The 992,540-nt window shown below is 41.0% G+C and overlaps 4 protein-coding genes, 8 non-coding genes and 4 pseudogenes across 17 annotated transcripts; 7 read left to right on the forward strand and 9 right to left on the reverse strand.

Moving 5' to 3' along the window:
• Nucleotides 1–11,846: 11,846 nt before the first annotated feature.
• DYM (dymeclin) lies at nucleotides 11,847–554,191 on the reverse strand. Of its 5 annotated transcripts, XM_071208555.1 has the most exons (18): nucleotides 533,681–534,120; nucleotides 495,609–495,648; nucleotides 495,009–495,201; nucleotides 434,345–434,397; nucleotides 404,133–404,226; nucleotides 403,055–403,188; nucleotides 382,490–382,562; nucleotides 349,104–349,229; nucleotides 347,294–347,436; nucleotides 319,211–319,393; nucleotides 315,695–315,873; nucleotides 307,733–307,858; nucleotides 293,544–293,657; nucleotides 292,488–292,582; nucleotides 187,093–187,195; nucleotides 136,621–136,803; nucleotides 115,351–115,464; nucleotides 59,089–61,456 (listed from the first exon to the last, which is right to left on the reverse strand). In XM_071208555.1, the coding sequence occupies exons 3-18, from the start codon at nucleotides 495,146–495,148 to the stop codon at nucleotides 61,307–61,309; spliced, it is 2,010 nt and encodes a 669-aa protein (XP_071064656.1). In that variant the 5' UTR covers nucleotides 495,149–495,201; nucleotides 495,609–495,648; nucleotides 533,681–534,120; the 3' UTR covers nucleotides 59,089–61,306. The 5 variants fall into 5 exon arrangements, with proteins under 5 accessions (XP_071064657.1, XP_071064656.1, XP_058133665.1 ...); XM_071208556.1 differs by lacking the exons at nucleotides 59,089–61,456; nucleotides 495,609–495,648 and adding an exon at nucleotides 11,847–12,024 and having other exon boundaries at nucleotides 533,753–534,147; XM_058277682.2 differs by lacking the exons at nucleotides 495,609–495,648; nucleotides 533,681–534,120 and adding an exon at nucleotides 554,121–554,191.
• LOC101444930 (transcription factor SPT20 homolog pseudogene) lies at nucleotides 32,894–37,357 on the reverse strand (annotated as a pseudogene).
• LOC111766004 (U6 spliceosomal RNA) lies at nucleotides 222,788–222,879 on the forward strand (annotated as a pseudogene).
• Nucleotides 430,197–431,451, forward strand: LOC139436685 (acetyl-CoA acetyltransferase, cytosolic pseudogene; annotated as a pseudogene).
• LOC139436686 (geminin pseudogene) lies at nucleotides 439,224–448,745 on the forward strand (annotated as a pseudogene).
• On the forward strand, nucleotides 550,815–550,918 carry LOC111764846 (U6 spliceosomal RNA). Its single transcript, XR_002797352.1, has one exon. It is a non-coding gene; the product is annotated as a U6 spliceosomal RNA (small nuclear RNA).
• A 20,866-nt stretch (nucleotides 554,192–575,057) lies between the features above and the next one.
• Nucleotides 575,058–579,291, reverse strand: RPL17 (ribosomal protein L17). Its single transcript, XM_023589635.3, has 7 exons — nucleotides 579,245–579,291; nucleotides 578,358–578,446; nucleotides 578,229–578,269; nucleotides 577,201–577,335; nucleotides 576,882–576,980; nucleotides 575,746–575,937; nucleotides 575,058–575,163 (listed from the first exon to the last, which is right to left on the reverse strand). Exons 2-7 carry the CDS (start codon nucleotides 578,395–578,397, stop codon nucleotides 575,116–575,118), a joined length of 555 nt encoding a protein of 184 aa, XP_023445403.1. The 5' UTR covers nucleotides 578,398–578,446; nucleotides 579,245–579,291; the 3' UTR covers nucleotides 575,058–575,115.
• Nucleotides 575,626–575,690, reverse strand: LOC111764838 (small nucleolar RNA SNORD58). The gene has a single exon (XR_002797344.1). It is a non-coding gene; the product is annotated as a small nucleolar RNA SNORD58 (small nucleolar RNA).
• On the reverse strand, nucleotides 577,070–577,133 carry LOC111764839 (small nucleolar RNA SNORD58). The gene has a single exon (XR_002797346.1). It is a non-coding gene; the product is annotated as a small nucleolar RNA SNORD58 (small nucleolar RNA).
• LOC111764848 (small nucleolar RNA SNORD58) lies at nucleotides 578,083–578,147 on the reverse strand. Its single transcript, XR_002797354.1, has one exon. It is a non-coding gene; the product is annotated as a small nucleolar RNA SNORD58 (small nucleolar RNA).
• LOC111764840 (small nucleolar RNA SNORD58) lies at nucleotides 578,493–578,557 on the reverse strand. The gene has a single exon (XR_002797347.1). It is a non-coding gene; the product is annotated as a small nucleolar RNA SNORD58 (small nucleolar RNA).
• Nucleotides 579,292–618,677: 39,386 nt separating the features above from the next.
• On the reverse strand, nucleotides 618,678–618,780 carry LOC111764837 (U6 spliceosomal RNA). The gene has a single exon (XR_002797343.2). It is a non-coding gene; the product is annotated as a U6 spliceosomal RNA (small nuclear RNA).
• Nucleotides 618,781–642,577: 23,797 nt separating this feature from the next.
• On the forward strand, nucleotides 642,578–666,187 carry LIPG (lipase G, endothelial type). Its single transcript, XM_004461367.5, has 10 exons — nucleotides 642,578–642,973; nucleotides 645,866–646,047; nucleotides 647,631–647,810; nucleotides 648,963–649,074; nucleotides 653,728–653,949; nucleotides 655,857–656,099; nucleotides 657,107–657,227; nucleotides 658,182–658,400; nucleotides 661,438–661,542; nucleotides 664,104–666,187. Exons 1-10 carry the CDS (start codon nucleotides 642,877–642,879, stop codon nucleotides 664,123–664,125), a joined length of 1,503 nt encoding a protein of 500 aa, XP_004461424.3. The 5' UTR covers nucleotides 642,578–642,876; the 3' UTR covers nucleotides 664,126–666,187.
• Nucleotides 666,188–864,147: 197,960 nt separating this feature from the next.
• ACAA2 (acetyl-CoA acyltransferase 2) lies at nucleotides 864,148–908,228 on the reverse strand. Of its 2 annotated transcripts, none has more exons than XM_004461368.5 (10): nucleotides 907,731–908,228; nucleotides 904,105–904,271; nucleotides 890,675–890,803; nucleotides 889,352–889,468; nucleotides 886,742–886,889; nucleotides 878,309–878,484; nucleotides 877,380–877,509; nucleotides 868,358–868,428; nucleotides 865,840–865,994; nucleotides 864,148–864,569 (listed from the first exon to the last, which is right to left on the reverse strand). In XM_004461368.5, the coding sequence occupies exons 1-10, from the start codon at nucleotides 907,744–907,746 to the stop codon at nucleotides 864,485–864,487; spliced, it is 1,194 nt and encodes a 397-aa protein (XP_004461425.2). In that variant the 5' UTR covers nucleotides 907,747–908,228; the 3' UTR covers nucleotides 864,148–864,484. The 2 variants fall into 2 exon arrangements, with proteins under 2 accessions (XP_004461425.2, XP_071064658.1); XM_071208557.1 differs by having other exon boundaries at nucleotides 908,116–908,199.
• A 238-nt stretch (nucleotides 908,229–908,466) lies between these two features.
• On the forward strand, nucleotides 908,467–908,607 carry LOC111764843 (small Cajal body-specific RNA 17). The gene has a single exon (XR_002797350.2). It is a non-coding gene; the product is annotated as a small Cajal body-specific RNA 17 (non-coding RNA).
• A 79-nt stretch (nucleotides 908,608–908,686) lies between these two features.
• Nucleotides 908,687–908,768, forward strand: LOC111764842 (small Cajal body-specific RNA 18). The gene has a single exon (XR_002797349.2). It is a non-coding gene; the product is annotated as a small Cajal body-specific RNA 18 (non-coding RNA).
• The last annotated feature ends 83,772 nt before the right edge of the window (nucleotides 908,769–992,540 follow it).

Consider the following 992,540-nt stretch of genomic DNA (forward strand, 5'->3'; position numbering starts at 1 on the left):
TCACAATCCTAAGGACAGTTCTGACCGGGAACGCCTGCGTGCCCACATGTCCAGCCACAGGCAGGCAGGAGAGGGGGCCAGGGAAGCCAGGCCTGGACCCAGCCGGAGGGGCCCACCCTGGCCTGTGAGCTTCCTGGGCCTGTGGCCCTGCTCCCCCCCACCCCACACACCAGGAGCCCTGGGGCCAGTGATGGCCACGTGCTATGTGACCTTGGGAAAGTCACTCACCCTCTCTGTGCCTAGTACCCTCATTTCCAACCATATGAGATTAGATTAGCCTGTCTCCACAGAACATGTTTTGATAAGGCCAGGGAGAGGTCAGCAGCTCCCTTCAGGGTCCAGGCCTTTAGGGTGTGAGGGAGGGGTGCTGGGGACTCCCTGCCCCCAGACCGCTTGGGATCCTGGTCCTCCCTGCAGTGTCCAGACAGGACCCTTGGATTCCTGATTCCTAGAAGCTCTGCTGTAAGAACGAGGCGACCACAGTGCCTCTGGCCCTGCCCGCCCCCCCGAGCCTGCTGACCCCCACCCAGCTCTGAGGTGGCCATCCCCTGTGGGCTGCCCTTGCCCTGTGGTCTGTGTTAATCCAAAGGCAGAGTCAGGCCAAGGGGCCTGCGGACCATCCTCCGCCATCCACACGCGGGCGGCTTTGGGGTGGCGAGTGGGGTCGGCTGCAGAGGGTGGCCTGGGATGGCCACGCGGGAGCTCCTCCAGGCTGGTTTTCTTACCTGCCATCTGGTCCAGTGAGGAGATGCTGGGAGGGGCCTGACGACTCTGCTGGGGTCGGGTCACCGAGTGGGGGTGGAGGTGGGGCCTGGAAGGTTCTCGAAGGCCGAATGCCGGGAGGGAGAGGCCCACCCTGCGGCCAGCTCCGCCCCGCCCAGTTCAGCCTCCTCTTGCTACCTGTGAACCCCGCCCTGGCTTCTCCTCCCCTCGGCCTGTGGATTTCAACCCTGGATGCAGACTGGAATCTCCCGGAGAGCTTCAGCAGCCACTCACGCCCGGGACCTGGTTCAGAACCTCTGCCTTAGGGCCTAAGCTGCCTCCAGCCGAGGGGTGCCTTCTCCCGCCTCCCCGCAGCTCCTGCCCAGGGACACACTGGGGTGTCAGTTGACACGCCTGGTCTCTCTGCAGGTGAGGGGCCGCCTGCTGGATGCTGGCCACTCTCTGCAGGCCCCTTCTGCCCAGGTGGCAGTAAAGGGCTCCCCTCCACCTGCCACTGAGCCACAAGTCCAAGTCAGACGTGTGGGGGTGGGGAGTCTTGGGGTCGGATGTCCCTCCCCCACTCCTCTTGCTCCTGCCCCCACACTACCCGGCCAACCAGAGCCTGGGCAGGGGTCGTGAGGGTGGTGACGGGCAGCAGCCGCTGGAAAGGGCCAGTTCTGCAGGGCGGGCCGGCCTGGGGAATCCACTTCGCCACGGAACGCGTCTCGCTGTGGTCTCCAGCCTTCTCCGCAGGACTAAGTCCAGGGGACACCTCTCGAGGGGACCTGTTGAACAATCCCTCCATTGAGTCCCCTCACGTTGGACTCCTCAGTCTTCCCCACCTCTTGTCCCCAAACGCATGCCCCTGGGGCATGTCCTTGGTCCTGTTTTCGCCCCACACTCTCCTAGGAGTGACTTGATCCAAACCTCAGTTTCACATGCCATCTCTGCCCCAAGGACCCACCTCAAAACTCCAACCTAGACCTTTCTTCTGGGTTCTAGACCTCTCTATCCAGCTGCTTACCGAATCTCTCCCCCCGATGACTCCATCTACAGCTCAGCCCATCCACACCCCCGGGTGCTCCTCTCTAGTCCTCCCTATCTCAGGAAGGACTGCTCCATTCCATGAAATGCCTCCACCTCCTCCTTGCCTCCGGCCTGCTCCTGCGCCCAGCTCAGCTCACCTGGATACTTTCACCACCTGCTTCTGTTTTTCTCCACCTCCCTCCACCAGCCTGGTCCAGAGCCCACTGCGTTGCTCACCCTGGCCAGAGCAATAATATCGTAACTGAGCATCCCAGTCCTCTCATCCTCCCTTCGGAGCTTTCTCCATGTGCTCACCACAGGGGAGTTTGAAACATGTCAGTCTGTGTATGTCACTTCTCTGCCTAGCACCTCTCCATGGCTCCCCACTGCTCTTAGGACAAGTCCTCTTAAAGGAAGTTGACCCTTCCTTCATCCCGGCCCTGTCTGCCCTCATCTCCAACCGCCTGTTCCTCCCTCCCCCTGCCACCCCGACCCCACATTCCAGCCATTCTGTCTTCTTAGAGTTCCTCCATGTGCTATGGTTTGTACCTCTGACATGCCCTTCCCTTCTTCATGGGTAGTGAGCTCCTCTCCATCCCTCAAAGCATCACCCCAGTGCTACTTCCTCTGGGAAGCCTTCCAGGACCTCTCTGTCTGTGTGCAGGAGTGACCTGGCATGTGTCTTACTGCTTCACAGTCGGGAGCGCATCTCCTCTGGCTTTCAAGGTGGCGACTCTTCAAGTTGCCACATCCCGTGGGGAATATGCCGGCCCTGCTGAGGGACCACGGAGCCCTGGGGCAGAAGCCATGCCAGGTTTTCCATTGCATCACAGCACGTGGCACGGTGTCTGGCACGAGGTGGGGGCTCAGAACAGTTTGCTGGTTTGGGAACGCTCTCCACCAGGTGCTCCTGCCGTCCGTGGAGCCAAATGTGACTCCAGCTCTCGCCAGCTGCTACTAGAGCTACCCGAGCACCGCTTCCTGGGTGGGGGGCGATGGTTAGTGCTCAGAGTCCCTCTGTCCCAGGGTGGGACAGGGGTCCCCTGTCTGGTATTCTCAGAGTTCCAGAGCCCCTCGCACCTGTCCAGCATTCTTCCCGCCGTTCCCAAAGGGAGCCGTCCGCGCAGCCACGCAGCTCTGGCCACTGCCCTCGGCCCACGCCTGCCATTTCCCAGGCTCCATCCTTTGTGCACCACTGCCCAGCCTGGAATGCCTTCCCCACTTTCCCCGCATCTGAGCTGGCACCAGCCTTCAAGGCCGTCACCTCCAGGAAGCCTTCCAAGGCCAGCGCAGCGATCGTTGCCTCTCATTCCAGCACTCGTCAGGCTTCTGCTCGCCTAGCACTGATCAAATGGTATTATTCGTTCATTAATAAGCACTTCCAATGGCTTCCTTCTCCTGTGCCCGGCTGATCTCCCAGGGTCCCCCACTCGGGGTTTAGTACAGGGTCCAGCGAGGCAGGCACCCAGGCGAGCTGGTTGACAGATCAGTGAAACTTTATGGCCCGGAACAGAAGCCATTTTTATGAATGAAGTATCTGAAATGGGAACCTGCCAACATGAAGACAGACGCCAGGCCTCGCATTGCTCCCTGGCCCTCCAGCAACCGGCGGGGACTGTAGCAGTTGAATGTCTCAGTTGTAGCTTCTCCAGACCCTCGTCCTCACCTTCTCCCTGACCTGCAGGGGGTCTCACATTTGCCCCGCGCCCCTATCCCTTCCCGAGTTGCCGTCTGTAAAGTGATCTTTCTATATTTACTTAAACTTCTATTTAAAGAGGAATTCCTCACAATTACTCAGCCACAGAGAGCTGACACTGTTTGGCTCTGTTTATTTAGTTTCTCCTAGTGATTGGCAAAATGTCCTCAGTGGCTTTAAAAAGCAGATATAGACGAATGACCTGTTGATCATAAAATAAAGTATGATGTTCTCTTCTGTCCTCATGGGACATAGCATGTGGAGGGGACGTGCCTCACCATCCCATGTCATAAAAATGCTCAGTCCACTGAGGTTGTGTTGACGAGGCAGTTTTGTAATTTTTGAATGGCACCCGTGTCATCTGAAGGTGAATATGTGTGTGTATTTAGTGTGAGTGTTCGGCGCACACAGCTTTAAAACACCTCCCATGTACACACCCATGCGCACCCCCTCACAGAGAGCAAAGGGCAGACAGAAGCCCACAAAGGCCAGAAGCAGGCATTAATACACCTATTTTTTCTTCCAAACTGTTTAATTGATACTTGGCTTTTTGTCCACTAGTGAACTAAAATAGTAAGTTATTTATATGGGAATAATTTCAAGGCGCTCCCCTCCCTTCTTTCTAACTCCTGTACTCCCCTCCCACCCCACCCCACACAAAGTGACCTTACAGAACATGCTGGAAAAACCCTGCTGTGACAAACCCAGAGAGAGGAGCTGTGCTGAAGATCACTTGTAAACATTTAGCCAGTAGCTGGACCCAGAGATTGCTGAATTTGGGGGTTTTCAGGGGAATGGGTATTGTGCTGTGTGCTCGCCAGTCCATCCCAATAGTTTGAAAGCATGGGAGGCAGGGACAGTCATCACACCTCTCAAAAAGTGACCACCCCCCAAAAAAAAGTGACCCCAGGAAAAAATAAAGTGACCCCAACCAACTGAACCCTCCTCAGCCTCTTGCTTTCCATGGAGTCCTCCCAAGCGCCGCCCCACCCCGTGCCGTCTAGGTCCTGGGGAAATCCTAGCTCCTTACCCCATTTCCCACCCCTTCCAGGATGCTTTCCCCAGGCAGCCAGCCCTTCGGCTGACTTCTGTGCGGGGAAGCCTTCCGCCGACCTCCCACCACGTGCTCTTCCAATAGCTGGCATGAGTGCGTTTGAGCTCAGCAGCCAGATCCTGCCCCTTTGAGGGGCCTGTACCCGTGCCTGGGGCTCCCGCAGTGTCCCCACACCTCCTAGACGCAGAGTGGGGATGCGCGCACAGCAGGTGGTGACAGCACGGGCTTGTTGCTTGATCCTCAGGGATCAGATCCCGAACCCCAGAGATATGGGTTGTTGTTGACCGAGGCCCCTTCCTGGAAACCTCGTTTCTTCTAGGCTCACATGGAGGGGGCGGGAGAAGCCATCCAGCCCCACGGCACAACCTCCCTCTCAGAAGCCACCCCTGTCACCTCGGATCAGGCAAGCAGGCTGGAAAGACGGAGCGGGGGGCAGACGGCCACACCTGCCCAGAGCTGGGCCGCGATCCACCGTCATTTCCGCGGCCGGCTCTTCTGCTCTGAGAATCACGGGCAGGGCATCCTCTGCATCCCTGGGTGTTCTGGAGTTAGTGGTTTATCCATCCTTCACTTCTTCCTCACTCCGTGGCTTGCGTCTCAGAAAACCCAGGGGACCACTGCTCTAAAAGAGGCTGGATGAATGGAGTCACTAGAATAGAGGACCTCCCCCGACTCCTAAAGCAGCCGGAGCAGCCCATGGGGATCCCCTCTAAGCCAACACCCCAACCAGAGAAACCGCGGCCCTCGCCTCCCCATGGTGCGGGCAGCCCTTCGTCGCCCACTTCTGCCGAAGTCCTGCTCGGATGTTAAGTATTGACAGACACACAAAACCATTTGCCTGATTTAGTATAGTTATTCAACAAACATTTACTGAGCACCTACTATCTTCCAGGAGCTCTGCTTAAGGGGCAGTGAGTAAGGCAGGGAGATCTCAGCTTTCACAGAGCTGATAGTCTAAGTCCACGGTTCCCAGACATCAGAATCCCCTCAAGGGCTGGTTAAAACGGAAGAGTGGGCCCTGTCCCCAGAGTTCTGATTCAGTCGGTCTGGGGTGGGACCTACTCCCCAGTTTGCCTGTCTTATGTGACTCCAGTGAGGTTGATGCTGCTGGTCTGGACTAGCACATTCCACTAGGGCTGGAGATTGTGAAGGAGATAAGGCTAGCGGTCCAGAAAAAAACAGAAACAAAGGACCGCAGAGAAGTCAACAGCACGTGGCCAAGGAAGGCTCAGCTTATCACAGCCTGAGGATACCTGAAAAGTCACCAGACTAGATGTGCTGAAAGATCCGTGGTAGGCCTCATTTTCTGGAGGATGGGTGAATTAGCACGTGGGGGGTGGCCTTGCAGGAAGCGGTGTGTGAGCAGAGGCCTGGAGGCGGGCGGGAGGACCCAGCCCTGGAGAGGAAGGCTCGCTGAGGCTACTTCCGCTTTCCCAGCTTGTCTTGACTTCGACCTTTTCCCAGGCAGCACCCCCAGCCCTGCCCCCCCCAGATACACCATGGCGCGGGGCGGGTGAGAAGGGCGCGCTGGGGCCAGTGAGACCTGGGAGCCTCCCCTGCTCACGACACCTACGGTTTTAGAATCTGGAGAGCAGATGCCTTTCCTCGCTAAGCAACTCATGAAACAAACAGTTTGCTTCAGGGCTTTCTTTTTTGAAATCGACTTTGTTGTTGGGGTGGGGAGATATGTGTACAGATAAGCTTCTCACAGTGAGGACATCATGAGAATAATAAAAATGACACTTTGCAAGCTGCCTTTCACCCCTGAGGCATGTTCTTCAAAATAATCCCAGGTCAGTTCCCCTGTGACCATGTCCAGGAGCCAGGCTGAGGGGGAGGGAACAGGGTGCCACTGACAACCAGGAGGCCCTCCCGGCCACTTCTAGGGGCTTGGGGCAAGTTGTCTTTCCTCTCAGAGCCTCAGTTTCCTCATCTTATAAATGGGCCAAGTCAGCTGGTTTTTAAGGTCCCTTCCAGTCCCCAATTATGTACGTGAAACTGTTTGACCAAAGCTTTGTTCAATGTTATGGTCATTGCAGCAGTGTTTATTTTTTTTTTAATTGCTCTCCTCCTCCCCCTCCCCCAGTTGCCTGCTCTCTGTGTCCATTCACTGTGTGTTCTTCCGTGTCCACTTGTATTATTGTCAGCAGCACCGGAAATCTGTCTCTGTTTTGTTGCGTCATCTTGCTGTGGCAGCTCTCCGTGTGTGCGGCGCCTCTCCTGGATGGGCTGCGCTTTTTTTTCACACTGGGCGGCTCTCCTTACGGGCGCACTCCTTGCACATGGGGCTCCCCTACACGGGGGACACCCCTGCGTGGCAGGGCACTCCTCGCGCGCATCAGCACTGCACATGAGCCAGCTCCACACGGGTCAAGGAGGCCGGGGGTTTGAACCGCGGACCTTCCATGTGGTAGGTGGTTGCTTTATCGGGTCAGCCAAATCGGCTTCCCTGCAGCAGTGCTTATGATAGCTGCATCTGACCTGGATATTCACAGGAGAACTTTTTCTTTTGGTATGGTGAGGCATCAGGGGCCGCTTCAGAGGTCTCCTTAAGAAAAACGAGGCAGAATTATTCATGAAAATGAGGCCCAGGGAGCGGGTCCTTCCTGAGGCGGCTTTCCGTCCTAGAAACCTTGCGAAGGCTCCGGCGCTGGTCAACGCTGCTGTGACTTGTTCGCGTGGCCGTGTTTTGACATGCGACCAAGGTTGAGCCGGCTCCTCCGAACCCTCCTGAGAGCCCACAGCTATTCAGAGTTCCCCCAAAGAGTAGTGCTCAGCCTGGCGGCTTCCCACTGCTCCCAGTTAAGGAGTTTGTGGCCACGGGGCGTGGACGTGGTTTTATAGGGTGAACTCCCAGGCGAGCGTGGCCTCATTGGCTGTGATGTTTGAAGACCAGTCTTTAATATCTGATATTTTGACCATGTGTGACCAAACTGCTATCTGAATCGATAAGATAATGTGTGAAAACAAAACAAAAAAAATTTAGGTGCAGGGCCTTGGCAGGGACCCAAGCTATGCGGCACCCTGAAGCAAAGGCTTCTTCAGCTCCCCAGTAAATCCTCCCCTGTCTGTGGTAAAAGGCCCACAGGCATCCTGGGCAACTATCAGTGTCTGGAGTTCGGGAGACCCTTGAGGCCCTCAGGGGCTTGCATTGGCATGTCACAAACCCCAGCGTCTCGGAGCCCGTCCTGCCCTGGCCCGTGTTTTGGCCTTTACACCGCGGTTGCCGGGCAACTGTCTATCCTATAGGAATTCACACTCGTTCTTCCAGGCAGACGCACATTTAACTTCAGACCAGGAGGGCTCGGGGAGGCGGGGTGTCACCAGCCTGTGCCCTCACAGAAATAGCCCAAAGCACCGAGTCAAAAGTAGCTGAAGGAACTGATACTTGCATTTGATCTTATTCCCCTAAAATAGCCTGGTCCTGTTGACGGGGCTGCTCGGAGAGCCTGCGTGGGCGCCTGGCCCGCGCTCTGCTTCCGCCCTCCTGCCCGGGGCCTGTCTTTCTGTGGCCATCGCCGGAGCCATTCTCAGTGACTCAGGGACATGGGCATGATGTAACAGCCCTGGCTCTTGGGGGCGGAGGTGGTAGAGAATGTGGGACCCTTGGTGCCTGCCTGCCCATGCTTGACCACAGGGAGGGCGCCTGGGCCCCTGGCCGGGTGAACCGGGTCCTGACACTCCCCTCCGGCAGCCGGGCACCTGGGGCCCTCCTCCTGCCGAGGGCCCGGGCTCCAGGGCCGCGTGCTCAGCCTGGAATCCGCGCTGGCATCACCAGGGGAGTTTTCAGAACCACTGATTCTGACGTAACCGTGAGATTCTGATGTGCGGCCAAGGTCGAGCACCATGGGGCCCCTGCCCAGCATCCCCTCCCTGTCCAGCTGCTGAGCTTTCCCCTTGGCAGGCATCTCGGAGGCCCCGTACACCCCTGGCCTCTCCCCTGCCTGCCAGGAACCAGCAGTCCCCTGGCCCGAGACCCTCAGCCGGGCAGTCGGGTCTCAGCTGTGCGCATGCGGTGTGCCCCACCCGGGACCAGGCCCCCTGTGGGGGCGCGGGGCACAGACAGGTCCCCCTAGTGTGCTGGGGAAGCAGCCAGATCCTGGAGAGGGGCAGGATGCTGGACAGGGCTGGGAGGGAGAAGGTAGGAATTCATGGGACGAGGGGAATGGGGTAAGATTTGGTTGCTGGGCTTTGGAAATATAATAAACACTTTGCGCGTATTGTGAAAAATAGGGCAATAAGTTCACAAACAAGAAAACCACGAAATAATGCTAACCACGAAAATAAGGTTTTACCACTTGTTCATTGGCCAGTTTTTCAAGTGTCAAATAATTAAACAGCACAAAATGATCAATTAATCACATTGCCTTTAATAAAATTCAGTCCTCCATATTGAGATGAAAATCAAATCAACATCATACCTTCTCATATTAATTCTAAAAAGAAGTCTCTAATAAGAGTAAAATTCTAAGAGGGAGTTGGCTGGGCCTACCCAAGCTCCCCCCCAGCACCCTCACCACCCGCCATGCCTCAGATGGGGTCATGAGACTCCTCTCCATCCCGAGGGGCACCCCAGGTTGAGGGACCGTCCTCCAGGCAAGAATGATCTAGATCTTGGGTCCTGGGAAGGCAAACGTGCTGGAGGCTTCTCTGAGGCCTCTTGTCTCCCACGTCCCCAGTGGCCACGGCGGGGGTCCCCTCACTGCCGCGGCTGGCTGGGCCCAGTGCCGCTGCCCGTGAGCCCCCCGGCGCTGGCAGCGAGCACGCTGAGGAGCCCTGCCCTCCTCTGCCCCGGTGCCCACCCCCCCAGTCCTCAGGCTGCCCAGTCACCCCCGGACTCTGCTGCTCTCCCTTCTTCTCTGAGGCCAGTTGTGATGTGGGGAGACCACCTTATTCCCAAGTGCAAATGCAGAGGTCAGAGCGCCTGCCCAAAACGTCAACGTCGCTTCGCCTCTCTGGCCTCAGCGTCCCCTTCTTCAGAGTGGGGGTGATTCCCTCTGACCCACCTGGGGCCAAAGGCTGAGACGCCAAGGTGGGTGGGCGGCAGCCCTGGGCTGGTGCTGCACTAGCCGGGGAGGCTCCTGCAACCCTTGAATTCAAGGCCCAGACGGACCAAAGCCCCAGGCGAGTTCCCAGGCACCCGAGAGGCCTGGGCCCAGCCCAGCCTTGTTCAGCAACCTGCCTTATGGTCCTAGGTCAGGCACTCAGCTGCCCTGGGCCTCGGTTTTCCTCATCCACAAAGCGGGAATGATGACACTCCTTTCAGCCAACTCACAACTTCAATATAAAAACCTCTTCGGTGGATTAAAATTACTCATGTAATAAATGATAAATGTTGGTTGTAAAAGGTTCAACCATTTGCACCACACAGTGAGCACCCTCTTCTCTCTTTCCTATTGCTACCCCCAAGCACTCCCTCCTTACGGTGCGGACACGTCTGTGTCCATGGCTTATTCACGTGCATCTATTTTGAGGCGTTTCTCTAATTTGTTCTGATTTTCTTTCCTCGCTGAGCTCTGTCGCTAGGAGAGCTTCCCATGCCTGTACATATAGGTCTCCTTGTTTTTTTCAAAGGCAAATGTTATTCCAGACTTTGAAAGTACTACAAGTTATTCCGCCAGCCTCTTTTCGATGGAAAAGCACCTATGAAAGAACGAAGCTCTCAGGAACACACGGGATCCTGGGATGGGGGAGAAGAAGGCGGAGGCGAGAAGAGCTTTCCATTGGAATTTGGTTACCACTCTTGTCATAAATAATTAGACTTGCATTCCCCTGAACCGGCCGGGTGGGTTGGGGCAGCTGGGTGTCTGGTGCAGCAAGGGGTGACTTGTGGCTGGGTCCCTCGTTGCCTCCAGAGCCCTTGCATCTGGGGTCCAGCCTTAGTTTCCCCCTGGGACCCACAGGCTCTGGCCCTGTGGGCATCATACCTTTTGCCACACCTGAGGCTCTGCTAGACCTGGAGACTGTGCCCTGCCTGGGCAGAGCCCGGCGCCTTTGTGGGGGCAAATGAGAAGAAAGGGCTCAGGGCCGAGCTTTCCCAGGGCCCAGGCTCCCGGGTGGAGACAAGTGCTGGGGTCTGACTCCTCAAGGGCCTGGAAGGTGGGCATTTTAGTTGAATCTGAACCTGGCCCAACTGGACCTGTGGTCTGCTCCCCCATCCCATCCTCACCCCAGTCTCTGGGGCAGCTGCTCCTGGGCGAGCGGTGGGCAGAGGCCGGCTTGAGAGGGAGGCTAAGTTTATACAGGCAAACACACAGGAGCATCTGGAAGGCGCACGCACGTGCCTTCGAGGTAGTGGCGCCAGCAGGGATCTGGGGAGAGGGAAGCATGTCCCCCCTGACTTCCAGTGTCTCTGTATCATCTAGATCACGTGCAGTGAGAATATCCTCATGACTTTTAAAAAAAATATTTATTGGTTTATTTGGCTTATTAAAGTAATTAAAGAATTACTTGAAAAGTTTGCAGAAAGGCCAGTCAGCTCTTGAATGACCAAATGCCATTACACAAAAGTCCAGTAAAGCCAAGCACATGACAGGTAAGATTTAAGGAATCTGTTAATTACCTTAACACATCAGACCCATGATCATTCTAGCCTAGTACTCTAGCCAGTTATGGTTCCACTGGTCATTTAGTATGAGTACATAGTCATTTAGTGTCTCTCCTCATTTGTCTCCTCTACCCAAGTTACAGGTTTAATAATTCCTAATGGAATGAAAACTTTGAGAACATCTGTCTGTAGCAAGGATTCTTAACCTGGAGGGGAGCCGTGGATGAGCCTTCAGAGGGACCATGATGACCCTGCTAAAGTTATGTGCACAATATTGTGTGTGTATGAAGAATGGACCCATAACTTCCGTCAGAGAGATCCAGGATCCGGCAAATTCCTAACTGATTAGAGACTTGGCCAGAAGCCTCACATACACTTCCATCCACAATAAATTTAATAACAAATTCCTTATGACCCTTTATAAAATTTTTAAAATTATTTATTTATTTTTGTCTTTATTTGTTTATTTTAAGATTACATTAAAAAAAAAATGAGGTCCTCATATACCCCCCCACCCCTCCCCCCACTCCTCCCCCCATAGCAACAATCTTCTCCATCATCATGAGACATTCATTGCATTTGGTGAATACATCTCTGAGCACCGCTGCACCTCATCTTCATGACTTTTTAATTGAAGAATATAAAACCAAACACAATCAAGGGGTAGACCGCTGAGCACCCTCCAACTCCCCAGAGACTTTCTTCCCAGAAGCTTTGACCCCTGGGAGGGTCTGAAAAGTTGGATTTGGTCGAAGCCCTGAGCTCCACGGGAAAAGTGCATTCCTCCAGCATGCACTTGTGAAGAACGAGAAGAGGTCTGTGGAAACACCATGCAGGGGCCGAAGTGCTTCCTCTCTGTCCTGTCGGGGTGTCCCTGAAGCAGCCTCAAGGTCAGGGGGAGAGCTGGCAAATCTCCACGGCCCTGCCCGCGTCAGGTCGGGAGCCCAGCCCAGGGCTGGTGCTCCAGAGATGCTTGAATGAACACAGGACAGGGTTCATCTGAAAGAACGACATGAACCACATGATCTACGTGTTTCTAAATCCAAGGGTCACCCTCAGTCCTGGCCTTATGGGTCCATCCACGGCGCCAGCACGGGGCAGCCCCTCCTCCTCAATTCAGTCTTCACTTCCCTTGCAGACGCCCCGACTTCCCCCTGCCTTTCCCGCCGCCTCCTCGGCCACGCCTTCCTCTTGGCCTGGCCTGTTGAGTTGGGTCCAAGCTCAGCCCTCGGGGCTCTGAGGCCCGCCTCTGGCTCTGCCCTCCCGTGGTGGTCTGGCCCCATCTCACTGCTTGCTGACAATACCCACGCTCTTTCTTCAACCCAGAACTCACTCCTGAACTCCCGGCTCTTACGCCCAATGGCCTTGGCCAGCTCAACACCACAAACCTGAAGCTTCCCGTCTTGGTTAACGGCAGCTCTCTGCTTCCATTACTCAGCTGAAAACCTCACGGTCATCTTTGGCCTCTCTCTTTTTCTCATATCCCACATCCGACCCATGAGGAAGTCCCATGGACTCTGCCTTCAGCATACACCCAGAATCCGGCCACTCCTCGCCCCCTCCGTTACCACGCTCATCTCTGCCCTGTTCCCTACTGTGTGTTCTCAGCACAGCAGCCAGAGTAGGCAAGCCATAGCACCCCTCTCTGCAAAACCCTGACCCCTCCAGTGGCTCCCCGTTTTACCCAGAGTAAAACCCAGAGGCCTTATAGGGGTCGGCCCTCAACAGTCCAAAACGGTGGCTCTCAAAGTAAGGTCCCCAGACCTGCCACCTCGATATCACCTGAAACTCGTTAGAAATGCAGATTTTCAGCCCCCACCCCAGACCTACTGAACCAGAAACTCTGGGATGGGGGAGCAGCAGTGTGTTTCATAAGCCTTCCAGGGGACTTCTGTGAGGCTCGTTCAAGTTTGAGAACCACTGGGTTACTGGTGACTTGGTGACCTGGCCCCTAGCTTACTGCCCCGGGCCCTTTGCCCTAGCTGTCCCTTCTTTCCCAAGTCTGCACGGCTTGCTGTCTTACCTCTTTCGAGTCTTGGCTCAGATGCCACCTTCTCCGTGAGGCCTTCCCTGCCCACCCGAGTCACAATTTCATCTCTATGTTTTCTATAGCATTATCTTCTATTAGCTCAGACAACCTCCTGATGGTGCTGCTTGCTTACAGGCTAGCTTCTCCCCCTAGAACGTCTGCGCCTCTGGGTGGGCTCTTGCTTCCTGTACTCATGGACACATCCTGAGCACCACCAGTGGGGCTGTGCTCAGAGCAGGTGCTTAGTGCTTGCTGGACAAATGAATGAAGATCCCCACAGCCCAGAGAGCACCAGCCACCATTTATTCAGTACATATTTTGTTCAGACTTCTTTTCAGAGCTCTTAAAATCTTTCTGGGAGATACGTAGCATGCACTCCATTTTATGAACAGAGAACTGGACTCAAAGAGAGGTTAAGCATTTGGCCAGAAGTTGCCCAGCGAGAGGGGTTAGGCTTTGGTGTCTTTCTGATTTGGAAGCCTTTGCTCTGTTGCTGATATCAGGCAGCTGTCCCCACCCCCGCCCCAGGGGGAGGTGAACCTGATGCCACCCTGATGGACCCATCCTAGGAGAAACACGGTCAAAGACAGCACAGCACTCAGCCCACTGCGACCAAGCCATCCCAGGGAAGGCGCACAAAGCAAGCTCCGGAGTTCCTCGTGGCAGCGCCTGGCTCCTGTCTGCTGCTGAGGGGGCTGGGAGCGGGTGGGCGGGCCACCATCCAGTGTTCTCTCAATTCTCCTGCAGCCCTTTGGAGAATGCGCCCCTTCACCCAGTCTCTAAGCAACCGTCTTCTGTAGCGGGCAGGAAACTCGGGGAAACGATCCATTAATGATACGTTAGGAAACCCTTACTGAAAATAATTACACCCTCCTCGGAGGGCGACGTGTCAAAACTCGCTGGGAGGATTCCTCAGTTCAGGCAGAGCCCCAAGGCCAGCCCCTCCCTCCAACCCCCTCCCTCCCACTCCAGCCCCCACCCGCCAGCGCCTCCCTCCAGCCCCCTCCCTCCCACTCCAGCCCCCACCCGCCAGCCCCTCCCTCCAGCCCCTACCCCCCCCATTTACTTTCCCCCTCAATCCGGCCTTTCTACCACTCACACACCCTCTCTTCTAAATGGGATGAGCAAAGTGGGAGGGGGCACCCCCAAAATCCACACCCCATCTCTTTTTTATAAACCGCATGACTTAGCCATCATAAGTAAACACCATGTTTTCAGAACAAAAGTCCAGAAGTGCATAGAAGGTTTGAAATCAGGGCTGCCCTGGGAAATCCAGGTGGATGTCTTTGTGGCTATGGGGGCTTGAAACCTGATTCCTGAAGTTGGGATTGTAGAACCATCCTGGGTGTAAGGGTTGGGGACACCCAGGCTCCAATCCCTGAGTGACCTTGGGCCAGTCACTCGACTTCTCTGAGCTTCAATTTCCTTCCATGTAAGTGACCATGACAACTTTGTAAGATTGTGATAATTAAATGACATTTCGCCTATGGCTATGGAATCTGGCACATAGTGGGTGGCTAATATAGGTGGTTAATGTTGCTATAGGGCAAACGTAACTTAATAGTAAAAGATGAAAAGTAATGAGCAAGTCTGGAGGAGAAGAGATTCTGGAGGGCTGGAACGATTAGCATGAGCCAGGCCTTAAAGCATCTGGAGGATTTGGGAAGTCAGGGGGCCAGGGAGAGTCTTCCAGGCTGGGCATGGGTAGGGGTCTAATGCAGGGAGAGAGAAACACGCAGAACTGTCCCAGAGTGGCTCTTTCGTTTAGTGTCTCCCTCATCAGAATTCAGCGGGACTCTGGCTCTTTGTTCTCCCAACTTTGGGTCAGCGAGTTGGACAGTCCAGGGTCCAGTGGGACCAGTGTGTGGTTCCCAGTGAAGCCTGACCACCTGCCATGAGGGGAGCAAAGGCTGCTGGGGCTCCCCTTCCCCACCCCACCGGTGCCACCCACAGCAGGACTTTCTGCTCGTGGAGGGGAACCATCCACTCCATCACCTGTCAACTTTGGCACCCCAATAAAGACTACAGCAGATCTGATAACCTCCAAAAAGCAGCTTACAGGCCCCCATCTGCACCCAGATCCCCTTTCCTTGTAAATAAGGCCAGTTCCAGCCTTCCGAGGCCACGGTAGCAGAAGGCTTCACCCTGATTGGGAGAGGGGGCACCAGCAGTCTCTGCATTTCGGAAAGATGCAGCCTCAGCCTGGAAGAGGCCCGCGGGGAGGGCAGGCAGCTGTGAGGCCGCCGGGCTGAAGGGGCAGAATGGGGCGACAAGGGGCCAGAGAGCAGAGGTGCTGCCCCTGAGCTGCCAGGCAGCCACCTCCCCACCGGCTTCCCTCTCTTTCTGCGGGATTCCAACAGAATTACCCGCAGTTGAGAAATTTTGCCTGGTCTCTTGAGATCAATCTTTTACTTTTAATTTTTCTTTATTACTTTTGGAATATCAATATAACACATTTGTTGAAAAAATATTAAAACAAAATGAAAGGCACAGGACATTCACATGGCATTTTCAGGGCAGTGAATGGCGGTTACGTGACATTACGAATTTGTCAAAACCCATGGAACTGCACAACAGAGTGAACCCTGGGAAGCGGATGCAGCTCAAGTGATAGAGCTTCTGCCTGTCATATGCGTTTGATCCCTGGGGCCTCCTGGTGAAAAAGAAGAAGAGAAAGCATGCCTGTATGGCAAGCCAGTGCCTGCGGGGGTGCCTGCGTGGTGAGCCAGTGTCCCGCGCAAGTGAGTCACGCAGCAAGAAGATGACACATCAAAAGAGAGACAAGGGGAGAGTCAAGGTGAAGTGCAGCAGAAACCAGGAACTGAGGGGGCACAATTGACAGGGAACCTCTCTCCACATCAGAGGTCTCTGGGATCGAATCCTGGTGAATCCTAGAGGAGAGAAAATGAAAAGAGAAGACAACACACACAGCAAAAACAGCAGGGCAGGAGGAGGGGAAGGGGGGGGAATAAATAAACAAATCTTAAAAAAAAGAGTGAACCCTAATGTAAACTACGGACCTTACGTTACTAATGACATGGCTAAATTGGTTCATGGTCGTGCCCCACTAATACCAGATGTCAATACCAGGGGAAACCAGGTGCTTCCCGTGCAATTTTTTTCTGTGAACTAAAAACCATTCTTAAAATACAGTTTGTTGTTAAAAAACACACACAGAAGTGTCTAAGGTAAAAACTGAATGTGCCCTTCCCCAGCCACCTCCTTCTTTTCAATCCCACTCCCAGAGTTTGGCCTATGCTGCTTCTCTCACGGTGTTTTTAGTCTTTATTGTTGTTTAGCTTTGATTTGCTTTGTTTCCACAAATATGGGCTGATCTTGTCCATGTTCTCCCATGACCAGTTGTTTTCACTCGACAGCATAATATCACGGAAATTCTTCATAACAACTGCCTGAGAGTTACAGTACGATGGGCCGTAAGGGATCTGAGCAACTAGCTAATGTTGATGGGCATTCTGAGTCTCTAATATGTCTCTGGTTCAGACAAAGCTGCACAAATGTCCTTTCAAAATTCATCTTCATGAGCTTATCCAAGTGTTTTGTGCAATATTTTCCTGGTTATGACATTGCTGGGTCCAAAGTTATGTGGATTTGAACATTTGAGAGCAGTTGCTAAATGAATCCCCCAAAAGGCGGTGCCAATTTACATTCAAACCGAGTGAGTGCACGAAGGTTATTTTCCCACATCCTTTCCTGCACTGCGTATTATCAATCTGTAAAAATTTTCAACCCAATAGATGAAAAATATTACCTCATGATGGCCAATTTGTATTTCTCTTCATTACTGGAGAGAATAAACGTCATTTCATAAGTTTTATCGACCATTTTATTTTCTTCTGACAATTTCTTCTATCTTTTGCCTATTTTTCCATTGGGTTTTAAATTTTTTCTCCCTTACATGTAGATTCAGAATACTAATTCTTCATATTTTACATGCAATGCCAATATTTTCTCCTGCTGTTTGTCATTTATCTCTGCACTTTGTTTATGACTTCTTTTTTTCACTTTTTCAGTTTCTGAGGAGCCAAAGGGGTCCATGTTTTCCTTTCTGCTTTCTGGGTGTCTGTCACCTTCCAAATCCTACTCTTCAGGATAAAATGATGGGGACCCAGACCCTCAGAACTCACTGGCATAAAAGTCCAGGCGGGGCGGCGGACTTGGCCCAGTGGTTAGGGCGTCCGTCTACCACATGGGAGGTCCGCGGTTCAAACCCCGGGCCTCCTTGACCCGTGTGGAGCTGGCCCATGCGCAGTGCTGATGCACGCAAGGAGTGCCCTGCCACACAGGGGCGTCCCCCACATAGGGGAGCCCCACGCGCAAGAAGTGCGCCCCGTAAGGAGAGCTGCCCAGCTCGAAAGAAAGTGCAGCCTGCCCAGGAACGGCGCCGCCCACACTTCCCGTGCCGCTGACGACAACAGAAGCGGACAAAGAAACAAGACGCAGCAAATAGACACAGAGAACAGACAACCAGGGGAGGGGAGGGGAATTAAATAAATAAATAAATCTTAAAAAAAAAAAAATGTCCAGGCGGGAGCGGCTGACCTGTGAAAGCAGGTGAGCAGGAACTTCGGGTAGGGATGGCTCTGCAGCCTTCTTCCACCTGCCCCATCTCTCTCCTGCAGTGGCTGGGAGAGGATGGGGTGGGGGTGGGGGAACCGCGGGGGCCTCCCTAGGTAGCCTTGGCTCCAAGGAGCCCAGAAAGTGGAGATATGTCGATGGACTTTTCCAGGAGTTGGGCTTGGTGCCAGTGGACAGACTGACCTTAGCCCAGGTCCTGCGGAGACGCCACCCTCGTCTTCCAGACCTCTGGAAGGGCCTCCGGAAAATGGGTTGGTGGGGCAGCAGCCCAGCCTCGCTGGGCGGTCGTGGCCGCAGCTGCCGGATTTCGTTGATCATTTGTCATTTCTCCTATTTTAACAGCATTATGTACTACATAGTCACAAGCACCATAAATATTGCAGAAAATGAAGCACACAGAAAGTGCTGCTTGGAGGCCACCCCGCAGGCAGGGGAAGGGCCTGGGGTCCATGGAGCTGATCTGTGTTTTAACCTTTCTTGAGTCTCCGTCCCCAGAATTTCCTAGAAAAGGATCCACATTATTTAGATTTTCACGTATTTTGACATGACATTATAGCTAATCTTTTCTAACAATTTGAAGGTCTCACCCTTATCTGGGGCTGTGCTCTCGTCCCAGGTCCTTCATTGTAGGCTTGTTTTCCCCCTCTTTTTAAAAATCTTTCACCTGGAATAGACACAGACACAAGTGCATTAAACACAAATGCACAGCTAAATAAATGACCGTGAAGGAAACACCTTGCAGTCAGCAGGCAGTCATGGGAATATTTCCAGCACCCCAGAAGCCACTTTTCACCCCGGGGACCCCTGCCACTCATAATCTCCTTCTTGCTCCCACCAAAGTAACCACCCTCCTGACTTCCACGGCAATCACTTCCTTGCATTTGTTTTCCTCTCCTTTCGCCCCCTTGATCCGTCTTGCTGGGCAGTGTCAATTGCCTCCTCTGCTCAAGGATGGTCTATCAGACCCCTGCCCCAGGCCCCCTGTCCCAGCACCCTCACCCCCTCCTCCCCAGCTTGGGGCCCCACTCCTTACCCTATAGGAGGGAGGAGAGCCCCTGAGAGCCACCCTGCCCTCTGGCTAATAATCCCCAGGTGGGAATTCCTTCTCCACTTCTCACCACTGCAGGATCTTGGGCAGGTTAGTAGATGCTTTAAGCTTCAGTGTCTTCTCTATAAAGTGAGTTATGGGGAGGACCAAAGACAAGAATGCATGGAAAGCATTTGGCCCGGTTTCTGGCATTTAGTAAGTGGGACACAAATGATTGCTGTTATTCTTGCACCTTCTTGCCTCCCTGCCTTGGCTACTTCTGTTTCCAGCTCCTGGTGTGTTTCTTCCTTCTCTTTGCATGGGAATTGCTAACTTCTCCAACAAGGCCCAGCCCGAACAACTCAGCTTTTATGATGTCCTTTGCCCAGTGACTTGCTCCCTCGGTATTTTCCCTCACACTACCTTCCTGCATTCTCGAAGGCTAGTAAAACATCTCTGCCATTTATTGGGCAACTGCTTCATGCAGGCTCTTTTTATATGTTACCTGAAATCCTTGCATCAACCAGCATAGATTATAGCTCTGTTTTATAGAGGAGCAAATTTAGACTCACAGAGGTTAAATGATTTTGCCCAAGGTCACGGAGTTGATAAGTGCCAAAGCTGGGAATAAAACCCGGGAGGATGGATCCAACTCTGCATTTCCAGCCAGGGCCTTATTCCACACTCCTTTGAGTGTGTTAAGAAAAGGTCCCTCTGGGGAGCAGATGTAGCGCAAGTGGTTGAGCATCTGTTTTCCAAGAATGAGGTCCTAGGTTCGATCCCCGGTACCTCCTAAAAACAAAACAAACAAAAAACCTACTCTCATTGGGGAGTGGATGTGGCTCAGTGGTTGAGTGCCTGCTTTCCATGTACGAGGAGGTCCTGGGTTCAATTCCGGGTACCTCCCCTGGGTAGGGCCCATGCCGGGGTGCCTGTCATGGAGGTGGGCTGGGCCCCACCTGCTCCCAGAACACTTTTATAAGGTACAGACAGTAAAGCTTGGCCTCTAGCGTTCAGCCTGGAGGGACCTGCAGGAGTCACAGATCCCCATTGCTCCACAGCTGGTCTGGCCACACTTGGGGAGAAGGGCTGGCACCCTGCAAAATGTATGCTCAGAGGCCCCGGGAGCCAACCTATCTGGAAGAGCCCAGAGCAAAGCCTTCCTTGCCTTGCCTTTTGAGCCCCTGGGGATGCGGGTCCCAGAGTGGGCCAAGAAGCTGTGGGGCAGGAAGCAGGCCTCATGACCCGTTTGGCAGTTGTGGTCACCTTAAAGCCAGCTGCCTGTGCCCTTCTGATCTGGGCGTAAAGGTGCGTGAATCTCCAGAGGCAGACAGCCTGGGTTCAAGCCCCAGCCCGGTGGCTTTCTGTCTGGACTACCTGGGGCAAGTTCTCCTCTGTGCTTCAGCTTCCTCCTCTGTAAAAGTGATTAAAGATAGTACTTACCACCTCTGTAAATGTGTGAGGAAAGCTCTCCTTACCTCACAGGGTGGTTCTAAGATGACAGGAGCTTCTACACGCTCAGTATGGAGCCTAGTGTAGACTAAGCCTCCATGAATGTGGCCTCTGATGACTGGTCCTCACTGCGGGCTCCCAGGGTCCCTCCCTCTCGGAGGGTGAACACCCACGGCCCCGGCCCCAGGCGCAGCCGCACAGTCGAGCCCCTCCCGGGAGCTGCCCCCGTGTGGTCCCCACTGGCCCACAAGCCGTCTCTTCTCAGAGCGCCAGAGCTCCCGTCTCCCGTGTGCTCTGGCCGCCCCAGCGGCTCCCAGCCCTGTTCCAGGAGGCCAGACCCCAACGAGCACGCCTCACTCTGGGTCTGAGCCCTCCCCAGGCCTGGGTCCAACCCAAGGAAGTGCCCCAGTAGGAGTGAAGGTGCAGCAAGGCCTCAGGCCTCCTGGAGCACCCTGTGTGGCTCGGACCACGTGCCAGGGGTTTTGCAGGCATTATTGCATTTATTTTTCACTACCTCATGAGGCAGGGGGTATCAGCGTCAAGCTTATACTTCTGACAAACAGGCTCAGAGAGGTTAGGTAATATGCCCAAGGTCACACAGCAGCAGGATTCATACCAGGCCCACCTGGCCCTGGAGTTTGGGCTTTCTTTTCACAACATACTGCCATAGGGGGGCAGCCCTCTGGGGTTGGATGTAGATCGTCCCCAGGGAATGAGCAAGGTAACCCCAACTCTCAGATACAGAGGGCCCTGCCTCTGCTGCATAAAAATTGACGTCAGACAGAGCCTCAAGAGATGCAGAATTGTGTTGCATCTGTACATCAATCTGGCAAGGGTTACCGTCTTAACATATCGTCTTCTAATCCATGAGCATGATATGTCTTTCCATTTACTTAAATCTTTTTTAAAAATTTCTGTCAACAATGTTTTGTAGTTTTCAGAATATGAGAGTTGCATTTCTTTTGTTAAATTGATTCCTAGGTATTTTATCTATCTATCATCTGTCTATCTATCTATCCATCTATATATATGTTATTGTAAATGGAACTATTTTCTTAATTTCATTTTAGATTATCCACTACTAGTGTACAGAAATAAAACTGATTTTTGGATATTGGTTTTGTCTCCTGCAGCCTTGCCAAACTTGTTTATTAGCTCCAATAGCTTTTTTGCTTGTGTGTTTTGTTTTTTAAGGAGGCACCAGGGAATGAACCTGGGACCTCGTACGCAGCCCAATGGCTTGAGGCATCTCCACTCCCTCCAATAGTTTTTTCATGGATTCTTTGGGATTTTCTATAGACAAGAGCATGTCAGCTGCAAATAGAGATAGTTTTACTTCTTCCTTTCCAAGTCGGTTGTCTTTTTCTTGCCAAATTGCCCCGCCTAGCACCTGCAGTCCAACGCTGAATAAAAGTGGTGAGAGCAGAAGTGGGTGCCTTGTCCTGATCTTAGGGGGGAAAGCATCCGATCTTTCCCCATAAACAGGTGAAAGATGTCCTTTACAAGCTGAGGAAGTCGCCTTTTACTCCTAATTTGTTGAGAACTTCTATCATGAAAGGGAGCACCTTAAGAGATGGCAAGAGGGCATGTGGGCTGCCCCACTCAGGCTTGTCTGCTCCCTACGGGGCCTCAGGGCTACTGGCCCCACCCTCACCTCCTCCCCAAACGTGGGCTCTTTGGGTTCTCAGACAGCTCACGCCTCGGTAAGGGGCACCCCGCTCCCGTGACATCACCACCCCAAGGCCCTCACAGCTGGGACAAGGGCCCCGCCGCTCTGGCTGGTGAGTGGACACAGTCCCTCGTGGGCACACCGAGGACGCCTTGGCCAGGGAGCAGGGGACACGGAGGGAGGGTCCCAGGGCGGTGGCTGTGAGACCCCGCCTGCCTCTGGGTCTCCTGTCACTGGCTCAGAATGTGCTGATGGGCCCTGCCCCTGCGCAGGCAGAGAGCAGTGGGGGACAAGAGAAGGAGCCGCCCCACTTGCTGACCTTGGACTCGGGGCTCAGACAGGCCAGCTCTGCCTCTGAAGGAGGAGGCTCCAGCCGTGCTCTCCCTTGGGTCCGTGCTCTCCCTTGGGTCTGGTGAGGCCCCTTAGCAATTCCCTCACCCAGCCCAGCTCGTGCTTCCCTGGCCGGGAATGGCGCTGTGTCTGTCTCAGCTTCGTCCCCTCGCCTCCCTCCCCTCTCCCAGCTCTTCCTCAGGAAGCACCTCGAGCAGGGAGGGCCCACCCCTCCAGGGCTAGGGCTGCGGTGCGCAGCCGTGTCACAGTGGGCTTTGACACACAGCAGGCGCTCCATAAATGTTCCTTCCCCCTGGTTTACGGGCGGAGGCCAGGGGGTCCGGGGCAACGCAGGATGAGTGGGAGGGCCGGGCGGGCAGGAGAGAGGAAGGGGCTCAGATAGCCTGGGGCGGGAGTAAGGGGTGCTCTCAGCGCGGGCACCCGGTTCTCTGGTCCCCTGAGAGGCCCCATTCTTCTGAGGCGACTCCTGCGCCGCCCCTCCGCTCTGTCAGCCTGGGCTCCCCGTCCCATCCCTGCTGACCAGGCCCACCAGGTATTTAGGGCTCGTCTTCCTGGAGGGGCCTCCTGGCTTCTCAGACATGGCCTCAGTGCTCCAGGGCCCCAGGCCTCCGGCCCACCAGGGACACTGAGGCCCGAGAGGGAGGGCTCGCCCCCAGCCCCATTCACCAAATCCATGAAAACCAGGACAGCGAGAACAAAAAGGCCAGCGAGGCCCGTCCACTCCTGGGTGAATCTGGGTGGGGGGCCTACCCTGGTCTCACCTCCCACTCCGCTTTGTCTGACAATCACCCCCTCCCCATCTCCAGACACCCTCCCCGGAGAGGCACAAATGTGCCCTCGGCCGGCGAAGCCACTGCTGCAGGCCTGCACCCACCTGGCCAGGCATTTCGGGGGAAACCGAGGCAGAGGCTCTGCCCTGGCCTGGAGAGATCTGAGGAGTGGCGTGAACTCGGCCAAGCCGAGGGAGGTGGGGGGGCTGCGCACAGGGCGCATGAGGGTGGTGGGGGCGCACCTCGGCCTGGCGCTCAAGCGCGGGGGAGGGCAGGCCCTTCTTCCCCGCCCAGCTCCTGCTGCCAGCTCAGCAGGCTTGACGGGCGAAGGGGCCCCTGCAGGCCTGCTGTACCCCGTCTCCCCCAGTGCCCCTGCTCGGGGTCAGGGAGAACACATCCCCGCCTAATTTCCAGGGGCCCTGCTCCAGCTCTGGAGTGACTTTGCAGTTGGAGGCTGGGAAGCCCCTGGAATTCTCCATTTCCCCCAAACAGTGGTCAGAGCGCCTCTCCTGGGGCCACCGAGCATAGCGGCAGACCGGTCCCTTGCACCCTGCCCAGATCAACAGCTGGGGGTCCTGGAGGTCCTCACTGGCCAGAGCAGCCCACTGGCAACGAGACCTCTCCCTCCTGGGGTGCCCCGACCTGGCTCGCCCTCCCTGAGCTCAGCCTGCACGAGTGACAGAGGTCAGCGCGCCTCTGGGCCGTTCTGTGACCTGGCCTTCGGGCCTGGGCTTTGGACTAGCCGCTCCGTCTACCGAGCCTCCACTCCCCTGCACCCTGCCAAGCGCCCGTGCGTGCCGCCACACTTCCCCCTCGCGGGAGCCCTCTGAGGTGGGCACGTCGGGTAAACCATGTCACAGATGAGAGAGCGGGGTATAGAGATGGGGCAACCTCACCCAAGGTCGCAGACATGGGAGGTGACAGAGCTGGAACCTGAGCCCAGCTCCATCCTCAGCCACCGTGCTTGCTGAGCACCAGGGATCTGCAGCCCCTTGCCCCAATCCCAGACGTCCCTGGGTCCCAGCTGGGATGGGGAGGGGCCGCTGGCACGGCTGGGGGCTGGGGCGCGTTCTGGGCCTGGGGCCTTCTGCAGCCGCCCCTTTTGTGGCCTCCCTGCGTGACTCATCTCAGCCTCACTTCCCAGGCTGGAGGGGGACATGGCTCAGGGCGTGGGGGGTAGGTGCGCTGCTGAGGGTCAGGCGCAAACTGAAGAAGCCATTCTGGGGGTGGGGTCTCTGGAAAGGGGAGCGCGCTGGGAGCACACAGTGACACCCCTGGCACTGGACACACCTGCTACTGGACACACCTGCTGGTGGCCCGCCCCAGCCCGGGCTCTGTGGGGAGAGGCTCGGGCCTGGAGGTGGCCTCCTGAGGGGAGGTGGCCTCCAGCGGGGAAAGTGAGTGGAGAGCTCTGGGCGGGGTGGCGAGGGGGTGTGTTGTCTGCTTTCTAGCTCTGGCTGTCCTGACAGACTAGGTGACCTTGGACTAAGCCGTCCTCCTCTTGGGCCTCAGGTCACATCCGTGAAGTGCGACCTTCACTTGAGATGCCCAGCCAGGGTCCCTCCACTCCTGCGTACCCTCCTGGGAGGTCCCCTGCACCCATGATGTGAGCCCTAATCCTTTTTTTTATTTTTAGGAGGTACCAGGGATTGAACCTGGGACCTCATGTGTGGGAGGCAGGTGCTCAACTACTAAGCTACATCTGCTCTCCTGAGTCCTAATCTTTTTTTTTTTAAGATTTATTTTATTTATTTCTCTCCCCCACCCCACCCCAGTTGTCTGTTCTCTGTGTCCATTTGCTGCATGTTCTTTTGTCCACTTCTGTTGTCAGCGGCACAGGAATCTGTGTTTCTTTTTGTCGCGTCATCTTGTGTCAGCTCTCCGTGTGTGCGGCGCCATTCCTGGGCAGGCTGCACTTTCTTTTGCACTGGGCGGCTCTCCTTACGGGGCGCACTCCTTGCACGTGGGGCTCCCCTACGCAGGGGGCACCCCTGCGTGGCAGGGCACTCCTTGCGCGCATCAGCACTGCGCATGGGCCAGCTCCACATGGGTCAAGGAGGCCCGGGGCTTGAACCGCGGACCTCCCATGTGGTAGGCGGACACCCTATCCATTGGGCCAAGTCTGCCACCCTGAGCCCTAATCTTGATGGTGATGGTGATGATGATGATGATGATGATGTGTCTGTGTGTGTCAGTGTGTGTGTGAGTTGTAGGTTTGTGCGTTTGGGGGTCAAGACAACTGACCCAAATGCCCCAAACCAACCACTCCACTGTGTGCCAACCAGCCTCTCCCTTCCCAGAATTGCTGAGTAGGAAAGAGCTGGTGCCCAGGTAGCTTGAGGGGGTGACAGAGATGCCCGTCACCCAGATGAGGAGGGGTGTCAGACCGGAGGGAGTGGCAGCGTCCAGCAGACTTCACGGCCAGGGCGGGGGAGGGGGTTGTGTGGCTGCCCCTCCCCAGCCCCCCAGCAGCTTCCGGGAGAAAGGAGTCATGACCGCCTAGGAGGCAGGGGCCGTGGGTGGATGGGGGCGAGTGAAGCCATTCCTCCTCTCCCCCGGCCCCAGCGCCAGGCTGCGCTTCGTCACCCCATATCCTGGGCCTCCTGCATCCTCAGCCACTGCCTTAGGCGGTGCCAGTGCCAAAGCCAGGGCCTCTGAGAGGCGGCTTGCTGTGGCTTGGGGCAGGGGTCTATGACTCCCGGGTTCCCCAGGAGACACCTCACCCACCCCCTGGGCTCTGGGAGGCTCTGTTCTCCAAATCCCCTGGATTTCCGCGGGCCCAGGGGGCCTGGAATCGTCCTTCCCCCCTCTGGGGAGACTTGGATACTCAGTCCTGCCTCTCTTGAGGTCGGACCTGTTCCAGAGGTTTCTGCACAAGTCCACAGGGCTGTATCATCCCCGTCAAAGCTCAGCAGGTCTGAAAAGGCTCCTCGTCTTCTGGCCTCACCTGAAACGGGGCCATGAATGCCGTCCTCCCATTTCCTGGCCTGGCCGTCTTTGCCTTCGCCCCTTTCTTGTCTTGTCAGCGGGAGCCGAGCCTCCTCACTTCTGAGCGCGCGCAGCCTGGCCGGCCAGCAGGAAGGACACTGGTTCTGCTGACGGGCAGGCTGGGTTTGAGCCCCTGCAGTTTCTGTGGGATCCGGGGCCCAGAGCCCTCTTGAAACCTCAGTTTCCCCTCTGGGAACTACGGTCAGCTCACCGGTTTCAGGGTTGGTGGGAAGACTGGACATCATGTTTTAAGGAAAGAGCCCAGTGAGGCGTCTGGGCCAGAGTGCCTGCCCACGGGGCTTCCGGGCCCCTTGCCCTCTCCACTCTCATTTGGGCCTTCGTCTGTCTCGTCTGGGCGCCCTCCCATATAGCCATCTGTTCTTCTGTGACCTTTGCCAAGCCATGCCCCAGCCTGGAAACCCCAGAAGGCTGGTGACTGTCACTCCACTATCGGAGCTGCCCACCCCACCTTCAGGGATGGATCCTGACTTTCCTCCCACACGCCCCTCCCAGGGTTCCCTCGTGGAACCCCCACTTCTCCGAAGTGGACAGACCCTGTCTTTTCCTGCCTCTGCCCGGTGGAGCACCCAGCTCCCCTCGCCAGAGCAGCCTCCCTCATTTCCTCCCCAGCCTCCCAGCAAGGAGCAGCCCGCACCCCTCTTAGTCTCCCAAGGGGAGCTGGAGAAGAGCTGGGGGGGATCGGAAGCTGCAGCATCAACAAGGAAGCTCTGACGCTCTAGAGAGCCTCCAGGTCAAAGCGAACTAGCTCGAGGGATGACCAGCACGCCCACCACGCCCCAGGGCGGGACACGTCTTCCCTGCCCAGTGGAGGGCAGAACAACGGTGGTGGACACAACCGATGACATCTCTGCAGCTCCAGCGGGGGCCCTGCTTACCTCTGGAGAATTCTGTGACTCCACCTGCAAGTCAGAGGGGCAGGGCCCTGTGGAGGGCATCTTGCTGTGCCCGTAGGAGGTGCCCGCCAGGCCTGGAGGGCACTGCCTCCCTCAGTGGCCGAGGGAACAGCCTTGCCAGGCGGACAAAGAGGGAAGCCACGGAGGGCCCAGAGGAGACTGTTAGTTTGGGGAGCCTGGGAGTCAGAAGCTGCCAACAGCTACCCTGGTTGTGCCCCAGCCAGGAGGGCTGAGCCTCGGGAGCGGCTCCAGGCAGCGCACGGGGGCTGTGGGGATGTGAGGGCCTGAGTCCCAGCCTCAGGTGTGCCAAGGACAGCAGTGTGGGTTGTGCACTGCTTAACTCCAGGGGGCGCCACACACACAGACTTTACAGACTGACGTGCGGGCTGAAGTGCCATGTGATAGCTCCGATGATCACACACACGTGTGCACACACACAGCGTGAGTCCACATTTCCTCTGCTCTGCTTGAAGACGGCAGTGGCAAAATAAAGGGTGCCTGGGGCCTGGGTGCCTTTGTCCTACACCAGCTTGGCCCTGGACCGCCCCTTGCCTTTGTGCTGGCCAGGCCCTCCCTCCCGGTGTCCTCTATGTGGACCTGCCCCGCCTGGACCCTGAGGCACAGCTGGAAGGTGCCCTTACAAGGGAGGCTTCGCTGGGCCCCGGGCAGCTTCCCGCCAGCATCCCCTGCCCCTCCTGTGGCGGCAGTCTCTTCCCTCCCACTGGCTCCTTCCTCTTGGTCTGAGAACATGCCCAGGTCTCTCTCATCTTAAAAACCTGCCCTTCCAGGTTCCTGATAAATACGCAACATGAGCTATGTATTTATCAGGCTCTAAGTGCTGCATGGGTTTAATCTTCATGACCGCTCCGGGAAAAGATCAATTATTACAACTGTTTTACAGGTAAGAGACTGAGGCCCTGAGGGGCCACCGTCGGTAAGTGCTGGAGCTGGGATTCAAACCCAGGCGTCTGTCTCCAAGGCCTGTGCTCTTAGAACCACTGTATTTTCGGAAGTGGATGTGGCTCAACTGATAGAGCGTCTGCCTACCATATAAGAGGTCCAGGGTTCGGTACCCAGGGCCTCCTGACCCATGTGGTGAGCTGGTCTACGTGCAATGCTGCCGTGCGCAAGGAGTGCCAGGCCATGCCGGGGCATGCCCCGCGTAGGGGAGCCCCATACGCAAGGAGTGCACCCTGCAAGGAGAGCCCTGCGTGAAAACAGCCTGCCCAGGAGTGGCGCCGCACATGAGGAGAGCTGACGCAGCAAGATGACACAACAAAAAGAGACACAGATTCCCGGTGCCACCTGACAGGAATGCACGTGGACACAGAAGAACACAAATCGAACGGACACAGAGAGCAGGCAATGGGGGGTGGGGGGTGCGAAGGGGAGAGAAATAAAATAAATAAATAAATAAATAAAAAGACCACTGCATTTTACTGCCTTTCTTCTTTTAACTTTCTGGAAAGAGTAGTCTCCAGTCATTGCCCCTGCTTCCTCCCGCTCCACTCACCACGGGGGGGAGATATTTTTCAAAGACAATGGCGACAGTATTTCCCGTCCCCTCTTCTGCAGTGTAACCTTGACCCTCGTCCATGGAGAGGTGGACTCCATATTCTCTCTTCTGGAATCCAGGCGGGCTTGTGACCAATAGCACGAGGCAGAAGTGACGCTGTGTGATTCCTGAGGCGAGGCGGGAGAAGGCGGCGCAGCTCCCGCCTCGTCTGCTGGGACCCTTGCTGTTGGAGCCGTGAGGCCCCTCGTAAAGGAGTTCACCTACCCCGAGGCCGCCGTCTTGTGAGCGAGGCCCCGCCTGGTGCAGGTGCTCTGGTGACAGGCTCAGCGGAGGGCCCAGCCGACAGCCAGCCTCGACCGCTGGGCCTGTGGGCGAAGACACTTCCAGAGCGTGCTGGGCCCTAGCTGTTGAGTCAACTCAGGCTTTGAGTTTTTCTAGCAGAGGCCTCAGACATCATGAAGCAAAGATAAGCCACCCCCTCTGCGCCCTGCCCAAACTTCTGACCCACAGAATCCACGAGCACAATACAACGGTTATTTTGAGCCGCTAAATGTTGGGATTATTCATTATATGGTAATAGAGAAATGGAACTGCTGCCATTTCCTCCCACCCCACCCCTTCACAGAAACTGCCCTCACTGAGGCTCCTCATATTTCTGGGTGGCCAAATCCACTGGGCTCATTTCTGCCTGAACCTCCTTCCCCTCTCTGCACCACTTGGGCCTTTTTGAAAAGGCTCTGTCCCTTGGTGTGGCTGACACTACCTTCCCTTCCAGTTCTGCCTCCTCCCTTGCTGCCTGTGCCTCAGTTCCCCTCGTGGGGTTCCTCTGCCAATTGCCTCTTTTTTTTTTTAAAGATTTGTTTATTTATTTCCCCCTTCTCCTCCCCCTCCCCCCACCCTACTGTTTTTGCTGTCTGTGTCCATTCCCTGTGTGATCTTCTGTATCTATTTCTTTTTGTTTTCTCTTTTTCACTTTTTCTCCTCTAGGATTCACGGGGATTCGATCCTGGGGAACTCTGATGTGGAGAGAGGTTCCCTGTCACTTGCACCACCACAGTTCCTGGTTTCTACTGTGCTTCACCTTGATTCTTCTTTGTCTCTCTTTTGTTGCATCATCATCTTGCTGCATGACTCACTTGCGCAGGCACTGGCTCACTGAGTGCGCACTTGGCTCACCACGTGGGCACTCGCTCACCATGCGGGCACTGGCTCTCAGTGCAGGCACGCTTTCTCTTCTTCTTTTTCACCAGGAGGACCCAGGGATCAAAGCCAGGTCCTCCCACATGGTAGGTAGAAGCCCTGTCACTTGAGCTACATCCACTTCCCTCAATTGCCTCTTTCTCTCTTTTTTTAAAGATTAATTTATTTCTCCCCTCTCCCTTCATTGTCTGCTCTCTGTGTCCATTTGCTATTTGTTCTTCTGTGTCTGCTTGTATTCTCATTAGGCGGCTCCAGGAACTGATCCTGGGACCTTCTGGAGTAGGAGAGAGGTGATCATTCTCTTGCACCACCTTAGCTCCCTGACCTGCTGTGTCATCTTGCTGTGCCAGCTCTCTGCCTGGGCCAGCACTCCTGTGCGGGGCAGCACTCCTGCGTGGGGCAGTATTCTGCACAGGTCAGCACTCCACATGGGCCAGCTTGCCACATGGGCCAGTTTGTTTTCATCAGGAGGCCCTAGGCATTGAAACCTGGACCTCCTATATGGTAGATGGGAGCTCAATTGCTTGAGTCACTTCCGCTTCCCTCAATTGCCTTTTTAAAAAAGTTTTATTTATTTATTTATTTCTCTCCCCTTCCCCGTCCACCCCACCCTAGTTGTCTGCTCTCTGTGTCCATTCGCTGTGTGTTCTTCTGTGTCCACTTGTATTCTTGTCAGTGGTACCCGGAATCTGTGTCACGTTTTGTTGTGTCAGCTCTCCATGTGTACCGCACCACTCCTGGGCAGGCTGCACTTTTTTTGCACTGGGTGGCTCTCCTTACGGGGCTCACTCCTTGCATGTGGGGTTCCCCTACATGGGGGACACCCCTACGTGACACGGCACTCCTTGCACACATCAGCACTGCGTGTGGGCTAGCTCACCACATGGGTCAGGAGGCCCTGGGTTTGAACCTTGGACCTCCCATGTGGTAGGCAGATGCCCTATCCATTGGGCCAACTCTGCTTCCCTCAATTGCCTCTTGAATGTGGGTATTTCCGGAATCTTGGCCTTAGTTTTATGCTTATAGCCCAACATATAGAACCCCCAAACTCATGTGTCCGGTGCACATTATATTCCCAAATGTGTCCATGGACATATCTTCTCGGCCACTCCAGACTCTTGGCTCTGGCCTCCCTCTCCTCTAGGGCTTTCTGTGGCCAGGAAGCGGACCCCCCCACCCAGCCCCATTCATCTGTTCTCTCTGCAGGCATCATCCGAGCACCGCGTTCTCCAGGCACTAAGCTGCCTCTGGGAAGCAGTGGTGAGAAGTTCTGGTAAGGAAAATGGTACAAAGGGGGGACACTGAGGACTAACCCAAGTGGCAGCCATTGCCATGTCCCACTGTAACCCCTCAGGGCTTCCTGAAGTTTTTCCTTTGATGCTCCATCAACCTGCTCAAGGGCGTCTTGCCCAGACTAATCTTTTTCTCACCCTGGTCAACAAGTCATTCACACCTAAAAATGTAAGAACAGCACCCACCGCTTCCAGGCTGTCCCTCTCTCTTCCCTGGCTCTCATTGCTCTCGCCGTGCCTCTGTGTGTGGACATGGTCTTGTGGCTCCTTCTTCCACGTCGGGGCTAACCATTCTGTGGCCTATGATGGCATGTTCCTGAGCATGCATGTCCCTGAGGTCCGCTGCTGCCTCAGGGAACCGCCCCAGTGGGACAGATGGACATTCCACAGGCAACAAGGCAATGCACAAGATACACTCAGGATGAAGTAAGGGGCGGAAGAAGCAATGGGGGACCGCTTTAGGGACAGGCAGGGAAAGTCCTTTGAGGGTGTGGATGGGGGAGTTGGCCACCAGAGGACCTGGGGAGGAAGAGACCAGGGAGGGGGACTTGGTGTACAGAGCAGGCTCAGCAGCTGGGAGAAGCAGAGGTTGGCTGGAGATGAGTCTGACGGGGGCTTCAGGGAAGGGGGAAGAATGGACCAGGCTCCCAAGCCAGAACTGGCCGTCCTGGGGCCCTGGTTTGGGTGTGAGAAGGTTTGTACGTGTGCGTATGTGGTGGGGAGGGGAGCATTGCCTGGCGCACGTAACAGGAGAGGAAGCAAGGAAGGGTAGTGAAAAATGATGTTGAAGGTGAGACCAAACTGGGGGCAAACTCAGCGATGGCGCCTGGGTTCCAAGTGGAGACAGGAGAAGGGGTCAATATGGGTTTGGGGGCTGGCAGGGGCTTCAGATCAGGCTGCGCTTCCCATCCCGGGCTGGGAGGTCTTCAGAGCTGCTCCTATTACTTCCCTAGCTGGCTCTGAAGCACTGCACTGCACCCTCACCCCAATTCCTGAAGGCTGTTATTTTTTCTAGCACAGCGAACCTGGATATCTTCAAAATACACCCCCATTTTAGTCTGCCAAAGGGGAGCCAACGCAAAGTACCAGAAATGTCTTGATTTTTATAAAGGGTATTTGTGAGGAAAAGCTCAGAGTTCCCAGGCCATGAGAAGTCCAACTCAAGGCACCCTAAGAGGTGCTTTCTCACCAAAGCCAGCTCCTGTCGATCCTGGCGTTGCCACGTGGTGAAGCAAGATGGCCGCCATCTCTGTGGAGGTCTCTGCTTTCCCTCTAGAATCTACCATCTCTTGGAGCTCAGCTGTCAGCAGCCAGGGCTGTCTTTTACTGGGCCTTCTATAACGGTCTCGGCTGCTCCGCTCTCTTCCCAAGTTCAGCTGTGAGCTATCAGGCAAATAACAGGGCTGGTCTCCCTTTGACCTGCTCTGTGGGCCCAGCTTCCTAGGGGCTTTGACTGAGGCAATCCTCCCTCTCACACTGCAGAATCAAATACGTACGCTCTCTTTTCCCTCTGTCTGAGTCTCCCTTGATATCAGATCTAGCAAGAAGGCTTTATTCAACATGAATCACTGATATACTCCAGCCAAATGGGATTCACACCCACAGGAATGGAGTAGTTTAAAACATAATTCTCTTGGGAAGCGGATTTGGCTCAACTGATAGAGCATCCGCCTACCACATAGGAGATCCTGGGTTCAAACCCAGGGCCTCCCGACCTGTGGTGAGCTGGCCCACCTGCATTGCTGATGCACGCAGTGCTGAGGCCACACAGGGGTGCCCCCTGAGTAGGGAAGCCCCATGTGCAAGGAGTACCCCCTTCAAGGAGAGCCGCTCTGCATGAAAAAAGTGCAGCCTGCCCAGGAGTTGCACTGCACACATGGAGAGCTGACACAGCAAGACGACGTAACAAAACACAACACAGATTCCTGGTGCTACTGACAACAATGCAAGCAGACAAAGAAGAACACACAGTGAATGGACACAAAGATCAGACAACTGGGGTGAGGGTGAGAGGGGAGAGAAATAAAAAAATAAATCTTAAAAAAAACCAAAAATATAATACTCTTTTTGGGATTCATAAAATAATTTTATTAAGTGCCACACACCCCCCTAAAAAAAACCTCACAACAAAGAAAGTCCAGGACCGGATGGCTTCACAGGTAAAGTCTACCAAACACTGTAGGAAGAATTAACATGAATCCTGCTCAAACTCTTCCAAAAATATAAAGAGGAGGGCACACTCACTAACTCATTCTACAAGGCCAACATTACCCTCATACCAAGCCCAGATAAAGATACCACAAGAAAAGAAAATTATAGACCAATATTTCTCATGAACATAAATGCAGAATACTAGCAGAATACTCAACAGAATACTAGCAATCAGAATCCAATAGCACATTAAAAGAATTACACACCATGATCAAGTGGGATTTATCCTGGGTATGCACGGGTGGTTCAACATAAGACAATCAATTACTGTAACACACCACATTACCAGAACACAGGAAAAAACCCACACGATCATCTCACTGACGCAGAAAATGCATTTGACAAAAATGCGCACCGTTCTGCTTTGCCTTGGAAGTGTCATAAATTTGTAGTTTTAGTGTTAACTCTGCAAAAGTATCTGTAAATACATTTTATAGTAAGGACAGACTAACATCAAAACAATTTCAAAAACTTGGGAAATTTTTACTGTTGGGCTTATAGTAAATGAATTGATTTTTATGAACTGCTTTTGCCCATATAATAAATGCTAATTTTCACAGGAAACCTGGCCACCTTCATGATTATGATAAAAGTATCAGGTGAAATACCAAAAGAAGATAATGTACAGGCAGCAGTGGATTTCTCTGACAGTGTTTCTCAAAAGCGATAACATTTATTATCACATTAAAGAAGTGTGATGTATTTGTGGAATCAGGGCTATTGGGTTTAAAATTTTGGCCAGTCGGAATTCTAGATAACCAACCGCTCCTGAATGAGACCAATGCTTTCTTTTATATTGACTATCTTAATGAGTTTAAGTAATCTATCTCTGAATTTTAAAATAAAACATGAGTATGAGAAAATTGGATCTTTGATATATTGAGTTAAAAAATATCGTAGAACAGAAATATGTAAATACATATATTGAATGCTCAAGTACTTTCACAGGTTTGGCTTGTTTCCTGATAAAGTTCTAAGACATTAGGGAAGGGTTACTTCATACAAATGAATGGAATAAGCAACTAAATGAGGCCTCAAAATTGGCCTTTGATTTTAAATATTTAATTTGTTGCTATAAACCTTGTCAATAAAAACAATAAATCAGTAATGTTTAAAAAAAACACTTAGAAAACTAGGAATAGAAGGAAATTTCTTTAAGATGACAAAGGGCATATATGAAAATTCCACTGCTGACGTCATACTCAGTGGTGAAAGAGTGAAAGCTGGCCCTCTCGGGTCAGGCACAAGGCGAGGAGGGCCACTCTCACCACTGTTATTCAGCATTGCACTGCAAGTTCTAACCAGAGCAAACAGGCAAGAAAAAGCAACGAAAGGCGTCTAAATGGAAAGGAAGAAGTGAAACTTGCCCTATTTCAGATGACATGATCCTAAATACAGATAACCCTGAAAAATTCACAATGCTAGTAGAGCTAATAGGTGAATTCAGCAAAGTGCCGGGGTACAAGATCGGTACCCTGAAATCGCTGGTGTTTCTATACACTACATAGTTTTCTTTTCTATACAATCTGAAGAAGAAATCAAAGAAAAAAATTTCATTTACGATAGCAACTAAAAGAAACAAATATCTAGGAATAAATTTAGCTAAGGATGTAAAGGACTTACACATAGGAAACTACAAGACCTTGCTAAAAGAAATCAAAGATGATCAAATAAATGGGAGGACATTCGTGCTCAAGGATTGGAAAACTAAATACTAAGATGTCAATTCTACTCAAAGCATTTACAGATTCAGTGAAATCCCAATAAAAATTCCAGCAGCCTTCTTTGTAGAAATGGAAAAGTCAATCATCAAATATACCTGGAAGGGTGAGGAGCCCCTAACAGCCCAAGCTGTCTGGAAAAAGGAGAACAAAGTCAGAGGACTCACACTTGCCAACCTGAAAACTTATTCCAGAGCCAGAGTAATCAAACTGGCACAAGGACAGACATACAGACCAACAGAACTGAACTGAGAGTTCAGATATCAGCCCTCACATCTATGGTCAATGTTTTCTCATTAAGTCATTTCCCTGTTTTTAGTTAAAATCACAGGACTGTGCTTCTGTATAAAGTTTGTACATCTAGCAGCGTAAAATGCTGAAACATTAAACAAAACCAAAAGAATGAAAAAACTCAAAATCCCTTTGAGTCAATTCTCTTCTGTTTTCAGAAAAGAGGAAAAATATATAAATAATGCAAAAATCAGAATTTGTAGTGGCTGGCGTGCCTCTCTCCATTTTACTTTTGGACTGGCTGGCTGTATGCCAGTGATGACGTAGCTGAGCTGTTTTGTTCTGCTGCTGACGTGGCCATTTGATGCTACAAGAACCAGCACCTGTTGCATCCGTTGTTGCTGCTTGGGTGCAGAGGAGAGCTGGAGTCTGCTGAGGAAAGCTTTGCTCAGCTCTGTTCTGGGGCAGCCCAGTGGCCTGTGAAAACTTCCCACTCCGGTAAGGTTAACAGCAGGCGCCTGCCGAGCGGAGGAGGCCTATTCTGGACTGACTGAACCTTGTTCAGAAGCCTGTTCCCTGGCTGTTGAAGACTAGAAGCGGTGGGTGCTGAGGTGGTGGCTGTGGAGTAAACAGAGAGACTTGCTGCTGCTGGGGCTGCAGTGTTAAAAATGAGTGAACCACCCAGAAGCTGAGTCGATGAAACGGCCTGAGACTTGGAAATGTTTTCTAAGCCAAATGGAGCCCCCGCTTGAGAAGGTATCTCCAGCTCACCCGGCCCTGCACTTGGCAGCAAGAAGGTCACGCGGATTTATTCCTGCAGGAGTTATGGCCCCAGGCGTCCAGCCCAGCGTGGTGTCTGAACCGCTCCTCAAAGGCTGGGCCCCCCCAAAGGGAGCCTGCTACACTGATGAAGTTAAGTCCAGCAGAGCTGGCCAAGGCCTGGGTGGCCTCAGTTCTTTGTGATGAGCTGGCAGGTGACAGGGCGGCTGGAAAAAGCACGCTGACTTGACGGAGAGCCATGGATGACTTCTGAGCAAGACTTGGTGGCTCAGAAGTAGGCGGAGGAGTTGGAACTTTAAGAAAGCTGCTTGCCTGCTGTGGAGTAAAACAGTCACCTGAGGAACTATTTCCTGAGCTTGAGAGGAGTTTCATGGGTGGCCCTTGATGTTCCACTCCCTTCCCCAAAACCGAAGACTGAACCGACACATTCTCAGACTGTTCTGCTTCTTTCCTTGGAGAAAATTGACTCAGACTGGCTGAGCCACTGGAGCTGTGTGAAGTCTTGACTGCACATTTGGTTCCGTTCTGAACTAATTCGTGGTACTGCCTGCCTCCCTCTCAACATCAGTCTTTGGTCCATTGTCTGTGGAGAAGTGTGGGACAGACGCCTGGCCGTCACCCCCTTCATCTTTGTATGGCAGCGTTGTACCAAGTGCCTGCATAGTGGTCAGCTTTGTTTTCTGATACTGATTACCAGCTCCACAGTCCAATCACAATCAGCTTTTGCATCATGGGCTGGCCGGACTGTCGCTGATGAGGCATCAGGTTTGATAGACTTTTCCACTTTAGCGTATTTCTCTACATCCATTTCAGAAGTTATGGCCAAATGACAGGGACTCCATTGCCACATATCCATGCAAGTTCCTGCTTTAGAAATTTGGAGGTCGTAATGCTGATCTGTTTTTCTTTCTTTTCTTTTTTGGAAGAAATCAAGTAGTTTTAGCTGAGGAGGAGGTGGACAATGAGCTAGAACCCTGCTGTAGATTCTGAGAGGACCTGGAATAGCGCCCGGAACATGGTTTCATCAGGACATTGTTCATCTTTTTCTTGTTACAGAGCAGACTGTGTGCAGTGGAGTTTACTGCACTAGAAGGAGCAGGACAGCCGCTTAGCTGCAGCTAAGATCAGGTGGCTTGCAAGCAAAAGTATGCTCTCCTGGGTCCATTTATGGTTCTCATTTGTTACTGAATGTGCATCACAGATTAGAGTCCGCATTGTTGGACCTAAGGGAATATGTTTCCTTTGGTAATCAGGAGAGTTCATCGAAGCAGGCTGCCTCTAGTCATGTATTTCTGATATGACACATTCACAATGAATATTAGCCTGAGATTCTTCCAGGACATCAACCAAAATAGGAGATAATTCTTCTGCATCCAAGTATTCAAGTAATGCCCCCTTTTCATAAGGCAGTCAACTTGTCAAAGAATCGGATCCACTTTTCCCCCAGAGCATTAGAGAATATCCCTCATTTCCTGGGTACAGGTGGGCCACTAAATGTCTCCTGCATAACAAGCTTTTTGAACAATTTCACACTTCTTAATTTCTTAACTTTAGACTTTTTTCTACCTTCTTCAATATATGCCATCACATTTGAAAAATACAGAGTTTCTTCCAGTGGATAAGCATTTCCTTTAGGTCTCTGTCAGGCATTCTCAATGACTTACATCAAAAATCCAAAGCTAGTTCTGAAGTTTGTTGTACTGTGCTTTGAAATAGAGGTCCACAAAGAAGAGAAAATGTATGCGTGTGATTAAGTCTTTAACATCAATCTTATAGTACCACGCAGGCCACCACTGCACTGGGCCTTGTGACAGAGCTGCTGGCTCGGCTGGAATGTGATGTGCCAGGCTTGGCCCTCCACAGCTGGCTGCATGCCCATCTCTCAGCTGAGAGGTCCTGTGGTGTTGTGGCCTATTAATTTTTGACAAAGGTGCCACATCCACTCAATTGGGAAACAATAGTCTTTTCAACAAAATGGTGCTGGGAAAACTGGATCTCTATATGCAAAAGAATGAAGGTAAACCCCTACTTCACTCCATATACAAAAACTAATTCAAAATGGATCAAAGCCCTAAATATAAGAACCCAAACTATAAAACTCTGAAAGGAAAACATAGGGAAGCATCTTCAGGACCTTGTATCAGGCAATGGTTTCTTGGAATTTACACCAAAAGCATGAGCCACAAAAGAAAAAAATAGATAAATGAGACTTCATCAACATTTTAAAAATTGTGCATCAGAAGACTTCATCATGAAGTAAAAAGACAGCCTGCGGAATGGGAAAAAATATTTGGAAACCACATATCTGATAAGGGTTTACTATCCAGAATATGTAAAGAATTCTTACAACTCAACAACAAAAAGACAAACACCCTGATTAAAAAATGGGCAAAAGGCTTGAATACACATTTCTCCAAAGAAGATATACAAATGGCCAAAAGCACATGAAAGAATGCCCAAGGGAAGCGGATGTGGCTTAGGCAACTGGGCTCCTGCCTATCACATGGGAGGTTGCTGGTTCAGATCCGATGCCCCCTAAAGAAGACAGCGAGTTGGCCTGATGGGCAGGCGTGGCAAGCTGGCACAACAAGAGATAGAAAAAGAAAAAACATAATGATAGACATAACAAAGCAGGGAGCAGAGGTTCCTGGTGCCTCCTAAAGAAGACAGTGAGCTGGCGTGGCAAGCTGATGCAACAAGACAACACAAGAGACACAGAGAGGAAAAACATAATGAGAAGCACAATGAAGGAGGGAGCAGAGGTGGCTCAAGTGATTAGGCACCTCCCTTCCACTTCAGAGGTCCTGGGTTCAGCTCCCAATGTCTCCTAAAGAAACAAGGAAGACGAACAGACACAGCAAGTGAAAAACAACAAAGGAGTGGGGAGACATAAATAAATACAATAAATATTTTTAAAAAAAGATACTCACCATCACCAGCCTTTAGGGAAATGCAAATCAAAACCATAATGAGATACCATTTCACACTCAATAGATAGAATGGCTACTATTTAAAAACAAACAAATTTGGGAGCAGATGTAGCTCAAGTGATTGAGTGCATGCTTCCCATGTACAAGGTCCCAGGTTCAATCCCTGGTACCTTCTAACAACAAACCAAACAAACAAAAATAAACTCCAGGGAGTAGGTGTAGCTCAGTGGTTGAGTGCCCACTTCCCACATAAGAGGTCCTGGGTTTAAACCTTGGCCCCAGTACCTAAAAAACACAAAACAAAACAAAACAGAAAATTACAACTGTTGGAGAGAATGTGGAGAAATAGTAACACTCATTCATTGTTAACAGGAATGTAAAACGGTGCAGCTACCATGGAGCACAGTTTGGCTGTTCCTTAGAAAGTTAAATAGAGAATTGCCATATGACCCTGCAATGCCACTTCTAGGGATAGACCCAAAAGAAAGCAGGGACTTGAACAGATATTTGCACACTGACATTCATAGTGGCATTAATCACAATTGCCAAAATATGCAAACAACCTAAATGTCCGTCAACCGATGAATAGATTTTTTAAAATGTGGTATGTACATACAACTGAATATTATTCAGCCATAAAAGGCATAAAGTTCTGATACTTGCAAAATCATGAATCTTGAAGACCTCATGTTGAGTCAAATAAGCCAGACACAATAGGACAAATAGTGTATGATCTCACTGATATGAAATAATTAAAATAAGCAAATTCTTAGAGTCAGAAACTCAGAGAGTTAGAAACTAGAATATAGATTACCAGGTGCTGGGGTGGGGGTAGGAAGTGGAGAGTTAATGCTTAATTAGTACAGAGTCTGTCTGGGGTGATGGAAAAGTTTGGTAATGGATGGTGGTAAAGGTAGTACAACATCGTGACTGTAATTAACACCACTGAATTACATATTTGAATGTGGTTAAAAGAGGAAATTTTAGGTTGTATATATGTACAAGAATAAAAAATTTTAAAAACCCATAGGACTGTACAACACAAACAGTGAACCCTAAAGTAAACTATGGACTATAGTTAATAGTACAGTTATAATAATATCGTTTCATCAGTTGTAATAACAAAGGTACCACACTAACGCAAAGTGTTACTAACAGGGAAAACTGTGTGTAAGGGTGTATATGGGAACTCTGCATTTTCTGCATGATTTTTCTGTAAACCTACAACTTCTGTCATTTAAAAAAACAACCCCTCACCCACCTCCCAAGATGCTGTAGCAGCAACAGCTATGCCACGAAAGGTGCCTCCCCCACTCTCAAGTATGTCATCCATTAAAATTCCAGTTTTACAAACTTGCTCTAAAATTGCCCAAAGGACATGGAAACTAGCCCTGCTTTGAAGATGTGTGCATTTTGGAATGGCTGCCTCAGTCAACATCTGGTTTCCTGCTCTCTGGGCTGCAGGGGAGGCTGGGTCTGGGCTCCCGCGCTCTGGTGGGGGTGGGGCCGGCAGAGGTGGACACCCCTGCTTCGCCAGTGCCTGTCTTAGGTAGCGGCTTGCACTGGGGTGGGGATGGGTGGGGTTGTGGGTCTTGTGGTGGGATGGGTCTTCCTTCTTAGAACCCTCCTTTTAAGGTGTCCCCTGCTTAGCCCAGCCCCATTACTGGACTCCTCATCGTTGTCTGGCCTTGGTAGAGAAACATTTTTCCCAAAAGAAAGCAGGATGGCTGCCTGGAGGAGGCTGCATTTACATTTGGTCAATGGGCCAAGTTCTCCTCAGGGGCAGCCCAGACAGGAGCTCTGCCCTGGCCATGTGCAGAGCTCCTTCTGTGCCTCCTGGTGCCATCAACAAGACAGCCTCTGGCCACAGAGCCCCACCATGCCAGGCTGTGGGCAGAGCTTTGGGGGCTTAGGTGCCCCCCTTCCTTATCCCTTCACCAAACCAACACGTATCAGGGAACTCCCGCTAGGAGGTGGCCATCCAGGTACACCCAGGTAGGAGCCAGCCTTCCTGGCAGCCTGCCGGCGGCAGCCGCTCCCCCTGGCCCCCAGCCGCTGCTAGGCCCCGGGGCTCGGCACCTCCGTCCTGCCCAGGGCATCCCTGTTCACAGATGGAGGACCCGAGGCTCACACAGCACGTGCGGATGCCACTGGGCAGCTGGCCCAACGGCTCTGGGACCGCGAGGACCCCCGTCCGTCCCTTCCCCAGCAATAGTGGCAGCCAGGGGTGTGGGTCTGGGGTGTCGGCTTTCACCCTTTGGCCCTGTGCGCCCCAGCCCCCATGTCATGCGCACTTGGTCCCCAGGCATTTGGTGACTTTCCCCGCGCCAGATGTTCACTGGGGACCTCACGGATGGCGCTCGGCAGTGCCTGTGGCCCCGGGAGGAAGAACACAGCCCGGGGCTGCTCTCCACCGGGCCACAGGCCAGCCGAGCCAGGGCCCCGACGGGGACGGCCCCGCTGGGGCTGCGCCGCCTGGCAAGGACAGCGTCCTCACGGCGGAACGGGAATTGGCCAGGGACAGCAGGAGGGGGGGCCCAGGCAGCCAGCGCCGGCGGGCGCGCGGGGAGGCGGGCCTGGGGGACGGAAGCCACAGCCCCGGCCTGCCCCGGGGACCAGCAGCCCCGAGGGACCGCGGCCTGGGGCGGGGGCAGTGCTGAGGCCAGCAGCATGGAGGCGGGAGCCTGTGAGGCCGTGGGGTCCAGAGCAGGGCGCCCAGAATCCCCTCCCCGGCTGAAGGCACCCCTGCGTCACCCCCAAAGGGTTCTCAGTTCCCCAGGCCGGGCCGGGGGTGCCCTGAGTGGGCCCAGCCGTTGTGCCATGGCGAGGACAGATGGTTCCAGTTTGAGGGTTCCTGTGTCATAAATTGTTTGTTCCCCACCAGACCCTGTTTCCTATTAAGCAGGCTCGGGGAGATGGAGATTCCATCTTTGGTCTGCTTGTGTGGGGACCCCTAGTGAGGGCAGGGCTGGGAAGGGCGGGCAACGGCCGTGGGCGCCGCGGCTGCGTCCATCCTCCACGGCTTCCCGCCTTCCCGCCTTCCCGGCAGCCCGACGGGCCCTGGTCCCGGCAACTCTCCCTTGGCGCCTGAACAGCCGCATCCGACTGCAGGGGCCTGGGAGCCGAGACGCAGGAGCGCGCAGGATGGTGGTTCTCAGTGAAAACCTGGCTCTGGCCTTCCCCTCCAGCTCTGACTGTAGCTGACACTGCCTGCCTACCCCCCCTCCTGCTTCCTTCTTCCTGAAAGAGCCCCGGTTTATATTCTGTACTCTCCTCCACACAGCTGGGACACCCCTGCTCCAGCTTCTGACTGGTTTGCCATGGTGGATCCCTCTCCTTGCCAACGACCATTTAGGAATGGGTGTGGGAAGCAAGCTTGGGCAGGAGAGCACCTCCATCTTCAGGAGTGCTCGGGATGAGCTCATGCTTTGATGCGAAGCCTGGAGCTGTGGCAGTTCCCTTGGGACCATGAGGCAAGCCGCTCAGAGGGTATCAAAGCTACAGAGGGGCAGAACCTGGAAGATGGTGCATTAACCCTTTCTGGGACTTCCTGTCATGTGAAATAATGCTATTTATTATTTTTGATGCTTACCATATTCCAGAAACTGTGCTAAATGCCAGCATTTTTCAACAAGTATTTTCTTGAGGTCAGGCACTGTTATAAGTATGGGGATTGAGAAGTACAGAAATCAGACACAAGTCCCTGCCCTCGGAGAATTTGCATTTTTCATGCTTTGTTATATCATTCAAGACTCAACAGTATAAGGAGAAGTGACAGATGTCATAGTCTGGCTCATGCAGCATACTCTTGCCCCATGTGGTATGCTTTCCTGACACTAGAGGCTGGGAAGTTAAAGGGACTCTACATGAAACCTGTTTTCCTCAAGCAGAGTCACCCGAGTGAGACTTGGAAGGTGAGCACGAGCTTGGGTGGTAGTTGCATAGATATTAGGGAGAGGTGGTGGGACTTGGCTCCTCTTGGACAGTTGTGGGGAGCATCTTTTGGGCACTATTATATTGGTGAGATTCATCTATGTTGCTGCATGAAGCGGGTTATTCAATTTTCACTGATGTATAGTATTCCATTGTACAGATATATATTCTTTATTTATACATTCCACTGCTGATGGTCTTTTGGGTGTTTCCAATGTTGAGCTCTTATGATTAATTCTACTATGAACAGTCTTGAACCCATCTCTTAGTGCAGAAGTGTGTGCATTTCTGTTGGATATATTCCTAGCACTGGGATTCTTAGGGTATGAGTATCTTCAACTTTGGTAAACATTGAGAAGAGTTTTCCAAAGTGGTATCAACTTACATTCCTACCTGCAGTATACGAGAATTCCTGTTGCTCCACGTCCCTACCGACACTTGCTATTGTTAGCCTTTTACATTTAACCACTCTTGTGGTGTGCGGTAGTAGTTCATTGTGGTTTAAACGTGCATTTTTCTTGATTTGAACACTTTTTCATATGTTACTGGCCAACTGAGTATTTTTTAAGAAGTACCTGTATCTCTTGCCAATTTTTATTGTCTTTTTCTTTTGAGTAATTCTTATATATTCTACATTTCAACACTGTATGTTTCAATGTGTTACAAATATTCTCTCCCACTCTGTGCTTACTTTCTCACTCTTGTTTATGTCTTTTGTTGAACAGCAGTTCCTAATTTGATTGTAATCTAATTTATCAGACTTTTAAAAAAGGGTTAACGCTTTTTGTTGTCTTAAGAAATATCTTCTTACCTCAAGCATATGATAGTCTTCTTTATTTTCTTCTAAAAAATTATGGTTTTACTTTTTACATTTAGCTCTACAGTCCTCTGGATTTAATATTTGTATTCAGAGTGAAGTAGGGGTCAAAATTCACTTTCTCCCCCCATTGTGCCAGTACCACTTAAAAAATTATCCTTTCCCCATTGCTCTGCAGTGTCCCCTTTGCCGCCATCAATTGTCTCTATATATGTGGATCTTTTAATTCTATTCTACTGATATATTTGTCTATCCTTGTATCAATATTAAACTGTCTTAATTAGAGTAGCTTTATAAGTCTTGAACATCTGGTGGTATGTCTGAACTTTGTTCTTGTTCAAGATTGTCTAGGGAAACGGGTGTAGCTCAACCAATTGGGCTCCCGTCTACCGTATAGGAGGTCCAGGGTTTACAGTCCAGGGCTTCCTGCTGAGGGCAAGCTGACCCATATGGAGTGCTAGCCCATGTGGGAATGCCACCCTACGTGGGAGTGCTGCCCAGTGTGGGAAAGCCACCCGCTTAGGACTGTCGGCCAACGTGGAGAGCTAGTGCAGCAAGATGATGCAACAAGAGACACAGAGGACAGAAAATGAGAAGATGTACAGAACAGGGAGTTCCCAGAGCTGCCTAATGAGAATACAAGCAGACACAGAAGAACACATGGAAATGGATTTGGCCCAGTGTTTAGGGCGTCCATCTACACATGGGAGGTCCGTGGTTCAAACCCCGGGCCTCCTTGACATGTGTGGAGCTGGCCCACGTGCAGTGCTGATGCGCGCAAGGAGTGCCGTGCCATGCAGGGGTGTCCCAGTGTAGGGGAGTCCACATGCAAGGAGTGCGCCCCATAAGGAGAGTCGCTCAGCGCGAAAGAAAGTGCAGCCTGCCCAGGAATGACGCTGCACACACGGAGAGCTGACACAGCAAGATGATACAACAAAATGAAACACAGATTCCCGTGCCGCTGACAACAACAGAAGCGGACAAAGAAGAACAAGCAGCAGATAGACACAGAGAACAGACAACTGGTGCAGGGGGAAGGGGAAGGGGAGAGAAATAAAATAAATAAATAAATCTTGAAAAAAAAAAAGAACACATAAGCACATAAGGAATGGTTACAGAAAGCAGACAATGGGGGGCATGGGCGGGGGCGGGGGTGGGAGAAATTAAAAAAAAAAAAAGATTGACTGTGGGCCAAATATGGGAAGATGGCAGAGTAGGAAGCTCCAGGAATTAGTATCTCTACTAGAAGAAATAACAATAGGCAGGACCTGTCTGAATCAATCATTTCGAAAATCTGGAATCTGGAAGAACACTGTGCAGTTCCCAGGAAAGAGTGGGAGGAAAAGGCTGGTAAATTGCTGTAAGTCCCAGAGAATTGTACTTTCTGCCTGGTGGCTACCATCATCCATCCCACAACCTTGTTGCAGGCAGCAGTGGGGTTCTCAACCTTGGCTCCTGGTGCAGCTTACTGGTGCCAGGGTGGGATAGAAAGACCCAATTACCTAGAATATGGAGTTGTGCAGTCCTATCACTGATCACTGCTTTTGATTAGTACTTCAGATCCATGGGGGCCCATCTCTGAGGGTGGCCATTATTCTAACCAGCCCCAGGCAAAAGCAGCAAAAGAGACTTAAAGAAAGTATTGCTTCCTCAAAATAACAGAAAATAGTTGAAGTGTCACATTTAAGAGGCAAGTGCGGAATCAAGAAAACACAACTTGCACCCTTCCTGGTCCCTCGCTCCTCTCCTCCCCTCCTCAAGGCAGTTTAGAGCCAACTGGCTCTCAGTTGTGGGTACCGGGCCTTGTTCCAGCTAGGAAAGACAGACTTGGGAAATTCTTTTCTGGCATGTCCCCCACTCCACACCACCCCTCCAGAATGTGCTCTCCAGGGAAAAGTAGGTTGAGACAGCAAAAGCAGTGTAAGAAACAAATGAGTTGGGTGGCCTGGGGCAAAAACGTAGCCACTTTAAGTCCTGTGGTAGAACACCCATGAGAGGTTCCTGGAAGTAGAGTAGGCATTCAGATTCCTATAAATGGGGAAATGATGAAGGTCACTAGCAAGCACAAGTCCAGGAAAGACAGGGCCCAGAAAAGACAGAGAGGACACTGCACTTTGTATTCACCTTGGGCTGACCTTCTTGATCAGAGGGCTGAACTCTGAAGGAGAACACCAGCCAAGGCAAAGCCAATTTGCCAAGATGGTGCTTTTTTTAAAATTGATTTTTAAATTTGTGTTGATTAGTTTGGTTTTGTCAGCTCCTGCCCTTAAGAAAATCTGTCATATCACTAGCTGTATCTCAAGAAACAAATAGCTCTAGGACTAACCCTAGAGTTAATATTTTAAAAAATTATAATGTACAGTATGCAACCAAAGATTAAATGATAAGACAGAAAAGCAGGAAATGATGGTCCATCCAAAGGAACATGATAAAAATCCAGAAAATATCAGTGAAGAAGACCGGCCACTGGACATATTGGACAAAGACTTCAATATGCTCAAGGAGATGAAGGAGAATACAGAGAAATAACTAAATAATATCAGGAAAACAATGAATGAACAATCTGAGACTCTCAAGAAAGAGAGAGGGGAAGCAGATGTGGCTCAACTTACAAGAGTGTCTGCCTACCACGTAGGAGGTCCAGGGTTCAGTACCCAGGTCCTCCTGACCCACATGGTGAGCTGGCCCATGCACAGTGCTGACACATGCAGGAGTGCTGTGCCACACAAGGGTGCCCCTGCATAGGGGTGCCCCATGTGCGAGGAGTGCACCCCACAAGGAGAGCTGCCCCATGTGAAAAAAGTACAGCCCGCCCAGGAGTGGTGCCGCCCACATGGAGAGCTGATGCAGTAAGATGGCGCAACAAAAAAGAGATGTGGTTTTCTGGTGCCGCCTGATAATGCAAGCGGACACAGAAGAACACATAGGGAATAGACACAGAGAGCAGACAACAGGGGTGAAAGGGAGAGAAATAAAATAAATCTCTAAAAAGAAAAAAAGAGAGAGAAATTTAAAAAATGAACCAAACAGAACTACTGAAACTGAAGACCACAATAACTGAAATGAAACATGCCCAGGAGGGCTTCAACAGCAGAGTGGTGATGGCAGAATCCGTGAACTTGAAGGCAAGACTACTGATATCAGTCAGGCTGAGGGCCAGAAAGAAAAAAACAAAATCAGAAAAAGCAGAAATAGCCTAAGAGACCTGCAGGGAAACATCAAATGTACCAATATATGTATTATGGGAGTCTCAGATGGAGAATGAGAGAAAGGAGAAAAGAAAAAATGTTCAAAGAAATAGTGCAGAAAACTTCCAAAACTTGGCAAAAAATGTGAATATGCATATCTGAGAAGCCTATCAAACACTAGAAAGGATAAATTTGAGGAGAAATATGCCCAGAACTTCTCAGAAAGTTCTGAAAGCTGCAAGAGAAAAGCAACATGTTATGTACCAGGGAGTTCCAATTAGATTAAGTGCTGATTTCCCATCAGAAACCACAAAGGCAAGGAGGCAGTGGGTTAAAATACTTAAAAATGCTGAGAGAAAACAATTGCCAACCAAGAATTTTATATCTGATAAAATTTTCTTTCAAAAATGAGGGAGAGGGAAACAGACTTTGGCCCAGTGGTTAGGGCGTCCATCTACCACATGGGAGGTCCGCGGTTCGGGCCCCGGGCCTCCTTGACCCGCGTGGGGTTGGCCCATGCGCAGTGCTGATGCGCGCAGGGAGTGCCGTGCCACACAGGGGTGTCCCCCGCGTAGGGGAGCCCCACGCGCAAGGAGTGCACCCATAGGGAGAGCCGCCCAGCACGAAGGAGGGGGCAGCCTGCCGAGGAATGGCGCCGCCCACACAGAAGCCGACAACAGAAGTGGACAAAGAAACAAGACGCAGCAAAAAGACACAAAAAACAGACAACCGGGGGAGGGGAGGGGAATTAAATAAATAAAAATAAATCTTAAAAAAAAAAAAATTAGAATAATTCTGTAAAAAAAAAAATGAGGGAGAGATTAAGACATTCCTAGATAAACAAGAGCTGAGAGAGTTCATTACCACTAGACCTGCCCTACAAGCAATGCTAAAGGGAGTTCTTTGGACAGAAAGGAAAGGACACTAGGCAGTGGATCAAAGCAGCATAAAGAAAGAAAGATCTTTATCATATGGGTAATTGTACATGTCAGTTACTATTGTATTTTATATATATATATCTATATATACTCCCCTTCCTCCCCACCCCCAGTTGTCTGCTTTCTGTGTCCATTTGCTGTGTGTTTTTCTCTGTCTGCTTCCGTTGTTTTAAGCCGCACGGGAATCTGTGTTTCTTTTTGTTGCATCATCTTGCTGCGTCAACTCTCCATGTGTGCGGTGCCATTCCTGGGCAGGCTGAACTTTCTTTTGCGCTGGGTGGCTCTCCTTAGGGGGCGCACTCCTTGCGCGTGGGGCTCCCCTATGCAGGGGGCACCCCTGCGTAGCACGGCACTCCTTGCGCGCATCAGCACTGAGTGTGGGCCAGCTCCACACGGGTCAAGGAGGCCCAGGGTTTGAACCACAGACCTCCCATGTGGTAGGCAGACGCCCTATCCACTGGGCCAAGTCCACTTCCCTGTATTATATTTTTTAGTATGTAACTCTGCTTTTTCCTTCTTACAGGTGCTAAAATGCAAATTCATAAAAAGTAATGTTAATCTCTAGTAGTTTTGGATAAACAACATACAAAGATATAATTTGTATCAAATACCGAAAAAAGGTGGAGGGATAGAGGATAGAAATAGTGTATATGTATGCTATTGAAATTATATTGTTATCAAATAAGAAATGTTGTTATATATTTAGGATGTTAAATTTTATCTCCATGGCAACCAAAAGAAAATACATGAAAAAAATATCCAGAAAGAAATGAGAAGGGACTCAATATGATACAAACAAAAAAATCAAATAATTATGAAAGACTAAATAGCAAAACTGCAGAAGAAAGTCTTGCATTATTAGTAGTTATTTTAAATGTAAATGGACTAAATTCTTCAGAGCAAAAGGCAGAAATGGGCAGGATAAAAAAGCACAACCCAACAATATGCTGTGTAACAGTTTGGCATTATTTATGAAATCCAAAAATACAGATACTGGATTATGCTTGAAAATTGTCTGTTCCTCTGGGCATATTACATTGTATTGGATTCAGACGTTTCACCTTTACTTGATTAAATAATGATTAAAGCTTTGACTGGGCCATGTAAGTAGGACATCAAGTCCTACTTATGCCCTGGGTGGGCAGGGACTCACAGAGTAAACAAGATGGCAAAGGAGTTAGTAAGAGTTTTGATGCTGGAGGCCTGGGAAGTTAGCACACACAGAAGGAGATATGTGAGGAAAGAAAGAAGGCTCCATTAGACATGGCAGAGGACCTGGGAAAAGAGATGACCCATTCACCTAAGAGTTCACCATGGGCCTTTTGGAGAGAGCAGAGCAGCTAAGCCTGGAGAGAAACAAGCCCCGGGAGAGAGATGAGACTTGTTTCAGCCAACTGAGATTTGAAGAACCTAGGACCATGGAGAAGGAAGGCTGAACCCTTGTAGGTATTGCCTGCCATCTCGTTCCATCACATCGCAAAAGACTTTGGTGAGGGAAGTTACTTATACTTATACTTTATTTATTTATTTATTTATTTTTAAAGATTTATTTTATTTCTCTCCCCTTCCCCCCCACCCCCACCCCGGTTGTCTGTTCTCTGTGTCTATTTGCTGCTTCTTCTTTGTCCGCTTCTGTTGTTGTCAGCGGCACAGGAATCTGTGTTTCTTTTGGTTGTGTCAGCTCTCCGTGTGTGTGGCGCCATTCCTGGGCAGGCTGCTCTTTCTTTCACGCTGGGCGGCTCTCCTTACAGGGCGCATTCCTTGTGCATGGGGCTCCCCTATGTGGGGGACACCCCTGTTTGGCAGGGCACTCCTTGCGCACATCAGCGGCGCATGGGCCAGCTCCACACAGGTCAAGGAGGCCCGGGGTTTGAACCGCGGACCTCCCATGTGGTAGACGGATGCCCTAACCACTGGGCCAAGTACGCCACTCCTTACTTATACTTTATGGCTTTGTGACTGCAAGCTTCTACCCAAATAAATACCCTTTATAAAAGCCAAGAGATTTCTAGTATTTTGCATCAGCATCCCTTTAACTGACTAATACATGCTGTTTACAAGCAACTCACTTTATATTCAAAGGCATAAGCAGGTTGAAAGTGAAAGGATGTAAAAAATACATATGCCATGAAAGTAGTAACCCGAAGAGATCAGGAGTAGTTAAACTAGTATCAGATAAAGTAAACTTTGAAGACTTCAACCAACAGCAGCAGAATATACACGCTTCTCTAGTGAATATGGATCATTCTCTAGAACAGACCATATATGTTTTAGTTTACTTTAGTTGCTCAAGCCAATACATGTAATGAGTTGGTTTAAACAATGGGAATTTATTAAGTCACAATTTTCAGGCTAAGAGAAAGTCCAAATCAAGGCGTCATCAAGGTGATGCTTTCTTCCCAGAGGCTGGCTGCCGGTGACCCTTGGTCCTTGATTCCTCTGTCACATGGCAATGTACATGGCAGCCTCTTCTGACCTCTCCCTTCTCTTCCAGCTTCTGTTGAATTTCAGGTTCTCATTTCCCGTAGCTTTCTAACCCATTTGCCTGAATTTTATTCTGCTTTTATTCTACTAAAGGACTTCAGTAGGAGGATTAAGACATCCTACTGGGTTGGACCATACCTTAATAAGAATAACTTCATCAAAGTTCCTACTTACACCTGGGTCACACCCAGGAATGGATTAAGTTTATATTTTTCTGGGGTACGCACAGCTCCAAACCACCACAATATGTTAGGTCACAAAACAAGTCTCAGTAAGTAAAAAATATTGAAATCATCCAATGGATCTTCTCTGACCATAATGGAATGAAGCTAGAAATCAACAACAGAGGAGAAAGGAAACTTCACAAACATGTGGAACTTACACATATACTCTTAAACTACCAACGGGCCAAAGAAGAAATCACAAGGGAAATTAGGGAATATATTGAGGCTAATGAAAATGAAAATATAATATAAGGAAAAAAGCTTTCGGGATGCAGAAAAGGCAGCACTGAGAGGTAAATTTAGAGCTCTACATGTGTTCCTAAAAAAGAAAACAAGATCTCAAATAATAGTAGACCTAAATTCAAAACTGAAGGATCTAGAAAAAGAAGAGCAAAACAAACTTAAAGTAAGCAGAAGGAAGGAAACAATAAAGATTAGTGCAGAGATAAATGAAATAGAGAATAAAAAAACAAAGAGAGAATCGACCAAACCAAAAGTTGGATCTTTGGAAAGATCAATAAGATTAACAAACCTTTGGCTAGAGTGAAAAACAAAAAAAGAGAGACACATAACAAAAAAATCAGAAATGAAAAGGGGGACATTACTATAGACCCTACAAAAAATTAAAAGGACTATAAGAGGAGACTGAACAACTGTAAGTGAACAAATTATATAACCTAGATGAAAAGGACAAATTTCTAGAAATACAAACTACCTGCACTGACTCAAGAAGAAATATAAGGCCTCAACAGACCAATGGCAAATAAAGAGACTGAATCTGTAATCAAAGACTTCCCAACAAAAAAAAATTCAGGACCAGATGGCTTCACAGGTGAAGTCTACTAAACACTGTAGGAGGAATTAACACAAATCCTGCTCAAACTCTTCCCAAAATATAAAGAGGAGGGCACACTCCCTAACTTATTCTATGAGGCTAACAAACATCACCCTCATACCAAAGCCCAGATAAAGATACCACAAGAAAAGAAAATTACAGACCACTATTTCTCATGAACATAGATGCAAAAATCCTCAACACAATACTAGCACATGGAATCCAACAACACATTAAAGGACTTACACACCATGATCAAGTTGGAGTTATCCTGGGTATGCAAGTGTGGTCCAACATAAAATAATCAATTAATGTAATACACCACATTACCAGAACACAGGAAAAAACCCACATGATCATCTCACTGATGTAGAAAATGCATTTGACAAAATCCAGCCCCTATTCTTGATAAAAAAGCCCTTAGAAAACTAGGAATAGAAGGAGGTTTCTGCAACATGATAAAGGGCATATATGAAAAACCCACTGCTAACATCATACTCAGTGGTGAAGGACTGAAAGCTTGCCCTCTCAGGTCAGGAACAAGGCAAGGGTGCCCACAGTCACCACCGTTATTCAGCATTGTACTGAAGTTCTAACGAGAGCAATTAGGCAAGAAAAAGCAATAAAAGCCATCCAAATGGAAAGGAAGAAGTAAAACATGCCATATTTCAGATGATGTGACCCTATATATAGATAATCCTGAAAAATCCACAACGAAACTAGTAGAGCTAATAAATGAATCAGCAAAGTGGCAGGGTACACCCCAAAATCAGTAATGTGTCTGTACACTAATAATGAGCAATCTGAAGGAGAAATCAAGAAAAAAATTCCATTAAAAAAAGCAACAACAATAACAAAAAAACCAAATCCCTAGGAATAAATTTAACCAAGGATGTACAGGCCTTATAAACAAAACTACAGGACATTGCTAAAAGAAATCAATGAAGACCTAGATAAGTGGAAGTACAGTCCATGTTCGTTATCGGAAGCTTAAATATTGTTAGGATGTCAATACTACCCAGAGCATTTGCAGATTCAGTGGAATCCCAACCAAAATTCCAGCAGCCTTCTTTGCAGAAATGGAAAAGCCAATCATCACGTTTATATGGGGAATGCAGATGTGGCTCAACTGATAGAGCATCTGCCTACCATATAAGAGGTCCAGAATTCGAACCCAGGGCCTCCTGGCCCATATGATGAGCTGGCCCGTGCGCAGTGCCGCACGCAAGGAGTGCCATGCCATACAGGGGTGTCCCTGTGTAGAGGAGCCCCATGCGCAAGGAGTGTGCCCTGCAAGGGGAGCTGCCCATGCGAAAAATGTGCAGCCTGCCCAGGAGTGGCGCTGCACACATGGAGAGCTAACGAAGCAAGATGACACAACAAAAAGAGACACAGATTCCCTGTGCTGCTGCTAAGAATGTAAGCGGACACAGAAGAACATACAGCAAATAGACACAAGAGAGCAGACAATGAGGGGAGGGGGAGGGAAGGGCAAGGGGAGAGAAATAAATCTTTAAAAAAAATTATACGGAGGGGTAAGGGGCTCCGAATAACCAAGGCCATTTTGAAAAAGAAGAATGAAGTTAGAGACCTCACATTTTACCATCTTAAAATTTATTACAAAGTCACAGTAATCAAAACAGTATGGTACTGGGACAAGGACAGGCATATAGACCAAACGGAATTGAAATGATAGTTTAGAGTTCACATATATGGCAAACTGATTTTTGACAAGGGTGCCGACTCCACTCAATTGGGAAAGAATAGTCTCTTTTACTAATGTGCTGGGAAAACTGGATGTCCACAAGCAAAAGAATGAAGGTAGACCCCTTTATCACACCATATACAAAATTAACTCAAACTGGATCAAAGTCTTAAATATAAGAGCCAGAACTATAAATATCCTAGAAGAAAGCATAGGGATGCATCTCTAGGACATTTTGATAGGCAATGGTTTCTTAGACTTTACACCCAAAGCTCAAGCAACAAAATAAAAAATACATGGGAATTAATCAAAATTGAAAACTTTTGTGCTTCAAAACACCTTGTCATCAAAGTAAAATGACAGCCTATAAAGGGAGAAAATATTTGGAAACTACATGTTTGATACGGGTTTACAATTCAGAATATATAAAGAATTCCTACAACTCAACAACAAAAAGACAAAACAACCCAATTTAAAAATGGGCAAAAGACTTGCATAGGAAAAGCGGATGTGGCTCAAGTGATTAGACTCCTGTCTACCCCATGGGAGGTCCAGGGTTTGATTTCTGATGCCTCCTGGTGAAGGTGAGCTGGCCAGCATGGCAAGCTGACCGGAGTGGAGTGCTGGGCCACACAGGAGTGCTGGCCTATGTGGCAGGCTGGTCCGAATAGAGAGCTGGTGCAGCAAGATGATGCAACAGAAAGAGACACAGAGAAGAGACAATAAGAGACGCAGCAGACCAGGGAGCTGAGGTGGTGCAAGAGATTGAGCACCTCTCTCCCACTCCAGAAGGTCCTGGGATGAGTTCCCGGTGCTGCCTAAAAAGAAAACAAGACACAGAAGAAAGCACAGGGGGGTGGACTTGGCCCAGTGGTTAGGGCGTCCGTCTACCACATGGGAGGTCCACAGTTCAAACCCCGGGCCTCCTTGACCCGTGTGGAGCTGGCCCATGCGCAGTGCTGATGTGCACAAGGAGTGCCATGACAAACAGAGGTGTCCCCCGCATAAGGGAGCCCCACACGCAAGTAGTGCGCCCCGTAAGGAGAGCCACCCAGCGTGAAAAGAAAGTGCAGCCTGCCCAGGAATGGTGCCACACACACGGAGAGATGACACAAGAAGATGACGCAACAAAAAAGAACACAGATTCCCATGCCACTGATAACAGAAGTGGACAAAGAAGACGCAGCAAATAGACAGAGGGGGGAAGGGGAGATAAATAAATAAATAAATAAATCTTTTTTTAAAAAAAGAAGAAAGCACAGCAAATGGTCACAGTGAGCAGATGATGGGGGGTGGGGGGTAATAAATAAATCTTAAAAAAAAAAGATTAGAATAGACATTTCTTCAAAGAAGATATACAAATGGTCAAAAAGTACACGAAAAGATGCTCAACATCATTAGCCATTATGGAAATGCAAACAAAACCATGAAATACCATTTCACCCCCACTATAATGGCTACTATTAAAAATATATATATTAAAAAAACAAAGAAAATTACAAGTGTTGGAGAGGATGTGGGGAAATCGAACACTCATTTATTGCTGGCAGGAAAGTAAAATCGTGCAGCTGCTGTGGAAGACAGTTTGGTGGTTCCTCAGAAAACTAAGTATAGAACTGATATATGACCCTGCAATACCACTTCTAGGGATATACCAAAAAAAATGAAAGCAGGGACTTGAACAGGTACTTGCATAACAATGTTCATAGTGGCATTATTCATAGCTGACAAAAGATCAAAGCAACTCAAGTGTCCAATAACCAATGAATGGATAAATTTCGCTATATGTACACAAAGGAATATTATTCAGCAGTGAATAGGAATGAAGTTCTGATACATGAAGACTCTGAAGACATCATGTTGAGTGAAATAAGCCAGACACATAAGGACAAATATTGTATGATCTCACTGATATGAAATAATTAGAATAAGCAAATTCATAGAGTCACAAACTAGACTCTATGTTGCCAGCGGCTGGGGTTGGGTAGGGAAATTCTGCACATGTGTTTTATAAGTTTACAACTTCTGTCATAAAAAATATATTTAAAAAATAATAATAGGGTGGGTTGGGGGAAAAACACACCAAATGTAAGATAAGGACTATGATTAGTAGTAAGATTCAGACAGTGTTCTTTCATAGTTTGTAACAAACATCTCATGACAATGCAAGGTGTTGGTGGAGGGTTGATGTATGGGACCCCTGTATGATGTTATGCATATTTGCTTTGTAAGTTCACAACTTTTACTATACACTTAATTGTTTATGTATGTTCATATATAAATGATATAAGATAATAACAATCCGATTAGTTAGGGGAAAACTACTTATGTTTAGTAGTAATATTTTGACAATGCTCTTTAAACATTAGTTTAAATAGCTTAAAAACAATGCAAGTTATTGGTGGTAGGGTGAGATGTTATATATGTTTGCTTTGTAAGTTCACAACTATTATACACTTATTGTTTATGAAAAAAATGCTTAATTAGTACAGAGCTTCCGTCTGGGGTGATGGAAAGGTTTGGTAATGGAGGGTGGCGATGGTAGCACAACATTGGGAATGTAATAAACATCACTGAATTACATATTTGAATGTGGTTAAAAAGAAATTTTAGGTTGTATATATGTCACTAAAATAAAAATTAAAAAAAAAGAAAACAGAGCTGTATAAAACAAACAGTGAACCTTAGGTGAACCATGGACTGTAGTTAATAGTACAATTATAATAATGTTCTTTCATCAACTACAACAAACGTACCCCCTGCAAGATGTTAATAATAGGGTAATATTTTTTCTGCATGAGTTTTCTGCAAACCTACAGCTTCTCTAATAATAAAACTGTGCCATTCTTGAATTTTGTATTTCCATATAACTTTTAGAATCAATTTGCCAAGTCTCCTTACAGGGCCACCCACCCCTCCCAGTATCCCCCCCACCCCATTCCCCCAAAACAACAACATCCATCCACTGGGATTTGGATTGTGATTGCTTTGAATCTACAGATCAATTCTTCAGGAACCAACTGTTTACAGTATTGTTTTCTTCCAATCCATGAACCTAACAACCCTCTGCTTATTTCGGTATTCTATGATTTCACTCTCATTTTTTGTTAGCTTCCTCCCTAGGTATTGTGATTTGTTCCCCCTCCCCTCCCCCAAGCTATTGTAAATTGTATACTTTCAAAATTTTGTTTTCTAATTTTGTTGTTGCTGGGATATAGAAATAGAAATGATTTTTATATATGACCATGTTTTAAGAAACCTTATTAATTCCACTAGCTTACTGGTAGATTCTTTTAGATTTTTTCCATAATCATGCTACCTGCAAAATAACAAGATTGTTTTCTTCCTACCCAATCCAATCCTTTAAAAAAGAAAACAAAAAATACCTATTGCACTAGGTTAAGACCTAACCTAAAGTATGATTTTCCCCCAACATACATATAGCAAGATTAAAATAATTTTACAGTGAACACTTGTATACCCACTGTCTAGATTCTACCAGGTTTGCTATACTTGCCTTATCACAGTCTATCCAACCTCAACTGGATCCTTCTTTTTTTGTGTGATGCATTTTAAAAGTAATCGCAAACATCAGTATACTTCTTCCTACATACTTTGGCATGCATGGCATGACTAGTACCATTTTGAAGAGAAGTAATGATAATGGACATCCTTTTCTTGCTCCCAATCTCAGAAGGAAAACTTTCGAAATTTTAAGTGTGATGTTTGCTGTACGTTTTTTGTAAATAATCTTTATCAGATTAAGATAGTTCTTTCTAGTTTGCTAAGCATTTAGATCGCTGAATGTTGAATTTTATGCATTTTTTCTGCATGTCATTTACTTTTCCTTCTCTATTATGTTAATGTTAACTACTCTGATCGATTTTTGAATGATAACTCCAATTGGATGAAGATTAATACTTTTACACTTTTTTTATTTGTTCTGGGCTTCCATTTGCTAATGCTTTATTTAGAACTTTGCCTCTATATTCATGAGAAGAGTTGGCCTGTAATTTAAATTTCTTATACTGTTAAAGAATCAACTTTGACTTTCTTGATTCCCTTTAATATATATTTCTATTCTATATCATTAATTTCTGCTTTTGTTTTTAATTTTTTGGGTTTCACTTGCTGTTTTGTTTTTTAGCATTTTGAGGTGGTTGCTTAATTTTCAGCTTTTTTCTATTCTACCATATACCTTAAAAGGTATAAATTTCTGGGAAGCGGACTTGGCCCAGTGGTTAGGGCATCCGTCTACCACATGGGAGGTCCGCGGTTCATACCCCAGGCCTCCTTAACCCCTGTGGAGCTGGCCCATGCGCAGTGCTGATGCGCACAAGAAGTGCCGTGCTACGCAGGGGTGTCCCCCGCGTAGGGGAGCCCCCTGCACAAGGAGTGCGCCCTGTAAGGAGAGCAGCCCAGCGCGAAAGAAAGTTCAGCCTACCCAGGAATGGCGCTGCACACACGGAGAGCTAACACAACAAGATGACGCAACAAAAAAGAAACACAGATTCCTGTGCCGCTGACAACAACAGAAGTGGACAAAGAAGACGACACAGCAAATAGACACAGAGAACAGACAACTGGGGTGGGGGGGAGGGAAGAGAAATAAATAAATAAATAAATCTTTAAAAAAAAGGTATAAATTTCTAAGCATAGTTTTAGCCGCATCCCATGTTTTCTCCATAAGTGTTGATACATAGTATTTTAATTATCACTTCGTTCAAAATATTTCAAATTTCCTTTGTGACTTCTTTGACAGGTAGACTATTTGGATATCTATTTCTTAATTTCCAAACATATGTGGATTATCAAATTATCTTTTTGTAACTGATTTCCAGCTTAAGTGACTGTGGTCAGAGAACATAATTAGTCTATGGATAGTAATGGAAGACTAGGTAATCCAAACCAACCATCTAGCTAAAGATAACTTGTAAATCTGGCCAAAATATCATAAAATTTGCTTGAAGGCAACACAGAGCCAACAAGATAGTGAAGTATCAGCAGGCCAGTTGGAGAGGCTGCTTTTCCTCTGGGTGGCCTCTGCTAAGTCCAGAGGCTGTGTCTGAGCAGTTGGCACTGTTGATAGCTATGAGAAGTCAGGGGATTAGGGGCTGGAAAATACAGTCTGACCAAGAAGGATGGGCTTGCTGGTGAATCTCCCTTGCTTTGGGTTGGGATAGGTTCCATGGATAAGATGGAACTTTATTTCAATCAGAGTTCTTAAAAAAATAAAAATGCATTATTTGCTGTCATCATGTGCTGTCATCCATCCTCTGTTTTTCATATTCATAGGAAGCTTGGCTATCTACCAGAGACTAGCCTTCCTGACCTTCTTGACTCCTGGAGGCCACGCCGAACACAGAATAGGCCAAGTCCCTAAATCAAGTGGCAGCTACTGAAATTGCAGACGTAGTGCCTACGAGAGAATTAAGAGACTCAAAGGTTTGACCTTGCAAATTCAACCTATAAAACAGCAAGTACCAGCACCACAACTCTGCTTTATGGCTCTGGAAAGAGGCACAGAGAATGACTCAGTTATGCAAGGAGCTGTAATACCTAATGCAAAACTCTGGCTCCCCATCATCTAAAGGGCAGTGCATTTTAAAAAAAGAATGGTGTATTAAGATCATAAAGAAAACGAGGGCCTACAATGATCCCCTCACTAAACATTTCTCGGGGGCATAACTTAAACTCCCCAGGAAGCTGAGGAGTGTTCTGATGCTGGTCCTTAGCTCTCCTCTCTCCTTCGTCCCCTTCAACGCTTCCATGATCTGGACAGCGCTATTTGTGCAGCGTCCTTTCTATGCTTTGCCTTTGGGGACCTTCTCTTGTCTCCTTTCTCTGTCTTTGTCCTTGGGATGCTCATCCCCATTTTGTCTGCTCTGTTGACTGGGGGCAGTGCTGCGATGCCAAGGCTGCCAGGCCGTTGTTCTTCAGCCTAGTGCACCAGCCTCCACCGGCAACGGTGGGAACCGAGTTGTAATTTTGAAGCTTTTTTTCAAAGTGCCTTGAACTCTTAATATAGAAGGCGTTATTGAAAGGGGCACATTCTTATAAAAAGAAATACTGTGGCAGAACCCTTTGTTGGTAACATGACACACTGCAAGACAGCTTCATGGATTGAATGAAAATCAAATGTTAATTTCCAACCAAACGCGTGATGCTCCTGATCTGCATCATTTTATGCATTTTTACTTTGTGTAAAACAAAATATTTCTAAGCAAATTCATATTCAAAATCAATGCAAGCACCATCCTAGTTTATCATTTAACTTTTTTTTTTTATTGCCATGTAGTAAATCTTTCACAAAAGCGAGGAAGAAACAGCTGGTGGCTTTGCAGAGCCAAGAGGCAGTGACGTGTTGGTGACGCCTGCATCCTGAGGAGGGATTGGGGGGTGGGGCGGGAGCTGCTTGCAGGCCTCACCTGCACGCGCTGCCCCAGTGGAGTGTTCGGGCCAGTGAGCATGTCTACCGTGTGGTTAATTAAAAGAGGAGAGCGGATGTAGCTCACGGGGTTGAGTGCCTGCTTCCCACGTACGAGGCCCAGGGTTCAATCCCTGGTACCTCCTTAAAAAAAAAGAGGGCAGGGGATGGAGGAGACTGCTTGAGATGCAGGCTCTGGTGGTGTCTCAGTGAGGCAGGTGCCTGGGGAAGACACTGCGCCGTACTCTCAGTGAGGGCATCCCTGGGAGTATGCCCTCTATCAAGCTGACTCAGCTCACGGACCTTGGGAGAGCATCTTACCTCCTTCCCAAGAATGATGGGACCTGCAGCTCAGGGGCTGGGTTCAGAGCACAAGTCAGTCCTGCCAGGGAGGCTCAGTTCTTTCAGATGACTTTTTTCTTTTCTTTTTTTTTGGTTTAAAGGAAAAGGAAGCAATCAAAATGCACTGGAAATGAATTAGTAAAACATTTCCCCACATAGGAAATAAATATAATTGTACCTGAAATGACAATAAAACAATTTCCCTTTTCTGACTGATGGGGTTGCTCCTTCTGTCTTCAAATGGCCTCTTCCCAAATGCTAGACTCACTAAAAGTCACTCCATGCCTAACCTGCTTGTCGGAGGAGCCTGGTTTCTTAAGTGAAACACAAACAACTAAGAGCCAGTCAACCAGAGGAGCTGCGGGCTTGTCACCTGTCCCGATGAGGATGATGAAATGGCTCTGCCCGCCTCAAAAGCATGTGGAAACGGCATGCTCACCCCAGGCTTTTACAGTGTGGAGGCCACAGAGGTGGGCTGAGCTGTTGGCATCATGCTCTTCCTCTGCGGTGCGTGCGGTGGCTGAAGATGGCTCCTCCCAGGGGCCGCAGGAGACGGGGCGGGACCCAAGGATGCGGGTGTTCAAGCCGAGGGTCACGGGGATGGGGAGCAGCTGGCTCCTGATATAGATGAAGTGAGAGCAGTTTGAAACTGGGTGCTCGGTCTTATCTGGGACGACGGGCTTTCTTTGCAGAAAATTAAACGCTTCCTGAGTCTCTGAGAATGGAACCAGGCTCCTCCTCTAGACTGCGCAGGGGCCAGCCTGGCTGCAGTGGCTGGAAAGGCGGCTCTGCCCGGCGCTCGGCTCGGGGCAGTTCCAGCAGCTGTTCCCTTCAGAGAAGCTCTCTCCTTCAGCACAGGGACCAAACACAGACCACAGAGGCCAAAAGCATTTAAAAAATCAGAACTGAAGAGAAAAACATGTTTTTCGTCTTGTGTGGAATACTGTATTCATCAAATTGGTCTTTTTCTCCTATTAGTCTGGTTGAAGAAAAAAAGATTGCTCTCAAAACTAAGCTTTCCTTTCCCCAGTGATTAACTTAATTTGTGCTAGACTCCAATTTAACTCCAGTGACAGCTCAGAGGCCAAATCCACAGAAAAGCCAATGTGGCTTCATAGGAAGGAGTCATTTTCTTTTTTTGAGGGGAAGATGCCGAAGATCTAAAGGCTAATACCAAACTGTCTGAGCATGATGTTATTACCTGCTCTGAAAGGCAGCTCCACTGACCCACTCCCCACGTTTGTGCACATGCATGCATACACACACACATACACACACTTATGGTTTCATTTCCTAATAAATTCTTTCTCATCATCTCTGCAGACTGATAGTCCTTAATTTAAAAGGAATACACACACATACATACACACAAAAGTGGGTACTGGTGAAGTGTTATATGCCTAAGGCATCAGGTTCCTGGGAACGTTCTGGGTTTTTGGTTTAGAAATAAAATTGCATGTTGTGTAGCAAGTTTTTATGTTTATTATTGTTGTGCAACTCCCTCCTCCCATTCTATAATCTAAGCTGAGTGATCTATTGCCAACTGGCACCAATTCTCCAAATCAAAGTGTGCAAGGGAAACATGTGTAATCCTCTTTAATAGAAGATACACCAGGCAATCTGTCTGTCTACTTCTGTTCTCCCAGAAATAAAGTAACTCTAAGGGCTGCTCGGCTGGAGGGGGTGAGGCAGGGGAGAAGGTGTTCTTCCCTTAGTCGGAATCCATCGTGAACAGCTGGATGTCCTGTGGGTTCCAGTACAGGCCTATTGCTGAGTTGTAGACAAGAGACCAGACATAGGGGATAAAAAACTCCTCGGGCTGCTCCTCTTCCACGTATTTGAATTTCAGTTCTGGAAATTTCTGCAAAGCAAACAAGATGATTTTGTAATTTCACAGTGGCATGCAAAAGCACAAGCAGTAACAATTTTTCAGCCGTGTCTGTGCAGGGAGCACCTGCCCTAGTTGATCCCAGGGCCTGGGTGCTCTGGGGCCTTGGCAGATTTTAGTGTTCAAATGGTTCCTAAGGAAATGTAAATTACCTGTGGGAAAAGAAAATAACAACCTGGGTCCTGGTCAGCTGATGTCAGCTTGGTTGAGAGTTTGCTGAGAGGAATAGGATCCTACACGGGTTTAAGCACATGGAAAAACAACGCAACTGAGAAACAGACTCTGCATGGAGGCAGGCAAGGGCTGAAGCAAACATTACCCACTGTATGATGTTCAGGGCTGGGTTTTCTTGAGAAACATGGTTTTCAGGGTTCAGCCATTTAGGATCAGAGGACTTGCCCACATACAGTTCCTGGGCCTTGAACTGCAAAGGTAGGAATGGGCTTACAGGGAGATGCTCTCAGGGTCCTAGGGACAGGTATCTGGCTCTGCCCGAGCTTAGCCTCAGCCTCTTCCCTCTTGGAGGCAGGTGGTGAAGGCATCAGCTTTGCAGAGGGGAAGGCCGCGGGCGGGAAAAGGCTTCGGTAGGGCTGTACAGATGCCTCCAAGGGAGCTGGGTCTGCGGCCTTCAGTCCTAAGGTAGCACTGACATTTTAATGCTTCACCAGGATTTCCCAATTTCAGTCCTGCCCCATGTGCTGCAGCCAGGGCAGAGGAAGTGATTCTCCCTTCAGCAGCCGCAGGGGCAGGCTGGCTGTCCACTAAAGGCCCTTGGGCCTCCTCTGTTGTCAAGGAGACTCTGGCAGGAGTGGCTGTGGTTTGTGACCCTCCTCCCAGGTGGGGTGGGGTAGGGGGTGGAGCAAGATGAGTGACCTAAGAGGAGTGGAAGGTTGAGGGAGAAGACTGAAAGGGAGAAAGAAAAGGAACACATCCACCCCCACATTTATCACAGCACACTACCATGTATGGCCCATAAGGGCAGACCCTTTTTCATCTGTTTTGTTTGCTATTGTACGCTCATAGGCAACATGCAGGTGCTTAATGAATAATCTGATGAATTTATGAATGAGATAATCAAGCATATGTTGAGGACCTACCATGTCCCAGGCACATTAGTAGATGCTTTCTGTAGGATATCTTATTTAATCCTTCTTATGGGAGGCATCCCATTCATTGATTATATTTTATTGAGTATCTACTATTTGGTGCTAGGCAGGCACTGTGTGTCCCTGGGGCTTGGAAGAAAGGATAGAGGAGTCATCTGTGGTCCCTGCACCCCATGCTAAGGTCAGGGAAGCCTGTAGCCATAGACCCAATTGTGGCATGGAGAACTGGAGAGGAAGTGGCAGGATGCAGAAACAAGTGCCTGGTCCAGGGAGGAGGAAATGGGTCTGAGCTGAGCTAATGCTAGTAGGATGGAGAGAACTGGGTGGATTTAAAAGATATTTACTAACAGAACTTGTGGTTCCTCCCTACATGCTGCATAAGAATAGGACATATGGCCCAAACCCCACTGTCTATCCCCATGCTTGCCCCTACACCCTTGCTCACCCCATACTTCAGTCTCTTTTCCAAAACTACTCCGGTTTAATGAAAGCCTAAACCTTTTCAGACTCTTGTTGCTACTAACCATCAGTGTAAGCCAAATGTGTTTGCTGATAATGTTGATGACTGCAATCAATAGTATAACTTCTCTAACTGGGCTCTTTGGGTCTACTTGGCTGGAAAAGTTTGATTAACTTGGGGATGGAGGGCTATTTCTTGCACTTGCTGACCTGAATTGGGATCCAATCACAACCCCCCCCCCCCCCAATTTTCATTCCCCAATCATGAAGACTCCTTGAGTCCCTCCTGCCCTGGGCTCAGCCTTCTCTGAGGGCACCAGAATGGCTCAAGCAGGCAGGTGGTTTCCTGGTGGCCTGGTGCCTTGGGCATCCTTGGGATTTCTTACACATTGTGTTGCTTCTGGTCTGGCATGGGATTCTCAGGTATGGAAGTACAGGATGCTTGGAGACGCCAATAAGTCTTGGCAAGGAAGTCAGGAGTCTTAAAGGTAGCAACATAAGGAGATTATTTTCTGGGAAAAACTGCATTTCAGAAACAGGGTGCATCAAGTAGCTACCACTAACCAAACCCTCCTGACAAAACAAGCGCGCCTGGCAGTTCCACACGTGGTATCATGGCCCATCACCACCATGCCTTGTCTGTGGCTGAGATCACCAACCCCACCAAGAGAAGACAGAGTAGAGCTTAGAGAGGCAAAAAAGCACCTTGTTCAGTAGGCATAGTCATGTTTAAAAGCCTAGGCCTGACAGAGGGTGCAAAGTCAGTTTGAAGAGTGACCTCAGAGAGCTAGCCACCTCCTGCTTTGTTCTTAAATTCCATTCCCCTGGGCAGCCTGACACCCTTCAGGGTTGGTTCTGTGCCTTGCCAAAAAATAACCACAAAATCACAATTTTGCCAATAATTGAGAAAGGATGGGGGATTCCTTTGATGAGAAAATAAATTTACCCTATAGTAATGGGAATGAAAATCCTAGTTTTTAGAATGGCCTGACACTTGAGAAAACTTCTCACTCTGACACAGAGAAGTGAGGGCTGGGGACGCTTGTAGATGGGTGGTTGGAAAAGTCCGGCATGTCCTCCTTCAGTTGGAATAGCAACATAACTACATTTCTGTGGTAATGTAGCCATTAAAACAAACTTCTTGTTGTTAGAAATAAACATGACTCAAAGGTTGAACACGTTCCTTCATCCAGGAACATACTTGGGGGTTTTCCTATGAAAGTCTTAGGAAAGGATGTGAGGCAACTTATCTGAGACTGCTGTCAGCATCTCTGAAGGAGGGTGCGATGGGAAACTAAACAAGCAAACCTGAAACTGCTTTCAAAAGAATTCCTTCCAATTGAATTAAAGAACCTTAGGCAAGAGGTTCTGAGTTTACCTGCCCTCATGACTTCGGGGAAATCCTGATGACTATTCAGTTAGAAAAGGCAATGAGTCAAAGATTGCCTGTACATCATCCAAAGGTGGACCTAGGAAAGGGCCATTGGAAAAGCACTCCCCATGACTATCTTTCCCACCGCCTGGTGAAAGAAGAGGTGAAAATGCTTCATGTTCATTGCAGCAAAAATTTATGTCAAAACACTAATTTGTCTCACCATCTTCAAAGGCACAGGGCAGACAACATGGAGGCTTTCTCTTATGTGAAAGCAAACTACTTGGCAGGTAATAACCATGTCTTTCAAATGTAGTAAACAAAGTCTCAATGTCGGGTGATACCCAAAGTGGCAAGCACTCCAACAACAACAAAAATAAAGCCTGGAATTTATAAAATAGTAAACAGTTTATAATGTACATAAAATTGCATAAAATAGTGTAAACTTCATCTGTCACTAGCCAGGCACCTGTAGTTTCTGATAAAGCCATTCTTCAAGTTGATCAATGATTATTTCTATGCAGTTCTCTCAAAGAATGTATCAATGAATTCTGAGATTATATTTAACATTTATTGATTACCTGTTATATGGCAGGCATATTCACATACTTTATATATAGTTAATTATTAATCTTTGAAACAACTAGGAAAAGCACTCCAAAGGCTGGCAGATGATTTGCGTTTCAGCTCTACCTTTTTCTGGTCATTCATTTGGCAAATCTTGACTGAGTGCCTGCTCTGCTGTAAGCGCAGTGCGCAGGATACAGCTGTGAAGAAGACACACCCAGCCCCAGCACTTAAGAGGGACAAATCAGTCCTTATCAGCTGGGCACCCTCACTCCGACTCAGGCTCTTAAAACAGAACGTTAATGGAGATTCTGAATTGAATTATTCTGCCTCCTTCACAGGGCTGCAGTGATAATCAGATGAGATGAGCCAAGGAAAAGTGCTGGCTGTTGTGCCAAATGCAGAGTAAGCACTCAGTCAACGCTGGTTGTTGTTACTGACATTAAAATGATATGCAAATGTAAGCATACTGTAAAGCATAACAAAGTTATGAAATACCTGAAAATACTGTGACTGGCCTGGGCCTAAGCCCATTTCTCTTATGTCACCCAAATGGACACTTCTCACTTGGCAATCCTGCTCTCTTGACTATTAATAGCAACAGAAACTACCTGAGTCTCCCTGCATGAACGCCCAGGGAAAAGTGCTGTCCAATTGTTTAAAAGTGATGGGCTCATCTTCATAAACCTCTTCAAAGAACAAAGTTATTTCAGTAAGAGAAGGTAGGTTCTGAAGAATTGCCTTCTTTTTCTGTCTCAGAACCAGACTCAACTCGAAGGGAAGAAACTGGACTGAGTGGTTGATGGCTATGGTAATGAAGACAGAAGGGTCACGTCTAAAATGTATCTGACATTGAGATCATGACCTAAATGTTAACGACCTTCCTGCAGGATTATGTGGCATGTTCAACAACCTCTAAGAGGGAGCAGGAGCGTGGAACAGCACCTGAGCTGCACAGGGCTGGGGAGGCTGAGGATAAGTAGGAGCCAGAAAGGACAACCCAGGACGGGGCTTAAGGGGAAGTGACATTTACTGAGAATCACCCCTGTGCAGGGCACTTCCCACTTCACCAATGACCACCCTGTAAAAAAAAGGGGGCATTTCTCAGCTCTTCGGTTTATTGCCTTCATGAGGCTTAAGGCAGTCAGTGCCTATCTTGCTTATTAATTTGTTTACTTGTCTACTTTTTGCCCCACTAGGATATAGGCACCAAAAAGGCAGGAAACTTATGAGTATCTGGCATATATTGACACTTAAGAAATGTTTGGTGAATGATGAATTAAATGTAATGAACAAATGACTTCAAATCCACACAATAGTCCTGTGCTATAGGTATTAACTCTGTCTTCAGACAAGAAAGCCAAGGTTCTGAAAGAGTAAGTAACATGCCCAAAAGACACAGCTACTTAGTAGTGGAGCCAGAGTTGAATGAAACTCACACTCTGTCCACTGTGGCCTCCTGAAGGTCAAGTACCTCTTTCTCTAGAATGTCTATATCCAATATGGACACTAGGTTTAAATGTCTTAAGTAATGATGAGCTTAAAACATTTCTTCAAAGTCCTCCCACTAGTAAGTCACTTAACCTTTTTTTTTTTTTAGAAATTATATATTTTTTAGATTTATTTATTTCTCTCCCCTCCTTGCCCCCACCCTGGTTGTCTGTTCTCTGTGTCTATTTGCTGCATCTTCTTTGTCTGCTTCTGTTGTTGTCAGCAGCATGGGAATCTGTGTTTCTTCTTGTTGTGCCATCTTGCTGTGTCAGCTCTCCGTGTGAGCGGCGCCATTCCTGGACAGGCTGCACTTTCTTTCACGCTGGGCAGCTCTCCTTATGGGGCGCACTCCTTGCACGTGGGGCTCCCCTACGCGGGGGACATCCCTGTGTGGCACGGCACTCCTTGCACGCATCAGCACTGCTCATGGGCCAGCTCCACACGGGTCAAGGAGGCCCGGGGTTTGAACCGCGGACCTCCCATGTGGTAGGCGGACGCCCTAACCCCTGGGCCAAGTCCACCGCCGAGGTTAAGTATTTAAATCTTCCTGAACTGTCCTGTGCATTGATAATAGATGATTTTAAAGGCTAAAAATCCCAATTGCTTAAAATGAAGACAAACATGAGGCCACTGTTGTTGAGCTCCTCTGTGACCTGAGAGCTCATGGCTAAGTGGGTGGGGTTTCCGGCCTTGGCCCCTGCTTGTTAAGGGCTGATGCCTTCCCCAGGCTGGCTTCCTGAGTTGGTGGTCTCCTGAGTGTGTGCCACTGGTCATGGGCAGGAGGTGGGCACTGCAAGGTAAGTGCAGACAGAGCTGCACGAATGTAATTCCATTACCAGAAAAACACTTGAACATGTAGACAGCACACATACATGTTCCTGAATCACCAATACCAGCTCTTCTCTCCTAGAGTGAATAAGTGAGTTGGGAGATATTATTTCTTGGGCTTTTTGCTTGGAACTTTTCACCAGCGCTTAAAGGTTCAGAAAGGGAAATAATACATAAATAGCAAGAAAATAAGAGCATGTTCTCTAGGACTGGTTATACAAAGCTAACACTTGAAAGCACAAGGTAAAGAGCTTTCTTTTTCCTGCAATGCATTGTATTTAAGACCAGTGTACTGGGAACATTTTAAAAGGGTGAAATGAATAGTAGGCATAAGTACTGAGAGCACTGGAAATGTTCTTCAGTCCGCCTGATTAAGATGCGAAAGCAGCCTTTGCATAACTTGCTGTGCCCAAGTTGCATTTAATTTGTAACCCCCCCTCCCAAATTTACTTATCTAGCCATAAAGAGCCAACATGTTTTGAGATTTAAACAGATATTCTTAAAAAAATCCATGGTCTTCAAATATGTCTAAGAAGTTTCAAGAGCTAAGGAAAAGAAAGACAAAAGGTTTTATTTAGTACTGAGGACACTGGGGACATATTTTGTCAGGATTCAGTCCAAGAAATGTCATAATCAGAACGTCAGATCAACAAGCTAGACAAAGTTGCTCTTTCCTTTATGCTCCTTTTCAAACCAGGGGAGAACAATAATACAACCCTATGATGGCTGAGGGAAGTCCAATTTCCTCACCTCCGGGTGCCACCATAAGACCCTAATCACAGAGCCTCTGACATGGCCAAAAAATGGCACTTGGCTGCCCAGGCCCGGCGCTGCTAGGGCATTCGGAGGCCTTCCCAACTCTGACATGCACCCAACTCTTCTCTTCCAGGCTCCTCTCACTTGGCCTTCTCAGGACCCCTCTGGGCTCCCACCAGTGGCTCTGATGGACTTGCTGGGAGGATGACTAAAGGTCTGGGAGAGTAGAGGAAGATGCTCTGGGGGGAAGGGGCTTTGACAGCTACGGCCAGAATTCACTTGGAATTGGCTAGCAGAGGGCAGGGTGGAGGCTACTTTGGGCCCAGGCTATCCCACTGGGGAGCCCCTGCTCTTCTCTTTCTGAGATGGTTGTCCTGTGACTCAGCTCAACAAGAGAAAATCCATCTCCTATGCTTGGAGCTTGGGCTCAATCCAAAGTGACTTACAACAACCCTGTTGTTTTGATTTTTAGAGCCAGAGGTAATGTTACACTCTCAGGTTTGGCCAGAATGTTTTTATCCGCTCCAGTGAATCAACCTACTAGAGTGGGACATCGGGACGCCCATCTAAGAAACAAAGCAAAGGTCTGATTTGGTGGTTGAGACTTGGGTATAACAAGTAGACCAAAAGCTTTAAAGACGCCTCTTCTGTCAGACATGTGACCTGATGGAAACCCACAGGAAGTTCAGTGAACAGATGTAGGGTTCAACTGCAATAATAGTATTACTGCAAAAGTTCAATGGAATTTCCCCCCTTTTACCTAAAGATTATATAGATAGTATCAGAAACACTAGCAAACACCTGGCATAGCTACAGAAAGTTTAATGCAATTTAAAATCAAATAGCTACGTGGCACACTGAAAAAAAATTCAAGACCAAAGAAGGGCCCGTGAATTGACACGTAGGTGGGTGATCCTCAGCAGGGAGGTAGCTCGAGTAGGTGCCAGCAGATGGTGGGGTCAGGCTTGAGAAGGACAGCAGCACATGCGGGTTTATGGAGGGTGGGTCCTGCTCAGATGAAAAGTACACTGGTTTCAAGAGCCTATCATAAGATAGCAAGGTAAGCTTACATACAGCTCATCTTTTTCTTTTTAAATCCAAGGATGGCTACGAAATTTGAGGATTACCCAGCCTCCCTGCCATCCCTTCTCCACATATTATTGCAATTTAACTTTAACCAAAGTTAAACCAAATGTTAGTGAGCACGAACTACTTATGCAGCACAGTGCTTGGGGCCGTGGAGGAAGAAGGAGGAATAACTGCTGCTCCCTAACAGGGTGTCTAATTTAGTAGGAGGAAAAAGAGGGAAGGATAACAGTGCCACAGGCTCCACAAGAAGGGCTCAGAGGGAAGTGGCTATGGCTCAAGTGATTGAGCTCCTGCCTACCATGTGGGAGGTTCCAGGTTTGGTTCCTGGTGCCTCCTGGAAAAGACAAACAAGACAGTGAGCTGGTGCAATGGGCAGATGTGGTGCGCTGATGCAACAAGATGACACAACAAGGAGCCACAAAGAGTAAAGTCAATGACAGACATAACAAAGCAGGGATCTGCGTGGCTCAAGTAATTGAGCCCCTCTCTTCCACATAGGAGGTCCCAGGTTGGGTTTCCGGTGCCTCCTAAAGAGAAAATAAGCAGACACAGAAAGCACACCGAAAATGGACACAGAGTGCAGACAGTAAGCGCAAACAACAAGGTGGGTGGGTGGGGGGAATAAATTAAAAAAAAAAAAAAGAAGGGCTTAGATAAGGCTGATCCTGGGGTCAGGATTTTAGATGGGATTACATAGCACACTGCGGAAGAAAGAAAGAACTGACAAATCAGGAAACATCTATATTATCAATTTGACTAAATTATTTCCTGAACAAGATTGAACTTCAGGCTCTTCCATGCATATTGGAATAAGTTACAAGTGTATCAAATATTATTACCTATCTGACAAAAAGAAGATAAACACTGGTCTACGGAAAACAACCAAACTGATTGTGAAGTACTTCCATTTTATGAAAACTAATTTTAAAATTAATGAAAAATAAATTTAAAATATAGAAAATTATAAAGGGCCACTTACCGGAAGCAAGTTACAAATTAAGAAACATAGAGCTAAAATTAAGGCGCACGTGATGAGGGTGGCTCAGAATATAGTTATAATCCACTGCATGTCCAGGAGCACCAAGGCTGGCATCAGGGCACTCTTGGGGCAGTAAGTTGGCAGCAAGAGCAGTCACAAGGGGAGTGGTCACCTATCCTGAAGGCCCAGCCCGGGCAACCAACCACCTCTTGCTTAGGAAACTGTCTTACCACCTCTGAGGGTCTACCAGCGACACTAAACAACTGTAACTTGTGGCAAAAGGACTCAGAAAAAGGATGGAAGGGTCCAGTATAAAGCTGAAACCTTTGCTTGTGGTGAGCTCTTCACACACCTATGTTTGTGAGTTTGAGGCCTGACCAAATGTCTCTGTTAGAGGCTTTTCTCACAGATCCAGGCTAACAGGGTTCACAAAAAGGAGGGACTTTTGTCTTCAGTTTTAAATCTCTCACTCTGTTCTGGGAGGCAGGGTAAGTTTGAGAAGAGCCCTGACAGATGGATGGGTTCTGACCCTGGGGATAGGGCTGGGGCAGGGAGAGAGCTGGCATTCCAAGTGAGTAAACAGGCAGATGCAGAAAAATATACTTTCTGGGAAAGGCAAGGAGTGTGGTGCAGCCAGAACACAAGGCTTGCAGAAGGCTGGCAGCATAGCTGACACTGGAAAGGTGGGGGGCCTCAAGGTCCAGGATAAAAAGTCTCCTGGGGAGTGGGTGTAGCTCAGTTGTTGAGCACCTGTTTCCCATGTACAAGGTCCTAGGTTCAATCCCCTGTACCTCCCCTCCCCACCCCTCCAAAAGTCTATCCACTTGGTGAACCTATAGCTGATAGAACAGGTCAAAGATAGATACACAGAATTAGAAGTCATTAGCTGTGAGGTGTCAGCTGAAGTTGCTGGATGTGCAAACTCCCCAAGAAGAATGAACCATGTATCCTTGAATTGAACCACCTGTTCCAAAGGCAGGTCAATTCCAATTCAGGAGGCTGGAAGGAGGAGAATATTTTCATTCCAAGGTAGGATATGAGGTGCAGAAGTTGAGAATCTACTGGCAGAATTTCTTTTTTGCTGAAAGCTGGCTCAGAGGGAAAGTCAGAAATGATTGGAATTGTTTGCCCTTCTGGAGATAAAGTGGTTAGGGCTCAACGTTCTGGATAGGACCCAGATATCTGGCAGGGAAAGTGAGATCTAGAAAATAAAAGCATTAGTACAAGATAAAATTTCAACTAGAGTACAAGCTCCATGAGGGCAGGGATTTTTGTTTTTCTTTCACTAATATATTCCCTAGTGCTTATTTGTTGAGTGAATGAAAAAATGAACAGACAAATAAAGGGATACAAATTGTTGTTTGTGGAAAAACCCAGAGTAATGAAAAATAGAGTTTGGAAAATTGAATCTTGCACATAGGTGAGTTAGTGGAATAACTTACCAAAGTTATTTGGGATCAAATGAGCCATATCAAGCCCGTGGCACTTTGAGGAGTAAATGGACTCTCTTATTTGGAAGTTTTTGGGCAATGCTTTGATCTAACAGATGAATTTACTCCTTAAATTGTCTGCTCCCCTTGCTACCATTATCCTACTACTATCCTATACTTACCTCCCTGGGAAGATCTGGCTCATGGACAATGGATAGCGTTGATATAGATTGCCACTGTGGTTTTTATATATCAGTATCTGTCATGTTACGGAAAATGAACTCATGACATGCATTTGAGTTATAGTCATGTACTATGGCAAAAAAAAAAAAAGGCTTATGGCCTCAATAACAGTTAAGCCTTAATTACTATGTTTGTGATAAGCTTTCTTCATATTAGTTGTTTTTTTTTTTCCCAGACTAATTTATGAATTAGGGGAGTGGGAGCTATAGGGTTAGAGAAAGATTCTGAATCATGTTTAGCCAAATTTTGGCAAAACAAGGGTCTTTGCCATGTCTGGAATGTTAATGCTGGGAGTTAATGTGGAATGACATTCTAGAGGTATGGGTAGACAGGGGTAGACAGAAAAGTTTCACTGGCATTCCCTAGTCAACTGGTGTACCACTGAATGAAGGAGAGTTTGGTAATTTTAACAGGTCAGAACACATGTTTTTGCCACAGTGTGTCAAAGAGATATCTGGAAAGAGAATTTCAACTAAGACAGGAGATAAGATGTCTTTAATTTCTTAAGAGCTATCTTCTTTGAACATTCTTAGGATTTTGGACGTAAGCAAACTTGATAGTTTTTGAAGGCTTGAAGGGATAGCTAATCTTCGAAAAGTCATGTCTTAATTATTCCTTAGCAAGAAGTAAAATTAGGCTCTGATATTCAACATTCCAGTGTACCCATTACCTAGGAAGATTTTTTTTCTCTCTCTACTTATGGAAAGAACAATCCAAGTGGTATGTGAAACACTTTGTGGCTGCTATGCCAAGTGTATTTTCTTCAATCTACATAGAGAAAATCCTATTTAAACCCCATAATTCTAATGGCAAGCACTTTACAACCTAAAGGAGTGAGTTCAGTCTTAGCCATCCCCTGGCTGTGCTTCCTAGAGACGTATGCATTTCCCACTAGCTGGTAAGCCAGGCTGTGGCTCCCACACTGGACCCACACCTGTGTGTTATTTCAATATGTCTTGTCAATGGATTAAAAGCACATAATGAGCCTTGTTTACTTATTTACGTCATTAGGAGAGAATTAGTGAATCTACAGGAAGGTGAGCAGAAGCAGAATGCTCTAAAAAGTTACTACTAATAATTGCTGAAGAGGAGAATTCGGTGTGAAGTGAGTCTACATTAGATTCTATTCCTGGGATGTTATATTAGTAAAGTTCCAAAATCACACAGCTGTGAGGAAGAGTTATCTAGAAGATGGGATAGCTTGAAAATAACAGTCAACTAGAAAAACCCCTATTACTTTTCTGTGCCTCAACTCTAATAAATCATGGAATGACACAACATTAGCACTAGAAGGGCCTGTATACCCTCCACCCCAATACATTCACTCCTACCCTTTAAAAAAGGTACAAAGACAATCACAGAAAATCATCAACAGTAGGTATACCAAGTTAACTGGAATTTATATTGAATTACAAGTATACAAGTTATTCTTTCAAGAAACTGTCCTAATATAGAGACTATGTAAACACACACACTTGAAACACCTTCAAACTCAGGCTTGTTCTCTTTCGGAAAGCAGGTGACCCGTTCTTTTTGTGTTTTTAGCCTCTTAAAGTCAGTAAACATATATTAAATTGATTCAGAAGATTGATTTTGTTATGTACCACACTGTATGATATTATCTTGGTGTATTCTTCCAATTTAGAAAATAGCTGTCAGTTGTGAAAGGCTCAATTCGTTGAAAGGCTCAAGAAGGAGCTATGCAATGGATGCACCTGAAAAAACTAATCAAAGCACAACTTGTGCAATATTTTTCAGGGAAAACAAGAACAGGAAGAAGACAGGGTTGGGAGATCACAGGAGTGGGGCTGAGAAAAACCTTAGCATAGTGGAGTTAAATGATTTGAGAAATAATTCCCCCCCCCCCCAAAAGTAGTGAAGGGGAATCTGTCCTACTATATATTAAAATAAACTATAAGGCTAAAATAACTGGATGGTATAATACCCATCCTTCTAATCTGGACCACCACTGATGTAGATGATTCAGAATTTATACTTGCTATCGTAGGAGAATCAGCCAAAAGATCTGTTTAAAATATCTCATCTAGGGAAGATAGGATAAATATTGTTTTATAGTTTAAAGCAAGTAGTTGAGTTTAAAACTTTCAAAAGTTTTAATTTTGAAAATTTAAGATTTAAGGATTTCAAAAACACACCAGTACATGAAAGAGCCAAAGCCCGTATTTCCTTCCTGTACTATTTTATATGAAGAATACTGTGGCCCCAGACTTCCTCCTCCTCTCTTCTCTCTTCATCTTCATCAATCAACCACCCAAACTACAACATGAAAGACACTGATGGGCATGGCAAGTACACACCAAAGCTCCTATTCTTAAGGAACTGGAAATCTAGTCAAGAGACAAAATACAATGCACAAACTAAACATGTAAATAACACTCTCATTGTTAGATATAAAGAAGAGTGATAAAAAGGGTGAACCACTGCAAGAATTCCCGGCAGGAGAGGTTATCAATTGACCACTTCTGGGTACCCTTCATGGAGACAGTGGGGGCTAGACTGTGAAGGAGGGTGGCGAGCGGCCGAGGAGGTCATTCCGGCAGGGACAAGCAAGGCAGGAATGAACAGTGTGTTCCGGGGTTGAGGGGCCCAGAGTAGGCAAGGGGACATGGTGGAAGGTACTGGGGTCTGGGGTGTCAAGGTGGGCAGGGGTTAGAGTCTGAGTAGTATGTTATTATTTCCCAAATTCTCCAGGTGTAGGAGGCGGGCAGTGAAGGAGGTAAGCGGGAGATGAAGTTTATTAAAATGCCTAGATGGTAGAGGTGTGTTAGCCTTAGTACTGTCAACCAGGCACTTGTTAGAAATGCATATTCTTGACCCCTAAATATTCAGAAAGGGAGAAGGGAAAGAATGAGCTGAGATGGAAGGAATTTGGACTTTGGAGAAGGAGTCATACCTATGAGAGTAAAGGTTCTTAGGAATGGGGAAGGACCGAGACTAAGAATTGCAAAAACATTTCCTCCGGCAGGGGCGAGAAGGATTTAGACCCCTAGGCACCATCTAGCCCAACTCCCTCATTAGGCATATGAAGAAACTGAGGCCCATAAGAACTATGATTTACTTCAGGCCTCAAGGCCAAAATACAGGGCACTTATCAAACAAGGACCCAGTATTTGGGGCCCTTTGTTAGGCCGGCAGTAAGACATGGACAGAGGCTGGGAACCATCTGCGTGGAGTCTGAGAGCAAAGTGAAGGTTATCAACAAGAAAGAGTAGAGGAAAGGGTGGTAAAAAATGGTGTTTCAGGACAATCCAGTTGGTCCAAAGTCTGCTAAGAGCTTCCTAGTCTCACTAGTATGCAAATTATTTCATAAATGATTATTTACTTTTATGTTATTGCTGTCTGTCTTCAAAGATGATGGTGCTAATGGGAGAGAGATTTTGAATATAAATAAGGTATCAAGAATTCCTTCAATGGAAAGTGGATGTGGCTCAACTGATAGAGCATCCATCTACCACATGGAGGGTGCAGGGTTTGATACCAAGGGCCTCCTGACCTGTGTGGTGAGCTGGTCTATGCGCTGCGCTGCCATAAGCAAGGAGTGCTGTGCCATGCAGGGGTGCCCCCATGTAGGGGTGCCCCATGCGCAAGGTGTGCACCCCGCAAGGAGAGCCGCGCTGTGTGAAAAAAGCACAGCCCGTCCAGGAGAGGCGCCGCCGCACACACAGAGAGCTGACAAAGCAAGATGACTTAAAAAAAAGACACTGTTTGTCAGTGCGGCTTGATAACGCAAGCAGACGCAGAAGAACACACAGAGAATGGAAAGAGAGAGCAGGCAATGGGGGGGGGGAAGGGGAGAGAAATAAATAAAACAAATCTTTAAAAAAAAAAAGGATTCCTTCTACTCTGCAGCAATAACATTCTTGGGTTTGAAGTTCTAAACAGGCTGAGGAGGATCCTGACCATGGCCCATCTTCTTACTAGCTCAACGCCAAATTGCACTGCTTCCTGAAAGTTCACAGTGGCTCAACAGGCAAGTTGTTAAACACAAGTGCAACAGAGTGCTCTGGGTAAATAACTTCAATTTCCTTTCTTGGACAAAGGTCACCCTGCAGTGAGAATGGGAAGGCAAAGACTATGACAAGCTGAAGGCTGGAGAGGGTGGATGAAGAAATGCTTCCCTCTAGGGTTCCAAGAAAAACCCTGGGTGTGCTCATGTAAAATGAATATATACGCAACGAGTGGCTTATTATAACTCTAACAGTGGCTCCCTGGTGCTAACAGTGCTGGTGCTGCCACCGGCACAGCGATAGACTCTGAGCCTGGCCAGCGACATGTGCTGGGCTTGGGGAGGGGATAATAGAGGGAAGGCGCAGGGCAGAAGGCACTGCGGTGTTTCTCAAGTAATTCTGGCCACATTTTCATCTCTTCAGCTGTCACCCTCTGCCCCCATGCCCCTGAAAGAGAGGCAACTCAGAGAGACTCGAGAGGCACAAGATGGACTCAGGGTCCTTCTCTATTCTAACACCACTACAGAGCAACTAAATAGCTCAGTAAAAAGGGGATATTTTTATTGTCAATATTATGGGGGAAAAGAAAAATAAGACTCCAAATTCTCTGCTTCCAAAACCAACACAGAGAAAGGGTACTAAACAAGGGACAGGTGATGTGATCACAAATGAAATATGATCTGGATCTCGTATTTCACATCACTGAGGGAAATACTCAGAGAAAGCTAATGAATGTGAAAGTACTAATATTTGTGAGCTGACAGAAAGATCAAATCTTCTATTTACAAAAGCCTATTCTTTCTCATTCATGATTTCTGCTTTTACCCTTTCCTGTGCAAAAAGGCATAGGTTTTATGTTTCATTCCTCAATGTGTTAACAGTTTAAAAATTGGCCCACTGTATCCAAAACATGGAGACTTGAACTGGCCTCAGGGCAGGTTAGAAATTTAACTGCACTGGTGTAAGTTCATGTGATTTCTTTTTTTTTTCTTTTCCCTGTAATGCTGTTATGAAGAAAATATTTTAACATTTTACAACTTTATGAATAAGCAACGCCACAGGTGGGTTCAAAGCAAAATATGCACAGAGGTGGCAAAGCAATGCCACTAACCAAAAATATGAGGATGCCACAGATTAGAAGGAAGCCACCTGCTGTGAATAAGGCTGCTCCTTGAGCCCAGCAGGCTCACTGACCCCGACACTGGTCACAGCCACGCTCCCTCACACGCAGTCCTGCGGGACGATGGTCAGAGGGAGCCAGGCAAGGAAGCTGTGTGGTGACGTCTGCACACTGGAGCAGAGGGCAGCATGAGGGATCTGGTTAGAGTGGTGGAGCCGCTGGGCCGTTTCTCACTTCACAGACTGAAAGCCAAAGCTTTGACACACTGGAGGTGGTAAAAGGCAGGCAGTGGGCATTTTTGCTCCCTTTGGCCACCGTCATGCCTACCACTTGAAATTTAAATAAATACTATGAGAAGGAAACATAAACCTTTAAGACTAATACTGATCCCTCCCAACTAGGCTATGGATAGTATGATAGAAGGAAGATGGAGGGAAAATTCAAGGCATCTGAATTTTAGACCTGGCTCTGCCACTAATAAACTCGGACAAATAACGTCACCTCTTTGACACTTGGTTACCTCATCTGTAAACCATTACTGCTGACGAGGCCTGCTCTGACGGGCGGCTGAAAACAGAGATGCTGAAATCTGGTTGCGATGTTTAAGTGACTCACATGGGGCTGGGGGTCCAGCAAGGCCCAGGCAGGGCTGCTGGCAGCACCCGCTCAGCAACTCGCCTCGCTCTGAACAAGCAATGCTCCAGAAGGGCCCTTCCCCTTCAAAGGTCACAAAGAAACACTGGAAATAGAGGGTGTCCCTCCCTGCTCCTTTATTCTGTTCTCCTCTGTTATTTTTTCAAATCGATGCCCCAGAAGGCAAATACAGTATCTGTAAGTAAAGCATTTGAAGATCTATAGTCATTTTCAAAACATGACAGTGGTTTAAGAGGAAGGAGTATTATATTTTATACACAGCCTCTAATAGACATCAAATTTATGTATTTCAGTAAAGGATGATAGATTGATTACCTCTTTCAATTAAATTTCAGGGACTCACCATGGATAACTCAATTTGTTATACACTGTGAACGTGAAAATTAAACAAAATTGGACTTTGAAAGTATTCACAAAATATTTTAATGGTTCTTTCAAAGGGAAAATCTAAATTTAAATTATCAACACACTTTATTTTAGGATTTGGCTATTGGAAATGTAAGTAATAAAACGCTTTTTTATACTTACGCATACCTTTTACTTTTTAAAAAAAAATCACAACTTGGTAAAAATAAGAAACAAGATGAAAACTATAAACTTCCCATAAAGAGAACTATTGTATGTTCAGTATAAAAGGAACACCATCTAAGCTTCTTAATGCTGCTTTACTTTCAAAAGAAGTGGATTAGGGAAAAGAGAATGGTGTGCTTATTGCAAGAAAAATTTATACTGTAGAAACATTTTCTATGGTTCCTCCATCCTAGTGAACATACAACACCCTCTAATAAAGATGTTTTAAGAAAACTTCTGATTAAAGCCCTTCTGCAAGATCATTTGCTCTCCCATGCACGCTTCCTTTCTTTCTATTAATGTTTACATTTTAAGTATAACCACCGATGCTTCAACAAATACGGTATTTTAGCACAAAGGTGGATACAAAATAATGGTCCCTGCCCCCTGGCTGTCGAGTGTGCATCACTAACTACCAGGGCCCCAGCCAAATGGCTGGCCCTCCGCTGTTTCCAGCTGTTCTGCTGCTCAGGGCTGTGGCAGTGGGTGCAGCTGGCAGTGAGGGGCTGAGGTGGCTGTCCTCCCATGCCACGGTGGGAGGCAAGCCCTGCTAGCTGAAGGCTTACTCAGTACCACTGAAGGCCCAGTTTTTTATTATGGAAAATTTCACACATACACAAAAATGGAAAGGAGTTCCGGCACGCTGTGTGTCTATCAACCAGCTACAAGCCATCAATTCATAGTCACCTTTGTTTCATCTAATTCATCCTACCTTTTCTGCATTATTATTTTATTTTTCTCTATTTTTAAAAAATGTTACATTCGAAAAATATAAGAGGTCTGCATATACCCCCAACCCCCCTCACCCCACTCTTCCCACATCAACAACCTCTTTCATCATCGTGGGACATTCATTGAATTTGGTGAATACATTTTGGAGCACTGCTGCTCTGCATGGATAATGGTTTACATTGTAGTTTACACTCTCCCCCAGTCCACCCAGTGGGCCATGGTGGGATGTATAATGCCCAGCAACTGTCCCTGCAGTACCACCCAGGACAACTCCAAGTACTGAAAATGCCCCCACATCATATCTCTTTTTCCTCTTCCTACCCTCTGCAACTACCATGGCCACTTTGTTCAAATCAATTCTGCATTTTTTTTTTTTGTCAATCCCAGATATTATATAATTTTAGCCTTTTAAATATTAATGTACATAATCTCAAAGAGATAAGGACTTTTGGCTCCACTTTTAAGACAACACAGTATGAGAACAGATTAAATTACAGGGCGACCCTTTGTACCATAAAAATATTTAATAAAAAATATAAAATATGGTCTCTGCTCTTAAGGATTTTAACATTTACTTGGACAGCAAAGAGATGCCAATGGGGAAAAAAAAAATCACCCAAAAGCAATTCTATATAATCTAATGTTTGAAGGTACAATATAATTGTGGATTCTGATTGAGGATTCAAGGATTTGCACAGACTGGCTCTGCTTGACCTCTAGCTTCTTCTTCTACCTCTCTTTTAGACAAACCATAAGCTTCTGCCAAAATGAACTCCCCAAGGCTCTCTGTACTCTCCATGCCTGTTCTGAGACCGTTCTTTTTAGCTAAGCTGCCTTTCCCACCCACATTATCACTGCCTGTAGAGCTGGCTTCCACCTCCTCCAGAAAGTCTCTCAAGGTCCTTTCCAGTGCTCAGGACCCTGTCTGCCCACAGACATTTATTTGCACATTTCCCTGGATATGGATTTGTAGAAGGTTTATCTTGCTACTGGATACAAATGTCCTGAAGGCAGGCTCTGTGAATTCACTACTACAGCAACAGGACAGGTTTTGCTAGCTGAGGAACGGTTCCCCCTCCCAAGGGTGACTTTAGAGAGAGACACTATGGCCCAGAGCAGTTGGGAGAGGCTGACAAGATAGTGGAATCTGCAGTGGTCCTGAAGGAGAGAGAGGTGGGAAGGAATTCCAAGAAGAGGAAGCCTGTCCCAGCCAAAAAAAAAGTTCCTACGTTCCCGGATAGTGAACCCTGGGAGGAGTCCCTGGGTAGTAAGGGCAGCAATGACAAAAGGGTCCACAGTGAAATCTGATCACGCTACTCTGTAGCTTAAGAAACGAAAATTCCTTGTTGGCTTCCCCAAGAAAATCACTGTCATAAAAGACACCAAAAAGATGACAAGAAGACCCTGTGCCAAGGTGTTTCAAGCTAAGTCATGGAGACAAGACATCTACATGAGACAGTGTCGAAGGTGATAAATATCATGTGAGGCATACAAATAAGTAGAAGTCATGGGAGTTCAAGTAAGGAGAAATTACTTGAAACTGGGGGTATCAAGGAAGTCTTCAAAGAGGAAACCTATAAGCAATGGGCATGATCTGGACATGGAAGGAAGGGCATTCCAGGCAGAGGGAACAGCAAAAGCAAAGAAAAGAAGGCAGAAAATCACGAGAGTGCCCGAGGACCAGAGTTCAGTTTTCCTGGAGAACAGGGAGTAAGGAGGAGGATAATGTGAAACAAAGTTTATAGAGACTGACTGAGCCTGTATCTGGATTTCATTCTATGGGCAAAGAGGAGCCACTAAATGTATGTGAGCAAAGCAGAGACCAGGACCAGAATCACGATTCCGGAGAATTATGTGGAAGCAATGTGTTTGGACTGGAGGGAGAGCAGGCCCTAGGGTAAGTGGAGTGGCTGGGAGATTAGGGCAGGTGTCCAGGTGACAGGGGACACCTTCAGAAATGTACATCCAAAATTCCTTCCAGGGTTTCTTCCCCACCCAATTTCCTTTTTACTTCTGGAAGTGAGCTATGGGTGGTAGGAAGGAGATCATAATAAATTTGGAAAGCCATTTAGAAGGCATTCCTTAATTAGAGATCACAAGGCAACAAAATCCCCAAGAAAAAGTACTGGAATATTCTGCCATCATCACTTTTTTTTTCTCTTCTACTGTCCCCTTCTCTGAGGGTGGCAAAATCTAGATTGGCTAGAATTCTACTAATTACCTTCATGAAAACACATCTATTTTTAGGAGCTAGGAACAAATAGAAAGAGAACAAGCACATATTCAGAAAGTTAAAAAAAACCAAACTTCCCAGAACTCTCTCACTGAGATTATCAAGCATTTTTCCCAATTCCCATGGTCTAGGAGAGCTCACATTAGAGGATGGTTACAACACAGTATGGCCCCGTGTCAATTAAACAACACGTTCTTTATCTATGTCCAAAGAATTTCCCACTTAAAAAAGCTCAGGAAAGAAGTTGTATTGAAGAAGACTACACTTGGTAAGTAAATTATATCAAACTAAAGCAACATATAAATGAAAGATACTTGGTCACAGAACCAAACTGAATGTGGTTAAAGACAGTCCTGCCTGTCAAGGTGTGAAACAATGAAAGTTCAAGGTGGGAAGGGCCCTAACAGATGTTGGGGAAAGGCTTCACTAAGGAGATGGTATTTTCTAAACCCTAAAAGAAAGGGGTGAGTTCGGGTGGGAAAGAAGCATTTTAGAAACTGTAGCTATAGGAATAGTCACGCATGCAAAAACAAGGGGAATGACTTATCTTTAAAAGGGAGAGTGTAAAACTGGTTAACCCTAAAAGGATTAGTCTTTTAATATATACTGTTACCAATATATAAACTGTTATCAATATTATAAACTGTAATCAATATTAATATTATAATTTATATGTCTATATAGAACCTTGTAAAATTTATCATCCAACCATATACCTTATAAAATTTAATCAGAATTGCATTCTTAGGCAGATTCCAACTTGGAAATATAAATTCCCTGATTTCAAAATGGGATGTTTCATAAACCTATTCAAATTGGCCAATAAAAATTAATTTCTGAAATTTCGACTATTTTAAACTGCCCCTTTTATACTGTACTCCCCCAAAGCCATTTGTGACTTAAAAAGAAAATACCTTGAAAATAAACATGCAAATATTTCTATCATAGGTATGATTCTGAAAACAGATTAATTTTTGTGAAGCTCTCCATAGCAAGCTTTATGATTTTATACTTCCTTAAAAATATCCTAAAGAATTTCCCTGAAGAAATTGCTAACAGTAGGAGAGTTCACATATACTTTCTGAGTGCCAGCCTGAACTTTTAGCTATACTCTATTTGATTAAATCTTATTTGAAAGTTAAAAATAATGCAAAACTCTAAAAGACTGATGCAAAGGAAATTTTAGTCTTTGCACTTAAAGGTGGAGAGACTAACAGATATTTGCAATCTCCAGCAAGAGTGTATTAGATTCTGCAAATATCATTTGGGGTACCAAGTTTCAAATATAAGTATATTTTTCCTTTTCAATCTTCTAATGTCTGCAATTGAAATAAATCTAACTTTAATTTCTCCCATGTTCAAAACTGTAGTTTCCCTACTTACTTCCAAACATTGTTCTACAATTCAACTCCTTCAAATGTTGTTTATTATATATATCTAGTAGTAATCTGCAGTTAGTTATCTCACAACTAAATATTGAAGTTTAACAGCACAGCTGCCCTCGTACTGAGGCCTGCTAAGCTATAAACAAATTATTTTCTCAAACTTTTTACTTACTCGTATGATTTAAGTTAGCCATATATATATATTTTTAAAGTAATAACTGTTTAAGGTATACTTAAAAGTTACCTTTTTAGCTAATTCATAGTTGAATTTTTAGCTAATTCATAGTATGAATTTTAGCTAATTCATAGTTAGGGAAAAAAAAAACTTTTAAGGTATACTTAAAAGTTACCTTTTTAGCTAATTCATAGTTATCAGAAAGGATAACTCAAAAATATGAATTGTCTAAAAGTACTCCCAGACAAATCACAAACTTTGAGTCTTGGTTCCCTGCACAGCATGACACTAAAATACCAGCAGAAGGCTTGTGCCTTTACTTTAACTGACTATACCACAACTGTTAAATCAATTTTACTGCTCTCTGGGTGGTGTCCAGGGTTGACTATGCAGAACAAGGCTCTATGAATATTGTTTCCCACATCTTCTGGAGGGTGTACACATGCTAGGGTGTGTGCCTAGGAGTAGGAGAGAGTATGTACCTAGTCAGCTTTTGTAGATACGTCTGTTTTCCAAAGTATATGTACAGTTTAGATTCCCTGCCCCCCCCCTCTTTTTTTAAAGGCCTTCCATAACGACATCATACCCTTCTCTCCTGCTTTTCCTATGCCTGATTCATCCCCTTTATCACACCCTCACTTGTCACTGTTCTGGCTGACCCAGTGGCTATCATACTTGCATCTTGGCCAGCGTGGTCTCATGTGCTTTGCTCAGACTCCTACCTCACCATCACAGCCCAAGAAGGAGATGTGCTGTGTAAGCCCTGTCTATGCAGGGGCTTGGGCAGGTGTGGAGGAGATCAAAAGGTAGGAGATAGGTAGATCATTACACTCTACTTGGCAAAAAAGACTTATAGATCATAAAAATAAGTCTTAGAGATGTATATACTAAGCTGCAAATAATGGGTATCGATAACGAGTGCTTTGGAAGTGTCTCCAGGAAGGGGTGGGTGATTTGTGAAAATCTTGGGGAGGAGACCTGATCCGAGGTGGGCCATGAGGGAGACACGGGGCTGAGGTAAGCAAAGGCCATGGCTGGAATGCTCAGGCCATAGTGGAGAATAGGGAAGGATGAGCATTATCGCGCACCAATCACCATGCTGCATTCAGGTGCCGAGGGGCAGAAACTCATCCTCCAGTGGCCAGCTAAAGAGTAAACCTGCAGTCAAATAAGATACATAACAAAAAGATAAAACTCTGCCAGTTAAGAATCTTAAATTTAATAAAAAATGTACATGCAAATACAACTCCAAAATACAGTACTCGAAGTACTTATGGCACAAGAACACTGAGCCTGTGAGGTCCAGTCAGAGAATGTGATCCCTCCCCGGCCTGGACAGCCATGTGATGTTACTGTCCAGGCCACACAGTGCTCCTAGACTGGCCCTCTGCAAAGACATCCTACTGGTCATAGAGAGAGCAGGTCAGGGAAAAAGTATAATACTGAGTGAACACAAATACATCATCAACCTCAAATAAAAACTCATGGCATCATCTTTCTATACAAAGAACAGAAAAGGGCCAACTATTAGTAATAGCTGGGCTTCCAAATGTTTTCAAGGCTGCTTTGAAAGGGGACTCCTTTAGACTGACAGTAAGTCTAGTACCCTGTGACTGCAGAGGAGAGTCAGGCAGGATAAAGGGAGGTTAGCGGGTGAGTTGGGGAACTGGCATCCAAGCCAAGGAGTTGAAAGACAGGGTTTCTAAAATCTCTTTTCTCTCTCCAGTCTAAGAATTCATGCTGAGAGAAGGGATATTTTTTGGGTCTACTTCCTTAAGAATGAGAAAAGCTCATGCCCAGCTCCTCTGTAATTTTCCTTAAACAACAACAAATTTTCCCACAAACCCTAAGGGTTACAATGATGAAAGGATACAGTTTAATGCTGCTCCTTAGAGATGAAGGAAACTCCAGAGAATATTGGTTTTTTAAAAATTATTTTAAGTTAGTTCTTCTGAAAGGCTGGGCTGCTGGAGATGAGAAGTATAAGACAAATCAAAACAACCAAAAAAAGTGAACTGGGCACCCTGATGCTTGGTTGTTTTTGTTAGAGCTCAAAAATGTGCAGCTTTCATACTTTGAGAATAAGAGTAGAAACTTAAAACAAGGACATGGCTTCTCCTGTTTCCTCCCCAGGAGTGATCACAGTCCAAACCATCTTTTTCATTTGATAGGAAAGCAGTACACTTGTGAGATACAAGGCGGCATGGTCAAGTCCAGTGGCTCAAGCAAACACATCTGCATGGAACTGATACATCTTTACATACACACTTATACCAAAACCTCTTTCAAAAATACTGGAATCAGGGACAAATCTTTAATAACAAATTTTTGTATTGTGAAAGCAGTGTGTACATTAAGGAAATGTGGGTAAAATGAAAGAAGTAATACAATAAATTGGATACGGAAAGAGCAGATAACCTGGCTCAGTCTCACTTTACCACATACTAGTAATATCCTTAACTTTCTAAATGGGGTGATGCGTGAGTGAAATTAGGTAACTTCATCTCGATAGAGCTATTAATGTGCTCATGAAAAATGGTGAATGAACTGTGAGTTATAAAGCAGATCATATTTTAAAGTTACTATTCAAAGGAATTTTGCTATACTCATTCCAAACTAAAATAACAAATTAACCATCTAACTAATATCAGTCAGCAATTTATCTGTTTTGAAAGTTCAGATAGTGAACTTAGGTAATTCACTTGCTGTTCTGAAAAACTAGGTTTTAAGTTTCTTAATGGCAGAGACTATATCAGCGCCATGTCCTATAATCACCCCAAATTTTCCTTAGGGTCATGACCTCCACGGACTTGCCATTTTTCTGATGTCTTTCCACGAATAGTATATAAAAGTTCAAAAAAGACATCAAAAAGTAAGATTCACGTGCTGTTTTACTGTTCCTTACTGTATATCAGTACAAATGGCCCTCAATTTTCACCACTGTTAATGTACTATTTGTAGCAGAACTTTTCTTTTAAGTTGTGGCATCTAAATCTATTATGGGCATGGGAACCAGAGAGCCAAGCTTGTTAAAACCGTGTATCAAGGGAAGCAAATTTGGCTCAACTGATAGAGCGCCTGCCTACAACATGGGAGGTCCAGGTTTCAAACCCAAGGCCTCCTGATCCATGTGGTGTGCTGGCCTACACACAGTGCTGATGCGTGCAAGGAGTGCCATGCCACGCAGGGGTGTTCCCTGTGTAGGGGAGCCCCATGTGTAAGGAGTGCACCCCGTAAGGAGGACTGCCCTGTGTGAAAAAAGTGCAGCCCTCCCAGGAGTGGCACCACATACAAGGAGAGCTGACGCAGCAAGATGACACACAAAAAGAGATACAGATTCCTGGTGCTGCTGACAAGAATGCAAGTGGACACAGAAGAACACACAGTGAATGGACAAGAGCAGACAACTGGGAGGAGGGGGAGGGGGGGAAATAAATAAAAAATAAATCTTTAAAAAAACAAAAACAAAAAAAACATGTATCAAGCAAGAACGAGTACTAGATCGTGAGCAAGAGGCTCATAGCTCTCTCTGATTAATAAAGTGCATGAAAAGGACTATGAGCTATGTATTCTGATTGTTCAGAACCTCTAGCTCTAATTCGTTGCTTTGTTCTAGAAAAGTGTGGTTGATAGATAAATGAGAAAATAACACTGGCCAACACTTACAGGGAGCTTATTTTGTGCTAGGAACCGTACTAAACCCTTGACCTACATTATCTCTTTAAATCCCAGCAAACGTCATAGGAGTTAGGCACAGTTATGAGATAACCCTATCCTTGAGGTCAGAAACTGATGTATTGTGAGGGTTAAGTAACTTCCCTGGTGGAACTTGCTTCCACTCAAGCAAATCGAGGTCATGGTTTGAGCAGTTTCCTTTTGAATTCAAATTCACTCTCTCCCATTTTCATCCCCTAATTTCTTTAAGATTCCTCACATTTGAAAAGGAAGATAGTAGAGAAGCTGTTTTTTTAGAAAGTGTGCCTTCCCAAATAGTAAGGCTCTTTAGGGGACAACTTTACACGGTGCTGTAAAAGGGGAGCTGTTCAATCCATACTAGTTGAACAAATAAACAAAAGGCAAGAAAATCCCTACTGCAAGTTCTAGCTTTGTAAAAAGAGGAATGTGAGCGGTGGATATTAGAAATATTTATGCAAGGACTCGGGGAACACTATAAATAAATAAAATGAGCCCTCATAGCTCCTTATATCCCATTGTATCCTGGTCTGAAAAAACTCAATATTGGATTTGGTGTTTTTCCTTCAACAGGGACTGTGAACAAAGAGTTTATATGATGGAATGTGGAGACCATGCACAAAGGACTAAACTACTCACTGATTTTTCATTTTCAGATCTTGTAGGTTAGGGCTGGGATACAGACCACCAGAGATGAAGGCAAATCTTAAATAGTGCCTACCTGTTATTATTTCTCTTATCTGTATGAACAGGAAGAATGCTGAATGCATGAATTTGATAAGATTGGTATTTATTTAATAGCAGGCGATGTTAGAATCAAGGAAAAAAAACAACTAGACACACTAACACTTTCATTGGTGAAAGTTCTCTAATGCATATTTTTATGGAATGTGTACTTTCATTTCTAAAAATACTGTCTTTTGCTACAAACATAAAAACTGAATGGAGATCACCACTGACAAAAAGCAGCCACCCATTTCTGTCTGTGTATCATTCTGGGATATAATCAAAACCATGGACGCAATGCTCTAAATGCAATTCAAATTCACAAAAGCTTGTCTCCCACTGATGAATAGGGAGAATGATTCCCTCATTTACCCTTGATGGATCCAGTGTGTCTCTCTGGGGTTCAGATGATATGCAAAGCCACCAGGTAGCATGGGCTAAGGGTTGGATTTGTGACTACATGTGCATTTTTAGCAAATAGGAGTCATGATAGTCAAGGGTAATAGAGCTCGCTGATAGTAATTCATTAATAACTTGGGGGCCTACATGATCAGGGCTAAAAAGTGAGATGAAAAAATCTCCAAAAGAAAACAAACGAGTCCAAGGAATTCACTCCTAAATATTATCAAGTATATACATTAGAATCAGATATTTAATGATAGGGAGAGAAAAGACAATAATGGTATGACTACAAAGGGTCCCATTTATAGCATCTTGTTCATAGGGACTATTGAAAATTAAATAAGGCTGTTTCTAGCTGCTACTGCTATCAATTAGCCAGCAACCACTTCCACAGCCATAATAACTGCCACATGCATACTGTATATTACCTCTGGGCCTGCTAATTCCAAACACAGGAGGTCGTAGCTGTAGACTGCACTGAATAGCCTGGCCTACAACAAAACGCCCTGCTAGTCAGATTTTGGATTACAAAATGGAATGATTCAGTACGTCAGAATATTTTAGATAACTTAGCCTAGTTCCGTTCCTTAAACATATGAACTAGATTATATACTTAGTAATAATTTAACCTTCCCTTACCCAAACATTTTCTGTGCCATACAACTACGTGCTTTTCTTTGTTTTTCTTCTTTCTAGTTTCACCAAATTTAAACAATGATCACTGGTCTATGTTAAAAGGTTATGCTGTCAATAATGTGATTCATGCCATGTTTAAAGGCTTTCTTTTAAAAACAGAATAACTAGTTCTGTGAAATGGAACTTTTATTTTGAAAGATGAAGATGTCAACATGAAAAAAAAACCCAACCCATCCCAAAGGAGTTGTCTTTTTATGTCTATAAGAGCAGCCCCCAGACGCCTCCACTACCTGCTCCCCACTCCAACCCCTTCCCTGCTGGGTTCCTCAAACTCTAGTACTGATGAAGGTTCCCCCCTACAAAGACCCGAAGTGCTGGATGACAATACCGAGTTAATGCTCCTCCTGAACTCTGGAAGGAACCAGATTTCGTCAGCGAGGTTTGGCAATGTGAGAAACCCTGTAACCAATTTCATTTCCTGATAAATGAATGGTCCACAGGGGCAAGTCAGCCAGCAAGTTTCAGAGCTGTTGAGAGCTCAGACTTTACTGAAAGACTACTTGAAGGAGCCAGCCTGTCTATTGCTTATCACTGCTAGCCAGACAGCCCCATGCAAACAGACAAACTGCCAGGCTCCACTTAGGCTCTCAATGAAGCACAAATGATAGGGCTTCACAGGCACGTGGCAACCCTTTAAAAACTGAGACTGCTCTCGTAGGGCCGTTCCATTATACTATGCTTTTTAATCAGGAGGGCTGGAAACGAGTGTATACCAAAATTATTAGCTAATAGCAGGTTTAATGAACTTCATTATTTAAACTTAATCCCCTCCCTAACATAAAACAAAATCTCTAAGCATTCAGTTTAGATTTAGAATTGGGAAAATGTATAAAAACAAACAAAATGCTCAGATAAATAAGGGTCAACAGTAGAGTCAACCTGAGCGTTATGAAGAATAGAAAAGTGCCTCAAAGTACTGAAACAAGTTTCTCTGAAATGTGAATAGCCAAATTAATCACAAGATCATTTTACCATTTTAAGATAAACCTAATTTTATATGCTGCTTTAGTGCTTAAAACTTGTTAGAACTATCTTAAGGAACATTTCACATTAATTTAGAATTGGTCAAAGCATAGACTTAAAAATATGTCAATTGAATTCAAGAAAATTTTTGTCAAAGGTTAACTTGACAGATTTAACATATCAAATTTGGGCTTGCTTAGAAAACACAATTAGCCTATCTAAAATAGTCAAATGAATTCTTGAAGGCAGGAAAAGGGAAAAGTCCTAAATAATGGCTTCAGGCCCTCAATTACAAAAAAACTAGTGAGTTTTTCAAGAGGTTTGCAGGCATGGATTGGCATAGGGAAACCTGGAGTGGATTAGCCTACGCTCACAAACACACGTCACAGCGGCAGTGAGGAAATGCTGAGGTTTACAGAGAGCAGGGAGTGCCAATTTCAGTCACCAAGAATAGTGGATAAAATAAGAAAAGAGGGAAAGCCAATGGGCCCCCCCCAGCTTCCTTTCACCAATTTCCTGACCAAATCCATTTTTTCTTCTTCCATGGCTTTGGGACCACAAGATGCATTCTTTCTTGGACTTTAATTCTAGATTCTTAGAGACACTGAGTTGGGAAGTCTCTAGGCCCAGGCTAGGGAGAGAAGCCTGTGCATTCTCGTATTAGGAGTCAGTGCTAAGTATGCTTTATGAAGCTCAAATAATGTGATAACATAAAGGAAAGACAAAGGGAAACGGTGTTCCCTGGATTATTTAAAAACCATGTGAATTATGAGCCTGATTGATCATGTTAATTGAAAAAGATGACCAGTTTAATTAACACCAGGCCTCTTTTGGTATCCACAGCTCATAAATAAAGAGCAAAAATAAATTTCCAGATACTGTACTTACTCAAATTAAAGTTTTCAACATATATAATATTCATGCACTGTACTTTTAAATTCAGAATATAAGTAAAACTGGAAAAATGTGAAGGCTTAATTTAAAAATAGGGCTCATTATGGTAGAGGAATCAGTCTGGTTCATAATATAAAAACTGAATTATTTAAAGGATAACATCATTGTTTTGTAGAACAGGGCCACAAATGACTATTGAGTTTAATGGCCAGAAGCAAATGTGAGGCCTTTAATTAATCTCTAGAAGTGTTTCTTGTAAATATTTTGCAAAGCGCATGAACTTATTATACAATAAGATCCAAGAGAACTAAACATTTCCTGCTTTCTTCTAAATGTGGCTGCTTCAGACCACCTCAAATTCAGAAGCTAGATAAGGGTGGGAGTTAGGGAGAAAAGAGCAGGCGGCTTCAAGAGCCATTGTTGAGGCTGCTGTAGAAAAGGCCTGCCAAGACTGGACTCACACAGTTCTGATGAGAGGTTGTCAAGGAGGTATGGGGAGACAGACAATAGGATTTCCCTCTGATGCTCATCAAGTCAAACTTCAGGAGGTCAGGACCAAGCACCAACTTTTGCCTACTTGCTGGAGAAGGATGGACAGCCTGATTTTTATAGCTAGACAATGAATGAGGACTCATGATCCTAGGGTCTAAACAAATGAGAACAAGGAATTTTATTATAAAGGGAGTCAGGGAAATTCCCTCTTTCAGTCTGTCTCTCCTTCCTTCCAGCTCAACGTAAGTTTCAGTGTTTTCCTGTTTGAGGGTCCGGGATGGCGTAACTATGGAGGGAGGTTCTGCTGGCTTGGCCAGCGGCAGACCAGGCCTGTTCCCTCTTTCCAAAAGTGGGATATGCCCCCCATGCCACTCCGTTATTCCTTACACTCCTCTTCAGACTCTCATCCAGGGATCATACTTGCCCAGGAACGTTCATTTAATTAAAGTGAGCAAGTATCTCCATTACACAGCTGAAGAAATGCAGGCAGAGGGATTCAGTAATGCATAAATAGGGAGTCGAAGACAGGGTCAAGGAGAAAACACTTCTGGATTCTTACCTAGGGAACCTGGCAATGAATGTCATGAGCTAAACCATAGATAGGAAGTTGTATCCACATTCTGATGGCAGGGGTAGGTGAGTAAAGTTACAAAATGTCAGATTTTTGCAAGAATTCAAAACATTTACTACTGCGTCTTGGAAACAAGGAATGGCAGTTTAAGTTCTAAGGTGGGAAAGCAGAAGAGATCAAAAGACTGTTTACTCTGTTTGGTAGAGAAAAATGTTTTATGACGTGCTCTTTCCACTTGAAGACACATTATTATTATTTTCTGCTGGGAAACATCCTGGCTAGTTTACAGTAAGGATCTGATATAAAATGAGAGGAGCTGAAACCCCTTATACTCAAAAAGCTTGCTAACCCATATTTTCCTATGTGGTGGCTGTGGCAGTATTTATCCTCCGTTTTGACAGGGAAATGTCAGAAATGTGTTAGCATGGGTACCCTGTTACTATAGAAGCAATATAAACACTAAAGTTAACTTTTTAAAAGTGAAGCAAAACAAAACAAAGCAAAAACAAAACAAAGTTAAAAAAAGAACTAAAAAACCCATCCTTAAGTTTACCACTCTAAGTAAATATTTTCATTTTGGGGAATGATCTTTCTGTCTTTGTGTATGCGTGTCTGCATTTGGATGGATGGATACACACAAATGTGGATATTTGTGTATAAATACAAATATGGTGAAGTGGATATGGCTCAACTGATAGAACGTCTGCCTACCATATAGGAGGTCCAGGGTTTGATATCCAGGGTCTCCTGGCCTGTGTGGTGAGCTGGCCAATGCGCAGTGCAAGGAGTGCCATGCCATGCAGGGGTGCCCCCACATAGGGGTGCCCCATAAGCAAGGAGTGCACCCCACAAGGAGAGCCACCCCGTGTGAAAATAAAGAGCAGTGTGCCCAGGAGTGGCGCCACACACACACACACACGGAGCTGACGCAGTAAGATGACACAACAAAAAGAGACATAGGTTCCTGGTGCCATCTGACAAGAATGCAAGCAGATATCCATAGAAAAACACACAGCAAATGGACACAGTGCAGACAATGGGGGGAGAGAGGGAAGGGGAGAGAAAAAAAATACAAATATGAACATGGCTGCAATCATATGAAGAATATTATGATGTTTTTAACTTTGAGTCTGGAAAACAGATTAAGAAAAATACCACACTTTTCTACTCCTAGATGACACCATAAATTATTTCCTACTTTTGGTTTACTCCCTATGCTATGGAGATTATGCCAAAAATAAAGTGCTGAAATATGTTTTGGTGAAACCTGCTATTGTAATTGTTCAAATAACACACAACTCCAATGTAATAGCAAGCTCTGTAATGTCTACCTTTTGAGACTACAGGCCACACAAAATAATTTTTCTGGAGCCATTTTAGTTTTAATACGAAGAATTAACTTATAAAAAGGTAATAAAATATATAGTGCAGAATGTTCGCATCCTGAAGACACCTGGAAAGAGGTGAATTTTACATTCTCCTTTAAAACAACCCTTGAAGGTACTGCTGAAATATGGTATCCATTATTGCCAGAATTCTCCGTGGGAGCGCCATAGAGAGGCTATGGATACCACAGAACACATCACTGCTGTCAGTGCTGATAAATTTTTGACAGATATTGTGTTCAGATGGAAAACACCTCAAGAAGCTCAGTTTTTGAGGGTATTATATTGCTTTTATTCTTGGTTACAAGAACTAGTACTGAGCTGTGTAAGAAGGCTATGGAGAAAGGAAGATGTTCACTCCTCTTCAGAAGATTAGCTTGCACAATTCATTTTTTCAAAACCTGAACTCTTTAAAAATCATCTAACCATAAATTAGTTTTTCTCTCAAGTGGCAAAACATACAGTACCCTACACAACAGGGGGTCTTAGCAAAAGTGCTTTTTCTTTTCCTTTTGGCAATATATTCTGGTCTCCAATTACATTTTTGAATTGAATACTGGCATTTGTTGAATGAAAATGACCAAAGTAAACCACCTCCCCTTCTGTTTATTGAGATTATCACCATATAATAAAACAAATTTTAAGTGTTCAATTTGACAAAGTTTATTGGAATACAATCATATAACCATTCTCAAAATCGAGATATAGAATAGTTATCTTGCTCTAAAGTTCTCTCTTGTCTTTTTTTAATCTTTTTAAAAAAAAGATACATAAATAACAGAAATGTTACGTTAAAGAATGTAAGAGGAAAGTGGATTTGGTTCAATGGATAGAGTGTCCGCCTACCACATGGGAGGCCCAGCATTCAAACCCAGGGCCTCCTGACCTGTGTGGTGAGCTGGCCCACGCACAATGCTGATAAGGGCAAGGAGTGCCATGCCATGCAGGGGTGTCCCCCATGTTGGGGAGCCCCACGTGCAAGGAATGTGCCTCATAAGGAGAGCCGCCCCATGTGAAAAAAGTGCAGCCTGCCCAGGAGTGGAGGTTGCACACACAGAGAGCTGACGCAGCAAGATGACACAACAAAAAGAGACACAGATTTCCGGCGCCACTGACAAGAATGCAAGCAGACACAGAAGAACACACAGCGAATGGACACAGAGAACAGACAACGGGGGGGGGGGGGGGGAAGGGAGAGAAAAAAAAATATATGAGGTTCCATATACCCCACTCCCCACATCCCCCACATCAACAATTTCTTTCATTAGTGTGGTACATTCATTACATTTGATGAGTATATTTTGATTCATTGCTATACACCATGGATTACAGTTTATGTTGTAGTTTATATTCTCTCCCATCCTTTCAGTGGGTTATGGCAGGATGTATAATGTCCTGCATCTGTCCCTGAAATATCATTCAGGACAACGCCAAGTCCCGAAAATGCCCCAATATCACACCTCTTTTCCCCCTTACCCTGCCTTTAGCAACTCCCGTGGCCACGGTCTCCACATCAATGATGTGATTTCTTCCATTGTCAGAGTCACAATAATTCTATAGTAGAATACCAGCAAGTCCACTCTAATCCATATTTTATTTCTCCATCTTGAGTACCCTAGGATGGTGATGTCCGTTCTACCTCTAAATTGAGAGGGAGCTTAGGTCCCACATGGGTGATGGGTGGGATTCTCCTGTTTGCAGCTGTAGACTCTCTCAGTTCCCTGGTGTGGTGGTCAAACATTATCACTTCCCTGTTAGCTGAGCTGGGTAAGTCCAACAAACCGGAGAGTACGTATTGTAACTCTGCTGAGGCTCAGGGCCCAACTGGCACATGGACAGTCCAGAGATTGAAGTATCCTGGGTATACAACATCCCCAGCACCAACCACAGGTTCAGTAAAAGTGACAGAAGAGGCATGTGTAGAGAAGTCACTTCTGAGTTCAACTCTATCACACTCAGGAGCACAAATTCCAAAGTAGGGCCCACCAGCAAGGCACCAAACTCCAGAGCCATCTGCCATGACTGTAGGACCTGGGTGTCTCTGTAGCCCTCAGGAGCACCACTACCTAGGGTTGTATCTACTTTGGCTATCTCTGAGATCCGGCTGAGATATCCATAAGCGCAACCCCTCTGATGACCTCCCAACTCATTTTGAAGTCTCTTAGCTATACAAACTCATTTGTTTTTACCATTTCCCCCTTTTATTCAAGGTCTTTTCCCTCCACTTCTACTTGGTCCCTGGCAATCAATAGTCTTTCTAATGTTTTATTAATTTCTAATCATCTAATAACTTTGATGATTACAATGTATTAAAACTTATTGAGACTTGTTCTATGGCTCAGAATATGGTATCTTGTTAAATATGTCATATGCATTTGAAAAGAATGAATTCTGCCATTATTTCGTGAAATGTTCTAGAGTACCAAGTCAAGATGGTTGATAGTATTTTTCAGATCTCCTATGCCTTCACTGATTTTGTCTAGTTTTTCTACCAATTGCTGAGAGAGGGATGTTAAAATCTCCAACAATGATGGTGGAATTGAATTTCTCCTTTTAATTCTGTTCACTTTTGATTCATGATTTTGAAATGCTGTTATTGGTGCATACACATTTACGATTATTGTATTCTCCTGTCAAATTGTCTCTTTGAATTGTCCTTATAAAGTATCTTTCTTTAATTTCAGTTTTTTTTGCTTTGTTTTTTTTTTTATTTTTAGGAGGTACCAGAGATTGAACCTGGGACTTAGTACATGGAAAGCAGGTGCCCAACCACTTGCGTCACCTCTGCTCTCCTCAGTTTTATTTATTTATTTTAAAAGATTTATTATTTATTTTTCTCCCCTTCTCCCCTTTCCCCCATTGTCTGCTCTCCGTGTCCATTCGCTGTGTGTTCTTCTGTGTCTACTTGCCTTCTTGTCAGCAGCACTGGGAATCTGTGTCTCTTTTTGTTGCATCATCTTGCTGCGTCAGCTCTCCATATGTGTGGCGCCACTCCTGGGCAGGCTGCGCTTTTTTTGCGTGGGGCAGCTCTCCTCATGGGGCGCACTCCTTGTGTGTGGGGTTCCCCTATGTGGGGGACACCCCTGCATGGCACTGCACTCCTTGCACGCATCAGCACTGTGCGTGGGCCAGCTCACCACATGGGTCAGGAGGCCCTAGGTTTGAACCCTGGACCTCCCATGTGGTAGGCAGATGCTCTATCAGTTGAGCCAAATCCACTTCCCTCAGTTTTGAAATCTGTTTTATCTCTATTAACACAGACACTTTAACCTTCTTATGCTTACTCTTTGCATGGTACAACTTTTACCATCCATTTGCTTTCAAACTGTTTTCATATTTAAAGCACGTCCTTTGCAGACAGCATATAGTTTGGTTTTGATTTATCCTTTCTGAAATTCTCTGACTTTTAATGAGAGTTTAATGCATTACAATTTAATGTACTTATTGATATGATTAGGGTTTGTGTCTACCATCTTATTATTTTATCTACTTGTTCATTTCTTTCTTCTTCCCTGCTTTTGTTGGGAGGTGGGATAGGGTGGTATTTAAATATCTTTTAGAATTCTACTTTATTTTATTTTTGTCATTTCCCCCCCCATCAACCCAAACAAAATTCTGTACCAATTAAGCATAACTCCCCATTCTCTACCTCCACCCTGTCCCTTGGTAACCTGTATGTTAGCTTTTAGGCAATTCATTTTTACATTGTTTGTAGTAGTAGTTGTAGAAATTACAATATACATCCTTAACTTTTCACAGTTGACTTACTACTTCATATGAAACATAGAACTCTCGCAAAATTAGAAATATTCATGTCCCTCTCCTACTGTCTTTATAGTTGTTACATATAATGCATCTACACACATTATAAACCCCAGAGTGCAATGTAATCATTTTAGCTTTCAGCAGTTATATAATTTATAGAAAAAAACTAGGAGGAAAAAGACCAAGGAAAGGGGAGAGGGACAGATGGAAGAAGGGAGGAAAAAGGAAGGGAGGGGAGAGGGAGAGAGAACAGGAATGAGTGTGAATATTTTGCATTTACCATTTCTGTTATTCTTAATTTTTCTCCAGGATTCTGAGTTTCTATCTGGTATCATTTTCCTTCAGCCCTTTGGTGCAAAAAACTTCCTTTAGCATTTTTTGCAGTACAAGCACATTGGCAAAAAGTCTGCTTAGTGTTCCTTGACCTGATAATGCCCGTATTTCACGTTCCCTCTTTTCAATTTTAATTTTTAATAACATATATACAGCTTAAAACTTCCTCTTTCAACTACACTCAAATACATAATTCCGTGGTGTCAATTACATTCATAATAACATGCTACCAATACTACCATCCATTACCAAAACTTTTCCATCACTCCAAACAGAAACTCTATACCAATTAAGTTGTATCTGTCCATTCCCTACCCCCATCCTGGGACCTGGTAATCTGTATTCTAGTTTCTGACTCTATGAATTTTCTTATTCTAATTATCTCATATCAGTGAGATAATATTGTATTAGTACTTCTGTGTCCAGGTTATTTCACTTAACATGATGGCTCCAAGGTTCGTCTATGTTGTTGCATGTATCAGAACTTCATTCCTTTTTATGGCTGAATAATATTTTTTTGCACGTATATATCTTGTTTGGTTTATCCATTCATTTGCTGATGGACATGTGGGTTGATGCATCTTTTGGCAATCGTGATTAATGCTACTATGAATGTTGGAGTGCAAATATCTGCTTGAGTCCCTGCTTTCAATTCTTCTGGTATATATCTAAGGAGTGAGACTGCTGGGTCATATGGCAATTTTATACTTAAACTTAACTTTCTGATGAACCACCAAACTGTTTTCCATAGTGGATGCACCATTTTATATTCCTATCATCAATTAACAAGTGTTCATATTCCTCTACATCCTCTCCAATACTTGTTCTTTTCTGCTTTTTTAATAGTAGCCATTCTAATGGGTATGAAATGGTATCTCATCGTAGTTTTGACTGGCATTTCCACAATGGCTAATGATGTTGAGCATCTTTATGTGCTTTGACCATTTGTATATCTCCCTTGGAGAAAGGTCTACTCAAGTCCTTTTGCCCATTTTAAAATTGGGTTGCTTGTCTTTCTTGTTGTTGAATTGTAGGGTTTCTTTATAAATTTTGGATATTAAACCCTTACCAGTTATGTGGTTTCCAAATATTTTCTCCCATTCTGTAGGTTGTTTTTTTTTAACTTTCATTATGAAGCCCTTTGATGCACAATATTTTCTAATAGTCAAATAGATTATGTGGTTGGGGGAGGCAAAAATTTAAAATCTGAAAGAAGGAAAAGCTGAAAATTATGGCTCAAAGATGGGATGGATAAAATAATCTTGGAAAAGCAACTTAACTTCTCTTTAGTCTCACTTTCCTCAACTGCAAAATGGAAATTATGCTTATACTTCATAGGGTTGTCAGGAAAACTAAACGAGAACACCTATAAAAAATACTGAGCAGTTATAGAACAAGTGCTCAATAAATGTTAGCTGGATGGAATACAACAAAGGAAAAAGGAGTTGCATCAAAAAGAGTAATATTTATGTCAGACTGAAGAGCAAATGCAACATTTTAAAAGACCACAGACTTTTAAAATGGAATTTTGCTACTATTTGTTTAATTTATAAAATAATTATTGACTCTTATACTTGGGTTACATGTAAAAGAAACCTATTTTAAGAAAGTTCATGAGGTGAAAGTGTTCTGTCTTCTGTAGGGAAGGAAGATAAAATAGCTCGAATCTTATCCAGCCTAATTCCTAACCATTGGTTTTTATAAGGGCCGAGAATTGCAGAAAACTGGGCCATATAGTACGGGTTCCCAAATGAGGCAGATGATCAGAAATATCTAGAAAACTGTTTAAAAAGATAGATTCCTTAGTTTGTCACCAGATCACTGAATCAGAATCTCTGAAGTGGAATCCAGAACCTGAGCTTAATATGTGTTCATCAGTTAAGATAATTATCTCGAAATCCTCACCTTGATAAAAGGAGAATCAGTTTGACCAGATAAGATCTTACATAAGGCCAAGACAGAAGGGATTCCAGTATCAACAGTATAGATATTCAATTGTGTTTTCATTAAGAGTCCTATAGTCCTTATCCTGAAAAATTACTCAGAAGGATTAAAGTGAGAGACTTGGAAAGTTAGAAAAATATCCGGCAAGTGGATTATGTGTGTGTGCACGCATGTGCATAAGTGCATGAGGGATCAGGTATTTCACAACCTAAAACTTCTCATGTGGGATTTGAATGGTTCTAAAAATAAGGTGCCAGAATTATTCTAGCAGTTTCTTGAATCATTTATGAGCTTCTACTTATTGTTCCATGGGAGGCAGAAGTAACTTAAGAATAAAACTTGATCTTTCTCTTAACTGGACAAGAAATGCAAGGAGAATTAGAATGGGAACAGAGCCATTCTGATTCTCAAACTTCTGCAAAGATTATTTTGGTGTGCGAAATGGCTGGAACGTAGCTAGCCTCTTTTTTTTTTTAAGATTTATTTCATTTATTTATCCCCCACTCCCCCCTTGCTTGGGGTCACTGTCTGCTCTCTGTTTCCATATGCTATATGCTCACCTTCTCTTTAGGAGGCACCGGGTACCGAACCTGGGACCTCCCATGTGGAAGACAGGCACTCAATCACCTGAGATACCTCAGATCCCTGATTTAGTGTGTCTCTCATTGTCTTTCCTCTTTGTGTCTCTTTTGTTGCATCAGCTTTCCCCGCCCATGTAGCAGCTTCCTGGGAACTGAACCCATGACCTCCCGTGTGGTAGGTGGAAGCCCAATCACTTGAGTCACATCCGCTTCCCTAGCCTCCCCTTTTTTTTTTTTTTTTTTAGGATAGAAGCCAGCCTCAGAGCTGTTTCTTTTATGATTGGTGTTTCCTGGTTCCAACTAAAAGTAAAAAGTATTTAAAATATCAATAAAAACTCTAAAATGATAAATGCAAAATAAAGGAGAAGAAAAGTCAAGCAAGTGGGAGTGCATGTAGCTCAGTGGTTGAATGCCTGCCTCCCATGTACATGGTCTTGGGTTCAATTCCCAGTTCCTCCAGGTGGGGAAAAATGTCAAAGAAGGCCATTTGTACAACTAAAGTAGTTACAAGCTCAGAGCAGATTTAATTTGAAGAAGAAGCTAAACTGTTGGGCTAGCGGGCTGATGCCAGGTATTAGAGCTCCTCGGCTTTCTCAATTAGAATATGACTGGCTTTAGGCTCCTATCAGTCTGGGTCAGCATCTGAAAACATGTATGCTCTACATAGACGGCAGGAGAGTGGAGATAAATCAGTCAGAGAAAACCACATTGTGTCTCTTTATTGAATCTTCATATAAACCCATTAGTTCCACCATGCTCTTCACCCTCTGAGGAAAACTTGGAAATATAATAAAATGTGATCCCAAGAAACTTTATTCTGGTAACAAAAGTTAAAGAGTATTTTACTCTGCTTGAATTATAATGAAACCACTGCAGGTAATGGTCAAGAATCTCTAAGAAACTATAAAAAATTTAATGAGGCCAACTTACATAGAAATTCACTTATTTGATGAGATATAGTAGAAGACATGTCTTCAGATCAGGGTCCTATAGCTATAAGAATGTATGAGGGTAGAATAATATTATAGACTTTAAAAAATATAACTATTTCAACAAAGCGTCCAGGTCCTCCTGCCTTAACATGACTTCTCTAGAATATTTTGATAAGTTGATCTTTTGAGAGTCTATGGGTATGGGGAGTTAATGTTAAATTGCACTGAGTATCTATCTGGGCCGATGGAAAAGCTCTGGTGATGGATGATGGATGGTGGTGTTGGTGGCACCACATCGTGAGCTCAGTTAATAGCACTGAGATGTATAGCTGAGTATGGTTAAAAATAAATGCTTTAGCTTGTGTTACACTACTAGAATAAAATACAACAACAACAACATAGGACTGTATACCAACAATGAACGCTAGGAAAACCATGGTCTCTAGTTAAGAGCACATTTATAATAAGGTTCATCAATTGTAAAAAATATACCACACTAATGCAAGGTGCTTTTATATATTGGAACTCTGCATTTTCTGTGTGATTTTTTCTATAAACCTACACCTTCACTAATTGGAAAAAAAAAGTCTAAGGAGAGCTTATGTTACCCAGTAGAAGAATAATAAATCATTATACAGTATGCTGGGTGATACATGCTGTGGAAAAAGAAAAAATGTAGCAGGATTAGTGGGATTAGGAACACTGAAATTAGGGAGGTCAAGGCAAGCCTCACTGAGAAGGCCTCATTTGCTCCTATGAATAAAGACTTGAAGGAGGAGCCAGAGTGAAGTATGCAGATAATCAGGGTGGGAGAGGAATAATCTAGGCAAGAAGAAAAAGCCAGGACAAAGGGCCTAAGGCAGGAGAGCTGTTTGGGGGCATTACCTCTGGCCGGGCTTCTCAAATTTAAGGGGCTCTCAGAACCACCTGGAGGGTTTGCTGAAGCACGTATTGCTGGATCCCAATCCCAGGGCTTCTAATTCAGTAGGCCTGGGATGGAGCGTGAAAGTACATTTCTAACAAGTTCCCAAGTAACACTGATGCTGCTGGTACAGGGATCATATTTTGAAAATCACTGATCTAATGCATTACTTTAAAAACGGAGTCACTAAATAATAGCTGGCCATTTCATCAATTTAATAGTCTGATAGTAATAATAATAAAAGAAATAAAAGACAAGAAGAGAAAATATCAGAGCCCACCACATTTAGTAAGGATGAGCAGGTACTGTTTTATGAAATTTTTGTTTCAGTTGTATGTATTGTGATGCAAAAAGTACTTTTTTTTTTTTTTTTGCCATGGGTGGCAGTCAGGAAGTAATTTTTTACTATATCATTATATAACAATATATTGATCTGGAGGAGGGAATTAAGGAGGCTCTATTGTTTCAGCTCAATAATAAATGGAACTTGCATTGAGCCTTCTCTTCCATTCAACCTGTTTCCTCTTCTTGGATTTCTCATTCTTCATCACAGTCTATGCAAACTTATCCTTCAGGACAGAAAAAGTCAAGTCCAGGTTTCTCCTTAATATAGTCCAGGAATATCTTAGAACCTAGCTTCACTAGCATTCATTTGCCATGTAATGTATATTGCCCTGTTTTGTTAGTTATCTTTGCAAGTGTATACTTCTCTCTTGAAATGTGAGGAATTTTTTTGAGGGCAGGGTTGGTGTCTCATACGCCTTTGTTTCATTCATGATGCCCTAACAATGATATTCAAAGCTGGAATAAAATAAGTAGCTGTGGATGGGATAAAGTCAAGCCACATTTGTAAATTGCAATTTATTGTTTGTGGGTTATATGTAACATAGGTGACAATGAAGGAAATTAATGTAAAGGGACAGGAGAAAACAAATTCTGGGAGGCAAATTTGGGGATGGAGGGACAAAGTGTAGAAATGGCAAAATAAAGAGAACCAGTTAGCTGGGAGAGGTTAGAGTAAGAGAGGGTACAACCCCAATTCTCCCACTGCCCACACCAGAGCCAGGGCTGAGGGGACCTTGGTACAGTATGCTGTGGAGAAAAGCCTCACTTTTCACTAGGTAGGAGCAAGTCATTTGGTATTTTTCTCTAATGATGTACAATGGATAAGCAGAGGTGAAGGACCAAAGGAAAAGTAATTTGGCTGAAGGAAAGAGAGAGATAAGGAATTAAGAGATGGAATGGAAAAGTTAATTTATTCAATGAATATCTATTGAATGAGTTTGGTTCCAGGCCCTCAGCTAGGTGCTGGGATGCTCTTTCTATAATGGAGGGACATACAAGGAATCATAGGAACGTGGAGAAAGAACCACCCAAGTCTGCTTCACAGAAAAGGCAAATCCTGCATTGACTTGAATTATGAGCAGTTCACCTGACAGAAAAGACAAAAAGCTGTGAGGAGTTGGGCGGAAAGGAGGAAGGCGGAAAGGAGCAAGGCAGAAGAACATGAGCAAAGGCACAGACGTGCAAGAATACCATCCAGTTGGGGCTCTGCCAGCAATTGGATATGGTTGGAGCAGAGGGCCCGTAGGGAAAAAAGGTACAAAAGATAAGCCAGAAGTCAGGTCATGAAGCACCTTGCATACTGGTGTTGAAGATGCCTCTGGGACAAAGGCTAAGGATGCCTTGGGAGGAAGAACATGGAAGTGGGGACACCAGTAAGGAGGCTATTTTAACAGACTGCATGAGAGAAGTGGAAGAGCAAAATGCAACAGTGATAAAGTGGAGGGAAAGGAGATTTGAGAAATAATTGGAATTAACACAACTTAGTATCTAGCATTATTTAATTAGAGGGAGGATGCTGGTAAGTAGTATTTCCATGAATAGAAATCCATGAGGAATGCAATGTGTAGGGAAGCAGATGAGTGTGACTATGGACAGGCTGAATGCTGATTCCTGTGGGATTCTGAAGGGGGACCATCCATTGGCAGGTGGGCATAGCAAGGCACTCAGGAATCTGCTCTGGAGATACAGGACAGCAAAATGAAAGACACTGGGAGTGGGGAAGAGAGAAAGAGACCCGCTAGGAAAAAGGAGGAAGTTTTTTTTTGTTTTTTATTTTGTTTTTTAGGAGGTACTGGGGATTGAACCCAGGACCTCATATACGGGAAGCAGGCACTTAACCACTGAGACACATCTGTACCCCAAGCAAATTAATTTTAAATCAGTTTTAAAGCAAATTAATATTAAAAAGCTATAGATAAGCAAAAAGTAGTATATACATACGGTGTAACATTAGTCAGTTCTAAGAAGGAATGAAGTATGGACACATGTGACAACATGGATGAACCTTAAGGACCTTATGTTGAATGAAATAAGCCAGACAGATATTGCATGATCTCACTGATATGAACTAAGCATTGTGAGCAGACCCATAGAGGTAGAGTCTATAAGACAGTTTGCCAGGAGACAGAATGGGTGTAGAGGTAAGCTGATGCTTAATCTGTAGAGAATTTATAATTAGGTTGATTGTAATGGTTTGGAAATGGACGGAGGTGATGGTGTTACAGAGATATGAGTGTAATTAACAACACTGAGGTGTGAGTGTGAATGTGGTTAAAAGGGGAAGTTTTAGGCCATCTGAGATGCTAGAAGGAAAGCTAGAAGATAAAATGGGTGACTATATAACTTCACGAACTCTGGCATGGCCGAAGATTGTGGTTAAAAATATAAGAATGTTTTTTCAGGAACTATAACAAAGTTATGTCACTAGTACAGGGGGTTGATATTGTGGTGATATATGGGCAAAAATGCACCCAAAGCATACTTCTATGGGATATGAATATATTTGTGTTGTCATGCGTATGTTTTCTTGATAAATAGAGGTCTACACAGTAGCTAACAAAATATTAAACTCATTCCTGGGGAAGTCCTGCTACTTTCTCAAATAAACTGGCAAAAATCTCTGGGATATACAAGATGTGTCCAACAAAAGAAAACAGACCAATACCCCAAGCCCTTGATCTTAATGCTTGTCCTATGAACCTTATTCCTGTAAAAATGAAACTTAGCCTAATTATGATTAATGCCTAAGAGTTACCTTTGAAAACCTCCTTGTTACTCAAATGTGGCCTCTCTCTAAGCCAAATTCAGCAAATGAACTCACTACCTTCCCCCCAATGTGGGACATGACTCCCAGGGATAAGCCTCCCTGGCAACAAGGAATTATTACCCAATGCTAACCAGCAATGCATTTGGAAAAAGACCTTGACCAAAAGGGGGAAACATTAAATTAAAAAGAGTTTTTATGGACAAGAGATTTCAAACTGAGTTGGGAGGTCATTCTGGAGGTGATGCTTATGTATGTCTCAGGCAGATCTCACAAACTGCTACCGTAAACAAACCCTCAAATAAGAGTGGTCCTGAGGGCTTTAGGCACAACTGGACACCAGAGGCAAGGCACATAGCCTCGGGCCCTATTTGGGAAAATATAATAATCTATTTCCCCAATATAACATAATTATACTCATTTATAATTCTCCCACTGGTAATTCTTTTTCTCCTTTATTTCTCCTATAATTTTCAAAATACCCATTAATATACCTCTCAGACACTTAAATCTTTGAATTGCTTATGTGTTGGTTGAGCCCTGAGTCCAAGCAGAGTTGTAGCCAACTCCTATTCTCCAGTTCTTTGGGCTTTCCCTGGACAACAAAATGATGATGATGGACAAGTTCCATCCCAAAAAACAAGGAGTATCTACAACTGCAAGCAAAACCATTCCTTCCATCTGTCCCATGAGATCTAAGCCCCTTTCAGCCTAAAGCAATCAGAGTGGACATCATCCCAAGTTTCTCAAGATTGAGGAATGGGGCCTTTCCAAAGAATCAGACGGCAGAAGTGGAGTAAAACAAGAAGCGCACCTTCTGCAAGTTCATCTACCTAGGCCGTGGACCCAGACCAGTTGCTGGATATGTCCTATGAGCAGCTGATGCAGCTGTATAGCACATGGCAGCAGAGATGGCTGAACCACAGCCTGTGATGAAAGCAGCACTCCCTGCCAAGAAGGAGGCACCACCGTGTAAAGATGCATCTGCCAACATGATCATCCTGCCTGAGATGGTGGGCAGCATGGAAGAGGTCTACAATGGCAACATGTTCAACCGAGATGATCAGCCACTACCTGGGTGAGTTCTCCATCACCTACAAGCCTGTGAAGTACAGCTGGCCCGGCATTGGGGCCACCCACTCCTCCCACTTCATCTCTCTCAGGCTCTCAAGGAGTCTGGTCCTGCCAATAGAGGCTCAAACTCCTAAAAAAAAAAAAGGATGAGGAATGAACAAATACAAGAGGGGAATGTAACTATGGACCAAATAGTTTTGTTATTATTGTAGTTATTATCTTGTGTTACCAGAAGAACTTGTAACACTGATACAAAGATTGTGGTTGCCAGGGGTTCAGAAGGGAGGGGGAGGAGGGATAAGTGCTTGAACACAGGGCATTTTAAGGGCGTGAAATTGTTCTGTATGATACTGCAATGATGGACACATGATATTATACATTTGTCAAAGCCTATAAGTATAGCACAAAGTATAAACCATAATTATTAACTGTACACTTTGGTTAGATGCAATACCTCAATATTGGCTCATCAATTTTAACAAATGTACCACACTAATGTAAGATGTTAATAATAGGGGAAAGTGTGTGTGTGTGTGTGTGTTTGTGTGTGTGTGTGTGGGTGGGTTATGTAGGAATTCCCTATACTTCTGGTGTAATTTTTCTGTAAATCTAAAAATCTCTAAAAATAAAGTTTATTAAAACCAAAAAAGCTATGAAAAACTTCTTTAAAGTCTAGTTAGTTTTCTTTATGCAACTAAAGATAATAGTGTAAGTATTATAAAAAGAGAACATAAAATGAAGGCTTTTAAAATATTTTATTTTATTTATTTATTTTTTTAAGATTTATTTATTTCTCTTTATTTCTCTTCCCACCCGCCCCGCCCCCCCCCCCAAATATTTTAGAGTGAAACTGATTTTCCACTTTTAAAAATAAGTATGGTAACATATAGACAACATTTCCCATTTGAACTACCTTCAAGCATATAAAGAAAGATAATTCACTAAAGCAAAGAAAAGAGGGAAGCTGGGAACTTTACATAAACAAATATAGGGGACTGGCAGCAGTGAGAGAACTTGCAAAGACCTGAATGAATTTCGACCTATCATCATGACATTCAAATTGCTTGCTACTTAGCAAAATGAGAGCTAGGAGCATGCCCTGTTGTGGACAGAGACAGTGAGTGAGCACTTTGAGCTGTGGCTTCTAACTTAGCTCCCTTGGGCATATAATTTTATTTATTTCCTTCCAAAGCCAAAAGGAGAAATAAGCAATTTAGAATTTCAGAGTCAGTTCTTTATGTCTATGTTTATGCAGGAGGGTCAGAAAAAACTAATTACCTGGTATTGCCTTTCCCAGACTTCACGGAATACCAGTAAGAAGAGAATGTTTACAATGATATTAACACTATTTACTCTGACCAGCCAAGTTGTTTAACTGTATAGATAGATTTATCCAAAGAGTATATATTCTCACACAGGATATTACACAAATATTTTAGAAGGCTATGTCAAATAATATTGGATTGAAAAATATCTTATTTGGTTCAAAGTCAATTACTATGCCACGGGCTTCCAGATCTTAGTGTTTACTTGCCCAAAATTGGAAAAAATGATTCTTTAACAAATTTGGCTTCAGTTCCAATCCAAGAGGAACTTCAAAAGCTTTTGGCTCATCTGCTTCAGTTGACATTAGTTGGCCAATTTTTCACAAGTAAGGAGCACTGTTATACTCTTGACAACCCAAAAGGTAGTTGGAAAGAACTTAGAATTTTTAAAATGTTTAATTTACATTTTAAGAAAGAATAAATCAATAAGTACACACTATTTCACACTACAAAGAGAACTTATTAAAACAGCTTTTCCAATTTGACACCACCTCTTTTACATCAATCTTGTGTACAAAGCTATTATTATATACCCAACAATTATTTTATCAGTATATATTAGTAAACCACCCGAATGACTATAATGTGCTGTCACGTAGTATAATAAAAATATTATTCAACACACAGCTTGAGTTTTCAATCAACTTTTGATACCGTAGCATTCTGTGAATTAAACTCTAGAGGTTTTAAGTGATTGGTTTTATTATAAACACTCAATCCAAAAAGATGATTAAAATAATTGAGATAAGCCTTGATTATAAGGATAAACAGCTTTTTTTTCTGGTAACATCTGTGGTAATAATGTGCTGTCATTTAAACCAACTGAGGATGACTCACCATCTGTGAATAAGTGTAATTTTAGTTTCTTTTCCAGGACTAGTGATGGATTTTTTTTTTTAAACAATGAATCATCCATGCTTCATTATCTGTTCCTCTCGCAACCATAGATTGAAATGGTAAACTGGGCAGGAGTATAATTTTATGCTGTGTTATAGAGCAAAATTAACTGGCCCAAGGAAGGGATTTACCCATGATCTTGACCTCAATAAGATCTTGCTCTAAATAAACGCTAACTGGTATGGCACCTTTGACAGGTCAATTAATTTCTCTCTCTATTGAACCATAATCCTAGAAAACAAAGTAATCTTTTTATTCATATGACACTATCCCAAATATAAAGGGCACTTTTTTTTAGACTATAATAATTGAATAACATATTATCATTCAAGTAGATCACCTGTATACTGTAATTTATTTTGCTTTAAGGAAGTATAACAGTGAACTGTAAGATTTACTTTCAGTACCTGCTATGACCCATGGAGGGGCTCTTGAACCAAGAAAGTTCACTAAAGGAATTAGAAAATAAAATTTGGGAATAGAGTAAGTAGAAAAAAAGCCAAAATCAAGGAGCACAGGATTTTCATAGCTGGAGAGACACAAAAGACGAAATATACCTGGGTATGGCTACAGAGTGAAGAAGCACCGCAGAAAGCAGATTGGAGAAAGGAATGGGAAGGGGAAAGATACATAAAGTATAAAGAAGAAGGTGGCCTAATGCCCAGATCTTGGTTTCTAAATAGCATGATCCTAAATAAATAAATGCATAAATACATAAATAAATGGAAAAGGAATCAGGGCTTATTGGAAAATCAGGTGATTCTAGGGCTGGGCCAGGGAAAATACAAGATGAGCCTGGAACATCTTGTGGAACCAGAAATTAAGGAAGTACTCAAAAAAAAGAGATGGAAGAATGGCAAAGGACATGCCTGGAGGGGCTCCCAATGGCTGCAATTAGGATGATTTGAGCAACAACAAAATGATAGTACTGAATTCTAACCCTATAGAATAAAATACAAAATCAACATAAGGTAAACACAGTAATAATTGTGTAGGCAAGATCCATGAGAGAGGCTAAAATCAGTGGTCAAAAGTTTGAGGAGAAACATGATCTTAGCAAAGTCTCAAAGTATCTCTCCTAAGACACTCAAAAGGAAAATGTCATTTTTCAATGGAGAAATCTGGCAGACACCATGTTAACCAAATGATCAAGGCTAACATCACCAGCGGTAAGACATACTGACATCATGTTCCACTGAGAAGGACCCAGAATTACTTATGTGCCATTTTTGCCAAATATGTGTAACTTCAATCTAATCATGAGAAAACATCAGAAAAACCCAAACTGAGAGACATTCTACAAAATAACTGACCAGCACTCATCAAGGGTCAAGGTCATGAAAGGTAAGAAAAGGCAGTGTATGGAACTGCCAGAGATTGGAGAAGACTAAGGAGACACAGTAAAGGTGGGACCATGGAAGAGTCTGGAAGAGGAAAAAGGAAGGACACTGAGAGAAAAAACTGGTAAGAGTCAAATAAGGTTTCTAGTTTAATTAATAGTACTTGGCCAGTGTTAAATTTCTGATTTTATATTATAGTTATGTAGTTGTTAACATCAGGGGAAGAAGCTGAAGGATTTTTGCACACTCTATTTTTGCAACTTTTCTGTAAGCCTAAAATTTTTTAAAAGTAAAATGTAAAAAAAAAACAACAACCGTTTGATCGCCTTTGACAACACTGTCTTTTTCCCCTCAATTTTTTTTCTTATATATACTGCTATATTTTACTTATGTCTCTTATTGTCTAATTTCCCTCAATAGCATAAGCTCTAGGAAGGTAAGGATTTCTGTCTGTTTTATCTACTGCTGGATCTCCACGGTCTAAAACAGTGCCTGGTACATATAGGGAGAGTCAGTTAATGAATTAGGACTCCAAGAGGAGGGTAGAATAAAAATTAGAAAGATAGCTAGAAAAATAGAAAATTTTACTCCCAAACTCTTTGTTTCTAACAAGTTCTCATTTCCTCTTTAGTACATATAAAGTGAGCTTTTCACTCATCTACTCATCACATTTTTTTGGGTAACTGCCATGTATAGGACACTGAAATAGGCATCAAGGGAATGCAAATGATTAAGGCATGACCCACATCCTCAAGAAAGTTGAAACTGAGTGGGAGAGAAAACGTATCCAATCCACCCAATACAGGGAGAAAAGGATGGGAGGTCCATGAAATGCATGTATGAACTACTACAGGTATTTAGAGGAGGGAGTCATATGTATGTTTGAAGAGTGTATTAGTCAGCCAAAGGGGTCCTGATGTAAAATACCAAAAATTGGGGTAGAAGCTTAGTTACCAGGCCGTAAAGCATAAGTTACTTCCCTGCCAAGTCTATTGCAATGTGTTGGGGCAAGATGGTTGCTGATATCTGCCAGGGTTAGGGTTGCCTGGGTTCCTCTCTTCCTGGGGTTCATTCCTCTCTAGGATCAGCTCCTCTGTTTTCTCCACAAGGCCAGCTAGATACTATGAGGCTCTCAAGGTTTTGCCTCTCTCCCCAAGGTCAGCTGGAAACTATCAGGTGAACAGCTCTGTCTCTCTCCCCAGGGCTTCTGCTGTGTCTAAGAAGCCATCTCTATTCCTCTGTGTTCTTCTGTGTGTTCACTTTCTGGGCTCCAGCTGAAAAACTCCAACAATCTCTTCTGCCATGTTGTTTTCTCTGTGAGTCCCCAACCACGAAGGCGGAGGGAATGCAATGCCCTACTGACATGGCCCAATCAAAGCCTTGATCATTATTTAATTAAGTAAACCTCTGAATACAATATAATTTAATATTCCCAGAGGAAAAGACCAGTTTACAAACATAATCCAATATTTTTTTTTGGAATTCATTAATAATATCAAACTGCTACAAGGAGCAAAAGGAAAGGGTTTACAAAAGTTATTAAATTTGATCAAGGGGAAGCGGATTTGGCTCAACTGATAGAGCATTCGCCTACCACATAGGAGGTCCAGGGTTCAAATTCAGGGCCTCCTGACCCATATGGTGAGCTGGCCCATGTGCAGTGCTAATGTGTACAAGGAGTGCTTTGCCATGCAGTGACGCTCCCTGTGTAGGGGAGTCCCATGCGCAAGGAGTGCGCCCCTCAAGGAGAGCTGTTTTGTGCAAAAAAACTGCAGCCTGCCCAGGAGTGGTGCCACACACATAGAGAGCTAATGCAGCAAGATAATACAACAAAAAAAACACAGATTCCCATTGCCACTGACAAGAATGCAAATGGATAAAGAAGAACACACAGTGAATGGATACAGAGAGCAGACAACAGGGGCAGGGGAAAGGGAGAGAAATAAATAAAATATCTTTAGAAAAAAATTTTTTGATCAAGGCCTTGAATGAATGCTGCAAGTGTGGATATGCAAAAAGCAAAGCAGGGGTGCAGGACACATTGGGAAGAGGGAATGATATAAGCAAATCCAAAGATTTAGGAAAGTAAGATGTGAAAGGCACAGAAATAGTTCTAGTTGACTGGGACACTGAGTGGGTAAAGAAAGCAGGAAGAGAAAAGGTTGTACTGGCAGGTTGAGGTCAGACTGTGAATAGTCTAGAATTTCAGGCTAAGGACTCCAGATCTTACCTGCTTGTAACAGGGCACTGAATTCTGTGTATATTTGAATAGGAAAGGAATGTTATGGAGAATAGCTCTAAGAAAATTAATCTCGGAATTATAAAAGATAGAATCCTAGACTCTTAATTGCAAGAAATCTTTGGGGTCACCCTATATAACTTCTTCCTGACAGGAGTTCTTCCCTCTCCCCCACTCTCTGCCCCCGTATAGTGGATTTGAGTCCCCTTGCTATTCAGATACTCTGAGAATGACCATTTAGACTTTTATTTGAGTACTGCACTATTTCAAGAAGCCACATATTGACTGCTAAATAACTTCAGTTGTCAGAAAGCATTTCCTAAAGGTTGAACTAATTCTTGTCTTGGTCCAATATCTACTTATTGCCCTCTGGCATAAAATGAAATGTTTAATTCCTCTTTTACAGTAGAATCCTTCAAGCAGTTTGAACACAGTTTTTCTATTTTCCTGAAGCTGGGTTGTATATCCTCTCTTCCACACCTTATGTAATTTACACTCTTTACTATAACTTCACCTATATTTGTGCACATTTTAGTTTATGAATGTGATGCTAACTTTGATGTTCAGACTAAATCTAACCTTTCTAGTGTGGTCTTCCTAGCACAGAACAGAACAGGGTACAGTACAGTGGATAAAACCACAGATTCTGGAAAAAGACTGCCTTGTTGTGAGGCCCAGCTTTGTACCTCGGCAGTTACCTAACTTATCTACATCTTAAGTTTCTTTACCTATAAAATCAGCGTAATAACAGCACCAATTCATAGAGTTGTTAAAAAGTGCTCAGAAAAGTGCCTTGCAGGGTTATTATTATGTGGAGTTTGAGTTCTCAAATTTTACTGACAGGTTATATCTGCCAGGTTCTTGAGAAATGGTTCATCTGAGCTTTAAGATTTAAACTCATTTAAAAGGACTGGCATCACTTCCACTATTCACTTGTATTCATCTTGAGCTTCATTTTTTTTGAAGGATATACTTTTACCAGTTTGAGATAATTCTGACTGAAGGTGAAAAAAGAAACAAATTAAGGTTTGAAAATGGGAGAACACGTAAATAAATAAATCATATAACCTTATCAATTGTCCCATGCTGAAAGCCTGCAACTTATTTTCCTTGCTTTCCCCGTAGGATCAAAGCCCTTTCTAATTTGAGTCTGCTGACCTTTGTATAAGTTCATGTTGCTCATTACATTTGGCCTTCTACACATACTGCTCCTTCTGTCTCATTAGAGAACTCATATTGCTTTATCAGTTTTCTTTAGATCCTATGCCACATTGTCTGCTGGCAACTCAAGCAGCAACCTTCCCCTATACTATAGGGGCTGAAAGCCTGGTAACTACATTTGCTAGAACATCTCCAAGCAGAGTGCTAGGTTACATTCTGGCAATGAGAGGAACTTGGGAGTACTTTGGAAGATAAACAAGAAACAGAGGTCTTTTTGCTCTGGTAACAGAAGTGGGCAGGCCTATGGGTTTCAGAAGATAGTAGCAGACTACAACTATCTCCTAGGAGGCCTCCGTGTGCCTCCCTCCCTACTAGACAACTGCTTGGACTAATTCTTTTGGCACTTCCACTTCTACTACTACCGAGGCTCAAGTCAAGCAATGGTCTTCTAACTGGTCTCTCTGCTTCCATTCCCGTCTCCCTGTATATTCTGAACAGAGAAGCCAGAGCGATCCTTTAAAAATGTAAACCACTCTCTTCCCCACTCTCATGCCACTCTCTTCCCCACTTCAATCAGGAAAAAAAGCGAAAATTATTAAAATGGGCTATAAGGCCCAACCCCAGTCATCTGTGTCCATCTCCTAACACTCTTCCCCTTGTTCCTACAGCTCCAGCCTCTCTGATCTCCTTGTTTTTCCTTCAACATTCCTGGCATGCTCCTAGGATAGGTCCTTTTCAGGGGCTGTTCTTACTGCCTGGAACTCTCTTCCAATATCAGCATGCTCCATACCTGCACCTTCACCTTATCTTTGCTAACTACTGCCCAGGCTACTCTCTAATTCTACAGCTTCCTAAACCACACTCTCACCAACAATCCCCATCTCCCTTAATGGGGCTCTCTCTTTTCTTTATTTTCCATAGCACTTGTCATGCTTTAATACACTATGTAATTGTTATTTACTATGCTTATTGTTTATTGTCTGTCTCCTCCTGCTAAATTGTGAGGCCTGTGATGGCACGGATCTTTATTCACTGATGTATCCAAAGCCCTTACAACAATGCCTGCTGCAGAGCAGTAACGTGATAAAGGTTTATTCAGTGTTGACTGAACCTTGTGGCAAGCTTAGACCAGTCACACCATATATCCTTATTGTCGTTGGTCATTGCCTCAAGCAGAAACCCTCCCAGTTGGTCATCCTCTGCTGTACTTCTTTTTTTAATTTAAAAAATTTTTTATTTCTCTCCCCTTCTCTCCCCTTCCCCCACCCCCCAGTTGTCTGCTCTCTGTGTCTATTCGCTGTGCGTTCTGTGTCTGCTTGTATTCTTGTCAGTGGCACCGGGAATCTGTGTCTCTTTTTGTTGTGTCATCTTGCTGCGTCAGCTCTCCATGTGTGCAGTGGCACTCCAGGGCGGGTTGTGCTTTTCTCAAGCGGGGTGGCTCTCCTTACGGGGTACACTCCTTGGGCAAGGGGCTCCCCTACGCGGGGGACACCACTCACTGCATGGCTGGGCACTCCTTGTGTGCGTCAGCACTAGGTGTGGGCCAGCTTCATCACACAGGTCAGGAGGCCCTGGGTTTGAACCTTGGACCTCCCATGTGGTAGGCGGATGCTCTATCCGTTGAGCCAAATCTGCTTCCCTGCTGTACTTTTGTCCACAGAAAGCTCTATGCTTTCTCTCCCCTGATCCAACCTCCTACCCACTGACCTTTCCAGTACCTTTCTGAAGCCCTATTTCATGGTTATTAGGTATTCCTATTTTCTCATCCTTTGTTCTAATCTCCTTCTCCTAACTCATGTTTTATCCTCCTCTGACAGTCGTGTAATATTTTCACTTCTTTTTTGATTCAGCTTAGACACCAAGATCCAGCATTTCCTGTGAGCAACACTCTAATTTTCATGGATTTTTATGCTGGTTCACAGTGCTTTAATTTTTATGTAAATTTGAAATAGTACAAAATAATGTCTTTCTTTAAGTAAAAATGGAAGTAATATGCATTTCCTACATTTAAAAAATTGTCAGGGATAGCATAATGTCAAAGCTAGAGGGTCCAGTGAATGGTAATCTGTTTTTATGCTATTGCCACATGGTGGTGCCACTTTAGCTGATAAATAGAAATACCTGCTATCTTTGGCCAGTATTGTGTGAATCTTGCTGCTGTTTATCTACATGGAACTCCTGTAAATGATTATAATGACTAATGTGCTGTTATTTTACAAACTGTTATTATAACTGAAAATATTTTTATATTCTATAACAATATATCTCAAGCCTTCATTAAGCAGTGGTTCTAGTGATAGTGCTGAAAAACATACCCTCAAAACAGTAACTTTGGAACAGAAGTTCATTGTGATAAAACAGTATAAAGAAGGTCAAACAACCACTATGAAACAGTGTTAATTTAAGAGAGAACACTCCATAAAAATTGGAGCTAACAAAGGAAAGAATTTTTTAAAAAGTACTAAAGTAAAAATATGCAACAATGTTGTACATTCATGCATCCCCCAAAATATCCCCTTTATATTTTTCCCCAGGGGAAAATTTGTCTTGAACCAAGAGTTTTTTATCATCACAAAACTTTAGAAACACTCTATCAAGTAAACGTAAATGCCTTCTTAAAAATATGCTATTTCTCTTACCTCTTCCATGAAATGCTTCTCTTTCCATTGCTATATTCTAGGAATATAGCAATTAGTGAAGTGGTTATGTAAATAGGCATTGAAGCCAGAATGCCAGGGTCTGAATCCCCCAGCTCCATTATGCTCTAGTTGTATGGTTTTGGGTAAGTTACTTAACCTCTAGGGGCAACAGTTTCCTCATCTGAAAAATTAGGTTATTAACACTACCTACCTTAAAGCGTTGTTGTGTGGACTGAATGAGTTAATATATATAAGACATTTACAATCCTACATGGCACTAAGTAAACATCATTATCATCATCTTTCTATCAACCTTCGATAATACACAGAAGATGAAATTTGTTTCACTGGGTTAAAAAAAATCATGGTATATGAATCACTCTAAGTATTTGTAGTGGTTATTAATAGCATATATAGGGATATTAAGATACGACTCCCTTTGATATTTTCTTTGGAAAAACTGTCAGAAACTTTCTTTACCACAGTTCTGTGTGTATAACATCGTAGTAGAGTAGGCAGTATGTTAAAGGGTGGTATGATTCTAGAGAGAGCCTGCTCAGACACAAATATTTATATCAAGTGATATAACAGTATGTGTCAACTGAACATTTCATTAGCCAGTCTTACCTTTAGTCTATCTTTGGGCAATGCAACAACCCCTTGCTTGATGATTTCCAGGACCCGTTCCACTGACAGCTCAGCTCCAGCTTGTAGCAACCTTGAGCTAAAGAAGGTGATCACCTGGAATGCAGAGTGTTATTTTTTAAACAAGTAGATGTGTAAAATGTATTTTCAGTAGATGCCTTTCTTGCACCATCCATTTCTAGAGTGGCCTGGCTTTTAATTTGCTAGCCCTTCTAAATGAAGTCATCTGTATGCAGAGTTTGATGGCTGAATCAGGGTCAACCACTGATTATTCTGGGCTGATCAACCATTCTGGGAATTATGTAGCCTCCTCCTTCTGCTGCCTCACCTTGCATTTATATCTGGAGAGCAGGATCCATCAGAAGATAGGAAGAAAAAGATAAAGCTTAAGATCCGTCAATTTTGAGACTTAACAGTGACTCTCAGAAAAGGCTTAACACAGGAGTTTGAAACTAATGGCTAGAATGATGTTTTGGGAATTATTTATAAATTTAATTTATCCACATTACCCTTACACCTAATCACTAGGGATAACCAACAGCAGGCCATATTTACTTTTGTTTCATGCCACAGCACAGCCTGAACTATGTAGTAAGATGCTAACACATTGTATTTTGGAAATAACACTGTTCCTGTGATTTGTCTCTAAAAACTAAAAGGATGTACTTTTTTAAAAAAAGCAAATCATATTTTGAAACCTTAATACTACTAAATCAGTAAGACTGTAGACTCCATTTTATTCAAGAGAGTAATACTTGAGTGCTCAAACAAGCAAATACATGAGAGGCTTTTTTAAAGCTTAACATTTCCTTTTACACGTTTTCTCTTTTATAGGTAAAATATATTATATTACAATTCTTTGTAGACATTTTAATAAATTATCTTTCAAGATTATTTTCTTAAATATTAATTGTTCACAATAACTACTTTTCTCTTAACTATTCTAATGGAAAAGAACACTATATTATATAAATATCACTGAAACGCATTTGTTCTGGAAAGTAAAGAAACGTAGCAGGAGCCAGGGACCATTAGTAAACTGGTACCTCAAAACTCTTTGGCAATGCATAAAAACAAGGCAGCCAATGGCTGGTTACACTGCTTTTGACTCAAGAGAAATTATTTCTTTATCTCAAGCAGGTAACTATTAATAATACCAGGCCCTCTGCAAGTTGCTTATTTTGTCCACAAAAGGTTGGTTTTTCTATATATGCCTATGGATTTTATTTTGCCCAAGTGAGATTTCCAGCTCCTTTTGGAGTTCTAGATAAAATTTTGTTCATAGATCTTATACATAGCAGGAAGTCAAAATGATTTTTTATAATATAGTGAATAAATCTTTGAAAAAAGACAAATACAAAAACAAAACATATTACAATAGTTATATTAAAATCTTATTTTAAAACATATAACAACATATATAAATGATTTCCACCGGCTGTACGGGATCGAAGCCTCCCCACCTCAATTAGAGGTGGAGTGGGCATCACTGTTCATCCCAGAATCCTCAGGATTGGGGAATGAACTGTGAACTGAAGGTAGACTTACTAGTATTCTACTTAATACTTACCGTGATTCTAGCAAGGGAAGAAATATCGTTGATGTGGAGGCAGTATCCGCTGGAGGTTCTGACGGTAGGGAGAGGGGGATGTGTAATGCTGGGGCATTTTTGGGACTTGGGAATCATCCTGAATTACATTACAATGATAAATACAAGCCATTATGTACCTTGCCATAACCTACAGAACTGAATGGGAGAGAGTGTGAACTACAATGTAACTATAATCTATGCTTAGTGGCAATGCTCCAAAATATGTTTATCATTTGCAATGAATGTACCACACTAATGAAAGAAGTTGCTAATATGGGAAAATGTGGGAGGTGTGGGGAGTGGGGCATATGGGAATCCCCTATATATTTTCTGGAATATCTATGTAATCTCAGCATCTTTTAAAAAATAAAAAAAAGGAAAAGAAAAAAAAAAAAAAGGAAAGCAAAAAATTGCTGGAAATACAAGGAGAAAGAGATAAATTCACAATCATAGGGATTTTATACATTTTTAATATGTAATTGAAAGAACAAGCAGAAGCACAAATAAATGATTTAGAAAAATTGGAAAAAAAAGAATGAAGGAAAAAAACCATACGATGCAGAAAAGCTATCTTTAAAAAAATGCAGCACCCTTTCTTAATAAAACAATACACAGAAAACTAGGAATAGAAGGGAAACCTCCTCAACATGATAACGAGCATATATGAAAAACCTACAGCTAACAACATACTCAGTAGTGAAAGACTGAAAGCTTTCTCTCAAAGATCAGGATCAAGACATGAATAATCCAAAAAGGAAGTCAAGAAAAAAAGTAGTATAAAAAAAACTTGGTTTGAGGTAGAGTTGATACTAAGAGATAGAACAGCAAAGAAAATAAGGGACTCTCCAATAGAGGAAAAATTTAGGGTTAGGACTGTCCGATTGCAGTTTAAGTTGTTTCCCTGTTTTTGTTTTAATTCTTCTTTTCATCTGAAACTAGTCTATCCCACTACTTCTCAAAAGAAAAAAAGGGGGTGTATTCTATCTCTCACCTGATTATTTCCTGCACTGATTATACATTACTTCTCTATTCCCATAGTATCTGAAAAAATTATCACTAAATTAACTCTAGGACAACAGCCTCCTAGAAAGATTAATGATATACAATTTACCTCTATAAAAGAAGCAAAAAAAAAAAAAAATATATATATATATGAAATAAATGTTGGTAAGGATGTGGAAAACCTGGAACTCTCTTATATTGTTGATGGGAATGCAAAATGGTGCCCTTGCTGCGGAAAATAGTTTGGTAGTTCCTCAGTAAGTTGAACCTAGATATAGAAGCTTTGAACACCAGCAAGAACTGGCAGAAATGTCTTTCTCAAAGCTTCAGAAAACAGTTAAAGGACTGTAGTAACAGAGCACACACTAAATAAGGAAAAGACGACTTAAAAGCAGGAGGATCACGTGGCGCTCTGACTTGTCCCTCTTCCAGCTCGCACTGGCCTGGGGCTGAGCCAGCTTGTGCTCCCAGGGCAAATCCTTGGTCCGCTGTCCAATGATGCAGAGTAAACCTTGTGTGCATACTCGCAGCATGTATGTATGGTCCAATCTATCTAGCCTGAGACACCTGCTGTCCCAGAACTTGCCCTCTGTGTAGAAGATAGCTCACTGAACTCTCCTACAGAACTAAGGGGAGGCAGTCAAGTGGCTGCCTGGGGCAAGGGATTGCCTGCAGTAGGACATACAGGGCAGTGCCTGGGACTCAGAATAACTGTTTCCTAAGGAAGAGGCAGCATTTGTATCAATGTAAACGGGAATGCCTAGGGCCACCCACATATACCCAAAACAAGATGCATACACTGAAAGCATGAGGGAGTCCCCTACAGTTTGGCCTGAAGCTATTCTCTAAACACATTTTATGAATAAGCTCTGAGTGAGAACACTCACACAGGTCAATCTGCAAAGACTACAAGAGGTGCTTTCCTTTTTCCCTTCTCTCTACCCTTCTTTTCTTGGCTCCTAGCATTCAAGAAATGCTTTGTTATAACACTCCATATAAGCTTAAAAAACAGATGCCTCAGAGTCTAAATTCTAGCAACAATATAATAATATATCAAAATGTCCAGGTTTCAACAAACGATTACAAAACATACAAAGAAATAGGAAATGAAGGGCCAGGCAAAGGAGAATGTTCAAGTATTAGAAATCATCAATGAGGAGGACAAGACCTGGGACATACCAAAGACTTTAAAAAAAAGTCCTAAATATGCTCAAAGAACTAAAGGAAAACAAGGACAAAGAGCTAAAAAGAAATAAAGAAAATGATAGATGTACACAAAGAGTATCAGCAGATAGATGGAAATTATGAGAAGGAACCAAACAGAGCTAAATATCATAGTAAGAAATTTAAAAATTCCCTGCAGGGGTTGAACAGCAGATTGTAACTGGCAGAAGAAAAAAATCAATGAACTTGAAGATAAGGCCACTGAAATCACCCAGGTTGAAGAGGAGCAGAAGGAAACAATGAAGAAAAGTGAACAGCCTGAGGAACCTGTGGGACACCATCAAGCATATTGTAGGAATCCCTGGAGAAGAACTTTATAGTGGCTATAAATCTATAATGCAAAGTCTTCCTGAAAATTGTTCATTTTTATGGATTTATTTCTTGTGAGATTATATTGACTCATCATTGTTTTTACCTTGTAATGTGGCTCTTGTTCTAGTAGGAGGGGGTGGATTTAGCTCTTCCATTTTCTTTTTGTCATGTTTACTTATATCACTATATTATCTTCAATTTGCAGTTCCTTTGCAGGAATCATACCAAGCCTCCATTTTGTGAGAGTTCATTTTGTTAATTCTAGATACCAGGAACACACAGACTACAATAAACTTCAAGTGCAGTTTTTTTTTTTAAGATTTATTTTTTATTTATTTCTCTCCCCCCCTGCCCCGCCCCGATTGTCTGCTCTTCTGTGTCCATTCGCTGTGTGTTCTTCTGTGACCGCTTCTATCCTTATCAGTGGCACTGGGAATCTGTGTTTCTCTTTGTTGCCTCATCTTGTTGTGTCAGCTCTCCGTGTGTGCGGCGCCATTCCTGGGGAGGCTGCACTTTCTTTCGCACTTGGCGGCTCTCCTTACGTGGCGCACTCCTTGTGCGTGGTGCTCCCGTTCGCAGGGGACACCCTGACGCGGGGATACCCCTGCGTGGCACGGCACTCCTGGTGCGCATCTGCACTGTGCATGGGCCAGCTCCACACGGGTCAAGGAGGCCCAGGGTTTGAACTGCAGACCTCCCTTGGGGTAGGCGGATGCCCTATCCATTGGGCCAAGTCTGCTTCCCTAAGTGCAGTTTTAAACTTTAAGTGAGGCCATTTTGCCAAGACCTCTAAGTTAAAGAATTCCTCCTACTTTTTCTCAAGATACTGAGAGTGCTGTATCTGACATACAGACCTTGGTAGGTTGTCGGTGCCAATATTCATATTAGTAAAACTAAATACATTCATTTTTAGATGAATAAGCAAAATATCTAATAGTTTCTTCCCATGCTTCTATGGATGGTCAGTGAAATTACTAGGGAATGTGTACCCTGGATATTGCCGATTGAGATAATAAAATGCAAATAAAGCTAAATTGAACATATTATAGAATTCATACACTCATAGAACTTAAAACTGACAAAAGAGAGTGTTTATATATGCCATATCATTAAGAACAAAGAAATGTAATGACAGTCCAGTTTTGTTCATTCTGTGGTCTGAACTGACTTGTCTCTAAACCACAAAGAATTCCCATTCTTAACAAGAAAGTTGCTGAATAGGCATGGGACTCAGTTTCTAAGGATGCCACTTTTTTTTCAAACTGACTCTAATTTGTATTTTTTAAAGCTGCCATCTTAATGTTTGTACATTTGAACTCACAGTGTTTTGGAAAATGAGGTATCATTTTATATATCAAAAAGGAAGGAAATAAATAATCAGGTGCTGCTTCTTACTTTTTCATGTTATCTCCAGCAATCCTCATGTTGCAAAATGGAGTCCAGGCTTAGATCTCCTAACAAAAAATGTTTGAGGGGTAGGGTGTAAGTTGTTTAGCCAAAAATTTCAGTTGGAAAAACCTGTATTTCCTACCACGGGGTTAGAATTTCTCATACAATGGTAATTTTAATGATGATGACTTCAACAGACATGTGGCTTCTATCAATTTCCATAGCAACCATTAAAACTGTTAAAATAGATCAACATTTTTACCTCTCTCTGAGAATGTTTGCAAAAGATAGAGCCAATAACAGAAAAATTTAAAGGGAATTCTCTGGCTAAGATGGTAATGAATGCTTTGTTAGTGTAGCTCAAAGCCAACCTTTCAAAGGAAGCTACTTTCCCACAGTGGATGTTTTACATGAAATCTAAATATGACACATTATCCTCAATTATGCTATTGGTTTGAATAGTAATTGTCCAATGTCATGTTCTGACTAATTAGTTGTACCCTTTGAATACTGTCAAAATCACATTTAACCAACTGTCATGAAAGCAGTCAGTCATCACCAGATGACAGATTTATAGAAATGACAAACTTTTCTGGGGTAGATGAAGGTCAAAAGGAGGAAGTATATGTCAACTTTTCTTGCTTTCCAAATGGCCATTCTCCTAAGAGAGTAGAGAGCTAAGTTGTGTGTGTGTGTTTTTTTTTATTGACTGGTAAACGTTTTAAAAAGTGAAATACATAGGTATTTCTCACTGACTTGGGTTTGGATTTGTATTTTGATAATACATGTATTGACAACCTATTCAGTGGAGGAGACATACAGAGGATTTACAAAGGACATAGAAGATAACATTTTCTGTCTTTGAGAAAGATGCGATCTAATTGGGGAGACAAGATGCAGAGCATAGGCATGTGTAATTTAATAGATTAGACATCAGGGTGGAGTAGATCATGAACTACTCCAAGTCAGAAGGCCTAGATTTCAGTCGTGTAGTCTTCCTCTTTTTTTTTTTTTTTTTTTAAAACAGTCCTTTTAAAATGCAAAACACATTCTTAGTTCACAGTCTCTACAAAAACAGCCCATGGGCTGGGTTTGGCCTACAGGCCGTGCTTTGTTGAACTCTGCACTAGATCTTTTAAATATACTAGTCATAATTATTTCAGTCATCACTGAGTCTGGGTTCATTGATTGTCTTGCCTCTTGTCAATATGACTTTGTGACTTTTTTACTCTCCTGTGTTTTTTAAATGTCTCATAAGGTTGGAGAGAATGTTGGACATCGTATGTAGAACAGGAGAGTCTGAAGTAATTACTATTTATGACAGAAATGGGCACGCCTCTTCTTCAGTCAGGCCATTAGTGTTGGGGGTTAGGTTAATTTAGTCAGGAGGTGAGCTGGATTTGTTTTTTTGTTGCTATGGCTACCTTCAGTGCACCACAGGTTTCAGATTTCTGTCATGATGTCTTCTGCTTAGAGTGGGAACAGGAGTGCTGCAGCGTTTTTCAGGGCTCGTGTTCCACTTTTAGTTATTTCAATACGCCTGGGCCACAGAGTGGGGTTTCTATCACGCTCTGATCCTTCCCCAGGGGCAGAGAGCTGTCACCTGTTATGCAGTTCTTGCTAGGCTGGTGGAGGGTGCTGGGAGGGAGGGAAGCCTTTGTTATTCTGGACCTGTGGTCTTAAGGCCTCAGTATAGGTCCTGTGTGCCTGGGCCTAGGGGTGTGGCTTTCTTAGCTTTTCTCCCCCTCTTCCCCAGAGCAGCCAGACACGGCCATGTACCTGTGAGCAGTCCTGTGTAGGAGACCGCTACTGGTTTTGTTACAGGATCCTGGAGCCAGGATAGTTTCCTGTCCCTCCTCAACAAGCAGAGGGTATATTCTTCTGTCCTTACTCGAGCACCAGTGGGTCTCCATCTCTACGCCTTGGCAGCACCAGCGTTTGAAGCTCTTACCCTAGTATCCTAAGGATCTCATTGCTCCATATGAGAGGAGGGTCCCGGCAGAGGCTTTGAGCTTCATACTTTCCTGTGTTTGCATCGCCTTGGGAGGCTCTCTCTGGTTTCCTACCCTGATTCCAATCTGTCAAATGAGTACTTGGTAGAGATCAGCAAAAAAGAGCCTGTATGTGAGTGCAAACTCCCCTGGTGTCTGCATCTCTTGGGGATTCTATAATACCACACTAGCCTATACACAACCTTTAGCAAGTTGTTAAAAATGTATCTGATTTCTTTTTACACACTTGCATGGTGGCTGCATAGTCCTCTTGTACTCTACGGCAGGCAATCCAATCCTGGTATCTTCTCTCTCATTGGAGGGGGTGGGGGGAGGTAGTCCCTAGCCATCCTTGGCATCCAGGCTCCTTAGCTGCCTAGTGACCCGAGACTTCTGAAGGTTTCAAGAAAAGTTAAGATTTTATGGTTTATCTCTTTTTCTCTTTGTAGTGTAGTTCTTACCAGCATTCTATGTCCTAGGTGTAAGTGGAACCTTAGGAAATATATTTTTAAGTAACTTCATTGAGGTATAACTGACATTCAATAAAATGAATACACATATTTAACCATTTTAATTGTGTAGTTTTGACAAATACGCACACCCTCATGTCCTTTGAGGCACTCCCTCTCCCCCATTCCTACCTCCCCTCTGCTCTTTTTGCCTAGAATACCCATTTGCAGCTCACTCTCTACCTCCAAGTTTTGGCTCATATGGCCTTTCTCAGAGGGTCCTTCCCTGACCTCTCTCTTTAAATCTGCCATCTCCCACCCCAAATACCCCAAGTACCACTAACTATCCCACTCTGCTTTTTTTTTTTTGATTGGAGTAACTGGGTGGATATTCATGCCATTTATTGAGACAGCAAAGATTGCAGAAGAAAAAGTTTATTTATTTTGCATTAATTATTTGAAGAAACTCAAGAATTCTGATTTAATCTTGTTAAACATTTGTGGGAATGTCTAATATGCAATTTGATGCAGTAGTTGGAACCCAATAAGGATGGGTCAGATCTGGAAATACACAAGATCCAATGTGAATATCATACTGTCTAGAGATAAAAACTGGTCTTGCTTTTACCATGCTGGACAACTAGTATAGCTCATTGTATCTGTTCTGCATTTATATTCAGCTCTTTCTTGCCTTAGGGAAATAGGGAATTTCTTAATAGAATTATGACACCAAACAAGCGGGTACATGAAAGAAATCTCGTTTGGTGTGATAATTCTATTTTTTACAAGTTGCATAATTGAATCACAGCATATCATATTATGAGTTAGATGGGAGGGATATATATCAGTGGCTGACAAAAATCACTTAAGAAACACGTATCTAAATTCTTTCGCAGACGTTAAAAGTGCTCCAAGCTTAGTCACTCCTGCTTCAGATATTCAGGATTGTTGACTGTCTTAATGAAAAGACATTCTTAACTCTCTGTCAGCTAAAAATAAGAGCGGATCACAGTATCTTCTACTAACAATTTTCAAGGTTAACTCCATAAAAGAAGAAAACAGCAAAGGCTTGCTTAAGGCCAAATGTCAGGTACATTTAGGGGAGGGAAGAGGACGTAAAGGGTTATAAGAGGCAAAAAGTACAGAAGGTTATTTATATTTTATCATGGCATTCTTTTCAAATATGTAAAGGGAGTTTAAATACTTTTACCCCTCTTCCCCACCCCCTGCCATGGCTCCCTCCTCCCTCATTTGTCTGCTCTTCTTCTTCAGGCGGCACCAGAAACCGAACCTGGGACCTCCCCTGTGGGATATTGCTTGAGCCATATTTGCTCCCCCTGGAGTTTAAAATACTTTTAATGAATTTCCAGTGTGCCCAGTACTATTTTGGATGGCAGTATTAAAAAACAAAGTTGTTGGAATGCCTGCTCATTTTGGATCTTACTTATATTTACCTAAGTGAATGCTGAAAACAGGATTTATAATGAGAAGACCTGAATTCAAAACCTTACTGAAACAGGCTAGTAAGATAGGAAATCAATAGATGAATCTGGAACCTGGAAAGAAGTCCACATGGACATCAGTAATCCCAAGATGGCTGCTGGAAGACCCTCCCCAAGATTCTGCCATTTAGTACGGGACTTCCTCCAGAAGACAGGGGCAGGCCCGGATAGTCCCCAAGGACTTTATCATTGGGCCCTCATGGGGGATTGATGGGTGGGGTAATCAATCAAAACAGCAAACAGCTGGAACCCCTCCCTGCCATTAGCAAAGGGGTGGAATAATTTGGAATAATTAACGGTTCAAAAAGCAGATCTCTCTCTCTCTCTCTCTCTCTCTCTCTCACCTTTGGACCCCTGTTCCTGCCCACTGCACCCTGCTCTTGCCATTTTTCCTCTGCCATGATGGCCATGCAAAGAAAACCTGGGCATTTATAATCTACAATGGGGAACTGTAGTCTGTAAATCAGCCCACTTTATCACGTTTCAGCCTCTCTACCTCGGACTCATGATTTGTCATTTTCTCCCATTTCTCTTTGCTCCCTACCTGAATAAATTACTGGCCTAAATCACCTGATATGCTCCAGAAATTATTCTCTGCAGCATAGTCAAGAACCTAGTCAAAATCAGGTAACATTACTGAGGGAACCAGATGTGGCTCAAGCAGTTAGGTGCCTGCCTAGCACATAGGAGGTCCCGGGTTTGGTTCCCAGTGCCTCCTAAAAAGAAGACCAACAGAGAACAGATGGTAAGCGCAGATGGGGTAGGGAAGAAGAAATAAATGAATCTTTAAAAAACAAAAAACAACAAAAAAGTGTGACTGACTTACTAGCTAACTGACTAATTTACTAGCTAAGTGACCTTAAGCCTAAGCTACATCTGCTCCCCAACCATTATCCTCTTAAACCCTGCTCTGCCTCCCTCATAGGAGGGTTTGAGATGAGACAGTGCATATGCAGATAGTCTGCAAGGATAAAGCCCTATGCAAATATATGTGATCAACAGCCAAGATGAGGAGGCAGGAATATGTGTTAAAATCACCCAGGAGACCTTATAAGCCTACAGATGTCGAGGCCCCAATCCCACACTTACTGAAGCAGAATATTTTGTAAAAAATTCCCCAGGTGATTCTCATATGGACTGGATATTACTGTTCTGATTTATTGATACTTTAAAAATGATAATTTTCAGAGAGTAACCAGTCAGAATTTACTGAGAAAAGACTGAGGCATTTGGATTTGCATTTCTTGAATGCTTCAGGGAATTAAAAAGACAAAGGCTGGCTTTCAGTGCTTCCAGTGAAGCACTGATTGCTCCCCATAGGAATTTTGCACATTTGGGTTGAAGTGAGATAAGGTTAAGAGCAAAATAAATGTTGAAAAGACCACAATTTAAAGCTTAAGGAAGTCAGAATCTTAAAACAAAAAAAAAACCCCACATCTATACACTTTGATTCTTAAATATTAAGAACTCAGAAAAATACTTCCAGAAGATACTCTGCCTACAGGCACACTAAGATGCTTGTCACTGACTACTCAAAACTTCTGAAAATGTCTAAAACTGAGAAGCGGTCTCCTGAAGAAATTTAAAGAATTACAGGATTTCATTTTCTGTACCTTTACTTGGTATTCTGATTTAATCAATATCATTAATATCTCAGAGGACTAAGAAAATGAGAAAAATACCTATTATGTTTAGAGATCAGACACTGAAAATAATAATAAGAGAAAAATAGAACACTATTAATATAAGGGTTCGTATAATAAGCCAGTATGTACTCTTAGGCTTGGTCACCTTGGTCTTCATTACTTTTAAGACCAAAAACATTTTTGTAGTTATTGTTAATATTGTTTTCCTGTTTTCATTTACTAAATTTCCATGCTGCACCTAGCATTCCAAAAAGTCAAATGGAAAAGAATCAGCATCATTATTAGGCTTTTTTTTTGTCCCTTTCCCAATTTGTTAATTTAGCAAAGCAGGCATAGACTGACTTTCCCAGAGTTGAGACTTTCCAATATAATGGCGTGTAATGTTATTGTCTTCTTATACACTCAATAAATAATAGGCTATGACATGCTGGTCCATGTTCTTATCTAACTAAAAGTCAATAAACTTTTCAGAAATTCTTATTATATAAATTCTTGACATGTTAGGTATTGATTTGGAAGTTTTACAACTGCCAACAAAAATGTATTAATATACTTTATAAGCTTTCTTGTTATAACAGTCCCATGGAAATTTTTTTGGTATATTTTTTATACTCAAAGTAGTAAATAGAACAACTACTGAAATGTGATCATTTCTTTACAAATTAAAGGTTTTTTGTAAAACTGACTTTAAATGAAAAGGGTGTTTCCTAGTAAAGTTGAAAATTCAAAAAACTCAAAGAGAAAAAACAAAATATAGAATATGCAAACTAACCAAACTACAGAAATTCATTATAAATAAGACAAACTTCTTCCAGCTCAAATCAACAGGTCACAGGCCAGTAATGTTAAGGTGATAGATGCTTAGACCACTCAGCATAGGTGTTCAGCATTTGTTCTATCCTCTCCCTTTGGTCTTAGGAACCTGGAGGAGACTTTGACAATGTTGCAAAATAAGGGTTTTAATTGATAATGCAAGAGATCAACTTTGGGAAAATGCTATCACGACCACTGTTTTTTCATTGTGGCAAAGGATCACTAATTTTGCTTTAAGTGAGAATTATGCTTTAGATTTAAGTCATAATCTTACTGTTATGATAAGGAATTTTCTGATTATTTCAAATGGTAAAAAGGAAATCAACTAAGTTTAGGTTGGTTAATTATTGAATTTGGGAATATGTGCTTGAAAGATCAGGCATGCTGATCTTTTCCACATCTCAAGCAAAATGGTTTGACAAGTATACTAACTTTCAGTTATCACTAATTACCAGAACAAAACAGAAACTTTTCAATAACTATTTATTGACTGAACCAAAGAAACTTTCTACCAATTAAGGGCTTGCTTGGCAAGAAAGGGTAAAAGTCACTGTTTCAATGCAAATGTTCCTTTGCTTTTTGCTCCTTCTCTGCTAAACCTCTAAAGGTTGGAGCGGCTCAGAGCTCTTTCCTGATCTGCCTTTTTCATCTAAACACACTCCCTATGGGAGTCCCTTGGAATTCAATGCCATCTATGAATGGAGGACTCCCCAATCTACATTTCCAACTCTGACCTCTCTCCAGAAGGCAAGACTTTTATATCCACTTATATATCCACAGAGACATCCAATCGGCATCTCAAACATCATTTGGCTAAAAGGGAATTTGGGATTTTTTTCCTTTCCTCATACCCGTCCCTTCCTTCTCATTGCAGCATCATTTGATTGCTTAGGCCAAATATCCAGGAATCAAAAAAAAAATAATTTTGCTTCATTTCTTTATTTAGGACATGTAACACATATATATTGTAACAAATTCAAAAGGTAAAAAACAAAGGGTACATAGGAAAAAAAGAAAAGAAAGAAAGAATGAGAAAGAAAGAAAAAAGAGCCTCTTTCCCAGGCCTATTCTCTTACCACCTAGTGTTTCCCCCCACAGGCAACCACTATTAACAGTTTTTTTTGAGATATTCTATGCATATACATGTGTTATATATTTTCTTTTTTATTTTGTGTTTTGCAAATGGCTTTTATAACTGAACAGAGCATGTAGTAGGCATCTTCATTAATGAAGTGCTATCTAGTTTGCTAATTTCTCCATATCTGATAGGGGAAAACAAACATTTTCATATGTTAATGATATATTTGTTTTTTGTTTTTTTTTGCAAACTCTTCATTTCCTTTGCCCATTTTTATTTTACTTTTAAAAAATATTTTATTGATTTACAGAAGCTTTTTCTACTATTAAAAATTCAGAAGTTAGTGTTAATGAATTGCAAATATTTTCCCCACTTCTATGGTTTATCTTTTGACCTTATATGTATATTTTTGCCTGTACAAAGATTTTTTTCTTATATAGTCAGATTTATCAATAGTTAAAGGTGGAAAGTGGACTTGGCCCAGTGGATAGGACGTCCATCTACCACATGGGAGGTCCGCGGTTCAAACCCTGGGCCTCCTTGACCTGTGTGGAGCTGGCCCATGCGCAGTGCTGATGCACGCAAGGAGTGCCCTGCCACACAGGGGAGCCCCATGCGCATGGAGTGCGCCCTGTAAGAAGAGCCGCCCATCGCGAAGGAAAGTGCAGCCTGCCCAGGAATGGTGCCGCACACATGGAGAGCTGACACAACAAGATGACGCGACAAAAAGAAACACAGATTCCTGTGCCGCTGACAACAACAGAAGTGGACAAAAAGAACATGCAGCAAATGGACACAGAGAACAGACAGCTGGGGCAGGGTGGCGTGGGGTGGGGTGGGGTGGGGCAGGGCGGGGGCGGCAGAGAAGGGGAGAGAAATAAATAAAATAAGTCTTAAAAAAAATAGTTAAAGGTTTCAGGGTGCATTATATACTAAGAAAGGCCTTTTCCACTCAAGCAGAAATATAAACAAATATATATCCCATGTCACATATATAATATATATTACATATATACACACATACATACATGCATTCCCATGCATTCTTCTAGTACTTTTTGGTTTAATTTTAGCCTTTTAAACCTTCTGGAACTTTTTTTCCTAGAGGTATAAGTTAGAACACAATTTGATTTAATTTTCAGAGGACTACCCAGTTTTCCAATACTATTTACCAAATAACCTATATATTTTTCCCCACTGTTTTAAACTCCACAAAGCAAAAAAATTCTCAATTATGCTTTCATATTAGTATATCTACATTTATTTTGTCGAGTTAGTATATACTACATTTTCTAAATTCCCAGCCATTTTCTTTTCAAATATTTCATCTCTGTCTTCTGCTCCTGGGAAGCTAATTAAATCTTTATTATACCAAATCACTGTGACATTTGTATCTTACCCTCTCATCTGATTTTTCTCCTTTTTCCTTTTTTAAAAAATATTTATTTTTTATTTATTTCCCACCCCCCCCTCCACCCCCCAGCTGTCTGCTCTCTGTGTCCATTCGCTGTGTGTTCTTCTGTGTCTGCTTGTATTCTTGTCAGCGGCACTGGGAATCTGTGTCTCTTTTTGTTGCGTCATCTTGCTGCGTCAGCTTTCCATGTGTGCTGCCCCACTCCTGGGAGAGCTGCGTTTTTTTTCACATGGGTGGCTCTCCTTGAGGGGTGCACTTCTTACACATGGGGGCACCTATGGCATGGCACTCCTTGCGCGTGGCAGCACTGCATGTGGGCCAGCTTACACACGTGTCAGGAGGTCCTGGGTATCAAACCCTGGGCCCTCCATATGGTAGGTGGATGCTCTACCAGCTGAGCTATGTTCTCTTCCCAGGGTTTACTCTCAGGAGTTGTAAAGTTCTATGTTTTGCTTTTTTTCCTGGTAACTTATATTCAACTTAACATTTCCACTTTTAACCACTTTCAAGTATACAGTTCAGTGTTGTTAATTACATCTTCAAAGTTGTGCCTCCCTCACCTTCACCCATTACCCAAATTTTTCCATTATCCCAAACAGAAACTGTGTACTAATTAAACATTAATTCCTCATTCTCCATCTCCACCCAGACCTGGTAACCTCTATTCTAGTTTGTAGACTTTGTGAATTTGCATATTCTGCTTATTTCATATAAACGAGATTATACAATATTTGTCCTTTTGTGCCTGGCTTATTTCACTCAATATGATGCTTTGAAGTTTCCTATGTGATGTTACATGTATCAGACCTTCCTTCCTTTCTACAGCTGTGTAATACTCCATTGTATGCACATATCTACTATCTTTTGTTTATCCACATCTGTTAGTGGACCCTTGGGATGCTTCCATGTTTTACCAATTATGAATAATACCACTATGAACAGTGATGTGCAAAAATATGTTCATGTCCCTGATTTTAATTCTTTTGGATATATACTAAAAAGTGGGATTGTTGGGTCATATGGTAATTCTATACTTAACTTTCTGAGGAATCTAGCTGACATGGCTTAAGGAGATTGAAAGACAGAAGTATTTAAAGATACTTAGCTTCTTTCCCAGCATTTAATAGGTGCTTATAAATGTTTAGGCATTTGTTTCACTAGTTTTAAGAACTGCGTTAACAGCTTATACCTAAATATTTACCATGAGAATCATTTTTCACTGAATACAGTTGAAGTATCTCAGGGCTAGTATTTGTTCCCTCAAATGATAGCTGAGATGTGTGAGAGTAAGTGTCCCATGGGTGGATGCAATAGCTATCTTGGTTTAGAAACCATGTGCCAAACAGAAACCAATACTTCTTGTGATATTCTCAGACAGTCTTAGCTTCAAGGTCAATAAAAGGGATATGCCTACTTTTAAGAGTTGTCTCATTCAGGGAAGCCCAAAGCTATGTTTTCCCATCAGGAATTTATAGTTCATTCATAGTCTTCTCTGTCCAGACCAAGCTTACCGATGAAATGTCATTTTTTAAATTATAGCAGTGTTGCTTGGTAACACAGCTGACATTCCACCTTCATCATATTTCCAGGGAAACAGAGCTAGAAGCAGCTTAACCCAAGGCCAATTTCTCATGTAAAAGGAAAAAGGGTTTTGTTAAGCCTTTAATCACAAATATGATTCTTAAAATTTGAATTTTACACCCCAAAATGAAATAGAAATGAATTTGAACAAATCCATAATTAGCACGCCTGTAAGTGGATTCATAGTGTAAAGCTGCCTTCAGAGAGAAAACAATTTTCTCTCAACATTATAATCCTTAGGAGTGCTATGCTATTAGGAATAAACTATAAGGAGGAATGGATCAAGCTCTGCCTGAATATAGATGTTCTATCTGGATAGTTTGAGAACTGGGGTCAGAGCAAAGACTACATTCCCCTGTAAGAAGATCTCCATGGAGGTAAAGATTCCTCAATACCTGGACTTTTTGCATTTTCATCTCTCACCAAAGTATACAACTAATATTAATTCTTGGTAATTAACTGGGTAAACCACAGTCTACCCAGTTGTCAAAAACCATCTTTTCCACAAAAGAAGACAGGGATAAGTTGTGTCCCTTAAGCAATAATTTGTTTTATGGTCTTGTTAATAATAATCTCAATTTTAAAAGGAGGAGCTTATACCACTTAAACCCAGAGTTAACAAGAAGAGCAAGGACCCAGAGAAGAAATATTTAAGAAGCAGTTTGAGGATGTGCCCATACAGCCTAAATAAATAAATAAATAAATACATCTATGTAAAAGTACTAGTTCATAACGGTGAGGTTTTAATTTTAGATCTGCCTTAAAATGTCAAGTCTAACTCTAAGAAACAAAACATGCTTGTTTGAAATGGTGTTTCTGCTTTATGTTTATTGCACTGATGACATGAATCCAAATGCCCCAAATCTGTTATCAATATCCAAATGACATTGATATTAACCCAGGAAAATGATGAAAGTATACATGGAAAAATATTTTGCTATAGTTGAAACTCTTGGGTTTATAGTTGAAGCATCTTAAAGCCAACAAAACAACTAATTAACTCAGTAAGGAATTTTAATTTTTACTTCTGTTTACTTTGCCATAAAAGATAGTTGTTAATCATGAAACAGCAATGATATGGAACAAATGAATTAAACAGCATACATGGCTGCAGTTAAACTCACACATAATTGTGTGGATTCCAGAGTTTTCAGTAGTTTGTACATCTATGTGTTAAGAGTCTGTAATGGGAGAATGGTTATAGCCCAAAGCTGATTTCAATTAAGTTCCTAACAAGTACACAGGCCTCTATTGGGATGAGCAATATCCTATTTTGCAAATTGGTTTATGAGAAAAGACAGAGACAATCTTAAATATCTTAAATTTGATCAGTGTCTATGCATATACCTATGCTTGGCTGACACCCTGAATGAAATAAAAGGTTTCTGCAGTAGAAGCTACTTTCCACCCCCTACCTCCTCATTCCAAACTTTACCTAGCCTCTTTTTACCTTAGCTTTAAAAACCCTGGCAGACAGCGGTTAGGGCGTCTGCCTACCACATGGAAGGTCCATGGTTCAAACCCCGGGCCTCCTTGACCCGCGTGGAGCTGGCCCATGTGCAGTGCTGATGCGCGCAAGGAGTGCCGTGCCACGCAGGGGTGTCCCTGTGTAGGGGAGCCCCACGCGCAAGGAGTGTGCCCTGTAAGAAGAGCCGCCCAGCGCAAAAGAAAGTGCAGCCTGCCCAGGAATGTCGCCGTCCACACAGAGAGATGACACAACAAAATGACGCAGTAAAAAGAAACACAGATTCCCATGCTGCTGACAACAACAGAAGCGGACAAAGAAGACACAGCAAATAGACACAGAGAACAGACAACAGGGGTGGGGGGGAAAGGGAGAGAAATAAATAAATAAATAAATAAATCTTTAAAACAACAACAGTAACAAAAAACCCTGGCAGATAGACTTTTATTCCCTAGGCAGGACCTTGAAAGTTTCTTAACTGAGGACAATGATCATCCCAAGAGATAAGACTTAAATTAGGGGGCTCGCAAACAAATGGTCATCAGACTAATAGGAGTTTTATAGAGAGGAAATAATTGGGAATAAATAAAATTTGACAGTTCTGAGAACATGAGCCTCTAGACTGAAAGGAAGATTCTAAGTGCCCAGCACAATTAATCAAGGCACAGCATCATGAAATTTCAGAACACAAGGATAAGCAGATCACAAAAACTTCCAGGGAGAAGAAGTTATATGTAAACAGAGAAGAAAAATATTTTCAGCCATGAGAAATTAAAACAAATCAGAACAAAACTACTACTACCTCTCAATCACCCTTTTCTAAGAAAACTAGTGAAATATATGCTCCATCAAAATGAAGCAGTAAATCACCAAAACACAGGAGTTAGTAACAGCTTAACCAACAAAGGAGAGAGGTAAAGGAAAACTCCAGGGAGATGTTGCAGCTATGCAGAACTCAAGCACTATCAGTTTAGACCAGAACACGAAGAGGTCTTTCTGAACTGAGAATTTTGACTGATTTATTTGACCATTTTCAGATGAATTTTAGAGTTCTGTCAGAAAGTCTGGAGCTCTATTAGTGATTGGATATGTGAGACACATAAAACAAGAAAGGTCTAGAATCCAAAATACATAAAGAATTTCCACAAATCAGTAAGAAAAAGATAATAAAAAACTGGCAAAAGATTTGAACAGACACTTTAAAAAAGGCCTTTGGAAATCCAAAATGGTCAAAAACTTATGAAACATGCTACTCTTCATTAGTAATCAAGGAATTACAAGTTAAAACTATAACAAGATACCACTATATAAGTGTTTACAAGGATGTGAAGCATTAGGAATTCTCACTCACCACTGGCTGGAGTGAAAATGGTGCCACCCCATGGAAATGATACATATCACTTTGCAATTCCATTCTTAGGAATATATCTGTCCTGGTTTGCATTTTTGTGGACTCCAGAAAATTATGTTCTTAAGCTAACCCGTTCTTGAGCATGTGAACCTACTGTATGTGGGCCCTTTGGTTAGATTCAGTCAAGGAAGCTTTTGATTAGATCACTTCAGTTAAGGCCCAGGGTGGGTCCTAATCCTTTTACTGGAGTCTTATATAAATGAAACCCAGAGAAAGAGAGCTACCATTTTTACCCTGCCATGTGAGAGAGGACTCCAGGATTGCCTACAGATGCAGAACAAAGAGAAACCCCAAGAAGCTGAGAGAGAGGCTGGAGCCTGGAATCAGGAGAGCAGCTTGAAGCTGAAGAGATGAGTCATATACCTGATCACCTACAGTTCAGCTCAGAGAGTAAGTGAACTTGGAGAAGACACAGCCTTGGCTGCCACTTTGACTTGCCACATGGTAGGAGTTCAGGACTGCTAGCAGCTGACCTTTGGGGAAAGAGCTTCACCTGCTGCCCTGATTTGGACATTTTCACAGCATTAAAACAGTAATCTTTTACCCTAATAAAATCTCACTATAAAAACCAACTCATTTCTGGAATATTGCCTTGGCAGTCTTTAACAAACTAAAACAATATCGTAGAGACTCATATGCACATGTGCATGAGATTACACATAAAGGAATGTTTGTAGCCTAACTGCATATGATAGTTTAAAATGGCAAACAGCTTCAAATATTTATCTACAGTACAAAAGATAACTAAGGCATGACATATTAATATAATGGTATATGAACCAAACAACAGTCATACTGTACCATGTGGATGAGTCTCACCAACAAAGTACTAAGTGAAAGAGACACTACCCAATAATCCTGCTCTGTTTCTCTGATAAAATGACTACTTCTAATCTTATTCATACCCCAAAATTGTCCCACTCATTCCAGCTCACTCTTAGCAGAGAAAACTGCCTTCCCAGAGAAGGAGACGGAGCTTACTCTGTGACTCAAATTATATATTTTTATTGCTGTGATAATTTATTTATTGAATGACTTCCTACATATAAGTAACACATGACCAGGGATGTTGGCTTTTCAGTTTACTCTTGTGCCTAGCACTGTGAATTATACTAGCCACTCAACAAATAAATGTGGAATCAAGTTGCATTGAAAAATACTAAACAGCAAGAGAAAATTTAGCAAAAAAATGTTTAAAAAGGACATAAAGTTCTTTGGCCTGTGAAAAATGTTCAGTCACACTAGTAATTATCGAAAGTCAAATAAAAATAATAAAGAAATACCATATTTTCTATAAACAAATATTAAAATTATTATAATACTAAAAGTTGCAGGAATGTAGTGAGACAGACCCTCTCATATAGATCACTTGTAGAAGTATAAGATGATACACAAATGCATAAATCATATAATGTTTCTGGAAAGCAAGCTGGCATCTATGCTGAGCTTTGAAAATGTAGATACTCTTTGACTCAGTAAAATTCCATTTCTCAGCCTCTCTACCAAAAAAATTAATTTAAAAGCCTGAGAGAAGCGGACTTGGTCCAATGAATGGGAGGTCTGCGGTTCACACCCCAGGCCTCCTTGACTCGTGTGGAGCTGGCCCATGCGCAGTGCTCATGTGCACAAGGAGTGCCCTGCCACGCAGGGGTGCCCCCTGCGTAGGGGAGCCACACGCGCAAGGAGGGCGCCCTGTAAGGAGAGCCACCCAGTGTGAAAGAAAGTGCAGCCTGCCCAGGAATGGCGCCCCACACATGGAGAGCTGACACAACAAGATGATGCCACAAAAAGAAACACAGATTCCCAGTGCCACTGATAAGGATAGAAGCAGTCACAGAAGAACACACAGTGAATGGACACAGAGAGCAGACAACTGAGGGGGGACGGGGTAAAGGAAGAGAAATAAATAAATTAAAAAAAAAAGTCTTCACAAGTACTTAAAAATAAATAAATAAATAAAAATAAAAGCCTGAGATAATTTATTTACAAACTGCTCATTAATTATGAATTATAAAATTTTGGAAAAATAATGAGCAATAAGAGGATAATGCTGAAATATATTTTAGGACATTCACAACACAGGTTACACAGCTATTAAATGTGAGATTTTCAAAGAACTGATGATATCACAGAAAAATCTAAATACTGTTAAATAAAAATGACAGAATATATAATAGAACTATATAAAATAAAGGATGATCTAAATTATATTAAACACACAGTATGCAGCAATTGTTATATCAAAACAGTCTGCAAATAAAATATATTTGAAAGAAGCTCTCTTACTGCTGTAGTTCTTACAGGGTTTGTTGAATGAAGCAATTAAGCTTTCTTTGATTTAATATGCAAAAAAGAATAAAAATTATTATTTCCATTATACTTACCAGATCAATATTTTGCATTATATCCTGAAATGAAGGATGAGTTCGAAATTGTTCAAAGAGATCACGTTTGTAAAGCAGTGCATACACCAAGTTTGGATTGTGGTGAAGAGAATTTGTCAGGCAGGAATTGATGATCTCTAACATCATTCGAATCACTTCTTCGATGACATTTAGGTCTTGTGCCTTATAAAGAAAGAAAATCCCCACACAGTCAGTGTTTTTTCCTTGAAAGAGAATTAATCAGGATGAGAGAAATTTTTAAAAAATTATAACAACACTGGAAAGATCATGCAGGAGAGTTAACTCTCTTGAAAAAAACATTTCCCCCCCAAGAATCTTTAGAATTAGGTATATCAGTTACTAAAGAATGTGAGTTAAATCCTTTTGAACTTAGTATTGTGATTATCAGAAATTTCACATAAAACTTATAGACTTGCCAACCTAGGGAAGGTTTGGAGTTTACTCAGCTCCTCCTTTGATAGCTCTTTATTTGTATTCTCATCATTGTATTGCCCTTAAGTGTTAGATTTCCAGTGTGAAGTCATGATAGGGACTTACATATCCCAAGAAAAGTGCCTAATTCAGAATAAGACCTCACTTCTCCACACTGTCATTTCAATTTCTATATTTATAGATAAGTAGCCTATTTCCTCAAATTAAGTCTTTGGGAAACTGAATTAGTCATAAGACAGCAAAACTCAAGTAAGCAATCAATAACTCTCTTGGAAAAAAGAAAAATGAAAAGAGTGAAAATGTGGATAAATATAGACTTTCCTTCTCCTGTTGAGTTTTTAAAATGTGTTTGACAGTTGAAGCAAAAATTGTAACACTGTCTGATGTAGTTTTCAATGTATGTAAAAGAAATATTTAAGACAAGTATATTATAAATGGGAGAATTAAAGAGATTTAAAGAAGGTAAGATTTCTATATCTCACTTGAACAGGTAAAACGTCGAGACTAGTGATAGACTATGATAAGTTATACGTATAATGTAAAACCCAGAGCAACACTAAGAATCTACACAAAGAGATTCACTCAAAAATACTATAGATAGGGAAATGGACTTGGTCCAATGGATAGGGCATCCGCCTACCACATGGAAGGTCTGCAGTTCAAATCCCAGGCCTCCTTAACCCGTGTGGAGCTGGTCCATGTGCAGTGCTGATGTGTGCAAGGAGTGCCCTGCTACGCAGGGGTGCCCCCCGCATAAGGAGTGTGCCCCATAAGGAGAGCCGCCCAGCGTGAAAGAAAGTGCAGCCTGCCCAAGAATGACACCATACACACGGAGAGCTGACACAGCAAGATGACGCAACAAAAAGAAACACAGATTCCCGGTGCCGCTGATAAGGATAGAAGTGGTCACAGAAGAACACACAGTGAATGGACACAGAGAACAGACAACTGGGGGGGAAGGGAGAGAAATAAATAAAAAATAAATCTTAAAAAAAATACTACACATAATAAAATGGAATTCTTAAAAATGTTCAAATAACTCATAGAAGGGAACCCTAGACAAGTGAAAAACAGGAATGAATAGAAAATAAAATGGTGGGCATAAGCCCTAACATATAAATAATTAACATTAATTGAAAATGGTCTAAATTTATTCATTAAAATACAGAGATTTGCAGAGTGGATAAAAAAACACGTAACCCAAATATATACTATCTACAAGAAACTTCAACTATAACATACATAAAATATAGTTAGGTTGAAAGTAAAAGGATACAAAAAGATACACCATGTAAACAGTAATTTAAAAAAAAGGATTGGCTATATTAATACCAGATAAAGTACACTTCAGAGCAAAGAAAATGAGCAGGGACATTACATAGCAAAAAAGGTAAATCCACCAAGAAGAAATAGCAATCTGAAAAGTTGTAGCAAATGCAAAGTTACAAAAAGGATGAAACTAAACCTGATAAAAGTGAAAGGAGAAATAGACAAATTCTCAATTATAGTTGGAGACGTAAACATCCCTCCCCTCACTCAACAACTGATAGAAAACTAGACAGAAAATCAGCAAGGATATAGAAGAACTCAACAACACCATCAACAAGATCTATTTCACATTATAAAACTTTCTGTTTAACAATAGGAGAATACCTATTTTTTAAAAGTATCTACAGGACATTTACCAATATAAACATATTCTGAGCCATAAAACAAACTTAAAATTACTGAAATCATGCAGAATTTGTTCTCTGACCACAATGGAATCAAAGTAGAAATAAGTGAACAATAATAGGAAAATCTCCAAACACTTAGAAACAGTAACACAATTCTAAATAATCCATAGGTCAAAGACGAAGTTCCAATTAAAATAAAAAATAAATTGAACTGAATGCAAATGCACATATTAATCTGTGGAATGCAGAGAAGGACATTTATAACACTAATTGCTTATATTAGAAAAAAGAAAATGTCTCAAATAAAACAATTCTCCATAATTTTTTAATAATGTAATGAATATACAACTATATCATTACACCAAATACCACTGATTGCATACTTTGAATGAATTGTATGCTTTATTAATAGGTATCAATAAAAGTTATTTAAAAAAAAAAACTAAGCTGCCACCTTATGACACTAGATAAACAAAATAAGTACAAAGGAAACAGAAGAGAATGTAAATTTACAAAAACATGTGTAGGACTTGTATGCTGAAAACTATAAAATGCTGATGAAATAGATAAAATCATATCCAAATAAATGGAGAGACATACAATGTTCATGGATTGGAAGACTCAACACAGAATAGATGCCAATTCTCTCTAAATTGCTATATCAGTTCAAAGCAATTTTGACCAAAATCCCAGCAAGAATTTTTGTAGAGACATGATTATTCTAAAACTTATATGGAAGAGCAAAGAAACTAGAATAGCTAAAATAACTTTGAAAAGAAGGATAAAGTGGGACAAATTAATCTACCCAATTTTAAGACTTACTATATAGCTATAGTAATCAAACCATATATGCTAATCAAGACATATAGGTTAGAGGAAGAGAATAGAGAACCCAGAAATAGATTTACACAAGTACAGTCAATAGATTTTTGACACTGGTGGAAAAGAAATTCAATTGACTAAGGAGAGTCTTTTTAACAAATGAAGCTGGAACATATGCTGAAAAATGAACCTTGATCTAAACTTCATACAAAAATTAACTCAAAATGAATTTTAGATTTAAATGTTAAACCACAAACTATAAAATATTAGGAAGAAAACCTTCAGGACCTAAGGTTTAGTGAAGAATTCTTAGACATGACACCAAAAGAACAATCCATAAAACAAACACGAAGTTGATAAATTGGACTTTATCACAATTCAAAACTTTTGCTCTGTGAAAGACTTTTATTATGCAGATAAAAAAGACTGGGAAAAATATTTGCAAACCACATATCTGACAAAGGACTCACATCTAGAAAATAAAAAGAACTCTCATAACTCAACAGTAGGAAACATCAACAACATGGTGTCATAAGACATCCCCTGGAATCAACTAATGAAATGACAAATCCCACTTGCTTGGATCTCTGGAGTATGAAAGAGATGGGAGAAGAATTCCACAAATGCTGAATTGAAGAAAAAAGGAAAAAAAAAAAAAAACCCATCAAAATCAAGTTGAGGATTTGTGTCCTAGACTCATCAGTCCAGACCCCTCCCCAGCACTTGGTCCTGCACGGTTTGGGAGTCACACAGAGGTAGTATGGCCTGGGTCCCTCCTGCCATGGATGCAGACCATAGAGCTACTTACAGCAGCAAGTTAGAGCCCCACTCATATCCAGGCACAGGGACCAAAGTCCTTAGAGATTCAGGGTTGAACTCAAGTGGCTGAGGAGTGCTACATATAAAAGAGACCATGGCAGAACTGCTGGCAAGAGGTACACATACTCAATCCAGTCTCTGCTGGACCACCTAAATGCAAAATGGACCTATCTGGATTGACCCCATCTAGCTTCCTGGGGCTGGATACCCTAACGGGGAAAACTGGAAGCAGAAGATTCTCACAGAAAAGAAAATAGGGGTGGTGGTGATGGAGGGGGTATGCACTGTAAAATAGGATGGGTCCCAGAACTGAAAAGTATAATGAAAGGAGGACATTGAGTAAGGGAGAGAATTTAAACAAATCATAGGTGCTGGGGAAAAAAATTCTGCACAAAAACAGAACAGATCAAGATTCCCAGAGAAGGAACAGAGAAAAGTAAACAGTTGCACACAAAAGGGCAAACTCAAAAATTGTACTGCATATCCTGGGCAAGAGTCACAGACAGAGGAGCAGAGAAAATCTGATCAGTTAAACACAGGTTACTCTAAAGGTCCAGGATAAGTTGGACCAAGTGTCAAAGAAGAGCCTTAAAACAAAGCCAGTCAACAATAAAACCTGATGCAAGAGGGAGAAACTGACCTTCAGATTTAACATATCAAAATAATCAGATGCCCAGACATCAGCAAAAAATTACAAGCCATACTAATACTAAAAAACAAAGATATAGCTCAGTCAATGAAACAAATTAAAACATCAGAAAGGAAAAAGAATTTGTAACAACTAATCAAAGAAGTTCAAACAAATCTCCTAAATCAATTCAAAGAGATGAAGGAAAATATAGATAGAAATAAAATAATCAGTGGATACAGAGATAAAGGATTTTAGGAAGTCAATGTGTGAGCATACAAGAAGGACAATATATATTAATAAAAGGATGACTACGCCAAGAAGATATAACAATCTTAAATCTTTATGCATCTAAAGATAAATATAGATTGAAAGTGAAAGGATGGAAAAAGATAACCCATGCAACTAGTAGCCAAAAAGGTGCTGGGGTAGCTATATTAATAATGGACCATATAGATTTTAAGTTAAAAGCTCTTACAAGAGACAGAGGAGGACACTATATATTAATAAAAGGGTCAGTCTACCAAGAAGAAAAAAACAATCAAATATTTATGCACCTAACTATGGCGCCCCAAAATATATGTGGCAAACATTGGCAAAACTGAATGGAGAAATGGACACCTCTACAATAATAGTTGGAGATTTCAATATATCACTCTCATCAATAGATAGAACATCTTGCTAGAAGATCAATAATGAAACAGAGAACTTGAATAATATAATGAACTAGACCAAACACAACATATACAGAACATTGTATCCAGAACAACAGGATATACATTCATCTCAAGTGCTCATGGATTATTCTCCAGGACAGATCACATGTTTGGGTCACACAAAAACTCAATAAATTTTAAAAGACTGAAATTATACAAAGTGCTTTCTCCAACTATAACGGAATGAAGCAGGAAATCAAAAACAGAAGGCAAATCTACATGGGTTATGGAAATTAAGTAACACATTCATAAACTATTAGGGCATCAAAGAAGAGATTACAAAGGAAATCAGAAAATATCTTGAGGTAAATGAAAACGAGAATACAACATATCAAAACTGATGGGAAGCAGTGAAGGCAGTGCTGAGAGGGAAATTTATAGCCCCAAATGCTTAAATTAAAAAAGAAGAAAGAAGACCTAACTGCATACCTGGAGGAGCTAGAAAAAGAAGAGCAAACCAAACCCAAAGCAAACAGAAGGAAAGAAATAATAAAGATAGAGCAGAAATAAATGAAATAGAGAATAAAAAAACAAGAGAACATTAACAAAACCAATTAATTAGAGCTTTTAAAGCAAATCTGAAGATGTCAGCAGTCAGAAAGAATTTCCACCTCTTTTTTAGCCAGCCAGCTTCTTCTGAAGAATACAACTTCATCTTCATCCGTTTCCAGCTAGTAGCCTGCCCTATGGAATTTGGATTTTCCATTCCCCACAGCTATGTGAGGCAATTCCTTTTAAAAATCTCTTTATAAATATTTTTATAAGTATGTACAGATGTATGTATGTATGTATGTGAATGTATATATGATCTGTGTATGTATGTATGTATGTATGTATGTATGTCCTGTTGTTACTCTCTTTCTCCAGAGAACCCTAACTTACAGAACTGTCATTCTTACTAGTTCACCAGGTATCTTGGAAGTTTGGTTGTGCAGGCTCATCTAATATGGCTTACTCCCTGAAAATTTCTATGTTTTGGGTGGCTTCCTAGGGCCCTCAGTCTGAAACCTGGTCTCTTACTTGCTGTCTCAAGGCTCCTGCCCAATAGTCACACTAAGGGTCTGTCACTAGTCCGTATGCGCTCGGCTCAAGCTCCCATTGTTGAGGCTGTTTCTGTGTCTTCCTGCCTCCCTTCACGTAACACTTAAAATAAGCTGTAGCTCCTTAGCAGTCATTAACACTTTTCCTTAGGCTCTTTTCAATAAAACATCTATTCCAGCTCCCAGTTTCTAGCAGGGAACCTGGCACTCATGGGTGCCTCTCACATGGGGCACCTTTACTACTTTCTCCTTCAGTAGCTGAGCTCCCCGCCACTCCTGGCCTCCTTCCAGACCAAACCTCAGCAGGCTCACTGCTCCAGACCAGACCCTGCTCTCTGCTTTGCCTGCTTTTCTATTTCTGGTCCATTGAGAAATGGTTCTCATTTTTGGGTGTGGCTATGTTCTACATGTTCTATTTTTTATGGTTCATCTTCTTCAAATGGACAAATGACAACATAATCTTGACCAGAAGTTCTTTCAATTCACTTTGGTTCTTGAATTAGTAGAAAAGGAGGAGACTTCAATTTTCAGAATTCTATTTTAAAGTCATTTATGAGAAACCCAATAAATAGTATGACTACTCAGAAATACAATTCAAAATATTAGCTTTACGCACAATTTCATATTCATAAATATTTCAAATACACACATATAACAGCTTACAATTTCTGCTTTCAAAACACAGTGATAGTTTATTCTCAATGTTTAAGTAAGTAATATACTGAAACAAAGGGGGATGATAAAGTCAGTCCTCAATTGGGCACAAGTTCACCTAAGTCCACACCAGAATACTGACCATTTCTTTTATTCCCGAGTCAGGAAAAGTATCAGCTAGAAATCTGACAACAATAAGCATGCTCTATATTAGTTGTTATTTTGTATCAATCAATTTGACCGAAGACTCATTAAGAATTATACTAATTCTCTTACATTTAAAGGAGTTATTGGGTATTTTGCCTAACTTCTCTTACATTCTTTCTGTAACAAGTTAAATTCTAGTTCTAAAGTTATCTTTTATAGATTATTTTCATTGCAGATTAGTAGTTAGATGACAAGAATATAAAATTTCTAGCATTATGCAGAGGCAGAAAATAATGTGGGAAGTTACAGCAAAGACATTTTATGTGATATATTTTGCTGGGTTGTCATGCTAGGATGAGCATCTCCTATATCTTAATGTAAAATTATTGGGAAAACAAAAATGAGAAATTAAACACAGGTTAGAAATTCAAAATAAGTTTAAATGAAAGAGTAGCTAATTACAACTTCCTATCAATATCTACTTTAACGTGTAACATTGTAAATAATTTAGGTTATTAAAATTTCAAGGGAAGCCGATTTGGCCCAGTGGTTAGGGCGTCCGTCTACCACATGGGAGGTCCGCGGTTCAAACCCCGGGCCTCCTTGACCCGTGTGGAGCTGGCCCATGCGCAGTGCTGATGCACGCAAGGAGTGCCATGCCACACAGGGGTGTCCCCGGCATAGGGGAGCCCCACTTGCAAGGAGTGCGCCCCGTAAGGAGAGCCTCCCAGCGCGAAAGAAAGTGCAGCCTGCCCAGGAATGGCGCCGCACACACAGAGAGCTGACACAATAAGATGACGCAACAAAAAGAAACACAGATTCCCATGCTGCTGGCAACAACAGAAGCGGACAAAGATGATGTAGCAAAATAGACACAGAGAACAGACAACTGGGGTAGCGGGGAAGGGGAGAGAAATAAATAAATATATCTTAAAAAAAAAAAGAGAGACACAGATTCTGGGTGCCACTGATAAGAATACAAGCAGACACGGAAGAACACACAGCGAATGGACACAGAGAGCAGACAACTGGGGGGGGGGGGCGGTGGGAGGAGGCAGGGAAGGGAAGAGAAATATATAAAAAATAAAAAAATAAAACTATATACAAAAAAATTTTTTTCCCAATATAAACACCTCCTCCCAAACTCAGCACAACCATTTTTTAACAAATCAATTTTATTTATAGATATGAATAAACATACAATTCATCCAAAGTGTACAATCAATGGTATGTGCTATAATCACATAGTTGTGCATTCAGCATTACAATCATTATTAAAGCATTTTCATTATTTCAATACTACTACTAGTAAACAAAAAATAGTCATACAGACAAAAAAAATTCCTCACCTCTCAATCTCTCTATGCTTCCCCCACTGTACATAGCTGCTGTTTCTGGTTATTCTATCCAAAGCGTGTAATCAATACAACCATCTTTTTTATGAGGTAAGATCAGTTTGCTTCCTGGCTACACCCGGGAGAAGAATTCAAAATGTTTAAAAATCAGTAGATACTGCCAGTCCTATTGGATGCTGCTTTATACAATTGGAGCAACCCTACCAGCTTGCTCAGTTATTGCTATTCCAAGCACTTTCAAAGAGATTCCTTGAAGGAAAAAAAAAAAAAAAGAGAGATTTTCTTGAAGCCAAGTATCTAACATTAATTGGTTTTATTATGTCCAAAAAACTGTACTAAGAGTTTTTTCACACATTGTTTTATGCAATTCAGCAATTCTTCAGCTTAATACTGAGGAATTCAGTTACTAGCTATCCATTTAGAATGCTTAGAATTTGATCAAAGAATCATAAAATCATAAAGCACACTCAAATGAGTTTCTAGACCAAACATCTATATTATGCTGGAAAGTGCCATGGAGTAGTGTGAATAAATTGCTGGAATTTGTTTTTAAACATTCATTCCAGGTTGTCAACCAGCCTGCACTTTTGAGACAGCTAGCTCTTTCTTCCCTTGCAGTTACTGAAAGCTGTTGCAGCTTAGCAGAAGCCCATCACCTTAGTACTGCTGCTCAGTGGTGTTCCTTCTGTACTACTGTCACAGCTATCGCCATGTCCTCCAAACCACCAGCTTCAACTTTCCTCAACATAACCTGGTTTCAAGTCTTCTCATCATCCTATTTGCATTATGCTAGATGCCCACCAGTTGTCCTGTTTTCATCACAGATGTAATACATATATTTAGTTACCTCCACTAAGATGCAGAAGTAATTTATACACTATAATCCCTGCAATAATTCATTTCCATCTTTAAGTGGCAGCAGACCCACACTAACTACTCACTTTAAGGAACAGCCAGAATGCCTGCTGTGTAAGTTGTTTCCTAGAAACTATGCTCCAATGAATCCTGCCATATGTGTTGGAAGATCAACTGCAGCTTCAAGGCACCAAGCAGGTTATGAAATAATAATGGGCCAGAGGATGAATTATGTACCAGGAGATCCTGATTTACTAGAAACAAAATACACTTTTGACTAATTTCCAAGTAAAAATTTTCCAATAATTATAATTTTGAAGTTAGTTGAATTTTCAAGTTGCTATTCTAACTAGATTCCAGTGTAGGTACTTAGCGATAGCAAAAAAAATAAAGAGAAAATCTCTGTCTGTTGCATCATAACCTGAAATCTGCCCACTTCCCTAGCAACAGCTAACAGCACAAAACCACAAGTCCGCCCACAAGTTTCTGCCAATCCCCAGCCGCCCCGCAGCCCTCACTCCTCCTGCTCTACCCCGCCCTCCTCATTCTCTATATAACCCACTGCACTTCCTTAATAAACCGGACTTGCGTACCAGACCTGGTCTCCGCGGCATTCTTTCTCCCCTCGCCGCGCGTCCTCCACGCCTGAGAGCCCCTCTGAGGCTGTCTGCCGCAGCCTCAGACGCCTTTGCAGCCAGCTGACCCCTCCAAACCCCCCCCGTCAGCGTCGGGGTGCAAGCCGCCCCAGCCGCATCTGTCTAATTTTTAAAAAGCATTATCATGTAATAATCACCACTTGTAAAAAGATGAAAAATTATCAAGAATTTGATTAAAGAGTTTCTTTAAAATTACAAAACCATCTAAATCTATGTATTTAAATAGACCAAAAAGGCCACCCAATCTAATCACAATTTGGATATTAGAATTTCAAGTGGTATTTAAAGGAAGTTGCTATTTGATATTTTTTCCATGAAGTTTAAATGAGGTAATTAACATCTGTAAAATCCTTAAAACAGCATCTAATACAGGCTAAATAACAGGTGAATGTTATTTTTAAGAAATACATTATAAGGCATTTTGAAGGAGAAAAGATTGTTTTAATTTTAGACATTATTGCAAAAAGAACAAAAAGACAAATGTCTTCCCATGTTTGCTAAATTAATATAATTACTATAAATACAAAGAACTTAGAAACCCCATTCCTTAGTTTTAAATATTTAAGTCTATAATTCCATTTCTATTAATTTATAAAACTGGTCCTTTAAGGGACACTGTATAGAAAAACTGACATTTATGGAATAAAGAAGGTTTTATAAGAAGACATACTTAAAAAATTAAACATGTTTTCTTATACTGTGTCAAAAATTAGCTGTGTCAGATAGAACCTAACGGTTCATTGACTGACAGAGCAACAAAACAGGTGTAGAATATTGTGCCTTTTTCAATTACTGTATTTTCTTTTTAGTGCATATGACTTCCATACCAGGAAGGGGGCCCAGATCAAAAGGCTTTCTCCTCAGAATAATGGATATACTTATTTTACTGAAGAAAATTTCAAATGCAAAAATGAGGACCCTGGGGAATGACCCATTTTTGGATGTTTCTGATAGTTAGTCCATCCATATTGGTAATGGAAACCCAACAAATTCTATGCTAAGCAGTAATTTAATATCAAATAGCCAAGTTGGCAGTTGTGGGAATATTTTACCTTGTTAACATCACTCATTGTTGCCTCTCATTATATAAACTTCCTTTTCCTTTTAAGAGGGACTTTATACAGTTAAACAGTTTCAATCATTTATTTTTAGTTTCCTTAAGAGAAGCATATGTATCGTGTTTGTATTAGTTTTGGGAGGATTCCAAGAAAGTTGTCTAAATTTCCTGCATTTTCAGCAGAAAATAAAACCTTCAACAAAATTAATGGGACTTTGCCAAAGAAGGGGGAAATGGGGGAGGAAATGCAGAGGCAAGTCTCTTTTTAAAATTAATGCACAAATGGCTTTCAAAGCTAATCATCTGGTGAGAGACTCTTGTTATCTCTATGTTGTGAATTCACTGGCACACATAACGAAAAGCTTTGTGACCATTTAATTTCTGGCCAGAACTGGATTTGGCCCCAAATATCAAGCTTCTGATAGAAAGAACTGGCTTTAAATTACATGCAAATTTACAGTTTAAGAATAAATCCTGTGACCAGAGGGGAAAACAAGTAACCTTAATAAATGGTGAGGGTGGGGGAGGGTACAGAGGTGAGAACGGAGTCATGTCACCCTCAGTTGACACCACTGTCCTTCTTGGGAACGTCCAAAAATGTGGTCCTTTTCTTCATTCCTTGGGCACAGTTTGAACATGATCTACTGCCAACTGCTAAGGTACTGGTGGCAGGAAGGCCAGATAATGGTGTCTGCTAAGGGACGTTGATTAACTGTACATGATTTTCCAGACCTGGAAAATGGCCAGAGAACTCATAAAAAGGAATGTTCTGGTTGAAACTAAACTAAGTTGTGGCCCCCATTATCCCAGCAATCACATTATCTTGGCAGGCCACTTAACACTGGGCAGCAAATGTGGTATAGAACAGTGCCTCTCAAATTTCTCCAGGCCCTCTGACTAGCAGAAGAGAGGAAGCACACACCTGAACTTGGTGGTGTTTGCTTTTTGTTTTTTTAGTTTAATGTTTTCTCTTAAAGATTAGTGTTCATTTTCATTTTCCTTCAAAATATATTGTTATTTTATTATAAAAAGAAATACTCCTCTGTATCCCACAAAAAATAAAATCAGAGTTTTAGGATGATGTTTGTTTTCAACAGTTTACTGAGTGTCTCCCGGCCCCATCCCAATTTGAGACGCAAGAGTCCCAGATTGGTCCCAGCTCTACCAATAACTAGTGTGTTACCTCTGGTAAGTCACACAACCTCTCTGAGTTATATAGTATGTTATCTGTAAAAACAAGTGTGTAAGTGATTTTTAAAAAATCCCTTCCTACTCCAAGTCTTTGCTTCCACAAAGAAAGAAAATATTGAATTTAGAAAAGAAAATTTATCAGAGTAAACAAAAATGTAATTAATGTAGAAAAATCTTTAGGGTGACCACAAACTTCAGTAAAATTCAGAATTTACTTAAGATTGCCCACCCCTTGAATAAAGTCATTGCCAGTGTTTAGAACAAAAAAACATGAACTCTTAAAGATAAAAATGTATAAGGCAAAATTTCAACAGAATCATTCTCTAAATCAAGACACCTACAGATTACTCCATAGAGCATTATTGTCGATGTATGTTAGTTACCTTTGACATACAGTTAATATACACATGGGGGAGCTATAGCCCTAAAAGGAAAAAGTTTGCTACAAGTCAGTAGAGAGCTTTAGGTTGGGTTTAATCCCAGATTGCTACAGATTGAGCAAGTCACTTTCTGGACATCAATTCCTTCAACTGTAAAATAAAATAGGTTCTCTGGGGTGATGCCGGGAAGCATTATAAGGGACCTGGACTTCGGGTTCCATTTAGGAGGTAGAAAACCTGTAAAGAATGCCTCTCTTAACAATGAGAAAGGGCCAGATAATTTACAAATCACAGGACTTCTTAAGCCCACAGAAAGCTCATTTACAAGGCAACCAAGTGAAGTGAATTCTAAAGAGGGACAAACCCCTCTAAGAAGAGAAGGAATACAAGCACTGGCTCACCTTAGCATGGGAGGAAGAGGAGTTCTCCACAGAAGGCTTTTAGAAGAAAGCTAGAATTTCAATGAATTCTTAAAAGGCCAATGTGGACTACTGTCCAGGAAGAGCTGGAGCCCCAAGCACAAAAAGAGTTAACTTTACTAGAAAATTATTTTCCCATTCAAGACGAACACTGGGTGTGGAGGGCAGAAGCCAGGAGAGGGTCACCCTAGCTGGCTCAAGCTTGAGGATTGTGACCAGCTGCTGTGAGGAACAGGCACCAAGGCTTACCTGCTTCCACAACCTTTCTCTCACGGGGCACAAAAGCTTTACCCTGCTAGGGGAGGGGCAGCAACCGCTCTTGACCCCAGAGAAAAGGCAAATATCCACTGCTTCTGGGGGAGAAAGCGAACCATCTCATCTGCCTCAGTAAAAAGAGTAGGAAATCCTGAACTCTAGGACACAGGTGAAGAGTTGTTCCTGCTGCTGGTGTGGTAGAGGCAAAACCATGTAACTACAGGGCAGACTTTGGGTCTAGGATCCTCCACCTAGACCAATAAGTCTACTGCCACTGGGCTAGGGCAGGGATGCTGAGAAAGCTCCACCTCTTAGACCAGGCCCTTAGCAGGTCTCCCCAAGAGTGAGGATGCACCAGGACACCAGAGCCTCCTGCCCCATCTTCTCTGCAGAGTTGAAAGCAGAGGGTGGAAAAGAACACTGAGAAAAACCATCTGCTACCCAAGCCCCATTCTAACTATGCACAAGGTCAAAAGAGCAGGAAATATGGGAAACTGGAAACTGGTGGCACACTGAAGGTAGAAAATGCCACCTTAGCTCAAGTCCTGATTAGAATGCCCAACTCCACATTACTAGCCTAACTGAAGAGGCCTGCCCATTTATAGGGAGGACTGCACCCCATTAAAAGAGACTTAGGAGACATAAGCAAATACAGGGATTTTATTTGGATCCTGACTTTAACAAATTGCCAATATCCAATTTTGAGACTACTGGAGAACGTTGATTATGCTGGGTATTCGATTATTATGAAGACATACCACTTTTGTTAGGTGTGATAATGATATGGTAATTATGTAAGAAAACATTATTTTAGAGCTGTATACCAAAATATGGAGTAAATTTCCAAGATTTACTTTGAAACACTTAAGCAAAGGCAAAAAAAAAAAAGATAACGTATATATGACAAAGATTTTAAAAAAAATTAATTTCTCTCCCCTTCTCCTTTCCCACCCCCAGTTGTTTGCTCTCTGTGTCCATTCGCTGTGTGTTCTTCTGTGTCTGCTTGTATTCCTCTCAGCGGCACCTGGAATCTGTGTCTCTTTTTGTTGTGTCATCTTGCTGTGTCAGCTCTCCATGTGGCGCCATTTCTGGGCAGGCTGCACTTTCCTAGTGCTGGGTGGCTCTCCTTACAGGGCACACTCCTTGCGCATGGGGCTCCCCTACGTGGGGGACACCCCTGCATGGCATAGCACTCCTTGCGCTCATCAGCACTGTGCATGGGCCAGCTCAACACACGGATCAGGGGCCCTGGGTTTGAACCCTGGACCTCCCATGTGGTAGGCAGATGCTGTATCCATTGGGCCAAATCTGCTTCCTGACAAACTCTAATTGTAGAATCTAGGTAATGGAGGGATTTATTAAACTAATGTGCATTTGAATTTTTAATAACAAACTTTTAAAAATTGACAATTTGAATGAAATTGGCTAGGAAAAGAAAAATTGCTCAATTTGACCTACAATCAAATAGAAAATCTGAAGAAAATAACCATGAAAAAAAGGAAAATTCTGTCTGAGATATTTAAGAAGGGAGAATGTGCTTATATGGTTTTATGAGTAAGCTTTATATCTTCAGGGAATAGATAGGTACTATGCCATTTAAGCTTTTGTTTCAGAAAAAAAGTGTCTCTTTTTTTTTAATGAGGGTAGCATAACTGATTTCAAAATCTGGCAAAGTTAGCTCAAGACTGAAAAAAAGAACCAATGTCACGAAAATACTCAATAAAACACAGACACACCAAATTTTGTATTTAAAATATTGTATTTCAAAATTCTACAACCCACACAGTTTGTTTCAAGAGTTCTAGAATATGGGAAGTGGATTTGGCTCAACAGATAGAGCATCAACCTACCACATGGGAGGTCCAAGGTTCAAATCCACGGCCTCCTGACCTCTGTGGTGAGCTGGCCCACGTGCAGTGCTGATGTGCGCAAGGAGTACCCTGCCATGCGGAGGTGTTCCTGATTTGGGGGGCCCTCCAGTCAAGGAGCGTGCCCTGTAAGGAGAGCCACACTGCACGAAGAAAGAGCAGTCTGCCCAGGTGTGGTGCCACACACACGGAGAGCTGACTCAGCAAGATGACACAACAAAAAGAGACACAGATTCCCAGTGCTGCTGACAAGCATCCAAGCGGACACAGAAGAACATACAGCGAACGGACACAGAGAGCACACAATGGGGTGCGGGGAGAGAAACACATTTTTTTAAAAAACCTGAAAAAAAAAAAGTTCCAGAATAATACAATACTAGGAAATCTTTTGAGGTAAATTTAATAGTCAAAAGAGAAAGAGTTAAGATCATCCTAATAGATTTTTATGAGGAATTTAAGAAAAGTCAATAATCATTCCTCATTTAAGAAATGTTTTTTAAAACATTTTATATTTAAACATTGGTAAAGTAGGAGAAATGGGGCTTCCTGACAAAATAATTTAAAAGATAACCAGACAATGGACACATACACATAATTCATAAAAGATAAATATTAAAACATGTTGAACCTTACTAATAGTTTAAAACGCCCATTAAAACAATAATGCTATACCGTATTTTGCCTATCAAATTGATAAAAATAACAATAGAAATTCCCAGCATTGTCAAGAAGGGAGGAAATGGACATTCTCAACAGAGTACTGATTTAAGTCTGAAACAATTTTTCCAGGGATCAACTCATACACTAAAAAATGTGAAGACATTTTATCTTTGCAATTCTAATGTTAGGAATTTATCCTAAGTAAATAATTAAGACTGTGCCCATGGATTTAGCCATTTGGATATTTACCGCATGACAATAAAAATTCTCATCGTCCCTGAATTAGTTTTCTATTGCTGTTATAACAAATTACCACAAATTTAGCAGCTTAAAACAACACAAATTTATTATCTCTCAGTTCTGCAGGTCGGAAGTTCAGGTAAATTTGGCTAATTCCCTGATCTGGATTTCACAAGGCCAGAATTAAAGTGTTGGCTGAGTGAGACTTTCATCTGGAGATTAGGGAAGAACCTGCTTCCAAGTTCATTCAGGTTAGGGTCAGAATTCAGTTTCTGGCGGCCGCCGGGCTGAGTTTCCCACCTTCTTGCTGGCTATGAGCTAGGCATGTGTTAGCCCTTAAGCTGCCTGCCTTCCTCCATCTTCTCACCAGCAACAGCATGCCAAGTCCCTCTCTGCCTGAATCTCTCTGATTTCTTCTTCTGGTTTCTCTCTTCTGTGCTAGCTGGAGAAAGTTTTCTGATTTTCAAGGCTCAAGTGTTTATACTGGGCCTACCCGGGTAGGCTAAGCTTATCTTCTTATCTTAAGGTTCATTACCTTAATTACATTTTCAATGTCCCTTTTGCCTTCTAACATGACAACATTAACAAGTTTTGGGGATTAGGGTGGTCACACTTTTCAGAGGCCATAATTTTGCCTACCACAATCCCAAATATCCAACAGGAGGTGATTGGTTAAATAAATTATAGTACATCTGAACAATGGAATGCCATGAAGCTATTAAAATGATGTATCAGGGAAGCAGATTTGACCCAACGGTTAGGGCGTCTGCCTACCACATGGGAGGTCCAAGGTTCAAACCAAGGGCTTCCTGATGCGTGTGATGAGCTGGTCCATGTGCAGTGCTGATGTGCACAAGGAGTGCCAGCCGTGCCACGCAGGGTGTCCCCCGCGTAGAGGAGCCCCACGTGCAAGGAGCGTGCCCTGTAAGGAGAGCTGCCCAGCGCGAAAGAAAGTGCAGCCTGCCCAAAAATGGCGCCGCACACAAGGAGAGCTGACAGCAGCAATATGACACAACAAAAAGAGGCATGGATTCCAGGTACTACCGACAAGAATACAAAGCAGACACAGAAGAACACACAGTGAATGGACACAGAGAGCAGATAACTGGGATGGGGCAGGAGAGGGAAGAGAAATAAATAAAAAATAAATCTTAAAAAAAAATAAAATAAAATGACGCATCAGGCAATCATTTTGAAATGCATAAAAATGTGGACTGATGAAAGGATAGAGAATGAATATTTAAGAGATAAAGCAAGTTAAATAAAACATTAATTTTAGTATCGGGGTGGTGGATATATGGGTGTTCACTGAAATTACATCAACTTTTTTTCATAAGAAATGTTGGGAAGCAAAGAATTAGCCCAATGATCTTCCAAGAAAAAAAAAAAAACAGTGGTCTTCAAAATGTATTGGTGTTTGAAAGGATATTTCTAACAAAGCAGCCAGAGGTAAGCTTTTGCAAAAGATTTATAAGGAGACTAAGCCTCATATAGTTTAAATATCATCCCATTTTATTTTTCAAACAATTAGCATATTAATAGAAACTTTGCTGAATTCAAAATATGAATGAAAATCAAATAATATCTTATGTGTGAGGCATTATTTTATTTTCAAAAGGGAAGTTGCCTCCAGAATAACTGACACAAAAACCTAATGCTATCTCATGTACTTGTTTTTTTTAATGAAAATAAACAAATCTACCTAATTTTTTAACAAACGTTGGCAAAACAGAATTCTCAGTTGATTGAAACAGAAATAAATATAAAATACGGAAACGGACTTTGGCCCAGTGGTTAGGGCGTCCGTCTACCATATGGGAGGTCCGCGGTTCAAACCCCAGGCCTCCTTGACCCGTGTGGAGCTGGCCATGCGCAGCGCTGATGCGCGCAAGGAGTGCCCTGCCACGCAAGGGTGTCCCCTGCGTGGGGGAGCCCCACGCACAAGGAGTGCGCCCGTGAGGAAAAGCCGCCCAGCGTGAAAAGAAAAGTGCAGCCTGCCCAGGAATGGCGCCACCCACACTTCCTGTGCCGCTGACGACAACAGAAGTGGACAAAGAAACAAGACGCAGCAAATAGACACCAAGAACAGACAACCAGGGGAGGGGGGGAAATTAAATAAATAAATAAATCCTTTAAAAAAAAAAAGAAAGAAAAAAAAGAAATCAATATAAAATAGCCACAGAAGACAATGATTTAACTAACACTACTTAAGAGGCAATATCAAGACTGCAATATTTTCCTAGGCACTGAGAACAGGCACTAAGGATATAACATAAAGACAAACTCCTTGTCCATTATTTCACTGTGGTATTACAGTGAAATACCACAGAAATATCTCCAAAAAGCCTCTTTTAAGATATGTAAGGAATTTAACATTTTAAAAAAAGGAACAAAAATCTAACATATTATTTCTACTTAGAAATAATATTCTAAATATAACTGAGGGATCGTCAACCTCAATGTAGACACCAGAAACTATTTTCAGGGATTCAAATCAGGAGCAGTTAATTACTCTGCATGTTAAAGACTCCCCCGTTTTATGGAAAATTGGCTAGATTTTAACAGAAGAAATACTGTGACACAGGAGTTAATAGCCTGGGCTCGGCTCTGTGGTCAACCTGACTTGCCTTTGATCCCTGCTCTATTTTCTGGTTATGCAACTTTGGGCAAGGTTCCTAATCTTGATTTCTTTCATCAGCAAAACTGTAAAACCTAACCCAAAGCTTAATAGACACCAGAAGCTCAGGAAATGTAAAAGTAATAGTAATAATGAATGGAAGTGTACATTAACTCTGTCAGGTTCTCAGACAAACAACCCTAGCTTTTTCTGATTTGCACTTTTGTGTTTACTTAGATAGAAGGGCTTCCATGACACTGAAATTTGTATTTTAGAACATTCATGTGCACTGCAATGAAATGCTCTGTGCTGTGAATTTGAACTCTTTGTGAACCTAAATGCTATTGTTAAACTGTTAATTTCTTTAGGAAATGTAATGTTAAAAAATTTCCAACCCTTACTTGGAAATATAGGTGAGCCTTAACTGTAGACAGCTTAATTTGAGACCCATTAGTTAACAATAGTCCACAATAATGACCAAAAACTGTATTTGGTTGTATAACAACTTGGGACCATTTCCTATCTTTTGTTCAAACAAAGGATTCAGTCAAGGTCTGTGGCAATGAGGGTGACTGCTGCTACGTTTAGAGCAAGGGATCTCTGAAGGAGTTGCCATGGAAACTGCATGTCCCTCAGTCCCCATTACCATTCAAAAACTTTGGGAGGCAATCCTGTATTAAATTTGCAATTTATTTCTTATGGCAGGAACAAATTTTAATATTAGCTCGATGGTCCTTAGAGTAATGAAGAATGTTTTAAAGGAAGAGTGACTAAAAGATGTCTTTAGTCTAAATGTCTTGGACTTATATTTTTAAATTACCTAACTACATATATGACTCCCCCCAACCACTGAGTTTATCTAATTGTTTGTGATTATATTTTTTTATTGTAACCTATTTTTGTGTTTTTAAAAAATTTTATTATCTTTTTATTTTTTAAAGATACATGGATCGTACAAAATATTTCTGTGTTTTTATAATATGAGCTTACTTTGGGGGAATGGAATTTCACACATGTCACATTTATAAGGGTCTGGCTTTAAATGGCTCAGCTTAGGACCACATTCTAACAATCAATTAAGGCATGAGTTGGGGGCTGCCTGTCATTTTGTTCCATAGTGTCGATTTCTTCAGAAGAAAAAGAAGCCTAATTTCATTTTCTTGACATTTTTCCTGGAAAGAAGTCCTTAGAAGCAACTATCAATACGTAAAAGATAAAACCACAAGAAGTAAGCAGAAACCTAACAACATAATACCAAAAACCTCATATAGCATGAAGGAAATCCTTCTTTTACAGGCAAAGAAAAAGTTGATAGTAATATAGAAATATAGAAAAAGGCTATTAAAGAAGCCTCGCCTCTTCAGTCAAAATTTGCTTGGCAAGAGGAATATGATCTCTTTTTTTTTTCCCCCTCCTTTTCCTTTCTTCTATAGCACTTCTTTAGTCTACCTACATCAATTTGGGGATAAGGAAGAGATTTTGTTATGAGAAAGATGTGAAATGCAAAGGTAAAAGACAATTTAAGGTAAATAGCTCACAAAACTTCCAAGTACCTGTACTAGTATCAGTGGCAACAAAGCTAAAATTCACTTAGTAGAATTTCTCATAAAAGTATAGTAACTGTACAAGGAAGTAAGCTAATGAAGATGCAGCTTCTTCTACAACGCGTGACCCCTTGAAGTAACAGTGTAGTCACTTGAGGTTCAGTAATGGCCACACCATGGCCTCTGCTATGAATGCAGTGATCATTAAACATCCCTTCCTGTACCTGCCCTCTTGGTGGTGGTTATGAGGAGTGAATGAGTTCAATAAAGCACTCAGAACACTGCCTGGTGCTTGGTAAGTATTAACAGAATGCTTTCATAGTCTTGTTCTGGTGAAATGGGAAGAATACTGGGTCTAGAGTCAACTGCAGTTCTAAAACTGAATGTGCTCTCTAAGCTTTAGCAAATCATTTAACCTCTCTGCACCTAATTTCTTTCTTTAAGTAGAAATATTAATGCTTGCCTAGCTTGCAAAGCTGTAAAGACTGACTGATGTGAATGATTTGTTAACTGCAAAGTGTTAGAGAAATGTGTGATCACCTGCATAAGTTGAAACTGAATTCTTTTTTAAGGATTTATTTTTTATTTATTTCTCCACACCCCCCCATCTGCTCTCTGTGTCCACTTGCTATGTGTTCTTCTGTGTCCACCTGCATTCTGTCAGCGGCACCAGGAATCTGTGTCTCTTTTTTGTTGCGTTGTCATGTGGCGTCAGCTCTTCGTGTGTGTGGCGCCACTCATGGACAGGCTGAGCTTTTTTTTTTCCCACTCAGGGCAGCTCTCCTTGTGAGGTGCACTCTTTGCGTGTGGGGCTCCCCTATGCGGGGATACCCCTGTGTGGCATGGCACTCCTTGCACGCATCAGCACTGCCTATGGGCCAGCTCCACACGGGTCAGGAGGCCCTGGATTTGGACCCTGGACCTCCCATGTGGTAGGCGGATGCTCTATCAGTTGAGCCAAATCTGCTTCCCTGAATTTTTGTTTTTGTCTCTAGAAACTCTACCATTCTCTAATTTGGTTTGATTATTAAGAAAGAGCAATAAGGTTAGATAATTAAGCATTAGATAAAGGAAGTGGCAATTTTATTATAATTCTCTTTGGTCAGCAGTTTGTTAAATTTGTAAATAAGAGGCAGGTAGTTTCAGTTTTCCTTTAAAGAAAAACCAGGCTTTCCGTAAGGTCCAAAGAGATGTTATCAGACAGGCACAGGCTCAAGTGGGACAGAATGCACACAAATGTGCATCTATCAAAGACATAGGGTACAAGAGAAAGTCTTCTGTGATGGCTGTCAAACACTTAACTTTGGCAAGAACAAAACTATGCACAGCAACAATTATGGAAAAATCTCTACTGCATTTCATCAGTAAAGGTAATGATCAGTTAAAACTTACTGGAAAATCACTTGGTTTTACCAAGAGGCCACACTGGGAATGTGGTGAACGAGAACGCTCAAATATCCAGGGAACAGGAAAATAGTAGTATAAAGTCAATTTTAGTAATTTAATTGTCTTCTTAATAATAAAGCCTCTCCAAGCAAAAATTTTAGGAAGTTTTCACCTTGTATATGTTTGATTTATATGTAGGAAACATGTTGTGATATTATTTGAACTAATTTACTGGTTATTATCCAATAGCCATTGCTGACTCCAGGCCCTTGGGTTTGTCAATAAGCCAAATAAAGAATGATTATAACCTTCTAAATGACTTCAACTTTGTGTCAACTAAAATTTGAGTACATTGGATGAAGAACCAGATATGTTGGGCAAAAAGAATACAAAATCTGAAAGACAAATACACTGAGGGAGAAACTGAAAATTTACTAACTGTACACAGAAAAGACCTCAGTTACAAACTGCCTTTTACAAAAAAATCTTAAAGCAGTTACCATTGGACCGTTCCTTGCTCCTCCAGGCTCTGAAAACCACAAGGATACTGAACACCTGCCCTGTGTTCTGTGCTGCACTGTAATTTACAGGTTTGGGGAGGTCTGGTTCAATGGAAAATCTAGGCAGCTGGGGAAGTTTTACTAACTCCAGGTTACCAGGCTAATCCTTCCAATAGTTACCAAGCAGCCAACAAAATATTCTAAGAGAAGAACTGTCATTAATTTAACAAATTCTAGATGACTGATTTTATGCAAAGGAATTATACCAGGGGGTAGGGGTGGGGAATAAAGCAGCAGTGACCAACAGGTATCATCCCTGCATTGACGGAGCTTAGAATCCAGTATGGGAGACTTGTGAATTGTGGCAAATACTATAAAAACAAAGAAAAGGGAGAAGAGGGAGGATGAACAAATACAATTTAGACTGAGAGCTGAAAAATGGAGCACTGGGAGTGTCCGTTTTAAGACTTTACATTATAATGCTTTCAAGAATTTCAGTCCTGTCATTAGAGATTTCCAATCAAATAAGGAAGAATACCAGAAGCAGGAAAAAACGTCTAATTTGGGAACAAATAAGAATACCCAAAGTAGGAGAAAATGCATAATTGTGGAATGCATAATTCATTAAGGTTTAGCCAATCATTCCTGAATTACCAAAAATCTGACTACAGCTTTATAGAGTGAGGGTGCAGATGAGCCTCCTGCTTTATATACGCTAAGATTTAGAGAGGGATATTTTAAACTCAGTTTTGTTTTTTAAAAAGATTTCTTTCTCTCTTCCTCCCTTGTTTTTTTTGCCCTCACTGTCTGCTTTCTGTGTCCATTCACTGTGTGTTTTTCTGTGTCTGCTTTGCTTGTCTTCTCTTTAGGTGGCACCAGGAACCGATCCTGAGACCTTCTGGAGTGGGAGAGAGTGCTCAGTCTCTTGCACCACCTTAGCTCCCTGGTCTGCTGTGTCTCTTATTGTCTCTCTTCAGTGTCTCCTTTTGTTGAGTCATCCTGCTGCACCAGCTCTCCGCTGGGTCTGCACTCGTGCATGGCCCAGCATGTCGCTCAGGTCAGCACTCCACGTGGACCAGCACTCCCCTCAGGTCAGCTTGCTGTGTGGGCCAGCTTGTCTTTACCAGGAGGCCCCAGAAATCAAACCCTGGACCTCTTATATGGCACACAGGAGTCCAATCGCTTCCCTAAACTCAGTTTTGAAAATATTTCCAAATGTTTATTATATATGAATGCTTGGCTTCCTTGTTTTTTATTTCCCTAAACTTTTATTTTAATTTCATTTTTTTCTTTCCTTCCCTCTCCCCCTTCCCCGCCCTGCTGTTTTTGCTGTCTGCGTCCTTTTGCTGTGTGATCTTCTGTATCTATTTCTCTTTCTGTCTTTTTTCTCATCTTTCTCCTCTAGGATTCACCAGGATTCGATCCTAGGGACCACTGATGTGGAGAGAACTTCCCTGTCAATTGTGCCACCTCAGTTCCTGGTCTCTGTTGTGCTTCAACTTGACTCTCCCTTTGTCTCTCTTTTGTTGTGTCATCATCTTGCTGCATGACTCACTTGCGCAGGCACTGGCTAGCCATGCGGTCACTCAGTTTGTTGTGTGGGAACCAGACTCGCTATATAGGCACTGGCTCACCACACGGGCACTCACACAGGTACTCAGCTCACCACAAGGGCACTCATGCGAGCTCTTGGCTCACTGCATGGGCACTGGCTCGCCATGTGGGTACTCACGTGGGTGCTTGGCTCGCCATGCGGGTAATCCGCTTGCCATGTGGGCACTCATGCGGGCACTCGGCTCATGGCACAAGCACTCAGCTTGCCACGCAGGTACTTGGCTCACTGCGCGGGCACTTGGCTCGCCACGCAGGCACACTTTCTCTTCTTTTTCATCAGGAGGCCCCAGGGTTGGAACCTGGGTCCTCCCATATGGTAGGTAGAAGCCTTATCACTTGATTCATGTCCCTTCCCTGATTTCATTTTTTATCAAAGTAGTAAGTGACCGTAATTTAAAAGTCAAGAATACTACTAGACTCAAAACAAAGAAAAAGCATCCTTCTCATCCATCCTTCCCCTTCTCTAATTCCCATCCCTAGAGGCAAATATTTTGAACCACTTTAGCTATTTACACTAGCAATTGACTTCGTATTCTGAAATAATATCTCTGTACTGCTATGTATTTTTAATCTTATAATTTTGACTTCTTAACTCTTGAAAAATGAGGCTTTTTCTTCATCTAAATTAATTTTCAAGTTTTACTGATTTACTAACCTGTGAAAATATGGATTTTTAAAAACTGCTATATGAAGGAGACAACTGAAGAGAAATGGATATACTCCTAAGCTAAATTGCTGAAAGAAATGAAACTAAAATTTAACTGAGAATCTGAGAATAAGATCTTATTCTTATAAATCTGAGAATAAGATGCTTCAAACTTTATAAGAGTGCTTTGAGACAATGACAGTTAACCATATCCCCTTGTATGTGAATTTCTCTGCAAAATGAGGGAGAGAGAACAGTAACTTCTCATGCTTAGCTATCAGGGTAAAATCTGAGTCTATGAGAATTTGAGCCTTCGCCAGAGCACCCTCTAAATTCAATTAGGCCTCTCCTAACTGCACCCCCCATGGTCATTCCCTTTGACTGACAAATTTATTTTCTAATTCTCAGAATATGATGGATCCTAGGTTGTTGCTGTTGTTTTTTCATTTTGTTTTTCTCTTTTCTCCAGTTTTCTCTTAATTTATTTCTTTACAAAAGTCTGGCATTCCCAACAAGCCTAGCAGCGATCCTACTGGCTTTTTCTCTTGCCCCTGTGCTATTACATTTAATTCGTGTGCTTTTATAACTTTGTACTTATGCCCAGAGGCTTTTGAACAATGGGCACCCATTCAATAAATCCCAGAAATAAATGACTTGATGAATATAAGTGCTTTGAACTCAATGGACACGAGGCTCTCCATTAGCAATATAATAGTAAGGACACTAAGACAAAAGATTAAACAGAAAAAATATAAAGCTTTTTCAAAAGCCTAACATACACACACATACTTGTCATCCTTTGTTACACAGAACTTATTTTCCTTATTTGTACTTAGTTCCCAACCTCTTCCTCTCTATTTTTTGAAAGGAAAATGACAAACATTTGTAAAGCAAAAACACATTTATACATACTTTCAAGGATTATTTCTTTTGAACTATGTATGGGATGATGACTACAAAGCCTATTATATATGAGATACTTAAGTACATCCTGCAATCTCATGGAAATAATTTTAGTGCTATGATGAGGCCATTTGGAGCTTCCAATAACCTGAGTTGTGGGGATATACTTTAACTTTAGTGCTGTTTATACTTGGTTTATTAAGCATAACAATGTTAAAATTTGATAGACATATAGGTTTAAAGAAAATTAATCAGGGTAGTTAGCTCTGAGGTTAATTTTAATGAAGTATTAATAATTACTAATATGAAACTTGCATTATTAACAAGTTCAACCTATACCTAATTGGCACAAGAACTTCATAAAGTTAGATGCTAAAACTAGGATATAGAGGTAGGGACATATTCTAAGCTAATGTAAGACTAAATTAAATAGGAGACTGAGTTGAACTTCACATTACTTCCCTCCTATATTTCAAGTCAAAAATCTACTCTCTAAAAGATTTTTCTCATGGGTAATCAGTTTATACTATGCAAAATAACTGCCATATTTACATGCCCTAATATCATCTCTGTTTTGCCAAATCCAGAGGACATGTTTTAATTGTTATCTCACCCTCAATCCATAGTTGTTTCACCATTTCTTCCTTTTTAAGCCACACCTTCCTCACATCATGAACTTTGGTTTCATCCAACCATCCCTTCTTAGCATCTCCTCTTTAGAGATTAGAGGTGCCTCCTTGTTCTGGACTGATCCCTTTTGACTTTTCATGCCACTCTCTCCCATGGTGCCCTCAACCATTGCCATGGCTTTAAACATTTCTAAAGATTAGAGGTGCCTCTGTGTTCTGGGCTGATCCCTCTTGATTTTTCATGCCACTCTCTCTCCCATGGTGCCCTTGTCCATTGCCAGGACTTTAAACATTTATGTATGCTGATGACACCTGTATTTCCATCTCCAGCCTGGACTTCTCTATGATCTAAGCCACTGTCATCTCTCACCAGGTTGACTGATCTACTAGCTTCAACTCTTTTTCCTTTAAATAATTCTCCACAATGTTTTTGTTTTTTTTTTTACCCTCAAAAGGTAAATCAAGCCAGGTTAGTCTATTGGTCAAAACCCTTCAATGACTCTATGCCCAGCTATGGATAACACCCAGGCATAATCTGGCACTGGCCTATAGCTCCAATCTCATTTAATGCTACTGTCGCTCCACTGTCTATACCCCAAGCCACACTGGCCTACTTAAAGTTTCTTGAATAAACAGAGCTCTGTCTTGCCTCGGGTCCTTTGTACATGCTGCTCCCTCTGCCTAAAACACCCATCCTCACTCTTCCTCAGGCCTACTCACATTCATCTATCAGGTTGCAATTAAATATCAATTTCTCAAGAAACTAAGTCTCTGATCTCTCCCTGCCCCCAAATTGAAATTAGGATCCTCACGATTCTCTCTCATTATCTCCCTGTTATTTTCCTACCGGTATTTATAATTTTGTATATATTTGTTTCTAAAATATTAGTTTTTTTCCCCTTCTACTAGCTCCCTGAGGCAGGGTCTACCGTCTGTTCACTCATTACTTTATATTCAAGGCCTGGAGCAAAAAATGATACAGAGTCTTTGTTCATGGACAGGGAAACTGAAACTCAAACACAGAAATGATTTATCAATGGCTTATGCCATTAGAATTGGATGGTTTCCTTCTTTCTGAGAAAGAGGATGCATATTATTATTCATATATTGGGAATATAAATTTTCTATAATCAATGCATTTTTAAAAATTTCTGAGGTTCCCTTTTGTGAGGTTAGTGACTTAAGTAAAACAATCTGGAAATGGAAAAATAGAAAAAGAACCATAAACGTGAGAGTTAGGAGAGATCTGAGTGGTCACCTCTCTTACATTTCTATAATCAGACCACCTCACCTCTGTTGTACCTGAATTTCTACCGGGAGAGGCCATGTAACTTGGTTTATCTGCATCTGGTACATAACAATGTGTTTTTTGGCGGAAGATTACGTATGTTACTAGAAAAAGAGTGGGATAACATTGGCATCACTAATCCAGTTGTTTTTTTTTTTTAAGATTTATTTATTTCTCTCCCCCCCCCCCCGCACCCCGTTGTCTGTTCTCTGTGTCTCTTTGCTGTGTCTTGTTTCTTTGTCCGCTTCTGTTGTTGTCAGAAGCAAGGGAATCTGTGTCTCTTTTTGTTACGTTATCTTGTTGTTGTTGTGTCAGCTCTCCGTGTGGGTGGCGCCATTCTTAGGCAGGCTGCACTTTCTTTCACGCTGGGGGCTCTCCTTATGGGGTACACTCCTTGCGCGTGGGGCTCCCCTACGCGGGGTCACCCCTGCGTGGCAGGGCACTCCTTGCGCGCATCAGCACTGTGCATGGGCCAGCTGCACATGGGTCAAGGAGGCCCGGGGTTTGAACCGCGGACCTCCCATGCGGTAGAGGGACGCCCTAACCACTGGGCCAAGTCTGTTGCCCAATCCAGTTATTTTTAATCTACCACAATCATCAACCCACAGCACTTCTTCATTCCTCTAACAGATAGGTCATATAGCTCTACTTATTTAAAAAACAACAAAAGCAAAATAAATATATATGTTATATATATGTTGAAATTTTAAGAAACATCGATACTATTTAACAGTATGTTCTAAAGCCCATAATTAAATCAGAAATAGACTGTGCTTATGTTCAGATCAATGTTGTCCAGAAAGGATATATGGAAAAGGCCTTATCTTACCTTCCATTCCTGAACAACAGTGAGCACACAATTTTGGTTGATAATATCCACCACTCACTGAAAACCTACTATGATCTAGCAACTGTGCCAAGTATGTAAAAATCCCTAATAGTCAATCCAACTCTGCAAAGTAGATTTTAGCATCCTAGTTTTATAGATGAAAAAAATTGAAGCTCAGAGAGCTACGATAACTTCTCTAAGGGTACACTAAGTAAATATTTCTATTTACTAACCAAGGTAGCTTAGCCTGTAGTGTTGAAACTGATTTGCAGCATAGCTTATTCTATTAACAGCACATTGAAAAGAGAATTTTAATAGAATCCTCAGCAACACACTGTATTTTCAGTGATAGGAGAATAATAGGCATATCTTCCTATTTTTCAGGTGGAAGAAGCTGTAGCAATAGTTACAATGGCCACTGATATTTACACAGTACTGGTTTTATATGCCAAATATAAAGGTTCCCTTCAGTGGAAATCTGGTTGTTAGGGATGCTCTACGCTGTGCTACTGGGTTGGTCACTATTTCCATGAATTCAAAGGACAGAAGTAGATATTATTATACATGAATCCATACAGATACATCCTATTCAAATTCAAGACAAGAGGGTTTTTACTCAATCTCTTTTATTTTACATCTGTGTATAATGCTTCCATGCCAAGAATCTTGATTCCCAAAGATAATGGGAAGACAAAATTAGAATATCACACAATTACTTGTTTGCTTTTATCTCATATTATACATACGTGTCTTGATAAAACAATATCAAAGTTTCTACATAAATATCATTAATAAAAAGTTTATCTTTTTTTTCCTCCCAGTTCTTTGTGCCTTTACAGTATAGCCTTCTAGGGATAAAGTCACTTGAATATTTGATTATGCTACCAAATGGATATATATTTCAGCATTATTTATTTTATTTAAATTTTAGCGATTGCCTTTTAAAATTTAAATGTTTTTATAACCATGTAAATTATTTATGTATGTTATGTAGTTCTTTTAAGTTAAATCTATAGAATAGGAAATGTTCAAAGAAGTCTAGTTTTAACCCCTCCCAGTCATTTCTACCCTATTCCTTCTCTTCCCTTTAGATATTGGTTAAAAAGTTGCTTTTTTTAATAGTTTGTCCTTCCACTGTTTGCTTTTCAAATATAAATAGGTACAAATACTATCACTAAGCAATTCTGAAGATGACTCTATGGAGGCATACAGATCATAAAGAAATATTTTTCAAACATTTTTACAGCTGCATAGTACTCTATTGTATGAATGTGTCAGTTTATTCAAGAGCTTTTACTTATGGAGCTTTGGGTTGCAGATAAATTTGTTTGGTTTCAATACTTTCAAATAGTTTTATATTATATTTTTATTTACTCAAGTTTTTTATATAAAGTTTTTCAATATGGGGTCTATTTTACTGCTTTTTTAACACTTTTTTTTACATTTTTTAGTATACTTTTGGTATTTAGGAAGATTTGTATTTTTGTTCTAATTGATACCTTTATATGAATAACTTTATATAATTCTTTTAGTCCCCTTATTTTTGTTTGTCATTTTCTATTGGTTTCCTACTATAAGCAATATTGGAATTAGCTAATTACCTCTTCTTCTTTCTCCTACTTCTCCACCAGCATCAACTGAAGTAATATCCTTTCACTCCCAGTTAATTATAAGGCGAGCAATGAGCTTACTCTACCTTTCACATGTTCTCTGCATTTCCCCCTTCATATTTTCATAGCTGTGTTATAGAGTGTCAGAGATAACGACGTATTGTACTATATTTTCTCTTTTATGAATATCATTTAGTATTAACAATATTAATATTAATAGTATTTTACAAATAAAATATATATTTAATGTTCACCACCAGTTTCTATCTATAGTCTGTCCAGTCACTGTGTGTATCTACAGCTCTTTCTCTACTAGGGACTGGCAATGGGGCCTATGGGCGAAATTTTTTCTGTGGCCTGTTTGCATATGGACCTTGAGTTAAGAATGATTTTTACAATTTAATGGGTTGTAGAAACAAACAAACAAACCCTAAACAAGGAAGATAGGTGACAGAAATAGTATCTGGTCTACAAAGCCTAAAATGTCTACTATTTGGGTCTTTATAGAAAACCTTTACTGATCATTGCTTTACTAGAGTTCTCAGTTTCTGCATATATGAAAAGTTGCCTGTACCATTATAACTGAAAGTCAGTTTGTCTGGATATAAAATCCTGGGCTCATATTTTCTTTCCTTAAGTAACTTAAATGCATAATTTCATTTTTTTTCTGGGATAAAGCACTGCTGTCAAAAAGTCTGTTGACATTTTTTCCCATTAAAAGTGACCTAGTGTTTTTTGCCTGGATACACTTCAATTATTTTTCTTTTTATCTTTTCGGCCCTACTATTTCACTAAAATATGTCTTGGGAGTTGTTCTTGTTGATTTTCTAATGTATGCCCTTTCAACATATGGCTTCAAATATTTTTTTCCTTCTTCTTAATTTCAGGAAATTTTCTTTAAAATTGCCCATCTTAAGTTACCAGAATTGTGCCAGGGACTCACTAATTGGGCACAGACTTTTTCCCAGGGTGGGGTCAAGAGAGCTTTAAAAGCAGTTTCTGTCCATGTAATTTCCAGGTGGGCCAGCAGATGGCACTCAGTGCACCTTTCCACAGAGGTGAATCTCTCAGGTTTCCTTTGTTTTCATCTGGCCAGGTGAGAATCAAAGTGGGCTCCACTGGCTAAATTCACTGAAGAAAAGCCTCCTGACTCACCCCTCCCTTTTCCTTTGTAACAGCTGGCAGGGAGGAAGATGTTTCTTTCCTTTCAGTCAGCTGAAATGATACAGGGTTTTACCCATCTTGGGGGTGGGGGAGGGGAGCCAGCCCTTCCTGAGCAGCTGGGAGGTTTAGTAACTCAGTTTGTTGTTTTGGTTTCTTCCACTCTGTCCCTCACCCTCCTGGGAGTTGCGAAGCACTGTCCTGGTATGTTGACCCCCAAGTAGGTCACTTGGGCAGCCCTTGGCTCTTTCTCCATTGTTTTTGTGAGAGCTGAACCTTGTCTGCCTAATCTGATACCATGTTCCCACAATTCCTTTCAGGAAATTTTCTTGAAGTACAATATTTTAGCATTTTTTTCCTTCTGGGACTCCTATTTTACAGATGTTAGATTTCTGCCTATCTTCTTTTCTTTAGTCACCTTTATCTCAAATCCTTTTTATTTATTTCTTCATTCTTATGGCTTTCCGTTTCCCCCCACATTTTACCTTCTATTTCTCCAAACCATTGTTTTTGTGCTTATTTATTAAATACTTAAACTTTTTAGTCTATATTTCTGAAATATTTTTCTTTTATTTCAATTTTATTTAGAAATAAAATATATTCATTTCTGAGTTTTTGTTATTCTGATTTATGTTGTTTTTCAATATCATAACATTTTCTTAATTTATTTTGGCTTGTTTTGAACTATTATGGTTTCATCTGTTTTGTGGGTACCTCTTCCTGGCATGCTTTTATTGTCTCTAAGGACAGTATTCTTCTTATTCTCTTTCCTTTTACATGCTTGCAGTGGACTTAGCAGTTATTCTCCTCTTTTGCTCATTTTTCATGGACTTAGTTTTCCCGAATTTTTGTAGGAGGGGAGGGATGGATCAAAATAGCACTTTCTGGTTTCAGGACTGTAGAGCTGCCTTTTCTTTGTTTTGTGAGGTGTTCATGAATATGGTCGTGTACTTTCTGAGCTCTCCTGGCTTTCTTCTCCAACATCACATTTATTTGGACTGTTTTTTTCTTTGCTTATTGTCCTTGACCTACTCAGTGTGGATTCTATTCCTAGCAGTTTTACCTCAGTGTGAGGCTTGATCGTGGAAGACAGTTTCAGCTGTTTAGCTTTAAGAGTTCATACAGTCAGAAGGCTAGGACCCCTTCAGATCTTACAGCAGACTCCTTACATTCAACTGTGAATTAGAGTACGCAAAATCCTTTCCAATTTCAGCTGCTTTTCTCTAATTGCCTGTGTACTTACCAGCAAGTTCCTTTTGGCTGCTATGGGTTCTCTTCATCTCAGATGCCTCAGATGTCCCATTGCTTCCTCATGTTTCTCTCACACAGAGGTTACAGGGGCCTCATAGCTCTTTGGTAGTTTGTACCCGCTTTCTTGTATTATGGGTTTCACATGGCTATCCTGACATCTAGTTTTGTTATAGATATTACAAGTGCTTATTGATATATTCTCTTTTGGTTTTCATGGGGAAATTTCAGAAAATTTAAAGGGACATTTCAGGAAATTATAAAACTATAAAGCTGGGTCCATCTTTCAAGAATTCGCTTCCTAAAACTGAAACTCCCAACCACTCTACATACTGACTTTCAGTTAAAGGTCCTCCCATCCTGTGAAACTCAGATTCAAACCACTCAAAACTTTTATGATGCATTCTCAGAGGAGTATTTTATTTATAGCACTCTATAAACTATAAGCTGACATTTATTCTATAAATATATTCTCTCTGTGATATTACAAATGTCCATCTCAAATCCTTAAAGATGGGGTCTGCCTATCATTTCTGCATTTCCTATTAAGCCTGTTTATGCACACAAGCCCACTATTATCGTACAACTCCAGGGCACAGCAACCACACTGTATTCTAGGATATGTTTCAGGGAAAATCACTCACACAGAATTCAGTGTGAATGGGACCCTGTAAGTTGTGCACTGCAGCAATCCCTCTCTATACATCCAGTGTATCCTTACACAAAGGACGGAATCAAAGAAGGTTAAAGTTAAGGAAACCAGGTATAGTTTGCTAGGGGTGCTGCAAACTAGGTGGCTTAAAACAACAGAAATTTATTGCCTCAAGTTCTGGAGGCTATAAGTTTCAATTAAGGTATCAACAGGGCTATACTTCCTCTGAGGTCTATAGGATTCTGGTGGTGGCTTGCCAGCAATTCATGTATAATTTATTTCTGCGTCCATCACATGGCTATCTTTTCATTCAGATTCCCTCTCTTTATAAGGACACCAACAATCATATTGGATTGAAGTTCACCCTAACCCAGTTTGGCCTCATCTTAACTAATATTATCTTCATAACTCCAATTTCCAAACAGAAGCATATTCACAAGACTGAGGATGAGGATTTGGATTTTGGGGAACACAATTCAATCTATAACATCTACTTTAAAATACATTTTAAAAATAAGGGAATCAAGGGCCAGAATGGTGAAATAAGACTAGGCTCACAGAAAATTAAAGGTAGTTCAAAAAAACAGAACTCAGGTCCTCTGGTTATCAGGCTATTGCTCTATCCAAATCTTTTCTGGGTCACTCCTCATACAGCATTTGTTCAAGAAAATTATAAATATGACTTGTATAATCTTCTTTCTAGCCACAATATCTTATCAGGGCTCCTTGAGGCTTCTGTCTCAAGATCTGTGTACTTCCTGTTCCATCTTATTAGAACATGCTTCCCTACATAGCTCAAGCCTTTTCCTTCAAGTCTTTGCTCAAATGTCACCTTCTCAATGAGGCAAACAGTCTACTGACCACCCATTTACATTGCTACCTTTCTAATTGCCAGCACTCCTGACCCCTTTGTCCTATTTTATTTTCCCATGGAACTTATCTTCTAACTTTTCATTCATTTGTTCATTCACCTAAGCATCCATCCATTCAATCATACATCCCCTTTTATTAGTATGTAAGCTTCATGAGGACAAAGGTTCTTATCTTCACTGATGTCTTCCCAGGGCAGAGAATAGCACCTGGAACACAGTAGTTGCTCACTAAATATTTGTTGACTGAAAGAATAAGGAATTTTAAGTACCATTATGGAGAATTTTTATGTATGCAGTACTCTTCTTCATAACTGCTATTAATACTAATGGTTAACATGAACATTTGCAATGGGTATGGAATTAGTTGAATTATTTCACGTATGGGTTTAAAACACCATAATGAAACAAAAATTACTTTTACTCTAATTTGAATTCATTGAAGCACTATTGAACAACTTCATAAGAGAGAATTTCTGATTATTAAAAGCTGGGGATTATGTAGGCTAAGAACATGATTCTAAAGAGGATGAGTCATTAGTTCAATCGCTATATTGTTAGGTTAGCATTGTAAACTAAAGGGAATAAAAGAAGTTTCAGAGCAACACAATACCCTCCTTAAGACCTCAGTCAAAATATAAACTGAGATTAATGAAGAGAACAGGTGAGAGATCATAGATGATTCAAATGTGTGAAAATAACCATGCCTGCCCCACAGATGATTAAACAAATGTGCTAAATAATTCCCTTTCTGTGGTATCAAGTACATTTAAGGCAGGGTTCTTACCTTTTTTGTTCCATGGACCCCTTTGCCAGTCAGGTAAAAAACACGGACCCCTTACTAAGTCCACACTACACTGTGTATTATTTAATAAATACATCACACCCGTACCAACATGTCCCCACAAGAATGTTTTCTGAATTTCAACTTAAGATAATGGACACCTTGTTAAGAAGCCCTGGTTTAAGGACTGAACATTAAGTTCTTAAATGTCAGTTATCCAAAAATAACTGTTTTGTTGTATTAAATGTATCAAGAAAATCAATATACTCCAACCATGGAATGGCCTCTAACAACTGTCAAAGCACAAATTAACTTGCCTTTCTACTTCCCAAAGTATACCATTTCCCATGACTGAGGGGTCCAAATACATATCTCAGAAGGTAAAATAATTTATGAATAAATTAACAAACAATTTAGGGCTTAACTGTATCTAATGTGAATTGAATCTTCCAATAATACCTTAAAACTCTAGATAAATTCTGATGCTTTTCATGTTCATTCTCTGCATTTATAAGGTGACCCATAATTATTCCTGTAAGGTTCTACTTTTAAGAATTTTTTCAGAGGTCCATGAAATTTCTAGAAAAACATGAAGAGCTAAATGCTTAAACATAAATTATTTTCAGAAATTAAATCAATTAAAGAGAGAGTTGAATTTCCACTCATATAATGATTAAGATTACTGTTTTGTGGGGGTCTTATTTGGTGAAACTAAAATAAAGTGCCATTTATAAAACATTTGCAGCTTTGACTATAATCAAATGTAATAATAAGATACCAGCTCAAAAAAATTCTTTTCATTTAAACCTCTTTTGTAATACTGCTTTTTAATAACCCTCATAATGGCCGAATTAAAGGACCCCAACTGAAATCACTCATCCCACATAAAACAAACATTGCCTTTTCTTCTTAGCTTTGTTTCACAAGCTACATTATTTCCAGATGACGCTTGAGGGGACTATGGTTTCAAGAATTAGATGCTTAAATAGACAGCTGCTTTCTATTTGCCATGTAAATCAAGGATAAATCAAAGAAAATTCCAAATAGTAAACTTCTTTTCTTCCTATTAGGAACTTCAAACTCAGGCAGAGAGGGAGAAAGAGAAGGAAAAACTATCAAAATGTTAGCAAACAGAAAATGAAATAAAAATTTCTTACATAAATAAAAGGAAATTTGGAGACATTCCAGGGGAAGGTTTTTTTGTTTTGTTTTGTTTTTGAGAAGTTGTAGGTTTACAGAAAAATCATGCATAAAATACAAGGTTTATATATATATATATATACATCATGCTATTATTAACACCTTGCATTGGTGCAGCACATTTGTTCCAACTGATGTAGGCACATTTTTATAACTGTACTATTAACTATAATCCACGGTTTAACTTAGGGGATCATTGTGTTGTGCAGTTCCTTGGATTTTTCATTTTAATTTTTATTCTAGTAAAATATAATACAACCTAACATTTCCCCTTTTAACCACAATCAGATACCTAATTTGGTGCTATTAATTATGTTCACAATGTTATGCTACCATCACCACCATCCATTACCAAAATGCTTCCATTGTCTCAAATAGAAACTCTGTATTTTCAGGCTTAACTCCCTATTCCCTATTCTTCTGGTAACCTATATACTAGATTCTGACTCTATGAGTTTGCTTATTCTAATTATGCAATGTCAGTGAGATCATACAATATCGTCCTTTTGTGTCTGGCTTATTTCACTCAACATGATGTCTTCAAGGTGGGAAAGGAGCATTTATATTAGCTTTGCACAGCAGCAGGTTAATATTCCTATTCACTAGAATAGGAAAGGACAAAAAAATAAAAAAGAAGCCGTGATCACGGTTCTTCTTTTTTCAAATCTTGAAATGTAAATTAATCACTGCCAAATATATCCTATTTCCTTTTATAAACCAGAAGACAGAAGATAAAAGTTTTTAAGGATTTATAATAATAATTTTAAAACATCCTTAAAAAGAATATTCTACTATACAATATAAGAAGAGATAGGACAAACTTCCTTGACAGAAATAAAAGGTGATATTCTTTACCTCAAATGAGATGTGCTTTCTAAGAATGAAAGGAATTTTTTAAAACAAAAATGAAGGTGTAGTCCTCCAAATATTATCTTTAGAAGCATTCACCTTGAAAAACACTGCCATTTCTCAGAACATTTTTGGAACTCAAGTTCAGAAATGTATATAAAGTCAAGCTATAACACAACCAAGAAAATCCGGATTATGCTAAAGTTAGGCCTGGTTTCATTTCTAATTAGGAAATTTAAAAAGGTGTGTGGAGAGGAGGGGGATGGAGCTTGCTCACTTACTATAGGCTTTATTTAATTTGAATTTTAAAGAAACTTCCTGGGACCAATCAATGTGGGGCTTGGGATCTATTCAAGTTCTAAGCAATTGTTCTAGGGATGCTCACCTACCTAATTCAAGATTTAGCTTTAACTGATTTTTTTCTTTTGGGGGGGTTGTCAATATTTCTTTTGTTTTTTATTTTGAAATTTTAAAGAATAATCACGCATACCACACAGGATTCCAATACATTGCCCCACCACCAGTACTTACACTGTTGTGACACATTTGTTACAAATGATGAGAGAACACTGTCACAATATTACTTGTATCTATAGTCCATAGCTTATATTTGGTTTCTACACAAACCTACCTTATTATTAACACCATGTATTAGTATTGTCTATTTGTTACAGTTCATGAAAGAACATTTTCATATTTGTACTGTTAATCACAGTTCATCATTCACTATGGGGTTCACTGTGTTGTATGGTCTCCAGGCTTGTACAATCCATCAGAGTGTATGCAAAATGGCTCTCAGTTTCATCACAGAGTTGTGCTGTGATAAGCTCAGTCCATTTCAGAATGTTTTCATTACTCCAAAAGGAAAAATCTCATACTCACTTATATCCCCCATTATTGACTCTTAGCATTGATATAATACCGTCTTTGCTGTAAAAATATTACGATACTTTTGTTAGCTATAGTCTATATATTAGTTCTATTTTTCCTGTGTCTCCATATTCTTAACACCTTGTAATAGAGGAGCATTCTTGTATTTGTACTTTTCACCATAATCATCATCCACCACCGAAATCACTGTTACACAGTCCCTAGATTATCCTCTAGGTTTTTTTCAGCGGACATTAACCACCCCAGATTACCCCTTGCAGTCACATTCATGTTTACAAATTGGCAGTGTTAATTATACTCTCTATAATGTGTTGCCATCAACTCTATTTCCACACATTTACATCACCTTATTAAATATTCTACATAGCTATCAGCTTCCCCTTCTCAACCCACATTCTGTCTCCCAGTAACCTATATTCTCTAGTTTAACCCCATGAGTTTACATATCATATTTAGCTCAAATTAGTGAGACTGAAAATATTTGCCCTTTAATTGATTTTTTACACTAGTTTCTTCATTATGAAAGTAACTATAAAGACCTTAATCCAAATTTCATGATTCTACTTGGAAAACTGGTTGATTCCAGGGCTGGGGCAAGAAAAATACAAGATAAGCTAGAACATGTTGATGCTCTTTCTCTTCTGACCCCAAGGGGAAAAAAAAAAAAAGAGTATGAACATATTTAAAGGGAGAGGAACTAAACTGAAAGAATTCCCAAAGGACAACTTGACCTAGAAAATAAATAACAATGGTATTAGAATGTAACACAGGGAAGCAGGTATGGCTCAACTGATAGAGCATCCTCCTACCATATGGGAGGTCCAGGGTTCAAACCCATGGGCCTCCTGACCCATGTGGTGAGCTGGCCTGAGTGCCGTGCCATGCAGGGGTATCCCCTGCATAGAGGAGCCCCACACACAAGAAGTGCACCCTGCAAGGAGAGCCGCCCTGTGTGACAAATAAAGTGCAGCCTGCCCAGGAGTGGCACAGCACATGCGGAGAGCTGACACAGCAAAATGACACAACAAAAAGAGACACAGATTCCTGGTGCCGCTGACAAGAATGCAAGTGGACACAGAAGAACATACAGCAAATGAACACAAAAAGCAGACAATTGGGGGGGGGGGAGGGAAGATAAATAAATAACAAATCTTTAAAAAAAAGTATAACACAGAGTAAAATAAACATTCACAAGTCCATACTGATATAAATAAATGCATATATAAATGCATTGGTGGAGAAGTGGCAACACTTCTTTGTGGAATTCTAATTAATAAATGTGGAAGGAATGAGAAAAATAGAAAATCATCATTAGGACACCACAGTAATTGCTGATTCACCAACAGATGCTAAAATTTGCGGGCGAATGTGTAAGTAAAAACAGGAAATTTGTGAAGTTTCAAAGTATCTCCCTCAACTATTTAGTAAATACAAATGGAAAATTAGCAGGTTTACAGTGGAGAATTCTGGCAGCAGACATCATCTTAGGCAAGTGTTCAAGGCAAACATCATCGGTTACACATATCGATGGCACATATTCCCTAATATCATGCACTGAGTAGGGCACAGCATGTCTGGATTTTCCCTCCCAATAAAGGATAACCTGAATTTAATCAGGAGAAAACACCACACAAACCCAAGTTAACCACCCAGTGGTCCTTCAAAAGAGTCAAGGTTGTGAAAGACATAGAAAGACTAAGGACATATGATATGAAATGTGGCATCTTGGATTGGACACTAGAAAGGAATAAGGGCCTTAGTGGAAAAATTAAAATCCAAATGTGATTTGTATTAAACTAACAATATAGTACCAAGGTTAATTTCTTAGCTTTGGTAAATGTTCTAGGATTATGTAAGATATTAATGAAGGAAACGGACTTTGGCCCAGTGGTTAGGGCGTCCGTCTACCATATGGGAGGTCCGCGGTTCAAACCCCGGGCCTCCTTGACCCGTGTGGAGCTGGCCCACGTGCAGTGCTGATGCGCGCAAGGAGTGCCGTGCCACGCAAGGGTGTCCCCCGCGTGGGGGAGCCCCACGTGCAAGGAGTGCACCCATAAGGAGAGCCGCCCAGCGTGAAAGAGGGAATGGCGCCGCCCACACTTCCCGTGCCACTGACGACAACAGAAGCGGACAAAGAAACAAGACGCAGCAAATAGACACCAAGAACAGACAACCAGGGGAGGGGGGGAATTAAATAAATAAATAAATCTTTAAAAAAAAAAAAAAAAAAAGATATTAATGAAATGGAAAGATGGGTGAAAAATATATAGAAATTCTTTAGAAGGACTCTTTTGTATGTCTAAAATAATCTCAAAATAAAGGAAGGAAGAAAGAAACAAAGAAAGTTAGTTGTGCTCACTTGAAAAAATGTCAAGATCTATACTTATAAAGAATATAAAGTAAAACATAAAGGCTCTCCTTTCTCTTTTCTTGAGGTCTTTCTGTCTGATTCCCCACAAGTAGCCACTGTTTAATAGTTCCTTGTGCGTTATTCCAGAAAAATTTAATGCATATTTTCAAGCATACATGTACATATAACTTACATATTATATACATATTGAATTATAATTTTTTAAAGCTGATTTTAGGTATTATGGATATATTTTAATATTAGCCCAGGTGGACTGAATTTACTTTTCAGTAAAATGGTTGCAAACTACTCTATTGGATGAATTTATACTTTCTCTAATCACTTCCTATTGATAGTTATCTTGCTTATTTCCTTTTTTTTTTTTTCGCTCTTAAGGCTAAATAATATACACATCAGTTTGTAATTACATATCTAATTGACTTTAGCAGTTTCTAAAGTCAAATCACTGCTCAAAACACATTTTCCCTTCCTGAAAATATTAAGTTTTCAAAGTATGAAAGATTTTTCCACATTTATCTTTGTGCCATAATATCGGGCAAGCCGATAACTACTACTTTGATCAAATAGCTCTTTTTATTCCAGTGCTTCAAGCACTATTTTATTTTTAAACAGCTTCATTGAGATTTAATTTATATACCATATTACTCACCCATTTAGGGAGTACAATTCAATGGTTTTTAGTATATTCACTACCATCACTACAATCTAATTTTAGAACCTTTTCATCAACCCAAAAAGAAACCTTATGCCCATTAGTAATATTCCCCATCCGACTTCACATCCCCAGCCTTAGGCAACTTTCTCTCTATATAAGATTTGGCTATTCTGGACATTTCATGTAAGTGGAATCATTGTATGTGGCCTTTTGTGTCTGGCTTCTGTTACTTACCATAATGTTTTCAAGGTCCATCCATGTTGAAGTAAGTGTCAGTACTTCATTCCTTTTGTTTTTTAAGATTAATTTTTTTATTTATTTCTCTCCAGCCCCCCCCAATTGTCTGCTCTCTGTGTCCATTTGCTGTGTGTTCTTCTGTGACCGCTTCTATCCTTATCAGTGGCACCAGGAATCTATATTTCTTTTTGTTGCATCATCTTGTTGTGTCAGTTCTCCATGTGTGCAGCACCATTCTTGGGCAGGCTGTACTTTCTTTTGCGCTGGGCGGCTCTCCTTATGGGGCGCACTCCTTGTGCGTGGGGCTCCCCTACGCAGGGGACACCCCTGCATGGCACAGCACTCCTTGCGCCCATCAGCACTGCACATGGGCCAGCTCCACACAGGTCAAGGAGGCCCGGGGTTTGAACTGTGAACCTTCCATGTGGTAGGAAGACACTCTATCCATTGGGCCAAGTCTGCTTCCCAGTACTTCACTGCTTTTTATTGTTGAATAATATTTCATTGTATGGTGTGATGGTTAGGCTTATGAGTCAACCTGGCCAGGTAATGGTGCCTGGTTGTTTGGTCAAGTAAACACTGGCCTAATTATGACTGTGAGCACACTTTGTGGACTTAAAATCATTAGTAAATTAATTGCCTCAATGACTGATTACATCTACAATAAACTGAGGAAATTGCCTTCAGTAATGATGGCCTGTCTCATTTAATTAATCAAAGTTCTTAAAAGGTTAAACGATGATTTCAGCAGTCAGAAGAGAGAATTTCCATCTCTATTTCAGCCAGCCAGCTTTTCCTGGAGAATTCATTGAAAGCCTTCTTCAGAGTTCTCAGCTTACAGCCAGCCCTAAGGAAGCTGGACTTGTGTATTCGCATAGTCACGTGAGACAATTTTATAAAATCTCATTATATTTAGAGATATCTCCTGTCGGTTCTGTTTCCCCAGAGAACCCTGACTAAGACATATGGATATGCCATATTTTATTTATCTGTTCATCAGTTGGTGGGCATTTGGGTTGTTTCCATTTCTTGGCTGTTGTTAATAATGCCACTCTGTAAAGAAGAAATGAATTTGTAAAGCATATGACAACATGAGGACATTATGTTGAGGGAAGCAAGCTAGACATAAAAGGACAAATACTGTATCATTGTGTTACTATGAACCAAATATACTATGTAGCATATTGTATGATTAAAAAAAATTTATATGTATCCAGTACATTTAATTGTATTAAGAAGTGTGGGTTTTTATTCAACTGTTTTCTTTTTAGTTTTTAGTTGTTTATATTTTCAATGATTAAATATACAAAATAAAGTTAAAAAAATAATGCTGCTGTGAACATTCAAATTTTTACATGGACATATTTTAAATTCTTTTGGGTATACATCTATATGTGGAGTTGCTGGGTCATGTGGTAGTTCTAATGTTTAGCTTTTTGAGGAGGTGCCAAACTGTTTTCCAAAGCAGCTGCACTTTTTTACATTTTGACCAGCAGTGTAGGATGGTTTTAATTTCTCCATATCTTCTCCAATACTTGTTATAAATTGCTTTTTTGATTATAGCCAACCTACTGAATGGTATCTCATTGTAGTTTTGATTTATATTTTCCTAATGGCTAAAAATGTTGAGCATCCTTTCATGTACTTATCACCTACCTATATATTTTCTTTGAAGAAATGTCCATTCAGACCCTTTGCCCATTTATTTATTTTTAAGATTTATTTTCATTTATTTTTCCCCCTGACCTCGTTGTTTGTTCTCTGTGTCCATTTGCTCTGTATTCTTCTGTGTCTGCTTGTATTCTCACTAGGTGGCTCTGGGAACTGATCCTGGGACCTTCTGGAGTGGGAAAGAGGCAATTACTCTCTTGTGCCACCTCAGCCCCCTCTTCTGCTATGTCTTCTTATTTTCTCTCCTCTGTGTCTCTTGTTGCGTCATCTTGCTGCGCCAGCACTCTGCCTCCACTGGCACTCCTGCACGGGGCAGCATTCTTGCACAGGATGGCATTCCCACGCAGGGTGGCACTCCTGCGTGGGGTGATATTCCCTGCATGGGCCAGCACTCCATGCAGGCCAGCTTGCCATGTGGACCAGCTTGCCCTCACCAGGAAACCCTGGACCTCCTATATGGTAGATGGGAGCCCAATTGGTTGAGCCACATCCATTTCCCTGCCCATTTATTTTTAGTGCACTTAAAGCTGGATTGCTCACTTTTATCACGATCCAATAGGATGTGCAGTAGGTCTTCCATGAGACCATTCAACAGCCCAGGCTCAGTCATTCTCTGGGACTCTGGAGACCCCTACTGTATCCTCTGCATCCAACTAAGAGAAGACAAGGGAAAAGAAGTGTGGAAGACAGCTCAGTGGTGACATTGCTTCCACCTATATTCTACTAGCTTGAGCTAGTAATGTGGACCCATCCAGTTTCAAGGGGATTAGAAAAACATTTTGTTATGTGTTTATGGAGAGAAATGGATTTGGTGAGCATCCAGGTAGTCTGTGCCTCACCCAAAGTCTAGCAGGGTGCCTTACACACGCTAGAGAAAAGATGATTGGTTGACTTGCCAACATGACCCATTGCTTTGATCTTAGTGTTCACTCTGGTTTGGCTCTTCTCTGAGACTCTAGGACATGCCCAGCCCTGATAACTGCAAGGTCAGGGAGCAGGGAGCACCTTAGGAAATGGGAACTCATATTTCCAGCACCAAATCGCTACCCAAATGTTCCCTGGCACATTAGAAATCCCTCCTGAGGTTGCTGCACAGCTGTAATCAGTTAACAGTGGCTGTTGTTATTCCTTCATTTGATGATGTCATATATTTTCTTCTGCAGGAAGCCCTCCCTGTCACCAGAAGGCACAGAGACATCTCATTTGCTGAGCAAACACCTATGGTCCAGATTGCCTCTCCTTCACATGGGCAGCATAGCATAATTGCAATAGCTGGCATTTTAATTTTAACATTTACTCTAAGTGTTCCCCCTGGCCTCATTCATTTAATCCTCATAGCAAACTCGGGATGTGGGTTCTACTGTTACTTTCATTTTTCTCACAAGGAAACTGAGGCACAGAGAAGCAAAATGACCTGCCTAAGATCACCTAGCTCACAACTACAGAACCAGATTACAAAATACAATATTTGCCCATTTTTAAAAACTGGGTTGTCTTTAGATTGTTAGTGGTAAGAGTTCTTTATATATCATGGATATTAAATCCTTATCAGATAGATAATTTGCAAATGTTTTCTTCATTCTGAGCATTTTCCTTTTCACTTTCTTGATGGTATTCCTTTGAAGCACAAAAGTTTTAAATTTTGATGAAGTTCAAGTTATCTATTTTTTCCTTTGTCACTTTTGTTTTTGGTATCAGCCAAGAAGTGTTGCCTAACCTAAAGTCATGATTTTCTCCTACATTTGCTTCTAAGAGTTACAGTTTTTAGTTTTACCTTTTACATTTATAGTTTTAGCTTATAATTTAGTTTTATAGTTTTAGCTCTTACATTGAGGTCTGTGGTCCGTTTCAAGTTAAATTTTGTGTATGGTGTGAGGAAGATGTGACAAATAATTCTTGAGTACCCACTATATGCCAGACACTGTGCAGGACACGAGGAACTCAGTGGTGACGCTGCTCCATCTTTTTTCACTTACATTCCATTGTGCAAGAAGCAAACACCTGGAATGATTCACTCCTGCATCTCTCCCCTTCAAAACACTTTCCAGTGTTTCAACTCCTTTCAGTGAAGATTCCCACAATCCATACCTAGTTCCCCAAAGTTGTTTTCTCCCTCTTCTGACATCTCACACATTTGGTTACAGCTCTGTTACAGAATTTGTTATATGTTGAACTGTATTTCAGTCATGCAAGTTTAAACTAGTCTCTCAGATTCCTTGCAGGGAGAGAACTATGCCTTATTCATCTTTACCTCTTAGAGCATGATAAAGTCCAAAACAGGAATTATAATAATATTCTGATTATCACCATCACTTGAATAAATGCATATAGTCAAGATCCAAAAGTAAATGTTTTGAAGGGGATAACATCTAAAAGTAACAGTTGTAACAGTGACAACTTTCACAGTTTCAAGTTTCTTAGTTATGGCTGCATATGCAAAATAATTGTTCGCATGTGACTTAAAGTTCTCTACTCTAGCCTCTAAATCCGATCCCTGGAAGATCTTTAAATGACAGAGCCATTAAGAACTAATTCTCGGCGGTGGACTTGGCCCAGTGGTTAGGGCATCCGTCTACCACATGGAGGTCCGCGGTTCAAACCCCGGGGCCTCCTTGACCCATGTGGAGCTGGCCCATGCGCAGTGCTGATGTGCGCAAGGAGTGCCCTGCCACGCAGGGGTGCCCCCGCATAAGGGAGCCCCACCCGCAAGGAGTGCCTCCTGTAAGGAGAGCTGCCCAGCACGGAAAAGAAAGTGCAGCCTGCCCAGGAATGGTGCCGCACACATGGAGAGCTGACAAGATGACTCAACAAAAAGAAACACATATTCCCGTGCCGCTGACAACAACAGAAGTGGACAAAGAAGATGCAGCAAATAGATACAGAGAACAGACAACTGGGGTGGGGGGCGGGGGAAGGGGAGAAAAAAAAAATCTTTTTTTAAAAAAAAGAACTAATTCTATTAATATAAAGAATATTATGTATGTGTGCATTTTTTCTCTTCTCCATCCCTTCCCCCTCCCCCCCTGCTGTTTTTTGCTGTCTGTGTCCATTCATTGTGTGATTATCTGTGTCTATTTCTCTTTTTGTCTTCTCTTCTCATTTTTCTCTTCTAGGATTCACCAGGATTCGATCCTGGGGACCTCTGATGTAGAGACAGGTTCCCTATTACTTGTGCCACCTCAGTTCCTGGTTTCTGTTGCATCTTGCCTTGACTCTCCCGTTTGTCTCTCTTTTTGTTGTGTCATCATCCTGCTGCATGGCTCGCCGCTCACGCTATGATTTGCTGCTTGGGCTCTGGCTTGCTGCATGGGCACTGGCTTGGCATGTGGGCCTGGCTCGCCGCATGGGTACACCTTTACCAGGAGGCCCCAGAGATCGAACCTGAGCCCTCCCATATGGTAGACGGAAGCCCAATCACTTGAGCCACATCCACTTCCCTATAGGTGTGTTTTTGTATGTGTTTGTGTCTATGCACATGTGAGAGAAGGGGCATTTTTACAATAGACCAATAAAGGCAAAAACATTACACTAAAACAAATAGCTGAAGAGTTTTCAATATTACCTACCTATTTACTATGGCTTCAAAGAAATTTGCAATTCAAGTTAAAGATTAAACAAGAAATCTTAAAAGTAGAAAGACCTAAAATGAATGGGGTAAAGAAACAGAAAGATATCCGAATTAAAATTTTCTCTCATGGAATCAGGTCAGAATATCTCATAATACATTTCTGAAGAAACTAATCAAATGACATATTCCAGGGTGAGCGATTATCTTAGGGTTCCTTAGAGATTGATAATGATAAGCAATCATGATGTAATCAAAACAAATTAAAAATAAATGGCTTTTGCTCTTTAGAAAGTTATAATTTAAGATAGCAAACTATTAGATCAAGTAGAGGTTGGACAACCTAAGTGAAAAAAAAAGGCTACCATTACCTCTTGAATATGAAAATTTTCATTTTGATGTAAAGATCATGATAAATTAATACAGAAGTAAATTTAATCATCTAGCTTAAAAATTACCTATGTACACGACATATGAGAAACAAATCATTTTTGCCTATGAAAAAGGTAAAAAATTTGAATTGTATGTCACACAAACATGATTTAGGCATAAGACTCTTTTTCAGCTTATGACACCTGTCAGAGATTGCACGTGTGCTGAGTGGGGCTTGATCCTCATCAATTGATTAATATTTAGTCTTTTTTTTTTAAAACCTAGGCTCTGAAAGTCTCTACGCTTTCTTTTATAGTCTCTCTAGCTGGGAAAGAGAAGAATAACACAAATCAAATAATTATGGAATAAATATAAAAGGACATATAAATTTAATTGTTCTTTCTTGGGTGTGTAGGTATGTGTGCAATAAATCATATATATCAATAGTTCTCAAATATTTTAGTCTCAAGACCCCTTTATACTGTTAAAAATCACTGACATCCATAAAAAACTATACTTATGTGTATTATATATATTGATATTTATATTAGAAAGTGAAATAGAAAAAAATGTTAAAATCAAGAAAAAAATAAGTACTCATTCTATTAGCTGCCAGTATAAATAGCATCATCACTCATCATGTAGCCTCTAAACAAATCTACTTCTCACTTGTGAGAAGACGAAAGTAAAAAATGAGACTTTAAGAACCACTGGAATATGTATATAAGCAGGTTGACAGCATTAATACTTGCTTAGCATGTCAAATGATAAACTCTTTGCTGATTCTTCTACTTCTGACTCCTTTTTCTTTTTGTCCAGGCTTTTTGGCTTGTGCCTTTGCATTTATATCTAGAGAGAGATAGTAGGGTCAGACCTACAGAAAGGTTAAAATATACTTCGATGACCAAAAGGCAATATAATTTGGTTTCTATGGTTCCACCTAGAATAAAAGATTTTTCTTATCTCAAATAGTTGCTAAGATGATGGTTAGAAATTAGGGAAATAAAGCTTATATGACATTGTGACAATAGTCATAATTTTAAAAAACCCACAGTTTCGGTTTAAAAAGCAACAAGATTTCATTTATTATCTATGTTTCATTTTCTATATTCAGGTTCTGCTGTTTGAGAAATTATTATTTTAAAAATCTGATGAAAGATTCTCCTTTAATAATGCTCTCCCATGGCTTTAGTCATTGAATTCAATTTTATGAAATCCTGATACAGAGACAACAGAGCATAGCCATGCCTACTAAACTTTATTTGCATTTTAAAACCTTTAATATCCCTGTACAGGCTGGAGAAGCAGCTATCATTCTCTGTAGTGAGCACTCTTGCACTCTACAGAGGACATGAGTGTAATTTTTGTTTTATTTCCCTTTAAGCAGCCAATGCAGTTTCCTCATTATCTAGAACTTGGTGGAAGGTTTCAGATTTCCACTGAGATATTCAGACAAACATGATTGTACTGAAGTACAAACACTAATGTTTTTGTAATTTGCTATTTGCTTTTTATATTGTTACTCTACTGACATGTGATTATAGAGTATAATGAGGATAAACATTTTCTTAGTAAACTCAGAAACCTCTAGGTAAATGGAAAGTACTCTATGTACTACAGTGAGAAGAAAAATATTCTCATTTTCAAGCACTTATTCCACCTCAGTGAATAAAATCCATTCAGTCCTGGAGTAGGAAGTGTGCATCTGGGAATCCACTGCAGCATTAGAACCTTTTCCTTTCCCCTTTTCATCTTTTACAAACAAGGGTTCTAAAGCATTAGTGTTAAAGGACACAAAATTTTATGTGGCTGTTGGCACAGACACTGAACTATAATTTCTGGGGAAGAATAGGGAGAAACACATTTTATCTTCTAGTTAATGACCAGTTTAAGAGAATGACAAAAGGAACATGGTTTCAAATTAGCAAATCACTTACATATAGTCTTTTTTTTTTTAAAGATTTATTTTTTAAATTTATTCCCCCCATTGTATGCTCTCTATGTCCATTCGCTGTATGTTCTTTTGTGTCTGCTTGCATTCTTGTCAGCGGCAACAGGAATCTGTGTCTCTTTTTGTTGCATCATCTTGCTGCGTCAGCTCTCTGTGTGTGCAGCACCACTCCTGAGCAGGCTGTGCTTTTTTCACACAGGATGGCTCTCCTTATGGGGCGTACCCCTACATGGGTGACACCCTGGTGTGGCACAGCACTCCTTGCGTGCAACAGCACTGCGCATGGGCCAGCTCATCACACAGGCCAAGAGACCCTGGGTTTGAAACCTGGACCTCCCATGTGGTATGCAGATGCTCTATCAGTTGAGCCAAATCTGCTTCCCTATATAGTCTTGTGAGCAAAAGGAATGACCAATAAAACACCAAGTTACGGTGAAAGAAGAACATGCTGTAGTGCTGACTTTTACTTTCTTTAATAACCTTTCAGATCAGTGGCAGGAGGAATGATTCACAGTTACCAATGCTACTGATTCAGAGCTAACCTCCCTCCCCAATTAACTCTGAGGAAAGGCAGCAAAATTCAAGTTCATAAACTCATTTGGAAAACACTGTGATTTGCAGTCTCAAACACACAAATGTAAAAATAAGGAGTATGAATGACATTCCAAGTGGAGTTTTTCCAGTATCTCTAGAAGCAGATGCTCTAAGAAATTCATTTGTGCTTGTGAAAATTTTATGCAAGAAGAAAATAGTCAATCAGTAACTCTAAAAATATAAAGTTCAATAACGTAATTCACATATCTGTTACAGATTCAAACTTAGGCAACTTTCCTTTCATTGAATGATCACTCCAGGATGGTAAAAAAAAAGTATTGAACATAATGGTAGAAAGTATTAAACATACCAATTTTATGAATTTGTGAGCAAGGAAAAATGGTTCTAGCTCAATCCCAGAAATATATGAATTTAATACATTTTTGTGGAATCAATGACATAGGAATACTACATAAATCAAAGCATAATTGTATAAAAATAACAAAACATTTGCAGATAAATCAAATTCAAGTTCTTAAGAAATTCTCCACTGCTACCCTGGTCCCAAGTGAGGTTTCCAAGGAACGATTAGCAAGAAATTTTTTTCTTAAAACAAGTTATGACAAGTATAGAATTAAGTGAGCTATTAAGTAATTTTTTTTAAAAGTTAAGAATATTCAACTAGCAGGAAAGTCTTGAAAGATACTTTTTGAGAGAGAAAGAAGTTGTCTGGAATCATAAACGTAATATTTCAGTGGGATAACAACACATAACACACACACTACATAAAAAAGAAAAAGAATAGCACCAGTCATGTTGTGGCTACACACAGTTATCTTTGTTTATCAGCAACTGATATCCGGACTGGGTGCTGTTCCCACAGTCTCCTATCAGCAGAAAGATTTAGAAATTAAACAAACCACAGGAAACAAGCAAAACAATTCTCCAGCTGTCTGGTATGCATCACCACTTCAAACACAGAATTAAAAATTCTTTAATCAAGTTGCTAAGGATAAGCTCACTAAGTTGTTGTCTGGTGGTTTAGAGAAGTCCTTATTAAAAGTTGATGAATTTCTTCTGTGATTTGTGACAGATAATTTTTAGCATCCTCAACTAGGCCATGTTCCAAAACATAAGAAATGTCACAGACCGTGGCACTATACAAAAAGGACTCATACTACTCTCGTCTTCCTCTTATTACATAATGCTTACCCTGTGCTGCTTCTATTCTACTCAGTCATCACCCTCTGTAGTCAGGTGGAATGAGCTCTTCATCTTTAATGTGGATGAAACAAGAGCAACATAGTACTGTTGTTCTCTTCTGGCTATTGCTGACAAGACTAGGGTGGCATACCAACCGGAGCAGAGCCAATTAGATTCTCTTACCCAGGAACTGAGAATTAGAACTTCAAGACTCTGCTCAGTTAAAGACACTAAACTCTTAAGTACATGCGATGGGGAGAAGGGAAAGAGTTGGTGTTGCTATTTTAGGTCCAACTGAGCTGATGAGAAAAAGAGAGAAACTTGGCCCATAGAAAGCAGTATAAGAATATAGTTGAAGCAAAAAAGAAGCTGAAAAAAGAAACTAAATGGTCCCAGAAAGGCAGAATAGCCTTGAATCCAATAGATTTTCAATTTTAGATTTGAGTTCTCTGTGAAATCCAGGTATACTTTCTACCTTTGGGGTCTGTGAGGAACCTTGGCATACTTCCTATAAAACCTCTTCTTTTGTTTTGTGTAATTAGCTTGAGTAGGTTTTTTGGTTACAAGAATAAGATTCCTAATTATTAACAATCATTGATTTAGGGTTGATGTTTTTAACCACTTGTTAATAATCATTTCAAAAATTCCCCCTCAATTTGAGATGTCAATCCTTTATCTGAGTATTACAAGATTTCTCAGGCATCAAGATTACAGTCATATTTTGAGAGAGAGGAATATTGTTATTTATAAACTTAACAATGAAAAGAAACCTTTATACTGACAAAGTATGGTAACTACTTACATAATCTGGTAGAGGAACATCATTGGAACTCAGGGAACCTCTCAAGGACTGTGTGGCTTGTTCCAGAACTTTGTTGTGTTTTTTAGACAGCAAAGAAAACAAACTGAAAAACAAACAAAAAACTCAATTATGTCAAAAGAACTAAATGTCTTCTTTTCCTGTCTTAAATTGAATTAAATAGTTCCATGGCCTGTCAATTATACTAAAATATATCGCAAATGGCCATGATTCTTCTTTCATGCTTGTGTTAACAGCAGGATTAACGATACTATCTAAGTATCAAAAAACTGAGTGAGGAGGATGTTTACATTAGAAGTATTCTAATTTTGACAGTTTAAAATTATGTTTAAAACATGGGAGGAATGTATAATGATTACTATAGTGGAAAGAACTGTGGACAGATTTAGAAAATCTGGGATGTGGACTGACTTTATGATTAACTCTCAGAATTATCTACAAATCACTTGAGCTTATTGTATCACAATTTCCTCCTCTTTTAAATAAGTGTGCTGCATTTAGATTATTTTTCAAGTATAATATAGAGTCTATGATTCTGTATTATAGAAATTTTTTAGATATGTGCTTAGCACTTAATTAGTATTTTATGATTACACACATATTCATTAATTATTTCATTTATTTTTTCTTCCCAGCTTTATTTGAACATTTATTTAGAGAACATGCATTGCCTATATTACATTTGCTTTGTAGAGCACCTAGCATTACCTATCAATGTTTAAGGAATTTTCCCCTTGATAATGTTAATTAAGACTCAGTGTGGAAAGACTACTTAAATACATTATGGTCCTCCCTGTCTTCAGTGAATATCCTATTTAAACCATTTGAAATAATTAGGAATATTTCCTACACTGATATTCAAATCAATATTCTATTTAGAAGGACATCATTAAGAAATACTAGAGTAATGTTTGGGTTTAAAAAAATACTAAGTTGTACAGTTCTATGTTTTATCTTTTAATTTTTATCCTAGTAACATATATACAACCTAAAATTTCCCCTTTTAACCACATTCACATAAATAATTCAGTGCTGTTAATTACAATTGCAATGTTGCACTACCATCATTAACATCCATTTTCAAAACTGTACAATCAACTGAAATAGAAATTCTCTACCAATTAAGCATTAACTCCCCATTCCCCATTTTAGTTGTAGCAAAGATACCACATGAATGCAAAATGTTAATAAATGAGCCGGGGGGGTGGGGGGGGTGCGGGTGGTATAGGAATGCTGTCTTTTTTACCTGATTTTTCTGTAAACCTACAATATAATTAAAAATTAGAAAAAAATTACTAAGTATACTATAGGTCATGCCTTGGATTTTTGTGAAAAAGTACTTGGAATCAGAATCACTTTCATTTTCAAGTTTCTTCTGTCCCAAAGGGGAATTCTTTATTCATTAGATTTATAGTAGGACTATATAATTATGTATATTTGAAACTGTACTACAAGGGGCATACACCTTTAGGAATATTACGTCTTCTTGGCTAATTGATCCTTTCATTATCATGAAAACTCTCTCTTACTTTTTTTTTTTTAAACATCCTTTTACTGTTAATCTAGGTGTGTCTTTAAATTTAAAGCATGTCTCTTTGTAAGCAGGACATGGTTGGATTTGGCTTTTTTAACCAGACAATCTTGGCCATTTAACTGGAGTGTTTGGTCCATTTACATGTAATACAATTGACAAAGATTTTTTAAAAAATCTATCATCCTTTTTTTTTTTAGGGGGTACTGGGGATTGAACCCAGGACCTTGTATATAGGAAGCAGGCACTCAACCACTGAGGTACATCTGCTCCCCAGTAAGAGTTGGCTTTTTTGTTTGTTTTGTTTTTAGGAGGTACTGGGAATTGAATGAGGGACCTCATACATGGGAAGCAGGTGCTCAGCCACTTGAACTACATCTACTCCTGACATCTACCATCTTGTTGTTTTGTTTTCTATGTATCCCATATGTTTTCTGTTCCTTTTTTTTTTTTTTTACTTTCCTGCTTTCTTTTGGATCAACAAGAGTATTTTTACTTATTATTATTTTTTAATATTCTTTTTTTTCCCTCTCCCCTCCCCCCTCCCCCGCCCCAGTTGTCTGTTCTCTGTGTCCATTTGCTGCATGTTCTTTTTGTCCACTTCTGTTGTTATCAGCGGCACGGGACTCTGTGTCTCTTTGTTGTTGCGTCATCTTGCTGCATCAGGTCTCTGTATGTGTGGCGCCATTCCTGGGCAGGATGAACTTTTTTCACGCCAGGAGGCTCTCCTTACAGGGCGCACTCTTTGCACGTGGGGCTCCCCTTACGCGGGGGACACCCCTTATGCCGTGGACACTCCTCCATGGCATGGCACTCCTTGCGCGCACCAGCACTGTGCATGGGCCAGCTCCACATGGGTCAAGGAGGCCCGGGATTTAAATTGCAGACCTCATGTGGTAGACGAATGCCCTATCCACTGGGCCAAGTCCGTTTCCCAGGAGTATTTTTAAATACTCTATTTTTTTTTTATTCTTCTATTGGCATTTTAGTTATGCCCCTTTGTTTTATTTTTAGTGGTTGCTCTGGGTTTACAATAAATATCTGACTTATTGCAATTTACTGTAAAATAATATTAATTTGGGAAACGGACTTGGCCCAATGGATAGGGCATCTGTCTACCACATGCGAGGTCCGCGGTTCAAACCCTAGGCCTCCTTGACCCGTGTGGAGCTGGCCCACGTGCAGTGCTGATGCGTGAAAGGAGTGCTGTGCCACGCAGGGGTGTCCCTCACGTAGGGGAGCCCCACGTGCAAGGAGTATGCCCCATAAGGAGAGCCGCCCAGCGTGAAAGAAAGTGCAGCCTGCCCAAGAATGGCGCTGCACACATGGAGAGGTGATACAACAAGATGACACAACAGAAAGAAACACAGATTCCAGTGCCGCTGACAACAACAGAAGCGGACAAAGAAGAATACACAGCAAATGGCCACAGAACAGATAACTGGGGGGGGCGGGGCGAGAGGGAGAGAAATAAATTTTTAAAAATTAAATTAATTCATGTATAATGTAAAATATTACAACAGTATACTTTCGTTTACCCTCCCTCCCCATTCTGTGTTGTACAATCAGTAACTGTAAAAATATAAAGTTCAATACATAATTCAAATGTTCAGTTACAAATTCAAACTTTGGCACTGTCCTTTCACTGAATGATCACCTCCACTACTCAGTTGGCACTTAAATACAGTTTTATACTGCTGAATACCTTATTTATAACCAGCTTTACTGAGGTATAATTTATATACAATAAAATTGAACATTTTCAAGTAAACAATTTGATGAGTTTTGAAAAACATAGAGCTATGTAACTCACCAATATATTTAAGATATAGAACATTTTCATCCCAAAAAGTTCCCTTGTGCCCTTCTGCAGTCAATCCCCTTCTCAAGCACCCACCCCCAACCCCACTCTAGGCAACCACTGATCTGTTTTCTGTTACTACAGTTTTGCCTTTTCTAGGACTTAATGTAAATGCAATCATACCACATTTACTCTTTTGTGTCTGGCTATTTTCACTCAGCATAATGCTTTCCAAATTTATGCACATTGTTTAGTGTATCAGTAATTAATTCCTTTTTATTGCTGAGTAGTTTTCCATTGCATGGATGATCTCAAATTCATTTATCTATTTACTAGTTGATGAACACTTGGGTTGTTTCCAGTTTGGAGTTATTCTGAATAAAGCTTCTATAAATATTCTTGACCAGGATTTTGTGTGAACATATATATTCATTTCTCTTGAGTGGGATTGGTGGGCTACACGCTATTTGTTTAGAACTTTATAAGAAACTGCCCAACTGTTTGCTCCACATTTTTGCCAGCACTTGGTATTCCAGTCTTTTTAACTTTAGCCATTCTAGTGGGTGTGAAGTAGATTTTCATTGTGGTTTTAATTTGAATTTCCTAATGAATTTTCCTGGGCTCATAATGTCTTTTTTTTTGGTGAAATCTCTTTCAAATCTTTTGCCCATGGGGGAAAAAAGTGTTGTTTTTCCTTCTTCTTAAGATGCAAAAATTCTTTATATATTCTGGATACAAGTCCTTTATCAAATATTTTCTCCGAGACTGAAAGGCTGAAAGCAAGAAAATTTGTCTTTTAAAGAATAAAATTTAAAAATTTCATTAAGTCCAGTGTTTGTGTTTTTGTGTCCTAAGAAATCTTTGATACCAAAGACTTTCTCCTATGATTTCTTGTAGAAGTTTTATAGTTTTAAAACATTTTAGGACTATGATCTATTTTGAATTAACATATGTCATTCATATGTGTTTATGGCATGAAATAAGGGTCAGGTTCATTTTCATTTGTTTGTTTTTTTTTGCATATGGATATTTAATTGTTCTAGTACCATTTGCGGAAGACTATCCTTTCCTCTTTGCATTACCTTGGAGCCTAGTGGAAAATTCATTAAGCGTATATGGAGGGGTCTATTTCTGGACTCTGTTCCATTTCATTGGTTGTTGGACTATCTTCACCAATACCACACTGTCTTAGTTACACTAGAGTTATAGTACATCTTGAAATCAGGTAGTGTGAGTCTACAATTAATTTTTCTTTGTTAAAATTGCTTTTGACTATTCCAGGTCCTTTACATTTCCATATAAATTTTAGAAGCAACTTATCAATTTCTACTAATACATGTGCTGGGATTCTGCTTCTGATTGTGCAAAACCCATAGATCAGTTTCAGGATCTTAACACACCGAGTCTTTGACACATGAATATAGCATCACTCTATTTAAGTTGTCTTTAAGTTCTTCCAACAATGTTTTACAGTTCAGTGTGCAAGTATTGCATTGTTGCATGTAGTTTGTTAAAGTTATCCCTAACTATTTAACTTTTTTGATGTTACTGTAAAAGTATTGCTTTTTAATTTAAATTTAGGATTACCAGTAGAATATAAAAATATAATTGACCTTTATATACTTACCTTATATTGTATGACCTCACTAAACTCATTTATTAATTCTAGTATCTCTTTGTAGATTAGGATGTTTTAAAGATATACAAACATAGACGGTTTTAAATGTTCCTTTTCCATCTGGATTTTTTTTTTTTACCTTTTTCTTGACGTACTGCACTGAATAAGACCCCCAGTACAATGCTGAATAAATGTGAGACTGGTTATCCTTGCCATGTTCCTGATCTTAGGGAGAAAGTATTCAGTCCTTTACCACTAGGCATGAATTTTTTCACAGATGCTTTCATCAGGTTGAGTAAGATCTCCTCTATTCCTGGCTAATGAATTTTATATTCATGAATACATGTTGAAATAAGACAAATACTTTTTCTGTACCTACTAAGATGATATGGTTTTCTTTTTAAGTCTTTTAATATTGTGAATTGTACTGACTGACTATGGAATATAAACCAACCTTCCACTCTTAGGATAGATCTGATTGGTTATCTTTTATATGGTATAAAAGGATAAATAATAAGAATAGTGATGATGATCTCTTGAAAATGTACTCTGAGTCACACCATATATAACCATTTGTATTTATTAACTAATTTAATAAACAACCTGCTTAATGAATAACAGTACTACTATTATTGTCACATTATACATGAAGAAACTAAGGCATAGAGAACTAAATTAACTTGCCAAGGATTAAACTAAGTGGAAGAGCTAGAATTTGCACTGTGGAAATCTGACTCCAGACCTCACTGCTAACAACTTTATTATCTCTGACCTGAGGATTTGTTTTATTAATTATGGTGGCTATTGTTTATTTCTTTCCAACAAGCCTCACTCTTAGCCCCTTCTTTTAGGACTAGAACCTACTCTACTGAAAAAAAAGTGAGCTCATGACAGACTTTGTCAATATAGTATGTCATTCCACAAGTCATGGATTGGTCTGTGAAAATATGCTATAATTTGAGCCAGTTGAAAACGTTCCCTGGGATTTAATAGGAACAGTGGGGAAATACTGCTTTCATGTCTGGTCAAAATATTGTAAAGATGTAATTCTGGCGGTACCTATGATCATGGTTCAGCTTCATGGAGAAAACACACATGTAATAGGAGAGCATGAACCCAAGCTCACACAGTGACAGAGAAGGATGGGAGCGGGCAGGGTGGAGGGACAAGGGATGAGGGAAAAGGAAGGAAGAAGGGAAGGGAGAGAAAAAAGGGAGAAGAAGAGGGGGAGGGAGATGGAGATGGAAAGGGAGAGAGAGAGAGTGTGTGTGTGTGTGTGTGTGTGTGTCCTGGAAGGTTCCGACTCCCCAGTTCAAGTCCTTGAGTGAGGCTCCCAATATTCCCTGCACTTTTTTTGCAAACTATTCACTATTCTCCACTTAGCATCCTTAAGACAAATCTTTCCTTTTTTACATGTTAGATTCAGGCATGGCTTACTCCACCCTCACCTTGAAGTCTTGGTGCAAATGTCACTACTCTGAGGCGTACCATAATCACTCTAGTTAAAATCCACAACCTAACCTTGCCATGCCCCCTTTCCCTTCCTCTGCTTTATTTTCTCCCATAACACTTATCACTTCCTAAAATACTGCATAGTTTTCTTATATATTTTTATTGTCTGTTTCCACCCACTAGAAAAAAAGTTGGCAATCTACACTCTGTAGACCAAATCCAGCTCCCTACCTGTTTGTATAATAAAAGTTTTATTGGAACATAGGTATGATCTTTCATTCAGGTATTGCCTATGGCTGTTTTTATGCCAGAACATCAGTGATGAGTAGTTATGACAGAGATCATCTGACATGCAAGGCCTAAAATATTTACTTTCTAGCCCTTTACAGAAAGTGTTTGCTGACCTCCAAACTAGCATGAAAGCTCCATAATGGCAGGGATTTTCACCTGTTTGTTTCACTACTCTCTTCTCAATGCCTAGAACAATGCCTGGTGCATAACACATACTCATTATTATTCACTGAATAAAATGCAAAGAAGAAACTCCCTGGTTTAAAAAAAAAAGTACCTTACATTTAAAATTTAAAAGTTTATCTGGTTTTAGGTATTTTGCATAATGTGGTATGTTGCTTATAACTGGTGAAACAATATTATTAGATTATACTATTAACTATGGTATAATTATATTATTTAATTAACTACAGTCTATAGGGTTCACTCTCTGTTGTATAGTTCTATGGGTTAAAAATGTTTCAATTTTTAATTATGAATGAATGGAATCTAGTTCAAAATGCTTCTGTTAGTAGTATCATTCTCTCTACTCCAATCTGGAAATGTATTCTTCTCAGATTATTAGTGTCCTTGGAAAAAACGTTGAACTAACAATTGGCAGACCTGAATTGGACAGCTGTATCTGACACCAACTTAAAATACAGCCCAGGACAAGCAACTTTATCTCTATAAGGTCTGTGATTCCCTAGGTATAAGATGAGGACATGTACAGAATAAATGCTCTAAAGTATCTTTATGTCCACAGATAGTACGATTCTAAGGAAAAGAAGGGGGAAGGTATGAAATTAATGTTCACTCATATTGCTTGCTCCTCTTAGGCTCATGGTACCACCCCTAGTGTAGATAGCTTTAACGCAATGTACAATTATTGCCTCCTTATTGGTCTATGTTTCCAGACCAGTCTATAGAACTCTGTGAAAGTAGGGCTATGACTCCTTATTTACTCATGTATCCCTTTGATTAAATAAAGAAAGCATGCCATGTTTAAGATAAGGCTAAATCCCACAATAAATTTTCTATCACACATACACACAGTTTTTTTGTATTTGTGTGTCTTTCTCCATACTCACATACATACCCTCATACACAGATTGAGAAACAAAGGAGATTTTAGAAGCTACACAAATGAATGATAACTTGAACATATTAAGCATAGTCTAGTAATATATATGAAAATGGACTCTGTGTCCCAGTTTTGGCAAAATCCCTAAAGGTCACGAACAATATAACAGGGAGCCAGATTCTTTCACAGCCTAAAGGGAACTGCTAGATTACACACACCGAAGATGGTAAAAACTAAGTTTGGCCACACCTGCCCACTACCTGACTCATGTGTATAACGAAGTTAAGGTTAAAGCATCCAGCAGAGTGAGAAATTATTTTTACAGAGATAATGGAGGGCTGCGGTATTTCTCTTCCCTTCATTCATAGGTGGAAGATATTCTCCTTTACCTTAAGCTAAGGCAGGGGCTTCAAAAGAACCATTAGGATTACTGGACAAAGTCCCTGAAGTCAAGAAGACAGAGCTGCTAATGGCTGATGCTTATCACCTGAAATCTAAAGGTGAGAAACTGGCTAGAGTTGCACCTGTCCAGAGGCAGCATGAGGTAAAGGCAACTTTGAGAGCCACCTAGCTTTCAACTGATGCTGGGGTGAAATGATTGCGTCTCATGGACCAGATATGGATCATGTCTTAGGGGTCCTGGAGTCCCAAGAGGACTATCAGCACGGTGTTTCACTTTGTTTTAATTATAAAAGTTATATTTATTCACAATGCTACATTTATTACATTTCCTTAGAAAAACGGAGAACTGTTTTATGTACCCGATTTGCACATACACAAAGTCCTCTGGTACAGCTAAAATCCTGACACTATAATTTGGGTACTACTGCTTCAGGGTTTCCAGTCTATCCATAAAAAACAAATGTTAATAGAGAGGACAGACTATTGGAAGTCTAGCGGCTAAGAGGAAAATTTTAAGTGAACAGACCAGCCAGAAAAGAGGTGCTATCTCTGTCAAAATGTCCACTAGAGGGTCTCCTGGACACCTGCAAATGTGCTGACAAAAAGTCTGCTTCGGACAGCTACTACAGCCAGAGAGTACCAATGTTAGATGCCAAGTGCACTCATCCTATAAGATTGTGCCCTTTCTCAAAATTGAATCCCTTTTCCTCATGAGCCTACAGCTGGAGAGATCAGAGACAGCAGACGTGGAAGTGGGAGGAAGGGACATGGAAGGGAGAAGAAGCTGAACAGATCCTATTCCTCTACTGTGGGCTTCCAAGCCTGAAGCAGCCTGACCTGGGAAAGGAGAGCAGGCAAGCGTTTAAAATTTTCATTATTATTTTGAACTGGAGAAATGTAACTATCATTCTAGACAAAAATTTTTAACGGCTGATATGAGACTTTTCCTCTGATTGAAAGGGACTTAAAGAGGCTATGGAACCTCCCAAGATTTTATCCAGGGGCAAGAGCAGTGAATCCACTGAGTGAATTGAAGGGGGAACTGGCAAAAGTTGCTTCCTGGTTTTATGTAACGGGTCTAGCTCATTCGATAATAGTTCCAATATTTCATAAAGGCAAAATATTCTGAAGGACAGAAAAAAAATGATGAAAAGTAAAGAATCGCTAATGACGCCAATGAGGTAAAAGATTTTGTGATACTTTACTTTCATTCCTTTTCCCGTTTCTTCAAAATAGACCTAGCCAGATTAAATGATCAATTTTAATACTTTCTGTCCAGAAAAGTGTATATGCACAAAAATAATTACGACATAGTTCTGATCCTCATTGTCAATAGGGCTTTACGAAAATTAGTTCTGTTCTCAACTAATTTCAATTTATTACTAATGACTGGAATCATCCCAACCAGTCTCCAATTACTAATAAGGTTTGTTCCAAAGGTTCATAAATGAATTGGGTGTTTTAGAACTGGGAAGGTGGTTCCCTTTTCAGAAACGCTATTTTTTTTTTTTTAATAAAAATTGTAAAGTACCTGAAAAATAAGATTGATTATGGCATTTCAGTGATAACTAAGAGAGTTTCTACAGGACAAACGGAATTCAAAACTTATTTAATCTTATTAAAACATATATTCTCAAGGTGAAGAGGCACTAGTATTTACATAAATTTTCTGAGTATGAGTAAGTTCCTAACTAATAGCACCAGAGGGGCATACATTTGCATAACACAGAACCAAAGAGGGCCTACATTTGCATAACACATTTAAAATTCTCTAGGTCACTTATTCTCCAGGTATTTTTTGGTATGGGAGAAAAGGGCAAAAGAACTGAAATTTAGAGTTCCCTATTCCCTTGATTTATATGGGTTATTCATAAGACTGTCTAGAGATCAAGAATTGTATGTGTATTCTTTTTTCTTGGTTAGCTTTTAAAAAAAAAAAGACTTTTAAAGAAAAGTCTTATAAATATTGTGCTGAACACATATCCAAAACAAGACTCAAACAAGAAAAAAAAAAAGTAGTACTGAAAGTAATGTGCCCTGTGATTTTGTAGCGAAGAAACAGAATGATACATAACCATAGAGAACATGGGTGTAAAACAAACATTTTTTTTTTTCCTATTTGAGAGCGCAATACATAATGTTCATGGGTTGTGAGGCAACAAGGATATCATCTCTGAATTATAAATGCTTCTTAAATTTAAACCCTTACAGTAAAGGGTCTGTCAAACAAAGAAGAACTGATCATTCTGGTAAAATCAGTAATAACATTTCCAACACTTTAAGGACAATTCAATCATTGCTGGTAGGGCTGAAGATACATTTATACATACAATTTAAAGAATGACAATATGAAGTGGGAGAGTGGGTTTGGGCCTGCTTTATCAGGTAATAAAACATACTAAAATAAGCTAAACATTGTGTTATTGGCACAAGAACAGATGAATAAGTCAATAGAAAGGATTATAATTTAGAAATATATTCTTATCAGTGGTGAAAGCTTGAATAATTTAATAAGTGGTTTCAGATGATAATTGGAGAACTTGTCCCGGAGGTTAAATATCTAACTAATAGAATTTCTACTTGGAAAAAAATAAGGTAGATTCCTATCTTCTTTCATACACAAAGTCAAACGCATACGTATACACAATGAAAATAAAGGATAATTTTTAAATAATTTGCAGGGTGGGAAAGACCTTCCTAAACATGATTCAAAACCCAGATTTACAGACCATTAAAAGGACTTTGGCTTTTCCACTGTGTGAGATGGAGATCTACAGGAGGTTTTTGAACAGAGAAGTAACCTGTTCTGACTTACACTTTTAAAAGGTCATTCTGTTGTGTTGAGATTATAAGAGGGGTAAAGATGGGAACTGGGAATCCAGTTAAATCCTATTGTCATAGGTAGTAACAGTGACGGCAGTGAGGAGTGACATTCCAGATACAATCTGAAGGCAGAGCCAACAGGAGTTGCTATCAAATTGGATTTGGGGTATAAGAGAAAAAGAGGAATCAAGGATATTATCAAAGTTTAAGCAAATGGAAGGATGGGTATACCACTTAATGTAATGAGAAAGACTGTGAGGGCAACAGTTCCAGGGAGAACATGGGGAATTCCCTTTTGGATATAAGTTTGAGATGCCTGTTAGTTATTTAAGTGCTGGTTTCAAGTATAGAGTTGGATATTTGAGTCTGGCTTCAAGAAAAGATACAGGGAAAGAGATACGGCTCAACCAACTGGGCTCCCATCTACCACATAAGGAGGTCCAGGGTTTGATGCCCAGAGTCTCCCGCTGAGGGGAAGCTGGCTGACGCAGCGAGTTGGCCCATATGGGAATGCCAACCCGTTCAGGAGTGCTGCCCTGTGTGGGAGTGCCACCCAGCGCGGGATAGCTGCCCTGCACAGGAGTGCTGGCCGACATGGAGAGCTGGCACAGCAAGATGACGCAACAAGAGACACAGAGGACAGAAAATAAGAAGACGTAGCTGAACAGGGGAGCTGAGGTGGCACAAGAGAGTAAGTGCCTCTAGGAAGGTCCCAGAATCAGTTCCCAGAGTTGCCTAATGAGAATATAAGCAGACACAGAAGAACACACAGTGAATTGAACAGAGAGCAGACAACGGGGAGTGTGTGTGTGTGTGTGTGGGAATAAATAAAATAAATCTTTAAAAAAAAAAGAAAAGATACAGATTTAAGTTAAAGATAAACATTTGAAAACCGTAAACATATAACTAAAATTTGAAGTCGTGGCAATGGATGAGAAAACTCAGTGATTAGAGAGAAAATGAGAGACTAGAGAAAACTGAAACCTAAGTTAGAAGAGGGAAAAGACAGAAACAAACCAGTTTGTATCCTAGAATTCCAGAAAGGCATGTGTATTAGAAGTACCAGGTATTAGAAAAGTAGGGTCCAGATAAGCTGAAAACAGGAAGAATGATTGGAAAACTATATATAGAAAATCAGACCTTCAGTTTCCCTCCCTTCCCCAACTTAGCCCAGTGCACGTCTTCCACCATCCTGATAGGAGAATAGGGGTGCTTCCTCTCAAATATGAACCCAAGAAACTCTGGACTTAGGGACCATAAGAGACAACTGAAGATGAGAGTATATACAGAAACAGAATGGTTAATGAAAGTCTAGATACTGACCACTGAAATCTCTGGCTTCATTTCCGCAATCAACGCAGAAAATCAGCCAGGTTTGTACACCCAGGGAAAATACTGGAAGATTACTTTTAGGAGCAACCGAAAAGTACAAGACAAAAGTATCCAGAGATATTGCTACTTTGGGATACCCCAAAGAAACAGCCCAGTTGGAAGCTCCCTAAAATACATCTACCAGTCAACAAACCCCAACCCAAGTACAAAGAACTTCCAATTGGTTTCCTAGTGCCTCACTTTTAAATATGAACCCTTTGCCAAAAATCCCAATGACAAACAAAACAAGAAGATGAAGAGAGATGACGATGATGAAGAAAGAAGAAGGAAGAAGAAGGAGAAGAAGGAGAACAATAACAACAACACATCAACAACTTGGATAAATAAGAGAAAAAATGGAGAAGAAAACTTCCAAAATATTACAATTAATAAACTCAGGGAAGAAGTATATATATTACAGCTATGAAACAAGGAGAAGACCATATAAAAAGGAATATCATTAGAGAACAAAAAAGAAACCTTGGAAAATGATTATATGATAGCAGAGATAAAAAATTCAACAGAAGGGCTGGAAAATACATTTGAAGAACTCTCTCAGAAAGCTTAACAAAAAAGATGTACAGATGGAAAATGGTGGATAAATGGCAATTAGACAACTGGCCTAGGAGGTCTATCTAACCAAAAGGATTTTTTTTTAAAGGAGAGAGGAAACAGAAGGGTAGAAGGAAGACATTAAAGAATTATTGCAAGAAAAGTTTTCCACACTGAAAAATATGAATTGCCAGGATGGAAAGCCCCCAAAGAATTTAGAAAATAAGTAAAAAACAAAAAAATCCCTAATCATAGTACCTGACTGGAGTTTCAAAACATTGGAGACAAAAGAAGGTCCTAAAAATTATGAGAGAAAAATAAGAGGGAAGGAGAGAAGAAAGGTCATAAAGAAACTATCAAGGATTAGTATGGCATTAGACATCTCAACAGCTAAAAATCTGTAAGCAATGCCTTCCAAATGGAGAATGAAAATGACTTTCCATCTAGAATTCTATATCCTGCTGAATTTTAATACTAGAGTGAGGGTTAAAATAAAGACATTTTAGGCAAATTGCTAAAGAAAGTTAATACAATCAAATTACACTATATTGTTCATCTTGAATAATATCTGGTCTTAACAACGTAAATACTGACTATTGGTCTAACCTATAATTCCTATATAACTGTATTGGGAGAATGGGGGAAGGGACTCCATTTGAGTACGAGCACATGGATGTATGTTGCTGCAGGGGAGTTTAAGATAATGACTACGAATGAAATACTGCTTTTTGAAATATTGGTCTGTTCACATAGAACGTGTTTCTCTTTCTCACCTGACTTCTCTGCTTCTAGTGAGAAATCTTTCTACTATCCATAGAAAATCAAGAAGACCAATGACTGGTAAGGACAAAATTCAAGTAGCCTTTGTGAAAATGCGTAGGAAACTTTAGGAACAATACTGGATGACTCAAACAAGTGTGGAAAAGATCTGAGGTATAAAACATCTTATTAAAATTAAAAAATCGGGAAGCGGACTTGGCCCAATGGATAGGGCGTCTGCCTACCACATGGGGGGTCCATGGTTCAAACCCTGGGCCTCCATGACCCATGTGGAGCTGGCCCATGTGCAGTGCTGATGTGCACAAGGAGTGCCATGCCACACAGTGGTGTCCCCCCGTGTAGGGGAGCCCCACGCGCAAGGAGTGTGCCCCATAAGGAGAGCCACCCAGCATGAAAGAAAGAGCAGTCTGCCCAAGAACGGTGCCACACACACGGAGAGGTGACACAACAAAAAGAAACACAGATTCCCAGTACCGCTGATAAGGATAATAGTGGTCACAAAAGAACACACAGTGAGTGGACACAGAGAGCAGACAACTGGGCGGGGAGAGGGGAGGAGAGAGAAATAAATAAAAAATAAGTCTTTAAAAAAAATAAAATAAAAAAATCATTGAAGTCTATTAAGGTTAGAATGAATTCATTTTTGAAATTTGTTTCTTTGTGTTTATAGAATATAACAGCAATAGTAACTTCCCAGGCTTTTCTTCTTATCAAATTATCTAATCTTAATTATTATTTTTAATATTCTGCTTTATAGCTGTTCTTAAATTGCTGGACACCTATAAATATATCATACATATATGGATTGTAAATGTTTTTTTTCTCTCTGAATGCTAAGTTAATTTAAGGCCTTTACTTATAGATCTTTCTACAATGTTCCACATATAACAGGGTCTAAGATATGCTAGCTATTAATGATTTGTCTTCTTTTTTTCCCTCCTATAGCTTTCTTCTTCCCATAAAAGAAACTATAAAGATGTCAGTATCTTGCCTTACAAAATTGGAAAGAGAAGAGATCTCAATTTATTTTTAGTAAAAAAAATTATATTTTTAAGGTCCTAAACTTAAACTATAGAATAAAATGTTCATTCATTCACACTTAATTGACTTAATAACCATCAACATTATTTTAGATATATAATAATTAGCTTAATATTAAATACCGTCTGTGATAAGTACTCTACAACAGTGTTGATTTTATGGCTTAGGAAGTAGAAAAAATAAGAAACCTAGACATCGTTAGCTAGTTGGCTGTTAGGTAAGGCTTGTTATAATGCAAGTGTTTACTGGAATAGCAATTCAGAGTATAATGCATGGACAAAAGATGTGTCTACCAATATGCTGAAATCCACGTGATCCTTTAGGCTCCATATTTCAAGATGCTAAAGAAAACTCAATCACTCATTCTTTAAAAAAAAAACCAAAAAACTCCAAAGTAAAAGCAAAAGTGTAAAAGATATGTATTTATAAAATCTAGTAAACAAGGCCCCCAACAAGAGTACACACCTTGAATTCCAACACGAAAACCCAATTTTATTACCATAAAAATGCAGGCAGTATTTTAGCAAGCACATGAAATTATGATCACAATGTCTACCATGATCTTAATTATATGACTGCATAAGCAAAAATTCCATGTAGAATCAAAAATAATCAGTCATGCATATCACAAAATATTCAAATAAAGCAATGTTTCTTTTAAAAAAATGCTGAAATTCAGAAATTGAACTTCTCCTTGTTCAGGTAACTAAAGTCCAAATAAGGAAGGCATAGAAGGAAAACTGAAAGATGACTAACAGCTTTAAAAATAATGTGACATGAATTATTACTAGTAAAAACATTTTGAGAATGTATAAAATACATGATCTATCAACTACCATATATATATATATTTAGAACTATATATATTACCAGAAATATGAATGAAATAGAATCTATTATTAGCTTAAGATAATTACTTTTATAGTTCACAAAGACATTAATACCACTTTCTTTTGTGTGTTTTTAACTTTAAAGTAATTCTGTGGAAAAATATATAATAAGTGGATGTAACGCAAGAGGGTTGCTTTCTTAAGCAGATTTTTCTGCTTTTGACTAAATTTAGTGAGAAATGCTATTTAGTAAAATGGCCCCAGATATGTGGAGGGAAATTAAAAACTGGTAATTTGATTTATCTCAAAATAAAAGCTTTGCCCGTGATCTTAACTTACATTTATACCTATTTTATGAGTAACATACTTTAAAAAATGTATATCCTTATATATTTTCAAGTGCAATGAAAGACAAATTATTTTGCAATTAGTATGCAATTCTAAAGATATCAAACATGTTAGAAGTTTTATGGTTATTTTCTCTTCTCTATTAGAAAATATAGTCTGTAAAGAAATACTGACTTGAAAGATTTTAGGTTGTCTTTCTCTGTCACCCTTTCTTAGTCCCTTGAGAAAACTTCATGCCAAGCAGACAGCAAACTATTCATTAAAAGACAAACAAACATTGCATCAGAATCACTAGTTTATGGCAATATTTGGGACCGAAATAATACTTAATGAGAAAATTCATTTAGAAAGTGAAATTATCTCATAGTGAGCACAAGAGACCCAGGACGGATAGTTTAGAGGCTAGCATCATGGGTTGTAAGACACTTCCTAAGTGCAAAGAACCGTGCTCTCAGGGAAACCTACCAGATAAAGCATGTCTACAATGTATCAGATGTTATAAAGACAGTCACAGGAAACATGACACTAATTACTGTATTTGGAAAATGCTGCAGAATACCTATACTAATAATATAACACAATTCATAAGGAAGGTATTTCTAGCTATTGGGCTCACCTTGGGGATCCCAACCAGAACTCTGGGGTTTCTTTTTCATTAGCCTGTAATCTTAAATTTAGTAAATATAACTAGTCCTTCAGAGTGCTGTAGGAACTGCCAGTCTTAATTGGAATTTTAAGTCTTTATTAGTAAATGCCTTTTTCCAATTTGTTAGCCTCATTGATATTAAAAATCTTTGATCTGTAAAATCTCTGTATTCACTTATTTCAACTTCCTCTCAACCTTGGTGTACTTAATTACTAATTTATACTTGTTCTATACATTTTAACAAATCTTCCTTTATCTTTTCCTTGCATACTTATTCTTTCTTTTAAGAACACAATTTCAAGGGCACAGATGTGCATTCTTTTTTTTTTTTTTCCAACTTTGCTGTGAGGTCTCCTTTAAATAGCCATAGAACCAGTGGGTTAGTCATCTTCCCCTACCCACTTTCCGTTTTATTTAAGATTTATTCATTTTCTCCCCCCTCCCTCCACTGTCTGCTCTGTGTCCATTTGCTGTGTGTTCTTCCGTGTCTGCTTGTATTCTCATTAGGTGGCTCTGGGAACCGATCCTGGGACCTTCTGGAGTGGGAGAGAGGCGATCATTCTCTTGCGCCACTTTAGCTCCCTTGGTCTGCTGCGTCTCTTATTATCTCTCCTCTGTGTCTCTTTTTGTTGTGTCATCTTGCTGTGCCAACTATCTGCTGGGCCAACACTCTGTGTGGGCCATCTCACCACACGGGCCAGCTTGCCTTCACCAGGAAGCCCTGAGTATCAAACCCTGGACCTCCTACATGGTAGATGGGAGCCCAATTGCTTGAGCCACATCCACTTCCCTCACTTTCCTTAAAAAAAAAAAAAAAAAGTCTACTGAATACTGGTGAATAAAATATCCTTTAAGTTAAAGTTTGGAAATACTTCTTTACATAAACCCAGAAACAAAATACATATTTTTAGTAATTTCATAGGAAACCACCTTAACTGTGACTCATCCTGTAATGTGGAAGCACTCCCTTTTCTCACCTCTTAATACAAAGACTCAAAGCACAAAGAGAGAAAGATTACCATCTAGGATGGTGGTTATCAATGCCCAAAGGAAAGCTATGATTTTAACTCCTTGGGCCTTTATCAAATCTTATTAATGTGATTTAATATAATTCTCAGCAAGCTTGACTATTAGCCTCCTCAGCTAAAACTTCAGAATAAAAAAACAAAACAAAACTAACAAACAAAACACAAGAAAGGCGGCAGGAAGGAATCAAGATGGGATTATATGGAGATGGGGAAAATTTAAGAGAGTTTAACAACCAAAAAAAAAGAAGTCTCAACATCAAAGTAGAAGTAAACTCAGAATTCTATTACAGTTTAGTAGAATGCTGCATGTTTATATTGGCAAATCTGAAACATCAAGAGAAAGACTCCTATGTGTGCAAGGTCTCTTACTTAAAAACTTGAGAAAGTATGCAAGAGCAAGATCTCTATCCAAAATACTTTAAAAACGATTTAAAGGGAGTGTTTTAATGGAACATACTTCTGTTATCTGTAAAATATATGGAATTCCACAATTCCTGAGAATGCTAGATAAATGAGGTATCACTTAAATGAGATTTTAAAGTCTACAATATTTGAAGCCATAGTTCCCTTTCAGTTCTGGGTTAATTTCAAAGAGCAAAATCATTAATGTCAACTGGGTGTACTTCTGATATCATAAAACTACAGTGTTTTTAAATTAAAATATATTTACTACAGAACATACACCATACTGATCTGATGAATAATCATTGATTAAATGTCCTTTTACAACACAGCTTTTTACTATAACCACCAGTAATTAGAGGTATAATTCTGTCAGTAACTTAAAATTGTCACACATTTTAAGACAAAATCATAGCTCAAATCAAGTTGAACATAACCTGATAGAAAATAATCCCCGGTTTTAAGAACTGTGGTTAATGTTTAAACACATAAAACTACAATTTCCTATGACCCAGATATAAAGTCATGCTTTGTGCTCCCTCTACTGGCTCTACAGTTGCAGTTAATCCCAGTTCTGGGAGATTGGCTGTACAAAGCAATCCCATTATAACACAATGAAAGGAACCAGTATAAAATATTTGGGGTCTTAAAGATACACTCCAGCTCCCTCATTTGAGTGTTGAGGAAAACCCAGAAAGGTGACATAACTTGACCAAATATAATATAATATAATATAGGGTGCTGACAGATAGCAATGCTGGTTTGTTCATTCCTGATCCAATGCGCCTTCTATTCCACGATTCAAATAGCTTCATGTACAAGATTATTTTCGAACTGTATTTTGCTACAAGTTATCTAAAATCTAAAGCTTGATATCAATGGGCCACACAGATTTTTCACTGTATTCTAATTACAACTGATAAGTGAATTTGATAAATATTCAGGGCAGACATAATAGTTTCAGAATGTATGTGGCTCTAATTTTCTTGGACTGCCCAATTCTAGTAACCTATTATAAAGTGTCCTAACATATCGAGTACTTAAATATCTCCTATTGTGATTCTACCATTAGCTTACAAATCACGATTTTTGGCTTGGCATTTATGGTCACCACACATTAAGTCAAGTAATGTATATCTCTGGATTAATAAAAATGGTAAAATCATTTTGTTGTTGTTGATGAGGAGAAAGGGGACGACAATGACAAAGATGCTCTATAGACTGCCTATCACCTACCAAGGACAGGGTTGGGCCTCCATAGAAACTACTTGCAAGAACAACATATAAGATAGGTATTATTTTCCCTATTTTACAGAGAAGGAAGCTGAGGGAAGTACTTTGCCCAAGGTCTGTTTGACATCAAAGCCTCTACTACTTCTTTCTATCTAATCGCTTTGGTATTTTGGTCAGTCTTTAATCAACAGAGATAAGAATAGTAAAACATGCTCTCTTACTACCAGTACCACTGCCCTCACTTCTTGCACAGAAAGATATTTTGGGTAGGGATAATTCTTTACTTTTAGTTGAGTAGGTCACATGACCTATCCATAACTGTACATTAACCCAGAGTATAAGTTAGCATAGAATTCCAATTTTCTTTTGTATAGGAGAGATATTTAATTATTTGGCAAGAAGTTTGTTTTGGAGAATCTGAAAACACCAGCTCTAGTCTGATAACAATGCAATTTTAAATAGACAGTCTGGGATTAAAAAATCTAATCTGTTCAGACAAAAAGTAAATATTTATTAAGCTAAAATATACAAGTCTATCTTTGTGGGCAAGGGACATTTGTTTCTCAAAGAAAGACATAAATTGTTATCTAATTATGAACAATTTTTATTTAAAAAGAAACTTAAGTCCTCTGTTCCTCTTGAAAATAGAAAACCACAGACATAATTGCCTACTCTTGTTTTTTTAGGTAGTGATGAGCTATTTTCATTGAAGAGAATCATATTAAATAAAGTCTTTATAAAGGAAAACAGTGCTAATTGAACATATTTCACAATTACTGACTAATAACCTACTTGGACAGTACAGACAACAAATAGGAGTATTTCACGAAAGAGTAAGTAGCCTAGGTGAATTCCAACCTTAAGGAATTTAGGGAAAATTGATAAATGAATATAAATTTTATTTGCACAATTTAAGTAATGTAATAAACTTGATACCTGGGGCTCTATAGTTAGCTATAATAATATCATTATGTTTTAGTAACAATTAAACAATATAGCAAAAATAATAGCTAATATATATGCTATGCATATCTAATATATAATATTTATGGATATTAATGATTTTTAACTGAAATGGAAGATAAAAATAACTTTCAGATGTTATGAAGAAAAGAATATATGATGATTCACACACACTTGTGTTTAAAACCAGCTCTTCCTTCACTTCCTAGCTATGTGAACTTGGGTACTTTTCTGAGATTCAGTTTTCTTATGCATGGTGATGAAGATGGTGACAGCTACTTCTTATTAATGAGAATTAATACAAAAACCCTTAATAGAGAATCTAAGGAAAAAGCCATCAGTTAGTTCCAACTGATTATAGCAAGGGGTTACCAGCTTTTCCAACTTTGTTGAACGTTAGTAACAAATTCAAACACTGTGCAAACCAAACACAGCACCTCTCTGGGCTGAGTTTAGACTATAAATTCACAGTATGTAATTTCCATTTTAGAGAATCATTTGGAAATACCACATGTCATGGAATACAGCAAAGCATCTAGAGTCAGGTTCATCTTGGGGTTAGATGGATGCTTTGAAAGAAAGAGATACGCTCAGGAAAGAAAAGTCAAGTTAAGATGATTTTATGAGAGAAACTCAAAGCAAAAATGTGTTTCTCTGGTACAATGTGGTTTTGAGACAGCTCAGGAATATATTTCTATGCCAATATAATATCTGTGGTTTTTATATAACTGTATGTTTTAGTTTCCTGGCTGCAAAAACAAATACTATATAATGGGTTGGCTTAACAACAGGATTTTATTGGTGCTCAATTTCAGAGGCTAGAAGGCTTGCCCCCTCCTAGGGTTGGTATCTTAAGGATGGCCAGTGATCTCTGGAGTTCCTTGGCTTCTTCATCAGAAGGCAATATACATGGCAGCATCTTCTCTTTTCTCCTCTGGGGTCTGCTGACTTCCAGCTTCTGGCTCTTTCCCATGGCTTCTCATCATGTTCAATTTCCGTTGTTTATAAGGATTTCAGCCATTATGAATTAAGGCCTACCCTCATTCAGTCTGGGCACACGTAAATTAAAAATATCTTCAAAGGTCTTATATACAAATGGGATCACACCCACAGGGCCAGCGGCTGAGGCCTGAACATGCCTTTTGTGGGGGACAGTATTCAATCCCAACACTGATTTCAATTTAATCATTGATTTCCCAGTAAAGAGAGAATATGTTATTCCCTGATTTATCAGAGAGAGAATAGTTGGTTTAAAACAGAATCCAGAACCACTATAACATTCCTATGTCTAGGGACAGTCCAAAATTACTCAATATACAGTCTTGTCTAGAAGTTTAGAATTTCATCCGTCTTCTCAATGAGTGAGCTTTTGGTTTTACTGATTTTCTCTATTGCTTTTCTGTTTTCTATATCACTGAAATCTGTTATTTATTATTTTGGGTTTCTTCTCCTTATTTTGAGGTTAACTTGTTCTTTTTCTAATTTCTTAAGGTGGAAGCTAAGGTCATTGACTTGAGACCCTTCTTTTCCAACGTAGGCAATTCATGATGTAAGCCCTCTACTAAATACTACTTTAGTGGTATCTCACAAATTTGATATATTTTCATTTTCATTCTGTTCAAAACACTTTCTAATTTCCTTTTTGACTTCTTCTTTGATCCATGTGTTATTTAGAAATATGTTCTTTAATTTCCAAATATTTGGGGTTTTTCCAGAGAACTCTTACTGATTTCTGTTACAATTCCATTGTGGTCAAAGAACATGCTTTGTATGACCTGAGTCCTTTAAAATATATCAATACTTGGTTTATGTCATAGAATATGGTCTTTATTGGCTAATGTTCTATATGCATTTGAAAAAATATATTTGCAATGTTCTTTAACTTGTTCTTCAAGTTGGTTAACAGAGTTGTTCAAGTCTTCTATAACCTTGCTAATTTTCTGTCTACTTGTTCTATCAATTACTTAAAGGTACTGAAATCTCTAACTGTTATTGTAAATGTGTTTCTCCCTATAGCTTTCTCAAGTTTTTTGCTTCATGGATTTGGAAGCTCTGTTATTTTGGAGCATCCAAATTTGGATTGTAATATCCTCTTGATTGATTGATTCCTTTATCACTACAAAATGGTTTCTTTATTCCTGGTAATAGTCTACTCTTTGAAATCACCTCAATATTAATATAGCCACTTCCACTTCCATTTGACCACTGTTACTGATATGGGTAAGTTTAAGTCTAACATTTTGCTCTAAGTTTTTTATGTGTCTAATCTGTTCTTTTTTTCCTGCCTTCTTTGGATTAACCGAGTATTTTTTATTATTCCATTTTATCTTATGAGCTAAAATTCTTTGTTTTGTTATTTCAGCAGATGGTTTGGGTTTCTGGCATGCATCTTTAACTTATTAGAGTCTACTTTCATGTGCTACTATGCTACTTTATCTATAGTGTAAGAACCTTCCATTTCTCCCCGCCCTAACCATAATACATTGTTAATTATTTTTGCTTAACAAAACTGAATTATCTTCTAAAGAGATTTGAATAATAAGAAAAACAAACATGTATTTACCCATTAATTACCATTTCCAGTGTTCTTCAGTCCTTCTATAGATCTAGATTTCCATATATTATCACTTTTCTTGTGCCAGAAGGACATCTTTTAATATTTCTTGTGATAAAGGTCAGCAGTAAATTCTTTTAGCTTTTGTATGTTTAAAACAGTCTTTGGTTTATGTTGATTTTTATAAGATATTTTTACTGGGTATAGGATTCTAGGTTGGCAGGTGTTTTTTCTTTCTTTCAGTACTTTAGATATTCCACCATCTTTTCAATTGTATGGTCTCTGATAAGAAATCTGCTGTCATCCTTACCTTTGTTGCTCTGTACCTACAGTGTCGTCCTTCTCTGGCTGCTTTTTAAGATTTTCTATTATCCTCGTTATGAGTTGCCTTGGTGTACTGTTCTTCTTGTTTCTTATACTTGGGGTTCACCGAGCTTCTTGGATCTGTGGATTTATAGTTTCTAACACATTTGAAAATTTTGTGGTCATTATTTCTTCTTCTCTCATATACTTTTCTTCTTTTCTTCAGGAATGCCAATTACATGTATTTTAGGCCATTTGAATTTGTGCTGTAGCTTAGTGATATACTTTTTTTTTTTCTCTATGTTAGTTTTTTTTCTCTATGTTAGTTTTTTCTCTAGTTAGTTTATATTGCTATGGCTTCAAGTTCACTAATATTTTCTTACATAATATCTATCCTGTCATTATTTCCATTCAGTGTATCTTTCATCTCAGATACACAGTTTTTATTTCTGAAAGTTTGGGTCTTTTTAAAAATCTTCTATGTCTCTACTTAACTCTTTGAACATATGGAATGCTATAACTGGTTTAACATCCTTGATGTCTAGGTCTAATAACTGTGTTATTTCTGCTTCAATTTTGATTGAATGATAATTTTTCCTTTTCATGAGTTATGCATACTGTTTCTTTGATTGGATGCCAGACATTGTCAATTTTACCTTGTTGGGTGCTGGAAATTTTTTATAATCCTATAAATCTTCATGAGCTTTGTTCTAGGATGCAGTTAAGTTACTGAGAAATAGCTTGATCCTTTTTTTGGGGGGTCTAATTTTTAATATATTTTTAGGCAGGATCAGAAAAAGTGTTTACTCTAAGGTTAGTTACTCCCTAACTACTGATGCAAGAACTTTTTCAGTACTCTATCTAAAACCTTGCAAACTATGGGGTTTTCCAGTGTGGTGGATAGGAACAAGCATTATTATGACCCTGTTTGTGTACTTAAATACTGTTCCTTCTAATCGTCCCAGATGGTTCTTTCCACAGCCTCAAGTAGTTTCCTTGAGTAATACTTGAGATGAATCCACTGCAGATTCTGGAGCTCTCTCTGAAACTCTCTCTTCTCCAGTACCATTGGTCTCTTGGATTCTCAGCTCTATTTCTTCAACTCAGGGAATTCGTCTTGTTCTGCCTGAGTTCTGCCTCCCTGGTCAGTGGTCTGGAAACGCTCTCAAAACAGTAGGCTGGGATACTCAGAGGGCTTATTTCATTGTTTCCTATCTCTCAGGAATTAGTTTCTTTTGTTACCTGATGTCTAGTGTTCTGAAAACCACTGTTTCAAATGTTTTGTCTGTTTGTTGTTGTTTTAGGTGGGAAGTTCAAATCCCTGTTACTCCATTTGGGCTCAAAGCAAATAGTGATTTTTGAACACTTACGTGAAAAAAAACACATAGTTTTAGAAATTTTATATAGAAACCTAAAGAGTGTTGAAGAAAAGACAAACATTTTTTGTCTCGTATTTTACCTTACTTGAAGTTATGATTGTAGAATGTTTTTTCCATCTCCAAAAACCAAAAGATTTTAAATTTCACCCTGATCTCTCAAAAAACCACTAAATACACATTTACTTCCATTTGTGTGGAAACTTTATTCCCTTAAAATAATCCCACTAGTTTTGTGCTTTGCAATACTGTATTCTATTTGTATGGTTCATCTCTTGTTGTATGTTATAAATGCCACTTATTTTTAGCCTTTTAAAACTTAGTAATCTTCACTGTGGAAATCAAAATATTATGTACTATCTTTTTTTTTTTCCAGAAAATAATGTGGCACCATTAAAAAGGACAGACACCACAAAGTAGTTTTGGTTTTCTAGATGCACGTCCTACTACTCACCACTTTATTCCACATGTTAACCATATTGATCTACTCATCATTTCCTGAATACACCATGCCTTTGGTCTTGACAACCTCTTAGCCTAAGCCTTTCCCACATTCTCGGCCTTGTGAATGTCTACTTATCCTTTAAAATTTAGCCTAGAAAAACATTTACCACATTTCCTAGTTTTTTGTATCTGTATTTATCTCCCTTGCTAAACTATAAAGTTCTTGAGATAAGATTATTCATTTCTTCCTCCCTGGTGCCTAGCATAGTGCCTGTACATTTAACAGGTTCTCAAAAAATGTCTCTTAATTGAACTAAACTCAGAAATAGAAACAATTTGGAGACGTGATTAAGACTAGACAGTTCCTCTCTCTACAATAGGAAGGTAGACTAGGACTCTTGGATGTCCATGATCAGCAGTGGAAAGTCTCTTTTACGTTGAAAAGTATTTCTCTTTGGCAGGGGAAGAGATTCTACATTTTCTCCAGGGGGCTATACTTTAAAAAGTGCTACCACTTCTTCCTTAGCCACTGCCACCAATTTACTCCAAACTAAAAATATTAGATATTTCCATTATCCTCTCTACAAGAAGACTAATTCTAAAAGAAAACTCTATTCCCTAGGGATTGGGTTACTAAGGTATTAGAGAAGTATAAATCTTTATTCTATCATATGGTCAGAGTTTATAGTTACTCCAGCAATATATATCTTAGCGGTACATAGAGAAATACCATAATACTTCTAAAATAAGAATTATTTATGAAGTTAAAAAAATAAAGCTAACGAAGGAATGGGGAGTACTGCAGAGAGGCCCTGGTTTTGGATGCGTGGCTGGAGAAGGTGAGGAAGTAACATTTAAGCAAAGACTTAATAAGCAAGGGTGCATGCCATACAGCATCTGGTCAAGGAACATTCTAAGAAAAAGGAACAATAAATACAAGTGATAGGATGGTTCATTTCTGATCATGTTCAGACTGAATTACTGGTAACAATTCCATGAATATTAACTTAAATTAATAATAATTAATTAAATTTAATTAATAAATTAAAATTATTGTTTAAAGCTTAAAAGAGCCATAGGACATCATTATTTTATTTACCAAGTTCCCGCCCCCATCCTGAGCAAAATTAAGTTTCATCTAGAAACTTACTGTTAGTCAAACAGAAAATTAAATGATTGCCCTTCAGCCATCATTTACAGCAACAATAGAATCTATCTGCTGCAAAACAGGAACTGGATTTGAAAAATATAATGCTACTAAAAATATCTTCAATACTTGAATGCAAAATGAGAATTAACTTATTCAATAATTCAGTAATATGACTCTGGAAAACCTGTCTACTTCTGAAAAGTGAGAAGTGGTCTAAATAGGTAGAAGTTGAAATGTGAGTTATATTAAATTAAGCTGGGATTAATTATTGAATTATATTAAACTGGGATTAAATATTTAATTATCCCTAAAAATGAATGGCAGAAGGTTACTAGCAATATCAGAACACTTATTTATCTTTAAGTGGAAAACATGTGAACCACCAATATATAAATAGTAGTTGTTACAGCAATAGAAAGAAAAATAACAATAGGACATTTGGGTCCTTAATAGGTAACAGATGTTGTGCTAAATGTTTGTATACATTGTCTCATTTAAACCTGATCACAATCTGGATAGGCAGGTTTCACTATTATATCTAAAGATCACTAGCTTCTTGGTAGCAAAAGTAGAACTCAGGACTAGGCAGCCTGACTCAATGCCTAAGAACCATACCAAAACACAAACACCTGTATATCAACCTCAATGATTGTTCTCACTAGTCTTAAACAGAATCTGACACTTACCTATTTACAGGTGTTTTGCTTTGTTTTTTAACTTCTTATTTTGAAGTAACTTCAAACTTAGAGGATAGTTTTAAAAATAACACACAATCCATACTGATATAAACTCATTACCTTCCCCTGCCCCTGGTATGGGACATGATTCCTGGGAATGAGCCTCCCTGGTACCAAGGGATTATTACGAAGTGCCAAATAGAGATGCATTTGGAAAAGACCTTGACCAAAAGGGGACATATTAAATACAAATGAGTTTTTATGACTAAGAGATTTCAAAGTGAGTTGAGAGGTCATTCAAGTGGTTACACTTTTGCACATTTCAAGAGAATCTAACTGAATGCCACAGTAACAGTACTTCAAACAGGAGGGCTCTTAGGGCTCTAGACACTAGGCAGAGAAAACAATCCCAGGAATGTGGAGCCCTGCCAGTGGGCCCGACCTTGGGATATATGATAACCTACCCCCCCAATGTATTGGAGTTAGACTCATTTATAATTTTCCTACATATGGCTCTTATGCCCATTTTATTTGAACCTATAATTTATGCTATACTGATTAAATATGTGTCCCAGAAACTTAAATCTTCTGGCTGTTCATATGCTGGTTGAGCCCTGAATCTCAGCAGAGTTGTAGCCAACACCCACTCTCCAGTTCATCAGACTCCCCCAGGAAAACAACCAAAAGGATGATGGACAATGCCCATCCCCCAAAAAACAGACAGTATCTACAAGTGCAAGCAAGACAGTTCCATTCATCTGCCCCATGGGATCTAAGCCCCTCTCAATTGGAAGCAGAGTGGGCATCACTCATCCCCAAATCTACAAGAGCAATGAACAAATATAAGGGGAAAAGCAACTATGAACTAAAGTAGAATTACTATTATTCTAGTAATGAAAGAACTTGTAACATTGATACAAAGGCAGTGGTCACAGAGGTTCTGAGGGGAGGGAGAGGGAAGAATAGGTCTAACATGGGGCATTTTGGGGACATGGGAATTGCTCTGCATGACAATGCAATGATGGATACAGTCAGTATACATTTTGTCAAAACCTATAAAATTGTACAGTGCAAAGTATAAACTATAATATAAACTATAGACCATGGTTAGTAAAAATGCTGCAATATGGGAAGTGGATTTGGCTCAACGGATAGAGTGCCTGCCTACCACACGGGAGGTCCAGGGTTCAAACCCAGGGCCTCCTGACCCATGTGATGAGCTGGCCCATGGGCAGTGCTGATGCATGCAAGGAGTGCTGTGCCACACAGGGGTGTCCCCTGCGTAGGGGAGCCCCCACGTGCAAGGAGTGTGCCCTGTAAGAAGAGCTGCCCAGCACGAAAAAAGTGCAGCCTGCCCAGGAGTGGCGCCGCACACACGGAGAGCTGATGCAGCAAGATGATGCAACAAAAAGAGACACAGATTCCTGTGCCACTGACAAGAATACAAGTGGACACAGAAGAACACACAGTGAATGGATAGAGAGAGCAGACAACTGGGGGGGGGGGAGGAAGGAGAGAGGAAAAAAAAACAACTTAAAAAATTGCTGCAATATGTGTTCATCATTTGTAACAAATGTACCACTCTAACGAAAAATAGTATTAATAGGGGAAAGCATGGGATGGGGAGGGCATGAGGTATATGGGAATCCCCTATACTTTCGATGTAACTTTTCTATAATCCAAAGCTTTTTTAAGAATAAAGTTGTTTTTTGTTTTTGTTTTTTAATTAATATGATTAAAAAATTATTTAGGGAGCGGATATGGCTCAAGCAGTTGAGTGCCTGCCACTCACATGGGAGGTACCGAGTTTGGTTTCTGGTGCATGCTAAAGAAAACAAACAAAAAAAGCATACAGCGAGCAAACAATGAGCAACCATATAAGGGAGTCAACTCAGGGGAGCCAATGTAGCTCGGTGGTTAAACACCAGCTTTCCACATCAAAGGTCCTAAGTTCAATCCCCAACCCCAATACCTCAAAAAAATTATTTAGACACAAATAAAGTTAAATATGTAGAACTGCCATATAATATCAGGTTTTTAATGAGCTCTAAGATGGGTCAAAATCATCTCAAGGGCAAGGTTACTTAATAAGATCATACTAGTATTAAAAAACAAAAACAAAAAAAATTCTTGGGAGGCAGTATAAAGTTTAAAGTGTGGCTTCTGGAGCTAGAATGTTTATGTTTCAATACTGGCTTTACCCGCTTTTGGCAAGTTTTTTAATCTCTCTGTGCATCAGTTTCCTCATCCATAAAATGAGGTAATAGTATTGTCTGTTTCATAAAGTTTCTTTGAGGATTAAAATAAAAAGTGAATAATTAAAAGATTGCGGTAAGAAGATCTCAATAAATATTAGCTATTATAACCACTACTGAGCAAAGAAAGTATTTTGTATGTGCATACTCTCTAATTACAGCCGTAAAAAAAAAATCTATATAGTATATCTAGGTTCATTTAAAAATTAATTTTTAATGAACTGCCTGCCTCTTAAAGACAGCCAGTTTGTAGAATTGTACAAAACAAGAGGCCTCTTTCAACACATCTGATTCCAGTTTAAGATCACTATAAGAATATGCACAGAAAAATGCTAAAGCATATTAGGAACTCTTAAATTCCCATTCCAGCTTAAATCTGTAAGATAGATTTAAGAACGTAAAAGAATTTAATTTTTAAAAATCTCAAAACATGAAATAAAAATATAGATGCTATCTACAGAGAATAATTCATCAAGCACATGTATGGCAAAATTCATTAATCTCAATTTACAATGCTGTGAATATTCAATAAGACAAAATCTTGATCAGAGCAGGGACTCCAGAGAGACCTGATTCTACTTCCAGATTGTTGTGTGCCCTTTGCCAAACCATTTAACTTCTCTGGATGCTCCGTTCTTTCCTCATTGTTTGTAACACAGAAACAAATCATTCTGTTGTCAATCTAACTTAGAGGCATAGGATTAGAATAAATGCCACACCTATTCTGTAGCAAACTAAAAAGGATTTACCCTTCTCATCATGAACATGATGATTTAGTTACTTAGTGCCAATAGGTGAAAAATGAACTTTTGATTTACATCGCTGTGTTATACTTAAATTCTGAAAGTCAAATAAATGTAAGGACTGGCTTCATGATGTGCCAAGGCATGGAGAGTGGGTGGAATCACTTTTCTTCCATATATGGGAAATCCTGTATGTTTAAGTCTGTTAGAAATTTAGTAACCAAGAATATTTCTATAATAAGCAGTTATGCAAGACTGCATGTCTGAATATGTACATGAAATTCCCTGCAAATGGAAGTCCCAGGAGACTAGCGTCTAACTTGGGGAATTTTGTACCCACTCCAAATCCTCCCTATGCATAGCCTAAACTTCATGGGAAATTTTAATTTGTTTTTTAGAGTGTTTATCTTCAGAAACTCTGGTTGCACCTATACACCCATAGGTACATCAACTAAGACGTGCGAACCCCCTGTACCAATGCAATTTGTATTTAGGGCCATTGGGGTTGAACTATTGTCATCCTGTGTATCATATATGAATTTCATATTGTTTTTTCCTTAAGATTCCTTCAGTTCTTTCTTGTTTCCATGTGCCGAAACTGTCATGATATCCTTCTCACAATAATTCACTTAATAAGTATCTTTTGTTATATTTTCGTTATGGATTTAATCTAAAAGTTTTCCCTTTAGATGATAAATTGTATACTCTAACCCAATGACATTTTAGTGCACATCACCATGGCAGGACAGACAAACACGTATTCTGGGTAGAGTTTTAATATTATTTTTGGTCTTCAACAAATCCAACCAATATTTTTATAAGTGACACACTGAAATATTTTATGAACATTTCCAAGTAGGTCTAATATAATAAATTTGATTCTCTACTAGAAAATTTTGAATTAAAGTGACCCAAGAGAATTTTAATATGTATAGTATATATTTTCTTCCATCTTAGCTATATTTTTGCAACTTCTTTTGTTACAGCCATTCATATCCATAATTTATTTATGACAAAGGAAAACTTTCCTTTTTTGGGGGGTGGGGGGAGAGGCTCTTGTTAGAACAACTCTGGTTTCAAATTATTTTCCAGTGCTGGGCCTGAATATCAAGAGGTAAAACTTAATGCAAAATATATTTTTCCCTCTGAATTTCTTCTGCTTAGCCAGAACTTCCAGGAAAAAAGTTCTTTTTTTTTTTTTTTTAACTTTTTTGAGACATTGTTCAAAGTATGTAGATATTAATTTGATAATCGTGGGTTACCAGATAGCTTCAAAAAGTGGAAAATTTATAAAACATATTTAACTGGGAGAAAAAGCAATGACGCTCCACATAGTCAAGAAGAATTGAGGAACCTTCCTCTTTTTTTTAAAGGAGGGGACTGAACCTGGGACCTAGTACATGGCAAGAAGGTGCTCAACCACTTGAGCTACATCTGTTCCAAGGAGTCTTCTTTTGCCAAATGGTTTTACTTCATATCTGGGAAACTACATAACCACATAAGTATGACCAGTATACTCAATTAACTAATGTTGCTATGAACTTGAGTGCTATTTTAAAGATGTAGTAGCACTGTAATAGGATTGACATCTTACTGTTTCTGGCCAAGGTACTCCCTTAAAAAGTAATCATTATTACACTGGGCAAGTCTGCAAAAAGTACATTTCAATAAACTAAAATCATGCCTTAATGCAGCAAATGTGAAGCACCTTTTGTGTAACCAACTATCATATCAGATACTGATGGTCAGTGGTTTAAAGCACACACATATTCTGCCCTCAGGAAGCTTAAGTCAACTATCAGAGAGAAAGAAGGAGGAGGTAAAAAGCCCTGAGATAGAAAAGGGCTCAGCATGGTCTGGGAAAGAAAAGTAGATTGGTGTAGCTAGAGAATGCACCATCATAAAGGTAACAGGAAGTCAGGGAGAAGACCTGGTTTAGATGAGGAATTAGGGGGTGAAGGGTGGAGGGCAGGCCAGAGAGATGAGGCTGTAAGAGTAGAAACCAATAGGAGGTTCCACAGTCTAGATGTGAGATAAGGATAGTTTCAGCAAAGGTGGCTGGCAGTGGTGACAGAAAAAAGAGAACACATTCACTTTATATTTTAGCTATAGACCTGAATGGATCTAGTGAGGTAGGATGTAGGGGGTGAGGAAAAGAAAATGATGATGACTCCCACGTGATGGGCAAAAGTCACTTACTTGATGGATGCAGGCACTATTTACTGACATGGAGGAGCTAAAAAAAGAAAAGGTTCATGGAAGAAGGTGAGGAGTTCACGTGGAAGTTGAGGCAGGTAAGAGGTGGGAGTGATGATGCTAACACCAAAGCAGGTGACAACATGGGACTGGAGCTCAGAATCCCAGCCAGAGTTATAAACTTGGGATGTACTGGCACAAGGACGACATGTAAAATGATACAAATGAATGAAAATGCCACAGGTAGAGTTTAAGTGAAAAGAGATGAGGGGCCTCAGGAATGAGCCTGTAGAGATTCTAATATTTAAGGCAAAAGAACCTAAGAAGAAATGGTGAGAAGAGTGGGAAGAAAACTAGGAGTATGCTGTCACACAAGGCAAGAGAAGGGGGTAGAACAAAGCTGTCTACCTCAGCTGTGAGATCAAATAAACATCACCACTAGCTTGTTAAGTTTTGCCTTCCTCTCTTCTGTAGGAAACCCAGCAACAATTCATTCCTATAACTCTTTTTTTTTTTTAAAGCAGAAACCAAAAAAAAAAAAAAAAAAGAGCAGAGGGTTGTTGGTTTTTTAAGAAAATTAGAGGCCTACTAGTTCTTCTTCTATTTCTTCTTCTACTATTTCTTCTCTTCTGATCTGAATTACCTGTCCTAATTTGATTTATGCTGCACTGAGTTTTAAGTAGTGAATCTCTAAGACTGAGCACCACATTACAGAAAATAAAATAAGGCTGATGACAGGATCAAGTAATGAATATGTAATTCAAAAGGAAACCATAATGGTTTAAGTGGGAAAATACATTTCATTTCAGGCCACAGAAGAGGCACAGAAATCAATAAAGCACATAGCCACAACAGAATTATTAAGACAGTATCATCTGGTTGAAAAATTATTACTAAGGCTTCAAATATTTATTCATTACAGATTTAGTGAGTGGTATACCATGACAACACTGTTTCAGCAAGTTTTACAAAACTTTTTTAGGAAATTCATTAAAACATTTTCTTAGACTGAAGATGCAATCTTTTGAAAGCAATAAAAATGGCATCAGATGTAATTTTTAAAAACACAGCGTAAAAGGCATACCAAGTAGGTAAAAACACTCCCAAATTTGAAAGTGCTACAGTTTAGATATAGAAATTATTTAATGTTTTTCTTACTTGGAATGATAAATTCATGCTTTAAAAGAAAAGTCCAAGGGAAAAAAAAAAAGAGATGAATCTATAAGAATTCTAAAATAAACCACGAGAGAAATTTTCTGTCCTCAGAGTTGGAAAATTCCTTTCTGTTCCCATAAACCATTGCAGTTCATTGCCAATTAATAAAATGATATAACACTTTATTGGTGGTGGAAAAAAAGAAAAACCAAAGACATATATTTAACTTAGAGTAAGGGGTGAGAGGGAGATGTAGGTGGGGATAAATTTTATAATTTAAATTTGTGTAATTTTTTAGAATCCCTAAAAATAAAATTTTACATTATTGAAAAATATATATTTTTTGTTAATGTTCCACAAAGATTTTAGTTTTTAAAAGAGTAGTAATACAATTTATATTTTTACTTATTATATAAAATGTTTTCCATATTTCTACATATTTCTTTTTTAATATTTTTAATGCTATATAAATTCCATTAAGTTGACATAATTTACTTGACTATCCTTATTTTGTTCCTAAATACAATTATTTTCTTAGGTTAAATTTTTTCTTAGGATAAATTCCAAGATATTAACATTTAACGTCTTTTGGAAGATTTCTTTATAGAAATCCACTATTTTCACCATTCTTTACCTTATATATGCAACTTACTATTAGAAGATAATCAAGGATTGGGTATTAAGTCAAATGTTTACTATATTAATACAAATTCTAAAATGGTTGGACAGTTTAAGAAGTCTTTAGTCTTAAAAAATGAACCTTTTACCTACTATATTACACAAAGCTTTTATTACTTGGTGACAAGAATATCTCTAAGCACACTCTTACAGCATAAAACATAAGCCACACAGAAGAGACATACTAATAAAGATGTGCAATGTTGCTAGGAACTAATTCTATGCACAAGAGTAATGTTAGAGTTCCTATTGATAGTTCAAAGGATATCATTTCAGTGTTTAAATATGTTCTCTTTATATAGCTATTTCTTTTTTTGTTTTCAAAAATTTCTATGAGCTCCGTTTTCATTTCCACTGCCACAATCAACTTGTCCTGTGTTGTTCTATTACCTACATGCAAAATTCTCTAATTCATTTAAATGCATTACAATCATCAGAAAAAGCATGTTTTCATTGTGTCATATTCATGCTCAAAAACACTAAGTAAAATCCCACCGCCTACAGAAAACTATGCAGAAACAACAACAAACCAAAACCCGAAATAAAACAAAACAACAACAAACATTCAAAAGTGTCCTGGCCAACATTTAAGGGCCTCAGGAGTCTGACTTATTAATCCTATACATACATCTGCTCTTAAAAAAACCACTCTATTTACTGTCCTCGGAATATATCATGTGCTCTCCCACCTGTGAACTTCTGCACTTCGGTTTGCACTCTATTATAATTAATTATAATCTATCCTTTAAATTCTTGCTCAAATCCTACTTGTTTGAGGCCACTTCAGATCCCTCTGTCAGAGAGCTTCTTTTTCATGCATTACTCATTTTATAGTTAACTAGTAGTACTAGGCAATGATTCTTCTCAATGGTTTTGTCTTAGTTCCCTGTCTTCACCATGGACCTCTCGCTCTCTGGCACAGGACTCATCAAATAATAGTCAATGAGTAAAATTTATTAACTTTATTACTCAAGTCAGGAACTCTTGATGGTGTGGCAGAGACTGTTAGTGTTCTCCCTTTTCCACACAGTAAGAAAATTTTTTGCAGAACACAGGGCCACTCAGGTAAAAATTATATTCCCTAGTCAACCCTGCAGGTGAAATAGTTCTGTGACTATGTTTTGGCCAAAGGGACATCTGATGCCCTTAAATTATCATTGCACCTTCCCCCTTTCCGCTCTCCTTCCTTCCACCTTCCAGCCAGAATTTGTGGTGTCATCCCACATTTTTCAGGTATGGCCAAGATTTTTCAGGTTTGGTCAAGATACTGGGGATGGGGGTGCGTGAGAGAGAAAGACTTTGGGTCCTGAGCGTTTTATAGAACAAGGCTGCCATAACACCTCAGACTTTCACTTGAGAAATTAAATTCTATCTTGTTTAAGCCAATATCATTTTGGGTCTCTCTTTTCTGGCTGCTATATGGAATATTCTGATTCTAACTAAACTGGTCCATGAAAAAATTTCTATTTCTGTCTTTTGGATGTAAAGCCCAACATTTTCAATAAATTCTAGAAGAGTTCTAAGACCCCCAGAAGGTAAAGAACCACTGACCTTGGCAAAAATTAATTGGCCAAGAACTTCAGTGCTAACATGATTAATTTTTATAAGAAAGCAACAATGTTTTAAGCCCATATGGGTTAGGAAATAATTGTAAATATTGTTGACAGTCCTTCTCAGCATTTTAGCATCAGGCAGCAACAACTGAAGCCCTGAGTTAATAGGAGCTCAAAATGAATTGTGCACTGCAACGGAATCATCTCAGCACTTAACATTCCCTTGATTTCTTCTTGTCTCATGCCCAACTAAAAACAACATTAGCAGCTATATTTTCAAAATCAGCAAAATATGTAAGTTAAATATAAAGTCACTTAAGATATTATTAAAGTAGGTATTTTCTTCACAGATTTCTCATAACATTTATTCACTACTCTACCTTAAAACCTAATAAAGCAGAACTTAAAATTATGCATAGTGCTCACTTGGGCAGCATATATACTAAAATTGGAATGACACAAAGAAGATTAGCATGGCCCCTGCACAAGGATGACACGTTCCATATTTTTGCATTTTCAGGACTTGGAATTGTCCTGAATGATATTGCAGGGACAGTTGCAGGACATCATATATCCTGCCATAACCCAGTGAATGGACTGGGAGAGAGGGTAAACTACAATGTAAACTATAACCCACAATGGGGAGCAGTGCTTCAAAATGTATTCATCAAATGCAATGAATGTGCCACATTGATGAAAGAATTTGGTGATGTGGGAGGAGTGGGGGGTGGGGCGGGGAGTGGGGGTATATGGGATCCTCTTATATTTTTTAATATAATATTTTATATGATCTATGTATCTTTAACAAATTTTAAAATCTATAAAAACTTAAAAAAAAACAAAAGGAAAAAATTTATGCATAAAGGTCTAAGCAGTCAAAACATTTGACTTCACTAAGTTACTAATGATCAATTAAAATTTCCAAGTGCCCACTCAAAATTCTAAACTTGAACACTATGGAAGTCAAATCTAAGGTTTGTGACTTGAGAGTTACTCTCAATGCATCTAAAGATTAAGAGGAGGAGTTAACAGGTCTGAATTATATTTTGTATAATATGAACTCAAACTGAGAAAGATGGGACAAAATTAATTCATTACATTTAAGAAAGAAAAAATGTAAAGCCTTGCAATTGAATTCAAATAATAAAATGTACAAGTCCAGGAGGGATTGTATTAGTCTGCCAAAGGAGTGCTGATACAATGTACCAGAAATCCATTTCCGTTTTATAAAGGGTATTTATTTGGGGTAGAAGTTTACAGTAACAGGCTCTAAAGAGTCCAACTCAGGTTGCTTTCTTACCAAAGTCAGTTGCCACACATTGGAGCAAGATGGTTGGCAATCTCTGCCTGGTCTCTCCTTCCTTCTTCCACTTAAGGCTCCATGGTCCCAGCTTCTTTCTGTCTCAGCTGTAGGCTGGCAGAGGGCTTGTCTCTCAAGGCTTCCTATATCGGTCTGGCATCAGGCTTACTTCTTTCCAGGCTTGCCCAGCTGGAAACTATCAGGCGGATGGCTCAGCTCTCTCCTCTTCCATTGTCCATTGAGCGTTCTCTCGTCCCATGTCTTCTGTGTGTCTTCTTGAGTGATGTCCCTTTTATATCAGTCCACCAAGGGGGTGGGGACATGAGTCATGCCCTACTGATGTGGTTGAATCAATGCCCTAATCTTTTATCAAGTAAACTTAAAACCTTTGAATACAATCGAAGAATATCACACCCAGAGGAAAAGACTAGTTTACAAACATAATTTTTCTCTTCTTTGGGGATTCACAAAAATATTCTCGAACTGCCACAGGGATGTACATTCATGTGGGAAAGATCTGAGAATGTTACATGAACCAAGTGTGACTGTGTATAAAAATGACCACAATCCTAGGATAAATTAATGAAGTATAATTTTACACTCAAAATGATAAAATACAGCTAAAACACTGCACCCAATTCTAGCTATCAAATTTTAAGATAGGTGCTGACAAATAGAGATTATCCATTAAGATAAGAAGACTGAATAATCTAAAACTCATCTATTGTTAGGAAGCACCAGGGTATTTAAGCTGTAGGGAAAAAAATATTGAGGAGTCATAATGTCATAAGGAGACATGATGTTTTATGGAAACTGAAGGGCTCTCACAAACAGGAAAGTTTATACATTTGTTTATTTCTCTGAAGCACAGAACTAGACCCTACATATAAAAGCTATTGGCAGGTAGACTAAACATATGGCAAAGCTTTCTAACCCTGAAACAGCAAGAACTCTACTGCCTCCTGAGTTGCTGAGTACCTGAAAGCTTTCTCTCAGGGATGCTGTAAAAAGAATTCCTATATTGGGAAGAAGATTACATTAGAATGACCGATAGTTCTATGTAAAGCAGTAATTCATGTTAGCCCAAGGTAAGTTCTCTCTAGGAACTGAATTACATTTTAAACATTCCATATAACCAAAGCTACGTAAGTTTGTGAAGTGAGTTTGTGATTGCTCCATCCATTTGGCTTCTTCTTCTACATAATATAATTCTGTTGAAAGAAAATTTCTAAACTACAGGGACTAGATTACACTTAACTATGTGTCACTGTGTATGCAGGATGTTATTAGTCATTTGCAAAAGAACATGGCATGAGAAGGTGACCAGATAATTCTTTTTTTACACAAATCACACCCACATTCTGAGAACTGTCCTGAATGGACTGTGTACGTTGTCCCAGATTATAAGTGGCAGATCTAGGATTTAATGTCTGTCACAGAGGGGTCTTGACTCCAGAGCCCATGCCCCTAACCACTCTTTTAATTCAAATATATTGTATTTTTCTCTGCTGTTCAGAATGAATGGTCAGGGCCCTGCAGAATTTGGGGGCCAAGAGATAGCACATGTGGTGCAATTGTTCTGGAGTAAGGTAAGATGGGAGAGCATTAGCAAGAATAGCCTGGTACAGGGGCAGCATTGAGAAAGTGCCATGAATTTTTATTGGCCTCAACAACCTACTTGGGCCTACCATGGCCTTGGAATTTCATTATAGATGAATCTTAAAGGCAGTTTGGTACTTAGGAGGATTTTGTATTGAAACAAAACAAAACAAAAAAATACCCTTCAGAAGGTTAATACCTTAAACCTTAGCTGGGAGTACTGATAAGAAAAAAACCAAAGTAGAAAGGAATGAAAAGGTTTCAGGAAAGGTGCCAAAAGAGGGAATGGAAAATTCAAAAGAAATTCTATACAGACTTGAGTAAATTTAACTCTGCAAGGAATCACGGGAGTTTAGGAAAGGTTATTCTGGAATCACAGCATACTTTTGGCCATGGTACCTCCATCTTCTTTCCCCAGTTAATTTTGTTGCTCTCTACTTTGTCTTCTTCATCCATTTCATTTCCTTTTCTCCTCCAAGCTGATCATATATTTATCTTTCCTTTCTGCTCCTCCATTTGAGAGGCCCAAACAAGAAGGAGGCAGACAGCGGCCTCTGTCACAGAGGTAAAACCTGTCGCAGTCAGTATTAGTGAGAGTTGACAGTGTGCCCGGAAGAGGGTAGGTGCTATAGGATGTATAACAATGAATAAGATTTGGTGCCTAATCTCAAGAGGCTTATAGTCAGGTAGGAGAAAGATGATACACACATACACACACACCCCAGAAAATATGGGAGAAGCACAGTAAATAAGGGCGAGGTCAGTGATGCTCCCCATTTAAGGGGTTTAATGATCAGCAGCAGTATCCCCCACTCCTTACAGCCAGACAAGGTCTGTATCCAATTCTAAGTTATCATTTACTTACCTGATATTCTCTCACTTTACATAAGTCAATAGAAATTCATTGGCTTTAGTCTAATACATTTTCTTCTTTATTACATATTTAAAAGTTTATTCTATTATTTCCACTTGCTTTTCTTTTTTTTTTTTTTAAAGATTTATTTATTTATTTAATCCCCCCCTCACCCGGTTGTCTGTTCTCGGTGTCTATTTGCTGAGTCTTGTTTCTTTGTCCGCTTCTTTGTCCGCTTCTGTTGTCGGGCTCAGCGGCATGGGAAGTGTGGGTGGCGCCATTCCTGGGCAGGCTGCACTTTCTTTTCGCTCTGGGCGGCTCTCCTTATAGATGCACTCCTTGCGCGTGGGGCTCCCCTACGCGGGGACACCCCTGCGTGGCAGGGCACTCCTTGCGCACATCAGCACTGCGCGTGGGCCAGCTCCACATGGGTCAAGGAGGCCCGGGGTTTGAACCACGAACCTTCCATGTGGTAGACGGACGCCCTAACCACTGGGCCAAGTCCGTTTCCCTCCACTTGCTTTTCTATCCTTGACTCAATAACAGCCTAATCAATATCACATAAAATTATTCTCTGCCAAGAAAAGGCATTATTAACTTAGATGCCAGAGTCTTTATTTCTTAATAATCCAAGTGTTTTCACTTGGATATACTGTGTAGCCTGATGCTTTTGTATGCTTCTTCACCTGAAAAGCTCTATTTTAATTTTAAATGTTTTGCATTTTCTGGTTAAAGTTTGTCAAGGAATTTTTCCTTATTCCTTTTAATCATTTGGCAGTGAACACAATGCCTTAATCATTATATCTAGCAAACAGCTTAGTGCTGGTATAAGTCATCTCTGACTTACAGAAACTGTGTGTTAAAAATGTCAGTTGCAAAGTACAAAGAAGTAATGTCATACTGCCGCTCTATTTTGGTATATGATAGACACCAAACAGCAGGTGTTGATTTTCTCTATTTGAGAATGACAACTTTTTTCTTTCTTGTTACTCCATCCATCATTACTTTTAATCTACATTCATCCCTGACACATTGTCACTTGATTTTAGAACTACTCTATGTAAATAAAATGAGTAAGAAATATAAGACCCTAACAGGATCATTTCACTTTCTTAGAAAATCAAACTTGTTCAACTAAATGTGCCTCTATTAGGACATGCGTGGAGTCTTGCAGCAAGTTCTCAAGTATGCTTGCAAAGCAAGAAAGAGAATTTAAAATCCATTTGTAATTAATAGTAACTGTAAAGTATTTCATATATAAATCATACACCAACAACTACAAGTTAAACAAAAAGAATTCCAAGTAGAACAAAGTACCAAAAAGTTTTGGCAAGTTTATATGATAACCATGAAGTTGAAAGCTTTCCTCTCTCCCATGAAACATAACATAAAGTACTTAAGATGGCATTTGTATGGAAATAAATCCCAGCCACTATTTTAAAGTATTATTTAGCATCATTTCAAATGTAAGTTTCCTCTTTAATTATTTAATTGACAAGTGTCCCATTAAAACATGCAATCATAGGTCATACACAGCATGCAGCATGCAGTAAATGGACAGCAGAGGTTAATAACCTGGAAGCATAGGATCTGAGAATGTGAGAGCAAGTTAAAGACAAGAGTTCCTCTCCATTGTCACTGAGGGTCGAGAAGCAACGCTGAAGCGTAGAACAGTGAGAGTGGGGGAAATACAGTTTGTCCAACACATAAACATATCTCCGCAAGTGGCGGCAGGTATAACTGAAAGACAAAGGTAAAAGGAGAAAAACAGAAAGAGAGGAGTTTTCCTTCGAAAAAATAAATCATCCTTTATGTTCCCAAAGCTTTCTGAGTGTCTTTAGTAGATGGTGCCAGAGGAAAAAAACAGTTAAAAGAGAATATGAAAAAGATATATTGATAGAGAAGATACACAAAATATGATGCTATTAGTGATATAAAATTCGGCTTGGTAGAGCAAAGTGGTGTAAGATATTTATTTTTGCAGTATTACAAATATATTCCTGGCAGACAAGCAATAATTCTATAGCAATACAGCAGATGCTATGGTAGAGAGAACACTGAATTAGGAGTCAGAAAACTTCAATTATAGATCCAACTCAGCCATTGGCAGCATTATAACAATGGGTATTTGATCTCTCTAAGTCTCAATTCCACAAATTGCCACAAAGAAAAAAAACTTTAAATTCCTCCAAAATTTTGAAGCAATTATTACAAAAAAGTAAAACAGTAATAATAAGAGAACAATAAGACTATATTCATCATCATCAGAGCAATCTCACTGGTGCCACATTTCAATCCATATAAAAACAAATTTGAAAGAGGAAAATACAAAATCAAGCTGACAAGATGAGTTAACAAAATAGTGAACACAATTAGGTGATCTGCCTAGACTGCTAGTCTCTGAGACCCATGTTTAGAGAGCCATATCAAAAATATACCAAGTTCCTAACTGGGAGTTAAAAGTAAGTTGAGGGAAGTGGATGTGGCTCAAGCAGTTGGGCTCCTGCCTACCACCCGGGAGGTCCTGGATTGTTCCTGGTGCTCCTAAAGAAGATAAGCAAGACATCAAGCTGACTTAATGGACCAGCACGGGGAGCTGATGCAACAAGATGACGCAGAAAGATAATGCAATAAAGGAGACACAATGAGGAAACACAATGAGAGACACAACAAGCAGGGAGAGGATGTGCCTCAAGCGATTGGGTGCCTCCCTTCCCACATGGACGATCCCAGGTTCGGTTACCGATGCTTCCTAAAAAGAAGACAGATAGACACAGAGAGCACATAATGAACAGATACAGAGAGCAGTCAGTGAGCACAAACAATGGGTGGGGGATAACATTTTTAAAAATTGTAAAAAAAAAAAAAAAAGTATGTTGAACTCAAAACAATTAGATTGAGAGACTTGAAGTGGGCTAACTTCCACAAATGCCCATCCATTCAAACAACTACCCTACCAACCAACAAATCAGCCAAGCATTATATACTATCTACTATATGTAGAAACAGTGCTAGGCATTGAAGATAAGTTGATGAACTAAGTATGAACAATCCATGTCCTTTATGGAGCTTAAATCCTAGCAGGAAAGACAGATGTTAGGCAACAACAAAATCCCACAATGAATAAGGACAAACTGTGATAAGCAATACAAAGGAGAAGTACAGGGTGCTCTAAGGGGAGAGAAACAGAGACCTGGTTGAGATTTGGAGATTGAGAAAGGACTCTCAGGACAGTGAACTTTAAGTTGAGACTTTAAGGAATGGAGTGAGCTAATAAAGAGGGTGGCATGAAAAACTAAAAATTTATCACAGGCAATACGTGTGCTAAGGAGAGTGGGTTCAAAATTAATAGCCTCCCTTTATTAAAAAGAAACAGTTTAAAAAAATGATTCCATTTTAACAGCAACAAAAAGGATGAAATAGCTAAGAATAAACCTCAAAGATATGTGCAAATATGTATGAAGAAATTTAAAAAATGGTAGAAAGGAAAATTTACAAAGACTTAGTAAAATGGGGGAAAATACTATATTCTTACATAAGAAACTCCAGGGTTATAAAGTCAGCAACTCTTCATATCTAATCTAAAAGTTAATATCCCTCCAAATACTAACAAGACTTTTTAAAAACTAGACAAGCTGATTCAAATTTTTATACAGAAAATTAAACATTTAAAATGAGTCAGGAAATTCTGAAAAGCTAGACTTAGAAAATGGGACTAGCTCTACAATGTATTTAAAAACCACTATATGGGAAGTGAACTTGGCCCAGTGGTAGGGTGTTGGTCTACCACATGGGAGGTCCGCGGTTCAAACCTCAGGCCTCCTTGCCCCGTGGAATTGGCCCATGCGCAGTGCTGATGCGCGCAAGGAGTGCCGTGCCACGCAGGGGTGTCCCCCGCGTAGGGGAGCCCCACGCGCAAGGAGTGCGCCCAATAAGGAGAGCCGCCCAGCGCGAAAGAAAGTGCAGCCTGCCTAAGAATGGTGCCACTCACACGGAGAGCTGACACAACAAGATGACACAACAAAAAGAAACACAGATTCCCATGCTGCTAACAACAACAGAAGCAGACAAAGAAGAAGACACAGCAAAGAGACACAGAACAGACAACTGGGGGAGGGCGGGGGGGGGGGGGAAGGGGAGAGAAATAAATAAATTTTAAAAAACTAATAAAAATAAAAAAAAATAAAAAAACACTATAGAATTGTTGTGATTAGTGATGGAAGTAAATGTGGCATTGAGGTGGAGAAAGTGGCCATGATGGCTGCTGGGGGTGGGGAGTGGAAAGAAGAGATGTGATATGGGGGCATTTTCAGGACTTGGAGTTGTCCTGGGTAGTACTGCGGGGACAGTTACTGGACATTGTGTGTCCTCCCATGGCCCCCTGGGTGGACTGGGGGAGAGTGTAAACTTAAATGTGGACCATTGACCACGTGGTGCAGCAGTGCTCAGAGATGTGTTCACCGAGTGCAGTGAGTGTCCCATGATGTTGGAGGAGGTTGTTGTTGTGGGAGGAGTGGGGTGAGGGGGTGGGGGGTATATGGGGACCTCATATTTTTTGAATGTAACATTAAAAAATAAATAAAGACCAAAAAAACCCACTATAGGGCTACATTAATAGAAACAATTTGGTATGGTGCAGGAGTAGAAAGAAATACTAGAAGAGACTGAAACAGGAGAGAAATGTAGTATAAGTGAAAAATGTTACTTTAAAAGAGAAAATCAGATAAAGAGTACTGGGATAACAGGGTAGATAAACCACCTCTTAAAAATAAATTCCAAGCTGATCAAAGACTTGAAGGTAAAAAAAAACAACACAGGTTCAAAAATTAACCATTCACCTAAAAGCTAATAAAAATAAAAACTCATGAATTTAACCACACAAAAATGAAAAAATATGAAAGGAAGAAACAATTACTTTTCATTGTGTATTCTTTTGTATTACTTGAACCTCTGCCATGTTCGTGTACCACAGAAATAAATTAATAACTAATTCCAAAACTTTAAAGGGGTATAGTGGGGTTTATTTCAATCATACAGACAACATATAGGAAGTCCTTAAAGCAGGGAGATCTGGGCAAATTCAAAGACATGAGAGAAGCTCAGTATGGCTGAGTATGTTGGACACAGTAAAAGGCAACTCATGCAGGGTCTTATGTGCTTTGTTAAAAGATTTGTCCTATCATATGAAACCAGTGAAGAGTTTAAACAGGGGAGCAACTTGACTGGATTTAGATTTTTAAGAAGACCACTGGGTGAAATGCAAAAGTAAAATTGGAGAGGGGCTAAAGTGCAAAAGGAAAGACCAGGGGGGCCATCACTTGGGCAAGTATTGCTGATGGCGTAAACCAGGGGCATGGCAATCAGGCTATATTTTGGAGGTAAAACAAATGGGACTTGCTTACTTACTGGATTGGGAGGGTGGTGGTGGTACAGGTAGATGTCAAGAATAACTCTCAGATTTCTGGTATTAAGAACTGAATGAAAGCATATTTTCTGAGGTAGGAGAAACTGGAGGAGGTAAAGTTTTCACGGAAAAGATCATGAGTTTAGTTTTGAATATCTTCAGTTCCAAATACTGTAGTTGTAAGATGTTAGTAGATGTTGGTATACATTTAAGGCTGAAGCTAAGAAAGATATGGGCTAACCTAGATACACAAATACATACACACGGAAGTCAAAACTCTGAGAAGATCTATGAAATTACCTAAGATGAGAGTGAAGAGTGAAAAGAGAAGATTGGGTTCAAGAAATTCCAATATTTACAAATTAGGTAGAGAGAGAAGGGATTGACAAAGAATACCAGCGGTAGCCAGAGATGTAGAAAAAAAATCAGTGGAGTGTTGTCAGATGCCAATAAAGAATGTTTCAAGAGGACTGTGGTAATACTATTTATTTAAAGTAATTTCAAGATATGCAAAACAAATAATAAATTTAAAACTCTAGATAACTTTTCAAACTGTATGACTGAAATAATTAAATGACTCATATCTAAATAGAACTACTGTTCAATTTAGAGAGGTTCTGTCCTCTTATTTTAATAATTTTGGAATATTCTTTGTTAGTATTATTTTATAAAGACTGAATGGAAACAGATCAGGTGGTAAACAGATATGAGAAAAGGGTTCCTTGTTATGTGAAAAATCCTTTGATTCATTATTAACTTAAAAAAACAACAAATGGAGAAATGAAAAAAACAATACAACTAACTTTTATCAATAACCTTTCAATTAAATACAATTCTATCATGAAATCCATCTTAATATTTTAGAGCAATTATAATAATGGTAAAAACTACATTCAGAAATTTGATCAACTGTGGATTTTGAAATTGCTATTCTGAATTCAGCCCATCAATCTGTGTGTTTTAAATAGAAATCAAGACACAGAAAACTGGCTTTTAATTATAATGTTATAATTATTAACTAATCTTTATGAACATCCACTGGATAAATAATGTTGACTGGTTGCTGAACAATAATTTAATTATGCAATTATTTTAAAGTATGTGGTTTACTTAAAATTAATAAAAATGTTTCAAAAGAAAGGCATAGATAAGAAAATGGATTTAAAAACTATAATGTTGTATTTACTTTGGCATTTCACAGTCATGCCCAACAAAAAAATCCTTTCTAACCACTCTTTCTTTTTTAAAGATTTATTTTATTTATTTATTTATTTTCTCCTCACCCCCTTAAAGTTTTTCACTTGCTGTGTCTGTCTTCCTTGTTACTTTAGGAGGCATTGGGAGCAGAACCCGGAACCTCTGATGTAGGAGGAAGGTGCCTAATTGCTTGAGCCACCTCTGTTCCCTGCTTTGTTATGCCTCTTATTATGTTTTTCTTCTTGTATCTCTTGTTGTGTTAGCTTGCCATATCTGCTTGTCGTGCCAGCTTGCTGATTTATTTAGGATGCACCAGGATCCGAACCAGTGACCCCCCATGTGGTAGGAGGGAGCCCAGTTATGTGAGCTACATCTGCTTCTCTTTCTAATCATTCTTGAAAAATAATTATATAGCATCTGAGTAAAATCTTGCCATGACAAAAAGATCAACATCTCAGTTACCTTCTTTTAGATACTCTAAGTTTTAAATATTCTCAAACAAGTGATATTACTATTACTTTCCATTAATGAACCTCATATTTTTTAATGTAACATTTTGTGTGATCTATGTATCTCTAAAAAATAAAAAAAATTTTTTAAAAATCACATTAGTTTTTCAGTAGTTGATAATATTAAGCTGATGAACAAACGCAATGCAATACACAATAACATTTCCAATCCTGTACATTTGCAACTAATCTTTGGATCTTAAATAAGGAAATTTCATCTTGGAGGGCTTGGCTTCATTTTAATAGGTCAACAAAATTCTGAGTATGGACTCTGGTCCTCTGACTTTTGTCATCTATAAAACTGAGAAGAATATCTCTCATGAATTTTTTCTAAGAAACATATTAACAGAAAAAGTGCTGACACAGAAACAGATCAAGGACAGACTGCCTAAAAAAAATCCACCAAAGATCTCCAGACGAGCTACCAACCCATACAGAAACACCAAGCAACAGTTTTTGCTTATGTATTTCAGCCTGGCAGATCAAATATTCATAAATACATAAGAAGAAGGACTTTGAAAAACTTCCATTATTTATAAGCTACTTAATTCCCTTCTTTCCCCACATTCCAGTGAGGTAATGAAAACCAGGTATCACAATACTCATTTAACAAATGATAAAATTGTGGAATAAAAAAAAATAAGGAACACGTTGAGTTTCCTGCCAGTAATAGAAGAATTCCACCTAGTAGAATCCACCAACATTTCTGTCATGGTCAGGCCCAGAGGCTCCTATAAAAGGAATATCCAAGCTCAGAATCAGGACTCATCTGCTCTGGAAGTTCTGAAAACTCTCTTTCTTCCCACTTCTCCTGCATAAAAGTGAGAAGAAGCTAACAACAATGTCCAAGATAAGGTATTGTAAAAAAAAATATTTTTAAGCAGCTTTTAATTAATTAGATATTTTTATCGAGTTCTGGACATTAATCCACCAGAGGAAACCAAAAACGCAAGAAAACTTAAAAATAGTGTACTTTAAAAATGTGAATCACCACCTCCTTAAACAAGGGATCATAGTTACCATCATCAGTCATATGACAAATAGACATCGTATGTCAGCCAGTATGACCAGGGATCTAACTCTACCTAATTCTGAGGACTCATCAGACAAAATTGAATTGAGGGGCATACTACAAACAAAAACAAAGGAAATAAACAAAAAACACAACCAAAGCAAAACAAAACAAAAAACTGTCCTGCATTCTGTTTCAGATTAAAGGAGACAAAGAAACAGAATCACTAAAGGCATTTTGTGATTCTGGGGTTGGATCCCAGACCAGCAAAAAGCTTTCTCTTTTTTCTAAAAAGGAAATTAGTGGGGTAATTAGTGACAAAACCTGAATGCCCAGAGATTAAATAATAATGTTTTACCTTTGTTCATTTCCTGATTTTGGTAAATATCCTTGCTTTTTAAAGAAAAACAAATTGAAATACTTAGTGGTAAAGGTATATCATGTCCACAAACTTATTCTCAAATAGTAAAAAAAAAAAAAAATTGAGACATAATGATATGGCAAATATGGTAAAATTTAGGGAATCTTAGTGAATGGTAAAAAAAAAATTCCTTTTATTAGTTTTGCAACTTTTTTGTAAGTCTGCAATTTCAAGATTAAAAAGTTAAAAAATACAGCAGTAAAACATCAAAAACTAATATATTTTATATTTCATCTAAAAAAAAACAAAACCCTAGTCTTACTGATAAACTGAATAAGACCATTTTAATGAGATTCAAATCTAGAGTCCTAAAATGTCATTCTGACCTCTACAGCTAAAGCTTAAAACATGTGAAAAACTAAAGCGTGGGAAATAAGCAAATGTGGTCTGGAGCTATCCCATTAAAAACAATCACTGTTACTTTAGAGTCACACTTTCATAAAAAATAAAATCTCCTTAACTGCCTTCTTATAAGAAAATGTCCAAGATTATGCAATGTATAGTTCTAAAATGTTATTTGATACAGCCAAGCTTCACCAAAATAAATTATGAAAATATTCTGTTTTGGAACAACATTTAAGTGTGTAAAAGATCCCAAAAACCACAAGCAGAAGAATAATGTTTAAGAATAAGACCCCACAGTTAGGGTTTTTAAATAATGTATTTTATATTTAATAGTACTTCAACAACAAAATTAAAAACAGGTATTTTCATTGTGACTTTTTACTTAATTTTCTTAATAATTTATATACTTAAAAACCATTCAAAGAAAAATGAGACTACCAGGAGCAATTTAAACTTTATGAACTATGCAGAATATTCTCTATACCCATTTCCAACCTCCTTTTCTTTCCTTCCTTCCTTTCTTTTTCTTTATTTCTTAAGAAAGCTTGTTAGCAGATAGTTCAGCAGATACAAAAGAGCAATAAATAATGTCAATAAGAAATGTTTAGGGTTCACACGAATTAAAATTACAAAAAAATTACTGTTGGGCATAAAATATGTCTTGAATATATGAAAAGACACCAGCAAGAGAAATTATTTTAAAGAATGTCATTACCTTTAACAAACTAAATATCTTCATAGGAGCATTCTTTGATCTTAACAAAGTAACTTTCTTATACTGGTTCCTAATTTTTTAAGTGTTCCTTTGAAAATCTGATAAAAGATATGGATCTTTTCTACAGAAAAATGTACCAGGTTTTATATGTACAAAATTTTACATTAAATATCAAGATTTCTACAGAGCCCCTGAAAACTATTCATATTATCCCCATGCTCCAGATTCATGAAATGCAATTAGTGAACTCCTGTGTAGAAGAAATAAATAAAAAGAGACAAGAAAACTTTGAAAATTAAGAGTAATAAGGAGGGACTGAACCTTATGCTATTCAAACACATAGGCTATAACAATAAAAAAAGAATGGTATTAGAGAAGGAATAGACACACGAATAAATAAAATAGAATAGAAAACCCAGAAATAGACTCAAGTATGTGATAAAAGTGACATTTAAATTTTGGAAAAAGGAAGGGTTTTTTTCATATTTGTCTCTGGAAAAACTGGTTGCATATTTGAGAGGGAAATCAGAAATTTATCTTATGCTATAAATCAAACTGAGTTCCAAAGGAATTAGAGTTGAATGTAAAAAATAAACTCACAAAAGATCCAGAAGAATAAGATGGAGGAGTAGGAGATGGAGGAGTAGGAGAGGAGTAGGAGAGTAGGAGAAAAAAGATTGGTTAATATGAGTATATAAAAATTTTAAATGTCAAAAATCATCACCAATAAAATTAAAAGGTAATACATATTTGAAACATAAGATCAACAATTTCTCATGTGTCTATAAGAACTCTTAGAAATCAATAAGTGAAGCCAAAAATCACAGCTGATAAACAAAGTACACACACTTAAAATTCACAAATATACATGCAATGAACATTTGAAACACAATTTACTCCCACCAGTGATTAAAACAAATTACAACAAGAAAATATCAATTTTCAGCTATCAAACTGGAAGATTTTTTTGTAAGAAGATGTTAGAAATGGCAAGAACACAGGAAAATGGACATTGTCATACATACTTAATTGAATATAAATTAGTGCATTATTTCTGGAAGGCAATATTAGTAACTGATAAGTAATATAGTAACTGATAAGCAATATAAGTAACTGATAAGTTAATGTGCATTGCCTTTTATCCAGTCATGTCATTTCTATGAAACTATTCTATTCTAGCAGCCTCCACAGATACATATATATGTACTCTCCGAAACCACAAAACCACAAAAAACAACTAGCTTCCTGTGGTCTAGAATTAAGATTTGGGCCTCTCTATATTTACTTCATTTACATTTTTTGTAGAGTATCAAGTTACCTTAAATCCAAATGCAAAAGTGAATTATGGGGCAAAGACAAAGAGATAGGATAAACTGAGCCCCTATTCTGTGAATTTTGTCAGGACGTAAGAAAGGACTTCAACTAGTATTCCTCTACTCATTCATTCAACATAGGTTTTCTGAGCATATACCAAAAAAGACAGACATTCTAAGCAAGTGGGATTCAGTGGTGAAAAAGATAGCAGTGCTCTCATGAAACATACATTTGAATATTGAGTAAGAGTAAGAATGAGTAAAAAAATAAGATAATTAAAGTTAATGAAACAAAGAAAATGAAAAAGAACATAAGATAAAGTACAGTGGGAGAGGGGCTGAAGGGTAGTTGAATTTGGTAGTCAGGAAAGGCTTCACCAGTGGAAGGACATTTGACCTGAAAAATGAATGCCTAGAACTGCAACCACAACTTCGCCACGTATCTGACAACATTATGAACTAATTTACATTTTCTACTACATAATGTATTAAAAACATTTGGCATTTCACCTGCAAGGCAATTATCAGTATATCTGCAACAGGGCTTTTACATGAATAAGATAGTGAGCTTTTTTCTGTGGCATGGGGCTAGACAATGAGGATGCCTGATAACAGGCACTGTGACCTCAGAGTCACAGGGCTGGCACGCCCAGATGAGCTTGTGTAGTCCTCTACCAGCAGGAGAGTGTCTTGCAAAATGCCCTTGCTAGATGTCCATACTGCTCTTTTTTTTTCCAAAAAAGATTTATTTATTTATTTATTTCTCTCCCCCCGCCCCACCCCGGTTGTCTGTTCTCTGTGTCTATTTGCTGTGTCTTCTTCTTTGTCCGCTTCTGTTATTGTCAGCAGCACGGGAATCTGTGTTTCTTTTTGTTGCGTCATCTTGTTGTGTCAGCTCTCCATGTGTGCAGCACCATTCCTGGCCAGGCTGCACTTTCTTTCACGCTGGGCAGCTCTCCTTAGGGGGCGCACTCCTTGTGCGCTTTAGCACTGCGCGTGGGTCAGGTCCACACGGTCAAGGAGGCCCTAACCACTGGGCGAAGCCCGCCGCCCATACTGTTCTTAACATCCATCTTTAAGCAAAAGGGCACTCTCTAATTTGGGAAATTGACCCAATCCACAGATAAATAAGTGTAACAATTAGAAAATGCTTCCTTATAATAAGCTAAATCCTGTTTCCCTACAACTTCTAATGAATATGGCATATGAAATTACAGACACTAAGTCTAACTTTGTTCTCTACATGGTAGCCTTTAAATATCTGAAGAAATGTGAACCTCTTAATATTTCCTTTTCTGGTTGATATTATTTATTACCTATTCTTCCATGTCTCATGGGCCATAGTTTCTAGGATTCTTCATTAGCCTTGTTATTCTCCTTTGGATACTCACAATTGATTAATGTGCTTCTAAGCAGTGCACCAAGGGCAAAGGGGGATATTTTATCACTGACAGTATTTAGAATTGCTGGTGCATGGTGATAAAAAAAAGTGGACCAACTTTTAGTTGGTTTTATTATAGTTTTAAAAGTCTTTACAGGGAAGTGGACTTGGCCCAGTGGATAGGGCGTCCGTCTACCACATGGGAGGTCCATAGTTCAAACCCCGGGCCTCCTTGACCCGTGTGGCGCTGGCCCACGCGCAGTGCTGATGTGCGCAAGGAGTGCCCTGCCATGCAGGGATGTCCCCTGCGTAGGGGAGCCCCACGTGCAAGGAGTGCGCACTGTAAGGAGAGCTGCCCAGTGCAAAAGAAAGTGCAGCCTGCCCAGGAATGGTGCTGCACATATGGAGAGCAGACACAACAAGATGATGCAACAAAAAGAAACACAGATTCCCATGCCGCTGACAACAACAGAAGTGGACAAAGACCCAGCAAATAGACACAGAGAGCAGACAACCGGGGAGCGGGGGAAGGGGAGAGGAAAAAAAAAAAAAGTCTTTACAGACAACACACCCACTTATTTTCTGAATCTACATCCAGAGTGAACCACATCATATCATTCTGCCCTTAGGACAATACTGGACATTTAACACATTATTCTGTATGTACTGTATTTTGTGTAGGGCTGAGATTATATTCTATTAATGCACCTTGAAATTACACATATTCAAAAAATTAAAAACCTCCCTAATTGAAAACAAATGGAATAACTGCATATCAACCAAACTACATAGGAAAAAACTGTATATCCACTTAACTACATACTTTGAATATCTTTAAAACACAAAATTGACTATACATATCCAGTAGAATATATTCTAAGGAAAGTAGAGGTAAAAAAAATATCCTAAACTTCATTCACTAAGTAGTAGTAGTAATAGTAGTATAATATTAGTAGTATTAGTAATATTAACATTTTTTTGAAACAACTATACACACACATACCTAGAGTGGAATAAAGAGAAAAGAATTATAATTATGTTATTTGAGTCAGAGTATAGAATTTGTTAAATATTAAATATGGCTCAGAAGTAACAGTATGAATTCTTTTCTTTTCAAGAATATATATTTTCCTAGACTTGTCCACTGAAGAGACCTAAAAGAAAGGTCAAACTCCCTAGTAATGAGCACTCCTATCATACATCACCCAGATCATGGTTGCTAAATATCATTCCCACTAAAAGAAACCAGGGCTTCTTGGAAGAATGGCTCTTTCTAGGTCACAGACAAGAAATAAACAAGATGACCCAGAAACATCCTGTTGGCCCAAAGCAAGGAAGCAAGGAAACCTTCGAAGGCGAATAGAGCCCTGTCAAAAGGACATAAGATAGAGTCAGGAGGTCATTAGAGGGGTCGCACTTACGCACACCTCAGCAGGGTCCCAGAGACAGCCAAAGTAGATACAATCCCAGGTACTGGTTCTCCTGAGGGCTACAAAGACCCACAGGTTCTACGGTCATGGCAGATGGCTCTGGAGTTCAGTGCCATGTCAGTTGGCGCTCCTTGGAGTTTGTGTTCCTGAGTGAGATGGAGTTGGACTCAGATGTGTCCTTTCTATACATGCCTCTTCTGTCACTTTTACTGGACCTGTGGTTGGTGATGGGGTTGGTGTATACTCAGGAGACCTGAATCTCTGGACTGTCCATATGACAGTCAGTCCCTGAGCCTCAGCAGACTTGCAACTCCTACCCTCTGGTTTATTGGACTTACCCCAGCCAGCAAACAGGTAGGTGAATAAGGTCAATCACCACAGCAGGGAGCCAAGAGTACTTACAATTTCAAGTAAGAGAATTGCATCCATCATCCATGTGGATTCTAAGCCCCCTCTTGATATAGAGGTGGAGTGGACATAAGCATCCCAGGGTCCACAGGATGGAGGAATACAGTATGGATTAGAGTGGACTTACTGATATTCTACTATGGAGCTATTGTGATTAGTAATGGAAGAAATTGTAGCATTGATGTGGAGAGAGTGGCCAAGGAAGAAGAGATATGATGTAGGGGCATTTTCAGGACTTGGAGTTGTCCTGGGTGGTACTGCAGGGACAGATGCTGGACAATGTATGTCCTGCCATGGCCCACTGGGCAAACTTGGGGAGAATGTAAACTACAATGTAAACCATTATCCATGTGGTGCAGCAGTGCTCCAAAATGTATTCACCAAATCCAACGAATGTCTCCTGATGATGAAAGAGGTTGTTGATGTGGGAGGAGTGGGGTAAGGGGGTGGGGGGTATGTGGGGACCTCTTATATTTTTTGAATGTAACATTTAAAAAAATAGAGAGAAAAAATAAAAAGGACATGAGAGACAATTTAAGGAGGTTCCCATGGGCTAAAGATGGAAAATAAAAAATCAAAAAGAATAATTACTCTTGTAAGTGAATGAAACACATAGAATATATATGTAAAAATCCAAGAGTTCATAATGAAACAAAACAACTGAAAAACCAAAAAAGAAAAAAGAAAAAAATGCAGGAGATAATAAAGGCACTAATCCCTTTTTTCTGCAAATTTATTAAAGGAAAAGAATTAAAAATTAAGCCTGTTTTTCCAACTAACTCTAGGTGATGACAGAAAAGTCATCTTTACAAAAGAATTCCACCTAACAAATACACATGCAATGTTATAATTAGAAAATTGGGGAAGCGGACTTGGCCCAATGGACAGGGCATCCGCCTACCACATGGGAGGTCCGCGGTTCAAACCCCGGGCCTCCTTGACCCGTGTGGAGCTGGCCCATGTGCAGTGCTGATGCATGCAAGGAGTGCTGTGCCACACAGGGGTGCCCCCCATGTAGGGGAGCCCTACGCGCAAGGAGAGCCGCCCAGCGTGAAAGAAAGTGCAACCTACCCAAGAATGGCGCCGAACACACGGAGAGCTGATGCAAAGAGATGACGCAACAAAAAGAAACACAGACTCCCGGTGCCACTGATAAGGATAGAAGGGGTCACAGAAGAACACACGGTGAGTGGACACAGAGAGCAGACAACTGGGGGGGAAAGGGGAGAGAAATAAATAAAAAGTAAATCTTAAAAAAAAAATTAGAAAATTGTTATTTTGTAGCCTATAATGAAATAATTAATTCAAGCAAAGATCAATGGATGAAACCAGTAGAAGAAAGAACGATGGTTAAATTTCCAATGATAGGATTAGGCTATCACCACCTGAACTCACTGATCAATCTTAGTATGGCTGGGACAAACTAGACATTATTTGTCTCCTGGTGTGATGCAACAAATGAAATATACTGAAGCATTTACAAAGTACTTTTGCCAAAAAAAAAAAAATTGAATCTGAATCCAATCTAGCCTCTAGAGTTAATTTTTATTTTACAGGGGAAATCAATGATATATATTTTTTTACAATACAATATTTTTTTTTTACAATACAATACAATGATATTTTTATTTTACAGGGGAAATCAATGATAGGGGATAAAGGACACAGGAAAAAGTAAACCGACAAGTTGAGAATGTGAGATGTTCTGACAACTGACAAAAAAGAGGAAGGAGGGAGGAAGGGAGGAAGGGCTCTAGCTCTAGGGCCAGACAGTAAATATTTTAGGTGTGCAGGCCATCTTGTCTCTATTTCAACAGTGAACTCTGCAATTCCTGTGAGAAAGCAGTCTAGATAATATGTAAATGAATAGTCATGGCTGTTTTCCAATAAAACATTATTTACAAAAATCTGCCCCTGCTCCAGATCAAAATAAACTTAAGAGACATGACTCACTAAATGTGGTGTGAGGACCTTGTTTGGGTCCTGCTTTGAAGTAATCAAAACATATTTTTTAGATAATCAGACACAATATGAATATGGGTCTGGTATCAGATGGTATCAAGGAACTGCTGTTAATTTGTTTTATGGACAAACTAACCAAATGTGTAAATAGGTAATAGGTGCTAGAAATGAGAACGAACTTAAAATGGGGCAGGGGCCCCTTCACCTCCTCAGGTAGGAGGGAAGGTTTCCCTATAACAGTGATGATTTGGCCAAGACTTAAAGGATAAGGAAAGAGGCAAAAAAAGAGTGACCAGCAGAAGGCACACAACACAGAAAAAGGACCTGTGCAGCTAGGAAGCATGTCTTCTATGCGGAAGTGAAAGGACAGCGTGCCAGGAGCTGAGGAGTGCTGGGAGAGATGAGCTAGAAGAGCACAGAGGACCCTGTCTTATCCTAAGAACAAAGGGAAGCATCTGAAGTGAATGAAGCAGAAGACTCCAGGATGAGAAATATATTGTGAAATGATCAGCCTGGCTGCAGAATGATGAGGCAAGAGTTGATATCAGCCCTGTTAGGATGTTACTGCAGTAGACTAGGGGAGAGAGGATCAGAGTTTGGACTAAGGCAGTAAAAAAAGGAGAAAAGTGGATGGATTAGAGAGAGATGTAAGGATAAAACTGAGAGATATTTAGGATAAAATTGATATTTAAGATGATGAATTGGATATGGAAAGTAAGAAAGGGAGTATCAAAAGTTATTCTCAGGGAGCAGGTATGGCTCAAGAGTTTGAGCACCTGCCTCCCACATGGGAGGTCCTGGGTTGGGTCCCCTGTGCCTCCTAAAAACAAAACAAACAACAAATGAAAAAGCCAATTCAGGGGAGCCAATGCAGTCAGTGGTTGAGCACTGGCTTCCCACATTTGAGATCCTGGACTCAATTTGTATGCATTTGCTTTAAACTAACCAATCCTTGACTCCCACAGGAAACCTATTAACCTCCACCCACGAACCACAACAAAGGCACTGGTGCCAGGGCCCCTTTGGCTCTGCTTGTGTGCTCCCCACCTGCTGGTTGAGTCCCCCTGAGCCTACTGCGCTTCCCACTGACACCTCACGGCACCCCTCTCTCTCTAGGACCTGTGAGTCCAGGGGACCTGCCTTGGTTTCCCACTGTGTTATACCTGACCTCCACCTGGACCTGAATTTAAAATCCAACTAAAAGATGCTATCAAGCATGTGATTGGGCATACAGGTCTGGAGGTCAGAAGATAGGTCCAGCTGGGAGATGTATGTTTGTGAAACATCTACAAATAGATGAGTGACTGGGATCACCAGAAAGAATGAGAGAGAAGAAAAGAGGGTCAGGGAGGGCCCTGGAAAATCACCAACATTTAAGAATGTCATAAAATCACCTTAAAGCTAGATAGAAGATGAACATTTAGAGAATTCTGAGTAGCTGGAAAAACAGAATGATAAGGAAAACAAGAAAAGATTGTTTTGAGGAGAGAACAGTATCAAACACAACTAAGACCAGAAAATTTCCCCTGGATTTAGCAATAATGGAAGTCACTGGTGACCAAGAGTCACTTTTGTTAGTAACATTATAAATGCCATTCATTAAAACACAACCCCAAATGTAAGAATTCCTGCAATAATTTTCATTCCGCTGATTAACTCATTTATATGCTAAATATGCATTAAGTTTCCAGGGGAGAATTTTGCGAACCAAAAATTTATAAGAGATCATACACAGTTGCAACTTTCCACAGTATAAAGCTTTCAATACAATGTGGATATCTAAGAAAATAAGCAAATAAAATCTGGGAGGGCTGTAGGGAAACTGTCCAACAGTGGTGGAAGCACTACCCTTGAGTCATTTAACTCCTTGGCAGCAGAAGCCATGTGTCCTGGAGCTGAACCTATGACGACAATGAACGTCCTGGTACTCTTAGTAGGAAGAATTAACAGCCCGGCCCAAGCACTGGAAAACACATTGACAAAAATAATCCAGTACTAGCTCAGAAGGAATGAAATAACCTACTATCCCACTGCCAGAGTGAAAAAGTAAGAGATCATAATAATAACATAAAAGACCTCTTTAACAATATAACATAACATAAAAAAATAGACTTTTTTGTAACATGTTTTATTGCCTCAGTTGCAAGAGAAAGTCAGAAAAAGAAATTCTCTGGATATATAGCATAAAATAATTTTTAAAACCAATTGACAAATTTATTCCATCATTGAAACTTGAAATTCAAACAAATCCCCCATGCTGATTTACAAATCTGTCATAGCTCCTTTAATCCTAAATTAGGCAATTACGTTGGGATATAAATGCATCAACAAAAACCTTAAACATGTGCATTTTTAGAAACTTAAAAAATAGGCAAATATTTCAAGATATTTTTGTCAAATTACTTGCTTCTTGATTTTAAAGTAGAAATCTGGTAGTAACCATATTACTAACCATATTATATTTTAGGGACAAACTTTATTTCCAAGAGCGTTTCTGAGAATTGCAACTTGTCTTTGAAGACTTAATCACAGTTTAGTTTATAGACTCTCATTCTCCTCTTTATAGAAAACAAAGTAATTAAAGACATTGATTCTCATATAATACCAAAGCAGAGGGGGGCAAGCACTCAAAAATAACTTAAAAGAAGTTTTGTAAACAGGGTCATATGCACTAGACATCTAAAAATACTTGACTATGTAGATGAAAACTTATATGGTACTCATTAGTATACCACTGTACACTAACTGTATACTAACTGTAATACCACAGATGATGTAACAATCTACATTTACAGGTGTGGATAAACAGATCAACTTACTACCAGAATTCCTTGCTACATAGCAAATGTTTGTTTGTTTTTAAATGTTTTTTAACTTTGAACAAAGCAACTATTGAAAAAGAATGTTATCATAGCTCTCCATTACAGACATTTGCTCTCCAAATGCCCAATATGGCCAGCAATGTGGAGCTGGCTTGGTTCCCAGCAATGTACAGTTACTCTATTTGGCTTGAAGTTGTATTTCAATGTGTTATTAGCATGTTGTTGTCTGCTTTACTTGTGGTCTAAACAGCAAAACTGAATAATCCACAAATACAGACATTCATTCCAACTTGTCTTCTTAAAAAATTTATACATCATTTGGAGAAATTAAGAGATCTTATTAAAAATCTAATCTTTGGAGGATGTTAATAATGACTATAAACTAGATTTTGATGTCATCAAAAGTGTTCATCAGTCCATAAAAATAATTTGTATTAAAGAAAGATAATGGAAAGACTGGATTCACCAATAATAGGTATAAAAACAGCATATTCAGCACATTTTATTACCATCAAAAAGTATGCTCACTTTCAAAGTTATTATATTTCACAAATTCCCTCTTGGCAAAAAACAAAGAAAAAATTTTAACCATTATAAAAGCCTTCTGAAAAACCTGAGCTCTGAGTTTTTGATTCTTCAGCATACATACCACAAGTGTTTTATCAGTAAAGTTGAATAATCTGGAGTCATGAAAAAAGGCCAATTCTGTGAAACTGGTTAAATATTTATGTCACAGCCTTCAGTTAACAGGGCTACATATAATCATAAAAATTAAAAATGTGGAAATGATAAGAGTGGATGGTAATACATTTAAGTGAGTATAATACAGCTGGTTTATAAATGAGACTGTGGGGAAACAGACTTTGGCCCAGCGGTTAGGGCGTCCGTCTACCATATGGGAGGTCCACGGTTCAAACCCCGGGCCTCCTTGACCCGTGTGGAGCTGGCCATGCGCAGTGCTGATGCGCGCAAGGAGTGCCGAGCCACGCAAGGGTGCCCCCTGTGTGGGGGAGCCCCACGCGCAAGGAGTGCGCCCGTAAGGAAAGCCTCCCAGCGTGAAAAGAAAGTGCAGCCTGCCCAGGAATGGCGCCGCCCACACTTCCCGTGCCGTGTGGCTGATGACAACAGAAGCAGACAAAGAAACAAGACGCAGCAAATAGACACCAAGAACAGACAACCAGGGGAGGGGGGGAAATTAAATAAATAAATAAATCTTTTAAAAAAAATAAATAAATAAATGAGACTGTGGCTGAAAGGAGTAGTCTGGGGGTATAAATGTCAACCAAAAGAAAGCCAGAGAATAACCTGGGGACTGAATAACATAGTAAATCCAAAGATGGATGAGAATTGTGGTTAATGGTACAAATACAAGAAAGTTCTTCTATGAACCAGAACAAATGTACATCACTATCACATGGTGGTAAGACTGGAAATGCATGGGAAAATACAATCAATGTAACTTATGACCATAGTTAATAGTAGTATTGTAATATTCTTGTATCAATGTCAACTAAGGTACCCTGTTAACAATGGGGGGATGGAAAAAATATACCAAATATAGCCAATAGTAGTAATAGCTAATGACGTTCTCTCATAAGTTGTAACAAATATTTCACAACAGTGTAAGGTGTTGGTGGAGGGGTGTTATATGGGAATTTTGCACATTATGTATGATTGTTTGGTAAGTTCATAACTTCTCTAAAAAATACATGTATTTTAAAAATCTATTGGAGTCATCAAAAATAAGAACAAGCCTTCCTAGTTGTAATAGAAATTATACTAACAACTCATCTTCAGAAGACCATTGGCCTTTCTGGTCACAGATATACAATAAAACACCCACACTCCCTCACTCTTTCACATATTTGGGTATGGTGACACACACTAAACCCATATCTGTGAGCTGGTGGGCTGCTGTCTGTTACAGCAATGTGGTCATCATTAAATTGAAGCTCACTGGTATAGGTAGGTGGAGATGAAAAGCACTCTGTTCTAACCAGGCTATCTGAAGTGGGAACCTGACTTTCATAACTGATGAACACACTAAGATGCCTTGTCCTGGAGGAAAAGACAGGGTATTCATTCTCTCTTGCCTCTGAGCCTTTGCACCTGCTGCCAACTATCTAAAATGCCCAATCCAATCTCCCTAACTTTCTGGAAATCTACTTCTCTGTTAAAAGTTGCTCCTATGAGGTGTTCCCCTATTGCTTCAGGCATGTTTTGGTACTCCCCCTTCTAGGTTTCCTTTGTGTCAGACCTCTATTGCTAATATACAACTTAATGAAATGTGTTTGTAACTATCTCCTCTCTCAACCAAAATCTCTTTGAGGGCAGGTCCTCAATTTTTTATTATTGTTTCCTAAGAACCTATCATAATGCCTGGCATAAGAAAGCATTTAATAGCTACTGATTTTCTGGAAAAGTGACAAAAATTAATGTTCTATATTTAATAATCCACAAGTAATCTTGTTTATGGGCATTTCTATTCATCACAATTAGCTTTATTATACTGACTGATAATCATACCTTAGGCTGGGCTGGGATTCTATCAAAACTATAAAATAAAATTCCTTCCTTCCTTAGGAGTGAGCAAAGATCTATAAATCACTGGCAACAGGAACTTACACAATAATTTCTTGCTAAGGCTGTAACTGCTAATTTTTTTAAATCTTAAGAGAATCCCATCCCCCGACTCCAAACCAAACATAAACCTTTCTATTTTCTTCCAGTAGATAGAGACCTGGAATGGCATAGTTAACCTCAGAGGTGGCCATTCTGAAATAATTCTGAAGACCTTACTAGTTATCACTTTATTCATTCTATCAATTGTTTTAAATTATTTTGGACCAAAATTAGCAATGTCTCTACCAACCTCAAGAACTAAATGACTTATGAAAGGTTACATATCCTTTTTAGAACAAAAGTTTTAACTACTGGATGTAGGAAATGAGCAAAATGGGATGAAAAAGATCATGAGAGAGGAGAAAAAAAGAATTTAATGTGGGTAGGAAGGCGGACCAAAGTGCTTCTTTCTGACCATTGATGGAAGATAGAAAACAGGGTCCAAGAAATACCTATGCCATGATCGAAAAGTACATAAATGTTCATTTATCTATCATCTGAAAAACCATTAACAGTCCTTTATCACATCCTCTTTATCTCTATTATATGTGCGATCTATTAGAGTATTAATCAATAGTTCCTATTAGGCATTTTAAAATCTAGTTGAAGATTTGAGATACAAACATATTAAACATACAACATAAGCTAGTTGACTGGAGATATAAACTAAAAATGAAATAAAACAGCATAAGATATATCACAAGTTCACACATTTACTGACAAACGAAATAATGCATCTATGACAATGGGAGCTATAAGAATAGAGATAAGGGGGCAGTGCCGGGAAGTGGACTTGGCCCAATGGTTGCGGCGTCTGCCTACCGCAAGGGAGGTCTGTGGTTCAAGTCCCGGGCCTCCTTGACTTGTGTGGAGCTGGCCCATGTGCAGTGCTGATGCACGTGGGGAGTGCCATGCCATGCAGGGGTATCTCCGTGTAGGGGAGCCCCACACGCAAGGAGTGTACCCCGTAAGGAGAGCTGCCCAGTGCGAAAGAAAGTGCAGCCTGCCCAAGAGTGGTGCCACCGCACACACGGATGATGCACAGCGGGATGATGCAGCAAAGAGAGACACAGATTCCCAGCGCCGCTGATAAGGATAGAAGCAGTCACAGAGGAATACACAGCAAATGGACACAGAGAGCAGACAACTGGAGGGGGGCAGGGGGAAGGGGAGAGAAATAAAAAATAAAATAAAATAAATAAAATAAAGTTAAAAAAAAAAGAGGGTAGTGCCAACTATGAAGAAATTAAGTATCATGAGAAAACCTTTATGTGGGCAAGATGCGTGCCTGAGCGACTGCATAAGAAAATGGTATGGTACGGTCATCATGAGCCCTTCTCTGTGGGCTCAGTAGACTCTCTCTTCCTCAGGGCTGAGGCAAGTGGACTAGGTAATTGGGAAGAAATGAACTAGCATTTGAGGTGAGAACAGTTTCAGTAGCAAAAATGCCTTTTAATTCATTTCAATGCTATCATCACTTGAAGTGGAGGCCTCAAGATCACCTAGTCCAACTGTTCTCAGCCCTTTTCTGCTACAAGAAACATGGTAGATGCATTATACTCATAAGACAATTCTGTGTACAATTTCCAAAGAATCTGCTTTACAATTCTGTGTACAATTTCCAGAATCTGCTTTACCTGTACTTTATTCCTCCCTATACAAACAAGCATACTAGCATGCAAGTGAAATAATGTTTACAGGGCTAACTTTGAATCCATTCTAATTTATATTACAAAAATTACCAATTATGCCATCATCAAGAAACAAACTCTTGCAAACACTTCATATCTCCTTTAAAAGGACTTCTCTTACCAGCCAATCTAAAGTAGCTTTCCTGTCGCTATCACATCATCCTGTCCTCATTTGCACTTATCAGAAATTCCCTAGGTTTACTGGTTTACTTGTATTATCCATCTCCTTCCCCAGCAAGCCCCCAAATATTTAGTCTACTGGAGAAAACAAACATGAATTACAGCAAAGAACATTAAAAAAATGGCAGTGGGTGTCAGTTGAGAGGAGATCCAATCCTAAGTGGGGAGACAGGAAAAAAGGGTCAGCAAAAGTTTCCCAGAAAAAGTAACACTTAGGCTGAAACCTGAAATATGAGAAGGAAGAATAAAAATACAATCTTTGACTTTGTGGTATTTATTAAGAATAGTGTTAGAACAAAGCAGAATAAGAGGCGGGTTCTCAAAAATGTTCCTCAAAACTCTACCTTCACATTCAAACCACAGATTTTAAGTATCTTTGATGTCTTCTTAGAGTATTTTAGTAGTTTCCAAGAATATGCAATATAACGATATTTTAAAAAAGGAACAAAGGGCCACTACTCTTTTCTAAAATGGCAAAACTTATACATGTTGCACAAATTTTTATTCTCCAGAAAGCAGAACAATTTTTTCTTCATGCTTCAACTATGTATATGTGTTGTCTTATTTTAAATCCCCTTCTAGGCACTTGCTAGTGATCTTGGCTGTTTCCAGCAAAATTCTTCAGTTAAGTAAAAGCTTTGATGCTTATAATCTATGAGTGTAACATCAAATCAATTTATAAAGGTAAAAACATGGCTTTAATAATTTGCAGTTGTGGCTTCTGTGTTTCAGATGGTAATCATCTTAAGAAAGACCACTACCAGCACAGAAATCAAGAGGAGAAAGGAATGGGGAAGGGACAAGGCCACCTGTGTCCTCCTCAAGTTATGAGGTTGAGGCTCAGAGAGATTACGGTATGTGTGTGTGTGTGTGTGTGTGTGTGTATGCGTGCACATATGTATTTCACAATGACTCTGTACATATAATGGTTAGGCCAATCTCTTAAAAGGAGAGTAAGGAGGTCAAAAGTTTGCCAATTTTATCATTGATTTATTCAATTTCTCTTTTATCCATTATTAAATTCTTATAGGTAGTCAATAGAGGAGCATTGCTGATGAACAGTTCATCTCCACAAAAACTTTAAAAATCAATGGCTGATGTACCACAATTGCCAAGTTCAGTGAAGAAATTAAAAATGGTGCTGGAATAAACACTGATTTATACCTTGTACCATATACAAAAGTTGACTTAAAGTGAATCATGGGCCTAAATGTAAAACCTAAAAGTATAAAACTTCCAGAAGAAAACAAAAGACAAAATATTTGTGACCTTGGGTTAGGAAAAGAGTTCTTAAATAAATATCAAGAATATGATCCAGGGAAGTGGATTTGGCTCAATGGATAGAGTGTCTGACTACCATATGGGAGGTCCAGGGTTCAAACCCAGGGCCTCCTGACCCATGTGATGAGCTGGCCCACGCACAGTGCTGATGCGCACAAGGAGTGCTGTGCCACGCAGGGGAGTCCCCCGTGTAGGGGAACCCCACGTGCAAGGAGTACACCCCGTAAGGAGAGCCGTCATGTGGAAAAAAAGTGCAGCCTGCCTGGGAATGATACCACACACATGGAGAGCTGACGCAGCAAGATGACACAACAAAAAGAGACACAGATTCCCGGTGCCGCTGACAAGAATACAAGCAGACACAGAAGAACACATATTGAATGGACACAGAAAGGAGACAACTGAGGGGGGGAGGGTGGAGAAGAGGAGAGAAATGAAAAAAAAAAAAAAAGAATATGATCCATAAAATAATAATAATAAAGGTAAATTAGACTTCATCAAAATAAAGAATTTCTTCTCTTTGAAAGAGATTGTTAAAAGAAATGACAAGCCACAGGCCAGTAGAATATATATGCAAGACACATAATTGTGAAAGGATTTGGATCCCAGATATATAAAGAATTCTCAAAACTCAAAAATAAGAAACCCAATATAAAAAGGACAAAAAATCTCAATAGTCATTTCACTAAAGAAGATATATGCATGGCAAATAAGCACATGCAAAGAAGCTCAACATTATTAGTTATTAGGGAAATGAAAACTAAAACCACAAGACACCACTATATATCTATAAGAAGGGCTTAAAAAAAAAAAAGACAAAAAAAAAAGACCAGCAAAAAAATTGCTGGTGAAGATGTGGAATAACTGAAACTCTAATATATTGCCATAGGAATACAAAATGGTGCAGCCTCTTTGGAAAAGAGGTTGGTAGTTTCTTATAAAATTAAATATACACTTAAGTTATGGATTCCAACCTCCATTCTACACATCCTATTCAAGAAGAAACTATTTGCTTTTGTAAAAACCTTTAATATCAAGCACTTTATAATCTCCGCACACTTAAATTTCTTATTCCATGTCAGTAATAAAAAAAATTTACTGGGAAACGGACTTTGGCCCAGTGGTTAGGGCGTCCGTCTACCACATGGGAGGTCCAAGGTTCAAACCCCGGGCCTCCTTGACCCGTGTGGAGCTGGCCCATGCGCAGTGCTGATGCGCGCAAGGAGTGCCCTGCCACGCAGGGGTGTCCCCCGCGTAGGGGAGCCCCACGCGCAAGGAGTGCACCTGTAAGGAGAGCCCCCCAGCGCAAAGGAGGGAGCAGGTTGCCGAGGAATGGCGCCGCCCACACTTTCCGTGCCGCTGACGACAACTGAAGCGCACAAAGAAACAAGACGCAGCAAAAAGACACAGAAAACAGACAACCGGGGGAGGGGAGGGGAATTAAATAAATAAAAATAAATCTTTAAAAAAAACAAAAAAAAAAACTTTACTATTCACAAAACTATCAGACGTCTGGTAACCAAAGGAAGTGTTTTCTACAATGATAGACACTTGTTAACATCTCACTAAAGTTAGATAAGTTATTGAGAAAAACTTTGCACACCCTGAATACTACAGCAATGCCTCATTCTACATCAATCTGTGTGCTCCCCAACACCCCCCCCTTTGGCTTGGTAGACTGAGACAAATGTCTTATAATTAATAAAACAGAATTTTGCCATTAGAATCTGCATTCTATGTGCAAACAGATAAAATCCCATAGAAGGCAGAAAACAAAAGAGAATAAATATCAGGACCAAGTAGAAGAATTTGATAACATATATGTAGAAATAAGTAAAAGATAAAACAGAATGTTTATATACTGTGATTATGAGATGTCTGAAGAACATAAAATCTATGTCATTACTTCATTTAAAGCAGAGTTTTATAATTTTTATATAATGTATGTATGTATTCGAGTATGCATGCATGCATATTTAGAGCAATGGAATACTTTATTCAAATGAAATGTAATGTGAAAGTGCATCATGTAAAACAGATGTATGGTAGAGCTGCTCTGGGAGGAGAAAGGGGGTGTCCAGAGCCCTGGTTCCTCATGCTGCCATCACCAAGGAAAATCAGCGAGCTACAAGAGCACAATATAGTACACAGCAAAACCCAAAAACTGCTGCTTTTAAGTAAAGAACATCAGGTTTCAGAATCACAGAATCTTGGATGTGGGATGGATCTGGCAACTTTCCACTGCTCTCTTCTACAGGACTTCCAAATTCATGCAGCCACGTTGAACAGCTTGAGTTATCTTAGTTTATTCTCAGGTCAAGCTAAGACATCAGTCATAGTTATACAGTTCTATGTGAAAAACACTGAAATATAAAAAGATTGCTACCACATCCCTTTTGGTTATCAGCATCAGCATGTCCACTTTGCAAAATGGAGCGGGGTGGGTGCAATTCTTTTTATATGGTTCCTCTGCATTAGCAGCAGTCTAAATCCAACCCTAACGAATAAACAGAAGTTAAAAGCGTCATACTCTAATTAGCACATCCAGAACTGAAAAACTACCAGAACAATCAAAGTCTAAATACACAGTGTAAGTACTAACTAGTTTTGAAGAAAGCCATATAAACGCAAACCCTAAAAATGATGATGACTCTATCTGATTTTATTTCTGCTGGCAGGAAAAGGTTGGAAATAAGAAAACTTCAGAAGTAAATATTCAGTGATACGAAAACAAGTAATTCTTCTGTAATAATGGGGAGTTCTATACACTTTCTATAATTCCTCTTCCTTGCTTCCTTCGGAGCTCTTCAAACAAGTAATTTTCCTGTTCCCCTGCTTCTACCTGATGAAATGTTATTCATCCTTTAAGATCTCAGTTAAGTGCCATGAACTTGATGAAGTCTTCCATCTTAGGCCCGGTTAGAATTACTCACTGCCCCTTCCACCATTTATCACATTCTGTCTTCTATTACACTTTGCCATATACACATATCATCTTCCTTAATACCAATTCCTTGGAGATTTTCTGCAATATCTAGAGCATAGTAGAAATTCTCCTGGATTGAAACTGTATTTCTCAATCCTAAACTGTGCTTTCACATTTTCTTTCAATGGATAAGGTACACGGATGTTATTAGAATCAAGGATCCATATAATGGAAATATAATGGATGGACTGGTTAAATACTGTGGGGGTGGTGAGTTAAGACTCAATGCAATATCCACAATGTAACTTTCAAAGAACAGCTGGATGAAAAAAAATCCACTGTAGCTTAATGAAATAGTTTATCTCACACAAAATGCCAGATGAAGAGTAACATTTTCCTTCCATCAAAAAATATTTCTATACCCAGAATATGAAAATTTTCTGCAACTCAACAAAAAGACAAACAACCCAATTAAAAAATGGGCAAAAGACTTGAATAGACATTTCTCCAAAGAAGGTATGCAAATGGCAAGTAAGCACATGAAAGATGCTCAAGATCACCCATTAGGAAACTACAAATCAAATATCACTACACACCTACTAGGATGGTTATTATTAGAGAAAGAGAGAGAGAAAGAGAATAAGTTAGCAAAGATGCGGAAGAACTGAACCCTCATGCATTGCTAGTAGAAATGTAAAACAAAGCAACCACTGTAGGAAAGTGTCACGTTTCTTCAAAATTTAAACATACAATTATCGGGAAGCAGACTTGGCCCAGTGGTTAGGGTGTCCGTCTACCACATGGGAGGTCTGTGGTTCAAACCCTGGGCCTCCCTGACCCTTGTGGAGCTGGCCCATGTGCAGTGCTGATGTGCACAAGGAGTGCCATGCCACACGGGGTGCCCCCGCGTAGGGTAGCCCCACGTGCAAGGAGTGTGCCCCGTAAGGAGAGTTGCCCAGGGCGAAAGAAAGTGCAGCCTGCCCAGGAAAGGCGCCGCACACACAGAGAGTTGAATCAGCAAGATGACGCAACAAAAAGAAACACAGATTCCCATGCTGCTTGACAACAACAGAAGTGGACAAAAAGAAGAAGAAGAACACACAGCAAATGGACACAGAGAACAGACAACTGGGGTGGTTGGGGGGGTGGGGGAGAGAAATTTTTTAAAAACTTGGAAAAAAACCCCATACAATTACCATATGTCCTGGCAATTCTATTCTTATATATATGCCCCAAAGTAGTGAAGGCAGGGACTGAAATAGATACTCGAACACCAATGTTCATAGCAGCATTATTCACAATAGCTAAAAGGTGGACACAACACAACTGTCCACTGACAGATGAATGGATAAACAAAATGTGGTAAAATTCATACAATGGAATACTATTCAGCCATAAAATGAATGTAGTTCTGACACATGCTATGACATAGACGAACCTGGACAACATTGTGCTAAGCAAAATATTCCAGATACAAAAGAACAAATAAGTGGGTAGAATCCTACTTACATGAAATATCTAAAATAAGCAAATTCAAAGAGACAAAGTACATTATAGGTTGCCAAGGGATGAGAGGAAGGAGAATGGGGAGTTACTGCTTAATGGGTACAGAATGTCTGTTTCAGGTAATGAAGAAGTTTTGGTAATGGACAGTGGTAATGATAACACATCACTGTAAATGTCACTGATGCCACTGAATCATACACTTAAAATGTTTAAAATGGTAAAAATTCTGTGTTAAATACATTACCACAATAAAAAAAATTAGCTAAAAAATTAGTTATCAAGACCTATCCTGGGAAACAGATGTGGCTCAACCAACTGGGTTCCTGTCTTCCATATAGGAGGTCCAGGGTTCGATGGCCTCCTGGTGAGGACAAGCTGGGCCACACGGTGAGCTGGCCCATGTGGAGTGCCAGCCCATGTGGGCATGCAGCCCCGCACAGGAGGGCCGCCCTGCGTGAGAATGCTGCCTCACACGGGAAAAAGTGCAGGAGTGCTGGCCAACATGGAGAAATGGCACAGCAAGATGATGCAACAAGAGACATAGAGAAGAGAAAATAAGAAGGTGTAGCAGAACAGGGGAGCTGATGTGACTCAAGAGAGTAATCGCCTCTCCCCCCACTCCGGAAGGTCCCAGGATCGGTACCCGGCGTTGCCTAATGAGAATACAAGCAGACACAGAAGAACACACAGCGAATAGACAGAGAGAGCAGACAACTGGCGGCGGGAGGGGGGGGGGGGGCAGAATAAAATAAATCTTAAAAAAAAAAAAAAGACCTTTCCTGTGAAAACACTGTATCAGGTACATTAGAATAGAGAAATAAATCATGACTAGATGCTCTTCTCAGGTGCCAAGTTACACAGCTTATTGAAGGATTTCTCTCAGCTCAGCCTGTCCCTGAGGGCCTTTAATGTGCCCATGAAGGCACTGGTCCCTCATTCCACAATACGGTCATTGTGCCAGTGCAATTCTCCTCCAGTTCCTTGTTCCAATGATGAGAATCATGCACTTGGTAGGACAGAGGCAGTTTGCTTTCACACAATGACCGCTCCTCCCCTTCTATATTAACAAGTTTTTTCTGATGGGTACTTGGCTACCGTGAATAAAGACTACATTTCTCACCTTCCCCTGCTGTATGGTTATGCAACTATATTCTGGTTTACTAGAATCTTACAAGTATCTTGTGATGGCTTCTTAGAACCTTTAATAGTTTCCCAGATCCTCACCCCACCCCCACCCCTTTATTCTCTGTCTCTTCCTCTTCCCTAAACACAGGCAGTGGCTGCCTGGAAACACAAGAAGGAAGCCCATACCCTCGGAAGAGCAGAAGTTCAATGAAAGGATTTTAGGTGCTTGAGGGCTTCGCGGTGGGCATAATGCTCCCACACCCAAAGATGTCCATGCCCTGACCCCTGGAACCTGTGAATAGGCTACATAAGTCAAGGGAATTTGAATGGGGAGGGGATGTGGCTCAAGCAGTTAAGTGCCTGCTTGCCACATGGGGGATCCTGGGTTTGGTTCCTGGTACCTTCTAAAAAAAACAAAACAAATGTAAAAACCAACTCAGGGGAGCCAATGTGGCTCAGTGGTTGAGGACTGCCTTCCTGTACAAGGTCCCAGGTTCAATCCCCAGTACTTCCAAAAAAGCCCAGGAATGTGAAGATGCAATTAAGATTATAGACCTTAAAATAGGGAGACTATCCTGGATTATCAGGTGGGTACAATCTAATCACATGAACCCTTAAAACAGAAAGTTTTCTGACAGGAGCCAGAGAGATGCAGGAGAAGGTTAAGTCAGAGATTCCAAGCATGAGAAAGATTGGATGTGCCACTGCTGGCTCTGAGACGTGGGAGTCCATGTGTAAGTATCAAAGAAGGGCTTCCAGGAGCCAAGAGCAGCCCCACTGGAAAACAGAAACCGTCCTACAACCACCATGAACAAGATTCTGCCAACAGCTTGAATGAGGGAAGGGGGGGGGGAGGGGAGGGGAGAGGGAAGGGAGGGGAGAGAGGTAAAAGACAGCACAGGACATGATGGGACGAGAGAAGATGAGAAAAATATCATAAACATTTTTTTAATGTTTTGCCTTTCATCACTGTAATAGGTGTTGCCCTGTATGTACAGTGCCAAGGCAATCTCTTCCATTTCTTCCTCAGGGTCTACAACCTTTTTTTTTTTTTATTATTATGTCTTCAAAAAAGTTTCTGGTGACAGTAAAGCCACATATAGAATATAGGGAACTCCCAAATACCCAACATCAAACCCTTTTCCCCTTCCCCAGCAATGATCTTTTTACATGTAGATGTCACACTTGCTGCAACTGGTGTACAGATATTGACACATAGCTACTATCCATGGTTCCATTACGGTTTACATTATGGTTTACATTTTAGACTGAACACTTTTATAAATTTTTGGTTACATTATGGTTTACATTTTAGACTGTACAGCTTTATAAATTCTGGTGATATTTAACTTGGCCTGTATCCATCATTGCGTGACACTTCTCTTGGCCCCAGTTACCCTCTCTTGCAACTATTGTATTCCTCTCTTCCCCTCCCTCAGGGCCCACAGCGACAATCAAGCTAGTCTGTCCTCCCCCACTGGGAGCCACCCATGCTCTTGAGAGACACCCACCCCTCTGTTTGAGAACATCAGGCCTCCCTGGAGGGGGCATAACACCTTCCTGCTCATTGTATGGGTCTCCACCCACAGATATAACACACTATGACATGATGAGCACTCACACACTCCCTAGGAGCCCTTCCCCAGGAGCACCCTGTGCCAGATGCCCCGTGTCAAACACTTTAAACAAGTGACCCTTCCTTACTATGTTTTCTAAAGAGTTTCCTCAACATTATAGTTTCAACCACATAACTGACAATCTCTAGTTTACTTTTTACTTTCAGTTTTTCTAAATTATTATGTACTCTATTTCTAATCTTTAAACCTATTGTTACTATTTTATTTTCCTATTAATTGCGTGTGACAATACATTAGACTTCATTTTGAAGAAGTTTTGGATCACAGAGGGGTTCAATTATGGCAGGGGAGGAGCACAGATATGGAGTGTCATTAATGGGAGATGCATAGATGGGAGGGAGTTCTCCAGGGCATGCATATAGGGTATATAGATATGTTTGCATGTTCGTTGGGTATTGACATATAGGGTAGAGTATCACACAACAGCTGAGGGAGTGCTGAGTTACCATTTTGGAACACTTTGTTGTACTCCCCAATAGAGCAGCAACAATCCTCCAAGTTCAAGGGTAAAGACCATAGAAGAATGATGATCCAATGATGGGCCCTTGATACGGATGACTATGCTTATGAGCCTGTGTGCTTAAAATTTAAACTAGGCCTAGAGATGTAGGGTGCCTAAAGTTACCTCCTGAGAACCTCCATGTTTCTCAAATGTGGCCATTCTCTAAGCCAAACTCAGCATGTAAATGCATTACCTTCCCCTGAACATGGGACATAACTCCCAGGGATGAGCCTCCCTGGTGTCAAGGGATTACTACCAAACACCAGCTGGTGATGCAAAAAGAAAAAGACCTTGAATAAAAGGGGGAAATGGTAAAGATACATGAGTTTATATGGCTACGAGACTTCAAAATGAGTCGGGAGGCCATCAGATGGGCTGTGCTTATGCACATCTCAGCAGGATCTCAGAGACAGCCAAAGGAGATACAACCCCAGGTAGTGGTGCTTCTAAGGGCTACAGAGACAGCCAGGTTCTATGGTCATGGCAGATGGCTCTGGAGTTTGGTGCCTTGCCGGTGGGCCCTACTTTGGAATTTGTGCTCCTGAGTGGAATGGAGTTGGACTCAGATGTAACTTTTTTACACATGCCTCTACTATCACTTTTACTGAACCTGTGCTTGGTGCTGGGGTTGGTGTATGCTCCAAGAGACTTGAATCTCTGGATTGGCCATGTGTCAGCTGGGCCCTGAGCCTCAGCAGAGTTGCAACACCTACTCTCTAGTTTGTTGGACTTACCAAGGGGAGCAAACAGAGAGGTGAGGATGGTCAACCACCACACCAGGGAAGTGAGAGAGTCTACAGCTGCGAGCAGGAGAATGCCACCCATCAGCCATGTGGGATCTAAGCCCCCTCTCGATTTAGAGATGGAGTGGACATCGCCATCCCAGGTCCTCAGGATGGAGGAATAAAATATGGATTAGAGTGGACTTACTGGTATTCTACTATAGAATTATTGTGACTCTAGCAATGGAAGAAATTATATCATTAATGTGGAGACAGTGGCTGCAGGAGTTGCTGAAGGCAGGGAAAGGGAAATAGAGGTGTGATATTGGGGCATTTTTGGGACTTGGTGTTGTCATGAATGATATTGCAGGGACAGGTGCAAGACATTATATATCCTGCCATAACCCACTTAATGAACTGGGAGAGAGTGTAAAATGCAACATAAACTATAATCCATGCTGTGTAGCAATGTTCCAAAATGTATTCACCAAGTGCAATGAAAGTACCACACTAATGAAAGAAGTCATCAGTGTGGGAGGTGTGGGGGATGTAGGGAGTGGGGTATATGGGAACCTCTTATATTTTTTATTGTAACATTTTATGTGATTTATGTATCTTTAGAAAAAAATATAACAAATTAAATTTTTAAAAAAAGAGAAGACGAGAGGACAAGAGGAACATAAAGGAAAAATCTTGTGCTTGTCCCACTCCACAAGCATTTTATCAGTTTTTTTGTGTATTTTTCTAGAGTTTCTGTATGTAAAGACAAATGCAAAAATGTATTATTTCCCCCCATAGTATGTTAATAAAGAACATACCACACATATTATTACATTCCTAGTTTCCCCCTCCCCCTCAGATACTATGTCTTTAAGAACGTTCCATCAGTACCCAGAGAATTTACTCTTTTTTTAGACATTACAATGTCCATTGTATCAGTGTACTACATTTATTTAAACAGGGCTCTACTGATGGATACTTGGCTTATTTCTAATCAGTAGCTATTATAAAAAATACTCCTAAAATAAACTTATATGTTTTCATTTTACAAAAATGCAGATAAGATTGTTGGTCCAAGGATTATGTACTTGGAATTCTGATAGGTATTTCCAAATTCTTCTTTTAGGGGTTGTACCAATTTATACTTCCACCAACAAAATTTGAGAGTGTCTGTTTCCACAAAACCTCATAAATAGATTTTTCTAATCTGATAAGTGAAAGAAACATCTTAGTGAAGTTTTAAATTACATTTTTCTTATTAGAGTGAAACTGAGCATTTAAAAATATATTTAAGAACTTTTGGATACTGTTTTATGATTTTTAAATTATGAACTTTATGAATATATCATCTCTAGGTAAATTGTTCACTATCTCCAGGGTAGCTACTGGCAGCTACAGGCCTAAACTGAATTTCAATTAAGTACCCTTTTTTAACTTTTAAGAAAGCAAATATCCAGAATTTGAGTATAAGGAAAGCAACTGTGTCTTATTAGTTTCCCTAAGCCTGGCGCAGGCCCTGGTGCACTTTAGGTGTCCAGTAAAATGACTGCTGAATAAACAGGTACCAAACATTTTCTTTGTAAGTGATAGCGCAACAGCACCACCAAGGGCACTTCGGCTAAAGCAAACCTCTCCCAAACCCCCTTCAGTCAAATCCCCAAGTCACTGCAAACACATACATAATTAAAGTGGAAACTGAGAGGCTGCTGCCTAAAAGCCACTTCCAAACAATCTCCTAGCTCCACCCTCCAGAGTTACTGCTGCCTCGTGCTTCTCTGCTATAGAACTTCCAGAGTGGCCACTGCCAGAGTGAACATCCAGCTATTCATACTGCCTTGGGGGTAAGTACAATCCTACATGTGCTCAGCCCAGAGACAAGATCAACCACTTAGTGGCCAGCAAATGCGCCCACGAGAGCCATACAGGGACTCTGTGCCCCTGCTCCTTTTCAGTTGGGGCTATAAGGTGGGAGGCCATTATTAGAAAGTGGGTATTTCCTTCTCAACAAAAGAAACTGAATACAGGCCAAAGTCAGGGAGAAGAGAGAACTTTTATTTCAAAAGTAAATTTTTTTTTTAAGATTGATTGATTTATTTAAATCCCGCCCCCCACCCCCCGCGGTTGTCTGTTCTCTGTGTCTGTTTGCTGCGTTTTGTTTCTTTGTCCGCTTCTGTTGTCGTCAGCGGCATGGGAAGTGTGGGCGACGCCATTCCTGGGCAGGCTGCACTTTCTTTCGCACTGGGTGGCTCTCCTTACGGGGCCCACTCCTTGCGCGTGGGGCTCCCCTATGCAGGGGCACCCCTGCGTGGCAGGTCACTCCTTGAGCGCATCAGCACTGCGCATGGGCCAGCTCCACACGGGTCAAGGAGACCGGGGGTTTGAACCGCGGACCTCCCATGTGGTAGACGGCTGCCCTAACCACTGGGCCAAGTCCGTTTCCCTCAAAAGTAAATTAAATGAAGAAAAGGAAAATGCAGAGAAGGGCATTTGAACGGATTCAGCTTAATTTCCTATTTTGAATAAAAGTCTGGACATTTATCTTAGGCCCAGAGTTTAAGAATGAAAGTAAGTAACTCCTTGTCCAGTTACATTGGGTCATAAGTTATTACACTGAATTCAAAAGTCTTGTGACAAACAGTCTTGTGGCAGTTGGTATTCAAAGAAAGTGACAAATGAACCACGCCTCCCACCATTTATGCCCCTCTGTGGCCCATCTCCTTGAACCTGGACTGGCCTTGTGACCTGTTTTAGACTGATAAATGTAATAGAAGTGATGTTCTGGGATAGCTGAGCTAGGTCCTAAGAAGCCTTACAGCTCTGCCACTCTTGGAACCTGTCGGTTCTGCTGTGAGAAGTCCAAAGGTTCATAGAGAGCTCACATGTAGGAGACACAAGCTGTTCCAGTCAACACCTCAACAGACCTCCCAGCTGCCGGCCATGAGACAGAGTCAAGGTGGACATCCAACCTTAGCCACTGTCTGACTGCAAACATTTAAGAGACCCAAGTGAGTATCATTTGGTTAAGCAATCCACCACAGAACTGTGAGAGATCATTATAAATTGTTGTGTTAAGTCACTATGTTTTGGAGTGGTTTGTTACATAGCAATAGACAACCAGAATAAATCTCATTACTTTAATAGCCACACCCAGGGAAGCTGAATACTAAACTTGCAAAAGAACTTAGTAAAGTAACATCTCCATCTTATGGCCTTTTAAGATATAAAGCATGAGCTCTTACAAAGAATAAACATAATTTATATATTCTGTACATATCCCTCCTCTTCCAATCCCCAATGACTATGTTCTCAATAAATATTTTTAAACGGAAGCATGAATAATACAGACATAGCTAATTATTGATTATACTGATGGGAGGAAGGAAGGGTATAATTAATTCAGAAATAGTAGATATTTAAAAGTATATGTAGTGACCCTTAGAATATAGATATGTTCACATTCACTGTCTCTACCTTATCCTCTTAAAGGGCATTAGAGCAGTGATTCTAAAACTTGTTTATCTCAGGGCTCTTTTAGACTCTTAAAAATTATTGAGGGCCCCAAAGAGCCTTTTTATATGTGGGTTGTCTCTGTAGGTATTAACTATACTAGAAATTAGAACTGAAAAAAATCTATAATTTATTTGAATATAATTATGAACATATTATGCATTAATATAAAAAACTTATTTAATGAAAAACAAAAAAATAGTGCAAAGAGTGGTATTCTTTTCTATTTTTGCAAATCTCTTTACTGTCTAATAAAAGCTAGATTTTCATAACTACTTCTTAAGTTAATCAGGCTATATATTGTTTTGGTTGAAGTATATGAAGAAAATCCAGCCTCATATAAGATATGAAATTGAAAAGGGGAGAATATTTTAATACTCTTCAAAAAATTGTAGATATTCTTCTTTGATACTACAACAAAACTCAACAAATGGTGGTTTCCTAAAGATGAGTTACTATATAGAATCAGAAACTATAATGAAGAACTTTTTGTAGTGTGTGATATTAAGATCCATTGGTTTATCATGTACTTTTTTTTATTCCCCCCCTTGCAGCTTGCTTGCTGTCTGCTCTTCTGTGTCCATTTGCTGTGCATTCTTCTTCTGTGTATCTGTATTTTTATTTATTCTGCCCCTCCCCTTTGCGGCTTGCTTGTTGTCTACTCTCTGTGTCCATTTGCTGCACGCTCTTCTGTATTTTTACTTGTCTCCCTTTTTGTTGCGTCACCTTGCTGAGTCAGCTCTCTATGGTGCTTGCAGGCCGGTGGCACTTGGCAGCACTTGTGGGCTGGCAGCATTCTGCAGTGTGCAGGTAAGCCTGCCTTCAAAGGAAGCCCCAGGACGTGAACTCAGGGCCTCCCACATGGCAGACAGGAGTCCAACTGATTGAGCCATGTACTTTTTGTTTGTTATTTTTATTTATTTATTATGTGAATGAATATTTTTATTCATATATGATTTTATAACTTCATGCATTGGTCATTTGAAAAATACTGATTTACTGAGTATGTAGATCTTCCAAATGTTGCAAAATTTCATTATTATCAAAAAAGTCACACTTTCACTAATATCCTCATTGATCTTATCTGAAAAGTCATCAAGTATTGGGAAGCTGTCAACCTCATGGTGTCAGGTACAAGATTTCCAAAATTCAAATTTTTTGCTGAGAAAGTTGGAAAGCCCTAATTTATCACTAGCAGCCAACACTGGCAATTGTTATGTTTTCGTTTTTTTAAGAAATAGGCTACTTTATTAATTTTCAAGAAGATTTCTCCCAAGTCTGAATAACCATAGATTGTTTACTTGTTCTTTCATGTAAAAATGGTATTCCATCAAGAAAGTTGTAGACTCAGATCAATCGCAAAGCAGATTCCCTCAGGACAACTATTGTAGTTCAGTAAGGAAAAGTGCTTCACATGAACTTCCTGTTTTATTACATAAGAATATTAAAAAGACATGTATTCAAAGGTCAAGAATTAATACAATCATTTTTACTACTTCTTCAAGGACATTCTTAAGTATCAGCTGTTTTACCCAACTTTGCTTTGCACCATTGCAGCAAATGTCGGCACAGTGAAAAAGGCAAACGAAGTCCTATTGTTATAAAAATACTTTATCCCGTGCACCCCCCGTGGCCCATGAACCACAATTTGTGAACTACAGCACTGGAGTGATCCAATAAAGAAGACTGTGTAGAAAGTCTACACAGTGGGCAAATTCTACAGAGTGAACATTCCAATCATTCACAGCTGAGAATTTGAGTATAAGGTGATTCATGTCTATTTATCTTTTTCAGTATTAACCAATGTCAGCTCTGCCACAAATTAAAGGAAAAATACTTCTAGGTTTAGGGTCAGATCTGGATTCCAATTTCAGCTCCACCACAGTAGGAAGTATTTAACTCTGAATAAGTTTCTTAGATTTGCTGAAGTCTTAGTTTTCCTACTTATACAATAGAGACAATAATAGTATCTCAAACAGGGCTACAGTTATCATTACATAAAATAGCATATATATAAAACACCTAGCACCGTGTTTGACATGTATTAAGCCCTGAATGAAGTTATCTGAATGCAATTTTGGATGACTAAGAACAAAACTTATGGTTAATGTCCATGTTTGGGATGATGGTGGTGATAACACTCATTTTATTTTCCTCTCTACAATTTATAGAGCATCCAAATTATAGATGGATGCTTATAAAAACTTAGCCCTTTACATAATGAAAATTTTGGATGAAATGATATGAAGAATTGATTCAAAATAATCCAGAGTAGAGAGGAAAAGGTGGGGATATACATGAAATAAAGTTGGTCATAAAGTGTTATTTGTTGAAGCTAGGTGATGGGAACCTAAAGGTTTATTATACTATTCTCTTTCTGTATGTTTTGAGTTTTCCAAAGTAGAAAGGAAAAAATGATCACATATGTGAAAGGCTTCTAAATAATAAATACTTGAAAGTTTATCTACTAATTGTAGTTAAATGTACAATGTACAAATGCACAGATTCTAGAAGTCACTTTCTACACTAGTAATTATCAACTGCTTTACTACCATCGCAAGGTGAACCACATTTTCTTTAGGAACCTTTGTTGCAGAGCTCAGCCAGACAGGATGCCTCAAGTGGCTTTCCATTTACTATAACCCACCCCTTTCTATCCCGCTTCAACTGAAAACTGCTAATCTAATCTGCATCTTCAAACAAATTTTAAAGTAATTTGAGTATTTCAAACATCTGACAACTATAATACCAATTTAAACCTAAACTTTTCTGAGTAAGAAAACAAATTAAAATTGAACTAAGTAAGGTCTTGGCAGAGAGTCATTGCAGTAGTTATTATTTCAGTACATTTATTTTTATCACCTTCTTGTGGGAGATGAGTTAGATGAAGCAAGTTTTACAGGTTTTCCTGTAGGTACCTGAAAGGGAACTATATTTATATGGGTCAGATACTACACAGGATTTCAGGATTTCAAAAGGAAGTTTAGGGAAATATTATAAGCCAGAGAGATGGAGAAAAGAGGGGAGGGGAGGGCAAAGGAGGTGAGGAGTGCCTAGTTCAGTGGGAAGACCAGTAGGCTAGAAGCTGGGAGACTTGATTTCTTTGCCTCTTTCTGCAATGGTGTACTCTTGGACGTAACTTTTTAATATTTCCATATTTAAAACGTGAAAATATGTCTTAGATGATCTTTAAGGTTCCTTCCAAATATATAATTTTATGATCTGTGCTTAAAACTAAAATAGTCTAGTTATGGCAAAGCCACGTGGGAACAAGGCTTTAAGGGTTGCATTAATGACACTGAGACCTGAGCTGAAGATTTATTACGACTCATGCAAAAAGCAGAGACTAATGAGGCCATTCAAACTTTACTTCTTCTCCCATGATATATAATCCTGTGCATTAGCATATAAGACAAAAAACCTAAAGAAATATCAGCTAACTCCCTTAATGACATAGTGACAGGCTTTCTCAATTGGGAATAAAAATGTGTAACTAGTTAAAGACTGTCGGGAGACAATTCCCCATGGGTCTCATGCTTCTGCACATCTAGAAAGTAGAGGTATTAAGGGCTCCTTTTCATGAATGTTTGGAGACTGAACAGCCTGGGAATATAGAGATGGTGTCTCCCTCTGAAGCAGAGCACAGGTTTGTCTGCTGTCAAGTATATTAAAGATAAAGTCAAATATCTATATATCTATATCAATAAAACTGCTTAATAAATAAATAAATAATTGTGCAAGAATAGCCAGAAATAGCAGCTTAGCACAGCAGGGGATGTATAGAGAGATTGAGAAGTGAAGAATTTTCTTGTTTGCTTATTAGTCTGTGTAGCAGTTTGATATGGTTACGAATTCCAAAAATAGATATTGGATTATTCTTGTAGTCTGATCTGTACCTGGGCATGACTGAGTTATGATTAGGGTGTTGAGATGATAAAAGGCAAGGCAAAAACAGAGTTGAGGGTTTCTGATGTTGGGGTTTTGATGTTGGAGTTTGATGCTGAAGAGTTAAACTGGAGCCCCGGGAAGTCAGCACACAGAGGAAAGAGAAGAGAGTCCCAGGAAGAAAGGAACCTCGAACCCAGAGTAAAGTAAGCCCCAGGAATGTAGGAACCCAGGAAGCCTGAACCCTCATAGACATCGGCAGCCATCTTGCTCCATATAGACTTAGGTGAGGGAAGTAGCTTATGCTTTATGGCCTGGTATCTGTAAGCTCCTACGCCAAATAAATACCCTTTATAAAAACCAATCAATTTCTGGTATTTTGTATTAGCACCCCTTTGGCTGACTAATACAGTCTGTTTTTTGTTTATTATTATTATTATTATTGAAATAATGAAATGCTCTAATAATGATTGCAGTGATGAATACACAACTATGTGATTATACCAAATACCATTGATTGTACACTTTGGATGAACTGTATGTTTTATTAATATGTATCAATAAAAGTGATTTGCTTTAACAAATTTTTTAAAAAGTTAATGTCTCCCTCCAGAGCAAAATTTGGGTAGCTTTGCTTGAAGCCTATAAAAAAGATTACATTCTTCACCTGTAATGCAGCTCACTATAAGAGAACATGTTGCCACCCAGCCCTTGTCACAGTGCCTGATGGGCTCAGGGAACCACACAAGAAAATGAGGCTACTCTGGCTCTTACTATTGCTGTAAGTAATAAACCGTCCCTTGTCTTTGACTCTGGATTCTTGAGTCTCCTACCAGGATCCATAAAGCTGTGACAGGCTAACTTGTTAGCTTCAAAGTAGAGTAAAATCTCAGACCCCTCACAATAGTTGACAGACATGGGAGAGGACTTAATAATTCATGGCTAACATGGCAAAATATGAAGCCCACCACCACCACTACCACCCAATTACTTCTACTATGTGGCTGTGACATTTTAGAAAGCTCTAGTTATTTAAAACTGCTTAGTTTCTGATATAGCTTGTTACTCAAAAGGCAATTTTTGCCACAAAGGCCTTTACTTATAAGCATTAAAAATTCAGATACAGGGAAGTGGACTTGGCCCAGTGGTTAGGGCGTCCGTCTACCACATGGGAGGTCCGTGGTTCAAACCCCGGCCTCCTTGACCCGTGTGCAGCTGGCCCGTGTGCAGTGCTGACGCGCACAAGGAGTGCCCTGCCATGACGCAGGGGTGTCCCCCGCGTAGGGGAGCCCCATGCTCAAGGAATGCGCCCTGTAAGGAGAGCCACCCAGCATGAAGGAAAGTGCAGCCTGCCCAGGAATGGTGCCGCACACACGGAGAGCTGACACAGCAAGATGACGCAACAAAAAGAAACGCAGATTCCTGTGCTGCTGACAACAGAAGTGGACAAAGAAAGACGCAGCAAAAAGACACAGAGAACAGACAACTGGGGTGGGGGGGAAGGGGAGAGAAATAAATAAATAAATACATCTTTAAAAAAAAAAAAGAAACACAGATTCCCGTGCTGCTGACAACAGAAGGAGACAAAGAACACGCAGCAAATAGACACAGAGAACAGACAACTGGGGCGGAGGGGAGAAGGGGAGAGAAATAAATAAATCTTTAAAAAAAAAATTCAGATACACATATGGTATGTTTCTTTAAAAGCTGACATTTAAAAATAACCTTTAGGGAGTGGATATTGCTCAAGCAGTTGAGCACCTGCTTCCCACATGGGAGGTCACTGGTTTGGTTCCTGGTTATCTCCTTAAAACAAAAACAGACAACAAACAGATAAACAGTAAAAACCAACTCAGGGAGCTGATGTGGCTCAGTGGTTGAGTGTTGGCTTCCTACATATGAGGCCCCAGGTTCAATCCCTGGCCCATGTACTTCAAACAAACAAACAACAACAATAAAAATACAGGTCAGCAGTTAAAACTGAAATTAAACCAGTAATAAAGTTTTCAATGGCCCATCAAGTTTACTAACACTTCAGTTGGCCAATACTTGCTATCTTTGGGTAGTCAGAAATTTTCAATTGGATACATGTATGTTTTCAGTTGGGAGCTGTCTAAATGTAACTTCTTGAGAAAAGACTAAACTAAAAAGCAAACCATGTCCTATTGCCCTGGAAAAAAAAATAAGCTGCCTTCAAAGTACCACTGACTGTAGAGAGTACAGGAAGCCAAAATTTTAAAGCCAAACATTCTTCCTGCCTTGCTCGGCTACTGCTCTGTTAAGATCAAACAAGGATTAGCAAAGACCAAAGCTCTTTATTGCTTAGGCACTGGGCAAGAATAAGTTAACCCTGTCTTTCAAAAAACGCATCATCTCTTAATAGAAGTGCTTAGGCTGCCTATCAATCTAAAATAAAACATATTATATTAAAAAACACTCGGCCTACATTCAATAAGGTCTTCATTTTCTTCCTTTGGGGAAGTATGTTGAAAATACAGGCAATATGAATAAGTCCGTGGGCAGGGAATCAAAATCTAGGAATATTAACAAACAGTAAGAAATTATTTTATAGGGATATCATCCCAACTTATTTTTAGATTTAAAATATTTCAAATAAACCTATAACTTCTCTAATAAAAAATTTCAAGACTGTTACAACAGTATAAAAGAGAAAACAGACATGGAAAATACTTTACAACCATTACTAACTCTCACAACACTCCCATGAAGTAAGTCTAATGTCTCATTTTAGAGGTAAAAAATAGAAATTAAACTTACCAAGATTTTGGAAATAGAATTGTATTATTTGTTAAAACTATTTCTTATAACTCTTAATATCAATATTCGTGACTCAGTGATACCAGACAATGATAGGAAGTTGGACTAGAATTAAAATGTAAAAAAGGACTATCATAACACTTCATCTCTAGATACAATGATTAGTGTTAGTCTGAAATTAAAATGTAAAAATTCTCAAATTAAAGATAGACTGCAGCAGTGGTAGGCATACAGCAGAAACTCAATAATAAGTATCTACTGAATTAAAAATAAAATTAAAGGGAAGCAGATGTGGCTCAAGCAATTGAGCTCCTGCCTGCCACTTAGGGGGTCCCAGGTACATTTTCCAGTGCCTTGTAAAGAAGACGAGCAAGACAGTGAGCTGGCATGACAGGCAGGAGCGGCGAGCTGACACAACAAGATGATGCAACAAGAGACACAAGGAAAAACATAATGAGAGGCACAACAAAGCAGGGAACGGAGGTGGCTTAAGTGATCAGGTGCCTTTTACCCACATCAGAGGTCCTGGGTTTGGTTGCCAGTGCTTCCTAAAAAGACCAGCACACAACAGACACAGCAAAAGCAAACAGCAAGGGGGTGGGGAGTAATAAATAAATAAAATTTAATAAATAAAATTAGATATCAAAGTTTGGATGTGAGAAAACTATTAGAGGGGAGTAGATGTGGCTCAAGCAATTGGGACCTATCTCCTACAAGGGAGGTTCCAGGTTTGTTTCCTGGTGCCCTCTTAAGGAAGACAAGCAGATGCCACAACAAGCAGTTACTGCAACGAGCAGTTGCTACCAGCATGGAGCAGAAGCGGCTCAAGTCGTTGGGCACTCACCTCCCATGTTAGAGGTCCCAGGTTTGGTTTCCAGTGCCTATTAAAGAAGACGAGCTGACAATGAGCAGACAGATGAGGGAGCCACTGAGTGGGGGGGGAGGATAAAAAAAATTAGAGTGTCAAGCTATAATATATACAGGTCTTGTCCTCTTCTCCATGTTTATTTTCTAAGTAATATCAATATAGCATGTATTTTTATACCTGAACACTTCCATATCTATCTCAACAGCCTGTTAAAAAGAGACCTTACTGTCTTTGCTATTCTAGCACCTGGAATAAGGGGTGGGCAGCTGCAAATGGAACAATCAACAAGGGTTTAGCTATCTTAGATTATTTTAGATTACAGAGAACCATTACTTTCAAGTAACCCACAGGAATTTGGATACATGATCCCTGACAAGTAAATATTACTCTCAAAAGTAATATTCTGTCAGTCTTGCTAAGACACTGCAGTAGAATGAGAATGGGCCTTTGACCTGGACAAACCTGGGATAGCCACTTACCAGCTGTGTCATGCCGAGCAAGTATAACTTTTATTTTCCTCTTCTGTAAAATGGAGGGTGTGTGTGTGTTTATATACATATATATCCTGTTTGGGTAACTGACAATAGTTGGCTTTGAATAAAGGTGAGTTTTCTTCCTTTTTTCCCTGTCTGGTGGCAATAAAATGGTAACTCATGATGCCAGTTACAGTGAAGGACCACTAGGCTCCCTTCAGGACTGGGATGTTCTACAAACTGCTTAGAAGGCTCTACTGAGTATAGTATAAACATTTAACAGAACTTTGTAACATTGTTACAAAGATCCAGAGTAAAAGCCAATATCCTATCAGGCTCCCGGGAAGTCAGGGCCAAGGTAAGGAGAGCAGGAAGGTACAAGAGGAGGCTCGGCACCCATTGCAGAGGTGAGGCTTGACAGGGATCCTGGCCAGGGCTGACTCCACTGCAGGGACTGGGCTTGGATGGGTGGCATCCAGCTCTCTGCCTTGGTAGCTGCCCACATGGCCCCCCCTCCTCCTGCAGGCACCAACGGTGGCAGCCAAACTTACAGACCTGGTGCCACAGTGCCTTCATGAAGCCAACATAGGTCTTCGGTGTGGAGCAGAAACTGAGCAGAGTGTTTCTGCAGAAGGGGTATCACAGGTCAGGACTCCTAAGGCAAGTCCGTCCACCCAGAAGGCCCACCTCTGTGAGAACATGGCCCGGTCCTGAAACATATTTCATACTCTGGCCGTGCACATGGAAAGATCCCAGGCAGAAAGTGTTCATGTGTGGAGCATGTGGAGGACAATTCTGGTTCAGTACAACCCTTCACCAGCACAAGAACAAATGGCACAGTAGAGGAAAATCCTTAGGAAGGGATGAGGACAGTGCCTCATTTTTGAAGACCTGCAGGGTGCAAGTGTCAAAGAAGCTCTTTGAATGCAAGGAGGGTAGGAAGCACTTCCTGGCCAGCTCAAGCCTTTTCCAGCACCAGGGTAATGCTAGCCAGAGGAAGCACCTAGAGAACTGAGAGTAGTCTTTCACACCGGACGAAGGCATTACGAATATGGCAAAAATGGAAAAGTAACACATACTTGTTCAGCACCAGAGAATCCACCCTAGAAAATGGCCTTATCAGTGGCAATGAATATAGGAAATTCTTTAGCCAAAGCTGCTACTTTATGCAGCATAAAAAGGTCACATCAAAGAAGGGTCTTATGAGTGCAACCAATGTGGGAAAGCTTTAGCCAAAGGCCTAATGTCATTTGGTACCAGAACGTTCCCCTGAGGAAAGGCCTTAGGAGTGCAGGGAATATGCTCTTTCCTTGTTCAACAGAACAGGACACATGCCAGAAAGCACGCCTGAGAGATGCCTTTGTGAGGGAGTCATCAGCCTGAAGCTGGACCTCAGACATCCCAATATCCAGGGGTGATTCTCATGGGAAGATTTCAGGGGCAATGTTGCATTTCTTGACCTGCTCAGTCAGGGCTTCTGCCAGTTAGGATGCTGCCTGTGCCTATCGCAGAAGCCAGCTCCTCCCTCCCAGCTAACAGGCTCCCACACTGTGCCTCCGTCATCCCAGTGTGCTCTCACCAACCCTGAAGGGCATCATGAGCAGTCTGAGGCCACTGAAGGGGCTCTACGCAACCTGCCTAGGCCCCTGGCTGGTTTAGGAGTGGCATGCCCCCGCTCTGGCCAGGAAGCCCTGAGCTGTTTCATGGTTGGCTTGCAGAGCATGTTTAACGTCTTCACAGACACTGTTGGTCTCCTGTGATGCTCATGAGGTTTCCAAGTCACCCAGCCTGGAAACTGCCTCCTCCACAGTGCTCCGGTTCCCTAGGTGACTTTGGGATAATTAAGGCCACCTTTCATACTGGTAGTTTAAGCCTCCTTGAATCTGCATTATTAACGTATTCTCCTATCACTTTCCTAAGTCTAGATAGTCAATAAAACAATAAGTCAAGCTTTGATTTGTAGTGTTTGCCAATTTCCCAGGGCTAAATACTCCCACCTTGGACAATTTCAGGCTACCAACATCATTGCAGATTAAGAAGAGAAGCACAGTAGCACAGCACTAAGTAATATTTCCACTATATGGGATACAATAGATGTAAATAATCTTAAGAGTACAGATAATAGCAAAGTGTAGTAAAATAATTAGGAAGTGGTGTTTTTAGTTTTATTACCTTTGTTCCCTGCCCCTCAGATGGCTCTTTCATCTGTTTGCTCGTTGTTGGTGTTCGTTGTCTGTTTGTTTTGTTTTTTTTGTTTGTTTGCTTTTGTTTTTTTGCTCATTTGTCTGTCGTTTCTCTGGAGGCACCAGGAACTGAACCAAATTTCCTCCCTGTTCATGTGTTTTTGCTCATTGTCTGCCCATTGTTTGCTTGTTGTCTGCTTGTTTTTGTTCGATGTCTGCTGGTTGTCTACTCATTGTTTGTCTTCTTTAAGAGGCACCGGGAACCAAACTCAGGCTCTCCTGTGTGGGAGGTGGGAGCTCAACTGCCTAAGACACATCCACTCCCCTTACCTTTGTTTTTCAAACAGCTTTACTGGAGCATATTTGAGATATATTAACTGCACATATTACACAAAGTATACAATTTGATAAGCTATGATACATATTTACAACCCTGAAACCAAGTTTCCTTGTGCTATTGTAATCCAGCTCTCTCAATATATAAAACGAATGACATAAGGACATATTCTACCCATCATAATGGATATTTTCGTATATATACAAAAATGGGGGAAGCGGACTTGGCCCTGTGGTTAGGGCGTCCGCCTACCACATGGGAGGTCCACGGTTCAAACCCCGGGCCTCCTTGACCCGTGTGGAGCTGGCCCATGTGCAGTGCTGATGCGCGCAAGGAGTGCCATGTCACACAGGAATGTCCCCGCACAGGGCAGCCCCACGTGCAAAGAGTGTGCCCCATAAGGAGAGCCGCCCAGTGTGGAAGAAAGTGCAGCCTGCCCAGGAATGGTGCCGCACACACGGAGAGCTGACACAACAAGATGATGCAAAAAAAAAAAAGAAACACAGATTCCCATGCCACTGACAACAACAGAAACGGACAAAGAAGACGCAGCAAATAGACGCAGAGAACAGACAATTGGGGTGGGGGGGAAGGGGAGAGAAATAAATAAATAAATAAATCTTTAAAAAAATATATATATACACACACGAAAATGGAAAGAACTGTGTCACAAAGTTCTGTGAATTCATCAACCACCTTCCATAATTATTTACAATTTCATGGTTATTCTTGTTTTATCTATCTCTCCCCACATTAGTGGGTTGTTTTAAATATAAACTCACACATCACGCCATTTAATTCTTTACTTCAAAATGCATTCCTGAAATGCAAGGGATCTTTTATAACATCATAAACTTTATCACAGAAAATAAAATTATCATAATATGTCATTTAAAAAAACAAACATGCAAATAAAAAGCCAATACCCTAAACTGAATAAGCCTCCAGGCTTTTACTATTCTTAAAGGTACAAAAGAATGACAAGCAGTGAGACTGAGAGTGGCAGGTATGAATTTATCATTAAAAGAACCTAAAAAAAAAATAAGACAGTATACTTGAAACATCATAACCAAGAGAAAAAACCAGATGCCATGTTACTATATTATATACTTGCATATTTTATTTTGTGTAATATAAATCCATCCCAATGCCAACAAGCCAATTTGCTTATTAACATTCTCTTGTAAGATTTCAGTTCAATGTGTCAATTGGTTTAGGAAAAAAAACCAAAAAAACGTCATGAAAACTTATTCAGTGGGGATAGAAAAGTGAAGCCTGATGGGGTAAGTTAATGTCAGAAAGTATTATTACAAATTAATTGTCTCTCGTTCTTTGATTCCATAGGCCACTCAGAAAGGTCTACCTTTATTTATCCAAAATAAAGGAGTTAACTAGTTAAATAATCAACTTGTATCTGTAGACTTCAGAAAAGTGCTGAATGACTAAAATGTGTATCATTGCATGTACAGAGCAGAAAAAGTCAATCTTACATAAAATGCCAGCTTTGGTCTAGATGGAGAGAAACTGCACAGCAGTGAACTTGATTAGAATCTGAAGAGTATGTATTCACTATTGATAAGTGATAAGTGTGAGAAAAGGTAAAAGCATAAATCATGGTTTTAAGAATGTTTAAATTCCTAAATTGCATGAATAGATATTACAAATAAAACCAAAACCCTGTTCTACTCTTAAAAAATAATTAAAAATAAAATCTATGATTTATACTAATCTATTCTCAAAAGGCTTGAAAAACCAAAAACTTTTCAATAATGCCTTGCATTGTCCAAAGCATCTTATAGACATATCAACTTCACTGGCTTCAAAGAAGAAGCAGTTAGCTGCAAAATGATAGCCAGCAACAAATTAACTAACTGAAACTTTCAGAACAGTGGATGCCACAACTAAGCTTAAAATCTGAGATGCCAGGCCATCTTTTAACGATTAGTCACAAAATTTACTAGTCTATTTTGAGCCTACTAAGAGCTAATTCTGTAAACTAATGCAAAGAAATATAAGAAAACCCCTTTCTCTCCTGTATTATTACTCTGTTTAGATAACAACAAGCTACGCAACTTCAGCCAGGCCAATGTGTACTAACGATATATACTGGATAGATCAAGACTCTGGAGTTCTAGCTCTTCCCCAAGCCGTTATTAAGGAGGCTAGGTCCCCCACAGCCCTATGTTCCAAAATGTATCCTTTCCCTTCTCCTTCCTCCCTGTTACTAATCCCAGTAACTAACCACGGGGCCAGAGGTTGACAGTAGCCCATGGGCTGGGATGAATTGATGAATGCAGCCAATTGGGTGCATTCTCTTTGTAACCTAAATAGGGAAATATGGAACAACCATGCTAGCAGCGGCTGTCCTAAGTTAAAAGGCCTAGCACCTGAAAATGGACCTTGGCAGGTCAGATTCAAGATAAAAGAAACAGAGCAGAGATGTGGGGAGCTGACTGAAAAAGAAAGACCTACAGAAAAAAGGGGTGATACCAATAACTGCCTCAACTTATTTCTAATTCCAGATCACATTACCCAGACAGAGGAGCACAGTTATGAAATAACAGGGAACCGTAATGATTCAGCATGCAGCAGGCACATGTCAAGGTGTACTCAAAGATAAGAGCAAATGACAGGGTTTAGGTCATTTCTCCAAGGCAGAGTTTCTCAGCCTTTTAAAGGAGCATTCTGGGCCAGATAATGCTGTGTTGTGAGGCTGCCCTGGGCATAGTATGATGCTTAGAAACATCCCTGGCTTCTACCTACAAGATGCCAGCAGTGCCATCTCCCCAGCTGTGACAACCAGAAACATCTCTAGACATTGCCATTTGTCCACTGGGTACAAAACCGCCCCAGTTGAGAACCACTGGTATAAGGAGTTTGGAAATAGGAAGCCATTTAATGATTTTAAGGATGAATAGCAGTACGATCAGATTTCTTTCTCAAATACAAGCAGCAGTGTGGAGGTAGATTGTGGAGAGGGAAGGCAAGCAGGGAGGCAAAAAGAACAGGTAGACTAATAAACTAGTTTGGGTGGAGAGGATGAGCACCTGCACCAAGGCATGAGTCGTAGAGACAGAAAGGGGGGGATGAGTGCTGGTTACAATGGGAGAGCTATTCAAAAGTTCAGGGTCCACTCAGACACAGAATATGCAGGGAAGGAAGAAAAACTGCAGAATTACTTGTAGGTATTTGGCTTGCAATTTAGGTGGCTGTGGTAAGGGCTAGTACCTAGGATAAGGAATTTAAGAGGAAGAGCAGGTTTAAAAAGGAGTTCTGTTTTAAACCTAATAAAAGTTTGAAGTAAGTGTGGGATAGCCAGGTAGTGAGGACTAGTAAAGTTGGTGCTCAGCTAGTTAGCACTTACATACGTATATATTATGTGCAAGACCCTTTACAAATATTCATTCAGTTAATCCTTACCATAATACTTTCAGATAGCAAAGACTGCCATTCCAATCTTACAGAAACTATTATACAGAAAAGCTAAATAAATTATCCAAGTTAGTAAGTTTTGGAGCTGGGATCCCAAACCCTGACAATCTAGTTCTAGATTCTGTGCTCGTAACCACTACTGCACCGCCTTAGGGAAAAAGAAAAAAGACTTGGATTGTATATAAAGATATAGGTGGGTTTTGGTATACACATGGATAGGAATTGAAGTCCTAGGCAAATATGTGATTTCCCAGGGAAAATGTGTAAAGAGAGTAGAAAAAGCAATCCATGATGAAATAGTAGAGAAAAATATCTGTTAAGCCAAGGTTAAAGGACAAGCCAGAGGAAGTAGTCAGTGGAGGAAAACAAAAGGCAACAGGGAAAGTCTTAAGGGCAGGAAGCCAGTCATGGTATCTTTGTAACCCACAACAACCCCTGACATATAATCTACTGTTTATAAATGTTTTTAATTGAATTGGTAAACCCATAATCCCAAACAATGATATCAAATATCCATAGTTATAGCACATTCACGAGATTTTACAGCTGAGCAAAAATCTAAATCATATCTATTTGTTTATGATTTTTCTAGGATACCAAGAGTTTGTGGAAGATATATTGTACTTAAATATGCAATAATAGCTTAGACACCATAAGCAATCTTTCTGACATTGATATACAGCTGAGAGGGTGTTCTAAAAGCTTTGTTCAAGTCATACTTTCATAGCAATGAAAACATGTTATTCTGTTTTGCATTTTGCTGATGATCACATGAAATACTGGCTCTAAGTTTTGCAACTGAAAGATATAAAATTGTGTAGTATCTTCCTAAAAGAGGATTTAGAAAATGTATTTAGGAAAACTGATTACTTTTCACTCTAAGGAGTTACTAGAGCATCTGGTGAATCTTAAGTTGTACTGCTAGAATAAACTTTCTGTGAGTCTAATCAGTTTTTGTTGTGCATCTCTTATCAGAATTTACAATTCTACACCCTCAATACAAGTATCTAGTAGAAAACAAGTTCCCCCAAGTTACAGAAAAGGCTGGCTCATGTGTCGAATACAAGCTAAGTATTTCCTCTGGGATAAATCTTGGTTTCCAGAAACAAAAGCAAAGTGCTTTCCAAACTTTAATGTGCATACAAACCATTTGAGAATCATTTTAAAATGAAAATTTGGATTCAGGATATCTGACACTAGGCTGACTCTCGGCATTTCAAATAAGCTCTCTTCTGGATGACACAGATGCTGCTGTTTACTCAAATGTGGCCCTTGGACCAGGAGTGTTGACAGTACATGTGAACTACTTAAAAATGTATTTCCCTCAGTGTGCCAAATGAAACATACAAATATCATCTGCTGAACCTAAGGACTCCAGAAATTTATCTTGAATTATTGTCTTTAAAATCCACTGACAGAAGATGGCGGCTGAGTGAACTTCCCGGTTACTAGCTCCTGGGGGGAATTGGTTGGGAGGCATCGGAGACTCTTTGGGACTGGCTGTTTTGGGATTTTTCCTGGTCCGGAGGTGTCTGGACATCGATTTGGAGGGAAGGTAACAGAGAGGATCCATCTGTGAAACATACACGGAGATCCCAGCTACGTGTGGAGGACTCCCTCCTTGGGTAGGCGGAGCCGAGGCAGCTAGCACCGCGCGCGGAGCCCCGGCGGGCGGCGGCCACGGTAGCCGATTCCGGCCGAGCCCGGCTGAGCCGCGGCGGGTGGGGGGGGCGGAGCCCGCCACGCCGGTGGCGAGCGGGAGAGCCGAGCCACGCTGCGCCGCGCCGGGCGGCGGGCGGGAAAGCCGAGCCCGGCCAAGCCCAGCCGAGCCCAGCCGAGCTGCGGAGGGCGGCGGGGTTTCTGTTCTTCGGTTTTTTTTTATTTTTTATTTTTTGTTGTTGTTGTTGTTCTTGTTGTTCTTTTTTTTTCAATCCTCTCTTTCTTGTCCCCAATATTCTTCTTATACTATTTTACCTTAACAATACAATAGGTCCTACAGGAAATACCTCACATTTGCTGGGTTTCCTCACCCTCCACTGCCTCATTTCTCTGTGAATAGATTTAGCCTATCTACACTATCCCCTTTCCCCTACAACTTGATATCCTCCACCATCTGCTATCTCTCCTATATTCCATCTCCCTTTCTTTGATCCACAAAGTGTCTAACTCTTAATTTCTAATACCTTTGTTTAGTTTTCCATCTGGTATTCGTCCCTGAAACTATTACCTTTCTTTTCTCTTTCCCTCTCTCACGAAAACAATAGCCTCTTAGTACGTACCACATTCTTCCCATATTCAGTCGTCTACCTCATTATAGGTACTTTCCTACTACTATAACTCTACACAATTTACATGATCTAACCTCCATCCTCCCAGAACTCATATTGTTGCTTTGTAAACATATATCACCAATACTACTTCACACTTTTTCCTTCCTTACACAATTGACTTTCCCCAGCACTAATACTTTCCTTTAAAGTGAGCTTAACTAGCAATAAGAAATTGGAATAAGAAGAACAAAGTGACAAAGAGAAGATATAACACTTACGCAAAAACAACAGCTAATTAATCTCCAAGATTAGACAAAGAAGCTAAGGAACTGATTAAACCCGTCAAGAAAAAATGTTGACAAGACAGCAACAAAAATCTACAAACCAAACCAGTAATCAGGAAAACATGACTGAATCCAATCAACAAACTGAAAATCAGGAAGGGGGGCAGGACTTCGCACAAGCAATGAAAGATCTCAGAACATTTATCACCGACAAATTTGATGAAGTAATGAAAGAGGTTAACAGCGTGAAGACAACACTCGGAGGGGAAATTGCAGACATGCGCGAAAAAATAACAGATATGATGGAAATGAACACCACAATTCAAGAAATCAAAAATACACTTGCAGCAAATATCAGCAGACTAGAAGAGGCAGAGCAGAGAATTAGTGATGTGGAAGACAGTGCATTGGAAATCAAACAGATAGTAGAAGTGGTCAATAAAAAGGTAGAAAAAATCCAGATAGGACTTAGGGACCTGAATGATAACGCAAAACGCTCAAACATACGTATTATAGGCATTCCAGAAGGAGAAGAGAAGGGAAAGGGGTCAGAAGGAGTGTTGCAGGAAATAATGAATGAAAACTTCCCAAATCTACTGAAAGAGACAGATGTACATATCCAAGAAGCACAGCGCACTCCACTGGTCATAAACCCCAACAGGCCCACCCCAAGACATATACTTGTCAAATTATCCAATGCTCAAGACAAAGAAAAAATTCTAAAAGCAGCAAGAGAAAAGAAAACCATCACATACAAGGGAAACTCCATAAGATTAAGTGCTGATTTCTCATCTGAAACGATGGAGGCAAGAAGGCAGTGGTATGATACAGTCAAGGTACTAAAGGAAAAAAATCTCCAACCAAGAATACTCTATCCAGCTAAACTAGCATTCAAAAATGATGGAGAGTTCAAAATATTCACAGATAAACAGAAACTGAAAGAGTATATCAACAAGAAACCTCCCCTTCAAGAAATTCTTAAGGGAATTCTGCAGGAAGAAAGGAAAAAACAGGACAGTCAGAGATGGAGGAGAGTGTAAAAGCAACAAGAAAGACAAAAATAGAAGGGGAAAATAAAATAATACAAACAAAATATAACAAACACAAATCCAACCAAAATATGGCTACCATAAATAACTCTCTAAACGTAATAACACTGAATGTCAATGGATTAAACTCACCTATCAAAAGATTCAGACTGGGACACTGGATAAGGAAATACGACCCATCTATATGCTGCCTACAAGAGACACATCTTAGACCCAGAGACTCATGGAGGTTGAAAGTGAATGGCTGGAAAACAATCATACAAGCAAACAACAACCAAAAAAAGGCAGGAGTAGCTATATTAATATCAGACAAAATAGACTTTAAATGCGAAACAATTGTGAGAGACAAAGAAGGATACTATATTTTAGTGAAAGGGACAATTTGTCAAGAAGATCGAACAATCATAAATATTTATGCTCCTAACAAGGGCGCCTCTAAATATGTGAGGCAAACGCTGGAAAAACTAAGTGAAAGAATAGATGCATCTACAATTATAGTGGGGGATTTTAACACACCACTATCAACTCTGGACAGAACATCTCAAAAGAGAATCACTAAAGAAACAAAACATTTGAACAGTATATTAGAAGAGCTGGATCTAATAGACATATATAGATCATTACACCCAAACACAGCAGGATATACATTTTTCTCAAGCGCACATGGAACATTCTCCAAGATTGACCATATGCTAGGCCACAAAGAAAGGCTTAATGAATTCAGAAAGATCGAAATCATACAAAACAATATCTCTGACCACAGTGGAGTCAAGCTGGAAATTTGCAAGGGACAGAGACCCAGATTTCACACGACAATTTGGAAATTAAACAGCACACTCTTAGAAAAACAGTGGGTCAAAGAGGAAATCTCAAAAGAAATCAATGACTACCTTGAAACAAATGATAATGATAACACAACATACCAAAATTTATGGGATGCAGCAAAAGCGGTACTGAGAGGGAAATTTATAGCCATAAATTCATATATCAAAAAAGAAGAAAGAGCAGAAATTGAAGAATTAACTGCACATTTGAAGGAATTAGAAAAACAACAACAAAGTAACCCAACAGGAAGAAGAAGGAAGGAAATAACAAAGATAAGAGCAGAACTAAATGAAATAGAAAATAAGAAAGCACTTGAAAAAATAAACAAGACCAAGAGCTGGTTTTTTGAGAAGATCAACAAAATTGACAAACCTTTAGCGAGACTAACAAAGAAAAAAAGAGAAAAGATGCAAATACACAAAATAAGAAATGAGAAAGGTGAAATCACCACTGACCCCACAGAAATAAAGACTATCATAAGAGGATACTTTGAAAAACTATATTCCAACAAAAATGACAATTTAGAGGAAATGGACAAATTCCTAGAAATACATAAGCAGCCCATACTGACAAAAGAAGAAATTGATGATCTTAACAAACCAATCACAAGCAAAGAGATAGAATCAGTCATTAAAAATCTCCCAACTAAGAAGAGCCCAGGGCCAGACGGCTTCACAGGTGAATTCTACAAAACATTCCGGAAAGAACTAACACCAATCCTGTTGAAACTATTCCAAAAAATCGAAACAGAAGGAACACTGCCTAATTCCTTCTATGATGCCAACATTACCCTAGTACCAAAGCCAAACAAAGACACCACAAGAAAGGAAAATTACAGACCAATTTCTCTAATGAACCTAGACGCAAAAATACTTAACAAAATACTTGCTAATCGTATTCAACAACACATTAAACGAATTATACACCATGACCAAGTGGGATTTATCCCAGGTATGCAAGGATGGTTCAACATAAGAAAATCAATCAATGTAATACACCATATAAACAGATTGAGAGAAAAAAACCACATGATTATATCTATAGATGCAGAAAAGGCATTTGACAAAATACAGCACCCCTTCCTGATAAAAACACTCCAAAAGATCGGAATACAAGGAAACTTTTTGAACATGATAAAGAGTATATATGAAAAACCTACAGCCAACATTGTTTACAATGGCGAAATCCTGAAATCCTTCCCTCTAAAATCAGGAACAAGACAAGGATGCCCATTGTCTCCGCTCCTATTTAACATTGTCTTGGAAGTACTGGCTCGAGCACTGAGACAAGAACCAGATATAAAAGGCATTCAAATTGGAAGGGAAGAAGTCAAAATTTCATTATTTGCAGATGACATGATCCTATATATAGAAAACCTTGAGAGATCTACAACAAAGCTCCTAGAACTCATAAATGAGTTTAGCAAAGTCGCAGGTTATAAGATCAATGCGCAAAAATCAGTAGCATTTCTATACACCAATAATGAGCAAGATCAGGAGGAAATCAAGAAACAAATACCATTCACAATAGTAAATAAAAAAATCAAATACTTAGGAATAATTTAACTAAAGAGGTAAAAAACTTATACATCGAGAACTATACAAGATTGTTCAAGGAAATCAAAGAAGACCTAAATAAATGGAAGAATATTCCCTGTTCATGGATAGGAAGACTGAATATTATTAAGATGTCTATCCTACCAAAACTGATCTACACATTCAATGCAATCCCAATAAAAATCAACACAGCCTTCTTTAAGGAACTAGAAAAACTAACTATGAAATTTATTTGGAATAAAAAGAGGCCCCGAATAGCCAAAGACATATTGAAAAAGAAAAACGAAATAGGAGGAATCACACTTCCGGACTTCAAAACATACTACAAAGCTACAGTAGTGAAAACAGCATGGTACTGGCATAAGGAGAGACACACAGACCAATGGAATCGAATTGAAAGTTCAGATATAGAACCTCATGTATATAGCCATATAATATTCGATAAAGCCACCAAACCCTCTCAACTGGGAGAGAATGGCCTATTCAACAAATGGTGCCTGGAGAACTGGATAGCTATATGTAGAAGAATGAAAGAGGATTACCATCTCACACCTTATACAAAGATCAACTCAAGATGGATCAAAGACCTAAATATAAGAGCCAAGACCATAAAGACCTTGGAAAGCAGTGTAGGGAAACATCTACAGGACCTTGTAATAGGAAATGGCTTCATGAATATCACACCAAAAGCATGAGCAGCAAAAGAACAAATAGATAAATGGGACTACCTCAAAATTAAAGCCTTCTGCACCTCAAAGGAGTTTGTCAAGAAAGTAAAAAGGGAACCCACACAATGGGAGAAAATATTTGGCAACCATATATCTGATAAGAGACTTATAACTTGCATATATAAAGAACTCATAGATCTCGAAAACAAAAAGATAAACAACCCATTTAAAAAATGGGAAAAAGATTTAAACAGACACTTCTCCAAAGAAGAAATACAAATGGCTAAAAAGCACATGAAAAAATGCTCCAAATCCCTAGCTATCAGGGAAATGCAAATCAAAACTACAATGAGATACCATCTTACTCCCATAAGATTGGCAGCCATGAAAAAAACAGTAGAATACAAATGCTGGAGAGGATGTGAAGAAAGGGGAACACTCATCCATTGCTGGTGGGAATGCAGAAGGATCCAACCATTCTGGAGGACAGTTTGGCAGTTTCTCAAAAAATTATCCATAGATTTGCCATATGACCCAGCAATACCACTGCTGGGTATATACCCATCAGATCTGAAAACAAGGACACAAACCGATATATGTACACCAATGTTCATAGCAGCATTGTTCACCATCGCCAAAAGTTGGAATCAATCCAAAAGTCCATCAACAGATGAGTGGATCAATAAAATGTGGTATATACACACAATGGAATACTACTCAGCTGTAAGAACCAATACACTACAATCGCACGTGATAACATGGATGAACCTTGAGAATCTTATGTTGAGTGAAGCAACCCAGGCATTGAAGGACAAATACTATATGACCTCAATGATATGAAATAAGTTAACTGCCTCAGAGAGCTAGAGTCTGGAAAAGTGGCTTACTGGAAATCGGGGGGTGGAGGAAGGATGTGAGTTAATGTCTGTAGGGGTGGAATCTGTGATGAGCTGGGGGTAAGTATGAGCACAAAGAAGGGACAAAATGGGGGCAAGGGGTTACCTTCGGGTGGGGTTTTCTGGGTTTGAGGGGGGCTGGGGATGGGAAGAGGGGAAATATGGTCCAAGAAATAGGTGGGAGGGAGGGGCAACATACAAACATGGGAGAGTGCCAGAAGTTCATTGAGAACTAAATGTTGAGTAAAACATATCAAAGTATAAGTAGGAGGGTTACCTGGTTAGGACGCTCAGGGGGTATGGTCTGATGCGGGAGGACTCCGGAGGGAATAGCTGAAGGCTCATTTTGCCAAGGTGGGTTCTACCATTGGGTGGGGTGGACCCATATCCTGGGGAAGACTAATGCCGTCGAATAGAGAGAACTGTATCTCTCGTGAGAAAGGACGGCTCCCAGGGCATTAGATTGGCAGGCGTTGTGGGCCCTAAGGGGAGGGGAAAATGGACGTGCAATGGATGGAACAAAGGTAAATAAGGGGGCAAAAGAGGAGTTATGTGAGAGTACACGAGGATGAATATAAAACAGCTAATATTACACCAAAAACATATAGGGGATGACAGACTAATAATGAAAACCATAAGACAAAACATAGGATAACTAAAAAATTTAGAAAACTGTACAACCTAAAGTATGGACCACATAGTAAGCACAAATGTTACCTTGTTTGAAAACTATAGTTTCGGAATCTGTACATCAGTTTCAGGAAATATGATATGAATAAGTTAAAAGATTATTGCTGTGGAAGGGAAAAGGTTTTATGGTGGATCTGGGGAAATACTGTATATTGTATATATGAATTTTGGTGATCTAAGACTCTTCTGAAGCTGACATTATGTTGGGATTCACTTTACGGGAAGTTTTGGATCACAGAGTGGTTCAACAATGGCAGCGGAGGAATACTGATATGGGATGTTATTGACAGGATATATATGGTTGACAGGGAGTTATACAGGGCATATGCCCAGGGTATATGGTAATATCTATATATACTCATAGTGGAAACAATTAAAAACAACAGCTGGGGGGGTACTGGGCTCCTGGCCGGGGGGTCACTGTTGTGGACCCTGGGAGAGCAGCGGCAATCCTCCAGGTGCAACGACAAGAACCAGGAAGGAAGGAGGGCCCAACAGTGGGCTCTTGATACTAATGGCTACACTTTTGAGCCTATGCACCTGCAATAAGAACAAGGCCTAGAGTAGCATTGTGCCTGGGGGTTTCCTCCTGACAGCCTTCATGTTACTCAAATGTGGCCACTCTCACAGCCAAACTCAGCGTGTAGATGTGATGCATTCCCCCCAGCGTGGGACACGACACCCGGGGATGAGCCTCCCTGGCACCGAGGGATCACTACCACATACCAGCTGAAGAAGCAACTAGAAAATGACCTTGAATTAAAGATTCAATGCGGAACAGCAGAATATACCTATCTACATATAATAACATGACTTCGGGAAGCGGTTTGACCTAATGTAAGGGGGAAATGGAAAAGAGAAATGAGATTATAAGGCTGTGAGTCTCTAAAAAAGAGTCTGGAGGTTGTCAGAAGGAATACCCCTATGTACAACTGAACAGAGTCTAAGAGACAGATAAGGTAGATACAACCCCAGGTATTGGTTCTTTTGAGGGATAAAGAGACCCACGGGTTCTATGGTCATGGCAGAAGGGGTTCACTGCCATGACAGATGGCCCTTCTTTGGAGCTGGTGTTTCTGCGTGATGGAAATGGACTCAGAGGGGATCTCTTTTCACAAGACTTGCATGCTACTTTATTGGAATTGTAGTTGGTGCTGGGTTTAAGATATATGTAGGGGATTTGAATCTCTGGACTGATAATATGACACCCAGGCCCAGAGCCTCAACAGACTTCAGCTCCTACACTTTGACTTATTGGACTTACTCCACTCAGCTAACATGGAGTTGAAGAAGGTCAACCACCACAACATGGAGCCTAGAGTGTCTACAACTAGAAGCGGGAAGAGTGCATCCAGTACCCATGTGGAATCTAAGCCCTCACTTGACATAGGTGTGCAATGGACACAACCAATCCAATGTCCACAGAGAAAATGTGGAATGGGTGTGGGAACGGTAGCCATGGGGGCTGCTGGGTGTGGGGAACGGGAGGAAGAGATGAGATGTGGAGGCGTTTTCGGGACGTGGAGTTGTCCTGGATAGTGCTTCACGGACAATTACGGGACACTGTAGATCCCCCCAGGGCCCACTGGATGGAACGTGAGAGAGTCTGGGCTATGATGTGGACCATTGACTATGGGGTGCAGTGACGTTCAGAGATGAACTTACCAGGTGCAATGGATGTATCACGATGATGGGAGAGAGTGTTGCTGTGGGGGGAGTGGGGGGCGGGGGCGGTGGGGTTGAATGGGACCTCATATTTTTTTTTTATGTAATTAAAAAATAATAATAATAATAAATAAATATTAAAAAAAAAATCCACTGACAACTCATTCACACACATTTTTGTTGTTCTTTTGAAGATCAGACTGTCTTTTCTCTTTATTCCTTCTGTTATTCTAACCTTTCAATCTAACAAGCCATGCCACAGTAAGGGCCAAGCTGCTTCTCCCCTCTAATCCCTATACATGTCTCCCACAAGCCAATTGAATGGGATTAGTTAGTTGAGTCCTTTCTCACTGCAATCATCTCGTTTTGTTCTGTTGGTGGTGATGCTTTTCCCAACACCATTTGTAGAAGAGACTATTCTTTCCCCATTCAATGGTCTTGGCATGCCTGTTGAAATTCAACTGGCCATACAAGCATGAGTTTATTTCTGGGTTCTCAATTTTATTCCATTGGTTTAAAGGTCTATCCTTATCTTTATCCACACTGTTTTGATTAGTGTGGCTTTTCAGTACATTTTCAAGTATGAGATCCCCAAATCTGTTCTTTTTCAATAGTGTGTTGGCTATTAGGTCCCCTTGAAATTCCATATGGGGAAACAGATGTGGCTCAATCAATTGGACTCCTCTCTACCATATAGGAGGTCCAGGGTTTGATGCCCAGGGCATCCTGGTGAGGGCAAGTTGGCCCATGCAGAGTGCCAGCCCCACGCGGGAATGTCAACCTTCACAGGAGTGCTGCCCTGCATGGGAATGCCACCCAGCGCAGGAAAGCCTCCCCACACACGAGTACCAGGCGACATGGAGAGCTAGCGCAGCAAGATGATACAACAAGAGACACAGAGGAGAGAAAATAAGAAGACATAGCAGAACAGGGGAGCTGAGGTGCTGCGAGAGAGTAATCGCCTCTCTCATACTTCGGAAGCTCCCAGGATTTGTTCCTGGAGTCACCTAATGAGAATACAAGCAGACACAGAAGAACACACAGCAAATGGACACAGAGAGCAGACAACAGGGGGAACGGGGGGGGGGGGTGCATAAGGGGGGGTAGAAATAAATAAAATAAATCTTAAAAAAAAAATTCCATATGAATTTGAGGACTGGCTTTTCCATTTCTGCAAAGAAGCCACTAGCATTTTGACAGGGACTGCAGTGAATCTGTAGATCACTCTGGGTAGTACTGCCAACTTGACTATATTAAGTTTTCTAATCCATAAATATGGAATATCTTGCCATTTATTTACATCTTCTTTATTTTCTTCCATTAGTGTTTTGCAGTTTTAAGTGTACAAGTTTTAAACCTCCTTGGTTAACTTATTCCTAAATATTTTATTCTTTTTAAAGTATCTAGGAATTAATTTATCTATTATTATTACTGGAATTGTTCTGTTAATTTCCTTTTCAGATTGTTTGTTGCCAGTATACAGAAACATGATGGGGTTTTTGCACATTATCTTGTATCTTGATACTTTGGAGAATTTATTAACTCTAAGAGATTTTTTTTTTTTTTTTTTTGGTGGATTCTTCGGAATTTTCTTTACATGGGATTATGTCATCTGCGAATCAATAGTTGTGTTTCTTTCTAGTTTGGATATCTTTTCTTTCTTTTTCTTTCCTAATTGCTCTGGTTACAACTTCCAGTACAATGTTGAAAAGCAGTGGTGAAAGCAGGCATCTTTGCTTTGTTCCTGATCTTAGGGGAAAACCTTTCATTTTTTCACCATTAAGAATGATGTTAGGAGTGGATTTTTCACAAATCCCTTTATCAGGTTGAGGAAGTTCTCTTCTTGTAGTAGTTTTCTGAGTGTTTTTCTTTTTTATCAAGAAAGGGTGCTGGATTTTGTTAAATCCCTCTTCTGTATTAACTGAGATGATCATGTGGTTTTGATCCTTTATTCTAGTAATGTGGTATATTACATTCATTGCTTTTGTCACGCTGAACCACTCTTGCATTCCTGGAATAAATCCCATTTGGTCATGGTGTATAATCCTTTTAATATGCTGTCAGATTTTGTTTGCTCATATTTGTTGAGGGTTTTTCCATCTATATTCATAAGAGATATTACTCTGTAGTGTTCTTTTCTTGTGGTGTCTTTGTCTTGCTTTGGTATTGGGTTATGCTGGCCTCACAGAATGCATTATAAAGTATTCTCTCATGTACTCTATTTCGAGTTTGAAAGGGATGGTGTTACCTCTTTAAATGTTTGGTAGAATTCACCAGTGAAGGCATCAACTTCTGGACTTGGAATTTTTTGTTGAAAACTGGGCATTTTGAATAGTATAAAGTAGCAAAATCAGATTTCCCTCTACTGCATGGTTTGCTATTGGCTACTGAAGGCTACAGTCATCCATTTGGTAACTTTTCCAAGATATTTTTGCAAAAATTGTGTCCTTATTACATATGGTCACTCAAATTTGTTTGGTTATCCAGTGTCTTTGGTTACATGACAGAGATTTCTTTAAATGCCTGGAATCAGAAAAAAAAATACTACTCTCTGTCTTTGCAGCTTGGCTCTGAGCTGGGCACTCCTTCAATGCTAACCCAGGGCTCCTACAACTCTGACTTGGCCTTCGTCTTCTTCTTGAATGGATCCCAAAGATCTGCCAGAGGTGTAAGTTTAGGGATCTCTTAGGTCTTTTCTGAGGATGAATCTGGTTCTGAGCATGCCCATTACACTTCATTTTCCCCATTTGTGTGTGTTCCACCCAAGCCCTCATTCCCCTAGATATTCTCTCCTCAGTCTGCTCCCTCCCAGGTGCATGGATCTGTCTGCTGCTTGCCCCACCAGCGATCCCTTACCCTATGTGCAGTGTATGTCTTTAAATCTTTTGACAAATATTGCTGTCACCCAGAAAGCCGTAACAGCCTGAGAGGGAGGGGAGACAAAGCAAAGGTCAGCCTCTGCACAGGTCCCTCAGGGAACCACCAGACAGGTTAAAACATTCTACCACAGTATTTTTTTTCAAAGATTTATTTTATTTATCCCTGTCCCACCCCCCCCACCCCCCCACCCCCAGTTCCTGCCATTGTCTGCTCTCTGTGTCCATTTGCTGTGTGTTCTTCTATGTCTATGTCTGCTTATATTCTCATCAGGCAGCTCCGGGAACTGATCCAGGGAGCTTCTGGAGTGGGAGAGAGGTGATTACTCTCTTGCGACACCTCAGTTCCCCTGTTCTGCTATGTCTTATTTTCTCTCCTCTGTGTCTCTTTTGCATCATCTTGCTCTCCATGTCAGTTGGCACTCCTGCACAGGGAGGCTTTTCCTGCATGAGGCAGCACTCCCATGCAGGGTGGCTCCCCTGAGCAGGGCCGCATTCCCACATGGGCTGGCACTCTGTGTGGGCTAGCTCACTGCATGGGCCAGCTTGTTCTTACCAGGAGGCCCTGGGCATCGAACCCTGGACCTCCTATATGGCAGACAGGAGATCAATTGGTTGGGCCACATCCGTTTCTCACCACCACAGTACTTTAAGAATAAAGTCCACATTAGCTCCTGGCACCATAAGTATCACCAGGAATGAGGATCCTGTCCTCATGCCCGCCGCTGGGATAATGACAGTGGTACATGGAATTATGTACCCCAGTTTATATGTGTTCTTGACCTTAATCGATATTCCTGTGGTTGTGAACCCACTATAAATAAGACTTCTAGAAAGTGTTAATTTTTAGTTAGGGTGTGGCCAACTGAAGCAGGGCAGGCTTTAATGCAGATTACTGGAGGTTTTATAAAGAGAAAAAACCAGAAAGTAGGGTCATAAAAGGCAACAGGGAGAAGCTGAAGTCTGTGAGAACCCAGAAGAGAAAGGACAGGACATCACTATGTAATGAGAAAGACAAGGAACCCCAAGGCCTGCCCACAAGCCAGCACAAGAACCTTACAGTCTTTCAAGTCTTTCTAGCCTTGCCAATACCTAGATTTTCAAGTGTTCCTAGCATAAAAACTGTGTACCAATAAACGCCCACTTTTTAAGTCAACCCATTGTGTGGTATTTGTGATAGCATCTCAGGCAACCTAAGACAGCTCTACTACCAGAATTCAGCTGCCCTTTTCTTTACTAAGCATTTCCTTGCTTACTGCAAGTCTTGGATTAGATTCCAGAGTTGAAAAAACAGTTGTTTCTGTCAGTCTTTCCCAGCTTATGGTTGTTTTGGTACCAATTCTTTGAGTGTTCTACTCTGCTTTTTCCCATGATGTTGCCTCTTACTAGTAGCACTCATTGGATACTATTAAAATGAAGTAAGGCAGTATTTCTGATTGATGATAAACAACCTAAATATCCCTAAATCACAAATTTGAATTGTGTTTCTATTTCTCCAAATATGGTGGGGTTTTTTTGTTTTCTACTATAGTCCTCACAGATAGTAAGTTCTGCACAGAATATTATTTGCATTTTTCCAATTCTTACATCTAGGACATTTTTACTTAATAGTGTTTGATACATTTTATCAGAAGTAAAATTCTGAATGAGTTCACTTGACATTTTATATTGAATAGGCCAAATGTTTATTCTTCAGTTGAAGAAAATCAACCCCATAATGAAATCTTGATAAAACTATTATAAAACTTCACATACAAGCACTGTAAATATTATTAAATTGGTCATGCTGAAATAAAGTTCAGTGACAAAGGCTGAATTTTGGATAGTAAAGGCTCTTCAGAAGACCTGGGAGACCCTGAGATATGAGAAGACATATGTTAACTTGGAATAATTGTTAAAAACTGAGTATGATCAATAAGCATCCCTAACCAATGGACAAAATGTGTGATCATAGTTTGAAAGTGATAAGTGACTTATAAAAGTAATGTTTTCCTGAGGGTTGCTAGAACAATATGGAGAAGCCTACCTGAACACAAAGAAGTACCCACACATTAAAAATCCTTGCAAATGATGTTCATTTGTGAATTGCAAATTAGCTCTCCTATTATTAAAGCTCATGACTTTGGCAAAGGGTCGGGAAAGGGGGATTTCTGGCAATGGTGGTTATGGTGATAGAATAATGGTCACCCAACAGGCCACACCCTATCCCTGGAACCTGTGACTATCACTTAACATGGCAAAAGGGAATCTGCAAATGTGATTAAATTAAGGATCCTGAGCTAGGGAGATATTCTGGATTATTCAGGCAGGGTCAATGTAATCACAAGTAGAAAAGGTAACCAGAAGAGGAGGTCAGAGTGATGTGAGACGGATTCAGCCCACTCTTGTTGGCTAGGATAGGAAGATGGGGGAAGGAGGCCACAAGCCAAGGAATCAGGTGGCCTTTAGAAGCTGGAAAAGGCAAGAAAACAGATTCTCTCCTAGAGCCTCCAGAAAGGACCACAGCCCTGACTACACCTTGACTTCAGCCTACTGAGATCCGTGTTGGACTTCTAACCTACAGAACTGTAAGACAATAAATTTGGGTTGTTTTAAGCTTGGCAGTAATTTGTTACAGCAGCAGTAAGAAACTGTTATAAAATATTCCCTAAAACAAACACATAACTCCTTAAAAGTTTTGTGTGGTGCTCTATAAAATGTTCAGCAAATATGTTACAATTTAGTAATCATTACTAAGAAATGCAACTACTTGTTATATAAAAAGCTGACACATGAAACAAAACTAGATTTTATAAAAAGACTCAAAGTAAATACAAGTAATTTTGCTTGAAAAGTTGAGTTAGAAAACAAAATAGAACAAAACATTTTTTAAAAAACAATAAGGTGATAAAGATAAGTAGGAAAATTTGATATTCCTCACAGATAACTAATAAAACAGAGACTGCCACTACAACCTTCCCAATAAGTCAGTCAGAGGCAAAAATCAGTGCTTTCCTTGAAAGTTCTTATTTACCTGATGATCCTCTGGGCAGCATACTGATGCAGGGAACGAAACTGTGCCGACATATTTGCTAAAGCTGCCAAACAATTTGTATGAAGATACTTGTCCTGTCAGAAAACAGCAAGTTTAAAATACACATCAAGTCTTCTCTACATCTTAAGCAAGGATAATTAGAAGCAAATGTAAACTCAACTGTTACTGATTTTAGAAAGTCTCAGGTCCACAATTCCTTGTCCCTAATTCCAAAATATGTAAAGCACTGAAAACTGAATTTTTTTTTCACAACACATTTGGAAGTAATGTCTGACCCAAAGGATTATGAAGCTATTTATGGTCTTCATGTATTCCCACTACTGTGAAATTTAAATATTTTGCTGCAGATACGTAACTGTTTAATTATAGGGTGCTGCTCTAGACTCTAATGGTTACATATAGTATATGCCATAATTATCTTTTGAAAATCTAAAACATTCTCCCTTCTAAAACATACCTAGATCTGAAGGGTTCAGGTAAAAGATTACAGACATTAACCTCGCAGAGGGAAATCACTGAAAACAGTTCACCAAACTTGACTATTTGTCTTAGCTATGAATGTTATACATGGCTTCTCTTTGACAATATACTTCTATTGATTGAAAGTGAAATTTGTTCCCAGGTAGTACGAATGGAATCTAGCAGAAATTTTCTGTTTACTCTTTAAAATACTCTCTTCCTTCTACTTTTATTTTTAATCTACGCTCATATTTTCTTGTGTCACATCTTAGAATTAGTTTTTGTTTTTAAAAGGCAAATCAGCTTTACTGGTCCAGCAAAGATATACAACATATCTTTTATCTAGATGTGCTCCACTGCTTGCTTTCAATTTTGTATAAAATGCCTCTGATCATATAATCTATTAAATATTAAGAAACAGACTTTATAAGCACTATCTTAGGATAAGGTAATACAGTGACTATATATGCTGATCTCTATTTTTTCCAACATATTTCAAAAATTAGGATTGCTTTAAACTCTTGTCTTAATTGTGCCTTATACATAAAGATGGAAAAATAGCTATGAAATACTTACTCTTGTCCTTGTCATGTTGTACTGAATAGTTCTTATTACGACCAATATAAGGAGACTCCCCAGTGAAATCTCAGTTAAAACCCGTTCTGAATACCAAGTAATATTTTTTAATATCTGAAATGAGGAAGAAAAGTTCAAGGAAATATGATTGCTTTAGGAAAAAAACAATGACTCCATGTTCACAATTTTTGAAATGACTTTGTCCTTATGGTGAGTTAAGCAGTATTTAGTGAGACTTTCAGCTAAAGACAGCAAACTGAACCAATGTGTTTACTTCCCCTTCTTCCTTCCTTCTTAAACATAAAAGAAAAACTAGGACTGGTAAACAAAGGAAAGTATCGTTAGTAAGCAAAAGTGAGATATATCTGAAAGAGATATGGCACATGGAATAAGACTGACAGAAAAGCCAGTCAGAACTTAGTAGTTTGAAACCCAAATTAAGAAAAGAGGGACATCTTGAAAAGTAAGTGGCACTTTCCCAACAGACCAAAGAAAAATTCCAAGCTTGTATTCAGTAAGGGTCAAGAACATAAATGAGCCAGTATTTTCAAGAGGATGCATGTATCTAGACTTCAATTTATAACTAAGAATGAACAAACAAAAAATAAATTTTAAAAATTGAAGAAATTTCACAACCTCAGAGATATGCTGAATCTAAACAAGCTTCTATTCTAATTACCAGTATAAATGAAACAGAAAGGATAGAGGAGCACATTATATAACTAACACATAACACAATGATATAACCAGCCAAAGGCAAATAAATATACAAGACAAGTAATCCAGTTTCTTCAACAAGTAAATGGTAAAACATGGGAGAAGAGACTCCTATGAAATGAACAGTCTTATGAACCAAAGGCAATTCATGGATGTCAAAACCTGATTCAGGGAAGTGGATGTGGCTCAAGTGATAGAGCATCCGCCTACCATACAGGAGGTCCAAGATTCAAACCCAGGGCCTCCTGGCCTGTGTGGTGAGCTGGCCGATGCACAGTGCTGCCATGTGCAAGGAGTGCCATGCCACGCAGGAGTGTCCCTGCATAGGGGAGCCCCACGTGCAAGGACTGTGCCCCACAAGGAGAGCCGCCCCATGCGAAAAAAGTACAGCCCACCCAGGAGTGGTGTCAAACACACGGAGAGCTGACACAGCAAGATGACACAACAACAACAACAACAACAACAACAAGAGACACAGATTCCTGGTGCCGCGGAGAATGCAAGTGGACACAAGAATACACAGTAAATGGACGTGAGAGAGCAGACAATGTGGGGAAGGGGAGAGAAATAAATTAAAAATATATCTTTAAAAAAAAGAAAACCTGAGTGAAATGAATCAATTCTAAAATGATATTTTCAAGGTAACTGGAGAAAACTTGAATACAACCAGACACAAAAGGACAAATATTGTGTGGATTCATTAACATGAATTTAATAAAATGAGTAAACTCATGGAGTTAAATGATAGAGTATAAGTTACTAGCGATAGAATGTGGGTTGAGGAGGGGGAGCTGATTCTGAATATATGTAGAATTTTAATTAGGTGGACTGTAAATGTGTGGCAATAGATAGATTTGATGGTAACACATTACAGTGAGTATAACTAACACTGCCGATTTATAAATGTGAATGTGGCTAAAAGGGGTAGTCTGAGGAGATTAATGTCAATTGAAAGGAAGCTAGAGGATGATCTAGGGACTGTGTAAATACAATGTTCTCTAAGCACCAATAATGAGGGAGTACAAGGGGTTGTATTAGCTAAAGGGATGCTAATGCAAAATACTAGAAATTGGTTGGTTTTTATACATGGTATTTATTTGGGGTAGGAGCTTACAGATACCAGGCCATAAAGCATGAGTTACTTCCCCCACCAAAGTCTATTTTCACGTGTTGGAGCAAGATGGCTGCCAACATCTGTGAGGGTTCAGGCTTCCCAGGTTCCTCCCTTCCAGGGTCTTGCTTTTCTCTGGATTGAGCATTCCTCTCTTCCCAGGGCTGCTTCATCCTGGGCTCAGGGTTCCTCTCTTCCTGGGGCTTGCTCCTCTTTCCTCTGTGTGCTTACTTCCTGGGGCTCCACCTTAAGGCTTCAGCATCAAACTCAAACATCAGGGAAGCAGATTTGGCTCAATGGATAGAGTGTCCACCTACCACATGGGAGGTCCAGGGTTCAATCCCAGGGCCTCCTGACCCATGTGATGAGCTGGCCCATACTCAGTGCTGATGCGTTCAAGGAGTGCCCTGCCATGCAGGGGTATCTCCTGTGTAGGGAAGCCCCACATGCAAGGAGTGTTCCCCGTAAGGAGAGCCGCCCAGTGCAAAAGAAAGTTCAGGTTGCCCAGGAGTGGAGGCCACACACACGGAGAGCTGACGCAGCAAGATGACACAACAAAAAGAGACACAGATTCCCAGTGCTGCTGACAAGAATAGAAGTGGACACAGAAGAACACACAGTAAATACACACAGAGAGCAGACAACTGGGGGGAAGGGGCAGGAAAGGGGAGAGAAATAAACAAAAAATAAATCTTTAAAACAAAAAATTCCAACATCAAAAACCCCTAAGTCTGGCCTTTGCCATGCCTTTCATCTGTTAAGTCCACACCCACCAAAGGGCGGAGCCCTACTGGCCCAAGAGATTTACATAATTACTTAATCAAGTAAACCTATGAATCCAATATAATCTAATATGCTCAGAGGAAAACTGGATTATGTTTATAAACATAATCCAATATTTCCTGTTGGAATTTATCGATAATATCAAACTGCTACACACTACCCTCTGAATTCCAAAAAGACATTACAATAGTCAAAAAAAAACCTTGGGAAGAGGACTTGGCCCAGTGGTTAGGGCATCCGTCTACCACATGGGAGGTCCGTGGTTCAAACCCTGAGCCTTCTTGACCCGTGTGGAGCTTGCCCATGCATGGTGCTGATGCGTGCAAAGAGTGCCGTGCCACGCAGGGGTGTCCCCCCTGTAGGGGAGCCCCACGTGCAAGGAGTGCGTCCTGTAAGGAGAGCCACCCAGGAATGGCGCTGCACACATGGAAAGCTGACACAACAAGATGACGCAACAAAAAGAAATAGAGATTCCCATGCCACTGACAACAACAGAAATGGGCAAAGAAAAACACCAAGCAAATAGACACAGAGAACAGACAATTGGGGCAGGGGGAGGGTTGGGGGAAGGGGAGAGAAATAAATAAATAAATCTTAAAAACAAACAAACCTTAAAACAGTTAAATGCAAGTACTAAATCATATCACAATCAATTTAAAGAAGTACAGTTTGTTCTGGGGTAAAGTCCTGTCTGCTATAGACCTCTGAAACTTACAAACCAATTCATCTACTTCCAATACACAAACGGACAGACAAAGGATAAACATTTTCATTACAATAAGGAGAAATTGGGAGGGAAAAATGAGTCACAGTTTCTCTACAGTTCAGTAGACTTGCAAGGAATACTCTGTTCAATTTCAAAGTCTGGGAGTCATTCTCAAGAAGATGGTTTCTTCTCCCTGGGGCCATATGGAGACCCACCCTTTTCATCGGCTTGGCCAAGGGCCATTTTCTTGGTTCCACGCTCATCAAGTATCTGGGTGTCCACCAAGCTCCAGACCTCTCCCTCCAAGAGTGTTGGAGTGATAGCCACATCTTACCCACTCTTTGGGTTAAAGTCTTAACCTCCCTAGTAAAGTGAAGACAACATTCCCCCTAACCTTTGGCATACAGGCTCAACCCTCTCAGAGCAATGAGTTGACCACCTGGCCTTCCCTAACCTTTGGGGAACATGTCCACCCCTCTCAGACTTGTGGGGTGTTGACCTTAACTGCCCTAATCCTTGGGGAATGTGCTCCACCCTCTCTGTACCCTGGGGGAGCAAAACTCTCCCAGAACATTGGACAGGAATATCCACTGTCTTCAACTGCTGGGGCAAACTCACCCTCTCTGTACACATGGGTAGGGTTCCTCTCTTGGCCCAAGGTGAAGTCTTAATTCCAGCTCTCAGCTTCCATGGTTTTCCTCTTAAAGTTGTTTCTCCTTCAATATCTCCTTTCCATGCCATTTTTATTCCAGTCTGACAGTGGTTTTATTCATACAGCTCTCTCAAAACCTTGTTGGTTTAGCATTCAAGAAGCAGGGGTCCAAGCCATCAGAGAATAAGACTTTCCATGAGTCTTTCTGACATAAGTGCATCTTCAATCCTGTTTTATAAGTGCCAAGTTTAGTTAAGTCCCCCAATGGGGCACGTTCATCTGGGAGCTTGATTTCCAAATACTTGGAATTTCCAGAATCAGTTTCTGTTTTCTTTGTACCCGACAGTTCAGTCCTCAGCATATCTCGCTCACCTAGCATTTTCCTATAAGCTGCAAGCAGTAGCCAAGCCATACTCTCTGGGTTTACTTTGGAAATTTCTTCAGCTAAATGCCCAGGCTTGCCATTTTCAAATTCTGTCTTCCATAAAACACCAGGCGTTAATCTTGATAAATTCTCTGCAACTTTAAAACATGGATCGCCTTTCCTCCAGTTTCCAGTAATAGTTTCATCATTTACTTCTGAGGCATCGAAAAGTCTCTTTAGCATCCATATTGCTGTTAACAGTCTCTTCAAAGCATGGTAGGTGTTTTCTTCCAAGTATCTCACAATTCCTCCAAAAAATACCCCTTACCCATTTATAAAACCATTCCAGCATTTCAGAAATTACAAAAGCACTTCCCCAGTCCTCGGTACCAAATTCTGTATTAGTCAGCCAAAGGGATGCTAATGCAAAATGTCAGAAATTATTTGGTTTTTATAAAGGGTATTTATTTGGGGTAGGAGCTTACAGATACCAGGCCATAAAGCATAAGTTACTTCCCTCACCAAAGACTATTTTCACGTGTTGGAGCAAGATGGCTGCCGATGTCTGTGAGGGTTCAGGCTTCCTGGGTTCCTCTCTTCCTGGGGCTGGCTTCTCTTTCCTCTGTGAGCTTACTTCCTGGGGCTCCAGCTTAAGGCTTCACCATCAAACTCCAACTCAAAACACGAACATCAAAACCCCCTAACTCTGTCCTTTGCCATGCCTTTTATCTGTGAGTCTCTACCCACCAAAGGGTGGGGACTCAACGCCTTACTGGCACAGGAGGTTTATGTAATTACTTAATCAAGTAAACCTATGAATACAATATAATCTAATATGCCCAGAGGAAAAGACCAGTTTACAAACATAATCCAGTATTTCTTTTTGGAACTCATCAATAATACCAAACTGCTACAGGTATGAGATTTTTCCTTTTGGAGTAATGAAAATATTCTGAAAGTGATGACAGCACAACTCTGTGATGAAACTGTGAGCCACTGAGTATTCACTTTGGATGGACTGTACAAGTCAGGGGATACTATAACACAGTAAAACCCATGGTGAATGATGGACTGTGGTTAACAGTACAAATATGAGAATGGGGAACTGGATTTAGCTCAACTGATAGAGCATCTGCCTACCATATGGGAGGTCCAGGGTTCAAACCCAGGGCTTCCTAACCTGTGCGGTGAACTGGCCCACTCACAGTGCTGATATGCACAAGGAGTGCCCTGCCATGCAGGGGTATCCCCTGTGTAGGGGAGCCCCATGTGCAAGGAGTGCGCCCCTGCAAGGAGAGCTGCCACATGTCAAAAAAGCGCAGCCTGCCCAGAAGTGGCGCTGCACACATGGAGAGCTGACGCAGCAAGATGATGCAACAAAAAGAGACACAGATTCCTGGTGCCACTGACAAGAATGCAAGTGGACACAGAAAAACACACAGTGAATGGATACAGAGAGCAGACAACAGGGTGGGGCGGGAAGGGGAGAGGAAAAAAAAAACAAATATGAGAATGTTCTCTCATAAACTGTAACAAACATATAATACTAACACATGGTGTTAATAACAGGAAGGGCTTGTGTGGAAAATACACCAAATATATTCTATGGACTATAAAGAGCAGTAATACTGTGATGATTTCCTTTCATCATTTGTAACAGATGTGTCACAACAATGTAAGGTGTTGGTGGCGGGGTGGTATATGGGAATCCTGTATGGTATGCATGATTGCTTTGTTAACTCACAACTTCTCAAATAAAAAAAAAATCCCTCAAAGAATGAGAAAGACAGAGACTGAGTAATTGAAATGTTACATGTACATACACACAGGCATACACACCAAAATGTTAATGATAATAGTAATTTTAATTTCATTTCTTGTGAGTCTCTCCATTTTATAAATAATCAAAAATAAACATAAAAATTATAAACCATGATCAAATGGGATTTATGCCTGGTATGTAAGGGTGGTTCAACATAAGAAAATCAATTAATGTAATATACAACATTAATACAACAATATGATCACCTCAAGTGACACAGAAAAGGAATTTGTCTTAGTTTGCCAAAGGGCTGCTGATGTAAACTACCAGAAAGGGGTTGGCATTTATAAAGGAGATTTCTCTGAAGTAAATGCTGATAGTTCCAAGGCCATGAAATGTCCAAATCAAGCTACCATTAGAGATGCCTTCTCAAAAATGTCAGCTACTGTTGATCCTGGTATTTGGCCATGTGGCAAAGCAAGATGGCAGCCAATCTCTGCTATGGTCGCTGCTTTCCCTTCTGGGCTCCCAATCTCCTAGAGTTTAGTTGTGGGCAACCAGGCATAGGGTTTGTCTCCTTCTGGGCCTCCTCTCTCAGTCTTGGCTGTTCCACTTTCTTCCTGAGTTCAGCTGTGAGCCATCAGACATATGGCTTGTCTCTTCAGACTTGAGCTATTCCGAGGGCCCAATCTCTTGCAGACTTCCTACTTAAGCTTTGACTGCTAGAGATCCTCAAGTTCTCCTTTCACATTGCAGGGGCAAAAATGGCAGAGTTCCCTTTTCCTGTGTGTCTCCTTTTTATCAGCTCCAGTAAGAGGGTGGAGACTCAACTGACATTGTCCAATCAAAAGCAATCTAATCAAGTGATCTAAAGTGAATCTAATGCAATCAAGAGGTACCACAGGGAAGCGGACTTGGCCCAGTGGTTAGGGCGTCCGTCTACCACATGGGATGTTCACAGTTTAAATCCCGGGCCTCCTTGACCCATGTGGAGCTGGCCCACATGCAGTACTGATGCACGCAAGGAGTGCCATGCCATAGGGAATCCCCATGTGCAAGGAGTGCACCCTGTAAGGAGAGCCACCCAGAAAGAAAGTTCAGCCTGCCCAGGGATGGTGCTGCATATATAGAGAGTTGACACAACAAGACGACGCAACATAAAGAAACGCAGATTCCCGTGCCACTGACAGCAAAAGAAGCGGACAAAGAAGAACACACAGCAAATAGACACAGAGAACAGACAACTGGGGGGAGGGGGAGGGGAGAGAAATAAATAAATACATCTTAAAAAAAAAAAAAGAGGTACCACAAACACGGAAATAGATTAGTTTAAGAACATAATTTTTTTGAGTCATAAAAGAACTTCAAACTGTCACAGCATTTGACAGAATTCAGCATCCCTTCCTTACAAAAACACTTGGAAAACTAGAAATAGAAGGAAACATCTTCAACATGATAAAGAGAATATCTGAAATGTTAGCCCACAGCTAAAATTATACTCAATGAGGGAAGCCTAAAAGCTTTCCCTGTAAGATCAGGAACAAGACAAGAAGGCCACTGTCACCAATATTATTCAACACTAATAGCCAGAGCTATTAGTCAACACAAAGAAGTACAGGGAGTGGATGTAGCTCAAGTGGTTGAGTACCTGCCTCCCATGTACAGGGTCCCAGGTTCAGTCCCTTGTACTTCCTAAAAAAAACAAAGCAAGCAAACAAAAAATCCAACTCTCATTGGGGAGCAGATGTAGCTCAGTGGTTGTTAAGCACCTGCTTTCCATGTACAAGATTCCTGGGTTTGATCCCAGTACCTCCTAAAAAAAAAAAAAAAAAAAAAAAAAAAGCAAAAGAAAAAAAGGACATCCAAATAGGAAAGGAAGAAGTAAATCTCTCCCTGTTTGCAGATAACATAATCCTATACATAAAGAATCCTGATAAATCCACAACAAAAATATTAGAGCTAATAAATGAATTCAGCAAAGTGGTAGGGCACAAAATCAACATGTAAAAATCAATGGTGTTTCTTTATACTAAATAGTAATGCAGAATACAAGAGGAGATAAAGGAAAAATTCCATCTACAATATCATCTCAAATAATCAAATACCTTGGAATAAATTTAATCAAGGATGTAAAGGACTTGTACAAAGAAAACTACAAAACATTGTTGAAAGAAATTAAAGAGGATTTAAATAAATGGAAAGCTATTTTATGTTCATGAATTGGAAGACTAAATATTGTTGTGGAGTCAATTCTATCTTTCACAGTTTAAATTTTGTGAAACCCATAAAAGATTGTGTTGAACTAATCCATTCCTAAGGGTGTGGAATCCTTTGACTACATCAAATTCAGTTAAGGGAACTTTGATTAGATCATTTGATTCAGTCACTTTAGGGCTTTTCATGGGACTATGCCAGTGAGACATGACCCAGGTTGGGTCTCTGCCCTCTTGCTGGGTCCTATTTAAACTGATAACAGAGAGAGTAGAGACACAGAGAAAGGGAACTCTGCCATGTTGACCCTGCCATGTGAGAGAAAGGACTCCAGGGTCATCTATTGCTGCAGAAGAATGGAGAAGCCCCAAGAGGCTCAAGGAGACAAGGCCCAGGGAGAGATGCCCAACCACCCACAGTTGTGCTTGGGAAGAATACAGAGCAGCTGAGGTTGAGAGTGGAAGCCTGGTAAAAGGCCAAGCATTTGCATGATCACCCAGAGCTGAGCTCCTGGAGATGATCGTAAGCCCGGAAGGGAAGGAAAGGATCACAGCAAAGACTGGCTGCCATCTTGCCTTGTCAAGTGGCAGGATGACAGGATCACCAGTAGCTGACTTGAGTGACAAAGCTTCTCTGATGGTGCTTTGACTTGGACATTTCATAGCCTTGGGACTGTAAGCTTTACCCCCCAAAAAATTCCCTTTATAAAAGCCAACCCATTTCTGGTAATCATGCTTTGGCAACCCTGTCACAAACTAAGACATTATCCAAAGCAATTTACAGATTTGACGCAATTTAAAAAAAAATTCCAACAGAATTCTTCACAGAAATGGAAAACCCAACCACCAAATTCAAATGGAAGGGTAAGTGGGCCCAAGAACCAAAACTATCTTGAGGAAAAAGAATAAAGTTGGAGGACTCATACTTCCTGATTTTAAAACTTCTTACAAAGACAGTTACAGTAAGCAAAACAGTATAGTACTGACACAAGGAGAGACATAGAAACCAATACAATCAAATTGAGAGTTCAGAAATAAACCCTCACACACAACAGATCTATGACAAATGTGTTAATTTTATTCAGGGCAAAGAACAGATTCCTCAGTAAACGGTGCTGGGAGAACTGGATATCCATACGCAAAAGAATGAAGGTGGACCCTACCTCTCACCATATATAAAAATTAACTCGAAATGGGTCAAAGACCTCAATATAAGAACCAGGACTATAAAACTCCTACAAGGAGACAGAAGGAAACATCTTTAGGATCTTGGAGCAGGCAGTGGTTTCTTAGACTTTACATCAAAAGCATGAGTAAGAAAAGAGAAAAAATAGATGAATGGACCTTATTCAAAATTTTTAAAATGTTTGTATTGCAAAGGGCTTTATTAATAAAGTAAAAAGACAACTACATAATGGGAGAAAATATTTGGAAACAAATATTTAATAAGGTTTATATCCAGAATATATAAAGAAAACTTACTACTCAACAACAAAAAGACAAACAACTCAAATGACAAATGAAAAAAAAAGACTTCTTTCTTCAAAGATAAATAAATGACCAATAAATATATGAAAAATCTTTAACCAATAGGGAAATGCAAACCAAAGCCACAAGGAGATACCATTTCACACCCACTAGAAGGGCTACTCTTTAAAAAATATTAAGTGTTGGAGAGGATGTGGAGAAATAGGAGCACTCACAAATTATTGGGGGGACTCTAAAATGGTGCAGGCACATGGAAAAGTTTGGCAATTCCTTAGAAAGTTTAGTATAGAATTACGATATGACCTGGCAATCCCACTTCTAGGCATATACCAAAAATAAACGAAAGTAGGGACTTGAACAGATATTTGCACATGGATGCTCACAGCAGCATTATTCATAATTGTCACGTGGAAGCAACCCAATCAACAAATGAAAAGATAAATGAAACATGGTATATACATAAAATGGAATATTACTTGGCCATAAAAAAGAATGAAATTCTGCTGCATATTATAGCATGGATGAATCTTGAAAACATCATCTTAAGTGAAATAAGCAAACATAAAATCACCAATACTGTGTGATCTCACTGATAAGAAATAATTAGAATAAGAAAATTCATGAGAGTCGGAAACTAGAATACAGGTTACCAGGACCTAAGGTTGGGGTAGGGAATGGGGGAGTTAATGTTTAATTGGTACACAGTTTCTGTTTGGGGTGATGGAAAAATTTTGGCAATGATGGTGATGGAGGCACAACTTTGTGAATGTAATTAAAATAACTTACTTGTATATTTGAAAAGGGATAAAAACAGAAATTTTAGGTTGTAAATAAAATTACCACCAAAAATAAAATGTACAAACAAAACAGAAAACCCATAGAACAGCACAACATAAAGAATGAACCCTAATGTAAACAGTGGGCTAAAAATAATAGAATAATTATAATAATGCTTCATGAATTACAACAGAGATATCACCTTAGAGCAAAACATTAATAAAAGGGAAAACTGCATGTAGAAACTTTGTATTTTCTGCATGATTTTTCTGTAAACCTATGACTATTCTAAGAAAAAAATTTTGACCATGTGTTACTTTTCAATAAAAATGATACCAGCATTTATTTATTAATATTTTGAAAATAAAAAAACTGTTATAACATTTACAAGTCTCTATATTTAAAGAATTACTTCTAGGAGAGAGAATGTGTCATAGTGAGAGGAAATATAGAGGAGGAGGAGGAATCTCTTATATGATGTAACATATAGGAAAAATCAAGATAAACTTTCAAGATTCTGTGATGTAAGACAGCCAAAAGTTTTGCATGGTGGGTCGTAACATGGCTTGATGAACTGTAAAAACTATTACATATTTATTCAACAGTTTAGGTAGCCTAGATCTTTCTTTATAAAACCTATTTTCTCATACATACTTGGGGAAAAATGAAATTTATATTAATCATGTTTTAGATTTTAAAAAAAAGGAGAGCTCACTATTTAAAGAAATTATAGGATGAAATCCTATTTCCTATTTTATGGACAATTGGGGCCACAGCTAATGATATCACGTGAGGACTTTGGAGCAAACATTTAACTTACTCATGTTTACAATTATCTATGGAAAGAGAAGGGATCACAGCAAACAGGTATCAACAAAAAAGTCAAGTTCTAGAGGAAACAAATGTAAGTAAATGTCAAAATTTGAAATGTCACCTAGAACGTCATGAGATTCTTATGGAACTTAATTTGAAAGTAAACTAAACCTATTTTACCTTCAATATCTTACAACCCGCATTTTGACAGACAGGAGAGTTTAATTTTGTTACAAAATTCTGTGCTAACCTAAAATGGTTTAATCATAAAATGAGGATAAAGAAAGATTCAGAAAACAATAAACACTTAAATCCATCCATGAATTTTGTTATAACTTAGCACTTTTGTATATTGGCTTCAAAATATTTTATGTGGTAGTTTTTGTTTTGACCTGTTTTGTTTTTTTGTTGCTGAAGCAAATGTAACATTACAGACATAGGTGAGATTCCCTCCCCCATGTACCCTTCCCCGTTTTCATCCCCCTTTCTTATTCTCTAAAGGAAGCCACTATTTTTTTTTAAATTTTGTACATTTTAAACACTTTCTTTTCTTTGCATCTTTTAAACACTTACAATATGATAAACAATGCTGTGATAGGCACTGATGTACATGTCTTATCTATGCAAATATGTACATTTTCCTAGATAACCTTTGGGATGAAACTGCTGGGTTATGGCATATAAACATCTTTAATTTTACTAGTGCCTCCTAACTCTAAACATATCTATCTAATAACCCAGCAATTTTATTCCTCCATATATAATGTACCCAGCAGCCTTATTAAAAATAGCCCAAAACTGGAAGAAATTGATCACCAACAAGAGAACTGGATAGATTGTGGCATACTCTACAAGGAACAAAAAAGAACTACTGGCACTTGCAAAAACATGGATGACTCTCAGGATGTTATATTGGGCAAAAGAAGACAATGTAACAGAAAGCACACTGCCATTCAAGAAGAGGCTAAACCCAGTCTATTATGTTGCAAGTCAGAACAGTGGTTGTCTCTGGCTGGGGAAGAGACTGACTGAGAAAGAGGACAAGGGAGTCTTCTATGGGGCTAGAAATCTGGATCTGGATCATAACAGCACAGGTAAATGCATATGTAGAAATTCATTAGCTGCATTTCTAAAAGTTGGGTACTTTCTATATGTATGTTATACTTTAATTATAAAAATTATAAAATTACTTTGTTTTAAAATTGTTTCTAAAACTCACATTGATTTTTTATTACTCATTAAAAGAAAGATATACACTGTAAACACTGAGTAAATCATGCCAATGTTTTTCTTTCTGATGGTTCTTTATTAAATATAAATATAATAATCAAGAAATTTTTATGTTTCCTCCTTTTTCGAACACAAATGGTCAAGGAACATTTAATCTTAGTTGAAACCATGGTCACCCTAAGAGGCAAAAAACAGTTTAAGTGAACATAAGAAAAGAGCAAAGATGACACCAAAGCCTATTGAAAATGGGAGAGTAAATGAAAATGTTTGTACCCTATGAAGAGTAGAACCCCCATCCTGCTCTTCCTAGGGGACCCAATAGTAAGAAGAATGGAAAAGTTCCTCTCAGAAACAGATCAGCAACAAAGAAAAGGCCGATAGAGAGTAGGCTTCCAGAGAATGAGACTATTTAGAGCAAATTACAGTAAAATAAGTCCTACCCACACATAGAACTTCCAGCCAACTTTTTAGATCCTTGCTCCTAAATATGAACAGATAAGCAACGGTCACCAGACATTGGAGGAAAGGCTCCAATGTGGACTAAAACAGGAGTCCAAGAAGAAAATGAATCAGAGAAAGTATGAGATGTGGTTGAATATATTTAAAGCAGAGTCTCAGCTTTCTTGAAGTATTGGGGATGAAAGAGTCACTGGTACATTAAAAATTAAATTTAAAAAAAGTTAAATAGTGTAGTATATAGAAAAGTTAAATGTGTACAAGAAAGCAAATGTAATTATCAGACACTATGTAACTGAGTTAAAAATAATAGTTACCATATTCATTAATATAAGAACTGCATTAATCAAAAGAGGCAGTAAGATGGAAGAAGGAAAAGTCTATGTGCTGGAAAGTAGGCTGTGAAACCATGGGTAACAGGCATGGCACGCTGGAAGAAGAGCTAATGATGTGTCGTCCATTATCAGAAGACAATAGTTAATATTTAACTCTGAAAAATCAAGAAATAACAATAAAAACATGTTATTTAGACACATGGACAAGGTCAAAAGCACTTACATAGGGAGAGCTGGGATCAGAAATAGGGTGGACAGCAGTCTGCTATTTTTCATTAAAACCTAATAGTTCTATTTCAGTTTTAAAACTATTTACATGTATTACACTCATATAAAGAAAATGCCAAAAGAGGAAGATAAAACCATTTTGGAAATGGAACTCCCCAAGAGGACCAAAACTTCAAGATTCAAATTGTTACACTCTTTTTAAAATTATGAAAAATTTTTCCAATCTTCTCTTTGTTCCCTATTCCTTGACTCATTCTATATGTAAGGAGCAAATTAGCTTGACATTTCTGCCACAACCAAAAAGTGGAAATGAAAAGGAGAGAAAAATGAACTTAGTTGAAGCCAAAGTATTTGCATTAATTATTAAAGAAACTATTTTGAAGAGTTTGTAAGTGGCTAATAGTCTTTTCGGGTGGGGGGGAGGGAGGACCTCCTCATAAACCATTTCTAAGCCAGATTCACACAGAAACATCTACCACAAGAAAAAGAAAGAAATACTAAGACAGCAGTAAATCTTCCTGGGGTACATGATAACGAGGTAAGTAATGATAACTTACCACTTCATGAATGGATCTATTGAAGCCATCATCTTCTGTAAGGATCAACAATATTATAAGAGCCATGTACACATGGTGTGAATTTCTTTCTTCAACATGATATAGAATCTCAAGAATTGGTAAAACCTAGAGAATGAAAAATATGATGTACTATTTGATTACTTTTATCACAAGATCAAAGGTTTAAACCTTTGTTTAAATATCATAGTTTTATTTTTCCTTAAAGAGTAAAACATATAAATCAACTTCTGGCTAAAAGTACTTTTATATGTATAGCTAAGATAATAGAGGAAATCATCACCAACTCTATGAAGGTATGCCCAAGAAAGTTTGATCTGCAGAGACAATTTGCCTTTCCCCAACAGCAACCTACCCCCACCCTCAAAATAAGCATGGCTAACCGAAAATTGAAGAAAATATTTTAATTTATGTGATTAGCACCATGATATGTTAATGCTAAAAAATAAAAACCATTGCAAATACGTAAATAAACAATTGCAAACCAATGTAGTTTCTTAATATGTGTATCTAGATTCACAGTTCAGTGTATCTGTCAAGAATTTTATTTTATAATCCTGTTTACATTCGAACCAGTATATTTTATTTCAAATAATTACTTTGACATCTTCGATGTGTTCATTCTTTATTAAGGTAAGTAGATAACTACAAGTAACTACTTATGGGCAGACTAGCTACCTATTGTATCTTGTTTGAAACTACCATGGGCACAAGTTTAAGTTTTCCAACTTGGTTTTCTATTTTCAGGATTATTTTGGCTATTATGAGACCCTAGAAATTCCATATTAATTTTAGAATCAGCTTCTTCATTTCTATAAAGAAGTCAGCTGAGATTCTGCCAGAGATTGCATTGGATCTGCAGATCAATTTAGGATGTACTGCCATATTAACAATTTTAAGTCTCCAAACAATGAACCTGGAATTTTTTCCCATTAAATTATATCTTCTTAAATTTCTCTCAACAATGTGTTTCATAGTTTCCAGAATGTAAGTTTTACACTTCTTTTATTCAATTTATTCCTAAGTATTTTATTATTTTCAATGTATGTAAATCAAAGTATTTTCTTAATTTCACATTTCGACTGTTCATTGCAAGCATACATAAGTACAATTGACTTTTGTATACTGATCTTGTACCCTGCGACCTTACTGAATTCATTTATTAGTTCTAATAGTGTTTTAGTGGATTCCTTAGGATTTTCTAAGCATAGGATCATGTCACCTGTGAATATAGTTTTATTTCTTCCTTTACAATTTGATTCCTTTTATTTCTTTTTCTTGCCTAATTGCCCCAGCTGGAGCTTCCAGTACAATGTTGAATAAAAGTGATCAGGTGTTCCTGAACTTAGAGGAAAAGCATCCAGTCTCTCATTATCAGGCTTTGGGGTTTTTTTTAGATATTTTTTATCAGGTTGAGGATGTTCCCTACTATTCCTAGTTTGTTGAGTGTTTTTATCATGAAAGGGTGTTGGATTTTGTCAAATGTTTCTTCTGCCTCTATTGAGATAATCACGTGATTGTACTTTTCCAATGGACATATGTAGTATTACATTAAATGACTTTTGGATATTGAGCCAAACTTGCATTCCTAGGATAAATCCCACTAGATCTTGGTGTACAATTTTTTTTTTTAAATGCCTTAATTCTGAAAAAGCTATCTAAAATGAGATCTGAAGAACTACTAGGAGTTATCCAGGCTGAGGGAAAGGAGAGAGGAAACTGGGAAAAAAGTGTTCTAGAGAGAAAACAAGGTCCTAAATTTAGATAGGAGATATGTCACATTTAGAGAAATCCAGTATTATTAGAGAAAAGAAGGCAACAAAAGTAATGGAAAAGAGCTAATACCGAAAAAAGGAGGGAGGGAGGGAGAGAGGGAGAGAGGGAGAGAGGGAGGGAGGGGGAGAGGGGGAGAGGGGGGAGAGGGAGAGAGGGAGAGAGGGGGAGAGGGGGAGAGGGGGAGAGGGGGAGAGAAAGAAAGAGCTAATACTAATACCTGAAAAGGAAGCTGAAGCTAAACCACAAGTGTTATCGGCCACATTAAAGAATGTGAGCTTAACTTACAAACCACAAAAGGCTTTAAAGGCCAAGTAAGTGACATAATCAGATTTGACTGTAGCAAAGATTCATTTTTGCCATAGGTAGAAAATATTAAAGAATAGCAAGATTGAAAACAGGAAAACTACTTAAAGATATTGCAATAATCCAAGAAAGAGATAAAGGTGGCTTTAAACAAAAGGAGAGCCAATGAGAAATTTAATAGATTCTAAAGGTATTAAGGAGGGAAATTCAAAAGGTCTTGGTTGGATGTGGGGGGAGGGGGAGAATGGAGGAATCAAATTTCCCAGCTTTGGCGATTTTGTGAGTGGTTCACTATGATAGTGAATACAAGAATAAGAAAGGAAGAGTAGGTCTCAGGTGTTTGGTTTGGGGTGTCTATGAGACAGTCAACAGGGAATGTCTTGGGGCAGTTGGATACATGGATGTGAGATGTAGGCAATCAGGACTACAAATGCAGAACTCAAAGCTGTCCACTAATAAGTGACAACTGAATGGGATTTGACTGTATATTTTAGGGAGAAGTATAGAATGCAAAAGGCAGTAGGTAGGACAGGAGCCTATAGCAGACACATTTAAAAACTCAACAGAAAAGAGCACATAAAAGGGAAAGAAGGGAAGGGACTGTGTCTCAATCAATTGGGCTCCTGTCTACCATATTGGAGGCCCTGGGTTGGTGTCCCGGGGCCTCTGTGTGAAGGCAGGCTCACCCGCATGCCGCAGAGAGCCACGGCCCCCGAGTGGTGTGGAGTGCCGTGGAGTGCCGCTGGCCCACAAGCACTGCAGAGAGCCAACTCAGCAAGGTGACGTAACAAAAAGGGAGACAAATTTAAAAAAACACAGAAGAGCATGCAGCAAATGGACACAGAGCAAAAACAACAAGCAAGCCGCGGGGGGGGGGGGGGGGGAATAAATAAAAATAAAATACAGACACACAGAAGAACACACAGTAAGCAAGTTGCAAGAGGGGGGAGGGAATCATAAATAAATAAAAAGAGAGAAAGAAAAGCACCAGACATTGAGGTAGCAACACAGGCAGAGTGCAATGGTTAGTAAGCCAAGGCGTATGAGTGAGTATGGTGGTGGTGATGGTGAAGACGTGCAGTGGCAAATGTAGCAAAGGAGTCAAATAAGATCATGATGGAAAATGTCCAAAGCACTTAGTAACAAGCAGCCAAGCAAGATGTGGAAACAGAAATCTGATCATAATACTCAGACTGAACAATAACCAAAGTAGTGAAGGCAGAGAATATAGCACAAGGCTTTCAAGAAACTTGGGCATGAAGGGAAGAAAGGCTAAAATACATGGTATTTTTCCTTTTCAGGTTTAAAAAAAATCATAATCAGAAAATAAAGGACTAGAAATTCAACTTAAAGGAGATATAACAATCACTATATAATTTCTTTTGATAATTAATTATAATTTACAGGCTGCACATCACTGAACTGTTAATTTTATTAAATGTTTCTTCAGTGAAGTTCTAAATTTAAAAGATATTAAAATGACATGAGTTGCATATCTGAAATATTTGTGTAGGCTCAAGGCCCGATGTAAGAATAGAAGACTAATAGAAGCCTAAGGGAAATAGCCAAATTTCTACTTGAATGACTAACACAAACAAAAGTTTAAATGGTGACTGAGTCATAGTCACCTGATTAAAGAAGTTACAAACAGTGCAATGCCGCAGTGCCTAGATATTATTTGACCAGAATCCCTTCCTTTAAGGAACTCCTCTTCATCCCTGGGGTTATAAAGGCTTATCCTTAAAAGGGCCCCTGTCCCTCTTAAGTGACTGGTGAGAGAAGTGGGCATATAACCCAGGAAGAGACTATAGGAGCCCTTCATGAAATTTTCATGTATAAATAGCATGTATAAATATACATGACTGAGCTTATAAGCTGTAAAATGGACATATGCCCAGAGCTGCTGATGGCCATCTTGCTCTCCATTTGGAAAGTCTGTGCCTGAAAATAAGTCCAAAACATCAGGAAGCAGAGCCAAGGGATGGAAAGCCAGAGCATGGACAACATCTTACATTGCCTAGAACCAGCTATGACTGAAGCCAAAAAAGTTGTTTTCAGTTGTGCAAATACATTAGTACAAATGAGTATCATTTACAACAAAAGAATTATGACTATTTCAAATACCAGCTACTTTTCAATACCTACTTTGCTTATAATAATCTACTTAACTTATAATAATAAAATAATAAAAATCTTGTCCATAATGGGATTTCTTGAATCTTGTTCTTAGACATGTAATATCCAGAAACATGGATTCTGTAGGAGACACTATTCATAGACACAAAAAGAAATTTAGAAATCATTGTATTGTTATTATACTAGATAAAAGATGCCAACAAGAAGTTATACCAGATTAATTAAAAGTCTTGAGTTAAGTCAAACAGCAATAAGGCAGCCCATATTGGTAGAAAGAATCCACATTGGTCCACACCTGACACTGAATAGAGGCAAGTCTGCCTCCAGTCTAGTGAGAAATGTATACATGATGAGGTATTCTTAGAGCCATTGTAATGTGTCAAACAATATCTTTTTTTTTTTTCTCTTTTTTTAGGAGGTACGAGGGATTGAACCCAGGACATCCATCTGCCCTCCAATGAGAATTGTTTATTTTTATTTTTGTTTTGTTTGTTGGTTTGTTTTTTAGGAGGTACTGGGGATCCAACCTGGGACCTCATACATGGGAAACAGGTGTGAACCACTTGAGCTACACCAGCCCCCCTATTTGTATATTTGCTTTTGGTTTTTTTTAGGAGGTACTAGGGATTAAATCCAGTACCTGGTACATGGTAAGGAGTTGCTCAACCACTAAGATACATCCACTCCCTGATGGGAATTGATTTTTCTGTTTGGTTTTTTTTTGTTGTTGTTGTTTTGTTTGTTTGTTTTAGGTGGGACTGGGGATCAAACCCAGGACCTCATAGATGGAAAGCAGATGCTCAACCACTTGAGCTACATCCACTCCCCAAACAGTATCCTTTTTTTATTGTCTTTTTTCGGTAAAGACACATAGATCACACAAAATGTTACATTGAAAGATATAAGAGGCTTCCATATACCCCACTCCCCACCCCACCCTCACTCCTCTCATATCAACAACCTCTTTCATCAGTACGGCACATTCATTGCATTTGATGAATACATTTTTGAGCATTGCTACACTGCATAGATTATAGTTTACATTGTAGTTTACACTCTCCCCAGTCCATTCAGTGGGCTATGGCAGGATATATAATGTCCTGCATCTGTCCTTGCAATACCTTTCAGGGCAACTCCAAGTCCTGAAAATGTCCCCATATCATCCATCTTCTTCTCTCTCCCTGCCCTCAACAACTCCTGTGGCCACTGTCTCCACATCTATGATACAATTTCTTCCATTGCTAGAGTCACAATAATTCTACAGTAGAATACCAGTAAGTCCACTCTAATCCATTTTATTCCTCCAACCTGAGGACTCTGGGCTGGCGAGGTCCATTCCACTTTTAAACTGAGAGGGGGCTCAGATCCCACATGGCTGATGGGTGGCATTCTCCTGCTTGTAGTTGTAGAATCTCTTAGTTCCCTAGTATGGAGGTTGACTATCATCACCTCCCTGTTAGTTGACCTGGGTAAGCCCAACAAACTGGAGAGGAGGTGTTGCAACCCTGCTGAGGCTCAGGGTCCAGCTGGCACATAGACAGTCTTAGAGATTCAAGTCTCCTGAGCATACACCAACCCCAGCACCAACCACAGGTTCAGTAAGAGTGACAGAAGAGGCATGTGTAGAGAAGTCACACCTGAGTCCAACTCCATTCCACTCAGGAGCACAAATTCCAAAGTAGGGCCCACCAGCAAGGCACCAAACTCCAGAGCCATCTGCCATGACTGTAGGACCTGGGTGTCTCCGTAGCCCTTGGGAGCACCACTACCTGGGGTTGTTTCTACTTTGGCTGTCTCTGAGATCCTGCTGAGACATGCATAAGCGTGACCCCTCTGATGACCTCTTGACACACTGTGAAGTCTCTTAGCCATATAAACTCATTTGTCTATACCATTTTCCCCTTGTATTCAATGTCTTTTTCTAGTTCCATCACCAGCTGGTGCTTGGCAGTAATTCCTTGGTGCCAGGGAGGCTCATCCCCAGGAGTCATGTCCCATGCTGGGGGGAAGGTAATGTATTTACGTGCTGAGTTTGGTTTAGAGAGTGGCCACATTTGAGCACCATGGAGGTTCTCAAGAAGTAAGTCTTAGGTACCCTGCAGCTCTAGGCCTAGTTGAAATTTCAAGCACAAAGGCTCATAAGCATAGTCATCAGTAAGTATCAAGGCCCATCAGTGGGCCATCGTTCTTCTCTAGTCTTTGCCCTTGAATTAGTATCTTTTTAACATTAAAAAATTGTAGGAAAAAATATTTAATAATAACAAAATCAGATCAGCAAAGTAAATTTCCTACGTATACCATATTTTCTAACTATAGATTCAACAGATATTTATTATAGGAGAAAGGGCTAGCGGACAGACAGGGATATCATTTAAGAGACTTAAAGTAATTCAGAAAGGAAATGAAAAACAAAAGGAAGTTAAAAAAAGAAAAATATCCTTTAACTTTTTGGTGGTATCTCCCATCATGTACAGAGATGCAATTGCTCCCCACGTTATCTTTTGTTTTACTTTTTTCTTTCTTCTAATCTCCCTGCATTTATATACCAACATGTACACTATGGAATTTTCTAGAAAAAGGGATATCAAGGGTTTTTTGCTTATTGCCATCCTTTCCCTTAGGGTATGCTCAGAATTATCTTTGTGCTTATACTCACCCATCAATAAACAAGCTTCTTCACAAGTTTTTACTCATATAAGCAGCATACTTTTACATTCAACATTCAATTCTGCCATTTAAGCTAATGTTTTTCTGCACATAGCTAATGCAGAGAGATAAACTCTTTCATTAAGCTTTTTGTTTCTAGTGTCACTTCAATATCGAATCAGATCAATGAATTCCAATATTCTATGTCTACCCATCAGCACACAGCATTTCTCTTTACTACTGAAAAACCAGCTACCAAATTCCTGGTGAATCCAGCTATCAGCTTGTAAAAGCTGGTGTACAGGGGATGTTCCTATTTGCTGGCTGTTTCAGGAATGTTCACATTTTTATTTATGCATTAACAGCCCATACGCACTACATATTTCAAACATAATATTAACACTTTAGTGAAGTAGCTTACTTTTCTACTCAACGATGTTAAGATATTATTTATAATGGAAATTAATGACTGCTTATCGTTTTTGCTTATGAGCCAAAATTTCAGAACCGATTTCACTTACATTGTGACAGATATTGTACCTGTAAGTAATGTCTGTTTAAGGTGCCTTAAAATACCCATAATACTCTAGGAATGTCATTCAGGCAGTTCTCAAGTCTAAGCCTGTCAGAGGGATGGGACATTTGGGAACTAATTTGAAAGAATCACCTTCCTTTTACCCATCCTCATCAGGAATAGGCTGCAATTTGACTAGTTAATTGAACCTGAACCTGGTGGGCAGGCTGGTGCTTAGCAGCTGGAAGGGATGAAGAGAGTATAAAAATCTCCTTGAGAATGGCAGAGTGTGCTACCTGGAGGACCTGATCAGGCTGAATCATGGACACTGTGTGAGGCTATTAGACATCTAAAGGATGAGGAAATCTTTCACAACAGCTGGAGGCACTGCTGTATTCTCCTGCTCCATGAGGCCAACTCCATGTGAGTTGTCTCTTATACTGAAAAACGCACATGAATCTCTCAATCATCACCTTTGCTGCAACCAGGCAAATACACCTACCTGCTTAGGAAAAGAAATTATTTTTTCAAAATATTATGAAATACAAAATGTTTAGCATGATACTTACAAGATTTTCCATATCTGTGCGAGCTAACATATACGTTCTAATATTACTGTTCTGGTGGAGCAATGTATACAGGAGCAGAGTTGCTTGATCAGATGTCTGCTGTTCACATAAAGCTGTGTACAAACTGTTAAAGTTAATTTGGAAAGCATGTGGAGTTGATGAGGGAAAAGGACTGTTATCTGAAATAGAGAAAACAAGCACAATATTTTTAAAACTTTACATCGGTATTTTCTAGACTATGCCTTATATAAATAATAAAAGTGCTATTAAAGTAGCATTCAATTCCTGATGCCTCTCAGAGTCTCCTTTTTTACCTTTACATGTGTGAGAATACATCTAAAAATGACTTTAAATTCACTACACAGTGCCTTCACTTTTCCCTCTATATCTGGAATACAGGTTATGTTTTCAATTCACACAAAAAAGAATTCTCTTGCGTGACTGGCTTTATAGTTTTCAAGGGATGGTCAGAGGAAATGTTGCATGTACTGTGAGTACTCAAATATTACAGAATCTATAGAAGACTCACTAGGGGATGATTTTGGACCCATCATTTGTTTTTATAATGGAAGCAAGGTAGCATATTCTGTATTACACTTGGTTGCAAAGGGAATATGTATGTGTCATATGTACACGGCCACAACATCTTTATATTACTAGCTCATAAGTGCTATGAACCAGCCATCAGACAACAGCTTTATGCCACTATTCTTCATTTAATCCACACAGCAACTGCCTCATTATTCTCATCATTTCAACAAAGAGTGAAATAGAGGCTTGGGAAGATTAAGTAATGTTGCCAAGATCAGCCCTGAGTGGAACCCAGATCAGCGTCTGTCGTTACCACTACATTAAACTATTTCCTATAACAGTAATAATTTAGTGAGTCCATACTGTATTAAGTGTTCATTTAATTCTGTATGGACCTTGTGAAGAAGAGAAAAGATTTTAATCCTACTTTACAGATAAGGAAAATGGGGCTTAAAAATATAAAAACTGGGATATAAATCCAGATCAGTCTGACCCTAAAATTAACATATTGAATTTACTGTGCTGCATGGTGTCCCAATAGATGGCTTTCCCAAGCAAGGTTCAACCCTATACTAACATGTGACCTGAGGAGCAAAACTAAGATGTCTATTAAGACAGTATATATTGAATACATACTATGTTGTAAAATCTGAGCTACTAATTTGAAAAACTTACCTTCCTTGTCACAGATTAAAATACTATTAAATGATTTTATCCCCATTTTACACAAAAGCCATGGAGATTAAACAAATTGTCAAAGGTCTCACAGCTCCTAAGTGATGAAGTTTGGTGTGAACCCAGGTCTGCTTGATTCCAAAACTTGCTTAAGCCATACTGTCATCATGCAGAAGAGTAATGGCAACAAAAAACAATACTACCACATACACGAGTTTTCATTTTGTGTCTATCATTCTGTTAGTCAATCCCCATTTCTCTGCAAATTGATAATATCAGAATTGGCAACAGTATAACCAACTGCACCCTTATCTACTATCTAAACATGGCAAAGAGCATCAAAACCATAAAAATTCCTATTCAATAGTTCCATTTCCTACACATCTTAAATATATCAGCCATTTTGAATAAATTTTGAAAATCTAAGCTAACATGTTAATTTTGCTTTTGCAGTCTATCCTCTTTTTATAGTTTACATTTTTTTACTATCTTTTTTTTAAAGATACATAAATCACACAAAATGTTACAATAAAAACAAAAGAGGATCCCATATACCCCACTCCCCACACCCCCCACTCCTGCCGCATCAACAACTTCTTTCATTAGTGTGGTATATTCATTGCATTTGAGGCGTACATTTTGGAGCATCGCTACACAGCATGGATTATAGTTTATGTTATAGTTTATACTCTCTCCTAGTCCATTCAGTGGGTTGTGGCAGGATATATAATGTCCTGCATCTGTCCTTGCAATATCATTGAGGACAACTCCAAGTCCTGAAAATGTTCCAATAACACACCTTTTCCCTTTCCCTAACTTCAGCAACTCCCGTGGCCACTGTCTCCACATCAATGATACAATTTCTTCCATTGCTAGAGTCACAATAATTCTACAGTAGAATACCAGTAAGTCTACTCTAATCCATTTTATTCCTCCAACCTGAGGACTCTGGGCTGGCGAGGTCCATTCCACTTTTAAACTGAGAGGGGGCTCAGATCCCACATGGCTGATAGGTGACATTCTCCTGCTTGTAGTTGTAGAATCTCTCGGTTCCCTAGTATGGAGGTTGACTATCATCACCTCCCTGTTAGCTGACCTGGGTAAACCCAACAAACTGGAGAGGAGGTGTTGCAACCCTGCTGAGGCTCAGGGTCCAGCTGGCACATAGACAGTGTTAGAGATTCAAGGCCTAGTTGAAATTTCAAGCACAAAGGCTCATAAGCATAGTCATCAGTATCAAGGGCCCATCACTGGGACATCGTTCTTCTCTGCTCTTTGCCCTTGTACTTGGCAGATTGTTGCTGCTCCATTGGGGAGTGCGACAGAATTTCCCGGAATGGGAACTCAGCTCTCCCTCAGTTGTTGTGTGATACTCTACCCTCTATGTCAATACCAGTGAACATTCAAACATATCTATACACCCTATATTCAAGCCCTGGAGAACTCCGTCCCACCTATGCATCCCCCATCAATGACCCCCCAAATCAGTGCTCCTCCCCTGCAAGAGCTGAACCCCTCTGTGATCCACAACTTCTTCAAAAATGAAGTCTAATATATCGCCAAATTCAATTAATAGGAAAATGAATGATAGGTTTAAAAATTAGAAATAGAATACATAGTAATTTAGACAAACTAAAGTAAAAATAAATTGGAGTATTAAAAAATGAAAAATATCATAAAAATTTTTTTTGACATTTTGCCTTTCATCACTATAATAGGTGTTGCCCTGTATGTACAGTGGCAAGGCTTATCCTTTTGATAAGGGATTACTGTTTCAGCAAGGAACCACCTGCTCATGTTCTAATTCAGAGGCCAGCAAACTACAGCCCACAGGTTAGTCTGCCACCTGTTTCTGTAAATAATATGTTAAGGAGCTGTGACAGAGACCACATGACCCTGCAAAGTCACCTATCCCTTTACAGAAAAAGTTTGTGGACTCCTGTTCCAAGTTTTCAGTTTTATAAAATTCAAACTGGGAAACAGACTTCAAATGAAGTATTTTTAAAAACCTATAATTTGGTGTTTTCCAGATAACCCCTACCCCTAGCACCTAGGAGAGGTTGAACCAAATGCAGTACATGCAGTTTTGACTATTCTGAAAGAAAAGTAAAATTAAATGGATATAAAGGACCACAACCTTCAACTAGGATTTATTTGACCTTCCTTCGAATCGAGGCAGAAAAACATAAGTTTTCTGTCTCTAAGCAGTGGGAAAATATATAAACTATCAATTCCTCCTCAAAAGTATAAGACAATAAACATCTTCTTTTCTCATTAGAAAGAATATTCTGAGAAAAAAATACCACGAACCTTGTGTGTTCTTAAAGGACATAATGGCCTGTCTGTAGGGGTTCGGGGCATCCGGGGCATCTGTCAGGTTAGCCAACACCAGGAGAAGGAGGAGACTCTGGTTGGCCAGAGGGGAAGAAAGCTCTGGTGTGGTGGCCGCTTTGCTGCCCACGCTGCCTAGTGTGAAGACAGTCCAGAGTCCAGCTTTGGAAGGAAACATACAGTTAAGACTAGTAAGATGACCATATTTCTGTACAATATTCTGTACTTTTTATGTTTAGAAGTTTGAAATAACACCTTTCCTTTTTCTATTATAAAAATGAAATGAAGCTCATTATTAGAAAATTCTCATATGACCCAGAATGTAAAAAGTTTCAAAGACTATTCCCTAATTTGAAATTATTCCACTTCAACTATTAAGTTTCTTATATATTGTTCTAGACTTTTCTTTGCATAAGCTTGTAATAATTGTTATAAGAGAATTTCACATACAACTTTATACTGATACATTTTAAAATGTGAGCAAAATTTACAAATATCTAAAAGAAACAAAAAAAAAAACCCAAAATCAGCCAATGGGGAAGAAAGTCTGAATAAGCAAATAACCCTAGAAGATGGAAAATGCAATGAAAATTTAAAAGTCCTGAAAAATAAACCAAGTACAGATTTTTTACAACTGAGTCTACCAAATCATCAAAGAATAGACAATTCCCATATTATATAAATAGTTTCAAACTAAAGAACAACTATTTCTACCCAACTCATCTGACAACACAAGAATAATCCTCCTTGACAAATAAATTGGATAAAGATTGCATTTAAAATAAAATGGAGAAATGAAGAGATTTTCAGAAAGACTAATTAAAGCAAAGCAAATGACACCTAGTAGTAAAATTTGTTAAAAGAATAAACAGACCATAAGAAGATTGTCTAAAAAATGAAAAATAATTAATCACTAAAATCCATTAATTTATTTCTCTTCATTACATAAATGAAGGACAAAAAGCAAGGCCATCTCAATAGATAAAAATTATTTGATAAAACTTAAAACCTATTCCTAATTTAAAGAAAAAAAAAATCTTACAAACTATAAAGGGAAGAAAACTTTCTTGTTTCTAAAGTCTATAAAACCAGAAATCCAAGGCTGTCAAATATTGGTGGTAATACCATTAATATCGTCAGCATCAGCACTGTACTGCTAGTGCTCCAAGAAAAGGCATTAAGAAAAGAAAAATATAAAACATTTTAACTTCATTATGCAGATAATATGACTGTCCACTTAGAACTATACTGTCCAATACTGGAGACACTAGCCACATGTGGCTATTGAGCACTTGAAATGTGGTCACTCCAAATTGAGTTGTTCTGTAAGTGAAAAATATAAACTGATATCTGAAGACAATATCAAAAAAGGATGAATAGTATACAATATCTCATTGAGTTTTATATTGATTACATGTGGAAATGATAATATTTTGAATGTATTGCGTTAAATAAAGTATTTCGTTAAAATTAATTCACCAGTTTCTTTTTACTAATTATTAGGGCAATCAGAGAACTGAAATTTCCTTTGTGACTTGCATTTATGGTTTGCATTATATTTCTATCAGACAGAGCTGCTCTAGAACATCAAAGAAAGTCAACTGACACTGTTAGAACAAACAGAAAATTTTGGCATGGTTCTATGGCTATCAGATCAACATATAAAACTCAACAGCTTTCATGTATATTAGCAATAAATAATTAGAAAACATTTATTTCAATCAAAATAGCAAAAAATTCAAAAAAATATTTAGGAATAAACATAAAAGAAATATGTAAGACTTTTAGGCAGATAACCACAGAAGGTGACTGAAGGCCATATGAGATCAGAATATAAAGGTGCATCTTTCTAGACAAAAAGAACTCAATATTGGAAAAATGTCAAAGGGCCCCCCAAATTGATCTAAAAATCACTATAATCCCTATCAAAATGCCAAATGGAATTTATGTGATATTATGTAAAACAGTGTAAATAAGTTATTGTTGGGCAAATGAATACAAAATAAAGAAATTTAGAGAAAGACTAACAGGAGAAGAATGTTCAACATTTTTATAATGCTATATTCATTAAAAGTATGGTACTGATGGAAAGTAGATGTGGCTCAACCAACTGGTCTCCATTCTACCATTTGGGAAGCCCTGGGTTCGCTTCTCATGGCCTCCTTGTGAAGGCAAGCTGGCCCACGCCACGCAGAGAGCTGATGGCCCATTCCTGCAGAGAGCTGACGGCCCACACCCTTAGAGAACTGGCAAAGCAAGGTGACACAACAAAGGAAGACAAGCAGACACAGAAGAACACACCACGAATGGACACAGAGAGCAGATAGCAAGCCAGTCGCAAGGGGGGAGAGGTATCAATACATAAAAAGTAAATCTTAAAAAAAAAAAAAGTTGTCAAACCATATTTACAAAAAAAAAAAAGTATGGTTTTTGGCAGGTCAGTAGACAAATAGGTCAATGAAAGAGAAATAAGTTCAAAAATAAAACCACAGAGATTTGCGAACTAAGCTTATGAAAAGGGTAAAATTCTATAAATGTCCTTGGGACAATAGAATTTACTCATTTTGCTAGTATTTATTTACAGAAGTGTGTGTATAAACTCCAAGTTAGGGAAGACATCTTCTAGACTACTTAAAAATTACTTATCTTTATATGATGAAAATATCACAAAGTACAAGATAAGTAACATGAGAAAACATTTGTAACATATAAAACAAAAGCGGGGAAGCAGACCAGGCCCAGTGGTTAGGGCGTCTGTCTACCACATGGTAGGTCCATGGTTCAAACCCTGGGCTTCCTTGACCCGTGTGGAGCTGGCCCACATGCAGCGCTGATGCGCGCAAGGAGTGCCGTGCCACACAGAGGTGTCCCCCATGTAGGGGAGCCCCACGCTTAAGGAGTGCACCCCATAAGGAGAGCTGCCCAGCGCGAAAGAAAGTGAAAGAAAATGCAGCCTGCCCAGGAATGGCGCCACACACATGGAGAGCTGACACAACAAGATGATGCAACAAAAAGAAACACAGATTCCCATGCCGCTGACAACAACAGAAACAGACAAAGAAGAACACACAGCAAATAGACACAGAGAACAGACAACTGGGGCAGGGTGGGGAAGGTGAGAGAAATAAATAAATAAATAAATAAATAAACAAATAAACAAACAAACAAATGGGATCTATTAAAAAAAGTTGATTTTTTAAAAAAAATCTCCTACAAATCAGAAAGAGAAAGGAAAAGAAAAAAATGAACAATACAAATAAAAACAGGCAATAAAATTCCAAGGTAATAAAAATTTTTTAAATTAAAATGATAATGAGACCATTCAGGAGAACAGAAATTTTTTTAAAGACTTGTCACACTATTGTTGGTGAAGGTATAGAAAATTACCAACAGTAGGAAACTACAGTGACATAGACTTTTTGGAAGCTACTTGGCAGTTTTCATTAAAATTAAAAAGGCACTTTCCATCAACCTAGCAATTCTTTTTGTCTGTCCTAGAGAATACTTGGACAGGTGCACAAAAATGCATTTACAGAAATGTGTACTGCAATATCGTTAATAATTGTCAAATAATAGGAACGATATAAATGTTTACCAATAGTAAATGGTTACCTAAGCTATGGTTAATTCATACTATGGAGCACAATATAAAGAGGTAGATATCTATGTACTAGTAAGGAAATATCTCTAAGGTATACAATTAAGTGAAAAAAGCAAGTCACAGAAAAATTGGGGTAAAAACTTTAGAAATCACTTATATATGTATATGTTTATGCATGTATGTATATAAATCCATTTTTTAAAGTTTTTCAATAAGAATATTCATTTATTTATTTAAAAATGAATGTAAAAAATTAAAATTAAAATACAGAACTATATAGGGTCCTACATGCATGATATGGAAGAACCTCAACAGCATATCATTAAGTGAAAAGGTAACCACAAAAGAGTACAAATAAATCTGCTCCATTTTTAAATTATAAATATACATATTTATGTGTGTAAATGTACCTATAGGTGCCTAGCAGGATCCACTGTTAATTGCCTCTGCTCATAGAGAAGAGTGGGAGTGAGATTGTTTGAAAAAAGTCTCTTATTTGGTTCAGTTCATTACTCAATTGTTCAACACTTTTACACCACAGAAGTAATCTAATCAATTAAAAAACAATAAGTAAAGAAGTGAGAGAGGGTGGAAAATTCCTAGTTCCAAACCCCAGAAAATGTGATGCAATACACTTTGAGGGTAGAATATAAAAAGCTCCCCCTGATCATTTTGCAGGGATAATCACCAACATGTTGTTATAACATCCATTGTATCTAGGATGGTGGCAATGGAGGTGATATTTTACTTTAATCTTTGTACATGTCTATTTTTCCAAACTTATTACAATGAGCATGTCATTTTTACAAGAACACCTTTGGTAACAGAATTAAAACCTTTTGAAAAGAAATTTAAAATACTGGATAGCAAAATAACATTTTAAAAAACTGATTAATTTCATTTCTCCCGAACTAACATGGTACATTTTTTCCTTAACATTGTAAACAGTTCAGTGTGAACATTTGTTCATTTCTAATATTTGTATTTTTATTGAATATACAACACAAACTACCTAATGAATAACACGTCAATATATCATTTCTTACAAAATTGTGGTCCTGCAAATCTAAAATTTTTATTATTATACATAAAAATTATTTTACTACTAACATTTAAGAAGCTGCTGCTTAGCAGGGGTTGATAATGACTCCCCCATTTCAAAGCACCCAGAGATACTCATATCCAAGAAATCTCAAACCACACTTCATTGTAAACACATACAAATTTGAGGCTCAGCAAGAGAAATCAGCAGGAAGAACTTTCCTTTCAACGCAAGAAAGATTTTAAGATGACTGACGAAGGCAAGAATTTTGGGTGAACTGTGTACGCTCTCATTTTTGTTAGAAAAATCTGGATATTTGGATAAAAATTATCAAATGGAAAGTGGTAATTCGATACTGCAAATTTAAATTTATTCAAACAATATTCAAGACATGGTTGAAAAACTTGAGATACTTAATAAGAAAATCAAAATTATGTAAGAAAGTAGAGCCAACTGGAAAGTATTCATTATTTGTTCTAGGATTACTCTGTAATTTATCTGTAACTTTTTAAAAAAATTAAGTCCTTTTCACTCAGAGTATGCTCAGTGACTGTCTACCCTATATCAACCACTGTGTGTCCCAGTATTGCAAACAAAGAAAAACACAGTTAGAAAAGTCAATCTGCAGCAAAAACAAAAATTTTAAAAAGGTTTCAAGTTAAAAATAAAAGGGTGTTTTGGATTCTCTTCACAACTGCGCATCTTCATTAATAGGGAGGAAAAGAGGTTGACAGAATTCTGATTTTCTTTCAGTACAGCTTCACTTTCCCTTTTTCCCTATTCAAGTTTTTCCAAGCGGACTTAGAAGCTGCTTATATTGTCAGATAAACTATCATTATATTGGGAATACCCGCAACACACATACACATATTCCTACTCCTCCATCCTTTTGCTGGCAAATATTTCTGCTACATGGCTTTTCCTTGTAGGGAAAAAGGAGGCAATTGCAACCTCCTACCTTGTTGATTAAACTGGCCTGTAATATTGGATGAGAAATCTTCCAAAAGTTAATTTCTTTTTGCTGATCCAAGTCTGTGATCTATGACCCAAGAATCTTAGTGGAATTGCATTTTCATGTTGGCAAAAACATTTCTCTCCACTAGAAAAATGAGTTAAGGGAAAGTTACGATATATTTTCTTCTATTCAAAAAAAAAAAAACAAATTAAGGATGGTCCCCAAATTTTTATTGTATCTCTTAAGTACTGCAAATAAACTCTTAAAATAAATTTCATTTGGAATAATGGAAATGCTTTGGTAATGGACAGTGGTGAAGGCAGCACAATACTGTGAACAAAATTAACAGGGTTGAAATAGATATCTGAGGAAGCAGATATGGGTCAACTGACAGAGCATCCGCCTACCACATAGGAGGTTCAGGGTTCAAGCCCAGGGCCTCCTGACACATGGTGAGCTGGCCCACAGGCAGTGCTGACATGTGCAAGGAGTGTCATGACACACAGGGGTGTCCCCCGCATAGGGGAGCCCCACGTACAAGGAGTGCGTCCCATGCGAAAAAAGTGCAGCCCACCCAGGAGTGGTGCCGCACACACGGAGAGCTGATGCAGCAAGATGACGCAACAAAAAGAGACACAGATTCCCAGTGCCACTGACAAAAATGCAAGCGGACAGAGAAGAACACACAGCGAGTGGACAGAGAGCAGACAACGGGGGGAAGAGGGGGCAAGGGTGAAGAGCAGAAAAATAAATAAAAAATAAATCTTAAAAAAAAAGAAAGAGATATCTGAATATGATTAAAAAAGGAAATGTCACATTTTATAAATGGTAACAAGGTAACAATAAGTTTTTTAAAAATCTTTTGAATTACACTATACAGCTAGTAAGCCTTAAACAATGGCCTTATAATTTAATAGCACAGTTATAAAAATATATTATCATCAGTTGTAACATATGTTCCACTCTAATGCAAGGTGATGGTTGTGGGGTTGTGTATGGGAATCCTGTCATTTTATGTTCTATAAACCCACAACTTCTGTCATAAAGAAAAAAATAGAAAATAATCATCTACCTAAAACTAAAAAGAACTGAAAATAACCAAAAGAACAAATTTGGTACTGATGACTCCATTTTCATATAGACTGACTCTAGATTATTTATCCTTAACAGAAATGTACAACAAACTGAAACATCAATAAAAATAATAATTATCAAGGAAAAAGATAATTCTCATTTTAAAAATCATCAAATAAAAAATAAACATTATTTTATTAAGAATTAAGGAAACAGAGGTAGGTTACCGCTTTCTCAAATTACAAAATATACAACTTGCCAAACTATAATTATTCAGTCAGAACTATACAAAAAATAAATGACACCATACATTCAGTCATAAGTATAAGAATCTGCTAAAAGGGTTATCTCCATATATTTTAAACTGTAATATTGTAACAAAACAGATCTTATGAAAGAATGTTTCAACCAATGCTTATAAAAGACTAATCCATTAATAAATATATAATGAAAGGCTCTCATACCCTTAGGCCTTATGACAGGTACCAAATATACAGAGAAGAAAAGCTCATACCCTGCCTTTGAAAAAGTTAACAGTGTAGTGAGCAGACAAACATTCAAACAACTACAAGCCAATTTTCAGTGCCATAACACTCCAACAAATACATCTAACTTGAAACAGCTGTGCTTTTCTTTTATAAGCATAGTGAAATTATAAGGGAAGCGAGTTTCACCAATAAAGATACTGAGCATTCTTTCCAGGGCAAACACTGTGGCAGCCAGCTACCCTATTCCAATACCATGCTCCCTTTCTCCCTTTTTATTACTAAAATACCCTGGGATTGGGCTGAGTAAGAAATACATTTCCTAGTCTTTCTTGAAGCAAGCTATGGGCATATGACTAAATTCCAGTCAATGAAATACGACTGAGAGTAGCATATGCTAATTTTGGGTGGTATCATTAAAGGAAGTTATTTCTTCTTCACATCCTCATCCTTCCTATGGGATAGAACCCAAGTATATCAGTGGGGAGCCAGATTTGATGTCACACATGCTGATACCACCTGCAGGAATGGTAAAACAAGATTAGGAGGAACTTTTGTCCCCGGATAACTTCAGAAAGCAAACCTGCCTACAACCATAAACCAGCTTAGACTTTTAAGTAAGAGAAACATAAGCCTTCTATCTTGTTTAAGACACTGTTTCCTGGTCTCTATTAAAAGCCAAACTAACATCCTAACTAATACAATTACATATTATACATTTACAGGATATTATTGCTTAAAGACATTTTTTACAAATAATAATTGTTTTTAGTTCTTTGGTCATCATAACATTTTTCAACTTTTGGGGATAATTTTAAATTCACACATGTTTGTAAGAAATAATAAAGAGGTATCTCATGTATCCTTTATCCAGTTTCTCCCAATGGTAATATCTTACAAAACTATAGTATAATATCACAATCAGGACATTGACATTGACACAGTTAAAATACAGAACCATTCTATCACAAGTTAGGGACATTTTTGCATGGAAAAAATATTTTCTAACAATCAACATTTTTTCTTTCATTTCAAAGAGTTCCAACCAACCGATACTCCAGCCACAGAGGAAACTTCCTGACCCCAAATATGCACGGACTTCCTGTGCTTAAATACATTCATCACTTACTAAGGGACTACTAAGGATTGGGCAAAGCACAGGGAACCAGATGAGCCACTAATGAACCAAAAAAGACAATAATGTCCTATCCATGGAGCTTACAATCTAAAGGAGAAACTGACATGAAACGGACAAGCAAATAAATACATAAAAACTGCAATGAGTTTGTGGAGGTAAAAAAATAAATGTTACCTAAATGTCATGAAGCTTGAAGAAAAAATAGCTCAGAAATCTATCACTAAATAGAACACAGCACTGGTTTATGGACTTTTTACAAATTTACAATCCAGTGGAGGATGCCATTCTACTTCCTTTTTCCTTCCACCCTGCCTTCCTTCCTCCCTCCCTTCCCTTCCTCCCTCTGGTCACCTTCCCTTCCCTTTCTGATCCTTTCCTTCCATCTTTCCTCCCTCCCTCCCTTCCTCCCTTTCTTCCTTTTGTTGTTTTTGTTTGTTTGGAAAAATCTATCAAAGCCCAAATCACACTCAACTCTTCTAGGCAATTTCCCTAATATATGAAGCAAAAAGTAACTATTCCTTGCTCTGTGCTCCCATAGCACTTTGGTGACATACAACTCTGTCACTAAACTTACACAGTCTGACTTTCATTACAGTTACATATGCTCCATATACAATTCCTTCTTACTTTACTGTGGACTCCTTGAGGGCAAAGAGCTACATCTTATTTGTGTTTTATATACTTTAGAAAGCAACAACTTACAGACTTAATTTGTTCCTTTATAAAATACTTATTGAAGTATTTTTAAAAAGTATATAAATAATGTAGGTTACAGGTTTTATAACATTTTCTAGTTAAAGGAAAAGCATTTTTAAAGTTCTAAATACACTGTAGAAAACGGGCTTTAATCCTGTATTTTACACTGTAATGTGTTAACACTGATATAATAAGTTAGTGCTTTAAGACAGGTACTTTCAGGCATTAGTGACAGGACAGTAAGCAGTGATAGGCTGTAAAGGTACAATATTTATAAAGGACAATCTGGCAATGTCCATCAAAGGCATTAAAATATGCAGATTATTTGGCCCAGAAAGTCCAATTCTACAATTTATCTTGAAGAACAGAAACAGAGATCAAATTAAAAGGCTTTTCATCTTTAGCCATAGCAAAAATGTTTACTTTTAAAATATCTAATAAGTGGGAAATGGTTGAGTTAATTTTAACACAATACATTAGGAAATACAACAATAAAAAGGAAATACAACAATAAAAAGGAAAACCATGCCTCTGGTGGAAAATTCAGGCATATCACCCAGGATGCCAACATGGTTAGCATTTTCCCAGGTGAATGCCACCTAGTTTTTAATATCCAAATTTCCTAGGATGTATGTATCACTCAGTTTAATGCTTTTCAAGCAATGTCTGTATTTTATATATTTATCTCCAAAATTCAATATAATATTTTTAACAAAATAATTTATAGAGGAAAAATGTAAGTAACATTACAAATATAATTGGTACAACAAAAGAATTGTTGACATTTTGAGAAGTGAACTGAGTGTCAATAAAATAGAACTGTATCTCAGATGTTTCTGGAAGAGAATCATGATGTCTTACACTGTAAGAGTGGTCTGCCACCACTGGACATGCATACTAAATATGCTTCCAAAATACCTTTCATGTTAAACCTTTGTTTTGCTGAGTATTATACACTGGGAGGGAAAAATTGAGAAAGTGTTAAAGAAAACTCTAGCAAAGGGAACAAAAGCAAGTGAAAAAAAAAATGACTAGAATGGAAGACATTATTCTACTATTTAGAAAACAATTATTTGTTTAATAAAATTCATTACTTGATCAGAAAGACATGTTTTAGGAACTTTACATACAAACACAAGAGTTTATTACTTAAATACAGGCATTTTAGTGTGTTTTATAAAGCTGATTTGACAACCATGAGTTATTGTATGTACTATAAATTTTTGAATTTAAAATAATGGAAAATAGGTTACAGATTAGCATTTTTAGCAGACTGTCTAGTTTTCATGAATGAATCTTTTGGTGTTAGGTGGGAAATGTCTACACTTTACAACTATATTGCTGTAGGTAAGTTGTTAGGGTATGACTACACAGAGGCATAACGGGAATTTTGGGGAGACAGAAATTTTCTATATCTTGACTATGGTGGTTGTTACAAAATTGTATGTGTTGGTCAAAACTAATAGAACTGTATGCTAAAGAGATTAATTTTACTATATATACCTTATACCTCAATAACTTGATCCCCCTTACACAAAAAAAACTTTTTTTTTACATGGATGTGGAGCAACTGGAACTCACATATACTCTAGTGAGAGTGTAAATTGGTGCAAATACTTTGGAAGACTGCTTAATTGTAACAAAAGTTGAATGATGTATAACTAGGACTCAGCAATTCCATTAATAATTATTATACCCAATAAAAATGCTTGCATGTATGCAAAGGAGACATATACAAGAATGTACATAGTAGGATTATTTTAATAGCCAAAGGTTGGAAACAAACCACATATTTATTATACCATAAAGGCTAAATTAAATGTGGATAGTCATAAAATAGAGATATATAGTAATGAAAATGAATTATGCTTCATGCAAAAACATGAATTTCACAAATAAACAAAAGAAAACAGACACAAAAGATTACATAGCAAACGAGCCCATGTCATAAAGTTTGAAACCAGACAAAACATATTTATAGGGAACCAGATGTGGTTCAAGTGATTGGGCTCCCAGCTACCACATGAGAAGTCCCTGGTTTGGGTCCCAGTGCCTCCTAAATACAACAGAGGGCAGGCAGGCATGGTGGGCAGGTGCGGCGAGTTGACCCAACAAGATGATGCAACAAGAGACACAAGAAGAAAAACATGAGTGACACAGCAAAGCAGGGAGTGGAAGTGACTCGAGCAATTAGGCACCTCCCTCCTACAGTGGAGGTCCCAGGTTCAGTTCCCGGTGCCTCCTAAAGAATCAAGGAATGGGAAACGGACTTTGGCCCAGCGGTTAGGGCGTCCGTCTACCATATGGGAGGTCCGCGGTTCAAACCCCGGGCCTCCTTGACCCGTGTGGAGCTGGCCATGCGCAATGCTGATGCGCGCAAGGAGTGCCGTGCCACGCAAGGGTGTCCCCGCGTGGGGGAGCCCCACGCGCAAGGAGTGCGCTCGTGAGGAAAGCCGCCCAGCGTGAAAAGAAAGTGCAGCCTGCCCAGGAATGGCGCCGCCCACACTTCCCGTGCCGCTGACGACAACAGAAGCGGACAAAGAAACAAAAGCAGACAAAGAAACAAGACGCAACAAATAGACACCAAGAACAGACAACCAGGGGAGGGGGGGAAATTAAATAAATAAGTAAATTTAAAAAAAAAAAAAAAAAGAATCAAGGAAGACAGACACAGCAAGTGCAAACAACAAGAGGGTGGAGAAATAAATAAATAAACAAATCTTTGAGGAAAAAAACCTAATCTACAGTGTTAGAAATCAAGATTGTGGTTTCCTTTACAGATAGGATGAGAGAGTGACTCCTGACCCATGTGATGAGCTGGCCCACCCACAGTGCTAATGTGCGCAAGGGGTGCCGTGTCACACAGGGGTGTCCCCTGCATGGGGGAGCCCCACATGCAAGGAGTGCGCCCCAGCAAGGAAAGCCACCCAGCACGAAAAAAGAGTAGCCTGCCCAGGAGTGGCACTGCACACACGGAGAGCTGATGCAGCAAGATGATGCAACAAAAAGAGACACAGATTCCCAGTGCTGCTGATGAGAGTGTGAATGGACACAGAAAACAGACAACGGGGGGGGGGGGGCAGAGAGAAAAAAAAAAGAGTGCATGAGAGAAGTTTCAGGGTGCTATAAGAGCACTTGACCTAAAAGATACTTACATGTGTGTTCATGTTATTATAATTAATTCAGCCATATACAAATTATCTGTGCCCTTTTTTGTATGTTATCACTAAAATTAAAAATTTTACCACTGGGGAGTGGATAGGCTCAAGTGGTTGAGTGTCTGCTTCTCACATGGGAGGTCCTGGGTTCAGTCCCTGGAGCCCACTAAAAACAAAAACAAGCAAGCGAACAAACAAAAAAACCCACTCAGGGAGTTCACTGTACTTACCCAGGTCAGCTGACAGGGAGGTGAGAATGGACAACCACCACACCAAGGAACCAAGAGAGTCTACAAGCTGCGGGCACAAGAGTCCCATCCACCAGACATGTGTGATCAAATCCCCTCTCAGTGAGAGGTGGAATGGGCATTGCCAGCCCAGGGTCCTCGGGATGGAGGAATCAAATATGGACTAGAGTGGACTTACTGGTATTCTACTGTAGAATTATTGTGACTCTAGCAATGCAAGAAATTATATCATTGATGTGGAGACAGTGGCCATGGGAGTTGCTGAAGGCAGGGAAAGGAAAAAAGAGGTATGATAACAGCAGCATTTTCAGGACTTGGAGTTGTTCTGAACGATACTGCAGGGACAGATGCAAGACATTATATATCCTGCCATAACCCACTGAATGGACTAGGAGAGAATATAAACTACAAGGTAAACTATAATCCATGCTTGTAGCAGTGTTCCAAAATGTATTTATCAAATGCAATGAATATACCACACTAATGAAAGAAGTTGTTGATGTGGGAAAAGTGGGGAGTGTGGGGAATGGGGCAAATGGGAACCTCCTATATTTTTTAATGTAACATTTTGTGTGATCTATATATCTTTTAAAAATAAATAAAATGTATATTAAAACAAAAACCCACTCAAGGATGATAATGATGACAATGATGGGTGTATATACCATGGGACTAAAGGTAATTTTGTTCTCCTTATTAGAAGTTTGTGATTTTGAAATGAACATGTAGTAAAAGAGAAACAAAAGCTTATTTGAAAAAGCTAACAGGATCTTCATAAACATTAATGTTTCTTAAAGAAACATATTAAAATGTTGGTAAAACCAGAAAAAAATTTATTTCATCTTATATCTGTATTTAAAGGGCACAGTACTCAAGTACCTCTTTTTCTATGTAATCAACTTACATGTTAGGAAGACAGGATTTCCACCAACTTTATTTGCATATTTAAATTAGTGTAAAACAGCAATATATACAACCTTGAACTACAGCCAATCATACTATAATGTTAGGAAAGGGGGGGGAAAGGTCACTAATAGTTTCACTTTTATACATATGTTTACATTTAAAGAATGCCTGAAATATCTAGTGACTGCTACTTCCTAAAAGAATTTTTCATCAAATTCAATTTTCCTAACACAAAACAACATGTTATTACTAACCCCATCCTGTCTCCCAAAAGGAATGCTTTAACCATCTCAAAAGGGAGCGGAAAAAAATGCACCATAAAGGAACAGAGGAAAATGTTTTTAAAAATTCAAAGCACAGTAAAACATTTATCCACCTTTGTAGTTTGAAATCTGTCAGAATCTCTGATTTATAATCTGGCATAATATAAGCCATATGGGACTCTTTAAAAGTTTAATTCCTTTAAAAATAGAAAATAGAACAACTGTTAAAGAAAAGTTGGAAGGTTCCACAGAAATCATTCAATATTTATGAAGACTGATATCTGCTTTTAAAAAAGAGAACAGAGGAAGAAAGCTTTGGGACCTAGGATGTCTAAAAGAGTTCTTAGATGTGACACCAAAGATAAACAAATTCAACAAAGAGGTGGGGTATGAGATCAACATGCAAAAACCGGTAGTATTTCTATACACTAGTAATGAAGAGGAAATTAAGAAAAAAATTCCATTTATAATTACAATGAAAAGAATCAAATATCTAGGAACAAATTTAACCAAGAATGTAAAGGACTTAAACACAGAAAATTATAAAACTTTGCTAAAAGAAATCAAAGAAGATCTAAATAAATGGAAGGGCATTTCCATGCTCATGGGTTGGAAGACTAAATATTTTTAAGATGTCAATTCTACCCAAAATGATTTACAGATTCGAAATGCAATTACAATAAAAATTCCAACAACCTTCTTTCCAGAAATGGGTAAGAGGCCACAAACAGTCAAAACCATCTTGAAAAAGAACAAAGAAAAGAAGAAAAGAACACTTCCTGATTTTAAAGGTACTGGCTCAAGGAAAGATATACAGACCAATAGAACAGAATTGAGAGTTCAAAAATAGATCCTCAGGGAAGTGGATTTGTCTCAACTGATAGAGCATCTGCCTACCATATGGGAGGTCCAGGGTTCAAACCCAGGGCCTCCTGACCCATGTGGTGAGCTGGCCCACGCGCAGTGCTCATGCATGCAGAGTGCTGTGCCACGCAGGGGCGTACCTCACGTAGGAGTGCAAGAAGCGCACCCTGCAAGGATTGTCACCCCGCGCAAAAAAAGCACAACCTGCCCAGGAGTGGTGCCGCACACATGGAGAGCTGAAGCAGCAAGATGACTCAACAAAAAGAGACACAGATGCCTAGTGCCACTGACAAGAATGCAAGCAGAGAAGAACACACAGCGAATGGACACAGAGAGGAGACAACTGGGGCTGGAGGGGGGATAAATAAATAATCTTAAAAAAAAAATAGACCCCCACATCTATGGAAAATCGATTTTTGACAAGTTCTCTCAATTAAGAAAGTACAGTCTCTTCACCAATTGGTGCTGGGAGAACTGGTTATCCATATGCTAAAGAATGAAGGAGGTCCCTACCTCAGACCATATAAAAATTAACTCAGAATAGACCAAAGACCTAAGTATAAGAACTAGTACTATATAAAACTAGAAGAAAACACAGAGAAGCAGCTGCACAATTCTGAGTTAGGCAATTGTTTTTTAGACTTTACACTCAAAACACAAGCAAAAAAAGAAAATAGATAAATCATAGATTAAAGTTAATAGTACAAGTATACAAATATTCTTTCATGAATTACAACAACGTACCTCACTAATGCAAAGTGTTACTAATAAGGTGGTATATGGGAATTGTGTGTTTTATATATTTTATGCATAATATTTCTGTAAACCTACAACTTCCTTAACGAAATTAATAAGTGTCTTTTTAAAATATTCATATGAAATGTTCTTTCTTCAAATTAAAACCAAGACTTGTAATAGTGACATAAATTTGTTCTAGTTCATGGAAGAATATTCTTGTATTTGTACTATTAACCATTATTGCAAGGTATTAATAATAGGGTAATATATGGTAAAAATATACTTTGCATTAACTATAGTTAACAGAAATATTGTAATTTTGAAGGTATCAATGCTATGGCTCAACAATAGTGGGTAAGCAGGGGTATGAGATTTTTCTTTTTGAAGTAGTGAAGATGTTCTAAAAATGACTGAGTGATGAATTCACAGAGAGACATTAAGTGTACACTATGGAAGGAGTGTACAGTATATGGGACTGTATAACATAATGAACCCTGCTGTGGATGATGGACTGTGTTTTGCAGTACAAATATAAGAATGTTCTTTCATGAATTATAAAAATATACAATACTATTACAAGGTGTTAACAATCGGGTGGTATTTATGAAAAATACACCTAATGTAAACCATGGAGTATACTTAATAGTAATATTTTGATATTCTTTCATCAAATGTAACAAAGGTACCACACTAATGCAAAGTGTCAACAGTAGGGGGGTATATGAGAACACTATTTTCTACATGACTTCTTATTTTCGAAAAGTTGCAGTAATTTAAAAAACATTAAGCTAAGTGAAAGAAACCAGACACAAAATATTACACAATGTATAATTCCATTTATATAAAATGCAAATATAAATAAATTTATAGAGTTGGATTTAGGTTAGTGGTTATATATGGCTGGAGAAGGACAGAGGGATTGAGAGGTGACTGCTAAGGGGTATGGGGTTTTTCTTTTTGGAATAACAAAAATGTTCTAAAATTGATTGTGGTGATGAAATGCACAACTCTGTGATAATACTAAAAGCCATTAATTGAATGGATTGTAAGGGATGTGAATATCTCAAAAAAAACTGCTTTTATAAAAAAATTAAAATCGAGACTAAACAGCTCAAGACTAAAGTCTGAATTATGCATGTGATTTTGTCAAGAGCTACTGAGATGAACTCACTACTATTTTCAAATACTCAAAACCTAAAGAATAAACTTAGCAACTTTAACAACACTACTGACCAATCTGGAATCTCCAAATAATGGTTTTTACATGGTGATGTCTTGGGCTGATTGCTTACATAGCATTTAAACTCTTGTGAAGGAGTAAATATAAGCCAAATGACGGCAGATGCAATACAGTTAACATGCATTAATTTTCAAAGACAAAGCCAGAAATCTGGGCTTATGCCAAGTGGCTCTGGCAAACTTCTAAATCAGGGGTTTTTAACCTTTTTTGTTCCAAGGACCCCTTTGCTAGTCAGGTGAAAACCACGGACCCCTTACTAAGTCCACACTATACTGTGTATTATTTAATAAACGTATCACAACTGCACCAACATATCTCCACAAGAATAATGTTTGTTTGTTTTTTAAAAAATTTAAATTCAAGCTCCTGAACTCGTTGTTAAGAACCCTTGTTTTACCACCACACCATGGAGCCTAGAGTGATTACAACTGAAAGTGGGAGGATTGCATCCAGCATCCATGTGGAATCTGAGCCTCCTCTTGACATAGAGGTGCAATGGACACAACCAATCCAATGTCCACATAGAAAAGGTGGCATTGGATTGAGAAAAGTGGACATGATGGCTGATGGGTATGGGGAAAGGCAGGAAGAGATGAGAGGTGGAGGCGTCTTTGGGACATGGAGCTGCCCTGGATGGTGCTTCAGGGGCAATCACCGGACATTGTAAATCCTCACAGGGCCCACTCGATGGAATGGGGGAGAGTGTGGGCCATGGTGTGGACCGTTGACCATGGGGTGCGGGGGTGCCCAGAGATGTACTTGCCAAATGCAATGGATGTGTCATGATGATGGGAGGGAGTGTTGCTGGGGGGGGAGAGGTGGGGTGGGGGTGGTAGGGTTCAATGGGACCTCATATATATATATTTTTAATGTAATATTATTACAAAGTCAATAAAAAAATAAAATAAAATAAAATAAAAAAGAACCCTTGTTTTAGATTCTTAAGGTTCTGCAATCACTTGCCTCAAGTTATTATGGGTAGGCTTCAAAAGCACTGCTAATAGCTCATGGGTTTCTGAAAAATATATGAAGTACCATAATTCTCAGTATTCAAGGTCTGCTTAACAACAAGAGGAAAGATTCTTTTTGGAATTCATTATGTTTTTGCTGTTATTTCCTTGACTGTGAACTTAATGGTTTTATTTCGTGAAGAGTGTGACAAAAATGTTAGGAACAAAGGACAAAAACTGGGTACATAGAGATGGAAAAGAACAATATCTTTTCTTGGTTGCAATGAGGTTCTCATGGAAACTTCTACAAAATAACCTATGCTAAAAAGCAAGTTTATTATACCACTGTCTTGCCTTTTTTTACAAGATTTATTTATTTACTTATCCTCACCCCGCACCCCCCAACCGTCTGTGCTCTGTGTCTGTTCGCTGTGTGTTCTGCTGTGCCTGCTTGTCTTCTCTTTAGGTGTCTCTGAGAACTGATCCTGGGAACTTTTGGAGTGGGAGGGAGGTGCTCATCCTCTTGCACCACCTCAGCTCCTTGGTCTGCTGTGTCTCTTATTGTCTCTCCTTTCTGTCTTATTTTGTTGTATATCTTGCAGCAACAGCTTTCAGCATGGGCCAGCATTCCGTGCAGGGCAGCACTCCACATGGGTCAGCATACTGCATGGGCCAGCTCACCATGCAGGCCAGCGTGCCTTCAACACGAGGCTCTGGGTATCAAACCCTGGACCTCCTATATGGTAGACAGGAGCAAAATCGCTTGAGCCACATCTGCTTCCCCTGACTTGTCTTCATTCACCATGAATTATCACCCAAGTGAGTAAGTTAGGATTAAAGCAAGTTACAAGTTACAAATAAACCTGTGTAATAACGGATTACACAAAAGGACAAAAGTCTGTGTATCAGTGGGTATGTTGCTTCATGATGTTTGAAACTTGGACTCCTTTTATCTTGCTGCTCCATTCTGTATGGTATCCATTCCTAAGGTTACTCATGACCTAAAATGGCTAAGCCAGCTTACATGTTCATTCAAATCAGCAGGAGAGAAAAAAATATATTCAATCCCTTTAAGAACTGTACCTTTAAGTTTGCCCCTAGCACTTCTGGTTACATCCCATTGGCCAAAATACAGACCATAACCACTGTGAAAGCAAACTGAGAAATGCGGTCTATTCCCAGTTCCCAGGGAATCAACTAAAAACGATGGAAAGGAAACAACTAGCAGTCATTGCCACACCAAGTTTGTTATCCTTTGAAATGTCTCAAAAATATGCCCTTTCTATTTGACATGATGGAACAGCTCATTTGCCTTCCATTTCCTTTCCTTTAAGTCTTCTCTTTATCTTACTTAGCTCAGGGGAAACAACTGTGCCCAAATAAACCAGTGAGCTTTATTAACAACATGCAAACTGGCAAGAAATATTGGTAGTCTCACCACCACATCCTCCCTTTAAATACAAGCAACAGGATGCCTCAAAGCACGTCTATTAATCAAAAAGCCAAAAGGAGGAAGAAAATAACTTAGACTACTTTACAATAAGAATTTCCCTGCTCTCTTGATGTGACCAAGTCAGGAACCGAAATTAACAGAAGTAATAGCTTGGATTTAAATTGTGCCTTTCTTTATTGGGACTCAAACTTCTCAAATATATATAGTAGAGACCACAACTGGGGAAAAAAATGGAACAAGGTGATTTGTTATAGTGTTAAAATTATAGTTAATCTTACTTTGTAAACCACATAACTTATAATGCTCTTTGTATAATAAATGTTTTAAGATTTTACACACACTCACATCTGCATTTATAACTTAAAATATGCAGACAGGGAGAGATATTATCATGAAAACAGTATTGGCTCTGTAGTCACACATGACTTAAAGTCCAGTCCTACCATCTACTAGCTGTGTGGCTTCATGAAAATTACATAACTTCTGTAAAATAATGAACACAGTACTGGTATTTAATTTGCCTGTTTTATCTCATTTTCATACCCTCCCATCAATGATAAGTATTGTAGGGAGCTAGAACAACGCAAACTATATTTTCCAAACTTTGTTGCTTGCTGGCTTCAGATTAAGGCCTGACAATGAGAGATGCTGTAAGAAGACTAGAAGGGGAAAAGAATAGAGAAGCCATTTTTCTTTCCCTACTGGTGAGATCTATGACAGATGTAACCATGATTCTAATGAATTTCTGCTCCGACCGTAAGATTCTTGTGGGAGTGGAGCAATGAAAATGTTCAACATAGTGTTACCTGGAATGGCAAAATATTAAGAACCACAAAATAACTAACAACAGTTTGAATGCTAAATAAATTTGGGTGGATCCACATAATATATGACTAGAATCACATTTATAAAGAAATATTAATTACCTAGAAAATACAGCAAATTATTACACAAACAGGACAGGATTTTTTTTTTTAAACACACCAAAAAAACGGAATATTGTGATTAGCATCATGTCAGTGTTGTAACTGTGTAGTTAGACAAGGGTGTGAGAAAGATGCAGAATCCAACTGTATATTATTAAATGTCTATGAAAGTTACGACCCAGACAAAAAGAACATGAAAAAAATAGAAAATGCAAAAAAAAAAAAAACAGTAAAAAGCATGGAATAATTTGGCTCAACCTGAGTGGAGGGGTAAGGACTTTTGTTTACGCTATGCATTCTCAAAGGCAGTGATTTTACCCAGTACATTATATCTGTAGTTTTAAATTTTCATAGTGGGGAGGGGGAGAAGCAATTAGGAGAAAAAAATTATCTAAAAAGGCTCTTTAGGAGAGTGAATGTAGCTCAGTGACTGAGTGCCTGCTTCCCATGTATGAGGTCCCAGGTTTCATCCCCGATACTTCCTAAAATAAAAAAAAATTTTTTAAAGGCTCTTTGGGGGCTATGATAATGTGAAGGAAAAAAAAAGGCCAACACAAATCTCTCTGCACTGATGTAACCTGAAACCACGGGGCCAAGGAAGGGATAAAAATAACCCCATTTGAAGGGCATGGCGTTCCCAGATAACACAGAGGCAACAGAAATGGCTTTTTCCGTTTTAAGGAGAACCACAATGGATGTGTGGGACACCAAGACTCAAAAAAATCTAAGTTTGTAAACGATATCAAAATGATTAAAAGAACTAGAGATCTACCATATTGGAATTATTATAATTGCTTAAATTCTAAGGTGGGAAGTATCTTGTGTAGACTTCCCAAGTGATTAAAAAGAAAACCTAAGTTCATAATGGCAATTTATATTTTTAATAGATGTAATTAGTCAAGTTTATAAATAAGACCAAATACATGAGATTCAGCTTAAATGAACATTTATCAAAGGCCCAATAAAAAGTTATTGCTAAAATTTTTTCAGTTTAAAAGATCTGTAACTGGAACTTAAAGCTGAAGGAAAACTAAATTGCAAAAATGACTTTTTAAAAGAATAAAAAATTAGTATAAAACATAAGTAACTATCAGCATTACTTTCTGAGCACAATAGATGCCCTCAGATATGTAAAAACACATAAATGAAGTATGACCTCAATTATGTATCTACATGTGAAGTAGTGTATATGTAGTCTCATGTGCACATTTTAATATATATGAATATTATTAATAGATACATAAAAAATATTAACCAGGGTTATCTTTAGTCCACAGAATTACTGGATATTTTAAGTTTTTCTTCACAGTGTTCTGTATTTTCCAAGTATTTTCCAGCCTATTTCTGGGTTCCTTCAGACAGTCTGTAACACCTTGTTGGTTCAACAGATTGTAGAGAATGATATTACCTTTAGCCTATTAGGGTTATACATTATAAACTTAATAAGAAAAAAGAGGGCTAAATATTCTAGCCAAATGCTGCCCAATAGAAATATATAAGGACCACATATATAACTTTAAATTTTCTAACAGCCATATTAAAAAAGTAAAAAGATAAAAAATAATTTTAATGCTATATTTAATTCAATATATCCAATATTTTATCATTTCAACATATAATCAATATAAAAGATTATGAATGGAATATTTTACCTTCTTTATTTTGGACTAAGTAGAACGTGGTATGTAGTTTCCACTCAGAGCACTACTTGGTTCAAACCAGGTGCATTTCAAATGCTCAAAAACCACATGAGGCCAACGCCCTCACTACTAGGCAGTGCAGCTCTAAGCAGAGGGAACGACATAACCAAAGCTGCAGGGGCACAGACGCAGAAGGCCTAGCTAGAGAACACTGAATGACCGTGTAAGTGGACCTGAAGGTGTAGAGGCAGGCCAAATCCAGTTACAGTCATCATCTGCCTATACGGGGTTTTCAATTTATTCTATTATCAATGAAATTCACCAAAAAGTGGCTATCAGCAAATTAAAAGGAAAAAAGATAAGTTAATACTATATTCTGATACTATATTATTTTTAATGAATATCATGCAATAAACACCTTTAAAAATATAAATTCTGAAACAATACTTATGTTAGAGAGCCATTAAAAGTAAAATCACTTAACACTACTACTTTTGATCTAAATTCAGTCATTTTGCACTCTAGATAGCATTCTAAATCTTAAACATATCCCTGTAAGGAACCACTACATGGAAACAATAAACTGAAATTAATTATATTTTATAAGTCCTGGAAAATGAGGAGAAAAAATACATAATTCTTTCACCTTGTATATAAAATCTACCAAATAATTCCGAGTAAAAATGAACTCAGAAAATAATTGTTTATAAAGCACTTTCTTTTTTAAAAGTTCAAAGTGATTTAATTAGAAATCTGTTTTCACAACTATGCCTGTTTCTGAGTGCCACATACCTTTTCTCTTACTGTAGTTTTTTCTCTCCCAATGAGTCATCCCAATAAAAGCGAAATCGACGAGAAAAATAACTGCCACATAAAATAAATTACAACTACTGTATACCATACCTATCAAAATGAATACAATAATTTTCTCAATAATAGCAATTGGGGAAAATCAATTTCTACTTTATTAATTACTCTATTGCAGCATTTGCCCAAACAAATAATCACTTATTGTGGCCTTATAATTTGGCCAGACACCCATCACTGACAGCAAAGGAAAAAAAACATTTCTGATGGCTCATTCAAATGGAAAAACCATATATCAGAAATTATTGTGTAAAACCTAGTATTTGTGATGGAAAACACAGTTTGGCAGAACACAATTAATTAGGCTTGGCTCTTTAAAATATTAAATACCCAGTTGTAATTATATTACATCTTTGTCTTATGACTAATAACAGGCAAGAAATTTCTAAATCATCCCTTCCTTGCGTCACCCTTCTTTTGGGCCTAAGAGGCAATTAAAAAGCTTGAAATTATATTGAAAGTTCAAGGTCAAAGAAGGAAGACTAGAGTCAAAAGAAAAATTGAATAATGCTATGACTTATTTCCCTTCCTTATGCCTTCAAATGTTTGACATAATTCTTCTAATGATTATCTGAAATCTCTGCTATAAATGTAACAAATTTATATTTTCATAATTTATATACATTAAAATCTTAGTAAGTATAAATGATTATAAGGCCATTGGGTTTTTTATCCTATCCTTAGTCTTTCAAAATCAAAAAGTTAACTTAAATTTTTTTTTTTAAAGATTTATTTATTTATTTAATTCCTCCCCTCCCCCGGTTGTCTGTACTCTGTGTCTATTTGCTGTGTCTTGTTTCTTTGTCCGCTTCTGTTGTCGTCAGCTGCACGGGAAGTGTGGGTGGCGCCATTCCTGGGCAGGCTGCACTTTCTTTCGCGCTGGGCAGCTCTCCTTATGGGCACACTCCTTGCACGTGGTGCTCCCCTACGCGAGGACACCCTTGCATGGCTCGGCACTCCTTGCACGCATCAGCACTGCGCATGGGCCAGCTCCACACGGGTCAAGGAGGCCCGGGGTTTGAACCCCGGACCTCCCACGTGGTAGACGGATGCCCTAACCACTGGGCCAAGTCCGTTTCCCTTAAATATTATTAAGTAATAACTGTTACCAATATTGACCATTTATTTACTGCATACCTACTAAATGCCATGCTCTTTACCATACATTTGCTCACTTTACCACCACAGGAGCCCTACAAAGGAAGGTATTATCCTCATTTTATCATGAAGAATGCGAGTCACTGAGAGGTCAAATAATTCAAGAACACATAGTTAGTAAATGACAGTTTTGGCATTCATTTTAGGTCTGTCAAATACAAATATCCATAGTCCTAGACTTGTGCCTCTTCGATTAACACCAAATTATCATAATTTGAGTCAGCCTTCCAAAGGACAATATATCTGGCAGCCCCCAAAATCAGAAAGGAAAATAATGTTTCAACCACAGAACTGTGTTTTTAGGGCTCCTTAAACATTTTGGAACACCTTTTGTTAACAACTTAGTAATGTTGGAATGGCTGTAAGTGATCTACTTTGGCCACAGTCCTCACTACCACCATGAAACAGAGTTGCAATTCAAAATAAAAAATGACAAGAGCTGAAAGATGCCTTAGCTGTCTACATAAAAAAGACATCAGTGGCCTCCCAATCTGAACATTTCAGCCAGGTAAATACCAGGCTAGCCCACTTACAACTTTACCACCATATAAAACAAATCACACGGGTAAGGGTCTTAGGTCATTTGCAGTCTAGAGCATCTTTAACAGGGTGAAGTGCCATGCTTGTAAATTAAAGTAAAATTAACTATCAGTTTCCTTACTGACTATAACCTAAGACTGCCAATACATACTATTTTTATCTCTGATTACTTGAATATTTGAAATGTTTACTACAAATCAATTTGAGTCAGTATCAAGCCTTTTATTTTTTTAAATCTTTGGCTGATTTTCTATGCAAACTTTCAAAAAGCAAATATAATAATCTTTCAGATTAATTAGTAAATAATAAAATGGTACCATAGCAATTGTTGCCAAGGCAAGTTCATTTAAGAAGCAAGGAGAAATCTCTTGTGGGCAACATCTATTCAACAATGAAATTTTCCTTTCTGTTACTGGCCAAATTTTGCACCACATAAAATAAAAAGCCCATTGGACAAAGAGCAAAAACATGGCTGGTGTGTTCAATTTAGTCCGTTCTTTCAAAACATTTTTCACATAAATTTTAAAGTTTAAGCAGATCAAAAAGATATAAAAGTTCTTAAAATTTTAATTATCTTATATAAATTTGTCAAAGACTTTCTGAGTCACTAAATGTTTACCTAATGAAGTTTGTTTTCTTTTAAATTATTTTGATTTTAACTAACAAAAACTGCAGTACAGGTAAACATTATTCACATGAAGGCCAATGTACAGTTTTAGAAGTGTCCAGCTCATATATTCTTACAATAACCCTGTACAAAGGGTCTTATATTTATCAACATTATAACTTATTAGAGTAGTGAGGTTCAAAGGGTTGGAGAATTTGCCTAAAATCACACTGAGCTGGGACACCATCCCAAATCTTCTGATTCTGAATATCAAGAATGGAAAACCTATCCTTATACACAAGGACTTCCAGGAATGAAAGGAAAGAAAAGGCAGCTGAGAGGTCCCTGTGGTATAAAACAAAAGAGGAAATCTTGGGGAAAAAAAGACCAGGGATTGACCTCATAAGAGCTCAACTATGAGCTCTAGTTTCATTAAGATTCTGGAAGGACGTCCTAAAAGTCAGGGGAAACTATAGGAATCCTCGTTAACTCTGAAGTCTGATACCTAGGAAACTAGACAACTGGCCTCACAACAAATCCTTACCAGCTTTTCAGGAAGTGAAATCTATTCTATATAGAATAGTCACAAAAATTCCTAATATTATTTTTTTAGGAGGTACCAGGGTTTGAACCGAGGACCTTGTACATGCAAAGCAGGAATTCAACCACTGAGTTATACCCACTCCACTCCTAATTATTTCAATTGTTATTATATTTTACATGTCTTCATATATGTTTCTCTATCAAGGAATTAGAATATGTCAGTTCTCTCTCAGTATGGAGCCAAGGAATAACCTATGCCTGAACAGAGCAAATGGCACCAAAATATTTGTTTAATGATGATCTAGAGCTGAAAATAAAAGCAAATCTTTTTCTTCCACTGTAATTATGAACCATACCACACCTAACGAAATTAAATCTAATTGTAATACAATGAAAGGTCTGTATCTATATATATAAAACCTGAAAAGGGAATAGAGCATAAAAACTACAGATGTGGGAAAGATGCATATGATAAAATTGATGATAAATTCATTAATGACTGAATATTAGCAGTCAAAAGAGTCAATGTGCATTTTTAAAAATTATAATGGCAGTATCAGGGAGGTTAGAGTTCCAATCTATTCCACGCTGGAGTACTGTACTCATTGTTACACTTTAAGAAATATCCTGATAAAATGGACCTCAACAGCAACAGAGAGCAATAAAAATAAAAACCAGGATAATACATGGGAAGAGGGTCATTTAAACCCATTAGAGCTGCCTCAAAATTGAACATATTTCCTCAGTAGTTAGTAGTATTTGCTCAACTATCTGCCATGATGGGCTCACAGCAGAACCAATTCAACCACAGTAGTGATACTGAAATGGACCCAGCTATATCAGAATCAATGAGAATGCTTAGTGAAAATATATATTACTGGGCTGTTCTCATCTCTAATAAAATAGAAATTCTGAGGGCTAGGTACAATGCACAAGCCTTTTTTTCCCTAAGTATGATAGGTGATTCTGCTAATTCACAGACATGTTTGGTAGCCACTTGATGAGCTTATATGACCTTATCATCTCTCCTACTTGTGCAATTCAGATTCTTTAAAGAATACTAGATTATTTGAAACTATATTACTCTTTTCTAAACAGTAACATGATATGTCAATTAATTCTTTTCCATTTTGTCAGCATATCAAAGGAAAATATAAACTAGAAATTAAAGAGGAAGTAAACAATTTTTTTCTTGTACTGCAAAATTATGAATACAGGCTTGTCTGCATGTGTTATAGATAATATCATATAAAGTAATATATTAATGTATAATCCATTCTAACCATTTCCAAGTAATCAATAAATAAAGCAGGATAGATTTTTAAAAGCTTTTAAAGAAGACAAAATCTATACAAGTTAATTTTCATTACTTTCATTAACTCCAGACACTGAAATAGACTGGTAATTAAAAGGTACTAATAATCCCATCAATTATTTATAATATTCTCATCAAACATCTTCTGAGCACTGACTGTGTAATGCAGTGCCAATAATAATCAGAAAGAAGAAAGATACTGCTGCATCATGGAGCTTTTAGTTTAAGATAGATAAACTGATAGAAGAGTAGATAGAAGAGTAAATATTCAATTAAAGTATAACATAAATACACTGTACTTAAGAAAAAAGAATTTAAAATAGAGGGGAAAATTCCCATATATTTATTTTTAATGAGATAGAAACAAATACCTATCACAGATTTCTCTTTAAGTGTAGTTACATGCTATATTACTGAAGTTGATAACTGTACTGTGGTTGCTTAAGAGATATTCCCTTTTAGGAAATAAGCACTGAGGTATTTAAGGGTAAAGGGTCATGATATATGAAATTTACCATCAAGTGGTTAAAAAATTGTGTCTGCATATGTGTAGAAAGAGAGAGGAGGAGACAGAATACAAATGATATGATACACAGATGGAAAAAAATTTAACAATAAGTTTTTTTGGTTTTTTTTTTGGTTGTGTCATCTTGTTGTGTCAGCTCTCCATGTGTGCAGCACCATTCCTGGGCAGGCTGAACTTCTTTCGCACTGGGCAGCTCTCCTTACGGGGCACACTCCTTGCACGTGGGGCTCCCCTACGCAGGGGACACCCCTGTGTGGCACGGCACTCCTTGCGCGCAACAGCACTGCACATGGGCCAGCTCCACACAGATCAAGGAGGCCCGGGGTTTGAACCGCAGACCTCCCATGTGGTAAACAGACACCCTATCCACTGGGCCAAGTCCACTTCCCTCGCTACGTATAAAGTTATCACACGGTGCTGTTTTTCACGTCCTCTTCAAGTGTGGAGAGCATGCCATAGCCATAATTCAGGTATGGAAATAGGCTCATTTAAAATTCCTTCAAACAGCTGACCTCTGCTTTTTACAACTCAGAAGCACATACACTGCTGGTTTAGTAAGCACACCCATGCAGCCCTTATCACAGTCTAGGGGTGACTCCAGTTTTTGTTTCTTCTTCAGAATAAAGGATAAGTTCAGTTTCTAAAGACTCACATGACCCAGGTCCTTCACACTACCAAATGGGAGAAGCAGCGACACTCCTGCCCTTCAAGTGCCTTTATGTCTGAGTGCCATGAAGCACAACAGAGGCCTGCCTGGAGGGTAGGAAAGGGCTTTTTTTCAGTTTCGAAAAGCTTCATATTATTTGTAGTATATAGCCAGAACCAGGTAATATGCATATTTATTTGTGAACATTCTTCTTGAAAAATGATGTTTTATAGATAAACTCTTCATTATTTGCACATATTTAAAATAAATCACTGCACAGAATGGAAAAATGCATATTTTAAATTATTTTCAGTATTCCATATTTATCCAGCTGCACAGATTCAAAATCACTTTTAATGGTGGCAATAAGTGAAGAGACTTTCTTATGCCTAATCAGACAAAATGTTTGTACACCAAAGAATGGTCAAAACCCTGACAAAACTTACTTGCTAAAGAAATTTTTTAAAAAAACAAAAAACTTACTTGCTACTCCTGAGGCAAGTCCATAGAGCAGTCCGCCCCCATCCGATTGCTGAGAGAAAACATGGGCTCCTGTAGGAGGTGGTTTTTCTTGTCTGATGAAGTTATACAATAAGGTTTTCACAAGTTTGCTGGTATATGGAAGACTATTTAAAAGGAAAAAGGAAATCAAAACTCACATTTTAGAGTCACCCGATTCTGTATAACAATTGAGAAATAATTTTGCCATTAATAAAACCTATGAGATCTAATAATATGAAAGCGTTAGCACTATTCAAAGAAATTTAGCACTATCACATAACAGCAGAGACCTGCCTCATCTATAATCTGCAGAACACTGTGAGATATTATCAATTTAGTGTACAATATAGTACCTCACACTTGGAAGGAGGCAGTAATATAGAATCAAGAGGGAAAAATAAGAATTGAAAGAAAAATAGTGAAAGACTGCACATATTTAAATTATGAAATTATTCAATCCATTCCTACACGCAAAAATATTCACATATGTATACAAATTTATTAAATGTTGAAACTCTTTACTTTTACATTGGAATGGGAAGAGAAGGAAAATAGGTGAAAAGGAATATGTGTCCGCAAACTGGTGATAAACCAATTCCTGCCATCTAGAAGGAATTTTTTAACAGACTCTTGAATGTATTGCTGAGCTTTTTAGAATATGGCTTCCAAGATAAAGTACAAAACTCAGTAAAGAGCACATGATGGTTTAAATATATGGTACCACAGTGATACCATAAAAATCCGATAATTTAGAAAACAAGAATACCAACATTCTCTACATCTATGAAAAACACAACTTCAGAATTTGAGGCAGTATGAAGAAGAAAGCCTACAGAGCCTTGTGAGGCAAAGGAGCCCCCCACTCCTCACTCCCACAATTCTAAGCACTTCCTCAAATCCAGTCATAGGAGCTTCACTGTCAGAGGAGGGTTCAGATGCAAACCTTCCGGCTCCAAAGTGCAGGCCCTTTCCTTTTATCAGTGATCTTCAAATAAGTTCCAAAGAGAGCTAAGAGGTTCTGTGAATGAGCCATAGGTATAATAAAGGTAGGAAGAAGACACTATAGAGGTAGTCAAGGTAGTAAGAAGGAAGTGGAAAAGACAATGTTCCCAATTCCCTGCACAGTTTAATCAAAGCTACTCTACTTGTATTTGTTTTATATTCTAAAAGTCAGTAGAGATTAGGTCAATATAGTGTGTGTGTTTACATAGTATTTATTCCCATCCCCACCCCCTGGGAGCTTATAAATTTTTGCTCAGCAGCATAGCTCCAGAGCCTAACACAATGTTGGTAAATGGTAAAGACACAATAAATACTTCTTGACTAAATGAAGGTAGGAACAGTCAATTAAGATGCTGTTGGAAAGGTCCAAGCAGACAGTAATATGAGGCATAGATTATAATAGTTCCAATGGAACTAGTGAGAAAAAGAAAATAGAAAATTAATTTTGAACAAATATGAGTTGATGACTGATTAGGCCTAGAGAATGAAGAAAGGAGGAGGAGGAAGGACAAAATAGGAGAAAGATGATTTCAAAGTTTCAATTCTACAAAGCAACCACTAGAGAAGGGAATGAAGCTGAGGGCCCAGAGAGGTAGGGAGGAATGGATGGTTTGGACAGGAAAGTGAAATTTGGTTCCACATGTGTTAAATTTGAAAAGATGCTAGCAGAAGAAACATTTAATTGATAATTGGATATATGTGATTACACTCAGGTAACAGGACTAGACAGGAAATACAGATCTATGCAATAAAAAAGTATATTAATTTAAAAAACAAAACATAAACATACCATCGACCTTGCATCAAATACTTTTGACTGACGCTCTGTCGCAAAACTTCCTTGTGGAAGAGTTGGCAGGAAAGGAAAACAACTACTGTTGATATAGCTTCTACTGATATTTCATATGTAATATCTCTGGAGAAATGGGCAAGGGGGAGAAAGAAAAACAATCACTTTAGAAGATTAAAACAGTACTCTTTTCTAAATAAACTGAACACAAAAAACCCAAACCCAAATATTCAACATTTTTCTAAATTAAAAAATTGTAATCTGTTTAACACAAAAAGTAAATCAAGAGAAAACATTAAAACTTTTCTCTGTCATTTGCTCTTATAACTGGGTCAGGTATCTCATTATTTCCTTTTTTTTCCAATTCCCATCTCCTTAAAAAATGACAAGTCTATTAGTGGATGACGGAAACAGTTACCAGTAGTGCTCTGCTTTGAAGAACCACTCAAGAACACTTATGTTGAGCCCTGCTCAGCTAAAATCCAGAAATAAATACTCAGAATGTAAAACTGAAGAAATGGTAAGGAGGAAAGTCATGCCTCTGGGGACTGATAGGAGCATTACAATGAGAACAGGGGTCTACTCCAGGAGCTTCTGACTCTAGTGTCTACTTTCTCAAGGCTAACTTGGCATGTTCAGCAAAATATAAACAATAAACAAATTATTGTTTTATTAAGCATGTTTTTATTATGAAGGACTTCTCTTGTCCCCCAAGATTATTAATTCCTTTTACAAACAAATCTTTGATCAAATAAAAAAGAAAACAAAATTTTAGCTCAACAGGGAATAGAAACAGAAATAATGTATTAAATCTTCAGTTATTGCAAAAGTTTAAACAAGATTATTGTGGAAACAGTAACATGTCAAGACTAGGAAAGTAGAAATCTCAACAACAAAGCAAAAAAAGGAATAACTGCAAAGAGTATAAAAAAATTTTAAGATAAAACATAGGACTGTACAACACAGTGAACCCTGTTGCAAATGATGGACTACATTAATACTACAATTATAATACTATTCTATCAACTGTAACAAAGGTACCATACTAATGCAAAGTATTAATAATAGGGAGAGAGGAACATAGGGGAACACTATATTTTTCTGTAAACCTACAATTTCTCTAATTCAAAAACATTTTTAAAAGAGTATAAAAATATTTTTACAATGCTGAAATACGGAAAACCCAAGGAAAAGTACTTGTCACCTACTTAAATAAAGGCTTATTAAGCAATTAAAAAGTACTTGATTCCATAACTGGACAACTTTACCTTGAGATGACTTATTGCTGATAGGAATAAGTTTAAAAAACAAAGTATAAAAAACAAAGGACAAGAGGCTCATGAAATTGACCTCGTTAAATAATAAATCTAGTCTACTCAGAAATTTAACTTTTGAAATACTATAGAATTAGCTATTTCCTGAAATTTCTGTAATTACTCTTTCATATATATTAAACACATAAAACTCATTTCTTATATTTGTTCTTATTTCTTAAAATTGAATGAAAAACAAATCTGATATTTCATGTCATCTTATGATTCATTAATGATTTCTTTCTGATTCTCAAAACCCAAATAATTTTGCATCACAACTGCCATTCATTCATTTAGCCTGTGCCTGCCAGGAATCCTTTCTCTATCATCAATCTAGGTTTTACAGTTGGGTCAAGGATGATTAACAAAATCCGAAGTAACAAGTGATACCCTGCCATAGGGTAGAGCCTGTCTAGATAGACAGATGACTACCTCCATTATGCACTCAGGCTATAGCATCGGTAATAAAGAACCAACTGCAGTAGCTGACAAATTAACAACTTACTCTATCTTCCAGATCCAGAAACAAATTATTTTTGTTTCTTTAAACTAACAACTATGATTTTTAATAAATACTAGGTCTAATAAGATTGGGAAAAGAGGATATATTTAGAAAACTAGGTTGTTCTCCTTCAAAATAAATCAGATAAATCAAATTTCAAGTGGGAGAACAAGCAAAAGACTAGTTTGTATTAACCCCTGAATCATCTTTTACCATGAAATTTTGTAAAGCTAAAAGAGGGGAGAATGGTAGGTTTGTTTCATGGTAGAAGGTATGGCAGGTTTCATGGTAGAGGGTAGGAGAAGGTTAAGCACATAAGAATAGTGACTCGAGATGACATTAAGGTTTATAACAAGCCAAAAAAAACCAAACAAACAAACGCAAAACAAAACCCTGGGGCAGTTTGGTATTGTTTATAAACTCCAAAAATAGATACTGGATTATGTTTATAAACCGGTCTGTTCCTCTGGACATATTAGACTGTACTGGACTCAAAGGTTTTACTTTTACTTTATTAAATCAAGATTAGGACTTTTATTTAACCACATCATTAGGGCAACTCAGTTTGAGTCCCTACCAACAGCTAGCCTACCTCTGTAGGCTTTATAAACAGATGCTCAACCAAAGAGAGGGAAGTAAATTCAAGGAGAACATAGACAGTTAAGTTTTGGATGGTGGAGCCCCAGGAGAGAGCCAAACCATTTGTCTGATAGTTTGTAGCTGAAGAGATGACAGCTCTGAACATCTGAGGAAGCCCGGAAAGAAACAAGCCCTGAGGAGAGAAACAAGCTTTATCATAGCCTACAGTGGAGAATGGAAGAAGCTCGGGTCATGAAGCCTTAAGAGGAAGGAATAAGGCTGAATCCTCACAGACACTGCCCACCATCTTGCATCAACATGTGGCAACAGACTTTGGGTGAGAAAGCACCTCTCATGGTACCTTGAATTGAACTCTTTGGGGCCTGGTAACTGTAAGCTTCTACCCCAAATAAATACCTTTTATAAAAGCCAACAGAGTTCTGGTATTTGCATCAGCACCCTTTTGGCTGACAAAAACAATGCCATTCTCCAAAATTCCAAAACGGAACTAAATGATCCCTCCCATGTGCTTCCATGGGTATGAGTCCATGGGTATGAATTCTATCAAGTTGTTTATCACACTGCATTTTGGCTTATCATTCAACAAATATTTATAAAGAATTTGTTTTTACTATTTCTAGGAAGATATGCTACACAGCGGAGATACATCCGTCAACAAATAGGTACGGCTCCTGCCCTCACGGAGCTTATATCTTAGTCGAGAAGGGAGAAATCAAATAATTACTCCTAAAGGCCGTATAGAAAAAGAGCAAGTAAGAAGAAAGAATTCTAGAAGACTATGATTAATTGTGGGTTCAAAAGAAAGCTTTGGTGGAAAAGTAGCATTTAAGTTAAGAAAAAGTATGAGTGGCAGTTACTTATAGATTCTAGGTAGCAGCCCATTCATTATGTTGTTGCTGCTTCTATTCCCAACTCTAGACACTCCATAGATTAATAAAGAAAGAGATTGGTATTTATTGCTCTCATTTTGACTTGAAACTGATTGGAAACCTACCTTCCTAAAAAGATTCATCAGAAGAATATACAAGGCATACACAGAACAGCAAAAGAGGACCAAGTATGGTAGGTCATGTAATATATGCTCATAAGCACAAAAGGAATACTCATTGGAACAAAAATATAAAGGTGTTTCATGACAGAAAGATTCAGGATGATGTTGCATGGCTGATAGGATATCTTTGATTAACTTTGCCTGACCAGCACCCATTTCCACTTCTTTCAAGAACTTCCTTCTTCCCCATTCGTAGTACATGTGAGTCAGATGGGGCTTAATGACACCTCCTGATAACAAGAGGTAATCAAGGCCCAGACAATAAAAAGGCCCACTACTGAAACCTTACTCAGAACTTGTGCTGAAACTCAGAAAAGAGGCACCTTCTCCATCTGAGATTACAAGTGCTAAGAACCATTTAAGGAAAAAGCTGCTGGAGTCTATTTTTGTCAATGTAGAAGACCTTGCCTGAGAAAGTACCTAATTGAGGGAACAAGCAAATCAGGAACAAGAGAATGGGGAAGAAGGGAGAAAGGTAAGGTGAAGGAGACGGACCTGTTGACATCAGACAAAACACTGAATCTAGCTATACCTAAGGATGTTCATCCTTGAAATTTCTTACAAAACAAAAAAGCCCTTTTGTTTAAGCTAGTTTAGTATCTGTCCTCTACAATGGAAAGAAACCGATACATAGGGAAACTAAAGCAGTACAACTGCAAGAATATAGCCTTGTGATGATGAATGCACAACACTGTAATTATACTAAAAGCCATTGATTATACACTGTAGATAGACTGTATGGTATGTGAATATATGTCAGTAAAACTACTTTATAAATAAATAAATAACTGTGCAAGAATAGTCAGAACTAGCAGCTATGTACAATAGGGGAAACAGAGATTGAGAGGTGACGAATTTTCTTGTATGTCTGTTTTCTGTTTTTTATTATTATTACTGAAATAATGAAAATCCTATAATAATGATTGAAGTGATAAATGCACAACTATGTGATTATACCAAATACCATTGTTTGTACACTTTGGATGAATTTTATGCTTTATTAATATGTATTTGTTTTAAAAAAGAATATAACCAAAGAAATGCCATAAAGCCCATGAATTAATCAATGATCTCTAAAATGGAATGTGCCAGACAACCTACCGGAATGTGATAGGAAATATTACAACTTATATTTGCATTTATTATTTATCTTACCCTTTTAAATTCATTTTAAATAGTTATGTTTAAATATATATATTGTTGTATACTGGAAGTATACATATTAACAAACAATCATATAATTTTTTTAAAGATTTATTTTTATTTTATTTTATTTATTTCTCTCCCCTCCCCACCCCCCCAGTTGTCTGTTCTCTATGTCCATTCGCTGTGTGTTCTTCTGTGACGGCTTCAGCAGCACCGGGTATCTGTGTTTCTTTTTGGTGCGTCATCTTGTTGTGTCAGTTCTCCGTGTGTGCGGCGCCATTCTTGGGCAGGCTGCACTTTCTTTCGTGCTGGGCGGCTCTCCTTATGGGGCACACTCCTTGTGCGTGGGGCTCCCCCATGTGGGGGACATCTCTGTGTGGCACAGCACTCCTTGCGCGCATCAGCACTGCGCATGGGCCAGCTCCACACGGATTAAGGAGGCCAGGGGTTTGAACCAAGGACCTCCCACATGGTAGGTGGATGCTCTAACCATTGAGCCAAGTCCGCTTCCATATATAATATTTTAAATGATGGGGTACACAATCAAAAAGTTTAGAAACTACTAAACAAAGAATAGTGGTTGGATAATTTAGCTAAAATAATAGCAGTGCAAGTTTTCCTAAAAGGTTACAATGCTTTGAATAAAAAGGGGAGACCCAATACTTAACAACTGTAATTACAGGCAGCTATAAAGGGAGAGTTTTATACCTGTCTAAAGCTAGGAAAATAATATTTGCCATAAACATAAATCACTCCAGGTACATTTAGTAGCATATATTTTCAAATACAAATATTTTATATATACATATACTGCATGCCTGAATGTACATGATCATTATTGCAATGGAATTGCCTATGCACACCATCTACTATCACACACAGTAGCATGGGGAATGACATGATTCCCTCTGAAGATACTCAAGAAGTATTTACAGATATCAGTATCTAGCATAGCATCATGAGGAGTACTGCTGACCTGCACCACAATGAAATGGGGAAATAATTTAAAGTCTGTAAAAATGGTCCTAAAGGCAAACAGCAAACCAAGAAACACCTATTCAGCAAAATCTACTAGAGATCAGTAAGAACGGTCAGTCTGTGACGCTTGAGCCAAAACTGCCTCCTCTCTTGCCCTCTTCCAACTCAGTGAGCCAGAGACTCCACACCGCTAGAGCGGAGAACACAGGGCTCCTTCCCCGAGTTCCCAGTTTGAGGACTTTTTTTCCTGGGAGGAGGAGGACTTCAGCATTTCTCATTCTGCCCTCAGCTACCTGTATTGCTAAGCTCCAGTGTGAAAGAGGTCCAGAGGCGGGGACTCCTTTCATCCCATGCTCTTCCTTGGCTGTGGCATAAGACTTACCAAAAAACTAAAGTAATCAAAACAGTATGGGGGAAGCAGATTTGGCCCAATGGATAGGGTATCTGCCTACCACATGAGAGGTCCAAGGTTCAAACCCAGGGCTGCCGCACGTAAGGAATGCCATGTCACGCAGGGGTGTTCCCCGTGTAGGGGAGCCCCATGCACAAGGAGTGTGCCCTGCAAGGAGAGCCGCCCACGTGAAAAAAGTACAGCCTGCCGAAGAGTGGTGCCGCACACATGGAAAGCTGGACACAGCAAGACGATGCAACAAAAAGAAACACAGATTCACGGTGCCACTGAGAATGCAAGTGGGCACGGAAGAACACATAGGGAATGGACACAAGAGAGCAGACAATGGGGTGGGGGGAGAGGGGAGAGAAATTAAAAAAATTAATCTTAAAAAAAAAACAATTTCTATTAAAAAAATTTTTTTAATGTTTTGCTTTAAAGAACACCACCAAGAAAGTGAAAAGGCAATCTACAGAATGAGAGAAAATATTTGCAAATCATATCTGACAAAGGATTTGTACCTAGAATATATGAGGAACTCTTACAACTAAATAAAAAAAGACAAAGCAATTTAAAACTGAACAAGTATCAGAACGGATATTTTTCCAAAGAAGATATACAATATATCTGTATAATGTATACATTATACATTATATCTGTATAATGTATACACTAAATCTGTATAATGCTGGACATTATAGATCCTGCTATAACCCACTAAACGTACTGGGGGAGAGTGTAAACTACAACGTAAACTATAATCCATGTGGTATAGCAATGCTCCAAAATGTATTCACCAAATGCAATGAATATGCCACAATGATGAAAGAGGTTGTTGATGTTGGAGGAGTGGGGATGGGGGGAGGGTGGAGGGGGTTATATGGGAACCTCTTATATTTTTTAATGTAACATTTTTTTGTGATCTATGTATCTTTTTTTAAAAAGGCAATTAAAAATTTTAAAAGTGGGAAAAATGTGAAGAGTGTAAAACAAAGGCAGATGTTAACAATGAACAATATTAACATGAAATCACATGTTATAAAAATAAATGGTAATATTTTATGAAATATATTTTATATTTTTTCAAAAAATGTTTATTTCAAACAAGAGGAATATAAAAAACATTTAAAATGAAAAAAAAGGAAGATATACAAATGGCCAATAAGCACATGAAAAGATCATTAGTCATCACAGAAATGTAAATCAAAGCCACAATATGTATAAGTTAGATATTTTTTTCAAAATGAAAAGTATCTTTTTAAAAAACCACAATGAGATACCACTTCACACCCATTAGGGTGGCTAGAATCAAAAAGTTAAACAATAACAAGTGTTGGCAAAGCAAGGTAGTGGAAAAAACTGGAACATTCATACACTGGTAGTAGGAATATAAAATGGTCCAGATGCTTTGGAAAACAGGCTGGCAGTTCTTTACATGATTAAACAGCTTCCATATGATCCAGCAATTCTAATCCTACTTACATGCCCAAGAGAAATGAAAACATGTTTATGTAAAAATGTGTACATGAATGCTCATAGCAGCATTATTTGTAATAGCCAATAGGTGGAAACAACCCAAGTACCCATCAATTGATGAATGGATGAACAAAATGTAGTACACACACACAATAGATGAATTTAGGCAATAAAAAGGAATAAAGTACTGATACATGCTACAATACAGATGAACCTTGAAATCATTACACTAAATAAAGGACGCCAGACACAAAGACCACACACTGTACAATGTTTAGTGAAAGATCCAGAAAAGGCAAACCAGAAAGACAGTAAGTAGATTAATGGCTGCCAAAGACTGAGGAATGGGAAGTGATAGCTAATGGGTACGAGAATTCTTTTGGTGATGACAAAAGTGTTCTGGAATTAATGGTGATGTTGCAATAGCTACTGCTGAAGTAAGGTGGAAAACTTAGGTATAGATAAAAGCCTTCATAAAAGGGTGTTAATGTTGTCTTAGGGCAAAATCAATAACTATGGAGGAAAAAACATGTACCTCTGACATATGGACAACTACTTTGTACTGGACAACTACTTTGGGAATATACTAAAATCCAGTGAGTTGTATACATTAAAAGGGCTAATTATATGGTATATCAATTATATTCCAATAAAACTGTTATTTAAAACATAAGAAGAAGAAAGTTCTCTAAACACTAATGTAGAAAGACTTCCAGGACAGACTGTTAATTGGAAAAAAATCAAAGTTTGAAACAATATGCATAATTTGTTACCTTTTGTTTAAAAATGGGAAATAAAAATCTATTAATAAATTCACAATTGCATATATATGCCTAAAATTTTTCAGAAAAAAACTAAGAACAGTGATTACTTCTGGAAGCATAAAGGAGGGCAGGGAAGATAGAAGACAAGATAGGAGGGAGGGGAGTGGATATGGTTCAAGTGGTTGAGCACCTGCTTCCCATATGGGAGTTCCCAGGTTCAGTCCCTGATGCCTCCTAAAAACAAAAAACAAACAACAAGCAAACAAACAAAAAAACAACACAGGGGAACACTGTGGCTCAGTGGTTGAGTACTGACTTCCCACATATGAGGTCCTGGATACCTAAAAATAAAAGATAGGAGGGAGACTGTGCATGCACACACATTCACACGTATAATGTATCATCTATTCAAATAATTAAAGGGATAAAAATAGACAATTACCATTAATGTTAAAAACTGAACTTTAAACAATTAAAAATCTGATGACATAAATTGCCCAAATCACACTGTGGTATGCTGTAAGAGCCATGGACTCAAAGTTAGGAAACCTAGGCACTACTTCTAAGCATGCTATTAACTCATTTGGTTAACTTCAGCAAATAACTCCTTTGAATCTCAGTTTTCTTATTTGTAAATAAGTACACTGGATAAGATGATCTCTAATGTCATTTACTGCTGTAACTTTCTATAATGCTCAAATAAGGAATTCAAGGCAATGTTAGATTCTTGTGAAAACAAAATTAAAAATATATTAATTAGACTATTTTAAGTGCCAAAAATCAGAGAGAAAAGAGCCAGCGAGGCCATACTTGAAAGAAACCAAAATTCTACCATGCTGAGTGTGGTCGTTTTTAAAAGTTGAAAAATGTTTTAAGTCAACAATTTTTTCCCTTTTTTAATGTCCCTGTATAGTCTTCAGAAGATTTTCATTACACAATGGCCAAAACAAATTCAGCTTTTTTAACAAGCCAAATTGTTACCTTGGCTGCCATATTATCCCAGGAACTTTCCACCATCTGGTCTGGAAATGTCCTAGAACAAACTACTGTTGGAGAAAGTTATTAATTTCATGTGAAGAAAAAAAGACAGTCGTCATGATCTTGTACTGCTACTGCTGAGGCAGAGTGGAACACTTGGACAAAGACAAAAGCCTCTGTGAAATGGGTGTTAGTGTTGGCTAAGGGAAGTCAATGACTCTGAAGGAAAAAAACATGCCCCTTTGACATACAATTGGATAAGAAACCTGATGGTGCCGTAAATGGAACATAAGTTTTACAAAACAACTGACAGGTTTAAAGGATTGAGACCAAAATTTAGACATATCAATGTCATACCAACATGGAGATTCTAGGTCAAATATGAGGAAAGTCTTAAAAGTGGCATAGAATATTATATATTTTCAATAACAGTGATGCCTAGTTTGAAAAAATAATAAGTCAAAGTAATATTCATATTCCTCATGTGTAAGAGTCTTAACAGTGGAACAGAAAGTATCTGAAAATTATTTGGAGACAAACTCAAATATCCACTCCATGTATTTATGGTTTCTCAAAAAACTAACATATATATTTATGTGCATATACATGTAACAATGTAACAAATATATAAAATCAGCCACATATAATCTTAAAATAAAATAACATTCAACACAAAAAGGGCTTTAAAAATATCCCTGACAAAATATATAATGATGAAGCAAATATACCACATAGATATCCAAAGTGCAATATTTCAAATCAAATTGTTGTCTTCATAAATCAACAAATAAAAGAATTCTCAAGAATTAAAAGTTGTTGCTTAAACCTAATCAAAAAAGAGCTAGAAGTGATTTTTAAATATATGAAGAGATGCTTAACCTCATTTGTAGTAAGGGAATGCATACTAAAATCACAAGGTAATTTATATTTTTAACTTATCAAAAACCTTTATACAGTTATTAGCAAAGCACTATTAAATATTTTTGGTGGGACTAAAATTGGTATAATTTCTTGATACGACAATGTTTACCAAATTTATCAAATTTTAATAAAAATGTAAAGTGTACATACTTAGTTTCATAACCATCCCAGGGTCCACAAAATGGAGGAATAGAGTATGGATTAGAGTGGACTTACTGATTTTCTGTTCTGGAACTATTGTGATTAGTAATGGTATTCTATTCTGGAACTACTATGATTAGTAATGGAAATAAATGTAGCACAGAGATAGAGAAAGTGGCCATGGTAGCTGCTGAGGGTGGGGAGTGGGAAGAAGAGATGTGGTGTGGGGGCATTTTCAGGACTTGGAGTTGTCCTGGGTGGTACTGCAGGGACAGTTACTGGACATTGTATGTCCTCCCATGGCCCACTGGGTGGACAGGGGGAGAGTGTAAACTATAATGTGGACCATTGACCATTGACCATGTGCTGCAGCAGTGCTCAGAGATGTATTCACCAAGTGCAATGAATGCCCCATGATGATGGAGGAGGTTGCTGTTATGGGAGGAGTGGGGTTTGGGGGGTGGGGGAGTATATGGGGACCTCATATTTTTTTAATGTAACATTTAAAAAAATAAAGACAAAGAAATTTTTAAAAAATGGGAATAGATCTTTACTAGTTTGGGGGGGGGGAATCAACTAAAAAGGAGAACTGTTATAGAACGGTTTATATGATACTATTTTTTGTTAAAATATTTTTTTATGCGATACCATTTGTTGCCACTGGGTGGAGGGACTAAGGGTCTAAAGTGAGTATATCCTTTTGTACGGTCTGACATTTTTCCATGCACACATATTACCTCTTCAACATAAATCAAATATTCTAATAAACATTTAAATCAAGAAAATAAGGGTCTGAGGGGAAGGACAGGGAAGAATACATATAACATAGGCTACTTTGGGGACATTGGAATTGTCCTGGATGACATTGTAATGATGGATACAGGTCATTATACATTTTGTCAAAACCTTTAAAATTGTGCAGTGCAAAGTGTAAACTATAATGTAAACTATAGTCCATGGTTAGTAACAATGGTTCAATATGTGTTCATCAATTAAAACAAATGTAACGCACTTATGAAAGATTGTTGTTAATGGGGGAGTGTGGGAGGGGGAAGGGGTATGGTATATAACAATCCCCTATATTTTTGATACAGTATTTATGTAATCTAAAGCTTCTTTAAAAATAAAAACAACTCAAAAAAAAAGAAAATATCCACCAAACTGGAATTTTTTTTTAGAAGATGAACAAAATTGAGATGATAAAGAAGGGCTAAATTTACAAAGTCAGTATCGAGTTTGAACATGAATTTTAGAGAGATTTTTAAAGGGGGTTGGGGGGGAATAAAGAAGTACAACTTTCTATATGTGCAAATCATGAATTTACTAAAAATTGACCTAAATAAGTAGCCCATCCATGAAAACACATGACCCACACCCCAAAGACCTCATCAAATTTCAGAATTCTGAAGAACCCTAAGATTCTAAAATCTTCCAGAGAGAAAAAGAAAAAGTCTTTCAAAGCAATGAAAATCAGATGACTTTAGAATTTTCTTCAGCAAAACTAATGCCGGAAGAAAATTAAGCAATGTTTTAAAAATTCTAAGGAATAATGATTCTAAACCAGAAATTTATGCCCAGCCCAACTATCGTTTGCATATTAAAATATACACGCAAGGACTAATATATTCTTAGGAAGCTATATGAAGGTAAATCAAGAAAGGTTAAAAAAAAAAATCCAGGAAACAGCGGAAGTAGCCAAAGAGAAGGAAAATCCCAGGATTACACAGCTATGTGATAAACCTAGAAAGCAATCAGTATAGATTGTGTCAAGAGGAAGAAGGGCTTTGATAAGGAAGTCCCAAGGCTGGATGTAGGTTTGTTTGTTGTTGTTGTTTTTTAAATGAGGCTAGAATAATAAAAGAAGTGAACTACTGAAACATGCTACAACATAGATGAACTTGGAAAGTATTAAGATAGGTCAAAGATGCCAGACACAAAGACCACATATTATAAGCCTGCGTTTATATGAAATGTCCAAAATAGGCAAATCCGTAGAAACAGAAAATAGATGAGTGGTTCTCTGACGAGGCTGAGGAATGGCGAGTGACTACTATTTGGGGGTAATGAAAATATTCTGGAATTAGATAATGGTAATGGTTACATAAGTTTGTGAATATAATAATAATAACTGAAATGCACACTTTAAAATGTTAAATTTTTTGGTATGTGCATTATATTTCAATGAAGCTTTACCTTTTTTTTTTTTTTTTTTTTAGTCTTTTTGAAATTTTTGAGGTAGTGGGGACCAGGGACTGAACCCTGGACCTTGTACACGGGAAGCCAGCACTCAACCACTGAGCCACATCAGCTTCCCTGAGTTGGTTTTTTTTCTTAGTTTGCTTGTTGTTTGTTTTCATTTTCAGGAGGCACTGGGAACGGAACCCAGGACCTCCCACGTGGGAAGCAGGTCCTCAATGCTTGACACACATTGGCTCCCCAAAGCATTACTTTTAAAACATGAGGCTAAAATACAGTCAAAGTCCAGGAAAAAAAATCAAGAAGTGTAATTAAATTCTAAGAAAAACAAAAACTTATACAGAAAATGGGTCATACTATAGTTTCTGACTTTGCAATTAACAAAATTATATATTCCCAATAATATGAGTACTATAAAATAAATATCATCTTTTAAGATAAACCTATATATAAAGGACATTATCTGTGACACTGAATATATTTTGGTCAAATTCCTTCAATAAAACCAGGTAATTGTTTACACACTAAAAAATTTTAAGGGATTCATTTCCCCCAAGATATCTTAGAGATTGAGTCATGCCCCCCACACAAAAGACATGTTCTGGTTCCAACCCCTGTTCCTGAGGTTGTAAATCCATTTGTAAATAAGAGTTATGAAGATGTTTTTAGTCAGTGCTGAATATAAACTGAATGAGGATGGCCCTTATTCCAATACGGCTGAAATCCTTACACACAAAGGAAACTGAACACAGAAAAAGAAACCACAGGGAGCAGCCAGAGCTTGAAGTCAATGAATTAGGAAGAGAAAGAAGAAGATGCCGCCATGTACCTTGCCATGTGACAGAAAAGCCAAGGAACTCCAAAGACTGAGGGTTGGCAAGAAGATACCAACTCTGGGAAGAAGCAAGCCTTCTAGCTTCAGAAACTGTGACTCAATAAATGCCTGTTGTTAAGCCAACTCATTGTATGGTACTTGTTTCAGTAACGAGGAACCAGACAGAACTAGACATCAGTTTTCAAACTGAAAAATTATCGTGAACACAATACATAATACTGTCTTGGTATAATCTTTAATTCATTCCTTATAATGTCTGAAATACCTAATTCATTCAGAAAGCTGTATTAAACAGTTACCTTACAGTACCACTGTGGACTTGCTTGAGCCACCCATCTTATCAAGGCTAGATTTAAAGAATTGCTTGAGTATCAACATGCATAGCTGTAGAAAGGCATATTCCCAACATTTAGGTCCTTCATTGCCAACCATGGGTCTCTCCAGCACCTCCACTCTCTTCCAACAACTTGCAGACCTCACATAGAAATAGCAGACCTCACAAAGAAATAGTTAATGGCTCTTCAGATTCTTGAACAACCATCTCCTCACCAAGAATCTTCAATATTCAATTTTCCATAATATAACATTTAAGCCAATACCGCAAGTCTGTGGATCAAATATAGGTGCATTTTATATAATTTTATTACATTTCTGAATCATGTGAATAAAGTGAAATTTTCAGATCAGTTTAAGTCAATCTATTTCATCCCCCAAAAATGGATTTTAGAGAAATAGCTTCAAAAAAATATACATTATATTCATTTACATCTTAATAAACAGAACACTAAACAGAAGCAAATATTTAATCCTTCCAAATTCAAATAACATAGCTTCTCCATCCCTAATCTCCCTTATACCCCTGCTCCAAACAAAGTAATGCACTTGTGGAGCTCCAATCACATTATTCACACCCAATATGCCCTTATCCAGCTCCTTTCTATCTTTTAACTGGCCTAGTCAATGCTATTCGCTATAGCTCCAAAAGACTACAGCATTTATCAACTGCTCCTTTTATGGGCTCTACCAATCTCTAAGCACTTCAAGAGCCACATCTTTCGATGCCCAGGGACCTTTATAGTAAATACACATACACAATATATGTTTTCAAGGATAAACTTAATTAAAAATAAACTAGTATAGTCTCGGGATAATCTGAGAATTATTAAGATGTAAAGCTGATTGTCTTCAATCTAAATGGCCCCAAACTATTCAGCATTTTTAACTAATTAATCTACTATTTCCTTAAATATTGTCAGCTGTTATTTCTCAGTGTTTGGGCTTCTAGGAACCACATTTTACTACAAATGTTGGTAGGACACCTAGAGTTACAACATGATGTGCCAACTACAGAGGGCTTTAAGCCGCTAGACTGGCAGCAGAATATGCCTTAGGACAATACTGTTATTCTGTACAGGCTGGATGTTAAGAAACAGGTTTAAGGACACTAAATAGGTTATACCCTTATTAATTCACTCATTCAACAAATATTTTTTGAGAATCTACCATGTGACAGGCTAACCTGAGTACTGTGAATACAGCAGTGAACAAAATAAAGCCTGGTAAAGCGTCTTTTGTTACTTCAGGAAGAAGAAGAAAGAAGGAAGAAAGGAGGAAGGAAGGAGGAAGGAAAAAGAAGGAGGAGTCTTTTGTTTCTATCAAATTTTCCTTCTAATTTTATTGAGAAATACAAACAAAAGAAACAGACAAAAGAGAAATGTTAGGACAAAATGAAAGCACAGTAAAAGGACAGCAAGTAAGAAGGGTGCTGTTTCGGCAGATTCCCTGGGAGTAAGAGGGGTCTGGGAGGGTAGAGAGTGATTTCTTTGCAGTGAGTTTAGCTGGCTGGGCCCCCCTTGAATATCAGAAGGGGACCCCAACTAGGCAGGGAGAGGGGAGGGGCATCTCCTCAGGCAGGCTGTCACACTCAGCTGCCTAGGTAAAAAGAATTTTATCAGGGAGGAGACAGACAAGTGGCTGATCAGCAGGACTCCAGCAGACTGCAGGGAATCTAACCTACCTGAGGGAAAAGGGGTGGATAGCCTTCTGAAAGGCTCAAGGAGGCAGAATAGCTCAGTGGAAGAATTCCTGTTCTCTTCTTTGAGAAATGATCCACCAGGTCATCAGGCATCCAGCTGAAACTTTATGATAGGGAATATGCAGACATTCTCATTGTATTAGCTTTTCTTGGATCTTTTTTTTTTCCTTAAAAAAAAAAAAAAGGTTGTCCCCCCTTTCTGTCTCCCTTCGTTTACTCACTAAAACCCGGTTTAAAACCTGCAGAGATGGAAGCGGATGTGGCTCAAGTGATTAGGTTCCCATCTACCATATGGGAGGTCCAAGGTTCAATTCCCAGGCCTCCTGGTGAAGGAAAGCTGGCCCATGTGCAAAGCTGGCCAGAGGAGAGAGCTGGCCCATGCAGAGTGCTGGCCCATGCAGGAGTGCTGGCCTGCACTGAGAGGTAGCCCAAGCAGAGAGCTGGTACAGCAAGATGACACAACAAAAGGAGACACAGAGGAAAGACAATAAAAGATGCAGGCGACCAGGGAGCTAAGGTGGCACAAGAGATTGAGCACCTCTCTCCCACTCTGGAAAGTCCCAAAATTGGCTCTCGGTGCCACCTGAGGAGAAGACAAGCAGACACAGAAGAACGCATAGCAAATGGACACAGAGAGCTGACTATGATGGGGAAGGGAGGGAAGATGAACACCAGCACCCTGAGAAGATCCTCAGGGGTCTAAGAGAGAAGGCTATTTTTCCAGGTTTATTTTTGTTGTTTAATTTTTTTTCTTTTGTCTCCTTTTTTTTAAACGAGTCACCACTGTCTTGTTTCTTCTGTTTCCTCTTCCTTAGTTCTCTGCTTGTTTTTTTTCCTTTTGTTTACTGATTTACTCTACCTACAATATTTCTTTTCTCTCCTTCATTTCTATATCTTCTGTTTTCTGTTGTTGTTCTTTCATTCCACCTCTTTTATTTGGTCTTCTATGTTTCTTGTTTTTATTTCTCTCTCCTTTTTTCTCTGTTTACTTTAGTTTTTCAAATTTTTTCTTTCTCTTTTTTCTTTTCCTCTCTTCTTATCATTCTAGCCTTTTATCCATTGTATTTTTCTCTATTATGTTTCTTGTTTCATTGTTTCTATTCCACTTTCCTAAACTTATACCTCTGTGCTTCTTATTCATGTTAATTTTTCAATTTCCTAGGTCTTCCACGTTCCTCTCAGACCTTTTACTATTATTATTACTATTATTGTTTTCTTCTTCCTATCTCTCTCCTTTTCTCTGGTTCTATTTTTTTTTTTTTCTTTCTAGAGAACACAGACAGCAAGGAAATAGAATAAAAGGAACTAAGTGTCAAAGTGAAACCTTAACACACACACAAAACAACAACAAAAGAAAACCATAGAATAGAGAGAGAAATTAATCAACTGAATAAACCCATCAAGATAAGCAGACGCATAGACACCAGCAAAAAATTACAAGCCATACTAAGAAACAGGACAGCAAGGCCCAGTCCAAAGAACATACTAAAAACCAGGAGGAGATGCAAAACATGAAATTACTAATCAGAAATGTCCAAACAAATATCATGAATCAACTTAATGAAGTAAAGTAAGAGATTAAGGATATTAAGACGACACTGGGAGAACATACTGAAGAAATTGTAAACATACATAAAAAGATAATGGATATGATGGTAAGGAATGGCACAATCCAAGAAATCAAAAATTTACTGGCAAGAAATCAAAAATTTACTGGAAGCACATAACAGCAGATTTGAACAAGAAAGGAGAGAATCAGCAATGTGGAAGACAGTATATCTGAAATCAAACAGATAGTAGAACTGAGAGATAAAAAGACAGAAAAAATTCAGCAGGGCCTTAGGGGTTTGAATGGCAATACTAAACACACAAACATACATATTATATGCATCCCAGAGGGAGAAGACAAGGGAAAGGGGACAGAAGGAGTGTTGGAGAAAGTAATGGCTGAAAACTTCCCAATCCTATTAAAGGAGATGGATGTACATGTCCAGAAGCGCAGGATACCCCAAAGAGCATAAATCCTAATAGGCCTACTCCAAGATACGTACTTGTCAGATTGTCCAATGCTCAAGATAAAGAGAACATACTGAAAGCAGCAAGAGAAAAAAGAACTATAGCAGTTTGATATGGATATGAATTCCAAAAACAGATATTGAATTAGTTTGTAATCTGGTCTGTACCTGGGCATGATTGAGTTATGATTAGGGCTTTGATTGGGCCACATCATTAGGATGATAAAAGACAAGGGAAAGGACAGAGTTGAGGGCTTTTAATGTTGGAGTTTTGATGTTGGAGTCTGATGCTGAAACCTTAAGCTGGAGTCCTGGCAAGTAAGGTCACAGAGGAAAGAGAAGCAAGCCCTAGGAAGAGAGGAATCCTGAGCCCAGGAAGAAGTAAGCCCTGGGAAGAGAGGATGCTTGAACCCAGAGAGAAGCAAGACTTTGGAAGAAAGGAACCCAGGAAGCTGAACCCTCGCAGATGTTGGCAGCCAAGTACTCCAACACGTGAAAATAGACTTTGGTGAGGGAAGTAACTTATGCTTATGGAATGGTATCTGTAAGCTCCTACCCCAAATAAATACCCTTTATAAAAACCAACCAAGTTCTGGTATTTTGTATCAGCACCCCTTTGGCTGACTAATACATGAACCATCACATACAAGGGAAGCTCGATAAGATGAAGTGATTTCTCATCTGAAACCATGGAGGCAGGAAGGCAGCGGTATTATACAGTTAAGGTGCTAAAGAATTCTTCCAGCCAAGAATTCTCTATCCAGCAAAGTTAGCATTCAGAAATAAGGAAAAGCTCAAAATATTCATAGATAAACAGAAATTAACAGAGTATGTCAATAAGAAACCTAAACTTCAGGAAATATTAAAGGGAGTTCTGCAGGTTGAAAGGAAAATACAGGAGAGACAGAGTTGGAGGAGAGTGTAAGAACAACTAAAATGATAAAAAGAGAAATAAAAACAACATATGGCATACATAAACCTAAAGAAAATATCACTAATGTAAGTAATTCCTTGACAATAATAACATTGAATGTTAATGGATTAAACTCACCAGTCAAAAGACATAGACTGACAGAATGGATAAGAAAATAAGACCCACCTACATGCTGTCTACAAGAAACTCACCTTAAACCCAGGGATGCAAGGAGGCCGAAAGTGAATGGTTGGAAAAACAATTTTACAAGCAAACAATAACCAAAAAGAGGCAGGGGTAGCTATATTAATATTGGACAAAATAGGCTTTAAATGCAAAACTATTGTAAGGGACAAAGAAAGACACTATATATATTTTAAAATATATTTTTAAAGAGACATATACAGAACATCGAACACAAATACAGCAGGATATACATTCTTCTTGAGTGCACGAGTCATTCTCCAGGATAGACCACATGCTAGGCCACAGAACAAATCTAAATGAATTCAGAAAGAGCAAAATTATACAAAGTAATCTCTCTGACCACAATGGAATGAAGCTGGACATCAGTAAAGATCTGTGTTGCTATACAACACTATCAAATGAAATCAAAGACTTAAATAAATGGAAGAATATTCCCTGCTCATGAATAGGAAGATTAAACATTATTAAGATGTCTATCTGCTCAAACTGATCTACAGATTTAATGCAATCACAATAAAAATCACCACAGCATTTTTTACTGAATTGAAACAACTGTGAAATTTATTTGGAAGAGCAAGAGGCTCCGAAAAGCCAAAAACATATTGAAAAAGAAAACTGAAATCAGAGGAATCACACTACTTGGCTTTAAAACATACTACAAAGCTATGTTGGTCAAAACCGCATGGTATTGGCACAAGGACAGACATACTGACCAATGGAACCAAATTGAGAGTTCTGATATAGATTCTTGGATATACAGTCAATTGATAGTCAATCAGGCCACCAAGCCCATTCATTGGTGTGGAGCGCCAATGATGGGAGACACATGGGAGGAAGCTCACCTGAGCATACAAATAAGACATATAAATGTCTTCACATGTTAATGGGGCATCATTATGATGGGTGGAGACTCCACAATAACCAAAGGAATATCAAATTCCCATCATAGGGACCTCTGCCACAATCTCTAATGGATCAACAAGAATCCCCCAAGTACAGGTTAATGACTAGTGAAGGAGGACGGTCCATTGATGGGCCTGTGATACTGATGACTGTGCGTATGAACCTTTACTCTTGAAATTGAAACTTAGCCTAGTATTATAGGGTGCCTAAGAGTTGCCTCCTGGTAGCCTCCTTATTGCTCTAATATGGCCTCCAAGTTGAACTCAGCATATAAATACATTACCTTACCCCTAGCATGGGACACAACTCCTGGGGATGAGCCTCCCTGGCACCAAGGGATTATTACCAAGCACCATCTAGTGATGCAACTGGAAAAATGTCTTGACCAAAAGGGGGAAAAGGTAAAGACAAATGAGTTTATATGGCCATGAGACTTCAAAGTGAGTTGGGAGGACATTCCAGAGGTTATGCTTATTCAAGTCTCAGAAGGATACCACCCCAAATAGCAGGTCTCCTGAGGGATCTGGAGACTTCAAGACAGTACAGTCAGGGTAGATAGCTTAGGAGTTTGGTGCCTTGTCAGTGGGCCCTACTTTGAAATTTATGCTCCCCCATGTGACAGAGTTGGACTCAGTTGTAGTTTCCCTACACATGGCTCTTCCGTCCTATTTGAAACTATAATTAGTACTAGAGTTGGTATATGTATGTCCAAGAGACTTAAATCTTTGGGCTGTCCATGTGTCAAACTGGGCCCTGAATAGCAAGAGTTATGACACCTACTCTCCAGTTCACTGGTCTCACCCAGGACAACTAACAAGGAGGTGATGATGGACAACTACCATACCAAGGACCAAGAGAATATACAACTACAAGCAAGACAGTCCCATCCATCAGCCCCATGGGATCACAACCCCCTCTTAATCAGAGGTGGAGATCCCAGAATCCTCAGGATTGGGGAATGAACTATGGACTAAAGTGATCACTTATTGTGATTGTAGCAATAGAAGAAACTATATAATTGATGTGGTGGCAGTGACCATTGGAGGTTCTGAGGGCAGGGAGAGGGAAAAACAGGTGTAATGTGGGGGAATTTTGGGGACTTGGGAATTGTCCTGAATGACACTGAGACAACAGATACAAGCCATTATATATCTTGTCATAACCAACAGAATTGGGTGGAAGAGAGTGTAAACTACAATGTAAATTTTTTAATCCATGCTTAGTGGCAATGCTCCAAAATCTATTCACCAATTGCAGTGGATGTACCTCATTAATGAAGGATGTTGTTAATGTGGAAAATGTGGGAGGAGTGGCGAGTGGGGAATATGGGAATACCCTACATTTTTTTATGTGACATTCATGTAATCTGAGTACCTTCAAAAAAATAAAAAATAAAAAAAATTAATTAAAGGCTTTCAGGAGACATTTAAATTCTGGTGGAATCAATCTAAAACACACTGAAAAATGTTATCCTGTATTTAAAGCAACACATGAACAAGTATATAATTTAATCCTTATTTTAGATATATAAATGCTGAGGCATGGAGTTAAAGAAAGATTCCTGAAAAGATGTACAATTTCAATCAGACTAAAGATGATTAATATCTCAGAGAATTAATATGTTGTAAAGAATTTCAATCTGTCTCAAAAGCAGTATCTCATTATATTTTCCTTGTATCTCTTATTGCATCAGCTCATCGCATCTGCCACCATGCCTGCTTGCTGTCTTCTTTAGGAGGCACAGGTAACTGAACCAGGGACCTCCCATGTGGTAGGTGGGAGCCCAATCACTTGAGCCACATCTGCTTCCCAATCCTATTCTCTTAATAACAAACTGTCATTTCAAACTTAATCTATAGGTCTCTCTTTCTCTCTCTCTCTCTCTATATATATATATAAAATAAGTAATCCCTTTGCTTTCGATATTAATAAAATTATTTAAAAGCATTTCATAAGAAATGTTTAAGCTAGTTTTGAATAACCCTTGGTGGCCCATTAAAATTAGATTCCACTTGCTACTCACCTGCTAATGCAGCACTAGAATGGCAATGTGAAATGTGAAAAGTCTATAATGGGCCTGATGTTCAATGTGAGAGTATCACCAGTTTTCATATTCCTATAATACGTATTTGTATTATAAACTGATCTATATCTATAATACTGTTTTACCATTACAGTAGATGCAATATATAAAGAGTAGTTTGCTTTCACAAGGAAACTGTTACCAAGATAAAGCTTGTAGGATGAAGCTCCAAGAATGTTAAATCATAAAAAATTGTTTCTAACAGCTGGTTAAAGCTGAGTGTACATAATTTAAGACATCTGGTTATCTGCACATTTTCAGTTCATTTAAAAAGTATAATCACATTAAAACACTGAGATTTTTGATATATTACAACACTGTCTGCTTGCTCCTCAAGAGTGTTTAAGTTAGTCCATAATGTTACCAGCTTTTAGAAAGAGTTCCAAAGTGGAGTCCTTCCCCATCCCTCTCCCTGGTCTGTTTTCTGGCCTTGGAAGATTTTTTTAAACCCAAACTTCTTTCAATGAATAGGTAATATACACTGGTACTGGTGATAAATATCATTAAGTATTGGATGTACATCGCTGCAAATGTCTAAATTCTTAACTAAGAATTCCTGTGATAAGTATTTTTCTAGATTAGTCCCTCCAACCTCCAACTTGATATCAGGACGCTCAGTGCCATAAATGAGAGCTGAGTAATAATTAATGCCATGTTTTAGATTTCCCTAACAATTACTCCTCCAAATAAATACTTAAATGAAAAAAAAAAAAAGAAAGAATGTTTAAGTGGCTGGGCTAGTAAATGTGTTCAAGGTTTACTTACCATCCCCCACCCTCACCCCATTAATTTCACCAAGACATTTTATCCAATAAGGGTAAATAAAAAGAAGGCTTTCATTTAGGATACATACTAAATTGTTGTTATCTGATAATAAAATTAATGTAGTAGGTTTGGCCTTATTTTCAAAATTAAATCACAAACATGTGAAGCACCTCATTCGCTCTCACATGTAAGAAGTAAATGATATGTGTATACCTCCTTCCCACTCATTTTCTTCCTTTCTCTTTCCATTTGATTAAGTATCTTCGTCCTTAAATTCCTGAAAGTTTGTATTTGTTCAGCATATTGATTGAACACATACTATGTACTATGCACTGAGTGAATACAATGGGGAAAGTGAAAAAAAGGGGGGACTATTTCAGGCAGCTCATAACCACAATGAATTACATCTAAATGAATGAAAGCCAACTGAGAAGACAGACAGACTCAGGACAATGTACAATTAATTGTTAAAAAAGCACTACAAACAGCAATAATTACAGAAAGTCAAAGAGCTCATTGTAAATTCTATTACTACCACTGCTGCTTTCTTCACAGATTCTCTTATTTAACACCTAACCCTTAAAAGATAGTAGTGTTCTGAGCTGTACACTACATCCTCTGATTTTCTTCCTGCTCACATTCTCTGTTTATTATTCCATCTATTCTCATCAATTCAATGATCAGTTGTGATTGGACTACAATAAAATTCCAAATTCATACCACTCTCCTGAGCACCAAACTCACTGAACTAACTGCTAAGTAGAAATCTTCATTTTGACATCTCACAATTAACTCAAATTCAAAATATATATTATTGATATATCTTTTCACTAAATCTATTCCTCCTGTAGTCCATACCAGTTGTCAGCTATTTGAGTATGGGTTATAAAATGACACACATCTACAACTATTCTAGTAATATCATAAAATATACATAAAAATATTAATTTAAAGCAGATGAGACAAAAATCTACATATTAATTAAAACTATAACATTCTTTCATGCAGCCCAGTGGACTTTCCTAATGAGTGTCACTTGGGGAGCACTGGTCTATATCATGATAAATGGTATCACTGGTCACCTAAAAGTCCAAACCAAAACCTGGAAATTGTCCTCTCTCTCTCCAGTCAAGCAGATACCTCCCCCCCGCCAAATCCTACTTTCTCAATATTTTGCAGATATGGTCACTTCTTCTTCACTTCCCTGCCACTGCTTAATTGATTCTCAAGTCTTGGAAACATGGACAAATGTCGTTTAGTAAAGAAAAATATCTCTGCCACATTCGGGGGGGGAAAAGTAGATACGTTATCTTCCTCATGGTAAAATGGAGATAATAACAATATTTACACCTCATATAGATAATATGAGGAACAAGTTAGATAATGCAATGGGCTTAAGCATAATACATTAGCTATTTATTATAAGGATCACAGCAATGTTGTGCGGTTAAGCTATGAACTATAGTAAATCTTCTTAGGACATTTAAGAACCTAAAAATTTCACCTTTTTAAGACAAGTCTCTAATGGAAGGTTCCAAAGAGAAATAAACTTTAAACACATTAATGCAATGGCTTCCTGACAGGTCCATCTACCACTAATACCTCACTTCACTACTAATCCCTCACTCCATTATACAAATCACAAATACAATTGTGTCACTGGTTCATCACAGCCATATAATCCGTAGACCAGGATGCAATGAATGTCCTTCTCAATCTGACCCTTTGATTTATTCTATAATCTTACCATATCCCTTAACTTGAAACCTCAACCATTTACTATTTCCAGCCTGAAAAATTCTTCCCCTTTTTTCTTACTTTTATGTGAGAGGTATTCAATCTTTTATTTCTGTCTCCTTTCTGATACCTTATCTAACCTCCTCAGCACAGCTTGCTTTGAACCTATAATATTTATTAAATGAGCCACTCATTTAGAACCAAAACTTATATTTATATCATATAATTTAAATGCATTTGTTCAATAATTATTTATAAAGCACCTGCTATTTCAGGCACTGTTCTTAAGCACTACCATAGCACCTCAATGAACAAGATAAATGACATATTAATTGTGGAGCTTCCATTCCATTCTAGTAAGGAGCAAATTATTTCTTTTTTTCAATTTTTAAAAAGATAACTAAAGACATAAGTTTTGATAGTAGTAAGTACTATAAAGAAAATAAGTCAGGAAACCATTTTAGAAAAGTCATAACGGAAGGCTTCTCTAAGGAGATTACACCTTAGCTGAGATTTAAAAGATGAGAAGGAATCATCTAGAGTGTAATTGTCTTGTGCAGACACTGCTCTTTTTTCCTTTGCCTTTCCAGGCTTTAGCTAAATATCCTACACTACAAAAGTGTTTGGAATTTTGATAACTGGCGAGCCTATGTTTAACAATTCAGGTTTTCTTCTTCCCTTGTGTCCCCACTGGAACCATCCATCACTGCAACTCAATAGCAGCAGCTCCTGTACCAGAAGCTGTTGGATACCCAAGAGCCATCCCCATTCTTTCCTTGCTAACAGAGATCCAATTCTATTTGTACCCAGACTGAAGAGATAAAGTGTGACTGGTCCAAACCAATCAGAGCAATCCTCTTCCCCTTTGCCATGTACCCTCTATCCCAACCTCCCTTACAATGGTTAATTGAAACAGCCAATGTTATTTCTGCAAACCAATTATACAACTTTATTCAGGATACATTTTTTATTTTATTTTTTTACTCTGCACACTTATTCAGAGCTCACAGCTTTTATTAATAAATTTAGAGAGAAGAGTGCAAGTTCTTTTGGAATTAGACTCACGAGTGGCAATCTGTCTAGAAGGAGAGGCAAAGAGCAGAGTAAGTACTGGTTTAACTGACATAGGAGCAGTCCTAAAGAGGGACTGAAGTGTGGCACAGAAAATACCTCACTGTACCCAGGAACTTGGGTTTTAACACCTTTGAGGACAGATGAAATTGCCTCAAGCCCTCTCCTATGAAGGGAGTTAGAAATGGGTGCTCCACAGAAAGCTGGGACCCTTGAGAGCTATACTCAGTGAAAAGATGGATTAGGGAAGCAGAGGTGGCTCAAGCACTTGAGCTACCGCCCACCACATGGGAGGTCTCAGGTTCAGTTCCTGCTGCCTCCAGGAGAAGACAAGCAAGAGAACAAACTGGTGCAATGGGCAGGTGAGGCAAGCTGACACAACAAGATAATGCAACACAAAAAGGAAAGACAATGAGAGACTCAACAAACCAGGGAGCTGAGGTGGCTCAAGTGACTGAGTGCCTCTCTCCCACATGGGAAAACCCAGGTTCGGTTCCTGGTGCCTCCTAAAGAGAAAATGAGCAGAGACAGCACACAATAAATGGATACAGAAAGCAGACAGTGAGTGCAAACAACAAGATGGGGGTATAAATTAAATAAATCTTTAAAAAAAAAAAAAAAGATGGATTAGAAAAATATCTACCAAGGAAGAAAGGGAGAGAGACCACGAAAATGCTTGACAGGAGTAAACAAAAACAGCTCTGTATTAATATGTTAAAATCATCGTAAATGGATAAACCATGTGTGAATTATCTCTCCATAAAAAGTTATTTTAAAAAATTCTGCTCCAGAGGGACATGTCTATCCTCACCTCAGATCACAAAGGATACTCAAGCCCCACAAAAGACAAACTCACAAAAAGTAGAGAATACAACAAGTCACTATCAGCAAAAATGACCAGCCACTAAAAACATCAGGCAAAATGTGAGCCCCTAAGAGCATGCGAAAAGAAAACAACAATATGAAAGTATTAAGCTAAGTTTTAAATTATGAAAAAGCAAAAAATGAACTTAAACATAAGATAAATACTATGAAAACAAAACAAAGGGAACTTCTAAAATTAAAAATTTACTCATTGGACTTTGAAACTCCAATGGATTTGATCAAACAAGGAATCAGAATGACAAAGAAATAATAAACCAGAAGCTAAAGCAAAAGAAGTTACATAAAAAGAAGAACAGCAATGAGATGAGATGGAAAATATGAAGAAAAAGTCAGGAGACAGGCAGGACCAGAATGAGAACACAGATCTAAACAGGGGTTCCAAAAAGAAACAGGTGAAAGGATATAGAAAATTATGATAATCAAATAGACAGTAGCTGAGAAATTTTACAGATTGGATAAAAATAAATCCTCAGATTCAAGATTAATAATGAGCAAGAGAAAGAAAAACATCTCTATACCCAAACATTTCATAGTACAAATACAGACTACCAAAGATGAGGAAATAATTGTTAACCTGACAACAGACAGCTCAATGGCAACAACTAAGTCCAGAAGAAAGTGAATATATTCAAATAACTGAAAGAAAATACATGTGAATCTAAATTTCTACATCAAACAAAGGCCTAGAACAAGATTAAGATCATTAAAGGGAAGCAGATTTGGCCCAACTGATAGAGCATCCACCTACCATGTGGGAGGTCCAGGGTTCACACCCAGGGCCTCCTGACATGTTTGATGAGCTGGCCCATGCGCAGTGCTGATAAGCACAGGAGTGCCATGCCAGGCAGGGGTGCCCCCATGTCCATGTAAGGGAGCCCCACGCACAAGGAATGCACCCTGTAAGGAGAGCTGCCCCACACAAGAAAAGTGTAGCCTGCCCAGGAGTGGCGCCACACACACGGAGAGCTGACACAGCAAGATGACGCAAAAAAAAGATACAGATTCCTGGTGCCACTGGTAAGAATGCAAGCAGACACAGAAGAACACACAGCAAGTGGACACAGAGAGCAGACAACAGAAGGTTGGGGGAAGGAGAGAGAAACAAATTTTTTTAAAACATGTTGGAAAAAAAAGAGCATTAAAGACATTTCAGACAATGACCTTGAATTAAAGGTTCAACGCGGACCAGCAGAATATCCCTGTCTACATATAATAACAGGAGTTTAAAATGCTGTTTGACCTAATGTGAGGGGGAAATGGAAAGGAGAAATGCGTTTACATGGCTATGAGTCTCTAAAAAAGAGTCTGGAGGTTGTCAGAAGGATTGCCCTTATGCACACCTGAGCAGAGTCTCAGAGACAGAAAAAGTAGATACAACCCCAGGTATTGGTTCTTTTGAGGGCTAAAGAGACCCACAGGTTCTATGGTCATGGCAGATGGGGTTCACAGCCATGTCAGTTGGCCCTTCTTTGGAGCTGGTGTTTCTGCGTGATGGAGCTGGACATAGATGGGATCTCTTTTCACAAGACTTTCATGCTACTTTACTGGAATTGTAGTTGGTGCTGGGGTTTAAGATATATCTAGGGGATTTGAATCTCTGGACTGACAATATGATAGCCAGGCCCTGAGCCTCAACAGACTTCAACTCCTACACTCTGATTTACTGGACTTACTCCACTCAGCTAACATGGAGTTGAAGAATGTCAACCACCACACCATGGAGCCTAGAGTGCCTACAACTGAAAGCAGGAGGATTGCATCCAGTATCCATGTGGAATCTAAGCCTCCTCTTGACATAGATGTGCAATGGACACAACCAATCCAAGGTCCACAGAGAAAATGTGGCATTGGTGTGGGAAAAGTGGCCATGGTGGCTGCTGGGTGCGGGGAATGGGAGGAAGAGATGAGATGTGGAGGCATTTTCGGGACTTGGAGTTGTCCTGGGTGGTGCTTCAGGGACAATTACCGGACACTGTAGATCCTCCCAGGGCCCACTGGATGGAACATGGGAGAGTATGGGCTATGATATGGACCACTGACCATGAAGTGCAGTGATGCCCAGAGATATACTTACCAAATGCAATGGATGTGTTATGATGATGGGAAAGAATGTTGCTGTGGGGGGAGTGGTGGGGTGGGGGCGGTGGGGTTGAATGGGACCTCATATTTTTTTAATGTAATATTTTTTTAAAATGAATAAAAAAATTAAAAATAAAAATAAAGACATTTCAGACAAAAGTTATTGGTAAATTTTTTTTTCAGTCAATGCCATGTTCTTCACTAACAAACTGCACTCAAAAGGAAAGATTATCAAGCAAGATAAAGTAACAAGATAAAAAGAAAACTAGAAAAAAACATAGGTAGATTTTAAAAAGCACTGACTATATAAAAAATAATAAAAACTGCCTATTTTTAAGGATATGAAAATAAGGTGAATTAAAATATTAGGGAAGCAGATTTGGCTCAATGGATAGAGCATCAGCTCTCTGTGTGTGCTGCACCACTCCTGGGCAGGGTGAACTTTTTTCACACAGGGTGGGCTCTCCTTAGGGGGCATACTCCTTGTGTGTGGGGCTCCCCTACATGGGGGACACCCCTGCATGGCACAGCACTCCTTGCACACATCAGCACTGCAGGTAGGCCAGTTCACCACACGGGTTGGGAGGCCCTGCGTTTGAACCCTGGACCTCCCATGTGGTAGGTAGAGGCTCTATCCATTGATCCAAATCTGCTTCCCCCAGATCATCTTTGGATAGCCAACATCTCCCAGAACACATCAAAAACCTTCACTGGACCTTCCTGGGAGTCCCTGGTTGCAGCCTGCCTGTGGAACCTGGACTTGTGCATCCGCATGGTCACATGAGAGACCTTTACAAAATTGTATACTATTGACAGATAGCTCTTGTTGATTCTGTTTCCCTAGAGAACCCTGACTAATACAATATGGTAAAAGATGAAATGCTTTCCCCCTAAGATCAAAAATAAGACAAGGATGTCTGTTCTTGTCACTTCTATTCAACATTATATTTAAAGTTCTACCCAATTAGGCAAGAAAAGGATTTAAAGTCATCAAGCATGATAGTATTTATGAACCTTTTCATAGTGAAATTGAAACAGCATGGTATTATAAACTGCCTAAGAGTTACCTCCTGGGAGCCCCCTTGTTGCTCAAATGTGGCCTCTAAGCCAAACTCAGCATTTAAATGCACTACCTCCCCCCTCCCCACTCCTGGATAGGACATGTCTCCTGGGGATGAGCTTCCCTGGCACCGAGGGATTACTATCAAATGCCAACTAGTGATCCATCTGGAAAAAGACCTTCACCAGAAGCGGGAAATATTAAATACAAAATAGTTTTTATGGCTAAGAGATTTCAACGTGAGTCAGGAGGTCATTCTAGAGGTTATGTTTATGTACATATCAGGATGATCTCACTGACTGCCACAGTAAACAGCGCCTCAAACAGCAGGGTTCCTGAGGGTTCTAGAGACATCCAGACACTATAAGTAGGGCAGACAAGCTATAAGTAGGGAATCAACACCCTATCAGTTGGCCTTACTTTAGAATTTATGCTCCCCAGTGTAACAGAGTTAGACTCATTTACAGTTTCCCAACACATGGCTCTTCTGCCCCTTTTATTTGAACCTATACTTTGCACTATAGTTGTTAAGTGTATATCCCAGATATTTAAATCTTTGGTCCGTTCATGTGCCAGTTGAGCCCTGAATCTCAGCAGTGTTGCAACACCTACTCTCCAGTTCATTGGATTCACCCAGAACAACTAACAAAAGGATGATGATGGACAATGTCCATCCCAAGGAACAGAGGAAGTCTGTAACTGCAAGCAAGATAGTTTCATCCATCTACCCCATGGGAAGTAAATCCTTCTCAATTAGAAAAAGAGTGAGCATCACATCCCAAAATCCTCAAGATTGGGGAATGAACAATGGACAAAAATAGACTTATTATTATTCTATTACAGACATTATTATTCTAGCAATGGAAGAACTTGTATCATTGATATAAATTCTATGGCCAACAGAAGTTCTGAGGGAAGGGAGAGGGAGGAATAGGTGTAACATGGGAGCATTTTCAGGATACTGGAATTGTCCTGAGTGACACTGCAATGGTGGACACAGGCGATTATACGTTTTCTCACAACATAAAAATTTTGCGGGGCCGAGTGTAAACTATAATATAAACTATAGTCCATAGTTAGTAGCAATGCTTCAATATGTACTCATCAGTTATAACAAAAGTACCACATTAATGAAAGATGTTGTTAATGTGGGAAAGAGTGGAAGGGGGAGGGTATGGGGCATATGGGAATTCCTTTTATTTTTTATGTAACATTTATGTAATCTAAAGCTTCTTTAAAAATAAAAAAAAAATTTTAATAAAAAAAAAGTCATCAAGTAAAACTATCACTAGTCACCATGATATGAGCTTCCATTCTTTGTATAGTTTATTCTAACATTATCTTCAACTTGTTCTTTTCTATATTTACCTGTTCTTATTGATAAACCATGTTCTCACATCAGGAATGCTATTTTCTCCTTTATTTATGTATGAATCTAAAGACCTATATTTTAATATTGTAAAGAGTATGCATATATGTGTATATGTAATAAAGGGAAGAAAATAAGAATAAATGTTGACGTTGGCTTGTACTTGCAGAAAGAAAAACTTAAAAGTATGAATTAGAAACTGTAAGAATTGGTTATCTTAGAGAGTGAAAGTCCTCTGCTTTCTTGGCAATGAATTTCCATGTTTACAGTGTAATTTTTGTTAAGACCTATAGGACTAAGAACTGCATTCAACCATATATATAAGAGAAACCTAACTACAGCATCTTAACCATAATAAGCATTACCTATTAAAATTTTTTTTTCACAGAAGAAGTCCAGAGTTGTTTTAAGAGTTGAATACTGCCACCACTATTGGAGACTTTTGGGATGCTATTCTTTGTGTGTGGTACTCATTATGATACTCTTAAGATGCATAAGTGGGAAGCAGAATTGGCTCAAATGACAGAGCGCCCATCTACCACATGGGAGGTCCAGTGTTCAAACCCAGGGTCTCCTGATCCATGTAGTGAGCTGGTCCATGTGCAGGGCTGATATGTGCAAGGAGTGTTGTGCCATGCAGGGGTGTCCCCCATGTAGGGGAGCCCCACACGCAAGGAGTATGCCCTGTAAGGAGAGCTGCCTGATGCAGCATGCAGAGCTGAAGCAGCAAGATGACGCAACAAAAAAGAGACACAGATTCCCGGTGCCACTGATGAGAATGCAAGCAGACACAGAAGAACACACAGTGAATGGACACAGAGAGCAGACAACAGGGGCAGGGGAAGGGGAGAGAAATAAATAAAAAATAAATCTTAAGAAAAAAAAAAAGATGCATAAGCATTGCCTCCATAGTCCAGAAAAGAAGGCAGAAGGAGAAGGAGAAGCAGAAGGAGCAAAAAGCTAAAGGGTACATGCTCTAGAAAACTCATGGTCTATCACTGACCTCTAGTATATCATGTGGCCACATTTAGTTGCCATGGTGTCTAAGGATTAGGCTGGGCACACAATGTCACCCCAAAACAATACTAATGTTCTGTTAAAGAGAGGTGAGAAAGAATATCAGGCATGCACATAACTGTGTCTGCCACCAAAAGTACAATGTGCATGTGAAATTCTCCCCTGTGCCCTTCCCTATCAGGAGATACTTCCGTTTCCTTAGTCCTACCTTTCCAGGCATTAGAGCTTCAGACTAAAACCTTACAACAGGGTTTGATGGTTCTCACTTCTAAATCTATATTAAAATGCTGAATGCTGCACACAGGCCAAGAGCCCGTATTCTCATAAATACCTCTCATTCCTTATTGATCCTCGGGCAAATGACATGTTTCAACCATATCTACCTACATGCAGATCTGAGATTCTGTGATGATAAACCTTAAGATATGTGATGGTTAGGCAATTGTGTCAACTCGGCCAGGTAATTGTGCCCACTTGTTTGGTCAAGCAAGCACTGGGCTAACTGTAATACAAGGGCATTTATGGACTTTAGTCACCATTGACTTTACCCATTGGTAAATCATAGATAGCTGGTTATAATGACATCAATCAGGGAGATTGCCATCAGCAATGAGTGACGCTTTACCTATCAGTTGAATGCCTTAAAAGGGGAAGTGATTCCAGTATTGAGAGAGAATTTCCAGCTCATCTTTGGACAGCCAACATCTCCCAGAACTCATCAAGAACCTTCACTGGACTTTTCATTACAGCCCCTGGTTGCAGCCTGCCTGTGGAACCTGGACTTGTGCATCCCCATGGCTGCGTGACAGACTCTTATAGAATCGCATACTATCGACAGATATCTCTTGTTGATTCTGTTTCCCTAGAGAACCCTAATACAAGATATACTACTTTACTTCAAAAATAATTCCTCTAAAATATGCGTCCTCAATGGAGCAGGAAATATCATTGCCAAGGGTGTTTCTTGTTGAGGCAAAAAACATCACAGGATAATACAATTGACTGTGGCCCTCAAAAGGGCAACAGTAGAGAACAGGTATAGAGCACATCTATGGTATTAAAATTTCACAGGGGGTTGGGGAAACAAATAAGAACAAGATATCTAAAAAGGATTCTTAGGGACACAATTATAAAAAACTAGATTAACGTTCTGAATCAGAATGAAACTACAATTAGCTGTAGTGACAGAAACTCAGTTACAGTGTCTTAAACAAACAAAGGTCTAATCTCCCAGTATGAGAAGTCCAGGGATATTGGCAGTTGATGGCTTTGGTTCAGCAGCTCAATGATGTCAAAGCAGAGTTTTCTTTCTGTGAGTGTCTTGGCTCATGGTGCCAAGATAGGCATGCAACTCAAAGACCTCATCCATATTCCAGGCAACAGGAAGGAGGAAAGGAGGAATGTCAAGCACAAAAAGGTAAGTCTCCTAAGTGAGTCAGTTCCCTTTAGAGAGTTTTACTCAAAAGTCTAATTCAAGGACTTCTGCCTAATTCTCACTGTAGAAAGACTGGAAATGGAAATCTGGCCTCTTTAGTCAGAAATAAAATCAAACAAATATTGGGTGCATAACTATTTATAGCTGTCTCTGCCACTAATGGATGTGTTTCAAAGTATCCAGAGCAATTTACTTTCAACTTCCCAATAATTACATCTATCTTAAATCCTTGTTTACAGAGAGCTTTTGGTTGATCTAATTCTGTGTCTACCATATGCTTAATGTTGCTAGATAGGTGGATTATTTTCCCCTTAACAACATAAAATTCCTCTTTTGCTGTTGGATACTCAGAGTCTAAATACTATTAGGCAATACAGATAAAAGAATTCCATAGATGTACAGTCCTTAAAAGACAATACACATAGAAGTACTAAACCAGGACCCACAGACTCTTTAATGTGATAAATTATCTTCAATATACAAAGAAATTAAAACAAACCCTGGCATAGCCAGAACTTACAAGAGTGGAATATCGGTGATTAGCTGCATCAGAGAGCAGAGCAATTCTTCCAAGAGATCTTCTGAGTCAGAACCTGGTAAGATACATAAAGAGTTTTTTGCTTTTCTGTGTGTATGTGTTATTGTTTTTTTTTAAAAAAAAACAAAGCAGAAAATAGAATGGAGTTGTTCAGAGGTTAGCTCTTTGTTCCTAAAGAAAAGAAGAATAGTTATAATTGCATAAACTCAGATGCTACTCTTGAGCTCTGAATAAAATCTAAATCATGAAGAAGTGTCTATTATGATCTTCGTCTAGTTTAGGAATTTTGAACACTAGCTCTTAATTATATAGCATTTAAAGCTTAAAGGTATCTTATGGCCCCTCCAGACCAGTAGTTTTTAAATTTCTTATAATGTGCTGTTTCTTCTAATAAAATCTCACATTGAAGTCAAACATATAAAGTAGATAAAAATCAAGCTACCCTAAGTTTTGTTTGAAGCAGGGATAGAGAACCTGTAAAACACCCCACCACATCCCCAGCCCAATAAATATCTCATCTTACCCCTAATGATTTTTTTACACCCCCCCCCCAAGATGGCTCCCTTGTCTGTCTGCTCATTGTCTGCTCATCTTCCTTTTTTTTTAAAGATTTTTATTTATTTATTTCTCCTAACCCTACCCCACCTCCCAAGGTTGCACTCAATGTCTGCTTGTCTTCTTTTTAGAAGCCAGCGGGAACTGAACCCAGGCCCTCCCATGTGGGAGAGAGGTGCCTAATCACTTGAGTCACCTCAGCTCCCTGTTTGTTGTGTCTCTCAATGTGTTTCCTCATTGAGTCTCTTGGTTGTGTCATCTCACTGCATCATCTTGTTGCATCAGCTCACAGTCTTGCTCAAGTTCTTTAGGTGGCACCGGGAACCAAATCCAGGACCTCCTGGATTTTGTTGGCGGTGAGTGCCCAACTGCTTGAGTCACTTCCGCTCCCTCCTAGTTGCAGTGCCTGCTTGTTGCAATATCTGCTCATTGCAGCATTTGCTGGTTGCAGCATCTATTTGTTGCAGATCTACTCGTTGCAGCACTTGTGGAGTATGCTCAGTATAATGTCTGTTGGTTGCGGCATCTGCAGCCTCTGCTGGTTGCAGCATCTGCTGGTTGTGGCATCTTGCTGGTTGCGGTGTCTGCTCATCTTCTTTAGGAGGCACCAGGAACTGAAGGAACTGAACCTGAAACCTCCCTTGTAGGAGGTAGGCACTCAATTGCTTGAGCCATATCCAATCCTCCCCACCTCCACTGTTTTTTGGTTTTCTTTTTTCACATTTTAAAAAAATTTATTGAAATATATCACTCATACATAAACATACATAAACAATAAGTGTATAATAGTTGTGAACTTACAAACCATATATAACATCAAACAAACATATAACATCTCACCCTACCACCAATAACTTGCATTGTTTTTAAACTTTTTAAACTAATGATTAAAGAGCATTGTCAAAATATTACTACTAAACAAAGTAGTTTTCCCCTAACCAATATGATTATTATCTTTATATCATTAATATATGAACATACATAAACAATTAAGAGTATAGTAAAAATTGTGAACTTACAAAGCAAACATGCATAACATCATACAGGGGTCCCATACATCAACCCTCCACCAACACCTTGCATTGTCATGAAACGTTTGTTACAAACTATGAAAGAACACTGTCAAAATCTTACTTCTAATCATAATCCTCATCTTACATTTGGCATGTTTTTCCCCCAACCCACCCTATTATTTTTTAAATATATTTTTTATGACAGAAGTTGTAAACTTCTAAAACAATCATGCACATATGCGGAATTCCCAAACAATAGCCCTCCATCAACACACCACAATGTGTTGTGGTCATTTGCTACTGATTAAAATAATATCATTTGATTGTTACCATGTCCATAGTGTACATTTGGCTCACATTTTCCATATTGCCTCAGTATCAACACAGTACATCTTTGGCATAGTTGCAAGAATATTATATTATTACTATTAACCACAGTCCATAGGTCACTCCAGCTGTATTTTTCCTATGCTTCTCCACATTCTCATCACCCTGCAGTAGTGATATACATTTGTTCTAGTTAACAAAGGACACTCTTGCATCTGTACCATTAACCACAATTCTCACCCACCTCTTGCTTTACTATGCTATCCAGTTCCTAGATTATTCTCAAGCATTCTATCAATTGGCATTTACATAACTAGACTACCATTTTCAGTCACATCCCCATTTATAAACTAGCTGTTACTTGTATTACCATCTACTCTATACATTTCCCCAATTTTACAGTAAAGCTAATTAAAACTTGTACATACATTAAACATCAGTAATCCACTCAGTCCTTCTCTTCTCTCCTTTAAGAATTCACCACCTACCACTTGGTCTTGAAGATATTTTCCAATAATTTCTTCTAGATGTTGTATAGTTCTTGCTTTTATTTTTAGTTTTTTGATCCATTTTGAGTTAACTTTTGGATAAGGTGTGAGATAGGGGTCCTCTTTTCTTCTTTCAGCTATGGATGTCCAATTTTTTCAGCACCATTTGTTGAATGGATTGTTCTGCCTGAGCTGTGTGAGTTTGACAAGCTAGTCAAAAATCACTTGACCATACCTGTGAAGGTCTGTTTCTGAACCATAAATTTGGTTCTATTAGTCTATTGTGTCTGTCTTTAGGCCAGTACCATGTTGTTTTTACCACTACAGACAGGTATTATGATTTAAAGTCTGGAGATGAGGGTTCACTTTTCCTTTTTATGATGTTTTTGGCTATTCAGGACTCCTTACCCTTCCAAATAAATTTAATGATCGGGTTTTCAAATTTTTCTTTAATGCTGGTGTTATTTTTATTAGGGTTGCATTAAATCTGTATATCAATATGAGTAGAATTGACATCTTAATATTTAGTCTTCTAAACCATGAGCATGGATGTTCTTCCAGTTATTTAGGGCTTTTTTGATTTAACATTGAGTTGCAGTTTTCTGAATACAAGTGCTTTACATCATTGGTTAAGTTTCTTTCTGACTACTTGAGTGTTCTCTCTCCTATTTTATTTTCACCACTCTTTTGACACTTTTAGTTATTTTTATTGATATAACCTTCATTTCTAGACTCTCTTCCAGGCCTCTCCTGTCTTTTCTTTTCAAGCTCTAGCACACCCTTTAGTATTTTCTGACATTCTGGTCTCTTGCTTAGAAATTCTCTCAGTTTCTATTAATCTGTGAATATTCTAATTTCGCCCTCATTTTTTAAAGACAGTCTTGCTGGATATAAGATTCTTGGCTGGAAGTTTTTCTCTTATAGTATCTTAAATATATTAGACCACTGTCTTCTTGCCTCCATGGTTTCTGGTAAGAAATCAGCACTTAATCTTATTGGATATCCCTTATATGTTATGTATTGCTTTTCTCTTGCTGCTCTCAGAATTCTCTCTTTGTCTTTGGCCTTTGACATTCTGATGAGTATGTGTCTTGGAGTTGGCCTACCAATCAGTAGCCGAAATCAGCAGCCAAATGTCTCCTCCTCCTGTTTCTGGGAAATGGAGCTTTCAATTCCCATCACAGGACAGCTCCTGGGGCAGCTTGTGCCGCCAGAGTAGGATAATCACTGGACTCTGCAGCTTGGCCGGTAATTTACCAGAGAGGCTGGTGCAGGTCCCTGCAGCTTCCTCCCTGTTGGAGGTGGCACTGGGGCATAGGCTAGACCTGCAATATGATCTGGATGGGAAGAAGCTGGTCTCCACCAGCACTGGGATTCTCAGTCCACCCTGCTTCCCCTTGTGCCGGGTGTGGAGTTAAGACAGCAGCTCCTGGCCTCTTTCTGACTTGGACAGGCTCGAGCTTTAGCCGTTTTCAGGATTATACTGTAGCCCACTGAGTTTCCCCATCAATAGCTGAAATTGGTGCCCAACTGTCTCTTCCTCCCCTGTTTTGGGGAAGTGGAACTTTTAATTCCAGCAGCGGAACAGCTCCCGAGGCGGCTTGTGCCTCCAGTGCAGGATGGGCACCCACCTCCACAGCATGGAGCGCTCTACTTATGAGTCTTCTCTGCAGATGGGCAGTCTCCTCCTTCCACGCCTTCAAAGATGTTGCAGAATGCTCTTCTGGTCTCCTAGAGCCCCCAAACAGGTGCTTCAGCTAGCTCCAGAGAGCTCTGTAACTTAACTGCCCTGTAGCAGGAGCTGACTCTAGGAGCTCCTTACTCCATCGCCATCTGCTGGTTGTACCCTCCACTGTTTTTAATGAGGCTCGAGGCACCTTTTCAGAACCCCTGGGGTTCCACAGATCACAAACTGAAAATCACTAACGGAGGCCAAACCACCTCTTTTACAAAGTGCCAACAGTAAAATGGCTTTTCCAGCAAAAGCTGGAAGTAAATTACAATTCCAACAGAAATGCTCCTGTGCCCCAGTCAACCCGCTCTAACTAAGTGACCTACTAATGTTCAAATCTAATTGAGATCTTAGGTAACTTCTGGCTTCAGACACAACTGACACCTGCTCCTTCATGAAACGTTCTTCCTTCTGTTTCTAAGGCACCTTACTCCTAACCTACTTTTTTTCTATTCCTTCCCAGGATCCACTTCCTCAGAAAACCTTTTGTTGTCTGGTGTGTTCCCCAGGGTTCCACCATTGGCTTTCTTCTCTTCTTACTCCCGATGTACTCCCTAGTCAATCATCACTGATATGCTAATGATTCTTAAATCTACAGTTTTCTTCTTGGTCACTCCATATCCAATTACCTACTGGCTATCTCCACCTAGATGCATTACCAGTACCTTAAACTCAACCTATTCAGAATTCAGTTCATCTCCCCCAATACGGCAAGCAAATCCACTTATTTCTTCTTTAGTCTCTTTGTCTTCTTTAGGTTAATGGCATCAGTAATCTAAGCCCAAAACTCAGACTACCTTCTCTTACTTATTCTCTATTAATCTCTCTACAATTATACAGTTTACCTCTAATATTTCCTCTTCTATATCCCCTCTGTCATGCTTTAGTTCATTATCTTATCATCTCAGATCAGTTAATCTAAACTAAAACTCACTCCTGAGCTCGTGAACTGCTTCAAACCTTCCTACCCACAAAATTCCGTCCTTTCACTCTTCTGGCTTAGATCTTTTCAGTTGCTTTAAGGTGATTATGACTGTGATGGTTAAGTTCATGTGTCAGGTTGGCTAGGTTGTGTTGTCCAGTTGTTTGATCAAGCAATGACCTGATATTGTGAGGGTATTTTGTGGATCTAACTCATTTTAGCCAGTTGATTGCATCTCTCTGGCTGATCACATCAACAACCCACAATGGAGACCACCTTCAGCAATGAGAGAAATCTCACCCAACCAGCTGGAAGGCCTTAAAGCGAGAACTGATGATTTCAGCAGTCAGAAAATGAAAGAGGAATTTCTATCTCTACCATTTCTCCCAGGGAATTCATGGTCACTGTGGCAGTTTGAGTTTATTTGTGAATTCCAAAAAGAGATATTATGTTTGTAAACTAACCTATTCCTCTGGGTGTGATACCCTTTGATTGCATTAGATTCAGCTGAGATGCCTTTGATTAAATTAAGATTAAGGCTTTGATTCAACTACATCATTAGGGCAACTCAGGGTTGAGTCCCCGCCCCCTTGGTGGGCTATATAAATGGATGCTCAATCAAGAATACAGAAGTAGATACACAGAGAAGATACACAGAAGAAGAGAGAGCTTCACAGACATGGAACAGGAGAGAACTTGTCAGGGAAGAGAAATGAGCCATTCGTCTGATAGTTTACAGCTAACTTTGTGAAGAGACCAGAGCAGCTGTTCCCAGAAAGAAACTATCCCCTGGAAGAGAGACAAGCCCTATGCCAGCCTACAGCTGAGATCGGAAGAAGCCGGGACCATGGAACCTTAAGAGGAAGGAGGAAGGTTGAACCCTCATAAACATTATCCATCATTTTGCTTTAACCCATGGCAACAGACTTTGGATGAGGAAGTACCTCTTATAGTACCTTGATTTGGACTCTTTAGGGCCTTGTGACTGTAAGCCTTTACCCCAAATAAATATCCTTTATAAAAGCCAACAGATTTCTGGTACTTTGCATTAGCACCCCTTTGGCTGACTAATATAGTCACCTTTATCAGAGTCCCTAACTTTCAGCATGCCCAACAGAATCTGGACTTACCAATCCCCAAGGATACGTGAGCCAATTCCTATAATAAATCTCTTGATATTTACATATTTATATCCTATCAATTCTGTTTCTCTGGAGAACCCTCACTAATACAACTATGTATCAGAAAAAATACCAAGCTCCAAAGTCTGTATGCAGGACTCTGATTTTAAAAGTGCCTGTAGCAGTTTGATATTGTTTATGAATTCCAAAAACAGACACTTGATTATGTCTACAAATTGGTCTGTTCCTCTGGGCATATGAGATTGTATTGTATTCATAAGTTTCATTCTTACTTGATTGAATTATGATTAAGACTTTGAGTCATAACATTAGGACACTCAGTTCCTGCCTCCTTGGTGGGCAGGGACTCATAGAGAAAATGACAAGGCAGATGAGTTAGTTGGAGTTTTGTGAGCTGGAGCACTGGAAAGTAAACACATAGGTGAAGAACACAGAGGAACAGAGAAGGCTCCATTAGACACGGCAGAGGCCCCAGGAAGAGAGACAAGCTGTTCGCCTGATAAGTCTTCAGCTGGCCTTATGGAGAGAGGAGAGCAGTTGAGCCTGGAGAAAAATGAGCCCCGGGAGAGAGATGAGACTTATCCCCACCTACAGCTGATATGGAAGAAGCTGGAACCATGGAAGCCTTAAGAGGATGAGGAAGGCTCAACGTCAGCAGCCATCTTGCTCCAACATGTGGTGTAGCAGTTTGATATAATTATGAATTCCAAAAATAGATATTGGATTATGTTTGTAATCTGGTCTATTACTGGGCATGATTGAGTTATGATTAAGGCTTTGATTGGGCCACATCATTAGGGCGTTGATTCCCCGCCCCTTGGTGGCTGGGGACTCACAGATAAAAGGCATGGCAAAGGACAGAGTTGAGGGCTTTTAATGTTGGAGTTTTGATTTTGGAGTTTGATGCTGAAAACTTAAACTGGAGCCCCAGGAAGTCAGCACGCAGAGGAAAGAGAAGCCAGCCCCAGGAAGGAAGGAACCTTGAACCGAGAGAAAAGCAAGCTCCAGGAACGCAGGAACCCAGGAAGCCAGAACCTCACAGATATCGGCAGGCATCTTGCTCCAAATAGACTTTGGTGAGGGAAGTAACTTATGTTTCATGGCCTGGTATCTGTAAGCACCTACCCCAAATAAACCCTTTATAACACCTAGCAGATTGCTGGTATTTTGCATCAGTACCCCTTTGACAGACTAATACATGTGGCAACAGAATTTGGTGAGGGAATTAAATTATGCTTTATGGCCTTGTGACTATAAGCTCCTACCCCAAATAAATATCTTTTACAAATGCCAACAGATTTCTCATATTTTGCATCAGCACCCCTTTGGCTGACTAATACAGTGCCCAACTTCAACCATCTGAATCATCTTCGGTCTTCATCTCTTCTATAAAATTTAACTCATTTGCTTCATCCTGAATAAAAATAATCTTCTATAAAGCATGTCTGCCTTGTGTATATGCCTTCAATTGTTTATATCAGTTACATTATACCATTATTCTCTGTGCACACATAGGCAGGCCCCTACTGAACTATGTACTTCTTGAGGGCAATGACAAAGAACCTGGTGCGTAGTTTATACACAGTACATGTTTGGGAACTGAATCCAGGTGTCTAGGTACAAATCCAGCAGTTATTTCCAAAGCACCAAAGTACTTAAGAGTCTAAAAAAAAAGTTAGCAATTCTTTCCTCTAGACCACAATTATCACCTGGTATTCAGAAATTATGAAGAAATCCCTTCCTGCCTTGCCACAAATAGAGCTGGCATAGTAGCCTTCTGAAAAGTGAGTACACAGGATTAAAGAGAGCATGAAATTACACTGAATACACCAATCAATGCTAAGAAGGATGCATGCAACACTCAAGTACAACAATCCCACAAAATCTCACTCTCAAGCGGTAGGCTTGGCTCAACTAGCAAAGAAAGTTAAGGAAATACTAACATTTGTCTCTAAAGGTACAGAAGGAGGAAAAGATAAACAAAATTCTAACTAAAACCCTCCCACTGCTAAGTTTGTCCAACATAACCCAAGTGAGTTAACAACCTGCTCCAAAAAGATGAATTGTTGAATATACTCAAAACACATTTATGAACTGAAATGTCACTCCTTGGCTCATCCAATCAAATGTAGTGATGCAAATCCAAGTAGGAAGATTTAAAACCACTCATTGATACCCTAAAGAACATTTCAGACCATATGAGTTGGTCAGTTTAATTGCATACCCCTTGTAGCAGTTTGATATAGTTCATGAATTTAAAAAATAGATATTGGATTATGTTTATAAATTGGTCTGTACCTGGGCATGATTAAATTATGATTAGGGCTTTGATTGGGCCATGTCAGTAGGATGTTTAGTCCACACCACTTGGTGGGTGGGGACTCACAGATGAAAGACATGGCAAAGGACAGAGTCGGAGTTTTTTGATGGTGGTCTTGAGCTGGGCCCTGGGAAGCACACACACAGAGGAGCTTGGTCGTGAGGAAAGAGAGAAGGTCCACGGAAGAGAAACAAGCTGTTCACCCGAGAGTCTACAGCTGGCCTTGTGGAGAGAGGCAAAGCCTAGAGAGCCTCACAGTCTACAGCTGATCTTGTGGGGAAAACAGAAGAGCTGAGCCTAAAGAGAAAGCCTGAGAGAAAGCCTGAACCCTGGCAGATGTTGGCAGCCATCTTGCTCTAACACTTGGCAAAAGACTTTGGTGAGGGACGTAACTAAGGCTTTATAGCCTGTTAACTGTAAGTTTTTACACCAAATAAATACCCTTTATAAAAACCAACAAATTTCTGGTATTTTGGATCAATACCCCTTTGGCTAACTAATACACTCCTGTTCAGTTAAGCAGCCAAAACAGTTTGGTTTTTTACCTAAGGTGAAGGGACAAGTACTTAGTACCCACAGATGGTGCTTAGTTAGATTTTTTTCCAGAGGGTGAAAACACATCTAATTTTTAAATATTAAAATGGTGACAAGGATTCTGACTTAGTGTTTCAAGTTTATAGCTGGATCAATTAAGGAGAACATTCACAGCTTCATTACCAATTTAATATAATGATGATGATAACTACATTTCACACAAGTGAAACATTTTAAGGCCAATGCTCTAACAAAATATAAGACAAGGAAAGGCAATTTCAAGTTAAAATCTCTGAATGTGCTAAAAGAACATTCCTGTAGAATACTATTAATCTTGTTTCTTGGTTTACCTAGAGGCAAATAATTGTGTATTAACTGAAGAGTGACAAGACTTGACTGCTTACCAGAATTAAGATTAAGCAAGCCATTCATAGTGCATTATTTTCCAAGAAACATTTATATCACCTCAGCTCTTACATAAGGTCAAATATATTCCTTAGTTAAAAAAAAAAAAACAACACCATAAATCATCTGCTAAAAATTACAATAACACACTCACAGGAAACTCATATAAAAAAGAATCTTGTTAAAGTCCTTGACATTTACATGTCAATTACAAAGTAATTTGAGGTTCTTTGAGCAAATGACTTTGCAGAGATTTAGTGTGTTTTCTATATTAAAAAATTTTACAATCCAAAATTCTTCTCTTGGAGTTTTAAATTATATAAATTGCTCCAATCAAATATTTGAATAATTTAAATCTTAGCCTCTGTGAGACAACATGAATAGCTAACATTTTCTGAGTACGTTATCCTTTGACAGGTATTGTGCTGAGTGAGCATCTCACATTAATCTTGACAATAGTAGGGTTGGTACAATTAGCATCATTATTTTGCAGTTGATGAAATCCAGGCTCAGGGAGGTTATTTCACTAACCCTAACCCAAGAAGATATAGTAAGTGGCAGAGCTGAGATTTGAATCCAAATACAACTCCAGGCTTTTAAGACAAAGGAAAGAAATAAAGAAAATGAACAAGCAAAAAAATCTTACAAATTATTTTTAAAGGACTATTTATTTACAAAGTTGGAAAAAACTGCAGTCAACCAACCCATGCCTGACTGAACACCCTGTAATTCAAATCCCTGGTACATGAGTACTATAAGCCATGTTGGGAGAGAGAGAACTGAAGTAGCACATATTAGTTTATACATCAGTATTAAATACTATATATTCTCTAATACATACTGAAAGTCCTTGAATTAAATATCTAATTTGCATAATAATCTAAAACAATGACTAAGTATAAACTAATATTATAAGTGTTGTGCTGAATAAGGTCACTGAAATCTCACCTCTCTCCCTACAGGTCTTCCACTGTAAGGTCCTAACCCTTCTTCTCTGATTCTAGTGAGCGTCACCAAAGAAAGGAGCAAAGAAAGACAAGAGGGTATCTAAGATCCCCTACAACCCTATCATCTATACCTAATGTGTACCTAAAACTAAAATGCAGTCCGTTGCCACCCGTCATTTCTTTCTGATCAGAACCCATTCAGGACCATGTGCTGCAGTACCAGTTTACCACACTTTCATTTGTACTTAGGGAGAGACCCAGAGAGCTGTAAAATACTGCCTCAATCTAATGTTTGACATCAGGGTAGAAGAAGAAGGCAGGGAAGAGAGAAAAGAGAATTAAAAAAAAAAAAAAAAGTAGTCAGGGAAGGGAATAAAATAGCAAAACAAAGACATAAAACATATACATTATGGGTCATTTAAATCAGGTTACATGTAACTATTAAAAGGAATAGAATATCAAAAGAAAAGTGAGCTGGTAGGTTTTTTCTTTGCATTCAGAAAGTCAAGCTGCCAGTTTCTGAATGCTGCTCAATACTATACTATGCTAAAAAATGAATCAAGGGGAGCCGATGTGGCTCAAGCAGTTGAGTGCCTGCTTCCTACATGGAAGGTCCTGCAAATAAACAAACAAGCAAACAAACTAAAGGACCAACTCAGGGGAGGCAATGTGGCGCAGTGGTTGGGGGCCAGCATTCCATACACAAGGTCCTGGCTCATTGCCTGGCTGTGGGACCATAAAAACAATAATAATAATAACAAATAAATAAATCACAGAGCTGTGCTTTCAAAAACAGGATAATGGACTACTCGAAAAATTCAGAGCAAAACTGATTTTCTTAAAATGGAAGACAAACACATAGCCAGGTTATATTTACTATAAACTAAATTCGGAAAACCATGCCAGTTGGGTTTTTTTTAAGATTTTTTTTTTTTGTTTATTTCTATACTCCCCCACACACACACATACAATGTTTGTGCTCACTGTCTGCTCTCTGTGTCTGTTCTTTGTGGGCTCTCCGGGTCAGCTCATCATCTTTTTTAGGAAGCACCAAGAACTGAACCTGGGACCTCTGATGTGGGAGGGAGGTGCCTAATCATTTGAGCCACATCTGCTCTCTGCTTATTGTCTCTCATTGTGTTTCCTCATTATATATCCTCGTTGTATCATCTTGTTGCATCAGCTCGCCGTGCGATCGCATTCCATAAGCTCACTGTCTTGCTCATCTTCTTTAGGAGGCAACAGGAACCAAACCCAGGACCTTCCGTGTGGTACATGGGTGCCTAACGGCTTGAGCAACATCCACTTCCCTATTGCTAGTTTTAACTAATATTAGTAATACAGTTAAATAATAATTATAGGGAAGTGGATGTGGCTCAAGCAATTGGGCTCCCATCTACTGTATGGAGAGTACCGGGGCCTCCCAGTGAAAGCGGGCTGGCCCATGTGGCGTGGAGAGCTGGTCTGCATGGCGCAGAGAGCTGGTTGCAACAAGATGATGCAACAACAAAAAAAGACACAGGAGAGACAGTGAGAGACACAACTAACCAGGGAACTAAGTGGTTCAAGCGAATGAGTGCCTCTCTCCTACATCAGAAGGTCCCGGGATCAGTTCCCAGTGCCTCCTAAAGAGAGAATGAGATAAGAAGACACAGAAGAATGCACAGCAAATAGACAGAGAGAGCAGATAGCAAGTGCAAGCAGCTTGGGGTGGGGGGGGGGTGGATAAATAAATAAATCTTTAAAAAATAGTAATTATATTACTAATTTTAGTACTAGTATTACTAAATATTAGTATTATTATTAGTTTTGCTAATACTGGAATTATTCTAAAACATTAAAGATCAAATTGAAAGTTCTAATTAGGAAATCAAAACTGCCTCTATAAATTAACAATAAAGAGGAAAAGCAAATGTACTCACTCTTTCCTAAAATGAAACTGATCTGTATTTTAGGACACTACACATTAATTTATAGGTCTATGTCCTAAACCATTCCAATAAAATCTACAATAATTCTAACTGCTTTTACTGTGGTCTAAAGGAAATGCTTCTAATTACCCTAAAGGATAATACAGTCTTCTAGGTTAGACTATAAAATGTACCAATTGGTAAAAATTAATTGATTTTATTCCACTGATAACATAAAAAGAAAGAGAGAAAGAAGAAAGAAAGAGTATGTAACTAATACCACCTATTATACAACCAAAGAACAATTCAGGAGAGGCACATTTGTTTTCCTGCAAAGACAGACTACAGGTTTTATGATATTAAATATTTTTAAGGAATAAATTCATGCTTTCTTTTCTCTGAGTAATATTTTTGTTATTGGTTTAATTTTTGCATTATTTAATCTATAACTAATGAAATCAAAGAAGTGCTAAGATTTATATTAAAGCAAAAACAAACAAAACCTTACCACTTAACTACTTACTATGCAATTTCATGTTTACCTCTGAACTGCAGCCGGCCCTGGCCTCTTGGGACTGGTTCAAGCATAGAAAAAAGAGCAGGGAGACCATGCAATCAAGAAAGCCAGAACACCTCAGTTATCTGAAAAACTCAAATCTACCTTCAAAGGAGAGAGGCTTACCTTCACTGAGTTTAATAAAATAAAGGCACCAAAGATTTTGAAGGTAATTCGAAAGAGTTTCAAAGAGGTTTCAAGTCAGAGAGAGAACGGAAAGCAAACTGGTTATATTGCAGAGGTAAAGTTACGGACTTTTTTTCTTTTTCCCCAAATTTCCAATCTTATATAATTTTTTTCTTACGTTTGTTTTGATATCTTATAAGTTAATAGCTTTTTTCCAACTGCTTGGGCTCCCTGGCTCTCCATGGCCAGGTGAGAGTGAGGAAAAAGTTGGTTGGAAGCTCTGTGGGCATAGGCAGAGTCTGCCAAGTGACAGTTCTCACTGGAGGGTTCTGAGCTATTTCATTGAAGAAAACCCAGATATAGGTATCAATAAGTCTTTTCCATGTTTTGGTTCATTTTCTCAGGAAGAGGAAACTCTATGGCCTTGGGCAAGTTATTTAACCTCTGAGCCTCAGTTCCTCATCTATAAATTTGGGACAATAATAAGCAACTGGCAGAACTGCTGCGAGAATGGGTGTGGGCCTGGTTCACAACACCTGCCATGCAGCAAAGCAGCGAGATGATAAACATGACTCCACTGCCATCAACACCATGGTTGTTCTAATCCTTGGCTCACTTTGATTTTTAATATTTCATTCCTTTTTAAAGTTATGCAGAGAATTTAATGTTTTAAAATCCAATTTATTTTTACAAATGGTTATGATATATCTGAACATATTACGACTATGATATGAAAGAAATTCATAAAATTAATGTTTATACCCTAAGAGGCTACTGAAATATTCCTTTTTATTCAAAGAGATGTACACTAAACAAACATAAGAAAATTTCATACCCTAAGTATCTTACCCACTTTAGTAGGCTATATAAGCAGACACTCAAGCAGAGCACAGAAGCAGATACACAGACAGGAACAACACTGAGGAAGAGAGCTTCAGAGACAAGCAGAGGCCTTGGGAAGAGAGATGACCCTGACAGTTTGCAACTGAAGAGAACAGACGACCTGAGAAACCCTGAGAGACTAGCCTAATGCTGACCTACAGCTGAGATCGGAAGAAGCTGGGACCACAGAGCCTTAAGGGAGAAGGAAGGCTGAACCCTCACAGACATTGCCCACCATTTTGCTTCAACACGTGGCAACAGACTTTGGGTGAGGAAGTACCTCTTATGGTACCTTGAGTTGGACTCTTTAGGACCTTGTGAGTTAAGTTTCTAACCCAAATAAATACCCTTTATAAATGTCAACAGAGTTCTGATACTTTGCATCAGTACCCATTTTGGCATAATAGATGCTGGTTGGACTATGCTCTCAGGCTGTGTGGGGATAAACTTTCATCCATTCTTGCTGCTAAAGAGTCATGGAAAAGTTTCTAGCTCACCAAGTAGAATATGTGTTTTAGGCACTGTTGGACAACGAAAACAAAGTCTAGCACTAATAAAACTAACACATAGAAGACACAACTCTGATTAAAAGCTCCACGTGTTTAAAAATCAGTATATATTTAACAAACATAGAAGACTGATTACCAAAGTAGTAAATTAAACAAATTCATCTCTTAAAACTCAATATCAATGTGTAAAGCACAACCTCTGAAATTCAATGCTGAACTGATTGATCGAGTGGTTAGGAAATAGCTCCATTAAATTTATTTAATTCTATATGATTCTCATAAACATTCACTCCTAGAATAAACAAATTTCAAAACATTCAAGACACTAAAATTCTGCAGAATTACTCATGCCGATTTAGTTAATCTTCTCAAAAGTCTTAAATTCATGACTATAATGGGGTGGGGTGAGGGATAGTCCCTGCTTTTTCAGTACCACTAACTGAATTATTTGGAGCCAAAAAGACCTTTTATTAATGAAATAACTTTTGGCAAAATGACAAATGCTCAATCTCTAAGCATTCAGAATATGCCTCACCTCCCTTTTTTCAAGGTAGGTTAATAGATCTTGAATAAAATGTGACTGCCTGTCTTTCCTAGAACAGAATCCACACGATGCAGCAGGAACAACTCAAGAATGGGCAGCATATGGTTTATAAATGGGATTGTGGCTGAAAAGTGTAGCCTACAGATAAAAATGTCAATTGAAAGAAAGCTAGAGAATAATCTACAACTGAAATTCACAGTGAACCCAGAGGTGGATGTGTGGTTAATAGTACACAAGCAAGAATGTTCTTCTGTTAATTAGAACAGATGTACGTAACTATTGCAGGGTGGTAGGAATGTGGAAAAGCATGGGAAAAATACAATTAATGTAACCTATGGCCTATAATTAACAGCAATACTGTAATAATACTCTTGCATCAATGCCAAAGATGTACTTTGCTAATAATAAGAGGGAATGGAAAAAATATGTCAAAAGTATGCTATGAACCAGTTAGCGGTAAGTCTGATGATATTATCTCATAATCTGTAGCAAATCTTCTGCAACAGTGTGGTGTGTTGGTGAAGGGTTGTTGTATGGGAACACTCCCCAAGTGCGTGGTTGTTTTGTAAATTCACAATTTCTCTAGAAAAAAATATATTTAAAAAAAAGAATGGATGCATAGAATTCAAAGAAGGAGCACTTGGTCTAGAGTGTAACTAGAGAGGCATGTCCCCTGGGAAGCAAATAAGGTAAGCATAGGTAGCAATTCATATAAACTCAAAACTGGGTAAAACAATAAATGATTTTCCATGGAATGGGTCTTCCAGAACAGAAAGGGTAGCAAAAAGTGATAGCAATAACATTGTAAACATTAATATGTTTAATTCAATAATATCATAAAGTTATCACAGTTTAGCTATGAAATTAAGAATAATAACTTTAAAAGAAAAGTTGAGTATATGACTGAACTTCCCTATTACTGGCCCGCTGCATCATTTGTTTAGAAGGAAAGCTTAAAGCACTTAAAAAGCATGTTTAATTTTGGTAATTTTAATTCTACAGACTCAAAGAAGAAACTTAAATAATATAAACAAGCTTAGCCTTTTATATATCATTAGAGAAAAGTAAGGTTTACCATATAAATTAAGCAAAAAAATAAAAAATGAAACAAAAGACTGTTGAAATCTTGTTCAATTTCTCATGTAGCTGCATATTCAGGGGACAGTGCAAATATAAATTTTGGCAAATTCCATTCAGCTATAAACTTTTCACCAAAGAAAATAAAAAGAGTTTACCTGCTAACCGTCCTGTACACTTTCTACAAAGCACTGCTAAAAAGAGATGTGGTTTACCTTCCTGTAGTATTGACTTTTATGATGAAAGTGTTTAGCCACCTTTCGGTTCCCTCAAAATGTGCAGGGCACTTAATGAGATCTCTGATTTTATAGAAATGCAAGAACAGCATACAAAATGACCATCAATATGACCAGCCATAGAGAAAAATGTTAAAATGCTGAAAATCATATTTTTAAAGTTTGGGACAAGAAGGCTATCTTCTCTAATTTGGAAATACATTTGAGGATGAGAATGGATAAAAGGCTTACAGTAAAACAGGAATTTATATTTATCTAAATCTGTTTCAAGATCTTTAAAGAAGACATAAGTATCTAGAAAGGATGAACTAACTAGACCTAAGTTGTTAGATAATATGTATAGGAAATTCCTTCACAATCATGTAAATGAACTCTCAGAAGGGTAAGGACACAAATACAAGTGGTCACTCTACCACCATGAACTGGAAATAAACTACTACTTCACTATAACATGGCTTTTTCATTTGTTTGAAATTTAATTCTCTAATATATTTAAATGATATTAACTAGAATTTCTGTAAGATTTTGGCATCCATCCAAAAATGGTTTAAAGAATACTTGTGTTCACAAAAGGTTAACCTTCCACTGAATCTTTTCTAATTCCCCCTAATACTGCTTTTTAAAAATCTACTTCATAAACTATAACCCATGCTGGGAAGCAGTGTTCCAAAACGTATTCATCAATTGCAGTGAATGTTCCACACTAATAAAAGAAGTTGTTGATGTGGGAAAAGTGGCAGTGTGGGGAGTGGGACATATAGGAACCTCCTATATTTTTTAATGTAACATTTTGTGTGATCGATGTACCTTTTAAAAATAAATAAAAAATACATTTTTAAAAATCTACTTGGAATTTATGCACCCCAGTCTGACAGAGTTGGACTCATTTGTGGTTTCCCACACATGGCTCTTCAGTTTCTTCTATGTGAACCTATAGTTAGCACTATACTTGATAAGTGTATGTCCAAGAGACTTAAATCTTTAGTCTATCCATGTACTAGTTGGGCCCTGAATCTCAGCAGAGTTGCAACACCTACTCTCCAGTTCATTAGACTCATCCAGGACAACTAACAAAGTGATGGTGATAGACAATGTCCATCCCAAGGAAGAGAGAGAGTTGCAACTGCAAGTAAGATAGCTCCATCCATCTGCCCCATAGGATCTAAGCCCCCTCTCCATTAGAGGCAGAGTGGGCATCACTATCCCAAAATCCTCAAGATTGAGGAATGAACAATGGACTAAAGTAGACTTACTATCATTCTACTACAGACTTGTTAGTTTAGCAATGGAGAAACTCTTATCATTGATGTAAAGGCAGTGGCCACCAGATGTTCTGAGGGGAGGGAGAGGAACAAATGGTGTAATATGGGGGCATTTTCAGGACATCAGAATTGTCCTGCATGACATTGCAATGACAGATACAGGCCATAATATATTTTGTCATAACTTACAAAATTGTGTGGGACAAATTGTAAACTATAACGTAAACTATAATCCATGGTTAGTGACAATGCTTCAATATGGGTTCATCAATTGTAACAAATGTACCACGCTAATATTGTTAATGGGGCAAAGTGTGTGAGGGGGAGGGAGTGGAGCATGTAGGAATCCCCTATTTTTTATGTAACATTTATGTAATCTAAAGTTCCTTAAAAAAATTTTTTTTTTAATCTAGAATTTAAGAAATATTTCACAAGTGGATATGGATACACGGAAAAATCAGTGCATGGTGATTCTGACTTTGGTAGACAGGAAATCCTTTGTGTTTGTTTTGCTTTATCAACAATTGATTTTGATGTTTAAAAACAGAGGTACTAGCAATCATTTGGAGAAAGAAGTGCTCCTGTGTGTGGGAAAGTATGTGTAATTATAAACTCACATGAAATGCATTACCTACTTGTGTAATGTTTATGCTTTTAATTGTGGCCACAATTAAAAGCATAAACATTACAAAAGTTAGTTCTCTCCTCCCTTCTTCCCTCAACCCCTGAAGAAAATGGTTCATTTGACTTTAAATCAGACACACGATTCTGTCAGTTCTAGGTGGGCTGGAAAGTCCAATGAGGGTAGAGGTGTGTTCTGAGAGGGAACACAGACACTCAGGCAATACCACCTTTGCTTGAAAGAAAATTTAGTGTAACTAGGAAAGTATTCTTTGGAGTCATGGTTTTCAACTGGGCGATGTGTACTTCTGGGGGGACATGAGGACATTCCATTTGAGAAAGTACCTGAAGTGAAGCAGTCCCTTTTCATAGTAACCCTAATGAGGACAGAGCATCCGTTATGTAATATTCTAAGTATTCTGATGAGCAAAATATAACCTGAAACTAGTCATGAGGAAACATCAAACAACTCCTAAATAAGGAATTTCTATATAAATAAAGAGATTGTATTCTTCAAAAATGTGTTTCACAAAAAAGAAATGAACCAGGTTAAAGGAAACTAAGAGCCATGACAATAAATGCAATCCTAGACTGGATCTGCACTGAAGGGAGAAAAATGCTATAAATGACATATTGAGTTTGTAAGAAAGCTGAAATACAATTAGTAGATTTAAAAAACTATACTTGATTACACCGAAGCTGATAAACATATTGTGGTTAAGTTAGCATCCTTATTCATAAGAAATTTTAAAAAAAGAAATACACAGTGAAGTATTTAGTGGTAAAGGGCCATAATAACCATAATGCAACTCATTCTCAAATGGTTCAGGGGAAAAGATTATAAACTCAAAAGAGAAAAAGAGCACAAATTATGTTAATGGGTAAAATATTAAAAGTAGATGAATCTGAGTGCAGTGTATGCAGGTGTTCTTTGTACTGTTATTCTATAACTTTTCTGTAAATTTGAAATTTAAGTTTAAAAAGTATATATGAATACCCACAAATACATATGCAAAAGTATAGTGAGAGATTAGAGACTGAGAGACAAAATGTTAACAATTGACATATTTAAGTGAAAGGTATATGTTTTCTGTATGATTCTTTCAACTTTTCTATAGGTTTGAAATTTTAAAAAATAAAAAGTTGACAGAAAAAATAAGCATAATCTCTTTTTTTCCCCCACAAGAATGAAGGTCCTTCACTTTACTTGATCTTAGCCAAACGGCCAAGAAGCAGTTGAAGAACCTGCACTTCGGATGCTAAATAATTACTACCTTTATTGTGTTAATTAGATTAATTTTGGAGGGAGGAAATAAAGTTATAAATACAGGTACACAGCAGTTCGTTCCTCATATTTCATTTATTAATAATCCTATTCCTACCCTTTTACTTTTCAGGTTTTAAGTTTTAAGCTTCTAGGCCCAAATTTTTTCTCTCAGTGCTAAGAATGAAACACCAGCATTTGATTTTGAAAACTACAGGCTCTCCCTAAACATTACCAAAAAAAATCTCAACAATACAAGGAGAAAAAAATGAAAAAGACAACACACTTCAGCATCATAAAACTGTCCTTGAAAATGCTATTTCTGATAAAGACACCCACCCTCAAAGACTATTGTTATGCTCAATGAAAGGTTCCTTTACCATTTACAAATTTTATAAAACCTTTATTTCTTGGTTGCCATCCTTAATAATACAGTTATTGCCCTGGCAATGATATTTAAATTGACATTTTTGTTTTGTGAAAGGAATAAATACTTGTATTATTTTTATTTTACTTCCTTCATCTTCCACATGTGTAGAAGTCAAAAATAAATAAGGGAAGTGGACTGGCTCAAGAGATAGGGCATCTACCTACCATACTGGAAGGTCCAGGGTTTGATACCCAGCACCTCCTGACCCATGTGGTGAGCTGGCCCATGCGCGAAGCTGCCACACAAGGAGTGCTATGCCACGCAGGGGCGCCCCCGTGTGGGGATGCCCCATGTGCAAGGAGTGTGCCCTGCAAGGAGAGCCGCCTACGTGAAAAAAGTGCGCCTGCCCTGAAGTGGTACCGCACACATGGAGAGCTGACGCAGCAAGATGACGCAACAAAAAGAGACACAGATTCCCGGTGCTGCCGACACAGAACACAGAGCAAATGGAAACAAAGACCAGACAACGGTGTGTATGGGGGGGGGGGGCGGTCAGGAATAAATAAAATAAATCTTTTAAAAAAGAAAATAAATAACAGCCTCTCTCCTACTGCCTTTCATATTAAAAAACGTTGAGAGTGTTTTTAAACTAACACAGGAAAGTAAAGAGTGAGTTTAGGGTCATTTAGAAAATAACATTATAAGAAGAAAAGTAGAATTTTCAAAATTATACTTTTATTCTTCAAATCATATCTTTTTATGTCACATAAGCTATACCCAGAACATCTTCAAAGGCAATACTTACTATAACTGCCAGGAGATTTTTCTTCATAGGTAAAATGAAGTTGCAATTCTTCCTCTGACATCTCACAAATGAACACTTTCAGCAAGCAGCAAATAATAAACAAAGCATTGTGTGTCTGCCAAATGAATATGTGGCTAAAAAGGAAAGACCAAAATCACACAAGAATCAATGCTTAATCATGAGCACGATCAGTGCATTTTTAGTCCATGATTTCTTAACCACCTGTAAACCATTCTCCCCAGCCTATCTATAATATTAAAACAATGCCCTTATATTTTAATTGCTCATGATTTATTATACTGAACCAGTATTCTCTACTACATTATGATTCATATCTCATTCTCTGTGATAGCAAGTCAACTTAATAATAATCTTTCATGATGCCTGGAGGCATGACTGCTCTTTGTTCTTAACATTTAATTTGCCTGATATATTGGCAAATCAAAGAAAAGAAACCTAAAAAAGGATGGTAGCATAAAGAAAGTATATGGAAATACATAACCAAAAATGTAAACGGGCTATCACCAGTAGCACAGTACAATACTAGCTGTTTGTATTAAGAACCATGAACTGAAAATAAAACCTTTAATTTGATTCACTGTTACTTGTTTAGAAGGCAGGCCAACAATCTTTTAAGAGGCTGCCACCCAAAAATGGCTTTAAAAATACTTTAGTACATAAAAAGATTAACCTTCCACTGAATCTCATATGAAAGAAATAAAGGCAACAGATGTGGAATGAAAGAATATTCAGGCTAAGTCACTATTTTAACCGGATATACCAGCAGTGATAATGGGGGAATATTTTACTCCTTTTAGAATAATTGCATCACTATCAATCTTAAAGAATGTATTTCTAAAAATTGTCTGAACTGTTGAAATCAAACAGGTTCCAGATTTTATAATAAACTCACTCCAATGACTTGGACACAAAACTAAAACCTCATTCTTTTACCTTTTCCAATAATAATGTAACTCCTTCACAGGTATTTTGAAAAAGACAATCATCTACTAATAAATGAAATATACTATTCATGTTGTTAAGCAAAAAGAGAACATAATTTAATGAGCCAGCTTACTTCTGACATTCTGCTGAAAGTTTAAGTTCTTTGGTTCTAGAAAGGAAGACCTTAATTAGGGCACCAAGGTTTCCTGTCCGAGGATTGTTTTCAACTGCAAGAGAAGAAAAGTTTTAAAAAGTTAAAAGAATTGAAATCAAGGTGAGTATATTGCAATGTTTATAAAAACCAGACGTCTAATTCAAGTTGCTCTTTGACCAACCTTATTTTAAATTACACATCTAAAAAGGGAAATAAGAAATAAGTGCTGCTTCATAATTCGTAACAACAACAACAAATGTTTTACAACCAGAAAATGATAACAACATAGGAAGAAGCAGTCATCTCATCTAAGGAAATACATAACAGCTAAAAGATACACTTGATTTACAAACATATATCCCTTTCTCTTCAGAAAAGCAGACTTTAAAAACAATCAAAATATCAAATAAATATAATAAAAATATGTAAAAATGCATAATCCATATACCCATTATATAGAAAATAATAAACTATAGAAGTAAAATTCTATTACTTGAGAAGATAAAAATTTTAAAGGATTTATTAAACAATACAAATTTTTAAAAGTTTAAAAGATGGGCATTTCAGGAAAGCCTGCCTAAAGAGTTGAGAGAATATGTTGTGGGACTCAGAAAATCTGGTTTCTAGATTAAGTCTATAATTAACCAGATACTGAATCTCAGACAAATCACTTTACTTCTCCAAACTCAGTTTCCTCATCTGTAAAGAGACAACACGTATCATATATACTAAGTGCCTTGCATGTATTACTCTCATTTAACCAGCAAACCAACCATATGGGAAAAGCACCAATATTACCTGGTTTTGACACACCCTCACCTGTAGGTTGTTCCATGCTCAAGGTCACATCCTTCTCTAATGAGCTAAAACCAGGCTCTAAACCATTGTTCCATAAACCCCTTTACATAAAGGAATTACATCTTATGAAACATAAAAGTTCTGTCAGGCTGTATCACAAGTCACAGAATCACAGAAACTTAGGGATTCATCCAGGGAAGCGGATTTGGCTCAACTGATAGAGCATCCGCCTACCATACAGGAAGTCCAGGGTTCAAACCCAGGGCCTCCTGACCCGTGCAGTGAGCTGGCCCACGCACAGTACTGACATGCGCAAGGAGTACCGTGCCACGCAGGGGTGTCCCCCGCATAGGAAAGCCCCATGTGCAAGGAGTGCGCCCCGTTAAGGAGAGCCGCCCAGCATGAAAGAAAGTGCAGCCTGCCCAAGAATGGCGCTGCACACACAGAGAGCTGACACAACATGATGACGCACCAAAAAGAAACTCAGATTTCCGGTGCCACTGATAAGGATAGAAGCAGTCACAGAAGAGCACACGGTGAATGGACACAGAGAACAGACAACTGGCGGGGGGGAGGGGGGGGAGAAATAAATAAATAAATAAATATAAATCTTAAAAAAACAAAAACAAAATGTATTAATCAAATGCAATGAATGTTCCACACTGATGAAATAGTTTGGTCATGCAGGAGGAACGTGGGAGGATGAGTCAGGATATATGTGATCCTCTTATATTTTTTAATGTAACATTTTTTATGATCTATGTATCTTTAAAAAACATAAATTAGAAAAAATCTATTTAAAAAAAAAAAAGAGATCGACCATTTAGTGAGAACCTTTAATTTTACTGATGAAAATAAAACAAAAACCCAAGGGTCCAGAGAGGCTAACTCTTGGGCCTAAAGTCAACAATGTTAGTAATAAGTACTCTCAGACTTTTTGAAAACCAGAAAGCAAATATGCAAAGGCATTGGCCTGTCCTGCCAGGAGAATTCATTTTTGTGCAAATCTTGGAATTATGCTTTTGCTGCCATTCCAATGCATATATTTGAACTTCCTGAAAATGTTTCAAATATTAGAAAGATGTAGTTATCTAGCTTCTTTTTTTTAAATTCAGGTCTACACATACATACTTTAAAAACTGTGTATGAGAACAAGTACACCATTACAGCATACCTACATTGTGCTTAAAAACGGCAAGATCAATTCAGGTACACCTACTGGCTATGTGTTCTGGACACAGCTTAAGAGTCAATGCAAATAACTGCATAAGTTTCTCATTGAGACAAAATGCTATTGCATCTATTCAAAGTGTGGTTCATAGAGTAGCAGTAAGAGCATACCTGGGAGCTCACTGGAAGTGCAGAATCCGAAACTTGTCCTAAATCTACTGAAGTTGACAGTTCTTCCCAAGTTTAATGTGCATATAAATCACAAGGTGTTATTATTGAAAGGATATTTCTGGTTTCCCAAATGCAAAGTGTTACTTGAGCTTACGGGTCTAACAATCTTCCAGGTAATGCCCCATGCTGCTGATTAAGAAGCTAAAATGTAACAAGGTACAGAATTTGCTGTCAGGAGAGTTTTGTTTTTTGTTTTTTGTTTTTTTAAAGATTTATTTATTTATTTAATTTCCCCCCCTCCCCTGGTTGTCTGTTCTTGGTGTCTATTTGCTGCGTCTTGTTTCTTTGTCCGCTTCTGTTATCATCAGCGGCACGGGAAGTGTGGGCGGCGCCATTCCTGGGCAGGCTGCTCTTTCTTTTCACGCTGGGCGGCTCTCCTCACGGGCGCACTCCTTGAGCGTGGGGCTCCCCCACGTGGGGGACACCCTTGCGTGGCGCGGCACTCCTTGCGCGCATCAGCACTGCGCATGGCCAGCTCCACACGGGTCAAGGAGGCCCGGGGTTTGAACCGCGGACCTCCCATATGGCAGACGGACGCGTTTTTGTCCAACTTTCCTAAATAAGAATAGATGGGGAACAAGACAAGGACGCCCACTTTCACTGCTGTTCAATGTTGCATTGCAAGTTCTGGCCAGGGGAGAAAGGAAGGAAAGAAGGAAGGACATCCAAATAGGAAGTGAAAAGGTAAAACTATTTCTATGCCTAAACGGCATGATTTTAAATATAAAAAATCCACCGAATTCACAAGAAAGCTACTAGAGCTCATAAACAAATTCGGCAAAGTTGCAGAATACAAGATTTTTTTTTCTTTGTTTACTTATTTTTTTAAATTCTTTTAAGGTACATAGATCACAAAAAATGTTACGTTAAAAAATATAAGATGTTCCCATATACCCCACACCCCACCCCCACACCCCACCCCCACACACCCTACCCCCCCCACTCCTCCCATATCTACAACCTCTTTCATCATTGTGGCACATTCATTGCATTTGGTGAAGAATACAAGATTAATAAGCAAAAATCAGTTGTGTTTCTTCACAGCAGCAATGAACAATCCAAAACAGAAATTAACAGTTTCATTTAAAATAGCATTTTAAGGGATAAAATATTTAAGAGTAAATTCATCCAAAGAGGTTAAAGACTTCTACAATGAAACTACAAAACACTTCTGGAAGTCATTGTAAGAAAACCAAAACAAGTAGAAAGACATCTCAAGTTTATGGACTGGAAGACTTGATTTTGTTAAGATATCAATACTACCCAAGTAATATACAGATTCAACATAATTCCTATGGAAATTGCAATAGTCGATTTTGCAAAAATGGGAGAGCCAATGAACAAATTTATATGGAATTGCAAGGGGCCCAAAATAGTTACAACAATACTGAAAAAGAAGGACGAATGTGGAAAACTCACACTTCCCAATTTCAAAACTTACACCAATGAACAAAGACCTAAACATAAAGCCAGGACCACAAAACTCCTAGAAGATAATATAGGGAAACATCTACTTGTAGCATGAGAGGGTCTTTTAAACCTTACAGCCAGAGCACGAGCAACAAAAGAAAAAATAAACATGTGGGACCTCCTCAAAATTAAAATCTCAGCAGAGCGCACATAGCTCAATGGTGGAGCACCTGCTTCCCGTGTATGAGGTCCTGGGTTCAATCCCCCATACCTCCTAGAAGAAGAAGAAAGTTAAACACTTCTGCACCTAAAAGGACTTTGTGAAGAGGGTAAAAAGGCAGCACACTCAATGGGAGAAAATATTTGGAAATCACATATCTGACAAAGGTCTTATATCATGATATATAAAGACATCCTACAACTCAACAATAAAAAGACAAATGACCTGATTAAAAAATGGGCAAAAGACTTGGAGAGACATTTTTCTAAAGATAATACAAACAGCAAAGGAACACATGCAAAAACATTCAACGTCACTGGCTATTAGAGAAATGCAAATCAAATCTACAATGAGATATTATTTCACACCTAGTAGAATGACCACTATTTAAAAAATAGAAACTTATGAGTTTTGGAAAGGATGTGAAGAGATAGAAACGCTTATTCACTGCTGGTGGGAATACAAAATGGTAAAGCCACTGTGGAAGTCTGTTTGGCAGTTCCTAAGGAAGTTAGATAAAAGCCTACTATGTGACCCGGTAAAACCATTACTAAGGATACCTCCAGAAGAACTGAGAGTAGTAACACGAACAGACATTTGCACACCAATGTTCACAATAGAGTTATTCACAATAGCCAAAAGATGGAAACCACCCAGGGGACCATCAACTGATGAATGGATAAACAAACTGTGATGTATACACATGACGGAATATTATTCAGCTGTAAGAAGAAATGAAGTCATGAAGCATATGACAATATGGATGAACCTGGAGGATATTATCTTGAGTGAAGCAAACCAGACAGGAAAGGACAAATATTGTATGATTTCACGATTATGGACTAAATATAATGAGCAAACTCATGGAGTTAACAACTAGAATTTAGTCACCAGAGAACAGAATGTGGTTAAAGAATGGAAAGCTGAGGCTTAATCTGTGCAGAACTGAGAAAAAGTTGTTTGTAAATGTTTGGAAATAAGAGAAATGGTGAAAGCACATCATAGGATTTGTAATTAGTAGCACTAACATAAGGGTATGATAGTGATTTGTTCTTGTTGCTTTTTGGAGTAAAGAAAATGCTCTAATATTGATTGAAATAATGAATGCACAAATCTGTTTATCCTAGATGATACTGATTGTAGACTTTAGATAATTAAATGGTTTATGAAAAACGAAAAATAATAGGGTGAGATGGGAGAAAAATACACTAAATGTAAGATATGGACTATAGTTGGTAATAATACTTTGACAATGTTCTTTCATAATTTGTTACAAATGTTTCACAACAATGCAGGATGGTGGTGGTGGGGTGATATATGGGAGCCCTGTATGATGTTATATATATTTGTTGTGAAAATTCACAATTTTTACTAAACACTTATTGTTTATGTACATTCATCTATGAAAGTTATATTTCAATTTTTTTAATGAAAAAAAAAACTTACAACAAAGTTACAGTAATCAAAACCATGTGGATTTGGTATAACTATAGACATACAGACAAATGGTATAGAATTGAAAGTACCAAAATAAACCCATACATCTATGACCAATTTATTTATATCCTTTTCTTTTTTGAAAGATTTTATTTATCTCCCCCCACCTCACCCCGTTTTTGCAGTTACTGCCTGCTCTCTGTGTCCATTTGCTGTGTGCTCTGTGTCTGCTTGTCTTCTCTTTAGGAGGCACTGAGAACCGAAACTGGGACCTCCCATGTGGAAGAGAGGCGCTCAGTCACCCGAGCCACCTCAGCTCCCTTGTTTGAGTGTCTCCCATTGTCTTTCCTCTTTGTATCTCTTTTGTTGCATCATCATGTTGCGTCAGCTCGCTGTGTGTGCCCACCGCACCAGCTTGCCTTCTCCAGGAGGAACCAGAAACTGAACCCAGGACCTACCTCTGTGGTAGGCAGAAGCCCAATCGTTGGAGCCACATCCACTTGCCCCAACTGATTTTTGGCAAGGGTGCTTAGTTCATTCAATGAAGAAAAACAGTCTCTTTAACAAATGGTACTGGGAAAACCTGACTTCCATATGCAGAAGAATGAAGTTGGACCCTTACATCATACCATATTCAAAAATTGATTCAAAATGGCTCAAACCTCAACATAAGAATTATAATCATAAAACATTTAGAAGAAATCACAGGGCTACTTCCAGGAAGTTGGTGGACTAGAAAGATATGGGATTCTTCCCTTGCAGAAAGATAGCTAGAGGACAGGTTGAAACAGCCTGGAAAAATATCTTCTAGGGTTTAGGACGCCAGGCAGAGGCTGGACACCACCAGGGAAGAGAAAGGGAAAGAGTGGGGAGTTGGGAAGGCAAAACAGTGAACTGAGCCCAGTGGCTGCCACTGCTGGCACCCTCCCCCACACTGAAGACACTTTCGAAGCCTCAGGCCTCGGAACCCGCTACGAAGGAGGCTCCAGGGATCCACCACCCCAGGAAAAGGAGAGAGAGGGACCCAGCCTAAGGCTGACCAGCTTCTGACCCGCAAATTTGCTCTGCTGTGCCCCACAAACACTTCCAGGCTGGGTGGGGCCATGCCACTGCTTCCCTTCCAAGTTCACAAGGGACTAAAGATCTGGGACTAAAGAGATCCCACCCTCCTCATCTCCCTCTCTAATAGCTGGGACTGATAGTTGAGGATGCTGAGGGCAATGAAATTATTTCCTACATGGGAAAAGGAAGGGGGCTGCCAGAGAAGGCTGGAGAACCCAAAACACACTCAATTACAAGACTCTGGGCCTCCAGGCAGGAAACTCTATCACACTGATCCAAGTCTGTATTGCAGCAAACATACTCAAACCAGGCAATAAACTGAGAGAACTGCCAAAGAACACCATCTGCTGGCAGACTAAGGAAGTACACATGACAAAATTAAAAGTAAAAAGTACGAGGTGTTGGTAGAGATGTGCGGGGCCCCTGAATGATGTTATACATGTTTGCTTTATAAGTTCATAATTTTTATTCTATACTTATTGTTTATGTATGTTCATAGATAAATAATATAAAATAATGATAATAAGGTGGGTTGGGAATTTCTTCTATATTCTATATTCTATATTCTATATTCTCTTCCAGAACTCCCTTGTCTTTTTCTTTCAGGCTATAAGGTTTCCTTTAATATTTCCTGCAAAGGTGGATTCTTTTTATCTGAACACTCTTAATTTCTGATTGTTTGTGAATATTTTATATCGACCTTCCTATTTGAAGGCCAGTTTTGCTGGTAAAGAATTCTTGGCTGGAGTTTTTCTCTTTAGGTATCCTAATTTTATCATACCACTGTCCTTTTGCCTCCATGGTTTCTGATGAGAAATCCATGCTCAGTCTTATTGGGCGTCCGTTGGGTGTGATGGTTTGCTTCTCCTTTGCTGCTCTCAGAATTTTTCTTTATCTTTGATATTTGACATTCTGAGTAGTGTGGAGCTGGCCCACGCATAGTGCTGATGCACGCAGGGAGTGCCGTGCCACGCAGGGGTGTCCCCCATGTTGGGGAGCCCCACGTGCAAGGAGAGCAACCCCGTAAGGAGAGCCACCCAGTGTGACAGAAAGTGCAGCCTGCCCTGGAATGGTGCCGCACACGTGGAGAGCAGACACAACAAGATGACGCAAGAAAAAGAAACACAGATTCCTGTGCCGCTAACAACAACAGAAGCGGACAAAGAAGATGCAGCAAATAGACACAGAACAGACAACTGGGGCGGGGGTGGGGGGAAGAGGAGAGAAATAAATAAATCTTAAAAAAAAGAAAAGAAAACAAGCAGACACACAGAGCACACAACAAGTAGAAAGCAAGCACAAACAATGGAGGAGGTGGACAGAAATAAATATATCATAAAAGACATATATAGAAGGAAAATACCTCAATATGATAAAAAGGCATATATGAAAAACCCACAGTCAACATCATACTCAATGGGGAAGGGTTGAAAGCTTTCCCTTAAGATGGGGAACAAGACAAGGATGCCCACAGTCACCAGTGTTATTTAAAATTTATTAGAAATTCTAGCTAGAGCAATTAGACAAGAAAAAAAAAAAAACTAAAGACATCCAACTAGGAAAAGGGGAAGTAAAACTTTATTTTCAGATGACATGATCCTATATTTAGAAAATTCTGAAAAGTCTGCAACAAAGCTACGTAAGGTAACAAATAGTTCAGCAAAGTGGCAGGATACCAGATGAACATGCAAAAGCCAGTAATGTTTTTGTACCCTAGTACTGAACAATCTGAGGAGGATATCAGGCAAAAGCAACAAAAAGACTGAAATACCTAGGAATCAATTTAACCAAAGATGTAATGGACCTAAATGCAGAAAACTAAAAACAATGCTAAAAGAAAGCAATGAAGACCTACACAAATGGAAAGACATTCCATGTTCATGGATTGGAAGACTAAATATCATGAAGATGTCAATCCTACCCAAACTGATTTAGAGATTCAATGCAATACCTATCAAAATTCCAACAGCCTACTTTATAGATACAGAAAAGCAATTACCAAATTCATTTGGAAGGGAAAGTGCACCTGAGTAGCCAATAGAATTCATAAAAGATGAGCAAAAAGGGAGGAATTTCAATGCATGACCTTGAAACATACCACAAAGCTACAGTAGTTAAAACTGCATGGTACTGTTGTAAAGATAGAACAATGATGAGTGAACAGAATTGAGAGTCCAGGAGTGAACTCTCACCCTTATGGTCAACTGACAAACCTATCAAGTCCATGTTAACAGGATACAACAGTCTCTTCAATAATTGGTGCTGGGAGAACTGGATACCTATAACCAAAAGGATGAAAGAGGACCTCTATCTCACTTTCTATACAAGAATCAACGCAAAATGGATCCAAGACCTAAATATAAAAGCCAGGACCATAAAACTACTAGAAGAAAATGTAGGGAAACATCTTGAAGACTTTTGTGGTAGAGGATGGTTTCTTGGATGTTACACCCAATGCATGCGCAATAAAAGAAAAAATAGATAAACGGGACCTCCTCAAAATTAAACACTGTTATACCTCACAGGACTTTGTTACAAGGGTGAAAAGGCAGTCAACTCAATGGGAGAAAATATTTGGAAATCATACGTCCAATAAGGATTTAATATCCATAACACACAAAGAGATGCTATACCCAACAATAAAAAGACAAATGATCCAATTAAAAAATGGGCAAAAGACTTGAATAGACATTTGTCCAAAGAAGAAACACAAATGGCAAAAAAACACACAAAAAATTTTCAAAATCACTCATGATTAGGGAAATGCAAATCAAAACTACATGAGGTATCATTTCACAATTTAGAATGGCCACTATTATAAAAAGACAGAAAACTACAAGTGTTGGAGAGGATGTGGAGAGATAGGAACACTTATTCATTGTTGGTGGGAATGCAGAATGGTATAGCCACCGTGGAGGATTGTTTGGCAGTTCCTGAAAAAGTTGAATATAGATTTTCCATGTGGGTTGGTTTTTATAAAGGGTATTTATTTGGAGTAGGAGCTTACAGATATCAGGGCATAAAGCATAAGTTAATTCCTTCACCAAAGTCTATTTCCTTGGAGTAAGATGGCTGCCAACATCTGTTGGCTTCCTGGGCTCCTCTCTTACCAGTTCTTTTTTTTTTTTTTAAAGATTTATTTTTATTTATTTAATTCCCCTCCCCTCCCCCGGTTGTCTGTTCTCTGTGTCTTCTTGCTGCGTCTTGTCTCTTTGTCCGCTTCTGTTGTCGTCAGCGGCACGGGAAGTGTGGGCGGCGCCATTCCTCGGCAGGCTGCTCCCTCCTTCACGCTGGGCGGCTCTCCCTATGGGTGCACTCCTTGCGCGTGGGGCTCCCCTACGCGGGGGACACCCCTGTGTGGCAGGGCACTCCCTGCGCGCATCAGCACTGCACATGGGCCAGCTCCACACAGGTCAAGGAGGCCCGGGGCTTGAACCGCGGGCCTCCCATGTGGTAGACGGACGCCCTAACCACTGGGCCAAAGTCTGTTTCCCTCTTACCAGTTCTTGCTTCCCTCTGGGCTCAGGGTTCCTCTCTTCCTGGGGCTTGCTTCTCTTTCCTCTGTGTGCTTACTTCCCAGGGCTCCAGCTTAAGACTTCAGCATCAAACTCTTAACATTAAAACTCCAAAATTAGAAACCCTCCAACTCTGTCCTTTGCCATGCCTTTTATCTGAGTCCCCACCTGCTAAGGGGTGGGGACTCAATACTAGCCCAAGAGGTTTACTTGATTAAGTAATTCTTATAATCTAAATGCCTTGAGGAAAAGACCAGTGTAGTTACAAACATAATCCAGTATTTCTTTTTGGAATTCATCAATAATATCAAACTGCTATACCCTGCAATACTACTACTGGGAATATACTCAGAATAACTGAGAGCAGTGACACGAATAGACATCTGCACACCTATGTTCATAGTGGTGTTATTCATGATTGCCAAAAGTTGGAAACAACCCAGGAGTCCGTCAATCGATGAATGGAGATTTCAGGGAAAAACTTTTTAAAAAGATAGTTAATATTTGTAAGTACTTCTCCGTGTGAGTTAATATTACCTAGCTGTTGTAAGTTAAAACAAAATACTGAAACAAATGGAAAGGTGAGGCTGAAAATGACTAAAATTGTCATTTAGAATTCTAACTTCACAGTCTTGTCTTCACTCAACATCTTTAGATAACTAAATGACTTTACAGCTATTATAAATTTTAATAAATGGTTAACTATTTTTAAAAATATCCTCAGGTGTTAGAGAAAGCAACCAGACTAGGTGATTGATGTAATGAAAACTCTGTGTACTTTTTCCATTAATTTATTTGGCACATATTTACTGAGCTATTCATAAGTGCCCAAACACTGTTTTCAGGCACTAATGAGATACCTATAAACAGAACTCCCTAACTTCACAGATCTTATATTGTAATGCAATGTTTTTCACAATACCGATAATGTTGGAGATCGGGGCCATACATCAATAAAATTAAATACATTCAATGGTTTTAAAAATCATTACCCAATCGTAGACCCAAGATTACAAACTATCTCAATGGTAGAAACAAGGCAATTTAACAGCATCAAAGTTAATTGGTAAAATCCAAATGCTTTAAGTCAATGAGCTTCAGAAACCAAAGTAGGAATGGGAGTTATCTGACAGGAGGATAGAAAAGGATAAGACAAAAGTATAGAATCTGACAGGGTTCATATCCCAGCTCCACCACTGGAGGGACATTTGTCAACCTATTTAAAGTCCCCATATCTCAGTTTCCTCATCTGTAAAATCAAGATAACAATAATACCTAAGTAATGGAAAATCCAACCTATCTGACTCTTGTGCTTGTACTTGTAGCAGTCTGTTAACAAAATTGGCATTTGCATAAAGAAGAGAATTCCCCATCACGACAGGAGTTCAAGCAAAGTCTGGGTAACATTCAGATAAGGGTATTGTAAAGAGGAATTCCATTTGAAGTGAAAGATTGGATATGCTTTTAGTCCAATCCTGAAACAACTTTTTGCAATATCTCACTAAAATACTAATGAGACTAAAGATCCAATAACCAAAGTACAGGAAATTTAGAGGATAGGAGACATGTTACCAATACCATGGCAATACAATCAACGAAATCTGCATTGTGAGATATGCTACCATACCCATCCACCATCCAGTTCTTCGATAAATTGAGGAATGAAAAAAAACAAAACAAAAAAACCACCAGAGAGATGGAAAAGGACCCTAAAGATGAAAAGAAACATGAGAAATATCAACCAATAGTACAGTGTGAACCTTATTTGGCTCTTGATTCAACAAACTAACACAATTAGAAATCTGAACACTCACTGCATATTCTAACTAAGACAATGGCATTGTTTTTTCCTTTAAGAATCCTTATCATTGACAGAAACATATTTTTATGGATGAAATGGTAATATCTGTATGTGAGATTTGGGTTAAATTAACATAAGGATGTTTTTTATTTATTTGTTTTTTAAAAACACTTTTTTCTACATATGTTAAATACTTCAGAGGATTAAGGATACAGATGAAACAAGACTGTCAATGAATTAAAAATAACTGAGGCTGGGAAATAATACGGGGAGCTCATTATACTATCCTGTCTACTTTTGTATAAGCATAAAAATTACCAAAATTAAAAATTAAATAAAATATCCCGGAAGACATACAAAAAGATACAAGTTCACAAAACTGTGTTTTAGTCAGCCAAAGGGGCACTGAAGCAAAGTACCAGAAATCTGTTGGCTTTTATACAGGGTATTTATTTAGGGTAGAAGCTTACAGCTTATATATAAGGCCCTAAAGAGTCCGGCTCAAGGTTACTTCCTCACCAAACTCTGTTGCCATGTGTTGAAGCAAAATAGTGGGCAATCTTTGCCTACTCTCTCCTTCCTTCTTCTTCTTAAGGTTCACTGGCCCTAGCGTCTTCCAGTCTCAGCTGTAGGCTGACATAGGACTCGTTTCTTTTCAGGCTCAGCTGCTCTGTTCTCTTCACAAGGTCAATTTAAACTATCAAGCGAATGGCTCATCTCTCTTCCTGGGGCCTCTGCCATGTCTATAGAGCTGTCTCTCTTCCTCTGTGTTCTTCTCTCTATTTCTGTGTTTCCTTGATTGAGTGTCCGTTTATAGAGCCCACAAAAAGGCTGGGGACTCAAACTGAGTAGCCCTAATGATGTGGTAGACTCAACATAATTTAATCAAAGACATCTCAGCTGAATCTAATACAATCAAAGGGTATCAAATATCAAACCCAGAGGAACAGACCACTTTACAAACAACCTATATCTCTTTTTGGAATTCATAGATAATACCAAACTTCCACACCCTGATTCAAAGTAGACAGTCCCTCTACCAAAAAACAGGAAGTACTTTTTTTTTTGCCTTAATTCTTTTTTTTTATTGAACTTTTTAAATTATAGTTAATAGATCACATAGAACGTTACAGTAAAAAAACATAAGAGGTCCCCATATAACCCACATCCCACTCCCCCACCCCCATCTTTTATAAATTGTATTTTTTTGAAGATACATACATCACAAAAAAGGTTACATTATAAAAAAATTAAGAGGTTCCTGTATACCCCCCATCTCCCCACCCCACTCCTCCCACACCAACAACCACCCCCATCATTGTGGCACACTCATCGCATTCGGCGAACACATTTGGAGCACTGCTGCACCACACTCTCCCCCTACACATTCAGTGTGTTATGGCAGGATATATAATGTTCAGCATCTGACCCTGCGATATCATTTAGGACAACTCCGAAGTCCCAAAAATGCCCCCTCATCACATCTCTTCTTCCCACTCCCTGCCCTCAGCAACTACTGTGGCCACTTTCTCCTCGTCAATGATACAATTTCTTCTATTAGTAGTCAAAAAAGTTTTATAATAGAATATCAGTAAATTCACTCTAATCCATATTTTATTCCTCATTCTGTGGACCCTGGGATGGCGATGTGCACTTCACCTCTACATTGAGAGGAGGTTTAGAAGAAATACTTCTGAGGCAGGTTAGTACAGGGAAACGAGGAGAAGATGAGCCGCAACATGGCCAAAAGACAACATGGCTGATAGACAACATGGTCCACAGAAAACATAGCTGTGAGACCCCACCGAAACCTTGACCTTGACGTCCCAGTGGGGACTCTTTCCAAGTAGGGTAACCAATAACAGCTGGGGTCCGTCCCCTTAGCATTAGCGAGGGGAGGAGTAATTAATAGTTTAAAAGGTAACTAAGGTAAGTGGACTTGGCCCAGTGGTTAGGGCGTCCATCTACCACATGGGAGGTCTGCGGTTCAAACCCTGGGCCTCCGTGACCCGTGTGGAGCTGGCCCACGCGCGGTGCTGATGCGGACAAGGAGTGCCCTGCCACACAGGGGTGTCCCCCGCATAGGTGAGGCCCACGGGCAAGGAGTGCGCCCCGTAAAGAGAGCCGCCCAGCACAAAAGAAAGTGCAGCCTGCCCAGGAATGGCGCCGCACACACGGAGAGCTGACACAAGATTACACAACAAAAAGAAACACAGATTCCTGTGCCACTGAAAACAACAAAAGTGGACAAAAGAAGAATACGCAGCAAATAGACACAGAGAACAGACAACCGGGGTGGGGGAGGGGGTAGAGATATAAATAAATAAATCTTTTTTAAAAAAAGGTAACCAACTACACAAGCCAAATCACTCCCTCTGCCTAGAGGAGCCTGCATCAAATCTCCTGCATATTTCCATCCTTCTCTCCTGTTTCTTAGCAAGCTCTGTTCTTTTCCCCCATTTCTGAATAAATTCATTTTACTGGCCTAACTAAACTGGCATGTTCTAAAATTCTTTTATGTGACATAGCCAAGAACCTACAGGAACCCAACACTTCCCCAGCTTTATTTGGCTAGTGTCAGCCAGGAATTCTAGAGGCAGGTAACTCTCCCTGACACCCAGCAAGGACTGGTGAGTCTAAACATTTAATTATATCCTGTCTGTGCCCTCTTTTGGTCTGCCAGTTTAAAGGGGGTTCCTGGATAGGCTCCGACAGGACATAAATTCCGTGTGCCCAGACTTCCAGCTCCCTCTTTGGAGGTGGTAGGGGCAAGTCCCCCATGCCATGTAGATCCAAGGAAGTTGTGGGTGACAACTGAAACCACCCTTGAAAGATCCTGAGACCTGACTAGACATGTGGCCTAGGTCGAGCGAGTCCGCCAGGAGTCTACCAGGCCCTCTCTGTGAGTTCAGAAAGCCTACAGACTGTTGCATCATTTCCTTAGGCCACTAGTTAACTCCTTTTAATTAGAAATGCCTTTAATCTTTCAACTACTACAGTCCTCATTTTGGGTCTGTGAGATCCTTTAGAATACCTTAGAAACTGAAATGCATGCCTTAGTGAGGCATGAGTCCCACCCTCTGTAGTGCCTTGAGGCTTTGCTCTTTCTCAGCCCTGGAAAGCCCTGAGACTGTCTCAGCGAACCCCGGAGGCTGTTGGCTGGCAAGTCACAGGGCTCTTAGTGTCTAGTTTTTTTAATGGGCTTTTTTAGGGGGGTATATATTCTATACTTTATTGCTTTTTTTCTGAAGTATATATTTTTTTAATTAAATTGTCTTTTTTTAAAGATACATAAATCACAAAAAAATGTTACATTAAAAAATATAAGAGGTTCCTACATACCCCAAACCCCGCCCCCTCCTCTCACATCAACAACCTCTTTCCTCATTCTGGCACATTCACTGCATTTGGTGAATACATTTTGGAGCACTGCTGCACTGCATGGATTATAGTTTACATTATAGTTTATACTCTCCCCCAATACATTCAGGGGATTATGGCAGGATATATAATGTCCAGCATCTGTCCCTGCAATATCATTTAATGGACTTTTAGTGTTGGATTTAACTAGGGAACTCAGCCCCTGGGGGTCAAGCAGTGCTCCCCAATCTCTAAGATGCTAGATCAGTGAGCAATCCGTTCAGTCATGTCTAGCAGTGGGGTGCTGTCCAAACACGTTCACATTTTATCCTCCTCTAGGATAATGGGTGGCTTTTAATTGGGACAAACTATCTACTGATAGTCTAAAAGAAAGAGGCTAATCTTTTTCTGCCATACCATATGGACTCAGTAAGTTCAAGAGTGAGCTCTATATGGGACCCTGAATTCCAGTTAAACCTGTGTCAGAGAGGAAAGGACATATAGATCTGAGGGCCAGAGACCACATGGTCATGTGTCCTTAAAGGGATAAGGAAATGTACTTCCAAAGTAATCAATTTTTTTTTTTCTGAGGTACCAGGGACTGGAGATTGAACCCAGGACCTTGTAAGTGGGAAGCTGGCGCTCAACTACTGAGCCACATAGGCTTCCCCAAGTTGGCTTTTTCACTTGTTTTGCTTGTTGCTTATTTTGTTCTTTCAGGAGGCACCAGGAACCAAACCTGGGACATCCCGTGTGGGAGGTGGGAGTTCAGCTGCTTGAGCCACATCTGCTCTCCCAATTTTAACTAAGCTCAGGGAAGTTACTCAGAGGCAGAACCTGGAAACCCAGCCTTATTTCAGAGTAAGCTGGTAGAGCAATAAAAATACACTCATGGTAGATTCTAACTCTACAGAAGGACAGACCCTCCTAGGAACTCCAGTCTGCATCAGATATCCATAGAAAGCTGCAGAAACTTTCCCTGGGCCCCCAAACTTCCATTTATTCCCTTTTAGAATCAGCCTCCTCAGTATTACTGGATTTCATTTAGGTTTTTTTCACTATGCTGCAGAAACGAATTTCAAGAGCACGTCGGATGAGTTAGGCCAGTAATTTATTCAGGTAGGGAGGGAAGAAATATGGGAGAAATAACAGATCAGAGGTCCCAGATAGAGAGGAAGGGGGTAAAAAGTGTTAAAGAGGGCTGATTTACAAGCTACAATTTCCCATTATAGGATATAAATCCCCAGGTTTACTTGCATGGTGATCCAAGTGGGGGAGAAGGCAACCAGAGTTGGGGTCCAGAGGCAAGAGTGAACTCCAGCCTGGTGCCGCTTTTTGAATTATTAATTATCCCACCTCTTTGCTAATGGCAGGGGAGCAGTTCCAGTTGTTTACTGTTTTGACTGCTTATTTCTCCTATCAATCTTCCAGGAGGGCCCAATGAAAAAGTCCTTGGGGAATATCCCGGGCTTCTCCTGGCTTCTGGAGGAAGTCTTCTGAGTGGCAGAATCTTGGGAAGTGTCTTCCAGCAACCAACTTGATGTCCATGTGGACTTCTTGCCAGGTTCCAGCTCCATCTACTGATTCCCTAATTTACTAGCCTGCTTCATCAGTTTTCAACAATCAAGACCGTGCCACCAAGATGGAGAAGGTTAAGGAGGGGCAAGCACAGGGCCAGGATAGGCTTGCCTTTTGACTGTCGCTTTTTCGCTCGCCTTTGGGTGAGGCACAGGTCACCTCAGGGTTACCCAAATCCAGGCTTCATGTCACCAAGAACCTGGCCCCAAGCTGCCTCACTACATAGAGTGCTGAGGCCTTACCCCAGGGGAGGGTGGAATGGTCCCTAAGCCATGCGTGAACCATCAACCAGGAGGCCTCAGGTGACCCTTGATGTGCAGGTAAGATCATTAATTTCTTAATTAACATGGGAGCCAATTACTAGGTCCTAGCCTGCACTATGGACCTCTCCTAACCTTGGTTGTGCCTAATGAGAGGAGCGAATAGGGAATCAAGGTCCAGGCCATTTACTAAACCATTCCCCTGTGGACTAAGGAACCTCCTCATATGCCATCAATTAAGATTAAAAGGTTCTTGCCTATTCCCTTGCAACACTCCAAACCTTCCAGGGTGCGGGAGGCCTTCACAGAGTTTTACCCCTTGTCTGGCGATAACTATTGGGATGCAGTCTCCAGAGCAGCCCAATTCATGTCTCATTGGGGGCAGGGCTTCTCTGGACCCCTTAGCTCCTTACTTAGCCGCTGCCCAGGGATTTTCCTGGAGGAATAAAGCTGGAGGGTCCTGCATGAGGATTCTACCATGGACAGACACTGGGAGCTTTGAATCTATATGATTCTAAAGGCAGGTGTTTCCCTAAGCTAAGTGTATAAAATTCTCTTTGTTTTAACTTATGCTTAACTTTAAACATAAGTTAACTTTTTAAATCTGTGTTTAACTTTGTCAGTCTGCTCATGCCTAGGAACTCATAAATCATATTTGGGGTTCATCTGTTATAAACTGGGTAACAGTGAAAGGAAACCTAAAAATGAGTATTTAAATGTCAATACTATCTTGCAAGTGAATTTGATGTATAAAAGAAATCACATGGAATTAATTCAACTTCTGGAAAAGCAGAAAAACTTAGCAAAGTTGTGACATATAAAATTATTTTATTTGCTTAGTTAATAAATGAAAGGACCCCATTTGTTTTTCAAGTGGAAACTTACTAGAAACTGTAACTAAGAGTTAAGATCATTATATAGATACCTATGTATTATAAAACAGGGGAAGAATAATATCTGAAATTGCTATACTGGGTGGATTTAATGTTATAGTAATGGTAATTATAAACTGAGTTTACCTTTGTTTATGGTTCCTCCAGGTCTTACCACACCCTTGCTCATACTTGCTATAGTAATGGTAATTATAAACTGAGTTTACCTTCGTTTATGGTTACTTCAGGTATAGCCTCACCCCTTGCCTTTGCTTACGTTTATTTCATAACAATTTCCACCCCCCATAGCTTAAGGGAAGGCAAAATTAAGATACTCATGCCTCCTGTCCTTCCACTGGTACTCCTGACCCTGCTGTCTCTTGTGACTCCAGGTGTGGACTAGGTTGCTGCCTGCTGGAATTCTTGACCCTGGGGGGTGGACATCCACTCTTCCAGCACAGCAGCCCAGACTGGAGTGGGGGTGGGGCCCTCCCACCTCACGTATTGATGTTCCTAAAAGCAAGTCATATGAAAACCAGGTTTCCCTGAAATTTCAGTGACCTCAGTGAGTATATACTGGAATTAGTCTTGCTCATTCAAGGTCTGTCAAAGTCAAAATGGGAAATAGGTTAAGTTCTGAAGTAAAGAAAAATGCTTCAAATTGTATTTTAAAGCATTGGGAACAATTTGGTTATAAGCCAATAATTAAAAGGAACGAAATTCTTGTGCAAAACTGCATGGTCACAGTGCAAATTAGATTAATTAGAAATAGCCTTCAAAGAAATCTTTAAAATGTTATTTTGCAGTTAAACTTATTTTGTAAGAGAATGAAAGTTATAAGTATTATCAGTGAGTTGTGTGTTTATGTCTAACTCTTTGTGTCCGCCTATTTGTCATATTTTCATATACTGGGATGAGAATATCAAGTTAACAAATGAAAATTCTTAAAAGAGTTCTAATTCTATTCAAATTGTTAAAAATTAAATATGCAATTATAGATGTGAATAAATATTCCTGGAGCCCAGATGAGGCTTAAGTGAAATGGAAAGGTCATATAAAAATCCAAATATAGGAACTACTGGGAAAAGGAAAAAGATTTTCCTAAGCTCTTTAACCTGCCCAGACCCTAGGGCCTTCCTTCTCTTTGCAAGAACTCTGAAGAAGGGGCTAGGTGTGGCAGACTAAAACTCTTGTCTTCTTGGCTGTGGAATTAAGAATCAGTTTGTCCTGTAACTCCCCAATTTAAACCTTTAAACATTCTTAAAATAAGGGTGGTTAATAATCCTATTACCAAACTTCAGGAAGTAAAGGAAAATCCTTGAAAGATATACAAATGTCTTTTCTAAATGATAATTAAAACAAATTAAAAGACCACTGCTTGCACAAGCTATAATGCTTTCAATTTTATTTAGCTTGGATGTTATCTCCTTAGGTTTATAGGATACCAATTAAATAAACATTCCTGTATTAAAATTTTAAGGTGATGAAAACTGTACGTTCATGTTTACTGAAATTATGTTAAAGAATATGTAGATCTATCCTCTTTTAAATGGAAAAGTTCATTGGTTGCTAATTTTAACTTAGTAAAAGCTTGTTTAAAGGCAAAGTATTATTAGTCTATGTCATTATGGTTAGTTAAAAGAAGTTTATAAAAGCATCTTCTAAACTGAAGCATTTCAACGGCTAATTCCAGGGAACCATTATTGATCAGAAACCTAAATTGATTTTAATAACAGAAAGTAACTTCACAAGGAAACCTGTCAGAGGCCACTTCAATCTGCATATTAAAGTGGTGGTAAGAAAAGATAACCTTGATTCCATTGGGAATCTTAAGTTTTCATATAATAATTTTCCAGTACTGCTAAAGTAAAATACCTGTTAATTAACGTCATCATAGTGAAGGTATAGAAGTAAAAAAAGGAAAGTACTAAAATAGTTAAGTTCATGCTATGTTATACATTGTTTGGAAGTGTTCAGAAAGTGTGTAAAAATCAAAAGAGATAGCTTTAAATACCATAAACCTCTCTTGTACATTCAAACCAGGCCTTTAGTATAGTACTGCATGTTGCCTCTCCATTTGAGTTATTGGCTAGGCTGGTCACTGACCCTTAAAACAATAAAGGTATTTACTATACCTCTGGTTATGGTCCTGAAGAGGACAGAGAGCATACTGCAGTTTCAGACTCCTGCGGAGGGCCAGCAATGGCTTGATATTGCTGGATGTAGAATGGACATTGCCTCCAGACTGGCTCTGTTTCATGGTGCGAAGGGTGCTATGCACCAGGCCAGAGAAACACTGGAGCCTTACCCCCTAGTGTCTCTAAGATCAACGGTGCTGCAGTATGCTGGCTGGGTGAAGGGTATACCAAGTAGAGCAAAAATTACCAGAGTACTGTGAGTAGAACTTAACAACTGGCATCATGGCCTGCTCCCGTTGAGAGACTAACACATATGGTACCGCAAACCTGGAGCTTAGATCTATTAACTGCAGCTCAAAGAGGAACCTGTACATTAACTAGGATTAAGTACTGTACCTACATACATGAATATGATATACCTTCTAGGTCATATGCAGAGGGATATTGAACATGTTAAAAGTCTTGGTAAGTTTAATCATTTTATAAGCAATGAACATGCCTATGAGATAAAGGAATAGCTTTCTTAAGTACTGTCTTTATTTTGCTTGCCATATGCTTGTCTTGTTGTTGCCTGTACTGTCTTTGTGAGTTTATATACAGGGCAGTACCTCTAATCATACCTCTCCTAGCTGTCCTAAGCATAACCACCACCATGGGAATTGGGATTAATCGTTTATATCAAGCCCAGCTTGTCTACTCAGTCCCTAGAGTTAATAGACAGCATAAAAGAGCTCAAAAAAAAGGAATGCTGTTGCTGTTTCCCATCAACTTTGGGAGGATGCAGCCTCTGGAAGCACCTGACCTTTCTCATTCTCATGGTCCAGTATGTCACAGCTGGCCCCCTCTTTGGACCTGCTTACCACCATCTTCTTTATCCTTTTAGTGGGGCCATGTATCTTCAAAATTCTAATTAAATTTATTTCTTTCAGAATCAATGCCTCATTAGCCACATGGGGATTTCATCCAGTTCCACCCATGGTGCCAGGCTTGTCTTCCTCCAATTGCGATAGAATAACAAAGGGTTTTACACCTTGTCAGGTAGGGCCTACTGCCCCTAACCAGCAGGAAGTAACTACAGAAGAAGGATCATTGCCCCTCTGCACTCCTTTAAGAATAAGGGCATGAATTCTCTGACGGGGGAGTTGAGGCAGGTCAGTACAGGGAAACAAGAAGATGAACTACAACATGGCCAACAGACAACATGGCCATGAGACCCCACAGAGACCCTGACCTTGACCATGAGGTCCCAGTTGGCACTCTTTCTAGGTAGGGTAACCAGTAATAGCTAGGGCCCCTCCGCTTAGCATTAGCAAGGGGAAGAGTAATTAACAGTTTAATAAATTAAAGGTAACCAACCGCACAAGTCAAATCACTCTTTCTGCCTAGAGAAGCCCTCATCAAATCTCAGTGCATATTTCCTTCCTTCTCTCCATTTCTCAGCAAGTTCTGTTCTTTCCTCCCATTTCTGAACAAATTCATTTTACTGGCCTAACTAAATTGGCGTGTTCTTAGGTTCTTTTATGTGACATAGCCAAGAACCTAGAGGAATCTAACACTTGCCCAGCTTCACCTTCACTAACTACAGAATGTTTAGAACTGAACTGAAAATTCACTTGATAATCAAAGTAGGATCAGCACGCCTAATTGCTTGAAAGTACCTTTGGGGGGAAAGTCCCCTTCTCATTGTCTACCCAACCAGAAAACCTCTATTATTCACCCCACCCATTAACTTCCTACATGAATTCAGAAGCCATAACTCCCGAAAACAAATGTAAAAGTAAACAAGTCAAACATAGACCAATGGATGCTGGAGGGTAAGAGTAGACAAAGGTTGACTTAGATGTTCACTCTGGGAATTTTAGAATTCCCTCATTCTCTAAACCCAAGACGTAAAGGTAATGAAAATTTCCATTTAAGCCAAGCAGACTTACACAAAACAAAACTTTCCTGGGTTCTAGAAATTGAGTTAGGAAATTCTGCATCAATCTGCCCTCAAACTGAGTTTAACAGGATTCAACAAGCACCGATAAGATCCACACATAGAAAGGGGGCAATAAACACACCCTCCCTAACAGCAAATAATACGTCCTTCATGAGTTATTCTCCATCTCCCTACCCTGTTTTATTTTTCGAAAGAGTCATCCTTATGAGAGATATATGCATTTATTTATTGTCTGCTGCCCCCACTAAAATAGATTCATGAGTTCAGGGACCCAGTTCAGTCTTCTTTGCAGTTGTATCTCTGGCTTATAGAATAGACCCTGTAATATAATGGTTGCTCAAAAAATATTTAGTGGTTTAATGGATGAGTAAAAAAGAAAACAGTAACAACAAAATAAAGACTGGGTAATGCTGAAAACTCAGAGAAAGAACTAAATTAAAACTGGCGAGAGACTTTTTACTATATAAGCATCATAAGAAGATGAGAAAACCAACCATCAAAAGAAAATTTTTTTTTTTTTGCAATACCAGGGCTAAGTATTGAACTGGGATCTTGTATGCAGGAAGCCAGCACTCAACCACTGAGCCACATTGGCAACACTGAGTTGGTTTTTTCCATTTGTCTGCTTGTAGTTTGGTTTTTGTTTTTTTACGAGGCACTAGGGCCTGAACCCAGGACCTCCCATGTGGGAAGCAGGTGCTCAACCACTTGAGCCACATCTGCTCCCCTCAATTTTTTATAAAGAACAGAAAGCCATTGGGAGAAATGAGTGTAATCAAAAGAGAGCAGGGAAGCGGCTGTGGCTCAATTAGTTGGGCTCCTGTCTACCACATGGGAGGCCCTGGGTTCGCATCCCAGGGCCTCCTTCTGAAGGCAGGCTAACCCGCACGCTATGGAGTGCCACCAGGCCCGCCAGCACTGCAGAGAGTCAACTCAGCAAGGTGACACAACAAAAAGGGAGACAAGCAAATACACAGAAGAGTGCATAGCAAATGGATACAGAGAGCAGATAACAAGCAAGCCACAAAGGGGGAAGCGGGAATAAATAAATAAATACAGACACAGAAGAACGCACAGTGAACGGACACAGAGAACAGACAGCAAGCAAAAAGCCACAAGTGGGGGATTAAAAAAAGAGAGAGAGCAGCCTGACATTAAAAGATCTAAGAAAGCTAGGAGTTATTTTAAAAAACTAAAAAGACAAAGACAACTAAAAGACACACTAGAATCTTGAAGGTGGCAAAATGGCAGTGCAGAAAACATTGAGAGATACAAGGAAGGAACTAAAAGAAGAAATACTAGAAAAAGACAAAGATGAAGTAAAAGAAGATAGAGAAGGCAAAGAACTGAACATTTACAGGTGATCCTAAGTTGAGGGGGAAGAAATGAAAACACAGACTCAAAGCCACTATAGAAAACTTATGAATTTAAAAAGATCTCTATAAACCAATCAAAATACCTCATCAAATAACAGGAAATAATAAAGAGAAAAATCATAATGACAAATGTGTAATCACAAGCATTTAAGGGAAAAGTTTGAGGAACATAGAAGCAAAAAGAGGAAAATTAAGATTGTTTCAGACTTCCTCTCACATTATCACTAGATGCCAGAAAAGAAATGATCAACACCTACAGCATTTGAGGGAAATGACAGTATCAAAGTTTATGTCCAGGGAAGTTGTCTGTCATGCTTGACCAACTCCTATACTGTGTATGAATGGAAAGAGGATCCAAGGAACTCAACGGAAAACAACAAATGGAGATCTAAACAGAATGAATACGTTTTAGTAGTGCATGGTGCAGGAGAGAGAGAATTTAAAGGTAAGTCCCTACATGTTGGAGGGTCTTGATCATTCTCATGGACTTTCCAGTGGCAGCCCTGAAGGGCAATGCCTTAGAAGAACCACATATCAGGACTACAGGCTACACCTGGGACTAAGGAAACCAGAAATAATAACAGGAGACCAAGAAGGAAAAGAGTAAACAAGTAGAGCAGAAAAATATTTGAAAAATTAAAACTTCCCTGGATTTCTCAATGTTCCTGTAAAAAAAAGTCCTAGCCTCCTGAACCAGGGAAACACGTATGCTATCAAGTAAGAGAAAGCTGCTTTCACTTCTCCTAGAAACATTTTACATGCCAAAAACAGCATAAGGATAACCTCTGTAGCTGTTTGTTCCATGGACCCCTCTGCCAGTCAGGTGAAAACCACAGACCCCTTTACTAAGTTTCATACTATATTGTGTATTATTTAATAAACAATCACACCCACACCAACACATCCCCACAAGAATAATGCTTTTTTTTGAATTTTCAATTTAAGCTCACAGACTCTTTGAAATCTTTCCACAGACCCCTGGTTAACAACCCCTGGTTTAAAACTTTTCTTATCTCCCCAAAGAAAACATGTTACATCCCAAGAAATGCACATAGGTTGGCTATGAAGGTATAGGAGAAACTGGAGCATTATCTCCCAAAGTATTTACATGGCAAAGAGGAATGAGGCCCTAGAACTTGAAGGTATCAATAGGCTGAAAAAGCCAAGACACACTGGGGTGGATCACTTTCTCTCATCCCTTACCAATGGAATCTGACTATCAAAACAAAACAACTGACTTGGCTCTCATAGCATTTCTATAGCAGATAAGAATGAGAGAAGTAGAATAACAATGCACTGATTTATTCTGAGATATTTAATATGAAATCTGTCACTGATCTAGAAAACTTCATGTACAAATTCAAGAAAAAAGTAATAAAGATTATTAAAAGTGCACTAAAAATTAATGACCAAAAACTTCCCAAATCTGATGGGAAATATTATTCTATACATCCAAGAATAGCAAGAAACCCCAATTAGAACAAATACAAAGAGATCCACATCTAGATATGTCATGGTCAAACTACTGAAAGACAAAGACAATGAGAAAATCTTCAATGTACGAAGAAAAAGACAAAAACAATATAATTACCATCAGACTCCTCATCTGAAAAAATGGAGACCGGAAAGCAGTGAAATGATATGTTTAAAGTGCTGGAAGAAAAAAAAAAGTCAAGCAAGTATCCTATATTCAGAAAAGCTATCTTTCAAAAATGAAAGAATAGGGGAACAGATGTAGCTCAGTGGTTGAGCGTCTGCTTCCCATGTATGAGGTACTGGGTTCAATCCCCGGTACCTCCTACGAAAGAAAAAGAAGGCACCATGGTGGTAAAAAAGCCACTTTACAGTGGGAAAACTTGATAAAATGACCTTGACCAACTAATCAAGGATAACATTATCAGCGATAAATCACGTTAATAGCATATAACCCTGATATGATGTGATGAGAATGCCACTTCATTTCTGTGTCTTCCCCAAAAGCTATAACCCCAGTCTAACCACAAGGAAAAACTATAGACTAAATCCAACTGAGTACTTCCAGTACCCCTCAAAACTGTCAGTCATTAAACACAGGGAAAATTGGAGAAACTGTTGTAGACCAGAGGAGGCTAAGAAGACATGTGGCCTAAAATGAAATGTGGTATCCTGGATGGGATCCCAGAAGAGAAAAAAAGTAGTAGGGGAAAACTAATGAAATCTTTAAAAGTATAGAGTTTAGTTAATAATAAATTGCCAATATTGGTTCCTTAGTTGTGAGAAATATACCAGACTAATGTAAGATGTTAACAATAGGGGAAACTGATCAGGGATATATGGGAACTCTCTGTACTATCTTTGTAACTTTTCTATAAATCTAAAGCTACCCTACAATAAAAGTTTATTTTAAAAAGCTCACTAAATGGATTTAGTAGTAGATGAAAAACAGTAGAAGAAAAGATTAATGAAGACAAGTTAATATAAAATATCCTACCAAAGGGCAGAGAGAAAAAAGAATGTAAAATACAAAAAAAAAGAGCCTAACAGGCATCTGGGACAAAATAAAACATTTAATGTCATTACAACAGAGGTCCCAAAAAGCAGAAGAGAGAAATAATAGGACAGAAACAATACATAAGCAGAGAAGAGCTGTGATTTTTGCAAAACACGTAAAAGACATCAAGCCAGAGATTAGAAAGCTCTACAATCCTCACGCAGCAAAATATTTTTTTTTAAAAACACTCCTCAGCACATCATTCTAACACTGCTGAAAAGAAAGGAAAAAGAGAAAAACTTAAAAGCACTCAGAAGAAAAATCTGAGGATTTTTCAAAGGAGCAAAAATAAGATTGACAGCTTTCTTCTCAACAAAAATGAGAAAAGCCAGAAAATAATAGAATGATACCTAGAAATACAGGAAAGAAATTAAATGTGAACTTCAAGTTCTACCTGCACACATATCCTTCAAAAGTGAAGGGAGGAGGTGGGAATCTGAGATGGGGAATTTGGAGCTCCTTCAGTGGTGCCCTGTCTACAGTTCCTGTACACGACCTTGATTCAATTGTCATCAAAGAAGTCCTGAAGAGGGTCAATGTGGACCCAGAAGAGGTGTCTGAGGTCATATTTGGACATGTGTAGGCAGCAGGATGTGGGAAGAATCCCACTCTGCAAGCCAGTGTAGGTGTAGGAATCCCCTGTACTGTTCCAGTATGGAGTTGCCAGATGATCTGTGGGTCAGGACTAAAAGCTGTGTGCCTTGCAGCCCAGTCGGTGGGAACAGGAGACTTCAGCATTGTGTCTGCAGGAGGCATGGAAAATATGAGCCAGGCTCCTCACTTGGTTCACTGGAGTACAGGAATCAAGATGGGTGAAAAGTCACTAACTTATAGTATCCTCTGTAATGGTCTTACGTATGCATTTTACAACTATCACAAGGGTGTTAAAGCTGACAATGTAGCCAAAAAATGGCAAGTAAGTATAGAAGATCAAGACAAGGCTGCAGTTCTGTCCCAGGACAGGACCGAGAGTAAATAGAAAGCTGGCTTTTTGACAAAAATCATACCAGTTTTAGCACCTTCTTGAAAAGATCCCATTAAGGTTAAAAGAGAAGAGATTCCTCGCCATGGAAGCAACATAGAAGCTATGTTCAAGCTAAAGCCTTACTTTCTTACAGATTGAACAGGAACAGTTACCCCAGCTAATGCTTCAGGAATAAACCAATGGTTCTGCAGTTGTGGTTCTTATCAAGTCAGAAGATGATAAAATGCAGGGGCTTACACCTTTAGCACAGATCATTTCCTGGTCATAAGTAGGTTAGTGGATCCTTCCATCATGGAAACTGGACCAATCCAGCAATTAAGCAAGTTGTTGCTAAAGCAGGTTGGTCACTGGAGGATGCTGATGTATTAGAAATCAATGAAGCCTTTTCAGTGTCTCTGTTGCAATAGCTAAAGAACTTGGCTTAAACCCAGAGAAGGCCAACATTCAAGGAGGGGTTATGGCTTTGGGTCATCCTCTTGGAGCATCTGGCTGTCTAATTCTTGTTACCCTGTTACACACAATGGAGTTAACTGGTGGAAATAGTGTTGCTGCCATCTGTGTTGGGGGTTTGGGGGACAGGACAGGAATAGCAATGGATGCTCAAAGAGGATGAAATTATTCTCACAATCCTGCCTAAACTACACTTGAACTGCATTTTTTTTTTAACAAATCAATTTTATTGATACATGTTCTCATTTCTTTTTAAAACTGTACTAAGTTATAGTATGTGAAAACAGAGGGCCAAACTGGAGTTGGCAACCATCTTCCACTTCACAAGAACCCAAAAGAAAAGTATTAATAGAGCTTGTTGTGCTTCAATGGGCATATTCAAGGTACAAAACATTTCCATCTAACACTGTTATAAATAAAAGAAAAAAATCACATCAGTCAAAACAAAAAAAAAAGTGAAGGGAAAATAAAAGCATTTTCAGACGACCATCCAAGAAAATTTTTACCAGCAGACTCGCACTTAAAAAAAATAAGTAAACTAAGCAAAACCAGATAGTCCTTAAAGTTGACATATATTTATCGGCATGAAAAAAGTTCCTAATGTACTACTGAGTGAAAATAATGCAATAATACCATTTATATAAAATTGTACATGTAAATCAGTAGGCATTAGAATATTTTGGAAAAAATCTTGTCTAAAAGATAGCAGTGATTACATCTGTGTTGCTTAATATAGAATGATTTTTTTTAAGATTTCTTTTTTATTTATTTCTCTCACTTCCCACCCCCGTTGTCTGCTCTCCATGTCCATTCACTGTGTATTCTTCTGTATCCGCTTGTATTCTCATTAGTGGCACCCGGAATCTGTGTCTCGTTTTGTTGCATCATCTTGCTGTGTCAGCTCTCCATGTGTGTGGCACCACTCCTGGTCAGGCTGCACTTTTTTTGTGCTGGACGGCTCTCCTTATGGGGCACACTCCTTGTGCGTGGGGCTCCCCTATGCAAGGGGACAGACACCCCAGTGTGGCACGGCACTCCTTGCACGCATCAGCACTGCACGTGGGCCAGCTCATCACATGAGTCAGGAGGCCCTGGGTTTGAACCTTGGACCTCCCATGTGATAGGTGGACGCCCTATCCATTGGGCCAAATCTGATTACCAATTTTTTTTTTAACTTTACTACAGTACCAAAGGAATTTGGGGCAATAAACCTATATCTTTTCTTTGCTGTTCTCAAAAGTATTTTAAAATATACAATGATATTCTCCCAATATAAAGTCAAATGAGGGAAGCAGATCTGGCTCAACTGATAGAGCGTCCCCCTACCACATGGGAGATCCAGGGTTCAAATCCAGGGCCTCCTGGCCCATGTGGTGAGCTGGCCCACGCGCAGTGCTGATGCGCCCAGGGAGTGCTATGCCACACAAGGGTGTCCCCCGCGTAGGGGAGCCCCATGCACAAGGAGTGCACCCCATAAGGAGAGCCACCCTGCATGAAAAAAGTGCAGCCTGCCCAGGAGTGGTGCCACATACAAGGAGAGCTGACACAGCAAGATGATGCAACAAAAAAGACACAGATTCCCAGTGCCACTGACAAGAATACAAGTGGACACAAAGGAACACACAGTGGAATGGACACAGAGAGCAGACAACTGAGGGGGGGTGAGGGGAGATAAATAAATAAAAAATAAATCTTTTAAAAAAAAGTCAAATGAAAATATCAGGTTAAAAAAGTATACACATATGTGTATGTATGTATATATATGTGTGTATATATATATATGATGGAAGCATGTAAATATTCATAGAATTACAGAAGGCAATAAACAAAAATATTAACAATAGTTATTAAGGGTTTGGGGTTGTAGAATTATGGGTAGTTACTTCCATTTTTCATTTTAGTATGCTTTTCACATTATATATGAGTAAATACTACTTCCAGTGAAAAAAATTATTTTTATAAAAACCAAAAGTCACCTTAAAAGTTATCATAATTCCTACACTGATATTATGGTTACATAAAATTCTTCAATGTTGAGCAAACTGCCACATAGTTTCTTTAACCCAGCTCTATATAGCGCAAAATAATCTATGGTCATAATTGCAAAGCTCAAGGCAACCAGTAAAATAACAGCTATATCATCACCAATGTTGTTTTAAAAAACAACATTTCATCAAAGACTGTTTTTGGCTAAGGAACTTATGTAGGAACCAAGTTTATCCATGTAGCTTGATATAAAAACAGAATTAGTTATCATTTGCTAAGCAGTAATGCAATATAAGTGTAATTATCTACATGTTAAAAGGCATATACATTTACTTCCAATTGCTACCAACATGAAGGTAAAAAAATTTAAGAAAGAAGGATCAAAAGAGGTAACATTTGTTCTATACGTTTATAAAGACTAGTGTTAGGCAATATGACATATTTCATATGTCATCAGATTTATGCCTCACAAGAATCCTGTAAAATAGTTGTTCTTACCCTCAATTCAAATGAGGAAATTAAGGCTTAGTATTAAGTGGCAGGGTTTAAATTAAGATTGTAAAATGATTCCAGAGCCCATGCTCTTTTCCATAACATCAAGTCATTATTAATAGAAGAAGCTTCCTAAAATATTTTTCTATTAATGAGTAGTAATGATTCTGGATAACCTACCCAATAATAGCATATATATTCAGAGCACTCTGAGAATTACAGCATAAAAGGTCCTATATTGTACATGAACTGTCCATGTAATTACAAAAACTAATTTAATATGTTGGTTTTCCTTAGTATTCAAAAATTCATAAAAAAGAACAAGGTAAGGGAAAGTCTACAGCCTACCAGAGCCCAGTGTCACTCCTGCATCTATAATCATTTATGTGTCTTATTGCTATTGATTGAATGGTACCATCTAGTGGCATCAATGAGCAATATGAACAGCAATAATTATTATATCAAAAAAAATATACCACTTAATTCAATTCACATTACACTATCAAAATTTAAAACAGGAAATTTGAACTAAATGCTATACATCCACATCCACACACACGTATTCCTTCCCTCCTTACCTAAAGACCTGCAGACTGAAACGGTTGCCTCCTCCAAGAGCTTCAGCTCAGTACTAGAGAGAGAGAAGAAAAGTGATTAATAACTGTAACACTAAATATTGTATACTAACCTGTTAAAGGAACTTATCAAAGTAAACAAGAAAAACATAATTTGGAAGTAAAATACAGTATGCAATAGTGAAAAAAATCAGCAAAATAAAGTTAAGTTCCATTTTATAACGTAATTGGGAAATATACTCTAATTTTCAACATGAGATTCTATATGAGAAGAGCTTGGGGTGCCCTGACCTTCAGGCACTGGGATGGAGGAAGGTCAAGGAGAAAACTTCAAAAAACTCAAGGAAAGACCCTCAAAAAGTATAGAGCTCAAGACAAGGGCCCTGCCTGCCCAGTTCTAAGGACAGTGTTGATAACAGGGTTATAGTTATTTGGAAAAAATGCCCTTATTTTTAAGAGATAAATCAAGTCTCATGATCTTGCAATACTTTTAAATATTTCAACAACAAAAAATAGGCAAGACAAGAAAAAGCACATATGTAAGCTTCAATGATTTACAATATATAGAAAAGAAAATGTGAATATAAAAACAAAATAAAACATATAGAAAGACAGAGACAAACACAAAGACGGGCAAACAAGAACAGACACAGAGGCAGGAAGTACAGACAGACAACGACAGACATATGGGAGAGAGAAAAGTAGAAAAAGACTGAAGAAGAAGGGGGAAAAATAGTAAATAGAACAAAAGGTCAATCTAGACAATTGGTATACCCAGTTCAATCTATACAAATGTTTATTTTATCATTCTTTTACTATTTTGGTATATTTAAAATTTTTCAAAGTTGGGGGAAACATAACAAATTCACAATACAGAAAGAAATAGACAAGGGAAGAGGAAGAGAAAATTGGAATATACAACAAAAGGAGGTAAACAGAACAGGAGGAATTTGCAAAGGTACAAATTTATATCAGATTTTTTTATTTTCATTTAAATTTTTTTTATTTTTTATTGACTTTGTAATAATATTACATTAAAAATATATATGTGAGGTCCCATTCAACCCCACCCCCCCACCCCCCCTCTCCCCCCCCCCAACAACACTCGTTCCCATCATCATGACATATCCATTGGATTTGGTAAGTACATCTTTGGGCACCTCTGCACCTCATATACATTGGTTCACATCATGGCCCATACTCTCCTCTATTCCATCAAGTAGGCCCTGTGAGGATTTACAATGTCCGGTGATTACCTCTGAAGCACCATCCAGGGCAGCTCCATGTCCCGAAGACGCCTCCACCTCTCATCTCTTCCTGCCTTTCCCCATACCCTTTGTCCATTATGTCCCCTTTTCCCAATCCAATGCCACCTCTTCTATGTGGACACTGGATTGGTTGTGTCCATTGCACCTTTATGTCAAGAGGAGGCTCAGATTCCACCTGGATGCTGGATGCAATCCTCCCATTTTCAGTTGTAATCACTCTAGGCTCCATGGTGTGGTGGTTGTCCTTCTTCACCTCCATCTTAGCTGAGTGTGGTAAGTCCAATAAATCAGATTGTAGGTGCTGGAGTCTGTTGAGGCTCAGGATCTGGCTATCACATTGTCAGTCCAGAGATTCAAATCCCCTAAATATATCTTAAACCCCAACATTAACTGCACGTCCAGCACATTAGCATGGAAGTCTTATGAAGGGAGATCCCATCTGAGTCCAGATTCATCACACATAAACACCATTTCCAAATAGGGGCCATCTGCCCTGGTAGTTAACCCCATCGGCCATGACCATAACTCCCATGGGTCTCTTTAGCCCTCAAAGGAACCAATATCTGGGGGTTGTATCTGCTTTATCTGTCTCTCTGACTCTGCTCAGTTGTGCATGAGGGCAAACCTTCTGCCAGCCTCCAGACTCTTTTTTAGAAACTCGTAGCCATATAAACTCATTTCTCCTTTCCATTTCCCCCTTACTTTAGGTCAAACAGCATTTTAAAGTCATGGTATTTTATGTAGACATGGATTATATCAGATTTTAATTGAAGAATGCATGCTCTAAGGTTAACCATTAAATAAGTAAAAATAACATAATTAGCAAGTAGAAGAGCAAAAGTAGAATAAAATATATTTAATATAAAAGTAGATTTTTAAAAAATTTAAATCTGTCCAGACAAATAGAGAACAAAAGCTAAGAAGAAAGATTTAAACACAAATATATTCATATTAAGTAAATGTAATTGTGTTAAGTGTTAAGATTAAATATCCAAGGCCAAGATTGACCATCAGGATTTTTAAAACATAATAATGTAATCTATGCTGCTTTTAAGACACACATTTAAATTTAAGGATTCAGAAATATGGATGCCATTTCTCCCCAAATTGATGCATAGGTTTAACTCAATTTCTATCAAAAGCCTAGTAAGATTTTTTTTGTAGATATAGACACCTTATTGTAAAAATATATATGGAAAGGCAAAGGAAACACTACGACTAAAACCATTTTTTAAAGCAAGAATAAAGTGGCAGGAAATGCCACCCAATTTCAACACTTATTAGCTACCAAAATCAAGACAGAATGCAACTGGCAGAGGGACAGGCACACAGACCAACAGAACAGATCAGAGTACCCAGAAACAGACCACACAAGTAGAGCCAAACAATTTTTTACAAAGGTACAAAAGAAGTTCAATAGAGGATGGATAGTCTTTTTAACAAATGACGTCGGAGAAATTAAACATCAGTAAGCCAAAAATGTAAGCTTTACATCTTACTCAAAAACTATTTTAACATTGATCACCAGATATAAACATAAAAATAAATAAATAAAACTTCTAGAGAAAACAGAGGAAGAAGGCTCTAAACCCTAAGACCAGGTGAAGAGTTCTTTAATATGACACCAAAATCATGATCTATAAAAGAGAAATAATTAATAAATTGTACTTCATCAAAATTAAAACCTTTTTCTCTGTGGAAAACCCTGTTAAGAATATAAAAATACAAGCCACAGAGTGGGAAAAACGTTTGTAAATCATTTACCCAACAAAGGACTTGTATCTAGAATTATATAAATAACTCTCTAAATCAACAGTAAGAAAACAAAGAATCCAATTAGACAATGAGCAAAAGACATAGACATTTCAAGAAAGAGGATATACAAGGCATATAACATCATTAAAAGGTGTTAAACATCATTAGCCATCATGGAAATGCAAATTAAAGCCACAATGAGATAGCATGATACATCTACCAGACTGGTCAAATTTTTTTTTGAAAATTTTTTATTAGAAATAGTGGACACCAGGAAGCAGATGTGGCTCAAATGATAGGGCTTCCACCTACCATATGGGAGGACCCGGGTTCAATCCCTGGGGCCTCCTGCTGAAAAAGAAAAAGAGAAAGCATGCCTGCACTGCGAAAGTGCCCACGCAGCAACCCAGTGCCTGCACAAGTGAGTCACGCAGCAAGACAATGATGCAACAAAAAGAGAGACAAAGGGGAGAGTCAAGGTGAAACGCAGCAAAAACCAGGAACTGAGATGGCGCAGCTAACAAGGAACCTCTCTCCATATCAGAGGTCCCCAGGATCTAATCCTGGTGAATCCTAGAGGGGAAAAAATGAGGAGAAGACCAAAAAAGAGAAATAGATACAGAAGATCACACAGCGAATGGACACAGACAGCAAAAACAGCAGGGTGGTGTGGGGAGGGGGGAAAAGGGGGGAAAAAATAGTGAATACCAGAGGGGAGGGAGTGGGATGTATGGGAATCCCCTATATTTTCTATACAAATTTTCTGTAACCTAAAGCTTCTCAGAAAAGTGAAAAAAAAAATTAAACACTGGGGGAATATACAGAAGAAACTCAATATACATAAAAGATAACAAATTTTATGGTGATGAAAGGCACAATGAAAAAAAATAATTTTATTTTTTAATTTTATTATTATTTGTTGTTGTTGGCTTTCTTTTGGGAGGTTTTGGGTTATAGAGACGGGTTACAGCTGTGGCAGGGGAGGATTACTGGTCCGCGGTGTAAAGAGGGGTGCACCTGGGGCATACCTCTATGGAGTGTGAATGTGTTCATGTGGTCATGGGGTGTTGTCTCAGTGGGTGGAGACCCACAGAATAATTGATAGAATATTGAATTCCCATCCTGGGGAGTTGTAATACATTCTCTCACAGACAGGCAAAAATTTCTGGCGTACATGGGGAATGCCTAGCAAAGGAGGGCAGACCAATGCACCAGGCCCTTGATATTTATGCTTGTACTTACAAACCTTGTTCCAGTGAAATTGAAACTTGGCCTGGTAATATACAGTACATAAGAGTTAACTCCTGAGGGCCTTCTTTTTGCTCAGATGTGGTCTCTCTCTAAGCTAAACCCAGCATATAAATGCACTGCCTTTCCCCTGACATGGGAAATGACTCCTGGGGATGAGCCTCCTTGGCACTAAGGGATTAATACTAAGCACCTACTAACAATGCATTTGGAGAAAGACCTAAACCAAAAGAGGGAAATATAAAATGCAAATGAATTTTTATGGCTAAGAGAATTCAAAGGGAGTCAGAAGGTCATTCCAGAGGTTATGCTTACACACATCGCAGGAGGATCTCACTGACTGCCACAGTAAACAATGCCTCAAGTAGGGGTGCTCCTGGTGGCTCTAGAGACATCTAGACACTATAGGCAGAGCAGACAACGGGAGGAAACCAGTACCCCATTGGTGGGCCTTACCTTGGAAGACATGATAACCCATCTCCCCCAATTTATCAGAGTTAGACTTATTTATAGTTTTCTTACACGTCTCTTCTGCCCCATTTATTTGAACTTATAATTAGAACTATACCCATTAAATATATGTCCCAGAGACTTAAATCTTCCAGCTGTTCATGAATCAGGTGAGCCATGAATCTCAGCAGAGTTGCAGCCAACACATACTCTCCAGTTCATGAGACTCACCCAGGATAACTAACAAAAGGATGATGATGGACAATGCCCATCCCAAGAAGTGGAGAGTATCTAAAACTGCATGAAAGACAATTCCATCCATCTACCCCATGGGATCTAACCACCCCCCCTCTCAATCAGAAGTAGAGTGCACATCACCATCCCCAAATCCTCAAGATAGAAGAATGAACAAACATAAGGGAGGAATGCAACTATGGACTAAAGTAGACTTATTATTCTAAGAATGGAAGAACTTGTAACAATGATATAAGGACAGTGGTCACCAGAGGTTCTGAGGAGAGGGAGAAGGAAGAATAGGTGTAACATGGTGCATTTTTGAGAAACTGGAATTGTTCTGCATAATTTTCCAATGACAGATACAAGCGTTACACATTTTGTCAAAGCCTCTAAAATTGTGTGGTGCAAAGTGTAAAACATAATGTAAATAGAGACCATGCTTAGTAGGAATGCTTCAATATGTGTTCATCAATTGTAAAAAAGGTACCATACTAATGAAAGATGTTGTTAATGGGAGAAAGTGTGGGAAGGGGAGGGAGTAGAGTATATCAGAATCCCTTATATTTTCAATGTAACATTTATGTCATCTAAAGCTCCTTTAAAAATAAAAAAAAAATAATAAATAAAAAGTAGTGAGCACCAAATGCTGGCAAGGATGCAGAGAAACTATATCAGTCATACTTTTCTGGTAGGAATGTAAAATGGCAGATATTCTGAAAAACAGTTTGACAGTTTCTTGTAAAGTTAAACATAAACTTACCATTTAACCTGCAATTGCACCCTTAAGCACTTATCCCAGAAAAATGAAAACCTATGTTCACACAAAAACCTGTATATGAATATTGTACAAAACAGCTTTATTAATAATAGCCAAAAACTGGAAACAATCCAAATGTCCTTCATCAGGTGAATGGTTAAACAAACTGTGTAAATCCATACTATGGGAGCTACTTAGCAATAAAAAGGAATATCTCAAAAAGCTACAACTATATGATTCCATTTATACAGCATTCTTCAAATAAAGTTAAAGAGACAGAGAATAGATCAGTGGTTGCCAGGTGTGATGGTTAGGCTATTGTGTCAACTCAGCCAGGTAACTGTGCCTAGTTGTTTGGTCAAGCAAGCACTGGGCTAACTGTAATACAAGGGCATGTATGGACTTTAGTCACCATTGACTTTACTGCAGTGGTAAATCATAGATAGCTGGTTATAATTACATGAATCAGGGAGATTGCCATCAGCAGTGAGTAACACTTAACTCAATCAGTTGAATGCCTTGAAAGGGGAAGTGATTCCAGCATTGAGAGAGAATTTCCCAGTTTGTATTTGGACAGCCAACATCTCCCAGAACTCGTCAAGAATCTTCACTGGACTCTCATTGGAGCTCCTGGTTGCAGCCTGCCTGTGAAACCTGTACTTGTGCATCCCCACAGCTGCGTGAGAGACTCTGATAAATCTCTTACTATCCACAGATATCCCTTGTTGATTCTGTTTCCCTAGAGAACCCTGACTAATACACCAGGCATCACGGATCGAGGAGGGGTGAAGTAGCTACAAAGGCGTAGCACAAGGGAGCCTTGCTGTGATGCAACAATTTTGTATGATGGCTAAATTCATGCGTCAAGTTGGCTAAGTTATGGTGTCCAGTTGTTCAGTTAAGCAAACACTGGCCTGACACTGTGAGGGTATTTAGTGGATCTAAATTAATAGTGAGTTGATTTCATCTATGGCTGATTACATCTACAACAACAAAGGAAATCACCTTCAGCAATGAGAGACCTTAAAGGGAGAAATGATGGTTTCAGCAGTCAGAAAGAGAAAGGAATTTCTATCTCTACTTCAGCAAGCCAGCTTCTCCTGGGGAATTCAGGGTCACCTTCATCAGAGTCCCCAGTTTTTGGCCTACCCTACAAAATTCAGATCTGCCAATCCCCAAGGTCATGTGAGACAATTCCTATAATAAATCTCTTTATATATATATATATATATCCTGTCAGTTCTGTTCCTCTGGAGAATCCTGAATAATACAAAGTGTATGTCTTGATTATGGTGGTAGTTACATGAAGGCAAAAGATGTGGTAAAACTGCACAAAACTATACACATAGACACATTCAAACAAGTGCAAATATAAATGCTGAAATCTGAATAAGATCTGTGGATTGTAACATTGTCAATTTTCTGCATCAGATATATTATTGTTATATCAAAACTGGTGGAGGTAGGATGAACAGTGACAAATGACCTTCCTATACATTTTTTCAACTCCCTGGAAATTTATAATTATTTCAAAATAAAAAGTTAATTTAAAAATATTAACAGTACCAAATATGCTGGCAAAGATGTGAAGAAAGTTAATAGGAATGATATGTAAAATTGCAAAGATACTCTGGTTAAGAGTAGCAGTTTCTTATAACGTTAAAATACACTTGCCAAAAATCTAGCAATTGCACTCTTGAGCATTTATCTCAGAGAACTCAAAACTGATGTTCATGCAAAAACTGGTACATGGATTTCTGTAGTAGCTTTATTTGTAATACCCTGTAGAGAGTTGAATAATGTCCCCCCAAAAGATATATCCAAGTCCTAACCCCTAGCACCTGTATATGTAACCTAATTTGGGGATGAGATGGTCCTGGATTAGGATGGGCCCTAAACCCAGTGAAAGGGGTCCTGGGAAGAGACAGAAGAGACCCACAGAGGGAAAGGTCACGTGAAGATGGAGGCAGAGACGGAAGTGATGCATCTACAAACCTAGAAAGAGCAAAAATTCTTGGCAGCCACCAGAAGCTAGAAGAAAGGCATGGAACAGATTCTTCCTAGAGCCTCCAGAAGGAACCAACCCTGCTGACACCTTGATTTATGATGACAGATTAGATTCCTAATGTTTTAAGCCACCCAGTTTGTGATCATTTGTTGCAGTAGCCCTAAGAAATACATGCACAAACTGGAAACAATCTAAATTTCCTTCATTGAGAGAATGGTTTGACAAATTGTGGTATATCCATACAATGCAATTTGACAGCAATAAATTAGGAGCAAACAACCATTAATACATACAAACTGGATGAATCTCAAGTACATTATGCTTAGTGAAAACAACCAAACTAAAAAGGTTACATATTATATGATCCCATTTATCTAACATTGTTAAAATATTAGGAACAGAGAATGGATTGGCTGTTGCCCAAGGTTCGGCTCCAGAGGAGGTGTTTGACTCCACTTGGATGGCATGAGGGAATATCTTTTGCTTACAGAACAGTTCTTTATCTGTTTTGAATTTAAACATGGATCACGCAGCATACAATCTCACATGTGCACATACACACATACATACATACATGAGTGAATGAAAAAATTGAGTGAAATCTGAATAAGGTCTGTATTCTGCTTAATATTATTGTACCAATGTCAATTTCTGGTTTGGATACTATACTATAGTTATTTAAGATGTTGTCATTATAGGAAGTGTAATGCTGCTGAAGGATAAGAAGAACTTTCTGATACTTTTTTGCAACTTCTTGTGACTCTGTAGTTATTTCAAAACAAAAAGTTTTTTCAAATAAATAAATAAATGATAGTAAAGGATTAGAAGCCACTGAATAAAGAAAGAATCCACTGGGGGGGTGAATGGGGTATATGGGAACCTCTTATATTTTTTGATGTAACATTTTGGGTGATCTATTTTTTTTTTTTAAGACAATAAAAAATATTTGCTAAAAAAAAAAAAAAGGAACCCATAAGTCAACACTGAGATAGTTAAAGGGAAAGCTCAAGCTCATCCCTTACAATAGAAAGCCAACTAATGTCAAAGGAATGATGGAATTAGAAGTCACTATTTGACAAGCATCATAATAAAACTGGACTCAAACAGTAATCACCAACAAGCCCTAAAACCAGTGTGAAAGTTTGAGAGTAATAAGATGTTTACATAGTATCAAAGTATCTCTCTACCAAAACACCTTTATTAATTTAAAGGGGAAAAAATGGAAACTATATGATGAACCCTCCAAACCCCACTTTAATCATAGGTTCACGGGTAACATTACCAGAAACAGCACTCACTACCAGGAGATTGACAAAAAATTTTATATATCTGGAAATACCAAGTTCTGGTTAAAATGCTATAATAACTTATATCCTGCTGATAAGAATATAAATTACTACACCTATTTTGGGAATCAGTTTTGGCAATACCTAGTAAAGTTAAGAATGCACATACTCCATCAACCAAAAATTCCACTTCTAAGAATACTGTCTTCAATATATTGTTTTGGGGCATAACTCATATAATAAACATAAAAATATGGAGAGAAAAGATACACATAAACTTCAGAATATGGATGAAGGGAGGGAAATAGCATGGGAAGAAAGGCCCCACTCTATCATCTCTTTAAATGTTTACTTCTCTAATAAAAAATCTGATGCAAAAATGAGAAAATGTTAAAGTGTATTAAATCTTGGTAGTGAGTATACAGGGACTGTGTTATCTATACTTTTTTATCTTTTATGTATTTCATAATTTAAATTCTGAATTTAAAAAAAGCCAATTAGACATAACTTTGCTTTACAAAGATCAGCTCTATATCTACCAAAGAGTGCCGGTGCCTACAGAAAGAGGTGATGGTGCCATGAAGAATAAAAAATGAAGAAGATGAACATGAAAAGATACTCAATAACATTCATGATCAGGGATATGCAAATCAACACCGCAATTTGATACCACATCTATTAGGATGGCAATTACTAAAAAGAAACAGAAAATAAGGTATTGGTGAGGATTGTTGGACCTTTATGCATTGCTGGTAGGAATGTTGAATGGTGTAGTCAGTGTGGTAATCAGTTTGATGGTTCCTCAGCAAGCTGAACGGAGAATCACCATATGACCCAGCAATTCCACCTCTTGATATATACTCAAAAGAAATGAAAAGCAGGAACTCAGATATTTTGCAGACGAATATTCATAGGAGCATTATTCACAGTAGTCAAAGGGTGGAAGCAACCCAAGTGTCCATCAACAAAAGAATGGGTAAGGAAAATGTGGTACATATATACAATGGACTATTATTCAGCCATAAAAAGGAATGAAGTTATGATTCATGCTAGAACATGATGAACCTTGAAGACACCATGTTGAATGAAATAAGCCAGACTCAAAAATACAAATATTGTATGATCTTGCTTATATGAAACACCTAGTAAAAGCAAATTCATAGAGACAGATAGTAAATTATAGGTTACCAGGGACTGGTACAGGATTACAGAGGGATGAGGAGAATGGGAAGTTACTGCATAACAGGTGAGGAGTTTTTGTTTGAAGGGATGAAAAGGTTTAGGTAATGGCTATTGATGATGGTAGCATAAATGGGAATGTACACATGGGAAATTTTAAGCTGCATATATATTAATACAACAAAAAATTTAAAAATGAACAAGACAAAATCAGCAATTTGCCCAAAACAATTTTAAAAAAATTGCTCATGTAAGATAGTTGGTTTCCTCCCTAAGTGTCTATCTATTTAGTGCCTCAGGGTGTTAAGTGGAAAGATCTGAGCATGTAGCTGCTGTGTCACCTTTTCCTTTAAAGCTGCACCATGGATGCTCAGTACATTTTCTGAATCTTAAGTGATCTAGATTTTAGCACTACTTCTCAAAAAGAAAAAAAGTGAAATTTCAACTCCTAGGTGGTCTATAAAACAGAACTTCTAATTAAAAACTGACAGGATAGAAAGCCTGTTTCAGTGGAAACCAAACTTTAGAACCGAAGAGAAATAAATTACTTATTTAAATTTTACAAAAGAAATCTCAACTAAAAATTAACTGCTTACTGTTCCAGAGGTAGTAGAACATATTGAATCAACATGCATTCCAATTCCAGCTCAATTCTTACTAGCTATCTGACCTTGGGCTAGTCTCAACTCTGTGTCTTGGTTTCCTCATACAGAAAACAGAGATAATACCACGACCTGCTTCACAAGGTGGTTGTTTTGACTAAATTATAGAATGTGTATAAAAGAGCTTAGAACAGTCTCTAGCACAAAATAAACCCTCAATAAATGATACTTGTTGATTCCAAAATGTAGTATTTTCCCCCAATAAATTAAAATCATGCCTTACATTTGCATAAGCTTTAAATGTTTTTCAAAGCACTTTCAAATTCATTAGTGCATGAAAACCTCTTCTGATGAGTAGCACATTTATAACATCTATTTTATAGATAAGCAAATTGAGGCTTCAAAGGAGTTTAAGTCATTTTTCAGGAATCAGAGATCTAAAAAGGACAAGAACCAGCTTTTACATGATATGACTATATTAAAAATTGCACAGTGTTTTCTTCCAAAACATAGGAAAGCAAATCCTCCAAACAGGGACAACTCTTTTACAGCTGGTTGGAAATTCCCATCTGCCACCCTCCACCCACCAGGATCTTTGCTGTTGCTGACAAAACACATTTTTTTTTTTTATTTTTTTTTTAATTGACTTTGTAATAATATTACATTGAAAATATATATGCGAGGTCCCATTCAACCCCACCCCCCCACCCCCCCTCTCCCCCCCCCCCCAACAACACTCGTTCCCATCATCATGACACATCCATTGGATTTGGTAAGTACATCTTTGGGCACCTCTGCACCTCATAGACAATGGTTCACATCATGGCCCATACTCTCCTCCATTCCATCCAGTGGGCCCTGTGAGGATTTACAATGTCCGGTGATTACCTCTGAAGCACCATCCAGGGCAGCTCCATGTCCCAAAGACGCCTCCACCTCTCATCTCTTCCTGCCTTTCCCCATACCCATCGTCCACCATGTCCACTTTTCCCAATCCAATGCCACCTCTTCTATGTGGACATTGGATTGGTTGTGTCCATTGCACCTCTATGTCAAGAGGAGGCTCAGATTCCACATGGATGCTGGATGCAATCCTCCAATTTTCAGTTGTAATCACTCTAGGCTTCATGGTGTGGTGGTTCTCCTTCTTCAACTCCATCTTAGCTGAGTGTGGTAAGTCCAATAGATCAGATTGTAGGTGCTGGAGTCTGTTGAGGCTCAGGACCTGGCTATCACATTGTCAGTCCAGAGATTCAAATCCCCTAAATATATCTTAAACCCCAACATTAACTGCACCTCCAGCACATTAGCATGAAAGTCTTATGAAGGGAGATCCCATCTGAGTCCAGATTCATCACACATAAACACCATTTCCAAAGAGGGGCCATCTGCCCTGGTAGTTAACCCCATCGGCCATGACCATAACTCCCATGGGTCTCTTTAGCCCTCAAAGGAACCAATATCTGGGGGTTGTATCTGCTTTATCTGTCTCTCTGACTCTGCTCAGTTGTGCATGAGGGCAATCCTTCTGCCAGCCTCCAGACTCTTTTTTAGAAACTCGTAGCCATATAAACTCATTTCTCCTTTCCATTTCCCCCTTACTTTAGGTCAAACAGCATTTTAAAGTCATGGTATTTTATGTAGACATGGATATTCTGCTGATCCGCATTGAACCTTCCGTATAAGGTCATTTTCCAGTTGCATCATCAGTTGGTAGTTGATAGTGGTCCCTCGTTGCCAAGGAGGCTCATCCCCGGGTGTCATGTCCCACGCTGGGGGGAAGGCATTGCATTTACATGCTGAGTTTGGCTTCGAGACTGGCCACATTTGAGTAACATGAAGGCTGACAGGAGGAAATTCCCAGGCACAATGTTGCTCTAGGCCTTGTTCTTATTTTAGGTTTATCAGCTCACAAGCATAGTCATTAGCATCAGGGGCTCACTGTTGAACCCTCACTCCCTCCCAGTCCCCGCCACTGTACCTGGGAGACTGTTGCTGCTCCCCTAGGGACCACGACAGAGCACCACTGGCCAGGAACCCAGTACCCCCCCTACTGTGGTTTTTAATTGTTGCCACTATGAGTATATCCAAACATTACCATGCACCCTGGACATATGTTCTGTACAGCTCCCTGTCAGCCATATATCACCTGTCATTGGCATCCCATACCAGTATCCCTCCATTGCCATTGTTGAAACACTCTGTGATCCAGAACTCCCCGAAATTTGAAGCCCAATATAATGTCATGGTCCCTTACTAGGGAATGGCATATAGCGATGGGTTTAAAGGATAGATAAAGAACTTGGATAAAGTTATATAAAGAACTTAGATAAAGAATGTTGACTTGAAAAAATTCCACATCCTATCTTTTCTTTTTTTTTCTTTTTTTTTTTTTCCCCCCCCTAATTATTCAGCTTTTCTTCACAGGAGTCCTAGACCACAGCAATGTATATATATAATATACAGCACTCCCACACATCCACCAGAAAACCTTTTCCCTTCCACAGTGATACTCTTACGCCCTATTCATATCATATTTACTTAAAGTGATGTACAGAGTCTGAGACATTAGCTTTCTAACAAGGTGACATCTGTGCTTACATTATGGTGCATACTTTAGGATACACAGTTCTTTACATTTTTAGTTATCCTATGTTTTACATTATGGTTTACATTATCAGTCTGTCATCTCCTATATGTTATGGTGTAATATTACATGTTTTATATCCATCCTTGTGTACTCTCAAGAAACTCCTCTCTTACCCCCTATTTACTTTGGTTCCACACATTTAACGTCTATTTTCCCTCCACCTTGGTGCCCACAGTGACAGCCAACCTCCGACGAAACACATTTAAAAAGTGAGCATTAAGGAGCTGCCGGGGGGCCCAGCCAGAGAGGGGGCCTGGGAGTGGGCTCAGACACCCGAGTTCTGGAGCCTAGCATTTCCGTCGGGCCCAGTCTTCTCTGTTTCACCAGGTGTATCATGAATCTCAGCATGAGCAGAAACATGAACGCCAAGAGAACATAAGGAATAGTCCTGTCCCAAGAAGAACTCTGAAGATGATTAAGCCTTCTGCAGCAGGATCTCTTGTTGGAAGAGAACATGAGTTGGCCGAAGGCTTATCCAAAATGAAGCATTGGAATGGCCACTTAACATCTAAGACTTCCAGCTCTGAAGTTGTTCTTGACCCAGAATATAGTGAAAATATAAATCTTGGAGGAGTCACCCAAGAAACATTTGATCTTATGATTAAAGAAAATCCATCCCCTGGGTATGGGAAAGAAGTGGCAGAAAGACAGAGGAAGGAGCTGTATGAAACACTTAAGAAAAATAAGAAACTTCAAAAAGAAATTGAACAAAAGGACAATGAAACTGCCCGCCTGAAAAAGGAAAATAAAAAACTAGCAGAAGTAGCAGAACTTGTACAATATATGGCAGAGGTGATAGAGAGACTGAATGATGGAACTTGGGATAACTTTGAATCACCAGTTAGTCAGGAATTTGATTCTGAAGAGGAAACTGGTGAGGATTCTGAAGTGGAAGACTCAGAAATTGGCACATGTGCTGAAAAAAATTGTTTCTTCTTCTACAGACACACAACCAAGTGTATGAAATTCAGTAGTATTAGACTCTTCAGAAACACACTGCCAAAGTTTACCTCCAATTACGGTTCTTTGTAGCAGAATAAATAACCATATAATAAAAACTCTGGAATCAAACTTCCTTATTTGAATCCTGGAACCCTATTATTGTATTAAAATACAAATACTATGTATTTTTAAATTCGATGTTTTATGTAAATAGCATTTTCTCAGTTCTCTGACATGACTTGCATATATGATAAATAAACTTCAATCCTCTATTTAAAAAAAAAGAGAGCATTAAGGAAAAGCCATTGATACTTTGAATATATCTCAATAAAATAATAAATAATTGCACAAGAATAGTCAGAAATAGCAGCTAGGTACAGCAGGGGAAACAGGAAGATAGAGAGGTAAAGAATTTTGTTTGTTTTTTGTTTATTATTACTGAAATAATGAAAATAATAATGATTGAAGTAATGAATGCAAAACTATGTGATTATACCAAATACCACTGTTTGTACACTTTGGATGAATTGTATGGTTTAATAATATATATCAACCAAAGTTGATGTTACAAAAAAAATTTTTTTAAAGAGAGAGCACATTAAGGCTTTCAACAAGAAAATTTTACAAAAGTTATGAAAGAAAACTGATTGTTTTAGTAATCTCTCAAACTACGCAATCCAATATGGAAGCCCTCAGCCATGAACAGTTATTGACCACTTGAAATATTAGAATTCCACATTTAGAAGAGCTTGAAATGTAAAATACACACCTGATTTTAAAGATTTAGTATAGAAAAAAAAGGAAGGGGGAAGCAGACTTGGCTACCACATGGGAGGTCCACAGTTCAAACCCAGGACCTCCTTGACCCATGTGGAGCTGGCCCATGCACAGTGCTGATGCGCTCAAGGAGTGCTGTGCCATGCAGGGGTGTTTCCCACGTAGGGGAGCCCCATGCGCAAGGAATGCACCCTGTAAAGGAAAGCTGCCCAGCGGGAAAGGAAGTTCAACTTGCCCAGGAGTGGTGGCAACTCACATGGAGAGCTGACACAGCAAGATGACATAACAAAAAGAGACACGGATTCTCAGTGCCATTGACAAGAATAGAAGCAGACACAGAAGAACACACAGCAAATGGACACAGAGAACAGACACTGGGGTGGAGGGGAAAGGAAAGAGAAACAAATAAAAATAAATCTTTTTTAAAAAAGGGAAAATGTGCTTATATTCACTAATAATTTCTATATTATTACATGATGAAATTATAATATGAAGATATATTGAGTTAAATAAACTATACTATTAAAATTAATTTTACCTGTTGCTTTTTACTTTTTTAATGAGGCTACTGGAAAACTTTAAATTATATATGTGGCTCACATTATATTTCTAATGGCCAGAGCTTCTCTAGAACCTGAATCCCAGCAGCTGAAGATAATATCGTGAACAATAAGAAATATTATATGTACACACAAGGTCAATGACTTTGACCATAGCCGACTGTATCAGGGATAGACATCTAACCTAAGCCAGGCCAGAGCCTCAGAGAATTTGGGACTCAGATGAAAAGACAGGCTTTCCATATGGCTAGAACTTGGCTGTGAATCTGAGGGATATAAGAAACCATCCTCTATCCACTAAGAAGCAGACAAAACCAGTTAGTAAGAAAAATGACTAAAAAGGCTACGTGAAAAGCAGCAGACATAAACAGCACAGCTCTCGGTAGTCCTGCTGGCCTTCCGATTCTTGTTACTAGTTCCTCCCGAAGCCTTGCTGTGTGTTCCTGCTCTTGGATTCTAAGGCACACTTGTCTCTTCATTACACATGCCCTCTTTTTGGCATACACTAAATCAAACTGATCTTTGGTAATAACCAAAGGACTTCTAATTAATAAATCACTATGGTCAGAGCCAATCATGCACATTATAGTAGGAGATGGCAAGAAGTGAGAACTACAAACTACTCAATTTATTGGTCACCCAGGCTAAAAATAAGAGTAAAGAGTCATAAAATGCAAAGAATTCTAAAGAGTTTCATGCAGCTAATGATTAAACCAAACGTGCTTCTATTTTCTTCAGTAAATAATCATCCTCTTCCAAAACTGGATGAAACCAAGAGCTTCAAAAATATACATGTGGCTATAATCTTCAAAAGCTTCTGAAGTCATTCATTCAACAAACATTTCCTGAGTGCCTTGGACATGCTGGGCTCTGTGAAAGATGCTTCCTCTGCCTCCAGGCTACATGGAGGAAAAAGAGAGGTAGACAGACTCTTCAGTAGAGATGAAGTGTGAAGACCAAGCCAAGCTCTGTGTGAGCAAAGACCAAGACCACACAGGCCCTGAGTATGAGCCCGCGGGAGGTACACCCAACCTACACTGGGAAGAACTAAGGAAGGCATCCTGGAGGAACTTAACTGCTCTGTTTAACCCGAAGAACCAAGAGAAGCCAGATATGCAGGCAAAAAGGGGAGGGCGTTCCAGGCACAGGGAATAGCATATGCAAAGGCATGGCAGTCACAGAGAGCCTGGCATGTTCTAGGCAGTGGAGGTTCATCAACATGGAATAACAAACTACGTGGCTGGAGGAGTATACCAGATTGCTGGAGAATAGAATTCCGTTTTTTCAACTTACTGTCAACAGAAAAATACTGGGTATTCCCGAAGCAAAAACCAAACCAGGGTTCTGATTTATTTTAAATACACTATATCTATTAACAAAAAAAGGATTAACTCCAACATATACTAGTGGGGTTGGTTTTGACATTATCTCCCCAGGAAACATTCTCTGACCACCTAAGACCAATTGAGAAACCCATCCTCTGCCCCTAGAGCACCAATCATAAAACTGAGCACAGTGTAGCTGAATGTGCGTTTGCTTGTGTCTGTGGTCCCCAAAAGAATGTGGGTTCCCGGTTCATTCCCAAACTGGCACAAAGCAGGAATTTTATAAAAACTGACTGAATGAAGGAATGCCATTGTTAGATACTTCATTACTAGAGGATGAAATTATTTCCCCTGGCACCTCAAGAAACCCTTCCCACTCTACAAGCCCCCAGGGCAAGGTCTGTTCCTGAGTTTATAAATTATTATTAAAATATTTTAAAAGGCATTTGTTTCCAAATGTGAAATAATATATCTTTTTGGAGCCATCTGATTTCTTTGCCACTCAAAGAGGATGAGACCAGAAAAGACTGGGAATTATCCTGCTTCTCTTGGAAAGCACCCCCTTATTGTGAGCCAGTCAGCACCTACTATTCGATAGTATTAAGCCCAGCAGACCTTCATCCCCTTCCACGTGGCCAGGATCTGAAACAGTATCACTGCCACTGCCTCCTCACTGCTCTGGGGCAGAAGCATCTGAAGCTCTGAGAACAGGGAAAATATCTTATTCACCCATGCTTCTCCCATCTTGCTTGGTACAGTAACTCAGCCAGAAGAAAAACACTTGGTAATTACCTATTAAATAGAGGAAGCATAGACCTCTGTTGCAGTATCCCTGCAATTTCTGCACACTGAAGCTTTACTTATTTCTACAAAGGAAATCAGCCAGGCACAACTGCCAAAAGCAACACACTGATTGTTATAATAGAATTCCTTTCCTCCCATCCCTCCACACTCCAATTTTCTAAAGTTCTTGGAACATTTCAGAAAAAATCTGCTTTCCCATTTGCTTGAGTTAGAGCTATAATGAGGCTGTAAGCAACTGGGGTGGCTGGTAGTGTTGCTGCCTACTACAGACATCCATGCACCGTACTGTTTCAGCTAAACAAATGAGCTCAGAAATTCTGGTGGAAGGCAATTAACAAATCATCATTTGCAGTAAATAAAAGTAAAATGGTACTCAAAAATATACCAATGTTTCCAAGACGATTACAGTTAGAAACCCAATGTTTCTGAGGGGAGATTTGGGGCACTGAAGATATGCAGAAAGGGGCAAAAGGCAGCAGTCAGATATTCATACAAAGGTAGATTAAATAAATTAGTACCACCAGAGCATTTCAAAAGTACTGTATACATAAACTCCACACCTCACTTTAAAACGTCAATAATAGGAGATTAGAGATAAATTCCTGAAACTAGTAATCCCTTCAACAAACTTCTGTTAAATGAACTGAATGCTAGTATAAACCACCACATTGATCCAATGATCCTATGTGGTTCTATTTGAAGTAAACTTTGTACCACAATATCATTCTCGAAGCAAAATAAACAGCTGCATCCAAGGAACAGGAATCTGTTTGGCTGGTGCTCCCTCCCCCCAAGGAACAATTTAAAAAAAAAAAAAAATCACCAGAAAATTTAAAACAGGTTCTAGGGATTTTGTTTTTAAGAATCTTCACTGGGCTAACCTGAAGATAATTCAGCAAGGAAGTGATCAATAAAATCTTCACAACTATAGGGAAGTTCTTAAAAATTGCCACTCCCATTTCTAGGCTATATTCTAAGCCCATTCCCTCCCTTATTTTGATTTTGTAAAGAGAATCTTCCAAGAGAGAGAAATGTCAACAATGCCAACCTCATATTCTCCACATGCTTCTATAAGAGCTTCGGCTACAAAATTCCAATATCAATAATGCAGCCAAATTACTTCTAAGTATCAGTCAATGTCACCTATACCACCTCTGCTGAATCCAACATATACCACGACAAAGTTAATTCACTAAGGAGTGTAAGTAGTAAAGATGGCAAGGTGAAAATAAAGCAGAAGAGTAAAGAGCCTTAAATACCATCTTAAAGAGTTTGGATTTTAGGCTGCATGTAATGGGAAGCCATTAACTGGAGAACCAAAATCACACATTAACAAAACTCTTAGGGCATCAGCAAGGTACCCCAGGTATACAATCCTAAATGTCAAATTTTAGGAGGATTAGCCAAAATAATAATAATAATAATCAAGACAATAACACATATGATAAAGCCTAACCACGTGTTCCAACAGCTACTTTATAATGAACTACTACTACCAAAAATCAGGCTAGAACACTTGGATAAACCACTTTTTGTAACTAAAGCAGACCACAGTCAAGTACACAATCTCTAAAAACTCTAGTTTAGGGGAGTGGATGTGGCTCAAGCAGTTGGGAAACCCCGACCACCTGGGAGGTCCGGGATTTGGTTCCCAGTGCCTCCTAAAGAAGATGAGCAAGACAGTGAGCAGACAAATAGGCTGGCATGGTAAGCTGACACAAAGAGATGACACAACAAAGAGAAACAACAAGGAAACACAATGAGAGACATAAGTGGGAGCAGAGGTGGCTCAAGCCATTGGTCATCTCCATCCCACATGGGAGGTCCCAGGTTCCATTCCTGGTGCCTCCTAAAAAAAGATGAGCACACAACGAACAGACACAGAAAACAGACACCAAACACAAATAACGAGGTGGCGGGGGATAGAGAAATAAATACGTAAAAATCAAAACAAGACCACAACCAGCAAAATAGCAGTGGAATAAGGAGCTCCTAGAGTCAGCTCCAGCTACAGGGCAGTTAGTAAACACCCAGAGCTCTCTGGAGCTAGCTGAAGCACCTGTTTGGGGGCTCCAGGAGACCAGAAGAGCATCGTGCCACATCCCTGAATAAGCGAAAGGAGGAGATGCCCATCTGCAGAGAAGACTCGTAAGTAGAGCACTCCATGCTGCGGAGGCCAGTGCCCATCCTCCAGTGGAGGCACAAGCCGCCTTGGGAGCTGTTCCACAGCTGGAATTGAAAGCTCCACTTCCCCAAAACGGGGGAGGAAGAGACAGCTGGGCACCAACTTCAGCTACTGATGAGTAAATTCAGTGGGCTAAAGCATAATCCTAAGAACACCTAAAATTTGAGCCTGTCCAAATCAGAAAGAGGCCAGGAGCCACCATCTTAACACTGCACCTGGCATGAGGGGAAGCAGGGTAGACTGAAAATCCCAGTGCTGGCAGGGACCGGCTTCTTCCCATCCAGGTCAGATTACAGCTCTAGCCTAGGCCCCAGCCCCACCTCCAGAGGGAGGAAGCTGCGGGAACCTGTGCCAGCCTCTCCAGGAAATTACTGGCCAATTTGTGGAGGCCAGTGATTGTCCTACTCTGGTGGTGCGAGCCGCCCCAAGGGCTATTCTGTGGCTGGAGTTGGAGGCTCCATTTCCCAGAAACGGGGGAGGAGGAGACGGTTGGCTGCCGTTTTTGGCTACTGATTGGTAGACTCGGCTGGCTAAGATATAAACCTGGGAACAACTGGGGTGTGAACCAGCCCAAGCCAGAAAGAGGCTGGTGGCCACCATTTTGACTCCACTTCCAGCATGAGGGGAAGCCAGTGACAGGAGGAACCAGTTTCCTTCACACAGATAGGCCTGAAGCCCTAGGCTAGGCTTTAGCTCCACCTCTGGCAGGGAGGAGGCTATAGGTACCTTTGGCTGCACAGACTGAATAATCAGAAGTCTACGAGGGCAACTGCGGTCATCTTGGACCTGCACTGCATAGATTGCTGCCCACACCTGCAGCTCCATCCCCACCCCAGGCAGAGAAGAAAGGGGCATGAAGCTTCATCAGTCTCTCTGGGTAACTACAGTCTAGGCCTGCACGACTTGGATTATTCCACACAGCTGTGACTCTGTCCCTGCCCATGGCAAAGGAGAAAGCTAGGAGAGGCTTCATTCATCCCTGGGGCAATGAGGGCAGCTTGAGCCTCCACAGCTTACAGCACCAACTACATGCTTGGCTCCTAGTGCACAAGCAGCAAGGGAAAAAAGGGCAGGAAGCCCTAAACTAAAGAGAAAAAATGTACCCAGAATACTCTAGTAAGCCAGATGCCAAGACACCAGCAAAAATTACAATCCACACCAAAAAACAGGAAGATATGGCCCGGTTAAAATAACAAACCTCCAGATGACATAAAGGAGTTGAGAAAACTTATCACAGATGTTCAAACAAATCTTCTTAATAAACTCAATGAGATGGCTAAAGAGATTAGGATATTAAGAAGACATTGGAGGGAAGCGGATGTGGCTCAACTGATGCGGCATCCACCTACCATATGGGAGGTCCAGGGTTCGAACCCAGGGCCTCCCAGCCCATGTGGTGAACTAGCCCACATGCAGTACTGCCATGAGCAAGGAGTGCCATGCCACCCAGGCGTGTCCCCCACATAGGGGAGCCCAACACGTAAGGAGTATGCCACACGATAAAAGCACAGCCCACCCAGGAGTGGTGCTACACACACAGAGCGCTGACACAGCAAGATAATGTAACAAAAAGAGATACAGATTCCCAGTGCCACTGAGAATGCAGGCAGACACAGAAGAACACACAGCAAATGGACACAGTGCAGACAAGGGGAGGGGGGCAAGGAGAGAGAAATAAAATAAATCTTAAAAAAAAAAGACATTGGATGAGCACAAAGAAGATTTTGAAAGCATACATAGAAAAATAGATTTTATGGGAATGAGAGGCACAAGAAATAAAATTTTAAAAACATTGGAATCATATAATAGAAGATTTGAGGAAGCAGAAGAAAGGATTGGTGAGCTTGAAGAAATGGCCTCAAAAGTGAACATACAAAAGAACAGATGAAGAAAAGAATGGAGAAAATTCAACGAGGTCTTAAGAAACTAAATGACAGCAAAAGATGTGCAAACATACATATCATGGGTGTCCCAGAAGGAGAAGAGAAGGAATATATGAAGAAATAATGGTAGAAAATTTCCCAACCCTACTGAAGGACATAGATATCCATGTCCAAAAAGTACAATGTACTCCCATCCAAAAAAATATGAATAGACCAATTCCAAGACACATACTAATCAGAATGTCAAATGCTGAAGACAAAGAGAGAATTCTGAAAACAGCAAGAGAAAAGCAATGCATAACATAAAAGGGATACCCAATGAGATTAAGTGCTGATTTCTCACCAGAAACCACGGAGGCAAGAAGACAGAGGTATGATATATTTAAGATACTACAAGAGAAAAACTTCCAGCCATGAATCTCATATCCAGCAAGATTGTCTTTCAAAAAGAAGGGCAAGGGAAGCGGCTGTGGCTCAATCAATTGTGCTCCGTCTACCATATGGGAGGCCCTGGGTTCATGTCCCAGGGACTCCTTGTGAAGGCAAGCTGGCCTCCGCCTGTAGAGAGCTGACAGCCAGTGCCCGCGCCCACGGAAAGCTGGCCCACAAGATGACACAACAAACGGAGACAAGCAGACACAGAAGAAAGCGCAGTGAATAGACACAGAGAGCAGACAGCAACAAACAAGCCACAAAGGGGCGGGGGATAAATAAAAAAATAACAACAACAAAAAAAAACGAGGATGAGTTTAGAATATTGACAGATAAACAGAAACAGAGAATTTCTAACCAAGAGAACAGATTTTCAGGAAACACTAACGTGTGTGTGAGAGCCTAAAAAGAAAAGACAGGAGAGAGAGGCCCAGAAGAGAGTCTAGAAATGAAGATTATATTAATAAAAGTAACTAAAAGTATCAAAAGAATGGTGGAGTAAAATATGACAGATAAAATTCAAATAGTCAGGGATAAACTTAACCAATGATGTAAAGCACTTGTATTCAGAAAACTGCAATTCAATGTTAAAAAATTTTTGAAAGGTCTAAATAACTGAAAGAACATCCCATGCTCACGGATTGGAAGACTAAATATCATTAAGATGTTAATTCTACTCAAACTGATATACAGATTCAACGCAATTCCAATAAAAATTCCACCAACATTTTTTTTAATTGAAAACATGATTATCAAATTTATATGGAATGGTAAGGGGTCCTTAATAGCCAGAAACATTTTTTTTTTTTTAAGATTTCTTTATTTCTCTCCCCTTGCCCGCCCCCACTGTCGTCTGCTCTCTGTGTCTGTTCACCGTATGTGTTCTTTTGCATTCTGCTTGGATTCTTGTGAGCAGCACCAGGAATCTGTGTCTATTTTTGTTGCATCATCTTGCTGCATCAGCTCTCCGTGTGTGTGGTGCCACTCCTGGGCAGGCTATGCTTTTTTTGTGTGGGGCAGCTTTCCTTACAGGGTGCACTCCTTGTGCATTGGGCTCCCCTATGCAGGGGACACCCCTGCGTGGCACAGCACTCCTTGTGCCCATCAGCACTGCGCGTGGGCCAGCTCACCACACAGGTCAGGAGGCCCTCAGTTTGAACCCTGGACCTCCCATGTGGTAGGCGGATGCTCTACAAGTTAAGCCAAATTCGCTTCCCCAGAAACATCTTAAAAAGGAAAAGGAAACCCTCATCTCCAGACTTTAAATGATATTACCTAGGTATAGTGGTAAAAACAGTATGGTGCTGGCATAAAGACAGACACATAGACCAACGGAATCAAAACTGATGATTCAGAAACAGACCCTCAAATGTATGGTCAAGTGATTTTTTTGACTAGCCTATCAAACCCACACAGCTTGGGCAGAACAGTACATTCAACAAATGGTGAGGAAAAAACTGGATATCCATAACCAAAAGAGGATCCCTATCTCACACCTTATCCAAAAATTAACTCAAAATGGATCAAAAACCTAAAAATAAAAGAACCATAAAGCTTCTAGAAGAAATTGTAGGGAAAATATCTTCAAGACCTGGTGGTAGGTAGTGGATTCTTAAAGGAGGCAAGAGGAGGACTGAGATGGAATACTGATGTTTAATGTATGTAGAAGTTTTAATTAGCTTTACTGTAAAAGTGTGGAAATGTATAGAGTAGATGTTAAGAAATAGTGAGTAACAGCTAGTTTATAAATGGGGATGTGGCTGAAAATGGTAGTCTAGAGATATAAATGCCAATTGACAGAATGCTAGAGAATAATCTAGGAACTGAATAGCACAGTAAACCTAGAGATGGATGAGAATTGTGGTTAATGGTACAAATGTAAGAGTGTCCTTTGTGAGCTACAGCAAATGTACATCACTATAGCAGAGTGGTGGGAATGTGGAGAAGCATGGGAAAAATACAACTGGAGTGACCTATTGACTGTGGTTAGCAGTAACAATATTCTTGCATCTAAGCCAAAGATGTACTGTGTTGATAATGGGGTAGTATGGAAAATGTGAGCCAAATGTACACTATGGACATGGTAACAATCAGATGATACTATCTTATCTGTAACAAATGTTCCACCATAGTGTGGTGTGTTGACAGAGGGCTATTGTTTGGGAATTCTGCACATGTACATGGTTGTTTTATAAATTTACAACTTCTGTCATAAAAAATATATTTAAAAAAATAATAGGGTGGACTGGGGGGGAAATACACCAAATGTAAGATAAGGACTATAATTAGTGGTAAGATTTTGACAATATTCTTTCATAATTTGTAACAAATGTCTCACAACAATGCAAGGTGTTGGTGGAGGGCTGATGTATGGGACCCCTTTATGATGTTATGCATGTTTGCTTTTTAAGTTGACAACTTTTACTTATTGTTTATGTATGTTCATATATAAATGACATAAAGATAATAATAATAATAGAGTGGGTTGGGGGAAAAATACCTTGATTAGTAGTAATATTTTGACAATGCTCTTTAATCATTAGTTAAAAATGTTTAACAACAGTGCAAGCTATTGGTGGTAGGGTGAGTTATGAGAGTCCTGTATGGTATTATATATGTATGTTTTGTAAGTTCACAGCTATTACTATATACTTATTGTTTATGTATGTTTATATATGAGTAATATACTTAATTTAAAAAAAAACAACTCTAGTTTGATGGCACTAATATGATACACCAAATTGAAACACTAGGAAGGATTACCAATAACAAAAATATGGAATGCCTACACATCTACTGGGTTCACACTTTCAATACTTATATACCAAGTGTATCACCTCTCCATTAACTATTAATAGCAATTAACAAACTTGAGCACACTGCCTACGCAGATTTCCAATCATGTGAACCATTAGTAAAAAAGTGGAGGCCCCTGGTATAATGGAAAAAGTATAGATCTCGAAGCCACATATTTAAGTTCCAACTTCCTCATTTCCTATTGATAAGATCTAAGCAAGTTATTTGAGTTTCATTCCTCATCTGTAAGATGGAGGTAAGGATGCTAACACATCATTGAATAGTTGTAGGACTATATGGCAATGTGTGCAAAGTACCCAGTAAATGTAAGTTCCTTCACCCTTCACAAAACAAAGTTTATTAAACGGTCATTTTGCACATATTTGTATTTTAATACAGCTTACAAGTAATTTACCAGGCTTCCCTCCATGGGAGTATGGGTAAGGAGCATAAAACATCATTTGGGGGAAGCGGACTTGGCCGAGTGGTTAGGGCATCCGTCTACCACATGGGAGGTCCACGGTTCAAACCCCGGGCCTCCTTGACCCGTGTGGAGCTGGCCCATGCGTAGTGCTGATGCGCGCAAGGAGTAACGTGCCACACAGGGGTGTCCCCCATGTAGAGGAGCCCCACACGCAAGGAGTGCGCCTCGAAGGAGAGCCGCCCAGCATGAAAGAAAGTGCAGCCTGCCCAGGAATGGCGCCGCACACACAGCTGACACACAAGATGATGCAACAAAAAGAAACACAGATTCCTGGTGCCACTGACAACAACAGAAGTGGACAAAGAAGAAGATGCAGCAAATAGACACAGAGAACAGACAGCCGGAGCCAGGGCTGGGGCGGGGGTGGGGGGGAGAAAGAGAGAGAAATAAATAAATAAAGCTTAAACAAAAACATCACTTGGAAAATTTTTAAGTGGTTCTACATTTTGAAACAATATCCAAACAACTGTATGAACAACTCTAGGTGTTCTGCTTTGATTTTATTTACAATGGACTATAGTCAATAGTACAATTATAAAAACATTCATGAATTACAACAAATATACTTCACTAACTCAAGGTGTTAATATTAGGGTAGTATATAGGAACTCTGTATTTTATGTATTCTATACAAGATATTTTTGTAAACATACAATTTCCCTAACCAAAAAAATTAATAAAAAAAGAACAAAAACAGAAAATAAGTATTAGAGAAGATGCAAAGAAATTGGGGGAAAAATGCCTTTTATTTTTTATTACTGCGAAAATGAACCATACTACAACCACAATGAGATATCACTACATACCTATCAGTCACTAAAATAAAAAATAGTGATAAAACCAAATGCTGAATGCCCCCTTAAGAATAAGGGTATAAACTCTCTGAGGGGGGAGTTGAGGCAGGTTGGTATAGTGAAAGGTGGAAGGCAGCTGAGTCCAGGCAGACAACATGGCCGGCAGACCACAAGGCCGTGAGACCCTGCCGGAAATCTCCTGAGGGATCCCACGAGACCTTAGCCATTAGAATCTCATTTGGAAAGAGAATCTTTCCAAGGGAAAGCCCCAGATACCCTAAAAAGGGTTCACCATTAGCCCCCTGAAAACTGACAAGTGGGGCAACCAATCAGAAGAACAAACAGCCAGGACCTCTCCCCCAACATTAGGAAGGGTGAGGAGCAAAGACTTTTAAAGGCCTGACCTGGGGCCCCAGGCATGTGTCTCATTCTGCAGAAAGCCTACGGAGCATGCCACAGACCATGTACTTTTTTCATTTTCTTGTTTCTTAATAAACTCTTTAATCCCTACCCAAAAACAAAAAGCAAAACAAAACAAAACAAATGCTGGATGCCCCTTAAGAATAAGGGTATAAACTCTCTGAGGGGGGAGTTGAGGCAGGTTAGAATAGAGAAAGATGGAAGGCCGCTGAGTCCCAGCAGACAACATGGCCGGCAGACCACATGGCTGTGAGACCCTGCCAGTCTCCAAAATGCTTCCGTGGAGAGGATGCAGAAAAACTGGATCTCTCATACATTGCTGGTGTGAATGTAAAATACTACAGCCAATCCTGGAAAAGTTTGGCAGTTTATTATAAAACTAAGCATGCACTTCCCATACAACTCAGCAACTGTACTCTTAAGCATTTATCCCAAGGAAATAAAAACTTATGCTCATCCAAAAACCTATACACAAATGTTGTTCATAGCATTTTATTCATGATAGCCAAAATCTGGAAATGATCCAAATGTCCTTCAGTATGTAAACAAACTGTGGTATATCCCCAACATGGAATACTACTGAGCAACAAAAAAGAATGCACTATTGATATAGACACAACTTGGATTGATCCCAAGGACAGTATGCTGTATGAAAAGAGCTAATCTCAAAAGGTTACATTTTGTATAATCTCAGTTATACAACATTCTTGAAATAAAATGATAGAGATAGAAAAGTGGTTATTGGTTACCAGGGGTTAGGGAATGGGGGAAGAGGAGGAGTGTAGCTATGAATGGAAAGCACAAGAAAGCCTTGTCATGGTGGAAAAGTTCTGCATATTGAGTGTAGTTACTAGAATCCATACATGATAAAATTGTATAGAGCTACATACATGCACACACACAAAAATGAGTGCATATAAAATGACTGAAATCTGAGTAAGCTCTGTAGATTGTACCAATGCCAGTTTTCTGGGTTTGACATTGTGCTATACTTTTGTGAAATGTTACCACTGGAGGAAACTGAGTGAAAGGTAGACAGGACCTCCTTGTACATTTTACTGGGGGGGGGGGCCACCTACTTGTGAACCTATAATTATTTCAAAATTATAAGTTTTAAAAAATCAAACCATAAAAATAGAAAGCTGAAAAAAATTGCAAGAAGTTATATAAATACATTCATTTGAAAAACACACACACATACACAATTTTATATGAATATAGGAATGATTTTATTACCTCCTTTAACCACTTAAGATACTGTGAATCTTTTTCTGTCAAAAACATATGATCATTTTGTTTGTTCTTAAAGAATCAATTTTGATATATATTAATAAAGCATAACAATTCTTCCAAAGTGTACAATCAATGGTATTTGCTATAATCACATAGTTGTGCATTCATCACTTGATCATTATTAGAGTATTTTCATTATTTCAATAATAATAATAAACAAAAAAACAGACAAAGAAACAAGAAAATTCCTTACCTCTCACTCTCTCTCTGCTTCCCCCTCTGTACATAGCTGCTGTTTCTGGATATTATATCCAAAGTGTACAATCAATGGCTTTTAGTATAATCATAATGTCATACATTCACATATGATCATTTTTAATGGCTGTAAATTGTTCCAGTGTGCAAGATGCACCATCTTTGTTTGTTGATTCAATTTCCTTACTGGTTGACATTTAGGTTATTAGCAATTTTCTGCTGTCATAAACACTGCTATAATGTACATTACACATATATCTTTCTGCATATGTTTCTGAATTTGTCCAATTATCTCCTTATCATAAATTCTAGAAATAGAATTGCTAGGTCAATGAATACCTCTGTTATGATGAATATTGCCAAGTTACATTTCTCAAAAGGTTTAACCAACTACTATTTCCACCAATAGCGCGTAACTGTGGCTGTTAAGTCCACACATAGTGCTAAATTTTCAAAATTACTAACCCATATCTTTTCATATAAAATCCAACAATCTTTTATTTTGATAAGCATGTGTTTATAGTAAGCAAGTCCAACAACCTTGATTACAAATACAGACTCTTCCCCTAGAATGGCCTGCAGAGAATTCATAAAGGATGTGACATCTAATTAGCAAACTACTGCCAGGCCACTTAAATATAAAACAAATCTATTCAACACCATTTAAATTCTTAAGTTGTTCCAAGCAATCAATTTTTGTATTAAATAATATGGTCAATGGGGCACGTCATAACTATTGTACAGAAAGCCTAAAACTTCTTTGAATTTAAACTCTATTACAGTCCTCTGCTATGACGAGCAGTTCTGGCCTTAACTTCAAGGATGGAATACATGAGGAAGACACAGAAATTTTGGTTGTGATAGAAAAAGTTTAAAAATTAGCAAATATTAAGTAACAAATTATGGATTCTATTGTTTCATGATAAAGATAGGTGATTGACTCTCTTAGTCACTTATGAAGAAAATGCCTCCAGATGTCATCAGCCACACTCACAAGTGACAGGAGAGATGAGCATCAGCTCTGGCCTTCACGGTTAGATCTGCTCTCCACCACAAGCCTAAGGAGGCCCACCACTATTTCATGAATGAAATAATCATGAAATCACTTATCAACAGAATACCACTGATAGATGTTAAGCAGTTTTCCAAAACTGGAAAATAAACAAGAAACATTTGGGGGTGGAAAATAGCTAATTCCATAAGAAGCCTGTAGTTCAAGAATTTGAGTTTCTACAACCAAAATAAATATATAAAATAAGGTCATTTAATGAACTAATACCCATTCCTGACAACTCTCACACATGAAAATAAGCAAGAGTTATTTATGATATTTTAGTCAGTTGGTGTTAATAGGTCAGGTTACATTTGCAAGTAAAATACAATCTGAGTTAACAGAGGCAACACACTTAAGCTGATAACTTCAGTGATGATGTGTCCTACACTGTGATGCCAGGATGCAGCACCAGAAGGAACTGTTTATGGTTCTTTCCACCATCCAACTCTTTTTATCTTTTTCAACTCTCTCTTTTCTTTTCTACCAACCCATCTGTCTCTTTCCTTTTTAAGGAACATTAAGTGGTGTCAGTGGACACTGCCAGACCTTGCTGTTGCTCCTCAGGAATTAGAAAAAGAAAGAAGAGGTTGAACAATATATAATCTTGGAAGAGAAGTTTACCAAATGGTTATAAAAGAACATTGAAATCTAAAAAAAAAGTCATATTATCATATTCTCAAATGTAGAAATATTTTAGTTTCTATACAAAATTGGATTTAAAATTTTTTTTCACAACAAGAAAAATACTGTTGTTTTTTTTAACCCTAATTACAACGAAGTACACATTTACTAGGATTTAATTAATTTGAACTCTACCAATTCAGAATTTGGAGTAGTTTGGCTAACACTGAATTGCAACTGATCTTTATATTTTTTTTAAATGTTTCAACAAGGGAAGAAGGAATTTGGGAAAAGTATTATTTACTCTTCTACAAAAGATGTGTATTTAAAGACCAGCATATTAATTGGTAACATGCAAATAAATTTGCTGATTAGAAATAACTTTTGTTTTATACAGTCCTATATACTAGTTGAGGTTCCTTTACCTTGATTGTCACCTAATTTCTTTTAAAAACTTTGAGAAGGAGACTGAGGAAATGAGATTATCCCAATTTTACAAGGGCCAGAAAGAAGCTAAATAGCTTGTCCAAGGTCACAATGTGAGAATAAAGCATATCTAACTTCTAGTTTAACTCTTTCCAACATGAATCGTGCAACTTAGCTGCATTTTTTAATTAAAGCAGACCCACATAATAATCTAGAAACAATGGCACAACTATATGGAATTTCTATATATTAATAAAAGAAGTTGCATCATACCACCTAAGTATAATCTATTGTAAAATTATATCTTTATTATGATTACAAAAATGCATATGTACATATAAAGAACCAGAAGAAAAGTTTGATAAGGAAAAGTTGTAAGAATAATAAATGACTTTACTGTAATTGCTAAGAAACCATAAACTGTAATTTGGTCAGGAATCTAAATTTTTTAATTATATATTCTCTAATTCACAGCCCAATAATTCAGACTGGTTTTATTGTATTTTAAGCACATCAATCTCACGTGAACCTCATTAATGAAAGATGATAAACTCATAGTTCAAATCATTTAATGAGCAGATGGTCAAATAGTTAAGAAATTACTTGTTGGGGGGCAAATTATACACAGATTCTTGAACACAGATTTGCTGAACAATCAAAATAACTATAATTACAAAGCTTATAAAATAAAAACAATGAAAATGCTAGAGACCCTTTCATTGAAAATCCTGCCATAATATAATTTCAAAATCATTTACATTAACAATGTCATTTTCAGCCCAAAACACACACATTCTGACAAACATATAATGACACAACCTGAGTAAATCAACAAGTAACCATTCAGAAAAGTGTAGAAGCATTTTTGAAGACATTTGCCCCTTAACTTGGCAAAGACAGAATTATAAAAACCATTCATTCACAAAACTAACAAGAATCAGCCCACTCAGTGCTTAAACCATGGGAATGTTAACTTTTTAAAAGGGCCTAGTCATGGGAAAAAGTCAAAGGATAAAAACTGCATATAAAATTTATTATTACAATTTTAATGCACCAAGCAGAACCAAAAAGGTGTTTATGTTCATGTGATTCACAGACAATTCTACATGCTGTCACTCAAAATTTCTGCAACTACCATACCAGATAATATTATATTTATTTTCTCAAAAAGTAACAGAAGGGAAGCGGACTTGGCCCAGTGGATGGAGTGTCCGTCTACCACATGGGAGGTCCACGGTTCAAACCCCGGGCCTCCTTGATCTGTGTGGAACTGGCCCATGTACAGTGCTGATGTGCGCAGGGAGTGCTGTGCCACGCAGAGGTGCCCCCCGCATAGGAGAGCCCCATGCACAGGGGTGCACCCCATAAGGGGAGCCACCCAGCACAAAGGAAGTTGCAGCCTGCCCAGGGGTGGCGCTGTGCACGCGGAGAGCTGACACAGCAAGATGACGCAACAGGGGGAGACACAGATTCCCGTGCCACTGACAACAACAGAAGCGGACAAAAAAGAAGAGCACGCAGCAAAATAGACACAGAGAACACACAACTGGGGCGGGGAGAGGAAGGGGAGAGATATAAATAAAATAAATCTTAAAAAAAAAATAAAATAAAAATAAAAAAGTAACAGAAAACATAACTTAAAAATTCAGATTCCAACCAATACAGAAAAAAAAAAAGTGAAGGGTACACTTGGAAAGAGTAAAATTTACTTGGCCTCTTACATTAACACTCAAAACAATGCTAGTTATATTTTTCCCCATTTTAACAAAATTACACTCAGGTCTCTGGACTTTTAGGTTATGGGAATAATAAAGTCAAGCATCTTCTAAAATGAGTTTGCATGGAAGAACAGGAAATAAAGGTTTTTTTTACTCCAAGATATAGAAGCTAAACTTCTTTTGGTCCCTCAATTTGAGAAAACAATATGCCATTTAAAAAGTCTCAAACTATCTATTCCCTTCGTGAACTGGTCTACTACATTTTGGTCACCATTCAAGCAAAGCCTATGATGAAATATCCTAGGTCCACCTCAATGACAAACCAGATTGATTGTTTCAACCTGAAAAGTTCTAAGAAAACTGCATTTTAAAGTGTGCCACAGAGGATAAATATACAGAAGAGGAGAAAGGCATCGAAGATCAAAGAGAAAAATCATTTTACAAGCAACTGTCAGTTAAAAACTTGTCACCTAACTCAATTAAAAGTCATAAGTCTTTTTTCAACTTTGATTTGTTTCAAAGGCTCCTTCAGGAAGATCCTCTTAAAAAGAATAGACACACTTCACTCAAGAAAAAGTCAAAATACTAGGCAATTTCCCAATGGCTTGTGCTTAATATGTTAAGGAAAGCACTCAAATATAAGTTACCTATTAGGACCTCAGCTTTGAAAGGGCCTGAAAATGTACATGCATATATAATCTGATGAGTCTTTTCTCAGCAATTGCCATATAGCTTAATGCAGCAGTTTCTAAACCATTATTTGAAGCTCAGTCTACAATGAGTCTATGCCTCTAGAACCTAGATGGAGACAGAATTCACCTGGAGCTACATAAACCTGGTTTCAGTCTGGTCCATTCTGGCTAATAGCTTTGTGACCTTGGGTAACCTCTCTGGTTTTCTTATCCAGGGGAATAGTAACAGCACCAAGCTTGTACACTTGTGAGAATGAAATGAGGAGACACGCCTGCGACAATAATCCCAGCACCTGGCACACACAGTAAAGGCTCGGTAAACACGTGCTAAACTAACGATTGTTTATATTAGCAAAGCCTCCTACTGGAATGCCAAGAGAAATCCCTGAAAGTAATGGAACTTAATGCTGAAGAGAAATAAAGGGCATTCAAAAGAATTTATAAAACAATGCAACAAGTTGAAGTTTAAAATTTACTGTGAGAAAAATTTTCCGTGTTACACAATAGTAAATTACAGCACACTGTACTAATTCCCAAATACCTACATTAAAACATGCCTATCTTTTAGATACCACGAAACATTAAAAAGCTTTCACATGGACAAAGTCTCTATGTAATTTGGCCCTTTGCTCAATATTCTGCCACACTGGCCTTGCTTTTCCTTCCTCTGGACCTTTACACTTACTGCTCCCTCTACCTGGCTCACTCTCTGCTCAACCACCCGACTGCTTTCCCAAGAGACTCCTTATCTAAAGAAACCTGCTTTATACTTGCTCCCATTCTGTCACTCTCCATGACCTTGCTCTGCTCTATTTTTCCTCATTGCATGGACTCCTCCAGAAATAACCTTATAAATATATTTGTTTACTTCTTCACTGCCCATCTCCCCCACTAGAATATAAGCTGCTGAGGGCTGGAACCTGGTCTCACTTATTCCCAGCCTTTAATACAGTGCCTACACCAAATGTAAGACACTTTGGTTAGTAGTAATATTTTGAGGATACCCTTTCATCATTTGTTAAAAATGTTTCACAGTAATGCAAGGTATTGGTGGTACAGTGAGGTATGAGATCCCGGTATGAAGTTATGGCTGTTTGTTCAGTAAGTTCGCAACTTTTACTACACACTTATTGTTTATGTATGAATGATATATTTCAATAAATTTTTTAAATGGAAAAAAAAAGTGGTATCTAGCAAACGGGAGGTATTCAATAACTATTTGTTGGGTGATATGTGAAAAAAATTAATATTTACTGACAAGGGAAGGTGTCAGATACAGGAAATGAAAAAAGCTACACAATAGTAATACAGTATGATTATATTTTTGTAAAAAAAAAAAGCTAGATATAAATACACATGCCTATATACAGGTATGTAGTAGAAAAAAGTGTGGAAGAATATACTATATACCAAAATATCAACAGTGGTTATCTCTATGGGATGAGAATACATCACTATTTTCCCTTTTATTTCTGATTTTCTATCTTTTCTACAATGAAGGATTACTATTACTTGTGTGATAAAAAATATATGTTAATTAAAATACAGAAATCCATGAGATAGTATACCCTAGCACCATTTAAAATTACATTGTAGGGAAACAGTAACATGAGGGTAATGTGAGTTAAAGAAATAATGTAAGGGAAGCAGATGTGGCTCAACACATAGAGCACCGCCTACCATATAGGAGGCCCAAGGGTTCCATACCCAGGGCCTCCCGGCTCACGTGGTGAGCTGGCCTGCGTGCAGTGCTGCTGCGCAATGAGTGCCAGCCATGGAGAGCTTCGCAGCAAGATGACACAACTAAAAGAGACACAGATCCCCAGTGCTGCCTGATGAGAATACAAGCAGACCAGAAGAACACATAGTGAATGGACACAGAGAGCAGAGAACAGTGGGGGGGGGGGGGGGATAAATAAATAAATCTTTTAAAAAGAAGCAATGTAAAATATGATTCCAATGTTTTTAAATGAAAGAACTGAAAGGATATACATCAAAATGCTAATAATGGTTACTCCTGATTAATATTATTTTTATCCTTTTTTATTTTGGCTTCCCTGTGCTTTTCTGTATTTAAAGGTACTAAAAAGGAACATGCATTACTTTACTACTCAGAAAAACACGTTTTAAATTATTGCATCAAAGGCTGCCTTCTTGCCTTATATGAGCACCATCTAGTGCTCAGTATACATAATACAATTTTTGTAATGCAGAAAGTTTTATGTAAAGAAGTCTTTATAAAAATTACACTGTTTAAGAACAATGATAAATATTACTATACTCAGTGTACGATCTAATTTTTTTGGTTAGACAAGTTATATATTTACATAAAAATCATGCAGAAAATACAGAGTTCCCATATATCTTCTCCACATGTACAATTTCCCTATTATTAATACTTTGCATTAGTGTGGTACCTTTGTTACAAGTGATGAAACAATTTTATTACAATTATACATTAGCTATAGACCATAGTTTACATCAAAGTTCATTGTTTCTATCATATAGTCCTATGGTTTTTAAATTTTTAAATTCTATTAACATATATACAAATTCCCCCTTTTAACCACATTCAAACAGCATAATTTTTAAAAGAGTTGAGCACTTCACTCTAAAGAGTCATAGGACTTTCAATCAGGTTTTACCAGCCATCAGAAAATTGGTTAATATTTGGCCACTAATTTTCATTGCTCAAATATTTTAGAATAACTCTCTCAAAATTCAGTTGCTTCACAAGGAGGGAAAGTATTTGCAATAAATATATTGACAAAGGACTCATTCAGAATGCATGAAAAACAACCACAAAGCAGTAAGAAAAGGGCAACTTAGTAAATAAGCAAAAGACTGACCATTCATATCATCAAAAAAGTATCCAGTGAGCTAAAGCCAGGAGCTGTCTCAGTCACCAGGGAGCCGTGCACTCCCAGAGCAACAAAACACGACAGACCGTGAGCCCACCTTGGCAAGGACATGGTACCCCACCTTGGTAAGGACACAGCACCGCTAGAACTCTCATACCTGGCTAGCCAAGTGTAAAATGTTGGAACCACTTTGTAAAACTGTTAAGTATCTACCAACGTGGAAACATGAATACCCTGTGATCCAGAAATTCCTCTTTTGGGTGTTAATCCAACAGAAGTGCGCGCTGATGTCTACCAAAAGACAGGCTCAGTGCCATCTAAGCACCCTATTCACACAGGCCAAAATGAGAACTGCCCAATCCCTACCCACTGTACAATGGGTACACGATGGGTATATTCATACAGTGGAGTACTACACAGTGGTAGAAACTCATGAGCTGCTACACGCAGCAACACAGATGACTTACCCAGGCATTAGGATGTTGAGTTTAGAAAGCCAAACCCAAGAATAGTGCCTGATCCCATGGACATCAAGTGCCAAAGCAAAGCAAGTCTAGAAAGCAGAGCAGTCTGTGCCTTTAGGGGTTGTTATTGACTAGGAGGGACCTAGAGAAGGCTTGTGGGTGCTGTGAAATGTAAGCCCATGATTTAAGTGGCACTTAAGTGGGTGTGTGAAATTCACTGAGCTGTACAAGTAAGGTATGTGTATCTTATGTATGTAAGGTTAAAAACCTTTTCTAAAATAATTTGGAAACATAATAGTTGCATTATATTCTAACACAAAATAAGTGGTTGGGGGAAGCGGACTTGGCCCAGTGGTTAGGGCATCCGTCTACCACATGGGAGGTCCGTGGTTCAAACCCCAGGCCTCCCTGACCCATGTGCAGCTGGCCCACGTGCAGTGCTGATGCGCACAAGGAGTGCCATGCCACGCAGGGGTGTCCACCGTGTAGGGGAGCCCCACGCGCAAAGAGTGTGCCCTGTAAGGAGAGCCGCCCAGCAGGAAAGAAAGTGCAGCCTGCCCAGGAACGGTGCCGCACACACAGAGAGCTGGCACAACAAGATGACGCAACAAAAAGAAACACAGATTCCCGTGCCGCTGACAACAGAAGCAGACAAAGAAGAAGACACAGCAAATAGACACAGAGAACAGACAACTGGGGCGGGGGAAGGGGAGAGAAATAAATAAATAAATCTTTTTAAAAAATAAATAAATAAGTGGTTGGGAAGCAGCTGTGGCTCAATCGACTGAGCTTCCATCTACCATATGGGAGGCCCTGCGTTGTGTCCCAGGGCCTCTCTGTGAAGGCAAGCTGGCCCACACCCACGGAGGGCTGACAGCCACACACCCGCAGAGAGCTGGCATAGCAAGATGACGCAACAAAGGGAGACAGGCAGACAAGAAGAACGTGCAGTAAATGGACACAGAGAGCAGATAGCACACAAGCTGGGGGTGGGGGGGAGTAATAAATAAAAATTTAAAAATAAAATAAATCTTAAAATTCAAATAGGACTTTCAGGAAGATGACAGACTAGAAAGACATGGGACTCTCTTTTTTCCCAGAAAAATAACTACAGGACAGGCTAAGATGGCCTGGAAAAAAATCTTTTAGTGTTTAGGACACCAGGCAAAGGCTGGACACCACCCAGAGGAGAGGGAAACAAAGGAAAATAATTATGACAGAAAAACTGTGAGTTAAAAGCCACAGCTGCTACTACCAGCATCCCCCATATACTAAAGACACTTTTGAATTCTAAGACCTCTGGGCTGGCTACAGACAAAGAGAGTTACAGGAATCTACCGCTCAAGGAAAGGGGAGAGAAAAGGACATAGCCCAAGGCTGACTCAGCTTTTGGCCAACAAACTTGGTCGGCTGTGTCCTGGGAGACATTCAAGGCCAGGTGGGGTGGAGCCACTGTGTGCCTTGGGTGTCAGCTCTGAACTAAAGAGATCCAGCTCTTCTAATCACCCTCTCTACTAAAGGGACTGATTGTTGAGGATGCCCTCCCCAAGAAAGGGATGAGAGGAGACACACACTAAGGCTGACTCAGGTTCTGAGCCACAAATGTGGTCTGCTGTGTCCAACAAGCCCTTCCAGGCCAGCTGGGGCCACACCATTGTTTGTCCTCAGAGCAAGCTCTGGACCAAAGAGATCCAGCCCTTACATCCCCTCTACAAACTAGGACAGATTGTTGAGAACAAGAGGGAAGTGGAATTATTTCCTACCCAGAAAAAGGGAGGGGGCTGCCAACCAGGGTTAGAGCGCTGCCTCTGAGAGAGTTTGAATTACAAGGCTTTTAGCCTCCAGGCAGGAATTTCTATCACATTAATTCAGTCCCTGTTGCAGCAAACACAGTCCAACCAGGCAATGAACTGGAAGGGCTGTCAAAGGGCACCATCTGCTGGCAGAAAAAGGAAGTGCATGTGAGGAAATTGAAAGTAAACAAAGTTAAGAGTCTTTTTCTGGCCTTTATAGCCTCTCTTCCCAAGCCTAAGGAAGTGGGTTTGCAAATCTAACAGGGTGCAGAACCCACTTTTGAGAAACTAACAGTGAAAATTCTAATGATCCAGGATGAACCAAGAATCAAAGAGCAGCAGTAACACACAGCCTCCAGCTACTAAATCCCTACAAAAGAAAAATTGAGCATCTGAGTAAACTACCATCCTAGACAGATGCCTAGACATCAGCAAAAAATTATAAGCCATACTATGAAAATGGAAGACATGGTCCAAGAAAAAGAATATATCAAAGCCCCAGAAGGGACAGAGGATTTGAGACAACTAATTCATGAGATATACAAAAATTCCTAAAATCAAATTAATGAGCTGAAAGACAATATGGCTAGAGAGATAAATGACATCAAGAAGACACTGAGGGAAGCGGACTTGGCCCAATGGATAGGGCATTTGCCTACCACATGGGAGGTCCACGTTTCAAACTCCAGACCAGTGTGGAGCTGGCCCATGTGCAGTGCTGATGCGTGCAAGGAATGCTATGCAACTCAGGGGTGTCCCCCGTGTAGGGGAGCCCCATGTGCAAGTTGTGTGCCCCATAAGGAGAACCGCCCAGCATGAAAGAAAGTGCAGCCTGCCCAAGAATGGCACCACACACACGGAGAGCTGACACAACAAGATGACACACACACACACACAAAAAGAAACCGGGTGCCGCTGATAAGGATAGAAGCAGTCCCAGAGGAACACACAGCAAATGCACACAGAGAGCAGACAGCTGGGGGGCGGGGGAAGGGGAGAAAAAGAAAAAAAGAAAAAGAAAAAAAAAGGAAACACTGAGTGAGCACAAAAAAGAATCTGAAATCCTAAACAGAAAAGTAACAAAGTTCATGGGAACAAAAGACACAATAGGTAAGGCATACAACAACAGAATTGAAATGGTGGAAAAAAGAATAAATGATACTGAAGACAAAACAGCTGAAATTGAAGAGAGAAAAGAATGGAAAAAATTGAACAGGGGCTCAGGGAGTTGAATGACAACACAAAACGCAACAACATATGTATCATGGGAGTTCCAGAAGGTGAAAAGAAGGGAAAGGGGGCAGAAAGGGTATTTGAGGAAATAATGGCTGAAAATTTCCCAATTCTCACGAAAAAAGTGAACCTACATGTCCAAGAAGCATACTGTACTCCAATCAGAAAAAATACAAATAGACCTACTCCAAGGCACATACTACTGAGAATGTCAAATGTCAAAGATAAAGAGAAAATTCTAAGACCAGCAAGAGAGATGCAAACCATCACATACGAGGGAAACCCATTAAGATGCAGCACAGATTTCTCATCAAAAACAATGAAGACAAGAGACAGTGGTATGATACAATTGGGATGCTGAAATAGAAAAACTGCTGAGAATTCTTTATGCAGCAAAACTGTCCTTCAAATATGAAGGTGAATATAAAATATTCACAAACGGAAACTAAGAGAGTTCATAAGAAAGAATCCAACATTGTGGAAATATAAAAGGAACTCTTACAGCCTGAAAGAAAGAGACAAGAGAGAGGCTTGGGGGGAAGGTATTGAGAAAAGAATAGCAGAAAGGATAACCAAAAGAGTAAAATAGATGAAAATATGATATGACATATGAAACCAAGGAAGAAAATTATAGAAGTAAAAAATGCATATATAAAAATATCACTGAATGAATTAAACTCATCAATTAAAAGATAAAGGCTGACAGAATGGATAAAAACACAAGAGTCATGCATATGCTGCTTTCAAGAGACTCACCTTAGACCCATGGAAACAAATGAGTGGACAGTGAAAGGCTGGAAAAAGATACTCCATGCAAATAGTAACCAAAAAAAGGGCAGGGCAGGGGTAGCTATACTATCAGACAAACAGACTTTAAATACAAAAAAGTTATAAGAGATATAGAAGGCCATAATATATTAATAAAAGGAACAATCCACCAGGAAGATATAACAGTCAAAAGTACTTATACACCTAAACAGGGTACCCCAAAATACATGTGACAAACTCTGGTAAAACTAAAGAGAGAAACAGACATCAATACAATAATCATTGGAGACCTCAATACACCATTCACATTATTAAATAGAACTAGGCAGAAGATCAATAAGGAAGCAGAGAACTTGAATAATATGATAAACAAGTTAGACCTAACAGACATATACAGAACACTGTATCCAAACACAGTGGGTTATACAGTCTTCTCAAGAGCCCATGGATCTTTCTCCAGGATAGAAAAACGTTAGGGCACAATGCAGCTCTCAATAAATATTAAAAAAACTGAAATTATACAAAAAAAAAAACCTTCTCAGATCATAATGGAATGAAGCTGGAAAGAAATGGCAAGTGAAATAAGTAAACTTATTGAGACAAGTAAAAATAACAACACAACTTATCAAAACTTATGGGATACAGCAAAGGCAGTCATCAGAAGGAAAATTTAGGTCTAAACACCTGAAAGAAGAAAGAGCTAAATTCAAAAATTCAACTGAACAACTAGAGAAACTAGAAAAAGAACAGCAAACCAATCCCAAAGAAAGCAAAAGGACACAAATAACAAAGATTAGAGCAGAAATAAATGAAACTGAGAACAAAAAAAAACAAGAGAGAAAATAACAAGACCAAAACTTGGTTCTTTCAGAATATCAATAAAATTGACAAACCCCTAGCTAGACTAATAAAGAAAAACAGAGAGAAGACAAAAATGAATACAATCAGAAATGAAAGGGGTATGGTAAGATTGACCCCACAGAAATAAAAAGGATCATGAAAAGACATTATGAGAAACTGTATGCCAACAAACTAGATAACCTAGAAGAAATGGACAAATTCCTAGAAATGCACAAACAGCCTACATTGAAGCTACAAGGAATACAAGCAATTAACAAACCAATCACATTTAAACAGATTGAATCTATCATGAAAAATCTCCCAGCAAAGAAAAGTCCAGGACTAGATGGCTTCATAGGTGAATTCTATCAAGCACTTGGAAAAGAATTAACACCAATCCTGTTTAAACTCTTCCAAAAAATGGAAGAGGAGGGAAAATTTCCCAACACATTTTATGAAGTCAACATCACCCTAATTAATATCAAAGTCAAATAAAGACACTATAGGAAAAGAAAATTACAGACCAATCACTCTAATGAACATAGATACAAAAATTAGCAATAAAGTACTTGCAAGTCTAATCCAAAAGCATGTGAAAAGACTTTTAAATCCCACTGGGATTTATTCCTGGTATGCAAGGATGGTTCAACATAAGAAAATCAAACAACAAAAATCACCACATTAACAAATTAAAGGGAAAAAAAACACATGATGATCTCAACAATGTAGAAAAGGCAATCAAAAAAATCCAGCATCCTGTCTTGATAAAAACACTTCAAAAGATAGAAGGACAATTCCTCAATATGATCAAAGACATGTATGAAAAACCCACAGCCAACATTGTACTCAATGCAAAAAGATTAGGAACAAAACAAGGATGCCCACTGTCACTACTGTTATTCAACATTGTACCAGAAGTTCTAACCAGAGCAACTAGACAAGAAAAAAAAAAATTAAAGGCATCCAAATAGGAAAAGAGGAAGTAAAACTCTCACTACTTGTAGATGACATAATCCTATATTTAGAAAAGTCCAAAATGTCTATGACAAACTACCTTGAGCTAATAAATGAGTTCAGCAAATTGATAGAATACAAGATCAACAAACAAAAATCAGTAATATTTCCATACACTAGAATTGAACAATCTAAGGAAGAAATCAGGAAAAAAAATTCCATTTACAACAACATCAAAAAGACTCAAATACCTAGGAATCAATTTAACGAAAAAAGTACAGGACCTATAAACAGAAAACAATAAAACAATCCTAAAAGAAATCAATGAAGATCTAAACAAATGGAAAGACATTCGATGTTCATGGACTGGAAGACCAAATATCATGAAGATGTCAATCCTATCAAAACTAATTTATAGATTCAATGCAATACCAATAAAAATTCCAATAGCCTATTTTACAGAAAAAGAAAAGGCAATTATGAAATTCATTTGGAAGGAAAGTGCACCCAAATAGCTAAAAACATTCTAAAAAAGAACAGTGACATAGGAAGAATTTCACTGCCTGACCTTGAAATTACCAAATTGTCAATACAACATGATATTAGCATTAAGACAGACATATTGATCAGTGGAATACAATTGAGAGTTCAGAAATAAACCCTCACCTCTACAGTCAACTGGTTTCTTGACAAACCTACCAAGTCCATCTTAATGCGACAAAATAGTCTCTTTAACAAATGGTGCTGGGAGAACTGGATATCTATAACCCAAAGAATCAAAGAGGACCCCTATCTCACTTGCTCTATAAGAATCAACTCAAAATGGATCTAAGAACTAAATATAAAAACCAGGACCATAAAACTACTAGAAGAAAATGTAGGGATACATCTTCAAGACCTTGTGGTTGGTGGTTTTCTTGAACCTTACATCCAAAGCACATGCAACAACAACAAAAAATCAACAAACAGCACCTCCTTGAAATTAAACACTTTTGCACCTCACAGAAATTTCTCAAAAGGGTAAAAAGGCAGCCGACACAATGGGAGAAAATACTTGGAAATCACATTTCCAATAAGGGTTTAATATCCATGACATATAAAGAGATGTTATAACTCAACAATAAAAGACAAATGACCCAATTATAAAATGGGCAAAAGACTTGAATAGACATGTGTCCAAAGAAGAAATACAGATGGCAAAAAAAACCCATGCAGAAATGCTCAACATCACTAATGATTAGGGAAATGCAAATCAAAACTATGAGATATCATTTCACACCTATCAGAATGACTACTAGGAAGCGGACTTGGCCCAATGGATAGGGCATCCGCCTATCACATGGGGGGTCTGCAGTTCAAACCCCAGGCCTCCTTGACCCGTGTGGAGCTGGCCCATGTGCAGTGCTGATGTGCGCAAGGAGTGCCATGCCACTCAGGGGTGTCCCCCCCATAGGGGAACCCCACGCACAAGGAGTGAGCCCCGTAAGGAAAGCCGCCCAGCAGGAAAGGAAGTGCAGCCTGCCCAGGAATGGTGCCACACATATGGAGAGCTGACACAACAAGATGACGCAACAAAAAAAAGGAAACACAGATTCCCGGTGCCGCTGATAAGGATAGAAGCAATCACAGAAGAACACACAGCAAATGGACACAGAGAGCAGACAACTGGGGGGGAGGAGCAAAGGGGGAAGAGGAGAGAAATAAAAAATAAATGTTAAAAAAAAAAAGAATGACTACTATTAAAAGACAGAGAACTACAAGTGGTGGAGAGGATGTGGATAGATAGGAACACTTATTCAGTGTTTTGGGGAATGCAGAATGGTACAACCACTGTGGCAGACACTTTGGCAGCTTCTAAGAAAGTTGAATGTAGATTTCCCACCTGACCCTGCAATACCACTACTGGGTATATACCCAGAAGAACTGAGAACAGTGACATGAACAGACATCTGCACCAATGTTCATAGTGGAATTATTCACAATTGCCAAAAGATGAAAACAACCCACGTGTCCATCAACGGATAAATGGATAAACTGTGGTTTATTCACAAGATGGGATATTATGCAGCTGTAAGAAGAAATGAAGTTGTAAAGCACACAACATGAATGAACCTGGAGGACATTATGTTGAATAAAGCAAGCCAGGCACCAAAGGACAAATACTACATGGCTGCATTACTATGAACTAAATATATTGTGTAACATATAGTATGATTCCATTTATATAAAATGTAAATATAAATCAATTTGTAAAGATGAAATTTGATTAGTAGTTATGTAATGCTAGGGAAGGCATGCTAAGAGTGTGGAATTTTTCTTTTTGGAGTAATAAAATAGTTCTAAAATTTTTTGTGATGATGAATGCTCAACATTGTGATTATACTAAAAGCCTTTGACTATACAATTTAAATATATCATATGGTATGTGAATATATCGCAATAAAACTGCTTAATAAATAAATAATGATGCAAGAATAGCCAGAAATGGCAGCTATGTACAGCAGGGGAAAAAGAGACAGACTAAGAAGTGAAGAATTTTCTTGTTTGTTTTTTTAAATCAGTTTTTTGTTTATTGATATTCTTATCATTGAAATAATGAAAATGCTAACAATGACTGAAGTGATGAATGCACAGCTATGTGATTATACCAAATGCTATTGATAGTACACTTTGGATGAATTGTATGCTTTATTAATATGTATCTTATCAATTGATTCGTATAAAAAAATTCACAAACAGAAACTAAGGGGATTCTTGAAAAAAAAAATACAGCTTTGAAGGAAGCATTAAAGGGAGCCTTGCAGTCCAAGAAAAAAAAAAAGACAGGAGAGAAAGACTTGGAGGAAAGTGTAGAAGACAAGAATAGCAGGAAGGATAACCAAAAGAGTAAAAGGCAATGTATTAGTCAGCCAAAGGGGTGCTCATGCAAAATACCAGACATCTGTTGGCTTTTAGAAAGGGTATTTATTTGGGGTAGAAGCTTACAGTTACCAGGTCATAAAGCTAAGTTACTTCCCTCACCAAACTCTATTGCCATGTGTTGGAGCAAGATGGCCTCTGACATCTGCCAGGGTTCAGCCTTCCTGGGTTCCTCTCTTCCCGAGGATCGTTTCTCTCGGGGCTCAGCTGCTCTGCTGTCTCTACAGGCCAGTTGTGTATTATCAGGCAAATGGCTCGTCACTCTTCCCGGGGACTCTGCCATGTCTAATGGAACCTTCTCTCCTCCCTCATGTACCTGCTTCTCTATGTGTTTACTTCTGGGCTCTAGGATCAAAACTCCAACCTCCCATCTTTGGGTGCAGTTTCTCTGTGAGTCCCTTGGTGGGCGGGGACTCAAAGTCCTATTGACATGGCCCAGTCAAAACCTTAATCATTATTTAGTCAAGTAAAAGTGAAATCTCTGAATCCAATATAATCTAATATGCTCAGAGGAAAAGGCCAGTTTACAAACATAATCCAATATCTATTTTTGGAATTCATAAACAATATCAAACTGCTACAGACAGACAAAAATAAGATATGACATATGAAAGCCAAAGAATAAAATGGTAGAATTAATATAATGCATTTACAGTAATATCATTGAATGTGAATAGATTAAACTTCCCAGTCAAAAGATATAGGATGACAGAATGGATACCAAAAAAACATGTGCCATCCATATGCTGCCTACAAGACTCACCTTAGACCCAGGGATACAAACCAGCTAAAAATGAAAGGTTGGAAAATGATATTCCAGGCAAACAGTAACCAAAAAAGGAGCAGGGTAGTTATACTAATATCAGACAAAACAGACTTTAATGCAAAAGAGTTATAATAGATACAAAAGACCATTATATATTGATAGAAGGGAAAATCCACCAGGAAGAAGTAACTGTCATAAATATCTATGCACCTAACCAGGGTGCCCCAAAATACATGAGGCAAACTCTGGCAAAACCGAAGGGCGAAAGAGAAATTTCTATAATAATAGTTGGAGACTTCAACACACCATTCACATCATTAGATAAAAAAACTCGACAGAAGATCAACAAGGAAACAGAGAACATGAATAATATGATAATCAGTTAGACCTAACACGTAAACAGAATGTTGCATCCCAGATCAGTGGGTTATACATTCTTCTCAAAGTGCTCAATGATCTTTCTCTAGGATAGACCACATGTTAGTTCACAAAGCAGGTCTCAATAAATACAAAAAATAGAAATTGGGAAGCAGATGTGGCTCAAGCAATTGGGCTCCCTTCTACCATAAGGGAGGCCCCAGGTTCAATTCCGGGGGCCTCCTGGTGAAGACAAGTTGGCCAGTGCCATGGAGAGCAAACAGCCCATGCTGTGGAGAGCTGGCACAGCAAGATGACGCAACAAAGGAGAGACACAAAGGGGAGACAGAGACGCAGCAGACCAGGGAGATAGGAGGCTCAAAGAGCTGAGTGCCTCTCTCCCACACCAGGGGTCCCAGGATCAGTTCCCGGTGCCTCCTAAAAGAGAAAAACGAGAAGAAAAGAGGAACAGAAATACAGAGAGCAGACAGTGAGTGCAAACAACAACTGGGGGTGGGAGGGGTGAATAAATAAATAAATCAGATTTTTTTTTAAAAAAAGATAGAAATATTTACAAAGCATGTTCTCAGATCATAAGGGAATGAAGCTGGAAATGAATAATAGATGGGAAAGGGGAAAATTGCAAATTTGTGTAGGCTGAACTAAATAATCAGTGCATCAAAGAATAAATTGTAAGAGAAATTAGTAAACCTCTCAAGACAAATGAAAACGAGAACACAACTAACCAAAACTTATGATATACAACAAAGGCAGGGCGAGAATTATAGACCTAAATGCCTGTATTAAGAAAGAGGAAAAAGCTAAAATCAAAGACCTAACTGAACACCCGGAGGATCCAGAATTCAGCAAACCAGTCCCAAAGCCAGCAGAAGTAAAGAAAGAATAAAACTTAGACTAGAAAGGGGTAGTCTGCGGATGCAAATGTCAATTGAAAGGAAACTAGAGAATAATCTAGGGAATGTATAACATAGTGATATTGATGGTGGGTGAAGATTGTGGTTAAAGGTATAAATATAAGAATGCTCTTCTTTTACAATGTGCTGGGAATATGGTGATACATGGGAAAATTACAACTAATGTAACTTACGGCAATAGTAATTTTGTAATATTTTGCAGCAATGGCAATAAGATTATTTCAATACTAAAGGACAACAAACAGCAAGTTATAAGAAGGCAGGGTTTTTTCCTTCGGGAGTAATAAAAACGTTCTAAAATTTACTGAAGTGATGACAACACAACTCTGTAATTAAAATGAGATCCACTGACTGTATACGTTAAGTAGAGTATACAAAGCATGGGACTGTACAACACAGGGAATCCAGTGGAGGGTGATGAACTGTGGTTAAAAGGACAAATATGAGAGAACAGAACAATAAATATATAATACTAATATAGTGATCACTGGGTGGATTGGGGGGAAAATACACCAAACATAAGATATGGGCTATAGTTAGTAAAAATATTTTGAGGAGCTCTTTCAGAAATTTTTAACAAATGTTTCACAACAATGCAAGTGTTGGTGGTAGGGAGACGCACAGGAGCCTTTTATTATGATGTGTATGTAATGTTTTATAAATTCACAAATTTTACTATATACTTACTGTTTATGTATCTTCATGTATGAATGATATACTTCAATAAATTGTTTTTAAAATGGAAAAAAAAATAGTGAAAATTAACAAAACCAAAAGCTGGTTCTTTCAGAAGATCAATAAAATTAACAAACCCCATCCTAGACTAACGAAGAAAAAGAGAGAAGATGCAAATAAATAAAAACAGAAAAGAATGAGGGATGTTACGACTGACCCCACAGAAATAAAAGGATCATGAAAAGATATTATGAGAAACTGTATGCCAACAAATTAGACAACCTAGATGAAATGGGCAAATTCCTAGAAAGGCACAAACCAACTATAGTGACACTATAAGAAATACAAGAACTCAACACACCAATGTTTGTTTAAATGTTGATTTAAACATTTAAAGAGACTGGATCCGTCATGAAAAATCTCCCAACAGAGATGGCTTTACAGGTGAATTCTACAAGCATTTCAAGAATTAATACCCATTCTGTTTAAACTCTTCCAAAAAACTGAAGAGGAAGGAAAATTATCCAACACATTTTATGAAGCCAACATCACCCTAATACCAAGACTAGATAGATACTACAAGAAAAGGAAATTACAGACCAATCTCTCTAATGAACACAGATGCAAAAATTCTCATCAAAATACTTGCAAATAGAATCCAAAAGCATATCAAAAGAATTATATGTCACAACCAAGTAGAATTTCTTCCTTGTATGCAAGGGTGGTTCAACACAAGAAAATCAATTAACGTAACATACCACATTAACAAATTGAAGGAAACAACCAGATGATCATCTCAATCAATGCAGAAAAGGTATTTGACAAAATCCGACATTCTGTCTTTATAAAACACTTCGAAAAATAGGAGAAGGAAAACTCCCCAATATGTTAAAGTGCATATATGAAAAACCCACAGTCAACATCTTACTCAGTTGGGAAAGGTTAAAAGCTTTTCATCTAAGATCAGGAACAAGACGAAGATGCACAAAGTCACCACTATTGTTTGACATTTTACTAGATGTTCTAGCTAGAGAAATCAGAAAAGAAAAAAAATAATAATAAAACCATCCATACAGGAAAAGAGGAAGTAAAACTCTCAATATTCACAGATGACATGATCCTATATTTAGAAAATTCTGAAATGTCTACAACAAAGCTACTTCACCTAATAAAACAGTTCAGTGAACAGAATAAAAGATCAACAAACAAAAATTAGTAACATTTTCATATTCTAGTACTGAATCTGAGGAAGAAATCAAGAAAAAAAATCCATTTACTACATCAAAAAGTCTCAAATACCTAGGAATCAATTTAACCAAAGATATAAAGGACCTGTATTCAGAAAACTATAAAATACTGCTAAAAGAAATCAATGAAGGGAAGCAGACATGGCTCAACTGATAGAGCATCCATCTACCATATGGAGGGTCCAGGGTTCGATCTCCAGGGCCTCCTGACCCATGTGGTAAGCTGGCCCAAGAGCAGTTCTCCGTGCACAAGGAGTGCCATGCCACACAGGGGCACCCCCATGTAGCAGTGCCCCACGCGCATGGAGTGCACCCCTCAAGGAGAGCCGGCCCGTGTGAAAAAAAGCGCAGCCCACCCAGGAGTGGCACCGCATACACAGAGAACTGATGCAGCAAGATGACGCAACAAAAAAGAGACCCAGTTTCCCAGTGCTGCCAGATAATGCAAGCGGACGCAGAAGAACGCACAGCGAATGGACACAGAAAGTAGTCAATCGGAGGAGAGAGAGAAATAAAAAATTTTAAAAAGAAATCAATGAAGATCTAAACAAATGTGAAGACATTCCATGTTCATGGACTGTAAGACTAAGTATCATGAAGATGTCAATCCTACCAAAACTGATTTATAGATTCAATGCAATACTAATAAAAATTCCAACAGCCTACTTTACAGACACAGAAAAGGCAATTACGAAATTCATTTGGCAGGGAAAGTGCACCCAAATAGCCAAAAGGATTCTAAAAAAGAAGAGCACCATGGGAGGAATTTCATTGACCAGGGTGTGATGGTCAAAATAGCATGGTATTGGCATAAAGATAGACATATCAATCAGTGGAACAGAATTGAGAGTCCAGAAATAAACCCTCACCTCTGTGGTCAACCAGTTTTTTTACAAACCTACCAAGTTCATCTTACCGGGACAAAACACTCTCTTCACAAATGCTGCTGGGACAACTGAATATCTATAACCCAAAGAATGAAAGAGGACCCCTAATTCACTCCTATACAAGATTCAAGTCAAAATGGATCCAAGAGCTAAATATAAAAAACAGGACCATAAAACTACTAGCAGAAAATGTAGAGATACATCTTCAAGACTTCGTGGTAAGTGATGGTATTTTGGACCTTACACCCAAAGCACACACAACAGAAGAGAAAATAGATAAATGGGACTCCTCAAAATTAAATACTTTTGTACCTCAAAGGAATTTGTCACAAGGATGAAAAGGCAGTTTACCCAATTGGAGAAAATACTTGGAAATGACATATCATACAACTGTTTACTATCTATGATATAAAAAGAGATGCTACAACTCAACAATAAAAAGACAAATGACCTGATTTAAAAATGGGCAGAAGACGTGAACAGACATTTGGGGGAGGGGGGGAAATACACAAAATGTAAGATATGAGCTATAGTTATATAATATGTCAAATACAGGAAGACATGCAAATGGCAAAAAAAAAAAAAAACATGAAAAATGTTCATCATCACTAGCGATTAGGGAAATGCAAATCAAAGCTACATTGAGATAGCACTTCATGCCTTTTAGAAAGGCCACTATAAAAAGTCAGGAAACTACATATTTTGGAGAGGATTTGGAGAGACAGGAACACTTAGTCACTGTTGGTGGGAATTTAGAATGGTGCAGCCACTGTGGAGGACTGTTTGGCAGTTCCTAAGGAAGTTGAATATAGATTTGCCACGTGACCTGACAATACCACGGCTAGGCATATACCCAGAAGACCTGAGAGCAGTGACAGAAACAGACACCTGAACCAATGTTCATAACAATGTTATTCACAATTGCCGAAAATGGAAATAACCCAGGTGTCCATTAACCAATGAACAAATAGTATACACAAGGAATATTATACAGGTATAAGAAGAAATGAAGTTATGAAGCATAGACAACATAGATCAACCTGGAGGACATTATGTTGAGTGAAAAAAGGCAGACACAAAACGACAAATATTGTAAGATTGTGCTAGTATGAACTAAATATATTGTGTAAAATCATGGAGTTGATAGCCAGAATATAGGTCACAGAAAATAGAAAAAGGTTAGAGAATGGAAAATTGAGGATTAACCTGTGCAGAACTGGTAAAAAGACTGTTCACAAATCTTTGGAAATGAATCGAAATTGTGAAAGCACATCATAGTGTTTGTAACTAGCAATGCTAATATATGGGTATGACGGTGGTTGAAAGGGAAAGTCTAAGATCATGTACATTAATAAAGGCAAACTAAAAAATGTAATATGGGATTGTTTAGCATAGTAAGACTTCACATGAAATTTGAATATGGGTAATATTGCATGTATGATGTTGTTTTTCTTTGAAACTGAACAAATATATGTTAATGTTACAAGATGTTAATATCAGGCAAAAATATACCCAAAGCAAATATGGACAGTAGTATAGTACTATATTAACAATCTTCCATTAAGGGTTAAAAAAAAAGGAAATATATTAAAAAACTAGTTAAAAGCACAACATATTGTTTAACTTCATCCTCACAAAATACAAATGCAAATAAACTGGAAAGATGGAAACAGAATAGCAGTTATGCATGGCAGGGGAAGCATAGAGAGATTGAGAAGTGATTGAGAAGGGGTAGAACTTTTTTGTTTCTCTGATTTTTGTTTATTATTATTATTATTGGAATAATGAAAATGCTCTAATAATGATTAAAGTATGAATGCACAACTATGTGATTATACCAATTATATTGATTGTACACTTTGGATGGATTGTATGCTTTATTAATATGTATTAATAAAATTGACTTGTTTTTAAAAAAAGTAATCTCCTTAAATCAATGCTTTCACCAAATCCACACTGGTGCCCCTGAAAAGAGCCTACTAAGAGACACCAATTCTAATTCCCAGGTTTCTAAGAGATGTGCCAAAAATTGGTTCAGGGAGACAGATTTCAATTTCCCCATTTCGCCCATTCAGCCCTCTGTGGTCAGACCCATGCATCACCAAGAGTCACCAGGCCACTCTAGACCTGAGCAGCCTTACCAATTTATCCCTACTGTACCCTGAAATAATGAACTACATGGGAAAGCACAGGATCCAATCAGGGTTAGCTTTAAATGCTCCCTACAGTCTGTTGCAATCTATCCAACTGTTTCTCATGATCTCTCAACACAAAATGGAAGAATTAATAGAAGTCATTTGGTCACTCTTCCTTCACAGTACAAGTATATCTAAGGTTATTCACTGCTGCACTACACGTGATAGCAGAAACTGGAAGCAATCCAAATGGTAAAAGTAAATGGTTATATAAATACTGGTATATCCAGCAATGACATGCTATGCCCCCATCAAAAATAATGCGAAAACTAATATATAAAAGGCTCTCTAAGATACAGTGGATTAAAAAAAGCAATAAGTACAAAAGGGAGTATAACATGCCTGCTATTATTTGTCTAAAAAGGGTAGATTTATATGCAAATTTGTTTGTATATGCATAAAGTATCTCTGAAAGGACAATATCCAAGAAAACTGATAACACTGGTTGCCTCTGGGAAAGAGAACCAGCCACATGGAGGACAGAGCAAGGAAGACTTTCCACTGTATGCTCTTTTGTATCCTTTGAACATTTAACCACAAGAATATATTATCTTTTCAGGCAAAAATAAATAAAATTATAATTTTTAAAATTCCATTTATAGACACCATGGCTCCTTCAACTCTTCATACCACCCACCAATGCCAACAAGGGCTCTAGCCCACAGACCAGGCCCTCTGGTGAAAACTTTCCTCTATGCAGCAGGCCAGTATTCCACTGTCTACACCCTCACACAGCTTTGTTTGGCCTGCCTTTAATCTTTGTCCATGCTCTTTAACAGTGCCTTAATTCTCTCATTCTTGCTCTTACTTTCTAAACCACCTATCTCCTTCAGCACTTTGTTCACATTCTAACTCCTTCAAATTACTTTCAAAATCCTCTAATCCTGACCAACCCACAAATATCCACATACCATCTGTGGATCATGTATATATGATCTGCTGACTGCATTTCTTTTTAAAATAAACTTTGTAGTCACAGCAGTTTGATATTATTTAAGAATTCCAAAAAGAGAGATTATGTTTGTAAACTGGTCTGTTCCTCCGGGTGTGATAACCCTTGGATTATATTAGATTCAGCTGAGCCATCTGATTAAATTTTGTTAATTTAATGACATGCTTTGATTCAACCATGTCATTAGAGTGCAACTCAGCATTGAATCCCAGCCCCCTTGGTGGGCTGATAAAACAGACTCTCACAGGGAAGTAGATACACAGAGAAGAAAAATGGAGACAGCTCATTAGACACGGCAGAGACCACGGGAAGAGATGAGCCTGACAGTCTACAACTGACCTTGAGAAGAGAACAGAGCAGCAGAGCCCAGAAAAAAACAAGCCCTAGAGAGCGAGACAAGCCTATGCCCGTCTACAGCTGAGACCAAAAGAGGCTGGGACCACCGAGCCTTAAGAGGAAGGAGGAAGGAGGAAGGCTGAACCCTCACAGACATGGCCTGCTATCTTGCTTCAACATGTGGCCAATAACTGTGGGTAAAAAAGTACCTCTTATGGTACCTTGAGTTGGACTATTTACGGCCTTGTAACTGTAAGCTTCTACTTCAAATAAATACCCTTTACAAAAGCCAGCTGAGTTCTGGTACTTTGCATCAGCACTCCTTTGGCTGACTAATACAGCGGTGAAAAGGAAACAATTTCAGCTGAAAGAGTGCCTACCATAATGTGATGCAATTAGGATTTCAAATAATATGAAAATTTGATCATGCACTTTTTAATTAAAATCCTTCAATGTCTTTCCACTGATATTATGATAAAATCCAAAGTCCTTAACAGTTTTTACAAGATTCCTCAGACCTCTTTATACTCCTCTCCTCATCATTCCTCTTGAGTCACACAACTTGACATATTCTTCCTCAACAATGACTTTTTCTTCTACCTGGACCACTCTACTCCTGTTCCCAGACCACATTCCTCTGCCACAGATATCAGTTAAAGGTCATTTTCTCTTAGTTTGCCTCCAGAAAGAAGTACTGGGTAACTGGAGGTTAGAGGTGGGAAGGGTACCTTTTAATAAATTATCCTTTGATACTTTGAGGTTTGAACCATGGGAATAATTACCTTTCAAAATATAAATAGGGGAGGGAGCATATGTGGCTCAAGCGATTTTGTGCCTCCCTCCTACATGGGAGGCCCCACATTCAGTTCCTGGTGCCTCCTGAAAAAAAAAGAAGACAAGCAGACACAGAGAGCAGAGAGCAAGTGCAAAACTATGAGGGGGGGGGAGAGATAAATAATAATAAATCTTTAAAAAATAATAATAAAATAGGAGAGCGGATGTAGCTCAAGCAGTTGAGCTCTACGTCCCACACAGGAGGTCCTGGGTTTGGCTCCTAGGACCTCCTGAAAAAACAGAAACAAACAACAAGCAAAAACAAACAAAAAAACCAACTCAGGGAAGCCAATGTGGCTCAGTGGTTGAGGGCTGGCTTCCCACATGCAAGGTCCTGGGTTCAATCCCCAGTCCCCAGTACCTCAAAAAATAAATAAGTAAATAAATAAAAATAGTGTAGTTAATAAATAATAAATAAGTATATGTATATATTTGTGTATGTCATTTTTTCCAGGAAATATCTGACCCATTCCAAGTCAGAGTGATAAGCTGCTCCCTCTGTCCCCATGCTGCCCTGTACTCCTCCTCCTATACTAACCTTTATCATACCTCGCTGTACTCACTTATTTAAAGACACATATAAACCCTTTGACTACAAGAGAGATTATCTATCAAGCACACCATTATATCCTTAGAGGCAAATTAGTAAATAAAAGTTTGATAAAAAATGAAAGGTCATCTGGTCCAGCAGTTCTCACTTGTAAGCATAACAGTTATGAATATTTTCACATGCACCATACTGTCATGTGAGGATATTTAGATGACTATAAAGCAAAAAATAAGCACAAATTCTTTTTTTTCTATTATTTACAATTTAGAAACATGAACAAAACCAGCAAAAAAGTATTTTAGTAGGAAAAATAATATATTATTTCAACTTTACTCTTAAATTCATCTTGATTTTATTTCAGATCTCTATGTCACAAGTAACTCTTCAAGATTTTGCAACCATGCCTGGGAACTCTAACAAAAACTGATTACCCTGGTACCAAAAATAGTTAATAGGAAGGAAGGAAGGATGAGATTAGTCCTATAGGCCTCAGTGTTTCAAAATATTGGCAGACATCACATTCCTGGCTGCCAAAATGTGCTACACACAAAGACAACAGATGTGGATTCAAGGAAATCCAGGAATGAACAATTTCAGAAATATCTGAATTCAGCCTCTTCCCTATAGAGTTCTGAATAATTCAGAAACTAGGTAATCCCAGTTCTGGACTCTGTTTCTGAGGTAGTGAAACCTGCAACCTCAAAGCATACTGAACCTCAAGGTTCTATGAGTCACTCAACAAATTCCAACATTGAGAAGGGTGATCTCACAACAGAAAGTGACAGAAAGGCCAAACATAAATGCAATACCACTAATGAAGCCTCAGTAACACCCCACAGACTTAACAATGGGCAATTTATTCACTAAACAGCATTATACATCCTAAGATCCCTTTATATCTTTCTTTATAAATCAGGGTGAACTAATTAAAGAGAAAGTCATGAATAAGAATAAACATAAATAAAGAAAAAGAAAGAAAATAAATAAAATGTATTTCTATCATTATTTCTTGAGAAGTTCATCGCTTCTCCACAGCTCTGTCATAAATCGTCTCTCCTCACACGTACACACATATAAACCTAGTTCTGCTTCAGAAGTACTTTAGCTATTCTTAGTTTTTTCTTTTCCATAAAATTTTAGAATCAGCCCATCAAGCAAGCTCTACTACCTCTCCCTATTCTCAAAAGCTGCTGGGATTTTAATTGGAATTATCTTCAATCTATAGGTCAATTTGGAAAGAACTGATATTTTTACCATAATATTCTAATCCTTAAACATAATATATATCTCCATTTACTCAAGTCTCCTTTAATGTCTTTCCATTTAAAAGCCATATAAAGCAACAGTACATAGATAGATTATACATAAACATAAACGTAAGGCCCAATTCGATTGTACCCGACAGTTAGAAATTAAGAGTTATTGCCTCAGGAAGCAAATGTGGCTCAAGTGATTGGGCTTTCCCCTACCACATGGGAGGTCCCGGGTTTGGTTCCCAGTGCCTCCTGGAAAAAGCGAGCTGGCGCGGCAGGGAGGCACGGTGAACTGATGTAAAAAGATGACATAACAAAAGAGACACAAAGAGGAAAGACAACGAGAGATACAACAAACCAAGGAGCTGAGGTAGGTCAGGTGAATTAGCACCTCTCTAACACATAGGAGGTCACAGGTTTGGTTCCCAAGGCCTCCTAAAGAGAAAATGAGCAGACACAGAGCACACAGCAAATGGGCACAGAGAACAGACAGCAAGTGCAAATAATAAGGGGGTGGGGATAGATAAATAAAAATAAATCTTAAAAATAAATAAAAGTTATTATCAAAGGATATAAACCTTTCATAGAAAAGGAAATACTAATAACTCTTAAACATATTACAATTAATACAACCCTGATTGTAAAATAAATGCAAATTAACAACATAAGGACTACTGTCCAAACCTGGCTCAACCTGGGAATTCAAAAGGGAAATGACTGTAAAGATAAACATATTTTTTCTTTAATTCAGAAAATTAGAATTTTATTTTTAATTAAGAAAGCCACTCCAGGGGTAGGAGGAGATGAGAATTATAGACTTGTTTGTTACCATTATATCAACATCTTCCTGAAAACTGGTAAAGGAAAAGACTTGTTTACCCTTACACAGTAATATAACACAGAAAGAACTATATTTTATATAACTTAATTTGGTAAAGTCAAAATCTTCCTTACAGAAGAATTCCAGTTAAAAAACACAGAAGAAATTACCAAATTAGAAATATCACCATTTTGCAACCTAGTCTAATAAAATAGGTGACTCAAACAAAAATTATCAATGGGAGCTAAAACACACTCAAGCTTCTGATCCATCTTAGCATGAAAATTAGTATAAAACCACAAATTATCTATATGCTAATGTAATACAATACGAAGTACATGAAATACCCTTACCAAAATTGTTCCACCTAAATTTTAACAGGTCTTTAAATCTGACTTTCAGTTTACCAGAAAACAAGGAATGAAAAGAACATAAAAGATATGAGAAGCAATCAGATAAATCCAGAAGGTGACATATTCTACAGAAATGCTAACCCATTTGTTCAAAAATAGTAATGACATGGGGGGAAACACAGTAGTGGGAAAAGAGGGATGTGTATATAGATAACTCTGTTCTAGATTAAACAACCTTTAAAATATATACCAACCAAAAGCAATATGTGTATCTTATTTGGTCCTAGCTTTAACCAACAAATTATAAAACAACTGGGAAAATTTAAGTATGGACTGGGTAGCAGGAAATATTACTAATTTTATTCGGTGCAATAATGGTATTAAGGTTATATAAGAAAATGTCCTTATTTTAATTTATCTTAAAATTCTTGAGTTTAAAAAAAGGGAAACTGGATGAAGCAAATAAGACGAAATATTAATAACTGTTAAATCCAGGTAATAATGGGAAAAACCCAAATGTCCATCAACTGATGAATAAAGTAACAAATGTGGCAAATCCATACAATGGAAAACTATGTGCCAATAAAAAGGAATAAAGTATTGATAACATTCTACATGAAACAGGCTGGTCACAAAAGACCGCTATTGTATGATTCTATTTATACAAAATGTCTAGAATAGGCAAGCCTATTCAGACATTGCCTAGTGCTGAAGGATTTGGGGAGAATGCGGAATGGCTGCTCATGAGTATGGGGTTTCTTTTGGGGGTAATACTCTTCTAAAATTGACTGTGGAGATGGTTGTACAACTCTGTGAATATACTAAAAACATTGAACTGAATACTTTGAATGAACTGCATGATATAAGAATTATATCTCAAATAAATGTATTAGTTTTCTATTGCTACTGCAACAGATTGCCACAAATTTAGTGGCATAAAACAACACAAATTTATTGTCTTACAGTTCTGTAGGTGAAAAAATCTGACTGTGCTAAGATCAAGGTGTTGCAGTGCTTCATTTCTTTCTGGAGGCTCTAGGAGAGAATGTTTCATTGCCTTTTCCGGCTTCTAGAAGCTGCCTGTATTTCTCAGTTCATGATTCCCATCCTCCATCTTCAAAGTCAGCAAGGACAGGCTGTGTACCCTTCCCATTACATCACTCTGATTTTCTCGTCTACCTTCTCCTCCTCCTTTTTTTTTAATATATACTTTTTATTTTGAAATAACTTCAAACTTACAGGACAGTTGTAAAAATAATATAAAGCCCATACAGAGAACTTCAACATATTCCCCATTGCTCTCTTCCACTTTTTTTTTATACTTTTTTTATTAAAGTTAATAGATCACAAAGAACATGACATTAAAAAACATAAGAGGCTCCCATATATCCCACTCCCCCAACCCCATCATTTTTGTAAATTGTATTTTTTTAAGATACATACATCACACACACAAAAAATGGTACATTAAAAAATGTAAGAGGTTCCCATATACCCCCACTGCCCCACCCCACTCCTCCCACACCAACAACCTCCTCCATCATTGTGGCACACTCATCGCACTCAGTGAACACATTCTGGAGCACTGCTGCACCACATAGATACTAGTTTACCCTGTAGTTCACACTCTCCCCCAGTACATTCAGTAGGTTAAGGCAGGATGTATAAAGTCCAGCATCTGACCCTGCAATATCATTTAGGACTACTCAAAGTCCCAAAAATACCCCCACATCACATTTCTTCCCTCTCCCTGCCTTCAGTAACTATTGTGGTCACTTTTAGAGACCTTGTCATTATATTGGGCCTCCTAAAACAATCCAAAATAATCTCCCTATTTGAAGTCAGCTGACTAATAACCCTAATTCCATCTGTTTCCTTATCCCCTTTGCCATGTAGCATAATATATTTACAGGTTCTGAACCTGTGAACCTATATTATGCTACATGACCATCTTTGGGGGAACATTATTCTACCTACTACCAAAAAGCAGTTAAAAAATGAATCATGGGGGAAGCGGACTTGGCCCAGTGGTTAGGGCATCTGTCTACCACATGGGAGGTCCACGGTTCAAACCCTGGGCCTCCTTGACCCGTGTGGAGCTGGCCCGTGCACAGTGCTGATGCGCACAAGGAGTGCCGTGCCACGCAGGGGTGTCCCCCGCGTAGGGGAGCCCCATGCACAAGGAGTGTGCCCCGTAAGGAGAGCCGCCAAGTGCGAAAGAAAGTGCAGCCTGCCCAGGAATGGCACCACACACACGGAGAGCTGATGCAGCAAGATGACGCAACAAAAAAAGAAACACAGATTCCCAAGCTGCTGACAATAACAGAAGCGGACAAAAAGAAGAACATGCAGCAAATGGACACAGAGAACAGAGAACTGGGGTGAGGGGGGGGAAGAAGGGGAGAGAAAATTGAAAAAAAAAAAGAATCATGGGAGCAGATGTGGCTCAAGCCGTTGGGCACCCACCTCCCACACGGGAAGTCCCAGGTTCAGTTCCCAGTGCCTCCTAAAGAAGACAAGCAGACGAGTGGACACAACGAGCAAGACAGATGAGGGAGTCATCTTGGCAGGGGGAGGGGATCAATAAAAATTTTTTAAATCTATATGATAGATTGAGATGTGAACAATTTTCTTGTTTGTCTGTTTTTTATTATTATTACTGAAATACTGAAAATGACTGAAGAGTTGAACGCACAACTATGTGATTATACCAAATGCCATTGGTTATATACTTTGGATGAATTGTATACCTTATTAATATGTATCAATAAAATTAACTAAAAAACAAATTAAAAAATATATGCGTATATAGTGGTTTGTTATTCTAGTCACTCTTCTTTTCTATGTGTATAACAATTTTTATAATAAAGAGTTAAAAATGAGATAAGTTTTTCACCTAGTAGACAGGCAAAGGTCAAAGAATACAAAATGCATTAAAGTGAAAAAGGTGTGTAGAAACAGACCCTTTCATACTTTGCTAGTAGGAGTATAAATTGGTACAACGTCTATGGAGTACAGTTTGGCTGTATCTCCCAAAATTACAAATGCACATATTCTTTGAACAAATAATATCCTAAAGATATATTTGCATGTATGAGAAATGATGTATGTGGCTTTGTCATAACAAAAGACTGAAAACTATCTAAATGTCCATCAATAAAAACTGATTAAATATAATCTATGGATATTCTGAAACCATTAAAAAGAATAGGGGAGCGGATGTAGCTCAAGTAGTTGAGCACCTGCTTCCCATGTACTTGGTCCTGGGCTCAATCCCTGGTACTTTTTAAAAAAACAACTCTCACTGGGGAGTGGAGGTAGCCCAGTGGTTGGGTACCTGCCTCTCACGTACGAGGTACCACATTCAATCCCCAGTACCTCCTAAAAAAAAGGCAGTTACATATGTGCTTACTTATGCAAAAGATATTTTACTTAACTGCAAAAAAAAGCCAAGGACAGAGCAGTATGCGTAACATGGCTAACATTTTGTTTAAACAATTTTGTAAAAATACACAGATACATGTAAACAACCTTTAAGTATCTGTGAAAGGATTAAAAGAAAAATTGACACGGGTAATTGAAGAAACTGCTGCCATTTCCAAGGAAGAAAGGTGGTTGAGTGTAAGACAGGGAAAAGAGAAACTTATTTCCTACTTTTCCTATCTTTTGGATTTTCTACTGGCACATGTACAGCAGATAGAAATCTAGAATGAGAGAAATTATCGACAGACAGGAAGAGAGTAATACAAGAACATTAGAAAATATACAATTATCATACCACAGAAGTTCATGAGCATTTCTAAACCAATTTTCAATTTCCAGGTAATTTCTTACCTGCTAGTTGGTGCAGGGAAAGAAAATGACAGAAGCTGATTCCAGAATGGGTCATTCTCAGAGACAGATTCTGTGCCTGATAACTTTTTTAAGTACTCATTTTTAGGAAGATCACTGATTCTGCTGCTGTTCGATCCCATCTTCTAATCTGATTAGATAACTTGTCCTTAAACCTTCATTTCTTCAAGACAACCTATAAAAAATGAAAAGAAAATTCAAACTTGTACAAAATAATCATATTTTTCTTATCCTGGTCCTACATGTAAAAACCTGTAAGCTTACTAAAGTAAAACATAACTCTTTTTATAAACAGATTTAACATCAGATACAAAATTAACGAGAAAAAAGGAAACTAAAACCTGTCCTAGCTAATATAATCACAAAAATCCAAACCTAAACCTGTACAGTAGATTTTAAGACAGGCATACCTTTCTCTGCCCAAGAAAATGTCTCAAAGCAAATTCAAAATGACAGTTATGTATTAATAAATAGTCTGAAAATGCAGTGTTTTTGTTTTATTTTTTTACAACCAGTACAATGGTGCTTAAGAAACGCAGCGTCTATGGGGAGCAGATATGGCTCAACAGGTTGAGTGCCCACCTCTCACATGGGAGGTCCTGGGTTCAGTTTCCATTGCCTCCTGAAAAAACAAAAACAACAAGCAAAACAAATGAAAAACCAACTCAGGGAAGCCAGAGTGGCTCAGTGGTTGAGTGCTGACTTCCCACATACAAGGTCCCAGGTTCAATCCCTGGCCTTGGTACCTAAAAAAAAAACAGAGACTATATGGTCTAAACATGGCAGGGAAGAGGAAAAAGTACATCAAGGAACTACCACATGCTACCTATACTTATGGATAGAAAGGGAAGTGACCTAAGTTAACTGCTACAAGTGAAAGAGTTCCCAATTCCAAAGAAAACACATTTAGTGTCTCTCACATTCTGCTATAATGCACAAACAGCATTTGTTGACTTGCCTCTTCTCCTTAAATATGAGCACTAGCTTTTTAATCTATCTCTAATATCTAGAGTATGCTGAACAGTATGCTGAAGGAATGAGTAAATAAATGACTAGTTGCTCACTTGTCATACATCATACCAAAGCTACATTATACTTATAAGCTATTTAAATTAACTATATTACACCACAACTAGCAAGGCATTGCAACCAGCAAGATGCCTCAAGGAGCAGATGCTGCAAGAAGCAGACGTCACAACCAGCAGACGTCACAACCAGCAGACGTCACAACCACCGCAATGAGGAGATGCCACAACCAGCAGGCGCTGCAATCAGCAGATGCTGCCACAAACAGAAGGCACCACAATCAGCAGACACCGCCACAACAAGCAGATACCACAACCAGGATTGGGGGAAGGGGGAAATAAAATAAAAATTAAAAAAAAAAAAAACGTTGGGGCAGTTACACTACTGAAAATGAATAAACTAGAGCTATAATTATCAACATGGCTATCTCAAAAATATAAAAAAGAAAGCTAAACAATAATATTCACAGTATGATTTCATTTATATGACTTCAACACATGCAAACAATATTACAGATAAATTCAAATGTAGTACAAGTACTAAAACATACATGGGGGGGAATGGATAAAGCTCAAGTGGGTGAGCGCCTGCTTCCCATGTATGAGTTCCCAGGTTTGATAACCAGTACCTCCTAAAGGAAAAAAAAGGCAACCATACATGGGAAAAAGTAAAGCAAATTCAAAAGAATGCTTTTATCTAATGGTATCAGGAAAGGATACGGAGGGGTTTCAACAATATCAATCAATTTATTTGAGGGACATATTTCCTAATAAAAATAAATGTCCTCCTACAATTGATCCCACACACCAAGGGCCACAAATCATTCTTTCAATTCTCAAAGATATGCGACCCCTCAGGCCCCAGTGAGAACCTCCCTCAACTCCCCCAAGATGCAGCAAGCTTCTTCCACCCATGGACCGTATCAGTAACCAAACAATGCAAGAGTCTGCTTGAGACAGAATGGCTTTTCCTGGCCTCGAGAGCCACAGCCAAAGAAGGTTCTTCCTCTGAGTGTCCGCAGGAGTCGTCTTCAAAGCATGGAGAGGTGCCCAGGCTCCCGCTGCTCAGAGCCTGGGCCCCTCGCCACAGCCGGCATGACTGGATCGCCTCATTCAGGGCCCTCACGCCTTCCAGGCTGCTGTCCTCCATGGCCGCAGCTAAGAGGACGGCTCTGTTCCCAGTTCTTGAGACACAAACGTTACCAGGTTCTCTGCAAAGACATGGATGAAGCTCATCCTGCCTGAAAAGAACTTTCGTGGTGACAGCATGGGCTTGCTGATGTCACTGGCCATGTTGCTGGGTTCCAGAGAGACCAAGGAGCCCATCTTTGCAAACAGGGTCAACAGCACCAGAATGTGGCTGCTAAAGACTGTGCAGACCACCTGGGTGGGGGAGCACTCTGCTTCAAGATCACCAGTGGCCTGCCTTCCACGGCGAAGGATCTTCATTGGCAGCTGCCCCACACCCAGAAGTCAATAAATACTTTCTTAAACAGAAAAGTAAGGAAGGAGAAATGAAGCAAGCATTAGGCTTACTGAAACTGGACAATACATATATGGGTTTTACCACACTCTTATCCTATCTGTTTTATATATTAACTTTTTTTTTTTTTTTTTGGTACCGGGGCTAGGGATTGAACCCCGGACCTCGTAAGTGGGAAGCAAGCACACAACCACTGGGCCACATCGGCTCCCCTGAGTTGGTTTTTTCATTTGTTTGCTTATTATTTGTTTCTGTTTTCAGGAGGCACCAGGGACCAAACCCAGAACCTTCCCTGTGGGAAGCAGGTGCTCAACTGCTTGAGCCACATCCACTCCCCTATATTAACTTCTAAAAAGACAGAAATAGAAATGGTTTCTCAACCTCTCAGCAGCAATACTGAAAGCTAGATAATGTGAAAGTAACATCTTTAAAATTTTAAGTGGAAATAATTTAACTAGAATTCTCTACTAGCGCAGCTATCGATTAAGTATGGCGGTAGAATAAAGACATTTTTTGGCTTGCCAAGACTCAAAAGTTTACCACCCATGCACCTATTTTCATGAAACTACTGGAAGATTTAATTCTTCAAAGAAAAAGGAAGTCAGAAACTCAGGAAGCAGGGGATTCAACACAGGACAAGTCCAGGAGAAGTCCAGGACAAGAACTTTGCAGCAGGCTGGGACAAGAGTAAAAAGATACCTCCAGGAACTCCCGAAGAACAATATATTAATATTTGACCTTATCCTATAAGATTTACAGTACTGTTGGAGAATTTGGGAAGAATGAATGATAAGTTACACGGAAAACAAAGTAAATGATTTTTTTAAGAGTATTCGCTTTGGGGAAAAAAACATGTTCAAGAAAGAACATGCATTCACAGTATATGACTGGATTAAACAGTAATCAGTATTTACTTAATACTTATAATGTAAATAGTAACTATACTGAGAAGACACTAGAAAGAGAAGCAGGAGTGCTTTGAGGACTAAATCATTTCATTATAAAAAATTTAAAAAGACAGCAAAAATAAATCATTTCAATATAGGAATTCAAAAGGAAACATCTAAAATTACTAAATAAAAAAATAACAGTATACTCTGGATGGATTTATGCTTAATTAATATGTATTAAGATAACTGATTTGTTAAAAATCCATGCTTATGTATTGGAAAGCTGAATATTGTTAGGATTCTACCCAGAGAAGCAAACTTGGCCCAATGGATAGGGTGCCCGCCTACTACATGGGAAGTCCGTGGTTCAAACCCCGGGCCTCCTTGACCCGTGTGGAGCTGGCCCATGTGCAGTGCTGATGCATGCAAGGAGTGCCCTGCCACGCAGGGGTGTCCCCCACATAGGGGAGCCCCACACGCAAGGAGTGTTCCCCGTAAGGAGAGCCACCCAGCGCGAAAGAAAGTGCAGCCTGCTCAAGAAGGGCATCACGCACACGGAGAGCTGACACAACAAGATGATGGAAGAAAAAGAAACACAGATCCCGGTGCCGCTGATAAGGATAGAAGCAGTCACAGAAGAACCCACAGCGAATGGACACAGAGAGCAGACAACTGGGGGGGGGGGGGGGAGAACAAATAAATAAATAAATAAATAAATTTTTTTGAAAAAAGCAATTTACAAATTCAACACAATCCCAATCAACATTCCAAAAGCCTTCTTTGCAGAAATGGAAAAGCTAATCACCAATTTTATTTGGAAGTAAATAATTGTGCAATAGCCAGAAATAGCAGCTATGTACAGCAGGGGAAAGAGAGAGAGTGAGAGATGAGGAATTTTCTTGTTGATCTGTTTTTGATTATTATTATTGAAATAATGAAAATGCTCTAATAATGATTGCAGTGATGAATGCACAATTATGTGATTACACCAAATACCATTAATTGTACACTTTGGATGAACTGTATGCTTCATTAATATGTATCAATAAAATTGATTTGTTAAAAAAAATTTATTTGGAAGGGTAAGAGGCCCTAAATAGCCAAAAACATCTTGAAAAAGAAGAAATGAAATTGGAGGACTCACACTTCCTGACTTTAAAATTTTGTACAGGGAAATGGATGTGGCTCAAGCGACTGGGCTCCCGTCTACCATATAGGAGGTCCAGGGTTCAATTCCAGGAGCCTCCTGGTGAAAGGCGAGCTGGCCTGAGCAGAGAGTTGGCCCGCACAGAGTGCTGGCCGGTGTAGGAATGCTGGCTGGCACAGGAGAGCTGGCTCACACAGAGAGCTGGTACAACAAGATGACGCAACAAAAAGAAACACAGAGGAGAGATAATAAGAGACACAGCAGACCAGGGAACTGAGTTGGCACAAGAGATTGAGCACCTCTCTCCCATTCCAGAAAGTCCCAGGATTGGTTCCTGGTGCCACCTAAAGAGAAGGCAAGCAGATACAAAAGAACACACAGATAGGAGACAGTGAGTACAAAAACTATGGCGGGGGTGGGGGAGAGAAGTAAATAAATAAAATAAACCTGTGGGGAAAAAAACTTAATACAATAAGACAATAGGGAAACATACCCCCCCCCCCCCAAAAATAAAACAAAACAAAACAAAAACGTATTACAAAGCTACAGTGGTCACAACATGGTACTGGCACAAGAATAGATACATAGATCAATGGAATCTAAATGAGATAGACCCTCACATCTATGGCCAATTGAATTTTTTTTTTAGGAGGTACCAGGAATTGAAACCATACATGGGAAACAGGTACTCAAACCACTGAGCTACAACCAGTCCTGCCAAACAATTTTTTTTTCAGGCAAGTAAAAAGAGTTTATTGAGAAATGAGAGAAAAGAGAAGGATGCAGGCTACCTCCAGGCAAAGAGGAGTCCCAGCCAACTGATTTTTGACAAGACTGCCAAGTCCATTCAATTGAGAAAGAAGTCACTTCAAGAAGAGGTGCTGGGGGAAACGGACTTGGCCCAGTGGTTAGGGCATCCGTCTACCACATGGGAGGTCCGCGGTTCAAACCCCGGGCCTCCTTGACCCGTGTGGAGCTGGCCCATGCGCAGTGCTGATGCGCGCAAGGAGTGCCCTGCCATGCAGGGGTGTCCCCCGCATAGGGGAGCCCCACGCGCAAGGAGTGCGCCCTGTAAGGAGAGGCGCCCAGCGCGAAAGAAAGTGCAGCCTGCCCAGGAATGGCGCCGCCCACACTTCCCGTGCCGATGACGACAACAGAAGCGGACAAAGAAACAAAGACGCAGCAAATAGACACAGAGAACAGACAACCAGGGGAGGGGGGGGAATTAAATAAATAAATAAATCTTTAAAAAATTTAATTTAATTTAATTTAAAAAAAAAAGAAGAGGTGCTGGGAGCACTGGATATGCACATGCAAAAGAATGAAGAAGGACCCCTATCTCATACTATATACAAAAATTAACTAAAAGGAAGTGGATGTGGTTTAACCAGTTGGGCACCCACCTACCACATGGGAGGTCCCAGGTTCGGGTCCCAGTACCTCCTAAAGAAGACAAGCAGATGCCCACACCCACAGCAATGAGCTAGACACCTGTGCCCACAGCAACGAGCAGATGCCTAAACAAGCAGATTCTACAAGCCAGCAGATCCTGCAGCCCACAGGGAGCAGATGTGGCTCAGGCTGTTTGTGCACTTGCCTCCCATATGGGAGGTCACAAGTTTGGTTTCTGGTGCCTCCTGGAAAAGGAGAACAAACAATGAACAGACAGATAAGAGAACCATTGAGGGGGTAAATAAATAATTTTTTTAAAAATTTAATTCAAAATATAAGAACCAGGATTATAAAACTCCTAGAAGAGTATGGTAAGGAATGGACAGAGGTATTGAAAGGTTAACTGCTTAACATGCAGAATACATAAAGTACAACTCAACAGTAAAAAGACAAACAGCCCATTTAATAAAATGGGCAAAAGACTCTAACAGGCATTTCTCCAAAGAGGATATACAAATGGCCAAAAAGCACATGAAAAGATGTTCAACATTATTAGCTACTAGGGAAATACAAATTAAAACCACGAGATACCATTTCACACCCGCTACAATGGTTAATATTTTTTTAAAAAAACAGAAAATTACAAGTGTTAGAGAAGATGTAGAAAAATAGGAACACTCATTCATTGCTGGTGGGAATGTAAATGGTACAGCCACTGTGGAAGACAATTTGGCTGTGCCTCAGAAAGCTAAGTATAGAATTACTATATGACCTACTTCTAGATATATATCTGAAAGAATTGAAAGTAGGGAGTTGAACAGATATTTGCACATCAGTGTTCACAGAGGCAATATTCACAATTGCCAAGAGATGGAAGCAACCCAAGTGCCCATCAACTGATGAACAGATAAACAAAATGTGGTATGTACATACAATGGAATATTATTCAGCAGTAAAAAGGAATGAAATTCTGATACATGTGAAAACATGGATTAACCTTGAAGGTATCATGTTGCGTGAAATAAGCCAGACACAAAAAGGAGAAATATAGTTATGATCTCACATAACATAACTAAAATATGCAAATTCACAGAGAAAGAAAGTAGATTACAGGTTTCTAAGGGCCAGGAGTAGAAGAGTAGAGGGTCAATGCTTAATGAGTGCATAAGTTCTGTTTGAGGTGACAGAAAAGTTTGGCAGTGGCTGGTAGCAATGGTAGCACAACATTGCCAGTATAATTAATGCCACTGAATAGTACGCTTAAAGATGGTTAAAATGGGAATGTTCAATTGTATAAATATGGGATTTTCTTTTATGTACATGTTACTACAATAAATAAATCATATTTGACTTCTATTTGGCTATGCTTACTCTGAATCAAGTCTTTTAAAAGCGTTTTGTATGCATCTTCTTGCTCTATTCTCAGAAAATCTTATAAATTGTAGCAACTGTTGTTTTTCCTGTTATGTAATGGGATTTTATGAGTGGTATAATGGAGATGTGAATTGACTCTCAACAGCCTTAGCAGGGTCTGTGTCACAAGAGAACCTTTGATCTTAATTGCTATGCTGGATTGCTTTTCCTGTTTTACAAGGATTAATTTAGCAGTAGAAAATGCAGAGTGAATTGAAGTGGAGAGAGAGAGTGAAAGCAAAGAAATCAGTCAGCATCTTGTGGTAGTAAGCCATACGACATTACAAAAGTTTGGTCTAACAAGGAGGCAGTGGAATATAAAGTAAGAGATGGATTTAAAAGATAACATGTAAACAAAATAAAAAATATATAAAAAATAAAATGAAATTAAAAGAAAACAAAATTTTAAATTAGAAAAAAATAGCACGTAGAATTGTGAATGTTGTGAAAAAACTCATAGGACTTATTGATGTCATGGGAGAGTCAACATAGTAAAGTGATAAAAGATCAGAGACTCTGGAATTAGATTGCAAAGGTTCGCATCTTGGCTTTGCCACTTATTCCCTGCGGGACCTTAACCCCTCTCTATGCCTCTGTTTCCTCATCTTTACAAGAGATAATAGAACCTACATCTTAGTGTTATTATAAGGACTAAATGAGTTTATAACTGCAAAACACTTAGGCTAGTTCCTGGCATATACACTGTAGAAATAAATTTCTTTCATAAAAGTGCCATTGCACATACTGTTCCCTCTACCTCAAATGTTCCTATAAATCCATAGCATCTTATTTATAAATAACTTCATTGCAGTACTTACCATATTTTGTTGTAATTTATTAACATATTTGTCTTCCCATGAGGCTCTGAGTTTATTAATGCTAGGAACCTGTTTTTATTCATTTTTATATTCTCAGTACCATCCTAACACCTAACATATATATTAATAGTAAGTGAATAGTGGGCATTTGTGGAATGAAGTTTGGTTATATGAGTGACATGACCTGAATCAAGAATGCTGACAACAGTGATAGAAATCGTGGCTGTGGGAGGGGCTGCTTATTTTGAGGGGCAAATGTTAAATTCCATTTTAAAATTTAAGATGATAACAAGACATCCAAATAGCAATGTCCATTAAGTAGAGATTTAAGATTAGGTTTGGACTGAGAAGACTAAGTATCAGTTCTGGAGGTCAGTCACATAGCAGTTATAGCAGAAGCTAGGAGCACACTGAGACCCTGCCTTAAGGAAAGCATGTAAGAGAGAACCAATCGTTCAACTTTTTTTTCACCATTTATTTAATGGTGTTTTAAAAGAATGAAGCAATGCAGAAGGACATAAAGTGAAAAGTCTCTTCCCCTTATATTTTCAAGCTCATTCTGGCTATGATTCCTTCCAGAAACTGTCTAGGCATATATAAGAATTTATATATTTATTTAAACTAATGGGATTCTGTTATATGTTCTGTACTATCTTTTTAACTTGTGATATTTAGAATAATTATTTATTAACATATTAATACTCATTCTTTTCAATTGCTACATATTATTTCATTGTATACTTATTCCAGTGTAGTTAATCCCCAGATAATGGTCATTTAGGTTATTTTGTATATTTGCTATTATAAGCAATGATACAGTTAACATCAGAACTCACAGACCTTATCCACTAGTATTAATTTACCCATGAGATGAGTTTTGAAAAATCAAAATTGTTGGCAGAAAGGATGTACAATGTACAATTGTTATAGAATTGCCAAATATCTACTCACTAATAGTGGGGTGGCTGTTTACTTACACATTCACAACCATATCAAGGATTTTTTTAACCATCATTAATCTGATGGATAAAAATGAAACCTATTAGTTTTAATCACCATATTTTACTCCTAAGTTAGACTAAAGAGTTTTTCAAATATTTATTAGCTGTGGGACTTTGGCTATTCCAACCAGTATTTTTAGAGTAAATTCTCTTTAGCTGTGTCCTGGAGTTTAATTAGGGATAAGAAAGAAACTTAAGGGAAACGGACTTTGGCCCAGTGGTTAGGGCGTCCGTCTACCATATGGGAGGTCCGCGGTTCAAACCCCCGGCCTCCTTGACCCGTGTGGAGCTGGCCATGCGCAGTGCTGATGCGCGCAAGGAGTGCCGCGCCACGTAAGGGTGTCCCCCGCGTGGGGGAGCCCCACGCGCAAGGAGTGCGCCCGTGAGGAGAGCCGCCCAGCGTGAAAAGAAAGAGCAGCCTGCCGAGGAATGGCACCGCCCACACTTCCCGTGCCACTGACGACAACAGAAGCGGACAAAGAAACAAGACGCAGCAAATAGACACCAAGAACAGACAACCAGGGGAGGGGGGGGAATTAAATAAATAAATAAATCTTTAAAAAAAAAAAAAAAGAAAGAAACTTAAGGCCTGATTCATGTTTCCTACAATCAATCTACCTGGGGAGATGAGATTTCATATAGATTATATAAAAATAGCATTTCAAGGCAGTTTTTAAGTAATGGGAAATTTAGGGGCATAGTGGGAAGCAAGGGGGACTGGTTTGCGGAGGGGAGTAATACAATCAGTGATGGACATGTTGAGTTCTTAACCACTGTCAAAAATTGTACCAGACAATGTTAAATAGACACAGATGATTTTATTCAATGTTACAGTAATAGAGGAGACAGGCCAGAAACTAAGCCTGAACTCAACTCCACTGAAACATAGCTGGCAGGGTTTTGAAGAGCTGGGGTAGGAGAGCAGAAAAGTCCTAGAGGATGTTAAGGGTGTTGATCACTAGAACTGGATGAGTGATTTACTGAGCTTGCAGCTGGGCCATTTGATTAAGAATATTTTCTTGATTAGGTCACCTGGATGTTGTAAGTGTGGGTAAGGAGAGGGAGCTAAGGGACTCCCTGGTTAGGCTCCTGGACAGGAGCTAGGGTGAGAGCGGTCAGGGGCCTGAAGTCAGGTAGAGCCAGCTCGATTTTAGTCAAGGTAAGGCAGTCTTGATCACGACATTCCATAAAAGGCCCTCTGAAAGGGTTAGTACTAAAAGTATCAGCAATAACGTTTCTCCTTCCTATCATATACTAATATAAAAGTCATTACCAACAAAATCAACTGATTATATAATTATCCTTAAGTTAAAAAAACAAGTACTTTAGGATTACAGATAAAACTGGCTTTCTAGTCAGAGTTTGGGGCAAGAAGGAGAGATCTGAAAGTAATGTCACAGAGGGGAGTGGATGTAGCTCAAGTGGTTGAGCGCCTGCTTCCCACATATGAGGTCCTGGGTTCAATCCCCAGTACCTCCTTAAAAAAAAAAAAAAGGAAGTAATATCATAGAAGCAACTAGTGAAGCCAAGGGCTAGGGTCAGTTCCTGCCAATTTTTTTTTTTTTTTTTTTTTTTTGTCCTGTGGTTTTCTTTTCCTTTTTTAAAAAGATTTATTTTTTTATTTCTCCTCCCCTCTCCCCACCCTGCGTTGCCTGCTCTCTTTGTCCATTCTCTGTGTGTTCTTCTCTGTCCACTTGCATTCTTGTCAGGCGGCACAGAGAATCTGTCTCTTTTTTGCTACGTCATCTTGCTGTGTCAGCTCTCCGTGTGTGCAGCGCCACTTCTGGGCAGGCTGCGCTTTTATTTGCGCAGGGTGGCTCTTCTTGCAGGGTGCACTCCTTGTGTGTGGGGCTCCCCTATGACGGGGCACCCCTGCATGGCATGGCACTCCTTGCACATGGCAGCACTGCACATGGGCCAGCTCACCACACGATCAGGAGGCCCTGGGTATTGAACCCTGGACCTCCCATATGTAGGTGGATGCTCTATCAGTTGAGCCACATCTGCTTCCCATTTACCGTCAAATTTAGAGAAAGAACTAAAAGCCAAAGTAGTGTTCTGACACACAGTGAGAGGGTAAAGACAGTTTTCCTTGGTGGTGACCGAATAATCAATTTTACAAGTTCCATTTTATTCTGATCTTCATTGACAATAAGGATCTTGGAAGCTCCAAATAAATAAGATGCGGATGGTGTGTGTGCATGCACATGGGTGTGCACACACACATCTCTACTGTTTTTTTTTAATCATTGACATTAATCACTGTGAAAACAGATCCTTACAGCCTGTTTTCTCCTTGGCTTTCTGTGAAGGTGGGTGGGGAGTGGTACTTCCTGGCAAGAGTACCTCAATGGCTAGTCCTGTGAGCTTGGCTACGCTTGGCATTCCAGCCGCCTGGGGCAATGCCTCCAGTCGCCCCTCTCAGCAGGGTGCTGTCTAGGGGTGTGGGAGGTCTTGGGCAGGGGTGACTGCTCTGGTGAACCAGCCAAGCCTGCTAGCTGTCCCTGAGCTCTGGCCTTTTTCTGTCCTGTCTGCCCTGTGGGCTGGGGCTGCTGTTCACACTCTGTGGAAATGCCCTGAAGGCCCTTGCTCCAGCCCTGGGATGCCACTTCCCTTTCAGCCCATCTCTAGCTGACTTGTTCTATGGGGATTCCTCACAGCATCTGGTGTCCTGTGAATTTTTGAGTACTTACTATCTTTGAAACACCTTTCCATTATTTCTAGAGCTTGGTGAGGAAGAAGGGGGAGGGATGAACTAAACTCGATTTTCCTTGTTAATCCTCTGTTCAATTTCTCTTGATAAATTCACAGGCTTATTTATGTTGCTGTTTAAGAAAGGTTTCAGAGTGGTCCTAAACCAAGTAGTTTTGGGGGGTTTTTAAAAGATTTATTTTACTTATTTCTCCCCACCCCCTCATTGTTTGCACTTGCTGTGTCTGTTCATCTTCCTTGTTTCCTTAGGAGGCACTGGGAACTAACCTACAACCTCTGATGTATGAGGGAAGTGCCGAATCACTTGAGCCACTTCCGTTCCCCACTCTATTGTATCTCTCATTTTCTTTTTCTTCTTGTGTCTCTTGTTGCATCATCTTTTTTTTTTTAAGATTTTTATTTATTTCTCTCCCTTTCCCCCCCCAACCCCCCCATTGTCTGCTCTCTGTGTCCGTTCGCTGTATGTTCTTCTGTGACTGTTTCTATCCTTATCAGCAGCACTGAGAATCTGTGTTTCTTTTTGTTGCATCATCTTGTTGTATCAGCTCTCCGTGTGTGCAGCGCCATTCCTGGGCAGGCTGCATGTTCTTTCACGCTGGGTGGCTCTCCTTACGGGGCGCACTCCTTGCACATGGGACTCCCCTATGCGGGGGACACCCCTGCGTGGCACGGCACTCCTTGCGCTCATCAGCACTGCGCATGGGCCAGCTCCACACGGGTCAAGGAGGCCCGGGGTTTGAACCATGGACCTCCCATGTGGTAGGCAGACACCCTATCCATTGGGCCAAGTCCGCTTTCCTGTTGTATCATCTTTTTGCATCAGTGTGCCACACCTGTCTGTCCAGCCAGCTCACTGTCTTCTTTAGGACGCACTGGGAACTGAACCAGGGTCCTCCCATGTGGTAGCTGGGAGCTGAATCACTTGAGCCACATCCACTTCCCCAGGTACTTATTTCAACACTTAACTCTGTGGTCTGTAACAGTAGCTTTCAAACTAAAATAAATGCACACATACATACATAAATATTGAATAAACTGATGCACAGATTTAAGTCCCCTACCACCTGGGAATGGTTTAGAAGGAATGTGTTTCAGGTTATTCATTGAAGAATGATTTGTAAAAACAAAAGACTGTAAATTCCCTAAATTTTACCTAAATTTTCATCTGTGAAATTTATTAAATTATAAAATATTATAGTCATAAAGATTATATATATATAATACATATATTTTTATATATGGATATATAATAATGCCCAATATATTGGTAAGAGGACAAAGCAAAAGAAAGGGGAATATATAATACGCTATGGTTTGTGTAAAAAGGGAGGGAATGTTTTTATATACATAGCATATTTGTGGAATGATACCGAAAAAAAAAAAAACTGGTAATATTTTCTCTGAGTTGAGGTACTAGTTGGTTGTGAGACAGAGAGCAAAACTTTTCATTTTATATCCTTTTGAACCCTCTATTTTGTGCTAAATAAATTACCAACTCAAATTATAAAAAATAAAGTCTGACTTAGACTTTCACTAGAAAGTTCTATGATAATATTGTTTCTCATTGTTGCTTTGTCTAGAAGGGGCTGGAGTGGGAAGGAGGAAACTTGATCTCAAAACAGTGTTTTGTTATTAAAATACAACATTCATGTTCATAATTAAACTTACAAAGTAAATTCTTAGTTGGTCACTTTTAAGGTCAACACAAGAAAAGTAAAATACTTGTCTAAGTAATTGAGAACAAATTGCAAAGATTCTCATTTCTTCTTTTCATCGGGTGTCATTTTTATCTTTTAATTTTAATGAAGCATAGAGAAGGGAAATAGAGTCCATAGCAGAGCCAGGAGAGCCTATAATTAAACTGCCAGTAAACCAACACTGACTGATTCAACAGTATTTGATCCACACCTTTAGTTGTTTATCCAGTAAGCTACTGTTAACCTACAATGCTAACAGCCTATTAAGTTCCCTTACAAATAGAGGATTGTAAACAAGTTGCTAGGGTCTTTTTTATCTGTTTGTTTTAAAGTATTTTGCTGAAACATATTCAGGATCACAGGGATTATTGGACTAATAAAATACAATGAAAGATTTGATAAAAAGGAAACAGCAGTACCCTTATGTAGATGGTAGAGAACAAAAACTGCCTTATACACTTCACAGTTAATGAAGTTAATGAGGAATCCCCAAAGGACCCAAATACATATACTTTTTTGCTTTTACTGTGAAAGGCAGTCACTTCAGTTTCAAATGAGGATTTGAAAGAAATAATTCATTTGGTCAAACTAGTTTTAGTGAAAGAGCATTCTAACACACCAAATAAAAAGGATGTGAGATCCTAATAGCTCATCATATAGTAATATTATAATGAAGTGATTTAATATGTAAAAGCAAACTCAGTGGTTATGAAAGAACCTGTTGGTTTTATTTGTTGGCACCTTTCTGGGACACACAATTTTGATATTTGGGTTTGATTTTTTTTCCAAGTTGATTTTTTCCAGCTTTTAATTAATTAATTTTAATATTCCATTTTAATTCGTATTGGTTGCTCTAGGGCTTAAAATATGCATTCTTAACCTGTCATTATCTACTAAGAGTTACACTACACTACTTTACGTAAAAAATAAATATCTTGCAACTGTATTTGCCATTTTCCCCTTCTTTCCTTTATGTTATTGTTGCCCTGTACTTTACATCTACATGCATTATAAACCCCACAATAAAATAAGTTTTGCTTTAAGTAGTCAGTTGTCTTCTCTTTTTTTACACTTTTATTGTGGCAAAATATACATAATGTAAAATTTCCATTTTAACCAATTTTAAGTTTACTATTCAGTGGCATCAAGTACATTCTCAGTGTTGTGTAATCATCACCACTGTTTCTAGAACATTTTCATCATCCCAAACAGAAACTCTGTATATCCATTAAGTAATAATTTTCCATTCCTCCCTCCCCTCAATCCCTAATAACTATTATTCTACTTTCTGTCTCAACTTATTTGCCTACTCTAGATAATTCAAATCAGCAGAATCATACAGTATTTGTCCTTTTGTGTCTGGCTTATTTCACTAACCATGATTTTTTAAGGTCCATCCATGGTATAGAATGAATCAGAACATCATTCCTTTTTAGAGCTAAATAATATTCCATTGTCTTTTATATATTTTATCCATTCATCTGTTTACAGACACTTGGGTTGTTTCTACCTTTTAGCTATTATAAATAATGTTGCTATGAACATTAGTGTACAAGAGTCCCTGCTTCAATTATTCCATGTATATCCCTAGAAGTGGAATTCCAGGTCATATGATAATCCTGTGTTTATATTTTTTTTAAACTGCCAAACTGTTTTCCACAGTTGCTATAGCATTTTACATTCCCCCAACAATGCACAAGAGTTTCAATTCTTCCAAGTACTCACCAACACTTATTTTTCATTTTTTAAAAATAATAGTCATTTTAGTGCGCATGAAGTGGTATTTCATTGTGGTTGTGATTTGCATTTTCCTATGGGCTAATGATGTTTAACATCTTTTCATGGGCTTATTGGTCATTTGCAGATCTTTGGAGAAATGTCTAATCAAGTCCTTCATCCATTTTAAAATTTGTTTTCTTTTTGTTGTTGAGATGTAGGAGTTCTTCACATTCTGGATATTAAAACTTTATCAGCAATGCCTCAATATTTGTACAACAATTGTAACAAATGTACCATCCACATGTAAAATGTTATTAATAGGGAAGAGCAGAAAAGGGGGAAGGCCTTGAGTATGTGAGAATCTCCTATAATTTCTGTATGACTTTCCTGTAACCAAAGCTTCTTTGAAGATAAACTGAATAAAATAAAAAATAAACCTTTATCAGTATACAGTTTCCAAATACTTCCTCCCTTTCTATAGGTTGTCTTTTTTTTTAAGATTTATTTTTTTATTTATTCCCCAACCCCCTTGTTATTTCGGCTCACTGTCTGTTCTCTCTGTCCATTTGCTGTGTACGCTATGTGTCTACTCATCTTCTCTTTAGGAGATACCAGGAACCAAACCTGGGACCTCCCATGTGGGAGAGAGGCGCTCAATTGCTTGAACCACCTCAGTTCCCTGCTTTGTTGTGTCTCTCACTGTCTTTCCTATTTGTGTCTCCTTATTGTGTCATCTTGTTGCATCAGCTCACCACACCTGACTGTTGCGCCAGCTTGCAATCTTGCTTGTCCTTTCCAGGAGGCACCGAGAACTGAACCCGGGGCCTCCCACGTGGTAGGAGGGAGCCCAACTGCCTGAGCCACAACCACTTCCCTATAGGATGTCTTTTCACTTTCCTGATAATGTTCTTTGAAACACAAAAAATTTTTAATTTTGATGAAATTCAGTTTATCTGTTTGCTTGTTTTTTGAGCTTTTGGTGTGTGTCTAAGAGAGTACTGCTAAATAGGTCTTGAAGATTTACTCCTATTTTTTCTTTTAAAGATTTATAGATTTAGCTTTCCTATTTAGATTATTAATCCATTTCGAGATAATTTTCGTATATAGTGCGAGGTAGGGGTCCAACTTTATTCTTCTACATGTGGCTGTCTAGTTTTCCCAGCACCATTTGTTGAGACTATTCTTTCCCCATTGAGTGGACTTGGCACACTTGTCAAAAATCAATTGGCCATAGACATAAGTGTTTCTTTCTGAACTCTAAATTTGATTCCATTTGTCTATGCCACACTGTTTTGATTACTGTAGCTTTGTAAAGTTTAAAAATTGAGGAGTGTAAGTCTCCTAACTTCATTCTTCTTTTTCAGGAGGGCCTTGGTTATGTGGGGCGCCTTACCTTTCCATGTAAATTTGATTTCTGCAAAGAAGGCTGTTGGAATGTTGTTTGGGATTGCACTGAATCTGTACATTGTTATGGATAGAAATGATATCTTAACAATATTTAGTCGTCCAATCCGTGAACACAGAATGTCCTTCCACTTATTTAGATCTTCTCTGATTTCTTTCAGCAATGTTTTGCAGTTTTCTGTGTACAAGTCCTTTACATCCTTGGTTAAGTTTAATACTATGTATTTCATTCTTTTAGTTGCTATTGAGAATGGAATTTTTTTCCTCTTTGAATTGTTTATTACCAGTGTATAGAAACATCACTGAAGTTTGCATGCTGATCTTGTAACCCTACCACTTAGTTGAATTTATTTATTAGCTCACAAAGCTTTCCTGCAGATTCTTCTGTATTTTCTATATAAAGGATCATGTCATCTGCAAACAGGGATAGTTTTACTTCTTCCTTTTCAATTTGGGTGCATTTTATTGCTCTTTCCTGACTAATCTGGCCAGAAGTTCCAGTACATTTTTGATTAGCAGTGGTAAAAGTGGACATACTTGTCTTGTTCCTGATCTTTAAGGGAAAGTTTTCAGTCTTTCACCACTGAGTATGACTGATGTTAGCTGTGGGTTTTGCATCTATGCCTTTTATCATATTGAAGAAATTGCCTTCTTTTTTTTTTTAGGAAGTACTGGGAATTTAACCCAGGACCTTGTACATGGGAAGCAGGCACTCAACCACTAAGCTACATCACCTCCCCAATGAGAGATTGTTTTTTTGTTCATGTTTGTTTTTAGGAGGAACTAGGGATCAAATGCAGGACCTTATATATGGGAAGCAGGTACTTAACCACTTGAGTAATACCCACTCCCCAAAATTCCCTTCTATTCCTAGTTTTCAGAGTGTTTTTATCAAGAAGGGGTGTTGGCTTTTGTCAAAAGCCTTTTCTGTGACAAGTGAGGTGATTGCGAGGTTTTTTCCTCCTATTAATGTGGTATATTACATTGACAGATTTCCTTATTTGAACCAACTTCCCTACATTCTTAGGATAAATCCCACTTGGTCACAGTATAAAATCGTTTTAATGTGCTATTGGCTTTGGTGTGCTAATATTTTGTTATATCATCTATAATATTAAGGGATATTGGTCTGTAAGTTTTTCTTGCGTTATCTTTATCTGGCTTTACTATCAGGATGATTCTGGCCTCAAAGAATGAGTTAGGAAGTGTTCTCTTCAATTTTTTGGAAGCATTTAAGAACTACTGTCAATTCTTTGAATGTTTGGTAAAATTCACCAGTGTATTTATCTGGTCCAGGACTTTTCCTTGTTAGGAGTAATTTATTTATAATATTAACAAAAATACCATTTCCATCAATTCACTCAACAGCTCAAAAAAACATTCATACACTTTGGATAGATCATATGGTACATGAATATATATCAGTAAAACTGCTTAATAAATAAATAAATAATTGCACAAAATGAGTCAGAAATAGCATGTACAGCAGGGGAAAAAGAGAAAGATTGAGGGGTGAAGAATTTTCTTATTTCTTTGTCTGTTTTTTATTATTATTAAATACTGTAATAATGATTGAAGTGATGAATGCTAAATTATGTGATTATATCAAATACCACTGATTATACACCTTGGATAAATTGTATGCTTTAGTGCTGATGCGCGCAAGGAGTGCCGTGCCACGCAGGGGTGTCCCCCCGCATAGGGGAGCCCCACGCGCAAGGGGTGCGCCCGTAAGGAGAGCCGCCCAGCGCGAAGGAGGGAGCAGCCTGCCGAGGAATGGCGCCGCCCACACTTCCCGTGCCGCTGACGACAACAGAAGCGGACAGAGAAACAAGACGCAGCAGAAAGACACAGAAAACAGACAACTGGGGGAGGGGAGGGGAAATAAATAAAAAATAAATAAATCTTTAAAAAAAAAATTGTATGCTGTATTAATATGTACCAATAAAACAGATTTCTTTAAAAATTCAATGATTTTTCATTACTTAAAAAATATAAAACTGATATTCAAGCCTCTTCTCATTCTAATAGGAAAGCTCATTTCCCAACTTCATTTCCAACTACTCCCTTTACCAGAGGTTTTCCAACTTAAATGTGCCTAAAAACTACCCAAGGGACATGTGGTTAAAAATGCAAATGTCTGGGCTCCAAAGATTTAGAGTATCAAGATGGTGCCCAGGAATCAGCATTTTTTAAAAAGCATTCAAGGTGATTTCAACCCCCACCTTGAGATGGCTCCCTCATCTGTTTTGCTACTTGTTTTTCCTTGTTTATGCTTGGTTTCTGCTCCTTGTTTGTGCTCCTTTTCTGTTTTTTGTTTTCTTTAGGAGGCACCAGGAACACAATCCAGGACCTCCCATATGGGAGATGAGCACGCAACTGCTTGAGCCACATTCACTCCCTGCTCATTTTGTTATTGCTCATTGTCTACTCATTGCTTTTGCTCCACGTCTGCTTGCTGTTTGTTTGTCTTCTTTAGGAGGCACAAGGAACTCAACCCAGGACTTCCCATGTGGGAAGCAGGAGCTCAACTGCTTGAGCCACATCTGCTCCCCCTTCAAGATGATTTTGATACACTTGATATAATTTCATAAACCGAGTGAGGACAAGCTACCCTCTCATGGCTAGCATGCTGAGCCACACCTCTGCTCCCACTATTGCTGTCTGTCTTCCAATACCACATCTGTCCACAGCCCCTTAAGCCCCTATTCATTTTTGGACAGAGGAATTTCTTTTTATCTCTGTTATCTAGAGCACTCATTATCTTCACCACTCATTTGGAATTTAACTACCCTTCTAATATGCCCTGTTTTACCATCTGATTCTTATACTGTTGTTGAACTTTTCAGAGTTATTTCCCCAAGTCATTCTTACCATCATAAACAAAAACAATACTTAGAACAAGAAATTATATGCTCAATATTTTGTATTTAATTTGTGAAAAAGCTGATATATCCATGAAATTAAGTCTCCTCTTTTATGTGTAATGACTCACTAAATGATTTAATGTATCTCAGTCTGAAAGTACACATTAACAAGTCTGAAAATTCATGAATTCTGTCCTATCAAACACCCTCAAAATATGCACAGGCACCTCGTATACTTTGTTTCACCTTTGATTGAGAACCCATAAATCATAAACTATATACCAAAATTCCTCATTTCCTAAAAGAGGAAAAGAGACCCAAGAGACTTTAAAAGGAACCTCATCGTTGAAAGAAGACACCAGAAAAGTAATGGTCAGTGGTCACTAGCCAGAGGACATGTTAAATGCACAAGTGTATTAGTCAGTCAAGCAATGGCACATTCTCTGAAAGGTAACAATGTTCCAGGTGCTATATTAAGTACAGTTGGGAATCCCACTCCTGAGAAATGATCATAATGAAGTAAAAAGGCACAAGCTTACAAAGACATGAAAATCAGAGGAGGGGTGGATAAGTAAACCAGCAGAGGTTAAGAAGCCACAACCTAAATGCCTGCCAAAGGAAACACTAACAAAAACCATGTCAATTTATCCAAGGCAAGCCTGGGAAGGCTAAAGAGTTGGAGACCAAGTACCATGGGAAACAAGAGCAAGGTGCAGTGTTAAAGTCTGTAAGGTTTTTTCCCCAGTAGAATACCATGTATGTCCTCTCCAGAGAAATCTGACTGGAAAGACTGCACTCCAATACCAAGACTGGGGAGGCTAATGAGGTAGAGGATGAAAACAAGAGAATTAAACTAAAACCTGCTTGCTGAACAGTTACACACCGGATTTCCCAATACCCAAAGCAGGAGACTGGAGGATCCTTCTCAACAGAAGTTGACCGCATAAGACAGCACAATGCAGTGAACCACGTTGTGGGTGATATACTGTGGTTAACAGCAAATATGAGAGTGTTCTCTCATGAACTCTAGCAAATGTATGACAGTTTTACAAGGTGCTAATAATAGGGCAGTGCATGAGGAAAAATACACCTAATGTAAACTATGGACTATAGTTAACAGTAATATTTTAATATTCTTTCATCAATTTTAACAAAGATACCACACTAAGGCAAAGTGTCAACAAAAGGGGGGCAGGTTTATTGCTAATAATAGGTTCAAATAAAAGGGGCAAAAGAACCATGTATAGGGAAATTATAAATAAGTGTAATTCTGTTACATTGGAGAAATAAGTTAACATATATTCCAAGGTAAGGCCCACGGATGGGGTGCCAATTTCCTGGGGTTGTGTGCCCTGCCTCTTCCCCGAGGCAGTTAATGAACTCTACCTGAGACATGCATAAGCATAAGAAACACTGAATTTTTTACATGACTTTTCTGTAAACCAACATCTTTAATTTTTTAAATTACATTAACTTTTTTAAAAGTATTTTGCTAAGTGAAAGAAACCAGACACAAAGTGTTATATATGACTCCACTTATATAAAATGTAAATACAAAAACTTACAGAGATGGAATTAGATTAGTGGTTATGTAGAGCTAAGGAAGTATAGAGGGATTTAGAGGTGACTGCTAAGGGGTGGAAGGTTTTTCTTTTCAGAGTAATGAAAATGTTCTAAAATTGATTGGGATAATGAATGCACAAATCTGTGATTAAAGTAAAAGCCATCGATTGTATATTTTGGATGGATTGTATTGTATGTGAATACATCTCAATAAAAATGATTAATAAATAAAAAAATTGTACAAGACTAGCCAGAAATAGCAGATATGTACAGCAGGGGAAAAAGAGAGAGACTGAGAGGTGAAGAATTTTCTTGTTTGCCTGTTTTTTATTATTATTATGGAAATAATGAAAATGCTCTAATGGTGACTAAAGTGATGAATGTGCAACTATGTGATTATACCAAATACCACTGATAGTACACTGGATGAACAGTATGCTTTATCAGTATGTACCAATAAAATTGAGTTGTGAAAAAAAACAACTATAAAATGTGTTTAAAAAAAGAATTTTCCTGTTTGCCTTTATATTATTATTGAAAAAATGAAAATACCCTAATAATGACTGACATGATGAATGTACAACTATATGGTTATACCAAATACCACTGATTATACACTTTGAAAGAGCTGTATGCTTTATTAATATGTACCAATAAAATAGATTTGTTTAATAAAAAAAAAACTGCTTTATAAAAAAGAGAGAGCAACAGAAATTGAATTGAGACCCAGGAAAAAAACACTGACATTTGAGATTCTGTACCGCCATCTCCATTTAAAAATCTAGCTTGCTACCTATATTAGCCAGCCAAAGGGGTGCTGATGCACAATACCAGAAATTGGTTGGTTTTTATGAAGGGTATTTATTGGGGGTAGGAGCTTACAGATAACAGGCCATAAAGCATAAGTTTTCCCTCACCAAAGTCTATTTTCATGTGTTGGAGCAAGATGGCTGTTGATGTCTGTGAGGGTTCAGGCTTCCTGGGTTCCTCCCTTCCAGGGTCTTGCTTCTTCCTGGGCTCAGGGTTCCTCTCTTCCTGGGGCTTGCTTCTCTTTCCTCTGTGAGCTTACTTCCCAGGGCTCCAGTTTAAGGCTTCAGCATCAAACTCCAACATCAAAACCCCAACATCAAAAACCCTCAACTCTGTCCTTTGCCCTGCCTTTTATCTGCAAGTCCCTACCCACCAAGGGGCGGGTATTCAATGCCCTAAGGATGTGGCCCAATCAAAGCCCTAATTATAACTGAATCACACCCAGATATTGGATTATGTTTATAATCCAGATATTGGATTATGTTTATAATCCAATATCTATTTTTGGAATTCATAACCATATCAAACTGCTACACTCCACCCTCTGAATTCTAAAAAGGCATTACAATATTCAAAAAAAAATTAAATCAGTAACAATGCAAGGACTAAATCATATCACAAATAATTTAAAGAAATACAGTTTGTCTTGGGGCAAAGTCCTGTCTGCTACAGACCTCTGAAACTTAAAAAACAATTTATGTGTTTCCAATACACAAATGGACAAAGGATAAACGTTTTCATTACAATAAGGAGAAACTGGGAGGGAAATATGCGTCATGGGTCCTCTACAGTTCAGTAAAACTGCAGGGCACCCTCCATTCGATTTCAGTCTGAAAGTCATTCTTAAGAAGATGGTTTCTTCTCCTTGGGGCCTTATGGGAATCCATCCTTTCCACAAGCTTGTTCAACGGCCATTTTCTTGGTTCCACCCTCATCAAGTATCTGGGTGTCGACCAAGCTCCAGACCTCACCCTCCAAGAGTGTTGGGGTGATTGCCACACCTTACCCAGTCTTTGGGTTAGAGTCAACCCCCCTCTTCAGTGATGTGAAGACAACATTCCCCCTAATCTTTGGCATACAGGCTCAACCCTCTCAGAGCAATGAGTTGACCACCTGGCATCCCCTAACCTGTGGGGGATAGGTCCATCCCTCTCAGACCTGTGGGGTGCTGACATTAACCGCCTTAATCCTTGGGGAATGTGTTCCATCCTCTCTGTGCCCTAGGGCAACAAAACTCTCCCAGAACATTGGACAGGAACATCCACCCTCTTCAACTGCTGGGGCAAACTCGCCTTCTCTGTACACATGGGTGGGGTTCCTCTCTTGGCCCAATGTCCTAATTCCAGATCTCAGGTTCCATGGTTTTCCTCTTGAAGTCATTTCCCCTTCAACCTCTCCTTTCCATGTCTTTTTTTCCAGGCTAACAGTGGTTTTGTTCACACAGCTCTCTCAAAACCTTGTTGGTTTAGCATGCAGGAAGCAGGGGTCAAAGGTATCAGACTGTAAGACTTTCCACAAGTCTTTCCAACATCTTCAATCCTGATTTACAAGTGCCAAGTTTAATTAAGTCCTTCGGTGGGGTACTTTCATCTGGGAACTTGATTTTCAGAGGCTTGGAATTTCCAGAATCAGTTTCTGTTTTCTTTGTGCCCAACAGTTCAGTCCTCAGCATATCTCTCTCATCTAGCATTTTCTATAAGTCGCAAGCAGAAGCCAAGCCACATTCTCCAGGTTTACTTTGAAAATTTCTTCAGCTAAATTCCCAGGCTTGCCATTTTCAAATTCTGCCTTTCATAAAACACCAGGAGTTAATCTTGCTAAGTTGTCTGCAACTTTAAAACACAGACAGCCTTTCCTCCAGTTTCCAATAATAGTTTCATCATTACTTCTAAGGCATCATAAACAGTCTCTTTAGCATCCATATTGCTGTCAACAGTCTCTTCAAAGCACTATAGGTCTTTTCTTCCAAGCACCTCACAATTCTTCCAAAAAATACCCCTTACCCATTTATAAAACCATTCCAGCATTTCAGAAATTGCAAAAGCACTTCCCAACTCCTCGTACCAAATTCTGTATTAGTCAGTCAAAGGGGTGTTGATGCAAAATACCAGAAATTGATTGGTTTTTATAAAGGATATCATAATCATAATCATAACTTACTCACATCCAGGTACAGACCAGATTACAAACATAATCCAGTCTATTTTTGGAATTCATAACCATATCAAATTCTATACCACCCTACAGCAACACCCACCACTCAACAAAATCCACTCACACAGAGAAACCAATGTTTTTAGGGACTCAATCTTAAATATGAATGGACAGCCAAAAATGACCAGACTTGCAAGGAAAGCCTCCAACAAGAAATACAAGGGAAGTGGTTATGGCTCAACTGATAGAGGGTCCGTCTACCATATGGAGGGTCCAGGATTCAATACCCAGGGCTTCCTGAGCCATGTGGTGAGCTGGCCCATGCACAGTGCTGCCGTGCTCAAGGAGTGCTGTGCCACATGGGGCCTTCCTTGCATAGGGGTGCCCCACACGCAAGAAGTGTGCTCCACAAGGAGACCACTGTATTAGTCAGCCAAAGGGGTGCTGATGCAAAATACCAGAAATTGGTTGGCTTTTATAAAGGGTATTTATTTGGGGTAGGAGCTTACAGATACCAGGCCATAAAGCATAAGTTACTTCCCTCACCAAAGTCTTTTTGGAGCAAGATGGCTGCCGACATCTGTGAGGTTTCAGGCTTCCTGGGTTCCCACATTCCTGGGGCTTGCTGTACTTGGGCTTCAAGGTTCCTTCCTTCCTGGGGCTGGCTTCTCTTTCCTCTGAATGCTGACTTCCCAGGGCTCCAATTTAAGTCTTTAGCATCAACTCCAACATCAGAACTTCAACATCAGAAACCCTCAGCTATGTTCTTTGCCATGCCTTTTATTTGTGAGTTCCCACCCACCAAGGGGTGGGGACTCAATGCTCTAATCATAACTCAATCATGACCAGGGTACAGATTAGATTTCAAACATAATCCAATATTTCTCTATGGAATTCATCAATTAAATCAAACTGCTACAGCTGCCCTGCATGAAAAAAGCACAGCCCGCCCAGGAGTGGCACTGCACACACGGAGAGCTGATACAGCAAGATGATGCAACAAAAAAAGTGACACAGTTTCCCAGTGCCACATAGCAAGAATGCAAGCAGATACAGAAGAATACATAGCAAATGGACAAAGAGAGCAGGCAATGGGGGAAAGGGGAAAGAAATTAATGAAAGAAAGGAGGAAAGGAGGGAGGAAGACAAAAATCAGGGAAGCGGATGTGGCTCAACTGCTAGAGCATCCGCCTACCATGTAGGAAGTCCAGGATTCAGTACCCAGGGCCTCTTGGCCCATGTTGTGAGCTGGCCCACGCACAGTACTGCAGCAAAAAGGAGCGCCGTGCCATGCCATGCATGGGTGGCCCCAAGTAGGGGTGCCCCATACAGAAGGAGTACACCCCATAAGGAGAGCCGCCCCACATGAAAAAAGTGCAGCCTACCCAGAAGTGGTGTTGCACACACACAGAGAGCTGACACAGCAATATGGTGTAAACCATGGCCCAAGAGTCAAATCCAGCCTGCTGTATGAAGAATGGTTTTTACATTTTTAAATGGTTGTGGGGGAAAAATTATAAGATTTTGTGACATGTAACATGTAGAAATTATCTAAAATTTGCATTTTAGCGTCTATAAATAAAGTTTTATTGGGATAAAGCCAATCTCATTTGTTATGGATTATCTATAGCTGCTTTGGTGATATGAAAGCAGAGGTAAATAGTTGTTACAGAGATCACCATGTCAAAAGAAGAAAAGAAGTGGACTCTAATGTCACACTTTTAAGACATACGGGAGTATGCCATCCAGTTAGATGGCAAAGCATTGGATTATATCATGTGATGCCACCAAAACTGTGCAAGAATACAATATACAAAGATATTACCAGATTAAATATTCATAATATCCAGACATACCCTATCACACAGAATTCACTCCTAACTTACAAAAGAATCAAGAAAATGAGAATAATGACTGAAATGATGAATGCACAACTATATGATTATACCAAATACCATTGATTGTATACTTTAGACAAGCTATATGCTTTATTCATACATACCAATAAAATGTGTTTTTTAAAAAATTAGAAAATTTAAAACAAGCATTATCTCATCACAACAGAATTTCTTCCCCAAAATAAAACTTGAAAATCAGACGGTAACCAAAGTAAGTTTCCAAGTGGCTCATTTGTGAGACATGCAAGGAAAGTCATTCATCAATGGTGAATTCATTAAATTGTGTTTGATTACAGGCAGTCAAAGAAATGGAATACTAGACTGAATGGAACAATTAGAGACATGAATATTTTCAAAGAAGTTGAGAAATTGATTCAGTACAAACTGAAGTAGAATCTACTAAGATGTATAACAACTGACAGTAGTAAAAAATATGTGTGGAAAAGAAAAAGGCTTAGTTGGACAACTTTAAAAACCTTGTGAAAACATAAGAGGTTTTAAGCCTATAGGTACTGACTACATTATCTATCATTACATACTATACAGAAAATACCTGAATCTATCATGTATTATTAAACCAGTAGTGGCAATGGTAAACTTCACTCATGCTCAAGAACTTAACCATTGTCAGTTCTGTGAATTTCTGTCAGAAATAGAAGTTGAATATGCTGACATTCCCTGCCACATAAGAGTTCAATGGCTTAGCAGTGGTATAATTTTATTACAATTTTTCTAGCTCTGGGCTAAAACTGAAATTTTTTTGATGAGAAGAACCAATTTCAGCCATTGTTTTTGAACACTGAATAGCTCTGAAAATTGCTTTTTACTGTAGATTTGATATTTCTTAATATTCAACCAAAATTCACAAGGCAAAACAGCTCTTATATGAAAAATGAATCTGAGTAAAGTCATTTCTACAATTCATGTTGGTTGAATCACAAATAATGGCAAGCTGCTTTATACATGTCCTGTGCTGTCAAAAATTAAAACAAGAAGCAAATTTTTCCACACAAATTTGCAAAAGATGTATTTTGAAAAATCAAACCATAGTTTCAGCAACATTTTTCAGTGCCTGATACCAGTAGTATACAAAAGTAATTTCCACATCTCAAAATCCATTTAACTATGCAAATGAGGAGCTTCTACCTAACCCTCAATTAGAAGTAATTAGTTTGCAATGTAATATTTGCTATAAGCAAATATCAAAAGAGTCCAACAGAACTCTGTAAATGCCTTTCAAGCAATGAATATGCTCTTGTAAAACATTAAGTTCATGGACTGATATCAGTATTTGGTAGTGCTTGTGTGAGAAAATATTTTCAAAAACAAAATACGTAAAATCTCATTACATCTCAGTATTGATAGAAGAATACTCACAATCAATTTTGATAAGGAAGCTAACTTTAAACCCTAATTAAGCAAACTGTTATCTTCCACAAAAAAGAATTCAATTGTTCTCATTAATAAATATTTATTACCAAAAAAATTTCTCTATTATTGTTGTTGTATTTTGAATTTCATCAATAAAAAACTGGTGGAAATATTTTTTGTTATATATTCACGTAATATTTTTCATTTTGCCTCTTGGCCCAGAAAGTCTAAAATATTTATATTTAGGGAAGCGAACTTGACCCAGTGGATAGGGCATCTGTCTACCACATGGGAGGACCACAGTTCAAACCCCGGGCCTCCTTGACTCGTGTGGAGCTGGCCCAAGCGCAGTGCTGATGCGTGCAAGGAGTGCCATGCCACGCAGGGGTGTCCCCTGCGTAGGGGTGCCCCACGCACAAGGAGTGTGCCCCCTCAAGGAGAGCTGCCCTACACGAAAGAAGCGCAGCCTGCCCAGGAGTGGTGCTGCATACACGGGGAGCTGACGCAGCAAGATGACACAACAAAAAGAAACACAGATTCCCGTGCCGCTGACAACAACAGAGGCGGACAAAAAGAAGAACACGCAGCAAATGGACACAGAGAACAGACAAATGGGGCAAGTGGGGGGGGGAAGGGGAGAGAAATCAATAAATAAATAAATCTTTAAAAATAATAAAATAAAATATTTATATTTACAATCTGGACTTTTACAAAAAATGTTTACCAACTCCTGGCCTAGATGAATAAACTGAGGCAGAGGAAGGGTAAGTAACTTGCCAAAGATTATAGAACTAGAAAGTGGCACAATCAAGTTTCAAACCCAGGCAGGCTGGGTACAGAAACCATGCTCTTAACCACTTTATACCATGTTGCTTCCAGGACCAAGAACAGGATACAATTAAAAAAAAAAAAAAAAAGAATGAATATTTGAAATTTAAAATACGATGAAAAAAATCAGTTGAAGGGAGAAAAGATAAAGTCAAGGAAATCTCCCATAATAAAAAGCAAGAAGACTAAGAAATGGAAAACAGAAGAAAAATTAAAAATTAGGAAGATCCATTTAGAAGATCTTCATATAATAGAAACAGGAGTCTCAAATGATAGCACAAACAAAGCAGAGGGGTATTACACCGTTAAGACAGGAACTAGGGGGGGAGCGAATTTGGTTCAACTGATATAACATCCGCCTACCATATGGGAGGTCCAGGGTTCAATCCCAGGACCTCCCATGTGGTGAGCTGGCCCATGCACAGTGCTGCCATGTGCAAGGAGTGCCCTGCCACGCAGGGGTGTCCCCCGTGTAGAGGAGCCCCACATGCAAGGAGTGTGCCCTGCAAGGAGAGCCACCCCGCACGAAAAAGTGCAGCCTGCCCAGGAATGGCGCTGCACTCACGGAGAGCTGACACAGCAAGATGACGCAACAAAAAGATAAACAGATTCCCAGTGCTGCTGATAAGAATGCAAGAGGACACAGAAGAACACACAGAGAATGGACACAGAAAGCAGACAGTGAGTGCAAACCGAGGGGGGCGGGAGGAATAAATTAATAAACAAATAAATCTTTTTTTAAAAAGAAGGAAATTTGTTAAAAAAAAAAAAGCAAGTTGCCCCTGGGGACCAGAGTAGGGATGGGTAAGGCAGGGTACTGAAAATTTTTTATAATATGCTTTATAGTATTATTTATCTTTTCCAACAACATGCAAGTATTTTTTAGGAAGAAAATTAACTTTTAAATAAGATAACTTTTAAATAAATAAGTAAAACCAATGTGTTTTACTACTTTTACAATTGTTGATTCATATAAACAACTCAATGTGCAAATACCGAAGAACAATGCAGGACTGAAAAACCAAACTAGCAGTACCCAAGCTGCATCACATTATGGGTATGCAAGCAAAAGAAGCCTGTCAAATTTATTCAACAAATATATCCTGAGTGTTTACTATGTGGCAAGCACTATGCTAAGTGCCAACATTAAAATTATGAACAATGGTATTCACAGTCTAGTGAGAAACACAGATAAGTCACCAAGAAATTACAATATGGCAATTATCTAAAACTCAGGGAATGCTTCCCAGAGTTCATGCCATAAAAGCTAAGACTTCAAGGATAAGAAGGATTGGGCCTGGTTGGGTATGGGGCTCAGAAACGTTCAAAGCAAAGCATGGATGAAGTTCTAGGATTAAGAAAAAACAGGGGGAAGCGGACTTGGCCCAGTGGACAGGGCGTCCATCTACCACATGGGAGGTCCACGTTCAAACCCTGGGCCTCCTTGACCTGTGTGGAGCTGGCCCACACGCAGTGCTGATGTGCACAAGGAGTGCCATGCCACACAGGGGTGCCCCCCGCGTAGGGGAGCCCCACGCGCAAGGAGTGCGCCCCATAAGGAGAGCCACCCAGCATAGAAGAAAGTGCAGCCTGCCCAGGAATGGTGCCGCACACACGGAGAGCTGACACAACAAGATGACGCAACAAAAAGAAACACAGATTCCCATGCCACTAACAACAACAGAAGCCGACAGAGAAGAACACGTAGCAAATGGACACAGAGAGCAGACAACGGGGGGGTTGGGGAGGAAAGGGAGAGAAATTTTTTAAAGAGTGTCCTTTTAAAAAAAAAAGAAAGAAAAAGAAAAAACAGGCAGGGAGCAAGTATAGCTCAGTGGTTGAGCATCTGCTTCCCATGTACAAGGTTCTGGGCTCAATCCCCAGTACCACCTAAAAAAAACAAAACAAAACATGGCTGGAGCAGGAAAGGAATCAAAGTAGACACAAAAGAGGTCTGAAAGTAAGCTGATGCTTCATGCTGTATGAGGAGACCTACGAAATGGCATGTCTCAATTTATATACTCTAACCATACAATCTCATACATCCCCAGGAATTCTGGATTAGTGAACTCAACCCCTACATTAATGATTCCATATATATATGTCCAGTTCGGAACTATCTTCTGGGTGCCAGACCCATTTTTATGATTCCCTTCATATACATCACCATCTAGGTGTCCCAATGACAACTCAAACTCAACATGTCCAATATTGAACTTAATATATACCCCCCACCCCCCGCCATTTCAATCTCATTTATATCATCTATTCATATGGCCAAGTTCAGAAACCTGCAGGAAGAGGAGAAACAACTAACATTTGTAGCATATATATTGCTAGATACTGAAGAGGTCATTTCATTTAATTCTCTAACAAGCATATAAAGTAAATATTAGCCCCATTTAACAGATGAGGAAACTGGGGCTCAGAAAAGCTGAATAACAAGCCTAGGGTCGTAAAGCAAGTAAGAGAACTGGAATTCCAGAGTTTCTAGGAAGTAGAAACTCCTAGAAACCCAGAGTTTCCAGGAAGTATATAGGTTAGTCTGGAGTCCATAAGCAGTGAAACTAATTGTGAAGTATGACAGAAAATGCTAATTGCCTACCCTAACATTCAGTCTTCCCTTCCTTTTATTAACAGCCAATTTTTGGCTGTGCACATTTCTGTCCAGCTAAAAGATGCAAATCTGGACCTCTCTTGTAGCTAATGCGGTCATATGACTAAATTCTGGTTAATGCTAAATTATCATGTGAGACTTCCAGAAAGTCTCCTTAAGAACAGATAGCCACTTCTCCATCCTGCCACTTGGAATATGGATATTTTTAGCAGGAGCTCCAAGAGCCATTCTGGTCCTGGAAATCAAGTCCTATAGCCTAGAGATGACAAAGTGGAAAGCTGTCAAGAGGCTGGGTCCCTGATGACCATCAGCCACCACAGACCTGAATTGTCTATCTCTGGACTTCTTTCATATCAGAAACAAACAAACTGGTTAAGCTACTGTATTAGTTAGCCAAAGGAGGTCTGATTCCAAATACCAGAAATTGGTTGGTTTTTATAAAGGGTATTTATTTGGGGTAGGAGCTTACAGATACCAGGCCAAAAAGCGTATAAGTTACTTCCCTCACCAAAGTCTATTTTCACATGTTGGAGCAAAATGGCTGCAGATGGCTGCAAGGGTTCCGGCTTCCTGGGTTCCTCCCTTCCAGGGTCTTGCTTCTTCCTGGGCTCAGGGTTTCTTTCTTCCCGGGGTTTGCTTCACTTTCCTCTGTGTGCTTACTTCCCGGGGCTCCAGCTTAAGACTTCAGCATCAAACTCCAACATCAAAACTCCAACATTAAGAACCCTCAACACTGTCCTTTACCATGCCTTTTATCTGTGAGTCCCCACCAAGGGGTGCCCTAATGATGTGGCCCAATCAAAGCCCCAGTCATAGCTCAATCATGCCCAGGTACAGACCAGATTACAAACATAACCCAATATCTATTTTTGGAATTGATAACCATATCAAACTGCTACAGCTACTATTTTTCAGGTCTCTGTAACTTAGAGCCAAATCTAATCCTAATTGAATAAGAAGACTTTGAAAGTATTCTAAGAGAAAGATTGGAGAACTGCAAGAGATATTTTGAAGGTAGAATGGTCAAGAATCAGTGACTGACTCAAACTAAAAAAGACAGAGTCATATGACATGCAAAAGGAAAAAAATATTAATTCTTCCAATCTTCTTATTAAAGTGTTACAGCCACTTTTGATGTCCATATTTCTAAAGAAATTAGAGAAGACTTCAAAAAGTAATAACCAAACCTCCTAAAGGAATGGGAAAAGTCTTTTTAGTAAATAAGACCTGTTTGTAAAGTTATTCCCAACCCTACTGGCTTGGATTACTTTATCTAGAAATAAGCAACATGAAGCTACTTACAAACTGTTTCCAAGCAGAATCTCAACCTCTGCTAAGACTAGGGAAAACAAGCCTAAAGGCAGGGGCAAATATTTAATAATGCTCAGTAAACACCTTGGTAAGTGGTGCACTAAACACACTACCAAGAGAAAAACAGGACCTTCACATCCAGAGACAGTTAAGACTTCAACTGTGAAAGTGGAAAATGGAACCCCACCAAGATGCAGCACAGAAAACTAGAGGACTTCTTAAATCCTTTCATCTCTGAGATTCAGAGTCTTCTCCCTGCCCTGGGAACATGTGGACAGCAATGACCATCGCACCATTCTGCTTTTCAGGCCCACAGAGCTCAATCACGCTCACAGAGGGAGAACCTGAGGAAAGGCTCCAAGCCCAAATCTCATAGTAGCTCATTCTGCTACTTCATTTGAAAGAGTCAATAATTCAATAATTAAGAGTCTCTTCTTAAGAGCACACAATGAATAAACACAGAGAGCAGACAGCGCAAAATAACAAGGGGTGGTAGTGGGGAATAAATAAAAATAAATCTTTTAAAAAAAAAAGTCTCCTCTTAAAAGAAAGTCTTTTCTCCCCACTGAACTGGGAGTGCCTCTATCTCCCACACAGAGATTCTCATCCTGGTATGAAAACCAACATAGCAAAGAGTGTCTTGTGTCTTCAGGTATCAGTTTAGCATTACACATACACTCTGATTACAATTATACAACAGTTAAAATAAAATAAAATAAAAATGAAAAGAGACCTAAACAAAATACAGAAACACTTTACATAATGTCATTATATTGCTTTTATACTTATTCACTCTTAATGGTTTCATTTTGTCCAAGTCTCTTATAAATGTCACAGGTACTTGCCATATATTTGTTTACAGACACCAAAAAGTGGAACAGCCCTCCCTAGCTCTAATATTTCCTATTTGTAACCCAGAGTGAAAGATGACACTTTCATTGCATTTGCAGTGGCAAAGGATATTACCTACTTTTTTAAATCTCTGCAAAATACTCCAAAATACCTTGTAATAGGCAGAATAATAGCCTCCCTTTCCCCCCAAAGATGTCTATTTCCTAATCTCTGCAACCAAAAGACCAAAAAGGCCATTGCAGGTGTGATTAAGTGAAGGATGGGGAAGAAAAGCCTCAATTATCTAGGTAGGCCCAATCTAAATGCATGGGCCCCTCAAAGCAAAGAAGCTTTCCCAGCTGTGGTCAGAGAGAAAGCTACGCCAACTGAAGAATGGGTAGAGCAGGAGTTCATAACCGTTTTTGTTCTATGGACCCCTTTGTCAGTCAGGTGAAAATCACAGACCCCTTACTAAGTCCACACTCTACTGTGCATTATTTAATAAATATATCACACCCACAACAACTGGTCCGCACAAGAATAATGCTTTTTTGAATTTCAATCCACACTCACAGACCCCCTGTTAAGAACCCCAGGGGGAGAGGGAGGCAGGGTTGCTGCCTCTGCAGGTGGAGGATGGGGCCACAGCCAAGGAATGTGCACAGCCTCTGAAATCCAGAAAAAGGCAAGTAAACAACATTCCCCTAGAGCCTCCATAAAAGAATTCAGCCCTGGTGACACTTTGATTTTAGCCCAGTGAGATCTGCCCTACAGAACTGTAAAATAATAAGTTTGCATTGATTCAAGCCATCAAATGTATCGTAATTTGTTACAGCAGCCATGGAAATCTAATACACATGCATTTAATAACTTCTAATAATATGTGAATTATTAGAGGAGAAAAATATAAATCAAGTAGCCCAAATATTTACAGCATAAGACATAATAGATATTTGTGCCTGTTACAGGAATTTCACTCCTGCCCTCACAAAACTACTCACAAATTCATTTAAACGCCAGCCAAAACGACAATTCTTCACCTCATTTTACAGTAGGATGAGCCACCTTAACCAAGAAAATCAGTTAAGATAGCAGAATCTACTAGAAAAATGAGGAAACAATTATGCTGTATTTTTCAGAGTCAAACATAAGAATGCATATACTGTTTACTTTCCTTGTATCAAATGAATGCCACATTTAAAAAAATAAGTCCTTCTAGATATTGGTGATATTAAAAGCTACTAATTGTTTTAGGCGTAATAATGGTATTATGGGTATAGCAAAAAGTGAGTAACTCAATCTTTTAAAGATATTTACTGGAACATCTACAGATGAAAGGAGATGCCTATGATTTGCTTTAAAATAATTGGGGGTAAGGACAGGAATGGATAGGGATAGAGATGAAACTAAACTGGCCATGAGTTAATAATTGTAATGTACATGGGAGACACTGTATTATTCCATGTTTGTATGTGTTTCAACTTTTCTATATTTAAAATGGTACCAACCAGTGCATATTCATTAGGCTGGCCATAATAAATAAATAAATAAAATAAGCAAAGAACAAGTTTTAATGAGGCTATAGAGAAACTGGAGCCTTCAAAGTACATTGCCAGTGGGAATGTAAAATGGTGTAGCCACTCTGGAAAATATTTGGCAGTTCCTCAAAGAGTTAAATGTAGAATTATCATATGACCCAGCAAGTCCACTCATAGGTATATATATACTCAAAGGAACTGAAAACAGGTATTTAAACAAATATTTGTATATTAATGTTTAGAGCAGCACTATTCACAATAGCCAAAAGTAGAAACAACCCAAATGTCCACCAACTGAGGAAAGGATAAACAAATTGTGACATACATACAAAGGAACATTACTCAGCCATAAAAAAGAATAAAGTACTGACACAAGTTCAATGCAGATGAACCTTGAAAATATCATGATAAGTGGAAGAAGTCTGACACAAATATCACATTCTGTATGATTCCATGTTTATATAAAACACCTAGACTATGCAAATCCATGGAGACCAAAAGCAGATTAGTAGTTGCCAGGGGCTGGGAAGATAGAGGAAAGGTGACTGACCACTTAATGGATACAGGGTTTCCTTTTGGGGTGATGAAATTCTCTGAGAACTTGATTGAGGTGATGGTTGGACAACAATGTAAGTGTACTAAATGTCACTGAATTGTACACTTAAAAAATAACTAATGGTTAATTTAATGTTAGTGATGAATGTCCTAAAATGGACTGTGATGATGAATGCACAATTTAATGATTATCCGGAGAACCCTTGATTTTACACTTCGGAGGGATTGTATAGAGTATGAATATAGCTCATTAAAACCACTTTAAAAAAAAAAAAAAAATTTAATGTTGTGTGAATTTTACCTCAATTAAAAAAAAAAAAGCCACCAAACTGAAAAAGTCTATCTTAACAAGAGACTTTTATATTTAATGTATTAATCTCATTCCTATAACATTGCCCTAATTCAGTTTGCTGACACTTAATCCACTTGCAATTGATATTTTTGTCAGTTACTCTCCTTTAAACACAAATTCATCTTGCCGTATATACTAATCTTATGATCTTAAGCAAGTCACCTCACTTCTAAAAGACGAATTCTTCATGTGCAGAATGGTAACATAATACTTACCCTATCTCTCAGAGTTACTGAGAAGAATATTAAGTTAAAACCTCAAAGCAGAATAATAATTCTAGAAATACAGATATTCAAAATTTTCATTCTTGGCAGCAGCCATTCAGTTATTCTCCCATATTATTATCTTCCCATTCACCTCCACTTCCTCTCTTGAGCCCTCAACTCATCAGCCCAAAAGTGTAGGTTCTTCTGGTAAGTTGCACTCCTGTCTATCACCTCCTCCCCCCATGTTTTCATCTTTCAGCACAGTTTCTTCTCTTTTCTACACACCCCTCCCTCCAACTTTTCCCCGGCCACAGCAGGTTATAATCAAACTGTGAAAGGCCAAGGATTAAGATGGAATTCTGAAAGCCACAAGAGAGAAGCAACATGTCACATACCAAGGAGCCTCAGTAGGATTAGTGCCAATTTCTCACAGCAAATCATGGAAGCAAGAAGGCGGTGGTGAGCCCATTTACCACCATCTTCTTTATCCTTTTAGTGGGGCCACGTAGTTTAAAAATTCTAACTAAGTTTATTTGTTCCAGAATCAAAGCCTCCCAAAACAAGATAATAGTTGCATGGGGATTTCAGCCAATTCCAACCACTGTGTCAGACCTGTCTTCCCCCAATCTCGATAGAATAGCCAGAGAGTTTATGCCCTGTCAGGCAAGGACTACTGTCCTAACCAGGAGGAAGTAACTACAGAAGAATGGCCATCGCCCCTCAGCACCCCATTAAGAATACGAGCATGAACTCTCTGAGAGGGGAGTTGAGGCAGGTTAGCCAGGGAAATGAGGAAAAGATGAGCCATAACATGGCCAACAGACAAGGCCGATAGACAACATGGCTGCAAGACCTTGCAGAGATGTTGAGTTTAACCTTGAGGTCCCAGTTTCTCTTTCTCGGACCTCCCCTTGACCCCAGATATTCCAAACAGATCTCATCATTGGCCCCCACCATTGGTGGGGTAACCAATAACAGCTGCGGCCCCTCCCCTTAGCATTAGCAAGGGAGTTGGAATAATTAATAGTTTAAAAGGTAACCACACAAGGCAGAGCTTGCTCTCTCTGCCTAGAGGCACCAGCACCTAATCTCAGTGTGTATTCCCATCTTTCTCTCCCATTTGTCAGCAAGCTCTGTTCTTTTCCCCCATTTCCCAATAAATTCTTTTTACTGGCCTAACAAAAATAATAATAAACAAATTAAAAAAAAATTTTTTAAAGGCAGTGGGAGGACATATTCAAAGTGCTAAAAGCAAAAACTGTCCACCAAGAATTCTATATCCAGCAAAACTGACTTTCAATAATGAGGGAGAGATTAAGATATTCCCAGACAAACAAAAACTGAAGGAGTTTATCACCACTAAATCTCCCTACAAGAGATGCTAAAGAGAGTTTTGCAGGTTGAAAGGAAAGGCCAATAGACAAGAGCCTGAAGCTGCATGAAGAAGTAAAGATCTCAGGTGAGAAAAACTACATGCGTAAATAGAAATGCCAGTACTATTGTATTTTTTTGGTTTGTAACTCTCCTTTTCACTTCCTACAGGATCTAAAAGGCAAATGTATAAAATGTAATGATTTTTAAAATGTAGATAAATCAGTAGTTTTAGATTCATAACATATAAATATGTAATTTGCCACAAAGGACTACATAAAAATGGGGGATGAAGGAGTAGAGGATCATAGTTTGTATATTCTCTTGAAGTTAAATTGGTATCAAAGAAAAGATTGTTAAAGCTTTAGAATGTTACATTTAAGCCCCATGGTAACTATAGAGAAAATACTGGAGAATATACAAGCTTACAGAGACAGAGAGGTCAAGTTGCCAGGGGAGGAGACAGGAAAAATGGGAAGTAAATGCATAATGGGTAGAAGGTTTCTATTTGGGGATATGGGAAAGTTTTAGTAACGGAAGGTGGTGAAGGTATCACAATATTGTAGATGTGATCAATCCATTGAATGATATGCTTGGGAGGGGTTGAGATGGGAAAGTTTATGTTGTATATATGTTTCACAATCAGGGGGGGAAAAAAAAGACATGCAACTCAAGAGACAATAACAATTAAATACATACATGATCCTGGATAGGATCTAGCAAGGGAGGAGAAAGGGCTAAAAGGGGCATTATTGGGCCACAGGAAAAAGTCATAATAAAGACTGTAAGCTTTATATCAATGTTAAATGTATTGATAATTGCACTTAGGGATCAATACATAAGTGAATATCCTTGTTCTAAGCAAATATACATGGCAGTATTACATGTTCAGGGTGCATGATGTGTATATACAACCTAAAGTGTTCAGAAAAGGGATGGATGAATGGATGGATAGAAAGATATGTGCAAATGTTAAAATTGGTGGACTGGGTATGTGGAGGAAGAGATTGAGGTATGTTGGAATTCTCTGTCTGGGGGTTGTATTATTTTTGTAACTGTCCCTTAAGTTTGAAAATATTTCAAAAGAAAAAAATCATTTTTCTATTAAAAATAAATAAATAAAACCCTATTGCTCAAAGAAATCCATAGAGATAGAAAATAGACTCAATATTTGCAAAGGACTGGGACCAGGGGAGAATGGGGAGTGACTGTTAATGGGTACCGGGTTTCTTTCGGGGGGGTAATGAACTGTTCCGGTGTTAGATAGTGCTGATAGTTACAGAAGCTTGTGAGTATACTAAAAATGACTGAACTGTCCTTTCATTGTACTTTTAAAGGGTGAATTTTATGGTTTGTGTATTATATCTTAAAGAAAGAAAAAAAAAAAAGCCACTATTGTTCAGCCCGCCCATCACACGCCCATTTGCCAAACCAGCATCGTCCCATCTCCGGAAACACCGACTTGCTCTTCTGTACGCCCCCAACTCCAAACACCAGACTCGAACAGAGGTCCCTCTCACCCCTCAGTACGAGCCACTATTGCCCTGAAAGGTGGGAGGGTTGTTGCAACTCTTCCAGCCGTGACAGGTCCCCAATACCACCCTGACGAGCAGCCCGGCTCTCGCAAGTCCTGCACAGCCCTGCCAGGGTGGCCCAGTCCCTCCGCCGACAGGGAACGGACCTTCTCCCCCTCTCTGGCAGGGCTGCCTCTCTTCTCCCGGCGCTGACTCGCGGAGGGTGGGAGTCCGCTTACCCACTCCGACAGGGGACAGGGGTGCCCCGCCGGGCTTCCAGGGCCGCGCTGCCGGGGGCGGCGCCCCAGCCCACCTTTATTGGCCGGCGGGGAGATCCGTTTTCAGCTCCACGGACCGATGATCGGGTGGCACAGGAGGTTCAGAAGACGCAGCGATCGTCGCCACAGCCGCAGCCCGGAGTGGCGCACGCCGGCTCAGGCCTCCATGTTTCCACGTCTGTGCAGCTCCGGCTTCAGCTCCGGCTCAGTTAAGGATCGGCCGAGCCGGGGTTGTGCCGAAGCGGAGAAACAGAGGGAGGGAGAAAAGAGGGAAACGGCGGAAAACGTAGCTAGGGACCTAAGGGCCGGGCCCTGAAGCCAGCAGTCACGTGGTAGACGGGGTGCCTTCTGGGAAATGTAGTCCCCCAGGAGTTAGCGCTTTTCCGCCGCTATGAGCAACGGCAAAGCCACGTGGAGAACGTGAGAAACGTCAAAAGCCGTCTCCAGAATTACTTGGTACAGAGCTTCTGTTTGGGGTGATGGTAAACTTTTAGTAATGGATGGTAGTTATGGTAGGACAGCTCTGTGAGTGTTACTAATACCACTGAATTATGTATTTGAATATGGTTAAAAGGGGAAATTTTAGGTTTTATATTTATATATTGCTTGAATGCTTTATTTTTTCAAAAAAAAAAAAAAACCCATACACACAGTGAACCCTAAACTATGGACATAACTATTAACAGTTATGACAGAGGTTCCACACTAATTGGAGGTGATAATGTAGAAACTATTTTCTGAATGACTTTTCTGTAAACCTAAAACTTCTCTAATAAATTTTTTTAAAAAAAAGTTCTCTCCGTGGTAGAGGGGTCAGTCACCCTGGACCACTTATTCTGGTGGCTTTACTTTATTAAGGCCCCTATTCCAACTAAATAGCCATTCCAAAGTTAAGCAATTCCTTGCAGATCTCTGAAAAACGTGGAAATAGAAAAAGTAATTTTTGAAGGCGGCAGCTAGCAGGGCAAGTCCTGACTGCAATTTTGTTAGAAAGGGAAGACCCCACAGGCATCATTATTAATATGGCATCTGCCAAAATTATGGAATTTAAAGTTGTATTAGCCAAGGGGGTGCTGATGCAAAATATCAGAAATTGGTTGGTTTTTATAAAGGGTATTTATTTTGGACAGTAGTTTACAGATACCAGGTCATAAAGCATAAGTTACTTCCCTCACCAAAGCCTATGTTGGAGCTAGATGGCTGCCGACATCTGCAAGGGTTCAGGCTTCCTGGGTTCCTCTGGGCTCAGCGCCTCTGTTTTCTCCACAAGGTCAGCTGTAGACTATGAGGCTCTCTAGGCTTTGCCTCTCTCCACAAGGTCAGCAGTAAACTATCAGGTGAATGACTCTGTCTCTCTCTCCCTGGGGCTCCAGCTTCTACATCAAACTCCAACATCAAAACTCCAACATTAAAAGCCCTCAACTCTGTCCTTTGCCATGCCTTTTATCTGTGAGTCCCCACCCTTTGGTGCACTACTGGCACAAGAGGTTTACATGATTACTTAATCAAGGAAACGTATGAATCCAATATAATCTAATAGGCCCAGAGGGAAAGATCAGTTTACAAACATAATCCAATATTTCTTTTTGGAATTCATCAATAATATCAAACTGCTACAAAAGTCAAATGAACTGTTACCAGACTGATGTACTTGAGCAGTTATTTAAATCTCTCCCAGCCAGTTTCCTTATCTAAAATACATGCATGATAATGATGAAGATATTGCCCTTACAGGATTGTTGAAAACATCAGTAATGATAATTAACACATCACATTATGGGTTATTTACTATATGCTGTGCACTACTCTTTTTTTTAAGCAGCTTTTTGAGATATATTCACATGCTTTACAACCTATCTAAAGTATATAAATCAGGAAACGGACTTTGGCCCAGTGGTTAGGGCGTCCGTCTACCACATGGGAGGTCCGCGGTTCAAGCCCCGGGCCTCCTTGACCCGTGTGGAGCTGGCCATGCGCAGTGCTGATGCGCGCAAGGAGTGCCACGCCACGCAGGGTGTCCCCCGCGTAGGGGAGCCCCACGCGCAAGGAGTGCACCCCTTAAGGAGAGCCGCCCAGCGCGAAAGAAAGAGCTGCCTGCCCAGGAATGGCACCGCCCACACTTCCCGTGCCGCTGACGACAACAGAAGCAGACAAAGAAACAAGAAACAAGACGCAGCAAAAAGACACAGAAAACAGACAACCGGGGGAGGGGAGGGGAATTAAATAAATAAAAATAAATCTTTAAAAAAAATAAAAAATAAAAAAAAATAAAGTATATAAATCAAAAGCTTTTAGTGTAATCACAATGTTGTGCATTCATCACCACAAAAATTTTAGAACAATCTCATTATTCCATAAAGAAAAACTCCACACCCCTTAGCAGTCACCTCTCAATCCCTCTGTCCTTTCCCAGCCCCACATAACCACTGATCTAATTTCATCTTTGTAAATCGATTTATATTTGCATTTTATATAAATGGTATCATACAATATGTAGTGTTTTATATCTGGGTTCTTTCATTTAGCATAATGTAGGTTTTTTTTTTGTCTGATAATAACATCTTGTAACATGAACATATACGTTCATTCAGTTTCAAAGAAAAAGTCTTATATATTCAATATTACCCATATTTAAATTTCACATGAGGTGAAACAATCCCATATTACATTTTTTAGTTTTCCTTTTAGTAATATACATGACTGTAGACTTTTCAACCAGTCATTCCCATATAATAACATTGCTAGTTACAAACTTAATATTGTGCTTTTACCTTTTTTATTCATTTCCAAAGATTAACACACATCCTTTTTACCAATTCTGCACAGGTAAACCCTCAGCTTTCAATTCTCTAACCTCATTCTATTTTTGATGACCATATTCAAGTTATTAACTCTATGCGATTGAGCTCCCACCTACCACATGGAAAATCCCTGGTTCAGTTCCTAGTGTCCCCTAAAGAAGACAAGCAAGGTAGCAAGCTGATACAACAAGATGATGCACCAAAGAGACACAAGGAGGAAAACACAATGAGAGATCCAACAAAGCAGGGAGGAGAGGTGGCTCAAGCAATTAGGCGCCTCCCTCCCACATGGGAGGTCCCAGGTTCAGTTCCAGTGCCTTCAAAAAAAGATGAGTATGCAATGAACAAGCACATCAAGTACATACAATGAGGGGTGGGGGAAATAAATATAAAAAGCATTGGTATAGGGAAGCAGATTTGGCTCAACAGATAGAACGTCTGCCTAACACATGGGAGGTCCAGGGTTCAAACCCAGGGCCTCCTGACCCATGTGATGAGCTGGCCCATGCGCAGTGCTAATGTGAGTAAGGAGAGCCATGCCACGCAGGGGTGTCCTCCACATAGGGGAGCCCCACGTGCAAGGAGTGTGCCCTGTAAGGAGAGCAGACCAGTGAGAAAAAAGTGCAGCCTGCCCAGGAGTGGTGCCACACACACACACAGCTGATGCAGCAAGATGATGCAACAAAAAGAGACACAGATTCCTGGTGCCACTGACAAGAATATAAGCGGACACAGAAGAATACACAGCGAATGGACACAGACAGCAGACAATGGGAGGTGGGGAAGGGGGGAGAAATAAATAATAAATAAATAAATAAATAAAGGATTGGTATGAATTTTTCTTGAACTACTTGGTGGAATTCACCTATGAAGCCATCTGGCCCTGCACTGTTCTTTGTTGAGAAGTTTTTGATGACTGAGTCAATCTTTACATGTGATTGTTTGTTTAGTTCTTGTATTTCTTGTAGCACCAGTTGAGGATGTTTGAGCATTTTTAGGAATTTGTCCATTTTAGGTTGTCTAGTTTGTTGACATACATATTCTCATAGTATCCTCTTATGATCCTTTTATTTCCGTGGGTTGTCTTAACTTCTCTTGTTCATTAATGATTATATTTATGTGCATCTTCTCACTTTTTCCTTTGTTAGTCTACCTAAGGGTTTGTCAATTTTATCGATCTTTTCAAAGAACCAGTATTGGTTTTGTTGATTTTCTTTGTTGTTTTTTTGTTCTCAATTTCATTTATTTTTGCTCAGATCTTTATTATTTCTTTCCTTCTTCGTGCTTTGGGAATGGTTTGCTGTTCTTTTTCTAGTTTCTCCAGTTGTTCAGTTAGATCTTTGATTTTAGCTCTTCTGTTTTAATATAGGTATTTAGGGCTATAAATTTCCTTCCCAAGACTGCCTTTGCTGTATCCCATAAGTTTTGGTTATTTGTGCTCTTGTTTTCATTGTCTCGATATATTTACTAATTTCACTTACAGTTTCTTCGCTGATCCACTGATTGTTAAGGAGGGTGTTGTTCAGCCTCCACACATTTGTAAACTTTCCCCTTCCTGTCTATTATTGATTTCCAGTTTTGTTCCATTAAGATCTGAGAAGGTGCTTTGAATAATTTCAGTTTTTTGTATTTATTGAGACCTGCCTTGTGATCTAGCATATGATCTATCCTGGAGAAAATCCATAGGCACTTGATAAGAATGTATAACCCACTGATTGGATGCAACATTCTGTGTATGTCTGTTAGGTTAACTTGTTTATCAAATTCTTCAATTTTTCTGTTTCCTTGTTGATCTTCTGTCCAGGTTTTCTATCTAATGATGCAAATGGTAGGTTGAAGTCTCCAACTGTTATTGTAGAGATATTTTTTCCTTCGGTTTTCCCAGAGTCTGCCTCACATATTTTGGGACACCCTGGTTAGGTACATAGATATTTATGACATTATTTCTTCCTGGTGGATTGTCCCTCTTATTAATCCACCTGTATCTTTTATACCTTTTTTTGCATTAAAGTCCATTTTGTTCAGTATTAGTATAGCTACCCTTGCTCTTTTTTAGTTACTCTTTGCATGGAATATCTTTTTTTTTGAAACTTTTACTTTCAGCCAGTTTGTATCCCTGTGCCTAAAGTGAGTCTCTTGTAGGCAGCATATGGATAGCTCATGTTTTGTTTTCTTTTAAGAGGTTTTTTTTTTATATCCCACCCCCTCGCAGCTTGATTGCTGTCTGCTCTCTGTGTCCATTTGCTGTGCGTTCTTCTGTGTCTGCTTGTCTCCCTTTTGTTGTGTCATCTTGCTGCACCAGCTCTCTGCAGGCACAGGTTGTCAGCTCTCCGCTGACAAACCTAGGCCCTCCCATACGGTTGATGGGAGCCTGCGGTCACCCCTCGGGCTGAAGTGTGGTTTGCTGGCCTGGCAGGGGAGCGGCCGCGGTAGGCCTAATTCCGCTGCCCCCATAATAGGGTGGCTGGTCGGACTCACCGCCACCCCTGAAGGAAGCTCGGCATGGGTGCAGAGTGCCCTCGGGTCTCCCCTTCTCGGCAGCCATGCTTCCACGGCCGCCCCTCCTCCCGGATGGCGCCACCCGATGCCTTGTGGGGCGGCACCCTTCTTCTTCCTTCTCCCTGCGCAGGCGCAGGGCGGAAAATTCCAGTCTGCCCTTTTCCCCTCCCCCGACAGCAACAACAGCCAGGTGTGGGCGGAAAAATCCAGCCCGCCCTTTTCCCCTCCCCCGACAGCAGCAACAGCCAGGTGTGGGCGGAAAAATCCAGCCCGCCCTTTTCCCCTCCCCCGACAGCAGCAACAGCCAGGCATGGGCGGGAAACTCAAGTCTGCCCTCCACCCCAGCAACAGCAGCCACCAATCCCTAAACCCTGCCCCTTCCCCCAGCAACAGCGACAGCCAATCCCTAACCACCACCCCTCCCCCGTCCAGTACCGCCCACTGACCTTTCGCCGGCAACCAATCAGAACAGGGCATGGCTTCTACCAATCAGCCTTCCCCAGCCCCTATAAAACTGTTGCCTCTCCCTCAGTAAAGTGGACTTGCGTGTTTACCTTGTCTCCGCGGTAGTTCTTCTGCCGTGCGCCCTCCAGTCCTGAGAGCCCCCGACAAGGGCCTGGCCTCCCTTGTCCCCAGTTCGTCGCCTGCTTCTCCGGGTGACCCCTTCGTCGCCGGCTTCGCCGGGCGACCCCGTCAGCCGAACCGCGCAACCCCTTGTGAGACCGATCCCTCGTCTGCTGCCGGACCGACCCTTCATCCCAAGCGGGACCGACCCCTCGTCCAGAGCTGGACCGACCCCTCATCCGCAGCCAGACCCCACCTCTACCGACCGAGCAAGCCGCCGCAGGAGCCCAATTGATTGAGCCACAGCTGCTTCCCAGCTCATGCTTTTTTTAAATCCATTTTATCAGCCTATATCTTTTGATTGGCGAGTTTAATCCATTCACATTTGATATTATTGTGAATGCATTATTTATTTCCACCATTTTATTCTTTGGCTTTTATATGTCATATCTTTTTTTTTTTTCCCCTATCTTTTCACTCTTTTGGTTATCTTTTCTGATATTGTTGCCTTCTACACTCTCCTCTAAGCCTCTCTCTCCTGTCTTCTTCTTTTGGTCTATAAGGCTCCCTTTAATGCTTCTTGCAAGGCGAGGTTCTTTTTTATGAACTTTCTTAGTTTCTGTTTGTTTGTTAATATTTTAAACTCACCTTCATATTTGAAGGACTTTTTCTGGATAAAGAATTCTCAGCTGGCAGTTTTTCTCTTTCAGTATCCTAATTGTGTCATACCACTGTCTTCTCACCTCCATTGTTTCTGATGGGAAATCTGTACTAAGTCTTACTGGGCATATGTGATGGTTTGCTTCTCTCTCGCTGCTTTCAGAGTTTACTCTTTATTTTTGATGTTTCACATTCTGAGTACTATGTGTCTTTGAGTAGTTCTATTTGAATGTTTTCTGATTGGGGTAGGCTGCGCTTCTTGGACATGTAAGTTCATTTCATTAGAGTTGGGAAATTTTCAGCCATTATTTTCTCAAGTACTCTCCCCCCCCCCCCCCTTTCCCATCTCTTCTCCTTCTGGAACTCCCATGACACATATGTTGTTGTTAAATGTTATTTAACTCCCTGACATCTGTCAATTTTTCCCATTCTTTTCTCTCTGTGTTCTTATCTCTTCAATTTTATTCTGTCTTCTGTACCACTTATTCTTTCTTTTATCATTTTGAGTCTGCTCTTGTATAATGCTAATGTGTTTTTCATCTCACCTATCATGTCTTTCATCCCCATGAGCTCTGTTACTTTCTTTTTCAGGTTTTCAAATACTTCTTTGAGCCTTCTCAGTATGTTCTTGATGTCCCTTGTCTCTTTAGTTATATTGTCTTTCAATTCATTACTTTGATTTTGGAAATGTTATGAATTTTGTTGATTAGTTGTCTCAAATCCTGTGCCTCATCTGCAGCTTTGATATATTCCTTTTCTTGGGCCACGTCTTCCATTTTCTTAGTATGGCTTGGAATTTTTTGCTGCTGTCTAGGCATCTGATTCAGATGGTGGGTTTACTCTTATGCTCAAGTTCTTTCTCTTTCATAGGTATTTGGTGGCATGAGGCTGTGTGTCACTGCTGTTCTTTGATTCTTTGTTTAACTTATTCTGGGTTTTTTGGATTATCCCTGTTAGTTGCTTAAATCTGGGCCATGTACCCAGTAATGGATTTCAGACCTGCTTCCAGGTGCCTTGGGAAGGAAACTATGAAAGCCAGAAAAAGCCTCTCTTAATTACTTTTAATTTCCTCACATGCACTTCCTTGGTCAGTCAGCAAATGGTGCTGGTTGACAGACTTTTCAGTTCAAAGCCTGGTCAGAGTGTGTTCCTTGCAACAGGGATAAGATCAATATGATATGGTGGCTAAAAGCCTCATAATTCAAACTTTCTCAGAGGTTGTTTTCTTGCAGCCACCTCCCTTTTCCTGGGTAGGAAATAATTCCAGTCCCCTCTGCATCCTCAACAGCCAGTCTGGTCAGTAGGGAGGAAGACTGAGAGGGTAAGCTCTCTTTAGTCCTGTGCTGGCTCCCAAGGGAAGCAATAGTGTGGCCCCTCCCAGCTGGAAGGGCTCCTAGGACACGGTCGACCAAATTTGTGGGTCAAAAAATGAGTCACCTGGGGATGAGCTTCCCTGGCACCAAGTGATTATTAACAAGCTCCGATTAGTGATGCATCTGGAAAAAGACCTTGACCAAAAGTGGGAAAGGGTAAAGACAAATGAGTTCATATGGCTAAGAGATTTCAAAGTGAGTCAGGATGTCATTCCAGAGGTTACACTTATGCATGTCTGAGCAGGATCTCACTGACTGCCACAGTAAACAGTGCCTCAAACAGCAGGGCTCCTGAGGGCTCTAGAGACATCTAGACACGATAAGCAAGGCAGACAATCTCAGGAATTTGGTACCCTCTTAGTGGACCTTACTTTGGAATTTATGCCCCCCAGTGTAACAAAGTTAGACTCATTTATAATTTCCCTGCACACAACTATTCTGCCCCTTTTATTTGGCCCTATAATTAGCACTATACTTGTTAATTTTATATACCAGACCAAAAGAGAACAGGGGTAGCTATATTAATATCAGACAAAACAGACTTTAAATGCAAAAAATATTATAAGATACAGAAAGCCATTATATTAATAAAATGAACAACTCACCAGAAAGATATAACAACCATAAATATCCATGCACCTGACCAGGGTGCCCCAAAATACATGAGACAAACTGGCAAAACTGAAGGGAGAAATAGAAATATCCACAATAATCATTGAAGACTTCAACACCCTACTCACATCATTAGAACAACTAAACAGAAAACCAACTAGGAAACAGAGAATTAGAACAATATGATAAATGAGTTAGACCTAACGACATATACAGAACATTGCATCCAATCTCATCAGGTTATACATTCTTCTCAAGTGCCCATGGATCTTTCTCCAGGATAGATCAATGTTATGGCAAAATGCAGCTCTCAACAAATATATAAAAAGACAAACTATACAAAACACCTTCTCAGACCATAATGGAATGGAACTTGAGCCAATGAGTTCAGCAAAGTGGCAGGATACAAGATCAACACACAAAAATCAATAATGCTTTTGTACACTAGTGCCGAACAATCTGACGAGGAAATCAGAGGAAAAAATTCTATTTACAATAGCAATACAAAGACTCAAACACCTAGGAATTCATTTAACCAAAGAAGTACAGGACTTATATGCAGAAAACTATAAAACAGTGCTAAAAGAGATCAAGAAAGACCTATATGACCCCAAGACTTAAGTCTTCGGTCTGCTCATATGCTGGTTGCAACACCTACTCTCGAGTTCTTTGGATTCACCCAGGACAACTAACAAAAAAGATGATGATAGACAATGCCCATTCCAAAAAACAGAGTATCTACAACTGCAAGCAAGACAGTTTCATCCATCTGCCCCATAGGATCTAAGCCCCCTCTCAATCAGAAACAGAGTGGGCATTACCATCCCAAAATCCTCAAGACTGGGGATGAACAATGGATTTATTGTTATTCTACTATTATTCTATTATAGACATTATTAGTTTAGCAGTGGAAGAATTTGCATCATTGATGTAAAGGTAGTGGCACCAGTGGTTCTGAGGGGAGGAAAAGGGAAGAAAAGGTGTAACATGGGGGCATTTGGGGGACATTGGAATTGTCCTGCCTGACATTGTAATGACAGATACAGGCCATTATACATTTTGTCAAAACCTATAAAATTGTGTGGGGCAAAGTATAAACTATAATGTAAACTATAGTCCATGGTTAGTAGCAATTCTTCAACATGTGTTCATCAATTGTAATAAATGTTCCATACCAATGAAAGATGTTGTTAATGTGGGAAAGTGTGTGGGGGGAGAGGGGAGCATATGGGAATCTCTTATTTTATTTTTTTAGTTGGTATCAAGGATTAAATCCAGGCCCTCCTACATGGGAAGCAGGTGTTCAACCACTGAGCTACATCCTCTCCCCACCCCTGTATTTTTGATGTGACATTTATGTAATCTAAAGCTTCTTTTTAAAAATTTTTAAATTAAATTTTAAAAAGATGAGTCAACCTTAGTCTGTGTCCATCTCCCATTTTCAAGGGAGGTGGATTCCTGCGGGCCCCCTTTGTCTGTAGTAGCTGGCCCTGAGGCCTGAAAATTCAAAATTGTCTCTAGGAATTTGCCGTCAGCTCCAGCTGCAGTTTTAACTCACAATTTTGCCATCGAGATTCTTTTTCTTTGCCCCTCTCTTTTCTGGGCAGTGTCCAGTCTATCCCTGGTGTCCTAACCCCTAGAACAATTTTTTCTAGGTCATTTCTGTCTATCCTCAAGCTATTTTTCTGGGACAGGAGAGAGTCCTCTATCTTTCTAGTCCGCCATCTTCCCGGAAGTCCCTGCACTGCTCTCTTGTTGAAGTTATTAAATAACACTGTGAAATAGATATTACTGCTATTTCAATTATAACAGTGGTCAATATGTGCCAAAATACTCTATAAACTTCAAATTACTAAAGAGGTATTATATATTCTTTCCCACCTTCTAGCGCAAGTTAAGTGAGTTTGCAGGATTACAATAGGATAACTTACCAAAACACAGGGAACTGGGAGACTGGCTAAAGTGAGGTGGGCACTACAATGCAGCCATTGTAAAAGAGTGCTATCGATGAATATTTTGAAAATATGTTCATGATAGATTGAGTGGAAACGGTATGCACAGTGTTATCCGATTTTTATAAATTAATTATATTTATCTTACCTTTGTATATATGAGCAAGGGAAAAGGTCTAAAAGAATATCAACAATTATTAACTTTGGGTAATGAGATCATGAGACGATCACGAGAGATTAAACTCTATTTTTCCATTATTGTATTCTAATTTTCTTGCAATGAATATGAACTGGGTATATGATTTTATTTAAAAATTATATAAAAGAAACAAAGTCAGACACCAAAACTATACACAAACTACCTTATAATTTTGCCTGGTACACAGTATGCCTATCCCAAAATAACCTTGCTGCAGTTGTGAACATCTCTTCAAAACTGGCTTTATAGATCACAAAGCAACTTATTCCACTTTAGGGAGATCCTGTTAGTGAAATTTAACATCCCCTCCCCTTCATATTTTTTGTATGACTTGAAATAAAAAGGGTCTCCCTAGTGTTCCTAGGCAAATTATGTAATGTTGCTAGGCAAATATCGTAAATCAGGGAGTAAAATTAGGAAAGGATTTTACAATATATGAAGCATTAGTGGCATAGCAGTCCTTCAAGTTATTATTTTTTCCAATTGAATTTTTTTAACAAAGCAATTTTGTTGATACGTATTAATAAAGCATACCATACATCCAAAGTGTACAGTCAATGTAATTGGTATAATCACATAGTTCATCCATCACTTCAATCATTATTAGAGCATTTTCATTATTTCAGTAATAATAATAATGCGGGGCATTTTTAGGACTTGGAGTTGTCCTGATCGATATTGCAGGGACACATAAAGGACACTGTTTATCCTGCCATAACCCACTGGATGGACTGGGGGAGACTGCCAGCTACAAGGTAAACTATGGTCCACTGGTGTGGCAGTGCTCCAGGCTGTATTCACCAAATGCAATGACTGTGCCTCACTGATGAAAGGGGATGTTGATGTGGGAGGAGCAGGGTGGGGTGGAGGGTGGGGTATATGGGAACCTCTTATGTTTTTTAACGTGATGTTTTGTGTGATCTATCTTTAAAAAAATAGACAATAAAAAAAATAAAAATAATAATAAACAAAAAACAGATAAACATGAAATTTCTTCACCTCTCAATCTCTGTTTCCCCTGCTATACATACCTGCTATTTCTGGCTATTCTTGCACATTTATTTATGTATTTATTAAGCAGTTTTATTAAACATGTAACATATAAAAGTGTTACCCTTGGTCAGCAATCTTCAATCTAGCCTGCAAAAACATGATAATTTTGACTGACTCGACTCCTGCAGTGACAGTTAGTGCAGAAACACTAACAGGGAAGTCAGGAAAACCCCACCACTAAACACAAAGGGGCATCCTGGATTGGATCCTGGAACAGAAAAAGATGAAATTTAGTTTAGTTAATGGTATTGTACCAGCGTTAACTTCCTTTTTTAAAGGCTTTTTATTTTAAAATAATTTCAAACTTACAGGAAAGTTACAGAAATAATACAAAAATAATGCAGATAATTCCATTATGCCTCTTTTCCAGATCCTCAGATTTACCAACTTTTAACATTTTGCCACATTTTTGGATCATTTTATGTACGTATCTATTTTCTAAACATTTGAGAGTACATACTTCTTTACCTCTTAATATTTCCTAAGAACAAATGTATTCACTTATGTAACCAAACTAAATATAGTCATCAGTTATTTATAAGGTTTTTCTTGTTAAAGTTCAAGAAGTTTAACATGATATAAAGCATACGTCTATATTTCAATTTTTTGCAGTTGTTCCAATAACATCCTTTGGGCATTTTTCTCCCCCATTGTTAGATCCAGTCCTGGATCATGTATTGCATTAAATTGTCATTGTTTCTTTAGTCCAGGGGTTATTAACCAGGGGTCTGTGAGCTTGAATTGAAATTTAAAAAAAACATTATTCTTGTGGGGACGTGTTGGTGTGGGTGTGATATATTTATTAAATAATACACAGTATAATGTGGACTTAGTAAGGGGTCTGTGGTTTTCACCTGACTGGCAAAGGGGTTTGTGGAACAAAAAAGTTAAGAACCCCTGATCTAGTCTCTTTTTAAAATTGTGCTAACATGTTGTACAACATAAATTTTCCTGTTTTAACCTCTTTCAAGTATACAATTCGGTGACATTAAGTACATCCACAATGTTGTTCAATCACCAAAATTCACTACAAAAACTTTTCCATTACCCCTGACAGAAACCGTGACCCAGTTAAGCATTAACTCCCTTTGCTAGTTTGGAGCAATGAACTCCATTCCTGTGGGTGTGAACTCTTGTAACTAGGACCTTTTGACAAGGTTACCTCATTTAAAGCGTGGCCAGCTGAATCAGGATGGGTCTGGTTTCCTGAAGGTCTTATACTGAAGATCACAGACAGAGAGAGAGCCAGAGGGAGCAGCCAGAACCAGAGCGTCAGTGGAATCAGGAAGAGAAGGGAGAAGCCAGGAGAGGCCACTATGTGCATTGCCATGGGACAGAAAAGCCAAGGACCCAGGACTGCCAGCAGCCAGCTCCAGAACGCCACACACTTCTGGGAGAAGGCCTCACCTTGATGACGCCTTAATGGATTTTGGAGTCTCCCAGACTCAAAACCATGAACCAATAAATTCCATTGTTTAAACCAGTCCATTGTATGGTATTAGTTTTGGCATCCAGGAAACGAAAACATTCCCCATTCTCCTAGCCCACTTCCCCTGATAACCTGTAATCTATTTCTCTCTCTCTGAAATTGCATATGCTAGTTATTTCATATACACGGAATCATGCTATACCTGTCCGTTTGTGTCTGACTTATTGCATTCAATTTAATGTCTTCAAGATTCATCCATGATGTAGCATAAATCAAAACTTCGTTCCTTTTTATGGATGCCTAATTGAATGCATACACCACATATTGTTTATCTACTCATCTGTTAGTAGACTTCTGGGCTGTTTCAACCTTTTGGCTATTGGGGCTATGCTGCTATGAACATTGATGTACGAGTATCTATTTGAGTTCATCCCTACTTTCAATTCTTTGGGGTATATACCTAAAAGTGGAATTGCTGGGTCATATGGTAATTCTATGTTTAACTTTTTGTGGAACCCCTGAACTGTTTTCCACAGCACCTGCATCATTTTATAATGTTAAGTTATTAGTTTAAAAAAGTATGCTATGTGTAGCAGTTTGATATTATTGATGAATTCCAAAAAGAAATATTGGGTTATGTTTGTAAACTGATCTATTCCTCTGAGCATATTAGATTATATTGGATTCATAGGTTTACTTGATTAAGTAATCATGTAAACTTATTGTGCCAGTAGGGTGTTCCCCTTTGGTGGGTGGGGACTCACAGATAAAAGGCATGGCAAAGGACAGAGTTGAGGGCTTTTAATGTTGGAGTTTGATGCTGAAGCTGGAGCTGCAGGGAAAGAGAGACAGAGTTGTTTGCCTGATATTCTACGGCTGACCTTGTGGAGAGAGGCAAAGCCTAGAGAACCTCATGTCTATAGCTGACCTGGTGGAGAAAACAGAGGCATTGAGCCCAGAGGAACCCAGGAAGCCTGAACCCTCGCAGATGTCAGCAGCCATCTTGCTCCAACACGTGAATATAGACTTTGGTGAGGGAAGTAACTTATGCTTTTGGCCTGGTATCTGTAAGCTCCTGTCCCAAATAAATACCCTTTATAAAAACCAACCAATTTCTGGTATTTTACATCAGCACCCCTTTGGCTGACTAATACCATATTTATGTACTTTTTTTTTTTAAAGATTTATTTTTTATTTATTTCTCTCCCCTTCCACCTCCCCCCCACCCCAGTTGTCTGCTCTCTGTATCCATTCACTGTGTGTTCTTCTGTGACCGCTTCTATCCTTATCAGTGGCATGGGAATCTGTGTTTCTTTTTGTTGCGTCATCTTGTTGTGTCAGCTCTCCATGTGTGTGGCACCATTCCTGGGCAGGCTGCACTTTCTTTCGCGCTGGGCGGCTCTCCTTACGGGGCGCACTCCTTGCGCGTGGGGTTCCCCTACACGGGGACACCCCTGCATGGCAGGGCACTCCATGAGCGCATCAGCACTGCGCATGGGCCAGCTCCACACAGGTCAAGGAGGCCTGGGGTTTGAACTGCAGACCTCCCATGTGGTAGACGGACATCTTATCCACTGGGCTAAGTCCGCTTCCCTTTATGTACTTTTTTAATGCACCATGTTTATTAAGGGGTACTTGGTGAAGGGTACACTGGAACCCTCTGTATTTTGCAACTCTCCTGTAAATACGAAATTATTCTACATGGAAGGCAGAATAACAGACCCCAAGTCTTTCCAAGTCCTAAGCCTCAGAACCTATGAATATGTTATCTGAGATTTTGATGGTGAATTAAAATTGTAGATGGAATTAAGCTGCTAATTGACCTTAAAATAGGGGAGATTATCCTGGATTATCAGGGTAAACCCAATGTAACCACAACGGTCCTTAAAAAGTGGAAGAGGGAGGCAGAAAAAGGGTCAGAAGGAGATGAGACCATGGAAGACCAGAGTGACACCATGCAAGGACTCAGCAGGTGTTGCTAGTTTTAAAGATGGCACAAGCCGGGGAATGCAGGTGGCCTCTAGAATCTAGAAAATGCACAGAAGCAGACTATCCCCTAGAGCCTCCAGGAGAGAGCATAGTCTTGCCACTACCTTGATTTCAGTCCAGTGAGACCAGGTTGGTCTTCTGACTTAAAGAACTGTGAAATGATATGTTTGTGTTGTTTTAAACCAGTAAGTTTGTGGTAATTTGTAAGAGTGGCAATAGAAAATAGAAAAATAATACATTCCAATTAAAAGGTTTATTATTTTATTTTAACAATCAGACTTCTTTCCAAATAATCAACCTTTTGCTTCCCCTATTGCCCAGACCACTTGACTAAAAAATGTCACCAAAGTACCACAATGTTCAATGACAGGGGATTGTTTAAATACATTATGGCACACCCATCTGGCAGAACACTCTACAACCTTTAATAGGAATGATATGGAAAATTATTTAATAAACTTGGAAAACACTTCACAATAGAACGAATGAAAAAAGGCTTAACAAGAGTATATAATACGTAATTCCAGTTTATTTAAAAACCCAAAGAGTGTGGGAAGGGGAGGGAGTGGGGCATATGGGAATCCCCTGTATTTTCTATGCAACATTTATATAATCTAAAGTTTCATCAAAATAAATAAATTTAAAAATAAAAAAAAAGAGAATAGAATATACAGGTGTATTAGCCAAAGGGATCCTGATGCAAAATACGAGAAATTGGTTGGTTTTTATAAAGGGTATTTATTGGGGGTAGGAGCTTACAGATACCATGCCATAAAGCATAAGTTTTCCCTCACCAAAGTCTGTTTTCACGTGTTGGAGCAAGATAGCTGTCAATGTCTGTGAGGATACAGGCTTCCTGGGTTCCTCCCTTCCAGGATCTTGCTTCATCCTGGGCTCACGGTTCCTCTCTTCCTGGGGCTTGCTTCTCTTTCCTCTGTGAGCTTACTTACTGGGGCTCTAGTGTAAGGCTTCAGCATCAAACTCCAACATCAAAACTCCAACATCAAAAACCCTTAAAGCTGTCCTTTGCCATGCCTTTTATCTGCAAGTCCCTACCCTCTAAGGGGTAGGTATTCAATGCTCTACTGACACAAGAGGTTTACTTGATTAAGTATGATTAAGTAATCAAGTAAACCTCTGAATCCAATATAATCTCATATGCATGCCCAGAGGAAAGACCAGTTTACAAACATAATCCAATATTTCTTTTTGGAATTCATCAATAATATCAAACTGCTACAATAGGTAAAAACTTGACCAAGGACATAAACCTATATTCAGAAAACTGTAAAACATTGTTAAAAGGGACCAAGTGAGTCTTAAATAAATGGAAGGGCATTTCTTGTTAAAAACAAAAACAAAAAGCCTGAAGAGTAGAATTGGCTAGAGAACCATTGTGGCTCAACTGATATGATGTCTGCCTATCATATGGAGGTTCCAAGGGTTCAATACCCAGGGCCTCCTTGACCCGTGTGGAGCTGGCCCACGCACAGTGCTGCTGTGCGCAAGGAGTGCCCTGCCACATAGGGGTGTCCCCCGCGGAGGGGTGCCCTGCGCACAAGTAGTGTGGCCCGCAAGGAGAGCCGCCCCACGTGAAAAAAGCACAGCCCACCCTGGGAGTGGCACTGCACACATGGAGAGCTGACGCAGCAAGAGGACGCAACAAAAAAGGGGCACTGTTTCCTGGTGCTGCATGACAAGAATGCAAGCAGACACAGAAGAACACACAGTGAATTGACACAGAGAGCAGACAACAGGGGGGAAGGGGAGAGAAATAAATAAAATAAATCTTTAAAAAAAAGAATTGGGGCAGAGATATACTTTTGTTTTTCAATTTTTACACAACTGCATAGTTGGAATATGTGTCTATGTATTCTATTAAAATATATATAGTGCTCACTTCAGCAGCACATATACTAAAATTGGAATGATACAGAGATTAGCATGGCCCCTGTGCAAGGATGACGTGCAAATTTGTGAAGCATTCCATATTTTTATTATTCATTAAACCTTGAGTTTTGTCATGTTTTATTCTGAGCCAGAGTAATGGAAAAATAAATGTAACAAAGTGTACTACTCTGATTTAAAAAATACATATATGTGTGTGTGTGATTTGACCTAATTCTTACAACCAGGTGAGTAAAGTATTATTGTCTCCATTTTACATGAGAAAACATGATGCAAAACAGTTTTTTGTTTACATCATCAAAGGTTATACAGCTAGGTTACTCAGACTCCATGTCCACCTCCAAGAGTTACCTTCTAATGTGAATATCGAGTAATAGCAAAGTTCAAGAAGATTGGATTATGATGGTTGTTATATGATGATTTAATTGTGAAATTGAATGTTATGGTAAAAGAAAGGTGGTGGAAAGAGTGGCTACAGATTGGAATGGAACGTTAAGACTCTGGGGCAGGGAAGCAGATGTGGCTTAAATGATTGGGCTCCTGCCTACCACATGGGAGGACCCTGGTTCAGTTCGTGTTGCCTCCTAGAGAAGACAGCAAGCTGGCGCGATGGGCAGGCACAGCAAACTGACACAGCAAGAGAGACAAGAGGAAAAACGTAATGAAAGATACAACAAAGCAGGAAATGGAGGCGGCTCAAGTGATTAGGTGCCTCCCACATCTGAGGTCACAGGTTTGGTTCCTGGTGCCTCCTAAAGAAACAAGGAATTCACCAAGTGCAATGAATGTCTCATGATGATCAAGGGGGTTGTTGTTATGGGGGGAGGAGTAGGATGAGGTGGGTGGGGGGTATATGAGGACCTCATATTTTTTGAATGTAACATTCAAAAAATAGACAAAAAAATAAACAAGGAAGATGAACAGACACAGCAAGTGCAAACAATGAGGGGGTGGGAGAAATAAATAAATAAAGTAAATCTTAAAAAAAAAAGACTCTGGGGCAAAAACAACAAACACACACACATAAATTCCCTGGTTTCTCAGAATTCAGGAAATCCTAGTTGAAAGGCCAAGCTTTGGCCTTGAGGCCGGATCCACTGGTGTAAACAAGAAGACAGCAAATCAACTGGATGGCAGAGTTGGTATCCAAAATTATTTGAATTAACTAGTATGGTGAAAGCTGGATGAAATCTTAAAGAGAAATATATATCTGCTTTGGGGTTCAAAATATCGTTGCCCAATGTAAGGAATGGTTAATAGAAAAACCTCACTAAAACTCACTTAGACCAAGAGAAACACTAATTAAAACTCAACTATGTCGAAATACCATATTCTCATAAGATTGATGACACACTGTAGGCAAGAGTGTGGGTAAACTGCTAGAGGATATGTCCACTGGCACAACCAACAGCCTGGCAAGAGTTTCAAAATTATAAATGCACATATCCTTTGGCCCTGCAATTTCTCCTTCTTGAAATTTATTTTACAGATATGATTTCATGTAAGTGAAGCAATGTGCATATAAGGTTATTTACTACATTTTTTATAATATTACAAGACAGGATGGGGAGCCAGTGTAGCTCAGTGGTTGCGTGCCAGCTTCCCATATACGAGGTTCCAGGTTCAATCCCTGGCCCCAGTATCTCCCCCCCCCTGCCCCCCAAAAGAGACAGAAAACAACCTAATAACAGCTCATCTTCGAAATGTACTTTCTTTTTAAGATACTTTTAATTGAAAAAAATTGAAAAGTGCTGAATAGGGTATATCATATGTTCCGTTTGTCTAAAAAGAGAAAGTAAAATACAAGCACATATATGTATTTGTGCATGCAAAGAATATCTGTAGAAGGATATAAATGAAACTGCTAACCTTAATTGCTTCATAGAAGGGGAACTGGGTGCCTGGGAGCTAGGGTGGGAGGGCAAAATAATCTTTCTCTGTGTGCACCCTTGTACTTACTTAGTGAATGCATCATCTAGTCAAAAAATATATATAATTTTTAAAATGTTAAATGCTGCAGACTAAAAAAAAAATTAATGTACTTCAAAATTGAAATATCTATCCCAGAGGATATTAGTTGACTGTTAACTCAGTAAGTAGGACAGGCAACTAAAAGACCTTACTTATATTCCAGAAAGTTCAGTACAGGTTCAGTGTAATAAAAGAGAAAGAGCAGGGGCTATTTATTTGTTTGTTTACATCCTTCTTCCTAAAAGTACTTAAGATGACTTACAAATAAATATACAAGAAATACCCGAAATCTACATTAATAGCAGAAGGAAAAGGAGGGTAGGGATGTGAAGTGGGGCCACTTGGGTAGGCCATGTGTCCCTCAAAACCTCCTTGGCCCAGTTCTTTATAACTACTGCTTTGCAAGGTCTGGAGTGCAACTTTTCTGTATCACAATTTGAGCATAGACTTCATGTGCTGAAACGGGGCTCACTCTCTGTACGAAAGATGAAGAGCAGGGTCCCCAAAGGACCTGTGCCTAACAAAAGGATGTTGTACAAGCAGGACCAAGACTGTCCCCAGAAAATGTTTTTGAACCAGTTCCAAGAAGAGTGCTCAGGTTTCCAACTTCCCTGGGAAAGGACTGCACCGTCTTTGGAGACAGACAGACCTGAGTTTAATTCTGTTTACATAGTTTATGAGCCAAACAATCTTGGGAAAGCTACTTAACTTCTCTGCACCTCAGTTTTCTCTTTTATAAAATGGAAACAGTAATATCCCCACTCATTTCCTATGAAAATTAAAACCAATTATGTGTATAGCGTGCCTTTTTCAAGAAACGTTAGTTTACCTGCATAATCCAGATGGTAATCAAATCACACGTGAGAGTTGCCAGCTCCTGTGGGGATCGTCTGAGGGAACTGGGTATGAACAACTAGACTAGGAGACCAGGTCAGGATTTTAACTACCTCAAGAGCATGACCAGACTTACATTGTGTTGTGCCAACGAACCAAATTAAGACCAAAGATCCTAGGTTACAGGATGCAGATTTCAGCTCGACCTAAGAGCTTTCTAACAGTTAGAGCTATTAGTCATGAATGGTCTGCCTTGGGAGAGAAGCGACAGAACCATCACTGCCCCTCAAGCAGAGGCCGGCTGAACAGATAAGTCAAATAAGGTTATCACCGGGACAAGACAGCGATGCCCTCTTCTTTAGTCCCTTTATGTTAGAGATGAGGAACCGAGTCATAGGGACGTGAGAAGTTCGGGACGACACAAAGCAAGTAGGTTGTGCAAATAACTGAGCAGGCTCCTGAACTAGTGTCCTCTGAGGCCTTACCTGATTCTATTACAAATTCTTGCCAATGCCAGATATCAGCAGAGAGAAGATCAGCTGCAGACTGTGAGGAATGCACGAAAGCCAGTGACTCCGGAGTTCCTGGGTGCTGCCTGCCTGATAGGGTGGGAGGCTGCACAGGAGAGGCCAGGTGTGTGTGTGCGAAACCCCCATTCATCCCTCCTTTCCCTGAGCCCTGAGGCTAAGCCTGGAGAGAGGCTCAGGGGCAGCCAGGTCCTCAGGGCTCACTGCGGCTCTCTTCGTGAAGGAGCTGCCCACCTCAGGAACGGACGGGGGACATTGTGCAGCTGTCACTGTCTCCTTCCCACTGGGACAAATTGGGAGGTCACAAACTAATAATAGTTAGTGATGTATTGAAAACACTTACTCATGCCAGGCCCTGTTTTTAAAGTTTCAGGAATATTAATTCACTTAATGGTCATTACGACCCTTCCGTATAGAATTTACTTATTCCCATTTTATGGTGCCAAGAAGTTAAATAAATTTGCCAAAATGACAAAGCTAGCAAGGAGCAGCCTGGCTAAAAAGCCCACACTTTTACTCACCAAAGCTCTTTTTGCCCACACCCCTAGGGCCATGATTCCCTCAGAGTTATTTTGTCTCTCCAGCTAAAACGGTCAGTAATACCTGACTGAAATACTTCTGTATGAGCAACCAATCTCAAGAAGATTTAAAGAAAACAAATGGCCACAGAAGGCATGATCAGTCTTATTTTGTACCAACGAACCAAATTAGATAAAAAGTGTTTTCAAACACACTAGATCATGGCTTCTGAAAGGATATAGTTATACAGTCATTAGACTGCTGGGAATCTTTCAGAAGTCATAGTCCTGAGCTATTATCCTACCATTTTTCAGAGAATGGGGGTAGGGACGCCTAGAGGAAAGAATATAGAATAGCAGTGACCTAAATCTCTAAAACTCTCCCATCTCACTGGGTTGAGTCAGAGTGGTGGCTTAGCTGTTTGCAAGGTCATTGACTTTCAATGCCACTACAGTCAGGGTGACAGGGTCAAGTAATTTGCTGATTTAGCATTTGGCAATTTCTAATTGTGCCGCATTCTTTTTTTCTATTTGTTCCAAAACATTTCATATGTGTATACTCCAAAGCATAGATTGTTGCTGCCTGCGGGCACAGCAACGTGAAGGGTACAGCAGGTAGGCAGTGCCACTTCATCTGGCCAAGTACTGTTGTAAGGAGACTGCAGAGCACAGGCACAGGAGACACTGCAGGGGTAAAAGGCAAGGCTTCCCAGAGGACGCGGTACTCAAATGGGGCCGATCCATCACAGGTTCTGCTGCCTCCCACAGTTGGCAATGAACCCAAATAGCAGCCAGCCCTCCTATGCCAGAAACTATCAGAACAGACTCGGTCAATAAGAAGTGCTAAATGAGAGCTTACAAAGGCTAAAAGATCTGCCGTCAACAAAATAATCAGAACTAAAAGAGCATTAGGGATATATTAAATGAGAGTGAATGAATGAATGAGGGGAAGCTTATGTGGCTCAGGCAACTGAGTTCCCACCTACTACAGGGAAGGTCCCTGGGTTGGATCCCCATGCCTCCTAGAAAGAGAAGACCAGCACACAAGACACAGCAAATGCAAAAAAACAAGGGGGTGGGGATAAATAAATAAATACATCTTAAAATTAAAAAAAAAAAAGAGCATGTGTGGGGGAAGGGGAAGAAAATGTTTTCGACATAATCACCTCTGAATTGTTTGTAGTTTTTTTTTGGTTGTTTTTGAAAGAACACTCATTATTCATTCATTAGTTATTTATTGAGTATCTATTCTGGACCAGGCACTGTTGTACATGCTGGGGATTCAGCATAAGCTATTCTTATAACCAAAAATAACGATGGAATATAAACACTGAAATAAGAACAGATGATTAGGTTTTAAAACAGATGGGTAGTGATAATGATTGTCATTGATACTGATTATTTTTCTTTCAAATTGTTTAAAATGTATTTTGAAAGTCAAAAGTAAAAACATGAATGGGTTGATTGATGGGACCCCTGAATGATGTTATCCATGTTTTGTAAGTTCACAACTTTTACTATACACTTATTGTTTATGTATGTTCACGTATAAATGATAAAAAAAATAATAATAGTAGTGTGGGTTGGGGAGAAAATACACCAAATGTAAGGTATTTTGGTTAGTAGTAGTATTTTGAGGATGCTCTTTAATCATTACTTAAAAATGTTTTACAACAATGCAAGGTATTATTGGTAGAGTACGGTATGAAGTCCCTGTATGTTATGTATGCTTATTTTGTAAGTTCACAACTATTACTATACACATATTGTTCATGTATGTGTGATATACTTCAATACATTTTTTAAAATTAAAAAAAACATGCAAGGCACTATGAAAAATTCTGGGATGGGGAATCAGGAGGGATTTTTGTTTTTTTTTTTACTCTTTTACAATAAGAATGTCTTAAGGTACTACTTGTGGAATAAAATTAAAATGCAGGAAAAAAATGTTTTTCTTAAGTGAAGAGTTTAGGAGAGATGATCCATGTTCTATTAAGAAACAGAACCACAGCAATATCCCAGAAACCTCCTGTGTGCCCCTCCTTGATTGCATCTCTTTCTCCCAGAGATAACATGATATCTCTACTAATAATTTTCTAGATTAAAAAAAAATTGTTTTATCACCTCTGTATGTATCCCTAAATAATATTTTTTTCTGTTTTTGTATTTTTTTTAGTTTTGCCTATTTTTGAACTATATCCTGGAATCATTCAGAATTTATTATTCTGTGACTCATTTATTTCTCTCAATTCTTTTTGAGATTCACCCATGTGGATACATGCCTCTAGAATTCACTTTTTAAATCAATTTCCTCTTTTTAAATTGATACATACAGTAAACTTTACAAAGATAAGGATACATCTAATATTTTACAAATATACACATCCATGTAAACACTACCCAAGATACAGAACTTTTTAGCACCCTAGAAAACTCACTTGCTCTCCCTTCCAATCATTATCCCCCAGAAGTAAACACTATTCATACCACAGTAATATAGTTTAGCGGTCATTCATTTTTCACTGCTACATAGTACTCCAGTATATGCAGATTTTGTCATTTGGACATAAAGTGATTGATGACTGGCTCTTAGATCCCTAAATCAGGTGAGATTGGAAAACTTGCCCCCATCATTTCATTAACTCAAAATGATATGACTCTACAGTTTATACAATGGAATAATCTGAAACCTACTTAAAGCATAATACCAGGACTTTATCCTGTTATTTTTATCCTTCTACTCTAGGTGGACTTTTGTTGTTTTTTGATTTTGCTATTACATTGACAATGCTTCTAAACACATTCTTGTACATGTCTCTTGGTACCCAGGTACAAGATTTTCTCTAGGATCTAGACTCAAGTAATGGAATGGCTAGATTGTAGGGTATGTGGGTGTTCGACTTTGCCAGATAATGCCACAGCTGTTTTCCAAAATAGTTGGATCAATTAACACTCCCACCAGCAGTATACAAGGAGCCTCCCTGCTCTTCATCTTCTCCTCTTCATCCTAGCAACACTTAATCTTTTATTTTAACCATTCGGGTGGCTTCTCCTGTGGTTTAAATTTGCATTTCCCTGATGAAATCTAAGTGTTCATACATTTATGATACTTATATTTTTCCTATCCTGTGAAATACAATATTTCTTTAACTGATTCCTAGATTCCATTTGAAATGATTTCTAGCCATCCAATTTGGGATCAGAAAAGATTATGGCAGTAGCTTTTTAATTAAAGTCCAAGATTATAAACTTTTTAGAGTTTAAAATCAGTGAAGCCTGGGGCCACTGATGGATGGTGTAACTGTTTGACATAGTTATGAATTCCAAAAATAGATATTGGCTTGTGAACTGGTCTGAACCTGGGCATGATTAAGTTATGATTAGGGCTTTGATTGGGCCACATCATTAGGGCACTGAATCCCCACCCCTTGGTGGGTAGGGACCACAGATAAAAGGCATAGCAAAGGACAGACTTGAGGTTTTTTTTTTTATGTTGGGGTTTTAATGTTTTAATGAGTTTGAGGCTGAAGCCTTAAGCTGGACCCCAGGAAGCAAGCTCACAGAGGAAAAAGAAGCCAGCCCCAGGAAGAGAGGAACCCTGAGCTCAGGAAGAGGCAAGCCCTGGGAAGAGAGGAACCCTAAACCCACAGAGAAGCAAGACCCTGGAAGAGAGGAACCCAGGAAGCCCGAACCCTTGCAGATGTCGGCAGACATCTTGCTCTAACACACAAAGATAGACTTTGGTGAGGGAACTAACATGCTTTATGGCCTGGCATGTGTGAGCTTCTACCCCAAATAAACACCCTTTATAAAAGCCAACCAATTTTTGGTATTTTGCATCAGCACCCCGTGGGCTAATACAGGTAGGGACCAAAGAATTTGGATCCAGGGGTGGGGTCCCAAGTAATTAGAGGACTAGAATCATTAGTCAGGAAAGGGGCTAAATGGGGTGGGCAGAGCCCTTAAGATGGTCCCTCTAGATTCCTGGCTCCTGGGGTATGCACATCTTTTCACAGTTTAGTATTTAAATACGAACCTAGGTACTGCAGTGAAGGGATTACACAGATGTCAGTAAAGTCCCAAATCAATTGACTTTAACACAGTGAGATTATCTGAGTAGGGTTTTCTCTGGTTGCTGCCAAGATTGGAAGTCAGACAGATGTGCTTAGTCTGGCCTACAAGAAAGTAAACATCCATGTTGTGAACTGCCCAGGGGAACACACGCAAGGAACTGTGAGCCATCTCTAGAGGCTGAGAGTGGTCCCTGCTGACTAGAAGGAAAACAGAGACTTCAATCCTACAACTGGTCAGTGCATAACAACAATTTTGCCAAGAGTCTTTGCTTCTTCCTTAAGGAGCTATCATTATGTCAGTGAATGTGGCTCTGAGGATGGAAATTCTAAGGAAGCCGTTAGCTTCTTGGGGAGGATACCAGGAAGAATCTTTCCTTATCTCCTCCTCCTTACCTTTGTAAGAGTTTACTGCCAGGCTCAGGCTATGATTGTGAGTGAATTTAGGACATTTAGCTTTAGAAGCTTAGTTAAAAGTTTTCAATCCAATCTGTCTAGTAAATCAACACACCAGTCGATGGTGATTTTGAGGAAGTGCTGACTCACCTGTTTCCAGGGAAGGCAGCTCCATGATGAAAAAGAAAATGTAACAAACCCAAGAGTCTTTCAAGCAGGCCTGGAAAAATAACCTGAGAAAATGTGCCTGTCTCACAAGAGACAGGAAATGCACTTAAAATTCAGTAAAGCAAAAATAAGTTATCAATATGGACTTTAGTTAATAAAATAATAACAATAATGGCTCAGTTTTAACAAATATACCACAGTAAGCAACATGTTATTAAATTAATAGAGAAAACAGTATGTCTGGGGGTGGGAAGGATATAAGCACTCTGTATTTTCTGCCTGATTTTTCTATAAGCCTATAGCTACTCAAAAAGATGTTATTGAAAACACAGTAATTTAAAAAGAAAAAGTCATGTGTCAAGATCAACGAAATTAAAACTTTAAAACAAGTTCATCTTCCCTTCCAGAAAAATAACTAAAGGACAGGCTGAAACCACCTAGAAAAAGATCTTCTAGAGTTTAGGACACCAGGTGAAGGCTGGACACCATCCAGAGGAGAGAGGGACAAAAGAGGGAAATCTGGACGACAGAACTGAGTTGAAACCTGCGCCTGCTGCTGCTGGCACCATCCCCCACACTAAAGACTAGCATTCTCAGGCCTCTGGGCCTGTGACTACATACAAAGGGGACCTCCTGGGATCTACTACCCCAGGAAAAGGGAGAGAGAGGGAAACAGCCTAAGGCTGACTCAGCTTCTGACCCATAAATTTGGTCTGCTGTGTCCCACAAGCACTTCCAGGCCAGGTGAGACCACATACTGGTTTGCCTGGGGAGCCAGGGAAGGACTGGAGAAATTTAACCCTCACAACCTCCCTCTCTTCTAGTTGGGACTAATTGTTGAGGACACCCCAGGAAAGGGGAAATAGAGGGACACAGCCCAACGGTGGCTCAGCTTTTGACTCACAAATTTGGTCTGTGAGTCCCAAGAGCCCTTCCAGGAGGGGTGAGGTACACCATTGTTTGCCTTGGAGTCCACAAGGGGCTAAAGATAAACAACCCTCCCATTCTCCTTCTCTACTAACAGGGACTGATTGTGGAGGACTCAGAGGGGAGTGGAAATATTTCCCACCTGAAGAGAAGGCTGGAGAACTGTCTCAGAGAAAGTTCGAATTACAAAGCTCATAGCCTCCAGAGAGGAAGCTCTATCACACTGATCTGGTCTGCGTTGCAACAAATACACTCCCAGCAGGCACTGAACTGAGAGCTGCAAAAGAGCACCATCTTCTGGCAGACCAAGGAAGTGCATAAAAGAAAATTAAAAATAAGTGGGAGAGGCGTTTTCTGGCCACTATAGCCTCCCTCCCCAAGGCCCCAGGAAATGACTCTAAAACCAATTACTGGGTCCAATGCCCAGATTTGAGCAACCAGCAGGACAATTCCAACCATCCAGGTCAAGCCAAGAATCAAAGAGCACTGGTAACACATAGCCTCCTGCCACTAAATCCCTACAAAAAAAGAAATTGAACATCTGAATAAACATATCCTAATCAGATGCCTAGATATTAGCAAAAAATTATGTGCCATCCTAAGAAAATAGAAGACATGGCCCAAAAAAAGGACAATATCAAAGCCCCAGAAGAGATGTAGAGTTGGAGAGAACTAATCAGCAAGATGCACACAAATTTCCAAAATCAAATTAATGAGTTGAAAGACAATATGGTGGAAGAGATAAATGACATCAAGAAGATATCGAGGGAAGTGGACTTGGCCCAGTGGTTAGGGTGGCCATCTACCACATGGGAGGTCCACAGTTCAAACCCCGGGCCTCCTTGACCCATGTGGAGCTGGCCCACGCGCAGTGGTGATGCACTCAAGGAGTGCCCTGCCACGCAGGGGTGTCCCCGCATAGGGGAGCCCCAAGTGCAAGGAGTGTGCCCCATAAGGAGAGCCACCCAGTGTGAAACGAAGTTCAGCCTGCCAAGGAATGGCGCTTCACACACGGAGAGCTGACACAACAAGATGATGCAACACCAACAAAAAAAGAAACACAGATTCCCATGCCACTGACAACAACAGAAGCGGACAAAGAAGAACATGCAGCAAAATAGACACAGAGAACAGACAACTGGGGGTGGAGGGGAGAGAAATTAAAAAAAAAAAAAAAAGAACATATCAAGCGAGTGCAAAGAAGAATTTGAAATCCTCAACAGAAAAGTAACAGAGCTCATGGGAATGAAATAGGTGAGAAGGAATTGAAATAGCCAAGATCAAAAACACATTTTGAAGTATGCAACAGCAGATTCAAAATGACAGAAGAAAGAATAAGTGGTACTGAAGACAGAACAGCTAAAATTGAAGGGAGAAAAGAACAGAGAAAGAAAATAATGGAAAAACTTGAGAGCTCAGATAGTTGAATGACAACATAAAATGCAGGAACATACATGTCATGGGAGTAAGGAGAAGAGAAAAGGGACAGAAAGAGTATTTGAGGAAATCATAGCTGAAAATTTCCCAACTCTCACAAAAGAAATGAACTTACATTTCAAGAAAACTTTACCCCAATGAGAATAAATCCAAATAGACCTACTCCAAGATACATGCTACTCAGAAGTCAAATGTCAAAGATAAAGAGAAAAGTCTCAGAGCAGCAAGGGAGAAATAAACCATCACATACAAAGGATATCCACAGAGAGCACAGATCTCTTTTCAGAAACCATGGAGGTGAGAAGACTGTGGTATGATACAATTATGGTATTGAAAGAGAAAAACTGCCAGCCAAGAATTCTTTTTCAGCAAAATTGTCCTTAAAACATGAAGGTGAGTATAAAATACTCACAAACAAACAGAAACTAAGAGAGTTTGCTAAAAAGAACCCACCTTTGCAGGAAATATTAAAGGAAGCCTTAGAACCTGAAAGAAAAATACAGGAGAGACAGGCTTGGAAAAGAGTATAGAAGAAAGAATAGCAGAAAGGATAACCAAAAGAATAACAAAGACAAGCAAAATAAGATATGACATATGAAAACCAAAGAATAAAATGGAGGAAGTAAATATTGCCTTTACAGTATTATTATTAAATGTGAATGAATTAAACTCCCCAATCAAAAGACACAGGCTGAGAGATGGATAAAAAAACATGAGCCAGCCATATGTTGTTTACAAGAAACTCACCTTAGACCCAGGGATACAAAATGGCTGAAAGGGTTGGAAAAAGATACTCCATGCAAATAGTAACCAGAAAACAGCAGGGATAGCTATACTAATATCAGACAAAACAGACTTTAAATGCAAAAAAGTTATAAAAGATAAAGAAAACCATTGTACATTAATAAAAGGGACAATCCACCAGGAAGATATAATAGTCATAAATATCTATGCACGTAACCAGGGCCCCAAAATACATGAGACAAACTCTGGCAGAACTGAAGGGAGAAATAGGCATCTCTACAATAATTGTTAGAGGCTTCAACATGCCATTCACATCATTAGATAGAACAACTAGACAGAAGATCAACTAGGGAACAGAATTTGAACAATACGATAAATGAGTTAGACCTAACAAACATATGCTGAACACTGCATCTAAACTCCATGGGTTATACAATCTTCTCAAGTGCCCATGGATCTCTCTCCAGGAGAGACCACAAGTTAGGGCACAAGGCAGGTCTCAATAAATATAAAAAGACTGAAATTATACAAAGTACCTTCTCAGATCATAATGGAATGAAAGTGGAACTCAATAATAGACAGGAAAAAAGTAAATTCACAAATGTGTAGAGATTGAACAATACATTCCTAAATAATCTGTGAGTCAAAGAAGAAATTGCAAATGAAATCAGTAAATATATTGATACAAATGAAAGTGAGAACACAACATATCAAAAGTTATGGGATACAGTAAAGGCAGTCTTGAGAGGGAAATTTATAGCCCTAAATGCCTATATTAAAAAAGAAGAAAGAGCTAAACTCAAAGATTTAAATGAACAACTAAAGAAACTAAAAAAGAGCAGCAAACCAGGGAGCAAAGCAGGGAGAAGGAAAGAATATAATAAAGATTAAAGCAGAAATAAATGAAATTGAGAACAACAACAACAAAAAAATCCAATAGAGAAAATCAACAAAAGCAAAACCTGGTTCTTTGAGAAAATCAATAAAATTGACAAACCCCTAGCTAGACTAACAAAGAAAAAAGAGGGAAATGCATGCAATAAATACACTCAGAAACGAAAGGGGGGAAGTTACACTTGACACCACAGGATCAAAAGAGGATATTATAAGAAACTGTATGCCAACAAACTAGAAAACCTAGATGAAATGGACAAATTCCTAGAAATGCACAACCAGCTTACACTGATGCTACAAGAAATACAACTTAACAAACCAATCATATTTAAGGAGATTAAATCCATCATCAAAAATCTCCTAGCAAAGAAAAGTCCAGGACCAGATGGCCTCACAGGTGAATTCTACCAAGCATTTTGAAAAAAAATTAACATGAATCTTGTTAAAACTCTTCCAAAAAACTGAAGAGGAAGGAAAATTACCCAACACATTTTATGAAGCCAGTATCACCCTAATACCAAAGCCAGATAAAGATACAAGAAAAAAAAAATTTACAGACCAATCTCTCTAATGAACATAGATTTAAAAATTCTCAACAAAATACTTGCAAATCAAATCCAACAGCATATCAAAAGACTTATACATCATGACCAAGTGGGATTTATTCCTGGTATGCAAGGCTGGTTCAGCATAAGAAAGTCAATCAACATAATACACCACATCAATAAATTGAAGGAAAAAAAATACATATCATCTCAATCAACACAGAAAAGGCATTCGACAAAATCCAATGTCTTTTTTTTGATAAAAACAATTCAAAAGATATGAATAGAAGGAAAATTCCTCAATATGATAAAAGGCATATATGAAAAACCCAGGGCCAACATCACACTCAATGGAGAAGGATTGAAAGCTTTCCCTCTAAGATCGGAAACAAGACAAGGATGTCAACTGTCACCATTGTTATTCAATAATATTGTACTAGAAGTCCTAGCTAGGGCAATTAGACAAGAAAAAAAAATTAAAGGCATCCAGATAGGAAAAGAGGAAGTAAAGCTCTCACTGTTTGTGAATGATATTATCCTGTACTTAGAAAATCCTGAAGTGTCCATGACAAAGCTACTTGAGCTAATAAATGAGTTCAGCTAAGTGGCAGGATACAAAATCAATATGCAGAAATGAGTAATGTTTTTGTACACTAGTACTGAACAATCTGAGGAGGAAATCAAGGGGAAAATTCCTTTTCAATAGCAAATACCTAGGAATTAATTTAACCAAAGAAGCACAGGATCTAGATGCAGAAAACTACAGAACAAGGTTATAAGAAATGAAAAAAGACCTAAACAAATGGAAAGATATTCCATGTTCACGGATTGGAAGAATACATATGACGATGTCAATCTTATCCAAACTGATTTATAGATTCAGTGTAATACCAATCAAAATCCCAACAGCTTAATCTACAGAATTAAAAAAGGCAATTACCAAATTCATTTGGAAGGGAAAGTGCTTCCGAATAGCCAAAAGCATTCTAAAAAAGAGCAACATGGGAGGAATTTCACTGCCTGACCTTGAAACATATTGCAAAGCTACAGTGGTCAAAACAGCATGGTACTAGCACTGATCAGGGAATAGAATTGAGAAACCAGAAACAAACCCTCACCTATACAGTCAACTGGTTTTTGACAAACCTACCAAGTTAATGTTAATGGGACAAAACAGTCTCTTCAACATATGGTGATGGGACAACTGTACATCTATAACCAAAAGAATGAAAGAGGACCCCTATCTCACTCCTTATACAAGAAGGAACTCAAAATGGATCAAAGACCTAAATATAAAAGCTGGAACCATAAAACTATTAGCAGAAAATGTACAGAATCATCTTTAAGACTTGCAGTAGGTGGTGGTTTCTTGGACCTTACACCCAAAGCATGTGCAACAAAAGAAAAAATGATAAATGGGACCTCCTCTAAACAAACACTTTTTCACCTCACAGGACTTTGTCAGAAGGGTAAAAAGGCAACCAACTCAATGGCAGAAAATATTTGGAAATAATATATCTTATAAGGGTTTAATATCCAGGATATATAAAGAGATGTTACAAGTCAACAATAAAAAGACAAACAACCCAATTAAAAAGTGGGCAAAAGACTTGAATAGACATTTGTCCAAGGAAGAAATACAAATGGCAAAAACAACAACAACAAAAAAAAACCCACATGAAATGCTCATCACTAATGATTAAGGAAATGCAAATCAAAACTACAGTGAGATATCATTTCACACCTATCAGAATGACCTCTATTAAAAAGACAGAGAACTACAAGTGTTGGGAGAGGATATGGAGAGATAGAACACTTATTCACTGTTGGTGGGAATGCATATGGTACAGTCACTGTGGAGGATTGTTTGGCAGTTCCTAAAGAAGTTGAATATAGTTGCCATATAACCCTGCAATATCACTACTGGGTATATACCCAGAACTGAGAGCAGTGTCACAAAGAGACATCAGCTCACCAGTAGCGACATTATTCACGATAGCCCAAAGTTGGAAAGGTGTCCGTCAACAGGTGAATGAACTGTGGTCTATTCACACAATGGAATATTATGCAGCTGTAAGAAGAAATGAAGTCATAAAGTGTATGGCAACATGGATGAACCTGGAGACATCCTTTTGAGCAAAGCAAGCCAGACACTAAAGGACAGATACTATATGACTGCATTACTATGAACCAAATATATTGTGTAATAGATTGTATGATCAAAAAAATACTTGTATTCAGTATTTGAGAAATGTATGTTTTTATTCAACCACATTTTTTTAGTTTTTGTTTATATTTTCAATTAAATGTCCAAAATAAAGTTTAAAAAATCAAAAAAATTAAAAAGAAAAAAAACCCAAGTTTACAAATACTGATTAGCCCAAACTCACCCTCTCCATTTTTGCCCAAGTGTTCCTAATAAGTTAGAACAAATAATTAAGATATTAATAGGTATGATCATTCCTTAGGTGCGGCGGCTTGCTCGGTCGGTAGAGGTGGGGTCTGGCTGCGGACGAGGGGTCGGTCCCGCTTGGGACGAGGGGTCGGTCCGGCAGCAGACGAGGGGTCGGTCTCACAGGGGTTGCGCGGTTCGGCTGACAGGGTCACCCGGCAAAGCCGGCGACGAAGGGGTCGCCCGGAGAAGCAGGCGACGAACTGGGGACAAGGGAGGCCAGGCCCTTGTCGGGGCCTCTCAGGACTGGAGGGCGCACGGCAGAAGAACTACCGCGGAGACAAGGTAAACACGCAAGTCCACTTTATTGAGGGAGAGGCAACAGTTTTATAGGGGCTGGGGAAGGCTGATTGGTCGAAGCCACGCCCTGTTCTGATTGGTTGCCAGCGAAAGGTCAGTGGGCGGTACTGAACGGGGAAGGGGTGGTGGTTAGGGATTGGCTGTTGCTGTTGCTGTTGCTGGGGGAAGTGGCAGGGTTTAGTGATTGGTGGCTGCTGTTGCTGGGGTGGAGGGCAGACTTGAGTTTCCCGCCCCCGCCTGGCTGTTGCTGCTGTTGGGGGGAGGGAAAAGGGCAGACTGGATTTTTCCGCCCTGTGCCTGCGCAGGGAGAAAGAAGAAGGGTGCCGCCCCACAGGCATCGTGTGGCGCCATCCAGGAGGAGGGGCGGCCGCGGAAGCATGGCTGCCGAGAAGGGGAGACCCGAGGGCACTCTGCGCCCATGCCGAGCTTCCTTCAGGGGTGGCAGTGAGTCCAACCAGCCACCCTATTATGGGGGCAGTGGAATTAGGCCTACCGTGGCCGCTCCCCCGCCAGGCCAGCAAACCACACTTCAGCCCGAGGGGTGACCGCACTTAGGGTATCAATATTTTAAGGAAATGTGGATTAGAAGAATGAGTATGGCTTTGAAATCCAACAGACTGTCCACTTAACATACTTAAACTCTATGATCTTGTTTGCTTTGAGTTTTATTTTGAAATTTTTAAGTTTTTTAGAGAAGTTGTGAGCTTACAAAGCAATTGTCTTAACAAGCAGAATTCTCATGTATCACCGCCACATTTGTTACATGTTATGAAAGAACATCATCAAAATATTACTATGGCCCATAGCTTAGATTTGGTATATATTTTTTTCCATATAGTCCCTGTTACTAACACCATGTATGTGTTGTACATTTGTTATAGTTCATGAGAGAACACTGATATTTGGTTCACTGTTATACAGTCCATGCCTTATAAAATCCATCCAAAGTGTACACTCAGTAGCTCTCTTTCATCAGAGTTGTGCAGTCATCACTGTAACTTTTTACGTAAGTAAACTTTTATGATCTTTCTTTAACTGTTATGAAGTTATATAAGGATTGGATGTGTGTGAAATATCCCTAGCAAGGCACAATGTATCTAACAAATGGTAGCTCTTAATGGAAAGGCAATCTTGAAATACAGATTGACAGATGGTGGGACTGATGTTTTAGGGCAAAGGAACATTTTTGAGAAGCAGATTTGGCTCAACTGATAATCTGCCTACCATGTGGGAGGTCCAGGGTTCAAACCCAGGGCCTCCTGACCAGTGTGGTGAGCTAGCCCAGGTGCAGCACTGATGCTCGCAAGGAGTGCCCTGCCATGCAGGGGTGTGTCCCCTGTGTAGAGGAAGGAGCTCCACGTGCAAGGAGTGAGCCCCCACAAGGAGAGCCGCCACCCGTGAAAAAAGTACAGCCTGCCCAGGAACAGCACCACACACACGGAAAGCTGATGCAGCAAGATGACACAGCGAAAAGAGACAGATTCCCAGTGCTGCTGAAAAGAATGCAAGTGGACACAGAAGAACACACAGTGAATGGACACAATGGAGCAGACAATGGAGAGTGGGGGGGAAGGGTAGAAATATAAATCAATCTTTAAAAAAAAAAAGGAACAATTGCATGTTTTACAACAGTAGTCACCAAATTCTAGTCAAAGAATAGGTACTAAAGTTTTCACCAACAGCAGTGAAATAAGAAAAATATGGACAAAATAGTTAATTTTTCATGTTACATAGGTTTTTCATAACGTATTCAAACTCAAAGGTTATTGGTAGCCTTTATTTTCATTTTCTTTTTTTACTCTTTTGGTGTTAAAACGTCTTTTTGTTTATAAAATAACAAAATATATCTTTTCAATAAAATAAAAAGTTGGCAACATATATTTTTCTCTATTTTTTAAAAAATGTTACATTCAAAAAATATAAGGTCCCCATATACCCTCCACCCCTCACCCCACTCCTCCCACATCAAAACCTCTTTCATCATTGTGGGACATTCATTGCATTTGGTGACTACATTTTGGAGCAATGCTGCACCACATGGATAATGGTTTACACTGTAGTTTACACTCTCCCCCAGTCCACCCAGTGGGCCATGGCAGGATGTACAAGATTCAATATGGGAAAGTGGCAAAGGAAAGTATAAGAACTGCAGCTGTGCACCAGGCATAAGCAACCAGCCAACATGAGAAAAGCTTATGGAGAGAAAAAGGTATCTAATTCTAGGAAAACCACTTGTATGTGTAAGGAAACCCAAACATAGTATAGTACTATCATACTTAGCAAAGTAAAATTTACAAGCTCATTTTATCAGTTGGTGTCCCACCAAGCAGATAGCCCTCTTGAAATAATGCAGTAATTCAGATCCAGGAACAACGGAGACGTTGCACCCCTAGACCCCTAGACCCAAAAGGGCAAGGGAGGTTAGAAGAACTTTAAAAGAATCATGTGGAATTGGCTACCTTGAGAGATGCAGTGTCTTTTGGTTGAGGGGCAGTTCTTCTAAGACCTTGCAGGAAGGCGGCCAAAGGAATAAATAGGCTGACCTCACTCACCTTCTGCCCTCCCTCTCTCTCATTTCCTGTTGGCCAAACCCAACAGAATCTGGAGAGCATGAGAAGTTCACTGATGTAGTCCATACAGCTTTCTAGGGCAGAACACCATCTCTGAATATTTACAGACTCTTAAATAAAAGTAAAGATGCCCAGAATGAAAGACCACAGAAAAGAGGCCCACATCCCCAACCATTACCATTATGAGCCCAGGCCAGCAAAGAACCGCCTAGTTAACTCAATAAATCATTGTTATTGGGAAGAGGACTTGGCCCAAAGGATAAGGTGCCTACCACATGGGAGGTCCGTGGTTCAAACCCCGGGCCTCCTTGACCCGTGTGGAGCTGGCCCATGTGCAGTGCTGATGCGCCCAAGGTGTGCCCTGCCAAGCAGGGTGTCCCCCGTGTAGGGGAGCCCCACGCGCAAGGAGGGCGCCCCGTAAGGAGAGCTGCCCAGTGCGAAAGGAAGTGCTGCCTGCCCAAGAATGGCGCTGCACACACGGAGAGCTGACACAACAAGATCACGCAACAAAAAAAAGTTTCCTGCTTCTATCCTTATTAGCGGTCACAAGAACACGCAGCAAATGGACACTGAGAGCAGACAACGGGGGTGGGGTGGGGGGAGAAATAAATAAAGAAATCTTTGAAAACCACTAAATTTTGTAGTGTCATCTCATGCAACATTAAGTGAATTGATATAATCAAGTCTTAAAAAAAAATTAGAAGAAAATATTCCTGTCTCACCACTATTCAGGTGCTATCACACTAAAGTTCTGTTTTAAGATGTGGTGAAAATTTTGGCTTTTAAATAGTTACACAGCCTTTAAACAAACAAACAAAAAGAATCGTAAGTTAAAATGAATATTTAATACATTTATAGGCATAGGACTGCAACAAAGATCAGAATTTTAAAACATATATTAGACATTTATGCAAAAGATATTTTATCTTTCAAAGATGTTCCTTCAATTTTGTCTTTTCTATTTTCCTCAGAGCAATAAACAGCAATTACTACTTTCATGGATAAGCTACTCCATTGTGTTGGAAAGTTTATCTTTGTGTTTCAAGTCATTATCATCTCCCAAAACGCTACCCTTCACTTCACCGCGCAGTCTTATTATACTGTTTCATGGTAAAATTTAAATTAGAAGAGCTTAAAGAGGTTAGAGTGCACAAAAGTCGTATTCATGTGAATGAACGTTAGAGGCTCAAGGATTTCTCATTACTGATTTAGTAATAAAGAATGTTTACTGGCACAAATGTTCTATTTATTCATATCATTAAAACTATAATAGAAATGAAAGCTACTTTAATGAAAAAGGCAGGAATGAAGTCATTAAATATAACAAAATACATACTAAATACAATGACCATGTATTTCCTGATTAGTATCAGGTAAATTCCTAAACTATCCCAAATTCTGGTCTCAGAGAAAAAGGTCAGAGATAATTATAAGTAAGACAAAGAGAATTATCAAGTTCATTTTCTAAACAATGAAATCCTTTGAGAAAATTGCTTTAGTCTTTCTTTTTATCGGAGATTTCTGATGCTTCTTTTGTTGGTAATCCATTCATTTTAGCACTCTAAAATGAAAAAACATTTTAGAAAATACAACAAAAAGACACTCATTATAAGACATTCTCTTTAAAACCCGATAATCTCCAGGATGAAAAAACTGTGCAGGATGGCTAAATTAGCATAAATGATCTAATCCATTCAAATTAAAAGCAAAAATGCTAAAGACATAGGGAAACTGCCCAATATTATTATCTCTTTTCATTTACTAGTTATTTACATTTATGCTCACCAGCTAGGAGCTATTACCTTGGCCATAAGTCAAGCAGCAATTAATGGCCTGGTTAAAAATAAACATTACTTAAAAACAGTATCTCCTGCTTTAAGAAAAAGGAAAATTAAGACACATTCTTGACGCTTCTGGTTCCCAAAGGGTTAAGAACCAATTGTTTTAATCTGATTGTACCACCCTCTCACCCGCCCTTATTTAAGGTATTTTAATATTCTTACCTTGGAGTCTACTTCGACTTTACTTTTATCATTGGATTCTTGTTTAAGTTTTTTGGGCCACATACGGCTAACAATAGGGGAAATCAGAGGGTATATGTACGGCTCCAGGAATTTTTTGTAGATCCAAAGCAGAACTGGAATGACGATACAAGGAATGCACACCATTTTCCCAGGCTTGAGCTGCTAAACTATTAATATATGTGAAGAACAAACAAATCAGTTCAATTTAAAATTAATGACTGAAGGAATTTACCTAGATTAAGGTATTTGAAAGGACTATTTCTACGCTGAAGACTTAAAACATTACCCAAAAGCAAGTGTCTTTTAATAAAAATGCTGCTATCTGCAAGGTCATAGGAAAACAGATGGTAGAAATGAAATAAATAGTGAGGGGCCTGCCTGCTTCTGAACGTCTCCATTCATCCGCCCTCAGCCATAAATTTGATGATAAAAGAAAGATCACCAACATTTCCTGGGTTCAGTTTCCATACATTAACTTGTTTAACTTTTAAAAACTCAGTGAATTTGGGTGCTATTATGATCTCAATTTACAGATAAAGAAAAGGAGATACAAAGACATTGAGGAACTTGGTATTTTTGACTTATGCTCCAGTTTAGTGTGAATTCATTCCCAGGACCCAGTCATTTTCAGGGACAAGTCAATTAGTCAAATCTATAAAGCTGAAAGTAAATCCTGAAATTTGGAACTCACCAAGAAACTATCACTGTGTAAGACCTCTAGGATGCAAACCAGCTGGTCTTTCCCAGGCAACTATTTTCCCTGATATACTTGCTTTTTCAATTAAGGTGTGCCAAGTTAAAAAAAAAAAAAAATCCTATGTAGTATTACCATATAAACTGTTAAAAGTAGATTGTCCATTTCTAAAAACTAAAACTCTAGTTTCCTTGATGATTAAAAATCACCTTGGAATTTTAAAAATCAGCATGTCTTTTAAAGAAAAAAAGAATCAATACTGGTTTCATAATATACTATTAAGCCAAAAGACCTCTTAAATTTAAAATAATTTAATCCTTTGGGGATGTAGGGCCTTAAGAACTAAGAAGTTTCACAACAATGCATAAAGAAGGCATCCAATTCAGGAGGTTAAAATTTATTTTAAAAATATTTAAAATTAGGTAGTGTCTGTTGGCAAATGAGTCAGCATTATATCTGCACTAAGGCAACTTTAAAGTAGTCACAAAATAGGTGAACAGTGGTATAGAAAATCCAATCTGAATGTGGCTTTGATACGAATTACAATCAAGTTAATTAACAAATAAAAATATGGATTTACATCAAGGAAGAACCAGCTGTTTTGCAAAGATATACTTTAATAAAAATATTACTAATGGAGTCTTTGAAATAATTACCCTAGGCAAGTTAAAATAACAATTTAAGAATTTCTAAAAATAATGTGTTCCCAAATTTTCAAGGATCTAGTCTCTAATTATAATAAGCCAAACAAAAGCAGTAAGTCTTTTTTAGTACTTTCCAAAGAATCATTATATTTGGCCATAGACATTCAAAATTTGAGTTGAGACTTAAGAGCAATTTGGTTTAGTTCACTTTACAGACACCACAGCATAGTAGTTAAGGAACAGACTTCCAGCTGGTATCAGCTGCCTTTGAAATCTGCCTTCCTTGGGGCAAATTATTTAATCAGTCTCTGCCTTAATTCCCTTAAGTGTAAAATGAAGACAGTAATAGTACTTATCTCACCGGAATGTGGAGTTAGATAAATTAATAAGAATATAAAGCTCCTAAAGGTGTCTGTATACAAGACATGATTTTATGTATTATTCCAAAACGAGAAAAAAGAGATCCAAAACCTGTGACCTGATCAAGGTTCAGAGGTTACTAGTAACTGGAATTGGTTAAGAGCAAAATCCCCAATTCTGATTTCCTTGCTCAATGCTCGTCTCTTCCTCTCCCAAAAACACAATTACATTTCCCTTCTAGCAAACCTTCAAAAGCAATTAAACCCCTTCAAATCAAGGTAATGTTAAATTTGATCACTTGGTTAAGCAGGTGACTGGCAATTCCTCCACTGTATAGAATCATTTTTACCTTTGTAATTTATACGAACTTTTTAAAATGAGCTCGTAAATATTGTTTAACTCTCAAGGACAAATACTACTAACTACTTATGCCACTATGGCTTTTATTAAACTTTCTAGCTCTCTTCAGAATGAGGCTAGTTTTATTTTATATATAACTTAATCTTCATGCTTCAAGCTCCAGTGAGACATTTTACTTCATACATGTGGAAAATGTGGCTTAGAGAGGTCTTGAAGGTGACCTCTCATTATCATTTTGCTTTTTTCCAAGCCAATTCTCGGATATTACGACAAAGCGTGCAAAATCAAATTTAACTTTCATTCGTTTTAGTTCAAGACAACAATGGAAATGAGAGGAAACGGCTGTGGCTGCATCGGCAACAGGACAGGTAAACAAGCGAAAATCACCTCCCTTTAAGTAAGGGCAGTTCAGAACATCATTTACTGGAGTAAAAAGGAGAGCAAGGACAAACTGAGGTAAAGCCAAAGACTGAAAAGAGAGGAATGAGAAAAGAAAAGAAGGAGCTAGTGGTGGCGACGGTAACTGAAGAATGAAAGGAAATGACAGAAAGAGGCCAAGGAAGAGAATAATACAGATTGAAGAAAGGGAAGGAGGCAACAAGGGTGGGGAGGTGGCCGGGAAAAACGGAGGGAGAGGGCCAGGGCGAACGGAGGGCGGGTGGAAGGGGCACGCGTTTTGGAGGGTATAGTAATATAGTGAGCAAGGTATGGTGAAGAGCGCAGGAGGGCCCCAAGGCGCAGAGGGAAGAAAGGAAACCGCGCCCCGGGCAAAGACTTGGTTTTGACGGCCGGCGGGAGCCTGCGGAGCACCTCGAAAGTGCGTGTCAGAACGCACAAGTCAGTCCATCCCCACCCCGATCCCTACTCGCACACCCAGGCCCACCCCAACTCTGCTCACCCGCAACCTCGAAGCCCAAATGGAAATGTCCGCACTTCCGGAGGGAGGGACGTGGCTGCAGCGGGCCAATGAGTACCTTAAAAGGAGGCCGACAAAGGCGCGCTTACGTCAGTCAGATGATGCGCAAGACGTAGCGGTTACGCCCAGGAAGGGACGACACAACTCTCGCCTGCGCTTCCGGCACTGCAGACCTAAGCTTAAAGCCTTTACGCCTCGCTGAAAACCCGGCCATCAGCGATCCCCGTGAAGGAAAACCGAGCGCTTCAATACCAACACAATCCAGGAAAGGAAAATGCCGTGCTAACTGCTCACCTTCAATAGGGAAGGTATCCACTTCCGTGTATTGGCTACAATACTTTCAAACGCAGTTGTGGTTATTTGTTCTACCCGGTTTTAAAGACCCTGGAGTTCTAAGGGCAGGGGACAAGTTCAAGCCCGTATGTTTACAAGTAATGGTTATACCACTTAACACTCACTAGGATTAGTACAGCCAAGAGGTGTTGCCCATGATGTGGAAATTGGAACCTTCACTTATAACTTGTGCGAATATAAGACGATGTAGCTACTCTGGTAGAGCTTGACAGTTACTCAAACTGTTCTTCTATGTTCCAGCAATAACCACTCCAGGGTACATACCCAAGAGAAATGAATATTCTCACAAAAACTCCCACACAAAGGTTCACAAAGCATTATTTGGAATAGCTAAAAAAATGTAAATCAACTGATTGCTAAGGCACAAAAGGATCATGACCCCATTTATATAAACTTTGAAAATAACGATTCAAAACAGCATGCTTATGAACCAAAAATGACAGTGTAAACAAAACAATCTGGAATTCTAATCATAATGAGAAAACTAGTTTGATCTATTTTGTAATGACACTTGAAATACAGTTACTAATAAAACCAACACTCTGCTTTAACTTTTATTTGCATTTATTGTGCGCTGAAGTTATTCCCGAGCCATAAGTTTTTGTTTCTTCAGTTTCTTCTGGGATATCTAAGGGAAGAAAAATAAAAGGACTATTTAAACATTCAAACAAAATTTGAGATGGCAAATCATTTATTCGGCATGGAGAGAAAAGGGATTTGGCCATTCATAGATGCTTGCTTTTTCCAAACCCAGACTGTGGCAGGGAATATTAAGTTTTCTGGAAAAACCCATACATCTTAAGAGGAGGCGGCAGGAAACTCAGTGCATCTTTGGACGACCAAGAACATTCAATATCAAGTCTTTCAGCATAGAGAATCGGGTGATATGGGGATTGGTGGGAGGGGGAGAAATGAAGAGTGGCTTCAAGACATGAATGTTGTTCACACTGAAGACTAGAGGCAGGGAGCGTACTTCATAAGGCCCTGAAATTAAGTCTGGCAGCCAGGAAGGAAGATAATGCTTAAGTAAACTCAAACTCACTAGATTTGGGGGGCTGAGTGGGGAGATCCATTAAAAGGGATCAAAGAGGTTGCTCAGAAAAAATTTTCTTTCATGGTTATTCCAAAGGTGTCCTAAGATAGTCATCATAGCAACCACAAATCTTCCTAGTTATTACAATCAAAACCAAGTAACTATTAAGTAACTTACCTTTTTCTTCTGTGCAACCTCCTCTTCTGGTTTAGGAACAATTTGTTCTTTTTCAGTAAGGATCATCTCAATGTGGCAGGGGGAGCTCATGTATGGGTTAATCCGACCATGGGCTCTGTAAGTACGCCTGCGCATCTTGGGGGCTTTGTTCACCTGGATGTGCTCAATGACCAGCGAATCTACATCTAAACCCTGGGGTCAGAGGACAGGGAACAAAAACAAAACCAAATAACCATCTTTTAATTATCCGATCATCACACAAACCATATCACTAGAAAATACTAATTTCCCAACCACACCCCAAATTCCTGCCTTCATGAAACAGTTTCCAAAATGTATTTGTAAGACTTCAAATCACTTATTTGTTCAACTGGTGTGTGCCTTTACCTTTACTCTAAATGTCCTTCCTTTAATTTACTACCCAAACCCAGTGCTAAATGCAAAAACCTGTTAAGAGGGGACAGAGTTGTGGGATTATAGCATAGCACCTAGGTTTGTAACCACAGTTCTTACAGCTGTGACCCCATTTTCAATCACAAAGTGGGGTTAACAAGTTTCTATATTTTGCAAACCAGGTTTTTAACAGATATTCAGCATTTCTCCATTATGAATGCAGACAACAAAACACATTAAAACTGGGGAGGGGGTGGGGTATGTGGGAATCCTGTATATTTCTGATACAACATTGATGTAATCTAAAGCTTCTTTAAAAATAAAAATCAGACATTTTTCATCACATTATACTTGTTGCAGTTTAGTTTTAGACACCAATGTTTTCTCTGTAATCAGTATTTTGCAAATAGTCTTTTGCTGTTTTTATTTTAAATATTCTGCGAAAGGGTTCATGAAAAATACTTGCAGTGTAAGACAGGAAAATAAAAAATCTCCAAGTACTGGGGATAAAATAAAGGGCAATGGTAAGTCTCAGGCTGAGGGAATTCAGACCATGCTTCTATAAGTCTTTACTAACAAAATTTGATCTTCTGGAGACCAGGGGTAGAAATGAGTGGGGTAGACAGTACATATTTATCTAGCAGATTTAATTACTAAGAGCAGTACAATGAGGGAAATAAGGCAAGACAACAGATACCTTAATAACAAACTATTCAAGTTGTATGCATACATAGTATTGATACCTTAAGTTCAGCATTACTCTCTGCATTTTTAAGCATGTGCAACAAAAATTCAGCACTCTTTTTGGGCCACCGACCCTGTGTCCAGCCCCACTGTTTAGCCTGAAAGAAAATTAGGGTATGGATTAGTCATTTTTCCTGATTTAAATTCATGTTAATGATCAAGGTGAATTACTTTATCCAACATAAAGGTTGCTCAGAACAGGTTTTTTTCATGGTTAATCCAAAGGTGTCCTAAGATTGTCATCACAACAACCAGAAGGTGACAAAGGCTACTTTCCCTTACAATTTGTCTTCTCAAATGGCAACCAAGAATTCTCACCTGGGCACACCTGCCAACACCACCATTATAACGACGGAATGGCACACATTGCTTCTGTAAAGTGACATCTTTCAGATACTTGGTGGCTTTTCGAATATGCATACCCTTGATGGCCTGGGCAGTTTCTCGGGTGTTCTGTTTAAAATACCAATAATATAAACTCTTGGTTAGCAATCAAGACCTTATAAAGGCGTACAATTTCTAAAATACTTAAACATTAAGTTTTCTGATATTAAAGATTCAAGACATTCAACAATTAAAAGCTTTCTATTCCTGCGAGGTGAGGTAATATGGAAAAACATGAGATTAAGAGACAGACTCATTTGAAGCTAAGAAAAATTAGTTCTAAACCCCCATTTATTCACTATGAACATTAAAAAAAAAAAAGATTTATTTATTTAATTCCCCACCTCCCCCGGTTGTCTGTTCTCTGTGTCTATTTGCTGCGTCTTGTTTCTTTGTCCGCTTCTGTTGTTGTCAGTGGCACCGGAAGTGTGGGCGGCGCCATTCCTGGGCAGGCTGCACCTTCTTTTGCGCTGGGCGGCTCTCCTTGTGCATGGGGACTCCCCTACGTGGAGGACACCCGTGTGGGGCGGCACTCCTTGCGCACATCAGCACTGCACATGGGCCAGCTCCACACGGGTCAAGGAGGCCCGGGGTTTGAACCGCGGACCTCCCATGTGGTAGATGGACGCCCTAACCACTGGGCCAAGTCCGTTTCCCGACTATGAACAGTTTTGACACCACCAACTTGTAAATACAATTATGTGCCCCATCTTCACCTACAGGTGTTCTCAAGTTGTTCTCTTGCAGTTTTACTCAATCCCACAAATCCTAAATAAAAGTGTTCATTATACCACAATGATTAAAGTTCTAAAGGTGACTGCTCAGAACTTGTTCATTTTCATGGTAAATCCAAAGGTGTCCTAAGAAAGTCATCACTGCAGCTACCTTTTCAGAACAGTTTAGAGGTAGACACTGGAACATTTGGGAACAACTCTCTTAGAATGTAACTAAGATTCATATACCTTAAAGTGAACACGAAGATTTGAACCTCTTGATTTGCATGCTGCAAAATAAAAAGGTTTGGTTAATTGTGGTATCTCATTACTGTTCCTTACCCCCAAACAGGAGATATTTATCTTCTGTTCACTTACATTTTGTGGGGTTTTCTGGGTCCAGGGAATAGCGAACCATTTTCAGAGATCACCTGGAAGGGAACACAGCACAATCCTGTCAAGAATACCTACATGCAAAAAGGAATGCAGTTTTAGTATTTACTACTGTGAACAGTTCCTCAGATACTAGTTTTTTTCATGAGTAATCCAAAGGTGTCCAAGAAATTCCATCACTGCAGCCAGCCTTTTCAACATCCAGTGCTTTCTTTCTTCTCTTTCCAACTACTAATGGCTATAGCAGTGTTGACACAAAATGAGCGACCCCTTTTCTTTGGAAGGAAACTGAACTCTGTTTCTATTTCAGGCGTAAATGACCTGGCCCGTTCCTCAGCACGGCAGAAGTGTACTAAGCCCTCTACAGAAACCCCCTCGATTCCCACAGCTTCGCCAAGGAATGCACTGTTTTCCACAAAGACGTTCGCGCTATTGCCCACCTTAAGCACCACCGAATTTGAAACATTCTTTCAAATGAGAAGCTTCCACACGACCTTACTCTTACTCCCACAGTCTGTCGTTGCAGCAACGCGCCACGTACGTGGCCATCGCTCACCGCGACACGCCGGGCCTCCGAGGTTGGAGGCACCGGCCACAGGCCACCCCCGTATGTATCCCCGCGGGAGGACGGGCCCTGCCACCCGCACTGCCGTCCACCGCGCCCCTCCGGGGCCGCAGACGCGCGACAGCCCCATCGCGACAAGCCGGGAGTTTCGCCTTGTCCCCTATCACGGGGGACCCTGCCTCCAGCAAAGAATCAGTAGTCCTGGGAGTTCTCCTCCCAGAAGCCTTGAGACCGGCGGCGGGGAGAGCAGGATGGCGGCGATAGCCGGTGGATTGAGTACGAAGAGCGCAACACCGAAGAGACTCACCTCAGGCGACTTTGGGGAAGAGGAAGAGCAGAGGCCCCTGGGAGAATTCATGAGAACGCGACCTCTCGCGAGATTTCTGTTAAAGAAACGAGATTTGAGGAGGGGCTAAGACGCAGAAGATAGGGGGTGAGGAGTAAGTTTTAAGAAGGTGTAAAAACGAATCATGTCCTTAGAGATTGTCTCAAAATGCTCCCCTTTTGTGTCGCAAAATAAATCATGGGTTATAAATATCAATCCATTAAAAACAGGCTTGCGAATGCAATGAATGTGCCTCACTGATGAAAGGGGATGTTGATGTGGGAGGACCGGCGGTGGGGAGTGGGGTATGTGGGAACCTCTTAATGTTTTTTAACTTAATGTTTTGTGTGATCTATTTATCTTTTTTAAAAAAGACAATAAAATAAATAAATAAAACATTTGTAGTTCTAGGACAAGGCCACGTATTATTGAATATGAATAGGAAATTTTATTTCCCACCATTCTTGTTTGGTTATGTGATCAGATCCTCTTAGAGGTGATTTGTAACTGGGCAATTAAGATACAAGAGATTGGTCATTTATTCTCCAATCTGCCTTTTCTCCACTGATAGGAAAATGCCAATTTTGTTACATATTAAATTCCCATATATACTTGAGTCTATTTCTGGAATCTTTAATCTGTTGCATTAATATTTTTTCCTATTTTTGTGTTAGCAACAAGAGTTTAATTGATTATATTTTTACAATAGATATATAATACCTAGTAGAGTAAATCTTTCTTATATTCCCGTATTTTTAAAAAATCTGATTATACTAATTTCTTTATTTTTAATAACTTTAAAATAAATTTATTTTTCACATTCCAACTGGAATATTAATTAGGATGCATTGCATTGATAGATTAGCTCTTAGAAAATTTATATCTGTTCAATACTGAGTGTTACTGTCTAAAATCATGGGATGTAACTCTACTTCAAGGCAATTTTTATCCCTTTTGTTGAGGTTTATAGTTTTCTTTACAAAATTACTGCGTATTTCTTTTTAGGTTTATTCCTAAGTGTATTATGTTTTTATTTGTTTGTTTTTATTGTTGTACTTATTGCTATTTTGGATGCATCTTTTTACCTAATATATTAAGTTAGTGATTTTGCATATTAATTTTGGGATTAACAGTCTTACAGAATTCTTAATGTTCTTGAACATTTACATTTGATTCTACTGGATTTTCCTTGTATCATGTAACTTGAAATTATGCTACTTTCACCTTCTCCTTTTCATATTTATAAGTTCTATTGTAGGATAGGTAAAGCAATATTAAAATTAGTCATGACCCTATGCAAACCCATGTGATCCTGGACTTTAATAGGTTTATCTGTTGTGTTTTGCTATTGGGCATAAGCTGCCTATAGGTAGACAAAAACACATAACACAACATACTGAATTTTAACAAATGCCTTTTTTGGTAATCGTTTGATATGATTAGATATTGACTTCCTTTATTTTCTTAACCAGTAATATTGCAAACACTATAGATTTCCTAATGTTGAATAAACCTAACATTCCTGGGGAGGGGGGAGGAGATGCAAGAGATAGGATGTAATTAGGATAATCCAGAAATTCTCAGGGTATTACTCAAATGAATTATATTGTAACACGTGTGAGATAAGTGCTGGCTGAAGGGTCTGGCTCAATATCCTTCTTGCTACCACTGCCACTTCTAGATCTTCATCTGGGGGAGAAAACCATTTGGCAATTTCTTCCCTTCCTCCTCACCCTGTCATCTGTCTGGTTATTTCCTCACAGTCTTTGGTGGTGTTTGCACTTAGCTCTATCTTCTCCCTATTTCATGGCGCCATCACGCTAGGCAACTTAAAACTCCAAGTGAATGGACTCTAGACAATGCGCTAGGCTACCTTGACCTCAATTCCAGAGGTTTCAATTCCAGGTCCTTCACGTTTGCTCCCAAATGCTGGACTCCATCCATTTTTCCTCAGTAATCCCTGTCAACAGCAGGATGAAATTTCAAGTTGTTGTCTCCATCCCACATCTCCCTCCTAGGCTAGATCCAGACATCAGACTGGACTTCTTTCCTGGGAGCATATTCCCTAAGACAAATATCTGAAACATAACATACATTTTGACAGGGCTTTCTTTCCTGTTGCACAGTAACGATTAATAATAAAAGCTAATACTTAGGAGAATTCACTAACTTCCATGCACTATTTTCATTGCTTTACAGTCAGTCCTTAAGACAACTCTTAAGGGAGGTGTTATTATACAGATGATGAAGTTGAGGCCAAGAGAAGTTAAGGGATTTAGCCCAAGGTTCCAGAACTTGGCAGATCTGGAAGCAAATATTGGCTGCAATGATGAATCTCATCATTACTATGCAATCCTGCCTTTCTCTCTGCCGTGGTTAGTGTCTTCTCTATATACCTAGGTTCTTAAACAAGAAAGCTTGTCTTTTCACAAACAATTATTTAGCAAAATCTGGATTATGCAATAGTCTTGTAAGTGGCCTGCTCATCTTTATTCCCCCCACCTCTAATATATCTGCTGTATTCCTGACAGAGTTATTTTTCGAAAATGACTGCCAAAACGATCATTTCATTTGTTAGCTTCCCCCTTTTTTTTCCTTCCCCTGTGTTACCTGTTCTAAATCCTGGGGATGACTTGAGTGCCATCCATGATGTAGCCTTTACATTCCTCATCTGTTATCCCTCCTTTCTCCCTCCCCTGTACAACACTCCAACCATTTTCTCTCTGATTTTAGGGATCAAGTTGATGTTTAAAAAATAGACATGATACCATATTTGATTCTATGTCAGCCACATTAGACTAGACCAGAAGGAATTCAAGCCTATTCAGTGTATTCCCTTTTGAGTGAATGGTTTGCTCAAATTTACTGAGGCTGCAGTAAATTTAAATGAACACTTTACAAATTGTGTTTCATATATATTCCCCCAATCTGTTGTTTTTCTCTTTATTTTAATTTTATTTCATTTATTGAATAGAAATCTTAATTATTAAAACAAATAGTGTCAATTCTTAGCAATTAATTTATTTTGATCGTTCATCCATTGAACACTTATAGGCTGCCACTGAGTTAGACACTGAGCTTTAACAGGGACTAGGTGAATCCTTAATCCCAAGGCATTTGCTGTTTTGAGGTGATGGTAGGGATGAAGAAATAGGGGACAGAAGGTATAAGTCAATTTGAAACAGTATGAAATTGCCAGTTGGGATGGACCTTGGGGCTTTATTAGTAGCAATTAAAGGGGAAGCCTCACCTAACCTTGGGGTAGGGGCTCCTTTCCTTAGAATACCTGGGGCCTGAACCACCAGGGGGAAAGTGATCTTGCTGCCAGAGAGGAAGTTCTGTGATGAGAACTGCAAGTGTTTGGGTTACTTTTTTTTAAAAAAGATTTATTTTTTATTTATTTCTTTCCCCTTACCCTCCTCCCCTCCCCCCCCCCAGTTGTCTGCTCTCTGTGTCCATTCGCTGTGTGTTCTTCTGTGACCGCTTCAATCCTTCGCAGCAGCACTGGGAATCTGTGTTTCTTTTTGTTGCGTCATCTTGTTGTGTCTAGTTCTCCGTGTGTACAGCATCATTCCTGGGCAGGCTGCACTTTCTTTCGCACTGGGCAGCTCTCCTTGAGGGGAGAGCTCCTTGCGATGGGGCTCCCCTACGTGGGGGACACCCCTGTGTGGTACGGCACTCCTTGCACACATCAGCACTGCGTGTGGGCCAGCTCCACACGGGTCAAGGAGGACCAGGGTTTGAACCTTGGACCTCCCATGTGGTAGGCGGATGCCCTATCCATTGGGCCAAGTCCGCTTACCCCTGGGTTACTTTTGATTATGGGTGGGGGAGACATAGGTGGAAAAGTGAACTTGATCTTGGAGCTCTTATTTGTCTACCAAGAAACTTTATTTGTTTATTTTTAAGATTTATTTATTTCTTTCTTTCTCTCTCCTCCCTCCACTCCCCAGTTGTCTGCCCTGTGTCCATTTGCTGTGTATTCTTCTGTGTCTGCTTGTATTCTTGTCAGTGGCACTGGGAATCTGTGTCTCATTTTTTTGCGTCTTCTTGCTGCATTAGCTCTCTGTGTGTGTGGCGCCACTCCTGGGGGGCCAGCCCTGCCAGCTGTGTGGGGCGGCTCTCCTTTAGGGGCACACTCCTTGCACATGGGGCTCTCCTATGTGGGGGACACCTCCGTGTGGCACGGCACTCCTTGCATGCATCATCACTGCACGTGGGCCAGCTCACCACATGGGCCAGGAGGCCCTGGGTTTGAACCCTGATGTCCTATATGGTAGGCGGATGCTCTATCAGTTGAGCCACGTCCGCTTCCCTCTTATGTTTTTTAATGTAACATTTTTTGAGATGTATATATCTTCAAAAAAATACAATTTACAAAAATGATGTGAGTGGAGGGGTGGGGAGTGGGTTATATGGGAACCTCATATGTCTTTTAATGTAATGTTCTTTGTGATTGTGATCTATTAACTTAAATTTTAAAAAAGTGTTAAAAAAAGAGGTGACATCATAAGATTTCTGCTTTAGCAAAATTACTCTGCTGTGTGAAGAAAAGATTGTTGAAGTACAAGAGCTGAAGCTTGAGAGAATTGCTAAACTCTTGCAAGAGCTAATGATAGCTTAGACTAAGACAGTGACAGTGGAGATGATGAAAAGAAGTCAGATCTAGGGTTTCTTTTGGAAGTTGAGTCAAAAGAGCTTACTGGAGAAGTGGAATTGGCCCAATGGATAGGGCTTCCACCTACCACATGGGAGGACCACAGTTCAAACCCCGGGTCTCCTTGACCCGTGTGGAGCTGGCCCATGCGCAGTGCTGATGCGCTCAAGGAGTGCCCTGCCATGCAGGGGTGTTCCCCATGTAGGGGAGCCCCACGCGCAAGGAGTGCACCCTGTAAGGAGAGCCGCCCAGCGTGAAAGTGCAGCCTGCCCAAGAATGGCGCCTCATAAACGGAGAGCTGACACAACTAGATGACGCAACAAAAATAAACACAGATTCCCAGTGCCACTGATAAGGATGGAGGCTGTCACAGAATGCATAGCGAATGGACACAGAGAGCAGACAACTGGGGGTGGGGTAGGGGAGAGAAATAAATAATAAATAAATCTTTTTTTTTTTTTTTTTTTTACTAATGGATTGGATATGGGAAGTGAGGGGAAGACCAAGATTGGTTCCTAGATAGTTTGGCTTGAGCACCAAGTGGTTCAATATACAGAGCCTAGAGGAGGAACAGGAGTAATAAAGGATTCTGTTTTAGTTGTGTTAAAAGCATCTTTTCATTTTAATTTATAAAATTTTAAAACCCCATAAAAATAGAGTACAGTAGAGTGAACCTACTTATACACACACTAAACTTCAACAGTAATCAATACTGTCTTTCTTATTTCATTTTTCCTTCCCCCTTCTTCAGCTCTCATTCCCCCTCCCCATTTTTCAGAAATATTTTAAAGCAAATCCCAAATACATCCTTTTGTATGAAAGTACTTCAATACGTATCTCTAATGGATAAGGATTTTCTTCTTTTTTTTTTTACCATAACCACTCCACCATTGCCATACCTATATCAACAATAGTAATAATTATTCCTTAATATATCTCAAACCAGGTATGTGATCAGTTTTCTCTGTCTCAAAATTGTCTGTATCTGGGAGTGGTGTAGCTCAGTGGTTGAGCACTTGCTTTGCATGTACAAGGTCCTGGGTTCAATCCCTGCCATCTCAAAAAAAAAAAAAAAAGTTTATTTTCTCAAATCAGGATCCAAGAAAGATCCAAATACTAAGTTACTTTTAATCTATAACTGTTTCTCTCATTCTCTCTTTGTTAGTCCCCCCCCACCCATTCCATGTCATTTATTTGTTGAAGAGACTAAATCATTTGTCTTAGAGAATTTCCCACATTTCAGTATATGACATTGCATTTGTAGTGAATCATTGAACATTTTCCACTGTCCCTCAAATTTCCTGGAATTATACCTAGAAGCTTAATCAGATGCAGTTCAATTTTTGGGGGCTGGAAAACTTCATAGGTGTATTTCCTCTTTCACCATATCCAGATATACATAATGTCATTTGGTTGTCTCATTTTTTTGTAAAGATTTATTTTTAAAATTTATTTCTCTCCCGTCCCCTCCCCCCCTTCGTTGACTGCTCTCTGTGTCCATTTGCTGTGTGTTCTCCTTTGTCTGCTTGCATTGTTGTCAGTGGCATCGGGAATCTGTCTCTCTTTGTTGCGTCATCTTGCTGTGTCAGCTCTCCGTGTGTGCGGCACCACTCCTGAGCAGGCTGTGCTGTTATTGCGTGGGGTGGCTCTCCTTGCAGGGTGTACTTCTTGTGCGTGGGGCTCCCCTACACGGGGGACACCCCTGTGTGGCATGGCACTCCTTGCACGCATCAGCACTGCACATGGGCCAGATCACCACATGGGTCTGGAGGTCCTGGGTTTGAACCCTGGACCTCCTATGTGGCAGGAGGAAGCTCTATCAGTTGAGGCAAATCCACTTCCCTGGTTGTCTCATTTTTATTGATGTTAAGATGGTGTTTTAGTTTGCTAGGCTGCTGAAACATGATACCATGAAAGGGGTTGGTTTAATAATGGGAATGTATTAGCTTACAGTTCTGAGAATGAGAAAAATATCCAAATCAAGTTATTATCAAGGTGATGCTTTCTTCCCAAAGACCAGCTGCCTGCGATTCTTGACTCCTCTGCCACCTAGCAAGGCATGTGGTGGCATCTGCTAGTCTCTCCCTTCTCTTCTGGGTTTTGTTTTTTCAGCTTCTTGCTTCAGTGGCTTTCTCTCTCTCTGTCTGAATTTTATTCTCTTATACAGGACTCCAGTAAGAGGATTAAGACCCCCCACCCAGGGCCATGCCTTAACTGAAGTAACCTCATCAAAACGCCCTACCCACAAATTTACACCCACAGGAATGGGTTGGCTTGAAGAACGTGATTTTCTGGGGAACATACGGTTCCAAGTCACCACAGATGGGTAAGTTTAGATGTGTGAGACCATAAATCAGAGAAGCCATAAATTCCTAGAAAAGTCAACCCCCACCATAGGAGCATCTTGAAGGACACTTGTATATTCCTAAGCATGATGGCTCTCTTTCTTAGAACCACTCCTGCTACATATCAGTAACTTCAAGGAGGCCTGTTTACCACCTTGCAAATCCTGACTTGGCCCTGTGCCTTCCTTGATCTTGCTGCATATAATCCCCTGTAGCCCCCAGATGTCACAGAGCATTACTCTGCAGGCCCTGCAGCTACCAAGGACCAGCTTCCTGGTCTGTAAGTTCCCTAATGAACTGTTACTACTTTTTTTTTTTTAATATAATAAACTTTATTTTTAAAGAGGATTTAGATTACAGAAAAGTTACATAGAAAGTATAAGAGATTCTCGTATACCCCACCTTTCCTCCTTCCATAACTTCCTGTATTAATAAAATCTTACGTAGTGTGGTACATTTGCAACAATTAATGAATAAATATTGAAGCATTGCTACTAACCAAGGTCTATAATTTATATTGTGGTTTATACTTAATTACAATTTCCTAAAAATGTCCTATGTTCCACCTATAATTCCCTCCCACTCCCCTTAGAACCTCTGGTAACCAGTATCTTTATATCAATGTTACGTATTCTTCCATTAGTACAATATTAGTAAGTTTACTTTGTCCACGGTTGCATTCTCCCCATGTTACCTTGAAGTTTTTGAGATGGTGATGCTTCCTCTGCCTCAGATTGAAAGGGGGCTATTACTGTTTTGTTGTATGGAGTGGTCTGCTTCATTTCTTGGTCCTAAGTGGCTATTGAACTTTAAAAGAACCTATCCTGTAGGTTCACAGCTAGACAATTGGCAAGTCAGCCAGGAGAACCAAAATGAAACAAGACAGGGAAACAGGAATCCCTGGACACAAATCTCAGGGTGGTCCACTCCCAGTATGTGGGGGGAGGTAGCCTAGTTTTTGGAACATTTGGCTCAGTGCATGAGCACAGGACACCCCCCAAACGCCAGCCAGGTATTATTTGTCCTGAAGGGGAAGCTGAGGAGCAAATGGAAAGCGCAAGGAAAAGCGACTGCTGCCACCGTATGGCCGTTGTTTTGGGCAGTTAGATAGGCTCCCAGAGCCCAATTAAAAGCAGAAGCTTAAGTTAAGAGATTAGAAGAGGCTTTAACTCTAGAAACAGATATTAGGTTAGTATGTTCCAACAAAGCTAATGTATTGGCAAAAAAGGTGCAAACCCAATTAGAAGTAATGGCATATAGAATTGCAAATATATACAGGAGGATGACACTTATATTTATCCTAAAAGTGCTTGTGTACAGGCTCATACACTCAAAAGTCATATTCTTATTTGCAACAATGGAGTTCTTTCCATACTAGACCACGATCTGAAGTGTTATGTAAATTATTGGGGTCAGTTATGTATGTAGGGAATCCAAACTCCCCTATACCATCCATGCCAGTGATAAAGTTTCATCAGTAATAGAGGTTGTAGGAATCCCATTAGAGGATGCCTGGTATACTGATGGTTCCTGCAGAGGACAACGACCCCCACCCCCAACCCCCAATGGTGCACAATAGCAGTTCAAATAACTATGGGCACCATATGAGCAGTCAATGGGCTGAGTTAGCGGCTGCCTGGATGGTTGCAGTCTGTGAGTCTATGCCAATCTACATATGTACTGAGAGCTGAACCATGTATCATGGTCTGACTCTCTGAATGGGACAGTGGCAACAGGAGAAATGAACCATAGCTGGAAAGGACATTTGGGGTAAAACCCTGTGGGAAGATATCTGGGTTAGGGCACAAAACCCTGATGCCAAAATAACAATCTGGCCTGTTCCAGCTCATACTTCATGCTTGCCTCCAGGAAATCTGGAAGTAGACATCTTAGCTAAAATTAGATGAGTTGATGAAAACCATGACTAAGCAGATTGGTTACAACGTAAATCAGGACACAAGGGTCCTAAGAATGTATGGGAATTATGTAAAAGTTTATATCTCCTCTTGAAATATAGCCATAGGCTTAGCACCTGTGAGTCATGTTCAGCATGCTTTCAAAAGAGGTGCCCCCTCCCCTGTAATATGGGGCAGATGCTGTAGAGAGTGCAGGTTAGGCAGCGTTGGTAAACAGACTATATAGAACCCCTTCCTCTGTCCGATGGACCAAAGTATGCACTAACATATGTAGATACTGCTTCAGGTATTTTGCAAATCAAACTTCAACAAAATAGGGACTTGAGAAATTTTCCTGTATGTATGGGTATCCACAACACATTGACAGCTACCAAGGCACCCATTTTTCAGGTCACCAAATCCAGGACTGGGTGCAAGAAAGAGAAATTGCCGGGCATTTTCATTTGCTGTACAGCCCTCAGGCTGCTGGCCTGATAGAAAGGATGGTATTTTATTATTATTTTTTTTTTTTGAGGTATCTATCTTTTCAACTGCCATTTACTAGCTGTCAGACCTAGGGAAAGTTACTATGTTCTCTGTGCCTTAGTTTCCTTATCTATAAAATGGGGGTGATAATAATAGACCCTACCTTATAGGGTTGTTCTAAGGTTTAAATGACTTAATATTCATAGAGCATGTAAGGGTTAGCCTCATGTCATCTTGGCCAGGTAATGGTGCCCAGTTGTTTGGTCAAGCAAGTGCTGACCTAATTGTTACTGTGAGGACATTTTGTGGACTTAAATCATCAGTGAGTTGGTTCCATCTATGGCTAATTACACCTACAATCAACTGAGGAAATTGCCTTCAACAATGAGAGATGTCTCATCCAATCAATTGAAGGCCTTAGATGTAGAAGTGATTTCAGCAGTCAGCAGAGAGAATTCCCTTCCATCTCTACTTCAGACAGCCAGCATCTCCTGGGGAACTCATCAAGGACCTTCATCAGAGTCTCTAGTTTGCAGTTTGCCTTATGGAATTTAGACTTGTCTATCCCCATGGTTGCGTAAGACAATTTTATAAAATTCCATACTATTTACAGATATCTCCTGTTGGTTCTGTTTCCCTAGAGAACCCTGACTGATACAGAGCAGTTGGAACAGAACCTGGAACACAGCAAGTGTTATGTATTTACTAAATAAAAAAAAAATCGTTAATTATATTTCAGAGAAGGAGTTCCTAAAATAACAGCTGACTTATCATGGAAGTTTTCCTCCCTCCTTCCTTCCCTCCCTCTCTCCCTTCCTTCCTTCCTTTCAAAATATTTTTCATAGCATCTCATCACATCTAAATTTTGTTGCAAAGGTATGGATACGTTTGGGCACTTTTTTAGCAGTAGTGTCAGCACTACATTTTTTTTTTAAATAAATAAATTTTATTGACACATAATGATAAAGCTTACAGTTTATCAAAAATGTACAATTAATGTAGTTGGTATAATCATATAGTTGTGCATCCAGCACTTCAATCGTTATTAGAGCATTTTCTTTTCTTTTTTTTTTTTTTTAAAGATTTATTTCTCTCCCTCCCGGCCCCCCTCCCACCCCCCGTTGTCTGTTCTCTGTGTCTGTTTGCTCATGCTCTTTATCCGCTTCTGTTGTAGTCAGCAGCATGGGAATCTGTGTTTCTTTTTGTTGTGTCATCTTGTGTCAGCTTTCCGTGTGGGTGGTACCATTCCTGGGCAGGCTGCACTTTCTTTTGTGCTGGGCAGCTCTCCTTAGGGGCGCACTCCTTGCGTGTGGGACTCCCCCACGCAGGGGACACCCCTGCGTGGCACGGCACTCCTTGCGCGCATCAGCACTGCGCATGGGCCAGCTCCACACAGGTCAAGGAGGCCCAGGGTTTGAACCGCGGACCTCCCATGTGGTAGACGGACGCCCTAACCACTGGGCTAAGTCCGCTGCCTAGAACATTTCCATTATTTCAATAATAATAATAATGAAAAAAATAAACAGACAAGCAAGAAAATTCTTCACCTCTCAATCTATGTTTCCTCTGATGGACATAGCTGCTATTTCTGGCTATTCTTCCACATTTATTTATTTAGCAGTTTTAATGAGATATATTCGCATACTATACGATTTATCCAAAGTATATAATCAAAGTCAGCGCTACATCTAAGTGGAGAGCGTTGCTATAGGAAATGGAAAACCCTTTCAATTATAATAACAGTGAACAGTGCAATAGTCACTAAAATCACTCATGCTCACAGACATAGTGTTGAGAGCGAGCAGTCACACAAAAAGAGCAGGATCATATTTATACTATAAGATTTCATTTGCATAGAAGACAAAAAGGTTCTGTTCTGTAAGAAGTCGGGATAGTGGTTACCCTTGGGTGGATGACTGAAGGAGGCACAAGAGGGTTTCTGCATGCCTACTGGGTTCTGTTTCTTGATCTGGTACTGGTTATACAGTTTCTTAATCTGGCACGCTGGTTGGATTTATGAAAATTCATGGAGTTGTACACATGATATGCGCACTTTTCTTTACATATATCATATTTCAGTAATGAGTTTACAAAATCACTTCTATGAAGTATGATTTTGTACTTTTAAGTAACTGTGTGCTTCAGAAGATGCTGGAAAGGGGATATCCATGTATATCTATTGCAGCCAAAGTGGCTTCTCCCTACGATGGAGAATGATATCAACAGCTCACAATTTATTCAGCTGTGGAATTAGGTGATCCTTGATTTTTACATTTAGGAAGATTCATAATATTTCAAGTTCTGCACATAAAGTGAGATTTTTTTTTATAGCACACTATTTTATTTTTTATTTTTCATATTTTTAAAAAGATTTATTTTTTATTTATTTCTCTCCCCTTCCCTGTTCCCGCCCCCCCCCCCCCCAGTCGTCTGCTCTCATGTCCATTCGCTGTGTGTTTTTCTGTGTCCGCTTGTATCCTTGTCAGCAGCACTGGGAATCTGTGTCTCTTTTGTTGTTGTTGTTGTTGTTGTTGCATCATCTTGCTGCGTCAGCTCTCCGTGTGCATGGCGCCACTCCTGGGCAGGCTGCACTTTCTTTCGCACTGAACGGCTCTCCTTACAGGGCGCACTCCTTATGCGTGGGGCTCCCCTATGTGGGGGACACCTCTGTGTGGCACGGCCCTCCTTGTGCGTGTCAGCACTGCGCATGGGCCAGCTCATCACACGGGTCAGGAGGCCCTGAGTTTGAACCCTGGACCTCCCAGGTGGTAGGCACCCTATCCGTTGGGCCAAATCCAATTCCCTAGCACACAATTTTAAATTGGAATAAAATATCACAGCTTTTACATTTGAATAAAATGTCACAGCTTTATAGGCAGCCCTCTCTTGATGGGTGGCCAGGCTTTCACCTGGCTCTCTGGCCTGCCTGCCCACAGCCCCACTCGGCGCACCACTGTCCGGATTCATTGAGATGGAGCTAATGAAAGTGCGTCTAGGTTCATCTTGCTCTGAGGCACTGCGTGGATTGGCGGGGCCGAGAATCTGGGATTGGATCCAAGGAAAGCACCAAGAAAGCCAGAGCAGAAATTCAGGTATGAGTAATAGGAGTTGGGTGACGGCGAAGAAGCAAACTTAAACACAACTCTCCTGAGAGGCATGTTTTCCACCAGCTTCTTATGGCCACTGGGGCTTCACTTACCACAGAGATCTCTAAGGAACAGGAGGAAACAACAAACCCTTGGCCTTTCAGAGTGATAGCCCTTCTTGCTGATCTGTCAAAGCTAGACATCAAGTGGGTCCTGCAGGATCTGACAGTTTGTCCAAACGTCTTTTCCCGTTGAGGCCATTCATCTCTTAGGAGAGTCTACCCGGCATGTTACATCAGCTGGCCACTGAGGATTGGGCTGAGCTTTCTCTCTCTCTTTTTTTTAAGGAGGATGCTGCTGTGGTTTATTTATTTATTTATTTATTTATTCATCTATCTATCTTCACTTTTAAAATTAAAGTTAATAGATCACAAAGAATGACCCTTCTCTCAGAGACAAATGTCTCTGGGGATTTTCTTGTCTTTCGGCATAGTTGTCCACTCCCCTGCCCCTTTCATATGAGACATTTCAGAGGGCTACCTTAATCCTTTGGCAGGGATTTACTGTCCTCCATCTGTGCCTTCCATACGATGCTCTTTTGTACTTCGCTTAGCAATTGGCCTTATTAGCCAGGAAAGGGGAATCTTTCCCTACAAGTAAAAACCCGCAATCCCTTACTCCAGGGCCTGGAGTCTTTTATCTGCCCCTCGGCGGGCAGGCCACTGCCCTCCCCTCCCCGCTGTCCATCTCCCTTTCTCTGATGCGCCCTGGGTGGAGGTACATCGTGAGGGAGATACTGGCATCAGGTAAGGGGGGCAGGAATCCAGGGCTCATACCTTCCCAGCTGGGTGTCTCAGGCAAAACACTTGGTTTTGTGGAGCCTTGCTCCTTCACCTGTGAAAGGAGGATAACAGTATCAATTGCATTGGGTTGCTGCAAAAGTTAAAAGAGAAACTTAAAAGGCATTGTCAATAGCACAAAATAGATATTTAGTAAATACTGGCTCCTTCCTTTCTCCGCTTCTCCTTAGAATTTGTCTTTGGGATCACCTCATCTGACCATTTTCCCAAAGCAGGGTTTTCCTCTCTGCCTGTCTGCACTAGCTCCCCTCCAGGAGTCCCTTCTGGCTGCGTTGGTGTGCTGCTCTCTGCTCCATGAGGCTGAGCCTCGAGATGGCTGAGCCTCGAGATAGCTGAGCCTCGAGATGGCCTCGCCCAGGCCTCCCTGCCAGTTGAGTCCTGGTTGGGAGTGGCCCATTGTGGGCACTGGTAGGAGGTGGGACAAGGGAAGAGGGAGGTTGAGCTATGTCATGCCAGCTCCCTGGCTGTGTCAGCTCCAGGTTCTGAGACTCACATGGCTCATCGTGTCCTCTGTCTCCTCAGTCTTGGGTGTGGTGACATCTTTCTGCTATTGCCAGGCTCTGGGTGCTCGATGTCCCCTGCTGGCCCCCTTAACTGTTGTGCCCACATCTCTCAAGTCCTATAAAACCTCTTCAGGTGAGCCTTCCATGTGGAGTTGTTTCCTGTTGGCCCCTGAGCTGAAGGTTAGTCACCCTCTATTCGAACCTTCCCAGGGACCAGAGCTCTGTATTAATTTTTTTTCAATTTTATTGTAAAAATATTAATGTACTTAGTTTTGCTGGGGCAAAGAATGATCAGAAGACATTCAACACTATTTACATAGTAATTCCCTGCTATAAAGTTTCTCCCAGACCATGCTGCTTAAGTCAGGCAACCGGTTCAGCAGACTGTTTCAAGCTATATCACCTGTGGGTGCTGCTTCTGTTAGTTCCCATCTTACCCTTTGGTTTCTCTGAAAGAGCCAGAAGGTCCAGGGAGAGGGTCCCATCACTACTGACCTGATAGCCAGTTTCTGGCCTCCTCTCATGCCTTCAAGGAGAACAAGGGCTTCTCAGGGAGTGGATATGGCTCAATTGATAGAGTGTCTGCCTACCATATGGAAGGTCCAGGGTTCAATCCCCAGGGCCTCCTGACCCATGTGGTGAGCTGCCCCACACACAGTGCTGCCGCAGAGTGCTGTGCCACACAGGGGCACCCCCGTGTAGGGGAGCCCTATGTGCAAGGAGTGTGCCCTGCAAGGAGAGCCGGCCTGTGTGAAAAAAGCATAGCCCGCCCAAGAGTGGCGCCACATACATGGAGAGCTGATGCAGCAAGATGATGCAACAAAAAAGAGATGCAGTTTCCCAGTGCTGCTGGATAGTGCAAGTGGACGCAGAAGAACACACGGTAAATGGATGCAGAAAGCAGACAATGGGGGCGGGGAAGGGGAGAGAAATAAATTTTTAAAATCTTTAAAAAAAGGAGGGGGGCTTTTCACATGACCTAGAAAACGCTTCAGATGATATACAAACCTGGCTCCAATTATATGGCTACATAATTGATTCTACCCACCTATTTTCCTTCTCCCAAGGAAGATCACCTGCAGCCAGCTCCAGAATGCCACAGTTTTTGAGGAGAAAGCATGGCCTTGCTGAAACTGTGAATTTGGACTTCTCCTAGCTTCAAAACCATGAGCCAATAAATTCCTGTTGTGTAAGCCAATACATTGCATAGCATTAATTTATTAGCAAGGAAACTAATATTAGTTTTTTTGTACCAGAAAGTAGGATGCTACTATTGCAAATAACTAAAAATTTGGAAACAACTTTGGAATTGGGTAATGGGTAATCACTTTTTTTTTTAAGATTTATTTATTTATTTCTCTTCCCTCCCCCTCCCCCAACACTGGTTGTCTGTTCTCTGTGTCTATTTGCTGCGTCGTGTTCTTAGTCCGCTTCTGTTGTTGTCAACACAGAAATCTGTGTTTCTTTTTGTTGCATCATCTTGTTGTGTCAGCTCTCCGTGTGTGTGGCGCCATACCTGGGCAGGCTGCACTTTCTTTCACACTGGGCGGCTCTCCTTACGGGGCGCACTCCTTGTGTGTGGGGCTCCCCTACATGGGGGACACCCCTGCGTGGCATGGCACTCCTTGCGCACATTGGCACTGCTCATGGGCCAGCTCCACACAGGTCAAGGAGGCCCAGGGTTTGAACCGCACACCTCCCATGTGGTAGACGGACACCCTAACCACTGGGCCAAGTCAACTGCCATGGGTAATCACTTGAAGGCCTTAAAAGGAGAAGTGATTTCAGCATTCAGAGAGAGAATTCCCATCTCTGCTTTAGACAGCCATGTGTCCTGGGGAACTCATCGAGGACCTTCATTGGAGGCCCTGGCTTGTAGCCTGCCCTACAGAATTTGGACTTGTGTATCTCTATGGTCACCTAAGACAATTTTTATAGAATCTCATACTATTTACAGATACCTTCTGTTGGTTCTTTTTCTCTAGGGAACCCTGACTAATTCAGTGCCCCATAAATATTTGTTCAATTTATGATATACACAAGGGAGAATTACTAGTCCTTATTTGTTTGTTCCCTTCACTCTGTCTATGTCCCTGTGAAGAGTCCCTTTGTATTAGTCAGGGTTCTCTAGGGAAAAAGAATCAACAAGAGATATCTGTCAATAGTGTGCAATTCAATAAGAGTCTCTCACACAGCTGTGGGGATGCACAAGTCCAGGTTCCTCAGGCAGGCTGCAACCAGGGGCTGCAATGAGAGTCCAGTGAAGGTTCTTGACAAGTTCTGGGAGATGTTGGCTGTCCAAAGACGAGCTGGGAAATTCTCTATCAATGCTGGAATCACTTCCCCTTTTAAGGCATTCAACTGATTGAGTTAAGTGTCACTCTTGCTGATGGCACCTTTCTGACTGATGTAATTATAACCAGCTATCTATGATTTACCACTGCAGTAAAGTCAATGGTGGAAAGCAGATTTGGCTCAATTGATAGAGCTTCACCTACTACATGGGAGGTCCGGGGTTCAAACCCAGGGCCTCCTGACTATGTGGTGAGCTGGCGCACATTAGTGCTGATGTATGCACGGAGTGCCGTGCCATGCAGGGGTTTCCCCTGCATAGGGGAGCCCCATGCACAAGGAGTGTGCCCTGTAAGGAAAGCCACCCCACATAATAAAGCACAGCCTGCCCAGGAGTAGCACTGCACACATGGAGAGCTGATACAGCAAGACGACACAACAAAAAGAGACACAGATTCCCTGTGCCACCTGACAAGAATGCGAGTGGACACAGAAGAACACAGAGTGAATGGACACAGAGAGTAGACAACCAGGGTGGGGTGGGATGGGGGGAAGGGGAGAGAAATAAATAAATAAATAAATAAATAAATAAATAAATAAATAAAATCAATGGTGACTAAAGTCCATAAATGCCCTGGTATTACAGTTAGCCCAGTGCTTGCTTGACCAAACAACTGGGCACAGTTACCTGGTCAAGTTGACACAATAGCCTAACCATCACAGTCTACCTCTTGTCAACTCGGCAACAATACACATTACCTTAAACCATACTTAGACTCTAAGTAAAAACAAAAGAGACATGCATATATATATATTTCCACCTAACAACTTTCAACTCTCCTGCATACGTTTGCTGTGAAATGGGTTCCTTGATCAGAAACAATGCTGTGTAGAATGTCATGGAGGTAGATAAGATATTCGGTAAGTGCATGGATGGTAGTTTTGGAAGAATCATTGTGTTCAGGAAATGCAAACCCATATATCACATCTGGGATAGCAGCTGTAATTGGAGTTACCACCTGGTTAAGTTTACAATAATATACTGTCATTCTCCAAGATCCATCTGTTTTCTGTACAGGCCAAATAGGAGAGTGGAATGGAGATGTGGGAATCACCACCCCTGCATCCTTTAAATCCTCGATGGTGGCACTAATTTCTGCAATCCCTCCAGGAGTCCAGTATTGCTTTTGGTTTACTATTTTGCTAGGTAGAGGCAGTTCTAGTGGCTTCCACTCGGCTTTTTTTTTTTTTTTAAAGAAAGAAAGATCATTGCATAATTGAAGATGAGGAAGATTTACACTTAAGTTTTTTGTTGTTTTTAAAAAAGATTTCTTTCTTTCTTTATTTCTCTCCCTTTCCCCCCACCCTAGTTGTCTGTTCTCTGTGTCTATTTGCTGCATCTTCTTCTTTGTCCACTTCTGTTTTTGTCAGCGGCATGGGAATCTGTTTCTTTTTGTTGCATCATCTTGTTGTGTCAGCTCTCTGTGTGTGCGGTGCCATTCCTGGGCAGGCTGTACTTTCTTTAGTGCTGGACGGCTCTCCTTACGGGGCGCACTCCTTGCGCATGGGGCTCCCCTACACGGGGGGGTGCCCCTGTGTGGCAGGGCACTCCTTGCGCGCATCAGCTCCACACGGGTCAAGGAGACCCGGGGTTTGAACTGTGGACCTCCCATGTGGTAGGCGGACGCCCTAAGCACTGGGCCAAGTCTGCTTCCCCCACTTGGCCTTACTAACCATAATAGCCCTCACTCTGAAGTAGGCTAGTAAGATAGGGAATTAATAGATAGATCTAGAACCTGAAAGAGAGTCCACATGGACATCAGTAACCCCCAAGATAGCTGCTCGAAAATCTCCACCCCAGGATTCTGCTATCCAGAACAAAGATTTCTTCTGGGAACAAGGAAAAGCCCCAGATATTCCCCAAGGACTTTTTCATTGGGTCCTCACTGGGGGATTGATGGGTGGGGTAATCAGTCAAAACAGCAAACAGCTGGAACCCCTCCCCTGCCATTAATAAAGGGGTGGAATAATTAATAGTTTATAAAGCAGACCACAAGGCCTGAGAGCACTCTCACCATTTTTCCTCTGCCACGTGGCCATGCAAGTAAACCTGGGGATTTATAATCTATAATGGGGAATTGTAGCCTATAAATCAGCCCTCTTCATCCCTTTTCACTCCTTCCTCTCTACCTGGGATCCCTGCTCTGTTATTTTCTTCCATTTCTCTTCCCTCCCTCCCTGAATAAATTACTGGCCTAACTCACCTGGCATGCTCTTGAAATTCATTTCTGCAGCATAGCCAAGAACATAGACATAATCTGGTAACAGCTCCACAAGTCAGAGACCCTGTGTGGGGATTCTGCCAGTTACTGAGTATGTCTCTTCCAATTATGCATTCTGGAACTGGAGAAATAACCACAGAATGGGTCCGGGGACCCACTAGACCAACCGTGAAACGGACCTGAGCTAAAACTCCGTTAATCACCTGACTCCATAAGCCCCTACTCTGACTGGTGGGCCACAGCGATGTTTTGGGTCTCCTAGAATTAATGTCACTTCTGAGTCAGTGTCTAATAATCCCTGAAATGTCTGATCATTTCCTTTTCCCCAATGCATAGTTTCTCTGGTAAAAGGTCATCAGTCTCCTTGGGGAAAGGTGGGAGGAAGATAAACAGTATAAATTTTGGACAGTTTAACAGGATCCTTTAACAGGCCTCCTCCACATTCAAGGGGCTCTGGGTCTCTACACTGTCTCAAGTTGGAATTGATCAAGGGGCCGTGATTCTCTGTGTCTGTAATTTAAGTTAGGGTTTTGTTCACTCGACTTAGAACTCTTCCGTTTAAACAGATCCAGAAGAAATTTAGTAGCCTGTCTGTCTATTTCACTGCTAGTTATCCCACGATATATTAGCCAACGCCATAACTCTACATGCCTCAGAGTATTTTGAGTGCTTTTTTGAATCTGACTTTCATTGTGGTAGCCACGCCCATCTTGACTTTGGTGAATAACCGCCTAGGTTTGACTTTTACCAGACTGACATCTGATCATTCCCGTAATGTTTAAGGATTCTAATTCTATCACTGTCCTCCCTAGTAATATCTGGACTACAGAGAAGAGCAACCACAGAGCTCTTCAGGGAAGATGGGGTTAGCCTTACAAATTTATTCCTCACAGTCCTGGTTAAAGGTGAGTCCTCTGGATATTCCTGGGGTGGGTGGGCAGCTCTCAAATGGTAAATCCATTCTAGCATTCCAATCTCCCTAAGCCTTTGAATTCCCTCTTCTACTGTGTACCAGGGCAAATCGGGCATCTCAACCTCAGACATTCTAGGCCATCTTTTGGCCCACGTTTCAATCAGTCATCCAAACAAATTGTTAGAGCCCTGTCTAACCCCTCGAGCTACAGCGTTGAATCCAGAATTTCTGCTTAGTGGGGCCCATATCAATAAATTCAGCCTGATACAACTTTATATTCCTTCCAGCATTATCCCATACCCTTAGTATCCATTCCCACACATATTCCCCTGATTTCTGTCTATATAAGTTGGAAAACTCATGCAGTTCTTTCTTTTTATTTTTTTTAAGATGTATTATTTAATTTCTCTCCCCTTCCCCCACCCCCCAGTTGTCTGCTCTCTGTGTCCATTTGCTGTGTGTTCTTCTGTGTCCGCTTGTGTCAGCGGTACCTGGAATCTGTGTCTTGCTTTGTTGTGTCATCTTACTGCATCAGCTCTCCGTGTGTGGGATGCCACTCCTGGGCAGGCTGCACTTTTTCGCGCTGGGTGGCTCTCCTTACGGTGCACACTCCTTGTGCATGGGGCTCCCCTATGCGGGGAACACCCCTACGTGGCAGGGCACTCCTTGTACACATCAGCAGTATGCATTGGCCAGCTCACCACACGGGTCAGGATGCCTGGGGTTTGAACTTTGAACCTCCCATGTGTAGGCAGACATTCTATCCGCTGGGCCAAATCTGCTTCCCCCAGTTCTTTTTGGGTATACCCTACTTCCTCATGGGTCACACTTTGTATTTCACTTTTGGGGCTTGTGATTTTAGTTTAGTAATAGGTCTGGAAGACAAGAGAGGTAGTGGAGATGGGTAAGGAGAAGGATTAGACAGGCCTTACAAGCTACTGACCTCAGGGCATTCTCTTGCATTTTCTTCTGGTGAGACAGGATTTGTCTCTTCAGACAGGGGTTAGAAGGCAGTTTCCTCAGGGTAGACCAGAGGCTCAGCAGTGCATGCTGGAATATGGCTGGTATGTGCCCCGGGACTGGAGGCTGGATGATACAAGGTTGACAAGGTGTGGTCTGGACAGGGCAGGCCATGGCAGGCTTATCTGGTAAAATTTCAGCAGAATTCAGGGTTCCAGTGTCTCCATCAATATCATCATCATCCCATACGTCTCCATCCAATTCTCTGGATTCCACTCTTTTCTAATCAATGCCTTCACTTTAACTGCAGAAACCCTGCGGGGTTGAGATTATGGTTTTCTTTGTAACTCTGCTACTGATACAATGAGAGAGAGGCTGAGTTTAGTTCTCAGATATTTCGAGCCTGTGGCTACGGGAGACAAGATTTTCTTTCAGAGCATACAGAGAAACTTTCACATCATCCATTCCATGTTTAAGTTTCAAATTTGAAGGCTTTAACTCATCTCTTTCTTTTATAACAGTATCCAGAGTATCTAGGAGGAGTCAGCCAACATCATTATACCATTCCACTCCACAAAACTCTGTTAAAATGTTGAAAACACTGTCACCCAGATCCTTGCTTCTTATAAGCATGGAAGTAAGGGAATCCAATGATGCTATTTTGCATATCTCGAGTGCCAACTTGTGCCATGGACTGTTAGCAGCCTCTTAGTTATTGGAAAGGGAGTCGTCAGTACCCTTGAGTCCAATTAGAGTAGAGAGCTAATTGCATAACTCCCAGATCCATCTCAGACACCCCATGTTTAGGACTCCGTTCCTCAAGAACCATTCCGGGTACCATGCTGTATAGTTAGGATTCTCTAGGGAAACAGAATCAACAAGAGGTATCTGTCAATAATATGCGATTCTATAAGAGTCTCTCACGCAGCCATGGGGATGCATAAGTCCCAGGTTCTGCAGGGGCTGCAATGAAAGTCCAGTGAAGGTTCTTAATGAGTTCTGGGAGATGTTGGCTGTCCAAAGACCAGCTGGGAAATTCTCTCTCAATGCTGGAATCACTTCCCCTTTTAAGGCATTCAGCTGATTGGGTTAAGTGTCACTCTTGCTGATGGCAATCTCCCTGATTGATGTAATTATAACCAGCTATCTTTGATTTACCACTGCAGTAAAGTCAGTGGTGACTAAAGTCCATAAATGCCCTTGTATACAGTTAGCCCAGTGCCTGCTTGACCAAACAAGTGGGCACAATTACCTGGCTGAGTTGACACAATAGCCTAACCATCACACCCTTCTTTCTTCATTTGAACCATGTAGGGTGAATTCTGCTTCCTGCTGGAACCCTGAATGATAGGCAAAGCAGGAGCAAATATGGCACCCTGACAGTCAGTGGCAGTTCAGGATCATGAGCAAGGTCTTCTACTTGCAGCTGACTGCTTTCCCGTCTTTCTTTCTAACATATTAGCTCCATTATGCCTATGGCCTTACCAGTGTTTATGAAGGGTTGGATTTGTTCAACATACCTAGTGACAAATGCTCTTCTAACAACTTGAATACCATCCAGCAATGGAACAAGATGACTATAGGACTTGGGTCAACATGATGCCCAGACAGAGCTGGCAATGCAGTAGATACAGTCCATGCCTGTGTATTTGCTTTCTGTGCCTAATATCCCATCATCACCAACTACATTAGGGTTGACCTCTTCTCTCTTAAAGTGCATTACTTCTGGAGTGAATATGAATATTTACAGGATGCTTACTTTATGCAAGGTGCTTTCACATTCATTACACAAAATAACCTTCAGGACTCACTTTTCTAGTTACAGGAAAGGTGATCTAATCCAGTTTCTTTGTTTGCCAGGGCTGCTATAATGAATACCACTGACTGGTTGGTTTAATAAACAGAAATTTCTTGTCTCACAGCTTTGAAGTCTAGCAGTCCGAAATCAAGGGACTGGCAAGATCATGCTTTCTCGGAGGTCTTAGGGTTCTGCTGGTGGCTTGCCAATAGTCAAGGACTTAGTCTCTTGACTCTGGCTCTCTCCCGCTGTCTCCTCCTCATCAGGACTAGACATATTGGATTAGGGCCTCCCTCCCCTCACCCCAGTTCAGTTTGACCTCTTCTTCACTAATAACACCTTCCAAGACCCTATTTATATATGAGTTTACGTTCACAGGACTGGGGCTTAAAACATGAAAGTGTCTTTTTGGGGGGAGGGTGGAAGGGGACCTAATTCAATCCATAACACCCAGTAAAAGGCAGGGCAGGTGAGGACTGGAACCCAGGCCTCCTGGCATGAATCCTTGTGCTCCTGGAGAGAGGGAGGAATACACTGAGTCCCTAATGTCTTAGTGATACTGAATATCTGGTAGCTGGAAAGCAATATTGGAGCACTGGAGAAAGTTGGGAGAGATCCATGACAAAGGGGAAGAGAAAAGAGAATGGAAATACTATTTAGTGAGCATCCACTTGCATGTTGATGGCTATGTACACTTTGTCACACTTAATTCCCACAACAACTATGTGAGAAAGATTTTACCACCTACATTTCACAGAAAATGGAGTCAAGGCTCAGGGAAGTTAGGTAACTTGCCCTGGATCTTAGAGCTAATAAATAGCAGGGGATGCATTCAGCATCGAACTAGGTCAGACTGATTCTGTTTTCTCTCTTTCTATTACACTTCCTTGTCCTGGGGAGAATTCTAGAAAGGGGAAAGGGGAAATTTGCCTTCGATTTTACCGTTTTGCCAAGGGTGAGCTGGGAAAGAAACTATTTTGGCGTAGCTCAGTGACACCATTGGCCACTAGATGGCGTCAGTTCAGCGTCAGGTGAGGCTTTTTCTACGCAAGGGCCCTCAAAGTTTTAACCGCCACGTTTAAATATGACTGATCTAAAAGCTGTGTATTTCCTTGAAACTGGGGCTGACTTTTAAGTTTTCAAGACTGAGCTTGTGAATCCGGGGGTGGAGAGAACTGAGAATGATGAAAAGTCCCCGAGAAAGGTGGCAGCCTCAGGAAATGAACTAGCAACCCAATCGGAATCCAAAGCAAGTATCGCTGTCATTCAGAGGGTCAGAGCTGGAAGGATCTGAAGGGTCTTCTGGCCCAAGGCTCTCATTACGCAGCTGAAGGAACCTTCTCCTGATACTTTCTCTGCAAATGAACCCCCACCTCATCCAATGGTTCTAATAAAACACATTGTGCCCAGGTGTGGCACCGCACACACGGAGAACTGATGCAGCAAGATGACGCAACAATAAGAGACACAGATTCCCAGTGCCACTGACAAGAATGCAAGGGGACACAGAAGAACACACAGTGAATGGACACAGAGAGAAGGCAACAGGGGTGGGGAAAAGGGAGTGAAATAAATAAAAAATAAATCTTAAAAAAAAATACAAACAAAACAAAAGAAAACAAATCCCCACATTGGTGGGAAGCAGATGTGGCTCAAGTGATAGGGCTTCCCCCTACCATATGGGAAGACCCAGGTTAGATCCCTGGGGCTTCCTGGTGAAAAAGAAGAAGAGAAAACATGCCTACATGGTGAGCCGAGTGCCCATGTGGCGAGACAGTGCCCGTGCAGGGAACCAGTGCCTGCATGTGAGCTTAGTGCCTGTGTGGCAAGCTGAGTGCCCGTGCAGTGAGCCAGTGCCCATGCAAGTGAGTCATGCAGCAAGCTGATGATGCAATAAAAGAGAGATGAAGGGGAGAGTCAAGGTGAAGTGCAGCAGAAACCAGGAACTGAGGTGGTGCTGCTGACAGGGAAACTCTCTCCATATCAGAGGTCCCCAGGATCAAATCTTGGTGAATCCTAGAGGATCCCTGGGGGCCTCCTGGTGAAAAAGAAGAAGAGGAAGAGGGCCCTCATGGTGATCAAATCCTGATGAATCCTAGAGGAGAAAAAAAATGAGGAGAAGACAAAAAGAGAAAGAGAGAAGATCATATAGCAAATGGACACAGCAGAAATAGCAGGGTGGGGGAAAGGGGATAAATAAATAAATATATCTTTAAAAACAAATGAACTGGGAAGCGGACTTGGCCCAGTGGTTAGGGCGTCCGTCTACCACATGGGAGGTCCGTGGTTCAAACCCTGGGCCTCCTTGACCCGTGTAGAGCTGGCCCATGTGCCGTGCTGATGCGCTCAACAAGTGCCATGCCACGCAGGGGTGTCCCCCGTGTAGGGGAGCCCCATGTGCAAGGAGTGCGCCCTGCAAGGAGAGCCGCCCAGCACAAGAGAAAGTGCAGCCTGCCCAAGAATGGTGCAGCACACACAGAGAGCTGACACAACAAGATGATGCGACAAAAAAAAAACAAAAACAGATTGCCGTGCTGCTGACAACAACAGAAGCGGACAAAGAAGAACACACAGCAAATAGACACAGAGAACAGACAACTGGGGCAGGAGGAGGGGAGAGAAATAAATAAATAAATCTTAAAAAACAAAACAAAACAAATGAACAAAAAAAACCACCCCACATTGATCTTAATATTCCATGCCCTGGGCCTCTTAGCTGCTGAGCCCTTTTGTAAAGCAGATAGATAAAGAATGCAACTTTTACTCCGCTTCCTTTGTTTGTTTGTTTCTTTCTTTTTTTAAAATTTCTTGTAGTGGTTACATATATTCAACATAATATTTCCCATTTTTACTACTTTCAAGTATATAGTTACCTCTGTTATTTCTGAAGGGAACTTCTTTTTCTTTTTGCCCTGTTGAAATCCTTTGGACATGCTTTTGAAATCTTTTTTTCTTCTTTAAAAAATAAGCAATGCATTCATCTGGTTCAAAAAATAAAAACAATATAAAAAGGTGTCCAAGAAAATGTCTCACTGCCACTGTCTCCATCCACCTCATCCTTCCCATCCCTCAACCCAAGGCTAACCGCCATTTTTATTACTTCCTGTGTATCCTTCTAGAGTTTCCTCATGCAAATACAATCAGGTATAAATACAGAAAGGCTTTCCTTTTTATTTTGGGGAAGGGATTCTCCATTCTTGCCCTCTGGGTGCTGATGGCTCTTTCCTTCTCACTTAACCTCAGGGGTGGTTTCTACAGTGGCCACAGTTTTTGAAATAGTGTGGGTCATAAGGTCTGACAAGTACAAGTGAGCTGATGTGAATTCTGGGCTTAGAGAGTGGTCCTGTCCTGGAAATGTGGGAGCAGTGGCCACTGCACACTAGTTCAGAGCTCCCTAGCCTTTCCAAGTCCCTTGGCCCCCTCTCTTCTTCTCTACCTTGTTGAAAGACAAATCAGAGTTGAGTTTGCAGAGTAAATAATTTTATTCAAAACAAAGCCTTGGGGAGTGGGGCAAGATGGCATTGGAGTAAGTGCAACCTCATCATCTCTCCTACAAAAAAAAACAAAACAGCTGAGTGGGGACAAAAATCCTGCCTGAGTGAGCTGTTTTGAGAATCCACCAAGCAGGAGGCTTCTGGACATTGATCTGGAGAGAGTGAGACAAAAAGAGCGATTGCTCAAGGAAATAGAAATAGAATAAGAAGAACCAAGTGTCAAAGAGAAGACTTAGCAAACACACAAAAGCATCACCTAAATAAAACCTGAGACTAGATGGAGAAGCTAATCAACTGAACAAACCCATCAAGATAAAATGATGAGAAGATTGCAACAAAAAACTACAAACCTACCAATAATCAGGAAGACATGGCCCAATTCTATGAATAAACTAAAAACCAGGAAGAGGAGCAGAACATTGAACAACTAATCAATGTTCTCCAAACAGATATCATGGGCCAACTTAATGAAGTGAAGGAAGAGATTAAGGATATTAAGAAAACACTTGGGGAGCATACAGAAGAAACTGTAAATATACACAAGAAGATAGTGTATATCATGGTTATGAATGGAACAATCTAAGAAATCAAAACTATACTCCCAGCAAATAACCACAGATTTGAACAGGCAGAGGAAAGAATTAGTGATGTGGAAGACAGTACATCTGAAAGCAAACAGATAGTAGAATTAATAGATAAAAAGACAGAAAAAATCCAGCAGGGACTTAGGGATTTGCATGACAACACAAAATGCACAAACATACGCATTATAGGAATCCTGGAAGGAGAAGAGAAGGCAAAGGGGACAGAAGGGGTGTTGGAGGAAGTAATGGCTGAAAACTTCCCAAACCTATTGAGGGAGATGAATCTACATGTCCAGGAAGTACATTTCACCCCAAACAGTATAAATTCCAACAGGCCTATTCCAAGACATATACTTGTCAAATCATCCAATGCTCAAGACAAAGAGAAAATGTGAAGGAAGCAGGAGAAAAGAGAACCATCACATACAAGGGAAGCTCAGTAAGATTAAGTGCTGATTTCTCATCTGAAACCATGGAGGCAAGAAGCAGTGGCATGTCATAGTCAAGGTACTAAAAGAAAAAAAATTCCAGCCAAGAATACTCTATCCAGCAAAGCTGGCATTCAAAAATGATGGCGAGTTCAAAATATTCAAAGATAAACAGAAACTAAGAGAGTATGCCAGTAAGAAACGGGCCCTTCAAGAAATGCTAAAGGGAGTTCTTCAGGTTGAAAGAAAAAAAACAGGAGAGACAGAGTTGGAGGAGAGTGTAAGAACAACTAAAAAGACAAAAAGAGAAATAAAAACAATATATGACATACACAAATCCAAAGAAAATATGACTAAGTAATTCCTTGAGAGTAATAACACTGAATGTTAATGGATTAAACTCACCAGTCAAGAGACACAGATTGGCAGAATGGATATGGAAATAAGACCCATTTATATGATGTGTACAAGAAACCCATCTTAGACCCAGGGATTCAAGGAGGTTAAAATGAATGTCTGGAAAACAATCTTACAAGCAGACAATAACAAAAGAAAAGGACAGGTGTAGCTATACTAATATCAGACAATATAGACTTTAAATGCAAAACTATTGTGAGAGACAAAGATGGACACTATATAGTAGTAAAAAGGGTAATCATTCAAAAAGAAAGAACAGTCATAAATATTTATGCACCTAACCAGGGTGCTTCAAAATACATGAGGCAAACACTGGAAAAAGTAAGTGGAGGAATAGATGTTGCTACAATTATAGTGGGGGACTTTAATACACCATTATCACCATTAGACAGAACATATCAATAGAAAATCAATAAAGAAATAAAGACTTTGAATAATGTATTAGAGGATCTGGACCTAATAGACATATGCAGAACATTACACCCAAATACAGCAGGATATACATTCTTCTCAAGCATGCATGGATCATTCTCCAAGATAGACCACATGCTAGGCCTCAGAAATTCAGAAAGATTGAACTCATACAAAATAATTTCTCTGACCACAGTGGAATGAAGCTTAAACTCTGCAAGGGCCAGGGAACCAAATTAGGCACAAAGATATGAAAGTTAAGCAACACACTACTAGAAAAACAATGGGTCAAGAAGGAAATCTCAAAAGAAATCAGTAATACCTTGAATGCAATGAAAATGACCACACAACATACCAAAACTTATAGGATGCAGCAAAAGCTTTACTGAGAGGGAAATTCATAGCTATAAATTCATAATAAGAAAAGAAGAAAGAGCTAAAATTGAAGACCAAAAAAAAACAACAAGTTAACCCCAAAGGAAGAAGAAAGAAAGAAAGAACAAAGATCAGAACAGAACTAAATGAAATAGAAAATAAGAAAGCACTAGAAAAAATAAACAAAACAAAGAGCTGGTTCTTTGAGAAGATCAATAAAATTGACAAATACTTAGGTAGACTAACAAAGAAAAAAAGAAAGAAGATACAAGTGCACAAAATAAGAAATGAGAAAGTGGATATCGCCATTGACCCCACAGAAATAAAAACTATCATAAAAGTATACTTTGAAAACTATATGCCAACAGAAAGGACAATTTACAGGAAATGACAAATTCCTAGAAATACATAAGCAGCCTATATTGGCAAAGAAGAAATTGATGATCTCAACAAACCAATCACAAGTAAAGAGATATAATCAGTCATGAAAAACCTCCCAGCTAAGAAGAGCCCTGGGCCAGAAGGCTTTACAGGTGAATTCTACCAAACTTTCTGGAACTATCTACCACGAATTTACTTCAACTCTTTCAAAAAATCAAAATAGAAGGAACATTGCCTAACTCATTCTATGATGCCAACATTACCCTAAAACCAAAGCCAAAGACACCACAAGAAAGAAAAATTACAGATCAATCTCTAATGAACCTAGAGGTTAAAATCATCAACAAAATACTTGCTAATCCTATTCAACAACACATCAAACGAATTACGTGCCATGACCAAGTGGGCTTCATCCCTTATGCAAGGATGATTCGACATAAGAAAATCAAACAATGTGATACACCATATAAACAGATTGGAGGGAAAAAATCCCATGACCATGTCTATAGATGCAGAAAAAGCATTTGACAAAATACAACACCATTTCCTAACAAAAAAAACTGCAAAAGATAGGAACAGAAGGAAACTTTCTGAACGCGATAAAGTATATATATGAAAAACACACAGCTAACATCATTCACAATGGTGAAATCCTAATATCTTTCCCTCTAAGATCAGGAAAAAGACAAGGATGCCCACTATCACCCCTCCTATTTGACATTGTGTTAGAAGTGCTTGCTCGAGCACTGAGGCAAGAAACAGAAATGAAACACATCCAGGGAAGTCGATATGGCTCAACCAATAGAACTTCTGCCTACCATACAGGAGGTCCAGGGTTAGATACCCAGGGCCTCCTGGCCCGTGTGGCAAGCTAGCCCATGCAGAGTGCTGCCATACAAAGGGGGGCCACCCTGCATGGGGTGCCCCCTACGTGGGAGTGCCACCCTGTGCAGGAGTACCTCCGTGCAAGTAGTGCCACCCACGCAAAGAGTGCCGCTGCGCACAGGAGTGCAACCTGCCCAGGAGTGGAGCTGCCCACACGGAGAGCTGATGCAAGATGATGCAACAAAAAGAGACACAGAGAAGAGACAATATGAGACACAATGAACTAGGGAACTGAGGTGATGCAAGAGAATGATCGCCTCTTTACCACTCTGGAAAGTCCCAGGATGGGTTCCCAGAGCCATGTAATGAGAATACAACAGACACAGAAGAATGCACAGCAAATGGACACAGAGAGCAGATAAATGGGGTGGGGGCGGGGGATGTGTGAGAAAGTAAAAAAAAAAAAAGACATCTCATTTGGAAAAGAAGTCAAAATTTCACTATTTGCATGCGACATGATCCTATACATAGAAAGCCCTAAGAAATCTACAACAAAGCTTCTAGAGCTTATAAATGAGTTCGGTAAAGTCGCAGGTTATAAGATCAATGTGGAAAAATCAGTAGCATTTCTGCACACCAATAATGAGCAATATGAGGAGGAAATCAAGAAACAAATACTGGGAAGCGGACTTGGCCCAAAGGATAGGGCGTCCGCCTACCACATGGAAGGTTCCTGGTTCAAACCCCAGGCCTCCTTGACCCATGTGCAGCTGGCCCATGTGCAGTGCTGATGTGCGCAAGGAGTTCTGTGCCATGCAGGGGCGTCCCGCGTGTAGGGGAGTCCCATGCGCAAGGAGTGTGCCCTGTAAGGAGAACTGCCCAGCATGAAAGAAAGTGCAGCCTGCCCAAGAATGGTGCCACACACATGGAGAGCTGACATAACAAGATGATGCAACAAAAAAAGAAACACATATTTGAGGGCTAAAGAGACTCACAGGTTCTATGGTCATGGCAGATGGGGTTCACTGCCATGTCAGTTGGCCCTTCTTTGGAGCCGGTGTTTCTGCGTGATGGAACTGGACTCAGATGGGATCTCTTTTCACAAGACTTTCATGCTACTTTACTGGAATTGTAGTTGGTGTTGGGGTTTAAGACATATCTAGGGGATTTGAATCTCTGGACTGACAATATGATAGCCATGCCCTGAACCTCAACAGGCTTCAACTCCTACACTCTGATGTATTGGACTTACCCCACTCAGCTAACATGGAGTTGAAGAATGTCAACCACCACACCATGGAGCCTAGAGTGCCTACAACTGAAAGCAGGAGGATTGCATCCAGTATCCATGTGGAATCTAAGCCCCCTCTTGACATAGATGTGCAATGGACACAACCAATCCAATGTCCACAGAGAAAATGTGGCATTGGTGTGGGAAGGGTGGCCATGGTGGCTGCTGGGTGCGGGGAATGGGAGGAAGAGATGAGATGTGGAGGCGTTTTCGGGACTTGGAGTTGTCCTGGGTGGTGCTTCACGGACAATTACGGGACATTGTAGATCCCCCCAGGGCCCACTGGATGGAACGTGGGAGAGTGTGGGCTATGATGTGGACCATTAACTATGAGGTGCAGAGATGCTCAGAGATGTACTTACCAAGTGCAATGGATGTGTCATGATGATGGGAGAGAGTGTTGCTGTGAGGGGAGTTGGGGGTGGGGGCAGTGGGGTTGAATGGGACTTCATATTTTTTGAATGTAATAGTTTTAAAAAAAAGAATAAAAAAAAATAAAAATTTTAAAAATGTGAAAAAAACACCACAGATTACTGGTGCTGCTGATAAAGATAGAAGTGCTCACAGAAGTACACATAGTGAATGGATACAGAGAACAGACAACTGGGGGGGGGAGGGGAGAGAAATAAATAAATATATCTTAAAAAAAAAAAGAAATACCATTTACAATAGTAAATTAAAAAATCAAATGCCTAGGAATAAATTTAACTAAAGATGTAAAAGACTTATACATAGAAAACTATACAACACTGTTCAAGGAAATCAAGGAAGACCTAAATACATGGAAGAATATTCCCTGTTCATGGATAGGAAGACCAGATATTATCAAGATGTCTATCCTCCCCAAACTGATCTACAGATTTAATGCAGTCCCAATAAAAAATCAACACAGCATTGTTTAATGAACTGGTAAAACTAACTATGAAATTTATTTGGAAGGGCAAGAGGCCCTGAATAGCCAAAGACATATTGAAAAAGAAAAATGAAATAGTAGGAATTACACTACCTGACTTTAAAACATACTACAAAGCTATAGTGGTTAAAACGGCATGGTATTGGCACAAGGATTGACATACTGACCAATGGAACCCAACTGAGAGTTCTGATATAGATGCTCGCATATACAGTCATCTGATATTTGACAAGACCACCAAGCCCACTCAACTGGAAGATAATGGTCTCTTCAACAAATGGTGCTTGGAGATCTGAATACCTATATGCAAAAGAATGAGAGAGGAATACCATCTCACATCTTATACAAAAATCAACTGAAGATGGATCAAAGATCTAAATGTAAAAACCAAGACCATAAAGACCTAGATGAGAATGTAGAGAAGCATTACAGGATCTTGTAATAGGAAATGGCTCCATGAATTTCATACTGAAAGCATGCGCAGTAAAAGAAAAAATAGAAAAATGGGCCCTCCTCAAAATTAAAGCCTTTTGCCCCTCAAAGGAGTTTTATCAAGAAAATGAAAAGACAGCTTACCCAATGGGAGAAAATATTTGGTAACCATCTACCTGACAGGAGCCTAATACCTAACATATATAAAGAAATCTTATATCTCAAAAATAAAGACAAACAACCCATTCAAAAAATGGGCAAGAGGCTTGAGCAGACACTTCTCTAAAGAAATACAAATGGCTAAAAAGCACATGAAAATATGCTCAACATCACTAGCTATTAGGGAAATGCAAACCAAACCTACAATGAGATATCATCTTACATCAATTAGACTGGTGGCTATCAAAAATACAGAGGACTGCAAGTGTTGGAGAAGATGTGGAGGAATGGGAAACCCCATCCACTCTTGGTGGGAATGTAGAAGGATCCAGCCATTGTGGAGAACAGTTTGGTGGTTCCTCAAAAAACTAGCTACAGATTTGCCATATGACCCAACAATTCCACTCCTGGGTATATACCCAGAAGAACTGAAAACAAGGACACAAACAGATATATGAACACCAATGTTCATAGCAGCATTATTCACTATTGCCAAAGGCTGGAACCAACACAAATGCCCATCAACAGAGGAGTGGATAAACAGAATGTGGTCTATACATACAATGAAATACTACTCAGCTGTAAGAAGGAATACAGTCCTAACACATGGGATAACATGGATGAATCTTGAGGACCTTATGTTGAGTGAAGCAAGCCAGGCAATGAAAGACAAATACTACATGACCTCTCTGGTATGAATTAAGCAAATCAAGCTGTCTCATAGAGCTAGAGACTGGAAGATAGGCTTATAGGAAATGGGGAGGAAGGAGAGGAAGCTTGTGAGCTAATGCCTACATGGGTGAAATCTATGATAAAGTGGAGGTAAGTAGTTGTGCAGTGAAGGAATAAGACGGGGGCATAGGGATATTATTGGGTGGGGCTTTGCAGGCTTGAGGGGGGCTAGGGATGGGAGGATGGGTCAGATGATTCATGGAATTAGGGGGAGGGTTTTGGGGGAACAGGTGAACATGGAAGATTGTCAGGTACGTAGTTGAAACTATAATGTTGAGAAAACTCTTTAGAAAATATAATAAGGAAGGGTTCCTGGTTTAAGGTGTTTGACAGGGGGCATCTGGCACAGGGTGCACCTGGGGCAGGCTTCTAGGGAGTGTGTGAGAGCTCATCTTGGTATAGTGTGTTGTATCAGTGGGTGAAGACCCATACAATGAGAAGAAATGTGTTGTATCCCTATCCTAGGGAGACCTGATGTTCTCAAACAGAGGGAGTGTGTCTCTCAAGAGCATGGGAGTCTCCTAATGGGGGAAGACAGACTAGTGTGTCAAGCCCTCAGCATTGTTGCAAGAATTTATGATTCTTGTCCTACAAGGAGTGAAGCCTGGTTGTCACTGTGGGCCCTGAGGGGAGGGGAAGAGAGGAATAGAATAGATGGAAGAGGGGTAGATGGTAGAGGAGGTCACTGTGGGGCAATGGAAGTGTTCCACAAGATTGTGCAATGATGGATATAGGCCATGTTAAATTTCACCAAAAATTAAAAAAGCATATAGCTAAAATGTAAACCATAATGTAACCAAAAATTTATAAAAAGTGTACAGTCTAAAGTATAAACCAGAATGTAAACCATAATGGGACCATGAAAAAAAACAACAACAAAAAAGGAAGGCTTGCTTGCAGTAAACAATTTTATTCAAAATAAAGGAAGCCAGATCACTGGCAAAAGTGGAAGGAGTTTTGAGCTTCTAGTGATGGCAAATGATTTTTATAGCCAGAAAAAAACTCCTTTGGACTGGTCAGAAGTTTGTCCATCTTATATGGGTGGGTTAAGGTAGATGGGCTTTATTTTGTATTGAGTCCAACAAAATGAACTTGTGGCTCGGCTGTCTATCTGGGTCAACGGTCTTGGTGAGGATTTCAAATTTCAGAAGATACAGGGGAAACTCAAGAGGGAGTTCAATGAGGGAGCAGGGCATTACTCTCTGAGGAAGGATTTGTGTCCTACCTCACAAGCCCACCTCCCAACCTGGGAAGGGCAGCTCCAGGCTCTAGCATACTTCCCATCTCTACATCTGCATGGGTTTCCTCTCTGTCTTCTCATATGCTCAATTCCTCCATCTCTTCCCTCAACCCACTCTCTTTTTCAGGAGGTCCCAGGAATTGAACCCAGGACCCTGTACATGGGAAGCAGGTGCTCAACCTCTGAGCTACATCCGCTTTCCAATGAGAGTTGGTTTTTCTGTTTGTTTGCTTGTTTTTAGGAGGTACGGGGGATCAAATCCAGGGCCTCGTACATGGGAAGCTGGCACTTAACCACTTGAACTATATCAGCTCCCTCTCTTTTTTTTTTTTTGTTTAAATTTTTTATTGTGGTGAAAATGTATAATGTGCAGAGTGGGTGTAGCTCAGTGGTTGAGTGCCTGCTTCACAAGTATGAGGTCTTGGATTCAATCTCTGGTACCTCCTTAATAAAAAAAGAAAAAAATATATGTATGTATGTATATAACATAAATTTGCCATTTTAACTATTTTTAAGGTACAATTCAGTGGTATCAATCACATCCACAATATTGTGCTACTATCACTACCAGCCATTTCCAAAGCTCTTTTATCACTCTAAACAGAAACTCAGCCCATTAAGCAATTATTCCCTGTTTCCCTTTCCATCAGGCCCTGGCAACCTCCAATCTACTTTCTTTTTTTAAAAATTTATTTATTTCTCCCCCCACCCCCCAATTGTCTGCTCTCTGTGTCCATTCACTGTGTATTCTTCTGTGTCCTCTTGCATTCTTTTTTTTAAAGATTTATTTATTTCTCTCCCCTTTCCCCCCACCCCAGTTGTCTGTTCTTTGTGTCTATTTGCTGTGTGTTCTTCTTTGTCCACTTCTGTTGTTGTCAGTGGCATGGGAATCTGTGTTTCTTTTTGTTGCGTCATCTTGTTGTGTCAGCTCTCCGTGTGTGTGGCGCCATTCCTGGGCAGGTTGCACTTTCTTTCGTGCTGGGCGGCTCTTCTTATGGGGCAAACTCCTTGCGTGTGGGGCTCCCCTACTTGGGGACACCCCTGTGTGGCTCGGCACTCTTTGCACACATCAGCACTGTGCATGGGCCAGCTCCACATGGGTCAAGGAAGCCTGGGGTTTGAACCGCAGACCTCCTGTGTGGTAGACGGATGCCCTAACTACTGGGCCAAGTCCACTTCCCTCTCTTGCATTATTGTCAGCGGCACTGGCAATGTGTCTCTTTTTGTTGCATCATCTTGCTGCGTCAGCTCTCTGTGAGTGTGGTGCCACTCCTGGGCAGGCTGCACTTTTTTTGCATGGGGCAGCTCTCCATACAGGGCACACTCCTTGCGCGTGGGGCTCACCTACCAGGGGGACACCCCTGCGTGGCATAGCATTCCTTGTGGGCATCAGCACTGCATGTGGGTCAGCTCACCACATGGGTTAGAAGGCCCTGGGTTTGAACCCTGGACCTCCCATGTGGTAGGCAGATGCTTTATCCATTGAGCCAAATCCGCATCCCCCAATCTAGTTTCTATTGCTATGAATTTGCTTACTCTAGATGAGGGGTTCTTAACCTTTTTTGTTCCACAGACCCCTTTGCCGGTCAGGTGAAAACCACAGACCCTTTATTACTAAGTCTACACTATATTGTGTATTATTTAATAAATACATCACACTCACACCAACATGTCCCCACAACAATAACGATGTTTTAAAATGTAAATTCAAGCTCATTGACCCCTTGTTAAGAATCCCTGCTCTAGATATTCCATATAGGTACAATCATACCATATTTGTCCTTTTGCGTCTGGCTTATTTTATTTAGCATATATTTTTGAGGTTCATCCATGTTGTAGCATGGATCATACATGATTCCTTTTTATGGCTGAATACTATTCTGTTGCATGTATAGACCACATTTTATTTATCCTTTTATCTATTGATGGACACTTGGGTTGTTTCTACCTTTTGGCTATTGTGAACAATGCTGTTCTGAACATCAGTGTACAAGTACCGGTCTGCGTCCCTGTTTTCCATTCTTTGGGGTATGTACCTAACAGTAGCATTGGTGGGTCGTATGGTAATTCTATGTTCAACTTTTTGAGGAGCTGTCAAAGTGTTTTCCTCAACTCTTTTTAGCTGTCCTTTGCTATTCCCTTTTATCATCAAAGTTCTCCATGACTGGTTACTGAGATTTCTTCACCACTTAACTCAGTTCCCTAAAATTAAATTAGCACCCACCATGCACAAGTAATGTGCTAGGTGAGGAAGGATCAAAGATAAAAATGATGTTGTTCCTGCCTCTGAAGAGCTCACAGCTCTTAGCCTCAGACCTAACTAGTGAACAACAGTGGGATAAATGCAGCCATTCAGGTGTGTTCAAACTAGGCCAAGGACAGAGGGGGAGAGCCATTATTTCTGGATCTGAGAGATGAGAGTCGCTGTTTACTGAGCCCTTCAGGTGCTGGAGCTTTCTATGTAGGGTTTTATCCACTTTTCTAGTCCATCGTTCCTTCTCTGCTCTTCTGTGTCCTCTTATTGCCTGTGGTGATCCTTAATCATAGCTGGATTCAGTATGGCTTTGTGCATTGACTGCTTAATTGAAGTTGCGATAGGTAGAAGGAGGCATAGTTTTGGGAACCCCCAATGCAAAAGTTTTATGTTTGAGATAATTTATTAAACTGATGGAAGCTGCCACCTGATGCTGCTCCCCCATACAGGCCCCTGGGGCAAGCTGGTCCCCTTTTCTTTAATCCTCTGCCCTTTGCCACCTCCTTAGATGCCCTGCCCTGCCACGCTCTGTATGATGGGACGTTTTCTAGATTTAACCTTCTCAAGTGCTGCTCCATGCTCTGCTGCAATCGAGCAGCTGTTTACTATCAGAACTGCAACATCATCTACAATAATAGGGAACAACTGCAACATCTACAATATAACAGGTGTAATATTTACAATAAGGAACAGGTCATACCAAGTTCAAATAACTTTTTCCCACATTTCCCCCTTTTTGTTTTTGCACATAGGGGTCACACAAAAACTAGATGTATTCCAATAAATGTTCTGCTAGATAAAATGCTTTTCCAATGCTTTGCAACATTTAATTTACAGCTAGGAAGGCCTGAACCAGCAGCCAACCAGAATTTTGAAAGTGCATTTTCCTGCATGATATTTTCCCTTTTAGGTTTGAACAATACTCATTAAATTTTTTCTCAATAAATTCAGTCCCAGGATTGTTCAAATTTAAAACAAGAGATTTATATATACATTCAACAAGGTATATTTATATATCACTTTTAGTTCATCAAATCACTTAAGTACATAATGTCATATCAAAGTTCTGATTAGTATTCAAGTATTTTATACATAATCCATAACTGCAGTAGATTAAACAACAACAAACAATAAGACTTCCAACCAGCAGACATTTAATGAACAGACTTACGTTTCTCATGGGCTTAATATTCCCAACGGGCAAGGCTATATAGGCCAGTATTCGATCAAAACTATCTCATTTTTCCCAATTTGTGTAGTGCTCTTAGCATCTTCACTGGACCTGGAGCCACATCCAATTCACAGGCTAAGTCAATATCCACCTTCTCCCTCTTTTTTTTATTTTTTAAAGCAACCTGCTGAAGGTCCTCCTACTCCCTTGAAGGACCTTTCCTAATTAACACATCTCGGGAAGCGGACTTAGCCCAGTGGTTAGGGCGTCTGTCTACCACATGGGAGGTCCGAGGTTCAAAACCCGGGCCTCCTTGACCCGTGTGGAGCTGGCCCATGCGCAGTGCTGATGCGCGCAAGGAGTGCTGTGCCACTCAGGGGTGTCCCCGCACAGGGTGGGGGGGAAGGGGAGAGAAACAAATAAAAAATAAATCTTAAAAAAAAATTAACACATCTCAGAAAGGGATAAAAGACTTTTAGTATTCCAACAATATTACAAATTCTGTTAACATGAGAAACACTGTACTTTTATCAATTACAGCAGAGAGTATAGTTTTGTCTTACCCAACCAAACAACATTTAAGAATTTGATAGAGTAGCAGGGACCTTACAGCTTGTCCCAATTGTTTGCCTATTCCAAGCCCTTAAAATACTATTGTCTCTGATGTTTTTTTAGTAGGGTCACTGTCACAGGTTTCTTCTATGCAGTCAGATTCATTGCATTTAGGCCAGGGAAAAAGCCTTGAAGAATTGCAAAAGTCCATTGTTGACCTTTTCACACAGTTTTTGCACTTTTTGTATTCATTCAGGCTTGTTTTACTTTTACAAAACACATCTCACTGAATGCTACCACAATACTTTTACAACTTGCTATATGCATACTAGTTATGTCCTGCATATCTCCATTTTATTTTAGGACAATATACACCTTATAACACTTCAGTTAGCATTCCCACAAACTTTTTACCTTTTTCAATATTCACTTAACTTTCACATCTTTCATTTTATCCTTCCTTTCTCTCTCTTTTTCTTTTTTCCTTCCTTTTTTCCCTATCTTTTTCTTTTTTCTTGTTTTTCTCTCTTTTTCTTTCTTTTTTCTTCCTTTTTCTATTTTCCTTCTTTTTCTCTTTCTTTTTTCCATTTTCTCTTTCTTTTTTCCTTCCTTTTTTCTCTTTTTCTTTCTTCTTCCTTGTTCTTTCTATCTTTTTTCTTTCCTTTTTCACTCTTTTTTCCTTCCTTTCTCTCTTTTTCTTTCTTTTTTAAACAATCACACATTGAAACAGTTACAACATCCACACTGACATTGAACAAACACACACAAATGCAGTTCCAAATCTATTAATCTAGAATTTCTTCATTGCTTTCTATTATAATTCTACATTTCTTTTCCAGTTTTCCTCCTCTCAATTTCCTTCTTACTCTTTTTCTGTCCCCAAGCCATATTTGCTTTATTATGCCATGCTTGAACAAGTTCTGTAGTTTAGATACTTTGATGTAAAGCCATTCTAGTCTTTGGAATGAGACCCAGCCATGTAGTTTCCAGCATCCATCTCTCCATCTGCATGACCAGAGGTTCTGTGTTCCATAGGAATTTTGTCCTCTCTTGGCGTTCATGGTATGGCTTTATCTGATGAATTGAGACCCACACAGGACATTCTCTGTCTCCTGGGGGAATACAAGCAAATCCTCAAGGACTTTGAAGGCTTTCCAAATCACTTGGGGCTCTGAGCTGTTATACTTGAGGAGATCCTTCTTCCCTTTGGGTCCCTATTTGGGCACCAGTTGCTGTGAACCTTCTTCCCTTCAAGCCCCGTGTTGGGTGCCAGTTGCTGCAATAAGCTCACAATAGGTTGGCTCAAAGGGAAGGCAATGCAGAACTTACAGAAATAAAGGATAGAGAGGAGATAAAGATGGAACCAGAGAACTCACAGCTTTTGGAACTGAGCGCCTTGACCCTAGTTTCCACATCGTATTTACTGGAAACTATTGAGCAGCTATTTGCTATCAGAACTGCAACATCATCTACTATAATAGGGAACAACTGCAACATCTCCAATAGAACAGGTGTAACATTTACAATAAGGAACAGGTCATACAAAATTCAAATAACTTTTTCCCACAATGCTCCAAACCATCTTTGCCCATCAAAAGCAAACCCATGCGCCTTCCTTCAGAGGTCTGTGCTTGTTTCCCAGGCTGTCAGCTCACTTACATGAAGATAATAATTTTTTAAAAAATATGGAATGCTTTACAAATTTGTGTGTCATCTTGCACAGGGGCCATGCTAATCTTCTCTGTATCATTCCAATTTTAGTATATGTGCTGCTGAAATCACAATAATATTTTCATGAAGTCCCTTTCCAGCCAAGTAGCACAGGTGTGTTTCAAAATAGAGGTCTTAAAAGGCATTTTAAAAATATATATTTTGAAGAATAGTGACAAATTACAAATACTCATAGGGGAGTAGAGCAGTGGATTAGTGGTTGTGAAATGTCATATGAGGAACAATAAAACAAGCAAACAAAATAATAACTACTAATGATTGAGCACTTACCATATGCCAAGCATTGCCTTATACTATCTCAGATCATCTATCTTTGTTTTCTAAAGTAGGGTATCAATATTACCACAAACTTAGTGGCTTAAGATAACACAGAATTTCCTTATTACAGTTTCTGTGGGTTAGGAGTCTAGGCAAGGTTGAGTTTCCTGCAAGCCTGAAGTCAAGGGCTGGGTTCTTACCTGAGGTATTGACTGGGGAAGGACCCACTTTTTTCTCTCGTGGATGTTGATCAGATTCAGGTCTTTGCCAACTGTCCGGCTGATGACCTGTTTCTTGCTGGCTGTCAGCCCAAGGCTACCTCAGTCCCTTGCCATGTGGCTTCCCCAGCATGGCCACTTGCTCCATCAAAGCCAGCAAGGGACAAAGGCCACTAGCAAGATGATGATAGGAGCTTAGGTTAACAATCGCAGTAGTGACCTTCTGCCATCTTTGCCTTCAGAAAGCAAGTCACAAGTCCTGCTTATACTCAAGGGGTGGGCATTACATGAGAATCTGAGTACTATGAGGTGGGGTCATTCTGGAGTCTGCCACAGGCTCTGTGAAATGGGCACCTCTATTCTCATTCTAAAGGTGGGGAAAATGAAGATTAGCAAGATTAAGTAAATTGCATAAGGGCACTTGGGTAGAAAGCTGTAGAGCAAGGATTCCAAACAATATCTGGCAGATTTGAGGCTCATAACTATTGTATTACAACTCACAAAGGTAAATTGGGAATGTTTGGTCTGGAGAAGAGAAGACTCAGAGGGGGTCCACATTGACAGACTTTTGGGACTTGAGTTGGCACATGGATGAGGGTGCACACATCCTGAATGTTTTTTGGGTTAGAACTAAAACCAACAGGTGGGAATGATCAAGGGTAGATTTAACTTCAATGAAAGGATTTTGAACATTTAGAACAGGGGTTCTTAACAAGGAGTCTGTGAGCTTGACTTGAAGTTTGAAAAAACATTATTCTTCTGGGGACGTGTTGGTGCAGGTGTGATATATTTATTAAATAATATATAGTAGAGTGTGGACTTAGTAAGGGGTCTGTGGTTTTTACCTGACTGGCAAAGGGGTCCATGGAGCAAAAAAGGTTAAGAACCCCTGATTTAGAGTGACTTGAATGGAATGGACTGGCTGCTTCCTTAAGTGGTCAGTTCTCTCTTTTCTTTCTCTCTCTCTCTCTCTCTCTATTTATTTTTAGGAGGTACTGGGGATTGAACCCAGGACCTCGTACATGGAAGCAGGCACTCAACCACTGTGCTATATCTGCCCCCCTATATTACATCCTGCCGATATCTGTGGCCAAATGACCTCTGCTCAGGATAGAGGGGGGGATTCCACCACAGCATGAGTTAGTTTTAAGGTCTTCTCAGAAGTGGAGAGTCTGTATTTCTTAGCGGACACTAAGGGGGGACATTTTAGAGCTCAGGAAACAGGTGGAGGAGGTATCCGGGAAGAAGTTGAATTTGACTCTGTTTCTGAATATATCTAGATCTGAAGACACTATGGAGATGCCCCCCCAGAATGGGCCCTCTTTTCTCACTGACAGTTTGCCCTGCGAATAAAGGTCAAGATGATGGCAGCTGTTCCCATGTGGAAGTGCCTTCTGAAGGCTTCAAAGAAACTTTTCTTAGTATTTATTATCCCAACTGTACAGATAAGGAGGCCGACCAATTGGCGCAGAGAAAGTGGAGGCCATTGTCTGCTATCTCTTGGCAGGCCAATCTCAATTTTTTCCACCTTACATCAGCTGGGGTTGCAACAGCTCCAGTTATAGTGTATCTGAGTTGGTCACCTGACAGTGGAGTCTAGGTTATTTGGAGGCCCCAGACCAATGAGCTGAAGTGAACATCTCACCCCACTATTTACTGCTCCTAGAACAAATTCCTTGTCTCGCTGATAATTCTTTTGTGTGTAGTTGAAATTCTGCCAAATTTTATCAGTTCTGGGACTATGTGTATAACTAGGCCTAGATGATAAAGTTCCTTCCATTTATTTATTTTGCCTAATAGAATTACTCTTACTACTTCTATGAGGATCTGACATAAAGTCAGATCAACCCAAGTACAAACTTTTATATCATCATGCTAATCCTGCTGAATGGATTTGGAGCTGGATTCCTCTGAGGGAATGGCCTCTAGGTCAAAGCTTTCCTCTCGAATCCTGGTTCGGCTGATGCATGGCTAATGGTTTTCTTGTTGCTCATACTCTCTCAGGAAGAAACTTAATTTGAGGAAAACAGGGAGTATGTGTGTGTATGTGTGTGTGTTTGTTTTACAGGATTGGGAGTGAGCCCCAGCATTCTTGGTCTTTCTCCACTGTATCGGCTAGCCTGGCTTGCTGTCTCCCTTGTATTTCTGAGCCTTTTTGCCATCTGAAGCCCTCACCAGGAAAGCCTGGCTCATTTCTCTCTTGTAAAGAACAAAGCCCCAACTAGGGGGGAAACTTGACTCCAGTCCTGGTTCTGGCATTCATGTGCTGGAAACCATTTGTCAAAGCCCTTGGACTCTCTGAACCTCCTTTTTTTTTTTAACTAATTAATTTTATTGCTACATATTAATAAACATACAATATATCCAAAGTATACAATCAATGTTATTTGTTATAATCACTTAGTTGTGCATTCATTGCTTCAATCATTATTTTATTATTTCAATAATACTACTAATAAATAAAAAACAGACAAACAAGAAAAGTCCTCAGCTCTCAATCTCTCTATGCTTCCCCCACTGTACATAGCTCTTTGAACCTCCATTTTTTAAGTGTATCAAGAAATATTTATTGACTCACACTGAGTCCACCTAGACAGGGGAGAAAAGACCTGCCCGAGCCACCCACTCTACTGGATAGTTGTAAGACTTAAATGACATAACAGAAGTTAGAGCAGGATTCTTTTTGGACACCTACCCATCACCAATGCCCAGATCAGAGCCTTCTGAGATAATCCATCCCACGGCAACTTTTTCTCCTCTGATCTGTCACTTTTTGGCTTTACACTGCTTTGCTTTCTTATAATCTATTTGTACGTTGTGTTTTATCCACTCTTCTTGTCCATAAGCTCCTTTTCTGCTCCTTTGTATCTTTTCAATGCCTACTGTGTTGCCTTAACATAACTGGGCTCTGTGCGTTTTTGTGGATTGATTGTTTAATTGAAGTTGGGATACATGGAAGGAAGCTTATCTTACGGACCTGAGCTTTGAGATCATTTTCTGCTCTTTTTCATGGTGGAATGAAGAATGAATAACACAGTCTGAATGGGTAATTGGTGTGTCACGAGTTGGGAAGGGAGAAGAAAGAAGCCATCTATAGATGTAATTTTCAAGCTTCTCAAACTTGAATTGCCTAGTCTTATTCAGTCAAACAATGAAAGCAGGGGAAAATGGTCCAACTTACTATTTGGTTCTTTGAGACAAAGTAACCGACGGATTGTCTTTTCTTCTCAGCAATATTTGCAGCCCGCAGAAGCTGCAATTGGTAACGGGACTGAAGCTAATGGGATCCTATCTGGAGGAGAAGCAGCAGGACAGCCACATCTTTATTTTTGGTTTATTGGTGTAACTTTCTTCACAAAGAAGACATGGAAGAGACAAGATTTGGAGAGTCAGAGAGGAAAACGAAAAGAAAATCCAAATGGGGGGAAGGGCCAGGATGAAGCAAAGGAACACAGCCAGACTGTTCAGAGGGTGGGGGGTGTCCGTGGGAGGCCCGTGGCCTGGCTTTTTCCACCTGCTGAGAGAGGATGTGTAACTTGTCTTCCTTCCCATCTCCTCCCACCAGAGTGGGAAGAGCTCAGTGTCCCTCCTCTAGCCCGAGTGATTCTCAGCTCCTGTCCTTTCTTCCACAGACCCCAAAGCACCACTCACCTCGGCCTTTGGGCAGTGCAGGGCTCTGACCCTGGGGAACCTCTCTTTTGTTGTTCCCATTTTGACATTATTTATTTGTTTGTTTGTTTGTTTGTTTTAGTAGGAACCAGGGATCAAACCCCGGACCTCATACATGTGAAACAGGCACTCAACCCCTGAGCTACCTCCACTCCCCGTTATTCGTACTTTTGACCAGGTGCGTGGTAAATAATTCAAGAGCCCTGGAAAGATCTGTTGTGAAAAGTGAGTCTCTCTCCCACTCCTAATATGTTTCTTTCTTTCTTTTTTTTTTTTCCATAAAGGGTATTTATTTGGGGTAGGAGCTTACAGATACCAGGCCATAAAGCATAAGGTACTTCCCTCACCAAAGTCTATTTGGAGCAAGATGGCTGCCAACGTCTGTGAGGGTTCAGGCTTCCTGGGTTCCTATGTTCCTGGGCTTACTTTTCTCTGGGTTCAGGGTTCCTCTCTTTCTGGGGCTGGCTTCTCTTTTCTCTGTGAGGTTACTTCCCAGGGCTCCAGCTTAAAAGTCTTCAGCATCAAACTCCAACATCAGAAACCCTCCTAATACGTTTCTTAGGAATTCTTTAGAGATACTAGATGACTGTATCCATATGTTCTCTTAAAAATCATAAAGAATAACATACTCCATATACTTCATACACTTTTCTATACCTTGCTTTCTTCTTCACTTAAGGAGAAAAAATTGGAGTTCTTTTCTGCATCCCCTGTGAACTGAAGCTCTCCCTCTCATCTCCCTCTGGTTTCCCGAGACTGGGTGGAGTTGGACTGGGTCTGCCTGCATGTCTTTATCCCACCCCAAACATGGTTCTTCATTCTTTTTGTGGCCACGTGGTATACACAGCATGCTAAGCAGACCCCAAAGGATGTGCGATGTAAGTTGTCTCCCATCTTTTGCTCTTGCAAACTCTGTTGCAACGATCCTGCTACATTTGTTTTTGAAGCAGCCCTTTTCTTGTTTACACCCAGGACTTCCCAGAATTCATGCTTCAGGTGAGCTCAGTCAAGTTTCCTGTTGCATTTCCCATACACCAGGTCGTGCCCTGCCTTCACTGTCCTTTCTATGCAATACAACTGCTTCCCCCCACGGACTGAAGCTCTCCCTCTAGCGAGGAGTTCATCTCTCTTTGGTTTCCAGAGACTTGGGCTGAATTGGACTGTGTCTGCCTGTGTGTCTTTATCACAACCCAAACGTGGTTCTTCGATTTCGGCCAAGCTCACTCTTTGTTGAAGAGAGCCTGTGTTTTTCTAAGCTTATTTCAGAGGCAGTAGCATTCAGATTCAAATTTCTCTTGGCTGCAGTCAAAGTGACCAATGAGAATAAATTGTAGCCAGACAGGGCACACAATCCTCTAGCCGAGTGGAGTGTTTTGTTGGTGGCAAATCCTGTCACCAAGCGGGCCTCCTCATCACTCCACGGCACGTCCCGGGGAGGCTGTGATAGACAGTGAGGGATGGACCATCTCCAGGCCTTGGCAATATATTCTGGCACCCAAGTGCCAGTGTGATGGAAGGAGGGGCAGCAGCAGCTGGAAGAGGTGGCAGAGCTCATGCTGCTCAATCCTGCTTTTAACTGACAAGGAAACACCAGCTCTGTGCTGTGTCCATCAGCCCAGTGGTACTAAACCTTTGGGGGTCAACAAACCCCTTTAAGAATGTGATGAAACCTTTGACTCTTTTTCCTAGCAAAATGTGCATTTGCATAGACACACAATATTTTGGATACAGCATATGCACTGATTACGATGGTGGGAAGGGAGGGTATTTTGCCTGTAAATGTTTTATTCTTTTCTTTACCTGGAGCCCTCAGGCCAAAACATTCCTCCACTAACCTGCATTTACCTGGACTGATTTTAAAATCATTGCATTACTGGAAGGTACTGGTTGGAATGTGAACAGAAGACAGTGCCCTTTCCTGTGAGGAAGCTGGTTTTCTCCTCCACTGATCTGGAGTGTGGTCATACTTAAGGTTACTGGAGCTGCTGGAAAGCTTCATTCTTCTCACACTGGGAGGTATGCGTCTCGTATGAACCCGCCACACCAAAAGTTCTGACCCGGCCTCTCCACAGCTGGCCCAGCCTGAGCCCATTGTCCACTTGGAGGTAGCCCCAACAGATCCAATAGAACTGGACCAATGAGTGCCAGATCTGAAAGGCCTGTCTCACCTCTGTGAGAAGGGACTTTCTCTCCCCTCCAATCTCTTTTTTTTCCTCAAGAAGATCGTCCTTCCAAACTTAAAAAAAATACATGATGTTGTCTCTTCCTGCTTTGCTAGATGAAAACTTGTTCACTTTAGAAAATATAGACAGGCAAAAAGAAGAAAATAAAAACCACCAATAATCTGCACTCTCAGAGTGTTAATACTTTGGCATATGGACGCTACACACACACACACACACACACTTTACATATGGTGATTGTAGCTTTACTCCTCATGCTTTTCATCTGATTATTTAGCTTAAAAATATACAAACCTTCCAACAACTAAAGTTATCCAATAATAGAATTGGATGCCTTAAAAACAGTGGAGGGCCGACTCTGAGTGTTTAAGCATGGAAATGTTTAAACAGAGGTTTGACAGGGGCAGTTTGACTGGAACCTTTTTAAGGATTCCATGCATGAGACCTTGCCAAAGTTTCCTTTCCCAGTCACAGGAACTTTTGGACAGGGGGCCACCAGCTGCCTGCCTTCTTAGCTCACCTCCTTTATAATCACGAAAATGCCTTACACTGTGTCGTCTGGCTTTTTCAGAAGGCCCCTTGGGCTGGGCTGCAAGACATCCAGCCTTCTTCACCCCTCTTCTGCTGGCAGTGTTATCAGCCTCTGGGGGACCATCTTACAGCAAAGGCTGTCAGTTGTAGGACACTTTTCTTTCAAACAGTGACCTAATTTGTTCTTAATACAAAAGAGAGGATATTCCATTTCTAATCTACTGCCATTCTGCCAGGGGCACTTGGCATATTTTATTTAGCACTCCACAGCTGGTTGTTTGTGTGCGTACATGCATGTGAGCTGATTTTTTGGTTGCTGAATGAATCATCCTATTGCAATTACTTTATCACATTCAAATCTCCTCATACTTACTGGTACTCCAGTAAGTGTGCAATTCCCTGTGTTTGCAAATTGTTATGAACTGAGAATTTGGTTAGTTAAATTGTGTCACAAAGGGATCTGACCTTTGTTCTATTAACTTACTTTTTTTTTTTTTAAAGACTTATTTTATTTATTTCTCTCCCCATCCCCCCCATTGTCTGCTCTCTGTATCCATTCACTGTGTGTTCTTCTGTGTCTGCTTGCATTATCTGGTGGCACTGGAAAACTGCGTCTCTTTTTTGTTGCGTTATCTTGCTGTGTCAGCTCTGTGTGTGTGTGACGCCACTCCTGGGCAGACTGCACTTTTTTTACGCAGGGCATCTCTCCTTGTGGGGCACACTCCTTGCGTGTGGAGCACCCCTATGTGGGGGCACCTCTGGGTGGCACGGCACTCCTTGCGTGCACCAGCCCTGTGCGTGGGCCAACTCATCATGTGGGTCAGGAGGCCCTGGGTTTGAACCCTGGACCCTCCATATGGTAGACAGATGCTCTATCAGTTGAGCACATCTGCTTCCCTATTAACTTACTTTTTACCTTTGAATTATGAAATATTTCAAGAATACAGAAAAGTATAGAAAAATTTATTTGATTTTCACATATCTCATCCTCTTACTTTTAAAAATATGTAATATTTTGCCATAATTATATTGGAACTTTCTCTTTTTGTGGTAAATAAAATATTAAAGAGACAGCTAAAGCCCAATGCCCTCTCTCCTTCCTGCTCCCTCCCCTCAGGAAGATTGCGTGTTTTTATACTTTCATTGCATATGTGAATGTGGCTGTAAACAATAGAAGATATTGTTTCATTTGTTTTTATGATTTATGATAATTTTCAATCTTTGTTTTTCATTTTACAGTTTTAGAGATTTATCTGTTTTGATCAAAGAATGAAGTGCTCATTGATCCATTTTCACTGTAATGTAGTGCTCCAGAGCACGATATTGTACAGTTAATTTATCCATTTTCCTATCTGCATATTTAGGTTGTCCCTCTCACCCTACCCCCTTTTGTCGCTATTGCAAAATTTTGCCATGAATATCCATGCGTTTTCCTCCTCGTGCACCTGTGTGAAAATACTCCTAGGGTGTGAATTTCGAAGTTGAATTGCTAGCTCATAGGGAACAGAACTTCATTCTATAGTTGAGACTAAAGGGTCTTTTGGTTGTTGTTAATTTAGTTTAGCTTTTGTTTTAAATAGAAGAAGTCAGCATCACTCAATCATCCTTTCTATAAGCACTTATTGGATATCTATCAGTATCAAATTTAAAATGGGGGAATATAAGTTAATTCCCGCCATCAAGAAACTCACATACTAGCCAAAAACAGACACAGGAACAATTTGCATGGTTCAAGTAGCAGAGTCAAAGTGCTGGGAGAGTTCAGAGGCAGAGCAAGGAATTCAAGGCGGGGGGGGGGGGGGGGTGAGACGAGGTGGGAGTGGGAGGACAGAAGGTCTTCAGAAAGAATATTTTAGCTGGATCTTGAAATGTTAAATAGGCTTTTTCCTCAGACAAAGAATGAGGTGGGGCTGGGTGGATGGGTATGGACTTGTGAACGTGCCTTCAAAACCAAACCATCCTTGGGAGCAGATGTAGCTCAAATGGTTGAGCACCTGCTTCCCACATACAAGTCCTGGGTTCGATTTCCAGTACATCCTAAAAAACCAAAAACCAAAAAACCCCCAAAACATCCAATAAATACATCTCCGTTAGTCAGGGGCTAACTGTAAGTATTTGAAACAGAGAGTTTAATGCTAGGTATTAATTACTTGGGCAGGATGAGGGAGCCAAATGGAATGGGGGCTGATGCCCAGAGAACAGCCACAGAAAATAAGCCCCTCTCACCCTAGGCTGGAGGTTTGAAGGGAGGGGGTGTTGCTATCAGGGCTGGGGGCTTGCTCACCCAAGGCAGGCTGGAGCCATAGTGGGTCTGGCTGATAGGAGTTGGAGTCATGGTAGAGACATAATGGCCTTTGCCTGACACCGAGAGGGAGGGGATTGGATATGCTGGCTTCTTCCTTCCTTCTCCTTCACTTCTCATTGGCTGAAAGAACAAAAACGGAGCACTGAAGTAACCTAGAGATAGTAACCCCAGAAAATAGCTACTGCTTCCAGGGTCTGGAAACAAGGTGAAGGTTGGGGCAACAGAATTGGGATTTCAGAGGACGGGCTTGGCGGTGCTGGTGCTCAGACTTCTGAGGAGGAGGGGCTTCTAGCTGCTTTTGGGACCCTGTGATCGGCCAGGCCCTGCTAAGCTGGTGCTTGCCTCTCTGAGAAGGTCTTACCTTTCCCCAGATGAATGTGGGCACAGCTCTTACCGAAAGCCTAACCTGCCAACAGCAGGGACTAAGGCCGAGGCCCTGATCTTGCAGTTTTCCCTGGGAGTTAGCTGCCTGGGTGTTGTAGAGACACTCGTGGCCAGGAGTCCACACGGAGGAGCCTGAGTCGGTCGGGCCTCGTGAGTGGGTCGAAGTCTTTCATCCTCTGAAGCCTGCGCCTCATGTGCTGCTCTGTCTTTCCTTTCCCTCAGAGTTTGCTTTGGTTCTCTCATGGTTTTGACTTGCTCACGCTCCATCACAGTGGTCCCTCTGCCTCACAGCCTCCTCTGGGCATCTCCTTGGCTTCACTCCTGTTGCTACTACTTGGTTCTTTACGTATTTTGTGGTTCAAATGCTGAATGGAGAGAGATTTGACTGGCCAGTTTGTTTCCATCTGGGCAGAGGGTGGGATTCTGGGCCTTGACGTTGACTGCTGGCTGCCCATGAAGTAGCTTTTATTTGGGTCAGGTATCTACCTATGAAGATGGGGAGCAGGGGTAGAGAGGAAGCCTTCCCCAGACATCTTGAAAGAGTGGCCTAAAGTTACTCTCATATTCCCCTCCCTTGTTCTCCAATACTGTGTGCCTCCGTCCTTCCTAAAACTCTGCTGAAATTGCTTTCCTGAGGATGATACTTTATTATGGTTCCCTGTGCCCAATGGCCTCTTCTTAGGTCTCAACATTTATTTTATTTTTATTTTCTTTCATTTATGTAGTATTTAATCCATAATGCATTCATGTGGTTCAAAGTTCAAAAGGTATAAATGCCTCCCCTGGAAACCACCAGTGTTACTAGTTCCTTCTGAATCCTTCCAGAAATAGTCTATGAACATATGAGCATACACTATATTTTTACAAAATGGTAACATCTTATATGCACCCCTCTATGCCTTGCTATTTCACTTATATTCATATAATGAAGACTGTCATATCATGACATGAAATGCTTCCTTATTCTTTCACACATCTTCATATTATTCCATTGTATGATGTGCCATGATTTATAGTTCGCTGCTAATGGACATTGTCTATGATATTTTGCTATTGCAAACATATTGCAATAAATTATCCAGAGTATATATAGCTTTGCACATACATCTGAAAGATAAGGGGAGCAGATGTAGCTCAGTGGATGAGTTCCTGCTTCTGATGTATGAGGTCCTGGGTTCAATCCTAGGCACCTCCTTTAAAAAAAAAAGATAAGTTTCTTGAAGTGGATTTGCTATTTCAAAGATTTTGGCATTTGCAATAGTCTTAAGATGGATTACCCAGAAAATGGACTCTGAAGCAGAGATTTGCATGCAGGTAGTTTACTGCGGAGTGTTTTTAGGATCCACATCTATGAGAGTATAGGCATAAGATTTGGGAAGAAAGAAGAATTGAACTGTTATGCTATTGAGGCCCAGCTGAACCTGCAAGTAGCTCTGAAGTTGGAAAGACTCTCTCGAGTTGTGTTGAATTGAGGCAAGGGGACCTGGCCTTTGTATCCCACACTTGACCAGGCATTATATACAACTTGCCCCAGGGGACAGACGAGTGACTTTGGGCAGGCAATTCCTTTAAGCCAAGAATAATTCCCAGGGAGGGACCTAGCTACAAGTCCTCAGCAGCCAGCACCCCTACCAGCTGGGGAATGAGCCCCTCTGATCTGAAGGGGAATCTGGTGTTATACATGGCCTTCACTACAGTCTGCCCCTTGAGCCACTCAGCTCCTCTTGAATTTTAAGGTAGACTCACCTCATCTGGAAAAAGCTCCTCTAGAATTCTGGTTGGTCTCTTCCTAGTAGGGAGAGCATCATGGAGGAGGTGATATCTGACTTAGATTTTTAAGGATGAATAAGATTTTACCAGGTAGACAAGACTAAGAGGCTGTAGAAAAGACCATAGAGACCACCTATCCCCAGTGGTTATTACCAATGGTGTGAATTAAAATCACTTGGAGAACTTTTTTTTTTTAATTTGTATATTTAATAGCAGTAATAATAAGCATTCATGTGCTCTCCAGTTATTTTTCCTTTTGTGGATTCTGTTTTTTATATTAAGCATATTTTGAAGGTTTTACTTTTGTTGCTGATTTCTATGTGTTCTCTAAAGATTTTATCCCTTTTTTTTTGGTCTTTCTTTTTTAAATATTATATCAAAAACATATGAGGTCCCTATGTACCCCCCAACCCCCTCACCCCACTCCTCCCCCCATAACAACAATCTCCTCCATCATCATGAGACATTCATTGCATTTGGTGAATATGTCCATCTCTGAGCACCGCTGCACCTCATGATCAATGGTCCACATCATAGCCCACACTCTCCCACATTCCACCCAGTGGCCCATGGAAGGACATACAATGTCCGGTAACTGTCCCTGCAGCACCACCAAGGACAACTCCAAGTCCTGAAAATGCCCCCACATCTCATCTCTTCCTCCCACTCCCTACCCCCAGCAGCCACCATGGCTACTTTCTCCACACCAATGCCACATTTTCTTTGATTACTAATCACAGTAGTTCATGAATAGAATATCAGTAAGTCCACTTTAATCCATACTCTATTGCTCCATCCTGTGGACCTTGGAATGGTTGTGTCCACTCCACATCTATATCAAGAGGGGGTTTAGATTCCACATGAATGCTGGATGCAATCCTCCTGCTTTCAGTTGTAGGCACTCTTGGCTCCCTGGTGTGGTGGTTGACCTTCTTCACCTCCATGTTAGCTGAGTGGGGTAAGTCCAATAAACCAGAGTGTAGGAGCTAAAGTCTGTTGAGGCTCAGGGCCTGGCTATCACATGGTCAGTCCAGTATTCTATATCTAACCTTTAAACTCATCACTATATTCCATTTTACTATTAATGGAACCTGGTAATATATTGGGCTTCACTTTTGAAGAAGTTTTGGATCACAGAGAGGTTCACCAATGGCAGGGGAGGAATACTGGTGTGGGATGTTATTGATAGGGAACACATGGTTGGCAGGGAGTTCTACAGAGCATATATCCAGGATACATAAAAATGTTTGGATATTTTCATAGTGGATACAATTAAAAACAACAACTGAGAGAGTGCTGAGTTCCTAGCCAGGGGAGCTCTATCACAGTCCCTAAAGGAACAGCAACAATCCCCCAAGTGCAATGGCAAAGACCAAAAAAGAATGAAGGTCCAACTATGAGCCCTTGATAGTAATGACTATGCTTGTGAGTCTGTGTACCTGAAATAAGAACAAGGCCTAGAGCTGCAGGGTACCTACGAGTTACTTTCTGAGAGCCTCCGTGTTGCTCAAATGTAGCCAGTCTCAAAGCCAAGCCCAGCATGTAAATGCATTGCCTTGGAGAACTTTTACAACATACACATACCCAGAATCCTCAGGAAAGAACCACAAATGTGGTCTGATATCCTTATCTGCAAAATCAAGGGGTTCTGTTAATTGAATTAGCAGCAAAGCCATGCTAGGGTCTCAGGTCTCCTCCTGCCATGTTTCCTAAACTGTATTCCCTTTGGGAATCTTTAAGCAGGGATAAAATATTCTTAACTAAAATGGAATAACTGTCTTTTCCAAATTTGTGAAAAAATATTAAGTGCATGCAATTATTTTAAATTTCAATTTTATTCCATAGTTTTAAAAAAACTTTTTATTTTGAACTAATTTTTGACCTACAGAAAAGTTGTAGCATGGAGAACTCCAGGTACTCCTCACCCAGATTTGCCTAATATTAACATCCTATATAATAGTGAGTGGTGCCACTCCCATTTCCACCCCTTGATTCCTGCTCCCATGGATCCTGGTTCTGGGAGAAACAGCACCATAGAGTGGATGCTGGTTTAGAGCATACACAGGCTCTTGAAGAACATTGCCCCAGTCCTGCAAGGTATTGCCACCTAGCTGGCACTGTAATTGAGTCTTCAAAAGACCATTTCACCGGTCTATCAATCCACCTGCTTCAGGATGGTGGGGAACACGGTAAGACCAGTGAATTCCATGGGTATGTGCCCATTCCTGCAAATCATTTGCTGTGAAATGGGTTCCTTGATTGGAAGCAATGCTGTGTGGAATGCCATGGAGGTAGATAAGACATTTGGTAAGGCCACGGATGGTAGTTTTAGAAGAAGAATTGCATACAGGAAATGCAAACCCATATCCAGAGTATGTGTCTATTCCAGTTAAAACAATCCCTGCCCCTTCCACGGTGAAAGTGGTCCAATGTAGTCAACCTGCCACCAGGTAGCAGGATGGTCACTTCGAGGAATGGTGTCATATCGGGGGTTGAGTGTGGGTCTTTGCTGCTGGCAGATTGGGCACTCACCAGTGACTGTAGCCAAGTCAGCCTTGGTAAGGGAAGTCCATGTTGCTGAGCCCATGCATAACTTCCATCGCTACCTCCATGGCCACTTTGTTTATGAGCCTATTGGGCAATGACAGGAATGGCTGAGGAAAGAGGCTGAGCATTAGCCAAGAGAGGGTCATCTTATCCACTTGATTATTAAAATCTTCCTCTGCTGAAGTCACTTTCTAGTGAACATTCACGTGGGATATAAATATTTTCATGTTTTTTGCCCACCCAGAAAGGTCTACCACATAGCTCTTCCCCAGACTACTTTGTCACCAATTTTCCAATCACGTTTGTGATGGTTAGGCTATTGTGTCAACTCGGCCAGGTAATTGTGCCCAGTTGTTTGGTCAAGCAAGCACTGGGCTAACTGTAATACAAGGGCATGCATGGACTTTAGTCACCATTGACTTTACTGCAGTGGTAAATCACAGATAGCTGGTTATAATGACATCAGTCTGGGAGTTTGACATCAGCAATGAATGATGCTTAAGCCAATCAGTTGAATGCCTTAAAAGGGGAAGTGATTCCAGCATTCAGTGAGAATTTCCCAGCTCATCTTGGACAGGCAACATTTCCCAGAACTCATCAAGAACCTTCATTGGACCTTCATACAGACATGTAGAACCTGGTCTTGTTCAGGAGAGACTTGTGCATGAGAGACTCTTATAGAATTGCATACTATTGACAGATATCTCTTGTTGATTCTATTTTCCTAGAGAACCCTGACTAATACAGTGTTTCTTCCAATTCCCTGACCATCCAGCCAAACCATTGGCAAAAGCCCATGAATAAGTGTACAAACATACCACCGTCTATTTCTTTTCCAAGCAAAATGAACAACAGGTGCACTGCCTGAAGTTCTGCCCACTAGGGGGATTTGCCCTCACCATTGTCCTTCAGGGATGTCCCAGAAACAGGCTGCAGTGCTGCAGCTGTCCACTTTCGGGGTGGTACCTGCATACTGTGCAGAATCATCGGTAAACCAGAGAAAACAAGTTTTCTCTTCCTCAGTCAATTGACTGTAAGGGACTCCCCAAGAAGCCAAAGCTGTGGGCTGGGAAAGAAAAGGTAAACATGACAGGGGTGGTGACCATGAACATTTGGGCTACTTCCTTATGTAACTTACTTGTGCCTTCAGGACCTGCTCGAACCCTATCTTGTATATACCACTTCCACATTATTATGGAGTGCTGCTATGCATGCCCAACTTTATGGTTTGGTGGGTCAGACAATACCCAGCTCATGATAGGCAACTCACGTCTCATGGTAACTTGATGGCCCGTGGTTAAGCGTTCAGTCTCCACTAAGGCCAAGTAGCAGGTCAAAAGCTGTTTTTCAAAAGGGGAATAGTTATCTACAGAGGATGGCAGGGCTTTGCTCCAAAATCCTAAGGGTCTGCATTGTGATTCTCCTATAGGGGCCTGCCAAAGGCTCCAGACAGCATCTTTGTTTGCCTCTGAAACTTCCAGCACCATTGGATCAGCTGGATCATATGGCCCAAGTGGTAGTGCAGCTTGCACAGCAGCCTGGGCCTGATGTAGAGCCTCTTCTTGTTCCAGTCCCCAATCAAAACTAGCAGATTTTCTGTTAAAAGGGCCAGAGTAGCACACTCAAATGAGGAAACTGTTGTCTCCAAAATCCAAAGAGATCAACTAGGCATTGTGCCTCTTTCTTGGTTGTAGGAGGGGCCAGATGCAACAGCTTATCCTTCATTTTAGAAGGGATATCTCAACATGCCACACACCACTGGACACCTAGAAATATGCTTGAGGTGGAAGGACCTTGTGTTTTAGTTGGATTCATCTCCTATCCTCTCGCACACAAATGCCTTACTAATAAGTCTAGAGTCTTTGCTACTTCTTGCTCACTAGGTCCTATCAACATGACATCATCAATATAATGGATCAGTGTGAGGTCTTGTGGGAGGGAGAGATGATCAAGATCCATGTGGGCAATATTATAACATAGGGCTGGAGAGTTGTTATACACCTGAGGCAGGACAGTGAAGGTATACTGCTGGGCTTGCCAGCTGAAAGCAAACTGTTTCTGGTGGTCTTTACTAATCACAATTGAGAAAAAAGCATTTACCAAATCAACAGCTGCATACCAGGTACCAGGGGATGTGTTGATTTGCTCAAGAAATGATACCACATCTGGGACAGCTGCTGCAATTGGAGTCATCACCTGGTTAAGTTTATAATAATCTACTGCTATCCTCCAAGATCCATCTGTTTTCAGTACAGGCCAAATAGGAGAGTGGAATGGGGATGTGGTGGGAATCACCACCCCTGCATCCTTCAAATCCTTGATGGTGGCACTAATTTCTGCAATCCCTCCAGGAATCTGGTATTGCTTTTGGTTTACTATTTTGCTAGGTAGAGGCAGTTCTAGTGGCTTCCACTTAACCTTTCCATCCATAATAGCCCTCACTCCAGAAGCCAGGGATCCAATGTGGGGATTCTGCCAGTTATTGAGTATGTCTATTCTAATTATGCTTTCTGGAACTGGGGAAATAACCACAGAATGGGTCTGGGGACCCACTGGGCCAACTGAGAGATGGATCTGAGCTAAAACTCCATTAATCACCTGACTCCATAAGGCCCTACTCTGACTGTGGGCCACAGTGACGTGTGGGTCTCCTGGAATTAATGTCACTTCTGAGCCAGGGTCTAATAATCCCTGAAATGTCTGATCATTTCCTTTTCCCCAATGCACAGTTACTCTGGTACAAGGCAGTCGATCTCCTTGGGGAAAGGTGGGAGGAAGATTAAGAGTATAAATTTTGGGCAGTTTAACAGGATCCTTTAACAGGCCTCCTCCACATTCAAGGGGCTCTGGGTCTCTACACTGTCTCAAGTCTGGGAATTGATCAAGGGGCCATGATTCTCTGCATCTGTAATTTGAGTTAGGGTTTTGTTCACTCAACTTAGAATTCTTCTGTTTATAGAGATCCAGAAGAAATTTAGTAGACTGTCCATCTATTTCACTGCTAGGTACCCCATGATGCATTAGCCAACGCCATAACTCTACATGACTCAGACTGTTTTGGGTGCTTTTTTGAATCTGCCTTTCATTGTGGTAGCCATGCACACCTTGACTTTGGCGATTAACTGCCTATACTTGACTTTTACCAGACCAACATCCGATCATCCCCATAATGTTTAAGGATTCTAATTCCATCACAGCCCTCCCTACAGTAATATCTAGACTACAGAGAAGAGCAACCACATAGCACTTTAGAGAAAAATTTATTCCTCAACATTCGGTTAAAGGTGAGTCCTCTGGATATTCCTGGTGTGAGTGGGCAGCTCTCAAATGGTAAATCCATTCTAGCATTCCAATTGTCCTAAGCCTTTGAATTCCCTCTTCTATTGTATACCAGAGCAAATTGGGCATCTCAACGTCAGACATGCTAGGCCATCTTTTGGTCCATGTTTCCGTCAGCAACCCAAACAAACTGTTAGAGCCCTTTCTAACCCCTCGAGCTGCAGCGTTGAATCCAGAATTTCTGCTTAGTGGGCCTATGTCAATAAATTCAGCCTGATCCAACTTTACATTCCTTCCACCATTATCCCATACCCTTAGTATCCATTCCCACACATATGCCCCTGATTTCTCTCTCTATAAGTTGGAAAAACTCATGCAGTTCTTTCTGAGTATACTTCCTTATGGGTCACACTTTGTATTACACCTTTGGGGGCTTGTTGTGATTTTAGTCTAGTAATAGGTCTGGAAGAAGAGAGGTGGTGGAGATGGGTAAGGAGAAGGATTAGACATGCCTTGCAAGCTACTGACCTCAGGGCATTCCCTTGCATTTTTTTCTGGTGAGACAGGATTAATCTCTTCAGGCAGGGGTTGGAAGGCAGTTTCCTCAGGGTAGACTGGAGTCTCAGCAGTGCATGTCAGAATTTGGCTGGTATTTCCCTCGGGGCTGGGAGGAGGTCCAGACTCCCTGGGGCAGCTGGAGGCTGGATGATACAAGGTTGACAAGGTCTGGACAGGGCAGGCCATTGCAGGCTTATCTGGTAAAGTCTCAGCAGAATTCAGGGTTCCAATATCTCCACCAATATTATCATCATCCCATATGTCTCCATCCCAATTCTCTGGATTCTACTCTTTTCCTATCATTGTCTTCACTTTAACTGCAGAAACCCTGCAGGGTTGAGATTTTAGTTTCCTTTGTAACTCTGCTACTTGCACAATGAGAATCTGAGTTTGGTTCTCAGATATTTCAAGCCTTTGTCTTCAGGAGACAAGATTTTCTTTCAGAGCACACATAGAAACTTTCACATCATTCATGTGTTGTTTAAATTTCAAATTTGAAGACTTTACCTCATCTCTTTCTTTTGTAACAGTATCCAGAGTATCTAGAAGGAGCCATCCAACATCATTAGACCGTTTGACTCCACAAAACTCTGTTCAGGTGTTGAAAACACTCTCACCCAGATCCTTGCTTCTTATAAGCATGGTAGTAGCGGAATCCAGTGATGATATTTTGTGTATCTCGACTGCCAACTCACACCAAGGACTGTTAGCAGCCTCTTCATTTTTGGAAAGGAAGTCATCAGTACCCTTGAGTCCAATTAGAGTAGAAAGCCAATTACAAAACTCCCAGAACCACCTCAGATACCCCATGTTTAAGACTCTGTTCTTCAAGAACCACTCCCGGTACCAAGCTGTATTAGTCAGGGTTCTCTAGGGAAACAGAATCAACAAGAGATATCTGTCAATAGTATGCGATTTTATCAGAGTCTCTCATGTGACCATGGTGATGCACAAGTCCAGGCTGCAGTCAGGCTGCAACCAGGGGCTCCAAAGAAAGTCAAATGAAGGCTCCTAATGAGTTCTGGGAGATGTTGGCTGTTCAAGACGAGCTGTAAAATTCTCATTCAATGTTGGAATCACTTCCTCGTTTAAGGCATTCAACTGATTGGATAAAACGTCACTCAATGCTGAGGGCAATCTCCCTGACTGATGTAATTGTAATCAGCTATCTCTGATTTACCATTGCAGTAAAGTCAATGGTGACTAAAGTCCATGCATGCCCTTGTATTACAGTTAGCCCAGTGCCTGCTTGACCAAACAACTGGGCACAGTTACCTGGATGAATTGACACAGTAGCCTAACCATCACACCACCCCCCATGGTTGTTTGCACTTGCTGTCTTCTCTTTGTGTTTGTTCATTGTGTGCTCAAGAACCAAACAAGGAATCTCCCCTGTGGAAGGGAGGCACCCAATAGCTTGAGCCACCTGCACTCCCCTGAAACTTTTTAAGAAGTCTGTTTTGTTTTTTAATATTTATTTATTTCTCCCCACCCATTGTCTGCTCTGTGTCCATTCACTGTGTGTTCTTCAATGTTTGCTTGCCTTCTCCTTAGGCGGCTCCAGGAACCGATCCTGGGACCTTCCAGGGTGGGAGAGAGGCACTCAATCTCTTGTGCCATCTCAGCTGCCTGGTCAGCTGTGTCTCTCATTGTCTCTTCTCTGTGTCTCTTTTTGTTGTGTCATCTTGCTGTGCCAGCTCTCTGTGCAGGCCAGCACTCCTGCATGGGGCAGCACTCCACTTGGGACAGATCTCTGCATGAGCCAACTCTCCACATCAGCCAGCTTGCCTTCACCAAGAGGTCTTAGGCATCGAACCCTTGACATCCTATATGGTAGACTGGAGCCCAATTGCTTGAGCCATATCTGCTTCCTAAGAAGTCTGTTTTAACTTGTTAAACTTAGTGTTCACATATTTATTCCCTACAACTCATAGTAACATCCCAGTGGCACACATTGGGAAATGCCGTTCTAGCTTATTCCTTTTGGATGAAGTGTTGGTGTTGATATAAACTTCAGCAGTAGGAGGCCCAGACCTTTGAATTTATCACAGGAAGAGCCAGGCCACTTCATCCCCTGCTTATCACCCCAACTTAGGGGTTGGATAAGCAGAGAGATGCCACTCCCTTGATGGAGGTTTGGTATTTGCTCTTTAAACTTTTGCAGGCTGCAATTAACTGAGGGGGTCCAAGTGTCAGCCAAGAGTTGGGACTTAAGGTCCTTCCATTCTTTAAGGCAGGGATTCTTAACCTTTTTTGTTCACAGACCCCTTTGCCAGTCAGGTGAAAACCATGGATCCCTTACTAAGTCCACACTATACTGTGTATTATAATATTTAATAAATAGATCACACCCACACCAACACTTCCCCACAAAAATGTTTTTTTGAATTTCAATTCAAGTTTACAGACCCCTTGTTAAGAACTTGTGCTTTGAGGCTTCTCAAATCCCATCTCAACCCAGTTGTCTTTCCTAACAATTTGATTCATTTACATTTTTCCCTCATCTCTGAACTTGGAAAACATAGTTTGAATAACCAGTGTATTTAGTTATATTTTCCATTTCTTTTGGGTTTCTTACAGTACCTAGCATAATGCTGGGTATTTAATAAATGTCTGAAGGGGTCCAGTTTATGCTAGTTTTTAAAAAACCAGTAGTATGACATCATTCCAGGCCTTCTATTAAGTCCAGTCTTCCCAGCTCTCTACCATCTTTGCTAATTTTGAACCGGGGGGCGAGGGGCGCATGGGAAAAGCACTGATCTTGGACTCAGAAAGCTGGATTTGTATCTCATCTCTACCTTTTCACCAGCTGTGTTAATCTTGAGCAAGTCAGTTAGCCTTGCTGGGCCTGGGTTTCATTATCTGTGAGATGTTTGTACTAAATGAGCTCTAAGATTCATTATAATCCTAACATTCTGGATGGAGGGCATTGTCCCATACCGCAGTCACTAGCTACATGTGACTACTGAGTATTTGAAATGTGGCTTGTATTATACAGATGGAGTTTCAAAATCTTAGTATGAAAAAAGAACAAATATCTCAATAATTGTTTGTATTTACTACATGTTGAAATGATAATGTTTATATATTGGGTTAAATGAAATATATTATTAAAATTAACTTTTTCTTTCTTTTTACGTTAAAAATGTGGCTACTAGAAAACTTACAATTACATATGTGGCTCATATTTCTGTTAGGCAGTGGTGGTCTATATATCTGGTAAATTCTATGTACTGGCGTTTTGGTATTTTTAGCTTTCTACATTGTGAGAACAGGGATGGCCTCCTGAACATTCCTTGGGGTGCTCAGCCTCAGTGTTTTATCCCTAGTAGCTACTCAATAAGCCTTTGGTGACTAAGGTGAGTTCTCAGTTGTAAGCAAAAGAGATGGTCTCTGGCTAATTTATGCAGGGAGAAACTCATTAAAAGGATATTGGGTAGCAATCAGAATCCCAACAGGGCGGGGGAACCAGGCTTGGAGGATGCATCAGGCAGACAGCAATGCACCCAAACCCCACTACAGACTAGTCTGGTGGAGACCCCACAACTGCCCAAGAACCAGAGCCAGCTGCCCCTGCTGCTGCCCCATTGGCAGAGTCCAGTCAGTCCTTGCTTCTAGCCTCACCAGCTTCCAGTTCAGAGTTTGACTAGCAGAGTTGGTTGGGAATTCTAGCTTCAAGGGAGACTAGGAAGGCTAGTGTTTGACTTTTTAGCTTCTCTAGTGGAAAAATGGGTTCCTCTCATCAGACGGGATTCATTCCCCCAGCATAGGAAGGGTCTTCCCATGATAGGCTGCCAAAAACAATGACCAGTGTTGGTCAGACCTTGAAAATTTGACTCCACCCCAAATTGGAATTTCTGCCGAAATTCCTTAGCTGGGAATTCCTCCACACAGGAGAGCCTCTTCATGGTTCTTCCAGTTTAACAGTTGATCCTATACATTATTCTAACGCTGTGATTGAAATTTCATTATGTTCTTTGAGAGATCTCAGGCAATATTACAATGCAGAGACACAGGTGAGCACTCTAACCAAGGAGCTATAAAGCCTAAATGTGTTCAAGGCCTTGGCAGTTTATTAAAAATGCATGTTACTATTGTTGGATCTGGGTTGCTTTTTTTTCCATCCAGACAGGATAATGGACTTTATAGGAATACCTAGTTTCCTTCGGGGACCTCATCTGTGACTCAGGTCCTCAAGATACTCCCTCTACATTACATCCAGTTGGCCAGGGATTTGAGTAGCTCGGAATGGAGAAGGAATTTATGTATCCCCTTATCCACTACCTCAGGCTTCTGAAGAGATGACACAAAGCTGCCAAGAGCTCATATTTAGAGATCTGTTGGCCAAAGGGAATCTAGGACAGGAAAACCTGGTGGCTGTGTTATTTCCTTTGCAGCCTGTCCCCCTGCCTCAGTTTTTCCATATATAAAATGGAAACACCGGACTAATGTCTATATAATTCACCAACGGAGAGGGTAAGGAGGACGGAAGCAGCAGATCTGGGGACATTTACCACCACTTATTATAAAGTAGATTGAGGTGTCTTTTAAATTTTTTTTGAGGTACCAGGGTTGGGAATTGAACCTGGGACTCAACCACTGAGGCAATTGGCTTCCCTGAGTTGGTTTTTTTGTTTGTTTAGCTTGTGGTTTTGTTTTGTTTTGTTTTGTTTTCAGAAGGCACCGGGAACCAAACCGGCACCTCCCATGTGAGAGGCGGGCACTCGACCGCTTGCACAACATCCTATTCCCAAGTACATTGCATTTTACTCTCAAAACATAAAGCCAGAATTATTGCACTCCGCTGGCAGCTGGAGTAACAAAGGCAACCAGGCTAGGTTGGAACAGGACCTGCCCGCTCTGGACTGGTTTCCCCACACAGGTCTCTCAAGCTCCCCGGTGCCGCAGTATAGGGTTACTGGCGGTCGAAGGGTGCCGCCTCGCCCTGCCAGGTTTCGCTACCTAGGAACAGGTGGGAGTGGCGGCGCACTGCCGGGTCGCGGTGCCGTCTACCTCCCCCGGCCCCCTCAGGGTCCCCGAGAGCTGTTGAGACAGAACCAGTCCCCTGGTCGCCCAGGCCTCCGCCCGGGCTTCCCGGAGCTGCACGCAGACTCCCGGTCCCGCCCCCGGGGCCGAAGATGGGACCCGGGGGAGGAGCTGGGCCACGGATCCTGGAGGGAGAGGAGTGAAAAAGTGATGGGAGGAGAGAGGAAGAAAGTGCTTAATTCCAATCGATGGCCAGTTACTGCGCGACTCGGCGCTGACCACGCGTCTTAGCCCCCCCCCCCCCCCCCCCCGCCCCCCGTCTCCGCTCCAAGCTGGGTCCAGAGTTCCCTCTAGGGAGTGTCGTCTTGTGCCCCTCCAGTCCTCCGGTCCCAGGGTGAGAGGGAGCTAACCACGTGCCGGACACCGGCTTTAATACATTTTATCTTTTAATTTCCCCCACACCCCCAAACGGCAGGAGCTGTTATCCGTGCACCCCCACCCCACTGCGGCTGAGGAAACAGGCTGGTAGAAGTGCGGTGGCTGGTCTGCAGTCTGGCAGCTGGTGAGTGGCGGCGAGCGTTCGGGTGCCCTGAAGTCCTGGCTGCGCCCCACGGCACCCCAGCGCTGTCCTGCGCTCTTCCCACCACTGTCTGCGCCTGGCTCTGCTTGGACCCGACACCTGTCGCGGGCCTCACAGGGCGGGAGGGAGGTGAGAAGACCAAGTGACCAGGTGGCTGTCCCCATCCGGACTCGCGGCTCGGGGCGCGGAGAGGTCGTTCCATGTGCGCGAGTCGCTTTGCCTTTTGTAGGGCACGACCTGCGTCCCTGTGTAGGGGCACAGGGTTTCGGAGAACTGACCCCGTCCGGACAGCAGAGGAGAACGGAGGGTGCGAGGGTCCGGGAGGCGACTTTAGGAGGAAGCGGGGTGGCGGGAGACCCGAGGGGCCGGAGCGCGAGCGCTGGTGGCTGCGCGTGCGGAGCGTCCACGCGGTGGGTGTGCGGCGCTTTCATTCAAACTTTGGGAAGTCTCGGTTCGGGCGTCAGCGAAGGTGTGGGCCAATCAGAATCCAGGGACGGGAATAAATTATGCAAATCGCCATCTGGCGATGGGTCAGATGACTCCGATACTTTAAAAAACTACCTCGCTGCGAGCTCCCGGTGTGACAGCGCCAGCTCTGGCTTCCCGGGAGGCGCGGGCTGAGCTCGGGCAGACTTGGATCAAGCCCTTTCACACTCCCGCTCCCCGCCCCGCTCAGTTCAGCAAAGTTTTCCTTTTGCACCTTCCTCTACCTTTTCGCCCTCCTCCTTGAGCTGTCTGGCCCACCACCCTCAGGTGGAGAGACGGCTGCCCGCTTGTGTCCTACCAGCTTGGACTGCTGGAACCCCCGAGAGGCGGCCTTTTGGATTTTGCTTTTGCTTTTTAATTCCTCTTTCAGGGGAGGGGGCGTGGCGGGGAAGGATGAGAATCTCCGTTCCCCTGCTCTGCCTCTGGAGTGTCTTTTGTGGCTTTGCGGCGGGAAGCTCCGCAAGGGATGGTCCAGAGGGACAGCTGCAAGGTAACGTGCACGCATTTTTATCCACCGCCGCAGTTCTCTTCTCCTTCTGGCCTCCTCTGTCTTGCCGACCTTTCTCCAGTCTCACCTCGTTGTTGCGAAATCTTTCTTTCCCGCCGCCCTCTTTTCTCCACCTTAGCCTCAAACCCACTTGTTTCTTGGATGCTTCTGTGAGGGCATCCCGTAGTAAGGCGTACCAGCGCAGGAGGCTGGCGGGATGCGCTCCGTCCAGCTCTCTGGTCCTCCCACCCCTCCAAACTTTCGTTATAAGTTTTCCTTATTGGCACTATCCGGTAAGCGGAGCCGCTGCCAGCAGCTCTTAAATCCTGTCCTCCTCTTTGAGCCTGGAGTTTGAGAGGCAGGAAGATTGCTAAGAGAGCTCTGTTGCCTGATGCTCCTCCTTTTAATCTCTTGATGTTAAGGTGGCAGGGCAGCTGGCTTTGGTTTGCTTAGTGCTTGCTTGGAGGAAAACTCGAGAAGAAGCTGCTAGGCTTATTCCTCCAGCTCGCCAGCCCCCTTTTCCCAGCCCGCATGCCTCCCCACAGTCTTCCTCTCCCACACCTCCTCATCTTCCTTCTCCTACCTTCTGGCTTTTCTTCCTTCTGCCTTCTTTGTGGCAGTCTCTGTAGTCACTGAGAAACTGAAGGAAGTGTGCGCTGAGGAGCAGGGTAGGGCCACTGAGAGCGGGTCCCAAGGCAAGTGGTTAAGCAGTGAAAGGTGGAGAGCCTCTAAACCAGAGCCAAGCATTTTGTCTTCTACTATTATGCTGAGGTTGGGCCAGATGGCATGGGCCCATGTCAGTTAATTGTGTGTGTGTGTGTGTGTGTGATTTGAATGAACAGGAAAGGCTTGCTTTGCTTACTGTGTTTTCAACTCTAGTGCTAACTAGAAGTGTGACCTGATAATTCCTTCCCTGTAAATGCTAAAGTTCCTTCCCACGTCTATGCTCTGTAATTCTGAATATTTGTGGGCCATTTCATTCATTTGAAAATCTCTTGTTACGTGCTTGCTTAGTGACAGGCCCTCTTCTTGGAGCCGGAGACACAAAGAAACAAAACAGGTGAAAATCTGTCCCTCTTGGAGTTTCTGTTCAGTGAGAAGACAGACAATAAACTAATTAAAATATATAAATGGTGTTTAGTGTAATGGAGAAAAAGAAAGCAGAGTTGGAAGGAGTGCTGGGGTCGGGGAGGAGAGGGGTGGTGAAGTTTTAATCTGGTGGTCAGGGAAGGCCTCATTTAGCTGGTCCTTGAGCCACGTGAGTGGACCATGAGGACATCTGGGTGAAGAATAGTCATGAAGTCCCTGAGGCTGAAGTGAGCCAGGCCAAAGTAGTAGGAATGGAGCCAGAGAAAACCAGATGCCAAGGGGAGCTTTCTCTGTCGAGCTGTGGGTTTATCTACAACTCCGTCTCAGCGAGCCAGGGGACATTTTTTCCTTTTCTCTTAGATGTCCCCATCTGGCCCCTGTGTGAATGGCTATCTGGTGAAGCTGAGGAGGTGTTGAACTAGTTATGTCCATGGTTCAAGTTTCTGCCTTTCTGGGCATTGGTTCATTACTTTCATGACCGTTTACCTGAGAGCTGCTCATTTACATTTAGCTGAATTTTCTGGAACCTTATCCCTCTTACATCCGGTGCATTCTTTTCCTTCCCCCACCCACCCTCTCTCTTCACCACTGCCCTCCCTACCACCATGGTCTCTCTTTTCAAGATTCCTTTTTCTTCTTAATTCTGGGATAAATTAAGTTCCTGGGATGATCACTGGATGCCCCACCCCCTCCAATTGCTGGGTGAAAGGATAATGTGATACTTCAATTTCTTAGCCTGTTATGAAGTGATGGTTTCCAGGATGGCTCAAAGATGCTGGGTGGGGTCTGTTTGTGACCATCTGTAATGCCATGATGCTGACAGCACTTTTTTAGAATTAAAGACCATGGGGGCCATCAGTGACATTGGCTGAGCTTAGGAAGCAGGGCCAACTCCTAGGTGACACTGTATGTGAGCAGTGGAGCCAGAAGAGGTGGCTTTGCTGCTCTTAGGAGTCTCTTTGTGGCCTCTGTCATTCATTTAACAAACTGTTGACTGCCTGGCACATGTCCAGCACTGTAGGAGATGCTGAGGATACATAAAGTCTTTGGACTAGTGCTAGAATCCAGCCAGGAACACTAGGGGAAGTCCAGGGTACAACAGGTCCATGATCTCTTACCTCCAATTCTAAAATCCAAAATCTCCCAAAATTAGAAAATTTCTTTGGTAACTTGTTTGGCAGCAACATCCTGCCTTTACCTGACCTGAACTCATTAGGCAGCAAAAAACTGACCTGAACTGACTGGAGGCTACTTATAATTGTTTTTTTTTTTTTCCACAGAGTATGAGAGGTCATATATTTCCCTGCAGAAATTCTAGAGTGTTTGAGTCATGGGGGATGTCCCAGACCCCAATGGGGGTGTGTAGTGTATGTATCATATCCTATAATGTCTTCCTGAAATCTGCAAAATTCTGAATTCTGAAACTCAGCTGGTCATAGGGATTTTAGAAAAAGAATTGAGGACTGGTACTCTAAAAGTAGGAAATTGAGGGAAGGAAGGAGAAATTGTTTTGGTAGGGAAGAAGAGAGAAAAGCAAGAGAGAGACCTCTTTGTTTCAGAGTCACAGTAATTATTACTAGCAAGTAATTCATACTCTTAAGTGTGGATGAGATGTCCCTTTTATAATATCTTTGCAACTCCTCTGGGAGATGAAGAGGAAACATGTTTTTCTCATTCAGCAGATGTAAAAACAGACACCCAGTGAGGTTAAATAATTTGTCCAAGACTGACCAGAACTAGACTTCAGATCTCTCACTTCCAGACCACTAGATGCACCCACTCTCTGTTCTCCCCCCGCCCCTGCAGATGAGCTCTGCAAGTCTAACGATGTAGAGGCTGCTGCTGAAACCTCTGTGAGGTTCAACCTCCGCAGCTCTGAAGACCCAGAGCATGGCGGCTGCTACCTCTCCCTCGGCCACAATCAGCCCTTAGAAGACTGCGGTTTCAACATGACAGCCAAAACTTTTTTCATCATTCACGGATGGACGGTGAGCCCTGGGGAGGGAGCTCTGTGGCTTTCCACAGGATTTGGTTTCCTTTGTTTTGGTTAATTAAAGAGAATACTGGTGCTTCCAGATTCCACCCCGCTCCCCCTTTCTTGTGGGCTGCTTGTATTTCAGACGCTTGTGAAGGATGCAATGGGTCCTGGCTGAGGGGGTGGGGTGGGCTGGAGCAGGGTGGATTTGATGCTGGCACAGAGCAGGCTTTCAGAAAGGGGCTCTCCTGAGGGCAGCAGCCCAGCTCCAGCAGCTCTTAAGAGCCCCTCTAATTACACTTAATTACATTGGTCAACCGCTGCCTTGAGGTGGCCATCCCTCCAAAAGAGCTGAGCAGAACTGAAGCAACTTGACTGGCGGAGTGACGCTCTCAGGAGCCAGCTGGGCTGGGCTGCTGGCTGCCGTTGGCATGGTGCCCTCCTGTTTGCATAGAGATGGCCCGGTTTAAAGGCACTGGGGCTCTTTATGTGCCCTAGCTGAGCAATTCGCGTTGAAAGGCCATGACAAACTCCAACAAAAAAGGGCTTTAATGCTTTGCTTCAGAAGCTTTTGACCAGCGAGGAATTTATTCATTCATCTAATGACAGTCCTAGGAAAATGGCACGATTAAGTGAGCAGGTTTCGGCCTGGGCTAATTGGGAGGACACATTCCTCTCCTTAATGATGAGAAATTCATATCCGTTCCATGCTGCTGGGGTCATGCCTAGGTGGGGGTAGGTGCCTACCTTCCTGATGTGATTTGAAAAGGGAAGGAAGGACCTGTCCATCCATCCTCATCCCACAGTCTGCAATTAGGATCATGCATTTGAATCTTTTTCAGTCCCCCTGTCAAAATGCAAATACAATTTGCCCCATCTTACAAATGGTTTGCATTCCAGAAAGTTCTTTTGTAATCTGTTTGGAAGTTGGAACAGCAGTTTCCCATAGAAACAAGCTTGTAAATGGTGTTTGGGTTCCCAGGCTAGGCACAGAAAATCCATTTATCTAATAATGTACTTTTGGGTAGGTTTACAACTGGACCTGGTCAACATTTATAACTTTGCTTCTGTGGGAAAATATGTTCTGAGTTCTAATTTGGGATTCTACGGACAGATTTTCCCTACTCTGGGGTCAAGAGGGGTGGCAGAGATGGGTGGTGGGAAGGGATCATTTGTTAACTCTGCATTCTCTAGTAGAAAGCATCTCCTTGCCTCTTCTAGAGAGAAGCTAATTCTCCCGGGAAACCCTTCCCAGCTGCCTGTGAATGGTGGAACAGGCCACTTGCCTGACTGACAGGGACTCAGACTAATCTCATGCCAGTACCGTCAATACAACCTAGTGACCCCATCAGGCTCCAAGAGCAGAGATGTCAGCTCTGAAAGTTTTGATGGGAAAACCTGAGGCTTTAAAGAGCAATAGAAGACAAACCTTCAGGTTGCACAATTCTAGCTATAGCCGCCTGTGCTCATTTGCAAATGTTTGGTCCTTGAGTAACTGATGTGAAGGTTCTGAAATCTGGCTGGGGAAAGGGTCTTAAAACCCCTAGGATTTCTGAAACGCAGAAGAATAAAACAAGTTTCATTTTTTCTCTGCAGATGAGTGGCATGCTTGAAAACTGGCTGTACAAACTCGTGTCAGCCCTTCAGACCAGAGAGAGAGATGCCAACGTGGTGGTGGTGGACTGGCTCCCCCTGGCTCACCAGCTTTACACTGAAGCAGTCAACAACACCAGGCTGGTGGGACACAGCATTGCCAGGATGCTCAACTGGTTGCAGGTGACTGGGGATGAGTGTAATTTTTTGCAGGCAGAAGTCAATCCAAACCTTCTTAAGAAATACTGGGCAGACTTGGGTTACAATGAACTTCAGGAATCTGATCACAATCTTTGGATTAAAATTTTTACTGAATTAAGTGCTGCTTCAAATACTTGAAAGCTGGGACTTTTAGAAAACCTTTTAATTATTGTAAAATCTCTATTTTTCCTATGTATTTGTTTAATTGTAAAAGGATTTGCCTTATGGGCCATTACTTGCCATTATTAGAAACTGACGCCCTTAGGTTGATTGGGAATGGCCAAGAGCCAGGTCTGGCTTGTAATCTTAAATATCAACTAAGGTCTGCTCCTGCCTCATGGTCCTGAAGAGGAAGTGGGTTAAACAGATACAGCCCAATAACTCATTTAGAATGTTAACTGTGGTAAACACACCTTGTAGTCCTACATTTACTTTTGATAGGTTAATGATTTACCTGAGATCAGAGGACTTATCTGGGGGCAGGGGTGCACTAGCAAAGTGACCTGGTTATCTGAGCAATTCTAGCCTCACCTTCCTTTTATCCAGGAAGTCTGATGAATTCTGGCAGTATTCTGATGAGGATTCTGGAACAGTCCCTCAGTCCTAAGCTTTTTGTAGAGCTTGGTTCCTGAGCCATGGGTCAAACTCTCAGCTCTATCAGGGCATGAAGTTTCCTTCCTGGGGCCCCAGGTGGGCTTGTGGTGAAGAAATTTACAGTTTCTGGCCACTGCAGTGGAGCCCAGGGCCTTAGAGGGTAGATCGGGAGCATCTGCTGCAGGCTGGGGCTAGCGTGTCAGTCTCCAGTGAATTGGTGGCTTTGACCTCTGCACCACCACCTCCCCCTTAAGTGCTGCAAAGAAGAACAGAAAACACGTAAGGGTCAGGTATGCAGCCTCTAGTCGCACCCTCCATCTACCCCCAGCGCATGGCATTTGAAGTGCCACCAAGGCCATCTGACCTTCCTTTATCTGCTGTGACCGATCTGGAGGGTCTTGCCAGTCATGTCCCTGGGAAGTTTGTGGCCTAAGTTCCTGCATCTACTTCTCTGCCGTGACTGAATTGTTGAATTGTAGGTGAGCCCTGTGGGTTACTGACCACACTCATCAGCTCATGTGCTTTTGTGACTTCCTGCAGGAGAAGGATGATTTTTCTCTTGGGAATGTTCACTTAGTCGGCTACAGCCTTGGAGCTCACGTTGCTGGATATGTTGGCAACTTCGTGAAAGGAACAGTGGGCAGAATCACCGGTAAGCTCCGCTTCCTCCACTGACAGCTGGTCATCCCCTGCTTTCCCTCGGCCGCTCTGCCGACCTAGGTTTCCCAGACCAGAGTGCTCCCATGTGACGCAGCATGGGTGAGTCACAGGCCAATTTGGAAGAGGCCTGTGAGAGCATCTAATCCAGGGCTTTTAGTCATAGACCCTTTTTTCCAAATTGAACCGGTATAGGACCCTAATATATGAAACAGATAGAAAGGGGTGTTCCAGATGAAGCTGGATATGGCAAGCAGGGAGACTTTGTCATTTGGATCTTTCCATCCCTTGAGGAATCCCAGGGTCCCAGGGTACCAGGGAAAACCCTGACCTAGTGCACCCCCTCCTTTTACAGGCAAGGAAGCAGACACAGAGAGGTGAGGAAACTTGCCCAGGGACTAACAGCTGATAACCAGGGCAGAAGCTGGAGTGGAACCGTGGCCATGAGCTGGCAAGGCCTTGAGGGAAAGAATGACTAGTGGATTCCAGTTTGAATTTTGCCTGATCTCTATTTCATCCAGCAACAGTCTCTGTCTGATGTGTAGGGACATGTTTGTTAGGGAAATGACCCAGTTAGAATGAGCCATTAAACTGTCATTATTCTGATACTGGTACCCATGTGGTCAATAGAAAATTGAGCTTTCTACCTTGAAAATTCCATTTAGTGAGCTTTTAATGTGAGAATTTGGATGAGATCATTTAATGATTGTGAAAGTAAAGTTCTCTTTTCCATGTTGGGGCCCTCTCAAATACAAACACAGGGCTTTTTCTAGGCTAAAATGAATGGTAAATTTGTTGCCCTGAACTCTCATCCTCCTTCCAGTACTCCTTTTTGTGTTCACCCCAGGTGCTGTCTTACCCTCATGACACCAAGAGTCCACTCAGTTGCCTAAGAGGAAAGAGCTCATCAATTTCCTTAGTTTTTTATTTTATTATTATTATTTTTCTTATTCATCAGTTTCTTGCCCTGTAGTATTTTCATTTTAAAATTCAGGTAGAAGGGAGTCCTTGGCTAAAGAATGATTTAGTAAAGGTAGAATTTCAGGTTTCAGCGATAACATGGTGGGGTAGAATTAAAAGCAACCACCACAACAACTACATTTGTGGCGTTTTATTGGCCCTCCCTGAATCATACCTGGGTTTTAGTTTAACATGTGCATGCACACACACATTCCTTTAGATCCAATGATTTGATTCCACAGATCTTGAGAGCTTTATTATTTATTTATTTTTAATTTTTTTATTCATGAGAGCTTTATTTTTGATGACCAAGACTGTAGGGCCTGAGCTGGCTCTGAAGTGGCCACACATGACTGCTCATTAACCCATTTCTGTTGCAAAGCAACCCAATCTAAGCTGCTCTGTATTGTCTGAGCACCTCTCCTGATCCCCCAGTGAGTGGGTTCAGAGCCAGGCCAGCTGTGTTCAGACCGCAGCGTCCCCCGCCGGAGCCGTGGGCCATGAGGACAAACTGCAAGCCCTCCTTTCCGGATTTCCAAACCTGAAGTGAGATGGGGCTTGTGGGGAGCTGTCCCCTCTGCCTGTTTGGGTGGCAGCTGCGGACAATGTGGGCTTTGCTGTTTCTCCTGCGGCCAGCAGGGGAGCGGGGCAGAATGCTAATCTGGGCTCCCTGCTGGCAGCCCGTCCTTGGGGCCCATCTCTCCAGAGCACAGCCCCCCTCCCCCCCCTGCCCCGGTCTTTCTTTCAGAGCAGGGACCTGGGGTGAGCATGTCTTGAAGGGGTGGTTTCTGTCCAGTTGCCAAGCGTCACCTCAGAGGATATTTGGCTCACCTGACACATGCCATTGTGCTTGTCTGATGGGGGAGGAGCTGACAGGCTTCCCATGGCCTTTGAGCCAGGTGGTGAGACCCAACAGATGAGGAGGCCGGGAGGCACTCATGCTGTGCAGAGGCAGCCCGGGCTTGCAGGGGACACCTGATCCCCAGTCTTGCTTGGACCAGAGGCTCTGGAATGGGATTTGCTGGAATTTTTTTGAAAGCAGTTTTATTGAGCTCCATTCACATACCATGCAATCTATGCAAAGTGTACAATCAGTGGCTTTTAGCATAATCACTGTGTGGTGCATTCATCACCAAAAAAGAAAAAATTTCAGAACAATTTCCTTAATCCAAAAAGAAAAACTCCACACCCCTTAGCAGTCACCTCTCATTCCCTCAATCCTTCCCCCAAAGCTGTGGAATGAGATTGGTAGAATTTTAATTTCCTTATCTTTCTCCTTAGGCTTATTAGAGAAGAGGTCATGCATCTGTACTAGAACTGGTGTCTAGTTAGTTATAAATAAATATGCAAGAAAATTCATTCATTCAATCAACACTTGTGAATTCAGTGTTGACAATGTGTAGGTTCTGGGCTGGTTGCTATTAATAGCTAACAAGTACCTTATGCTTTCTCTATATCTCTAAAACTTAGACCCCTGCAAAGGGGTCTTTTTGGCCTCATTTTACTAGGACTCAGCCATTAAATAATGGTCCCAAAGATTTACATCCTGTAAATAGCAGAGCTGGTTTTCAAACTCATGTCATTTTGAATGTTCCAGAGCCGGCCTGCCTAAGGGCTGTACTGTGTTGCATCTCTTGTAGGGAGCGATAAGGTGGTTGTTGAAGTGCAGCGGGCTCTCCCCTCCTAGCCTAGTGTGCACAGCCCTGGAAGTTTTCCTGTGTGTGCGTGTTCCATTTTTCCGGACATGTCACCCTAGGGTGAAGGCTATGCCTGAAGGGAAGGGGGAGGGCTGCTCTCCATCTTCCCTTGTTTTGTAGTTAAAAAAATTGCTAAACTTGTCCCCAGAGTCTGTGGGACGTGTGCCGAGACCGTCAGGGCAGGGCAGGCTGGGTCAGCCTGGTTGGAGAAGGCAGGGTGGCCCATCGCCTCTCAGCCTGCGCCAGCCAGCCCGGTGAGAAGCCCTCCAGCGCCTGCATTCCTCCGGCGCAGCTGGGTTGCCATGGCACTGACCGTCTGCTGGGGACCTTTGTTCACCTCAAGCAAAGAGCCCCTCTCTTGTATTGGCTGCAAAGCAGAATGTTCCCTCTTCTTTTTTTTCCTTCCAGGGAGAGGCAGGGAGAGGCGGCTTGTGTCAGTTCCCTGGTCCTTGCAGCCTCTAAAATGGGTCAACCAGGGCTGTTGCGGCCGAGTTCTGTCCTTTTTGCCATCTTGCTTTGGGGCCTGGGCGGGGCTGAGCCCCTAAGCAGCCTGAGCTCCTTGCTACCTTGGCCATGCATCGATTTATCGAAATTTCTTCTGAAAGCGATTCAGTTTGCTGCTCTATAAGCTCTCATGAGTGATGAGTTCCACAAGTTTACTGCCCTCTGGAGGCAGTGGCTCTGCCTTTTTATTTACAAGCCTCATAGTGTGCTCAGTGGTCCTACTGTGCTGGGTTCTGGGGCACGCTGTCCTGTCCATCTCCTCCTCTCACGACCCTTGGTCATACCCTCTCCCTGCCTTGGTGTGTCTAGCTTGGGGTTTCTGTCTTGGCACTATTGACATTTGGGGCTGGGTGATTCTTTGCGTAAGGCTCTCCTGTGCATTGTAGGGTGGTTAGCAGCACCCCTGGTCTCCGCCCACTAGATTTCAGTAGCACCTCCCCACCCCCAGTTGTGACAACCAAAAATGTCCCCTATGGGTGGGGGGACATGAGGGGACAAAATCACTCCCTGTTGAACTGTTCTAGAGTGAACAGACACCCTTCTTCTGCTGTACATCTTCTTATCTATATTTCAGATCCTGTCTCTGTAGCTTTATAGCAAAGAGCCTTCCAGGGTGAGATGAATCAAGTTCCCATAAATACTTGGGCTTGGTAGTAGTAACTGACAAGCACTTAATATCTTTCGTGAATTAACGTGTTCAGCTTTCATTTTATAGATGACAGAGAAGTTTTTCAAAATCTGGTCCATGGACCACCTACTTTTACTATCATCTGGACAATCATATATGTTTCTGGGCTCCGTACCAGATTTACCAATCAGAATTTTTGGAGGGGTCCAGGGACTTGGGAATCTGCATTTTATGTTTCACAAATGCTTTTTTTAAAAATAATTTTACACTCATGTGGTTCCAAAATTAAAAGATGGTGAAAAGTCTTGCTGTCTCTGCTTTCGGCCTAGTTCCCTGTCCTGTCCTCTTCCCCCACACACATATCCCCAGGTAACCAGTTTTATTTATTTTTTATTTATTTCTCCCCGCCCCCCCCAGTTGTCTGCTCTCTGTGTCCATTCGCTGTGCATTCTTCTGTGACTGCTTCCATCCTTATCAGTGCCACCAGGAATCTGTGTTTCTTTTTGTTGTGTCATCTTGTTGCGTCAGCTCTCTGTGTGTGCAGTGCCATTCTGGGGCAGGCTGCACTTCCTTTTGCGCTGGGCGGCTCCCCTTACAGGGCACAGTCCTTGTGCGTGGGGTTCCCCTACGCGGGGGACACCCCTGCGTGGCAGGGCACTCCTTGCGCCCATCAGCACTGTGCATGGGCCAGCTCCACACGGGTTAAGGGGGCCCGGGGTTTGAACTGCAGACCTCCCATGTGGTAGGCGGACGCCCTATCCATTGGGCCAAGTCCGCTTCCCTGACTTAACTTTAAATAAGGATTCCTTGACTTGGCGGGCCTGATGTAGCAGGTCTCGGCTCCCCCTTCTTGCTGCAGGTTTGGATCCTGCTGGACCCATGTTTGAAGGGGTGGACATCCACAAGCGGCTATCACCTGATGATGCAGACTTCGTGGATGTCCTCCACACCTACACGCGCTCCTTTGGTGTGAGCATCGGGATTCAAATGCCTGTGGGCCACATCGACATCTACCCCAACGGAGGTGACTTCCAACCAGGCTGTGGACTCAACGATATCTTGGGGTCAATTGCATATGGAAGTGAGTTCCTCCTTTTCTGCTTCATGTGACACAATTATCACATCTCCTAAGTCCACCAGAGCTGGTGTGCTACCAACAACATTCGTTTTGCTATTACCACCTCCCTTAACTGCCCTCTGTGTTTAAAGTTCATTATCATCTTACAAGCCTGTTAGCCATCCAATGGTTTCTTCTCTGCTTGCTCATGCTTTGAGGCCACAGTTGTTATTGGTTGCTAATTTTTTAATGACAAAAGAAATACATGTTTTTTGAAGAAAGTCAAGCAATACAGACCTGCATAAAGCAAAAAGTGACAGGCCCTCCTTCACCTTCCCTCACACTCTACTTTCACTTTTCAAAAGTAGTCAGTATGAACAATTTTGTGTTTTCTTCCAACCTTTTTTCTTTGAAAATTTATTTATGTATATGTGTGTGTACTTAGATTTTTCAGAAATGGAATCTTTACCTCATTGTTTTACAACTTTCTTTTTCAGTTATGATGTATTACCGACATTCTTATATGTCAGAGCACATACATGTACCAACCTTATTCTTTTTTAAAGGCTGCATAATATTCCATAGCATGGATTAAATTAAATCAGAATTTTTGGCTAATATTTTTTTTTGTTTTTATTTTTTTAATGTTATAATTAAAAAAATATGAGCTCCCCATATACCCCCACCCCCCTCACCCCACTCCTCCCCCCATAACAACAACTCCCTCCATCATCATGAGACATTCATTGCATTTGGTGAATACATCTCTGAGCACCGCTGCACCTCATGGTCAATGGTCCACACCATAGCCCACACTCTCCCAAAGTCCTTTGGCTAGTATTTTAAAGATGTAAAGCCAAGATACTTTTCCCATTTGGTTATGATTAATTTTCTGAATGCCTGTGCATGTTTTGAGCAGACAGGGGATGAACTGAATTTGCTGCTGAGATTGATGCATGGCCTCATGTGACAGCCCCTTTCTGGGTCCCCATTTGCTCACTGCCTTGGATCTGGCAGCCTTTCCTACGTCGTATCCCAGTCGGCTCTCTCCACCCTGATGCTCTACCCCCTAGATGTCTACTCTGTGCCTCTCCTAGTGTGATGAGCAGCCAAGCAGCCCCTGCAGGGCTTGGAGGGTCATGGGAGGGGAAATCACCCCTGCTTCAGAGTATGGGATGATGGCATTTTTTGAGGTTGGTAGTGCCAGTGAGGAAGTCATAGGGTGGCTTTGCCAACTTTTTCTTGGTTCCAAGAAATCATTATGTACAGGGGCCAGAAAATGCAAATTATACTCCCAATTTTGCAAACAGTGGTCTGTAAGAAGTGAGCAAATCACTTTAACTCTATGGGCCTTTGGCTCTTAATCTATCATTGAAGGGATTGAATGAGAATGGGGTCTACAAACAGTTTCTTAAAGGGTCAAATAGTAAATATTTTAGGCTTTGCAGGCCATGCAGTCTGTTTTTAATTTCTCCACTGTGAAAACAGTCATGGACTATACGTAAACAAATGAGTGTGGCTATATTCCGGAAACAGGCAGCCGGCCTGGAGGCTGCAGTTTGCTGACCCTTGGGTTAGATGCTGTTTAGCATCTGATCCATCTCTACCATTTGGTGACCCCTATGCCAAATTGGGCCTCCAACACCCTATTTAGCACTTAACTATATGTGCTATCTTCTTGTTGTTTTGTGTATATTGTGCTGTCTTGCCACCTAGAGAATAAGCAGTTAAGTGGTGAGAATGGCCTTGCATCTATATCCTAATAGGAACCCAGCACAGTGCTGGACGTGTACTAAGAATGCCACAAACAAGAATACCAGCCCTAACAAAGAAATTAGCTGGCACTTCTCAAGCATGCAGTCCTTGTGAGTTAAGGGCTTCATTCGCCGGGCAGTGGCTCCTGCTCCACGTTCTCTCTCTTCCTCCCCCAGCAATCATGGATGTAATGAGATGTGAACATGAACGGGCCGTGCACCTCTTTGTCGACTCCCTGGTGAATCAGGACAAGCCAAGCTTTGCTTTCCAGTGCTCGGACTCGAACCGCTTCAAAAAGGGCATCTGTCTCAGCTGCCGGAAGAACCGTTGTAACAGCATTGGCTACAATGCCAAGAAAATGAGAAACAAGAGGAACAGCAAAATGTACCTGAAAACCCGGGCAGGCATGCCTTTCAGAGGTAACCTGCAGTTAGTCTTTTCCTTCTTTCTTAACACCATGTTGCAGAACAGAACATTTCCCAGGCCAGGAGTTTGCAGATCAGATCCTATTGTGCATGACTGAGGAAAAATAATCTTTAGACTTAAATGATGGGGACTACTTTTGTGATGTGAATCCTTACATCCATGATCCCAATAAGATCCCACTTATAAGATCTTGAATTACTTTTTTTTTTCTTAAGATTTATTTTACTTATTTATTTCTCCGCCCCACCCCATTGTTTTGCACTTGCTGTCTGTTGTCTTTTTTTTTTTTTTTTTAGGAGGTGCCAGGAACTGTACCCAGGACCTCCCATGTGGGAGTGAGGTACCCAATCACTTGAGCCACCTCCACTTTCGGCTTGTTGTGTCTCTCATTGTGTTTCTTCTCTGTGTCTCTTTGTTGCAGCATCTTGCTGCATCAATTATCTTGTTGCGTTAGCTCACTGTGCCAGCCGTTGCATCAGCTCACTGTCTTGCTCGTCTTCTTTAGGAAGCACGGGGACCCAAACCTGGGGCCTCCCATGTGGTAGGCAGGTGCCCAATTGCTTGAGAGACATCAATTTCTATCTTACATTTAACTTTTCAAAGCTGTTTCACATTTGTTTTCTCATTCCATTATCACAACAAATCAGACGGAGGGAGAACAGGGGTTCAAAATGATGCCTGACATTTTAATATGGCATTATAAAACCATAAGGTTTTGTGGGTATTAGTTTACATGTTAGGGAGTTGAGACTCAAAGAGGTTAATAGCTTGGTCCTAATGCTAGGTCACATAGCTAGAAAGTGGCTAGTCCAAAATCCCCACAAGATTTCCCTACCCCCAAGTTCAGATACTACAGTGATGTCTTATATCATTGGACAGAAGTCCAGAGGGAGGCTGGAGACCAAAACAACTCTGTCCCTAAAACCTCAGTGTTCTGGGTCAGAAGTGCCTGAGTAAACAAACAAAACTCACAAATAACTTTGTTTTGCTGTCTCTGCAGTTTATCATTATCAGATGAAAATCCATGTCTTCAGCTACAAGATCATGGGAGAAATAGAGCCCAACTTTTATGTCTCTCTTTACGGCACCAATGCAGATTCCCAGACTTTGCCTTTGGAAATGTAAGTCACAAGTTTCCTTGCAGGGTTCAGGGTAGAGAGCAAGCTAGTTTGGGAAGGTGGGAGAGCGTGAGTCTGGGAGCCAGTGATGGAGCAGGAAGTCTGATTACTTTGGGGGAGGAACTGCAGGTTCTAGGCAGCCTCTAGAGTCTTCCCCTCCCATTGTGCATGCGCCACCAAGCCCTTGACCCAGCTTTTCTGGGAGGGACTCTCTGGGGTGAGTCAGCAGGGTGAGAAGCTGCTGGGATCAGTTAGGCAGAAACTGCTGTCTCATTTCAGGCTATGCCTGACTCCTGGGACTTTGGGAAAGTTGATACCATAAATATCAGCCATGGACTTTTTCTAATTATCTGGCTGTGTGGGGTGGGGTAGGGATAGTAATCTGTATATTATTTGAGCACCTACGAGGTGAAAGCACAAGACCAAGTAATATGGAGATTGTGAAGAAAGGTCAGCAAAGTACTTGCCTCTCAGAACTTTGGGTCTAGTTGGGAGATCAGATTTACATACATGTGGGCACAGGTGCACATGTACCCTCACGTGTACACACAATGGAGTGAGGCTGGCCATGCCCAGTGCCGAAAGAGAGGGACGGATCCCTGCGGGGAGAAAGGAACAGTACACCGTCTAGTGGGGAGGTAACTGAGTCTTCTCATTTCTGCTCTTTCTTGGTCCAGTTCCCCAGGAAGGAGCATAAATGGGGAGATGCACAGAGTTGGTTAGGAGAAGAAGCATGGGTGCTGTGGGTAACTTTCTCTCTCTGCCAGGGTGGAGCACCCATGTTCTTCCACCCTCCTCCTACTGGTGGGACGTGGAGAGCCCGAGGTGGAGGAAGGGACCGCATGCCCATTTCTCTCTAGTCATTGAGGGGCTGGAGCTGCCAGGGTACCTTCCCACGGGGCCTGGCAGTGTACCAGGTTGCAGGGGAGTGACACCAACTTCTCCCCCACCTTGTAGAGTGGAGCAGATGAACCTGAATGCCACCAACACCTTCCTGATCTACACCGAGGAAGACTTGGGGGACCTCTTGAAGATCAAACTCACCTGGAAGGGGAAAACTCAGTCCTGGTACAACCTGTGGAATAAGCTTCGCAGCCTCCTGTCTCAACCTCACGACTCCTCGCAGGAGCTGAGCATCAGGCGCATCCGGGTCAAGTCTGGGGAAACCCAGCAGAAGTAAGTACCTCCTGCCCCTTCTTCTCTTGTGTAAAAGTGGGCGGAAGGCATGTGCCTCTGCCGTGTCCTTTCCTTGGCTAGGCATGCACCTTCAGTATCCAGAGCATGCAGGCCAGACCTCAACATCTTTTCAAGGAAAAGCTAATTCCAAGGTCAAGTCTGCTGCAGTCTCTTGTGCAACTTGTGCACTGATTACCGGCTCTCGGCTGAAAGGGGTGGGCAAGTGAGGGCTGAAAGCCAGCCCTTGTGTTTGTCAAACCATGTGCTGACCTGGAGGAAGGCTTTTTTATTTTTCTTTAACAGGGCTCTTTAGGAGTGCTGCCTTGATGATCAGGTTACTAGGGAGTCCACACCACAGAAAGGTTTTGCTTGCTGCTGTCCAAAGCAAACCAGGGTGAATGGTCCAGGGAGCCCCCAGTTGCCCCAGGTGGGGGAGGCCTGTGGGAGCACCTGATTACCCCAGCATCTTATTTTCAGGGCCTTATTATATCTTTCCTTCAGGCTCTGCATCAAGGACATAGAACTAGGATCCTAACTTCAAGTTAACAGAGAATTCTCTGTGCCGTGCCAGCTGGCAGTTTCCCACTTCTTTTAACCCCAAGCCTAGCGTGAAAGACCCAGACTTTTATCAGCTCCTAATACCATGCTTTGACTCTCTGAGCAGGCTTCTTTCTAAATAGAAACTGAGAAGGGAGGGGGAAGGACTGGGGGTTAAAGCCAGAGAAGCCTGGGAGATTTTTTCAAGAGAGGAGGGTTTCCTGCACCAAGTCCTTCACACTGAAGAGGCCACTGCCAGTCTAGGCTGGTAGGAAGCAGCTTCCACCCTCTTTGTACCTCATCTGGAATTTTCTCCATTGCAATTCCTCATGTGCCCAGTATATATCCATCATCTATAGCAAAGCCTGCCAGCAGAGGAAAGTGGAGGCTTGAGTCCCTTGTCTGAGTGTTTCGGTCCAGAATCCTGTCAGCTGGGGGATGCCAGGTTGGGGGGGGGGGGGGGGTGCGGGGAGGGTTACAACCAAGCCTGTGATTTGGATAATTGTGTTTCCTTTTAAGTTTTCTTGGCTCTTATAAATGCAACCTATGCCTATGGGCATGGTAGCAGAAAGATTATTGTTCTTATAAAATATTCCAAATATAATAAACACCCATTAAGCCACAGCTGAGACTTAATATAAACAGTTTTCCACATTATTTTAGATATAAGATTTTTAAAATGTAGAGTGTCTCAGATGGAGTTGAAGCCCCTTTGTGCCCTTTCCCCATTCTATTCCTTGTCCTTCAAACCAACTGTCACTAATATTCTGGTATTAGCATGTTTTCCTCCTTGGTGTTCATGTACTTTTAGTACTTCTGTTTGTATCAGAAACAATATATGGAATCATTTTGGATGCTTTTGAGCTTTACATGAAAGGACATGTCATTTTACAAGTTGCTTCTTTTATTCAATATTTTGAAATGAAACATATCCAATTCATATAGCTCTAGTCCAGAGGTTCTTAACATTTTTTTGTTCCATGGACCCCTTTGCCAATCAGGTGCAAACCATGGACCCCTTATTAAGTTCACACTATACTGTATATAATTTAGTAAATATCAGACCCCTACCAACAGGTCCCCACAAGAATAATGTTTTTGTTTTTTCAAAATGCCCATTTATTTCATATTCCATTTCCAAAGGAACAGAGATGTAGTAAGGAACAAAGGAAACAAAATAATGACAGGCCTACACATTTACATTGCAAGTAGAGGCAAAACTGGTCAGGAAGATCCTTTCAGTCCTTCTACTTCTAGAACTTAACAGTCAAAATCAATTTCTAAGAATAAGAATATTTATCTCAGAAAGAATTTTTAGGTGGCTAGAATAACGTTTTTTTGAATTACCATTCAAGCTCATGGACCCCTTTTTGAGAGCTATTGACATTGAATTCTCTGGTCTATTCACATTGAATTCCTGTTTATAAATCTTCATTGTACAAAGAGACTATGGCTTTACCATTTTTCTGCTGAATATTTGAGTTGTTTCTACTGATCTGGCAGTAATGAACATCCTTAAACATTACCCTTGTGCATTTGAGTGAGGGCTTCCTTGGGGGCATGAACACCAAAAAGTGCCATTGCTGGGTTATGGTATTTAACTTGACTAGTTATAGTTAAATTCCTCTCCGAAGTGGTTGGAGCAATTTTCAATCTTAGCAACAGGGTCAGAGAATTCCCCATTCCCCTCCTCCTCTCCAAACATTTGGTGCCACCTTCCTGCCATTCTGTTAGATTTGAATTTCCTGAAGGTGGGTGAGGCGGTCAGTGTCCCTGGCCTCCTGGGAAAGCTTCCAGATGGGGGTCAGTGTCTGGTCAGGTGCATTCAGGGGCTCATGGCTCCTGCTCTCACACCCCGGAGGGTTTGGCCATAAGTTAGTGTTGAAACGGTTCTAGACCCCCGATTGTTTCCTGTGATTTTGGTTGTCCATGTGCTAAATCTTCACTTTTGCTTTGCAGCGATCTGCTCAGTGGCTTTTGTGGAGCTTTGCGTTCCTCTGGTCCGTCTTGCGGAGGAGTTAGCCACAGACATAGGATCCATCGAGCCGTTCCACGCAGCATACGCTGTTTTAAAATAAAGCAAAGCATTCATGCCTAACCTCATGTCACAAGAAGTAACAGTAACAAAGGCACATTTATATTAGGATATACTTTTTTACTGAATTGGAAAATCAAGGGAGGGTTAGATTCATGAGGGCCCTGGCCGTCAAGGAGGCGTCAAAGATGCTCTGGTCATAAAGGACAGGCGGCCTTTTGCGTGGATTAAGGGCTGCATGGGGCGACTTAGGGAAGATTTCAAGGCCAGCCGTGGCTCAGCCTCATAGCAGTGATGGGGAGGGAGCTCTACAGGTTCTTGAGTCAGGGTGGGGCCTGATGGAAACGTCTCTTTTCTCCTTGCTTCATCTTCCTCTAATCCAGAAAGCACTGTCTGGCTGACTCATGGCCTCGTGTCTTTCCCTCCAGAGTTTTGGCTACATCAGTGGTTTCTCTTTCCTCCTAGACTGGCTTTTTGTGTAGAAGACCCTGAGAACACCAGCATATCTCCTGGCCAAGAGCTCTGGTTTCACAAATGTCAGGATGGATGGAGAATGAGAAACCAAACCAGGTAACTGGGACTTCCTCGTGTGCTGATTCAGGATGTGACTGCCATCTAGCACGTGCCAGGTGTGGCTCTGGACACTTGGGCACAGCAGGGATCAAAATGGACAATACCTTTTCTCCTGTGGAGCTGGCCTTTGGCTGGGCAAAGACGGCAAAACGAGTGAACCAAGTGGGGCGCCAGAGGGTGCTAACATCCCCCTGCCTCTTGCCCTGCCTCACCTGGGGGCGTTCCCTGCCGATGGCCCTGCTGAAATGAGGTCTTTTCAGTAACTAAATCCCTCTGGTGGTGTCCCTGCCACCTGCACTGGATTGAGTCTTCACTGCAGACAGGTGCTGTGGGAAGGGCCCGGAATCCCTGGCTTCCTTCCGGGCACTAGGTTGGAGCAGGGAGTAGGACGGGAGATAAAGGACAAGGGACTCCCCCTTTTCAGGTTTTCTGGAACCCAGATTGGTGAGGGGACAGTAGTGGGCCTAATTCTCCCCCTCTGAGAAGTGTGAGCCCTCAGGTATGTGGAGCTGAGTCAGGCAAAGGCATCGTCTTGCTTCCGTGTCCCATTGTCCTATTATTTCAGAGTTGAGGAATGCTGATGTCCTGGTGCGAAGCACTGGGCTCATCCAAAAGAGGACCCATCACGTGTCCTTAGAGTGTAAACACCTTCTGAGGGGGTGGGAGAGGGTGCCCACCCCTTACCCAAACTTAGGGTCCAAGTAAGGACACTGCCGTCACAGACCGAGCACTTTCTAGGCACCCGCCCTTGTTCAGCCCTTACCTACGTTGTCTCCTTTAATTTTATCATCAACCCCGTGAGGCAGATATTGTTATCTCTGAGTGCAGATGAGGAAACTGAGGCTCAGGGAGATTAAGTCCCTCTCCCAGGGTCACCCAGCAAGTAATGGCAGAACCTTTGAAGCCATTAAGCCTCTACAAAAGCCTGCACTCTCTCTCGAGCACAGAGTTTCCAGTTGCTTCACAGAAATCCCTCAACTCAGTCTGGGTATCGATTATGGAGCAGCTGTGTCCATAGTGGGGACCCCTGTGATTAAACGCCTGCCAACCCCAAGGGCCTGGCCACATGCCCGGCTGCTCTGCCTCCTGTCTCGAGGCGGCAGCGTGGTCGTGGGCATGGTAATCACAGTCTCGTGGGGCTCTGAGGACGGCCCAGCTCATTAGCGGACTCACGCTCGTATAGGCTCAGACGACTTTATGCTATAAGAATAGTTTTAATTCTTTATGTTTGTACTCAGATTTATACCTTTTAAAGTGCTTACTCATATAGAGTCAGCCTATCTAAGAAGCATCCCGAGTCTTACAAGGGGATAAGATATTTTCTTTCCTTTCTGCTCCAGAACTTTGTAAGAGTTTTTCTTTTTTAAAAATATATTTTTTATTTATTTTTAAAAGATACTTAGATTGCATAAAATGTTACATGAAAATATATAAGGGATTCCCATATGCCTCATTCCCCACACCTCCCACTTTTCCCCGCATTAACTTCTTTCGTTAGTGTGGTATATTCATTGCAATTGATGAACACATTTTGGAGCATTGCCACCAAGCATGGATTATAGTCTACATTGTAGTTTACATTCTCTCTCACTCCATTCTATAGGTTATGGCAGCATATATAATGTCCAGTATCTACCTTTGCAATGTCATTCAGGAAAAATCCAAGTCCCAAAAGTACCTCCATATTACACATCTTTTTCCCTTTCTCTGCCTTCAGCAACTCCAGTGGCCATAAGAGTTGAGAACTATACAGCTCACCTTATTCCACTTCTTTTGGGAAATAAGTTGCCCCTTCACTCACCATCAGTGGAATAGCAAACAATAGGAACCCGAATAATAAATCAACACTAGGAAGCTGTGGCTGCCCTAGGTACACATAGCCCCTTAGTAGACTCCCTCCCAGAACGGGCCCTGTTGCCCTGCTCACTGGTGAGGAGACCAAGGTTCGTAGAGGTTCATGGCGCCTCTGCTGCCGAAAAGAGAATCCAGGCCTCTTGACTCCCCGTCTTGCCTCCTTACTGCCCAACTAGTCTCTCATGTATTCCTAGACCAAGGCAAAGTCTTTGATAGCTCACCCTACATCTGTGTGTGTTTGTGTTGGGGTGGGTGGGTATTGTGTCAAAAGTGTAAAAGCAAGTACTGTATGGAACTAAGAAACCCAGAGAAAGGTCTCCAGTGCAGTGTTTGTCCAAGTGCTTCTGTGCATAGAAAGATTGAGATGTGAGGAATTTTCTTGTTTGTTTTTTATTAGTATTATTGAAATAATGTAAATGCTCTAATAATGATTGAAGTGATGAACACACAACTATGTGATTATAGCAAATACCATTATTGTATATTTTGGATGAACAATATGTTTATTAGTAGGTATCAATAAAATGGATTTGTTAAAAAAAAAGTGCTTCTGTAACTTGTTGAGTGAGGGTGAAAAAAGAAGCACTCAGGATCTTTTCTGTTTGTTCTGAAAGGAAAGCAAGAAAAATAGTCCCATAGGTGTGGTGAGGTCATGACTGCTGAGGAAGCTAATGAATGCCTCTCTCTCCCTTGGTTCCCTGTAGCCCAGCTCTGGAGCTTCTCTGAGAGGGACTGTGGAGTCTTGCCAGCAAGGACCCACCACCTTCCAAGCATGTGGAGGAAAGTTACTGCTGATGACCCGCTTGATGGAAGGACCCCTCTTAGACTTGACCTTGGAGCCTGGGGAAGAACTTGCTCTCTGGGCCCAGGCCTTTGCCTCCTAGGACTTCTCACCAGAGGAGACTACTGATGGAGCTGCTGTGGCCACCCTAGAGTAGCTCTCACTCCAAACCTCCGTTGTCACCTTCTGAAGTCCAGCATGCCTGGGGCCTCTCGTGCACCCTGGGTTGGTTTCTAAGGTGCTAGGTGAACCCGCACTTTGCCCCACAAGGAACACTGGCTCTGCATGCTCCGGGTGGAAGGCTGTCAGCTGCTTGACCTGAGTTGAGCCTCAGTCAGAGGTCTTTTTTGCTGGGAGCAGACATGCCAGGGTGGCTGGCCTGTTTCCTTTTACACAGAGAGGCAGAGTAGATCTAGAGTGGCACTGAGACTTGCTGATGGGCTTCTGATGGACTGGATTGGTCAATTCTGGTTACATCTTAGACTTTCCTTCTGGCCCCTCAACTCACTCTCTAAAGCACAGATCATTGGCTTACTTATTTCTCTATTCATTTTTTTTTTGATGGAACAAATGTTTATTAAGCACTTAAAATTAATTAGTAGGTGGCAGTAGACACATTACTAAACCTCTCTGGACTTCGTCTCCTTGTTTGGAACCTGATGGGGTTGGGATTTCTAGAATCCCTTCCAGCTTAGATCGCCTGTGAATATCCAGGCATGAGGGACCCTGGGGAGGGTTATAAGAGGTAGGGACCCTGGGGCTTTAGTAGTTTCCACCTATTTCTTCATAGGTAACTGGTGCCACTTCCCTGTACGAGTAACAAATCTGATCGCTAGCAGAGCAGCAAGCAGAGTATCACATGTGCTTGGGAGCAGAAATGGTGACCAGTTGCCTGACCTGATTGTTTTTGAGCAAAGCTCTTCTGTTTAGGGAGATAGGAGGTATTACATAAATTACACAAATCTTGTTATACAGAAACTAGCACCTGTTGAACAGAGTTGAGTCTAAGATTTAATATAGTGCTCTTCCCTCCTTGAAATATTTTGCTTTAATACCAGGGCCTTTTCAGTATTGAACTTCGTAGAAAAGTCTCCAGTTCTAGATCTTGATTTGAATTAATATACATGATATCTGAGGAACCCTTCTATACTTTCCAAAAGATTTGCATGTCACCTAATTAGAGCTCACAACAGGAGGTGAGCAAGGCAGCTATCATTATCCCTCTTTTCCAAAACCGAGGCTTAGTGAGGTTCAGCCATATGCCTAAAATTAAAGACAGAGTGGGTGGCAGAGCCAGCCTGAGGACCCAGATTTCTTGGAGACAAAGTCTGAGGTAAGCTCATCTCTGAATCTTCACAAAGACTTCTGCAGCCATTTCCCACCACCAGCCTCCAGATGTGACAAACAAGGATTTTTTTCAGGGTCCTCCATAAAATCCTAAACCCTTTATTTAACATATACCAGGAGAAAACTGGTGCCAACGAGTTGGGCTTTTTATGGATGAGATTTCTTTGGGAGGAGGTATGATGTCAGGTGGGGGGAAAGAGTGATTTTCTTTTACTTAGGTTTTTCACTTAGGTTTTTCATGGACACTATTTTAATCTGTATTGTGCCAAAGCTGTACCATTGTTGAATGCCAAACTTCTGAAGACATACCAGTTGAATTTTAATTCAAAGTATGTTCTCAACCCAATTGTGTGCTACTGTTGCTTCTGTGATTGCTTGATAGCCAAAGAGAAGCGTGTATCATTGGCTATGCATCTGCTTACTTCTGCCTTCTGTTTTTAGTAATGGATGCCTTGGAAAGTGAATCCTCTGTGGGTCATGTATTTATGCATTTGGCTTGAGGCCTTATTTGTATAAAATGATGCTTTTTAAATGTTACGTAGAACACTATTTATTTCTCAAATGTATATAATGTATATGAACAAATATATGGTTAGTTTTTACTTTAAGATGAACTGATTTTGATATTAAAAAATTTTAATAGTAAAATAATAAAAAAAATGATAAAATACTTAATGGTATGGAAACTCAATTCTTAAAATTCTTGGAATTATGGCTACCCAAGTCTAAGGTTTGGCAAATGACATGTTCTCTGTTTAATATTCATATTGGCAAGAAGTAGAAAACAACTATTTTCCCTAAAGAACAAGAAAAAAAAAATTATTTGAATTGCAGCAGATGGCCTGAAGGTGGATGTTAGGAAGAACAGGAAGGGTAGCTGGACTTTGGGGAAGATGAGTAAAGATGTAGGTTTGATTGCATGGGCTCAAGGATAACAGGATTTAAACCAGGTAGATGTTGAATTTTCTACTGCATTTAAGTATTAAGATTTGCTTCATAGAACCAAGAGGGGTCCAGGCTCTTAGTTTTTGCTCTGCCTTCCAGAAAGTGTTCCCCCATCCCCATAGTCCAAGGTGAACCCCAACAAGTTCCCCCAGCCAGTGGGAGTGTGGAAAGGGAAAAGGAGGGACCTGTCTCCCCTTAAAGGGCGTGACTGAGAAGTTGCCCGTATTCTACTGGCCAGAAATCAGTCCCAGGGTCATGGGAAGCTGGGAAGTACTGTCTTTATTCAGGGTACCCATGGGTCTAGCTAAAAATCCACTTACTCTTTATGAAAAGGGAAATTGGGTATTCCTGTTCATCAGGTAGACTGGGGCACTCTTTAAATTATTCAATTCTGTAGTCAGTTTTCAGCAATCTAAAATTGATCTATTACTATGAAGTTTGATGAATAAATTTGACTTTATTTCTATTCTTAAATAGTAAACATTTTAAAAGGAGAATAAAGCTTTTTGTAAGAGACTTCCTTTTTTTTTATTTTTTCATTTAATCCTCCCCCCCCTCCCCCCCCGGTTGTCTGTTCTCTGTGTCTATTTGCTGCGTCTTGTTTCTTTGTCCGCTTCTGTTGTCGTCAGTGGCACGAGAAGTGTGGGCGGCGCCATTCCTGGGCAGGCTGCACTTTCTTTCACACTGGGCGGCTCTCCTTACGGGCGCACTCCTTGCGCATGGGGCTCTCCTATGCGGGGGACACCCCTGCATGGCAGGGCACTCCTTGCGCGCATTAGCACTGCGCATGGGCCAGCTCCACACGGGTCAAGGAGGCCTGGGGTTTGAACCAGGGACCTCCCGTGTGGTAGACAGACGCCCTAACCACTGGGCCAAGTCCGTTTCCCGTTAGAGGCTTTTTTGAGGGTGGAAAGTGGCTGCTCCCCGTCCCCGCTAAGAACACTGAAATAGTAGGGGAGGGATTTGGATTAGACAGTAAGAAGTGTGTTCTTAGTCTAGTTCCAGAGACAGAGGAAAGGGTTGAAATTTCCTCTCTGGCAGACTAAAGGAATTTATGAAGTTGCCCAAAGGTAGAGGCATGTTCTATAAGACTTGAGAGTGTCTCTCTTCATCAGTTAGAGATGGTAGAACTTTAATGGGACCTCCTTTGACTCTTCAAACAAGCAGAAACACTGAACTCCTTGGAGGGATGGATATAAGTAGGTACTAGAACAGCCATTGGTATCAAACAAGGTGTTTCTTAGATACCTGTGTTCAGAGGGCCCCTAAGCCCTCTGCCATGTCAGCTCTATGAGGGTGGAGAATTTTTGCCCCTATAGTCCTAGAACCTAGAACAAATTCTGGAATACAGTAGATATTAAATAAATATTCTTAGAAAATGGATGAAATTAGGTACAAGAAACTAGCTGCTTGAACAGGCAGTAGGAGAACTGGGAAAAGAACGGTTAGGGGAAGCGGACTTGGCCCAGTGGTTAGGGCGTCCGTCTAACATAGGAGGTCCGCGGTTCAAATCCCAGGCCTCCTTGATCCATGTGGAGCTGGCCTACGCGCATTCCTGATGTGCACAGGGAGTGCTGTGCCACACAGAGGTATCCCCCGCATAGGGGAGCCCCACGCGCAAGGAGTACACACTGTAAGGAGAGCCGCCCAGTGCGAAAGAAAGTGTAGCCTGCCCAGGAATGGGGCCTCACCCAAGGAGAGCTGACACAATAAGATGATGCAACAACAACAACAAAAAAGAACAGTTAGTTATGAGTCAGAAATCCTGGTACATTATTCAACATTATGTAAGTTTTAAGCTAAATATAATCTTTCTGTGTATCTGCTAATTGAAGAAAGAGATAATACTTCATAGTTGTGAATATTAAATGTGTATGGTCGGGAAACGGACTTTGGCCCAGTGGTTAGGGCGTCCGTCTACCATATGGGAGGTCCGCGGTTCAAACCCCGGGCCTCCTTGACCCGTGTGGAGCTGGCCATGCGCAGTGCTGATGCGCGCAAGGAGTGCTTTGCCACGCAAGGGTGTCCCCCACGTGGGGGAGCCCCACGCCCAAGGAGTGCGCCCGTGAGGAAAGCTGCCCAGTGTGAAAAGAAAGAGCAGCCTGCCCAGGAATGGCGCCGCCCACACTTCCCGTGCCGCTGACGACAACAGAAGCGGACAAAGAAACAAGACGCAGCAAATAGACACCAAGAACAGACAACCAGGGGAGGGGGGGAAATTAAATAAATAAATCTTTAAAAAAATAAATAAAATAAATGTGTATGGTCAAAAATATATGTGTCATGTGTTGCAAATATTTGAACTGGGAAAAGGACAGTGTGAAACAAAGAAAAATAAACTTCTTTCTGCATATATGGAAATATTATACATGATAAAGGGGCTTTATTAATTATTGGGGAAGGAATGGATGCTTACTTAAGTAAGCTCATTAAGTAAGGACAAATAATTAGATTCCTATCTCACACCACATACAAATATGAATTCTATTTGAATAAAAATATAAAGGTGAGAGAAAGCCATAAAACTACGAAATATGAAATATAAAATTTAAGTAGTTAAAACTTAAAAAAATAAAAAATGTCACAATGGGACAATAAGGAATAGTAAATTTGAATAGATCAACAAATATTAAAGATATTGAAATGCTAGTGAAATATTTCTCTTTACTCCATTCATTAAAAATCTCCCTAGTCATTAAGATTTTACTGGAAAGTTCTACTAACATTTCAAGAAACATATAATCCCTAACTTACACAAGTATTTCTAGATAACAGAATAAAAGGGACGAAAATTACAGTCAAATTTATTTGTGAACATAGGTGTAAAAATTCAAAATGCTAGCTACTGATTCCAAGAGATATTAAAGAGTAATGTATTATGATCTTGGTTTATCCCAGAAATGCCAGAATGGCTTAATATCAGAAAATTTATCAGTGTCATTCACTCTATTAATCTACTAATCTACCACATAATTATCTCAATAGATACAGGGATAATAGTTCATAAGTTTTTTTAGAACTCCCTGAACTTAATAAAGTCACTTTATCAGAAATGTACAGAAAATATCATACTTACTCAATAAATGTCAATTACCTTTTAGATTGGTAAGAAGACAAGGATGTGAACTATCATTCCTTGGTTTAACTGAATGCCCTAGCCAATGCAATAAGAAAACATAAAATGATTAAGTGGGATAACTGAAAAGAAAACTCTTATGTACAGATTTTATAATCATCTACACAGAAAGCACAATAGAATAAATGGACTAATGAGAAACAAAAAATGAGAGAGTTTGGCAAGATACAAAACCAAATAAAAATCAATAGCGTTCCTCCGTACCATCTATTACTACCTAGAGAACTTAAAATAAATTCACACTCACAAGAGCAACTGAAAATCTAAGGAATCCTAAAATTAATCTTACACATATTGCACAAAAATCTTTATGGAGAAAGTTAAGAAACTATTAAAGGTCATAAAAATAGGCCTGAATAAAGGAAACTCCCATAGATAAGAGCTTAGCAAGGTAAAGATAATAATGTCCTCAAATTATTCCATAAATTCAATGCAACCCCAATCAAATTTCTAGCAGGATTTTTTTGAGGAACTAGAAAACTTATTCGAAAATACTTTAGGGAAAAATAAAGGTCCACAAACATATAATTCAACTTTGAAAAATAAGAGCAAAATAGACACATTTTCCAAATAGCCTGGAATTGGCACAGAATCAGATAGGTTAATGGAATGTAATAGAGAGATCAAAAGCAAATCTATGTATTTATGAGAACTTGCTTTACAATAAAGGTGGCAGCACAAAATGATGTGGAAAGGTAGCTTACCATATGGAGAAAATTAATGCTAGAGGCCCATTTTAAACCACATATAACGGTAGATTGCAGATGGATTAGAAACCTAGATATAAGAGGGAAAATTATAAACATAATAAAATAAAATATAGAAGAATATCTTTGAGATCCTAGAGCACGAAAGATTTATTAAATAAGACTACCCTAAAGTATTAACCATCATATTGAAACTTATCGGGTTTGAATATATCTATATCTATATCTATCTATATCATCTATATCTATATCTATATCTATGTCTATATCTATATTTTGAGAAAGCACCTGGGACTGAACCCAAGACCCCATATATGGGAAGCAGGTGCTTGACCACTTGAGCTATATCTGCTCCCCTGATTATATCAATATTAAAGATTTCTGTTCAAAAGCAAGTATTTTAATAAATAATAATAGCCAATATTTGTTGGAGACTTACTATGTGCCTGGTACTGTTTTAAGAGATTTACATGTATTAACTCATTTAATTTTTGCAATAACCTTCAAGGTTACCTATTATTATCATTTCCATTTTACAGAGGAGGAAATGGAGGCACTGAGATATTAAATAACTTGCTCACAGTTCCACAGCTGGTAAGAGGCAGAGCCAACATTTGGAGTCTGGCTCTAAATCCTCTGTTCTTATTCCTATACTAATGAACCAGACAAAATTAATAGACAGCAGACTGGAACATCTTATGTTTTTTATTTTATTTTTTTATTTTTTATTTTTTTAAAGATTTATTTATTTATTTAATTCCCCCCCTCCCCCGGTTGTCTGTTCTCTGTGTCTATTTGCTGCGTCTTATTTCTTTGTCCGCTTCTGTTGTCGTCAGCGGCATGGGAAGTGTGGGTGGCGTCATTCCTGGGCAGGCTGCACTTTCTTTCGCGCTGGGCGCCTCTCTTTACGGGGTGCACTCCTTGCGTGTGGGGCTCCCCCACGCGGGGGACACCCCTGCGTGGCAGGGCACTCCTTGCGCGCATCAGCACTGCGCAGGGGCCAGCTCCACAAGGGTCAAGGAGGCCCGGGGTTTGAACCGCGGACCTCCCATGTGGTAGACGGACGCCCTAACCACTGGGCCAAGTCCGTTTCCCTCTTATGCTTTTTAATGTAATGTTTTGTGTGATCTATTTATCTTAAAAAAACAAAACAAAACAAAAATTTTGCTAAAAAATAGCAAACTGGAGAAAATACTTGTGACATATAAAACTGATGAGATTAATATCTAGTGTATAAAACTAACTTGTGTAAATCAACAAGAAATAGACAGGATTCTAATAGAAAACAGAGAGAAGGATATGAAGAGAATGGTAAAGAAGTATATAGAAAAAATGCTCGTACTTGGAAATCAAGTAAATTGATACTACTTCATACCATTAAAATGGCAAAAATAAAACAATGGGTAGTATCAAGTGAAGTGTTCATAAAGATGCTCAAAAATGGGAACTTTGTGCACTGTTAGTACCTTCATTCTGGAGAATAATCCAGCCATACTTAAATGATTTTAAACATATATATATCTTATTATGACCAGGTTCCTCCATTCCTGTATATGTATCTCCCAGCCTTACACTGGTCCCTAATGTTTATAAGGATGTTTATAACATCATTGTTTGTTAGAATGGAGAGTTGGAGGCAACCTAGGAATATTAGTTTTCTTTATGGTGTAACAAATGATTACAAATTTAGCAGCTTACGACAGCACCAGTTTATTATTGTACCGTTTCTATGGGGCAGGGGTCCAGGAACAGGTTAGCTGGATCCTCTGTTGAGGTTTCGCAAGTCAGGGTGCCAGCTGGGGCTGTGGGCTCATCTGATGCTAAGGGCCCTTTTCCAAGCACATTTAGATTGTTGGCAAATTCAGTTCCTTGCAGCTATAGAACTCATGAAGTTGTCATCTTCTTTGAGCCCAGTAAGAGGAGCACTTCTTTGATGTTTCACCTACTTTAAAGGTGATATCTCATTTTAGCCACATGTTCTATCTTCACTCAAGGGGAGAAGAGTATACCGGGCATGGCCACGAAAGGGTGAGAGTCTTGGACACCATCTTAGAATTCTACCTACCACGTGCCCTTCACTAGGGGAACAGGTATTTAAAGTGTGGTGGATTAAGTCTAGCGAATACAATACACCAAGAATAGAAGCCCTGGAGGAGGTGCCACTTGGATCAATGAAAAAATAAGCAAAAAAAAAGATTTCATAGTATAGAAAATTTTATGCAAATTAAAATATATACTCAAAATGACACTATATATTTTATAAGAATCTGAATCAAACCCCTCAGAGTGGGTGACCAGGGTGGAGGGGTAGAAAATGAAAGTTGGGGGAAGCGGACTTGGCCCAATGGATAGGGCGTCCGCCTGCCACACCAGAGGTTTGCGGTTCAAATCCTGGGCCTCCTTGACCTGTGTGGAGCTGGTCCATGCACAGTGCTGATGCATGCAAGGAGTGCCCTGCCACGCAGGGGTATCCCCCGTGTAGGGGAGCCCCACGTGCAAGGAGTGCACCCCATAAGGAGAGCCATCCAGCATAAAAGAAAGTGCAGCCTGCCGAAGAATGGCACCACACACACAGAGAGCTGACACAACAGGATGATGCAACAAAAAGAAACACAGATTCCCGGTGCCACTGATAAAGATAGAAGCGGTCACAGAAGAACACACAGTGAATGGACACAGAGAGCAGACAACTGGGGGGGAGAGAAAAAAAAATCTTAAAAAAAAAATTAAAAAAAAAGAAAATGAAAGTTGGGATTAAGTGGAGGATGGGAAAAATAAAGCAAGAGAAACATTCATAATGATAGAGTGCCAAGAAATGAGGGGAATGGGTAATCCAACTCTCTGAAACTGAGGTCCAAAAACAAAATTAAGAAACAATATAAAGTAAAATAATTAAAATAGAAAATAAAATCCTTACATAGATGTGACTAATAGGGGAAATTTTAGGTGGCATATGTGTTACTAGAATAAAAGTTAAAAGAAAAAAATCCTTACAGAGCATTTTTCTTTCTTGTGCCTTGACAATGATGTAGAATGGTTTTAAGCACAGCAGAACAATTCTTAATATAACACGTGAGAACCCTTTTTTTTTTTCAGTATTCACATTTTTATTGAGAGGTGTAGAGCATATGTGGTCACTGCTAATGTTTTCATTTACAAATGGACTTGCTGGGAAGTACAAAGACCTCTACTCAACTTTTTATTAAGATTGCCTCGCTGTGTATGTTCTTCTGTGTTCGCTTGCATTCCTGTCAGTGGCACCGGGAATCTGTGTTTCTTTTTGTTATATCACCTTGCTGCCTCAGCTCTCCATGTATGCGGCGCCACTTCTGGGCAGGCTGCATTTTTTTCGCGTGAGGTGGCTTTCCCTACGGGGTGCACACCCCTACGTGGGGGACACCCCTGCGTGGCACAGCACACCTTACGTGCATCAGCACTGCATGTGGGCCAGCTCACCACATGGGTCAGGAGGCTCTGAATTTGAACCCTGGACCTCCTACATGGTAGGCAGACGCTCTATCAGTTGAGCCAGATCTGCTTCTCTTAAGAACTCTTGACACGCTGTTGCATTGTTTCTTTCCTCAGTGCACCAGTTTTTCCCAAGGGCTGTTGGATTTGCAGTGCAGATTATGCAGAGACCAAGCACAGGTCCAATGGTTGCTAGAGGGGTTCCCAGGGAGGAGGTCCTCTCCAAAAGTAGATGAAAGTGGCAAGACATGTGCTGAATCTGTCCAACTCTACTTTATCTAACAGAATTGACCCCTTCACTAAAATAACAATAGGATTTAGACAAATGCCACAAGGATTATAGGCAATATCCAAATTATAAACAAAAGTCATTTTAAAATTGGATATTGAGAAACATTAAGGTTTCCCTCCATTGCACAATCCTATAAACCAGTTATCTTCCTGGTATTTGCTAGACCAGAGAAGTCTATTTCACGCTTCATGAAGCTAAAATATGATAGTAATGGAACTTGCTGGGTTCTGAATCCAGGGAACAGAAGGGGAGAAGGAGAAGGAAAGGAGGAAGAGTTTCAATGCCAACTCTAGCTAAAATATTTAACTAGGTGAAGTTTTTGTCAGTCTCTGACATTCTTTCTTGTGTCTCTTGCTTTCTTCACTCTTCGTTTCCCACTGCAATAGAGGCTAATGATGATTTTTAAAATTGCCCCAGAAATTTCTATCTAGTGGGTGTCTGACAGCCCTTCACTTCACCATTCCTCTGCTCCTGACCATCAGGTCCACATTCCTTTTCTGTCCACTCTGTTCCCTCTGGTGCCTCCTTCCTGGCCCCACATATTCTCATGCTGCACCAGCCACTTCCCTCCATACCCCTCAAATCCTCTGTTTTTCAATTTACCTGACTTTCTACTCCCCCCATCCAAGCTCTCTTCAAGTCAGTGCAGCTGATTTCCACAAGGGATCTGTTGGAAGTTTTTTTGTGTGTGTTGTTTTGCTTTTGTTTTGAAGTACCAGGACCTGGGATTGAATCTGGGACCCCATATGTGAGAGGACAATGCTCAGCCACTGAGCCACATTGGCTCCCCTAAGTTGGCTCCCTCGTTGTTTTTGCTCATTGTTTTGCTCATTGTTTGCTTGTTGTCTGCTTGTTGTTTGCTTGTTTTTTGTTTTTGCTTATTGTCTGATTTTTTATTTTTGTTCATTGTATGCTCCTTGTTTTTGCTCATTATCTGCTTGTTGTTTGTTTCTCTTTAGGAGGCACTGGACAATGAACCCAGGACCTCCTGTGTGGGAGGTGGGTGCTCAACTGTGTGAGACACATCCACTCCCGTTGGAAGGTTTTAAGTGAACTCAGTCATGCCCATGGAGACTCTTAACTGGCTCAGAATTACGTACGTTGTTAAAAGAAGATGCTTCCTTTCTTAAAATGGATCTTTTTTTGGCAATTGCTGTAACAACACTTAATATTTTAACCCCAATAAAAAATGGAATTTCTTAGGAAATTTTAATCCAAATTAATCTCTGATTTGCATTGATACAGCATAGTAAATCAAAAAGAAAGTTTCCTACTGAGGTAGAAAAGCATTAGAGCAGGGAAGTCAGCTTATAAATAGTTGCTCCTGTTTGGGACTCCTACCTCTAAACAAATCCCCTAAAACATTATTGGTTTTCACAGTTGATTTCATTCCTTCACTCCCGAACCTACAGATCCTCTAAGTAAGGACCAGCATTTTTTTTCCTCCCCACTTCCCCCCAATGGTTTCCAAGACAACAGCAGTTGCTAGGGAGAGGTGGAGAGAGGTCTCAAAGCAGTCTTTTGTAACTGTGGGTTATCTGTAGATTAGGGAAGGTCTTTCCTAAAAAAGAGTAACAAGTAAATAAAAGGAATAAGGGTAAAACAAACCAGGGTTCAAGTCACTTGTTTTCTGAAACCTCCATGCTTATCAGCGTCATTTCACCTTGACTTTCCTTATACTAGTACATGTACATGTTGTAGAGGGAAAGGACTGCTGAAAGAATCTGGAAGTGAAGACAGGTCGCGGCCATCAAGGGCTCAGGCCTAGAGATCAGCGGGGACAGCAGGAAGAGACACCTGGCCCAGTGCTCATCATCTCAGCCAAAAGGAACCCACACTCTACCTTGTTTTATAATTTCATGGGAGGAAGGTGGTCTTAGGCTCACAAGAATTGGTCATAGCCAGACGCAATGGTCGGATGCCACATGTGAACCTTGAAAGTGCCGAGACCAGGAGCAGAGGCTGGGATTACCTCCCTGGAATAGAAAGGCTAAGGTTACATTTTAAATTAAAGGCATTTTTACTTATGCCCTGGTTATTACTCCAAGACGTCTTCAGTGGGGCTGTAATGAAGTCAAGCCTCAACTATTTCTTGTGAGTGAAAACATTCTATCACAATCTCAACAACTAGTTTCTTTCTTCTGTCAGAGATCGCAGTCCTACTATCTGTCCTGTCACCTTTTCCAGACAAATATGCCTTTCTTCCTTTTGACCGGGCCACCCCAAAGTCTCCACACAGAATCCTATTTGACTGGTCAAAAACAGACCCTCAGAAATGTGGCTTCATGAGCCCTGTAGCCCAGTTTCCCCGGCAACATCACTGCTGCTGTCTCTCCTCTGAGGCCGCTTCTTCATCCGTTCTTCTTTTAAACAGCTTTATTGAGGTATAATTGACGTACAATAAGCTGCACATATGTAAAGCGTGTAATCCGTTGCTTTGACACATGAAGCCCATCATGAAAGCGTGAAACCATCACCACAATGAAGGTAGTAAACACATCAATCACTCCCAAAAGTGTCCTTCTGCCCCTTTGTAATTCTTTCCACATCCACTCCCCAGGAAACCGCTGATCTGCTTTCAGTCACTATAGATTCATTTGCATTTTCTAGAATTTTATGCAAGTGGAATCATACAGTGTGTTCTCTTTTTCGTCTTCCTTCTTTCACTCAGCGAATTATTTTGAGACTCACCCTCATGATTGCATGTATCAGTTGTTCATTCCTTTTTATTGTTGAGTAGTATTCTGCCATATACATATACCATAACTTATTTGTTCTTCACCTGTTAATGGATTCTGGGTTTTTTCCAGCTTTGGGCTATTAGAAATTAGACTGTGATGAACATTTGTGCACAGTCTTTGTATGGACATATACTTTCATTTTTTCTTGGGTAAAATACCAAGAAGTGGAATGACTAGATTGTATGACAGATGTATGCTTAACCTTTTAAGAAACCAATAGAATGTTTTTCAAAGTACTTGTATCCTTTGATGGTCCCTTCAGCAATGTGTGAGTGTTCTAGTCATTTCACATCCTTGCCAATACTTGGTATGGACAGTCTTTTCATTTTTGGTCATTCTAACAAGTATGTGGTGGTATCTCTTTGTGGTTCTAATTTATATTGATCTAAACTAATAACAAATGATGCTGAACATCTTTAGAAGTGCTTATTTGCCATGTGCCGTATCTTTGGTGAAAGGTCTGTTTACCATATTTTGCCTATTTTTATATTTGTTTTTTTTAAATTTTCTTTTGAGTTTTTAAATTTTATTTTTTTAAGGAGGTACCGGATTCATGGGACCTCATACTTGGGAAGCATATGCTCAAACCACTGCTCCCCTTGAGTTTTGAGAGTACTTTATGTGCTCTAGATACAAAGATGATCCTTTGCAAATATTTTCTCCCAGTCTGTGGCTTGTCCTTTCATCCTCTTAATAAGTATCTTTTGAATAGTAGAAAGTTTAAACGTTGATGAAATAGAATTTATCAATTTCTTCTTTTATGATTGGATGCTTTTGTGTTATCTCTAAGAAATATTTGCCTACCTGAAGGTCACAAAGATTTTCTTTTATGTCTTCTTCTGGAAGTTTCATACTTTTAGGTTTTATTTAGGTCTATGATTCATTTTAAGGTAATTTTTTTATATATGGTGTGAGGTCTGGGTAGAAGTTCTTTTTTTTTAAATGTGGATATTTGTTTCAGTACCATAAGTATGCTTGTTCTTTTCAGAATTGTCTTTGCGTCTTTGTCAAAAATCAATTGTCCATATATGTGTGGTTTACATCTGTACTCTTTATTCTGTGTCATTAATCTATTTTTCTATTTTGATGCTAATACCACACTGTCTTGATTGCTGTAGCTCTATAAGACATCTTGAAACTGGTAATGTTAACCCTTCAGCTTTGTTTTTTCTCAAAGTTGTTTTGGCTATTCTGGGTCTTTTACATTCTTATATGAATTCCAGAATCGGCTCACTCGTTTCTACAAAAAAAAACCTGCTGGGATTTTGGTAGGGATTGCACTGATTCCATTGATCCAATCTGAGGAGATGCTAGCAACACAATGTCAAATTTTTCAATCCTTCTTCACCTGCTCTTAATTTGAATTGAGACACTTTTTACACTAAATTTGTATTTTACTCTTTGGCAAAATTGTTTCTTTTGGGGAGCTTTCTGAATGTAGAAAAAATGTTCTTGGATAAAACAGCTTAAAGCACAGACATTTATTCACAATGGCATTTTCATCTTTAAGATTAAAATTTTGAACATTAAAATGTCAAGATACACCTGCGGGTGTGTTGTGGGGCCTGCGGCGTGCCACCCAGATTCCTCTCGCGGGACGGAGGCGCTCATTACCTCAGCTGCGGGAAGTGGTGGCAGGTGAGGGCTCTCAGCTGTCCGTCTTCAGGCATTGCATCAGCAGAGAAAGCCTCCCTGCTCCCAGGCCGTTCCCATCTAACTGGTTGATAAGACCTGACATACTTGCTCTAAGACAGGACAACTCTTAACTTGCAGAGCTCCTGGAGAGACGGGCTGAAGCCTCAGTGGTGTCATAGCTTGACTCTTCTCTCTGCGCAATCCTTCACTCCCCACAAGCGTAGGCCCTGAGAGCGCTCCCTGATGAGCTTCCTGCTGGCAAACCAAACTGCTGTCTCCTGCTGTCCAGAGTATCCAGCCCAAGACAGACGATCATCTCCCAATCAGTGCAAATAATGCAAGGATTTAAAGGAGTGTAGATAGAGAAGCCAAAGTGAGCTCAGAGATGAGATGTGGAGAACACAAAGTTTATCAGTGGCCAGGTACAACTGTTTGCATAAGATCAAAGGAAGCGTCACTTACCTCACTCAGAGATGCTTTCCTTTTCACAGGTCATGATGGTGACACTGAGGGAGGAGAAAGCACCTGGCAGGTTTCCATTTCCCTGATGTGGCAAGGACACAAATAAAACAATGGGGTGGGGGAAAGAGGGAGACTTTCCATTTAAGGTTAAGTGAAGTTGCACGGAGTGGCACAGCCACTGGGAACAGAGCATTGCTGAGCAAGGAGAGCACAGAAAAGAAAGATGGAGACGAGTCACTTTACAACAGGGATTATGACAGGGTGGGAGTTGAGATGGAAGCAGGAGGAAACAGTACCAATAACTCCTACAAAATTAAAAATTGTGATATTCACATGCAATCTTATGCACCTATTGATGCTCATGAAACCCAGAGGGATCAGAGCTGGAAGGTGGGCAAACAGGATCTTAATGAACAGATCTTCTATTTGCTCTTCTTTGCTACAGATATTGGCCAAAATTCAATCTTCCATCTTAAACTCTGCCTGCTCTGTCCTAATAGTATTTGCCTCACTGAATCTCCCTCTTTAAAAAAAAAAAAAAAAAATAGACTAGGGTCTTTAAAAATAACCCTGGACTAGCTCATGTGAGTTTTACTTTATACAATAGCCATATATTTTTTGTAAATTTAATTACATAATAATGATTAAATTGTATGATAAAGTGCTTTCACCTATATGTTCTCACTTGATCTTAGCAACTATCTTATTGGTAGGTACTATTATGCCCATCTGACAGAGGAGAAAATTCAAGTTCAGAGACATAAGTACAAGACCACTCAGTAAGTGGATGAAGTTGGATTTAATTCTAAGGCTGTGCTGTTTCCTTCCTCTGAAAGCATGGGAAGAATTTACCTTTCAGAAGACTCTTACAGTGTGTTTCCTTGTCCTCAGTATAAATCCGAAGTTTCATATATTATTAGGTAGAGGTCACCTGTTTTTTTGGGGGGTGGTGGGGTGGTAGGAAACGTTCAAGAGTTTCTCAAGGGAAAATGGACAATGGAAAAATAATCTTTCTGGAGCTTCAGGTAAGTGGGAAATTGGCAGTCACCAAGATTCCCAAACTGGCCCAACTGGCTGCTGTGGTATACCCAGAAGCATGCACATTCTCAAGGGATGGCGTAGAGATGATTTATCAGCAGAACCACCTCCTGTGGTGGGAGGAGACATTACCTAAGGAGAGGACAAGCTACTGGAAATGGAGGCAGGATCTGTGAGTTAGGCCTGGAAGCACTCCAGCTACCACTTAGTGAGGCAGGCCCTGAGGGTTCTGGAAATAGTAGAGGACCTGGCAGGAGACCCTTTCCATGTCTTTCTCATTTACCCCCTCACTGTCTTTGAGTGAGATTTCTCTCTGCTTATTTCAAAGGTGAAAACTGAGGCTTTGAGAGGCTGAATTGTCAAAGAACCAGGGCTGTAAATGGGGGTTGGGATTTCAGGCCAGGTGTCTCTGACTCTAAGTTTATTGTTTTTTAATCAATATGTTTAATCCCTGTATTATAGACCAAGGCAGAGTAATGAATATCATACCTTCAGACCCATATGTAAAATATTTCTTTGACATTTTGAAGAAATTGAGGCTGAGAGGGAGAAAGGTTAAGGTAGTCTCTCTCATGAATACTTGACTCATGAGACAAAGTCTTGTAGTTAATAGCACCTCCTTTCTTGTAAGACAGACTAGGGCCACTCTGTCCTTCCTGAACTTTTTATTGGGAGGCATCCTCTTCCCCATTCCAAGCAGTTCATTAGAGTACCCTGTAGAAGCACAAAAACGAACCTGGCTGAAGAATTTTATATCCAGCAAGACTGTCTTTCAAAAATGAGGGTGAAATTAGAATATTCACAGATAAACAGAAACTGAGAGAATTTCTAAGCAACAGACTAGATTTTCAGGAAATACTAAAGGTTGTGCTACAGCCTGAAAGGAAAATACAGGAGAGGGGCCTGGTAGAGAGTCTAGAAATGAAGATTTTCAATAAAAGTAACTAAAAGTGTCAAAAGAGTGGTGAAAATAAAATATGAGAGATAAAACTCAAATAGTCAGGAATAAACTTAACCAATGATGTAAAGCACTTGTATTCAGAAAACTGAAACAAATTTAAAAAGCCCTAAATAACTGGAAGAACATTTCATGCTCATGTCTTGGGAGAATGAATATCATTAAGATGTCAATTCTACTCAAATTGATATACAGATGTAATGCAGTCCCAATAAAAATTCTACCAGCATTAAAGAAAAAATGAAAACATGATCATTAAACTTATTTGGAAGGGTAAGGAGTCTTGAATAGTCAGAAACATCATAAAAAGGAAAAGTGAACCCTCATCTCCAGACTTTAAATCATAATACTTACCTATAGTGGTAAAAACAGCATGGTACTGGCCTAAAGACAGATGCAGTAAATCAATGGAACCAAATTTATGGTTCAGAAACAGACCCTCACAGGTGGTCAAGTGATTTTTGACTAGCCTGTCAAACTAACACAGCTTGGACAGAACAATCCATTCAACAAATGGTACTGAAAGAATTGGATATCCATAGCTGAAAGAAGGAAAGAGGACCCCTATCTTACACCTTATCCAAAAATTAACTCAAAATGGATCAAAAACCTAAAAATAAAAGCAAGAACCATAAAACTTTTAGAAGAAATTATTGGAAAATATCTTCCAGACCTGGTGGTAGGTAGTGGATTTGTAAAGGAGATAAGAGGAGGATTGAACAGACTACTGATGTTTAATGTATGTAGAAGTTTTAATTAGCTTTACTGTAAAAGTGTGGAAATGTATAGAGTAGATGGTAACACACAGTGAGTAACAGCTAGTTTATAAATAAGGATGTGACAGAATATGGTAGTCTAGTTATGTAAATGCCAATTGACAGAATGCTAGAGAATAATCTAGGAACTGGATAGCACAGTAAACCAAGAGGTGAATGAGAATTGTAGATGATGGTACAGAGGCAAGAGTGTCCTTTGTTCGCTAGAGCAAATGTATATTATTACTGCAGGGTGTTGGGAATGTGGAGAAGCATGGGAATGCGATGGTTTGCTCGGTCGGTAGAGGTGGGGTCTGGCTGCAGACGAGGGGTCAGTCCAGCTCAGGACGAGGGATCGGTCCCGCTTGGGACGAGGGGTCGGTCCGGCAGCAGACGAGGGGTCGGTCTCACAGGGGTTGCGCGGTTCGGCTGACGGGGTCGCCTGGAGAAGCCGGCGACGAAGGGGTCGCCCAGAGAAGCAGGCGACGAACTGGGGACAAGGGAGGCCAGGCCCTTGTCGGGGGCTCTCAGGACTGGAGGGCGCACGGCAGAAGAACTACTGCGGAGACAAGGTAAACACACAAGTCCACTTTATTGAGGGAGAGGCAACAGTTTTATAGGGGCTGGGGAAGGCTGATTGGTCGAAGCCACGCCCTGTTCTGATTGGTTGCCGGCGAAAGGTCAGTGGGCGGTACTGGATGGGGGAGGGGTGGTGATTAGGGATTGGCTGTCGCTGTTGCTGGGGGAAGGGGCAGGGTTTAGGGATTGGTGGCTGCTGTTGCTGGGGTGGAGGGCAGACTTGAGTTTCCCGCCCACGCCTGGCTGTTGCTGCTGTCCCGGGGAGGGAAAAGGGCAGACTGGATTTTTCCGCCCACACCTGGCTGTTGCTGCTGTCGGGGGAGGGGAAAAGGGCAGACTGGAATTTTCCGCCCTGCGCCTGCGCAGGGAGAAAGAAGAAGGGTGCCGCCCCACAGGCATCGTGTGGCGCCATCCGGGAGGAGGGGCGGCCGCGGAAGCATGGCTGCCGAGAAGGGGAGACCCGAGGGCACTCTGTGCCCATGCTGAGCTCCCTTCAGGGGTGGCGGTGAGTCCGACCAGCCACCCTATTATGGGGGCAGCGGCTTGGCCTGCCGCGGCTGCTCCCCCGCCAGGCCAGCAAACCACACTTCAGCCCGAGGGGTGACCGCATGGGAAAAATACAGCTGGAGTGACCTATGAACTGTGGTTAGTAGTAATTATATAATATTCTTGCATCTATGCGAAAGATGTACTGTGTTGATACTGAGGCAGTATGGAAAATGTGAGCCAAATGTATACTATGGACATGGTAATGATCAGATGATATTATTTTTTCTGTAGGAAATGATACACCACATTGTGGTGTGTTGATGGAGGGGTGTTGTTCGGGAATCCTGCACATATGAAAGATTGTTGTGTAAGTTTACAACTTCTGTCATAAAATATATATTTAAAAAATAATAATAGGGTGGGTTGGGGGAAAAACACACCAAATGTAAGATAAGGACTATGATTAGTCATAAGATTTTGACAATATTCTTTCATAATTTGTAATAAATGTGTCAGACAATGCAAGGTGTTGGTGAAAGGTTGAAGTATGGGACCCTATTATGATGTTATGCATGTTTGCTTTTAAGTTCACAACTTTTACTATACACTTGTTTATGTATGTTCATATATAAATGATATAAAGATAATAATAGGATTGGTTGGGGGAAAATACTTTGTTTAATGGTAATATTTTGACAATGCTCTTTAATCATTAGTTAAAAAGTTTTAACAAAATGCAAGGTATTGGTGGTAGGGTGAGTTATGAGAGTCCTGTATGATGTTATATGTTTGTTTTGTAAGTTCACAACTATTATTATAAACTTACTGTTTATGTATGTTTATGTATGAGTGATATTCAATAAATTAAAAAAATTAAGAAACTGGCTGATGTCTAGCCTTGGCTGAAGCAGAAAGTGAAGGCTATGGTAGAGTTGTTAATGGCCTAGCACTGAAGGAGTTTCCAAACACAGGATCAATCCGCAAATACTGGAAGAGTTTTTCTTTTCTTTTTTCCCCTTTATCTTTCTTTTCTTCTCTTACTTTTTTTTTTTTTTGGCTCTTGATTTTCAAGGAAAGCTTTGTCATAACACTAGCTGAACTCAAGCTAAAGGTTAGAGGCCACACATGGCAAAGAATACAGATATTAGAAAAATAGTTTAATAAAATCACCACATAAACAGTTATAGCCAATAGCAAGCATTATAATATTCAAAATGTCCAGTTCTCAAAAAAATTATGAAGCATGCAAACAAGAAAGTATGGCCCAATCACAGAAGAATTTAACATAAACTGTCCCTGAGGAAGCACAGATATTAAACTTACTAGACAAAGATTTTAAATCATTGCCTTAAATATGCTCAATGACCTATTTATACATATAATAGAGAATGAGCAAATATAGACTCTCAATTAAGAAATGGATATTATAAAAATATACTAAGCAAAAAATTAAAAAAGTTAAAAACTGAAGAAGAAAAAAAAAAGAAAAATAATAAGAAAAACAAAAATGTAAAAGTATACACCAAACAGAAATTTTGGAGCTAAAAAATACAATAGCTGAAACAAAAAATTCACTTGGGAGTTTCAACAGTAGATTTGAACAGGCAAAAGAAAGAATATGTGAAAAAAAAGACAAATCAATTGAAATTATCCAGTGTGAGGAATAGAAAAAGAAAGAATGAAGAAAAATGAAGAAAATTTCACAGACCTGTGGGACACCAGCAAATATGCCAATATGCATAATGGAAGTCCCAGAAGAAGAGAAGATAGAGAAAGATATTTGAAGAAATAATGACCAAATATTTCCCAAATTTGATAAAAGTCACAATTGTGCATATCCAATGCACTCAATGAACTCAAAGCAGGATAAACCATACCAAAGCACATTATAATAAAATCTTTCAAAGACAAAGGGCAAAGAGAAAATCTTGAAAGCAGCAAGAGAGAAATCTTTCTCCTGTACAGGAGATCCTCAATAAGATTAACAGCCAATTTCTCAGCAAAAACCATGGAGGCCAGGAAACAGTAGACATATTTAAATTCCTGAAAGAAAAATCTGCCAACCAAGAATTCTATATCTGCCAAAATTATCCTTTAAAATTGAAGGAGAAATTAAAACATTCCCAGATAAACAAAAACAGAGAGAGCTCATCACTAGCAGACGGCTACAAGAAATGCTAAAGGGAGCCCTTCAGGCTAGAATGAAAGGACACTAGATAGTAAAGCAAAATCATATGAAGAAATAGAGAGCATTGGTAAGGGGAATGGCATAGGTAGATATAAAAGCCAATGTTATTGTACTTTTGGTTTGTAACTCTTCTTTTTTTTCCTATTTGACTTAAAAGGCATAAAACAATAATCATAAATATATGTTAATGGGCACATAATGTATAAAGATAATATCTGTGACAATAACAAAATAACAAAATAAAGGGGGAAGAACAGATATATAACAGCAGAGTATTTGTACACTATTGAAACTAAGTAGGTATTATTCAAATTAGGTTGTTATAAATTTAAGTTGTTAATTTAAATCCCTAATGTAACCTCTAAGAAGTAACTGAAAAATATACAGAAAAGGAAAAGTGAGGGACTCTAAATAGTAGACTAAAAAAAATCAACTAAATTCAAAACAAGGCAAACAGAGGAATTGAGGAACAAACCACATACAAGATATATGAAACAAATAGCTAAATAGCAGAAATAAGGCCTTCCTTACCAGTAATTGCATAAAACATAAATGCATTAAAGTCTCCAACTAAAAGGGAGAGATTGGTGAATGGAATTAAGAAAGCATGATCTAACTATACGCTGTGTCCAAAAATCTCACTTGAGATCCAAAGACACACAACGATTGAAAACGAAAGGAGGAGGTTGGCTGAAGCCTGCAGGCAGGATGGCATTGTGTGTGGGTCTACAACCAGATGCCGGAGCCCCGCTATGTCATGTCCGTGGGGAGTTGGACTTTCCAGGGCTTTCCGCCTTTGCTGCTTGATGGCTCAGGGCAGGCCCAGGGCTGGGTGAGGTCCAGAGGGGCCAGCATGTCCTTGGGCTGAGCTGTCTCCTCCCCCACCCAGCTGCGCCAATGGCAGAGGGTACTACCACTACTCGTACACCATGGTGAGGGGCTGTGACTACATTGTGCCCATGGACATCTACATTCCAGGCTGCCTGCCCATGGCCAAGGCCTTGCTCTACAGCATCCTGCAGCTGCAGAAGAAGATCAAGCAGGAGAAGAAGCTGAAGATCTGGTACTGCAGGTAGTGCCGTGGTGCCAAACTGCATAAACTGCATGCATGTGCCAGTGCAGGCGCAACCTCCTTGTTAATAAACCCACCGTGCTGCCTGTCAAAAAAAAAAAAAAGAAAGAAAGAAAGAAAATGAAAGGATGGGAAGAGGATGCAAATAGTAACCAAAAGAGAGGTTGGTTGGCAACATTAATACCAGACAAATAGTCTTTATGCAAAAAAAAAAAAAAATGTTTCAAGAGACAAAGAAGGTCATTACATATTGATAAAAGTCTCATCAAGAATATATAACAATTACAAACATATATGTACTAAATAACAAAACCCAAAATACATGGAGCAAGAATTGATAGAATTCAGAAAGAAATAAGTCTACAGCAAGAGTTGGAGACTTTGCTACCCCACTTTCACTAATTCATGGAACATCAAGATAGAAGATCAGTAAGGAAATAAAGTACTTGACCAACACTGTAGACTGACTAGACCTAACACACATATTCTTCTGAATACACTTTCTTCTTCTCCAGCCCATATGGAATATTATATAGGATAGACCATGTGTTAGGACAGAAAACAAATCTCAATAAATTTTAAAAGATCAAGATTATAGAAAGTAATTTCTATGACTGAATGGAATGAAGCTAGACATCCAATGGGTTTCTGAGGAAATCAAAAGTGAAATTAGGAAATATCCTGTGGTGAATGAAAATGAAGATAGAAAATACCAAAACTTATGGGATGCAGAAAAGACAGTACTGGGAGGGAAATTTTTAGCTTTAAATACTTACATTAAAAAAGAAGAAAGGCTTCAAACCGAGACTTAACCTAAAAACTGGAAGAACTGGAAAAAGAAGCAAAACCTACAGCAAACAGAAGGAAGAAAATAACAAAGATTAGAGTGGAGAGAAATTAAATAGAAAACAATAAAATAATAGAGAGAATCAACAAAACCAAAAGTTGGTTCTTTGAAAAGATCAACAAAATAGACAAACCTTTAGCTAGATTGACAAAAAAAAAAGAGAGAGAGAGAGAGAGGATAGAAATAATGAAAATCAAAAATGAAAAGGGAGACATAACTACAAACCCTGCTGAAACAAGAGGAACTATAAAGGTATGCCAATAAATTAGGGAAATGGACTTGGCCCAGTGGTTAGGGCGTCTGTCTACCACATGGGAGGTCTGCGGTCCAAACCCCGGGCCTCCTTGACCCATGTGGAGCTGGCCCATGCGCAGTGCCGATGCGCACAAGGAGTGCCGTGCCACGCAGGGTGTCCCCTGTGTAGGGGAGCCCCACGCGCAAGGAGTGCGCCCATAAGGAGAGCCGCCCAGTGCGAAAGAAGTGCAGCCTGCCCAGGAATGGCACTGCCCACACTTCCCGTGCCGCTGATGACAACAGAAGCAGACAAAGAAACAAGACGCAGCAAATAGACACAGAGAACAGACAACCGGGTTGGGGGGGGTGGGAAATGGGAGAGAAATAAATAAATAATCTAAAAAAAAAAAAGCTTTAGATTATGTTTATAAAAAAAATATATCTCTTACAAATATAGATGCAAACAATCCTCAACAAAATACTAGCAGACTGATTCCAAAAACATATTAAAAGAATTCTACACCATGATCAAGTGGGATTTATTCCTGATATGCAAGGTTGGTTCAGCATAAGAAAATCAATTAATGTAATATACCACATTAACATAATGAAGGGAAGAAAACACATGATAATCCCAACTGATACAAAAAATGCATTTGACAAAATGCAGTACTCTGTTTTGATAAAAACACTTAGAACATTAGGAATAGAAGGAAACTTCCTCAACATGATAAAGTACATATATGAAAAGCCCACAGGTAACATCTTACTTAATGGTGTAAGACTGAAAGTTTTCCTTCTAAGATCAGGAACAAGTCAAGGATGTCCACTGACCACTATTATTCAACCCTGTACTAGAAGTTCTTGCCATAGCAATTAAGGCAAGAAAAAGAAATAAAAGGCATCCAAACTGGAAAGGAAGAAGTAAAACTTTCCCTATTTGCAGATTGTATAATTCTATACAGAGAAAATCCTGAAAAATCCACAACAAAGATTCTAGAGCTAATAAATAAATTCGGCCACATGGCAGGATACAAGATCAATATCCAAAAATCAATACACAAGCAATGAACAATCAGAACAAAAAATCAAGAAAAAAAATTCCATTCTCAATAGCAACTAAAAGAATCAAATATCTAGGAATAAATCTAACTGAGGATGTAAAGACTTGTACACAGAAAACTAAAAAAAACCTAAAAAACAAACTTTGCTAAAAGAAATTAAAAAAGACCTAAATAAGTGGAAGAATAGTCCACATTCATGAGTTGGAAGACTGAATACGGGAAGTGGATGTGGCTCAACTGATAGAGCGACTGCCTACCATATAGGAGGTCCACAGTTCAAACCCAGGGCCCTCCTGGCCTGTGTGGTGAGCTGGCCCATGCATAGTGCTGCTGTGCGCAAGGAGTGCCATGCCACACAGGGGTGTCCCCTGTATAAGGGAGCCCCACACACAAGGAGTGTGCCCTGCATGGGGAGCCACCCCATGCGAAAAGCGCAACCCGCCCAGGAGTGGCACCACACAGAGAACTGATGCAGCAAGATGATGCAACATAAAAGGAGACACAGATTCCCAGAGTCACTGAGAATGCAAGTGGATCCAGAAAAACACACAGTGAATGGACACAAGAGAGCAGACAACCCCGGGGGAATTTTGCAGAAATGGACAAGCCAACCATCAAGTTTATATGGAAGGGTAAGGCCATCTTGATAAAGAATGAAGTTGGAAGACTCACTTCCTGATCTTAAAACTTATTACAAAGCCACAGTTATCAAAGGAGCATGGTACTGGCACAGGGACAGGCATGTAGACTAAAAGAAGAGAACTGAGAACTCAGAAATCAATCCTCACATTTATGGCCAACTGATCCTTTTTTTTTTTTTTATCTGAGAAGTTGTGAGTTAACAAAACAATCATGCAAAACAGAGGATTCCCATACATTATCCCACCACCAGCACCTTACACTGATGTGACACATTTGTTATAAATAATGAAAGAACATCATCATAATATTACTGCTACCTATAGTCCATAGTTTGTATTTTCCCCACAAACAATCCTATCCTTAACACCATGTATTAGTATTGTATATTTGTTTTTTTTTTAAAGATTTATTTATTTCTCTCCCCTTCACCCCCTCCCCGCCCCAGTTGTCTGTTCTCTGTGTCTATTCGCTGCATGTTCTTCATCCACTTCTGTTGTCAGCAGCATGGGAATCTGTGTTTCTTTTTGTTGTGTCATCTTGTTGTGTCAGCTCTCCATGTGAGCGGCACCATTCCTGGGCAGGCTGCACTTTCTTTCACACTGGGCGGCTCTCCTTATGGGGTGCACTCCTTGTGCATGGGGCTCCCCTACGCAGGGGACACCCCTGCGTGGCAGTGCACTCCTTGTGCGCATCAGCACTGCATGTGGGCCAGCTCCACATGGGTCAAGGAGGCCCAGGGTTTGAACCGCGGACCTCCCATGTGGTAGAGGATGCCCTAACCACTGGGCCAAGTCCACTTCCCATGTACATTTGTTATAGTTCATAAAAGAACGTTCTCATATTGGTACTGTTAACACAGTCCATCATTCCCATGGGTCTCACTGTGTTATATGGTCCCCTGCTTTGTACAATCCATCCAAAGTATACACTCAATGGCTCTCATTCCATCACAGAGTTGTGCTGTCAGTCCATTTCAGAATGTTTCCATTACTCCAAAAGGAAAACTCCCATACCCTCTTATACCCCCCACAGTATTGAACCTTAGCATTGATATATTGCTTTCTTTGCCATTGCTGTAAAAATATTACAATATTATTGATAACTATAGTCTATATGTTCCATTAGTTGTATTTTTCCCATGTGTCTCCATATTCTTAACACCTTGTAATAAAGGAACATTCTTGTACTTTAACTATTAACCACAATCATCACCCACTACTGAAGTCACTATTTATACAGTCCCTAGATTATCCTCTAACTTTCTTTCTATTAATATTAACCTCCCTAGACTACCCTTTTTAGCCACAATCACATTTACAAATTAGAAGTGTTGATTATACTCACTAAGACATGTTATCATCAACTCTATTTCCCCACATTTACAATCCCCGTTATTAAACATTCTATATGCATTCAGCATCAGCTCCCCCTTCTCAACCCACATTCTATCTCCTAGTAACTTATACTCTCTAGTTTAACTCCATGAGTTTACTAATTGTATTTAGTTCATATTAGCAAGACAATACAATATTTGTCCTTTGGTGTCTGGCTTATTTCATGCAACACAATATCCTCAAGTTTCATCCATGTTGTTACATGCATTCCTGCTGAGATCAACTCAGTAATAGGTTGGCTCAATGGGAAGGTGACACAGAACTTCATGAAATAAAGGACAGAGGAAGAGACATAAGAGAGGAAATAAAGATGGGACCAGTGGATTACAGCTTCTGGAACTGAGAGCCTCAACCCCAGTTTCCACATAGTCTTTACTAGAAACTATTGTGCGGCTGTTTGCTATTGTTAGAAAGAAATCTTCTGGGAGAAAATAAAGCTCACCCAATTGTGGAGAAGAAAAGAATTTATTCTCAATCTTGCAAGAAAGGGCGCACAACCAGAAAATGTGGCTGGTGCCCTGAACAAAGAAAAATGACACAATTTATACCCCTAAGCCTAGCACACAAGTCCTTCATCTGAGAAGATCTAACTTTCCTGCACAAAAGTTTGTGATTAACTGCTTTCCCCATCACATTCCAACCATTTTAGTTTTTACCTGCTCCCCTTTGCAAAATAAGGAATGGAATTTAGTGCTGTATTGGTATTGACTTAGCTCTTTCTTGGGCATCTTTTTTACTGCCTATAGGACTAGCTTAAGCTGGTTTCCTTTGTTTCTGCTTAACCCAGGAGTGGGAGACTAAGGCAGTAGGCTGCCAGGTTACACTAATCAATACTTTCTTCCTTTACATGAAAACTAAACTAATTGTTTCTTACACTATAGAACTGCAACATCATCTACAATAATAGGGAAAAACTGCAACATCTACAATAAGGAACAACTGCAACATCCACAACAATAGGGAACAGGTCATACAAAGTTCAAATGCAATTTAAACTATTTCCCCCACATTTCCCCCTTTTTCTTTTTGAACATAGGGGATCACAAAAACTAGATAGATTCCAATAAGTGTTCTGTTAGATAAAATGCTTTTCCAATGATTTGCAACATCTAATTTACAGCTAGGAAGTGCTGAACCAGCAGCCGACCAGAATCTTGAAAGTGCTGACCCATAAGGCATTGGCTTATTGATTAACAAAGCTTCCTGCATGATATTTTCACTTTTAGGTTTGAAAAATACTCATTAAATTTTTTTTTCTCAATCCATTTGGTCCCAGGATAGTCCAAACTTAAAACAAGAGATTTATATATACATTCAACAAGGTACATTTATATATCACTTACAGTTCTTACAGTTCATCAAATCACTTAAGTATACAATATGTTCCATTATTAAAGTTCTGATTAGTATTCAAGCATTTTATACATAATCCATAACTACCATAGATTATACAACAACAAACAATAAGACTTCCAACTAGCAGACTTTTAATGAATAGACTTTCATTTCTCATGGGCTTAATATTCCCATTCAGCAAGGCTATACAGGCCAGTATGCGATCAAACTATCTCATTTCCCCCAGTTTGTGTAGTGCTCTTAGCAGCTTCACTGGACCTGGGGCCACATCCAATTCACAGGCTAAGTCAATATCCACCTTCTTCCTCTCTCTTCTTTTTCAAAGCAGCCTGCTGGAGGTCCTCCTGCTCCCATGAAGGACCTTTCCTAATTAATACATCTCAGTGAGGGATAAAAGATTTTTAGTATTCCAACAATATTACAAATTCTATTAACATGAGAAAACATTGTACTTTATCAATTACAGCAGAGAGTATAGTTTTGTCTTACCCAACCAAACAACATTTAAGAATTTGATAGAGTAGCAGGGACCTTACAGCTTGTCCCAATTGTTTGCCTATTCCAAGCCCTTAAAATACCATTGTCTCTGATGTTTCTTAGTAGGGTCACTGCCACAAGTTTCTTCTCTGCAGCTAGATTTATCACCATCAGGCCAGGGCAGAAAGCCTTGAGGAAAAACTGAGAAAGCCCATTGTTGACCTTCTCACACAGTTTTTGCACTTTTTGTATTCATTCAGGCTTCTTTTACTTTTACAAAACACATTTTCTCACTGAATGCTACCACAATACTTTTATAACTTGCTATATGCATACTAGTTCTGTCCTGCATATCTCCATTTCTGATTTTATAAAACTAACCATTTTATTTTAGGACAAAATACACCTTATTAAATTTCAGTTAGCATTCCCACAAACTGTTTACCTTTTTCAATATTCGCTTAACTTTTACATCTTTCATTTTATCCTATGAAGAAAAATATTCATTTCAATTTAAGCAAGAACTATTTATGAAGAAACTTGTAGTAATTCTATTAATCAAGACTTACAACTATAGAGCTCTCATTAACATTTTTTAAAAGATTTATTTATTTTTATTAAATTTATTTCTCTCCCCTTCCCCTGCCCCCCCCCCAAGTTATCTGTTCTCAGTGTCCATTTTGCTGGGTGTTCTTCTTTGTCCGCTTCTGTTGTTGTCAGCGGCACGGGAATCCGTGTTTCTTTTTGCTGTGTCATCTTGCTGTGTCAGCTCTGTGTGCGTGCAGCACCATTCCTGGGCAGGCTGCACTTTCTTTCATGCTGGGTGGCTCTCCTTACGGGGCACACTCCTTGCACGCGGGGACACCTCTGCATGGCATGGCACTCCTTGCGTGCATCAGCACTGCCCGTGGGCCAGCTCCACATGGGTCAAGGAGGCCTGGGGTTTGAACTGCAGACCTCCCATGTGGTAGATGGATGCCCTAACCACTGGGCCAAGTCCGCTTCCCTCATTAACATTTTAAACTTAGGTAATAATATAAGCACTTATTCAATTTTTTGGCCATTTGAATAGAGCTCTTTTAGAACCTTTTATTTATCAAATGGTATCACCATCCAGAGGTATCAAAATATACACAGACAATTCTTTGTTTCCTTTTTTTCCTTCCTTTTTCTCTTTCTTTCTTCCTTTCTTTTTTTCTCTTTTTTCCTTCCTTTTTCTCTTTCTCTTTTTTCTTCCTTTTTCTTTCTATCTCTTTCCTTTTCACACATACTGAAACAATTACAACACACACACTGACATTGAACAGACAAAACACAAAAGCAGTTCCAAATCTATTAATCTAGAATTTCTTCTTTGCTTCTTTTTATAATTCAACATTTCTTTTCCAGTTTTCCTCTTCTCAATTTCCTTCTTAATCTCTGTCCCCAAGCCATACTTGCTTTATGATGCCATGCTTGAACAAGTCCTAGAGTGTAAATAGTTTGATGTAAAGCCATTCTAGTCTTTGGAATGAGACCCAGTCGTGCAGTTTCCAGCATCTGTCTCTCCAACTGCACAACTGGAGGTTCTGGGTTCTACAGGAACTTTCATTGTCTCTTGGCTTTCATGGTATGGCTTTATCTGATGAGCTGGTACCCACACAGGACGTTCTCCATCTCCTGGGAAATACAAGCAAATCCTTGAGGACTTCAAAAGCTTTCCAAACTGCTCGAGTCTCTGCACTGCCACAACCACTTTAGTTTTGCTCGAAGTGATCCTTTTTCCCTTTGGGCCCCACATTGTGTGCCAGTTGCTGAGATCAGCTCAGCGATAGGTTGGCTCAAAGGGAAGGCAATGCAGAACTTTATGAAATAAAAGACAGAGAAAGACACACAAGAGAAGAAATAAAGATGGGAACAGGGGACTCACAGCTTCTGAAACTGAGAGCCTCGACCATAGTTTCCACATTGTATTTATTGGAAACTACTGAGCAGCTGTTTGCTATCAGTGCTGCAACATCGTCTACAATAATAGGAAACAGCTGCAATATCTACAATAAGGAACAAGTGTAACATCCACAACAATAGGGAACAGGTCATACGAAGTTCAAATGCAATTTAAACTATTTTTCCCATACATCCCAAGTCCATCTCTTCTTATAGATAAGTAGTATTCCATCCTATGTATATACCAAAATTTTGTTTATCCATTCTTCATGTGAGGGACTCTTGGGTGGTTTCCATCTTTTAGCAATTATGAATAATGCCGCTATGAACAGCAGTGTGCAAATGTCTGTTCACATCCTTGTATGGCCAACTGATTTTTGACAAAGTGGCAAAGGCCACTAAATTGGAAAATAGTTTCTCCAACAAATGTTGCTGGGAAAACTTTTTTTTTTTTGCAAAAAAGGAAAAAAGAAAAAAAGCAGGAAGACCCCTACTCACAACATATACAAAAATCAACTCAAAATGGATCAAAGAACTAAATATAAGAATTAGAACAATCAAACTCCTAGAAAAAAATGTAGGGAAGCACCTTTAGGACCTTGTGTTAGGCAATGGTTTCTTAGACTTTACACCCAAAATGCAAGCAACCAAAGAAAAAGTAGATAAATGGGACTTCCAAAAAATTAAAAAAATAAAACAACTTTTTTTTCTCAAGGGGCTTTATCAAAAAGTGAAAAGACAATCTATTCAATGTGAGAAAATATTTGCAAACCACATATCTAATAAAGAATTAATATCAAGCATTAATAACAAAAAGACAAATAACCCAATTTTTTAAAAAGGCAAAACACTTGGATATCTCTCCAAAAAAGATATATAAATGGTCAGAAAGCACATGAAAAGATGCTCAACATCATTAGCCATCAGGAAAATGTAAATCAAAACTACAATGAGGTACCACTTCACACCCATTGGGATAGTTGCTATTGAAAAAACAGAAAAAAAACAACAAGTGTTGGAGAAAAGGAACAGTCATTTATTGCTGGTGGGAATGTAAAATGGTGCAGACACTGTGGAAGAAAACTTGATGGTTCCTAAGAAAGCTAAGTATAGAACTACCATATGACCCAGTAATCCCACTACTAGGTATACAGCCAAAAGAACTGAAAGCAGGGACTTGAATAAATATTCATAGTGGCATTATTCACAACTGCTAAAAGATAGAAACAACGAAAATGTCCATTAACCAATGAATGGATAAGTAAAATGTGGTATATACATACAGTGGAATAATATTCGGTCATAAAAGTTAACAAAGTCCTGATATATGGGACCACATGGAATTTCCTTGAAGACATCACGTTGAGCGAAATAAGCCAGACACAAAAGGACAAATATTGTATGACCTCACTGATTTGAAACAATTAGAATAAGCAAACCCATAGAGTCAGAATCTAGTATACAGTTTACCAGGGGATGGGGTGGGGATAGCGAATGGGAAGTTAAGGCTTAAAATGTACAGGGTTCTATTTGGAATGATGGAAATGTTTTGGTAATGGATGGTGGTGATGGTAGCACAACATTGTGAATGCAATTAACAACACTGAAAATATATCTGAATATGACTAAAAGGGGAAATGTTAGATTATATATATGGTAACAATAAAAATTTTTTAAAAATCCATGGAACAGAAAGCAGATATGACTCAAATGATTGGGATCCCTCTACCATGTGGGAGGTCCAGTGTTGGATTCCAGGTTTGGGTCCTCCTGGTAAAGGCAAGATGGCCTGCATGGTGAGCTGACCTGTGAGGCGAGTTGGCCCAAGTGAAGTGCTGGCCTGTGCAGGAGTGCTGGCCTGCATGGAGGGCAGGCACAGCAAGATGATGCAACAAAAAGAGACACAGAGGAGAGATAAGAGACACGGCAGACCAGGGAGATGAGATGGCACAAGAGCTTGAGCACCTCTCTCCCACTCCAGAAGATCCCAGTGTTGGTTCTTGATGCCACCTAAAAAGAAGACAAGCAGACACAGAAGAACACACAGCAAATGGACACAGAGAGGAGACAATGGGCGGGGGGAGTCAGGGAAGGAGAAATAAATAAAATAAATCTTTCAAAACAAATACATGGAACTACACTACATAAACAGGGACCCCTAGGTTAAACCATGGACTTCAATTAATAGTACAATTATTAAAATGTGCTATCATCAATTGTAACAAATGTTGTACTCCAATTCAAGGCATTGGTGGTGGGGCAGAACCTGTATTTTATGCATGATTGTTCTGTAAATCTACACCTTCTCTAATAAAGGAGAAAAAAAAGAAAGAAGAAATATTTCAAATCAATAATCTATTTTCCACCTTAAGACGGTGGAATAAAAAAGCAGTCTAAGTCAAAGTGAGCAAAAGGAAGGAAATAATAAAGATTAGAGTGGAAATTAATGAAACAGAGAATAGAAAACAATATAAAAAATCAATTAAACCAAAAGCTGATTCTCTGAAAAGATGAACAAAATTGAAAAATCTTTAGCTATATTGAGCAAGCAAAAAAACAAAAACAAAAAACCTCAAATTACTAGAGTCAGAAACTACTAATTTTAAATTGGATTATAAATTAATACTATGAGCAACTGTATGTCAACAAATTAGATAACTTAGATTAACTGGAATAATTCCTTGAAAGATACAAAGTACCAAAATTGACTCAAGAAGAAATAGAAAAAAAGAAATAGACAATCTGAGTAGACCTATAGTAAGTGAAGAGATTGAAGTAATAATAAAAACCTACCCACAAAGAAAAGCCCAGATAGCTTCATTACTGAATTATTTCAAACATTTAAAGAAGAATTAACAGCAATCCTTCAAAACTTTTCCAAAAAATAGAAGAGAAGGGAACACCTAGCAACTCATTTTATGAGACCAGTATTACACTGACACCAAAACCATACAAAGGCATGACAAGAAAATAATATATTCATATTTCTTATGAGTAAGGGCACAAAATCCTTAACAAAATACTAGCAAACCAAACTCAGCAACATTTATACAAACATTATACACTATGACTGAGTGGGATTTATCCAGGGATACAAGGTTGGTTTGACACCTGACATTCCATTAATTTAATACATCATATCAATAAAATTTTAAAAAATTAAAAACATGGTCATCTCAGTAGATGCAGAAAAATCATTTGATAAAATCCAACACTCTTTCTTGATATAAAACACTCAGAAATCAAGGACTAGAAGGAAACTTTGACCTGTAAAGGACATCTATGAAAAAGCCACATTGCACATCATACGTAATGGTGAAAGACTGGATGCAACTACCCTGATCAGGTTCAGGACAAAGATGTTCACTCTCATCACCTTCTACACTGTACTGGAGGCTCTATGCAGGGAAATTAGGCAAGGATGAGAAAAGGCATTTATCAGAAAGGAAGCAGTAAAACTTCTATTTGCAGATGACAAGCTCTTATACATGAAACGTTCCAAGTATTACACTAAAAATCTGTTAGAACTAATAGACAAGTTCAGCAAGATTGCAGTATATAAGATCAATACACAGATATCAATTGTATTTCTATACACTTGCAATGAACAATCAAAAAATTAAATTAAGAAAACAATTTCATTCACAATAGAATAAATAAAATTTTTTGGAATAATTTAAACAAAATAAGTGCAAAACTTATACTGTGACAACTACAAAACATGTTTGAAGGAAATGTAAAAAAGTTATAAATAAATGGATGAACATCCCAGGATCAGAAGACTTAACATTGTTGAGATGGCTATATGCCCAAACTAATCAGATACAGATCCAATGCAGTTTCTACCAGATCTCAGCTGACTTCTTTGTACAGATTGGCAAGCTGATTCTAAAATTCATATGGAACTGCAAAGAACCCAGAATAGTCAAAACAATCCTGAAAATGAAGAACAAAATTGGAGGACTTAGATTTCCTGATTTTAAAACTTACTATAAAACAATAATCATGACAGCAATGGTACTGCCATAAGGATAGACATATATATCTTTGGAGTGGAATTGAGAGTCCAGAAATAAACTCATATATCTATGGTCTACTGAGTTTTGACACAGACTCTGAGACCATTCAGTGGGGGAAAGAACAGTTTTTCCAACAATGGTGCTGGGACAACTGGATAGTCACATGCTTACTTCATATCATAAACAAAACTAGCTCAAAAATGGATCACTGGGGAGCAGATGTAGCTCAAGTGGTTGAGCACCTGCTTCCCACATACGAGGTCCCAGGTTTGATCCCTGGTACCTCCTTAAAACAAACAAACAAACAAACAAATGAAAACAACTCATTGGAGAGCAGATGTAGCTCAGTGGTTGAGCGCCTTCTTCCCATGTACAAGGTCCTGGGTTCAATCCCCTGTACCTTCTGAAAAAAAAAAAAAAGATCACTGACCTAAATGTAAGAGATAAAACTATAAAACTCCTAGAAGAAAACATTGGGGTAAATATTCATGACCTTACATTTGGGCAAAGCATTCTTATATATAACACTTAAAGCACAAACACCAAAAGTAAAAAATAGTGATTAGACTTCATTAAAAAAATAATAAATTTTGTAGTTCTAAGGGTACCATCAAGAAAATGAAAAAAAAATACAAAGAATGGGAGAAAATATTTGCTTACCTTATATTTGATAAAGGACTTGACTCTACAATATATAAAGCCCACTTACAACTCAACAATAAAAAGAAAATAACCCAATTTTAAAAAGAATCTGAACAGACATTTCTTCAAAGATATGTAAATGGCCAATGAACACATGAAAATATGCTTAATATAATTAGTCATCAGGGAAATGCAAATCAAAACCATAGTGAGATACCAAATTATACTCATTAGGGAGGCTGGAATCAAAAAGTCAGATGAGAATTGGTGAGGATGTGGAGAAATTGGAACCCTCATATACTGCTGGTGTGAATGTAAAATTGTGCATCTGCTTTGGAAAACAATCTGGCAGTTCCTCAAAAAGTCAAACATAGAGTTAACATATGATCTAGGTGTAGATCCAAGAGAAGTGGAAACATATATGTACACAAAACCTGTACATGAATGTTTATAGTAGCATTATCCATAATAGATAAAAGGTGGAAACAACCCAAATATCAATCAACTAATCAATGGATAAAAAAAATTTACTGAATTCATGCAATGGAATATATTATTCATCCTTAAGAAGAAGGAATTACAGGTACATGCTACAACATGGATGGACCTTGAAAACATGCTGACAGTGACTAGTCTCAAAAGACCACACATACAATTCCATTCACATGACAGTCTAGGACAGAGAAATCTAGAGAGACAGAAAGTAGGGTAGTGTTTGCCTAGACCTGAGGGGATAGGGTGATGAGAGCTAAAGGGTATGGGGTTTCATTTTGAAGTGATGAAAATGTTCTAAAACTGACTATGGGGATGGTTGCATATATCTGTGAATAGGCTAAATAATTTTTGAATTGCACACTTTAAAAGAGTGAATTGTAAGATATGTTACTTTTATCTCAATAAAGCTGTTAAAAACAGGTAAATTGGGAAGCGGACTTGGCCAAATGGATAGGGTGTCTGTCTACCACATGGGAGGTTCATGGTTCAAACCCCGGGCCTCCTGACCTGTGTGGAGCTGGCCCTGTGCAGTGCTGATGTGCACAAGGAGTGCTGTGCCACACAGGGGTGCCCCCCACGTAGGGGAGACCCATGCGCAAGGAGTGCACCCCATAAGAAGAGTCACCCAGTGCGAAAGAAAATGCAGCCTGCCCAGGAATGGCGCCGCACACACGGAGAGCTGACACAACAAGATGACGAAATGACAAAGAGACACAGATTCCTGTGCTGCTGACAACAACAGAAGCAGACAAAAAGAAGAACATGCAGCAAATGGACACAGAGAGCAGACAACTGGGATGGGGCTGGGCGGGGGAGGGGGGGGAAGGGGAAGGAAATAAATAAAATAAAATCTTTAAAAAAAAAATGAATAAGGAGAGACCATTGAGTAAGATTTGGGGTATTGTAGAAGAGAAACCTCAGTTGTGTTTGCGCTGCTGGGAGAAGTCCTGAGACTAGAGCTGAATGCCGGAGCACGAGGTGAAGCAGGAGCCTGGACTGAAGCCAGCAGGCTTTCATAATTGAATGAACAAATACTGAAATTCCTGGTCTTCATTAATGCTCATTAGTGAGGATGAAGAAAAGTTGGGCTTAAGTTTTGGGATTGAGAGTTGGGATGTGCTTTTTATGATGGCTCAAAGTGATTTAGAATGAAGACTTTAATAGAACCAATAATACTGTATATTTGCTAATTTCTTTATACCTCAGAGAGCACCGCATCTGGGGTGTCATTTGGGGTCTTCTTGCTATAAGACCGAGGGGTTGAGTGGGAAGGTTCATCTGTAGTTCCACATGGCAACCTGCAACAAGGAAACCAGTGCCACTAAAAGTGGCGTGGTAAGAAATGTGAGCTCCCATTGTGGCACATGGCATTTAGCTTAAATATGGAGATTTCTCCAAGCAGCAAAACTCACAAAACACTGGAATCAGACTTCTCTGGGAAGGTGAGGAACTTTGTACGTCTGAAGGTATGCAGGAATTAGATGCAGCCCAAAGTGAGACTGGGGAATAAATTATTTGACTTTTGGAAAGCCCTGCAGTCAGTGTAGTTTAGCCTGTTGATGGATCAAGTTCAGGTATGATCTAATGGGTTGAACACAGTTAAATGGGTCATTTCATCCAAGTTTTAAACCAGGTACTGCTACACTAATTTACTGTGTAAGTCTGGGCAAACCATTTGCCTCTACAAATCTGCTATAAAATTGTGAGCCAGGACTGGCATTGAAAGAAACCATAAAGCCATCTTCTGTTTTCCCCATCCTCTTCTGGCTTTCAGTTCCAACTGTGCTTGTGCCCCAAGCATCAATGTTACTCCAAACTTGCTCCACTCCTTTGGAACTCAGCTGGCAGCCAGCATCCTGAGAAAGCCTCTAAACATCTGATTAAATAAATTCACACTAAGATACAGATGACTGAGAGTTACTGAATGTGTTGCATTTCAAGAGAGGAAATCACTTAATCCAAGAAACAGTTTAATGAAGTTATATCTCATTGCAGTAGAACTTTTGATGCTGTTTTAGGTATGCAGGCTCGCTTGATACTTAAGTGGCATCGTAAATCAGTGTGTCTCAATGCTTTAATGCACATCTGAATCACCTGGGTTTCTTATTAAACTTGATTCTAATTCAGGAGGTCTGGAGACTGAGGATCCTCCTTTCTTATAAGCTCACACTGGGTGCTAACACTGCTGGTAAGGGACCACCCTTTGAGTAGGGGTCCTGGGTGACAGCTGACCCAGCATTTGGGAATACTAATGCACTTTAGAAGGAGTCCACTTGACACCTGGTACCTACTTCCACTAGAGTACATAAAGCATTGCACAGTATTGTAAGTATTTGTTAGGGGTGGGATTCTCTATTAGACTGACAGCTCTTACAAGCAGCAACTGTGTCATATTCATCTCCATTTCATTTGCACTTCCACCTTTCTCCCCTCTTACTTTAGCACTGTGCCCTGAAGAAGACAAGTAGATCATACACTCCCTGGGCTCTTGCCCATCATCTCTGTTCCTATGTGTGGTCATATAGTACAAACCAGGGATTTCCAACCCTGACTGCAGATTAGGGAAACTTAATACTGATGCCCAGGCCCACCCCAGTGTGCTGATTTAATTTAACTAGGTTGGGGTCTGAGATGTATAGATTTTTAAAAACTTCCCAGGCTCTTACAACTCAACAATAAAATGACAACCCTATTAAAAATGGACAAAGGATTCAAACAGACATTTCTCCAAAGAAGACCAACATGGCCAGTGAGTACATGAAAAGATGCTGTTTTAGTTTCTTGACTGCTAAAACAAATACCATCAATGGGTTGGCTTACCAACAGGAATTTATTGGCTTATGTTTTCAGAGGCTAGAAGACTTGCCTCTTCCCTGGATCAGTATCTTCTTGCTGGCTGGCAAACTTGGGGTTTCCCTGGCTTTTCCTTTACATGGCAAGGCACACGGCAGCGTCTTCTCCTTTCTCATCCAGGTTCTGTTGATTTCCTGCTTCTGGCTGTTCCCCATGGCTCCTCCTTCCGTGTCCAATTTTCTTTGCTTAAAGAACCTCAGACATATTGGATTAAGACCACCCTCATTCAGTTTGGGCACAGTTTAACTAATAATATCGTCAAAACTCCTATTTGCTAATGGTTCACACTCATAGGACTGGGAGTTGGGACCTGAACATGCATTTTGTGAGGGACGTGATTCAATCCCTAACATACTCAACACCACTTCACACCATTCAGGTAGCTACAATTAAAAAAAAAAAAAAAAAAGGGAAAGGAAAATAAGTATTGGCAAGGAAGTGGAGAAATGGAACCTAGGAATCTTTATTTTTAACAAGCTACCTGGTGATCTGATCCAGGTGGCCTGGACCACACTTTGAAGAAACACTGCTTTGAGAAGGTTTCTCAGTTTAGTGCACATACAGGTCACCTGAGGACCTTGTTAAAGTGCACCTTTTGCTTCTGGGTTTCTAAAATACTCTCAGATGATGCTGATGATGTTGGCTGGCAGACCACAATTTGATAGCAAAGTTACATAGCCATGGTCCTGTTGCCAGATTTCTCTAGGTTCTTGGCTAAGCTACAAAAAATTAATTTTAAGTTCAAGTCAGTTTAGTTAGGCCAGTAATCTATTAAGTAACTGAGAGAAGAGAAATGGGAGAAAATAATAGATTATGGGTCCCAGGTAGGGAGAAAAGGGGCTGAAAAGAAAAAAAGAGGTGTAAATCAGACTACAATTCCCCATTATATATTACAAATCCCCAGATTTACTTACATGCTGATCCAGGCAGAGGCAAAAAAGGTAAGAACAGGGGGAAAACATGGCTAAAACAGGGCAAGGGATAAAAGGAAAAAAGGGCTGATTGATCTGCTACACTTGCTTTTTGAACCATTAATTATGCTGCCCCTTTGCTACTGTAGGGGAAAACAATCCTGGTTGTTTGCTGTTTTGATTGATTACCGCACCCCTCCATTCCCTGGGAGGGCCCAATGATAGACACCTTGAGAATATCTGGGGCTTCTCCTTGATTCTGGAGGAAATCCTGTTCCAAATGGAGTTTCTTTCAAGGTCCTTCCAGCAGTCATCTTGTGGGGTATCCATGGCCACGTGTTTAACGGTGGTGGTTTCCCTGTCAGGTCACAGATTCATCTCTTTACTCCCTAACTAGCCTTCCTCAAACCTCCCCTCCAGAGGGTTTACACCTTTATTCTTAAAGGGGTGCTGAAGGACAATGGTCATTCTTCTATAATTACTTCATGTTGGTTAGGGGCTGCAGGCCCTCCCTGACAAGGCATAAAACCCTCTTGCAATTCTATTGCAGTAGGAGGAAGATGTATCTGGCATTGTGGGAGAACCTGGATGAGATCCCTATTTGACTAACAAGGAGCTGATTCTGGAAGAAATAAATTTAATTAGAATTTTGAGGATATATGGTCCCACTAAAGGATACTAGATCACAAGAGTGGAAAAGGCCAGGTACCTCTAAAGGATGTATCTTCCCAAAGTTGGTGGGCTTTATTTGCAGGTTTTGAATGCTGTTTAGGACTATTTCAGAGTGATTTACATAGAGATGGCATTCTTTCCTTAAGGAAAAAACATGTTCCTCCCTGCGCTGCAGTTAGCATGTTAAGTGCCCTGCGATTTTGTAGCACCACAGCAACAAGAGAGTCCATTTGCTGTTTTAGAGCTTTTAAGGCATAGCTGATATCTTCTATGCTGTTAGTTAGCTCTAAGAAGAAATTGTAATAAACAATGGGGCTTGGTATAAATTGCCAATCCCAGTTCCTCTGGTGGGGGAGAGGAATGAGAAGAGGCATTGCCCTTTTAGTTATTGTATAGGGAGAAACTACAGGAAATGAAAATAGACAAGATTTCTTAAGGGGTGTCTGGTTTGCCCTCCCCCTAGCAATAGGCATTTGGGCTAGAGTTAAAGGGACAGCTGACTGTGACACAGACACTACTTAGCTTTGCCTCTTGAAGAGATATTTCAGGCCATCCAATGACTGGCTCTCGTCCATCCTGTCAGGTGCTTCTGGTGAGCTGGCACTTCCTTGGGCAGCTGGCTTCATGTGACATAAGTGCACCCCCACTGGCAATCCTCTAACTTTAATAGCAGTGGGAGTGACTAGAACTACAGAGTAAGGTTCCTTTGTTTTGTCTCTAATTGAGAGTGAGGCTTGTTTTCTTGCCAGGTTTTGATCAGAACCTGGTTTCCAGGTCCTGGGTGAGGAACTGTTGCCCATAGACCATCTTGAAGGGACTAAGCTGAAGTGGGTTCTAGCCACCTCATTTGCTGTTTCCCTTCTGGTGGGAAAATGCTTAGTCCTGGTAGGATTGCATATGGATTTGCCAGTCCTCCCCAGGGTAAGACTGGGACAGGTCCTGGGATAAGGGCTAGGAGGGAGACCTGGGTTAAGCACATTCATTAACTACTAAGAAAATGAAGTTTACCAGGACTTTTAACAGGTTTAAAATCCCTATGCATATGCTCTAGAATAGAAAAGATACCATCATAATCATCAGGCATATAGATACAGTACTTAAAATACTAATCAATGCATTAACCAATGCATAAGTTTCTCTTTGAGCTGCAATTAGTAGATTTAAGTTCCAGGTTTGCAATACCATACATGTTATCACTCCATGGGAGCCACAATGCCAATTGTGTTTAAATTCTATTTACATTATTCTGGTAATTATTGCTCTGTTTGGCATACATGTAGCCAGCATACTACAGTACTTTGACCCTAGAGAGGAGCTAGGAAGGAAGGCTCCAGTATTTCACCAGCCTGGTGCAGAGCGCCCTTCAGCACTATGAAACAGTGCCAGTCTGGAGGCAATGACCATTGCACATCTGGCCATTTTGAGCCATTGCTGGTTGCTGCAAGAGTCTGAAATTGTAATGTAGTCTCCATTGACTTCAGGAGCACAACCAGAGATGTAGTAGATAACTTTATTGCTTTACGGGTCAGTGATCAACCTAGCCAATAACTCAAACAGAGAGGCAAAATACAGTGTACTAAAGGCCTGGATTGAATGCACAAGAGTCTGGCAATGCTGAAGTCTATGTCTTTTGATTTTTATACACTTTCTACACATTTCTAATGCAGTTTATAACATAGCAAATGAACTTAACTTTTTAGTACTTTGGTTTTTTATCTCTGTACCTTTACCATGAAGACATTAATTAACAGGTATTTTACTTTCTTAACTCTTAGTTACAGTTTCTAATAAGTTTTTACTTTAAGGCAAATTGGGTACCTTAATTAACTAAACCACAAGAACTTTATTAGTAACAACTTTGCTAAGTTTTCTGCTTTTCTAGCAGTTGAACTAATTTCACTTGTGTTTTATACATCAAATCCAATTGCAAGACAGTACTGACATTTAAAAACTCATTTTTAGTTTATCTTTCACTGTTATCCAATTTATAACAGGTGAACCCCAAATTTGATTTTCTATGCACAAGAAACTGACAAAGTTAAACACAAATATCAAAGTTAACACAAGTTAAGCCAGATTAAAACAGAAGAGAAAATTTTATACCCTTAGCCTTTCTAGGAACTTCTGAATTTTAATTCATGGCACATGAGGTTTCTTATTCTCTGGGAGAGGTTTAGTAACTGGTCTGGATTCTGATCCCCATTCACACCCCTTATTAGGCACAACCAAGTTTAAAACTGAGAAGGCTGTTTCTGACAGGGAATTAATGGAAGTTTGAAGTGTATTTCCTCATTTCTTTAAAGAAACATGACTATGTGGTTTCTGGCTCTCAGATCTATCTGTCTTCTTTTTCTCACACAGGTTTAACTAGAATTCAGAGTTCCCTACATAAACCGCTCTTTGCTATACTGTGTCCACATAGACCAGCAGTAGACAACTTTTTCCAGTCTCTGAGAAGACACTCCTGTGGGGAGTCTGCTTATAGGCCAGAGACCATGCCCATTATTCTAGGAAGAATGAAGAAGCACTTTTGAGTCAATTGACTGGGCATCCCAGAGTCCAAGTCTGACTAAAACCTTCACCACTCCAAATCCTTTGAGCTGATGCTTTGGTCTCAGTGTCCTGAGAATTTAATCTAGGGCCCTGCCAACAGGTGTCCCTATGGCCAACCTAGGTCTTGGGAGATGCCTGAAAACCCCGAAGTTCAGACCAACATGCCCAAGCTGAATTGGTGGGACATATTGGAAGCAGTTACCCAAACTGAAATGACTGAGCTAAGTCTCAGGGTGCATCTGGCTGCTCTCAGAACTGAAGTGCTCAAGGCCCTCAAGTCTTGGGGGACCTTCAGAGTTACTGCTCTAGTTCCTGGCACCTCTCGCATTCCAGGGTCTGAGACTGACTACATTGTTACCCAAACTGAAGCGCCTGAGCTAAGTCTCAGGGGACATTTGGCTGTTCTGGTTCCCACCATCCCAAGAATCACAGAGCCCTTGGGAGATACCAAGCTGTGCATTGCTTCTTCCTGGAATAGGGGCTGAAAAATCCCTTCTTCTTCTACCTTCTTACAAAGGTCTTAAAAATCAGTCCTAGTTTATGACTACTGCCTGAGAGTTTCCAGTTTAAACCAGCCATCAAAGACTATTAAGAGATTAGAGTTCAAGTGTTCCAGCTAACAGACCTTGGGGCCCTAGGGCAACCTAAAGCAATAACCTCTGGCCACTGTGGGTGGAACCAGAACTTCAGTTCCTAATACATTCCAAAGTATTTTACAAACCAGCAATGAGAAATTTAGTGGTAGGAAGTGAGAAGATTAAGTGTGGAGTCAATGTTATTTATGAACATAGCCTTGACCCATGACCCCCCTGGGAAAGGGTTAAGGGGCTGTCCCAGGGCATCCACCTTGGCCCTGCCTGCACCACCTTCCCACCCTGTCCCAGAACAGGCAGCTGGGTGTGGGCCTGGTCTGGGACAGGGTGGGAAGATGCATGGGGAAATGCAAGCCCCCAGCTCTCTGCCATTGCCGCTGCCACTGAGGGGAGGGGGCAGGAGAAGGTAATGGCAGCCAGACCCAGAAACAAAGCCAGTGGCTACTAAAAAGTCTTGAAAAAGTGGCTTTGCTGTGCCCAGAGCTCATCTGGGAACCCTTGTCTTGGCAGGGCCCTGCTTTGAGCCCCCTTGCTGTACCCTTGTCCTCCTGGCTGGGGTCAGGTCTAACAAGGCTGGGAGTGTGGTGCAGATGTAGAGAGGTCCTGTGCCTCCCTTCTGGGATTATGTCCTGTGAGGGTGCATAGGGGAACCCATTTAAAATGGATAACCAAAAGAAGGCATTAAACAGGGTATAATTCATAGTTTGACTCACCAATATCTCTTCTCCTGGCTGGCTCACCAAAATTGTTGCCAGATTTTCTCTAGGTTCTTGGCTAAGCTACAAAAAATTAATTTTAAGTGCAAGCCAGTTTAGTGAGGCCAGTAATTTATTAAGGAACTGAGAGAAGAGAAATGGGTGAAAATAACAGACTATGAGTCTCAGGTAGAGAGAAAAGGGCCTGAAAGAGATGAAGAGGGCTGATTTATAGACTACGATTCCCCATTACAGATTACAAATCCCCAGGTTCACTTACGTGCTGATCCAGGCAGGGGAAGAAAAGGCAAGAAAAGGGGAAAATCATGGCTAGAACGCGGCAAGGGAAAAAAGGAAAAAGGGCTGATTTAACTGCCATTCTTGCTTTTTGAACCGTTAATTATTCTACCTCTTTGCTACTGTAGGGTGAAGAATCCCAGTTGTTTGCTGTTTTGATTGATTACTCCACCCCTCAATCTCCTGGAAGGGCCCAATGATAGGCCCCTTGAGAAAATCTGGGGCTTCTTCTTGACTCCAGAGGAAATCCTGTTCAAAATGTGGTTTTCTCAAGTTTCTTCCAGCAGCCATCTTATGGGGTATCCATGGCCATGTGTTTAATGGCAGTGGTTTTTCTGTCAGGTCACAGATTTGTCTCTTTATTCTCTAACTAGCCTGCCTCAGTTCTCAAAGTGTGGTTCCTGGAACAGTATCAGCATGACCTGGAACTAGTTATAAATGTAAATATTCAGGCCCTATCCCAGTCTCACTACATCAGAAACTCTGGCAGTAGGCCACAGCAATCTGTTTTAACAACTGTCCAGGTGATTCTGACACTTGCAGGAGTCTGAGAACCATTGCTAGATGAGTATCAACTACTCTCACCCCCTACATATGCTCCCTAAGCATGGACCAGTGCCTCAGTAGAGTAGATGAAGGCTATGAATTCACAGGGGGGCCTGTGGTCTCAGGGGAGGGTAAGAAATCCTTGAGGATAGAAGCTGTGGGAGTGGGATGATGGGTGCTCCTGAGGAGAAAAGAGTTCTCCAGCCCAGGATGGTCGCAGAAGGAAGAACCTGCTCAGAACAGGGCCCTGGGCCATGTGTGGGGTACATTGGCAGGAGTGGATTATGAGCCAAGGCTACTGAAAGTCTCTTTCTTCACCACCAACTGCCCCCAGCCCCTTGGAGAAGCTGGAAATCAACCCATTTATATTAAGCTGTTAGGAACGAAATGTGTTACTCCACCTTCAAGGTCATATGCATTTGAAAAGTGCTTTCTCTAGAATTCTACTTATTTCTTAAGTAGAATTTTAAGCTTTGGGGTTCCTGAATAGGAAGACAGTGGTGATATGGACAAGGTCTTCAAACCCCACCTCCTCTGTGAGAGCCCATGGGGCCCATGAATGCAGCTCCACCTTCTGTTCCCACTGGTCAGGCAAGCAGCAGCCCTTCCCTGTGCAGGGCCTGGTTGGAGGAGCACAGGAGGAGGGAGCGGGGAATTCCCCTTCCACATGGCCGCCTCTTGGAATCCCTCTGTAGTCCTGTCCTTTGTGGGAGAAAGGCAGCAATTAGCATAACTGGAACAGATCCTCTTTGTCTACATTCCAGACCGTGGGAGACCGGCCTGCCCCAGACACATGCTAATTACGTGGAAGGGGCCCTGGGTGCCACTTGGCACCGATCCTTGCTCAAACGTTGCTGCTGCCAGAAAAGAAAACCAGGTATAGATGGAGCCATAGCCCAGGCCTGTGCATTGATTAATCCAGGAAGTCCAGGAAGCCTGCGGCCACTCCAGCCACTCAGGCCCCCACCAACATCTTTCTCCTCCAGATTTCTACAGCCCTTTCTGGTCAGGAAAATATGCTTGCTCTTGGCTTTGAGTGTCTTCCATCATCTCACCCATGGTTGGTTTTTCTCCCCATCTGGACAACAGTTCCTTGATGGGGAGCCTGGTTTTATATTTAATTAACCAATCAATCAATATTAATTAAAGAAACTTTGTCAGGCATTGTGGCAACCCCCAGAGATACAAAGATTAATCAGGCACCATCTGGAATGAGGCATGTTCAGCCTAGTAGGGGGTGCAAGGGCATACAGTCCAGTAAACAAATAGTTACAAATAACTACGTTCCACACTGGTAAACAGCAGAATGCATGGGGTGCTCTGGGAGGAACAGGGAGGAGGGGGGACAGAAATGTGCCTAGGAAGGAGTAAGGGGAGTCTGGGAGGAGTTGGGGAAGCCTTGCCTGAGGAGGTGACATTTGAACTGTATCGAAGGATGGGTTGGGGCTTATAACATGGTGTTATCAAGGAAAAGGCACATAGAGAGTCACTGGAGCATGAAAGAGCTTTGGGCTTTCGTAGAACCATGGGTAGCTAAGGTGCTGGACCCTGGGCTACCTGTGACCAGGCCCAAAGGTGAAGCAGTGACGCAGGGGTGGTTGGGTGCTAAAGGGCTTGATCTTCCAAGCTAAAGAATTTGGTAGTTGACTGGGGGGTTTTGGGCAACCCGTGAGGAATTTTAGTAAGAGGGCAGTGTGGTCAGAGTTGTGTTTTAGAAAGAAGAGTGGCCACCATGTAGGGAATGGACTGGCAGGCGAACTGGAAACAGGGAGGTCAGGAAGGCGTCAGAGCTGCTGAAGAATAAACCAAGGAAGGGAGAGAAGGGAGGTGGTGAGGGACTCATCTGGGTGATACCAGCTGCGAGTCCAGGGTGCATGGCGGAGCCATTCACTGAGCCAGGGAAGACAGAGGGGAACAGTGGTCTGTGAAGGAGGAGAAGGCCTGCTTTGGACATGTTGAGTTGGAGGTACCCATGGGAAGGCTACCCTGGTGGGCCTGATTCATAGGAAATTGGACATAAGGGTCTGCAGTGAAGTAGAGGGATGCAAAGGAGAGAGCCCTGATGTGAGAGCTGGATAACCTGGAGGCTTAGAGAAGATAATTAAGAATCTAAGCTGAATTTATTTTTTTAAGGAAGTATCAGGGATTGAACCCAGGACCTCATACCTGGGAAGCAAGCTCTCAACCACTGAGCTATATTCATTCCCCATGAGCTGAATTTGAATCTGGCTTTTCTCTCACTAGGCTTGTGAACTTGAGCAAGGTAAAATCTACAAGATGTCTGTGTGTTGCTTTCCTCTTTTAGAAAGAGGATTCTAAGTCCTATCTCATAAGATTGTAGGAAGAACAAATAAGCTAATATATATGATGTGCTTAGCACAATACCTAGGACATCATATGCACTTGAGAAATGGTAGCTTTAAACCAATAGTAGCTGAAGCCAGGTGTGGATAAGATTGACTTGGGGAGAGTGAGTAGTGTGAAAAAAGAGAGGACCAAGGGCAGAATCCCCAAGGAGTCAAAGGCCATAGAGTTATGGGAATGGAGGTAAGGGAAAGAGGATCGGGGAGACCAATGAAGAGGAGGGAATGACCAAGACTACAGACACCAGCGGGGTGGGGGGGGGGAGGCGGGGTTATTAGGTGAAGGTAAGACTGTTGGATTGTCAAATTTGAGGTTACTGGTGATTTTAGAGCTGTTTCAGTGGAGTGGGGAACGAGTGTGGATAATACTTTGAAAAGCTTTGCTATAAAAGGTGGGAGATAAAATGAAGTAAGAAAGGAACAGGTATAAGGCAGATTTCTCTTTTGAGGCAGAGTTTGCACTTATCTCTACCTTTGACTTTCCATATTTTACTGAAATGATCTGCATGGGTAGACATCTGCCTTAGCATCCCTGCTCCCACCCCAAGCTGGGTCAGGGGCTCTCTTAGCTCCCCAGTGCTGCAAGGAGCCTTAGCAAAGCACCCATATGGTGAACTGGGTTTGTTGTTTCCCCTTTACACTGTGAGGAACACAGGAACAATGCTTCATGTAACTTTCTTTTTCCAGCACTCATCCCCATGCCTGGCACAAAATAGGGGCACAGTAACTGTGTTTCAAACTAGCTTGCATGAATGAGGTGTTGGATGAAGGTTCCCACTTCCAGACACTGCCTACCTTGGGACACCTAAGTGCAGTGAGCTGTGGCCGCCCTGGTGCTGCAAAGCATGTGGTGATTCTCATGGAGCTGAGAGAAATGGGCCAAGAGAAAGAGCTCTGAGCCATCACCAACTGGGGGCAATGCCTTGTGAATAAAGGTTCAAGCGTGAACTCAAGCATGTTTGCTGTGGGTAGGTAGACCCACCATAGCTCACTCATTTGTTCTCAGAACTGGTGTTGTGGATGCCAAGTGTTTGCTTAGGCTTGACCTACTAGGGTCATGAATCTTAAAAGGAAGCAGAGGTCACTGCATTCGTCAGATCAATGTGTCTGTAAGTGAAAGGCTCTGACTGCTCACAAATACTATCTCCCTCCTCACTGGTCCCTAAAATTTTACTGGGTTCTGTGAAGTGTACGTAGCACAGGTACCACAGTAACCCCATCTCCTTACCTGTAGAATCTAGGAGTTATTCCAGTTCCAATTGGCTCTGATTCTGCTTAATTTTTATTTTATTTTTTTAAGATTTTTAAAAAAAATTTATTTCTCTCCCCTTCCCTTCTCCCCCCATCGTCTGTTCTCTGTGTCCATTCACTGCATGTTCTTCTGTGTTCACTTGTATTCTCAGAGGTCCCAGGAATCTGTGTCTCTTTTTGTTGCATCATCTTGCTGCATCAGCTCTCTGTGTGTGCTGTGCCACCCTGGGCAGGCTGTGCTTTTTTCGCATGGGGCGGCTCTCCTTATGGGTGCACTCCTTGCGCGTGGGGCTCCCCTATGCAGGGGACACCCCTGCATGGCATGGAACTCATTGTGTGCATCAGCACTGCGCATGAGCCAACTCACCACATGGGTCAGGAGGCCCACACTTTGAACCCTGGACCTCCCATGTGGTAGGCAGATGCTCTACCAGTTTAGCCAAATCTGCTTCCCTCTCCTTAATTTTTAGATTCTTTTTTGAGATGAAGGGCCTGGAAGGATGTTGGGCACCTGAGAGAGAAGAAGGGATTCTGTGGAGAATTAGGGTTGAGAAATGAGAGGCAAGATGACCATACCCTAAGGTACAATAACAATCCAAACAAAGTCATGTAAATCCACAATTATGGGCCCAAATGGGAAGAGGCAGTTTGGACCAGAACAGTTCAGACCTGCCCTGAAAGTAACCCAGAGGCCCATGAGGAGGTCTCAGAACTTCCTGGGATCCTTCTTTCTAGGACCTGTTTGGTGACTCTGTTCAGGCCAGGACAGCCTTTTTGTTCTACCCTGTGCTATAACCAGCTGTGGTGGTTTGGAGCTGTATGTACCTCAGAAAAATATGTTCTTAGACTCAATCCATTCCTATGGATATAAACCTGCTGTAAGAAGTAATTATTTTTTTTTAAAGTATCAGGGCTGGGAAGCTGTCACTCAACCACTGAACCACCTCGGCTCTCCTATAGTTGTTTTATTTTCATTTGTTTCTTTGTGTTTTTTTTTATTATTTGTTTGTTTGTTTGCTTTTGTTTTTAGGAGGCACCTGGAACTGCACCTGGGAAGCAGGTGCTCAACCTCTTGAGACACATTTGCTCCCAGCAGGACCCTTTTGATGAATTACTTCTGTTAAGGTGTGGTCCACCTCAGTCATGATGGAGTCCTTTTTAAATGGAATGAAGGTCAGACAGATGGAGAGAAAGCCATGGGAAACAAGAAGCTGAAATGCATGGAACCCAGAAGAGAACAGAGAGAGACTAGAGAGGCCACCATGTGCATTGCCATGTGACAGAGGAGTCAAGGACCAAGGAACGCTAGCAGCCAGCCCTAGAACACCAGTCTTTGGGAAGAAAGTATGGCCTTGATGATGCCTTGATTTGGACTTTCTCTTAGCCTCAAAACTGTGAACTAATAAATTCCCATTCTTGAAACCAATATATTGTACAGTATTTCCTTGAACAGCCTAGGAAACTAACATACCTTCTGTATTAGTCAGCCAAAGGGGTGCTGATGCAAAATACCAGATGTCTGTTGGCTCTCATAAAAGGTATTTATTTGGGGTAGGAGCTTACAGATACCAGGTCATAAAGCATAAGTTACTTCCCTTACCAAAGTCTATTTCCACATGTTGGAGTAAGATGGCTGCCAACGTCTGCCAGGGTTTAGGTTTCCTGGAGTCTTTTCTTCCCAGGTCTTGCTTCTCTCGGGGCTCAGATTTTCTGTTTTCTCCACAAGGTCAGCTGTAGACTAACAGGTGAATGGCTCTGTCTCTCTTCCTGGGGTTTCTGCCATGTCTGAGAAGCCATCTCTATTCCTCTGTGTTCTTCTCCTGCCTCAGGTCCTCTCTTCCTGGGGCTTGCTTCTCTTTCCTCTGTGTGTTTACTTCCTGGGTCTTCAGTTCAAGACTCTAGTCTCAAACTCCAAATCAAAATGCCAACATCAAAATCCCTCCAACTCTGTCCTTTGCCTTGCCTTTTATCTGTGACTTCCTACCCACCAAGGGGTGGGGACACAACACCCTACTGATGTGGTCCAATCAAGGCCCTAATCATAATTTAATCATGCCCAGGTACAGATCAGTTTACAAATATAATGCAATATCTATTTTTGGAATTCGTAACTATATCAAACTGCTATACCACCTTACTAAGATAATCTAGAGCCAGAGTAGGATTGGAACGGTAGGGAGGAAAGCAACCTCCTGGGTATCTATCCTGGGGCATCCTCTCCCTGTTCTACAGCTAAAGCACTGAAGCAATCTCTGTCTTCCCTGGGCACCATGAAATGGCAACTCATAAAGGCCTGGTTTTGAGGCTCAGTGGTGGCTAGAACAGAAATACTGAGAGAGCATTGTTCATTCTTTGACCTTGAAGTTTCAGACAGAACAGTAAGGGAGGAGGATGCTTGATTATACACCCCCTTTGCATACAGCCCACGTTCCTTATGCATTTGCATCACTCCCTGAGCCTAGCGTTGGGCTGAGCAAACAGGTATTGTCTCTAAAATACTTGCTGATTGACCAAATTAATTATAAATTGAAAAATGAAGTGATTCTCATATTTCCTAAATTGTATGCATTGAAATCTGACATTTCAATCATATCCTAAAGAAATTTGGATTGTCTGTTTGAACCATGAGGGCTTCCATACTCTGGCTCCTTCTTCCTCTAGCTGTATTCCCAGACCACTGCCATCCACCACTTGGGAGAACCCAGATGTCCCAAGGCAGCCTTGTTCACCACCTGGTCAATTCAGGCAGGGAGGACATGTTTTGTGACTTGGTAGAGTTTGCTTTAGGAAGTGGTTCTTACATCTTGAAGCTGAGACCTTTTATTGATGCATTGTTTACCAAGTTGGGACTGGAGAGGATGAAGACATTACAACATCTTCAGAGCCCACTTTTAACTTTTGATGTAAGTACTACACTTTAAAAAGGGGATGCAGTGCACTTTTTAGGAAAAATATGGGAACTAAGGGTCAGAAAACCTGAGTTGTTCTGTCACTTAAGACCCATGGATGGTTCAGCCACTGAGGTCTCAGCTTTCTCATCTATAAAATGGGGTGATAATGTTTGTTCTAGCCCCTGGAAGGCTAGTTTTGCGGATTAAATGAGATAAAAATTTGAAAGAGCTTAAGAGGCTGCCAAACACTGTTGTGATGTAAGGGATGATTCCTTTTTATTACAAACCAGCTGGATCCTACCTCTTCCAGACATCTGCTCAAGCAGACCACAAAAGCCTGCAGGGCATGTGGGAGTATGTTGGTGTGGGGCTCTCTTAATTCAATTCTGGGGCACTCCGCCTGACAGCGCAATCTTCTGTCTTGTGTCTCTTGCTCATTTTGCCCCACACTAGAGCCAAGCTGGCAATGTTTTCCCGGTTTCTGCAGAGGGAGTGAGCCAAGCATTCCTCAGGGCCTGGACTTGAGTCCCCCAGAAGGATATTGTTGGAGAGTGATCAGAGACTGGTCTTTATCTCGAGGAGAGTTTATAGCCTGTCAGACATTTTATTGTTTCCCCAGTGATAACATGATTGGAATGTGGTCCATCTCTTGGTAGCACTTTCCAATGTTGAATTAAGGGAGACGGCCAGGGAGTCCTGCACTGGACAATGAAAGCTGTGGACCTGGGGTTTTACAAACTCACAGAAATTCTCTTTTGAGAGGGAGGTGGTTGAGCTGGTGAGGAATTGAAGATTGGAATTCTCCTTTCTGATCTGGCTGCTGGGAGTGGGGCAGGGGTGGGTTATAAATCCTCGGGCACCATCTTGTCAAAACCCACTGATGTAATGAAGACCAGTGCCTGGGGGAGTGGTGGCTGATTTCTGGAGACCATCTCTGAGAGGTGGCAGAGCCAAACTGGCATCATGAAGGTGGAATTTAATTTAAAAACAATCATTTTCATGCAGAAGGCAATTTTGAACAGAGGTACAAGGATCAAAAACTTAGTTCTTGCTCTTAAGGAGCCTGCAGGAAAGGATATTGCATATGTAGGCATACCTGGTATGATCCATGATGGACTGGGACTGTTAGGGTGGTACCAACATGGTACAGGGGGTGCTTAGAGGAGCCTTGGGAGACATACAGGTGCCTGATGGATGATGGGGCGGCTGCACCAATCAGGGAATCCATAGAATACACTGCCAACATGTGTCTCTGTGGGACCCACATTTTTGCCACCATGAGCAGGCAGGTGGCCCTGAAGCAGAGAGGCGGGTGCACATGGCTCACAGGCTGTCCCAGGTCAGGAGACCACTCACTGACAGAAAGCAAGCTTCATGTGGGCACATCCCATCATCCTGATTAATTTGAAGAGGGCAGGGAATAGGCCCCCAGCACTTGCTCGTGCACTGCACGCTGGTCGAAGTCCCGCTGTTCTGGCTAACTGACTCCTGGTGAAACATTTCCTGGTTTCTCTGTGCTCCTGGGAGGCAGTAGCAGCAAAGTTTCCATGAGGTGGTTTGGTCGCAATGTATGCTGATGGAAAGAAGAAGTCTACGTGGGAAGAATTCCTGGGCATATACAGAAGACGTTGCTATGAGCAAACCAACCCATGTATTCATTTATTTGTCCTTTCATTCATTTGTTCCAGCAGACTGTAATGATTAAGTTCGTATGTCAACAGGGCTAGGTTATGGTAACTGGGGGTTTGTTACTATGAGGATATTTTGTAGATTTAAATCATCAGTCAGTTGATTGCACCTATGGTTGATTACGTCTACAGTCAATAGAAGAGATTGCCTTCAGCAATGAGAGAAGTCTCATTCAATTAGAAGTCCTTAAAGAAAGAATTGATTATTTCAGCCATTAGAAGTATATCTAGGGAAACGGACTTTGGCCCAGTGGTTAGGGCGTCCGTCTACCATATGGGAGGCCCGCGGTTCAAACCCCGGGCCTCCTTGACCCGTGTGGAGCTGGCCAGGCACAGTGCTGATGCGCGCAAGGAGTGCCGTGCCACGCAAGGGTGTCCCCCGCGTGGGGGAGCCCCACGCGCAAGGAGTGCGCCCGTGAGGAGAGCCGCCCAGCGTGAAAAGAAGGAGCAGCCTGCCCAGGAATGGCGCCGCCCACACTTCCCGTGCCGCTGACGACAACAGAAGCGGACAAAGAAACAAGACGCAGCAATAGACACAGAAAACAGACAACCAGGGGAGGGGGGGAATTAAATAAATAAATAAATCTTTAAAAAATGAAAGAAGTATATCTACTTCAGCCAGCCAGCTTCTCCTGGGGAACTCATTGAAATCTTCATCAGAGGTCCCAACTTGCAGCCTGCTGTACAGAAATCAGACTTGCCAATTCCCACTATCACAAGAGCCAATTTCTATAATAAATCTCATAATATATATAATACATAGACCAACTAAGTACAAATTCCAGGTGATACACAGTCCCTGGGAGCCTACCTCTTGTTGGGGAGATGATACTTGAAACAATTTGACAAAAAGGCAAATCAGTATGTGGTTAATGCTGCAGATACATGATTTCAACCATGAATTTAGGAGGCCAGATGAGGACAATTGGGCTGAGGTTTCCCAGGCCCTGGGGGGAAGGGCAAAATGTAGGCAGGTAGAAGAGAACATGGGAGACCATCCAGGCAGAAGAAATGAAAACACGCTTGGTGTTTTGCAGCCGGTAGAAGGTGTTCTGGAGGGAGCTAGATAGACTAAACCTTGGTTCTCTGTTGCTGCTTGCCTGTAGCAGGCCTGTGGGTCCCCGCTGGCCATTCCAGGCCTTGTCTGGGAGTCACTCTGGAAACCAAGAATGCACTTGAGAGTGACGTTCTGGGGCTGCACTCACCTCTTCCCATGCCCTACAGGCAGGCCCAGCTGGGGCCGAGGCCTCATCCAGGCCACTCTCGTGGCTCTCCAGGCACAGGGGTAGTCAGAGAGGCTGGAAAGGAGAAGCTGTTTGATTTCCAAGGCTTTCTTTCCAAGGCCAGGTGGAAGGCAGCCAAGGAGGCAGCAGCTGGTGACAGCCAGCCTGACCACATTAGCTAGCAGGGAACAATTGGGCAGAAGGGGGGTGGTGGGTCAGCGAATGTGGGCCAGTGGAATTCTGAACAAGGTCAAAATCCAATTGGGGATACAGTGCTTTATTACCAATTTAAATCTTGTCTTTTCTCCCAGAGCTGCTGCCACCCTTGCAAAGAGACCAGAAGCCCCGGGGGGAAATTTGCATTTAAAGACTCCAAGTGCTGGGTACGCTGGCAGGGACACAGGTTGACTGCATCCTGCCCTTGGGCTCACCCTGCACCTGGCCACTGCCCACAGAATGTGCTGCTATTTCCACCCATATCTGGCCACCTACTTTCTTGGAGAAAAAACTCTTCTTACTACTTCCAATCTGAGGGAGCTGACGGGAAGGGGGGTTGTAGACAGCAGGATCCCAAAGTATGGGGGATAGGAGAGGGGAGGGTCTCGAAGGTTCTTGGAGTATGTTTGTCTAACTGGGGCTGGAAGAAAGTCCTAAGAGAAAGGCAGTCAGAGGGGTGGCAGGGGACTGCAAGGAGCTAAACTGGAAGGGGTGGGTGGGTGGGGAGGCTCTGGGATGTAGCAAAGAGAATGGGGCAATAATCCGGATGATGATGGGGGTCTAGAGGGTAGATTCTACAAAAGTAGTTGATTTATTCCAGCACGTGATTCCACTGGCAGGAAGTCTCCTCTTCCCACTTTTCTCCTTGGGGCATTTGGTTCTTAAGCTTTGACTTCACTCGAATGCCTTTTTATTAATGCCCAGAGATTCAGTAAATCCATGACTTCTATCCCTCCCCAGCACTCCCACTGCCTCCACCATCACCCCAAGGTCGAGGGATGGCAAAGCTGCTCCTCCCTTCCATACACTTCAAAACCCACTTGGGCTGTATTTTTGTGACTTCTTTGCCATTAAATAGTTTTTGGGCACCTAGGTACTGGTGAAAAGACAGTCACACAGTTTAAAGGCTGCTTTTGGTGTTTGGTTCCAGGTGTACAGGACTTTCCATGAGAAGAGGGAGTGTATGTTGCAATTTGTTCATCGTGTCAGGTTCCCGGGGACAATGACTTTCTCACAGGGAGATTAGCTTGCCGGCGTCCTCAAGGGCAAGGCCTATGGCAATCCTTTGGCTGCTTGTTTGGCTGAGACATCAGGACCAGGTTACCTGACACCCCAGGTCGCACATGTGCGCGTGCTCTCTCTCTCTCTTTTTCTCTCTCTCTTACACACACACACACACACACACACACCCCTGCCTGGGCACCTGAACACCCATTCCGTGCATCCTGTAGTGAAGGCAATGGTCCGCCAGGCACATTTAGGGCTCCACTGTAGATCTGAAGTCCTCAGTAGCTATAGGTATTCACAGCCTAAAGGTATTTAGGTATCAGGCAGGACACTCTATGGTCTGTCCCCAACTGTCCCGTCCAGCCTCATTTGCCTCTTTGCTTGCAGTTGGATTGTCTCACACTGGCCCATTTTCTGCCCATCCCTACTCTCAACTCACCTGGAATGTTCCATGGGCTATCAATCTCCTGTGCCACCTTCACCCCAAGTGTGGAATATTTACTTCCTCCCTAGACACTTGTCAAATCCTAAGAGCCCTTCTTTGACCACTTCTACCAGAAGTGATTTCCCTGTGTTTCTCTTTGTATTAGTCATCTCTCTATGCCCAATACTTGTCATGGTATGAAGGAGTTTAATAAATCTTGGATCAATGAACTGATGTGCATCAATGAACTATATTATGAATTTGGTCATCTGCCTTGAGTGTATTCTTTTCATATACATATATATCTCTTCAATGACCTTAGAGCTCACAGAAGGCACAGACCCTGCATTTCACATCTCTCTACACGTCACAGAACACAGCCCAGCACCTTGTACACTGCAGGTATTCAGTGACAGGTGCATTTTGATATTGAGGAGGAGAGACATTAAAAGTGGGATCCTTCCTACTCCCTAGTTTGGACTGTATGCTCTAGCCAGGGGCATTTCTTCACTGTCCCTGCCACCTGCTCCCTGCTCACCTGGGCTGTCACACATATGCTCATTCTGTTCTACAGTCCTAAGCCCAGACTGAGTCCTACCTCTTCTCCAACACCTACCCCTAGATCTTCTGTTACTAGGAAGACCCTCAGTTCACCAACAGGGATGTGCAAGCAATAGCACATTTCTTTATTTTTCATAAAACAGCTCAGTGTTTATTTCACGTCCCCACCCTCCTGGGCTGTGAGGAAATTCGACCCAAGTCTTTTTTTGGTCACCACCTAGTCCCTCACTGAGTTGAGTAAAGGCTCAAGGCTCCTCTTGCCATGGGTGTCTGTTTTACCCTGGTGACAGCAGAGATGTCCCCTGCCCAACAGCATGGTCTCTAGCCTGCTGCTTAGCATCGTCCCTGGCACCTTTGCATCATGGGCCTTTTTGATGAGCTCCAGACTCAAGGTTTAGCCTTTCAGGTTACCATTCAGCCACTCCTTCTGAGGGCCTTTCAGTTTGGGGTGCTATCAGGGAGCTGGTTGCAAGTTCCTCATGATCTTGGGACCCATAGAACCCCTGCCCCAATTTTAGTATAGGGAAAACCCCCTTCTCGCACCCTATTTTCTGCAGTTTACCTTGGACGCTTATGAAATTGTGAACTCTGAGTTCAGCTGCCTGGTTTATACTTCATTCCTCCTCGTATTTCCTCCCTAGCTCTGTTTGCAGCGCTAAGCACACAGTAGGACAGCAGGTTGGCCTTGCCGGCTAATTCTTCTCTTTCCGGAGTTGATTTGAGAATGATTCCGGCTCTGCTCTCTCCTTCTTGGAAGCTTGTCTTCTGCCGAGGCGGTGCTTGAGGTTTCCCAGTCCCTAGAAGACATGAGTTCTGCTCACACAAGCGGCGTCCCTCTTCCCACTCCTGCTCAAGCCTTCCCGCTAACGCCCCCTTTTGGAGCCAAGGAAGGCAGCCCACAGCACAGGGACAAGCGCCCTGTTCTTCTCGACTGGGATCTCCCCAGAGCAGACCTGAGCGCTGCAGGTCCTAGGCGCTGGTGAGGGGGTGAGGCTGCAAGTCCTTCGGAGCCTGCTGGAAGTCCCTCTCCTTCCCTCCTGGAGGGACTGACTCGGAGAGAAGGAGCCCCAGCTGCACGCGGGCGCGGGGAAGCAGCAAGAGAACCGTCTGCTGCGGCGTTGCAGGCACTGCCCCTCCTTCTTCCTTGTCTTTCTTGTGACCCCTCTCCAACCCCTCTTCTACCTGCCTCTTATCTGCCTATCCTGAGAAAAAGGCCAATTCCAATACTAAGAAAGCGCCATGCCTTTTCCTATCCCGGCCGTCTGTCCGCCATACGCAGTTCAAGATGTGCTTTATTTGCCATACGTATTTCTTCTTTAGCAATGTTTAAGTCTTTTTTTTTTTAAATTGGACTACTTATTTTCTTATTATTGAATTGGAGAGTACTTTTTATGATCTGGATGCAAATCCTTGATATGTTTTGCAAATATTTTCTCCCCATCTGTTTTTTCGTTCTCTTAACAGTGTTTTTGAAGAATGAAGTTTATATATATATATATATATAATACATATTATAAAGTCTAAGTTGTCAATTTTTTCTTATGAATTATGATTTCATACCATATTTGAGAACTCTGACTAACCTAAAGTCACAAAGATTTCTCCTATGTTTTCTTCTAGAAGTTTTATAATTTTGGGTCTTATATTTAGATCTTGATCCGTATTTTTATTTTTTGAATAAAATGAGAGGTATGGGTTAGGTTAATTTTCTTTTGCATGTAGATATAAAAAAAATTGTTTCTGCTACATTTATTAAAAAGATGATCCTTTCTCATTGAAATAGCTTTGCACCTTTGTCGAAAATCAATTGACTGGAGGAGTGGATGCAGCTCAAGTGGTTGAGCGTCTGCTTCCCATGTATTAGGTCCTGGGTTTGATCCCCGGTGCATCCTAAAACCAAACCCAACCAAACAAAAATCAGCTCTTATTGGGGAGCAGATGTAGCTCAGTGATTTGAGTGTTTGAGGTCCTGGGATAAATCCCTGGTGCCTCCTAAAAAAATAAAATAAAATAAATTGACCAGGTGTGGTGTATAGAAATTTTACCCATTGCACATTATTGTTTTTTCAAGCTCACAATTTCTCTAATAAAAAATAGAAAAAAGAAGCAAAAGATAAATGGCACCTCCTCAAAATTAAATACTTTTGTGCTTCAAAGGACTTTGTCAAGAAGGTGAAAAGGCAGTCTACTCTATGGGAGAAAATAGTTGAAAACCACATATCTGATAAGGGTTTAATATCCAGTATATAAAAAGAAATCCTACAACTCAAAAAAAAAAAAAAGAAAAATAACCTAATTTAAAAATGGGCAAAAGACACACAGACTTTTCTCCAAAGAGATATACAAATGACTAGAAAGCATGTGCAAAGATGCTCAACATCATTAAATATTAGGAAAATGCTAATTAAAACCACAGTGAGATATCATTCACACCCACTAAAATGGCTACTAAAAAAAAACCCAGAAAATTACAAGTGTTGGAGAGGATGTGGAGAAATAGGAACACTCATTCATTGATGGTGGGAATGTAAAATGGTGTAGCTTCTATAGATGACATTTGGTAGTTCCTCAGGAAGCTAAGTATAGAATTACCCTATGACCCATTAATTCCTACTACAAAGTATATACCCAGAAGAATTGAAGTAGGAACACAAGCAGATATTTACACACCAATATTCATAGAGGCATTATTCACAATTGCCAAAAAAATTGAAGAAATCTAAGTGCCCATCAAACAATGAATGGATAAACAATAATGGTATATACATACAGTGGAATACTATTCAGATATAAAAAATGAACGAAGTCCTGACGCACGCAACGAGATGGATGAACTTTGAGGGCTGAGTGATACAACCCAGACACAAAAAGACAAACGTTGTTTGATTACTGATGGAAACTAATTATAATAAGCAAAATCTTAGAATTAGAATCTGGAATATAGGTTACCAGGAGATAGATTGGGAATAGAGAATGTGAAGTTGATGCTTAATTTGTACAGAATTTTTATTTAGGTTGATTATAAAGGTTTAGGAATGGATGGTGGTCTTGGTTGCACAATTTATTGTGAGTGTAATTAACAATGCTGAATCATGAATGTGACTGTGGTTGAAAGGGAAAGTTTTGGGTTATGTCTGTTACTGGAATGAACATTAGAAGCTGAAACATGGTACTAGAATGAAAGTTAGAAGCTAAAACATGGTACTGTTTAGCCTAGTGAACACTGCTATGTTCTTTCATAAATTATATCAAATATATGACACTAATACAAGGTGGTAATAATAGAGTAATATATAGAAAGCAACACACCTAATGTAAACTATGGACTATAGTTAACAATGCTTTTTCCCCCTCCTCCTTCCCCGCTGTTTTGCTGCTTGTGTTCATTTGCTGTGTGATCTTCTGTGTCTGATTCTTTTTGTCTTCTCTTCCTGTTTTCTCCTCTAGCCTTTACTGGAATTCAATCCCAGGGACCTCTGATGTGGGAGAGAGGTTCTCTGTTGCTTGCACCACCTCAGTTCCTGGTTTCTGTTGTGTGTTGCCTTGACTCTCCCGTGTCTCTCTTTTGTGGCATCATCATCTTGCTTCGTCACTCACCGTGTGGGCCTGGCTCACTTGGCAGACACGCCTTTACCAGGAGGTTCCAGGGATTGAAGCCGGGTCCTCCCATATAGTAGACGGAAGCCCAGTTGCTTGAGCCATGTCCACTTCCTGTTAACAATGTTATTTTAATATTCTTTCTTTTTTTTATTATTATTCAGTCTTTTTTTTTTTTAAGATTTTTAAAAAATTTATTTCTCTTCCCTTACCCCCATCCCCCAGTTGTCAGTTCTCTGTGTCCATTTGCTACATGTTCTTCTGTGTCCACTTGGATTCTTGTGGTACTGGGAAACTATGTCTCCTTTTTGTTGCATCATCTTGCTGTGTCAGTTCTCCGTGTTTGCAACGCCGCTCCTGGGCAGGCTGCACTTTTTTTGCATGGGGCCACACTCCTTATGGGGTGCATTCCTTGCGCGTGGGGCTTCCCTATGTGGGGGACATCCCCGCGTGGCAGGGCGCTCCTTGCATGCATCAGCACTGCACATGGGCCAGCTCACCACACAGGTCAGGAGGCCCTGGGTTTGAACTCTGGACCTCTCATGTGGCAGGCAGATACTTTATCAGTTGAGCCAGATCTGCTTCCCTTAATATTCTTTCATCATCTGTAACAAATGTACCACAGTAATGCAAAGTGTCAATTGTAGGGGGGCATATGGGAAGACTGTATTTTTTACATATTATTTCTATAAACCTACTACTTCTCTAATTAAAATAATAATAATAAAGGAGAAATTTTCAGACTGGAAAAAAATCAATTGATCACATCTCTCTCTGCATGTCTATTTCTTAACTCTTATTTCTGTTTCATTGATTCATTTATCTATCCTTTCCCTGGTCAACTACACAGTATGTCTATTTTTTGCATTTAAAAAACATTTCAGTAAGTATACTAGGTATTGCTAGATTGCTTTGTAAACAGGCCGAACAATTAATGTTTTTCTTTCTATTGTTTTTTTTTTTTATTTAAGGAGGTACTGGGGATTGAACCCAGGGCTTTGTACATAGGAGACAGGCACTCAACCACTGAGCTACATCCATTCCCCAATTCATGTTTTAAATGGCAATATATAAGATTCCCTTTTTCCTGCATCTTTACCAGCAAAGGGCATCATTATTTTTTGCCAGGCTCCAGAGTTAGAAGTAATTGACGGAGCCAGAATTCACACCCAGGGTTGTTTGTTTTCAAGCCTATCCCTCCAAGCTTCGTTTCCCATTCTTCTCTCTTCATATTTTCAGCTTTCCTCACTCTGGAAAACTGACTATGCCTCTTGCAGCCTTGTGACTTCACGTCTCCATGTTTGTTTGTTTGTTTAAAAGATTCATTTATTTATTTTCCCCCTTCCCCTCCTCCCATCCTGCTGTTTTTTGCCTGTGTTGTCTTCTCTTCTCATTTTCTCTCCTCTAGGATTCATCGGGATTTGATCCTGGAGACCTCTGATGGAGAGAGAGGTTCCCTGTCAATTGCGCCACCTCAGTTCCTAGTTTCTGCTGTGCTTCACCTTGACTCTCCCCTTGTCTCTCTTTTGGTGCATCATCATTTTGCTGAGTGACTCACTTGCGCGGGGCACTGGCTCACCATGCAGGCACTCATGCAGGCACTGGCTTGCTACACAGGCATGCTCTCTTCTTTTTTTTTCACCAGGAGGCCCCAGGGATCAAACCCAGGTCCTCCCATATGGTAGGCAGAAGCTCCATCACTTGAGCCACATCTGCCTTCCTCCATGTTTTTAGATAAATGTTCTAGTCTGGAAGGCCATCCACCCTATATCCCTCTCCCATCCCTGACCCACCCCTAACTTCAAGGACCAGCTCATCTGCCACCTTGTTTGAGAAGTCTCCCTCACCTCACCAGGCTAACCCACATTCCCTTTTCCCCCAGTCTTTCCCAGCCACCCCATGTCTGTTTGGCTCTTATCCTCCAGGTCTCGCTTGAACCTCACTTTCCTTGATGTACACAGATATCTCCCCCACAAAGTCTTCCTGTAGTCCCCTGTGCCTCTCTTATCAAAGCCCCATATTTATATTTGTTTGCTTAGATTTTTTTCTCTCTTCCATACAGATGAATTTCTGTATTAGCCTGCCAAAGGGCTGCCATTGGAGTACCCAAAATCTGTTTGCTTTTATAAAGGATATTTATTTGGGGTAAAGGTTTACAGTTACAAGCCTGTAAAAAGTCCAACTCAAGGCTGCTTTCTCACCAAAGTCAGATACCACATGTTGAAGCAAGATGGTCACAGATCTCTACCTTGCCCTCTGGCTTCCTCTTCCTCTTGAGGCTTCATGGGCCCTTCTTCTTGAGACTTCATGCTTAAGTGAAGTCCTTTCTCTCCTAGCATAGGGTCTTTTCTTTTTTTTTTTTTTTCGAAGTTAGTTGCCTCTTTTATTTTAAGAGTTGTATGATAGTAGCTCTTACATTTAGATCTTTGATATATTTTGAATTAATTTTTCCATATGATAATAAGGGGGTATTCACATTCATTGTTTTCATATGGATTTCTTTTTTTTTTTTTCTATATAGGAACATTCTTTAAGACAACCATAATCAGTAAAATGTACATTTCAATCTTTAAAAATAATTACAGATCTTTAAGCCATCAATTAAATAAGATGAATTTAGAGTACTTTCAAAGGTATTTCAAAATTTAGTAGATTTTGTTATCTGCTATATATATAAACTCTTTTTTTTGTTTGTTTGTTTTTTGGTTCTTTTTTCATGTTTTTTTAAAATTTTATTTTATTTATTCTTTTTTTTTTTTAATATTACATTCAAAAAATATGAGGTCCCCATTCACCCCCACCGCCCCCACCCCACCACTCCCCCCACAGTAACACTCTCCCCCATCATCATGACACATCCATTGCATCTGGTGAGTACATCTCTGGGCATCGCTGTACCCCATGGCCTGTGGTCCACACCATAGCCCACACTCTCCCACGTTCCATCCAGTGGGCCATGGGAGGACATACAATGGCCTTTTCTTTCTAGCCTCCTATATCAGTCTTGGTTCTGCTTTCTTCCAAATCTCAGCTGTAAGCTATCAGGCAAAACGTCTCATCTCTCCCCAGGGCTTTGGCTCTTTGAGCCTTCTCCTTTCTGTCACATGGCAGGACCAAAAATGACAGAGTTCTCTCTTCTTGTGTGTCTTTGTGAGTGTCTGTTTATATCAGACCCAGCAAGGGGGCAGGGACTCAACCTGAGTCATCCCCACTGACGCAGTTGAATCAAATGCCCAAGATAATGTAATCATAGATCTGTCAGCTGAATTTTGTTCAGTCAAAGGGTATCATACCCAGGGGGATAGATTAGTTTACAAACATAATCTTTCTCATTTTGGGATTCATAAAATAATCTCAAACTGCCACAGAGGGTATGTACATAATATCTGTGGTGGAATTCCTTATTCCTCTGTATTCCCCCAGCACTTTATGGCCTTTGAAAGTATTTCCCCACACTCTTTATCATATAGTGATGTGGGTACATGTCTGTCTTCCACACAAAGCGGGATGGTCCTTGAAGGACACCATCTTGCATAGAGTAGACCATTAAACAGTTAAAGATACAGGACTCATGAATGAGTGAATGAAAGGATGCTCGGGGTGTGCCATCCAGAGCCCCTTTCAAGGAAGGACTAGCTGCCAAACATGGGGAGCATGGTCGGCAGAAGGCCTGCCCTGCCTGGGATCCCACCCTTACCAAGGCACCTGCATCTGGTGACAGAGAGAGCCAAGGTATAAAGGCCCAACAGAGGACAACTCTGTTGAGTGTCACTCAAGAGCGTCCTGCCCAGTTGATGGGTCTTCATCAGGCTTGCATTATAGCTATCTTCTCCCTCTGCCCAATCCTGCCTTCTAAGCTTTCCCTCACCAGTGTTTATCTATAATAAACAACCTGCACCCCAGACTCCATCTCAGCATCTGCCTGCAGAGAACTCAACCTGTGACAGAGGGCCTGAGGGAGGGGTGTTGTGTTGGTGGAGCAGATTACAGTAGGGAAGAAGTGAGAATCAGGTTCAACACATGCCCGGGCCTGGGGCAGAGGATTTTGCATTCCCTCACCTTGGGGAGAGTAGGTTTTGGCCCCTGCCCATCTAAGTATCTGACTCTAATCTCGGACACTTCCTTAGCCTATCTTCAGCCCTCATTGGTACATGCCCGCATCTCTTAAAACCCTTCTAGGTAGTGAAGGAGCTATGGCAGAGGAAGCTCCGTTTGACATGGAAGTGGTGTTGCCCAGCTGAGGAACTGGGATCCTGGGCCTCTTCAGCTTCAGGTGTGAGTGAGATTAAAATCAAGGGCTCAGGGACCCCTAAGCAAACCCTGGGGCTGACACAGGGTCCTAAGGAGTAAATTAAATCCTGCTTCTTCCAACATCCAACATGATGTACCATGGTCCCATAAATGAGTACTTACTTGGGTGATGGATCTCACCATAGCGCATTAATTCTATAGGCAGATCACATATCAGGTTAGCTTTTTCCAAACATTAGCACCAAAGCCCTCCTAAGGATAGAGAGCAAATCACACCCCCGGGTCGGAGGGCAAAGCTCAAAGCAGCTGCTTCAAGCCTGAAATGCAGTGCTCTGATTTATTGGGGGGATAAATCAAGCTATTGTGACAATATATTTCTTTATATATCTTAGAATATTTTAAATTACTTATAATTAAATAAAATTGATGTTTTGGGAGGTGGCCTTATAAAACTCACCCTCTTCTGAATGCTACACTGTGGCAGAACAGCATTTTCTTTTTCCCTTGAATCCATCCACTTCTTTCTTGCTCCCCTCACTCCACAGAGGAAGGGGTCTTTGATAAGACCAAGAAACGTTTAGCATAGCACCTATCTAGCAGTGCTGGGAGTGGGGGCAACAGGAGTGAGAGGAAGGTTTGGGGTGGCTCCTCATGGGATGAGAACATCTTACCCAGTGGTATGAGCCAGGCGCTGTGGAGCAATAGGAATATTCACCTGTTTTTGCTTATAATCTCTCTGAATCTTGCTTTCTGCATCTGAGAGGTACAAATAATGATACCAGCCTCACCTAATCAAATTTTTGCAGTGAGAATTCAAACACATCACAGATACATATTAATATCCAAATGTATGTACCCTAGACAAAAAATTTGAATACATTGATGCTCTATAAATAAAATGGTATTTTAAATGCCCCAGGGAAGTTGCCTCTTTAAAGATGGTCTATAATTAATACTTTTGTTAAGTGAACATTTGTCCCCTACTGTGTCTGTTTTGAATATTCAACTTTTAATGCTTGTTTTTTCTTAGGACCAACTGTTGTACATTGAACTGTGTCTCCCAAGACGATATGTTTAAGTCCTGACCCTATGGATGTGACCTCATATGAAAGCAGGGCCTTTGCAGACGTAAGCAAGTGAAGATGAGGTCAGACTGAATTAGGGTGAACCCTAATGCAGGAGACTGATGTCCTTATAAGAAGAGAAGAGACAGACACACAGACCAGCAGGAGAGAAGGCTATCTGAAGATAGAGGCAGAGATTGGAGTGAAGCATCTCCAAGCCAAGGAATACCAAGGATTGCTGGCTCCCACCAGAAGTTAGAAGAGGCAAGGAAGCATTCTCCCCAACAGTTTTCAGATGGAGCATGGCCCTGCTGACACCTTGATTTCAGACTTCTAGCCTCTAGGTCCATAAGACAATAACTTTTCTGTTGTTTGAGCCACCAGATTGTGATACTTTGTTACCGTAGATGTAGGAAATCAATACACCAACCAAACAGAAAACTTCCTGTTTGTCTCTAGTAAAAGTGGATGGTGGACTGAGCCTCAGACACTACCAAACTGGTGGAAAACCTTGTATCTTCTCACTCTCCCCACACCTTTTCTATAAACAGGATGGGTGGATGTGACTTCCATCTCCATGGGTGGAGGCAACATGAAGCTCTGCCAAGATGAGGAGCCAAGGTAAAGAAAGGTTCACTTTCCGGACCCTTCTGACAGGCTTCTGGAATCTTTGTGCTCACGCAGCTCACATCTGGGGACTCCGGGGCCATCTTGGAGAAGCTGGGAACACGTGTGGGCCGTGTGCAGGCTAGGCAGACAATGGTCTTGATTCAGCCTGGGTAAGTCTCAGTTTGCCTTTTCTTCCCTGGAGGTTTGTTTTTCTCTTTTCCTTTCCTGCAAGGCAGTCCCAGGAAGAGTCGCAAAGAAGCAGCTCCCAGACACCAAGGCTTGGGTGCAACCACCGAGGGAAATGAGGCCTTGTTCTTCTGGCCGGCAAGTTGCTGATCCAGATGGTACCAGGCAGACACTTTGGCCAGCCTCATCTGGCTGTGGTTCTCTTCGTTCACTCTGCTCCCCACATCAGGGCTGGAGCTGCGGTCATGGGAGCAGCCCCTCGGCTCCCTGCGCTGCTCCTGGGCCTGGGCCTGGAAAATGTCAGGCTGTGGCAGACTGTACATAAACAACCAGCCGCTCCCGGGCTGAGGACGGTTTTCCACTCACCTTGCTCCAGGTTTCCAGGTCTGTGTCTGTGTTTATGTCTTGGGCCCAGGAGTGGAGTTTCCTTCCTGGGGAGGTCAGGCCTTGGGGCCCTGGACCTGTGGTCACTGGTTCCCCACAGGACAGGGCTTGAGGAGGGGATGGGCAGCAGCCCTGAGGCCTTCAGAGCACTGCGACCCTTTCAAGAGGGGCAGCCGGGACCTGTCCCCCTAGGCTGGGGCAAGCCAATACCATGCACGTAAGTGGTAATTCCCTTCACGGTGGGATTCAAGGGGAGGAAAAGCCCTCTGCCTAAAAGCATCTGCCTTCCCTTATCCTGCTGGAAATTCTACAGACACATTTATCTTAAACACAATTTTAAAATAAATATCTAATTTAAGAGAATTGGAGTTCTTCAGATTTTCTTTTGGAACAAACAAGATGATGTATATGTATGAGATGCTTTATGTGCATGAGGGGATTATGATTATCCTAGGGGGTAACAAAGACCATTAGCCACCATTGGGTTGATAACACTGTATATCTGGAAAATCATGGGCTTAGGATTGAATAAACATGAGTTAAAATTCTCCCTCTAGTTATCTCACCTAAAAAACTGGGGGAAATAACTATTTCTGTTACGAGAAATAAAATGAAAACACCTGGAACACGGGGCACCAAGTGGAGCAGTTCCTCCTACCCTCCCTCCCTCCCATTCTCCCTTCCTTCCTTCCCATGCCTTCCATTAGCAGGGCTTTGGGGAAATGGAAAGCTATTTCTGTGTTTCAGGTAAGTTTAAGTCTCAAGAAAGACCTCCAGAGCAGCACTTCCAATAACAATATAATGGAAGCCCCATGTAGCACTTCAATATTATTGATGAATTCCAAAAGTAGATATTGGGTTATGTTTGTAATTTGGTCTGTACCTGGGCATGATTAAGTTATGATTAGGGCTTTGATTGGGCCACATCATTAGGGCATTGAGTTCCCAGTGGGGACTCACAGATAAAAGGCATGGCAAAGGACAGAGTTGAGGTTTCTTTTTTTTTTTTATGTTGGAGTTTTAATGTTGGAGTTTGATGCTGAAGCCTTAAGCTGGACCCCAGGAAGTAAGCTCAGAGGAAAGAGAAGCCAGCCCCAGGAAGAAAGGAACCCTGAACCCACAGAGAAGCAAGACCCCGGAAGAGAGGAACCCAGGAAGCCTGAACCCTTGAAAAGATGTTGGCAGCCATCTTGCTCCAACACATGAAGATAGACTTTGATGAAGGAAGTAACTTATGCTTTATGGCCCTGGTGTCTGTAAGCTCCTACCCCAAATAAATACCCTTTATAAAAACCAACCAATTTCTGGTGTTTTGCCTTGCACACCTTTGGCTGACTAATACACCCCATATGTAATTTTTTTTAACAAATCAATTTAATTGATACATATTAATAAAGCATACAATTTATTCAAAGTGTGCAATCAATAGTCTTTGGTGTAAGCACATAGTTGTGAGCTCATCACTTCAATCATTACTAAAGCATTTTCATTATTTCAATAATAGTAAACAAAAAACAAACAAGAAAATGCCTTCCCTCTGAATTTCTCTTTTTCCCCTGCTGTACATAGCTGCTATTTCTGGCTATTCTTGCACAATTATTTATTTGTTTATTAAGCAGTTTTATTGAGATATATTCATATACCATGTGATTTATCCAAAGTGCATAATCAATGGCTTTTAGTATATTCACAATGTTGTACACTTACCTCAAAAATTTTAGAACAATTTCATTATTCCGAAAAGAAAGACTCCAAACCCTTCCTCAACCCTACACAACCACTAATCTAATTTCATCTTTATAAATTGACTTATATTTACAGAATCACACAATGTAGTACTCTGTGTTTGGTCTCCTTCACTTAGTATATATACATATTTTGTCTATTAACATTTTGTAGTATTAACTACATTTGTTCAGCTTCAAAAAAAAACCAGTCATATATATGCAATTTTACCTATATTCATACTTCACATAATATATTTATATTTCCCATAATATATTTAGTTCAGGGCAATCATACAGTATTTGCCCTTTTGTTTTTGTCTTGCTTCAGTCAACATAATATCCTCCAAGTTCATGCATGTTGTCATATGTTTCATGACTTCATTTCTTCTTACCCCTGCATAATGTTCCATCTTGTATATACTCTACAATTTGTTTATCCATTCATCAGTTGATAGACACCTGGGTGCCTATTGTGAATAATGCTGCTATGAACATTGGTGTGCAAATGTCTATTCGTGTCACCAATCTCAGTTCTTCAGGGTTTATACTTAGAAATGGTATTGCCAGGTCCCATGACAAGTCTATATTCAACTTCCTTAGGAACTGCTGAACAGTCCTCCACAGTGACTGCACTATTCTACATTCCCACCAACAGTGAATAAGCATTCCTTTCTCTCCACATCCTCTCCAACATTTACAGTTTTCCGACTTTTTAATAGTGGCCCATCTAAAAGGTGTGAAATGATATCTCATGGTAGTTTTTATTTGCATTTCCCTAATCACTAGTGATAGTGAACATTTTTTCATGTCTTTCCTTGATTGATTTACAGATTTAATGCAATCCTAATAAAAATCCCAACAGCCTTTTTTGCAAAATCAAAAAACCCGTAATCATATATTTGGAAGGGTAAGGGGACCCGAATAGCCAAAAATTTCTTAAAAAAAGAAGAACAAAGTTGGAGGACTCTTACTTCCTGACTTTAAAGCATATTACTTAGCTACAGTGGTAAACACAGCATGGTACTGGCATAAGGACAGACAAATTGACCAATGGAACCGAATTGAGAACTCAGAAACTGACCTTGCATCTATAGTTAAGTGATTTTTGACAAGTCTGTCAAGTCCAGAAATTCTATCAACTGTTCAGCTGGGCCAGAACAGTCTATTCAACAAATGGTGCTGGGAGAAATGGATAGTCATATCCAAAAGAAAGAAAGAATACCCCTATCTCATAGCTTATTAAAAAATTAACTTAAAATGGATCAAGGCCTGAATACAAAAACAACCACCATAAAACTCCTAGAAGAAAATGTAGGAAAATATCTTCAAGATCTTGTGATAGGTGGTGGTTTCTTAAACGTTACACCCAAAGCATGAGCAACAAAAGAAAAAATAGATAAATGGGACCTCCTCAAAATTCAACACTTTTGTACCGCAAAGGACTTTGTCAAAATGGTGAAAGGGCAGGCAACTCAATGGGAGAAAATATTTGGCAATCATGTATCTGATAATGGTTTAATATCCATGATATATAGGAGATCACAGAACTCAATAATAAAAAGATAAACTATCCAATTAAAAAATGGGCAAAAGACCTGAAAAGATAACTGTCCAAAGAAGAAATACAAATGGCGAAGAAACCCGTATGTAATTTTTAAGTTTTCTAGCAGCCATATTAAAAAGGAAAAAACAGATGAAACTAATTTTAATAATATATTTTCCTAAATCCAATATAACTATTATTTTAACATGCAAGCCATATAAAATTATTCATGAGTGACTTTACTTTTTTTATATTGTCTTTGAAATCTGATGTGTATTTTATACTTAGAGCACACTTCAGTTCCGACTAGCCCCATCTCAATAGCCGCCTGCGGCTCGTAGGTGCCATATTAAAGAGTGTGGGCTCTTTCCTAGATGATGCATGGAGGGGTCCAGATAACCCAGAAGCCTGGGATGGAGTTTAAAGGAGGAAGGTGATGGAACTGAAAACTGCTCTGAGCACAGAACATCCTTGAATACATACATTGGGAACTGTACGCACTGTGAGGTTACCTTCCTGTCGCCCTGGCAGAAAGGCCCCATGCTGCCTCTGTCATGATGAAGTGGAAGAGGGAACTGGAGGGGAGACCGAGGAGGGGAGGCAGGGAAGGACTAGGTGCTGGCTTTTTGTGCAGCTTCTCTGTTGCCCACTTTCCTGTCTTTGTCTTCCGGCAGGGAATGCTCCTTCTTAGTCTTCTCTGCAGGCTCCTCCCTTGACCAACCCCTAAATGTTGGGGTTCCTCTGGGCTTCTCACACACTCCATGCTCCATGGACCATCACTCTGTTCTCCTGGCTCCAGCACTGAGGATGCCACTAACTCGAGTCTAATGTATTGAGTCCAGAACTTTCTCAACATCCCCGCTTGGGTCTCCCATCTCCTTCCTCCTATACTTGCTCCTCCTCCCTTGTTCCCTCCTTCAGTTGCCCCAGTCAGGAACTTGGGAACAAAATGTGACTCCTTCCCTTGCATCCCACACCCAAACCACCACCAAACCTTGTCAGTACTATCTCCTATATCCACTGAATGTCGAGAGAGATTCCTCACCCAAATTGCTGCACAGCATCATCTTACATGGTACCTCCACATTTACACCCGCCCCCACCTGACTCTTACTCTATCCTGCAGTCAGCAAGATCTTTCTAACATGTAACTTTCTGCTTAAAACACCTTCACTTCAAGACTTCCTGAATGAAGTCTAGCTGTATGCATTCCTTGCCTCCCTCTGAGGTCTCATCTCTCTCCACTTCTGCCCTTGTTCTCTCTCCTGGTTTGAATAGTATCCCTGAAAGTTCATGTCCATAGAACCTCAGCATGTGACCTTCTTTGAAAATACGGTCTTTACAGATGTAATTATTAAGGACTGAGATGAGATCATACTGGATAAAGGTGGGTCCTAATCCAATGACATATAAGAAGAGGAAAAGACACAGAGATAGAGAGGAAAAGGCCACACAAAGACGGAGGCAGTTTGGAGCAATGCAGCTACAAGCCCAGGAACGTCAAGGGTTGCCAGAAGCCACCATTGGCTAGGAAGGGGTCAAAAGGAGTCTCCCTGGAGCCTTCAGTCCTGCTGACACCTTGACTTTGGACTTCCAGCCTCCTGCACTGTGAGACAATGCTTGTTTGTTCTGTGGCCCTAGGAAACTAACACACTCTGCTGCAGGTGGAATGGGCTTTTTCTCCGCACCTGCTGCTCTTCAACATTCTTCCTCGCCCCACCTACTTTCCCCTTGTGCCTGACCCCTCCCTCAGTTCTCAGACATTGCCACAGCAGAAGGCTTCTGGACTTGTGCTCCCCAGGTGAGTTAGATGCTTCTCTATGTTTTTGCTAGAGCACATGGCACTCTGAGTGCTAATTGCCTCCTGACTTGCCTGAACCCCCAGCTAGATGGTAAGCCCCAGGAGGACAGGTGCACCTTGGGGACACCACCATATCCCCCATGCTCAGACAATGTCTGGCACACAGCAAATCCTGAATAAGCCTTTGTGGAATGACTTAGCTAGCTTCTCTCTTGTACCTTGTTCTTTATGGGTCCTATTTCAAGTAGTCCTTACAACAGCTTTGTAAGTCAGCTATTATCAAAGTATTATTTCCTTTCACTTTAGGACATGGAAGCCAAGGCTAAAGGCCTGCAGGGACTGACCTGAGAGATGTAAACTTAGGTCTACTTACAGGTCTTGTGGTCAAGAGGAGTTTGGAAATTTATTTTGGACTTGACTCAGCCTGGCCATCAGAGCTCTATTTTTCACTGCCCAAAATCCAAAAGTCAGATTTGCTGAGTGATGTGCTAATGACATGATGGCCAGTGGTGGCCATCGTGGCAATGGTGGCAGAGTGATGCCAAGGAAATAACTCTAACCTAGAAGACAAAAGACTAGGAAACATTTGTGGGGAAGAGTTCAGCATTCATCACACACCATGCTCATTACTGTTAGAAAGGAGCACTGAGTCTGAAGTTACCAAGACTTGTCTTAGTCCAGGCACACTACTAATCAGCTTTGTGACCTGAGGCAGGTCCTTTGATCTCTCAGGCAATTGCCCAGTTCTTCCTCACCATCTCCAGGCCCTTGACACTGAATCTTGGGATGGGGCCCACATCTGTGTTTTTAAGTTCCCTGGGAGGTCCTAGAGCTCAGGAAAGGTGGAAAGCAATGGAAGAGTGGGGGAACCTTGAGGCCTTGTGCACCTGGGCGAAGGCAGCCCCACGGGTAAGGATGGGGAGGGCTGCAGAAGCTGTAGACAAACTTGACCTGAGATGTAATTGTGCTCTGGGTGGGGATGAGGGGTGGATAAAAAGCAGGGGTATAAAATGCTTTGATGGAGACTTACCATGCACCTCCGTGAAATCTCCCACCTCCCAAGCCCCCTTCCCCTGAGCGTCATCAGGGGCCTTTCCCCCATGGGGTCCAGCCTTCACTTTGCCCCATCAGGCTCCTGGCCTCACCCGCCACCAGGCCTTGTTTTCTGTTGTGGGACCACCTGTCTCTCCCATCTCCTACCCCACTTGAGGCCTGGGCGGGTCTTACCTCCTGCACAGAGCTGCCTTGAAACAGTAGGCCCTGCTTGAGCTCCCTGGTGACTGAACTCCCTCAGGGAGAGGCAGTCTGGAACAACGTGACACCTCATCCTCGGTATTATCCACAGGGCAAAGGCCCGGGCCCTAGAGGCCCCCACACCTGCATGTGAATTGTCCTTTACTAGCAATGTAGCTTTGGCAAACTACCAACCTTTTCCTCATCCATAAAATGGGAATGAAAATACCTTCCTCTCTGGGTTGTTCTGAGGATAAAATGAGGCAATGTGTATACATTATCCTTGGTATACAGTAGGTTAATTGATAAATTCATGTTCCTTATCCCAGCAATAAATATAATTATTGCCATAAGTGTAACTGAGATCAAAGAGCAATTTCTTCTTTTCTCTTGTAATGCAATAAGCCTATGTGTTTTTCTTAGTCCCATTTTACAGATGAGGTTCAGAGAAACGATAAAAGTCCTCAAGACCCACACCCATCACATGGCACCAGTGGGCTGGCTGGGGGTCTTCTCAGGCCCTCTGTTCTTTCTACCCCATTGCCCTGGAATGGACAAGACAAGAGTAGGGCACCTGGGGCTCTTTTGTCCCTGCCCCCTGCTGAGATCACAGCCCATGGTTCAACAGGTTCCCTTGTGGGCCTTTTCGACAGAACCCAAGCTTGGGAAAGCCTGGCAGTTCAGGCCCTGGGTGGCACTGGCAGGGACACTGGGCAGGGGCCCTGGGATGTCTGGCTGCAGGTTCTGGTGGTTCGCGAAGGTGCTAGGCTGGGTCGTGCCTTGATGTCTCTTCCTCTGTTGAATGTGCTCCTGCTTTATGTGGCGGGCAGCAGCGTGGGGCCCACACTCTGCCTCCTTCCCCTCTTGATCCTAACTACGTCTGACGTCAGAGCTGCCTGTGTCTGGAGTGTCACGCTCCTGGTGCACCTTCTCTGACGGGGAGGCTGGAAGAGGCAGGAGCGGGCACAGTGGTCAGGAGGCAGGAACCGCCCGTGCCTCTGGTCTCCTGCTCAGGCTGGGCTAAGGCCGCAGTGATGGGAGGCCAACTCCAGATTCGCCTCGAAGTCAGCAGAGCCGGGAGAAGGTGCTGCAGGACCTTTGCCACAGGGAGCCAGAGCTGCAGGTGAAACGTCGCAGTGTGTGCTAGCCAAGCCTGTGCCAGCAAGCCTGTACAGAAGTTGTCTGTAATAAAAATACACTAAAAAAATAATAGTGTGGGTTGGGGGGAAAATACACCAAAGGTAAGATGTGGACTAAAGTCAGTAGTAAGATTTTGATGATACTCTTTCACAATTTGTAACAAATTCCTTACAACAATGCAAGGTGAGAAATTCCTCCAGCAAATATGCTCGTCCTTCTCATGCTGCCATCTTTCTGGCCTTTTGACTCTGATTCTCCTGCCTTCCTCTTTCACTTTTAAGGACCCTGTTTTGTTTTTTTGTTGTTGTTTTGTTGGTTTTCATTTTTAAAATTTATTGAAATCTATCACTCACACATAAACAATAAGTGTATAGTAAAAGTTGTGAACTTATAAAACAAACGTGCATATCATCATATAGGGCTCTCATACCTCACCCCACCACCAATACCGTCCATTGTTGTGAAATCTTTTTAACAAATAATGAAAGAACATCCTCAAAATATTACTAGTAACCACAGTATCTTAAATTTGGTGTATTTTCTCCCCAACCCACCCTATTATTATTATTTTTATGTATCCATACATGAATGTACATAAACAATAAGTGTGTAATTGTGAACTTACAAAGCAAATATGCATAACGTCATACAGGAGTCCATACATCAACCCACCACCACCTTGCACTGTTGTGGGACATTTGTTACAAATTATGAAAGAGTATTGTTAAAATCTTACTATTGACTTTAGTCCATATCTTAACTTTGGTGTATTTCCCCCCCAATCCACGCTATTATTTTTTTAAATATATTTTTATTACAGAAGTTGTGAACATACAAAACAATCATGTACATGTGCAGAATTCCCACACAACACCCTTCCATCAACACACCACACCGTGGCGGAACATTTGTTACAGATTATGCGATAATATCATCAGACTATTACCACTAACCATGGCCACTTTTTCCATACTCTCCCCTTATCAACACAGTACATCTTTGGCACAGATGCTTGAAAGCTAGTGTATTGCTGTTAACTACCCCAGTTGTATTTTTCCCATGCTTCTCCATATTCCCACCACCCTGCAATAGTGACATATATTTGCTGTAGCCCATAAAAGACACTCTTGCATCAGTACCATCAACCACAGTTCTCATCCACCTCTGGGTTTACTGTGTTATTCAGTCCTTAGATTATTCTCAAGCTTTCTTTCAATTGACATTTACATCCCTAGACTACCCTTTCTAGCCACATTCCCATTTATAAACCAGCTGTTACTATGTGTTACCATCAACTAGATACATTTCCACACTTTTACATTAAAGTTAATTAAAACTTCTACATACATTAAATATCAGTAGTCCATCTCAGTCCTCCTCTTATGTCCTTTAAGAATCCACCACCTACCACCAGGTCTTGAAGATGTTTTCCTACATTTTCTTCTAGAAGCTTTATGGTTCTTGCTTTTATATTTAGGTCTTTGATCCATTTTAAGTTAATTTTGTATAAGATATGAGATAAGGGTCCTCCTTCTTTCTTTTGGCTGTGACTATCCAGTTCTCTCAGCACCATTTGTTGAATGAACTGTTCTTCCCGAGCTGGGTGGGTTTGACAGGCTTGTCAAAAATCACTTGACCATAGATGTGAGGGTCTGTTTCTGAACCATCAGTTTTGTGCCATCAGTCTATGTGTCTGTGTTTATGTTAGCACCATGCTGTTTTTATCACTGTAGCTAGATAACATGATTTAAAGTCTGTAAGTAACCTTAAATCATATTACCAACTTCACTTTTCTTTTTTAAGATGTTTCTGGCTATTCGGGACTCCTTACCCTTCCAAATAAATTTGATAATTGTGTGTTCCATTTATTTTTAAAAATGCTGGTGGGATATAATAGGGATTGCATTGAATCTGTATATCAATTTGGGTAGAATTGACATCTTAATGGTATTTAGTCTTCTAATCCATAAGCATGGAATGTTCTTCCAATTATTTAGGTCTCTTTTGATCTCTTTTAACTGCATTGTAGTTTTCTGAATATAAGAACTTTCCTTCCTAGGTTAAGTTTATTCCTAAATGTTTGATTCTTTTAGTAGCTATTGTAAATGGAATTTTTTTTTCCTGACTTCCTCCTCAGATTACACATTACTAGTGTCCTTTCAAGTCTATTTCATCTGATATAAATATGGTTACCACATGTGTGGAATATCTCTTTCCAGCCTTTAACTTTCAATCTATTGGTATCCTGTGAGTCTTTTTAAGACAGCATATAGATGGCTCATGTTTTCTTGTCCATTCCACCAGTCTGTATATTTTGATTGGGGAGTTTAATCCATTAACATTCAATGTTATTACTGTAAAGGCAGTTCTTATTTCATCCATTTTGGCCTTTGGGTTTTATCTGTCATATCTTATTTTCACCACTCCTTTGAGACTTTTAGTTACTTTTACTTTTAGTCTTCATTTCTGGACTCTCTTCCAAGCCTCTCTTATTTTTTTCAGACTGTAGCACACCCTTTAGTATTTCTTACAAAACTGGACTCTTTGTTATAAACTCTCTTATCTGAGAATATTCTAAATTCACCCTCATTTTTTAAAGACAATCTTGCCACATATAAGATTCTTGGCTGGAAGTTTTTCTCTTGCAGTATCTTAACTATATCAGAAGACCACTGTCTTCTTGCCTCCCTGGTTTCTGATGAGAAATTGGCACTTAATCTTATTAGGTATCCCTTATATGTTATGCCTTGCTTTTCTCTTGCTGCTCTCAGAATTCTCTTTGTCTCTGGCATTTGACAGTCTGATTAATATGTGTCTCAGAGTTGGACAATTCAGATTTATTTAGATGGGAGTACATTGAGCTTCTTGGACATGATATCTATGTCTTTCAATAGGGTTGGGGAATTTTCTACCGTTATTTTCTCAAATATTCCTCCTGCTTTTCTCTTCTCTACTCCTTCTGGGACACACATGACATGCACATTTGTTTGCACATCCTTGCTATCATTTAGTTTCCTGAGACCATGCTCAATTTTTCCCATTCTTTTTTTTATCTGTTCTTTTGTATGTTTGCTTTCAGAGCCATGTCTTCAAGCTCACTAATCTTTTCTTCTGCCTCCTCAAATCTGCTGTTACATGACTCCAGTGTATTTTTTATGTCATTTATTGTGCCTTTCATGCCCATAAGATCTGCTATTTTTCTATGTATGCTTTCAAATTCTTCTTCGTGCTCATCCTATGTCTTCTAATATCCTTAATCTCTTTAGCCATCTCATGGAATTTATTAAGGAGATTTGTTTGAACATCTTTGATTAGTTGTCTCAACTCTTTATGTCATCTGGAGGCTTATCTTGTTCCTTTAACTGGGCCATAGCTTCCTGTTTCTTGGTATGGATTGTAGTTTTTTGTTGGTGTCTTGGCATCTAGCTAACTAGATGTATTTATTCTGGGTGCAGTTTCTCTGCTGAACTTAGGGCTTTCTTGCCCTTTCTCCCTTGCTGGTTGTGTAGTAAGAGGTGGGGGTATAGTTGGTGCTATAAGCTGTGGAGGCTCAAGCTTCTCATGTTGCCCCAGGTTCCAATAAAGCTTTTCCCACCATTCTTCTTTGCCAGGGGCAGGGACAGAGCCACATCCATGTGTAATAATCCAAGTCATGCAAGCCTTGACTGTAGTTGCCTGGAGAGAGAGACTAATGAAGCTTCATGGTCCTTCCTCCCCTTCCTGGGGCAAGGATGGAGCTGCAGGTCTGGACAGTAATCTATGTTGTGTGGTCCAAAATGACCACAGTTGCCTTGGTAGAACTTCTGACTATTCAGTCTATGCCAGCCAAATGTACCTGAAATTACCCAGAGAGGCCCAGATGTCCAATTATTCAGTCTGTGCTGCCTGAAAGCAACTGCAGTTGCCTGGAGAGCCTGGTGCAGGTAACAACTCTGCCAGAGGTGGTGTTGGAACCTAGGCTAGGGCTGCAGTCCAATCTTGGTGGAAAGAAGCCAGTCCCTAACTTCACAGTGATTTTCAGTCAGCTCTGCTTCCCTTATGCCAGGGGTAGAGTAAAAATGGCGGCTACCAGTCTTTTTCCAACTTGGACAGGTTCAAACTTTAACTGTTCTTAGGGTTATACTTTAGCCAGCTGAATTTACTAATCAGTAGCTGCAGTCAGTGTCCAACTGTGTCTTCTATCCCCATTTTTGGAAATAGAGTTTCCAATTCCAGCCACAGAATTACTCCTGAGGTGTCTTGTGCCACCTGTGGAGGATGGGCACCAGCCTCCACAGTATGGCATGCTCTACTTATGAATCTTCTCTGCAGATGATCCCATTCTTTCAAGGATATTGTGGAATGCTCTTCTGGTCTCCTGGAGCCCAAGACAGGAGCTTTAGATAGCTCTGGGTGATTACTCACTGCCCTGTAGCATGAGCTGGCTCTAGGAGCTCCTTACTCTGCTACCACCTTGCTGGTTGTCCAGGACCTGGTTTTATATTGGGCTGGCCTGATAATCTAGGATTTTCTCCCCACCTCAAGCTCCATACCATTAAACATATCGGCAAAGTCACTTTTGTCATGGAAGATCACCTAGTTTCAGACTCCAGGAATTAGGAGCAGACATCTTTGGAGGACTATTATCCTGCCCACTATATTAGGTAAGATGTCAATAAATGAAGACCCCTTCTCTCTACTGGCTCTTTCCCCTCAGTATTTACTCAGGTCTCCCTCATCAATAAAAAAAATACGATAAAATGAAAAATAAGATAAAATGTCTCCTCTTTAGTTGATGTTTATAAGAAAGCCTAACTTCCCCTTTCATGGACAAATCTTTTGAGAGATATGCTTACACTCAATTTTCTCTGCTTTCTCAACCCACTCCAATTCAGTTTCAATCTTTGTTGCTGCACTAAAAATTCCTGGAAAATGTCTTCAATGACACCTACATTGCTAGGTGTCAATCCAGGGGAACAAACTTGGTCCTCATCTTACTCGACTTCTCTGCAGCATTTGACATGGTTGAAAATGTCTTTTTAAAATTACTTTTGAATATATAATACATTTACGTACTTCAAAAACTAAAACAATACTGAATTTTTCATTACCATTCATTCCCTCTTACCCCCATTTGTGACTTATTTTTATGACTTTCTTGTATATCCTTTTAGTGATTCTTATTCAAGGACAAGGAAATATGGATATAGAATCTTATTTCACCCTGTCTTATATAAACTACAGTGTGTGACTTACTCTATTTTGCACATAATGCTATATCATGGAGATCTTTCCCTCGATGCACAGCTTGTTTCCAACTTCCATTCTCAATAAGTTGCATACATTGTACCATGGTTTGTTTAATTAGTTCCCTGTCAGTGGACATTTGGGTTATTTCCAGCCTCTTAAAATATTCATCCATGTACTTATTCAACCAAGAAGCTCTAAGGTTGGGGACGTAGCTTTTGCTCTCATGCAACTTAGAGTCTAGCTGGGCAGTGTATTAGTCATCTATTGCTGCATAACAAGTTCCCTCAAATTCAGTGGCTTAAAACCTATGTATTATTTCGTAGTTTTTGTAGGTCAAGAATCAGGTATAGCATTCCTGGGTCCTTTGGCTTTGGGCCTCTCCCAGCCCAGGTTGTGTTCATCTCAGGGCTTGATTGGATAGGCTCTGCTCTCTGTGCTTGTTGTAGGACTCAGCTGTTCACAAGTTTTTGGACTGAGGCCTCTGTTCTCACTGGCTGTTGGATGGTTACTGCCCTCCAGTCCTTGCAACATGAGCATCTGGATAGGGCAGTTTACAGCATCATCAGAGCAAGCAAGGGAGAGGACAAGAGAGGGTTCCAGCAAAAGAGAGAATAAGCAAGATGAAAGTCACAATCGTTTGTAACCTAACCACTCATCCCATCACTTTCACCATTTTCTATTCATTAGAAGTGAGTCTCAGGGAAGTGGATTTGGCTCAATGGATAGAGCATCTGCCTACCACATGGGAGGTCTGCAGTTCAAACCCAGGGCCTCCTTGACCCGTGTGATGAGCTGGCCCACACGCAGTGCTAATACAAGCAAGGAGTGCCGTGCTACACAGGGGTGTCCCCCACATAGGGGAGCCCCATGCACAAGGAGTGCACCCTGTAAGGAGAATTGCCCAGCATGAAAAAAGTACAGGCTGCCCAGGGTGGCACTGCACACATGGAGAGCTAACGCAGCCAAGATTACACAACAAAAAGACACAGATTCCCAGTGCTGCTGACAAGAATACAGAAGAACACACAGCAAATGGATAGAGAACAGACAACTGGGGGTGTGGGTGGGGGTGGGTGGGGAAGGGGAGTGAGTCTCTAGGTCCAGCCCTCATTCAAAGGCATCAAGCAGCATTCTGGCCTCTACCTACTAAATGCTGGTAGCACCCCTCGAATTGTGGCGAACAGAAATTCTCCAGACGTGGCTAGATGTCCCCTGGGGAGCAAAATTGCCCACACTGAGAACCACTCATGTACAGTATAGCTACTTAAAGCCTTTCATGCCAAGTATCAAAAGTTTCAAAGTTCAAACTATTATCCTGATTTTGATTAAGTATCAGTTTCTACTGTAAATTGGTTCCATGTCCTTGGGCAGGCAACTTGTCCTTCTTGAACCTCCTACTTGCTAACCAAAGAGAGAAAAAAATAAAATCTTCTAACTCTGCAGGTGTGCTTTGAAGATAAGAATGAGAAGATGCCAGCTGTAGCTGAGAGTTTTTGGAGGAAATATGTGTAATGCTGAGGCCAGTTGTTTTTTTTTGGTCCGCTTCTGTTGTTGTTAGCGGCACAGGAATCTGTGTCTCTTTTTGTTGCATCATCTTGACACGTCAACTCTCCATGTGTGCAGCGCCGTTCTTGGGCAGGCTGAACTTTCTTTCGCGCTGGGTGGCTCTCCTTATGGGGTGCACTCCTTGCACGTGGGGCTCCCCTACGCGGGGGACACCCCTGCGTGGCACGGCACTCCTTGCGCCATCAGCACTACACGTGGGCCAGCTCCATACGGGTCAAGGAGGCCCGGGGTTTGAAACATGGACCTTCTATGTGGTAAGTGGACACCCTATCCACTGGGCCAAGTCCACTTCCCGAGACCAGTTTTATATTCTTACTATCCTTTTACTGGAGGCTTCATTAATGCAAGGTATTAGCCTAACAACTTATGGCGATTCTACTGTCAAAGTTTCCAGGAAAAACCTGACTTCAAACATTCTGCCCCATTGTGGCCACACACCATTGAAATATCCCAGCAATCCTAAAATGGCAAATGTCAGTCTTTCACCACCAGGAGCAATGTAAGCAGCTTTTGTTGGAACACGTGTGTTGATTTTGGTACCTTTGGCCCTGAGGTTCATACAAGCAGTGAGTCTGGCTGTACCCCTGCTGGCCTCCCTATGCCAAGGCACCATGTGGCATGGACTGTAAATGGACAAGAGGTGCACTCTTGTATCCTTCAAAGACCCTGCTCATTGTACACATTCCTTACATGATTTTTGCATTAAATTAATCAAGAATAAAGGCAAAAAGTACTTTACTGTGAATCGAGAGCTTGGAATTCTGGTACCAACTTGGCCACTGTATAATGTGAGAGAGCTAGGCTAGAAGATTCTGAGTCTACTTTCAGCATTGACATTGTCTAATTCCTAGAGAACATCCATGATTCTTGAACAATGTTCACTACACGTTTATTGTGGGCATGCAGAGAGCAGTACCAGCAGGTGATACCCTCGACGAGCTCAGATCAGAGAGGATAGCAGCATGGTGGTTCAGTGTGAGGACTCTGGGGCTGGACTCTGTGGGTCTGAGTCCTTACAAGCTGTGCAATCTTTCTAAAGTTACTTTAACGCTCAGTTTCCTCATTTGTAAAATGGACATAATCATAGTCCCTACTCACAGTGTGAGTAATGATCTTAGAACAATATCTGGCCTGTAATAAATTCTTAATAAATGTTAGCTATTCATCTTATTACATTTAGTGCATTAATACATTCTGATCCACACCTTAGTAGAGGTGTATACAAAATGCTGTAGAGGCCTAAGTAAAGAAGGTTGCCCTAGGCAATCTATGAGTACTTGACAGAGTGTAACTCTGCAGCTCTAACAAAGGAAAAGCATCAGAAACCAGGAACATCCACGTCAAGCCCATTACCCAGCAGCCCAAGTGGCTGTGTCCAAATCTGCAGGCCTTCTTCCAAAGTGGGGAAGCTTGGCTCTAGTTGCAACTTCCAAGGGCTCCTCTCCAATGAGGGCTGGACACAGGCTCTCCTAAGATCACCCCATTCTCAGAAAGCTGGGAACAGCTGCTTTCAGGGAAAGCCAGCTGTCTGTTGAAATCATGGAATTTCCAGGCATTTTCATTGTTTTATGGGGAATAAATGGCTAGTGATTTAGATAACAAATATCTAATACTGGTGCTACAAAAAACCTGATATATCTATCACCTTTGTGAATACAAAGCCATTAATTCACAACCGTCTTTCACACCCAGGTGTAGCACCAAAAAACTGAAGTCTGGATTACTGAGAGGGCAGCCCCTAAAGGCTGTGCTTAGGGCAGCAGGGGTGAATGATGAACATGCCAGTTTCAGAGGAGTATTGGTACCCAGGCTTATTAATGAATTCTGAAATTCTTTTAGGTTTGACTTTCTTTTGACTCTCTGGTGGTCACATCAAATGTACTAAAAGCTGAGACAATTCAATGGGGAAAAGAATAGTCTTTACAAATAATTTTGGGACAACTGGATAGCCACATGCAAAAAGAATGAAGTTGGTTCCCTACCTCACACCACATACAAAACTTACCTCAAAATGGATCAAAGACCAAAATGTAAGAGATAAACTTTAAAACTCTTAGAAGAGAACATATTGGTAAATCTTCATGACCTTGGATTAGGCAAAAGTTTCTTAGACATGGCATCAAAAGCAAAAATAAATAAATTGGACTGCATCAAAATTAAAAACTTTTGTTCTTCAAAGGACACTAAATAACCCTAAAGTGGAAGGAACTTAAATGTCCATCAGCTGATGAATAGATTTTTAAAAATCCATACAAAGAATGCTATTTAGGGAAGCGGACTTGGCCCAGTGGATAGGGAGTCTGTCTACCACATGGGAGGTCCATGGTTCAAACCCCGGGCCTCCTTGACCCGTGTGGAGCTGGCCCACGTGCAATGCTGATGAGCGCAAGGAGTGCCGTGCCATGCAGGGGTGCCCCCATGTAGGGGAGCCCCACGTGCAAGGAGTGCACCCCGTAAGGAGGGCCGCCCAGCATGAAAGAACGTGCAGCCTGCCCAGGAATGGTGCTGGACACACGGAGAGTTGACGCAGCAAGATGACGCAACAAAAAGAAACACAGATTCCTGTGCCACTGGCAACAACAGAAGTGGACAAAAACAAGAAAATGCAGCAAATGGACACAAAGAACAGACAACTGGGGGGCGGGGGAAGGGGAGAGAAATAAATAAAATAAATCTTAAAAAAAAAAAGAATACTATTTAGCCATAAAAAGTAATGAATTATTGACACAGGCTACAACATGGGTGAACCTTGAAAATGTTATAAATTAGTTTAAGAAGCCAGCCACAAAAGGCCACATTGGATGATTCCATTTTTATGTAATGTTCAGAATAGGCAAATACACAGAAATGGGAAGTAGATTAGTGGTTGTAGAGGTTGGATGAAGGGGGATGAGGAAAACTGCTCATGGGGACAGGGGTACTTTTTGGGATAATCCAAATTTTCTGGAATTAGTGGTAATGGTTGCACAGTATTGTGACTATATTAAAAACTGCTGAATTGTATACTTTAAAAGGGTGAATTTTACAGCATGTAACTTATATTTCAATTTTTAAAATTAGCTAAGTGACACCTCTCCCTGCCTGCCACAATGCTCCACTCCTTCTTAAGTTTTTTTCTCATCTGCAGTACTGCAGGCCAAGTAGCTCCATTCTGTACTTTGAAGTTTATTATTTTTAATATAGCAGAAATTAATATTGTCTCTGTTGCATTAGTTCGTCTTTTTATCTTCACAAAATTTTATTGAACAATGCAATTCAATTCTGTCATCTGAAAGATTTGTGGTCTCCCCAAGTTATATATCATCTATGAATTTGACAAGTGTATATATATCACTATGACATTGATTTATAAAGCATTGATAGGAGTTGGTCATGGATAGAAGGTAGCATTTTACCTTAGTAACAGGTTTCTTGGAAATCAAAATAACTATGTGGTATGATTTTGTAATCTATATGGTGCAATTCTATGACCTACAGTGACTTAGAGACGTGTTTGGCATATTTCCTTGCATATTTTTGGGTTGTAAATTCCTGTTCCACAGGGTTTCATCTGTGAGGTGCCTCCAGGGTGCTACTGCTATTGCATCTCATAGTGCTTTCAGCCTGGGATGTTACTCTCTCTCCCGGGATAGGGGTGGGGCTGTTACTGGACCATGCAGTTAATATAAATTTGAATGTCAAACCTAGAGAGAGGTAGGGCCCTCATTATAAATTATCTGGGGACTTGGGTTTCTACCTAGAGCCCTGGACAAGACAGACCATCTACCTATAACCTTCCTTTCTTTGCAAGTGTGCAGATTTTTTTTTTTTTTTTTTCCTGTTCTCCTTATTACAGAGGGTGGAATCCTGAGAAGGTCTTGCTTCTAGGTGGGGATCACAGTCCAACATGCGCCCGCTTCAGGCCCGGGCCTCGGCTCCTTCCCTGCTGTGAGCCATTAAATCCCAAGCTCTTTGGGTATCAAGACTGGCAGCCTGGCAGCCTGGCAGCCCTGCCGCCCATCTCCACCCCACTCAGCGCAGCCACAACGTCGTCTCCTGATTCGATTTTTTTTCTTTTTTTGGGGGGGGGGGGCGCGGTTCAGCGTTTTTGTTTTTTTGTGTTTTTTTTGCTCTAGGATTTCCCTTTCTTTAGTTAAGGCTCAGTTACACATTTGAAGATTTTTTAAATTGTATTTTATCTAACATTTCTACGTGTTTTTACAGCAAGAGGGTTTTACGTTTTCTATGAAACTGCCAGAATATGGAAGTCCCTATGATATAATTTCTCCCTCTTAAACTGGGAAAGATTTAGCAAAAGCATATGTGGGGTGAGGGAAGGACTCCTTTATATGCTTACTGATGTGAGTCTGAATTTATACACTAATTCTGGGGGGGTGGAGTTGGCGATAACGATCAAAGTGTGAATATTTTTGTTCCCCTTTTGGAGCAAAATAATTCCATTTCTAGGCATTTTTCCTATGGAAATCATCATAGGTTTATGTAAAGTTTTAGCTACACAAATGTCTGTCATAGCATAGAATTTCTCAAAGTTAAAAGCTGCTTAAATATTTCCAGCAAGGAAACAAAAGGGAGAAACAAGGGGGGAGGGCACTTAGGAAAGGAAAACTTCCTGAGAAATAACCAGCAAATGAATGCACTGGACTCCTGGGTCCGAGTGCATTTCCTGGCCATCCCCAGCTACAGGGGAGACTGGGGAATGTAGTACTTTTATTTGAAGATGTTATTAGTTAAGATGAGGGCAAACCGGCTGAGGGTGGGCTCTTAACCCAACATGACTGATGTCCCTGTACAGAGAGGACATTTGGACACAGTCAGCAGGGGAGAGACAGAGAGAGGGATGGCCGTGTCTGAAGGTAGAGACCGAGGTGGGCCGTCACATGCCGAGGGACGCCGTGGCCTGGCAGCCTCCCACAGAAACCAGGGGACAGGCACGGAAGACGGATTGTCCCCTTTAAGACAACACCTTGATTTGCACTTCACTTCTAGTCTCCAAAACTGTGAGGCAAGAAATTTACATTGTTTAAGCCAACAAGTCGGTGGCAACTTTGTTACAGCAGCCTTGGCAAATAAAGACAGTAAGGAAGAATGGAAGACTGGACACATTCCCTCTCCCTCCATCCGAAAGGATCCACATCGCCTTCTTTCCCAAGCTGGTAGAATTTTAGAGACCAGCTTTACTTTCTTGTTTTTGCATATTTGATGTTCTAAATTTACTTTCAGCAAAACCGTATTATATTTATAAAAAGAAAAAATGGTTTTAAAAGGGTGACGATTGTTAAGGATGACACAGCACGTGGTGGGGGTAGGACCCAAACCAGGTGTGGTGCAAGGGAAGTTGTGAAAGCAGAGAACCAGCATGTCTGAGGAGAGGGGATAAGGAAAGTCCACGGAGACAAAGTCACTGCAGGCTGTAGACAGTTGTGGCTGTTCTCACCGCGTTGTTATTTCTTTGTCTTTTAATTTGTGGGAAGCCAAAATATTACCTGGTGTCTTCAAGGTGCTGCCTACAAACTACCTGAGATGTACAGAGCCGGGGGTGGGCTCTGCGACCCCCCAGATGCCCAGCTTACGGAGAGGGACTGAATGTACCCAGGATGTGTGTAGGCTTTCTAAATGCTCAGATAGATGCGTGGCACTAGGTCTGACTGCTCGTTTCAAACCTGCTTTGGGTTACAGTGTTCCAAGACCTCCTTCATATTGTGTCCAGCCTCAGGGAGCAGACCAGAGTGTGCTGGCAAGAGGAGTGAGCCCCGTGGCTACTAGCGTCATTGCAGAGGCATGGCCCTGAGGGCCTTGTCATCAAAGGACACGCCATGTGCTGAGGACTTCAGAGAAGCAGAATTCATTGTTTTATCTGGCAGTATGCTGCCGCTGCTGGCTGCCACTTACTGAATGCTTACTATGAGCATTATCTCACTTAATCCTTAAAACCACGTCACCAGGTGGGTATTCATTTTATAAACAGGAAGCCCAAGGTTCAGACAGGTTAAGTGGTTTTTCTAAGATCACACGGCTAGGACCATAGGAAAGGGGTGACTCCCGGCTGTCTGGCTCCAGAGTCTTTGTTCGTAATCATTGGGCAGTGCTGCTCTTAGGGGGCCATTCTGGTTTGCTTGCGACTGTCCTGGTTTTAGCACTTAAGTCCTGCATCCCAAGAAACCCCTCAGCCTGAGGGAAACTGGATGGCTGGTCGTCTAGCTGCTCTCCTTTCTCTCCTCTAATCCAAATTCCGCCACAGTGGTTAAAGCCCACCTCAGGTCTTACTTCCCTGAGTACTTCCCTGAGCTCCCCAGCTCTCGCTGGGAGCTCTCCTGGCCAAGGGATGTGCAATTCACACGTGGATGCCTTCAGTGCTCACCTGGCTGCAATCGAGGCTGGGTGTTTTCCATAGCTGTGCCTTCGGCAACAGTTGGCACATAATTGGTACCAAAGAAAAAATCCTAGTGGAATAACTGAGTGAATGAATTATTAACATCACCTACAGCAAACACTTGTATTTATTATGCTGCCAGCCACTATGGGGTGCTTTGAGACATAAATGAGTTTTAACTAACGAAATAACTGAGTGATGAGGGAGACTGAATTACACTCTGGATGGAGACCCAAAGATTCATGGAGGGAAGCTGCCCACGTCCTGGGCTGTCCCGGGCCCTCCCTCTGCTTCTTTCTGCCAATCCTACAGCCTTCTGCAGCCTGAGTCACCGCTGGCCAGTTTCCTGCTTCTGCTGAGTTCTTTATCTTTTCCTTTGTCTCTGCCCCTTCCCACTGATTCCTCACCACCCACTCGACCCCTCAGAGAAGCTGAGTGTCTTACACAGGAAGGTTTAATTGGCAATTCAAGGAATATACGAGGGGACTTTTTTTTTTTCCAGCATCATAAGTGGAGAAATGAAACTGAACATTCCTTTAAAATCACCCCATCCCTGACCTCTACCCATTCCCAGCCTCACACAGCATCGCTCAGCTCTGCACTCTCCCCATCCCCATCTCCTGACTCAGCTCTCAACCTCTCTCTTTCTTTTGCTCTCTTGCTCTCTCCAGCCTACAATCTTAGGCTATCTCAGTTCATTTCCTAAGAAAAGTTTGGTGCCAGCACTTTTTTTTTTAACCTCATCTTCTACCCTGGTATTCTATTCAGCATCTTACACTAGGCAACCTCTGAAGGGCCCAGAACAGAGTCAGGCGGAAAGGAAGAGAAAATATACAGGCTTGGAAGGAGCAGTCCGCTCCTGCTGACACCCCGCCCTCGTCACGGAATTCCTTCCATGGAGACTTCCTCCCTGCCCAAAGCTGAGGGCTCAGAGCAGCTGGCACAGAGCTTCTGTCCCAGTAGACGGTGTTTATGGCCTGAGGTTGAGGGTGAAGTGGCAGAAGGACAAATATGTTTGCCGTTTATTTCATAGGGCTATCGAGGGGCCAAGTGACATAATGGATAGGAAATGCCTCATAAATCACTGCACAAATCTAAGGGATTCTCATAAGGTTGTTTTACTTGGAAATGTAACCTGAGTTCCAAACAACCACTTTCTTATTTTATTTTATTTATTTATTTATTATTTATTTTTATTTTTTGTCTTTATTTTTTTAATATTACATTCAAAAAATGTGAGGTCCCCATATACCTCCCAACCCCCTCACACCACTCTTCCCCCCATAGCAACATTCTCCTCCATCATCATGAGACATTCATTGCACTTGGTGAATACATCTCTGAGCACCGTTGCACCTCATGGTCAGTGGTCCACACCATAGCCCACACTCTCCCACAGTCCACCCAGTGGGCCATGGGAGGACATACAATGTCTGGTAACTGTCCCTGCAGCATCACCCAGGACAACTCCAAGTCCCGAAAACGCCTCCACATCTCATCTCTTCCTTCCATTCCCCACACCCAGCAGCCACCATGGTCACTTTCTCCACACCACTGCCACATTTTCTTTGATTACTAATCACAATAGTTCATGAATAGAATATCAGTAAGTCCACTCTCATCCATACTCTATTCCTCCATCCTGTGGACCTTGGAATGCCAAACAACCACTTTCAAATGAACTCTTAGAACATGATTGTAGTAGACCTCTGTTGTTTCTGGTCTGCCTCCTGGCGCTTTACCCTTCTTCTGGTAATAATACCCCCTCCCTCTCCCCTTGCTCTCAGAACTTGCACCTCCTCCCTCTTCAACCCCAAACTCGTGATACAGCTGTGGCTGTGCATTACATGACTCCACCTTCTGGTCACAGGGGTGGGCATGAGACCCAAGCTTGGCTCATCACAGTAGCCCCCCATCGCCCACCCCATGTAATGGTTGGGCCAAGGGGTCCAATGTCTGGCCAATCACCATTCTCCCTTGCGGTTTTGACAAATTGAAGTGTTGAAAGGCCCTTTCTTTCCTCTGGGGGCTGCTGAACCTCCTGCGGCCACTTGGAGAAGCCTCTGCGGTGGGTAAGAATGAGCCCAACCTGCAGTAGGGTAGGGTCAGCCCAGCCTGCAGTAGGTAAGAATGAGCCCAACTTGCAGTAGGGAAGGATCAGCCCAGCCTGCAGTAGGTAAGAATGAGCCCAGCCTGCAGTAGGGTAGGGTCAGCAAAGCCTGCAGTAGGTAAGAATGAGCCCAGCCTGCAGTAGGGTAGGGTCAGCCCAGCCTGCAGTAGGTAAGAATGAGCCCAGCCTGCAGTAGGGTAGGGTCAGCCCAGCCTGGGGACTGATGCTGCGAAGCAGAGTCTCAAGCAAGGGAGAGGCTGCCCCTGATCTGGCCTTGCTGAGACAAGCTCAATCCCGGAACTCGCCGGTTTCCTAAGCAATGCATCCCTTTCTTTCCTTCGGCTGCAGTGGGCCTTTAGTCTCTTGCCTTTAGAAGAAAGCCTGGTCAACACAAGTTAATTCCTTTGTGAGCTGGTGGAACCTATTCATAACTATTTCATATGTGACTATCTTTCTTCTCCAAAGAGATTTGAAATCCCTCACTTGGACTTGACTAAGGATTGTCAGCAGACAGTAAAGACATTGTTGTTGAATTAAAACTAACTGAGGGAAGTGGACTTGGCCCAGTGGTTTGGGCGTCCATCTACCACATGGGAGGTCCACCGTTCAAACCCCGGGCCTCCTTGACCCGGGTGGAGCTGGCCCATGCGCAGTGCTGATGCGCGCAAGGAGTACCATGCCACACAGGGTTGTCCCCCGTGTAAGGGGTGTCCCCACGCGCAAGGAGTGTGCCCCATAAGGAGAGCCGCCCAGCACAAAAGAAATGCAGCCTGCCCAAGAATGGCGCCACATACACAGAGAGCTGACACAACAAGATGAGACAACAAAAAAACACAGAATCCCGGTGCTGCTGATAAGGATAGAAGCGGTCACAGAAGGACACAGAGAGCAGACAACTCGTGGGGGCAGGGAAGGGGAGGGAAATAAATAAATAAATAAATCTTTTAAAAAACACAACAAACTGATTTGGTGGTCTTTACACATAAACTCTTCATCTGCCTGAAATCCTTTGCAGAGCATGAGGATGTACAGAAGTAATAGATGCTAAGTACATATAGTTGGCTGAGCCAATGAATATATCCATAATTAAATGAAGAAATATTGAGTGTCAGTCCACTTTTCTCTTGAAACAGAAACAATTCTGGTCACTGCAAGACTTAAGAGGCCAGGCCTACGAGCTCTGGGAAGAGGCAAGGCAAACTGGAACTTCTTTTTCTGTTCTGTGATCTTGTTTTGAAGGTTGTCACTGGGTCTTATCTAGATACCGACAACCATTTCCTGATGAAATGGTAGATTGTAGATTAGACCAGTGGGATAGAATATGGACTCTGTGTTCTGGGTAAAGCACTGGCAGACAGCTCCAGACAACTCCTTTTTTGAGAAATCAAAACAAAACAACAATAATGTAACATCTTCATCAAGAGAGTGTATCAAGGAGCAGGAAGGAAGCCAGATTAAGCAATCTGGAGCTAGGATTACGCCTGGGAATTTTAGATTGCACCACCCTATGAGCAAAGATTAAATAAATAATTTCAATTAAAGCAATGTATTATTAACCTGAATTTTTGTTTATGTTGAAGGTAACAAGATGTTTAATATAAAAGACATACGAATAAGGATTCCCAACATTACAGAGGCTAAGGAGGCCGCTCTGCTCTCAAGATGAGCCCCAGGCTTGCTGGTGGCAGTGGTCAGAAGGAGACAAGCTCTTCAGCACACATGGCCCTTTGAGGATGCTCGTTCTAGCTCTGGACACTTATCCATCTTGTGACCTTGTTCTCCCTTCTCCTGATCTGTTTGTTTTTATACAGTTCTTGGAAAGACCAGATGAAATAGTCCATGATAATGTATCACAGAAACTGTAAATAACTATAGAAATGCAAAATCTCATTAGAAATGTGGGGAATAGATCCTAAGAAGAAAAGCAAAAACCACAAAGCCTAAAATGATAGGAAACTAAAGTTGGGGTCTGGATGAGAAACACACACACACACATACACACACAAATGCTTGAAAGGACTGATCTTGCAAGCCCAGCAGGACACCTGAACCTGGATGAGGAATGCAGATTATCATCAGGCTCCATGTGACGTGCTGCAGGGTAAGTGGCATATCAGTCCCCAGATCCAGAATGCCAGGTTCACATTCCAGCCTCACTCTTTATCAGCCAGAAGGCCTGGGTCAGACATTTACCCTCTCCTTCCCTCAATTCCCTTATCTGATGACTGCACCCATCTGGGAGGCTAATTATGAGAATTAAGTGAATGCATTCATGTAAAGCACTTGAACTGAGTGCCTGGTACATAATATGTGCTCAGTAAATGGGCTATTATTATTTATTATCAGGAGTAGCAGTCTTCACCTTGCCTGTGTGATCTCAGGCCAAGTATTTGACTTCTCTGTGATAAGATAAAGTGTTGGACTAGAAACAGGGTTACTCAACCTCAGCATTATGACATTTTGGTTCAGAGAACTCTTTGCTGTGGGGGACTCTCCTGTGCATTGTAGGATGTTTAGCAGCATCTGCAGCTTCTACCTAGTAGAATACCAGTAGTACCCCTCCCCTCCCTGTTGTGACAACGAAAAATGTCTCCAGACTTTGCCAGATGTACTCTGGAGGTGTGTGTGTTGGGGAGAGGGGGACGTAAGGGCATGGGGAGACAAAATTGCCCTCAGTTAAGAACCACTGGATTAGAAGTGGGTTTTCGGGGTCCCAGAGATGAGCTTTGAGGGCTCTAAGGACCCCATGAAAATGTCTGTGAGCTAGTGTTTGTGTGTCTGAGATGTGCACAAGAATAAGTTTAGAAGCATTTTTCTCAGGAGAGATCCCAGCTTTTTTTTTTTTTTTTTTTATCTGCTGGGGCATTTTTTATTGCAAGATGATAACATTGCATATTCCAAAGAAACCTGGAAATGAAATTATCATATCTCTTCACAAATAATTGCATATTTTGTTTGTGTGGATAAACATAGTTACTATGACTTAGATTATAGATCAGAAATCTTAGTCACCCATTCAAAGCTATTTAAAATATGATTCCCAGTTAACTTGCAGCATTTTATCATAACACTCCCATTTAAACAGATCTCATACACCAGCCAGACCAGACTATTGTTCTCTTCCCAAACGTGCCATGAACTTTCCCATAACCATGAGTCAGCCCACACTATTCTCTCCACCTGTAGTGCCCCTTCTTCACATTGCCAGTTGGCCAAATCCTTCCATTTCTTCAAAGAGCAGTTCAGATGCATATTCCCTATGGTGTGTCTTCTGAGTCCCCCAACTGAATGTGACGTTAGTCTCCTGTGATGTCTCTCTCCATAGAATCGCATACATTTGTTATGGCACTTATCCCATTGTGTCACTCATCTCATGTGGCCATGAGTTCTTCTTGGTGTTCTTGAATACCTCCTACTAGACTATAAAACTCCTTGAAAGAAGGGATTCTTGTATGCATTTTAAAATCCCGCATTGTGCTTAGGTGCTCAATAAATTATGGCTGAATTATTGAATTGATTTTTTTTTCAAATTCTATTCAATTTATTCATTTTTAAAAAAGATATTACATTAAAAAAAAATGAGGTCCCCATTCGCCCCCACTACCCCCACCCCACCACTCCCCCCCCCCAATAACACTCTCCCCCATCATCATGTCACATCCATTGTGTCTGGTGAGTACATCTCCAGATCCCAGCTTTTATCAGCGTCTCAAGGCAGTCTGTGACCCCAAATAATTTTAACCACTGGTTCTGAGTCCCTTCTAGCACTGATGTTATGCTAGCCTACTCTGCACCCTCAGAGGAAATATGTCTTTTTAGATAAGCACCAAGTTCCTCGGGGCTTCTCCTGGTCACCACCTGAAACTCTTGGCCTTCTCTCTAGGCCTTTCTAAGGGCCCTTCTGCCCCTGCCTTCCCCCGTCTTTCCCCACAACGCCTCTCCATTCTCTCCCATGTCATTCACTGCAGGGACTTTTCCTCTCTTCCTAGGAAGTCTGGGGACACTCTCCAAATCACCAGCTGCTCCATTCCAGCTCTCAAGAGCCCTCACACTGTGCGAAAATGGTAACAGGAGGGTGGATGAGACATGAGGATGGAGTTGGGGCAGACACGGGTCAAGTGGCAGGTCACAGGACCCCGCCTTCTGGCAGCCTCAGTCCCGTGCTGGCTTCGTTCATGCCCGTCCTGGCTGGGTTTCTAATCCCTGTCACCTTGGGGAAAGCCAGAAAAGCCAGCAGCTTCTTGTCCAAGGTCATTCTGCCGGAGAGCTAATATTTACATCACCACTGGGACGTGGGATGAACCTATTGTGTCCTGTGGCCACCTCATTGCTCCACTCCAGGATTTCTTCACGCACTGTGATCGGAGTTAATACTCAGAGTTTCTCATTAAGGACTTGGCTCATAACCAAGGAAATCTGTTCCCTTTCCAAATAGAATCTGTACCTTCATTTCAACTGAATCAGGAGTGGGCGAAGGAAAGGGAAGCCAAGGCACCCAAAGGGTTTTCGATTGTGTCATAGTTTAAAGACAACTAGGGAGGGGAATAGCAACAATTTCTTCAGAAACTATCAGCTGGAGCAGGTGGTCCATAAGGAGGAGAAAATTGAAAGGCTCCCTTTAGGGATGTTTCATTTTTCTGCTTCCAAAATGAGGTCATGGTTAGAAAGCACCTACTATTGTCAAATCCCATTCCTGGGAAGCGGATGTGGCTCAAGTGATACAGCTTCTGCCTACCATATGGGGGGACCTGGGTTCGATCCCTGGGGCCTCCTGGTGAAAAAGAGGAAGAGGAAGTGTGCCCACGTGGTGAGTGTGCCCTGCGCAAGTGAATCATGCAGCAATATGATGATGCCTCAAAATGGACCAGGGGAGAGTCAAGGAGAAGTGCAGCAGAAACCAAGAACTGAGGGGCGGCAGACTTGGCCCAGTGGTTAGGGCGTCCGTCTACCACATGGGAGGTCCATGGTTCAAACCCCGGGCCTCCTTGACCCATGTGGAGATGGCCCATGCGCAGTGCCGATGCGCGCAAGGAGTGCCCTGCCATGTAGGGGAGCCCCACGTACAAGGAGTGCGCCCCGTAAGGAGAGCCGCCCAGCGCTAAAGAAAGTGCAGCCTGCCCAGGAATGGCGCCGCACACACGGAGAACTGACACAACAAGATGACACAACAAAAAGAAACACAGATTCCTGTGCCACTGACAACAACAGAAGCGGACAAAGAAGATGCAGCAAATGGACACAGAGAACAGACAACCGGGGAGGGAGGGGAGGAAGGGGAGAGAAATAAATAAATAAATCTTGAAAATAAATAGAACAGAAAGAAACCAAGAACTGAGGTGGTACAATTGACAGGGAAACTCTCTCCCCATCAGAGGTCTCCAGGATTGAATCCCGGTGAATCCTAGAGGAGAAAAAATGAGAAGCGAAGACAACATAGACAGCAAAAACAGCAAGGGGGGAGAGAGAGAGAGAGAGAGAAAGAAAGAAGCTATGATGTTTCACTTTTTTAAAAAAATCCCTTTCCCTTCTGTTTTTCCTCCTACTTCTGACTTATGGAAGTAGAATAGGAAGACTGATCCCTTTCCAGTGTTACTCTGAGCCTAAATCATTTGTTAGGCCATCTAAACGGAACAGACAGATATAGGTGGGAAACTTAGTTTGGGTATTTGCCCAAGTCAGCTGGCATTGTAATTCACTGCAGCCCCTTTTGCTTCAACAATCCAAGTTTTTCTTCTCCATGATGCTAATGCACCATGCACTTGGTCATGTGGGTGTGTGAAAAGCTGAATTTGCAAAATGGACGACTAAAGGAGTAGTTATTCACTTCACAATTTAATCTTCAATAGTAAGAAAGGGTTCACTGAAAAGCTTTTGGGACAAAATGTTTAAAAGGGTTTGCGTTTCACCTAACTTTCCTAGTTCATCACATTTCTTTTTTTTACCATTTGAAGATTCTGACAGTTCACACACCATCACCATCCTCAACCTGTATTTATCAAATGCCCAAACGGTTTGGAGTAGATGTTTGCTCTCTTTCCAGAATTCTGGAAGTCCAGCTCTTCCAACTTTCTTATGTGAGCTTGAGCAAGTCAAATTTCATGAGCCTCCGCCTTCTCATCTGTACATTGGAGATAATAATATGGCCTCACAGAGTTGTTGTGATCATTAAATGTCATTCTCTAATAGTAAATGTTATTGCTAAGAATAGATGGGGTGCCCTGTGGTCTGTGATGAACAAGGAAAATTCATCTCTCCCTACAAAGAGATTACTCAGCCTATCACTCAATCACTGAGCTGAACTTTATCCAGTTTCCGTGGTTTCCTTCTCAAAAACTCATGTACTGGGAAGTGGATGTGGCTCAAGCGATTGGGCTCCTGCCTGCCATGTGGAGGGTCCCGGGTTTGGTTCCCGGGGCCTCCTGGTGAAGGCTGGTCTGCACCATGAACTGACACGACAAGATGACACAACAAAAAAGAGACACAGAGGAAAGACAATGAGAGACACAACATACCAGGGAGCTGAGGTGGCTCAAGTGATTGGGTACCTCTCTCCCACGTCGGAGGTCCCAGGATCTGTTCCCAGTGCCTCGTAAAGAGAAGACAAAAAGAAAAGACAAGCAGACACAGAAAAACGGGCTGCAGACGGACACAGAGAGCAGACAGCGAGTGCAGGTGGCAGGAGAGAGGGGATAAATAAAATAAATCTTTAAAAAAAACAAACTCATGTACTGCTGGGCTAGTAGTAAATATTGATAATTCGCACATCTCCCTAAAATAGGAAATTCCAAATCTAAATATAATTTAAGACAGTATTCCAGAAAATACTGGAGCAAAGGAAGTGAAGAGCTGTTTAAAAATGTTAACACCTTTGTTTCATGAAACGAAACTTGTTGCCATCCATAAATTTCACTTGTCAAAATTTGTAAAGGGCCAGTATTATAATGGCTTGCTGAACAGATTCAGTGAAGATGTAATAGCTGTAGAGTGAGTTAAAACTGGCAGGCAAGCGGAAATGCCTTTGTAACTAGGGTGCAGCAATTTCATAGAAGGCCAAAAATTGCCCAACAATTTCACAGAAGGCCAGAGCTGAGTAGGAACAACCCTGCAGTGGTAGAGGCAGGAGAGCTCCCTCCCTGGAGACGGAAGGAGGGCACATACCCAGTGAGTGGTGGGTAGGGAGTAGATTCCAGACCTGCTTCTTGTCTGGTGTTCTTTCTACACTGTTTTGAAGTAAAGCTGTGTTTTTTTCCCTATACCAAAGTAGTGTCAACCAAATAATCTAACCAACTGGTATCTAACCATCAGGGAGTCAAAATTAACACATTCATAGGAAGGTGTGTTTAAAGGTGCAGCCTGATGTTCTTTAGCTGGCAAGATTTCTGTCGAGAGCCTACGGTGGAAGCCTACCTGGATGGAGGGAGGGAGAGGGTGGTCCCACTTAGCAGTCTGTTGGGATGGCCACATTAATAGGGACTCAATCAGCCAGAAGTGACAGAAAACCAACTCAAAGTAGCTTCAGCTAAAATATCAGTGTCTCAAGTAGCTGAGAAGTCTAGGGATAGATCAAATTTCAGATATAGTTGGATCAAGAGGCTAAATTGGTGGAAAGCGGACGTGGCTCATACAGAGGGTCCAGGGTTCGATCCCCAGGGTCTCCTGACCCGTGTAGTGACCTGGTCCACGCGCAGTGCTGCCACACTCAAGGAGTGCTGTGACACACAGGACACACGCAAGGAGAGCACCCCCCAAGGAGAGCCACCCCACGTGAAAAAAGCGCAGCCCACCCAGGAATGACACCTCATACACAGAGAGCTGATGCAGCAAGATGACGCAACAAAAAAGAGATGCAGTTTCCCAATGCCACCAGTTAATGCCAGTGGACACAGAAGAACACGCAGTGAATGGACACAGAGAGCAGACAATGGGGGCGGGGAGGGGGGAGAGAAAAAAATAAAATAAATCTTTAAAAAAAAGAGGCTAAATTGGTGATATTGAGATGGTCATTCCCCCTTTCTCTCTTTCAGTTTTGCACTCCTCCACTCTTACACAGCAGCTTAGCATTCCCTATTAAAAGAGCATCTCTTTCCGGTGCCACCCTAGCAAATGTCCCAGGTGGGACTTGAGCTGGCCCGGCTGGCGTGACACGTCCACCCTTGAACCAATCTTTGGGCCAGAAGAATGCAGGGCTCGTGGGGTCTGGGACTAGGCCAAATCTCCAAGCCTGGAACTGGGGAGCGGCGGGGAGAACGGAGGTTCCTCAAAGGAAAAACGGGGCACTGTTAGCCAAGGAAGAAGGGCCGCTGCATGGGCTGGAGCAACCGATGCCCATAATATAACCACAGGAAACCCAGCCGGCACCATTTAGTCTGCTCAGGAATGACGACCGACACTTGCTACTGGGTTTATAGTGTGGGGTTAGGAAATGTCTTAGTTTCAGCTGGAGGTTTCATTGTGGTCAAACTTGGTTTTGGCGGCAGCAGAATAGAGAACTACTGGGTATGGAGACAGCCACAAGAAAGAAGGAAGCCATGGGATGCTTGTCAGGCTCAGTTTCCACCCTTGGGAAATTAGGGCGATCTCATTGAAAACCCTCCAAGGGGTTGTCAGGTCAGTAAAGACTAGAGATGTGAAAAGACAGTTTGCTCATGGAGACGGTTTAACTTGTGGCTAAAATAAAATGTGGAAACTGCACTTTTTATTAACTTCAGCTACCTCCATACTAGAGAAGAGCTGGAGGGATCAAAATAAGAACATTAAAGCTACCCCTGAATGCTTTTTTAGTGTGGTACACTGTGATAAGCACTTAGCTTAAGCATATATTATATCACTTAATCTCCACCCATGAACTAGTTATCATTATAGGAGATTTGTTATTATTATTGTTAATTAGTATTGGCCATTCATAGGAGAGAAATGAAGGCTTGAACCCAGGTTACAAGTAAGCATTCCAGAGGCCAAGTGTAAAGTACATAGTTATGGATGGAAAAGGCCCTTGCCCCACCCCAGCCTCCCTCAGAATCTGGGAGATCAGATCAGGTCCTGGGACATCAGTAGCAGAGTCTTGAGCCTGCAGCAAACCAGCTGGCTAGTGAAGCCCGAGCAGTTGCAAGATAAGGAGAAGAGATGGAAGACTGTCCAGCAGAGGGTCAGGGGCAGAAAGGCTGCGAAAACAGGCCTAACCACCAAAAATGCAGTGACTGGGGGCCAGTTAGAGGAGGGGCAGAGTGTACTCCATTCCCTTCACCTGCCCTGAGGGCATCCTTCTGTCTCAGGCCACAACAAGCTCCGCTATTCCACAGGATGATCAAAGTTATGCTGATTTCTGTTGAACGTAGTTTGGTAAAGAAGGTAGTAAGTGTGTGCATTCTTTGAGAAGAGTTTTCTGAAAGCCGCTTGAACAGGACAGAATGCTGAAAGGGGAGCTTGGGAGCCCAAGCAGGGGCAGGGAGCACTGGTGGGAGAAAGGGTGCGGAAGGAAAATGTGGATCCCAAGACAATCCCTGAAGTGTTGTCAAGGAGTGTCCCAGACTGCAACTGCCCCTTGCCTCACCCTGCCGTCTAGTCTCCTCACTTCTGGACCTCTTTGAGTGGTGGCGCCTTGGGCCATGATTTTATCAAGGAAGGAACAGGTCACTAAGCAACACCCTGGCTTCCTCGGTTCAGGAAAAAGCTGTGGAGCTTCTCTTCTGCTCCAGTTTTGCTTGCTCACTCTTCTCTTATCCACTGCCCAAATGAGTTCCATGTCCAGCAATGTCCCCTGGACCGTGCCAGCCCTACCATCTGTGAACTGAATGACTGATGGGGCTCACAGGATTCTTGCAAGGACTAAGTGAGGTGTTCTTTGCAAAGTTTTTAGCCCAGTGTCTGTCACAGAGTAAGCACACCATAAAAATGAATTGTTATTAATTCCCTAGGTGCTGAAGGATCTAGCATGGAGACCATACTGAGCAGACATAGTTAATATGATTGGGCCCATTTTAGAGATAAAGAAAATGGGTAAGCAGGAAATAAGGTAATAAGATGAACACATGCTGAAAGTAGACTTAGGGAAGCCAGGGGTGGCAGTGTTTGATGCCCACGACCAGGAACCAAAGCTTAGGTTCTCATGCTCACACCACCCTGGAGAGTGATGCCTTTCTCTTGAATGAATCGGCTGTATCCTCCTAGCCTGCAATCAGAACGACACCAGCTACCTCCTTGGGTGCAGTGGGAACATGGAAAAGTTGTGAACTTGGGACTTGAAGATCCAAGGGGAGATTTGTAGAACATGTGTCTCCTCTGGCCTTGCCCACAAGGAACCAAAGCCTGACCTAAGATCCAAGAAAAAGGAGATCCTCCTTTCGGTCACCAGCAAAGACCCGGAGACAAGCTGAAAAAGTGCATAAGGGCGGCGGACTTGGCCCAGTGGATAGGGCGTCCATCTATCACATGGGAGGTCCGCGGTTCAAACCCCAGGCCTCCTTGACCCGTGTGGAGCTGGCCCACGCACAGTGCTGATGTGCGCAAGGAGTGCCCTGCCACACAGGGGTGTCCCTGCATAGGGGAGACCCACGCGCAAGGAGTGCACCCCGTAACAAGAGCAGCCCAGCGTGAAAGAAAGTACAGCCTGCCCAAGAATGGCGCCCCACACACGGAGAGCTGACACAACAAGATGACGCAACCAAAAGAGACACAGATTCCCGTGCCACTGACAACAAAAGAAGCGGACAAAGAAGACGCAGCAAATAGACACAGAGAACAGACAACAGGGGCGGGGGGGAAGGGGAGAGAAATAAATAAATAAATAAATGTTTTTTTAAAAAGTCCATAGGATACTGGGATTTGGGGTGAGTGAGACTTTGTATGGGACAAGGAAAGTGCTTTGGAGTAAAAGTTTTGAATCTAAGACCTTCAAGTCTTAGAGACATTGTGGGCTCAGTTGACATTTTAGGAAAACCACCACAACAAAACTCTGGGGACCCTCCATGAAAATAGAAGCTAACTGAAAATGCAAGCTGCCCCTGTTGGTTCATGGAAGGACTCTCTTGGCTTGGAGATGTGAGAGTAGCATCTGATGGGCTTCAAGGTGACCCCCATGTTCAGCTTCTTTCACTGGGTGGGATCCTGGGGGCAGACTTTAGTCTCTTGCATCTTGCATGTCCCAATTCACATCCTCTTCTCTTGATTTAGGATGGTAAAAAAAACCTGAATTTACTCAGCATATTGTCTGTAGAGTTTTTGTGCCTTTCTAGAGCTGAAAAGGTAAAGTTCTAATGAGGTAAGTTGGCCACTTCACATCAAGGTATCTTGAACAAGATTTCCCTGCCAATGCAACACTTGGCATCCACTGTACAATAATTTTATGTTTATGTCTTCCTCAAATAGAAACAATGTAGTGAGTGTTATGGATTCATGAATAGACTTTTGGCACAAAAACTGCCCACTGCCCCACCCCCAAGCATGAGAAAAAGGAGCTTTTCTCTGTGACAGACATAGGGGAACATTCTTAGCCATTCTATGCACAGGGCTGAGGATGGAAACATTGCCGTATGACAACATTCAAACTACTTAAGAGGTTCTCATGACCTTAGAACTTTTGAAACTGGGTTTGGGATGACCCCCACCTCCCAGTGTTCCCTGAGAGCTTGGAGAATGAGGTGGGCCATTTCACAGTGGGCAGTTTCCTAGCTAATCAAGAAGTCTCCCAAGAAGGGTAAAATCTGCATGTGAGAGACACTCAAGCTGTGAGCATCTGACTAACTTCAAGAACTCATCACATGGTGGGGGAAGAGTATCAACTGATAGTTTTACCAAATGCTCATTTCAGTTAACACAGAGACTCAGCTTTGAGCTGAATCCTTGAGGCCAAAGTTTGTCAGGCAATAAGAGAAAGAAACAACCCCTTTCCCAGCAAAATCCTCCACCACAGCGCATGAAATAGTCTTGGTTTGGCCACAGGGAAAACCTCTTCCAAGGTGGGTGGGGGAGGCAGGTCCACCCCTCTGTTAATGGGCTATCCTGTTAGATCAGCATTTACAGGACAGCAATATTGTACAAAAGTCATACGGTTACCTGAGGAACTGGGGATGGCTGTGTCGAATCAGGGGGTATTCTACCCGACCCTCATGCCCCCCTCCTGTTTTTTCCTCATTAAACCAGCATTTACAGTCCTGTGGCATTACACTCTGAATGCCACTTTTTCACACACAGCACCAGGGAAACGATTTCACTTCCTATAAAGCAAAGTTCCCATCTATGCTTTTAAAATTAGCACCGTCTTCGATTAGTCAGCTAATTCCTTGATTATAAGTGTTTGTCAAATGAATTGGCTAATGAAATTTATAAAAGAAAAGAAAGGGATCAGATATTTCTGGTTCATGAATAAGTACAAGACTCAACATTTGCCCAGAGAAGGTGACAGTCTTTAAGTTTTGTGTGCCTGAATATAGGAAAATTGTATATTAGTTATGAAATAAAATAGCTTTTAGGAAATAGCATGGTTTAAAGAATTTATCCAGGTAAATCTGGATTTTCCCTTTTATGTTTAAATTTGATCCTCTGATTCTGTTCAGTTCAATGAAGACTTGTTGAATACCTGCCATTTGGACAGGTCAAAGAGATAAAAAGAGAATATGCTCTCTTTCCTTAAGAGGCTGGTAGAATTATAAGAGGTAACCAAGTAAAACAAAGAGACAGCAATTTAAGTGCCAATTGGGAAACACAGATACTTGGTGTTATAGAAGTTACTAAGGAGAGAGAGGGAGAATGAACTTGGAGATGGGAATGCTTCATTGAAGAGGTGGGTATTGAGGTGGTCACTAAAAAACTTGGGTGGGGAAAGGTACTTACGGACACTCTGGACTTCCCATACAACACAAGTGAAAGTGTGGGCAGCAACAAGAAGACAATCTGACCTGGTCCAGCTCATCTCTAGATGTACCAAGGACTCTGGGGTGAGACAGCAGAACAGCATGTTCAAAGTGCCATTTACACATGAGTCCATATTGATGTAATTAAATGATGGACTAAGTAAATAAATGGAGAAGTTGCAGAATTCCAAAGGATGCAGACACCTCTTCCTCCAGGAGGTGGACCTTAACTTACTCCCTTCCCTGTATTGTCTCTGCAACTTTTTTGTAAATCTAAAACTACTCCAAACTAAAAAGTTATTAAGAAACAGTGGCAGGAAGCAGATTTGACTCAACTGATAGAGCATCCGCCTACCATATGGGAGATCCAGGGTTCAAACCCAGGGCCTCCTGACCCATGTGGTGAGCTGGCCCACGCACAGTGCTAATGCGTGCAAGGAGTGCCATGCCATGCAGGGGTGTCCCCCATGTAGGGAAGCCCCACGTGTAAGGAGTGCACCCCGCATGGAGAACTGCCCCATGTGAAAAAAGAGCAGCCTGCCCAGGAGTGGCACTGCACACACGGAGAGCTGATGCAGCAAGATGACGCAACAAAAAGAGACACAGATTCCTGGTGCCACTGACAAGAATGCACACAGACACAGAAGAATGCACAGTGAATGGACACAAAGAGCAGACAACAGGGGGTGGGGGAGAAGGGGAAAGAAATAAATTAAAAAAATAAATAAATCTTTAAAAAAACAAAAGAAAGAAAGAAACAGTGGCATTTACCAAACAGCTAAGGCTTTGGGTTGCGGGTCCCTTTCCATTCATGTGATGATGGGATTGCTGTGTTTGTAGCACCCAGTGGTTGAAGAAATGCTAACTAATGCTGACTAGCAAAAAGCTCCTTGAATAGTGCAAAGACTAAGAGCCCATACAATGTAGTCAGACCCTGGCTCTACCACTTACTAGCCTCACATCTGTGGAAACACATTCTGCCAACTTACTCCCCCAGAGACTTGTCTTTCAAGAATGGCATACCTTTCCCCCTTTTTGGTAAGTGTGACCTGGTCAGAAAGAGCAGGAGCTGTGGCGATGAATGCCAAGCACCACTCTCTGCTCTCCCAAATCATGAATGACCCTAGGCAGGTTATCTAGCCTCTCTGTTCCTCCACTTCCTTCTTTGTAAATTAAGGCTGATAATAGTACCTTCCTCAGAGAGTTGATTTGATGATTAATTGAGATAATAGTTATAAAGAATCTAGAAGGCTTCCTGGCATAAGCATAGGCTAAATGCCAGCTAATAGTATTGTAATCAGGAACATTCCACTTCCTATACGCGTCTTATACACATTTACAAAAGAAGGAGAGGAAGCGGGTTTGGCTCAACTGACAGAGTGTCTGCCTACCACATGGGAGGCCAGGGTTTGAACCCCGGGCCTCCTGACCTGTGTGGTGAGCTGGCCCATGTGCAGTGCTGATGCACGCAAGGAGTGCCGTGCCATGTAGGGGTGTCTCCCATGTAGGGGAGCCCCACATTCAAGGAGTGTGCCCTGTAAGGAGAGCCGCCCAGCACGAAAAAAGTGCAGCCTGCCCAGGAATGGCGCAGCACACACGGAGAGCTGACGCAGCAAGATGTTGCAACAAAAAGAAACACAGATGCCCGGTGCCGCTGATAAGGATAGAAGCGGTCACAGAAGAACACACAGCAAATGGACACAGAGAGCAGACAACTGGGGTGGGGAGAGGTGGGAAGGGGAGAGAAATAAATTAAAAAAAAAAAAAAGGGAGAAAGAATGAGATGTGGCCACGGGTTTTGGTTCTAATGCCTCCCAATGGAGGCAGTCGGGGGTGGTGGGACATGGGTAGAAAGCTTGATTGTGGAGATGGGGAGTGAGTGGACACGCCTAGCTCCTGCCCTCTCTGGTCCACACCTTGAACGTATCCATTAGCCCTCCTGTGAAGCTGGTTGAGTGCTACCTTGGTGCCTCTGGGCACAGTATGTTTTGGTTTTCTTGTCGATGCTGTAAGAGCCTGGGCTGGGCAAATGGTGGGCCTTTCACGCTTCTTTCCCCTGCTTAGAGACACAGGGGCTACAGCAGCTGGAGGAGGGACCCTGAGGATGGGAGGCCTCATCTCCCCTCTCTTTCTGCCTCACTGATGTCCCCAGGGTGACCAACAGTGGCCTCTGGTTCAGCCACCAGAGCAACTGGGAAGATGCTAACCTTTTCTCTGGGTTTGTTTGGTTTGGAACTCAGAGCCTGTTCAGGAAGGCAATGAACAACAGAAAGCGTCCGTCACCGAGGCATTCCAATAATGAAAGAGGAAAGGAAAGAGAGAGGGCGCTTTAGCTTCCTCCGGACAGCGCACACTTCCTGCTCCCAGTAAGTTTTTTTCTCAGAATTCCCCAAGGCTTTAGGGAATACTCTAGGTCTTCAATGAAGTATCCTAACCCCATCCCCACCAATGACTAACGTATCTTCCCCTTGAATGTGGCTGGGTGGTGAATTAAAAGCAAGGACCCTGACCTGATTACAAAGGTTTTTAATGCTGCTAAAAAATTTTTAAAGGCCTGATTTAAAAAACAAACAAACAAATCTAGGTGGAGAAGGGGTGGGCACGTGGTCCTATAGCTTTGGATGAATGGGCCGATCACCTGGGTCAAGGACCAAATGAGAACTGAGGTCCAACCTGAGAGGGTCTGTAGCTCCAAGAAGAGTGAGTTGAGAGGACAAGTCTCAGATGGACAGCCTGGCCCCCGAGAAGCTGAGGAGCTGGATGCTGACTTCTCCCAGCTGCTGACTTTAGGCTCAAATACCAGTAGGACAAGCAGCCACCTGGAAGAGGAGGGACACTGCCTCGAAGGCACAGTAGCTCAGGACCTCATGCCAGAGGGTGTGGCCTTCGCATGACCTTCCTGAAGTCAGAGGTGACTCAAGTTACCTCCCCTGCCACACGCCATCTGTCTTCTCAGAGAGGATGGAGATGGGGAACAGAAAAGACAGAGATGAACCATTTTCTTTTTCCTACAGTAGTAACCATTTTCTGAAGAGCCAGTTTGACATATTTTCTTGAACTGGGCTACAACTAAAGCTCCCTGTCCTCTCCCCACCATGCACACTATTCAGTAGATGGGAGTTCATGAGGAGGAACAGAGCAGTTATACAGAAAACCAAGAAACTGCATTTTCCACATAGTCTAGCAGTCGTAACTGACCTAACCCACAGGTCCAAAGTGTCCCGAGCCAGTTCTGCCATGAGAAAGTCACTGTGAAGCCCCAGCGATTTGGGCCACTGTGCTTAGTGGTGCCTCACAAACAAGGAGCAGGGGAGTGGCAAGGGCGCAGGCCCACCTGCGGAAGTCTGTAGTCTTGTCTCAGGCTCCTCTGGTCTCTAGGACCAGCCCTGCTTTAACTACAGCCTCAACCCCTTTGAGCTGTTGGTGTCTCTGGCAAAAACTCAGAAGATTGCTAAGTTATGAAAGAAATGCAAGTTGGATCTGTAAATGTGAATCTTTCTTCCATTTTTACCATGAATTCGGGAAGAGTTGGCAACGTCAACTGCAAGACTTTTTGTGTTTTACGTAGAGGAAAAGTGGCTAAATTTGTTAGGCCAACCACTCTAGCAATGTCCCTGGAAACCTTAGTTTCCCTTCTCTGAGAAATGTCCCTCAATGAATGCCTACAAGTCAATCAGTTCTTTCCTTGGGGTCTCTCAGGCACTTGTTTATTGCACTGTTTGTACCAAAGTCATTCAGAAAGAACACCCACCAGGAACTCAGGTACTAAGCCAGATGGCCCAGGCCATGTGGGATTATTGGGCAGGTAGAAGCAGGAGGGCCTTGGGATAGGTTGCAGATATCTTCCAAAAGCCAATCTTCTCTCACGAAAGCCGTGGAGTGAAGGAAAAGCTGTGGGACACAGAGGAGAAGAGAGTGGGGAAGGGTGGGCACGCCGAGGGCCGAGAGCAGCTGTGGTCATCTGCAGAAGCAGCTTTAAAGGTGCAGCAATGAGGAGGCAAGGAGCACAGAGGCCTGGGGTGACGCTCCGTGATGAGAATGAAGCAGAAATATGACACCATAGACTTGCAGAAAAGGAGGGTGAACAGTTACCTGTGCTGCCCCTCACTTGGGGAAGGGGAAGACTATTGCTTGATGCGTGAATCTCTAGGAAACATCAGAATCACGCAGGGATGTTTTAGTAACACATCAAACCACTGACCACTGAGTGTCTGGAGTAGCCCTGGGTTGCGATCGGCTCATTCCTGCTACACAGGGCATCTGTGACTATAGATGTGCTCAAGAGCCTTCCGATGGCTGATGCTTGGGACTGGGCTCTTGAATTATCAAGATTGTTTTGTGTTTTGATCTTGTCTAGAGAAGAATAGGAAGACAACAAGTATGTCATACTTAGAGTTTGCAAAGAGCTTCTACATAGGTTGCCTTGCTTCATTTTCATCACAATCCTAAAAGGTAGAGACTATTAAGTCATTGTTTTGCAGAGGAAGCAGTGTGCCTTGGACAAGGTCATAGAACAAATAGGTGCTGTATTTCCTGATGCCAGGTCCTATATATTTCCATAACACTCTATCTGCTAAGAAGTGATCACTACACTTTAGGAAGGCTTGCAAAAGAAAAATATAAAAGAATAGAACAAAACAAAACAAACAAAGCAAAACAAAGAGCAAATTAAAAAAAGGAAGGTTTGCATTAAAATTCATTAAATTAAAGCCATATTTCTTAAAGTGTTTATTCATTTATGTATGCACCCCACAGATATTACCAAGGGCCCATCTAGGGTCAGACACAGAACCAGATGCTGGAAGGACACTGGGTTAGGTGGAAGTCTCAGTAATCCAGAATCCCGCAGTCTCTCTTCCACAGCTGTGTCTGCTGCAAATTTATTGATAAATGCCCACGTGGAAGTGGGTGGAGGTCATTTTCTCCATGAGTTTTCTTCCCTGATCCAGCATTTGCCTCCACAAGAAGAGAGGCATGTCTTCAAGCTCTGGCATGTTCTTTCCAGCACTGAACAGTCCCTGACTGACCTATGGACCCGAGGGATATCGTAACCCCTGGAAGCTTTCTTCACAGAGAAATGCATGGCCTAAGGGAATTTGTTTATTTCTTTTACGAGTATTTTTTTTTAAGATTTATTTTTTTCTCTCCCCTCCCCCCCGACCCCGGTTGTTTGTTTTCTGTGTCTATTTGCTGCGCCTTCTTTGTCCACTTCTGTTGTCAGCAGCACGGGAATTTGTGTTTCTTTTTGTTGCGTCATCTTGTTGTGTCAGCTCTCCTTGTGTGCAGCACCATTCCTGGGCAGGCTGCACTTTGTTTTTGCTGGTGGTTCTCTTTACCGGGCGCACTCCTTGCATGTGGGGCTCCCCTATGCAGGGGACACCCCTGCGTGGCAGGGCACTCCTTGTGCGCATCAGCACTGCGCATGGGCCAGCTCCACACGGGTCAAGGAGGCCCCGGGGTTTGAACCATGGACCTCCCATGTGGTAGACGGACGCCCTAACCACTGGGCCAAGTCCACCGCCCACTTTTACTAGTCTTAACCAGGGAATTTCTGCAACTGTGGAATTTGTCTGGTCTGAGGAAGGACTGTTTATTTCCTACTTCTCGGAGCCCTTAGGGAATCTCTGGGAGTCTCTGAGGGGAGGTTTTCCCTAGGATTTATATTTGTATCTGAGTGAGGGGTGAGATTTCCAGGAAGGGGAGGGTGCATAAGGCCACAGCGAATCAGTGGGTGAGTTCATGACTCTTTTTGTTCACCTGGATGCCAGGGCAGGTGGCCAACACCACGTTCCAGGTATGAATCTATGTGCCAGGTTAAAGTACAACTACTTATCAGATCTCAGAGCCACAGAACACCAGCGCTGGAAGGAAATTCAGGGTTTAGCAAGTCCAATTTTATTATTTCATGGTTGGGGAAACTGTGGCCCAGAGAAAGGAAGGGACTTACCCAAGTTCTTGCTGGAGTTTATAGGCAGAGTTAGGGCTAGAATCTAAGCTTTTCCAAGGCCAGGTCCCATATACCCCTCACACAGGGTTCCACCATCTACATACCCCTGCTTGTTCACTTAAACCTTGACAAGCTGAGAGCACTGTCATCAGGAGCAATACCAGTGCCTTCAGATGGAAACAAAGAGCATAGACACCATGTCCATGCACTGCTGGATCAACCTCCAAATAAGCTGTCTTAGGATCAGCCTCAGATCTCATCCAGCTAACAGGGATGATTTCTATGAGCTCAAAGAATAACAACCACTTGGAATTCAAAATCATGCATAAGACAGTGCCCTGTGCTGGTATGTGCCTGGATTAGTTTTGTCAACCATCCACTTCTGAGACATGTGGGCTGTAAGGTTGTTCACCACGTCCCAGGCTGGGTAACCTTCATGAATCAGCTGGGTAAATTCTTGGGCTGCTGACCTGCTTTGAGTTTTCCAGGTATGCCTCTTGTTGGATTTGTGCCCACCAAGCAGGCTGCCAGGCAAAGGCCCTGAGCTGACCCAGAATCCCTGCCAGAGTCCACAGCAGCTGGCTGCGTGGGCTGAAGGTAGGCCCATGCCCTTTCCAGGATGTAGTGTTCTTCTCTGAACCCTGGGGCTTATGATACTTATCATTTGGCAAGTTGTGAGGACTAACCAAGGCAACTGATGGAGAAATGCATGTATAAGACTGTTTTCACAAAATATAAACACAAATAAACTAGAGAGATGGAAACAGAATAGCAGCTATGGACAGCTGGGGAAACAGAGAGAGTTAGAGGTGAGCTTTTGTTTCTTGTTTATTATTATTGGAATAATGAATATGCTCTAAGAATGACTGAAGTGATGAATGCACAACTATGTGATTATACCAAATACCATTGATTGTACCCTTTGGATGGATTTATGTTTTATTAATATGTATCCATAAAATTGATTTGTTTAAAAAAATTGCTCATGTCGCCTGCCGCAAGAATGACTTCTCTGCAGGCAGAGGTCAAGTTCCCTCAGCTTTCCCCAGGCACCATCCCACAATTAAAGGTTTGCTGTTCTTCCCAAAAGCTTAACAACGTGGATGAGAACAGTCACCTTGCAATCCAGATCCCTGGGCACTGGAGGAAGGGGGTTAAAATTTCTGGCCAGGGCCACTGGCCTCAGGGCAGGAGGAGGCTGGCAAGGCTCTGCTCTCAGGTCCCAGGCAGGGCTGTGTGGGAGCAATTTCCCCAGCGTGGGGAAATAAACACCCCAAGTATGATTCTCCTGTCTGACTTGGCAAGACCTGACAATGCTCACTTAACAATGTGATTCTGTATAGCCATTAAAGCTTAAAACTCCCTGGAAGTGGTAATCCCAGGTGCTAGCATAAGTCAGATATGTTTCAATGTTTATTAGCTCCTTTCTGGACCCAGAGTTTGATGGGGAGAAGGGAGAAAGAAGGAAGGACAGGGGAGGGAGAGGAGGGCAAGGGAGATGCACAATTCAGACTGAGGACAGGATTACACAGCTATGAAGATTAGTCAGCTTCTGGCCTAAAATGAAGTTTGGGGATTACCTATGACTCAAAAAAATTCCAACAATTTTGAGCAGATTGAATTTATTTTGATATTTTCCTATGTATCTACTGACATGATAATTTCCACAGTATGGTTTCATCCATTTTGAGGAAGTATCAAAGTGATTTCTTTTTACTAAATGATCTGTACATTTAGTGCATGCTTGGTATTTTAGGACTGTGATAACATATTGATTCATGTTGTATCACATCTTGAAATAATCCCCAAGTGCTTTCTCTCTTTGATACACTTGTGTGAGATGCTGTGGCCTTGGTTAAGGTGCAGTTATTATCTGGGAAAAGGGCACGAAGAATGATGATCTGGAAAATAAAAGCAGGTGTACTTGAGATTAAGAGGAACTCAGCATTCTCCTAATTCCTGTCATGTCCAAGAGCATGAAGGAGAGGAAGAGGGAGTGACAATCATTGCCAGAGATGGATAAGGAGAATTTATTAAGTAGGTCAGCAAAAGATATAAACAGACAGTTTAATAAAGAAAAATTACCTTATTTCTTTAGAGATGATGGCCCCCTGAGCACTGTTGTGTGGTGTCTTTCTTTTCACCTCCGCGTTCATACAGGTTCTCCTATAACACACTTGTCGGGTCTTTGTCGTTTCTCTTGTTCTATTGTCAGGAAAGGTATTCTGTAAATAATCCATGTTCTATACATTTTTAAGGTGATAAAGATAATGATGATAATGCTTTAATTAGCCAACTTCTTAATTCGTTCTCCCTAAACCAGTTTTATAACTCAGTCTCCTTGACCTACTTTAACAATTAAATTCATCAGAGAAAGAAATGGGTCCAACTCTAGGCCCTGCACTCGGTTAACAGCCTGAATCCATCCAAATTGCTTCCTCTCTCTGGGTTTCTGTTTCCTCTTGTGTAAAGTGAGGGGGTGGGTGAAGCAATGGATACCAACTCAACTCAAAGGTCTATAGAGATCAAGAGGCAAAGGGACTGAGTGAAGCAGGCCTGTTGGGGACTGGAGAGGTAGATAGGATATACCTGTCTAAAGGGCAGAGGCTACTGGGTTCCAGATGTTAATGCCTTGCAAGAACTTTTCTTTCTCTCTTTTTTCTAAGAAATTCAGAAATCTAGATTATTATGTAAAAATCATCTGATTTTTAAATGTTGGCAACTGTAGCAGTTTGAAATGGCTCATGAATTCCAAAAATAGATATTGGATTCTGTTTGTAAACTGGTCTGTACTTGGGCATGGTTAAATTATGATTAGGGCTTTGATTGAGCCATGTCAGGAGGGTGTTGAAGCCCCACCCCTTGGTGGGTGGGAACTCACAGATAAAAGACATGGCAAAGGACAGAGCTGGAGTTTTGCTGTTGGAGTTTTGATGCTGGAATCTTGAGCTGGAGTCCCAGGAAGTAAGCACATGGGAACTTGGTTGCGAGGAAAGAGAAGCAAGCCCCAAGAGGAGAGGAACCCTGAGTCTGGAGAGAAGCAAGCTCTGGGAAGAGAGGAACCCAGGAAGCCTGAACCCTGGCAGATGGCAGCAGCCATCTTGCTCCAATATATGGCAACAGACTCTGGTGAGGGAAGTAACTTGAGCTTTATGGCCTGGTAACGGTAAGCTCTGACCCTAAATAAATAGGCTTTATAAAAAACCAGCTGGTTTCTGGTATTTTGAATCAGTACCCCTTTGGCTGACTAATACAGCAACTAATTAAGATTTTTAGAAAAATGCTGCAAGCCAAGGAAAGCTCAAACTAAGAGCCAACAGTGTACCATCTCTGAATGGGATGACCCAGAAGGCCTTTCAGTAGACAGACTGTGGTTCTTCAACTAACATTAACTCAGGGTAAGAAGGAGGATTCCAATTCCCTTCCTAGTCTTAAAGCTAAAGATTCAGAAATTGTTGGACCAAGGAAAAGGGCTGAGGGCTCCATCCTTGGCTGGTCATCAGAGTCACCCAGGAGTTATGAAAACACAGATTATGAAGTCCCACATCAGCCCTTCCAAGTAGGAATCTTCAAGAGTGGCACTCAGGCATCTGTATTTTCTTTTTCATTTTTGTAAATTGTATTTTTTTGAAGGTATATACATCACCAAAAAAAGATTACATTAAAAAATATAAAAGGTTCCCGCATACCCCCCACCCTGCCACCCTACTCCTCCCACACCAACAACCTCCCCCATCATTGTGGCATGCTCATCACACTCGGTGAACACATTTTGGGGCACTGCTGCACTACATAGATAATAGTTTACTCTATAGTTCGCACTCTCCCCCAGTACATTCAGTGGGTTATGGCAGGATATATAAAGTGCAGCATCTGACCCTGCAATATCATTTAGGACAACTCAAAATCCCAAAAATGCTCCCACATCACATCTCTTCTTCCCTCTCCCTGCCCTCAGCAACTACTGTGGCCACTTTCTCCACCTCGATGCTAAAATTTCTTCTATTGCTCGTCACAATAGTTTTATAGTAGAGTATCAGTAAATCCACTCTAGTCCATATTTTATTCCTCCATTCTGTGGACCTTGGGATGGTGATGTCCTCTCCCCTCTAGATCAAGAGAGTTTAGATTCCACATGGATGATGGAAGCTTGCAGAGGCATCTGTATTTTAAAAAGACTTCCCAGAAGATTGGGATGCAAGTGGTTCCTGACCTCTACCTTAAGAAAGACTGCTGTGGACACTCATATTCAAAACACTACCAATTAAGGGATGCTTTTATGGTAACTCAAAAACCGTCTATATGTCTATATGTCTATCTACCCATTCATCATTCGTCCAACCATTTGTTGGTCCATCTACCATCCAGCAAATATTCTTTAAGTATCCACTGCATGCCAGGCACAGGTGAAGCCACAATGGTGGCACAGGCAGGGGCAGTTTAGGACTAACTGTTCCCAAATGCCTGTGGGATCCCCCCAGATGCCCATTTACTAACAGGATGTGACCCCTGGCTCCTGTGAACTTCGGTATGGACAAGGGTAATTCTGGATAAAGGGAGTTTCAGAATATTCAGGCTTGGGCTCAATTCCAGGAAGGAATGAATGTCCAGGGCACAAGGCATAACCAATTAATTGTTCCCACCGGGAAGTCCTGCTCACATTAGGGAGGAAGAAAGCTCTCTCCACATCTAGACTGACTGGAATGGAAACAACTGGGACAAGATTTTAGAAAGGCAGACGGGAAATACCCCTTTGTTTCTAAGAAATGTCTGTGGGGTAAGATCTGGGGTCGGACACAGCATTTTCCTATTGTTTCATCAGTTAGTCACAAGGACGATCATATCCCCAGTTGCTACTAAGTTGCATAGGGGACACAAGAGGAGAGAAATACACATTTAGGTTTCTGCTCTTGGGACAATTAAGATCTTATTGATGCACCACATTCTGACTTGGAGAACAATGTAAGACAGGATCTAATCAAATCTACAAAGTGAGGGCTGTGGAGGGACTGGAAAGCTTTGAAAAGGACTTGTGAGGACTCCTCTTCCAAAGAGGAGACCCTGGTCCTACTCAGGCGTAATTGTTGTTTCCTCTTTCTGGTAAGGAGACCCTGTTCTGGAGTGATTCCCAGCTGCCTTCCCCACCCTGCCTGCAGGCTCAATAATCTTTCCCATATGGTTAGATAGTTCATAAAATCAATTCCGGAGTGAGAGCAATCGTAGGAACATTGCTACATTTACAGATGATGTGCTAGCGTACCTGAGTATCATTGATCTAGAAAATCAATGATACTCGAACAATAAATAATTCACTAAGGTAGCAGGTCATAAGATTAAAATACAAAACCCAATAATCCTCATACACAGAAATAATGACCTGTTAAAGGATGTAATGATAGAGAAAAATCTCATTTGTAATAGCAAAAGGGAAGAGTAAATGCTTTGGAATAAACTTTAAGTCCAATGGGGTTAGAAACATGTAAAACCTACGTATGGAAAATTTTTAAAACACTCCTGAAAGACACAAAAATAGCCTTTAACAAATGGGAAAGACATCTCCTGTTGTTGGACAGGCTGTCTCAACATTATAAAGATATCAGTTATCCTATGTTAATAACAATAAAAATATCAATAAGCTTTTTTTCTGGAGTTAGACAAGTTGATACTAATTCATAAGGAAAAAAAGCATACAAGAGTAGACGAGAAGGAAAGGACATTAGAAAATTGACTTAAGCCACCTGTAGAAATAAAGATCATCAGGAAGCAGACTTGGCCCAGTGGTTAGGGCATCTGTCTACCACATGGGAGGTCCGCGGTTCAAACCGGGGGCCTCCTTGACCCGCGTTAAGCTGGCATGAGCACTGCGTGGAGTGCCCTGCCACGCAGGGGTCCCCCGCGTAGGGGAGCCCCACGCGCAAGGAGTGTGTCCTGTAGGGCGAGCCGCCCAGCGTGAAAGAAAGTGCAGCCTGCCCAGGAATGACGCCGCACGTGCAGAGACGTGACACAACAAGATGACGCAACAGGGAGAAACACAGATTCCCATGCTGCTGACAACAACGGAAGCGGACAAAGAACACGCAGCAAGATGGACACAGAGAGCAGACGGGGGTGGGGAATAAATGTAAAAAAAAAAAAAGAATCACCACAAACCACCTCTAAAGACAACTGACAAATGAAGAGAAAAGATTTGCAACATAAAACACAATGAGCTAATATACCTAATATACAAAGAATTCTTAAAATCCAAAAGGCAAAGTACCAAAAATGTGATAGAAAAATGGGGAAAAACTACAAATTTACCAAATAAAAATATGGAAATGCCCCCTAAACATAAAAAAAAGTTCAAACACTCAGTACCTTGACTGAAGACTATAAGGCTAAAGACAAAAGAACTGGACACAATCACTGTACAATATTCTAGTTAGTCAATTTGCTTCTCCCAGGGGTGTAGGCTAGCAATTCTGAAGCTTCTTTATGTCTACACCAGTACTGAACAAATAAAACCTATTATGGATAATAAGTACCAGGTTTTTCACTGTAAGAAAAGCAAGTTGCAAATAAGGAAAGGGGGTAGGCTAGAATGAACCACACATACACATACACACACACACACATACACACAGGTCAATGGATACAGAAATAAATGAAGATATAGATGTAGGTAGATTTCCCAGGTCTGTCTGCTGAAAGGGCCTAATGACAACCCATTAGCAGTGAAAGCACTTAGTATCCAGATATTGAATTCTAAATAATACCCTTCAATAAAAAAAAAAAAAAAAACACAAAAACCAAGGCTCATTGGAGAAATAGTTGGTTCCAGGGCTGGGACAGGGGAAATACAAGATGAACCTCAAACATCTTATGGTGCTGTGAAAGTAAGGAAGTGCTAAAAAGGGGTGGAGGAGGCAAAGGTCACAGGAGCAAACCTGAAGGAATCTCAAATGCCAAAGATGGAATAATTCGGGTAAGAAAATAAATAATGATTGTATCAGATTATAACCCATGGACTAAAATAAATATCCATGAGTTCATACTGTAATAAAAAAGTAATTTTAAAAAAGAAATACTGGTAAATAGCTTTTCCTTACAACAGAATTCCAATTAATAAATGTAGAAGAAATGAGGAAAACAGAAAATTACCATTGGGTAAACAGCACACTAACAACTGTTAAAGTAATAATCACTGATGGATGTTAAAATCAGTGGGTAAAAATATGACAAGAAACAGGATATTTGTATAGTCTTGTAGTATCTCCCCACAAGATATTTATTAGTAGCAAAGGGAAAAACAAACTTTTTGGTGGAGAATCTTACCATCCTACTCAAGTCATCAAGTTTAACATCACCAGTAATAAGAGATAGTGACGTCATGTATCCCGATATTATGCACTGTGAAGGGCACAGTATCACATCTGTGATATCCTTGCCAAAAATGCATAATCCCAATCTAATTATAGGAAAACATTGGGCAAACCCAAAGTCAGAGAAACTCACAGACCAAAGGAGACTAAGGAGACATGACAATTAAATGTAATGTGGAATTCTGGATAGGGTCCTGGACCAGAAAAAGGACAATTAGTGGGAAAACTGGTGAAATTCAACTAAGATCTATAGCTTAGTGACTAGTATTGTGTCAGCATCAATTTCCTGCTTTTGATAATAGGAATAGTTGTGTAACATAAGATGTTAACATAAAGGGAAGCTGGGTGAACAGTATATGCAATCTCTGTACCATTTTTACAACTTTTCTGTAGGTCTAAAATTATTTCAAAAGAAAGTTTTTAAAAATGCCTTCTAAATATTTGCTAGGTGTGAGATTCAGGGACAAATAAAGATAGAAACCCCCAGGCTCCTCTTGGACCTCATCCATCAAAGCCATCCTGAGCTACTCTACTAATTGTTATCAGTATACGCACAGTATCATACCCTCTATTATCCTAATCCTAGAAGGTAGAAATTAAAATATGATCATGCATTAGATGTTTGCATCCATAATCAATGAAGAAAATTCCCATGAAAAGCAATCTTGAAAGCAAAAATACAACTAAGTGTAGGGAGCCACCCGCTGTGAGATCTATCTACAACCTCCCACAACATGGCGGATCTCACAACATGGCAGAGTTCACAAATCTGCCCTGTCATTTCCTTATTCTTCTCCTCCCTGCTTCTTTGTTCTCCCCCTCCCACCACTACTCAGGTGACCACAGCGATACGCATGCGCAAGATGCGAAACTCTGCAGACCTGGCACAAACTTTCAGCCAATCCCCTCCTTGGACATCTGCCACCCACAAAACCAGCCTATCACCCATGGACACGTTCCCTTCCCTCAGTATAAATTCCCATATTCTACCCCCAATAAACGAGACTTGATCAGAATCCTGTCTTGTCTCCATTCTTCTCTCGACTCCTGCCCCACCCTGCTTCTTCCCACAGGTCCCTGGACTGCCCCCGAAGGACCAAGGACTGGAGCACCTAAGTAGTATTTTAACCCCTTTAAAGATCAGCATAAAAGGAGAAATTGCTCCTGTACCCCAGGGTCACAATGGCCTGGAAGACCAAAGTAACAGGAAGGTGGGAAGTGAAATAAATGACTGCTGACTGAGTCACTTGGATCAGCTTACATGATTCCCCCTGCTTCCTGATGTTTTAGCTGAGTAATTACTCCTCCCCCTCATAGCATATTTACCATCCACATCAAACAGATCGGTAGGCCCTAGCTAGATGGAGGATGAGGTGAGGGGAGAGCCAGGGAAGGAGAGGTCTATGCAGCCGCAGAGAACTGGAAGAACCTTGGTAGGGAGCTATGGTTTTCCGTTGGGTTAGCACCAGATGCCACGTCTGCAAATGTACTCACAGTAACCTGGCAGGACCCCTCCCCCAGAACTTCCATGTGAAGGCAGGATGATGGAGGGTGTAGGATGGTGGGCCTCTACAAGCCAGTCAAGGGTCTCTTTCAGGGAGACAAAAGTTCAGGGGACTCGTGAGCTTTTAGTCTTGGAGCATGACCAGGATGACACATACCCTTGTTACTGGATACACAGCCAGACTGACAGAGGGTGTTAGGTTCCTGTGGAAGAGGGGAGTGGGACTTGGATGAAACTGACCAGGAGTCCCATTGGGCCAAATCACCACTGGATGGACCATCAAACTCCAGCCTGCAGGGATCCCCTGCTCCTGAAGGTAGTCACGCCAGCTCATCTCCTAATATGGGTGAGATCAACCAGCTTTTTGCATAGGTGCTCTAGGTGGCCAGTCACATGGTTTTCTTGCCCATCAGAAGATCCCAAATCCCCCCACGATGACTTTGCTCCATTGAATTAGTAGTGCAAGAATGTATACTTGGTAATGAATCCCTTAGTGCAATTAGGTGGTTGAGTTGTCTTATCTCCTAACAAGTCAGTTTAAATGGGGAGTAAGGCAAGGAGGTCTCAGAGCACTGGCACTTTCCAGGGTTGGCATCCTGGGTGGGCCCTGCAGGGGGACTTGGGAAGCCTGCAGACCAGAAGGCCTCAGAAGAATGGGGAATTCCTGGACAGGAGGGAGGACACTGACAGGGACAAACAGCCCAGCCTGTGGCAGGTCAGGCTTTGGGCTCATCAGCGTCTTCTTCCAGCTGGGAGACCTCTGTGGGCGCTGGGGAAACTGGCATGTCAGGAGGTTCTGGAATAGGGTCTGCCGTGGTCCAAAGCAGTGGCCAGCAAACTATAGCCCTTGGGCCTGTTCACTGCCTGTTTTTGTAAATAAAGTCTGGTTGGAACACAATCACACTCATTTGTTCACACATTGTGGCAGCTTTTAGGCTAGAGTATGGGGTTGAGGAGTTGGGGCAGAGACCCTATCACCTGCAAAGCCAAACATATTCACCATCCGGCCCTGAACAGAAAAAGGTTGTCGACTCCTGGTTAAGGGCATGTTGGGTCTGCCTGTGCTTTCTAAAAATACAAACTCTCTCATAAGAGAATAAACTCCTTTCCACAAGTCCTGCCTGGACCATTCTCCCAAACATCCTGTTGTGGAAGTAGAAAGATTCATTGATCACATATTGAAGGCCAGGACTCAGGAATATTTTTGAGAAGGAAAAAGATTTATTATGACCGACCGGGCTCGGGGACTCCTGTCCAAAACCCAAGCCCCGAATATGACTTTTGGGTCTCTTTTACATAGAGGATATGGGAGTGGGGAGTTAAATGGTACTTTTATGCAAAAGGACTTTGTTTCTTAGAGTTTTAGGTGTTTGTTTGAGTACCAGATAAGAATCGACACATAGCCCCCACATTACAGTTAAGCTGAATTAACACATTTAGTCTGCATCCTCCCTGCATATCCAAAGCCGATAGCATTTAATTGGCTTTCCAGGAACTAGGCAGCCTGGAGTGGTTGGCATGGTTACAAAAGGCGGGGCTGCAGTTCTTATTGTTTGCTGCACACATGGCTTATGCCGGAATCTTAAGTTTTAGCAAGTTTACACACACAGCCCAGGTTATTCATGAAGAAACATACAGCCCCCACACACAGCCCCTATCAGTCCCAGTTCCTGAGACTCTCCGTCCTCCTCCAGGACACGCTTGGGCAGAGCTAAGAGGATCACATTACTTCCGCGAGCTCTGAAGCCTTCATCTGTTGTACAGGGCCAGAAACAGAGCCAGCTCTAAGGGGCACTTGGGGTATGAGGGCCAAGGTAGGGGCAGGAGCCAGGACTAAGTGGAGCCAGCTTTAACGGTGAGAATTCTACGGAACTGCCTAGGTATACACTATTGTCAGGCATGAAATAAATCTGCTTTTCTCCAAAAATGGCACCTTTTGCTAGCAATAATAACACCCTGTAGACAGATTTTCAGTGACAATTAACTTTTTTTTGGTGTGGGGGGGGCGGGATTTCCAGGGAGCCAGAGCCCATGATCCGTTTATTGCTATGTTTAAAAGGTAATTGACTTTTTTTTTTTTTTTTTTTAAACCTGGCAATGCCCAGGGACCCAGGCAGGAGGCAGAAGGGTTGGGAAGGGAAGGTGTGAGTTAGGGTAAAGAAGGTCAGGCTTGTGACAGGAGTTCCTGGCAGTCCTGAGCTGTGTAATAGTCTCCAAAAGGAAGACTTCTTAGAGAACAATATGGCTGGCCACCAGACATGGCAAGCGCATTCTAAATTTAGACGGAGGCTTTGATTGATGAAGATGAGTTATTATAGCCCTTGGAAGCCATTGGAGACAGAAGCTTGGTCTTTACCATTTTTACAATGCCATCATGTAAGATTCACCACCAAGCCTTGGTCCTAGGCTGGACCAGCATGAAGGTAAATCACAAAGCTGATAATAAAGGGGATAGCAAAATGTTCTAAGACACCACTTCTCCCCTCCAGGGACATACAGTCTAGCTGAGGAAACAGATGTGTGCACACAAAAAGCTAACATAGCACCACGGGGTGTTATTGGGATTAGGTTCAACTGAGAGTAACTGAAAACCTCAAACCCAGCCAGGCAGTCCAGAGGAATGCTTTCTAGGGCTGGTGGGAGCTATGTTCCTTAGAGGCCAGAGACTCGGGCTCCTTCCCACTAGCCCTCCACCTTCTTGAGGTGAGGCCCTTGTCCTCCTGGTCCAAGGCACTGCTGCATTCCAGCAGCAGGGAGGAGGAAGACATGAAGAAGGGGCAAAGAGCATGCACCACCTGTCTCTCAAGGAAGGTTCCTGGTAGCTGCCGCATGACATGTCTGCTTATATGCCATTGGCCTGTACTTATACCTTACCTACTGGAAAGAATGGGAAGCACAGTCTTTATTCTGGTGGCCATATGTCATGCAAAAGATATCTATGTCCATGAAAGAAAGCAATTAGAAGCATGATCTTATTTTCTCATGAAAGGGCTTCTTTTTAATCCCTATTAATGCTTTTTGCTATACATTCTATTTCACTTTGATATTAAAATTGCTCTATTAGCTACTTTGGGTTAGTACTTGCATGGTATACTTTTTTCCATCCCTTTCTTTTCAACCCTTCTGCATGGATTTGCTTTAACCTAGTGTCTTGTCTATTGCATATAGTTGGGTTTTGCTTTCTTTTTAAATTCCATTTGGTAACTGTCTTTAAATAGGTGATATTAATCCACTTCCGTTTATTGTGAACCATTTCATTTTATGTTTTTTGTTTATTATCTTTTTTTTCCCCTTTGTTCTCCCTCTGTCATCACTGTATATTGAATTGGATAAAGTTGTGTATATTTTTCTGTGCCCTTCTATCACTACTATTTGGAAGCCATAGGTTCTATTTCTATTTATTTAGTGGTTTCCATTTAAATTCTGACATTATATAAACTATAATTTTTTTCAACCAAGTATGTAACTGTGAAGTATTTCCAACCTTTCACCAATCATGACAAGGTCCATAACACACTCTAATTACCCTGGAACAGCCCCCCACCCCCACGTTGTTACTGTTGAGGGGTTTAGCTGTTCATTTCTCGATGCAAAGGCAGAGAATAACTTGCGCTGGTTCCTGATCACAGAACTGTCTTGTCTTCCTGCTTCTTAAGCCTGTGGCTTTTGAAAATCCATGGTCCCAGAGAAAAGGTTGGCCAGCCGAATTTCATGGGTAAGAAGACAGCCCTACCCCAGTGCTTGCCTTCAGCGGTGTGCCTCCTGGTTCCTTCTACTCCCTTGCATGGAACATTTTTAGTACTTCTTGCCCCTGGCTTCCGCTGCCTTCCTCCACAGGTCCAGCCCCGCTCGCCAATGTGGGCTTCTGTTTCTTGTCCATAAAGATGTTTACCTCGTTTTAGAGTCTGGCTAGGCCTTTTTGATGATCTCTTTATATTTTAGCTGTCAAAATTTAGCAAGCAAAGAGTGAACGCATGGAACCATTTTGACAGGAAGAGCACCCCAGTCTGTAAAAGCAGATGTGCTGAAAGAGGAGAGGAGGAAGGGAGCCTCAAGACAGATATGGCAGGATGTGTGGAGGGGGTGAGACTTGATTGGGCCAAACAGGCTTAGCATAGGTGGAGAGAAACAGAGAGGGCCCGGCGGGGGCCCAGCGGGGACACAGAGTGGGCTCTTCGAGCCTAGATGGTCCGACCAGAACAAGTTCCCTGTTACATCTATGTGCCCACACTACTGCTCTTCTCCTTCATGGCACCGATCTCAGTGGCAATTCATGACCCATGGGTGTGACTATTTGCTTAATATGCATTTCTGTCCTATACTGGCAGGTCCATGAGAGCAGGGGCCATATAGGTCCCCAGCTAGATTCCTAGTACACTTTTTTGGTACTTGGCACAGAGTAGATGAAAAAGAAATAAATGGGGAAAAAAATGGGAGAGATGGCTTGGGCATGGGGCATGGTCTGGCTCTCAGGAGTTTGGAGGGTTCTTTTAGGAGATAATAAGGATGTGATTGTTCTGGATCACGGTGTTGGGGCAAGTGCTTGCCTTGGGTTTCTGGGTTGGTCAGATACTCTTGGAACTGTCTCAAGAAGGTAAGCTCCTGGAGGAGGAGGCATGGGGCTCTGTCATACCAGGCTGACTTGTCAGCAGGTCCCAAGGAAGAGGAGGAAAAAACCACAATTTTTTTAAACAAATGCTTTAAGTAGAGAGGCAAGATCTTCAGAAGTTGGCTATTATTATTGTTATTATTATTATTGTCACACTTTTAAGTGAGCCTAGCTCATTTTGTCACCTGGGGCTTGGACAATACTTTTATGCATAAATAGAAAAAATGCTAAGGCCAGAACTACTCCAAGGAGAGAGTCACAGATTGCCATTCATCCCAGAGCTCAGATCTCAGGAAAGCTGGCCTGCCAACACTTGCCCCCTCCACTCCGGGAAAGCCTGGGAAGGAGGAGAGGAGTGCTGAGAACATGCAGAGCAGCGCGGGGCTCTGCAGCAGCTGGCCTGTTAGAAGCAACAGGGGCTGACAGACAGCCCTGGGCAGCTAGGAGGGCTCATGCCCTGAGGTCAGGAGTCCAATGGAAGTCCCTGGGATGTGCTTATCTGCTCTGATCAGACCATCTGGGCTTGTGTTTGTACTGCTAAAAGACAGTCGCTATCGTGGGGAGGAAGGTGGGAGAATGGCATTCTCCTGGGTCATTGTGTCTGTGTTATGACCAACCTGATAGTCAGGGGGATTAAACCCACCCTGACAACAGGGACTAAGAATGGAAGAGGGGTGCTGTTCCCAGAAGCAGGAGGCTAGATTTCCACACAGCAGATCCCTTACTTATGTTTGCACCTAACAACAGGGTTTCCAAATATGTGAAGGAATAACTGATAGAACTGCAGGAGAAATAGACTAACCATCATTAGTTGGAAACATCACTGTTTTTTAGAAATTTTCTCTGCAGCATTGGAAGACTGGAACACAAATATTTTCTTTCACCTGCTTCTCCTTGTTTCAAGGAAGGAAAATTATTTTTTTCCATTGCTACTTATTTTTAGAATTTAATGGACCATGGAAAATGGTTATGGAAAAAATGAGGCAGGAGAGAATGTTTTTGAGAGTAGCAGAGGGGAGAGAGGGATGGATTTCACCCAGATTAAGGGAGGTCAGGATGAGAGTGGAAGAGAGCATAAGAGCAAAGCCACACAGCACTCAGTGGCAGAGCTCAGAGGGGGAGTGAGGCCTCCCCTGGAATGGCTACGTGGTGCTTTGGAGACATGGCTCTCTAAGCACTGGGAGCCTTTCCAAGGATTTCTGCACCCCAAGTGAGTGCTGATGGGTCTGAAGGGAACTTACAGGCAATGATAATGGATGTCTTGGGGGTCACCAATGGGAAAGATTGCTAAAGAATGAAAGAGCCTTTCTAAGGTCTTGGTGCAGCCTAAGACTGCAGAACCTATACAAAACCTGTTGGGAAGTCGGGGAAGAAATCCAGTAATGAATGAGTTTGAAGTACCAGCATGGTTCAAATGGGAGCATAGAGTTGAGTCAATTTCTCTCTTCCTTTCGACACTTATGCCTTTTATTTCTTTTTCTTGCCTTTTTGCATTGACTGGAACTTATAGTGTGATGTTGACTAGGAGTAGTGAGAGTGGACATCCTTGCCTTGTTCCTAATCTTGAGGAAAATCACTCATTCTTTCACCCTTTAGGGTGATGTTTGCTATTGGTCTTTTGTAGATGCCCATATCAGGTTAAGGAAATTTCCTGCTGCTCCTAGTTTGCTGAGAGTTTTTTTGTTTTTGTTCTTTTTTGAGTTTTTTTTAAGTCACGAATGGATGTTGAATTTTGTCAAATGCTTTTTCTGCCTCTACTGAGATGACCATATGGATTTCTTCTTTAATCTGTTAATATGGTGAAATACATTGATTTTCAAATGTTGAACCAGTCAAGCAGTCCTGGAATAAACCCTTCTTGGCAATGATGTATTGGCCTTTTTATATGTGGTGAAATTCTATTTGCTAAATATTTTTGAAAAAGATTTATTTTGTTTGTTCCTCCACACGCCCTTTCTCCCCATTGCCTGCTCTCTGTGTGTTCTTCTGTGTCTGCTTGTATTCTCATTAGGCGTCTCCAGGAACTGATCCTGGGACCTTCCCGGGTGGGAGAGAGGTGATTACTCTCTTGCACCACCTCAGCTCCCTGTTCTGCTACATCTTCTTATTTTCTTTCCTCTGTGTCTCTTGTGTCATCTTGCTGTGCCAGCTCTCAGTGCCTGCTGGCACTCCTATGCAGGGTGGCTTTCCCATGTTGGGCGGCATTCCCATGCAGGGGGGCACCCCTGCGCAGGGTGGCATTCCAATGTTGGCCAGCTTGCCCTCACCAGGAGGTCCTGGGCATCAAACCCTGGACCTCCTATTTGGTAGATGGGAGCCCAATTGGTTGAGCCACATCTGTTTCTCCTATTTGTTAAAATTTTGTTGATCACCATTTGCATCTGTGTTCATGAATGATATTGATCTGTATTTTCTTTTCTTGTAATATCTTTGTCTGGTTTTTGGCATTAGGGCAATGATGGCCTCACAAAATGAATTGGGAAAAAGATCCCATCCATCCTATTTTCTGGAAGAGATTGTACAGAATTGAATGAATTTTGGTAATTTGTGTCTTCCAACTATTGTTCTATTTCACTTAAAGTTGTCAGAGGTATGGGCCTAGAGTTCTTAATAGAATTCCCTTATTATCCTTTTCACACCTGTGGGGTCTGCAATGATGTCCCCTCTTTCATTCCTGACATTGGTACTTTGTGCCTTCTCTCTTTTTTTCTTGGCCAGTTTGGCTAGAGGTTAATCAATTTTATTGATCTCTTTAATGAAACAGCTTTGGGTTTCATTCATTGTTTCTCTTTCTTTACCCCAACTCCAGTGGGCTTTCACCAGTGCCCTAATAGGATGTTCTTTCCCTTTCCTCCATAGATTAAGGCTTTGTCCCACAGGAGAAATAGGGGAGAGACATTTGGGTGGGGCTTTGTTGTCCCTCCTGTGGTGACAGCTCTTCCCCTGCCCCAGGTCTGTACCAAAAGGGACACTTTCTAAGGAAAGTGGGGTCTGGAGAAAAGCCTGAAAGAAGGTACAACCTTCCTCTAGGGACTTCACACCTTCCTGCCAGCCCACACCCAGTCTCCCGGTTTAAGTAATGCAGCTGAATTCTTGCTGGTGGACAATTGCATCTGCCCCAGGTAAGCAAGTGTCCATGTCCCATCTCTCCATGCAGACATCTGCCTCTCTTAGAGTTCAGCCTAGTTGGGTGCCCTACAACCTTAGCTCTCTGGCTATTTCAAAACAATTATAAACTCTCAGTTTTCCCAGTTTTGGTTTTGTTTTGTTTTGTTGGTTGTAGTAAGAGTTGGAGCAATACACATTCCAGTTCCTGGCAGCTGGAGTGGAAACTGGGAGTCACACCTGAGTTAATTCAAAGGAAAAGAAAAAAAGGAAACATTTTTGCTCACTCATATTTGTGGACTGAATTGGTAACAGCGTCTCATACAGGATATTTCCATTTGGCCCTTAAAATCCTGTGAGTTGGGTAATTACTATTTCCATAGTAATTACTTCTGGGCGCTGAGCTCAGGGATGGTGCTTGGGGAAGATGCACCGCTGCCCTTGGTTCTCAGCCTGTGCACTAAGCCGAGCTTCTGTGGGCGGAGCTTGGGGAGTAACAAAGGAGTTTAGGGTGAGAGGAAGGATCTGGCACGATTTGGGGAAGCTTTAGCTGGTGAGCTTCTCACGTGGACTCATGGAAAGTGGATCTTATGGGAAAAGAACTAATGGCTGGAGAGATGTGCAAGGCTTTCTAGTGAGCCGTTTGCTGCCCACGTGAGAGTGTAAATTCTCATAGGTTTGGAATGTTGGCTCAGTGCCAGGGCAGGGGTAGTTTTTTTTCCCTAATGTCGGGAATCCAGACTTTGGCCCTGTGTGTGGGGTGGGGGTGGGGGAGTGTGCATGTGCAAGGAGACGAGGCTGAGGGGTTACAACTTGCAAGTTTCCATTCAGACAATCCAAGTCTCTTCCCTTCCTCAGAAGCACTCTCAGCTCCATTATGCCAAGGCAAAATGTGGGGTACACCTCTTTGTTTTATACACACACTCACAACACATGCACACAGGCACTATCTTTTTATGACTTCCCTTTGAAAGTTTCAATTGCTTATTCATCCACTCATTCATTCTTTTATTTTTTCAATAAATATTCGTTCTTGCCTGGCCCTGCACCTTGTAACTTGAATCTTCCTGAGTACCCTGATATTTCTGAATGAAAGAGATGCCTGGGGAAAAGCAAGCAGCTGAGTGTCCTTAGTTCTCTGATCCCCTCAGGGATGACCTGAGTAAGGAAGTAGCAAGGCTCAGTTTCTAGAATCCCTCACAGGTAAGTAAAGCCCTGATGTTACCTGAGCAGCTGACCTGGCACCAGATCCGTACTGGGGTGTAACAGTGTTTTCTTCTAACACTCCTCTCCTTGCAGAAAAAGCCACAGTTCCTCAGGTGCCACTTAACAACCTGAACGGTCTGGTCCTAACCCGCTTCTCCTGGCTTCTCCTCCCCGTGGCCTCCCTGCTGGACCACTTGCTGTTCTAGCTGGATAATTAAATGATTTCCAAGGAAAAGTAGCAGCCACATGCCAAGCACAGGCTTGCTTCCTCTTGCGTGTTCTCACCACTGGGAAAAAGCAAACCGGCTTGAGGCTCTGTCTTCCTCCTTCCATATTTCTTAAGTGTGATTCAGAAAAAATATTTTTAAGTTATAGTTATTTCATAAATAGTCAGATGATCCTTTTAATCTTAAGAGTTCAATAACCAACAGATTCACTACATCAGCAATGAACTGGCTGCTGGTAGCTTTCTATCATTTTTTAAAAAAAAAGATTTATTTTTTTATTTATTTCTCTCCCTTCCCCACCCCCCCCATTGTCTGCTCTGTGTCCATTCGCTGTGTGTTCTTCTGTGACCACCTCTATCCTTATCAGAGGCACAGGAATCTGTGTTTCTTTTTGTTGCTTCATCTTGTTGTGTCAGCTCTCCGTGTGTGCGGTGCCATTCCTGGGCAGGCTGCATTTTCTTTCATGCTGGGAGGCTCTCCTTATGGGGCGCACTCCTTGCACTTTCTATCATTTTTTGAACAAGAAAAACAAAAGCTTCTGGGAAGCTGACGAGGCTCAGCTGATAGAACGTCCACCTACCATATGGGAAGTACCAGGGTTCGAGCCCCATGTGATGAGCTGGCCCACATGCAGTGCTGATGTGCACAAGTAGTGCCGTGCCACGCAGGGGGACCCCCTGTGGAGGTGCCCCACATGCAAGGAGTGCACCCTGCAAGAACTGCCCCATGTGAAAAAAGCGCAGCCTACCCAAGAGTGGTGCCCACACGTGGAGAGCTGACGCAGCAAGACGACGTAACAAAAAAGAGACGCAGTTTCCTAGTGCCACAGAGGGTGCAAGCAGGCACAGAAGAATATACAGAGAGTTGACACAGAGAGCAGACAGTGGAGGGGGGGTGGCGGGAGAATAAAATAAATCTTTAAAAAAAAAAGAGCTTATTTAGAAAAAAACCAGAAGCTTCTGCTAGCCTTAGTTTCAGACAGTCTCATAAGAATGGAAGTAAAAAGTCCTTACTTTTTGAATTTAATTATTTTTCATGTTTTGTGGGAAACTGACTTATGAAGAAGAGTCCCTGGAGCTAAGGAAGATTGTGGGGACAAGCAGAGGCCATCTTTTCCTGGAAGCAGCAGAGTCAAAACTCTCTCCTCTGACTGCCAGAGCTGGGTCTGTCCCCAAGCATCACCACCAGCCTCCTGGCTCCAAGCTCCTCCAGCTCCATGACCTTTGTCTTGCTGTGCCTCAGTTTGCATGTCGGTCAGGTGGAGATGGAAGCACCTAGCTCTGGGGAGATAAAATGCAGCAAAAAGTTGCATTTTTTTTTTACTGCAGGTGAAAAAAACACAACAAAAAACTATGCATGCTATACAAAATTTGGAACCCCTTGTACCTGGTATTAGCTCAGTTTTCACCACAGAGAACTGCTGTCTAAAACCAGGATGGCTGAGTCCAGGGCTGTGCTCTCAGCAGTGGTGAAGTTGGCAGCATCCTGCTTGGGTTCTTGTAAGGAGGACGTCAATTTCCACCATCTCCACTGGCAAAGCATGCTGACCAACGTCTGCCTGAGAGAGTTCTGGAGTGGGGGTCAAGCCTTTTTGTTTTTTGCCAGGCCCTCATGAAAATGAAAATGCTGCTGGAAGGCAGAGGCCAATGCCTGCCACCCATGACCTCCAAGCTTAGTTGGAGGCAATGGAGTCACCTGGCAATCTTTTTAAAAAGGGACATTCTGGGACCCCAACTTCAGCGGCTCAGATTCAGTCTTTTCTTGGGGAAGGGACCAAGGAATGTGTATATTTAATAAGCGACTCAATTTGATAGGGAGAGAGAAGCCCAGAAGCTAAACTGCAGGACACAATGAAGAGCACTGCATCAGAAAGGAGCCCTGAACAGGAAGATAAAATGCCAGCAAACAGATGCTCGCCCAGGTTGGAGGTGTTTTTTCTGAGGGAGTGACTTCTGCAGAGAGAAGACAAGAGATTCGTCCTGGGCTGAGGTACGGAGTGCTCAGAGGTGGGTACATGTGCAACTCCTCTCAAACAGCTGGACAAATGGCAGAGAAACAGCTCACTTGGTGTCCACCGGACTTAGTGATCAGCTCTGCCAGGCTGGAGTGGCATGGAGGGAAAGTGTTTCATTTTATTTGGGGAGTGGTGGTGGTGAAATGAGAATGGACCTCCAGGGAGCCCTCTGCTCTCTCACTTTCCTCGAGGGTGAAAAACAAAATGGCCCTCCCACATTGTTTGACTCAGAGCGGTTGAAGGGCCTCTAAGCTTAATTCCCTGGAGAGCGCTTTGCAGCAGTGGAAAGTTCCCTTAGCAATGCCTTCCTGACCCCTTGGCCCAAATTGTCTGCTGTGTCCGGCTTTACGGGCTTCTAAAGGAAGTGATCACATATTTGGGATATGATTTTATCAGATGCTAACCTGACACCACTAGAAGCTTCTACACTCTCTGGAAGGTGAAAGTGATGAACTTGAAGAAGCCATGGTCACTGGCCTAGATTCCCCAGGCCTAGGAATATACAGATTTTGGCATCTACTTCATTAGCCTTGGCCTGGGCTTGTTTCACCCTCAGTTTTTGTTCCTATAAAATGACTGGGGTAGGGAGAGCAGTAGTTAAGAGAGTTGGACTTTTAAACTATTTTTTCCCTTGGCTTTGGAAAGCTATCTTCAAAAGAAAGCTTACAGAGGAAGCCAAAATATGCAAGGAGCAGCAGCCGTGTTTGAAATGGGAGCTGAGTCTCTTTTCCCCTATCCTTCCCCATTCCAAGCAGAAACTCCAGGGCCCCTTTGGGCCCTGTTTTTAAAATCCCACTTATAAAACCCAGCCACTCTGCTTCCCCAAGTATGTACCCAAGAGAAATGACAGCATATATTCACATGGAAAGATTTGTACACAAATGTTTATTGCCGCTCTTTTAGTAAAAGCCCCAGACTGGAAGCAACTCAAACGTCCATCAACAGGTAAATGGATAAACAAATCGTGGCATATTTGTAAAAAGGAATAGTACTAAGCAACAAAAATGAATGTTAGGCAACAACATGAATGAGTCTCAAAATAATTATGCTGAGTAAAAGAAATCAGACAAAAGGTATACACTATACAATTGGATTTATGTAAAGTTCTAGAAAGTACCAACTAACCTATAATGACATAAAACAGATGAGTGGTTGCCTGGGGTGGGGAGGGGAGGACGGACTTACAAAGGGCTATGAGGAAACCTTTGGGGTTGATGGAAATGCTCCAGATCGTGACTGAAGTGATGGTTTCATAGTTGTATATGTGTGTCAGAGCTCATAAAATTGTGTGTTAATTATATATCAATTAGGATTTTTTTAAAGATTTATTTTTATTTATTTAATCCTCCTCTTGCAGCTTGTTCCTTTCTTTGCTGTCTCTTCTCTGTGTTCATTTGCTGCACATTTTTTCTATATCTGCTTGTCTCCCATCATCTTGCTGCGCCAGCTCTTCGCAGGGCATGAGCTGTCAGCGCTCCGCGGCACACGGGCCAGCCTGCCTTTACAAGGAGGCCCTGAGATGCGAACCTAGGGCCTCCCACATGGTAGATGGGAGCCCAACTGATTGAGCTACAGCCACTTCCCATCAGTAAGATTTTAAAAGGAAAAAAAAAAGGACACAGATTGTTTTACCTCTGAGAACTAGCTTAAAAAGCACAAAAATTCTCACCCAATTCTCGCCAAGGTTAGTCCTCTGACCTTGTTTTTTCCAAAGACCCGTGACCAGTGTTGAGCCCAACTCCTGTCCTGCTAGTGTTCAGTGACCCAGCAGGTGAGAGTCTCTAGAATTTTCCAGGAGGGGATGAGAAAATCCCATTTACTGGCAAATAACATTAGAATACACTGTTTCTATTTTCAAGGGGCTGCAAAGCCAGGGCCCCAAATTCCCACTTGTGCTACATCCTCAGTGCCCAGTTCTCCCATTAGTAAATATCTCTGTGTCACCTGAGCCTTCTAAAATCCCTGATGCCGACCCCGAGTTTTATTTTTGGTTCATCTTCACATTGTTTTCTTGGAAGGGCCTTGTTGAGGACAAGTATGAGAACCTGCCCCCTGAAAAGATACTCCAGGAAAGAGGTCACAGTGAGGTCAGAAGACAGGGGTGGGTGTGTGCTTGTTCACAGATTTTTCCAAATATTTGAATAAAATGAGAAAAAACACACTTGTTCTGCCAGATGTAAAACAGAAAAGACAGATGTTTATGTACTTCTTCCTCTGCAAAGAGCCTCTTAGTAGCTGACAAGACTCAGAGACGCACGGAGAAAGTTCTAATCGAGCAACATGTTTGTGTGTGTTTTGTCTTCCCCCAGTACCTGTAACGTGCCTGGCATTGTGCTCGGTGCTGGGAAATACATAGGAAGCACGGAGTTGTGTGGGGCGGTTATCCTGTCAGACACACGATGGGGGCTAAGGAAGTGCAGGCGGCCAGTGAAGGCCTCGCCAAAGACTTACTAAGCTCCTTTCTGGCTCTAAAATGTTAGAGAAAGGGGAGAGCCTTTTGGCCCAGAATCATCAGGTGAGTTGGAAGTGAGGTTTAAGCTAAGCCTTGGAAAATCACAGGAAGGGGTAGAAATGATATGAAAGCCCAATGATAACATAGGAAATAAATATAGCAGGAGAAATTGAATGGCGTTTAATTCAATTGGACACAATGTTCAAAATGACAGTAATTAGGGAAACGGACTTTGGCCCAGTGGTTAGGGCGTCCGTCTACCATATGGGAGGTCCGCGGTTCAAACCCCGGGCCTCCTTGACCCGTGTGGAGCTGGCCAGGCACAGTGCTGATGAGCGCAAGGAGTGCCGTGCCACGCAAGGGTGTCCCCCGCGTGGGGGAGCCCCACTCGCAAGGAGTGCACCCGTGAGGAAAGCCGCCCAGCGTGAAAAGAAAGTGCAGCCTGCCCAGGAATGGCGCCGCCCACACTTCCCGTGCCGCTGACGACAACAGAAGCGACAAAGAAACAAGACGCAGCAAATAGACACCAAGAACAGACAACCAGGGGAGGGGGGGAAATTAAATAAATAAATAAATCTTTAAAAAAAAAAAAATGACAGTAATTACACAAAAATTGAATAAAAAGCAGAAATATGTTAATTCCATACATATATATACACTACTGAAAATGTACTTGTCTGCTGAGATACACCTCAAACTGAAAACAGTGGTTAAGTCTGATGAGGATATGGAGTCACCAAGGGACTTTGCTTTGTCTACATTGTTTAAATATTTTATAATTAACTGTATTCCCAAGAGATCTGTGAATTTTTAGAGTAATAAAATATCTATACACTCCAGCCATAAAAAGAGAGAAATATAGTGTAGTATCTGAAAACTACCACAGTACAGCTTACCTCTTTAAAGGTTTCCAAATTTCAACAAAAATGTTTTTGCCTTTCACAGTGTGGGGTTCTAGGTCATGGCAAAATCAACAACGGTCATCTCTGAGCTTTGACTTTTCTGGGCAGGCTCTGTGTTGGTGAGAGAGGAGAAAGTCTTAGCAGTTAGCGTGTTAGGGAAAGAAGTTACAAACCCAGAGCAAGTCACAGTTATTTTCCTTCCAGATGAGGGGTGGGCGGAAAGACACCTAGGTAGAGCCAACTGGTGGGTTGCCTCTTGGCTGGAAGGCAGCCCCTGCACTAGTTAAAAGGCAGCTTGCATGTGGGGGAAACTGCTGGTTTCCAAATGGTGGTGAGGGCACAGTTTGGGCTGGGTTCCAACTTGCTTAACCTGGGGATGGTTACTGGAAATGCACCCGACAACAGGTGATTGTCCCACTAAGTTTAGAGGCACTTTCCAGAGAGATCTGAGCCATCAGGCTGGTTTTACTTTATTGAGCTTCTTAATTGCAGAGTAAGCCCAAAAGTTTTTTTCCTCCATGCCTTTCCCAGGTCAGCTCAGATACAGGGAGAAGACATATGTGAGGTGCAGCCAAAATAAAAGTATGTTGTTCGGGAGAACCTGAGACTTCTTCGTGGGAGTTTGCTACATCTGAGATTAAAAGCGCAAGGCATTTCAGTGGAATGACTCACTATTGATATGACACATTTTAGTAAATTTTGCTCAAACTGGAAGCCATGCTGCATATCTCTCACTTGCATCCTTTCCTGCTTAATTGCTTTCAAAGGCAAATCCATCTTCCCAAGGGAGTGTGCTTATTGATTTAAAAATAAACTAAATCCCTTTTGAGTTCACAGAAGGAACATGTCACTCTACTGGGAGATTACCAGGTGGGAAAAATCACATCATAGAGTGATTTACCTAAAATCTCACTATCACTGAACTCCAATTCAAGAAGCTCCAAGAGCCCACCTTTGCTCTGCCACTTCCCTTCTGCCTGGACAGTCACCTTTTGGATCTGGAAACTGCTTATTTGCACTTCAAGACCCCCCCCCCCCGCCCCCCCCCGCCCCGTGTCATCTCTCCTCTAGAGCCTTTCTTGGCTCCCCAGGAATTAGAAATGCCCTCCTCTAGGCTCCTCAGCACCTCCATGAGGGCACTTGGTACATCATGTGAATAGACAGTTTCCTCTTCCCATTAAGTCTAGAACCTTCCAAAGTGTCTGGCACATAATAGACCTTTAGGAATCTGTTTTGGAAAGGTTTTCACTTCATGCCATCTTTTCTGAATTTGGGGAGAAACCAGGCTGGATCAGGCTCTGATTTTTTCCATCCTGGCTTTTGTTTGGTTTTGTCTGAGAACAGGATTCTGGACTGAGAATGCCAACAGCACCATGAGGGAGGGGACCCATGATGTTCTCCCCAGTCAGAAGAGGAAGGGTGTGTTCTCTCCTGAGAACAGCCTGTGGTTCTAGCCATTTTCCCAGAAACTCCCAAGACAGTGTCCTGCCAAGCAATTCTGGTCAGGGCACGCCTCTGCACTTCCTGGGAGCTTCCTGACTTCGGGAACACCTGAGCTCCCTGGTGCCTGAGGCCTGAGAAGGGACTGATGAGCGGCTGGAGCATAAGCTCCACCTCTGTTTGGATTGTGGAGAGGAATGCAATCAAGGAAACCGTTATTGTGGAATATCTGATAGGTGCCACCTGCCAGGCATCACCTACTGGGAGCTACCTGCTGGGTGCCTGGTCTCCACTCAGCCCCAGTTTTTTGCCTTTGGTTACCAAGAGTCACTGGCAAGGCTTTAACTGGGGAATGTAGCCTGAAGCCTTTCTCATCTTCTTCTGTGAATTTGGTTTAAAGGACAAAGTTCCTTCCTTCCTTCCTTCCTTCCCTCCTTCTATTCTCTCTCCACCCCAGCCCCAGCAGGTGGCCAGGCAGGTGCATGAAGGTTTTGCCAAAGTCCTTGAAGAAGAAATGAAGGGCTAAATTAAGGGTCTTAGAGAAATCTTGACCAACAATTACAGGGACTGTCCATGGGTTGAATGTACATTTTTGGGAAATTTAAGGGAATTTTAAATTAATTTTCTACTGTCACTCACTTATGGTAAAATGTGACCCCATGATTGTTGGGGATGACCTAAGCCAATTTGATTACTCTTTGTCATGTTCTCTCTGTAATTTCCCACAACAGGAAGTAGATAGAGGCAATTTGACCCCTCCCCCAAAAACTCTCCTCATGGTGGCATGTTACAATGATAGCAAGTCTTACACCAAATTCTAGCCTGCACAGAAACATACCACCTGTTGTAAAGTCAGAGATATGTCCACTCACTGTCTGTAGGCACACATCAGGCGCTTGGCATGAAATGTTCACTCAGAGGTGAGTAAAATAATACTGTGAGGATAGGATCAGTCGAGGCACAGTGAGTCAGGCAACAGAGCCCTCCATCAAGGAGGGGAGGCCAAGGTCAAGTGAGGCTCAAGATCCAGACTGCTGATCCAGGGGGGTTAAGCAGCTGGGCTTGTGGAATTCTTGAACTTGTCTTGCAAGGGTGGTAGATACGGTAACATCTTTCTAATCACCTCGAACAACATTCATTTCACCAATGGAAAATTTAAAATGGTTTCTAACATCTCTTATGTTAATTATTGAGTCTCTGACAAATTCTGAAACGTATGTGAGTCTTGTTTTAGCTACTTCAGGAATGTGGATTCTTAATTATAGTGCTTCAAACACTAAACACATCTAGGGTATGGATTAAACTTAGTTTATAACAGGAAATGAGCCGTCAACAGAGTTTAAATAAAAAATGGTACAACTGAAACACTATGCACCTATAATAAAAGAATAAGGAAGTTTTCTGGAAACTGGTAAGAAAAGATCTTAAGTGAAAAGAGCAAGAAACAGATGTGAGTGCATGATATGGAGATGGAGGAGAATAAGAGTTTATATTTGCATTGGCTTATAGTTGCATAAAGAGTTTCTGGAAGGCTATACAAGAAACTAAGAAGTTACCTCTGGGAGTGGGGGTGGGAAAGGACATTAGCAATGGGCCTAATAGAGGTAGCATTGGAAGTTAGACTTTTCCTTGTGTGCATTTGATATTGCTTTGATTTTTAACCACATGAATGTAGAGTCTATGCTAAGTAAATGTATTAATTTTCATACACATACATTGCCCTGTTTATACCAAAGTATTTTAAAGTAAATTCCAACGCAAACACTATAGCAGCAGCCTTCATTTCACTTTAAAGTAGTGCTTCTCAAACCAGAGCTCAGGCCCTCAGAAACGCAGGAGAAATACCCTGTTGGAAGATCTGGGAGGATAGCAGGCCCGGATGTGTTCTAGTGTAGAAAGTATTTTTGAGGGAGAGCCCTCCTGGCTGGCTGTATGCAACCCACTGTTGACCTGCAGGTCCATGGTGAGAAATTAGCCACGGTCTTCGGGTGATCTGTCTGCACCCACCACTGTGTTAGGGGTGGGTCGTTGTGTGCATCGTCTGTATGAGGTTTCTGGACTTTCTAAAGCAGATTTCACGCGTTCCCACCACAGCTCCAGGAAGTAGTATCAGCCCTGTTTGGCACAAGAAGAAACTGGAGCTCAAGGACCTCTGAGGGATTAAAGTGCTCTAACTGAAGTAACTCCCAGATCAGTCATTTCATTCTGACACACAATCAGCGGTTATGTTCTGTTAGGAATTTATGTATTTGCGCAATTCATTAGTTGGGGTTATCACTCTCTTGCTTTGGACCTTTGTGGTTTTTTTTGTTTAAATATGTGGTTTTCCTGAAGAATTTAAGGAGAACCTACATACATGAAAAGTCTGGGGAAAATGAGGAAAGACACCTTGAAGCCGAGAGGAGAGGGGTTAAAAATAAAACCCCAAACCCTGCAACCCGGGAGGCCACAGCCAGTGCTAAAGTAATCCTAGTTAACTTTGTCCCATCTTGTGGCCTATGCTGGGTACCCCGAGGGTACAGACGCCACCGGAATGCTGGGAGAATGCTGGCTGGGTGGTACTATGACAGTTGATGTGCTTAATGAAGCCGGCTGGTAAGATCGGGAACCAATAGATGGATCTGGAACCTGGCAGAGAGTCCACGTGGACATCGATAACCCCAAGATGGCTGCTGGAAGATACTGCCCAAGATTCCTCCAGCAGCCAGGAGAAGCCTCGCTATCCCTAAAGGACTTTACCGTTGGGTCCTCATGGGGAATTGATGGGTGGGGTAATCAATCAAAACAGCAAAAAGCTGGGACTCCTCCTAGGCTATTAGCCAAGGGCTGGAATAATTAGCAATTCAAAAAGCAGGCGCAAGGCCTGAACAAGCGCTCTGACTCTTTATAACCTATAATGGGGAACTGTAGTCTGTAAATCAGCCCTCTTTATCACTTTTCAGCCCCTTCCTCTCTACCTGGGACCCGTGATCACCCATTTCTCGTCCCTCTCTGCCTGAATAAATTACTGGCCTAACTCACCCGATGTGCTCTTGAAATTATTTCTACAGCATAGTCAAGAACCTAGACAAAATTCGGTAATATTACTTGTTATAAGTAGAGACTGAAAGAAAACCCAGAGGCGAGAGGCATAGCATTTCTAGTCTCATTGGGAGGATTGGGCAGGATTCCCATCCTGAAATCTCAGAATCCACAGGATTCAGAGGCAGCAGTGGGGCTCCTGGACCTAGATCACTAGGATAGCACAACAGAAACTGAATGTGTCCATATGGAGCTGCGCAGGTTAACTCACACAGCAAGCCCCTGCTTTGGACTTGAATTGCACCCAAGCCCTATAACCAGGCCCTATAACCATGAGGGGCTCAGACTGGTCTCTATTAGAATTCTTTAAAAAAAAAAAAAATGGGGGAAGCATTAATAAATAGAATTTGGTGGACAAAACCTTCAAATAATTAAAAGGATGTGGGGGTGGGGGTTGAAAATGCTCAAGGGCATGGCTGTTTCCCAGTCGAGTTTCTGAATCCTTGTTTATTACTTCAATAACCAATTTTCAGGCACCTTGCTGGCTTCATGATGGCTTCTTTGGGGAAACAAAGAAATACTGCCTTAAATATACTCAACTGATTATAAGATGTATCCCAGTTTCAGAAAGGCTTACATGTGCATCTTTTTAAAATGTGCATTATAATGTAGATAATTATTGAAGCTGGTTGATGGGCAAGTGGAGACTCATGATACTATTCTATTTTTTAATATGTTTGAAACTTTTTTCATAAAAAAATAAATTAGAAAAAAATTTTAAGTATATCTTAGAGAGAAGGAAAGAGACTTCGTTCTACTTTCTGACTTCATCCCGCTTTCCCAGCTCCGTCTCAATTCCAGGGGGTTGGGAGCTGGAGACTTGGTGCAAGTCCCTGCCCCCTCACCAGCCCTGGTGCCCGGGAGGCCTCCCAGTGGCCGGGAGGGTCACAGGCAAGTCACCCTAGGCCCCATGCACTGCTTGGAATTCCAGGACTGTTCACATCCTGGATGGAGAGGAGAGGAGACCTGCTCCTGGGAGGCAGCTCTGCCGCCTGCGCTGCTCTGTCAGTAGTGGCTGAGCTGCCTGGCATGGAGAAGGCGCCACGCTGTAAAATGATGCTTCCTTCCTTCAATTGCCAGCCCCGTCTCCACTTCCTTACATGAGGAATTTTAACAAAAGAAGGAACATTAAACCAGCTAGTCATACTCTATCAGCCTTTCTTGTGGTTCCAGAACACCTGCTTGGGAAATCACAGACTGCGGGGTGAGTCACTGGGGTAGGGCCTCGCATTGGCTGGGAGGATCTCCTGATCCCGAGGAGGAAACGAGGAGGAAAGCTGGTCTTTCTCCTATTGGTAAGGGAGGAGATGTCAGCTGTCAGCAGTGGCTCCCACGATGCCGAACACAGTGCTAGGGCCGTGGCTCCCATCTGCTTCCTCAGCTCCTGGCTGTGAGTGTGGCTTCCTGAAACTGTCTGCAAGGTGTGGAAAAGGCTTCTGGCTAGGTCAGAGAACAGAGAAAAACGGACCATGGAAACCAACTCAGTCTGTGAGAGCACGTGGCCCTTAAGGAGCTGTTGAGGAGGACTGTACCTGGTGGAAATGATCCATCTGGTCAATTCCAGGGGATAACTTTTCTGGTGTGATTGAAAAAGTGTGAAGGTTTCCTAATCCTATAGTAAAAGCGCACTTTCCATAGTAGCAGCTCATGCCTGCTGTGGATCTTGAGACTTGGACCTGGCAAGCAGGTCCCAAAGTAGCCCCCACAAGGCCAGGGACCTGTATGAAAGCCTTTGAGACAATGCATAGCCCTGCCTGGGCCTCCGTTCTCTGAAATCCTAGAAGGTGGGATTTGGCAGTTCTCCCATGGCAACCGTCTAGAATGGGGCGGCCGCACCTACTGCAGCCTGCCCCTGCTGGGCCCACCGTGAGCCCACTCCCCTCCCTGCCATCTCTGCTGGTCTCCTCCCTCTGGGGACCACGGACACGTCTTTTCCATTTCTGGAAATATATCTGGGGAAAAGAATAAAGAAACTTTAATATTTCTCTGTATGACAACTGCTTGGTAATATAGAAGTTCTAAGGGCTTGGTGGAAAGGTGGTGGTGGGGCCCTCACCATGCCTTAAAATGCTAGAGCCAGAACAATAGCTGGGCTTTAAAAATATATACATACTCACACAAGTCTTGGTGAACTTATGTGCATTATCTCATTTAATTCCTATAGTAAATGATTCAAAGTAGAATCCTGATTTTCCAGGTGAAAACAGACTAACTTGTCCAAGTCAGATGCGTTGTAAATGGTAGAACAGATTCAAATTCCGTCCATCTGACCCCAGAGCCCAGGCTTTCTACCACTAAGCTGAAGCCCCAAAAGGACTTTAGAGGGCACCTTGCTCAGATCTCTCATTATTCAGGTAACCGCAGGCAAGCTGATTATCTCTGATTTCCCAATTCTGCATCTCTAGAATAAGCAAGGAAAACAGCTATCTCATTGTAATGCAGGTAGAGACCCGGGCCTGCCATCTCTACCCCTTGTAACACAGGAACAACTGATTTGATAGTCCAGAGAAATCACACAGGAGCCCAGCGATGGCCAGGCCTTTACTACTTACTCATATACAGAACCCGGCGGCAGCCGGCAGGGCGTGCTCTGCATCCTGCCCCGCACACTACTCTGTGCTGCCTAACAGACAGGGGCAGCTTTTATAAGGTTACAAACAGTGGGCCTAGGTAACAATTACCAGACCTCCTGATTATTATTGCAGGCGTTCCTTCGATGCTTACATCCAAACCGCCTGTTTATGAGGGTCAGGTGACTGGCCAGACCAACCCATCCTCATCCCAGGGCCTCAGGGTCACAGAAAGGGCATTCCATCTTCCTTTATCCTACACTCATAGTCTGTAGTGAGGATGAAATGCAATAGTGTAGGCTGTTTTAGGAACCCACGAAGCAGGAGCCTTCAGAGCATCAATCTGGAGAGAGCGCAACAAAAAGAGTGATGGCTCAAGGTAAAATCGTGAGCTTCTGGTGCTTTAGGTAGGAGCTGTGGGACGGCTAAGCTCCTCCCTCAGGGCAGGAAGCCCCAGCGATCCCGACTCTCAACCCTGCCCGTCACCCAGCTGGAGGAGACTAACTGTGAGTGGGGGGCTCTGGTGAAGGGTGGAGAGGGGTCTCCTGAGTGGGGGTTCAATTGTCTGGAACCCCCTTTTTTGAGCTTTGAGAAAAAACATGCCTTGAGGAGAAACCAGGAAGAGGGGAGATGCAAATCTGCTGAGGCAGCCTGATTTACCTAACCTCCATGGGATAGGGAAAACTGGTCTGGGAGAAGGTGGAGTCAGGCAATTAACTAGTCCTGTGCAACTCACCTAAGGGAGGGGGACAGTAGGAAGTGCTTAATAAGCGTCCAAGGGCATATTTAGGGTTCCTGGCAAGGTGTGGGTGCTCTCTCTCAGAGAGACTGAGTCATTTTTTCTGTGGTGAGTTAAGTCACAAGGGTCCCACTTGAATTTCAAAAGGGAACACTCACACAGGCTACTGCTTCCTGCTGCCCTCGGAGAGAAAACAGTTAGAAAAAAACGGAGGGAGGGAGGGAGGGAAAGACAGATTCCTAATCAGCAGTTTATCCATTTGCAAAGAGCCAATCCTGCCCCAGAGAAAGGGATTCTTTCTGAAGAGCTAATCAACCCAATAAGAAAGTTTGGCTCAGTGGAGGAGTTTCAGCCTTGAATATACAAGGTCTCCAGTTCAATTCCCGGCTCCTCTTAGAGTAGTGACCCACTGGGATATTAAACATCTAGCTGATACTTTGGGACAGGGAAAACATAGACATTATTCTTATATTAGCTTCCCTTGGGTATCTTATTTTTCCTAAAAAATAAGCATATCTTTTGTTATATTATTTAACTTAGTTTACTCACTAAAACCCACTTCAAAATCTGCAGCAAGAAAGCTGCAGGGTAATTGATTGATAAACACTGGCAACCTGACAAGCTCCACAGGGGCTTAAGAGGGAAGTCTATTTTTTCTTAGTGTTTGGTTGACTTCTTGCTTGTGGATTTGTCTGTTTTGTTTTGTTTTTTTTTTTCTTGTCTTTTCTTCCTCTTTATTCCCTCCTCCCCCTTTATTTGGGCTTGCTTTCTTTTTTTTTAAATTAGGTGCTGCCAGCTTGTTTCTTGTTTACTGTGTTTCCTCTTCCTCAATTTCCTCTTTCCTGTGTGTACTGATTTTGGCTACCAATGCTATCTCTTCTCCTTCCTACATCTTTCTATTTTCCGACTTCTGTTGTTGCTCTTACATTCCACCTCTCTTTGTTCAGCCCCCAATTTTTCTGGCTTTTTATTTCTAACACTTCTGTTTTATATCTTTCATTAACTCTGTTTTTGTCCTTTTCTCTTTCCCTCTCACCTCATCAGTTTGGCCTTTTAATTCATACTATAATTTTCTCCATATTCAGTTTCCCATTTCATTGTAGGTACTCCACTTTTTTATTTCTGTAACTCTACACTGCTTACAGGAATTTAATATTCATTCTCCTAGGTCTTATATGGTTCTTCTGCTAAATTTTACTATCAATATCACTGTTATACTTTTTCTTTTCTTACCTCTTTAGCTTTCTCTGCCCTAATCTGTTTCATTCAAGGGAACTTAGACAAGAACAAGGAAATAAAATAAGAAGAACAAAGTGTCAAAGAGAAAACAACACACATACACAAACAGCAACTAAGTAAAACTCAAGACTAGAGGGAGAAGCTAATCAGCTGAACAAACCTATCAAGATAAAATGATGACCAGACAGCAATAAAAAATTATAAACCATACCAAAAATCAGGAAGATATGGCCAGTCCAATGACTGAAAACCAGGAAGAGGAGTAGAACATTGAACAACCAATCAAAACTGTCGAAATAAATATCATGGACCAATTTAATGAAGTGAAGGAAGAGATTAAGGATATTAGGAAAACACTTAGAGAGTATACTAAAGAAATTATAAACATACCCAAAAAGATAATGGATATGATGGTGATGAATGGCACAATACAAGAAATCAAAAATACACTCTCAGCAAATAACAGCAGATTTGAAGAGGCAGAGGAAAGAATTAGTGATGTGGAAGACAGTACATCTGAAAGCAAAGAGATAGTAGAATTGATAGTTTAAAAGACAGAAAAAATCCAACAGGGACTTAGGGATTTGAATGACAATACAAAATGTACAAGCATATGCATTATAGGCATCCCAGAAGGAGAAGAGAAGGCAAAGGGGACAGAGGGGGGTTGGAGGAAATAATGGCTAAAAACTTCCCAAACCTATTGATGAAGATGGATGTACATGTCCAGGAAGCACAACACACCCCAAGTAGCACAAATCTCAACAGGCCCACTCCAAGACATATACTTGTCAAAATTTCCAAGCTCAAGACAAAAGGACAATACTGATGGCAGCAAGAGAAAAGAGAACCATCACATACAAGGGAAGCTCAATAAGATTAAGTTCTGATTTCTCATCTGAAACCATGGAGGCAAGAAAGCAGTGGTATGACATAGTCAAAGTACTGAAAGAAAAAATTTCCAACCAAGAATACTCTATCCAGCAAAGCTGGCATTCAAAAATGATGGAGAGTTCAAAATATTCAAAGATAAACAGAAACTAAGACAGTAAGCCAATAAGAAATGTGCTCTTGAAGAAATAGTAATGGGAGATCTGTAGATTGAAAGAAAAAAACAGGAGAGACAGTTGGAGGAGAGTGTAAGAACAACTAAAAAGACAAAAAGAGTAATAAAAACAACATGACATACACAAATCCAAAGAAATTTGGCTACTTAAATAATTCCTTCAGAGTAATAACACTGAATGATAATGGATTAACTCACCAGTCAAGAGATATCGTTTGGCAGAATTGGTAAGGAACTATGACTCATCTATATGCTGTCTACAGGAAACCCATCTTAGACCCAGGGATTCAAGGAGGTTGAAAGTGCATATCTGGAAAACAATCTTACAAGCAGACAACAATGAAAAAAGGGCAGGAGTAGCTATACTAATATCAGACAAAATAGACTTTAAATGAGAAACTATTGTGAGAGGCAAAGATGGACACTATATAGTAGTAAAAGGGGGTAATCTTTCAAGAAGAAAGAATAATCATAAACATTTATGTACCTAACCAGAGTGCCTCAAAATACATGAGGCAAACACTGGAAAAATTAAGTAGAGGAATAGATACCTCTACAACTATAGCGGGGGACTTTAATACACCATTATCAACAGTCAACAGAACATTTTGAGAGAGAATCAATAAAGAAACAAAGACTTTGAATAATGTATTAGAGGATCTGGACCTAATAGACATATACAGAACACTACACCCAAATACAGCAGGATATCCATTCTTCTCAGGCACACAAGGATCATTCTCCAAGATAGATCACATACTAGGACACAGAGAAAGTCTCAGTGAATTCAGAAAGATTGAAATCATACAAAATAATTTCTCTGACCAAAATGGAATGAGCTGGAAATCTGCAAGGGCCAGAGAACCAGATTAGGCACAAAGGTATGGAAGTTAAGCAACATACTCTTAGACGAACAGTGAGCCAAGGAGGAAATCTCAAAATAAATCAATAAGTACATTGAAAATAATGAAAAGGACAACACAACATATCAAAACTTATGGGATGTAGCAAAAGTTGTACTGAGAGGGAAATTCATAGCCATAAATTCATATATCAAAAAAGAAGAGTTAAAATCAAAGACTTAACTGCATATTTAGAGAAATTAGTAAAAACAAACAAACAAACAAACAAACAAAAAAAACTAACCCCAAAGGAAGAAATAGCAAAGATCAGAGCAGAACTAAACGACATAGAAAATAAGAAAGCACTAGAAAAAATAAACAAAACAAAGAGCTGGTTCTTTGAGAAGATCAATAAAATTGACAAACCCTTAGCTAGACTAACAAAGAAAAAAAGAGAGAGGATCAAATACACAAAATAAGAAATGAGAAAGGGGATATCACCACTGACCCCACAGAAATAAAGACTATCATAAGAGGATACTTTGAAAAACTATATGCCAACAAGAAGGATAATTTAGAGGAAATGGACAAATTCCTAGAAACATATAATGGCCTACATTGACAAAATAATAAATTGATGATCTCAACAAACCAATCACAAGTAAGAGATAGAATTAGTCATTAAAAACCTCCCAACTAAGAAGAGCCCCAGGCCAGATGGCTTCACAGGTGAATTCTACCAAACATTCCAGAAAGAACTAACACCAAATCTTGTTCAAACTCTTCCAAAAAATCAAAATAGAAGATACATTGCCTAGCTCATTCTATGATGCCAACATTACCCTAATACCAAAGCCACTTAAAGACACCACAAGAAAGGAAAATTACAGACCAATCTCTCTAATGAACCTAGGGGCTAAAATCCTCAACAAAATACTTGCTAATCGTATTGAACAGCACATCAAATGAATTATACACTATGACCAAGTGGGTTTCATCCCTGGTATGCAAGAATGGTTCAACATAAGAAAATCAATCAATGTAATACACCTCATTAAAAAAAAATCACATGGTCATAACTATAGACACAGAAAAAGCATTTGACAAAATACAGCACCCTTTCCTGATAAAAACGCTGCAAAAGTTAGCAATAGAAGGAAACTTTCCAAACATGATAAAGGATATATATGGGAAAAAAAACTACACAGCTAATATCATGTACAATGGTGAAATCCTAAAATCTTTCTCTCTAAAATCAGGAAAAAGGCAAGGATGCTCACTATTACCCCTCCTATTTAACACTGTGTTAGAAGTACTGAGACAAGAAACAGATATAAAAGGCATCCAAATTGGAAAGGAAGAAATCAAAATTTTACTATATGCAGATGACATAATCCTATACATAGAAAGCCCTGAGAAATCTACAATGAAGCTTCTAGAACTTATAAATGAGTTCAGTAAAATTGCAGGTTATAAGATCAGTGTGTAAAAATCAGCAGCATTTCTGTACACAAATAATGAGCAGGAAATAAGGAAAATAAGGAAAAAAAATGCCATTTACAATAGTAAATAAAAACATCAAATACCTAGGAATAAATTTAACCAAAGATATAAATGACTTATACAGAGAAAACTACACAACACTGTTAAAGGAAATCAAAGAAGAATTAAATAAATGGAAGAATATTCCCTGTTCATGGATAGGAAGATGAAATAGCATCAAGATATCTATCCTACCCAAACTGATCTACAGATTTAATGCAATCCCAATAAAAATCAACACAGTATTTTTTAATGAACTGGAAAAACTAACTATGAAATTTATTTGGGAGGGAAAGAGGCCCCAAATAGCCAAAGACATATCGAAAAAGAAAAACCACATTGGAGGAATCACACTACCTGATTTCAAAACATATGACAAAGTTACAGTAGTGAAAACAGCATGGTATTGGCACAAGGATAGCCACACTGACCAATGGAACTGAACTGAGAGTTCTGATATAGATCCTCACTTATACAGTCATCTGATATTCGACAAGGCCACCAATCCCCCTCAACTAGGAGAAAATGGCCTCTTCAACAAATGGTGCTTGGAGAACTGGATATCCATATGCAAAAGAATGAGAGAAGAACACCATCTCACACCTTATACAAAAACCAACTCAAGATGGATCAAAGATCTAAATGTAAGAGCCAAGACCATAAAGACCTTGGAAGACAATGTAGGAAAAAATCTGCAAGACCTTGTAATAGGAAATGGCTTCATGAACTTCACACCCAAAGCAAGAGCATGGAAAGAAAAAATAGATAAATGGGACCTCCTCAAAATTAAACCTTATGCACCTCAAAGGAGTTTATCAAGAAAGTGAAAAGACTGCCTACCCAATGGAAGAAAATATTTGGTAAACATATATCTGATAGGAGCCTAATATCCAACATAAATAAAGAAATCCTATATCTTGAAAATAAAAAGATGAAGAACTCATTTAAAAAATGGGCAAGAGATTTGAACAGATGCTTCTCCAAAGAAGAAATACAAATGGCTAAAAAGCACATGAAAAGATGCTCAACATCACTATCTATTAGAGAAATGCAAATCAAAACTACAATGAGATACCATCTTACACCCATTAGACTGGTGACTATTAAAACAACACAGGACTACAAGTGTTGGAGAGGATATGGAGGAATAGGAACCCTCATCCACTGCTGGTGGGAATGCAGAAGGATCCAGCCATTCTGCAGGACAGTTTGGCAGTTCCTGAAAAAACTAGCTATAGATTTGCCATATCGCCCAGCAATTCTGTTGCTGGGTATATACCCAGAAGAACTGAAAACAAGGACACAAACATATATACACAACCAGTGTTCATAGCAGCATTAGTCACTATTGCCAAAAATTGGTATCAATCCAAATGCCCATCAACATATGAATGGATAAACAGAATGTGGTCTATACATACAATGGAATACTACTCAGCTGTAAGAAGGAATACAGTGTTAACACATGGGATAACATGGATGAATCTTGAGGACCTTATGTTGAATGAAGCAAGTCAGGCATTGCAGGACAAATGACCTCTCTGATATGAATTAAGCAAATCAAGCTGTCTCAGAGAGCTAGAGACTGGAAGATAGGCTTACAGGAGTAGGGGGAGAGAGGAAGGTTGTGAGCCAACACCCACATGGGTGAAATCTATGATAAATTGGAGGTAAGTAGTTGTGCAGTGAAGGGATAAGATGGGAGTATAGGGATACTATTGGGTTGGGTTTTGCAGGCTGCTTGAGGGGGGCTAGGGTTGGGAGGATGGGTCAGATGGCCCATGAACTTGGAGGCGGGGGAATGGGGGAGGAGGAGGTGAACATGGGAGGTTGTCAGGTATGTGGTTGAAACTATAATGTTGAGAAAATTCTTTAGAAAATATAATAAGGGTTACTGGTTTAAGGAGTTTGATGGGGACCATCTGGCACAGGGTACACCTGGAGCAGGCTTCTAGAGAGTGTGTGAGAGCTCATCTTGTAATAGTATATCAGTAGGTGGAGCCCCATTCAATGAGCAGAAATGTGTTGTGCCCCTATCCTGGGGAGGCCTGATGTTCTCAAACAGAGGGGAGGGTGTCTCTTGAGAGCATGGGTGACTCCCACTGGGGGAGGACAGACTAGTGTGTCAAGCCCCCATCATTGTTGCAAGTATCTATTAATCTTGTCCTTCAAGCCGTGAAGCTTGGTTGTCACTGTGGGCCCCGAGGGGAGGAAGAGAGAAGAATAGAATAGATGAATCTGGACTCAGATGGGATCTTCCTTCATAAGACTTTCATGCTAATGTGCTGGAGATGCAGTTAATGTTGGGGTTTAAGATATATTTAGGGGATTTGAATCTCTGGACTGGCAAGGTGATAGCCAGGTCCTGAGCCTCAACAGACTCCAGCACCTACAATCTGATTTATTGGACTTACCACACTCAGCTAAGATGGAGTTGAAGAAGGACAACCACCACACCATGGAGCCTAGAGTGATTACAACTGAAAGTGGGAGGATTGCATCCAGCATCCAGGTGGAATCTGAGCCTCCTCTTGACATAGAGGTGCAATGGACACAACCAATCCAATGTCCACATAGAAGAGGTGGCATTGGATTGGGAAAAGTGGACATGGTGGCTGATGTGTATGGGGAAAGGCAGGAAGAGATGAGAGGTGGAGGCGTCTTTGGGACATGGAGCTGCCCTGGATGGTGCTTCAGAGGCAATCACCGGACATTGTAAATCCTCACAGGGCCCACTGGATGGAATGGAGGAGAGTATGGGCCATGATGTGGACGATTGACTATGAGGTGCAGAGGTGCCCAAAGATGTACTTACCAAATCCAATGGATGTGTCATGATGATGGGAACGAGTGTTGCTGGGGGGGGGGAAAGGTGGGGTGGGGGGGGTGGGGTTGAATGGGACCTCACATATATATTTTTAATGTAATATTATTACAAAGTCAATTAAAAAAAAAAAAGAATAGATGGAAGAGGGGTAACTGGGGGGCAATGGAAGTGTTCTGCATGATTGTACAATGATGGATTCAGGCCATGTTATATTTCACCAAAAATGTACAGAAGTGTATAGTCTAAAATGTAAACCATAATGTAAACCATAATGTAACCATGGTTAGTAGTTATATTTCAATATTTATACATAAGTTGTAGCAAATGTAACATCCACATGTAAAAAGATCATTGCCAGGGAAGGGGGAAAAGGGGAGGTTGTTGGGTATATGGGAGTCCCCCACATTGTATATGTGACTCTACTGTGACCTAAAACTTTTTTGAAGACATAATTTAAAAAAGATATAAGACACTGAGGAATAAATAGAAGAAATTGCCTTGACACTGTACATACCAGGCAACACCTATTACAGTATGAAAGGCAAAACATCAAAAAATAAATTTTTATTATATTTTTCATTTTTAATCCCCAATTTATTTTTTACTTTAGTTTTTCTAAATTATTATGTATTTTATTTCTAATCTTTAAACCTATCATTACTATTTCATTTTCCTATTAGTTGAATTTGGCAATATATTAGGCTTCATTTTGGAAAACGTTTTGGATCACTGAGGGTTTCAACTATGGCAGGGGAGAGGCACTGATGTGGAGTGTCATTGATGAGGGACACATGGGTGGGAGGGAGTTCTCCAGGGCATGTGTATAGGGTGTATAGACATGTTCAGATGTTTGTTGGGTATTGACATAGTGAGTAGAGTTTCACATGACAACTGAGGGAGTGCTAAGTTCCCATCCTGGGACTCTGTCTCATTCCCCAATGGAACAGAAACAATGACCAAGTGCAAGGGCAAAGATCAGTGAAGAAGGACAGTCCAATGATGGGCCCTTGATACTGATGACTATGCTTATGAGCCTGCATGCTTGAAATTTCAAGTAGGCCTAGAGCTTTAGGGTGCCTAAGAGTTACCTCCTGAGAGCCTCCATGTTGCTCAAATGTGGCTTCTTTCTAAGCCAAACTCAGCATATAAATGCATTACCTTCCCCCCAGCATGGGACATGACTCCCAGGGATGAGCCTCCCTGGTGCCAAGGGATTACTACCAAGCACTGGTTGGTGATGCAAATAGAAAAAGACCTTGAATAAAAGGAGTAAATGGTAAAGACAAATGAGTTTATATGGCTAAGAAACTTCAAAATGAGGTGGGAGGTCTTCAGAGGGGTTGCACTTATGTACATCTCAGCAGGATCTCAGAGACAGCCAAAGTAGACACAACCCCAGATAGTGATGCTCCTGAGGGCTATGGAGACACCAGGTCCTATGGTCATGGAAGATGGCTCTGGAGTTCAGTGCCTTGCTGGTGGACTCTACATTGGAATTTGTGTTCCTGAGTGTGATGGAATTGGACTCAGATGTGACTTCTCTACACGTGCCTCTTCTGTCACTTTTACTGAACCTGTGGTTGGCACTGGAGTTGGTGTATGCCCAGGAGACTTGACTCTCTGGACTGTCCATGTGCCAGCTGGGCCCTGAACCTCAGCAGAGTTGCAACACCTACTCTCCAGTTCATTGGACTTACCCAGGTCCGCCAGCAAGGAGGTGAGAATGGTCAACAACCACACCAATGAACCAAGAGCGTCTACAACTGCAAGCAGGAGAATCCCATCCATCAGCCACGTAGGAGCTAAGCCCCTTCTCAATTTAGACTTGGAGTGGGCATCACCATCCCAGGATCCTCAGGATGGAGGAATAAAATATGGACTAGAATGAAAAAAAAAAAGAACCTAGTTTGTGTTTTGTGTTTTGGGTGGAGGGCTCACAGGTATCTTGTACATTATTCCAAAAGAAGAGATTGTGAGCAGAGAAATAAAGAGAGAAGGTCACGATGGGGGGGGGGGGGGGGGGGAGGGAGGAAATGCAATAGTGTATGTAGAGCTCCCCAGGTTGAACCTAGCACCTATTAGGGACTTGATAACATTATTATTGTATTTTTCCTGGAAGTGGTACCATACTATTTCACTTACAAAGCACCTCCTTGTTTGCTAAAATAAGAAGTAAGCCTTGGTTCCTTGACTGGATGGGGTGGAGCAGGGCACAGGGCACACTCTTGCAGTACTTGACTGATTGGCAGATAGAACCTCTTACTTGGCCAGTTGTTTGGGATAATAATTAGAACTCACACTTGAGTGCTGAGAGCTGGGCTGAAACCTGACCCAGACCTGACCTACTGTGAGTGAGAGGGCAGCAGTAGAGAGACAAACTGTCCTGGTTTGCCTGGATGTGGGGCTTCCTGGGATGTGGGATTTTCAGTCTTAAACCCGGGGCAGTCCTGAAAAGGAACTGCACAGGATGGTAGCCATTTTCAGTCAGGAGTGAAGCAGAATTCACCTGGCCCTGTAAAGGAGGCTTGAGGTCAGGTGACTTAAACTATGAAACATCCCCAGTAATCACAGGACAAAGGACTTCTTACCCCTTGCTGGGCCACCAGGGAACCCCTGAGCTGCTCTGCTCTTTTCCTCAGGAACCCCAACCCATCACCTCCCAGTGTGAGGCAGCAGTGGGGAGACCCCACAGCCTGCTGAGACCAGAGGTACAGTTTAAGGCCTCATGCATACTCTCTTGGGATTAGTCTCTTGGCAGAGGTGGATTTACCTAGAAGCCAATGTAGCTTAAACTTTGGAGATTCTCACTGACAGGGCCCCCTTCTAGGGACTTGGGGGCATTTTATATGTGTCATTTTGTATTATTTTTCTTAATGAAACCCCCCCTCCCAGTTGTATATGCTTCAGGGTTCATCAAAATCTGGATTCATCTCTGGCTGAAAGCTGTGGTTTTGGAGGCTGGCCATGGGCCTTGGTAGATGAGGGAATAACTTCCAGAATAGAATTTAGGGCATTCTCAGCCTCAGAATTCTGGGGATCACCTCTGGAGAGTGAAGGCAGAAGAATTTGGAACAGTAGAGAAAGTAGCTCCCATGGGGGACAGGGTCAGATCCCTTGCAGAGTCCTGGGGGCACTGCATTGTGATGGTGAGCAGCCAGGATCAAAGGGCACAGGGAGTTGAGCAGGTCAGCCTCCCCCTTTCGCCAGTGGACTTTTGGTGGGTAACGTTCTCCATGAGACTTTGTTCTCAGCACTAAATTCTGAGGCAAGTGAGGGTAGCTGGCACCCCCTGGGCTCCAGGACTGGAGTATTGCCTCTTGTGGAAATAGCATTGTAGGACCCTGAGCTGTGTGGCCTTGGACAAGATACTTCCTCTCTTGGAAATCAGTTTTCCTTATTGTAAAATGCCTAAATGGCTCTTAAGAACCTATCTAGCTGAGAAATTGGGTGAGACAAAGCAAAGACATTGATACTTTCTCTTCAACCTCTACAAAAATTGCCCCATTCCCTTTAAAAGGGGTGGGAGGGGGGTGAAGCAAAATGGCCCATGATCATGGGATAAAACCTTTGACAGTCTGTGCACTGCAGGGAGACCATGCAAAAAGAACAGTCTTGGACTGGCCTCCCTCAAGGTCAGTGAGCCTAACTTGTGACTGCTCCCCTAGCAGTTTGACAAAATAGACTGGACAGTGGTTTAGGAGTTTCAGAATCCTGATCCCAGCCTGGCTGCTACGAGCCCTCTGTTCCCAGGTCTCCTTTCCTTCTCACAAGTCTGAGCCTATGGCCTCACCCTTTGAATGTTGGGGGAAGGGGCAGAGGTGCACAGCACATTCCTATCCTGATTTTCTCTGAACACGCTGTAAGGATCGAATATGAAAAGGATTTGACAAGGATCAAGTTCCACTTGTGCTTAAAGGCTTATTACTTCTTTAATTCCTTGAAAGAAAATCACAGTGGGAACTTCCTCAGTCCGTTGAGGGCTGAGTTCTCTGGGATGCTTTCAACACTATCATTGGAACTTTACCCCTGGCCTAGCCAGCTGGGAAACTCTCGTCAAGGAGACATTTCCACCTGCTCTTGAGTTCAGAACACCTTAGACAGCTTCTCAGTGGCTCAGCTTAAATGCTAGTGCAAATACCAAGACCTCCTTCAGCTGGAAGTTCTCTAGCACAGGGCTTTGCTCCACAGGGTGTTTGGGATTGGCAGCAACTACTGGGAGACCAGTGGGGTAGAAACACTAACCCAATCTGACCATGCCAGGCTTGGGCTTGTAATGACACCTGTGGTCAGATGTGCAGCCTGGAGGCGGGAAGGCTGGAGGGCTACCAAGGCTGTGCCAGGGCTGGGATCAGAGCAGGCAGGCCTCCAGGGTCCCTTCCTGAAGGTGGGAGCATGGCAGGTAATTGACGCATGCGAGAGCACTGAAAATGAGAGTCGGAGCTGGAGGGGACCATGGAGCTCAAGTGCAGCTTTGTTTTATAGATGAGGAAGCTGAGGTTTTGAATGTTGTGTGAAGTGACTAGCAGAGCTGGGGTACCTAATCCATTACTTTCCCATAACAATACCTTCCTTAAACTTGCATGGGGCCAATTTGTACCAGAGAGCTATTTACATTAATTGCCATGAGAACAGTATCTTCCAGGCTGGTTGTTATTTTTAATCTTTCAGCTGTAAAATCAGAACATCTCATTGCCCTGGCTACAGTGATTGGTTCAGGGTGGGAAGTATTCAGCAGAGCTGGTAAAAATCAATATCCCTTTGCTAGAATTGTTGGAAGAGAGGTGTACCTGCTTTCTAGCTATGCTAACTGGGACAGTGTGGGTCCAGCCCTGCCATGATCTCTTGTCCCACAGAGAGACTGAGAATGAAGACAGTCCAGAGAGCAAAGCCAGGAGATAGACACTGAAGACTGGTAATCTTGGAGCTTTGAGCTCCTGGATATTGAGCTTCACCTGAGGTTCTCCCTGGACTTTTCAATCATGAGAGGCCCAGAATATCTCTTTTATTCATAACAAATTTGAGTCAGATTTTTTATCACTTGCAGCATGTATTGGGGTGCCAAATCAGCCATCCCCCTGCTGTTATTTTCTACTGCCATTCTTTGGCTGTGGTTCATTTCATCATCACCCTTATGCTGATGCACCTTCTGCCAGTGTCCTCCTCTAATGCCCTCAAAGTTCAGCTTAGTTTAACAATCATCTATTGAACCTCTGTGGTATTCAAGGCCCTGTGTTATGCTTTGGGAAGACAACAAAGATTATTAGGGTGGTTCTTGATTTCAAGGAATATAGAGGCTTCTGAGAGGCTCAGAACATGTTACTAAATGAACCATACCATACAATGACATGTGCACTTATGCAAGTCCATGCAAGGCCTAGAAATAATACTTGGGAAGAAGGAATTCAGTCAGGGAAGGTGAGGAGGGCTACCAAGGGAACGGTGATACTAGAACAAGATTTGGAATGATGAGAATGAGGTTGGAGGCACGATTATCTTGGGTAATAACAGCTTTCCCCTCCCCTAGTTGGCCTTGCTTTACATGGCTTTAGTTCTTTAGCATTCCTCCCCACAGGCTAGTTCTTTCCAGTGCATGATGTCTTCTTTACAGAAACTTAGATCATGTTCCTCAAGGGCTGAACTAAATGGCCACATGGGTCACTCTGGGGTTTTTAGCTTAGAGAACAGATAAGTATTCTTATAATGTGTATTTTTCAGGACTTTTGTTTGACCAAAATAGGGGTATGAGATGCTTCAGAGTTCTGTTCCCTGACAGAATTTTTGAACAACAAGCAAAAACTGGCAGAGCCATCTTCTCCAGAGCTCCAGAAAACAATGAAAGGGTTGCAGAAACTAGGCCAACACCAAATCAAGAAAACACAACTTTAAAACAGTAGGAAAAGCTCATGGCCGGCCCCACTCACACCCTCACTCCAGCTTGATGTGGAGTCAGCCTGGTTCAGCTTTCAATGTGAGTCCCTGATCCTGATCCAGAGAGTGCAGAATAACTCTTCTGACCATACTGGGGTACATATATTTCTTTTCTTTTTTTTTTAAGATTTATTTATTTATTTCTCTCCCCTTTCCCCCTCCACCCTGGTTGTCTGTTCTCTGTGTCTATTTGCTGCATGTTCTTCTTTGTCCACTTTTTTTTGTTGTTGTCAGCGGCACAGGAATCTGCATTTCTCTTTGTTGCATCATCTTGTTGTGTCAGCTCTCAGTGTGTGCAGCACCATTCCTGGGCAGACTGCATTTTCTTTCATGCTGAACAATGCACCCCAAACATCATAAATCCCAACAGACCTACCCCAAGATGTATGCTTGTCAAATTATCCAATGTGCAAGACCAAGAAAAAATACTAAAAGCAGCAAGAGAAAAGAGAACCATCACATATAAGGGAGGCTCCATAAGATTAAGTGCTGATTTCTCATCTGAAATCATGGAGGCAAGAAGGCAGTGGTATGACATAGTCAAGGTACTAAAAGAAAAGAATTTCCAACCAAGAATACTCTATCCAGCAAAGCTAGCATTCAAAAATGATGGAGAGTTCAAAATATTCACAGATAAACAGAAACTAAGAGAGTATGCCAACAAGAAACCTGATCTTCAAGAAATACTAAATGGAGCTCTGCAGGAAGAAAGAAAAAAACAGGAGAGACAGCACTGAAAGAGAGTATGAGAAGATCTAAAATGACAAAAAGAGAAAAAAATCAAAGAACATATGACAAACACAAATCTAAAGACAATATGGCTAATATACATAATTCCTTGAAAGTAATAACACTGAATGTCAATGGATTAAACTTATCTGTTAAGAGACACAGATTGGAAAATTGGATACGGAAATATGACCCATCTATATGCTGTCTACAAGAAACACATTTAGACCCAGGGATTCAAGGAGATTGAATGGCTGGAAAACAAACTTACAGGCAAACAAGAACCAAAAAAGGCAGGAGTAGCTATATTAATATTGGACAAAATAGACTTTAAATGCAAAACTATTATGAGAGACAAAGATGGACACTACATATTAGTGAAAGAGATAATCTTTCAAGAAGAAAGATCATAAACATTTTTGCCCTTAACAAGGGTGCCTCTAAATACATGAAGCAAACACTGGAGAAACTAAGGGAAGGAATAGATGCCTCTACAATTATAGTAGGGGATTTTAACACACCACTATCACCATTGGACGGAACATCTCAAAAGAGAATCAATGAAGAAACAAAGACTTTGAACAATATATATAGAAGATCTGGACCTAATAGACATACACAGAACATTACACCCCAATACAGCAGGATATACATTCTTCTCAAGTGCACATGGATCGTTCTCCAAGATAGACCACATGCTAGGCCATAAAGAAAGTCTCAATGTATTTAGAAAGATTGAAATCATACAAAATAATTTCCCTGATCACAGTGGAATGAAGCTGGAAATCTGCAAGGACCAGAGACCCAGATTTGGCACCAAGATATGGAAATTAAACAACACACTCTTAGAAAAACAGTGGGTGAAGGAGGAAATCTCAACAGAAATCAATAACTACCTTGAAACTAATGAAAATGATAACACAACATATCAAAACTTATGGGATGCAGCAAACTACACTCAGAGGAAAATTCATAGCCATAAATTCATACATCAAAAAAGAAGAAAGAACTAAAATTGAAGATTTAACTACATATTTAGAGGAATTAGTAAAAAAAAAACAACAAACTAACACCAAAGGAAGAAGAAATAGCAAAGATTAGAGCAGAACTAAATGAAATAGAAGATAAGAAAGCACTAGAAAAAAGAAACAAAACAAAGAGCTGGTTCTTTGAGAAGATCAATAAAATTGACAAACCCTTAGCTAGACTAACAAAGAAAAGAAGAGAGAAGATGCAAATGCACAAAATAAGAAATGAGAAAGGGATATCACCACTGACCCCACAGAAATAAAGACTACCATAAGAGGATACTTTGAAAAACTATATCACACCAAGGACAACAATTTAGAGGAAATAGACAAATTCCTAGAAACTCATAAGCTGCCTACATTGATGAAAGAGGAAATCAATGATCTCAACAAACCAATCACAAGTAAAGAGATAGAATCAGTCATTAAAAACCTCCCAACTGAGAGTATGGGCCATGATGTGGACCATTGACCATGAGGTGCAGAGGTGCCCAAAGATGTACTTGCCAAATGCAATGGATGTGTCATGATGATGGGAAGGAGTGTTGCTGGGGGGGGGGAGAGGTGGGGTGGGGGTGGTAGGGTTCAATGGGACCTCATGTATATATATTTTTAATGTAATATTATTACAAAGTCAATAAAAAAAAATTCAAACTAAAAAAAAAAAAAAAAAAAAAAACCTCCCAACTAAGAAGAGCCCTGGGTCAGATAGCTTCACAGGTGAATTCTACCAAACATTCCGGAAAGAAGTAACACCAAACTTGCTTAAACTCTTCCAAAAAGTCAAAATAGAAGGAACGTTACCTAACTCATCTTATGATGCCAACATTACCCTAATACTAAAGCCAAACAAAGATACCTCAAGAAAGGAAAATTACAGGCCAATCTCTCTAATGAAGTTAGATGCAAAGATCCTCAACAAAATACTTGCTTATTGTATTCAGCAACACATTAAATGAATTATACAACATGACCAAGTGGGTTTCATTCCTGGTATGCAAGGATGGTTCAGCATAAGAAAATCAATTAATTTGTAATACACCACATAAACAGATTGAAGGGAAAAAATCACATGATCATATCAATAGATGCAGAAAAAGCATTTGACAAAATACAGCACACTTTCTTGATAACATCACAGCAAAAAGATAGGAATAGAAGGGAACTTTCTGAACATGATAAAGGGTATATATGAAAAACCCACAGCTAACATCATTTACAATGATGAAATCCTAAAATCTTTCCCTCTAAGATCAGAAACAAGACAAGGATGCCCACTACCACCCCTTCTATTTAACATTGTGTTAAAAGTACTTGCTCAAGCACTGAGGCAAGAAACAGATATAAAAGGGATCCAAATAGGAAAGAAAGAAGTCAAAACTTCACTATTTGTAGATGACATGATCCTATACATAGAAAGCCCTGAGAAGTCTACAACAAAGCTTCTAGAACTCATAAATGAGTTCAGTAAAGTTGCAGGTTATAAGGTCAGTGCACAAAAATCAGTAGCATTTCTGTACACCAATAATGAGCAATTTGAGAAGGAAATCAAGAAACAAATACCATTTACAATAGTAAATAAATAGATCAAATACCTAGGAGTAAATTTAAAGATGTAAAAGACTTATACACAGAAAACTACGCAACACTGTTCAAGGAAATCAAAGAAGACCTAAATACATGGAAGAATATTCCCTGTTCATGGATAGGAAGACTAAATATTATTAAGAAGTCTATCCTACCAAAACTGATCTACTGATTCAATGCAATCCCAATAAAAATCAACACAGCATTTTTTAATGAACTAGAAAAACTAACTATGAAATTTATTTGGAAAGAAAAGAGGTCCCAAATAGCCAAAGACATATTGAAAAAGAAAAATGAAACTGGAGGAATCACCCTACCAGACTTCAAAACATACTACAAAGCTACAGTAGTGAAAACGGCATGTTATTGACACAAGGATAGACACACTGACCAATGGAACCAAATTGAGAGTTCTGATATAGATCCTCATATATACAGTCATCTGATATTCAACAAGGCCACCAAGCCCACTCAACTGGGAGAGAATGCCCTCTTCAAGAAATGGTGTCTAGAGAATTGGGTATCAATATGCAAAAGAAGGAAAGAGGATTACCATCTCATACCTTATATAAAAATCAACTCAAGATGGTTCAAGGACCTAAATGTAAGAGCAAAGACCATAAAGAACTTGGAAAACAATGTAGGGAAGCATCTACAGGAATTTATAATAGGAAATGGCTTCATGAACTTCACACCCAAAGCACGAGCAGCAAAAGAACAAATAGGTAAATGGGACTTCCTCAAAATTAAAGTCTTTTGCACCTCAAAGGAGTTTGTCAAGAAAGTGAAAAGAGAGACTACCTAATGGGAGAAAATATTTGGTAACCGTATATCTGATAGGAGACTTATATTCTGCATTTATAAAGAACCCCTATATCTCAAAAATAAAACCAAAACAACCTATTTTTAAAATGGGAAAAAGATTTGAACAGATGCTTCTCCAAAAAAGAAATACAAATGGCTAAAAAGCACATGAAAAATACTCAAAATCACTAGCTATTAGGGAAATGCAAATCAAAACTATAATAAGAAGAAAGTGGATTTGGCCCAATGGATAGGACATCTGTCTACCACATGGGAGGTTCAAGGTTCAAACCCAGGGCCTCCTGACCTGTGTGATGAGCTGGCCCACGCACAGTACCGATGCACACAAGGAGTGCTGTGCCATGCAGGGGTGTTCCCTGCGTAGGGGAGCCCCATGCGCAAGGAGTGCGCCCCATAAGGAGAGCCACCAGCGCAATTAAAGTGCAACCTGCCCAGGAGTGGCGCCGCACACACAGAGCTGATGCAGCAAGATGACACAACAAAATGAGACACAGATTCTGGGTCCTGCTGACAAGAATACAAGCAGAAACAGAAAATCAAACAGCGAATGGACACAGAAAACAGACAATTGGGGGGAGAGGGAAGGGAAGAGAAATAAATAAAAAAATAAATCTTTAAAAAGAAAACAAACAATAATGAGATACCATTTTACTCCCATATGACTGGCAGCTATCAAAAAAACAGAAGATTACAAGTGCTGGAGAGCATGTGGAGGAATGGGAACACTCATCCACTGCTGGTGGGAATACAGAAGGATCCAGCCATTCTGCATGATGGTTTGGTGGTTTCTCAAAAAGTTAGCTATAGATTTGCCATATGACCCAGCAATTCCACTGCTGGATATATACCCAGAAGAACTATAAATAAGGACACAAACTGGTATATCCCCACCAATGTTCATAGCAGCATTATTCACTATTGCCAAAAGTTGGAATCAACCCAAATGCCCATCAACAGATGAATTGATAAAATGTGGTATATACATACAATGGAATACTACTCAGCTATAAGAAGGAATACAGTACAGACACGTGATAATATGAATGAATCTTGAGGACCTTATGTTGAATGAAGCAAATCAGGCATTGAAAGACAAATACTACATGACCTCTCTGATATGAATTAAGCAAACCAAGCTGTCTCAGAGAGCGAGAGACTGGAAGATAGGCTTAAAGGAATTTGGGGGGGAGAGGAAGGCTGTGAGCTGATGCCTATATGGGTGAAGTCTATGATAAGCTGGAGGGATGGTGTATACTCAGGGGACTTGAATCTTTGGACTGCTCATGTGCCAGCTGGGCCCTGAGCCTCAGCAGAGTTGCAACTCCTACTCTCTGGTTCATTGGACTTACCCAGGTCAGCTAACAGGAAGGTGAAGATGGTCAACCACCACACCAGGGAATCAAGAGTGCCTACAACTGCAAGCAGAAGAATTGCATCCATTATCCATGTGAAATCTAAGCCCCCTCTTGATCTAGAGATGGAGTGGACATCATCATCCCAGGGTCCAGAGAATGGAGGAATAAAATATGGATTACAGTGAACTTACTGATATTCTACTATAAAAATATTGTGACTAGTAATAGAAGAAATGGTACCATTGATGTGGAGATAGTGGCCACAGTAGTTGCTGAGGGCAGGGAGAGGGAAGAAGAGATGTGATGTAGTGCATTTTTGGAACTTTGAGTTGTCCTGAATGATGTTGCAGGGTCAGATGCTGGACTTTATGAATCCTGCCACTACCCACTGAGTGATTTATGTTGTTCATGTGGTGCAGCAGTGCTCCAAAATATGTTCAACAAGTGCAATGAGTGTGCCACAATGATGGGGAGGTTGTTGGTATGGGAGGAGTGGGGTGGGGAGGTGGGGGGTATGCAGGAACCTCTTATGTTTTTTAATGTAACATTTTTTGAGATGTATATATCTTCAAAACAATACAATTTACAAAAATGAAAGGAGTGGGATGGTGGGGGTTATATGGGAAACTCTTATGTTTTTTGGTGTAACGTTCTTTGTGATTGTGATCTATTGACTTTAATTTTTTAAAAGTGTTTTTAAAAAAACAAATGGAAAGAAGGAAAGGAGGAGTTTGAAAAGAAGTTATTATTAGAAATTGGCCAGTTGAACTCAGGAACCAATTTCCTGCTTAATAGCTTTGTGCCATTCGTGACAAGTTTGATACTTAACTGAGGAGGCTTCTTTGGCTGTGGCATAAGAGGAAAGAATGCTGGGCTTGTAGGATTTTCTGTCTTTATGCTTCAAAGCAGAGAGGGCAGAAGACTACCCCCTCAGGTTGTGAACTAATTCCACACCCCTGCTGAAGAACCTGTGGAAAAGAAGGCTTCCCTAAAAAGAAAAGATTTTAGAATATGGCAGTGGGTAGCTGAGGCATCAGCTTCAGCATCCAGGAGGACTCCTCCCACCTCATGATTGAGACCAGAAGTTGTTCTCAAGAAGTTGTTCTCTGGAGACCCAGAGAAGACTTTAGTATGAAGATATTTGTGTCCCATGTGAACACTTACCAGAGGGTGACTTCAGCAGAGGAATATTCTAATAATCCAGTGGATAAGATGACCTAATCTATGGATACCTGTTAGCCTTTTTCCCCAGCCACTCTTATCATTGCCCAATGGGCTTCTGAACAAAGTGGCCATGGTGGTAGGGAGGGAGGTTATATATGGGCTCAGCAACATGGACTTCTACTTACCAAGGTCAACCTGGCTACAGTCACTGCTGAGTGCCCATCTGCCAGCAACAGAGACCAACACTCAGTACCAAATATGGAACCATTCCCTGAGATGATCAGGTGGCAGGTTGATTACACTGGACCACTTGCGTAATGGAATGGGCAGCAATTTGTTCCAACTGGAACAGACACATACTCCCAATATGGGTTTGCCTTCCCCACACCCAATGCTTCTGCCAAAACTACCATCCATGGACTTACGGAATGTCTTATCCACCATCATGGTATTCCACACAGCATTGCTTCTGATCAAGGAACTCACTTCAAAGCCAATTAAGCATGGGAATGGGCACATGTTCATTGAATTTACTGGTCTTACCATTTTTCCAATTATCCTGAAGTAGCTGGACTGATAGAACAGTGGAATGGCCTTTTGAAGACTCAATTATGGTGCCAACTAGATGGCAATACCTTGCAGGGCTGGGGCAATATCCTCCAGGAAGCTGTGTATACTCTTAATCATATCCACTCTGTGGTGCTGTTTCCCCAGAGCTAGGATTCACCGTCTAGGAACCAAGAGGTGGAAATCGGAGTGGCACCACTCGCTATTACCACTAGAAAAATTTTTGCTTCCTGATACTGCTGGTCTGCAGGTCTTAGTTCCAAAAGGACAAATGCTTCTACCAGTAGACACCAATGCTTCCATTGAACAGGGACGTTAAGACTGCCACCTGGCCACTTTGGGCCAGAATACAAGAAGAATTTGTCTGGAATACAAGAAATCCTCTTAGGCATCTATTAGTGCTACCATGCCCTGAGATTAAAGTTAATGGAAAACTGCAACAACCCAATCCAGGTAGGACCACTAATATAGCCCAGAAACTTCAGGAAGGGAAGTTTGGGTTATAGCCCCAGGCAAAGAACCACAGCCAGCTGAGGTGCTTGCTGAGATAAAAGGAATAGGAATAGGTAGTGGAAGAAGATAGTGATAAATAAGAACTATGACCATGTAAACACAGAAATGAGGACTGTATTGATTATGAATATTTCTCCCTTGTTTTGAGTACATTTGTATATGTACATAAAGCAAGTATCTTTGTTTTCTTCCCTATCTTATCAGTTTATCATATAAGTTGTTTCAGTTTCATGTCTTAGTATTTGTTATATCAAGTTTAGGAGTGAATATTACCCAAGGACTTGCAGACTATTCTGGAGAGATTTAGTGTGTTTCCAGTTGTACACAGGACAGTTGACTATTGTTAGGCAAAAGATATGACTGTTATTGTCTTTTTTTAGAGATTATGTATATGGCTGCCAAAGGGTGGATGGTGATGGTTAAGTTCATGAATCAACTTGGCCAGGTGATGGTGTTCAGCTGTTTGGCCAAGAAAGCACTAGTCTGAGTGTTACCGTGAGAACATTTCATTGGCTTAAATCATCATTAGGTTGATTGAGTCTATGACTGATTACATCTATAATCAGATGAGGAGATTGCCTTCAATAATGAACAGTGTGTCATGCAATCAGATGAAGGCTTTAAAAGGAGAAGCGATGATTTCAGCAATCAGAAGAGAGAATTTCTATCTCTACCTCAGTCAGCCAGCTTCTCCTGGGGAGTTCATCAAAAAACTTCATCAGAGTTTCCAACTTGCCACCTGCCCTATGGAATTTGGACTTGTGCATCCCCACAATAATGTGAGACAATTTTTATAAAAATCTCGTAATAGTTATAGATATCTCCTGTCAGTTCTGTTTTCCTAGAGAACCCTAACTAATACAGATATCCATGCCAAAGATTTAGGAATTTCGTTTTCCTGGTTTTGTTACTCTAAGAGATTTTGGCTACAGTGGTATTTAGGAAGGTTTACTTCTGTGGTTACAAGTTAGAATGCCAAGTGAAAAAGCAAACACATATCTCTTAAGGCTGTATATGGCAGACTGTTAACTGGCTACCCCTAAAGTCTCTCCCAATCCCCTCTACCTTGCCATTTCTTACTATCAGTGCTAGAATCTTTAAATACTTCCACATGCTTCCTGGTAGCTAGGGGTGTGCATATGACCCTGCTTAACTCATGAAATATAAGCAGAAGCTTAAGGGGGTAGCAGTGGCAGGTTTCAGAAAAAGCATATGCCTTTATGACAAAAACTAAACAGAGAGGGTTAACTTGGAATTTTCCCCTCTTCATCCTTTCTGTCATGAAAGCAAACATGCTGCAGCAGCCATTGTGTGACTGAGGCAAAACCAAGAAATTTGTAGTGGCATCTGCTCTGACATGGCTAAACCTTTGAACCAGGACCAACAACCACCTCTCTCCAGGCTTCTTGCCTAAAAAGGTGGCGGGGGGGGGGACTGTAACTCTTATTTTTGAAGACATCCTAGATGAGTTTTTTGCTTTTTGCTGCTAAATGTAATCATAACTGATACCCAGGACTCCTCAGTATCTTTAATACATTAATGTATTTAATCTCCAAAAGGGAGAACAAATATGTAGCAATTCCAAATTTGTATGACCAAGGTACCATTTTATTTTGTAATATGTTTTTATGAGACTACTATTTCAGGTACACACTTTGGGGAACTGGATAAGGGGATAACAAGCCTGATCTCACTGACAGACTTTATTCCTGTGCTGTATAATCCTCTCCCCTTGAGTACAGGTGGCAAAGATGATGATGGGATGTCACTCCCACAATTCCACTGTGATCTAGTCCATTCTCCTTATCATCTTTATTAGGGATAGTTATGTTCTACAAAGTTTCCATAAATACTGAATTAGCAAATACAGAACAAGCCTCATTCCAATTCATTTGGGAATTTTTTGCAGCTCTGTACATGTATATGTCTGGGAATGACTGGGAAAGTGCCCAGAGCATTTTTAGTAATTAGGCAAATTCGCAAATACCGAGCCTACAAGTAAATGGGGATAGACATATTGCTCCATCTTGCTAGCAACTCGCAAGAGAGATTCTTTTCCTGGCCTTGAAGGAGTAAGCTGCCTATGGAGAGAGCCACGTGGCAAAGAACTAGGCTTGAGGACCTAAAGGGGCTCAGGGCCTCAGGCTTACAGCTGAGGGAATTGAATTTCTGCCAACAGGCCCTGGAGCTTGGAAGAGGACCCGGGCCTCAGATGAGAGACCACTGCCAACCCTGCTGACAACTCGATTGCAGCCTTTTGAGACCCTGAGTAGCTAATCAGATATCTGACTCATGGAAACCCTGCAATAATATGTGGGTTGTTTTAATCTGCTAGGTTTGTGGTAGTAGAAAACTAACACACCTGGGAAAGTGCCAGCTCCCAAAACAATGCTCCAACTTGGTTCTCTTATTTTGGGTTGGAGGCTAGCAAAGTTAAGGCTTTCTCATGTGGCCCACTTGCTTTTATTCTAGAACACTTTTCCACCAATAGAGATACCCTAACCTAGCAAGTTCTTCTATGAATAAAACCTCTATTTATGAGTAAGTGAAACTGCTCCATTCGTGTGCTCTTCTACCAAGAGTTTCATCACATCATGCTGATCTTTGAGACTTTGGAAATACCAAGCAGGCTCTTAGGGAGAGCTCATTCTAAGTTCCATCTACTTGGAGAAATTGGCTGTCCTCACTGGTGGGTAGGACATTATGCTTGGAGACAATCTTGCCCTTCAGAGTAGAAGCTGGTTTCCTGGTGTTTTGGTTATTTATCTCTCTTTCCTGTCCTCATTTGACATTCAAAATATATCCCTTCCAATGAAATCTCCAGAAGAGGAGTAGATAGATGAGAGTAGGAAATTTAGATTTTGTTGGGCCCTTTTGGCCAGGAATATTCCAAAACTTTTTAAAATAAAGAGAGCCCGATTACCCAAAGCTGTAAATGATCCCTGTTTTTTGCTCTAAATGCTGTCTTTGGCCGTCAGGGAAGAAATTACCTCAGACTCATATTTATCAAAATACATGACATACATCCCCGTGCTTTGTCTGTTATTCCTTTAAATAACTTTTCCTAGTAATCTATTTTCCCTGAGGCACAGAGGTTTCCCAGCCTTTGCTCTTTCTTTCCAACAGTGGACTTGAGACTTGGATTTCCCCTCGGAATAAAGAGAGAAGCTCCACACTGCCAGAGGCTCCCTTCACGGGAACCCCCCACCCGTCTCCTCCTCACCCCAACCCTCCTCTCCATCTGTGAAAATGCATCTGACCTCTGTTCCATAAAGAGACAGATTGGGTGGCGAGCTTGGCCCAGTGGTTAGGGCGTCCGCCTACCACATGGGAGGTCCGCGGTTCAAACCCCGGGCCTCCTTGACCTCCTTGACCCGTGTGGAGCTGGCCCACGCGCACTGCGCGCAAGGAGTGCCCTGCCACGCAGGGGTGTCCCCCGCGTAGGGGAGCCCCACTCTCAGGGAGAGTGCCCGGTAAGGAGAGCCGCTCAGCGTGAAAGAAAGTGCAGCCTGCCCAGGAATGGTGCCGCACACACACAGAGAGCTAACGCGACAAGAAGAGACACAGATTCCCGTGCTGCTGACAACAACAGAAGCAGACAAAAAAAAAAAAGAAGATGCAGCAAATAGACACAGAGGAGACCCCCCAGGTGGGGGGTGGGGGGGAAGGGAAGAGAAATAAATCTTTTTTAAAAAACTATAAAAAAAAAAAGAGACCGATTGAAGATGTGACTACATAGAAACTTAAAATTGCATCCTGGTTTTAAAAAATATCACCATCACTAAAATCAAGGTCGAAAGGCCAGCCACAAACAGAAAACTTTTGTTCTCCCTCCCCCCAAAAATAATAAAAATGTAATAATCCTATTGTAAAACAAGCACATACTCTTTCAATAAGAATCGTACAATTAACAAAGGACAGGACCTGTAAATCATGAAAGAAATACAATTGAACTGTAATAATGAAAAGATAATGATATTCAACCTTGAGTTAGCCAGAGAAATGTAATTCTTATTTAAATTTTAAAATGTATTTACTTCACCTGTTTTAGATTGGCAAAGGTTAAACAATGATAAAACACAGGATAAAAAAGGCCTGAAAAAAATGGGCAATTTCACACGTTGTTGTTAAGATAGTAAATCGCTACAAAAATTCGGAAGCCAGTCGATTTAAATTAAATTATGGGGAAATGGACTTGGCCCAGTGGTTAGGGTGTCCGAGGTTCAAACCCCTGGCCTCCTTGACCCATGTGGAGCTGGCCCATGCGCAGTGCTGATGCGCGCAAGGAGTGCCGCGCCCCCCAGGGGTGTCCCCTGCCTAGGGGAGCCCCACGCGCAAGGAGTGCACCCATAAGGAGAGCCGCCCAGCGTGAAAGAAAGTGCAGCCTGCCCAGGAATGGTGCCGCACACACGGAGAGCTGACACAGCAAGATGACGCAACTGAAAGAAACACAGATTCCTGTGCCACTGATAAGTATAGCAGCAGTCACAGAAGAACACACAGCAAATGGACACAGAGAGCAGACACCTGAAGGGGAGAGAAATCAATAAAAAATAAATCTTTTTTTAAAATTAATTAATTAATTGTGTGTGTTAGTACCACCATTTATGCAGATCTTTATTTCTTTATATTGAGATATATTCACTACAAATTGCTGAGTAAAAAGAAGCCTGAATAGCATAATCCTATTTATCTAAAATCATATACAATGTGTGTATGTGTGAATGTCTACATACATATGCATTTAGACACACATAATGAACACCAACGTGAGAAAGATGGTCACAGTAGTTCTCTCTGGGTTGTGGTACTTGGGGTTATTTTGTTCCCACCCGTTGAGGTAGGGAGCCCATCCAGTCCCCACCCCATTCTCATGCTGCTCCCTGACAACAGGCCACAAGCCCTCTGCTTCAGCTTCAGGTATCCACACTGAACCGGATTTTCTGGGCATACCCAATGGGAAATGAGGCTTGGGAAGTTACAGTGTTCAAATAAATAAAATGGAAATTTTGTTCTATTGAAAAGATAGTTGCTCATGTGGATTCTCTCTTTTTCTCCATATATATATATTTTCTCCATATATATAATATATATTTGATGTTTTTTTTCTGGAGCATTTATTCCTACTCCCCTCCCCTTACATTGTGCAGGAATCTTTTTTTTTTTCTGTTGAGAATGAAGCTTTACATACACAACCAGCCAGCCCACAGCAGCTTCCCTACCAGATGGTGTCCTCGCATCCAGCCACCCTAAACATCCCAGGAGCAGGTGGGTGAGGAGACTTGGTATATATAGCAAGCACTTTATCATCTGAGGGGGAGGGCTCCCAACTTTTCATTCTGTTTTCTTGAAACAGCTGGGCTTAGTTAAGCTATGTCTGGATAGAAATTGTTACCATGACCAAAAACAAGAATTTCTTTAGACTATCAGTCTTGGGCTTTATTCTCCATTGGCCCACACCCACCAGAAGGAAAAGAAGGAAGAGGAAAACATGAACCCTGTGTGTTCTCTGGAGAAGGTGACAACTGATATTCCATAGCCCTTTCTTCCTCTCAGGGGCTAAAGACAGCAAAGCTGGTGAAACGGGAGGGTACTCCTTTAAGGGGCGGGCTTGGGTACAGATCCAGGGGTGTTGCCTAATATTCTGGCTTTTAAAAGAAGGCAGGGATTGGATTTTTATGTCAAAGTTCCCAGTATGTAAATAGCGGTAACTAACTGGAACATGTAAAAAGGTGCTGTAAGAGCCGAATAGGCACTTGAATCTGTCGTTTTGGAGAGAGAAGTCTGAGGTCCAGAGGAAGAAATGCCTTGCCAAACCCGTACCAAAGGCTGGACTGGAATCCACAAGTGCTGACTCAGTGCGGTTGTAGTAGTTCACATTTAACTGATGCCTCTTTCAAACAGCCAGAAACTATTTATCAGTTCTCCTTCCTTCCCTCTCTTTCTTCCTTTCTTTTTCCCTCCTTCCTTTCACCCATTCATCCATTTATATATATCTTTTTATTATTTTATAGATAATTTAAATTTTGAATTCCTCTGATGCAGGAGCTATTTAGGAGAGTGTTTTTTAGTTCTTAGTTCAGATTTTTAAAGTATACTTTTATGATGCATTTTTAATTTATTTTAATAATGTGTGTTCTGAAATTTGGCTAGTAAAATTCCGCTTTGTATATAGTTCAGTAGTTTTGGTTTTTTTTTTAAGATTTATTTTTTATTTATTTCTCTCCTCTTCCCTCCCCCCCCCCCCAGCTGTCTGCTCTCTGTGTCCATTCACTGTGTGTTCTTCTGTGACTGCTTCCATCCATATCAGCGGCACTGGGAATCTGTTTCTTTTTGTTGCGTCATCTTGTTGTGTCAGCTCTCCGTGTGTGCGACACCATTCCTGGGCAGGCTGCACTTTCTTTCGCGCTGGGTGGCTCTTCTTACAGGGTGCACTCCTTGTGCGTGGGGCTCCCCTACGCAGCAGGGGATCCTTGCGTGCATCAGCACTGCACATGGGCCAGCTCCACGCGGGTCAAGGCGGCCCGGGGTTTGAACCATGGACCTCCCATGTGGTAGGCGGACACTCTATCCATTGGGCCAAGTCTGCTTCCTCATTAGTTTATTGAAGCCAAATATATGATCAATTTATATAAGCCTTCCAAGGGCAAAATAAAAATGCTTATTTTCCATTGGTAAGATATTGAATTCTAGGCATGTACTAAATCAAGCTTGTTGATTGTAATATTTAGATTCTCTATGTCAATTATTTTTGTTTTACTGTTGAATTCAGAAGTAGGTATACTCCACTATATTATTATTATGGTATTCCTCTATGTTGTGTATGTGTTAAGTCTTTCTTATATTGCTAATAGTTTTTGTTTTATGTATCTCATAACCAATTTGTTTAGAATATCAAAATCATGGCTGTTATATTTTCTTCAAAATGTACCTTTTGGGGAGTAGATGTGACTCAAGCAGTTGAGTGCCTGCCTCCCACGTGGGAGGTCCCAGGTTCAGTTTCTAGTGCCTCCAAAGAAGACAAACAAACAACAAACAGACAGCAAGCAAACCAACCAGCAGACAATGAGCAAGAACAATGAGGAAGACAACGAGCAAAAACAGTAAGCAAAAAAACAAAACAAAACAATGAGCAAACAGATGAGGGAGCCATCTCAGTGGAAGTGGAGGTTGGGGAATGTACTTTTCATCATACTATATATCCCTCATAATTGTGCTTAATCTTTTGACTTTAAATTCCACTTTATCTCATATTAGCATCTGTTCTTCCTTTCTTTTTGAGTATCTGTTTGGTATCTTTGTCAATCCCTTTTTTTTTCTTTAGGTATATCTTTATTATTTTAATATTAACTATATGTGGCTTATTATTTAAAAAGTTAAGAAATACAGAAAAGAATGAAGAAGAAACTAACATATTACCCAAAATTCTACTTTCTAAAAAGCTGAAAAGAAGGAAAAAAAGGGAAGTGGACTTGGCCCAGTGGTTAGGGCATCCACCTACCACATGGGAGGTCCACAGTTCAAACCCCGGGCCTCCCTGACCCGTGTGGAGCTGGCCCATGCGCAGTGCTGATGCACGCAAGGAGTGCCGTGACACGCAGGGGTGTCCCTGCATAGGGAAGCCCCACGTGCAAGGAGTGCGCCCTGTAAGAAGAGCCGTCCGGCGTGAAAGAAAGTGCAGCCTGCCCAGGAATGGTGCCGCACACACAGAGAGCTGACACAACAAGATGATGCAACAAAAAGAGACAGATTCCTGGTGCTGCTGACAAGAACACAAGCAGACACAGAAGAACACACAGCGAATGGAAACAGAGAGCAGACGAGGGTGGGGGGGGGGAGAAATAAATAAAAATAATAAATCTTTAAAAAAAAAAAAAGAAGGAAAAAAAGTAGCTGATGATAACATTTGGTTGACATCAATCCAGACATCTCTCTATGCCAGGGGTTCTTACCAGGGGTCCATGAACTTGAATTGAAATTCAAAAAAACATTACTCTTGTGGGGACATGTTGGTGCAGGTGTGATATATTTATGAAATAATACGGTATAGTGTGGACTTAGTAAGGAGTACATGGTTGTCACCTGACTGGCAAAGGGGTCCATGGAACAAAAAAGGTTAAGAACCCCTGCTCTATGCATATGCAGAAAGAAAGATCTAGAGAAAGAGACAAAAATTGGCAGAGACAAAAATATAAAGGGACACTGAAACAGTAGGAAATGTATCCAAGTTGTATACTATATGTGACATATTTTTTAAAAGTAATTATTACATTTAATTTTAAATGGATTTAACAGGAGCAAAAGCCTAGATAAAACTCTACTCTAATTGTCCCCTACAAGAGAACTAACTTCCTAGAAGATACCACCAAATTTTAGGGAAATTAAGAAATTAGAATCACGTTGGTTTTGCCAAATGAGAGTTTCCATCCAGACATGATTGATTGACTACCTGCTGGGAAAGATAAGAGTTAATACGTAGATACATGCTCCAATCTGCCCCCTCCTTTCTCCCAATGTTGTTGCTTATATTATTTTTACTTTGTCAGAGTTTACCATTATTATGTTTAATAGTTTTCCTATCTAAGTGGATTCTGGGTTCACTACAAGACTTAGTGCTATGGCTTCAGAATAACAGGTTTTTTATTTAAATTCATCCTTTGGTTAACCAGATTTCACCAGCGGGAAGTCTTTTCAAAAAGGCTCATAGATGCTATATTTTCAAGTCCTTTCATATTTGAAGATTTGGGTTCTTGCCATTTTATTTAAACTCAGTTTTGGCTGGGTAGAACCCACATAAGACCATACTTTATACGACAGTTTGAAGATTTTTGTGGATTCCAGAAAAGATCATGTTCTTAGAGTTAATCCATTCCCGTGTGTGTGGGACCCTTTGATTGGACTGGATTCAGTTGGGGGGCCTTTGACTGGATTGCTGAAGTGAGGCATGACCCAGGGTGGGTCTTAGTCCTCTTGCTGGAGTCCTTTATAAACAGAGGACTGAAAGCAGAAAGACAGAGAAAAAGCAGCAGTGACAGAGAACCCCCAAGAGTCTGAGAGAGTCCTGGAGGCCAGAGGCTGGAATCAGCAGAGTACAGAGGTACAGAACAAGGACTCCTAAAGGTGAAAGAGATGAGGCCCAGAGGAGAGAGGAGAGATAAGCCATATGCCTGATGTCTACAGCTGAGCTCCGGGAAGAAGCAAGCCTGGAGGAGGAGGCAGGGACCCAGACCAGCAGAACTGCTGTTGTGTCTTGCCACATGGCAGGAGTCCAGGATCACTATCAGCCAACATCTGGTGAGACAGCATCACTGATGATGCCTTGATTTGGACATTTCCATGGCCTCAGAACTGTAAGCTTTTAACCTAATAAATTCCCTTTATAAAAGCTAACCCATTTCTGGTATATTGCTCCCAGTACCTTTTAGCAAACTAAAACACTCTCTTTCCCTTCTAGACATTTCTCCTCTGTTTTCTGGCACTGACAGTTGCTGGAACAACATCTGAAACCCACCTTAATTATCTACTTTTTTTAAATCATTTTTTAAATCTTTTTTTAAAGATACATAAATCACACAAAAATTTTTTTCTTGTAAGTGAATTTTTTCTTGTAATGGATGCCAAAAATAAATATAAATTTTATTTTCCAAGTTTAATAGTTCTACCAGAATGTGTATAAAGATTAACTGTTATAAATTTTTCCTGATAAATGGTATGTGTTTTCAAACTTGCAGATTTAGTCTTTATTCCAATACCTGTATGAGGTCACTTTTTCCCCTCCCCCTCCCCCCACCTTGCAGTTTTCACTGTCTGTGTCCATTCACCGTGTGATCTTCTGTATCTATTTCTCTTTTTTTGTCTTTTCTTCTTGTCTTTCTCCCCTAGGATTCACTGGGATCCAATCCTGGGGACCTCTGATGTGAAAAGAGTTTCCGTGTCACTTGAGCCACCTCAGTTCCTGGTTTCTACTGCGTATCACCTTGACTCTCCCCTTCATCTCTCTTTTTGTTGCATCATCATCTTGCTGCATGACTCACTTGTGTGGGCACTGGCTCACCACACGGGCACTTGGCTTGCTGTGCAGGCACTCAGTTCACCACACAGGCACTGGCTTACCACACAGGCACTGGCTCACCATGCAGGTACTCGTGGGCACTTGACTCACCATGCAGGCACTCAGCTCACCACACTGGCACTTGCACAGGCACTTGGCTTGCCACATGGGCACTTGGTTTACCATGCAGGCACTCATGAGGGCACTCAGATCACCACATGGGCACTTGGCTTGCCAAATGGGCACACTCGTGGGCACTTGGCTCATCATGTGGGCACTTGGTTCACCATGCATGCACTCGGCTCATTGCATGGGTACACTTTCTCTTCTTTTTCATCAGGAAGCCCCAGGGATTGACAGAGGCCTTACACTTGAGCCACATCTGCTTCCCATGAGTTCACTTTTTAAATGTAGATCTCTCAACCATTTGGAGTTTATGGTGGTAAACAGTATGAGGGATGGGTCCAATTTTATCCTTTTTAAAATTTTTACTAATGCGTGTCCAAGTGCCATTTAAGGCATTTTGAGCAAGCAGGTGAAACTGTCTGGAGAGACACTATGACATCAGGACTCTCCCAGAGGTGCAGAGGCGCAGATCTGAGGGTCATAGCAGGGATGTCCAAACAAGGAGATGGGATAGGATTCCCAGGGAAGAACATGTCAATACCAGTGCAAGCAGGGCCAAGATCCAAACCTTGGGAAGCCTGTGTATTTAGGGAATGCTAAGAAGAAAAAGAGAGGGAGGGGTTTGAAGAAGCAGGAACTACATCCAGGAATGTTAAGGAAGTCAAGGCAAGAGGATTTCAAAAAGGAGGAAATCTTGGAGCTATATACTCCGCTAAGATTGAAGAGGAATAAGATTGAGAAAAGACTGACGGATTTGGTTCTTAGAGGCATTGGTCTGGAGAGATTGGCCTCCATAGAAAGCTAAAAGCAGGAGCCTGGCTGCAAAGGACAAAAGAATGAACAGATAGATGGTGATATAAGTGAGACAGCTCTTTCTGGAATGGTATGGAAGGAGAGGGAAAGATGCAGCTGTTCCAGAGTCAGCAGGATAGAGGGGAGATTGTTTTAGGCAGAGGTGGGCTCTACTACTCTTAACATATTAGGCTCATGAAATGGGTTGGAGAGGTGAGAGGTGGAAGGTGAAAAGGAGAGGGCCCCGCCCCCATCAAAATGGCAGGAGTGAAAAGCTTCAGAGCTCCATCCCCCCTCCCCCACCATGGAAGCTTTGATCGCCCAGCAAGAACTGGCAGAAACATCATCCTCAAAACTCCAAAAAACATCGTTCTCATTACTGTAAAGGATTACAGTAATGGGGTGAGACAAGAATCAAGAAAAAACAGTAGGATCTCCTGAAGCCCTGTCTGGCCCTTCCCCAACCCCTCACTGGCTCAGCATAGAGCTGGCCCATTCTCCTAGTGCAAATCCCTAGTCCTGGTTCCAGAGGGAGCAGAGTGACCCTTGTACATATATACTGGTAGCAGGTATGCCAGCCCAATCTGTCTGGTAGTGACCTGAGAGACTCACTATCCCAGAACTTGCCTAACATATAGAAGGCGGTTCACCAAGCTCTTCTACAGAACCCTGGAATGGAATTAAGAGTTCAGAAATCAACCCTCACATCTATGGCCAACTGATTTTTGACCAGAGTGCCAAACTCACTCAATTGGGAAAGAATAGTCTCTTCAACAAATCACAATGTTGGATGTTCTGGATGTTCATATACAAAACTGGATGTTCATATACAAAAGAATGATGGTGGTTCCCTACCCCACACCATATACGAAAATCAATGCAAAATGGATCAAAAGTCTAAATATGAGAACCAGAACTACAAAAGATATCTTTTTAAATTGGCTTTTAACTGTTTGTGGCTGTTCAATATGTATTTTTATATTGAACTATTAACCCTATTCTTTCATTTCTGCACAAATACACCTTTTCCCCAATACATATTGTGATAGTTAGGCTCATGTGTCAACTTGGCCAGGTGATGGTGCCTGGTTGTTTGAGCAAGCAAGCACTGGCTTGAGTGTTATTGTGAGTACATTTCATTGACTTGAATCATCAGTGAGTTGACTGCATCTATGGTTGATTACACCTATAATTAACTGAGAAGATTGCCTTCAGCAATAAGAGATATTTCATCCAATCAGCTGAGGGCCTTAAAGGTGATGATTTCAGCAGTCTTAAGAGAGAATCCCATCTCTACTTCTGCCAGCCAGCCTCTCCTGGAGAATTCATTGAAACTTTCATGGAGTTCCCAGGTTGCTGCCAGCCCTATGGAACTGAAACTCATGTGTCCCCACAGTCGCATGAGACAATTTTATAAAATCTCATAATATATACAGACATCTCCTGTCAGTTCTTTTTCACTAGAGAACCCTGACTTATGTACATATACTCATACATATGACTGAAATTTCACATAAGTTTCAGGCCCTTTCATGTGAGTGTCTTTAGAAGGGGAGATGGGACGAGAAGGACTGTGCAGATACAGGATATATGGTGGAGAACTAAATTCACTATTTTGGCAAAGGCCTATGGAAATTTTCTCTTGTTTTTTGATGCTTAGAAGTGAGTGATTAATAACTTTTAGTAAATTCACTCTACTACCTTTCAATTAATTATCTCAGAGGAAGGTAGACTTTTTTTTCAAATTTATTGAAGTATATCACTCATACATAAACATACATGAACAATATATGTATAGTAATAGTTGTGAACTTACAAAACAGATATATATAATAACATCATACAGGACTCTCATACCTCACCCTACCACCAATACCTTCCATTATTGTTAAACATTTTAAACTAAGGATTAAAGAGGATCATCAAAATATAACTACTAACCAAAGTATTTTCCCCCAACCCACCCTATTATTATTATTACCTTTATATCATTTATATATGAACATACATAAACAATAAGTTTATGGTAAAAGTCGTGAACTTACAGCAAACATGCATAACATCATACAGGGGTCCCATATATCAACCCTCCACCAATACCTTGCATGGTCGTGAGACATTTGTTACAAATTATGAAAGAATATTATCAAAATCTTACTATTAATTATAGTCCTTATCTTACATTTGGCGTATTTTCCCCCAACCCACCCTATTATTATTTTTTAAATATATTTTTATGACAGAAGTTGTAAACTTACGAAATAATCATGCATATGTGCAGAATTCCCCCCTCCCCAAATTCCTCTATCAACACACCACACTGTGGTGGAACATTTGTTACAGATTATAAGATATCATCCTATTGTTACTACATCCATAGTGTACATTTGTCACACATTTACCATACTGCCTGTATTCGTCCGTCAAAGGGCCGCTGATGCAAAATACCAGAAGTTGGTTGGTTTTTATGAAGGGTATTTATTTGGGGTAGGAGCTTACAGTTACTAGGCCATAAAGCATAAGTTACTTCCCTCACCAAAGTCTATTTCCATATGTTAGGGTAAGATGGCTGCCAACGTCTGTAAGGGTTCGAGCTTTCTGGGTTCCTCTGGGCTCAGCTCCTCTGTTTCCTCCACAAGGTCAGCTGTAGACTATGAGGCTCTCTAGGTTTTGCCTCTCTCCACAAGGTCAGCTGTAGACTATCAGACAAACAGCTCTGTCTCTTTCCCTGGGGCTCCAGTTTAAGACTTCAGTATCAAACTCCAACATCAAAACTCCAACATCAGAACTCCAACATCAGAAAACCCACAACTCTGTCCTTTACCATGCCTTTAATCTGTGAATCCCCACCCACCAAGGGGTGGGGACTCAATGCCCTAATGACATGGCCCAATTAAAGCCTTAATCTAAAGTCAATCAGGCCCAGATACAGATCAGATTACAAACATAATCCAATATCTATTTTTGGAATTCATAACCATATCAAACCGCTACACTGCCCCATTATTAACACAGTACATCTTGGCATAGATGTAAAAATACTACATTATTACTGCTAACCACAGTCCATAGGTCATTCCAGTTGTATTTTTCCCATGCTTCTTCACATTCCCACCACCCAGCAACAGTGATGTACATTTGCTCTAGCTAACAAAGGACACTCTTGCATCTGTACCATCAACCACAATTTTCATCCACTTCTGGGTTTACTGTGCTATTCAGTTCCTAGATTATTCTCTATCATTCTGTCAACTGGCATTTGCATCCCTAGACTAGGAAGGTAGACATTTGGTGTTAATATCCTAACACTAGACTTGTCCACATATAGCCACTGACTCAGACACTTGGATAAAAAGAATGTTTACCTGCAAATGAACATCCTTGTTCACAATATTTGCTTGACTCATTAGCCTGTGTTCTTCAGGCTGTGAGAAAGGGGAACGACCTGTGAGCACCTCAGCTCAAGTTTCAGTTTCATCATCTGCAGGATGGAGATCATTTTCAAAATATGAGGTCCCAATATACCCCCCACCTCCCTCACCCCACTCCTCCCCCCATAACAACAACCTCCTCAATCATCATTTACGTCATCATTTATGTCTCATAAAGGGGGGTGGGTATATGGGGACCTCACATTTTTTGGATGTAACATTAAAAAAAAAAAAGACAAAAAAATGAAAAAAAAAAAAAAGAAGCACAATACCAGGGAAAGAATGTGGAAAAAAAATGAATAAATAAATTTAGATTTGCTTAGTTTCCCATGCCTTCCTTTCCCATTTAATCTCATTCAGTCCTCAAGGCACTTCTGGCAGGTAGGTTTTCTCATTTTATAGATGATGAAACCAAGGCCCATGGAGCTTAAGAAACTAGTGAGAGGTGGCATAGTAATAATACCCCACCCACTTACCTCTCAGGCTGCTTTAAAGATGAAGTGAGATCATAGTGGAAAAGTGCCCTGACCACAAAGTTGAGAGTGCACAACTATTGAAGAAAGCTGTCCTGACAAGTTGTGTCACACCTGCCAATTTCTGCCAGCTCTCAGCAAACCATATAACCAATAAGAGAGGAAAACATCTCAAGCAGATTTGTTTGTCATCATTGTTGTTGTCTTCACCATCACCATCGCTACCTGTACCGATGGTTTATTGTGTGTTAGACATTGTGCTAGGCCTTGATCACACATTCATGTAGCTGGAGACTGAAGCCCTTTGACCATAGCCTACAGGGCCTGTAATCTGTTCTCTGGCCCCTATCCTTCTGACTCCAATCTCCTGCCACTCTCTCCCTTGCTCACTTCCTTTAAACCTCAGAGCCTCCCCTGTTTTAAGCATGGCAAGCAGGCCCACCGCACTCAACCTTTGCCCTTGGCTGCTGTTTCTCCCACCTAGGACACTCTTCCCCCAGGAATTTCTGTGTTCTGTACCCTTGTTTCACTCTAGTCTTTGCCCCAAGAGTCTTTCCTGACCCCTTATCTGAAATAGCACTGCCCTCTGGCTCCCAGCCCTTCTACCTCCTCGCCCAGGTTTACTTTTCTTTATTGGACGTATCACTACCTGCCTTTGTATTATATATACATTTGTTAATTGTCTATGTCCCCCATTGAAATGTAAGCTCCACGAGGACAGGGACCTAGCTCAATTTGCTCACTGTTGCACTCCATGCCTAGAATAGTGCCTGGCGCATAACAGGACCTTGTTTAGTATGTGTTTTGGTAAATACTAGTGGAACCTACCATGGTCACTGAACAGGTGTGGAAAACCTTCAGTCTCCATAACCACCAAGTCACTGACCTCATGGGCCTTATTTCCACCTACAAATGTTAGGGAGCTCTTGTGAGCCCAGATGGTGATGCTGTAACTCAGTGTGACCAGCGGACCCACCCAACCAAGACAACTGTGACCAGCTGCTCACATGGAATCCACTCCAAAACCCAACCAGGCTCAGTGACAGCCCCACACTGGACGTGGAATCTCCACGGAAGGACTGGGAAAATCCGAACACTTCTACCAGGCAGCCCGTGGACCAGTCACGTGCAGACAGTTGAACCAAGGAAATATAAGTTGAGTAAAACTAAATGAGCCAGTGGAAAAGCAAGGAGAAGGCCCAGGAGTCAGTCTTGAAACAGCCCTGAGATCAACTGGACATCCTCTGGAGAAAGAAAGGAGCATTTTTTAAAATAAAATGGCCTTACTTCACCTTCTCTGTCAAGTGCTTTCTGAGCCAGATGCTGGAAGCATTTACGAAGTTTCCCAAGGCAGTCTGCTGACTGACTCTGGATCCCGCCCCAGCCCTTGCTGCTCCCTGGCCCCAGAGCAGCTAATCGGGGCTGACTTCAAGTCCCTGGCAGCCTGTGCGAAGGGGCAGGCTGGGAAATACCACCCCAGCTCCTGGTAACCAAACACCCTCCTTTCTGAGCCCTTCAGCCCCTTTGACCCTTCCGAGGTCACTTCCTCTCAAGCTTATCTCCCTTCTGGCCTGCATAGCTGTAAAGATGAAATGAAGAATCAGGGAACAAAACCAAGGCTGGGTGTGACTAGTGAGTAAGTCCCTCCGGGTGAGGCCAAGCCCACGGAGGGAGGTGAAAATGCGTGAACACAAGCGCTGGGAGGCAGACTCGGGCCTGTCTGGGCCCATTACAGATGAGGAGGGCAAGTGCAGAGGCCACCTACCATGCAGTGTTCCTCGGTCGAGGGGCCACGTGTGCCAGGCACGGTTCTCAGCCCAAGAAAAGAGCGGGGGTGAAGACAGACAACATCCCTGCCCTTAGGGGAGGACAGGCGACTCCACAAGAGATTTCATTAAAAAGAAAGCTGCAAGAGTGGATGCAGCTCAGTGGTTGAGCACCTGTTTCCCATGTATGAGGGCCCAGGTTCAATTCAGGTACCAGCTTGAAAAAAAAAAAAGAAAGGGGGAAGTGGCTGTGGTGCAAGCAATTGAGCTCCTGTTTACCATATGGAGGACCTGGGTTCGATCCTTGGGACCTCCTGGTAAAGAAAGAGAAAAGGTCATCCCTGACCTTGCAGTGCAGAGAGGCACAGACCCCCATGCGGCGAAGCAACACATCAAAAAGATGACGGCGCAACCAGATAGGGAAAAAAAGCTGCCATTCAGGACAGTGCCACGGAGACCTGTCAGGCGTGCGATGTGGGGGTGGCCCTGAGCCACGACAGGGTTTGCAGGATGGGGTTTGAGCTGAGGCTCGGGGAGAAGCTGGCGAAGGCGGGGTAGTAAGCTGGACTGGGGACAGCTTGGTGGTGGCCTGACCATCAACAGGAGCTTGGCGGGGCTGATGAGTAGAAGAAAAGACCAATGTGCCTGCAGAGGAGCTGGAACAGGACGAGGTGGGCAGCTGTGCAGGGGCAGGGCAGAGTTTTCCATCAGGGAGAGGACTTGGGATTTTTCTCTAAATGCAACGGAAAGTCGTTGGAGAGATTTTGTTTTTGTTTTTAATTGTAACAACATATACATATATATACACACACACACATAATCATAAAATGTGCTGTTTTAACCCTTTTTTTAAACAGACTTTTTATTTATTTCTCCCCCATTCCCCCCCAACCCCCATTATCTGCTCTCTGTGTCCATTTGTTGTGTGTTCTTCTGTGTCTGCTTGCATTCTTGTCAGCGGCACCAGAAATCTGTGCCTCTTTTTGTTGCATCATCTTGAGGCGTCAGCTCTCTGTGTGTGCGGCGCCACTCCCCGGCAGGCTGCGGTTTTTTTTGCATGGGGCGACTGTCCTTGCAGGGTGCACTCCTTGCATGTGGGGCTACCCTCCATGGGGGACACCCCTGCGTGGCATGGCACTCCTTGCACGCATCAGCACTGCATGTGGGCCAGCTCCACACGGGTCAGGAGGCCCTGGGTTTGAACCCTGGACCTCCTATATGGTAGGTGGATGCTCTATCAGTTGAACCAAATCTGCTTCCCTGTTTTAACCCTTTTAAGTGTAAAACTGAAGTGACATTAATTATACACACAAGGTTGTGCTACCATCCCCACCATTCATTACCAGAACTTTTTCATCACCCCAAACAGAAACCCTGTGCCCATTACGCAATAACTCCCCATTCGCCCTCCCCCCGCCCCCAGTTATCTCTAACCAACTTTCTGTTTCCATGAATTTGTTTGTTCTAGATAGTTTATGTAAGTTGAACCATGTAATATTTGTCCTATTGGGTCTGGCTTCTGTCACCCAGCCTAAGGCTTTCAAGGGTGACAGCCTAAGAATGTAAAACTGCCCACAAGTTGTAAACAAGTTCAAGTTGATCAACTCCATGGCAGCATGGAGCAGAATGTTATCCTTTTTATGGCTGAATCATCACTGGAGAGTTTTAAGCAGGACCATGACTCGACCTGGCTACTGTGAGGAGAGCAGGAGGCAGTGAGGAGGCTGCCGGTGTCCAGGTGAGCGATGACAGTGGCATGGAACAGGTGGCATGGAGGGCAGGGAAGAGGTCTGGGTGGGAGGGAGAGCCAATGGGACTTGCAGGTGATGGGCTGGGGCAGGAAAGCATAAGAGAACTCCAGTGAGGGCCCTATATCTGCCGGGCAAATTCACCCCATGGAGCAAAGCCAGACACATGTCATTTACAGCATATTTCAGTCAGTGCTGGCCTGAACCAGGAGAAGCGGGCTGGTGGGGAGAGATGTTTTCAGGGGAAGGCCATTTGTCCATCCAATGCCCCCCCTCCCTTCACAGCACAAAGTACAGAGCCTCAGGGATTTCCTGAATGGAAGGGGGAGATGCACCGCTCTCCACCCCGAATTGTCTGGCGTGTCAGCCCTGCAATTCAAGCCCCTCAAGGTTGCTTGGAGAATGTTCTTTTGACTTCTGTATGCACCATCACATGACCAGGCAATACCACTATTAGGTACATACCCAAAAAAACTGAGAGCAGTGACACAAACAGACATCTGCACACCCATGCTCATAGCAGCATTATTTACAATTGCCAAAAGATGGAAACAACCCAAGTGTCCATCAACTGATGAATGGATAAACAAAGTGTGGTGTATACACACGAAGGAATGTTACACAACTGCAAGAAGAAATGAAGTCGTAAAGCATATGACAGTATGGATTAGCCTGGAGGACATTGTGTTGAGCAAAGCAAGCCAAACACAAAAGGACAAATACTGTATGATTGCACTATTATAAACTAAATATATTGTGTAAACTCATGGAGTTAGTAACTAGAGTATAGGTTACCAGAAAATAGAATGAGGTCAGAGGATGGAAAGCTGAGAGTTAACCTGCACAGAATTGGTAAAACTGTTGTTTGTAAACCTTTGGAAATGAATAGAAAAGGTGAAAGCACATCATAGTGTTTGTAACTAGCAGAGCTTTTACATGGGTATGTCAGTGGTTGAAAGGGAAAATCTTTGGTCATGTATATTATCAGAAGGAAAACATAAAAATTGTAACATGGGATTGAATAGGATAGTGAAACCTCATGTAAAATGTGAATATGTGTAATGTATATATAAAGCTGTTTTTCACTGAAACTGAACAAATGTATGTTACTGTTACAAAATGTTAATGTCAGGCAAAAAAAAATCATCATGCTGAGTGAAAGAAACCAGACACAAAGAGCTATATATTGTATGATTTCATTTACATAAAATGTAAATATAAATCAATTTATAAAGATGAAATTAGATTAGAGGTTATGTAGGGCTGGGGAAGGATAGAGGGATTGAGAAGTGACTGCTAAGGGGTGTGGAGTTTTTCTTTTTGGAGTAATGAAATTGTTCTAAAATGTTTTGTGGTGATGAATACACAACACTGCGATCATGCTAAAAGCCACTGATTGTACACTTTGGGTGGAATGTACGGTATGTGAATATATCTCAACAAAACTGCTTTTTTAAAAAAAACTGCCTGGGTGCTGGCTGGTGGCACGTGAGGATGCAGACAAGACACCCTCTGGAGCAGCATCAGCCCTCACCCTTCCAGCTGGCCCTGGGTCCCGAGGCTTGGTTCTACATCCACGCCGGCTGGCAAAAGTGGCATAAAGTCTCTGTGACCCGACGTTGCCAGTTGTGAGACATCCAGGATGGGTTCTCCGGGGGCCGGGACGAAGGCTGTCGGCAGTTCCGGCACGCACCTCCGAGCCCGTGGGAGGGACAGAAAGAGCTGGGAGGCAGCCCGGAGAACACTTCAGCAGCACTGGGCAGCGTCTCCCACACCCCCGATGGTTCCTCGTGGGCTGCATACCCAGATCTGCCAAGCAGGCAGGCCTGAGGTTGCTTACGCGGCTTTAGAGCTGAGGAAGTTCAAGTTGAGAGAGCCACGAAGTAGCCTGTCCAAGGCTGGAACCGGAGTCAAATCCAGGACTCTCTAACCCTGATCAGGGCTCTTCCTGGGGGACGAGTGTAAGTGAGAGGATTTGGTGAAGGGGGTGCTGCCTTAATGCAGAGTTTCAGGGACTAACTTTCCGGGCTGAATGGGCATCTCAAGGAGAAAGAGGTCACGAGTCCACACAACGTTAGCAACTGTGGCTTCCAGTTTGATCTCTCTGTGCTTGCAGAGAGGCAGCTTAGGTCTGCGTTAGAGTTACCCATCATCCCCCTCCTCAGCAAGAGCACAGTTGTTTAGACCCCCTTGAAGGAAGCATCACAAACAAAAACCTTAGGAAGGAGACAATGAGTGAGCCCTGGACCCAGCTTCAAAGGGCTTCCAGCTACCAGCACATTGCTGTGCAACCGTGGACAAATCGCTCAACTTCTCTGGATCTCAGTTTCTAGTACCAGCAGATGGCAGCAATGTGTCTTAATCACCCCCCACAGCTATTGTGAGGAAGAACTAAAGAAATTGATGTGAAAACAGCCTGCAAATCCCACAATGAAGGTGTTTTCTCACTATGCAAGTACCAGAACCAGATGGCATTATGCCAGTGTCTTCACAGGTTTGTTTGTATTTTTTTCAGTTCCATTAAAATCACCTCAGAGCTTCCCAAGGATGATTTAGCTTCCTGATTGCCCAGAGCCTGAATTTACCCTTTCTCCTACTGGCTGATCTGAGGTGGCTCTCCAGAATGTAAAACTGCACATAAGTTGTAAACAAGTTCAAGTTGACCAACTCCGGGAAGAAGTTGGTGCTGGGGATTGGGCTGAACTTGCTGGGGATATGAGGATCTGACGTCTCAGGGTTTTATCCGTCCTTGCAACCCTTCCCTTCAGTATCATACATGGACAATGATTTATAGAGAATCTGTGTAGGGCCAGGATTAATTACATTGGTTTGGGTGCTCTGGGCAGTATTTCTCAAACCAGGTTCCTGGAACACTAATCCCTTCAGGTACTAAAAAAATTTGTTCCAGAGTCACATCCCTTTGTGAAGCTGCTGCGTCTGCATGCTACCTCATCTTCTTAAAGAAGACCAGGGAATATTGTTAGCCAGCTCCCCACCCCATGGCTCCCTCGTCTGTTTGCTTATTGTTTTTGCTTATTGCCTGCTCATTTCTTTTTTAAGAGGCACCAGGAACCAAACCCAGGACCTCCTGTGTGGGAGATGGGTGCCCAACTGCTTGAGCCACATCCACTCCTTGCTTGTTTTGTTTTTGTTTGCTGTCTGCTCATTGTTTTTTCTCATTGTCTGCCCATTGTTTTTGTTTATTGTCTGCTTGTTGTTTTTGCTTGATGCCTGCTCATTGTTTACCTTCTTTAGGAGGCACCTGAAAGAAAACCAGGACCTCCCATGTGGGAGGGGGGCGCCCAACTGCCTGAGCCACATTCGCTCCCTTGTTAGCCTTTTGAAAGCCCCAAGAAGGCCCACAATTAAGACACCTGTATAACTTTAACACAGTATTTTCCAAACTTATTTTGCCACGAAACCCCAGTTCTTATTTCACCCCTATAGCTGCTTTCAGGGATTGGTAAAGTTCTGTTGAGGGGGTGGGTATCACACACATGTACTAGATTTGACTACAGCATGTTTGGCATCAGGCTTGCCTGGGGAAATCCAGGCTTTGGGGGTCTTGATAAGCATATGATCACCGCCGGTCCTAAGGACCTGACATTCTGGCTGGGGACACAGAGCTGATGTTCACAGACCCAGTAGGGGCTGCCTCTGCACGCAGGAAGTCTTCTGAGGGATCAAGGGAGGAGACAGTCTGACAGGACAAGAGATGGGGCAGTGAGAGGCCACGGGACTTTGCTGGGCCAGGTGTGAGACTGGGTGGGCTGTGCAGCTTCGCCGTCAGTCTCCCTGCCTGCAATCCTGCCTCCCCCACTGATGAGCTCGAGATGCTGGGCAAGCCCCTCACATTCTGTGTCTCACTTTATTCATCAGCAAAAGGGGATGATGATAATAGCAGGCCCTGCCACCTGTCGTTGAGGGGAGCTTTGAAGAAGGGTCCCAGCATTCAACAAATGTCAGCTAGTATTTTTACACAAATCCCATTTTTCTTTCTCTCTAACCTTGAAAGCTGCCTTCCCCTCAAGCGCCTCAGTGGAATACTGGAATCAGCCTACGCAGGGTGGCTGAGGGAGACGCAAGGTGGCTGAGGGGGAAGCAAAGCACAGGGACGAGGGCTGACCCCAGGCTCCTTCCACCACCATCCCCTCTGCTACCTCGTGAGACCTCAGGTCCGTCTGGGTTGAAGTCGTCTGTATTGCTCCAAGCCTCAGAAAGCATTTTGTATTTGTTGAAAGAGCTTCTCACAGTCTTTATAGACTGAGGCGGGGGCAGGGGTGAGGGCTGGCCAGCTTCCCCTGGACAGGCCAGCTGCGCTCTCAGCCCTGGCCGGCTCCTGCAGGCCTCTCACCAGGGGCAGACCAGCCGACAGCCTCCTCTGCACAAACACTCGCTCACTCCCCGGGACCCTTCATCGCCCCCTTCCCCAGTGGCCCACAGAGATAGTGCCCAGGTGAGAGGTGAGAGGGTTCCTCCCGTGCCCTCTGGCAGCTGTGGCAGCCCTGAGCTGTTCAAACATTCTCATCTAGGTGCCAGGATTCTACCATTAGAAAGAATCTTTGGATTAGGGCCACTGGGCCTCCAAATTCCACAAGTGCAAACAGGTAAGGAGCAGGCTAGCACATTACCTTACTGGGTCTGGAGAAACGGGACGCTGGACTGCAGCAGAGGCCAGAGAGGACAGAGCTGGGTGGGACAGCCCCAGGGAAGCCACAGGGATCCTGAGCTCCAGGGAAAGGGGCAATTGCAGGTGGAATGCATCAAGGCCCTCCTGCCCCCCCGCTTACCCCTACCCTACCCAACAGCTAGGCTTGGAGTTTGAAGGCCAGAATTTGAATTCTGGCAGTGCCATTATTTCAGGATGAAAACTTGATCCTGTTGGCCAAAGGTTGGAGGCCCTGATCAGTAAACTGAGGCAGTAGTTCAAACAATGACTAAGGTCTACCTGGGATCTTAGGCCTCAGGGAGGACTCATTTCATCTCACTGTTTTTCTAGTTCTGTGCTGCCCGAAGCCCCTGGGTTCAGTGAAGCACCGAGGTGCCTGCGGGAACCCAGGGTGGGGGTGAGAAGAGGCCACCACGAGGAGGTGACCAGCGATGGTTTTAGTGAAGCTCCCGAGGCTCGTGGGGGGGGGGGGGGTGAGAGGTGAGGGGTGAGGGGGCGGTCCGGCACCCCTCCCCGGCGCCCAGAGGCTCAGCGGCTGGAAGCCGGAATGCGCGACTGGAGGCCGGCCCAGGTCACCGCCCCCGCCGGGGCGTCCTAGGCGCCCCTCCCGGAAGGGGGTCGGCGCGGGTGGCGCGGGGTGAGCGGTGGCCCGAGGCCCGGCGTCCAATCCCCGCGCGGCTTCCCGCTCGGGCCGCCCTATCCTCCAGGTCTGGGCCTGGCCCCACCCCAGGACGCTGAGTAACTAGAGTCCGGGGGCGGGGGGACCGGGACGGCCGCCACCGCTCATCAGCTGCCCACCCCCAACGGACAGAAGACGCCCCCGCAGGTCCCAGGCAGGCCAGTGGGTCGAGGTCCTGGCAGGGCTTCCCGCCCGCTCCCCAGCCCTCTGCTGCCCCCAGCGACAGGAGAGGGAGGGCCAGGGACGGCTCCGCCTCCCTCCTCCTCAGAGCGTCAGAGGGGGCCTCTGTGACTTTAGCCGCTTGAATCCCACCCCGTCTCCCATCTTTAGCAAAGAGACCTAAGGCCCAATATTTCCTTTCCTTTTTCTGTCCTCACTGAGAATATCTCAATTTTCCACATTCCTCCCAAACTTTCCCCTCAGACCCTCATGAGAGCGGCCTTTGAGGGGTGGGGGGTGGGGGGTGGGTAGGGGGCACTGCTGTTGAGAGGCTCTTAACACAGCTGTTCAGGAAACTGCCAGCCCAGAATGTAACATGTGCTGAGGTAGCAGACTCCAAAGAGAAAAGTGACATCTTCAAGAACCCGGGCTTTCCTAGCCCTGACAGAAATTGGATTGACCTTTTTGGAAAAACACAAAAGGATCAGGCCAGTGTTGAAGCGGTTGTTGTTAAAGCTATTAACGCCACAAGTCTTGGAGTTGGATGTGTTAGGAGAGGGGTGCCCAGGGTTGGAAAATTTGGGAGGAGGATCTTGGGAAGTTTTGGGGTCTCTGTAGATTCCTTTTTAGAACCTCTGGGGTTATTTCAGCTAATTTTTCTTAGTTGTTAACAGCAAGCACTCCCAGGATCCTGGGATCATCGGATGAACTTTGGAGAATTTGCAAAACAATACAAGAGGCAAAACACCAGCCTCAGTGGGGTTTGACCTCGGGGTGGTATCTGGTGCTGTGGGATATGGGGAGACTTGCCTACAGTGGGTAAGTCAGGCCACCTGCTTTTTTGCCCAGCTCAGCTGTTGATAGGGGAGAGCTAACCTTGTCCAGAGAACTTGGACAAGGCATTTCCTCACTCTGGGTCTCAAGATCTTCAGGGTCTCAGGAGGGGGGTTGAACTAGGCCTCAAATGATGGGTCCCCTGTGGACAGCAAATGGGGTCTCTAACACCCTCCCCCTTGCCAATCAGAGCACCTACATCTAAGCACACAGTTTTTTCGTCCTTTAGAATTAGCTAAACTGATAGGAATGTTCCTGATAATTACCCTTCTTCCCATTTTCATCGTTACTTAAAGCTGCTCTCTAAGTCTAGACTCAGATCGCGGGTTGGTGGAAGAGCCCTGGATTCGGCAAAGAGCCCTGGATTCGGCAAAGAGCCCATCTCTATCAGTTCTTCTGGGGCAGGTACTCTGGCAGCTCGGGGCCCGGGGCCAGCCATGCTTTGTTGCCCCTTGCTTGGAGCAGAGCAGCGGTGGTCACTGAGACCCACACTGTCCACACATTCTGCAGATGGGCAGCCTGGCTTCCTGGGGGTGCTCGAGCCCAGGGACACCAGCCCAAGGAAGTCAAGGGGAGTGGGGAGAGGGCCTAGAGTGTGTATGTGGTGGGGTTTGGCTGAGAGGCCTGTTGCTGCAGCCCTGAGTACAGCATCCCCAGCAGGACAAAAAGATTGCATGAATGTGGGCCCCAGGAGCTCCTCTGATCCTTTGAGGTCCATCTCAGAGCCTACCTCCTCTATGAAAACCTCTCCACAAACAAAAGAAAGGAAAAAAAACAAAATCCTTCCCCAGTTCTCAGCTTGACCTGATCTCCCTCTTCTCTGACTCACATAGTCCAAACTATTATAGCAGAGGATTTTCTACACCTTGCATTTAATCATCTCAGGGCCTTTTCCTTCTGTTCCCAGATAGGCTAAGATCCTTTCAGGGAAGGGACCTTTATGTCCCCAACCTGTGTGAGAGGCAAAGGAGCCCTTTCTGAAGTACTAGAGCATGTCTGTAGTTCCTATGGTTACACAATGTTTACACATCCGCACTCCACAGCCCCCACCCCTCAGCCTCAGGCCTGGGAAGTGACTTGTGGGTCCAGTCTACACCTCACCCTTCTTTCCCTGGTCAGTTATTCTCAATACATGTCTATGGCAACAATGACTTTTCCTTGTACCATTTTTTTTTTAAGATTTATTTATTTATTTCTCTCCCCTCCCCGCCCCCACCCTGGTTGTCTGTTCTCTGTGTCTATTTGCTGCATCTTTGTCCGCTTCTGTTGTCAGCAGCACAGGAATCTGTGTTTCTTTCTGTTGCGTCATCTTGCTGTGTCAGCTCTCGGTGTGCGGGGCACCATTCCTGGGCAGCCTGCACTTTTTGCGCTGGGCGACTCTCCTTACGGGGTGCACTCCTTAAGCGTGGGGCTCCCCTATGCGGGGGACACCCCTGCGTGGCAGGGCACTCCTTGCGTGCATCAGCACTGCGCATGGGCCAGCTCCACACGGTTCAATGAGGCCCAGGGTTTGAACCTCGGACCTCCCATGTGGTAGACGAATGCCCTAACCACTGGGCCAAATCCACCACCCCCATTTGTTCTTTTTATCATCTCTGCTAGCATCTTGATGGACAGTAAACACCAAGAAGAGCTTCCTTTTTTGCATCTATTCAAGGAGCAAACTTCCCTGTGCTGCCCAGACACTGCTTTCCACTGGATATGGTAGGACAGGGAGAACCTGGAGAACCTAAGGGGCTTCTGAGTGGCCAGATGAATTCAGGGACACTCAAGCAATTTTGTTAGGACACTTTATTGCTTTCTGATGCTTTATGAGAGCTATCCTAGTTCACTGATTCTCAGATGCTCCTTCTTTCCACATTCTGAAATTGGGATGTGTCTTATTTGAAGTCAACCTCTTCCAGAAAGGATTGCTTTCACTTCTACTGGGCACTTGGGGACCACTTTAGATTCTTGGCTTGACAATATGTATTCAAATCACATTGGTGATTTGAATTCAGACTGCAAACCTGTGTAAGGAGAATATAGCTCAAATGTTCAGAGACTTCTTTTCCTTCCATTTACCCAGCACCAAGGTTGAGCATGAAGTCTCCATGCAGTCCCCCACTCTGTGGCATGTTTGTTTCTTGTCACTGGTCCACTGAGGTTATAGCTCTTTGTTGTCCTAACTTAATGGAGGTATCTCTAAGAGACTCTCCATTTGGGGCTTATTTTCTTTCTTAGCAATACATAAAATATTACTGTATCTTATAGTTCCTGATATCGTTCATTAAAAATATATGATTTGCGGTTTCTCTATTAACAAGCATTCCCCATCCTCTGGCCATTCCTGGTAACAGAATAGTTACTCTCAGTAACCCCAGGGTGGCTTCGGTAATTGGAAATTGTTCTGTCTACCTAAAACACAGTGCATAAATTCCAGGGAGCAGTGCCAGACAACCCAGATGTTCTGAGTCACCCCAGCACAATTAGGACTGGTGACTAAGACAGTGTCCCTAGCAGAGGATACATAGGCCTGGACAGACAAACCGAGGCTGGCCACAACAGAGCTAGGATTCGGATGTGTCTTGGAATCCTTCCAGTCCCTGCCGTGGCCAGAGGTGACTCAAGATAAGGTGAACAGGATGGGCAGTGGGAAGGAAAATTCCCATGTGTTGGTTACATTCTTTCAGGATGCAAGAAACACATTCTCTGTTCACCTTAGGGGATGGAGTTTAATCAAGGTGTTGCGAATGCTCTGGAAATAGCCTCAATAACTGGTCATTGGTCCGTGGTGGCCCAGCTCCTCCTGCCTGCACTTCTCCCTCTCTGCTTCTGCTATCACTCTGTATGTTCTGTGCTCAAAACCAGGCTTGCCAGGAGAGAGCAGCTGGTCGACTGGTCACTATAAATGCTGGGTGTCCTGACTGGCCAAGGTTCTTGTGCCCAGCCACTCAAGAGCTAATGGCTAGCTTATAAATGGCTGCCTTTGGCTTCAGCACCAGGTGGAGTCAATCAGCTGTGGCATAGCATGGAACCTCCTTTAAAGGCTTCTCTCAAAAGGGGGGCAGTTTTACTGCTCAGGAAATGTTATTCACCCGAAGGTATGGCACTCTCTCTAGGTTATTTGCATTTCTACCAGGGACGTGGAGCTCACGGTGCTGACTATTCTTATTCAACTCTAGTTAGATTTCATAAGGCTCCTCTGTTGTGACCCCATGCTTCTGGAAATTCCATGGTGCCCACTTCCACAGGCATCTTCTTTGTTCTTAGGGAAAATGGCATTGTCACAGAGCCACTGGGTCAGGCTCACAATCCATCTGGTGACGATTCCACACAAATGAGGAACACCCAGGTGTGTGCCTTGGAAAGGTCTGGTTAGCCTAGGATGTTAACTATCACAAAGACCTCAAATATTACTTCAAATACCCTTGGTTTACCTTAGTACTCACTATGAGCCTATCAGATATAAAGTGATCTACATCTGTCTTGAACATATTTTTTTAAATGATTTTTAAAAATTATACAAGAAACAGAAACCTATTATAACATTTGGACAATAGGGGGGAAAGTCATCGATCTCAAACTTAATATAATCACTAACAGTATTTTTTCTTTTCTTTTTTAAATTGAGAAAACACAGTGAAATACACAAATCTAAGTGTAGAGCTCAACTAATATTACATCTATTTACCTCTATAGTATCATGGCCCGGATAAAATAGTAGAATATTCCCAGCTCCCCTAGGAGGCTCCTTGTGTCCTTCTCAGGTGGTATCTCTCAAGGTAACCTCTACTCTGATCTCTATCATAATGGATTATTTTGCCTCTTTTTTGAACATCATATAAAATAGGATTATATAGTATGCACAATTGGATGTCTGTCCTTTTTCACTGCTGCATAGAACTCCACTGTATTTCACAATTCCACCTCCTAATACAGCTATCATTAGTATTTAACATCATTACCTGTTTGCCTCTACATGCATATTTTTTTAAAAATTTTTAAATTTTTAATTAAAAAATTTTTTTACATGCGTATTTTTAAACATAGTTCTAAAATAGTGTACTACAGCTAACAGCATCTTTTTTCTTTTTATACTTAACATTTCTGGTCTTAAGACTATTTCTGTTTTCATACTCTACAATCTCAGGGTGGAAATAAGTTGCTTTGTACCTTACTCGAAGGGGCTGAACATGCATATATCCTTACTAAATGTTGGTCTTGTCCTCACTTGGCCATTATCTTTTCAGATGGAGGCTCTTGTTTTCTTCCCTCCCATGTACAATGAGATTAGTCTGGAGGGCTCAGGAACTCACATTATGGACCCACACACAAAAGCATATGGAAGAGAATTTCTCCCACCTGGATGACAGGCTGGTCTCTGAGTTTCCTGTGACTTCCATGTCATCTTCTCTATGGGACTCATCTCCTGGGGACTTTACTTCTCTTTTTGCAACCTAGAAATGTAGCCTGAGGAATAACTGTTTATGTGTGTGTATGAGTGTTTGTGTGTGAACAACCAGCATAGTTTGCTCTTGATATCAGTGTGTTCTCTCATTCTGGAGTTTCTGATTTTATTTTGTATTTCTCAAAAGGCTCCCAAGAAGCTGCATGTCTAAAACACAAGTGTAGATTTTATTCCTTCTCATAATGTTCCTTGTTTCTACAACAGATTCAAGCTTCTGGAATGTGTGTCTACATGGTGGCTGTGCTAAGACTGGATCAAAGCATGACCTTGGTGGACCCTATCTGATTATTTTCCTTTGCTGTAACATATTGGAACACGGTAGAATTGTGGGGAGATAGGTGTTCAGATAGACAGGTGGGGCCTTGTTTTTTCATACTGGCTGTGTTCCTGAAGTTTTACATCCACCAAATGCTTGTTTCTTTACTTAGGTTCTCATACCGGAAGCACTAGATGTATGAGAGGAGTTTAAGGCAGAGTTCCTGCCATTGGAGCCTGTTGGCTTATTGTGAAGTTAGGTCACAGACCTTACCCACTTGCCCCAGTCACTCTGCACTTCTCAGACCTCACAGGTTATGGTGCCCAGAGCCAGTTGATGTCTAAGGATGGAAAGAGGTCATAGAGTTCTCTGCAGCTCTCAGAGCCCTTGGTCTGTTAGCAGATGGAAAGGCTGTGGGCAACTGTGGACTCCCAATAAATACGGGATCCAGGGTGAAGAAGAACCAGACAAGCTCTGGGTATTAATGAGGGGAAAAGTGTGGGGGGCATAAGGTTGCCCTATTTCTCGGCTGTTCCTGATTAAGTCTCCCCAGCCTTCATGCCTTGTGCCCTCAGCCGGGGTGAGGGCTATCTCCCTTGCCCTGATTGTCTTACAGCCTGTCACTAGCAACTCAGAGGCTACATAACACCACACTCTCTGGCTCTGGGGACTTTGCAGCTGTTGAATTCCCCTGAGGAGAAATAAAGGGTAATGTCCTTGGCCAGAGGGATGTGGGCAGTGGCCTGCAGGTAGGAGAGAAGTTTGTCCCTTCCAGTCATCCTAGGTTTCTTTACTACTGTTTTCTTCTCTCTCTTCCTCAATTGCCAGGAAGTGAGGAAGATGAAGGGTAAAGCCAACTTTGTTGTGAGAAGCCTGTTTGAGACGCTGATGAGAAAAGCACCTGAACAGCATAAGCCTGTGGTGCCATCTAGGGGAAGAGGTGCCCCTGGGCCCATTGCAAGTCAACCCAATTGTTGAAAACCTAAAATTCACATTAAAAATAAAAACAGGATGGGGAGAAAGGTAGAGTCATTGTTCATCTTGTAAAAATTATTTCTCTTTTACAAAGGCATTCCTTAAAAACATTTTTCCACCCTACCTTTTTTTTTTTTCTTTGATGTACGGGGTCCAGGGATTGAACCCAGGACCTCATATGTGGGAAGCCAGCACTCGACCATTGAGCCACTTTGACTTCCCTGAGTTGGTATTTTTGTTTGTTTTGCTTCTTGTTTTTTTTTCAGTAGTCACCAGAAACTGAACCCAGGACCTCTTATGTGGGAAGCAGCTCAACTGCTTGAGCCACATCCACTCCCTCCACCCTACATTTTAAGTTACTCACTTTAGTAAGAAATTTACAAACTTTTTTTTTTCGAAGGGGAGGAGATGACATGTGTATAAAGTGAGGAAATCTAAAAGAGATGTCACTCCCTAAAAGGGCAATATAAATATACTTATTCCTGCTGTCATTTAAATTTTTGTCATAAAAGTGAAAACCTAAAAGTATTAATAGAAGGAAAAATTGTTCTTTGTTCCTTGATTGGCTCCATCTAAGATGGAGGTCCTTAATTCTCAATTAAAACAAGGTATATGCCGATGACTCCCAGACCCCTCGCTCCATTCCAAATCATCCAAGTGCCTGTTCAGCATACCTGCTTGGATGTCTGATAGACCCCTTGGATGTCTGATAGACCCCAACTAAACTACTGGTCTTCCCTCCAAACCTGTCCCTACCTGCAGCTTTCCTTGTCTCAGTGACTCAGATAAAAAACCCTGGAGTGAAACAGATGTGGCTCAACCGATTGGGCTCCCTTCTACCATATGGGAAGCCCTGGGTTTGCTTCCCAGGGCCTCCTTGAAAAGGCAAGCTGGCCCACACCGCGGAGAGCTGATGGCCTGCACCTGGAGAGAGCTGATAGCTCATGTCCACAGACAGCTGGCGCAGTAAGATGACGCAATGAAGGGAGACAAGCAGACACAGAAGAATGTGCAGCAAAATGGATACAGAGAGCAGACAGCAAGCAAGCAGCAAGGAGCAAGGAGGGGGGATAAATAAATAAAAAAATAAAATCTAAAAAAAAAAAGGTGGTAAGATTTAAAGAAAATTTAAAAAGCCCTGGAGTCATCTCTGACTCCGCTAGCTCCCAATCCAGAGCCAATCCATCTGGAAATCTCAAGGCTCTATCTTCAAAATATATTCAGAATCTGGCATATCGCCAGCTCAACTGCTGACTACAGATCTGAAACAGTTATTTCTTGGCTTGGATTCCTGCAATAGCATCCTATCTAGTCTCCCTGCTTCCACCTTTGTCCCTCTACTATTTCAATAGAGCTACTTTAGAATTTAGTTAAAAGCCTGCTCTATGTCCCTAGTACTCCAGTAAGAGCCAAAATCCTTACAACGGTTTACAAGCTCCTACAGGACATGCCCCCAGGGCACCTCTCTGCCCTAGCTCTGAGTATTACCCCCCGGCCCCTTACTAAACTATATGTTCAGTTCTCTTGAACTTGAAGTGAAGTCATTATAATGTAGTTTGGTTAGTTAAAAGTAGGGTGTCTATATGACCCAGTTTGCTAGGATAGTCCCGGTTTGCTAGGAGAGTTCCAGTTTATTCCTATTGCCCCCAGAGTAATTATTAATAGCATCCCCTTTCACTTCTCAAAAGTGAACTGATTAGGGCAGTCTAGTATGTCAAGCCCTCAGCATTGTTACAAGTATCTGTAAATCTGGTCCCTTAAGTAGTGAAGATTGAGGGGGGGGGGGAAGGTATAGAATAAATGGAAGCAGGGCAACTGGGGGGGCAATGGAAGTATTCCACAAGATCATGTAATGATGGATAATAGGACAGGTTAACTTACACCAAAATTGTATAAAAGTCTATAAGCTAAAATGTAAACCATAATGTAAAACATAAGGAAACTAAAAATTTTAAAATGTGTACAGTTTAAAATATAAACCAAAATGGAACCATGTTTGATAACTATGTTTCAAAATCTGTACATTAGCTGCAGCAAATATAACATGAACATGTAAAAAGATCATTGCTGGGAAAAGGAGAAAAGGGTTTGATGTTGGATATATGGGAGTCCCCTACATTGTATATGTGAATTACTGTGATCTAAAACTTTTTTCAAGACAAAATTAAGAATTAGGAAAAAAAAAAGAAAGGAAGGATGTAGACAGTAAGGAAGAAATGAAAGAAAAGTGCCTTGCCACTGTACATACAGGGCAGCACCTATCAGAGTGACGAAAGGCAAAACATTAAAAACAAAGCTTTATATTATTTTTCATTTTTTAAATACAACCAACTTATTTTTGCTTTATTTTAGTATTTCTAAATTAGTATATATTCTATTTCTAAACTTTAAAACCCATTGCTTATATTTCAATTTCCTATTAATTGAATTTGGCATTATATTAGCCTTCATGCTGAAGAAGTTTTAGACCACAGTGAGGTTCAACTATGGCAGGGGAGAAACACTGGTGTGGGGTGTTATTGATGGGAGGCACATAGGTTGGCGGGGGGTGGGGGGGGGGGGGGGGGGGGGGAGTTGTTCTCCAGGGCATGTATATAGGGTACATAAAAATGTTTGGGTATTTTCATAGTAGTTACAGTTAAAAATGACAACTGAGGAGTGCTGAGTTCCTAGCCAGGGGAACTCTATAACATTCCCCAGTGGAACAGCAACAATCCCCCAAGTGCAATGGCAAACACCAACAAAGAAGGATAGTCCAACAATGAGCCCTTAATACTGATGACTATGCTTATGAGCCTGTGCCACCTGAAATAGGAACTAGGCCTAGACCTGCAGAGTAAATAAGAGGTACCTCCCTGAGAGCCTCCATGTTGCCTCAAATGTGGCCACTCTCTAAGCCAAACTCAGCATGTAAATGCATTACGTTCCTCCCCAGCGTGGGACATGACTCCTGGGGAATGAGCCTCCCTGGTGCCGAAGGATTACTAACCAATCACTAAGACTGGTGATGCAACTAGAAAGAGACCTTGAATAAAAGGGTCAACTCAGACCAGCAGAATATCTCAGCCTACATGTAGGATCAGGTGTTAAAAACTGCCTTTTTGACCTTGAATAAAATGGGGAAATGGCAAAAGACAAATGAGTTTATATGGCTAAGAGTTTTCAATAAAGAGTTGGTATATGGGGACCCCCATATTTTTTTAATGTAACACTAAAAAAAATAAAGACAAAAGATTTATTTACAACAACACAACAAAATAAATAAATAAAGAGTTGGGAGGTCATCAGAGGGGTCGTGCTTATGCATGCCTCAGCAGGACCTCAGAAAAAAGCCAAAGTAGATACAACCCTAGGTACTGGTTCTCCTGAAGGCTACAGAGGACCCACAGGGTTATATGGCCAATGGCAGATGGATTTGGAGTTCTATGCATGTCTGAGGGCCCCTACTTTTGGAATTTGTGCTTCTGAGTGTGATGGACCTAGACTCAGATGTGACCTTTCTACACGTGCCTCTTCTATCACTTTTACTGAACCTATGGTTGGCACTAGGGATACTGTATACTCAGGGGACTTTAATCTTTGGACTGGTCATATGCCAGTTGGTCCCTGAGCCTCAGCAAGAGTTGCAACTCCTACTCTCCTGGTTCATTGGACTTACCCAGGTCAGCTAACAGGGAGGAAAGAAGAGATGTGATGTGGGGGGCATTTTGGGGATTTCATAACCCACTGAATGTCCTGGGGGAGAGTGTGAACTCTGGGGTAAACTATTATCCATGTGGTATGGCAGTGCTCCAAAATATGTTCACCGAGTATGATGAGTGTGCCACAATGATGGGGGAGGTTGGTGTGGGAGGAGTGGGGTAGGGAGGTGGGGGGTATAAGGGAACCTCTTATGTTTTTTAATGTAACATTTTTTGAGATGTATGTTTCTCCAAAAAAATACAATTTACAAAAATGATGGGGGGGAGTGGTTTATATGGGAACCTCTTATGATTTTAATGTAACGTTCCTTGTGATCTATTAACTTTAATAAAAGAGTGTTTAAAAAAAAAAAAAAAGCAGGCCCAGGTGACAACGAAAAAAAGTGAACTGATTTGGATGATAAAATCTATGGTCATCCTAGGGGGAATCTCTGATGCTTCTATTCCAAATGTAGTTAGATTAAAGGTAAACTGCATATAGTTACATTACTTTATACTGATTCTTAGTGCCAGGCACTGATCAACTTGAGAATCCCTCCAGTTCTCCACCCTTTCCTTTTGCCATTGAAAACACACAGACAAATGTGTGCATGGGCAGTGTAGCAGTGTGATATTATTGATGAATTCCAAAAAGAAATATTGGATAATGTTTGTAAACTGATCTTCTCCTCTGAGCATATTCGATTATATTGGATTCATAGGTTTACTTGATTAAGTAATTATGTAAACCTCTTATGCCAGTAGGGTACCCTTTGGTGGGTGGGGACTCACAGATAAAAGGCATGGCAAAGGACAGAGTTAAGGGTTTTTGGTGTTGGAGTTTGATGCTGAAGCCTTAAGCTGGAGCCAGGAGAATACAGAGGAATGGAGACAGTTCCTTAGACACGGCAGGAACCCCAGGGAGAGACAGAGCTGTTTGCCTGATAGCCTACAGCTGGCCTTGTGGAGAGAGGCAACGCTTAGAGCCTCATATAGTCTACAGCTGATCTTGTGGCGAAAACAAAGGGCCTGAGCCCAGAGAAACCAGGAGGCCTGAACCCTAGCAAACATTGGCAGCCATCTTGCTCCAGCACGTGAAAATAGACTTTGGTGAGGAAAATACCTTATGCTTTATGGCCTTGTATCTGTAAGCTCCTACCCCAAATAAAAACCCTTTATAAAAACCAACCAATTTCTGGTATTTTACATCAGCACTCCCTTGCCTGACTAATATAGGCAGGTATAAAGACAGATACTTCTATGAGACTCTGGGAGACAGAAGTAAAGTAAATTGTATGTGAGAGCCACAACTTGCCACTCTTTCCACGCTGTGTGGTTTTGAACAATTCTACCATGCTTTAATTTCTTCAACTGTCATCCATCCACCTACCTATCCATCTCCTCAACAACATGATTGTGCATCTACCACAAGCACCATGGCACATGAAGTCCTTGCCCTCAAGAGGGCAAAGGACAGGAAACCATTAATAAGTAAACACAAGCTCAGAAAAGTACCATAAAGATCAAGGTGCTACAACAGTCTTGGGAGAGGAACTCAGGTGAACAGAGAACAGCTGACTAAGGAGGGAGTGTGTGAGGCTTGGAGGATGAGTAGGATCCTGCTCTGGGAAAGCAACAGAGATGGCATTCCAGGCAGAGGAAAGAATACCTATAAGACTCTAAAGCATGAAAGATCATAGTATATGAGGAGTCCACAGAAATGCAGTATGTCTGAGGCACAGGGAACTGGAATAATGGTCTGAGATAAGCTTTGAGATAAATGGGGCCAGCCTTCCAAGGGAAGGTAAGGAGGCTGGAGGTAGAAAGCTGTAGCAGGGAGGTGACCTACTATAATTCGAGGTTTTAAAAAAATGCCCTGGTGACTTCTCAGACAATGAAGAGGAGCAAGAATGGAAGTAGGAGAACTTATAGGCTATTGTGGTAGTCCAGGCAAGAGATTCTGGTACTATGGTTTAAAGTTGTGGAGATGGGGAGAAGTAGATGTATTTGAGATAAATCATGGAAGAAGAACTGATAAAACTTGCTGATGGACTGGTTATAAGAGCTGAGGGAGAGTGTGGAATTGAGGAAAACTCCCAGATTTCTGACTTAAGTTCTTGGTGAAGGGTGGTGGCATTTGGAAGACTTGAAAAAGAAGTTTGTTTGGTGGATAAGATAAAAGGTACTTTTGGGGTGTGCTTTAAATGGAGATGCCCATGGGAAATGTGAAGAGGGCAGTTAGATATAGAAATCTGGAGCTAGGGAGAGACCAGTGCTGGGAAGTAAATTTGATGGTATTTAGAGTCATGGCAATAGGGATGAAATCATCTTGGGAAATAATACAGATGGGAGATACAAAAACCCTAGGACCAATCCTGAGAAACTCTCAGAAGCACAAATCAAGTACAGGAATAGCTGCTTTCGAAGAGCAAACAGATTTTGAAGAGCAAAAGAAGTAGCCGAAGAGGTAGGGAAAAACTGAGAGAAGCCAATGAAGTTGTTGTAAAGACAGGGAAGGGCCACTGGGTCATATATTTTAGAGAGGTCAAATAAGATGAAGACAGGAAAGTTTCACTAGATTTGGCAATATGAAGGTGATCAGTGACATTTTGGTAATGACATTAGCAAGAGTAGTTTTGGTAAAATGGTGGAGGTGATGCCAGATTAGAATAGTTTGAAGAATGACTGAGCTATTCATAAAGTTAATCTTAGGAATAGAAGGGAACTTCCATACCTTGATAAAGTGCATCTGAAACCTATTGTAAGCATCACTCTTAATGATGAATTCATATGAGCGAGCAGTCCCACATTTTCTCCCCCAACATTGCATTAGAGATCAAGGCAAAGGCAATAAAAAACACTGCCTGTATGATTAGAACCAATACAAGTGTTTACCACACTGACAAGATACATAACATCCAAAACTATTCATCAGCAATAATCAAACAGAAACTAAGAAAAAAGATCTCATTCAAATAACAACTTAAAAATATACAAGACCTTTATAGAGAAAGCAATGAATCTTAGCCAAGAACTGTGTCAGGAGATGTCCTGGGAGGGGGCTCTTTGTAGCTCTTTGCTCTGTGATAATCCCTCCTTTATCTGGAAAGTCACGGGTTTGATTAACTGTCACTAGTGTTTCTAGAGGATAGTAACATTTGATCTTGGTCGTTTCATTCCTCAGAGATAAGAAAGAAACAAAGTAGAAAATGTTCTGCAAAAATATTTTTGTTATGAGAAATTATGTAGGCTTGTTACTTTTCAATATTTCTATGAGAGAATATAGGAAGCCTGCCTCCCATTAAGGATCGTAAATAAGAAAAGTTATATTTGTGTATCATCACTAGGCCATTATCTGAGTTATAAACAAGAGGTCAGAACTGTTCATTCCTGGGAAGTTGCCTTGGAGCCTGACCATAGGTGGACCTCTTGCATCTACTATGATGGGGAAGGGAGGGGATGCCTTTTCTACTCCCATCATTAATCAAAGGAAAAGAAACCACACCAGCAAAAGGTTAAGAAACCAGTGAAGGTAATAACCAATACAGGTATTATTTTAGCATTTTCTAGAGTATAAAAAACTAGAACTTTGCTGGAAAAACTCTGGCTTATGTTTGCCTCTGAAAGTTCTGAATTCTTTGTTCATTGCCTTAAAAAAGGAACCAATTGACGATTTAGGGCTTGACAAGGAAAAGGGGACCATCTCTGATCTCTTATCAGGAAATCCCTAAAATAAGGGCATAAAAGAACCTGAATAAATGACAGGTGAACAGTATTTATAGACAATAAGATTCATTATCACAAAGATGTCTATTTTTCCTTATAAATCCATAACCTAGAAGCCAATTTAATACCAATTAAAAACTGATGGCTACAGCTGCAACCAGGAGAATGGCATCCATCATCCATTTGGAATTTAAACCCCCTCTTGATGTAGAGGGGGACTGGACATAGCCATCCCAGGTCCACAAGATGGAGGAATAGAGTATAGATTAGAGTGGACTTACTGGTGTTCTGCTGGCGAACTATTGTGATTAGTAAGGGAAGAAATTGTAGTAATAATGTGGAGAGGGTGGCCATGGCGGCTGCTGATGGTCGGGAGAGGGAAGAAGAGATGTGGTGTGGGGCATTTTCAGGATTTGGAGTTGTCCTAGGTGGTGCTTCAGGGATGGCTGCTGGACATTGTGTGCCCTGTCGTGGCCCACTGGGTGGACTGGGGGAGAGTGTGGACTACAATGTGGACCACTGTCCATGTGCTGCAGCAGTTCTCCAGAATGTATTCGCCGGGTACAGTGGATGTGCCACAATGATGGAAGAGGTTGTTGATGTGGGAGGGGTGGCATGGGTGGGGTGGGGGTTATATGGGGACCTCATATTTTTTTAATGTAACATTTAAAAGAAAATAAAGAAGAAAAAATAAATAACAACAACAACAAAAAACGAATGAATTTTTCATGAAGTTAATAATAGTGAATAGAAAAAGAACTTGGAGAGGGGACTTGCCCTTACAGATACCCAGACTTAGGAGAGATATCTAGATCAATGGGAATATTGGGGGTATATTCTCAAGGGAGAACATGGACTCTAGGCTAGGAAGAAAGCAAATAAGGTTTATAGCTGGAAGCCAGTGGGATCAATGTATTGGATTCAGTGAGCTTAGCAGGTAAGCCAGAAGGAAGGAGCAGAGGTTGTGGTCAGAGAGCAGGATGTCTGAGATTCAAAGGTGATGCTGTTGCTAGTGATACCAAGTCTAAGATGTGACCAAGGGTGTGGAGATCTGAAAGAATAATAATGAAGTAAAAGGTCATTGTGTTTTGGCCAAGGAACTGAGAGGTCCTTTACTAACTGGATGCTTATTTTGAAGAAATTAAGACATGATTTAATGGTATAATAGTCAAGGCATATAGTCACTTGAGGAAAGGACATAAGCAGGAAGCCAGTGCATGAAAATAAGGATAGTGACAGGGTGGTGTTAACTGCTTAGCATGAACCTCAAAACAGCAAGGGGTTCTATGAAATGAATGACTGGTCTGGAAGTAGCACTGGAGGGCAGTGAGACATGTGGTGTGTGAGAGAAATAAAGACTTATTCATGAGGCACGTTTAAGAGATCAGTGGAATCTCTATGTTTACAAGGAGTTTATACTATGAAGTAATGATGGCCACATTTGTATTACTAGTTCCCATTCACCTCAGCTTCCCAACTTCTCCCCTAATCCTCAATACTGCTTTATAGTTCCAGCAGGAGAAAGAATTTGAAAAGCTGAATACTTTCACATAAACACAGATGCATATATGTGTAAAATATATATAATATATATATTAATGTCACTCTCCCCTCTTGTGTTTATAAATATTATAAAAATAAACACAAAAGGGAAGGGTGACATGGGGAAATATAGACTTAAGTTTAGAGCAGGATTTTCCAAACAGCAGTATTATTGATATTTTGGGCCAAAGAGCTCTTTATTGTAGGTTGTCCTGTGCATTACAGGATGTTTAGCAGCATTCCTGGCCTCTACCCACTAGACACCTGTCTCTAGATATTATAAAATGTTCCCTGGGAATGAAGCTGCCCCATTTGAGAACCACTGGGTTAGAGGCATGCCATGATAAAGGAGAAAGGACAGGAGGTACCCAGATGAATAGGAAAGGTGAAGAAGGGAGGTGAAATCCAGGAAAAACTTTGGTCTCCTTAAGTTTGTGGCCCCAATGGCATTCAATTAGGCTCCCTTAAATTTTAGTACAAGCTCAGTGATTTATAACAGATGCCTCCTAATGTCTCATTTTAATTAGCCACATGGCAGGCATTAGCAGCAGAGTATTTTCTCATTGCTGGGAAGTCTCAGTGGTGGGAGAAAGGGTGTCATGTGCCTACTTCAGAGATAATGTCTAGATTTCTATCAGCTGCAGAGGTTCCATTTAAAAATCTGGCCCTTAAAATGAACACAAATCTTCCTTAAGGAAGCTATGTTCCCACTCAAGTCTGAAGAGTACAACACATAATCAGCACTGTCCTTATTTAAGGGAAAAACAATCTCAAATGACATCATTTGTTAATATCAAGAATAACTTCAGCAATATTGTTCCTTTGACATTTATCTCAAAATGAATATGAACATTACATCACTCAACAAATTAAACTGGTTCTCAAAATATTTTAAAAAATAATACAAGAAATGGCAGGAAAGGGGTTAGCTAAATTTAAGGCATTATTTATTCAATTTCCTTGTAATTATAACATTTAAGGCATAAGTGGTGGTTATTGGGCGAGAATACAATTCCTCTGAAGGCCTTTTATAGTTGGATTTAGTTAAGAAATACATCATATTCCACTGGTACAATTGGAGAAAACTCATTTCTGGCATGGGCTCTTATTCATGATAAATGCATCTTTGCTTACCATCCTTTGATCAAACTCAATTACTGTTTTGGTGGTAAGGCATGGCCAGTTTGGCACCTGCTCTGAAGATCACTTTTCACTGTGGCCCAGTCAAGTGAAGTTAAGAGGGGGCCATGGCAGGCTCCTGTTCTTCTCAGGCTGTGCTCTGAAGGATGACTGCGATACCTTGGCCACCTCCGATGCAAGCTGATCCAACAGCATATTTTCCACCTCGACGCCTAGGAAAGCAAGCAGTGGTTGAAATCTACTTGAAAGAGGGTAAATGTAGCTTGAGCTATAAAAAATCAGTAACAGACATATTTGCATTACTCATTCCCATTCAGCTCCTCTTCATAACCTTTCTACCTATCCTCAATATTGGCTTATAGTCACAGCAGGAGAAAGACTTTGGAAAGCTGAACGCTTTTTTTTTTTTAAAGTGGCAATATAGAAGAGGAAAGTGATCTGAGAAAGGAATGGACAGATTCAGGGTTGGAGGAACTGAAAGAAATAGACAAACTTAAATGTGCTGTGGGAAGGAAGTGAGGATAGAAGGTAATTTAGATAAAGATAGGGAGCTGAGGGAGGGGGAATGAACTCAGCCCTTTGATTTATATGGTTTTAGATTTTTATTGCACTTTAGAACAAATGTAATTAATTACATCTGTACATGTGAAAGGACAGATAATTTAGAAACATTTCATATCTCTTTTATAAAAATTAGCATCTTTTTAAGTGCTCTCTGTTCTCATTCCCTGGTTCGAACAGAATGATCTGAGGAAACTACTCAGGAATTATATTTATACATGTCAATTTACTCATTTCAACTCAGTGAATCATTAAGTGAAATAAGAGTCCCATTTACCTTATAAGGAGCCAGAGTTTATCTGCAGCCTGGCATACTTGGTTATATTTGCAATTACCCTACCAAAAGAGCAAAATAGCACAAAATACAGTACCAAAAGGAAGAACTCTTCTATCATAATTGAAAAGTATCAAAGACAGAGAAGGGAAGGTTCCTCCTGGAATCCTGAAAACAGTGAAGAGAACAACTAAGCTCAAACCCAAGTTTTAAGTTTGCTTAAATGACAGAGCAAGATCAGTAGGCTCTCAGTATTTTGTTTGTTTTTCCTGTAACAGGCACTAAAATGCACATTCCATGAGAACCACAGCCTCATTATCTACTCACTGCCATGTACCAGCACCAGGGATGAGGCCAGGCACACAGTGGACCCCACTGAGCATGTGCCGAGTGCCTGCACTGCACAGAGCAAATGTGAGGCAGAATGCAGGTCCCACAGACAGAACCACTAACAAGTTGACTAGATCATCTACAAGGCCAGTTCAGCTGAAAAGCTGTGCCCAGATAATTTATTCCTTGTGAGCACCACTGCAGGGAGATATGAGGATGAAGAATGAAAAATGCTGGATTGCTCTTGGAAAACCCAAATCCATGCATTTCTCTTAAAGACAGCAAATCTGAAATGCAGCAATTATTCTACCAAGTACCTTAATTCATGAACCAGGTGTGTGGTAATTCTTGATCCAGATGCTCCCAATGGGTGACCCAAAGCAATGGCTCCACCATTCACATTAGTTTTACTTGGGTCAAGATCCAAACTTCTCTCAACTGCCAAATACTGGGGAGCAAAAGCTTCATTGACCTTAAAAAATCAAAACACTGATAAAAATCCATATTCACAAACTGATTTTTAACCAAGAATTTTCCCCTATTGATAGCTGGTTTTAATATTTCTTTTGCTGTTTCTTCTAAATTACTTTGCAAGGTTTTCTTAAATTATCTTAAATCATTGTGTGTAAAAATAGCAGGTTTGAAATTGGGTATATTTACTAAATGATACTCTGGTATCTTTAGAGAATAGAAGTCCTCAGTAATCTTGTATTTGGATATATACTAGAAGTAGTGGGATCCAGCAGAAAGTCTATAGGTTGTGGAGCTAGATGGGCAGTAAAACTCTTGGCTGCATTATTTATTAGCTATATATGAACTTGTGCATATTATTTAAACTGTTGGACATTCAATTTTCTTCAATGGTAAAATGTGACTGTTATATCATCCTCAGAGTTACTGCCAAGGTTAAATGAAATCCTGGGTATTAAGCATCTGGTGTATTACCTGACACATAGCAAGTCCTCAATAACTGTCCTTATTTTTGTTATTATTAACCCTTACTATCAACCATAGTTCCAAGAAGAAACTAATAGACAACAAAGAATTAACCTTCAGAGTCAGATACATAAAGAGAATGATTACTATGATGAAATGGGGCAGAAATGAAAAGAATCATATTATTCTAACATATTTACCAAGGCTAGTTATGATAATTACCTTTTATCTGTATCATACTTCAAATTTATAGTACTATATATTCAAATTATCTTGGCCCAGGAATTTTATAGATAAGAAGACAGAATCTAAGAAACTTTTACAGACTGAGATCAAAAAACAAGATTTTTTTACTCTTGGTCATGTGCTCATCCCTACTATATTTTGTGCATTCTCATGATGGAACCATATTTGTCCTTAGATCCAATATTATTTTTCTATTTTATAAACATAGTCATGCTCAGAAGGCACTAAGAGACCTAGAATACGTTGTGAAAACAAGTTTCTGAACCTAGGGAAAAACTACTGCATTATCATGAAAAATCCCAAAGACAGCCACATCAACTACAGGTTGCTGAGGGCTATGTTCCTGAGCAGTTGTACATGTAAAATGACTATGAACAGCTTTGCAGAGCTGATATATGTCATCAGAGTTTTTAGCATGAAGAACCTGACATTTGTCAATTTAGCAGTAACTATCTGTTGATACAAAATATGGTAATTAAAGAGCCCCCCATGAGGCTCTGAACTGTGATATAAGAATGGAAGAAGAAATGTAAGGGTAAACCACAGTTTCCTAGGCTAGAGACTTTGTATCCTGGATTACCAGAAAAGGAAATCTTACATGTGCCTAGAGTAAAGAGGCCCCTTCTGTATCATCAATTTAAACAGACAGATTCCCTTTGTTATAGAATTTCCCAATCCTAAACAGCAAATGCTTAATCACCTAAAATTTTCAAATATTCTAAAAATGTAGAATATATATAATCCATCTTTAAGTTTTTCTTCACCACCACTAACACTTACAATGCCTTTGTTCCAACACCAACACTTAAAAAAAAAAAAATCAACCTACCAATAAATTTAAGCTTCCAATGTCAAAAATTATAACAGGAACTGCAGCAGTTTGATATGGTTATGAATTCTAAAAATAGATATTGGATTATGTTTGTAATCTGGTCTGGACTTGGGCGTGATTACATTATGATTAGGGCTTTGATTGGGCTATGTCATTAGGATGTTGAGTCCCCACCCCTCAGTGGGGAGGGACTCACAGATAAAAGACATGGCAAAGGGCAGGGTTTGAGGGTTTTTGGTGTTAAGAGTTTACTGATGTTAGAGTTTGATGCTGCAGCCTTAAACTGGAGCCGTGGGAAGTAAGCACACAGAGGAAAGAGAAGCCAGACCCGGGAAGAGAAGAACCCAGGAAGCCGGAACCCTCGTGGATGTCAGCAGCCATGTTACTCCAACATGTGGAAATATACTTTGGTGAGGGAAGTAACTTATGCTTTATGGCCTGGTATGTGTAAGCTCCTACCCCAAATAAATATCCTTTATAAAAACCAACCAGTTTCTGATATTTTGCATCAGCACTCCTTTGGCTGACTAATACAGGCACATACCAAATCAATCCACAACTATGGTGGAAAAGCCACAGATAAGTTTGGGGGACCCTCAACTTGGGGAGAGGCAAGAAACATGTAGATTTTGTACTAGGTATTGTTTTTCTATTAGGCCAGTTATTTTGCCTGATAGTCTCATTTCAATCTATAAAAGAAGAGTTTTTTCACCCACCTTATGGTGCCACAGGAAAAAAAAAGGGCTCTGAAACACCAAACTAAAGCCATTTATGCCATAAATGTACTTTATTCATGTTGTGAAAAAAACACCACCACCTACCTCCACCAAATCCATGTCCTTAAGACTCAGTCCTGTTTTCTTTAGTGCCCCACTGATAGCAGGAACAGGACCTATATTAGAAGAAAAATCAATTTCACCTTTTATTTATGTATCTATCCAATTTCTCCTTCTTCATGAAACTCGTAAGAAGCAAATAATGTGACTGAATTATTACAATTATTATTATTGTTACCTTGACAGTACACTATTAAATGATGTAACAATAAAGAAACAGGGAATGGGACCAAGGTAAAAAGCTGTTTAGGCAGTCAAAATGCAGATGAGTTCTGCCACATATGGCTTTAAAATTCCAATCTGCCAAAAGAGGCATATATGGGATTTTGCAGGGTTGTCAGTTATTTATGTATCACGTTTAATATCAAATGGCAAGGCACTCTGAGTGCTGTCCTGGGAGCCAACCCATATGCATTCTGAGTATAGAAGTGATAGTGGCTCCCTCTGTACTTTCAGGCCCATTTGGACAAAAGGCAAGAAACAGCTGCAGTATCTCCAAACAGGCACAGCAAGAAAGGAAGCTTCGAGACATTTTAGGGAAAAGATATCTGAAACCAGGAATACATTTATAACTATAATTCTGGGCAGAGAAATTAAAATAAACCATAACCCCTAACTCGAGAATTATAAACCTTCCATCATTGCAATAAGTGTGACCCTGTATGCAAATTGGCAAAGCAACTACTTTTGTCTTTTCCTCAGTGTCTGCGTCCTGTCTTTTTCTTTTCTTTTTTCTAATTATTAAGCTTATCTTCACAAAAGTTTTAGATCACAGTAATTCATATACACAATATACGTTACTCCCACATATCCAACATAAAACCTTTTCTCTTCCACAGCAATAATCTTTGTACATACTCATACTATATTTATTGAAACTGATGTACAGGTATAACAATTGCTTTCAAACAAGGTAATATTTGTGTTTACATTGTGGTTTATATTTTAGACTATACGATTTTCCATTATGATTTACATTTTAGCCTATCAGCCCCTATATATTTTTGGTGTAATTTTACATGTCTTATATCCATCCTTGCGTACACTTGTGGAACACTTCTATTGCCCACACAGTTACATTGGTTCCATCTATTCAATACCTCTTTCCCCCTCCCCTTAGGACCCACAGTGACAGTCAATCTTCAATGCTTGAAGGGCCATGTTCAGAGATACTTGTAATAGTGTTGAGGGCTTGACATGCTCAACTGCTCTAATGCACTGGGAGCCACCATTTCTCTTGAGAGATACACCAAAAACAAAGCTTTTGCATTTTTAAATTTTTTGATACCCCTATTTATTTTTACCTTAATTTTTCTAAATTAATATGTATTCTATATCTAACCTTTAAACTCATCACTATATTCCATTTTACTATTAATGGAACCTGGCAATATATCGGGCTTCACTTTTCAAGAAGTTTTGGATCACAGAGAGGTTCAACAATGGCAGCAGAGAATACTGGTGTGGGATGTTACTGACAGGAGACACATGGTTGGCAGGGAGTTCTACAGGGCATATATCCAGGGTACATAAAAATGTTTGGATATTTTCACAGTGGATACAATTAAAAACAACACCTGAGGGAATGCTGAGTTCCTCGCCAGGGGAGCTCTATCATAGTTCCTAAAGGAACAGCAACAATCCCCCAAGTACAATGGCAAAGACCAAAAGAGAAGGAAGGTCCAACAATGAGCCCCTGATACTAATGACTATGCTTGTGAGCCTGTGCACCTGAAATAAGAACAAGGCCTAGAGCGGCAGGGTGCTCCTCCTGAGAGCCTCCGTGTTGCTCAAATGTGGCCAGTCTCAAAGCCAAACTCAGCATGTAAATGTGTTGCCTTCCCCCCAGCGTGGGACATGACTCCTGGGGATGAGCCTCCCTGGCGCCAAGGGATTACTACCAAGTATCAACTGATGATGTAACTAGAAAATGACCTTGAATAAAAGGGTCAATTCGGACCAGCAGAATATCTCAATCTACATATAATACCAGGAGTTAAAAATGCTTTTGACCTGAATAAAAGGGAGGAATGGAAAGGACAAATGAGTTTATATGGCTATGAGTCTCCAAAAAGAGCTGGGAGGTTATCAGAGGGGTTGCCCTTATGCACACCTCAGCAGAGTCCCAGAGACAGATAAAGTAGATACAACCACAGATATTGGTTCTTTTGAGGGCTACAGAGACCCACAGGTTCTATGGTCATGGCAGATGGAGTTCACTGCCATGTCAGTTGGCCCTTCTTTGGAGTTTGTGTTTCTGTGTGATGGAGCTGGACTCAGATGTGATCTTTGTTCACAAGCCTCTCCTATTACTTTTACCAGAACTGTAGTTGGTGATGGGGTTTAATATATACCCAGGGGACCTCAAGCTCTGGACTGACCATATGATAGCCAGGCCCTGAGCCTCAACAGACTTCCGCTCCTACACTCTGGTTTATTGGACTTACCCCTCTCAGCTGACATGGAGATGAAGAAGGTCAACCACCACACCATGGAGCCAAGAGTGCCTACAACTGAAAGCAGGATTGCATCCAGCATCCATGTGGTCTCTAAGCCCCCTCTTGATATAGATGTGGAGTGGACACAACCATTCCAAGGTCCATAGGATGGAGGAATAGAGTATGGATTAGAGTGGACTTACTGATATTCTATTCATGAACTATTGTGATTAGTGGTGTGGAGAAAGTGGCCATGGGGGCTGCTGGGGGTAGGGAATGGGAGGAAGAGATGAGATGTGGGGGCATTTTCGGGACTTGGAGTTGTCCTGGGTGGTGCTGCAGGGACAGTTACCGGACATTGTATGTCCTCCCATGGCCCACTGGGTGGAATGTGGGAGAACATGGATATGATGTGGACCATTGACCATGAGGTACAGCGGTGCTCAGAGATGTATTCACCAAATGCAATGAATGTCTCATGATGATGGAGGAGATTGTTGTTATGGGGGGAGGAGTGGGGTGAGGGGGCTGGGAGGTATATGGGGACCTCATATTTTTTTAATGTAATATTAAAAAAATAAAGACAACAACAACAAAAAAGAATTATAAACCCACTTAAAAAACTTCTGAAATATCCTTTAGATCCCAAATTTTTTTATGATCACCAACAACAGTTTAATATTATTCATAATTCTACAGTTAATCAATATTTTTTTTCCAAAGGGTAAAAAAATCTGGCTTGAAATGACCTACTTCTTTCCCTTAAATGTCTAAAAGAAAAATATGTGGTAGGTTCTGTTGAATTCAAGAAGGCAATTATTCTGAAATGAGTTTCACAAATACATCCAAGGTAGACTGGAAACTCAGTCTCTTCAAGAAAAGCATAATATTCTAAATATAACGTTATTTTATTTAGTTGCCCTGATAAAATGCTCTTTGGACAACCATCTGCTTATTGGTTAGGGACATTCAGTTAACAAGTTTCAATTTAAAGTGCCGGTTCTGTGATGGCTACTAATTCAATAAAGAATCTAATTCAACTTTTTTTTTTTTTAAGGTTTATTTTATTTATTTCTCTCCCCTTCCCACCCACCTCCCTGCTCCAGTTATCTGTTCTCTGTGTCCATTTGCTGTGTGTTCTTTTTGTCTGCTTCTGTTGTTGTCAGCGGCACGGGAATCTGTGTTTCTTTTCGTTGCATCATCTTTTTTTTTTTTTAAAGATTTTTTTTTTCTCTTCCCTTCCCCTCATCCCCACCCCAGTTGTCTATTCTCTGTCTATTTGCTGCATTGTCTTTGTCCGCTTCTGTTGTTGTCAGCGGCATGGGAATCTCTGTTTCTTTCGGTTGCATCATCTTGTTGTGTCAGCTCTCTGTGTGTGCAGCACCATTCCTGGGCAGGCTGTACTTTCTTTCACGCTGAGCGGCTCTCCTTACGGGGCGCACTCCTTGCACGTGGGGCTCCCCTATGCGGGGGGGACACCCCTGCGTGGCAGGGCACTCCTTGCGCATGCATCAGCACTGCACATGGGCCAGCTCCACACAGGTCAAGGAGGCCCGGGGTTTGAACCACGAACCTCCCAAGTGGTAGACGGACTCCCTAACCACTGGGCCAAGTCTGCTGCCCTCGCTGCGTCATCTTGCTGCGTCAGCTCTCCGTGTGTGCGGCACCATTCCTGGGCAGGCTGCACTTTCTTTCGCGCTGGGTGGCTCTCCTTATGGGGCGCACTCCTTGCGCATGGGGCTCCCCTACGCGGGGCACAGCCCTACGTGACACGGCACTCCTTGCGCGCATCAACACTGAGCATTGGCCAGCTCCACATGGGTCAAGGAGGCCCAGGGTTTGAACCGTGGACCTCCCATGTGGTAGATGGATGCCCTATCTACTGGGCCAAGACCACTTCCCTCAACTTTCTTTTTGGATCTCTTGAAAATGGGATGGATAGTCAATAGTAAATAATCTGTTACCTGGCATGATCAGGGAATGAAGTATCCCACAGCAGTGAAAGACACACATACCTAAAAGCTGAGAAGGCTTTTAAGCATGGTTATAAAAGAACAAAAGCACCTGGTCTTCATAAACAACACAGTAGGCATGATTTGATACTTTCTGTTAACTCAGAATCATTACAGTCAATTTTAACAACTGCTGGGCCACAACTTGTTTTTTTTCCCTACCCTCTCCCGCTTCCCCACCTTGCTCTTTTTGCTCTCTGTCTCCATTTGCTGTGTGATCTTCTGTATCTATTTCTCTTTTTGTCCTCTCTTCTCGTCTTTCTCCTCTAGGATTCACTGGAATTTGATCCTGGGGACCTCTGATGTGGAGAGGTTCCCTGTCAATTATGCTACCTCAGTTCCTGGTCTCTACTGCGCTTCACTTTGACTCTCCGTCTCTCTTTTGTTGCTTCATCATCTTGCTGCATGACTCATCTGTGCAGGCTCGCCACATGGGCACTCAGCTTGCTATGCGGGCACTGGCTTGCTGCGTGGGCACTCAGCTCACCATGCGGGCAACTCAGCTCACCATGCAAGCACTCACACGCGCACTCACTCGCCATGTGGGCACTCCGCTCACCACATAGGCACTGGCTCGCCAAGCAAACATGCTTTCTCTTCCCCTTTTTCACCAGGAGGCCCCAGGGATCAAACCCAGGTCCTCCCATTTGGTAGGCGGAGGCCCTATCACTTGAGCCACGTCCACTTCCCACTTGATTTTTAAAGGACTCTTTCCATACCACTCTGTTATTTACCAAGATGCAGCAAGATATAGTATTCTTGGCTGGGAAAAGAACTCTAGCCCTGGCTCCTGTCACTAATGGCTTTGTGACCCTGGGCACCTCTTTGGGCTACAGGCTTCTCATTAGAAATGTTTTGTATGAGTTTTTTAATCTTTTCCCTCTTAAGCAGTGGCATCCTTTCTACAATTGAAGTTCAGAAACAGATAAAGTCAGAACATGCACCAGCTGAAGAGGCTCAAAGCTCTACCTACCAACTCTGACCATTTCCACTCCTGAAGAGTTCTAGGGAGCACTATCTTTCTATGTGTCCTTCCTGGAGCCATTTCTGTTCTCCTCAAGTCCTGTCTTTCCCCCATTTTTCTGGTTCAAAAGCTGTTCTGCAGGGCTAAGATTTGCTACATATTGGATAACTGAATAACTAAGGAACTACGATTCTTAAAATCAGCCCATGCGGTCACCCCTCAGGCGGAAGTGTGGTTTGCTGGCCTGGCGGGGGGCGGCGGCCACGGTAGGCCTATTTCAAACCGCTGCCCCCATAATAGGGTGGTTGGTCAGGCCCACCGCCACCCCTGAAGGAAGCTCGGCATGGGCGCAGAGTGCCCTCGGGTCTCCCCTCCTCGGCAGTCATGCTTCCGCGGCCGCCCCTCCTCCCGGATGGCACCACACGATGCCTTGTGGGGCGGCACCCTTCTTCTTCTTTCTCCCTGTGCAGGCGCAGGGCGGAAAAATCCAGTCTGCCCTTTTCCCTCCCCCCGACAGCAGCAACAGCCAGGCGTGGGCGGAAAAATCCAGTCTGCCCTTTTCCCTCCCCCCGACAGCAGCAACAGCCAGGCGTGGGCGGGAAACTCAAGTCTGCCCTCTACCCCAGCAACAGCAGCCACCAATCACTAAACCCTGCCACTTCCCCCAGCAACAGCAACAGCCAATCCCTAATCACCACCCCTCCCCCGTCCAGTACTGCCCACTGACCTTTCTCCGGCAACCAATCAGAACAGGGCGTGGCTTCGACCAATCAGCCTTCCCCAGCCCCTATAAAACTGTTGCCTCTCCCTCAATAAAGTGGACTTGCGTGTTTACCTTGTCTCCACGGTAGTTCTTCTGCTGTGCGCCCTCCAGTCCTGAGAGCCCCTGACAAGGGCCTGACCACCCTTGTCCCCAGTTCGTCGCCTGCTTCTCCGGGCGACCCCCTCGTCGCCGGCTTCGCCGGGCGACCCCATCAGCCGAACCGCGCAACCCCTGTGAGACCGACCCCTCGTCTGCTGCCAGACCGACCCCTCGTCCCGAGCGGGACCGACCCCTCGTCCCAAGCAGGACCGACTCCTCGTCCTGAGCTGGACCGACCCCTCGTCCGCAGCCAGACCCCACCTCTACCGACCGAGCAAACCATCGCAAGCCCATATCACAATAATCTATTCTTCCCTACTTATTCTAGTGGTGTACTTCATGTAGTTACCTAGAATAATCCAGTTCCACTACTGAGAGATAAGCTCTCTTGGTGAAGGGGGCATATGTCACAATAGGACACTTTGCATTTATAGTTCTGTTCAAGCCCTAAGAGGAAAAAAAAAATCAATCCTTCCACAATGGCATTCACTGTTCTTTAGGGCAAGCATTCAGGTCTTAGACTAGAAGGAAGGAAAAATACATTGATTAACATTATCTTCTCCCTGATAATGTTAATCAATCAGAACTATAAAATGTCTTTGTATCTATGTCAGATCAATTTGGTTGATCATCAAAAGTATCTAGGTACATTGAAGAAAACCCACATTCTGGGGCTCTACCCCAGAATACTGTGGGGTTACAGGTGGATTTTAATGATCATTTCAGATTGGGAACTACATTAGTCAGCCAAAGGGTGCTGATGCAAAATACCAGAAATTAGTTGGTTTTTATAAAGGGTATTTATTTGGGGTAGGAGCTTAAAGATACAAGGCCATAAAGTATAAGTTACTTCCCTCACCATAAGTCTATTTTCATGTGTTGGAGCAAGATGGCTGCTGACATCTGCAAGGGTTCAGGCTTCCTGGGTTCTTCTCTTCCCAGGTCTTGCTTCTCTCTAGGCTCAGGATTCCTCTCTTCCCAGGGCTTGCTTCTTCCTGGGCTCAGGGTTCCTCCTTCCTGGGGCTTGCTTCTCTTTCCTCTGTATGCTTACTTCCTGGGGCTCCAGCTTAAGACTTAAGCATCAAACTCCAACTTCAAAACTCCAATATAAAAAATCCCCCAACTCTGTCCTTTGCCAATCCTTTCATCTGTGTGAGTCTCAAACCACCAAGGGGTGGGGACTCAACACCCTACAGGCACAAGAAGTTTACTTGATTACATCATCAAGTAAACCTATGAATCCAATATAATCTAGTATGTCCAGAGGAAAAGACCAGTTTATAAACATAATCCAATATTTCTTTTTGAATTCATCAATAAACCTCAAATTGTTACAGGAACCATTGCTCTAAGATACTGAAATGATAAATGAGTCATACCAATATTCAGATGTTTAAATTTTTAAGCTACCATCTATGTCTAAGACTAAAACTGTACCTTTTCTGAAAATAGGCAGCTGAAAGCTAATAAGTTTGTAAAAGACTATAGCATAAGGAAAAATTGGCTTTCAACAGATGTCTAAATATCTTGCAGTTTCTGTTAACATAATTTGGACACATAGTAAAAGATGGTGAAGAATGGACATGCCAGCTTCCTTTCTTAGGAATTTTGTGCAGAAATGTCTTCTCTAAAGGACATGGTAGCAAATATGGTTAGGTATTAACTTAATCCCAAATCAGGTTAAGTGGTATTATCTGAGCTGGAGAAGAGGGTATCACTGAAAGACCTCTGAGAGTAGGTCAGTTAACAAGTCATTCCCCTTCTATTTTGGTATCCTCCCTCAAAAAAACAAACAAACGAACAAAAACTATTGAGTAAAAAAAAAAAAAAGGCCTAAGAGCAGAGAAAACTCTTTGGACTTATCAAGAATCAGAATCTATAACCTTGGGCAGGCTTGTCCTTTGGGAGTGAGGGTACAGATAGGTGCTTCACTTTCAGAGGCCTTGGTCTATCCTAACTGGATCCCTAATTCCCAGAGAATGAGGGCAGAACTATTAAAATTCACCACTATCTGCTTTTAACTCTATTTTTCAAACCACTATGATATATGGTTATAGGGAATTTCAAATTTTCTCTAGTTAATACTTTGCCAATCTAGATACACTGTTTATAATTCTTCATTTTGCTATTAAGTATCAGCTGAAGCTGGGTGAATATTATTTTGATTTCCTGAGACAATGTGTTTATTAACTCATAGTGTAAAGAACACTTAAACTAGAAAGAACAGATTCACACCCTGGTAACATCACTTACTAGTTCTGAACCTTACAAGACAATGTCCTTAAGTCTTAATTTCCTCATTTGTAAAGAAGTCTCCCTTATTAGAGCTGTGGTAAGATTAAATGAGATGCATTCATGAGTAAAACACGCAGCAGGGAGGTGCACTGCTATCTTCCTCTATTTCAACTCCATGATTTTCTTCCATCTCAGAATTTGTATTCTGTCAGTACCATACAAGTCTTCTGTTATTTTCTGTATGTTAATTTTAAATATCTCAAATGGACCATAACATGATTATTGTCCACAAGGAGTTTATACTGGCTTGGTTTTCCTATTCTGCTTAGCAAGTTCTGAGTATTTTAAGCACTTCATAAAAATTAGTTGTTTAAACGACTGATTACCCATCTCCTGTTCTGCACGAGTGACCCTGACATAGTTACTTTTCAATTACCTGAGGCCAAAGATGACTTTTCTACAGAAAAAGAACCAGTGTGTTTTCCTATAAACTTACCAATACCCATGATAGAGGGATCGCATCCAGATACAAAATAGCCCACAATTCTTGCCAGTGGTGTGAAGTTATGTTTTTTAACAGCATCTTCACTAGCTATGATAACAGCTCCAGCACCATCAGATACCCCCTTCAAAACAGAAACAGTAAATTAATTAGAAGGTAAAAGAATCCAGACAAGAGCCCAGGACAAGGATCAAGGTCTGAACTAATAGAGTAGTATTAGGTATAAGGGCAAAACAAAGTAAGCAGTGGCATAATTTGGACTCAACAAGTAGTACTAGCAGTACTCTGGTGGATTAAGGGTATTGTTTGAGGCACAAAATACAACCTCATTAAGGGAAAATAAGAAACAATGTCAAGGAAAAGCTTATATACAGATGTGGGTAGATTTAAGAAGCAATCTGATGAGTTGTATAAATGAGGCCAAAACCAAACTAAAATAAGAAACCAGTATGATAAGCACATTAATAAAACATGTACATTTCCTTGCAACATCTTGAAAAGACTAGAAATTAAAGGATAAAAGGGCCTCTTGCTAAAATATTTTGTTTTGAACTATGAAAGCCAAGTTAATAAGAGTATGAATACTACCAGAGACGACTACTACTACCTAAATAACCAAAGACTAGCATGAAAAGTATCTAAAACAGGGCTCTTAACCAGGGGTCCATGAACCAGGGTCTGTGATTTTGAACTGAAATTTCAAAAACACATTATTCTTGTGGGGATGTGTTATGGCAGGTGTGACATATTTATTAAATAACATGCAGCATACTGTAGACTTAGTAAGGGCCCGAGGTTTTCACCTGCCTCACAAATGAGTCCATGGAACAAAAAGTTTAAGAACCAATGATCTAAAAGATACTTTATGATTATTCTGCATTGAACACATCAGGGAGATCAAGATAATCTATTGTCATACTCACCGATGCATTCCCTGCAGTGACTGTTCCTTCTTTCTTGAATACTGGAGGAAGTTTATTTAACTGCTCCAGAGTTGTTTGAGGCCGAGCATGCTCATCCACTTGCATTATCTGTTTCCCTTTCTTTGTCTTCACCTCAATTGGTGCCATCTCATTATTAAAGTAGCCAGCATCATTAGCTGAAATAGTAGAAAGATTTTAAGAATAAAAAGAGAAAAAAAAAGACAAACAGGAAAGAAATATTCTTTCATTTAATTTCCGATCTACCCTTACTTAGCCTACTTTTATATGAGCTTTTATTACTTTTTTAGTTATCTTCCCTATTGGAGGATTTAATATATTTCATGCAGAAGGAAGAAAGAAGGTTTTTTAAATTATAATTTTTACTTTTTTCTCAATTATTTTAATGAGGAGCCTCTCTTATAATGACTTATCTTTTTCTGTGATATGGATAAAATTCACTCTTATGCAAACTTTAATCTGAAACCAACATGTGATGCAGTTATTAAGACTGAAAGTCTTGGTCTGCATTAATAAAATGGTAGTGTGCAGATCACTGGAAATAGCAGTCTGGTTCTGTTGTGGTCTGGTTGGAACATACTGGGATAATGGTTTTAGTTCTTAGAGATATGAAGGCACATTAGGGGCTCATAGTCAAATTAGAGCATCTCCAGAAGAGGATCACAGGTGCAAAAGAAATCCTGTCATGTAGGAAAGACTGACAGAATTGGTGTTTTTAATTGACAGTGAAGAGAAGACAAGACTGCAGTTTTCAACTATCTGAAGACATATTACTAAGGAGGAAACTTGCTTCACCTTGCTTAAGAAAGCACAATTGTGCTTACAGAGCAGCAGGAGTTACAAAGAAAGCAGATTTTCTTTTCACCTGATGGAAAATGTTATAACCATTAGAGGTAGCCCATAATGAAAGTCACTCAAGTGATTTCACTTTGACGAAGACAGACTTTCACTGTCTAGATAGCCAGAGTATTACAGGAATTTTTCAAGGGGTTTGTTTTCCAAAGTTTCTGAGGTCTCTTCCAAGTGTAAATCTTAAGATTTGAAAAAAATAAGGAACAGATACTCATTTTCTGATACAGATCTCATGTTGAAAAGATGTATCATTTTTTTTCAAAAAATCCAACAAGTATTAACTGAGTACTTACTATATGCTTGTTGCAAAATGGACATCAATAACTAATATATCATTTAATCTGGGAATTCTATTAGTTGGTGATTGAGAAATAGGACATAAATTTGAGTTAAGATTAGAAAAATCACGTCTGGAATTATCTGTATCCCACCTCCCTCATCCACTTGATTTAGAGCTGAACGTGGTACTTTGAGCATAGTAAGCATTTCGTAACATACTGAACTTTTTAGAAATTCTGTAAATCATAAGGAAAACTAAACACTTCTGTACCTCAAGGCTTTACTGTGTAAGACTAATATTAAAAGAGTCACTGTCTTTTTTAAAATTAATTTAAGTATATCACTCATACATAAACATATATAAATAAGTGGATAGTAATAGTTGTGAACCTTCAAAACAAACATATATACCATTATACAGGACTCTCATAACTCACCCTACCAACAATACTTTGCATTATTGTTAAACCTTTTTAACTAATGATTAAAGGGCATTGTCAAAATATTACTACTAAACAAAGTATTTTTCCTTCAATCCACCCTATCATTATCTTTGTATCATTTATATATGAACATACATAAACAATTAAGTGTATAGGAAAAGTTGTGAACTTATAAAGCAAACATGCATAACATCATACAGGAGTCCCATACATCAACCCTCCACCAACATCTTGCATTGCCGTGAGACGTTTGTTACAAATTATGAAAGAATATTGTCAAAATCTTACTAGTAATTATAGTCCTTATCTTACATTTGGTGTATTTTCCCCCAACCCACCCTATTATTATTTTTTAAATATATTTTTTTATGACAGAAGTTGTAAACTTACAAAACAATCATGCATATGTGCAGAATTCCCAAACAACATACTTCTATCAACACACCACACTGTGGTAGAACATTTGTTACAGATAAGATAATATCATTTGATTGTAACCACATCCATAGTGTACATTTGGCTCACATTTTCCATACTGCCTAATTATCAACACAGTACATCTTTGGCATAGATGCAAAAATATTATATTATTACTGCTAACCACAGTCCATAGGTTACTCCAGTTGTATTTTTTCCCATGCCTCTCCATATTCCCAACACCCTGCAGTAGTGATGTACATTTGCTCTAGCTCACAAAGAAGGACACTCTTGCATCTGTACCATCAACCACAATTTTCATCCCCCTCTTGGTTTACTGTACTATTCAGTTCCTAGATTATTCTCTAGTATTCTGCCAATTGGCATTTATATACCCAGACTACCAGTTTCAGCCACATCCCCATTTGTAAACTAGCCGTTACTCACTGTGTGTTACCATCCACTCTATACATTTCTACACTTTCACAGTAAAGCTAATTAAAACTTCTACATACATTAAACATCAGTAGTCCACTCAGTCCTCCTCTTATCTCCTTTAAGAATTCCCCACCTACCACCAGGTCTTGGATATCTTCCTATGATTTCTTCTAGGAGTTTTATGGTTCTTGCTTTTATTTTTAGGTTTTTGATCCATTTTGAGTTAATTTTTGGATAAGGTGTGAGACAGGGGTCCTCTTTCTTTCTTTCGGCTATGGATATCGTTTTTTCAGCACCATTTGTTGAGTGGACTGTTCTGCCCAAGCTGCGTGGGTTTGATAGGCTAGTTAAAAATCACTTGACCATACATGTGAGGGTCTATTTCTGAACCATCAATTTGGTTCCAGTGGTCTGTATGTCTGTCTTTATGCCAGTACCATGCTGTTTTTACCACTACAGCTAGGTAACGTGATTTAAAGTCTGGAGATGAGGCTTTGCTTTTCCTTTTTATGATGTTTCTGGCTATTCAGGAGCCCTTATCCTTCTAAAGAAATTTGATAATTGTGTTTTCACTTTTTTTTTTTTAAATGCTGGTGGGATTTTTGTCAGGACTGCATTGAATCTGTGTATCAATATGAATAGAACTGACATCTTAATAATATTTAGTCTTCCAATCCATACGCATGGACTGTTCTTCCAGTTATTTAGGGCTTTTTTGATTTCTTTTAACACTGAGTTGCAGTTTTCTTGAATACAAGTGCTTTACAACGTTGGTTAAGTTTATTCCTATCTGAGTTTTATCTGTCATATTTTATTTTCACCACTCTTTTGACACTTGTAGTTACTTTTATTGATATAATCTTCATTTCTAGACTATCTTCCAGGCCTCTGTCTCCTGTCTTTTCTTTTCAGGCTCTAGCACAACCTTTAGTATTTCCTGAAAATCTGGGCTTTTGCTTAGAAATTCTGTTTCTGTTTATCTGTGAATATTCTAATCTTGCCCTTCTTTTTGAAAGACAATCTTGCTGGATATAAGATTCGTGGCTGGAAGTTTTCCTCTTGTAGTATCTTAAATATATCAGACCACTGTCTTCTTGCCTCCATGGTTTCTGGTGAGAAATCAGCACTTAATCTTATTGGGTATTCCTTATATGTTATGCATTGCTTTTCCTTTGCTGTCCTCAGAATTCTTACTTTGTCATTGGCATGTGACATTCTGATTAGTATGTGTCTCAGAGTTGGTCTATTTGGATTTTTTCAGATGGGAGTATGTTGTGCTTCTTGGACAGGGATATCTATGCCCTTCAATGGGGTTGGGAAATTTTCTACCATTATTTCTTCAAATATTCCTTCTGCTCCCTTTCTCTCCTCTTCTCTTTCTGGGACACCCATGACATGTATTTTTTGCATGCCATTTGCTGTTATTTAGTTCCCTGAGAACTTGTTCAATTTTTTTCCTTTCTTTTCTTCATCTGTTCTTTTATATGTTCACTTTCAGAGGCCATTTCTTCAAACTCACCAATCATTTTACTCCTTCCTCAAATCTGCTATTATATGATTCCAGTGTTTTTAAAAATATCCTCTATTGTACCTTTCATTCCCATAAGATCTGCTATTTTTCTATGTATGCTTTCAAATTCTTCTTTGTGGTCATCCAGTTTCTTCTTAATATTCTTAATCTCTTTAGCCATCTCACTGAATTTATTAAGGAGATTTGTTTGAACATCTAAGATTAGGTGTCTCAACTCCTTTATGTCATCTGGATGCTTATCTTGTTCCTTTAACTGGGCTATATCTTCCTGTTTCTTGGTGTGGGTTGCAAAGTCAATGTCCTTTGATATTAGTTTTGTCATCTGTAAATCCTTTTAACTATAAAATCTCATGATTCCTAGTGGAAAAAGTTCTATGAAAGTCAATTATATTTCCCCTGAAACAAAAGAACAAGGTAATCTCTTAAATAGCCGGTCTAAAAATGCAAATATACCTGGCTTCTCAAGACAACCCCTAAAGTTCCATTAATATATACTGTCTGGGAAGCAGATGTGGCTCAAGCGGTTGGGCACCTGCCTACCACATGGGAGGTCCCGGATTTGGTTCCCGGTGCCTCCTAAAAAAAAACAAAAAAGAAGACAAGCACACAACAGACAGACACAGAGAACAGAAAGTGAGTGCAAAGAACAATGGGGGATTAGGTAAAGAAATAAATCTTTAAGATATATATATACACACACACACACACACTCATACACACTGTAAAGAAATAAAACAAATCTTTAAAATATACATACACACACAGTATAAGTTTCATCATTATATATACAGGCACTATTCAAATGGAGAAGATTCTTTGAAATTTTGATCAATAGGTCAAGTGAGAGTAAAGTAATTTAAACTAGAAAGAGAAGGAATTAGATAATCTGTAGAAAATGTGGCCAACCAATTTTAATCTAGACTGGTAAGATCAAATACCCATAAAAGAGCTAATACATAGCTGTACGGAAACTGAAAAAAAAAAAAAGGATACATCAGTCATGGAAGAGATAAAGAATAACAGACTTTATATTTATTTGAATGTGACCTGCATTGTTGGTGCCTAACAAATGAAAGACCATCTCCATTCTTTAGATCTGCATTGCCATTAGCCACATTTGACTATTTAAATTAATTCAATTAAAATAGAATAAAATAAATCAGGTCCTCGTTTGCACCAGCCATATAAAAAACACTCAAGAGCCAGTGTGGCTGGTAGCTTCTGTATTGGATGGAATAGATATAGAATGTTTCCATCATCACAGAAAGTTCTATTGGACATCAGTGCTCTAGAGCAGTGTTTCCCTGGCCTATGTGTAGACCTGAAAACTCTACCAAGAGAAAATGTGTATAGTGATAGGTGACCAAAGGAAGGGAGGTGATTGGTGGAGGAATGATAATTGACAAATCGTGGGAGGGCAAGTTATGAAATATGTTGAGGAAAAAGCAGTATAATCTTAAAAAAATAAGATGATAGCAGTAGCAACAGTCCCTCATTTTTTATGATTGAGTGCTTTTCGACATATACTCTATTAATCTTCTCATTAAAGTCAGGTCCAAATTTCAACATGCTATGATTATCAGAAACCAGCCACACTTGAAAGATTAATAGGGCACAGATGTCCTGTTAGGAACTTTTGCCACAAAGGGCTAATGAAGAAACAAGAGCAAAATCTAAGGAATAAAAAGGTCAAGAACCAACAAAACAAAACAAAACAAAAACAATACAAACTATTCTAGTTTGCTGAATAACTCAGGGGAAATATTTATCCAAGGGACTCTTTTATCACCTGGACAACGGAAACAGTGGTCATTAAACCATTTCTCTACTATTTTGAGAGACTGCAAAAGTGAAAATTATGCAAAGGATCTGAATAGACATTTCTCTAAAGAAGACATACAAATGGTCAACAAGCACATTAAAAGATGCTCAATAGCATTAGCAATCAGGGAGATGCAAATCAAAACCACAATACACTACATACGCACTAGGATGGCTAGAATAAAAAAGTAGTAACAAGTATTGACGAGGCTGTAAAGAAATCAGAACCATAACACACAGCTGCTAAGAATGTAAAATGGTGCAGGTGCTTTGGAAAACGGAATAGCAGTTCCTCAAACGATAAAACATAGGCACCATAAGACCCAGTGATTCCACTCCTAGGAATATAGCCAAGAGAAATAAAAGCATGTCCATACCAAAACTTGTATATGAATGTTCAAAGCAGCATTATTCATAATAGACAAAAGGTGAAAACAACCCAAATGTCCATCAACTGAAGAATGAATAAACAAATTGTGGTATATCCACACAATGGAATATTTGGCCATAAAAAAGAAAAAAGTAATGATACATGTATGAACCTTGCAATCATTATACTAAGTGAAAAAAGTCACAAAGAATCACATATTATAAGAGTCCAATGATATGAAATGTCCTTAATAGATAAATCTTTAAAGACAGAAAGTAGATTAGTGGTTGCCTAGAGCTGAGAAGGTCTGGGGGAAATGAGAGGACTGCTAATGGGCATGGGGTTGCTTTCTGGAAGTGATGAAATGTTTTAAAATTGTGGTGATGGTTGCACAATTCTGTGACTATACTAAAAACCAGTGAATTGTACACTTCAAAAGGGTAGATTATATTGTATGTGAATTGTATCTCAATAAAACTATTTATTAAAAAAGAAACTGTATGAGCAATAGCCTAACTCTCATTATATCTGAGTGAAAATTCCTACAGTTTAAAGTTTGGTTAGTGGCTGACAAGTGAATCAGTGGCTTTTCGTTAGAAATACTCATAATATACTCTAAAAATTAATAGAAAATAAATAAATGTACAGGTGATAGGATGCCTAAACTTGTATTTTTTTTAAAAAAAGATTTATTTATTTATTTCTCTCCCCTTCCTAAACTTGTATTTCAAAAGTAAGCTTGCTTTAATTTCATCTACTCTCAGAAACCAGAAGACAAGGAAGACCATCTGGACATTAGGAAATCAGTAAATATAAAAATTTATCAAATTTTAAAAAAAGGTAAACGGCATCTTGCATATACAGAGGGACTGCTAAATGCCATATACTGAAACAAGTTATGTTTTAGCTTAAATATTTTAACTAGAGAAATAGTCTAGCAACTTTTTTTTTCTAGAAGTATTTGTCACAGACACTTGGATTCCCCATTCTGCTGTTGTCAAACTTACACAGTACTATAGACTGGCTGATCTGTTAGCTATAGATATAATGGAACTAAATAGATAAACAAAGTTATCTATTTCACCATGTCATCTATGACTGAAATTTAACAATTCCAGGGAAGATGAAGAAATTATCTGAGCTGTCACTAACACAGCTATAGTAAGTAAAACATCTCACTTACTCTCATCTTCACAGACTGAATGGACTATAGTAAAGCAGAGGATACCTTACATACATATATACTATAGCACAGGACAGGGTAAGTCAGGAATAATGTCATCACCTTAATTCTGATGTCAAAACACTTCTCACATCTGCCCTCATGTTTTCACAGGTAAGACAGGAAAATATTGTTATATCCATTTTACAGATGCTCAATGAATAATTGACTTGACTGAGGTCAGGTAACTTGTAAGTGGCAGAACTTAAAACAGATTTTATAACTTTTGACTTCTAAACCAATACTTTTCCACTATAAATGTATAACTAAAAGACAAGAGAGTGAGTTGGATGTAGCGGCTCCATTTTCCTCAACCTTTGAAAGGCTAAAGTGGACCCCATCCTCACTATTTCAAATGCTTAATACCTCCAACAAGAATTTAAACATACTTCTAAGACACTAAGTTTAATTTTAAAAATCTTTTTTAAAAGACTAATTTCCGTAACTCACCATAATGATAAAAGAACTGAGGTCATATTATTAATTCTGGATTGGTTCCATAGCAGTGTGTTACATTACACAACAGCATCATAATTAGGGGCTTGGACTATTTTTAAGTCTCTAGGGTCAGGTGCAATAATTTCCAATTAGGAATGGGAGTGGGAGGAATATAAGACCCAATGGGTCTTTTCAAAATACATCATCCCCTCATTATGATTACAACATGCCTCATGGGGGAGTACAACTTCCCCAGCTCAGTTGCCACAGAAAGTTATGACCTCCAATGGAGTATATCATATCCTTCAGTGTTCTCAACCAACAACTGGACAAGTTCAGGACAAAATTCAAATGTCCAATAGGGCTAATTAGCAATATCACTTTTTAAACAGTATTAACTTGTTTCAAAAGAGAAATTTCCAGTTAATTTTATGGCAATTAACAGACTATCTAATCAACTAAAAACAATGGAATGATGAAAAACATGTAACTGTCAAACAATTTTTAACTATTATTATAGGATCAATAAAATATGAAATAATGAAAATCTTTCCTGTATCTTTTTATTACTCCACAGACCATTATATTATTGGATTTCACCAACCAGCTTTCCACCTCTGTTGTGACTGCAGGGCATATTTGTCACATTCTTCTCTGCTTATTTTATATTTTGCAGCAAGATTCTCTGCAGTAATTGCCATGGGGATTTGGACATGTTCATCTGTTAGTGCTGCCCACAAAGAATCTTCTAGCTATCAAAAGACATTAAGAAAGTTATTTGTTAAAGTATATCTTTTAAAGGCAATATGCTTCAATTTCTTTAAATTTAAATAATTAACAGTCCCAAACAAAAATTACTTTCTGATAAGCATTTACCATTATTACTATTTATATTTCATTCTGTGATTTAAAAAAAAAAATTCAATGCCATAATAAAGTGCACACATTCTCCTCTTCTTCTAGATGTGAGGCTCTAAAGAGAGCCAATAACGCTAAATATGCAGGAAGTTACACTAAATTAAAAAATTAAAAGCTTAAAGATTACATTTTCTTAGAAACTTGATGCTGAGTATTCAAACTATGCTTTTTTTTTCCTTCAGGTCTTTGCTTTGAGATATCATGGGAAATTTTTACAGGTACACATGGAAAAATAAGACATGATCACACCTAAGAGTGAAAAAATTTAAACAGAAAGTTTTAATGCCTTTCAGGTAACACAGAAGCTGAAGTACTATGTGTGACATGCTGGGGTTGAAATGGATAGTTAGTATTCCTTTCCTTCAATAAAATCCACACCAACCACCTCATAATCCTGCTCAAGGACAGTCATGTCCTTAAGGGCCTCCAAGTCTCCTTTCTCCATCCCCTCACCCATGTTATCAGTGAACTAAGGCATACTTGGTATACATCAGGCCAAACTTGTGTCCCAGGCCTTAGCAGCAGCTGTGGTATTGCTCAGCATGCAAACAGCTTGTTGTGCCTTGGCCAGGTTTCCACCAGGTACTACACAGGGAGGCTTATAATTAATGCCAACCTTGGAGCCAGTAAGGCACCAGTCAATCCACAAAGTGAATGCTATATCTGGTCTTGATGGTGGCAATGGCAGCAGGGATGTCGTTGGGAACTTTGTTGCCATGGTACAACAGGCAGCAGGCTATGTGTTTACTGTGGTGAGGGTCTCATTTTGACCTCAAGTTGGCGGCTCAACACAGGCAATAGGAATCTCTGCTATAGCAAGCTGTTTGTGGTAGGCTTTCTTAGTGGTGATGGGGGCATATGTGGTCTGAGGAAACTGGATATGGAAACAGGGCATCAGGTTGGTCTGGAATTGTCAGATCAACATCAGAGCACCATCAAATCTGAGGAAAGCAGTGATGGAGGACACAATCTGGCTAATAAGACAGTTAAGGTTAAGGTCAGCATAGGTTGGATATGTAATATTGAGGTTTCTGTGACAGATGTTGTAGTAGTTTGATATTATTAATTCCAAAAAGAACTACTGGATTATGTTTGTAAACTGTTTTTTTCTTCTGGACATATGAGATTACACTGGATTAAGTAATAAAGTAAACCTCCTGTGTCAGTAAGGCACTGAGTCCCTGCCCCTTGGTGTGTGGGGACTCGCAGATAAAAGGCATGGCAAAAGACAGAGTTAAAGGATTTTTGATGTTGGAGTTTTGATGTTGGAGTTTGATGCTGAAGCCTTAAGCTGGAACCCCAGGAAAAGAAGAACCCTGAACCAAGAGAGAAGCAAGACCCTGAAGGGAGAAACCCAGAAAGCCTGAACCCTCGCAGACATCAGCAGCCATCTTGCTCCCAGATGAGAAAACAGACTTTGGTGAGCAAAGTAACTTATGCTCATGGCCTGGTTTCTGTAAGCTCCTATCCCAAATAAATGCCCTTTATAAAAACCAACCAATTTCTGGCGCTAATACAGATGTCATAGATGGTCTCATTGTCTCCCATAAAGGCACAGTCTGAATGCTCCAGGGTGGTTATGAGTGGTGAGGATAGAGTTGAGGGAGCTCAGCTAGAGCTGTGAAAACCTGGGGGCTGGGTAAGTAGAGATTCAAGCTTGGACTTCTTGCCATTATCAACAGAGAGATGTTCCATCAGCAGGGAGGTGAACCCAGATCAAATCCCCAAGCCATATGAGAAGGGCAGTATAATATCATTCTTTTATCAGTACTGATGTTTTAGGTTGTAGCACTCATAAATGGAAGTAACAGTTTTTGACTGACAGATTTGGAACAGACAATGCAATCTGTATTCTAAGACAATGTTTTCTGTAATGAAAAAGAAATCTCAATGGAAATTACGCCAGAAATAAAACTTTCATGAATTAGGGTAAAGACTTAATTACTGAAGTTACCAATGATTCAGCAAGAGATCAACACAGCCTTTTCTCCATCTTATGAACTTACTTTTCCCCTTCTTCCATCTCTCCCATGCCTCTGGCCATTTCTAGATGTTAATTCCATGACTAAAGGTGTCCTGATGTACAGTTTAATTTTTTGTGGGTTAAAATGTCAAAACTGATCACCAAAACAGGGTTTTGAAATAGTTTACAAATTTCAAATCATTCAAATCTTACCAATCCCTTATTAATAAAATTGGTTTCAAATTTAGTTCTCTTTCCCCCCAAAAGCTGTGCTATTATAATTAATATAATAGCATAGGAAATGAATTTTTTAAAAATGTTAATGATTCTAACCTTGAGATCTAATCCGAGCCTGGTTCCAAAACGCACGTTTCTGACAGAGTAAGGAGCTTGGCTCATGCTTTCGGTTCCTCCACACAAGACAACTTCAGCATCTTTAGCACAAATTTCCTATTAAAACAAACAAATAAACAAAGAGTATTTTATTGTGCCAGAAGAATGTATTAAACATTATACAGATTTTACAAATGAATAGTCATTCTAATAAGTAATATACCCTAGCTTATAGTGTCTCAAAAGCAAACACTTCTAAACTAATTGAAAGGCAAAAATATCTATTCTTAAGATGCAGAGGGAAAAAACTAGTAGACTTCAATCATTACTTCCTTAGTAGCAGACTGTATCTGCATTTTGACTAGGAATAGTAATTCTTAACTGATTAGCAATCTTGAAAATCAGAGGGATATTAATGTCTGGCAAAAATGAACAGACTGCCAGCAGATAATAAAGGACAAAACCTATAAAAAAGCAACAGTAAAATTAATTCTTAGTGGCTCTCATCTGAAGGAGATTTACAAGAACTAATTCAACCTAAGGTACTTATAAAAATGAACCCATTTCATTCTTCCAGTTCTTTCCACCATTTGTGCTTCTCAGAAAAGCAGCAAATAGCAAAATCCCAAGAGGCTGATGTTTAAAATCAGGGTCATTATTTATAACATATTGTTACAGAAATGAATTAATGTGAAAAATAAGTTATTCATTACAATGTCCGTGACTTTCATATTATTTTGTAATAAAATGAAGACATACAAATAAAATTAGATTTCAGTGTGTTTTCCTCAGGGGAACATAAACATTTGCTCAACTGTCCTATAAAAAGGTCAAAGTAATTTATATTTCTACCTACAGTATCATTCAATTCCTTTGTAATAAAATATATTTTCATATCGTCTTCTAAAATCTCCAACTCTTCTCACAGTCTTTATTCAGTGTTTCAAACAGGCAACTCTTGCAGACCTGGATTCAAATTCTGCCTCCAAAACTTAGTAACCATAATACCTTTAATAATCAGTGACCTAATCTGTAAAATGGAAATCGTAGTTCTTGCCTGATAGGATGCTTGTGAAGATTAAATGAGATACTGTACATAAATGAGCACAGTTTCTGACACATAGAACACATTCAATAAATGGTAGTTATTACCTTTTCAAAAGCTATTTCTCTTCTTTGAATATTTTCCCAGGAAAAAATAAAATACTGGTCATTCCTAAGAGCATAGGAAAATAAAAACCTACAATATTATATTGAAGTAAGGCATTTCCTCTAACAACTATTACCATATTTTCAGAGAATCAAATAAAATGCTGCCCAAACCTGACATCCATTTATGATGGACTGGAAACCAGAGCCACAGAGCCTATTTACAGTAAGAGCAGGGGTCTCTTTTGGGATTCCCACACGCAAACCAACATGCCTTGCTAAGTATATAGCATTTGAAGAACTCTGGAACAGAGAAAGGGGAAAAAAATCCTCTATAAATCTAGGAATTAAAAACAAGGACAAAATACAGAGACATACTGGCAATCTTGCAAAAACGAAAATAGATATGGTTCTAATATAAGACATAAGACACCATGCATATAGGCGTAACATTTTATATACTACATATGTTTATGATTTGAATTAAAATTGTAAATTGGCCAACTTTTTTTCAAGTCTTTTTTTTTTAGAGCAGTTTTAGGTTTACAGAGAAATTGTGCAGAAAATAGAGCTCCCATGCACTGTTCACTCCCCACACCTCTCATCCCTGCAGTTTTCCCTATTATTAATATCTTGCAGATTAGTATATACTTTTACAACTTAAGAATCAGTACTGATATATTATTAAAATTCCATATGTGTTGTACAGTTCCATGGGTTTTAAGACATGCATAAGACCATGTATCTACCTTTATAGTAACACACAGAACAGTTTCACTGTCCTAAAAATGCCCTATGCCCCACCCATTCATCAACTGCCCCAACAATCACTGATCTTTTCACTGTCTCTAAAGTTTTGCCTTTTCTAGAATGTCATATAGCTTCAATTATACAGTATGTAGCTTTTTCAGACTGGCTTCTTTTACTTAGCAATATGTATTTAATATTCATCCTTTTCAAGTGGCTTGATAGCTCATTTCTTTTTATCAAGAAATAATATTCCATAGTATGGATGTTTCAGTTTATTTATACATTTACCTACTGAAGGGTATTTTGGTTACCTGAGTAAAACTGCCATTAATATTCTCATGCAGAGTTTTGTGTGGACATGTTTTCAGCTCATTTATGTAAATACATAAGTGTATGACTGCTGGATCGTATGGCATGACTGTTTTAACTTTGTAAGAAACTGCCAAACTGTCTTACAAAGTGGCTGTATCATTTTGCATTCCCACCAGCATCAAATGGTTTTTAACATACTAAATGCTTGTTGCTTAGAAAAATCCTTATATTAAGACGATACAAGCAGAAATTTTTACCAATTAAAGCTGTTTAAAAACGGAACAGGCTATCTCAAAGTAGTATGTTCCTTAACAGAGGAAGTATCAAGGCTGTGGTTTTCAACTTGGATACACATTAGAATAACCCTAAAAGCTCTGTTTTTAAGTACTGGTGTCCAAGCCCCTTACCAAACCAATTAAGCCAAAAAGGCTGGAGGTGGGGCATCGGCATTCAGCAGTTACTTTTAAAACCATCCCATGGGGAGCGTAGTAGTATAGCTCAGTAGTTGAGTGCCTGCTTCCCATGTACAAGGTCCCAGGTTCAATCCCTGGTACCTCTTGGAAAAAAACAAACACCAAACCACCCCAAGTGATTCTCATGTGAAACCAGGGCTGAGAACTGACTTAAGGAGGAGCTAGATGAACTGGTTAGGAAAATAACAGGTAGGACTAGACCACTGTTTCCCAAACAATAAAGTATATATTAAACAGTAGAACATCTTGTTAAAATATAGATTCTGAACCTATATGTCTGGGACTGCCTGACACTCTCCATTTCTAACCATTTCCCAGGCTAAGCCAATGCAACTGGTTCAAAGACCACACTCTGAGTAATTAAAGGAATGATATGACTTTTAAATCACCACGCCAGTGAACCAAGAGTGCCTACAACTCCAAGCAGGAGAATCACATCCATGAGCCAGGTGGGATCTAAGCTCTCTATCGCTATAGAGGTGGAGTGGACATCACCAAATCAGGGTCCAATGAAAAACAAGACAACTGGACAAGGTTGGAATAAAATATGGATTAGAGTGAACTTACTGGTATTCTACTATGGAACTACTGTGACTAGTAATGGAAGAAACTGTAGCACTGATCTGGATAAAGTGGCCATAGTAGTTGCTGAATTCCATACATTCTTCTCAGAACTTATCTTTTAAAAAGTTAAAAAATATTTTCATATGAGATTTTCTTAGAGCAGAATATACTAGTACCTTTAGCCTCTCAAAATAGGAAAGGCATAAATATGTAAGTGCAAAATATTTCATTTTAAATTAGTAACAATGATTGGAGAACAACAAAAACCTAGAGACTAAAAAACATGTAGTAATTTATGAAACCTATAAAATAGCTCTGCACTTAAAGAAAGTGTCTAATAAGAGCAGATAGGGTAAGAATTTCATGCATGATACAGGATTAATAAACATAAAACAAATGTATTTTTATGCACTTAGAATAAACAATCTGAAAATAAAATATGAAAACAATTCCATTCAAATTGTTGTAGCAAAGCCAGGAGTTCTGAGTGGCAGAGTAACTCAAACCAGTATTCGGAGAGGCGAAGGAACAGGTTTATTATGCACGGGCGCAGAGGAGAGTTAATCTCCAAATATGAGCCCCGTTTTTCAGTTTTCATAAGTTTATATAGGATTTTATGTGAGATCAGCATGACTTTTACTCAGTAGCTAATGCGTTGCTAGGTGAAATTTTGCAAGCAGGGTTACAGAAGCAGAATGCAAGTGCAAAGTTGTGCTTTCGCAGGCTGATTTACAGAAGTGGGAGACAGGAGTCGTTCATTTGATATTCTCGTGTAAGGCCATGTTCTCACAGGTTGATTTACAGAAGTGGGGCAGGAGTGGCTCATTAAATATTTTTTCTACAAGGTTATGCTTTTTATTTCTCAACAAATCCCCCCATTAATGCCCTTATAAATTTTACAAGACATTACTCATGCTAAGTGGAAAAACAATATAGTAAAGCATTTTACAAAACACAAGTACATTATTAAGATTAACATCTTTTTTTAAAGATTTATTTATTTATTTATTTATTTCCCCTTCCCCCCCACTCCCCGGTTGTCTGTTCTCTGTGTGTTTGCTGCGTTGTCTTCTTTGTCTGCTTCTGTTGTTGTCAGCGGCACGGGAATCTGTGTTTCTTTCTGTTGCGTCATCTTGTTGTGTCGGCTTGTTATGTTGTCAGCTCTCCGTGTGCGCGGCACCATTCTTAGGCAGGCTGCACTTTCTTTAGCGCTGGGTGGCTCTCCTTATGGGGTGAACTCCTTGCGCGTGGGGCTCCCCTATGCAGGGGACACCCCTGCGTGGCACGGCACTCCTTGCGCGTATCAGCACTGCGCATGGGCCAGCTCCACACGGGTCAAGGAGGCCCGGGGTTTGAACCGCGGACCTCCCATGTGGTAGACGGATGCCCTAACCACTGGGCCAAGTCTGCTTCCCAGATTAATATACTTTTAACTACATTTCAGTTTCTGGGAGCTGTAGCTGTAAATTCAGTCCCAAACAGTAATCTGAGCAGTTTGAAAAGGAGAAGGGATTATAGGGGACAGGAGTTTATCTAGTTAGGAGATGGCAATTTTTGGTGGCTCCAGGCAATCTGGATTTTCCAGGGACAGACAGGTACAGGGTTAATTGTCCAGTTGTCTTGTTTTTCACTGGACACATATTAACTCTAGTATGATGAATCCAAGGGGCAATACCTGAAACTTTGAGAGCAGTGGGGGTTACAAGGATAACAGTAAGTGGGCCCGTCTAGGTGACTGGAAGGGCTCCTTTTTTCACTCTTTTATCCAAATTAGGTTTCCGGGCAAGTGTGGGTGTACTGGGTGACTTAATGGGATCCTGAGACAGGACAGTTTTGTGTATTTGAGCTAGGGTTTTTTTAACTGCTGGAGGGTAGAATACTGGTCAGTTTTTCCCAGGAGCCTGAGATTTCCCTTACAGATTTGAATTGGGGGTGGTTGTTACAACAGAATTTCAAAGGTGAACAGCCTGAGGGTCCAGGAGTCTGACTTTAAGGAGGGCTAATGGGAGCAGATTTACTCACAGGTCAGTTTGTTTGTTTTTTTTTAAACAGAACTTGGCTAGGGTGGTTTTGAGGGTTTGATTTATGTGTTTTACTTTTCCTGAGTTCTGGGACTTATATGTTGTGTGGAGTTTTCACGTAATTTCTAACATTTCGCCAGCTCTTGGACGATGGCTGCCACAAAGCTGGGCCATCGTTGCTGTTTATGGATAAAGGTAACACGTGCCGGGGAACTATTTCTCGGAGCAAAGCTTTAGTTACTTCTCTTGCTTTTTCAGTGCGTGCAGGAAAGGCTTTGACCCAGCCTGAGAAGGTGCACATTATTACTAATAATTACCTATACTCTCGACTTGGTTTTACTTCTGTGAAGTTCACTGTTAAGTTTTCAAAAGGGGCAGTTCCTGTGTCTTGGATGACGGTCAGGGCCTTGGGACTTTGGGAGAGGTTGTTTTTAGGGCAGATTTGGCAATGGCTGCTAACAGTGGTGCAGAGCAAGGTCACCTGGGTAATGTGGTAATATTTTCTGAGGAGGGCTTTTTATTTTTTCTCAATTTTTTTTAAAATGTTACATTTTAAAAATATAAGAGGTCCCCAAACCCACCACCCCCCTCACCCCACTCCTCCCACATCAACAACCTCTTTCATCAATGGCACATTCATTGCATTTGGTGAATACATTTTGGAGCACTGCTGCACCACATGGATAACAATTTACATTGCAGTTTACACTCTCCCCCAGTCCACACAGTGGGCCATGGCAGGACATACACTGTCCAGCATCCGTCCCTGCAGTACCACCCAGGACAACTCCAAACCCTGAAAATGCCCCCACATCATATCTCATCTTCCCTCTCCCTACCCTCAGCAGCTACCGTGGCCACTTTCTCCACATCAATGCTACAATTTCTTCCATTACTAATCACAATAGTTCCATAGTAGAATATCGGTAAGTCCACTCTAAACCATACTCTATTCCTCCATCCTGTGGACCCTGGGATGGTTATGTCCATCCCACCTCTGTATCAAGAGGCAGTTTAGATTCCACATGAGTGATGGATGCAATTCTCCTGCTTGCAGTTGTAGGCATTCTCGGTTCCCTGGAGTGGTGGTTGACCTTCACCTCCCTGTTACCTGGCTGGGTTGTTAAGTTCAATGAACCAGAGGGTAGGAGCTGCAAGTCTGCTGAGGCTCAGGGACCAGCTGGCACATGGATAGTCCAGAGATTCAGGTCTCCTGACTGTACATCAACCCCAGCACCAACCACAGGTTCAGTAAAAGGGACAGAAGAGGCATGTGTAGAAAGGTCACATCTAAATCCAACTCCATCACACTCAGGAACACAAATTCCAAAGTAGGGCCAACTGACACAGCACTGAATTCCAGAGCCACCTGCCATGACCATAGAACCTGTGGGTCTCTGTAGTCCGCAGGAGAACCTGTACCTGGGGTTGTATCTACTTTGGCTGTCTCTGGGGTCCTGCTGAGGCATGCATAAGCACGACCCCCGTGATTTCCTCCCGACTCTTTTTGGAGACTCACAGCCATATAAAGTCATTTGTGCTTTCCATTTGCCCCTTTTATTCAAGGTCAAAAAGCAGTTTTTAACACCTGATCCTACATGTAGGCTGCGATATTCTGCTGGTCTGAGTTGACCCTTTTATTCAAGGTCTTTTTCTAGTTACATCACTAGCTGGTGCTTGTTAGTAATCCCTCGACACCAGGGAGGCTTATCCCTGGGAGTCATGTCCCATGCTGGGAGGAACGTAACGAATTTACATGCTGAGTTTGGCTTTGAGAGTGGCCACATTTGAGCATTATGAAGGCTCTCAGGAGGTAACTCTTAGGCACCCTGCAGCTCTAGGCCTAGTTCATATTTCAGGTGCACAGGCTCATAAGCATAGTCATCAGTATTAAGGGCTCACTGTTGGACCATCCTTCTTTGTTGGTCTTTGCCATTGCACTTGGGGGATTGTTGCTGTTCCATTGGGGAATGTGATAGAGCTCCCCTGGCTAGGAACTCAGCTCTCCCTCAGTTCTAGTTTTTTAACTGTACATACTATGAAAATATCCAAACATTTTTATGTACCCTATATATATGCCCTGGAGAACTCCCTCCCAAACATGTGCCACCCCCTTAATTAGCATCCCACACCAGTGTTTCTCCCCTGCCATAGTTGAACCTCTCTGTGGTCCAAAATTTCTTCAAAAATGAAGCCTAGTATATTGCCAAGTACCATTACAATGGAATATAGTGATGGGTTTAAAGGTTAGATATAGAATACATACTAATTCAGAAAAACTAAAAGAGGTGTTGTCCCATATGTACAGTGGCAAGGCAATTTCTTTCATCTCTTCCTCAGTGTCTACATCCTTTCTTTTTTTTTCTTCTCATTATTAATCCTGTCTTCACGAAAGTTTTAGATCACAGTAATTCACATATACAATATAGGGTACGCTCTCATATCTAACATCAAACCTTTTGCCCCTTCCCCAGCAATGATCTTTTTACGTGTTCATATTATATTTGCTACAGCTGATGTACAGATATTGAAACATAGCTTTCAGGAAGCAGATCTGGTTCAACAGATAGAGCATCTGCCTACCACATGGGAGGTCCAGGGTTCAAACCCAGGGCCTCCTGACCTGTGTGGTGAGCCAGCCCACATGTAATGCTGATGCGCGCAAGGAGTGCTGTGCCACACAGGGGTGTCCCCCATGTAGGGGAGCCCCACGCGCAAGGAGTGCGCCCATAAGTAGAGCTGTCCAGCGCGAAAAAAGTGTAGCCTGCCTAGAAGTGGTGCCACACACACGGAGAGCTGACACAGCAAGATGACACAACAAAAAAAGAGACACAGATTCCCAGTGCCGCTGACAAGAACGCAAGCAGACACAGAAGAACACACAAAGAATAGACATAGAGAACAGACAATTGGAGGGGGCGGGGTGGGAAAGGGGAGAGAAATTAGAAAAAAAAGAAACACAGCTTTCAAGGTAGTTCCATTTTGGTTTACATTATGGTTTATATTTTAGACTATACAATTTTCTAAATTTTTAGTTATCTTATTTTTTACATTATGGTTTACATTTTAGCCTAAAGACTTTTATACATTTTTGGTGTAATTTAACATGTCCTATATCCATCATTGCATGATCTTGTGGAATACTTCCATTGCCCCACAGTTACCCTTATTTCATCTATTCAATACCTCTCTCCTCCTCCTCTCAGGGCCCACAGTGATAATCAATCTTCATTATTTGAAGGACCAAATTCACAGATACTTGCAACAATGCTGAGGGTGTGACATACTCGACTGCCCTAACCCACTGGGAGCCACCATTTTCTTGAGAGACACAATTCCCTCTGTTTGAGAATATCAGTCCTCCCTAGATTGTGGGTATACCTTTACACTCACTGTATGGGTCTCCGCCTAATGATATTACCCACTATGACAAAATGAGCACTCACACACTCCCTAGAGCCTGCCCTGTGTCAGATGCCCCTCTGAGGAAGGATTTTAAAGCACTTTTTCCAGGTGGGTGAGCTGGTGGTACTGTTAAACAGTGTAGGTGGGCCCCTTTGGGATGAAGACTTGGCTATCCGGGAGTATCTGGGAGTTTTTCTCTGGGGTTTGGTGCTTTTTTCTTTCTTTGCCCACTTCTGTTTTTCCTGGGTATAGTTTAGTTTTTTTAATGCATTGCCCTACAAGGAACAGGTGAGGCACTGGCACGGGGCCTGTAGTTGGAGGGCTTTTGGTTGCCTGTTGAGCTGCTTATTGGCTAGTTTATTTTTAGTAACTGCATCCATTTCCTTCTCGTGTCCCTGACAATGGATGATAGTAATTCTGCTTGGCTTCCAGACTGCCTCCAACAGTTGAATGGCTTTCTCTTTTATTTTTTATTTCTTTTTTCCCTGCAGTTAGGAGTCTCTTTTTCTTATAAATTGCTCTACAGATATGCACAGTAGCAAATGCATACTTAGAATTAGTGTAAATGTTTACTGTTTGCCTGGCTGCCAGTTGTAGTGCTCGAATTAGTGCCCAGTTTCGCTCGCTGGGCAGACTACCCTTTAGGTAGGGGAGCTGCTTTTACTATTTGTTTAGCCATGGTAACTGCATATTCAGGCAAGCCTTTTTCTATTTTTGATAAAAACTGCTGCTGTTTGTGAATAGGGTGTGATCTGGGCAAAGAAGTGGCCTGTTCTGGAGGTCAGGGTAGCTGGCATATACTTTTCTGTTTCGCTAGCCAGCAGGAGGTTATCTACATACTGAAGGAGAGTACAATTTAAGTTTTTCCGTGGGTATGAAGCCAGATTTGCCGCCAGGGCTTCTCTGAAAAGGGCAGAGTTTTTGAAGCCCTGCGGGAGTCAAGTCCAAGTTAACTGAGTTTTTTGTTGAGTCCTGGGATCTTCTTATTGAAAAGCAAATAGAGATTGGCTCTGGGGAGCTACTCACAGGCAGAAAAAGTTCAGACACACAAAGCAGGCGGCCCCAGGTGGTACTGGCAGCAGTGGGGAGTTTCGGGGCAAAGTATTCCCCCCTTTTTGGGGTGGCCCTCCCTGATTGGTTGGGTCTGGATATTTTAAGGCTGTTGCTAACAGGGAGACCTGCTATTTTATTCACTTTTTTGCTTCTCAATCAGCAGTTTTGTTCCAACTGATGAATACTTTGTTTGCGACTTTGAGGAAATGGGAGATGTTTATCTCTGCAAACCTGTTTAGCTTTTGAAGTTTCTATTTGATGTCCAGCACCACCTGGGCCATGAAAGCTGTGTTGACTATTTTCTGGCTTTATGGGGTTTCTGGGTTGAAGGGGGTGTAATTCTTGTAGGCTTTGTAGAGTCGGTCACAGAAATTTTCTGGAGGTTTTTCAGGCTTTTGAGTGGCAGAGGCCATTTTGGGCATGTTTGTGGGCTGCCTCGCTTTTTCCCGTACCCCAAGGAGGGCTTTTTGATACCGTTTAAGGGCAGCCCATCCCTGATTTGTGTTAAAGTCCCATGCCGGTTGAGCTTTCTGTGTCGCCTTTTAGGCCCATTTCTCTGGCTCCAAGACATTTGTGGGGCCTGTTTTGGCAATCACTTTCTGGCTTCCATGAGGATCCAGTGATTCTTTTCCATATTGAACAGGGTTAGGAGGAGTTGGCAGCAGTCATCCCAAGTGGGACGGTGGGTTTGGAAAATGGACTCCATGAGGTAGATAAAAGCCTGAGGCTTTTCTGACTATGAAGGGGTGTGGGGCTTTCAGTTAAGACATTTGTAATTCTAAGAGGCTGATAAAACAGGATTGGACTTCCAGGTTGGGCTGTCCCATCTGCACTGATCTGGGCTAGACCCTGTGCTTCATGGAGGGGCATCTGAAACACAGGTTGTGGCTGACTGAAGTTTTGTGTTTTTTTGCCAAAGGGATTTCAGGATCCCCTGGAGAAGGGCTGACAGGTCCAGAAAGACTGAGAGTGGAGGAGTTTCTGGGAGATCTGCTTGTGGAGGCTCCAGGCAGGGAGATGCCCTGGAACAGCTGGAACATACGGCGGGGGTAATGGGTCTTTTTCCGGAGATTTTTGTAGAATAGGTTTTTGAGGTTCAGCCGTTTGAGTGAGTAGGATCCTACTCTGATCCTTCCTTTCAACACAGAATCAAACCCAAGGGGGCAGGGTTTGGGTGATTTTTAACTAGGAATTGATGTAGGGAAATTGATCAGGGTGGGCAGGGGTCCCAGTGACTGCCCACCAAGCTGCACGAACCTTAGCTACTGCTAGGGTTCTGAAGGCCAGTTAACACCAAACTTAGGCCACTCCACTTTGCAGAGTCCAGAGAGTTCCGGGGGACATACAGACACCATAATCCCCTGAAAAGTCCTTTTTGAAGTTTTTAAACATACAATTTAAGACCGTGAGTTTGGATTGTGATGATCTCATCCCTGAACTGGTGTCGCAGGACAAACAAAGGAAAGGAGTCTCTCACGAGGCCACTCAGATGTCCACCTGTCCATGTCTCTCACGAGAACTTAGGCTCGTCTTAGCTAAGGTGTCTGTGTAGAGTCCGGATTAGCCGTTATGCCGTATGACGTAGCCTCAGAGTGCAGGTTGGGGCCCACTCGGACTCTGTAGCACTGGCCATGGAGCCACAGACTGGATCAGCAGAGACAAGCCTCTGCAGTCCCCATTTATTCACTCAATCACTCAGAGGTTACACATTCCCACCCAAGGGAATACCTATCCTGGAATCTTGAATTTCAAAATTTGGGGAGGTGATTAGTCTCCCCTTCAGTCCAGAGACGGGCCTGACTGGGACTCAGAACCCCGGGGCTTTACTTTCCAACCTCTTCTGATGTTGTTCAATCCACCTCTCCATCGAGTCAGGCTGGGGCGGAGGACGTGGCCTACAGGGATCCTTCCCCCGAAGGAGGCCCCATCAAGGGGACAGGTGGCGCTGCCTCATTCGTGTGGATACCTCCGCTGGTTCCACCTGCCAGTCCCAAACCAGAGGTTCAATGGGCCTCCCAGGTTGGGTTTCCTAGTCAGGGAACCAAATGTTGCAGCAAACGTTCTGAACAGCAGAGTAACCCAAACTGGCACTGGGAGAGGCGGAGGAACAGATTTATTATGAGCAGGTCCAGAGGAGACTTAATCTCCAATTTCTGAGTCTCATTTTTCAGTTTTCATAAGTTTATATGGGATTTTATGTGAGATCAGCATGACTTTTGCTCATTGGCTAATGCGTTGCTAGGCAAAATTTTGCAAGCAGAGTTACAGAAGCAGAATACAGCCGCAAGGTCGTGCTTTTGGCTGATTTACAGAAGCAGGAGGCAGGAGTGGTTTGTTAGATTACAGAAGTGGAGGGCAGGAGTCATTTGTTTGATTTTGTCGTGTGAGGCCATGTTCTCATAGGCTGATTTAAAGAAGTAGGGGCAGTGGCTCATTAGATATTTTTTCTGCAAGGTCATGCTTTTTATTTCTCAATAAAATACTTAGGAATAAATTTAACAAAAGAAGTACAAAACTTATACTCTGAAAACTTCAAATCATTGTTGAACAAAATTAAAGAAAATCTAAATAAATGAAAAAACAACTCATATTCATGGGTCAGAACACTTAACATTGTTAAGATGGCAATAGTTCCAAAACTGATCTATGTATTCAACATAATCCCTATTAAAATCCCAGCTGGCTTTTTTGTAGAAATTCACAAACTCATTCTAAAATTTATATGGACCAGCAAGAGATCCATAATAACCAAAATAATCCTGAAAAAGAAAAACAAGTTAGGACTCAGCCTCCCTATTTCAAAACTTACTACAAAGCAATGGTGGTCAAGTCAGTGTGGTACTAGAACAAGGACACTGATGGAATGGAATTGAGAGTTGAGAAAAACACCTATACATCTATGATCAAGTGATTTGGACAAGGGTTCCAAGACCATTCAACACGGAAAGAAGAATCTTTTCAACAAATGGTCCTGGGAAAATTGGATAGTCACATACAAAAGAGTGACTCATATTATATACAAATGTGAACTCAAAATGGATCAAAGACCTACCTATAAGAGCTAAAACTATAAAATTCTTAGGAGAAAACATAGGGGTAAATCTTCGTGACCTTAGTTTTGGCAAAGGATTCTTAGATATGACATCAAAAGCATGAGCAGCGAAAGAAAAAATAAATAAGTTGGACTTCACCAAAATTAAAAATTTTTGTGCTTCAAGGACATCAACAAAGTAAAAAGAAAACCCACAGAACAGTAGAATATATCTGAAAATCATATATCCGAAAGGGGACTTGCATCTAGAATACATAATAACTCTGACAACTCAGTAATACAAAGACAAATGACCCAATTTAAAAATGGGCAAAGGATCCAACAGACATTTCTCCAAGGAAGTTGTACAAATGGCCAACAGGTACCTGAAAAGATGCTCAACGGCATTAGCAAGCAGGGAAATGCAAATCAAAACTACAAAAGCATACTTTACACCCACTAGGATGGTTAAAAGAAAAAAGAAAAATAGTAAGTGTTGGTGAGACGTAAAGAAATTGGAATCCTCATACACTGTTGCTGAGAAGGTAAAATGGTCATGGGCTTTGAAAAACAGTCTTATCAGTTCCTAAAAAAGTTAAACACAAAGTCACCATATGATTATGCGATTGGACTCCTACCTGTACCTCCAAGAGAAATAAAGACATATCTCCACACAAAAATTTGTTTATAGAAGCATTGTTCGTAATAGGCAAAATGAGAAAACAACCCCACTAATCCATCATCTAAGGAATGGATTAACAAAATGGGATGTTATGGGATATATATTCACACAATAGAATACTACTTGCCTGTAAAAAGGAATGAAGCATTGATATATGTCATGACATGGATGAAGCCTGTAATCATTATGGTAAGTAAAAGAAGCCAGTCACAAAATACCACATATTATATGATTTCATTTATATGAAATGTCCATAATAGGCAAGTCTATAGTCAGAAAGTAGATTTGTGGTTGCTTAGGGTTGGGGTACAGAGTGCAGTGTGGAGATGGGGGTGGGATAAGGTGGTGATGGCTAAAGCATACAGGGTTTCTTTTTGAGGTAATGTTCTAAAACTGATTATGGTGTGGTTGCACAGCTCTGAATATTCTAAAATCCACTGACCTGTACACACTAAATGGGTTAATTGTATGGTAGGAGAGTTCTGAAAATAAATTTGTTTTAAAAATAAATATTAATATTATTATTAAGCAAATGACAAATCCTAGCAGAAACATATAATATAAAAAGAACCTAACTGGTGGTGGGGTTATATATGGGAATTCTGCATATTACACATAATTGTTTTGTAAGCTCACAACATCTATAGTAAAAAGAAAGAAAATAAGCAAAAACCAAAACAACCCAAAAAGAACTTAAGAAAATTACAGAACTGAAAAATACAATTTATAAAATAGAAAGTTTACTGGATTGGCTTAACCAGAGATTGGATATAACAGAAGAAACTGTAAGCTAACCTGATGATAGGTTAATGAAAATTGAAATTAGTCTGAACGGGGAAAAAAACGGGTGGGAGAGGACAGAGCCTCTTTTCAGGGACCCAATGAATGTTTGTGCACTTTGAAGGAATATACAGCTTTCAATTACCTGCATATGGATAATCTATGTTATATACCATACATAGCCATGGCAAGTTAGAGGGTAAAGAATCTTTTTATCTCTCACAACAAACTTTGATCAAGCTTCTAAGATGTGTAAAAAATTAAGGGAAATGTGTTGTATTGCTTGGGTTTGCTACCCTTCATAGGCAGCATATAATTAGAGAAAACCAATTAAATTAAAAGAAGTCAAGGTCAATCTACTGCTTTGAATTATGTATACAATTGCTTCCGAAGTCAGAAAATGACTCAAATTACAAACTCCAAATGCCTTTAACTATTATTAGCTCATTTGCCTCCATATGACATATAAAAGGAATTATTTTTAGAAACTGATAGAAGCAGCAAGAGTGAATACCTCCCTTCTGCCTACTAACCTGCATGACATTGCCTACAATGACACTGTCAATAATTTCAGGTGAGACTTTCCCAGCAGACAAGGCATCCTTGGCAGCAAATTCAGTCAAGTCAGTAGCTGTGAAGTCTTTCAGAAGACCTCCATAAGCTCCAAAGGGTGTTCGCTTAGCAGCAACAATGAATACACCTATTGTAATGAGGAGAGAATTGTAAGCAATCACAGAATAGTCAGTACCCATAATGTGCTTTAAATAACCTTACTATGAAAGCTTTATTGTAAAAATAGGATTTTCAGTTAGGTAACTGAAAATCTTTGTCACACAATAATGCATAGAATAATAAGTCATGCCCATAAAAACAAAGTCTTAAGAGTTATCAGTTTGATTAATACTTCTATGTAGGTACCAATATACTGACCGTTAAGATGTAAAATTCACTCTGGTTAGATAACATCCTTGTGCTTTGGTGAGTTACAATGATAGAAATATTCTTAAAAACTGAATGCTTCTTCTTTGTTCTACAGTATACTGCCTAGTCATAGAGTCAAAGAATCTCTAAATTATAAGTCCCTTATAGGTTGTCTGAGGCCAGCCACTCACTCTACAAGAATTCCCTTTAGAAAATTCCCTACAAAAAAGGGCCTCTCCTATCTTGGCTCAGAAACTTTCAGTAAAAAGGCATACTCCGCTGCCTGCCCATGAATTTTTCCTCCCACTGAGCTGACTCAGCTTACCAAATCTTCCAACCACCAATCTTAGTTCTAGCCAAATCCATCCCAGATAGATACAGTTTCTAAAATATATGCTGCTCAGAATTATGTAGGCCATTGCTTCCAGAGTCAGAAGATGAATTAAATTACAAATTTCAAATAACCTGAACTATGACTTTTACTATTACCTTTTGTCCTTAGAATAAAATGGGCAAAACGGTTCACCTATTACATGTGGAGTGCCCCTAGTATCTACAGTCAGCTAACCTGTAAAATTCCCCAGACTTAACAAAACTCTTTTCCTCGGTAAATATAGTTCCTTTTTTGACATAAATTCTTTCAACAGTTCCTTACTTGACATAATTGTAGTTGCCTTCCTCTAGAGACTCTAGTTTGCCAATACCCTATTAAAATGTGTCATCTCAGAATATAACAAACTACCCTATATTTGCTCTAATCACAATGAAGACAAGGGAATTATCTATATATCTAGTAATGTAAATCAAGTACACATTTGCAGTATCACCATTAATAAAATTGGGGTCCCTATATAAATTAATAAAAATCACTCCTTTCTAAGATACTCTATTGCTATCTGCCAAAAAAAAAAAAAAACCTGTTATCACTATACAATTCTGTAACGACAATGTTGACACACACTTGAAGTGAACAATGCAATGTTGTGCACGCCAGTAAGCAGAATCTGTTGTAGCAGTTTCATTGTTAACATTAGGCACCTACTAAATGCTAAATTTTACCACTTTTCATACAGTATCTTATTTTCTCAACAACTCTGCAAGATAAATATTATAACTAATATATGAGGGGTTACTTATGTAATAGACTTCATGCTAAGCACTCTGCAAATACTATTTTATTCTTCCCACAATAACCTGAGCTTGCATTTCCACATTTTGTCAAGGAATTATGGGACTTGAAATGGGTTTTTGTCAAGATATTGACCCATAATGGAGACTATTCAAACATCAAAGCACTACATGTATCTACATACAAGTATCCAGTTTATGTCTTATGATCTCTTTCCATGGAACAAACTAAACCTTAAAAATCTTAGCCTCTCATTCCATTTCCCTTTTGAGAAATTTACAATCTAAACAAATGGTAGGGGCAACAAATATAGTATAGTTTAGAACAGATCCAATTGTAGCTTTTTATATATATAAAATATTGGGATATTTACATGAGACCATGAATATTAGTTCAAAACGAATGTTTTGTTGTAGTAGATGGGTTACTCTATACTCCTTTGACTTCCTGAATCTTTGCAAATCTCTTCTGATCCACCTTCCTTAAAAAGTCTCTGCCTATTTTTTTTTTTTTAAGGAGGTACCAGGGATTGAACCCAGGATCTCTACATGGGAAGCAGGCACTCAATCACTGAACTACATCGGCGCCCCTTTACCTATTTTTTAACTTACTGTTTTCTTTAAATTTTTTTCCCTTTAATGCCTTTTCCCTAATTTCACTACAGTTCTGTTTTTGGTCATGGTCTAGGAGCTCCTATTTTTGACCAACCATTTAGCAGATAACAATTTAATACTCTGTATGATATATAATAACTAACAGAAGGACTTGAAAAGTGAACAAAACCAGGCAGATACTGGAGGAGAGTTGGTGCTTGAAAGCAGGGAACAGCACAGGGTCAATATCCAATTTATTTATAGCTCCTAGCTTGAAGGCCAGCAGCCTAAGCTGTTGGAATGGCTACAACTCAGAGACTCAGTTTTACTGACTTGAAGAATCAAAGAAGGTATCTCATGGCAACCATAGCCAGTGGAAAATGAGGGGGAAACGGAAAGAAGAGTGCGACAGAGGGGGAAACCAAATTTTACTTATCAAATCTGCCCCAATATCTGGCTGACCCCTTAAACATGTATGTGTGGAGCAGACTGCAAGCACCTCAGACATGGCTAAAAGAACAAAACTTAGATATGAGCTGCCATCCACTATAGGGAAAGACGTTTTGCAGACTGAATTCAGTCAAGCTTATTTATGCCTTCGAAAATAAGTAAATAGCCAACCAATAAATCAATACTCTCTGGAGGACTATAATAGAAACAAATCTCTACAATGTTTCATTCACAATGACAACAATTCAGTAAAAATAAATCCTGGGACCACTGTGGCTCAATCAAATGTGCTCCCTTCTACCACATGGGAGGCCTGGGTTCGAATCCTAGGGCCTCCTTGTGAAGGCAGGCTCGCTACATGCTGTGGAGCGCTGCCTGAACCGCAAAAGCCACAGAGCCAACTCAGCAAGGTGACACAACAAAAGGGAGAAAAGCAAGAACACAGAAGAGCACAGCGAACGGGCACAAAAGCAGACAGCCAGCAAGCCACAAGGGGAGAGGGGAAATAAAATAATACAGACACAGAAGAATGCACACGGAATGGACACAGAGAGCAGACAGCAAGCAAAAAGCAGCAAGGGGAGGATAAAAAAAAATTTTTAAACACCTCATATAAAGAAACAAGAAAACATAACTCCTACTCAAGAAAAAAGACAATCAACAGACACCATGTTCAAGAAAACCCAGACGCTGGAATCAGCACAGAGTTCTATGTAGCTATCTTTTATAATTATGCTCAATAAAACAAAGGAAAATAAGCTCAGAGTAAAAAACTAGATCTCAGCAGAGAAATAGAAAAAAAATTTTAATGAAAACTCTAAAATTGAAAAAGATCTAAAATTTTTTTTAAAAACCACTGGATAAACTGAACAGCAGAATGGAGATGAAAGGAGATTCAGTAAACTTGAAGGGAGATACATAAAAATTATCCACTCTGAAAAACAGAGAAGACGACTGGGAAAAAAAGTGAATAACCTCTAACGTAAGTGCAAGCAGTGTCTCAAAAAAAAAAAAAAAACAGAGAATGGGGGCGACCTTGCAGGGCCGCGGCGGTCCCGGCTCTCACCTCGCAGCAGGGACATGGCGGCGGCTCGGCGGCGGCTGGGCGAGGCCACTCTCCTCAAAGGTGCCTCACGCAGCTGACGCAAAGCCGCGACCGACACCCCAAACGTTCAGAGTGGGGGCGGCGCCATACGCGCCCCGCCCCTCCCCTCTCACCCACTTTCCACGGCCCGCCCACGCCCCACGGGCTGCTGCCTTCTTCGCCCCGTTGCGGTGGAGCCAGGGGTAACAAAAACTTTCTGGAGACTGGTCTGGGGGAAAGCAAGCTTTCCTTGTGGGCGGACTTTTCCCCTCACGTTAATTTTTGAAAAAGGTGTTCCTTCTCGATTTCCAAATCAAGATAATGATTTGGCTCTCCCCTATCCATCCTATCCCTGGTCCCTACAAACCTCTCTCCCCCCAGGTATTTCTTCCCCTTCATCGGCACTACCGGATCTCCTACATAACTGACGTCTTCCAGCCTAAAGCGTGGAAACTGGTCGGGGTGGCTGGGCGCCCGCGTGGGCGGACTGGGGCGGGACCGGAAGTGGTGGCCGGGACCCGGAAGCGGGTGGGCGGGGCGCGGCGGCTTACGCTGTGGCGCTGTGCTCAGGCCTCTGGGCCTTGCGGCTTCGCAGATCAGTGGGCAGAGGCCTAGATCTCTTCGCGGGACGAAGGAGGCGTGGTGGGCGGGAGGCATGGTGGGTGGGAGGCGAAGAGGTTGGCTTCGGGGGTGTAGCGAACGTAGTAGGTTAGGGGCGCCCGGGGATCCCTGATCCAGCCCCTGGATGAGCCCTCAATATTTTCCTTATATGATCGGGCCTTTTTGTGGGCGGCGCCGCCTGCCCGGAGCCTGAGAGGATTATGAAAATTGCCGGGTGATGTGGGGCCAGGGGACCGGGCGCGGGGAGGTAGGGGGCAAGGGTAGTCGGGTAGGCCGGAGAGGCGGAAGGTTTAGGGAACCTCTGCTGCTGTGAGCCCTGGTCGGTGATGACGTGACCACTGCGCAATCTGAGTTCTTAGGACCAGGTGATGGAGTGTGGCTGAGAATGGACTGAGACCGGGCGAGCAGGAGGCGGCTTGGGCAGAGGTGCGGGACAGTTCCAGGACTCTTGAGAAGGATGAGGCTGCCCCGAGCATGCGTCGTGTGGGTGGGAAGACGTGTTGGGCAGCCCTGGCCTTCCTGTGAGCCGTCACGCGTGCCTGCCCAGGATCCTGCTTTTTAAATTCCTTGGTGGCCCTCTTCGCAGTGTTGTTTTTTTAAACCCAGCTTTCTTATTGTGGAAACTTTAAAACATACAGAAAAGTGAAAACACCCATATACCCACCACCTAATATTCTACAATAGTTAACATTTTGCTATATTTGCTATATGACATCTATTCTCCTGTTCTTTCATCAAACCATCTTAATTTTTCTGCGGTCAGTACACTTTTATGCACCTTAGTACGTTTATTCCTGAACACTTAAGTGTGCATTTCATTAATTAGAGTTCAATGTTTATTTACTTTTGATTTTCATTTAAGGCAAATTTCTGTAGTTAATTATACAATTGTTAGGTTGGATGAATGTTTTAGTTTCTTGGCTGCTAAAACAAATACCATACAAAGGGTTGACTTGACAGAAATCTTATGACTTGGATTCAAAGGCTAGATGGCTTGCTTCTCAGGGTCAGTATCTTGGGTTTCCTTGGCTTTTCTGTCACATTGCAATGGAAATGGCAGCATCTTCCTCTTTCTCTCTAATTCCATTGACTTAACAGCTTCTTGCTTCTTCCTTGGCTTCTTTTTCCATGTCCTATTTCCTTTGCTTATAAGGACTTAAACCATATTGGATTAAGTCCCTCCCATGACTGGGCATACCTTGACTAATAATATCTTCAAAGATTCTGTTTGCAAATGGATTCACACCCATAGGACCAGGGGTTGGGACCTGAACATGCTATTTGTGGGGGGCATGATTCAATCCCTGAGTTTCACAAACTTACCTGGTCTTGTAACCCAAATCAGTATCAGGGTATAATTAGAACATGTTTGATTCCTTCATTCCCCTACCCACCCTATACCTCCCAGGCAACTACTGTTCTCTTGTTTTTCTCCCCATTTCTTGCAATTTGTCTCTCTGGTTTATTCCTTATCTCCCTTCCATGACTTTTATTTGAATGAATCAAGGAAATTGACAGTCAATTCAATACTTAAGTTCTGAGGGTCATCAACTTTTTAAATATGTATGTAAACTCCTTTATCACAACAAATGTATATAGTTAGTAGAATTCTAACTTAGATCAAAAGTGTTCAACATACTCAATAATTTTTTCACCCACCTATGCTAGATGATGAACAGGGAGTAATGAAAAAAGCTACCATTTATTGGACAGTATGTGCTCAGTATTGTGCCAGGCCTTTCACATACATTATAATTCATATATCTAGACAATATAATTATATAGTGATTTATAATTTATATGCATGAAATCCAAATTGAGGGACATTCTGAACAACATGAAACAGGTGGTTTCCTCTCATCTTATCAATGAGGACCCTTGGGCCAAGAGAGAATAAAGAACTTGCCAAGGCCTCACATCTAGAAAACTGCCGAGTCAAAATTTTGAACCCAAGACTCTCAGAAGCCCAAGGCCTGTGTTCTCTCCAAGGTTTTCAGATGTAGCATATAGGAGTAGGGGTAGAAACAAAGACAGGTATCATTAACTTATATTTTTTATTATAGAAAATAGGAAAGGGGTGGCCATCAAGTATGTGAATTGTCCTTGAAAGAAGAAATAAAGTAGTTGGGAAGAAACCTTGATAAGTTTAACTTTTTACACTTGTCGGTATAGGGTACCCTAATTCAAGTAGGTTTTTTTGCTTTGTTTTGTTTGTTCTGGGGAAGTGGGAGTGGGAGAATGAGATAAAGTATGGTATCAGCTAGATGGAACATTGAGACAGTATGCCACCACTAGAGGTCCAGCCATTCTCAACCAGGGTCCACAGAATAATTGAGTCTTACATGAAATTATTCGAGTGAGTATTTTCTTAATTCTCCGAAGGATGGTACAGAGCAAGTACCATTCTAGATGCCTAGATAAGCTATTTCGTTATGTATAAAGGATTCCTTAGGGCATTAGAAAGCTAATTAGAGCCTCATTAGTGTTGGAAAGTTTATTACTCAGTTTCAGTATTTTTTGCCATTGTTGTTGATCATTGTTAAAGGGTTATAAATGGTTTAAATAATAGGATTTTTATTGTTTCACATAGCAAGAAGTCTGTAGATAGATGGCCGAGATTAATTAAGCAATTCTGCCATGTCATCAAGGATCTGGGGTTTTGGTTGCTACAGCTGTAGGCATCATGTCCTCATAAAACCATGTCCAAATAGAGGAAGGTGGGTATTTCTCACATTCTCTTTATCAAGGAAAACCTTTCCCTCAGTTTCCATTGGTCAGAATTGAACTGTATACTCAAGTCATAGCTGCAAAAATGGCTGGGAAAACAGCTATATAGCTCTTTCAGCTCCTGTCTTGGCAAGTGGCTCTGCCGGTAAGGAAGGTAGACACTAGAAAAGGCTGTTGGGTAGGTGACCATTGGTGTCAGCCATAAAGGCATTTACTAGCCATCATACAGTAGACTTTTATACAATCTGCATCTTCTCATACTGCATATTGACATCTCTACATTGCTAGGATGAATTTAGACATTCACATTTCTCACGTTTGAAAATTTGGAGCTCTGGTGTCTTGGCACTACCTTTCAACCAGAAGTTCAGCTTTTGCAGTGTCTTATTAGGGTACACAGCATTGTTTAGGCAGTTGTTAAGATCCTTTACCACATTTTGTTAAAATTTTACAAAAAATAAGTAGCAAGTAGAAAACTTAAGATGCTAATAATGGGTGTGGTGCCTGGTACATGTGAGGTACTCAATAAATATTTGTGGTACTTAACAGAACTACTGATAATAACATTGAAATCAAAATCGAAGTCATTAGGTGAACCAAAATTAATATATTTTTTACCTCAGGCTCGTAATCAATGAATTTATGTCATTCAACTATGTGTTTGCAGTGAAGGAAAAAAATAGCATGATGTGAAGTAAATTATACCTAAATATGAAATCTTGAGAAAATAAATCTTTGAAAATTAGGGTTTTTTCCCATCAAAACTAGTCTAAATACAGAGAAAATTCTTGCTCTCTGGAGCTATTGAAAAGGAATACATTCTCCTTTAGTAAGAGAAGAAAATAGCTACTATTGTTCTCCTCTTAGACATTCAGCTTTCAAGCATTTCAAGAATACTGATATTCTATTCATGAACTATTATGATCAGTAATTGAAGATAATGTGGCATTGGTGTGGAGAAAGTGGCCATGGTGGCTGCTGGGTATGGGGAATGGGAGGAAGAGATGAGATGTGGAGGCGTTTTGGGGACTTGGAGTTGTCCCGGGTTATGCTGCAGGGACAGTTACCAGACATTGTATGTCCTCCCATGGCCCACTGGGTGGAAGGTGGAAGAGTGTGGGCTATGATGTGGACCATTGACCATGAGGTGCAGCGGTGCTCAGAGATGTATTCATCGAATGCAATGAATGTCTTATGATGATGGAGGAGATTGTTGCTATGGGGGGAGGAGTGGTGTGAGGGGGGTGGGGGGTATATGGGGACCTCATATTTTTTTAATGTAATATTAAAAAAATAAAGACAAAATAAATGTGACAAAATATTTTTTTTAAAAAAGAAATGCCTTGTCATTTTTTCTGAACTTAATTTTGGGAAAAATGTAAAACATTAGAAAGGAGTACTATTTAAAGCATAAGACTGAAATTAGTGACTCAATAGTAAATTTGTAAAAACTCTAGTGGCAAGATTTCATCGGGATTTCAGAAATATCTAGTCTCAACCCTTTCTCCCATATTATCTGTGTAATTGTTCTATGCAGAAGCACAATTTCTCTTACCTCCCTATAACATTCAATATTGATGGTAGCTTAAGCAGCAGTGGCTTTAGATGCTTCCCTAATGAATGGTGGGGAAAGTTGGTAAAATTGGTAGGAACTAGGTCAATTTAAGAAAATTAGTGTATGAATTGGAATGAATGAGGCAATTGAGTTTACTAATCTTGAGTAGCTTGGAAAGTTATATATGCATTCACAGTTAATCTAACCCCTTTGGTGATAACAATCATGATTAAGAATAAACTTGTATACCAATGTTTACAGAAGCATTATTCACAATAGTGGAAAGGTAAAAGCAGCCAATTCAAGGCATCATCACGTGATGCTTTCTCCCTGAAGACTGGCTGCCAGCAATCCTGGACTCCTCTCTCATGTGGCAAGGCACATGATGGCATCTGCAGGTCTCTCCCTTCTTTTCCATTGCCTTTAGCTTCTAACTTCCTCTGCCTTTCTCTCTCAGCTTCTGTGGCTTTTCTCTCTGTATTCATCCCAGTTTATAAAGGACTCCAGTAAGAGGATTAAGAGCTACCCTGGTCACAACTTATTAATTAACTTGTGTCCAGCTCCACCCCAGTTATTTATTAGCACCCCAATAGCATAAAATATTAGAATTTCTGAAGTTCAGGGAAGCTGATTTGATATTTTATGGCTCTTGTCTCATGTCTCCTGTCTCCTGCCCGTGATTAAATCCTCTTTTCCTTCCTAGTCTATTTTGTTATGTTTACTTCTGCCATGCTGAGCAAACAAACCCAGCTGAGGACCCCTGGCCCTTCTTCAATTTGGCAGTCAATGTCAGGCAGATGTCCTTGTGAGAAAGATGAGAAAGACGCTACTCAGTGGCCTCCTGGACCCCCTCGGTGAGACATTTGCAAACCTCAGCTCTGCAGCCAGCAGAGTTACTCCGAGAGCCCAAAGGGACTCTCTTGCCTCAGGAGTACAGGCTCCCTAATGGCAGCAGGCTACAAAGAAAAACAGGTGCCACTCTCTGTGTGTAGTGTATGTCTGTTTGTTATTCTCTGTACTCTCATAAGACATTTCCTGCCAAAGCTATAAGTGGTTACTAACATACATGTTTTTTGGTTTGGTTTTAGAATAGGAAAGAGAGCAGCCTCTGGCGTAAAGAAACGTTGCTGAGCTTGGTGGCCTAGGTATTGGTTTTTCTGCTTGTTACCTAGAATGGGAAATAATCAGAGTTCGAAAGTGAAGAGAAAAAAGCAACCCACTGGTTGCATCATTAAGCACTGGAAACAATTTGGGTATGGATCCATTACTAAAAAGAGAGTGTTCCACTTTATAAGTAAGTCTGGCCTCAATGTATGTTAGAATGTGAGCAGAAATGGCCAATATAAGGATCTTTAGTGTATAATACTATTTTATAGTTAGACTGATTTTGTAGACGTTTGAATAAACGGGATGAAATTCCTTATATCTAGTACTTTATGGCATTAGCCCAAATTGAGAAACTTCAGAGAGAATGTTTCGGAGATGGTGTATTGCCAATTAGTCAGGCCAAGTAGCTTAGGTCCCCAGCACACTAAAATCAGAGAAAATGATGACTTGCTGCTCTGGCCGGTTAAGGCATTAGTTAGCAGACCATCTGTACAAAAACCGGAGTTAAATAATTGCAAAGATGAGTGTAATAGGAACAAGGAAAAAAAACTTCCAAGACTCTAACTCAACTTGTTGTAGATGTCAAAAGAGGTTCAATTATTTACCAAGGGCAGGCCTGCAGCTCTCACTGTTTGTTAACTATTAAGAAAATGAAGTTTACCAGGAATTTAACATGTCTAATGTACTTTTGTACCTGATTTAGAATAGGAAAGATAACATTAAAATTATTAGATTATATTTAGAACAGGATAAAGGTATAGCACTTAATATTAATTAATGTATTACTTAATGCATAAAGATTCTGAGTTGCAATTAATAGTTTTAAGTTTCAGGTTTGTAATACTTTACATATTATCTCTCCATGGGAGCAGGCCATAATGTCAATTTGTATTTAAGTTTTACTTACAGTACTCTGGTGATTATGGCTCCACTTGGTATGTTCTTCACACAGTGAGCAAGTCATAGCATCGTTGATCCTAGGGGGAAGCTAAGAAGGTAGTTTCCAGTATTTCACTGGCCCGGTGGATAGTGCTCTCTGGCACTATGCAGCAGTGCCAGACTGGAGGCAATATCCATTGTATGTTTGGCTGTACTGAGCCATCTTTGGCTGCTGCAGGAGTTTGAAACTGCAACATAGTTTCCATCGACTTCAGGAGCACAACCAGAGGCTTGATGTAGTAAATATTTTTATTGTTTGGCAGGTCAGTGACCGGCCTAGCTAGTAACTCATAAGGAGAGGCCACCTGTAATGTATTTAAGGCCTGGTTTGAATGCACAAGAGAGTTTGACAACATTGAAGTTTATCTTTTGATTTTTATATACCTTTTAAACATTTCCAATGCAATGTGTTACATAATAAGTGGCTTTGCTTACTTTTACAATTTTACCATGAAGGTATTCTTAGGTATTTTACCATAGTAGTGAAGAAAAAAACTATTTTTCATTGTTAAAATGAAAATGGAAGATTTTTAACAGAATTAAGGTAACCTTTTGCTGAGACCAGCTCAGCAATAGGTTTGCATGAAGGGAAGGTGACGCAGAACTGAAGGAATAAAAGGACAGAAAGAAAGACACAAGAGAGGAAACAAAGATGGGACCAGGGGACTTCACAGCTTTTGAAGCTGAGGGCCTCAACCCTAGTTTTTCCTCATTGTATTTATTTGAAAGCTAATGAGCAGCTGTGAGCTATAAGAAGCAACTTGCAACACAACTAGCAACTTGCAACATATACAATAAGATAATTTACAATAACAGGAGGCAACTCAGAACATCTTGTACAGTAACAAGAAGCAACTTGCAACATCTACAATACGGTAATTTACAATAACGAGGCAACTCAACATCTTGTACAGTAACAGGAAGCAACAAATAGGTAAACCAATTTTCCACAACAACCTTTTATTACCATTACTTAAATATGCACCTTGCAGTGATTTTTAGACAGGTTTCATTACCACAAAGTTAGTTTTTGCTATTAATACCAATCCAGGTTTTATTTAACAATGGCTTCTAGAACTAGAACCATTTAAATGTTTCAGTTTGGAAGATGTTTTTTACAAACTTTTTACAATTGACCACAGTTATAGACTGGCAAATTTACTCCAGATTAAAATTAGCATCCAATGGAATTTACCCCGTGCATTTAAGAGAGAGAGAGCAGTTTTAAACTTAATTTCATTTCATTAAACACGAGCTTACATTATTTTAAAGATTTAACACATAGAATGTTAATTTATTAACCGGGTATTTTATAAATCTAAGAGATACAATGTTAACTTATAAATCTGGTATTCTATAAACAGAAATTGTTATTGATTAAATAATGTTTTTTTTTTCCTTTTTTATAGGAACTTAAAACTTTTGTTTTTGATAATTTTAAAACTGAATAATTTCAAAAGCATACTAACTTTTAGGCTCTGGAATATAAAGCAATTATTTAACCTGTTTTAATTATAATTTAATAAGGATTTCATGGCTTTTTAACAGTTCTGTATTTAGATTTTTTTCCATGACCTTTTATACCATTTAGTTTAATTTAGGTTTTAGAAATATATATTACTTATGTAACTGCATATTTAATTTTAGCAAATAAGTTCACATGAATAGTTTGATACAGAAACACCATTTCGTTATTTAAAAACTTTTTCTTTGCTGGTTAATTTAAAATATAGTTCCCTCACTGACTTTCCTAGTTACATTGCTGTTTGGAGGGAACCTGGCAAGCATTTGGGCTTCTGTTTAGACTGGAAAGAAACCAGGTAGCTTTTACTCATTTTTTTTCTCTGAGACAGCCTGAACAGTGGGGGTTGCTTAGTAAGGCCTGGTACACTGAGAAGAGTATTGCCTACTCTTGGAAAACCTGGCAATAGTTATTTCTGATTTCTGGTGGAAATGGCCAATCAGAATTAATTTCTATTATTTTAAAGGTCAAGGAAAAAGACAGTTTCTCCTTTAAAGGGGTAAAGAGGAAATGAGAAGACTAAAAATATTTAGAATGGCACAAAAGTGATATGCATAACCCCCTCCCCTTTTAAATTTAAGAATAAGTTTTAAAGTTTAATTATTATGTTGGTTTGTTAAGGGGTGGACCAGACCTGCGGGAACTGTAAGTAAAGGCAAATGTGAATGCAGTTTATAATTACCATCACAATAGTTGAAGACCAGGGATGAAATTAGTTATAAAATAACTATAGGATAAGTTTGAGTAATAACCATCACTATCACAGTAAGCATTAGATAAACACGAAGTAGCGATAAATAGAGGCAAATTAATTCAATATCACAATTACAATAGCCAAAATCCAGGCCACATTTACTCTATTGTAATAGCTTTAGTTATAAATTTTTATATATATATAGTACTTATAAAATGATTTTCATTCTTAGAGTTTTTAGTATGTTTTACTTTAAGATGAACTGAATACCTTTATTAATTAAGTTACAAGAACCTTATTAGTAACATTCTGCAAAGCTTTCCTGTTTTTTCTAGTAACTGAACACATTTCGTAAGTGGGTTATGCATTTAATTCATCAGCTAGACAGTATTGGCATTTAAAGATTCGTTTTTAAGTTACCTTTTACCATGATTTCTTAGGCACAAGCAAACTGACAAAATCCAAACACAGATTTTAAAGTTCAACACAAAGTTAAGCACAGATTAAAACAGAAGAATTCCATATCTTAGCATTTTAAGGAACAGCACATGAGGTATTATTTCAATTACTATTTACATCTTTTATAGGCACAATTGAGTTTAAACTGAGAAATTTGAGGTTTATTTTTCTCCAATTTTTAAGGAGACATGACATGAGTTCTCTGGGTTTTCAAATTTATCTGTTTGGTTTTTTTCTGCAGTGTTTCATGACCCTTACTGCTGACTATTCCAAGCCAAACCATTAAAAAGGACTATCAAATGATTAGAAGTTTATTGTTTCAAGCAATAACCTCTTTCCTTCAGACCAAGGTATTTTACCAGTTTACAGCTTTAAAACATTTTAAAGCATTTCTACATAGACTTACAAAGAGAGAGATTCAGAAAAGCAGGACCTGGGCAGAAGTTAATTATGTGAATTTATTTTGGTCTTTGATGCTTTAGGGAGGGAATTTTATTGCATTTATCCTGATTCTGATTCTGTGTCTCCTTCGCCTCCCCTCTTCCAGGTAGATCAGTGATTAGATAGGAATGTGGCTTATGGAATAGAAGGTGTGGACTCACTGGAAGGGGGCAAGCCACTCCCCGCTTTTCAGCTCTCTGTTTTTGCTATGTATCCTCCTAAAGGGGGGGAAGGAAGGTAATGGTGATGAGTTCCAGGCTGCTAAAATGGCTCGAAAATAACTTTTCAGGCTTGACGCCTTCCCGGGGAACCCCACTCTGGCAGAGCTATGATTCAAGCCACTGGCTTCACCAGCCACCCTGACTGGGGCCAGTTTCAATAAACCTGGGTGGGCGGCAAGGACACAGACAATCCCTGAGCCTTGGCAAATGGGATGGACCCAGGGACGGGACAGCAGAGCATGTGCAAACATTTGGATTGAGTGGTTTTGCCTTATAAACTATAATCATCGCACTCCTTTGCCAATGGCAAGGGAGGGTTCCAGCTTAACCAAATTCCCCACTTTATGTAGTTACATAATTTAACACCAGCATTTAGCACACAGACAGAAGCACAAACTTATCGATCTGACTCACAATTTCTATATATTTTTTTATTTGGCACGGCTGCCCCTGCAGTCATTACAAACTTTAGAGAGACCACTAAACATTAACATTTGAGCAGGATTCCCTGCTTACGCTTGCTGTTTATAAAGTGAATTTATCTGCAATTCAGCACCAAAACAAAAAGACTCCAGCCCCCTGTTCAACCTTACATTCAGATCAAATCAAGCCTCACTGCAAAGCTGATCCAGTTTCCTGTAACCAAGATTTTCTAAATCCAGACCAATTTTTCTAGGATGTTAGGACTTGAACCTATAAACATTCTTTCCTATTATAATCAAGCCTTCACTACCTCAGTAGAGACAAGACCAGAACTGGATGCTAACATGCAGCTAGCCAAACCCAAACACCAGGCTTTTTTTCCTTTTTTCCCCTTTCCTTTCAGACCTGGAGGACCGGCTTCCCCCTGAATTTCTAGAGGTAATGCGGTCTCCTGGGAAGTGATTGGACTCCCTTTCTTAGCAATTAAAGCTAGAGTTTTTCCTGACACTATGCTCCCAGGGGGAGTCTTACCTTTTCCATATTTGGAGTTTTTTTCATTCCCAGAATTTTTTTCCAGACCTTCCATTGCCCTTTTTTGTTGTTGTTGGGAAGATTCCAGTGGAGCCCACATTTTTTTCTGGACTAAATGTAGTCCAGGGGTGCCTAGATTTGGGCTTCACCTGAGTCCTCCCAGCTTCCTCAGGATTCCGGAAGGGATAGTGAAATACTACCTTCTCTGGCCTTCATTTGCAAATCCTGGATGAGCCCCCAGATCTTGCAGATGTTGAGAGAGGTTCAATTATTTGTGTATGAAAAGGCCAGGACTCAGTAATAATTTTGGGAAGGAAAAAGGAATTTATTTACGGCTGGCTGGGCTTGGAGCTTCTCATTTAATATCCGGGCCCTGAACAAGATTTTCGAGTTCCTTTTATATAGAGGAAGAGTTAAATAATCTTTTGTTTGATTTAACACATATCTCCCAAATCCTGGGTAAGCTGTTAGCGTGGACTTCATACATTCTAGGTAAGTTTTTAGCACATTTGGTTTGCATTTTCCCTGAATATTTAAAGTTTATAGAGTTTGCATTGCTAAATTGTTTTTTCTGGGACTGGAGTTGTTGCCAAGGTTACCAAGGGCAGGGCTGCACCTCTCACTGTCCCACATGCATAGCTCAGGACACATATGGCTCAGGTTATCTATGAAGAGAGGAACAGCCCCCACACATAGCCTATATCAAACTGATGAAATCTTAGATACTGTTATCATTTCAAAATGCCGATGTTCCTACATTCCCCCCCCCTCCATATCAGGGTGATGAAAACACATCTAAATTACCATTATATCCTTCAGAAATGGCCTCCCACCCCACACTCAGAATGGTGTATCTTTCAGGCAGGGCACCTCTACCTCAGGAGGGCTGAATCAGGACCAGTTCCCTTTCCAGCAAGCACCTGCAGGAATAGATGACCAAGCACAACCTAGGGGTTATTTTTATGTACATACTCCATTGTTAACATCAGATTTATATAGTTGGTAAAATTCAGGAAATTGACCAAAAGCTGGATGAAAATCCATTGGTATTCTTCAAGAGACTCGAGGCATATCATCAATTCATTGAGTTGGATCTGGAAGATTTTGTTAACAGGTGAAATGATAATCTTTTGTTTGTCTGAGTACTCCTGATATTTGTCACAAATTGCAAAATAGTAGAAGGAGGGCTAGGACTGCCAACTTCATCCCTGGTAGAGATTGCTTTCAAGGTGTTCTATAACTGAGAAGCAGCCCAAGAAAAACATCAGAAGGAAACAATTGCATATAAAACTAAATCAAATGCTAATCTTTTAGGAGCAGTCCTGAACAAAACCCTCCAGTAACAGAGGGAACCAAAGAAAGGTAAGACCTCAAGGTTCCTAGAAAACCTCTAGACCCCCAGCAGTGTGCTTACTGCAGAGAGGATGGGCACTGGAAGTAAGAATGGCCCAATTTCACAAGGAAAAGAGTATGAAAGACTACTAAACCTGCAGCCCAATATCCACAATTTGCAGGAGCACAAAGATAGCAATCTAGAGTGAGGGGGCCTGAAGGTATTTCCCTGCCAGACAGGAAAAGATCCTAACCACTCATAAGAAACCTCAGGTCTCTTTCCAAGTGGGTGACGAATTAGTAAATTTTCTGGTAGATACAGGAAAAACTTTTTCAGATTTCAATTATTAGCTAACTCCTGAACTTTGAGTCTGTCCATTGGATATGCTCCTGAACCTTAAGTCTGTCTGTTAAGTGTACTACTGAAGAGTAATCTGGACTATATAAGTGTTACATGTCTGTCCAACCTACTAAATTAGTGTTTTAACTGCATTTACACTGCTTCAGTATTCTTAACTGGTTGTTGGTTACTAATGAAATTGTTTCCAAAAACAAGCTTACATATTACAGGCAACACTAATCCCAGAGGAGATCTTAAAAGTAGTAATAAACAGAGATGTGAAATGATGGAGAACTTGGAGACAGTCATACCAAAGAAGCGAGAATTAGAAGTCAAATTAGTAAGCTTTATGTTTCTGTTGGTGTGTCTAACTCTTTGTGTTTGTCTATTTGTTTGGTTTATATTTTCATACCTCTGGATGGTAATATCAAATTGACAGTTGCAAATTCATAAAAGAGCTCTATTCATATTGCTTAACATTAAATAAATGCTTATATGGGTAAATGAATACTCCTGGAGTTCAGATTAGAAAATCCAAACAGGATATAAACAGGATATGACTCTAGCAATGGGAGAGGGAGGAAGAGGTGTGATATGGGGCATTTTCAAGACTTGAAGTTGTCCTGAAAGATACTGCAGGGACAGATGCAGGACATTGTTTATCCTGCCATAACCCACTGGATGGACTGGGGGAGAGTGTGGACTACAATGTAAACTATGGTCCATGAGGTGTGGCAGTGCTCCAGGGTGAATTCACCAAGTGCAATGAATGTACCTCACTGATGAAAGGAGATGTTGATGTGGGAGGAGGGGCAAGGTGGGGTATATGGGAACCTCTTATGTTTTTTAACATAATCTTTTGTGTGATCTATTTATTTTTTTTAAAAAAGACAATGAAGGTGATTATGTTTAAAAAATAAAATTTAATAAAAAAATATGCATACAATAAAACATCTGATTAAAGAAACTATTAAAAAAGAAAAAACTAAGAAGGTTGTCCTGTATTTTTCCATAATCTCTCTATAACCTTGGCTGAATTCCACTGACTCATTAAAACTGGTCTAGGAAAGGATGGGGAATGGGGCTGGGTGTGGAAAGATAGGGGAGGTGTGAGGTTATCTTAGAATTTTGTCTACTAGGCCTGGAAATTAAAATGATAAGGTCAGAGAGACTAATACAGAATAAACCTTGTTTTGTAATTTCCCTACTAAACTGTAACAACCTTGAGCTGAGAGTAATAATCTAATGGCCAAATTTAGTAAGTAAAGAAAAAGTTCTTGAAAGCTATGAAAAGGTTTTTTTACACTATGATTAAAACAAAACAATTACAATATATGCTCTAGAACCTAATAGTATGCTTTTGAGGTTATTTACAGTTTGAAGGTGCTATTAAAATAAAGTGGTTTTAACCTCTTATGAAGGAAAAGCAAAAACACATTGCTTATGTAAACTATTATCATTTTGATTTTATTCTACTCAGGTGTAATCTCCCTAGGTTTCTATGGATACTAATAAAATAAGGTAACATTAAGTCTGTTAAATCTTTAAAATGATGAAAATTCTAAGTCTTTGGTTAATGAAATGATTACAGATCCCTTTTAAAAATAATTGTTTTGCCTAAATTGAAATGACTAGTTTTTCACAGAACAGAATGAGGGATATGAGACTTAAATGGATATGGAAAGAAGTAGAAGGGTTGTGAAAGCTTGTTTAAGGGAGTACGTTTAGTACTGGTATAGTTGGAAGATGCTAGATTCCTCTATGTTCTTGGCATTGTCGCATAAAAGAATTTAAGAACATGCCAGTTTAATTAGGCCAGCAAAAAAGAGTTTATTGAGAAATGGGAAAAAAGTGTAAAGTACATACCCGAAACATAGATGCTGTCTACCTCCAGGTAAAGAGGAGCACCTGGGGTGGGGGTGGAGGGGTATCCTTTATTAAAGATGTTCTCCTCTCCTCCCCTTTCCTAATGTTGGTGAGGGGCCCCAGCTGTTTGCAATTCTGATTGGTTGCCTTATGATCCCCAACTATTAGCTCTCAGGGGCCAAATGATGAGGCCTTTGTTGGGAGTTATCTGGGGCTTATTCATGACCTCTCAGAAAGGTCCTAGGATTTTGCAGATCTTTCTGGCTTTGTTCTTAGTAGTGGCCTTTTCCTGGGGTTTCCAGGTGGGGTCTCATTGCCATGTTCTCTGCTGTGTCCCAGCTGTGACTCATTTTCCCTTTTCCCTATACTAACCTGCCTCATAAGATAAGATGGCTGGTTTTCATAAAATCAGGTGGAAATATCTAGGACAAGACTTGAATGAAAATGGAAAGTTGTAGAAGGGTTAGCGGAAGTAATTTTTCACTTGTTGGTGACTGAAATTCAATAAGCTTATCTAAAGGTGAAATTTGTCTTGAGATGAAGTAATTAGTCTATGTGATTATGGATGGTTATAGAAGTTTGTAAAAGCATTTTCTAAACTGAAAGATTACAATATAAATGACTGATTCCAGGAAATCATTACTAAATAGAAATCTAGGAGCTGATATTAAAAACAAAAAATAACTTTATAGTAGAAAAACCTGTTGGACACCACCTTAATCTCTTATGATCTATGCTAACTAGGCAGGTTGACCTTACCATATCTTTAATGTTGTTGTTGTTATTGTTGTATTAAATGCAAAGCTTCTTCTGTTTTGGAAGTTAAGACTTTTCCAAACTAGTTTACTAATTTATTTGTCACTGGAATAGAGGCCTGTTAGACCTGTTTAAATATAATGTTCAAATGTTACAACCTTTAAAATTCTAATAAAATCCTTAAGGATATCTTTCATTTCAAACTTTTACAAAAGAATTTGCTCTTTCACCTTGTAAAAAAAAAGTGAGGTGCTAAAGCAGATACGTTTATGAAAATTAATGTTATCAATATATTAATATTTTAATTCACAATGGAAAAATATATTCCAAAACTGAAATCTCCTAATACTTGTATAAACTGTGGGAAAGTTTGAATATATGCTTAAAGTTCTTCAGTATGTTCTCCCAGTGTCTTCTTAATATCCTTAATCTCTTCCTTCACTTCATTAAATTGATCCATGATATTTGTTTGGACAGCTTTAATTAGTCGTTAGATGTTCTGCATCTCTTCCTGGTTTTAGTTTGTTCATTGGACTGGGCCAGGTCTTCCTGCTTCTTAGTATGATTTGTAATTTTTTGTTGCTGTCTGGTCATCTTTTTATCTTGATGGGTTTATTCAGTTGATTAGCTTCTCTCTCTACTCTAGGGTTTTATGTAGCTGCTGTTCTTGTGTGTGTGTGAAGTTTTCTCTTTGACACTTTGTTCTTGTTCTATTTCCTTGCTGTTTTCTATGTTCCCTTGAAGGAAAAGAATTAGGGCCAGAGAAAGCTAAAGAGGTAAGAAATGAAAAAGGATAATAGTAATAATAACAGTAAAAGTTAGAAGAGGAACCATATAAGACCTTGGATAATGAATGTTTAACCCAAGTAAGCAATGTAGAGTTATAGGAATAAAAAAGTGGAGTACCTAAAATGAAATGGGAAACCGAATACAGAAAAATATACAGAATGAATTAAAAGGTCAGAATGATGAGGAGAGAGGAAAAGAGAAAAGAAATGACAAAGAGAAAAAAGTTAATAAAAGAAAGAAAACATGATAGATGAGATAGAAATAAAAACCAGAAAAATTGAGGACTAAACAAAGAGAGGTGGAATGTAAAAACAACAACAGAAACTGGAAGATAGAAAGATGAAGGAAAAGAGATAGCATTGGTAGATAAAATTGGTATACACAGAAAAGGGGAAATCAAGGAAGAGGAAACACAGCAAACAAGAAACAAGCCAGCAGCACCTAATAAAAAAGGGGGGGGGGGTGGTGTGGGAAGAAAGAGGAAAGAAAAACAAGAAAACAAAACAAACACACAAGCATGTAGTCAAACAAAAACTAAGGAAGAACAGCCTTCCCTCTTAGGAGATTTTCAGACTGCTGGTGTTCATCGGTCAATTACCCTGCAGTCTTCCCTCCACAGGTTTTGACGTGGGTTTTAGTGAGTAAACTAAGTTAAATTTTTTTCTTTTGAAACTTTTTTTAGGAAAAATAAGAGACCCAAGAGAAGCTAATACAAAAATAATGTCTGTGTTTTCCCTGTCTAAAGTATCAGCTGGATGTTCGATATCCCAGTGGATCACTACTCTAAGAAGAACCAGGAATCAAACTAGGGACCTTGTATATTCAAGGTGAAAACTCCTCCACTGACCTAAACTTTCTCATTGAGTCAGTTAGCTCTTCAGAAAGCTATCCAGTAACTTTCCCTTGGGCAGGTTGACTTTTTGCATTTGGATATATTCCTGCTGATGAAGAGTCTGTCCCTGCCCCTTTTCTATTCTATTGCCTTCTCTCTCAGGACAGAAGGATGCAATAGCCTGTGTGAGGGGATCTCCCCTCACCTATCCAGGTCAGGTTGAGTTCCCTTTTGAAATTCAAATGGGACCCTCTTCAAGACCACGTCCTCCTCCCAGTGAAGTAGGCTAGTAAGATAGGGAATCAGTAGATGGATCTGGAACCTAGCAAAAAGCCCAGGTAGACTTCAATAACCCCAAGATGGTGGTGGAAAGACCCTCTCCCAAGATTCTGCCACTCAGAAGAAGACTTCCTCCAGAAGCCAGGAGACCCTGGATATTCCCTAAGGACTTTATCATTGGACCCTCCTAGAAGACTGATTGGGGAAATAAGCAATCAATCGTTGAACATCTAGAACTCCTCCCCTGCCATTAGCAAAGGGGTGGGATAATTAGCAGTTGAAAAAGTGGCACTGGGCCTGAGTCACTCTCTTGTGCTCTCTTGCTTTTGGACCCAGGCTCCAGCTGCCTCTCCCATGCTTGGATCACCATGCAAGTAAAACTTGGGCATTTATAACCTATAATAGGAAATCATAGACTGTAAATCAGCCCTTTTTGTCACTTTTCAGCCCCTTCCTCTTTACCTGGGACCCCTGATTATTGTTTTCTCCCATTTCTCTTCCCTCCCTACCTAAAGAAATTACTGGCCTAACTCGCCCAATGTGCTCTTGAAATTCATTTCTCCAGCATAGTCAAAAAACCTAAACAAAATCCAGGGACACCAGGGGATCCTAAATAGCCTCTTGGAAGTTTGTTAAATGCTTCCTACTCTTCACCTTCTTTAGGGGAGTTGCAATTTTGATAGTTTTCAGTATGGGACTTGAATTGTCTGACTCTGCCCTATTCCAGGCCAAGTTTCTTTATCCTAGGGCAGTTAGATAAATTGGACTGCCTCAGCAGATTCACCTCTCCTCTCTTCCTGGTGAATGTCATCTATGTGGAAAAGCCTTTATTCAGTACTCTCATTTTAGAGAAAATGAGAGAATTCACAAAGGACAGAAACACTCTGTATGCCATCTTTGTGGGAAAGGTTACTTTTGTCACTTCCATTAAATGGTATGTGAGAATTCACACTGGAGACAAACTACATGAACGTCATGTATGTAAGAAAGGCTTCCATCTATATTCTCATCTTAAATGACTTGAAAAAACTCATACTGGAGAAACCCTATGGATGTCACCATATATGTGACAAAGGATTCCATCAGTATTCTCATCTTACATGACATGAGAGAACTCACACTGGAGAGAAACCTATGAATGTCATCTGTGTGGGAAATCCTTCAGACATTACTCTCATCTTAGATGACTTGACAAAATTCATACTGGAAAGAAACCCTGTGAATGCCATCTTTGTGAGAAAGGCTTTATTTATTCTTATGCCCTTAAACAACATTTCAGAACTCACACAGGAGAGAAACCCCATGAATGCCATCTATATGGGAAAGCCTTCAGTCTTTATTCTTATCTTAGACAACATGAGACTATTAATACTGGCAAGAAACCCTATGTATGCCATCTTTGTGGGAAAACCTTCTCTAATTGCTCTTCCCTTAAATGACATGCGAGAACTCAACACTGGTCAGAAACCCTATGAACGTCATCTTTTTGGGAAAGCCTTTGTTCATTATTCTTCCTTTAAACAATATGAGAGAACCCAGTGGACAGAAGCCTCATGAATATCATGTATGTGAGAAGGCTTTAATCTGTATTCTCATCTAAGATGATTGAGAGACTCACACTGGAGAGAAACCCAATGAATATCATCTATGTGAGAAACCCATGTTAGTATTCTGACAATAAATGAAAATGAAAGCACTCACACTGTAAAGGTCTTGGATATGAAAGAGAAATTTCCCTCTTAGTACTGCCTTTGCTGAATTCCAAAAGTTTCGGTATGTTGTATTTTCATTTTCATTCACCTCAAGATATTTCCTAATTATACTTCAGATTTCCTCTTTATCCCACTCATCGTTTAAGAGTTTGTTGTTTATTTTACACATAGTTGTGAATTTCCCCATTCTCCCTCTGTTACTGATTTCTGGCATCATTCCATTGTTGTCAGAGAATATACATTGTATGATTGGAAAAAAAAAGAAGTCATGGTTTCAATGAAAGCTCCTTACAACGGAAGAAATAAAGAGAGGCCTTTTCACTCTCTTCTTGGGATCTCATCAGAAAAAGAAAAGAGAAAATAGGTAACACAGTATTATTTAAGTCCAGGCTTGAATGTCCCTGAGTAAGAGCCAGGTCAGGGATGCAGAGGTTCAAGTTGGGAGAGTGAGAGATTTGAACTAAGCCTCTCTTTTTACTCTGGAGCAGATCCTGACCTTTCTCATTCACAGCTGCTAACCTTGGTTGCTTCCTCTCACATCTTCCTGGGGTGCTGGCCAAGCTTCTCTCACCTCACCCCTAGCCACTACCCCTCCCATAGGCAGACACTGGCTCCCAGACTTAAGTGCACAGCAGTTCTTTCCAAAGGTAGCTGGGGAGGCCACCTAGAAGCAACTCACTTTAAGGACTTTTTTTTCTTCTAAAAAATCTTTTCTTATAAAAAAAAGGTATATATATATATATATATATATATATATATATATATATACTTAAAAATATAGTTCCCCAGGCTGAGTATACAGGTATACAGTGGCCTGTTGTCAGGGCAGAATCAGCACAGTAGAGTGCCAGGGTGGGGACAGGGGGATCTAATTGGAGACCACCATCATATACTTTGAGGGACTGCTCCTGCCCAGCATCATTTAGTTCTTGCAGTTGAGGAGCCCATAGGAGACAGCCACTGGGGCCTCCTCATATAGAACACAGATAGAACCATCCTCTCTGATGTGGTAGAACAGTTCAAAGGGTCCCCTTACAGCTCACTGGGGTGCAGCTGATGCAGCTGGGGCTGACTGAGTCCAATCTTGGTTGGCCACCTTGCTGATAATGGGGTCCATCTTGTGGTTGGTGCAGATGCAGTGGTAGCCAGAGCACTTGGATGACTTTTCAGGAAACCAGTGGTGTTGGTAGTACTCTATTAGTGCCTCCTGGAAAGCTCTGCTGAAAATCTTAAGTTTCTGCTTGCTCATGCAGCCTCTGGTGCTTAGGAGGCTGGAGAGGAAGCCCACAGTGGCAGTGATCTCTGGCAGCATGTCGGCTCTCTTCCTAGTCCAATGGGCCTGGCTCATGTCATGCACAGCTGGGGATGCAGAGGTGGGGTGGAGCAGTGAGAATTCTCCAGATGGGATGCCCCACTAGGAGAAAGAGTTCAAAAGCAGCAGTATGTAATCCCCAACTCACCTAGCCACTGCTTTAGCTCTGCCAGTGGATATTTGCTGATTAGTGTTTAGCCTCCACTATATATATATATGTTATGTATAGTGATTAAGATCAATGGCTCCTCTAGTCATCTAGATCTGAGTTTAAATATCAATTCTAACAGCTATTTGCTTTGAGACCTTGGGAAAATTATGTAATCTCTCTGAGCCATCTGAAGGTTGTTGTGAGGATTAAAAGAGATGATGCAAAAAACAAAAACAATGAAACAAAACACTAAGCACTTGGTATATTTCATCAAGTTCACAGGGTGACAGTTGTTTGTTATTACCTTCTCATCTACTGACAAACAGATTGGAAGCTCATGTCTCCCATCATGCTTTGCACATAGTGCTCATCTTTTAAAAAAGTGTTTATGTCAATGTTACATGTTACACAGCTGGCACAAGACAATAACTACAGTAACAGTAAATCTACTTTAGTCAGCAGTTACACTACCCCCTTATTTTTGTTCATTTTTCAATCTTATGGGATTTGAGACAATATCTACTCCGACTTCTTCAGGCTGAGAAGGGATGTAGCTATTACATGGTAGAGGAATGGAATTGCTTTGCTTGCAGTTGAAGGTACTTCCTTTTGGGCTGGGGCTGGTCCATCATCATCATTTTGTTAGTTGTCCAGGGCAGGCCTGAAGAACTGGAGAGTAGGAGTTGGCTGCCTATCTGCTGGGTTTCAGGGCTCCACACGAACAATCTGAAGGCTTTAAGTCTCTAAGAAATATTCTTATCAAGTAAACCGAAAATTATAGGTTCAAATAAAATAAGAAGAATTGATGAGGGGATTTATACCTAAGTATAACTATATTATTGGGTAAATAGCTTTTCATATATTCTGAGAAAGAGTTCACCAAAGAGGTGTTGATTTCATGTGGGTGTGGCTTGCTTATGGTGTCCAGACATCCCTGGAGCCCTCAGAGGCACTATTGTTTTTTGCTTTGTTTACTGTGGCATTTTGTGGAGTCTGACTGAGACCTGTATAAGTATAACCTCCTGAATGATCTTCTGACTCACTTTGAAATCTCTTTGCCATTGTAGCAGTTTGGTATTATTGATGAATTCCCAAAAGAAATATTGGATTGTTTGTATACTGGTCTTTTTCCCTGGGCATATGAGATTATATTGGATTACTGAATCAAGTAAACCTCTTGTGTCAGTAGGGCATTGAATACCCACCCCTTGGTGGGTGGGGACTCACAGATAAAAGGCATGGAAAAGGACAGAATTGAGGGTTTTTTGATGTTGGAGTTTGATGCTGAAGCCTTAAGCTGGAGCCCCAGGAAGTAAGCACACAGAGGAAAGAGAAGCAAGCCCCAGGAAGGGAGGAATCCAGGAAGCCTGAACCCTCGCAGATGTCAGCAGCCATCTTGCTCCAACACATGAAAATAGACTTTGATGAGGGAAGTAACTTATGCTTTATGGACTGGTATTTGTAAACTCCTACCCCAAATAAATACCCTTTATAAAAACCAACCAATTTCTGGTATTTTGCATTAGCACCACTTTGGCTGACTATATAGCCATAAAAACTCTATTTTATTTAATATTTCCCCTTTTGTTCAAGATCTTTCTTCAAAAGCATCACTGATTAATGCTTGGTAATAAGCCTTTGGTGCCAGGGAGGCTTATCCCTGAAAGTCATGTTTTACATCAAAGGGAAGGTAGTGAATTTATTTGCAGTGTGTAGCAGTTTTATATTATTGATGAATTCCAAAAAGAAATATTGGTTTATGTTTGTAAACTGATCTTTTCCTCTGGGGATATGAGATTGTACTTGATTCAGAGGTTTACTTGATTAAGTAATTGTGTCAGTAGGGTGTTGACTCCCTGCCGCTTGGTCGGTGGGGACTCACAGATAAAAGGCATGGCAAAGGACAGAGTTGAGGGCTTTTAATGTTGGAGTTTTGATTTTGGAGTTTGATGCTGAAGACTTAAACTGGAGCCCTGGGAAATCAGCATACAGAGGAAAGAGAAGCCAGGCCCAGGAAGGAAGGAATCTTGAAGCCAGAGTAAAGCAAGCCCCAGGAATATAGGAACCTAGGAAGCCTGAACCGTTGCAGATGTCGGCAGCCATCTTGCTCCAAATAGACTTTGATGAGGGAAGTAACATATGCTTTATGGCCTGGTATCTGTAAGCTCCTATCCCAAATAAATACCCTTTATAAAAACCAACCAATTTCTGGTATTTTGCATCAACACCCCTTGGCTGACTAATACACAGAGAGAGGCACATTTGAGTAACAAAGAGGTTTTCAAAAGGGAACTCTTAGGCATTAATTATAATTAGGCTTAACTTTATTATTACAAGAATGGAGTTCATAAGTACAATCATTAGGATCAGGGTCTTATCTTATTCACCTATTTTCCTTTATTAGGCAAGGCTTATATGTTGCAGAGGTTCTGGCCATCTTATTTGAGAAAGTAGTATGGCAGTTTAATATTTTGTTAACTATCCTCTATCCAGAAAACATACTAATGTCAACAAGGCAACATTTTTGTCCCATAGAAGTTCGTAGCTATATAATGTTCAAGTTGTTTTAAAGTCACTGTCTGTCTGCACACCTACCTGTGTAAAACAGTGTAACATTTAGGGAAATTCGGTTGTTTCTGTGACATATAACATTTTTCTGATACAACATGCAACGTTCCCAAACCCTACCCCTGTTGTTGACACTTAACATTGATGTGGTACCTCTGTTACATTTGATATAAGAAGGTTAAAATGCTACTATTAATCATGGTCTCTATATTGCTGTAGTTGTATTTTCCCCCATGTGCCACCTATTAATACACTGTACTAGTGACATACTTTGTTTTAAATCCTGAAAGAACATTCTTTACATTTATATTGACCCCAATCCTCACCCACCACAGAGTTCACTGTGTTATACAATCCATTCACCTGTTAATAGGAATTTGGGTTGCTTCCATATTTTAGCAATTATGAATAGTGTCGCTATGAACATTGATGTGCACATATCTGTTTGCATCCCTGCTTTCAGTTCTTCTGGGTATATACCTAATAGCGGGATTGTAGGCTTAAATGGAAATTCTATATTTACCTTCCTGAGGAAATGCCACACTGTCTTCCACAGCAGCTGCACCATTCTACATTCCCACCAGCAGTGGATGAGTATGCCTGTTTCTCCGCATCCTCTCTAACACTTGTAGTTTTCTGTTTTGTGAAAGGTGGCCATTCAAGTAGGTGTGAAATGGTGATTTTGCAAATCAAAACCAAAAAGTTATTTTAGTTTTGATTTGCATTGCCCTAATAGCTGGTGATGTTGAGCATATTTTCATGTGCCATTGGCCATCTGTATTTCCTCTTTGGAAAAATATGCAAATCATTTTTTAAAATTGGACTGTTTGTCTTATTGTTGAGTTATAGAATCTCTTTATATATGCTGGATATTAGACCCTTATCAGATATATTGTTTTCAAATATTTTCTACCATTGATTAGGCTGCCTTTTCACTTCATTTTGAAGAGGTCTAATTTATCTAATTTTTCTTTTGATGGTTGCTTTGGGTATAAAGTTTATGCAATCATTGCCTACCACAAGATCTTGAAGATGCTTCCATACATTTTCTTCTAGGATTTTTATGGTCCTGGATCTTAATATTTAGGTCTTTAATCCATAGTGAATTGAATTTTGTACAGGGTTTAAGATAAAACTCCCAGCACCATTTGTTAAAGACTGTTCTGTCCCAGTTGAGCGGACTTGGCAGCCTTGTCAAATATCAGTTGACCATAAATATGTGGGTCTATTTCTGAACTCTCAGTTTAGTTCTATTGGTCAATATATCTACCCTTGTGTCAGTACCATGCTGTTGCTTTTTTGTTGTTTTTGTTTTTGTATTGTTTTTTAGGAGATTCCAGGGATGAACCCAGGACCTCATATGTGCAAAACAGGCACTCAACCACTGAACTTCATCCACTCCCCAGTACCATGCTGTTTTGACCACTGTAGCTTTGTAATATGCTATTAAGTCAGGTGGTGTAAGTCCTCAATTTTGTTTTTCTTTTTCAAGATGCTTTTGGATATTTGGAGCCACATACTCTTCCAAATAAATTTGATAATTGGCTTTTTCACTTCTGCAAAAAAAAGCATAATGGAATTTTTATTGGGATTGCATTAAATCTGTAAATCAATTTGGGTAGAATTTGACATCCTAACAATATTTACTCTTTGATTCCATGAGCACAGAATGTCCTTCTATTTATTTAGGTCTTTTAGCAATGTTGTATACTTTTCTGTGTACAAGTGATATGGGCTGTGTGTGGGCTGTTGTGTGTAAGCTCACAAAACTTAACATTCCAGCATAAGCCATGTGTGCATGCCAGCAGTAAGAACAGTAGCCCCGCCTCTCATAATCACACCACCCAGTCCAACCTGCCTAGTTCCTGGAAAGTCCCCCAGCCCCAAGAAAACAAAACCTAACCCTTCATGCCAAACACTTTCTAACTCCAACCCCATACTCTCTGTATAAAAGCAAACTACGAGACTGGCGCAGGGCTCAGTTTTTTGGACAGGAGTGCACTGGGCCTGGCCGGTCATAAAAAATCTTCCTTCTCAGAGAATTCCCACATCTTAGCCTTCAATATGCAATCACCAACTTCTCTCTGCTCCCACTACACAAGTATTTTACATCCTTAGTTAAATTAATTCCTAGATATTTGATTCTTTGTTACTATTTTAAATGGAATTTTTCCCTTAATTTCCTCCTCAGCTTGTTCATTACTACTATATAGAAATACTACTCATTTTTGTGTGTTGACTTTTTATCCCACCATTTTGCTGAGCTTGTTTATTAGCTGTAGTGCCTATGTCGTAGAGTTTTTAGGACGTTCTATATATAGGATCGTGTCATCTGCAAATAGTGAAAGTTTAACTTCTTTCTTTCTAATTTGGATGCGTTATATTTCTTTGTCTTGCCTACTTGTTCTAGCAAGAACTTCTAACACCATGTTGAATAAAAGAGGTGGCAGTGGGTATCGTCGTCTTGTTCTGGTCTTAGAGGGAAATCGTTCAGTCTTTCACCATGGAGTACGATGTTAGCTGTGGGTTTTATATACATGCCTTTTATCATATTGAGGAAGTTTCTTTCTATTCCTGTCTTTTGAAGTGTTTTTATCAAGAAAGGATGCTGGATTTTGTTGAATGTCTTTTCTGCATAGAGAGATGATCATGTGGTTTTTCTTCTTTGCTTTGTTAATGTAGTGTATTACATTAATTGATTTTCTTTGTGGTGAATCACCCTTGCAAACCTGGTGTTTTAGTTTGCAAAGGACTGCCAATGCAAAGTACTTGGCTTTTATAAAATGGAGATTTATTTGGGGTAAAAGCTTACAGTTCCAAGGCCATGAAATGTCCAAATTATGGCATCATCAGAGAAAGCAGAGATGCTTTCTCACCAAAGTCAGCTGCCATGTGGTGAAGCAAGATGGCAACCAATCTCTGCTGAGGTCTCTGCCTTCCCTTCCAGAATTTTTTGTCTCTTCAAGCTCAGCTGAGGGCAACCAGGCATATGGGTTGTCTCTTTCTGGACCTCCTCTGTCATTCTTGGCTGACTCATTTTCTTCCCAAGTTCAGCTGCAAGCTATCAGGCATATGGCCTATCTCTCTGGGCCTCAGTGCTTGAGCACCTCAGGTGCTTCTCTCCTTGTAGCTCAGTTCCAGGTGAAACTAGAGTCCCTTTTTTCACATTACCAGATCAATATGGCAGCTCCCTTTCTCTTTGTCTCCATTTTTATTAGACCCAGCAAAAGGGTGAAGACTCAACCTGGGTCGTGCCTCACTGACATAGTCCAATTGAAGGGGTTTCACACCTACATAAATGGATTAGTCATAAACATAATCTTTCTCTTTTGGGGTATCATTAAATAATTTCATACTGCCAGACCTGGATAAAACTTACTTGGTCATGGTGTATAATTCATCTAATGTGTTGTTGGATTCTATTTGCCGGTATTTTGTTGAGGATTTTTGTGACTAAATTCATTAGCAAAATTGGTCTGTAATTTTCTTTTCTTGTTGCATCATTATCTGGCTTTGGTATTAGAGTGATGTTGATATCATAGAATGAGTTAGATAATGTTCCCTCCTCCTCATTTTTTGGAATAGTTTGAGCAAGATTGGTATTGGTTCTTTTTTGGAATGCTTGATAGAATTCTCCTGTGAAACCATCTGGTCCTTTTCTTTTTGGGGAGGTTTCTGTTTACTAATTCAATCTCTTTATTTATGACTGGTCTGTTGAGGTCTTCCATTTCTTCTAGAGTCAGTGTAGGTTGTTCTTGTATTTCTAAGAATTTGTCCATTTCATGTAAGTTTTCTAACTTGTTGGCATACTGTTGTTCATGGTATCCTCTTTGATCCTTTTTATTTCTATGGGATCAATGGTGATGTCCCCTTTCTCATTTCTGATTTTATTTATTTGCATTTTCTCCCTTTTTTCTTTCTTAGCCTAGCTATGGGTTTGTCAATTCTGTTAGTCTTCTCAAAGAATCAGTTTTTGGTTCTATTAATCCTCTTTAATTATTATTATTATTTTTAAAGATTTATTTTATTTATTTCTCTCCCCTTTCCTCCCCGCCCCTGCCCCAGTTGTCTGTTCTCTGTGTCTATTTGCTGCGTGTTCTTCTTTTTGTCCGCTTCTGTTGCTGTCAGTGGCATGGGAATCTGTGTTTCTTTTTGTTGCGTCATCTTGCTGCATCAGTTCTCTGTGTGTGTGGCGCCATTCTTGGGCAGGATACACTTTCTTTTGCACTAGGCAGCTCTCCTTACGGGGCGCACTCCTTGCGCATGGGGCTCCCCTACGCAGGGGACACCCCTGCATGGCATGGCACTCCTTGCGCCCATCAGCACTGTGCATGGGCCAGCTCCACATGGGTCAAGGAGGCCCAGGGTTTGAACCATGGACTTCCCATGTGGTAGACGGATGCCCTATCCACTGGGTCAATTCTGCTTCTCTTAATTATTTTTTAAAAATTATTTTCAATTTCATTTATTTCTGTTCTAATCTTTGTTATTTCTGTTTCCTTTAGGATTACTTTACTGTTCTTTTTCCATTTACTCAAGGTGTGTAGCTAGGTCTTTGATTTTAACTCATTCTTTTTTTTTTAACATAATCATTTAGAGCTATAAATTTCCTTCTCAGCACTGCCTTCGCTGTATGCTGTTAAGTTTTGATATGTGGTGTTCTCATTTTCATTTGCCTTGAGATATTTACTAATTTCTCTTTCAATTTCTTCTTTGAGCTACTGATTGTTTAGGAGTGTGTAGTTTAACGTCTATATATTTATGAATTTTCCAATTCTATGTCCTTTATTGATTTCTAGGTTCATTCTATTGTAGTCAGAGAAAGTTCTTTGTATGATTTAAATCTTTCTAAATTCTTTGAGACTTGTTCTATGACCTAACATGTGGCCTATCTTGAATGATCCATGAGCTGTATATCCTGTATATCTTGCTGTTTTGGGTATAATGTTCTATATATGTCTGTTAGATTTAGTTCTTTTATCGTATTATTCAAGACCTCTTTTTCTTTATTGATCCTCTGTCTAGATGATCTATCCTTTGCTGACAGTGATATGTTGAAGTGTGGGGAGTCCTGCAAAACAGGCTCCAAGGTTCACAGAAAGAATGTAGATAAGGAAGAAAGTGCACCTGGAGAGACTGGCGATAAAGAAGGAGGCACCCCTGGGCAAAGTTATGTGTTTATCAAAGCTGTGATGATTTCGGATAATGAAGTCTAAGAAAACTGTGTTATCAGAGGGCTAATAATATAAAAGAATAACTTGTGTGGTCATAATGACCTAGTAACAAGAGCTTCCTGTGAGAAGAGCTGTATGCACTATTTGTACTAAGGGTATAAAATAAACTGCCGAATTAAGCTGGGGGCATGTTGTAGCTGTTGCACTCTGCAGCTACTCACAGCCCACCTGATCCCCGCTATTTTGTGTCTTTCATTTCTCCATCACCTCACGTCTCCCTCCTCCAGACTGCAGAGACCCTGTTTGACTGCGACTACACTATGTGGGTTGCGACATTGAAGTCCCCAACTCTTAATGTAGAGGCATCTATTTCTCCCCTCAGTTTTGCCAGTGTTTGTTGAGGATTTTTCCATCTAAATTCATTAGCCAGATTTTGTATTTTGGGGCACCTTGTTAGGTGCAAAAATATTTATGATTGTTCTTTCTTCTCGGTAGATTACCCCTTTTATTAAGTGTCTTTCTTTGTCTCTTAGAACATTTTTGCATTTGCATTTGTCTGATATTAGTATAGCTACCCCAGCTCTTTTTTGGTTATTGTTTGCATAGAATATCATTTTCCAACCTTTCACTTTCAGCCTACTTGTGTCCTTGAAACTAAGGGGAGTCTCTTATAGACAGCATATAGATGGATATGGATAAAAACACATCATCCATTCTGCCAATCTGTGTCTCTTAATTAGGGAGTTTAACCCATTAACGTTCAACGTTATTACTGTAAAGGCAGTACTTACTTCAACCATTTTATCCTTAGGCTTTCATATGGCAAAACTTATTTTTTGTCTCTCTTTTTACTCTTTTCATTACCTTTACTAATAATCTTCATTTGTACACTCTCTTCCACATCTCTCTCACCTGTTTTTTCCTTTCATCCTGTGGAACTCCCTTTAGTATTTCTTGTAGGGAAGGCCTTTTGTTTACAAATTCACTCAGTTTCTGTTTTTCTGTGAATATTGACAAATAATGACTGTATTCCTAGTTGGGTTATTCCAGGTCTGGTTGCTCCACATTGAAAGATTACCAGAAGGGTTCATCAAGTATCCTGGAGATAGGAAGAGTAGAATCTTGGGTGTTCTGAAGGTGCTGAACCCTTCTGTTCACAGTGTCACATTGTTGCCACTTGTTGACCAGTTGGCTTTTTTCTGCCACCTCTTACATTTCATTCTCTGGTTCTGAAACCAGGTCTTAACCTGTTTGCAGCTGAGGTTCAGAATGTTGGAAAGTTCTTGCATCTACTGGAGGCTAAGGTATTTCTGTCTTTGAAATCTGTCATTGTGTATACACAGCTGGGTCTGATGTTTCTTGACCTGACCCTCACCTTCCTTCTTTGCTGTGCAATTCTCTACAGAAGCAGGTGGATTTACTTTGGGACTGGTGGAAAAATCAGGGCTATCCTGTCTCTGTCTGGTGCATCTCAGCAGATGACATTTGTAAGGATGCATACTTTTCTTTGATCTCATAAATCTCAGGAATTGGGTGAAGTCTCCCTGGAATTGGATGCTTCAGACCAAGGCAGGCCTTTTGGAGAAGCTAGATCCGCACTCATGCTATTGAATGGGAAGAGAGGAAACAAAAATCAAAGACCTAGGCTGTTAGAATAGCCAAAGCAGAGATAAAGAATATTTAGGTGGAAGACCTACAGATATGAAAGTATAAAAGGCTGGATGAAGGAAGTCCCTTCCACAGTTACAATAGCTAACCAGCCCAACACAGCAAGACATCATTCCCTCTTTTTTTTTTTTTTTTTTAATTTTTAGGAGGTACCAGAGATTGAATCCAATACCTTGTACATGGGAAGCAACAGGTACTCAACCACTGAGCTATATCAGCTACCTTCTCCCTCATTTTTAAAGGACACTGTTGCCAGATATGGAATTCTTAGCTGGCAATTTTTCTCTTTCAATACCTTAAATATATCATACCACTGCCTTGTTTCCTCCATGATTTCTCATGAGAATTCAGCACTTCATCTTATTGAGCTTCCCTTGTATGTGATGGATCATTTTTCTTTTGCTGCTTTCAGGATTCTATCTTTATCTTTAGCATTTGACAATCTTGGGATATTTCTGTTAGGATTTATTCCATTTGGAGTATGCTGTGCTTCCTGACATGTACATCCATGTCTCATAAGAGTTGGGAAATTTGGGGTCATTATTTCCTCAAACACTTCTTCTTCTCCTTTACCCTTCTCTTCTTCTTCTGGGACATGCATAGCAGATATTTTGTGCATTTCATGCTGTCATTCAATCCCTTGAAACCCTCTTCTATCTTTGGTTTCAAATGTCCTGTCTTCTAGTTTGCTAATTCTTTCCTCTGCCTATTCAACTCTGCTGATGTGCGAAGTTAGTGTATTTTAATCTCTTCTATTCTGCCTTTCATTACCATAAGATCCATTATTTTTCTATTTATATTTTCAATTTTTTCTGTATTTTCATCCAGTGTTTTTTTTTTGTTTTTTTTTTTTTTGAGCTACCAGGACAGGATTGCACCTGAGACCTTGTATGAGGGCTGGGGCTCAACCACTGAGCCACATTGGCTCCCCCCAGTGTATTCTTTTTTTTTTAATTTATTTTTTATTTATTTCTCTCCCCCGCCCAATGTCTGCTCTCTGTGTCCACTTGCATTCTTGTCAATGGCACTGGGAATCTGTGTCTCTTTTTGTTGTGTCATCTTGTTGCATCAGCTCTCCATATGTGAGGCACCATTCCTGGGCAGGCTGTGCTTTTCTCACATGGGGAGGCTCTCCTTGCAGGGTACCCTCCTTGCACATGGGGTTCCCTCTGTGGGGGACACCCCTACATGGCACAGCACTCCTTGTATGCATCAGCATTGCTCATGGGCCAGCTTACCACATGGGTCAGGAGGCCCTGGGTTTGAACTCTGGACCTCCCATATGGTAGACAGGAGGTTTATCTCTTGAGCCAAATCTGCTTCCCACCCAGTGTATTCTTAATATCCTTTATCTCTTGTCTCATCTCCTTGAATTGATTTAGGAGATTTGTATGACCATCTTTTATTTATTGTTTCAAATTCTGCATCTTCTCTGATTAATGTGTTCCTTTGATTGAGCTATATCTTCCAGTTTCTTAGTATGTTTTGTAATTTTTTGCCATCATCTAGGCATCTGCTTATCTTGATGAGTTTATTCTGATGGTCAATTTCTTTCTCTTGCTCAGGGTTTTACTGTTGTTTGGTGTTGTGATAAGTCTCTTCTTTGACACTTGTTTCGGCTTATTCTAATTCTTTAGACTTGCTCAACTTTGATCAAAACTGGGTGAGGGACTCATGAAGGGGGCACAGATCAGTGCCAAAGAGCCATTTCTTCTGTGGTAGCCTCTCTCAGTCTCGCTGTCCAGCTCCTTCCTTGATGTTCTACCTAGTACCCTGTCCTACTGAGTCCAAGCACTGCTGTCTGCCTTTCCCCTGCACTTCCCTGCATCAGCCAATGCCTGATGAGCCACCCTCAGGGCTATCCTTTTTGTTCCTCACCTCCTCCCCCACTCCCTTCCCCAGCACTTGCTAAGACCATACTCACTGCTCCCCAACCATGCTCAGCAAGGCCAACCTTATGGATTGATTGTTCATGCTGCTAACCCCACCACTCCCCCTGCGCCTAGCTGGACAGCTCCCCACCACTTCCTGCTACAGATGGGCTGCCCGCTGGACTGCCTGAGCCGCTTCCCTGCCACTTCCTCCATGACCGCCCAGTCACCACTCCTGCAAGCTCCCCCGCCCTTTCCCTGCAATCTGGGCCCCCTACCTGGGCCACCTGCACAGCAATCATGATGTACTCCTGCCACTCCCCGCCACTCCCGTTTCCCCAGCAACCACAGCCTCTTCGTGCGCCACTCCCTCACTCTTTCCCTGCGGTAAGTGGAGTGGCTCACGTGGGTCGCTCACACTGCTCCCCAGTGCCCAGTGGGGCTACTCTTCAGCTGCTTCCCCCCTACTGGTGGGCTGCCCCTATGCCACTCTGGCACCACTCCCCCCACTCCCCATGCACCCCATTATCTTTGCTAATGTTTTCTTGTTACTTCTCTCCCTATAATTGCTTGCAGTGTAGATATATCCATAGCCTAGCCTGAGGAGGAACCAGTTTAATAAATGAAAAAATAAATTACTTTTGATATGGTCCCTTATTTTAAATATGTAGTTGCAATTTAAAAAATAATTTCATTAAATGTTTTTTTTAAACAATCATGTATTAACTAGGGTTCCCCATAATGTGTTCAACTACTGCAATAATTCCATAAAAGACTAGGTTTTCTCTTTATAAATCATTTGGGAAAGAAGAAAAATGAAAAGGGGAAGAGGGAAGTGAAGGAAATGGAAGAACAGAGATGCCGACCAGCTGCATCACCATGTCCTGGCACTAAAGCCAAGTCATAGCCTCTTGCACAATCCTGGAAGTAAATTTCATGAGGCTTTTCTTGGACTTAACCCTCTACAGGGCAAACAGCTGAAATGACTCTAGGTCTAGGTCAATGTTGCTTTCTTAAATAAGAGGCCATCATACAAACATGGAAACTGAAGTCTGGAAAGGTGAAATAACTTCACCAAGGTTACATAGCTAGCCAGAATTGAGAGTTTAAGACAGATCGGCAAACTTCTGTAAAGGGCCAGATAATGAATATTTTAGGCTTTGCAGGACTTAACACTGTCACAATGTTTCAACTCTACAATAAAGCAACTATGATAATATAGAAGCAAATGGGTATGTCTGTGTTCCCATAAAACCTTACGGACACTGAAATTTAAATTCCATATAATTCTCACATCATAAAGTATTTTTCTTTTGATTTTTTTCCTACTGTTGAGGAATAAAAAGCATAACCTTGCAAAAATATCTAACAAGTCACTTCTGCCCCCACTTCTATGGATTGGCCTGTGAGGGCATGACCTTGCAGGAGAATATCAAATAAATAACTCGTGCCCCTGTTTCTATAAATCAGTCTGTGAAAACATGGCCTAGTAGGAAGATATCAAACAAGTGATTCCCTACCTCCCCAGCTTCTGTAAATCAGCCCGCAACCTTGCAGCTGCATTCTGTCTATATGACCACCCCCCACTTGCAAAATTTCACCTAGCAACACGTTAGCCAATGAATAAAAGTTATGCTGATCCCACCTAAAATCCTATATAAACCTATGAGAAATGAAAAACGGGGCTCAGAATTTGGAGATTAACTCTCCTCTGGGCCCACGCATAATAAATCTGTTCCTCCACTACTCCTGAGTGCTGGTTTTGGGTCTTTCTGTGGTTCAGAACTCCTGACTTTGCTGCAACATTTGGTTCCCTGATTGGAAACCCAATGGAGCTGGCCCTTTGAGCCGCCAGTTTGGGACTGGCGGGCATGGCCGGCGGAGATCTCCACACAAACAAGGCTTTGCCACCTGTCCCTTGACGGGGCCTTCTTCCAGAAAAGGATCTCTGTGGGCTGCGCCCTCCACCCCAGCCTGACTCAGTGCGGAGGTGGATTGAACATCAGGAAACATTGGAAAGGTAAAGCCCCAGGGTTCTGAGTCCCAGTCAGGTCCGTCTCCGGACGGAAGGGGAGACTGATCACCTCCCAATATCTCAAAATTTGAGATTCCAGGGTAGGGCAGTCCCTTGGGTGGGACTGTGTAACCTCTGAGTGATTGAGTGACTGAAAGGGGACTGCAGAGGTTTGTGTCTGCTGATCCAGTCTGTGGCTCCACAGCCTGTGCTATGGAGTCCGAGTGGACCCCAACCTGCACTCCACGGCTACATCATATACCCTAATGGCTAATCCAGACTCTACACGGGCACTTTAGCTAAAATGAGTCTAAGTTCTCGCAAGAGATGCAGACAGGCAGGTGTCTGAGTGACCTCGTGAGGGGCCCCCTTCCTTTGTTTGTCCTGGGACACCAGTTCAGGGATGTGATCATCACAGTACACACACACGGTCTTAGAGTGTATGTTAAAAACTTCAAGAAAGGTTTTTCTAGGGATTATGGTGTCCTTATGTCCCCTGGAACTCTCCGGACCTTGTGTGAGTTGGAGTGGCCCACGTTTGGTGTAGACTGGCCCTCAGAAGGAACTCTAGATGTAACCAAGTTTCATGCAGTTTGGCAGGCAGTCACTGAAGCCCCCGGCCACCCTGATCAGTTTCCCTACATCAATTCCTGGTTAAAAATTGTCCAAATCCTGCTCCCTTAAGTTCAATTCTGTGTTGAAAAGAAGGTCAGAGCAGGGTCATCGTAGCTCAGATGGCCAGACCTTGAAAGCCTGTTATTCTACAAGGACCTCCGGAGGAAAACACTTTACCCTCGCCGTATGTTCCAGTCGTTCCAAAGCATCTCCCTGCCCCAGATCCTCCGCAAGCAGATCTCCCAGAGACTCCTCCACCTGCAGTCTCCTTGGACCTGTCAGCCTCCCCCGAGGGGAGATCCTGAGACCCCTTTGGCAAGAAGACTTCAGTCTGCACAGCCTGCACTTCAGATGCCCCTCCATGTGACACAGAGCCCAGCCCAGATGGGCGCAGACGGGACTGTCCAACCGGGGAGGCCAATCCTGTTTTATCAGCCTCTCACAACCGCAGACCTTTTAACCTGGAAGCTCCACGCCCCTTCATATTCAGAAAAGCCTCAGGCTTTTATTTACCTCATGGCGTCCGTTTTCCAAACCCACCGCCCACTTGGGATGATCGCCGCCAACTCCCCCTAACCCTGCTCAGTAGGAAGAAGAGACGCAGGATCCATGGAGGCCAGAAAGTGGTTGTGGGAAGAGGCCCCCGCAGGTGTCTTGGAGTCAGAGGAATGGGCCCGAGAGGTGGCACCGGAAGCCCAGCCAGCCTGGGACTTTCTCACAGATCGGGGCGCTGCCCTTCAGCGGTGTCGAGACGCCCTCCTCAGAGGTTATGGGAAGGAGCGGGGCGGCCACAAACAGGTTCAAAATGGCCTCCATCATGCAAAAGCCTGAAGAACATCCAGAAAGTTTTTATAAGCAACTTTACAAAGCCTTCAAGATTTACACCCCCTTTGACCCAGGAGCCCCACCAAGCCAGAGAATGGTCAACGCAGCTTTCATCATCCAGGGGCACTGGCCATCAAACAAAGACTTATAAAACTGCTGAGGAGAAAACAAAAAGCAAATGAAACAGCAGGTCTCCCTCTTAGCAGCAGTCTTAAAAATCCAGGCCCAACCAATCGAGGAAGGCCACCCCAGAAAGGGGGGAACACTTCACCCTGAAACTCCCCGCTGCTGCCAGTACTGCCTGGGGACACCTGGTTTCTGTGTCTGGATTTAAAGGACTCAATTAACTTGGACTCAGCTCCCACAAAGCTTAAAACAAAAACAAAAAATCTCCCCCACCTCTTTTCCTAAATCCTGCCACTTTCCTGCCGGCCGAGAGAGGAACTCCTGGGTGCAACTGCGCAAAAGTGACAAGAAGGTGTGTACCGGCCGCCCCAGCCTCCAGGACGGGCCACTTCCATGCCCAGATCAAACCCTGTTCACAAACGGCAGCTGTTTTGTCAGAAATGAGAAGAGGCTTCCTAAGTGCACAGTTGCCGCAGCTAAATAAGTAGTGAAGATGGCTCCCCTACCTGGGGGGTGGCCTGCACAGCAAGCAGAACTCTGGACACTGATTCAAACCCTACAGTTGGCCACCCAGCAAATGGTAAACATTTGCACTAACTCTGAATATGCATTCGCTGCTGTACATATCCATGGAGCAATTTACAAGGAGAAGGGACTCCTAAGTGCAGGGGGTAAAAAAAGGAAAAGCCTTCAACTGCTGAAAGCAGTCTGGAGGCCAGAGTTGCTGTCATGTGCTGTTGGGAGCATTAAAAAAAGGATGCAGTTGCTGGAGAATGACCTGGTCGATGGGGCTGCTTGAGAAGCAACCAAGGGAGCCCTCGAGCTGCAGTCCCACCACTAGTGCCTCACCTGTCCCTTTTAAAACAATGCATTGAAAGGCTGAACTGTACCTGGAGGAAGCAGGATTGGCAAGGAAGGGGACAGACACCAGACTTCAGAGCGGGGATGGCTACTCCCAGATGGCCAGGTCTTCATCCAAGAAGGGGCCACCTACACCCTTGTTCAACAATACCACTAGCTCACCCACTTAAAAAACCAAGCAAAACACAAAACAACTGCTTTAAAGGCCCTGCTCAGAAAATATTGCTACATTGCCCGGATGACCTCGTTCTACGCTACTGTTTGCAGCTGGTGCCAAACCTGCACTGAGAGCAACCCCTCCCAGGATCCCAGGCCCTGACCGGCATCCAACACATGGAAACTGCCCCTTTTAAAAACTTAACAATGGACTTTGCAGAAATGAAACTGTAGTAGCAGAGAAGTTGGGTGTACGCAGTATTGAAGGCTAGGACACAAGAATTCTGAGAAGGAAGATGGTTTATTTTGACTGGCCAGACTCGGCAGACTCCTGTCCTAATAAAAACTGAGCCCCGAATAAAATTTTGGGTCCTTTTTATACAGGTGACATAAGGGTAGGGAGTCAAATGGTGCTTTTATGAAAGAAAAAGACTTTTGTTTTGTTAGTTAAGTGTCTGAGTACCAGATAGGTTTTGAATTAACATATCCCCCACATTTCAGGTGAACTTGAATTAACATCTCGCCCACATCCCATCTGGATACAACTTTGAAAACACATTCAGTCTTACATCCTTTCTGAACATTCAAAGCCTAGGGCCTATATCACTTATCACTTAACTGGATTTCTAGAGACTAAGCACACTTGGGTACAGAATTAGGTAATTTTGAATTTATACACAGGCCATATTATATCCCCCCTTTGAGGCCAATATTAAGTTATTAAGCTTTGGCATCACTACTGTCAGAGTCTCTCTGGACTGACTGGTATGTATATAGAGTTATGAGATGGGCAGCTGCTTGAATTTCTACTCTACCATTTATTAGGGTGTGCATTTTGTTTATGATGAAAGGGAGGAGGCAAGGAATTATGGCACATGCTCCTATGAGGAAGGCAATTATTCCCAGTAGAAGCTTGCATTTGTTTACTGTTGACTGCCAACTTCTGAAGGGATTACTTAAAGTCCAACCATTCCAGGTTTGTACTGGAACATGAGCAATTTTTACCAATTTGCTTGTCATTTCATTAATAACCTTTCCAGTGCTGTCTAACTTAAGGCAGCAGTTAGAGAGATTGAATTTTTCACAAACTCCCCTTTCAGATGCCAGGAGATAGTTTAGGGCGAGACGGTTTTGATAGATTGCTGAGACCAGCTCAGCAATAGGTTTGCATGAAGGGAAGGTGATGCAGAACTGAAGAAATAAAAGGACAGAAGGAAAGACACAAGAGAGAAAATAAAGATGGAACCAGGGGGCTCAACAGCTTCTGGAACTGAGAGCCTCGACCCTAGTTTCCACATCGCATTTATTAGAAATTACAAAGCATTAGTTATCTATGTTTGTTTTCAAGGCTGCTTGTTATTACAGCTGTAGCACCGGCAATGCTAGGGAGCAGGCCATAACAAAGTTCAAACGTCTCCACACGAAAACAATTTTTGGCTGACCAGACAGTGTTCTGTCTAGTCAAGGCCAGTGTTCCTATGCCCACACTTCTTATCTGCATTATGGAAATGTTTCAACTTCAAGCCAGGTTCCCACATTCAAATTCAAGCTATTTTCCCACAATAGATAGTATTCCTGAATTTAGTTTGCTGTTGGGTTAGTTAGTTAGTGCCTAGGCAGTTTCATTAGTTATTATTTCTATTATTTCTGCTTGTAGGCAGATGATTTGGTTTAGCTTATAGATAGGGGTTTGATAACCCCCATGCCATCCTCTGCCCAAGTTGCTGGCCCATAGTATTGGATTATATGCTCAGGGGGTCATTCTTCACCTCTCCAGGTAATGACAGCCCTTTTTCCTCTTATGTTTTGATATACTGGCTGGCTTAGCTTTTTCCCTTCTGTTAAGGGAATGAGGAAGAAGGAGGGTTTTATTGTACCAAGCATAAAAGTACTACACCACTTTCAGGGAAGTTTTCAGAATGCAACTTTCCCACACATCCAGTACAGACCATTTGGGGCAGTAAAGGGGTCCTTTGTGGTGGAGTTCCACACTGTGATTAATTTGGGGAAAGTGCAATTTATGAGAACAAGGTCAGATTCGCTCCATGTTCCCCAAGGCTCTGTTGTATTGGTGGTATAATTTTGGAATTTTCCCCCATATATGTTAGGTTCCCAACAGATATAGAGGAGTTTAGGCAGGCCCTTGAAGCACAATATTTTCCTATGACAGAAGTTTGCAAGGGCCACATACTATCTCAGCCGGGAAGCTAGTTGCATTATATGGTTGGCTGTAATTGTATTTTCTAGTTTCCCAGGGCCATTGGTCTCCCATATTAGTACCTCCACATACATAGCACGAGGAGACATTTAAGGCTGCCCCTACTACTTCAGCTAGGTTTATGAAGAGGTTTCTTGCTGCTTGTGGAATGGAAAGGGCTTTTCCATTTCTTCATAGAAGGAGTAGAATACAGAGTGGGCTTTACTTGAGAGTGGATATTCCTGCTACCCAACCCAGATGTAGGCTCCTGGGTCTATTCCTTTACCATCAATGCGGAGGCCCATTTGGACTCCCTGAGTCTGCCTGGATTCAGGTTTAAGGATAGTGAGGCTTAAGAAGTTACAATGACCGCGTGGACAGTTAGCTGGGGCCATTTCTTTGGTGAGGATGGTTGTTTGTTTAGTTGTGTCTGCATTCCAGGTGGCTCAGGTGACACAGGATCAGCAAGGGGGCAGTGGTATGCACCTATGTATTTGCACCAGAAGCCCCCTGCCCCTTTGGCTGCACTTTTAATTTCTGGAGCACACATATACTTATTGTTATGAGTATATGTCTGCTCCCAGCTGAACCCTCCACAATCAGTGTACCATGGTATCCCCAAGTTTATAACTTGACATGCATCAAATAGGAGGGACATTCATTGGTTCCAGCTAGTGACTGGGGTAGAGGAAATTAGCTTCCCATTTTGATTAAGCACTCTTATTTCCCATATATGGGAGACTGTTGGGGGTCTGAGGTCACAGCAGGTTATTTGACCAGATGCGTTACAGACACTATAGGAGATTCCCTGAAACTGACAGGGGTTATCTGACCCTTGCAGGTGTAATGGCTATGATATATTAATGTGGTATTGACATGGACCCCCTGTTCACACCTTTTGAATACATGGCTCACACTCTGTGGTGTTGACCTGGGACCAGGGGAGGGTCAAGGCTAGGAGTAGGGAAAATAACTGAAGGGGCATTGAAGCTGGAATATAACCAGATTTCTATTTTTCAGTTGTGTATAGACCAATCAGCTTCCGGGGTGTGATTGGAGTAGAGCTCGGTATTCTGTCCTCAACCTTTGGCTGTGCATAGACCAGTCAGCTTCTGGGGTGACTGGAGCAGGGCTTGGTGTTTTGTTCTTTCACAAGATGAGTTTGGTTGAGTTGTGGGTATCTGGAATACAGGCCCTGGACTCGGGGCAGCTTGCTTGACCTGGCTATGGTGTATCCATGGGGTGATTTCAGCTACTTTAACTGCATTGGGGGTGGATAAAATGACAAGATAGGGTTCTCGCCATTGAGGGGTTAGTGGAGCTGACTTCTAGTCTTTGACCCAGACTGCATCTCCTGGCTTGTATGGGTATATGGAGCTGCTTAAGCTAGTGGGGGCCCTTTCTTAGACCCAGCGATGCAGGTTTTGTAGGGTTTCTCCTAAGCTGGTCATTTGCTGAGCTATTGATGTTTCCTCTTTTTCTGAGATCCTTTTCTATATTTCAGATTAAAGGGGAGTGGGTTTCCCAAAGAGAATTTCATAAAGGGTTAGGCTTAGCTTTTGGCTTGGGCTGGCTCGAACTTGGAGGAGAGCACTCAGAAGTACTTGCACCCATGTTAGCCCAGTTTCTTGGCAAATCTTGGCAATATAAGTTTTTATTGTATGGTTCATTTGCTCTACTTTTCCTGAGCTTTGAGGATGGTAAGTGGTGTGCAGTTTCCATTGGATGTGCAGTGCCTTTGCAATCTTTTGAGTGATTTCAGAGATGAAGGCAAGTCCTTTGTCAGAGCCAATTGAGAGGGGTCACTCATATTGAGGAATGATTTCCCTGAGGAGAACTTTGGCTACTTCTCCAGCTTTCTCTGTTTGAGCACCTGGCCAGAAAAGGTGCAAACAAGGACTAGGAGATATTTATAGTTTCCAGATTGTGGCATTTCAGTGAAATCAACTACTAGATCTTCAAGAGGCATACTGCCAATTTTTTTGACTCCTGGCATTCCTGTGGGCCCCTGGTGAGGGTTATTTTTTGCACATGTCATGCACTGCTGGCATACGGCGTGGGTGATAGTGGCTAGGTTTGGGATGAAGAATAATCTTTCTAACACTTCTTTATGATGGGCTTTTTCCAAGTGTGTGTTCTCATGGTAGTCTTGAACTACAGTTGTGGCTAATATTTGTGGCACAACTATTCTATGATCAGGCAATGTTCTCCATCCATTTTCTCCTTGTGTCCTGCCCTCAGAGAGTATCTGATGTGGGCTACGGTTGGGAGGCTGTTCATCTCTTTGTAGATAACCTGAGCTGTATGTGTCCTGAGCTGTGTGTGTGGGACAGTGAGAAGCTGCAGTCCTGCCCTTGGTAACCATGGCAACAACTCCAGTTCCAGGAAAACAATTTAGCAATGCAAATTCTATATACATACCAGTCAGTCCAGACTCTGATAATAGTGATGCTGAAGCTTAAATAAACTTAAGCTTGGCCTCGAATGGGGAATATAATATAGCCTGTGTATGAATTCAAAATTATCTAATTCTGTATCCAAGTGTGCCTAGAAATCCAATTAAATAATATAGGCCCTTTAGACTTTGAATGCTCAGAAAGGATGTGTATTCAAGGTTGCATCCAGAGGGAATGTGGGTGATATGTTAATTCAAAACCTATCTGGTACTCAAACACTTAACTAACAAAGAAAATCATTTTCTTTCATAAAAGCATCATTTAACTCACCACCCTTATATCTTTTCTGTATAAAAGGGGACCCAAAATTCTATTCAGGGCTCAGATTTTGGATGAGAAGCTCTGAGCCTGGCCAGTCACAAATAAATCATTTTTCCCTTCCCAAAATTATTCCTGAGTCCTGGCCTTTCTATACACAAATAATTGAACCTCTCTTACTTCTACAACATTTTTTAGGGGTTCAGCTTGGATTTGCAAAATGAAGGCCCCAGAAGGTAGCATTTTGCTACCCCTTCTGTATCCCTGAGGAAGCCAGGATGACTCGGTGTACCCCAATCTGGGTGCCCCTGGATTACATTTAATCCAGAAAAGATGTTGGCTCCACTGGAATCTTCCCAATGGAAATCAAGGGCAACAGAAAGTCTGAAAAAAAATTTCTGGGAATAAAAGACTCCAAACAAGGAAGAAGGTGAGACTCCCTGGGGAGCATAGTCAGGAAAACCCTAGTTTTAATTGCTAGGGAGGGAGCCTGATCACCTCCCAGGAGACTCCATTACCTCCGGAAACTCGGGGGGAAGCTGTCTCCTCCAGGTCTGAAAGGAGAAAAAAAAAAAGGGCGGGGGTGGGGGGGAAGCCTGGTGTTTTGGGTTTGTCTAACTGCATGTTAGTATCTGGTTTCTGGTCTTGTCTCCACTGAGATAGTGAAGACATGATTATAATAAGAAAGGATGTTTATAGGCTTGAGTCCTAACATCCTGGAAATTGCTCTGTATTTTGAAAAACTTGGTTACAGGAAAATGATTCAGCTTTTTAGAGAAGCTTGGTCTGGGTGTAAAGTTAAACAGTGAAGGGAAGTGGACTTGGCTCAATGGATAGAGTGTCCGCCTAGCACATGGGAGATCCATGGTTCAAATCCAGGGCCTCCTTGACCTGAGTGGAGCTGGCCCACATGCAGTGCTGATGTGTGCAAGGAGTGCCATGCCACACAGGGGTGTCCCCCACATAGGAGAGCCCCACGTGCAAGGAGTGTGCCCCGTAAGGACAGCCGCCCAGCGTGAAAGAAAATTCAGCCTGCCCAGGAATGGCAGCTGCACACATGGAGAGCTGATGCAGCAAGATGATGCAACAAAAAAGAGAGACACAGATTCCTGGTGCTGCTGACAATAGAAGTGGACACAGAAGAACACACAGCAAATGGACACAGAAAATAGACAACTGGGGCAGGGGGGAAAGGGGAGAGAAATAAATAAGAATAAATAAATCTTTTAAAAAAAGTTAAACAGTGAAAGTTCTAGCTGGAATCTTTTGTTATAGTGCTAAATTGCAAATGAATTCACTTTATTTTTTATTTTTTTATTAAAATTATTTATTTATTTTTAAAAATTACTTTCAAAAAATATGAGGTCCTAATCAACCCCACTGCCCCCACCCCCCACTCCCCCCACAGCAACACTCTCTCCCATCATCGTGACACATCCATTGCACCCGGTAAGTACATCTCTGAACATCACTGCACCCCGTAGTCAATGGTCCACATCATAGCCCACACTCTCCCACGTTCCATCCAGTGGGCCTTGGGGGGATCTACAATGTCCCGTAATTGTCCGTGAAGCACCACCCAGGACAACTCCACGTCCCGAAAATGCCTCCACATCTCATCTCTTCCTCCCATTCCCCAAACCCAGCAGCCACCATGGCTACCCTTCCCACACCCATTCCACATTTTCACTGTGGACATTGGATTGGTTGTGTCCATTGCACATCTATGTCAAGTGGGGGCTTAGATTCCACATGGATACTGGATGCACTCCTCCTGCTTTCAGTTGTAGACACTCTAGGCTCCATAGTGTGGTGGTTGACCTTCTTCAACTCCATGTTAGCTGAGTGGGGTAAGTCCAATAAATCAGTGTAGGAGCTGAAGTCTGTTGAGGCTCTGGGCCTGGGTGTCTTATTATCAGTCCAGAGATTCAAATCCCCTAAATATATCTTAAACCCCAGCACCAACTACAATTCCAATAAAGTAGCATGCAAGTCTTGTGAGAAGAGATCCCCTCTGAGTCCAATTCCATCATGCAGAAACACCAGCTCCAAAGAAGGGCCATCTGCCATGGCAGTGAACCCCATCTGCCATGACCATAGAACCCGTGGGTCTCTTTATCCCTCAAAAGAACCAATACCTGGGGTTATATCTACTTTATCTGTCTCTTAGACTCTGCTCAGTTGTGCATAAGGGCATTGCTTCTGACAACCTCCAGACTCTTTTTTAGAGACTCATAGCCTTATAATCTCATTTCTCCTTTCCATTTCCCCCTTAAATTAGGTCAAACAGCATTTTGAAGTCATGTTATTATATGTAGACAGGGATATTCTGCTGATCCATATTGAACCTTTAATTCAAGGTCATTTTCTAGTTGCATCTTCAGCTGGTATGTGGTAGTGATCCCTCGGTGCCAGGGAGGCTCATCCCCGGGTGTCATGTCCCACGCTGGGGGGAATGCACTGCATCTACAAGCTGAGTTTGGCTGTGAGAGTGGCCACATTTGAGTAACATGAAGGCTGTCAGGAGGAAACTCCCAGGCACAGTGCTACTCTAGGCCTTATTCTTATTGCAGGTGTATAGGCTCAAAAGCATAACCTTTAGTATCAGGAGCCCACTGTTGGGCCCTCCTTCCTTCCTGGTTCTTGCCGTTGCACCTGGGGGACTGCTGCTGCTCCCCCAGGGTCCACGCATTGACCCCCTGGCCAGGGGCCCAGTACCCCCCCCAGCTGTTGTTTTTAATTGTTTCCACTATGAGTATATATAGACATTACCATATACCCTGGGCATATGCCCTGTATAACTCCCTGTCAGCCATATATATCCTGTCAATAACATCCTATATCAGTATTCCTCCGCTGCCATTGTTGAACCACTCTGTGATCCAAAACTTCCTGTAAAGTGAATCCCAACATAATGTCAGCTTCACAAGAGTCTTAGATCACCGAAATTCATATATACAATATACAGTACTTCTCCAGAACCACCATAAAACCTTTTCCCTTCCACAGCAATAATCTTTTAGCTTATTCATATCCTATTTCCTGAAACTGATGTACAGATTCCGAGACAATAGCTTTCAAACAAGGTGACATCTGTGCTTACTATGTGCTCCATACTTTAGATTGTACAGTTTTCTAAATTTTTTAGTTATCCTATGTTTTGCCTTATGGTTTACATTATTAGTCTGTCGTCCCCTATATGTTTTTGGTGTAATATTACATGTTTTATATTCATCCTCGTGTACTCTCACAGAACTCCTCTCTTGCCCCCATATTTACCTTGGTTCCATCCATTCCACATCCATTTTCCCCTCCCCTTGGGGCCCACAATGCCAGCCAATCTCCATTTCCCAAGAAGCCATGTCCAGAGATACTTGCAGCAGTATTCAGGACCTGACTTTCTCAACTGCCCTAATGCCCTGGGAGCCATCCTTTCTCACGAGAGATACAGTTCTCTCTATTTGATGGAATTAGTCCTCCCCAGGATGTGGGTCCACCCCAACTCTCACTTCTTGGGTCTCTTCCCAATGGTACAACCCACCTTGGCAAAATGAGCCTTCAGCTATTCCCCTGAAGTCCATCCCGCATCAGACCATACCCCCTGAGCATCCTAAACAGGTAACCCTCCTACTTATACTTTGATACGATTTTCTCAACATTTTGTTCTCAACGAACACCTGACACTCTCCCATGTTCGTATGTTGTCCCTCCTGCCCCCCAATTTTTGGACAATATTATCCCTCTTCCCATCCCCAGCACCCTCAAACCCAGAAAGCCCCACCCAAAGGCAACCCCTTGCCCCCATTTTGTCCCTTCTTTGTGCTCATACTTACCACCAGCTCATCACAGATTCCACCCCTGCAGACGTTAACTCACATCCTTCCTCCACCCCCCGATTTCCTGTAAGCCTCTTTTCCAGACTCTAGCTCTCTGAGGCAGTTTGCTTATTTCATATCATTGAGGTCATGTAGTATTTGTCCTTCAATGCCTGGGTTGCTTCACTCAACATAAGATTCTCAAGGTTCATCCATGTTATCACGTGTGATTGTAGTGTATTTCTTCTTACAGCCGAGTAGTATTCCATTGTGTGTATATACCACATTTTATTGATCCACTCGTCTGTTGATGGACATTTGGATTGATTCCAACTTTTGGCGATAGTGAACTATGCTGCTATGAACATTGGTGTACATATATCAGTTTGTGTCCTTGTTTTCAGTTCTGATGGGTATATACCCAGCAGTGGTATTGCTGGGTCATATGGCAAATCTATGGCTAGTTTTTTGAGAAACCGCCAAACTGTCCTCCAGAATGGTTGGATCCTTCTGCATTCCCACCAGCAGTGGATAGTGTTCCCCTTTCTTCACATCTTCTCCAGCATTTGTATTCTTCTGTTTTTTTCATAGCTGCCAATCTTATGGGGGAGTAAGATGGTATCTCATTGTAGTTTTGATTTGCATTTCCCTGATAGCTAGAGATTTGGAGCATTTTTTCATGTGCTTTTTAGCCATTTGTATTTCTTCTTTGGAGAAGTGTCTGTTTAAATCTTTTTCCCATTTTTTAAATGGGTTGTTTATCTTTTTGTTTTCAAGATTTATGAGTTCTTTATATATGCAAGTTATAAGTCTCTTATCAGATATATGGTTGCCAAATATTTTCTCCCATTGTGTGGGTTCCCTTTTTACTTTCTTGACAAACTCCTTTGAGGTGCAGAAGGCTTTAATTTTGAGGAAGTCCCATTTATCTATTTGTTCTTTTGCTGCTCGTGCTTCTGGTGTGAAGTTCATGAAGCCATTTCCTATTACAAGGTCCTGTAGATGTTTTCCTACACTTCTTTCCAAGATCTTTATGGTCTTGGCACTTATATTTAGGTCTTTGATCCATCTTGAGTTGATCTTTGTATAAGGTGTGAGATGGTAATCCTCTTTCATTCTTCTACATATGGCTATCCAGTTCTCTAGGCACCATTTGTTGAATAGCCCATTCTCTCCCAGTTGAGAGGGTTTGATGGCTTTATCGAATATTATATGGCTATATACATGAGGTTCTATATCTGAACTTTCAGTTCGATTCCATTGGTCTGTATGTCTCTCCTTATGCCAATACCATGCTGTTTTCACTACTGTAGCTTTGTAGTATGTTTTGAAGTCAGGAAGTGTGATTCCTCCTATTTCGTTTTTCTTTTTCAATATGTCTTTGGCTATTCGGGGCCTCTTTCCTTTCCAAATAAATTTCATAGTTAGTTTTTCTAGTTCCTTAAAGAAGGCTGTGTTGATTTTTATTGGGATTGCATTGAATGTGTAGATCAGTTTTGGTAGGATAGACATCTTAATAATATTCAGTCTCCCTATCCATGAACAAGGAATATTCTTCCATTTATTTAGGTCTTCTTTGATTTCCTTGAACAGTCTTGTATAGTTCTCGGTGTATAAGTTTTTTACCTCTTTAGTTAAATTTATTCCTAAGTATTTGATTTTTTTATTTACTATTGTGAATGGTATTTGTTTCTTGATTTCCTCCTGATCTTGCTCATTATTGGTGTACAGAAATGCTACTGATTTTTGTGCATTGATCTTATAACCTGCAACTTTGCTGAACTCATTTATGAGTTCTAGAAGCTTTGTTGTAGATCTCTCAGGGTTTTCTATGTATAGGATCATGTCATCTGCAAATAATGAAATTTTGACTTCTTCCCTTCCAATTTGAATGCCTTTTATATCTGGTTCTTGCCTCAGTGCTCGAGCAAGTACTTCCAAGACAATGTTAAATAGGAGCGGAGACAATGGGCATCCTTGTCTTGTTCCTGAGTTTAGAGGGAAGGATTTCAGGATTTTGCCATTGTAAACAATGTTGGCTGTAGGTTTTTCATATATACTCTTTATCATGTTCAAAAAGTTTCCTTGTATTCCAATCTTTTGGAGTGTTTTTATCAAGAAGGGGTGCTGTATTTTGTCAAATGCCTTTTCTGCATCTATAGATATAATCATGTGATTTTTTTCCTTCAATCTGTTTATATGGTGTATCACATTGATTGATTTTCTTATGTTGAACCATCCATGCATACCTGGAATAAATCCCACTTGGTCATGGTGTATAATTCGTTTAATGTGTTGTTGAATACGATTAGCAAGTATTTTGTTAAGTATTTTTGCATCTAGGTTCATTAGAGAAATTGGTCTGTAATTTTCCTTTCTTGTGGTGTCTTTGTTTGGCTTTGGTACTAGGATAATGTTGGCATCATAGAAGGAGTTCAGCAATGTTCCTTCTGTTTCGATTTTTTGGACTAGTTTCAACAGGATTGGTGTTAGTTCTTTCCGGAATGTTTTGTAGAATTCACCTGTGGAGCCGTCTGGCCCTGGGCTCTTCTTAGTTGGGAGATTTTTAAAGACTGATTCTATCTCTCTGCTTGTGATTGGTTTGTTAAGATCATCAATTTCTTCTTTTGTCAATATGGGCTGCTTATGTGTTTCTAGGAATTTGTCCATTTCCTCTAAATTGTCATTTTTGTTGGAATATAGTTTTTCAAAGTATCCTCTTATGATAGTCTTTATTTCTGTGGGGTCAGTGGTGATATCACCTTTCTCATTTCTTATTTTGTGTATTTGCATCTTTTCTCTTTTTTTCTTTGTTAGTCTCGCTAAAGGTTTGTCAATTTTGTTGATCTTCTCAAAAAACCAGCTCTTGGTCTTGTTTATTTTTTCAAGTGCTTTCTTATTTTCTATTTCATTTAGTTCTGCTCTTATCTTTGTTATTTCCTCCCTTCTTCCTGTTGGATTACTTTGTTGTTGTTTTTCTAATTCTGTCAAAAGTGCAGTTAGTTCTTCAATTTTTGCTCTTTCTTCTTTTTTGATATGTGAATTTATGGCTATAAATTTCCCTCTCAGTACTGGTTTTGCTGCATCCCATAAATTTTGGTATGTTGTGTTATCATTATCATTTGTTTCAAGGTAGTCATTGATTTCTTTTGAGATTTCCTCTTTGACCCACTGTTTTTCTAAGAGTGTGCTGTTTAATTTCCAAATCGTTGTGTGAAACCTGGGCCTCTGTCCCTTGCAAATTTCCAGCTTGACTCCACTGTGGTCAGAGATATTGTTTTGTATGATTTTGATCTTTCTGAATTCATTAAGCCTTTCTTTGTGGCCTAGCATATGGTCTATCTTGGAGAATGTTCCATGTGCACTTGAGAAAAATGTATATCCTGCTGTGTTTGGGTGTAATGATCTATATATGTCTATTAGATCTAGCTCTTTTAATACACCGTTCAAATGTTTTGTTTCTTTAGTGATTCTCTTTTGAGATGTTCTGTCCAGAGTTGATAGTGGTGTATTAAAATCCCCCACTATAATTGCAGATGCATCTATTTTTTCACTTAGTTTTTCCAGCGTTTGTCTCACGTATTTAGAGGCACCCTTGTTAGGAGCATAAATATTTATGATCGTTTGATCTTCTTGACAGATTGTCCCTTTCACTAAAATGTAGTATCCTTCCTTGTCTCTCACAATTGTTTCACATTTAAAGTCTATTTTGTCTGATATTAATATAGCTACTCCTGCCTTTTTTTGGTTGTTGTTTGCTTGTATGATTGTTTTCCAGCCATTCACTTTCAATCTCAATGCTTCTCTGGGTCTAAGATGTGTCTCTTGTAGACAGCATATAGATGGGTCATATTTCCTTATCCAGTGTCCCAGTCTGAATCTTTTGATAGGTGAGTTTAATCCGTTGACATTCAGTGTTATTACGTTCAGAGAATTATTTGTGGTAGCCATATTTTGGTTGGATTTGTGTTTGTTATATTTTGTTTGTATTATTTTATTTTCCCCTTCTATTTTTGTCTTTTTTGTTGCTCTTACACTCTCCTCCATCTCTGACTGTCCTGTTTTTTCCTTTCTTCCTGCAGAACTCCCTTAAGAATTTCTTGAAGGGGAGGTTTCTTGTTGATATACTCTTTCAGTTTCTGTTTATCTGTGAATATTTTGAACTCTCCATCATTTTTGAATGCTAGTTTAACTGGATAGAGTATTCTTGGTTGGAAATTTTTTTCCTTTAGTACCTTGACTATATCATACCACTGCCTTCTTGCCTCCATCGTTTCAGATGAGAAATCAGCACTTAATCTTATGGAGCTTCCCTTGTATGTGATGATTTTCTTTTCTCTTGCTGCTTTTAGAATTTTCTCTTTGTCTTGAGCATTGGATAATTTGACAAGTATATGTCTTGGGGTGGGCCTGTTGGGGTTTATGACCAGTGGAGTGCGCTGTGCTTCTTGGATATGTACATCTGTTTCTTTCAGTAGATTTGGGAAGTTTTCAGTCATTATTTCCTGCAACACTCCTTCTGACCCCTTTCCCTTCTCTTCTCCTTCTGGAATGCCTATAATACGTATGCTTGAGTGTTTTGCATTATCATTCAGGTCCCTAAATCCTATCTGGATTTTTTCGACCTTTTTATTGACCACTTCTACTATCTGTTTGATTTCCAATGCACTGTCTTCCACATCACTAATTCTCTGCTCTGCCTCTTCTAGTCTGCTGATATTTGCTGCAAGCGTATTTTTGATTTCTTCAATTGTGGTGTTCATTTCCATCATATCTGTTATTTTTTTGCACATGTCTGCAATTTCCCCTCCAAGTGTTGTCTTCATGTTGTTAACCTCTTTCATTACTTCATCAAATTTGTCGGTGATAAATGTTCTGAGATCTTTCATTGCTTGTACGAAGTTCTGCTCCCTTTCCTGATTTTTAGTTTGTTGATTGGATTCAGCCATGTTTTCCTGATTACTGGTTTGGTTTGTAGATTTTTGTTGCTGTCTTGTCATCATTTTTCCTTGACGGGTTTAATCAGTTCTGTAGCTTCTTTGTCTAGTCTTGGAGATTAATTAGCTGTTGTTTTTGTGTAAGTGTTATGTCTTCTTTTTGTCACTTTGTTCTTCCCATTCCAATTTCTTATTGCTGTTTAAGTTCACTTTAAAGGAAAGTATTAGTTCTGGGGAAAGGCAATTGTGTAAGGAAGGAAAAAGTGTAAAGTAGTATTGGTGATATATGTTAACAAAACATCAATATGAGTTCTGGGAGGATGGAGGTTAGATCATGTAAATTGTGTAGAGTTATAGTAGTAGGAAAGTACCTATAATGAGGTAGACGACTGAATATGGGAGGGATATGGTACATACTAAGAAGCTATTGTTTTTGTGAGAGAGGGAAAGAGAAAAGAAAGGTAATAGTTTCAAGGGCGGCTACCAGATGGAAAACTAAACAAAGGTATTAGAAATTAAGAGTTAGACACTTTGTGGATCAAAGAAAGAGAGGTGGAATGTAGGAGAGATAGCAGATGGTGGAGGATATCAAGTTGTAGGGGAAAGGGGATAGTGTAGATAGCCTAAATCTATTCACAGAGAAATGAGACAGTGGAGGATGAGGAAACCCAGCAAATGTGAGGTGTTTCCTGCAGGACCTATTGTATTGTTAAGATAAAATAGAATAAGAAGAAGATTGGGGACAAGAAAGAGAGGATTAAAAAAAAAAAGAAAAAGAAAAAGAGACTTTGGGGGATACGCTGGGAGAAAAGACTAGGGGATAATGCAATGCCAGGAATCAGAACATTAAAAAACTAGAATAAAAAAAATAGAAATAGAATAAAAATAAAAACAAAACAAAATAAAACAAAGAAGAAAAAAACGCAAACGTTGAGGGCTAGGACATTCAAGGGCCTCAGATGAACCTCAGGGCATGGTGGATTCAGGGATGGACAGTCTGAGGTAATGAGGCCTCAAGAGGTGTGAGACTCTGGCGTGTGGGCCACCAGAGTCCAGGGAACTCAGACCTGGCAACCTCGAGTCCAGTTAACAGGAATCCTGGGAGCACCACAGTGCATCACAGCCTTCAGGGATCCCCGCATCTGGGTGCCAGCCCTATGGGTGAGGTCTCATCCACAAGCTCTATCCTGTGTTCTGTGTCCTACAATTCACTCACTTACTAGGGCCTATTGTGTGGATATATCGCCAATTGACTTCAGGAACCCTCCCACCCTGTGGTCCCCAGGAACATCCACCTGGGGGCTCCTCTAGGCTGCAGCCAATTTAATGACTCAGATAAAATATCCAGGTCCAGGGGAGGGGCTCCAGCCAGAAACGCTAATAACAGAGTCCAAACCCGAAATTCCCACGCTTCGCAAAATATTCCCCTAATCAGCTTCCAAATGTCTGCCACCCCATGAGACCCTGGTAGAATCTCTTTGTTGCTATCACTTTGAGACTGCTGTAGGTCAGCAGCCGGGCTTGGGGGGGAGGGGCATGGCTCTAGGCGGAAACGCTATTGTTTGTGTCCGCAATCACAAATTCCCCCCGCTTTGCCCTAAAACCCCCGTCTGTCTACCCAAATAGGTCTGCAAGCACCTCCCTTCCCACCAACCCCCCAATAGGCTGCCCAGGGCCCACGAACTCCCCAGTACTGCAGAGGCTCTAAAAAAAAAAAAACAAAGAACAGAAACCCTGCTGCCAGGCTCTGCCTGGCTCCCCCAGCCGCCGCGGCTCTGCCCGGCTCTGCCCGCCGCCGTGGTGCTAGATGCCTCGGCTCCACCTACCCAAGGAGGGAATCCTCCACAGGTAGCCGGGATCTCCGCGTATATTTCACAGACGGATCCTCTCTGTTACCTTCCCTCCAAATCGATGTCCAGACACCTCCGGACCAGCAAAAATCCCAAAACAACCCAGTCCCAAAGAGTGTCCAACGCCGCCCAGCTGACTCCCTGCAGGAGACCCTAACAGGGAAGTTCACTCAGCCACCATCTTGCCCCTCTCTGAATTCACTTTATATCAGATGTTAATGTTAAGTGTTCTCTCTTTCTAAAGTTTGTAATGGCTGCCAGGAAAGCTGTGCCAAAGAAAATATATATAGAACTTGTAAGTCAGATGGATAAGTTTTGTGCTTCTGTCTGTGTCAGCTCAATGCTAGTGTTAGAATTGTGTAATTATATAAAGTGGTAAAATTTGGTTAAGCTGGAACCCTCCCTTGCCATTAGCAAAGGAGTGAATTGATTGTAGTTTATAAAGCAAAATCGTGGCATTAATGTGTGTGTGCATGCTCTGCTGTCTTGCCTCTCTGGGTCAGCCCCACTTGCTGGAACTCAGGGATTGTCTGTATCCATGTCCGTGCCACGCACCCAAGTTTGTTGGAGCTGGCCCAGTCAGGGTGGCTGGTGGAGCCAGTGACTTGAATCATAGCCCTGCCAGGACAGGGGGTCCCTGGGAAAGGCACCAAATTTGAAGAGTTCTTTCAAGCCATTTTAATAGCCTGGAACTTGCAACCATCACCTTATCCCCTCCTCCCTTTAGGAGGACACATAATAAAAGGGGAGAGCTGGAAATGGGGAGTGGCTTGCCCCTTTCCAGTAAATCCATGCCTTCTATTCTAAACCACATTCCTACCAAATCACTGATCAACCTGGAAGGGGGGAGGTAAGGGAGAGTTTTCTCTTTGTATGTCTATGTAGAAATGCTTTGAAATGTTTAAAGCTGTAAACTTGCGGTCACCCCTCGGGCTGAAGTGTGGTTTGCTGGTCTGGCAGGGGAGCAGCCGCGGTAGGCCTAATCCCAAGCCGCTGCCCCCATAATAGGGTGGCTGGTCGGACTCACCGCCACCCCTGAAGGGAGCTCGGCATGGGCGCAGAGTGCCCTCGGGTCTCCCCTTCTCAGCAGCCATGCTTCCGCGGCCGCCCCTCCTCCCAGATAGCGCCACACGATGCCTTATGAGGCAACACCCTTCTTCTTCTTTCTCCCTGCGCAGGCGCAGGGTGGAAAATTCCAGTCTGCCTTTCCCCCCCGCCCCGACAGCAGCAACAGCCAGGCAAGGTGGGAAACTCAAGTCTGCCCTCTACCCCAGCAACAGCAGCCCCCAATCCCTAAACCCTGCCACTTCCCCCGGCAACAGCAACAGCCAATCCCTAATCACCACCTCTCCCCCTTTCAGTACCTCCCACCGACCTTTCTCCCCAGTAACTGCTTGCGGCAACCAATCAGAACATGGCATAAGCTTCAACCAATCAGCCTTCCCCAGCCCCTATAAAACTGTAGCCACTTCCTCAATAAAATTGGACCTGCGTGTTTACCTCGTCTCCGCGGCAGTTCTTCTGCCGTGCGCCCTCCAGTCCTGAGAGCCCCCGACAAGGGCCTGGCCTCCCTTGTCCCCAGTTCGTCGCCTGCTTCTCCGGGTGACCCCTTCGTCGCCGGCTTCACCGGGCGACCCTGTCAGCCGAACCGTGTAACCCCTGTGAGACCGACCCCTCGTCTGCTGCCGGACGGATCCCTCGTCCCAAGCCGGACCGACCCCTCATCCCAAGCTGGACCGACCCCTCGTCCACAGCCAGACCCCACCGCCACCGACAGAGCAAGCCGCAGCAGCTGGTGCCCAACGTGGGGCAGGGTAAGGATCCCCTTCACCTTGCTCCACTGCTCGTCGCTCTCCTCTTCCCCTAAGGAGCTCTTAGTTCCACTTTCCCCTCGTCGGGGCCTTCTCTTGGCCCACGACCACCGTCGGAGCCCCACCAGCTCCGACCCTTCGTCTCACCGCGCCCCTCGGCTCCCATCACTGCGCTCTCAAGGTAAGGGCCCCTTCTCTTATCGGCTCCAAAAGGCCATTAGCAATGGGTAACATCCTTTCTGCTAAGCAAGCCCCGCAAGTTCGGGCCCTCGCTGGTCTCCTAGACACTCACCGGTGTAAGATCTCTTTGAAACAGCTCCAAGTATATTGGGACCTTCTTCCCCCCTTTAATCCGTGGCTTACCATGTGTCAGCTTTGCTACCCGGATACCTATACTCGCCTTATAGATAGGGTCACTTCTGCTGTGGAGCAGGAAGGTAAAAGATTCCCTCCTGGCTTATTACCGGTGCTTTTTACCATCCGCTCCTGCCTTCAAGGCACCCCTACCATCGACTCCCCCTGGCCGCGCCACCGCCGCCGCCGTGATTGTCACGACGGCGACTTTAACCGGGATCCTGATCAGGATCCTGATGCCGGCTCCAACTCCGACTCTGAGTCTCTTGTCAAGCGCCTTAATAACGCGCTCGAAAATTGTCCCCCTAAACAGTGTAATCTCGCAGTGCTGAGCGCCGGTGAAGATGGCGAACTTCTGCATTCTTCCTCGCTCGAAAAGGGGAGGTCCCTTTACCCCTCCCTCCCCCCAACGACTTCCTGCCTGGGTGGGCCGGAAGCTCCCTCCCCACCATTTTACCCCTCCGCGCAGGGCGGTCCGTGGCCATTTTATAGCCCACGGCCATTTTGTGGCCCGCCGCCATTTTGTAGTACCGCTGGGGACGGCCCGCAGCCATCTTGTAACACCGCATGGGCAATGGCTCCTCTCGTGCCCTCCGTGCCAGCGGCTCCCCCCGGCTCCGCCTCCCCCTGGCAGCCCCCTCCATCCGATCCGTGGCAAGCTGCCACACGCGCGGCCCCCTCTAGCCTATTTTTGGACCCGTATTCCTCCCCCGCCGGGGCACCTCCGCCTACCTCCCTGCCGCCTCCTACCACCTGCTTTCCCCTTAACGTAACTCCCACCCCCCAGCGCCCCTTTCCGTGGTACCCACATGATGCGGAAAGTGTTAAACAGCTCCGCAAGGCTGTTAAGGAGGACGGGTTAGGCAGCCCTTATGCTCAGCATTTGTTAGAGGAGATGTCCACCCTTCTGTGCATTCCCCTCGATTGGCTCCAACTGGCCCGTGCCATCCTCACGCCTGGCCAGTTTATAAATTGGCGCACCCATTTTCATGCCGAGGCTGAAAAGCAGGTTGCGGCCAATGCCACAATGGGTGTTAACCACCCACCAGAAGCCTTCACTGGCACCGGTCAGTTTAGCCAGGCTACGGCCTACTACCGTGCTCCGGCTGGCTTCTGGCTTCAGATTCGTGAGGTCGCCCTACGGGCCTTTCGCACCTGCACTGCTAGTAGTGCTGACAAGTTCACTAAGCTCACACAGACCAAGGATGAGAACTTTTCTACCTATGTTTCCAGAGTCCTCCGGGCGTGTGAGCGCAGGGTCCACGATGAACAGGCTCGGCGCGCCCTCGCCCGTGAAATTATCCTTGAAGGGGCCAGCCCCATTTGTCGACAGGTGATCGCTCCCGTGAGGGAAAAGTCAATAGATGATTGGGTAATTGCCTGTAACGGCCTCGACCAACAGGCTGCTTCTTTCGCCAAGGCTGTCACGACAGCCATGACACTTAACTCCTCCTGTTTCAATGTGGTGAGCCAGGACATTTCGCCCGTGAATGCCCGGCAGTCTCCGCACTGCCGGGCCCTCCTGTTCCTCCCCCCCCCACTGCCCCAACGAGGCCCTTCTACCCCCTGCCCCCGCTGCGGCCGGGGATACCACTGGGCTCGCGACTGCCGTGTGCAGCCTCCCCTGCAGCGGCAGCAGCCATCTTTAAACTCAAGGAGGGGTAGGCTCAGCCCCACTCCAAAGAGGCTCCCTGTCCCAACCTTCCAAAGCCCTGATGTGGACAGTCCCCATCACATCCGCCAGGCCTACCATGAGGCTTAAGATTCACCACCACTGGTATTCTGGAACCCTCAACTCGGGTGCAGAGGTCTCTTGTTTCCCTGCTCATTTTGCCGCCCAGTGGTCTGTTCAAGAAGGCCCTTCCGTCCAAGGGGCCACTGGCTCCTCTACCTCCCTTCGCGCCAGTCACCCTATTGCCTGGGAGGACAGTGAGGGACGTGTGGGCACCTTCCGGCCCCTCTTCCTTAGCACCCTTGATACTATACTTTGGGGACGAGATGTCCTGGAGGAGTGCGGTGTCCAGTTAACCACTCAGCCCCCCCAATAGTTTGCGCCACTGCTCAATTAACACCTCCCACACCCACTCCTCTGCGGTGGGATACAGAGGAGCCTATTTGGGTGGAGCAGTGGCCCTTGTCATCCCACAAACTCCATGCTCTTCGTGAGTTGGTTCGAGAGCAGCTTGAATCTGGACATATAGAACCGTCCACAAGTCCCTACAACTCGCCCGTTTTTATCATTAAAAAGAAGGCCACTGGCAAATACCGCCTTCTACATGATTTGAGGGAGATTAACAAGCACATCCTTCCCATGGAAACTCCCCAACCGGGACTCCCTCACCCAGTGGCCATTCCTAAACACTTTTTTGTGGCCACTCTAGATATTAAGGACTGCTTTTTTTCCATTCTGCTTCACCAAAAGGACCGCCCGCGCTTTGCCTTTACCGTTCCTGTCCCCAACCACCGAGGGGCAGCCAATAGGTATCAGTGGAAAGTCCTTCCACAAGGCATGCGCAATAGCCCGGCCATCTGCCAGCTGTATGTGAACTCAGCAGTCGCCCCCTTGCGAGATCTGGGCTACCTCATCCACTATATGGATGATGTCCTGGTCATGTGTGAGACCCATGAGAAGCTGCAGTATGTCCTCTCTCAGCTTTGGCATAATCTGTCCGCCATTGGCTTAACAATCCAGAATGACAGAGTCAAATTTGAACCCCCCTTAACCTTCCTGGGGTTCCATATCTCCCAGCATGTAACCCCAATGGCTGTGCGATTAAATGTGCCAGACCGAGTCACCCTCACAGAGCTCCAGCAGCTCTGTGGAAACATCAGTTGGGTCTGTCCCGCTCTGCCTGTTACCACGGCACAGCTCCAGCCATTATTTGCTCTCTTACAAACCAGTCACAAACCCCCCTTTGCCGTGTCTGCAAAGATCACCATCACACCAGAGGCTTGAGCCGCCATTGCCGCTGTAGATAAGGCCCTTAATAACTGCTGCCTCCAGCGGTTCGATCCCCAGCGGCCTCTCCAGGCGTTGGTCCTCCCCACCAAGGGAACGCCCACCGGAGTTCTTTGGCAGGACGGGCCCCTCCTCTGGCTCCATCCTTCTAAGAGCAAGATGCAGAAGATCTGCCCCGCAGTAAGGCTATGGATCGCTCTCGCGGCCGATCTAGTGCAGCTGTCCGTCCATACGTTTGAAACTCAGCCTGCTGTAATTGTTTGGCCGCTCAATGCAAAAGAAACCACCTCCCTCATTAGGGATAATGAGCAAATGCAGGTGCTGTGTGAGGGATTTTCAGGCGATTTCGATTGCCATTTCCCTAGTCACCGCCTACTCCAAGGCGTGTCCAAATTTCCCTTCCGCAGTCCCTTTTTCCCCTTCCCGTCTTCCTCCCCCTTTCCGAGGTCCATCACTAATTTCAGGGATGCCTCTAAAACTAAGAACTCCATGGTCGTGTACCTGGACGGAGCCGCAGAGCCGAAAGTCTTTACGCATATTAACTTACACTCCGTCCAGACGGGAGAGCTTTTGGCTATTGTGGAAGCGTTTCGCGCCTTCCCCTGTGAACCTGTTAATATCTTTACAGATAACCTCTATTCTCTGCAAGTCTGCAGGGTCCTGGCATTAGCTACATTCTTCCCGACCTCCTCTCCTATTGATGAGGCACTGGATGCCCTTAAGACCCTTCTTGAAAAACGCATGGCACCCTGGTATATTGCTCATATCCGGAGCCACTCCAGGTTGCCTGGCCCCCTAGTGGCAGGCAACGACACCGCAGATCAGACCGTCTCCGCCCTTGCCCTTGATACGGTCGGAGATGCTATCAATCAGGCTAAGTCCTTGCATTCGAGGTTTCACTTTTCTGCCGCCTCACTCCATCACCTTTTGCCTGAGTTGCCAATTGAGACTTGTAAGCACCTAGTGCGGGCATGCAATCTGTGCCCCCTTCCTGCCTCTGGGGCCTCTGCAACCGCAGGGGGTGAATCCCCGCTTCCTCAGGCCTAATTCCAGGTGGCAGATGGATGTCACGCATGTCCCGTCCTTTGGACGCCTTAAGTTCCTGCATGTTATAATTGACACCTTCTCCTGCATGTGCTATGCAGTCCCCTTGCCTGGGGAGACTGCTAAGCACTGCATTAAGGCCCTTCGGCAAGGGATTCTCTTCATGGGAGTCCCCTGGGACCTAAAGACGGATAACGGCCCTGCTTATCGCAGTGAGTCCTTTGCGAGGTTCCTTCAGCTCTACCAAATCGCCCACCATTTTGGCATTCCATATAACCTGCAAGGACAGGCCATTGTGGAGAGCTCCCACAGCCATCTGAAACAACAAATTGAAAAACAGAGGGAAATCCTCCCTCACGCTCCTCCCAGAGACATCATCACCGCTGTCCTAATCCATCTGAACCTCATGACCTTTGATAAGGATGGTCTCTCGGCAGTCCATAGGCATTGGGGCCCCTCGTACCACCCCACACAGGCCCCCCTGGTCCTTTGGAAGGACCCTCAAACAGGTCAGTGGCATGGCCCGTGCCCCCTCCTTACCCAGGGCTGAGGTTTTGCTTGTGTCTTCCCGCAGGATGCCGCTCAGTCAATCTGGGTCCCCAGGAGATGCGTCAAACCCGCCACCTCTGCAGCGGATGTCCCGCAGGGAACGGCGCCAAATGCGAGTGATCCAGCACCAACTGAGCCAGCTCACCCTCCACCCCGAGAGACAACCATCCAACCCTGAAGTCCGTTCACTGCTCGCACTCTACCATCAGTGCAGATGCCGCAACCCTCACCATACAGCTGCGATCCTCCAGACCATCACACAGTCTGCCTCTGCCGCTCTTCGCCGCCAAGAAGAGATCAACCACCTGTAACGCGCTGTCATCCTGGACTTTTAACAGCAGATGGACCTTATAGCCACTGAGATCAACGAGAATTGGACATTGGCCACCCTTGCTTGCAATGGCAAGATACCGCCCCCCAAATTGTACATTTATATCCCCGTCATACTCACCTCCCTCTTCAGCCCCATTTCCCTCATTGCTTACTGCCCTTGGGCCTCGGCTACTTGTTGCTGCTGCCATCCTGGCCCTTATTTGAAAAGAAGGGGGAAATGCGGTCACCCCTCGGGCTGAAGTGTGGTTTGCTGGTCTGGCAGGGGAGCAGCCGCGGTAGGCCTAATCCCAAGCTGCTGCCCCCATAATACGGTGGCTGGTCGGACTCACCGTCACCCCTGAAGGGAGCTCAGCATGGGCGCAGAGTGCCCTCGGGTCTCCCCTTCTCGGCAGCCATGCTTCCGCGGCCGCCCCTCCTCCCAGATAGCGCCACACGATGCCTTATGAGGCAACACCCTTCTTCTTCTTTCTCCCTGCGCAAGCGCAGGGTGGAAAATTCCAGTCTGCCTTCCCCCCCCCCCCCCCCCCCCGCCCCGACAGCAGCAACAGCCAGGCAAGGCGGGAAACTCAAGTCTGCCCTCTACCCCAGCAACAGCAGCCCCCAATCCCTAAACCCTGCCACTTCCCCCGGCAACAGCAACAGCCAATCCCTAATCACCACCTCTCCCCCTTTCAGTACCTCCCACCGACCTTTCTCCCCAGTAACTGCTTGCGGCAACCAATCAGAACATGGCATAAGCTTCAACCAATCAGCCTTCCCCAGCCCCTATAAAACTGTAGCCACTTCCTCAATAAAATTGGACCTGCGTGTTTACCTCGTCTCCGCGGCAGTTCTTCTGCCGTGCGCCCTCCAGTCCTGAGAGCCCCCAACAAGGGCCTGGCCTCCCTTGTCCCCAGTTCGTCGCCTGCTTCTCTGGGCGACCCCTTCGTCGCCGGCTTCGCCGGGCGACCCCGTCAGCCGAACTGCGCAACCCCTGTGAGACCAACCCCTCGTCTGCTGCTGGACGGATCCCTCGTCCCAAGCCGGACCGACCCCTCGTCCCAAGCCGGACCGACCCCTCGTCCCAAGCCGGACCGACCCCTCGTCCCAAGCTGGACCGACCCCTCGTCCGCAGCCAGACCCCACCGCCACCGACAGAGCAAGCCGCATAAACTGGTAAAATGGTCTAAAGAAAAGAGGCTATTGCTTGAAAACAATAAACCTCCAACCACTTGATAGCACTTTTAATGATTTGGCTGGGAACACTCAGCAGTAAGGATCATGAAATACTGCAGGGAAAAAGAACAGAAAAATTATGCAGGGTTATTACTAAAAAGGTTCTTGTAACTTAATAAAAGTGTCCAATTCATCTTAAGGTAAAAACATACTAACAACTGTAGCTAAGAATTAGAATCATTGTATAAGTACCCTTATGTGTGTAGGGTACTTATATTGGTAGCTGGGGCTATTGCAATGGAGTAAATGTAGCCTGGATTTAAGCTGTTGTAATGATAATTGCAGATTGCATTTACTTGTGATTCCTGGAAATCTGGTCCACCCCTTAACAATTCAACTTGATAATTAAACTTTAAAAACTTATAGTTAAATTTAAAATAAGGGGGTTTATGCATATCACTTTTGTGCCATTCTAAATATTTTTGGGTCTTCTCATTTCCTCTTTACCCTTTTAAAGGAACACTGTATTTTCCCTTGACCTTCAAAATAATATAAATTAATCCTGATTGGCTAATTCCAACAGAAATCAGAAATAACTTTGCCAGGTTTTCCAGGAATAAACAATATTCTTCCTAGTGTACCAGGCCTTACTAAGCAACCCCCCATTGTTCAGGCTCTTGGAGGAAAAAAAAAAAAATGAGTAAAAGCTACCTGGTTTCTTTGCAGTCTAAACAGAAGCCCAAATGCTTGCCAGGTTCCCTCCAAACAGCAATTTTGTTAGTCATTACCACCACCTCCACTCCATTCCCAACCCCATTGCCTGCATTGGTACCTGGTACATAATAAGCGCTCAGTAAATAAATTGATGCGTTTAAAACCTCACGGGAAAATTACTATAAAGCATTTCCTCTAAATGTTGCCTTAACTCATTCATATGTGTGTATGTGTGTATATGTATACCATCTATACTAATGTAATGTTACCTGTCATATTAGAGGGGTTATGGCTGTGTGCACCAGTGGTCAGACTGCAGAGATAAAATGTGTTGTAGCCCTTGATCATATATATATACATATATATATTTATATATTTTACTCCATCTGTGTAACTTTAATTATAAACGGAGAAGTAAAAAGGTTTTAAATAACAAATTTATGTTTCTGTATCAAACTATTCATGCCTGCCTTCTAAAACCCAAATTAAACTAACGGTATAAAAGGTCATGTAAAATCTAAATATACAGAACTGTTAAAAGGTTATGAAATCCTCATTAAATTATAATAAAAACAGGTAAATAATTGCTTTATATTTTAGAGCCTAAAAGTTGGTATGCTTTTGAAATTATTCAGTTTTAAAGTTATCAAAAATAAAAGGTTTTACACCCCTGTGAAAAGGAAAACAACATTCTTTGTTTAATCAATAACAATTTCAACTTGTTTGGCTTAAGTTTTATCTCTTATGTTTATAAAATACCAGGTTGATAAGTTAACATTGTATGTGTTGAATCTTTAGAATAATGGAAACTGTAAATTCATGTTTCATGAAATTAAGTTTAAACTGCTCTCTCTCTCTTAGATGAATAAAGTAAATTCCATTGGTTGCTAATTGTAATCTAAGGTAAATTAGCCAGTCTGTGATTGTGGTCATTTATAAAGAGTTTGTAAAAGCATCTTCCAAACTGAAGCATTTCAATGGTTCTAGTTCTAGAAGCCATTGCTACCTAAAAACCTGGATTGGTATTGATGACAAAGAATAACTTCATGATAATAAAACCTGTCTGAAGGTCACCTGCAAGGTACATATTTAAGTAAATGGTAATGAAAAGTTACCTTAATTCTACTGGGAATCTTCTGTTTTCATTTTAACAATGGAAAATAGTTTTTTCCCCCTTTATTACTAAGGTAAAATGCCTGGTAATATCTTGATGGTAAAAGTGTAAAAAAATAAAGTTATTTGATATATAATATGTTGCACTTAAAATGTTTAAAAATACATATATAATCAAGGGATAACTTTAACATAGGCCCCAAAACTCAGGGAAAGTAAAATGCATAACTCAAACCCTCAAAACCACCCTAGCCAAAGTCTGTTAAAAAAGTAAAATAAAAAACTGGCCTCCCTGAGTAAATCTACTCCCATTAACCCTCCAGGAACTCAAACTGCACCCCCCCACCCCTGACCCTCAGGCTTTACACCTTTTAATGTTCTGTTAAAACAACCACCCCCAATTATTCAAACCTTCAAGGAAAATCTGAGACTCCTAGGAGAGACTAGTCAGGGTTCCACCCTCCAGCAGTTGGGAAAAACCCTAACCCAAATACACAAAACTGTCCTGACTTGGGATCCCATTCCTTTAGGAAACCCAATTTGGGTAAAAACAAACAAACAAACAAACAAACAAACAACTGGATAACAACAACAAAAAGTAATTTTATAATAGGAAAACATGTTGGCAGCCAGCTTCCTCTGCCAACTTCTTTCTAAAAGACTGTTTCTAGTATTGTATGCCACTGGGTATTTCTAAAAAAAAGTTATAATTGCATATAACCAACTGAATCATTATTTTAACAAGTTTACTTGGTGTTAATGATAATTGTATGTTGTAAGAGTTTGCTTGGAGACAGTTTCCAAAATCATTTTGGTAACTTAGGTATGTAGGGTGTATAGAATGTGTTTTTATTATTATGGAAACAGAAAATAATTTTGTCCTAAAATAATTGATTATAAAGAATAAAATGTGGAACAAAACCTGAATGAATACAGAAAGTGCAGGTTTGTGAAAAAGGAATTCTTTTATGGTTAAAGTTAAGTAAGATTTGATGGGTCTATCTAAAAAATTTTAAAAGCGTTATTATTAAATAGTATACTGATGCAAAGTTAAAATTTTATTCTTTCTCTGTTAGTGTGACAAAGTTTCTCAAGTCATTAGTCTTAGTAAAAGTTTATAAAAAGTTTTTCTCCTGAATAATCAGTACCCAAAGAAAGTCTGTTTTATCAAAAGAGCTTCTTGTACTTTTACCTTATCTAAAAAAAAAAACAAAAACAAAAACAAGTCTCATCTCTTTTTAAGGAACATAATGTTCAAACCTGCTTTCTCAAAATCAGATCATGAAAAATATCTTTTTATTTCACACTATTGCAAAAGATTTGTTCTTATCCTTTAAGTTGAAAGGAAAGTGTTTAAAAGTGTTATAAAATTAAAAAGATTATTTAACCCTCTGGTAATTTAAGTTGTATGAGTAAAAAGCTCATATGAATACTTAAAAAGTATATAAAATTCCAGGAATTCTACCAATGTTTCAGCATAATATTAGACAAAAGTAAAATGTTGTTAATCATGGTTGTAATTAATAGTATTTGTCACAAAAACTGAAAAAGAGCCCCTCCAACCTACCTGGAGAGGCCCACATACTGTTATCCTTGTAACCCCCATTGCTCTCAAAGTTTCAGGTATTGGCCCTTGGATACATCATATTAGAGTTAAAAGGGCACACTCCAACAAAAAACAACTCACCCCATACCTGACTGTCCCTTGAAAATCTGAATTGCCTGGAATCGCCATCACCTGACCAAATAAGCTCCTATTTCCTTTGGTTCCTCCTCTCTGGACTGCTCAGTTTGCTGTTTGGGACTGGGCTGGCAGCTACAGCTCTCAGAAACTGGAGTGTAGCTGAAAGGACACTAATCTTAATAGTGTACTTGTGTCTTGTAGGATGCTTTACTACCTTAAGTTGTTTTTCCATGTAGCATGAGTGACACCTTATAAAAAGTGTATAGGGGTATCAGGAAGGGATTGTTGAGAAAAAAAAGGCATAACCTTGCAAAAATATCTAACAAGTCAGTCCTGCCCCCACTTCTGCAGATCAGCCTGTAAGGGCATGGCCTTGCAGGAGAATATCAAATAAATAACTCCTGCCTCTGTTTCTGTGACTCAGCCTGTGAAAACATAGCCTAGTAGGAAGATATCAAATGACTTCTCCCCTTCTATTGTAGAATTTGAGAGAGGTTCAATTATTTGTGTATAGAAAGGCCAGGACTCAGGAATGAGTTTGAGAAGGAAAAATGGCTTATTGACAGCCGGCCAGACTTGGGAGCTTTCTGTTTCAAACCCGAGCCCTGAACAAGATTTTTGAGTCTCTTTTATACAGAGAGGAAAGGCCAAATGGTCCTTTTGTTTCAGTTCTCAATAGGTTTGAATTAGCATATATCTTCCACATCCTAGGTAAGCTTTTAGCATGGACTTCATACATTCTAGATAAGCTTTTAGCACATTTTGTTTACATTTCCCCTGAATAAACTTTATAGACTTTGCACTGTTAAACTGTTTCCTGGGACTGGAGTCATTGCCATGGTTGTCAAGGGCAGGACTGCAGCCTCTTACCATTCCGCACCCAAGTCAGGAAAGACAGTTTAGGTTATCTATGAAGGGATGAAGAGCCTCCCACCCATAGCCCACATCATTTTCCCCCCTTATGCCGAAGCTTAACTTGCTAAGCTTTGGCATAATTATTGTTGGAGCTATGGGGTGGGTGGCTGTTTGTTGTTTTGATTGATTACTTATCAATTTTCAGTGTAGCATCCAGGATCCTGTTTTTAGAAGTTTAGAAATTTTCATTCTGGACAGCAGAATCCTGGGGCAGGGCATCTTTGGGCCATTGGTGCTCACACAGATTTCCAGTCAGGCTCCAGATCCATCTATTAATTTTGTTTTACCCTTAAAGAGTCCACACCTTTAATCTTAAGGGGTGCTGAAGGGAGATGATCTCTTTTCTGTAACTGCTTCCTGCTGGCCATGGGCTGTAGTCATTGCCTAATAAGGTGTAAAACTCTTATTTTAACTGGAGGAAGATGGATCTGGCATTCTGTATGAAGTTGGAGGAAGTTTTCATATGGTTAATAAGATGTTCACTCTGAAAGAAACAAACTTAATTAAAATTTTGGAATACCCGTTTTTAAAAGAGGACATTGGATTACAGAGGTAGACAAGGTTAGGAGCTTATAAAGATGGCATCCCTTTTTAAAAGCTGGTGGTAACAGTATATATATATATATATATATATAGTACAATTAAATATAAATAAATATTTATTTATATTTAATTGTACAATTTCTGGTTATTTTGACTGTTTAATAGGTGACCCATTATTAGAAAGCAAGCCTCATTTTTGCTACACAGTAGAGTACACTAGAATGGTAAGTTGGCTGAGCCTGGCTAAGACCGTGGCTTTATTTTATAGACATGTTTATTAACTATTTAGAAAATAGTTACCAGGAATTGAACATGTCAAATATATTTTTGTACCTGATCCAGAATAGGAAAGATGACGTTATAATTATTAGGCATATATTTAGTATAGGATGAAAGTACAGCACTTTAAAATTAATTAATGTATTAGGATTCTGAGTTGCAATTAATAGTTTTAAATTTCAGGACTGTAATACTTTACATGTTATCTCTCCATGGGAGCAGGCCATAATGCTAATTGTGTTTAAGTTTTACTTAAGTTTTACTTGTGTTTAAGTTATACTGTGTGGGAAACAAAGGCATGCTGTTTCCATGGTAGCAAGTTACTTTCTGACCACTGGGTCATGCTGTCCCTGAAGATGTACGTGCAAGTGGCTAATCTCTCTGGGAAACATAACATACCAGCAGAACCCAGACTTGATATCTCAAGTAACCTGGGCAACAAGATTAATGAGTATACTTGTTTCAATAACATAACAGAACATCTTAGGCTTTAGTTACTCTCTTATCCACTGTGCACTGTGTTTTCATTAATGAAGTTATGGGAATAGTTAGCTAGAATAGTTGCTCTATTCTCGGTTGTTTTCACAGTTGCTTGGGGTATATAAAGAAGCCCCTGATGTTAATAAACTTGTCTGATGAGCTTGAGAAATCAATGCTCTCAGAACCCCTGATCCCAATCTCTCTTAGTCTTTCATTCCCAATACCCTTCGGGTCCATCACTTTGACATTTGGCACCCAACGTGGGGCCCGAAATAGTGACTGCAGCAGAGATTCTTCCACAACAGTATCGGGAATGTGCAACTGAAAACCTTCCTGAAAGGTTGAGGTGTCCATCAAAGGGTGACTCGAGTCTGACCACACAGTGGTAAGAATTTTAATTAATCCTGTTTTCCACTAGCATCAGGGTATGGGTAATCAACCAGGATGGCTGGAAGAATATTCACAGGTACTAAAATCTCTTTTAAATACTGTCAGAGTCTCAGTAAAAACTGCTAGTTTACTTCAACTTTTTGCTCTAGTACAAAAACATTGTTATTGGTTTCAGCCACAAGGAACAAATCTTTTAAATCTTAAATGCGACGGTTTGCTCAGTTGGTAGAGGTGGGGTCTGGCTGCGGATGAGGGGTCGGTCCAGCTCAGGACGAGGGGTCGGTCCCGCTTGGGACGAGGGATCGGTCCCGCTTGGGATGAGGGGTCGGTCCCACTTGGGACGAGGGATCGGTCCCGCTTGGGACGAGGGGTCGGTCCGGCAGCAGATGAGGGATTGGTCTCACAGGGGTTGCGCGGTTTGGCTGACGGGGTCGCCCGGCGAAGCCGGCGATGAAGGGGTCGCCCGGAGAAGCAGGCGACGAACTGGGGACAAGGGAGGCCAGGCCCTTTTCGGGGGCTCTCAGGACTGGAGGGCGCACGGCAGAAAAACTACCGCGGAGACAAGGTAAACACGCAAGTCCACTTTATTGAGGGAGAGGCAACAGTTTTATAGGGGCTGGGGAAGGCTGATTGGTCGAAGCCACGCCCTGTTCTGATTGGTTGCCGGCGAAAGGTCAGTGGGCGGTACTGGATGGGGGAGGGGTGGTGGTTAGGGATTGGCTGTTGCTGTTGCTGGGGGAAGGGGCAGGGTTTAGGGATTGGTGGCTGCTGTTGCTGGGGTGGAGGGCAGACTTGAGTTTCCCGCCCACGCCTGGCTGTTGCTGCTGTCGGGGGAAGGGAAAAGGGCAGACTGGATTTTTCCACCCACGCCTGGCTGTTGCTGCTGTCGGGGGAGGGGAAAAGGGCAGACTGGAATTTTCCACCCTGCGCCTGCGCAGGGAGAAAGAAGAAGAAGGGTGCCGCCCCACAGGCATCGTGTGGCGCCATCCGGGAGGAGGGGCGGCCACGGAAGCATGGCTGCCGAGAAGGGGAGACCCGAGGGCACTCTGCGCCCATGCCGAGCTCCCTTCAGGGGTGGCGGTGAGTCCAACCAGCCACCCTATTATGGGGGCAGCGGCTTGGCCTGCCGCGGCTGCTCCCCCGCCAGGCCAGCAAACCACACCTCAGCCCGAGGGGCGACTGCACTTAAGCAGTGGAAACAAGTAATGAAGGTGCCACTTAGAGCAAAGCAAAAAAGAAAAACTATACCCCTCTTGGTGTGGGCTTTAGGACAACAAATTGCAGCAGCCTTAGATCCTTTACAGTCTAAAGGAGAAAAAGATGAAATTACTAGAATTTCTAAGCCCATAAGTAAATTTGAAATGAAAGAAAATAAATTGGAACAAGAACAGGAACTTGAGGTGAATGGGGAACCATCAGGTTTTTTCCCTCATCCTGATATTAACCCTTTCATCAATAAAAGCTCAGTGAAGTGTCCTAATGAAATATCTTCTGTGTATCCAGTACAATCCTCTGTACCTACTGAATTGCCTTCTGTTACTAAGCCTAAATTAGAAATGTTTTCAGATGTTGCCGATGCTTTGCCTTATGCTAAACAATTATTATCTACTTTCCCCATAACATTACATGCGATATCACCAGATACAAATAATTTGCAAGGGGGTGTCGAGTTTCATCCTGAGCCAATACCTTTTAAACTATTGAAAGATTTAAAACAGGCAAAGATACTAAACAAAGTCCTTGTTAGTGAAAGGCTTGTAAGAAAACTCTTTGTTAAAGTGTTAACTAAGATAAGGAAACTGTTCTGGCAGCAACTCTGCAAACCCCCTGCTGTCTACATGACAATGTAGCTGTGGGCTAGTGGGAGTTAACAGAGTTAAGCCATGCTTCCATGCTAATTCTGATTGGGCTTATTTAACCAAGATAATAAAATTAGTACAGAATTTTTATCAAGGTTTAAAAAGGAATTTTCAGTTTTAAATCAATAGTTTACTCCTGAACTTCAAGTCACAGTATAGTCTTACAGAATAATAATACAAAAATGTGTGTTAATGGTCTGTTTAAACTGCTAAATTAGAGCTTAACTACATTTATGCTGCTCAAGTTATCTAACTGATTGCTGATAACTAATAAAAATGTTTCCAAGTACAAGCTTGCATGTTACAGGTAACATGGATTCCAGAAGAAATCTTACTAAGAACTTAAAAACAGCTATACCAAGAAAGTAAGAATTATGAGTTAATTGCAAACTGTATGTTTCTGTTAATGTGTTGTAATTGTTTTGTGTCTGTCTGTTCGTTCAATGTCAGTGTATATTTTGATACCTCTGGATGGTAATATAAATTAATAAAAATTTTTTAAAAAAAGAGCTCTACTCAAATGGCCAAAAATTAAATAAGTGCTTATATTAATACTTAAGTTTAAATGTTAATAAGATCTTTACAATGATAAAAATTGTAAGTCTTGATTAACAAAATTACTATAAGTCTTTTCATAAAAAGTTGTTCTTGCCTAGATTGAAATGAATAGCTTATTTTTCTTCACAGGATAAAATGAAGGATGTAAAACTTAAATGAATATTAAGATTAAAAGTTTGTGGAAATGCTGACTGAAAGTTAATAAGTTTTTTCTAAAAAGCGTGTTTTGTCTTGAAGTACAATGGCTAATTTTCATGAACTCTTGGAACTTAAATGCATGTAGCAAGTTGTAAAAGACATTGTGGTAACTTTAAGTAAGGAAATGTGTTCTGTGAAGGTAAAATTTGTCTTAAAACAATATAATTATAGTCTATATGTTTATAAATAATTATAAAAGGTCTTATGAAGCATTGTTTAAATTAAAGTGTTTAAGTGGCTAATTCCAAAAGGTCATTATTAAACAAACCTGAATTAATAATAATAATAATAATAAAAGGTAATTTTATAACAGGAAAGCTTGGCTGCAGCCAGCCTCCCTTGACAACTTGCTTCTAGGAAACTGTTTCTGATATTGCATGCTACTAAGTCTTTAAAGTGAAGAAAAGTTTATTATTTTAACAAGCTTGTTTAGTGATAACGGTATTATATTATAAGAAGTTTGCTTGATAACTTCGTATGTGGGCTATATGAAATGTGTTTTTATTATTAAGGAAACAGGAAATGATTTTGTCCTAAGATAAACTAATTGGTTATTAAGAAAGAGTAACATATGCAACAAAATCTGAGTGAATACTAGAAATGTAGAAGGTTCGTAGAAAAGAAATTTTTATGATTAAAGTCAAATAAAATTTAATGGGTCTATCTATAAAATTTTAAAAGGTTTAGTATCAAGTAGTATACTAATGCAAACTTAAAATTTTGTTCCTTCTCAAAGCCTCTCAAATCATTAATCTGTTTTGGTAAAAGTTTCCTGAATAATCAGTATACAAAGAAAGTCTGTTTTATCAAAATAGCTTCTTGTGCTTTAACCTTATCAATTCCTCAGTGTTCAAAAAAGGGAAAGTTTTATCTCTATTAAAAGAAAATAACATTAAACCTGCTTTCTCAAAATGAAATCCTGAAAAATAGCCTTTTATTCCAAACTAAGAGATTTGTTCTTTTACTTTGAAAGAAAAGTTAAAGTAATAGTTAAGTTCATTTAATATGTTATAAGTCGAATAGAAGGTGTTTAAAAGTGTTATAAAATGAACAAGTTCTTTTCTTTAACCCTCTGTTAATTAAAATGGTATGAGTAAAAGGTTCCTATGAATGCTTAAGAGTGTATAAAGTTACCAATATTTCAGCATAATATTAAAGAGAAGTACAATGTGGTTAATTATGGTTTTAATAATTATAAAAGAGTATGTGTCACAGAAACAACCTCTTATCATAGATTAAAGTAACAACACTGTAGTATGCAGCTATCCCAGACACTGCTAGTTTATTGCAAGAAGTTAATGTCCAGCTGTGTTGCTATCACTTTATTTTAAAACTTGCTAAAACTTTCTTTAGTGTCTTCTTAAATGACTCAAGCCAGCTGCATTCCTCTATCTGTAAAAAAACCCAACAATAGACTTTTGCAGTGCTTTTCAGGGCTATGTGCATAGCCCAACCATCTTGTATAGTATTTACTGATAATAGTAATGGAAAAGCAGCATACGTTACTTCTCAAAAAGAACAGGTTTGACAAACTCCTTATTCATCTGCTCAATGCACAGAGCTTTCAGCCATCATTAATGTTTTACAAACATTTCAAGAGCCCTTGAATATTGTCTCTGATTCTGAATATGTGTGTTTAACTGTAGCTCATATTGAAACAGCTCATATTTTTATTAATGAATTATCTCAACTTTTTGCCGGCCTTCAAGCTCTCATTCTGCAAAGAAGTCAGCCCATATATATTACTCATAGCCGATCTCATTCTTCCCTTCCTGGTCCTCTAGCTACACAAAATGCAAAGGCTGATTTATTAGTAGGATGTTTGCAGGATGCCAATAAATATCATGCATTAACTCATATTAACACTAAAGGACTTAGACATAAATTTCCTCCATTAACAAAACATCAAGCTCAAGAAATAATTCATATCTGTCCCACCTATGAACCCTTAACTACAGTGCCTTTTCAGGCTGGGACTAATCCCAGAGGCCTGGCTCCTAATCAGCTGTGGCAGATGGATATTACTCACATACCATCATTTGGTAAACTACAATATGTCCATGTTTGCATTAATATTTACTCTCATTTTTTGTGGGCTACTGCACAAAGTGGTGAATGTTTTCATCATGTTCGTTCCCATTTGTGGTCTGCTTTTGCTGTGTTGGGACACCCCTTGAAAATTAAAACTGATAATGGCCCTTCTTACACTAGTAAGTCTTTTACTTCTTTTTGTTCTACGTGTGCTGTTGAGCATATTACTGGTATTCCTTATAACCCTACAGGTCAAGCCATAGTTGAACGCAGCCATCATACCCTAAAAACTATGCTTTTAAAACAAAAAGGGGGAGATGATGGTATTATAACACCAAAAGATCAATTGGCAAAAGCTTTATTTACTTTAAATGTTCTTAATGTTTATAATTCATTGACACCTGTGAAATGTCACTTTGGAAAATGCCAAACATCTACAGTGGACATTAGAAATAAAGACCAACCAATATTCTGGAAAGATATTTTAAGTAATGAATGGAAAAAGGGCAGGATTAAAGTATTGGGGGGGGGGGGAGGCTATGCTCTTGTCATTTCAGAAAATGGAGAAGAAATTTGGTTACCTGCGAAGAGGATTAAACCTCGGAATGAAGAGATGGGGTCTCCTGCAACTTCTGATGATGGTGATAGTAAGTAATGAGGAAGCTGCTGGTAATTACACTTATTGGGCCTATATACCTAACCCCCCATTACTTAGAGTGTTAACCTGGAAAGATCCATTCTTTCATGTATATCTGAATAAGACCCATATATTCCCTGGACCAATTGATGATCGATTGTCAATTAAACCCTATGAGGAAGGACAAAGAATCTATAATCTCATATTACCATTTGATTATTGACCCTTATGCATTGGTAACCATCCTTCCTGTATGTATGTTAAAAATTGGGCCATAATTATCTTTAAAAATAATATACTCAGTTTATTGTGACTTTATTTCTCTCTTACAATTTAATCATGACTAAAAATCCTTCTTATGATTGTCCACAAAAAGAAAGTAGGGATAAAGAAGGATGGCAAGAGTGCCATATGGGAAGAGGCTCTGTCGTTTTTAATGATTCCTATGGAATAGTGTGGGAGAGTGCTCCAATGGGGAGTCCCTCTCCATATAATGGCAGATTTATTTGGTATGGTTTAAATAGTAAAGGACAGCAAATTAGTAATATGCAATATCCATTTCATGAATCCTTAAATCATGATGAAAAAATAATCTTTACTAAAAATAATAGTGATTGGAAATATATGGGAAAATGGATCCCTTCTCCATGGTATAACATTACATCTATACATAAACTAAAGAATTTGTGGAAAGTTTTTCTAGAAATAGCTCCTACTAAGAATGGATTGGGAATAATAGTAAGAATGGTCAATATCTGCATTTAAATCAAATTCATCATTTTCAATTGTGTGTAATAGATCCTTATGTGTTTGTGGTTGGAAAATTAACTATAACCGGGAATGCTCTATTTTATAAAAGTGGGGCCTTGCATACTTACTTGTCTGAGAACATTTTACAGAATGGAGACTTCATTACAATGGCTCGAAGGCGGCAGGGAGTGTGGATTCCAATGCGACTGAACTGAAGTTGGCAATTGTCACCTGAGAGTCAACTGCTGTTCCATATGGTCCAAGAAATCCTGAAGCGCTCAGTGATTTGTGGGACTGATAATAGCTGGCATATTAGGACTGATTGGTGTCATTGCAGCTGCCGCTACAGCTACCGTGGCCTTGCATGAGATGGTGCAGACTCAACAATACGTGCATGAATGGCATAAGAATGCTAGTGACTTATGGCATAGTCAAGAATATATTGATGAAGAATTAAACAGTAGAGTTAGTGATTTAAAATCAGCAGTTTTACATCTTGGAGATCAAGTATATAACTTAAACTTACTTAGGGGATTGAAATGTGATTGGAATGAAAGTAACTTTTGTATTACTCCACTTGTTTATAATAAGTCTACATTTGATTGGGAAAAGATTAAAAATCATTTAATAGGTCATACAGGTAATATGTCATTAGAAATAGATTACAGAAAAAGATATTAGAAATGTTCCATAATTAGATTTATGTAGCTGAAGATAAGGATATCTTTAATGATTTAATTTCTCATATTAATAAATTTAATCCAGTAGATTGGTGGAAGTCTCAGCATTTTTTATCAGCATTAGGAATAGGACTTTGTGTATTAATCTTGTTGCTTATTGTGGTTGCTTGTCTGGGACAAGAAATATGCTGAAGACTGCACCATGTTGATGCAATGGGACAAGCTAATAATTTGGTACTTGCTAAAACCCTGATATAATTCCCCATGGTCAGAGCGCTTGGCTGATAGTCAATGACGGGTAAGACTCTCAGAGGAGGGCAACCTAAGACAGGCACAGCCACCCTGACTAAAACAAAAAGGGGGAAATGTGGGAAACAAAGGCATGCTGTTTCCATGGTAGCAAGTTACTTTCTGACCACTGGGTCATGCTGTCCCTGGAGATGTACGTGCAGGTGGCTAATCTCTCTGGGAAACATAACATACCAGCAGAACCCAGACTTGATATCTCAAGTAACCTGGGCAACAAGATTTATGACTATACTTGTTTCAATAACATAATAGAGCATCTTAGGCTTTAGTTACTCTCTTATCCACTGTGCACTGTGTTTTCATTAATGAAGTTATGGGAGTAGTTAGCTAGAATAGTTGCTAGTTCTCACGGTTGCTTGGGGTATATAAAGAAGCCCCTGATGTTAATAAACTTGTCTGATGAGCTTGAGAAATCAATGCTCTCAGAACCCCTGATCCCAATCTCTCTTAGTCTTCCATTCCCGATACCCTTCGGGTCCGTCACTCCGACATACTGTAAAACTTATTCCACTTAGCATGTTCTTCACACAGTGAGCAAGTCACAGCATTGGACTTGGGTGAACCCCAAATCTGGGTGCCCCTGGATTAAATTTAATCCAGAAAAGATGTGGGCTCCACCAGAACCTTCCCTACAAAAATTGAGGGCAATGGAAGTTCTGAAGAGAAAGATTCTGGGAATGAAAAAGAACTCCAAACATGGAAGAAGGTAAGACTCCCTGGGTGAGCACAGTTTGGAGAACCCTAGCTTTAAATGCTAGGTAGGGAGGCTGATCACCTCCCGAGAGAACCCTAGTAGCCCCAGAAAATTGGGGGGAAGCCATTCTCTCTAGGTCTGGAAAAAGGAGAAAAACCGGGAAAAACTCTGGTGTTTTGGGTTTGTCTAACTATATGTTAGAATCTGGTACTGGTCTTATGTCCACCAAAGGACTGGAGGCTTGATTTTAATAGGAAGGATTGTTTATAGGTTCAAGTCCTAATGTCCTAGAAATTGGTCTGGATTTTTTTTTTTAAAGATTTATTTATTTACTTAATTTCCCCCCCTCCCCTGGTTGTCTGTTCTTGGTGTCTATTTGTTGCGTCTTTTTTCTTTGTCCGCTTCTGTTGTCATCAGCGGCGCGGGAAGTGTGGGTGGCGCCATTCCTGGGCAGGCTGCACTTTCTTTTCACGCTGGGCGGCTTTCCTCACGGGCGCACTCCTTGCGCGTGGGGCTCCGCAACGCGGGGAACACCCTTGCGTGGCATGGCACTCCTTGCGCGCATCAGCACTGCTCATGGCCAGCTCCACACCGGTCAAGGAGGCCCGGGGTTTGAACCGCGGACCTCCCATATGGTAGACGGATGCCCTAACCACTGGGCCAAAGTCCGTTTCCCTGGTCTGGATTTTTTACAAATCACTTTGTTACAGGAAAATGGATCGGCTTTTCTAGTGAAGCTTGGTCAGGGTGTAAAGTTAAACAGTGAAAAAGGTGTAGCTGGAATCTTTTGTTATGGTCCTGAATTGCAAATGAATTTGCTTCATACCAGATGTTAATGTTAAGTGTTCTCTCTGGGGTTTGTGATGGCTGCGGGGGCAGCCATGCTGAAAACTTATATAAAGAACTTGTGGGTCAGATTAGTGACCTTTGTGCGTCTCTGTCAGCTCAATGCTGGTATTGGAGTTGTGGGGTTATGAAAAGTGGTGGAATTTAATTGAGCTGGAGTCCTCCCTTGCCATCGGCAAGAGTGTGAATTGATTTTAGGGCAAAATTGCGGAGTCTGGATGTTTGCGCATGCTCTGCTGTCTCATCTGAGTCTGTACCTTTGCCAGGGCTTGGAAACCATCTGTGTCTGTGCCACGCACCCGGGTCTGTTGGGGCTACCCCAGTCAGGGTGGCTGAGTCCCCAGGAGGGGTGCCGAATTTGAGTAAGTTCTGTCTGCCCATTTTGGCAGAAAGCTGGAAAGGGGGGCGCAGCTTGCCCCTTTCCAGTGAGTCCACACCTTCTATTCATAAACCACATTCCTCTTTGATTGTTGTGTACCCGACTGCCTGGAAGGGGGAAGTGAAGGGGATGAAAAGCAGAATCAAAATAAATGAAGTAAAGTTCCCTCCCTAGGGTGTCAAGGCCAAAATACATTTGCATTCTGCCCAGGTTCTTTACTTTTCCAAATCTCTCTCTCTGTAAGACTGTAGAAATACTTTGGAATGTTTTAGAATTGTAAACTCGTCTGAAGAAAGGAGGCTATCGCTCGAAACAATAAACCTCTAATCACTTGATAGCCTTTTCAACTGGTCTGGCTGGGAACTTCAGGGTTGTAAAACTACAGAAAGAAAAGAAAAAAGGAATGAAATGCCGCTTTGAAATCTGCGGTCACCAGTTGGGCTGAAGTGTGGTTTGCTGGCCTGGCGGGGGAGCAGCCGCGGTAGGCCAAGCCGCTGCCCCCATAATAGGGTGGCCGGTCGGACTCACCGCCACCCCTGAAGGGAGCTCGGCATGGGCGCAGAGTGCCCTCGGGTCTCCCCTTCTCGGCAGCCATGCTTCCGTGGCCGCCCCTCCTCCCGGATGGCGCCACCCGATGCCTGTGGGGCAGCACCCTTCTTCTTCTTTCTCCCTGCGCAGGCGCAGGGCGGAAAATTCCAGTCTGCCCTTTTCCCCTCCCCCGACAGCAGCAACAGCCAGGCGTGGGCGGAAAATTCCAGTCTGCCCTTTTCCCCTCCCCCGACAGCAGCAACAGCCAGGCGTGGGCGGAAAAATCCAGTCTGCCCTTTTCCCTTCCCCCGACAGCAGCAACAGCCAGGCGTGGGCGGAAAAATCCAGTCTGCCCTCCACCCCAGCAACAGCAGCCACCAATCCCTAAACCCTGCCCCTTCCCCCAGCAACAGCGACAGCCAATCCCTAACCACCACCCCTCCCCCGTCCAGTACCGCCCACTGACCTTTCGCCGGCAACCAATCAGAACAGGGCGTGGCTTCGACCAATCAGCCTTCCCCAGCCCCTATAAAACTGTTGCCTCTCCCTCAATAAAGGGACTTGCGTGTTTACCTTGTCTCCGCGGTAGTTCTTCTGCCGTGTGCCCTCCAGTCCTGAGAGCCCCCGACAAGGGCCTGGCCTCCCTTGTCCCCAGTTCGTCGCCTGCTTCTCCAGGCGACCCCTTCATCGCCGGCTTCTCCGGGCGACCCCTTCATCGCCGGCTTCTCCGGGCGACCCCTTCATCACCGGCTTCACCGGGCGACCCCGTCAGCCGAACCGCGCAACCCCTTGTGAGACCGATCCCTCGTCTGCTGCCGGACCGACCCCTCGTCCCAAGTGGGACCGACCCCTCATCCCAAGCGGGACCGACCCCTCGTCCAGAGCTGGACTGACCCCTCGTCCGCAGCCAGACCCCACCTCTACCGACTGAGCAAGCCGTCGCAGTAATCTATGTTTGGCTTTTGTCAGTTGCTGGTGCCCAAGAATTCATGGTAAAATGGTAAAAACATAGTTTAAAATGAATCTTTAAATGCCAATACTCTCTTGCTGGTGAATTAAATGCAGAACTTGCAGATGAGAATTAGTTACATTACTAAGAAAAGGCAGGACTTCAAAGAATTATTACTAATAAAATTCTTGTAGCTTAATTAATAAAAGTATCCAATTCACCTTGAGGTTAAAAATAATAAAAACTGTAACTAAGAGTTAAAATCATTTATAGATGCATTTATATTATAAAACAGCAGAAAAATAACTGAAATTAAAACTGGGTGAATTTAGCCTAAAACTATTATTGTAAGTGTAAATTCTAAACTAACCTTACCTTCGTTTATGGTTACTTCAAGCCTAGCCTCACCCTTTGCCTTTGCTTCTAGTCATTTCATAACAGCTCCTGTCCTACTGGTATTAGTAACCCTGCTTTCTCTCATGAATCCAAGTGTAAACTAAATTGCTGCCTGGTGGAATTCTTAGCCCTTGGGGTTAAACGACCACTGGAGTTTTATTATCTCCAAGGACTGGGGGGGAGGGGGGGAAGGGGGTGGGGAGAGTCTCCTGCCTTAACTGTCAGTGTTCCTAAGAGTGGCAATTCATGAGAGAAACCAGTTTGCCTCCCTGAGGCTTCCAATAGCCTCAGTAAATATACATAGAATTAATCTTGTTGCTTATCAAAATTCTGCTAAATTCAAGGTAAAATATAAGGTTCTGAAACAAAAGAAAATGGTGCTAAAGCATTGGGAACGTTTTGGTTACGAGCCATTAGTTAAAAAACAAAATTCTTGTGCAAAACTGCACAGTCATAGTGCAAATTAAGAAAAGTTTCAGGAGTCTTTGAAATGTTTTGCAGTCACACTTATTTTGTAAAAAATGGAAGTTTTAGGTAACTAAAGTTATGTTTTTGTGTCAAACTATTCATGTCTGCCTATTTGCTCAAATTGTTGAGGTTAAATATGCAGTTATATAAGTAATATATATTTCTGGAACCCAAATTAAGCTAAACAGTATATAAAATAATGCAAATTATAAGTAACATCAGTGAGTTGTGTTTCTGTGTCTAACTATTTGTGTCTGTCCATTTGCTCAGTGTATGTCTTCATACATCACGATAATATCAAATTAACAAGTGAAAATTCCTAAAGGAGCTCTATTCAAATTGTTAAAAATTCAAATATGCAGTTATATATGTGAATAAATATTCTTGGAGCCCAAATTAGACTAAGCAGGATGAAAAGTCATATAAAAATCTGATTATAAGAACTATTGGGAAAGGGCCTCCTCTTTGCAAGAGCTTTGAAGGCAAGACTAGGTGTGGCAGATTAAACCTATCTACTAGGCTGGGGAATTAAGAATCAGTTTGGGGAAACAGACTTGGCCCAGTGGTTAGGGTGTCCGTCTACCACATGGGAGGACCACGGTTCAAACCCCGGGCCTCCTTGACCCGTGTAGCTGGCCGATGTGCAGTGCTGATGCCCGCAAGGAGTGCCCTGCCATGCAGGGGTGTCCCCTGCGTAGGGGAGCCCCACACGCAAGGAGTGCGCCCGTGAGGAGAGCCGCCCAGGGTGAAAAGAAAGTGCAGCCTGCCCAGGACTGGCGCCGCCCACAGTTCACGTGCCGCTGACGACAACAGAAGCGGACAAAGAAACAAGACCCAGCAAACAGACACCGAGAACAGACGATGGGGGAGGGGGGAGGAATTAAATAAATACATAAATCTTTAAAAAAAAAAAAGTAACTTCGTGGTAATAAAACCTGTCTGAAGGCCACCGCAAGGTGCATATTTAAGTAAATGGTAATAAAAAGTTATCTTGATTCTATTGGGAATCTTCTGTTTTCATTTTAACAATGAAAAATAGTTTTTTCCCTCTATTACTAAAGTAAAATACCTACTATTATCTTCATGGTAAAATTGTATAAGTAAACAGTCATTTGATATATGATGTGTTGCATTGTTTAAAATTCATATATAAACAAGGAATAAACTTTAACCTTGTCAAACTCTTTTGTGCATTCAAACCAGGCCTTGAATACATTATAGGTTGTCTCTCCATGTGAGTTATTGGCTAGGCTGGTCACTGATCCCTCAATTAGAAATATTTGCTTTATCAATCTCTCGTTCTGCTCCTGAAGTGGATGGAAACTACGCTGCAGTTTCAAGCTCCTGCAGCAGCCAATGGTGACTCGGTACAGCCAAGTGTACAATGGATATCGCCTCCAGACTGGCACTGTTCCATAGTGCCAGAGAGCACTATGCACCACGCTGGTAGAATACTGGAAACTCTCTCTAGGATCAATGATGCTGCGACTTGCTCACTGTGTGGAGAACATGCTAAGTGGAGCCATGACACCAGGATACTGTAAGTAAACTTAAACACAATTGGCATTATAGCCTGCTCCCATGGAGAGATAACATGTAAAGTATTACAAACCTGAAACTTAAAACTATTAATTGCAACTCTGAATCCTTATGCATTAAGTAATACATTAGTTAATATTAAGTGCTATACTTTTATCCTGTACTAAATATATGCCTGATAATTATAACATTATCTTTTCTATTTTGGATCAAGTGCAAGAGTATATTAGACATGTTAAATTCTTAGTAAATTAATTTTCTAAACAGTTAATAAACATGTCTATAGAATAAGGTGGCAGTCTCAGCCAGGCTCAGTCAACTTATTATTCTACTGTACTGTGTAGCAAAAATGAGGCTTGCTTGCTAATAATGAGTCACCTATTGAACAAGTCAAAATTACCAGAAATTGTACAGTTAAAACCAAAATGTAAAAAACCTTTATTCTGTAGATCTGATCACTTCCACAGCTAAAAACTAAGAAAATTTCCAACTTGGTGTACTAATCTTGAATGAAACCAATTGCCCAAAGGGTGCCAGTTCACCAGGAGCATCTGACAGATCAAATGAGTGCCAGTCATTAAACAGCTTGAAATGTGTCTTCAAACAAAGCTAAGTATCTATTGCAATTTCTCTCTGAAAATAAATAACTTAGAAAAAAAAAAAAAATATATATATATATACTGTTCCCACCAGCTTTTAAAAAGGGGTGCCATCTTTATAAGCACCTAACCCTGTCTACCTCTGTAATCCAATATCTTCTTTTAAAAATGGGTATTCCAAATTTTTAGTTGTTTGTTTCTTTCAGAATGAACATCTTATTAACCATATGAAAACTTCATCCAACTTCGTACAGAATGCCAGATCCATCTTCCTCCAGTTAAAATAAAATAGTTTTACACCTTGTTAGGCAATGACTATAGCCCATGGCCAGCAGGAAGCAGTTACAGAAATGAGATCATCTCTCTTCAGTACCCCTTTAAGATAAAAGGTGTAAACTCCTTAAGGGTAAAACAAAATTAATAGATTGATCTGGAGCCTGACTAGAAATTCACGTGAGCACTGGTGGCCCTAGGATGACTGCAGGGGGCTCCCCACCCCAGGATTCTGCTGTCCAGAATGAAAACTTCTAAACTTCTAAAAACAAAGTCCTGGATGCTACACTAAAGATTGATAAGTAATCAGTCAAAACAGCAAACAGCCATCCACCTCACAGATCCAACAATAATTATGCCAAAGTTTAGCAAGTTTAACTTTGGCATAAGGAGGGAAATGATGTGGGCTATGGGTGGGAGGCTCTTTGTCTCTTCGGAGATAACCTTAACCTAAGCTGTCTGTCCTGACTTGTGGGTGTGGGACGGTGAGAGGCTGCAGTCCTGCCCTTGGTAATGTTGCCCTTGGCAACGACTCCCGTCCCAGGAAACAGTTTAGCAGTACAAACTCTATAAACTTTAAATATTCAGGGGACATGCAAACCAAATGTGCTAAAAGCTTATATAGAATGTATGAAGTCCATGCTAAAAGCTTACCTAGGATGTGGAAGATATATGCTAATTCAAGCCTATTGAGAACTGAAACAAAAGAACCATTTGGCCCTTCCTCTCTGAATAAAAGGGACTCAAAAGTCTTGTTCGGGGTTCGGGATTGAAACAAAGCTCCCGAGTCCGGCTGGCCGTCAATAAACCATTTTTGCTTCTCAAAATCATTCCTGAGTTCTGGCCTTTCTATATGCAAATAATTGAACCTAGTATCAAATTCTACAACAATTACACTCAAGCTAAATAAAATTGAAACCATTATAGTTTATGCAAGGAATGTTCTTTTTTTATCTTTATAGGAAGCTAAAAGTTTTTTTCTTTAAGTTAAGAAAATGAATAATTTTTAAAAGCATACTGACTACCAGGTTTTAAAACACATTACACAATTACCTAATTTGTTTAATCATAATCTAGAAAACTCTCTTCATAGTTTTTATGAACTTTTCCTTACTTACTGAAATTTGTCAACAGACCCACTAACTACCCTTATTTTATGGCTGACAAAAAGGTTTAAAGTGGGGAAACTACAGGGCAAACTGATTCTTAATTCCTCAGCCTAGTAGATAGGTTTAATCTGCCACACCTAGTCTTGCCTTCAAAGCTCTTGCAAAGAGGAGGCCCTTTCCCAATAGTTCTTATAATCAGATTTTTATATGACTTTTTCATCCTGCTTAGTCTAATTTGGGCTCCAAGAATATTTATTCACATATATAACTGCATATTTAATTTTTAACAATTTGAATAGAGCTCCTTTAGGAATTTTCACTTGTTAATTTGATATTATCGTGATGTATGAAGACATACACTGAGCAAATGGACAGACACAAATAGTTAGACACAGAAACACAACTCACTGATGTTACTTATAATTTGCATTATTTTATATACTGTTTAGCTTAATTTGGGTTCCAGAAATATATATTACTTATATAACTGCATATTTAACCTCAACAATTTGAGCAAATAGGCAGACATGAATAGTTTGACACAAAAACATAACTTTAGTTACCTAAAACTTCCATTTTTTACAAAATAAGTGTGACTGCAAAACATTTCAAAGACTCCTGAAACTTTTCTTAATTTGCACTATGACTGTGCAGTTTTGCACAAGAATTTTGTTTTTTAACTAATGGCTCGTAACCAAAACGTTCCCAATGCTTTAGCACCATTTTCTTTTGTTTCAGAACCTTATATTTTACCTTGAATTTAGCAGAATTTTGATAAGCAACAAGATTAATTCTATGTATATTTACTGAGGCTATTGGAAGCCTCAGGGAGGCAAACTGGTTTCTCTCATGAATTGCCACTCTTAGGAACACTGACAGTTAAGGCAGGAGACTCTCCCCACCCCCTTCCCCCCCTCCCCCCCAGTCCTTGGAGATAATAAAACTCCAGTGGTCGTTTAACCCCAAGGGCTAAGAATTCCACCAGGCAGCAATTTAGTTTACACTTGGATTCATGAGAGAAAGCAGGGTTACTAATACCAGTAGGACAGGAGCTGTTATGAAATGACTAGAAGCAAAGGCAAAGGGTGAGGCTAGGCTTGAAGTAACCATAAACGAAGGTAAGGTTAGTTTAGAATTTACACTTACAATAATAGTTTTAGGCTAAATTCACCCAGTTTTAATTTCAGTTATTTTTCTGCTGTTTTATAATATAAATGCATCTATAAATGATTTTAACTCTTAGTTACAGTTTTTATTATTTTTAACCTCAAGGTGAATTGGATACTTTTATTAATTAAGCTACAAGAATTTTATTAGTAATAATTCTTTGAAGTCCTGCCTTTTCTTAGTAATGGAACTAATTCTCATCTGCAAGTCCTATAAACAGCCCTTCCTATTATAACCAAGCCTCCACTCCTTCGGTGGATATTAGACCAGTACCAGATTCCAACATGCAGTTAGACAAACCCAAAACACCAGGCTTTTTCCCAGTTTTTCTCTAGGACGTTAGGACTGAAATCTATGAACAGCCTTTCTTATTAAAATCAAGCCTTTATTCCTTCAGTGGATATAAGACCAGTACCAGATTGTAACATGCAGTTAGACAAACCCAAAACACCAAGCTTTTTCCTGGTTTTTCTCCTTTTTCCAGACCTAGAGAGAACGGCTTCCCCCCAATTTTCTGGGGCTACTAGGGTTCTCTCGGGAGGTGATCAGCCTCCCTACCTAGCAATTAAAGCTAGGGTTCTCCAGACTGTGCTCACCCGGGGAGTCTTACCTTCTTCCATATTTGGAGTTCTTTTTCATTCCCAGAATCTTTCTCTTCAGACCTCCTATTGCCCTCGATTTTTGTAGGGAAGATTCTGGTGGAGCCCACATCTTTTCTGGATTAAATTTAATCCAGGGGCACCCAGCTTTGGGGTTCACCCAAGTCCTCTGGCTTCCTCGGGGACTTGGAAGGGGCAGCAAAATGTTATTGTCTCTGGCCTTTGTTTGCAATCCTGGACGAGCCCCCAAAAATGTTGTAGAATTTGAGAGAGGTTCAATTATTTGCGTATAGAAAGGCCAGGACTCAGGAATGATTCTGAGAAGGAAAAATGGTTTGACACCCAGCCGGACTCGGGAGCTTTCTGTTTCAAACCCGAGCCCTGAACAAGATTTTTGAGTCTCTTTTATACAGAGAGGGAAGGCCATATGGTCCTTTTGTTCCAGTTCTCAATAGGCTTGAATTAGCATATATCTTCCACATCCTAGGTAAGCTTTTAGCATGGACTTCATACATTCTATATAAGCTTTTAGCACATTTGGTTTGCATGTCCCCTGAATATTTAAAGTTTATAGAGTTTGCACTGTTAAACTGTTCCTGGGACTGGAGTCGTTGCCATGGCTGTCAGGGGTAGGACTGCAGCCTCTCTAACCATCCCACACCCACAAGTCGCAGACAGCTTAGGTTATCTATGAAGGGATGAAGAGCCTCCCACCCATAACCACATCACTATAGATCAGCCTGCAAACTTGTAGCTGCATTCTGCTTCTGTAACCCCCCTGCTTGCAAAATTTTGCCTAGCAACACATTAACCAATGAACAAAAGTTATGGTGATCCCACCTAAAATCCTATATAAACATGAGAACTGAAAAATGGGACTAAGAATTTGGAGATTAACTCTCCTCTGGGCCCACACATAATAAATCTGTTCCTCCCCTTCTCTTGAGAGCTGGTTTTGGGTCTTTCTGAGATTCAGAACTCCTGGCTTTGCTGCCACACTACCATTTAAAAATATAGGTCATTCTTAGTTTACAGGCTTCCAAAAGAAGGTGGGGCCTGACTTGGCCATGGACAGTAATTTGCAGGCCCTTGGTTTAAATATCCCCCCTACCGGGAAATAGTAAGTTCCTTAGGGAAAAGTCTGTCTTCTCTTTCTTTTCATGCTTGGGCTATGGATCTGCACATAGTAGGTACTCAAGGTTTCTAGAATCATAAAATCCTCAACAGATATGTTATGGAGCATCTGCTCCATGCAAGTGCTCTTATCAGATACTTCAGATGCAAAAGTAAATAAGATATCCCTTTTACCCAAAGAGCTCATCAAGTTGGGGGAGAGGGAGAGGAATTCTAAACATTTTAATAAATCATTATCATACTGTGAGATAAGTGTAATTTAGCTAGATATAAAGTATAGGGGAAAACAGGTGATCATGTCTGAAATGTCTAGGAAGTCTTTCTAGAGGTAATTTTTAAGCTGATTGTGAAAGAATTGAAGTTTGCCAGATGGACAAGTATAGGCAGAGTGTAACAGGAAGTGAAGAGACCAAAGTATAGAAATGGCAGAGTATGTTGTTTGTAATTGCCTTGTTCCATAAAGGATTTAAGGTGGTATATGTTCCTGTTGGAATGGCTAGAGAGGAGACTGAAAGATGGCAGGAAGCATATCATCAAGAACTTGGTATTTGAGGCTGAGTGAATTTTATATTATGGGGATGAGCTAGAGGAGTGATATAATCAGATTTGTGTTTTAGAAACTTTATATTGAAAGAAGAAATTGAAGAATCATATATACAGTGTGATCCCATTTTTGTAAAAGATAAAACTATGTGTGTATACTTGTGTTAATCTATATCTACATGTGCAATGGAAAAGGTCTGAAAGTATATATACTAAATCCTTCA

Source organism: Dasypus novemcinctus, chromosome 16 (assembly GCF_030445035.2).
Source record: "Dasypus novemcinctus isolate mDasNov1 chromosome 16, mDasNov1.1.hap2, whole genome shotgun sequence".
Classification (NCBI taxonomy): Eukaryota; Metazoa; Chordata; class Mammalia; order Cingulata; family Dasypodidae; genus Dasypus; species Dasypus novemcinctus.

Bases quoted from the DNA above. Each gene is read 5' to 3' on its own strand.
- DYM (XM_058277682.2), bottom strand. From the start codon at position 495,148: ATGGGATCGAACAGCAGCAGAATCAGTGATCTTCCTAAAAATGAGTAC. The intron at 315,874-319,210 runs GTTCGTGGTATT...TCTCTATTTCAG, and splicing joins GTCCTTTAAGAACACACAAG to ATAACAGTCCTTTTCCCTCA. The intron at 61,457-115,350 runs GTAAGACTGGCT...TTTGCTTTGCAG, and splicing joins TGCCCAAAGATAGACTAAAG to AAATTTCCAGAACTGAAATT.
- RPL17 (XM_023589635.3), bottom strand. From the start codon at position 578,397: ATGGTTCGCTATTCCCTGGACCCAGAAAACCCCACAAAAT. The intron at 578,270-578,357 runs GTAAGTGAACAG...TTTATTTTGCAG, and splicing joins CCCAGAAAACCCCACAAAAT to CATGCAAATCAAGAGGTTCA. The intron at 575,164-575,745 runs GTAAGTTACTTA...TTCTTCCCTTAG, and splicing joins AGGTTGCACAGAAGAAAAAG to ATATCCCAGAAGAAACTGAA.
- LIPG (XM_004461367.5), top strand. From the start codon at position 642,877: ATGAGAATCTCCGTTCCCCTGCTCTGCCTCTGGAGTGTCTTTTGTGGC. The intron at 653,950-655,856 runs GTGAGTTCCTCC...TTCCTCCCCCAG, and splicing joins GGGGTCAATTGCATATGGAA to CAATCATGGATGTAATGAGA. The intron at 656,100-657,106 runs GTAACCTGCAGT...CTGTCTCTGCAG, and splicing joins GGCAGGCATGCCTTTCAGAG to TTTATCATTATCAGATGAAA.
- ACAA2 (XM_004461368.5), bottom strand. The intron at 868,429-877,379 runs GTAAGTTTATAG...CTTCTAATATAG, and splicing joins TCCCTCTATCATGGGTATTG to GTCCTGTTCCTGCTATCAGT. The intron at 865,995-868,357 runs GTAGGTGGTGGT...TGATTTTTTAAG, and splicing joins AGGACATGGATTTGGTGGAG to GTCAATGAAGCTTTTGCTCC.